Here is a 1,060,530-nt window from a genome sequence, read left to right as displayed (position 1 = left end):
AATTTTAAAGCATTTTTTACTTGTTTTAGTGCCCTAATTCTAAATAAATAATAAGGAAAAAACTGAATTACTGTAATTTATTATTTTTTATTTGAAATATCTTATTAAAATCGTAAAGCAATATAAGCTAAGTTGATCTTATCTTTTGGGCAATTTCCAAACCTAAAACCAAAGCCAGGATAGCCATTAGGTAAATTAGGACGGAACTTCCTAAAAAAAAGATCTCAACCTACCCAAAATTGGATGGAGGGCAATAATTATATTCATATAGGTCAAACAGCTTCTCTCTAGGTCTCTGTTATAATTGACTATCTGGGTTATCTCTACTGGTTTATGATAAACATCATCCTTCTTTTATCTGTTGATGAAAGTGAACCTCCTTACATAAAGCCTAGTAAGGATGAATACTTTCAAATTGGTGGATTCTACTGCTCTTAGTATGTATCTTAGTAATAGTAAAAACCACCATCCAATGTTAATAATGAGTCAAATGACTAGACCATAGATGGCATATCTCAAAAAAAATGTTACTTATTCTCTATAAAGTTCAATCAAATACTCATGATAGCATTAGTTTTTGTTTTTTCGCTCTACAAGTACCAACTTATTCTCATATGTTAAATTTCTGTCTAATAATTTAAAAGGTCGGCAATAAGGTGACGTTGCTTATCCAGATTTTTCAGAGCCTTTCGGGCCTTTGATAATGTTTTACACTACCTTTTAATTATTTAGTTATGGTTATTTAGATTTCATGGCACTTTGCTGTTCTGGCTTAATGGTTTAAGAGTTACATGAACAATAGAAGACAAATTGTAAAGATAAGCCGTAGTCTCTCGGTTTTTACAAGGAGCTAATTTGACTACTTTGTTGTTTGCTTTATTTACTGATTTAGAAAAAAAATATTGTAAATGTCTTTTTTGTGCAGATGACGTAAAGCTTTTTTAAATTATTGATCGCTTTGATCGTAACATGGTTTAAAGCTTATTGATGAGAATTGATGAAATTTAATATCTGGTTGTGGCTATTGATACCTAAATATTTTATTAGAACCAAATCTATAAAGTTATATTAATTAAATTAGCATTAGAATCACATTATATTATTCGCTTTTATTAGTAGTCTAGTTTGGTGAGAATGGTATCATTTATACATACATTGAAATGTTCAATAAAATTTAGTAGTATAGCACTCGGCATACGTTTAAAAAACATTGAATATAGATAGAAAATCTCTTAATGATCGCTAGTTATTCTGAATTGCTTGATATTGGCTTACTCAATTTACCTCAAAGGGTAACCCGTGATTTTAAAAAGAACGACAAAACAAATTATGCTAAGCATAGCCCAATAACCAGATTATATACATTATATCAGATAGTAAATTTTGTAAGGATCGCGACTTTTTTTAGTACATATTATTTCATAATTCACTGTGTATGACTTTATTATAATACTGCTATTTTAGCTTTTTTCTTTTCTCTGATTTTTGCGTATCTACTATAAGAAAGATGTAATCGTAAATAGGAATGCGTTAATACACTATTATTATTACTGTTAGCACCGCCTAAGACTGGACTGGAACTTAGTTGTTTCTTACAAAAGATACGTGTCAAGAAAAATGAAACATCTGATTTCATTACGATAGTATAGCAAAACAATATTAAAATTCCTTACAAGATGATCGATCATCGTATCAGATCCTTAAGCTGCAGAGGCCTTACAATCTTTATATAAGGTCTATCTAGCATATATAATGAAACAATGCAAACCGTATTAATTACAAAATCAAAATTCTCATATTTATCGTCAGTATAAAGAAAAACAAACAGACGAGAATCAGAAAGTGTTTTCATGTAACCATCACGATCTGCGGTCACGCGAGAAAAAAAATAAAACAAGAAGGATGGTCGGTGCAAAGTGCAATCGTGATATTGTGCGAAGGGTTCCTGGATTTACTGGACATTTGAGATAATGCAGGATATCGTGTATGTTTTAGTTGGGAAAAGAAAATTAATTGCGCAAAATACACAAATGTTAAAGTTCTTTGTTTTATTGAAATTGATTTTTAATAAATGCAGTAAGGTGTCATTTCAAATCACCATATTCAATCAGACTTATTATACAGGATATATTGAAAAACTTTATTTGTCATATATATTTTTTTTAATGTAAATATAGGATCTCCTTTACTTAATTTACGTCTGTGACCATACATAACACACATTTTTATACAGCACAAATGTAATAATATTAAACAACTAGTTACTACATATTTCTATGTATGGTGTCTTTTACTGTTTTTTATTATTTCATGTACAACTTACCATATCTTAAATTTTTTGACCCAAACCAATGCAGATTACATCAGCAATTTATTGATAAGCCATGTTCTCCAGGAATTATATATAATATATTTTTGTAAAGGACATTGAAAGGACAAGTATTGATAACACCAATTTGTTTTAATCCCGACATTTAATAGCTTTCTCAAGTTGGGCGGTTTTAGAATTCGAATTTCCCGCGCTTAATTGAATTTAAATTTGGGGCCGGACTTAACTACGCTTTCATTCAAATTTTGTTAGTTAAATGGATTGACAATAGAGTTGCGGCTTTTAAATGTCAAAATTACTTCGAAGTATTAAACCTTCAGTAGAGGAATTTCTTTTCGAGAAATTCTTCCCGTTAACAAGGCAACTCTCATTTCTCTATATTTTTGTGTTTTGTGGCCATAGCTCAGAAAAGTACCTTGAAAGCTTGAGCGTTAAGAAAAAATTGAAAAAGCTTCTACTCCTCGTCATATAGATGGCGATAAGAAGGAAAAACTATGTCTCGAGGCTGCACAGCATTTTGCATACGCTTTGTTTTTACTTCTTCGAGAAACTAACGTTCATTAATGTTCGCGAAAATCTTTCGAAAACAAATAAATTTTGTTCTCACATTTTGCCAGGTATTTAGTTCAGTGTTCTGTGGTTTCTTTTTTTATTTACGTATGCTGACGGACGGGCTAAAGGAAATTTTCCCGAAAAGCAGTGAATTATATAGAAAATACAATATTTACTTTACAGAAATGAGAACTCAGAAATAAATAGTAGAAACTTTGAATCGAACATAGACATTGCATTTGCATAAATAGGTATTGCAAAGTACTTTTTTTGTGAAGATGGCTAGTACTAATGTAAACGCTTGGGCTAAGCTAAATTATTTAATTATTAATTTTTAGTTTTATCAGAGTAAAAAATATTACACTTCTCGGGCTGACTTTTGATAATATGGAGCGGCAGCCCACATCAGAATGTACACCTTTGAGGCTGAAAACTGCACTCAGGCCTTGGCACTACATGGATAATGTGAAAAAATGGGATAAGATTTTATTTTTCAATTGATTTAAAAAATAATACTTCAAACTATGCTTTCTATTTCAAGACATAGGAAATCAAAGTAAATTATCAAAGTGAAAATTCTTATTTCTGGATAGACTTTTTGATATCTTACACTTTTTGTACTTACTCTAAAGCTGATGCCAAACCTGAGAGAACAGCAGTTTCAATGCATAAGTAATTTTGAAAAAAATTATCATAAATCTTGAAGTCTTTGAAATTTTCAAAAGCAAATGGAAAAATGGTAATACTTGTATATTTTACTTTTTTAATTAACATTTTCACTTATTACCTATTTCATTGCTAATTTATTAACAATTATTTCATTTTAATGAATGATTTAACAAGTGTGTTAACCTGTTAACTTTTATTTTATAACTTGTAGGTTTTTTGCTATAATCTTTTTTTATAATATAGCAACACATTTTGTGAATCTTTTTGTTAATTTCTGAAACTTAGGCCTATGTATCTAGTAGGAATTGTATGGGCCATTCAGAAATTAAAGTATGCAAATAGAAATTCAAATTTGGCGCCATAATCAAATTTTAAATTTCCCGCTATTGTGACGTCTCAAACCCATTTTCGATTCCGATTACTATTCCTCGACATTCAGAGGCCGCAACATTCAGTCAATGGTTTTGTATTCTATTGGCGCTTATGGAGGTTTCCTATCTAAGAAGTAATAATCTATCTTGTGAACCAACGTTGTCAACTCGGTATATTTTTTATTAAAAATAGTACATTTTAGTGTTTTAAATGGAGATTCTTCTCCTTTGCCTCTGATATTCTAGGCAATGTGTCAAAAGTATAATAAATAATAACTGGTTAACATAAGATTTTAATTCGCAGTTGTCTCAGAGTTAATTCAATAGTGCGGTATGCTGCCCATGGAATTCAGAGCACATTATTCACATCACCACATTAGAGCATCAATTCTTTGACGCTTTGTAGTTTTTACTGTCCACCTCTCTGACGCATAAGTCACTATGGGGAGTATATGAGAGAGTTTGTATAAACCCGAGTTTGGTGTTAATTGTGATGGAAGTATCCTTTCAGATACGAGTTAGAATTATTGATTTTCAGTTCATGCTCTTTACTGTGTTCACCTAGCTTCTCCATTATATTAATGAGTTCATGTTTTGCTATTTTTAACGCATACTGTAGGTTATCAATTTTCCTGCCGCCAATAGATAGAGCCCTTCCACTCTTTACTGTATATATTGAAGAGAAGGGGAGAGAAAATGCCATCGTGCCATCGCGCTGTCCAACCTATATAGTACTTCTAATGTTCAGAATGTTCCAGAGCTTCGATCATGTTACCTTGATAAAAGCCTTCCTTTAATCCACGAATGTGTTCTAAATAGAAAATCCAATTACTGTTACAGAATTCAAAAAGGTCTATAAGGTTTTAGAGGAAAGGGCAATTTTCTTTCCATTGAATATATGGAAAGAAAATCCACCCGCTGGATATTCAACAAAAAAAAAAGAAACAAGAAACCTTTCCCTATGTTAAACCCTTATAAGAATTAGTGGATTGTGGAGGTCTATTTGAATCGGTGTCGTCCTTGTCACTCTTATGCAATTATAAATCGACTAAAGAAATACAACTTCTGCAGGAATCGAATTTTAGTGTACATAAATAGAATCCCACTGCTGATTATTTTGAACAAAGGTGGTCCGAAGCGGGAAAGACTGTTTGCGTCATCCAGAGGAAGTTAATTATGAAGAAATTATTAAATTATAATGTGGTTGTTATCTCGTTAATTCCTTTACTTTGCATTTGCGTTTCCTTATTAGTCCTGTAGGTTCAAAAGAATTTAAATAAATTCACTGAATGACATTTTGCAGAGAATCAATGCAAGCTTTTAATTGGCTTATAAGCCGCCAAGAAACCTCCTTTCTACTAACCTAATCTTTGGTGAAGTTTGGAAAATGTTGAGGTTAACTTCTGAGAATTCTCAAATTTCATAGTTAGCAACACTACACAGAACCTTGTCTTGTCAAATAGATAAAGATAGTGCTTTTACAGCGTTATGTATTTGCCGAGCTTAATAATGAGATTGTTAAAACCATGGCTGTTCTCATGGAGGAGTACCTATATTGTCTACAATCTATGGTGTCTAGAAAGCGATGGTTTAATCAATAACTTTAATAACTATAACTGGAAAAAAAGTTGCCACAATGCAAGCTCAAATGATAAGAGGCTAACAATTAACGTCACAAAATCAGAGCCTCCTATTTTTCAGACATAAATAATTCTGGCACACCACCCATTCTGTCTCTGGGACCCGTGCAGCTGAAATAATCCAGGACAGTCGTTTTATAGAGATACTAAGAGATAAAGGATCTACTTATTTATTGTCAAACCTCTTCTCACATACGGGACTATATAGAGCAATCGCAAAAAGTCGAGATAATTAAGGCGGGAAACCTCAAAATAAAAACCATCTGTATCCATAAATATATTTTTTCATTGATTATATTTTTAAATACATATTGCCTGGACCATTTCATTTTTAAAACTTAAGATCATGGATCGCTAAGCTCTTGAAAACACCTCAAATCAATAGATTGTCGTATCTCGCGAGAGGGCGTGTCTGATTTTCGTGGCGCCAATCGAATCGTAGCCGGTAGGTGGCGATATTCGATTGTCTTTTGACATCGCGATCGTTTTATTGTGGCGTGCCAGCCCCGCTTTATTTATGGTGCTTTTACGAAGCTCAGGATCCGTGGCGCCGCCTGGCTGAAACGCGATTTCAGTATGCACTTAGCGAGGCCCGTTTTTTGTTCCTTTGATTTTTGTTAGTCGTTTTGGGCGTTCAGGGGTTATTGATTTTTTTAGACAGGTATCATAGGCGGTGATTAACATTTAACTTTTTTTTTGACTGTTACGATATAACGCCCATCTATGTCGATATTCCAATATTGCTACAGTTGAGGAGTAACTAAGTATTTAATTTCTTTGCAATTCAAAATCAACTAAATGCTATATAGACTGGTGAATTATTACAGTTTCGAATTGTTTGCGCCACAACGCACAAAATATCAAAATATAGAGAAATAGGAATTGCCTTACTAACGGGAAGAAATTCTCTGGCCCTCTACTGAAAGTGCAATAATTCGAACTATTTTTGACATTAATAGGCCTTAACTCTATTGGCAACCCTTTGAACCAATCAGGTTTGAAATAAGGCGAAATAAAATCCGGCGCCAAATTTGAATTTTAACCCTCCCCAATTGAGAAAACTACTAAATTACACAGCCTACGGATACTCCACTCGATTAAGACAGATTAATGAGAGATAAAAAGGATTTGTACAAAAAAAACATTTTTTTTTTACATAAATCTATATAAATTAAGCAGAACACCAGCATTGTGATAGATTGGTAGAATGATTGTGATAGATAGAATTGATAGATTGTGTAATTTTATAAAGTTTCCTAAATTAACATATGTGCTGTTCTACTTTTTGGTAACTATAAAGTGGTCCCCACCTATAAGTATAAATTTTTAAGTTTAATTTTTAAAGCCTATTATTAGAAACTATTTAATTAAGTATTGGTTTTTGCAATTAGTTCTAGTATAATTTTATTATCACTTTAAGGTTTTTATACGTATTTTTAATTGCAATAACGCAGTGGATTTGGATACTCAAGCTATAGGTCCCCAGAAGCATAAACTTATGATTCAAAGCAAAAAAACTATATGTATCTGGCCTAATTTAAGCAAAATGTTTATTAAGGTTATATTATTAGATAATCAATTCTGTAACAACAGGATTCCTTTTTAATTCTCTATTTTTTTTTTTTTTTAATTTTTCGCTTTGTCCCTAATGGTAAATTTCTGCGTTACTCTATATAAAAGTTACTCACAGAATCTAGTAAAATAAATATTTTGCGCTGATCAACCTTGCATGAGACTATCACACATGCATTTTATCCCCACTTCTTTTGTTCTTTCAAAAGACGAACGTTTTTAGTATTCTACAAGCTCAGATAAATATTTATCATATTTTTTAAAATTTTTATGTAATTATAAGTATTAAATAAAATAAAGGTGAAAACACTATATATAGTTACACTTTTTATGTCCTTTTTAAAATAACACCTAAATTCAATAAAAAATTACCACTGCGTTACTCCTACATTGCGTTACCGCCAAACGGAACGCAATAGTAGTATCCGTAACATAGAGATTTTCTGTATCATATCCAAATATAGATAAATTTTGTGTACCATGTCCTATTCCTAACCTCAATATTTATTCAGAAATTTCAGATTACATTTTTTATAAATTACCATGAACTTTCGGAACAGTTTATAAAAAAAAAACAAAACAAAAAAATTAAAATAAATGTTGAAATTAATGACCATTAACTTCCTGATCGATACTCAAATTCTTGTAATACTTTACTTTCATTGTTTGAGGCCGAATTTGTTGGATTTCGGTTTTAATTCTATTTTTTAATTCTTCTAAACTTCCAGGCTTATCAAAATAAACTTTAGATTTTAGATAACCCCATAGATAAAAATCCAGTGGGGTTAAATCTGGCGACCTTGCTGGCTATTCAATAAGATCGGTCCTTCCAATCTAACTATTTGGGAAAATGTTGGCTTTTCATACTCCTTTTAGAATTATTTAAGAAATAGTTTTTTATGACAAGATATTTTGAACTTTCAAGTTTTGCTTATTTTACGTTTTTTTTTTTTTTGTTGATCTCTTGTCATTTAAATATTATCTGTAATTATTATAAAGGACTTAGAAAAAGGGTTACATATTAAAGTATAAAATATTATATTAGTATAAAAACTGCTAGACCTTATATCTGACTTATACCTACAGATAAAGTTTTGTTACAGGAATTTGGTTTCATTTTATTATTTTTAAATACTATTTTAAAAATTACTATTATGTTTTATTTTGTCTTTTTTTTAACTGCGTTACCAGATTTTAATACTGCGTTACCCAATTAGCAATTTTTCGACGCGACAACGTTGCAAATTGCAACGCAATGTTGCATTGTTACGTTGTCTTAACCGTAGAGACAACCCCGTTTTACACCAATTTGAAAGAGATTTTTTGGGTTGTCTCAACGTTACGCAGTGACTACCCATTAACTTTCTAAACGCTTTTGCAACGTTTTTAGAGTTACTGATTTTTGGACGGATGGACGCCATAACGACAGAAAAATTAATTACTTTTTAACAATAACTAATAGATAACTGCAGTAGGCAGCTACTCCAAAAAAACAACCTTTTTAATCCATGTTTTGAACAGTCCTTATTAATATTTGTTTTGTCTGTAGTTTAATACAGATTATACAAATTATACGGGTAAAATACCCGTTTTGGAAGATTTACAAGCACTTAATTTATAAACGGAACATAGTTTACTGTAAAAAGATGTTATTTTAGCCCTAAATAATACGCGCGCCCTGAATTTATAGCGGATTTCGAAAAAAAATAAGTAATTTTTTTTATTGGCTACATAAGAAACCCTCTGTCGTTGTCCCTGGTAAGCCTGAAGCAAAAGGAAGAACGGATGGACCCAACCTAAAATTTTAATATTTCAATTATTGTTTGCAGTTTGTTGCGCGTGTGCAGCACGTTTTTTTACAAACTTTAATAAACAAAAAGTTTTACAAAAAAATTCATAAGCTCTTCAAAAAATATAAACTCGGAATAAAAATATAAACTGAAAACAAGAATGTAATGTTAACATTACATTCTGAGTTCTCATTGCTGCTGCTGCTGCTACATAAATCCTAAAAAATAAGACTTTATAAAATTTACCATTATTTCAAACTGGTGAGTCTCTTGTGTAAAGAAAGGCTATAAACTAGGATATAGGAACCATAAAGGAAATTATTTACAAAAAGCAAACTCAGTATTTTAAATTTTAAATATGTAAAATTTAATACAAACCTTGTCACTGCTATCTTTTGCTACTTCCATTGCTTCTACATAATCCATATCAACTTCAGATAAGCTAGTTGTAGGCATTTTTGCTTCCATTGCAAGTTTTTTTTGCATCTATAGTAAGTTGCAGAATATTTAAAGTCCTTATATCTCTTCATTTTTTAAAACAAAACGAAAATAATAAATCCCAATAATTCCAAGCAAAAAATTAATTATAAAAATAAAAATATAGATTAAGTAGGTTATGTTGAATTGAAGATTTTTTCTTCCTCTTATTCCCTCTACCTTTGTTTTTCATCTTCTTCTTAAAACTCTTAATATCTCAAAAAGCTCCCTCTACAGCGAAAAATGCTCAACACAGACGATCAGGCAATGTAATACCCAATCGCTAACGATAAGGAAACGTTGTTCTTACTGGGTTTTTGATTCGAAATATTGTACACGTTTGCACGTCGTTGTTTTAAGTGTAAAGTACTACTGCTACCATATATAGTAAAAAAATACGTTGCAAAAACAGCAGAGTTTTACAACAGTTGCGATACAGGTGCAGTACGTCGAAGTTTGGTCGAAAATAAACGTCGTTGCAAAACCAATTAAATTTTTCACTGAAAACAACGTTGCAACTAGTGAAAATAAGAGTAATCTCAACTTAGGTGACTGTAAATTGTTACTTAGGTACTTTGGTGTTCCCTACTTTTTTTATCTATTTAGGCTTATATGACTAAATAAAAATTTAAATATAATTGATTGCTAAGTTTAAAAAAAATAGATTTTTGTGTTTTCAGTTAATTTAACAAGTTTATTCCAAATGTTAAGTAGAGTAGTAAGAAGGAAGTGTCAAAAGTAGTATACTGGTAATATTTTTTCTAAAAATATTTATATAATTGGACTGTTTTTGATCCTTAATTTTTTTATAAATATTAAGTTAAATACACATAGTTATAAATATTAAGTTAAATACACAGGAGTTAAATGTGTAAAAATTTAAAAAAATAGTTTATTAGTAACGCAGATGTTTAAATTCTTAACATATCTGTCAAAAAAACCTAATATTTTTTAAAGTATCCAGAAAAATTCGCTGCTTATGTTACAAATTAATAATTTAAACATCAAAAAGTAACTATTATCGTTTTTAATTTGTTTCCGTTTCTTTAATTTTTTTTAAAGAAATAATACATTGAAAAGTAAAATAGGCCGTAACTTGAATGGATAAGTAAGTATAAAATATAAACTGTAATTTTAACTTTTGAAACCAAAAGAATTGAAAAATCTTTGTACCAAATAAACAGTTTTGCACTTTTTCTACTTCAAAAAATGTCTTCAGGTATTACGAACACGTATATCACATATGCAAAAAAGAATGTTTCTTCAGTAATAATGTTGCTTTAAATTACAGATATAAAAATAAAATACAACTGTATGATTTTATGTAAACAGAAAAATATTATATAATCATCTGGACAATAAAAATACAAGATTTCAAGTAATTAACACTGGTAATTTTTAATACAATATAAATTGTAATACCATAATTCTTATTAGTCTTGGATATGTTCTGTTTTGTTTGTATTCCAAAGACTGAAATAAATAGATTAATGCTTCGTATAACAATTATAACTGCAGAAGTTAGTTCACCATCGATATAAATATATAAAAAAAGTGGCATGGCTTATCCATATCCATAAGGGGCTAGTGTAGTCTAAAAGATGGAATAATAAATGAAACTATATATAAGAATTTGTAATGTTCAACAAATTGTTTTTGCTGTGATGAGGACATTTGCAAACTTTCTTTAAAATTGGTAGAAATTTTTGATGAAATTTATAAAGAACAAATTATAATTGAGATATGTCGAATAAAAAGATATTTATTAGCCTCTGAAATTTCTACAGAGGTTTCAGAGAAATGGTGTTCGTTGCAGTTTCTACAATTTATTGTACCATATTTTATGAATTTTGCGATTCGTTGTCAAATTTGTTTTTAGCATTTAGATTCTTTTTGAAAATTTGCGTATCAATTGCATCGTGCGAAAGAATTTTTTTAAACTGAAGCTTATAAAAAATTGTCTGCGCTCAACCATGAGTCAGACAAGACTTACAAGCCTAGCTATTCTTAGTACTGAAAATGAGTTTGCCAAATCTATTAATCTTAATACTGTTATTGAAGATTTTGCTAGCAAAAAAGTGCGCAAGTGTTCAGTTTAATTTTTTTGTTTGTAATACTGGCTCTTTTACTATAAATATATCCATTATCCTTGAAAAAATGATTGTATCCTTTGAAGGTTCTTGATGTATAACAAATGGATAACTTCATATTCTTTTCTTTTTGTTTTAGACACCTAAAAACATAAAAAATGGATTTTTGGCAAAAGAGTTATGAAGTGGGGTGACGTCATAAATTACCGCCCCGGGTGCTATTAAAGGTAGCGACGCCACTGATAATCATGTGACATTATGACTGTCAAACGTGGCGCGAAATTCAAACTAAAACACATTTTATTTGTAAATAGTTAATCGAGCAGTATTTGCCTTGACGATAGATTCAAGAATTAAGAGGGTAAAGCCTTTGTCTTTCACTGACCGTCTACGACGAAGATGGACGATTTGCATTTACCAATTGAGTGTTAATGAATTCTTTAGTAACCTCATTAAGACTCTCTTCTATAAACTGAAGCTTTTCATTATTAAAAATAGACTTAGCTTTTTTTTTAGATGTAACCTCAATCTAGGCAGCTTGCCTATGTCCAATTTATGGACATTATACGTAATTTTTTACTCAAAAATTAAGTTACTGGACCTTACCTGATGAGAAAGTTGAAGTGAACATACCACTAGTGTCTACAATTTCTAAGCTTGTATGAATTCCCCTTCCATGAGCAGACTTAAGGTGCTCTACGAGTAAAAAATCGTAAACTATTTATTAATCAAAGATTTGGCAAAATACATTCAGGTAGTTTTTATCTACGGTTCTAAAAAGTGTTTTGCATTAAGCATTTAACGAAACAAACCGGGAAAAAAAATAAGTCACACTTATGTCAGACCATTGATTCTGCAAGATTCAGGGATCACAAGAATAAGCCATGCACCTATTAGACAAGTACTTAAATTGAATAATGTTCATCTACACAAAATGCAAGTCCTTCAAAAGTGCGTAAAAATAAATGATCCAAGTTTACAGAATATTTTTTTCAGCGACGAATAATATTTTTTATTAGTTTCGTCAATAAACATATAACTGCAGACACTAGAATGATGAAAACCTACATTGTTAACGGAAAGAACGTACATAATATTCAGGAAAAATATATGTGTGGGCACGAATATGAGGTAACATCATTATGTACTAATACCAATCTCAATAACAATATTACCAATCCAACTACCACTTGTTCGCAGATTTAAGGGTGACGTGGAAGTCCTCAACTTTTGATAGTTCATAAGCCTCAGACTGCAAATTTTATGAATCATAAGGAAAACTTTGTAATTCATTGCTAAGATGGTATTTTACCAGTTCAATGTATGTATATCAGTCCTCTTATCAGCAACATAAATTTTTTTAGAATATAGAGCATCTAAAATCACGTACAGAAATATTTAGACTATGTCGATAATAGTAATTCATATAATTTAGAAATGACGTTACGAAAACCTAGAGCTATGTATTAGAATATTTTTATTTGATTGGACTGGTGGAGAATGTAAATAAAAATTGGATTTGATAAAAACTGAGTCATTTATTTTCATACTATCACCATTATAATTTATGGATTTTGGCATGTGTGGTATATCCAAGGGTGGAACTTAACCATTCTTATCAGCAAGTGAATCTCATTTTATTCACTATGAAACTTCTGCCTTACCATGCAGTGCTAGTTACAGATTAAGATTACATATTAGAAAGTATTTACAAAATATTGAAAATTTAGCTTTAACTAGAAAACCTAGAATTTTATCTTATAATATTGATTTAACCATCAACAATATATGAGTAGGTTGGTTGGTTTATAGCCAGACACGACCGATAAATACAACTAATTATCAGGCAGTTATTCTAAAAACAATCAAAATTATCACAACGACTACGGCCATTTCCGCCATGTATGTGATAAGTTATCATCTTATCCAGTTATAATATGGTTTTTCAGTTCTTCCCATGCGGTTACAATCACTTATAATAATGTGTGGCATATTAAACAAACAGGAAGCTTTATGGATCGATTTGAAGGTTCAGTTGATAACAGATAGGATTGCTGTTCAGTTATTTTCTAAAATAAATATTATTTTATTTCAAATATAGCTTTAATTAATCATACTTAAGAATTGCTCTATGCTAGTTGGCAATACTCGATTATTTCATTTGTATCAAGTATCAGTATAGTACGTCATCAAATAAATGTCAGGCTAATTCAACTTATCACGGAGTACTTTTGCAAAATAGTCAAATGGATCATTTCATTTACCATACTGACCAACTTCTACAGAATCACAACATGTGAACTCTCGAAGAAAAATAACGAACAAATATGAAAGTCATATTATACACTGGTCATAGCTTAAATAAATAGGCTTGGTGTAAGATTCAAATAAAATATTAATTGTATTGACAATTTTATTCAAATTCAAATTCAAAAGACTTTTATTACCACTTAAACATTGTACATAGAAAATTACATTTTTTTATTACAAGAATTTACACAATGCTAAGAGTAATGCGGACTGAACTGCGATTATAAAAACAACCAATAACACACACACAGCTAGCGCGCATGTGCTGCTCAGACTGTTAAAACATACTAACCTAATTACAACTAAGAGAAGAATAAAGACTTTCTCAATTATAATTATTTAGAAAATAAGTCATTAAACCCTAAAAACATATAAAAGCTAAAAACAAAAAAAATATATATAGTGTAATAATTTACTATATCAATTATATTAATATAGGTACCATTTGTGCAATAGACAGAGGGGAGGAAGGGCGGCACAAAACACGAGCCGAGGCTGGAAAACCAGGGCAACACGACGCAAAAATGAATAGATATTCCAAAATGAACCATTTAAAATTTTATTTTTATGCCTGCAAGATCAACAAGACCAGTGTTGATTTAAAAAGTAACAACTCAAAAATAATATGGTTGCAATTAAATAAAAATAATTAAATTATATTTTTAATAAAAATTTGGTGGTGTGAATTTGTTAAAATGCCTACGTAAGTTGAGAAGAATTCTGAAGAATTTCTTTAACATATCCAATAAATTTCTTTGGTGAACTATTTTTAATATAATCCGGTAACTTGTTCCACATATGAATGCCTACATACTGGAATGATTTTTTAAAACCTGATGTTCGATGAAATGGAATTCTAATCAAGTTTGGATTTCTTACATTATGTACATAATCATGGTAAAAAAAAATAAGTCTCTTAAATATGGCGGTTGAACTGATTTAATTATTTTGTAAATTAAATTATACATATGACACTTCCTTCTGTTTCTCATATTTAATATAAAATGTGAATTTAGATAAGGAGTAATGCGGTCCCTATACGATATATTAAAGGAAAAACTTATACAACTATTTTGCAGTTTTTGTACCGTCCTTGACAGAGATACGGTTAGTAAGTCGCCATACACAATGTCTGCATAATCCACCAAAGACAGTACAAGCGAATTGCAAAGCAAATATTTGGTGTTTTATGGTAACTGATTTTTGTATTGATATAAGTTTTTTAAACGAACATAAGCAATTTTAATTTTGTTCTTAATGTGGGAGGCAAAGCTGAGATTTAAATCGAATATAACCCCTAGATTACGTTTTTCCGCAACGGTTGGTATAAATGTTCCATTAATATTAATTTTAAAATTTTCCATGCCATCTAGAAGATGACTTTTATTTTGTGAAAAAAACATTGCACATGACTTATCTGACCAATCTGACCAATCTGATTTAACTCAGTGTTAATTGTATTCTGTGCCACCTGAACGTCTGATATTTTAACAGAATTATAAATTTGGAAGTCGTCAGCAAATTGGTGCAGCTTAGAATTTTCGATGCACTGATTCATGTCCGCAACATATAAAGAGAAAAGTAAGGGGCCAAATATGGAACCTTGAGGCACCACTTTTTTAAATGACAAAAACCTTGAAAATTTAAATTCACCATCATTCACCGTTCGGACACAATGTAACCGATCTTTAAGATAAGAGCCAAAAAAATTTATGGCATTTGCCGAAAAACCATAATTGTGCAGTTTTGCCAGAAGCATTTGGTGATCTATGGTATCAAATGCTTTACTTAGATCTAAAAGAGTTAGGCAAGTTATTTCCCTTGAATCCTCTTTAAACCTGATATCATTAACAATACTGATAAGACTTGTTTTAGTACTAAAATATTTACGAAATCCTGACTGGCAATCAGGAATAATTTTTAAATTATAAACATAGTCAGCTATTTCGTTATATACGTGAGGTTCTAAGATTTTTAAAATGACAGGCAAAATACTTATTGGCCTAATGTCTTTATAATCTATAGGACAAGGTATTTTTGGTAAGGGAGTGAGTATCGCTTTTTTCCAATCATCGGGGAATTGGTTTTCTAAGATGCAGGAATATAAAATATTATTCATTATTTAAAACAGCAATTACAAATACTAAACTTATTTAAGATATAGCTGCTATATTTAAGTCAATAAAAGAGAGAGATACAGAGATTCATTGTATATATGCATGTTTATGAACATTTTTATTAAAACTGGGAGAACATTTGCATACATTTAAGACGAACTTTAAGGTTTTTTTCTCACTCTTGCAAAATAATTTTAAATCATCAGCAAACAACAGGGCTTTAGAATGTGTGAAAATGTTTTACAAATATTGTTTCTTGCAGCAATAAAAAGTGACATTTGATCCTTAGGGTACACTCTGATTTATTAAGATACGTTCCTGATCGAAATCCACTTACTTCAACACTATTTTGTCTTTCCTGACCTAATAAGAAAAGGAGTTACATTTACATGTTAAAAAGCTTTAATTATGACACTGTGTCCGACCCTATCAAAAGCCTTCTCAAAATCTTTATATTCATAAATTCATTAACTTGAGCCTATGAGCTAATAACCTTGACTATCTTAATTAAGGTAAAAGTCATCAACAAAGTTTCATTAGCGGAGTACTATGTATTTTGACATAATTTTCTTATCATAAAAGGGAGTAACACGTAAATTAATATTGCAAGTAAAAATATTAGAGTTCATTATTACACAAGCTGTTTTTATTGTTCACTACTTAATATTAAGTTATATAAATTAAAGTAGAAATTCGTGGTATCCCTTTTTTCATCTTTTTTAAGTGGATACCTTCTTTTAACAGTCTCTACTAGATAGCTCCTTTTTTATAGACTTGTATTGTTCAGTTCTTGTATTTTTGTATCTTCCTATTTAAACGCATTTATACTTTTATTAGTAAATTAAGCTACTTTCAGAAGTTTTAATTTCTAAAAGTAGTAATTTTGACCGCATTATTACATTATATCAATACTGCCCAAATTTGTTCTTAAGCTACCGTAAAACGGGGCTACTTTGGCACACGGGGTAACTTTGGCAGAGCGTGCGCGCCTTTGTTTATATTAGGCTTGTTTGTCTAGTTTTAATATTCAGTGTCCGAGAGTTGTTTAGCCAGGTCGGTATGTTCCGCGGCGCGAAATATGGTGCGAAATTATAGTAGGTTGCCTGGATCGAGGCCCTATAAAAACTACACGGAACAAAATTTAGCGAATGCATTGCAAGCTGTTAGGGAAGGGAGGATGTCACAAGTACGAGCTTCCAAAATATGGAAAATACCTAGAGGCACTCTTCAGAATAAGCTGTTTACGAAACATAAGAGTCGTGTAGGTCACCCCACTATCCTGACCCAACAGGAGGAGAGGCTAATTTCAGAGACCATCAACCAGGTAGCAGATTAGGGTTTTCCCGTTACTGTTAGTGACGCCAGAGAAATCGTGCAAAAATATGTTACAAAACAAGGCAGAAATATTCCTGGATGGCCTAACAATAGACCAGGATCCGACTTTATTGAAAAATGTATTACCAGAAATAATATTAGCATTCGATTGGCATCTAATATTAAGTGTGCACGTGCTTCGGTTGGAGGCGCCGATATAATGGAGTTTTTCGATAACATTAAAACTGTTCTGGAGTCCGTTTCTGCGCAACAAGTGTTTAACTATGATGAGACTAATTTCACAGACGATCCCGGGGCCAAAAAAGTTTTAGTTCGTAGGGGTACTAAAAGGGTTGAAAGGGTTCAAGAACATTCGCGTTCAGCAATAAGTGTAATGGTCTGCGGAAGCGCAAATGGAATCCTACTACCACCAATGGTAGTCTATAAAGCCAACAACATTTACGAAAATTGGACTGTTGGTGGCCCTCTAGGGGCAGTTTATGATAACAGCAGCAGTGGATGGTTCGATATGAATCTCTTTGAGGTATGGTTTCTTAAACTGTTGCTGCCCCACGTCAAAGAAAATTGTAATGGTGAATCAGTTGTTCTTTTAGGTGATAACCTAGCCTTACATTTTTCTCAAACCGTGGTAAAGGCTGCTAAAGAAAATAATATTTATATGGCTCCCTTACCCCCCAATTCAACTCACTTTATGCAGCCTTTGGACGTGGCTTTCTTTGCTCCCATGAAAAAGAAATGGAGGGCTATTTTAGACGATTGGATAAAGACCAGTCGCGTAAAAGGCACTCTGCCTAAAGAACACTTTCCGAATCTTCTGAGTGGCTTGTGGAGATCTCTACAGAAAAGAGTAGAAGACAATTTAAAATCCGGATTTCGTGCCACCGGAATTTGTCCATATGATCCGCAGCAGCCTTTATCCAAATTGCCAAAAATTCCAATTGATGCATCTACGAGTGATATTTTGAATGATAGTTTATTAGAGTTTCTTCTAGAGACACATGGACAATCAAGCACTAACCCTAAACGAAAGCGTGGACGAAAAATTATTCCCGGTAAAGAAGTCGATTGTGAAGAAACTAAAGAGGAGCAAGACAAGGAAACACTAATTGAAAATGAAAATAATGACAAAAAGAAGATTGCGGAAAAAGGGAAAGGCAAAGGAAAAGCAAAAATTTTTTAAAAATCGACATAAAAAGATGTCAATCTACCATCATACTCAAGTACCCACAAAGAAGATGAATGCGGAATTTGTGCTGCTTATTGGTCTGGTTATACTGGACCAGACTGGAGTTGTTTTAAATAAATCTGTGGTATTTGTAACGAGGGATCCAAAGAAAAATATTATACCTGTGAGGCATGTGAAGATGATTAGTATTTATGTTATTTTGATTTAGTTCCTTTCTTTTACTGTGCCAAATAATAGAAAAATATTTTTTGTTAGTTTTTAAGTGTTTTGTTTAAGAATATAGAAATTTCATTAAAAATATTGAATGTTTTATTTAAGAACTAAAAAAAAGCCTAATTTGATACCAATGTAACCCCAAACACGGGGCTACTTTGGCACCCATCATCAGCAATTTTTAATTTTTTGATTTTTCGACTCTTGATTTTTTTCAAGTTGATTCGATTATAAATGCAGCGCCTAGAATCAAAAATGCCTCAAAACCTGCACAAAGTAGCCCCGTTTTAAAGTAAGTCATCTAACGGCTGACGTTACACTTATTACTCGAACGATCTTGTCAATTTTTTTTCAGAAGATATTGCAAAAACTATGTTTACAGCCGTGTTTTTAAATCAGTTGAGGAGAATAGATTTTGAAGCATTCGACAGTTAAATGGCGTTATCTGTATTAGGAGAATGTAAGCACATGACGTACCTACGTATATAAATAAAGTTTTTAAATCGTCAGTAACCTGATTTTAATTTAATATTTTGCAACAAGAGCAATAATACTCATACTCAGCGCCATCATTTTACCGCCTACTGCACCAAATCATTAGGAATTTATTAAAAATCGATTTGTGCCAATTTTGATATTGCAGACTCATATCGTGTCATATATCGCTATATTCGTAATAAAATATGCTATTTAATACAGGGTATACTTTTTTTGCGCCCCATATAAAAAAATAAAGTTGATGATGGTTTCTCATAAATGAAACGTCGTACAGAAAATCTCTTAACGCTGTTTTGTAGAGCTTAAAAAGTAGCCATGAGAAAGTGCTCTTTTCTTACTAACTTAACTAAAAAAACCATGGCTGTACCCTCAAGTTGTTCATAATACGAATTGTATTGAAAAATATTTAGCAACCTGAAAAGCTTTGTTAATTTAAATATTTCTCCTAAATAATCGGATCTATTACTTTCGAAAAGTTAAGTCAGAAAGGAATGCTATTGGAAACAATGAAGATACATTGAAAGAAACAAGAGTTTTAATTTTTGCCGAACATGCTACCTTCGATAGCGAAACACTTATTGAGAATAAAATAAAGAGTTTTGGTAAGTGGTAAAACTGTTTTGTGATTTGAATCAAAAACAAAATGGACTGCTATATGGGTACTTTTTAAGACGTTCAATCGACTTGGTCGTGCAGTTTTACTTAACAAACTAGATTAATATGGTTTTGATTGAGTTCTTATTTAGAATTTGATCTTTTGTGAACCCTTGCCAAGTAAGAATTTGCAGTCTCCCAAGTTGAGATTACTCTTATTTTCACTAGTCGCAACGTTTTTTTTGGTGCAAAATTTAGTTGATTTTGCAACGACGTTGCTCTGCTGTTTTTACAACATATTTTTTTACTATAGATGGTAGCAGTACTAATTTACAATTTTTCGAATCAAAAACCCAGTAAGAACAACGTTACCTCGTCGTTAGCAAATGGATATTACATTGCCTGATCGTCTATGTTAAGCAATTTTCGCTATAGAGGGACTTTTTTGACATGCTAAGAGTTTTAGGAAGAAGATGAAAAACAAAGGTAGAGAGAATAAGAGCAAGAAAAAATATTCAATTCAACATAACCTACTTAATCTATATTTTTATTTTTATAATTCATTTTTTGCTTGGAATTTTTGGGATTTATTAATTTCATTTTGCTTTAAAAAAAAAGAGATATAAAGACTTTAAATATTCGGCAGCTTACTACAGATGCAAAAAAATTTATTAAATAATATATTATATATTAATTAAATTAAATATATTAAACTTTATTAAACTGCATACAAAACAAATATTAATAAGGACTTTCAAAAGATGGATTAAAAGGGTTGTATTTTTGGAATAGCTGCCTACTGGAGTTATCTATTAATTTATTGTTAAAAAAGTAATTAATTTTTCTGTCGTTATGGCGTCCATCCGTCCAAAAATCAGTAACTCTAAAAACGTTAAAAAGAGCATTTAGAAAGTTACTGCGTAACGTTGAGACAACCAAAAAAATCTCTTTCAAATTGGTGTAAAACGGGGTTGTCTCCACGGTTAAGCCAACGTAACAATGCAACGTTGTCGCATCGAAATTGCTAATTGAGTTCATATAACAACTTATTTTATTTTACTCTAACTGAAATGTTCCCACTATAACTTTCAAATTTCTCTTAAACATCTCATCAAGGTATAGAAAAGCAATTGTAACCCGATAACAGTTAAGATGTTCTACTGGACTTTTATCATGTAGGATCGCTGGCGCCGACCACTAAAACGCAATCAGTGTAAATACTGCTTTAATCGGAACCTTTTTTCCGCTGTCCGCTTGAAACTGGACCCGGCTCAATTATTTCGAAGGGATTTTTGGCTCCTATCGCTCCTTCTTATTTAAATTGATCGGGTTTTTGATCGGCCGACTGTTGGCTTGTGCAAGGCAGTCAGACATTTGTGCATGTATACTATATTAATTAATGAGTTAATTATTTATTCATTAATAGGTTAAGTCTCAAACAAATGATAAAAGTAATTAAAATATACAAAGCTTTCGGATGAAAACTAACAAAAACCACAAAAAAATAAACCGCGAGAGTTGTCGGTCAACAGATTTGTAAAGTTAAGACAGTCTATAGTTGGCTAGACTAGTGTAAAGAAAGATTGTGATTCTTTCTACCTTTTTCTGGTTGTCTAAGTTTCGAGATTAGGTACTTGACAGAACAGAGAAAGATAGAATAACATTTTTCATTAATATAGAATAGTTTAATAAACCTGCATTATTTACATCCAGCTCTTTACAGCCTGTGGATATGAAAATTATAGCTTAAGCTAAAGCTTAATTATAATAGACAGATACTTTTTTAGAAGTTTTTAAACCAGTAATTTCAGACACGTAATTTCAAGTAGTATATGTACAGCGTGTCAAAATTTCGATACTTTTGTAGGTTATCTCGGATGCTATAGGAGATAAAACCATGCAGTTTTCACATTACAGTGCTACTTTTTGATCAAAAGAAATAATCCTGGTTAAAAATTTAACATCTGTTATAGTTCTTTAACTACCGAGTGAATTTAAAAATTTTAGATTTTGGACCTTGTATCTTTCTTAATATTTAAGATATCAAAAAAGTAAAAAATGCTTTTAATACAGATTTTTCCGTATATTATTTAGTCTGTTTTATTGTAATGACACAGATTTACAGAATACTATATTCTGTATAATATTCTGTAAATCTGTAGTAATGATTTAGAATTTTGAGATATAAAATAAACTTATCAATGGATAACTGAAAGTATTTCCGTCATCCTCCACAAAATTTAATAAAACCATTAATTCAGCATGTCTCGGACATATAATATGTACATCATCAGGAATAACAATTAAGGGGTTCTGTCAATTCGTCTTATAGTTCTAGTGCCTCAGACAAGGTTAAACGATTAAAATAAATAAAAATGAATAAAATACCATGTTAAAATTTATGTGAATATGACAAAACTTGGGTTTGGTTTGGTGAAAACCAATATCATCAAGGTCAACATTATTGGTAATCAAAAATTGGTTGCATTCTCTCATCATATCGTTTATTGGAGAGCAATTAATCTCACTGATGAAAAATAATCATCTATATTTTAACCTTTGTATTTGATGCTATTTGCAATAAAGTGTATGAACAAAACTGGTTGCATTTCTCGTCTTTGCTGCAGAGATTCAAATTGAATTGATTTATTCAATTCGTCACCAAGTATAGGTAAGCATTATGCTTTCTAACAAACAGCTACTGCAAAATCCTTTTCACTGAGATAACTTCTGCCTGTGGTGCCCATATCACAGAAGCATACCCGAGATCGGGTTTCACTATGGAGTTATATAATCTGAATTTACTATTTAACTTTTTAAAATTGCTTTTTGTTCTTAGTTATAAATCTCAAAATTGTATAAGACTAAAATCTTCCAGATATCCTCATTAAACTGCATCTTCAAGAATAAGCTTAACTTTTGAGCTTACAAAGTACCAAACCTAGATGGGTCAGTGTTAATATTATTTTCAACTATCTCATAGTATTTTAGATATTCACATTGTGTTTATACCTTCATACATTTCTTAAGAGAATTATAATCATTTATGTGTAAATATTTTATCTGTAAGATTACTTCACCTCGAACCGGTCTGTATAGCTTATTTTTTAATGCTGTTAATTAGATACTGTGAAATATACTTAGAAAAATTAGTCCTTACATACCCATCAGTGAATTTTCTTTGCTTAGGTACTGATTCCTCTACACATTGGAAGATGTCGTAAAATGCTTGTGTAGCATCATTTACATCAATAGCATGTTTTAAATTCTCCGCATTTACTGATTTGATTAAATTATATAGAAGCCCACATTTACTTTAAATTAATCTAGTTCGTAAGTTTATCTCTGTTATTAAGGCCTATAGGCTACATTAATGTATCTGTTAGAGCAAACAACATCAACATTCGCACCCAACAAGAACAAGTTCAACTTGCTACCCATAAGGGTAATGACTAAGTTTATTTGATGCAATTTGCGGATATTTAGGAACTGATTTAGCCTCAATTTGTTTTTCACAAATTCCGAAAGTAAAATTTGGTACAATAAAATCTTCTATAATAAATATATCAAAAACAATATCACAAATAATTCTTTCAACAAAGTCTAAAAATGACTAAAAAACTACACCGTTCGTAGACGGTGGCATATACTCGCTAAATGTAAAAAAGTGCGTTTATGATACCTCATTTTAAACAGCAAACAAATTTTATTGCCAGTGCTAAAATCTATCCGTTGTAAGACAATCTGCTTTTTGGCTACAACAATCAACCCACCTCGAGTTTTTTCATTGTCTCGGTCTCGTCTTATAACATTGTATCTAGCATTGAAAAGCTTAGCATCTTAGATGCTACTATTTAACCATGGCTTTACAATTAACGTCATAATTACTAGATAAATTACCAGTATAGAAATCATGAATCTTTACACGGTACGTGTGATTACTAGATGCTTGTAATTTCAGCTTATCTGTTATAGTGGTAACCTCTGGTTTTTCTGGAATCTCAGACACATGCCTCCCTTTTCCATGCATTTTGTTATACATTTAATTATAATAATTTCATAATATCAATTTATCTTATTACACACGTCAAATAGGAGATAATCAGAAGGGTATTCAAAATAATTTTGCTGTATAATATTACAGAATTATATAACTTATTGCAGTGCAATTTTATAAAAGACATTAACGACCGTATTTTGGATTAAGTCTTTATTAATTTTAAATTCTACACGGTAATAAAGGCGATTGAATTGATTACACTGAAGGATACTCACCATCTAACGTTGGCATACGTAAATAGTACGGGCTCAGATATTAAAAATATGGAGCAAAAAATATTCGCAAAGCTAATTTTTCTGTCCTATATGATTAGTTATTGCAGGAGAAGAGAATCTGCAGGATTGTGATTGTGTTAAAGACACATCTGTGATATTTTATAAAAAATTTGTTATTATATCTTGGTTGTAACAATCCCGCGATATCCTCCGGTACCAAACAGGAAATATCCTCCTTGGTTTTTAGCCAATAATATAAATGTAATTCGAAAAAAGGCTATGGTGTATAAACGCTATATTAACTTTTGCATAATTTAAATAAATTCAGGGTTCTAAGATTAAAAGTCAAGTGTCTGAAATTAGCGTAAGGTATCGAAATTATATCTTAAATATGAAGGAAAATATAAAAAGAGATGGAAAATGGGAAGAGATTACAAGTATATCTGGTTCTATAAGATTTCAGTATCAGGAACTAAACAAACCAATTGACATAGTTTATACATTTGCTGACTTTTTGAAGACTACTTATACTCATTGGCAACAATGTTCCAAACAACTCAATATTTTACATTTGAATCTCTACAAATAGACAGTATAACCGAAGAAGATATTCTGCAAGCAATTTGTAAATTTAAATCTAAACCAACAACAGGTCCTGATTTGATTCTAGCTTTTTTAATACGCGATTGTCATTTTGCACTAGTAAAATCTCTTAAAATAATCCATAAGATGTGTATTTAACACCAAAAAATACCTAACATTTCGAAAAAATCTAGTTTTTCCTATATTTAAGAAGGGGGACAAAATTACATTTAAAATATAGACCAGTCTTAATCATTTGTAACTTTTTTGTAAAATTTTTGAAATAATTCTTCATGACTTTCTTTTTTCCTAATTTACAAATAAACTAGTTATTAATCAGCATGGATTTTTTAGCAATCGATCTATTGTCAAATTTAACTATAAAGATTCAATTTTTTGCAGAAACCATTGACGAAGTTTCAGACCGATGTCTTTTATTTGGATTTTTCAAAAAGCCACTAACTAGGACAAACTAGGTCACACTTTTCTACTGATGAAAATATTTAATGTGGGCATCTCTTAGTCGCTTATTTACATTGAACGATAAATTAACATAAATACAATGAAAATCTTCATTAAGACAATGATTTTTATTATTGTTTTTCAGCCGATGAACAAGTTCATTAAGCCAATGATTAGTACATCATTAACCACATGAAAGGAATTTCATTATGTTAATGAACATTGTTCTTTAAAATAAAAACCGAAATTATTATTCCTACTAATGTTTCATAAAACTATTCTTTGCCGTAATGAATGTCTTCATTATGCCAATGAAATTATATCACTAATTTAAAAGGCTTTTCTTAGCAATAATGACTCATATTCTTTGCGTCAATGAACCATATTCATTAAATAAATGAATCAATTCATTGATTTAATGAAATTATTCATTAAGGAAATGAAATTGTTCTTTCTTTCAATGATTTTTTTTTCATTTATTTAAAAATATCAATTATTGATTTACTGAAATTATTCGTTCTTGCAATAAATCGTTTTTTATTTTATTATGATTTGATGACGTGCTTCGATTGATTGTGGAATAATCTGTATAAAACCGATTGGATGTCCTGTATAAAAAAACAAACACGTTGTCGGTTTTACAAAAATGTGTTAACGCTTCAAAGCTAAAAATATTTTAGTTGTATACTCCAATTCCTCTACAGCATTGTCAAATTTGAAAAATTTCCCAATGCATAGTTTCCACACAATTTTATGCAGTTCCCTGAGAACCACTGTAGATATGTATTAATTTGTTTTAGGTAATTTTTTATTTTGAAAAAAATAAATACACATCATAAAGTTATACTTTTATTTATTCTGCGGTATTCAGATACATATTTAGAAATTGCACATTCGTGTATTTGGATTTTACATTACTGAATTAAAAAAAAATTGTTTGTAAAAATGAAAAAAACATTTTACTTTCATGAGGAAATTCTAAATCGAAGATATAAATTAATTTAATCTAATGCCCTTATTATGTTGGTAAATTTAAATCTGATATCATCAAAATTGACAAATATTTCATCAATTTCAAAAATACTGTTGCCTGTAGCACAAATGGATAGCTGTAGGGATACTTTTGTTCTTTTAAGGTGGTCTATTCTCTCCTCGATTTCCATAAGACTGCTTGCAATATAGATAACTGACTCTTGAGCGTCTTTTATGGTACATTTAGTATTTTTTTGTTTTTTCCTGTACAATCTTTTTTAACAATTTTTGTTGTGGGTATCTTTTTAGGTGTTATCTTTCAAATCGATATCAATATAAATGGGTTTTAATCAAAAGAATACACGGCCACATTGGTGGCACCTCAAGGCTCGGTCTTGGGTCCTCTACATTTTTATATATTCATTAACGATATAGGAAAATCGTTAAATGTTAATTATCTGTTATACGCGGACAATATAATTTAGAGAGTTCTATACAAAAATTAAATTTAATGATTTTTTGACTAAACAATCAAACATAAACCTAATTAATGTGAATTATTTTTCGCGATATCGACTTATCTATAAGTTTGCTTAATTTTTCCTTTTGTTGGATATAGGTAAAAAAAACTACTTTAGACGGCCAATTATATATTTTGTCGACGTTTTAATCTCTATGTGATCATCCTCAAGACTCTAGAAGATACATAAAAAACAAGTAAGATAATTGATTAAAAAATGATTGAACTAAGCTTATACAATTAAAATCACATTAGATAAAATTAATTGATTTTAAAAATTGGTTATACAACTTGAATAAAATAAGAAAAATAACACTCAATAGAATTTGTATAATATTTGAAGTAGACGCTGAAATTAGAGTGTAATCTAATTACAATTTGTCCTCGAATAGAAAAACTTTGCAAAAGCTCTCAGGGTGAAATTTGACACTAATTTTTACTTTTTTATTTTTTGCTTTTTATATTAGTACGGACGGAATGTTCTTACAGCGAATTAAGAATACGGAATACATATATTTTTTTAAAGATATTATGCATGCATTTGTACATGCATCTGTACCTACAACTATTATAAAAATGTAGGTACTAAGGATGTGCAAAACTGCAAGGAGTATGTTAGTACGTCGCTGTGTAAAAAAGGTTTAGAACCGCTGGCTTAGACCATAACCGTCTTCTGAGGAAATTCTTTCTGTAAGAAATTGCGGACACGAAGGAAGACTTTTGTGTAACATTGAATTCTTAAGTGATCTTATATTAAATTATATTGCCATAATTTTACTGATTTTCATAATACTTGATATGAGTATATTGTTTTTTTCTTTCTTGTGTAGATTCGGTTCATTTAATTTATACAGTGTGTCTATTTAAGTTCGCATGGAAAACTTTTTTATTACTGATTCAAAACCTAAAATGCAACAATCACATATTAAGTTTGTCGTATACGAGGTATATCAGAAATTATGATTTTTTCTCAAGAATCAAGTATCTTCGAAAACTTTAATCAGTTATCTCTTTATTCGTTAAACATTTGATAACCTTTACGTCCCTTAACCTCTATGTTGCTTTATTTTGACAATACATTAAAATTATTGCTAAAAACCAAAATTATTATCAATTTACTATTGCTTCAACGTATCCGTCTTCTCTTACAATAGGGGTCTATGTTCTAAAAGAAAATTCCCTCAATACGTTTCTAATATTCAATGTTATATCTGAATTGTTTTCGTAATAATATTTTCTGCTACTACCATACCTATTGGCGTTCATGTCTTGGAAGGTCACGACAAAAATTATGCAACTGATTTTGAAAAAAAAATTAAAAATCGTTGAGAAGTCATAGATTTTTTTCGATAAAAAGAGCCAATTATTTTATCCTTGTAAATGTGCACCAAACTTTAGTTTTAAAATAATATTGATTACGAGTTTTAATCATAAAGTGAGGATTAGAGTCAGTCCACCATCGAAAATGTTGTGGAGACACTATTCCATTAGATGTAAAAGTAGCTTCGTCAAAAAAATTATTTTTCCAGCTAAAAAGGATAATCTTCTAGCTCTCCTTGGATAGGAAAACAAAATTCTAGTCCTCTGTATTAGTCTCCACGTTTTAAAGTACGGATATATTGTGGTTTATATGGATGAAACTTGTTCTTAAGAATTATTGATATTCTGGATTTACCAATTTTATCTGAATGAACGCAAAGATGCTCTTTTTTGTAGAGATACTTTAAGGTTTTCCACTTCAGATGACATTACGTTCAACTTCACTTGTAACGATTTTTTTCCGCTTGTTGCTAAATTATTTATTAATAACTGCACATAATTTGATTTTTTCCATAATTCTTATTTTTTTTTTTTTTTATGGTAAACACAAGCACACGAGGAAAGTCCTATGTCACTCTTGGAGTGGTGCTTGCCCGAAGATATTTGTGGGCATTTATCTTGAATCGCTGTAGGTTGTATGCGTCGGGAAATATGTGAGGTGGAAGTCCGTTCCACAAAGAAGATGTTCTCCAGATGAATAAGTCCCGATACAGCGACGTCCTTGGGGTAGGCATGTAGACTCGATGTTGATGAGCCGCAACTGCTAGACGCGTCCTTCTTGCCGGAACAGCCCTGGGTGGAATCAGGCCTGCCAGCTCAGAGGAGCACTTACCGTGATAATAACGGTAGAATAAACAAAGATCAGCCACCTTTCTCCTGTGCTCCAGACTAACCAGACTCTTTGTCAGTTCTGGTTTGTCGATAAGACGAATAGCTCTCTTCTGTATAGAATCCAGCAGGTTTAAACTATGCTTGGGTGCAGAGGTCCAGACTTATACATATTACTGATATACACTTTTCCGTGGATGTTTGTTGTTAAATATTTTACCTGCTTCACGACAAGTTTTATTATTATCACCAATTATTAACAGAATCTCTATCTTTTATTCCAGACTACATTTCAGCGGCATATTAATAAATTTTATTTGTCGTTTACTGTCAAACAATTCTTAATATCGGAAAATCATTTGTTTATCAGTACATCCTGTATTTCACGTAACTATAATAATTACATTTGCATTGTTATTGTAGTCAAAAAAAAAAAGATTTTTTTCATACTTTTTGATGTAATTGCATATTTGAACGTAGTTTGTAGCATATTTCTTATAGCTTAAGTTCTAAGAACGTAGTTCTTACTAACTTTTCTTCATAAGAATTTTCGACATTGTCAAAAATAAAGGTGTGTACTTTATTCTTGAGAAAAATTCATATTTTCTGATATACCTCGTAGACGACCGGAAAAAATTAACAGCATTTTAGGTTTTGCACCAAGCTGAACTTTTTATAAAGAATATATTTCTGTTAATTGATAATAAAAAATTTTCCATCAATTGTTTTTTACTTAAATACCTAATTTTTACTTAAATTTGAATATAAATTGGGTTTTATGCCTGTTGGTAAATAAATAAGTAATTTTTTTCACATATAGTTGCATTTAATTTCAAACAAGAACCGAAATATCTCTATCCAATAAATAAACGGGTATTTCAAAAATAAAGAGCACATTTCCATCAAAATAATGCCAAATCTATTAAAGGAGTCTTATAAACAACCCTGACCTCTCCTAACGCTTGTAATTAACATAAATCATAAACTACAAACGTTCGTAATTAAAACCATAACGAGCTTAACAGATACCAGCCCGCAAAAAGCTCGCCTAGCCATACCATCCAAGAAGACCAATAAAAACCTGACAAAATTGACAGCCTTAAAATGAAAGAAAAAAAAAATATCAAACTTATTATACATTCAGACCTGTATCTAAAATCTCGCCGAACTAATTTATGTTATTTCGATAAAAAAAAATTGTTGTTAAAAGGGCGCGACTTGCCCCCACCGCTACTCAAAAATGGGCGGTGTTTGGGTAGGCCGTCAAGTAAGCTCATTAAGTCGCGAGCTTTCCAACTTGGCCCTGACTGAGGCAGTCTTTTGTTTTAGGACTCGACGGGTTACCTTTGATTTCAGTGAAGAAGAGTTAAAACTTTTTTTTGGTCGGTTAGTTTAGTGAATGAGTTTTTGTGACTTTTTTTTTTTGCTAACGTGTATTTGGACTAAGGTGATAGGTGCTTTTGGTTAGATGCTGCAAGGGGTAAGTTAATAACAATTATAAATTAAATGTTAGCAGGATAAATATATAAAAGCTAGCGCCCAGGAAGAGCTCAGGCATTTATATTATGTTAAAGTATTGGCTTTCTTCAGAACCAAAGAACTTGCTAATAGATTTTTATTAAAAAAAATTGAAACGTTGCTTAAAACCCAGTATACTAAAGTGGAAAAGTATTTTTATGTTTATATTATAATAGAATACTGCTTCTACATAATAAATATCATACTTAATATTAAATTAGTTAATTAAAATTGAATTTAATCAAAGTTGTCTAGTTTAAAATCCTAAAAATAAATGTGAGCATCATAACCATTTAAGTTATGCATAATATGCATAATAAAAACCATATTTATATTATAATATGATAAAATTGTAAAAGTGTTATCTTAAGATAGTTTGTTATCCGTGTACTATAACGTCTAATACAAACATATATTGAAATGAAATCTATGAAGAATCTTTGATTTCTATTACAATAATTTTTGTAATTTGTGTAAGAAATCATATGTTTATTTTATTTTAAAGTATATATACATATGTATGTTATCTGAACATTGATTACCAAGATTTTAATAAAGCGGCTTAAAGGAGCATGTTGTTATGAAAATATACTATAAAGTATAAAATTATAAACAAAAAGTTAACTTAAAAAGGGTTAGGGTAACCTAGATATCACTTTTTGAACGAAGATTCTAGAGAACTCCTAGTTATCTACTAATAAACGATTTTTAAACGTATCTGCAAAATATACAGCCAATTTAAAGAGAAATAAGAAAGTTGAACATACTGCTTACTGTGTCAAATTTCTTGGCACTAAATTGTACTAAGCACTTTTGCGGATACAGATCTCTAAACTAGGTGTGTATTCTGCATTCCAATACGCCTATATAGATTGATTTAGTTACTATCTTTATTTAATATAGTACTTTATTAGAAAAACTGGTTTTGTGATAAAAAGTATCCATTGAAATAAATTTTTACTAAGTTTGCTTATTTGATATCACTGATTAGTGACTAATGCTATTATAATTGCTGAACTATTTTAATTAATTAGGGCTGCCTTCTTTCTTAATCTAGGACGTATGTATCCAGGGTGTCCCGAATTGTAGTATCCAAACTAAACAACGCATTCTGTGTACAGAATTTTACTCATAAACATATATCGAAAAACGCTTTTTCGTTTTCGAAATATAGAGGGTTAATATTTTATAAAAAATTAATTTTTTTAGTCATACTTTTTTATTACTTAAAATATTTAAGAAACAATAATAGAACACTGCTTTTTCTAAAAACATTTTTTTTGAAGCCGTCTAAAATCAGTGTGTGCAAATTTCATCCTTGACTCACTAGCATTTCCAAGTTCTTTAGCCTGTAATAACTCTTAATGAAGTTAAGAGAAGAAAGAATCCATTAGGATCCTTACTTAAAGTTTTGGTTCATATCAGTACTTCATTCAATTACTAATCAGTTGGTTTTTATAAGCGAACTCTGAGTTTCTTAGATTGCCTCTTAGAATGACATTCATGCCCACCAAAATGAGCTCCAGTTAAAATTTATTTCAAGAATTTTGAATAATTTGCAACTAAAGTCTTTATTTGAATAAGATAAACAAACACTTCTACACCTAGTTTACAGACGTGGAATCAAGGTGACCCACTGACATTTTCAAGTTCTTTGGCTTTTGATTACTCTTGGTTAATCTCCAGAAATCGGTCAAGATTCTTAAGTAGACTGAAGTTCTATGGTCCTGTCAGTAGTTTTAGTCACAAAGCACATTATACTTTATACACAAAGGAGTTTACATTTATTAAATGTTAAAATAATACTGACTGACGAAGGCATATACTATAGACATGAAATAATGTTCGTACTTTTTCCTAGAGATAAAAGACCCTCCAAGTTTGACCATGACAAACAGGTAACACTTAAATTAAAACATAAAACTTCATTATCATGATAGAAAACTAAATTTTTGGCCGTGACATTCTCCATAAATAAGTATTTATGATCTTCAGGATAAAGCCAAAAAAACAGATAATTTTCGGCTTTCAGTAATTTACTTCACAGATTCACCTAGGGTTGCTTTAGTCAACTTGCTTCCTGAAAAACTGTTAAACGGGTAGTCCATTGAAAATTTATTTTGCCTATCAGATAGTTATGTAGTCTTGTTATCTGCATGCACAAGCTCTTTGATCAGGGATATTATTGAAACAGAGTTTGATACAGGTGCAGGATTTATTGTCAGTAATGTTGGATTTATTTGTTCAGCCCTAAAATTGGAAATCTCTTCTTTAGGAATAGACATATCTTCAAAGTGTGGCTGGTTATTAGTTTCCAATATAAAATAGCAAAAATCATAGACCTATTTGTATCGGTTAAATCAGAGATCTTTCGCTGCAGATTGTTGATATTTTGTAATTGATTGACAAGTTTCTCATCAAGTATTGGTCTTTAACGCGCTTATCGATGGAATTTATTCATTAATTAATCATTTTTCGAGAGCAAAGCAGCTATAATTTTCTTAAAGAAGTTTGAATATTCTGTAAGAAAATTCTTCATTTAATTCAGAGAAGGGTAAAATAAGTTCAAGCTTTTTAGATGTAGTCCAAGACATAAAACCAAGATGACGTTCATGTCACTACCTCAAAATTTATTTGCGCTTTACAGTTCACTCAATTCCGTGAGGCTTCATTAGGTTTTCTTGATCTCTGGGAACTTTCAGTGAAATTCCGGTTATTCATCATGAGTCTTATGAAGTTTTTCTAGTTTTTCAATAGTCCTTAACCTTCAATTATTACTTATAAATGATTTAGAGCTTTGAATAGAACAGAAGATTCCAACTAGATCAAGATCTTCAGGATTATTTATAACTCAGTTGAGCTCCAATAATTATTCGGTAACATATAAATGTTTATACCATTTATAGGTTACTATTAATCACGAACTTAAAAAATATACCTGGACTGCTAATGCATATAGCCACGATACCCAAAAATGATCACTGCCTGGTGGCCGCCATTTTTATAGTGGTTGTATCCTTTGCATGTTGGTCACTCTGAACATTTTCAGTATTGCCAACAAAAAAGATATTTAATAACGGTAATGAAGTTTGACCACGCTGACGTTTGACGTGTGAGTATAGCGGATTGCCTAGTTTTTGGCGATTTGTAAACGACACTTGGGTATCTCGTCTGGAACAGGCGATATATCGTCCTCCTTATTTAATACGTGGATAATGTATCACCATCCTTATTTAAACGTTTTTGGTTCACTATTTCTCAAAATCGAATTATTGTCTATTGTTTGTCTGTGTTTATAATAGAATAATTTATAGAGTTGTTTATTTTTATTATATGTATAAACTCTTGCTAATTACAGACCCTCATAAAATCATCTATATTTTGATTTTTATAGTAACTTTTGTTGTAATTTTTGTTGTAACTATTAGTGTGGCAACACTATAGATAGAGGAAAGTAATTTTTAACTGAATGTGTTAAGTGAATACAAGCAAAAATTTAAATGAAGTTCATCATGTTTATGGTGTTAGAATTTATAAGATTCAAGTTTAAGTTTAGAATAGGTTTCAACATTATCAGAATAATAAAACAAATATTTTAAAGTGCATGCATCTTTCTCAAGTTAATTGAAACTTTGTCCCATTTTAGGTGAGGATTACTTTCTTTCATAAATTTTAACGAAACTCTTAAAGAAGTACAAGAAAAATCACAGATCTAACGCAACTATCTTAGATTCTTAACTGAATGTAACTTTCTATTTTATATTTTTGTAAACATAACCTCTCAAAAACTTTAATTGTTTTGTTTCCTTACAATTGGCAAAACTGAAATTTGTCAGATTGACCAACATCGAAAGAACACAATCACGCAAAATGGCGACCCTCTAGTAAAGGTTATTTAATTTTCATTGAAATTGTAGTCCAGGTATATTTATTAAGTTCGTGCTATCAATACATGTCAGTCAAATGAAAGAATGTAAATATGTATAATACTAATAAAAAATAAAATGTTTATCGATAATCATATCAGAACAACCTCTATGAACTCAGGATCTCTTTTTGTTTTGACCTCAAAGAGGTCAAAAGTTCGACAAAATATACATGTTTGTGTAAGTACGTTACATTTTTGGCCATTTATGCAAATAATGTAGTGAGATCAGCAGGATCTACTAGAGTAGCTCCAAGCAAATTTATTTGTTGTGTTTATATACGGACAAAAATCTCAAATTGGCGACCCGCAGCCCTATCGTCTCAATCTGGCTAGTATGGTCGAAAAGGTCACCTCCAAACTTGTACTAGACTGTATAAAGGTAGAGGAACTAGTAAAGAAGAACTACTGAATTTAGCTTGCTTAAGTGCCCGGCTATTTAGACAATGCTGGTAATCAAGTTTCGCGGCCATGTCGATGTGTCCGGTTTCCAAAGGGGAAATGGAGTACAAAAATAAATGCATGATGGCGCCCTCACAACCAAAACTTTCCGGAGGTAAACTCGCCTCCCATTTGGATCTCCGGGCGGAGGCTGGTCGGGGGGGTCCATCAGGCGGATCTAAAAGCCTAAAAATCAATTTCTGCATCATCAGAGGCCTAAACACCAATATTAATGCAGTACACCAACACCTGCAATCAAGTAAGCCTCACATTCTGGTATTGGCACAAAGGTGAAACCTTCAACAACAAATGTTCACCTCATTTATCCTGGATACGATCTACACACTCGATTTCGACTAAACTTTGGATTGGCAGTATTTGTCAAGAACGATTTGAGTTGCCAGCGGGAGGAAACGCTTGAACCTGCGGACTTCGACGTCATGTGGTTCAAAATAATAGCCAGTGGTGCCACGAAAATTATCTGCTGTATCTACAGACCACTAACCGACACCCAATATAGACGGCTCTTCTTGAACCTGGTTGATTGCATTAACCATCTGCAAATTGACTACCCAAGCGCAGAAATCATCGCCATGAGTGATTTTAACGTTCACAATATCAACTGGCTGCGCTTCTGCAACAAGAACGACGATGAAGGACGAGAAGCTGAGCTATTTGCCACCATATGCGGGCTTACGCAGCTTGTGGAGGAACCTACCAGAATCCATGATCGAGACGGCGAGTTCGCGAGTCTCCTAGATCTGGTCTTGGCTTCAGACCCTAACTCGTACACTGTATCAGTACATGCCTCCCTAGGAACATCGGACCACAAATTGATAACAGTCTCTTGCCAGTTGGAGGTTAAAACGCAGGATCCTCCGATGCCGCGGAAGGTATGGCACTATAAATCAGCAGAGTGGAACCATCTTCGGGAATTTCATCGCTCATTCCCTTCAAAAGAGGTCTGCTTTAGAACCAATAACATCTCAGAATGTGCAAACCAAATTACAGAGACGATCTTGGCAGGAATGGAAGCTTATATCCCTTTTTCTACTAAATGCGGATCAAACAACAAGCAATGGTTCAACCTGAATTGCAAAAAGGCAGTAAACACTAAGAAAAGCAGCATATCGCAAATGGAAATAGCTGCAAGCGAATTATTGATGAATGCAAAGAGAGTCACAACAGCAGGATCAAAAACAAACTACTAAACTGCCCAAATGGAACAAGAGCTTTCTGGTCGGTATCGAAAGCCGCTAGTCAAGGATTTGCTAAGTTGACCTTGCCACCCGTAACAGTAGGTGATGGCACAGCATAAAGAAACTTTATGCTGTGGTGATGGTTCTATCGCGATAACAGCAAGGGAAAAAGCCAACTTACTAGGTAAACTCTTCGCGTCCAATTCTACTCTGCACTCGCAAGGCAAAACACCGCCATATTTGCCAAGGGTAAATTCATCGATGGGAGAAATTTCGTTTCCCAAACGAATTATAAAAAAAAATCTTAAAACCGTAGACACCAACAAAGCTTCTAGACCCGATGGAATTCCAGCCCTAATACTAAAACGTTGTGCAGACGAATTGACTCCTCCCTTATGTAGACTGTTCACGCCATCGTATAAACAGGGCCAATTTCCAACAAGCTGGAAAACTGCTCGAGTGCAAGCTGTACCCAAAAAGGGTAAGAAGACGATGCCCTCCAATTACCGCCCGATTGCACTAGTTCCAGTAATATCGAAGATTATGGAGAAAGCAGTTAACCAACAACTGTTAAGATCTCTGGAATCATCTGGATTAATCAGCGATCATCAATACGGCTTCCGAAAGCTTAGATCCACCGGCGCTCTTCTGGCTTACGTCACAAACTTGTGGACGGAGGCCATGGAGAAGCACGGCGAGTCCCGCTCATTCGCTCTTGACATTTCCAAGATATTTGACAGAGTGTGGCATGAGGGCCTACTAACCAAGCTCTCCTCAATCGGCATACAAAACTCATTATTGAATTGGATCAAAAGTTTTCTTGAATAACGAACAATCCAAGTAGCCGTCGATGGATACCTCTCCGTCAAATTTAACATTAACGCTGGAGTCCCTCAAGGATGCATTCTATCCCCCACCCTTTTCTTGATATATATCAACGATTTGCTAGGAACCACTGTCAATCCAATCTACAGCTTTGCGGACGATAGCACACTTATTTCCACATTTAAGTCCGCCAAACCAACGACAGCCGCAAGTTCTCAGAATCTTAGGCAGCAACAAATAGCTTCAATCAACAACGATATTAGAGCAATCTTGGAGTGGGGCGGTAACAATCTGGTCAATTTTAACGCTAAAAAAACGCAGGCTGCAGTATTTACGATGAAGACTAACTTTGGTGGCAGGGAAAACATTGCCAATGAAATCATCTTTACATCTTCTAGGAGTCGAGGTCACCAAGTGTGTCCTGGCATGACCACGTTGCCGAGGTCGCCAGGGCGGCTTCCAAAAAACTCGGAGTGCTTTTCAAAACGAAAAAACTGTATACACCAGAACAGCTGCTGACTCTTTATAAAGCGCAAATACGCCCTTCCCTCGAGTATTGCTCGCATGTCTGGAGCTCTGCACCCAAGCATAGTTTAAACCTGCTGGATTCTATACAGAAGAGAGCTATTCGTCTGATCGACAAACCAGAACTGAGAATAGTCTGGAGCACAGGAGAAAGGTGGCTGATCTCTGTTTATTCTACCGTTATTATTACGGTAAGTGCTCCTCTGAGCTGGCAGGCCTGATTCCAACCAGGGCTGTTCCGGCAAGAAGGACGCGTCTCGCAGTTGCGGCTCATCAACATCGAGTCCACCTGCCTACCCCAAGGACGTCGCTGTATTCGCGGGACTCATTCATCTGGAGAACATATTTTTTGTGGAACGGGCTTCCACCTCACATATTTCCCGACGCATACAACCTACAGCGATTCAAGATAAACGCCCACAAATATCTTCGCGCAAGCACCACTCCAAGAGTAACATAGGACTTTCCTCTTGTGCTTGTGTTTACCATAAAAAAAAAAGTTGCTAGACCTAGATCCGTTAAACTGCCCAAATCCTGTAATCAATATAGCCAAAGAGCAAAAACATACTTCGAAGATAGACTGAAGTACATGGCATGAGATATGCTAAGGCATACATAGCTAGGGGCTCTGCCTTTCTCACAAGAGACACGAAACTTTGCTAGTGAGTGATCTTTTAACTCGGAACTTGAGACATCTTCTCACCTTAGGCATTGCGAATAACCCGAAGTGCAATTGGTCTTGGGAAAAGGAAGAAACTGCTGACTACGTTATTGGCAAATGCCCGGCACTCATCCACACTAGGTTTAAATTCTAGGCAATTATTAAAGTTTGTCAAACGACACAAAATCTCTTAGTACAGAGTCTGTTGTTGATTTTTTTGTTTTATAACCACAGTAGACCATGACGAATTAATCCAAAGATCATGCACAATAGCCCCCTTGATTGCTAGGCCCGGTCCCTCAAATTCAACGAAGAGAATTAAAGTTTTTCTAACAGTCAGGATCTGATATTTTTTTAAGTGGAGTAGAGTTTCCAATTGTTCCAATCTCTTAGTTTCTAAGTTTGTAAATATTTCTAAAACTGAAATATTTCGATAATATTACTATACTGCAAGATAATTTTACTTGGCAATTAAAAATATCTCAATATAAATTTAAAGTAACCAATTTAAATATTTTAGTGTGCTTGTACGAATCAAATATATTTTCCTTCTCTTTACAAAGTTAAAACATATGGCTTTTATGCTAATTTCAATTAAAAAAATATTATTAGAATGAAACATGACTATGCATTTACTGGTAAGTGTGATTTTAACACAATGAACACGAATCAAAACCATGCAAAGTATATGAAACTATAAAAATGCTAGATTTAACAATTTATTATTTCATGTTTTTTGCATGTACTACGGCAACGACTCATATCTCTGACTAATTCACAAAGTACGTCAAAGAGTCTACACTTATCGCAAGCCCATTAGTATTATCATTATACACTCGGCGGACAGCTACTTTTCACTAAGTATCTATTACTGATTGCTTATCAGCTACTGGTGTCTCATGCTTATGATAACAATAAGCAATAAGTGCCCCCTTTATATATAACTACCATTGTACTATGATAACAGCAAAGTTAATGACAAACAGTATACCCGGGTGATTATGATAAGCGATGAATTGGTAATTTTAGGTGAAAAGTAGAGCAAAGAAAGTTTGTTCTCTTCGTATTTATTTCGATAATTCTTTGATTTGTTGTTTGTACTGATTTTATTTCTTTATTTGGTACTGCAGTGGAATTAACATGCAGTATGCATAACTACTAATTTCTAAACCTTTTAATGGAAAAAACAAATATACTTAAGCCTGCAATGGGTATAAGTATGCAAAAAAAATGGCGCTGAGTGACGAAAGTGATCCATTCAGTAACGCTTTTCTGTCCCTAATGTTATCATCTAACTCTTGTTATCATTGTCTGTCAATAAACCAGTGTAGTAGTAGTAGGGGCCTATACTACTTATGAAATGCATATTTCCTTTTTATACCAGGGGTCTTTCTTTTGTTAGAAGGACGGGCAATTAGGATTGGTTAACAAGATTAGGAAAAAGGAATTTTTAGGCTTATTTGCTTAGGCTTACCACCAATAGCAGTTTAATAACTTGATAGTAATTCTTCTATTCTTGGAGGCTTTCAGATTTCACCTACATTTATTACTTATATGGAACAGATTGTATACTTTAAGAAATAAAGTCAAGTAATTTGACAGATTTCAGATAGTATAAGGTTAATTTATTATACAGGGTGTTCATTTGAAAACTTCCCCCCACGGATTTATCGAAACTGAAACTATATCTGTTGCAAATAAAAAACGTGATCATCGGCGAATTTTGGATGAAGCCGCTTAAGTTGAAGTTTTGGGTCATTTTGGAATAAATCCTAATACTTCATTACGCAAAATTATTGCTGCCACTGGTATTTTATTAGGCTCTGTTCACACAGTTACCAAACTTTATAAATTTCATCCATTCAAATGAAATGAAAATATTGCAAGAGTTAACCGAAGACGATTTCGATAGGCGAGTATAGAATGGCCTGCTAGATCTCCTAATATAACGCCGTTAGACTTTTTTCTATAGGGTCAAGTTTGGATGAACTTCGTCAACGCATCATCGACAGCTGCCATGATATCCCACAACATGTTTTTGAAAATGTCCGTCAATTTGAACATCGCCTATATCATTGTTTAGCCAAAAACGGGCAACATTTTGAACACTTATTGAAATAAAATCTGATGTTTTTGTTTCTTCATGTTTTTGTTTTCTATCTGAACAAATTAAGATAAACAAAGATTTTTCTAATTTTCTCGAAAACGAATAGACCGATTTAAAAAAATTAAGCGTCAAAATCAAAGACTTTGAAAGACCTTTTAAACAAGCTATTACTTAATTTAAAAGCAGTAATTTAAAATTTTTCCTAATTATCTAAAACTGGTTACCTAAAGGATGCATCTAATTTTAGGTCAATTTCACTATTATCCAGTCTCTAAAATTATTGAGAAATTAGTAAGAGAAACATGTGTTTTTTCTTGGTTCTTTCATAAACATAAGGTGTTATGTACCCAATAACAATGACATTTTTAGGATTCTATATATGTAATATATTGTTTATCAATATGGTATTTGCTTACTATCGTCTATTTAATTTAGCACTTTCTAGTAATGGCTCAATAGATACTTATACAGAGCCTTAATTTTTGGCCCATGGTATTTTAACTTTATATAGATTTTTTCTTAATATGTGTTTAAGTGTTTTTCAGTTTTTAAATAGTTATTTTTTAGGAAATTTTGAAGCATTTTAGTATTTTCTATGGAGATTAAAAACGTGCTGAGATATGAATGAAATGATGTAAAAACAGAGAACAAGATACGCAAAAAAATCGAGCAACAAAAAGTTATATTTTTAGTTGTTTGGATAAATACGAGAATTCAAAGAGATTCCTTATACATAGATATGGTTTTTTCTCGTAAAGAACTAATGCGCTTATGATTCAGACAGGAGTACCTCAAGAATCAGCTTTGAATGCAGTTATAGACGACAATATTCCAGATTTACTGTCTTAATATAGCACTATCCAGAGAAATAGTCTGAAATGGTGTCGAATTTGTTCTTTGAGTAACCCTGTTTAGAAACTGCTACGCTAAACAACAAGTTGCCGGAATGGCGTCATCATAGAGAACGATAATGAGGGTTGTACCAATCAGCCATGCCTCCTGTCTTATAATCTTTCAAATTAACAATATTTTCTAATTATACCACTACTCTCAGTATCGACCTTTTATATTGACTTTCATTTTACGCACATCATACCATTTTTAGAAGATTTTAGCCAAATATTGATGTTTCTAATTTCTCTTTGATCAGCTTAATAAAATATTCATTGATCACAGATTTTAGTTTTAGCAATATTTTCCTAAAATAAATTCCTTGACTCTTGAGTTTTAACTCTGATCCTGATATGCTTATTCAATAACTCAGGTTTAAGTTGCTGATGTCGATACAGGAGTATAGGATCAAACAGTCCTGGCTCTTTTTACTTTTTATATATCGCATTTCATGTTGATACCAGTAAGCAAAGTAAATGAAGAAAGCAAAGAATATAAAATATGTGATAATGAATGTGAAAAAAAACTAATTTCATGTTGACTGGCAAAAAAACAAACAATGCTGGACAAATCTACATGACCAACTAGTATAACAGATACAAGTACCTCGGTACCATGATCAACTGAGACAACGACTGCTCTCAGGGCCGTTAAGAAAGAAGTTATAAAACTAAAGGCTTTCTAACACTTCAGAGAACACTAAAAATTTGCTGAATAGAAAGAATAACAAATAGGTATGTAACAAGTAAATGCTTAAGACGGATGAACAAAGGAAAATAAATAATTCTGACAATTAAAAAACGAAAATTTCAGTATCTAAGATATTTCATGAGACAATCAAAATGTAGCTCGTTACAAGTGATAAAACAGGGAAAGGTTCAAGGAAGAAGAAAGAGTGTTAAAAGAAAACCCCATTCGTGGTTGAAGAATCTGCGTGACTGGTGCAGTTGCAGCACAAAATAGTTGTTAGGATCTGCTGTTTCAAGAATATAATGATAATTGCTTATTTAGAAAAAAAAGATCTTTAAACAAAAATAGTTATCAATATTACGTTTAGTGCGTGTAAAATTAATACAATGTCTTCGCGTATATAATTTATCTCAAATTGAAGGTTCTCCTACCTGATACCATACCTGGTGTCGGGTAGTAAGAATATTTACGTATTAATGAAGTAGCAGAAAATGCTGATACAATAGATATAAATAGTGATATTTTCCCTAATTTTTATTAGCCTGGTGCTAATGCTGAGAAAACAGATCATTTGTCACGAAAAAAAAATATTAATCAACCAATTTGTGTCAATTGGGAGAGATGACTGACTTATTTAATTTAATGATATTAACTTGAAACAATAAATCTAAGTAACAAATTGAAAAGACCGTACAAACAATACGTATGTAGAAAAAGTACGTATGTCAAAAAGAACTGCACTAACTCAAAATTGTATTTGAACGTAGAGAAGGCCAAGAAGTAAGAGACAACTGGCTTTAAATACTCTTGCAATATTTATTATGCCCTTAAATATATAAATATCAATTTGACTATCATTTTCGGAAAACATTTAAGTTGCTGATAAAAATATGGACATTTGTGGAGATCTGTAAGTAGCGATTAATTTATATTGCAAAGAATTTTTCCAAAATAGGAAAGTCATAAAAGTCACTTTACGTTTTTGGGTAACGTTATTAGTAAAGGGTGTTTTTTTTAGAGGCAGAGAACTTTAAATTGTAATTAAACACAAAATATTTCATTGATATGAACGAATTTGCTTTTATATGAAAGAATTTTCTTTGGCATTAATATTTAAAAATGATTTCGGGCATGTGACCCCCACGGCTGGCGCGTACGTGGCGTAATCTAGAGATCCAATTTTCACACACTCTTCCCAGTACTGCAGGCTGTATTTCGGCAATCACGCGTCGTATGTTGGCTTCCAAGTGCTCAAGTGTTTCGGGCTTATCAGCGTAGACATGCGACTTAACATAACCCCAAAGAAAATAATCTAATGGCGTCAAGTCGCACGAACGAGCTGGCCAGTTTACAGGTCCATTCCTTGAAATTATTCGTTGCTCGAATGTCTCTTGCAGTAAATTAATTGTTTGGCGCGCTGTATAGCACGTGGCACCGTCCTGCTGAAACATTTCCAATGCAACGGCTTCCAATTAAGGCACAAAAAAGTTGGTTATCATGTTTCTGTATCGCTGACCGTTTTTTCTGAAGACATAAGGACCAATGATTCCACCAAATAAAGCGCATCAAACGGTTAGTTTTTCTGGATGTAACGGTTTTTCGCCAATAGCTCGTGGATTCTCGTCCCTCCAAATTCGGCAATTCTGCTTGTTTACATAGCTATTTAACCAAAAGTGTGCTTCATCACTGAACAAAATGTTCATATAAAATCGTGGATCAACAGCAATCTTTCCTTCCGCCCATTCAGCTAATGTACGGCGCAAAAGATGATCCTGGGGTTTCAACTCCTGGACAAGTTGAATTTTATATGCTCGCAATCCGAGATCTTTGCGCAAAATTGTCCATAAAGTGGATGGACATAAGTTCACTTGTTGAGAACGACGACGAATTGAAACATTTGGATCATTATCAACACTATGCTGCACAGCAGCTATCGCTTGTTGCGTGCGCACTGTACGGCGTCTTACGGGATGCGTATTGTCGACTAGAGTAAAAGTATTGCGAAAACGATCAACAGTTTCTCGAATTAATCTCTCTGAAGGACGATTATGAGCACCATAAAACTCACGTAATGCCCGATGTGTTTCTCAAATAGAACCATGTCTTTCAAAATAAATTTGAACAATTTGGAAACGTTGCTCCGGCGTGAGTCTGTTCATGATGAATTGCCAAACCAAACTAATCTAAAAATAACCCAGAACTGTCAGGTCGGCTGTCATAGAAAACTGTGTTGCCAAATGAAAGTTCTCCGCCTCTAAAAAAAACACCCTTTATATATCTCCAAATCATTGTAAACATAAACTACAGTTCCGTTATTGCGGTTAAAATTTGCGATATTGTAATAGAAATTGTATGCTTTAATATAAATACTTTTTGTTTGTCGCTGGCGAGTTTTTGTAAAAATTAACGAATCATTACTACAGTGATACTCCTGTAAAAGTATTAGAGCCTCGTTAAGGTGCTTTGGCAGACTACTTTTATTTATATGAAGAACACATACCTATACATTTTTTTATGTCGTTTACTGAATTCTTTTAATTTATGTAAACACCATTTGTATATGTTTTGCATTTTATCTTCTGCGATATATTATTATAAAAAAATATAAAACCTATGCACCGTTACTTATTAAATTTTACCCGATTGTGAATATCCTCATCTTTTTTAATAATAAAACATTCTTAAATTCTTGTTTCTTGCAATTTACTCAGTTCTTTCTCTATCTGCTTTTAAGACACGAAGTTCCTTTATTATGTTAGCAATTCTATTTTCATAATCTCTTAATTGTTGTATTAGCTGATTTTGTACTTTGCCAGCTATTTCTATATTTCTATAATGAGTTTTCCTATCTAGTTCTGACCAAAGTTTCCTTTACAATTGTTTCAATTCTTTCCTCTTGCTGCCTTTTTAATCTTGTTGCCATGAATAATCAAGCCGCATATATTTATTGGTATTAAAATTGGTTTTAACAGTTTATAATAATAAAGAAAATAATTTATAAAAATTACTAGAAAAGCAAATTATTTTTTATTTTAAAATTATATGTTATAAAACGTCAGTTACAAAAATATAGGATATAATATAATAAGATATAGGTACAATAAGGTGTAGGGTAAATAGATAGTTAGTAATAGGGTTATTAAATATATGAAAAGTTACCTAATCAGATAAATGTGATTGATTACAGCTGACGTAAAAATTACCTTTTTTAAGAAGAATACTAACATCTTCACCTACTGTTAGAACTTTATTAACTATAGAATCTCTTTTTATAGATGTTCTAACTCCTATTGCACTCTGAGATGTTGTATATAGAAACCACTTAATTTTTATGAGCACTAAACAGGTCCACGAGCTTTTGTTTACTGAAAACTATGTATACAAAATTGTGAAAACACACTCCCCATAAAACCGGAATTAAATAAAAGGAGGTGCTAATGCGTTTAATCCTATATAAATATTGAAATTATAAAATCTCGTATCGTTATCGAGGTACTAAAGACATCGACAGGTACCTATAATACGAAAGTAACAACCCATTATCAATACATATAAGCAATATCCTTGAGGCTATTAAGAAAAATAAATAAGAAGATGCAGGTAAATAAAAATTAATTTTAAGTAAGAGACTTTACCTTTTGGTTTAAAAAGAGTCTAAATCATGAAAGTAATAAAATAATTACGGTTGTCGCCAAAGAAAAATAGGATATATTCTGTGGATTACAGCATTTATAAATGAAAAAAGCTTACTCTTGCAAAATGAAGATTTATGAAAAATCTTATATAAAAAAATTAAGAAAAGGTATCCGTAACTGTACTCATCAATAATTACATTGACCTTATCAATGACACAAGAGACTTGTGAAAGGAAAATAGAAGTCAGTAGCAAGTTGCATGAAAACTTGATGAAAACATAATTAGTAAGTAGATATTTCATAATTATTAATCGTACTTAATTAGTCAAATAAGCTCATAATTATTAATGATCGCAGCAAGGCTAAATTGCTGACAACCTAACTTAGTAACGGTAACTAATACCAAAGCCACTTAAGTAGCTTGACTTGAATATTCATAATTTGTTCTCAAGTACGTTAAATGTCGTATATTTCCACCAAGTACATGACTACCACTTATATGACTACTACAAAATATACAGGGGGGCGCAGAACATCCTACTTCGAATATTTCGAAACAAATTAAAAAGGGTCATAGGCGTCAATTCTTGATTTCAGGAGACAAAATAATCCTCTCGTTTCAATAATAAATAAGGACAGGTAGAGGGTAGTGGATAAGCCATTTAGATTTGTTTTTTAGCAAATCACTTTCGCGTTTATCTCATTTATGTCTAATCAATTAATTATTGAAAGTGCCCACCTTTTACTTCCATCCCAAGGTAAAGAAATTTCTGTTAGAAATGCTCGCGCACTCTATATAAATGTGTAACTCGCGACAATATCCGTTATGTTGATGACGCGATCTCGATCGCCGACTATATACACGACCTACAACAACTAGTCAATGTGTTACGAGAACAAAATAAATTAATTAACTATCAACATCAAAAAAAAGCAAAGTGCGTGATTATCTTCAGGAATGTATTTGAAAACTCTAGCATAACTTTTAAGTCAATGCCCAGAGAAAGAGTAGAGAAATTTAAGTACTTCGGCACTTAGAAGAGTGGACATAGGATAACGAAGTAAAAAGTTGCATTAAAGAAGCTCGGCAAGCACTTCTAAAGTCTGGAAAGTTGCTTATACCTGCTTCGAATTTGACCTTGATTTGCGGCTAAGATTCGAAAAGTGTTGTGTAAGTGCTTCCCTATATTATAGAAGGTTTGACATTGATTAAGAGTATATAAAAAGTAATTAAAAAATTAAAGGCACTTGAGAAATGAGTGTACTGCAGAATTCTTAAGATACCCTGGACAGCGAAACTAACAAATGAGGAAGTTCTACGTCAATAACGTAGGCGAATTCTTTAAATTCATTAAGAAGAAAAAAACGGCATACTCAGTGCACAATTCTTGCATTTAAAAGATTTTTGCAGTTGTGATTGAGGAAAGAAGAGGAATAGGAAGAAAGTAAATGTCATGGCTGCGGCAGAGGACATAATGTGCAGTCGCTGATATACACCGCAAGAAACAAAGTTATCGCAAACATTAGTGGATATGCATTGGATGAAGAAGAAGAGAACAAAGTAACTTGCTGGCCCTCGTGTTGCGACAACGCGTTGGCGCAATCTACTAAAGATTTACACCATAAATTTTGCATTCTTAATAGCCTCAAAAAAAAAACTGCCACAGAATTTTTGACAAGCTATTCAATATGCCCTTTTCTTCCTTCTGGATATGATTGCTCCAAAAATCGCCTTCCAAGAAACATCGTATAATTCATAGTGTTTATTATCCTTAATGTTATTAACTAAAGCTGTCTCACTAACAGTTGGAATCTGGCCAATATCTGAAAGTGTGTCTATTGGCCGTATCATTAAGGGAAAAGTAGCACTCGTCATAGAAAAACAAAAATTGTATATCACTTATTAAAATTATGTATCACCACCATGATTCGCTCGTTTATAGTTTGGCAAAATTGCAGAGGGCGATCAATATTATCTTCTAACTAGTTTGACTTTGTAAGAGATCATTTTTTTATTGTCACCTGATATTTCATGCACTTTTTTCATATTGAGTGTGTTATAATTTTTCATATGACCCGAAAATTCAACTTCATCTAGCAACAGCTGAATCTATAGCATTTCTGTACTTGTTTGCAACTGATTATTTCACAAAATTGGGCCTCTATAATTATAAGTCTACTAGCTGAATTCCCGCGGCGTTGCTCGCGTGAAATTAAAAGAAAAGTGGAAGAAGGCCTCCAATAATAGTAAATGCAACCCACAATACACAAAAATAAAATCCGAAGCCACGGCTCAACGATTGTACATGCAACCCACAATACACAAAAATAGAATCCGAAGCCTCGCCTCATTGATAGTACATGCAACCCACAATTGCCACACCGTTTTTGTTGAGGTCAAGGGGCGCGATTAATATAATATAATTATTATAAAACCAAGAAACAAATAATCTTAAAAATGATTCGTTAGATGCAGAGCGAACGGTAAGACTGAGTCGGGTATCAGTCTCGCATGGACTCGCCTTGTTATGTCTACCAAAATATAAATAATACAGAGGCACTTTTTCAATCGTATTTATTAATCAGTTTTATACCGCTATGCGATATTTATCATATCGCTAACACCCCTTATCGGTGGAATTTCAAAAAGTTCGTTCGTATCCGGGGCCTACATTATAAAAAAAACATTGTTGCAGTTAATTTTTTTTTCTTAAGTTGATGCCTGCGACTCGTTGGTGCGGGCAGTCTCCGTTCAAACTCCGAAGCCACGCCCCCTTAGTTATCGAGGACACGGGTAACAATTTTCCCATTTTTTACCCCTTACCGGTGGAATTTCGAAAAATCCGTTCTTATCCGGTGCCTACATTATAAAAGGGACCCGTTGGCAAAATTTCACGTTTCTAGATATTGTAGTTTAGGCTCTGCGATGATGAGTCAGTCAGTCAGGACAAACTCTTTTATAAATATAGATTATAAATCTTCTACGTACGTATGGACCTATAAAATAGGTTTTGGATGTTATTAATTATTAAATACAATAGCTCTACTGGCACAATCGTTAACAAATAACAATAACAATAAAAAAATTAAAAAGTACATATACGACCCCAGACTAGGTGTTATTGTTGGCTTGGTAATTACTGATCGTGATCGCCGATGGTACAATGTTTTTGTATAGATCATGTTTTTGTCTAGGCTGTCTTTATGTAAGTATTTAATCAGCAATTAATTTGTTCGGTAATTTTCCAAGTATTTAAACACCTGTTAGCTCCACTAATCAATGGTTCAGATTTTTTTTTCTAGTGCTAACTGATAACATTGTCAAATTTCTTAAATGGTACAGAAAACTCTAATTTTCTTGTAGATCTGGCAGTTCTAACAACAAAATGTATTGGGAAAAACTGGCAACTTTACGACATTTTGTCTGATACTAGAGCCTGACCTTTAACTTCAGGATAAAAAAAAATTTTTAATCAGGTTTCTTCCGTCGCAAGAAATTATTCCAACGTAGTATTTAACCGATTTTTTTGTTATAAATCAAAGTAGCACAGAATCATTGACGTTTACTAACCCTGCAACAAAACTTTCTTCTTTTCTTTCATAACCTATTTAGTCCTCTATATCAATTCGCTCATCCGACAAAAATAGGTCAGGCAAAGAACTATATCATTAGATGCAAATTGAGGTTTCTCTTTCTTTTATAAATTGATTATTTCTGTTGATTTTTTGCCTGATATTTTTTCTTTAATTTGTTTCTCTCGTAGCTTTTGGTGTTTTGTCCATATCAAGTATTCTTCTTGGTTGAGCGCCTGGAGATGAAATTATTACATATTTCTTTGGGAGTGTCATAGGAGCAAGAGAGTTTTGAGTACGTTCCCTAATATCAGCTATAGGTTTTTGAGTCATCAGGAAGTATGGAGTTGCATCGTCAGGAAGTACTGGAGTTGCATCGGGTGTCCTTGCGTGGTGATGCAAGTCAGGTTAATCGGTAATCACTGCTGTAAGAAAGTCATCGTCAGTAAACAAGTGTTACTAGAAGGGACCAATACCACCTGTAGAAGATCTTTTGGTAATATTCAGCGGAGCAAAAGCTTGCTGATATATGATACCAACAGGTTTTGCCATATCTGTTAAAGAAATCGTTTATCCGGGATTTTGAGCCAAATCATTACATGCTTAGTTAAAATATGTTTTGAAAGGTCGATATATGCCAACGTCTAACGATTGTAACCGATGTATGTGCTAATATTGTTAGCAAAACCATCTCATTTTGCTTGCAAATATCTGGACCTCTATGAGATAAATGGCTATTGTGGTTGTCTGATATTAATAGAACCTCTATTCTACATCTTACAAAGTTTATGAAATGAAAAGAATACGTTTTACAGCCACTTGGATGTGTCACAGATTCATTTACAGTTTGCAGTCCTGTTTCATCACAATTATGTAGAATCTATTGTGAACTTTTCTTGAGCCAATATCTCTTTCGACAAATTGTAAAACTTCCCAACGGTGTATTGATTAAAAAATGTGGTCCGAGGCCAAAAACTGATTGGTCCTAGGTTCGAAGCGATTACTCCAGGTTCTAGTCATATAGCACCGGAGCAATTCGTATAAAGCCTGTAATAAGTCTCCCCGAATTTGGTTGTATAATTCCTCCCTTGCATGACCTGTTTTACCAAACAAAGAACCACCAGAATCTAATCTCACATTCTGGCAATCAGTCCCATCAAGCCCCATCACTACATAATCTTGATTTTATAAAAATAATAATCTGAAATAGTTTTTAATAAAATACTTATACTTGCCTTGAATAAATGTTTTAAAGTAAGTTTAAGTTTAAAATTTTTAAGCGCGTCTTAAACGACAACAAACGAATATCAAGTGTCAGACAGGATTACACTGATGCCAAATTTATATTTTAGGCTGTAAGCATTTTGAAAGCGTATCAAACTTCCAGTTTCATCAACCCTCCCTAGTCTCCCCTATACATATATTAGAAACGAGCACACAGATAATGGTTTGAATAGCCGTAGCAGCTTAGACAAATTTTCCTGAGGAACCCTGGGAACACTAAAGACAGAGAGAGAAAAAGGTGCTCGAGGTGACACAGGCTGTTTAGGTGACAGGGCTTTAGGAAGATTTTCTGCCTTCCGTCAATATGTGGTTTTCAAATTTTTCCGTAAAAAAAAAATGTCTTTCCTTCAAATCTCTTTTCTAGGCCCTCTTTTATCCCTAGCTATTGGCAGCTGAGCGTATTCACACCGATAACCAGGTCGGATGATGTTGTGATACCATGTGGGCGAAACAGTCTACCATTGCACGAAATTGAGAAACCCTAACCTCACTACACAGTAGAGTCAGCAAGTCTTCCTGAGTACCTTAGCGAGTACGAGAGAAAAATACTTGAGGCCAGAGTGAAAAATGAACTTGAAGAGGATTTTGCTACTTGTCCTTTTTTTTAAATCCACGAACTTATAAATATACCTGGACTGCTAATGCAAATGGCCACCATGACCAAGAATGACCGCTGGTGACCGCCACTCTTATAGTGGTTGTGTCCTTTTGATGTTGGTCACTCTGAACATATTCAGTGTTACCAACAAAAGATGTATTAAATTAAATAAATGTAATGAAGTCAACGCTAACGGTTGACATGTGATCCGTCATGAACTTGTATAAAAAGTCGTGACTCGTACAGTGTCGTGAACTTTCTTCACTCATAAATAATGAAATTATATTATCTTAAAGTCGTGGTTTAAAAACTGACTGATTTAATTTTGAAGTGCTTTAAATTTACATCATTAAAATATGACTTTGCAGGAGGATATTACAAATTTTGAAACATACCATTTTTTTATACCTTTTTCCTGTTTATTCCAGTTAAGTTGTTTAAGACATTTACCTGCGAGCTTTCTCTCTCTCTTTAATTACCAATTTCATTTTATGTCGTTCGGTCTCCATTTGAACATTTTCATTGACGTTATTTTTAAACCATATTCTAAATTAAAACATATATGCCAGAGATTAGAATTGTTAAAATGGGTATAATAAAAACCGATTGATGGGTTTCAATAATCTTTGTTTTTAATTTCAAAAATTTAAATGAAGCACAGATTTTAAAGTGTAAGTTAATTGAAAGCCCATACATTTTAACGAAATTCTTAAGCAATTATCAGAAAAATATCAAAACTAATGCAACTATCTTAAATTCTATCTATTTGATTTTTGTACACATAACCTCACAAAAATTGAATTGTTTTGTTTTCCGATAATTGGCACCACTGAAATATATCAGAGTGACCAACAATCGAAATGACCTTATTACGCAAAATGGCGGCCACCAGTGGTCATTTAATTTTTATTGGATTGGCAGTCCTGCAGTGGGATTATGTGTCATATGGAATTCCACTGGTTGATTCGATTCCACACGTTCCGAAACTCTATGCTTGAAAAATGTTGATCGTCTTGAAGCGATACGTCGAGAAGTCTGGTTTTAGGTTAGGTATACATGTTGCTAAACTACACCGAAGACCAAACAAAAACAAATTAAAGTAAGATAAATCTAAATTTTGATATATTTATTATGGCTTCGGCCTAAAACCTTCTGGTAGGTTTGTGTGGCATAAAAACTGAGTGTTTCAAAAAATGTTATGTGTATGACTTGGAATTGCCACAGAATTATTTCCATGTTTGATGTGGAAAAATTGTGCAATTTTTTTATTAATTCTAAATAGCGAAAGATAAGAGAAAGAATCACATATTCTTCTCTTATCTGACGCCTCTCACAATCTGCTGCTCTTAAGTCCTCCAACCGCTCCTCACAAAACTGAAAGAAAAATACAATATAAAAGCACTGCAAATAATATACAAGCACGGTTCTCTCTATACATGCAAAAACAATTATCCAAATAATAAAGTATATATAAGGTATACCTACTTAAAGTATATGACCCGAAAGAGCATAAATTAAATAACACAGATAGTATGGCGAACAATAATAAAAAGTTTAATTAGTTTTTGAAGAAAATAGATTAATATAATATATTGATATGAACCTTGGAACTAAAAACATCTATGAATGTAACCACGAAGATAAATAAAAATAATTTTTAATTTTCTGGTGTTGGTATGATGTCTAGTGAAATAACCAAACTACAAGTGAAATTTCCCTAGAAAGCACCAAATTTCGGCTGTCAACTGTGACACAGAGTACAAACCCACGCGATTATCGCGAAGAAATATTGATAGCGACTATTGAAAGCAAAGGGTTAATATCAACTTAGCACGGAGTCCTGCTGCAGGTATAATTATAAGTTCTTGTTCTGTTCAATTGATGACTCTGCTGGGAGGCAATTTGCCAGCACGATTTGGAGATTCAGGAAAACCGTCGGGCTTTCACTATATTTAATTATCAATCACAATCGAAACTTTTCAATGCACGATGTCGCCTCCTCCACGATGCATCCGGCATCATCCGACCTGGTTATCGGCATGAATAGGGTCGGCTACCACCGGCAAGGGGTTGGGAAGTGTCTGGGAAAGGGTTTTACAGGATAGAAAGGACGAACAACCACGTGTTAATGGGATGAAGGATAACGCGGAAGTGGAATAGAAACTTTTAAAGAAAGGGTCAAGAAAAGGAATCCGTAGGATAAAAAACGACGAGAACAACCACGTGTTGACTGGGTAAAGGATGACGCAGAAGTGTAATTATAAGTTGGTGTTCAAATCTCTTTACTAGATGCTTTCCTACTCCTCGCTGGTAGCAGCTGAGTTTATCCGCACCGGTAACCAAGGCCGTATAATGCCGGATGCGTCGTAGAAGAAGTGACACCGGGCCTTGAAGATTTAAGCAGAATACAGAAAGCTAAAATGAAGATTATTCGAGAGAGAGAAAGAGCTTCAAGATGTAAATCCAGTGATTGCTGGTTGCAATCCTCCTAAAAACCAACTCTATCAACTAACCTTGGGTAATAGCTTTAAATTTTAACTTTGAACGTAGTTTATTGATAAGTAGTCGTTACGGGTATCCCCATACTTGAAAAAAAATCGAACAAATGATTAAGTACTAATTTAAAAACAAACATGACCTACACTATAATCCCGTCGCATCGGCGATCACGCTCGGTAATTATCCACGTGTAAAAGTCAACACGTTTCTTGTTGGCGATCGCGGATCTGGTCGATGGTCACTTTTTTTCCTCGGTCACAAACACAACAATTATAAAATGGGCTCGGTACGTCTCTCGCAAAACAAGACACTCTGTCTCAATTAATTTTTTGCCAGCGTGTTACGTGCCTTTTTTGGAATGTACCATCTGGCATTTTGCTTTAATGTTATTTTTTTAAAAAGGGACTTTATTAGAGGAAGCTTAATTGGTTTGTAATATTCTTTTGAAAAAAAATGATAATTGACCAGTTTAAGTTCAATGGTCCGTTTTTCGGTTGGTTTTTGAAGAACAGGTGAAATTAAACTCAATGAGAAAAAGAAGATCAGATTATAAGGCAGTACCTCAAAATTTAAATGATTGGCAAAACATCCCTAGCATCACAAGATAAGAGAAAGACTTCAATAAAAATTTTACCTATAATGCTCCATATATCCCTCTAAGGTTGCCATATCACGTTGCTAATAAGCAACGAAACTGCAGATTCTGCAGTATGATTGGTGCATAAGTGGTACCAAAAAATTAGCCAAGGAAATATATAAGAAACACTGAAATGTCCCTCGTTATTACTGACCAAAGAAACTTTAAAGAGGGTAGAGTGATCAGGCTTTCATGTAACTGTCGACCTGCACTATTTTGCCATAGACAAAATGAATCCAGGATGAAAAAAATTAACTAATAATAACTAATATTTTTCTGATTAGAACCAACGTATCAGAAGATTCAAAACCTTACTATGTTGCAGACATTAATAAATATATTGATTCGATCAATATTAGAACATCTAATCCGAACTACTTCTGCCTTTGGTGAATATATCAGATGCTCCATCCACTGTTTTAGTCCAAAAGCCAACACTAAAATTCTCCACCATATTTGACCTTTGGACCTTTTAGAAGACTGATTTTTTGAACCCTAACCTTAGTTTACAAGTCAACTTCAACCCTGCTTATTTTTAGAACCAAAACTTATACAAGTAATTAAGAATTACATAGTGGGTAATCCAATAACACCTACCAAAAGTTTTAAATTTTATTTATTTCATACTGTGAGTCAGTATATAGGATATCGGACGAAATTTCATTATTAACACGTGTTATGTTTGCTTCCAAACTATTAATCGATTGGGGTTTATCAACGAGTTTTCGTATGAGATACTTGCCTAATCAAAATTGTGTGGCAAGTTGCCCATCAGTGAATAATGAATTCGGTTTCAAGAAACGAATATCGAGCGGATTTAATTTTTAGACTAGCTGTATTTTGTAAGGCTTCAGTTCAAAATACTGCACAATATTCCATAGAAGAGACTTAAAGTTACAAAGCGATGACGAATCGATTGATAACTATCTTCACGAACACATTCAGCTACAGCAGTAATGTTCTCAGCCTCTGTAAAGCTGGATCGAGATTTTGAAAGGCTGCCATTTTGCTATAAGTAGAAGTAATGACTTTTCTAGTAATGACTAATTCTAGGTTATACTATAAAGCATTCAGTGAAAGCTTTCAAACGGATGTATTGCATGACTTCCCTTTCAAGTCAATTTTATTTTTTCAAAATGGCATCCCGCCGTCATTTGAAAGTTTTGCAAAATAAGCTAGGGACCAAAAAGTTGTATTTAAGTTGCTAATGATGTGTGCCAAATTTCAAAGTTTTATGTAAACGCATTCAAATGATATGAGGCGGGGGTCAATTAAGAGCCGCATAGTATATCATCGCAGTTTAACCATCCCATACTGCTCATCCTGTTAGATACATGATCATATTTTCCTAAATTAACCTGAATATGAACCTACAACATATATTTGTATTTATACTGTAGCATTTTCCCGTTCCTTAGATGTAAATTAAGTTAATCGAATATAGTCAACTTTATTTACACACTTCACTACGAAAACACGATCACTCACGACTACTAGAATTGTTACTGTATTTATTTACAACTATTTAACTTTTTCGGTAATATTCCGAAATTTATGTCAATGAACACTGACTACCCTCGACGATGCGGCTCCATATATACTCGGCAGAACGCTGTTCTGGAAGATTCCTGCTAACCTTTGAGACATCGTGCGGTGTACCTCTTCAGAATTAGCTGGTTGCTTGGTGTCTACAATATAATCGCACTTTAACCATCTCATACTCCTGATACTTTTAGATACATGATCATATGTTCCCATATTAAATATAAACATACAACCTGTAATAAACATCGAGATTTTTAACATAGTCAAAAAATTTCAAAATGTTATCTATAGCAAGTTCAAGTCTATTTATGAGTAAATGAGTTTCCGTTTTTTAGAATTCATTTTGTTGCTTAGAATGTTGCAAAAAGGCTTCTAGTCCGTTATTGAGCAAAGCTGCCACAAGCTCACATTTGGGGGTCGTCTGCATATGCCTGTAAAACAGAATTCTAAACTACTAAGAAATCAAAAGCCCAAAGCCCTGTCTAAACCAATAGATAGTGTCTGAACAAGGACAGTTTAGAGAAAAGAATATGGTGCGATCAATCATATCGACGTCAATAACACGTTTGTGCAATAAAATACAAATTTGTACGTGGACAAAATATAATTATAATATATAGACGTAGTACATATAAAACAGAAGTTGAAAAATTAAATATAAGTATATTTATAGGGTACAATATTATTAAAAGTGGTTCACGGCATATAATTCTCTCTCCAGTAATTCTGATTTCCAAGCCCTACAAAAAGCGGGAACAGATGATATAAATTTAATTACGAATAACCGTACTGCTGCAACTTATTAATTGAAATATTTTGATTTATACAGTCGAAAGCTTTAGAGAAATTGCAGAAAACTGTTGCTGTCGGGTGATCTTTGTTAAGATAGAGAGTATACTCTAACAAAATGAAAAAACATAGCATTGTTAGCGCTATTATTATTTAGAAATCTAATTAATTCTCCAATTATGAATTATTTAGAAATTAATGGGGAGTAAGTATTTAATTAATATTTAAACAGAATTAAAAAAAAACTTTTTTAATCAATATTTCAATGATCTTGGGATAACGTGGGAAAAAGTGCAAATGGACGAAAATTTAGAACTTGACCTCTATCACCCCCAATATCCAACGGAATAATAATCGCCGTCTTCAGACAGCTTGGAAAAGTTCCATTTTGAAATGACTTATTAATTTAATACTTACCATTCAGACAGATTTGAAGAACTTTTTAAAGTAAGGCCCTCTATCCTACATGATGTTGTTTTTAATTTCATTTATTACACTGTGAAGCTCTGCTAATATGGGCATATGAAGAAACTGTATAAATTCTCATTTGCCAAGTACAAAACTGGATCACGGGTAGGCGTTCACCATTCATTAGGTTTTTTTGCAAGATTTACGAAATAACTGTTAAGAGACTCAGATGAAGTAAGGATTGAGCCAAGCGCAGAAGCCTTATATCTTAATTTATTCACAATCGTCCGACACTATCTGGTTTGTTTAGCATCTTATTATAATAAGATTTGATAGCCCTTATAATTTTGTATTACATTTTTCTGTAAAGTCTCACATAATTATGGAAGAAGACGCTTTTAAGAATTTTTAAGCGTGATAAAGTGTGTGCATCACATGCAGATAAACGTAAGCTTCTAGTAGACCAAGGCTAATGAGGTTATGGTCCAAGAGTAAAAGCTTCGAAAGCAATGCTAGATAATAACTCTGTGGACCTAGAAAACTCATCATTAAAATAGAAACTCGAATCATTTGTTTGATATAATAACTGAGCTTCTTATAAAGGTTAACAAAGATTAACCAGCTTTCTAAAAGGATATCTAGATCCTTAATAGTAGTGACAAACTAAATGGCTGTACCATTAATTGAATGGAAAGGTGGACACTTGCGCATAAAATTAATTAATAAGCACTTCTTTATGTAAAGATTCAGCTGATTTTTGTACATCAAACACACAATATATCAAAATTTTGTTGCAGTATTTCCTGGTCTAATAGACTCATAATAGATTTAAATCACTAGCAAATTTTTTATTTTAAGACATTTACTATTCTTAAAGCAGTAAATAATATCATATACAAATAAATTAAAGAGTAGAGGTGAACAGTGTCCACCTCGAGGAACACCTGAATTGACATCAGACAAGAAATCACCAATTTTAACATGTTACACACCACCAAATAGTATGTTGGGAAACCATAACGCCAGCTGCTAATGAAAACCCAGTTTCACCAACTTCTCTAATAGGATGCGAAGGTTAACCCAACTAAATGGTTTGGAAAAATCAGTATAGATAGATATATGTTTATGTCGTCCGATTCTTTTCAGAATGTCTGATTGGTAGATAAACAAATTCGTAAAAGTAGATTTGTTTTGACAAAAGCCATGTTAATTTTTGGGCCAAGTTCAAGTAGATCAAGCAAAATAATTATTATAATAGAGTGTCTTTGGCAGAGTATGGCTTGATCTTATGGCATTGATAAATTTTTAAAAGGATTTGGGATTTTCCTGCAACATTGTGTCAAAATTATAGTTTGAAAAACAGACATCCGAAAACCTTTTACTTTCTGCTCGCAGATCTGAGTATGTTATTGCATTGTTGCAATTCTGAAGAGAATCATTTAGGAAATGAAAATGTTCTGTATCTCTGCAACTGAATAACATGACGTGTGTGGCAACACGTGGTAATTATTTCTTTAAATATATTGGTAGCTAGTTTTAGATCATTCACATTTAAAGACCATACAACCAGAAAGTTGTTAATTCTTCATCTAGTTGGCATTTCTAAAATCATAGTAATACTCATAGTATATTAAGTTATCGAACCTTGTTCCCTCATCTTAAGATACAATAGACTCATGGCCAAAATGGTAAACACTATTCTGAAATAGTGGATTACAAGCTACAGAAACGGGTTCATCACAGATATTAGAGACTGCTAAATTTAAGAATACATTTCTTCTATTGGATATTTTATTAAGTTGAAAAAGCTTAAGATAATTAAACGACTGAGCCTCATATGACATTGAACTGATAGACCAAATTCATCGTTTGACTACAGAGTATTGGACCAATTATAGACGCAAAACAAGCAAAAATTTACCGTGGAATGCTACTGATAGATCTGCTTAATAGATTCGCAGTGCCATTCATACACTTTCCTAGAAGACTGTGCTGGTAAATATACACCTAGAATAACAAGTTTAGTATTGTTTATTTGACAAAGAACAACAATTTTTTCTATTTGAGATTCTGAATGCTTTAAGAAACTATAGTACTCCTAACCAATATTATACAATCACCACCATTATGAATTTTTGACAGAATATCTATGCATCAGCATCAGATGTTTTGAATTCTGTAGGATTAATAAGAATTATATTGTTCTGCTTAAGATAATTGAATATGAACTAACCTTTATAATATATTAGTATAAAATAGATAATAAACTGAATGAACGTATATCACTCACTTTTAATATAAAGAGAGTTCATGCAGATGATTATAAATACTTTAAAAATCATGTCCATGAAACTGATCTTTTGCATGTGCAAGTGAGTACATAATAAATACATAATAAAATGTCTGTGTCTTTAGCCCCATTAATCTTATATATTAAAAAAAAACAAACAATTTGAAAAACAAAAATTTTGCTCAAAATACCCATTGTAGTTTTGTAAGTTTGATTTCATAATTGTCTAAATGACATTTTTTAAAGTATTTTTACATTTTTTGGTAGATTTAAGTATCCAAGCATAATTATATAAAATTGTTTATGTAAGTCGGTCAAGGTGTTTGCGATGGATTTTAGGCTTACGTTCATTATAAGTTCGCAAGGTCGTAATTGGCAAATAGTTAAAATTATGATTACGTTGCTCATCTTGATTTTTATAATTACCACGAATTGTTATCTTAAGATTGATATAAATAGTTGTTAATTTTTGTAAATAAAGCAGTATTGAGTTCTACACCCAGTAATCTCTCATTGCTCAACCTACTACGTCCTTGTCTTAATCCTGTAGTGAGGTTGCTATAGGGTAGTAGGAAAAAAAGGGTTCAGGGAAAAGCCCTAGATCTTTTCATGGTCCTTCGAGCTGGATTGAACCAGCGACCTATGGATTGACGCTATTTTAAATTATAAATGCCTTAAGAGACATGCATAAACCTTCTTAAATTAAAAATAAATCGGCAACAGGTGTTTTGAACACTTTGTAAACGATACTGTGCCTGTTGATTTAAACAGGGAAAATAAACTATTAAACAATATTCGATAATGGATGAAACAAAAGCTTTAGTAAGTTTTTTTCTAGTCTTATAATTTAAAATTAATCTGTTAATAACACCTTTTTAGCAGAATAATACTGATATGTTCTCTGAACCGCAAAGAGCTATTGAAAGCCAACCCTTCATATTATCAGAAAAAGGAATTAATGTGTTATTCAGTTGAATTTTCACAGATGAAACGATATTTTTACGAGCATTTTTATTTGAAAATAGTATCATTTTAGTTTTGGCTGGATTAATGACTAAGTTATGCTCCTTTGAGTAGATTGAAATTGAATTGAGTTCAGCATTTAAATTATATTCAACTAAATTATCGTTAGGATCGAAGTAGTGGAGAACCTGCCTATCTTCGAAATGCTGGTGAATTTCTGATAAATTTAAAACCTTTGGTAGGTGTGACGTGTAAACAAGAAATAAAAGAGGCCCAAGGATAGATCCTTAAGGAATGGATTGACCTTAAGACATTTGTTGCAAAAATCCTTTTAGAATTCCCTCTTTACCGCAACCACTCTTAAAATGCTATACCTATTCTAAAATTGTGTATTTAAAAACGCCTTTCTATTCAGAAGCCGCTATACCTCGACAGTTCTAAGAATTCTTAAATTTTTCCTAGCATAGAACAGAATAAAATTTCATTCATCTCTAAAAGAAAGGATACCCAAGCGGTACCACTAACCACTATGTCGATGCGACGGGTTCACATCTGAGTGCTAATAAGATCTTATCTCGGATCTGAGATCTGTAAACAGCGAGCTGTCAATGACTGGCGCCTGCAGTAACAAATACCCACCTTTACGAGGGGTACCCCCAGGTAATTTGCCAACCGGAAGTACCCTTCGGTTAAGTGACGTCACTGAAGAATCTTTATTGTTTTTTTTGAATGTTTGTTTGGTTTTACGTAACAAAAAAAAACACTTTAATTAAACCGGTATCCATCATCATGCCCAACCCAACTTTTTTCCTTTTAAACACGCACTTTCAAAATAATCGTTTGCACCCCTACTGTGTGCATTTTATATAAGCACGGGACGACTTATTGTTATGGCAGAATTCCGTGACTAGAATGGTTGGCTGGCCTACGTATGCGACGCCATATTGGTTCGAATGGAATAAAGTTGTAAATTCTGCCGCCCAAATATGGGGAAGTGAAATATATCGTTTGGTCTGCAGGGAGTGGGCCGTAGGGTTTGACAGGACTAGTGATAGCACATCGATTAGGAGAGTGTTGGGTTGGTAAAAAAAAATGTGATGGATTGAACTTGACTTGGGCAAGTCTAAACAGAATAAATTGTTTCCGATTAGGTGTTTTGCTTATTACCCATATAGGAATTATTCCTTGGACTATTCTAAGGATATTTTATCCTTTTATGATTTTTGATAGTACGCTTTGTTTCGAAGAAACGGGGCGAAAAGAATTTCAACCATTCAATTTTCATAGTTTTAAAAGTATTAACGTAGCCGAAAAGAATAGTGTACTACATTGGCCTTACCAAGTAATCAATAATGTAACAATTCTATCTTTCCGATTAACAGTTCATTCCGATTAACATAAACAAACTTGTGATAACAAAACTTGTGTGACGTGTATTTTCCGTGTTTATTACTTAAAGTCTTATTAGTAAAGTTGTCTATCATGAATGGCTATACAAACGGGGAGATGGCTGACATGCATTACATTTATGGACTTGCTGAAGGCAATTCATTAGAAGCTAGTGGGTTGTACAGTAAACGATTTCCTAATCGGAATGTGCGTAATAGTAAAAGCTTCCAAAGTATACATCAACGACTTCGAAAAAATCATAGAAGCGAAGTGGAGGACCAGGAAGGCCAATGACCGTAAGAACGGTAGAACTAGAATGTGCTGGCCCTGGTAGAAGAAGATCCAGGTACCTCTACGCAGAAAATTGCAAATCCTTTAAATGTAACTAACGGGACAATTTGGAAGATACTTAGAGAATACTTGTAGTAGCCATACCATATACAACGCGTTCAGTAACTTTTTCTGCAAATTTTTTTTCACGTATTGTTTTCTGTCAATGGATTTTGCGCACATTAATTTAAATCCCTTAACTAATGACTCTTATTCTTTTTTCCGCTGAAATGCAATTTTCAGAACCATATTTGGGCAGATGAAAATCCACATGAGGTGCTCGAAAATCGCCTTTAACATCAGTTCTCGTTAAACGTTTAGGTGGGAATTATAGGTGACTTTCTAATTGGATCGGTATTTCTGCCAGGAAGACTTACCGGCGAGGTATACCGCAACTGTTTGCAAGAAACGTTACAAGAAATGCAATCTGGTTTATGCACGATGGTGTAGCAGCGCATTTTATAATTTTGGCTCGACAGTTTTTAACAGTCACATACGGAGATTGCTGGGTTGGTCGAGGTGGACCTCACGTATGGCCTGCTTGATCCCCGGACCTAAACTCCCTGGATTATTTTCTATGGAGATACCTAAAGTCATTAGTTTATACTACTCTAGTGGAAAATGTAGAAAATGTAAGAAATCGGATAATTACGAATGTAACGCAATGGTTCGAGAGTCTATGAAGAGAAGATTGGATTCTTGCATCCGAGCAAGGGGTAGTCATTTTAAATAGTTCTTGTAGATTACGAAACATTACACGTAATTTTTGGTAATAAATGATTGTTATTGTCAAATTCTTTTTCGCTTCGTATCTTTGAAACAAAGCATTCGATCAAAAATAATAAAAGAACAAAATACCCTTGAATAATCCTTAAATAATTATTCAATTAAAACAAACAATTATAGAAAATACATTCTTTAATAGCAACTTATCGACGATGCAGACTTCATGAAAACTCCAATAGACATAATAACGTAGCAGCCATTTAAATTAGAAGATCTGATCAAATCATGGATTGCTTAAAAAATAACTTACTACAAATATGAACACCTCATGCAAAAAGGGAACTTAAAAATTTTTTGGAATCATGAAATAATTATGGATAAAGCAATAAAGCCCAATCGTCCATAAATTATATTTACTAAAGAAAATAGTATTGTGCCATTGGACGAAAATGTGTTAAAGGCAAAAGCAGAGAAAATTGACAAACACTGACCAGTGTCGAACTAACAAAAATATATTAGCTGAGAGAGGTAAATGTCACTTCCATTATAATAAGCACCAACGGAAAGTAGCAGATAATAAATGGAGAAAAAACTACCTTAATTTAGAAATTCAGCTCCAAATTTGAAGAGTCAAAACAATTCAAAAAGTAGTAATGCTAGCGGTGTACTTTATGTTTTGGCCGCATTCTAGCACATGAGGTAAATCGTTGTTGATAATGATAATGATATTATTATTATTATTATTATTATAAAAATATTAAAAAATACACAAAAAAATTTTATAAAAATATCAAATAAATCAATTCCAAACAACTCTAACACAGAAATTAAATATCTCGAAAAACTAAACAAATTTGAAAAGTTAAAAAGCGGCAAGTAAAACAGTTATGGAATCTTGAAGAAGTGAAGGGCATGTTCTCTCATGTATGGGACTAATTTCAAAGAAACTACAAAATTCACAAAAAGATTGAAATAATTTACCGACTAAAGCAAAACTCTCTAATACTTGGTGCGATATACATCGTCGTTAGATGATTTTTGGGTTAATTACACCAACGACAGTCTTGAAAAACCCGATTATAAATTCGGTGCTTTACAAAAAAAATATTATATTAATAAAAACTTTTTTTTTAAATTTTCATTTCTTCAGTATAATTAATTTGATAGTGCATCTAACAATAAATCCAATTTTTTATATGCCTTATTAACCAACTCAATAATGTTATCTCTATATGCCAGTTTACAGCCTATTGTATCACCCAAGTCTTTCTCATGCTGGCAATCCTGTAATTATGCACAATTAATACTATAAGTAGAATTGATTAATTTGTTTTGATATGAATATTTAAGTTGGAATATGCTTCAGTAGTGTGATCGAAACAGTTAACAACCTATAGATTCCTTAGAGAGGATGCAACAGCAATTTTTTAAATATTTTAAATTTACTGGTAATTCACATAATCTTCACAGTTTCTCCCAGATTTTTCTGCAAGAAACTTTTATTCTTAAATCTTTAGGAATACGCAGGTGGTGTCAGTCTCAAATATTCTTATACAAAATATTATTTAAGCAAGTTGACTGGTATGGATATTCTTAAAAAAAGTTTCAAATGTCAATACTAAATGAAATAAGTTTTTTCTTTTCTATTTCCTAGCAAATCGTATTACAATTCTACATATTTCTTTTTTTTTACTTAAATAATACTACAATTATTAAAAACCTGCTATACTAATTGAGATATTCTGTTACAAAGCCTCTTAAAGCATTAAAGGCCTTTATTATGGTAATTGTTTCATTTTATATACCATAGTCATTAGTTAAGTAAGCTCTTAAAATAAAATAGTCAATAGCTCTCATTTTTACAAAAGCAGCTTTAGTACACATCAATTTTTTGCTGCAAGTTATAACTAAGGAACGATGAAAAGAACTGTATTATTAAAAAAAACTAAGAAGAAAGAGACTAATAACGCGTTGATAATAATCACCTGCTCACTTGCACCTCTTGCAGCAAAAATAAAACTTGTCATCTCGCAAAGTACATTTTTAAGTTATAACTGCCAAGGCCTTATAATTAATTACAGGTGGACTCCTGCATCACGAGGAATTAAATCCAACATTAATAAATTACCATCCTCAGATCGGGGTCATTGGTTCTTGGCTTTTGTCTCACTCACTCTCATTCTTTCCCGTTGTCGGGTCCATAAATTTCCGTCTCTCTCGTGTCGGTTCTCATCGAAATAAATTCAAAGTGGTTCTTCAAGTCGAAGATAGCGGCCTAATGGGACCACATACACGTATACTTTTCGAATGACATCATTTTCTCATCAAAGGCCAATAAAAATGACATTGTTTGCCCGACTGTAGCGGGCGCCAGGTAAATTTTTGAATTTTGGACATTATCGACCGGATCTTTGTTTCGTTTTTTTTTTTAAATTTTAGAAATGTCCCATCAAATCGAGGTATAAGTCAATTTAATATTAAAACTACTTCTGCTACCAGAAAAAAAAACATAAGTTAATAGTTGGGCCTGAATGTGCTTTGGAACTAGTTTTTCATATTTTTATTCTAAACGGTGTTAAGTTATTGAGAATTACCTCTTGGTGATATTGATAAAACATCAAAGATGTGCTAAACGGCATTGAGCCAATAATATTTCTCTGTTTGTCCTTAATTTCTAATGCCTTAACGTTTTTATGGAAATTTCGATACAAAATTCAACCTAGAGAGTCAATTCACGCCTCTTGTATTTTATTTTCTAAGATCTTAATGGCTATAAGTTTTACGAGACCAAGTAAATCCATTCATATTACATTATTAAGAATGTAAGTAATATTTCATTATTTATTTCAAATCCTATTTTGTGCAACCAAAGTAATAAAAAAAACTATCTGGTCCTAAGAAGCAGGACTCTATTCTGTGGCATGAGCTTTTTGAGGTCAGCAACAGATTAATCAAATCAGGAGATTTACGATTCCAAAATAATTTAAAGGGAATTTGCCAGAAAAAAAATAATATAAGAGTTCTCAAACTCTTTTAATATAAATAATAATGAAGAAGATCCAGAAACCTGGATCAGTCTAGCATCTTGTCAAGAAATAATTTATTCCATTGACGCTATATCAGTTGTATGTATTACATACAACATTATAGATCAATCAGAACAATATAGAATCCAATATCGAGCTCTAGGGCACTTCTTTCGTCAAATTATATACCAAATTCATAACTTGAATCTTGTTGGCCAGGTAAGATTTTAAAAGTGAAACGATTGACTGAAATCGAGCACCTTAATAAAGATAACTCCGATACTTACATTTCATTGGTGAAAGCATACAAAATAGTGTTTCCAAAAGTTACCAAACATAACATTAAAAATGAAATACCTATTTTCTAATACATTATCATACTATGGTCAAGAACGAACACAAAATAAATAAGAAAGTAAGATATAGATGCCCAATCTTTTAAAATTCAGAACAGAATCAGAAACCTGCACAAGTCTGACATCTTGCCAAGAAATGATTTATTAGAACTAGTTTATTTAGGCGGATATACCTAAACCTTTTATACTGGTCTTTATACCTTTGACCCACAGTAGATTTGCATATTTAGAATTATTAAAGATCAGTTTTTTTTAACTAGTTAATCTGAATAATATATAAACCTTGGAAGAAAGGCTCTTTTCAGACTTTACGCAAAATAGTTTTCAAAAATTTCCAGCTGGGGTAAGAGATAGAAAAACCTCTTCGTCTTGATTTCTTGGCATTAGCCACTGATAATGATAATTTAGTTTTTCTCAGCTTTTCCAGTAGTGTGCAAAACAATTTTCTAAAATCCCTTTCCAAAGTTGCATATAGATATAGAAAACCTTTTTGTCCAGGAATCTTTGACTCAGCTACTGCATGTAATCAGTACTTCTCTTAGACTAGATAACCTGGAAAGATGATATTCATCGGACGACACACCGTGATACAAACTGTAATGAAACAGATATTGATTGAATGAAATCGAGTACCTGGATGAAGATGAGCTCTCATACTATCATTTCATTGGTGATAGCATGCAAAATAGTAAGTCCAAAAGGTGCCAAATATAACATTAAACATAAAATACCTATTGAATACTACATTATTATAGTCAAAAACTAAAACAAGTAATATACATATAGGTGCCCAATCTTTTAAAATTTAAACAGACCCAGAATTCTACGCAGTTCTAGTATTTTGTTAAGGAATGACCTATTGGCACTAATTTATTCATGCGGTATGTACAAATACCGCTATTACTGGTCTTTATACCTTTACACCCACATCAGATTTTCATATTAAAAAATATTCAAAAAAGGGTGTTTCTTTTCAACTAGTTAACCTGGAGGGAAGATTCTATTTACACTTTCTCAGTAGTGCACGAAACAGTTTTCTAAAATTCCTTTTCTAATTGGAATAAGACATAAAAAAATTATTTTTATTTTTGTCCACGAATGTTTGCCTCAGCCAGTGAGGGAAATCTTCATTTCTCTAAAACTAAATAACCTAGATAGATAAAACAACTTTTTTTTTTTTAATTGGGATTATGGAAAAACCTCTTGGTCTAGAAATTTTAGACTCACCCACTGTAGACAATTATTGTTTTTCACTCATTACTTTTCCTCAGATGTTGTTGCTCAGATAAGATTTTGAAAGTGCAAAAACGAGAAGCCCAATTAAGTTTGCGTAATAGAATATCGTGTAGGGTACAATCGAATGCCTTGCTTAAATCATAAGACACTTAATCATTAATTATCAATTGATTGAATGAAATCGGGAACTTTGATGACGATTTGCATATTTAACAATATATGCCTTGCACTTGTCCCTGTGACACAACCATTCTGACTTCTCTTCTTTACAAAGCAATTAACTTCTTTTTGGGGCATAAATAACATCTAAAATAGCATTAATGCAGTAACATCTAAATAGCCATTACCTACAGGCCACAGTATTAATGTATGAGTGTCATTGGGGAAGATATAACTTAACTGCCAAAAGTTAAACTGTAGATTCCATTAATAGATCAGTTCACCTTAAAGTGAATTTACATATATTTGATTGTTGTAGTCAATTCATGTTAAACCGTCTAATTCTTAGGAGTATGACCCATACATGCACCCGTTGTGTCAGCTGCAAAATTATGTATTCATAGAGTACATACAGCTCATTTCACGTATCTTTTAAAATTCAGAAAAGTTAATAGACCCAGAAACCTGGACATGACTTGCATTAGCGAATGATTGAATCTTGATGGTGCCGGCACAAAGAAGAGAAACCATTCTTCTGTAAGTTTGTCTAGTAGAATATTGTGTAGTACACAACCGAATGCTATACTTAAGGCGCAAAATCAAACACTAAATGTTAGATTAGCAAATGAGTAAAAAAGTTACCAAATCTAGAATTGTCAAGCTGTGTTTATTTTTTTTTTTACAAAAACCAAACTGACAGGAAGTAAATTAATTTGCAGATTTTTCTAATATTTTTAAAATAATTCTTATTAATGAAACTAAATATATTACTACTACTGAAAATGATGAACTTAATATATAATATATATGAACTTAATATTAATATATAATATATATATATATATATATATATATATATATATATATATGAAACAAATCTAATGAAATATGTACTGGTTAACAAATATGCAATTTCAACATAACCCTTAGCTCCAATAATTGGATATGTATGATAAATTGCAAATAAAAAGTAATGAATTGCAGAGACAAGTGAAAAAAAATCCGATTGAACCAATTATCATACATGTTTTCCACGTTTTATATGATTTTGCTTTACGCCTAAACACTAATGAACCATATCTAAGTAAGTCATCTGTTTTACTGAGTTAATGCAATAACTCTTCAATGCATCTCGTTTAAGATTTAAATCTGAAGTAATTTTTTATTAAGCATTAAAAACCCAAATTAAATAAAGAAAATCCTACATTAAACCCGGCCTAATTGCACGCAGAAAAAAAATTAGTGCCATAAAACAAAATCACTTATCGTAAATCAGCATCTTGAGATGCGTTTTTAGGGTTAATTACCACATTATACTTTTTTGATATAGAGATGAATTGGTATGAAGTGCCGCGGCATGCTAAAAGTACTTGAGTGGTCTGGCAGTTTTAAGGTATTTTTATTAGTTTGAAGACTAGTGGTATTAAAAAAATTAAGACAGAAATAAGGCAGTCTCTATTTTTTTGTAATATTAAATTACATACATTTAATCTATATAGACTATTTTGTACCTGCTCTATCGAATGACGTACTAAAAACCAAACAAGATCCATCAAATCCTAGTACTTTCTAAGTAAAGAGCAATCAACTCAAAATCAAAGAGAGATGAGTCAAAGTTCTTAAGAAAACAAAGTTGGATTTATTTGTTCCGAAGAATTTTCATCAATGAGTTTAACATTGGATTTTATAGTACAGCCTCTGATGTTTGTGATCAATGTATCTGACTAACATCAATGATCAAAGTAAAGAAGAAAGGGGACCACTTTTACTTTTTGTTTCCTGATCATATTTTAGTTTTAAGATTTTTTACTTTTAGGTTTTTAGGACAAGACACTTCAAGCTGATACATCTACTTAAGCAATCCAACGTTATTAAGTCATTTTTACAGTCTATAAATTTTACTGTCTTAAGGATTTTGTTAAAATGTCCGCTAACTGAAACTCTGTAGGGCAGTAGTTTATTTTTAAATGTTCACTTGTGAGTTCTTCTATAAAAGTGTTTATAAACAAAAGTTTTCTCACACATTCAGCAGCAGCAATGTATATAGATTCAGTACTCAATAAGAAGACAATTGGTTGTTTTCTAGATACCCACACAATTGGTCCTCTACAGACAAAAAACTATATATCCTGTTGTACTTTTTCGGGACTCTAAATCCCCCGAATGTTTTGTATCATAATAGGCAAAAGGGTGTCAGTAATATAATAATTTCCAATTCCACCATTGATTATAGAAACCAAATGTCTAAAAATTCTTTTTATAATTATTATGTCTTGGCTACTTTTAAATGTTCACTTATAAGATCTTCTATAAAAGTGTTTATAAACAAAAGTTCTCTCACACATGCAGTAGCAGCAATGTATATAGATTCAGTACTCAATAAGAAGACAATTGGTTGTTTTCTAGATACCCACACAATTGGTCCTCTACAGACAAAAAACTATATGTCCTGTTGTACTTTTTCTGGACTCTAAATGCCTCGAATATTTTGTATCATAATAGGTAAAAAGGGTGTCAGTAATATAATAATTTCCAATTCCACCATTGATTATAGAAACCAAATGTCTAAAAATTCTTTTTATAATTATTATGTCTTGGCTACCTGGATTATCGATTTTCCTCCTGCAAAAGTTTACTAAGGGCCAAATTACGGACCAGCTGGTAAAGTTCCTGTGTGTTATCAGGCAGATAAACTCTATCCTCTCGGTAAACCTACCGGTAGCTGTAGGAGAAATTATGAACCAAATTTTAACCTGTTGTTAAGTAACAGAAGGTTTACAGTTTGGCAACAACGTAATTGTTGTGGCCAGTACAGTAATCTTAAGAAGAAAAGAAAAATTAGGGTTATGAATCTGCGGTCCTGAGAAAACAAATAAAAATAACGGGCGTGTTTGATTTTTAATACCACAAATTATTATTATCACAAATTAATGATTTTTAATTTGTGATAATAGTTATAGGTACTTGTATACTTATTTTGTGCCAAATCCGATATTCTTTCTGATAGTACTAGTATTAATAGGTATTTGCATTTTAGTTTATTACGTTGTTTACTTGTAAAAATGTTTATTAAAATTGACTGCTTTTTGTGGAATATGTATATATGTTTTATTATTGTGCAATAGAAAAATAAACAAAATTTATAATAAATTAATATCCTGAATTGTTAAAGTTAATGCAATCTATTAAAATAATTATTAATAAAATATCTTCGGTGTTGATCATTTTGTTTTTCGTGAGGCTGATTAACATCATCAGGCATTTGTAAATCATTAATAAGAGCCTCTATCTCTCATCATTTTCTGTTGGCCACTCCTTATTTTCTAATATTGCCAGGTGTGTGTGTAAAATAGTTGTTGTAACAATAACATCTTGTGTTAGGTCAATTTTAGTTCGAAGTCCTATAGCTAAACAAGGGAAACACCTTTTCCATACTCCTATAACTATAGGAGTAAATAATATTTCAAGTTTTTATTATCGACTCTTGAAATAACCTTTCAGCTTTATTGGTTAGATTTTTTAAGGGAGTAATTAAATATTTTTTAATTGCATAACCACTATCTTCTATTAATAAAACATTTAGTTCATTATTTTCAAAGTGGGCCTTTAAAGCTGAATTATTAAAAATTGTTACTGGAACAGAACTGGGCCATCTGGAAACAACATTTCTTATTTTCATATTGTGATCACAAGCAACCATGGCATTTATTGAGAAGAACCCTTTTCGATTTCTGAACCTTTAACAGCGCATATTGCCCTAATTACTTTTTTTATAATTTTACATGTTGTCGACTGATGAACACCTGAATGGTCACCAACATTAATTTAGAAACTTCCTGTAGTATAAAACCACAAGCATATTAATAATTGTTGCAGTGGAAATAAAGCATCATTCCTAAAATAAAATAATAATTCTTAAGTAATAGCAGAGATAAATATTAGATATATTATATAACACAGAACTTACTTAAAATTTGGGTGGGAATCATTTCAAAAACTTGATAAAATAATAAATAAAATTAAAATCTTGTAATAAAAATTGAACTTATTGAACCACGTTGCAAGCATATAGTTTAATAAGAGCAATATTTTCAAAATAATTACTCATGGTGTCCATTTGAAACCTATAAGGTTGTAAGAAGATTTTGGGAGTAAACTCAGGACTCAGCTTAAAGTTGTTAATAGGCAAATTATCATTATATAGTATCAATACTTACATTTCAGTTTGATTTTTAATAAGTTCGTCAACTTCATGCGACAAGCATTAAACCATTTTTTTTGGATAATCTAAATCGGTTTCGGAAATCTACATCATCCCAGTAATTAAGATGGTCTATTTTCTCCTGTATAAAACGCGATCGTCGATAAATAATGTATATAAAATCTTCTAATTCTTCCTCATCCGACTCATCTGACAGCACAACCAAATGAAAAAATTGGTTATTGACAAGATTGTTATTCATTTTCACAAAATACTTATACACAAACTTCTTGCAAATAAATTCAAGCTCCAACTCTTTGAAAAATTTGAGGTTATAAAATTCCTGGTAAACCTTTTATACGCTGCTTTGTCCTGTTGTTAATTTATTCTACTGGTAAGCAAGAATTATCCCGCTGGTAAGACAAACAAGAAGTTCATAATTCAATTTTTAATGTTACCAGCAGAATAACTTTTCCAAACACTTTACCAGCCGGTCCATAATTTGGCCCTAGGTGGGATATGTCTGAACTCACTTTGTTTGTCAGGTATAATAAGCTGCCAACTGCTTTTCAGTAAGGATAGTTCTGGTATTGGTCGGTAATCCTCTGGGCTGTATCAATACCAGAAACCATAGGTGTGCTTGTGGGCCTACAATTATGCATACTAAATCTTTCTAAAGTTTTTTCTATATCAGATTTTATTCAAGTAAACACCATTAGCATTTTTAGAAATTTCAATGCCTAAAAACTTTTAAGGATTTTTACATTTAGTGATTTTAAACTCCTCTTGTAATCTCTGCAGAAGATTTATTATTTCAGTGTGGTTCTTGCTTCTTATTATTCCAGTATCAACATGAATTGCCAAAAATAATGTTTAATCCTAGTTCTTAAATATACATTGTTCACTTTTTAAAGGAGCAAGTCCATGGGATCTAAATAATGTTGTAAATCTTTCATTTCATTTTAGTGGCGACTATTTTAGTCTAGACAAAAATTTTTACCTGCTTGCATATTGCATTTTGAACATTTAATAAAATAAATTTGTTAAACTATTTAAATTTGTTTTTCTACCCTACCGATTTACACTTTAATTGCTTCTTGGTCAATAAATTTTATTTTTTTTTACAACCATTGATAGCATAATGAATGCCCTTTAAAATAATGTATCACCCAATGGGGGTTCCCATTTGACATATTAAGTTAGCTGGAGGTGAGGAGATGATTGACAGAACTTTAATAAAGGCATAATTAAACGTCCCCCTGTATATCTAATTTGACGTGTTTTTTTTTTTTTTTTTTTTTTTTTTTTTTTAAAGAAAGTTATTAAGGGTGGATCGTTTTGAAATAAAAGCACTGTACAATATTCGGATTAATTATTAATTACGTTATAATAGTTAAATTAATTACGTTATATAGCCGTAACATATACGTAAAAACGTCTTCAGTGATATATCATATAAAAATGCCGTATTTATGTCAAATGTTACAAGATTCATAGAATATTTAACAGACAATTCAAATAATACTCTTACTGAACCAAAATTAACAACTGCGCTAAAAGTTTCCTTATAATCTATGCCACAATGCTATTGACAACCTCTAATAACTGTACTTCCCTTTGTCTTTTATACGGAAGACCCATCTGCTTGTCCAAGCCTTGCTTTTCTCTTTATTAATGGCCTTTATCCATTTTTCTATATCTTCTCTATTTGTTGCTTCTTAATATGCAAGATTTTCAGTCTCCAAATCATAGTCTTTTAGTTTTTCAGGTGGTTTTACTACTATTTCACTTCTTGTGTGTATTTGATTTGGACAATATTCCTTCTTAGGCTCTGCAAAAACAATATCTCTATAAATAGTTATATTCCTGCTTTTATTATACCATAAACGATAACCATTAAGAGCCAATCCCATGAATATATATAATTTTTACTTCGACTGCCAAATTTATGTGAATATCTTAAAAGTTTAGAATATGTAGTTGATGCAAAAATTTAAAGTCTTGATAAATCTGGTTGCTTTCCAGTCTAGCACTCGATTAGTATTTTACTATTGACTTCAGTTAGGCCTCTATTGAGTAAAAAAGGCAGCTACATATATAGCTTCGCCCCAAAACTCCGAAGGTTTTTTTACTTTTAGGTTTTTACTTAAATAATAGACACATTTTGTACAACTTTTGCAACAAGTCACTCTCTTAAACTCTTGACACGGCAGACTTAAGCAATTCAACATTGCCAAGAGTACGTAAAACTTGTACTTTAAACTGTTAATCAACTTCTCAATCAACCTTAATTTTATTATCCGTAACAAATCTAGTAATTTTTCCCAGGACTAATAATGATGCATAATAAATTGCATAATGATGCATTCCATGCTTAGCAGATTAGTTCTTACTATTTCTGCTATGTTGATGTAGATTCCAAGAATCCTATATTTTATACTTATAGCAAAAACCAAGCAGGGGATCTATATTGTATCAGGACTAATAAGCCTTTTAGACGCGACTATTATGCCGCAAAAAACGGAAATACTCACGTGCTGTATTTCTGCATGAGATTCAAAGCTGCAAGTAACTGACCGGCAAGATACATATATAGAACTTTTAGGAGAGTAGAAAAGTTGCTCAGACAGAATCCCACCTTGACTTCTACTAATAAATGTAAATCTATTTATGAGAAATTTGAAAAAGTTATTGGCACCAACTGGCGATTATTTGAGATAAAATATTTGCTAGAAATTCAAAATAAAACTGAAATGAATGTTCAGCGAAAAAATTATTAAACAGAATATTTGGAAATGGAAGGAATATAAAGATGTGTTGCGAACTACAGATGTGTTATCGGTCAGGAAAAATTCGGAACCCTTTTTAAACCTGAAAGAATAGACCAAGGACTTTAAATCTTGGAATACCACCAAAAAGAAACGGTCATTGAGACAGGTTATGGTCCAGTTATTCGGCAGTAAATGGGAGGTTATCCAGAGGTTGTACTGGTATAAAATTCTGGAATAATGAGGAGGAAATAATGTTCGATTGCTTTAAGGAGGAGCAGTCCGTTTTTATTAAAGCAAAAAACGGTTTTCTAGAAATCATAAAAAGTTGATTTGTCGGTTGTTACATGTGAGTTTCTCAAACATGAAAAATAGTAAAAAGTTAAAATATGTGACTCATACCCAATTTGGTTATGCAAAATATGTGGTTACTAAATAAAATTAGAATGATTTTTTTTATGTTTTAACTACATCTTAATAAATAAATGTGTGGTTTGAATATATGACAAACTTTTTATTGCAGCCGCAGATTAGAAAGTCCATACATAAAACCTAAGCAATAAAGTAGCCACAAAAGTAAACGGTATCTAAGGCGCCCCATACGTAAAAAACTGTCCCCAAAACTTCTCAATAAAACTGGTATAAAACCACTAAACCTTATAATTTACGGCCCGAATTAGTTAAGTCAATTAAGTCCTAAGTGTATTTCTTCGTACTTCGAGATGATAAAGCCGGGCGCCGAGCTGACCGGACATGGGCACTATTACCTGAATTTTTGGCAAATTAGACCGTAAAAATACGAAGGGCGCGTGGCACAGTGCTCCTGATAAAGATCTTGGGATCAGGGTGGTATCGGGTAGCAACCCTTAAATGATATTGTTTAGAAAATTGACAGCCTATTATCTGGGTAATGATCGAGGATACGTTATAGCATTTGTTCTTTATACCTCTAAGCCAGCTATTAAAATATTAAAATTTGGTTTAAAAATCTGGATTCTATCACCGTTAAAATAGATCGTTTTGATTGGTAAGCATTTCGGATCTGACTGATTCCACATTAAACCTTAAGTTCAAGAGATAAATCCGACCAACGACTTATGACTTCCAATGAGTTTATTTTTATTTACAATCATACTGAGTATTTATATGGAATGGCTTTAGGAATATGCAATAATACTGCTCGGTATAAACCCAAGTTATGGCTTCGGAACATGGACGAAACCTTCATCATATGGCATAAAATAGAAAATGATATAAGGCACTTCTTGCACCACCTTAACAACATTAGACTGACAATTAAATTCACGATATAGACCAAGATTAATTTAAGCCTTCCAATTCTTAGATGTTCTTGTGCAGAATGTTAGAGAAAACATTGGGATATTAGTCTACGGTAAGATTACTCTTACTTCACTAGGATTCTACTAGAGTATCCTACGTCTACGAATCATTAGATGCCCTATCGGAGACTTTATTCATGAGAAATGAGAACGAGATACAAACACCAGCAGGATCTAGAACATTTCTCACAATCTTATATAACAAAGGAATATAACATAAGGACTACCTTTAACTAAACAATCTAAGATCCTGATAGATTAAAGAAACTGTCAAATTCCCTTTGAGAGTGGCGACACTTTTATAGGCGAGATATAACAATTCTCGGGCGTGAAGACAAAGGACCGTTGGACATGGATATAAATAAGAGATCTATGGAGATTGAGTAGTCTAAAGCCAAGATGCTCCTCAAAGAGCAGCATTGGAAAAAGAGGAGCATATTCAGGAATCTCGAAGTTTCCAGCCAAGTCCAGCATTCCCTATCACTTTCTGTAAAATGTGATGAGGCATATTACATATCATTGCCTACGCCTAGAGTATATAAGTCTATCGAATAAATTGTGCCTGTGCCTTTATAAGTGATAAATATTACAATAGGTTACCAAAAGTTGTGAAAAAAAAATCACAATTAGCAATATAGGATTTAAGGTTTAGTGAGTAACTTTCCGAAATCTTCGAATCCTACTTGCAAGAAGTAAAAAAAATTGGATTGTACCTCGTTACTACTTAAACTTACTAAAAGTATGATGGTTAATTGTAATTAAAAAAATCATGGAAGGAAACAAATGGTCCTAATATTTAAAATCATACTACCATTTTCAAAAATTCTTAATCAGTATTTTAGCTTGTCTTATCGTATATGCAGATATTCGTTGTAGCAGTGATTTTATTATGAAATAAATACGTATATCTTGTTTCTTTAATCATTGTTTATACTTCACCCGTTACGCAACATTAGGACTAGCATATTTCTAGCAGATCTAACTAGAGCAAAAATAAATCATCGCCCTAAACGTGTCACCATACAGACATCTGGGCGGTGGAGAATTGATGAGGGCAATTTTTCACGACCTCGTTGACACTGGGGCTTGTTCTCGGGCAAGAACACCACATGCTTTAAGAAAATGTTTTTAAAACAATTTATGGAAACATCCATGAAATTTTGAAATAAAAGTATAAATTTTTATATATTCTAACTAAAATTAATCATTGTTATGCAAGAATAAGGCTTGTAAATTTGGTTTGTAGAAAACGTTTATTGTGTTAACTCATTCCGGGATATGTAGCATGTTATAAAAGTAGAAAAAGATAAAGATTTAACTTGTTAATCCATTACATAAGGGCTCACAAATAAGAGCAAACAACCTCCAAAGACCTGCAATTTTGGAGGAAAAACATATTTTTCTTAAAGATATTTAGATAACAAGAGAATAAGTCTTTAGAGATATTCCGTAAGTAAAAAAAATAAGCATGGTTTTTGGCCAATCGCGTACTAAACATACAAATCGTTCGGTCTAATTGTTGATCTCTTATAGAACTACGTAACAAAAAGTAACCATTTGATTATAAACTAAATCCAAACAAAAGTTTATTGATTATCTGACACCAGTTTTTAATATAATACAATGCCCTCCGTTACGGTAAGTCAGTTTTCTAGACTTTATTAGGGACATTAATTATTTATCACATAAAACTTAACCAACACTGTTCGCCAAAACAATTAACCTGTGAAAACAATTAGGTAAGGAAAAGAACTAATTTATATATAAAATCGTTACATTTTACATTTAATTAAAGCATTTAGACGAATAAAATAGCAAAATATACTAATATCCATTTAAGTTATGCTTACATTAAAGTCAAATTCACGAAAAATAATTTCGCTTGATGCAAAAATATTAATTAAATTTAATTGAGACTATAATGGACCTTAGTCTTTGTCTACTGTACTACCTTTTAATACTTTGTTAAGTTTATATTAAGCCACGCCATATTTATATAAAGTTTTCTTTCCATTATATATAATTTACTCACTCGTTCTTACCTTAATATGTGGGTGATATATTCTGTATAAATGGAACAAACATAGAACAACAACTCTTAAAATATTCTAATGAAGAAAGAAATATTGATTGAGAAAGAAATAGTCATCATTTAATTCATCCTATACTAAATTCATTACACTATAATTAAAGTTCAATAAATACTTCAATCCAAATAAATCTGAAAAACTTAAGTTATCATTTAGCAGTAAAACTCAAAAGAGATCAAAGAATCGTGAAAAGTAAAAATTAGATGAAAAAAAGTAAGAACACAGAACAACAACCCTATGGGTAAGAAATATAAAATCATTCTTAATATAGAAATAAAATTATTCTTCTAATTCTAATTCTAAAAAACTTAAATAAAAAGTGAAAGAAAAAAATATATGAATAAAATCAAGTATTTATTCTATTGTAAAAAAAAAATAAAAAAAAATATATATATAAAAAGATTTTACAGGAACGCATAAAGTAATAGAGAAAAATCCGAACAGAATCAGAGTTACGAATCTATACTTATACTTATCTAAACCAATCAAAGATAGAGCGTTTATAATTAAAATAAATTACAATTTGAATGCAATAAACTATGACGAAATGATGAATTTGATAAACCAATATAAAAATACGACTTTTTATTAATTTAGTTTTAGTTAACTTTATTACTAGATTTCTTTTTTTGTTCTTCAACTTATTTGGCTTTTTTTAATTTTTATTTCTTTTCCTTTAATACCTATTTTTTACTTTTACTTTTTAAAAGGCTGAATAAAAAGGAATTTTAAACGATTGCTATTAAAATATGAGAAAGGTATACAGCAGCTTCAAACCTGCTCTTCCATCCAAGGTTTTCATGTTTAGATATTTACAGGTATATATTATTCTATTCTTATAAACAAAACTATATTAAAAATATAAAAAAAAAACTAATAAAGAAATTTAGTTTCTTCCAATCATCAGACTAGAAAGTTACTAATTGTTTTCACACATTTGCAAAAAATAAACAATAACCATATATATAATAAACAATAAAGACTAATAAGGCTACCAAAACGTGATTGATTTATTTCTTGCTATTTTAAAAATTATTACAATCTATAATTTCACTTTGTTCAAATGATAAACTTTCATTTTTTTCTCTACCAATATTGGAATTTATCTAGTGTGTGTAAAAGGTTTAAACTATTAACATATTTGGAATTTTATCATTGAATATTTTTCGATTCTTAATCGAAATTCATTTGATTTTCAAAACCGGTTAACCCTCAGCTACTATCGAGCAATTGTAATTACACTGGTACTATCGACGGGTCCCCAGGACCCACTACATGAAAAAAATAAAAAAATGCAAAAAATCTTAATTTTTATTACCGAAAATAGTAAAACAAACCTACTAGCATAAAAAAATAACAAATCTACTTATCTAAACATTTAGGACAAATTTTTTTGCAACACTGATTACAAATTGGTGTTTTACAAACATCACAATTAATTGCTGTTTTTCTGTCCTTTTTGGCGGGACAAATGCTACATCTTTTCCGTTTGCTCTTAATTGTAGCACAGTCTAACAGTTCAAATCTATATACTTTGATTGTAGGTTCTGTGACTACCTCTTTAACTGGAATTTCGATGTGCAAAATATCAGCTATAAGATTGCGGATTTTCAAGGGCACCTTAGGGTTGTCCATTCTAGAATGCAAGTGTTCGTCAATTAACAGCATTCCAAGTTGTTTGATGAAGTTATATCGTGGAATTTCTTCACCACCTTTTGAAAATTGGTATATTACCTGAGAATTGATACTGGCAATATTTAAAATGGCATGAAAAATAGCTACTAGCCACCGATTTGTTCTTCACGATGTTAAGTATAATGCACATTTTGCATCTAAAGCATCTACTGATTTTGTTTCGCTATAGAAATGAATGATTTCTGGCTTTAGTGTATTCTGGTTTATTGAAGAGCTGTGGTGCATGCTGGAAAGTAAAATGACACTTTTTCCTTTTTTGGTACGTAAGACTATGAGTATTAGATGAAGAAAATCCAAAAATTGAAGAATGAACAGGTCTGTTCTTATGAGGCAAAAATTTAGGAGGTATGGCTCTTTTATTTTTATTTAATGTCCCAACATATGTCAATTTTTTATGTTTAAGTGCTTCAAGAAATTCAACTGAGCTATACCAGTTGTCCCCAGTTATATTTCTTTTAGTGCCTTCAATACACTGCGCTAGTCGTAAAACAACTCTTGTTGGGTTGGATAGCTTAGATTTCGGTTCAACAGTTTTTATTTCAGCACCGGAATATATTTCTGCATTCACCATATTTGTCTTTGCGTCTGCCAAAATTTGAACTTTAATGCCATATTTGGCCGGTTTTTTGGGAATAAACATTCGAAATGAACATCTACCCCGAAACGGTATTAGCATCTCATCAACTGTTAGATAATATACGGGGCTAAAGGATAACTTAGAATTTCTTACAAATTCATCAAAAAGCTCTGATATTGCAGCCAATTTATTTGTTTTAATCCTTTCGTAAAAAGGTAACGTCATTAAACCTGACACAACTTAATAGAAATGAAAACCGAGCAAGGCTCATTGTGGCTCGAAAAATAGGCCTCCCAGTTCCATCTGTCGCCCACATTGATCTAATGTCCTCATAACCGGACTTAAAAATTCCTTGTAAATATAAGAGGCCCAAAAATGCTCTTATTTCGGATAAGGTGGTATCATTCGTAAATGCAGGTCTACATTTTTTTTTTTGAACATTGGTATCTTCGAAACTTTCGATATTTTTCTCGACACATACCTATTTTTATATTAGTATAAGTAACTACTTTTCTCAGCATATCATCAGTTAGCAGTACACGCCAAGCCTCGTGGGGTGTTGACGGAGGATCATTTCGAGCAGTCCCTCTAAGTCCTGGTAAAACAGTAATTAAATTATGAGCTGCCATGCGCCCCCTTATAATTGGCGTTTTTGACCATTTGGTGAAATCTTTCCCATACCAAGCATTTCTAATTGGAAGCTCTTCTTCGTCCTCTGTCCGAGTCTGCAATCTCTTGCTCACTGGCAGTGTTGTGGTCGCTGAAAATTTCCTCGTTCAAAATCGTATTATTCGATTCATCCTCTGGGTCGGAATTTTCATTCACAGCATGTTCTTCCCAAAACTGCTCGTCGTTTAAAATTTCTTCCAACTGTTTCTTTGACAAACCTTGTGAACTGCACGCCATTATACTGAAAATAAAAAAAATTTACGTGATACTAATTTATTCTGAATGAAGAATCTATGAAAGGAAGACATATGGTGCAAAAAAAGCACATGCTTACGAATTCATATTATTATACCATATGCTTTTACTATTTACGCTCCCTGTATATAAATCCTATAATATTACATGGCCCATCCATATAAATATTATCAAATCCATCATTCATTGCTTTATATAAAAAAAAAACCTAAACAACCTAGAGAGTCCAGAACACCCTGTATATGAAAAACTTGAAATATGAATACGAATGAACTATGTAGGTTAGTGTAATAGTTTTGAGCCAATTTTTTAACCCTTACCCGTATAATGTAGAACAAAAAAATCACCTACCTGTACAATATTCAAACACTGAAAAAATAACACCTTGTTCTGACACAAACTAGGAGATAAATTATTAAAACTATGTTCACAAAATCACTACAGTCGACCTACTGCTCAGCACCGCTAAATCTGACTGACGCGTGTTTACTTGCATTGCGAAACAATTCAACATATAGTAGGAGAGTACAGGGACAGACAACCCGCAAAAATAAAATTCCTAAGAAATATGACAAAATAAAAAACTCGTTGTTGGGTTCTCAGGACCCATCGATAGTAGCTGAGGGTTAAAAACCGAATTTTGATTAATATAATTATACGTAAGTAATGGCGGAGGAGACATTATTAAGGAAATGAAACAAATAATAAAAATATTAATTTTAAATAAATATCAAAACTAATGATTAAGCAAATACGACTACAACACTTGGAAAAAATCATCTTAATACTAATCAAGAAAACCTAACATGTACCAAATCTTGAAACACAAATCCCCAATTAAGTGGAAATAATAAACTGGGATAAAATTTTATAATTTACTTATTTAAGTATAGTTGTAATAGAGAAATATTGCCCAATTGCAGCCACAAATAGACAAATAGGACGAAGATTTTAATTTTGATTGCTTACAAATAGTCCTACGATTGGAACCTTTACAGTGACACTCAAATCACAAAATAGTTTTACTACTAATCAAAATAAAGAAAATAAAATAATTAGTTATCCATAAAACGGTTTTGCGATTTAACACACTGTTGGGCGCCAAAAACATTGAAGTCAGTAATTTCTGCATTTTTTTAATTAAATTAACGTTTTATCGCTTATTTTGATCAGTAAAAATCAAATTATTACTTAATTAATTATAAGTATCATATCCATTATTACTTATTGTTGATATAAGTTAAGTATTTACCTTCCCTTCTTATTTATTTTGAAATTTAACCATATATTGAGTCTATTGATGAGCTAGACAAGAAGACACAACTAAACCAAAAACACGCAAATACTTCATCAAAACCACCCAATATACGTCTTTATACAAAAGGAGAAATACTGGCAAGGGTCAAAAGTGATGACTAGACTGACCTACTTCCAATCTAAAAGAAAATAAACAAAAAAATATTATACTTAAAGATTTATAAAAATTGTCAAAGTCTTATTATTAGTTATTCAAGGGAACTAAAACTGCAGTAACAAGAGCAATGAGAGTCGGGCAGCAAAAAAGAGCTAAAAAGGACGGGGAAGCGTTTTTGTCGAAACAACACAGCTGATTCAAATTTGTTCAAATTAAAAACTGATTCACAAAAACAAATTCAAATATGCTTAATTTTTTAATCAATAAATAAACGACGGCATAGTAATATCTTATAATCCAACCTGGCGCCAGCCAAACACTTTGTATCATCGAAACGCGGAACGTAAAAGAAATAAAACAAAAACGAGCCCTATTAACTATCGAAGGACCAATTCACTCCCACAGTCACACGACACCAAATCTGTTCATTACAAGGCCCCCTGCCCTTTGACTTTAAGCCGACGAGTGCTTTTAACATCAAGAGGAATTAGAAGTGGGTCGTAGTATTATATGTTAATTCAACAAAAGTCTTTTTCGTATAATTTTAACAGGCTTTTTTTGTAATATAAAGTAAATGTGGTACAAATTCACCAGCATGATTTAATTGTGTTTATACCGAAACGAAACTGTAGAAAACCATAAGGGTTTTATCACTAGTTGCAATATACCATTAAGTATACTGATAGGGTATCACCACTATTATGCGTGTTGTCCTTTATCAATAGTTGCTTTCTAGTATATTTTTAGCCATTATCACATCAGTGTAATTTAAAGTCTGTTTTGATGTAGATAAATGTTGGTAGGTATAGGTAATGGTTTTTATTTTTTTTGTATTGGATAACTATAGATAAGTTAATAATGTCCTTTAAAAGGTTTTAATTTTTTTTTAATATCAATAGAAAGAACTGCCTTATTTAATACTTAACCAAAAATTTAATCATTATCTCACACCAGTTTTAAATACAATGCCCCCAGTTACAGTCAGTTAGTTTTCTAAAGACTTCATTAAGGTTTATAATTATTTATCATTTAAGAGTTAAGCAAACTCAGCACTGTTCGCCAAACAATTAACCTGTAAAACTAATTAATTAGGTGAGGAACGAATGAATTTATAATTAAAGTTGTAAAATTTTACATTTAAGGTCGCTATTTTAAGGCGTTTAGGCGATTTAAATAGCAAAATTGAAAGAATAAAGCAAATTGTACTAGTATCCATTTAAGTTATGCTTATATTATAAAAATAAATTGTCAGTTAATTAAATTGAGCTGATAGGTAGGGTGTGAGTTTATGATTTATTATTACCATACTTTAAGTTCTTGTTTTCAATTATATATAATTCAGTCACTCCTTATATTCTACCAATTTTTCAACTTAATTCCTCTCTCTCATGCTCTTCAAATTTGTCATGTCTTCTTTAGAATATAAGCTATGCAATTTTTTTCCGATTAATAATATGATTATTCAGTATTTATTTGACATATTTGAAAATACGCTCCTATTGCGGGCTTACCAAAATTGGTCAAATTGGAATATACATATACAAACTTAGAGTGCCAACATGTAAAACAGGAATCTTAATTATCAAATTATTATTATTTTGTCCTACACAGAATCGATCGAATCCTATTAACCTACGCACTTCGAATCCGGTAATCTTGCAGTACCAGCAATAAGCATACGGATAAAATTACAGAAAATACGATTTACATATGACGAGAACCGCGTATTTGCCATCTCAGACTAGCTGTCGTTTGGTGTGTCTGGTTTTATAATATTAATTGCCAAACCAGTTTCGCCTATATATATATTTAAATTCCGATACCTGTCGATATAATTGATTAAGCATCTGTGCCGGTAAATTGGTTTTATTTATAGCTTTAAATGACCACGGAATTTTGTTTCTTTGTACCTGTGCGAATAAGCATTAATATTAATGAATAGTTTTAATTTTTGGTCAAAAGATGCTAGATTTAACTTTTGAGATTTATTAAAGATCTACAAGATCCAGGTAATTTGCAGATATTTGTAATTTATTGAAGGAAATCTTGTTTGTGCTTCGAAGTGCTTGAAAATAAGAAGAAATGTTTGCAATAACTTTGAAGATATTTTTTATTTTTGAATGCGGTCTCCCTAAAAGTACATATTTGTACTTTAACTGCCTAAAAATTTTTAAAAATTCCAGGCACTTACAGTCATTCCTAATTTCATTAAAATATATTTTTCCTACTTCAAATGCCTGGAAAATAACAAAATATGCTTCCAGGCAAATTCCGGTCAGTCATTTTCCGGTTTTTTCAATGCAATTTTTATTATTTCAAGTGGTGCTTTGACTGCCTGGAAAATAAATCAAAAATTTAAGACAGATGAATAAATTTCAGTTCTTGGAAACATTTTTTTTTTTATGCTTCAAATTTCTAGAAAATTTTTAAGAAAATGCTTCCAGTTATAAATTTGCCTTTTACTTAAGCCCAAATTAACTCTATAGGATTTAATTCACAATGGTAAGGTGGCAAACGAAGTACAGTTATATTGTGTTGTTTTGCCATTTCGTCAACAATGTGTCTTTTATATTTTGATTTATTTTCTGTAACTATTGTCAGAAGCTCTGCTTTTACCGCGTCATCTCCAAAAGGTATTTATTTCTCGGTAAGCCAGTTTTTTATGTCCCCTTTTCGCCAGCAGGATGATGGTAATTTTTCTATTAATCTTGAATGGTAGCTGGCATTGTCCATAACAATAATTGAATTTTCGGGAATTGACTTGATCATTTCGGAAAAATAATCTTCAAAAACATCAGCGTTCATTTCTTCGTGGTAATCCTTAGTTGACTTCCATTCGAATTCAAACAGACCGCCATTTAAAAATCCTTTATAGCTCCCAATATCTGTAATTATTAATCTGTGGCCCTTACCAGAAGGAGACCTCAAGCCAGTCGATAAACCTTCTAAAAAAGCCTGACGGGAGCTTCCAACATTTTTATCCTGCCAGCACTTGCTCACGGTGTGTCCTTCGTTAAGCCAGGTTTCATCCAAATAATAAATGTTTCTTCCTTCCTTTCGATACTCCTTAATTTGCCTTAAATACTTTCTTCTCCAACAGACTTTACCAGAGAGATTTTTTCTTTATCTATTAAAATAGATTTTCTATTTTGCTTTTGCCAAGAAAAATGTAATTCGTGTAAAATTTTCCATAATTTTTTTCTTCCTATTTCTGGTACATTTTCGTCTTCCTTTATAAGTGTCAAAAATTTGTCGATAGTTGGGATTTCATTCTTAAAATAAAATGAATGTACTGTCCTCCTAATGATATGCTTTGCTGTTTCATCAACTGCTATCGGCTTCCTACCGGCAGTTTTCTTTACACTCTTTTTAGGCAAGTTCTCACGGTTTTCACTTTTTCTGTCACTAAGAAGTCTGTAAATTGTTGCTTTACTTATGCCTGTCATATTGGCACATGTAGAAACTAGATTTCTAACAGTACTTAGAGGCATTTGATGCACAAGTGCATACTTTAGTACTATTAGTCCTTGCTTTAAAATCTAAAACACCTTTACACACTACGGGGCTAAACTTTGACATTCTTACAACAAATGCGCAACAATACTGAAAAATAAATTAAGTTTTTAGGATATATCTACATTATATACCATAAAATATGCATTTAAGATTGCACAATTTAGGTACCTATAATACTTATACCTCCATATTTACCTACCTAGAAAATATCTACTTATAAGGGTTAAAAAGAACTTGTTCATTAAGTACTTAAGTAATTCAAAGAATTTATGGCTAAAATTGGCCTATTTCTTGCCCTATTAAATAAACCCAACAAATGAAAACATTCAGGTCTTAATGTACTTGAAAAGTGGGACGCCAATGGTTTACGACCGTTTTATGGCTATCGACCCTTTCGTGTGCTCCTACGGATTAAGAAATGGACTATAATTAAAGTAATTTTTTTTTGCCGGGTACTTTGGCTATTTAGAAAATAATTTCTTTTATACTTGAAGTGCCTGAAAAATAAGAAAAAATACTTCTAAGCATTTGAAGTCGTTTCAATTTTTTAAAAGCAGTCAAAAATCTGCGTTTTTCTTCGAACAATTAAAGTCAATATTTACTTCCTGGAAGCTGTCTTTTTTAGGCTTGAACTGCCTGGACACTTAAAAAACAATTATTATTAAAATAAAAAATATTTCCTGGCAATTAAAATAATTTTTTTGGTATTTTTGTAAAATGTCTATTCCCTTTCCAGGAACTTTTTTTCCAGGCTATCCAAACTACATGAAAAATCCTAAAAATAGCTTAAAATGCTCAATTTGTCTTCAGATAGTTAAATTTAGTTTGCTTTATGAGTTGTATACAAATTGCCTATATCTCAAAAACCACTTAAAATAAAAATTTTAAAATTTGCAGACGCATTCCTTATACAATTTAACTAGAAACATATTTTACCATCTTACAAAAAATTTGTACAGTGTTTGAAAAAAAAAAATCCTTTTAAATTTGCACAAATTGTGATTTTCAATAAATATACAGGGTATTACGGCAGAAGTTAAGTTTTGAAGAAAAAAATATTTTTTTTCAAAATGTTCACTAATTGTCTATAGCTCATAAAACTCATAAAATACAAATTTCTGTACGCATTCCTTACATAATGCGACTAAAAACGTGTTTCAACGTTTCTCACAAAACTGTGTTTTTTTACAAAAAAATAATTTTTTTAAGGAAAAATTATTTTCAACTTTCTTACAAATTACAACATAAATATACACGTCTGGCAAACTGAGGTCTTGCGTGCGGAATTCATATATTAACTTGCAATAATGAAGAATACAATAAGTCCACTTAAGAGAACGGTAAGATTTTTCCTGTACCAAAAAAAAATCGACCCAATTAGACGAAACAGGCCATCTTAAAAAAATTAATAAAAGATATTCTGAGTTTTTCGCATTTTTCCCTCCGGTTCTATTCACACTCAGTGCCGATATGAATATTGATTTTCTTGATTTTTAAGTCATTAACCGCCGATTATATCAGCCGATTATAGCTGGTAATTATATTATGTGTAAAAGAACTACGGAAAGAGTCACGCTTCCCTAAATAGTATATAAATATTGTTATGTATGTTGTAGAAAATGTACTTTCTATATTTCGATTTTAGTCTATTGATTTCTTCATCGTGGAAAGCATGCCTCAATCAGGTTTAGTTCAGTAGTAATCCTCATTCCTTTGATTACATTGACTTAAATGTTTAGGTTCAGCTTTAACCCTTTTAATCGCTTATTCCAGTCATTTTTAAATTATTAATAAATTTGAACGAAGTAAATCATTCTACGATCAATCCCATCTCACCCGCACAAATTGCTGTCATTATAAATCAAAACATAAACCTTAACGGGCTCGTATCCGCATTTCGAAGACCTAATGCCGAGAATTTTTAAAATTTTTCTTCGAAATCGTCTGTCATCGGACGCGTGTCGACCCCGAAGTCAGAAAAGACATTCCTGACATCGTATTGGGTCATGATTCTCGCTGTTGACACTAGAAGGCCTTATTGGAATTCTTTTTTTGCTCCTAATGAGTTGCTATTTTTAGGTTAACCCTCAAAAAATTAATTTTTGGAACTAATTGGTCATTAGTGAGCTGCGAAAAGGGTTTGTTGGTTTTGTCATTGTTTGTGGATACACTGCTTGAGTCTAATAATTTTCGATAAATTATCGGCTCATGATTATCATTACAAAAGATATTCTGAAAATTAAAAAGATATTAAAAACGTATATGTATAAACTGAAAACTTAAAAAAAGGTTGAAAAAAAATTAGTTAAGCATCATTTGACAATAATTTTCTTAAGAGGATTCTGATTATTTCATGAGATATTTTCAAGAATAGTGAAAATTAGTCAAAACTATCTAATTCTTTAATCCAAAACCACGTTTTTAACCTCAGGCATTCTCAGGAATTACACTACATTACTGTGAAAATATTATAAGCAATTTCAAAGTTATGCCCAAAAATGAATGCCCCTTGAATGTTGCAATCTGGTTTTTAAAAGTGCAAAATTAGTGGGCTTAAGACTTTGAAAAAATTGCTTCTAACTTAAGTGTCTGAGGTACAAGAAACATTTTAGTATGAAATTAGTCAGTAAGAAATTGACAATAACTCACTTGAGAAGATTCTCATTATTACCAAGGGTAAAATACACAGAAAGATTGACAACTAATAAAATATAGCGTCAATTACATGGAATTCATTGACAATCTGTATCCATATATAGATTTAAAGTTAGAGCCTGTAGCTATCATTTTTTTCTAAGTATTAAATATAAACATTAGCTTTTTTCGATTGAACCGAAGAAGATAATTAGCAATATTATATAGAATTTGCAAGCAATCTGCATGGACCTTAGCAGGGTATGTATTCTCGTCAGTTTAGAATTGAAAGAGGTAAAAGAAGCAGGAGAAGTGAGCAGAGCTTTGGAAGAATTGTACGAATCTGTATTGCTAACTAAATGTGATCGAAATTTAGACCCAGAGAATTAGAATATAAACGATCTATAGGTAACTTCATAGAAAAGTCTTGTTCTTTCATTTCTCAACATTTTCCTGTACATTTTTTCTTATAATAACTTAAAATCATAGAAAGTGTTGTAGTACGGGTTTCTTTGAAATCACAATCATAAAAAATCAGCCAGAGAGCTAACAGAGACAAAATTTGTGCATGTGACGTCTATTTCTTGGATGCTTAAATAAGAAAGAAAATTTGGAACCCTCGAAAGCAGTCCATCCTTTTTTCTGTTGATGTTGAAAGGAAATATTCATGTTCTTGCATGATAGAAAATGTGAAAAATAGCGCATTTTAGACAAAGAAAACTACTTACCTAAAAATGTTGCTTTTTATTATTTAAGATATTTCAATGGTGGAAATACAGATACATCAATAGGTCATATTCCTGTAATTTACAATTTATTTGTTAATAAATATTGACATGATATAAGTCGATTTAATCCACGGGATCCATTGAGACTTGTTTCATCTGATTTGCAAAGCATTTGTTTGAATAGCCAATACCTTTTAGGCATTAAATACCTTAATTCATGTTTTGGAGTATGACTGTTGGATGACGCCACGATGCCACAATCCTTTTTTGTGACAGGCTAAATCGTAAAGTGAAACAACTGTGCAAATGGGGATTTGGGGAAGAGCAATCAGTACAATAGTAAAGCATTAAGTTAGTATACATTGACGGTATTTTTCCCACTCTTGTTTAAGTCATTAGTTTTAATTTTCTATAATAGTGAAAATGGGAAAGATGCAAGAATTTAACGAAAGTAGATGTAAGGATGTACTCGATGTAATCTTGAAACAATAAAGACTTTATTGGGTGTCATGTGTAGGCTATGTAAACTGTGTGTTACTCAGATATTTGAACCTAGCACACATGAGTTCTGGTCCCTCCTCAATAACGTGGTCTACAGTTTTATTTTTTTCACAACACCACCGGCACTCCGAGTTGTCTGCAATATCTACGGTATGGAGATGGTATCTTAAATGCCAGTCTTCGATTAAAGGACCTGTTACTAGCCGAGTTTCGAGTCTCTTTAAGCGCAGTAGTTGTCGGATGGGCAGAGGGACCTGTCTCATGCCAGGTACTGCTCCTATCCATCTCCAAAGGTTTAATTGTTTGACAGACCCTTCATTTATGCAACAGCTTCATAATTGGCTAGACCGATTATAGGTTCGGAGCCTACCGAGTGTAGATCCCAGTCTAGCAAGGAAATGCATTTCCTCGTTTTCAGCATAGCCTGAGTGTCCAAGCATTCAGATAAGCTGAACTCTACGCTCATCATTAGCAATTCTTCTACGTAGTTGTACGAGCTTAGAGCTCACCTTTTAGACCGTCATAGTCTAAATCGCAGCCCTGCTGTATAAGCAGATAAATGCGACTATATTTCGGTGTGCGGAATTTAGGATTTTTTGTCTTCATTTAAATACAGGGAAAACTTTAGCCAGGAAGACAGTAAAAGAGTGGGACCCTTCTGATATGTGGAACCCCACCACAAAACTTTGTGTAAAGTTAGGGATTTCCTGAATCCCCAACATCTAAGGAGAGTGCAACACTTAATGTTACACTACGTAGAACCGCGTAACTGATTCTACTATTGACTACGAAGGACCACAACCATAGGTTGAATTTTATCCGAGAAAAGTCAAAAGTTAATCTAAAACACACATAAGAGCTACTTCTTTACATCCCTTTAATATTGTAAAAAAGAATCCGTTTTTTACACATCACCACTTCAAATAATACTTCATACTTATTTACCCAACACTTAGATTTAAGGCTACAGCAATCTTCTAATACTAAAATTACTTCCACTTTTAACCACACTTGGAGTACAGAGAAAAACTGCTAGTAAAAAATCCAATATGTTTACTATTTTTGGAAATTCCGGGAAATATTATTTATACAGAGATCGAGCGCATTGACAGTGTGAGAGATGAACAGCTACTAAAGACTTCCTTCGTGCCTGGAGCTGCTTACGTAATCGTTAAGTACGATTCGTACTTATTAGTGAATAGCGTATTTGGTGCAAATATTTCATTGCGATTTTGACAGTGTTGTGGTTTTCACAACAACCCTTATGTGTTTTTTAATCTAACTTTTGCGTTTCCTCTGATTAAATTCAACCTAAGCTTGTGGTCCTTCGAAGTCAATAGTAGAATCAGTTACGCGGTTCTACGTGCTGTAACATTAAGTGTTGCACTCCCCTTAGATGTTGGGGATTCAGGAGAAACCCTAACCCTACACAAAGTTTTGCACAAGGTCTATTGTTCATTTTGGAGTCATATGTACACCAGATGGTGCAGAATGAACACTTGTATTTTTATTTCTATTCTCATTAAAAAATGGTTCTGGTGGAAGATAAGATGCTTAAGAATTTGTAAAAATTAGGTATTCTGAAGTAAAGTAAATAAAATTTTCATAGCAAGTCATTTTGGGTGTTTGAAGAATAAAAACCGCTTTGGTGCTAATGAACTACCTGGTCAAATCTTGGAAGTTTGGACTTATGCTATCAGAGTCTGGTACTTTTGGGTCTGATCCTTCTTTACATTCTTAAATTAAAAAAAGAGATACATCGGAGCCCTCAAATTCTAAATACACAATTATGTCTGTTATCTAGTCTTTCTAAAATTATGAAAAGTAGAATGATATCATTGATACGCAAGAATAAGTTTAGTGTTTAACCCTTACCAGTTTTACTATGGTATTATTGTGTACTAGCTTTACTGTAGTGTTACTGTGGTGTTTTTCTTGAAAACCACAGTAGCAATAATTCATTTTTTACTTTCTGCAACTTTACACTAGTACAAATGGTAGTGATCAATGCAATCAAATGCCCTCCATTTGATTGCATTGATCACGAAAGTATTCTGCAGAGCCTTCGCCACTATTGATTTTGAGTTTGGCACTATCATGGTTAAAGTCCTATTTGTCGCCACAGAGTCTTTATAAGATCAGCGCAGTCTGGAGAATGGCTCTGGGGTTCTCCAGGGATCAGTTCTGGATCCTGTTTTGTTCCTTATTTTTATTAATGATGTTACGTCACTAATGATTACTGGCATATTTATGTTATTTGCCGACAATGGCATCGTAATGACATTCTGACTCTGAAAGGAACTATTCTGGCTGTTCTTCAAATGCCTCGGTGTGATTCTAATCTTTTGTTATACTTCTGTTTTCTATACTGTCTAAGGCAACTATTTTATTCTTTAGGGCTAACATTGAGGCTTCCTGACGTCTCCATTGATTGTTGGCCTGAAACCAAGTTTCTTGGAGTAATCTAAAATTTCATCTGGTTACTTCGAAATTCAAATAGTGGTCATTGAATTTGGATTATTTTGCTGTTATCGGTTCACGATTAAAGTATGGGATTTGTTTTTGAGGAATGTCAATCATACCTGTAAGGTATATTTGTGCCGCAAATAATGGAGAGCCCTGCAGACCACTTGTTCAAAAGGAAAAAAAAACTATTTATAGTTTCTTTATCCTGGAAGGTATTCCTCTGATACATGAAAATCACCAAAAAATTGATCTCTTAATACTAAGTACAATACTCGAAATATTTTGGAATTATTGCTACTAATTCCTCAGCATTGGTTAATAAGTCTATAATTTACCAGAGAACTATTAAATTTGAGAAGATTTGCCTCCCTAAAACTCTTTAGGAAAAATATAAAGCGTTTTTAACGAGATCTATTTGTTAAAACTTTTTGTTTGAGTTTTACTTTTTTATGCTTTATGTTGATCCATTGACGCTATTTCTATCTCAATATTTGTTCTTCTTATCTTTGTAATTCTTAGCCTAGGTGTATAAGTAGCATATAAAATATTGTCTAATATATTATGCTTTATTAACAAGGTGTAATATTTTTGACAATAAAATTAATTTTGACTTTGATTCGGATATGAAAGAAGTGAACTATCTCTATATAGATACATTCTGCGTTGGGTTCCAGATTCATCTTTCTTCTATCAGATCAGATTGAAGCCTTTAGGCTCATTGCCAAAACGTCAGCAATTGCTTTATATATTGTATTTACTCCAAAAAGGTGAATCTAGATAAAATATTTAAATTAAAATAGTGGTACTAGTATCTACGCCTGAAGTCATCAAAACTGGGTATAATGTAAAATTATTTTGGTACAATGCTACCTTCATAATTATTGATCTACAGAATTTTTAATGGATCAATTCATGACTAAAACGGACTCACTTAGTACTAAACAAACAATATAATAAAATAACAATATTAATAAAATTCACGTATATGTCAAATTAGTTCGTAATCTAGACAAATTAATAGCTGAAAATTTATCGGTCGGTACTTTTAATTAAAAGAATATATAAATGTATACGGGGCTATCGACGGTCGATTATGGGATGTCGGGTCGCGTAAGGCCTAATTGATACAATTTCTCTGCCGAAAACCTATAAAAAAACGAAGAACAAAAATCGATGACAGAGACAGCAGTACAGAGACTGGTACCGCGTCAGAACGGAGCCGCGACGAAAAAGGGTTTCTATGTACTGTCGCGCCGCTCTGTTCGGTTTTGATGTCTACCGGGATAAAAAAAAGAGAATATATAAAATTTTGTGGTTACAATTTAACGGAGGTGATTCATGTATTTAACTTATTTTCATTATTAATTATTTTCGATTGAATTTTACCAACATCTCCTTTCAAGTCTTACCACACAAGAGCTGTGATCCTTAACTTAGACCTTGACCACCTATGTATTCAGAGCTATTCTATTCTGCAATTCTTTATCTCAGATGGTCATAATATGCCAGGGAATTTCAATTATTATATCACAAATCAAAATAGTCGACTTTCAAAAATTTAATAAATTGGCATATACCTTGCTATGTAAACTCATATTACCTAAGGTTTTTTTCAGCGGATTTAAAGTAGCCAACATTATGTATCTAGATACCTATTAAACCCGTAAATACAAAATAAGTATTTCCAGTAGTCGTATTGCTTCTTCATTTAGAGATATTAATATGAAATAATCTCCACGGATAGTACCTTGCTTCAATTAGGTACTGTCGACTATAAATACTTTTTCTGAGAGAAAACCGTTAATTGCATCCGGTTCTATTCGTATGTTTCACCTATTTAAATTAAATAAGTATTACACAGATCAGTCTGGTCTGTCTTATCTCTGGAACTGATATTTTTATTTTAAAATGTATTGTGGATTCTTGTTTCGGATCTGATGACTCCTAATACAAAATATTTTATCTTAATAAATTTTCTTATAAAAAAGATTTCTCAGATTTTTATTTTAGCATTTTCCCTCCTGTTCTATTCACACTCGGTGCCGATATGAATATTGCTTTTCTTGATTGTTAAGTCATTAACCGCCTAATAGCTCTTAATTATGTTATGGGTAAAATAACTACGTAAAAAGTCACGCTTCTCTAAACAGTATATAATATTGGTGATCCTCATTGCGTTGACTGCATGACTTGGCTAAGTATTTTTTAGTTTAATGTTTTTGGACCTGTGAACAAAGTTTTACTATTTTGTCGATATTACTGTAAGGCTTTCTACACTTCTGTCAAAATGGCTCTCTGATCGACCATTTGAATATGTGGTTTATGGAAGGTTTTCTCATAACACATTATACCAATATCTCCGTCAATATAATTTCTTTAAGATGCTCCAGTACTAACTGCACTAATACTGTTCATATTTAAATGGTGAAGTAATGTCATGTTAATAAAAAGAAACTTAAATGGAATATGTGTTCTTGCGTAGCGATAGTTACTGCATCATAGTTCAAAACCTAGTCAGAATTTTTGAAAATATTTTATTAAGTTTCTTGTAGGGAACATGCATCTAAATGCAATGCGTTTCCTTAATACAGAATGTTCAAGTTTTATTTTTACCTTTTCTATGTAATTTTTGAAATTATACTGATATTAAAACTGGTATCTGAGGATTTTTTGGACATGCAAAATTTAAATCTAATATTAGTAGAGCTTTACTATTGGGTGAGAGCTACCTGTACGGATTTTTACGTATTTGCTGCCTCATAACTTTTTTATGGTAGCTTGAATAAAATCTTTAAGCAAAAAAATTATTTATTATCCTCGTCTATTTTCGAGATATTTGAATCTAAAATAATCAGTGCGTTAGACCTTAACGTTTTCTTAATTTAAATATGGAGCTGCATTTTTTATATCTCTTTAAAATAACTAAAAAATTAAGGTCTGAAATTGAATAATAAAATTTAAAATGTGCAAACGGTTCATCATTTGTACAATTTCTTTACTGTAAATACTTCGGTTATAGAATAAGATTATAAGGCTTTATTTGTTCATGATTTTGCAAACAATAATTATCAGAGATACTTATTTGGAACCACGAAAAAAATTTACTGCTTTATGTGTTTTTTAATTACCTTTTTATGGACCTCACACGTACATTTATCATTTCTTAAATCTCGCGTTTACTGGGGCTAAAGCTGACTAAATTGCTAATTAATTTGCTAATTTATTTTTTAATAAATATGTGTAAGCAAGTTGCTGTACGTTTATAATTATTATTATAGGTGAAAAACTATATTCAACTTTAATACATATCCACTTAATAATCTTTAAATTCTATCTAAAAACTCAAATCAAAATTCACCTAGTTTAAATTTAATAAAATATTAAAGTGATAATGACCAGTTTTGGTGTTTAGTTAAATAAGAATTAAAAAACTTGACCAATCAAGAGTTGGATAATAAGATTAAAAATAGTATGGACTAAATCAGGACTATTTTGATTGGGTGTTAATAATTAACTGACTTTTAGTTTTGCTGAATTATTTTATTTTATTTTGGGTAATAAGCAAATCATGTAATATGTTTTAGTGACTTAAAATTATGTTATGTATTCGACTCACCTTTTGCAAAGGCATTTGGTTGGTCGTCAACGTCCACAACTATAATAACCCCTGAAAATCATATGAAGAAATAAATATTTAAATTCCAAATTTACCTCCCTTATAAGAGGTCCTTCTTTTGGTGTTTTTTTTTCCTTTGGAACCATGCTGCTGTCGCCACATTCACTCTGCTTCTTGAATGAAGTATGTTTTAAAAATATTTGGAAGCTTAGAAGTATAATAAGCTAATAAACTCTAGTTTCTAATGATTCTAAATAAATAATTGAAAATTATGAGTCAATTAAGCCACTTTTAAAATCAGTTGTTGTCAAAAGTACTGTTTTTCGATATCAGTTCTCCATCTACACCAATACCGAATATATAAGAACCAAGTCGATAATTCCAGTAGACGAAGTTCCCCCTCTAAATTCACCACCCAAAAAAGAGAAAAAAAGAGGCAAATGAAAAAAGGAAAATAGGAGAAAAAAAAAGTGCCAAAAGTAGGGGGTGTACAAAATGACATAGGGTTTTCAAAAATCAAAATTGTCTATATACAAAAAATATTTTAATTCTACAAAAGTAACAAAAAAATACAGGCATGTCTACTCTATTTTCCAAAATAAAAATCACTAAAAAAACTCAAAAAGAAATTCTCATTTTAAAGTATTTAATTTAAAAAGGCAAAAGTTCGTTTTACCCTCCTAAGTAGGTAAAATGACATACCTATTAAATATTGCCCAAACTTTTTGTAGAAAATTAATTATCGCAACACAGTTCACAAATAAATATCTTAGTTTTTTTGTCGACTCCAGCACACTCAGCGTGTGCCCATTTCGAGCAAGAAGAACATTGCAGCCAAATTTCCTTTGCCTTTGACCTTTTAAATTCTTCCACACAGTAAATGCAAGGACAATCTTCGTCGTCTTCTATTAAGAATGGGTTGTTTTCCGATTCAGAATCAGTGTCAACAAATACCTTTTTAGTTGCAGCTCTTTTTTTCGACTGTGGGTGTAGTTCTTGATTTTACTTCCTCCAAATTTGGAGTAGAATTTAGCACGGTAGTTCCCTGACGCTTTCTCGGCTTCCTCTTTCCCTGGCCTGAGATAAATGGTCCTACTGGAATGGGACTCAGATTGGAGACAGTAACGGCAAGTAAACTTTTATTTTGTTGATCTGATGCACTGGGGATTACTTTTTGAAGATTGGTTACGTCCTTTAAATTGCCCATCTCGCTTGAAGTTTGTAGAGATAGTGCTGCGGAAGGTTCTTCAGCTAGAGTGTTTTTATATATATATTACCTTCAGATCTGGAATATTTGTTGTCTCTGCTGCTTGAACCATGTATTCTGGAAATACATCAGGATTTAGTGGGCATATTCCGGTTTTAGAAAAGCCGTTGGTTGCAATTTAAATAGTGGCAGCTTTTCCATATACTTCAGTAAGGCACCTATTTGAAATTGCGTTACAACTCTGCCTGGGTGTGCCTTAAGCCACTTGGTTATAGCTTGATCGAAATAGGTTTTTAAGGGACCGAAGAATGAAACATCAGGGTGCAGTGAGGAGGCAAGCAGAGCAGAACAATACCATGTTCTTTGGAGAAAATTAGACCATCAAGGTACTTATGGCTGGAATGGCCATCAACAATTAAAAGCACCTTTTCGTCTGATGAGGCCTTCGTAAACTTTTGAAAATGTTTTAACCATTGCAAAAATACTGGTCCAGTCATCCAACCAGACTCCTAGGAGAGCATTATCAGTAAGTTCGTTCTTCATGTTTTTTCTGAAAAATATTAAGGCTGGTGGGATAAAATTACCATTGGAACTCATGCAGCAAACAACGGTTATATGGGATCCCCTTTAGGCACTGGTTATGGCTCCTACTTGCTTACGACCTGTTGTTGCAAATATTTTTTGAGGCTTTTGCACAGTAGAGAGTGCTGATTCATCGACGTTATATATGTTCAGTGGATTGATATTTTCTTTTTTAATCACCTTTTCTAGAATCTCAAAAAAATGAGCAACTTGTGGTTTGTTGAAAGCCTTGGCTCTAGCAGCAGATGTCGCCTCTGGCTTATTAGTAATGCTATATAGATCCGAATTTCTTCTTCGGAATTCTCGCAGCCAATCTTTTCCTGCTGTTTTCTTCTCACGGTTAAAGTTATGTTGAAAGCCATTTTTAAAAGCTAACTGGTAGGCCAAGCTTAACACATTCTTCCTTGTGAGTCCAAAAAATCTTGACTCTAGAAGTTTTAGATGTTCAACTAACTGCCGTTCTACTTCTGGTGGAAAAGTAGGCTTAAATCTACCGAGGCGTTTTTCCCCCGTCTTTATTGTTTTATTTGTTTTTAAAGCATGTCTTCGTAGGGTTGCTTGTGGTATCCTGTAAGTCTTAGATGCCTTTAACCAGCCCATTTCACCATTATTGACCGCTTCTATGGCTTTTAACATCGAATCTGTACTCCATGACTGCCTATTTGTGTTTCTTTCATACAATCGGGGCCTGAAAATCTGCAATAACAAATAAAAAAATTATTTCTATAAGTCGGGCAAAATGACATACTATTATATATATATATACACGTCATTGTATATTGTATATATACGTCATTTTAGCCGACAATGTCATTTTACACGACTAGAGAAAACAAAAAAATATTTTTTCTAATATTTTCCCTATTCCTCTTGTAAATTTCTTATTACTAAATGTTAAAAAAAATAGTTTAAATAATCAGTTAAAATAAAACAACTAGCAACCTAGCGAAATGTTGTCTAGTATTATAACAAAATTAAACAAAGCGCGAAAAATATTTTTGCACCACAAATTTAGAAATATCGAGCGTACACCTCCGTTAGTGAGCAGAGACAAACTGAAGTGGTTGGAACCTGTTGGGTAAATAATTTATCGTCTAATTTAGCGCATGCGTATATTCTTACGACCTTAGCAAGTTACATATAATAAGTATGTCATTTTACACCACTATGTCGTTTTGTACACCGTTCCCCTAAAGTAACAATGTAGTATTCAATTTTTTTTTAAATATTTTAAAACGTTCGTTAATAATTTTTTTCAGTTTATTTTGTTTTGATTAAACTTTCTTTTCAACTTTTAAGTAAAAACTAATTTATCGATAGTATTTGGGTTAAAAAAAATATTCGAAAATAAAATATCATATAGGTTGTGACTTAAGACTAAGTAGTATTACATTATTTATAGCTCTCTTCGCAAATGGCTCAAATTTGAGTTTACTCACCAAATATTCTCAAAATAAGGTAGAAATCATGATTATAGTCGCAATTTTAAATAAAATCATCAGTCTTTTAACCCTCAAGGTGATACAAAAATAGACACGATAATGGTGTCTAAAAAAAAAGGCCGAAAAGAAAAAATAAGTGATGAGTCTAGCACTATCTTATCTTTAGTTTCGGCCCAGTCGTTACCTTATCTGAAGGGAGACATGTGCGGGTTTCAGCCCTATTTGCGGGGTGCAGCTTGCTCCAAAAATTGCCCTTCAGTTTTTTGATTATTTAGGATATATATTTATGGTTTCGATAGTGAAAAAAATAGTCAATATTAAATAATCGAAGCAATATTATAGTTCGTCCTGGGCTTACTACAATATAATGAGGATGTGAGGTACTTTACTAAATTCATATTCCGTTGCACCATTTAACTTTTTCTTAAGTAGTATTCACGGCGGCAACCTAGCTTTTGATGTAAACCCCTTCAATTTTGAGACGAGAAGTTAGTGTTAATTTAAATTTAATTTTAATGTTCTCTCCTAAATTTTGCAATTATATATGATCACATATATTGCTCTTCCTTAATTTAAGATACGCTACAATCTCTATGTTTGTTTCTCGGTCTAAACTCGGTCCCAATCATTGCTTTACTTATTTAATTACATGCAATTTTATTCACAAATATTGATTTTGGTAAATAATCTAAATATATGTATTTACAAATACAGACATGGTATCCTTTTAAGTTATGCCTTAATTTAATTATTTAGTTAAGATATATTTTTGACAAATAATCAATTTTTATCTTTGTTTAAACCTAGCTTCGCTTTACTATAACCGCATTAATAATGTGTAGGTCGAAAGGTCAATAGAATTATTATGTTATTAAATTTTAAGGAATCTCAATATTAAGTTAAAAAAATAATCATGAAAATGGATCGATTGAATTTTTATATTATATAACAATTTTAAAGTGAAATGTAGAATTTAAAAAAAGTGTCTAATTTCTAATCCATCATTAAGAATGTTGGTTTCAACTAACCAAAAAACACGAGGAGTTATTTAATTTATAAGATGGGCTATACCAATTCTTAAATATCGTTCTTCCAAAACCAAGAGTTCTCTGTTAGGCTTTTAAAACTTTATTAGAAGTGTGAGCTTCGTTATTCTAAGTAATCTCCCATTAACACTAACTGAATTCTGTCATAAGATATTCAAAACAGCGGTTTAGTCATTTGGTCAAAAACAGAGTACCCTAACAAATATTTATTAAGACCGTAAAGAAAAAGTTTACTTACTACTACCGATTTTGTTGAATTTTTTAATGCTGCCCAAAATTCAAGTCACAAAACTTCAATATTTGTGTTCAATTTATTGTAAAAAGGTGTAATTTTAACAGATGTAATTTTTTAAATATTTGTAGTTTTGCTCTAGCACCATTTCTTTTTAATTATTTATCAACAATTTTCTTTTTCTAAAAATACCTGTGTAGCATTTTGTTTTTTTCATAATATAACCATACAGTGCTTTCATTTCAAAATGATCCACCCTTAATAAGTTTCTTAAAAAAAAAAAAAAAAAAAAACACGTCAAATTAAATATACAGGGGGACGTTTAATTATGCATTTACTGAAGTTCTGTCAATCACCTCCTCACCTCCAGCTAACCTCACTTTAATATGTCAAACGGGAACCCCCATCGTGTGATACATCATAGTAAGCAGCGTAAAATTCTGTATTCAACGGTACCAAAAAAAATGAAATCGGTAAATGTGTAAGCAAATAGTTAGCGAAAATGTCTAGAAATAATGAATATTTTATTTACGCCAAACTTTGGTATTTTAAATGAATACTTTTAGTGTAGTACCTACATCATTTTAAAATTCTTACATTTTTTATAATAGATCATCAAAAAAAAATACAAGCAATTTAGAAGTTAAAATGTGTGGTAACAAACAGTACATTTAGTCAAGCAAATTATTAATTTTTTTAAGTAAAGAATGTGTACCGTTATTTGCGAGAAAAAAGAGTGTCTTCAAATTTTTTGCAAAAATCTTTGCAGCCTTATAACTTTGTATGTGTATTTATTTCACTTATATTTTTTGCGAAACCTACCTAATAGGTACAAAAAAACACTGCAATACCTTACATTTTTAAGGCGTTTAAAAAGCAGGCGATTTATTATTGTTAAAACTGTCAGTTTGACGCGTGCAATTTTTCAATTTTAGTTTGATAATAGATAATTAAATCCGGCAACTAAACTAACTAAGTAACTCTTATAACTAAATATTATAAGAGTTGTATGGCCTTATTAGATTTCAGTAAGGCCTGTGATTGTTACATCATTACATCACATAATCAAGTTCCAATCAGCAGAACTACAATACTATGGTTTTCGGGCTATGCTTTGAGTCTTACAATAAAATTTGGATACACTTAATTAAAATACAATAAAGTTTATATTGGGGATTATATCAATAGAATAAATGAGCAGTCAACATATAATATTTTTTTTCAACAGTTCTTTTTATATGCAGTACATTTTTAGTAATAAATATGGACATTCTTTGAGCACAGCCCAGGAACCTCCCAACTTTTCATTTTTGAGGCACCATTGCAGTCTTTCGGGTACCGCATGGGAAACCTGTCAAAATCTTCATATTTGTCTTCTTTCAATAAAGTAATAATTTTTTTACTATTAAATCATTCCTCAGTCCTCTAAAAGACCAGTCGTAGTGACTATTGCACAGATCCCCCAAGAACCATGATCGTTTTAAGCAAACAATGTGAATTTGTTTTCCTGATTCATCAGGGGCCGATCATTAGAAAATATATATTGTATGAGCAATTAGCCTTATAGCACCCCAATATTTAACACGAGTTCTGTCTTTTAAATATGATTCTACTGTACTATACTCAAGGTTGTCAAAGCTGTCCAGGTTGCAGAGAGCAAACCCAATATGTAAGTAATAGGAGTATTACAGTATTAATTCTGAATCCAAATTGGATTTTTGAGAAATAATTTTTGTTTCCTTAATAAGCAACAACTTGCCTTGCTAAAAACTTTTGAAAGAATGTATTATTTTTAAATTAAATCGATGACTACAAATGTAAATAACCATTTTCAGGAGTAATGTTGCAAAGTTGGTTATTATCCATACTTTGACACCTATGTTAATTAATAACTTTGTCGTTGCAAGTCCTTGTAACTACCTAATTAGAATTCAAAAATATAATATTATGTAGTGGTTCTTTGTGAGTGGCTACTTGTTTAAAATATGGAACCCTACTGAAAGATCCACAAAATGTTCAAATACTATTCATACTGTTCAAGTAATAGATATGGGTATTCCAGCAGCTATTCTACATGCACACATTAGTTTAATTTATTTGCATAAGAGTTATATATAGAAAATAATTAATGTACATAATTTATCTAAGAACTACTTACAAGTGTATGTAAATTTGTTTCTATTTAAATACGACTTAAACGTGTTTATTTTTCCATATACCGGGGGATGTCAAAAATTCAAATTTTACGTTCGTTGTATAATAAAATTTACGTAGTTTAATATTAATTTTAAATTGATTGCAACAATGGTTTACAAAAATGCTTTTTTTGTAAGTTTAATAAATGATGCTATTGAACTGGCGAGTTAGAGAAAAACAAATACATCTACAAAACGTTGTAGCAACAACCAAAAAGGACACCAAACCACCACCATAACCCACAGAACACAAATATAGAGATATGCGTGTTGCCTAATGATCAGACAGAAATTCCATTGACAGCTCTTTGACTCTATTGGCGAGGGCGACCAACTTGAGTGGCGGGAAATTTAACCCTGATATATTGCGCGATATTTACATTTGAAGTCATTTCCAGAATTACAGAAGTTGGTTCATTCTCAAGAGTACTGAGAGATTTATTTAAATAGAATTTTATTTTATTTTAAGATTAACAATATGCTTGAAAACATCTTGTCGGACTTGCATTGTCTTATTTATTTAATGTAACACGACGTTTCGGTTGGTAAGTATCTCCAACCGTTATCAAGTGTAAACTCAAGTACCTTAAATAAATAAGACAATGCAAGTTCAACAAGATGTTTTCACTGTACCATTGTCTACCACCTTCAAAAACAACAATATGCTTGTTATTTTTTTAAAAGAATTTGAAAGTTGCGAAAGGAAAATAAATGTTAATATTGCAAATCTCAGACATCCCTTATCACTTTCTTTAAGAATTAACACATTAAGTAAAAATATTATTTGATTAGTTCTCAAGAAACTACTTCTTTAGAACATTCAAGTCTGGACTTTAAAAATATTTAGATATAGATATTTAATAATAATACTACTAATAAACAAAATTTATTATTTTTCATGACAGATTTACAATAATATATACGGAAAATAGTAATAGAACATGAGAAATAAAAGGCCATGTCAATGCAGCCTTCGGGCAATGCCAGAAACTGTTTAGGCCAAAGTAAATACTTATTAACAAATATAACAAAATATAAGAATGACGCTTTAAAGTGAAAAAAAAAACGTATATAAAAATGTTAGATAATATAAGTTAAAAATGCAAGCAGCATGAAGCAAGCACATATACACATATTTAATGCATTAGGGGATAAGGAACGGGAAAGGGAAGGAAAAGGATTAATATCGGGGTAAATACATATATACTACGAATGAAAAAAAAATTATATATATATTTATTTTGATTTTTTTTTCTTTTTTTTACTGGCGAGATTAATAATTGTTTAATTTGTTTATTAAAGGTAGCATAGGATAAGACAAATGTTGAAATGTTTAATGAGTAAACATTTACCATCAATAATTATAAATTAAAATATAAAAGCAAGTTTTAAATAGAGAAACCAGATTAATTTGCATTTGACATATTTAATTTTAAGATGAGTTGAGACAAATTTACCAAAGGGCTTTAAATCACATATAAATAGAATTGTTAAAACACATTCTAAATTAAATACTGTAAACTGTAAGCATGGTATTAATAAGACCTTTTATGTATGAATATAGAATTGTGGCAGGTATAAAGCATATTTTTCTTTTATTAATTTTTATAATTTTAATTTCAATAATTTCTGAACTTTTTGAACCTGCTTTTTTTTATTTCAATAAGTGTTAAAAACTAAAAATTAAACATATATATTTTTTAATCATATGTACAATCATAACAAAATAATATATATCCACACATTGTGGAAAACTAAATATAAATTATTATAACATTCTCTAAAATTCTCTCTAATTCTCTTACTGTTTAATATGTATCAAATTTGCCGTTTTTTATAGAGGAAGAAAACTTTTTTTGTGTTACATTATAATTGGGAATATTTCTTTACATATAACATTGTTGTTATAATGTTGGTTTATATACTTCGAATACACCCTGATCTGGTTCAGTGGAGTAGTATATAAAGCTAGACTGCGCCAGGTTCATGTACTTTGTTTATTTTTTTGTATGAAGTTTGTAATGAATTTGAATAATAAAAGACATTTATTATTATTATTATATTATATTAAATGCAACTCTACAAATTTGCATTATTTCCAAATTCTTACAGAATGGCCTTAAATGGTTACAATAGGGTAAAGATACAAAGCAGTGGGGTTGTCTCCAGTAGGTATGGATGAAAAAAGTAACAGTACATAATAAATCAGATTAAGCCCCTTTAGTTAGAGTTAGAGGATATTGGAGTAGTACCCAGATCACAGTGTCAAAGTATGTCTTGTCTGTTATGATCTGTTTGGGGAATTAGAACTGGTAAGATTTTCAACCATGATTTTTGAAGATTTTTGTTCTTGAAATAAACTGAAAAACGATGTCCTTTTTCAAATTGAGCAACAGCAATGAATACATCTTGAGACACTTTTTGAGACTGGATTGCCTGGACTTTGTTTGTATTAGGGGCCTTTGGGTACATATTCCGGCACTTCATATTTCAATTTTAGGTGGTGATGTATGGTATGACTATCAAGGTTAATAAAACTGGAACCAGAAAAGTGTTAGGAAGGATGGATTTGATGGAAAGTAAAAAAATCCATGATTTCTATGTCTGTCTGGGCAATTACTAATGTGCATAAAGTATATTTTTGCATAAATATCTTAACCTAGATGAAGGAAAGGAAATGGAAGCGCCCGAAATTTTGATTGGTAGAAGATGGAGGTCTAAGAATTAGAATTGAATTGCAAAAAATTGTCTCAGAGATATTTATTAAATAGGATTGAATTGGTTAATCGCTTGGCTTATTTTGCACCTAAAGGGAATATAAAAAAGACAGTCGAGTCGTCAAATACGACAGTTTAAATACCCTTAATGTCATTATTGTCATATTTGATGTACATATGTCAAAAATTAGCCAATTAAAATTATTCGACCATCTTGGCTGAAAGACTATTCCGCTCCGCCATATTCAACCTTCATACCGATGACAGAACCCTTTTTACGAGCCTAACCTAACATAATATCTCTGACATTTCCCACTATCCATTAAACTAGAGTCTAATCGCTCTTTCCATTTGTGTCAATAGTGTGAATTGCTAGATCTGTAGATAACTGTTTAGTGTTATATTTTACAGCAATATGGACAATATGGTGTTCACTCAAAGCATTCATTGAATATCTACTACATGGTTTTTTTATCCAAATATTCGCTGGATTTCTCCACCACCACCTAAAATACTTTGCAGCTATTTACTTTTTATCAAAAAAGTGTGACCAACTTAAATCGAAATATCTTACAGTACGTCTCAGTTTTCCACAATTAATCGATGACAACTTATATAATATTACAATAGTCTACCAAAAAGAAAAATCCGTTAAAAAAACCTTTTAAGCCTTCGGCCATTCAGTAATTATAGCGTGTCCCCCTCTTATATGAGCGTAGCAATAATATACAGGGGATCGGCCGCAGGATAATCAATTTAATTGATATACCTTAATGGAGAGTGGTCGTTGCCCGTCTCTCGAATAAAAGTTAAAACGTGGCGGGCATTTTTCGTAGAATCTCGTATACGAGGCGGAGTCGCAAGAGATGCGCCTTGTCGACAATGGCCGATACAAGCCGGATAACAAGGGGGACAAGAAATAAGAAATCCGATTCTTGTTCTGTTCTTTGTAGGCTTTTTTTTTTGGTCTGAAGAAGATTGTGGGCATCTTTATACAAATGTAAAGAATTTCAATTTTGAAATTGTATTTTTTATTATTTTTTTACTATACCTGTTGATTTGGTTTTGTGTTGTATTCCATGGAAATTTGATATCTCATGTCGGCCACTCATAACAAAATATCCTGTTTTCTTAAATTGTTCTGATTAATATAGTGTCTTTGATATACTGATTTATTTAAGTGTAGTAGAAAATGCGATATTTCTTACACGTGTCATAATAATACAAGATCCAGATTGAACCACGTGTTCTACGTCAAAAATAAGCCCTAGTTCATTACTGTGAACGAAAATAACTGCATGCTTTACAATATTTTAATCAGACCCTTACTGGAGATACCTCTTTAGCATGCATGTGTATTCTATGTCAAAAATAAGCCCTAGTTCATTATTGTGAACGAAAATAACTGCATGCTTTACGGAACTTTAATCAGACCTTTACTGGAGATGCCTCTTTAGCATGCATGTTATATTCACAGGGTGAAACAGGTGCAACGGAAAGTCCTAAGATACCTAGTATTTAAAGCCTGTTCACAACTATCACTACGATTACAGAGTTCTGTATAAAAGGTTTTGTCTTCCTCCTCTTGTTGTTCGCCACGAGCAAAAAGATATTAAGAATTTGCATAATATTTTCTGCTTCTTAAGAGTTGCTATATTCAATAGGTCTGGCGATAGCTATAAACTAACAATAAATAATGAATATTCAGACTGATATGGGCTGGTGAATCCAATTTGGGATGTTTCATAAAGAATTTGTTGTATTCTTCAAGTTATTATTTTTTTTGCTTTTTCTTGTTTGCTATTATTTGTTTATTAATTCTGGATTATTTTGTGACTGTGATAGTGATAAGTTGTGAATATCATGAAAATTTGTATTAGGTATCATTAAGTATTAACTGTTTGAGGTTCCAAAATACTATTGTAATTTATGCTATTTGTAAAAATAGGTGAGGGCCGTAAATAAATAAATAAACTGATATCAATCATATTGTTTAAGCTAATTTGCTTCAGTTATGTTTGCAATAAATCAAAGATTTATTAGGTTCCTTTTTTAGATTTCAAATAAACTATCGGGACTAACTTAACAGCTTTCGTACAGTTGAAATCTGTTTTGCTCTTGTACCTCAAAACATTGTTAAATCAGTATTATAATAATGAAAAGAGAAGAACTTTGCTTAACCAGTTAAATTATAAAGTTGTCTATTTTAAATATTTGTAATTTTTTCTATTGCAGAAAAATAGATAAGACATGTATAATCAACTAACTCTAATTTTTTACATACTTTGACTATAAATGCAGATGAACAAATTTTAATTAGTATTGTGTTGTAGATAGTGAACTGTAAATTATGTGTGGGGCTAGTTCTATATAATCTCGGCTTTAAATATCTATTAGTGGGTTAGAAGTTAAAAAATAATAAGGTAAAATGGTCATCAATAAAATGCAAAAGCGAAGCAAGTAAAAGTATCGACTTACCCTTTCTGTACCAAGTAAGCAGGAAAAGGTGATACCTGGTATTTTCCACTTTTCCACATAACAACAAAAATATAATTAAGAAAAAGAAACAAGCTAAATTAGGCAGAAACAACTCAAATATTGAGTTAATTATTTTATTGGATATTACGTCACTTATAGCAAAAATCAATTTAGAAATTAGTATCTCACACGCTCAAAAAATTGAAAAGAAGAAGAAAATAGACTTATTCACCACATATTTAAAAGAAATATGAACGAAAATCTGCAATGGTAACATTCGATATACTTAATTTAATTTAAGTTCAATAAGTTTTAAATACAATAATTTACTTGAGGTATAATAGATTTTTTATATACCTAGGAGCTGAGGTTTAATCTATTAATCTCTGAGCTCGTTTCTTTTTTTCAATATCCTGCCTAACTTTGCTATGAATATTAAAATTAAAAAACGATAAAACCAACAAGAAGGACTACAATTTGAACCAAATATTATGCATAACCTAATTGGATATTATAACTATTGTTAATTTGCAATGAAATTATGTTTCTTTTTATGTATATAATTGATGGTAGTTTAAGTTATATCAGAAATAGACGTCAATTTTCCTATTTGAAATCTACGTACAGTATTTAAATGAATATACCTATATGTGTTGATATAAAATGTATGGATAGATGTATGGACATAATAGTATGAATATAAAAGGATTCATTTTGAATCTAAGCAATTTAGTTAAATTTTCGATTGTTGTTCTGTCTATACTTGATACGTATCAACACAGTTTTAATCGATCAACATTTATTAGCAATCCAGAGTATGCCATTCAGAATTTTCTGTAAATTGAAAGTGAAATTTCCTGTAAGTGAATTTAAATCTGAACTTTTGGGTAGCCACTTCAATACATTTATATTTCATCGTACAGAAACATAAAACTAACTGACATTGACTGAAATGTATAAAATGCCATTATGTCCCGCAGAATATGAAGCGATCTATTTTTCCTATCACTCGGTAAATAAGAATAGCACCCTCATACCATCACTTTCCCACTTCGTCGTTTAGTTATTGCTCGAATATATCAATAAAGAACAAATCGCATTTGGATTCGTTGCTAAAAACTTCTTTTTTCCAATATTTTATAGCGCAGTTAAGTTGATCTATCACAATTAACGCACTTTTCTTCGTACTATTTGCAAAATTCTAGATGAGCACCATTTCCTATGGACATTTAACATTCATTCTTCTATGTAGCCACTAATGGTTTTAGACTTTTTAGTCCTATTTTCTAAAATCGCAAGACCAAATAGTTTTTTTTTAATTATTTTTGACGTGGTATTATTAGAAACTTTAAATATACTGAATACTTAAATTGAACACTGGCTATTTATAAACTGCATAGAAATTCAATATTTATTATTATACACAAGAGGACAAATATTATAGTTTAGTATTTTATTCTTTTAGAGATGCAAATTATAAGCTATTTGGTAAAGTAATCTTTTTTCTTTTCTATTTTCAGATGTTGCAAGATAGCTAACATCCCTCCTTCACCTTTGCCTTCGTTCGCATCATGTTCCATTCTACCGTAAACTCTACAGGATACAGCGACGCAAATTCGGGATTTCACCAGCATCTACAACAATCTCCTGTTTACGTTCCTGGAAATAGGTCTGCCACGATGCCACAGTATCCATCTCCTGCCGGAGGTCATTTTGGTAAGAAGACACCAAGAAGATATTTTTTATACTTTTAATAATAATTTGATGCAAGGTAATAGGAGATGACTCAAATCTGTGTCCATTATTAAAAACTCGAGTATTCTTAGATAGTCCGGGTAAAAATTCATTGTTTGTCTTTGTTTTTTAAATTCAAGACATATTTTTCCTGAAAAATCTCTTGCATTTTTATCTTTTCTCAAAATTAGAGTATTATTAATAAACTCAGAGGTAACTCAATGGAAACTAAACAATATCCAATCTCTGGATCCCTACTTATTGCAAATAATAATAATTTTTAACCGAAACTTATAAATAAAATTTATTACAAACATTTAAATAAATCACTTACCAAAAATTTTAAAACCGTACACACTCTGAAATCCTTTATAGTGAACCCAAAGGACAAAATGACCAAAAAATCGGGTGTTTATCAACCAAGGCCTAAAAAACGCAATCCTTGCATCTGTAGCTATCTTATTAAAATCTATTTTTGCAAATTATTTTAAGTAAGGCGCACCCTACCTTTTGAATATTTATATGGTTTTTTTATTCTCAGTTTTTGTTTACAAAACATTTATCGTATTGTCGTAATAATTTAATTTTAAGGTTTTTGTAGATCCAGGTTTGGTCCCATTCTCATGTATTTTAATGTACATTTTATATCTTTATCGTCCAATTATTTGTTAATTAAAAAATAAATAAATTTAATTAAGCTTTTTATCATTATTGTAGATGCCATTTTTAGTCGTTTTAACATTTTAACCTTGTCTGAGGCACTTTATCTATACAATGTATTAACGGAACCCCTTAATTTGAGTAAGTAATTTTAATACCCTTTGTAATCTTCGGAAACAAAAATTAGTCGTACGGGGCCAAATCTGGCGAATACGGCGCGTGTCCGAGCACTGGAGTGCGCTTACCGGCCAAATACTGCTTCACAGATAGCGCGTTATGGGCAGGTGCGTTGTCCTGGTGAAAAATCCACGAGTTGTTTTTCCACAACTCGGGCCGTTTCTTACAAACTCGTTCTCGCAGTGTTGCCAAAACTGACAAATAGTAAGTCTGGTTGACAGTCTGACCCTCTGGAACCCATTCAGTCATCACGATACCGTTAATGTCGAAAAAAACGATCAACATTGCCTTGAATTTTGAATTGGACATCGTATTGAAAAATCCTCGTTTGGTCACAAGGAATAATGTTTTTCATCAGTCCGGGATCTTCTTCTAACCTTTCAAGGAAATCTGAGCAGATCTGTTAACGCAAGAGCTTTTGGTCAGGAGTCAGGTTTTTTGGCACTAACTTCGCACAGACTTTTGTCATGTGTAAAATTTTTCTAACCGTTTCTTTACCGGCGTTTACAGCCTCGGCAATCATCCGGGTGCTCATTCGACGATCTGCACGCACAATTTGGTTGATTTTGGTCACTGTTTCCGGAGTTGAAACAGTGACAGGGCGACCTGAGCGCTGGTCATCTTCAGTGCTCTCTCGGCCCTCACTAAAGCGCTTACACCACTCAAAAACACGCGCACGAGAGAATTTTCCCTATAGGCCTCTTGCAACAATTTATAGCACTCAGTCGGAGTTTTTTTCAATTTAACGAGAAATTTAAGATTGATGCGTTGCTCTTGTTTTTCGTCACACATGGTTCTCGACACGAGAAAAAAACACGTTCGTTTCAAACCGCTACTGCACGAATACTATAACAGTGACGAAAACGTATTTTGGTACGTGCATAGACAAGATATCTAGATACGCAACGCACTACTTGTTTTTTTCCCCACCCGTCTAGGGCGCCCTCTAGGCACGCAGTCTCGTTATTTAATAGCCAGATCTCATATGTCTGACACACGTCGGATTAATAATTTTTTAATAAATTTAGTGGAGGATGACCGAAGTATTTTTAGTTACCCATTGACCTATTAACTTTTATGCAAGAATGGACTACTTTAACTTCAGATTCCTACTAGTTATAGACCCATCTCACTTTTACCATGTCTATTTGAGATCATAGAAATTAAGGCAAAGAATGTTGAACATATAATCAGAATCTTTATGACTCCACAATATGGTGGTATCATCAGCAAACTGAACCACTTTGCCCTGCAGTCATTGAGCTTAAATCTTTTACACATAGCAAAATAATAATAGTGGTCCTCACATTCAACCTTGAGGTACTTCAGAGTTAAGGGATCTCCCAACAGACAATCACTTAGATACTGTAACTTCTCCGTTGATGAATCATTCTTATTAATGTAATGATTTGAATAAATCATGCTTGTCAATGGATGATATATTTACTCTAAGTATAGTTCCTCAGGGATCCGCCGAATTCGCCTTGACCGAATGTTATTCTTTCTCTATATTATTGACCTTGCATCTCTTGATATAAGAAGTCGTTTCACACTTTGTGCAGATGACAACCATTCTATGGACTCATAATGATCATGAGTCATTAATGGAAAATGTAGCAGAGGACTTAAGTAGGGTTAAGCGATAGTGAAATTCTAATTTCTTGTCTGTAAATATAAGTAAAACCAAATTATTAATTTTAAGTTTGTTTTCACTGATCAGATAAATATACAGGATATAAAACTGGAAATAAACAACTGTAACAAATTTATTAATTTTTTTTCATTAATATATATTGGTCTATAAACTTGTATCCGAAACTGCTAAATTAGTGTATGATTCTCTTATTGAAAGCCACCTGTGCTCTAGAATTTCTTTCTAAGGCTGTTGTAGCCAACATCTTTTCAATTCTATTTTTGTATTACAGAAAAGAGAATTTAAGTAGGATGTTTATCGCCTTTATTTAGGTATTTAAGGGTACTGACCTTGTGCTGTTTATTTATATGGGAAACAATGTAATTAATTAATAAAAAAATACAAATTTCGTCTTTTCAGCGATACATATTACATCTAGAAAGCCCTATAATACTCGAAAAAAACCTCAATATTCCAAAGATTGAATTGACTAGCAACCTTTATTTTTATTTAAGTATTTTTAACCATCTCCCAATTAATATAAAATCTGCATAAGATTTGATTTGCGTCAAAAGATCTGCTAAATCACTTCTAGTTTTACTGATAATTTAATCATGACTGGGAATAATGTGTCCTGTTATAATACTATTATATATGCGTAATATTTGCCCTTTTTAATCGCAAATTGCATTTTGCTAGCTTCAATATCTTCTTCATTTTGTATCCTATTCTTATATGCTACTTATCACCTTTCCAGATTAAGTGCTGCAATTAAGTTTTCAATGCTAATTTTAACCATCGAAAGATAGTATTTATTTTATTTTTATACTCATAATAAACTTGTTGTGCAGTAACAAAAATCACGTAAAAATGTATTTTCGGTACTCATTATCCTCAATTATTTTTAAATAATTTTTTTCCAGGTACCACCCCTCACCAAAACGCGTGGCACACTGGTACAGGCTACGCAGAAATGACCCCCACCGCTCACACCCTCGGTGCTACCGGTCACCACGCAGGCGCACTCGCGGCCGGTCAATTTTACGCTCAAAACATGATGATGAGGTCATGGAGCGCGTACGACGGAGGCTTCCAAAGAGGCTCTTACGGTAAGTCGTGAAAATTCCGCTTAAAAAACGTATACGAGAATATAAAACCAGACACAGGCACATCGAGACCGAACGTAATTTAAAACTGCATTAGGGATATGCGATAAGAAAGGCATCAGTGTAAATCAGAGGATCAAAGTGATCCGAACGCCAGACCCGCTAAAACACTTTAAACTTTATCAATGACCGTAAGGATTTACTTCCCTGGCAGAGTCTGGATCTTTTCATATGATTTAGGATGAACGTGTCAGGGGCAGGAAGTAATTTGTTGCATTAAGTACCTGGTACTAATGAGTAATTAGGCCGGCGTGGTTTTTAGGAAGCTTCAACGTTTTATGTAAATTAATTCGTTTTTTTTTTTATTTTCAGATCCTACAATGGAATTTCCTTTTGGAGAAGGAAGGGAGTGTGTGAATTGTGGAGCTATATCGACTCCTTTATGGAGGCGAGATGGTACAGGACATTATTTGTGCAATGCTTGTGGGCTTTACCATAAAATGAACGGCATGAACAGGCCTTTAATTAAACCTTCAAAAAGACTGGTAAGTTAAAAGAAAATATGTTTTATGTATTAAATAAATAAAAAGCTAAAACTGTCGCATAATGATAAATACCTCCTACCATAAAAAAACAATGCGGTATATAATGAGATGGATGTTGTATTGCTACAGACATGGATGAACTGAAAATACGAATTTAGAATTTTTGTCTACGGTTAACCTATTTTATTAGGAAATTTTAGTTCTCATTTCTCATACACTTGCTCACACTAAGTGGCTCAATATGGAGGGAAGAGAACACAAAGAAGAAACACTCTGAAAAACTGCAAAAACAACTCAACTGCAAGTGCAACGAATCAACTCTTTGTAAGCTGTAATAAATGAAACACCATTGTGGGTATTTCTAAAACTGCTTGTTGCTCGAATTTATAATATGGTGGACAGATTTGAAGACCATTTTTGAGAGCCAGTTGTTGGTAAATGGTTTAGCAATTTTGATTGTGGCGACTTAGATAGTTGCGCGACGAAGCGTTCTATCCATTCACTCACTATACTAAAATTTCTACACGTATCTACTACTTCAAGTTGAAGACAGTTTTTCTCCTAATTTTTTTTTCGTGCTTTTATTATAAAAATACGAAATTAGGAGCTATTAGCTAATTTTTTATAGCTATCTTGGATGGCCATAAAGAAAACTTCGGTCTCTGGTTAGAAGTAACTGGCTTTAAGAACGAAGACGTTTTTCAACATTATCCGGCTGTAGACTCTTCGGGGATTTACCATGTAGAGCTCGCTCCAGGTCATTCTTGTTAGGCTGAGTATGTGTACAATTCGAGATGTATTGCAGATTTAGAGGTTTATACCCTCGGTCTTGTTGGGCTGCCAATTTCTTTATATATAGTTAGATTCGAACAAGATCGTTGTCTCAGACTTTGCTTTTGGTTAGAGTAGATACTATTCAAGTAAGTGTTCAGGGCAATGATTTGAAAATGTTTTCTCTTAAATTGCGTGTGGTCGATGCGTTGATTTTGCAGTATTCCCAAATATGTATAAGTATCTTCCGGTTGCAGGTTTTCAATTTCCTTAAAGTTGTACAATAAGCCAGACCTGGCAAATATGCTAGAATATTCTTGAGCCAAAAATTATGTAGTCGATATGGACTTTGCTAAAAATTTCGCAAGAATTTCTTGAATTTGCTCTTAGTTGAACATTTGCGATCTATTAAGACTCCATCTTATAGTAACTTTGATTGTTGACCAGATTGTGCTATAGATGTGGTTTGTCTAACTATCTTTATTGACTGGATATTCTTTAGATCCTCATCTAATATAGGATCAGCTTTTGCGCAAAGTTTGTTTATATCCTGCTTAAGTGTCGTTTCCAAGTAGGACTATCTGGTTTCGTGGGGTGTTCTTTGCTCCTTAAGAAGAATGTTTTTTTGTCCATTAAGTTCAATGATGGTGACTTCAGAGTAATAACTTGATAGAGAGTTCGGGGCATATTTAGATGAGATCTCAAGACTTGGGTATGATCGACTAAAGGGTTTAATTTATGGTGATAGGAAAAAAGGCTTTAGAACTTATCGAATACAAGTTGACTGTGCGTCGTCAATATGCCGATCTTGCAGATGTCATTAAAGTCCAGGTTATTCTGTCAGTTGGTTCCCACCAAATAAAAGAAGTTTTAGTGTTTTAGAACATATTATGAATTATTTAAGATCCACTATGGGGGATGAAAAGCTTGACCAGCTACTCCGTTTTAAGGCTGAAAAGGATATTTCGAATAACATGAAACTCGGCTCTATTGTCGCAGCTCAAATACCGACGAATTAAGTTGGCCTCAAGAGCTTTTTAACTGGTATACACTATCTCTGAAAAAAATAGGTACTAACAATTTTAAGTTGGGAAAATCATGGTTTAAAGTTGGGACTTTTCAGTAATTTTTCCTCGGAAAAAAGTTTCTAGGGACGTCCCTGCAAATAAATGCATTTTATTAAAAAATTATGACAAAGGATCGTTTTTTTTTTCTTGTCCTTAATCACTAGGTTTGTTTGTCGAATGATGCCTGTGAATCTTTGTGTATGGTAACTTTGGCAGTGTCAACTATAAGATCCGGGTTGTGCTGGTATCATTTCTCACATACATCTTTGTTGTAGTGTTTGCAGATTTTTAAGAAAACAGCTCCTAAAATGGTACTAGTTTAAGCAGGACTCACAGGACAGGACTGTAATATAAAATGAGTGTTAAAAGATTTCCTATTTCTTTTAGACAGCTACAAGACGCTTAGGACTATGCTGCACCAATTGTGGCACCCGCACCACGACGCTATGGCGTCGTAACAACGACGGTGAACCAGTATGTAACGCATGCGGACTCTACTTTAAATTGCACGGTGTGAACCGACCGTTGGCCATGCGTAAAGACGGCATCCAGACGAGAAAACGAAAACCGAAAAAACCGGCCGGATCGGGGGGTAACGGAGGGTCGTCGACGACAAACGGTGGTGGAGAGAGGGAGGATAGCAACCACGCCCAAAGCGAAGGTAGGTTCAGGTGACCCACGCCTAGGGGCGTGGATGGTTTGATGGGTGAGATTGATGATGATGGGTTGTATTATAAGCGTGTAAAGGCGCAGGTTTAGGTGTATTGATTGGCCTGAGTTTCTTGTCGGTTTAAGTGGAGGATTAGTTAGGAAGTTTACTGCAAGAGGTTTGTGTGTAGGTGACAGGTAGAGTTTCAGGTTCTAAAATAATATTACTATTCAAATTAAAAAAAAAACATCTGTATATACAATGATAATGATATTTAAGTTATAACAGTAAACAAAACAAAAACATAAAATTCACAGTAGGTAAGTTCACATATAATACAATGAGATCTTAAAGAAGTCTAAAAGATATTTTATAAAGGACATGTAAGACGTCTCTAAGATGGGTACAGATGTTATAAAACCGTACATCTTTACGATGCCTTTTTAGAGTGCCCTTAAAATGTCTTTTCTGTAGCTTTATTAAGGCTATCCATATGTGTAAATTTAAAATTAATATTACAATAAAAATAGCAAAATATTCACACATTTTTTAATGTTTTTTAACATAAAAAAATCTTAAAATATATTTTTGTGATTTACAAAAAAAAAAACAGATATACAAAGATTATACAAGTATATTACGTATTAATATTTATCAGCAAATTACTTATTTTCTTCCTAACCAACTATATTATAGCTCTTGCTCATTTTAAATCATTAGTTTGGCGACTCTTGCTATGAAGTCATAGAGCTTTGAGCCTCCTTTAACAAGTTTAGTTACCTAAAAAATAAATCATTTATATAAAGTTTACTCGACAAAAATATGACAACTGACTACATCATTAAAATTTGTAGCATTTTCCAAATACTGTTAAGTTTAAGTGTTGTCAATGTTTCAACCTCAAGACTGCTGTATTAAACCAATATACTTTTGGAGTACACAATTCAAATATTTAAAATATTGAAAGGCTAGAATTAGTAAACAACAACTTTGTTTGAGTTCAACATGTGCAAGAGGGGTGTTTTGTTTACAAACATATTCATCGATTCTCTGTTGTCAAGTTACTACAAATTTTCAAAAGAATAAATTTTCAGCTATATATCGACATAACACTTTCTTTTTAAAACACTCTGTCCTGACGTTGCCATGCCTTTTTATCTTAGAGACTGTCTTATCCACAAAAAATATCGCCATCAGCTTGGCCTCCCTCCTCGGGTTACAATCTCCGAATAACCTTTTCTTTACCTCTGCCTATCCCAAAAAGTGAGCAGCTTAAGTCCTCTATTGTGTACGGGGGCAGAAGGCTTTTTAACCACCTACCCCTTTATATAAGGCTAATAAATTGTGAAAAACGTTTTAGGAAATATATAAAGAAAGTTTTACTTGCTAAAGCATTTTATGCTCTAGACGAGTTTTTAAATACAACTTTTTGACAGTGAAGAGTTTTGCGTGATGTGACTTCTTACTACCTTTTCTTTGGGTGTGTTCTATATTCTATGTATGTAAGAATTGTTAAAATTTTTATATTTTTGTAAAAGATTATGTTGTCAACTAGTTTTAAGGTTTTATATAATGCTTTGTTAACAACAGATTATGTTACATAACAATAAAGCTATTTTTTTACTTTTGACTTTGAACATCTATAATAATGTTAATTTAACTTATTGATGTTAGATTTTGAATTAAAAATACAAAGTAGAAATATATATATGTTATCCTAAACGCAAAAATAGCATCTTCAAAACAAAAAAATTATTAAAATACTTAATCCTAAAACCGCTTGTAAAAAATTTAAAATGACAAGACCGCAGGCAAAAACTGTCATCTTAACAAACGGCTTTGTGTTTACATTCAGCATTTGTGAAATTCTGTGTTTTTCCTTTAGTGCTGGTTAAAAAAGGAAAAAGTCATTTCAGTGTTTTGTGAACTGTTACCATAGTAAAAATTTGTGCCCTTTGTGTCGCACCATAGGAAAAATCGATTTAAGCTGATCTTTTCACAAGTAAATACCGATATTGTCATAAGATTATATTAAGGGACAACCGCCGTCATAAAAGTAGAATAATAAAAACTTATTAAGAAACCTATAATAATTATAAAAATATTTAATTTCCATAAAAATATTTTTTATTAGAGTATTGTTTTGCGCCTGTCAAAATAAGTGACAAATTTTTGTGATATTATAAAGTGTGTTTTTTTTTGCCAATTCTACATAAGCATTTGGCATCATTGCATCAAAGATGTTGCAAGCAAACTAACTGCCCATAGTTCCACGGCAATGCTAATTCTGGCCTTTCAATGTTCTAAGCAATTCACAAAAATCGTCGTCTAAACTGAATCAAGTTAAAGAACAAAAAACACTAATATCTATATACTTAAATATCATAATTAAATAATTTATCATCAAAATAATAAAAACCATACAAAAGATCACAATACAGAAAACAGAAATACATACTATAAATCTTATACAGTATATACAATAAAATATAAATTGTAAGTGGTCACAATGTTTATACTGTCTAGTAACTACTTTGAAGCCATTTAGTAAGAATCTATATTGTATAGAATAGGATGATGGTAATATATAAATAAAATTAATAACATAGTTTCTAGAAGTTTCTAACAATGTACGGGAATGCAATGCTTTACCTTTTGTAAATAATGCAGAGTCAATGGAATTTCATTCACTATATGAGCACACTTATCACTAAAAACATTATAATTCACTTTTAGGAATTAATCTAGGCATTAAGAAATAAATTATCCATAGATGAATAATACGTCCCGAAGTAATAGTCCGTAGAACAAAGCCGGAAAATGTTCTTAACAATCATGTCCAACCAGAGATCAATACTTTTTAGATAGGAAACTGCCATAAGAGCCAATAGAATACTGAACCCCAATTGACTGTTGCGACCTCTGAATGTCGAGGAGTAGTAACTAGAAGTGAAAATGCGTAATTTGATTATGGTGCCAAATTTGAATTTCGCTCTACTATACCGTGCGCTTAAAATTAGTGGAAAACGAGTAGTTCTTCGGAATTTATAGTAGGCAGATTGAAAAAGTGTTAAATTGGGACCTTTTTTGTCCCCAATAAAGTACTCAATTTGTCACGGTTTCTATTAGCGTACTATAATTTCTGAAAGATCCATACTATTCCTACTAGAAACATAGGTCTGGGTTTCAGAAACTAAAAAAAGGAATATTCACAAAATGTATTATTATATTATAAGAAGAGACTATAGCAAAACATGTAAGTTATACAATACAGTTGTACATGCTTGTTAAAGTATTAAATAAAATATAAAAATTCTTCCAAATTCCATAATGTATAAACTTTTAACTTAAATTAATTAGGAACTTTGTTGTATGAGGAACAAACTTTGTAAACTAGAATTTATTCAGGGTGTCACAAAAGATTATGGTAACGGTATAAAGGTCAATTAAAATTTAATAAAATCACCAAGAAATTACCACGTACTCAAATAACCAGTAATGTTCCTTGGTAAATATTATAAATTAAATAGCTATCAACAAATTAGTAATAAAAGAGGCAACAAGTAAAACATATAGCAGTAGAAACACAATATAAAAAATTCACAAATCCGTTTCATCAGTTAAATTCCACCTCTGTTGCCCACCTTTACAAATTCCTTTCACAACCTAGGAAAAGTCCCAAAATTAAAAGAACGTTGGAATATTTGACAAAAATGTCCATCTAGCGTATGTAAAATTTCTTCAAGAGAACAGCAGAAACTCCGTCTATGCTTGGGCCCTTATTACAGTACAACTGATTAAATTTTTAAATAATTTCTTGTACTGTGAAAACATCACAGTAACAAGATTGGAGATGTTTGTTAAGTCTAGTTTGTTTGTTAAGTCTCTCTGTGATCAGCCAAGAAATACCGGAAATCGACCTGGTGGAATGTAGAGTCAAATTTAATAATTTCATACTGTATATTTTTGTATTGTACGTTCCTCCCTCCATCGACTCCGTGCAATTAGAACGCTTTCTCGAAGCCTTTTCCATGGTTAATGTAATCTATTCTGAACATGTGATTATCCTGGGAGACTTTAATGTCCTTACTTATATTGAACACTCGGTATCTCCCAATAGTAAACGTCAACTTCTAAGTAATTTTTTTGAATTTTTTTGAACGTGGTAAATAACAATCTTCGCTGTTTGGATTTAATCTTTGCAAGTTTTAATATCTCTGTACTTAACAGCGGTGCATCTCTTGTCCCGGAGGATACCTACCATCCATCTCTGTCATTTGTATTCCATGCAGGCCTTATCTCTCTCAATAACCTACCCCTTTATTTAATTTTAGAAAGGCTAACTTTCCGCTTTTGTATCAGCTGCTGCTAGATACTACGGATTTTAAGATTTCCAAGTCTAATGATCATCTAGAGATATTTAGATCTCTGCGCAAGACAATTAAAGCTCGACCTGCACAAGCTTACAAAATGTACATCCATAGTATTGAGAACAAAATAACCTACGGTCCGAGTGAATTTTGGTATTTTATTCGAAGCAAACGTAATCAGTCTTAAATCCCCGGCTCAATGAAGCTTTCTAACCAATCCTACAATACGCCTGACAGCATTGTGTCCGCTTTTGGAGATTATTTCAGGAGTGTATACACGAACTCACTTCCCAGCGATTATCCTGTCGTCTCTGAACCTCCCTTAACTTGCATAGACGTCGTCGCGTTCGCGGCTACCGACATTATAATGGCGAGCAAGTGTCTCAAAAGCAAAATTACCTCAGGCCCAGATCTAATTCCTAGTTTTTTAGCTAAGGACTGCTCTGTTGCACTTAGGGTCTGCTCCGCATTTTTAATCTGATCCTTAACACAGGTATTTTTCCCAATATCTAGAAGCAAGCCAAAGTTTGCCCTATCTTTAAAAAGGGCGATGCTGGAAGAATAGAGAATTACCGCCCTATATCCATTCTGTGCAATTTTTCAAAGTTATTCGAGTTGGCTCTTTATAAATTAATTTTTCCCAAGGTTAAGTCCATGCTGGCCAACGATCAACATGGCTTTGTTTCTGGCCGCTCATGTACTACAAACCTAGCATTCTTCTCTCAGTTTGTGTGCGAAGCACTTAATGATATAGGTCAAATCGATGTTATCTACACAGACTTTCAAAAGGCTTTTGACCAGATTGGCCACTTCATCCTATCAAATAAGCTTGAACGCCAATTTGGATTCTCCAATCGCTTGATAAAGCTTTCATTCTTTCAGCTTTCTTTAACTCCTATTTAGTTGACCGCTCTCAGTTTGTAGTGGTCGAAGGCTTTAGATCTGCTTGTTTTTCACCCACCTCTGGAGTTCCTCAAGGCTCTAACTTGGGTCCCCTTCTCTTTAATGACTTGATCTCCACCCTTAATTGCTCTCGGTTAGCATATGCTGATGACCTAAAGCTTTTCTATAGGATTGACTCTATAGCAAATTGTGGTCAACTGCAAGAGAACATCAATACTGTACGCCATTGGTGTACTTTGAACCGGCTTAACCTTAATGTTTCCAAGTGTAATGTGGCCAGCTACTTTCGAATCAAAAGTCCAGTTGTCTTTAATTACTGGAGAGTCTCTGGCAAGGTCTACCTGTTTTAAGGATCTTGGAGTCACCTTTGACCAAAAATTTTCTTTTATCCCTCACATCGAAGATACTGTTTCTAGAGCTACTCGCATGCTGGGTTTTATTATTAGAAATTGCAAACTTTTTTTGAACACTGCAACTGCCAAAACTCTCTACTATGCATTTGTTAGATCCAGGCTGGACTACAGCTCCCTCATTTGGTCTCCCATTTACAACCAGCACATTCACCTATTAGAATCAGTCTAACGGCGATTCCTTAAATGTTTGACATTTAAGGATGATGGAGTCTATCCTCCAAGGGGTTTTGACCATAACCTGCTGCTCTCTAGATATACTGAACGGTCACTTGCGAAGAGGAGAGAAATGCATTCGGTGAAATTCTTGTTTAATTTACTTAACCATAAATTGACTGCCCATCCCTTTTGCAAAAGATTTGCTTTCATATACCACGCCCAGGATCTAGACAGTGTCCAGCTTTTAACTTGGACACAGCTAGGTCCAACATTCTGTACCAGAGTCCTATTCACTTTATGTGTCAAAACTTTAACACTATTGCTGATTCTTGTGACATTCACTATGACACTTTGGCACTTATTTTGAGTCACCTGCGTATGGTCGGTGGGGGAGGCTAGGTTATTTAGTTTTTAGTTTGAATACATTTATTTACTCATTTTTTTTCTGCTCTTTTGATTTAAATTAATTCTTGATTCTTATCCTAATTTAGTGTTGATTTTTTATTATTTATTTTCTCAAACTCACTACTTTTTTTTATGATATAGCAATTCTTTTATAGTTTAGTTGCATGAATCTAATACAGTTCATGCATTCGTACTTGTACATTTATATATTTAATTGATTCTCCTGTAACTGGGTATATGTAACCTGTTGGAAATAAAGCTTATTATTATTATTATTATTATTAAGGCCATCCACAATCCTTAGGAGTATTCAGTGTTACACCATTATATTTCATAGATGTGGAAATGCTGTTATCTTTACGTAAAGAATTAATATACGGCCAGAAATGCTTTATATTTTCAGGAATTCGGTCTAACATATTTGTCACATGTGTCAACTGGCTTCTATCCTAGGGAATTTGTATAGCTCATAATCCTTCAAAAGCTCTATAGTCTTGTATCTCATGTAGCGCTTATTTTTCTGTCTGAACAGTTTTTTCGATCTGGTGAAAACCACTTGGAAAATTGTCAATATTCCAAGCCTAGCCAATTTCCAAGCCAATATTCAATTGCCAAGATTCTTGGGTACAAACTTATTTATAGCACCACAAAAAAATGAGTAAAACTTATCAATTAAAGTGTTGGTACCTAAAAACTAACTCAAATGGAGGATGGTGGGAATCAACATTAGCAAAGGACACATCAGTGCATCGCATAACGTTTACAGAACTCCTTGAACAGTTGTAGTCGATTTGACCAACTCCAAAGTTCAATTTGGCACATTTTCTAGCAGAGTCACCACTGTTTCAAAAAATAGTGGCAAACTTAAAAACAAGTTTTATCTTTTTGAATCATTTCTGTACCAACATCTTTTAATTGTACATTATATTTTCAAAATCCGCTATGACCTTGTCTAATTTATCACGTTCTCTTATTTTCATAGACGTGAGTTTTTTTTTTTGAGGGAAAACTAATATGCAACTAGGTACATACTAGACACAGTATCCATTAATTTGATTTAATTAAAAATAGGTACCTATATTAAACCCCTTAAAATTAAAAATTGACTCAAGTCCATTTCCTCTTGCATAAGAAACTGTCGATATAGCCATAGAGCGGCAATAAACCATTGGCGTTGCATTTTTCGACCTGAATAGTTTTATTTGTCCAGTTTATTTAAAAGCAAAAACGTTAGGCAAGTGTCATAGTAAGTTCTCATTATATTATTAAGAGCCGATTTTATAGTCTAGGAACTTTTAAAGGTACTGGTGTAAGTAATAAAGAATATCAGTTTTGACAACTACGCGGTCACGGACTGCTCCAGTCTAGGTAGCTATAAATAGATACCTGAATTGTTCAATCCTTAATATAATTAGGTAGTTATCTTTTTGTATAGTATATTATGGTATATTCTAAAAATAAAATATATTTTTTAGTATTTGTTGCATTTTTTTAGTCAGAATGTAGTCCAAATTTAGCGTATAAAGCTATCTTAGAAAAAATGAAAAAGCAAGTACTGTATATGGGGTAATTGTCAGAATTGTAGAGCCATCAAGTTTTCCTTTAATGAATTTATTTTAATGCTAAAAAGGCGATTTTCACACATGATAGTAAACTAGTGCTTTTAATTCCAGAATCAAAATCGACAAACCTTCCTCATCAACAGTCTCCTACTCATCACGCCTCAAATCATCAGCAACAGCAGCTCCAACCTCAAAACTCGTGCCAGTCTCAAAATATCCCACACCAAACCACCCACCACGAAAAGTCACCTCTTAGTCAATATGGTAGTACTTCAGAACGACCGTACCTCGGTCAAACGTCACTGTTACCGGCTACTAGTACAAGCAGTATAAAAAGTGAACCTGGATACGAGTATAGGTATGTATTTTTATGTATTTTTTATGAAATTTTATATGATGTTATAAAAATAACGTAGATACTGTGCAAAAATACCCAAAAAGGGACACCCTGTACAGTACACCATTTTTTAAAAGAGCTTATGTTTTTATCGAAATTGAAGTTTTTTAAAACAGAGTCTTATGGAAACTCAATGAAATTAGTTTCAGATGATTTTACTTGGAGTAGGTGGGATTTTATTTATGGCGTTAATATAGCCTTAATAAGGACCAAATTAAATAAAAGTACAGTGGGTTCTAAAACTTTTGTAGAACGTTTACTTTCTAGAAAATAATTTTTATTTTTTAGCTTCTTTATAATAAACAGTTGAATCCAATCAAGTACCCAGTTTAAAATATCGGATTTTGTATTTAACTTAAATATGTACTTTCTTTTAGTTGCCTTCAAAGTCAACCAAGCTACCCCTACCAGCAGCTTTTTGGGTTCCCCAGTCCTTCAGGCAACAGCGAAATGGCCTACCACCACCAGCACCACGTAACTGCCGCGGCAAAACTAATGGCTTCGTCATAGCATTATTAGTACTTAAAAAAATTGCTGTAAATATACTTTGTATAGTATAATAGTGACAGTATGTTGTGCTACTGGAATTGAAAAAACTGTATTATTATTTTATTTCTAAAAAGACTGCTTTCAAGACATGAATGTGTTTTTTGTAAATAGATTAAGTACCCTGCTTTATACTTTTATTTATTTTTAAGTAGAGAGACGATAGTTCCTGGTATATTTTTCAAATGTAAGCCAATTGCAGGATTGAAATAGAATATAAATAAAGTGATAAAAAAGCGTAGAAATATTGCAACCTAAGATTAATTTGCATTATATAAAGATGATTTCATCAAGCACCTCATCAAAATGGCTTACATTACGTTTTGTCTTAAATCAAATTTAAAAACGGCTTTCAACATAAGGATTAATTGGTATTTTTGTAAATATTGTTTTCCTCGATGTTTATGTAGATAAATCAATGTCCGTGCGTTCAGTATTTGTTTTATCTCCTTATTTGTTGTTAGATGAACGTCTTCATTATTATAGGTTTGTAAATGATCCATGTATATACATGTTTGAAATGACTTAAAAAATAAACTTCATGATGAAGAAAATTAATTATTGTTTTATTCCCTAAAAGCTACAAAGCATATTCACCAAATAAAAAAGTCATCAACGAGGAACTAAAAAAAAATTATAATTTAGTAATGCTCTCTAAAGATATTCGAAGTGTCAGCTTACAAATCCGTCAAAGCAATTTTTAAATCATACCAAAAAAAAGATTTTAAGCCTTATACCCCATTACATGGAATGCGCTATTGATTCTATTTATTTTGATTGCTCCAAGGCATTCGACAAATTAAATCATAAAATATTGATGTTCAGGGTGATTGCGTAATAATATGACTTATGGTTGCTAGTAGATGACACCAATTCTCTGCTTTCTTATGACTTTATTCAGTTATCGTAATTAATGTTCTTCTTCTGATCCCATATGCATCCTGCACATTGGAGATCTTCCGCACATTCCTGAAATTGAGTGTAAGTATACTGTTTTCGTCCGGGTCCTTTTCGGCCTTCTATCTTGCCCTGACCCTACAGGGGATACTATCACTTCGGGATGGCGTAGCAAGGCCCTCTCAGAATATGCCCCAGGTGTATGGCACTTTCCGGTTTTTAAATATGTTAAGTAAGAAGATTTCTCTCTACATCCGCTTTCCTCAGTACTTCCTAGTTTGTAATGTGTTCGGTGTAGGAGATTCTAAGTAGTATGCGAAAGGTCCATATCTCGCGGTTTTATGATTTTTCGGCCCCGGGTAATAGGATAGGCCCACACGCCTACTAGAGCCTTAATTTCCTACTCACAGTCCCACTTGCTCTTAACAACAGATCCGAGACACCTAAATTTCGTTACTTGTCACTTTGAAGATGTTAAAAAGCAGGCCGTACCCTATACCGTATTTATCCTATTTACCAGATGCTGACGATCCTTTAAAGTGAAGATCAACAGCACTAACCTCGCCAAATCTGATATTATTGACGGGTCTTCCACTGATCTTTATTCCCCTGGGTTCAGGGTTCATTTTCGAAAACAATTTGAAATATTTTCTCGACATAGATTTTTAACAAAAAATTGGAGTTGGTGTCTTTGTATCCGTTGATACTGTGACATTTATCTTTATCCTATAATGAGTTACTTGAACAAGATGTTTGATGAACTGATGGGCCACCACCACATTATGCTGCTGTCGTTCGTCATTTTTTGAACGACGTTTTCCCGGACAATGGATTGGCCGGAGACGTACCATAGAATGGCCTGCTAAATCGCCTGATCTTACCCCATTGGATTTTTTTCTATGCGGGTTATCTAAAAACCAAAATCTTTGCTACAAAGACAGTAAAGATCATCGAAATAGAATTGTTTACGAATGTCAGTTAATAATGCCCGAAATGTTTGTTAATATGCGCATATATTTTAAACAACAATTGTATTTTTATATGGAGGTCAACGAAGATTACTAGATACTTTTTTTTCATTTAAAATAAGGTTTATTTTTTATCCATATTTCTTGAGAACAAATTATTTGAATAAAAAAATAAAAATAGGGCTATGTAGAGAATAAAATTTCCTTGAATTCAAGGTATTACTTGACCCCTATTCCCATTTAAAAGTGACATGGGGGCTTTGGGGAGTGAGATAATGAGCTCAGAGGAAACGAATTAATAAATAAATGTCCCTCTCAATATTAAATTTGACTTGATCGGTCGTTTTTGGCAAACCAATTTATTTTTCAAGATTTTCATGGTTCAGTTCTCGTTTGTCTCGGAAAGCCTGTTTATTTATATGATGTCCTGGACTTTTACCATTCTTAAACAGTCCTACAGCTTGATGTACTTCGAAACTAATAACTGTTGGATCGGTCATTTAATTATGCAAGAATTCCACGTTGTCTCTTCGGTTATCGTGAAAAAGGTGGCATATTTTAACCAAGCCTGCTTAATTTCTTCCTTATTTACAATCAGTCTTCCTTGGACATTTCATTTAGTTTTTTATGGAAATTAAAGCTATCATAGAGTAATGAACTACAAACCAATGTGAAGAATTTCAGCCTCTTCACATTGGTTTGTAGTTCAATTAATCTTAGCGTTTATCTCATTTATTTTGTATTTTATGATTCGGTTATACTCATTAAATCTCTAAGTTTAGTTTTTCACTAATCATCTCAATTCCATTAAGTCTAGTATATCTTAAGTCATCCAAGACTTTAGACTTGTTCTTAGTTCTCTTTAGAATTTTTCATAATTTTAAAAAATCACTTTTTGCAGATGATCGTATGGTTTATTTAAAAATATAAGTGCTTCCTCCGCAATGACTACTTCTTGGCAAGTGCCAACGTTAAAAGAACTAATCTAGTCCGGGATCTAGGAATACCGTGCGATGAAAGACTAAGTTTTACCCACCACATTCAATCAATTTGTAATGAAGCATTAAAATACTGAGATTTGTAAAGTGACGCTCTATTGCATATTGACGAGATAGCAGGACAATCACAAAGTATGTGCTCCATTGTCTTCATGGTTGCAGGTGCAATTCATAGTGAGACCGTAGTTTCAAATGGCTATTTATTTGATGGTGATTAGTGAGGATACTTGTTATAAATCATAGTTTCCTCCCAGTCAATGATAATTTATCGATTGCCTTTACAAGTTGATCAGATCTCTGATGTTCATAAAAGTCATATCTTTGCTGTAGTTATTTCACATCATCTAGTTTACTCCTACCTGTTCTTGTACGTCTTGTCCCTGATGACACAAGGTATGATCTAAACACTGCAAGATCTGCCTGTCTGCAATCCATGTGTCATAATTTTATCAGTAACTTTTCTTATTTGAATACTTGTTTCGCTACTCAGGATTTTGTTGGATGAAAAAATTGGTGAAAAAGAATCTACTTGGGCCTTCAGTAGAATATACGAGTTAGTTACTTCCTGCCAGAAGCCCATATACTCTGCACTCATATTTATTTCAACAGAGAAAAGGCGAATCATTGTGAATAAGACGACCTCCTTGACATATACATATACCCCGGGTTATTAGATAGCCAAAGCTTTAGAGGATAGGGTACTCATAGGTACCGTTATGCAGGAGCTATGGCATTTCTTGAACATGATCTACTTTCTGACTCTAGACAATTTTGCCAAACCCTAAACGAATAAATATACCGCAATATAATAATATCGTGTTTTAAAAAATATGTTATCTACATAAATAACAGGTATTTTAAAAAAACACCCTCAGATTTAGTCAAAATCAAAATGGACAAGCAACCCTTCAAGTTTCTCGACGTGATTCGGATAATGACGTGTTTTCTTTTCACCGCGATTTTATTTTCCCTTCAATTACTACCCTGAAGTCGAACACGAGTAAACATTTTACAGGCTAAAGGTTGAAGTGTCTATAAAGGACCTGATTTCAGTTAATATTTACCAGTGGCGTCGCAATGCAAGTCAAGTTTTAATCTTCTCCTGAAGATGCTAACATCGTTAACAAAACACGTGTAAAGAGTAAAATAAAGAGTTTTGTTTCGTGGTAAGACTGTCTCGTGATTTAAGTGTTCTAACTATAGGACTATAATGATTAAAGTGTCTAAAATACAGAAACTTATAACAAAATCTATATTAGGAAGATAACCTTGCATATACAGGGGACATCACAATAGTGGTAAAGACCAAAGTTACCTTTCTGTAAATAGAATGGTATATTTTTGTAAGCATTTTTCGATTTTATGCAAAATTTTAACACAATTTCATGTACCATATGCTATACCTAACTTCAACAAATTAAAAGATACAGTGGTTAAAAAAATTATTATGTAAAATTTATTATAGATAAACCATGCAAATACCTGCTAACCGATAAAAAAACAAACGATCCAAAAAAAGTATTTAAACAATAAACCTTTTTATTTAAGTGTCGAAAATGGCTGCCTTCAACGGTTTGACAATGTACCAAATTGTAGTAAAAAGCATTTACTACTTTTCCAACATATCAAGACTTATTAATCCACATTCTGTCCTGTAATATGTTAATATTTTCTGGCTTTGTTACATAAACTTTATTTTTAAATGCCCGAGAGAAAGTAGTCTAGAAGTGTAAAATCAGGGCTTCTTGCTGGCCATTCAATTTCACCTCTTCTACCAATGCAACGATTTGGAAAAGTCGTATCGAAAAATCTTCTTACATTAACTCCAAAATGTGGAAGGACGCCATCTTGTTGAAACTTTATTTCATGAAAATTAGCATTAGCATTAATTAAACTTCTTATAGACGCACCAGCCGAAAAATGTAAAAAGAAGTCAACTACCTGAAAATATAAAATAATTTATTCCAGGAAATTAAAAATTAAATAAAGATTCTGTATCGCCATTGAAATATAAGTAATTATATCTTCATACGTTGACAATAGATATCCTTAAAAGTTAAATGCATCGTGATTGAAGGCTTTTTTAACCTTCGAACATGGAAACTTCCATTTCATCAGCACTAAATCCAATTCCATAGATGGTGAAGGTTGATCATGCTTGACCAACTGCACCAATTCTAATATCCAATAAAATCAACGATAAATGGAACATTAACTATAGAATTTAAGTTTACTTTTAGAAGCCCAAGGAACTTTCGCAATGTAAAAGACCTTCATTAAAAAACGCCTTGGATGAAAATCTTTATTTTCATAATTTTGATAAGTGACAACTAATGTTGTGAAAATATGTCACCGATTTCAGATAACCCTGAGTTAATAATTAACAAGAAAATCTCTAATTATCTACTTCATTAGACTGACAACCTCCATTTCCGAGAATTATTTTAAAAACCAATGTAATTAAATCAATGCAAAAAGTAATGAAATTACCTCAATACGTAAAAACGTTTAAAAAGTAGGTAACTAATAACATTTTTTATGATAAAGTATTTGTTTAAACTATCCTATCTTTTAAGCTAGTGGAGTTAGATATAGCATATGTTACATAAAGTTTTATTAAAATTCTGCTACAATTTAAAAATTCATATAAAGATATATCATTCTATTTAAAAAAAGGTAACTTTGTTGTAACTGTTGTGATGCCTCCTGTATAATATGCAAAGTTATATATGTTCTTGGTCATGTGATTGTAGACCTCTATCTTCCATTGCACAGTTTACTTCTTCTCTCGAATATCATCTACCCCTTTTCTTGCAGTTGGTGAGGACTCACACATTCGCTTTTCCTTCTTCTCTCACCATTACATACTCTATTTTTGATGAATTAATTGATATACCCTACTCGGTGTATTCTCCGTCTATATTCCGTAGCATGTAGTGGATATCATTCTTATCTTGTTGTAGACCTTCTTCATCCGCAAAATGCAAGCTGTACAGTTTATGATCTCGAATTGGAATACCCTAATTTTTTTTCCAGGTTTCCAAAAATCCATTCAAATAAATCGTAAAGAGTGTAGATGCAATGCAGCAGGCTTGGAGAAGACCCCTAACCCCTGCCTCGCTCTTTGTCTAATCTTTATTGAACTAGCCATATCTCAGTGGTATTAGTACTACCTCAGGGCATTAATTTACATCGGTGGCTGATAGATTCTAGCACTTGCTACAATTTGGCTAATGCGATACTATCATGCGCTTTTTGAAGGTCAACAAATACCAAATGTATCTCCATATTGTGTTCTAAAGGCTTTTATATTATTTGTTTCTGTTGGCTAAACAAGAACGACCAGCACAAAATCTTTAACGTCTTTTCAACAATCTTTAATTCGGCTTTTAATTATCTTTCCGTACAACCTATAAATTGATTTTTACAGCTCCTATAATCAATCATATAATCAAAACGTGGTAGTTAAGTCCCGTTTGTAAATGTTCAAAAATATTATCCCAAATTGATATAGTAATTGATATAAATTATTGACAAATAAAAGAGTTCTGAATTGAAAATAGCAGTGTAAAATATTTATCAAAAGTCAAAATACGTATACTTTATTTGCTAAGTTTATAAACTTGTGCTAAAAGCTTACTAATCCTAGAATTTATAATATTAGTATTTATTTGGTTATACAGGATACAGGATAAAAACAGAATACAGAATCGATTTTGATTGTACATAGAAGCATATTTTATATAATCAAAGAAAAAAGCTAAAAAGAAGAAAAGAAAAGGCAAAAAACCAACATAAAACAAAACAATAAAAAAGACCTGATCAACAGATATATAATTAATTTTAAATATTAAAATGAACCGTTAAAATACTCTTCAATGCTGTAGTAAGCTTTTGGTAAGATTAATTTCTTTAGTTCTCCCCTAAACTTTTTAAGGTCTGTAACAGTCCTAATCGAAAAAGGAACATGAATACATGTCATTTACGACTAAAAAATATAAGAGAGTTTGTTGTAAGTGAGGAGGTGGGGATTGGAAGAGATAAGTTGTATACTTGACGAGTATTATGACTGGTGCAGGATGGTGGACTAACAGACCTAAGTATGAGTGTTGCAGTTTCCAATATAAAGAGTGAGAAAACTGTTAAAATTCTTTCAGCTACAAAAAGAGGTTTACAAGAGACTCTCAGACCAACACCACACAGATACCTTAATGCTTTTTTCTAAATAGTAAAAATGATGTTAAGGAGTCCCTTATACCAAACCCCAAAATGCCAACCCATAACGGATATAAGAGTCTATTAAGGCGAATTAAACTGAACGAGCAAACAACCCCCCAAACTCATGCTTGGCAACCCTTACTGCAAAACAACTAGCAGAAAGTTTAGCAGCGAGGCCCAAAACGTGTTTGTCATACCTTAAACTCTCATCAATGAACAGGCCGAGAAATCGACAATAATCCCCGCCATGTAGTGGGCTCTGCTCATCAAACAAAAAACCCTCTACATTACACTTAAAGCGCAGAACAAAAGTCTTATCAACATTGAATACAAGCTGATTGCAGATGCACAACTCTTTAATTTTGTGAAGGTCCTCTACTATGAGAGATCTGACTACTTTTTGATATTTGTTATGCCACAGAATTGTAGTATCATCGGTAAACTGAACCACTAGTGCATGCAGTGATAGAGAGCTCAAGTCATTAACGTATAATAAAAATAAAATAGGACCTTACACTGACCCTTGAGGTACACCACATTTAAGGTGTGCTATCCCTGACGAAAATCCAGATGCAACCACCCTCTGGGTGCGACCAGACATGTATGACTTCAACCACACCAAAGCTACTCCCCTAAATCCGTAAAAATCAAGCTTTATAATCCAAAACAATAACGATATAAAGTTACTTGACCAACCTGCTCGCACGCCAATGAAAGAAGTAAGTAAATCCATATTTCAAATAAAAAAAAACTTTAATGATAGGTGGGTAACGTGGTCTTGCGATCGCCACTTCAATCCGTTGACACCTTGATAACTCAATAATGGGGAAACCTGTCAATTATTACGAGCTTACAAACAAAAATAAATCGAGTATAAAATCTGGACATGGTTTAGGGCAACGGTCAGTCTTCGGTCTAGTCTTGTTAGGGTGATTTTTAATTGAAAGTGTAAATGGGTAAGTAAGTTTTGAAAAAATTTTATAATATTATAAAGCTACTTCTATAGGACGGAATTTGCCAACTCCGGTACCTTGCAGGGTATGTGGCGATAGATCTTTTGGAAAACATTATGGGGCTTATTGCTGTGACGGATGCTCTTGTTTCTTTAAGAGAAGTGTGAGAAGGCACGTGTTTTATACATGTATTTGTAAGTGTTCATCGAATTGAGTTTAAGATATTATACCGGGCATCAATGATATTACTTAGCAGGTGATTTTTTTCTGAACAAAACATCAATTTATGTATTATTAGGATGTATCTCTTTTTTTTTATTCTTATTAAAAAATTATCGAATAGAAAATTTAATTTAATATTTCCCATTTTTGACAGTCCTTTTTAAGTTCTTTCTATCACTTATTGGTTTTGGATACCCTCATAATAATAGATTCTTGGAATACCTCACCAAATTCTTGTGAACGTTTCCATGTTCCATACATTGCTATTAAACATGTCCGAGATGTAATTTATACTAAAAATACAAAAAGTTAAAATAAATTCAGTATTATAAGATAACAAACAAATACATTATTAGAAAAATCATGCGTATATACGTATCGAATATTGATTTAATTTTCCAAGACCTTTGGCAGAAGAATTGGTAATTTTGCAACGTTCAGAATGATATTGAGAAGTATGTTTTGAATTTCAACAAACACATCACACTGCCACCAGGCAGTGAGCACTATTACAAATTCATGTCATTTGTTGTATCTAAGATTAAAAATCTGACAGTCAGGTGATTATAATGCATAAAGGAATTGACAAGAAGACTAACCATATTCTCTACATCCTTAGAAATGCATCATCCAGATATACGTTACTTGGCAGATAATTAGTTACGATATATACTTCCAAAAGGATTTAAAATTATTTAATAGTGACAACTGCATTCTCCGAAGAAAGATATATTTTTCTCAAAAGGAATTATATATTATTAATGTATAGGCCTAATATAGGCCGAACGTTGGCAATTAAGACCCCTTATCCAACTAAGCTTTAATTTTACTTATCCTTTTATTGTTTCTATAGTTCTTGTAGAAAAGAAATGAAACCCAGAAATCCTGCTTTTGGTTTATTATTTCATGTGTTAAAATAAATGAACATATTGCCTGACGTCACGTTTTAAGTTTTCACATCTTTTTATTTTAAAAAGATACGCCTGACAAATAATATCATTGATCACTCTAAGTGGAACTCAGAAAACTCTTAATATGCTATTGTAAATAATTTGTAGTCTTTGGTTTTTAAATTAAAAATGGGTATTTTAGCCGGTGATGGTAAATGTATTGTCGATAAAGCACGAAGAAACTGGTGCCCATATTGCCGTTTACAGCGTTGCTTTGCTGTAAATATGAATGTAGCAGGTAAGTTTTATCCTAGTTATGATATTAATTTGGTTTAAGGTTTCAATGTCATAATTTTTGACTTTGCAGATTAATCTAACGTAAAGGACGTGCATTTTTTTTACTATTCATTTGGGTGTAAGTTTCCAGTGTCTCAATACACAAAAATAGTCCACTGATTTATTACACATGTACGCACTAAACACAATGACTTAAGACTACTACAATTATTACTTGTAGTAACACTGTATTTATTTCCTACGATTTATTTCGATTTAAAAGTCGCGCCAATATTCAGACTTGGTCTAAAGGCCTCCTAGCGGCAAAGGCTTCTTATATACAGTTAGTGAAAAATCCACTTTATTTTACCGGTGTGTTTTTTATTAGACCTGCATTAAAAGAGAACAAATATTTCTTGTACAGATGAATACTATTCAATGAGACTTTTATTTTAAGGTATGCCAACGGGACTAAGTGGCAAAATGCAGAAGTTATCATGTTATAGAGTCAAAGTCAAAGTCAAAATATAGTTTATTTGCTAAGTTTACAAACTTGTGCTAAAAGCTTCCTAATCCTAGAATTTATAATACAAGTATTTATTTGGTTATACAGGATACACGACAAAAACAGAATACAGAATCGATTTTGATTGTACATAGAAGCATATTTTATATAATCAAAGAAAAAACCAAAAAAGAAGAAAAGAAAAGGCGAGAATCAACATAAAATAAGAATAATAAAAAAATAAAATAAAATAAATCTGATCAACAGATATATAATTAATTTTAAATATTAAAATGAGTCGTTAAAATACTCTTCAATGCTGTAGTAAGCTTTTGGTAAGATTAATTTCCTTAGTTCTCTCCTAAACTTTTTAAGGTCTGTAACAGTCCTAATCGAAAAAGGAAGATGATTAAATATTTTACGACTAATAAATATAAGAGAGTTTCTCGTAAGTGAGGAGGTGGGGATTGGAAGAAATAAGTTGCCCGCTTGACGAGTATTATGACTGGTGCAGGATGGTGGACTTACGGACTTGTATGAGTATTGCAGTTTCCAATAAAAAGAGTGAGAAAACTGTTAAAATTTTTTTAGCTACAAAAAGAGGTTTACAATAGACTCTCAGACCAACACCACACAGATATCTTAATGCTTTTTTCTGAATAGTAAAAATTATGTAAAGGAGTCCCTTGGAGCACAAACCCCAAAATGGCAACCCATAACGGATATGAGAGTCTATTAAGGCGAAATAAACTGAACGAGCAAACAACCTCTCCAACTCATGCCTGGCAACCCTGACTGCAAAACAACCAGAAGAAAGTTTAGCAGTAAGGCCCAAAACGTGGTTGTCAAACCTTAAACTCTCATCAATGAAGAGGCCGAGAAATCGACAATAATTCCTACCATGTAGTGGGCTCTGCTCATCAAACAAAAAACCCTCCACATTACACTTAAATCCCAGAACAAAAGTCTTATCAACATTTGAATACAAGCTGATTGCAGATGCATCACTCTTTAATTTTGTGAAGGTCCTCTACTATGAGAGATCTGACTACTTTTTGATCTTTGTTATGCCACAGAATTGTAGTATCATCGGCAAACTGAACCATTAGTCCATGCAGTGATAGAGAGGTTAAGTCGTTAACGTATAATAAAAATAAAATAGGACCCAACACTGACCCTTGAGGTACACCACATTTAAGATGTGCTATCCTTGACGAAAATCTAGATGCGGCCAGACAGGTATGACTTCAACCACCCCAAACCAACTCCCCTAAATCCGTAAAAATCACGCTTTGACAGCAGTATTCCATGATCCACACAATCGAAGGCCTTGGACAGATCACAGAACACCGCTGCTGCAGCCTCCTTGGAGTTCATAGATTTTACTCACACTCTCCAAGAATTTGAAAATGGCATCCTGCGTGCCCTTAGATGACTGAAATCCATACTGATTAGGGGACAGCACATTGTATTTGGTCAAAAAAGAGACAATTTTCTTTTTTGCAAGCCGCTCAAGAACCTTGGAGAGGATAGACAAAATTGATATGGGACGGAAGTTAGAGGGTCGGTCCAAGCTACCACCCTTATGAAGAGGGGTAATCATAGCTTCCTTTAAACAGGATGGACATTCGCCCTGAAGAAATGACTGATTGATTACCCAAACCAAAGCACCTAAAGCGCTCGCAGGCAGAAGTGACAGCAGGCGTGAAGAGATACCATCGGAGCCCGAAGACCTATGATTCTTCAAGCACTGAATTGTTTCAAAGACCTCGGTGGCATCTACAGGATGGAAAAAGAATGATTGGTTGATAGCATTCCGATTAAGATACTGCATGGATCGCCGTCACTGGGAACTGCTTCCAGTAACTTCTCAGCAATATTAGAAAAATAGTCATTGAAATCATTGGGCCCCAAGTCCGATTCAACCAACCGCTGACGAGAAGACTGCCTACATTCGTTAATGATTAACCAACTTTCATTCTGTCTGTTGCCGGACGAATCAAAGCGCTCATTGTAATACAGTTTCCTTTCTGACCTTTATCAGATGCCTATAAATTTTCCGATAATCCTGAAAATAAGACCTGATGAATTGATTGTCAATAGATTTGCGAAGTCTGGGGCAGATGTTTTTAGTCCCGCGGTGATCCATGGTTGTCGTCTCTTGGATTTAAGTCTAACCAAGGGAAAGCAGATATTTATTTTATCACGTAATGTATAATAAAAGAAAGAAAATGGTTGTGGAGCAGCCCGAATTGCATTCCAGTTAACAGACGAAATGGATTAAGAAATTAAATTCAAATTGTTCTCACTAAAAACTCTCCCAATGCGGCGGCCAGATTTGTTTTTAAAGTCACCAGGGAATTGGACATACTTACACCCCCTCGTGATCCGATATACCCACTGAGTGCACTGAACAGGTAACACCTGTCCAAATTACTGCAGAAATAATCAATAGTGGTCGATGAAGAGGACGAAATACGAGTGGGTGCATTAATATGCATAGTGAGTGCAAATGATTTGAAGATTCCATCAAGAGAGGAGGTGGAAATAACATAGATAATTATCTACCTAGCAACTTATTATCATGCTTATATGAACTGCATACAAAAATATTAACCTACCGGGTGATGAATAAGTTGGACCCATACCAACTTGTCGAACAAGCGGTATTCCGTAAGGTATTTAGCACTAACGACCACGTACAGACACTTCGTACTCCTATTGAAAAAGTCAGAGAGTATATATAATATAGCACTTCATTTGGCCTTTGGGGACTACCAGAAGGTTTTCGAATTTGTCGTAACTTAGACAATTCGGGAATTCCTAGACTACGTAGGATCGACTCTAGATACTCAATGTCATCAAATATATCTATAATAACGCTTCCTTTTATGTACAAATAAATGATGACTTAAAAAAAAAACAAGATTCCAATCAAAAGAGGAGTAAGGCAGGGAGACACCATCTAACGAAAACTTTTTACTCCTTCCTTGGAGGATGTCTCCAAAAAAGTTGACTGGCAAAAACACGGGATTAATATTGATGGAGTGCGTTTGAACCATTTACGATTTGCCGGCGATAGTGTCGTCATTGCCAACATAGGCGAAGACCTTAAACACAGAGTATAGAAAAAATCTAGGTAACTATTAACGACCAACCCCTAGATGTTGTCTCTCAATATATTTATTTAGACCATAAAATGGAGAATGGCAAAGAAAATCAATCTTCTGAAATCGCCAGAAAAATAGGGCTTCTCTCCTTGGCAAACTAGGATTTATCCTTAAATTTCATATATTTCCTATAAATTTAAAAATCAAATTAAAAAAGTATAAAGTTCGCACCGAGGAAATTTATAGGAGAACTAAAGTGACTAATGTACGAAGACTTGTGGTACAACTTAAATAGAGATGGGCTAGATTACCAAAGATGGGCACATAAGTTACACCAAGAGAGACCCAATGGTAGGCCCCAGAGATACTTGCAAGACGATATACAAAATGTTGCAGAAAGAAATTGGATCCTGACTGCTAGGGATAAAAGAGCATGGAAAGATTTAGAAGAGGCCTTCATCCAGGAGTAGATAAACACGGGTTGAGAAGAAGTAGAAGCAGCAGATGACAAAGGGAATGATTTATAATTGTCTTTTATCACAGTTATTCCAAAGCGCCTGTTTCCAACTTTTCTATTTTCCTACATATTCCGATTGAACCTTTTCAAAGTGACATACTATCTATTTATTCATACAGTAGGTGATCTTGTCTTGATTGTTTAGAATACACTCTACTTCTTCAAAGCCCATAATAAAAATATTGTGTCATGGTGTTGCCATCTCTTATAAACGCAAGCAACTCAAACAAATTTTCAAAATAGAGAGCTTTTTACAACGCTGCGATAAAAAGTATATTAACGTTCTTCAACAAAGAAAGAATTGTCGATTTACGACTTTGGCTTAATTGCACGAACTAAATTTAAAAAATTAAATTTGTTAAAAATTGGTGTGACGCAAACAAGCTTTCTTTTAATATTTCCAAAACGAATATGGTGACATTTAAGGGTATCACTACAAATTTTTCTTTGTTCTGTGAAAGGTTTATTAAATAAAAAAGCATATTACTGCCTAGAAGAGTTATAAAGATATTTTGTAAGTCTCAAATATTTAATGTAGATATTGTTTTTACCTGAACCGAAAATTTGGTAATTTTGCAATTACATTTAATTGAATAATTCAAGATTCGCTTATTAAAATTTATTGAAAATTTGCATGAGGGTTTACCAGATTGGTCTCTTCAAAAAGTTATCTTAAATTTTTTCTATAAAATGTACAGGGAAGCCAATAATTGACCCCCTTAAAATTTACGTGGGATTTCCTATGTTCCGCTCGGCGACGCACCACCCGGTATATTCTAATAATTTGATATTTTTTAAGTCATTAACATGAGAAGATTACGGTATGGAAATTTCACCTTTACAGAAAAAAAGTTTCGGGCTATATTGGAAACACGATATACACTCTCAGGAAGTTAAGATGTTTGTAGTGTATTATAGGATCTGCATGACGCAGTCCAAGACCTGAGAAGTCCAACTATGGAATTTATGGAAGGAAACGTAGGACCGACCGACCATCCATTCATCAACCTGGCATTTTAAGACGATGGTTATATTGCCACGAAATACACTCCAAAAGAGTTTCACGCAAGTTTCATTATAACAAAACTGGACAAACATCAGGATGGTGAAAAGTTTCAAAGCAATTAGTTTTATATCGTTCATGTGAAAGCATTGTAAAGAGTGAAAGTTAGTTTATCAGGCACAAAATACTGATACGAGGCCCACTTTATCGTGGTCGAATGGGAAATCCATGTATTTAGTGGTTGTGAGTAAAAATGTGATAAAAGAAAAAATGTATACAGTGTAGAGCAGCAAAGGCTTAAGCTACAAAATGATATATGTTCTGATGAACTTATACCAAAGTCAAAGCTCATGGATTTGTATGATGCCTTGGTATAATGAAAAATAACTGAACATCATCAAATAAAGTTTTTGGAGATAGACTGTGGACTCAGAAAAAGCAGCACACCACAGCTACAGTTAAGATGATGATGATTTTTTTAGTAGTGGTTTAGCATCTCTTAAAATGGGATGTTTTCGGTTTTCGTCATTTTGTTAAGTGTGAATAGCTGCAAGTGCTGCAACCAAAATTTGACTTTAGGGCTTGAGCTTAACTAATCTGGATATAAAGGGGCATTAAAGATTTATTTTTACTTTCTAAAGGCAGCAATGTTTGTTTCAGTTACTTTCCTATTTAAATCCTAGTTGCTTGTATGATTAATTTATCGTGGGTTTTTGAAGATTAAATTAAAATTTTTTTTCTATTAATTTTATAAATTTATTTTTAAAATTTTAATTTTTTTTGGAATATCAGTTCATCATTTTCCTTTCATTTGTATTAAGGATAAGAATTTAGTTGATAAGTCTCCTAAATCTAACATATACATAAATGTACATTTGCCTAAATATATACTGATTAAGTCTACGAATGTTACCACTTTTTTAATCCTTATTAATTATAAAATAGATAAAATAACTCTTTGCTTTCCTATTTATATATTCTTATTTTATTTTTAGCAGTACAAGATGAACGCGGACCACGGAAACCTAGGATCTATCCTAAAAGTAACCATGGATCCCCAAATGCTACCGCTATAATACAGACGTCTAAAACTCCTACAGAAACTTTCGAACTTATCGCCCACATTTTCCTGTTCACCATCAGACAAGTACGATACAACTCAGGCTTTGGTTTATTAAGTCGTCCCGCTCAAAACAAGTTACTAGGAAGTCTCTGGAGTTGTATTCTCGTCCTGAAGATCATACATTGGCCGGGAATGGTAGAAAACCACTTGCTAAGAAGCTTAAGAACCAACATGGGACATTTTAAGCTGCTTAATCTAGATCTTTACGAGCAAGAACTTTTGCAAAATATTATTTTATGTAGGAGTGACTTGCTATATGATGTTGATCAACAACAAGCGGTTTTGGCAGGGAATTTGCAGGAAAAAGCTGTAGATGCTTTATTTTTAAAAAACTTGGAAAATAAGAAACGGTTTTTAAGAATACTTTTGTCAATTGCTTTATTATTTAGTTGTAATTCGGAATCTTTGTTTGAAAGCTTGTTTAGGCCAATAATAGGAAATGTCAGTGTAGAATCTGTAATAGCTACGATCTAATCCTAAAACAAGTATCTACAGATACCTACTATTTATTATTCATTATATTATTTTGTACATACATGCCCTTATTTTATTCACTGCCTTAATAACACGCCAATCATTATCATTTTAGTGCACATATTCATTTGATAGCAAACAGATAATTTTTAATTATTTCTATTTAATTTATTTTGATTTTACTACCGAATATTAGTATGAAGAATAGAATAATAAATTAAGTGATCCATAAATGGAGGTATCTTTTTTAAAATTAATTAATTTCCTTTTATACATGTTTTTTTACGTCATCAAACATTCTACCCTTAAACAAATTATCGGCCTTCGTGGTCGAAAACTAAAAATACAAATGGTTTGTATACTATTTGGCGTACGACAGAAAAATTATAAAATACTTACTATTTCTTAGACAGCAATTTTACAATACAAACGCAGGTGCTTAGATTGATGACAGAACATTAAAACCGAGAGAGAAGTATACAAATAGAAGATTACTTTGAGCAAAATTCTGTAGCGTTTTTGCCGTTCGTTAGGTGTGAATTAAAATAATCGATAGACCAAAATAGTCAATTGATTAATTTACACACTTAGACTACTAATCACTATCATTTACGACTACTAGAAATATTTATTTTTACGGTATTTATCTGCTACTATTTAGGTCCGATTTAGCTATCGCGCCAATATTTCGAACTTCAGCAAACTGTCAACTGTCTTCCAGCGGCGACGCGGCTCCTTACATACTCGGCTGACCATGACTCCGGAAGATTTGCTGACCTTCCAGGCGGGAGTTCAGAGACGTCGTGCAGTATGCCACTTATGTCATAGAATGACAAAGAATTTGCTGGTATTCTCGGCGTTCCCAATATCGTTACAGTACATTATTTTATATGTTAAGCAACACGGCTTTGGAGAATAATACTCAAAAGTTACAGCAGTCGGGGACTTATGTGACAAAATTCTGGAAGGTTTTGAGGACAGTTTCCGCTCTTAAGTAACATTTAAGGATTTGTCAAGAGTTGTTGATTGTGTTGAGCATACTTCTTCAAAAGCTGGTACATTATAGATTTGACAATTCAAGCACCTACTTATCAAACAGGGGTCAATATGTTTTTTTTGAGGTTGATGACACATGGCAAGCAGTAGGACTCTGTTTCTGGGTCTATTCTTTTTCTGGTTTGTGCCAATGATCTTCACAGCTGTCATCCTGGACCTATCTATGTTTATGCTGATGAGACAACTTTAATTCAGCTGATCACTCACACAGTAACCTGAGATCCTTGGTGGTACCAAATCGATTTAGATTAATTAATGAGAACAAAACCAAAAATATAACTTGTTCCCTTACAGATTGTCATGGCCAACAGATTATAATTGATTATAATGGAATCATTAGTCGGTGCCACTACTGTTTTAGAACCAAAAATACGATTGTTTATAATAAATATTTTTTGTGGTTCACTACATTTTAATATTTGTGGATGTAATGTTTAGGGGCAATAGGTTTTCACTTATTATCGCCAAGAGGATGGTCTAATATTGGCAGAGTATATTAGACCACCTATAAGTTAATTGGACATAGGGTGAAATGAAACTCAGGTGCTCAATTAACTTATATTTTCGGGTCACAAAAAACAACAATATACAAATATTTTTTTAAGGCTTTCTAGACTATCCATTTTTTTTAAAGCCTGTAGAGCGTTATCTAATGTACGTTTGGATTGCATCTATTTCCAGATGCTTGTAGAGATATAAGCATCCTGAACCACCTGGGTGCGCCGCAGATACTCCTAAGAATTTTAGTTTGGAATAATTAAAAGGCGTTTTTGTAACAGTTTGTTCAGTTACAGAAGTTTGGTACGAATGATTTGTTTGTATAGAAGAATTTTGGGGTTTTTAGGGATATCGGATGGATAAATATTGACAAGGTAATATTTTTATGATGAAGTGGTATTCTTTATAATGAATTATGTAGATAAACTAAATACTCTGTCGACCATCCATCGTGGTTACACTGGAATGTTCAATAAACCAGTGTCCTAGCGTATTTGCTTGTTGGTCTAATTGTTAATCATACACGTCGTGTGAACGCTTTTACTTGGAGGACAAAATATATTGGTTGACTTACCAAGTACGCCAGTATTGGTATACTTGTCAAATACACTACTCGTGAGAATCCGGCTTAACAATAATAGGTAAATAAATCAATATATTTAGAGAAACTTTTTTTGCTTAATTTCAATCAAAGAACACGTTCTTGAATTTTGTCGCAATATTTAAAAAACACACCACTCTATCGTCAGTGTCCAGGCAAAGTATCGTAATCGATATTTTTTGCAAAATTGCGATATTGGTGTTTCTGGAATTGTCTAGGTGAGCTGCATCGACTTAGAAAAACATCGTTAGCGCCAAAGGTCACAGAACGTCATAATTTAATTTTTTAAATTTACGATCGTATGCGCCTTCAATATGTAAAATATCGCAAGCTAGATTATTATCAATCAGAGTAAACTTATTATCCACCAAATAATTTAAAATATCGTAAGCTTGTGTCGCTTACATTTTATTCGTTGTAACCGCCCGTCCCTTACGATATTTTGTTTTTTTAATCGTTATGTTTCGCGCCAAAATTAGGGTATGAAATATCACAACCGCCCAAAATATTCATATTTTATAAATAAACGTATCCGCCTATCGCTTACGATATTTTTGTTTTGTTTGTCATTATGTTTCGCGCCAACATTAGGGTATGAAATATCGCAACCGCCCAAATATTTGTAGAAATAAACGTATCCTTCTGTCGCTTACGATATATTGGAAATCGTGGTATATCAGACACGTTGGTTGTTAAATAATCGTAACGACCAAACTAAATGAGTTTTTTAACCCTCCTCGTGGAAAGCGGACGTGTTTTTAGTGTGTTTTGTTGTTATACTGTTATTTATTCATCCTAAAAATGTCTAGGGGCTTACGGTGTCTGAATTTGCGTATTAAAAGTAAAGAAGCTGTTGAAACCCTGAAATTGCGACTGACAAACGAAGAGTTTTCCGAAGGAACAACAATGTTTCAAAAGGTACGTTATTTTTAAACTAAATTCGCGTAATAATGATAAATTAGAAAAATTAATTAACTAAATTAATGTTGTTCAATTAACAAACGGTGCCATTTTATTATTGTAAATAATTATAAATTTTTAGACGTTGGCGGTACTCCCACAAACAAAGGCAGACGAATCTAAAGATGCTCCAGACCCCATGACTATTCTTGACAATGTTAATGACAATGCTTTTTTTGAGGTAAGCAACCGAAAACTCCAACCATAATACGTCGTATGCACAATCTTATAAAGTAGAAAAAACGGAAAACAAAATTTGATTTTTTTAGCAAAATCCAGAATTATCCTTTCAACCCAAGCCTGATCGAGAAATTATTGTTAATAAATTAGCGGGACCTGAAGCTATGGTACATTCACAAACAAACGGAGACGAACCTAAAAATGATCCAGAAACAATTATGACCTACACTATTCTCGAAAATGTTATTGACAGTGTTATTTCTAAGGTAACTGTGAGAACTCCACTCTAACAGGACGTATGCAAAATCTAACAAACATTGACTATTTTTTAGCAAAATCCAGAGTTATCTCTGCAACCCAAAGGTGATCAAGAAGTTATTATCAATGAACCATTAGCAGGAGGAGCCGCTGAAACTACCGACCTTGATAAAGACAACATCCCTATTATTATACAACCAAATGGAACAGTTGTTTCTAATGAGGAAAATATATAGTTCAAGTATAGAAAGTTATGATCCCCAGTCTAAGGTAACTTCTTCTGGTACACACATTCTTTGCTAAGATTAACACTAATAAATTATTTCCTAATCAATTCTAAACTACAGTCAGGACATTCCTCTTTTAGCAAACAGTGACAACTCTTCAGAGGAATGAATCCACAGATGATAAACAAGCAATGGCTATGAATATTGACAGAGAAGATAACGATAATAATGAAGAAGACATTAGTTCAGAAGATCAAAGCAGTGATCGGGCTAGCACTGGTTTGTCCAAACATAAAATCAAAAAAACCAAATAAAAGGCTAGAAAAAAAGAAACTAAAGAGTTCTGGTGTAAATAAAGCAGTAAAGCCGAATCCATGTGCTGGGAAAAAATGTGAGAATAATTGTAAATCAGTAAGTGAACTTGAGACCTATGAAGAAAAGAAAAGTTTGCTAATTCAATGTATGAAGCAAAAAAGAAATAGGAAGAAAACGTACCAAGAATAATAATTCCAAGCGACAAAAAACTATAGCATATAACTTAACAGTACAAGGAGAACAAAACAGAGTTTGTCAGCAGTTCATACTAAAAACCCTGGATATCAGTCAAATGTCTTTGCGACAAACCATAAACAACGTTTCTAAGACAGGAATGATTAAAAAAGACTCGCGAGGTCGCTGTGCACCAAAAAATAAGACATAATAATAATAATAATAATAATAATAATAATAATAAATCATTTTATTGTTCCAATTAATTATAACAATTTTGCAAATACAAAACAAATATATAAATGACACAAATGGCCTTGATAGTCAGCTGTTAAAGCCGTAGACAAATTCTAAGCCGTACTTACATTTAGTTACCTAACCTAAGCCTAATAAAACCCAATACATTAATGAAGTTAGATGACTCGGTCCATTATGTTAAGCGGTACAGAGATAGTACATGGGAAAACTATTAAGCTCTGGTCAGAAAAAAATAAAAGAAAATTGTATGTATATAATATCTTATTTTCTCTGAAATGCATATAAACGCCCATAAAAACTCATTCACTGACAAGCCGCTGTCTGATCCTTCTTTTGAAACAGGATAAAGATGTGTTAAAATGAGTAACTTGAAATTTATTTACGGTTGACGCTATGTTATAAGAGAATCCTCTTTTAAAAAGGTCCTTATTGTGCTTGAGGATCGTAAGGATGTGCTTTCTACGTATATTTATATTATGAACATCAGTTCTGTAAACAATTTTCCTACTGAGATAGATAGGACACTTTAATGATGTTATAAAATAGACAAGCCGAGTGCAGTACACGCCTATTGAACATTGTCAATCAGCTAAGTTCTTTAAGCTTATGTGATACATGTTGTCCACGTCTTATGCCACATATAAAACGTATGCATGAGTTTTGAACCTTTTGCACTCTCCGGGCCTGTGTTGTATCCAGAAAAGGACCATAAACACTATCCGCGAAGTTAAAGTGTAATAGTACGAGTGCGTCACATAGTTCAATTTTGGTTTTCTTTTCTTAGTAATGCCTATGAGGAAAAAGAGATTTAAGGGCGCAGTAGGATTTTTTAATACAAGCTGTTATGTGTTCGGTAAATTTAGTTTAGTGTCACAAATTAAACCCAGGTTTTTAGTGGAATTTTTAAATGAAATATTAGCGTTTCCGATACTTAGATCCAACTGACTCAAGATATTTTCACGTAGTTTATCATTACAAAATAATAAAGCCACCGATTTCAAGGGGTTCAACCTCAGCATGTGACCCTCGGACACCTCACAAAGCGCCTGAAGATCCGTATTTATTCTAAGGTTAGCCTCTGTCGCATTTTCTGGCTTAAAAGAGTATAAAATTTGAGTGTCGTCGGCATATAAATGATAATCACAATGGCGAATAGAATTAATAAAATTAGACGTGTAAATTGTAAAAAGAAGGGGGCCCAAGACACTTCTTTGTGGGACACCTGAGTGTAAAGTCATTACCTCAGAGTACTTCCCATCAACTAATACCCTCTGCGTCCTGTTACTTAGAAAAGATTGAATCATAGATTGAGCATTAAACCGAAAACCAATATAAACCAAAATACTCAACAAAACATCATGATTTAATAAGTCAATAGCTCGTGAATAGTCTAGAAGTACCAGAACGCTAGCTTTGCTGTTATCCAATTCCCCATTAATACGGTCTGTAATCTCAGCCAACGCAGTTGTACAACTATGTCCACGTCGAAATCCTGACTGCTTTTCTGGCAAAATATTATTACTTGAAATAAAGACAGAAATTTGCATTGCCATAACTTTGTCTAAAATTTTGGACATAGCTGGTAGGATAGAAATAGATCTTAGCTGTCCATAGTCATTAGGCTGATTTACTTTTGGATAAGGAATAGCAATGGCCGACTTCCAAGCACTCAGAAATGTTGATAATCGTAAACAATAGTTAATTAAATGTTTAATATAAGGAATGATAAAGGGGCAGCACAATACTAAAATAGTACTGTTAATATCATCGCTTCCAGAAGCCTTCGATTTCATCCCAAGCACAATATTGGAAATTGTATCCTCTGTTACCTCAGTGAAACAGAATTCCTGATTGACTTTTTTATTATTCTTGTAAAATTCTAAAAGGTCTTTGTTAGGAGCAGAGTTTGAATTTGTTGTGCTAACAAAATGTGAATTGATCTCGTTAGGTTTTTTAAATGAGTCGAAAGTGAATTTATTTTTCTATTCATAACATAATTTTTTTTTAATTCAGCCCACTTTTGTCTAGAGTAACAACTTTCGAATTTTATATTTAGGTATGCTTTTTTTTCTGCGCGATATGCTGTTGTAAAAGTATTACGAAGCTGTTTGTAATATTCCCAATGTTGAGGCAAACGTGTAAGGCGAAATCGATTTAGTGCATCATTTCTTAGTCTTTTTAGTAATTTTAGATTACCAGTAAACCACGGACAGTATGGTTTAGAACCAACTTGTTTTATTATTTTAAGAGGTGCATGTTTATTAATTAAGGTAGTTAATTTAGTGGAAATAAAATTAACTTTTTCATCCACTGTATCCAAAATATAAACAGCATTCCATTCAATTGCTTGAGTGAATTGAGTGGAATGCTGGAACATCTGAGCAATCTATTAAACATGTCAATGATTTTATTAATAAAATACCAGTGGTGCCATCCCATTATTGCCGCTCCCAAACAAAGAAACTTTACATGCTTTCTGAAATTTGAAATTTTTCAAATCTATACACATTGTATAAGGAAGATTGTAAAATGCAAAAAATGGATCCATTGTGCAGAGCAACGTTTTTAAGGTTACAATCCAGGCGTTTATGTAAAAAAAAGATAAATGCAGTCTTTGTAAAAGGGTCCTAAGTACAGGCGAAAAAAATTTAGAAGCAGCAGATTTAGAAAACTATCTGCGTCATAGAGAAGAGATCAAAAACAGTCGTGATAAATTAAAAAAAGATCAAGAAAATTGCGACCCAAATTTCATGTGTGCATCTTTTGATCTACAGAAGGTGTTAACTACGCCACACGGAAACAGTATACTTTTATATTATGCTCGTAAATTAGCTGTTTACAATTTCACGGTATATGAAAGTATAACAAAAAACGGTTTTTGTTTCCTGTGGAACGAGACTTTGGGAAAAAAAAGGTTCAAACGAAGTTTGCACTGTTTTTGAAGGTGGTAGACAATGGTACAGTAAAAACATCTTGTCGAACTTGCATTATCTTATTTATTTAATGTAACACGACGTTTCGGTTGGTAAGTATCTCCAACCGTTATCAAGTGTAAACTGACAGCAAACTACTATTCTTTAGGCTTATATACTAGATGTGTGCAGCGATGTGGAAAGGAAAGTCATCCGTGAAAAGAGTTGGGGGGAGGACACGCCTCTCTCTAGATCCTACACTGTCCTGAGAGTAGAGGCTTCCAGATGTTGGGTACATCGACGCTTGGCTGGCTGAAGATCCCCTGATTCTGTGAAATGAAAACTGCCTCTACGAACTTCCTCTTCCGCCAGTGCTATTCCTTGTGCAGAATCTTGACTTCTGACCAATGGATATTGTGTCTATTATGCCACGCGTGCTCTGCTATTCCGGATTTGGAAACCTCTCCTCTTTGGGTCCAGCTGCGATGTTCCTTCGCTCTGACTTCTAGGGGGCGCTTCGTTTTACCTATGTATGAGTCACCGCACTCACATGGGATCTGGTAGACGCAATTTTTAGTATCCAACAGGCCATCTGGTGTGGTCTTTGATACCACGCTTCTGATAGTGGTGCTAGATCTAAAGGCAGTTCTAATATTGTACTTGCTGGCAATGCGTCGGATTTGCTCCGATGTACCCCTAATGTAAGGTATGGGTAGAAGTCTGGTTGTCGTGGTGGCCTCGTCTCTGATTTGATTTGGACGCGTCCTTTGGATGGTCCTACTTATTAGCTTCTTTGGATATCTATTCTGTTGTAGGTCTTTGTAGATGGTATCCACTTCAGTCTTGAGATCCTCGTCGCTTCTACAGATGGTTTGAGCTCTATTGTAGAGGGATCTTATGATGCCTACTTTGGTGGTTGCTGGATGGTTGGACTCATAGTGAAGATACTGGCTCGTGTGTGTTGGTTTTCTATAAACTAAAGTTCGTAGATTTCCACCGACCTTTTTAACGAGGACATCTAGGAAAGGTAGAGCTGAGTTCTTCTCTGTCTCCATCGTGAACTTGATTGTTGGTCTGAAGTTGTTGAGGTGAAGCAGAAACTCCTGAAGTGCTTTTTCCTCTTTGTCCCAGATGATGAAGGTCCACATATTGAAGCCAGAGCTTGGGTTTGCAATGGGAGGCATCTATTGCATTTTCCTCGAACCATTCCATGAAGATGTTTGCTATTACTGGGGAAAGGGATGAGCCCATCGGTCCTTCGTCTTGGGCGTAGAATCTATCTTTGACCTGAAAGTAAGAATTACTTATCAACGGATTTCTCCTGAAATATCCGAACTTTCCCTGTACTGCGATAATTGCAGTGGACAAAATAAAAACAAACAAGTTTTGGCAATGATTAACACATTTCTTAAAACATCTATTTACATTAAAAAAATCACATTAAACTATCTAATTGCCGGCCATACATACATGCCTGTTGATTCTATGCATTCCACTATAGAATCATTTATATCAAAAAGAACCATTTACGCACCTGCAATGTGGAAATCTGCTATAAGTCTTGCAAGGCACACACCCGGACCATATTATATATTTTTTCTTTTTCATTTAAATAACGTTCGATATTGCGAAGGCTCTCTAATAAACGCGTTCAGTTCCCTGGCGCTTTTACAGGTTTCTTCTTCCGGCACTGTCAAACTTGTCAAATCACTTTAAATAAACGTCATCCGTCACACGTCATACCGAACAATCGTCAACAACAAAAAAAATGTGTCGTCATAACATTCAATGTCAACAATCGTCATAAATTTTGAGTATTTAACTGATTATAGCACCCGAAATCGTTGTTTTCCGCGTGCGATCTAGTGTAAATATTATGTGAGAGCGTCCCCGGTGTCAATCGAGTGTTCCTAATTTCTGGTACATTTTCTTTGGAGGCCGCCAAGGATCCAGCTCCATGTCTACGGTAGGTGAGACATTGAGTAAGGGCTGTAAAGGGTCCTCTAAGGGGCGCGTTGATCGACCCTCGAGAAAGGGGCTTACCAGAAAAGCAGGTAGGCGCAGTTAAGGTTGCTGTATGCATGAGATGCTGCTGGTCTAATCCTGCTAAGCTGGCCAAGCCCCCCTTAACTTTTATATTTTATATTCTACCTTACCTATTCATTTTGATAGTCCTAAGCTTTTTTTTTTAGAGTTAGTAGGTTTAACTTTGCATAAAAACAGGTTTATGGTGTGCTATTATAAGCTCAACTGGTTTTACAGTGCTATATTAAACTATACATTTAGCTTTTAGTAGTGTCTTATAGTTCTTACAAACTTATTTGCACATACTATAATAATATATTTTCGGGTTAAAAGACAACTTTTTCATATTGAAGACTTGCACTTTAAATAGGTACCTTATACTTGAATTAGTACCAGGGGTGGTAGCTAAATATTTCGTTTTAAAACACCTGGCTATGGGTTTTTTCAAAATTTTCTTTAGATGTGCAATAAACCACAATTCTAAATTCCAAAAAAAAAATAATATTAATTTGGTAAAATTTATGGTAGTGTATTTCTTAATTTTACTGTTATTAGTTACTTATTACTTATTACAAGATTGGTCAAAAGTCTAGATCAAGAACATGTTTTTCTAAAGGCATAATCAGATATAAATAACAATAATAAAATACTACATCCAATTTCAATTAACATATATAATAAAAAAAGTAACTGATCAACAACTTCTAAAAAACACATTTTTAAAAAACAGCAACTTTAAGATATGCTCAGTATAAATTGATTACAAATATCTTCTTTTCTAAACCCTTCAATTTGAAAACCCCTTAAAAACCTTAATTTACAGAATCATTCCATTTTAATTTCCCTTGAAGAACTGTTTTTTTTCATCATAAGATGCTATGCTTGAGTTCCACTCCCAGAAGTTGTAACAGATAACCTAATGGCTCTTCTTTCTTTAGTGTTAGACCAGAATTTACTGAAATTCAATAATTCAATTTACAGACAAAACAACTGCGTTGGCATGGGTTCATGTTTGTCACCATTTCTTATTGAAGTCTTTAGAAGCAATTTAGAACAACAAAAAAATGTCTTTAGCCACTGACAATAGTATACAGTCTTCTTATATAATATTGTATAAATGTATAATAAATTTGCCAACAAGTACAAATTTAACAACATATAAGCTTGGTTAGATAAGTTTAGAGACTCAAAAGTTACTGAGACTCAGTATGCCTTTGCTAACCATCTCAATGACTACTTTTAATTAACTCTTATTACATGAGCTTTGACACTCACAATGAGTGATTTAGAAACAAATTTCATTACCTATACCCTAACCTCATAAGATATATAAACACAACTTATTTAAAAAATATATATTTTATTGCAAAGTACAGATTTATTATTAACAGAAACAATGTCACTTCATATCTTAATTTCTCGGTAAACTCTAATCTGGTGGCTAAGTTTCAGACTGGATTTAAACTTCATTTTGTACAGTGGCCTGGTCATGGTTTATGTTTTCAGTGAAACCTTCTTCATCCATTTCATTCCAGAAGATTCTTGCATCACAATCGGTGAATGGTCTGGAAATATTTATATTCAATTTCTTTTCTTTCTTTTAATTCAATGTCATCTCAAGGAACATACAGAGTAGAAATAAAATTGTTCCCAAAACCGAATCTATTGGAATTATATTGAGCAGATATGACTGGAACTAGCTTAGGTGTTCATCCTGAAATCCAGATAATGTACCTATAATATGTGGTTGATTCAATATGCAATCATCTCTTAGATAGTCAAAGTCAAAATAAGCTTTATTCTTCTTACAATAGAGCATTCAAACTACAAAGCAACCAGATGAAATTTTATTTAAAAGAGCCAAAATGTGGGTTATGGTCAGTTCAGAGTCAATTGATTAAGATGTTTGGTCTCACGTTGACACCCAATGGAATTGTAAGACTCAAGCCATTAAAGGCTTAAATAGTTGTCTTAAACTGGTTTAATCAAAGGAGATTAGAATTACACAAGACTTAAGAATTTAAAGATCAGCCTGAATAACTTTTTTCAGAGCCATAGCAAAGAATAGTGTTATCCTCAGCAAATAACATAAATTTGACTAATTTCCGAAGTCACTTATCTCAATGATATTAGTGAGCTGAAACAAGAATGTATTAAGTGCACAAAAGCCATTTACCAAAAATGCTCCAAAGCTTTGTTATAATTTATCTGACCAACTAAAACAGCTTTTTAATCTTCCCCTGCATATTATTTTTCATAATTTAATTTGACACTTATGGCACATATTTTATAACTTGATTTTCATTACTGTCATTAGAGATGTCTAGTTTTCCAGTCAAGGACATTAGTGTTTTTCTCACAAAATCCTTTGTTGCACAAAATTTCTATTACAGTTTGGTGTTATTGTGTTTACAGAAAATTAGATATCCTTTGGTTGATAGTGGTCTTAAACGGGTCTTACTTCAGTGAATATTTTTTGTGAGATATATAAAAATATAAGATTTTTAAGGAATTATGATAAATAAATGCTTGAAAAAAGTTCTTGTTTGATGTGCATTGAGGATAAGAATACATTCAGTAATTTTTATATTTATATATGATTTCTTCTATGAATTTGTAGGAAAATAATTACTTGCTTTTTGAATATTTGTTTGTCTGATTCTAAAATGTCAGTAACATTTTATGTTAGTAAAAAGTTATATTAAAATTGATCAGAGCATGGAATAGGATTATAGGCCTAGGATATCAGTTCTGTTTTTTAAGTATCTGCAACAACAGCTAAATTTAATGAGAATTTGAAAATTAAATACATAAAAAAAATTGTATGTCCTCTCTATATTTCAATCCCTACATTAGTCATTTCTCATTATATATTCCTATAATGAGATAATAAGATATCCTAATCAATTCAAATCTGTCCTTCAAGATGTAGGTCAAATACAATATAAGGCTTCAGTCACCCTTGAGAGAATGATACTGTAAACATGTATAATTAATTGCTTCTGTCTGCTTATTATTAGGTATGTTTTCCAAGAGATAGGAGTCTGTCTTTGTGGAAAAGATCTGAGTTTATTTTCTTTTATATTATATGAGCTTAAAAACAGGTTTTTATGTGTTTATAACCCATTGATTTGAAAATATTGTATATCTTTAACCTGACTGTTTATATTTTTGATAAGTACAGGAACATGTAATAGCCTTGTTTCAAGTGGACTTAAAATTAGTTTTGAATTTTTACTTTAGGGGTTGAATAAAATATATATTTTGGATAATCTTACCATCTGTTCTGCAAGTTTAATAAATAAATGAAAAAATTAATAGGCATTTGTTTTGTTTGTATTGCCATCCAGTGGGGTTTTAATTTCTTAATTGGAAGCTATTGACCTTGTTTTCCCTTATCTCTAAATATAATAATAAATGGGTTCATTTTTTAATTACACTGCAAGTAATGGTAAACCACACAAAGTGTCTGTGCTTCTTGAAGTGAAATTATTGCATGACAGCATTTAAAAAAAATCATGCAAAATGTAAGTTAAAAATTATTTATTCTGAGTGGTCCATATGTTTGCACAAAAGAGCCAATAAATAATTGCTCATGGGTTTATATAGAGATATAAAATTAGTATAAATTGTTTCACAACAAAATAAGTAAGAAAACATTTAAAATATCTACATGACTCACAACTGAAATTGGAATTGAACTTAAATCTGCTAAAAACTTACTATGGACCTGGGTCTATAAGCAATTAATAAGAGAGATACACAGAGTTCAGATGAAACATTTGACGATGGGTTTTTGGTAAACATTTAGATATAAAAAGAATAATTTTGCAAAATAAAACTTTTTTCTTGCTTGTTATACCAGGAATATTTGAACCATAAATACCAGTTTAGCCTCCCTAATTAAATTAAAATGAATTTCAAACTTTATGCTTCCCTTCTAACTATTTCAAAATTGTTATTTTACTATATACAGAAATTGGTCCAAGTGTAGAAAAAAGTCACATATCTGGACTTAAGTGAATAGTTAAAAGCATTTCCAAGTGTGACCATGCCTCTAATTCCTTTTTCAGAGATGAAATCTATTTATTTGTTCATTCATATTTCAGACTCATATTATTTAATCTTTATTTAAGACTTATGCTTTGGTCCATATTCCTGGTCTCACTCATAAAACATCTGTCATGTCATCTAAAATTGAGGTTTTTATAACCCTATCAACTGTTTAAAAAATTGTGAAGGGCCAAAATTCTAAAGCTGTGGTTTACATTCTAAATTTTAGAATAAATAATTGTAAAAAAATCTAAGTAATGTTATTTTAGGCCATATATTGTAGTGAATAAAATGATGAAAAATTGTTTCTTGGAGTCATATGCATGCCATCACATTATATTTCTCAAAACTAAAGTGGATATGACTAGAGTTACATTTAAATGGTCTTTATATTATGCTTCACTTGAAGATCCTCAAATTATCAGAGACTGAATACAACCAAAATCTTATATACAAATGCAGTGTATACAATGTATTACTCTTTTTATAATATTTCAAGCTCTGCTTTAATTTGCATTCACCAGTTTAATATGATTGTCCCAGTTCGAACAAAATTTACACCAAAGACCTCATGGAGTGTTACGTCAAACTTACTTGGAAGTCATTGAGTCAATTGTAGCAACATATGTATCGTTTAGTTTTTCCTGGGCGAGGATTAAATTTGTTACTTTAAATAAGTTACTATATTTTTTATACCAATAGAGTAAAATTACAATAAAAATCTTTTTAAATAACTTACAAAAGTGACAAGATCGACTGGCAGTATTAATTATTATAGGGAAGCTTTTATTTATTTATTTGACCACTTTGATTTTTTTTGACAACTTTTTGATAGGCCCTTCTTAGGTTTATATTTCTTCCTTTTTACTTTTACCAGCAAAACTTAAAATATATAAATATTCTTTAGAATTGATTTTCCAATTTTTGGAAGCTTTAGAACTCATTTTTAACAGCTGGAATATGGTAGGAAAGTAGTAATAGTAAATGTGGTAGGTTTTATTCATTTTTATTGATTTTTTTTGTTAGTTTCTCTATTAAAAATATTCTACATAGCTTTGACATGAATTTGAATCTTCTAATATATATGTTGAATCTGGAGTGCCATAGGGCGCTCATTTGTCACCTTTTCTTTTTAATTGTTTTTTAAATAACATAGAGAATTGTATCCAGTTACTTTAATCTGTTGATAACTTGAAACTACAGAGGACTCTGTGGCTTTGCAGAAGGTTCTGGATAGTTTTGCTGGGTGGTGTCATCTGAATTGTATGCAACTTAATCTTGATAAATGTTCTATAATAAGCTTTTCAAGAAATGTATGATTACACATTAAATGATACAACACTTAACCATATAAAAAACCGAGGTGTTATTTTTGACCGAAGTCTTCGCTTTGACTTGCACATTGATCACATATCGGGCCGTGCTATAAAGCTTCTTGGTTGTGTTAAACGCATACTTGCAGATTTTAATACTGTACAATGCTTTAAATCTGTATACTGTTCCATTGTATGATGACTGTTGGACTATGGGTCTTCGGCTTGGTCTCCAACCTATTAGGTCTATAAAAGCAAAATTGAAAGGGTTCAATCATATTTTTTACATTTTCTTGCTTTAAAGTTTATTTTCATTCTCAGTCTCTCATTGAAATGAGCACATAATGTTATTAATATTAACAGCTACGCGTATTTATTTAAGTCGTTCTGTTCTATAAAATTGTAAATTCCTTGACTGACACGCCAGAGCTTTTAGGTGTTGTTGGATTGTTTGTACCTCAAAGGGTGCTTCACGTTCACTGTATTTTTAATGAGTCACATTTCAAAACAAACTATTATCGAGAATGTGTACGGAAGTTAATTTACTGCCGGAAAGCATTGACGTTTTTAAATTTTCCTTATCAACTTCTTAATGAGCAGGTTAGGATTGACTCTGTCAAACGCATTGGAGAAGTCGGTATACACAGCATCCACCTTACTTGCATCCCTTAACCAAGGCATCCACCACTCTACTGTGGTAAATTAGATTGGTCAAAGTGGACCGACTTCTCCTAAATCCATGCTGCTCATTAATGAGGATTTCTTTAAACAGCCAATTTAAATGATTATACATCAAGGTATTAAAAATCTTTGGTATAGAAGTCTGTATAGAGACACTACGGTACTGTTAGAGACATTCCACTGTCGCGGGGTGACCCAATCCAAAGTCTCTCTGTTTTGGGTATGCCGGATAATGTGTTCTCTTTCTCTCCTGTATCAACATAGAAGTAAGAGAGATTATTGATGGCTTAAAAAATAAGACTAGTCAAGACATCTATGGGCTAAATGTCAAATTAATTTAGTCTGTTAAAAACATTATCATAGCTCCAGTAACAAAACTAATAAACAGATGCTTCAGGGAGAACACTTTTCCAGGTGTGCTCAGATCAGCCAGGGTAATACCTATTTTTAAAAAGGGTGATCCTGATAGGCCCGAGTAAGGGTAACAATCTTTTCACATCCAGCCAGTTTGGTTTCAGGAAGGATAAAAGTACCACTATGGCCATTTTAGACTTAGTTGATTACTTGTTAAATGCTTTTAATAACTTGCAATATGGCAGTGTCTTGTTCTGCGATCTGAGCAAGGCATTCGACTGTGTTCCCCATAACATATTGCTGCAAAAACTTTCTAGATATGGACTCAGTCCCAACAGTGTTAAACTCCTCGCTTCCTATCTGGCTAATAGAGATCAGATGGTAAGTGTTGGTGGGGTGTCATCAGCAAAAAAGTGGGATAACCATAGGTGTTCCCCAAGGATCTGTTTTGGGGCCTATCCCCTTTTTGATCTATATAAATGATCTACCATTAACTGAACCATCTGGTAAATTCACCATTTTTGCTGATGACACAACAGTGGCATGTGCCAAAGATACTCTTGAGACCGTAGAGAGGAAATTGAGAGTATTGCAGGGGGGAATTCAGGAATGGTTTAACATGAACCGATTGCATCTCAACGCAGACAAGACCAACAAAGTTATTTTTAGTCTGAGACCAGCTGACATATCAAAGGATTTTTCTATAAAGTTTCTGGGAGTTTTATTGGATCCTCTACTTCACTGGCATTCCCACATTAATATTGTTGCCGGAAGGCTAAAAACATCTATATATGCCCGTCGTCACCTAGCTGGATGTTTATCTGAATCTGGCTTAAGAACAGCCTACTTTGGCTCCTTCCATCCCATAACCACATATGCTATTCTAGCGTGGGGTCATGCCCCACAAACAAAAAGGTTGTTTTCACTACAAAGAAGGGCAATCAGAATTTTGGGTAGGCTGGGTTGCAGGGAGGATTGTAGATCTGTTTTCTCTATGAAGGGAATACTTTCCCTACCTTTCGTATATATATTGGAAAATCTTTTATGGGTACACAGGAATAGGGATCGGTATAAAGTATATGGTGATATACACAACTATGGTACTATGGTACTAGAAACATAAATAGGCTAGTTCCAATTTACCAACGCTTAACAAGGTGTCAGATTGGTCCCGGATTTCTAGCTATTAAGTTATCTAATAAACTTCCTACCGACTATGTGGACTTAGATTTGGAACGTTTTAAGAATAAAATAAAACAAATTCTAGTCTCTAATGCCTTCTATTCAACTGAAGAGTTTTTAAACTTTGCATTCTATCTGTGATATTGAGTACCTACCTATATATTGCATTTTATTTAAGACATATTGTGATTGTGTATTATTTACAGTATGATGTATATCAATCATTGTGTTTTGGTTTTAATGAGTTTTATGTAGTGTTTTAGGAAAAAATGTATTATCAATTTTTATAAACAGTCACCCTATTTTTTAACTTTGTAATTCCTGACTTGTGTGAATACTATTTTGTATATTGGCATTAATAAATTGATTGATTGATTGATTTATACGGTAGTTTTTAATATCGACCCTTCTTCCTGTTTTATAAATGGGTGAGATTTAACGTTCTTTCCATAATTCTGGAAAAATTGATAAATTTAAGGATAATTTGAATAGAGAATATCGGCACTGTTTTAAAACTATATTTACTACCCTATTCAGACCTATCATCAATTTATTTGGTAAAGATTCTAATTTATCAAATACTTTAAAAACACTTATGATAGGGCAACTACATATAGTTGACAGAGATATCTAGTGGTGTTGGCTTTCTACTAGTACCTATATACAATAAGTCCACAATTTCTTGGCCATTTGAAGCTACATACATATTTAAAACCATACTATTTGAAATATTATTTGATGTACGTTTTCTGTTAACATATTTCCAGAAATTTCTCGGATTATTGGTGAGATCTGCATTAAAATTACCATTAATAGGATTTAATTAAGGTGGTAGTCGTATGACTGGTACCTGAGGCACAATTGTGCACCCAGTTTACTAGTGTTTCAGTTAGAAATTTCCACCACACCCTCACTACTAGCAATTTTTGAGAAGTTTAACGCATTTGCTATCATAATGTATGTATTTATTCAATAATTAACAAATATACACTTCCGTTAAAACGAACGTTTGAATAATGAATTCATTTGTTGGCTTCAAGTGTGGATGAACAAAACTCACTAATTTAATATAATTTTTGCGAAGATGCGGAATTCTTTGCAAAATACTTTAAAAAATGGGCTTTTATAAACACTTAGTAGAATTTCCTACTTATTACATAGTCTGTAATTTGTGGAATTCAATCTACCTACATTGCTTCAAGTGGTGTCTCCCCAGGGAAGCAATATTGCTTTATTTTTGTTTTTCATTTTTTTTAATGAAATTTCTATGTATTTTGGCAGTAAGTTTCTACTGTTTGCTGACAAGGTTTTTCATCATGTTAAGGCGGGAACAGACTAAGCAAACATTGTTGAGCAACAGTTGATCAACTCGTGAGTTGGCTCAATTTATACGTGTTGCTCAACAGTTGCGCAACTGTTGACAAACTGTTGCATGATGTTCGCTCCCGAGGCGGTACATCAAAGGAAATGTTGACCAACAGTGCGTCAACAGTTTCGCCGGTGTATACGTGCGCAAACTTGTCAATATGCGTTAGTTTAATTCAGGCATTCGAGAGCGGTACATCGGCAGAGTAACGTTCAATTCATTTGAAAATGTCGCACGATTGGTCAGAAGACCAAGTTCTAAATTTGATAGAGCTTATAAGGGAACATTCAAATATATGGAATCCCGAAAAGGAAGCTTATAAAAACAAAAATAAACGAACTGACGCATTGAATATTATAGCGACCGTTCTAGAACTATCCCGAGAAGAAATTGAGAGGAAATGAAAAGTTCTGCAAACCCAGTTTAGACGGGAATGTGCAAAAAGCGTCACAAAATCTGGCCAAGGAACAAATGAGTTATACGTGTCCCGTTGGTTTGGATATAAACATTTAATGTTTTTAAAAGACAAGAATACACCAAAACATACAAGAGATACTCAAGAACAAGTAAGTAAAGTTTTTTATTTCTTTATAATGAAACATATTGTTTTATTCCAAGTTTGTGCCAAGGCACTCTTCCATGGCCTGAAAAATAATGTGCAAAATGTTCTTGAACTTCCTGTGCTACTCTGGTTGATTTTCTACCAATTCTATTTAACTTCATAAATGTAGATGAAGTTTCTGGTTCGTTTCGCGAAGATCCATGAACCAAAATGCCCGTTGAAACATCTTCATTGTCAAAGCTTCCAGGGGGAGCATAACAGCCCATGATTGTTTTAGTATTTTGTAAAAAATTATGTAAGTAGCAACATGTAAGAACAATTATTTCAGCAGTAGTAGGTTGCAAAAGCAAGGGCTTTCGCAAAACTCGAAATACAGACGACATAACGCCAAAAGCATTTTCCACCACTCGTCTTGCTCGCGATAATCTGTAATTAAATGAGCGTTGGAACGTCCCCTTCAAATGTTCGCCGGGAAATGGTTTCATCAGGTTCTCCTGTAGAGGAAACGCATCGTCGCAAACAAATACAAAAGGTGTTGTTCCGTCCTGTTGTCCTGGCAGGAGTTTTTCAGCTGGTAAATTTAAAGTCCCATCATTTAGTTTTCTCGCGAAAAGTGTATTTTTAAAAACACCACCATCTGAAATTCGTCCTTGACATCCCACGTTTACGTATAAAAATCGATACTTTGCATCTACTACTGCCATAAGGACAATACTGAAAGTGCCCTTGTAATTATAATATTCGCTTCCACTTCTAAAGGGGCATTGTAGTACGACGTGTTTACCGTCAATGGCTCCTAAGCATTGAGGAAAATTCCATAAGTTTTCATAGTCATCGGAAATTTTAAGCCACTCTTCAGATGAATCTGGTAACTGAAAAAAAAACATTTAAAAAAAGGATATCCAACTAAGGCCGCAATTGTTCATTAAGTGCCCTTTGACCTCCCAACTACTAAATATGTACTCTGCATATTATTATTATACCCATACTATAGGCATGTATACTTTGTTTCAGGTCTTGAAAAACACGCAATACGAGGATTCATCAGAAACCATCCTTACTGAAGGTTCCTCAGGCATTCTTCAATTACAGCAAGCAGAAACACCTCATGACACAATGAAGCAGTTGGCAACAATAAGAAAGAACAGTTCTGGAAAGCAGTTAAACCTTTCGGATCCTCATAATATTGGAATAGAATCAGAACGGTCACAACGAGACACCGTAAGGCAGTTGGTTCCAGTAGGAAAAAAAACCTCGGGAAAGCGCCCAAATTTGTCTGATCCTCAAATGGATGAAGCTTTTAAATCAATAAAAACACTTACAGAAAATCGAAGAGTAAGGGATAGCTTTGAAGTATATGGGGAATACGTGGCAAATAAATTAAGAACGTATGATGCATTTGTTCGAGTTGATGTAGAACATAAAATTAATTGCGTTCTCCATGATGCTGATATGCGAATACTTTATCATTCACACGGGCAGTTTACTCCAAGAACAACGAATTTGCCACTACCAACTGTATCACCTGTCTCAAGTTCGCTCTCTTACGCACCAGCTCCATCTCCTTATTATACATCAACAAGCATTCAACATCCTTCTGATCAAGATAGTCCAAATGAACATAGCTTTATTGACGCCCTAATTGGATCCCAAGCGGATAACTCTACGGACATTTCATAAAAACTATATTACGTTCTTATATGTTTTTATTTGATTAAATAAGGAAAAAAGAATTTGATTTCTTACCTGAATATGATCTGCCAATGCTTCTATAAGGGCTTCGCAAGTTTCAGGAACTATAGTACCAATTAGCTGTTTAGAAATTTGATTGGATACATTAGACTGACATATGAATCTCCAGTGGCTAAAAACCTTAAAGTTATCATTAATCTTGCTTTCACGCATATGGCTTCCCGAAAGTTTGTATTTTTTTTGCAATTTTAGGTCCAATCATAACGATGAGAGTTTCAAATGCGGTTGCATTAACTCGAGTAAAGTTTTTGAACAGCATTTGGTCTTCCATTCTTAGTTCTGGTAAAAACTTCCGTTTTCTGTTTGCGAATATACTTCTTTGCCACCACCGTTGCTTTCTGCAGTTACGCGATTTTTTAATTTTCATTAATAGAAACGTGCACCATGCGAGTAAAGCATCGTCTTCGTCGCACATTTTTGCTCGACTGAACGAACTTTTCAGCAACAAGGTTCGCCGATGTTTTCCAACAATCATCGACGTTTGTTTGCCAACAGTTGATCAACTCTTGCTCAACAGTTGTTCAGCTGCTCAACAATGTTTGCGTTCCCACCTTTAAGACTGCATGTAGATGAAAGCAGGTAGCGTTTATGAATGGTGTGAAGTTAACAGACTCCCACTTCAGAAATATAAGAAAATGTCAATTTCATAGCTCAAAAATTAGATTGACTTTGTTTACTTAATAAATGATGAACTTTTAAATTTTGACTCTGTTCGTGAGCTGGAGATCTGTGTTGATGAAAAGCTTACCTTTAATGTTCATATAAATACCATCATAGGACCTTCTTTACAGACCCTAGGCTTTATTATAAGATCAACAGAATTATGTGAATATAAAAGGCTCAAATCAGTTCGATGAAAATTCTAAAAATGTTAGTTTTAGGAGGGATGGTGTATATTAATATGATAGTGGATTCAGTCAGGAGTTATTGTTGTCAAGATTCTTCATCAATCTGTATGCAACAACCATCTCTTATCAACTTTAAATGTTGCTGTTCCGTACACCCATATAAGAAGATATGTATACAATATATTTTATCTTAATACTTATGTTACCTATTTGGCCCAGAAAGAACCCATATATCGATCATGCAACTGGTTCAATGATGTGCAATTACGGTTTATTGTTGATCTGTTTGCCATGACTTGTATATAAGTACTACCTACTATTAGTTTTATATTGTACCAGTTAGTGAGTCTGATGTTGTTATTTGAAACATTACTGAATTTATTTTATTATCTATCAATATTTTAATAATTGTCTGATTGTTGGGATTTGTTTCCTGTCTTGGACAACAGAACTTTGAATTTAAATTATACAGGTAATTTTTTACTCTCTGGTTAACGAATATCGAATTAAATATTCAGAAAAACACAAATAAATCTAACTATGTAAGAGATCTGAGATGGCAACTTCTTCTAATTATTACCTATAATTAGAAATCGAACATTTTGGTTTGAAACTGCAATTTCTCATTTTATTTCTCTGTACTTAATCATAAGTTTACTGCAGAATTAAATATCCTTCCAAATATCGTCATGCTCTGTGCTATTTAGTTTATTACACACAGGACCATTGAAAACTTATGGCAACATCTATTTATAGCATTTAATAACTGCTTTACGTCTAGATACTTATGTTCCGGTTATTATCTGAAAATCCCCCTATTTATCCCACATATATATTATCGGCGAGTTCAATAAGCATTTTGCGGTAACTGGAAAACAATGATCAATTGTTTACTTAGAACTCTAGAATACACAATGGAACATTCCTTATATTGATTTTTATTGGTGCGCTAAATATTACGCCTAGGCGCAAAAATAGGAGCAAATTCATTAAATTTTATATTTAAAAAAAAGGTCGTTGTTTACGCTATTTGGCATGGTACGTCATTGGGTACGATTCGAAAGTAGCGAACTTTGGGTTTTAAATATTTTACTTACAGTAGTTATCACTAAAAAAAGTCTAATATCTCATTTTATTTAGAACCTATGCAAAAGTATGAGTACAAATTAAATCTGAATTTAAACATATTTTAAGGAAAAATAAAGTTAACTATATATTTTAAAGAAAATTCAATGTAAACCTAAATCATCATTCTAATGCTTAGACACCTAATATTATAACTAATATACTAAAATTTAATCTTACATTAATACTAAAATTATTGATCCTGACTAATTTTCTGATTAAAACATAAGTTAAGAATTTTGATGCTATGTAAAGACACTTTGTTGCATAATTTGAAAAGGAAGAGTAAACCTACATAGACAATCTCATTGCGAAGTGACAGACATTGGAAATGGTTCAAAAATATTTGATGGTCGAAATCCGCAGATACCATCATTGTGAAAATATCAATTTGATCAGATTATAGGTTGGTAATCAAATCAAATTAAATATTTATTAATACGTTACACAGTATGTGTTTGTACAAGTCAAATCTAATGGCAAGAAATATTTATAAAAAAGAAAATTCATTATTACATATTAAAATCTACAATTTAAAAAAATATATATAACAAATACGCAAAGAAAACAAACTTTCATACAAAATCAGCAGATAAATAGGGTAAAGCTAGGAGAGACGGCACACGTTTTACAAAACATCAAATAACTTCTTTATTTAAAAAAAAACATATAAAAAATACAGAAAATAAACATAAACTTTGACTTTCTTTATTCAGTTAAAAAACATAAACACTCATCCTAGTGGTATAAAAAAATTAAAAACTGAAACTAGAAATCAGTCCGTCTATCCTACTCAGGCTAGGAGAGTTGGACATTACTTGCTAGGATAGATGGACCTTGAATTTTATTCCTTTTTTTTTTTGTAGCACTGACGCCACAATTTTGACAAACGTTCGAAAAATCATCTAAACTCATGTCATCGGACTCTGAAGAAGAGACTACTGTGTTTTTTTCACGAATTTTCAACCGTTTAGGCTTCATTGGTATCTTTGACTTTCTGGTTGACTCTGGCACTTTACGCTTCCGCCTCTTTTCTATTTCTGATGTACGCCGGTGAAGATAAAACTCTTCTCAGATTGGTTGGGACCTTTCTCATAGATGGTCTTCTATGATATTTTGTGTGAGTCTACTTAGTAGGAGGGTGAGTACTTAGAAGGACAATATAGAGTATTTATAATCAGCTACTTAGTTAAACAGGAATATAGACAGCAATTAAAACACCTGTAAGTTTAGAGGTAATTTATTAGATATCTACCAATTAGAACTTGAGCAACAATCTCTTTAAGCAACTTCGTGTCATCTGCAAACTGGAGACTGTCGTTGATAAAAGTTGAGAGGTAAATATAAACCATATTTGCTGATTAAAACAGAAGAAATCATGTTTTTATCTTGATTTCTGGAAGCGTTTATCAGTGGATCCAAATCATTTACCGTTAAAGGAAGCTCAGGAAAGACAAAAATATTTTCTTACACAATTTAAAAAGGAAGAGCAAACCTACACAAAAAATGGTTCAAAAGGGTTTGATGGTCGAAATCCGTAAATGCAAAAAAATATATTTGAACAGATTAAAGTTTGGCGAGATGTACATTATAGTATGAGAACCACAATAGAGAGAATTCATAATGAACCACTTGGTTTAATCAGAATATAAACTTGGCACCAATTAAAAATTGTATTTAGGTCATCTTAGAGAAGCAGACAGTCTTTTTGATCAAGTATAGCCCGCATTTAGCACTTTTGTGTTATCTGCAAACTGGAGATGTTCATTGATAAAAATTGAAAGGTGTAAGATTGCTACCTTGTGAAGTCCTCACTAAGTTCAATGTAATGCTTTGATTTGTTATTGTTTGAGTTGATGGCACTTCTTAAAAAAAAAAACCTGTGGTAGAGTCTCATAATATCAGAGTTTTTTATCTTATATTTCTTTTATATAATTCATTTCTTTAACAGATATTTTGGTTTTTAATTTTTATACAGTCGATACGTATGTAATTTAATAAGATTAACCTTAAAAGGAATTACACGTTTAGCTACTGCAATCGATAGATATATTAAATAGACACATGATGACAAATTTTTATAATTGCTCACAAATCGACAACACGTATTTTTTTCACGTTGAAGTCTTTGCTGGGATATTTTATCAAGACAAGGATATTGAAAAATTAAACAGTAACTAAGCTGAAGCAACTAAGAGTTTTTTTTAAATTTACAATATTTTTGTTAGCATAGAGCAAACGTATACATAAATAACACCTCTGCAAGGTAAAACTAATATGTCCTTGGAATCTTAAAGAATCAATAGTTGAACCTAGAATCTTGACCCTCTCAGCAAAAACAAGCCGGTTATTGTCAAAATGAGTGTAGATATTATTGGCACAATGATTTTTATTATCAAAGAGTAATACCTTAGTTTTATTGGTATTAGTATTACGATTGTGATGCTATGCTTGTGTGTAATATATATTTGGTTTAAAATGTATTATTTTAATAAATACAGAATTTATACATAATTTATGAGTACAGGTTTTATTTTAAAAAGAATATATATGTTTGGTATAGAAATATCTTATTGTTTGATGCTATTGAAGGTACTCTTTTTGTATTGAAATAATGAGAAAATACATTGATTTAATTAATATAATTGTAAAGGGCAGACTAAAGATGGATCGACAAAAAATACAGGAGGCTTTATGATTTTATCGTATACACCATACAAAGGAAGTTCTAATCTGAAAGGTTTTATATTTAAAATTCAATAAAAGAAGAGAGTTGGTTCATTAACCTGTATCTCTAGAAGCGTGTACCGTAAAACGGGGTTACTTTGCACTGAGCAGGGAAACTTTGCACCGAACATGTAAAATTATATTTTCTGTAATCCTCCTCATAATTTTGTTCAGATATTTCTACTACCTCTAGAACACATAGGCAACATCGCAATACGTCACCAACACGCGCGCGAATATCCTCCTGGTCGCCAGTTGTTTATCAGCAACCGTCTGAATATTAACCTAGAAATTCTATGATTTTCTGGCTTTGCAAAATCATACTGTGCAGAAAGTCCCAGAGTACAAAAATTGGTAAGTACACGTCTAAAGGCTTATACTATAACCGATTGCGATTTGTAGTTGTTAAAATAACGGGTTTAAACAAGGCTAGCAATAAAAAAAACATTGTTTACATGTGCACTTATCACGTGGAATTGGGTATACGTTGCACCGCTCAAGTGGTGCAAAGTATCCCCTACTTGTCACGTCCAAACTATTTTCATTCGCGAGAGTAAGAGTTAAATAGGTGAATGGTTTTCAGAAAATGCCCAGACGTTATAAAAGGAAACTGGGATCTGGCAAATATGCAGACTACTCAGAAGAAGATTTGAAGGCATGTTTGTCAGCAATACAAGATGGCATGAGCACAAGAGTTGCCGCTGAATACTTTAACCTTCCAAGAAGAACTATTTTTTACAAATTAAAAGGAACACACGCTACAAAACCTGGATACCCATCAATATTCTCTTATGAAGGGGAAAGATGTTTCGTACAATGCATTCATAGCCTTAGTGATTCTGGTTTTCCTGTTACTGGAATGGAATTGCGACAAATAATCAAGAGCTATTTAAATCACAAAGGAAAAGTTTAGTCGTTTTAGGGATAATACTCCAGGTATCGACTGGGTCAAATCATTTTTAACTCGTCATAAGGACCTTACTGCAAGGATAGCCTCGAACATAAAAAGAAGTAGAGCAGCACTCAATGCAAACCAAATGACTGAATACATAGAAAATCTAAAACAAACATTAACTGGTGTAGAGCCGCATGATTATGACGAGACAAACTTAACCGATGACCCCGGTCAAAAAAAGATAATAACTAAACGTGGTGTTAAGTATCCCGAACGAATTTGTAATTCCTCCAAGAGTAGCATTTCTCTTATGATTTGTGGAAATGCAGCTGGTGAGCTTCTACCTCCTTATGTGGTGTACAAATCCAAGCATTTGTGGGACACCTGGACTGAGAATGGTCCCCCTGGTACGCGTTATGCAAATACTGCATCTGGTTGGTTCGAATCATAGATATTTGCAAATTGGTTCAGCACTCTCCTATTGCCCAGGCTTAAAAAAATTCAGGGAAAGAAGGTCGTTTTAGGAGACAATTTGTCTACTCATATTAATGATGAAGTCCTCGATTTATGTCGAAGACACGACATTGATTTTGTATGTTTGCCTCCGAACAGCACCCACGTTACACAACCGCTAGATGTCGCAATTATTTGCCTCCATGAAAAGAGCCTGGAGAGACATTTTATCTCAATATATGGAAACTCATGTAGGGAGTAGATCCAATGTACTTGAGAAACAGCATTTTCCAATGCTTTTACAATCATTAATGGAAAAAATTGAAAAGAATAGTGCTGAGATATTAAAGTCGGGATTTAGGAAATGCGGAATCGTCCCTTGCGATGTAACACCGCTCTTGGAGCGGTTAACAACAACTAAGCAATCTAATATGACAACTGCTAGCGACACAAATAAGTAAATCAAGTTCGTCGGATATCGAAAACACTTTTATTAAGTATTTAGAAGATAAAAGACAGGAAGCCACACAGTTTAAGCCACGTAGGAAGAAGAAAATAACTGGTTTCAGCAGGATACAGTATTGCCCATTCTGAAATTAGTTTAACAGATCTAACCTGTTGAACCAGAAATCGTAGATGATTCAGAGGAGGACATTGTTTTGTAGGACCACTTTCCACTAGGCAGGGATTCATCAGATGATGAAATAAATGAGATGTAAGAAGAAAAAGAATTTAATGAAAAACTCGTCTCAGGTTCTCTCGGAACAAATATTGTCGAAAAAGTCAAAAACTCTGGATTAAATGATGTTAAAAAAGTTGTTAGTGAGTACGTTTTATTTTCCTATGAAGATCATGTTTATCCTGGAGTGATAACAGCAAAAGAAAACGATGGAGCGATGATCAATGCTATGGCCAGATCGATAAAGTTTTGGAAATGGCCAGAAAGACGTGACGAAATATGGTATTCGTGGGACAACGTAATTGGCGCCATTGTCCCAGAATGCGACAAATTGTGGTGGGATTAGTTTCAAACGTATTTTTACTATTATAATGTTATAATAAAGTTTGTTCATTTAAATTGTAGCAATTTTCTTTACTTTTATGCTTGTTTCATAAATATATGTAGGTAGGTAGATTTAAATTCACAAAACTTGGCCCACGAACATTTTTTCGCATTTAATTGTTGCAAAGTTTGAAATAATAAGGGTTTTCTATGCACCAGCAAGCATTTAGTAGCCAAATATTAATAAACTATTGAGTGGTGCAAAGTATGACTTTTTTAGGGTATACTTTGCACCACTAATAAAACTAGGTTGTTCTCTTGATTAGGCAATATACGTAACAAATAGCTAAAATCACAGTTATATTACAACCTGCTCAATTGATATTTATAATAAAAAGTTCAGATCCTCTTTCGAGTGACGTTACATCCTAACTAATAAAATAAAACTAAAAACAACGGTGCAAAGTAACCCCGTTTTACGGTATACATAAACTTTTGAAATATATTCAAAAGGGAAATCTTCAGACCTGATCGACCATTCCACTGCAACACCTAAAATTAATATCAAATGATTTATTTATTTCAACATCAATTAGGCCAGTTAGAAATACCAAATTTAAAATATAAGGGTACAATAAAAACGATATAAAAATATAGACTTATTAGTAATAGTCACTATTATAAAAAGATAATACGACTATTATCAAATCATAGCTGGAAGATAATTTGTAATTTAAATTTTGAATGGTTTAGAGAAGTTTGGTAAATATCAATATCTAAGGCATATTCATTAGATAAGGAAAACATTTTGTATATAAGTAAAGCATTAAAATTATTAAGGCGAAGGAAATCCAGGTAGAAACTGTTACTTGATTTAGTACTTATGGTATTAAATGAGAAGTTAACTTCAGATACAATCTATCACAGTTCTAATAATTTTAGAAAGAAAAATAAAATATGTTTTTATCCTTCTATTTTCCATAGGTAAAGACCCAAACATAGGAGTCCAATTATCAAAGCCTCTTCGTGGGTAGTAACCAAACTTTTCAAAGTATAAGTATAATAATAGAGCCATATTCTAGTTTTGGCAAAAAAAGTTTAGTTTATTGATTTATTTATTAATATCTACGTTAAGCGTAATCATAATCATATAAAAAATTCAATGGGTAACTAAGTATAACCAAAGTATCTTTATTTACCCATTGATCTGCAAGAATGGACTAGTTCAAATATAAAAAATTGTAAAAAAGATATAAAAATGATCCTTTAGCAATGAATCCGAATATATGATACTAATTGAATCTCTCTGACTCTGACGTCATGTCAATTACGTTCGTTCGCAAATGATAGTATTTACGTAAATTGGTGCCTTAAAGATACACGCTGATGAGACTGGGAATATCTCGCATGTACAGGAACGGACTTAATTTATGAATAAACTTTTTTTTAAGTATAGTGGTGAGTTTTATCAAAATGTGGGTTACTAAATAGACCCTTAGACCTCAGATTGAGATAGCGATATAAGTTTCAGGTTTTTTGGAGGTAACCCCATTTTATTTCTACGTGTAAAATCTTCTGGAAATTGTGTTTGTCATCTACTTACATCAAAATTATCTGATATCTGATATATTATAGATATTTTGTAGCATGGCCTTGTGAGACTCATTTTTTTTTAATTTTTAGTATTCATTTCAGATGTTATGAAAATTTTTCTATAGTTACTGAAAATGTCCTGATAGTAAGTGAATATTTTTAAATTTAAACTAGCAATTTTCAGGTAGTGGATAATAGGTGGACAATTCTAGATCCAATAGATATAGGAAATTCATTAGTATGTAAACATATCCCGAACTAACTTTATTTTTTAAACATCAAGGGCAAATTTGCTGATACTCTATGAATTTTTTCAAATAATAAACGGAAACCTTTACTATTTTATTTGCATTATACTAAGTAATTTTATCACACCAAACCTTTGTATCAGTATAATGCTGATAATTAGGCAAGTTTCCGGTACCCCCGTTATCATTTGACAATAATATCTCGAAATAATCTTGACAGTTATTTTATTCGTAGAAGCGGAATCCGAGCTCAGCATTGGCCCAACATCTCAGCATTTTTCTCAAGTTTCCGTATTCGAAAGTTTGGTTTTGCTACTATAATTTATTTTATTTTTGTTTCATATTACACCACTTAATAGATTTCTCCAGTTACAAGTGGGAAAAAAGTATACTGCTTTCCCAAAATTAACATGTCAGAGAAAAAAGAAAATTATTTATGCAATGTTAGAGTTAAACAAGCCACACCGATCTTATACTGAATTACTGACTGGTTGTAAGGCAGGGAATTTTGAAATATTGGTCCTTGCCCTTGACAAATAAAGGTGTGCGCAGTTCTTGCCGAAATACGAGGAAAGTTCATAAGTTTAAAAGCCCAACTAGGTCTGATAAATCGATTAAGTTATTTAGCAGTTGAAACTAAAACTGTAGGTCAGCTTAGTTACGTCTATCATCAAGATAAAGAAGTGAAAATCTGACCAATAGTTCTTCTTGTGGCAATCCGATCTCTGGATACACTCCGTCTGCTGTTTATTGTTCCCAAATATTATTGAAATTGAAAGCTGACCAAACTAGAGATCCATACTAAACTAGTGAGAAGTACAATATTTTTAATGTAGAAATATTGTTAAAATTCTTAGTGTTACTAACCTAATATTTGATAACTACGGGCAACTACGTTGGTTATATGTGGAATGAGAGCAAATAACCGCCAAATCCTTAATTCTATAGGCGCTGTTGTGTCGTTTAAAAGATAGTGAGAAGCTAACGTCTTTAGTAAAAGGCGAAAGATTTATCCGCTTTGAAAACAGTCCAAGGTGAATAAATCAATAGTTTAACTCCAAATATATGGATGGTCGTTACGACGTCATCTAGTTTTTAATTTTTTTCACTTCACCGATTCCCCTGTGGACTTCGCTATGAACCAGGTGGAGTAAGGATTAGCTAATATCAAGTTTGCGAATAAAACCACGCCTATGATCTTCCGAGGGTAAAAACAATTATTATTATTTCTGCACTAGGAATTTTTTTCTCTAAATCTGCGTCAAGTACAATATGAATTTGGACGTCAAGAGACGATATTAATGTTGACATACATTTTATTATCTTCAGCAAATAATAAATGTTTACAGTAAAAAACTCAGAACCTCTGTCTATAAATATATTAAAAAAGAGGGAATGCCAAAATAGATTACTATAGCACTCTACAAATTGTGAACGATTAGTTAAATACGACTTAAAAATTTATTAATATTATTGAAAATCCGACATACTGGTCAAAATTACCCATAAGAATGCCATGGTTATCTACGGTGAATGACATCTACCTGAAAATTTGAATTCAATGAATCAGAGATAAATTCAGTAATCCTAACTAGATGTAGAGTAGTTGATCTCTCCTTCATAAATCTCTGTTGTGGCCAAAAGCAATTAAATTTGTAGTTCGAGGATATAATGTAGAAAATAAAAAGGTGTAAAGGTAACTCGAAGATAAATCCTTTGATTATTCTTGTTTCGTTTAAACAATAATGACCTGACAACCATCGGGGTTCATTCCTTCGTTTCTTAACTTAATCTGAACCAAACGTTCCTAAAATCAGTGATATCTAAGCCTTTTACTTCTTTGTCTTCTATATGTCTTCTTTAATTCCTCATAGGGGCGCACCACTCTACAGACGAAGAACCCTTATTCGTCACTACCAAGGAGTCCTTACTGTAGTCCAAGAGAATATTGAAGTCCAGGATCTATTTGTAGGTCAAGAAAAGAAACATTTTCTGAAAACTGAATTGTTTTTATATTGAAAAGATAAGACATTCTCAACTTTCTTTCCAAAAATAAGACACTGTGTTTTTTTCATGTTGATTTGTAGGTCCTCCACTGAAAAGCATTTGTCTAAAGCCTCATGGACTTTGTTACATTGTTAAGCAAAGCTAAAGTCATCTGTATATAGTACAGTAATTTTACCTATTACATTACTAAGTTCATTGGTATACATAATGGACAGCAGAGGCCCGGGTATTGATCCCTATGCTTTTATTTTCTGTGACTGTATACACCTAATATTCATATCATATTCGACAACGTGTTGTGCTCGATTTTCAAGGTAAGATGCTAAAAATGAATCAAATAATACCCCTCAATAAATTCAATACAATACCACTATTTCAATCAATATAGTGGACCTTTCAGTTAATTAGTAACTTGATGTATATAGACTTAGCAAAACACTAGCCTCAGCTATAGCTATGATAAATGAATGGTCTGGTGTGAAATCATATACAGGACCGCCTAAATTTCCGCATAAATTCAATAAAAATTAGAGACATGATTTTTTGAGAAAACGCTCGGACCCGTCGATTTTTATTTTAAGTTGCGCATTATTTTACATACATTTTAGTATACAGGGTATACATCGGTCATTTTTTTAAATGGAATGCTATATTTTTTATTGCATTTATGAAATATAGGCGAAATTCCAAGCAAGTTTCCTATAACACACCTTATCTCAAAAGTCAACTGTTTCAGAAATATTTACATTTAACCAACAAGAAGGCAAGTAAGTACATCTATTTACAAATTAAGATAAAATGGAGGATCAAATGTTATAAACTGTGAAAACTCTTATTGTATCGAGTGTTCAAACTGATCCCCATATACTTCTTGGCAGAAAGCAAGACGGTTTACAAACTTATGTAAAACACTATCAATTATTTTGGGTGATATACGTCTAATTTCATATCTAATTCTATTTTTCAAATATTCTACGGTGTTTGGCTTCCCAATATAAACTTTACTCTTCAGGCACCCCCAAAATAGTGGCAGGGATTTAGGTCTGGTGACCTGGCCGGCCACTCTATTGGCCCTCTTCGTCCTATCTATCTTCCTGGGAACTTTGTATCCAAGTAATTACGGACATCTCGAAAGAAATGTTGCGGTGCGCCGTCTTGCTGAAACCACAAATTATCTGTCGGGACAGCAGGGTCTTGTTCGTCTGCGTATAGGGCAGCCAAAGCAGGGTTAAGATCTTGAAGAAAATTCAAATAGCGTTGTCCTGTTAAGTTTTCTTCGAAAAAGTGTGGCCCTATTACTTTATTTTCCACGATACCAGCCCAAACATTAATAGATTTACAGTACTGTGTATGAGCCTCAGTTGCCCAGTGTGGATTTGACACTGACCAGTACCGACAATTTTGCCGATTTACGACACCGTTTAAACAAAAAGTTGCTTCATCCGAAAACAAAACTCGTAACACAAACTGACGGTTATTATTGCAAATGTTCATCATTTGCTCGCAAAATTGGTTTCTTCGATCAGGATCGTCCTCATTTAATTCGTGTATTAGTCTAATTTTATAAGGGTGGTATTCATTTGCTTTTAAGATGCGTCTTACTAACGTTCCGGCTATATTATTATCAACTGAAATTTGTGAAGTTGCAATGTTTGGATTTTCTTCGACGGAGAGCAGAACGTTTAATTTTATTTCTTCAGACATTTTTGGACAACTTGATCTTGGCAAATCCCTAACATGACCTGAAGTTACGAATTTGTGATCTATTCTACTAACTGTTGACTAAGAAATAGCATGGTTTGGGTATTTGGCATTAAACAGTTCACTTACTTCTTTTTGCGTGCGCACTCGATCCTCGTACCCTAGCATCGTCAAAATTTCAATTCGTTGGGTTTTCGTTAAATTAGCCATAATCTATTCTGATAAAACTTATTTCGCAATAAGGCTCAAGAGCAACTTGAAAATAATCTTTTATGGGTATTATCTGACCTTTTTTTTCTAAACTCATAACTGACAATACATCTCACAATACTAATAAAACTATTGGCTTCTCTTTATATGATTGATCCAAGAAGATTTGAACGAATTCGACCAGATGCTTGGTCTTTAAAAAGTTGTCATTTAACATGATAAAAATCCAGGAGATCAAGGTATCACATTCCTTGGTAGTATGCGAAGAGTATCCTTGATTATAGGAAGATTACATTCAAAGAGCTTAATTTAAGTAAAATTAATAGAGGTTACTTAAGCTCTCTCTTTTACTAAAGAGTTTTGAGCTCAATAGTTCCTCTCGAAAATATGTAGAATTTGTATATTATCTAAATGTGTATTTCTAGTAAACTAGTTGAAAGTTTTACTTATGGTATGTGTTAAAAACCTTATTTTTCGAGTACTTAATATTAGAATTTTAAAGTAATGAACCTATTTTATTCTCAGCTCGAAGAATTCTACGCAAAAAATTACTTTGGAAATGATTCACTGTTCAAGAACAAATGTTGCAGACCTGTATATCACTAAAACCCAACCTATGTTAAATATTAACAGTTGAAGTGTTTTGCCGTTTGCTATGTGTAAAAATATCCTCACTACGTCCCTGTCGCATAAAAATACAAATATTTAACATTAAGCGTTCGTGTCCGCAGTGCAAGCCTTATCTTATCTTGAGTGCCCGCTGTTTCTTCTGTGTTTCCTTTATCTCAGTACTTACGTTTCTAGGCTAAAAAACATGTACCTAGTTAAAAAAGATGTGCACAAAAATCTGAAATCAGTCCCTAAAATTACGTGTAACGCTTCGGTGAGACCAATTTACATGAAATGGAAAAAACGACGAAAATATTGTAAGTAACAGAAATGCAACACTTCGCTCATATGAAAAAGGCTTAAAATATTTTATCATCATAAATATTTCTAAAATATCTTATTTCTTTCAACAGTACTAAAGATGTTAGCAGTCATGGAGGCCGGATCTCAGGGACCAGGTCCCTCGAGCGCCGGTGGTACGACACCCAATGAACCGCCCGTCCAAGAGTTCCTAAGTTCTGGAAGAACCGGCAGAAGAAACGCTTTACCAGATATATTAGGTGAGATTTTTTATTTATATTTAGAGGATTTAGATAGAATTAATTGAAAGTAGTCGTCCATTTTTTCTTTAAAAGACTTACCTTTTCGAAAAAAAGTTAAAAAGCATAAACGATGTTTCTACAAAGATCAAAGCACATATAACCTTGGTGTAGAATTTTAGAGACTTGGAAGTTACTAAAACTAAGCCTGCCTTTGCTAACCATCTCCTAGCTGCGGGTCACTGTTTTTCTGTCAATGAAACTACGTTGTTGTAATATTTTAAAAAAGGTATATTTATTTAAGGGTATATTTTAATTTCCACATGTCCCATTTAGTCAAGTTAAAGAAAGCACTTGATTCATAATCCAGTTAAGGAAAACGAAGTAATCAAATAAATAAATAGTCTTAAGAATGATAGTTCTCCTGGAATTGATAATTTTACATCTATCTTTAACTCGTCCCCTGGTTCACATTATTAACCTAACTTTTGCCGCGGGTAAGATCAGTTGTTTCGCCTATTTTTAAATCCGGAGCGTAATAAATAATTTTTCAAAAATCTTTGAAAAGTCCCTTAAAGACAGATTATTAACATATTTGAAGAAAAAAAATTAATATCCAAACACCAATATGGTTTTCTTAGTGGATCTAGTACCACAGACGCCCTCTGTCAGCTTACTAAACAAATTACAAATTCACTCGACGATAACAAAAAGTGTATTGGGGTATTCTTAGATCTGGCAATGGCCTTTGATACCGTGCCCCATGCCCGGCTTCTTGATATGTTGTCCAGGTCCGGCATGAGGGGCACGGTCTTAAATTTATTGAGAAACTATTTAACAAGTAGACAACAATTTTTAAAAATAGAACATATTTTGAGTGATCCTCTGAAAGTGGAGATTGGGATTCCTCGAGGAACCGTACTGGGCTCGTTACTCTTCACTTTGTACATTAATTCACTAACAGATTTAAAAATTGTGAACGGATTTGTAATATCTTATGCCGACGACATAGCAGGCATTTTTTCAGATAACACTTGGGATAAAGTAAGGAAAAGCACAATTATAGGCATTCGTAAAATAAAAATATGGTTAGGCACATTTAAGCTCTCACTCAACATATCTAAAACACATTATATTGCATTTTCTTTAACTGAAGCAAACCTGGCAACATTCCATAATTTAGATGTAGGTTACGATACTCAACATGAAGATATTAAAGAGGTCTCTTTTACTACATATTTGGGTGTTACAATGGATAAGCATTTAAAATGCACCGAACATATTTTGAATCTAACTAAGAATATTCGAAAGTTATTACGAACATTTTATATCTTAAGGCAAATTTTATGCAAAAAACTATTAATATCCGCATATAAATCCTTGGTGGAGTCACTTATCAGATATGGTATTGTTGTATGGGGAGGTCTGTATTAAAACTCTTTAAATTCCTTAAACGTAGTGCAGAACTATATATTAAAAGTTGCGCTCTACTCAGCAAATCTGTTATACTCCAGTGATATTTTTGATGTTCGATTAATCTATGTATTAAGGGTATGCTGCTTTATTAAAAAAAAAAATTACGAAAAAAACAACTATGTAATGCATTTTTATAATGCCAGAAATTGTGTAAACAAACAGTTACTCAAAAAATGTAAAAAATTATGTAAACATTTTATTTTCGAAAATACAACAAAACGTAAAGAATTCTTCATCTAGGTTAGATTTTTGTGAAAGTGAATTAGGGTTGGGGGTAGGATGATGTGTATTCATTTGTATGTTTTTCTTATTCTGGCTTTTTTTTGTAATGATTAGGGTATACTTTATTAATTTATTTTGTCGTAAAAACAGATGCAGATATTCGGTTATCTAGGTGCATAATTCGTAAATTTTGTATGTCTTATGTTAGGCATTATATTTATGTATTTGGATATGTATATGAAGTAATATAAGACTTGCCAACGCATTCACCAACTTGTACTTTTTTGTAGATAGATTAAAATTTCCCAAATTTAGGTAAAAGAACCTGACACAATTATAGACCAAAATGTGTAATTATTAAAGACAGTTTTACAAATATAAACTTCTAAAAAAAACTACAAAGTGTGTACCTAAGAAAAGGTGGTGCAAATATGGAATACCTTAAATACCTATCAAAAAAGTCAGTAACTTATGGTTTCAAAAAATTGAAATGTAACTATATTGTCTAGTATGTCATAAAATGTAAAATTAAACGTCCAAAGAATCCAGTTTCCTCTGATGAATCTGAGGATTCAAACCAAGATGTAAAACTGAAGAATTCTGACAATCGTTTGAAACATATACAGAAACAGTTAAAACCGAGTAAGAACGATGCGCAATGTGTTTTCATCCGATCGCAGGGAAGAATCATGGCCCAGGCAAACAAATTAAAATTCTCTAGTAACACAATAAATAAAAATATTATGCAAATATGGAATACTAGTATTACATATTACCAACAAGCCATGGCATCAATATTTGAGAGCAACAATAACTTGGACTTTAGGTTATAAACGGGGATCGCGAAATCTATGAAAGATGGTTAAATGGGGAAAAGTTAAGAATTTATGAGATTAACAATTCCGAATGGTTCGGAACATATTTGAAAAAATACGAAATTTTGAAGCTGAAAATTGAGCTTATTAGGTGCTTTTAGATTTTTTATACGACGTTTCGTATTTTGCCAACCATCATCATTTTTTTTCCCTTTTTTTCTAATATATCGCAAGTAATATTCTGTTTTAATTTTTGTTCATAATATTACACTTTATATATACAAGATACACTGAAATACTAGCAATGCAATAACGTAGAAGTGCTCACACATTACTTCAGGATTACCCCCTTATTATTTTCGAAACACCTTTAAATATTTCAAAAGAGACTAAATTAATTTATTCGGTCAAAAAAAAACTAGTGAAACTTTATTAACAATATAATTGCATATTGGATTTAACACGCATTGGTAAATAAATATACAATAAATTTAACAACAAAAAACATTTACTTTAAAATAAAATTATATTAAGTGCTTAGATTCTTGTCCGTGTGTATCAAGACACAATTGCACTCTCTTACGAATATTGAGAACCGCGGAATTTATTTCTCGTCTACTTAATCTGTTAAAATCCCTAATAATAGTTAACCACATCTCATATCTTGGTGACTTCGTTTGTTGAACCAGGATGATTGGAGTTGTAATGTAGCCATTGTCCTGTATGTTTTCTTGCGTTAGACTAATATCCTTAGACGTCCATTGTTATTCTTTACAAGAACATCTAAGAAGCACAGTGCTACCTCAGTTTCCAACTCCATTGTGAACTTAATATTTGACCTAATATTATTAATGTGCTCCAGAAAGTTTGCTAGCTCTGGATTACTTTTGTTCCAAATAACAAATATGTCATCAACATATCGAAGCCATCTGTAGAACCGTAGCATTGTCTCTATATTGATCAATATTATTTAATAGCGATCAGTTTGATTTTAGAACTAGTTTGTCCATTATTGGTGCTTTAGCCTCATTAAGAGATGCTCAGTTGTTTAGCAAACTCAGGTATAATAATAACATTCAAAAATACAGTCTGACACAGACAGATATTATTATGTTTCATTAAAAAATCGCAGCAATCATCAGCTAATATGAGTATAAAAGCTATATTCCTAGAGAAATTTCCCTCGCCTAATTTCTCTTCTACTAAATTAAATATAAGTTTGAACTAAAAAAAATAAATAACCATAATTTTATTTAGGTCAACATGCAGTGGTGACATCATCAGACCTACCGTCAAGACTACAAGCGCTAAGCACCAAGGATCTAGGCGGATCACCAAGTAGTCCAAATGAACCACAGCCTGGTCCTAGCTCGGCTAAAAGCTGAATTTTCTCAAAAAAATATTAATTTTTTTGTTGACAAGATAGGATCTGGTCGCAGATTTTGGATACGTACACCCAGGGTTCTATTGTTTCTGGTTGTCACACAAATTGATAGATACGTAATTAATGATTATTTTGCACACTGATAATTGATAGACAGTTTCAATACTCAATAGTTTAACAGCTAGAATCTCTGTGACAGTATTGACTATGGAACACCCTGTATTATGTTGAATATGTATATTTTTGGTACGAAGTACTTAATTAGATTTAGGCAGCTATTTTATACGTAAATGGTCTGGACTTTACGTTAAGTAGGCATTATAAGCTTTAATATTTTTGCGATAACATCGTTTAACGTTAGTAATAGTTCGCATAATTTGACGCACAGTATTTCGGCCTAGATTTAGGTATTTCATCGACACGTTTTGTGATATTAGTTTATGAGTTTATTGTATTTTTTAAAGAGCAGAAATTCAAAAAAAAGCACATTTATGTTGTGATATGTTTTGTTGAAATAGGATTAACTTGGAGGTTGTATGATTTTAAATTTTTTTTTTTTTCATTTAATTGCACTTTTTGTTTTTTTTTTTTTCATTTCTTGTATTATGTGTTTTGATCCTAATAAATAGCATAAGGAAACATGTTAGCTTCCTCTCTGTTTGTTCTGATGCGTTTAATTTTAAAAATTTACTACCTTCACACAGAAAGAGGCAAAAAATTATGGCAGAAGACTTATTTTATTCCGTTAGTTTTAACCGAAATTATGCGTTAGTTACTCTTGATTGAAATCAGTCTAAGTTACTAAGATTATTCAAACCAATTTATGTACTAAATTTGCAAGCCATTTTGTTTTCCTAATATAATCTTGCAACCCACTAGTGAAGTGAGGGTTCCTGTATTTCAAGTAAAGTTGTCTACTTTTACTTTTAATCAAATAGGTAATCATTCCGGATGATTACCTTGCGAATTGGTATATAATGTTATTGCTTTGGTACGTGAAAGCCTGGTATATATTTACTTAACGAAATGTTATGATAATTTTATGAAAACGTCATTCTTGGTATCTCTCCTCAATTTCGTTGAAATGACTTCTCTAAGTAAGTGACACTTGGTTGACAACAGTCAGCAACAGACACATACTAGGTGGTACAAAAGTAATATCATAATTGGAACTGGCTGCCATTTTGTTACGAATTTAAAAGAAAAGGAGCTCCATTGTCGAAAAGAGTTTATTTGAAAGTGTAAGATTGATGACATTAATTGGAAAAAATTATATTGCTTAATTAAAAGGAAGAGGTCTGATGTTAGATCTGCAAATCTAAAAGGTCAGTTGAAATCTATGAGCGGTTGGAATCAACAATGATCGAGACCCAGTGTTGTGCCAAAAAAAACTGGTTTAGCATCTGCCTGTTACGGTTACGGTGGTGCTATGGGCGTCTTCAGAAAAATAAGGACCAGTAACTTTTTCACTGCAAATGCCTTCCAAACAGTCAGTTTCAGGGGGTGCAATGGCTGCTTCATGCATTTGACGTAGATTCTATGTGCCTCAGAAACGCAAATTTTGTTTGTTAACAAGTGGAAATGAGCTTCGTTGAATATTATGATTTTTTATATAATATCATTTTCTTGCAGTAAGTTTAACAGAGCTGAGCAATAAGTTAACGTTGTCAGCAGGCAGCAATTTGTTCGAGCACATGAAGCAAAACGACATCGAAATTCACACTGCGTTTTAACAAGAGACTGAACCTTTGTCAAATAAGCAGTAACAATAATTCCACGGTCTTGAGGTGTGTATCGCTCCATGGCTTGTTGACTAATTCTCTATATTTTACATCATAAATGTCAAGGCACAGTGGCATTTGACGCCATCTGCGAAAATGGTAGCCAATAAAAATAATTGTGATATTAGTTGTGCGCCACTCGTTAGATGTAAGCTTCTTTATTTAATCTAACCTAACTACTGACTTGTTATCTTTCCTAAACTTTAACCTAAACCGTAATTTATTCTAGTGGTCGACGGTGTGATTGGTAACAAAGACTACTGTCTTTTAAATACTTTTTTCTTTGGTTACGTGATCTCACATCAGTTCTAAAAAAGAATGTGCACTGTAGGTAATTTAACAATAGCTCAAATTATTAAATAATTATGGCCTGTCCTAGAAAGAGTTCTTTTATTAAGTTGTAATTCTTCTTCGTAAGTTTCAGGTATAAGTTTCAATACATAATAGGTTTCAACGCATTAGGCTTATCCTCCAGGCATTCTGCATTTAGTTTATTTGGTTTATTTGTTGTTTTAAAACTGTCAAACTCTATTGTCGTTTGTGTCATATTTTTATATTCTCCTATGAAGTAAAAATTGCTGGTTCTTGTACTTCTCTTGCATATAAGTGTATGCTCTTCTTTCGAATTATTGTAGAATATGAAATAGAAATTTTTCGGTTGTAAAAGGTATAAACATAAATTATTTTTGTACTTCATTTTGAAGAAAAATCTGTAACAAAATGCCAACAAAATTTTTACCCAGAAACGAAGCCGATACACTTGCGAATTTTTTTGGTGCTCTCAATCTGAATCTGACAGAATCGTTCACAAATTAGAATTTTGGATTATCCCGAAAAACATTTTTCCTGACCGACTATTTTCCAGAATAACACATCGATTAATCGTTTCACAAGGCCTTTTTTATAAAACACTGTTTTTTTTTAAATTCGACTATTCGTCAACGTAGTTTCCTTCAAAAGTGACACAATCATTATATTCCGTAAATCTATACCAGCAGTATAGAACGATTTATGTTTTTCCTCAAAATACGCTTTAGTTTCGGCAATCATTTCTTCATTGGAGCCAAATCTCTTCCCTTGGTGCATTCTTTTGAGGTATGTGAATCGCGAGTAGTCGCTGAGGACCGGTGAATACGAGGGGTGCGGAAGCGATTCGACGCATAATTCATATAATTTGACCGTGCTACCTATTGATTTGTGATTTCAATTTTTTTCTTCTTTATGTGGGGTCTTCTTTCCGCTATTACATTGATTTAATATTTTTCATCCAAAGAGTGTTCAGAGCCAGGCACAACCCGAGCTCCACCTAATGAGCTGGCAAATTGCCCTTAGAGAGTAGAAGACAAGACACTTTTCAATCATTGACTGTGATGGGGCAGAGTCCGAATAACATTTCTGAGGCTATTGCAGTGATTGGAACGGGGTTTTTTCCCTTTAAGTAACAATGATAATTACCACATGAAACATCTTCAAATCCATCTGTTTACTTGTGATGAAACTAGCGTCACATAGATAATTCCCAGTCGAGCACCAGAGGATAAATTGTCGTCAAATTGTGACAGAATTTAAAGTTTAACACCACAAACTTAATAGTTGACCACTACTAGGTGGCCGCCGTTTTCCGTGATTGTGTCCTTTCGATGTTGGTCACCCTGACAAATTTCAGTTGTGCCAATTGTAGGCAAACAAAAGAATAAAAAGTTACCGTTAGTTAAGAATTTAAAATAGTTGTGTTAAATCTGAGTTTTTTCTTGTACTTGTTTAAGAATTTCGTTTAAATTTATGAAAGAAAGTAATCCTCATCTAAAATGAAACAAAGTTTCAATTAACTTGGAATTTGGAATAGATGCATGCACTTTCAAATATGTTTTATTATTCTCATAAACTTGAATTTTATAATTCCTAATACCATAATAATGCCATGATCTTTATTTTTATTTTACATTTTTGCAAAAAAATTGAAAGGGAAAAAATTAATTTAGTTCGTGACAGATCACACGCCAAACGTCATCGCCGTCAACTTCATTACCTATATTTTTTGTTGGCAACACTGAAAATATTTAGAGTGACCAACACTAAAAGAACACAACCACTATAAAAATGGCGACTACCACCAGGCAGCGGTCATTTTGGTTATATGCATTAGCAGTCCAGGTATATTTAGTAAGTTCGTGGGTAACACTTAATGCCTAAATAATATGCTTTTTGTTATAGTGGCGGCATGTATGGCTTACCTTGCGGACACGAGTCTTTAAATTACTCGGTGGGTCAATAAAAATAGTTGTTTTTCTATAAGTAAAGATTTTATTACTGTAAAAAATGCTATTAATCAAGAAGAATAGTTGTTTAAGAGAAATAACATTCGGAAAAGTGGTTTCGAGAAAAAAATATTCAGGAAAATGATTGTTCGGGAATAAAACCTTTCAAAATTTAATGCCTTCATCTTCCAAGAAAATTTAATTCGCTACGGAAATATATACAAGGTTACGAATATGTTTAACAAAAATATCTTAATGACGTAAAAATTATTAAAAATCTAATACAGATTTTACATAGTGTGGACTGCAATTGTGCAAATTTGTACTATGCACTTTGTCCTTTTATTTGCCCAATATTAAATATCGCTAACCTCCCTCTATTAATTTGCTAGTCCAAATATTTCAAAACTACCTGTTTTCTGGTCATAATTAACGTGATAATTTTGTAATAGTGAATCTATGAACAGGATCTATGCATTTTCTATATTTCTGCATGGCTAAATTTTTTCAACCATTTTCCCATATATAATGTAAATTAAATTAAAATCTTTATTGAGAAATCTTACTTGTCCTGGATTTGTGTTTTTTTAGATAAGTCTTCGTCACTTTTTTGTTAAATTGAAATTTTGCATTAAAGCAGATTTGCCAATTTATGCTACTCAATTAATTGCGAAAGTAGTAATTGTTTATAGTTAAAATTCCTTATTTGTTAACAGAGAGGTTACAGATAATATTTATAAGCTCAGATATTTGTAGATACATGTCATTTAACAAAAAAAAGCTAGTCATAATATACGTATTGGTAGTTTGTATCAGATGTTTGTGTGTAATACGTCAATATATTTGTAACAGTTTCACAATAAATAATGTTTTATTTAAAATAAAACAACAATTAAAAATATATATTAAAGCTTATATATTACATGGCTTATCCTAGATAAATAATTTACGTATAATCTTTGCCTCCTGTTTAAATATTATATATAAAAAAACACATCAGCCTTAACAAATAATTAATTAAGTTATAATATAAAAATAAATCATCAATTATGTACAAATTAAAAAAAAAAATCTCTATTTACAAATTGTCAATTGGTGCCTATAAATTTCTTTTATGACACAAAATTAATGTGATTGTAATCTATCATAACAGGGCGTCTATTGCGTGAATGACCCCATTAGTTGCAGGAATATTGGGTGTTACCAGATGTTGATTGTTTACTTTAATTTTGCCTGAAAAAAATATTTAGTTAGAGTTAATTATGCTTTATTGCAATTTTAAACTTATTTAGATGCAATGGTATATTGCATCCAGCAATTTAAATATAAGTATTTTTGCATATCGTTCATTGGATCCTGTAGTATTACTTTACTATTTAAATAATTAACATTTTATCCCGAATTGCAGTGTCCAAACCTTAACTGGGTTCACAATAAGCCTTAATTTTATTTATAAACATATTTCGGGGAACGCTAGAGACTAAAAACATTTTTTTTTCTTTAAATTGTAACACCCTGCATTTCGTCGTGTATCAGCGAATATATAAAAAATTATTTAATTTCTTTTTGTATGTCATTGAATTTTCAAAAAGAAGTATATTCATTCCAAAAAGTTAGGACACTGCAATTTGGGACAATGTATGGACAGTTATACATGAAACTTATATATAGTGCAGCTATTAATCGTCCCCCTCTTATCTTTTGAATGCGTTTAGCCAATTCACTCATAGCAAAATGGCAGCCTTTCAAATTCTTATTTTTCGCATTTTTATTTCCATTTAAACTAATTAAAATTGGGTAACACAGAAATGTAGCTATTTCACTACAAAAGATGTTGAAAATGTGCACCCTTAACTTCAAGACAGTAAAATAATCTATTGGAGAACTCTTCACGAACAGTGAAGTGGAAACATCAATATTGCGACATGCATTAATTATTCTTCGAATAATCGATCGAAGATAGATTCTGGCTGGTTGACCTAGACTTTTTGTTTCAAGTAACCCCATAAAAAAAAGTCCAGACGTGCAAGATCGGGCGACCTGGCTGGCCACTCGGTAGGCCCTCGACGTCCAATCCACCGATTACGCTAAGTATCACTCAAATATTATCTGCTAAAGTGAGGAGAGACCCTATTTTGTTGAAAAACCGTCCGCAACTAAAATTCATGAGAATTGTCTTCAAGGATTAGTAGTGTTTAGGTTGCTAATGGCGTGTGCCAAATTTCAAAATTTTATTTCAAAAGATAAGAGGGGGAGGGCAATTAAGAGCCGCACTGTATGGAGTTATTATGAAAACTACTGAAATGGTAATAATAAATATGGAACATTAAACAATAATTATTAATCATATCAAACAACCAAGTGTTCAAGAGGTCAATCTGTCGTTATAACGTCTTTTCATCATATCATTATATTCATAGTTGGTATGGTGCATAGAAACCCCAAACACGATCAAGTAACAGGTATGCCGATCAGGTGAAGAAAAATTGATGTGAAGAAAAAGATTTAATGGAAAAAATCCTAAAAAATCTTGGAACGAGAAAGGCCAATAATCTTGCAACAAGATGGTTGTCCAACGCATCGAACCTTCGAACCTAGATGTCAGGAATTATTTGGACGACACTTTTCCTGTTGAGTTGATACTAGGTGCTGAGTAGTTGCTAATGCCAACTTCACTAAGTTTGGTAATCTCCAATCTGGATAACGCTACTGGTACAAGCGCCAAGCCAAAGCTCTATTCCATTATCTGCATTAGCTAAATTATGTAAAAAAACATTTGACTACAAAATCTTCTAGATTCTGCGCATTAAATACACCCTTAAGACTTTTTTATTTATATTTGTACGACATTGTGCTTATAAGTTTTAGTTCCTAGAAAAGGGTATGTAACAATTCACATTAAAAATATTTTCCAACTCCATTCTGACAAACGATCCAAATCTGACTGAACAGCCTAAGGGTCTACAATAGACAAAATGAATTAGAAATTATCGGAAAAAATAAGATATTAAGAGAGAAAAACCGAAGTGACTTCATGACTAAATAGTAAAAACAATAAGATGTCACAGTGGAAATACTGTGGTACTTCTAAATACTCTTGTAATATGTTCAATATTATCCCTTGCTGCGACTTATGAGTCGTGTATAGTTTTTTTGCCATCTAGCCTTAATTTTTAATAAAGGATGAGAGAGAGACCAGTTTCCAAATATAAATGACGCTGGAGTATCTGGACCAGTTGATACTGATTTAACGAATATGGCGCAACTCGATACCCAGTAAACCCTTATCGTCCTGGGGACGTACTATGTTGGTCGCAAATGTCCTGCGTGGGATGGTCTAAACAAAAATACTATGAGACGTACTGTTAGAATTAGGATATTCATGGAATGTCTCTCGGATATTTATATCCCTATATATTAAATAAGTGTATATCATTATAAAATTAAAAAAATATATTTTTTTTTAGTTAAACAGTAATCATAAAAGTAGATAATATAGCTTTTCTAACGTTTTGGATCTTTTTTTATGTTTTAATTAAAAAAATTTAATTGAAAGAGTGATATTTATAAGAAGCAACATACATAAAATAATGTCCCCAAGAACAGTATATTCCCAATTAATTTTAAATAGACCATACTATAGAAGAAAATTTAAATTTCGCGCCTTATAACCGCTTCCATTTATTTCTACTGCATGGCATGGAGAGGTCGCTGTTGTCGACGATTCTCTCTGTTATTGCAATGCAGAGAACATCGATCGAATCTATTATTGCAATTGGGGCTGGGACGATCAGTTGCTTTTGTGACTGATAGGTTCTGCATCCTCCATTTTCTTTCTAAATTTGGAGAGGTTGATCCCTAGCGACAACTAATGTTTTGTAATATATAACTGCCTTTTTTTTTTGAGGGTTTTCATTTCGACTCCCTCAATTTTAGACTCATTTTAAGGTGCCGCAGTCTTAGTGCTGCAGGAAGGTTAGTTGCCTGAATTAGATTTAATGCCTAAAGATGCAAAATCTTTCCGTAAAAGCATCTTATTCAAATGTAAAAACTGACGCCCATGTAATTAATAATTTTTTTCTTTTAGAAGGAGTAACGCTGAATTCAAAAATTACACAAATTACACGAAAAGATATTGATATTATGTCGTGGTTACGCCACGCCCCTAAAAGGCTAAAAAGTAAAAAATAAAAATTGTCACTGTGTAATATTAAAAATAACGTGATTATGTACCCTTTATATAATTTTTCTACCATCCCTTTGATATCCTTAATAAATCCGAAAAACGTAAATATTATTGTCCCATATATGTCCACTGGACAGCCAATAAGCAATAAATGTTAAATTTATGGACAAAATTTTTAAAAAAATGGTACATTAAGTTTATCTGTATGTTGTCTTTAATTTTTGGACTGGGAAAATTTATCTTAACCTCATTTTTTTAAGGAGTTGTTTACCATTATTAATTTATGGATACCCTATATATCGAAGTACTGGTGTGCAAGTAGTTGCACTTATGCAATTGCCAGTTGCCACAGATATGACGAGACAATGCACACTTTTCAGAATTCACTATTAATTCACCAGTTGAATTAACCCGTTAATCAAAAAAAAATTCGGTAGAGTCAGGTTGCTGTTCGGTTATTAACATTCGGAAGCGCTTCGGTTGATTTTTCTAGAATTCTTCTGACAGTTTACAGCTTTAATATTATCGATTTCTGTTTATGTTTATATTTTTCAAAGTAAACCAAACAAACTATGGTAGTTTCATTAAAACATTGAAAGGTTGCCACTTTTGTGACATTTAAGAAACAAAAAACCAAACAAAAATGACCCAATTCTATTGTAAGAGTCTCAGCTTTTGTTGCTATCAGTTTTTGGCTTTTATAGTCGGCACCAAATAAACAAACAAAATTAAAAAAAAAGTGTTCTAAAGTTTTATGTTCTTATTCTTCTACTATTCTCATTTGACCATCAAAATAAATTTAAAATATCCACAAATAATCAAAATAAAAATTGAGCAACAACAAATTTAAGAAAATTAAGCCGTAACAATGCAAAACTGGGTTAGGAATCCTAGGAAGAATCTATTTGACCGAGATTCCACCTTAAAATTCCGGTTAATCCGATACCTCGTCGGTCGCAACCAGCTGATTTCACCGGTTAATTTTGAAACGTGGCATTTTTTGTACCGACTTAATTCTGAAACGCCTCGGTTATTGCCAGTGCAACCCGGTGTATCCACCGGTGAATTCTGAAAAGCGCCCAATTTCGTTCAATTCATTTGCAACATGTTTAATCGAGTTCAATTACACATTTCATAGTCTGTCAAGTTTATCAATAAACTTACGATTACGTAAACTTGTTGTTTTAATGGAACTTACCGGATTGTTTACTAATAGTAATTTGAGCATCATTCTGCATACTGTCTTTGACTTGATAGTACCTCATTCCATTGGTATAGAGGGCGCCATGGATCAAGTGTCTCAAAACGAGCTCTTTAGCCAGAGCGGGGTCTGTCACTGTTTTCGACAGATCTTCCGGACTGAGTCCTGCGAACGCTTTATCGGTTGGGGCAAATAAAGTGAGAGATTTTGGACCTTTAAGAAAAAGAAACCGATTAATCCTGATCAAAAGACAATAAAATTTAGAATATACCTTGAAGTAGTTCAGCCAATCCAGACGCGAATACCGCCCTCAAAAATGAGGTAAATCTCCTCTCCCTATCAGCCTGCATGGTCTGCACCAAATCTCCTACTGGTAGTGGAAACATTACTCTATCAACTGAATGAGTGATACCTTGCGGAATAGGAATATCTTGCTGTTCCTCTATGACTCTTGCCCCATTAATAGTTGTCACCTGGGATCGAACAGAAATTAATAACGAATACAGTAACAACTAAATTATTCTTACTTTAACGTCGTTCCATTCATTATCATGCATGTTATACTGATTTACGCGTAACTGGGTACCAGCCAAAGATACGCCAGTCATTTCATCTTGAAGATCGGAAATTGTAAAAGCACCTGGGATTACGTGGTGTAAGAGCAGCTGTCCAAAAAATGTGGATTTAAGGTTCAGTTTCTTTTAAAATGGAAATTACTTACTCCACTAAGTAGTCTTGGGTTTTCCTTAAATTTCTCTTCAGCCCTTTCTGGTCCTCCGAGTTGTACTAACAATGTTCTGAAAGCTTTATCAGTTGGTGCGAATACTGTGTAGGGTCCTGTATCATTTAAAACGGTATCGAGGCCGGATTGTTTCAAAAATCTTGCCATTGCATATAAACCTTGAAACGCGAAAATCATTATTGTCCTAAACGTTATTATAATAATAATATTGTTACTTACCATTAGATTTTAATACGGTGGTAAGCTCTGGTAACTCGTTGGATTCGGCAGAAAATTTCTCGTGACGAGACTTTACAACGTACTCCTTAGGTTTTTCCGAAGAAAAAGGAGGCGATAGGGTCGAACTCGGTTCCGAAATTAAGTTTTGGTTATTTGTTGTGATCTGGGACGCTTGTTTTGTTTGGTCTTGAGGCGAGAAGCTAATTCTCGTTGACTAAAAATTATAGTTGTAAGACAAACTTTAATTCTTGTCTCCGAACCCACCTTAAGGCTGCTATCTTCAAAAATAGAATTTGGGGTCGTACTTCTGCTGCCAGAAACATAGGCATCGCTTGCGGTAGAAGAGTAAGCTGCACTAGATGGCAGAGGACTGCTTAAAAACTGACTTCCGATGTTGGTAGATAAATGGGGAAGAGATGCACTGCTAAGGGCTTTCGCAGTGGGGGTTAACTGAATGTCGTCATTTGTTGCAAAAGAGTTTGGAGTTACTGGAAGCAAAATCTTTTATAATAATAATTTGCAAATAGAGGAAAGGTTCTTCCAATGCCATATTATACTTAAAACAGAACTGTCTCTGTAAGATGTTTATTCCTTTCCTTAATATTTTAGCTGAATATTATCGTTTTCCAGTAGAAGACAACGTAGTTAAAACTTACCAGTAACTGAGATTGGCTTAGAACTAGAAACGCTACTACCTCGGCCTTCAGTAGTAGCAAAACTGACAGTAGTAGCCCTTGTGGTGACTTTAGTAGGACTTGGTGTTGTTGTAGTGGTGGTCGTAGAAGGCAATTTAATCTCTCCAGCTTTGATTTTCTTTAGAATTGAGTCCACGTCAACGTCAGGCTTATCTTTGCCATTTCCTTTAATGCCTTGGACTTTGAGGGTACCATCGCTCTGCTCCTCCAGCAAGACAAAGGTAACCTTTTTCTGATTGGAGAGGGTGTTTGGTGTTTTAATATTTTCCAGGCTGCCTCCAGCACCTAAAAGTGGTACATTAAACATAATTTTATAAAGTTATTTAAGACCCCTTACCAGTTTTTAGTAGTTCATAATCAGAACCAACATTTTTTGTAAGTTCTTCTAAAATGGCTTTGGGAGGTTTTACTGTCGTGGTTTTCGCCAAGACCAGTTTTTCTACAAAAAAACAGATTTAAGCAAAACTAGTTTATATTAAAAATATTACTTACCCAAATCACTCCCTGGTTCGAGTGGAACCCCCCCAGGAACCAACTTGGGGTCTGTTGTTCTTATAACCTCGACTTTTTGTCCATTAGGCAAAGTAATTTCTTGAGTTTTAAACGATGGTACTGCTGAGGACGAACTAGTTTTGAAAATTTCTGCCTTCTGACCATCTGGCAGAGTTATTTCTTCTCCGGAACCCAAACCGTTCAGTTCTTTTCCCTCTTTTGTAGTTTTAATTACTTGAACTTTTTGTCCGTTGGGAAGGGTAATTTCGTCTCCTTTTCCAGCAGGCTTTGATGGCCTAAAAGTCGCAAAATTTATTAATTCCACCACACTTTAAGTTATGATAATTCTTACCTAGAGAGCAAGTTGGGATCAGCCCTAACAGCGATAACTTTATCACCGTTTGGAAGAGTGATTTCTTCCTCTTTTCCCTGGGGTATTAGCTTCGGATCGACATCTTCAATGAGTTGCACCTTTTTACCATTAGCTAATGAAATTTCTCTCGAGGAGAGGTTCTTAGGAATATCGTCTTGTGAGGTAGAACCGATAGCTGCTTTAAGCTGGGCAAGCAGGTCATCCTTGTTGATTTGCTGACTTTTATATTGGCGTTTTAGACTATTAAGGTCATCCAGAGACTGAATTGACTTCACCTAAGAGATAAAATTTAATTTTGAGTTTTGTTGTTTTGTTTAAACTTTACCTTGGATGATGGTACAGTACTGGGTAAAATGGTAGGCAAGAAAGAGCTTTTTTGACTACCCTTCTTTATGGATTTCCTCTGCGTAGTTGGCTTAGGGGTAGTTGTGGTTGTCGTGGTCGTGGTTGTGGTCGTAGTGGTAGTGGTCGGGTGTTCTCTATAGTATTGATTTAACGCTTTCTTAAATAGTGGCTGCTCCTCAGGATATATATATCTAAAATATTTCATTTAAAATAAATTTTTATTTTTAAAATTGTAATGCTACCTTGGCGCAGACTGAGAAAATCTAAATTCTCCTGATTCTTGGCTAGATTGTTTCAATAGGCTTTCGTACAGCTTCTTCCGTTGCTCCTTCTGATTGGCTACAAACTCCTGGTGTTCTTCTTGAGCTTTCTTTAGTGCCTTTTGATACTGTTTCTCCACAAACTGGTTATGTTTTTCTATGATCGTTTTCTTGTCTTGAAGCTCCTTTAAAAAATGTTTAATATCTGCCTAATTACAAACACTGTTACTTACTTTGATTCTTTGTTTATTCTTTTCTGGATCTAATTGCCTTATTTGTTCATTGATAGCTTCAATCGGATCAACGGTAGGCCTGGTGTTAAAAATCTGATTATTTCTCTGAGTGGCCTGATTGGCAAAATTTGGTATAAAACTGGTTTGCGTATGATGCTGAACCAATGGCTAAAAAAGTACAGAATAAAGGCTTATTTTTTCTTTATTTTAACTCTTATATACTTACATTTCCAACGGTGGGTGCTGCTGAAGGGAACACTATTGAATTTTTTTGGGTTTCTGGCAATTGCGGTAAGAAATTAGCGTTCGGATTGGTGGGCTGTGAAAAACTGGCTAGCTGAGCCTGTGCGGTTGGTAATAACTGACTAGGGCTTTGTTGAGTTGGATTGATAGGTTGTTGGAATATTGGTGGATTACTCGGTTGGGTAAAGAAAGCCTGACAAATAAAATAATGATTATAAAAAAATCTGTAAATATATAATACCTTTTACCTGATTTGCTTGATTTACAAACTGCTGTTGCAATTGCTGACCGAACAGGCCACTCTGGGCTAGCAACTGCTGATTTCTGTTAAAGAGTTGAGGTTGTTGCACACCTGCGTTTCCACGTTGGTGTAAACCGAATCGGTGTTGATGTTGCTGGACGTCGCTGAGAATTTGGCCTTGTTGCTGAGGTGAGAGCTGGTTTAGGCTACGGTCTAGTGGAGGAAATTGCTGAAAAAATATAAAATATTTTCAGTACTGCGAGTATCTTATTAATGCATTCTTAATTTCGTTATCATGACCATCAACTCAAGCTGTTGAGATTGATTGTCTTTTTTTAATAAAATCTATTATAATGGAAAATTAACAGAAGTGGTGCACCAAAAAATAGCGATTTATGTATAAAAATGAAGAAACTACATGCTTATAAGCATTAAATAGCAATAAGCATTAAATGATAGAAATAAAAAAAGAGTAAAGTTGAAAACGAATAAAACAAGAGAGAGAAGAAGTGGAATTCGTTGCACTCCACTTCAAAGATGTTTTTACCTTAAAACATTATGAAATGTTATAAGGTTTTCACCTTTCCCTGCAAATATTGATATGGTATCACAAACTTTTTATTTAATGAAACCCTTGTGAAATATGCAAACTGTAAGTGAACTCATGACACTTTTAGAGTGACATTCAGTTATTCATGTTATATATTTTTAGTAACAGTCTTAAAGATGCAACAGTTCCAAAATTGGAGTATAACACTGATGGCAATTTTAAAGACGAAGAAGGCGTTTTTATGTAATATACTTAAATAATTTTACAAGAACTATAATTAGCATTTGCTAAAATATCTGATGCTTTATATGGTGAACAACTCGTCTTGTAACAACTTTATATATACGGAGGGTCATTAAAAACGTACCATAAAGGTACGTTTCATTGAGCATTAGAAAGAATTCCCCGTTTTTGCTTATTTACGTTTAGCCGGCTAGATAATTGCCGAAATAAAAAAATGTATTTTTTGCATGTGGGCACTTTCTTAAATGGTTTATTCCGGGATGCATCCCTAGAAGATGAAACTTCTCCGCTTATTAAACTCACATATCTTACAGTTTTCATAGATGAAGCTCATTAATCTTGACCTGAAGTGCCTTCCCAGTAAACACTTATTGTGCTGGGGACGTACTATATTGCTCGCAAATGTCCTGCATGGGATGGTCCAAATAAAAATACCGTGGGACGTCTCTTGGACGTCCTAAAGGAGATTATCAAATTTAGGATATTCATGCGATGTCTCTTGGATATTTATACTTATTTATACTTTATACGTTATATAATCTACCAAATTTTATATTTTTATATAAAATTTGTAGATATAGCTTTATACCGTTTTGTGTTTTTTCTTTAATTATTTTAATAAAAAAATCGAAATTGAAAGACTGATGTTTACATCACACCGAATATACATATATAAAATAAGAATAGTACATTCCCAACTAATTTTAAGCAGATGCTACTATAAAATAGAATTCAAATTTCGCGCCTTATTAAGCCGTCTCCGTTTAGTTGTACTCCATGACATGGAGAGGTCGGTGTTGTGGTCGATTCTCTCTGTTATTGCAATGCACATTGGGTATGGGACGTTCAACAAGTAGTATTAATCTATGGACATTTAATTCATTGCGCTGTTGTGACTGATATGTTCTGCATCGTTTTAGTTTAGATTTGAAAAGATTGATCCTGACTGATCTTTGTTTTGTCAGTTTTCATGTCGTCGCTATATTGGGGTTTTATGGCCGCGACTATAAGCAAAATTAATTTTAAATTGACGGATTGAAGGTTTTAGACTCCTTCAACTTAAGCTTCATTCTAAGGTGACACAGTATAGTGCTGCAAGAAGGTAAGTACCTGAATAATATTTAAGATGCAACATCTTTCCCTAAAAGAACTTCATTCAAAAATAAAAACTGACGTAATACTGCAAGTAATAATTTTTTGTTTTAGAAGGATTAAGGCTTAACCCAAAAATTAAACAAGTTACACGAAAAGATATTGAAATTATGTCGTGGTTACGCTACGCCCCTTAAAGGCTAGAACGTGAAAAATAAATATCGTCACTGTATAATATTAAAATAAAACTGATTTTTTCGAAATTTTCTTTTTATAGTTTTTTTACAATCTCTTTTATATCCTTCGTACACTATCCAAAGGACGCCTATGAGATCAACTTGGGATGATCCCAGTTGTGACCCATACTATTTCCAAAGCACGTCCCTAAGACCGACTTATGCAGACTGGGTTAGAAGATGTGAGAGAACAAATATCACTAACGTATAAAGCGATAATGTAATATAATGTTCAAAAGAACATCGCCCCAAGTGTTCCATAACATACGAGAATGGTTTGAAGAATATACTTTAATCTTAATAATCTAAACTGTCCGATTTTTGATAAAATTGCTTAAGTGAGAACCAAAGTTAGTTCTGGTTCTCATGCAATTGTTTTTTGTTAAAATGTGCCTGTACGGTATTCTCTTTTCATTATATGCAAGTTCTTTAGACTCAACAGTCCAGCTTACACAACAGAAACAAAGTCTAATGATATCAATGCCTTAATTTAGTCATAATAAAAACACTACCCAATATTTATCACTACTATATTCACTACCCAATATTTATTATAAAGAACTGTGTTTTTTTTGGAATAAACTGGCACAAAAGGGTAAATTCGATGATACTTGAGTGTCACGAGTACTGCCAGTGCTACGAATGTGTCTGTGGATATTTTTCTTCAAGTTCTGCAAGTTGCAATGTTCCTGAAAGACGTGCTTTGGGAGTTTGGGGATTCCACAGACTTGCACTTCTCCATAAAAAGTTGTCCCGATATAGTGACGCTCTAGGCATCTGTAAACGCACTCGATATTTATGAGTCGCATCTGCCTGTCGAGTAAATCTTGGTGGAATAATATGGGCTAGTTCTCAAGAGCATTTACTACTATAATATCAATAAAACAAACTCTGTCCAAGTTTCAAATTAGCTCTGGATCTCCTGTACCACCTATCGCCCTTTTTGGGATGGAATCAAGCAGCATCAAAGTAGGCTTTGGTGCAGAGCTCCATATGTGAGAGCAATATTCAAGAGATGGACAAATCTGAACCTTGTAAAGCATTAAAAGATGTTGCAGTATATACAGCCATTTCATTTTAAGGAAAGCTCCAAGTTTTTGAGATGCCGCTTTTAGCATGATTATTATGATCAGGCCAAGATGTATTACTTCCAATCTTCACATCTAACAAGCGAACTGACGAAGACAGCGGTAAAATAAGCCCAGATATAATAAGAATTGGGCGGCAGACTGCTAAGGAAGATGAATTAGGACTCTTGTCAAAAAAATTATTGATGTCTAATACGAAGAGAGTAGGAGACAAGAGATATTTCCGAGGATCACCAGCGTTAACTTTAAAGCTCTGCAAGGTGTGTCTATCAACGACTACTTGAAAGGATCGGTTCTTGAGGAAGCTTCTAAGCCAAGCAACGAGAGTTGGTGGCAAACCATTAGAATACAGGTTGTTTAAGAGGTTTTTGAATGCCTTTCAAATATCTAGAGCTATTTCACGTGATTCGCCATATTTTTCGATAGTTTCTGTCCAAACATGCGTGACATAAACAGATTGCCACTAGATCTATGTTTTCGAAAACCATATTGACAGTCGCAAATGATGTCAATGAGATGAGAAGATATTTCAGAATTTGCTGGTTGACAAGTTTTTCCATTATCTTGGCGATTGCTGGGAGTAAATCAATCAGACGGTAATTAATGGGCACCGTCTTTTTTCTTTTTTTTGGGTATCGGTTGAATCTACGCAAGTTTCCGATCTCCAGGAAAGAGATCTCTATTGTATGAAACAAAAAATAAATTGCACTAAGGTGGTGTTACTTTAACTCTACGTGACAGTTGCTTCTATTTCAGTAAAATGTATTCAATGTAAAATGTATTTCATACATATCAGATGGATATGATCTGTACAAATCTTTCCAAGGCTTTTTATAGAGCTGATCGCGGTATGTTGTTGAAGATGCTTGCTTTTCATTTAATAAATTGGCTCCCTGTCAAACTTAATTCAACGGGTCCCATTATTTCATATTAATAATAATAATAATAATAATAAAAATGTACAAATACTTGGGGATGAAACAATCACAAACGATTGAACAACAAACAATGAAATGCGAACTGACTAACGAGTTTGTGAAAACGGTAAGACAAGTTTTGAGAACCAATCTCAACAGCAAAAATATGTTTAAGGCACTTAACTCCTACGCATGTTCAGCTCTTAGTTATTCTTTTGGGGTAATTAATTGGAGTAGGACAGACATAGAAAAACTACAAAGAAAAGTGAGGACCCTACTTACTAAAACGCACAACCACCACCCTCGAAGTGCCACTGAAAGAACAATGCTTCCCCGCCACCTTGGAGGAAGAGGATTAATCTGGGTAAACAACTTGAAAAACAAATCACTAACTTAAGATCCTATTTTTACAGGCAAGAAGAAGAAAGTTCCACGCTGCATCGCGCAATAAATCAAATAGACGATTCCACTCCTCTACAACTTAAGAGCGAGGAACCGCGCAGCTACCATCATACGAACCAAGAGAAACTCCGCATCTGGATGGAGAAGCCCCTTCATGGGCGGCATCCTAATAAGATCAGCCAAAATTATGTCGACACTGCTTCGTCGAACTATTGATTGGTATCAGGCAAGATGTTTCCAGAAACCGAGGGCTTTCTACTCGCCATCCAAGATCAGGTTATACCAACAAAAAATTATCTCAAGCACATCGTCAGAGATATGTCCGTACAAAACGACAAATGCCGGTATGGATGCCAAACATCAGAGACAATCCAGCACATAACAGGAGGATGTCAGGCCTTTGCAGCGACAGAATACAAAGAACGGCACGGCTCAGTTGGGAAAATTTTACATCAAGAGCTGGCAATGAAGTTGGAACTTATTACAACAGAGAAGGTTCCGTATCATAAATATACTCCAGAACCCGTAGTGGAAAATGACTGATATAAGTTATATTGGGACCGCAGTGTACTTATCGATCAACATGTAAGGCATAATAGACCAGATCTTATTTTAATAGATAAAATTTCCAGGAAAACAACTCTAATTGACGTAGCCATACCGAACAACAATAATCTGCAAGAGAAACACACTGAGAAAATCGCCAAATACAGAGATCTAGAAATTCAAATCGGAAGGCAATGGAGCTGATAATGTTCAGACCATCCCAATTGTTATATCGACAACGGGTGTAATACCAAAGAGTCTACTGGAATACCTTAAACAACTAGGAACTGGCGAACATCTGTATAAGCACATGCAAAAAACACAATCTACTCAGTTTACAGAAAATTGTCCTGGAACAACTTCGGCTTGAATTATCACTGAAAACATTTCGATAAAAAGTAGTATCTATCAAGAAGACTCCTTTTCTCCACTGTTATGTTGTGTAGCATACTGTTCTCACTCAGCTCCGTTCTGAACAGAACAAACTTAGTATACCAATGCTAAGAAGAGAGAGGAAAAATAAAGCAAATAAACCTACTAAACCTACGTAGACGGTCTGAAATTGGCAGCACAGTCAGATGAAGAACTGACCGAAAAATTTAGTGATTTATTAAAGGAAAAGTACAAGCCAAGAAGAACATTGTGATCGACAATGCATCGACGGTCAATCCTTAGACCGAAGGGACGTTTATAAATACCTTGGGATACAATACAAATGGATGAAGACTAAAGGTTCCAATGATAAAAGAGATCTTTAAGACAGAGCTGAATGCCAAGAACAAGATAGCTGCGATAATATTATTAGCAGTCCCAGTAATCCAGTACAGTGTTGAGGTCACTAGATAGATCCAAGCATAAGTAATAAGACCAGAGGCGCAAACTGGAGTGCAAGAAGGAGGTGGAAGATTGAGCAGTATAGAATCCACGTACAAAATTGCAAAACAGGCTTAAGAAATATCTAAAGTTGAAATTACGAGACATATACTTATAGTATGGTATACAAACATCTGCAAAACATCGACCGAAGTTAGGCCCACTTCTAGGTGCTGTCATATGCAAATTTAAAGATAGAAACAGAGGCATTGATAACAACGTGCCAAGCAAGATTAAGCTATCGCAACAAATTATATGAAGGCAAAACTAATGAAAACCAGGCATAAACCAAAATGCAGACACAGGCGTGCCTTGAGTGAAACCATCAACAATGCCTTGAGTGAAACCATCATCAATACTGAACCAGCACAACACAGTAGTATAACATCTTCACTGAAACATCTGTTCAAAGTTCACACCCAGATTCACATAGTGAAGTGTTAAACTACTTCCTGAACGATCTAGCAGTTCCATGCAACTAAGATATAATACAGAAAAAAAACTTAAGTCCAAGGACCTACAAACCAAAGCTCAGAGACTGTAGAACATTGGTACCAGTTATCTCTTTATCATCGATGCAACTGGCATTATCTTTAAAATCATATCAGAACTAGTAAAAGAATTCTCAGGAAAATATAACCCTTTTACAAATGCAACATATAGCTCATGTAATGCGAATAAAAGTAATACCACAATAAAAGTAATACCTTAGGTGAATGGTGTGCACTCGGTATATTAGTAATAAACAGTAATAATAATGTCGATCTAAATAACTTCGTATTCTTAATGTATTCTCATTTTTTTATTCTCCAATAAACAAACAAAAAAGTGTAGCAATTTTAATGTAACGCTCGACCGAATCATGATCTCATTAGGTACCTAATGATCTCGTTTCCGACAATAAAATTGCAGTTTTTCTCATGTTTCTAAATAATTCCGAATCATTATTATTTCAACTTATATGTAATAGGCGAACAATTGATGCAATTGTATTTTCAAGAAAAGGTGGGTATTTTCAATTATGTCTGAATTTTTATATGAAAGGCTTAATAGTGATTGTTATTTAGTTGTCTTTAACTAGATTACCGGAAATAGATATTAGTGTAAGGAATGATAACGTTTGGCGCAATTAATTTGGCATAATATTGCAATTTTTCAAACAATAGTCTTATATTGACACATTTTTGATAGAGTTTCTGAAATGTCTTCAAGACGTTTTCCTATCCTAAATTTACCAACATATTTGAATATAGAATACAAATATTGTACGGTACTAACTTTGTATGGACTGACCAAACTACTATTTTGTCATTGAGAAACACATATTCTGGAATATCTTTATTTTTGAATCAGGTTTGAAAGCACGGAAGATTGGTTTTGTTTGCATTTGGAACTATAATTTTTTTTTGTAGACCAGTCTTGAGCTTCTTGATCTGTGGACATCTCAAGACTTTTTGACCAACTCAGGCCCAACAGGTTTGTATTATCTGCAGAATTTGAAAGGTGAGAACTGTTGTCTAATATCTAGTGGCTATTTATGTAGAATATAAAACGTACAAGGTCCATAATTTTGCCTTATTTGACTCCCAAACAAGGATATCCCTTATTCCAATTTCCAATAATATTTGGTTCCTTCAGTTTCAAGTACTTTGTTATCTATGTAACAGTTATGACTTTTCAAGCAAAATCCCGTATTCAATGCTGTCAAAAGCCTTGGACAGGTCGAAAATTTTGCAGAATCTACGTATCTACCCTTGAGATAGCCATACTGTAAATTACTTAGTAATTTTTGTGTACATTGAGATTTCAAAAATCTTGCAAAGCCTCTACATAAGCTCACGGACGACAAAATAGTATTTAGTTGGTCAACAGACTGTGAAGAAGCATTTCAACGGTTAAAAAGAGCACTATGCACATCTCCAATTTTAACATATCCGATTCCTGGACAAACTTTTATTTTGGATACCGATGCAAGTAATGTTGGAATTGGGGCCGGTCTATCACAAGAATATGAAGATGGTGAGCTTATTTCAGTAAAACGTTATCAAAACCAGAAAGAAACTATTGTGTCACCAGACGAGAGCTATTGGCAGCAGTAAAAGCTATTGAACATTTCCATAAATATTTGTATGGTCAACGATTTATCCTCAGAACCGACCATGCTTCGTTGAAATGGCTGTTTCAGTTTAAAAACCCCGAAGGACAAATAGCAAGGTGGCTTCAACGATTACAAGAGTATGACTTTACAATAGAACATAGGAAAGGCGCATATCACCAAAATGACGATGCTTTATCGAGAAGACCCTGTATTGAAACATGTCAACATTGTTTTAAAAAGGAATCAAAACAGCATCTAGAGATATTTACTTGTAATCGTACTGGCCTTCACAGTTCTAAAGAGTGGGACGTAGCTAATTTAATCCAAGATCAGTGTGATGACCCAGTATTTGGTCTTATTTACGAACTGAAATCTCGAAAAATTTTAAAACCAGAATGGAAAGACATTTCTGACAAATCTCCAGAACTAAAAGCTTATTGGTCTCAATGGAATTCATTGGTTATAAAAGATGGATTGTTAAAAAGAGTCTGAAAGAGCGTAGATGGAAAAGAAAAGACATATCTGACAGTCCTTCCTCGAAAACGGATTCCGGAAGTTCTGGAAGCTGTTCATGGCGGTATCGGCGGAGAACATTTTGGAGTTAGTAAGACCTTGGCAAAAGTGAGAGAACGGTTTTACTGGCTGAACAGTCATCAAGATGTTGAACGCTGGTGCCGACAGTGTGAGCAGTGTTCGTCAAGCAAGGGCCCAAGAACCCGGACAAGAGGAAAGATGATGCAGATACAGATCTTGTTGGTGCACCCTTTGAACGAATTGCCATAGACGTAGCAGGACCCTTTCCTACTAGTAGCTCCGGAAACCGATATGCTTTTGTTGCTATGGATTACTTTAGTAAGTGGCCCGAGGTTTATCCGATTCCAAACCAAGAAGCAACGACAGTAGCTGAAGTGCTGTTCCAGAACTGCATTTGTCGATTTGGTGTACGCAGAGAGATACATTCAGACCAAGGAACTTTGAGTCACAAATATTTCAACCAGTATGCCTGTTGCTGGGAATCAATAAGACCCGTACAACCCCACTACACCCTCAGTCTGATGGAATGGTTGAAAGATTTAACCGCACATTTGAAACCTATTTGAGGATGGTGGTAAACTCTAAGCAAACCGACTGGGATACCTGTATACAACCATTTCTATCGGCATATCGTTCTTCTATCCACAAGTCAACTGGAAAAAGCCCGGCAAAAGTTGTCTACGGTGATGAACTTCGTTTACCTTTGGACATTATTACTGGAAGACCCCATAAGTCTGAAACCCTTGAGGAGTACGTCGACCATTTACAAGAGCATTTACAAATTTAGTGTTTAGTTTTTAAGTAGTTCATCTTGTTCGAGAGCCCCATTTTGGCCCCAATTTAGGTTATTTACGTTATATTATTGTAAATCCCTGTAGTTCTAATTTTCTAGAATTTGTATACTTGCTTGCTTTGACTGTCAGTATTCTCCTAAAATTATTGGTCTCTTTGGGCAAAAACAATGAAGATATTTCTAAATATTTCGAAACTGTTCCATCGGGTTTTAAAAAGGACGCGCTTCGTGACATTTTGGAGTTAGTAAGACCTTAGCAAAAGTGAGAGAACGGTTTTACTGGCTGAACAGTCATCAAGATGTTGAACGCTGGTGCCGACAGTGTGAGCAGTGTTCGTCAAGCAAGGGCCCAAGAACCCGGACAAGAGGAAAGATGATGCAGATACAGATCTTGTTGGTGCACCCTTTGAACGAATTGCCATAGACGTAGCAGGACCCTTTCCTACTAGTAGCTCCGGAAACCGATATGCTCTTGTTGCTATGGATTACTTTAATAAGTGGTCCGAGGTTTATCCGATTCCAAACCAAGAAGCAACGAAAGTAGCTGAAGTGCTGTTCCAGAACTAGATTTGTCGATTTGGTTGTGACTTTGAGTCACAAATATTCCAACAAGTATGCCAGTTGCTGGGAATCAATAAGACCCGTACAACCCCACTACACCCTCAGTCTGATGGAATGGTTGAAAGATTTAACCGCACATTTGAAAGTTATTTGAGGATGGTGGTAAACTCTAAGTAAACCGACTGGTATACCTGTATACAACCATTCCTATTGGCATATCGTTCTTCTATCCACAAGTCAACTGGAAAAAGCCCGGCAAAAGTTGTCTACAGTGATGAACTTCGTTTACCTTTGGACATTATTACTGGAAGACCCCATAAGTCTGAAACCCTTGAGGAGTACGTCGACCATTTACAAGAGCGTTTACAAATTGTTCACGAACAAGCACGGGATAAACTTCATCTAGAAAGTAACAGAATGAAATCACGTTATGACATAAAGGCAAATTCTACCGGTTTTAATCCTGGGGATAAAGTCTGGTTATACAATCCACGGAGGATGAAGGGCAAGTCACCAAAGCTCCTGAAGGATTGGGAAGGTCCATTCAATGTGGTCACCAGAATCAACGATGTGGTGTACCGTATCCAGCGACATCCGACAGCGAAGATGAAAATTGTAAACATCGTCCGGCTAGCGCCCTATCATGACTTAGGTGGTCCCATGTTTGATCGGGACGATCAAACATGGGACATGGGATATTAGATCTTTTTTTTTCGCAACAGAACAACATATGTATATTTTGTAATACATTCTTTTAAATGTAATTAAACAAATTATTCTTTTCGTATAAATCTGACCCCCTATAACAAATTATTGGCTACATGAGGCGGAATTGTTTAAATAAATGGGTTTACTAATTCTTATTACTTTATTATGGTTATTTTAATATAGTTACATAAAAAATGGTCTAGATCTGGTAAATTAATAAGACTGTCGAAGTTATCTAATAATACATAAAAAAATATACATAATAGTTTAAAAGGCGAATTAAAAAAAATTGGCATAATAGGAGGTCTGATTTAAGCAAGCGTTTTTACGAGCCTGTTAAATGGTGTATTAGACCATATCAAACCAGATCAGTTCAAAATCACGTAAAAAAAAAACAATACACTTAATAGGTTTCCTGATAGATATAGGCGATATCTGCGCTATGTAGTATTAATTATAATAATAAACTTTTAATTTTTATTACATAAAAAGGAATGATTATTAGCCATAAATTATAAGCGTGTTGCCCAAGAAAACCAAAACATTTTTGTATGTCTTTAACCTTTATACCCAATTAACTAAACCAACCATTTAATAGAAATAAAAACAGATATTTTTAAACCTGAATGTCCATCTTAGCGTTAAATGTTTAACTGAGCGAAGTGAGTGGCATCGTAGTGAAAGTCCAAGAATAATAATTATTACTCAGATCCCAGATGGGACGGTACGATGGACCATTTGGATGTTATGCAGTGACGAAACACCTGATTATTTATGTCTGTTAATTTGCTATTTATTGCTAGAAGTAGCGCAATATTAAATGCAATCATTTGGAAACATTAAATATTTTTCTTTTCGGATTAATGGATGGGATAGTGTCGATTAGGTTAATGTTAATGTACGTTTTAATTTTCATTAGGAAATTGCAGTAAGACTCATATCAGGATAAGCTTATCACGAAAACACAGCCGATGTTTCAGTGCTTAAGAAGATTGACTTGGATCTCACTAAAATGTTTATTTCCGAGTAAAACTGCTTTTTTCAACGCATCTTAGTTTTAAAAATAAAGTAGGAAAAATTATTGCTTAATCAGTAAAACAACCTTTGCTGGCTCATGTCCATTCTGTTGTTCTTCTTTTTCTTCTACTTACTTCGATGGACTCACATCTTGATTCACGTCTTCTGATGACTGCCAATGCCTCAATGAGAGATGTGTGGAGTGACTTTCCATGTTTCTCATGGTCACTTTAAAGAGTGAGAAGGGTTTGTTTAGGAAAATATATAAGACACTTTCCATCTCTGGCTATCAGAGTATTAGGTCAACTAGGACATGGCTGAGATTTTTTTATACAAGGCTTATCATTCAGAAAGAGTGTCAAGGCATGATAAGTATTAGTCTTCAATGTTCTACAACTGATATTTTAAGAAATTTCAACGTGGTACGACTGTATTCACTGGAACGGTTACTGCTAATACTCGAACTGGTACTTGCTAATATGGTAGCACGCGATAAGAGCGGCAATCTTATGAGAACTTTGCATCAACATAAATAATTGAATATGCTAATTTATACAACATCTTTTGCGGTAAATGATTTGAGTCAAGGCAAATGTCAACATTGCAGAATATTCATTTCTTAAGTAAGAGTTATGATATAATTTAATGAAATTTTATATCACCCAGGGAACAGGAAATAATAGTGTATATAATAATAGTAATAAATAATAGTAATAAAGTGTGTTTTTTTTTATGGTAAACACAAGCACAAGAGGAACGTCCTATGTCACTCTTGGAGTGGTGCTTGCGCGAAGATATTTGTGGGCATTTATCTTGAATCGCTGTAGGTTGTATGCGTCGGGAAATATGTGAGGTGGAAGCCCGTTCCACAAAGAAGATGTTCTCCAGATGAATGAGTCCCGATACAGCGACGTTCTTGGGGTAGGCAGGTGGACTCGATGTTGATGAGCCGCAACTGCTAGACGCGTACTTCTTGCCGGAGCAGCCCTGGGTGGAATCAGGCCTGCCAGCTCAGAGGAGCACTTACCGTGATAATAATGGTAGAATAAACAGAGATCAGCCACGTTTCTCCTGTGCTCCAGACTATCCAGACTCTTTGTCAGTTCTGGTTTGTCGATAAGACGAATAGCTCTCTTCTGTATAGAATCCAGCAGGTTTAAACTATGCTTGGGTGCAGAGCTCCAGACATGCGAGCAATACTCGAGGGAAGGGCGTATTTGAGCCTTATAAAGAGTCAGCAGCTGTTCTGGTGTATACAGTTTTTTCGTTTTGAAAAGCACTCCGAGTTTTTTGGAAGCCGCCCTGGCGACCTCGGCAACGTGGTCATGCCAGGACACACTGTTGGTGACCTCGACTCCTAGAAGATGTAAAGATGATTTCATTGGCAATGTTTTCCCTGCCATAACCAGCTCCGGGCCACCAAGGTTAGTCTTCATCGTAAATACTGCAGCCTGCGTTTTTTTAGCGTTAAAATTGACCAGATTATTACTGCCCCACTCCAAGATTGCTCTAATATGGTTGTTGGTTGAAGCTACTTGTTGCTACCTAAGATTCTGAGAACTTGCGGCTGTCGTTGGTTTGGCGGACTTAAATGTGGAAATAAGTGTCCTATCGTCCGCAAAGCTGTAGATTGGATTGACAGTGGTTGCTTGCAAGTCGTTGATATATATCAAGAAAAGGGTGGGGGATAGAATGCATCCTTGTTACTTGTCATACTAAAAAAAAAAAAATTAATACTGCGATGTAGTGACGTCCAAATCACAGGCACAAAATTCCGTAGTCTACAGGGATTCGACGTTAAAGTATCGCCCAATATAAAGAAGTACGTAAAGTTTAAACTAAATGACGAATAACGATGTCATGAAGACGTTCTTACCATTCATCAAAAAGGCATTAGAGACCTAAGCGTTACTTTACGTATCAGATGGCTTATACACAATTTGAATTCGGTGAAGGATTTAGAACGCGAGGAGTGCTTCTGCTTTTTGGGATTCATGTCCTTTTCCAACGCTCTATCGATTTAAACCAAGAGGTGAATGCATGTCTCATCGATTGCGAGAAAGCCTTGTACAAAGTGAAACATGATAAGGTACATCAGCTGCTCGGCAGCAAAAACATTGACTCGGACGACATCAGAAGAATTACTATTCTAAATTAGAGCCAAAAAGCTAAAACAATGGTGACAGACCACACGCAGTTCAAAAATCGGTGCCAGAATTCAGAGGACTCCTTGCAGGAATTTAAAGCTGATGTTGTGCGTTTGGTTCGTTTGGCATATCCAGATCTCCAAGAAAAGATTTCTGGATAGACTCCGCGATGGTGACGTGAGGCAGGCATTACTACTAGCACATCCTCCTAAGCTAGTAGATGCATTAACACGGGCCTTTTAATTCGAAGGTGCCAAGAACATGAGAAAGGCCAGGCTAGTGTCCGGCAATTGATTCCAAAAAAGAACGACTTTAAGGAATTAGTCAAACATATCATAGTGAAGAATCTAGCCGCCAGGATCGGACCAAGGGCTTCGAGTTTAGCTTTAACCAAAGAGTCCTAAATGTAGACGAGGAGAAGTGTTTTACATCATGCATCATGAGAGAAATAACAATGGTCGAGTACCATTTCCGAAAGAAAAAACCAGAACAAAATAAGATCGTTTTGGATGGTTGGTTTGATGGCAAGACCACAGGTAGTGAAATAATGCACAATGGAAAGGGCATGGAGTAAGGACATTGCTTTACAGATTTAGCAATACTTCGACAAGTTGCTGCTGTGAAAACTAACCAGGCAGTAAATTCGAAATAATTGGACGAGGAGAGAGAAAGAAGTAGGTTGACGGATTTGCTTTATAGATATCGAGATGTTTTTGATACAGTAAATAAAGGATGACTAACTTGTCACCTCCGGCGGAGAGCTGGCCACTGGCCAAGAGAAATTGCTGAGAATCTGGCCAAAGAGAATATAGTAAGTTCATGGTTTTAACCGGTGGTACTGGTAAAAAAGAAAAACAACTCGACCAGATTTTGCGAAGATTACCAGTCAATAGAGAAACCAATAGAAGAAATGGAGATTCGTCGTTGTGTAAGACAAGGTTGCATCCTACCATCTTTGCTAGTTAACCTCTGTAACAAAACTATTTTTAGGACCTAAGCCTAGAGGATAAGTTAGTAGAAATGATATGGAGAAGTAATTAATAATATGAGGCATCTCAAATATAAACTGTTTAAATGATTAATGTAATGAAAATTAATTTTAAGTAAATGAAGTTAAAGTTAGTGGCAAACACCATCAGGCATAGCATGAAAATAGAACTATATAGTAGAAAAAGTATTTTCTCCACAAATAAATATCTAGGAACTTAAATAATGGGTCTACCAATAGAAGTGATAGAAGTTTAGTGGACCATGTACGCAAAATGGTCATGATCATGATCAAGCGTCAGTTGTGTTAAGTATACTTTGACATTTTATCATGAATCGTTTAAGTCAAGAGCAACGTATAGCTATCGTGAAAAGGTATTACGAAAATGCGCAATCGGTTAGAGCCTGTTATCGTGCTCTTAGAGAAGATTTTGGCCATCGTGGACGGCCTTCTGAACTTGCAATAAGGCGCACAATTAATAAGTTTGAACGGGAGTACACTCTTCTGGATAATAAGCCACCAACGCGACAAAAAAGTTCAAGGACCGCTGAAAATATCGCCGCTGCAAGAGAAAGTGTTGACGCGAATAACAATGTGTCTGTTTTGTGCCGTTCTCAGCCATTAGGCATTTGACCAATGTCTCTGTGGCGCATTTTGAAGAAAGACTTAGGCCTACATCCATATAAGATAGTTCTAACTCAAGAATTGAAGTTTGCTGACCATGGTTTGCGAAGAACGTTTACCGACTGGGCCCTGTTGCAGTTGCAACAAAATGCCGATTTTGGGAAACAAATCATCTTTTCAGATGAAGCCCATTTTTGTCTTAGTGGCGTTGTCAATACGCAAAATTGCCGCTTCTGGTGTCAGAACAATCCCCAGAAATAAGTACAGGTGCCATTACACCCGTTAAAAGTGACTGTGTGGTGTGGTTTGCATGTTGGTGGAATTATCGGTCCATACTTTTTTGAGGATGCAGGGGGGCGTACTGTGACAGTCAACGGAGAGCGCTACCGCGACATGATAACAAACTTTCTTTGGCCTGCAATTGATGGTGGAGACTTCGAACAGAATTGGTTTCAACAGGACGGAGCAACATCACACACTGCCCGTGCCACAATTTATTTATTAAGAGAGCGTTTTGAAGATCGAATAATTTCGCGACATGGCAATATCAACTGGCCACCAAGGTCCTGTGATCTTACTCCCCTGGACTTTTTTCTTTGGGGATATGTGAAGTCGAAGGTGTATTCTATATCAACTGGCCACCAAGGTCCTGTGATCTTACTCCCCTGGACTTTTTTCTTTGGGGATATGTGAAGTCGAAGGTGTATTCTAACAATCCTCAAACCATCAATGAGTTGAAAGTTAACATAACTAGGGTTATTCGCGAAATTCAGCCCAACTTGTTAGAAAAAGTGATTGAAAATTGGGTTCATCGTCTAAACGTCTGCCGCCGTAGCCGAGGTGGACATCTTAATGATATTTTGTTTAAAACATAATGTTACATAATAAACTGCAACATGAAACATCAATCATAGAAATTTATCAATTCGTTTTTATTTTTTAGCAATTTAAACTTATATCATTCTTATTGGTAGACCCTATAGATTAAACGAATGATCCAGATCAAAATTTACAAAAATGAAAAATTTACATGTCGAGATATTTACATGGAAATTAGGATAAGGATTTTAGGGTGTTACGTTTTTCTTACACTTTTGTATGAAGTTGAAGACAAACTTTAACCCTTTGAGTTATAATGCTACCATAGAATGTGGCATATTCCCTGGAATCATAACATAACTAATGCCGAAGCACTGAACCGAATGCAAAAGAAGTTGGAAATCATCAAAACGATTAAAAAAGGTAGCTCCAGTATCTGGGTCATATAATGAGATGACAGACATACACATTGGTTTAACTGATAATCAGGGAAAGATTAATAGACTCACCTATATAATAATACAATACCTTCAACGTAAGTAAATATATTATATGATTATACTATGGATGTCAAATTTTGTTGTCATATTAATTTTTTTTAGACCCTATTGGTAAAAAACAAGTAAAGGTAAATTAGATAGAACTCATAACTTCTTTTCAATTTACCAATATTTATATATATAGTAATCAAAAACCAAATGGTGACATTGAAACACCCTGTTTCGCCTATAAGAATCGATTTTAAAAACGTTTTTTAATTATTTTTTTAATTGCTTCCTAACTTAAACATGTTTACTTAATTTATCTAAGATCAAGTATAAATCTGCTTTCTTCTCCTTGTGACATTTGACATTCAACTATTTCCTCACATGCGAAACGACGAACTTTCTCTGCGTAAATGATAAGTCCATAAATCATTATTATATCGTTTATGTTTAAACAAATAATTGATTAAACATTAAGTTCTCATACATTCAAGGAATTTTAAAATTAATAATATATTTTAATGTTATGAAACCTTCAACTGTAAAACAGTTTCTAAAATAAACACAATGGCACAATAGTTGTTAGGTCTGTAATTAATATATTAAGACAATGGTTTCACCAGTGCATCGTACCAGAGAATTATCTATTATAAAATATAAATTTATTATTTTCATATAATTAGGTATTATTACACGGTTTGTTTTGTTTAAATGTCATTGCTTGAGGTTGTATCACGTAATATATAGATGTTCAGTGGGTTCACAGTGGGTGTAATTTAATGTGTAGAATTATATTGTCTGAAATAATAGAAGATGTTTCTCGTGAAGTCTGAATTATTGTAGACATGAAGACGTGATCATTTTTTCATATTGAAGGCATAATAAATGTTCTTTTCAGTTCTTATGGACTAAAGTTTAAAATATGTCTAAGTAGCTATTAAAATCTACATTATTTAAGTTGTGAGATGAGATTATTATTAGCTAAAAAGCCAGTCATAAAAATTATATTTTTTGCATGGAATTATAAATCTGAAATACCTTGAAGGGTTTTCTGATTGTTTGTGGACTCACGTAGGTTGAGTCTTCCCTGTCCACTTTTCTGAGATATGGTTAAATTCAGCATTGGTATGGATATTGAAGGAGATGAATATCCTTGTAGAGTACATTTCTAAAGTTTACTCCATCTAAACATATGCTTCAAATCCACACCTTATTGAAATCAACATTGCTATGGATATTAATTATTCTTGGATTATGATTTGAATGAGGCTAAGGTTACAAGATGGATTACGATTATTCTGACTTTCTTAAACTGTGGATTTATAATACTAAGGTCTACTTTCCTGATTTTAAAATCACCACAATCTAGTGACCAATTAGTATAACTAGTATATTATTAAAGATGAGAACTTTTTTGCAATAATTTTAAAGCTTCGTTTAGAGAGTGGCTGATTGGTCAGCAGTATGGTTTTCATAGTGGAAACTCAACTCAGGGCAACTAACTGGTTTTTATTAATTTCCAGAGTAGATCCTCTAAACAAGTCAACGAAATAACAGTTGTGCCTATTTCTTAGGTTATTTAACCAGGAAATGCGTCTTTATCCTCTACTTCTTTTTCCCTGTATCTTTCCTTCTATAATATTCTATAACAATACATATTTCTCTCCCCTCATCACGTGATCCAGATATTGCAACTTTCTTATCTTAATTGTGTTCAATATTTTCTTTTCCTTTTTCATTCCACCCTGTACCTCCTCATTTGTTACCATGTCCACCCAACTTATCCTTAAGATCACATCTCAAATGCTTCCAGTGAATCACTTATATTCCTCTTTAACGTTCAAGATTCCAGCCGATATAACAATACTGAAAAAACGTAGCATCTCAGTATCGTGACTCTATGTTGTAAGTTAAGATCTCTACTGACTAACACATTTCTCATTATGGTAAATATTGTTCTGGCTTATCCAATTCTTGCCTCATTATCATTACCTTCATTGACCGTTGTTCCTAACATGAGGGTTATTTACATTGATTTCTTTAAGGCTTTTAACTTGAGAAGCTGAAGACAATGGTCGTTGAGGGCTTATTTTTAGGTGATCTAAACCAAACTAAAATGGATTCAAACGGCACAATTAAGAATTTGTCTCTTATGAACTTCAAGATATATCCGGTGTATGTACCCCTACTGCTTGGCATGTCTAATAACCACAAAATCTATGCGAATGACCAGAATTTTGGGTTTCTTCGTTTCCGCTTCTAGACCTTCTGGTGCTTTTTAAGGTAATAAAGACCAGACGCCATGTGTACAGACTACCACATATCCCCCATGATGAACTACAAGGCAATGAAACCATGAAATGAAAATTTGAATACTGACCGTACAGGATGGGAAGTGTATAATATAATGTGACACTAGATTACACTATATAATATATGACACTAGACTGTAATGAATAGGTGAGGTCTGCATTAGTAAACAGGGGGATCTGGTAACATAATAAACAATAGAGCTTGTTGTCCTTTAAAATAAAGTCTTTACTGTATTAAAATTCGGACAAAAAATTTAAATTGAGGGTACGGCGACACAGTAGTATCAATCTGCTCAGATAACCCTAGTCACCATTAAGGTACTAAGGACGAGAAGGCGAGCCTCAAGCTTGTACTGAAGTGTATAGAGGATCCGGTGAAAAAAGGTTGCTTAAGTGGATGTCTGGCCACTCAGATAATGTTGGCTATATATATCTGTTGAATTAATAACGAGTCTGCTCCACAGAAAGACCACAAATAAACGAAAGCACCTACTATGAGACAGAATAAGGCGGACATACATAACCCCTGAAGTCATCGAGCTGGGCCACTTGAAGGAAGACACCAATGTGCTATCATCAGAAAGCGATTAAGTAGATTAGAAATATTATCGAGAAGGTCTTTGATATATAACAGGAAGAGAGTAGATGACAAGATGCATACCTAAGGAAAAGCAGCGTTAATTTGAAACCTTTGCAGGGTGTGTCTCTCAAAGACAACTTGGATGGATCAGTTCTCAAAGAAGCTCTTAAGCCAAGCAACGAGAGAAAATGTCTTCTCCGATTCGATTCCGATTCTTGCTTAGTGTTATAGATTTGTTTACTCTAGGCCCTCCTATTCCTGCACCAACTCCTTGGACCGTTTTTGATCTTGTAAAGAAAAGGACCCTGTATTTACTATCGAAACAGTTTACCACATGGTCGCCTGCCTGGGACATGATCAAATATATCCCAGATTCCCCTCAGGATTGACAGATGACCTCTTAAGGTTTTGTTTCCTGGAGATTGCCCTTAGGGCTGCCTCCTCTTGTACAGCCATATAAAAGAGTGTTGGTTTTTAAAGATCCTCCATGCCCAGCGTTTGGGTTGATTTCATGGCCCTTGTGACGCGTCGACATGCGAGTCTTTGTAGCCTGCACAGTCTCAATATGGCTATCTTCTGCTCGGTTTTCCCCCACTTTGCCAGAGCCGCATACAGTATGGTGGGTCTTACTAGATATATATCCAAAAAACTGGCTCAAACCCAGATAGGATCTATATAAGTAGTTGTCATCATACAATCAGGTATTGTAAAAACCCATAGTATATCAGACCATAAATTGGAGTTTTGTACCATTTTCAAAATTATACATTGTCGATGTTTTAAAATCTTAATTATAGTTTATTGATGACCTCTACAAGCTACCATGGCATAATATTATCTATGAGCTGGATATTGACAGAAAAATAGGTATGTTTAATCTTTTGTTATAGGAAATTTGTTTCTTTTTGAGTAAATTATTTATGTAACATAAAAAATATAACAAAAAAATGTGAAAGAAAAAGTATTGATTACAATCTGTTTTATTCGAGTGGAGTACCCACAGGTTGTGACATTTAATAGTTTTCTAAAATTGGGCCCGTTTGAGAATTCGAATTTCCCGCGATATATTTAAGTCCAATGTGGTGCCGGGTTTGACCACGCCTTCTTTAAAATCTGATTGGTTACACGGGTTGCCAATAGTTATGGCTAACAAATGTCAAAATTAGTTCAAATTATCGCACCTTTAGTAGAGGGCCGAAATTTCTTCGCGTTAACAAGGCAACCCGCACTTCTCTATATTTGTGTTCTGTGGATTGCTTCATGCTTGTACTTTACTACTTGCTTATTGACTGTATGGATATTGTTTATGTATTATTGGTTTGTTGTATGGTTGAGTAGAGTCTAAACTAAACTTTGCCATATAGCATACCGTGCTTAACTCTTTTGCTTATAAATTATGTATAGGGTAAAGTCGGGTGAGATGGCCAACGGTTAATACTTGAAGAACGCGCCATGCGATGGCGCTGCCAGCCCTCTCCGCCAATAATCATTTATGCATCAGCACAGCCAGTGTGTATATGTTCACCTAGAGGTCGAATTTGACCGCCGTAATAATAAAAACAATATCACGTCCCGGTGAAATTTTATGATATATCTGTGTTACCTTCTACTGTGAATGTATGGGCGAAAAATTACTGCCGAATTCAACATATTAGGTGAGTAGAATGTTCATTAGATAATCCTAACCACAAAAAAAATGTATTAATGTGTAGGGGTTTTTGATTATCACCTTGGCCATCTCTCCCTAGCATTCGGGAGTGATGGCCACCTAACAGTAGGGATAGATGACCATATGTCTTAACGTGTGTTTTTTTTGCAGTTTGACCTCGTTTCCAGTGTTTGCTGCGGAAAAATGCCTACGAACTATAAAAGGAAAAACTCAAATCGTGGAAATTATACTGAAGAAAATCTCAGACGGGCAATTAAGGATGTCAGAAATGGTTGTTCTGTCAATGGCGCTTCAAAAAATTATGGAATTCCTAGAAAAACCCTTGAAAGGAAAATAAAAAATAATGTGTCCACAACTGGTAAAATGGGACCGGATAGCATGTTGGTTGAGGCAAATGAAAACAAATTGGTTCAACATATTAAAAAAGCGCAAAAAAATTGTTTTCCAATGACGGTACCCGATGTACGAAATACGATTGCACTACTTGCGTACGATTTCGCGGAGAGTCTACAGATCAATCATAAGTTCAATAAAGAAAAGGGAGCGGCCGGTTCTGATTGGTTTAGGTCTTTTTTAAGAAGACACCCCGATTTGTCCATTCGCAAGGCAGAAGGTGTATCCCTAGGGCGAGGTGAGGGCATGAACCGTTTAGATGTAGGAAATTATTTCAAACTTCTGCAAGAAATACTGGAAGAAAATAATCTTTTCGAGAAACCTCGGTGCATCTATAGCGTTGATGAAACAGGCCTGCAACTTAATAATCGACCTGGCCATGCAGGCCATGCCATGTTTTAGCCGAAAAAGGAGCAAAGTATGTTGTTAAGTAACATCGGGGGAAAAGGGTGAGACAATCTCGTGCATCGCATGCTGTAATGCAGAGGGTGTTTTTCTGCCACCAGTCTGCATATTTAAAGGCAAGAATTTGAAGAGTGAGTGGACCGATTCAATGCCGCCTGGCTCACATATTGTCATGTCTCAAAAATCAGCCTATGTTACTGCTAACATTTTTTTTGGATTGGTTCAAAAACCACTTCTTGCCTCGTAAAGGTGAAGAGGAGAAGACATTACTAATTCTTGATGGGCATGCATCTCATTGTTCCTATGTTGAACTTCTAGAAACAGCTGAGGCAAATAATGTCGTTTTGTTGTGCCTACCACCGCATACCACTCATTATTTGCAACCTCTCGATAGAGCTTTTTTTAAGTCTTTGAAGTGATTCTACTATCAAGCTTGTAGAGAATGGATGCACAGTCACCCGGGAAGGAAATTAGGGCGTCTTTAATTTGGTGAAGTTCTAATGAAAAGCTGGGGAAAGTCAGCGACCGCTGGAAATGCAATGTCCGGCTTCAGAACCACTGGTATATTTCCATTTAACCCCGATTCGCCAGGAAACACTCACACAAGTAACAAACAGTCAACATTCCATGTCTCAAGAAAATAAGGCGGAAGAAACATAAGAAGTTAGACGCCCAATCAATATGATGGATGATGCAGTGCCATCCTGTAGCCGTCCTGACACATTAGAACCTCCTCGATGTACAACTCCAGTGGAAGGAACAACTCTTCCAAATTTGATACCTGGGAAACTTCTTGATCAGATTAATCCCACACCCAAACTAGTTGTTTCTGCAAAAAAACGAGCAAAGAAGGTTGCTACCCTTTTAACCTCTCCTGAACATATTGCAACTGTGAGAGAGCGGTCCGCAAAAAAAAATAAAAAACTCAACAACCCCACAAAAAAGAAAATTCGAGGAAAGACGAATGTTCAAAAGAGAAAACGCTCACTTTCACCTAGCTCTGATGATGAGGAGGACATAGAAATTCAGTATGAAGAGGAAAGCGATACCCTTTCCGAAGTTGATGATACGGAATGTGCGGGATGCGGAGAAAGCTACAACAACACCCGAAAAAAGGAAAATTGGTTGCAGTGCATAATATGCCAAAAGTGGTTTCATGAAAATTGCTCTCATTATATAAATACTTGCCAAAATTGTGGTCAATCTGCGTTTCAAAAGAAGCAAAATACTTGCTAATGACTATCTTTTTTATTAATCCTATGAATAATGTGTTAATTTCAGATGTTTTCCATTTTATTTTCTTTTTTAGACGGTGGTGTGCTCTCCCTCACTGCATTGGCCAACTGTCCCCATCAAACAGGGAGAGATGGCCACATGTAGCTTTTTTCTATACTAATAATAATAAAAAAATAAAAGTATTTTGATCGTATTTATTTATCTACCTGTTAGAATGATAAATAGGCTATGATAAAAAAAAATAATCGTAAGACATATCCCTCACCAAAAATTCACAGGCGCCTACCATTGAGAACGGTGGCCATCTCACCTGACTTTACCCTAATACATATTTAATAAAGACTTTATTTATTTATTTTTTGCGATTTATTTTTTCTACGTTGTTTTTCTTTTAGAACTGTATTTGGCTGTTTGTTTGAAATTCCGAAGCGTCTTCATTCCATATTCTTCATAAACAAATTTATTCCATGAAAAGTACATCCAAATATACTGAACACTGGGCGCCTTATCTTCAATTCAGCCCTAATGGTTATCTATCGCAATGGCGGTAGCAACAATATATATTTTAGAATTGACGATCGTTCATGATCAAAAGTATAGTTTCAGTGTTTACTTGTGATTTTACTGTTTTTCTCATAAGGTGCAACCAGATGTGTGGTCGATATCTATTTTCTACGCAGGACATTAAATGTTGGACCGATTTTGAGGTGACCGATATTCCGACCGATTCAAAATTTCGGTCAATTGACCAGGCACAACACTAGTGAAATGTAAATCTTGCAAATATTATAAATTTCATGTTAAATTAATTTTTTTTCTTTAGGGACCTAGTCATAAATATAGGTCATAAATAAAATAGTTCGTTGTGCTCTATGATGTAAAATGTAGATTTAGTACCAATATAAATCTTTAAGTTAGTACCATTCATATGATTCGAATATCAATAAAGATTCGAATCAACCCAACTGTCCAACAAGACAAACAAGACCAACTGTCAATAATTAGCCGGACCAAATTAGTGTCTAGTATTAAATTGGTATGAATCGTGAAAAAGTCATATATAATATGCATGTCTTTTCAAATCAATTAAGTAGATCAATAAACAATTCAGATAAATATTATTAAAGAGAAAATACCATTTCTAGTGAAATTACGCATAAAATCTTAAAAAAAAACGCACATTTCAGCATCAACCCATTACTAAACATACTGTAACAAATTTTGATTACTATCGACGTGATTGCAGGAACGGATGTTTTTTTGAAATCTGATTTGTTATATGCATCTATTCTTCTTGTTTACAACCAGGAACAATTATATAATTGCTACCGTATTGCAATTAAATTGTCATTTATTTGGTGTGGCAACATATGATGCTAGTAGTAGAGACATCAATATAAGAGACACGCCTGATTAATACATAATATCCTTCTAATATCGTAAAAAAAATAAAAGTCGTATTACATCAGTGAAGAGACTCATCTAAATATTACCACATCCAAGCACACATTATTAAATTTCATTATCCCTATGACCAAAAAAAAAATTAAACAATATTTCGGCATTCACTTTCACCCAAACCCATCTTTCCTGCATCCGGCATCTTTGCTGCTGGTAACCGGTTATGTGAAAAGCAGAGGATTTTTTTTATGGCTCATCGCAGGCTTACATAACGCAGATTTTACTTTCTTTTTCGTTATTACTTGTTGTTTGCCATTAGTATTATTATTATTTGTCTAAAAATGAGCATATTATTTAGATATTTAAGTATTAGTTTAAATAATAGTTAATTTATAATGAAAGAAATAACATTTGCCATCGATACTGAAGACTTATTCGCAAATGTTGTATAAGGATCGAAATCGTGGTATTATTTAGAATTGGATCAAGTAAAACGTTTCATTATTTTTATAATTTTTCTTGTCCATTTTTTTACTCTTTGTACTTTTTTACACCAATTATCACAGCTTTACTCAAACAAAATAAAAATATTAAATTAATAGAAAATTGCATATTTCTAGAATACCTACTTTCATATCCGAAAAAAATTTAAGTGACTACTGAATGAATGAGTGCAAATGACCCTAATTCAGAGTGTTTCCTAATAATTTGTCAATTTAATTACCTGCTATTTTATGTGTTAAAAATATGAAATAAGTGAAAAAATATAGATATATTATCTTTGGTATAATTTAATACACTTTATAGTTGATATTATATTAGAAGGATTATAAAAAGATGGTAGGATGGTAAAAAAATTATTCGTTTTAACCCATTTGTCAGAAAATCCTAAATATAAAATAAAAATAAAACAGATTCTAAATCTGGACCTGTAAAGCCGAACAGCTGCAAACTAACAATGTATAACAAAAAAATTATGAAACGTTTGGACTATTTAGCTGAGGTCAAAGAAAATAAATTAACTTTATTGCCAACTACCCTAACGTAATGCTAGATTTTTTAATGTTACTTGTTTTCTGGATATACAGCAAGTAAGGGAAGCACAAATAGATAAAAATGGTTTTGGAGACACGTATTTCTGCTTATTGACTTGTTTGGACAACCAAAAAAACTAAGAAGAAAAAGAAAATATAAAATATATTAGATGTGATTCCTTATACTTTAGCATCTTCGGGAGAAGATTAAAATATCGTTAGCGAAACACGTGTCGAGATTAAAAATAAACAGTTTTGGTTAGTGGTAAAACTGTCTCGTAACTTAATTAAAGAATAGCAGTCCAAATTCTTGAAGAGTAGATTGTAGAATCTGTTTTTCCAGGTTAAATATCTTCCCTATTTATTTTTGAATGTTTGTTACATGTAAGAACATATTGTGGTAATTACGAAATAATTCAAAATTTTCATAAAATAAATAAAATATGAATCATCCTTTTATGGGCCTGTATTTAAACAGTATCTTATTTCTGTTTTTACAGTATATTCTTCTTTTTTACTTCTATCCATTAATAGACGTTTGTGATAACTTCTGACCATTTTTCCCTATCTGTGATAATTTTAATTAATTCTCCTGTGGTTTCTTTTCCTGTTCAATGTTTCGAACCCAGGACATCCTCTTTCTACCTAAACCTCTTCTTACCTTTATTTTTTTTAATAGTTGGAGCAAATGGTACCTTAGGTTTTGTAAGATATGTCTTAGGTACGCTGTTTTCTTGCGTTTTATTGTATCCAGCAATTTGCTGCTCCCATCATCCTCAAAATTTATTCATTGGTTTTACTTGCTGTCCGTGGGAGCCTCAAGATTATTCAATAGATCCGCATTTCATCATCTACTGATATTTTGGGCGCGTAATGTACTCCTCATATAAGTATTTTGAGATAACAATTTTTTGAGTTTTTTTCAGATGTTGTTTTATCACAGCCAAACTTACTTACTTTGGGTGAATTTAACGGTCCCATTTTTTTCAAAAATGATATAACTAATAATCAATCGCGAATAATCAGTAGCTTTCTATAATTTGTTTGCACTGAACAAGTCTTTAAATACCAAGTTTTTTAATCAAAGACTGTGCTTACTGCTTGGTAACACCCTTGAATAAAATTTTGAACTCAATTCTTTAAAAGCAAAAATTTCCTGATATTTGAAAAACAGCCAAAATTTGTCCTGTATTGATAGTAATACTCACATAAAGTCACTAATATTCAATGCTCAGCATGGTTTTATGCCTTGCAGATCAACTTTAACTAATTTAGTCGAATTGTACAAGGACATCAATCAAGTCATCAATTTAAGATATAAAAAGAGCCAGTGTGTGTGTGATACCCAAAAAGTTATCCTAGAAAAAAATCCACTGCGTACAAGGCTTTTTCCAGAAAGTTTCAAAGCATTATGAAATCGAGGAAAAGAAGTAATTAATTTAATTTCCAAGGGCAAATGATTATGCATCTTTTTGGCTCTGTATAGAATAGAGCTTTTTACTAGCTCAGACCGAGGGGTTTGCAGATAAAGATCATGCACTGCGTTGCGAAGTGAATAATTGTGAGACGGCCTACTTGGCATTTCTGACTTATGTTTGCGTACTAAGCAAATAGATTCCAATATGAATAAAGAGGGAAGAGTAAGTATCTTATATTTTTTAAAGATTTCTTGACAGTGAGCCCTGCTATTAAGTCCAAGCAGATACCGAACTGCTCTCTTTTGGAGTTTAAAGATGCGCTCAAATTTAGTCACACCGCATGTGCCCCAGAATGGAAGGGCGTAACGTAGATGTAACTCAAAAAGGGCATAATAAAGTGTTCTTGATGTTTGAAAGCTTAATTCCCTGGAAACTAATCTTAAGGCAAAACATGCTGAACTTAATTTTTTATATAAGGCATCAATATGCAAGTCCTATTTTAGGGAGTAGTCAACATTAAGTCCCAAGAACTTCACAGATTCAACGACGTCCAAACTGGTGTTGTTAAGTACAAAGGGTTAAATAATAGTTTTATATGATGAGACATTTAGGCACAGAAGATTAGAATCGCACCACGATTTAATGGTAATTAAGTCATTAGAAATAGTAGCATGTAGTGCCCTAGCATCCGGATTGCTCCATGTAAAGCTAGTATCGTCAGCAAAAAGACAGATTTTGCCACTGATGTTAAGATTGGCCATGTCATTTATAAAGATCAGAAACAAAATAGGGCCCAGGACTGAACCTTGAGGTACCCCACATTCTATTGGTTTGCAAGAAGACTTCGTCGTATCAACCTTTACAAGCTGATTTCTGTAACTGAGATACGATTTAAACCACTCAAGGGGCGTTCCTCTGAACCCATAGTGATTCAATTTGTCAATTAAGAGGTTATGGTTTACACTATCAAAAGCCTTGGAGAAATCACAAAAAATTGTTGCTGTTGAATGATTATTATTTATACTGGTGTAAACACTATTTGAGAGAGAAAACATCATTTGTGCACTTGTTACTCAAGAATCCAAATTGGTGAAGAGTGAAAATTTTATATTTAAACAGAAACGATAAGAGCCTTTTTTTAACCAATCGTTCAATGATCTTTGATAAAGTGGGAAGGAGTGCGATTGGGCGATAGTTTGAAGCTTGTTGTTTATCTCCTCCCTTATGCAAAGACATGACAAAAACTGTAGATAGGCGGTCAGGTAGATATGGTGTAGGCAGATTTTTCGAAAGGTTTCGATAAAATAGGTCACCCTATTTTATTAAAGAAATTAAAAGTCACTGGCATTGAATCTTTTTAGTTCCTATTTAAAAGACAAACTTCAAACGGTTTTTTATAATGGCTACCACTCTAGCTATTACAAATCAAGGGTCTAATCTAGGCCGTCTATTATTTTTAGTTTTTATTAACGATATCCATAATAATATTAATTGCAAAACTCTTTTATTTGCAGATGATTTAAAAATTATGCCAATATCTTAGGATATGATGATATAGTTAATTTACAAAATCAACTAAATGAATTAAGCCAATTGTGTCAAAATAATAATTTATTTAATTAAAGTGTAAATAACATGGACCGGCAGAGATGTGTGATGATTAAGGATTTGGGGGTAACATTTAATGTAAAGCTGGTTTTTGTTGTGCACATATATAATACTATAAAAGCGGCATCAAAAAATATGGGTTTTATTATAATAATAATAAGCCTTTATTTCCAACAGGCAACTTGCCCAATAACACGAAACCGTTGCAAAACAATGAAAAATATAGTTAAAAAAAACACACACACAAACAAACCTAAAAGAATGAAAAGAAAAGAAAAAAAGTAAAGTAAAGTAAAGTCACAATCTCAAAAGTTATCCAAAAAATTAGAACAAATAACTATTAATATGATATAAAAACCCAATTATAAAACAAAATTAAATTAAATTAACTGCAATATACCTACTAACTATAAATTAAACACATGGGTCTTAATCCCAAGAGTAATGATCCACCAAGATATCGACAATCACATGAACCGGAGAGAAATTTATATCGCACATGTGACAGATGCGATTAAATATAGCGCATATTGTATATAGTGGCGATTTCAACAGGATGTTAGTATGAGGCCTTGGCAGAAAGAATGTTAGGGGATGTCTAGCATTAAGCCTAGGCACCATGAAACGTACACCAGAAAGAAGTACGGGACTATCAATGAATCAATTTATTAATCCATGCAGGAATTTTACATAGAAGATCATTACTCTAAAATGTAATGGATGTAGATTGAAGCGTTCTAATAGTTGCCGATGATCAAACCCTCTAACCGGAAATGTGCCATCCTGCCTGAAGGTCAAAAACTTAGCAAATCTACGCTGAACAGATTCAAGGAGACCAACATGATTCTGATAGAGCGGGTTCCATATAATACAGCCAAACTCCAGTTTTGATCTCACAAAGCAACAGAAAATCAGTCTTAATGTAGATTCCAAAGTAAAACTCTTAGAACTTCTAATTATGAACTGAAGCCTTCTCGGGGCTGACTTGACTATGTTGTTGAAGTGTGGAACGAATGTAAATTCAGAGTCAAAGGTATTATTAATAAGTAATTAAAATTTAAGGATGTTTTTGATCCAGAGTAACTGACCACACTACATTTAGCCGCATCCAAGCCTAACCTGTTAACAGCGCACCATACCTCCAATGTATTTAGACAGTTCTGAGAAAAAACACAATCCTCCAAACCATATACATTTAAATATAGCTTCAAATCATCGGCAAAAGCCAGCCAATGACAAGTGAGTCACTCAATCAAGTCATTTATAAAAAAACTAAACAGGAGCGGACCCAGGTTCGAGCCCTGTGGCACACCCGACGTTACGTTAAAAAACGTTTAAAAAGTTTCGATTTAAAGCCCTCATATTCAACATATTGAGATCTACCAATCACGTAGGAATGAAATAAATTAAATAATCTCCCTGAAAAACCATACTGAGTTAACTTATGCAGCAAAATATAGTGATCTATCCGATCAAAGGATTTTTGGAAGTCGGTATAAATAACATCAGTATTAACATCAAGTGATTCACAGATGTGGCTGGACAAACAGGATAAGTTAGTAACACAAGATCGCCCGCTAAAAAATCCATGCTGGTCTACAGAGATGAGTTCTTTTGCGTGACTAAATAGCGACCGATTGAGGATAATTTCGAAAATTTTTAAGAAGTTACAGAGTAATGAGATTGGCCTGTAGTTCACGATTTGATCAGAGTCTTTTAAAATAGGTATTATTTTAGCAGTCTTCCAAATTTCAGGAATCTGTTCTGTTGACAGTATTAAGTTGAAAATATAGGCCAGCGGATCAGCCAGGACACCAATGCAATCGTTAACCAAGAAGCTAGGCACACCGTCTACACCAGATGTTAACTTATGTTTGAGTTTTTTACTAGCCAAAATAATCTGGGAAGCATCAACGTTGTAAATGTCAAAGTGGGGCACATTATCAGACGTCGACGAATGGTTAATGAAATTTGATTGTATAAATGCCTCACCAAAGAACAGTGCAAAAGCATCAACTATGTCTTGTGGGTCTTTAATTACCACGTCATCGGGTAGCCTCATCATACCAGGAATCCTGGTGCCAGCCTTCTTAGAACCAATAAAATTCCAAAAGCTAGATGGGTCCAAAGAAATATTCCTTTCGGTGTTTGATATATACAACTTATATTCATTGCGTATTTGTAGTTTGATAAGGCGTCTAAGAGAATGGAATTTATTTTGAAAGATTGGAGTTTTGTACATCTTAAAGTCCTTGAAAGCCTTTTCTTTCCTATAAATGTTCTTAATCAATTCTCGAGAATAATAATTTGGAAATCTTCTTTTACGTTGCTGCTTAAGAGGAATGTGTGCGGCAAATATGCCATTCAATATATCATATAGGGCTCCACATGCATTATTAACGTTAGAGGATAAATACACAGTAGACCAGTCAGCTTCAAGAATCGAGTCATAAAGGAGATGGAAGTTGGCCTTAGACAGTAAAATCAATTTCCAGTGCAGGGTGATGCAAATCCTCCAAGACAAAAGGCACGTCACTACGCGAAACAGTACAGGTGAAGTTAGATAAAACAAGATCCAATAGTCTGTTATTATAGTTTAGGATGTGATTACACTGAACAAGATTAAGAGTGTTAGCAAAATTATTCACAGCAATAGACTTTTGACTAACATGATTACCTGTAGGTGAGTTAATAGAGAAATCAGACACGTTAAAATCGCCCACTATTATTACATTATGGTTTAGCTTTGATATTAAAAGTGTAAACTGATCCAGAAATTGCTCGAAAATTACAGATGTGATAGATGGTGGGATGTACAAAACAATCATGTAAAATATCTGTAACGTAATAGTAAATTTACAGTCAACAACATCGATAGAGGGCGCAATACTGTTGCAAAAATCAGACAAACAAATTTTTTCAGACACAATGTTTTTAGAAACTCCACAGAGAACTCCGCCACCACGTGTGGCACTAACGGATTCATATTTTCGGTTCGACCCGTAAACATCATAAGTCTTTGGAAATATTTCACCACTAGATATCTCTGGCCTTAACCATGTCTCGGTGATGCATATGGTGTGAAAATCCTGAGCAATGGCGGCAAGAAAAAAAGCCTCGGTTTTAGTGTTGAGACCACGAACATTTTGATAAAAACAAGTTAAGTGGGCATCACTAGCATGTGAAAATAAAGGCGAATCTAGTTTTTTGCTATACAATTCTGGGGGAACCATTGATGTATCTTATATAACGATTATTTTCTCCTTCCTCTTTGCGTCGCTTTAACTCCGATTTGGCTGCCTTAAGCTCATTGCGCTGCCGAGGCGTCATGTCCATCTCAATGAAGAATTTAACGACAGTCTTCAATTTGTTTTTCAAAACAAGCCTAATACTACCAAGGATCACCCTAACAGCCTGACGCCCGTTACGATTCGGCTTCCCAAATTTACTAACAGCCAGCATATTGACGGTAGTTTCGCACAAGTCAGTCAGCAGCTTCCTGGTCTGGACAACATCAGCTCTGCCTTCTTTCGAATCAAAGTTAAAAAGTATAATGTTATACGTAATTGTCAGTCCTTTTCAAGCAAAAATGCCTTGAAAATACTTTATTGCTCACTGATTAAATCCAAATTAGAATTCTGTTCTTTGTGTGTGTCAGTTGCATACCGTATATTGTTGATATATATGCCATATGATATCTAATTGTTGCCCTTCGAGAATTTCTTGGAAGATGAAAACACAATCACACATCTATGAATGTATGAAACACATCAATATATCTTTTCTCTAATCGTTACAGTTCTGAACCAACACTTAGGTTGCCACTAGTATCTCTCTTACAGTGAGACCTCTTCTAAATCCGAATTGCGAGGATCCAACAGCGCCTTCGCATTTTGTGGAAATTCTGTAGTAAATAACCTTCAGAAATACGTTGATCCGGCTTATCAATCTTCATATTTTGTTGCGTTGTTCTTTTTTTGGGAGTAAGGTAACAAGAGATGAAAGCCATTTTAAAGATTTCAACTACTTACGAATTGTCCATTTATATATATATAAATAGTGGCTAACGCTTTAATCTCTAATCAGCTAGTCTCTTCAAAAAAGTGATACCTAATTTCTAATTATATAAGTCAGAATATGAGTATTTTATAATTTGGAAAGCATTTTAATATAGCATCACAACCATCTTAGTAGTGTACAATTATATCTGATTTATTGTAAACTTCCTGTTCAAGAACGATTGAAATAGGCCTATTAATAAAAGATGTAATAGAGATAGTATAAACAGACATTTTCAATTTCTAATAATCCCATGTTACGTTACTTGAGATATGCATAATACATAAATGAAAGAAGTATTAATACTTTTCTGGCGCCGCTCTAAATTGAAAAATTGCAATATTGTAGCAAGACTTACATTTACTATGCTCTTATAAATAGCTATTACAATCATAATTTATGGATGTTTCGTAACCGACACTATTAAATCATAAGTAAGAGGAGGATCTATTATACGACCGTTTTTTCGACATCGGAAATTGATCTAATCGATCGTGCTTCCATTCTATGACCATTTCACCAGAAAAAACTTTTGTTTTATGCAAAACGACAGGATTAATAAAATTACTGTAAGTCATTCTTAAAAGCACGATTTTCGCATTAATGACCGCTAAGTTATTTTTATGACGAATCCATGCAACCGCAATTTTTTACGATATAGTTCTGCTGAAGAAAAAAAATCTTCAAACTACTTTGTACCAATGATAAAACTACAAAACCACACTCTACAAAAAAGTTTGATTAGCAATATCATAAATGTATACCGCTTACTGCAATGTGAATAATAATAATTTTAATCTGAGAACCACACAACAATAATTACAAAAAAAAAACTCGGTTACGTGTTCTTCAGTTATTTTTTTCCTGTTGCCGCTTTCTCGAAACACGGTAATTCTTCTTGGGATTATTGGGTGAAAATGGTAATGTTGCGATGGGTTCTCACGCCTCATTTGCCTATAGATTTCCCTGATGATTTGATGAGTGTAAAGTGAAGGTTTGTTAGTTTAAAAATATATGAGAATGCCACTTATTGGGCTCTTAATGCATGAATATTTAATAATTTTAATGGTTAAAAGTTACCACGTGCACTATTAATAAAAAAAGTCCGATTTTGAAAAAACTAAAAATTTTAACAGGTAAGTTTCCGATACTTTATAAGCACGTGTTTAATGTCAAATTTTATCGACAAAAAACCATGTAAATTGGGGTCACACTCTTCACCCCTCTGAAAAATATGGTAAAATTTTGTGCATATTTTTATTAATTATATTTTAACTTAAAAACCAGGCCCTTAACATATCTCTTTTTTTTATTCTTCTTCTGTCTATCTTCAAATGGATGGAGCACCAGATCATTTCTCCTGACTGGTAAGCGCAAACCCTGACACTATGTGCCATGGATTGGACGTAGTGGCACAGATTTACAGAATACTGAATTAACATACTGATTTCCAGAATATTCTGTAAATCTGTGGTAGTGGTATATCGTATATCGCCTGGCCACCTTGTTCTCCCGATTTAACTCCTCTGGATTTCTTTTTTTTTTGGAACTATGAAATAGAAAGGTTACCAGGAAGTGCCAGAAACCAGAGAAGAGCTCCTTCAAATCATTATAGTTACAGCTGAATAGATTAAGAACGATCGAAAAATGATTATGAGAGATACTCAGCAGGTTGGATTGGATTTTAACAAAAGGCTTTTTTGAATTAATTGTTGTTTTTTACATAATACGTACCTACTCGTCTACCCTTACTACCTAATGAAATATTACCTACATAGGTATAAGGATTTCATTTTTGTAAATTTTTACCTGCTTTTGCCAGGACATTTACGTAAACTATTAGCGTAAATAATTTGAGTTATTAGCAAAGCTTATTGCGTACAAACTAGAAAAAAATAGTTATGTTAAAAGCCTGGTATTCAAATTAAAGCTTAATAACTGAAAAAATGAACAAAATTTTACCACATTTAGCATCAAAAAGATTGTTGTTTATTCAAATTCAAATTCAAATTCAAATATATTACTTAAAATTGTACAGTATTGTTACAAAGTTAGTGTTTGTGCCCTAAGTCACAAGTGACTTGTCGGGACACAGTATTTCAGAATACAATAATAATTTAATAATAAATTTGAGAGCTTGTTATAAAAACCAAATTAAATTAACTTAGATTAAATTTGTAAAAGTAATATTTAAATTAATTCATTCTTTTATTCTATCATTAAATAATATTTGCAAATATACCTGTAATTATAACATTTTTTTACATTAGAAAAGGTAGCTTTAATAAAATATTTTCATAGTTTATTGATATGAATAATTTCTTAGTAAAATTAGTTTTAAAAGCTGGTAAGTTTAATCACCTTTAAAATAAGGCCGCTTTTATGCATGTGGAGAGCATAAAAGTGGTACAAAGTTCAGTTCCAGTGAACTCAAAAAATTCTCTATAAAAATTCGAAAAATAAAATTTTAATATGGTTCCTTTTCCAAGGGGTGAATACCTCCATGCTTATGGGTTTTTGTTGATAACATTGGACGTAAAAAAACGTAGGTAAAGTATCGGAAATCGAACCTCTAACACACTATATATGTGAAACTTCTTCTTGATCTTCTAAATTGCCGAATCTATGGGTCCAATACCCCGAGTTATCTACCAAAGAAATTCATCCTAATGTAAATTATCAGCTTAATCTGAATTTTTCAGTTTACCAGAACCAGGTAATTTAATTAACGAAGATGCTATTCTATATTTTAATAAGTTAATTTAACCAAGTTTCTTACGACCATCTCTTAGAATGACTAGTTTGGTTTTCTTTGGGTACTTTTTTATATTCATTAAAAGATGTCTCACCTCTGGTCAGCTAATGTTTAGAAAAAAATAGTATGGAAAATAGTAGTAAGTATATCATGCTTTAGAAACTCACTTGACGTAGCGGCAAAGGGAGCTGTTTATGTCTCAGTACTTACAGTTACTTACAGTTATCGCAGATATTTAAATCTAGCACGTGTGAGTCCTGAGCACTACACTCCCTAATGATGATGATGATAATTGAAACACCCTTCACTAGTCGAATTATGGATCTCTCTAAGAGCAATAATTCTCTGGTAAGACATGCAGAGTGTGACTTAGCTTTCCTCATGTTATGGTACTTTCGTCGATCTCCGTAGTGTTTTTCTATTAAGCAGACTATTTAGTGATGTGATTCCTACCATTTAGATATACCGATTATAGGTCTGAGATAAATTTACATTTTTCTGTCCTTTGGTCATTTTTCCTTGTTATTTTCCAGGACCAATTATTACGTTTCTGGAAATTTAGAGACACGGCTCGAAGCCTACGAAGGAGCTGATGGAACCTTGTCTTGGTAGTTGGTGACACCCTTGTATCCTGGGACCGACCTTTAACTCACTTCTTTGTGTACTGCCATTTTTTCCAATGCGCCTTAGCACTCCTCGACTAACGCTGATCTGAACCTTGGTTTTTGAATTGATTTTTGGATGGCCTTGAGGATACCGTAAAAGCCTTTATGGTCGTTCTGCTGTCCAAGCAGATCGAGACGACTGCATTACAGTGTCGACATATTAAAATTTCTTGTCCGTATTTTAACACAGCAAATACTTTATCTTGGAGGACAGTAGCGTATTGCTTCATCAAGAAAAAGCCTTTACCAGTTCTGTCATCCATTTTGGAGCTGCCTATATACCAGATGATCGTATATTAGCAAATATACAGGTGCCAAATAACTTACTTCCCAATACAAGGATAGGATACCTTTGCCGCTAGAACTTCGTTGTTAGCGTCAATGTTGCCAGATTCAATATTAAACAGTTGTAAAGGTATGCATCAAAATTTGCAGTCGATTTAAAGTTCTTAATTGAAAATGATTTAATAGGATATTTAAAAATAAGCCAAATCAGCATAAGTTCTAATTTTATTTATTTAAATAATATCGTGATAATAACACGCGTAAGGAAAAAGGAAACGTAACTTTTTTAATTGGCGGTGTAATCTTTAAGATACATTTGATGGCAGCATTGCTATAATTCCCAGTGCCACAGGTGTTCAACTGTTCATTCTTGAGTCCTTCAATCAATCGGCCGGCATTAATTTGTTTTAAGGTTTTTTCGTTTCGTTAAGTGTTAAAGTTGCATAAGAGAAAAATGGATATATTCGTTGAAGATAAACTTAAGGAGTGGGGTTTATTGGACCAACTCCAGGAGCAGTTTGTAGGTAGGTAATTAGGTAAGCACCATATTTTTTTTTGCATTTATTGTATACTTTGGAATTTACTGGATATTTTGATGTTCATACAGGTAGCTGGTACCTATTTAGCTTTTCAGTGATAACTGATAACTTTACTCATAGAATAGATAAGTAGGTATACTTACTTTTTTTACATCTTTTTTATCTTTGTACCTATCCAATTTTAATGTAGAGGTCGGTTAAATTTGTAAGCTTTATTGCATTTGTATTTCAATTTGTATTACAAAATGGTATCTACTTAATCATAGCACTGTCTGACAGTCCTGTACCGTCCTTTTCAAGTCCTTTAGTAGTATTATAAGGAAATTTGAACTCCTATACCTACATATACCTACTCACTGTGGGCAGCCACTAGCTCTCACACTCTCGTCCTTTGGTTAACTTGGTTTAGAAAAACCAAATATTGTCATTGCATTGAAATGCTTTATGTAAGTCTTTATAAATGCGGTTTGTTTAAACTTAAATCAAACTTTTCATAAAAGCGAACCGCAGTCCACAGATACTAAATCTAGCAAGTATAACTTTCACAACTATAGGTAGGTAGATAAGGCTAATAGTATAGATAAGGTAAAGCTTTAACTTATAATTTAAATGATCTGCCCATGATCTCATTGATAGGTTCATCCCAGGTAAGATTTTCTTTGCATAACATTACCAATCAAACATAATGGGGAAAGCTGAACAAAGATATCAAAACAACTAAGCACAAAAATCCAATAGGGTCGAAGACTTGGTAAGTTAATGAGAAGATCATCTTTTTTTGTAATTACTTTTTTTTTAAGATTTCTACAGCATAAAAGATGTACATTCATGACAATAACAATTTCCTGTGGCATCCAGTTAAGACCAGGGAGAAGACAGTCTGCCACTTTTCAAAAATCTTCAGAAAAAATTTAACCTTTAAATAGGAAACTAAAGTTCCTACTAAATTATTAAAACCTTAGAGAGGGAGAAAAATACGATATACACAGGGTGAGCTTTTTTCGATGTTTAGTACGGGGATCTCGGAATCTGATTCTAATGATGTATCACATGATAGGGTTGTTTTTAAAAAATAAGCTTTTATAACCATTGTTCATTTTTTTTGCTGTTTATTTTGGTTTACTCTAGTTGCTATCGAAACAAGAAAATAAATAATGTTTGGATATGTTACTATGGTAACTAAACTATTATCAACAAACTAAAAACCTTTTAAAAATAAATTTTAAAAATTTCTTAAAAATTACCTAGGCTATTACTATTAAAACAAATAATTAAGATTTTTTTTTATTGGATAGGAAGGAAGGCTCCTGTAGATATATCGTGTCCACCAAGATCCCCTAAACTTACATGGAGCTATAAAGGAGACAGTGTAAAATATCTATGGAAAAAACTTAGGTTTGAAACGATTGAAGAAAAGATTTAATACATTGCTTTAATGTATTAATGGTGGAATTTTCGAAAATATTTCATACAATTAAATAAATTGTTAAAATAAAAAAACAGCTTTATTTTATCCTGTTTTTACCAGACTCACTAGAATTTATTATTACACAGATTTATGACGAAATTCTCTAAAATGTATTTTAAATTTTTAAACAATTTGTTTATTTTTTTTATACAAATATATTGATTATTTTAAAATTTTTATGAATATAAAGACAAAACATTGTAATAAAAAACTCCAGTTCTTATGTTAATTTGATATACGAACCTAAAATAAGTAACCTACACTATATTTAAATTTATAAAACAATATATAGTATTATTATATACAATTTGTAATAAAATTTAATAGTTGAAATGAAAGAAAATAAAATATATTGTTAAAACAACCTACAACTACAAATAACGTGTGTATTTAAAATGCACAAATTGTGTTTTTTTCCTGTACATACCATGTTAAAAAAACACTAAGAGTTTGCTTTTTTACTGAACAATTATATTAAATAAATATAAAATATTGTCGAATTTAAGTCCACAAATAGTGTACTATATATACAATAAAATAAATCACCTTGATACACAATTTGTTGATTATAGAACCACAGTTGTTTAAACACAATACCATAGAGAAATTCTACACAAATTGATTCTGTACCATTTCCAGAATCAAATTGTTTGTAAAATCTATACAATTGTTGAATTTTTATTCACCTATTTTTAAGAGTGTATTCGAAAAAAATACGGAGATATTTCAATGGGTGATTTCTTGTAAAAAAATATGAGAAAAAGTTTCTATAAACATGGGTCCGGAAATGCACAGTTTTCAAGATACAGGGTGATAATTTTTGTATTAATATTAAAAAAATATTTACCCGATTCATTTGAAATTTGGCAGTATTACTTGTTGTATTAAGAGGATAATTTAGCCTTAATTAGATTAAAATTGTAAGATCCAGTAACGTTCCGGCGGACATCTTAGCAAATATTATTGGCAAAAAATGTATGCCACTACTTTCTTTTCAACTTTAGTGTTTGTTGTTTGATTAAGCATTTAAAAATACACATTTTTTGCCTCTTGAATTTTTTTCCTATATCACTTCGTTTTTGACAAAAAAATAAATACCGTTTTATTGCATGCCACTAGACAAAATTGGTTTATTAATTTTTGGTAAAAAAATCACAGGTGTCACAACTTTTTCTCATATTTTTTTTAACAAGGAATCACCCATTGAAATATCTCTGTCTATTTTTCGAACACCCTGTATTAATACTCCTTTATTCATCTTTGATATGTTAATTTTTTTAATCAAAGAAAACCTGTAAATTTAATACGTAGATATTTAGATTAGATTAGATTATGTTACCTCATTTCACTCTTCCGTCATTTCTTGGATCATCCTAAAATGTGACTTTTAGGTATTTTAGCCAATTATAGACGACGAGCAGACTTCATTGCGATTATTGTATATAAGAGGGGCAAATACGTGAATAAATGAGTAAAAATTCACCTTTTTTCAGTTTCTAAAGCATTCCACTCTTCAGGCACTCATTGGATCATCTTAAAATGTAATTCTTCTTACGTAGTTAAGCCTAGCACAGACGTGAAGTATAATTCCATTACGATTGGAAACAATTGTTGGGCCTGAGAGGAGAAACACTTAATAAAATGGGTAAAAAGTAACTTTTTCCAATTTATATACCTCAGTCACTCTTTCATTATTCAGTCACTCCTTGCATGATCTTAAAATGTGACTCATTCGAGATATTTAAGGCATAATTTGGTTGCGATCCTCCACGAGCTGTGCGTATAAGAGTGGCAAATACGTGGTAAAATTAGTAAAAAGTAACTTTTTTCAGTCTTCTAAAATCTTGTTTGCAGTATTTTAGTAATAGTTAATCTCCGTTTTTAGTCCTCCTATTTTTTAAGAGCTTTCTCTTTATTCTCTTGACTAGCATTTAGCCTTTTGGATGTTTGATTTCGGTTTTTATTTTTCTAGTTCAGAGCATTTCATGAAGTTGTTTATTTTGTATCTCTTTTTTTGTTGTTTATCAATGACCTGGCACTGACTATTTTATGTCTTAAACTGCTTTTTGCAGACGATTTAAACATTTATAGAAAAATAGAAACCATACCTGATTAACAACTGCTTCAATCTGAACGACATAATATATAGGACTGGTGTCGTAATAATAGACTTTTTCTTAATGTGTCAAAGTGTTTTCAGGTAACTCTTCATAGAAACAAAAATTTTATTCAGCACAATTATGAAATACAAAATTTTCCTTTGACTAGGAGTCTTGAAATTAAGGATGTAAGTGTTACTTTTGACCAAAATTTCAACTTTAAAAATCATATCCATAATACAGTTGTAGCAGCATCCATATCTCTGGGTTTTATAATTAGAAATTGTCGCAATTTTGATGAAGTTTGGGTAGTGCAGTTCCTATATTGCTCATTTGTTTGCTCCAAGCTTGAGTACGCTTCAATTATATGGCACCCAGTATATCAGGTGGAGATTGAGTAAATTCAGCGTAGATTTTTAAAATATTTAATGTACAAGACCGATAGTGTTTATCCAGCAAGAGGAACATGTCAAGATATAATGTTTGCACGTTTTAACATGAAAGCCTTAGCCGACCGCCGTGTGGTAGCGGCCGTGGTCTTTTTATATAAGTTAGTTAATTATAAAATCGACTGTAGCTCATTGTTAAATCAAATTTACTTTGTCGTTCTCAGATTAAACTCTAGAAACCCTCGGACATTTCAGTGTAATAGAGCAATAAATAACATTTTTAGAAGGTCGCCGAATTATTATATGTGTAACTTATTTAAAACTCTTTGTAATCACAACTTGGACCTCTTTGTTGCTTCAATGTCTTTCTTAGTACGATTTTTTAATCAATAATCTTAAATCTTGAATTTATCTTAGAGATTTTGTAGGTAGGTAATGCTTTGAGTAAATGTATGTTTTCTAAAATTTTTATTAGCCTATAAGCCTCTTCCATAACTTTTCCTTTAGCTTAATATTATATTGTATTATTTAATTTTAAACCTTAAACCTGTTGTACACAATTCTTTCTGTATTTCCTGTAAGTGGGTGACTGTTGGAAATAAAAGCCTTATTAAAAGCCTTATTATCTCGATCTTGTAAATTTATTTTAATTTGTGACTTGGTCTTTACTTGTTTTTTAACTTAATAATAATAATTGAATTTATTCTCCCCATTTTTCGAGCTCATGTACGGTTGAAGACATTTAGTAAGAAGGTAAAAAGGCCAGATATCTGTATAAAACGCATCATGATACTGGTTATATTAACTACGATTATTAACTACGTTTACAACGCGTCTACGCCGTCTACCAATGTATCAAATATTTAATACTTGGATCAAATGACGTCACGAGGACTATTTTTTCGGTGTAAACGCCTAGGATCTATTTTGAACTACCAAAATGACAAGTTTGACATCTTATTGGATTTTAGCTTACGAGGTTTCTATTTTTTTACACAAAAATAAAGAAGAGGAAGAAAAGGACAAGCTTAAGCCTTAAAACAAAAATTATTAGTTTATTTTTATTATTTTTAAACAACAATAATAATTTTAAAGATTTTAAGTTCATATGTCCTTTGTCTAAACTGACAAACTCCCTTCAACTGACATTTTAATCCTAGACATAATCCTGCACTAATTTAATTCTCAAAATTGTCCCTTGCAAACAGGGCTGTAGTAAAAATAAAAATACTCTATTAATTGACCCATGGACCTAATAGATCCGCGCGTTATAAACGTAGCTATTGCTACAAAAATTTTCAAGGGATCCCTGATCAGACCAACGAGCAATATCGAAAAAATGTAGTTCAATATTTAATTTGAAAAATTATCCTAAAATCTTTTCAAACGTTCACGGTGCAAATCGTAAAAATATTTAAAACTTCTATATTTCTTCTTTAAACGTTTCGAAAATATTCATCAAAAACCGTGTCAATTAAAAAAGCAAAACAAATAAATTTCTTACCTGTTGTAGTTGTTCAGCAGTTGAACCCCCAAAAAACTGCCCTCCAACCACCCCGATACTGGATATCCAATAAACGGTAAGTAGCGCGAAAGATGGAACCCGCACGCGCGGCATCTTCTCGATTATTTTAAGGTTAGCCCGGCTGTACTAAAAAAGCCGCCCGCTTTTCTTGGGTATTTAAAATACCCCAACTTGGAGCCACGAGGCCCCCTTTCTCTTCTCTTAACGATTGAAGAGAGAGATGGTAATCCGCTGGCGAAAGAGCGGCAGATGAATACAATGTTGCCAAAGGTGGTAAGTGGGTACTATGAAAGGTTTTTATACCTATATAAGAAAATAATTAGGAGAAGGTAATATTTATGCAAGTCAGCAAATACCGTGGATATTTTTATATAACTCCAGCATAGAAATAATGGGATTGTTAGGTCTAAAGAGGGTCTGATGAACAAACTGCTTCTTCTGCAAAAGAAACAGATGTCAAACCTAAGCAAGCTAAAAAATGTAGCTTATAAGATTAAAAGAAATCTATCGAAAACCTAGAAAAGAAAATCATTAGTTGATTTATAAAGCTTCAGAATGATTTCATATCTGAACAGCTATAAACCCATATATTCTGCATGTTATGAAATCATCTTGCACAATCATATACTTTTGATTAAGTAACAGACTACCAAATCTAAGGGAGCTGAGGAACGAATACTAGAAGAAGTGATTCTAACTAAAATTCAATAATGATTATTTCACACCTGACCAGTTGTTAAACACAATACAAACTACAAAGAAGAAAAAACTACAGAGGTATATTTGAAACTAGTATCACGAGTCGTCTATATGGAAAGAATTATCCGAGAGTTCATTCAACAGGAATAGATGAACAAAGAAGAAGAAGAAAGAGAAAAATAGTCAGGATTTTGATCTGGAAGTTCATAGATCTCCAGAAAGCCTATGTTACAGCCCATATCAAGAAGTTGGGGAAAGTTTTACAGGAAACCCATCTTAGTCACTCTATTATAAAAGGTCTCAAAAACCTGTACGATAACCGATAACTTAGTAAGGAAAAGTTCATAGTAGATACAGGTTTACGTCAAGGCTACTGTGAATACAATGAAAGAAAAAGTGTCACTGAATGGGTATCGACATCAGAGATACTTACCTTTATACTCTACAATTTGCTGACAAACAAGTTATCATAGCGAACAATAAGGATGACTTACAATATATGGCGCAAAAATCGCAGAAAGAGTATAATAACAACTGAAGACTGCAAATCAATACACAGAAAACGAAGTATCTCCCCATACACGTATCTTGGCGTGTGGTTTGACTCATCTGGAAAAGACCATAAATAAATAAAGAAAAGAATAACACAAGCCAGAAGAATTATAGAATGTCTAAATTGAGAAACAACTCCCTCATTAAAAATCAGTTTAACTTATGGAGCAGAGACATACTCAGTAATGAAACAGAATCGAAGAAAACTTGCGACTGAAACGGATATTTTTAGGAGATCACTGGGTATATCAAGAAGAGATAGAATCCGAAATGACGACGTATGACAACGAATGGGAACGTATGACAACGTTTTGAAACCGAACTTATATCGTTACAGTGGTGAATCGTCTTCAAACTAAAAAGAAATCTTACCTATGACTGTCATTGTTTCGCAACAGTGACAGAGAACAAACAGCTATGAAAGAGTTTTATTGGAAAAGGTTATTTGCAATATGTCCTGTAAATTACTATAGTATTGAAGTACTGAGCAGCTCCTTTCTGAAGGATGAAAACAATCACTTATATGGAATATGCCTCCCTAGTATGTCATTTGATATTAAAAAGTAAACGACACATTCCAAGATGACCCAATTCTATTGAAATCACCAACGTGGATGATACCCTGAGACTGGTTTCTTCAATTACATTCATCCTTAATTATTTGCTTCTGTATCCGTAACATGCAAAGGGTGGTGAGAACACCATTGAACTGAGCTAAGATATGAGATATTAGTTTGGGGCAGTACCTCTGTTAAACTTCTTTAAGTAATACAAACAAATAACAACGGTATTCTTTAACTGATCACTTCATCACTGTCTAGTCCGGAACTAATGGGATCGTTAGAACTATAGAAGTTTTGTTAAACAAACTGTTTGAAAAGCTCTAGTTCCTGTGGTACTCATGATTCCTGATTTTTGCTTAAATAGCTTCCTGAATCTGTACTCCTCATAGGAAATGCACATGTTCTTAGAGATATTTCTTTTATGACCTTTACATCTCTATTTTATAGGGAAAGATCTATTGACAAATGAAACAGTTCTAGAGAGATTTTTCTAGGATCAAGGCACTATATTCTAGGACTTTTATGTTATAAATGTAGGAGATGAAAAAGAGTGACAGTAGAATTGACTGCCGAGAGTTACCCCATATCGATCTCTCCCAAGAATTCCCACCCTTTCCGTTGGTCTGCTGCTTTAAGTTATCCAGTGAACATCCTTAAAAAAGACAGTAGAGACGCCTATTATTCACACATATTTAAATTCCTTTTAAAATCAAGTTCTACCTTTGTGGATGGTGAAACCACAGCTCTTTCACGCAAATATTCTTCTCGAATTTAACTACATAAAACAAAGGGTAGTTACCCTCTTAATTGATGAGACGACTCCGGTAAGTCTGGTAGAACGTGGTAGCTTTATTGTGAATACGCTTACGCGCTTTAGCTGATTACCGTAATGTTAAGCAACTAGTAAAAAGCCTGAGTATACAAAAATGCATGATGCGTCAGTAAGCCAGGAGGACCTCTAGACCAATAAGCTCCTTTACACCAGGGAGCCAAAAACAATAAAATATACAGACAAAGATGCTAGACGCTACCTGATCATCAAGGAAACCAAAAAAAATGAAAATTTAGCCAATCTACATCCAACAGGTCTAGGAAGAACAATCACTAGTTAAGTAATTCAGCGTCCCAGGGATCCAGAGGACCCTAAGAAAAGGCAGAAAGAGTATCTGAGCTAAAAACATATAAAGAAATTAATTACAATAGAAAATGCCTCATACTATGAAGCCCAACAAAACATAACCTAATAAATGAAGCAACACAATTCTTCGGTGACTATAAGGATTTCTCAGCCATCCTCCCAACAAAAAGCACAAGAAGACTTCATAACCCTGAATTAAAGAAGCATGCACCTAAACGAGAGGTAAAACCGATGTCCATTATACTCTGAAATGATGTCTGTGAACACAAAAAAGAGAAGAAAGTCCACAATTTCAGGTTACAGCAAACAAGAACACGGAGGCCTGCTATTACCATACTCATTGAGAACCTGAATGATCCCCTAGACATATCATATCAAGGATCTCAACCTCAAATAAAGAACCAATCCGGATTTTGAAACTACTGAATTAGGTGTTTGCGAGAACCACTCTTACAGAAGAAGTAAATTAGCTAGTATTGCACACAGTAAAGGAAGCAGAAGATGTAGAAATGAAAACGGAACAAGACCAAATACTATTCCCTGATAAAGGAAGGGAAAACCAGCTGTCTGGTGAAGCAGATGGCTTCTGAAGTGCAGATTTCCAAGGACACCTAAAAAATGCCGACCAGTGAAAGACCTAGTGATAATCCAATGGAATTATTAAGTAATCAAAAAGTACTTAGAAACTGTCCATTTGCTACATACAGTTGAACCTGATTTTCTAATCTTAAATGAAACCAGGATATGTCCAACACCAGATATCAACTTTCTACGCAAATGACATAAGTTTGTGAAGAAGAGTGATGAAATACGAAGCCTTGTGACATATTTGAACACAGTCTATTCACTTCTCTATCAGAATATCATGCGATATACAGTCGAAGGCCTTGGCTCTAAATAATTTCTTTCAATTTATTCTTAAAGCTGCTTTATAAAAAAATGCAAAAGGCCCTGGATAGGTAAGTTATTGATATTATCCAAGACTTATTATAATAAAATACCAATTCCTGTTTTAAAAAGTTCAGTTCAGTTTGTATTTTGTTGAATGTGGAACATTGAATCTAAGTGCTATATAACATATGGCAAAAATTGACTGTTTGCATGGATACTTTTAATGATATTAGTTGATATTAATCATTTGCATGAATTTTAATACCCTACGCGATAATTAGATATAATGGAATCTTTTGTCCACGTCTTAGAATGTCTTGATGAAAATCAAAAAATAAATAACTATACCGAGAATATCCGAAGAAGAATCCCCCTGATAACTGCCATTACCACCCTGCAATTAGATAGAGCTCACCCATAAAAACTGTAGTAAGAAATAACAGTGATGTTATTAATCTTGCTGCCGCAGTCTTCAAGCAATATTATAATAACTTAAGTTCACAATATAGAACGGAACTGTTTATAATATTGTGTTGTCAAATCATTTTTGACAAATACAATGTGAGTTTTGTCAATTTCTTGTCCAGATTTTAAAAAAAAAACCTCTTAAGTGGTCCTCAGTCCCTGTTTTTTGTTGTTATTAAAATAATTTAGAATCATGTCGCAGGCAGAAATGAGCCCTTCTCAACCAAATACCGGTACAAAAATAAAACTGACCCAATCAGCCATTTTATACACCCTAAACATGATACGTGAGCCAGTGGTGGAATATCAAGAAACGAGAGGAGTATCAAGAAATGAAGAGATCACCTTCGTAACCCTCGTGACCTCGCTATGTACTCAAGCCTATACCGCCGCAATCACTATCCTGGTGATGCTCTGGAACCTGATGCCTCTTGCAGATGGACTCGTTTATTTCGTGAGATTTTTTTTGGATAAATTGATCGATATTGTGCAAACTGATGATAACAAAGATCGAGCTATAAAATCGGTGATATTCTTTGGGGAGGTGACCGTCACAATGATTATTATATTTTTTATAATTGGTCTAATTTTTAGCCCGGTGTATTACCTTGTAACGCGTTTGTTCAGTAAAATTTTTTCGATGATAGCGTGGTAATCAAAAGGGGTTGTGGACATCTTTAGGGGAGATTGTTTGTCGTAAATATACCAATCTAACATTTTCCATTAAATGTATTTTATTTCCATCTATACAGCCAAGTAGCGCCTCATTGATTTAAAGTATCTTCTGATATTTATATAATATCGGCATCACCGAAACGAAACCGAAAGGAAATTACATATTATTTTCTTATTGTATGAAGCTTATTACACTCGGAGTCTGCAGCATGTCGGGTTTCGCTTTCTTTTTCATTACTCTTGCTTAAACGGTAAAAGTCAAGAGGTACACGGTTGTTTGTCTAATGTTTTAGCATGGATTAGAAATGCAAACAGAACAATGGTTTTAGCAAAACACCGTCACACACGATACATTAAAAAAACTAGAAGTCATTATTAGGACTTAGAAGCAGCACCACAAGCTTGAACGAAACATTTTTTCAACTTGAATGAGCTTATAAATTGACATAATCGCACTAAAGGTAGTTCTAGAACATCAACGTCTATTTATACTTAGACCCATCTTAAACAGCCTTAATAAATTGAGAAAAGAAGCGCAATAAAATTCAACGACAATGCGTAATCTTCAATTCTCTAACCTGTATAATACTTAGCTGATTTGTACCCGGGACTATAACAAATATGCCAGTTAAGCAAATTCGTCAAATAAGGCTTTAAGACTAAAGTTGTTTTAATGGTATTTCTTTAAATAATTTAATACGAGTATGACCGCAACCGTGTATCACTTTTTCGTCCACAACTATAATTGTAGTAAATTTTACGTAGGTGATCATTTTTACAAACTATATATTTAGTATCCTTTTAAAAGTAATTCTGATAATAATTTAAATAGTTTCGGAATAAGATCTTAATGTAGTGCTCTACATAATGGCCCTAGTGCTTATCCATAAATAAAATTCTATAACAGATGGTGAAGAGAATACGAACGTTGCTAATAAGTAGTTCTAGTAAAGTTAATAAATTCGAATAGTGGGAAAAATCGTTTTTTTTTCAAAAGTGATTAACTTCATCGGTACAAAGATGTAAATTTCTTTTAAAGAAAACTGCCAAAATATTTAACAAGTGTTTACATCTAAAAAATGACATAAAAATGTAGTTGTTAATCCATAGCTGACTCTCCAGCTGTAAAAATATACTTTTTATATAATCTTTAATATTTGCCTAACGTTACTACAAAAGAAAATGATATAGAATAACAAATATCTTTAAAAAAATATTAGCTAACCAATTCTAAAAGAGAAATCAAAATTTTTCCAAAATAAAGGCCTAAAAAATGACGAAATTATCATGTTTGTTGACACAGTATAATACTCAATCCCCACATTCACTGTTTATGCATGTTTATTTCATAATGACTAAATAATTTCAATCTTTACACTTCCCACACAAAAATTGGTTCCTATATTATTACGAGCTGACCATTACGCTATGCTCCTATGTAATCTAAAAGCCATCAGCCTTACTCAAGAGTACCAGTTCAATAGGTAACAGTAAATAATAGTTTATTGGGCGATGGGATCCATTTAACGACCAGTTAAGAATCAGGCCAAACTGAACGTAAAAAACTAGATGCTACATAATAGCAATTGCCATTTATTTTATTTCAACACTGCTAAATGGGGTATAGATAAATTATACATGTTTTATAGTCTTTAAACGTATTGAAAATTATTTTTTATTGTTGCAAACAAAATAAATATTATAATGTCAAGGTGCGGGGGCTTAAAAAATAAAACAAACAGTTAAAAAACAATAAACCTCTTTATGTAGTAATACTTAATTCTAAAGATTCCAAATGTTTTTAAAATCTTTTATAACCTCCTCAGGCTTAGAATGCTTATGAAACATAAAGAATCCTTGTATCTGAGCGGGACTGACATTTTTCTTTTCTTCGGTGACACAGTCGGCGAATACCTTGGCCTGAGCATGCGCATTCTCTCCAGGGTAAAACCGTAAAAACATTTGTTCAATTTGATAACGGGAACACCACCCTATGTACTCCTTCAAGTCCACCCTACCCGGTCGTATAAGTGCGGGATCTAACCTAAACAAAAACTTATCAATAAATAGAACGCAAATGCCAAAACAAGTCTTTAGACCTTTCAATATAATTTGTAGTCATAAATACTATTCTGGCCTCAGTACTTGCCACACCATCCAAACAGTTAAGAAGCCCGCTAAAGGTTACACGATTTAACCCTTGGAAAGCGGATTTTTGTTCTTCGGTTTCCTCCCGTGAAACAAACGCAGCGTCGATATCTTCCAGAAGGACCATGCTCTGCTGAGGAGCCACACTGAGAAGGTGGTTCAACCTGTCATCTGAAAGTCCTCGCTCAGAAAGATTTAAGACGCAAATAGAAAAACCTAATTCCCCTGCCAGCGCTGTTATATATGACGATTTTCCACAACCCGGAGGACCATAAAGAAGGTAACCTACAAGAAAATATTTTAAGCAAGTCTTGCCTAATGAGAGTATAAAAAAAATAACCTCTTCTATAAGGAATCCCTCTATCAGAATACCAAGAAGGATTAGTAATAAACTCCTGGCAATCCTTTAAAATTCTCTCACTAATTCCCGTATCCAAAATAACCGATGATATCGGTCGCTTTTTTCTGGGATGCCCAAATTGTCTCCATTCACTGCCCATGGCTGAATACATGATTGTTTTTCCCTCATGTTGTTTTAGCGCCATCTGCCTGGCTGACAGAAGGAATGATAAATGGAAATATAAACCAACAAGTGATGTAGACCACCTCACCTTCTTCCAAAATGCTGAAATAAATTCCCTTGTCCCTGCCCAAGGCAGTGAGTTGGACAGTTTCCCATGGGACGCCCATGTGGAGATCCAAGGTGTGCTGTTCTCTGGTTCGTTCGACTCTTATCCAAGTTCTTCCATATCTAGAGTAGTTTAAACTAATTAGAAGGATTTCTATGTAGATGCGTTATGAAGTTAAATGAAGGAAGGACAATAAGTTTTTAGACAATCTAAGAGATGACGCTCGTAGCATCGCAAATGGTCTGTTCAGTAGGCATCCTTCTTCATGATCACCAGGAAATGCGATGCGCTGTAGACGTAGACCCCAGAAATGATCGATATGGGGTTAAGTAAGCGAAGAATAACATTGCGCGCAATAGTCGAGGCCTCGTTCAAAAGTATGGTCATTTTAATGTTACATAGTAAATTGGAAATGGGAAATATATAAAAATATACGCAACCGCATGGTCTTATCTGAGGATCTTTTAAAGCGTATGCGTCGTAACATAGATGAGTTTCGGCGCAGATTAGTAACTGTAGATGAAACAAGGATAAGGAGATAAAATAACAATAAAGACAGTAGATTGTTAAGAGCAAAAGAACTTTTTTAAAGAAGTTGAATCAGCTGAAATGGTTATGGTTACTGTCTTTTAATAAGAACATTCTATTGGTCATTTTGGAAGGAAACAGATGATTACTGAGACCATTATTATGTCCATTATTAGGTAAATGAAAACACTAAAGCAAATCAAATGCAAGCAATAAAATGTCTTCGTGCGCAGTTTCAATGAATGAAATTGAACATGAGGTGACAAGCCAACCTTATAAATGAAGGTGAAGATGAACGTACTGAGTTTTTTTTTTCAATTCCTTTCCGTTTTCCACCTTAATTAGCCTGCTTTTATGGAGAGAAGGCTGCAAAAACATGAACTGATTTGAATTGGACCCTGATGCTCCGCTGTACGAAAACACACACATTCACCAAAAAGCCCACTGGCTGTAATTCAGGGCACTTACATTTGGTAAATAGGGATAGAAATACACAGTGCACGTTCCGCCTCGCTATACGCTCGGCAAAAGCGGGCATTGAGGCCACTGAGGACATTGAGGCCAACACTAATACAACAAAATGTTCTTGTGCAAAAAATCCCCTCGACGGTCCTTGATGCCATTCTTTGACATCATCTGCGTTAAATTTTTTAATGTAATTAGGAAGGACAAATAATTTACTTGTTTATTACTAGTAAATTACTACTCTGAGTACTCTCTCAGCTGCAGTGATTGAAGTTATTGAGATTTTTATATCACATTAACCAATAAGAAGTGATGCATGTTTATGCGTTTTTGTTTTAAATAGAAAGTAGAGAGGAATCTACCACAGTATACTATTTTTCTGATCTCCTGGGAAAAAGTATCATACTTATTTTACTCTGCAGAATGTGGCACTTTGGACCATTAAACCTTTTAGTATTTAATACTTAAAAAATATATATTGTCCTCACAATATATTTTTTAACTATTAGTTTTAGAACCAAATCTACTAGACAATTTACACTAAAGTACAATGTAAAAATTCAAATCCATTCTGCATATATTTGAATTTTTATTTCTTTTAGTCACAATTCTTATTTCTCACAACTGTTAAACTCTCTCCAATGGAACAAGTTATATAATGTACGACTGCAATATAAAAGCATAATCAAATTTATCCTAAGACCAATGAAACACCAAAATTGTAGCAATATACATGGCCACCAAAAATTAATATTAAAGTTGAAAATGTTTAATATATTTTTTTATTTACAGTCATCTGTGTCCCTTTTACCTGTCTGTTTTTTTTCAAGTTTCAATGATTCAACAATAAAGGCTGTCTGGAAACTAACCAGCTTACCTTAAGTTACTTGTTATATATTTATTTATTTGTTACACATATCAATAGCTATGCTTGACAAATAATAATGAATAACAAATAATCCTTATTACAGAATCTCTGGGGATATCTATTAAATTTCCTGAAATACATCCACTTTAAAAACCTTTGAATCCTTTCAAGCATTGCTACCCAGACACTGTGCTGCGCGAAACCAATTAATGATGCATACTCCAAGATTGGCAAAACTATCAGAAAGTAGTAGAATGACTCACTGAACACTTTAGTCCTTGGTGGTTCTAGTAATAAATTCAGAGATTTTTTGGGCATCTTCTACTTTCAGTAAAATGTGTCTTTTTACCTTTACTTAATTTTCATAATTTTGATTAATGTTATAGTTTTGTGTGTCTTGAACTGTAAAATTCTACTATCTGCAGATGGTTTAAAAATATTTCAAGTTCACAGGGAAACTGACATAGTAAAGGTGCGGGATGAGATTTGAAGGCTGCTGTGAGAGTAACTGTCTGAAGTTACATATTACAAAAAATTCAATTTCATCCAATTCTGTAAGAAAAAAACCCTATTGTTATTACATCTTAATTATTCAATTATAGAGTCAATGGATAGTATGCATGATCTTGGTGTTGTATTTGACTCCAAAATATTATTTGTGGATCATATTACTCACTATTGCATTAATAAGGCATTAAAAATGTTTGAGTTCATAAAAATACTAAGGACATTAATAATCTATTGGTGCTGAAGACTCTGTATGTTTCCTTAGTAAGATCACATGTAGAGTTTAGGAGTCTTGTCACCATTTTATGCAGGACATATTAACTCCTTAGAATCAGTTCAACATAAGTTATGCTAAGATATTAAAACATTAAGATATGTAGGTTAAAACCTAGATATTTCCATGGATGTACTTGTATATGATGGCATCTTAATTATTCTGAATCTCCAAAGGTTAAGGATCAAAAACAGGTCTTTGTTTCAAAAACTTATTTACTAGAATTTTTGGGTTCAGTCAGAGCACTTGGAACAGTGAACACATTTAACCTAGAACCCCATTGTACACTTTATGGTCAGCATAATGTAATAAATAGTACGATAGTGGCAGCTAATCAAATGAGGGTAGATATTTTTAATAATAGTGTCAACGAAATAAAATGAAATCTGTGATTTATAATCTTACTTAGCCTATGTATTTTTTTTTCTATTTTATTTTTTATCATGTCAACTTGTTAAGTTTTTTAATATTTATGTGCTTTTTATTGTTTACCTAATATGCTTCCTTATTCTATGTCAATTTGACTCTTACTAGTTTTAGCTTTTATAAGTTTATTTTTTTTACCTTTTCTCATTGTAACTACTGTATAAGGAAACTTTTAAATGGGCACTGTGACCAGAAATAAATAAATGATTAATAGATTAATGTGTGTTACATGTATTAGAATAATTTGTGCTATTTTTTTACATTCATCTGGGGTTTCTTTTAGGGTTGCAGAATACCAAAACTCATCTACTCTGAATGATACAGAAATTGAACTAATAATAGGGTTTCTTCAGTTTCTGATCATTAGCAATAATGCAACGCTAGAGACTGACTTAAAACCAACTGGGGTCCCTGTTACATCTATTTAGAATATATTGAACTCTCAGCTTCAATAGACATTATGAGATAAATAGGATTAATAGACTGCTCCAAAACTTTACTTAAAACATTAAGTAGAAAAAGAACTTACTTAAAAAAATGAGTGCCAATACTAGGAATAAAATCATATTTCGTCTTCACATGCCCGCTATCCTTTTGTTCGAAACTAGTCTCGACACTCAAATGTTGTGTCTGTTTGGCCCCCTTATATGTCATCCATTGCAAAAGCCAATGATACGATTTATCCCTGCAAGGTACCTCTAAAGTAATCATATAATGCCTCCTGAACAGTATTAAAGAGGTCTGGTAGCCTTTTCTTAATATAGCAGCCCCAGCACCGACACCAAATAACCCAAAACCGGCTCCAAAATAAGGGTTTTCCGTAAGGGAGGATATAAAGTCCATAAGGGGCATATTGGCACTTAGGTATTAACGTTTTGTTGAGGTAAATTAAGTTAAATTTAATGGAAAATTGTAAAAAAAACTTATAATGTTTACATAATGTTGCAAAATATAACATATAACATAACCTCAAATTTGAGCTAGAATGCCAGACGACAGATGTACATAATTGGCTGTCATTATATTTAAGAGCACGTTTATATTGGACTTAGAAAAAGCGTAAAAACGTAACGATAAGAATAGAGCGTTAATTTTTTTTTGGTGTATATGATAGCGCTTCACTAATAATAGTAAATTTCTGGGCACTTCTTAAATCAATATTAGAATTTGTGTTGTGAAAGAGACGTGACTCTGAAGAAGAATAGATTCGCTCACTTGAATTCTCTCTTTCTTTTTGTAATGGTTTTTATTTATATATTCTTTGTGTTTATAGGCCACCTACAGGAGATATTGCTATGTTTCTGGACAAACTTGATTCTCTTTTATCCCAGTTGTCCCTACACTCTAAGGTTTTGTTGGCTGGTGACTTTAATATCAACTACACTGATAAAGCCTTGCCACGTACTTCTCTTTTAAGTATTTTAAGTTCTTGCAACTTGAAAATGCACGTTCCTTCTCCCACACGAATAACTTCTTTATCTGCAACTACAATTGACTATTTCTGTACAAATTTTGATGACGTTTTATGCACAGTACTCCCATCTGGTATTTCCGACCATAAAGCTATTCTTACTAAAATGCCATAAGAATTTTCAGCAGGAGAAATTTCAATGCTTTTTCTGCTGCTACAGCTTCTTGAAACGGCTTCTGACCCACTTACTTTATTTTTTCGAGTTCTGTGTGACAAGATCAATCAGTGCTTCCCTAAAATGAGGCTTAAAACTAAGAAACGAAAACCATGGGTTACAAGAGGCCTTAGAATTTCAGCTAAAAACCTCCGTTTTTTGACTAAATTGTGCAGATATACCACAAATGAAAATATCCTTGTATATCATCAGAAATACCGTAGTCTGTACAGAAAGACAATTAAAGCAGCAAAATCTAATTATTATAGGGATCGCTTAAATATGTCATCAAATAGGCAAAGAGAGTGTTGGTCGATTATTAATGATTTTAGACATTGCCATAGAAACATATCTGAACCGGAGTTAAGACCTGACATTTTAAACGACTATTATTGTGATATACTTAATATCTTGCTCAAGGGCATTCGTAGTAACATTGATCCCTTACACTATCTTCAACAAGTGTCGGTTGAGCATTCATTTTTCTTTCATCCTGTCGATCTTACCGAAATAAAAAATTAAATCAAACGCCTAAAAAACCATAAATCATCTAGAGCTGATGGGATATCTTCGAGGTTGTTACTCTTTTTGCCTGATTCAGCCTTAAATGCTTTAGTTTCTGCCATAAACAATTCTTTACATATTGGCATTTTTCCTTCATGTTTAAACGAGGCAGTGGTTATCCCTCTTCATAAGGGTGGAGATTTGGATCAGCCTTGTAATTTCCGTCCCATTTCTATTTTGTCTACCCTCTCTAAGATAGTTGAAAAACTTGCAAGAAGCAGAATTTTGTCCTTTTTACATCATAATGGCATTTTGTCTGCAAATCAGTTTGAATTTCAAGCCGGTAAAGGGACTCATGATGCTGTTTTTAGCTTTTTGGAGAGCGTCTATGTATCCTTGAATTCTGGAGAGTCATCGGCGGCAGTGTTTTGTGATCTATCCAAAGCATTTGACTGTGTGGATCATCGAATACTGTTATCTAAGCTCGATAAATATGGTTTTAGGGGCGTAGCGTTACGATGGCTTGAGTCCTATCTATCAAATCGTACTCAGAAGGTTATAGTGTCTGGGCGTTTGTCTGCTTCTAGATCCCTAAAATGCGGCGTTCCCCAGGGTTCAGTGTTGGGACCACTGTTATTTTAACTGTATGTGGATGACTTGAGTTCATTAAAACTGCAGGGCAAGGTGGTTCAGTTTGCTGATGATACCACCATACTATTCAGCCATAAAAATTCTGATTATATTAAGACTTGTATCCTTGAAGACCTTCAGATTTTATCAGGGTGGTGTGCTTCCAACAGGCTCGTGTTTAATGTAAGAAAGACGTCTATTATGGGGTTTAAGTGCGATATTCAGGGTCTGATGTTTGACGAAAATTCCCTCTTGCAGAATAAAGAGTGCTGCAAGTTCCTAGGAATTAGCATTGATGGTCGCCTTCGGTTTGAAAATCATATTTTACATTTAGCTGGGAAATTATCTTCTGGATGTTTTGCAGTAAGAATAGCAAAACAAGAGCTGGGAGGGGTGGTTGCACGTTCAGTGTACTTTTCACTTATTGAATCTCATATTCGGTATGGCTTGCCTTTTTGGGGTTTAACCAATAAGGGGCTACTTAACATTGTCTTTGTTACTCAAAAAAAAGCAGTTAGATACCTGTGTTCTGCTAAGTTAAGAGATTCTTGCAAACCCCTCTTCATTTCTGAAAAAATCCTAACTCTTTGTTCACTCTTTATCTTAGAAACAGCTGCTCTTATTCACAAAATTCACAAACTACCCTCTGACACTGGTCATTTGACTCGTCGTGTAAATGATGTTCCCCTACCTATTCCTACGTCTTCCCTTACCAAAAACTCATTAATTTACATAAGTAAAAAAATTTACAATCATGTTCCTCTATGTGTTGGACATATATCGGATGTTAAGAAATTTAAAAGAGAATTAAAGACGCTTTTATTGGCTAAGGCATATTATAACCTGGATGACTTTTTTAATGATAGGTTTTAACCTTGGACATGTTGGAAAGTTTTTTTTTTCCTTTTTTCTTCTCTGGTTTTGTCAACAAGCTTACCTTTATTTAGTAATTGATTGTTTTATTTAGTTATCTTTAATTCAAGTATGTTCAGAAAGTTTTATCTCTTGTGTTTAATTTTGTTCATTGTTTTGTCCATTTTTGAAATTGATTTTTGTTTTGTTTTTTTTTAGCTTGTAGGATGCTTGTACACAAAATTATTCTTACGTAATATAGCACATTTTCTTTCTTTCTTTCAAGTACTAAAAAATATTTATGAAGTCTAGCACAAAAACGCAAGATTTCTGCCTATTACCAAGAAGAACTTTTTTAGCCAATTACTTCGTTAAGATTTCAGGCAACATCCAATCAATCAGAACAACATGGTTTTTGATATTACTTGATGGTAACGCGAACGCTTTACTTGCAATAGTTTTTTTTTTGCAAATTTTTTTTAAACAAGATTGACAACAAATCTATTACATTTCTTATGTCTAATCGTGCAATGTGGATCTGACAAAAAAATTAAAAAATTTAAATTTAAGCCTTTACTTCTGAGAAAACGACGTTTAAAGATTTGGCATAGGGCCGTAATAGAGCCAACTCCAAAATTTTTAAACTTAAAACTAATAAAAAAAAAATTTATAAGCAGCGCAAGTTTACTGAAAGTAATTTTTATTTATACATATTTAATATAAATATTGTGATGAATGAAATAAATTGTAGTACTTAAACAATTTTGCACTGATCATTTAATTATCTGCAACTCCCTCGAATAAATTTTGGGCACCACTTTTTGAAAGAACCTGGGTTAGGTTCTTTCAAAAAATTATTTTTTCATTAGTAGAAATTCCATGATTTTGTGTGTGATTTTCAGGATTTTTTTAATTGTTTTTTTTTGGGAGTATATTTAATCCTTAATTTTTAATATCTTCATATCTTATTTTTGAAATCTTTTCTTGCTTCCAAAATAAAGATACATATCTTTTAAGCAATCGATTTTTATCCAGCTTTCATAGATAGCCGTGTATTGTAAAATTGGGCCACTATTTAATTCAAATTCAAATACATGTATATTTATTGTTTAACAGGTATCTAACCGTAATCACTAAGACAATATGTGAAAATATAAGTAATAACAATGCATATGTAATGAAAAATAATAATAATAATTATATATAAAAACATAACTAATAGATAATTATAAAATATGTGCAAAAAAGTACAAAAAATACTACCTAATATTATTTGACATCAATTTTTTTAAATGACGAGGAGGCATGTTAAAGAGATCGACATCCAGATTCAAATGGACAAAGTTAAATCAAGAGCATGCTCTGTATAAAGGCTCTTTCTTTGCTAAATTTTTTCTATATATATTTGTAATGTAAGGCACAACAAAGTGTAGAGCTGCTAGCAATTCCAGGCAGTTAATATGACCATTACATTTTGAAAAGAAAGAGCAAACCAGCACAACTGGTGTCCTGATGAAGGGAAAGCACATTGAATCTGCTGAGTAATAAGTGCTGATCGTGTCCTTGATCGTGGTAAACTTCATCAGTTCTATAACCGGCATATTTTAGAAATTTTTGTTGAACAGATTCAAGTCTAAGAATGTGAACAATATTATAAGAAAATTCTACTTGATATATTAATGGAGTCTGATGTAGTTCTTATTATAAAACCAAGATATTTTAAGATGATATCTACAATGATTGTAAAAATTAAGCCTCTTGTCAATAGTGACACCCAAATCACGAATATAATCACAGCTACAAAGAATTGTACCGTTTAATGTATAGTCGAAGCTAATTTCGTTTCTCAGCAAAGAAATTGATCTTTTTCAACTTTTCAATATTGAAATGAAGACTATTAATCTTGCACCAGTTGTAGATTAAATAAAATTCAGTTCTGAGAAACAAATAGTCTTTCCAATTAGTTACAATGCGAAATAGCTTTAGGTCTTAGAATGAACATATCGTGTGGCATTCGAAAAATATAAATACTGAATTGTTCCGGTTTAATATATCCAACCTCTCCACAACTAGAATTGGATCTATTATTTTTTTTATGGTGAGTCTGTGCAGGTGTAAAGAGGTCAAACAATATCCTATTCTTAACGCGGTTATTATTGCGTCGTTTCTCCCTTGATATGTGGAGGAGGACTCTTTCTTATTTCTGCTGATATTTTTATATGTTTGCCCAATATTTCTAGAGTTCCCTATCAGGTTTATTTCTATTTTTGTTAGTGGTTGGTCTTTATCATTTGCATTTTTAGTATATTTTTCTTAATGTCAGTTTAAGAGGCTGCGGAAAAATTGTCCAATTTTCTAGCTGATCATTATCTTTTTTCTTGAAAACCATGTTAAATAAGGAGAAGTTATTTGCAATATGCTATTGATTTAAGATAACGGTATATCTTTATTTTTCAAATAAAGATATACCGTTGTGTGTCGCTATTATTCTTATTGATGTATCTGTAGCGTTGGATATTTGTAATGATCCAAATCCGGCTTCAAACATACTACCCGTACGTGTCGGTATATATGTAGTCATTAGCTGAGTTTGTATATCGGGTGTTCTTTAATTCTGCAGTTTGTACAATGTCTCCATCTGACTATTTTAATCCAAGGATAATCTGGGGGAGTTAAGTCAATGGGAATGCGCTTTGTTGCCTTTCCCATTCTCGTGAAATTCAATTTTTCTGACCTAGTTATTGGGTTTTTAACTTGCTTTGTGGTATAGAAACAAAAAACGTTTGAGTATCAACAATAAAACATTTTTTATGCAAAATCATGCCCGTGACGAAAATAAGTAAAAAGTCGAAACTCGTTGGGTTGTTCTAAGGGTTTCCTCACCAAAATTTTAGTATGTATCGATTTAATAATGCTGCTATGGCTTTATAAAAGTGTTAAATCAATACCTAATTATCAGTTTGATGCCTCACATTTTTTAACAATGTCTTTAAGTGAAAAAAACTGCAATAAACTACCCCAAAAAATAATTTTAAGTGTTTTAAGCGAACTCCTTGACCAACTAGCCATTTTACGTCACATAAATGGTTGGGATCTAAATGACCAAACTATCGTAGAATACAAAACAATAGAAGAACAATGCAACACTATAAAAAATGATGATATTTTACAGCAGTCCAAAGATGTTGTGGATCTTGTAGATTTCCGTAGAGACTGTGCGTTTATCGAGTCTACCGTTCAAAAGGCTTTTAATGAAATTAGTGACAAAGGCACCTTTGAAGAGCTGGCAAAACTGGCAGAAATTGTTGAGAAGCTGCAAAAGGAGGAGGAGGAGATTTTGGAGGATACAAGAAGAAAAGAGGAGGAGTTTGCTAATATGCAAAATATGTATTATAGGGAGAAGTTAGAATTTAGAAAAAAGATTGATAAGATTATGGTGCAAATTGGAAATTTGAAGGATGAGATTGAGGTAACTTTAAAACTAATATTTTTTATTATATTGTATAACAAGCTTAATTCATTAAGGACTTTGAACAAGAATCCGACATAAAACAAAGATACCTTACAAACTGGCACCATTCAAAAATTGAAATGGACAACTACATTTTGACTAAAAGAGAGAAACAGCTTCAGGACGCGATAGAAGAAAAGCATCATGATTTTACCAAAGAAGATCGAGTTCATTTAGAGATAAATAATATTTTTAGTGAAATTGATGTGGTAAATAATAATGTATATGTATATTGTAGTGCTTAGCCAATGTAAACTAATTTTAGGACTACCAAAAGCAGCTAAAGAAGTGGAAGCAAAGATACGAACACGACCATGAAGCTATAAGTAACAAAATTAAAAATTTACAAGTTCAGAGGGATGAACAGCAGGAAAAAACTGCTCAGATGGTTAAAAAGGTAAGCGTATAAAAATATTGTTTTAAAAAATGTGATGCATATTTATTTTAGTACATCGAGCGTCAAGAACAAATCGACTCCTATAAAGAATATAAAAAAGAGCAAGAAAAACTACGGAAAGAGAAAGAGAAGAAGGATAAAGCTGCCACCAAAATTCAGGCGTGGTGGAGAGGCGAGATGGTGAGAAAAGGACTAGGAAAATATAAGAAGAGGAAAGATAAAAAAGGAAAAAAGAAAACTGAAGAAAAGAAAAAATAATGCAATTATGACTATAATTTTTTGTCGCGTGTCGTTTTAATTATATTACATATAAAATATATTAAATTAATGATTAGCATATACATTGTCGGAAGACCAATTAAAATAGCAAGGCTGCTTTTTGTTATGATACTAGAAATTATTGAATTACTGAAGAAGAACTGCTAGCTAAAATCAATGGTATTGAAATTTGAGGATTTATAGATAGAATGCATTAATTATGTCCTTTATTCCTTATCCGTCATCAGCATATAGCAACTCGTCTCGTCCACGGATGGACATAAGCCTTTCTTATTCTAAACAGTTTTGCTCGGTCTTGGGCATCATCTTAGTTTCAATTTGAAGATATCCTTTTCAAATCGTCCATCCATCGAGTCGATTTAAAGAGGATATCTTCGTCTCTACGACGCTATTCTACTATTCTCGTTGTCCAGCTGTTATCTAACATTCTTACAACCCAAGTATGTGATTCTTTCAATTCTATTTGTAGCTTTTGTTCTTTTAGGTACTTCTACATTTCAGATTTTATCTCGCAGTGTCACTCCTAATATAGAGCTCTCTCCCTTAGAGTTTAATATTGAATTTATCGAATATTTGCTGTAGTGCCGAATTCAATGGCCACTATCACCCTTAAATTAATAATGGTTTTTAACTTTCGAAATTAAAATTGACCATTTTTCGCGTGTTTCTGATACCAATTTTCAAATCGATTACCAAGAATAATTTTTTCAAACAGTGCAGACGTTGAGGGTTGTTGAAGGTTGAAGTTTTAAACATTGACATTATTTTACATGAAAAACAATAGTTGGTAGTAGATATTATTGACATCCAATCTGTATAATGCTACAAACAGTTCTGTATTTAAGTCTTTTCTAATATCTAAGACTCTAAGCTCAAGAAACTGTGGTACAAAGCCTTTTTAATTAAAAATGATTTTACTGTCTTTTTTGATTGATAAGGGGGAAGTTTCTTACCCAGTGACGGTATTTTGTTGAAGTTTAATTGTTAAAGAGTCTGATACTCAGCAAATTAGGCCTATTCTGGCACCTGTTACTAGACGCCATTTTGGTTACCAAATTTTAGCTGCCAAGTTTACTAGGTCGGGTTTTACAATTGTCTTTGTCACACCTGTATCCAGCAACTCAGTGTGGAGGGTTCCATCAACACACGCGTCGACGAAAATACTGTTGCTATCGTGTTGCAGCAAAAAAATCTGAGGTGTATTTAATTTAACTGGAGCTTGCTGAATATAGGTCGACGATCGCCTCTTCGCATCGACTTACTTTAGTTTTCCGCATTGGCGAGAGTAGAACTAGCGCCTTCTGAACAGCGTATTTTGATGTGACCTTTTTTTCCACATTTGCAGCACTCCAATTTCCAGTTCTGCCAGCTACCGTCTTCATTAACCTCCCTAATGATCCGCTTAATCGATTCCTCGCAATCGTCCTCTCCTGGAACAATTTGCTGGGTACGAGTCTGATCCCTGCTCGTATTCTTGGCAGCTTCGCATTCAAGGGACTAGCTTAGATGAATGTGCTCCGAGTAAGGCCTGCCTCATTTCGCAGAGACCAATCAGGAATGCTTGGACTGCCAATTGTTCCTTGATCCTTTTCTGAACATCTGGGTATGTCAGTTGAACCAAACGTGCAATATCGGCTTCAAATTCTTGCAAGCACTTTCCTTTCTTTTAGTACCGATTTTTCAACTTTAATTTCAATCATAACGCATTTATAAATATCTCACTAGGGGGTCGTAGACATGTTGTTTTTCAAGGACGTTCTTTGCAGAATAGCAGTAGCATCTCCTTTCAAGGCCAATGTTAGGATTTGTTTCCTTCTTATGTTGACATCCAATGTTGCAATTTTTTTTTAACTTCCTGGATTCTGTACTCCAACAATGAGAGAATCCGCTTTTACAGTGAATAGGATTTTTCCTGAATTTCATCCTTTTTTGTTCTCAAAAATTATTTCTTCCAACCTGGCATAATTCTCTCTTAGCGTGGCACAGTTTTTTTCCAGTTTTGCAGAACCTTCCAGCAATTGAGCCTCCAGGTCGACGAAATTTATTGCAATTTCATCTTTAGGTTGACGGAATTCTAGTAATTAGCTACCAGACTTTCCAACATTTCACCGCAAGTGCTTCTTGCACTAGACAGGGTCGTTCGGGCCATCGCCTTCCTCAAGTATTGCGTTACGAAATTAAAATGCTCGATGCACAAAGATACTCAACTGATATTTTACACATTCACATTACTAAAAAATATCGCTTACGGCTACTAGACATATTGATTTACACCGTATTTATTTTCCACTATTTAAATATTACGAGCTGAACTAAACTAAATTGTTAACTGATGGCCCAGCAGTAATGCGGCTGTTTATATACTCGGCAGAACACAGTCCGGAAAATTCGCTAACCTTCCATGTGTCTTCAGAGATGTGATGCTCTGTGTATCATTACGAAATAACTGAGACCACATGGTAGTATTGCCAATATCGTTACATAGTTATTTTATTCCGGTTCTTTAAAAAGTATGTGGCGGTAAGATTCGTATGCAAGTGTTAGTTGTTTCAGGCTTAAATCTAATTTTATTAACACATTTAAATAAAAGTTATATAGACGCAATTGCGCATGCATCAAACGAGTCTTGCCAAAGAGACGGACTTAAAAACGGAGATTCGAAAATATTTTTATTAATTTCAACACATTTTTTTAAAAGAAATAAACAATTGCGTTTATTGAAAGAAATGTAAATAAATTTTGTTTAGCCCAATAAACTAGGATGTAACATTTGATTGATTAAATCAACCACTGTGTCGATAGGGCTGGCGATCATATTTTTAATTATATCCAGTATGAGGTTATGTAGTATTCCAGTAAGGACAGTTGACATGGCGTTTGTTATCCAGTCGATTAAGGCGTTTCCAGATACTTTAAGAGAAATGCTCCTAAAAATTTATAAATTAGCTAGGAATGACAAAAAATACGATCTTAGGATATGTCGTAATAAAGTTACCATATCTCAAATATACAAATAGCACAAAATCGCTCGAGATTCCAAACCTATTACAGTAAATGATAAACTAACTACTTGGAGCTTTTGAAACTTCTAATAAAACAGGTAAAATTCAGAGAGATGGCAACCCATAGAGTGTTTCTTCTCTTACCCAGTATGTTTAAAATCAATAGAATCGACAAACATCAAAGCTGATTTGAAATCAAATCCCATCTTCACGTGGATGTGAATGTGCTCGACGTCTCCATGAAGATGTCCTGTCATGCTTATTAGGCCAACTTTGGTGTGATATTTAAAAATAAACTAATAATAAATTTATTGTAATAATTTAATAAAACTTTCTCTGCAATACAATAATATTACCTTTAAGTCTTCAAATCTTAATACCATATCAGCAACCAGTTGTTTAGTGTCGGTGTCATAAGACAAAGAAGCATTTTCATACCTCATGATGGTATGAGTGTCGTTTAACTGGCCTTCCGACAACGTAGTCTTGCCTATACCAATCTAAGAAACGGTTGGATTATAAAAAGTAAAAGAGTCAGCCACAAAAAGTGCTTACGTCAATAGTCATCTCATCAGTAATATAAATTGGATCAAGATTGTTTTTCAAGATGAGCGTTTGTACGTTGGCAAGAAGTTCGTCCATGAAATCATTAATTAGGCACGTATAACTGACTGAATTTAACTTCCTGGATATAAATAAACTTTTTTACTACTTAACTAGTTAATTTTTATCTATCTTACTCTTCCCGAAGCTGCAATTCTTTAGCTACCAACTCTTTGAGTTCCTGCATCTCATCTATGGTAAGTTCCCTATCCATATTGAAAAGTGGAAGTCCATCTTCATCTCTGTTTACTAAAGCAGCAGCTGTTGAAGCCCATAACAGGACAGAAAATATTGCAAGACCCTTCATGGTGACTGTATGGTAAGACAAATATTTTTTTTAATGATTTTATTGTTGTTTTAAGATTGGAATTTTTATCAGGACACATTTTCAAGAGCTCTTGCTTCATTATCTTGAACACGTTATTATCGCTATAAATTTTATTTCAAATATAGAATTTTTAAAGATATTTTTTTGTGGATACATTTTTGTTTAATATATGACCTTTCTATATTATTTAAAAAAATCTTATAATAAAAAAATACAATACTATTCTGTTTATCAATAATATCTTTAATGAGAACAAGTGATATGTATAGATAGCTATATACATTAGTAAGCAATGATTTTGTAATCTTTTAAAATATAATGTATGTATTGCAGGTGTTTTTCAAGTACTTCAACACAATCCTCTTACTTTATCTAAGACTAATTAAAAAATAAAATAAATAAAGACATTTGCTACATACTTGAATTTTGCCATATTTGGATAATTTATATTTTTATCACTTTCACATGGTATTATATTTTTTTTAAAGGATTTCAATTTTATATGCAGAATAACCCAGAAATTATATTTTGTAAGACTACAATGTTCTATATTATCATTTCTTAAATCACTATAATTAGGGAACATAAACACGAAATCTAACTGCTAAATAATTTAAGATTCTATGACAGGACAGGAGACACAGATATGGAGGCCTACCAATTTCAATTAAAAGCAACATTCTCTTCACAACTTCTACAATCAGCCATATAGACCAAGTCAACAACTTCCAAGCTCAAGAGTAGAAGTTTATAGCCTGGTAGTCAAGCTGCAATCAAGGCAATCCAAAAAGCTAGAGTTACTTCAGCGCTAGTCTAGGAGACCAAGGTGGATCCCAGGACAACAGGATGTCGAAGACAATTAACGTGTCGATGAATTAGTAAGACAAGGTTTTGTTAGCCTCTTCGTAGGAGTCGAGCCGTGCCTCGACCTCAATAAAAAACAAATTTTCCAGGAACTTAATAATTAGGCCTGGAAAAAAATAGGGACAGAAGGTCTTAGATGGACCAAGGAGATACCAGATCACGTCGACTCTAAAGTAAAGCTACTGCTAACAAGTTAACAGGGGATCAAAAACTTGGTGGGAATTGTAACTAATTATAACAGCCTATTGATATAAGAGAAAGTACGCTCTGTCCGAATTTCGTTACAGGGTTCTCCTTATACCGCACTTCACACCAAATATTAGGAATTTGCGGCCTGAGAAGACCGAGAGCGACTGTGAGGCGGAGAGCGACTTTTAGGCCTACTTACTACTACTACTACTACTACTTGATAGCACAATATTCGTCAAATAATTCCTAATAAACTGTCTATGGTCTTAAAAAAAATAGTGTCAATTACGAATAATCTTATTAAGCTAAGGTAGTAGGTAACTTACTTGTTTGTGTCATAATACTGCATTGCCTTATATCTTGCAACTGCGTCCTTATACGTTAACATTGCGTAACCTGTCTGATATATTAACCCAAATAGTACGGCCTAGGGTGTATAAGCCAAAAATACACCAAACTCCTAGCACCTAATCGAAGTAAATTTCAGTGTTCAGTAATGGTTCGAGCCAGACAAACCCGAGCACTACCTAACGAGCAAAATTGCACCAAGGGTGCAAAGGCCAAAACACATCAGGTCAAGTCAAGGTTGAATAAATGATACTTAAGCTCAGACTTGACAGATTAATAGTTGTACTTCTTCTGGTGCTTACTCTTTTTGGATGCTAGCTATCACCTTGGTCCAGATGATCTTGTTAATGGCTTATCTAAATAATATAATGGAACACATTTCAGTTAACGTATGAGGTTTTTCAACCAGGATATTCCTCGTTGATGCAGACTTCTTCGGCCTCCAATTTGACCCTGTCATAAATTGCGCATTATGTGTCCAAAGTACGCTGCTATTCTAGTTTTTACTGATGTTAAGATTTCTGGTTGTTTTCCAAGATATTTAAAGCATGCACCAATAACACCACATTCTAAATTCATTAGGTTTTACAAAAGAAATCAGATCATTACATCTAGAGATCTGGCATGTGAGTTTGTTAACAGTTAAGTTTCATACCATTGTGTTCACTATCCATGATTACTACACGATCTAATATTATCTGTAGGCCTTCGGCACTATCAGCCAACGTCAGTGTCGTTTGCGTATCTGAGATTATTAATTATTTTGCCGTTGATAGATAGCTCTGTGATCTTACAGATTACTTTTTAGGTGAATGACTTTGTCATTTACTTCAGTTTCTGTCGGCGTCTTGAAACATTTTTGATGCTGTACCTACTCTAGCATGCCTTTTTAAAGTCAATAAAGTACGCATTTGGGTTTGAGTTGATTCAAATTTCATTAATAGCAAATAAGAACTTGTATAACCTATCGTCTGGGAGATTGACTTAAATAATTGATAACTCCTGAGTAACAAAAAGTATTTATTACACCTTTTAAACTTGTAAATAATGATAATACAGCTAAATTAATGAGGTAGAATTATTGTGGAAAACATTATCAATAGCAGTGTTAATCACATCAACAATACTATTAACCGGTACATAAATAACTGCATTAATTACTCCCAAAATGATCGAATGGAACAAGGTTGTCAATACCCCTGTTAATAAGTTAATTATCCAGTCGAGAAGTCCTAGCCCAGTAAATTTGAATGTGATGGTTCTAAAAGGGAAAACAATTATTTTTTGGATTATACATTAATACTTTCTTACCCTGAATCGGTAATGTCAACATCATCAACAAAAGCATGATAAGACGTCAAATTAAAACCCAAACGCAGGTTACACTTGACCTGCTTAATTTTTGCGTCAATTGTTCCTTTAATGCTTAATAGGACGATTTTCACATGGTAGTCATACGTGATCTAAAACAATTCCACTTTAAAAATAATATTTTATGAATTACTTTGGATTTTAACCAGAAGAGATTTAAATGCCAAAGGCAGTGTAAGATCCAAAATATCGGTCTCCTGAGTATATCGTACAAGCACTGAATCAGAAATGTTTATAGTAGAGAGATCACTAAGCCAACCATCATATATGTCCAACTTGCCTGTAGGAATTAACTAAAAGAGCTTATTAGTAAAATTATAAGTTTTTTTTTCATTAATTATGTACCTTTATGGTTTGGTTGGACAGCCCCATAGGATCTAGCCCCAGCTGAACAATTACATTTTGCAAATTTTTCATAATTTTGATGACATAATCAGTTACATCAGCCTCTATATGTCCAGCTCTACAAACATCACCTATGGAGTACATCAAATTTTTACTAACAACTCCTCACTTACGTAACTTCTCCGCCATGTTCCAGAGCAATTTTTTTAAGTTCTATCCAATTAAGTAAATGTGCCTCTTTAAATTCAACTGGTGGAAAGACTTTAGGAGTTATTCCATCGATTAGTTTCACTTGAGCACCAGCCACACATGCTGCCAAACCGATAATTATTACTAGAGACCTCATCCTTTCTCAATTTTATTTTAAACTATTACGAATGTTTGCAATTTTGTGCTTTTATTTAATATACTCGTCCTACCATTGAGTAATCAATAGATTTATCATTATCAATATTTACTATTAATTTTTTTTATAATATAGGTATCTACTATTGTTTGCGTCTTGAACTTTTAAGTGTAGGTAGATGCCACTTAATATTGCGTATTTTCAAGAAGTGCTTAATAGCAATAAATTTCATTTAGTGCACATGAAAGACTAATTGTTATAAACGAGATGGAAAAACCACTATAAACAAAACTGGCGGAAAATATTTATTATAAATAGATAAGTCATTAGTCATAATCAACCAAATATAAATGAAGACTAAAGTATTTCAGATAACATAAAACTGATTCATTTTCACAAGAGTCAAAAAGTTGTGAGTCGATACAAAGCAGCTGGACACATTTCGATCAACTTTACAAATAATTCTATCTTTTTGTCAGATCATTTTGGAATTTCTTTTCAGCTCGGAGTGAGTCAACACATAATGTTACTCGTATATGTTATTCAGATTGGGGCTAATTTTTACCGTATGGATGAGAGTTTTACCAGGAACAATGTAGTCATTGATGACAATGTAGATTTGTCTGTTATTTGCTTTGTCGACTCCATTATTATTGCATACATTAACTATTTCCCATTGAAATCTAAATCAGCTGCCAAACCCTCAGTGGCATCAAAATGGCTTAAGGATTCTCTCAGAGATATGAGAGATATGCTTTGTTGGAGAATGGTTAACAGGAATTGCTCAAACTTAGTTACTTCTAAAACTCGTTGCACTTACCGAAGAAAAATTCGAGTTAAAAGATTGATTCAAATAATAATTTTATCAATCTCATGATTAGGTCCATCAAGTGATTTATGGTTTGAAAAATAGTAAAAGTACTCATCCTTTTAATCCAAACACCAGACTTATAAAACCGACAAAAAACTTGAATAGAGTACTGTTTTAGTGGGTTTAGTACTTTTTTTGGACTGTTTCTTGGTCTCTTCAATAAAACACTGTTTTTTAATGCCGTTACATATTTTAATGAAGATAAATATGAAATTATTTTATATTGTCCTGGTGGGTTCATGCACAAAAATAAAATAACTTTTATTCTCTTTTTACGGGTTCATACGGCAAAATAAAATAATTAGTGTGGTCAACCAATAAAACGATTGGTTGTAAACATGCGCATTTAGTTAGATTATGTCATTACTGTCAATTGTCAGTTTTTCCTTTCTTTTTCATGAAAAAAAATTACTTGAGTCTGTTTTAAGCAAAAAATAGTTTAACTAAATTTCAGTTGAGTTTCAGACATATCTGTTGTCATTCGAGTATATTTAAAAAAATGGCTCTCTGTCGTGCCCTAAAGAAAACTTTATTATACGTTGGTATGCACTGCGCCTATCACGGTATCTATTCATAGACCTCACAGCATACCTTTGTTGGGTTCTCCTTCTAAAAAAAGCCGTCAATCACCAATAGAGGTGATGATGACATTAATAATGCAGAAAGCGTCATAACCTCCTCTGACAACATTTTTTTGTTGAGAAAACAACACGCAAGTCAGTAGGTATTTGTATTTTTAAGAAAAAAATAAAAAATGTTTCCTAGGTTAGAAATTTAGTCATGCGCAAATCGATTTTCACATAAAATAAGCCCAAAAAGTTAAAAATTTAGCAATTCTTAATTTATTTTATTTTATTTCTTATTTTTATTTGGTGCGTAAACTATACTGTAACAAAACACCTACTGAACTTCCTTAGCTTAATTCTTATTTTATGGTATTATATTTTATTTGGTGCATAAACTCACCATAAAGAAAGCCGCGTATCCACTGGCATTAACATTTGTAGCAGTATTTGTAAACGTTTGCGAATATTGATAAACGCTTGCAAAAGTACCCACCGATCAGCACATGTTGTTTGAAATTGTTCACAAAGCAGTTTTGAGAGCATTTGTCGCGTATCCAGGTCTTTTTTTATTTTGAGGAAAACCGAGAATAGCAAAATTGTAAAAATGGCCCCGTTAAGTAGAAAGAAACTTGCTGCCTGTGCTGCATTAGTATTTTATGCACTAATAGAAAAAGAAAAGAAGAAAAAAAGCAGGAAACATAGATTTTGGGTGTCTCATTTTTTAAAAACTAGAGTTTCTATGCAGCTGAGTTCTAATATCAAAACTGACAGGAGTAGATTATCCGAAAATTTTACTCGAGTTCCGCCAAGAGATTTTGATTTTCTGCTCTCAAGAATTTCTCCAGAAATATCTAAAATTGATACGAACTATCGAGAGTGCGTCTCTGCCGAAATTAGACTGGCCATCACACTTCGCTTTCTAGCGACAGGAGATTCCTATGCCAGTCTTATGTACCTCTTCAGAGTTTCGAAGCAGCTCATTTCTAGAATAATTCCTGAAGTATGTGCCGCCATCATGAAAGCATTAGCGAGCTATGTAAATATCTATTTATCTACAAACGTAGAATATCGCGTATCCACTGAAATCAGGCAGAAATCCACAAACAAGTCAAATCCTTTGAAGTTACCGACTTTTCGCGGAACAGTGACAAACGCCTGCAAACGTTTGCATATGTAAGTGACCGACGTATCCACCGGATAAACATCGTGTTTGTAACCGATTGCAAATGTTTCTAAACGTTCCGTTTGTCAGGTGGATACGTGGCTTAAGATTCTAGCCGAATCTACAAAGAGCAAACGTGCAACGTGCACACACGACTTAAGTAAAAACTAAAGTGACTTCCGACAAGAATGACAGACAAACCCAGTGGCGGCGTTATAAAAATTATAATGTACGTATATGCATTGGCGTACTAATTTGCTCTTCGCAGAGAATCTTATTTATTTGTTTATTTAGCAGTTTATTTTTAACAGGCAAAGCCCAGTTACAGGAAAATCTACAATTAATGTTTTGAAAGTGTAAACAAGTATTAAATTACTATAGTAACATCAAGTATATATCAAAATTAAAGGAGATGTAAATTAACATTAGAATGAACAAAGAAAGGGATTCATGGGACAAAGAAAAAAAGGAAGAAAAAAGGAATTATGGTAACTGTTGGTTTGTCAGAGACAAAACTAGATCCTTTATGGAGCATACAAATATGTTACAGGTTGATGATACTGAATAAAAATTCTGCACATTTAATATACGGGATCGGTATGACGAAAGCGACAAAATTAGCCTTTCTGAGAAGTTGAATTGCTTGTTCAATTTTTCCAGCAGAATGCTATGATTTATCTGATCGAAAGCCTTACTGAAATCAGTATACACCACATCAACCTGACTTTTTCTATCGAGGGCTGAAGAAATAAAATGAGTCACATTACAGAGGTTAGTGATGCACGACCTTTTAGGAATAAAACCGTGAGAGTAGTGATTGAACTTGGGGAACAATTCTGTTATAAACAATAGTTTTAAAAGTTTTGGAAAAATTGCAAAGTATGGCGATAGGTCGGTAGTTGTCGATTCTATTTATATCGTCTTTTTTGTGAATTGGTATTACTTTAGCACATTTCCAGATCCCTGGAAATTTGCCAGTTTTCAAGATAAGGTTAAAAATATGATATAAAGGCTGACAAAGGACAAACATGCAGTCTTTAGCCACAAAACTTGGAACACTATATGGACCGGCTGTCAACTTGTTTTTTAGCCTCCGACTAGCAGCAATAATTTCCTCAGTGGTAATTGATGGAAGAATCTCAATGAGGTCTGAGGAAGTAGAAGAATGATAGGTTTCTGCGAGGTTGATTGGATCTTTATAGGCATTCTGAAAAAGTTTGGCAAAAGCTGGCACAATATTTTCTGTTCCTTGAAAAGAATTACATGATAGACGGAAGTGAAGAGTGACCTTTCTTAGCTCTAAAAAAAGACCAAAACGATGAGGGATCAGTGACAATGTTCTCCTCGACTTGGGTAACAAATGAGTTATAGGCCTCACGGGCTTAAGATTTTACTGTCTGACGAAGCCTGTTGTATCTGGAAAGATTAAATTCAGTTGGAGAGGATCTATAATCACGATATGCTTTTTCCTTCTTAAAGATATTAGAAATAATTTGTTTTGAAAACCATACTGGAAATCGCCGTCGTCTTCGTTATTTTAAACGTGCTGAAGCAGCACAAGCTGAATCAAGCCTTTTGTAAAGTTCCTTGCAAGCGCTGTCAACGTCAGAAGACTGTAAGACGGACAACCAGTCTGCATCAAGCAACAAATTATACATGAGTGGAAAGTCTGCTTTTCTGAAGTTAAACTGCTGTAGATTATTTGAACTTATAGAAGGATTATATTTATGAGGGGAAGCCGATTTAAAAGAAATTGTCAAAGCAGGATGATACAAACCTTCGTCAATAAGCGATGATATACTTTTGATGACACTGACGTCGAAATTTGAAAAAACCAAGTCAAGAAGCCTATTATTAATATTTGGAATATTGTTAAACTGCTTAAGACCAAGGATCTCGCATAGGTTGGTCAAAAGCTTGCATTTGACACTGCTAGCTTCGGTTGTCTGATAAGACGGGACATTAAAATCTCCAACAATCATAACGCGTTTTGTGTGGACATAATTGTTTCACTCAAGGTCTCAAAGTCTCTCTCGGTTGTGCAAGGAGGGACATAGATTACAAATAAATAAAATACAAAATAACCATAAGTGAGCTTACAACCTAAAATATCTATAAGTGGTGTGGAGTTAAGGATGTCTTCCAAGTTAACCCTCTCTAGGTGGATGTTGTGAGAAGCTGCGACCAAGCAGCCACCACCACGAGTAGGGGCCACTCTATCCAGCTGTCTGTCAGATCTGAGCACTCTAAATGTTTCTGGACACAATTCAGAGTCGAGAATATCTATCTTATGATAATGAAAATATGATGATTTTAAATTAAAAGTAAAAGAAGAAAAAAGAAAAGAAGGGTTTTAAGTCGATAGTTAAAAATTGTCGCCCTATTTTAATATTTGCTATATTTGGAAAGATCTATACATTTTTATTTAAGGCACAGATTTAAGGATATTTTAAGCTTACTTCACTGCTGTTCTATGAAAAACGGCATGGCTCTAGGAAATTGCATTCAACCAGCTTGGTATTTATGGATTTATACAAAAAGATACTTGAGGGCTTTACTCTCATGGCACATGTTCAGATTTATCGAGAACCTTTGATTCTCTTGAACATGATGTTCTTCTACAAATATTAAATTACGACAAGTTTGACGACAGTAGTTTTCATTAACTTCAATCCAATCCAACTAAAAGATGTCAGTATCTGTTGTTTAAGGGGTGTAAGTTACGGAGTTTAGCATTAAAACATAAGGATCCGTTCTAGAGCCTATTCTATTCTTGCTATACGTCACTAATCTACCTATTTATTATAATATCTCATACGCGGATGGCACAACTCCTGTAATTACTGAGGCTGGTAAAACCAGCATTACTCTCAGATGCTAACTTAAAAGACTGTTTTAAACAGATTATCTTTGAATGAAACCAAAACTCAGCAGATTGTATATTTTTTTCCAGATCTTGGATCGTTTTAGTTTCTCTCGAATGTGAGTACTCATTTCCTTGGAATCATTTTTGATAGAGGCTTAACTTGACTGAGTCTTATAGTTAAAGAATTATCATGCAAGTTGTTAAGATGCATATTCCTTATTCGTAATTTGTCGGGCTCTGTCTTAATGGGAACACTCAGGGTTGCTTATTTCAGCTATTTTCATTCTATAACGACGTATTGTTTTATCAGCTGGACATTCGGTGCATATGTCTAAGAATTTTGCATTGCAAAGAAGATCTCAGTCATGTAAGGAATCATCCATAAACCAGGTAACTTTTCGTAAATTTTTGACGAAAAATATCGGCGTCAAGGTGGAAACTCAAGCTTCACAGTCAGTGTTATCTTTTATCCCTAAGATACTCACTTTATTAAGATTTTATGCACATGTGTGTAAAAATGTGATACTTGCACGGTTTCGGTTAAAATGTATTGTTCTCTTTAAGAGCAAAGTTCTTAACTTTCGACAACTCATATAAAATTATCAGAAGAAATTTTGTGGTAATTGAGTCCTTATCACCCTTGGATCATCTAGTAATGTATAGTTCTGTTTCGTATTAAAAAAAAATTAATAGAAAAACAGGCGGCGCTTGAATAGAAACTCGGACGGAAAGTTTCGCTAAAATTTCTCCTCAAAAATAATTTTGCAACTCAGTTTCCAACTTGGCGGGCGGCGGATTTTTCTCGGCTTCTTTAGCTTTTCTCATGTTTAGAGGCGTAGAGTTAACATTAAACGCCCCCATTGCTCTATATTTTTATTTTTTTCTTTCGTTTTAAGGAATCCTCTTAAAATGCCTTGTAATGCCAGAAATTTCTTCAAAAGTTTTTTCTTTTAAAGACAGGAAGAGTAATTTTTATATTTTTCCAGGCAATTAAAGTTTCCAGTAAAAACCGTCGAAATCCCTCCTAACCTGTGATTTTAACTGAATTTCCGCAGAATAATGTAACAAATGCAAAGAAGAATAAATAATTGGAAGCCTGCGACCCTCTCAAGTAGTCGGATATCTTCTGCTCGACGGTGGGACTGACTACATGACAGGAATAAACAATTAAAACCAAAAATGGAAATTGAAATAAAAAACAAACAAATGCTTCATCAGAATTTTACACGACAGATAGTGTTTTAATTTAAGCTAATTAAATAAACCCTATTGAGCATACCAATTTCACTGATTAATAATATTTAATTTTGCACGTTTACATATTTATTAAACATAATTTTTTTTTTAATTATTAATGTAATCAGCGTTTTGGTTCTTGAAAACGTCAAAAATCAATAATATCACCAAATCCTCACTTAATCCTTGCACTATCATGTACAATGCACCTCAAATCAAGCGTTTTGCTATAAAAAGGCCAACAAATTAATATTTGTCCAGTTTGATCAACAATGAAGCAGGCGATACTTTTTGTCATTGTAGCTCTATGCTTTTGTATTCAAGACGTGGCCCTCGCACCACGTCAGATAAGTGTTAGTGCACAAGATTTGGCTTCAGATGACACGCTCGCAAAATTTGTGGAGGCTTTAAAAAAACTTATTAATGATGGAGAGTAAGTGTTTTGTTAAATAACGAACCTTGAATAAGATTCTAATTTGATATTTAGCGCCAGTGGTATCTTTAATATTGAACTAAATCCATTGCTAGACGAACTGTTAGTGAACGTTAAAGATGCCCTAATCAGAAATGGAATGGATCCTATGGATTTGGATGATGAAACGTTGCAAGTAAGTTGGTATTGCAATAGAAATTTTCAAGCGAAATAATTAAATTTTTAGCTTCTAGGAATTGTGGGAAGTATTAAATTGACTAATGGTATGCTCCAAGACACATCAACCGTTGCTAGAGAAGGAGATGTTGTTGTATCTTATAACTCCAATACCAAAAGGTTGACGTTTAATTTACCATTGACATTTAAAGTCCTTTTGGTACATGATCATCAAATTAACATGCATTATTTATAATATTATTATTTTTATAGTTTACTTATAAGTATACCACCAGAGTTACACTATTAACAATCAGCGGAGATGTCCAAGGAAAAATCGATGATGTATCGATGAACTTGGTTGTCGCGTTTGACGCTAATACAAAAACTTTCGTATTAGATGATTTAAGTTTAAAAAATTCTGGGTAATATGATTATATTTGCGCGATATATTGATAATATGAGCTTCAAAATTTTTTTTTCAGTAAAATTACTGTTAAATTCACCGGTAATGGATTAGTGGATTGGTTGACGAATGCCATGACGGCTGTCATTACTACTGTACTCCATCCTCTTATAGTGGCAATACTGGAGTCGAATTTTATGGTTTTTGGAGAAGAAGTTGTTCGTGCCTTTAATGAATATTTGCATGCTAATTTGTAACTTTGAATAAAAATAGTTTTGTACATATTTCTTTAAATAACAATGATCCTTTATGAATTCCCAGAATAAATGTCTTCTCCATAATTCGTTTTTAAGATATTTGAAAAAACCATTACTTCAAAGTTATGATGGATTTGACAATCCCAAGAGGGCTTCAATGAGCTTCCATATATCTTTAAAGTGCTTAAAATTAGTGGTCAAGAAAATCTGCAAAAAAAAGGTACAAACCTCTAGAAGCGAAGGCTAGCAGCTAGAGTTACCTATTCTAACTTACGGTGCTATTGTTTGGGGACCTAAAGTCACATTTTGTGGAAAACTTGTTCATGTTTAAAACTCTACTGGAGGGCAATGTTTTTAAGTTAAATTAAGTTTTAAAAAACTTCTTTCACCAGATGTTACTAAAACACGTATAGTCAAAAAATACTGCAAATTGAGACAAAGATTTGGAAAAGACTCATTAAAATCCTAAGTGATGCTCAACTGAAGAATGGTTTTTGTTGTCTGTGTAGAAGCTTTTTCGAATGTTTTCTCAGTAGCTCTAATGTATCCCCCTAACCTTTTAACTTCTTGGAAAACTTCTTTTATGTCAAAATCATTCAAACTATATTAAGTTTTTACACTTCGTTAAGGTGTGAATTAAAATACTCTATGCACAAAAAGAGTCAACTGCATTTACACAAACAATTTGAAATCAATAATGCGGTTACAAATTGAGTTTTTCGTCGATTTTCACGTAAAAGAAAAAGTTGAGCAACTCTTAATTTATTTTATTTTATTTCTTATTTTTATTTGGTGCGTAAACTATACCGTAAAAAGACCTACTTTACTTCCTTAGCTTAATTTTTGTTTTATGGTATGCTTATTTATTTGGTCCATAAACTCATCATAAGATTCTAGATAAATCTATAAAGAGCAAAGGTGTAACGTGCACAAACGCCTTAAGTAAAAACTAAAGTGACTTCCGACAAGAATGATAGATAAACCCAGTGGTATTAAAATTATAATGTACGTAAATGCACTATCGTACTAATTTGCTCTTCGCAGAGAATCTTATGATAATTAAATGATGATTTTAAATTAAAAGTAAAAGAATATCTCGCCAATATCTCGAACTGAACTCCAACTGGCGGCGATGCTCCTCCTTATATACTCGGCAGACCACTATTCCGGAAGATTCGCTAACCTTCCGAGTATCTCCAGAGATGTCATGCTGTTTGAACCTTTGCGTCATTCCGGAATGACGAAGAACAGCTGTTACTCGCAACGTTGCCAATATGGTTACAATAAGCTGCCAATCGATTGGTATGCTCTGTAAGTTTTCGTATAACAGGTACAATTTCTTGCTCTGGGGCATTCAATAGAAACTTTGATTAAATGACTTGAGTGGCCTAGGCAATTTTTCTTATTGCACTAGATCTCCTCGCAGTTTTCAACGAAATGAAATGCCTGCTCACTCAAATTGGAATCCGTTGCTGACTCACCACGTAACTGTTTTATTTTCTTAAGCCTTCGTTGATTTCCGATTTGAATGCCAAGTTTTTCACACAAATCAATTCTAAATACCAGAGCTTTATTGACGAAGTCATCCCGTTCTTCAATCGCAAAAGTAGCAAAAGGTCGATTTTCTTCAAACTCATATTCAGTATGAGTCCTTTGATTTGTAGGTAAATCTGAACAGTTTGTGGCTGAATCCAAAATTCCCAAAAATACATGAAGCAAAGTACATACCCACAGTGTAAAAACTTTTGTTAAGATATTCATCGGAAAAATCTCGCAAGTTTTGTTCTCATAGCAGTTGCTTTATGTTAACCATAGACATCTTAACTAAACAGATATATACGAAAGAGTCAATAATACAAGTTGATTGGAAAATGTTTAGTGATTTTTTTGTTGAGGATGAGTCTATTCATGAATGGATGAATGAATAGCATTATCCAAAAAATATTAGAAAGAGGAAAATAAAATAAAAGAAAAAGATGCATGGGAGCAAACCACACCACTAAACACGATCAGTTAAGACTACTGGAATATTTATTTAACCGAACTGAATTGTCATCTGGCCACACCAGCGGCGACGCGGATCCTTAAATACTCGGCTGACCATGGTTCCGGAAGATTCGCAAGTCTTCCACGCGTCTTCAGAGATGGCGTGCGGTGTGCCCGCTTGTGTCATTCTAAAATGACAGAGAAAAGCAAAGAACAGAAGGTTCCTCTATTGGAAGTGGACCTTTTATAGAAATAATAATTAACGCTTACGCTTCAACGTTGAAGAGTATAACAGCACACCAGAATTTGGACGCATGTAAACCTGAGTACCACCTTCAACATACTACGAATCATGCAATTCAAGTACGTCCATCGAATCCGCATACAAGTTTGGGAATTGCTAGTTTTGCACCAGTAAGTAACTTCTCCTTTAGATAACACAAAGCTTGGTTGGCTTCTGATGTAATACCTTCTTGGTAACCAGTTAAAAGATTTTTCTACCAGTTTCTTCATCGGTTATATCGGTGCTTGCCGGACTCTGAGGTTATATATCGTCGGCCTAATGTGAAAATTGCACAAGTCCAAGAACCTAAATTTTACAGGAGAGCAAAAAAACTATTTAAATTCTTAAAAAATAATTTAATTTGGGTGAAAATGGAATTTGGATGAAAAATACATTAGGGAACTGCTATCAAGTATTGATTCTTTTTATAATAGTTACCTATTGAAAAATAAAGGAGTTATGCAAAATTCATTCTTATATCCAATACGAACAGGGACTTATGCAAATTTCACCTAATAAAACAACGTTATTATTTACCTACCTAAGGCATTATTTTTATTAAATCGAAAATAAGTACTAATAAAACGACATAAAGAACTTGGAAAAAGAGTAAGAGTACATACACTACATACATTATATATTAGTATTAAAAAAGAATCAAATGGATAAGTCTTATGGTTAAGTTATTCATGTCTTAGATTATCATAAAAATTATGATAATCTCTAGCAAGACATTTTTTCAAAAACATAAGATGTTCGAACTTTTCTTTTTTAATTTTCAATTGTTCTTTGTACAATAAGGGAAGAGAGTCAATCGATACATAATTTAAATCTGGTTTTATTCTGATAGGCATATCTTGAAATTCCCCGGAATGTTGAATCTTAAACTCGATTTTACCATCTGGATTATACTTCAGAGCTCTAAGATTGTTGACAGTTGGATCACCAACTTTAAATCCAGGTCTAATTTTTGGAAGTCTTTGAAAAAAATGTAATCTAAATAGCTCACCTCATACGGTCTAGGATTTTTTCGAGCCAATTTACATAGGGAGACATAATCAGCTGGCACATTAATGGTTCTACCTTTTAATTTCCTCTCTATGGTAGAATGCATAGAGTCACACTTCATTTGGGTGTGGCCCTTTTCTAAATATTTCTGGATGATACAAACATGTTTTTCGAGTGCAAGATTTACCAAGGCGTTGCTTAAAGTGCAATTACGATTTTGAGCGCTACAACCGTCACTATATATTATTTGTTGCATTGGCTCAAGCTGAGGAATTAAATTATTAATCAAGAAGTTACACATTATTGATGAAAAACAATTGGCACTGAGATCCCCTTGACCTTCGTGCCAGATAAAACAATAGCCATCTTTGGAATGCAAATCAAACACTGTAAAATTGTGTACAATAAGCTTCGTCCGATAGTACAGAGCTGATACGTTCGATTTCGGGCACAACAGTACTGACTGAAGGTCCATCGTAAAAACCCTATTTTTTGAATTTTTGTCTTCTGCTTTTGCTTCCCGTGCTGCTTCTTTCTTGATAATGTGTTCTCTGTAAACAGATTCCTCTAAAATTTTTGTCTTGTAGCCTACGCAGACATCGCATTCGTCTTTTTTTGGCAAACAACGCTAAATTCAGATCTTCAAACATGTTTGAGAATGTGGCAATGGATAATGGAGTTATGTTATGTTCTACACACCAATTATCTTTATAGAGAATATAAAGCTCCGATTTGGTTTTGAACGTTGGCTCTACATATAATTTCGTTGACGATTTCCGGCAATAGTGTGATTCAAGTTTAGGCAGGTCTTCAAAGAATTTTTTCAAATTTATCTTTCCTTCATCAAATCGTGAAGGTTTATTTTGTATATTTTTATCACTATTCTGTTCATTTTCTCTTTTGGCTGGGCTAGACATTTCATCTTTTATCCACTCTGATATGGTTCTCATAGAAATTCCTAATGTATTACAAAACATAAGCTTACAAACCCGAATTTCTTCGCTTTTCTTTTTAAGAAAATACTTACTTCCGGATCCTTTCTATGCCTTGATCGTTTCGTTTTATTCTTTAAGACTTTTGCAGAAATGTAGTTCTGCTTCTCAGGCCACAAAAGGGACCAAAACTTTGCGAAAATGAATTTTCGCTCATCATCCGTCAACTTGTAACACTGAATTACTATTTCTTTACCGGTTTTCAAAGGTTTGTTTGAACACAGACATCTCGCTTTCATTACTCTCTTAGTTTTCTTTCTGTCGAATTTGTTATTTTTTCTACCCATATACTCCACCCGTTTCTCTCTATTTCTTTTATTAGCATTATATTTTCATTCTGCAGGATTAGAAAATCTTCTCTTCTTCCTTTTTCGTGGCACTTCTTCACTAGAATCTTTATTTTCTTTATCAGAATATTGTTCCCTATCATTGCCGATTTGATATGTAGGGTCATTATTTTCATTATCTTCTTCTTCTGGATGATTGTTTGCATCTTCTTCATCATTATCTTCATTGCTAATATTTCCTTCTTGTAGGTTTTTTTTCGAAATCTAAAGGAGTTTCTGTTGGCGCGTCTATATCGTTTGTTGTATTTGCATTGAGCATCTCATCGGAAAAAATAAAACTATCAAAGTTTGTATCCGTTTGCTCTATGCCGGATATTATTGCATTGTTGAGAAAGCTGGATGATAAAACATTTTTCCCCCTATGTCTAAAATTTTTTCTGTCATATGAATTTCTTCTTGTAATTCTGCTAGAGCTAACTGTAGTTTTTTCTCGTCTTCTTCTTCAAAACACTTTTCATTTTCCGCGCTCTTTGTATCAGTATGATTGTCTTGATCTTTGTCTTTGAACAGTTTTATTATCGTGTTTAATACTATAGAATCACCAGTTAATGTTGCAGAACTATTGTTAGTTATTATGTCCTTCAAAGCGTTGGTCGGATGTTTTGTTAAACTCAATAGTTTAAAACCTCTGCTCCTACGATCCTATAGCCACAAACTAAAGCCACTGGTAAAAACGTCCCGGTAAAGAAATCCTATGCAAAAAAAGCTAAGCAACTTTTAAATTCACCAGCCGTTGCCCTTTTCACACACTTTATGTAGAAGTCCAGTTGACATCCAATTCACACACCACACCTAACACAATTGTACCGTTTTTACTGTTCGATAAAGTGTAAAGTAAAACTCTCGATGCACAAAAATAGCCAACTGATTTATTTTTACACTTACACTAAATACGATCACTTACGACTACCAGTAACATGCATTTAATTTGGAACACCTTGTATAATATGTCCTAAAATGTTAACTGATTATTTCCCAATAACGCCACTCATATTTCTAATTCTTAAGAACTTGCAAAAAAGGTGTATTTTAATAAAACAATTAAAAAAAAACGATATAGATAAGCTTAAGTATATATGTAACTACTTAAAAACAAAAAATAAGCTGGATCAAAACAGTTCTAAAATTACATTACAAAAACGAAGATGTTTTTGGTTGTAATAGCCACGTTGGCCTCGGTGGGTTTTGCCGCAGATGTTCAGCTCATCGATGGTATCACCCCTAAAGTCCTCCCACCGGTTAATTACCAAGAAAGTTTAATTTTAAGCGAAATTCAGGAGCAGCTCAGTAGGAAAATCGTATCAGAAATTTCTTGGGAGAAAGTAAGGGATTTGACTTTGGAAAATGGATTCGAGGCGTAAGTAAAATTATTATCAAAATTAGCTAACATTGATATTTATTGCCATTTTTAGAAATGGAAATATTCAAGCCGACGTAACTGATTATGCTTTAAAAGTCGTAAAAAATATCGAGAATCTTATCATTGAAGGAGGTTTGGATCCATTGGCGTTATCCAACCAGAGCATAAATGTTAGTTAATGAAAATCAATTTTTTCTGTTTAAAAATCAGTATTTTTTAGATGATAGTGGGCTCGATCACACTTACGGATGGTTGGCTGCAGGAACTATCCACCCTCAACATTTCCGACGCCGTAATCGCAAAATACACCCAAACCACCGGTGTTTTAGAACTTACTTTACCGTTGGCATTTGACTCTATTTTGGTAGGCTCAAATAAGTCTTATTGAACAGTATTAAGGTTCTTTTATTTGTAGATTAGTTATGACTATCATACAAAGGTTCTTCTTTTATCAATCAAAGGTGCCATTGATGCCAAAGTAAAACATGTCAGTATGAATCTTCATATGGGCTTCAATTTTACTAACTATCACGCTTTTGTTGATGATGTGGATATTACAGATACTGGGTAAGGGAGGTAGTTATTAGATATTGATTGCATTTACTAATTTCATGTTTATTTTAGTTCCATCACTATCAAATTGACTGGATTAGGCCTTTTAGACTGGATCATAGAAATGATCACCAATACTCTGACAGCGCTGTTTCATTCCATTATTATCTGGGTTGTAAATTTGGTGATTTATACTCCAGTAAATATGGTGGTTAATGCTATTAACGATGCAATTGATAGCGTCTTGAATGGGAGTAACAGTACTTTGTTAAATTATTATAATTGAAATTTATAAATACATTGTTTTATCTGTTGTTTTCTTCATTTGTATTGATAAAATTATCGATTGTGGAAATCTAAGTATTGTTTTAGTTCAAGTATCTTGCGACTTTTCTGGCCTATATATTATTATAGATATCTATAGGTATCAATATCATTAAGACGACATCGGTTAAGCACCCACTTGAAATTTAATGGAGCTGAATAACAGCAAGCATTTTATTTAATTATAGAAGCAGAATTAATTATTTTAGATTAAACGTCGTGAATAGACAATTTTTGTTTTTGATGGTTTTCTGTTGAAATGCGCATGCAATAGAAAATTGTAAGTCTGCATAGACGAAATTCGAAATCGGTCGACTATTGATTATTTAGATTTGTTATTGCAAGTTAATACGTTATTCGTCGCACTCAAGACCTCCAGAAGTCCAGACCTGTATATTTTAGCTTTGCACATCGTAACGAAAATTTGAACTTGGCTACATTTACAAGAGTATTTCAAGAATAATGCAATTGTAAACGCAAATGAGGTGTTGCGCAAAGGTTAAAAAGTAAGTCCAAGGTCCAAATGTCCAAGGCAACTGCACACAACTTTGTTCTCAAATGGAGAACATCTTAAAATCAACAAGAAAGCGAGCGGCGTACAACAGAAACCACTTTTGAACATCTTGTGATTGTGATTAAGTTAATTAGATTGATGATTGAGCTAATGATCAAAATGGACATAATGACGTTTGGGTTGGGTTTCTAATGCAGTTTCTTCAAATTAGATGATGATTGTATAGCATATTATTAGAAGAAGAGCCACGTTCCAGTTCTATTGTCTGAACAAACCTTATATAGGTGGCTAGATAACAGAAAGAAAGCGAGGTTAGACAAGAAATAGCAGTTAAAAAAGATCTTCTGTCTACTGGTTCAATAATTCCTATCAACAATTAATATTCACCATCCTGATAAAGAACGAAAGAAGAAGACGGAATTAGTATTTTATTCTTCAGTTTCTGCAATAATCCGCATTGGTCTAGCCATGGAGGCTGTGCAGAGACGATTCGATCCGAAAGAATTCAAGGAGCTGTACAATCGTCATTATGTAGAAGCTAACACTGCTGCATAAACAAATAGTTCAATTTGTTTTTATAGGTTGTATTATCTTTGGTATAAAATATAATATATAATTATAGTTATAATTATTATAAAAAATTAATAATAAAAAAATATAATATATAATTATAGTTCACTTTTTTCTGTTCGTGTAAATAGAATAAAATCAGTTTTAATTCAAAGATTTAGGAAGGCGTATTTGAACTAGAATTTGTATAAGTTTCACTACAACTTGGTGTGCCTCAGGTATCGGTTCATGGGCCACTGCTATTCCTGATATAAATAATCTAGAGATTATTAATATTATTATAAGAATTATTACAGGATACATTTAGAGGATAACTATATAAATGATATAGAGTGCAATGATGCTAGTGCCGACTTTATTATCTTTACTGATGATACAACTGTTTTTAAGAGGGATTTAAACATTTATCACTTGCAGGTGAGGGTGATGGAGGCCCAATCGATTGTTTATTGTTGAAGTATGAATGCATAAGAGAATCAAAAACTTTTAATTTTAACAAATATAGATTTGAATTTTTCTAATGAACCAGTATAAATGAAACTGGATTCAAATTTATTAGGGAATGCACATATTGTAGACTACATATACACAAGAATTTCTTCTGGAGTTTTTGAGCTCCTCAGTTTAACTCTAGAGGTTTCTCCAGTTACTGGATTTTCGTCAGGGATAGTACATCTTAAATGTGGTGTACCTCAAGGGTCAGTGTTAGGTCCTATTTTATTTTTATTATGCGTTAATGACTTAAGCTCTCTATCACTGCAGGCATGAGTTAGAAGGGTTGTTTGCTCGTTCAGTTTATTTCGCCTTAATAGACTCTCACATCCGTTATGGGTTGCCATTTTGGGGTTTGTGCTCCAAGGGACTCCTTTACATAATTTTTACTATTCAGAAAAAAGCATTAAGGTATATGTGTGGTGTTGGTCTGAGAGTCTCTTGTAAATCTCTTTTTGTAGCTGAAAGACGTTTAACAGTTTTCTCACTCTTTATATTGGAAACTGCAACACTCATACATAAGTCCGTAAGTCCACCATCCTGCACCAGTCATAATACTCGTCAAGTGGGCAACTTATCTCTTCCAATCCCCACCTCCTCACTTACGAGAAACTCTCTTATATTTATTAGTCTTAAAATATTTAATCATGTTCCTTTTTCGATTAGGACTATTACAGACCTTAAAAAGTTTAGGAGAGAACTAAAGAAATTAATCTTACCAAAAGCTTACTACAGCATTAAAGAGTATTTTAACAACTCATTTTATTATTTAAAATTAATTATATATCTGTTGATCAGATTTATTTTATTTTTTTTTATTATTCTTGTTTTGTGTTGGTTCTCGCCTTTTCTTTTCTTCTTTTTTGGTTTTTTCTTTGATTATATAAAATATGCTTCTATGTACAATCAAAATCGATTCTGTATTCTGTTTTTGTCCTGTATCCTGTATATCCAAATAAATACTATAGTATTAGGAAGCTTTTAGCACAAGTTTGTAAACTTAGCAAATAAAGTATATTTTGACTTTGACTATTAAATCTGGATATTTCGCGTGTATCCACTCAAAGATTTCTTATGGAATTCTGGTATGGGACCACGCTGCTGATGTGGACTGTGTTTTTTCCCTACGAATTCCATATGAATCCTTATGGATGTGCATTATAGAGCGGACTATAGAGGGTATTTTTTCCAACTGAATATATTGACAGCTGCCTATATGTATATATTTTCCTGTTTATTACATGTAAAATCAAATATAGAAAATTATCAATTTTTGGAAAATTTTCTTTTCCATTTCACTAAGATTAGTAATAATATCTACATTGAAATCCATGGCATTAATTGAATGAAAACAGGATCATCTTTCTATGGACCCATATTGTATGATAAACGCCACGCCACTTGAGGAGTTACACACTGTCTTTTCAAAAGATCGAAAAAAAATTGTGTATTGTAAAAAATCATTTGGTGTCGTAAAATAATATACTAAAAGATGACAGGCAAGAAGAATGTCTAAATGTCTGAATTTGAAGGTCTGCCGCAAGTCCTCTGAGGTATTCTCCGAGTGCCTTTCGTATTTTCACAACTTTAAACGCGGTTATCTCGAAATGACTTTTGGTTGAGTTGGCCGGCAACATGGCTCAAATAAATCTTTGCCGATCGATTTAAAAATTTTACAGTACATTTCAAATCGTTATTCTCAATTGTGCATATTTGTTTATTTGTAAATAATTTTGTGTTTTTTTTCATATCAAAAATTGCGGGAACTAGGTTTCTGGCTATATATAGACCAAAGCGAAAGAAACGCGTTAGTGCCAAATGATACAAAGCCGCCGTTTAGATTTTCGAATTTCTTAACTTGATTGTTTTTTGGTACTTCAAGATTCACATTAATAATACTTTCTACAGAATTTCAATTACTCTTTGTGAATGGGTAAAAGAAAACCTGAAATATGCGTTTTTTTTCGTGCTTTACAGTAATTTAACCCCTTAAAGCCGGCCGCACACCTAAGTTACAAATGTGGCGCCACATTTGTCTTTCGACATAATTTCGTTAAACATTTTGTACATTTGCCACAAATGCGGTACAAGCACGCACATCAGGGCTTAGTTCTGTTCCGCATTTGTAGCCATGTCGTCGTCTTCTGATGATGTGGCAATTATTAAGTCAAAACCTAAGAAAACGTCATTACTGGCTTCATCCCTATAATAATGGTTGTTCCAAAAAGGGAAATTTTGAAGTATCAAAGCAATTATTAAATCATGATGATGAATTTCAAGCTTACTATAGAATGTTACCTGCAAAGTGTGTTCATATAATATTTCTCTACTTCCTGAATAAATAAAATGGCCTATGTAATATCGTCCTTCATTTTTATTTTAAAACGTGACACGACACGCCGCAACAAATATCGGACAGGCTGATTATCCGGGGAGTAAACACAAATGCGGTGTGGCTTCAAATGCCGTTTGGTAGCAAATGCGTCTTAGGTGTGTGGATCCAAATTAAATAACACGCGCGCGTTAAATACTGTCCGATACATTTGTGGAAAAGCATTTGTGGCGCAACATTTGTATCGTAGGTGTGCGGCCTGCTTAAGATAACAAATGAAGCACTTTAAAGTTAAGTTTAAAGAATATATTAGTTTTAAAAGTTTCTATAGTATAAATGAAGATTTACCTGATTTGCAACATTTTGTAAAATCTATTGTTACGATATTGTAAAGGCCGAGAAACTAGTTAATTCCGCGTTATTCCGGAATGACACAAGTGGCACACCGCACGACGTCTCGAAGGTTGGCGAAAATCTTCCAGAACACCGTTCTGCCGAGTATATAAGGGGCCGCATCGTCGATAGCTGCCAGTTTGTCAATTCAGTGAAGTAAAGTTCACAATATTGGTGCGAGATTTAAATAGTTATAGATAAATACAGTAAAAATAAATTTCTCTGGTCATGGTGAGTGTTTTCGCAGTAAAGTGTGTAAATAAATTAGTTGAATATCTTTGATTGTTTTAATTCACACCTAACGAACGGGAAAATACTACAATATATACATAATTTACATATAAATCCATACATATTTCTTCTTCTAATCTATGTAAGACTTTTATTATGCTACAAATAAATTTGTTTGTTTGTATGCTTGGAAAGGATTTTGCGGCAGCAGTGACGATTTTTGCATGTAAATGGTTTTAAAGGATAAAGCAATAAAAACTAAGTTATGTTATAACAATTTTAATAGTTTTTTATTTAAAATGGATTCGGCCTTTCAACCTCCGAAAATGTAAATATAACACAATACTTTACTGTATTTCATCAATTATTGAAATATTTTTCAAATTTCGCTACCAATTACAAATGAAGAATTTAATGTCGAAAAGCATTGCGTATATGATTCATTTCACATTACCTTCCATAAAAAATCAATCAATAAATTACTTATATATCTATATATGAACAAAATAAAAATGTCAAAAACATTGTAAACATAAGAATTACTATTGCTAACCATAAAGGAATAGTTTCTGAAAAAAAAATTAATTTATGTTAGGCATCATGAAGTTATATTAAAATATTTAGATATCACTTACTTCTATAAGGTAATGTGTGAATGCAAACTTGATTGTCGACCGATATAGACAAAACAGCAGCCTCTGCCACGCTACAAACAGTGTGATTTTCTTGGTTGGCCACTGGTAAAAATTCTAATCCGGTTACAAACATGGAATGTGCCCCAGGGATGTTTAATATACGCTTAAAATACATATTATTATTTTTTTTTCTAAATAATATAAATTACAAGTTACCTGTAAGCTAAATGAAGCATAAATTGCTACAGACCCGCTGAACATTGTGCCTACAGCCACAAATCTCCCATCATCTCTCACAGCCAAGGCAGATACAGACTCGTCAAACTCTGCCGACCTTTTAATTACACCTGAATTAAAATATGTAATCAGATTAAGCTTATACAGGGTGTCCCGGTTCATGTGGGAAATCTCTCGGAACCAGGTAGAACATCGAAAAATAATACTGAACGTTCCTATAAAAAAAATCCTACAGGCCTTCTTTACAGCCTCCTAAAGGACGCTGCTGGAAATTGGTTTTTCATAAATTACTTTTAAACTACCCGGTAGAATTTAATAAAAAATTTAGGTGAACACTATTAGGGACCTCTTAAAATGACATCCTTAAAATACATTTACCTTGTTTACTTTACCAGGGGCGCACTAGGTTGTACACTTTAATGCGTATATTTTTAACACCCTGTATGTTAAAGTCTAAAAAAAATAAATTTGGATACCTTGAACCCTAGGCTAAAAAAAAGTACTCTTGTACATTATCGATAAAATGAACCGTTTTGGAGAAAAAAAATTATAAACGAGCCAATGTTTTATTTTTTATTTTTTTTTTAAATGAGATAAGTACGCCAGTTATTCAAAGACCAGAAAATTTCGATGTAAGTCATTTAATTTAAAAAAAATACATGTTCCTAAAAATACAGTGGTGTCCTAAAAAATACTTTTACAAAATATTTCTTATTTATTATACGTTTATTTATTTATTTCTTTTTTGTTATTCTTAAGATAAAAACTAAACATAAAAAAAACTCAAAAAATAATGTAAACCAATTGTATTGTACCTGACTTATTTATCGGAATTTTTGCATTTTTGAACGCAATATTGTTACAAACGTTGCTATACTCCAAATTTAGCAAATACCTATCATTTAAACCTAATCTTTGTCAACATATTCATCCTTTATTTGATAATATTTTTTTAATTTTTGTATTTTTTGGTAACTTTAATTTAAATTACGTCAAAATATAGAGTTTACTTTTATTGAGTATGCAGATATGCATCTTATGTATGGTCTGGCGTCTTGCAATGCATTGGAAGCAAAAAGATTGTACGAAGAAAGATTTCCCAATCGCATTATTCCGGATCAGAAAACATTTCAACGTGTTGATCAACGTCTAAGGAAAACTGGTAGGTTTCTGTTTTCCACTTAATGAGGTAATACTATTAAATTTCTTTAATGCAATTTTAGGATGTTTTGAAAAAAAAGAATAATGGTGGTCGGAAGAGAACAGCACGAACAGTGCAATTGCAAGAAAATATTTTAGACGCTGTAGCTGACACTCCTACAACGAGTACTCGAAAATTAGCCTTAGGTACTTCAAGAACAACTGTTGTACCCATATCACTTACAAAAAGTGCATGAACTACTGCCCAGAGATTTTGCTCCTAGAATACACTTCGCAAACTGGCTGTTAGATCAGCAGCGAAATAACCCTAACTTTATCAGCACGATTCTTTTTACGGATGAAGCAGGGTTTTCAATTCCAAAAATGGAATTGAAAACTTACATAACTCGCATGTATGGGCTGATGAAAATCCCCGTGATACTATTATTTCTTATCATCAACATCAATTCCAATCAATAAATATCTGGGCAGGAATTATTGGCAATTTTTTGATTGGGCCATTTGAACTGCCACCACGTTTAAACGGAGAACTTTATTTGGAGTTCCTTCAGAACAATCTTCCAGATTTATTAGCAGATTTGCCCCTTGCAACCCGCCGAGATATGTATTTTATGCATGATGGAGCCCCACTCCATTTTAGCCTTGCTGTAAGACACCACTTAAATAATACTTTTGAAAACCGTTGGATAGGTAGAGGAGGACCTGTTGCTTGGCCTCCTCGGCCTCCCGATCTAACACCATTAGATTTTTATCTATGGGGTCACCTCAAAACCTTGGTGTATTCCACCTCAGTCGATACTCGGAAAGAACTGCTCCAAAGAATTACATTTCATTGTGATAATATAAAAAACAATCTTGAGTTATTGTGGCGAGTGCAGCAGTCCTCGATTCGTCGTGCCCGCGAATGTGTTAGAGTTCACGGAGCCCACGTCGAACCTACTTATGAAGTTTTTAATAATTAATTGTTTATTGCTCGTATTGAAGAATTTAACTTTTGTTTACATATTTGGTTTTTGGCATTTTTTTGTAAGTTGTTTTTTCTAATTTAAAAACATACACTCATCATAGGTTTTTTTTTTTATTTTGTAAAAGTATTTTTTAGGACACCACTGTATAGCGCACTGTATAGCGTACTTATCTCATTTAAAAAAAAAATAATAAAAAAAAAACATTGGCTCGTTTATTATTATTTTTCTCCAAAACGGTTCATTTTATCGATAATGAACAAGAGTACCTTTTTTCTAGCCTAGAGTTCAAGGTATCCAAATTTATTTTTTTTAGACTTTAACATACAGGGTGTTAAAAATATACGCATTAAACTGTACAACCTAGTTCGCCCCTGGTAAAGTAAACAAGGTAAATGTATTTTAAGGATGTCATTTTAAGAGGTCCCTGATAGTGTTCATCACCTAAAATTTTTATTAAATTCTACCGGGTAGTTTAAAAGTAATTTATGAAAATCCAAATTTCCAGCAGCGTCCTTTAGGAGGCTGTATCTTCGTAAAAAAGGCCTGTAGGAATTTTTTTATAGGAACGTTCGGTATTATTTTTCGATGTTCTACCTGGATTCGAGAGATTTTCCACATGAACCGGGACACCCTGTATTCTTATAATAATAAATCGGATCATCATTAAATGTTTACTAATGATATTCATAAATACGAGACATTACAGGAAACAATTAAGCTGATCTTGAAAGGTCAGTAGGAGATAATATTATTCCCTTAAATACTTTTAATTAACCAAATCGGAATAGTTTGGATCATAGACTTGTTTGAATAATTTATAATAATAATGCCTATTGAAAAAAATTAAATCATGCTTTACAAAAAGGCGAAGTTGAAGCGGCATTTCCTTGCTTAACCTACGTATATCTAATAGACTTACAAATAATTCGTTGGTATTCATATTATAAAAATCAAAAACACTATGGGTAGATAAATTTTTACAGAGTCGTGTGACGAATATATTATGTATAATAAGAAAAACCTATAAATAGTTTAACGAGACCGAAAGCATATAAATATCATACAATTCCCGATCAAATATTTAAAAGGTCCTAACTAACTTCTACAAAGCTACGTTCATAGAAACTAAAATTATTTTAGATTACTTTGGGTAAGTGCTGAAAGATGTAATACTCAAAAAAAAATCTAGTCCTCTTCACATTAAAGAAAAAATAAATATTTTTTTTACAAAATTGGTTGGAAATCTAATTTAAAATGCAGGTATACATACAACTGTCACTACTTGAAACTATTTCCTCTAAATCAAAAAATGTTTGAGGGTCTAAATCTCTATCGCTCTCAACTGTAATTTTTTTCTTCACCGATTGTCGCTTTTAGAAGATGCTTAGATCAATTATAATATTACTTCGCCTTTTTAAGTAGCCCCGTTTTACGGAACTCAAATTTATTATAATGTAATGTAGAGGTAGAACACCCTGTATATTTAATATAATTATTGTTTTTCGTGCACGAGTATACCGATTAAATAAACTATATATTACATTATTATAACCAGTGATGAAATTGCATAGCTAAGCATTGACCAATATATACTGACACCAATTTTGTAACAAAGGTAACACAGATTAAAATCAGACTATGTAGAAACGAGATGTTTCTTTTGATTACCCTTTACCACCAAGTTATCAAATCCTTACAATAAGGAACGTGCTTAAGCTTTCCTGGAATTTTGTTATAACGCAGAGAAACCTAATAACTAATGACTGTTTAAATAAAGTAGTTTTGTGAAAAGGTGAAGCTATTGCTAATTTTTTTTAACAAATATTTGAGACATTTTTTAAGAATAATTAACTGTGAAGCGTTCTCTTTTTCTTCATGTTTAACCACCTTCACAAAGAGTTTTTTTATTTTCTTAAAGTAATTTCATGTTCTCCTCGAATAAGCATGGACCATAAACAACCTCCCAAAAGTTAAACTGCAATAGTACCAAGCTATAACAAACAATTTTCTCAATGGAGTATTCACTAGTTGCCTTTGATTGAAAATTAATTTAAGAATAACAAACACTTTCTTAATACAGTTATTGACATGATCTGAAAATCTCAGATCTACATGAAGCATCAACCCCAGATCTTTTGCAGTTGCGGAGCATCTAAATGCTTCTTTAGATTTTTTTGTTTGTTTTATGTTAGTTCTTACCTTTTCTTTTCTAGTTTTTTGTTTGATGATTATAAAATATATACCTATGCATAATCAAAATGGATTCTGTATTAAGTGTAACTAAACAACTACTACTATTGTAAATTCTAGGATTAGGAAGCTTCTATCACAAGTTTGTAAGCTTAGTAAATAAAGTATATTTTGACTTTTGACTATTTTTTAGGATTCCGTTTCAGGCCATGAATAATAGAAACATTCCTATGCACATTAGAGTCTTTTGTAAGCTGGGCATTGGTTTCCAAAGTACGTTTATTTAAGACGAAAAGTTATGCAGATCTGGGTGTCATTAGTTAAATAATAAGCGGAGACGTGTTCATGCTTAGTAGCCATTTAGGATGAATACAAGGTAAAAAGTTAATTTGTTTTGCAGATAGAAATCTACTGTATCTGGATCCGCAGCCAATGACCCTCCGGGACCAACAAAGTATTGATTTATATCATCCGCAGTAGCCAAGCTGAACTTTTTGAACAGAATTTCCAATTATTCTTCGAATTATTAATGCGCCGACGGTTATTAAGATACCTTGTTTTCCATTCCATAGATAGAAATGATTATATACGAAAAATTATCTCTTCCTTCTCTACCCAACATCGAAGATGTACAATTGAATTTGTGAAATCCGATTCTACGTTTGAATCCGAAGGTCCCGCGACTCGACTCTCCCATATTTATATCTTATGTTTTAGTTCTTTTCTATTTTTCTCAGTATTGTCCAACATTGCTTTATTGCTTCTTTTGTTTTGATAACGTAACCATATAATTGTTTTCTTGTATATAATATTTCGGTTTAAGTTTTAATGAGGTTTGATTATTCTGTATTTTAGGATATAATTTTTGGTAAGTGAATTTTGTATTTTCAATCATGCTAATTGGACCATTTCGCAAGTGCTAACGATAAGATCTCCAACATTTTTTATGCCCGCAGCCTCTTTACAGAGAAGGGGATTGAACAACACATAGCAAATTTGAATATAAGTAAGAGTGAATATAAGTGAGAGTAAGATCCAACGAAATTCCACCTATATTTTCACAAGGGTGGTATACCAGATACAGGGAATAGTTACCGACAGTTTATTTCCGTCTTGTTCGGAAAAAACCAAACTCTTCCCCGGTTTTAAATCGGGCAACGGGTCTGATGTACCGAACTACAAAGGAGCCTTTCTTCTTTCCATGGATCAATGCGCATAGTTTTAACAGAGGACATTCAACTACTTTTGCTATACAACTACTTCTAACTAATGCATGAGAACTCGTCAATAATCTGATATCTTGCTACTACTTGATAGTAACCTCCGATTTAGAATCCCGTCAAGGAGAACTACGCTATTGCAACTATTTCAACCAGAGAGTCGTCGGATAAAACGTATTTATGCAAATAATTATGACAATATATATTATGGTGCACTTCCTTGACGTTTTCTGCATTGGACTGAACAATCTTAAAAGAGAATTGCTTTTTATCAATGTTTTTTTTTTTATTCATTAAACGGGAAACCCCCATTACAAAAAAAAATAAATTATAAAATACAGTTATGTCAATAATTAATAATCCTTACTTAAACTATTAAGAGTTAAAGTACTTAACTAAAAAAAAAGACTCTAAAGTAAATAAATAAAAAAAAAAATATCTTTGTGTTAACTAATAGATTAGGAACATACATTCTCACTTGGTTTACCCATCAAACAACATATTAATTGAAAAGATTAATTGAACAATACTAAGTATTCAAAATTTTCATTAAACTACCCTTAAAAGACCCATATGAATTGCTAAAAACATCTAGCCTCTCCTCCCGATCCAAAAAATCTAGAGATCTCTCCAAAAAAGAGTTTTTACCATAATTGGTTCTATGGAACCCAATATGAAATAAATTATTTTGTCTAAGTGTTCTATGAGGAATAGAAAATTTAACTTGGGAAAGTAAATCCGGACAGGATGTAATACCATTCAACAACTTATAGATAAAACAGATGTCATACATTGTTCTTCTTTTATCCAAAGACAAAACTTTAACATAATTCAATATTTGGGAATAATCATGATTAGCAATAAGATCTAAATTAAACATGTAGTTATAATATCTTAAAAATTTGTGTTGCACACTCCCCAGTAATGACTTATAGACATTATACTGGGGAGTCCAGATAATTGAGCCATACTCAAGCTGTGATCGTACCAATCCCACATATACAGATTTGACAGCTTGCAATGATAACCCCTTATAATTTCTAAGCGTATAACCCAACATTCTATTAGCTTTTACTACTATTTGGTCTATATGATTGCAGAAGTTTAATTTCGTGTCAAACAGTATTCCTAAATCCTTAGCAACATCCTTTAATTGAAGTTTCTGGCCGTTAATTGTGTAAAATGATGGTATCCTACTTTTTTTCCTATGAAATGAAATTTGGAAGCATTTATTAATATTCAAATCTAACAAATTATTTTGGCACCACAGAGAAAGGCTATCAAGATTTATCGAAAAGATATCAAGTTCATTCATAATAACCAAGAAAAGTTGAGGTCATCAGCAAACATTAAAAATTCACAATACTCCAAGACATCCCTAAGGTCATTAACAAACAAACTAAATAGTAAAGGAGAGCAGTGTCCGCCTTGTGGCACTCCAGAACAAACTTCAATCACCTTAGATATAAAATTACCAAGTTTAATCACTTGCTTTCTATCACTAAGAAAGCTAAGCAACCATTTTAGCAATCTATCAGAAAAACCTATATTTCTCAATTTTTCAATTAATAACAAATGATTTACCTTGTCAAACGCCTTGGAGAAGTCTGTATATACAGCATCAATTTGATACCCCCTCTCCAAGCCATTTGACAACTTGTTGTGGTATATGAGTAAATTTGGACCGACCACCTCTAAAACCATGCTGTTCCTCAACAATAATTTCTCTACATTGCCAATTTAAATGGGCAAACGTAAGGCTGTCAAAAATTTTGGGGATGGATGACACTATGGACACACTACGATAATTTTTGACATCATCCCTCGACCCTGATTTAAAAATACGAGAAATATAACCTTCTTTCCATATGTCTGGAAATGTTCCAGAAATAAGAGATAAGTCAAAAAGTTCACACAGCGGCTGTGATAGTGCATATCGACAGTTTTTTAAAAGAATATTGGGGATTCCATCTGGACCAATCGTTAACTTATTAGGCAAAGCCCCCAGCTTATCAAACACCTCAGCCAGACTTATGACAGGACAGTCAATATTAATTTGGCTAAAAGACTTTTCAGGTGGGGTTGTGTTTGCATTTGAATAGACTGCAAAAAAGTGAGTAGCGAATAAATCAACAATCTGCTGACCATCAGTTGCAACACTATTATCTAAAAAAATTTCCCTTGGTACAATGTTAGATGCTCTTTTCTTATTAACGAACTTCCCAAAATTTTTCGGATTACTAGTCAAGTTCTCATTCAAAGTAGCAAGATAATTTCTGTAGCACTCTTGACTTAACCTTTTACACTGAGCTCTCAGAACGGTTAATTCATGATAATCTCTTTCATCATGGGATAGTTGGTATTTTTTATGCTTACTTTTTTTGAGAAATACCAATCTTCTTAATTCGGTAGAAAAATATGGAGGAAAGCTAGATGTCTTATATTTTTTTTGAGGCACAAAACATTGTATACCAAAATTTAAAATGTTATAGAACTATGACACCATAATGTTAATATCGCTATCATTAAAAATAGTATCCCAATTTATAGAAAAAAAAATCATTTAAACCCTGATAGTTCCCATTTTTAAAATCAAAATAAAATTCCTCAACTTTAAGTGAATCCAACATTACATTGTTGTCTACTCTAAAATTACAGGTATAAGAAATATGATGAATTGAGTCACAAAAAAGTGGATCTGGACACTTAAAACATTTCATGGCGCTATCGTTGGTAAACAGAAGATCCAGGAACACATCCCTGCTATTTGGCATATCAATCATTTGGTACATACTAAAAAAACCATATATTTGTGCTAGAAACAAGGCTGGTGAATTTGTTGGACAGTCTACTTGGACCCCATTATGAGCATTTGACCAATGTACCCCTGGCAAATTGAAGTCACCTATCATGTAAAACTTAGTGCTAGGATACACAGAACAGATTTCTTCAATTGTGATGCAGTGATCACTATAGATATCATCAGAGGACCCTGGGGGAATATGTATATATTCCCCCGGGGCGGTATACATATGAATATGTATACCGCCAACTACAAAACTTGATCCTGAACATTTACATAACAAAAACAGCTGTTCAAAGTGAGAGTCTGTCTTTTTAATGATTGAAGCTTGTATGTGATTTTTTACCTCTATTAGCACTCCACCACCTCTACTTTTTGATGTAATCTGCACATTTCTATCAGCACGAAATATACTGTAATTACAGCAACTAAGTTCTTCCGAAAAAATGTCCTCATTTAACCAACTCTCCGTAATAACAATAATATCATAACTTGAATAATCCAACATTAAGTTCAACTCAGCAATTTTGGTACGAAGCCCTCCCACATTCTGGTAATACATTTGTAATGGGGTATTGGCTAGTTTTTTCTCGTGTTACGTGTGTTATCTCTCAGGCTGTCTTTCCTTACAACCTTGGGACATCCATTAATGTACCTAATGATGTAACTATCATTTTCTTCGGCATTCCTCTCTTGCAGCTCAGTTTTTACCTTCCTAAACTGGTCTCTTTGCATCATCGTGTGATATAGATTAATGCTGTACTTAGTCCCCGACAATTTTTTCTTAACTTTTAATACTTCTTTAACAAAAGCCTGTTCAGTACAGACCACTTTTAATGGCCAGCATGAGCCTGTCTTTTTAGTGCCAATTCTAAGGACTTTTTCAACTTTATCGAGTCCTTGATCTACCTTCATCAGCTTAAAGACATCTTGTAACGCTTTCTTGTCATCTTCGATTCAGTTAAATCGGTTCGATTAGACTCATTTGCACCATAAATTAATAAATTTCTAGATCTAGTTGTTCTTTCCTGCATCTCGTTGAATAACTGCTCAGTAACCAACTCAGCAGATTCATGCTTACACTTCTGATTTTTTACTGATTCCAGCTCCCTTTTTATAACCTTAATTTCTTTCTTTAGCTCTCCCACTTGTCTTAAAAGGGCTGGGGCGCTTTTAAATGCTTCTCTGTATGGTTTACAGAAATACATCATAGTTCGTTTCTGAATGACAACAGCCCTTAGCTCTGATGCATTTAACCCAGTGCACCCTTCCGTGTTGTGCATAACTATGTGGCAGCTGTCACAAACCACTATTTTAGATCCGTCTGGTATGGATTCATTGCAAGTGTTGCATAAATTGACCATGTTTTCGCCTTCCTAACCACACTTTCACAAAACTCCAAAAATACTTATAGATCCTGTACACTACTACTTGTGCTGAAGCAGGATACAAAATACTACTGATTGCATACTTTTTTAGTTAAAGTTTGATTATAAAACTCCCAAAAATAATGGGGCAAAATTTTTGTAAACACAAGGTTCAGACATAACCTCCAACCCCAAGTTTGAAATGTTAGTCATTATGTACAACCACTGTGCTTTGAGTTCATACAGACTGATTGTTGTAACCGTTTATTGATTTTTTTTTGCAAATTGTTTTCTTTCTTTCTGTATAATTTGGTTTAACTGTAGTATACTTTCCAAACTTAATAAACAAAACTAAACAATCCTAATTATTGAAATGTAGATCTCTTCGCGAATAATGTACCTTTTGGTGCACAAAAAAAAAATAATAATTTTTGATTGAACATTGTTTGGTGAAAGAAAGGCGGTAATTAGATAAAGATTTTCATTTAAACATACCATGCTCAGGAAACCATTGCTGCAAATATGACTTTTGTTTTTTGGCTACCCCAGTTGGGTTGGTTAACATGTAAAGTGCTGATTTATGTTCTTTTTCTATAGGAGCAAACCTGAAAAACAAAACATTTTACATATTCTATTCAAAACAACTAACTTGTACTTGCCTACATCTTTTATACAAATATTTTGACCCCTTAGGCTGCTGCCATGTGAGCCTCTTAATTTCCGTACCCTTCACACAGTCCCAGAGTATTGCTAAACCATCTTTTGCCACAGTTATTAAATAATTGCCAAAGGTACTAAAATCAATATCATCAATTTCTTTGCTATGTCCTTTGAGTTTTGCTAAGGGTTGCAAATTGGGAAATTTCCAAATTCTTACATCACCATCTGTACCACCTGTAGCCATTATTTTACCATTAGGGTGAATTCTAAGTACCCTACATAAGGGCTCGGTACCATTAAAATCTGTCTGAACACTTTCTGATGGACTTAACACAAACTTTAGTCTTTTTTTAACAGTTTTCTTGGCGTCATTTTTTTGTTTCGCCTTTGGCTTTCTTTCTCGAAGTTCAGATTTATCATCTGAATGATTATGGCCTATAGTTTCTATGTTACCATTTTCTAAGGTTACTAAAAAATATGTTATTATTAATAAATTAATTTAATGAAAATTAACTTAGAAAGTCAGTGGTTGACACCAAACTAAACAAACTACATACCAAGTTCAGTATTGACCTTGTAGAGTTGGCAATGACTTTCTTGACCAGCTACAAGGTAAGTGTGTTTTCCGTCGACCGTTTTTGATACTGCACAGTTCATTACTACGTTAGGGCCCGTTTCATGTCTTGTGACTTCTTCAACATGGAATTTCTTGCCATCATGTGATAGTTCAAAGATTTCCTGGAAAGAAAAATTCGGATATTTAAAATTCTTGAAGACTTTTCAATATTAAAAGTTTATAAAAATCATGTGCATTTTTGACAAATGATAAGGAGGCAAGAAATATTGTAGAAATAATGGTCTTTACCATGATAATGACGACCAAAATACAAAGCCATATTTATGTGCTCAACCCTATGTTGCAATTATCGAGAGAATTATAATGACTATTACAATTACAATAATATATTATAAAAAAATTAATTTTGCTAAAATAGTAGTTAAGCTTCACAAAGAATAAGCAGAAAAATTACCTCGAGAATCGATAAACAATTAACTCACATCCAAGACACTTATAAATAGTATTTAAATGTTCTATTTTGTCCACATTCAATCAATTATCACATATAGTAACATTTTCTGAGGCTCATCTGGAAAAGCTATTAATATTTTTAAATACCAAAAAAGAATCATTAGATGTATGCTGCATTTGGGATCTAGGTAATCTTGTAGGAGTCCTTTTTGGTCACTTAGAATGCTGGCAGCTCCTTCACTTTTCTATTTATTCTTGGTGTGTTTTGTAAAAAAGTACCTTCTTCTGAATAAATTCTGAGCATTATTCTGGTGGCATGGCCATAGTAACTAGGACCACAGACCAACTCAAAATTCCACTACATCATTCTGCCTTGAGAATGGTGCACATTTCAGAATGGTGAGGGCTTATCTAATGCTACCACAAAATAAGCAATGTATTCAAAATTTAAATCCTTTTAAGAGAGCAGAAGCAGAGAGAAAAAGTGATTGGTTTGTTATTAAACAGGCATTACTACTCCATTACTTTTAGTTAATAACGCAATAGGTCCTTTTTAATTGTTAATTTTTCTTCACATTGTTTTAAATTGGTATTTTGTAATTTGAATGTTTATATGTTTTATTTAAGAATGCTTGTTGCAATATCAGTTAAAATTTATTATAGTTCAAATATATTTTCTTTTCTTATGTCTTTGTGACATGGATTTGTCGTTACATGGTTGTTGGCATTAACAGAATATTATTATTAGTATTTTTATTATTATACCTCTATTCTGGATGTGTATTATGCATATGAAAGCAGAATATCTTAAAAATATAATATTGTACTAGTGTTTACTTTTAATTCTATAAATATGGCCATTATAATACAGTGCATGATATAAAACGAAATATCTTTAGAGATTCATTATTAAAAAAAGCATGGATTAAGGTCATAGAGTAATTGAAATCTTATTTTACTCATTATATGACTTAATCTTATTTTGCTTCCAATTTAATTACATTTAATACATCAGATGGGGTTAAAAAATAGGAACAAAATTATACATTGCTACTTAAAATTATTATAACCATAAAGGATTATAACCGGAAAAAAAGGGTCTATTCAATAATAAAAGAATTAATAAAACAGGAAAGAACTTGGCAGTAACATAAACTGTACAACATTTAGTTTTTATTTTTGTTTAAATATACAAATTTTATTTAATAATTAAAGAATATACCTAAAACAAGTTAGCATACTTCTTGGGTTTTTTACGTATTTATTTCCAAATTTAGTGATTAAGCAACATGATCTGTAGATTTACATAAGGTTGAAAATAAGATTTAAAAAAAATATATAATAATTTAGTATGAATGGTAATTTAAAGTACATTTCTGCAAATTCATATTTCTAGTAATAAATGCAGCTTTTGTAAACATCATGTATTGTTTGAGCAGACCTAGACCTTCTGTAAAGAAAAGCTATTTAATATATCCCTTCATGCTGACTAAAGAAACAACAACACTGTTATTTATCATTTGTGATTTCTATTATTTTATTTCTTGTTACTTTTACTTTTACAATATATTAACAAAATTGACATTCTTATCTTTTTATTGCACTTTATTATGATACATTTACGGAATGACAACTTGGGGTATTTAGATATAATTTTTTATGTTAAATTTAGAAATATAGGAACAAAGTTGAACTAGAATAATTAGATCAATACTATATAAACAATGTTGTATAGGAACAACATTGTTTATATAGTCAGATTTAGTCATATAGTTCAGACTTATATTGACCTATAATTCTAACGGTATAAATTATACTAATACTCTTATAGGATAAATACTAACAAAGTATCTATGCTTTCAAATACAAGTATCTAAGAATTTCTATTTAGGTCTTGTAAATAATAAGTTACTTTCTGCTGACTAAAGCATTATATTAATGTTAAAATTCCATAGCATTTCTTATTAAGAATTCTATCATTCTATACCCTTTATTTTCGATTTGGTATTATGCAAGTGAAAGCTGTATGATATGATTACATTTTTTAACAATTCATATTAGGCTTTTGAGTTCAAAGCTCATAGGAATAATGTTGTTAATCTTTTGAGATTGAAGAAAGGACATTACTATTTTGAGAAGATAGACATGTTTAAGGGTAATCCCAAAGAAACGTGGAGGACATTGAAGAGTGTAATTAATGGAGGGGTTTCTAAAGTTCCAAATTCAACTTTCTTTAATGGTGAGGGTGAACAGAGAGTCTTTACAGATAGCTCGGAAATTGCAAAAATATTTAATTTTTATTTTGTTGCTAGTATTGAACAAATTAATGAAAGTATACCAAGCCAACAGAAATTGAATAATATTGATGCCAATTTAAATTTCGAAATGTCTAAATTTAAGTTATTGACTTTATCTGATGCTCAAAAAATAATTAATAAACTTGACAATAAATATTCAATACATGAAATACTAAATGCAAAAATTTTAAAATCTTTATTTGAAACTATTGGTCATGTTATATTGAATTTATTGAATACATCTCTTAGCTCTGGTGAAATCCCTGAAAAACTAAAATCTAGCACAATTATTCCAATTCCAAAGGTCAATAATACAATAAATGCCAGTGAATTTAGACCAATAAATACTTTACCTCCTATTGAAAAAGTTATAGAAATGGCAGTATATGATCAAATCTTGGAACATATTACAAGTAATGAAATTTTGATGACTAATCAATCAGGTTTTCGTCATGGGCATTCATGCGAATCAGCCCTTCAATTGACCTTATCTAAAATAAAAACTGATCTTGATAATAATAAATATGTGGTTGGGGTGTTCTTGGACTTAAGGAAAGCTTTTGAAACTATTGATAGGGACATATTATTACAAAAATTAAAGAACTATGGCTTTGCTGGTATTAGAGAAAAAAATGGAAACTCCAAGTCTCAGTCTCAAAATGAGAGCGCACCCCTGTGGATCTGCCACTGTCTACATCATATAGGCATTTTATGTTATGATTATATAAAAAATTCAAAAAAAGCCTAAGATCTATGAATAAGAAAAAACTTTTTTCTTAAAGCCTTAATTCGTAATTTACTAAATAAATCTATTGTGACCTTTATGGTTACAGAAAGGATCACTTATTTTTTCCATATACTTTCCATCAACCTAAAATGGTTACCTGTTACTTATAATTATTATATGCAAAGGAAAAAATAAGAATAGAAAAGAAAAAAATCCAGTTAAGTAGAATTCTGATGCTGATGCAGTTTTAAGTTGCTCTTGAACTATGAACCTTGATACGCAAAAAAATCAAAGATTGTAGTAAGAGATATTAAGGATATAAGCCATAGGTTAAGGGCTTTTATTATTAATATAAAAATGATCATGACAACATAGTAATCTTAAATTTAATTTTAGAACTTATCCATCAGCAACTCTCGACTCAGGACTAATTCAAGTTATTTTGAATAGCCTCTGTATTCTCAATATTACAGAGAGATTTAAATAATCTAAAATCATCAGGGAACATCAGCATCCCTGAGCAGCTGTCTAGACTCCATTATTCATTGATAAATATAATATTACAAATATAATATAATAGGATAAAAATATGGCAATATTGAAATCTGCTTGCATTCACACATACACCAAATACATGAAGAAAATTATAGATTAGGATAATTAATGTTTAAATGATAATCAATACCTCCAAATGAGGTCAAGTTTGTGGCAAAGTTTCTAATTAATAACTCCTTAACAAATATACCAAATAACGTAAATAAATGTGAAATTTAGCCAAAATTTAACAAAAGCATTTTAAATAGTGTTCTTTTAATAAATAAAGAAGGAATCATGACTTACAAATCCATTAGCAACACCAGTTTTGGATGATCCACCACCGCCGCCAACTAATACGTGCCTATTTGTGAGCATTTGAAGGGTAAACAAAGGAAAATTGATTCTGGCTAGTACATCGTCAACGTTTCTTCGGTGTGGACCCATTTTTTACAATATTCTTATTATTTCTTCGAGAGAAAACCCAACTTTTCTTCACGAATCTGACAACTTCCACGTAGATAACCTGAAAATATAACAACAATAAACTGCTGATTTTGACGTTTGTTAGGACCTTGCCAATGATTGGTGAAAGTAAAATATAGTCTAGCCAATGGTATAACATGTTGTCAAGTCCTACGACCAATTAGAGTGCAGTAGTTCAAATACACTGACAACTTTGACGTTCCTGATTTTAACTGTTTTGAGTCATGTTTTTCTTGAAATCAAGGATTTATCTTCTATAAATAAAAGTTACATTATTATTAAAGAATAGCCGTAATTTTCCAATTTTCTGTTATATAGTGTAGTTATAAAGTCTTTCCTAAATTGTCGTTAAAATGTTTAGTCGTAAAAAGCCAGAGAAGCCCAAGAGAGACCATTCTGGAAATCTTGCACAGGTAGGATGGAACTATGTAGAACTTTGTTTAAACAATGAAAAATTGATAAAAATCAATGTTTTATTAGTATCGCTTTGTAAAATGATTGCATTAACTAGGTAGCTAAAGTGAAAACATTATCAGAACATAGTAGATTAAACTGATGTAAATTTTAACATTTAACCCCCCTTATCACAATATATTTTTTTTAGAAAAAAAAAATTTTTTTCAGCAATCAAGTTACAATAAATTATATTCAATATACAATTTGATACTTAATATTTATGTTGTTAACTCTTCTTCTACCTAGTACACCATCTCATCGCCCACACAACTTAAACTAAGTAAATAAAACCTAAAAAATACTTTATGAGCTTTGGTACCAGAGTTTGTGGCTACTTAACACTTATAATATTATTTTTTTCAGAAAGTTGCTATATTAGACTTTTTGTTTTTCCTTTGCTAGATTGTTAAATATTTCTGAAGCTTCCCTAATAGGGTTTTTAAGTCTATAATATTAGTTTTAATAATATTCAATATGCCTGAGATCATATGTGTTCATATCATTTTAATAAACTATGGCATTATTAGATGTGTTTCCTACAGACAATTTTAAAAAGTACTGTTTCCTGCTTTGGAAAAATACATTTCATCGATTGTATTTTTAATATTTTATATAAAACTTCTGTTGCAAAATTGAAAAAAAAATTCAGTACTGTATGACTTGCAATTTCTATTTATTGTAGGATTTGCAGGGCATAAAACATACTACTTAAATTTTCAAACACAAATAATTATGTGGATAACACAAATTCAAACCCTAATCTTACTTATATATTGTTTATTTAATCAAAAAAGAAAAACTAATATAAGTTATACAATGAGGTTACTTAATAATTACCATATTACATTTAAAAAAAAATTTAATAAATAATTTTAATATAAAATAGTATATATATACTATTTGTCACCTATAAACTATACAATTAACACAAACATATGTATATTATACAGACAAAAACAAGACACAAATTAGACAAACCAACATTTTTTCAGAAATAAATTAAGGTTATTACACTAAAGTTACAATTGAATGATTTTTACATGTGATTTCTATTGGCAACATATTGTCAGTGTAATTCGCAAAGTGCGTAACTCCATTTCGCAAAATTTTACAGGAGAGCTAAAAAACTAATTAATGTGGGTACTACTAACATAGGTTAAAAGGAAATTTGTTTAAATGAGTGTTAGTTAAGTTAGGTGAAGTAAAAGAATAATATTTTTGGTATTGAGGCTTAAATACTACATTTTTTATAAACTAATTTTTTGATAAAAAATAGGAGATACAGTTTTTTTTTCTAGAAATAAATAGTCTTTATTTTCTTCCTCTACATAAAATAAAAATTCATACAGGTGTCTTTCTTGTTCACAACACAACAAATAACTCTAAACTTACTGGTCAAGTTGCAAGTTATTAGGTTACAAAAATTAAGATACCAGTGACTGACCTAAAAATAATTAACCGTAAATAACTAAAAAAATAAGATCAAATTACAGGATTCTACTTATTATAATGTAATTGATCGTAAAATGCATGGTACTCATGAGGTAAACTTTTTTTCAGCTGCTGTAAGTGTTCATATTTTTCCTTCTTTATGGGGAGTCTGGTTCTGTACAATGGTGGCAAGGTATCGAAGTCTACACATTTGAGGTTTGCAGGCAATCTGACTGGAAAAGTTTTCCATTGCAATTCTGAATGTCTTAATTTAAAAAACATGTTTTCTCTAGTGTACTTAATTGCTTTTAAGTCAATTACTTGAGGATCTCCTACTCTTTTTCCAGGTCGTATGGATGCAATAAAACTTATCTTCCCTTCTACGTTCTTAAAGTAATCATGTGACAAATACTCTATAAGCACTTTTCAAACATGCTTTTTGGCAAATCGCAACGTAATCAGCTGGTACGTTAATTCTGGACTTTCTAATCATCCTCTCTATAGTTGAATGCATGCTGTCCGCCTCCACCTGACTGTGACCCTTCTGTAGGTATTTTTGTATTATGGTTACTTCTTTTTCAATTGCCAAGTTAAAAAGCGCATTTGCTAACACAGAATTTCTGTTTTGTGCTGCGCAGCCATCGCTATAAAAAATATAGTCTGGTTTTTTGTCATTAGAACAGGCTTCAATTTTTCTTTTTAGAAATTTTACTATTATTGTAGCAAACTCATTGGCTGTTCCCTTACCTTCTGTTTCATTCCACAAGAAGCACTCACCTTGTTGACGCTTTAAATCGTAAATCGTAAAATTATGTATGATTAGCTTAGTTTTATAATAAAGGGAGCTCACGTTTGACTTTGGGCAAAGTAACACAGACTGCAAGTCCATAGCAAAAACTTCATTGTCTGATTCTTTGTCATTAGTCTTTTCTTTTCGTGCTTCGTTTTTCAAAATAAGGTGAAAATCGTACTCTTCTTGCGAAATATTTTTCGTTTCAAAAGCCACACAAATATCACATCTATCCTTTTTAGGCTGGTACAAAGATAAATTTTGCTGATCAAAAATTGTAGAAAAGGTTGCTCGGGACATTGGTTGTACATTATTTTCTTCACAAAAATCCTTAGAGTAAGCTCTGTAGAGTTGCGATTTGGAGTACCATACTGTTTCTGAATATAGCTTTGTGGTGTTTGCTCTGCAATAGTGGGACTCAGTTGCAGTTTTGGCAAGCTATCAAAAAATTCAATAATTTTTTTAATTCCCAGTCCACTTTCAGGTTGATTCTGAACCGCCTCATTTCTTATTGCAGTTTCTTTAGCCCACTTCTTTATTACGATTTCTCCAACACAGAGTGTATTCAAAAACATCCTTTTACATACTCTTGTTCGATTGTAACCATCTTTTAAATAAAACTCAGTGGATGTTTGTCTTCTAGATATTTCCTGTTCTCCTCTTCGTCTTGATATTGGTTTTACTACTAAAAGTGTGTTCACATAGGTTCTTTTTTCACCCCAGCTCTTTCTCCAAAAATTTTCAAATATTTCTTGCCTAGAGTTTTCAGTAATCGAAAAACATTTTCATTTCGTGTTGCCGTTTCTACTCAACTTACAGCTACACCGAGGTTTTAGTTTTTTGGCACATCTTTCAATATTGTAGTTCCATCCATCATTTTCTTTTCTTTTTCCTTTGTACTTAAGCCTCTTTTCCCTATTTTCGTAGCTAATTTGTTTCTTCCATTTGCTTTCATCGGTTTTGCTTCTTTTAGATCTGGAACGCTTCGTTGGTACTTCTGGGGTGATTTCACTTTCTTCCAAATCACCCTCTTCGTCTATACTATCAGATTCTGCATCAACACCTGAACCTCCTTCCATCTCTTCTTGACTAACGGTGTAATCGGAGTCCTCGTCCATCTCATTGTCTTGACCGACTGTATTTTGCAAGCATGCGTTATTTTCTTCCATGGAACTTCGTTTTGCTATTTTACTGCAATAAGTGGCTTCTGTTATATCAAGATCTTCACAGCCAATGATGTACGACTCTCCATAGGAAAATTGATTATTGAGCATCTTTTCAGTTTCTGCAGCATAATTCACGAGGTCATCAGGGCCAATGTTCGCTTGTTCGCTGTCAATAGCTTGGTTATTAAGCATCACTTCAGTTTCTGCAGCATAATTCATAATTTATTCATAATTTAGATGAATAAGGAGGTATAATAACTGATGTATCTTCATAAGAGGGTGCCAGCTGAGTTATCAATTTCTTCTCGCATTCAAAAATAGAAACGTTTTTATTCATATCGTTTTTTTGAATTATAGATATAGAAGGAGCATCAGGTTTAATAATATTTGTATCCCCAGAAGAAGTGAACAAATTTAAATCTTGCTTCTCACTTTTGGGAATTGAAATTGTCTTAGTTACCAACTTTGTCGATCCTTGTAAAAGGTTTATAATTTTGTCTATCCTTTTAGCCATTTCTGTAAAAGAAATAAAACGTGTATTATTTTAATTTCAACTACTCTAATAGAAAAATACCAATAATCAGTTATTTATACACGCTTAGACGTTGTCATTAAAATGTATGGCTTATAACTTAATGCCATTGATTTGAATCAAGATAGTAACAGTTTTTTTATTTAATTTTTAATTCCAATAAAAAGCATTTATTTCATTGCAAGCAAAAAAATTTATACATTATTTTTAATGAGAATTAATTATCAATACAAATTTTACTGGTTACTGACTCAAAAAACCTAAAATAGTTAACTATTTACATTGTAAAGTAATAATTTTTACTGTAGAAACATTCGTAACTCCTCTTGGAATTATTTATCCTTTTTGATGCAAAATGCGTATTTCCTCAGAAAAACAAATAACTGTTTAAAGCAGGTATTTCTAAAATATTGCAAAAAAGGCATACAAAATAATTAATTATAGACTTATCCTTCTCAATATTGTCTAAGAAACACACAAACTTTAAGCAAAAATGCAAAGATTACAGGAGTAAACCAACGAACACTCATTTATCCACATGTCAAACAATGGCACTGGCTGGAGATACGTATTTTGCCCGTCAACAATTTCAAGCGCGGAGATAGGCAACTTTCTGTACCAGCTTCTGTTCCGGACATAGGCATTTTTCAGACAATAGATATGATATTCTAGCATTAGATGGCGCAATAATCCATATTTTAATAAAAATGGAGTTACGCACTTTGCGAATTACACTGACGATATTGTATTTGTTTAGACCATCAAAAACTAATTAACTTTAATCATGTTCTTCGGAAATTCTTGGTATCTAAACATCATTTCTCGATCATGTGTTATGATCATGTATTTAGGCAGTGACTTTATTCAACAGATACTGTGAAGCATGACCAATATGCTAAAAAATAAACACTGTTTGAATACAGGAAAAAGTACAGAGAGTAAAATTTAATTTAAAAAAAAATTAAGCTATTAGCCACTACTGTTAACAATTCATGTTGATCATAACAATAAAAATCACAATTTTTACAAGAAAAACTTTATACAATCAAAGTTAAAAACGCCTTTATGTAAGAAACCCTTTTTTTACAACGTATAAGAGGTGGTTCTATTTTTATCACTGACCAAAACTCTCTATTTGATTCTCGACAAATGTTTTGCTCTCAGGTTTAGTCTTAAAAATTATTCAATTTTCTCCTGGAGATTAAAACTATAAGAGGTTGGAGCTTTATTCCTATTAAAAATTATTTTTTTATTTTTGAATATTGCTAAACTTTCAGGTGCATCTAATTTTCAATTGTTATTAACTGGTTTTAGTAATTTTTAAGTTATATATCTCTACAAAGTGGCCAGTATTTAAAATGTGTACAGCCAAACTTGCCTTTCCATTTTAACATCAGGTACATCAGTAATTGATCTTGTTTGCCCTACTTATTTCTTATCACACATGTTACAATTAATCTCTTAGATTCTGGCTTTTTCATTGATCACCCATATGATCTTTTGGATTTTCTAAAACATTTCTTAATATGAGCAAAGTATGTAAGAGGTGTAATAAGGCAACTATCTGAAAGAGAAAATATTATAAAAGCTACAGTAAGAAGAATACAACCGTGTAGTAACAATGACCATCAACTTTTGAATATTTTCACTAAAGAACTAGATGCATTCATATTTTGATGTAGTTCTCTAATTCAATAGTTTTTCTTAATATATTTTTTTAATTAGTATATATATGGTTTTGTATGAAATGTGTTATAGTTAATTTTGTTGGAAATTTTATTTATTTCAAATTCACATATTCTCTTTTTCTGTTCTTGACTCAGGAAATCAAACCAGAGGATTTCTATCTTTTTTCTACAATAATATTAAATAACTCAATATTTTTAAAATGTAATATAAATAAATGTATTGTATCTATATTAAATAAAATTTTAGTTTTTCTGTTAGTCTTGAAATATATTTTGATCTAAAGGTGCACCAATGTTCGTAAAAGATTCAATACCCAGCCTTATCTATAATAGCTCAAACTAAGCCATCATACATTAAAAAAAAACAGAAATTTAAAAAGACTTCACAACTAAAACCTTCCAGTTCATAAACAACTAATAAAAAATAAATAAACCATTATAATTATTTCAGTAGTTTTAAATTAGTAATTATTTCTTTAAATAGACTCAGAATTTACTGACCATACATCCTGAAATTCAATAAAACTGTAGTAATTGAGGAATGTTTTAATCAGTTGTAAAATTTAACAAGTAACATTTCTAAACTTCACCTCTTATGCTTTGTTATAAACAGTTTGGACTCATGGACATCCCATCTAATTTTGACCCCACAAATCCAATGGGAGGAACCATGGACTCTGATGGCGGAGACAGTGATCTAGAGGCAGAATTAGCTGCTCTAGCAGGCACCGGTGGAGGAAGAGCAAAACCAAAAAAGGTATTATAAAAACAATCTAGAATTCTATTGGTACATTAATTTTTCTTATCGCAGGCAATTAAAAAACCTTTAGCTCCACATGAATTAGATGCTTTAGTTTCCGGCACCTTAAAAGATATACAAGATGTAGGAGAAGATGAAGAAGATATTGATGAAAATGATCCAGATTTACTTAGCGAATTACAAGACATTGCTGGGGACGACGATTCACCTTCAACCGAATCTCCACCAGTTAAATCCCTTTCAAAAGATGAACCACCATCATCAGATGTGATAAACACCTTAATGAATAGAATTAAAAACTATCAAATGGCTGAATCTGAAGCAAACAGTGCTGGGGAGACCAGCAAAGCCAAACGATACGGACGAGCTATTAAAACATTAAATGATTTGATTAAAAAGGCTAAGAATGGCGGGTAAATTAATTAAATAACGCAAAAAATTAGTTTTTAATGATTATTTTTTCAGTATTATTGACCTAAATGATGACACAATACCTCCGGAAATAAAGCTAAAAGCTAAACCACCAGTATCTGATGAGGCTCCATTAGTGCCTTCTAGGCCAGCCCCTGCATTGCCACCTGAACCAAAACTCCCTGATGTGGTTCAGGGTAATGTTGCTGAGGTGAAAAAACAGGTGGATGAAGAATTGTTAGGGGTCTTGTTGGGTAAGTTGCTTAATAAATTCGTGGCTTCTATAAGTATAGTCTTGAAAAAAAATCTTATGTACATTTTTTTAATAAGGAAGGCAAAAAGAATACAAAATGGCTGCCCTACAGTCAAAAAAGGCCGGAGACAACGAAACTGCCTTGGGATATTTAAAAATAGCAAAAGTTTTTGATCAGGTTATTGAAGCTGTTAAGAGTGGACAATCTGTTGACTTGTCTGATATGCCTGGGCCACCTTCAGAGGTAAGTCTGGTAAAATATTTACTTAGGGACTATTTGCGAAATAGGTTTTGTTTAATAATTGTAATAGCTACTAATTAAATTTTGTTAATTGAAACAAATAGTATTAAAGTATTTGCTTGATACTGGAATCATAGATGATATCTTGCTGATTTAGTTTAAACGATGCATTAGTAGTAATTCTCGTTAAGATTTAACCAATAAATTTACAAAACAGAATTTTTATATTAAACTATGCAGAATAATTTCATATCATAAAACGTTTATTTTACATGGTAATTTTTTCCTCTTTTGATATATTTGCACTAAAAAGGGAATAATGAAGCTGAGTTGCTCATTGAAAATAAAAGTCAGGTTTTAAGAAACTATTTTTTTCAGATAGGCAAAGCGCTTTTGGCTCTTACCGTCTAAGGGCACAAAACTTCAGCACCACATAATTTTCATGCCACTATTGTCGGTAACTTCAGCACCAACAAAAGTGTTATCAAATACTCATTTGTTAATGTTCGACTTATTACAGTCTTTTTAATGGCAAGACGTGTTTTGTTTTACTACTTAGTTTACTTTAAAGTTTTAAGTGTTGTTTTGAGGACAGTATAGTTGTGTAATGGCTTAAAATCTGCGTAATGATACCGGCTATCTCTTGAACAAAACCGCATTACGATATTTTGAACAGATTTCAAGTAATCATTAATCATAGTATTAACAATAGCCTCAACAATAACAATATATTATTTGTATACCGCCCGAAAAAAAAAAACACTATTGGAATTTGGAATGTTATCATCTTTAGTGAGTTGGATGCTACTAATTTTAGAACTGGGAAAGTTTTATCATTGCCAAACGTTATCGCTATTTTCCGATATTGAAAGTTGTAGTTACCCATATTAAATTTATTGTACTATTTTTTATTTTTTTTGTCATCTACTTTTTTGGCAATATGCAACGTGGCTTTAAGTGTTGTATGAAAAAAGAATTTTCAAATCTCTGTTGTAAACAATAGCATGATATTTTTCCACCCTAGTTGTAAAGAACGAATGAACAACGCCAGACCACTGGGCGGATACTTAATATATTGCTCTGACATCTGTCACCAAAGAGCAGAAGAAAAGGAAGATTTAGAAAGGGACCTAAGGACAACTATTAACTCTTTAACGGATGAACTTAAGGGAAAGGACGTATATATTCAGCGGCTTAGACGTGACAGCCAGACCTTTGAAAGCGTGGCATCGGAGGCAAAAGACAAACTAACAGCTGAACTGGAAAAGCAAAATAAATACATACACGATCTCAAATGTCAACTTAAAGTGCTTAAAAAAAATAATGAAGATCTACTACAACAACTAAAGGAACAAAATTTCGCACAAAATAAACTGAAACCAGATTATGACCAGACTTAGCAAAAACATGGTTGTAACGATAGATACGTTAGAAAGGACGAACGACATGTATCTCAATGAAATTAACATAATAAAACAAACTATTGACAAATTGGAACTAGAGCTAGCCGTTAAAAACAAGGAGAAATGTAAATGTACTAATGACGGAAATCGTTCAAAAAACGATTCTGAAAATCTTCAATTAAAACAAAATCTGAACGTCAAACCTCAACTATTGGTTTTGGTAATAATATTATAAGGGGTACGAATTTTACTTTTAAAAGTTTCACGAATAAAAAAGTACGACGTTAACTGCCAATGGCGTAATAGGCTACCATTCAAGGACATGGTTTCTGAATTTATGGAATATAGCAGCAAACTCTCTAAAAAGGACTGTGTGGTTCTATTTGCGGGACAAGAAAATGCCTTAGGAGGAACTCCAATTGATATTCCCTTCATCACAAAACTCATTGGGGCATCCCAGCATACTAATTTGCTTCTAATTGGTGCTCCACAATCTCCAAATCGACCGGTGTTGAATGATTTTATTACGGAGCAAGATAGAATTCTTGAACACCACTTCCGCAATTCCAATGCTACTTTTTTGCCTTTAAATTTCACTACGACGGAGATACATTACCCAATTTTTAAACATGATTTCATCGCCAGGCTATGTCACAACTATATAAATAAGATATCGGAAGATCGAAATGGGAGCCGGAACCATATTACTGTTGTGAATAATGATATGGCATTGCAGTCTCAGAGGACGCCTGAGCTCAGTTCTGTAGAGGATTCATCTCATCATCTGAATTTTTTAGGTGAAACCAAATAAGAAGCTCCTCCACATCGATAGTGGCAAACGGAGCATGTGATCTTTTCTCAGTTATGCTTCTCAACATTCAGTCATTAAGAAATAAAACTAACGAACTTTTTCTTTTTTTGGAAAGCCATAACTTTCCTGAAATTGTTTTATTAACAGAGCATTGGTTGAAGCAGGATGAGCTGATTCAAGTGTCCCATTACGTGGTTGTATCTAAATTTTGTAGATCTCAATCTGTACACGGGGGTTGTATGATATTGATGGATGACGTCTTCTTAAAACAGAGCTCTTTTCAACAAATAACGAAATTTAATTACTTATTACTAGAACGGGTCTTTGAATTCACCATTATTTTTTTTTAGATCTCGAAATTTATATATAGTATGCATCTATCGGTCGCATTCCTCTGACATTGAGGTATTCCTAAGAAATCTGGATGAGATTCTGTCTGGTATTTCGGGCTCTGCAAACATGATTGTAGCGGGGGATCTTAATGTAAATTTTGATGATAGGAGCTCTGCATGCACAACTCGCTTGAGTAATCTCCTTGAGTGTTATGGCTTGCAAATGTATGTTAAATCATCGACACGTATTGCTCGATTTTCTTCGAGTACAATTGACTATATGTGCTCTAACTATTGTTCTGAGATCACTATATGTACCGTTGAAAAGGCTGCACTGTCCGACCATAAAGCAATTTTTTTTAACGTTTTAGAACCTAAACAGCAAGCAAAATTTCTACCACATTTTGGCCGAGTTTTTAGCACTACAAATTACAAACAATTTAACAATTTATGCGCCTCTTCTAACTGGGACACAATTCTTGAATCAGATGACCCTATATCTGCTTTACACAATAGGATTATTGACTTGTTTAATGCAGCTTTTCCTATCAAAAAGATAAAACGCAAAAAAACTGTCTAAAAAAGAGTGGTAACTAAGGGTCTAACTATTTCTTCAAAAAATCTCCGTTCGCTCCATACCATCAGGAAATACACGTCATCTCTTTATTTCAATGAGTAGTTTGCTAAATATCGCTCCATATTTCATCGCTTAATAAGACTCTCCAAGGAACAATATTATTCCAACAGGCTGATCAAGTCCCAAAATTCGCAGAAGGAATGTTGGAATATTATAAACGACATACGCAATAAAAACTCTCATTGCCCTGCTTCCGTTCCCAATGTTTGCCCAAACGCGCTTAACACCTTTTATTGCAGTATAGCAGATAATCTCCAACCAAGGAACGCTTGACTCCATCAGTAGATCCAATGACTTACTTGTCAGCTGTCAACGTTTCAGACTCCTTTCTGTTTTTTCCAACTGATCTGACAGAATTAAAAGGCATCTTAAAATCGATAAAAAACAAAAACAGTTCAGGTGAGGATGGCATATCTGCAAACATTCTTCTCAATATTCCTGATTCAGCCTTAACGGTTCTGGTAAAAGCAATTAACCAGTCATGGGAAACAGGAACATTTCCCTCTTGTCTAAAAACAGCCAAAGTCATTCCAGTCCACAAAGAAGGAGACATGGAGAATCCTTCTAATTTCCGGCCAATATCACTTCTATCCTCTATGTCAAAAATCATAGAAAAACTGGTGAAAACTCGTATGTTGTCTTTTATTAATGCAAATAACATGCTTAGTAAGTGTCAATTCGGTTTTCGCGAGAATACGAATACAAATGATGCTGTATACCATCTTCTTCAGGACTTGTACTCTCATATCAATGGCGGGAGAGTTTCGGCGGCTGTTTTTTGTTTTTTGTGATCTGTCAAAAGCTTTTGACTGTGTTAGTCATGACATTCTGCTGCTAAAGCTCCACCGCTATGGTTTTAGAGACTTTCCTCTATCATGGTTTTCTTCATTCCTGCGAGGTCGACGGCAACGGGTTTTGGTTGGGTCAAAATACTCAGAATATAGCTTTATTAGATGGGGAGTGCCTCAGGGCTCAGTTTTAGGCCCAGTTCTATTTTTGCTTTACATAAATCTGGCTGGTCTCTCTATTCGCGGTGTCTTCACTATATTTGCAGATAATTCCACAATATTGTGGCAGGCTCTGGACTCAGATTCTCTCCAAAGGATCATCCTGGAGGATCTTAAGATGGTAAAAAGGTGGTGTGACTCTAATTTACTTACATTAAATCCAACAAAAACTAATTTGCTATGTTTTAAATGTAATGTTAAAGATGTTTCGATAGATGGTGATCCAATTCAGATTAACCCTGACAGCAAATTTCTTGAATTTTCATAGACAAAGATCTCAAATTTGACACACATATAAATCTTCTTGCCAAAAAGCTAACATCTGGTGTTATGATGTCAGGATCAGTGTACAGGAACTTGGTCCAAAAATTGGCAAGTCCGTTTATTGTTCCCTCTTTGAATCCCACTTTCGCTACGTTATCGCTTTCTGGGGCAGTGCAAGCAGTTACATTATTCAAATGTTGTTTGTTATTCAAAAACGGGCCATTCGATATATATGTGGGGCTAACCCGCGGAATTCATGTCGTCCTCTATTTCACCAAAATAAAATACTAACTCTCCCATGTCTGTATATTCTTGAGACTGCTTGCATAATCTATAAGTACAGAGAAAGGTTCATGGTCAGGAGTGCTCGGTACCCAAGCAGGAATCACATGATTTTGCACCTTCCTTGACCTACTTCAGCTTTAACAAAAAAATTAATTTTTTACGACAGTATTTCTATCTTTAATCATCTGCCTATCATTATTAAAAACTTAACTTCGCCTAGGATTTTCAAAAAACATTTAAAGAGATTACTTGTTGCTAAGACCTATTACTGTGTTGAAGAATTTAATATACTTTAAGTGACTGATTATATATATAAGATCAATGATTATGTTTTTGTATGTATGTTCATATTTTATATTTTATAAATATTTCTTTTTTAATTTTAAATTTTATACTTGTAAAATGATAATTTTTGGAGCCATACAATATTGATACTGGATTCTTGTCACTGTTTTTAAATCGTTTGCTTCACAATCTAATACAATTTTTAACAGTGATGGCTCTTAGTGTTTTCCATTAGAGTATTTCTAATTTTAGCCATTTTAGTAATCCCGTCGTACATGAAAAGGCAATTCATGTATCTTAATAGAGCACTTTGCTTGAATGATAAAGCCCATTTCAGTTTTTGAACAAGCATCATATATATATAAGTATAAATATATATATCTATCTAGCTTATATATCATAAATATATAAGCAGGCAACAGAATTGAACTGGACTAATGAATTTAAAAATAAATCACTAAATAACTGTGTATCTGTATATTTCACTTTAAGCTAAAAATTATTGTTCAGAAACATGTTCTGAAATAAAAAAAAGCTTATTCCAGTATTCTACAAGTTCAATACAAAAAAAATGCTAACAAATATAAAAGACGATAAGATTTAAAAGGAAAGGAAAAATAATTAATAAAAAAACAAATTAACTAATTAGCCTAACAAGCAGTGGTAATTAAACGTCACATCAAAACTCAACACAAGAGATACGCTGATTTTCTTACTTAAATACAACAAGTGGATTACGACAGTTAAAAGACGCCCTCTTTCTTAAACACTGATAAAAGAAAATACTTATATCTACATGATGGCCTCATAGAAGAGAGTCAAAAAACACAGATTCTGTAGGCCTATAAAGCATTTATTTTCGTCGTATTTAATTACTAGGTTCATTATTTAAGACTTACTAAATAATTATGATTAAAAATTAAATTGATATAAAATTTATATGGAATTAAACCGGCGAAAAATCGAATTGAACTAATAGTGTTTCATTCTTACTTCCACGTTATGACATGCCATGAAACGTATAATTTAACCGACATACTTATCTAGGTACATGAAACGACATTATTTTATTTAAAAATGTGACCTAAGAGCCACAAGCGGCTAGGTTGTTTGAATAAAATAGTTACTTTCCAAAAATATGTACACTATTCTAAAGGATTTAAATATTCAAATTAATTTGTTTTTCATCAGTAAGAAACTCATTGTATATATCAGTAATTGTTAAGTATAATTTTATTTTTGTAAGCCATTGTTATAAAAAAATCCACTTTAATCATATAATTTTATAGGCAGGTGCCTTATTGTCGAAACTACAACAAAATGAACGACAAGGATCTACAAACGTTGAACCACCTGCTCCGGCAACGGTTGCACCTGAGCCGGAGCCTCAACTTCTTACAGCTGGATCTGTAAATGAGGCGCTACAGCAAAGGTGCCAAAATGCCTTTTTTTCTATGAATTGTAACCGTTTATTCTTGCAATATTTTAGATTAGAATTTTATAAAACTCACGAACAAAAGGCCAAAGAGGAAGATAACAGTAGCAAAGCGAGGCGATTCGGGAGAATAGTCAAACAATACGAGCAGGCAATAAAATCTCACAAAGCAGGTCGCGCGGTCGCTTTCGATGAGTTGCCGACTCCTCCAGGTTTTGGGCCAATTCCAGGGGCTCAACCCGCTCCAGCTCCCGCACCTCCCAAACCCTCGCCCCCTTCGCAGGATACTCCTAAAGCACCACCGTCAAGAATGTCCGGGAATAAAGTTTCTACTTCGCATCAAGAAAAGCAGGTTTTAATATTGCAAGCGAAACAAAAACAATTTAAGGCAGCAGCCCTCAATGCGAAAAAACAGGGCGAGTTGGTGCAGGCTAAAGAGTTTTTGAAACAGGCCAAAGGGTTTGATAAGTTGATCGAGGCTGCAGAGGCAGGGTTGCCGGTCGATTGGTCTTCTATACCGGTTTCACCCGATGCGAAGAGTCAGCTGGATTATGAGTAAGTATAATTTTTGTTATTACTTAATAGCAGTGGCGGCTATTCAGGTGTGGTAGGTGAAGTGCCACTTCACCAAAAAAAAACTAAAATAAAAAATATAATATTTTTCATCATATTATAATTGTTTAAAATTTTTTTAAATTTATTATCCTACTAATAAACCGCTGGCGCCAGTAGTCTTCTCCCATTAACAGAAAAGTAAAATGAAAAATTATTGATAAAAAGTAAACCAGTGGCGCAAAGCTTTACCCATATAATGGCCAAGTGTAATGCAGGCTAAAGTGGGGGGCGAAACACCACCCGAGTCTTGATGGCTTTGCTCGAGGCGGCCTTTTTATCGGGTGAAGTGCATCGCATTTGCCCGTGGATTTTCTAAACTTGTGTTTTATGTTCGGAATTTTCTTAATTTGGCGCATTATTTGGTGGTTTTTGTAGTTCATTAGTTCGGACAAGTGTGTTGACTTTTTTAGTGCTTAATTACCCGGTATAAGCATTAATTCTATCTAGTAGATTGATAAACATCCATGATGAGTTACTTATTATATTGGGTATTACGTCACTTATAGCAAAAATCAATTTAGAAATTTTTATCTCACACGCTCAACAATTGAAAATAAGAAGAAAATAGACTTATTCACGTATTTAAAAGAAATATGAACTTAAATCTGTAACGATACCGTTCGATATACTTATTTTAATTTAAGTTCAATAAGTTTTAAATACAATAATTTACTTGAGGTATAATAGATTTTTTATATACCTAGGAGCTGAGGTTCAATCTATTAATCTCTGAGCTCGTTTCTTCTTTTCAATATCCTACCTAACTTTGTTATGAATATTATAATTAAAAAACGATAAAAAACAACAAGAAGACCTACTTTTTTTTAAAAATACCTAATTTGAACCAACGTTTCGGTAGTTATATCTACTACCGTTATCAAGGTAATTAAAGTAAAATTAAATTAAATTAAAAATAAAATATACTTATCTTTCAAATTTTCAGTAATCCAGTCTCATCAAAATTTCTTCCTAATTCGAAAATACTTTATATACTTTTTTATATGATTTGACGGTTTATTAATAGTTTGACAAACTATTTTGAAGGATAACAAAAATTTCAAAGGTTACTTTTTTAAAAATTAAAGGGGTGTGATCTTAATGTAAATTAATCATAGAAAATACATGAATATCAAATATTTTAAATCATTAATTAATTTTGAGAATACCCTGATCTACTTCTTTTTTTTAGATTAACATCCACACACAAACATCTTTTTTGTGTGTGGATTTTTGACTTTTTATTTTATTTTAATTATTTTAAAATGAATCCAGTCAATGATATCGTTTGTAATTTGCTGGAAACGTCATTCAGCAGATGGGCAGGTGAAGATAAAAGAGACCTTTTAATTACTGGTCGGCCGATGTTTGATCTGGCAATTTTTTCCAAAAAAGAGCTTAAAGATGGCAGATCGTGGAATCTAAATTTCAAACATGATTGGTTTATAAATTATAAATGGCTATGTAGTAGCGTAAGTTTAGAGAAATTATTTTGTTGGCCATGCCTATTATTCTCAAGTAAAGATTCGGTATGGAATAAAAAAGGGTACGCAAGTATAGTTAATGTCACAAGATCATTACACAAGCATGAGGATTCTGCAGAGCATATTAAAAGTGCATTATCCTTAAAAAACTTTGAAAGAAATCAAAATAACATTGCCGATGCTCTTCAGGCAAATGCTAGACTTTACAAGGTGCAGTTTAATGAAAAAGTGAGATTAAACAGACTTATACTTTGTAACGTGATTGACGCAGTTTTGTATCTTGCTCAGCAAGAATTAGCATTTCGCGGCCACGACGAAAGTAGTGACTCGGTAAATCGCGGTAATTTTAAAGAACTCCTAGAACCTCTTTTTAATAAAAGTTCTGAAGAAGTGAAAAATCAGTACCAAAAAATAAAAAATGTTTTTACCGGCGACTCAAAGACAATCCAAAACGAAATGATTGAATGTGTTTCGGACTATATAAATGACCACGTTAAAAATGAAATAAATGATTCATTTTGTTTTTCTGTTCAGGTTGATGACACAACAGATATAACTCAGTGCTCTCAGTGCTCAATTATTATACGGTTTGTCAATTTAGAAGGCTTATTAGTAGAAAGGTTTCTGGGATTTAATGACGTTAGCTCTTATAGAACTGCAGAAAACTTATTTTCTGTATTCAACAACATTTTGGATAAATTTGACTATACGAATAAATTAGTAGGACAATGTTATGACGGAGCCAGCGTGATGGCAGGACATCTCAATGGACTTCAACAGAAGGTTAAAGAAAAGGCGCCCAAAGCTATATTTGTTCATTGTCTTGCTCACCGGCTTAATCTAGTGTTGCAACAAAGCTTTAAAAAAATCTCTAAATGTCGTATTTTCTTTGCAAACCTTAGTGGAATTCCGTCCTTTTTTCATCATTCAACAAAAAGATCACATATTCTTACCTCAATTTGTACAAGACGTATACCGACCATCACAGAAACTCGATGGTCTTCAAACTCAAAATTAATTAATAGCGTAGTAAAGGAATGGCCAAAATTGAAAGAAGTTTTTGAAGCAATTATTAATTCTAACGAATCCGACGACAAATCAGTTCGGCTCGCCTCGGGATTTTTAAAAGATATGAACGACTTTGACTTTATTTTCTATCACAGATATATTATTCGACATTCTTCAAAGAAAATCATTGGACATGAATTTTTGTATATCTCACATAAACATTGTTTATGGGAAACTTAAGAGTAAGCGAAATGAGGATGATTTTAGCGCTATTTTTGACAGAGCTAATGTCATTACTGAAATAGAATATACCATACGCCGATTTGCTAATTTTTCAAAGGACGAAATTAAAGGACAGTACAGAGCTCTCTTTTACGAGATTTTGGATCATATTTTGAAAGATTTTGGATCATTTTTGATGGAAATGAAAGTAAGGTTTGCAGATTGTGAAAAGTTAAAATTTCTTGGTCTAGCTGACACTAAAAAATTTACAGCCTATAATCAATCATTTCCTACTGATTCATTTAAAAATTTGTTGGAGTTATATGATGGGACATTCTCGAAAAGTCAACGGCTTAAATCTGAACTTAGCCTCATATTTGCAAATGAAAGTTATAGCAATATTTCGCTACAAATTGGCGAAAACAAAGACATTTTTACTGAGGCCTATAAACTTTTTTCGCTAATTTTAACGATACCGTCAACAAGTGTTTCAGTGAAACGCAGTTTTTCTAGCCTTAAGCGCCTAAAGACTTTCTTAAGAAATACCATATCTCAGGAAAGGCTTTCTTCATTGGCCAATATTTCTATGCAAAAGGAGTTTGTCCAGAAACTGATGAAAACTCAGACGTTTTATGAGGACATACAACCGATAAATTTGCTAAACTAAAGGACAGAAGAATTGATTTAGTGTATAAAATATAGGTAAACTTATAATATAAACGTTTTTTATTTGCCTTGCGTGAATTTACTAAATGTACTTCATATAGGAAGCAAAATATGGCGAATGCGCTTATTTTGCTTCCTGCACTTCACCTGTTTTTTAACCCGCGAGCCGCCACAGCTTAATAGATAGCAAATTCAATTCAAAGAAGTAAAGTGGTAGTTTAATGACGTTAGCAAAATAACCATGAATTGGAGTTTTTCCGTTCAGGGTGGTCCAAGATTTAGGAGATAGTCCATAACTTTTTTTTTTTAAAAATGATTGATTATGGTATATTCAGGGTGTCCTAAATTCGATGGCGACAATTGGGATTTCGGGAATCGCAAACAATACTAAATACTGATAAATTTGAACAGTTAGCCTTATGGCAGGTTTAAGTTTAAAAAAGTTGAATAAATTACATTTTTTTTTAATTAATTTTATAATAAATTTTTTTGGAAATATCCCAAGAAAACGAAAATTTAAAAAATCCCTATTTTTTTTTTAATTATAGCTGTCCTTAATTTTTTCAAACGTTATTTAAAGCAGTGGAGCAAAATAGATAATAAATTGAACACAAAATCTCGGTCCCAAAAATTTTTATGTTATTAGTCAAAGTGGTGACACGTGTTTCGCTCCTAAGAGCATCATCAGACCTAAAAAATAATATAAACAAGACAAACAAAATTATAAAAAGGCCTTAAAGTAAAGCGTAAAATATACCTTGAAAAGGTTAAAACACGATCGACTGGGTGAATTATACACACACACTGAACGGTTAACTGTAAGTTTAAAAAACTGATGCCACACATATAAATTTAAAAAAAAATAACATAGAAATTGAATACAAGAAAAACCATAAAAAAGTAAAAAGGAACCATCGAGATTTGAACCTACAGCCTCACAGCAAAACGGGTAGGGTTAACTGCGTTACGGTTCCTGCGGTATCTTGAAAAGACAGGAGTGGACTAGACAATATTATCAAAAATGAGTCCCGGCTCAAAATTGAACACGTCGTTAACACCAGTCAAAACTGGGCTCTTCTTCGCTCTTGTAATCTCGAGCTTCTCTAGAAGATCCAGCTTTTTGCCATTGTGGCAGTCATGAACCACTGCCACGTTATTCGGATAGAAAAAATTATGATATGTTGACAATAAATGATTGGCAAACGCCGATTTGGTCTCGACAGTGTCGGTGATGTCAAACTTGTTCACCAGACCTAGATGTTCTTGTACTATTGTTGAAATTTTCCTCCCAGGCTGTCCCACATAAATGGCAGGTCAATCGGCAGAATGCAAACTATAAACTCCCGATTTTGAAAGCGATCCTGATTAAAAGCGATTGGGATGTTAAAAGGTTTAATGAATTTCGCCATCTGTTGGGAAATACCTTCAAAGTAAGTTAAATATCTGAAATGTTTATTATGACGTTCCCTTTCCTCCTGATGCACAATCTGGTACGAAAGTTTGTACTTAAAAATATAATTTTCTGAAGCTTCCCTCTATCAGGAAGTTATTGTTAATTGCAATGGATTGTATTATATCGTACTCTTTTTTAGAGAAAAGATAAAAATTAAATTACTGTGAAGGCTAAAAATCCCGCAAAATCATCGTCGTTTCCTCTGCAGACTAAAAAAATGTGATTAATATACCTTTTGTATGTAATTATAAATTTAAAAAACTTACTAACTATAATTTGATTTTCTAAATGGCTCATAAATACTTCGCTTAAGGCAAGAACCAACCCATAACGATTCCTGCTGATTTCTTTAAAAAAATTTCAATAAATTTAAAAAAGTTTTGTTCCAAAACTAGCGATAAGAGACATACAAGATTGTCTATAACTAACTTAGGGAGATTGGTGGAGATGGAAGCAATTCTTCAACTAACGTTTTACATTTTGAGGCGGTTATGCTGCGAAATAGATTTTTACATCCAAGGCAATTAAAAGAAGAGAGTATTGAGAATATGGACGACCTCTTTAAATTTAAAATAGATAATACTTTTTGATGGCCTCCTTTTCCGCCCTGAATAAAGGTTGATGATACAGTGGCGTTTTTACCGTTCGTTAGGTCTGAACTAAAACACTCGATGCACAAAAATAGCAAACTAATTTATTTTACGCGTACACACTAAACACGATCACGTATTTATTTACTTAGTCGCGCATATTCTGACCTGAATTGTCAACGATTGGCAGCTAAATTACGTGTAGTTAAAATGCTGTAAGTAAAACTTGATCTGAAAATTTTATTACTCGCAGAACAGTCCTAAAGAAAACTACAGTGCTTTTAAACCAGAAATGGCACAAAAACAATGCTGTTAAAGTTTACCATGGTTATCTTGGTTCTATATGGACATCCCTAAAGAGCATCTGAGGTTTTCTCTCTGCAATGCAGATGTACAAGGGTGATGCTTGAATTACTATAATTACTAAATGGAGATATTTATACGTATTGCTTCAATGAGCCTAATATATTCAATCTTTTCTGCCAGTGGCCTATTTAACTACGATAAATGTGCCTATTTTCGCAATCCATAGTGAGAGAACTGGTATCACTGGAAATAGCAGTAACATGATGTGAACTTTTTGGAAAGTCAACAAATCTAGAAGGGACACACACGACTTCGGAATAAAAATATTCAACAAATTATTGGAAAATGTAAGAGATATGAGAGAAAAAAAAATCTGATTAAGAAATGAAAGATCTGATTAGGAAGATAAAGTACTTCAGCTTTAATTATAATTATTTATACTGCAGTCTTTGAAAATGTATATTAAATGTGTATGTTTCTTTATCTTTGCAACTTTGCATTTTTTCATCACATGTTGAAGGTGAATTTTGATTTTATCAATAAACCATTTGATTAATTTATTGTTTTTAGTATTTTTCTAGGCATTTATGTTTTGAGAAATAACCCAACAACACCTTTTTCTATCATCAAGATTTAATTATTCTTTTTTGGTTTATATTTAAGGACATCATCGATCCCTGTAAGGGTTCCACAGGACATAAAACACTTGCGGCTATTCATACACCGTCACAATTAGTCCCGACATTTGAAATGTCACTGTCTACTGGTAACTTTTGTTTTTCTTTGTACATTTGCGTGAAAAGAGTTTATAGAAATGAGGAAATCCGCCAATTCTAGATCATTTCCATTCCATACCACAAAAATATCATCCACGTATCTCCTATATACAGTGAGAAAAGCACCAAACTTCCCATTGACAATCCTTTTCTCCAAATGGCGCATAAAAATCTCACTGAGAAAAGGAGAGATGCAAGACCCCATTGCTAGTCCAGTAACTTGTCTAAAAAACCTGTTGTTGAAAACGAAAAAATTCTGATCAAGTACTAGCTTGAGGAAAGTTAAAAGATCATCAACAATAAATCTGTCAAGCGGTGACTTAAGCAAAAGGGGCCTGAGTAGATCAAGGCAATCACCAGGTGGAATGCTTGGAAATAAGTTCTTAACGACCAGAGAAATTAGTTTTGAACCCTCTGGTATGCAGATATTTTTTAAAAAATTTGTCAACTCTACTGATTTTTTTGTGGAATAAGTACTTCTGAAACCAGTTACATCTCTGAATGTGGTATTTAACCAGGCTGACAAGTTGTAACAAGATGAGTTTACAAACGATACTACTGGCCTAATAGGGAGATTGGGTTTATGGATTTTAGGAAGGCCGTAGAAGAGAGTTCTATCCAATAAGTTGATATGATTATTTTTTAAATCGGTTGCTAAATTAGCCTATGTACAAACTTTAAAAGCGTTAGATTTATTTTAAATGATACTTTTAGCTTGTTAAATCCGCAAACTTCAGTCAGATCAGTCCTTTCTTCTCGCCATCTTTAGTTATATATTTCTATCCCAACAATTAACTACAGTAAATTATTGTTTTTTTTTTTTTAAGATATGATATTGTAATGGCGGACGAGTGTACAGACCAAGACGATAGCGACAGTGATATGCTCTCGCGGCTTGAAACTCAACTAACGAAACAACTAAAAATGTGCCTTAGTACTCGCGATCACCACAAGGCGCTGGGCGACGTAGCTGGTACGAATAGGTACCTCAATCATTTATTTAAAAAAAAAACTAATTTTTGAGAAACTTTTATGCTTTAGATTTGAACGGTTAGCCCTAAATGTCACAAAAGACTTAGATGTTGTGCGAGTTGCTAAACGAATGGGTAGCAAAGTGCCCAAGTTCCATTATGAAACCAAAGAGTTTGCCATTGTGAAAAGTTTCACCGAATTGACTGATAACGATTTGGAACTGTTGATTGTTAGGGGTATTAATTATCGTTCCGATAACCCGAAGGATATCGATACTTATGTGAAGTTTGAGTTTCCTTTTCCAACGGTAATTTTTTGTGATTCAAAACTTGATAGAATAAAAGTTTTGTTGGATTTATAGGAAACTCCTTATTCAGATCGGACTTCGACAGTAAGGGACACAAATAATCCGGACTATAATCAAACATTTAACATTCCGATACAACGAAACTCTAGACAGTGTCAAAGGGTCTTTAAAAGACACGGAATAAAGTTTGAGGTGTATTCCAAAGGGTGGGTATACTTTTGTTGTTATTGCGTAGCTTGGCTTAAGGTATTTTATTTGCATTTACTAGTTCATTTGGGCGTTTTTTAGTTTGGGGTTTACTTGTAACTAGCCTTTGTAACGTAGTGTTTGTGAAAATTGATATTTTATTAGACCTTTCGTGGCACTTAATTCGGGTGGAGGAGAGCTATATACCGCATGTAATTATTTTTAGTTTGCATTTGGTATTTTAAACAAGTGTTATAAGTTATACAGTAGGCAGCCAAATCAACGCACCACTACTATATTTAATATACAGGGTGACAATTTCAAGAGTAGCCATGGCTTATAATTTTTAAACGGTAAAAGATATAAAAAAATGCTTAAAACCGTTTCTATAGTAACAAGGGGGAACCAAAATGATGAATTTTTTAGGGATATACTATCATCCCCCTAACCCCCAGAGCCACCCCCTTAAAAATTTTAAATTAGAAGGGTAGTCGAGTGATACCTTGTTTGAAAGGTCTATTAATTCCCTATATTTTGCCGTCTTACTAATTAAAATCAATGCAACCATTTCCGAGATATGTATGTCCTTTTAAATGTTAGTCAATTCATTTTACTATCAGAATAAAAATATTTATTCTGATACTAAAATGAATTGTTAAAAGCCAAAACAAAACTACAATAAATAGTACACTTATACTGAAACTATTGAATTGTCGGAATGGTATTTGGCGATGTAAAAAAAAGGAAAATTTTCGATGCCTGCCATTCTCGAAATATTTGTTGTTTTTTGTTTATTTAAATTTTGCCTTAAAATGTTCAATTTTTGGTTTGGTTAGTAATATCGTGGTTCTTTTTGTGATTTAAAGTTCTCTCACTGCTCTAGTTTTATTTTTGCAATGGTTTATACGATCGCCGAAAGAGTTGAAATGATATTTATTTATGGTTCTCAAAATCGCTGTTTTCGTAGAAGTGCCACAATATTTAATGAGAGGCACCCAGATAAGCAGGTTGGGCATTATTACATCCAGAAGTTGGTAAGAAAATTTGAAGAAACTGGGTTTGTAGGTGATATAAAGAAAAATCAGCCAAGAATACTGGATGAAGCAACTCAGATTGAGGTTCTTGTGCATTTTGCTATGGATCCTGGTATGTCGACTCGTCAAGCAGCAGCTGCCACAGGAGTGTCTCGTGAATCAGTACGAAAGATATTAAAAATTAATAAATTCCATCCTTACAAGCTACAGATTGTTCAAGAACTTGGTGATGACGATCCAGACAGGCGGATCGAATTTTGTGAATTAATGACCCAAAAAATAATAAATGAGCCACGTTTTATAAAAAACATTTGTTTCAGTGACGAGTGCACTTTTTATTTAAACGGTAACGTTAATAAGCAAAACTGCCGTTACTGGAGTGATGAGAATCCCCATATTTTTAGGGAAGAGCACACCCAATATCCCCAAAAAATAAATGTGTGGGCCGGAATTCTAGGGAATAATATAACTGGGCCATTGTTTATTGATGATAATCTAAATAGAGAAATTTATGCTGAAATGTTAGAAACAACTGTTGAGCCTTTAGTAATAACGGAATTGGAAAACCAAAGGGATGAAAATGGAGATCTTGTTCTTGATGAAAATTTATTGCATTTTCAACAAGATGGGGCCCCACCACATTATGTATTGCCTGTTAGAGAGTGGCTAGATAATCATTATCCAGACCAATGGATTGGTAGAAGAGGACCTATTGAGTGGCCGCCAAGATCGCCAGATCTCACCCCTCTCGATTTTTTTCTTTGGGGTCACCTAAAATCGGTTGTTTTCAAAACGCAGCCTGCCACCATTGAGGAGCTAAAACAAAGAATTACACAAGAGTGCCAATTATTAACAACTGAAGTTTTTAGAAATGTTCGTCAAGAGTTTGAAAACAGATTGTACTTTTGCTTGCAAAATAATGGAAGCCACGTTCAATGCAGATTTTTATTGTTTTAAAAATAGAATAAACGCAATATTGCAGAGTGTTTTCCTAGTTCTTAACCATTTGTACTAATGTTCAAATGTTAAATATTTTATGACATTTTCAAAATATGTTAATTTTATAAGAAATTAAAAAACACCTAAATAACCTTTAATAAAATATTAAAATTGGCATAACTCTAAAATAAATGCATTGATTATTATAAGTAGATATAATATAGGGAATTAATAGACCTTTCAAACAAGGTATCACTCGACTACCCTTCCAATTTAAAATTTTTAAGGGGGTGGCTCTGGGGGTTAGGGGGATGATAGTATATCCCTAAAAAATTCATCATTTTGGTTCCCCCTTGTTACTATAGAAACGGTTTTAAGCATTTTTTTATATCTTTTACGGTTTAAAAATTATAAGCCATGGCTACTCTTGAAATTGTCACCCTGTATAGTAACTGCCAACGTGTGTTTTATTTATAATCATTAAAAAATTAAATAGATAAGCTTTTGATAATAAGTGTTACTGTTTTTAGTTGTTTACTGTTCATTTTTTTCTATTTACTGTAGAGGAGGTAAACTGAGAAGATACTAAATATAATTCGAAACGTTGGCTAGAAACAAATAGCTTTCTTTAGCAATTGGCCAATTTATCTACGAAATACCACTTTTAATTTAAAATCTTTGGTCACCAATTCACCAAGAATAATTATTTCATTCAATTATAAGGATAATAGTAAGAAAGCAAAAGAAGTTTGGCTAATTCTTTACTTTTTGCCACATTGTCTATTAGATCCAGTATTCTTTATTCAATGTTGCTTTAACACATTATTACATTTAACGTGGTCAGAATTGTCTTTTACAGTATTATTTATATGCATTTCAGAATTTTAAACAGAAATTTACTTTCTAACGCGTTCGCCTTAATGGTCATATCAAGGACGTTCAATTTTCTTTGAATAATTTTGAATAAACTGCACTAGAATTGTTTTCGGAGAAAAGCATGTTATTTACTAGTAAGTACAGTCAATCTGGCATTTGCAATTTATGAAGAGTTTGTTTTTTTGTCAGTCGTTTGATGGTCCATGAGGAAAGCTTAGAAAATATCCACTTCTTCAATCATTGTTTGGCGAATTTCTTTATGGTCATACATATTTTCGCTTTGAAGCTTTCACCATACACCTCTACGTAAATAATTCTATGTCAATCTGTAAAAGACAATTCTATCCCACATTTGCCGCTTAACCCCGCCCTCCCTATTCCCCCCACTGCTTGATCAACTTAAAACTCGTGCCATGATTGGTCAATTTTCGCTCTAGCTGCGACTGCGGTTGCGCTAGCGACATCTTTTCCTGTTTTAGCGGCTTTTTTCGAAGCGACTCCCTGATTGGAACCGTTAATTTGAAATTACAACGGTTGGAAACGCATTGCGAGATACACGATAGCTTTGATGTAAGTCTAAATCTTTGACAGTTTAGGAAAATATGTTAATAAATATTTTATATAGCTCATGGATGGTAGAAGGAAAACCGGAGGAAAACTAGAGTTGCGACTAAGGCTGAGGAGTCCGATAGTGACGCAACAGGTCGAACAAGTTCAGGAAAAGTGGCTGATTATAGATCAGTAGGAAATAATGTATGATTCTAAATGGGTTGATTTTTTGAGAAAAATTTGTGTGAGATGGTTCCGCATTTCGATACCAATATTCTAATAGGATGTATCCCACAAAACCCAAATTTTTCAGGAGGAAGAAAAAACCGTATATTTTTTTAAGTATTTAAGAAAAAAATGTTTTTTTTTAATACTTTTTTTTTCTATTATTTGTTTTAGATTATGAGGTTTTTTTTCACTTATTTTTTAAATTGGCGGCAATAAGTGAGTTACGTCTTATCATAATATTATGACTTTATTGAATACAACATATTTCTTTGTAGTTGTCATGTTAGCACGATAACTAAATTCTAAATATTGTGGCTTAAGACAAATTTAACAACGATTATATTTAAAACGAATTTACTTTATTCCTTATCAAAACTTTTTTAAAGAAAAAAATTAGGAAACAGAAGTTTAATTTAAAACAAATATTGAAAAACTAGTCCAAATCTTTACAAAATCGAACTCTAATATGACTATTTTGTTCCCTTACTTTTTTTTACAGCCTTACCAGTCTTTCTTGTGGAACTTTTATTTTTTTGTACTTCTGTATTGTTTACCTTCTTGTTTGATACTTCTGTTTTTTCGTAACATTTTATTAGGTCGTAAAAGTAGTGCGTGTCTTTTGGAATCACTTTTTTTAACTGTTAAATCCATCCATTTTTTCTTTTGAAATTTCTAACCTTTTACTGTATAAGGGCCTGGGTACGTATTTATCCAAGGTAATTGCTTTTTGTCTTTGTGGTAAAATTGCATACGGGTCGTCGTGTTTAGTTATATACAAGATTTCCCGTGAAGGTAAATATTTTAGACATCTTAAGTCTGCCACCTTTAACGGACTGTTTAATTTTCCTGGGCGACTTGAGTTATATCTCATCAAGTTCGGGTTGTCAAAATTAAGAAAGTACGAGTGGTCTAAATATTCAACTTCTAAAGGCATTGGGTTTTTTCTGGCATCTTTTATAATATTAATATAGTCTGTAGGTAGAAAAATATCTTTTCCCTTCAATCGTCTCTCAATAAGGCTGTGAGAAGAGTCACACTCCATTTGAGTGTGACCCTTCTCAAGAAATTTTTGTTCAATCTCAATATTAAATTTAGTTGCAAGAAAGGACAATGCATTGGACAGAACGACATTTTTATTTTGATAACCGCAACTGTCCGAGTATAAAATACTAGGTTTTTTGTCTGCCTCCAAAGCTGATGTCAGATGTTTGATGATGCAGGTTACAAAAACTGAACAACATAGTTCCCCTTCTGTTTCATTCCACAGGAAATTTTTGCATGCATAGCTTGACAAGTTGTAGATGGTATTTTTTTTATTAGTCTTATTTTTGTTTATGTTCTCCTGATTATTTTGTGTTCCAAACACTGATCCCTCATTAACCCAGTGCCTAACCATTCGTTCTTTTATACCTAGCGTACCAAGAAATGCTTGCTTGCACACTTGGTGTTTTCCGTCCTCAATTTTTAAATAGTACTGAAAGGAACCTTGTCTTCTGGATGGATTTTTTGTGTAACTTCTTTTTCTTTCAACGTAACTAGCCATGTGCAAAACGTAAAGACTTTTTTGCTCCCAGGACATATTCCAAAATGTTTTAAAAATTGATTGTCTGATTTCTTCTGACATTAGGTGGCAGAAACGATTTGCTGCTTTTTTACAAAAACTCGACATACATTTAGGTCCAAGTATTCTTTTTGTATCGTGTTTAACTGTCCCGTCTTTAGATCTTGTGTATCCAGTGTACTCTTCTCCCATCAATCTTTTTCTTTTGTTGACATTTTTATCCCATCATTCTTTATTAGCTTTTTTCTTCCTTCTTTTTTCAGCTATTTTTGTATCTATAAAAAAAAAGAAATTGATTCTCAAATAGGTTTTGCAACCCAAAATTGAATAAGATGGGAGAAGATTTTTGAATAGGGGTCCAATAAAAGTAAAGCTTCTTTATTTAAATCTCGACGTTCGACTTTTATAAAGTTATCTGTAGGACACTACAATGGTAAACGAATTTAAAATGTTTATTTTTTTAAATTTCGGAAAAAACTACTATGTTCTTTAAAGTATAAAACTTATAATATCTGGTTTCCATCGAGGGGTCCTGAGGATGACTTTACTAAAGTCGAAACCTCGACATTTAAGTCAAGAAATTTTAGATTTATTGGGCCTCTACCCAACAATTTTCTCCCATCTTTAGTATTTTACTGATGTTAAATTTTACCTTCAGACTGTACTAAACCTGGGCTATCTTCATCTGGGTTATCTTCGTCTGAGTTATGTTCATGCGAGTTTTCTTTATCAGGGTTATCTTCATCTGGGTTATTTTGATTTTGTTCTTCATTTAAGTCGTCTTCTTGTGATAATCATATAAATTTGGAATCAAAATTATCTTTGGGCTCTTGTACATTTTTAGCTTGGCAAATCTTGCTTTTAAGTTCCAATAGAGATAGGTCATCTTCATCTATTTCATCCATTTGGGGTGCTTCAATAGTATTATTTAAGTTGATTATTGGCAGACTGTCATAAATTACAACTGCGGAATGCAAAAAATCAACGTTCACGCTGTGATTATCAAAGGGGTGTTGAAAAAAGTTATTGTCATCTTCGTTAATTACTTCTAAATCGTAAGGCACATTGTATTCGTTAATATTTACTTCGTCATTGATGAATTTGGGTTCATTAGTAATAGGTTCGTTTAAGTAAAAGGCTTACAATATCTACCCATAACAAACTTTAAAGGTAAATTAAAAAAATAAATAGCTATAACCAGTTTTACTCTAAATAAAAAAGTTCTTTTTCGTTCAATTTCTATAGGTGTCACAGTATTTTTTTTTATTTATAATTTGGCTTAAAATGCCTAAATTATAAATTATTCTTATAGATTTTGCACAGATAAACCCATACAAATACATTTATTTATAGCTCTAATACGACCTTAGCCACAAAATACATGGTATCGTTACGTTGCATTAAGCAGTAAGTTTTATAAATATGTCGTATCCAACATGGTTATTTAGAATTACAATACGACGTATATGAGCTAATTATTTAAAAAGCAAATATTGTTACTATAATTTTATAGTATAAATAAATTTAAATGCGTTAAGAAAATAATAGATATTACAATGTAACTTACCTTCGACATTTTGAAAATATAGACACTTAAGATACCCTTTTTAATTGTAATAATGCAACAAAGTATATACTATCAGCACTCACTTAGTAAAACCATGGAGCGACTGTGGTATACGACCTATTAGAAAGAAAAAAATCAGCTGTTTTATTTACATATTAGAAAAGGCGCCTAACAAATATTTCTAGTTAAATGATTTTTACGATATATTAGGATTCGAAGGAACACAGTGAATTGAAACCATTTTTGTAAAAAACGTAAAATCGGAAATTTGTGGGATACGTCTTATTAGAATATTGGTATCGATTTTTAAATTAAATATGCAAAAAAACTTTCAACACTTTTTTGCCAATATTCTCATTTATTCCTACCCTAAAAGGTGAAACAATTAAAACGTAGTGGTATAGCTTCGAAAATATCCTGTTTTGTATATTAGCACTTTGTGCCTTCGTTTTTATTCCACAGTGATTGGTTTGTATAATATTATGTTGTATTTTTTGTTTGCTTAGAATTAAGTAGGTGTATAATAATGTATTTTATCTACATAAGTTATTAATATATATATATATATATATATATATTTAAGTTTTAGAAAATGTGTTTCAGTAAGGCCTTTAAAGCTAAAAATTTTATATTAATTTGTCTTTACCGTTTGTTGAACTTGTTTATTTGACGGCTGTCCAGCTCGTTATGGGCTGTCACTTCGACTGGTAGATAAAATCCAATACTTTGGCCAGCACGAAGCCCTGACTTAACCCTTGTTGATTATGGTAAAATGGATAGTGTTAACGAACAAGGAACCAAGCGCCATTTGGCAGAAATCGAGTTTTCTGAACAATTGGGTAAATAAATACTATCTCTACAGGTTTAATTACTAAACACTCTCGAAAATATAACTGCGGTCATCTAGTGACAAAAGTTCCGTTTACAATGACAGCCATCATTAAAATTCCATTTTAAAAGAAAGAAGCAAGTATTGTTTACTGCAGTGCCGGTTGATGATATTTTTTAGTTATTTTTTTAAGGAAATATCAAAAAACTCTTGGGGTAAATAGATGTTGCAGATGCTGGAAATGCAAGAAGCTCAAGAAAATTTGGAGTAAGTAAAGGAATTAACATTATTCTATCTTTATAACCTAAAGCTGTGTATATCTGTGATTCCTTCTTTTAAACCGAGAATTTGATATATATGGCTGTTGGTTCCTTTTAGGTGTCGTTTGGTTCTTTTTAAAAAAATGTTGTTTTTTTAAGTATAATTATTTCTATTCCTAAGTATTCCCATAAGTAAGTCCCATTATAGGCGTAAACAAACTGACCGAGAATATCTTCCTATTGATATGACTATAGAAACGATGTGTAACTTATACAAAGTAGAGATTAATAATCCGGTAAGCCTATCCACCTATAAAAAAATATTTTACACACAGTTTAAAAATTTGTAAAATGTAAAGTTACTTTTTTACGATTCATAATAAATCAAAACGTTGTCGAGCAGTTTTGGAAGCATTTGTAGGTTGTCAGCTAGCTTAGATAATAAGGAAATTTTGAGAAATTTAGCCCAAATATTTTTCCAAATTTACCTATGGTTATAACTTGTATGTTGTATAATGTATTTCTGCATTTTTCTCGTTGCAAACGTAACACACATCTCGTGAGAGTGTATTTTGCTTGAAACTTTCTAAGATTTTCTGCAAACTGACTTTTAAACCATTAAGATCTACCTTTTGGAGAAAAACGGAAAAATTTGAATATCTCAATCGTATCGAACATCTAGGTTATCTGTATCGAATAACCCTGTATTGTAGGAGAAGGAAATATCCTTTGTGCTGGAGAGAAGGTGAGGGTGTCCGAAAACTTGTAAGAAAATCATCAATGAATTCCTTTTGAATGTTGAAATCGTGAGGCTTTGAATCCTAAATTCAAGATTTCGAATCTAAGTAAGCAGCTAGACTATTTCTACAATATATTAAATGTTAAAATTTTATAATTAAATCAGGTTGTCATACACTTTTTCTAAAATTAAAGCTTCTGCTCACTTTTCTGGCCTTAAATTCAAAGCCAAGGTGGGAGCATTTTCAGCATTACGTAAAAAATATACTGTAATTTGCAGACAGCCAATAGTAAGGGTTCCCTTACCTAAGTGAACCTTAAAAAAGCAAAAGTTAGAGTGAGCGTTTAACCGTGGAGTAGAAAATTGCAATGGGTGTGAAAGAAAAGCAGCCCAAGCAGCAATTTGTGCACAAGATGGACATAGTCTCCTTAGACCCATTTCACACTTTTTTCAAATAATCTGCCTCTATTTGGTAATCCCTTATTCTTTAGCAATATAATGATTTGTTTTTTGGACTTAAAGATATGTAAATAATGTACTTAAAAGGCTTATACCTATATACTTTGTTTAATCTATACTTTAATTTTATTTAATGGATTGGTGGAAAATTCACATATTTAACAGGCCTTCCTTAGATTGCCGAATTCCATAATTTAGCTCTAAACATTGGAGAATGTACACTTTTCTTTCCACAACTTAATTTTAAACCTAAACGCAACCACCAACTCTATTATTTTTTAATTTAGATGAAGGAATTGAAGATGAAAGCTTCTACATTATCAATCATTTTTATAAACTCTCGGCCCTGACTGGTTTTTTTAGGAGAATATTTTCTAAACTAAACCTGGTAAATATTTTTTATATTTACATTTTTCTTAAGTTAACGTATAATTAGTATTAAATTTTTGAGAAATTTCTTTAAAAAAAAAGATTTTGTATTTATATGTCAGAATTAATCATAAATGTTAATTGTACTACGGAAGGCACTCAAATATTAGTATTTGAATGCGTTTATATGTTGATATTTATTTGTGTGGTACTAGAGAAATTCTGCGTTCATATAAAATACCAAATCCGAAATCATATTTATTAATTTTGTTTCTTTTCCAAATTAATGCGAGTGATTTAATAAACTTTTCATCATTTATTTATATGCCCCTCATAAATTTTTTTTTTCGTTTTTAAGAATTCTTGTATGTCGAATGGAATAAAAAAAGAAAATATAGATGCAGCAGGCAAACTATGAAACAGGTACTGCGACATTAGAAATGCACTTAAGGCCGCGAATTCATCACAGTCTACAAACAATAAAATTTATACGTTTTATTGTATTTATAGCAGATTGGTCTTCCCATAATGAAATTATAGAAGACTTATTAGAAAAAATTTGATAAAATCACAAGGTAATCACCCAGAAAGGTAAACCTTTTAGTTTCTTAGTTAAGACCTAACGAAACTTATAGGTTCTCGTTTGTTCCGGTATGTTTGCTTGAAACTCAAATCAAATAAACTTATATACTTGTTACGTGTTATTGTCTTTTTTATACATTCATAATAGTCATATATAGTTAATAACATTTAAAATAAAATTTTTAATATATAGGGTGATAACCTTAAGAATGAACGTAAATTTGTCGCTTTTCATGACATTTTTTGAAAAAAATATCAAAATAGAAACAATCCCTAATAATAAAGTGTATATTGTGTGTAGGTTAAATTTTTATATTTTTTATTTATAAATTATTTAGTTGTGGTGGCACATTTATTCGATTACCACAATTGATGAGTCTTGTAATAATCTAAGTTTTTCTTTTGTGGCAAATGAACTGTTCTATTTCCATAATAAAAGATTTTATTAACGGTTATTAATCCGATTTATATTTAAAATAGATATGTTCGATTATAGTAAGTAATCCATTTACATATTTTGTGATAAAAAAAAAAATGTTAGCTCCAATTAAGCCACTTTCACTGCAACAATCAGATTATGTAATTGGCGCCTATTTACCCTAAGTTTTGGGCTGGGACATCATTCTTTAACCGTTAACGAAGGTTTCTCGGTGCAAATTTTCCCAGTGATGTTTCTGTATGATGGATGCTTCTCTCTTATAGTCCTTTCTTACTTCATTCTTACCTCTCTTATAGTCCGTTTACACGCTCATGCAATTTGCGCCAATTGACTTGTACAAACAAATTTGCGCAAGTAAATCGTTGCATGTTATGGCCCGTTTTCACGCTCATGCAATTTGCGCCAATTGACTTGTGCATGCCCAATTTGCGCAAGTAAACTGTTGCATGAAAACCAAAATCGTTCACTTGCACAAGCCAAAAAGCTTGACTTCAGTGAATCTAGCGCGATCAGATATTTTGCATGTGGTTGGCGCAAATGCATGAGCGTATAAACGACACTCCAACTTTTTAAACACAGTTTTCGATCGCGCGCATGCACTTGGACGCCGTTTTCTTGTTTTGACAGGTTTCCGCCGGGTTTAAATTTTCGGTATTGTTTTATTGTTTTCGCTGGGGTTTTCGTTTTTTTTGGGTAAATTTATGATGTCAACTAAAGAGGGAGAGTTTATGGGGGAGTTTATTGAGCTCTATAAATAGTTTCCATGTTTTTGGAAAGTAAAATCAAAAAAATACGGTGATAGAAATGCAAAATCACAGGCATATGAAATTCTTGTTGAAAAAATGCAAACGAAATGGATTGATAGAAAGGCAACCAGGGATACGGTAGTTAAGAAAATGAATTCAATGAGAACCACATATAGAAAAGAACTATAAAGGTTCTTGAATCTGAGAAGTCCGGTGCCGGAACAAAAGAAATATATGTTCCACATTTATGGTACTACGAGTTATTGAGCTTCCTACAGGACCAGGAAACTCCAAGAGGCACTTTATCAAATATGGACGAAGAAAATGAAACTCAGGTAAAAACACATTCGTTTATTAACTTTTTTAACCGTTTTTTTTTAAATACATTACAATTTATTGTTAGTTATAGTATACTCGTATAAGTATATAGGGCTGCCGTATTTACCTATATAATATGTACTTATACCTATACCTAGTTAATTTGCGTTATTATTTTGATTATATATCATTTTATGTTGCCACGATACACTACCATAACTACTATTAAAATAGTTTTTAAAACTTGTCCTCACATCTTTTGCTTCGGCACTGTGATGGCGACTGTGACTGCCCGCGAGATTTAATAAATTCTCAGGTTGTGTCCGCAGTCCAGGGGTAGTGGTACCAGTTGAAATATTTTCAAAGTCAAATACGTCATTAAATGTATATGAGTTAGCCGAATTTCTCCTTAAAAAATTATGAAGAGCACAACACGCCAGAACAACTTTGTCGATATTATCCAGTTTCAAATTAATGGATGTATGGAATATTCTAACAGTTAGCCAAAATTCCAAAGGTGTTTTCTATAATGCGTCTAGCTCTAGATAAACGGTAGTTGAATATTCTTTTTTCATTGTTAAGCTCTCTTTGATTATATGGCTTCAAAAAGTCGGGTCTCATTGCAAAAGCTTCGTCTCCCACAAAAACATAATTTAAAGGAGGTTGACCTGGTACAACTACTTCTAAAGCCGGTAAATTTAGTTTATTTCCGATTAAACCTTTAATAAATTTAGTATTTTCAATGACTCCTCCGTCAGATACTCTGCCGTTTGTTCCTATATCGCTGTATATGAATTCACAGTTAGCATTTGCAATGCCCATCAAAACAATACTAAAATTTTTTTTATAATTAAAGTAATATGAGCCACTTCCAGGGGTCGCTGTAATTTGTACGTGCTTTCCGTCTACAGCACCTAAACAATGAGGAAAATTCCATTTCTCTTGAAAGTCCAACGCAATATTCTTCCATTCGGCTGTAGTTTTAGGAAACTACAAAAAAGAGCATAATATTATTAATAATGTTGCGTGCTTCTAACTATAGCGTAATAAAACAAGTTACAAGCTAGTATAATAATTATTATAATATACATATAGGTAATCTGAACTTTTTTTGGTTTTAGGTTTTTAAAATACATGAAACTAATGAAACTCAACAGGACTTTATTGATGATCATCTATCTGAACCACACACGCCCATGCCAGTATCTGAATATTCTGAACCAAGTACACCTGGTCCAGCATCACAAGCGTCATCATCAAGAGCAGCAAAAAGGCACAACCAAAAATATGATGACGTTTTGGATACCATTCAGAAACGTTTTGCAGTGCCTTCAAATATTGATGATAAGTTCAATCATATTGGATTGGCATGGGCATCAAAATTAAAAGAACTTTCTCATGAGCAACGCATTCACGCTGAGAAATTAGTTAATGATGTTTTTTATGAGGCTCAGTTAGGAACTCTAAATCGCCATTGTGCCATAAATACACAACTGCAACAAGAATCACAAATTTGCATGTGCAAATCTAGTTTGCGCAAGTGGCATGAACGTGAAAACGGACCATAAACCGCCTCCCAATTCAGTCAAATTTGTACAAATTTGCATTCATAAACTGACTTGTGCAAAATTGCATGCACAAATTGACTTGTGCAAAATTGCATGAGCGTGTAAACGGACCATTAGCGTTGAAGTCCCCACATATTATGGTAAAATGTGTTATTGTCATTTAGGACCAATATCATCGGAAAATTCTTTTACTTCATAATCCGTGGGATTGTCGGAGCATGTATGTACTTGCACAATTTTAAAAACAAAGCCTTTCCCTGAACTTCCCTTATATCAAGGTAGTATAACTGCATTTTTAATCATCTCTAGAAAAACCTCTTTTATTTTTATTACACCTAGACGTTCAAAAGTATTTAAGATTATCCCAAGCCGAGAACGGGGTCTTCTACATCAAAAATGTTAAATTCAATTTCTGTATAGCAGTGCCCTAAGTGAAGAAAATATCGAGTTTTCACACGATAATGCCCTCTAATTCAGTTATTTTTGTTTAAATAAGTACTCTAATATATCCATATAATCTAAAATCGATCCTCTATTTCAACCGTCGCGTTAGGTAGGTATATGTCAACAAAGCCAGACACTTAAAGTAGATTAAACATAATGTATACATTTGTTGTTAAGCGTATTCCACTCAAATAGTCTGGCTTTTTCCGACCAACTAAAGGTGGTATACGTGATAAAAATCACTATATTTACCGCTGAAAACAAATCAGAACCTGGGATTTCTGATAAGACAAGGCACAGTCGTTTTGTATTAATAAATATCACTGACGCACTTTCGCACGCCTATTTTTCGTGATCGGAGTAATTCGTATTAAGTTGCATCACTTGAATTATCGTTTAATATGTCCAAACTGAGATAATTTTTGAAACAGTTGTATGAAATATAAGATACAGTTAATTAATTTTATTAATCAGGGCGTATTACAAATTTAGTGAGGGGGCCAACTTATTTAGTATTATCTTGTTTCATTCATTTGAAAACATATGAATAATAAATTAAACCATATTTAAATAAGAGAAAAATTAATTGTTACTGCTTTCCAATACCACACTACAGTTTAAATTCCTAATAAAAAATAGTTTAAAGCTTTAAAAAATCCTTTGTGTATGGAAAACATCAAACCTCTTTATGTCAACTAAGTAGATGGGGCCAGAATCTAGGATTTCCAGAAGGTCGTTTAGAAAATTGTCTTCTGATTTCTTTGATATTGAATATTGATAAACAGAACCATTGCTTTTGCATCCAATGATCAAAATTTTCCATTTAATTGAAACTTCTCTATACACCATTGGGGCACATCACAATAATCTCCCACCAAATCATCAAACCACATTATTTAAACGTGTAAAAAAGCACCAAAAATCTTCGTGTATCAAACTTTATTACAAAATTAAATGGCTTTTTACCAGATAAATAATAATATCAAATAGTTGTTAAGGAAAAGTTGCAAATTATGTTGGACACCAAAATACTATCATTACAATAGATGGTAATCTCAATCTTAGTAGGTCGTGTTCTTTTTAATTATTATTATGATTATCAGCTATTTTAATCTGAAATCATTTTTTTAAAAAGCAAATTTGAAAATAATTATAAGCCAATATCATATTTTCAATAAAAAAAAGCTGCAACAAATCTAAATTCCAAGTTATTTGGAACGTAAAATGCAAATGCCACGCCTGTTTTAGCAAGTCTTCGGCAACATTTAGTTAGATTTCGTCACCCTGTATATTTTTTCCTTCGCAACGTTGTTTTGTTTTTAAATTTCTTCATAATTATTATTGTTTTGAATCTAGTAACTTTTGAAAAATATGCTGCGTAATCTATAACGTGCTAAGCAAAATGCACGAGACCAAACCGTGATCGTTTTTGTTACAATCCGGTTGTAAAATAGAGACCCTTTTGAACTTTAATTATTGACTGTTAAGTTTAGGAGACGTTTTTGGCTTACAGTTTTATTTGCTTTAAAATTGAAATCATAACCACATGAAAACTTTTTATCATAGTGTTAGTACGTTTATGGCTAATGCAAAATTTATAATTTTTTTAATCCTACTTTAAGTCGATATTCTCATTTTGCAATATTAATATACAATATTTATTTGGGTCAGAAAACAACAGCAATAATATGGTTTTAACTGCGATTTTGTTTTGTTTATAATAACTAGGGAACATTGTCTGATAAAATTCTATTTTTGGATTTACCTTGATATTAGTAAAATCGTAATATGTTAGGAAGCTTTATCTAATTTAAGCTAATTAAAGTAAACAAGATCCGGGGAAACATCATAAATAAAGTGTTTACTTATTTTTAGATATTTTAATGCAGATTTTTGCAACCCTATATTTATGCCATTATAATATAATATCCTATAAAATCAGTAAGCCATATCTTAAGCCCCGTTTCCACCGGAGGAACAATTAGCAACATTTTTGTTGCCTTGTGTTTCTTCTTGTTTGTGAATTTAGAAACTTATTAGCAACAAATGTAAACTTTTTGGTTCTGGCGGTTTCTGGTAACTGAAAGAGAGCAACTTAGTGTTGCCACCGCGGTTGATAAACATGGATCAAGATGATTAAATAGCTGCAGCAGCGGCGGCCTATATAGAGTTGTCGGCAAAAAAGAAAAAAAGAAAGCACAAATATTGGGTGAAACCAAGTCTCTGTGATAGAAGTGAATATGGTGGCATGCACCTACTCAATGCATAAAAAAAAGACGATCTACACATAGGAAATAATATAAATAATGGTAGTGTCAAATTTTTTTTACGAATGTCCAGCACCGATTTTGAATGGTTATTATGTCAAGTTGCCCCAAAAATACAGAAAGAAGATACCAATTATAGACAAGCCATTTCACCAATGGATCGATTGCTGCTCACACTGCGATTCCTTGCTACAGGCGATTCTTACCATTCCTTGATGTACTTGTTAAAAATTTCAGTACCATCAATTAGTAGAATTATACCAGAAGTATGTCGAGTAATCGCTGAAGTTCTGAAGGATAAACTTAAGGTAAGTAGATACCTCGGTAAATACACAGCTTTTCAATCAAATGACATAATGTAATGAGTAGGCATTTTACTAAAATTTTAATACAAACTTTTTGAATTGTGAGAAAAAAATTAACGAGATATTCTACTTAAATTTTAAATAAAAAATAAAAAAATTCTAATTAGAAAATTAAAGAGATATTCTATTTTACAAATAATGTTGCATCAGTAATGTACATCAAGTCCGTAATAATAATCCGATAACGTATCGCATCAGGAATGGATGATTCTTGAAGATTACTACAAGGCTGCTTTTTTTTTGAGAGTGTCGTGTTGTTTGTCTCTGTTTCGGGAAGATAGTTAGTTTCATATGAGCTATTTGGTGATCGCATAGGTGTGTGTATTATTGAGGCTGGTGTAACAGAAGCATTGGAACTGGATGAGTAATAGTTCTTGTTATCTGAATAATATCTTGCTGTGTTGTTATTGGCCGAAGATGTATGCCAACCTTGAAACTATGGAAATGGCCGATCATATTTACCCATAGACGCTTCATACAAAATATTAGAGATTAAATGCTCTACCGCGTTTTTAGCGTTTTCATTGTGAAGATTTTCGATTTTACAGGCAACTAAGTCGCCGAAAATTTGAAAACGATTACGTGGCTTTTTAGTTTGTAGCTGCTTCAGCACTAGATATGCCTCTTCCTGTCGTTCGTCAGTTTCCACCTCAGCTTGTCTTTTCTTACATTTCAGTGTTTTTGGACTTTTAAAGAGCTTAGTACTTTTTTAGTGCTGCATGTGGAAGGCGTTGGAGATCTGGTTCTGCTGTCATCAGGCTTTGTAGATGTTTCAGTAATAACAGCAACGGTTTTGTTCTGATTGTCTACGTCATTGTTCGACTCTCCAACAATCAAAAAAGAATCGTTTAATTCATCTGCCTCGGAATTTTGCGAATTAACTTCCCCGCTGTCCGTTGCACTGCTGCCTGACCCATCATCTTCACTCTGAAAATTAAAAGTTACCCCCTTAAACATAAAAATATTAAATGGAAATGTCTAATCTGTAGTACCTTGTTTAAACTAACCAAAGCTAAATGAATATGAAATACAAATTATATTTATAGCGAGAGAAGTTTTGGGTAAACAAATTTACCGATTTTTTTATTTTTCAGATGCCTCAGAGTAGAGAGGAGTGGCTTATTACGGGACATCAATTCACTAATCTTTGGAATTTTCCTACATGTACCGGTGTTATGGATGGCAAACACATTATGATACAAGCACCAAAACATAGTGGCAGTGAATTTTATAATTACAAGTCCTTCTTCAGTGTAGTGGTATTTATTGTGGCCAACACAAATTATGAGGTGATGTATTTTAATGTGGGCAGCCAAGGTCGTATAACCGTCGGTGGAGTGTTTGACAATACTCGTTTCAAAAAAATGTTATATGAAAACACGCTCAATTTGCCTGAATTAGAACCATTGCCAGGAAGAACCAAAGCTGTTCCGTTTGTTTTTCTAGGAGATGACGCTTTTCTCCTATCACCAAACTTATTGAAACCTTACCCTGGCACTCAAAAGAAAGGTTCCTCAAAACGAATTTTGAATTACCGCTTATCACGCGCTAGGCGTATTTCTGAGAACGTTTTTGGAATTATGTCTGCCAGGTTCAGGGTATTAGGAAAACCCATGCTACTTGAACCCGACAGAGTTGAATTAGTTGCTGCATGTGTATATCTCCATAATTTTCTGAGCAGCAGTTTATATTCCCGAAAATCATACTCACCTCCTGGCACCTTTGATTCTGAAGACAAAGATACGGGCAAAATTATCCCAGGTTCTTGGAGAAAAGAATATGTTTGCATCACTGCAAAAACAAGCACGTAATTCAACGTTGGAAGCTAAACAAGTTCGAGATGAATGGTACGTACCTGACTTGTAGTTATTCCTTTTTCAGTACATTTTCTAACTTTGTTCCTGACCGCAAGAAACAACAAGACTTCATAAGCAAACCACTTTGAAATAAAAATGGCGCCGGCTCCCGACTTTTTTAAAGTACGATATTTTTTTCTTTCTCTATAGAATTGTGCAATAATATTTTTCATTTTTCTTTTCACTTCTTCTATATTTGAGCCTGTTTTTTCTGCCAATGTTGTCTAAGCATCGTGTTTCGTATTTCTACATTTATACTGGGCGTGCTTTGTATTCCATAAACACTCACAAAGCTTATAGTTTTCGATTAATTCAAGCATTAACTCATTTGTCCACATGAACGGCATTTTTCTATTTGTTTCACACGTCCGACCGACTATAAATTATTCGACATTCGCCGTCGAGCCGCACTAGATAAAAACAAGTTACTACAAGTTGCAGTATCTGTTTCCACTCAGACAACAATATGCTTCTGTTCCCTGTTGTTACCGAATTTCTTTTGAAGTTTACCGCTAAAACTGGAAACCACCAACAATCGCAAACATGCAACATTTGTTGTCGAAATAAGAAGAAACACTTAGGAACTTTGGGAAACATTTTTAAGCAACGAGCAACAGAAACACAATAGTTTCTTCATGTTTCTCCGGTGGAAACGTAGCTTTAGATTCGTTGTCGAAAGTTCTTTGGCACGGAAAAGTTTTATTTTTTTATTAAAGCTATTAATGGGATATAATTTTTTTTTAAATTGTTGCCCCTATCAATAGGGTTATTATTTTTTATGCCTTATTATATTTTCCACCCTTAAGGGCTTTTGGGAGGCTTTGAAGAATGTTTTATATGAAACGCCTGGATACTCCCAAACAGTACAGATATACGTATTAAAGATATATTTTGTACGTACTTTTAGGATATTTTACGTCATAATATCACGTATCTATAATTATAATAAATTAATTAATTAATTATAAGATGTTTATACGAACCCTTTTCTTGTGTTATAAAAACTGAAAATATATTGATTATAAAAAAAAATAAAAAAAATTAAAACAAAACATGTTTATGTCTAAAAAAACAAAACAGAAAATTAACGTTTAAGAAAATACGGAAATAAACATTTATGTACGGACGTTTCGTCTTAATTTATTTTTTCTTTAATTTTATTTGCAGTGCAGCACTACAATCTCCGCTTGTAGTGCTGCACCTTAAAATTACATTTTAAAAATAATAATTAAATTAAAATATTATCTTAAGCAGATTATCAATTAAATAGGATTAGTTGCCTCTGTTTTACTTGCCTCTCGAAGATGCCTATGTAAAAAATTACTTTCAAACATTTTTGAACTTTTTTTCACAAATTTGTGGTGTTTATAAAAAGGTTAAAAAGAAAATGTTATTATAAGATAATTCCAAAATTTACAGAAGTGTAAACTTTTATTACAAAGGCCTTTCAATATTCTAAGGTCACTCGTCTTAAATACTGGCAAATTTGCTTCCCTTATGTTGCCAGTACTTATTTGACAGTCAGTGGGTGCAACAAAAGCACTGGGTTGCTTTTGCGACCGATCTTGATAATTTTTATATATTTTTTAACAAATTATCTATACTTAACTACTTTTCTACCAGATCAATATATGTATACATGGATATTTACAATTCTTTATTGTATTAATTTTACGCGTCGGTCCAAAATTAATGTAGGTGTTTATTAATTAAACGTTGTGATTAATATAACTTACCTTTTTCAAAATGATCATCAAATGAATTTTAAACGAACTATACAATATAAAGGTTATTCTTTTTAACAATTCTAATTTATTTTACCATTCTTTACCCTACATATATCGGCACTTACCTTACTCAACTAGGTGGGTATGTTACATCATTTACAACTCGATTTAAAAACTATTAGCAGTGTTCTCAAAATATTCCTGAAGGTTGTTTATAATTACAGTAATTTGTTTCATGTGATATATCATAATTTTTAGTTCCTTTATTTGTGAATCTGATTAAAGAATTTCGAAGAATTAGCCATTGCCAATAAATTGTATCTCCAAGGGTGATATTTCATTAATTGATCTAATACTGTTTCTTTTTTACATAAGTTAATTCATTAAATTCTAGAAGCATATACAGGGTGTTTGATTAAGGATGGCGAGATACCAAGCCTTAACAATCCTGGGGCTTAAAAAATCGGATAATAAAACTGACTCAAAGAAATTGCCGTGCAAAGACATGCGACATGCTCTTTTAAAAAACAAAATATTACGCGTTACATGCAGTTTGATCTAAATTTGTTTGTCATGTTGCAAGTATTGTACAGGCAAACGATGAATTGATTGAACTGAACATTTTGATACTTAATTATCACATATCCTATAAGTAACAACAGATACTATCTGAGTGACTATGTATTTGTTTATATTTCACTTCTTCAGAATGAAGCAAAATATTCTTTCTCATTTTTTCTTGGATTCCTAGATTTCTTGCTTCCATGTTTAGTGAAATTTTTAAAATACCTCGATTTTTTCAATTCAAGGTCAATCCTTATGAAAAAGACATTTTTTGACCATCTTTTGTGATGAAGAAAGTCTGCGTTACACAGATCTCATCTTAGATGTTAATTCTTCAATTTTTTATTGATTTTTTAAAATTAGGTCTTGTTTTTATTCACTTACTTGAGAGGTGTTTAGTAATAAGAGGCTTTTTCGGCAAATCAAGCCGAGGGAGCCTTTTAGGAGTCAAGCACGTGTACTACAAATAATTCATATTTATTTAAATCTTGAGCATAACGATCATATAGCTCCCTCTCTCTCTCTCTCTCGCATAAGAAAATCTCTTATCTATGCGGCCGTGCTGAAAAAATTGAGGTAGCATATTTGTTTGGTTTTGTAAATAATTTTGACTTATGAGGTTGATAATAAAAATCTGGGATAAAGAAAAAGGTCTTTTTGTTATTCACTTGTAAATTCCTCTCTACCAGAACAATATTAGGCAAACAGGTTAAAATATGTTTACACGAATTGAAAACGATGACTTTATATCAGAATATAAAATGTTATTTCCTTATAGACACTTAAACTCAATAAAAAAATCTACCTTCTGTTTGTTATGTCTTTGTTTTAATGCCTGAAAATAGCTTATCAAGAATAATTAAATTCTCCCCTTCTCTCTCTTTGTTATGGGATTTGTTGCTTGGCAATTTACCCAGTATCTCATATTGACTTAGGGGTCTACTTACTAAAGTACAAACCCCTCAATCAAATTAATAATTATTTGACTGTGTATTATCAGACAGAGACAGGCATATTATCGACATGAACCATATTATAGACATTGTTACGTAGTAAGCAAGTCTTCAATGGATAAAATGTATCTGTGCTTTTGATTGCAGATCTTGCCTTCTTTAATAATTTTCTATCTTGTGCCAGATGTATTTCCACGTGCATTTAGTGTCCAGGCATTTCTATTTATCGAACAGTTCGCTGCAGACCTAGTTCTCTAGGTTTCCATCTACTTTGAAGTTTTCCATCTCACCTGTTCTTCTAAGTATGTTAAAAGAGTAAACTAAATTTAATTAGTTTGGTAGACGCTTTTTGATTTTTAATTCTTGTAGAACACAGGCATTTGTTTTGTGTTACACCCATGATAGTCTTAGGATTCGACTGTGCAGAAGTTGAAGCTTTTAATTGTTTTTTGATCTATTTTCTTTAGTTTCCGTGTTTCAGTGGAGTAAACAGCAATTGGGAAAAACAAAGAATTCATCAGTATTAGGTACTGTTTTTGTAATAATTTGATCTCACCATATTTTATGAGTTATGACCATTGCCGATCTTTATTTCCTCTGAACAGCGACCATCCTTGATTCTCAACGATCTTAAGTATACAAACTTGTCCACCATATCATATCTCGTTACCTTTTCAATGTTGGATGTGTTATTGGACCGATCAGTGATCATTACTTTGGTTTTTGTTTTGTTTTTTTTTCTACTTTGATTTTTAAACCGTATTTTCTACTATAGTTCTCTAGTTCAGTTGTTCTTCGCCTGCTGTAATAATCAAGCTATCATCCTAATACCTCATGTTTTAATCTAATTTTTCTTCCTCCAATTGATATTCGACCTTCCTAATCGTCAAAGACTTTTCTCATATCAAGGGGTTAAAGTATGCATCTATCTCTGATACCAGCCTCTATCTCTATTCTGGACATTATAGAGTCTCTAAGGTAAAAATATTAGATGCCTGGGAAACCATATTTTACTCATCACTTTCCATAGAAGTGACCACGAAGCACAAATAATTTTATGCTTTTTTAATGATCTGTCGGGCATTATGTCTCGTGTACCTTTACCTGGGGTGAATCCATATTTGTGGAAGTAAAAAGGTTTTCACACTGTCATTAATGATGTAGAATATTGCTTTTCTTGTATGTGGAATAAGAGTTACTGTTCTGTAGTTAGTACATTCCGTCGGTGATCTCTTTTTATGGATGGAGATGAATATAGAGGCATAACGTATACATTACATCTGCTCCATAGTATCACATGGCTTTAAGTATTTTAGCTATGATGATGTCTGCTTCAGTTGCCTTTTTGTTTTTGAGTATTGTAACAGAATTAAAAAACTTCTGATTTTAAAATCCCAGGTGTTATTTCATTAACGTAACTTTCGATCTCTTGTTTTCCATGCAGCACTTGTAGAGAAATATGATAAAACCTCGTAACGAAATCCAACCCGATTTCTCCAAAGTTGTCGCGATCATCAACCCTTGTCAATTCGAAAATCACGTCGTCATGTAGGAAATAGAATACAACATCGGCAACACTCTGTTCTATACCGTAAATTGGGACTACTTGAAAGAAGTCGTCCATTTTCTCAAAGAGACCTAGATTCAATGATCTAAAGGGAACTACACAAAGTCTCGCTCTTAAAAGTATTTATTAATTCTAACAGTAGGTACACGTGTTTCGCTCATATTTAGAGCATCATCAGACCTTAAAAATCGACTACAAACAGTACATGCTTTACGGTCACATTATACACACTGTGTGTATAATGTCGATATTAGTTGATTTCTAAGGTCTGATGATCCTCTTAATATGAGCGAAACACGTGTAACCTACTGTTAGAATTAGTAAATACTTCTGAGACCGCGACTTTGTGCAGTTCCCTTTAGATTATTGGGACTACTTGGCACAACTTGCTGAGCACGTGCATTTTTATTTATTTTTTATTTCAGGTTAGGTTTTTAATGTTTTATAGCCAGCTTTCTGTTGTTACAAGTGAATAATGATTAAAAATGGTTAGCGCTTACTCCAGAACTTGTGCCAGCGGTAGAGGCAGTAAATTCAGGTATAAAGGTCAGTATGCCGAAAAAATTAGCAGCTGAAATTTTCAAAGTAGAACGGGCTACGTTAAATCGAAGATTTCTTGGTGCACATTGGAAATTAGTTGGTCGTCTAAAGGTCTTGAGTGATCAAGAAGAGGCTCTCATTTCAAAGACATTGTATAGTACTATTATAGTAAACTAATTATATAAAATTCTAATTATTATAAAAAATTCGTGGAGTAACAAGGAAAAAATATTCAACAATCACTTCCAGGACCCAATGTCTGACAATCATTCATAAAAAGGAACTGTTTAGGTAACAGAATGGCTTCAACCATAAAGAGATCTAGAGCATCAGTGGATCGTGATGAAATTTTAAATTTCTTTACTGATATTGACTTAGCAATTAGAGAAGTGAAAACCTCAATTTTATATAACAATGATAAAACGAACGTGACTGATAATCCTGGTTCCCGGAAGGTGATGGTGCCAAGGAAAACGAAGATAGCAGAAAGAGTTTCAGAGCATTTCCATGATTGTGCAATGATTTGTGGAAATACCAATGGAAAACCTTAACCACAAACCGTTGAATATAAACCTTTGAATGTTTATGACAACTGGACCCAAGGTGGATCACGAGGAGCAAAATATAGGAGCAGTACGAGCAGATTTTTGACATGAACTCATTGGTGACAACCTGGCAAGACACTTTTCATCAAGGGTTATAGAGGCATGTGGTATAAATAATATCATCCAACTCCTTTCCCAGCCAAGAAATTCTCGATCAGTGGAGAAAGGAGTCTCGGTTCCAATGCTCTAAAGAAATAATCCCGAAAGAACTATTTCTGAACCTACTGGCAGATTGTGGACAGGGCTAAGTCAAAATATGGATAAGACATGGAATAAGACAATCTCGAATCAGAATTTAGAGCAACTGGTTTGTATCCTACAAATCCTGACGAAGTTTTGCAGCACAATCCTAATGGACTAGAAGATGCAGATATCAAAAGAGTTGTTAGCTTGGTTGATTTGTTGAAAGGGCGCAGGGGTTGAGAGGAAAATTAAAAGGGAAAAATAGCCGAACCTGGTAGTGTTACGTCTTGCACTGTTACAGACTATGGGTTTTTCAAAGAATGTGCCTAATTTTACAAGAAATTTAGTGGCAGAAAGTTTGTTTATTTTTAATTAATTTGTCATTTATATTTCTTGTTATATATGTTTTTAAATTTTATGTATTTTGGTAAAAAATATATATTTTTTTAAATGTCGGTTTTTAATTGCTTTGATTGAACGATGGCCCTTGTTATAAAATAGGTTCCCTTTTTTCGTTCTTTGTATGAGTAACAGGTAACATGCTCAGAATAGGCTTTAGAGTGCAATTTATGAACATTTTCTCTGAATGTGCAAGCTGTCCCAATCATGGGGTAACTTTTTTTAAATTTTTCTTTTAATTCTTCCAATTTTCTACCAGCTATGGGTAGCTCTTGAATAGGTACAATAACATTTTAAAGTTATAATGTATGGTGCTACATTGGGAAATGTACTGGAAAGGTGTGCAAGTAGTCTCAGTTTACGGTATATAGTTTGGTCAGCTTACAGCACAAGTCTATCCAATGAACATCTAAAGATTTCCTCGGTTTTGAAATATGAATATCCCGTGGACATCCATTTCATTTATGAAAAAAACCAATGGACAAACTCAACTAATTATAAAGATGGTTATTTCGTCCTTTCACTTTTTTACAATCTATGGTTTTGAAATTTACCTAAATCCATAATCCATAGTATGTCCTATACATTCTTAAAGAAAAGATGAAAGCCTGATATAAGAATATTTTGCCACTGGCTTTAAGGTTCAATGGAGAAAAATTCAAACTTTTTAAATAAAAACTTTCTTTTATAAATTAGGTGTTATTTGTAGAGATGAGTCCTCTTTTTACAAAGCGTGGGGTAATAAATTTCCATAATATCCATATTTGGGCATATCAAAATTCTAGAGGAATTCGGCCAAGATCATTTCAAAATGAATTTTCAGTAAACGTGTGGTTGGGCGTTATTAAAAGTAATGCTTCTTCATTTCCTGTCACCAAGATTAACCTCGGAACAGTTTGTGAAGTTTCTTAATAACGATCGGCAGGACTACTTAGTTGATTTATTTATTAATGTGTGGCACTGTCATGCCACACATTAATAAATAATAAGTAAGGATTTAATTAGATGAATCTCTTCCGCATTCTGGATTAGATGCGGAGAAGCATAATTTGTATTTAATTATCAACAGTGATGATAATTAAATAAATGATGGATTGGCCGGCAGGGGAGAAATGACTTAATAAACTTGTTAATGGTATTGGACCAGTGGCGTGGCCACCCAAATCACCGGATCTTAATCTGCTAGACTATTACGTTAAGTTTATTTATAAGGATTCAGCAAGCCTAAGCCGAAACAGTTTTTGAATTCGGGGAGGTGGGTTTCATTGATGAGACATCATAACGAACCTAAAAAACTCAAAAAAGACTGACTTGATATCTTCGGTCTCTTCGTTAAACTTCTTAAGGTGATTAAAGACATTATTGTTTTGCTCTTAAAAAACTTATAAATATTTCCTTTAAAGAATACATTTTTCCATCTTGTCTAAAGCAGGCAATCATAATTTCTATAAAGATAGAAATAGTATTCTATTGGTAGTATTGTATCTCCAATACAATACAATACTACCAATCTCCTTGCTCCCAGTCTTTACAAAAATATAAGAAAAATGCATGACTTCTGGAATGGCGTTGTATCTTGAGGCAAATGATCATATTGGGACCATTTTCGGTGACCTTAGTAAGGCGTTCGACTGTGTATCCCACGATCTGCTTATCAGAAAACTTTATATTTATAACATCACTCAAAATAGTACTAACTTGATGAGCTCATACCTAGAGGGTCGTACCCAAAGGGTCGTGATTGGTAGTGTGTCATCAGACATAAGAACTATAGACATTGAATACCACAAGGATCTGTCACAGGTCCCTTAGCATACTTGATTTATATCAATAATCTTCCTTACATCAAGGTAAAAGAACAATTTAAGGATAGTAACTCTAACTGATTTTTTTGACTTGTTTAAAACTTTTTGGTATTTAACATGAATACCTCTAAAAATCATGTACCTCAAATCTTTTGGATACAGAATATTTAAAATCCACTAATGACTTGAACAAAATTATTATCCAGGGGATGTTCATAATTAATCCATGGACATTTCGACCTAGCGTGGACCAACCCAGGATATCCATTAGAGGTGTGCTGTTTGGCAAGGGACATAAGAAAAAGACAATCAAGACAAAACATGAGAATATGAATACTTATACTTTTCTATTCTTCTATTTTTCAGCAATTTTCTCACCCTTTGTACTCTTCAGTTCGCAAGTACTGAAGATGACCGTATAGTACTAAATATCTACATAACGCGTACCGTGAAATGGGGTGAATCGAAACTGCTGGGTGAAGAGCAACAAAAACGCGAAACTTCTTTAAAAAAAATCTACATCGGAATTAAACCTCCCAACGCTTCAAATTTGTTTTCAAACGGCCAACAGATGTCGCCATAACTACTTTAACAGGCTAAAGATGTTTTATGTTGGCAGCCCTGATTGCAGTACCAACCACCCGTCGCGTCGGAGTGAACACATGTGCTTTTTTCATCACTAGCAAAACTTTATTCACAGTGGTTAGCTAAAAACAGGTAAGAGATTGAGTTTTTGGTTAAAGTAGCTGTAAGGTGTCTGGTTTACATTGCCTAAGAAGAATTGCTTATCTTGCTTATTTTTTTTGCTATGATGTAATATAATACATAACGTCACTTTTAAGTAATTTTGGGGTAAATAGAAACACGGTGTTTTTATCCACCCCATAATTGTTTTTTCTTTTGCAGGAAAATGCCTTGCGTTTATATACCAGACCCTCGAGGTAAAACATATAAGAAAATTGATGAAAAAACTCTAAAAATAGCCCTTGTTTCAATTGACAACGGGATGAGTTATAGAGTGGCTCACGAAACATACAACATTCATTATTCTGTGCTTTATCGGCACCACAAAAACCGAAATCTTAAGCGTCATGGAGGACAAACAGCCCTAACCAAACAAGAAGAAGATGTTTTAGTCCATCAACTAATAGCTTGTTTCGATTGGGGGTATCCACTTGACCATTTGGACGTCAGGATGATGATAAAAAATTACCTAGACAGTAGAGGTAAAACAATAACGAGATTTAAAGATAATATCCCTGGCAGAGACTTGGTCTAGTCTTTTTTAAAACGTCACAAAAATGAATTAAGATCTAGAATCTGCCATCAAGCGCTCAAGAGCTGCTGTTTCTCCCAATACTATTAATGTTTATTATGACAATTTAGCCACGGAGTTGAAAAATGTACCGCCATCAAACATAATAAATTACGACGAAACAAATTTAACTGACGATCCGGGTAGAAAGAAAGTAATATCGAAAAGGGGCTGTCGCTGTCCAGAACGTATTTGCAATACGTCAGGTCAGCCGTTTCTATTATGTACGCTGCTTCAGCTGATGGAAAATTGTTCCCACCATACGTGGTTTACAAAGCTAAAAATTTGTGTACATCTTATAGAGTTGGAGGACCAAACAACGTCAGATTTAATAGAAGTCCATCAAGTTGGTTTGATGCGATTTACTTCTCAGATTGGGAAGAGAGAACTGTCATACCTGCAGTAAAAGATCTACCGGGAAAGAAGTACTTAATTGGCGACAATCTGAGTTCACATTTTTCTGCAAGTACGGTATCTCTTTGCGAAGAAAATAATATTTCATTTATTTTCCTCTCGGCTAACTCTACTTATCTGACCCAGCCTCTGGACGTGGCATTTTTCCGGCCTCTTAAAACAGCTTGGCGACAGATCCTTGAAAAATGGAAAATGGGGGCTGGTTCAAAGCATTGCACGGTTCCAAAGGACAGATTCATTTTCTTGCTAAATGACTTGTCAATTAGCATAAAAAAAGTCTTTTTGTAATGCTGGAAAAAACATACAATCTGGCTTTAGAATTTTGAAGAAAGAAGTGTAGAATTTTTCCACTAGATAGGGATCAAGTCTTGGGACGCCTTCCGCAGCAAAATCTTGACGAGAGAAATGATGAGAATCAGAAAATTGAAGGACTTAATAACTCTTTGGTAAACCTTCTAAGAACAATGAGATATGGCGATGGTCAAAATGTGAAGAGTCGACGTCGTAAAATTCAAGTTCCTGCTGGCAAAAGCGTTACAAGTACAGATTTTGGAAGCACGTTGGATAAAGACGATCAAGAGGATAATTATTTGGAAAGACGTATGGAAACCTTAGATGAAGATTCAGACCCGAAAATGAATTTGCCTCTTAGTAAAAGCTCAAGATCATTCTTCAAGTGAAGACTCTGAAATGGAAAAAGATCAAGATCATTCTTCAGATGCAGACTCAGAAATGGACACTTCACTACCGAGTTTCACCGATAAGTCCGAGAATAAGTTGGATACAAAAATTCATCAGCATCAGTCTGCTGAGAATAAATTGTTCCGATGTGTTTCTCCTATTTCGCTTGATTTAATAGATAAAGGAACTTGGCTTCTGGTGTGTTTTCCAACAAAATATCAAAATAGACAAAGAAATATATATTTTATCGGACAAGTCATTAATATTACAGAAAATGACATTGAAGCCACTTTCTTAAGAAGTTTTTTTTGTGTATTTATATTTTTTATCAATTTAAATTTTTTTTCAGGTGTTCCTATTCGCCCTCGTGTGGGTAGAATAGCAAATTTGACCAATTTAAATGGGTGTTTCTATTCACCCCGCACATTAAGGGTTTTTTTATTTTTTTTGTGGAAAAACCTCTATTTAAAAATATTTATTATGCGCTTTTTGATCTACAAGTCGAGACCTGTAGATTCCTTATTTTATGTTGTCAAAAAGGTGACTACCATGTTAGCAACAGAGTAGGAAAGCTTCGAAACTGTTTCTATTCACCCTCTTTTTGGGTTATAGACTTATTTAATTCTCCCCTTATCGGGCTATGAGAACCACAGCAACCTTTCTAACCCTCTTGTGCTTCTTCAAGTGGCACCTGTAGCCACACAGATGTTTTTCCGTTTATAGAAACTAAGAACTAGGGATTAAAAATACTTCCCTCCCAGTTTTTATATCTCAGTAAACTCTCTATGTCTCCCAACAGGTTTCAGTTGAATCCACATTGTCATGCATTGTTATCCATAGTATACATAAATAAACGTAAATAGTCCAAATGTAAAATGCGACGTCGGATTCGCCGGGTCCAAGTTCAACCTTTGCCAGGCCTTCGCCACGCAGTCGGTGCATGATCGACCTCCCGGTGCATGACACACCGCCGTGCCCCACTGACGTCACAGCGATATTTATATATCTCGAGAGGCGGTTCGCGTTCGTTGGATAAATAATAATTACTTTGTGTAAACATAAAATGTTTATCATTAAGTAGCGGTTATTGCTTTATCCGGCTTTTTTGTTTCACCAGCTGCAGCGAGCAACTATAGCGAAGTGTAATAATTGCAATAAAATGTAGATAAGAACTGCAACATTTGTAGCGGATTGTTGTTAATGAAAAAGTCTTTGTAAATGAATAATCGAAACTAGATCCTTCTAATATGAAGATCCGTTTTTTTTTCTCAAACTTGATGGGAAATGGTGTTCCACATGTAAGATTTTTCAGAGTCAGCCATACCAGCAGCTTTAATATCAACTCTGTCTAAACTTCTGCAAGTTGTCTGCCTTGGGTGTTGAAGGAAATTCCACAGACTTTTAGTTTTTCTTAAAAAGGAGTCCCGACATACCGACGTTCTAATGAACTACGCTTCATCCTCTTCATCCAGAGATTTGCCTTGCGCACAGCAATTCCAGGAAGAGCAAGAGGGAAAGAAAGAGCAATTTTGGTATCTGCAAGAATAATTGGAAAGACTACAGAGGCACACTTGATTGGATTTTCAAATTGATAATGATTACCCGGTGTTTTTTTTTGTTATATTTATGAGTTTTTCAAAGAATGTGCCTAATTTTACAAATGTTTTAGTAGGAAAAAGTTTGATTATTTTTTAATAATTTGTTATTTATATTTCTTGTTATTCATGTTTTTAAATTTTATGTGTTATGGTAAAAAATATATATATTTTTAATGTCGGTTTTTAATTGATTTGATTAAACAATGGCCCTTGTTATAAAATAGGTTCTCTTTTTTCATTCTTCATATGACTAACAGGTAACATGCTCAGAATAGGCTTTAGAATGCAATTTATGAACATTTTCCCTGGATGTGCAAGCTACCCCAATCATGGGGTAACTTTTTTCCATTTTTTTTTTAAATTCTTCCAATTTTCTACCAGCCATGGGTAGCTCTTAACATTATCATCCAGGGGATGTCCATAATTAATCCATGGATATTTCGACCTAGTTTGGAGCAACCCAGGACATCCATTAGAGGTGTGCTGTTTGGCAAGCAGGCTGCTGAGCCGAAGAAGCATGAGAATATAAATACTCATACTTTTCTATTCTTCCATTTTTCAGCAACTTTCTTACCCTTTGTACTCACAATCAGTTCGCAAGCACTGAAGATGACCGTAGTAATAAATATTCACATTACGCGTAATACACTGATAAGATAGATAAGAACTGCAACAATTGTAGCGGATTGTTGTTAATGAACAAGTCTTTGTATATAAAAAATCGAAACTAGATCCTTCTAATATGAATAGGATCCGTTTTTTTTCTCAAACTTGATGGGAAACGCGTGTTCCACATATAAGATTTTTCAGAGTCAGCCATACCAGCAGCTTTAATATCAACTCTGTCTAAACTCCTGCAAGTTGTCTGCCTTGGGTGTTGACTTTTAGTTTTTCTAGACCCGACATACCGACGTTCTAAGTGTCTGCAGATACACTCGATATTGCAACTCTAGTTGGAATGATATGGGGCAGCTCGGAAGAGCATTTACCGTGATGGTCTCAATAAAACAGAGTCAGGTCCGCCAACTTCCTTCTAGGTGCGAAACAGTCCATCTCATTTAAAATTATCTCAATAAAGGTCAACGAATATCTAATTACCAGCAAAAATTATGCAATTATCGTAACAACACAAGTTAAAGTGGCTTATAGATACATCTTAATAAACGCAAAAATATAGATCACCTATATTTAACTTTTGACCATCTTAGAAGATCTAAATATCACAACAAATTAAACTTAATAAGTCACTATTTCATAAATTAATTTAAGGCCAGCAGTAGATATCTTAATTGTGGTCAATATATGATCTTATTAAATCTCGTCTCAATAATCAGTAATAAATATCCATTGACCACCTTTAGATATCTTAAGGCCTGGTTTCTCTGACCAGATCGGTCCGAAATATTTCGGCGATGTGGAACGAAAAGTTCGTCAGCGGTTCCGGTGAAACCCAGGAGTACATAGTAGTGGTTTTTATAAAAGATTTTATAAAAAGATTTTTTTTAAAGAAATTATTGAAAAATGCACAACAATTTTAACAACTCTAATTTGAATTTTACAACATTTGTTGCCCAACATTTTTTAGGATATGACACGATGGCAATATAACAATTTTGTTCCAAGACATTTGTAGCTTTGTTTAGCTTGTAAAAGTCTCTGGTAAGTACTTATGTATGGTCGGTTTAGAAAAGAAGGTTCAGAGAAAGATTCAATAATATTGGAAAGGTTATACAGGCATTCGAGGTCGTTTTCTATTAATAAAAAAGCAGTTAAGGCAAAATTTCGAACGAATTTTCGGGGAGGTGTGCGGACAGCAGTTCGTCGAAATCAAACAGTTTTTGATTTGAACGATTTTAAACGGCTCAGTTCGTCGATTCGTTTGTTATTGTATAGACGACTGCGTGTTAATACAATAATATATTTCTATAAAAAATTACTTTTTAATACTGATATATTAATAGGAAAATGTCTGTGCTTAAAAAGTACCATAAATTAGTCTTTTCTGCGTTAGAGGATGAAATATGAATCCAAAAAGTAAAAGAAAATCCTCCCGTTATATGCAAGAAAAATAAAAAGTTACAAGCCTCTTGATTAGGAGATAGCACCAGATTGTACATTAAACAGCTACTTAGCACTTAAAACCCATGGAATAATACACAATAATACGTAAAATAATATACATGTCTTATAATTAAGGTATATTTTTATCATTTTTTAAAACTTTTTATAAAAAATAAATAAATAACAAAAATATTATTTCCTAGATCTTCCTCAATTTGACATGTTGACACTACATGCAGAGATATAACTTTTTCGCTGGAAAAATGAGTCGGATTTTTATTTGTAGGTTGCGTACTAATTTCGTCCTTTATATGAGGTACTACAGTGTAAAACAGTTGCGGCGTTAAACAGAAAAATTCTTTAAACTTTGTGCAGTTATCCGAAAGATGCTTTAACACTAACAATTTATACACTCCCTCTTTACTCCCATTCTCGAGCATTTTTAAAACTATTCTTTTATTTTCATTGTCTACTGCAAACAACGCAGATACATCATCATCATCATCCTGTTCTTTTTCTAAAATCATACCAATAAAAAATTCTTTTTTAGTTTTTAAATGCAATATGTACTGCACGTAAAATTTTAAAATGATGACTGAGTTATATCGCAACTAATTAATTCTGAAGCTAGCTTTAGAAAAACCACGAAAAGACGAAACTTCTGAACGAACTGAGTTCGAAAATCTGGAGCGTTTTGTATTACTGATCTTAACAAAGTCTATTTAACTTTCGGGAGGGGATGACAAATACGCAGTTATCTGTTCTTTTTTGGTCATAAATGCCGTCATTAGTAAACAGATCATCGGGGCTCGCGCATCAATGCCTGCCTGTATTGTTTCACTGTGTGGCACTCTAGTCAGATTGGTCTTAAAATTGCTGCAGACTAGAAAGGTGCATTGAGTTTATTTGGCGGTTACCACATCTCCTCGTCCTCTTCGAAATACCATGACGAGACTATGACTAATCTCTGTTTTGTGCAGAAGAGAAGAGTGAGGTTTGGATTCTGTCTTACAAGCCGACGTAGAACAGTCTCTTTTGGTGCCAGCAAGCATTTCTCCTTCCCAGACATCTAGGCATCCCAAAGACTTTCCTAAGCTTTTTCACACTAATAACCTCCGAATTTATATAGGCAGGTTCACTACTCTGAGCCAATTTACTTTTATCCACCCCAGGTACTGCAGATAATCCAGATGACCTCGTCGCCTTTGTTAATTAGTTGGACTGCATGACGTGCTGAACTCATCTTCTGTTTCAATAGAGTCGCACACTACATAAATACAGTGTGAATAAATATTTCTAGTAGTTTTAACTCATTGTTTAGCGTGTACGTGGATAATAATTATTGTATTATAAGTGTTTAATAAATCAGATTGTTTTTGTGTATCGAGTGTTTTTATTCGGACCTAGACGAACAGTAAAAACGTTGCAATATAAATGTAGAGTTTACAAAGGAAAAAATAATTTAATAGATATTAAATAATTACAATCTATCCATCGGCTTTAATAATTTTATTAATTAGAAATTGAGGGCTGTTAAATATTTATAGGGAGAAAAATAATTGTTTTCCCAAATAGAACGGAAAAAAAGAAAATTAAATTGAAGCCTTTTGGCACTGATTGGGGGTTTTTTATGTAAAATAAATTAATTTTTTCTTTTCTTTATGATAATTTTTGTAATTTATAATTTTTTCGGCCAGTGTTATCTTAAGTCAAATCGTAATTTTTTTTCCAACAATCATATTTAAAAGCAATAAAAAGTGTAATTTAGCACTGACGGGTTAAAAACGTGTATAGCACCAAAAAACATGCATCCGGGTACAGACGTAATTTATTGGACGTAAAAAATAAATAATGAATATTATTACAATAAAAAATTAAATAGTGGAAGTAACCGCTGAAAACAATAAAAAAGCAATAAAAATAAAAACGCTAATATTCGTAAGCAAAATGCTTATCCTTAAAATATGAATATTATTGCATATTTTTATTTATTGTCGTCAACGTTAAATTGTTTGCTAACCGATGGTAGCAATGTCATTATGAGTCGAATGCAAATCTTTTAATTTCCTTACCTAAGGAATTGAATCAAATGCCAATTTTCAAAATAGTGACTGGAATAGATAAAATATCTTGTTATCATTCAAAAGTGAAAATATAAAGATACATAGTTCTTTAGACTTTAGTCTAGAACCTTATAGGTAAATCATCAGAATAGAAAGTATAAAACAACGATATATTGTTTCTGAGATGACCAGACAGCTTAACTAAAAAAGACTTGTCTCCAGTAAGTCAAAAAAAAAAGTGAACAATATTAAAGAACAATAACTTGCGAGAATGGGATTTAACTAAATTATATTACATCTTTTACAATTTTAAAAATACCATACTATTCACAGCTCTTTTTGTGAGGTGTATGATTAATATGCCTATCAAACTATGCCTATGACCTGTTTTCAACTTTCAAGCACTAAAATCATACCAAACCAGGTGATCTACTAGTATGTATTTTATATTGTAACTAAAGCAGCGCCTAATAAAATTGGTAATGTTTTCAATCCAAATGGATCAATTTGAGTCATATGTTATAAATTTCTCTTAAACAAATAAATAGTAGGTAACAATTGCAGCATTCCTTACTTAAAATAACGTAACAATAAATATTAATGTTAACTTAATATATGACAATTTTATTTAATATATGTAAAGATTAGGTAGATATACTTAACACCCAAATACCTAAATACACAAGTAATTATAAAATGTATGTACGTACGTCCCCTTGCAGCGGATATAATTTATATGCTCCTTCGAATCAGTTCCACGTATTATGTTGCTGAATTTTTCTCTAAGATACTCCGGTATATTGTTAAGCAAAACTTTTTTGATCAGAATCATATTAAGCTGGTGTAAACCTCTGATTCCTCCTTCGACCTCTAAAAATGAATCTTACACATGAATTTTGGATTTTTTGAATAGAGTTACTGGTTCTTACATTAAGATAAGGTCCAATTACTAAATCACCAAAGGTTGGCGAGACTCAAAACCAGTGAATAACATAATTTTTTCTTCATGTTTTATGTTAAAATAAGATTTCTAAGGGAGCAATAGGATTTTACATGTGACCTAAAGCAAAAATCACGATCTAATAGAAGGTCAAGGGCTTTTACCCAGGGTTAACCATTGTTCCATTAAATATTACAGGCATATTATCCATTTGGGACCTTTATCTGCTAATATGAATTACTGATGGCTTAGAAGCATTTAACTTAAGAATATGTTTAGTTAAGCAGTAGTCATATACATCTTGAGAGCTTTATTTAAATTTTTTAATTGATTGTCTTGGATTTTGCTTACTTTAATTACTCTGTATTGAGTAGTTACAGATTTTTCTAAATCCATTGTGTAAAATGTAAAAGGTAAAGAGACACGCTCTTTCCGAGCGTTTTTTATTGTCATTAACAATCTAATCCTTAAAGCAGTAATAATGCAATTTAGCAGCAAGAAGTTGTGACAAACTAATATGGAGAAATCACTAATTATAAGCAGCAACCAAAATATCATCGACTAGATTTAATAGAGCAGTTGTTTAACTGTGAGCGACTCTAAAACCAGACTGAAACTATAACACAGCTTATTGTCCTTTAAAAATTTAATAAATTGAGAGTACAAAAGTTTTTCAAAAACGTTACCCAATAAAGTCAAAAGTCTAATAGGGTATAATTCAATAAGGACTGCGCATAGACTACCTAATGAGCTGGTGAGACTGGTCATGTAAAAGTCTAGACATAGGCCATACAGGAATGTATCTCTCCTTTTGATAAGCACTGATATATGGCCTGAGATAGTGTATTGTAAGGGTTTTGTGACTCATTTTGCAGCCAGGAGGAGTGACAGGACTTCAATGGACCTACATTACTAAACAGGGAGACCATCTGGTTTACAGATAGCTCCATAATGAACAACAGGTCGTGACAATAATGAACAACAGGGTATAAAGGTCGTGAAGAAACTGGTGAAGGTGACCTGACAGAAATGGGATCAAATATTTGGGTAACACCTAATGTTTACTCAGTGACATATCAAAATCTTTCAAACCAGAGTACCTCATTGATTTCTCCAACCCTTGGTGAGGCACAACGGTTCCATGAGAATTGTGCAAACCAGCCTCCTTGGCTACCCACTGTCTTACAATTCGTTTATTCATTCTACTGCTATATATTGAGTAGAGCTTACTAGGTGAATTGCACTGCGAACACTCACGTAAATTTACTTTTAATAACCCCTATCTTACATCTTATTTCAAATATGAAAATGCCACTTCTGATTGTCTTTGAAATTTCGAAATAATAATAATGATAATAATAATCTTTATTCAAGTATAAGTATACCCATATACAATGAAAAGATAAGAGTGGAGCTGAACATAATTTGTTTAGCAGATTTATACAGTTATCCTTAAGAAGAAGTAGATATGCCCTGCTTTAATAAAATAAAAAAAGATCCTAAAACTAATAAACTTAAATAAAAAATTAAACTTATTTTCTATAATCTATTATAAAACTGGATGATGTGTGGGCACACTTGATTATAAACGGCAAGGATGAGACCTAGTTTTTAATATGTTTAGAGAAAGCTGAGATAGAGCAGACTTGAAAGAACTTAAAAGACTCGAATTTTGCGGCTTGATGTCTAGGTATAATCAAAGTATATAGATTTCATGTTAGACTGTGGTATAATTAACATCTGCCCTGGGTGGATTTTTTGAAACAAATATTGAGGAGCCTTTAACTTTATTATTTTATTATACAATATACATCTATGAATTAAACGTCTCTGTCTCATATTTACCCACTCGGTGGCCTCCAGTATATGGCTTGCTGGTTGTTCATGGCGAATACCATGAATAAATCTTAGACAATATTTTTGAACTCATTCTATTTTCTCACAATACTCTGCAGTTAAACAAAGAGACCTTAAACAACTTCGCAATGTTTAAAAACAGAGAAAACCATTAAATCGCATACATTTTTTTTGGTTTTTTGATTAAGAAAATGATTAGAGTTATATAGGTAAGTAAGTACGTAAATTCTCTATACATTTTTGAATGCACATAGAAATGTGTTAATTGAATTAGAAATGTATAGAACATCACAAAGGATTTACTTGCGTTTACGTGGTAAATTTTGTATAGATCTTCAAATACAGAGGCTGAAAATATTAATAAAGTCCAGTTCAGAGATCTATTAGAATCTTTGATGTGTCGCAGATGCCGCACTAACTAGTTCGTGCGCCTATGTCGTATTTATTGTCGCATGATATACATGTAAAATTTTATATTGTTTATCTATGAAATAATTTTAAATATACGTAAAAGGTAAGAAAAGATGTGTATTCTAAATACAATAACAATGAGGTTCTGACCATAGAGATGTTTAAGGACACTCAACCTTGCGGATACCTGATAAAACTTGGATTTAAGCTTAAGATGGTTAACAAAAGAGTGCTGTAATGGAATTGTCAGGTGGTGTATAGAATATTTGAAGAAAATAAAAAAATGTTGGGAGTAAGAAAAATCCATATATTATTTAGCCGAAACATGGTATGATACATTTATGAATGATGTATAAATTCCATTCTCTGAGAAAAAGTCCCTTTTTTGCCATAGTAATAAAACCCTATTTTTATTAATTAAACAAGTTTAAAGTTTTGTTTTTTTCAGTCTGTTTGTCCTTCAGCGACACAATAAACTTTATATAATGTAATGCTTTAGTATCCATATGCTGATGTGCGAGATGAAGTTGGAATCCATAGCGGCAACAGAGAAACTGTTTCCTTCCTTAATGGAAGAAACTGCTAAAGAACAAATGCAAAAAAACAGAATTTAGAAAATTGTATTAACTCTTTGGGCCAGATTCAAAAGGAGTGTAGTTTTAGGATCCAGTATGCTTAAAATGTAGTGTTTTGTATAAGATTTTTAGTTTTTAGTATAAGCATTTATTTTTGTTAATTTTCATCTAATCTCTCCTAATATGCACAATAACTAAATATGAGGCAAACAAATTAATAAATATTACATTCAGGATGTAAAGTGTGTTTTTTTATAAATAAAACTTGTGTATTTTACACGCATAAGATATAGATAGCTACATGATTTTTAATGTAAAAGTTTATTTTAAAAAATATACTTCCACTTTTCTGACTAACTAATTACTTTTTATCAAAAGAAGTTGGTACTAAATATAGAGATGGGCCGGGTTTTCATGAGTATATTATTATAATAATATATCATAATATGTATTAATTAAAAAAAACAATAATAAAGGACATTATGGCAGCCAAAATCCCTATTAATAATCACCACCAAGTAAAAATAAATCTCAATACCCAAAAAAAGGAAATATATAAAATTTAAAGACAAACCAAAACATTTTACCCTTTTGTGTCAAAAAGTAAATATTTAATGCCTTAATTCACAGAATAATATATGGGCCTAATTAATTCGTACCACCTATTCTCTCATTATTTGTTATAAACACCCCACTGATGGCGCTAAAAACTAACCTTATTAAATGAACATTTTTGGTTAAACTCATTTTACGTACTTAAATCTTATATTTAAGTTAAAACTAAACCCAAAAATCGCGAATAATAAAGTTTTAAATACAAATAAATTTTAAGGCCGGACCTGTGCAACTTTTCACTTGAGTGGCTGTGACAGGTCAGACGTCTAACAAAATAGTACGTGGGCGTATGTAGTCAAATTTTACGAATCAAATGTATAAATTCTTAAAAAAATGCTTAAAACATTTATTTATTTTATGGAATGATTAAATATCGCTTAGAATATTACTTTATGACTCTTTCCACATAAAATTTTGCGATTTAAATATGCAGGTCTTGTGACAATACAAGCAACATCGACACACGTACTATTCGCGGCACATCAAAGATTCTAATAGATCTCTGAACTGAACTATGCATTTGAGTGTCATTTGCATACTTCTGTATTTTGCAGTGTTTTAAAAATTTAGGAATTTGGGAAGTATATAAAATAAAAATATTTGTTCCTAAAATTGACCCCTGAGGGACACCTGAATTAAGGCTAAGATATATTATCTTAATGCAATTCAAAACCACCTATTGCTGGCTATTCATAAGATAATTCTGATTGAACTCTGTTGAAAACCAAGATATTCCAGGACTAGTTATATTTAATAACCTATCATGATCAATGGTATCAAATGCCTTGAATAATCGAGTAGAACCAGAATAAATACCCTTATCAATAGATCTAGTCATTCGTTACATTAAGAAGAGCCGTTGCACAACCTTTCAGACTCCACGTAGTCTGCAATTTGATTCTTTAGGGTTTCGTTCGATAACCTTAGACAATTGGAAGAATGGCAATGGGCCTTAAGTCATTGAAACTTTTTACAATATTCGTTTTCAGGATAGGCAAAATAATCAGCTTATTTCTATTCAGAAGGAAATACAGAATTTGCTCTACAATCATTTATTAGATAACAAATATATTTTAAAATAAAAGGACAGCAAAATAATCAACCGCCCTTGTTTTAATTTGGGTTAAATATTTAGATACTTCAGTTTCTGAGTACGAGACAATGAGAAACTTAAACCTTTCAGACTTTGCATCAATAGCTGGTTTTTTATGTGTTTTTGATGGTATGTTATTTACGAAAAAATGATTAATCTTATTAGGATTAAATATCGTACCAGATAAACTACTTTTTTTTCTTTTGAAAAAATATTAAAATTATTTAATGTTTTCAGAATATTTTACTATTTCTAATATTAAGATATTGCTTTAAAACGATTGTTTATATTTGCGTATAAGCTTAGTAATATAATTTCTAAGTTCTTTATATTCAATGTAAAATTCTACAGTCGTATTCTTTTTCAATTTAAATCATGCCTCATGGGCGCATTATATTTAAAATACGATAAGCAAATTAATATTATCATTAAAAGATTTTCACTTTGTCACCAATATTATCTAAATCAAACCCGTTTACACAAAAAGCAATTATTGCTAACAAAAAGACCGGTATTCAAGTGCCGATTAATTAGATATAAGCTTAATGGAAAATTTCTATTTACGTTATAATATAAAAATAAATTACTCATATAGATTTATTTCTCGATCAAGAATAAATACTACGAGAAAAAAATATGGGTGTGTAAAGTAAATCCACTATGTTTTAAATTTAGTCAAGGCACCGTTTTTAAAGTCCGCGTGTATACCCGGCCAATTAAATTTAAAACGGAGGAAAGTCCCTGACATATTTCTTTACGAGGATATACAAGTGTATTTTTATTTTATTTCTTTTGCGAACCTGTGGCCGTTTATTTTAACTTATTTTCGATGCAACAAAGGTTTTACAGTTTTAAGTAAAACTATTAAAAACTGTTTTATCAACTGATTAAACCGCATATTAGTCATACTGACTAAATTATCTCGACTTAAAGTTGCTTACTGTTTTGACCGAACAAAGAACTATAGCACATTAATATGCAAAATATAGACGTACTTTAACCAATATGCGTCATTTTCAGTTAAAAATTTTGGTATAATCACGTAAACGTTTAATTTACGGAACTGCTTAATGAGCTTTGATTGGTCTTTAACAATGGAAGATAACAGTCAAAAATATTAATGATTTGTTTGTTTTTAAAAATGTAATGGGGGTCTGAAATTGATCCAATTAAACATATCAAAACTGTGGACAAGAATCAATATTTTTGCTTCAGGTTTCATCGACTCTTAGTGGTTTATCTAACAACTTCATCTTCTAAATTAATGAAATTTATTTCTATGAATAAATGGGGTTCTATTTTGAGGAGAAGAGGTCATAACTAAAACATAATTAAAATAACAGTTGACTAGGGAACATGAACCCAAAGATCTGATGATTCCAATGATAGTGAAAGCAAATTTATTTCCTACTGATTTAACAAATTATACCACGGCAATTAATTAAATTCATTTTAAAATAAAAAAAATAAAATTTTTTAGAATGATTTTTTAATTAAAACTTTCACAAGCTCTGTCCTCTTTATTTAAAAGAAGAGTGATTTGTAAAGCGAAAATTATATTTGTATGTTAATATTTATTTTTTATTCACCTCGTTTAATTTTTGTTATTGCTTGATTTTTGAACTCCTAGTTAATTTTCTAATAATTTCTAATAATTTCTAGGTATCCTTTAACGCGAGCAGGATGTGAAAACCATAAAATGTTTCTATCATCTTTGATGCTCATAAATAATCCATCTTACTATATTTGTTAAATATCTGCTATACAAGTTGTATAGCAGATATTTAACAAATATATCATATAACATATATAACATATATAACATAATCACAATCTTGACAATCTTCTAGAGCAGCGTTCTGCCGAGTATATAAAAAGCCGCATCGCCGATAGAACTCAGTTGTCAATTCAGTGAAGTAAAGTTCGGAATATTAGCGCGAGATTTAAATAGTTGTAACTAAATACAGTAAAAATAGATATTTCTAGTAGTCGTGAGTGATCGTGTTTAGTAGTATAAGTGTGCAAATAAATTAGTTGACTTATTTCGATTGTTTTAATTCACACCTAATGAACGGGAAAAAACGCTACGCAATATTAACGATAAATTTAAATTTCAAAGCTCAATGAAGAGTATAAATTGTGTCTAATTGCAGTTACGCTGTATTGGAGAATTTGGACATGCTATTTGGTATTCATCACGAGCAGTGACCTAAACCTATTTAAGTGGACAAAAAATACAGGTTCTCTCTACAAACTCTCTAGGTGCACTATTTTAGACTTTCTTTAAGTTTATCTACTTGTCGAGCGATAGGGGCGTTATGGCCCCATGTTCATATTACCATGTAGCATGTAGGATGTCGAAAGTACACCAATCCACTCTTAAAGCATCTTTCAAAAATCTGAATAATGATTTTTTCGAGGTCAATAACGCAACCCTTCGTCTCTTCCACTCAATCCGCAATCCTGAAAAACAAACCGTTGTGAACTTTCTTCTAGCACAAGGTAGCTGGTTTGTAGTTAACTTGTTAAGTGATGATTGACATTCATTACATCATCATCGTGCAGCCTCTTTCACGTCCATTGTTGTGGATATAGGTCTCCTTCAAACATCTCCAGTCCTCTGTTCCTGGCTGTTGTAAAACTTGCTATTCAATTTGTCGCTATCTTCTTCACGTCTTTCGTCCATTGAGTAGATCTGCATCATCCTCGTTTGTTAGCCAGTGTTTAAATCTCCATTTCAACAGTTTTTCAACAGATCTCCCATTCTCCATTCTAGCAATCAGCCCAGCTTATTTCCATTTAGTGACTCGTATAATATTATCTACTCCAAAACGTCGGCGTATCTCTTAATTTCTCACTTGATGCCTCAAAGTCAGACCAAGCATCGATCTCTCCATTCGCCTTTGTGTTACTCTTAGTTTTTCTGCGGTAAAATTAGAGGATTTCTGGGCCATATCAGTGCTTGTCGTTTCAAGCGAGTTGAGATATTTCCTTAAAGGATGTCCTTCATTTCTCCGTACGATGCTCATCCCAAGGGAATTCGCCTAGTTTTCTCATGACCTAAATAAACGTATAGTTTTTAACCAATTCTACTTTGTTGTTATTAATTTAATCACTGGTTGTGAGTGCCTCACGTGTTCCAAGGCCATTACAAAAACCGAATTGAGTAATGTTCGACTTACATTTGTTCTAAGTACGTGCACGAATAGTTCTAAAATCTTCACATGTTTTAGCCCCAATTTAGGTTATTTAGTTATATTATACTTGCTTGCATTGACTGCCAGTACTCTCTTTCAGAAAACACAATAAAGAAAATTGTATATATTTCGAAATTGTTCCATCGGGCTTTAAAAGAGATGCACTTCGTGACATATTATTCAGTTTTTACCTTGGAAGCAATTAAATGACAGTCAACGCGAGTTAGGCTAGGGTTTTTGACGTTGACAAATTTAAGTGTGTTCCTGAATTTCGTTACAATATGTATAGGGGGTGATTCAAAGTTGAGTGCAAAGATTTCAAGGGCGTATTTACCAGCCAAAAATAAGAACTTTTTCTCATATAAACGTATGTCCTAACTCGCTTCGTTTTCTAGATACAGAGTGTAAAAGTTTTTTAATAAAATCGTTTTTTTATCAATTATTCAAAATCCTTTCAGCCGAATTAAATAAAATTTGGTAATAATCTGTGCCTGGCCCTATTAAAACAAGTATGTAAGTAGGAGGCTGAGACCTTTGTTAGCAGTAATTTGTTTTTCTCCATAACCATGACATATTTGTCATTATTGACATTTTGGTGTTTACAGTCGGTTTAGTTTTTTTTGTGTGGTTGTTCTTCATTTATATTTTCTTTTAATAAAATGAACCATTTTTATTTGAGCACCTTGCAGATATTCATTTTGTTTATGGTCTGGCTGATGGAAACGCGCTTGAAGCTCGTAGGATGTACTTGTTAAGATTTCCTCTAGAGAACTTTCAGTAGCTCTCATCAGCATCTCCGGGAATTTGGAAGATTCCAAACTATCAGAATGAATGTTGGTAGGCCGCGTTAAGTCCGCAAGGCAATGACGGAAGAGGAAATTCTGTAACTTATTGAGGAGAATCCTGCGTTAAGCACGAGGAAAATTGCACGGGATTTAAACCTTCGTCAATCGACAGTTTGGAGGGTTTTACATGAAAACAGTTTTTATACATACCATACCCAGTGCGTGCATGGTTTTCCCCAGCGGGTACAATTTGCAAGATGGATACTAAATAATTGTGCCAGGGATCCGCACTTTTTATCTCGCATCCTATTTACGGACGGAGCCCAGTTTACCCGCGATGGGGTCGTTAATTATCATAACGTCCATGTTTGGGAAATTGACAATCCCCACGAAATTCGACAGTCGAACCACCAAAAGCAGTTCAGTTTGAATGTTTGGGCAAGGATTGTTGCAGACTTTTTAATTGGTACATTTATTTTTCCCCGAACTTTATATGGTGATACATACCTGGACTTTTTACAGAATCATTTACCCGGTTTATTGGAGGATCATGCACGATGGAGCCCCTCCCAATTTTCGAATAACTGTCCGCGAATATTTAGACCTTGAATTCTCCAGAGCCAATCCAATAGCTTGGCCACCGCGTTTCCCAGACTGTACCCCGCTAGATTTCTTTCTATGGGGCCATGTTAAAAGCCTCGTGTATGATGCTGTTCCTTCCATTGAAATCCTACAACAACGGATATTTCATGCCTTCGAGGTAGTCAGAAACACTTCCGAAATTTTTGAACGCGTTCGGCAGTCCATGAGGCGAAGAATGGAGGGTTGTATCGCCGCAGGAGGCAGTCATTTCCAGTATTTGTTATGAAAATCTGCCTTTGTATGTATCTATTACTTAGGCTAAGTTAAATTTTGGAAAGAAATTAAATGAATCTCAATAATCGATGCGAATTTATTATTTCTTAATAGGGCCAGGCACAGATTTTGATTTTTTCCTGAAAACAAAGCTAGATACGAGTAAGGCTCAAGAGGCAAGAAAGTAACATTATTCACCGCCACTGGAGTTAATAAATTTATTTTATTCCCACCAAAGAAAGGCCTTTATGACGACAAATAAGGCTACTACATTTTATTTAAATCGGCTAAAAGAATTTTGAATAATTGATAAAAAAACCGATTTTATTAAAAAACTTTTACACTCTGTATCTAGAAAACGAAACATGTTAGGACATAGGTTTATATGAAAAAAAGTTCTTATTTTTACCTGGTTAATACGCCCTTGAAAACTTTGCACCCAATTTTGAATCACCCTGTATAGATTATTAGTTGGATGATTCTTAAAAGTAACTACAAAAATTTGTCATAATGTTCCTTTTTAGACCGTTCCGACAAAAAACATTCGACCCATATACACCAATATTCTCAAATTCTTTTTTTGTTAAGTTTATTTCCTATTTCTACACATTGGGCGCCAAATTGTTACATTCTTACATAGTTTTGGAACATCTTAAATATATAAGGTAAGAGATTTTATTTCCAAAGCAAATGAATATAACGTCCCATTAATTAACAGACTATTTCATCTGAGAAAGTATGAGTTTCAATGTTGAATTCTGATCAGTTTAGAGTATTTTCGGATTTGAGACGTGGATATGGGTGGAGTAAAGGATAATTCTGAATATCCTGCCTGTACGGCGATGCCTGAATGAACATTTTCCTCAAGGCGGGCATTTCGAGCATTTACTTTGAAGTTTTCTTTTAATATTGTTACTGATTGTTATTTGTCTTTACTGTTGTTACCCAGCATAGTAGTAATTTAAAAAAATAAATTCCTATTAAGTCAATGTAATAACGGTGGCTTAGGATTTTCTACGCTTAATGTTTAAAATGCAAATAACTTAAAAACTGATTGAGTTACATTAAATAAATAAGAGTACGTTTTTTATTCAGTTGCTTTTAGATTTTCTAGTCGTTTTAGCCATAATTAATTAGGCAAAAAAGATATGTTGTAATTTACCTGAGTAACAGGATGTAACTAACGCCCTGTATAATTAATGCTAAATTCACCCCATAATTCGTAATTTTCATGTCACACATAAAGCCGACAATTTTCAAGACGATGCTGCTTAAAATCACAAAATTATTAAGAAATTTCAATTTCGTGTGTCATAAACAAATCATAAAAAAGACTGCCATAACTAAAAACTTAGTAATAGTAGCTCGAAAGTGTGGATAGCATAGAGGACAGGTCAACAAATTAGTTATAAGAGCAGGCATAAAATAGTAGGGTGAATGCGCCAGTTAGCCGACCAGTGCCTATTCTCTACCATTTATGTATAAAACAATAAAAAACAAGAACCGAACTCGTTATCTATTTTTATAATCCTTATTCCCGTTTTCGACCATCCGTAATAGAGATTTTTAAATTTCCCGCGCAATCTATGCTTAAAACAGTCAGCCATTACAGACGTTGTAAATTTGCCAGTTGCACGTGTACCTATGATTTTAGTGATTTTCTAGTGGTATACTCATTAATAAATAGTAAGTAGATCATCATGCTTTATCTTTAAATAATATGTTTTTCGATGTAAGGTAAAAGAAGACCCTTCTTACTTAGTTTTTATAAAAAAAGCATTTTTATTTTTGCATTTCTTGTGAAAATCAAGGTGGTCGTCCATCTGGAACATCAGATTAACGAATTTCCAATTCTCGACCGGGGTGGTCGAGAAATGGATTAATTCGTTTAAAATATAGCGTCTTTTTTTAACTTAATAAAAAAAATAATCATGAATGAACAAAATGAATTTTTTGATTTTGAGTCGAATTTGAGCAAATATGTCAATATTATAGGTAACATAATATAATAATATGCTATACCTATTGTTGCAGATGCCGGCGCCTAAAAAATCTAACACAGGGCAACTTTCCGCTGCTAAGCTTCAAAAAACAAAAATAAAAAGAAGACTGTTTCAGTACTCTGCAGAGCAATTAGAGATTGCATTAAACGCAATTAAAACAAAGCATCTGAAAATTAGAGAGGCCAGTAGACAATATAATGTTCCAAAAACAACGCTGATAGATAGATTGCACGGAAGAGTATTAGGAGCTCGAAGAAAAACTGGACCAGATCCCATTTTGACTGTAGAAGTAGAGAAAAGGATTACAGACTGGGTTATTAAAATAGCTAAATGTGGATTTCCATTAAAAAAAGCAGATCTCCTTGATACCGTAGAAAAAATTGCCAAAGACAAACACAAAGCAAAATTTGTTAACAACAGTTTTGAAAAAGACATCCAGAGCTATCCTTAAGAGAAGCTGAAGGAATTAACAAGGCCAGAGCTATTGTTACCGAAGAATACGTTAGGGCCTGGTTTAACGATCTGCAAACATATTTGAAGGATAATAATTTCACAGATGTTTTGCATGATCCTAGCCGTATATTTAATGGAGACGAGAGTGGATTTGCTATTTGTCCAAAAAGTGGAAAAGTTTTAGCTCCAAAAGGTTGGAGAAACTTATATCAAGTGAAAACGGGAAATGATAAAGAAAATTTGACAGTTTTAATTGTTTTCTCGGCTGATGAAGCAATATGCCCACCATTAGTTGTGTTTCCATATATTCGTCCTCCAAAGGCCGTTATTCAAAGCATGCCAACCGATTGGATGTTGGGGCGCTCTGATAGTAGTTGGATGAAGAGTGATGTTTTCTACGAATATATAGCAAATGGTTTTTCGAAGTGGCTCGACAAGAAAGAGATACAACGTCCAGTCATATTGTTTATTGATGGTCACAAGTCGCATATGACTTTGGCTTTATCTGAATATTGCGACCAAAATCAAATCGTGCTGTATGCCTTCCCACCCAATACAACACACATGTTACAGCCTGCCAATGTAAGTGTCTTTAAGCCGTTGAAGACCGAATGGAAAAAGACTGTTCGCAACTGGCAAGCTCGTCCGGAAGACACAAATATGTGTGTTACAAAATTAAACTTCTGTCAATTATTCCAAGAAACTCTCAATAATAGCGACATGAAAGGGCAGATAATTAACGGATTTCGGAAATGCGGGTTGTATCCTTTAAATCAAGATAATGTTGATTATACCAAATATGTAAAAAATATACAGGAACAAACCGTGCATTTAGATATAGTAAATATCGAAGAAGATGTTACACCTGCAGAATTGATGGCAGCAAGAAAGGTAATTTTAAAATTAGCTCCTTCCTTGACAGAGTATGGCATCAATGTTGAAGTGATATTGAACGAAATTAAATCTGCTGATGGAGACGTAAATAGGTTACAAACATAACAAAATCAAATTCAGGTAGGAGACATTGTTAGTTTGCAAGACCTTACAATAGTTCCATTCGATATGCTGTAACACTGGAAAACAATTTAGAAGCCATTGCTATAACTGAACCTGAAGCTCAAGATATAGGCGAGAACTCGAAAAATAATGATCGTAGAATTTGTGTCTGAAGAAAATGAATCACCGATTGAGAATGACTATCCGGCGAGAAGTTCCTCTGCCTTAACACATTAAACAAACACAGAAAATACAGCGGGTAATAATAATGTTATTGAAGTTAACGGCAATAATGAGCAATTATTATCTAATAAATGCGTAATTAATGATGTAAGCGCGTCAGTAACAGTATCTGACATTCAGCATCCTCCCAAAGCAATGCGATTAAAATCCATCTTGGATAATCATTTGTCATACCCCAAGCCAGTAGAATATAGAGGTAAGAATAGGAATGTTATTCCTATTCTTACTTATCCCAGTGCAATAAATTGCACTGGGATAAGTTTCCCAGTGCAATTTATTCTCAAGCTTGGAGGCTAAAGTTAACAAAACAAGAAGATGAGAAGCGACAAAAAGAGGAAGATATAAAAAGGAAGCGAGAGGACAGGCAAATGAAAAATAAAAACAAAATTGTGAAAAAGAAGGCAGGAAAGAAAGATGAAAACTTTCTTCAACAACCAGAAGAGTTTGAAAAAGAAAATGATAATAACTGAATAATTGAACGAGGGCATCTGCAATGTTCATCTTGCAATGAAGATTTAATAAGTGATACTGAAGAGGAAGATGAAAAAAATGTCGGATGTGAAAATTGTTCTAGGTGGTACCACATGAAATGTACAGACTTCATGGGACTATCTTATGGTGACAATTCTGATAGAGAATATACTTGTTTGTTTTATACATAATAACGCTTAAATTTTAGTTGTTGCGCTAATTACAATTTTACTGTTCTTACTCTTTTCTTAAGTATATTTTACTCATTTTTATTCATATATGCATATGCATTTACTTTGTTTTTTAATAGCCAAAGAAGCACGAATTTTTTTTGTAAATTTATGTATTATTTTTACATTATATTATAAATACTTATAATAAATTTAGAAACAAACCTGATTGATTTATTTATCTAAAATGGTTTTTATATTATGGTCAATAAATAGACCAACTGGGCTAAATGTAGTCGACAATATGTCACCTTTGATCGAAAATTGGAAAGAGGTAGTTTTTTTACATTTTGCCTTGTCAATAATATTTATTGAAACGATAAATATAATTAATATTTTGTAGCTAGTTTTAATAAATACAAATCAAATATTTTTAGAAACTAAATGTCAGCATTTTTAAATTAACTTTTTCTATCATTTATGAAAGGTGAGATTTACGTTAACTGGTCGAGAATAGGCGCATTCACCCTACCAAAAACAGGACGTTTTTATTGTTAAGGCAACTAAAACTCTGGTAGCTTTCATTCTTCTTTAGATCGTTCTTTTTTAGACCGTTTCAACTAAAAACATTCAACCCATATACACCCACATCTGAGCATCAATTCGACCCCCAGCCTCCACACCCAAACCAAAAGAGAAACCGAGCACCGTGGGCTCGACGTAAGTGACGTCACGACGCTGACACGCCGTCGTGACGTCACTATCACGGTCCGAGGCCCCCATGATCAGCCGGTGTTCACGTGCACATCATGCAAGAGAACACGCGGTGAACGCGTGCTCGGCGAGCATCCATTGGCTAAGGAAAACGAGCCTCCGTATTTGAACCCTCTGATTGGCAGACGCGGGAAATCGGCAGGAACCGAGTATTACAACAAGCGCTCAAAATCAAAATAAAGAAGTCATTTGTGAAGCGAAGGTTTTTGGAGACGGTTTGGAGCACGAAAATTTGTTGTTGTGAGACCGAGTGTTTGTGTTGTGAAGAGACTAGAAAACAGTTAAAATGGAAGTTGATATGAGAGAAGCGCAAAGCTTTGTTTTGTCGCCACCATCCACACCACCCCTAAAAAATGTAAGCACAAAGCAAGGTCTTGTTATATATTAGAATTTAAGTTGTATAGAGTTCAAAAGTTCGACTACCTTAATCCTCACATTTTTTTAATTAAACCTCCTTACATAATTTAAGCACATTGGTATCAAAATATAAACAAAAACATGCGAAATCTCTAATATTTATTCAAGATTAGGCATAATTTTAATGTACATGATTGATAATACTTTAATAGCAAATTCTATTCCCTTCAGAACAAAATTTCATTTAACATTTTTTTAATTAATAAAAAGGAATTGACCAGCAAAAGATATTTTAATATTTAATAAAGCAGCATACTTAATAAACAATAAGGCTCCAGAAATTATTAAATTAAAGGGGTGTAGGTATCTAAAAATTATTTTTGTATCATAAATTTTTCACTGAAATAACAAGAAAGATTCCATCCAAAAATATAAAGGCCAAGCCTACAAACCCACGTAATAATATGCAAATGCGATCAACATTTCTGAAAAAGCACGCACCGCTCGAGTGATCATCTGGGAACTCCCTAGAATCAACAACGCGTTTCATGCCTGCTTTCAAGATATAACAGTATTTAACAGAGGTTTCAACACCAGAGCCTATATCTGGTTTGTACCGAGGACCTTTAGAAAAAAAATATATTGCTGCCTCGTAATATAAGATATTTACGGCCGCCCTTGGTTTTTATAAGGATTATTATTTGTATTTATATCGTTGAGAGAAGGCGTATTTTATATGCTTGTTTACTTTGGAATTTCGCACGGAATAAGTGGAAATGTACAAATGAGAATTTCCTTGGCAAATTAACTGAGGCGCGCACGTGCACGGTGCGTGAAGCAGATTGGACTTTTGTCGATATATAAATAATACCTTAATAACTGGGAATTAAAATGTTTGTTTTGCAATGCAAAAATAGAATGTTTGTTTTTTTTATTAAAATTTAAAAAATGCACCAAGATAACTCTATTTTCAAGGTTTAGTCGTATTTTTTAACACTTTGTAGAACTCATCAAAGGAAGTGAATATATTAAAAATCACCAATATAAAAATGCATAATAAGAGATAATAATGCTTCTCATTATTAAAAATTATTTTTAGAAAATTTAATTAAATGGTTACCGTTTGTTTTAAAAATTATTCAAAATCGTCCCTATTTGTTGGATTAACGCACGACTCTTTACAATCCACGACTTTTTACAAATATCGAAAATAAAATCGAAACAAAATTTTCAATGCACTTTTAAAGTTCCTCCGGAGCACTTGCTGCTTCATCATGATACAACTCTTCTTAAAATAGCCCCACAGAAAAAATCGCAAAACGTTAAATCTGGGGTGAGAGGAGGCCAAGAAATGGGTCAATCACCCTACCCATCTATTTGGAAACTCATTTAAATAGATGTTCATGAACTTCTTGTATGGTGAAGCCCCAACATGTAGGATATTCTGGCACATTTAGGATATTCATGCCACATATTCTGTCTTACATTTAGAGTAACATCTTTTAATAATTGTCGCAGATTGAATTTCCAAATAAATTTCACCAGTGAGTCGAGGTGGAAAAAAATAAGGTCCAATAAGCGTATCATTTACTATGCCAGTCCAAATATTTCATGAAAATCTAAGTTGAAAATGGGATCTTTTTACAGGATGCCCAAACATGATTGTCGTGTAAATCTGGTTTAATGTTCTTTCGATGACTTTGTATGACGTTTTCCTAACATGCTTAAAGCGACGTCTTGAAGAGGATAGTCTACGTCCCAATGACGTTGACGACCAACGAAGACCTAATTGCGACATCTCCAAGACCGCACCCTTCTACCTGGTATATTCCTAAGTGGGTAGCAATTTAGGCCTTATATCCTTCGATTTATTTATAAATCACTTGCTAATATTTGCTGATGACTTTAAGATTGTTACTTATTGCAGCTGGATCTAAAGGTAGTGTTGAATTGGTTTCAGGAAAATAAAATGTTGCTCAAATTTGATTAGTGTCCTGTTATGATATTTACATGAAATAAAAAATTTAACTAGGGATTATATTATGGCAAACATTATGAATTGCCCAGAAAGTATGAGTGTAAAGATTTTGGTGTGCACTTTCAGGCAAACTGTAATAAAACTAAAGTTTAGTAATTATTAAGCATTTTAAACAGTTAAATATTATAAGTCCTTGGTGAGACCCCATCTGGACTATGCTTCTGTAAAATGAGCATTGCAGGCAGAAGGACGTACAGGTCTTGCTTGTTCAAAATCATAATGCTTTACTTAATTACTTGGAGTTTTACAGAAGCATGCTAGAGAGTTTTGAATTTGAACCTCTGTAGCAAAGACAAAAAATGCAATCAGTTTTCTTTATCTTATACTTCATTTCAAATACAAAGGTATTTCATTGATTAATTATCTTAAATTCCTTGTACCTATAGGATAGGATCAGTTTAAGGTTAAATTACATAGGGTATTATATGTCAGTGAGGTTGATTGCTCTCCAATTAACAATATGATGAGAGATTGTAATCTAATTAACAATAATATTGACGTTGTTGGTATTAGGTTGTTGGTATTGGTATTAGGTGTAGAATGTGTTTGTTAGTAATAAATATTTTTTTTGGTGTTTTCAAGCTTTTGGACTAATATTCTGTCTTCTTAATTTTTTCGCCTATTTCATGCTTTCGAATTGGTTCTTTATGCCTTTCAGACATTTAATGTAATTTATATTTTATTCCAGGCAATCAAAATTTATTCTAACAAAAAGTCATATTGCTTTTTAATTCCAGGCTTTTGGGTGTAATTTTGTATGCCTTTGACGCCATTTTCATGTATTTTGTAATGAATTAAAAAAAAGTTGAAAAAAAAAATAAATATTTATTGATAAAAGTAATTTATTTTTATTTTGAAGATGTTTCATCATTTTAATTTAGTTATTTCCTTGTTTCAGGTATCAGTAGACGACGAATCCACCAATCAAACAATTTTCCAGCTACGACAATTTCTGGGTCAAAAGCGTCCGGCTTGCACGGCATTTCCTCCCACCCCCCAACCCTCCGATTCTGAAAGTGAAGAACACGACTTCCCTCTTAAAAAGCGCCATATACGTTACGAAACTGAGTATGCTCGGTTTCTCAGTCCACCCTCACCGATCACGACCCCTCCACCGGAGATACCCCAGATAGTAGTCAGCGCCCCCGAAGAGGAGTCTGTCAGAACTGTCTCAGTTATCATGAGAGCTAACAGTGATGGATCCTGTGTACCTGTACCGCTACCAAAATGTCCTGTAGAAGAAAACATCGTAAAAAGTATCAAGTTTAAGCTGGGAAATAAAAAGGAGAAAGTTACAAGCAAAGTAGAAACCACTCCGAAGGTTCAATCATTGCCAGTATTGGCCCCTAAGGTCCTCCCCGTTCCAGCTCAACCCCAAACGTTTATTTTATCTCATGGTGCCATGGTACCCACCCAAATAGTCCTTCTTGCCCCACCCCAACAGGTGCCGCAAAGAAGAAGGATCTATGAATGTCAGTACAAGGGTTGCGGCAAAAACTATTTTAAATCCTCACATTTGAAAGCTCACAATAGAACCCACACCGGAGAAAAACCGTTTGTATGCCAATGGAGCGATTGCGGCAGAAGATTCTCTCGATCTGATGAACTTTCTAGGCATAAAAGGACCCACACTGGGGAGAAAAAGTTCCAGTGTGAGGTTTGTAAAAGGAGGTTCATGCGGTCCGACCATTTGGCCAAGCATGTCAAGAGACACGCGAAAGAAAGAATAGGTTCAAGTAAAGTCAGTGTCAGCGCTCCGATTTTGAGGAAGCTTCAACCTGCTCCGGGTGTTTGAAGAATAAACCATGAAGCCCTATAGATGGGGTTGTTGAACGAAATTTGGAACTGATTTGAAATGGCAAGTTTGGGTTGGTCTCTTGAGGAGTATGCTGAGGGAAACTGAGTTTATATTATGCTATAGATTTAGATAATACACCATAGTGCAAGAACTGTTATTTTTTAATGTTTATGTATATCAGTCAAATTTCGCGCTCAATTTTGCAAGGTACCACTTATATTGCACCATGGTGTATCACCCCTTGACTGATTTATTTTAGCATTTTTATTTTTGTATTTAATGTTTATACGTTTTTTTGGGCACACATTCCGTTTGTGCGTAAGAAGTTGTATATATATTTTTATATTTTGTTTTGTTTTCTTTTTTAAGTTTGTATTGGATAATGTTATTGATCTGTGATTTCTCATATTATTTATTGTACTTTGTACTACTTTTTGTATATAAAAAATAACGAAAAAGTAGATAAAATTATATTAATTTTATATTATTAAAACGGAGTTTTTTTTTCATATTTAGTTATTGGGCATTATGCCTGACCCCAAAAGAAAATTGATTTAAATTATGGTTTCCAATATAGAGGAGTGCAGTAAAAATTATGTCAATCATTTTTCTGGCTGTATAGTTATTCAGGAGCTCTAGTTGTCCAAGGAAGTTGCGCATTTCAGGATTATAGAGAAAGGGTTTAGGTAATAATATGGCATAATGCAAGAACCCTTATATCAACAATTATTGAAATATGTACTCTAATTGCTCACTAAAACCTCATTTTTCAAAAACCCTTAGTTCTCAGGCTGTTAAGAACTTAAAGGGATTTACGAAGACAAGTACCAAAAAGATTTTCCAACAACTAAACCCTGTTAATCTAGTACCACAATTAAATATCAGTGAGCTATCCAGGAACATTTAAGCAATAATCTGTTTCATTTGAATATGCTTAATGGAAATCGGTCAAATTCTGTCATTAGCTACGTTTACAACGGGGCTACCAAATATTTAATACTTGGATCAAATGACGCCACGAGGATATTTTTTTTTTGTGTAAACGGCAGCGCACTAAAATTTGATACTTCTCAAACAGGGCAGATTTAGTTTTTTTTGGTGTAAACACCTAGGATCTATTTTGAAGCACCAAAATGACAAGTTTGACATAAAATTTAGAAGTTATGTCCTATAATTCTTCGTCTAAACTCACATCAACTGACATTTTGATCCTAGAGATAATCCTGGACTAATTTAACCCTCGAAATCAATCATTGTAAATGGGGCTGTACTAAATAAAAATAGTCTATCATTTGATCCATGGACCTAATAGATCCGCGAGTCATAAACGTAGCTATTGTTTCCTGTACGATACGACACTATACTTTAAACCTATTAAAGTATAGTGTCCACAGACGTAGTAAATCGTTAAAACTTCAGGTTAGGTGACTGGTGGTCATTAAATTGTCCGTAGTTGCAAAAAAGATTTTTATATGAAATTCTTCGGTACGAAATGCTATTTCTTTGAATAAAACCGTTCTAAGAAGATTTTATCAGGTAATCTCAATTACAAACATTATTAAAGAGACAGGAACATTGTCTCAAGGTTCTTAACGTTCAAATATTGATAGAACTTTTGTGGTAAGTTTTCTGCTAAGGTCCTGTTGTCCTAAAGGTTACTATCGTATATGTCAGGAATATCCGATATTAAACTTTATCCATATATATAATATAAAAAGTTTTGCACGCATTCATATATGACCTAAAATTTTCAAGGCAAAATATCGACCACCTTGTTTCACTGGCGTCTAGCCCCGGGTATGCAACTAATGATCCTTCTTTTTTGACATGCGCTTGGTGAAGTTAGTCATAAGTTAGTTAGGTTAGAATACTGTTCGGCAAGTTGTGTGTTGTTTTAAAGTGTCGTTTTTTCGTTAGTATTGTAAAACTTTATTAATTTTGGGTGAAATTATACAACTACATTAAATAAGACTAAAAGTTAAATGTAGTGGATAATATAAAATAAGAAATACCGGAAATACCTTTCAAGTTGGTGAAATTTTAACTTTTATGTTTATTTTTACTTTTATTTGTATGTATAAATCCACCTTTTGTTAATTTATTTGCGATTATATGGAAGTGCATTTAAGACAATAAAAAAAAATGGAGGGGCAACATACGTGTGTGCAGTGCAGCAAAAAATACAGTAACATTAGCAATCTAAGAAAGCACGTCATCAAGTTTCATCCTAATAATGATGATTATCTAGCTTCCCTGCAAATACGACAAAATAAACATTATAATTTTGCTTGTGACCAGTGTAAAAAACATTTTACGCATTTAAGAAATTTAAAATTCCACATCAGAACACATAGAAGCTCAAATAACACTTCAGCTCCATATATTACACCTCCCAATACCTCGACCACTACCAATGCAAATCAGTGTGCTTTGTGCAGTGACTTTTGTGCTGATAGGAAGACCGTTATAGAACATTATAGAGACTTTCATAACATTCCTATTGAACATAAAAAATTGACGTTTCAAAGTGAGGAAGAATTTATTACTTGGAAGCTTACCTTTGAAAATGACACAAACTGTAAATATGTGGTTAACTATCAGAAATGTTTTAAATCACATGTAGCTACAAGTTTTATTTGCCATCGTTCAGGAAGATATGTTCCAGAAGGCAAAAATATTCGGCACTTAAAGATACTAGGAAGTAAGAAAATAAATGCACTCTGCCCAGCAAGCATAAAAATAAAAAAGCTTAATAATGGCACTTGTGAAGTGACCATTATGGACAAACATGTGGGACATCAGAATGACATCGGCCACTTGAATTTGTCTAAAACAGAAAGAGAGAATTTAGCAGTAAAAATTTCTTCTAAAGTCCCATTTGAAGATATTTTAGACGAAATTAGAGATTCAATCACTGACTCAGAACTAAAACGTCTGCATCTGCTCACAAAGAAAGATCTATATAACATAGAAGCCTGTTTCAATTTGTGCTCCTCATCAGTTAGACATAAAAACGACATCATAAGTGTAGAGTCCTGGATCAATGATATGCAAGGTAATGGAGATGCAGTTCTGTTTTATAAGCCCCAAGGTTCTGAAAGTGAAGAATGGCCAATGTTAAAAAATGAGGATTTTGTTTTGATTATCATGACTGCTGCACAATGTGAAATGCTTAAAATTTATGGGACCGATTGCATCTGTATAGATGGAACTCATGGGATGAATAACTATGACTTCGAACTTATAACTCTCCTTGTTGTTGATGATATTCGTCAGGGATTTCCTTGCAGTTTTCTTGTGTCAAATAGGTCTGATAAACAAGTTTTAAAATATTTTTTCACTTTGTAAAATCTCGCCTTGGTAATGCACTTTGCCCAAATGTCTTCATGTCAGATATGGCAGAAGCTTTCTTCAATGCATGGATTGAAATAATGTCTCCACCAAAATTCAGGTAAGCCAAAAAGTTATTATAATTGTGTCACGAGTTGTGTCACTATTTAATAGTACCATTAATTTTAGATTATACTGTTCATGGCACGTTGACCAGGCGTGGCGTAAGAATTTATCAAAAATCAACACCAAAGAAAAGCAAGTATGTTTTGCCAAACTTGAAAAATCAAACATTATTAACATTGTTTTAATTTTTAGGCTTTTATTTATAAGAATTTAAGAGCTGTCTTAGAAGAAAGGGATGTCACAACTTTTAATATTTTAATTAACAAGTTATATACTATGTTACTTGAAGATCCTGATACAATGGAATTTGCCAACTATTTTAATAAGTATTACATGTGCTGTGTAGAATGTTGGGCATACTGCCACCGACTTGGTGCGGGTTTAAATACAAACATGCATTTAGAACGTATGCACAAAACACTAAAATATACTTATTTAAAAGGAAAGAAAGTCAAGCGATTGGACAAGGCAATCAACGCAATAATGCGATTTGTAAGAGACAAATGCATTGACAGGTTAATAGTTCTTAACAAGGGGAAGATGAGCAGTAAGCTGCAAATAATTCGGTCCAGGCACAAACAAAGTTTAAAATTGAGGGAAGATTTAGTAGTCGAGTGTGAAAATAGATGGAACATTGCCTCAGAAACAACAGCAGAATTATATGTTATTCAGAAGGTTCAACGAGATTGTAAATGCCAACTACTGTGCAATGAGTGTAAAACTTGCATCCATCAGTTTTGCTGTTCTTGTCTTGACTCGTCAGTTAAATACAACATGTGCAAACATATTCATCTTTTGATCAGATATATTTCTCAATGTGTAACTGACTCACTGGAGCATCCTCAAGAACTTGGTAAGTAATTTTGATAATTATTTTCCATGAATTTATTAATAATATTTTATACGATATAAACATGATTTTTTTTTGTATAGCATTATGCTTCATATCCTTAAATGACGACAATTAGGAAAAAAATAGATATACATTTTCAATAAAAAAACATAGGTAATGGTCTTTAAATGTGTGTGGCTTACAATTAATAATGAAAGTAATATTTGTATTATTTTAATTTGGTTTCTATTGGATTAGGCAGTTGGGATATACCTATTATTATTTTGACTAGGGGTTCAGTTTTTTAGCTATAAATGCAAGAATAAATTTAGTTTGACCTTGTTTTAATGTATCAGTAGATAAAGATGTCGGCGAGAGTAATCTAATCATAGTGGAAGAGACAATGAAAGAGGAACTGCATACATTAGAAGCAAAAGCGCATTTAACGGAACTGTCAACAAGTACAAAATTAAAAACTACATCCTTTGAATCTAAAAAACGACGGGTAGCAAGTTTATTGGAAGAACTGCAACATATTGTTTCTTTTACTACATCAGATGAAAATGAAGAGCTTGATGCTATAGAAAAAGCACTAGTTCCAATCAAGCACACGTTAAGAGCCCTGAAAAACAGCAAATGCATTCCAGGAGCTAAAAACAAAAAACCACAGGAACCACACAACAAAAATATCAGGAAGCAACGATTTTTCTCAACACGAAAAAAGCCTAAGCCCAAAAATAGAAAAGTGAGACTTGAGACAGCTTCAAATGAAACAGCGCTACACTTAATTCCTTTTTAATAAAGCAGGTAAGATTTTTTTAAATAAAAATCTGTAATATTTTTTGTTATACGGGTGTTTTCCAATATTAGAGATATTAAAAAAAATTCCTTTACAAAAGTATTCTATAAACTCGAGTGTAAACACTCTCTAAAATTGGCGAAAAACGCTATAACAAACAAAAATTACCAAAAATTGTTTTTTGCTTAACGCATTGAAATTTAATTTATTTGCAGATTTTCTTGTCAAGGACATGAAGAGTGCAAATCTTGATGCCCAATTTTTTTTTTATTGTTTTTTTTATCAATAAATGAGATATTTTCAACTTTGTTCTATTTATTTTTATTTTTAATTCAATTTTTTTTATTATTTTTAAAAATAAACATAACTAAGAAAAACAAATAATTTTAACTATTTTCTACGTAAAAACATAAAAAAATGACTGTCCACCGTCCGTCAACAATAAAATTAGCGTCAGGATCAATAGTTGCATACCCGGGGCTAGACGCCAGTCCTTGTTTCCCGGTAAATTTGGGCGCAAGGCAGTTGATTGATGACGTGACTAATAAAGTCAAGGAAACCTTTTTCCATTGAGGTTTGTTTCGGTGGACTCGCTTTTGCCCTGAATACTATTTTAGCTGAAATAAAATTCCGTCATTGTTTCCCAAATATAACATCAAAACATAGTCGTAAAAATAATTATTAATTAGTATAAAATGTGTAGAATCATATACTTATAAAATCCTTATATATACTTATAAATATAATGCGTTTATAAGTATATGTGTAAAAGTATAGCTCATTGTGCCATCTATCTCTCATTACTAAAACATGCAACTGTAATAAAAAAGACAATTATTGTGTGAGTTTAATAACATTTTTTGATGGATTCATAGGTGGCGGTACTCAAAATATTGCAGTTACGTTGATTGGAATGTAGAATTAAAGGTTTTATTAAAAATACGTTTTCACGTTGTAATTTTATTTATGTAGGGGAAACTGGCCTAAAATGACATACTAGGGTAAAATGGCATATCGGCCACTTCTCTAATTTGAGAACGCTATCGTAAATGACAAAATGTAATTGGTTTGCAGCTGTGACCTCAGTCGAGTCTACTCTGCGGGGCAGAATACACGTGTTTTTAAGAAATACCGAAAAAACCTTTTTCCGAACCTGAAAACATTGTTCTGTGGTTCATCACTTGATGAGGTACAATAAGCCTAAGTACGGTTAGTCCAGGTAAAAAAATAGACTTTTTTCTTTATTTTGATGTGATTTAACCCCGGTTTTTTTATGTTTTTAATAAGTATTTGGGTCATTTCTAACACACTTATTCTTTGGGTAAAATGACATACACAGTGTTGGTGTAAAACGACATAGGCATTAGGCTGAAACCTATACCTATGTTTTTATGATTTCAGATAATATGGTTGGAAAGTATACGCGTAAATCGACGCGTCAAAATTGGGGTGAGGCAAGCATGAGCGAAGCTATTAAAGCAGTCCAAAACGGTGATCTGGGCTGGTTGGCGGCGTCTAAAAGATATGATGTACGGCAAGCAACCCTTAGACGAAGGGCACAGGATAAAAATAAAAGATTCTCAAAAAGGCTTGGGTCGTTATGGACCTAAATTTTCTGTAGAACTTCAACGCGAGATAGTGCAACATATTAAGAAATTGGAAACATGCATGTTTGGCCTGAACACAACAGAGGTCAGGCAATTGGCATTTGAATTAGCTGAAAGGAAGAAGTTACTCCACAGATTTAACAGGATTAAGAAAAAGGCTGCCTGGGATTGGCTTGTGGGCTTTAGGGGGCGCAATCCTGACATTTCACTTAGAAAACAGGAAGCCACTTCAGCGGCTCGTGCGCAGGGTTTCAATAAGCCGCAAATTGAAAAATTTTTCAATTTATTGGAACATACAGTAGCGGAACATAACATAACCTTTGACCGTATCTACAATGTTGACGAGTCTGCGCTTTCTACGGTTCAACGTCCGCAAAAAATTATGGCCACCAAGGGAAGAAAGCAGGTTGGTGCCATTACAAGTGCAGAACGGGGGACACACACTTCTGTAGTTTGTGCTATGAATCCAATTTTGTGCCACCGGCTCTGATTTTTTTTCGAAAAAAATGGAAGCCAGAGTTAATTGATGACGCACCAGCTGGGACATTGGGCTTGTGTCAAGAATCGGGCTGGATGACAGGTGACCTGTTTTGTAAGTGGCTGAAACATTTTATAAAGTTTACACATTCATCTCAAAATAACAAAACCCTCTTACTGCTTGATGGTCACGTTAGCCACAAACAATTGGAAGTTATTACGTTGGCTAAAGAAAATGGTGTCCTAATGATTTGCTTTCCTCCGCACTGCACACACCGATTACAACCCCTGGATGTGTCATTTTTTGGTCCTCTATCTGCCTATTATAATCAAGCGATTACAAAGTCGCTCAAGAATAATCCAGGTCGCACTGTATCTCCTTTTCAAGTAGGAAAGCTATTTTCTGAAGCCTATGAACGCAGTGCAACTATGGAAAATGCCATTAGTGGGTTCAAAAAAACAGGAATCCATCCGTTTAACGCCAATGTTTTTCCCGACTGGATGTTCGCTGCGTCATTAACAACCACCATCCCTGAACAAAATGATCCCGAATTGCAAACACGAGACCACCAAGGACCTCATCCAAACACATCCCCTCCACCATCACAAGCCGACAGGGACCATCCCATATAACTCCAAATGAAGAAGAAGATAATATACTAGACAGTAGCCGGGTTTCCGTGGAAAGCATCATTCCAATACCCAAGGTATCAGCATCTTTTAAACGAACAAATCGGAAAAGACAGGAAACGGTTGTGCTAACATCTACATCTATAACATGGAAGAACTCAAGGCGAAAGAAGAAGAGAAACGTTTAGTCTTGGAGCGACGTGCAAAACGTAACCAGGTTAAAGTCAAATTGTGGACCGATGATGAAGAAAAAATCAAGATCTATTTGCTGAGGTTGAAAACGATGATGAAGATGCTGCGTGTATCTATTTCAACAGCCTTTATTCCCAGTCGAAATCAGGCGAGCTTTGGCTGCGGTGTCAAAAATGTAAAAACTGGAGTCACGCAGAATGCGCAGGAGTCTCCCGTCGCACTAAGTTTTTTACTTGCGAACTTTGTAACTGAATAGGCATTTGTTTTTTCGTAAGTGAGTAAATCATTATATTTTTGTATTTCATAATAAAGGTTTTTTCAATATTTCTACCTTTTTTATTTGCAACATTTTCTATAAAAAGGTGTATGCCATTTTGCCCAAGGATAAGGCTAAAATGACATACTGCAAATTTTTTTAAAAATTTGGCATCAATATTTTAAAGTGAAAAAAGTTAAAGCTGTGTGCCTTCCATGGAAACTGGCATAAACTAACGAACTCACTGAACTTGAAATGAATGGTCACCAATAAATATTCCTAAGTTTTGTGGAAGCTTTTGTTTAGGGTATGTCATTTTAGGCCAGTTTCCCCTACATATTATACTCATTTACAAATTATCGATTCATAAGGTATTTTTCCCTAGAGTCTGACTACGTCTGAAACTGGCGCCGTTTGGAAATGCACTACAACTGCGACTAGTCTCTAAATCAGAGCAGTAGTGAAAGGGCAAGAAGTTACCAAAATTTAGAAGTAACGAATCAAGTGTAGGCATTTTAAACATAAGACATTTATTTGTCGCAAGTTAAAACCATTTTAAGAAGACTAAAGTTAAGAAGTACAGTAAAAGCTCTTTATTCGCGGGATATACGTTCCGTAAATATGCCGCGAATAAAGAAACCGTGAATATAGAATGGTAATTTATATAGGATTGTAGGGGATACGTTCCTAGGTTACAAAATAACAAACAAGTACATACATAGGTACATATATAAAAAATAAATTTAATTGAAGTTTCTGACCATATTGAGTAATTATTACCTTCAGGCTTCGGCAATGGCTTAAAGAAATTTGTAATTTCTTGCTTGGCATTTTTTAAAAGCTCCTTCAATTCATACTGATATTCAGCAGTGGCATTAGCAATTTGCCTCTTAAAAATAAGACTTCGTTCCATAGATGGATCAATTTTCATAAAAAAATCACAAAGTTCATATGCCATTCTTAAACCTTCGCTAAGATTTTTTGAATTAAATGTCACGTTTCCAGTGCTTGTTGAAGCCTCTTCTTCAATAGGCTGCGAATTTAACATTTCCTCCAAGTCCGTTTCAGTCAAATCTTCATCTGGCGATTTAAGCAACATCTGAATGTCATTTGATTCTATCTGTTCGAACCCATTTCGTCCCATATCATTCGCAATTTCGGCTACGTTTGCATTCAAAGTTTGAATTTGCACAGATTCTTCGTCATTTCCTGTAGTCAGAGCGGCCTGTGTCAAAGGAACCAATACGGCGGCGATATTATTTAACAATATACTCGGGGTATAGTTGTAATAAGGTCAATTTTACTTTTTTATTACACCATTTCACGTTGCGTTTACAAAGGATATTCCGTTGAATCCTTTTATCAATATATATGCACCGACGTACTGATTCGATCCGCGAATAAAGAAATTTTTAGCCGCGAATATAGGAATTGGGTCGCATTTTTTTAATCCGCGAATAGTGAAAACGCGAATGAAGGAATCGCGAATAAAGAGCTTTTACTGTATTAACACAATATACTTTTTGTGCTTTCGGTTTTGATGGCCTCTTCTTCTTGGGTCAACTGGCTAAAATATTATATGCTTGTTCGATTTACGATTTCCGACCCCTAAAGGGTGATGCTGGGATAATTTATTACAAAAAACATTAATAATCAATTAATAAAAATAATCAATAAACATTAAAGACAATCAGTATGTATGAACTCAAAGCACAGCGGTTGTACATCTGTAAAAAGTGCTTAAAAAAAAAGAGGTATACAGGAGACATTTAATTTTATATTATTAACAAAGTTCTGTCAATCACCTCCTCACGTACATACAGCTAACCACCTTCCTTTGCTCCAGAACTCTTAAATTGTACTCGTGTCAGTTCGGGCTTTTCAGATCATGAAGCTATATTAACCAGCTTCTCTTTGGATTCAATTAACAATAGCACTTTGCGTAAATTAGGACGTGTTTATAACAAAAATAATTTTCTAAATTTTAAGAATCATTGTCTAACGGAAAACTGGAACTTTCTTTCAAATGATGTCGATAATGAGTTCTCCAGATTCTTAAATTCGCTATCAGATATTGCAAATATATCTTTTCCTCTAAGGCCAATTAAAACTAAAAAACAAAAGCCCTGGTCCTCCAAAGATCTTCGTGTATCGGCAAAAAACATGCGCTCGCTTTCTTACCTAAAAAAGTTCTCAGAATCTATTGCTTTTCATAATTACGTCAAGCAGTATAGGAAAACTTATCTTAAAACAATTAAGGCTGCAAAAAAAATCTATTACAGCGGGAGGCTGGCAAGATCTGGCAATGTAGCTAAAGAAACATGGTCTATTGTTAACGAACTAAGAAATAAGTCTACCTCAACTAGCACTATCTCTACATCACCCGAGGACCTAAACAATTACTTTGTAAACGTGGCAAAAAATCTAATGGCCACCATAACATCTTCTGATGATCCTCTGTCATATCTCTCTAATGAAAAATTGCACAATTTCTTTTTTACGCCAGTATCATTTACAGAACTTCAAAGTACAATTAACGAAATAAAAAACAAATCATCAGCTGGTACAGATGGGCTTACTCTTAAAATGTTTTCAAATATGCCTGATTGTACTCTAATCCATTTAGTAGACCTAATCAACATGTCATTTCAAAATGGGTCTTTCCAAACTGCCTTAAAACTGCAATAATCATTCCATTACATAAAGGAGGAGATAAAGATCAAGCTTCAAACTATCGTCCAATTGCACTTCTTCCAACCCTCTCAAAGATCATAGAACGCCTGGCTAAAAAAAGGTTTTTGTCATTTTTGTTTAAATATAATATCTTAACCGCTTATCAGTTTGGATTTCTGAGCAAAAAATGCACCAATGATGCTATGTTCTCCCTATTTAACAGCGTTTATTCAAATATCAACCAAAATGACTTAACAGCAACAATTTTCTGTGACTTTTCAAAGGCTTTCGATTGCGTAAACCACATTATTTTAATTAACCAATTGCAGCACTATGGATTCAGAGGTATATCCCTTTAATGGTTTAAGTCATATTTGTGCAACAGAAGTCAACCTGTAAAGGTCGATACGTCAAGATCTTCTTGTAAACCAATTGAATGTGGGGTACCTCAAGGTTCCGTTTTGGGTCCTATGCTCTTTCTGCTGTTTATAAATGACCTGGCCAGCCTGAACATAAGCGGAAAAATCTGTCTTTTTGCTGATGATACTAGCTTCACTTGGAGCAATCCGAATGCAATGGCACCACATACAACAATTTCCAACGACTTGGTCTTCATTAAATCGTGGTGCGATTCCAATCTTTTATGCCTAAATCTCTCAAAAACTAAAGTCTTATCATATAAAACGACCATTCCTCCATTTATTCTAAACAATACCAGTTTGGAGGTTGTTGAGTCTGTCAAGTTCTTGGGTCTTGTTGTGGACGGCTCTTTGAAATGGAATTTGCACATAGATACGTTATCTAAAAAACTAAGCTCGGCATGTTTTGCCATCAATCTCAAGAGAATTAGGCTTTTTCACGGCCAAAAGAGTTTATTATGCTCTTTTTGAGTCACATCTTCGTTACGCCCTTCCATTCTGGGGTACATGCTGCAAGACCCAATTTGAGCGTATATTTAAACTTCAAAAGAGAGCGCTTCGCTACTGCCTTATCCGCAACCATGTGTCGCAGATTCCAGAAAGACTATCCCACAGCTATTCACTAAGGAACGTTGATCATAATCTTCATCTGCCAATTCCACGGTCGGAATTAGTAAAGAACTCTTTACTTTATGCAGCAATAAAAATGCACAACAAATCTGCCTTCCGTAATAAAATCGATGACTACTTTTAGTTGTTTTCGCAATGCCCTAAAATCTTTACTACTGCAAAAAGCCCTATATACAGTAGAAGACTTTTTTAATATTTCCTTTTAAAGCACACACACTGGCGTTATTAGTTACCTATTATTTGCAAAATGTTTGCCTGCTTTTTATTGTATGTTTTTTTTTTGAGACTAAGGTTTTTGACAATTTTATACATATAATTGTGTGTATATTTGTATATAAAAATTATTTTATTTATGTATTTCGACCAAATTATACAATTTGATAATTTGTACAGTATTTTTGTTTTGTTATGTATTTACTTTGTGTGTATTTTATCTGAGTATTTTTTTATGTTTATTTATTTATATTTGTATTTTTTTTCCTTTAGCTTTGTCGACAAAATGTAAATTTTCTGACAATAAAGCATTTTTGATTGATTTTTTTGATTGACTAACCTCACCTCACTTTGATATGTCGGGGACATAACGGGAACTCTCATCATGTGACACATTATTGTCAGCAACATTAAAATGTCTATTCAACAGTGCCAAAAAAAATGAAATCGATTGACGTACCGGCGAATAATGACCAAATATATGTCTTTGAATAATGGATATTCTATCGACCTTAAACTTTTGTATTTCAAATGGCTTCCCTAAGTGTGATACATCATTTTAAAGGGTATACCATCTCCGATCTAACCAAACGAATAAAACAAAATCGGTTGACGCACAGGCGAATAGTAAGCAAAAATATGGTATGATGTGCTAATAAAAGACGTTTTTCAACTGAAACTTTGGTAGGTCAAATGGTTGCCTCCTAGTGTCACACATAATTTTAAATGGTAAACAATTTTAGGCGGATAACCAAAGCATTTTGGTTTTTACCAATTTCCGATTGGTATTTACCAAAACGTTTAGGTGCTGTTGGTTTTTAAAAAGTGACGTCATCAATCCACTCTCAAAGTTTTCACCAACATTAGCGGTAAATACCCAACTGCCCAGTAGTTTTTCAGTTTTGGTTAAATGGTTATTTGAAATGCCAAAACATCCCCAAAAAAATAGAGTCTGAATTTATATACGTTCTACTCCATTAGCAGGAGTTCTGTTGAAGGCACTTTTTTAGAAGGGATATATGTGTCCTTCAAAGCAAGCATTATTTCTTGCGTTTCGGAATAAAGTGACTCCTGTAAATAATTTTAAACCAACACGAAATGTTCATTAAAAAAAAACTCGACAGCCACTAAGCACATAAGTCTTATTTTTGATGCTAATCCAAGCATTACAATTAGAGTTGGTCATCATAGATAATCAAATTAATGTAACAAAAAATATTTCCAAAACAACAAAATGTAGATCCTAAATAATGTCCAAATAAACGAAATTAGAAATTATAGGAACTACAAGCACAAGAAATTAGGAAAAAATGATTATTTATAAAGGAATATTATGTAAGAAATGAGAATACAGTACACAAAATAAAGTTGTTTTTGTTTATTATTTACTGTTTATAATCAATAAACACTGGTTAAACCAAAATGTTTACACGAAGACATTTGGGTTGAAGTTGTGACGTCAATGTTGTTTGGCGTGTAAAAACCAAGGAAAACCACGGTAATTACCAATAAATTGTCGTTATCCGCCTAAAATTGGTTAATTTAGTCGATTTTCAGCCTTTCAATCGGTAAGAACCGTGGTAACTCTTTTGGTTGACCACTTTGACAGGTAAGTGTGACGTACTGCTCCCCCACCACTTGAATGAATTGGTTATTAGGAATTAAAGAGTTTATGTTTTTGTTTTTTCTCTTCTGTTTGATTAAAAAATTTAAGTCGAATTTTTTGATTTCCAGAGCCTTAGCCACTCTTTCCTCTCGAACAAAAATGCTTTTATTGGATCTAAAATAAATTATGTACAAGTAGCCTAATACTACTTGTTCTCCTTGATAATTTAAAACTAATTGGTATTTATTTTTCTTAATTTTAAAGGCCGCAAATCATTATCGCAATTCTCAATCAATCTTTTACAATCACACATAGAACACAAATATATGGTGTATAACCGAAAGTTTTACCCAAGTCCAAAACCGGGTAATAATTGGTAAATACCAAACGCCTAACAACTGATCCCTGTTTTGGTTAAAGCCAGAGCCAGTTGGTAAATACCAACTAAGAACCATTCCACGCTGGACATCTGCTATAGCAAAACAAAAAGTAAAAATGAATGTATGAAAAAATTGATGTATGGGCAGGAATTTATGGTAACGAAATGGTCGAGCCATTTTCTTTCGAAGAAAAGTTAACTGGACAAATTTATTAAAATCTCGAAAATAAAATAAATAACGAAAATAATTTATATTTCCAATAAGATGGAGCTCCCCGCACTACAAGGTTCCTCTAAATATCTACATTGACGTATTTTTTTAAAATTTTTATAAGGTATAGAACGTATGTTTTTATACGTATGTTCAGGGAGGCTCGTTTTAAAATGAAAGCACGGTAAAAATGACAAACAGCTCAAGCTTGGCCATATATAAAAAGCAATTGTTGTTAAGATTGTTTAGTCCAATGCGGAAAATTACTCTCTGGTTCTCTGTAGTTCCTTATTTCCCTATTTCTCCTCGGAATCCTAAATCCAATATTACTAACGAACTAGTCGCAAGATATTAGAGTATTGACGAGTTTATAAAGAAAAATACCATAGGTATTCAAACGACGCTGTTCCAAAGGCTGCATTCCACCTAATAACATTATATTGTCCCATATGCAATATCTTGGACTGGGAGAGAATATTTGACAGCCAGATAACTTTCAAATTTTGTCTGCCCCTCTTAATAATTTTTTTTATATTATAGGCATAACTCTCGTATCATAGTTATTATAAATTCCATCATTCCACTTCAATAATCTCTTGTGCTTACACCTGGAATTATTTAATGTGAGTTCTTGTCACACTAAGTGATAAAACGGTCCAAGTCTCCCTACAAACTCGTGTTTGTTGTAAATATGCTGAAGAATTTCGGATCATGCATACAGCAAGCAAAAACTGTCTTTTCCCTCAAAATAGCCAACAGCAACCATATGGCCGTAATGACTAACCTATAGTATTATATTATGATAGGCTAGAAAGCTTATTTGCTCTGCAATGGGTAATGCCTGCATGAAACTGGATCACAATTCGTAAATTGTCTAAATTTTCATTCTGGATTCTCAGAACGAAGTCTAGGGCGACTGTTTTTGATACTGCCACCTCTTGGAATAGTAGCGTTTCTATGTTGATATCTTCTGCAGGCTTTTCTTAAGGATGTTGCTCTGGTCGATGGAGACTGAGTCTATAAGTACATGTATATTTTCGATCTCTCCACAGGAACCGGTAAAGAAGCATAGTAGATTACTTATTGATAGCCAAAACTCCTTAGAAAGTCAATAAATACCTACACATACTTCGGCCCGAACATAAATGATAAGTGGGACTCCTCTGTGGAAATCAGAACGCGTAATAAAAAACTCAGAGCATTGTCAGGATGAAAAGTCTTTACTAGCCACGACTTAATCTGTCAACGAAAATTCGCCTATTGCGATGCTACGTGTTTTCGGTCCTTTTTTATGGGGTCAATTCTTGGACGCGTACGGAGCACTCCTCCAAAAAACTTGAGGCTTTTAAAATGTGGCTTTATCAAAGAATCCAACGAATACCTTAGACAGAGAGAATAATGGAAGTGCTGGGAAAGAAAAAAAAGGAGTCCTAAATGTAGTTAAAACTCGAGAGCTAAAATATCTTGACATATAATGCGTAAAGAGAGATTTTGCAGAAAATCCTCCAAGGCAAGGTATATATGCAGTATATAGAATGAGCAGAAATCGTGGTTAAAAAATTTAAGAAGGTGGTTCAACCAATCGACCACTCCGCACTGACGTTAACAAAGTTTGAATAGCCAAAATCTGGAACGGATATGCACTCTAAGAAGAAGTAGGAGATTATGGTCTAATCTCAGTTTCACGAAATTAACAATTTTTCTTCTGGTTACAAAACGTATATCCTTGAACCATAACTTTTTCAAGGGAGTACCAGTACATGTGACCAGAATATAAGTAATTACTGGCGAATGTTTCCTCCTGGTATTTATTGAATCATTTCCGCCATATTATTACCTTTAAGCTCGGAATGAACTCTATATAGGATCCAAATATTGGTCCTCCAACTCCAGACATCTACCAATTTTTGCTAATAGGTCGGCTCCGTCGTACTCCTATTGTTTCCCAAAATAACTGATTTTAAGTATCGGACTTGGAATTCATGCGAAATTCACTTAATTGTGGTTCTTTGTTAGCTCCCAGTAAATTTTCTTAGTTTGGAGAGCAATATTATCCTTTTTTTGTGATATACCTGTATTGAAAAATGACTGAAGTCTTATGTTCTTTAATTTTTCTCAGAGAAAAGAACAAATATTAGTCTCCTTAGGAAGTCTCTGTGATTGACTAGGGCGCAAAGATACCTGCACCTACCCTTTTGTAATTTTACCCCTGTTAATAAACTGTCGTCGTTTAAAGAGACATCTTTGAAGGGTTTTGCGCTTGTGTCATACACAGTTCCAATTTTTTTTTTGGTGAAACTACACAACTTTTTGTCGAAATAGTCTAACATAATGTCTGTATACTTTTGAACTAAGTCTGGTTTGGAAATTTGTTTTTCTAAGAGAAATCGTCTTAAAGCGTTAAAATACGAAGCGCTCACGTCAAAACCGGTATCTAATTGATATTTGAAACGAAGGTTTAAAACCTAATAACCAGATTCATTTCTGATAAGTGTTTGATGAAAAATTCCATTACACAATTTTTCTTCTGGAACTGAAATTTCAATTTTTGGTATGTCAAAATGTTTGAATGCAGTTTTTTTTTAAAAAAAAAAACTCAGCTATCAGAGCATTTTGGCTTTGCTTGAAATCCACCTTAAGGCTTGACTCTTCATAAACGCGCTTTTTAATGGATTATTATTGTAAATAGGAAATAAACAATTAATGTACAATTTTAGCTGTTTTTTTACCGAAACAAACACAAAAATAATTTTGAATCTTTCCACATCTTTTTTAAATAAAATATTTATTTGAAAATTAAAAAATAACTTTATATATACCTCAAATATCAACATATAAAATTTTCTAAAAACTAAAACCACAATAATTCTTGGAATCATCTAATCAATTATAGGTATTATAAATATACTGCTTGTGGTCTATTTTACGACTATTACATAATATAAAATTTAAGGCAAGTGCTTAGGCCAAAAACTCTATTGCTACAGTACAATTTAGGTTGTCAACAATAAATAGAATAAATAAATTTGCAATAATGTCATGTCATAATTGATCTAGGAATTATAAAGTTAGCTAAACTTTTTATTAGTAACTTTCTTATTCTTTCTTTCCCACCATGTTAAGTTAATTTTCTCTCCCAAAATATAACAAAAAACAATAACTACAAAGTTAAGTATAAAAAAACATATCCTAGCAGGAAGAGGTAGTACATTTAAAATAGGATATACCCATTTATTTGTTCTTGAATTAATGTAATGAATCCATCCCAAATAAACCAACATAAATGAAACGGTTATAGTTAAACCAATCTTTCTTGAGGGATATTTTCTATAGGAAACCAACATTTCAAGAAGGGAAAATATCATTATGTTTGTATGCATCAGATGGTTGAGCCAGGATGGGAAATACTTGTCTAAAATTGTTGGAAAAATCAGTTCTCTATCTATAAGATAAAGCCCCCAAAATGACAATCCAACAAACATTGATAAGGGGAAGGCTAAAGATGAAAAAACCTGAAAAAAAGTAATTTATTGTACTGATAGTTTATTTCAATGAAAATGAAATACATATACTTACAATGTCTTTAACTTTTCTGATTAAGGGTGCCTTTTTAGGGGTACTCTCATTACTTCCAATGATATCATTAAGGAAGCATATTGTGAAAAATATAGACTGAAGAATCTGCAAAATATAATGCTATGAAAGCAAGTAAATATTTAAGTAGTGAGGGTAACAAATATTAAAAGCAGTCATAAGAGCAATTATTAAACCAGTTATGTGATTTTCTCTGTTTGATTCTTAGAAATATTAAATATAACAACTTTGCAGAGCAATCAAATTCTAAATGTATGTAGTGAAATGTCCTTATAGCAAGCTTTCTGTTATTAAATCCAATTTTTATATTAGTAAATGCTCTTACAACTTAAACCAATTAATTTTTTATTTTAATAACACAGATAAACACAGGAATGAACCAAATCTGTTGAAGTATCATATCAACAAATTAATTTTTAAATAACCTTAAAGGAGCAGATAAATTAAATGGTATTATTTTTAAAGAAAGCTTTTTATAGTTTTGTCCAATTATAGCCAATAATAATTTATGTATGTATAATAGTGGTTCAATATGGTATGAATATACATATGTTGCAGAGTGAGCATCATATCATTAATTAGTTTGAGACTGTCTCCATATAAATATATGCAAAGGAATTCAACACTCTAAATGGGTCAATTTCAAAAAAAGACGAAAACCTACAATTTTAGGCCTGTAATTAGTTTTTTTAAATGTTTATACTTATATTTATTTTTAAACTATGTAATTATCTATAATCTAAATGTACAAACTACAATTTGCAAAATAAATATAACCAACCACAAAATTTTTTGGAAAAATGAGGAGAAAAAAAAACATTACCATGTCCCGGTCGTGTGATACATTTTTAGTAAACAGCTGATACATTATGATTCAAAGTTTTATTTTAATAAACAATTAGTATAGTTCAATATTAATATATATAGCACAACCTTTTTTGGCATTTAACATCATTCAGACTTTTGGTCTTCTCACTTCATATTTAGTTTTCAATTGTAACCAAGATATATGCTCATTACCGTGTCACCAACATTTTATTATAATCTGGCAATATCTAAAAGTATTTTGTTAATCTTCATCGGATGGAACTCTTCCCCCACCAACACTTATGAACCCAGAAAAAGAAAATTCTCCATCAATTGCTGATTAGATTTACTGCAAGGTAGGATTAACTAGACTTTTATATTATTGTACATTACTTATACAATATTTGGTATTTTGCTCATTACCATGTCAGAAATGCTTGACATTACCGTGTCTTTTAAATGACATGGTAATGTTGTGATGACACCGTAATGTTTAAGGTAGTCATTATAACGGCTAAAAAGACAATTTATTTATTTCAGATGGCCAAACAAACCACCAAACAATCTAGAGAAGATATGATGAGTAAAAAAAAGAAAGAGAATGAGCAAGACGACAGAAGATTAAGAACAATCCGGAAGAATACGAAAAGCAAAAACAGAAAGAAAAGGAGCGTTACCAGAAAAGGAAAAGCGAAGGCAAAATTAAAGTTATTGGCGATTTAAGTGACAGAGATAAAAGAAAAAGACGAAAAACATGGATACATCATAATAGAACATATAGGGAAAAAAGAAGAAAGTTCATTTTGGCGCATCAAGGCAGCAAATATCATTACATACAGGTGTTGCTTACAGCAAGGATCGGGTAAGCTCATTTTGCACTATATCTCCGAGTCTTAGACATGATGCCAAAGCAATTGCAGCTCACTTGATTCCAATTTTAGAACGTTTTTCCACGCCATTGATAAATACCATCTATTTTCTTTCGGATAGCCCTAGTACACAATACCGCAACAAGACGATGTTTAATATCATTGGGTATTATTTGCCAACTAAATTTATAAATATCAACAAGATTTCTTGGTCATACAGTGAGGCACATGGCAAAGGTGCCCCGGACGGAGTTGGGGCAACCTTAAAACTTACAGCGGACCGATTGGTAGCGGAAAATACAGACATACCCTGTTACGAAAAATTTGTGGATGTAGTTAATAAAAATGTATCTAACATACATATTAATACAGTGAGCGATTTGAATATACAAACCGTAGATAACGAAATTACCGAAACGATATCCGATATAAACGATATCCGACGATAAACTTTTAAGCGTCACTCATAAACCTGATTTTGATATTCCTGAAGAGGACAAAGATAATCAATCACACATTAAACCTAATACTCATTAGGTTTAATGAGTATTAGGTTTAAGGGTGGCTGTTCTGTTTAATGATTTCTGGTATCCGGGAGTAGTTTTATCTCTTAAGCGTAAGTGTTTGGAAATTTAATTTATGGCCAAAAAAGCGTGACATCCAATTTATTCCATGTAGTGAAATTTTGTATAAACTGTCCGCGCCACCTGTGCCAAGCTCTGCCCGATTCTTCATTGTTCCGGGGTCTAAAGTTATAGACGAATTGGTTTAATTTTCTTCTACATATTTAGTGTCGTTTATATGTGCAATTTTTATTTCTAAGTATTTAAATGAATTATAATTTTTAGTTGTATGTATATAAATAAACAGCACACTTGTTTTGATATGTTTGTAGTTTTTGTTACTTAGTGGAAAAAATACTTACTGCTAATAATTAAATCTAAAAAAATCAGTTTTTAAAGAGAAAAAACGGCACATTTCCAAATTTTATTATCTTTGCATGTCATCTGTACATTACCGTGTTTGACAAATCTCATTACCATGTCATTTTTTAATTTTTTTTTGAAAAATATGAGGGGTACATAATTTTTATAAAATAATTTGAATATAATTTGTATATTTGCACCAAAATAAATTAAAAGTAATTAATTTGTAAACTTCCCAATGTAATACTCCAATAATATGTAATACTCCGATAATGATCCAAATATAAAATATTATGCTCTAAAAAATATGACAATAAAACCAGGATAATACCATAATGAATTAGGTGACAGTAAAATTATGGAGGTAATGTTTAGACTGAAATTGAATGTTAAGTAAATCTATTTTATTTTATGATGTAAATGTAATGTTTCATGTTTACAAATATTAAAATTCTAAGCTTACAATTAATTTTATATTTATGGTTTAATTTTGGTAGCTGACACTAAAATAATGTTCAACATATCTTAACATTGTATTCTACATTGTTACATCATAAAAGTTACAATTTCAGCTGAAAATCATCTATATTACTGTGAAAATTAGACTTTTTTCATTGATAACCTGATCTATTCACCTGAAATTTGTAAACATTCTCATTTAGCATAATAGTTAGTTTTACACAAATCTTTTATATCAGTCTAAATGTTCTAGACTGGCTGTATTTTTTTCTTGCAGGATACTATAAAAATTACAGACCTTGCAGGTGCTAGTAAACTAAGAAAAATTATATACTTCTCAATAAGTTTGTGAAAATTTGTGATATGAATTCTTTCTAATATTGATGCTTATTAGTGCAAGTATTGTTTTGCTAACTGTATTTAAGTGAGGCTCCCTGTGACAATGTTTTTTCAATATACAGACACAAGTACTGTGGAACAAGTTCTAACCCTGATTGGTTGTGGATTTATTTCAGGTCCATTATAGTGATCACTATATGACTGCTTGTTATGTTTAAGCTCAATTTATGTAATTTAAGCCATTCTTGTATTATAGGCAGATTTTATATCATTGCTTCTTATTGCAGGATATTCCAGAGTACTTCAGAATAGTATGATTAGCAAATAGTTTAATGTGACTCAAGTAATCAAGTGCTTCAGGTACTGGATCCACACTACCCAAAACCAGCTACTAGATTTATCGGCTAAATTTTAGCAAGGCAAAATAAATTTATCGGGATAAAGCATTTTCTTAGCTGCTTTTCTGTCATTCCAATTCACTAGTCATTACTGTAAAAGTTGAGCTTACAATTTTTTGGAAGAGGGAAGTGGCTGTGTTGCTCGAAGGACAATACAAATCAATCAAACCAGATGTATTCAGAGCAATTTTTATTTTAAAAGCTTAGCAGAGCGCTTTCGGCGTATGAGCCATCATCAGTGCTAACTGAAATGAGTCGGGTGTTAAATGCGTAAAAGACACTATAGTCAAAGGTGAACGAATGGAATGTACTCACTTGTCAGTTAAGCCCAGACACACTTAAAACTATACAGAACACTAAACAGGACGAACAGTATTTAAAAACGTGAGAACGTTGGTCTCCTTTGTGTTTTGTTTACATTTATTGTGGTTTCTTAGATGGCGGAAAAAAATGTGTGTCAAATTAGGTTAGCCTACAGTTAACTTTACTTTAAAATTAATATTTATATTATGCGAACCTATCAGAGTGGTAGTAGCGACAGATTGGTCTAGATGTCATTATCGTAAATGATGTGCGGTAGTGCGAGTTGGTTATAAATTGGTGGCACAAATTAGACTACAACAGTGAATTTTTGTTTGGATAAGGAAGTTGTTATCCTTTAAGGATGTAAAGCGAACTTTTCAATTAGAAAGTTGCCAATGCTTATAAAAAATTTTAATTGTGGAGTCTTCTATGTAATGGAACGTAAGGTCTGTTAGGGTTCACTTGTATATTTAAACAAGAGGGATTTTTTCGTTGGTGATATAAATGTCTTCAAGAAAATCTAGTCGGTTATAGTTCTTAGAGGTAACCTGTTGGAGAATTTTAGAATTAGACTTTGGACTGAAATTATGGTTGTTAGATTTTATATGTTCACCTTTGACTATAGATTTTATATGTTCACCTTTGACTATAGTGTCTTTTATGCATTTAACACCCAACTCATTTCAGTTAGCACTGATGATGGCTCATACATGGCTCATACATTGGATTGTTCTATTGAAACGAGTAAGTAAATTAAATGATTTAATTGTGAAAAATTAATTTACATTGTTATTATTAATATTTATAATATTGTTTCTTTTTTCAGATGGTGTCTTCAATTTCTCTAATTTTCTATTAAAAACAAATTTAATTCATCAATTCATTCACATGACAATAATAATATGTAAATAGCTAGAAATTCTGGAAATCAGTATGTTTCATCTTCAAGGTCCAAAAAAATTGTAGCCGCCCGAGAAATGAAACCTCCGTGTGGAAATACCTGCAAATTGAAATGCAATACAAGGATCGCTCCTGAAGTTTGAAAACAAATTTTTCAAAATTATTGGGCCCTCGGAAATTCACAAAGACAACGAGACTATTTATCATCATGTATGACCTCTATCAAACCAAAGTATCAATACCATAGGCATGAATCCAAACGTCGTGATAATACTGCGTTTCATTTTAAGATCGACGGGAATCATACTCGCGTGTGCAAAACTTTTTTTATATCCACCTTGGACATAACGGACCGACCCATAAGAACAGTAATAAGTAAGCGAGATGAAGTTGGTGGAATGATTTCAACTGATCTCCGAGGAAAACACGGCAAACATCAGTTCGAAGGCATATTAACTCCGTTCCAAGAGAAAGCCATTATACAAGAGCACGTTCTTCCCGTGAATATATTGAAGGTGGAAAGTCCTTACGAGATCTACACAGGGACTATGTAAAAGACTGCACAGAAAAAAATGTACCCTATGCAAGGTATTTAATATACCACCAAGTGTTCACTCGTGAATTTAATATCTCATTCTTCACACCTAAAAAAGATCAGTGTGGGGTTTGTGCTACTTATAACAATTCAAGAGAAGAAAAACAAAATCTTAAAGATGAGTATGAAATGCATATTTCTGAAAAAGAGCTCTCTCATTTGGAAAAACAGTCTGATAACAAAAAATTAATAAAACTCATGTGGTAGTGTGTTTTGATTTACAGGCAGTAATGCCATGCCCCAAGGGAGATACATCCTCTTTTTATTATCTATCAAAGCTTAACGTCCTTAATTTTACGGTGTACGAAATAAATCAAAATCAACAAGGTGACCAGTGCTACTGCTATGTATGGGACAAAACCCAGGGACAAAGAGGAGCCAATGAAATTGGTTCTTGTCTTCTGAATTACATTGAAGAAAGGGCAAAATTAAATCTTGAAGAAAAAATTGATTGGTATTGTATTCTGACAACTGCGTGGGACAACAAAAAAATCGTTATAATTTAAGCATGTACATTTATGTTTTGTTAAAATACCCAAATGTAAATTCAATAACGCATAAGTTTCTGATTGTAGGACACACGCAGAACGAGGGCGATAATGCACATTCCCTCATTGAACGCCAAATTAAACGGTCTTTAAAATCAGGCACTATTTTCCTACCAGCTGAATATGTTGGTGTCATCAAGAGCGCAAAAAAAAACTGGAAACCCTTTTCTGATAAGAGAAATGTCCTATACGAATTTTTTTAACTTAAAGCAACTAAATGAAAAAGTTGGAAATATAGAAAGTTCCAGAAAAAGCAATGATAAGCTGGGCTGTATGAAAGTAATTAAAATTAAGAGGGAAGCTCCATTTACAATCCTTTATAAGACTTCCTATGCAGAAGATAACTTCAGTGAGCTACAAATAAAAAGACCTAGACTATCCATAAACTACTGCAACCTTGGTTTAGAGAAATTGTACAAGAATAGAATCAAAATTACCGATAAAAAGAAAAAGGGTTTATTAGCACTTAGCGAAAAAAACACATTCCTATTTGCCACACTGAATTTTATAAGAATTTATAAGCATAAAAGTTATTAAAATAATATAGGTTAAGTAGCTGTTTAAATTGATAAACTGACTTTGTTAATGTAGTTTTCATTTGTTTTTATTTTAACATGCAGTTTTATAATAGTACATAAATTAAAACCGATATTAAAAAGTAAAGTAATACTTAGTTTTTATGAAAAAGTGTCACAACTCGAATAAGGGCTAGAATTTTCCTTTTATTTAAGGTGCAGTTTTAAATATTTCAATTAAATGTTAAACCGTTTAAAAGAATACATTATAACTCTAAATTATAAAACGTTAATAAAAATATTTTTCATACTTAACTTGATGCTGTGTTTAGTCTTGAGTTTTTAAACCCTCCGACTGAAAAATGAATAATTTTTACTATGACTGTATGGAGGACTATACTTTGTGTAGTTTATATTTTTTAGTATTTATTAGTGCACAAAAGTTAAAATTTGACAACCTTATAAGTTATCCATAATGAGTTATGTAAGTGATAAATGGATGTATTTAGTAGCAGTGATTAAGTTTTATGAGTTAACTATGAGACAAGAATTATGACTATGCATTAAGAAAAGTTGTATCAATGCAGCAGGAACAAACTGCAATGAGAATACTGCCTGTAGTACTCAACATTGCCTACATTTTTATACCAAAGTTGCGAATTTGAGAAATTTTCAGACTAATAAACTCAATAAACTATTGGATAACATAAATTTTTTCTTCTCTAGATGACCTTATAAAAGGTTCAATTTAGGTACTTACAGCATCCCAATAAGTCAAGAACTTTAATTTCTTGGTATTAAATGAAGAATCTCCAGAATCATGAATTTCCTTTGGAATATTAACATAAAACCAGTCATAATAACATCCATACCAAAAATGAGCAGCAATGACTAAGTGCCCTATAGTTTGTAGGCTCATTTTGTTCAACACTGGTCTAAAACACTCACTTTACTGTAGTAGTTTATATTTTATAATAAATTAATAATTGCACTTTGAACGCCTCTTAATATGTAATGGTTTAATGTTTATTAAATTCTAAATTGGCATGATTTAATTATCGCATGCCGCCAATCACTTATTTATTATCTCTCAAGGTTCTTTCTTTTTTAATTCTAATTATTCTCCTTGATGTAAAACCGTTTATTCGTTATTGTTCAGAAATAAAAAAAGTTTATTCATAAACAGAAAATTGTTGCAAACCATCGACAAAATGTCATGACATAACCTGTACTTTGTACTTTCTTTTTAAGCTGATATCACACGGATCTGTTTAACGGTAACGACATATGATAGCGTCTAATAATAAATAAAAAATAAACGTTTATTATGCAACAATAAAATATTACATAAAATGTAAGATTTACATAATGTGTTCTTCCATCCTACCTAAAAAATACATTATAAGTGGGCAGTTTCAATACAATACTACTACTTTATACTAAACTCGTTTCTCAAAATTACGAGTTTAACAAAAATACACCCTGGTAGGCAAATGAGTTTTTAAAACCTTCAGTTCTATGCACTGGTATTTGAAATCTTATAATGTTTCTTAGGCTGCTCCTACAACGGAGGCAGATGGGATCTGGTCAGCCAAACCGGCCAAATCAAGTTTCAGGATGCAGTACAGTGTGAGCTCTCGACGAGAAAGGAAGTTTTTGCCCCAGTTGTGATTATCTGAATTTAAAAATGGATGAGGAACTTTTTGATTTTATATTAATGGACCAAAATTTACTACTCAATAAACCCACCAGAAAGTGGGTTCATGAGTTTAATGAAGACCACAGGCAAAGCGAATACTACTTAAGCTAAAAAATATTACAGAATGACGTTGAAACGTTTGACTACATCTTGTCACACATAAAAGGAGACATACAGAAGTGGAGTAACTTCAGGAATTGTCTTCAACGTTAACAATAAGAGATAAACCTTAGAAACAGCGAGGCAGACAGAATACTGCACTATAGAATTAAACATTATAAGATGAAAATGTTTGTTTTTTTTTTACCTACATAAAATTTTGGTCCTTAATAATTACGGGGCACCCTGTATATACATATTTATTTATAAATAAGTTAATAATTATATCAACTATAAGTAATAATAAACTTATTACCTTCAATTCCAAGCTCTTTACCAACTTCATCCCACAGCTTTCCCCTTAAATCGCGGTTGTGGTAATTTTTGTCCCTCTGGTCCCACAAAGCCACTCTCTCACGCACTTACTCAATCAAGTTTCCTTTGTCTACCATTATAACAACAATTATTATGATTTATAAACACGAGCCAAATAGGAACACCAAATACGAACCAACTGGGAGAAAAACAAACTATTTTGGTTGTTGTCAGACCAGTTCAGACCCGTCGCTCCTTCCCGGCACGACAACTGGCTCTAGTGTAGGAGGGAATACGGCGCCTTTGTATTTGTTTTCGTCAGACTCGGTCAGACCCATTCAAACCCGCTCAGACCGTCAAGTCTGAAGAAATTCCGCTTCCAATGTAGGAGCAGCCTTAGGTGGTGATAATCACATTTTTTCAATTGTGATCAAATTTTTGTATGTTGAAAACAACTCTCATAGAGGCATTTTGAGCTAACTGAATTTTGTTCTTCATTTCAAGAGTGAGGTAATTGTAAAAAACAACATTGCAGTTATCTAGCTGTGGCGAAACAAGAGCCTCCACAAGCATTAATTTGATATTTCTGGGCAAATAATATTTAAATTAATACAAACGTTTAAGTAAAGCGTACATACACCATAATTTTTTATCGACACGTACCTGAAAGCTTAGGACCTCATCAAAAATGACACCCAGATTTTTTGCTGATTCTGATCAAGGAAGGACATTGTTATTTATATGCAAAGTAGTGAAGTTAGATTGAAGAAATTGTTTTTTTAATGTATTAGAACCTATGAGTAAGTATGTGCTCTTGGTAGCATTCAGAATCATCCCATGCTGTCTTGACCATTTAAATATTGAGTTTAAGTCCTCCGCATAAAGATTTACAGAACAAAACCAAATTTGCTCTGGAAGGTCGCTAGTGTAGATGCTAAATAATAAACGCCCAATGATACTACCCTGGGGCACTCCATAACCAGTGACAACAGGTTTAGATCTTGTTCCATCCAGCTCCATAATCTGTGTCCTCAGTTGAAGGTCAAAGGCCTTACTGAAATCTAACAGTACCAGGCAAGAAACCCAAGAAGAATTGATATTGGTTGATATCTCTTAAGCTACTTTTGTCAGGGCTGTAGGTGTTCTATGATTTTTCCGAAAACCAGACTGTACTGGGGGTATAATTTCATGCCTATTTACAAATTCAAGCAACATATTTGCTTTGGTAGGGGCTTGATAATAGAAGTTTTCCATATTTGTGGAAATTTCCCTTTGTGTAGAGATAAATTAAACACCTTTGTCAGAAATTGAGCAATAAGCTCAATACTAAAATTTTTTTTGTATCCCTTTTATGGTTGTGAGTTCAAATGACATATATGCCTTTTTTCACTATGAATAGCAAAAGACAAATAATAATAATAATAATAATAAACAGTTTTTATTTCCCAGCATACAATAAAAAACATATATATTACAATAATCCTAAAATAATATCTGGTAAATAAAGGAGTATTGGTAGGCAACTAAGTGCCAATTCCTATTAAATCCCCAATATCCTATTAAACTAGAAAAAAAATCGAGACAAAATAGAATAACTATTATAAGTAGCACGTTAAAATAATACATATATATATAGGTTTAAAACGTTGTTACTTAAAGACAAAAACAAAATAAATTTATATAGCTCGAGAACAGAACAAAACAAAGATAAAAATAGAAATAATTAAAATAGTTTCATTCGCGACCATTTCTCAAAATGAAATAAAATAAAACATATTAAATATTAACAAAAAAAATAATAATAATAAAAATTGTACTTCATAAACTTAAAATTTTAATACCATGTAGATCATACTCGCTGAGTCTGACTTGAAAACAATATATTCCACGTGCTGTCGACAACATTATCCATAGCCACAGCCACATTGTAAGTAAAAGACCTTTTAAATAATTCTTTTCTATGTCTTGGTATAGTTATAGTGGTTCTATGTCCTAAATTTAAATTGTGAATCTCGAAAATAGTTCTTGATGTCTAGGTAGAAGTCTTAAGTTTAGTTTGACCAGTTTTTTTAAACTTATTAAAAGCAGCTTTCTTTAATTTAATGATTTGCTTTATTGTATCAGTAATATAAGGCTTATACTTTTTCTTAATTACTGAATGTTTTAGGGGTGCATGCTTATTGAAGATTTGGTTAAGATTATTAGTGAAAAGAGTCACTTTATCATTTAAAAATACTTGCTGCAAAATAGATTCATAATCTATATGCTGTACATCTAGCTCAAACTGCCTCTTATCGAAGTTTTTTAAATCCCTATAGATTATAGCCTATTACTTATTTTAGGAACATTAATATCAATTATTGAGTACACGAGTCTATGATCCGTCAACATAGATCAGTATAACAAATTGGACCAGTAGTATGCGGTCCATAGTTTATTTTACATTTATGTTACCTGTATTTAAATTTTGCTGTATAATAAATATATAAAAATTTAGAATGAGAAACATCATCAAATATTTTCATAAGTTCAGTTAGGTCTCGTGGTGAAAGAATCACATTTATAGAATAAAAACATCAAACATAAAACACAGAACAGGATTTCCTGTTCGTTTTTTCTATAATATCATGGCTTGATAAAACTCTATATTGATCCTTGTATTATGTATTATTATGTCTGAAAGCCTTTAAAATTAGCGAGTTGTCGACACATGACATATTGGGTACGTGGCAAGATTTGAGAGCAGGTTTTGTTCAACAGTGGACATGGGCAACAAGCTCGAGATGATAATTTTTCCTCGTGACCTCGCTCCTGACTATTCTAAGACAAAGTTTGTTATTGTCATAGTGAAAAATCATGAAATAAATAAAAATGACCTTACAACTCGTACTTATAAAGATTGATATGATTGTATATATATGATTCATTCACCACGAGACCTAACTGAACTTCAGAAAGTATTTGATGATCTTTCTCGTTCTAAATTTTTATGTAAAGTGAAGTTTTCCTCTCTGTTCTTGATTATTTGTTGCATATTTTATTAATTCATACATTTTTTGATACAGAAATACGTATCGGTAAGTACCATCTTGCTTTCTTCTCTTTTTCTGCCTTAAGGTTATATGGTACCACCAGGACAAAAAATAAAACAGGTTCATGACTAATTATTTAATATTAATTAACATAATAAATTTACTTACTAATAAAAACGAATATTGCTTTATCTCTGGTAGATCTGCCGTAAATCGTAAGTAATTTAACAGTAGAACTGCCTTCCTTCAGTATTGTGACTATCATTTATATCCTGACGAAAAAAAAATTATACTCCTTTAAAGCAGATGATATTGCAGAAACCAGTAAAAAAACTGAAATAACTTAAACTTAGCATTGGCAATTCTAAAATTTTCTTTAAACACTGTTCAAAGAATCTCGGCTTGATTATAGACACAAAACTTAAATATACTAAAAACATTAAATCTCTTTTTCCGTCTAGGCCCTTCTTGGAAGGAAGAGCTAAAATTGATTTTACCGAGGCTCTTATGTGGCATTTTATTTTGCTGATATGGCCCGTACTCACAAAGGAGAAGTATAAGAACGTTTTACTTTCAAACCTCTCCTCAGGAACTCATATCTATTAACATTAGAATATTTGGGATAATAATTGGCTTTTAAGTTATTACTAATGTTTGCTAGTGAATAAAAATGGAAATGTTGTAATGCGTTTCAAAAATGTAAATTTAAAGTTTTATTAACATAGATGTCTCTAGCTCAGAAAGTTTTTGAGGAAAGAGATATACTGTGCTCTTTATTTTTTGAACGTATCAATTCAAAATATTGAAATTTGAGATAATGTAATTGATGAATGAATACTGTTCTAAAGCAAAATTGACAGATGAAAATTTCAAGATAACTGCTGGGCGTCATCTTGGAAAAAAAATTAAATAGAGAGGGCGGTCTTGTGACACATCATTTCAAGCTCCTAACGAGTACTTTATAACCCTAGAATATAAATTCAATATCTTTACCTATTACATATTGTGGGGCCTTTATTCATCGAAGAAAATTTAACAGGTGAACTACATTTAGATATCGGAAAATACTATTAATCCTCTAATCACCGAGACTGTCGAAACGAATTCTAATGAATTCGATATGGATATTGTATTCCAGCAAGATGGAGCTCCACCACCCTCCTTCCGACAAGTTCGGAACTATTTAGATAAAAATTTCCCCGGTCGTTGGATTGACCGTCGAGGACCTGTGGAATGGCCAGCTCACTCGCCAGATTTGACATCTCTAGACTTTTTTTATGGGGCTATTTGAAGCAAAAAGTGTACGAAACTGAACCTGCTCCAGTATTGGATTTACGACGGAAAATAACGACGGAATATTTGTAAATATCTCAATGTTAGTGTATTTGAAAATGTTCGGCGTAAAATTTTGCACTGACTGTTCTTGTGTCAAGAAATTTAAGACAACCATTTCCAGCATCTTCTCAATTGTACTCAATGTATTTATTCGATATATCAAGTTAAATGTTTACGTATTCAGGTAATAATTATTAAATGCACCACCAATAATATATGTAAAGAAGTAATGAACGTATAGCAAACGAATTATGATGTTTCAAAGAAAATTTAATGTTGTCTGGACGGTTTTTCAGCTTTCACCTTATTTTGCTCGACTAATATTGAATTCGTTAACCGCCGTATGACGTACGGATGCGTCACGGAGAGTTCAACGGGCCGCGTGACCCATATACGTGTTACACCTCAAAATACCGATTTAAACTGTGTACCGTTCCTGCGTCATGGCAACTACATATAATTTTACGTGGGAGTGAAAGACACGGCCAGTGAGCATGTTGATTATATTTTATATAAGTATTTTACAGACCTAGAATTGTTTAGTCTATTTGTGGGTATTGTAAATAACAACATTTTATAAAACAATTTTTTTATTTTAAAATAGGCAAAATATACTTAAGAAAATATGAACTAAAAATACGTCGTTAATTCTAATATTTCATTTTAATCTTAAAATGACGTTGTACATTCATGAAAATTGGTAAAACATAAAACACAGTAATGTTTTTCGCATTGACGACATCTGTACCTTGATCGTGGAGCTTTTGATGAGGCCAATTTTCGTCCCATTTCTATCACAAGTTGGCCCTAACATAATACACATCTGCCCCTATTATTAGTACCTACATCTTCAAGGAAGTGCCTTTCTGGCTTCTTTGTTTGATGTTTATTTTCATCCTCTTTCTCGTTTAATTTCAAGAGACTCTCTACTAATTCTTCTCGAAAGCAAGTAATTGATATTTTTTTGCTCGTTACTGATTTATATAGTAAATACGCGTTCACTACAGCTGATCCTAAAAGCAGTTCCACTGCTAATTTTCGGTACCATTTGATACCCCGACGTAGAGATGTTGAATAAGCTTTGACTTCATCACACAAATCAATAAATGATTTGCATTTATTATAATCGACAATAACGTCTGGTTTTTCAGCTTCGGGATTACGGCCAGAACTAACTTTTATTAAATTTCCAAGGTGTTTTGTTGATAGAGTCAAGATTTCTTGTTTTTCTTGCCACTTGCTCACAATCACTCCTGTGTTGCTTTCTCGGCTGAAAATCTCTCCCCGTTCTAATTTTTTGTTGATGACTTCCTTTGGATTGTTTCTTCTGTTCTTTTTCAATATACCTACCAGATGTGTATTTCGTTGAAGAAGCTTGTGAGCCAATTCAACACTCGTGAAGTAATCATCTACATAAATCGTCCTTCCACTATCAAGAAGTGGGCTGCATAGACTCATTACGATCTGCGTTGCAACACTTTCGTTTGAGTTTCTTTCTGAGCCGCAATAGATCTTAAAATCATAGGTATAGCCTTCCGCACATAGTTTGTAAAGTTTTACTCCAAATTTATGTTTTTTATTTTTGACGTACTCTCGTCCACAAAACGACACCAATGTCTCATTTATACAAGTATTTTCTTTCGGATTATAATACTGTCTAAAGTTCTCACTAAGACGATCAGTAAGTGAGTTTATTTTAAAAAGGTGATTCGCTTGGTCACTCGTACTATTATCACAGAAATGCCAGTTAGCCAAAAGAACTTCAAATCGATTTCGAGACATTATATCCACCACATGATTAGAATATATTTTTTTTCTAGACCAATAATCGGACAGATGTGGTAGATGACAGAGTCCCATCCAGAGCTGAAGGCCGATAAATATTTTCATTTCTTCGGCGTCAGTTTCCTTCCATTTGTTGAGCCTGGATTTAGGTAACCTGGTACCCGACTCTTTTTTCTGACTGGCATATCTGTTCGTTTCCTCTACCATCGTATCTATTATATTTTCGGTTAAAAAAAGTAAATAAAAATCAACAGGTTTCTTTTCAGTCATGTTGTCAAAAAGGTGAGTTGGTATTCCAGCGTTGTTAACGTGATATTTTATATCTTTTAAGTTTTCACCAGACACAGGTCTCCAGATCAGAGGTAAATGATCATCATTGTCTTCGGATGAGCTACTGTCCAACCAAAAATTTTTAATCACATTTTCGATTTTCATTTCTTGTATGAAAGATTCATTTGTTGTATCAAATAAAAGTTCTTGTCGATTGTGTACTTCTTCAATTTGATTTTTATGACATTTCAAATTAGTTGTTTTTAACAAGTCTTTTGCGTCTGACGAATTATAAGTAAAATGGCCGGTGGAAGTAGATGGACTATTTTCAGATTTGATTGCACTACCAACTGGTGAACAAGTTTTTTTTCTTCTTTTAATAATAGGAGATTCTTTACTATAAGATGATAAACTGGTATCTTCACTAGATTCGTTATCATCGGAAGAACCTTCATATGGCTCACTTTCTTCCTCCGAAAGAATTTGATCCATTAGTATTTTTAGACGTTGCTTATTTTCAAAACTGGCCATCTTACCTATAAGACCCACTAATTAGTTGAATATTTATGCTAATACTTAGCAGAAACTTACGTTTTTAGTCAATATTACACCAACACAAAACTTTTATAAGCTACTTCGATCGTAAGAAATGTAACGCGAACACGTTTTTCGTTCTAACCTCAAAAATTACCATTGTTGCATATTATTCTTTACGACAATCGTCTCATACACATCCATCTACGTGTACGCAACCAACTTGACATTTTAAATTGTTTTAATGTATTTAGGCCTATTACACTTACTATACCTAGTCTTATTAGTACATTAAGTCTATATGTATATGTAATTAAATTATGCAATTGCTTACCAATCAATGAAAATAATAAACCTGTAAACTGGTGCATTCGCCAAAAACAAATAGTTACAGTATCAGCCCAGAGAGGATCCTGAATAATATAGAGCAGTATTTAATAATACGTAAATTGGTGAGTCCCTACAGGCGTATTTTCCGTCAACAAAATCAATATGTTGAAATATATAAGCTCTGACGTAATACACGCCAGTTTGAGGCATCAGGCCATGAACATCCACCAAACGAACTGCGTTTACATAGGTACTCGTCTACGACATAAACAAATAGATACCCTGACCTCAAATTTTCAAATAAATCCTACAACACCTTATCCAGAGCTTTAAATACAACTTTCGCAAGCTACAGGTGTTCATGGCAAAACTATGAGAGGAAGACTTTGCGGTCGGCAATTATTTAGCAGAAAGCAGGTAAGAGTTCCAGGACTTGAGGCAAATTGAAACTGACTGTTTAAATTGGTGTTTGAAGCATGAAAATTGGTTTTAAGGAATAAGCAAATTCCCCAAGAAGAAATTAACATCTTGATAGATAGCTGCCTCTTCGAATTCATGCCAATATATCGATGTTAGAGATGACAATACTGATTATTAAAATTATTTAAATGACAGTATTTCTTGTTAGATTGATATTTTTATAAGACTTATTTTTAAACGAATACACTTTTTGTTATTTGTTCTATTTATAAGAAAATATATGTATGTAATATTTTTTATTGATATTTGTAAATAATTTGGTTTGAAAAAACTGTTCTTTACTCCTCAAAGACTTCTGTTTAAATTTCATTCTATTTTTCGAAATCACTAAATAATTCCGGGATTATTGGATGTATCTTTCGTTAAGTTGTATGTTTTACATGTTAAAAATAGTAAATAGTCAGTATACAACAAAGTCAAAAACACGCAATAAAAACGCGTCAAAACTTCTGAACAATTAAGCAAAGTTCAACTTTGGCGTAATTACAATGTCTTGGTGACTATAAAGTGGAGTATTCTGCAAGATTTTCAAACTCGTTTGTTGTTGTACTGGGTCTCTCTCTTACTATATAATGATGAGGTCATCAGCAAACATTGTAACTCTATCCAAGGCTTGAGGCACTGGCAGGTAGCATTCACCTGTAATAGAAAGAGTTGAGAGGTTTAAGATAAGGTAGGCCGTATGAAGCCGGAACCTTTCATTAATTAAAAGCCAGTCTGATTCTGTAATATCGAACACCATAGCAAATTTTTTGTATCGAGAGTCAAGTTTCTGCTCTATTCGAATTAAAGTTGGCTCTAAAATTTTCTTTAAATTCGATAACTACGATTCAATATGTGGATGATAGCACACTTTATGTGTCCCATGTGAACTCTTGCAAAAATTCCTTTTGCAAAAATTTGATTACAGAGTTACAAAATAAACATGGTAAATCAAACAAAAATAATTTTTGTCAATTTAAAAATGCTCTTCTACTCCTTTATATTTTGCTTAAACGGGTTAAATTTTCTGGCAAAAGCACAAAGTCATAAAACTTCAAACAGCTCATCTGTTTAATTATAGGTAGTAATAATTATTCATATATTTTAAAGGTATATGAATGTCGTAGCCTCTTTTTTTCTATAGTAGAGATAAAGTTATCTAAAGTTGCTAACATCAATGCTATTTGCCAATGAGGTTTAAGCAAGTCGACAATATTATTGCTCTAATTAATTGGAGATTGAAGCAGCAATTCACACAAACCTAGCTTAGTTTTCGTATTATACGTACATTTAGGCAAAAAAGCTACCGCAAAGTCTCTTTTGACTGATGATACATGCAGTGAGAATCTTAAATCAAAATCAAATCACAGGCTTAAATTCTTACAAGTCTCTTTCGAAGTTAACATTGCATTGTTTAAAATTATAATAAAGTTTGATGCATATATTACAAATTATCTTGATTTCCGAACACAATAATCTAAGTCTTATTTAGCACAAGTTTATGTACTAAATTTCGAAACATCATTACTATTCTAAAGATCAACATAAATAACTTGAGATGCCGGAACCACTTTAATTGGGCAAAGGAGTAATACACTTATGTGTCATGGAGAAATTGGTGATATTTCAAGTAAATTAAAGAAATTAAAGAAACACCGCCTTACTCGAAATCGCAAAATATCGTCCGTATTTTGCAATATAGCTGTAGTATTACTAGGACAACTACGAAAACCAAATTATTGCACAGGACGGATACTATTACTGTACGTGTTTGAGGTTACCTGTTCATCCTTTTCCAGAATCTCGGAAATCAAGTTTAAAATACGACCAGTTGTGAGGAGTATTGGATATCTTAGAAATAGGAATCACTGAAGCCACATTCCAATCGTCTAGAAAAATGTCAGTGTAAAAACAGTAGTTAATTAGACGCGTTGTGTGAAGAGTGGCGTTTCGTCGCCATATTTAAGTTTTGCAAAATGAGCTGTTAGGGACCTAAAAATAGTATTTAGGTTCCTATAGGTTGTGTGCCAAATTTCAAATAACCTAGATAATAACCCGGAAAAATCCAGAATTCATTTTGCTCCATTTCATGGACTTTAAATTGTCTTTTTCTTCCAGTTGCTCTCACCAACTGGTACCAATCGTGTGGATGGTATACTGAAACTTCCATTTTCTTTTTTCGCTTTTCTATCATGGAATGATCAACATCACATTCCATATGTGTATGCCCAGATATTAAGAACTTGTGGTTTATCGTTAAATTGGGATTTTCACGTTGAGCCTTTATAAACATAGCAGCGACATGACTGTTTCGATTTTGTCCACCACATGTGTCGGAGTAAAAAGTCATATTATTTACATCATTGGGCAAATTTTTAATGTGAGTGTACAAGCAGGAAGCAATTTCATTACCTCCCCGAGCAGCCAATGTTTAATTCATGCCACATGTAATGCGTCGATTCTCCATTGTTATCATGAACTGTTAAATTATACGTCCAGAGCTGACGTTTATAGAATGCTACTGAGGAAGTTATAAAGGGTGTTGGAAGGCACTGCTGGAGATCAATACTAAAGCATTTTTTATGAGGATTTATTTTAGCTTCCGTCTTATCTTTAGTTTTTGCTTCGAAGGCAGCATTAGCTTGTTTGTGACGCAATTCCAGTTCCTTTTGTAAACGAATTCCATCTTCTTTATTTCCTGATTGAATAAATTTGAATCCTCCAAATAGGACTCCTTAGTACCCAAGTGTACTTTGGCCTCCTTGTAGGCCTAGTAGTGGACTGTATTTTCTTTAACCGTTACCAAACACCGTGAAATAAAACACTTCCGGTGAATTGTTTAACACAGTTTATTAACCCTTAAAACTCGTATTAAACAATCCCAACTGCGAACAGAAACTTATGAAACTAGATATTTTACAAAAAACATTTATTTGCAATACACATGCAATTTTTATTATAGCCCGAGCGCTATTACGCGTACTTAATATCGGCGAGTCAACAGACAGACTGACTATTTTTTAATAATACATCTTTTATTTTGGCGGTCTGCGGGCGGGGTGGCGCACGGATGAAGATGAGGTACGGATCGGCAAGCTTCAAACGACGCGGCTTTTTTAATACGAACTACGCAGTGAGTAAACATGCCAACTTTGTTGATTCCAAGAACACTCAATTCAAAAAATTAAATAGGTAAAATTAATTGGCGCTCTAACATTCTCCCCCCCGTTGAAGCCCCTGGTTCAACCATATTTATTATTCCTTATCAAATGGCAAAGGACATAACTTTGTTATGGGACGTATAAACTCTCCCTCTTTAGTTCTTATTTTTACCATTCGAACCTTACTATCGGAACCTGGAACCGCTTCAATCACCCGTGCCAATACCCATTGCAAAGGAGGTAAGTTTTCATCTTTTACGAGAACAACCATATCCCTTTCTAAATTTTTTCTTGACACATACCATTTCGGTCGATTCTGAAGTCTAGTCAAGTATTCAACTGACCATCGAGTCCAGAAATTTTGACGAATTTTTGAACATAACTTCCAAAAACTTAACCTGTTTTCGGGTACATTGGATACATCTCTTTCAGGAACGGACGTTAAAGGTTCACCTATTAAAAAATGTGACGGTGTTAAGCAATTCAAATCTCTTGAATCTGATGACAATGCACAAAGTGGCCTTGAATTAAGAATTGCTTCAATTTCTGTTAATACCGTAGTCATTTCCTCGAAAGACAATGTCAAATTACCTATAATCCTTCTTAGATGAAACTTGGTTGATTTTATCCCCGCTTCCCACAATCCCCCCCAGTGTGGGCTTAATGGCGGAATAAATTTCCATTTAATTTCTTTACTTGCTAAAAAAGTATTAATATTATTCCGATTTGTTTCATTTTTAAAAAAGAGATACACTTCTTTCAGCAAGTTATTTGCCCCTTGAAAATTAGTTGCATTATCGCTATAAATTTTACAAGGACAACCACGTCTAGCTATAAATCTTTTCAACGTATATATAAAACATTCAGTGCTCAAATTACTGACTAATTCAATATGAATCGCCTTCGTTTGCATACACACAAATAACGCAATATATGCCTTTGTAGTCGTAGAACTTCTAAGTCTTGACTGTTTGACATATATCGGCCCTCCAAAGTCAACTCCGGTATTTAAAAATGGACGTCCAATTGAAATTCTATCCAAAGGAAGAGAACCCATAAGCTGTGCAGAAGTTTGCGCTTTAAGCCTATAACATTTGACACATTTCCCAATTACAGACTTTACTTCGCTAAGACCATGGATTGGCCAATACCTTAACCTTAAGTTTGCCAATACCGCCTGTGGTCCAGCGTGAAATAATTTCAAATATTCTGCCCAAATAATTAACTTTACCACGTGATGCCTCGATGGCAATACGATTGGAAATTTTTGATTGTAGTCAATATCCGCCTTGGATAATCGACCATTAACCCTCATTATACCATTAGTGTCTAAAAATGGATTTAAACACTTTAAAGAACTAGTCTTAAATATTTCAGAATTATTGTCACCATCATGACAATTTAAATACTTAATTTCTTTTGAAAATGTCTCAGCCTGTACAAGTTTTAAAATTGTATTTAATGAACGTTTAAGTTCGTCAACTGTCAGTGGCCCAGATTCCCTTTTATCAAAAAATCGAAAACAATACGCAACAGCCCTTTGCAACCTATTAAAATTCGAGAACCTTATCCAATCAATGACCCTTTGATTTAACTCTACCTGAGTTAAAGCTATTTTTCGTTGCTCTGGTAGACCTTCAGTAATTGAACATTCCTCAGGTAAAAAATCAATTTGTGAATCATAAAGAAATTCAGGGCCCTTCCACCAAATTTTGTGTTTTAAAAGTTGCCCCGACATTAAACCCCTTGACAGGCAGTCTGCCGGGTTGTCCTGAGACGAAATATGTTTCCACTGACAATTCAAAGTCAATTCCTGCACTTCAGAAACCCTATTGGCCACAAAGGTGGTCCATCTACTTGGTGACCCATTTAACCAAGCTAGTACAACTTTGGAATCCGTCCATAAAACAACCTTAGATATTTTAAGATTTAAAATTCCCAAAATTTTAGAAGTAAGGCGAGATACTAGAAGTGCTCCACAAAGTTCAAGTCGTGGCAATGACACTGTTTTTAAGGGAGCTATTCGTGATTTCGAGCAAAGTAAATTACAGGAAACATTTTTGGTTTTATAAATAGCCCTTACATATAAACAGGCCCCGTATGCTTTCATGGAAGCATCCGCAAATCCATGTATCTGAATTTCAGCAATATCCAAATTATTAAACAGACAACGAGAAATTTGTAATTCAACTAAACATTTAATATCTGCCGAAAACGATTTCCACTTATCTAAACTTGTTGATAGGAGTTCCTCATCCCAATCAACTTTACTTGCCCAGATTTCTTGCATTAAAATCTTCGCAACAACAATCACAGGCCCCAACAAACCCAACGGATCGTACATCTGTGCGATTTTTGATAACACCAATCTTTTTGTTATCTTGATTTCAGTTTTATCTATTTCATCTGGAACAGATATTTTAAAATAATCCTGAGTTGGAAACCATAACACTCCTAACACCTTATTTGAAAACTCATTATCCAAAGAAATGCATTCATCATCCTTGTCACTACCAACATTCTTTAACAAAGACAAATCATTAGCACACCATTTGTGCAATTTAAAACCTCCAGAGTTTAACAAACCAATCAATTGCTCCTGTAGTTCTAAAATTTCCTTTTTAGAATTTGCGCCGCAAAGAACATCATCAACATAACATTGCTGTAAAATTGCCCTTGAAGCCGCCGGAAAACTACACATCTCATCTGTTGCCAATTTATTTAAGCAACGAGTTGCCAAAAAGGGAGCCGAGTTGGTACCGTATGTCACGGTTTGCAACTCTATGATTTTAACTGGTTCATCTGGCTTTTCCCTCCATAGAATATTCTGGAATTTTCTATGATCCGGGTTTACCTTAATCATACGATACATTTTTTGGATATCAGTCACTAAAACATATAAAAACGTTCTGAACCTACAAAGAATATCAAAAAGTTCCGGCTGAACGGAAAACCCTTTTAACATAACGTCATTTAGTGAATATCCTGTTGTCGTCTTACTTGACGCATCAAAGACAACTCTGAGTTTAGTTGACACAGCATCCTCTCTTACGACACAGTGATGCGCCAAGAATACCCTTTCCTGTTCTCCGAATGAATCAGAATTTACTGAGTCCTCTTTTATGTATTTTCCATGACCTAAAGTTACATATTCATTTATGAACTCCTTATACTCAGAAAATAACTTTAAGTGCGTATGTAACCTTTTTTCCAAATTTTGAAACCTTTTCAATGCTAAATCATACGAATTACCTAACTTTAAGTATCCATTTTGTTCTCTAAATGGTAAATCCACCTGAAAAGATCCATCATCCAATCTCTTACAGGATTTAATAAATTTTTCCTCACACAATTTATCTTCTGAGGATAAAAACCGTTGACCTGATATCTCTTCCATTTGCCAAAATTTTGGAATTAACTCATTAATGTCCTGGCCCTTAGAATGACTAAACAAATTTACACTTAAATTATTGTTTGTGCTATTTTTAATACTATTTTTCTGAACTGACTTTACCGGCGCATTTCCACAAATTAACCATCCCAATTGAGAGTTTTGTAGAACTGGCAGACCTGACCCTAACCTAATTAAATCAGGCAGCACTAAATCAAAGTAAAACTCTGCTGAAATTAAAATATCGATATCCGATGGCTTGAAGTAATAAGGATCAGCCAATAAAATACCTGGTGGAATTTTCACCATATTTGTTTCTATAGCAACATGAGGCAACTTACAGGTAATCTGATTTAAAACTGCAAATGACACATCTACCTTATAGTTAGTAACCTGAGACTCGAGAACTAAATTAACAACCTCATTAATTTCTGTGACCTTATTTCCTATACCACCTATTTTAAATTCAGTTAACTTACAATTAACATTTGTTAATTTATTAAACAATTTCCTTGTTATGAAACAGCTCTGGGACCCAGAGTCCAACAGTGCCCTAGCCTCCAATTTATTGCCATCCGGACAAATCAAATTTACAATTGCTGTGGCCAGTATAACTTGTACATTAGAATGAGCCACAGCAGCCTGTTGTATTACAGGCTCCTCTAGAATACCCATATCAACCCCATGACTCACTCCAACAAACTCTTTCCCAAAGTAATCCTCATCTGAACCCAACTCCAACTCCGATTCTTGAATTTTATTCAAATTCCCAGAAACACCTAACAAGGCATTAGAACTAATTTTATTTTTAACATCAGGTTCATCTCTTTTTACTTCTTCACCTTGACCTTGACCTCCATTTTGTTTACTATTAAAACCTTCCCTATTACCATCCCAAGAATAATCATGCAATAGTAAATTGTGTCTTTTTTTACACACTTGACAAGGTTGTTTGGTACAGCGTGAAACTGAATGTGAATTATCTAAACAAACGTAACATAAATTATTATTTTGAACTATCAACCTTTTTTCCTTTAATGACAAGTCAGCAAATTTAAAACATTTAATAAGTATATGCCCAACACGATTACAAAATATACACTTATTTTGAACATCATCCCTATGACTTTGCCCTTGAGATAACAGTGTATGTCTTGTCGGTTGCTTAGCGTATTTATCCCCCTTTGAATGCCCCATACTATTCCCTTTATAAATTTCCCGAGAACTTTCCCCTTCAATAGTTTCTAAGGCAACACAACGCCTTTCCAGAAAATTAATAAATTCTTCACATGTTGGCAACACTGAATTTGAAAAAGAGGCATTTCTTTCTAACTCATATGCCTTATGAGTTTGATAGTCTAATTTTTGAGTAAAAAGAAAAACAAGCAGTACATCCCACTCCTTAACAGGCAAACCCAAAGCTGTCAAAGAATTCATATGTTGTCGAACATGAGTTAAAAAGTTTCTTATTTGTTTACCCGAACCCTTTGCAAGGTTAGGTGTATCCAACATACCCCTTAGGTGAGCATTAATAACCACCAGTTTATTTTCATACCTACTCTTAAGCAAATTTAAAGCATGTTTATAATTGTCATTTGTTAAAGTGAGGTCATTTATTAATTTTAATGCTTCTCCAGATAAAGCACCCTTTAAATATAAAAATTTTTGAACCTCATCTACATCAGCTGTATCAATAATTGCATTAAAAAGATCAATAAATGATTGCCACTCTTCAATCTTTCCCGAAAAAGTTGGTGTGTTTAAATGTGGCAACCTCGCGTTCCTAAAACTATTGTTACCGGAGATTGAAACGGTTCCTTCAGGGACAGGGGCGGAAGATTGTTGCAAGTTTGCCGTCCTTAAATCCTCTAACCTTTTAATACTAGCCTTTATTTTTGACCAAATCGTCAAATATTTAGTTTCCATCAACTCCCTATCCCTAACCTCATCCTCATCCAGTTCCTCTATCTGAGATTGAACCTCACAATATTGTTCAAAACTATTTTGTAAAAAAGTTTCCCTAGTAGAAAATTCACTAACTTCTACATTGTCCGAATTTACATTTATGTTAACATAATTTTCTATCCTAGTTATTGATCCTTTAAATACACCTCTTTTCTTTTTTAAGGCTTCCATTTTTATTTATTTTTTTTAATTAATTTATTTTTATTTTATAATTAATTTATTTTTTCAACCTTTTACCCAAACACTAACCTAGTATTATTCTAAGTCACTTTTCACTGAATACATTTTTAATCACTGCTTAAGCACCTTTTTTAAACCTTCATAAACACTGGTTTAACCTTTACTAACAACACCTTGTAAACCCTTTAAATTAACCAATTAATTGTAATTCTTCTTACAAATGACAAACTAAGATGTCTAAAACTAATTAAAAAATCCGTTAGGTGTATGTATACCTTAAAAACAAATTATAAGTTTCTTACTAACTTAATAAACATACAACCTTTTCCATAAACCTAAACACCCAATTTTGTTATAACACACCTTGTGTATAACTTATTTTAAATAGAGTAAATATGCTTTTAAATCTTTAACACCCAGTATTTTAATTATACAAGTAAGTACACCCAGTGTGAATTTAACCAAACTTATAACTTTAGCATCTACTAAATAAGATAAATACCTAAATATCTTATAAACCTAAAACCGCCTAAAACACCCAGTGTGTTTTTAATTATATTATTTAATTAACACAATACCTAAAATGCCTTAATTTTTAAATTACTTAACACCCAAATGTGTAATTTTTAACAAATCCCTAATATAAGACCCTGTGCCTTATTTTTAAATTAATGTCTTGTCTTTTAATTATATTCCTTTATGATATGCCGTAAATAATCCCAAATTCCAATTCCTTAAATCCTGGTGAATCAAACTTGCAGCAATCAACCCCAGTGGTTTTCCACAAGAGACCCAAATAATAATGAAAGATCTGACCTTATGTTAAACTCCAGTCTCCAACGGTTCCAGTTCTCCAGTTCCAAACCAAACTGACCAAATCCGGCTCGAAGGACCATGAATAAATTTGAATCCTCCAAATAGGACTCCTTAGTACCCAAGTGTACTTTGGCCTCCTTGTAGGCCTAGTAGTGGACTGTATTTTCTTTAACCGTTACCAAACACCGTGAAATAAAACACTTCCGGTGAATTGTTTAACACAGTTTATTAACCCTTAAAACTCGTATTAAACAATCCCAACTGCGAACAGAAACTTATGAAACTAGATATTTTACAAAAAACATTTATTTGCAATACACATGCAATTTTTATTATAGCCCGAGCGCTATTACGCGTACTTAATATCGGCGAGTCAACAGACAGACTGACTATTTTTTAATAATACATCTTTTATTTTGGCGGTCTGCGGGCGGGGTGGCGCACGGATGAAGATGAGGTACGGATCGGCAAGCTTCAAACGACGCGGCTTTTTTAATACGAACTACGCAGTGAGTAAACATGCCAACTTTGTTGATTCCAAGAACACTCAATTCAAAAAATTAAATAGGTAAAATTAATTGGCGCTCTAACACTGATTTAGAAGCAACCTGTATTTGCATAGTAAGAGTGTCGCATTTATAGCAGGTATCAACATATGGCTTTTTAAACGATAGTTTTAATTTGTGAAATTCTTTTTCATATATCGTTCTTCCCACGGGATTTTGCCTTCCTTCTTTGTACAGATCGTCTTTTGTCATTTGTACGTCTTGTATAATGACTCTCGTGAGAAGGGAACGATTTGATATGTGTACGCACTTGATTTAATTCCAGTTCAGATGTTTTATTTACGGAAGGTGTTATACCTCTTTGATCTTCAACAGTAATGCCAGAAGTGCTTTGCATTTTGTTTTTTAAAACCACTTTTATAAACTTTTCCTTTTCATCCAAAGTCTTACAAAAACAATCTTTGCATATGGACATTCTTTTTCCATTTATTTCAAAAAAATATTCGTAAGCTACTTCTCTGTTTTTTGAAGAGTCGCGTTTTCTTTTACGACTTACTTGGGTATCTTTGGAATTAATTAGATTCTCAATAAATCCTTTTGCTATGGGATCCTAAGGACCAATATTCATCAAAATTTTTTTTTCGAACGTCTTCATTTAGTGTTTGTGAGCATTTTTTTCTACAATCTTTTAAAGGCTTCATATGTCTTGCATTTACCATTTTACCGCTTATATTCACGTAATTTTGTCCAGAATGAATTTTTTCAGTTCTCTCTTTTCTTACAACTCGGGACCACTTTTTTAATGGTTTATCTATATGAACTTTTACCTTTTCTGCTCCAATTATTGTTGAGGAAGCACTAGGTCCAGCTTGATCAGATATGTTCAATTTTTTTTGTGATTCTAAAATTTAAAAAATATAACGATCTAAAAACTTAACATACTACTTTGAATATTAGTAGAGGAAATATTAGCCTTTGAACGACTTATTTTTCTCTGAATGGACAATAAATCAATGTTGTCGTCACTGCTTTCACTTTCAGATTGTCCAGGTAAATAGTCCTTATCTGCATAACTGTCATCTGAATTTAAGATAGCTGTCAAATCTGCCGTCAGTGAAGGGGCTGGCGATGACTTACAGACCTTATATCTGGGGTTACAGACCCTATATCTGGGATCTGATCTTCTGTTAGCGACACAGCTAAACTTTTTTTTATTGTATCGCCGATAACTAGAAATGTAAAATTAGTCAGTAACATACACGATAAAATTACAAGCAAAAATAGTTCTTTTACTATACCGTTTTAAAAGCATTCACCTTTATTACTTGCTGTATCCAACTGTATATAATTTTCACCCAAAAAATTCTCATCAAAGTCCAAAATATTTGAAAAATCCGAATTAACAGTTGGAGAAGGCATTAAAATTTTGTAACTTGGGTGATCAGTATTAGGCATTTCTTCGTGATCATTATCCGGTGTATGGAAGTGCGAAATAACTGGAATTAATAATTTATATTTTTGTAAATTTATAATGAGGTTATGTCGTATTAAAATACTTTACTAATAATAAACATAAGACAATTTTAAAAATTATAACAATGATATTTACCTGTTTCTTCACATTTTCTTGCCAATTGCAAAATAAGTTTACTTCTTGCACTCATGTTAACTCAACGATTTTCTACGATAAACAAACAACGACTATACATAAATTTCTAACCACGTGTAAATTCCACATACATAATAATGATAAATTGATTTTACTTAAGTCTTTTGTACCAATTTATGGAGCCTAAATAAAAACGGTACGACTTAAGTCTTTAATATCACCAGAACGAGCAAAAAATTTTGACTTAAGACAAACATTTTTCGGGATTTCGTCAAAAAGTGACTTAAGACCTTTGTACCTAACATCAAAGAAATTTTCTCTAAAAACATATTGCTTGTTTGATATTAAATAATATTTTGCTATATATTTTATCAGTAATACATCACTTAATTTTTTGTTTTTAATTTATTTTATTTCTCTCTTAACTGTACTCACGATATTATCGTTAAAAATAAGTGCTATGCTAAAAGGCACTTGCTATAATTCGAAAATGGTCAGCTATATCTAAACCTTACGTCTTAAATATAATCAGTATTAAATAATTAAATGTTGCTGATTGTGAATTAATAATACGTATCCATTATTGCTATATTATTACTAACAATTATTTAAATAATCGTCTGATGATTTTTCTAATATCAATATTTAAAACACCTAGGATGATATGCTTAGAATCTTTGTGAGTTTTTTTTCTATAAAATGTAAAAGTTCTCTATTAAAATCGCACAAATTAATGCCATCGAACCTATAAATAATATAAGACTAATTTGAGTTTTTATTTTATATAAATGTATGTTCAAGATGTACCTAATGTCGCCTAAATTATCTATTTTATAATTCAACTTGTTTTCATAAACCTCTCTTAAATATAATATTAAACTACCATTTTGATTGTAACTTCCTTCAGTATTATACAATACAATATTGTATATGTGTAATCTTTCTTTTTTTTATTTATTTATTAAACAGAAAATACTACTTCAAACATTTTTGAAAAACTACCAAAAATTGAAGGGTGTTAGACAACACATATTGTTTCGATTTCTGCTTAAATTTACCTATGCTCTCGATATGTTCCTAATATTCTGAGGTAAAAAATTATAAAGTTTATATTTGTCAACACAAATAATTTTATATGTCTGTCTTTATTCTAAGTGATGGCGTTGTATCGGGGTTAATCTACTTCATATTGTATTTAATATAGCTGATATTATCGCTTACCGCGGAGTGGAAAAATGTAAACGAAGCAAATTTTACTGTAAAACATAGGACGAAAATAAAGAACGCCTCATTAAAATAATGACTTTTAACAAAAAAATATACCTAAGTCTAAATATTTAAATTTAATTTTTTAAAGAAGGTAGATAATTTTTTTCACTCCTCTTTACTCCTATGAATATAAGAAGTCTATAATTTAATAAAAATTGCATAAAATGTAAAAGTATTCCGATTTTAGCAAATTCATAAAATCGTGCAATACCTTTTCACAAAATGGAGTCAAATAATTTAGAAAAATATAGCGAATTGTTGTTAGAGTTACCAAGAAGTTTCTTTTGTTACTTCAAAGTAAAAATGACTTAGGAATAAGTAAATTATTTCAAAAAAATGCTACTATAAAGTATATTTTACTGCATACTTAGTAGAAATAAATACTTAAAGGTAATTTGCTTTAATAGCCAAGGTGGTAATTATTACTTTAAAGAAGAAATAAGGGTAACTATTTCGGTCTTGTTACTGATAATATTACTTCAAAGTGTATTACTGCGTGGTAATATTTTGATGTTCCTATGTAGTCGCAAGAACTTGAAATTTAACTTTGTAATCGCGCTTACTTAAAAGTTCCCATTTAATCTTCCCACCGACCAATATTTTCTACTTTATAGTAACGACGTTGTAAAGGTAATTAGGTCAGGTCGCTAAGCGGTATCAGCTACCATCAGAGTTACCGCGAAGTAATAATTACTATATAGTCAAGTATTAAGTTAATATTACGTAATTCTTATCGTATTTTTTTACTTGGCAGTTATTTAAACTTATAAGACATTTTTTTGGTACCAGTTACCGATTTATTACTTGAATAAAGTAATATAGTCAAACAATGTTGTAGCCGTAACTAAAATTGCTAGTTGGGAAGAGACCTGTGGTTGTGGAAGTTTGTGGTAGTAATAAAACTAATAATCTTCAGATAGTGAAACGGTTTATTAACTAAATGATAAAATAATCGTTAGAACAAAGAAAATCTCCACATAGAGAGGAAGTAATAAAAACGTGCAAAAAGTAACCTCACAAGTAGAAAAAAGGGCGTGCCTAAAGTAAAGGAATTACACATTACACTTTCTGTCAACAGTCAAAAATAAGAGTAGATGTTCTACAAGTAGTAATGTTCTAAGGCTAAGTTCACACTAATTTTGATTGCAACATCACACCCCCACTCAATCAAAATTTTCTAGCCCCATAAAAAAAAAAAAAAAACATTTAACAAAGCATACACTTTCTTAACTTTTCAAAAACTGCTTTGTTCAAAGGCTTTGTTAAGATATCTGCTATTTGATCACTGCTAGGAATATACCTTATTTCTAAGAAACCCTCTTTGATTTTGTCTTTAACAAAATGGTATTTAATATCCAAGTGCTTAATTCTTTTAAGCTGCTCATGAGAATTACAGGATCGTATAGCAGACTGATTATCCTCATAGACAATTACTTTTAATTCTTTAACAAATCTTAACTCAATAAGTAAGTATCTAAGCCAACAAACTTCACTGGTACATGCACTTAGAGCTATAATCTCTGCTTCAGCAGTTGAGATGGCCACAGTACTCTGCTTTCTTGAATTCCAAGAGACAACATTCCCATAAACATAAATGAGAAAACCACTAGTTGACTTTCTATCTGTAGTGTCGCCACCCCAATCTGCATCTGCATAAGCTGTAATAATATCTTGACAAGTATTTTTAAACACAAGCTTCAAATGTAAAGTCCCTTTTATATATCTTAGAACCCTCTTAAGTGAAGTTAACAAGTTACCAGTAGCACAATTTTGATACCTGGATAGTAAGCTAATACTAGAACACAAGTCTGGCCTAGTACCCAACATTGCATACATTATACATCCTATAATTTGTCTGCACTTATTTTCTATTTCATAACTTTCTGACCTATCACATTTTAAACTCTCATAATTAAAGTTATTGTCCATAGGGGTACTAACAGGCTTAGACTCTAACATACCAAATTTGGCTAAAACATTTTCCAAATATTGTCGTTGGCTAAGTACAATCGTTTTATTCTTTAAATCCTGTTCAACAGAAATACCAAGAAAATAACTAAGCCAACCCAGGTCTTTCATCTTAAAATTTAAGTCTAAATTCATCTTTAAATTTTTAATTTCCTTTTCAGATGATCCAGATATCAAAATATCATCGACAAAAATTATGACATAAATTGTAACATTATTACAAATTTTCACATACAAACAGTTGTCATATTTGTTTTTATAAAACCCTTCATTTTTCATGAAATTATCAAACTTCTGATACCAACATAATGGCGCCTTTTTTAACCCATATATTGCCTTATTTAATTTGCAAACCATATTTTCCATGTTACAACCCTTAGGCAAAAACATATACAAATCTTCTTTTAGGTCGCCATGCAAAAAAGCGTTACAAACATCCATTTGATATACAACCCAATTTTTCTGCACACACAAAGACAATATTATCCTAACAGTGGTTAACCTAACTACTGGACTATAAACATCCTCGAGAATATTTTGTTTAAACCCCCTGGCAACTAAACGACACTTAAACTTATTAATATTGCCATCCTTGTCTTTTTTTATTTTGAAAACCCATTTGCTATCAATGATTTCACCTTTTTTAGGCTTCTCGACCAACTGCCAAGTGTTGTTTTCTTTCAAGGCACTCAATTCCTCATCAATAGCTGCTTTCCACATGCTAGCATATTTACTATTCATTGCCTCTTCATAGCTAGTTGGTTCCTCGTCCAAACTGAAAAAACTTAAGTCATAGTCATGGTGTAGGTTTTTGGGTACCTTTAAGACTCTAGAAGGTCTTAATCTTTGGTCTCTATCTCTCACTGGGTTCATCTCTATATCTTGGTCTGGATTGTCTTCATCTTCTGAACTAAATGTTGGCTCCTCAGGATCCTCTGGTGGTTGTATATCTGGTGGCTCCTCTACCAAAATGTCAGTTTTTTGTTCAACAGTGCTTTCTGCAAGTTCTGGGTAATTCTCTAGACTAAGGGAGACAACATTTTCTACTAGATTTTCTGATACATCAAAAGTAATTTCCCTCTCAATAGCCACTGTATTGCTTTCCCTATAATAAACCCTGTACCCTTTAACATTGTTTGAGTAGCCAACAAACATTCCACATTTACTTTTCATGTCTAACTTTCTTCTCTTTTCCTGAGGTATGTAAGCCCACACTTTACTACCAAAAATACCCTTTATCATACTTAAATCAAAAGATCTTTTAAAAAGTAACTCATAGGGTGTTTTTCCGTCAACCGAACTCATACCAGTCCTATTTAATAAAAACACAGCAGTATTTGCTGCCTCAGCCCAAAAAGATTTAGATAGCTTACATTCTGCTAACATGGCCCTAACAGACTCTATTATGGTCCTAAATTCCCTTTCTGCCCTACTGTTCTGTTGAGGGGTATAAGGAACAGTCAACTCATGTTTTATGCCTTTCTTTTTAAACAACCCATTCAAAACAGAATTCAAAAATTCCCTACCATTATCACTCCGGACAATCTTAACCTTTTTGTTACTCTGATTCTCAAAATATACAAGAAAATCCTTGAAGATTTCATACACATCAGATTTATTTTTCAAAAAATAAACAAATCTATAACCACTATAGTCATCTTTCAATAAAAACAGATAGAGAGAATTGTTTAATGAGGGCTCCTCCATTGGCCCACACAGATCTATGTGTATTAAATCTCCTGGCTCGGTAGCTCTATTATTATTTACCCTAAAAGGTTCTCTACAATATTTTGCTTGCACACAAGAACTACAAAAATTCTCAGATGGTTTTACCTCAATACCATTAGAATTTAAAACATTACTTACATAGCGAAAGTTTTGATGCCCCAATGCTTTATGCCACCATTTAATGTCCCTCTGGTTGTTAACAAAATAACAATTTTCATTATTAATACCTAACTTCGGACATTGCTCTGTGTGTTCAGAAAAACTGGGCAGCTTAAATACCATTTTAAAAAGTTTACCTGACCTAATGGCTACCCCTACAGTAATACTGTTTTCAGTAACAAATTTTGCCTCTTTGGCAACAGAAATTAAAGATAAACCTCTATCTAGAGCTTTCCCTTGTGAAAACAAATTAACTTTAAGTTTGGGTACATAAAGAACATCACACAATGTCACAGAGTGAAAATTGTTACCATTATAAGCATTGATACAAATTTTACCTTGTCCTTCCGCTAGTAGAGTTGTCCCATCACCAATTTTTATATACCTGGCAGCCTCAAGTTTTGCATAACTACAAAACAACTCCATGTCCTTGCACATATGCTGTGATGCGCCACTGTCCATGAACCATTCGACATCTACTTGGGATTGTACCATACTGGACACTGTAATGAGGGCGTAGTTCCCATTTCCTCTTGATGACCCCTCGGATGACCCATTTCTGTCTCTGTTATCCTTATTTTTCTTGGCAAAACAGTCCTTGATTAAGTGTCCCCTTCTTTTGCAGTAGCTGCACTCTACATTCCTGCATTCCCGCTTGAAATGACCAGGCTTTCCACAAGAAAAACATTTTTTCATGTTTTTGTTTACATTTTTGTCACCATTTGACACTTGACGCTGATGTGGGTTTGACCTCTGTGCAAGAGATTGACATGAAAGAAGTGCAACAGACTCCTCTTCATGTTTTTCGAGCCTCTCTTCTTCAATTAACAAACGAGCAGTCAAATTGTTCAAGGTTTGATTCTCCAGGGCAACACTTTCCCAGGCAGACCTAAAATGGCGAAACTTCTCGGGCAGAGACATAATAATTTTGGTCATTACCATTTTCTCTGGTATGTCCTCCCCCATCTGTATCAGCTTAGCCCTGATATTGCTAATTTTACTCACAAAGCCATTCACATTCTCATTTTGAAACCTTGCATTATAGAATTGCTCATTTAAAAGGTGTGCACTAACCTCAGATTTTCTCTCGAAAATGCTCTCCAATTTATCCCACATATTCTTGGCTGTTTCACACTGCATGACATGAGAAATTATATTATCCTCCATCCTAGTGACAAGCGATTCTTGGGAGCGTGCATCTTTGACTTTCCACTTCGCAATTTTCTCATTATCCTCGGTAGGCCTCTGTTCAATTCCAACAGTAATGTCATACAGACCTTTTGCCATCAGTACTACCTTGATCTGGAACCGCCAAACATTCCAGTTTGTGCCATTTAATTTCATAACAGTGGTGGCCTCCATTTTCTTTGTCTTCAGTTTTCACTATGGTTTGGAACACACACAAAATCCTTCAGATTACTACCACAATATAATGCCTGGGCCCATAACCTGTGGTTGTGGAAGTTTGTGGTAGTAATAAAACTAATAATCTTCAGATAGTGAAACGGTTTATTAACTAAATGATAAAATAATCGTTAGAACAAAGAAAATCTCCACATAGAGAGGAAGTAATAAAAACGTGCAAAAAGTAACCTCACAAGTAGAAAAAAGGGCGTGCCTAAAGTAAAGGAATTACACATTACACTTTCTGTCAACAGTCAAAAATAAGAGTAGATGTTCTACAAGTAGTAATGTTCTAAGGCTAAGTTCACACTAATTTTGATTGCAACATCACAAGACCTATATACTAGAATCTAGTTTTTTTTTCTTTAAAGATTTAAAACTTATAGTGTATAGGTAATTATTTTTTAATATAAGTTTAGGTTTAGTTTACTTGGTAGTTCCGTAGAGTAGCTCTAAAGCTAGACTGCGCCTTATTTTTTAGAATCTAACAAATTAAAATTATTGTACATTATCTTTATAAATTCACGTAATAAAAGAAATTTATTATTAATATTATTATATTCTCGTTACAGATACAAAAATAGCGCGCAACTTCACGATATTTGGTCATATCCAAGCAACATTTGTAGCGCTACAAATGTCTCTACGTCTCTAGTGACCCATAAATTTAGACAGACATCGATGTTTAACGACTTTTGGCGGGCTTTTATTGTTTACAACCTGGTATACATAACCTAAGCTAGGCATTAACTAAACAAACGTTGTTTTTCATTAATTTAGTCGCTTTAGTTCAAAAGGTATTTCAAGAAAAATCTAAGGTAATAATGGTTCAAAAAGAAAAAGAACGAACCAACCTCCCATGGTGAGTTTCTTATTACTGTTATGTTCAACTCTTGATAATATGGCTCTTATAGGGTTGAAAAATACCGTCCTAGCACCCTCGATGAACTAGTCTCGCACGAAGATATTATAAAAACAGGTATTTCCTTCTATAACTGATATAAACAAATTGCTTTGAACCTTTCTTCTGTCTTTAGTAAGCAAGTTTATTCGGGAGGACCAAGTGCCACATCTCCTCTTTTATGGTCCTCCAGGAACCGGAAAAACTAGTACCATCTTAGCTTGTGCCAAGCAACTTTATACACCAACCCAGTTTCAGTCTATGGTGAGTTTTAGAACAAAAAAAAATTAGTTAAAATGATGTTAATTTAATTTGAAGGTTCTAGAACTGAATGCCTCAGATGACAGAGGAATAGGGATAGTCAGAGGACAAATTTTAACTTTTGCTAGTACAAGAACAATCTTTAAAAAAGGCTTTAAACTTATAATACTCGATGAAGCAGATGCCATGACTATGGATGCTCAAAATGCTTTGAGAAGAAGTAAGTGTTGTCGATTTTAATTCATTGTGATTTTTTATTTAATTTTGTTATTAGTTATAGAAAAATATACAGAGAACATACGGTTTTGTATTATTTGTAATTATTTGAGTAAGATCATTCCTGCTCTACAGTCAAGATGTACTAGATTCAGATTTGGGCCACTATCCCCCAACCAAATTATACCAAGACTAAACTATGTAGTTGATGAGGAAAAGTGAGTAATTTAAAATTAATCAATGTAGAAAACACAATTAGGTTTTTTTAGAGTTAAAATTTCTGAAGATGGAAAAAAAGCTCTACTGACCTTAGCAAATGGAGATATGAGGAAAGTGTTGAATGTTCTTCAAAGCACATGGCTAGCATATAAGAATGTTACCGAAGACACTGTATATACTTGTGTAGGGCACCCTTTAAGCAGTGATATTGAAAATATTGTCAAATGGCTGTTAAATGATACTGTACAGGCTACCTATAATAGTAAGTCACACTTATTTTACAGGTTTTTTCTAATTTCATGTCACTTGTCAAGGAGTTATTCACATGATATTCCTAGGCTTATTAGATAACTATTAATTCATATTTCTCTGATGTGCTTATTTTAGATTATGTAATTATATTTTATCCTAATAAAAGTAACTGTAATTATTATTATCTAAAAGAAGTTAAAACTAGATACTTTTAGTTTCATCATCATTTATGTTTACCTACAAATTACAGTAAAATAAAGCATAAGAGAATGAAATACTCTTAAAAAAATTACTATATAGTAATATCACATAATAGTTAACTTTTGTAGCCTGAAATGCTAAGAGCTGAAAAGTAATGCTTTAATTTCTTTTTGATGCTTGACACACACTTTTGGTCTTTGGTCTTATAGTCTTATTATCTTTTTAGAAGAAAATTTAGGTGATCTGTAAATAATTTTTTAGGTACAGAGAAGTTGGATGAAGGTTAGTAGAAAATGTATTACCAAAGACACCTGAGTGTAAAAAATGGATAAAATGTATTGATGGATTTTCTGGATTCAGTGTCAACAAAAAGAGACTTATGTGCTTTATTTTCTACTGACCTTAGATATATAATTATTTCTTCTATGCAACTTCCCAATTTTCTGTTTGAACTAGTTTTTTTTGAATAATAAATAAATAAACAAATATGACTTAAGCATAGCTGCATTTCACCAAGTATGTACAAAATGAAACTCTATATGCAAACCAGATGCAACAGAAAAATTATTTCTAAAATTAAATATAAATTCAATTTTATTGTGTATTTTAAACTAATTGACAAGATGATTAATATAAAAATTAAAAAAAGAAAAAAACGGCACAACACTGCAAACAATACATACAATTTTCACCTCACTAACAAATTGAAAAAAAAATTTAACATTTTTAATTAATTTGAAACAGAAATAATCTATATTTTTTCTCAAAAGTTTTCTTTGATAGAGCTATTAAATTATTAGGCATATCATTAAAAAGTTTGCTACCTCATAGCTGAAATGATATTCAAAAAGACTGCCTTGATGTTTCGGTATTTGCAGTTGATTCTTGTGCCTTGTATTGAGATAATGTACGGTATTATATTTAATTATGTTTATTTTATTATTGACTTTTTTACCTTTTTTCTATCGCATTTCATTCTCAAACTATAATCTGAAATCGCATTAAAATATAATTTTGTTAGGTTCATTAAATTTTCGGTGTTTCTCGCTTTGTGTTCTCTCAGAAAAACAGTTGTTTTAAGCAACTAAGATTGTTCACAGAAACTAGCTATGTTCTCGTCTCTAGTACTGGGTATGGATATACAGTATATTGGCCATAATGGTTGAAACTTTTGTGTGCATAGAAATCGGCCCACTGTAAACTTTTGACTTTAAATATATTTTTTAAAAAAATTATACATCAGATCAAAAAAAGAAATATGCTGTTTGAAAGACAATTTAATATCCTTTAATATGAGTATAAATTTATGAAAACTTATTTGAAGATCCTATCTTTAACATAGTAAAATTAATGCATTAAGAAAATTAGGCTTTTTTATTATTAACATAAATAGGGTTATTGATAATTTAAAACTTAACACTTAATTTTTTAATAATGGGTATGACCTCCTCTTGCCCTAATAACATCTCTCATACGATTAGGCATAGATCTAATCAAGTTTGCTATTGTTTCTTGTGGGATGTTTAGCCACTCTTCTTCTACTGCAAAAATAAGCTCTGGGATTGAGTTTGGGGTACGAAGTCTAGCTCGAATTCTTCGTTTTAGCTCATCCCATAAATGTTCGATCGGATTTAGGTCAGGACTGTATGCTGGCTACTCCATAACCCAAAAACCGACTTCTGTAATGTAATCTTGCACGATTCTTGCGGTGTGCGGCCTTGCGTTGTCATGCGTAAAGGTAAATTCATCTCCAATGTAGTCGACGTAAGGTACCACATGAATTGCTAAAATCTCCTCGATATACCTAGCAGCCGTAAAACCTCTTCTTCTAAACACGGTCGTCCCTACGAATGAACTGAAGGTCGGTTCGTGCTTCTATAGAAATTGCACCCCAGATCATGCAGGAACCACCTCCATAAGCACTTCGCTCTTCAAAGCAGCAATCTGCAAATCGCTCTCTTGGTCTTCGGTACACTTTCCTTTTTCGGTCGCTACCATGGAGGCATATTCTGGACTCATCTGAGAACAGATCCCCATTGTTCCAACGTCCAATTCAGATGATCCCTTGCAAAAAGCAGGCATGCTTGCCGATGAGCTGGAGTAAGTTTTGGACCAATCGCAGGTGTTTTAGGGGTCAGGTTATTTTCCTGCAGTCTTCGTCTCACTGTTCACTGACTAATAGGCACTCCTCGCACCTCACGGAGCTGTCGTTGCACTTGAACTGCATTAATGTAACGACTTCTTAATATTGTTGACACAATAAAGCGGTCATCACGAGCGGTTGTAAATCGCTTCCTACCTGTTCCAGGTCGCCTATGAAAGGATCTAGTCTCCTCATAACGTTGGCACATTCTTCGAACCGCTGCGCGAGTCATATCCAATTGTCTAGCAACAGCTCGCTGACTAAGTCCATTTTCGATTAAAGCAATAACTTGGGCGGCTTTTTGTGGTGTAGTATGCATTAAATTAACACACTTGAACACTATTGAAGTTATGAAAAACGAATAATATGCAAACGAATGAATAAACGAATAGTTGCAAACGCAATAATTTTATTATTTGACAAATTTGTTATATTCGTTACAATCACCACATAAACACGGTTCATTTGTTTACCGGTTGCTACGCATATAAACGATAAGCCTTCTTGATAAATTTCTACTCACATTAAAGGATATTAAATTGTCTTGCAAACAGCATATTTCTTTTTTTGATCTGATGGATAATTTTTTTAAAAAATATATTTAAAGTCAAAAATTTACAGTGGGCCGATTTCTATGCATGCAAGTTTATTTTGTGTGCCTTTCAATTAGCATTTTATTTTCTTTTATAAAGTTGTTGTACACGAAAAACTAGTGTTAATTAATTTAAATGTTGACAGAAATTCAGCACCAGTAGCAGTTTGGAATAAAAATTTAAAAAAAGCTGGACAAAATACTTGGAACTAAATGATTTTTATTCAAAAACGACATAAAACATAACTTATTGAAACCATAATAATATAATTAATATTTGCTTTGGTAACCCTTAGCATTAATTACTGCCTGCATTCTTCTGGGCATTGATTCAATCAAATTTTCAATTATTTGTCTATCAATGTGAGTCCAGGCTTCAACAAGCTTATGAAATAGTTCATTAGCATTTTTGACTGTTCCAGATGCCCGAATTTTGCGATCCAGATGTTTATCCCATAAATTTTCAATCGGGTTTAAGTCTGGACTCTGGGCCGGCCACTTTAAAACTGTGATCTTTTCTTGGTCCAATCATTCTTTTACCAATTTTGACGAATGTTTTGGATCGTTATCATGCTGGAATACAAAATTTACTGGCATAGACTCAAATGTGTAAGGCTCCATTATATTTCGCAAAATATCCCGATACATAAATCGATCTATTTTCCCCACAATTTTATGTATTGGCCCAGTACCATACCAAGAAAAGCATCCCCATACTATCACATTACCACCTCCATGTTTAACCGTAGGTCAGATAAACTTTTTCTTGAGTCTTTCACCTTTCGGTCGTCTTACATGAAGTATTCCATCGCTGAAAAACAGATTGAACTTAGATTCGTCACTGAATAGCACTTTTTTCCAATCTTGTACAGTCCAGTTAAGATGATGATGGCGTAACTTGACATTTTTCTTCCGCAGCAAAGGTTTTTTAGCTGTTAAGCCCACACTTCTGTAGCTGTTAAGCCCACCAGAATACAATTGCCTTCTTATCGTTCTTGCAGAGATATTGGAAGGCTCACCTTCATTTAATTTTTGTAAAATTTTGGAGGATGACAAAAATGGGTCATTCTGGGAAATACTTAAAATTTGCCTATCTACACGGGCAGTCGTGGCTTTAGGTCTTCCAGTGCTTTTACCTGGTACCACATTTCCAAATATACGATATTTCTTAATTATCTTGTGCTCTTAGGAACGTTTAGTCTTTAAGCAATATTACGCTGCCTAACACCCTGATTGTAAAAATCTAAAATTCTTTGGCGAATGTCGCTGGAATAGGCCTTGCCTTTTTCCATAGTAACACAAAATGAAATAAATAAAAAGAACCCACTTGCACACTGGTGTGTCAAAGACTGCCTGAAAAATACATCTTTTATAAAAAGTTATTTTGTCCAGCACAAAAATTTAAAGTATTTCTTATTGTCTGAAACAAGATTAGGTTGAAATTCTGGTATGCTTTTTTGTTTACTTATAAATATGTTTATTGATTGGATGTACAACAATAAAATATAAATTTAAAACATTGGAAAAATTTTACATTTTTAAAAGTGCCAACTTTTATGGCCAATACTGTATGTAAAGGACAAAGCACGATCACGTGTTGATTTAGTCAAGCATAGTTTTAATGTGGTTTTCTTTTAATGCTGCAACATTTTCAATCTTTTCAACTACCTACATATTGATTTTTTATTAAATTTAGTTTTTCTTACGTTATTTAGCCCACTACAGAAGCATCATAGAAATTTTCCGTAAATCTTAAACAAATTATGTTTTTCTTCCTTTCTTTTGGATTTTTATTGTATATATTATAGTTTTTTTTTAATTAGCTTAGCCATTATCATATATAATTTTTGAATGTGTGAATAGATAGTGTGAATTGAATGTGTGAGTAGTATGTAGCTTTAGAATCTTAAGCTTAGAATTCATAAAATGTTCGCTTTTGAACAAACTCCGCAATGACAAGTATGTGAAAAACTTACTCAGAAACATCAGACCCAGATTTTTAAATCCTGGCACTTTTTACCACTAGCACTTTTTCATTTGACATTTTAATGTTTATATTACATATTAGATAATTCTTGCTGCTACCAAAAAAAGAGTACCTACTACAGATTTGTTTGGATTTAGTTTAAATCAATTTTTGTTTAAGTAAGTATAAATAGCATCTAGGCATTGATTATTACGCTTTCAGCTTCAAAACAATTTATTATTTTAAAAGAATATAATAATTGACGTATAATAATTGTATGACAAACAGGAAGGATCCCAAAATTGATCCTTGATAAGCTTCCCTTAAATCGACATGAACATGCTGAAATCTTTGTGTTAGAACTGTTAAATAATCATTCAGCAGTTCAATTGTGTTATCTTTAAACCCATAATAGTGTAATTTAGTACACATAAGGTATCAAACGCCTTACTATAGTAAAGCAACACCAAAGCAAACTATTTTCCGTTATCCACACAATCTACAATTTCATCCAAAATTCCCAGCAATGCTGTACTTGTACTAAATCCTTTCTGAAACTAGATTGACATAGGAAAAGTTTCCTTTTTTGCACAACTTTTCCAACAACTTTTTCTCAAATTTTCATTAATTAATCATTGTTTTAAATATATGAGTTATAATAGGAATGATAATTGGACAACAAATCTTAAGCATTTTTACTATAGTTTGTGATTGATGTGACCCCAATGCATTTGACTTGACTAAAGAAATGGCACGTTCGACGTCGGAATCATGAATTAAACCCAACTTAAAATTGCACTTTGAAAAACTGAATTGTTTCGATAAAATGTAACTGTATTTGGATCAACCCTGTGACATATTTGCTGAATGGACTCGATAAAGAAATCATTTATTTTGTCTGGATTCTGAACCTCCTCTGGGGAATACTGTAATTATTTATAATATGTTCATTCTGAGTTTCTCAAAGATGTTTACCATTATTACTTCTGATCAAAACATCAAGATTTGCTTTTTTTCATACGAATTGCTTCTGTCAACATTTTTTTACCCCCTTGTAAAAATGGTGGCATCTTTTGTCTTGCACATTATAAAGTAGTGTTGATTTTAGGGATAACATGTTAAATCAACTGTTTAAAGGGCAACACTTATTGCTTTTGCTTTTAGTGGGAAAGCATTACCTGACTTTTAAAAATCCACCAAAAAGATTGTGAAAAGAATATATATTATTCAGCTATTGTTACAGAGACGCAACCCATTAAATGTAGTAACTATACAGTATAAAATTGTTTTAAGTTTTTTTTTATTTCTAAAGAACATTTTGGTTCTTTCTCATAATTTATTAAATTTTCTAGGCTAATAGACTTTCGGTCAAACTAGAACTTCAGTTTTAAAACTTTGAAAAAATTTTCACGTTTTAGTGCTCCAAGTTTTAAAATATTCTAAAAATCCAGAAGTTCTTTAATGAGGCACTGTATCAAACGGCTATCAATCATAATTGTTTTGTCACATCATTGCCGTTTGTTTGAACCTTAGAAGTCAATAATATTATATGGCATCTAAAGTGCTATTCTTACTAAGGGCATATTGATTTTCGGATATGTTCTTGTCATACAAGGTTTATTAAGAATAGGTAAAATGTTTTCTTTTTATTAGTTTATTTTGGTAAAAAACGTTGGTGTTGCTTGAGACTTAAAAGAAATATGTTCATTATAAGCATATATACTAGATCCTTTCCCTGTTTTTCAACTGAAATGAGTTATTTGGTACGTCAAATAATTTTTGAAGGTCTTACCACATTCATTATAATTACTGCAGAATGAAATTCCTTTATTATAATTTTAATTAAGATAATTTTATGTTACTTGTTTCTTTTTTAATTGGTAATTTTTTCTTATTTTTTAAAATTTGTAATAATATGAGTAATATTAAAATCACCTACAAATTGTAAAATGCTTGTGAAACTGTTTTAGTTGAAATGGTAGGAGTTGTGCTTTGTTCTCACTTATCTCCAATAATAGATTAAAATGAGATCCCCATATAAAAAAACCTGAGTATACTCTATAATATTACAAAAGTAATATTATAGAGTATATATATACATATAAATATATATATATACTTATAATATTATAATTTACAATGGTTTGTATAAAATATGATGAGATCATTTCACTATAGCTATGACATATTTTGGAACTTGATGTTTTGTTTCTAGATATCCAAGAATTAAAAACCTTGAAAGGTCTGGCTCTCAGTGATATAATAACGGAGGTACACAAGTTAGTCCATAGAGGTAAACCATAGAAGCAAATTAATATTTTTGTTTTTAATTTCTAACTTTTCAGTGGAATTCCCATTTGAGACCTCTACACGACTGTTAGATAAAATGGCCGAAATCGAGTACAGATTGGCGCAGGGCGCTAATGAAAACATACAGTTAACTGGGTTAATATCCGCGTTTCATTTTGTTAAAGAGATTCAGCCTCCTGCTGATTTGTAAAGCCGAAAAATGTGAATGAGCTTAAAAAGGTTTAATTTTATAATTTTTTACTTATCTCCTTATGTTATTTCTGAATAAAAATTGTCAATTTATTCTATGTAGTTTTAACACAGCTTAAATAATTACACAGCTGGAGCACTCCCTCATTTTTACGTATTTGGGCAGTTTGGCGCGCAAGACAGTTCTCGGTTTAAAACCTCTCAAAACCCGACACCCGTCAGTGCAGTGCAGCAGGCGAACTTGGTTAGCGTGTATGCGGCAAAGCGATATTTATGTGTTCTTACATTCAATTGCCAGTGACGGAGTATAATTTAGTTTTTTTTTTTGGGATTACATTATTTGTATTAATAACTATTATATACTTTTGTGTTTTGTGTAATGGACATTATGGAATCAAACCGAAAGCCCGTTACGTTTATAATTTATAATACCCACAATTAAGGTTGGGTTTACTAGGGTTGTGGTTTAAGTTGGTTATGATTTAGATAATTAATAGGTATAGGTAGGTAATTTCGCGTTAAAATTAATCACTGTCTATAACCAGTATACGAAGTATTATTAAGAATGTATTTATACTCTATTTCAGAAATGTATAGAGTAATAAACTGGGGAATTCCGCTCTGTTTGGCTAAATTAATAAGGTTTTATTGCTCTATATACATTTCTGAAATAGAGTATATTATAGGAAAGTGGCACTGTTTTCCGCTCACGATCCTCTTATAATATTATTTAACAATATTAATAATATTGAGTAGGTATATATTATAGGCATACAAATTATTAGATGTATATCATTTCATGGTTTTTTTTCTATTTAAGGTCTAGATTATGGGTTATGGCCAGCGGAAGAGGCGATCTGATGTCCAAGTTAGATAGCCTGAATAAAAGCTACCGACTTTGCAGTGAACATTTTGAAACTAAAATGTTTACGAACAAAGTTGAAAGCAGTTTAATTCCTGAGGCTGTTCCAACTATTTTCTCTTTCTCAACTATCTTCTTAGCAATGGAAGGTTCTTCAAGATTTTCAGCATCGGATCATAGCTATAGCCGCCTACCTCTCCAAAACTTAATGTTGAACATCGGCGTTAAAAGACCATTAGAATCAGTAGAAGCAAATAGGTGCCCCCCTCCAACTAAAAAAATACGAATTTTCCAGGATATTACGATTCGTCCAGCAAGTATGTGATTATGGGATTAACATTAAAATATACATTAATCACTTTAAATATTTTTTAGATGATTTTCCAAAGGAAAATACACAGGAATTACAGGCTGACTTGTGGCAGCCACCACCGGCGTCGCTGCCACTACCTTCGCCGACAATTTCAACCCAGACCTCTTCAACGTTATCCTATGCGAGTCCCAGAAAAAAAAAACTGCGGGAAAGCGTAAGACACCTAATTAATCAAAATTCCAGAATGAAGAAAGAAATTGAAAATTTAAATACAAAACTAAATAATGTGCTGCAAAATGTCACATTAGATGAATATTTAGTAATGACGTATAAATTTTGTGAATCAGATATGGCTATATTTATCAACTGTCAAGTTAAACTAGCACAAAAAAATAAAAGAGGACGGCGGTATTCAGATGAATTTAAGCAGAAGTACCTGAATATGTACTACTCTGGGCCCAAAGTATACAAATCTATTTTAATGAAAAAATGTTGCTTTCCCCATCCCTAAACCCTTTTTAAAATGATTCGTGGCATATCCATACGTCCTGGCCTACAAAATGATCGTTTATTTACAATGTTGCAGCAAAAAATCAATGGGTTTCGTGAGCAGGACAAATATTGTATGTTATGCTTAGATGAAATGAGTATTAAGGGTAATTTATTCTATGACAGATCATCAGATTCCGCTATAGGCTTAGCCGCAAATGAACAGGGTGTTCAAGAATTTAAACCTGCTTTGCATGCTACTGTTTTGATGATAAGAGGTTTATGCACTAAGTGGAAGCAGCCAATCGCTTACTATTTTAGTCACTCTTCTTATCCATCTCAATCACAAAAAAAAATTGTTACTGAAGCGATTAGAAAGTTATCCGATATTGGACTAAAAATACCTGTTTTTACTACTGATATGGGGCCAAATAATTTGCAATTAGCAAGCAAATTAGGCATTAAACGCAATAATTGTGACTTTTTTATTGCTGAAAATCAAATATCGTATTTTTTTGACATACCTCATATATTTAAGGCTATTCGAAATATGTTAATAAAATACAATTTTTTTATTGATGGAAATATTATATCATGGAAATATATTAAAACGTTTTATGAAGTTGATAAAAATATTCTGTTTGTGCAGCACCCAAATTAAGTAACTCCCATATAAACCCTACAAATTTTGAGAAAATGAAGGTGAAGTATGCCACACAAGTATTTAGCGCCACAGTGAGTGCAGGAATAAATTTATATATTAGATTTGGTTACCTTCCCGCAGAAGCAGCTGCTACTTCTGCCTTTATTGAACGAATGGATCAATTATTTGATTTGTTTAACTCATCAAATATAACATCTTCCAAACATTTTAATATGGCTTTTAAGGGTACGCCAATGCAGGTTGACTTTTTAAATGATTGTTTATATTTTTTAAATAAACTAAAAGTGGTAGATAAAGACAATGTTGTTATAACTAATAGAATTAAATCAATTAAATATTTAAAAATAACAATAAAAATTAGACAGCAGAATGGCAATTGTATTAATCCAACGACAATTCAATTCATGCGAAGTTTTAAGAAATTAATTGCTTTAAACCTTTTTCATTCCGGAACCGAAAATTGTGAAGCAGATATTGAACTGATTCTTTTAAGGCTTAGTAAAACACCTTTGGAAATACAGTCTGGCAATGTGCTACAAGTCACAAAATATACTTCACAATTTAAAATAGACACTGACTACCAAAGGGATGATATATTGCAAACTAATTTTGTAAGATATGTATGTGGGTATTTATTAAGAAAAGCTCTTGAAATTCATTGCTGCGACATTTGTAACGTCTATTCAAATGCACACAAAAAACTGGATGATTCTAGTTTATTTATTTTCTTTAAGGCCTATAAAAACGACCCCTTATTCGGAAGTCTTAAAAATCCGCATGATTTTGTGGATTTAATGAGCGTCATTGAAAGAATCTTTCAAAGTAATTTTGAAAATTTTATAATCAGGCCAAAAAATTTGTGAAAGATATTTGAGCATTTGCAAAGAAATTTGGTACCGACACCCCTGTCCATATTTTCCACTACAATTTGTGATTCATTTATATTTGAGAGTGCGTTTATATTATACTTTTAAACGTATAAATAAAAATTTTAGGCAAATAAATAAGAACAAATTAATAATATGGCGCCATGATTAATACAATAATTTAAACAATGATTTTTAATTTGTAGTAATAATTTAAATATATGTATAATAATAGATAATAAATATGTATGCATTATATATAAATTATACTGATGTATTTTTAGAATTAAGGTTACTATTGTATTTAGTTAATTAAATCCTACTTATATACAACAACACTTGAATATTAATTTTAACCATACCTATACCCATACCTACTTCAATAAAAATTTGAAACTAAAAGAAAACATTATACATATTTATCTATCTATAATGCTTTCATAATTTAAATAATAAATATATATTTACAATTTTGTGTTTTAAAAATTCATTCTACTATACGTCCCTGATCCAAACTAAATCCAAAAAAAAATTCCAACTAAATCACGAATTTGCACAATTTCTAATTTTTCATTATAATTATTAATATTATCAATTATTATTAGATTGTTTCATTAATAGTTAGATTATTTCTAATTATTTCATCATGATATACCATCATCAAACTAAAATTTATATTTTATACTTTACGCATTCGTCCTATTACGTTCCTGACCCAACTAAAAAAATACGTAAATATTCCTAGTCCGACCCCGAGTTTTAAACCGAGCGAGGTCAAATTTCTTTTGTTAAGAATCTGGCCAAGTGCGCCTGCTGGTCTTCCTTATGCTGTGGTTTTAAATTATTAATCTATAATTGTGTTTTAGAATGCACATGTCTAAAAACTAAAATAATTATTAGATTATAATTTTTGTTAAAAAAAAAATTACCTTTATCTTTAAAAATATCGTATAGGTCAAATCAGTTCTACAAATTTTAAAATAAATAATTTTTTTAAATACTTTTTTGGTTACAGATTTTGGAAGGAACATTGACAAATTTTAATAATAATACACATTTAAGGCCTTTATTGATAAAGATCTTTTTAGTATTATTAGATGAATTGATTAAAATGACAAGATGATATAATTTTTGTATAGAAAACCATTGTCAGATTTAAAGAACGTGCAATATGGAAGACTTGAAAAGCAAGTTTGGCTGAACACGTTTTAAATACTGCTCATCTTGTAGAAATAGATAATTTAAGATTAGTAAAACCACTTAATAACACTCGAAAATGATCGATACGTTCGAAAGTTTAGCAATACTAAAAAATCAAAAAACCATTCTTAATAGGGATAAAGGTTTGATCTCTTATAATTTAGTTAATGTTTAAACTTTGTTTAGCCATGAATAAAGTTTATGCTGATTTTTTGCTCTATTACTTACATCTAGTATATAAAGCAACGTGAAAGTAGTTTTAAATTAGTTTTAATCTTTTCGCGAAGATGCTAACTTCATTATCAAATCGCGAGTTTTGGTTGTAAAAAAACTTGTGATTTGAGTGTAACACCAAATCGCCGCGTGGACGCCAGACAGACGTAAGCGCCATTTACAAAAGTTTACAGGAGACCTTAAAAACGTTTTTAAATTCAATAATCTCTCATTATAGTCTTACACACACTTGTTTTAAGTTTCTATTTATGTCTGTATTTGCTGGATAAATTTTAGTATAATGTTCAATTAATATTATTTTATTACAGAAAATATAAAAAATGGGTGCTTGTGTCAAAACATGTGCGATATTACTTGGCGTTTACGTCATTTATTCACTGGCGTTTACCACAAATGTAGTTTGTGGATTTTGTTTAAAAAGGCGTTTATGGGAGGATATGTCAAAACGTCAACGTTTATTAATTTTCATACTATTGGAGGATACGCAAAAAATACTAATAATGGTAAAGTTAAAAAAATATTATATTTAATTCTTTAATAATAAATAAAAAAATATTCTAGTGCTTAAAAGTCTTTGGGAAACAAACTAAACCATTTAAAATAGCGCATAGTTAGACTTAACTACAGTTTATGCTTAAAAAAAATGTAAATGCCCGGATAATATCAAAAAATTAACTTTTTATGACTCTATATCTCGGCCCAGTTTAACATATTTAGTGTTAAACACAAAATAAAAACAAATGTTATTATTAATAAAAATAACAGTCAAAATAAGTGTAACAAAAATTAAAAAAAACTTATAAATCCTTACAAACTTATACCTATATAGTTAATACAAAAAACACAGTCATTTCATAACACAGCCTTTTTCAAACATCATTATCTTCAATATCTGTTTCGTCTAAAACATCTGGTACTAATCCGCTTATTATCAAACTTAAATATTCCCTACGATACTCTGGCTTAATTGTAAGATTATTGCACAGTGTTTTCAAATTATCAAATTTTTTTTATTAATAGGTTTAGGTCTTTATAACATTGTTGTGGAAAAGAATTTTTTTAAATTTTAAGCTCAAAAGTAAAGGTTGGTTCCTCTAAAAATATTTTCTTATACTGAACTATATCGGAGTTTTTTAAGGTTTTAACTGTTTTCATTTCAGATGTTTTTTTATTCTTTAAACTTTTTTCCAGCATCACAGACTTAAAGTTGAGAAAATCACGGAAAGTCATTTCCCTTATTTGAAATGGTTCAGGTGAGTTTCTGGCGTTTCTTAAAATTGTTGGCCATTCGGATGGACTTTGTACAATTTTTCCCTTCACAAATTTTTCTATAATAGCGTGCATCGAGTCCGCGGGTAGGTAAGTATGTCCAGTTATTAGAAAGTAAAGATCAATTTGTTCAATATAGATTGATTGGTTGAGAAATAATCTTATCATTATTACCATAAACTGATTTTTGTTTTGGCCGCTACAATTATCACAATAAAGTGCTACACTTCTAAAGCGTTTTTCGGCGTCGATCTCTTTTAAATATGAATACAAATTAGTGGCGATTTCGTTGGAGCCTCTTTTTCCATTATTTTCTGCCCACAAATAGCATACACCTCTACGTGTTCCTGATTTATAGGCAGTAACATTATAAACTGCAAGTTTTCTGGAAAATCCAATCAGCATAGAGTCACTATGGGGAGTAGATAAGACTTTCTGTAAATCAAAACTTACAACTAATGTTTCATTTTGACAAGTTTTTTGTTGATCTAAAAATATGCCCTTTATAGCATCTTTCTCAAGAATGTGTTGGTTGTATTCTTCTACATCTTTTTCTGTTTTTTGTTGACCTAAATTATTAAATTTTTCACACTTGGCACATTTGTCCTTTTTAGGTAGATGAATTACAAGGTTACTGTTTTTAGGAAACAGCTTCTTTTAAGGGGTAAAACAGTATGATCCTTAGGGTAAGTTGTAACATAGTTCTTATACAAATTATTAAAACTACCAACCTCCGCAGGTAAGTACTTTTTTTTTATGAACTTCTGCAGTAGTGGCTTGGAACAGCTATGGGAGAGATTCGACAAAGTTTTTTAGATAGGTAAGTTGTTCTTCACTGGTCTTATTATGAGGTTTAAATTTCCCCCTTCGATCGGGACTTGCGAACTTAGCTAAGTTACTTTTACTTTCGACTACAGATCTTATAATTCTTTGAGTTATGTTCAAAGTATTTAACAAAAATTGTTGACAAACTTGCACCTTTTGACCATTTTTTATTATACTATACGTACTTGATAGTTTTCTATCTACCAGTTGTTTCGATTTGCGTTTTACTTGACTTACGGACACACACTCGCTCAGAAATCGCTTGTGTTCTTCATTTTTCCCAAAGCCCAGAAATATGAAAAAAGCTCCTGACGTTCTTCTTCCGTAAAGCTGTTGCACATGTTTTGGCAGGTTTTTTTTTCTTTGCAGGGGTTAGCTTTCATTTCTTTTTTAGGGACTATTTGACCTTTTGTATTTATATAATCTAAACCCAAATTTCTTTGCATTTTTCTTTGGCTTTTTTTGGTTTTTGTTGAATTCCTCTACCAACTTCTACTAACGCTTCACTTTCAGTATCTTCGCTAGAACTTTCTGATGTCCCTGGTATAAAATCAGAGTCACTTTCAGTCGCCTCAGGTGACGGTTCTTTAGTTACATCATGTTCGCCATTTTCTAATAAAGAAACATATTATTTAGTGCTATTATTTCATTTCAATATAATTGTATTTTAATTACGATATTATAATCAACATAGATTTAAATAAAACTTAATAAGTTTGTCATTAAAAAAGCATGGAGTCTTGGCGTTTATAATAAATAAGGCCGACCTAAACTGTTTTAGCATAAGCGCCAAATTTATAAAATTGGGATTTTTTTGCCCAAAAACGATTAGTTATTATTATATTTTACGAAAACATTAAAGAATGATCAATAATCTAAGAAATACAATTAAATTTATATACAAACACTTACCTTAAATAATAAATTTTTGCCAAAAAAAAACGACCACACTGCCCTTCAATATCTTATGGAAAAACTGGCGCACAATACGGATCGCTTAAACACGTTGAAGGTCACTCGTTCAAGGTATGGCCGTTAATACGCCAGTGCCGTAACAAAATTATGTTAAATTGTTTTAGTTATTTTACTATCTTACACATATATCTATTATTCCTAATATAGGTATAATAGGAATAATAGGTATATGATTTTACATCAATTGATAGAGAATTAAAAGGCGCTTACGTCTGTCTGGCGCCCACGCGTCGATATATTCAAATCATAGGACTTTACAGTCAGATTATAGTTTTGTGAATACGTACATAAATGTGCGCAGAGGTTATTCACAGCCTTAAATACACTTTCCATATATTTTTCAACGTTTTCTTGTCCCAGTATTTTACATGAACCTCCTTTTGAGCGTTGTCAGTTGTGGACATATGTCGCGAATTTACTTTTTTCACGACGTATTTTTCGAGTTGCGTATGCATCACAAATCACACTTAAAATAACAAAATGTTTTAAGGATCATTGTGTGATGTATAAGTTTGAATGATGTGTCTTTATACAGCTACAACTAAAATCCACAAAACCTTTGCTCTTATAAATATATATTTAATAACTATTTATAATATGTACAGTTTTGAAAACACCATCCACAAAATATGTATAATTAGCTATACAAACTAAGAAGCACCTATATACAGAGAATTTTATAAATTAGTTTTATCTCCTCCAGAAGACAGTTTAAATTCACTGGCAATTTGCTTTATAAGATCCTTTTTTTCTTTTAATTTCTCCTTGGCATTCTCAGCCTCACTTCCGTTACTTAACATAAGAGTGATAAAGTCATGATAGGCCATAAGTTCTGAGTACTGCTCAGCAGTCAGAGACGGTTTTAGATAGTTCAGTATGGCAGAAACGTGACGTCCTGAAGCATGTAACATACACTGAGTAGCCGAAATAAAAATGATTAATGTTGCCAAGTGTAATACAAGAGCGACATCTTCGCAAACGTTCAGCTCCTCCAATAATTTGTGCTTATGGTTCAAGACTATCGTCCTGTCCTTTTTTTTATCGATTTTCTTAATGATCATGCTGCAAGCTGCCAAAGCCGGATCCACGCTTGCCATAAAATCTTCCAATGCCTGAGCAGTCAAACTTTTAACGAGCGGTAGTACGTGAGGCTTAAAAGTGTCAGGAAGTTCGTTGACGAACTTTAACCGTTGGTCCTGATTAAATTTGTCAGTTTGTGTGTTTGTCATGGACTCTTGAGCGGCATAGTTTAACACTTCCGTTACTATGTCAGTGGCGATTGTTTTTAGCAAATATTTATTGAGTTGGTTTTGTAAGTCTGTGGGAAGTAACTTTATGCCTTTAGAAAACAATCGAATCTCGCTGATAAGGTCGTTTAATTTTTCCTGCAGCTCGTTATGAGTCTTTCGACGATTGGCGTTTTGGTCCGCTACAGTTGTTTTAAAGATATCTGCAGCAATTTGTAGACCTGGAAAAGAGACATTACAAATTAGAAGAATTCAGAGAAAAAATTAATTAAAAAAATGTTGAAGTTAAGTTAATTGGTACAAAACTCAAAGGATCATTTCCTCGATTTATTTTACATTTATTTATTTATTTACATCAATTACCAGAGAAACTCCAATAATGATGAAAGGAAAAAATACGTATAAAAATGCTTATACCATAGATCGAATTACAATTTATATTCACTAACAAATTATTAAATACGTAAAAGGTTTGAGGCCTGGGGCTTCAAAGCTGACATATTTTAAGCAAACGTGAAAAGCCGACTTCCGGGTATATTCCTTTGCATTTAAACCAAAGAAATGTACGCTCTATATTTTCAAGCTCTTAAATATGGTTCTTATAGTATGGCAACTCGGCAAGAAAATTGTAAACTTGAACAAATATGTGAAAAGTATAAGAGTTTAATGCTAGAAATATTTTCAAAGATATCTACCATATACAAATAAAAGTAAGTGAGCTGTCGAAAATAGCTCCCAGGTCCTTAAAGTAAGTTGATCTAGGTAAAGTAGTACTATTTTGTAAAATATAGGTGTGTAGTTTCCTATATTTAGAGGCATTTAAAACTAAATTATTTTCCTTGCAACAGTTGTTAACTGAATTAAGAACGAAGAAAAAACGTTTATTTGCCAAAAAAAAATGTTACAAATTACAATATTCGACATTAATTTAATTTAATAAAATAGGAGTGTATTGAGATTATAAAAAAAAACTGTTCTACAGTCATGCCCTGGTAAGGGTTACCTGTGATGCATCCTTGGAATGACTAATTCGGAAATATATAATATAGCAATACAATAATTCAAGACAAAAAAGATAAATATATTATATAAGAAAGAAAGGAGAGAAGTATTAATCAGATTGACAGATTCTGATAAACCATTTCATTTTTGTGCAGCAACAAAGCAAAACGAACGTTGAAAAACTGCTGTACTGTTTTCAAGAGTTCTAAAATTAAGAGAATTCCTGGTGTTATGATTATGTTGAAAAATATTAAAGACCTTTTTTAAACAGCCAGTCTTACTTATATAAAAAATAAAGCAAAACATGTGTGGTATATTATTCTATTTGACATAGACAAAAATTAGAATTCATTTAAGAATGGAGTGATATGATTTCTATAAAGAATACTAAATGAAAAACGCATACAGGCATTTTGGAGCTTTTGAACTGATTTTGATATGGCAAAAGTAATTGCATTTTTATAAATTATATCTCCATAATCAAGTACAAAAAAGATTAACGAATTGCATAAGTAATATTTAATTTTTTCTGAAAGATGAATCTTAAATTTCTATAATTCCTTTGGTCGCAAATAGGCAATACTTATTTTTTTATTTATATGAGAAGTGAAGGTTAATTTAATGCAAAGTATACGACCCCAATTTTTTGCTTCTCAGACAAATAGAATTCTTAACACATGACTTAAAGGCATTTAACTTAAGATTAGGGTTTTTGGCAATTTTGTCAAATATCATGTAAATCCTGATTGAATTGATTCTGGGAAAGAAGAAAAGTCGGCCAAAAAGTGGTATACACCTGGGAATCGTCGGAGTACTGTTGAAGTATATAATAACAGATTACAATTTTCATGCCTGCGACATACAGAGAAAATAACAAATGCCCGAGAATAGATCCTTGTGGAACTTCAGTTTTAATTAAAACATAGTTAGATTTTAAAATGTAAGGATGTTGTCCGGTTATCATACAGTGATATCTATTACTAAGAAATGATTTTAAAAATGAAATAGAACTATTTGAAAAACTACACTAATGAAGTTTAGCAAGCAACATAATGTGACTACTAGTATCAAAAGCTTTACCTAAATTCAAGAAGGCACAAATGAGTTATTTTCTTTTGGTCCTCATTGAGTCTTATAACATTAAATAAGTTAATTAGACAAGATTTAGTACTATATTGCTCTCTAAATCTGGATTGACAGTTAGGAATTATATTATTAATTATATATACACAGACAAATTATGATTGAGTTAAAGTCCCATTATAACGCCATGTACACTAACGAAGCTATTATTTCACGTGAACTGTGTCCAAAGCATTCAACATATTGAGAGCGAATTGTAAGATAGAAAGAGATAAGGGCAGTTAAACAAGATAAAACCTCAAAATGATCAGAAGGATTTGCTGTAAGAATATAATCGTCAAAACGGTCGAAAGCTTTCGAGAAGTCTGTATAAACTACATCAACTTGAGAGTTATTATTTATAGATTCTGGAATAAATTCTGTGATTGTAATAAGATTAGAAGTAATGCATCTACCCTTTATGGGGAGCCATGCTATCGACTATGAGATTTTTCTAGGGATAGGAATAACTTTAGACTTCTTCCAGAGTAGTTTCATCTTGAGGGCAAGATTAAACCTTATCGTCAGGGGTTTATAAAAAGTATACACACAATCCAATATAAGAAATGCAGGTATCTTATCCGGTCCAGCTATAGCTTGATGAAATGAAAACTGCACTTCACAATTCAAAGATTACTTTTAATTTTTTTTTCTAGAAGATTTTTCAAAGATGAATACATTTAGGAGGGTGCCTACAAGTATTTTTGTAGACATGAAAGGAAATAAATAATATTAGGAATATTATTTATTTTGATTATGAATTCTAAAACATATACGTAAATGTAGCAATTCTAGTATACACGAAGCGTCTCGGAAAAACTAATCATTTTATTATTTTTTTTTATAATTCTCTTTACAAACACTGAGCAGACACTAATTACATGTAAAGGCAGCAACAAAAATTAAATTAAAACCTTAAAATACTACGAAATAACGAAAAACAAAATTAAAATAAATAAAAATATAACATGGTTTGTAATAAAAAATATATAGCATACCACTGTATCTATAAATCTATATTATACCTATATCTATTTTTAAGGGTGAGCCTTAGATCTGCAGAAGACATATTAAATAAATCCACTTGAACTTGATTAAAGAACTGGTTCGTAATTGCCATCACATTATTCATTGGAGACACACTATCAGAAAAAACACAAAATAAATTGTGTGGATTCCAAATCCTTAATATAATAAAGAACAAATATATCACCGCTTGTTGTTTTCTCCTATCCAAAAGAGATTCAATCATAAAAGTCTTAAGCATACTCGTATCTGAAATCATATAAGGATATTTATTGTGCTTTCTAACATAGAGATACCTGGCAAATCTTTATTGAACTTTTTCAATTTGATCAATACGTGTTATTGTCATAGGCATCCAAATATGTGACGCATATTCCAGGTGCGGTCTCACCAAGGCATTATATAATCTTATTATAGTTGGTATTTCAAAATTCTTGCTGTTTCTAATTATCAAACCCAAAGATTTAAGAGCCTTTTGTATAATGTACATGAAATGATTATTAAACTTGAAATTCAAATTCGGTTTCAATGGAACGGTTTAATTTAATGCCGCTAATATGATAGTTATACTCTACTGGATTGATTTTTCTTGTATATGATACTACAGAACATTTATTAACATTCAATGACATTCCATAATTATGTTTTGAACCAGTTACTAATGCTCTCAATATCCAACTGGAGGCTGTCGCAGTCTTCATGTGATGTAACAGTCTTAAAGAATTTGAAATCATCCGCGAACAATAAGCCAGCCGAGCAGGAGAGGCAGTCGGGTAATGAGTTAATAAAGCTTATAAAAAATAAAGGCCCTAGATTGCTAGCCTGGGGCTCTCCCGAGGTAGGGACAAAGCTCTCAGACACACATCCTCCCACTCCCACCAGCTGTACACTGTCCGACAGGTAAGATCGCAAAAAACAATAGGCATCCTCAGATATGCCTAATTTAACCAATTCATTCAGCAGCAGATCATGTTTAACCTTATCGAATGCCTTCTCACAGTCTGTATAAATAACATCTAATTGGTTCTAATTTAATATGGCTTCAGCTATATGTTCTGAAAGTACTGTAACATTTGTTACTGTGGACTTATCTGTTGTAAAAAGGCATCTTAAGAACCTCAAGAATAACTGCAATATTCTACGAGAATTTATTGAAAAACTTTTTTTTATTATTTCCTGTAATTCAAAAATTAAAATCTTAATTTCATGCAAACGCGCGATTATTGATGCGAACCTATTGATTATTCAAAATTAATGCGAAAATAAATCAAACATACCTTGTTCATTTAATTTTGATCCCAAATATTCTGCTATCGGATCTACCAAAGTATCCAACCCCTCATTTTCCAATTCCTTCTCAATAACTTCCTTGATCTCCACACAAGTTACCACCTGAAGCACCTTCTTCTGGTCAGTATGTGCAGATTCGTCAAAATCTTCTGAAGCATTCTTTTGTCCGCCTCTAAAGTGCTTCTTAGTACTTTTCGTTTTTGTTTCCCTGCCTTGAGTACCACCTCCTTTATTCCCACCCGCGGCCTTCTTTCGCCTCTCTTCCCTCTTGTCTATTTTGTCTTCAAAGTCATCACTCTTATGGCTCCTAGACTCTCCTTTATTTGTTCCTTGCAAGTCCACTAGGTACTGTTGATATTTGCCTACTTCAACTAGTTTTTTGGCATTAGAGGCTACTAAATCTTGGCAGGATGAGGCCATATTATCCATAAATGCCTTGCTAAGAATATAGTCTTCTAAAATTAAGGTCTGCACTTGTTTTTGAGGTGTCAGCAGCTTATCTACAATGAGGCTGACATCTTTGGAAGTAAAGACTGATGGTAAAACATTTTGCAAATCTACATAACTTTTACTGGAAATGCATTCATCTATGTGAGCTTCGAGACGCTCCAAAATTCGTTTAGATGCAACAGACGTTTCCAGAAATAAAAAGTCCTCATTAGAAAACTGTTTTTTCAAGTAGTTTTTATAATCCTGGATGCCCAAACGAGTCAAAGCGTCAAACTCAAGATAACCGTTCTGTTTATAGAAATTCGTAGTCCACTCATTCTGGCTTCTAGTGTAACAATTGGGTATATACTGGGCCCCGGCAATTCTACTAGTCAAAGCTCCAAACATCGATGTTTGATCAAATAAGGAAAAGAACAACTTTTCACTCATGCCTGTTTGGCTTAAGATGCTCACCACAGGAGTTGGCTTAGTGATACCTGCCAAGGCTCCCTTGAGTTTCGCTTTACTTCTGGCAATAAAAGATTCAGTGAAGAATACTTTGGGATCATTGGAGTCCTGTTTGCCGAATATTAGGGTCCCTAAATGTTTTTCCAAGACTTGCTGTTGCAAAAACTCAGCTGGCAGGTCATAGGTGATCGTAAGTTCACCAACATTGAGCGAACCTTGTTGCTGCAATTTTTCATTAATTTCTCCAGCTATCTTGGTAATATAGGTTGAGTCTATAAGTTGACCTGTAAAAGAGAAACCTGCATAGTAAATAAGGTCTAGAAACCTGATGATTTATGTAGTATTACACAGTTACATTCTGAAAATCTTTGTTTATGGCCAAATAACACAGAATAAACTTGTCCTTATCTTATGGGTATTATACATACCTATGGTTGGTTCTTAAGGCCTTTAATTAATAGCTATAAAACTAGGCACTAGTGCGAGCAGTTTTAAATAAAATAAAATACAGGTGGAAAAAACCAGTAGGCATGTCTTAATAACACCCAAAAATGCTATAATATTTAAAACTGACACTAGTAGTCAAAATATGGCCCTCTCTTATATAATGATTATTAAACTTTATGCTTAAAAAAGTGTGACTTACTTTCTTAAAACTTACAGGTATAGTATTGTAAATAATTGCCCCTGTATCTTTATTAACAACATTAGACAAAATATAGCAAACAACTGTGTGTGAAAACAAATAAAATCTTACTTTGAAGAAAATCACTTAATTCTCAAGGGACAATCTGGCTTTAGGAATTAACATTCATGTCGTCGCCTTGCACACATAGGGGCGTATCTGAAATATTTGTATTTTACAGGAAAAGCATTTTAAGATGTTGGCTCAAGAGAAACTCTCACTGTGAGAAAATGGTTTGGAATTTGCGGCTTAAATTTTGTGCTCATGTGGGCATCTATGATTAGAACAATTTGCTATTATGAAATTTTAGATTTTAGAAGTTTTCCAGTTTTTCCAAAAATCAAAAAAAGATTGAGATACGCCTTTTTGTGTGCTGTAATCGAATTGTTTAAAAAAAGTTACGCCCTTTGCAAAATAACAACAACCCATGGTAATCAAACTTTTATTCGAAAAATTAAACATTTATTAAGTTTCAAATTAACCTAGTACTTCAAAGAAATGAAAAGTGGAAATCCTGGCCTGGCCTTAAAAAAAATTCTTATCGCAAAAAAATAAACGTAAGTTCCTTAACGCCCTTAACACTATCAGCTTTATAAGAATAAGTAAACATTTTTGTTAATTTTTTAACTTAAAAAATATATCATAATAAACCAAAAGTAAAAAAACTAAACTGTTTATAACATAAAACGATAAAAATAGAGACTTATTCATGTGGAAGAGATCTGTAAAATGATACATGCTCTCCACTGCACAAAGAAATTAGGTCCTGATATTTTAGACATGTTATCTTTGGTCATTCATCGTTAAGTTCTCCGAGGGAAAAATGATCTATGTTTGTTCTCTTCAATGTGAGGCTTCTATAATGTTCATCACAGTGAGAAAAAAAATATTATCTGGACTTTGCTTTTCAACTTTAATTTCAAAGATTTCTGTCCAGTTGATTTGGTTTGTCATCATCTTGGCGTATGCTTAAAACTCTTAAATCTTTCGACAAGCCTTTAAAATCTATGAAATCAGAATAATTCATTGGAATTACATAGCTAGTCTAAAAATCGGAATCAACTAAGATGGAACAAATATGTTTCCTGAACGCGAAATGGCAGTACTTATGGCACTATGAACTGAGTCCCCTTCATTTTGACCATGAAAGAGCTCAAAAAATCGAAGACGAATTTGCCTAATGTTCTTGCTGCTTCTTACAAAATATTGTAACATTATAGCATATCTAAGATACACCTTTTTGTCTGCTGTTTTAAAATGACTTGATCAGATACGCCTAAACAGTTTGCGTGCATAACCCAGGCAATAAATTATATTGAGTTACGCCCTTTTGAGAACAGCTAGAAAACACCAAATTTGTCAACCTCCGAAATCCGCGAAATCGAAAAAAAATCAAATTATGAGTATTAAAATAATTATGTAATATTCCCTTTGTATGCAAGGCGACGATGTGAGTCTGATATTCTGTATGTAACTGCAGCCTGGACAGAAGATATTAACAAAAGATAAATTGTATTTAGTGTATTCCTGGATTTAAAATGCACTTTTAAAACTATTAATAGATATTTTAATAAATAAATAAGAAAAAGAGTTATGGGGTAAGGGTTATTTAAAATGGATTGTTAGTTTTCTTAAAGACATTAGAGCGTCTTGGAGACATAAGAATTAATAGTTAATCAAAACAAACTATTGAATATATGCAAGAAATAAAAAAGTCTAAAGAGGTCCACAATTAGCTTTTCGAAATTGTTGGCATATTTCTAGAGAATTAGGATTTTTTTTTTTTGTAAAGAATATCAATCCATATTTTTTCTTGGACTAGAATGGTTATTTTCGACACAATTATTTTTCCACATTTTAATTACTGTTTTTAAAATTTTTTTAATGAAAAATGTAAGACAGGCTACAATAGGTAAAGAAGTACAAGCACACCAATAATACCGCAACTAGCTGTTGGTACTTAATTTGAATTTGGCTTTCAAATTCTGCATATAATTTCTTGTGATGCCATAACAACAGTTTTGGAATGTCCAACAGTTTTAATACTGTGCACATTGTTTTACATTCTCACAAAATTTGTTGATTAGACAAAGTTCAATATAAGCAAATTGTGATTAAATCTTATTAGGAGCTACTCGTATGATTCTGATATTAATGTGTTACAATAATGTTATCCCATAACAATGATTCATTTCATACATGCATATCTAAACCAAAATTTAATAAAATCAAGCATTTTTACACTTTTACACTTTACTCCTGTGGCACCTTTGACAAATAAACTGCAAAATAGAATATTAATGGAGAGAACTATGCCATAATACACAGTCATAGTAGTGCTAATAAAAATCTGGTACAAAGAACTGCAAAGATTTCCTTGGTAAAACCAATGTATAAACTAAGTAATGTAACTTTCCTTATATCAATTAGATCACTTGGAACTTCTAAATAAATCTCACCCAAAATATGCTGAATATCCTTTCTAGTCCTTAAAACTTCATTTAGATGTCCTGTAATATGCCCATAATCAACTCCAATAGCTTTGGCGAGCTCTCCAATATTAATTCGTCCCCCAGCAACATAAAGTTCATTTTGTATGTCAGTAACGAGCTGTTGAGGGGTAAGATACTCTTTTCCATCGCTAGTGAAGATTAAGTCGATAATTTTCTTCTCCAAGAGCCAAGACACTATTTCAATACAATTTCTTTCAGAGAGTTTTTGTGTAGTGGAACTTAGCTGGACTTTTTGAAAGTCCGCTGCAAGACGTTTTACTTCTTCCCAGTCGGCCATTTTCGAATAATAAATGAAGTTTAAAGTTTTTTCTTACTTAATCTAAGGAAACTAAAGGCTGTTAGTTTAGTTATAGTAATAAATAAACTAAAATATAACTAAACTACATGACACCACCACAATAAAAATTAATAACATATGGTGGATGATGACGTTTTGCTTATTTTGAAAAGTTTGACAGTTGACCCACTGCTGACAACCATAGGATTTGGAATAAAATAGGATTTTTTTGTAATTTGTTCTAAAATGTATAAACGTTCCAACCGCTTTAAAAGCTTGTTTAATATAATAATAATCATTTTAATATGTAGTAACTGGTAACGAAGGTTAGCTCTTTTTATTAGTGAATAAACAAGTGGATCTGATGATGCTTAGTATGGGCGAAACACGTGTAATCCTTTGACTTTAATTTAATAAATTTGAGACCTGTGACTTAGCGTTTATTTCATTACTATTTAATGTAAGCCGGTCTCTTTGAGAAAAGATGGACTATTTCTTGGAACTCCGTTGTAAAGTTGTTAACAGAAAAAGTTGTATAGATATTTGCTCTGTACACTGCTAAGATACCTCGAATAAGGTATTGGATGTAAACCGACTCGGCAATAACGTTGAAGTTTCGCACTAGGTAATAAACATTTCTGGCATCTGTTGTGTAGGAACTGAACATTTCGTTGTCTATTTGTTCTATATATTGTTATAATATAGATTTGTATATTCTATTTGTTGTTACTATTAAAAAGTATTAAAAACAACATTTCTATTTCTCTATCAACTTCTTAAGTTGGTGGCATTGTTTAAATTCTCTCTAACTTTGACAGCTGTCCTTATGTTCTGTCAAACAAAATGTAAGAAAAATATTTTTATTTATCCAAAATATAAGCAAAAATCTAAAATGGAGAGGAAAACTAAACCCAAAAACCCGTCGAAAAAAATCGACATACGAAAATTAAGCCCGGCGTCAGTGCTGTGCCCCATTTGCCGAACAATTTTGGTGGAACCCGTGTCCCTGCCCTGTGAACATGCATTTTGCAAGGTTTGTTTTGAGGGGTCAATGCAAAATACTAACTTGGTCTGTCCTCTATGCAGACTTAGAGTGGCCTCATGGCTTAGAAAGTCAGGTAAAGACGGCAATTTAGTTAACAAAGCTTTTTGGCAAGCTATTCAAGATCAGTTTCCTACAGAAGTGCAAAACAAACTAGCCGGGATTGATAATGAGATTGAAGAAGGTAATATTCATATTTACATTTAATTGTAAATGCATTTATTTATCTAAGTTTGGATCAGGTGTTAATAGTGTTCTTGCAATATGGTTTTATAATAGATTTATTAGACTGCCAATATCAATTTACCTTTGGAAACAACCACTCAGCAACTGTTGCATCTAATTGTTAATAGAGTCTCACATAATAATAATAAAAATAATAAAGACTATTATTATATTTTAATTTTGTATATCATATACTCATATACATTTTTATTATTGTATATCATAAACATAAACATACTATATTGGGAAAAAAAGCAAAGTACAGATGTTGATTAGAAATAGGTTTACCTAGACCTATCTATACTCTGCTCTATTTAATCTTAGATATCTATAGTGGACTTTACTAAAGACTTTCGATATGACTTTAATTTAATTTTATACAAATTATTTGTCAAAAAAAATAAATAATTATATATTATCAATAAGGCATATATAGTTCTACAATTTAATGAAAAAGCATAAAGAATATACTAATTTTCAAATCGAAGGGGGCATATTTAAATTAAAATTCTTGATAGGCAGATTTTATATTTATAGATGCATGGCTCTAAAATTTTGAAAAAATCAGGAATAGAGTTGGAAAGCATTGAAATATTTTAAGAGACACTCTATTCATAGATAGATTTTCTATGTAGAGGAGATTCAAGTCTAATATTTATATTATGTACATGTGATCTATAAATAATTTTATTGTAAAGATAAATAGGTACATGATAAAATAATAACATATTATAAAAAGATGCACAGTACACCATAAACCTACTTTCCTATATTTTCTATTTTTTGCAGAAATTTTGTTATATTTACAAATTTCCGAGCAAATTTCCTAACTATTCAAAGTGGAGATTGCACTCTTTGTATATGATTTTTTGAAATTTCTGTCAAGGAGTTTTCATAAATAACATCTTATCAAATTCAGAATGGAAGAGAGAGTTACATAACATTTTGTTTAATGTCGGTGATAGAACATATCTGTTGTATAATAATTTAATTCAAGCTAAGCTTCCTGAATACTTAATACTAGATAAAAATATAGAGAGGTGTTTGGGTCAAAGTTCTGGTATGAGGTAGAAAACAACTACCAGAACTTTCATCAACTTTATTTTTTCTTAGTTTACTAAGAAAAAAAAATTAATAAAACCTGCCATGATAAGATATGAGCTTGCCAATTGTTGATTGCACACAACACAAATACTTCAACCTGAAAACAAAAACCAACTTCACCAACATTTTTTAAAATATACTGTACTATAACTACTATAACATAATAAAACAAGGACTTTCTATAAATGTGGAGGTTAGCAATGTCCATGTACACTATGGTTATTGGTTCAGAGATTACTAGTAAATTTCACAGGACGACAAAGTCAACACATATGCCAATAAATTATTATTTAACTTAATCTTAAATAATATTAAGAAGAACTTCCCTACTGCATAAATAGTCCAAACTAAATTGAAACTCAGAATTGAATATGCCTCAAAAGATTACATGTGACTCAATATGACATATTTTAAGGTATATGAATATACATATATAGTATATACTACATTGAAACTGAAAGTTTTAATCTTAATACATGTTCAATTATTATTGATCATATTAACCCCCAAGCTTTACATAATTAAATAAACTTAATGGAAATTACACTTTATTCAACTCTATATTTAACAGACTACATTTCTTCTTAAAAACTTGCAGTGTTGGATTTCTATTCAAAAAGATTAATGATCTTATTAATGGCAGGTTAGAGCCATCTTTTATATGATGATATTCAACTTAAATATGTCAGGTTTTCTGACCTGAGGGTATGAGAGGGAATATTAAGATTAACACATTCAGCTCCGCGTGGCATGTGGGCATTTCGAGTTTGCTTTCTGAGACCACATGCCCACCGGTGGGCACATCGCATCGCTTATTTAGGGACCGCGTGCTCACCCGTGAGGATGGATTACATTGATTCTGCCTATACCAAACGACGGTCTGGTTGGTCCCAGGATGAGCCAAAAAATATATTGGGTTGGGCAGTCTGGATAGTTTAGGTATTTAGTTTATAAGAGTAGAAAAAAACAACATTTGAGTTAATATACCATGTTATATTACCTTAAAACAGAAAAAATACTCTTAAAACTTAAAAATAAATTGTCATAAAAAAACAGTCGTTTTCTTATTCAACCAAAACTTAAAATATCATAAAAATGACTAACCTAAATATAATAAAACTTACTAAAACGACCTAACGTTTGACGAAATACACACTGCCACAAAGAAACTGCTGACACTAAAAATTAAGCCAAATGTTTTTGGAAGCAAGTAATACAAAGGGGAATATTACACGGTACACAAATTGTATTGACCTTTTTTGCATTTTTTCGGGCGTACGCAGCATTGTGAGCCATTGACATGGTGCTGTAGCATTTAGTGCATCTCTTTCGAGTAACTCGTTTTTGGCCTTCCACTTCCTTCAACGTGCAGCGTTGCGTTCTTGACGTGGAAGGACGAGAAACAGTATTAAGTTTTTCGTCGTTTTCAATGAGACCTGAAACTACCTCTTCTTTGAAAGTGGTGATGCTGATTTTTTTCTTGTTTATTTTATTGTAAAGATGTAACGCGTTTACTATTGTTGTAGCAGTAATGAGATGAAACACTAGGCGTTTGTACCATTTTGAAGTTCGCCTTAGAAAAGGCGCGTATGCTGACATTTGATCCGACAAGTCGATAAAGGCCTTGCCCTGATTATAGTCAACAATTACTTTCGGTTTAATAACTTCCTTTCCTTTCTTTGCTAAAGTAACGGTAGAATCATCGCGTTTGGTGCTTAGCATGATGACGTCTCTCTTATCCTTCCACTTCAGGACTACAGTTTTGTCATTATCTTGCCGAGCTACAATTCCATCTCGATTCAACTTTTCCTTTATTACTTCCTGAGGATTACCTTTGCGGTTTGCTCTAATTGTACCAACTAAATGCGTTTTTCGGTCAATCAGTCTTTTGGCTAATGATACGCTCGTGTACCAGTTGTCAGTGTAAAGTGTGCGGCCACTGTCCAAAAGACCTTCCATCAATTCCATGACTACCTTTTCAGAAATTGCAAATTCACTTGATTTTTCTCTGCCGGTATATACTTTGAAATCCCAGGTGTATCCTCCAGATACACACAACTTGAAAAGCTTTGTACCGTAGCGGTGTCGCTTATTGGGTATATATGTATTGTCTGAAATAAATGCGTCCTCGAAATGGGACGTTACTTTCGTCGATACAAATGTCTTTTTCGGGCATGTAGCAGGACTTAAATTTCTTTTGCAGCATGTCCAATGATATTTTGTAAAGTCGGTCATCAGAGGGTCTGTCCTTCTCATTATCACTTACATGGAACATGCCCAAAATACCTTCAAATCTGTTTCTACTCATAATTGTGGGTATGCGATTTTGGTACAACGATTTGGTTGACCAATAATCCCATAACTGAGGCATTGGAAGAAGGCGCATCCATAATATAATGCCAAAAATGTTTCGCATTCCCACGGGATTGGTATCCACCCATTTCGGCACCTTGGCCTTCCGGTTTGGATCTGCTATTGCTGCAGCAATTCGCTGTGAAGCAAACCTATTGGTTTCAGTCACAAATAGATTAATCATCTCATCGTCGTTAAAATAGTTAAAGAATTCAGTTGCTTCTTTCCCTGCAAAGTCTGCACTAACAGCTGGACCAACACCAACATTCTGAGGGCTTTCTCTAAAAGACAGTCTCCTTGAACATGATCCCATTTTTGCTTAGTAGTTAAAATCGCTAGAGGTACGTTATCGTCTATATCTTCGTCTTCGGATAATAATATGGCAGAATTATCTGAATTATTACCGGATGAATAGTTATCGGATGATAGATCACTTTCAACAGGAATAAAATCTTTATCTACGAGCGAATCATCTGAAAATCCGGTAATTTCGTCTTTTATTATATCTCTTGACTCGTCATCGGACAGATTCTCCAGCTCCTTTGCCAACTCCTGATCCGATAGATATTTCTTAGCCATATTTTGCTTAACTCTGAAACAAAAAAACACATTAAAGCTAGTGTCCACGGGTGAGCATTCGGTCCTAAAATGTAAAATAGCATTCTGGGACCACGTGCCCAATAGTACATCAGTAGTTAATTTTATGTCTCTCTTAAATTCCTAAAAGCTAAATCTAAAAATACATTATGCGAATTAGGAGAAGAAATAACTTACAGACATATCTAAAAACTTATATTCTGTCAATTACTTTGTGTAATAATTATGTGGATATTCCAGGAGTAGGATAGAATAGCTTTCAACAGATTGAATCCATTTGGCCAATGGTATATTATAGTCACCAAATATTAACTTTTTTGGCTGATGATTAATTAGACCAGAGTATAACAATTGTATTACAATGAGCTTCATATGATATACTAAAGAACCACACGAAATATACAATAGCCCATCTATGACCAATTTTGCAAAGCCATTTTTATAAAAATAAATAGTTGGTCAACAGAGGTTTGTTTTATTTTTATAATTTTAAATGATAATGTTTTTCTTGACTAGAATTATTAAGTGTCATCCCCTTTTTTTAATACTAATTGAGATAGATCTTTACCATAATAGGACACCAGCCAGTAATATATCTCAGAGCTCAAAACCTTATTATTCAACCTTCTTCCACATAAACTAATTTTGTCACAATCACAACAAGGAACAATTTTTTTTTTTAAATTGAAAAGATTACTGCTGAAACCACCTATATTCTGCTAGTAAATCTTCAATAGTGGTACTTTCAGTTTTTTTGAGTAGGGACACCGTTTTTATAAATAATAATTAACTTCTTTCCTTTTTGGTTCCTACCATGCATTTGATCATATAACCTGCCCAACTCTTGGCATTGAAGTTTAGTTAGGTCAGCCTTTAAATTAATAATCATTTTTCTAAAATTACAATAGGTGTAAATAACTGCATCCAGAAATAACATTTAGCAAATCTAAGACTAATAATTGACCACTCATTGAAAAACACAAATGAATATAAATAGGGAAAGATCTTAGGTGATTTATATAAATATTATGTATAAAACAGACAATAACAAAAAAAAAATTGTTTTGACATGTTCTCTGAAGACTTTTTTTTATGTGTTTGAATCTTTTATAATCTACCTCTTTTGATTGTATATTTTAAAGTGACAGTTCAAATTACTTTATGCTTCTGTATTATATAAGATTACCTGTTTTAATTTTATACTTTATTGTATTAGTTACCATAAATAAATTAAAATAAAAACCAGTTGTGCCTCATGCACAATACAAAATTAAAACAAAATATAATTAAACAGTCCTTTTTTTATGCTGAACCCACTGCATAGTATTTCAAGTTTTAGTGTATTTTCATTATTTTTTAGATATGTAGTTATTTAAAAACCAACTTTGTCACATTTCTGTACAGGTTTTCTTACTGTAAAAGAATATATTTTATTTATGTTCCCTTTTTAACACATACAAACCAAAACTTTATATTAAGCTAAGATTTTAAAACTTCTACGGTTGGATCATGAAAATTCCCTATAGTATAATATTTAACATTTTTAGCAGACAAACCAAGAATAATTGTAGCAAGCCCAGGCGAAATACGCAAAGAGTATGAAAAAGAAAGGCAAATATTATTGGAAGAACAACGTAAAATAAGGGAAGATGAAGAAAAGGCTAGTGCCACCCTTATTCAAAAGTTACAAGAGGAAGAAGAATTTAAAGTACAAGTGGAAGAAGAAAAAATAAAGTAAGTTCTGTTTAGTCTTTAGATGGCTATAAAATTTATCAATTCTGCTTTAAATTTTATTTTTTATTTACAAAAAAAATATTTCAATAATGCCTTAATCAGAATTTATTTTTACTTTTGTGGTTCACAAGCTACTTTATCAAATTGTAATTGTTTAGTTAATGACAATCCTGGTAAGTTTTATTTGTTCCTTTTCTTTAAGGTCGGACATGCTTCTCGCCCGTAAATTATCCGTCGAATTAAATTCCCCCTCTACATCAAAAATCACTCCGCGTAAGCGCAAAGGACCCGATCTAGGCCCGATGGACCGCTACCTACTTGCCAATCAAATACCGAGCCCAAAACATAAACCGGTCATAAAAAAACCCATTGAATCAAACAAAATTATTATTTTAAACCCAAAAAAGAGAACCCAAACTTCTACCGTCACATCTGACAGAACCTGTAAGAGACAAAAACGTGATACAATAAGTCCGGTACTCAGTAAGAACTATTTTGGAAAACAGTACACTTGTCAAGTGTTTTCTGTCGAACAAAACCCTGTTAGAACCAGCTTATCGACGAATATCTTTGCCGATTTGGATGTTAAAGGAATCTTGGGAAATTTGGGTCAGAAACCGACAAAACTAATTGAACAAGAACGGAGGAAGGACGTCTGTCTGAGCGGCTACAGGAGTACAGAGAGTAACAGCGACGTTATAGATCAAGAGTGCAAGTTCTATTTTAAACCAATAGAGGTGCACAGAAAGCACCACGTGGGGGGAAGGATTCCCGTTAAAGTGCCTGGCGTTAAGGGACAGTCTAATAGGAATCCTACTGTTTTAAGGTTAGTTCAGTTTTCATTTTTATAAATTTCACTTAATTCGTAGCACTATTTTCAAATTAAAAATAAACATTTTTCTCTCATTCTATATCAAATATGTAAAATCATATGGGGTATTACATTTAAAACTAGAGAATTAAGGCAATAGTCCGTTAAACCGGCAGTGACAGAAAACGATTCAATGGAAAAGTTGTTCAAGTCATATGTTGTATATTCACAACCAAGGGGCCAGAATCTTACTTTGTTAAATTTGAAGCATATTTTGTATTGCAAACTCTTGAAAGGGGTCATTCATGAAAAAAATGTGGAAATATTATGGTCTGGTATCTAATAAACCAAAACTTTCATCCATTGAGACAAGTGATTTGATGTTCTTAAAAATAATTGCTTCACAAGTGAGGTTGAGTGTTTAAAAGAATGGCTCCTCTGACCGTATTTCTATTCGAAATTATATGAGCTTCTTGTACAAAAATGTCTTCTAATTGATCTTGGTTATATCCACCCAACGATTTGTTGAATGCTCTCGCAGTTTGTCTCCTTGTAGTTTGCTCTTTAAAATGAGTCATTCTAATTTCATTTGTGTCCAAAAAAAGATAATAATACGCGAGTAGACAAAGCAAGACAAGCGATTTGTTGGGCGCATTCAATGTAGATATCTCAATTCATCTAATACAATATGAACTGTAATTGGACGCAGTTATGCATAACGTGACCAAGCGCCAAAATCACAATTTTGGGAAAACACAATTAAGTTTCAAGTGGCCTTAAAAATAGATAAATTAGAATGAAGAAGTAGTTTTTGCAAGATATATACAAGGCACTATTTCAAATCATTCTACAAGAGCTTTTAGCAAAAAATTAAACATTTTAGAAGTTATGATAAAAATTGTCGCTTAGTCTTGTAATGCTTTTTACATATTATTGGGTATTTGTATTTTACAAAACTGAACCGCACGCCAAATTTGTCGCATAGCTCGTTAATGCATGCAAAGCTATTTTATTCTAAAACTTTATATTTTGACTAAGAGCCCTACTTTTTATTTAAAATAAAAAGGGACTATTTAAAATGTTACAGTTCTAAAAAAAGCCACGTATACAGGAACTTTTTATTTTGAGTCAGCCTTCCTTAGAATATTTTCGGCTGATCGAAAACCTAATCAGCAGAAGGGCTGTTAGTCGAAACATATAGTTTAAAAATAAAAGGCTAGTTAAATAAAAGGAACAATAAGATTAAAGTAAAATTGAATTACCTTTTAAAAACTTTATTTACTAATAATATATGATATAAGCAAATAAAAACGTCAAAAAAACTGCATATTTCTTTGGAACATTACCAGCTACCCAAGAATTCTATTCTGCTTCATCCTCAATGTCAAAATCCGGTTGCCCATCATACCCTTCCAAGTCTTCCTCAATAGTTGGATCACCTACGAGGTTTTTATAAAATATTTTTGCATCTTTTAGTATCAGAGGAAGCAAAAACTTTGTCTTCCAGTTTTTTCTCTGGAATAGGCTTTCCATCTGGCCATAAATTTTCAAGTAGATTTTAAAGTTTCCTTCTTTTGTGGTCTTCCACGCTTTTTTTCTATATTAATTTCCTGGTGAGTTTCATCCTTAAGAGAAGTTTTAACAAATATTCTGAAGGGTCTTTTCGAATTTCGATTTCTTTAAATTGAAGCCAATTTATTTTATTGTTTGTCACATCTACTTTTTGATTAACAATATTTTTTTCGATTTTAGTAGTAGAAAAAAAAAGTTCTTTTTCCATTTTATGGACAAGTGGATTTTTCTTGCGGCATGATTTCATGATATTTATATAGTCATCAGCTGTATACAATCTTTGTTGTAGTTTTAATGCACATTCGATATCTCCAAAAATCTCTGTCATTAGGTAGATAACTGACCAGATGTTAAAAAATGCAACGTTATCTTTTCTATTGAAAGATTAACTTCAAACATTGTCATAAGGAATAAAACCATTTTTATATTGCAATTTTGGCCACCGCAGATGTCTGACCATAAAATTAGATGTTTACAAGCAGCCATATCAGCATTTTCTCTTACATGCCTAAGTAAACAGAAACCCACTTCCTGAGCCCCTCTACCTGCCATACCTTCCAGCCATAAATACCAATGCCCTTTATTATTTTTTCCTGTGTGGATACCCAAATTATATAACCAGAGCTGTCTTTTATAAAAGACAACACTTGTCGGTATACGACGAAGAGGCAATGTTTTTTCCATATCAAAGGTGAATACTTCAAGGTGTTCGTCTTCCTCGGCCCTTTTTCTGTCTGCGTTTATTGCATTTCTCGTCTCACTAGCTAAAGTTAAATGATTTTGTTGTTCCATCTTATACCTATTTTGCTCTTCAAGATTTGTCGTATTTTTCAAAACTTCCAATTTGTCGCAAGTATTGAAAGTGTCTTTTTTTTAGTGGCTATCTCTTAAGATTAAAATTACTCAAAAAAATCTCTTTGTATTTTGAAAATGAGATTGCGCTCTCTGATGTTTCCTTGTACAGGTTGTACATAACGTTTAATGTAGTATCCGATCGTAGATACATGCAGCTTGTTTGTTCCCTAGAATAAATATGACTTGTATTTTGGAAATTGATCAATGTGTCGGATTACTTCTTGGACTCTATCTTCTGATACTTTGTTTTTCCCGCCGCTAACAACTCCTCTCATATCTTTTACTCCTTCAACTCTGTTTTTTAATTTTAGTTTTTTTAAACAAGTATTAACCTTAGCACTAGAAATTCTCAAAGTTTGAAGGAAAAAGATTTTGCAAACTTCCACACCATGAATACTATACTGCCTTGAAAAGTTTCTCTTATTTGAGTTTTTAACCCTTTTTCTTTTTATTCGATTTTCAGAGACCATAGCAGAAATTAGAGCCCTCTGTGCATCATGGGAGGTTACTGCATAAAATTTGTCTTATTCCTGTTTTGCTTCATCTGCCCCTATTTTTGACAGGACATTCGCATTTGCATAGAAAATGTCGAAATTTGTTCTTTTTAGACTTTTGTTCTTTTTAGCTTTCCGTTTTGGGTAAAATGTGTTTTATTCTGGATATTTTTCATTTTTCGAATATTTCTGTTTTGATCAGAAAACTGTCTTTTCCTGCTCTTCTTTGGTCGACCATTATTTTTATTTTTATTCTGGTTTTCTTCTAGGAGTAGTTGTTCATCTTGAAGTTATTCTTGAATTTCTTTTCTTTCTTCCAATATTTCATCTTCCATTTCAATGTGTTCTTCTAGTGAAACTCCTTGTTCTGCATCTAAAGTTTTTAAAATGAATCTCTCATCTTGTTTAACACTCATTTCCACAGCATTATTACTATCATCATTTTCTGGGAATTTCGCAGGCAGGAGTTCGGTAAAATTTTTTGGTGAATTGATACTTTAGAGGTCTTCCTTATAGCACCAAGTATCTTGGCGTTTGGTTCGGTAATGCAAAATTTCGTGGCATTTAGTCGCTTTATGCAAAATGCATCTAGTGTTATAAACCGTTTGGCGCTTAGGTTAATTTAAAATTATGTCCTTACTATAAGTTTGTACCGTTCAAGAATTTTTTTGTAGATAAATATAGTCTTTGGCCGTTGGATGGCGCAATAATACCCAAAATTCAAATTTGGCGCTTAGTCGCGTTATGCATAACTATGTCCAATTAATTATCTATACCTACGTCTCAGAGGCATATAGGAAGATTCGGAATTCATCATATACGCGATGTTTTATATTAAGGGTTCTAGAGAAACAAAACTGCTACTAATACTGGATAATGACAATTATCGTGAAGTTCGGGATAGTTGTGATTTCTAATAAAAATTATGATTTGTCTTATTATAATTTTCAACAAGAAACACTAATCCAAAAGTCACTCCTAAATACCCATTTTTTCTTTTAATTACAAACTGAATCATATGTCCATTAATATTAATACTTAAAGATGTGTTCTGGATTTAATTGGTTATTATTAAAATAATTTTTGACTTTTTTTCTAACAATAAAGCAAATTATTATTATTGAATAATAATTCACACTTTTCAGAATTTTGTGAACCATAAATAACAAATTAATTGGTTAAAAATTACTCGAGCTGTTGGTGTTGATCTCATGTCAGGTTCAGTATTGTTTGCTTGTACAAAATATTTACACGAGTCAATTATGTGGGTGTAAATACAGGGAGTCCTGTGAGGTAAGGGTCAAAATTTCACTACATGTTTTTTAAGTAAAGTCGAGTTCAAAATGTCTTATGAACATCAGTCCGCAAATGCTTCCTTACCAATATATAAGTTGATCCCATTTTTTTAAAGGAAGGCCTATCTCTTCAAGAGAAATGTATATCTAGCAGGAGAATTCACTAATTTAAAAGTAAAAACTTATTTAATAACTGTCAATTTGGGTTTAGGAGTGGCACAAACACTACAATGACAATTCTGGACCTTGAATCTCACATTTCAGAGTCTTTTAACAATATGGAGTATGCAGGTGCAATTTTTTTGCGACTTGAGCAAGGCATTTGATTGTGTCATTCAATGCATACTACTTATAAAGGACTATTTGTGAATGTTGTGAGCTCACCATCGGTGTTCCTCAAGGACCAGTTTTGGGACCTATCCTCTTCTTAATCTATATGAATAATTTACCCCTTATCAAGCTTAGTGCGGCGTTCACTTTATTCGCAGATGACACCACTGTTTCCGTGTCGACAGATTCCCTAAAAAATACTTTGTCTGAAGTGACCAGAGTACAGAATAATGTCGAGAAGTAATTTTGTGCAAACAAACTCCTTCCTAATGCGGGCAATACTAATAGAATGATATTTTCGCTAAGAAACACGGACGATACTGTTAACCAGAACCAAAGCGTTAAATTCTTAGGCGATTATTAGGATGAGGTTCTGTGGTGGGACATACATGTCCAGGATATGGCTGCGAGGCTGACATCTGCTTTATATGCTCTACGTTCCTTACCGAGCTGTGCTTCCAAGCCCACTATAAGAACAGCATACTTTTGAATTTTTCATCCTATCTTGGATTATGCCATATTATCCTGGAGACACGCACCCCAAGTGTTGGAAAATACATTCCAAACAAGTTAAACCCCAAATAAAATTGTGCCGCCACTGTGTTTTAGACAAAGAAATCTTTTACGTATGTTCGCCCTTCTTTAACACAATCAGACCGCCAAATTCCTGAAATCGGGGCGAATTAGATGCGGCGCGGACAAGTACGTAACGATACTTACCTGTTCTGGGTTCCGATGGTGAGAAAACTATACAAGGTAACCTTTTAGGTTTATTGTACTTAGTGTTGTAAAATGCCCGAGAATTTATTTTTCGAGAACGTTCCTCGAGCATGAACGAGCACGAACGAGAATTTTCAGCACATACGAGCATAAATGAAAAAAATGCAAAGGAAACATATTAGGAAAATATCTGAAACTAAAAATGTTTGTGTTTATTTATGTTCTATTCATTAAGTTAAACTTTCAAACAACCTATTTAGGAACTCTCCTCCGAACTATCCTCTGCCTCCTCGCGCTTGCTTGATTTTAAATCACTCAGAATTTCCGCGTTACATCAAATTCAGACTCGTCAGACTCAGAAGAATCATCTTCAATGGTATTAATTTCAGCCCCAGATTTGGTAGTGAGTTTTATTTTTTTTGATTTCTCATTCGTGCTCTTGAGAATAAACGTCACGAAAAAAGTCGTTCTTCGAGAATAAACGGGAACGTTCCATTGCTCACAACACTAATTGTACTATATGGCTGACCAATCTACTCAGATTTCATAATGTTGTGTAATTAATGTAAAGTACCTACAAAACAAAATTATTCAGTGTAGTGTTTTCGTGATTTAAACCTAGAGTTTACTGGTGAATTAGTGTCTCGATGAGTGTCATAGAAATAAAGAGACAGTTTTCCTTCGCTCTCCTTATATTTAAATTAAATTGAAATATAACTTGATACCAAATTCATGTAACAAAAAGGTATCAAATTTTGCTCGTATTTTTGATAATTTGTTTTGTTGTATATTAATAATTGTACTGTTGTTATTTTAGTTAAGAAAAGTATGAGTGGATGAGCACATGACTTAAATTTAAGATTATTTGTTTTCATTGAAATACACCCCAGTTTTCTTATTTTACCACTAGTTGGGTGACTACTGAGATATTTATTTTACAACAAATAAATATTCTCACAAATGTAATTATTTGGTGTTTTATTTACTAGTTGCAGTCTAGCCTAAATAAAGGTAAAATAGCTCAGGGTTTTGGTTAAACTATACCCGAGATAAAATTAGACTTGATCCGGTTGCTTCTGGTAAAAAGTTCTTCTATTTGTTCATTCAAAATAGAACCCCTACGGTAGCAGTGGCGGGGCAAATACGAAAATTTGATTTTGTCCACTGTACGAAGCATTTCGAATATTTAAAATACAGAAAAAAGCTATCAGGATCTTGGCAGGTCTAAACCATAGAGACTGTCGTGGAGAATCTTTCAGAACTCTTGGTATACTAACTATCCCTTCTCTCTATATACTTGAAAACTTACTATTTGCCTATAAAAATAGACAGGGTTCTGCAACTCATGCAGAGGTTCATGATTATAATACCAGGTCCAAACATAAATTAGTTCCTACTTACCAATGTTTGGTGAGGTGTCAAAGTGGTCCACAGGATATTGGGGTATTAAGTTTTTCATTTAAGTGACGCAGGAACTGCATCATTTTGGGTTTAAAAATAAAATTAAAGAAGTTCTAGTTCAGGAATCCTTTTATTCATTTGAAGAATTTTAGCATTACAATTTTTAACTTTTATATACCTTTACTTTAAACAACACAATTTTAGATAAAATAGACAGATTATGTATTGTACTTTTTACCTTTTGTATGGTGACTTGTGTAAGTACTACTTTGTCCATTTACAATAAAGAATTTGAACTTTGAACTAGCTTTGTTAGATGGTGCATTTTTGTGGTAAAAATCCACGATTTCTCTCTCCACAAATCCGGCTTCTTTTAACGAATACTTTCTCGAAAATGCTTCATAACGCTTAAGCAGTATTCCGTATTCACTATTTTACCTTGCGAGAACAATTCAAAGTGCACCTATTGAATTTGTAGGCTATTCGGATGATTTTTGACTTGTTTACACGTCATACTCGTAGATCCATACCTTGACAAAAAATGCAAACTGTTCGCTCATCTAATCTTAGATCTGACGAAACGCGATCACATTTCCGATAAAATTATCGAATTAAAATTGCTTAAAATAAAAAATATTGGTAAACATCACTCTTGCATAAAATTTTTATAACACGACCTTCTGCACGTCTCTCAAATATAAGAAATAAGAGAAAATTTGCCAATTTCAAACTGCTTTTTATACGATATTCTTCTCTTACAAGGCAATAAGTTTGTTCCCGATGAATAATTCTTCAAGTTCAATAAATTAAATAAGTTTAAATTTAAAAAATATTAACTAGAAAAATAATTGATTCTCATTCTTTTGATTTAGTATAGATGTATGTATGGTTGAGTAGAATAGAATTTGTTTGCTAAACTTCGCCATCCGTGCACTATTAGATTTAAGTATTAGTTATTTAATTGGCAAATAGAGCCACTCAACTTGCTAACCTCGTTATGTCAAACAGTGGAGCTTACTTAGTATCACAAAGAAATTTCATAATAAGCTTACACGGGAATTTGAAATGAAACATTTTTGGTAGGCACCTCATAGAGTGTTGATTCATTTAAACATTAATAAAAATTCTTCCTATTTCTCTTTTTATTCAAGAATTTTCCTAATAAAACTTCATACTCTGGTTGTAACTTTATTTTTGAATAGTTTAGAGGCTCTTTTCAACTCGACCAAAAAAAAATTCCATAACATTTCCTTTTCATGCAACACTCGCTTCGCGATTTTAGCGAACATAATTACAATCAAATAAAAAGATAATTATTATTAAGAAAAATTTAAAAACATTTTATAAATAATTGATTCACTTTCATTTCTTTTTTAGGCCTCGAACAAAAAAAATGGCCTCCTTGGGCAGTACCGCATCGGCATTCGTGAAATTTTCGCGCATGTCCCTTCCCCACAGTTATGCAGGTTCCAACACTCTTATAGAAGCTGAAGATGATGTAACAATCAACGTGCCATATATAAATAAAGATACTACACCCAAAAAGGCATTACCATATGGAGAATTGAATAAGACCAGTTCAAGATTAGTAGTGAAATCTCCGTTTTACGGTTTTGATACGTTACAGATTGCAGAGTCGATTAAGACGCGTGAAGTTATGGATAAAATTATTAAAAACTTGCGCTCGGTTCCATTTACTACCACCGTTTCGAGCTTGAAAGTTGGACAAATAATCGAGAAACAAATTGTCGAATTGCAAAGGAGCATTGAAAGACGTGAGGTCCGAAAGAAACGGGAAAACAGAGATATTAATAGAAATTTATCTGAAGTTGATTGTGGCACCTTTGGAAACAAACAGAATGCGGATGAGAAAATCCCGGTAAGTTATAACAGAAATTCAATAGACGTTAATTCAGGTAATCTAAAGGACCCAACACGCCAATCTCTTAAATTAAATGGCCTAAACAAAAACGTAGCTAGTCCTGACCTGCTCGGTGATCATTTAATAACCTTAAACCAAGTGGGTGTTGGACAAAATGGTACAAAAATAGATCAACTATTAAATAGCAATTCAGTCGAAATCCTTGTTAATAAGAGCAAGCCTACAATGTTACAGAATTGTTACCAAGTGCAGTCAAATATAACAACTGAGAATCTAAATAACAAAATAATAAAGGGAAATCAAGATTTAGTAGAGCAAAAATCAAACCGTGACATGCTGAGCAAGGATCCTTTAGATGTGGATTTCGATACTATTCTATCTGGCAATAGTCTACTGTTGGAAACTTCTGAAGATCTTACGAGTACAAAAGGCCCGAAGAGCGAACTAAAAATAGGCACAGACGTTTTTGACAGCAGCTCGGAAGACGAAGACTTTTCAAAACTCATCGACAGCATCTGCAACTCCAGTGAAGATTCGCAAAATTCTGGCTTCACATCCCTTACGGACAATGGAGGTCAAGTGGTCAAAAATGGTAGCAAACTGCGCGATAATCGTAAAATCACCGATAATATTTCCAAAGTTAAACTTTCGCCTCTCAAAGGCAAGAAGGTCTTTAACAGTCCAAGAAAGAAAAAGGTCAACAGTACTACAGCCGAGTGCTACGATGAATCTCAAAAGAAGACGCAAGAGGAGCTCGATTTTGCCCTGGCGCAAAAGTTGCAGGCAGAATTCGATTTGCTTCAGGTGGCTTCGAGAACCCGTCGCGGAACCAAGCGTCAAATCACTTTAGATGAGCTGTTGACGGCTTAGTATAGTTTTGTTTTTAACAGTGTACGACGCTGGTTTTCAATTGACTTTTTCAGTATTTAGTTGCGTTCCTTTTATTTATATAAAATAACAGCAGGTAATGAAACTTTTTAAAAATAATATAGTTGCCGCTCTATTTAGACCGAGAGATGTCTATTATGATAAATCTTTGAAAGTACTCCGCGCCGAAAGAATTTAGTTTGTAGTGTCACTTAATGTTTTATAGAGCATTCGCTAAAAGCAAAAGCTACAAAAATAGGGAGATGGCTAAAAATTTAATTGTTTAAACGCAAATAACTCGAAAAGTATTGCCCCTTTATTAGAATATTTTTTTTTATTTTTTGAAAGTAAAAAAAACCTTTAGAACTTAACCTTAAGAAAGTAATTTTATACATCCCTATGGGTAAGGTGATCCCTATGATCATGATATTCGAGTAAACAAATTAGCCCTATTTCTAGTAAACAAATATTTTTATGAAGGAAAAGGTTATAAAAAAAAACCTAATAGTAAAACATAATCTTTATGTTAATAGTCATAGATCTTAGGGAAGAGGGGGGTAAAATGATCCCCATAAGAAAAAAATACTTCAAAATGGGAAAACATTTTCTTTAAACTTCAGTTTGATAGAATAGGCCTATAAAAGAGTAATTTCTCTTAATAAAACCACACTTTTAACAAAAAAAAAATTATTTACTTTTTAAAAATTTAACAAAATCATAAAAGTCGCAAAGGGATCATTTTACCCGCGTATTGGGGGTAAAACGATCCCTTCTACAAAAAAACTTTTAAAAAAATACTCTGACAGTATAATACCCAGATAAACTGTATTTAAAACCTAAGCTTTCTCTGAACTTTTGCTAGTGCTAAAGGAACATCGGAGCAATGTTCGCAAATAAATTCATCCTCATCTTCTTCAACACCCGCACACAATTCGTGAGCCCATTCTAAACACTTTTTGCATTGAATCCAACCATCAACTGATGTAAAATATTCTTCACAGCAGTAAAGACAAGTTGGATTGTTCCGAATCCGAAGAGTTGGAAAGGCTTTCTTTTATTTTATTTCCATTTTTCGGCGTCTTCTGCTTTAGTGTCTTCTTGTCATTTCTCTTTTTTGTTTTAATTGTGTTTTCTTTTACTTCCTTTTTCTTGATACTTTCTTCAAGCGCAGTTTTGTATGGCGTGCTGGTCAAGACTGCACTTCCACAAGACTTTCTCTTTCTTGTGTTTCTCTTGCCTTGAATTTTTGGAAATGGTTGACATTCTTGTGGTGTCACTGAAAAAGATGAATTTATTTGTTCATCTCGTTTTGAGCTGGGCCCAGGCTCAGAATTCAAGTACGGATCGTTTGAATCACTAGCATCATTATCAGAAGCTATATTGGATATATCTGTCAATGGGTTACATGGATTGGAACCTGGTGCCACATCTTCTACAGTTTCATCAGTCTCACTAGGTATTTGATCGGTTACTTCAGCGGCCAAAAAGTCAACGTCTGAAAAAACCTCTGAGTCAAATGGAAATATGCCAGTTTTACGAAACCCGTTTATCCCATTTGATGGTATGCAAGCCTTTAAGTAGCCTTCGCAAAATATTTGACTTATTTGAAACACCGTCACGGTTCTACCAGGATGATGGTTTAACCATTTTTCCAATGCTTGGTCTAAATAAACACTAAGAGGACCCATAACAGCAACGTCCAACGGCTGCGGCTTGTGAGTACAGTGTGGAGGTAAACACAAGATGGTTACAAAGTTTTCTCTGGCACATAAAATAACATCGAGATTTCTTGTGTGCGATAAATGTCCATCTAATATAAGTAACACTGGCGCATCCTTACTCGGCTTGACGAAAGATACGAAGTGAATAAACCACTGCTTAAAAACTTCGGTACGCATCCAACCACTTTCATTACACGCAAAAATGGTACCCGGAGGAGCTCCATCTGTTAGTTCGGCCTTCATTCGCTTTCTACTAAAAATAAGCATCGGTGGGACAAAACTTCCAGCAGCTGATACACAAACCACCGCTGTTGTCGAAACCCCACGCTCCGCTGATGTTACCCTTGCCACTTGTTTGGAACCTTTTCGTGCCAATATTCTTCGCCCAGGAACAGTAGAAATCGAAGTCTCGTCTACGTTAAAAATTCGGTGAGGCGCATAATTATTTTTAGAGTAAATCTCTTTCAACAAATTGAAGAACTTTGTCACAACTGGTTTATTAAAGGCTCTTGCCCTAGCAGCTGACGTCGCTTCAGGACACCTCAAGGAAATCTCTGGATGTCTTCTTCTAAAACCGCTTAACCAATCTTTACCAGCAGCTTTTTCTACATGAGAAAACTTGTGGGGAATTTCGTTCTTTTCAGCAAGTTGATAAGCTAGTTGTCGCAAATCACGAGTTGTGAGTCCATACATCCTGCTTTCCAAATCTAGGATATGAGTTCCTAACTCTTGCTCTTGTTTCGGCGAAAATACAGGGTGGCAGCTCCCAAGTGACTTTATCTAGCTTTGCTACCTTATTTTTGTCCATTACACGCCGTTTAAGCGACATTCTTGGTACGTTAAAGATTCGGGCAGCGGTTTTCATAGGCATTCCTTGCTTAACTTCTGCTATGGCATTTTTCATGTGCTCAGCATCCCAATTTTGCCTATTGGTTATTCGCTTATATATTCGTGGCATCCTGTAACAATACGACGTAAAATGAGTTTGTAAATAAAAAGTAGGATTTACAACAATTTGGTAAGAACTAGGGGGTAAAATGATCCCCTTTTTAAAACGGGATCGTTTTACCCCAAAGTGACATGCAGTACCATTTGTTAAATGAAAATTAATTGACATATATTAATTGAAAACAAAAACCACAAATCAACTCAGCATCCCATCCTTAACAAAACAACGTAAGAAGAAGATGGATCAGTCACATTGTTAAAAGAATAAATAAAACAAAACAAATACCTTACCTTATATTATAAACGTAAAAAACACAAGTTCACGTAGCAATTGTTGGATTCAAATCGGAAATCGCAATTCCGATTGTGGTCTATTTATAACCTCTTCGCCTAGAACATTGTTGCCAATATTACGCTTACTTTGCATAAAATGGGAACTTTTAAATTGCGGGATCATTTCAACCCGCAGGTATCATTTTACCCCTTTCTCCCCTACTAATTAATTAAGGAAGGTAATAAAAAATAATGAAGTCAACAGCGAACATTTTAAAAATCACAAAACTTAAATAATATCCAGTCTTCTAACTTGTCATATGAAGTTCTCTTTTTTTATTTGACTTTCTTTGATTTGACCTACTCCTTTGCCTTTCTGTCTTTTTTTGGTTCCGGTCTTTTTCTTATTTTCCGTTTTCTAATTTTTTATTCTCTTTTTCTGTTGTTTTCTTCCTCTAAATAATTTTTGTACGGTGTGCTATTTAAAACAGTCGTATGGGTAGTTTTCCTTTTCAATGTGCTTCCTTTGCCCATAATTTGTGGCAATGGTTTTAATATAGTAGGTGTAATGGCAAAGTTTGCGATATTATTATGGTCAAGTCTCACTGTGGTTGGCTGGACGGCTCGTAGATGCGTTTGGCGACAGTGAGCTATAGCGATTTGGCACTGATTCATTTATTGATGACGAAGGGGTTTTATGCGTTCCTAAGTGATTCCAAATGTAATTCAGCAGCCTTGGTGCCGAACAGCCGCTGCGTATCAGGACTGGAAGATCTCTCTAACTGAGATTCTTCTTCACTTATTAATTCAGTATCTGCTGAATGATTCAGAACATCAGCTTAAAGTGAGATGTGGTAGAATCTGAAAAAGTAGACTTACTTCCTTTTTTTGACATGAATCTTCATCCCAGGTACAGGAAATCATTGACGATCGCTTTAGAAACATGCTTGTCATGCTTGAAGTGAGAAGAGTCACTTTTTAAAATGATTTAGGACACCAGTGAGAAGTGAAATGCGGTTGAAAGTCAAAAAGTGAAGTTTTACACGTTTTTTTTTTACATGAATCTTTATCTCAGGCTCAGGAATCATTGACGACACCTTGGCTCTTCTTCCTCCAATTCATTTTCTGTAGTTGCAGCCGCAATAAAATTAACCTCACTGAATACTTCTGAATTCAACGGGAATATTCCTGTTTTAGCAAACCCATTGATTGCAGTTGTTGAGATTGCACCTTTTAGGTAAACCTCGCCTTCCTGGGTTATTGTTTCTTCTTCAGTTGATCTTCTTCGGAAAATAAACATCGGTGTAATGAAAGTTCCGGAAGCAGACATGCAAATAACAGCCGTTGTAGCGACGCTTACTTCTTTTCGTCCAGTTTTTGCAAACACCTTAGTGTTTTTAGTTGGAACTGTACAAACACTCGTCTTATCGACGTTTTAAATATAATGTGCCGCAATCTTCCTTGCGTCCTGGACGCTTTTTAACGAAGAAAAAACTTCTCTACGATAGGTTTGGTAAATTCAGTGCATGAAGACAATATCTGGATGTCTCAGTTTTACCTCCTTTTTCTCCTCGAAATGAATGGGACATCTTATTTTTTTGCAGCTAGTTGAAATAGTAAAGATAACAGTTCCTTTTTTGTTAACCCATACTTTCTTGTCTTCATGTCTTTAATATAATAGTCCATGAGCTTGTTTTCTGGTTCTTTGGTAAAAGTATGTTATTTTCCTTCTAAATATTTTACTGCACCAACAGCTATTTTATTACTACTTTGACCCTTCCTTTCAGTTACATTAGGGGCACTGAAAACTCTTTACTTTCTTTTTCAATGTCAGTTTTCACAGTATCAAGAGCTGTCATTGATTCCTGTGACCACTCACCTCGAGTGATTTTCCTTTTGTAATTAGCGGCAATACGTTTGTCAAAAAAAGTTGTATAAACTCAATGTAATTATTGACATAAATAATAGACTACAACAACACAGACAAAAAACATATATCTTTTTTTTTTGACAAATTTTACGAGCAAGTTTTTTTAATAACAAATTTCTTCGAATCGACCAATACTTTTCGAGTTATTCACATGTAAACAATTAAATTGTTTGTAACTTTTTGTGTCTTATTCTGATTAAAAAATAATTATCAAAACCTATTCATCATTACAAAAAATATAAAATAAGTTGCTTTTTAGTCATCGTGCTAAATTTTGTACCTTTTTCTATTAGCGACTATTCAACCTTGTACGTTTTAAAGGTTATTTTACAAAGGTTGTTTAAAAATACAGCTTCATTTAATTAGGGTTAGTTTTTTCTCAATTCGGGTGTATACATTAAGATTGGTTTTTTTTGCGACTATTTTTGTTTCTTCTCTCACGTCTTCATATTTTGCAAGAATTCCAAGAACAAGGTTGTCATTTAATTTTTTCTGTAAGTCTTGTTATTAATGATATAATGGGCAAAAACCGCGAATTCTGTGAGAAAAATATGTAACACTGTAATCGCCACTGAACTATATAAATATTTGAAAAAGTTTGGGTATATTTTTTGTTAAACTTCAAGGGCTAATATTCGTAGATAATTTTTGTGTGAATTTTTCACACAAAGTTTTAATACAGGGTCAAGAAAAAATTAGTCGCAAAAAAAAGCTTCCTAATCTAATTCATGTAATTGTTATTGCTTGATCTATCAAAGGTTTTTACATACCTATAGATTTGTCCATTTATGTACATTTGAACATAGTGAGAATATAAAAGTTATTTTCATAAAATAGTTAAATATACAGTGAGTGATGCTATGAATTCAATATTGTTTTTGAAATATTCTTAAATATGAAGTGATTTTATTCTATATTGTTGTATGGTTGTTGCTAAACATACTTTTCTTAAATCTTATTGTTAGTTATTGTTTTAGTAAAAATACGACATATGGAAAGTTTATTTCTGCTTTTCCTTGAGACCAGCACCTTTTTCGTGGCAAAGCAGAAAAATACTAACAAATGCCTGGGTTCTAGATGATATGGAACTTTAAGCATTTTTCCCTTCCTTCTTAAATTACGTACTATTTCATACCACTGAAAAACAGGTTTGGTAAAACAATAATGACCTCATATATTAATTTGGAAATTGTGTTTAAAATATTTATATGTAGATATATAAAATATTACGCAACAAAATTATATAGGTAATTGTTCTATGTAAAGGTAAACTTCAAGTTACTATAATAAATCATTTAAATTTAATTATTACCCATTGTGTAAATTGTTTGTACATTATTCATAATTTAGTGTAAAAATGTTCATATTATTTTTTGTACACAAATTATTTTCTTAATTATTAATAAACTGTCATATGTTATCACATGGTGTTTATTCAGTTCTTTCGAAAACTTAAGTGTTCCTAGTAATATAAAAAATTCCATTTAATAGACATGAAAGAGTCCAAAAAAAACATAAAGAAACGAATATTTACAATTTACTCCTGCCTAAATAATGTAAAAAATGTTTCAAATATTTGTTTTATTAATGCAACCATTTCTACGTTATTTACTAATTAGAAAATGTTTGTTAAATATCCTAAAAATAGATTAACTAAAACCATTTGAAAATAAACATCCCCCATGGGTATCCCATTTAAGCTTTGACCATTAAATGACAGTATAATGCAGGTCTATATATAAGTAAGTCTAGTTCGGGCCATGATCTTATTCCCTATTTTCTACTAAAAGATTGTAGTGCTATTTTCGCTGAGCCTCTTAAATATCTTTTTAATTTGGCCTTAAAGACATGCACATTTCCGTCATGCTGGAAACTGGCTAGGGTATGTCCGTTATTGAAAAAGGGGGATGCTTCTGATATTGCCAATTACAGACCAATTGCGATTCTCAGTAGTTTTGGAAAGGTCTTTGAGAAAGTCATATACAACCGTATGTTTCCAGCGGTTCATAGACTCATCGCCACTCAGCAACATGGATTTATGCCCCAACGTTCTACAATGTCTAATCTGCTTCAATTTACTCAATTTTTAAGTGATGCTATTGATGACGTCGGCCAGACTGATGTAGTTTACACAGACTTCTCAAAGGCCTTTGACTGCATTGATCATTTTACTGTACTTGAAAAACTATTCTCGTTTGGATTTAGTCCATCACTTGTCTCTTTTTTTAGATCATATCTTACTTCAAGGCAACAATTTGTTTCTTATAACGGCTTCAAGTCTGAGTTGTATTTGGCTTCATCTGGGGTGCCTCAAGGATCGAATTTGGGGCCTTTACTGTTCTTACTTTTCATCAATGACCTTTCCCGCGCCTTAACTTGTGAAAACTTACTGTTTGCCGACGATTTAAAAATATATACCAGAATCAATAGTATTGACGACTGTGTATTTCTCCAACATCAACTTAATATTTTACACACCTGGTGTATAAAGAATTAACTTAAAGTAAATATTTCTAAATGTAAAGTAGTGACATTCACTCGGAAACGTAAACCATTAAATTACGTATACAGTATCAGTTCTGAAGAATTAGAGCATTGTGAAAATATACATGATTTGGGGGTTACATTTGATACCCAACTGACATTTATTCCCCACACTCAGTCAGTCCTTTCATCCGCAAATAGAGTTTTAGGTTTCATAATGAGAAACTGTAAGCAATTCACTAATATTACATCTCTTAAAACACTGTTTTACTCACTAGTTCGATCAAGACTTGAATATTGCTGCTTAGTGTGGTATCCAATCAGATTCATGTTATGGCTCTAGAGAATGTTCAAAGAAAATTCCTCAAATTTTTGCATTTAGAAACTGGTGTCTATCCTCAAAGAGGATTTGATAATGCTCTTTTACTGTCTCAGTTTAATATCGATTCTCTTAATTTTAGAAGGATGCTCGTTTCTAATAACTTTGTATATAAGCTTACTCACAATCTTATTGATTCGCCCCATCTTTTATCAATGTTAAACTTTAGAGTACCAAGATGTAACTCACGGCTTACCGAAACATTTTATTGTCCTCATTCGAGAACTAACATTGGTAAGAAGTCACCAATTTTTGTTATGACCACAAATTTTAACAGCATCTCTGCTTTGTGCGATATAGATTTAACTGTTCTCTTAGACAAGTAGGTATTTTCCCTAGGGAAATTTTCTCCCCCCTTATTTAAGTTAGATGTGTAGGTCTCATAGCTTAAGCACATATTGTATTTTTCAGTTTTTTTCTCATATTTTATATCTGTTACTTGGTGTGCTAGCTTTGTTCTGTAAATGGTTTTGTACTGTTGAACAATAAATAAATAAATTAATAGATAAGTAAAAACAATAATTTAAATTTTTAGACTGGGTAATATAATATGGTAACAAAAAGAACAATTTCGATATTAAATATAACAGTCATAAAGCAAAAGAAGCTGTGTAAAAAATGACAAAAAACTAAAATTAAAGGAAAACTCTGGTAGGGTAAAAGTGTTTAAAAAAAGAAACTTAAATGGTACTCTTTGCTTTTGAATTAGCAAAATCATTAATTAGGTCATTAAAAATTTATACATAAGGAATAATTTCTTTCTGGACCTGTGAATGTCCCCATTAGTAAAGCCCAGACAATGATATCAAACAATAATTTAACAATTTTAATTCACTATCACATAAAGCTGTAGTGATTGGCAAGGTTTAAAAAAAACAGATCATATCAAAAAATGTATTTAAACATTTACAAATATTTAGTTTGACGCACAATGGTTCTTAAAGACATGTTTGGGTCACGGGCGCTAATAACTAAGAATTTAGATACAAATGTTCTTGAGGAACATGTTAGGAATAAGATTGTACAATTTTACAGTGATTGCCAAGTATTCAATTTCTTTTTGAATGATAATTATAAGATCTAAATTGAAGAAGACTTTTATTGTATATCTTTGATGCAGTACAATAAGGAGTTGTTTCACTTTAAACAAAGTACTTTCAGGAATTTTACAGATAACACTAACGTTATTCACTTTATTTTTACCCCTTAATAGTACATTAATAACGGATCTATCATATAATTTTCCTAAGGTTGGAATTTTTTCCGAAATTTCTCCTTTATATGAGTAGATTAATTCACTAAGTGTATTGGCTTAGGTGCGAGAGTTTAAAATTCTAAGTAGTTATTTCCACCTGTAGAGAACTTGTAGGATAGGCTGAGATAGAATAGCTGATTTAAAAAATGATTTATCGAACCACCATTGTGATATTAACAGTTTGCTTCCTGAAAGTTTTTTTCTTGGATAATTATGTTTATTCAATGCAAAACCCAAAAAAATCTGGATTTTTGAACAATGTCATTGATAACACCAGATCGTTTCTATTAAGCTTTCTGTAGATTGCCATTAATTATTTTTCATATATTTAAACATTTCTAGACATAGCATCAAAATTCTAAACCTTCAATGAAAGATACTTGAAACCTTAAACCATCAATTTCAAGTCAAGCCTCTACATGTTGGATAATATATTTTATAACCAAATCAATAGGAGGATGCTATTTTATTTCTTCCAATTAACTAGTTAAAAAATAGAAATTGTCATTTTTAAGAGAGAATTACAATTCACAAGCACAAGACTTTATATCTGTGTTATATCTTGCTTGGTATTCTCTAGGCTTCTATCTTGATTTGAAATCTTATTACAAAATTGTATCTATACAATTTTGAAATTTTTACAAGACATTTTCAAGTAAATTTTTTCCTAAGAGATTTATTATTACTTCAAAAAAGTATTTATATCCAAAATCAACTTTAGACATGAACTTAACAGCAACCTGTGTTTTATTACATCATTAATTTATAAATTAATTACTTCTTTTTTAAGTGTAAGTTCATTTACTTTGCCATTAGCCACTCTAGTTATGGTTCTGGGACAGGTCCTTATCACATTGAAAAAAGAAGAAATTCTTTGAGATGAGGACTTTGGACTTTCCAAACCAAACATATAAGTTGAATGAATTTTAAATAATCAACAATAACTTCTGAGTAAATGTTCCTTTTATGTTAAATTCATATGACATAATAAAGATTAAAAAAAAAACATTTTACTAAACAATATTCTTTAATTTGTACAATATCAAATTGTGAATGAAAGTAAAAAACAATTAAATACCTAAACAAAAATTTGATCTTAAATTACATGATGACATGAAATGATGATTTTAAACCAATTACATTCGGCAAAAGAAAATTAACAAACAAGTCAAGAACACTGCTGCAGTTGATAAAATTCAACCATATTCTAACATCACACAACCAATCCATTAAAATAAATAAAAAATCTTAACAAGTCTTTTTAATGCTTCTTTACTGGTTTCGCCAACTTCTCATAACTCATCTTGCTATTATACCATAAAACAAATGGAATCACCAAAGATGGGGTGGTCATAAGGGCGAAAGCCAACCAGTCCCAATGATGGGCAGAGAACTTCTTATCGTAGTCTCTGAATGCTACAATTCCACCCTCTCCAGGTTCTGAGCTGTAAGACACTTGAACCTTAGCATCAGGAGCATCTGACACCTTGTAGGTCACTTCGGCACTGGTGAAGTTAAAATATCCATACTTGTTTGGTCTGACAACAACCATATGGGTGAAATTGCTTTCTGGCGGAATTCTGGAAAACTTGGCGGTGAGGTGGCCTCCAACAATCTGGAATGCTTCAGGGTGGAAACCATTGTCCACAAGTTGTACATCTACTGCTGGAGCTTTACCAATGTTGTTTAAATTGTACCTCACTTCGATATCTTTACCTTCTACAAGATATTTGTTGAGGATCTGCTTGGCTACAAGAAGTCTGGCACCTTGGGACTCCTGGTTCTTTTCTTGTGTGCAGTAAGCTACACAAATAAAAGCCAATAGCACTGTTATTTTGTGGTAAAACATTGTGATTATTGTCTTATATTGTACTTTTAAGTTATTTTAGAAAGATGGAAAACACTTCATGTATCACACCATTCACCCTGTTCGAATATAACAGAGAGAGAAAGTACGGGATTAATCTTCTATGCCGAAAAATAAATGTGCCAAGTTGTCAAAAATTCTGGCCAACACAACACACCGCATGTCATACTGTCAATGCGTCATCAGCCACGTGATGCGACGTTGCCAATACGATATGGGAGTTAGGGTTCATTTGTAATCAATTCCACTTTGATTTTGACAATTCCGTAAATATAATGCTGCGTTTACATTCAATTTCTTTTACAATAAATGTCAGAAAAGCGGGAAACAGTCCAGAGATGTGTCGATAAATTTTGGATGTTGATTGGTCGCCTGTTTTACTGTTGCACCTTTTATACTTAAACCATTTACATTTGTTATTAATAAGATTCTAGAACATGGAGAAGTCTCTTCTAAATTTAAGATATCTGCCTTAAAGCCAAAGAGAAGAATAAAATGTAAAATTATAGACCTACACACATTAAAATGGTCTAGGGAACACATACAAATATGTTAATATTTTTGAGAAGATTGGAAAAAAGTTAATTATTGCAATTTTTTTACATTATTCGTATAAAATAACAATATAATTATTAACTTTTTTTTGTAGATTATAATTTACTCTTAATTTAGGGCCCAAATAAAAATAAAGAACAAAATCCCATTTATTACCGTTTATTAAAAAAAATTATAAAAATAAAAATTTACCAAATACAAATTAAACTAGTAGCCAGATGGTCCACCTCTATTATTAATAACACCTTGGCATCGCCTAGGCATACTTAAAATTAAATTATTAATTAATTCTTGGGGCAACTCCTCCCAAACATGTGTCACAGCAAGACGAAGCTCCAGAGCGCTTTGAAAAAAGTAAAATCGTTGAAGAAGTTGCCTTTTTAACCAATCCCAAACATGCTCAATTGGATTAAGGTCCGGTGAGGTAGAGGGCCAGGGTAGAAGATTGATTTGATTTTCCTCAATAGCGATTTGTACAAGTCGTGCTCGATGTGGTGGGGCATTATCTTGTTGCAACAACGAATTTGGGCCCATTTCGCGTAAATATGGAACAATTACAGGCAGTAGTATATTATCCCTATAACTTATTCCAGTCATTGTATTTTCCACAAAAATGAGGTTCGTTTTTCCGTCAAGTCTAATGCCACCCCAAAATATTAGTGATCCACCACGTTGCCTTACTACTTCCCGGGCATGACGCAAACGACTTTTATTTCCTTCCTCTCTCCAGACACGAATTCTACCAGAATCAGGATAAAATGAAAATCGAGACTCATCCGTAAAAAAAAACTGTGGCCCATCTTTCTTGATTCCAATTAACATGTTCTTGGCACCACGTTAATCTTGCACCTCGATTTCCTAAAGTTAACCGAGGAACCCTTAGGGGTCTTCTGGCATGAAGTCCTCTCTCATTCAAACGGCACTCGTGAGAGCTGCTGAACCAAAACAGAGGCTGTTACCGTGGGATTTCTTTGAGCTCGCAAAGTTATAAAACGGTCTTGGGCAGGTGTGGTAACTCGCGACGGACCTTGATGCTGTTCTCTAACATCATTTGTCTCTCTATATCTTGTCCACAAACAGTTAATTACACTGGGAGATGTATCCAAAGCTCTTGCAACGTCTCTTTGACTTGTTCCTGCCTCAAGCATTCCGGCTGCTCTTAGCATTCCCTCTCGAGTTAAATGTCGTCTTTCCATTTTTATTGAATAAAAACTAAATCACAATTGTTCGGTTGGAACCACAGAAAATGCGAATTAAAGAATAGAATAAGTAGAATTTAAGAATTATAATCTGCGTTATTTCGACGAAATGCGCAAGTAGCAAAAAACGCTGTTCTGCCATGATTTTTTGTATCCAAATATTTATTTTACTTCGTTGGTATCTTAATATTAAAGGTAGAATCTATTCTGTATGAAAATATAAATATATAAAAATTTATAAGGCGAAAAAAACTATTTTTCTAAGTGTTCCTTAGACCATTTTGATGTGTATATTAGTTTAAAATCAAATTTGCGAAAGTGTTCAAAAAATATTTAAAAATCGAATTATATCCTTTCTGGAAAAGTATAATGTGTTATCTGATAAACAGTGTGGCTTTATGAAAAATTTAAGTATCGATAATGCGATAGCGATACTAAGAAAGAAAGAAAGAAAGAAAATGTGGTATATTACGTAAAAATTATCTTGTGTACAAGCATCCTACAAGCTAAAAAAACAAAACAAAAATACAATTTTAAAAATTGACAAAACAATGAACAAAATTAAACACAAGAAGACAAAACTTTTTGAACATACTTGAATTAAAGATAACTGAATAAAACAATTAATTACTAAATAAAGGTAAACTTGTTCACAAAACTAGAGAAGAAAAAAGGTAAAAAAAACTTTCCAACATGTCCAAGGTTAAAACCTATCATTAAAAAAGTCATTTAGGTTATAATATGCCTTAGCCAATAAAAGCGTCTTTAATTCTCTTTTAAATTTCTTAACATCCGATATATGTCTAACACATAGAGGAACATCATTGTAAATTTTTTTACTTATGTAAATTAATGAGCTTTTGGTAAGGGAAGACGTAGGAATAGGTAGGGGAACATCATTTACACGACGAGTCAAATGGCCAGTGTCAGAGGGTAGTTTGGGAATTTTGTGAATAAGAGCAGCTGTTTCTAAGATAAAGAGTGAAAAAAGAGTTAGGATTTTTTCAGAAATGAAGAGGGGTTTGCAAGAATCTCTTAACTTAGCAGAACACAGGTATCTAACTGCCTTTTTTTGAATAACAAAGACAATGTTAAGTAGCCCCTTATTGGTTAAACCCCAAAAAGGCAAGCCATACCGAATATGAGATTCAATAAATGAAAACTACACTGAACGTTCAACCACCCCTCCGAGCTCTTGTTTTGCCATTATTACTGCAAAACATCCAGAAGATAATTTCCCAGCTAAATGTAAAATATGATCTTCAAACCGAAGGTGACCATCAATGGTAATTCCTAGGAACTTGCAGCACTCTTTATTCTGCAAGACGGAATTTCCGTCAAACATCAGACCCTGAACATCGCACTTAAACCCCATAATAGACGTCTTTCTTACATTAAACACGAGCCTGCTGGAAGCACACCACCCTGATAAAATCTGAAGGTCTTTAAGGATACAAGTCTTAATATAATCAGAATTTTTATGGCTCCATAGTATGCTGGTATCATCAGCAAACTGAACCACCTTGCCCTGCAGTTTCAATGAACTCAATTCATCCACATACAGTAAAGATAACAATGGCCCCAACACTGAACCCTGGGAAACGCCGCATTTTAGGGATCTAGAAGCAGACAAACTCTTAGACACTGTAACCTTCTGAGTACGATTTGATAGATAGGACTCAAGCCATCGCAACGCTACGCCTCTAAAACCATATTTATCGAGCTTAGATAACAGTGTTCCATGATCCACACAGTCAAATGCTTTGGATAGATCACAAAACACTGCCGCCGATGACTCTCCAGAATTCAAGGACACATAGACGCTCTCCAAAAAGCTAAAAACAGCATCATGAGTCCCTTTACCGGCTTGAAATCCAAACTGATTTGCAGACAAAATGCCATTATGATGTAAAAAGGACAAAATTCTGCTTTTTGCTTGTTACTTTTGAAAGTTTTTCAACTATCTTAAAGAGGGTAGACAAAATAGAAATGGGACGAAAATTACAAGGCTGATCCAAATCTCTACCCTTATGAAGAGGGATAACCACTGCCTCTTTTAAACATGAAGGAAAAATGTCAATATGTAAAGAATTGTTTATGGCAGAAACTAAAGCATTTAAGGCTGAATCAGGCAAAAAAGTAACAACCTCGAAGATATGCCATCAGCTCCAGATGATTTATGGTTTTTAAGGCGTTTGATTTCATTTTTTACTTCGGTAAGATCGACAGGATGAAAGAAAAATGAATGCTCAACCGACACTTGTTGAATATAGTGTAAGGGATTAATGTTACTACGAATGCCCTTGAGCAAGATATTAGGTATATCACAATAATAGTCGTTTAAAATGTCAGGTCTTAACTCCGGTTCGCTACCGCATTGCTGAGATAGCTCCTGGGATCTATTTTTTGTGAGAGATTGGCTGCAAGGTTACTAGCAATATCACAGTAGAAGGAATTGAGGACATTGGAATCTAAGGTACTTGGAATAACCAAGACATTATTTTTGCCCCTTAGCTCATTTAAAATCTTCCAAGACTCTTTTGGAGGAATTATTTATCCTTCTTTAAAAGTAGGTAAGATAAGAACAGTTCTATCCTTATCATTACCAGCGGGCACGTGTGTTACAACCTGAAGATCATCCTAAAAGACTTGTATTTTGCCAGTGGCTTTTAGAACAGTTCGGCAGAAATAAAGATTTTACAAAATTAATTTTGTCTACAGGCGAGGTTACATTTACACGAGATGGAGAGTAAAATTTCCACAACAATCATGTTTGAGCAGTAGAAAATCCGCATGCTATAAGAAGAGCTAATCTTCAAAAAAGATTTCCATTAAATATTTGGACTGGCATGGTAAAAATCATACTTATTTGAGCCTAAGCTGTCTAATTGTGAGATAATATGTAGCTCCAACACATTTTAGACGAAAAGTTCATGAACATCTAAATAATGAGTTTCTAAATAGATGGATGATCCAATTTTTTGACCTCCGCGCCCCTCAGATTTAACGCTCGGTGATTTTTTTTATGTGGGGCTACTTGAAAGAGTTAGTGTATCAGAATCGAGCAGTCGGTACTTTGGTAGAATTTTAAGAGCGCATTGTTTATTTAAATCTTAATCATTTAAAGGAAATGCATGCGTTTTTTAAGCACCTCTCTATGTGCTATGATCGATTCCCCAGCCTGCATAGTTAGCTCTAAATAATAAATCTAAACGAATTAAACAACAATGTTCTCAGTTCTCAGGAACAAAAAATGGTGCTTAAAAACTGGCTAAATCTAAAAAAACTAGAGATTGACAAATGTATCATCGTTGTTCTTAGGGACCGAATTTCAATTGCTAAAATCATTTTTATTTAAACCTTTCGGAAGTTTAGGAAGTTAAAGCCTCTTTATTTTTGTTTAACTTTAACACATTTAATAAACTTTTATATAAAAAAACAATAGTTTTTACAGGTGTGCAATAGAGTTTTTTTATGGTCAGTAAATAATGGTTTAGAGCTTAATATTAAAAAAAGGGCCACAATAGACATTCTTTCAGATTAGCTATAAATCATTAGACACTAAATGACTTGGTTCTCAAATCTCTTACTACCATAGATAACTTACCGCCCGATTGCACTAGTTCCAGTAATATCGAAGATTATGGAGAAAGCAGTCAACCAATAACTAAGATAATGGGACAACTTAAGATAAACTTAAGATAACAACTTAAGATATATGGAATCATCTGGACTAATCAGCGATTATCAATACGGCTTCCGAAAGCTTAGATCCACCGGCGATCTTCTGGCTTACGTCACACACTTGTGGACGGAGGCCATGGAGAAGCACGGCGAGTCCCGCTCAGTCGCTCTTGACATTTCCAAGGCATTTGACAGAATGTGGCATGAGGGACTACTAACCAAGCTCTCCTTAATTGGCATACAAAACTCATTATTAAATTGGATCATAAGTTTTCTTGAACAACGAACAATCCAAGTAGCCGTCGATGGACACCTCTCCGACAAATTTAACATTAACGCTGGAGTCCCTCAAGGATGCATTCTATCCCCCACCCTTTTCTTGATATATATCAACGATTTGCTAGGAACCACTGTTAATCCAATCTACAGCTTTGCGGGCGACAGCACACTTATTTCCACATTTAAGTCCGCCAAACCAACGACAGCCGCAACTTTTCAGAATCTTAGGCAGCAACAAGTAGCTTCAACCAACAACGATATTAGAGCAATCTTGGAGTGGGGCGGTAACAATTTGGTCAATTTTAACGCTAAAAAAACGCAGGCTGCAGTATTTACGATGAAGACTAACGTTGATGGCCCGGAGCTGCTTATGACAGGGAAAACATTGCCAATGAAATCATCTTTACATCTTCTAGGAGTCGAAGTCACCAACAGTATATCCTGGCATGACCACGTTGCCGAGGTCGCCAGGGTAGCTTCCAAAAAACTCGGAGTGCTTTTCAAAACGAAAAAACTGCATACACCAGAACAGCTGCTGACTCTTTATAAGGCTCAAATACGCCCTTCCCTCGAGTATTGCTCGCATGTCTGGAGCTCTGCACCCAAGCATAGTTTAAAGCTGCTAGATTCTATACAGAAGAGAGCTATTCGTCTTATCGACAAACCAGAATTGACAAAGAGTCTGGAGCACAGGAGAAAGGTGGCTGATCTCTGTTTATTTTACCGTTATTATCACGGTAAGTGCTCCTCTGAGCTGGCAGGCCTGATTCCACCCAGGGCTGTTCCGGCAAGAAGGACGCGTCTAGCAGTTGCGGCTCATCAACATCGAGTCCACCTGCCTACCCCAAGGACGTCGCTGTATCGGGACTCATTCATCTGGAGAACATCTTCTTTGTGGAATGGGCTTCCACCTCACATATTTCCCGACGCATACAACCTGCAGCGATTCAAGATAAATGCCCACAAATATCTTCGCGCAAGCACCACTCCAAGAGTGACATAGGACTTTCCTCTTGTGCTTGTGTTTACCATAAAAAAAATTAAAAAAAAACAAAACTGTATTTGAAATTGTCTATAAGGTTACGTTTTAGATTTTTCTTATTAGTTGCTTGTTTATTTTTTAGTATAGTTTTGTTTAATTCCATATAATTGGTTATTTGTTATATACAGTTACCACTTAATACTAATATTATTACTATTACCATTACTTTCCTGTTCTTACTTTATCAAGTATTATTTGATATTTCTTTTGTGATATAGCAGGCTGTACCAAGTCCTTTCAGAATATATTTCTAGAATCGAAGAATTAACGTATTTTAGGGATAAATGACTTTCGTAGGTTTATATGGAAGTTGAGACCGAGTTGTTGACGATGGGTATTGAAGATGTGTGCCAATTGTTGAAATAATGAGTGGTATAATAATTATTTTTTGCTGTTTTCAAAGTCTCTGAACTTTTGTGGCTAATTCCTGCTATTATTCAGTATATTTAGCTTGAATGTTGGGGTAGTTAGGTATTGATATATCTGTAATATAGCTGATTTTCTCCTTTTTGGGAAACGATGTCTGACCTATTGAATGATGCTGTTTTATGCTGTGCGAATTTCTACGTCCCAGGATAGTTTGCATTTGTTGATATCTATACTCGTGGTTGGGTTGGGTTATGTCTTTGCGAGTGCCTGATGAATTTTTCTACCATGTTGTGTCTTTCAGTGTATTCTGTGCTTGCTCGGATTTTGCATCCACCGGTAATATGGTCTATTGAGTCATTTATACGAGAGTTTTTTAGAGATATATGACTTTGCTGTATGTTGCCTTTATTTTTTCCATATACTCACTTTGTTGTCCATGCTCTATATTTTGATTGCGGTATATACATCCGATGGATGACTGGCTGAGGATAGATCTGAGGTGTGTAATTTTTTTCAGCTCTGGAGACTGCAAACAGAGGAAGAACTTCCGAAGTTGCTGGTTCTATTTTAAATGTAGTGCTTTATCTATCATGCTTCTTCCTTATTGATTTCTATTTATTGTAACTCTTTTACCTTACAAGAATTGGGATGGTGGTTTCTATATTTCGTGAGTATATGGATATTTTTCTGGTTTATTGATTATACTAAACGAGCCTATTTTATTCTTGTTAATTGGCTCTATGGTTGAAATTCAATCGGTAAAATTACTTTTAGGACAGACGAGCATTTGTCACAATAATCAAAAGCGGGAGCGGACTAATAAATAAGCTGCTGACAAGTGACAACCGGCATATGCTGCGTTCTTGACATTCGAACCTTAACCTCCTTTTATGTTTACATTTTTATAATTGTTATTTTTATGAGTCATTTCCCTGCATAAATTGTTGCAATAGAATTCCTCATTTTATAGACGGTGACGTCCCTGTGTGACCACAATTACAAGATAACTGGTAATTTACGTAGTTGCGTTTTGAATAAATCCATTGTTAAACATCTGGTAATCTTACTGTTTGGATTTTCACAAACTGGTGGGTTTTTTGGTGTTTTAATTTGTGTAAGTAGTACTTGTTTACCTGCCATAAAGGAATTTTAATATAAAATATAAGTAATTGAAGAAAACCTATCTATATGTATGTTATAGGGTAGGATACAATTAGTAGCCCCTTTCAAAAGCCCAGTCCCACAAGCTCCTCAAATATTAGTTCACACTTTGTTACCTGCTTTTTAAACTAAATACTAGTAATGTATAAACTGGAAAGTTTTAATAATGTTTTTCCTATTTTTGGATATATGCACCACAAAGTACCTGTCTTATATATATCATTAATAAACATAACATATTCCTAAGGTTATCAATAAAATGGTCTATTGCTGGGTGCCATACATAGTGAAGTTTGCTTTAAATGCTGCTAATTAAAAACATACTTATAATTTATACATTATGAGTAATTTGAGGTGTTTTCTCATTTAATTCGCAGTCATGTCATATGCAATTCTTTAACAGTTGTTAATAGTGCAATTTATAGCTTCAAAACCAGGGCAATTAGTAACATGCATTTGTCATCTATGTGCATTTAATAATGTTTTGAGTTTAGATTATATCTACCTTAACAAAAAAATTTTAAATAATTAGATTGCAATATTGTTATACATATTGTTATATATACATACCTCTTATTGTAATGATGCCCAAATGTACTGAGATATTTGTATGCACTATCAAAATCATGTAATTTTTTAATTATATTCCCTATTCTACATTTAAAAAGAACCAAGTTTGTACCCAACTAGTCTAGCCTACTTCATCCAGAGACATACAGCAAACCAAATCAAATTAAGTGTAAAATCTATCAGTGTTTTGTTCATTACCTCATATAAGTCATGCAAATCTATCAAAATTAATTGTAATAAAGGTTCTGCTCTTTTTATTTTTTTTTCTTTTAAACATTTTTATCCTGTTTATAGATCTAATGTTATTGGGTATTTCATTATAAAATTTAGGAGCTAAATAATCTACAAATTTGAAATACATAGTTTTCTTGGTGTTCAGTATTACTAAATGTTTGTTTACACTTATTCGGGTGAAATAATGATGAATATGAATTTTTAGAAATTTGTAAAAAAAGTATAAACAGACAATGTGTACATAGAGACATTCAATGTTAGAAATTTTTGTGTGATATAATAGTTTTGTTAGGCATAGACTGTTTCTGTTTCGAGTTCTGTATGGTTGCTAACACTTTCAGGTTTGTTTTGTAAGAGCATCCTCAAATAGGGAATACATACCACAGTAAATTATATTAATCAAATCATTTATTTCCACATGACAGAATAAAAAAAATATATTTTGGAATTGTCGGAAAAAAGTTAAACTAATACAAGATATAACTAACATAACACACAAAATAATTATCCTAAATAGAAACAATCACAATACATAGGTTGATTTGATTGAAACTATGCTTCCAATGTATAATGTGGGTTTTCTGCCATTAAATGTTTTACATCTATGTTTAAGGATATTAGATCTTTAAGGATTTTATTTCTGGGGTCTTTTGCATCTGCATTATTCTAGCATTGTGAATGTAACAATCATTGTGGTATATCTGTTGTTATTGCCACATGTTGCATACTGACTCAGGGTTTTTCTGTATGTAGGAAGCACACTGGAAAACATATAATCCAACAGTTGTGAGGATTCTTTTATCTTTAAAAGATTTGCAACAAGAAATTTTGACTGGACAGCAAAACATTGTTCTAATAATTTATTTTTGCCCAATAAGTATTTTCCCAGTATGGTTCGAATTACCCTATGGATGGAGTCTATAGATTAAGGTAGAAGAAATTGTTGATAATTGTTAGTAAATAAATTGACTCTTCAGGGTAGTCTGATCTACATAATCCCTGAGTTGTAAAATTGCATAATTCTTGCTTGCAAGATTGTTACTCAATTTGTCAATATGGGCATTCCAGGCTATAATCACACCAAGAAAGTTAATTAATTTCTGCTGAAACAGTGCACAATCATTCCCTATACCTATCAAGAAGTCTAATGGCACATGATGTCCTCTAAGTGGAGTGAAGACCACAAAGCAGAGGCAGTTAAGATGAAGTCCTTTTTGGCATCATTCAAACATCTCCTGCACATATTGGTTTGCCTTGCTTGCCAACACTTAATAGTCTTCAGCATGAAGAATGGCCGAGGTATCATCTGCCAATAGGGTTATGCATGCTTTATTTACAAATCATTGATAAAAATCAAAAGTATAGGTCCCAGGACACTACCCTGAGGGGCCCCAGTTTTCACTTACCAACTCAACATAGACATTCCCTTCTCAACCTGGTTTCTTCCAGCCAAATACATTTTGATCCACTGAAAAGCTGGTTCTCTGGTTCCATATGTGTACAATTTGCTAAGCAGGATTTTATGGTTAATGGTGTCAAAAGTTTCAGTGAGATCAAGAATATTACCAGAAACTTAAACTTCCTGTTAAAATTATCAAGGACTTCCAGATAAAAGGACACAATTGCATATGTTGTTGATTGCCCAGAAACAAACCCATATAGTTTGGAGTCAAAATTTTAAAGGTCTTAATAAACTGACAGAAGAGCAATTGGCCTGTAGTTGTTTCTCCCTTTTTAGAATTTCATTCAAGCATGAAGAGTACAGATTACATTATCCACTCCACAAGACTTTTTACGCGGAATCAGCTGTATTATTCTGCCAGTCTCGACTTTACTCAATGGCATCAGATGTTGATGGTTTGTGGCAATGTAAAGGTCATCTTAGGAGTAGAGTTTTGAGCTATATTATCCCAATCCATTTTGTTTATTTGTAGAATTAATAAGTGTTTCTGAGTTACGGTTTCTTTTAGCAGAAGCTATATTAGATTGATTAAAATTTAATTGTTGCTTGTAATGAAGAATAAGTTGGTCATTAGGATCAAGACTTTTGCATAGTTTATGGAGACCATGAAGAGCGGATTCCTTCATTGATAAGATCAGGAGTTATCTAACACCAGTTGCCTCTACCAGAGGTCCTTTTAGGATGAGTTCCATTTGCAACAGCCATGTTAAAGAGATTGTAAAAAGTGGAGAAAAAATATTGAAATCCCTCCTCTATGCCTAAGTCCTGTCCTGTAAGTGAAGAACCCATTGTTCTTGGGTTAGAAAGATAAAGTAATTTTTGTTTTCTCAGAGAAAGATCTAGAAATAGGGGGATTGCATGGACAACTACTCTGTGATCCAAGAAGGTAACATCAATGGTTCAAGTGGCAACATTTGAAGAATTCATAAATATGTTGCCTATTAGGGTGTTTGACTTGCCTTGCACTCTTGAAGGGTCAAAAATATAAATACAATAAAAATATAATACTTGGATTTACACCATAAGAACTGAAAATATCATGAATCACCTTGGTTTCCTTTGACTCTATAAACATTTTGTAATTTAAGTCGCCACAAACAAATAAAGACTTCACCATGGATTTATAAGTACCTATTGTTAGCAGTTTGGTACAGAGAAATTCCCTCAGCAAATACAATTTTGATATTAAACAACATATTTTGTTTGTTAGATATGACATATCATTTGTCTATTTGACATGTTGACCTATAATCGCTCCCAAATATTTAGTTTTGGACACTCCTACAATTGAATCATCACCCTCTTTATCTAGTATAACTCTATCAAAGTCAGGTATGTTTGCAAGTGTTAATAAAAAGGCAATAAAACTGGTTTTTCACAGATTCAAAAACAGTCCCCTGTTGACAATATTAAATTTCTTGACTGATTTTTCTTTTGTATTAGTCCTTGCAATTCCAGAAAAAGGACTATACAATCCAGAAGACATAATTTTACCACATATTCAAATACTAACAGCATTTGCTGATTCAGAATACAATAGCTTGCAATATTTGTTATGCATTTTTATAATATGTGGCAATAATTTTACGTTATTATTTTTGTACATAGTTATTTTATCTGTTTACTACTCTGCTTTTTGATAATTGTTCGTATTATCTTAGGATCCAATTTCTCCACCCCAATTATTTAGAAATGTATATAATATAATCTTTGCTATTAATGTTCAAATTTATTTATCTTATATTACATTTTGGCTAGTAATCAAATAACACATATCAATGGGGGTTTCCAGCATTCAGAGTTATCATACTAATGAATAATTTTTCTCTGCATAGCGATAACAATGGTAAAAACAATTAGCATTAAATCAGTTCTTGGAATTGAAATACTGATAATTAATTTAATAATTGAATGTAGTTTGTTCTTTAGTTAGTTGGTTATAGTGACTCCAAACAACATATATATTTTACTGTTGTAACAAATTGGTAATTATAATTTCATGCAATCATATCAGATAAAGAATTCATATATTTACCAATCCAATTTCATTGCATAGAATAGTTTTACAATGGGAAATTAATTGGCAGCTATCTAAAAAAACAGCTCTGAAAATACATCTTCCAAAATATATTTTTAATACCAAATTATTTTACTGGTTTAAATTCCTAAAATGTGTTATTTGGATCAATTATTAAGTCCCAATTTATTTCAGTCCCTTTTAAAGATAAACTTTAGTACATGCAATTGTTGATACAAGCATTTGAAGAGTGTAGTGATTCCATGCATAATTCATAATCTTTGAAAACACCCCAACCCTATAAATTCTATAATAATCAGTTTGCATAGCCTTGAGAGCCAAGGCTCAATTGAACCTCATTATGGAATTCAGAAAAAAGTGTTTATTTCCTATTACACTAATGATGTCTTATTTTTTTTTGTTATTTAGATAGATAAATATAGATACTTTAGGTGTAAATAAAAGCGGTACAAAAACAGCTTGAAACTGCTCTTTTCTATTTTAAGACATTTACGGTAAATAAATACAAATTTTTCCTTATGCTAAGCTAAACTTTGTCTGAATTTAAGGAGGAAGATCGCTTAAGTGACTGCATTTATGTCCCGATGATTTCATAATACAATTATTATGGTGTTATTTTCCTTTTAATGGAGTCTGAAGATCCCTTAATAATTCGAATTATTTAAACGATTTCACTAGATTTTGGGTGTTTTTATCCCCATTTTACAGTTTAGAATCAAAAACCTGGTCTGGAACACTCTTCCTTTGCTACCTTGATTGTAGGAGTTGATCAGCTTTCAATACCTTTTAAATGAAGAAAAAGGTGGATTCGTCCTAAAATATATCTTTTTTAGCTACTCACTTTTAATAACACATTTTCATACTGTTTGATGTTAACTGTATGTTTTGCACACACACATATACAAATTATTCAACTGAATCATTTCTGCAATTAATACCATGGTATTTAAAAAAAAAACCAGTTTATAAATAAAATTCCATGTATTGTATTCCCTTTAAATTAGCATAAGAAAATAGACATGAGCTGAATAATTAATTCTCATTTAACTATTAAGTGGTTTTTTATGTATAACTTTATATTTAAGTGGTGTAGAGATTTTATAAAAACCTTCGCACGAGATTAAAATAGCCACTTATAAGAGTCATTTTTATCTAATCAAAACGTAGTGCTATCACATAATTTTGAAATTTAAAAAAAATTGTAGAAATGATCTGCAAACTACTTATTTTTACTGTTGCCCTGACAACATTAGCCATGGCTGCCCCTGTGCCCGAAGAAAATCTAATGGTTGAAGTAGGAGATTTAAGTGAGAAGTGGACTCAATGGAAGGTAATAGACATATTCATAATGTGTATTTATTTTCTGTAATACTCTAATTAAAAGTATAATATAATTGAATAATCATGACAATTGGGCCGGGAGGGAGGGCATACTGCAAAGTGTTTGGTACTTCTAGTTATATCGGAAGTAGATTTTAACACACCGTATAGATTTTATAGAATCAAAACACATAATATTAATTCAAACAATGGTCTCTGGCTTTCAAATGGCACATATGGAGGTCTTTATTATTTGAGTTCCTCGTAATAGAGGGTCGATTTTAGTAGATTTTTTTAAATGCAAAAACCGCATTTATTAATTGTTTTAAACGTTGTTTAAACTTTTTAGACAAAGCATAACAAAACCTACGACACACCTGAAGAGGAAGCTAAAAGGTTGGCAATTTTCAAAGATAACATACAAAAAATAGTCGACCATAATAAAAAATACGCGACCGGTGAAGTCACCTACACCCAGGGTCTAAATCAATTTGCTGATCTTAGTCAGCAAGAGTTCGCCGACACCTACTTGGGAGTAAGGAACGTAAAATATACCGGGGGAGCCCCTTGAGCATGAGGATTTTGTTACATATGAGGATTTTCTTACATATGATATATTCGCAAAATAATATTCAATTAGTAATATAGACACTACAATATATAGTTGTATAGTTTTAAAGAGTCTTATAATCGTTTCAAGTCATATTTATGTCAACTTTATACCTATATATCTGTATATGTTGTTCTTTTATTAAAAGTGTTTATTTATAGACTACACACCTATTTTTTTTCGACCATTTGAAAATAATTGTAAGAAATATACAGTCTTTATTAAAATACTGTATAGTATTAAAGGATGCTCTTTTTTGACGATCCGACAAGGGATTATTTAATACAACTTATTGAAATATCTTAAATAAACTAAGTAAAATTTTTATACAAGACGACAACTTTATCATATTTTATAATATATTTTTTAATAAGTTAGAAATGTATAATTATAATATTATTATTTAAAAATATTTTACAGGAGCTTTTAACTAAAGTATCACCACCTCTTGATTTCTTTTTGTGGGGTCATAAAAAATCTGTGGATTTTCAAACGCAACCCTAAGTCACTAGAGCAACTGCAGCAGTTAATAGTCGAGGAATGCCGTATTATATCCAGAGAAACATTGTAAATGTACGAAAAGAATTTGACAGTAGGCTTTATTATTGCCTTCAAAACAACAGAAATCATTATCAACATTTAATTAAATAATAATAAAAAATTTCAAAATCTTTCATTTTCCTTATTAAACAGAGAAGAATTTTCTGAAATGGCGATAACTGGAAAGCATTTTTCAAGTGCTTCAAGATGATGTATCGTATTGACTCCCCTTTCTATTTAAGATTTTGGGGATTGCAGATAAGGGTGGCTTTTAGAGACAAGAATAAAAAATTGGTAACATATTTAACTAGTTTATTATTTTTAGTTAATACTCTCAATGTTTGTTCCCCAAAATTTAAGTTACTTAGATATATTTTCTTACCTCAGAGCAAAAGTGTATTAAGTCACAAATCAAGAATTTTACAGGAGAGCGATAACAAAACAAAAATTGGGTTAATAATTTAATTTTTCTAATAGTTTAAGCAGTTTTTTTAATATTATTGAAGAATTTAAATACTTAGTAAGGTCACAAACCAAAATATTTTTTTTGTTTTTTATTTAAGTATTACTTTTTGCAAAAAATTGGACTTAACGTTTAAAAAAAACAAAATAATAGTTTACAACAAAAAAATGTATTGGCATTTTCTAGGGAAACCTCTAAGAAATAGGTTAACATGAAAACATCATAACTATTAGGAAAAAATAAAACAAAAAAAACTTTAAAAAATTACCTTTTTTTTATTCTCGAAAACTACAGTCACTTTTACTACTCTGGATTATTCTCTTGAATGGTTTCCTAATGTTTGAGATTCTGGAAAAAATTATGAAACCTTACTGGCACCCACTTTAGAAGTTTTTGCAGATCATTAAATTTTTTTGTGCTTATTGGATTTAAAGCATCCCATAATAAGACTACTGAATCCTTAATAATTTTATGACTTTTTCTAGCTGCTCTTCTGTTGAAGTCCACGCTTTGAAATTCTTGATCAAAATTTGTTTTAAAAAACAAAATACCAGGCTGATCTTTCCTAACCTGCATGAATACTGTTTGAGAGATTAAAAATTTATCGCCATTTTGAGTTTTTTTGATATTTTGTAATGGCGAATCGGGTGAGTTGTACATTTTATTAAAATCCTTAAATTCAGTTGTTGCCATTTCAAATATTTTAAAATCTTTGTTTTTACCCGAAATCCTAGCAAGCTGGAGCCAATCCCATGGAGTTATTATTTGAAAGTTTGGACATTTTTTAGCTTCCCTTTCTATTACTGAATGCACATTATCCACCTCCATGTGTGTGTGGCCACGAAGAAGATATTTGTGACTTATTTCTTTGATATGGGGATTTAATGCAAGCAGATAAAAATAACACATTATCATCTGTAAATTGCGGTTTTGTGATGGGCAATTATCAGTCCAAATAATTATTGACGATATAGTTTTTGGTAAAGATATTTGTATTGGACTAAACATGAAGCCATTACGTTCCCACCGCGCCCAGCAATTGACTCATTCCACATTAGGCAATTGACCTGTTGTTCGGTTGAATCATAAACGGTATAATTAAAACACCATAGCTTAAGACTATAAAAGCTCTGAGAATTAGTAAGCTTAGGACAGGGAAGGCATTTTTGTAAGTCTATCATTAATACTTTTTGTTCTTTATTATTCTTTGACATATCTTTGCCTGCCTTCTTAAGCTCGTATCTTTTATCTGCTTCCAATAAGTGAGATTCATACTCGGCTTGTAAAGTTTGCCTCTCATCTGCATTATCTGACTGTCTTAGATTAATTAAAAACTCATCACACACATCGCAGGTATCTTTTGATGCAGGGGCAAATGACAAATTAAACTCAGTGTTAAAAATTTGACTGTAGAGCCATTCTTTGCCAACTTCTTCAGGTAAAAGATTTTTTAAATCACAATCTTCTTTGTACATCCTATACATTGTTGTAGTGTTAAGATGATTTCCCAAATATTTTTTTACGGTTCTTCTGCGACTGTAGTGGGATTCTTCACAAGGAAATGATGCGATATGCATCACTAATTTTATTAATTGATGGCTGTTTTCCTCTTTTGTCACATTTAACAATTCCACTGGATTGGCATTTTTGAAGTGCACACCTGATAAATGTTTGGGATATATCTATTGGAGGTACGCAAGAAAAATGTTTTGCAAATGTTTTGTTTAAAAAAATATTTCAAGTTGTACTGCCGTTTTCCCGAACGACTTCCTGTGCGTTCTCTCTTTCGTTCTATAGAAGTCAGTTCAATGCAAGAACATAAAAATTGTCGTTTTTGATCTATAGTTGTTTCTTGGTTCCAAAATTCTTGATTTATCTGAATTCTTTCAGGACCCGCAATTTTTTCATTGCATTTTAAACGGCAATTCCTACAAGATTCTTTAACTTTCTTTTCTTTTATGATTTTCTTACTCTTTGAAGATTTATACTTTTCGCCAGCCATTCTCTTCTTTTTTCGCACATTTCTTTGCTAAGACGATTCATTCCTTACACGCTTCTTTCCTTTTTTTAAATTCTTTGGCTCATTATCTTCTTCCATAATTTCTTCTTGTTGATTTTCGTCTGTGGCCACCGATTCGCTATCACTGTTTGAAACACTACTGGGAACAAAGGAACTACCTGATTCGGCAAATGGATCTTCTTCGTCTTCGCCTAATACACGTGAGGACTGCGAAACGTGACAATTGCAAAATTTCTTCAAGTCCTTGATTCGCGGTACTGCAACCTGCTATATGGCTATCGGCAGGATTACTATTTGCAAATGTTGGAGATATAATAACATTGTCTTCTTTTGTGTTATCTGCCATGATTTGTACAAAGTTGTAAGATATATCTAAAAATTGCTGTGTTTCATTGTTTTCTCTCTATTTTTTCTCTCATTGTTTTCTTTCATTTTTTTCTTTCTGTTTTCATTGTTTTCACAGCTTAAATAATTACAGTAGTCTTCCTTATGCTGTGGCTGTGTTTCATTCTCGTTCATTGTTTCATGTGGATTTGGATTATCATCTCGGACATCTAAAAGAAAAAAAAAACAACAATATTATTGGCAATAAATATTAAGGAAGAAAGATTAATTAAAGAGAAGGAACTTACGTTGGGAGCATTCATATACTTCTACAGTGTCACCACCGTAATGCTCAGGGCTGCTAGGATTGTTTAATGCCATCCAAAGTAGCTTTCGAGATCTTTCCCCCATTTTTAAAATATCAAGTAGGTAGTCCTGCACTTAACACTAACACAAAATCGCACACTTATTTAATACCAATAGATCTATGCTTATGACCAATAAAATCAATAATTTTAGGTTACCGCAAAACTAACAAAACACGTGTTGACCTGTTGACTCTAAACGCAGAATGATAAAACGCAACAAATCAAATAGAAACAAACGTTTGGACTTAATACTGTTTTTCTCTTAATGTTTGGATGATATCATCTTGGACTTAATATTAGAAAATAAAGATAATACTGTTTTGCTCTAGAACTTGGGTGAACTTAATACGGTTTACAATATGCTAATTTCGCTGTTCTATGTCCAAGTCACCATTGGATTGAATGGGCAAAAAGAGCGGGAAATTTAAATAATATTTCTATAAAAACCAGAAAAAATTTTTTTTTTGGACTTAATACACTTTTGCTCTGAGGTACGGATTTGTTTAGTAAGAACATGTGACACAGACACATTTCTTTTAAAAAAATTGTGTCTGATGTATTTTTATAAAATAGGAGAGGTTCAGGTTCAAAAATATCTTAAGGCTTTTTTATTTCAAAGAAAACGGCATATATCCTATATTGTTAATACTGATCTGTTATGATAATATGCTGGTCAGATTTAGCATTCAAAATCTGCCTAGTAGGAGACTAACTCAGTGTATAGTATTCATTTGTGATGTCATAATGGCATCAAATATCATAATTGTAACTATTGATTTGATCTTGTTTCATATTCCAAAATTATATCCTTGATTAAGGAAGTATGTTTATTTTACTATAAATAAGGTTAGTTGTGCACCTTTTATTTGTATCTTACATGATTGTAATAACGTTTGGATAATATGGCATTTATTAGTTAGTAAACGTTAACACTATTTTTATAATATATCTCAAATTAAATAATTTTTATATACATATTTGCATATGAGTATGAAGGCGATAATTAGTTCTATGAACCACACTTAATCAAATGATGATTTCTTTAAGCCATGTCCGTATATAGGAGCATTAATTAATTTGTACAAAAACAAGAAATCCTGCTGTTTTGTTCTTGAAGATGAAGAGATTTCCAATAAAATACATCTCTGGTCATAGGTCAACTCAAAAATATCCAAATGGTACTTACAAGAGTAATATTTCAAAAACTTATTTTGCACCTTCTCTATCTTTTGAGAGTATCATAATTGGAACACCACATTATACTGCAATAGTCTAAACTAGGGCGAACATATATCTAATATAAAAGTTTCACAATTTCAGGAGACTTTAATTTAAGTTTGACCATTTTTCATAATCTGATCCAGGTCTTGAGTGCGACCTTTGGAGCACCACAGAGGGCTCTCTAAATTCTTTGGACAAAAAGTCATCAATTTTGACACACTGAAATCTACCAATTAAAAAACTTTCAATCCAATGCAGAGCAGGTACTTTAATCCCCAAATGATTTAGTTTCCTTAGAAATAGAGAATGATCACTTTATCGGAAGTATTCGAATCGTCAGTAAATATTGTCTACTTGAAAGCCGGATTCTACAAACGAGTAGTTTGAGTATTCCTATAGGTTAGTGGTAGTAGAGCGGCGAGGGCAAAAACCATGCTGCTCTGTGATTATTATTCTTACACATGCACTGCAGACACCACTTCATCAAGGATTTTTGCAAGTGTTGACTGTTTTTTTATATCTCTATAGTTTTGTACATTATCTCTATTGCGCCTGATCTGAAAATATCGTAAATGTAGGTATTTTATTTAAAAACGAGGGGAAACCTCCTGTTTTCAAAGATAAATTACGTAGAATGAACAGAAGTTTAGATAAAGTACAATAACACTACTTCAATAAGTATGACGCTATTTGATCAGCCCCAAATGAAATTTTTGATCGGCAACAAAAAGTGCAGAAAAGATATCAATTAATCCCACTGAAAAACTGGTTAAAAATCCAAGATAGCAGAAATATCAGCATTGTTCATAGTTGCGAAATCTTCATGAGAGTAAACAGATTTTAAGAACATGTCAAACAGGTCAGCAACTTGCCCATTTGAGGTAGTATCTTCATTCAGCTGCATAGTTCCAGGTACCTACAAGTTGATCTCTTCATATTCGCCATGTGCCTCCAAAAGAGAAGTCCTAATTCCTTTTTTTTTTAATATAGTTCTTATAACAATTATGATAATGAACCTGGCACTTTGTTTTAAAGGAATAAAACTCGAAATAAGGACTACCTGTTACCTTATACAGCACGCATCTTTTTTTGCAGATTCTAGAGAGAATCAGCTTGTAAAATTACTACATTATATGTTTTTTTTTAGTAGAAATGTTAAGTTTAAATCCATAATAAATATAGTCATAAAAACATTCGACACGCTGAATCAACTTGCTTTCCACCTAATGTAGTCCCAATCCAGAGATTAGCAATTCTAAAATCATAATATTGCACATTGTATTGAAGTTTCTTCTTACTATTTTCAGGTATAGATACATTATAAGAAAGATGAATGTGCATTCGAGATTGAAGGTCTTGTGCTTCAATGTTAGTAAATAAAAGTCTAGAAATACACCATGGACATTTCTTAGTACGTTAACCTGACTTAAGTCCAAAAATCCAAAACTATTGACAACTCAATTGCAAGGGAGGTCGAAGGGCTTCAGGTAAATTGTAATCACCTATAAAAAAGTAAAATATCTCTCCTGATAGAAGTCAACAGTCTCTCAACCTCCTCGCAATAAGCCTTTCTATATCTGGAGATACCAGTTTTGGGAGGAATATAACAGGCACCTATAATCAGTCTCTGAGTATTTATTTTAAACTTTTAAACTTAACAAATAACTCTTTAACAGTTTCAGCTTATCAATTGTATTGGTCTATGTTGAGGTTAAGAATAGAATTCTAAAGGATTCAGTTAGAAATAACACACACACACACACACATCTCCTGATGATATGTTTAATGAAACAACGTTATACAACCTGTTAATATCTTTCTTAACTTCCTTTCTGTTTTGTTAAGTTGTAACTAAGAACAAAGAATTAAGAGCCAAGAGGTACCTCTTATTTATTTTAAAATTAAATAACTAACAAAGTCCTTCCAACAACCCTTCTTTCTTGGAGTGATCATTAGAAAAAGAACAAATTAAATTAAGTCACGTCAATTATAAACGAGATGCAACGAGGTAAGTATAAACAGTACAGGCTAGAAATGGCGTTTTTGGTTTGTAAGTTTAGTGCAAAGTATTTATTATTATAAACTTTAACAGTCTAGCTTTATATTTTTTCTTTCCCTATAAGGACACCTCCAGCACGCGACTTACTGCGTTAGAATTACGGTCTAATCTAAAAATATCAAAATGCATAGAAAATTCAGAATCATAAATGTTATGAACTAGGTATAAACATATTATTCTTTTATTAAAGATTTGGTTTTATTTTGGTAATGGCCCAAATTCTATTCTTTTTATCAAAATTATTTACAATTTTTTTTTGTAATTTGTAGGTTTTTTACTAGCAGATTTTTATTTGCTTGCTCTGTAATTAGTTCAAAAACCTCTAAAGATAATTCAGGAACAATGTTATCAATCAAATTTGCCCAAGACGCCCACTATTCTCCCCTTTGCGAATCCTGAACAAAAAACTCAAAACTTCACGTTATAAATAAGTCATTTTATTGATAAGATTTCATAACAGACAGAATTTTCCAATTACTTAAATAAAATAATATACATCATATTTTAAACTCGAGATATCGTAAAAATCTTCAAACACACTAGCATCAATTTCACTTTTTAAGACTCTGAAAAGAAATATGTCGTGAGTATACGGTTTTAGTATTAAAAAAATAACATGGCCAACATAGGGAGGTTAATTGGAATTCAAATTTGTAAAACAAGAGTTTAAGGATTACCAGGACCGTCTCGGGAATTTTCAAGGTGCACGTGAACGGATTCAGGACCGGATACATTCAAAGGACCGTCGACAGTGTACGCCATATTTTTCGGCTTACTTACTTTTTCGACATTTTTGATTTCTTCCACTTTGCTCCCGTCATCTGAAATAAGCGATGTTGCAGTCGTTTTTAGTTTATCCCACGCTTCGGAGAAGCTCGTCGGAACGGAGGGAAGACTGGGCAGTTCCAATGGCGGCTCGTCTTTTTTTACTTTGGTATTAATTTTAACGGAAATTAATGATATTAGTTGTGTGATATTATTCAAAAAAAATATGTTTCTTTAATTTTTATTGTACAGGGTGGACATCTAAGAATGCGAGGTACTGTATCTTGGAACGTACTCGAGAAAACATCTTGTCGAACTTGCATTGTCTTATTTATTTAATGTAACACGACGTTTCGGTTGGTAAGTATCTCCAACCGTTATCAAGTGTAAACTGACCACCAACTGGCAAACCAGTTTACACTTGATAACGGTTGGAGATACTTACCAACCGAAACGTCGTGTTACATTAAATAAATAAGACAATGCAAGTTCGACAAGATGTTTTCACTGTACCATTGTCTACCACCTTCAAAAACAGATTGGAACGTACTCATCGCAGAAGCTTGCGGTAAAAAATATTATTATTAAAACGGTTAAGAGAAAAACCTGGAAAATACTTTTAAGTTTCTAAAATGACTGCTAGAGGAGTAACGGCTATGTTAAATCTAAAAAAGTAGTTTTTGTGAATTTCGATATATTAACCTATAGTGCAGTAAAAACGCGGTCGAAAGACGCGCTTATTTATCGATTTTTTTTTGAAGGTATAACCAGATCAAATCTATACTATCTTATTAGGCATGTTTATTGGCATCTGAAATCGAGTTTTACGACATCGCTAGGGTGACCCAATTTTTTTTCATATTCAAAAAACCTCAAAAATCGCGGTAATTTTGAAACTCGACTTTTTGACACTAACTCGCTCTATCTCAAAAACCGCTCTACCTACTAAAATGATTTTTTTTAAAATTTTGAAACGCATCTCTTTGCGCACATATTGCAATAGAAAAAAATGAAGTAAACTGCAACCATTTATCTCTAATAGATCTTGAGTTATCGATTTTTCAATTCGGAGTTTCAATCGCAGGAACACTTTCAAGGTTGTCCCGCGGCTACTAACCGCGCGCACTGCAAGTACGCTTTACTAGGTATTTATTATATTGAAATTTTTAAGTTGAAATACCTATTTATTTGAACAGTTGATACCCCAAAAATTTGAAAACTTGGCATGCACAATATTTTTAAATGCGTCTAGTATTCAAATAAACCGGCGCGGCATCCCGGCAATCTTGCGCACTCCGTTTCGTTGAGATTAGTGGCGAGTCGAAAAAATATAAATGTGCTTTTTTAGTTTTTCAAAGACGCCAGCCCTTTCATGTTAGTTGTTTTTATGATTTCTTGCGTTGTTTTACGAAAATAATATTAAAAATAAGAATCAAAGACGATTAATGTGCGCATATAGTGTATAGTGAGTAGTTGTGTTTTAGTTAGTATAATATAGTGAATGAGTGGTTCTAAACATTGAAGAGATGGATGTGAAATGTATTTTTTGTGGCAAATCTGTAGACCAAGGCGATAGTTTGGTAGTTCAAAATCCTACCAAAACCGGCCTGGAGACAATACTTCAGGCAGCAGAAAAAAGAAAGGACACTTGCAGGAAAAAATTATTGGAAATGAAAAAGGAGATTTTGGATGGTAGGATTTAGGATTAAACTTAAATTTCATGTTGCCTGTAGAAAAACCTATACAAGTACCCCAAATATTGGACTCCTATATTAACCACGAAAGAACCTGTACCGGAAAATCTTCGAAGTGCTCTATCAATTTGCTGTTCCAACAGAGGCTGCACCACCCGATGTGTTTGTGTAACACATGGCTTGAAATGTTGCTGCGAATGCAAATGCAAATCGTGCAGCAATAAAATGAAATTTGAAAATGAAATATCTGATTCGGAATCGGAAATGTACTAAATTTTGGAAAGTAAAAAACTAATGTAATGAGTGCCTTTTATTTATGGAGAAAAGTTTTACATGCAGCAAGTGCATGGGAGCAAACCGTTCATAAGAACTACCCTCATTTCGATTTATCCTCAGAACGCCACTCCGACTATTTTTTTTTCATTTTCTTAGAATTTGTTTCCCTTGTCAACCCTATTTTCTGCCTTTTATTTAATCCAAATCCTAACTAAAATCGTATTACATCGAAATCACTAACCGGCACGTCAGACAGAAACGTACTACAGTAAACTGAACAGACTGTTATAGTAGTAAAAAGTGCAGTTAAATAAGTGCAGTACAATAAAGTACAGTAGTAAAAAGAAGATATTGTCTGTGACTACAACCCGCGGTGAGTGGAATAAATCCCTTTTCAGTTGGCGCGCGATCACTTGCGATTTGAGCTCCGAATTCAAAAATCGATAACTCAAAATCTATTAGAGATAAATGGTTGCAGTTTCTTTTAAAAACTTTTTAATGTGTCTGCTACATTTTCTTCGCAGACTATATGACAAAATTCCTTTAAATAAAAAAGTTTTTCGATTACTGAAAAAAGTATCTCCATAAACGGTGACCAGCACATTTTTAAAATTTTTTGAATAACAAAAAAAACAATACCTCAATTTTTTCTATTGCAATATGTGCGCAAAGAAATGCGTTTAAACTCGGTTTCAGATGCCCAGTAATATTCCCAATAATTTAGTATAGGACTTATCTGGTTATACCTAAAAAAAAACATACTTGATCCTTAAAATTGAAAAGAGCACAATCTAAAACTTTTTTGTTCGACAGTTTTTGCCATATCTCTGAAAATAAAGTGGTGGTGGGGTATTTCACCACTGGGGTGGTGGGGTATATTTTATAAAGGTTTCGGTCAAAAACACCCTGTATCTTAGAAATGGCTTGGTCGACTTTAACACAATTATGTTCTTTAAAAAGAAACTTTCTTGGTCTTTAACCGTTTTAGTATTCGCCGCCAGAGGGCTTTATTGAAGATTCTGACAGAAATGGTTAATTTTCTCAAAATAATTAAACGCACTGGTATGATTTTTTTCTCATGAAAAAGTAGCTTGAATGTCTTCAGAATGAGTAGTAGCAAAAAGAGAGATGTGAGAGTTTTTCCATGATTAGTGGCTAACTTACCAGCTCATTTATACCATTTATAACAAGACAGTTAATCAAGTTACTCAAATACATTACGCCAATAATATATAACCGCTAATATTTAGCAGAAAACGATTAAGAGAATCATGATTTGCCACCAAATTTAAGGCGTTTTTTCATAAAAATTTTGGTTATTGTCTGATTTCTTATGGTTTCAAGATAAATATATAAATTGTGCGTATCATCAGTAAATGTTACTTATATTCCAAATTCTTATGACACATTTAAAAATTATTTATTAATTTCATTGGTCATAAGTTGTTTGTTGTTACTTTTCAATAACTCTTCCAATGGTTTAGTTCTGTTGAGTCAAAACTAAATTTATATTTCGCCAATTGTTTTTACTAATTGTCACTAAATTTCGTTAATAAAGTCGAATAGGTATATGGTGCTATGTAATAGACTTCCAAAATAATGGTGTATCAACGTTTTAAATTACTTTTATTTTAATTTCTAATGTAAATTTGCTTAATTGTTAGTTTTTAAAATGATAATTCTCATTAAAAAAATGTAGGTAGATTTATCCCATCATAGATAGAAGATATTGTCGAATGTCATTTTTTAAATAAAAATTGTAGCATATCAAGACTGTCAGCAAACAGGCAATTTTTGACAAGGAAAAAATCAAATACTACATATAACCGAATATCCAAGCTACACCCCGAGTTTTGTAAACATTATGACGTTAAGGGTTTATTATTTATCAGCTTACCACCATATACAAAGTTATAACCAATTGTTAGAAGCCTTTTTCCTTCTACTGCAGCTACTTGAGAATATTCTGAGGCTTCCTTTGGGTAGCATACTGCCGCCATACCTACAAAAATTAATTTTTCATAACAGAAAAGACACATTATGAAGTTTTAGTTCTTGCCTAAGCCTCCAGTAGCTGCATAGATGGTCCTCTTAAAAAACCCTCCTCTAAGGCCGAAGATGAGGCCTGTGAGAGCTCCGATGCCGATAGCCCCCGCCTTTGGAAGTGTATTATCTTCTTGCCTTAAATAATCCACCAGCCCTACAAAACATAGCTTTTACCGGAAAGTTTAACGAACTCTTAAAAACTATCAATAATATTATATTACCATTTCATAATAAAAATAAAAACAGTAACAAATTAAGAAGTTGCAAGAGACCGTCTTGAATCACTTAAATTTTATATTGCTTCCTGATGCTAATGATATAAGCTTAGCTAATGAATATGATATTATAACAAACCCATGATACCCTAAATGGTTAGTTCATACAAATTTTCGTCCAAGTCCAAGTTAATAGAGCTGTAAGAGCAACAGTTGCTCTTAATAATTAAAAAAATGCAGTGAATCTAGGATAGTGGCATAAAAAGTGGAAGTTTCCATCTTTTTTTCTATACTGATCTTTGAATATATCCACTCTACAATTGCCTGCAAACTACTATTTATCCAGGTAGTTTATTTATCAAATTGATATACTGTATTTGAGTATAATATTTCAATCTTGAGGCTTGTGAAAATTATCATGAAGAGAACTCTGACTGTGTCCTGCACTATTATAACTTTTCTCATAGTACCATAGCTTTAATTAAATCATATATTACAAAAATATAACAAGTAGTGTCTCATATTAACTTGAAATCTAAGTCAGTATTTACGTCCCACAGGATTTGGTTGTTGCACCAATTTTATTCTTAATTTATATAAAAAATTTACCAAAAATTGCTAAATTAGGAGAATATACCAAGTACAATATAGCTTTTATTCGATAAGGCACAAATGGGAGCTAAGCAATAGCTTTATCAAATAAACTCTATGCTAATAAATCGAAAACAAGCTTATTTTTCCTTACTTCACTCCTATTTTAGTTATCCTCTACTGGTTTGGGGACATGTAAGGGGTGATCAGCGGGTGATTTCAATGTAAAGGTAATTGAAATAGTAGCAGGGCAAAACTATCAAGGTGATTCTAAGTTCTTCTTATCTAACATTAATGCAATCAAAAATCAAGCTATATCAATAATGAGAAGACACCCAAATTATTAAGAATTAACTACCCAAGACGTAAAAGGTAAAAGTGTTCCAATTAATAGTCCCTTCAACTGCCTTTAGGTGTATTATAACTTCAATCTCAGTTCAAATGTTAACAAAATAATATGTACATACATTACCAAGTAAGTAGTGATATGTTTTCATGTAGCCACTTATTGTAGCTTTGTACTATTATTATAAAGATCTATTTCAGATTTCATGCAATCTTAGCTAATAGGTACTTATAAATTTTATAATGTTCTAATAAACAACACTCAAGTCTCAAGTTTACATATTTACCTCGAATAAAGAATTTGAATTAGAACTTATTTATTTATTTATTTACATAAAAACATTTCACAGCTTACAAGAGTTTAACAAATGCTAGCAATTTCAGCTAGTCACAAAAAATATGTTTCATAACTAGAAGAAAATTATTTTCTTGTCTGCTGGTTTAAATTTATTTATTGTAAGTTAAAATAGTCAAGTTCAAAGATTTATTATGCAAGCTGAGATTCTATTTACTAAATAATAAAGCAGAGATAATGTCCTAAAATACAGAAGGTACTGATTATATGGGAGTTGTAAGATGGAAAATGGATGTTAAAAGACACTCAAAACTCTATAATATAATTTAAAATCATATATGCAAAACAAACACTAAAATTCCCTACTGCCGGCCAATCAATTTAGACCAAGGTTGATTCATTTGTCAGATCTACTTCAGTCTTCCAAAGAATAAAAGTGCAAATTTTAATAATTTTTTCGGAATGTTATACAGGGTGTCCAAGATAAGAATCCTAAGCATGGGGATCTCGGTACCTGTTGGAGATACAGCTTCGGTTAAATTAGGAAAAAGTTGTGCACTTTGAAGCGTATTTACATGCCGTTGAGAAACTTCAAAAATTTCCATGGCCTGCTGAGATATTTGGAAAAAACGGAAATTTGCCAATATCGATTTTATTTTTTCCTGGCTTTATTTTAAAAGATATCAAAAAAACTATTGACACTTTCTCATTGACACTTTTGAAGTAGTATGTGATGGCGCTTTAAAATAAATTTTATATCCGACGTTTCGTTTCCGAGAAACCACCATCAACTTTATTTTTTATATGGCGCGAAAAGAAAGTACACCCTGTATCTGATTCCATTTTTTATTAAAAATTCAACGATGTATCACATGTCACATTTTTTTTGTTAGTTAAAAGGAAAAATACAATTTTTCTTTTTTTTTAAACATATTATTAGGTAGGCTTTGGAAACAAATGCTTTGACACTTTGACGTAAATACCTTTTACCCTGTCACATATTTTTTATTAAATATTAATTGCCGTTGTTGTTACCGTGATTGTCGAGGTGTTGTTTGTTGAGTAATTATTGTTATTATTATTTACTGTTGTCGTTATTATTGCTAAAATTGTGTTATTATCTTCAAATATGCCTGGTGGTCATTATAGTCATGAAGAGAAGTTTGACATGCTGTCGTGCTACATTTTGTGCTACAAAAATACTGTAAATACAGCAGCAATGTATCTTAATAAATTTCCAGATAGAAAGCAACCATGTAAATCCATTTTCTTAGAGTTGGCTCGAAATTTAAAAGAATATGGTTCGTTTAAAAAGCCTGTTTTATCTCGAAAAAAGGAATCTCTTGAAAAAACTCAAAATAATGTTTTACAAGCAGTTATTGAAAACCTCGAGATATCAACCAGGCAAATTGAAAAAAATGTAGGAGTGGCCAAATCTACAGCTCAGTTTATTTTACGTAAAAACAGATATCACCCCTATACATTTAGAATTTGCCAAGGACTTAAACCTGGGGATTTCGAACGACGTCGGCATTTTGGTGAGTGGTATACACGTGCCTGTGAAGAGGATTTTAATTTTCCATCAAAAATAATATGGTCCGACGAAAGTATGGTCACTAATAATGGTATCTTTAACCGCCGCAATAGTCATTACTGGGTCCAACAAAATCCGCGTGTTAAGAAAATATCTAGACATCAACAACGTTTTGGGTTTAATATGTGGTGTGGAATTTTAGGAACCAAAATACTAGGTTTATTTATTTACCATTATTCATTAACAGCAGAACGATATCTTAATTTATTGCAAAATGATTTAGAAGACTGCTTAGATGATTTACCTCTGGCACAAGTCAATAGCTGTTGGTTTCAACAAGACGGGGCTCCTGCACATAATTCTGGGCAAGTTCGACAGTACCTTTCGCAGCGTTTTCCTGAAAAGTGGATTGGAACCTCCAGTGAAGTGTCTTGGCCAGCGCGATCCCCGGACTTAACCCCTTTGGACTTCTTCCTTTGGGGATTTATTAAAAACCGAGTCTATCAACATTCTTTTGGAACTGAGCAGGAGTTACGAGAATGTGTGACGGCCGCTTTTCAAAGTATTACGCCATAGATATTGCGTGATGTTTTAACTGCTACTGTAAGAAGATCATACTTATGTCTAGAAAATAACGGAAACCTGTTTGAACACCTGTTTTAAATTAAATTTATAAAATGCATTAATTTATTTGCTTTTTTCGTTATTTTTAAAACGTATTCATTATTTGTTGCATATCGTTAGAAAAATCATAAAACACTTGTCTATTACTGGTTACATTTTTTTATTTATAAGTAGTACAATGTACAATGCAAATCAATGCTTCATTTAGCTTCATCACTCTCTAAATAGATATTAAGAAAAATGTGACAGACTCGGTAACAGGTATTTACATACGTCAAAGCATTTGTTTCCAAAGCTTAGTTAAAAAATATGCTAAAAAAATAGAAAATTTGCATTTTTCCTTTCAACTAACAAAAAAAATGTGACATGTGATACATCATTGAATTTGTAATAAAAAATGGAATCAGATACAGGGTGTACTTTCTTTTCGCGCCATATAAAAAAATAAAGTTGATGATGGTTTCTCGAAAACGAAACGTCGGACATAAAATTTAAAAGCGCCATCACGTACTACATCAAAAGTGTCAATGAGAAAGTGTCAATAGTTTTTTGATATCTTTTAAAATAAAGCCAGGAAAAAATAAAATTGATATTGGCAAATTTTCGTTTTTTCCAAATATCTCAGCAGGCCATGGAAATTTTTGAAGTTTCTCAACGGCATGTAAATACGCTTCAAAGTGCACAACTTTTTCCTAATTTAACCGAAGCTGTATGTCCAACAGGTACCGAGATCCCCATGCTTAGGATCCTTATCTTGGACACCCTATATAAGAGCCCTTAAAATATATCAAAATAAAATAGTTAAGATTATGTGTAAAAAACAGTCTAAATAGTTTATAATAATAAAACAGTTTTGTTTACATGTCAGACCTGCCAAAGGTTTTAAATTTATCAGAAATTCACCAGTAAACCGACGATACACAGGTTCTCAACTACTTCGATCCCAACAATAATTTAGTAGAACATAATTTAAATGCGGAACTTAATTCAATTTCAATCTACTCAAAGGAGCATAACTTAGTCATTAATTATTTTCAAATAAAAATGCTCATAAAAATATTGTTTCATCCGTTAAAATTCAATTGAATAACACATCAATTCCTTTTTCTGATAATATGAAGGTACTTGGATTAACTTTGGATGGCTCTTTGCAGTTCAGAGAACATATCAGTATTCTGCTAAAAAGGTGTTATTTGAGATTGCATATGCTTTATGCAAAGAAATTAATTTTAAATTATAATACTAGAAAAAAACTTACTGAAGCTTTTGTTTAATCCATTATCCAATATTGTTTCATAGTTTATTTTCCCTGTTTAGATCAACCGACACAGTACCAATTATAACATGTTCAAAACACCTGTCGGCAATTTATTTTTAATTTAAGAAGGTTTGATCATGTCTCTCAAGGCATTTTTAATTTAAAATGGCTCAAAATATTGTATTTATTTAAGTTTGTATTGTCCACATTTCTATACCGTTTATATAATACCCAAAGCCCCAAATATCTGTTTGAAAAACTTTTAACTAGAAATCGAGTACATGGTTAGACATAATACTCTCACTATGCCGCACCATTCAAGCAGTTGAATACCCCTTCTGTTACAAACAATATTGTTCTTTTATAATGACAGTATGTATACATTTAAAATAAATTTATTTCAGGAAGAATGAATGGGATGAGGTATCTTTTTTATTGGGGGACTGCTAGTTTATGGAAGTTGGTTGTTGTACTTATGTTGAACTATAATGTAAAAGTATAGTTGCAATTACTATTTATTTAATTAATTAATTATTATTTTTTTTTAATGAAGGTTGAGAGTTTAAGAGTAGCTTGTGCCTAATCTTTGCCTTTGTAAGCCAATAGTCATTATTGTAACATTTTCTGAACATAAAATTATTATTGAATATAACATAACATTTTATTATTATTATTATTATAACGTGAAGAAAGTGTCAGTTAAAAATAACAGCAAGATCCCTTACCCCTTTAGCAAGATATAAAAATACTCACATTCAACATTCTGTTTGCTCTCAGTCAGACTTTGTTTGGCAACTCTTTCATAAGCATAAAACTCATCAGTGTATTTTGACACAGTTTCACGGATCTGCCGGACCGAATTCTCAATGAAATTTGGTACTGGTTCTGCTTTTCGTACACCCTCCCCATTTTGCGTAGCTACTTGGGGGTCAGGTGTATATAGAGGCAACTCACTTGGCCTTAAAAATTAAAGTTAAGCCATTAAGGTGATTATGTTAAATACATACAGGTATTAAATGAAGTTCTACCTGCATTTAGTTGTATTTTCATTCTCGTTTTGTTGGGAATATTTGGCTTCAACTACTACAGCAGCTGCTGTAATGAAACCCCTTCGGATAACCTAAAAGGCATGATGATATATTATAGATAAATATTTAGCTTGCATATAATATTAAAGAATATTTGAAGCTTTCAACCCGCTTCAATGGCTTACCGGGCTAAAAAACATTATTTTCACAAAAAGGGGGCCTTAGAAAGAAAAATACTGGTTACATAAACAATTGTTTTGACAAGTGTCTAACGTTCAGGACAAGAGTGATTTTAATCTTTTTACAACGAGCACGTACGGTGCAGAAATCTGAACAATGTTACACAACTTGAAAATACTGAAATTTTAAGTAAAACCGATTTTGTTACGTGACAAAAATGTTGTTGAGGTACTAAATGATAACAAGTAGCCGTCATTTTAAAATGACACTGTCATAAAAGCAAAGCATCCTTGGAATGTTATATTGCTATGGCGTCACTTATCTTCAATTATTTATTCCATCGGACTTAATTTATATCTAAATTTGAGGAATTATCCCAGGAAGAAGTTTTTCAAAAACTGATCAGCTAAGTACTGGTGCAATTATTATTAAATATTGATAGACATGGAAAAGAATTTCTTGGGTATAGGGGAGAGTGTTCCACAATCAGAGTATTGACCTTGTTTATTGAACCAACCAAAATATGATTATCACTAAAATAAATTAAGGCTAAACATAAGTTTTAACATCATAAACCAAAAACTAATTAAAAAAAAGTTTGTTTAACAAAGGAACGACAGTTGTCTGTTAGTGGAACACACATGTTCCACATCCAGACACTGCATGTTCCACAATAAGACAAAAGGTAATAATCGTGGGCGTACAAGCAAAACCGTATAAGTCCATAAAAGTGGATTGTGAGAAAAATGGAAAAAAAGATTTTAATTTGCCTGTAAAAGTTGTTTTTGAATATGTAATATTTTAAAGCTGTAGACATGATTTGTTAGCTTTTTTTTAATGATAATTTATCAGTAAAACACCTATATCATCTAAGCTTTTTTTTTATTTTACGTTTTTTACATACAGGTTGGACTTAAATTTTTTTTCTGATAAATTTATTTATTTTGTTGGACATAAGTGATTAATGGTAAATCATCGTCATCATCACTACTGTCTGATTCGACCAAGTGTTCTGGTGTTTGTTCAACATTTGTGGATGTTGGCAAAGAATTGTACCATCCATGGAATTCGGCCGGAATTATATTGTTATGGCACAGTTTTAGAAGATCCTCTTTCTTCTTTTCAGTGATTGGCAGTTGCTTGCTGTATAATGGTTTTAAGACCTTCGGAAAAGTTGGGGTTTTCCCCCTTCCAAAAACATTAATATACTTATAAGGGTCAGAATGCATGCATTTAAATTCAATTATGCCTGGCTTGTCTTTTGAGTAACGTAATGATTTGATTAGTAACCAATTGACTGTGTTTCCTTCTGTACTCTTATTTCGAAGTATTTTTACAGACAAAGCCTTTAGATCATAGAAGTCATTAAATTTTAATTCTTGGACATTGTATGGTTGACTTTTTTTGTTTTTATTTCTGTTTGATCTGGCGAGTCTAAAAATATTAAGCCAATCTTGAATTGTGTAAACTCGTACAGTCAACAAAATTGAAAATGTCCCTCGCTCTGTGGCTCTTTACCCATTTACACGTAATTTAAGCACAATTTGGCTACACTGTATGAATGAAGAAAGTATAGCGGCATTTTTCGAAAATAAGTAACGGGGGCTGATGCGAGGGCAGCTTATGCGATCGATCCCATTATAACATTGTGTATGAGGTACCATTGTAAATTTTAAGATCTATTTTTAAGGAGGGTTTTTCCATATTAATTGACGGCACGGGGATGCAGGTAAAATGTATAAGGTGGTAATTATAAATAAATTTGATGGTAAGTAGAATTGTACTGTCTTTTGTGTTTATAAGTGGCTCGAGTCTATTTACGTGTTTAATTTTTTTTATTTTTTAAAGTGTTTTATGTAATATTTTTTCATAATGCCAAGATTGCCTGGACAGAGGGAGAGTATCATGGAAATTCGTACTAGAATTATTGTTATGCATGAGATGGGTGCCACCTTACGAGAAATAGCAATGGCTACGGATCTTTCAGTAAGTTTTTTTTGCATGCATTTCGTTTAAATTTTTTATTAGGTAAAATCTATTTAAACTAAACTATGAAATTTGTCAAAAATCTTCAAAAATAATCTTTAACTTTCATTTAGAAAAAAAAGGTTTGTTTTTTATACGGAACCAACTTTTTTTGATATCCCGAAATAAGCTAATAAATTTAATAGATTAAAAACGAAAATTATTATCTCATCGTCCTGGGAATCTATTCAAATAGGAGTGATTTCGAGGGTAATTTATAATTTTTTCATTAAATTTTTTATTTAGAAAAATAGCTGAAAATTACATATCTTAAATTTAATTTATCGATAGATATGTAAAAAAGTTATAAAACTTACCTATATTTTTTAACAAAGAAAAATATACATGTAATTGGATCTATCAAAATAAAAAATGTTTTTGTTTTATTTTTAAAGTAAAATCATTTTAGATATGATTGATTGTTTTTTTTGAGGTTTTTTTTTTAAATCCAAGCAACCCTTATACAGGGTGAGTTTTTTAAAGTGTTGCAACGCAATATCTTAAAAACATTCAAGTTTTTTCTAAATATTTAAAAAACGAAGGTATAGTTTTTTTTTTAGATAATAAATAAATTTAATGCAGTACCATACACTAAAAAAAGTATTAATGGGTTTAAAGGTTTCTCAAAAACGGTAGTCGAATGTAGTATAGATTGGTGATATTTTGAATTTTAAATTTAATATCTGACTCACTACTGCACCAGTTGAGGGTTAAGGGGAGTGGCCCTATTAAAAAATGTTTATTAAAATAATATTTAGTCCAAAACGCACCGTAAGCCAATCCACTACCTATTTACCGCATTATTTGTATCCATCTAGTAATTCTAGTATATTTTTATATCTGTATTATTATTGTATTTATTATTATACCTGTGAATGGGTTTTTTTATGCCAAATTTAAGCTTTACCTCGTTAATTATATTTATTCGATGTAGTAATATGATACATATGTATATGCATTTTACGATATTAGACTGAGCATTGACATAAGTGAGCTTTGACATAGGTAATTTACGAAAAAGAAGAGAAGAATTCTATCGCCTGCTTTTATTATAATTTAAAATAATTTTGTCTCTTCGCGCCGGTTGTTATTTTTAAATATGAAGGTTTTATAAAAGTCATAGCAAACATTTTAATCTGAAATATTTTCACTTTGAAAACTTTGTCAATATTTTCGCTTTATTTGCTTTTCACCATATATTAAAAAAAGTTGTCATAGAAATATATTTTGACGTAACGCTCTGAATGTTTTAAAAAAACACCAATAAATAATATAAAATTATATTATTGTTAAGAGACGCTGTTATTGCTTTTTTAGTACCTACTTTATTAACTTATTCTTAATAATAAAATATTTACTGCTATTTTTTATCTATACCTATACCTATAGGTCACCCCTTTGCTAAACTGTTGTCACTAACCTAATAGTATAATAGATATCTATTTAATTAATTAATACTAATTACTGCATTTGCTTTTAAACAGGTCAAACAAGTTAGACGCTGTATCCAACGTCAAGAGGCAGAAGAGCATGTAGAAACCAGACAACATCCTGGAAGGCAACCTGTATTGACGGAAAATATGAGAGAAGCTATTGTTACCCAAGTAAGAAATAACCCTTTCACAAATAGCCGGGTGGTCAAAGAAACCATGAACTTGGATGTTAGTATGCAAACAATTAGGAATACTCTTCGTTCAGCTGGGATAAATTGTAGACGACCAGCCAAAAAGGCCAAATTAACGGTCGACAACGCAGAGCGAAGGCTTAGGTTTGCTCAAGAAAATATTGACCGAGACTGGTCAAATGTGGTATTTACCGAAAAAACGTTTTTTTCGGACATAAGGTCCCATCAATTAGTGTGGAGACCTACAAGTATCAGATATGATTCCCATTATGTCCAAGAAACTGAAAAAAGCGGGAGAATAACATTGTCATTATCGAGTTGGATGACCCAAAATGGACCCGGAATGCTAGTAACCACGCCACCCCAAATGAATTCCGCGGACTACGTGGACATTTTGGAAAATTCTTCTGCCTTCATACAGAATATTATATACGGCTGGACCAATATCATTTATGCACGATAATTGTCCAATTCATACCTCCCGTATGGCGAGAACATGGTTTGAGCAACATCCGGAATTTAATTTAATTCCATGGCCATCCAGAAGCCCCGACTTAAACCCCATCGAAAATTTGTGGGCTGAAATAGTGAATTTTTGGGATACTTTTAATCAAGGCCAAATTAGATCGAAGGAAACGTTACTAGCCCACGCTCAAAGAGTTTGGGAATCTTTCAGAGGCAGACCCGATTTTAGTAATTACGCGGGATTAATGCGGAAAAGGCTGCAACAATGCATTGACGCAAATGGTTTTTATACCAAATATTAATTAAGAAGCCATACCAATACAAAATGTACTCTGTGATATTAAATAATTATTATTTAAAAAAAATGTATAAGTTTCGAAAAAAACACAATACATAGGCTATTTAAAAGTTTAAATAAAAAAGTATTTTTATTGTAGATTTAAATTGTAATTATACTTACTAAAGCTTGTTAGAAGTAGTGTTGAATGTTATTATTTGTTATTAAGATGTTATACTTAAAGAACTGTAATTTGTTATTAAATAGGAAATAAAATTTTCGCTTTGAAACTGACCTTTGATCAATTACTTATACGTTTTATAAGGTTTAAAAAAAAAGTAAATAAAAAAAGATACGGGACTACTATAATTAAAGTTTAGTAATTAAAGTTAACTTCGCTTCAATAAAAAAAAAATAAAAAAATAGTTTTTTATCCAAGAAGAAATCACGAGAGTGCCTTATTTACAAACGGAAATATTACTTTATTCATCACTTCAGTAAAAAAGTGTGCTTTACTTATGAGAACCACATAGATTTTTTTCTACCTCTTACCAAAACATAGACATAAACAATTTAAAATATGGATTTGCCGAACAACATTTTGGGTTAATCGAACAAGTGGGGACAATTTTGAACAGTTTTTTGTAAAAACAATGTCCACTTAATTTGATAATGAGTAAAAAAATTTCAATAACGCAAACTAACTTTCTTAATATGCAACTTTTACTATATGAGTATAGGCAATTTTTGGTATATCAACCAACTTCTTTTGACGAGTTCTACACCCTGTATTTTTATATAGGTATACTTATAAATAAAATGTGAGGAAAAAGAAACAAAAATCTTAATTTTTTCCCATATTATGGTAGTACTTAGTACAAGTACTTAGCTAAATAAGTAGTTTTGGTAGTATCTCAGCTCGTATTACGTTATTAATGCTAGGAGGCGGTGCTAACCATAGCGCGCTATTTTTTATGAAACCTTTAATGCCTTAAACAGGTTTGAGTTTGCGTTTTTCATTTCCTAGACACACGATGAAAGAGAAAAATCTCAACATATACCTATCGTTTCTGCTGTAGCACTTAAAGTATCTATTATTATAATGTTTCCTTTTTTATGATTACCTATATTTTGGTTTACACATACTGGTTGCTGCCAGAATTAAAAAAAACTATTATTTTATCATAGAATTACATCTGTTTGTTTACTTATTTTTAAATACCCACCATATATTTAAAAATAATAAAAACAAATAGGTATTTTTTTAAATTATATTATTTTATACAATAACGCACACTTTAAAAGTAAAAAACAATTTAAAATTTGAATTGGTATTTTTATTTAAGTTGCATTTTATTTTTTAAATGGTGGGTGAGTAATATAAAGTAATACTTTGATAAAAAAAAATTCAAAGAAAACATCGATTAGGATTTTTATGTAATGCATAAAAAAGTAAAAACGATTTTTTTTTCTATTTATTTTGACAACAAGCAGCATTTGACAACAAAAATATAGGTTGTGAAAGGTCAAGCAAAAAAATAATAATTTGGAGTTAAGAAATATAGTGTCCCAATAAAAAAATAACTGAAGGTAATTTCTCAAAAGTGATGAACCAAACAGAATTTTGAAAAGCGCATTTAGCCAACGTATAAAACACTATAGCGCATTGTCCTAAAAACTTTACATAAGGAAGAAAAACAAACTGATTGATTTTTTTAATATCAGCTTGCACAGCCACAAAAATATTCGAAACGTCCCATTGCAAAAACCCCATCTACTGAAAAATGAGTTCCGTCACCCTTGCCTATTTATACACGACTAAACTCGATCGATACTCTACACCCTACCGCCCGCCGTACGCTACCCCTTTCAGTCAAAAGCCATGTTGCCAAATTGTAAGGCAACGAAGTCCGAGAGCAGATGCGAGGGACATTTTCAAATTTGCCGACTGTACATATTTCTTTGCATGTTCAATTGAGCTATGCATGGTCCACCTCCATGTAGGAATGCCCACTTTCCATAAAATTATGTTGAATAACTTGAAGGTGCGTAACCTGCACTAAATAAAGCAGTAAAGCTGCAACATGTTGGTTGCGGTTCTGTCCTCCACATGTATCGGACCAGAGTGACACCCGATTTACATGCAGAGGCAGGTGTGTTAAGTATTCAAACAAACAAGTGCCTATTTCTGAACTTCCTCGTTTTCCGTTAATCTCAGTCCAGCAATAACAGTTGGCATCATTTGGAGGGGCCGAGTTATAAATAGTAAGGTTGAAAACACATAGTTTTCTTGAGTAGTACATGGGGCTTACGTCGGAGCAGGGTATTTGAAGGACTGACTGCAAATCAAAGGTTGCTGAAATAAATGTCGGGTCGTTAAGAGCGCATATTTTGTCCTTTTCTTTGGCAGAGTAGCAATCCCTTTTACGACTTTCATATCTTCAATATCGGTCTGACTCTCATCACCTGTCTTATGTTTTTCACAAGTTTGACAAAGGTCTTTTTTAGGGTGAGAAAAGGATAAATTAAATTTGGAACCAAAATACCTTTTATACGTTATGAACGATAGAGCTTCTTTTTTTCTGTTTTACATTTTTCCTCATGAAGGTTGTACATCTTAGCTATTGATAATTTGCTGTCCAAGTATCCCTTTTTAGTTGACTTTCGGGAATAATGGGATGGTACGGTCGGAAAACTTTGAATGTGCCTTTCTATATCGGCAAGAAGTTCTGGCCTGGTTTTGTTCTTGGGTACCGATTTGCCACGTCTGTCTTCACCGACATAGACGCCAGAAGAGCCTTTATAACAAAATGCATTTTTTACAACATCAGCACTTATATTAAGAGTTAAAAAAAAATGCCTGACAAACTCTTAGTTTGTTTTTATCTTTTGTAAAATAGTACTGTTTAGAATTACTTCTAACTTCTAGGAGCCGTATTTCCATTTCTCTGTCTTCTTCTCTCTGGAGAAGAGCTTGTGACATTTGCAAGAATAAAATCTTTTTGCCGTGTAAAATTATTCATTCTCCAATACGTTAAACACAAATTTCGCCTTTCCTCTTCTAAAAATTTTGTCTGACATTTAAAACGACACTTTTCACAGTTAATGGCTTGAGGTTTCTTGGCTGGCCGCTGTTTGTTGTTAGTCACATAATCAAGTCCCTCGCTTCTTCTTTCTTTCGCCACAGCTCTTTTCCACTTTTTAGGTTGACTTTCTTTCCATCTTTTAAGCTGTGTGTCATTTCCAACCTCTACAAAAAAATAGAAGTAAGGCAATTAAGGCATTTTCTAATTTTTCTGTGACAACTAAAAATCTTACCGTCATTTGAATCATCTGTTTCATTAAAGTCTGGATCTAGGATCGAGTCATCACTATCTTCAATTAAGGCTAAATCGTCTTCATTGAAGGAATGCTGAGACACGTGATCAACAAACGGTTCTGAGACATTTAAATTTCCCACCTCAGACCCTCTTTCAATTTCTATATTTTTATCTAAAATTTAGAACAAAACTTAAGTCCGTTAAGCTACTAGTACCACAAACAGGAAGAAAAACTTAAGTCCATTTACCTACGAATACCACAAACAGAAAAAAAACTGAAGTCCCTACACAGTTTAAAACTAGCGAATAAAAATCTAATAAAAATGAAACAGATAATAATTTGCTGTAACTGTAAAATGCATTTTAACTCTAAATATCCAAAATTTAAGAAGTTCTATCTACTTACCTTTCGGTGTAGCATCGCGCTGTTCCCCAACCCTTTCATAAAACCTGGACACGTTAGAGCCTATTATTCTATTATAACTAATAGAGTTTTCATCACTATTACTTCTCTGGTTTAGTGTATTATTACACGCCACAAACACAAGTTTTTTCCCTCTGGAAGACATACTGACCAGCCGCCACAAACAACAAAATAATGTAAACTGCCGGCAAATAAAATAACACAAGTACGCGTAAATATTTACTTAAATGGACTTACAGGTTTTTTCCTGTTTAAACTTGTCTCATGCTCCTAATAAAAATCGCTTAGGTGCACATAACTGATTTTTTTTGTTCAAAATTAAAATATTTTGGACATAGGCAAATACATGTGGCCTATATCTTTTAAAGTATGGGGAAAATGGACTTAAATGATTGTTGACTTGATGAGAAATCATCGCGCGGACTTGTGGTACGAAAAACTCAAGTTCGTCAAAAAGTGGACTTAAAGGGATTTGCTTGTACGACCACGTAATGTTTTAACGAACTTCTAAAGCTGAAAAATTTACTTCAAACTTCAAATAAGATTGTTGCCGCTTTGTTGTTCCCACATGTGCTGGTTTTGGTAACACCATATCTTAATGTTTTCCAAACATACCAATGAGACGTCTTCCATTTCGGGGTAAATGAAGCTGTTATTATACTTAACGGACTTCACTCACAAATTTAACCTCGCATTCCTTATCCTTTTTACAGAACACATCAGCTATGTAAAACATTTTTTTCTTTTTGTCCATAAATTCTCTCAAAATAAAATCGCCAACTTCTGGCTCTTTACTAAGCTTATCTAGAAGTGGTGGTGGATCGATTTCTCCTACAAAATCAATATCATCATCGGAACTTTCAGTTACAAGCATCGCCGCGTCTTCATTTTCTTCGTCTGTTGAGTCTTCATCGATTACTTTTCTTTTCACGACCTTATTCTTCGTAACACTTTTTTTTCTTTCTCGCTCCATTTGTTTAGCTTCTAGGGCGATCCGTCGCGATAATACTTTTAGCATTTTCTCTCTTCTTTCTCTGATTTTTTCGTTCTTCAGCTTTTGGGTATCCTTTAAATTGTTGTGGACTTACGAAAGTTTCTTTGTGGTTTTGTGTAGGTGTTGTGTTTAAACTAACTGATACTGAAACTAAGAAGTCTGACATTATATTTTTTTCAATGCATTTTGATGTAGATGGTTGATTTGGATCCATAAGTCGTTGAGCTTTTTCATTGTTTTGATCTACATTCCTATCAGTTACGCTGCTAATTGCAAAGTCGTCATCTGTATAAATATGAATTTATCGAAGGGATAAATGCCAGTTTTTCGAAATCCGGATTTGGTATTAGCGGGAGTCATCGATTTTTCAAATGCATAAGCAACACAGCCAGCGATATCAAAAATAGAAACAGGTATCCCAGGGTGCTCTAAAAGCCATATTTGTAAGGCAGTATTGTAGAATGATTTAAACGAAAAAAACACCGAGACATCTAATGGTTGCAGCTTGTTGGAAGTATGTGGCGGTAAGGTCAAAATGATCACTCCATTTTTCTTGGCTATAGATTTATTCCTTCTATCGTTAGATGACTCTCGTGATTGTCAAAAATTAGGAGAGAAGGGTTTTCTTTTATGCTGGGAGTATGTTTAATGAAGTGCCTTACAACGCTTGGAAACAATTCACCAGTCATCCATCCAGAATCGGAAACCAATCCCAAAGTACCATGCGGTGCTCCATAAGTCATTCGAGGATTAAACTTTTTTCGTGAAAAAATCATGACTCCCGGATGCTGATATAATACAAGTGGTGACCAGTAAACCTTGTTCGGCGCTCGTGCAGGAAGAGACCTGCTTGATCCCTCTCTGAACAACAATCTTTTTCGGTTTTTGGACGGTTGTGGTGGCAGTTTCATCTAAATTATAAATTCTTGTACCGCTGTAAAAATTTCCATGGTTCTGAAACACTTTTTCCAAATTTTTGAAAAAAAGTCCAACATTGTGTTTGTTGAATGATATCACTCTGGAGAGGCTACATCCTTCCGGATGGCGAAGACTTAAATTCTGCATGTCTGGACATAAATCCAAGGAACCATTCGCGTCCAGCTTCCTTGTTTGTTTGCTAATTAATGACCGGGCTTTTTCTTCAGAAAAAACTTTTCTATAAGCATAATTTGGAGCCATTTTAATCTCTTTGGTGGGATTCTGTTTTTGCCTTTTTACATATTCATAAACTGTTTAAAATTTTAAATTGTATCTTTCAGCTGCTTGTCTTAAAGATATCTTCTCTTCGGTGACTGCTCTAACAGCAGCTCTCATGGATTGTTCATCAAATTGCCCTTTATCGCTTTTTCGCTGACATCCTCGAGCCATTTTTTCCTGAAATATAAATTAAATTTTTACAAAAACAATTACAACACTCCAAACAAGCGTTGTGTTCAACAAACATGCTGTCTGAAGGTGGAACACAACCTACAATACAAAATTAAATTTAAGTGTGACCTTCATGCATAACCTACAAAAGTAAACTTGCTTATAAAATGTCGATAAAATAGCCCAAAATCTGATGTAAAGGTTGTTTTTGTAATACTAGTTTCAGATGAAAAATTAGAGCATATAATATCATATCAACGATAGAAAAAACTTACATTAATATTGTGTATTAAAAGAAATTTGAAATGAACTAGATAAAAGATATTGTGCCAAGTATATTTTGCGTTACTAGGATCCAATTACATTATAAAATGTCTCTGAGGCCCTTCTGTCAAACATAACTAATGCATAAAGTAGCATGCATAAGCATAAATCCGGCACCACATTGAATATAGCGCGGGAAATTCGAATTTTAAGACGGACCCAACTTAAGAAAATTACTAAATGTCACAACCTGCGGGTAATCCATTCGGTTAAAACATATTGTCATCAATACTTATTTTTTTACATTTCCTTTTTATATTTCTTATGTTACAAAAAATTTGCAATAAAAGAAACAAATTTCCCATATACAAATCTATTTTACCCAAGAGAACATCAGCTGACTGTGCAATTTAATGCGGTTTTCTAAATTGGGAAAATATATGTACATATAGAAGATAACCTGCAAATTTAGCTTTTGAAACCAACAGAATCAAAAAACCGTCGTAGTATTTAACAACTTTTTCTACTTCAAAAAATGGCCTCAGGCCATATTGATACACATAGTCATACAAAAAATAATATTTCTTCAGTAATAGTGTCTATTTAAATTACAGGTATTAAAATAAAATACAACTATATGATTTTATGTACACAAAAATATATTATTTAATCATCTGGAAAATAAAAATACAAGATTTCAAGTATTTAACGTTGTTAATTTATAATTGCTTATTAGTTAATTGTTAATTTACAAATTGTAATATAATAATAATAATAGTCTGGGACATGTTCGGTTTGTATACCAAAAACTGTAATAAAAAAATAATTGATTCAATAATAAAAAAAAGTTTGAAAATAGTAAAACTTCTAAATGGAACAAAGAATTAGAAAATCCCAAAATTCTATTTAAATTATAATATCCTATATATCAATATGATAAAAACTGCAATTGGAAAGCTAATTGTATCGCATTTAAAGTTTTTTCTTTATTTAAACATAGAAAAAGTATAAAGTGAAATGTAGTTTAAAAATATATAAAAAAAAATTCTCTAAAAAATAAACATATAAAATAAGCAAGTAGCAAAAAATATCATTGTTATACTAATGCAGAAAACCAAAGTATATTTCAATATATCTCAACAACCACTATAAAAATAAATCTATATAAAAACTATAGTATTTATGTAACTAACACAAAGTCCACATAAAATAATGACAGTGCCGTCTATAAGGTATGAGGCGCCCCGGGGTCCACACCGCCCCTGACAAGGGTGGATTTGTGTTGGAGCCTCCTTATTGCAACTAAATATATTTTCTGACTTTCGCTTCGGAAAAAGTCTTAATTAACGACTGAATATCCACACTCTCAAGAATTTCGTATTCAATCGAAATTGTTGATAAATTATTTAGTCTCTCATTTGACATCGTGGATCTCAGATGGTTCTTTATCAACTTAAGTTTGCTGAAGGATCTCTCTCCTTCTGCCACTGACACTGGTAACGTTAAATATATTCTGAGAGCTATGGTCAGGTTTGGAAAATTTGAAGCCAAGCCGTCAACTACCAAACATTTAAGTAATTTTTCCGCGCAAGCCTCCGATTTTATGAAAGTGCGTATCACTTTGATTTCACTGAATAAGTCGTCACCATTTATGTCTTTTTCATCTCTTGCCTCATCCATGAGAAGTAGGTGTAGATGTTGGCAGCATTTCATCAACAATTGATCCGGATAAAGCTCTAAGTCAAATAGAGAGTTTAAAAATGAAAATGGCTTATTAACTTTGTTCATCAAATGGAATCTGTCTTTGATTGAATTGATGGAAACGTCTAGCATATAAAAATATAAATTAATTTTAAAATTGTTTGTTGGATCGACGACATTTTCGTCTGTAACTTCGTAACTAAATGGTTGACGTTTCTTCGAAATCGGGTTACAGGAAATTCTGTTTCCGCTTCAACATCTTGGGCAATTTTCTTTGCTTCATCTAATAGATCGTTGAACTTTTCATCGCATCTGTTACTTTGTAAAAATTCCAAAAGATTTGTCAAATATTCTTTAACTCTGGGCAAATTTTGTTCTGGATCTTGCAAAATCTTACTGACAACGTTGACCCTTTCAAGTATTTTATACCATATTACCAGCGAGCATACAAATTTGTTACTTATTATTTTTTCTAAAATATTTTTTGCTTGATTCCTCGCAGACATATCCTTACTTGCATCATCTCTCAGATCTTCCAAAACGTTACACACATCTCCAAAACAGTACCTGAGTGGTTTTAAGGCATCTATTCTACTTGACCACCTAGTATCTGATAAAGCTTTTAGTGTCAGTCCTTTACAATGTTTTTTAAAAATATCCCAACGGTTGGTGGAAGAAGAGAAAAATACATATAGTTCTTGGACTAAATCAAAAAAGTTTGTTGTTTCAAAAGTCGATTGAGCAGCATCGTTTACCAAAAGGTTTAAAGAATGTGCAGTGCAGGGCACGTAAAAAGCTCGAGGATTTATTTAAAATTTGGCGCTGCACTCCTTTATTTTTGCCTTTCATATTGGCTGCATTGTCATAGCTTTGTCCTCGCAATTTATAAATATCCAAATTTAATTCCTTTAATTTTTCGGTCACAAAATTTGATATCCCTTCGCCTGTTACGTCAGTAATCTGGCAGAATCCTAAAAAATGTTCTCTTATTCTTATTTTCTTTAAGTCATTCATAACATCCACAAATCTAATTATGATTGATAATTGTTCTTTATGCGCAACATCAGGGGTACCATCGTATGTCAGATAAAATAATGTTATTGATTTCTGCCGAAATTAGCGAGATTATCTCATTTTGAATAATTGGGCCCAAATAGTGGAGAAACCGTTTCAAGTTTTTATTGCTCTGGATGCGTCTAAGGTGCTCTGCTATAACGTTGTCAAATTTGGAAATCATCTCAATACACTGAAGAAAAGTGCCATTTAATATTCATTTCTCTATGGCCGGCCGGGATGCGAAGCGCACGGTCATGGAGCGGCAATATCAGGAGGCATTACTATGTGGCAATTCGGCCGCAAAGAAAAAATATCAAATTATAATTACTACAGAAATAATAGGGAAAAAGGAATTTTGATTGATTGAGAACGATTTTTTTTCATTTATTATTCAGCAACTGCAAACATCTCGAAATTTTTGTCAAGCATTTTTCCGCCCCTAAGAAACGCCAGCTTCCCCGACGCTAGAGACGGCCCTGAGTAATGATAATAATATTGTTTATTTCCTTAGTACAAAACATATACATATACATAGATAAAATGCTCCAATTGACGAAATGTCAAATTCACAATGCAAAAAAGAAAAAATACATTACATATTTAAACATCTTACCTTAAGATTTATCTTATATACATATAAATTATTTAAAGTTCCAATTTACAAATACAACTAATTATCTAGTTCCAGAAAGTTGTCTACCAATACAAACATTTGCTGCTGGAAATTTTAGTAAAAAATTCATCGAGAGAGTAGCAACTTTGCTCGACCAGAAAAATTCTAAGCTTTTTTTTTAAATAAATATATTTGGGGCATTTCTTATATTATGGTGCAAGTGATAATAAATCTTACAAGCAATATATACTCTAAAAAATCAACAATAATTAATATAAAAATCCTATAGATGGGCATTTTCAACAATTGTATTTGTTCTGTAAAAGACGGCCGCATAGATATATGAATACGGCTAAAACCAGACGTTGGTTGGGAAGTCGGCCTCTGTTTCTTAACAGAATATTAAGTTTGCTTCAGATATATACACATCAAAATGGTCTAAGGAACACTAAACTTAGAAAAATAGTTTTTTTCGCCTTATAAATTTTTATATATTTATATTTTCATACGGAATAGATACCAGCTTTAATATTAAGATACCAACGAAGTAAAATAAATATTTGAGTACAAAAAATCATGCCAGAACAGCATTTTTTGCTAGTTGCACATTTTGTCGAAATAACGCAGATTATAATTTTTAAATTCTAACGCAATATCGCATTTTCTGTGGTTCCAACCGAACAATTGTGATTTAGTTTTTATTCAATAAAAATGGAAAGACGACATTTAACTCGAGAGGAAATGCTAAGAGCAGTCGGAATGCTTGAGGCAGGAACAAGTCAAAGAGACGTTGCAAGAGCTTTGGATACATCTCCCAGTGTAATTAACCGTTTGTGGACAAGATATAGAGAGACAAATGATGTTAGAGAACGGCATCAAGGCCCGTCGCGTTTTATAACTTTGCAAGCTCAAAGAAATCCCACGGTAACAGCCTCTGTTTTGGTTCAGCAGCTCTCACGAGTGCATAACGTCGAGGTTTCAGGTCAAACTATTAGAAACCGTTTGCATGAGAGAGGACTTCATGCCAGAAGACCCCTAAGGGTTCCTCGGTTAACTTTAGGAAATCGAGGTGCAAGATTAACGTGGTGCCAAGAACATGTTAATTGGAATCAAGAAAGATGGGCCACAGTTCTTTTTACAGATGAGTCTCGATTTTAATTTTATCCTGATTCTGGTAGAATTCGTGTCTGGAGAGAGGAAGGAAATGAAAGTCGTTTGCGTCATGCCCGGGAACTAGTAAGGCAACGTGGTGGATCACTAATGTTTTGGGGTGGCATTAGACTTGACGGAAAAACGAACCTAATTTTTGTGGAAAATACAATAACTAGAATAAGTTATAGGGATAATATACTACTGCCTGTAATTGTTCCATATTTACGCGAAATGGGCCCAAATTCGTTGTTGCAACAAGATAATACCCCACCACATCGAGCAAGGCTTGTACGAATCGCTATTGAGGAAAATCAAATCAATCTTCTACCCTGGCCCTCTACCTCACCGGATCTTAATCCAATTAAGCATGTTTGGGATTGGTTAAAAAGGCAACTTCTTCAACGATTTGACTTTTTTCAAAGCGCTCTGGAGCTTCGTCTTGCTGTGACAGATGTTTGGGAGCAGTTGCCCCAAGAATTAATTAATAATTTAATTTTAAGTATGCCTAGGCGATGCCAAAGTGTTATTAATAATAGAGGTGGACCATCCAGCTACTAGTTTAATTTGTATTTGGTAAATTTTTATTTTTATAATTTTTTTTAATAAACGGTAATAAATGGGATTTTGTTCTTCATTTTTATTTGGGCCCTAAATTATGAGTAAATCATAATCTACAAAAAAAAGTTAATAATTATATTGTTATTTTATTCGAATAATGTAAAAAATTGCAATAATTAACTTTTTTCCAATCTTCTCAAAAATATTAACAAATTTGTATGTGTTCCCTAGACCATTTTGATGTGTGTATATTTGGGAAACTGTAACAGTGATTCACGAGAAATTAAGAAAACGTCTAGTCCGAAATTAAATACCCGTAATACAAGTCAATTCAAACCTATAATCTGCATATGCCTATGGCAACTTCTGCCCAAAATCAGTGTCATTTCTAATGGATGTTACCTGTTCAATCATCTGTCCATAGAAATAAAAATATTAAATAATGTTTTGGGATTAGTGGTTACTGTTAATACATTTTTTTTATTTTCTGCTTAAAACAAGGTATTATTCATTTTTCTTTCGCAACAACAATTAGCTGGTCAAAAACGTTTTAACCTATTTATTTAAAATACGGCCTTAATATCACAACTAATATTTAAATGTTTATTTATTATGTACCTTATTTTATATATTTTTTTGTTCTTCAAAACCATAAGGGCAATCAATTTTTAAATTTTACTTTACTATAGTTGCATCATATATGTTTGGAGTCTTAATAAATATTTAGTTATTACAAATTGATTTTATATATTTTTTAAAGAAGTTTTTTAGAGAACATTGCAATCCGTTTGTTTTTTCCTTTATAAGAGAAATATTTATTATGCATAGTGATGGTGCAACAGAATTTCATACCTGCTGGGATTCTAGACTAAGGTCGAGTTTCATATCAATGTAACGTTTAAGAGTATTTTATTGGTTTGTCTAAATTTTGCTTTCCTAAATAAATCTATTAAAATAAAAATTAAGGGTATTAATATTAAAAAATCGCTGATTTCTTATGAAAAAATATAAAATTCATGGAAGAGGAGATTTGTGTAAAATCATTATTTATAACTTATGAAAACCAGTCAAAATGGAGGCGTTTTAAAAGTCTCCTTAAATATATAATTAAAACGATGTTCTTTTAAATTCGTGTTGTACTAACAATTCCTATAAAACTAGCTGTCGCATTTCGACAAATACATTTAGATAGAAAAAACTCATTTTCCATTTAACTCATTTAACTGTTTTCTTTTTATTTATGAGACAAATTTAAAATTATTATTTAGTAGTTTACTAATCCAGAATTTTTCGTCTTTCGTGCCAATAATAACAATTAAAAATTAAACTATTATTTAGTTAAATAAATAAAGCAGATAATTAACAATATTCCAACAGCAATCAATCATAAAATCGTTAAACAACATTTAACACTAGGGGAGACCGGGGTACGTTGCAACACGGGGTAAGTTGAAACAGTAGCCGAATTTTAAGACGGCGCTACTCGGCAAATCTCGTATTGCGTATACAAGCAGGCCTTGGGGCCTCTCAGTCAAATACCAACTTTCGAAGAGTGCATATGTTCCGTTTGAAATTTAAGTGCAGTTTAGGAAAATTGTGACGTCAAAGTAAAATTTGAAGGTAGGAATATAATTTGAATATCTTTTTGCATGTATTTCCATTTGTTCAACTTAAGTTGGGGTGCTGTTTGTTAGGGTATATAGTTGCACTTTTACAGTGTTGCCGATTATTACAGCTTTTAGTTTTTTGAAATAAAATAAAATAGTGGACACATGTTTGCTGGGGTAAGTTGAAACACTTAGCTCGGGGCAAATTGTAATGTGTTACAACTTACCCCAAAAATTGCAACGGTTAAGATAATAGTTTTTTATTGTTTAATTTTAGCATGAGAAACTATAAGAAGAAAACAAGTAGGGGCGAGACATCCAAAGAAGATATGGAGGAAGCTATAACCAGATTTTTAAATAATGAATCCATTCGATCAGTAGCAAAAGATCTTACAATTTGTCATGTAACACTTAGCAGATATGTTAAGAAAATGAAAGAGAAAAACGATAATAATAATATAACACATGTCTCATTAGAAAAGTTTGGGTAGTAAAGATAGTAAACACAAACAAATATTTTCAGATGCCCAAATGAATGAACTTGAGCTTTATATTAAGCGGTGCGCAAAAATTTATTTTGGTCTCTCTCCAAAAGAGGTAAGAAAATTAGCTTATGATTGTGCTATGGCATTTAAAGTTAAAGTGAGTAACCTGAGTCATGGTCCAAAAATAAGACAGCGGGCAAAGATTGGCTAACGAATTTTCTTAAAAAACATCCTAATTAATCCATTCGAGATCCCGAGGCAACCAGTATTGGACGTGTGACAAACTGTAATAAGACAAATGTTGATTTGTTTTATGACAAACTTGCTAATGTCCGGGACAGATTTCAATTGACTCCATCTGACATATGGAATCTGGATGAAACTGGGCTGACTACAGTTCAAAGGCTAGGAAAAGTTATAGCCGAAAAAGGCACAAAACAAGTTGGGGGTATAACATCCAGTGAAAGAGAAGTTCTAGTAACTCTATGCATTGCAGTAAGCGCTATTGGTAACCACGTCCCGCCGATGTTTCTATTTCCTCGAAAGCGCTTTCAGGATCACCTTATTCGAGATGGTCCGCCAGGACATCATCGCCAGACGATCAGGTTGAATGACTGTTAATGACTTTTTTATATTTGTTCAACACTTTATTTCACATGTTCGGCCTACCGAAAAACCCATCCTACTACTACTGGATAACCATGAATCTCACGTGGCATATAAAACTGTTAAATTTTCCACAGAAAATGGAGTTGTGTTATTATCATTTCCACCTCATTATTCCCATCGCCTCCAGCCTCTTGACCGGTCAGTTTATGGTCCCTTAAAAAAATATATGACGTCCCAACAAGACTCCTAAATGCGTAATCATCCTGGAAAATCTATGACAATATATGATATTCCAGCACTTGCTCGTGAGACACTTCCTTTAGCACTTTCACAAAATAACGTTACCAAAGGCTTTCAATGTACTGGGATTGAACCATTTAACAGGAACATTTTTGGGGAAGATGATTTTTTGCCATCCAGTGTAATTGATCGACCGTACGTACAAGAAGACCGTCCTGCGATGTCCTGCCCGTACCTGATGATGGTTGTGCCTTAGGAAATCAAAGTTTATTACCCACTAAACCTCTGAATAAACACACTGTTTAACACCTACAATTGAAGACTTGCCTTCTACCTCTCATGCTGTACCATCTAATCACGTTTCCTGTGAAACTACTTCGATGCTGAGTTTTTCTTCAGCAGCAGTGAGACCATTTCCAAAGTCTGCGCTAAAAAACAAACAACTAGAGGCCGGAAAAAACGAAAGTCTGCTGTTTTAACTGATACGCCCGAACTGAAGGCTTTAAAGTCGGAAACTTGCAACAAAGCTTGTAAAAAAAGGGAAAGCATTGGCGCCAAAGGTTAAAGCAGCCAAAAGAAAGGTTCTTCAGTCAGACGATGAATCTGATGAAGATGATACAATTTGTATTGTTTGCTGCGAGAAATGTTCTAATAGCAAACCAGGAGAAGGATGGATTCAATGCAAAACATGTAAGCTGTGAGCACACGATGAATGCACTCCCGGTGATCTCTGATTCTATATGCCATCACTGTGACTCAGACGACGAATAAAATGTTTGTTGGTTCTACAAATGCATATTTTGAACTTTATCTTTATTTGAGTTATGTTTTTTCTTATTACGTTAAAAAGCTATTGATATAAGAAGATTATATTATTGAAATTTTGTTAGAATTTTATTTTTGTTTTCTTTTGTTAGACTATTACATGTTTTTTTAATAAAAATAAATGTTTATTTTGTAGTTATTTTCATTTTATTTTTTTCCTGTTAAGCAAAATGTTCATACTCATTGCTTAAACTATAATTTAAGCTAGTTTTCTAAAGTAGAAAACGATGTTACATCTTACCCCCAAAATGGTACAACTTATCCCAAGGGCGGGGTAAATTGTACCAAAATCCAGTAAATAAAAAATTAAGTCGCTTATAACATTTATAAAGGTTTGTAGAATATGGTGGGAAAATACGAAATTTGTAAGACAAAAAGTTTTTGCTACAATAAAAATAAACCATAAATTGTTACAACCTGCCCCGGTCTCCCCTAGTGCAGAATAGAAGTCGGAAGAAATCGATACAACTACTGATTTTACACATACTATAAATTATTACTATAGACACCTGAAAATATGCACACAAATGGCTATTTTCAATGATCTAAAAAAGGCCGTTGATATTATTGGACAAATTTCATTGACCAAAATTGAGATGATGAAAATAAGAGGCAAAGCATTATGTATGCATAAAGAACTCATACAGTTAAGTCTAGATAAATATTTGATTTGGGGTCACTTTATTTATTATATTCTATTAAATATTAGATATTTGACAATAATATGAGGACATGCAACCATCTTTTAGAAAATAGAAACTCGGTAAGATATAGCTAAAAAAATACTACATAAATTTAATCATAGAACTGATAATTTATATTGCGTAATACCTATTGCGTAAATTTTTAGCAATTCTATAAAATATGATTAGGACTATTAAAGTCTAATATAGAATTAATCGTTACTGATGAAACATACGATCACAATAAGCAATTTTAACATACGAACACATATCACAAAAGTACGATTAAGCGTAGAATTATGAACCCCGCATTAAAATCTATTTGGAATTTTAAGAAAATTTATTATTTTTTATATAATCATTCAAAAAAAACCATCATATTAAGTTACAATAAAGGTAACTTCAAATTAAGAATAATGAACTTTTCCTGACTTTTCCTGGATTTCCTGGTTATTTTCTAAATTTTAGGTTATGGCATTAATCATAAAAGAACTATATAAAAGCTAATATTTTTTAAATTAATAAAAAAAAATTATTTACTTTTAAATATTTTTCAATTTCTTCATAACAATTTTTTAAATGGTTAGAACTTGCAACATTAGCAGCACTTAAGTATAATGTCACCTATTACATTCAGAATTTTTTAAATCGACTTTAAACCTTAAACCTTCACATTAACTGCAATTGACTTCTTGGAAATCAATAGGTTGGTATCGAAAACAATATTGTTCCAATTCAAATTCCTTAAAGGTGCGTAAATGTTGGTTAACACTAACACGACAGGTGTTTCTCCAATTAAGGATTACGCATTACGATTCTACGGATTCAGGTATGAGATAATAATCGATAGGCGGTAGCTGAAACAAAGGAAACGCGATCTTTGTTACAATATGGGTTGATTGAAGTCGACCTTGGTGGATGGTATGAGATGAGATAGAAGATACGTGGTTTTGATGCGATAATTTGCTATTTTTGAGTGTTACAGTGGTTTTATAGTTCAGACAGACAGTGTAACTGTATTTGACGTAGAAATTCATTTTTTTAAGATATGTAATTATTAATAAAAAAAAACTTGGTGAGAATTATTTAATTTCAACAACTTTTATAATTATTGTATTTTTTCAAACATCTATAGCGTACCGTGATCGAGAAAAAGCCGCTCATCATCGCTCTGTATCTATTTAAAGACGAAACATGCCTATAGATACAGAAGTTTACACATAAAAAATTCACAAATATTTGTAATAAAGTTTTAAATGGGCTTATAAAGAAGAAAAAAACATGTTATTAGTAAACAAGTAAAAGAGCTTTAAAATATATTACCTACAGCATTTTTGTACATATCTAAAAAAACTGAAAACAAGCAAAATACAAGGAACAAAACTAAATTTACGTTTGCCCGACTGTTGACCCAAACCTTGCATGTAAATCACTTGAAAAGGTACATTCGCTTCATGCAAATTGAGTTGTTAAAGATATAATTTCATAATGTTAATTTTACACTGTATATTGAAAGGAAACTATTAAAATCCTAAGTGACCCAAAAAATATATATATATATATATATATATATATATATATATATATATATGTATATTGTTTACTTGAAGCAAAGAATTTTAAACTCTTGAAAATATTTGGGAAGTATATGTAAATATAAATATATACTGAAAATAAATGTGTGACCAAAACCTAGTCCTGTTAGGATAATTTTTAACAGCCCTGAAACAGTTAAAAAGGTACAAATATACTATTAAACTCGTGATTCTACGTATTTATATATAATATTGGAATTGCTTGGTTGCAGGTAGTACACAGAAAACAGCAAAAATCGCCCAAAACCGATTAACAGTAGTATATTTTCAAAATGTGAACGAACGACCGATTTAATTAGTCTTCTTTATAAAGGAAATCGCTGGTTGATCTTATGAAATCATTATTGCAGTGGAAAGTGATGAATGTGGAATGATCGATCACTACTTGGACAGCAAATTAAACTGTAATGGTTTTAATTCCTTCGTCAATAAGGAGTTGAGTAACGGGGTGCTTTAATCTTTGTTCAAATGACATATAATAATAGAAATTTTTTGGTAGTCTTCTTGAATATAATCGGCGGTATTTTTTAAGAGCATGTGCTACAGGTAGATTATTTTGTCCTATTAAAAAAATATATATAAAACACCTTTGCTTTCAAAATTTTTCACAGCTGATTTAAGAGGGGTGACTCTACAGAGTTAACTTCTAGTTAAAGACAACGAAAATTCGAAAATCAGACTTTACTACTTTACCAATTTCTATTTCTTCCAAAAAAACTCCAGTCAAAACATAAATATCAACAAATTTTACACGCTTAACGTTATCATTAGTGTTGTTATTTAAAATAGAAGATTTATTTTATTAAGATTTCTTTTCCTTGTGTGAAATCTGATCGCCCTGTCTTAGCAAAATTAGAAAATAAATAGTTTTTTGAAAATCAATTATTATATTTTAAAAGCTCTTCTGATCACGTAGAAGCAGTGATATCAGAACAAAGAAATAGAAAGAAAAAAAAAAGAAGAAACAAGAACAAAAAATACACTATATTCACTATTTCAAATAGGTCGTAATAATTACAAAAAGTGAACTTTTAAGCCACAACAGACCTGCTTGGTATAATCGACACAGTCGAAAGCCCTGCTGAGGTCACATAATACTACAACCAGGCTCGCGCGACCTCCCGCGACGACGATTTATTTCAAAGTTTATTAATAGAATAATGATAGTGTGTTATGATAATAATGATAGATAAATCTAGTAGAAACTAAAAAAATATAAACATAACATTTTCATTACTAGACATCTGTATTATTATACACCAATAATAAACTTAACCCCTAAAAGGTCAAATTAACAATAAAATACAACCCTTTCTAGAGGCGTCATTATCTTGTCAGAGTATTCGAGCCACATGTGGGATCTCTATTTCTAGATGGTATACTCCGATAAATTCGATGATAATCATCACGCACCAAAATGTCATCTGTGTTAAAATCATATAGGCCATTCGAAAAATGTTTGACGAATAAATATGTTCTAGAGTTTTTTTTTCATATCAAAAATTCTTTGCTAATTATTATCCTTCATTAAAAAAGTAATTTTTATCAAAATTTTATTTTTGTGTGAATTTATTTCTTAGCGAGAACGTAATAAGGGTCCAAGCCAACTTTAACACTAAAAATTTTTAATTTTATCATACCTACATAGAGAAAAATTTATGATAAGCATCAAAAATAATAAACGAAAGTGTCATCTGGGTCTGAGGGCGGCATGTGCCACAATTTAGCCCATATGGTACTAGCAGTCAACCATCCATTGCTTTTTGTGTTTTGCCATGTCACGCTCTCGTAATTAAATGAGTTTTATATAGTAATTTTTAATTTCTGCGATGATTAAGCCGAGGGTGATGTTTCGAAAGGGGCTAAGATACTTGATTACGAATGTCACAACGTTGAAATACTTTGTTACGTGGTATGCCCCATCTGATTTCAGCGCTCATAAATTAAGGCACCTGTTAGTTAGCGAAGTACCATCATCACCGAGACACAAAGAAGCTGAGATGTGCCAACATCATGGGGAATTCTCGGTACGACACATTCTTTTTACATTGTTATCCGTGTAGGATCGCCACCCATGTTTTTATGGGTGAACCCATAAAAGTAAGGTATGAACCAAAAGGTTTTGAGATACGTAAAAAAATCAAAAAAATATATTGAGAAAGAAAGTTTTAGGCATTTTGCCACAATGCTATTAAGTATAGGAAGATTTAGCCTACTTTTTTACACTTTCTCAAGTTATAAAAAATATAAAATGCCAAGAAACACGTACTTCAGTGACTCAAAAGTACTATTGTCCACCGTGGGAAAAGTGGTACTAATAGAAGCACATACGAGCGTATGTCTTCATTACCAACCTAGTTTATTCCCTGTCCATCTTAAAATAAATATGGCAAAAGGCATCTCAAGGATTTTAAGCGAACTGCTTTGTCAAGTGCGCGAGCTACCATTTGTATGAATGAAACTTGAATGAGTGCTTTTCGAAGTATGTTCCTTTCATTGATGATGTTTACTGCATGGTGGTTCTTGTCTATTAAGTATAGAGTGACTAAGAGATTTATATTTTTTGTTAATTAAAAAGTAAATAGACGTAATACACGATAAGTTGCTTATTTCAGTTTTGACTCTTTGGAGACCAGATTTGTATCTTGCAATACAAATCTCTGTTTTTTCTCGACATTTTTGTAGAATTTTTAGTAACAAAAGTTCATTAGATGTTATGTACTGACTTGAAGCAAAATATTTGATCAAACTGACTAATACATCCTCCTAAGTAAACTGCTTAATCCAAATAATAAACTCTATATCTTAATAAACTCTAACTTCAGAGGATCTAATCTTTTTATTTTATTTGTTCATGAGTTCTTAGTTTTCTTTGTGATAATAAGTTGCCTTGTACTAATAATTTCTTTGAGAATTATCACTTGACTTTGTTGACGATTGGTCTCATTTAAACAACTGTAGTTTAAATATTTTAAGATGCTTTGTAAAAAAAAACAATTATTTTTTGCAAAATTATTAATAATTTACTTCTTCTTGTAGTTCATTTTCTATTAAAGGTCCATTGCTATCATTACAGCAGTCTAGACTTTGTTGACTGCAGCTGTGAATAATTGAATATTACTACAATTCAACCATTCTCTAGGGTTCTTTAGCAAGGATACCCAGCGTCTGCCAAAACTCCACTTTCCACAATCAGTTGGACTAATTTTATTTTTGTTTCCTAATTATATCACCCAGGTATTCACGTTTCCTTTTATGGTGTTAATGGTTTCGCACTCCTTCTACATCCGGTTCAGTACCTCAGTATGTCATTTGCTCGGTCCAGAGAATATGACACATTCAAAGGTAGCACCACATTTAAATGTCCATGTGGTTTTTCTTATAAAACACTCTGTGTTAGCTGCTAGATATATTAATGAAATATGTTTTATAGTTGATAAAATTGATTGATATTTCCTCCTTAGTAAACTGCTTAATTTTTTACACATGCTTATACATTTGCATCAGTTATTGATCAGAACCAATGTATGATTCATCGATTTAGATCCCACTCCAACTTCAGGAGATCTAATCTTCTTTTTATTTTATTTGTTCATGAGTTCTTAGTTTTCTTTGTGATGATAAGTTGGCTTGTACTAATAATTTCTTTGAGAATTATCACTTGACCTTGTTGACGATTGGTCTCATTTAAACAACTGTAGTCTAAATATTTTAAGATGCTTTGCAAAAAAACAATTACTATTTGCAAAATTATTAATAATTTACTTCTTCTTCTTTTTCTTCTTGTAGTCCATTTTCTATTAAAGGTCCATTTCTATCATCACAGCAGTCTAGACTTTGTTGACTGCGGCTCTGAACAATTGAATATTACTGCAATTAAACCATTTCTAGGGTTTTTTAGCAAGGATACCCAGCGTCTGCTAAAACTTCACTTTCCACAATCAGTTGGACTAATTTAATTTTTGTCTCCTAATTATATGACCCAAGTATTGACGTGTCCTTTCATGGTGTTAATGGTTTCGTACTCCTTCTACATCCGGTTCAGTACCTCTGTTAATACTGGTGTCTTGCACCTTGATTGATTTGTTGCTAGTACGTCACTGGCAGCATGGTGACGAGTACTGCGGGTTGTCTTATTGTTGATGGCGTGGTTTTGCAGGATGTTAAATGAGACACAAAGTGATCGTTAATGCTAATTTTATTAATTTCACTTAGCGTATTTATAGTAAATGCAATAGTCGATTCATCACTTTTAAGTTACAATGGGTGACTTGGTTTTAGTAATAAATGTAGGTCAGGCGCAATAATGCAATAATGCTGACTGGAAGGTTCATTGATATTAATTTAGGTATTTTATATACTATGCGAAACAATATGTAGAATATAAGATTTTAATAAAATTAAAACTAATGGCAGTTAGACATTCTGCCCTCTCTCAATGGTAGATCTTAGAAAGCTCAGTTCCACTGCTTTGCCTTCGTCCTCAGATTATTCCTCGCTGGTTTTATTCTGTGGTCGTTTCTTGGACATGTAAGCTCGACCATGTGGCCTTATACATTTAAATAGGCACCAGCCACTGATTGCTAGTCCGATTGTTAAGATAGTGGTAGCAGCGCTGATGGTTCCAGAATGCTGCCTCATAGTTTGCCATGTTGTTTCTTGTAGTTCCCGTTGAATGTCAGACTCATCTGTCGCCAGCTTTTCTAGTCCGGGTGATAAACCTATGACTGATTCTAAAGATAGGTTAGGAACGCCATTATCGCTACCAATAGTGTGGTTAATTGGTATTGATACTGCCTTGGAGTAGCTGGCTAGCACCGAGATGTTAGATCGTCTTGTTTGAGTTAAAGTGACCTGCTTTGTTTTAATCATGCAGTCGTCTGATAATTTGATGATGCCTGCTGACTGGATCACGATGTCCTCACGCATGCCATCACAGATAATTGCTACATTTGCGGAGTTGTTTGTTATGAACAACCAAGTATTTGGATTGTTCAACTGCTTCCATATAGTGGTTTTGGCGACATGCTTTATGGATTTGCACTGTATCCCCTGTGGTCGTTAAAATATCTCATCTATAACACAATTGGGGTTTGTTTCAAGATTCCGAACTGCAGTTGCGGAACAGATAAAATGGTGTCGCTGTGACCTAATGCATCTTTCCAGCTCCTCTCTTGTAACATAGAAGAACTCCTGCGTGTTATAATCAACAGCTGTATCTGCGTCGGTCGTGTCGATGCTTCAGTATGTACCATTTCCTACTACTAAAGGTATGGCTGTTGAGTGTATAAGGTGGAAGTTAGAGACATCGTTTATTGAAAAATACCCAGCAATGCAAATATGAGTAACGTTTTGTGTCATAGTGGTCTGCAGTAGTGGCGACAAGGATGTTTCCAAGTTGTTTGGTAACTTATTGTTGGTGTCTGTTATTATCTTCTTTATATATGTTGAAGACAGTATGTGAAACAATGTGCCTTTGTTAAACTGAATATCCAACATCTTTGTATAATGGTCATTAATTTCTGTAACGTAGTTTGTGGCTATTCGATAAGTACTGAGGATGTGTATGCTTAGGGAGTTCGTGTTGGTTTTTGCAACCCATCCGTTCATCGATTCGATGGCTTGCAGTCCTTTAGAAAGTTTAGTCTGAAATCGCTGTAACTGGTTTGCTATACGTTCCTCTGTAGCGTTAAATGTAGATAATGCGTTGACCATAAATTTTGTTTGATACTTTGTGGCCTTCATAATCATTTCTTGATTTTTATTTGGAGACTCAATGTCGTGATAGACTTCATCGTTTAGCCTAAACACTGATGTTAAGAAATTGCCCAACAGTTCTCGCTTTGCCTTGGTTAAAGTATCTTGAAGCGTGTTAGTTATCCAATTTAGGTGATTTTGCTGTTCTGCTAAGTGATGACCAAAAATTTCATGGGTGTCTTCCGTCAATTTTCTAGTTTCGTTGCACAGCCTCTCAAAATCATCAACTACTTCATTAGATTTATTCATATCACGACGTATTATTTCTTTGCTGTACCAAGATTCGACTCTTAATCGACCTCTGTCAATTTGGACTGATCCGAGGTGTTCTACATAAATCCCTTCCTTTGGTTTGTGGATAGTGTAGTTTGCTTGACATGGTATGATTGTCTAACATAAACATAGCATCGTAATTAGGAGAAGCGATGTCAACGACAATGCTTGATATCTAGCCGGTTACCTTTTCAATGTTTCGTGCTGTGGTGAATCATCTTCCAGAGGTAGAGGAATTAATCCATGAATCGAACGCTTTGTTGTAGACATGTCGGCTTTGCGAATTGATACTACCCGTACCGCGCTATCTTTTCCTGGATGAACCTCACTGATGCGAGCTAAAGGCCATCGGCTTGGGTTAATATTATTGTCCTTTATTAACACTAAGGTGCCTGGTTTAAGGTTGACCTGTGGTGAAGCCCATTTGTACCGTTGCTGGAGTCGACTTAAATATTCCATGGACCAGTTGTTCCAGAAGTCTTTGTTAATTTATTGAATCAGTCTCCATCTTTGTGATAAGTTGGAGTTGATGTTGGTAGTAATCGGATCTGGAGGGAAAACTAGTTCTTTCCCGACCAGAAAATGGCCTGGAGTTAGAACAAATTGGTCCTCAATATTTTCTGTTAAAGGCCATAGTGGTCTAGAGTTTAGGCATGACTCGATCTGACATGTTAATGTTGTAAGTTCTTCGAAAGTGAGCATGTCATTTTCGAGTATGTCATTTTCTCGGTCCAGAAAATATGCCACTTTCAACGGTAGCACCACATTTAAATGTCCATGTGGTTCTTCTTATAAAACACCCTGTGTTAGCTGCTAGATATATTAATGAAATAGGTTTGTTAAGTGCCATAAGTTAACCTTTAAATATTTTACCCTTCTGACACAATAAAACACCAGACGCTGGCACGAGGCACCGTCCATTTAATTAAGCACCCTCATAACAGACTATAACCAATTAAAAAAGAACATAACGCACCCCAAAAACAAAAGCCGGGGCGAGATCACGTGCCCTATCGTTGGTCAAAAATGCCAAAAATCGCGTCATCTGTTTTCAGTTTCTTGACCATATGCCGTCGCGGTGCTCTATGTCTTTCCTTTAATCTTTTGTTTTAATGCTACTACCGTGGCTACCTGCATCTCGTGAGGTGTCTTCCTAATTGAATGTCCACCTGTCAGATGTCATTTATCGTTTTTTCAGGAAGTGATTAGGATTATAGAGGTTTTGGTGGAAATTGGGTCTTTTTATATACGATTTTCGGTTCAGTGGTTTCGGAGCGTGCCAAATGTTAGATACGGGTAATTTTTTAAAATTGAGCTCTCTTTTGGGGTGTCGACATATTTTTTTTTTCTTTGATAGCCCAACAACGGTGGTCTATCATTAATGTAATGTATACAGGATCCCCGGCTTACAACCTTAACCATGGGTATCTCTATTATAATTAGAGATACAATTTCGAATAAATTAGAGCAAATTTAGGTTTTTTGAATAATGAAATATGTTGTATTTTTTAATTTGCTCTTTAAAAAATTAAAGGTTAAAAATTTGCAAATGTCCTCCTCTACACTTCTTCACATACTTAAAAATCATATAAAATGAAAAACATATCTTATTAAGCTTTTCTTAAGAATAATTAAGGTAAGGTAAAATTAATCTAAGGTGCTTTAACCAATCTAGAAACTCATCAGTAAAGATGTCTTAGTCTTTCTTGAAATAATAGATCTCAATAACTCTGTGGGTTATAAAGCTTAAACTAACAAAATGTTGACATCTGCCTATGCTACATAAATCTTATTTATTATAAACACACTATATTAACCATAAGTCTACTTTACTACCTAAATAACATCACGGCTCAAGATATACTATACAACTAGTAAAGAATACAGTACGGTACAGAGAAAGGTTCCAATTTTTTTACAAATTAATGAGTAAGCATAATAAATAGAATCATTCCAGGAGGTCTTCAATCTTAAATATAAAACAGATAAATCAATTTCCCTCTTTAGTAAAATAAAGATGTGATTCTTCCAGAATTCCCTATTTATATTTAATATAAAAATCAAATAGTAGTGACTACCCGATGTCTGTGTGTTATGGAATATTAAGACTCTAAATACTGCAATAACATGAATGTTGATAATCTCTGTAGTCTGCCCCAGTAATGATTCTCACTATTCTTCTCTGCATAACACATTTAGTAAGTGTGCAAGACCCCACAGAAGAAAGATACAAGTGTGTCCAACGAGGGTACATGAAAATGGCCTTTTGCTAAAAGCTCCTAAAAGAAATACAGTGGATTTAAGTTAATTTTTAACCCAAGTCATTTATTAGTCAGGATTGTTCATGTCTTCCTGGACAGATTTAAATAAAGAGATCCTTAACATTATTAGTGTTCACCAAAAACTGCATTCTTATTTCCTTCAATTGGATACTAGAAAAGATATTTCCAAGATGACTATGGTTATATGGCAAATAAATGTCAACTTCGTTATATCTTATTTTGATTACTCATTAACAACAAGATTTTCAATATATAGTAGATGATGGACCACTACCTTTACAGAGTTTATAATCTGCAAAAATTGCTAAAATTATACTTTTTTGTTGATTAAAGAGCGATAGATAAAAATTGTTATGTTTATTTGATTGTAAATGTTTATTCAATACTGACATTGTCAATAAGATGCATTGTTTGTGGAGCAAGAATGACTGCCCTTGAAGTGGATTCAGCAAGATCAAGTAAAAGTGTTATTAGCAGTATTTGAAAAAACATGTTGCGAACTGGCGAAGAATGGAATTTTGTGAAAACATGATGTCCATTGTCCAGGAAGAATAGACATAGGTATAGATTGGCCTTAACCCATTAACGCCTAGCGTTACCACATGGCTACGGCAAACACGTGACTACTCAAAGTGCGATGGCATTTTCCATGCGCTAGTAAATTTGTTGCGAGCGTGTCATATCACCAATCACAGTGTGCAAAAACCACGCGTTCGCCATAAAATATAAACCTAATATGGATATACAATTTGAGTAAGTATAATTTATTTTTTATGTGTAATAGTGGGGGATATTTTGTTACGCTGTGATGCTCAGAATACTATGGTTTATAGTTGGCCAAATTTGGAATAAAATCCATTGATAAGTTAGTGAGTTACAAGGGCGTAAACTTGTATGTTACCATATGGCAACACTAGGCGTTTGCACTAAGTGATTTCAAATAATTACAGATATGGCTTTTCAACAGAACCCAATGTAGACACAGATGACGAGGACGATGGGTAATAAGCCAACTTTTTATCGTAATTTGTTATTTTTTGATCATTTTTTTTTCGTAGGCTAGTTGATAATTTGACAGCTCGACAGGTGCGAGCTCCGGCCGAAATAAGATTATACAATAACCAGAGATTGGGTACCCAATATGAAGTTGAATGTGATGCAAATATAGCAGATCAGGAAACAAATACTGTGCCTACTCCAGTTCTTGTGCAGGAATACACAACTTGGCTAAAAGATAGGCAAAACCAGTCTAAATCATTTATACCTCAGTGGGAAAAAGGAGCAGACTATGCAGTTGTACCGCCAAAATATTTTCCGCCACCAGATTATTCCAGATTTGAGCAAATGTCCGTAATTCAAATTTTCGAAGAGTTTATAGATGATGAATTTATAAAACATTTGGTGGTGGAAACTCGCAGGTATGCATTATTTTTGAACTGTCCAGACCCTAATATTACACCAGATGAAATTCGTTGTTTCATAGCAATATTATTTGTAAGCGGCTATAATAATTTGCCATCTAAAAGGCAATATTGGAGCAGTGGCGAAGATCTTAAAAATTTAGCTATGTCTCAAGCAATGCGCCATGATCGATTTTTACAGATTACTCGGTTTCTTCATTGCTCTGATAATACAAAACTAGACAAAAATGATAAGTTCTATAAGATTCTGCCTGTCATAGAAATGTTAAAAAAAACTGTTTGGAAAATTTCATTCCGGAACAAAATTTGGCTTATGATGAGAGTATGGTTCGATATTTCGGGCGACATAGCTGCAAGCAATTTATTCGTAAACCCATTAGATTTGGGTATAAAATTTGGAGCCTAAATACTACAGACGGCTATTTGGTAAATTTTGATGTTTATCAAGGTAAAAGTCCCAAATCTAATGCGGACTATGATTTATTGTTTAGCAAAGCTGCAAGCCCTTTGGTAGTAATGTTAGATGAATTGCCGCCAGAAAAAAGGATTTGCGATATGAACTTTATATGTATAATTTGTTTTCAAAGCCAGCGCTTTACTCATATTTGCAATTTCGTGGTTATTCTGCAACTGGAACAATTCGTGAAAACCGACTGCCCAAACAATGCCCCCTCACGAATAAAAAAATGTTTGTCAAAAAAGACCGTGGATATTTCGAAACAGCCATGGAGAAATCCGATGGCCATTTGTATGTGAGATGGATGGATAATTCAGTGGTAACTATGATGTCTACTTCGCATGGAGCTCAAGAAATTGGACATGTTAAAAGGTACTCACAACAACAAAAGAAAAATGTAATGGTTACACGACCAAAAGTTATTGCGAAATATAATGCCCACATGGGAGGAACTGATCAGATGGACCAGAACCTTGGCTGCTATCGCATCGGTATTCGAGGTAAGAAATGGTATTGGCCTTTGCTAACCTGGATTTTCGATGTTGCTCTTCAAAACTCCTGGATACTATACAATCGATCTCGAAAACAAAAGGTTTCACAGTTAGAGTGTAAAAGAGAGGTGGCGACCGTATACTTGAAAAAATTTCAAGTTTTGCCGAAAGGATCTGAGCGACGAGCTTCTGCATTGGAATCTTCAGATTCGCGAGTTTCGGATAATATCCGGTTCGATCGTTTTGACCATTTAGTTCAACAAACAACACAAAACAAACGAAGACGATGTGCACTCAAAACATGCAACTCCACAGTAAGAACCATGTGTTCAAAATGTGATGTAGCTCTATGTATTTCTTGCTTTGCACCTTATCATTCTCGTTAACTTAAACCTGTTTACTTATTTTATATTACTTATTATAACGTTCTATAATAAAGTTTTAATATTTTCTAATTAAAAAGATTGTTTCAATTTTAGGTAGTGTAAAGTCCTAGCGTTGCCATATGGTAACGGCTAATATCTCAAAATGTAAGTAGCTAAAATTAAAAAACTAAATTTTTATAGCTTCCTGAACGTATTTTTAGTAATCTTAAAAGAGCATAACAAAGTAGCATAAAAAAAATAACTCTGGCGCTAATGGGTTAAATATGTCTTGTAAATTCTGACCTTTTCTTCATTGATAGTTTATTTAAACCACCTGTATTAAAAACTTCTATATTCAAATTTACGGTATATTCCAAATATCGGAAAACTAAAAACCAGAAATCCTGAAATGATGATTTAATAATTCATTTAAAAAATATATGAAATTCGTAGTAGAAGTCATCATTAAAGTACTCAAAGACGTGAGTGACATTTTAAGTATGAACCAGTCCCAATACGATGTTTGTGTGCTAAAAAACGATACCCAAAGGAGCAAGTTAAGCTTTTATGCGGGAGTTCAGTACCCGTAGTAGGGAGTTTAATAATATTAAGATTAGGTTATATAAAGACTTTTTTTTTTTCGACCTTCTGATTCGTTTTATTAGATATTACTTATTGTAAATAATGTATTTTATTAGATAAATGGCTAATAGGAATGGCAAGATAAAGCAACGGGTGATCAGTTTTATTGATGCTACTCAATCAATTCCGTACCCAGTATCCTTAAAAATTGAATGTTTGGGCTAGTATTTTGAGCCGCCATATTATAAGGCCATTATTTTGATAGTGTTTTAAATGCCCGAAAATACCGTAAATTACTAGAAAATTAAGTTCTTCTTGTCATTAAAATCCTTCCTGATTTAGACCTGGGATCAGCCTATTTCCAATAAGATGGCTGTCCTGCTCATAATACGGTTATAACAAAAAAACTTCTAACAAATATTTTTCATAACCGTTTTATTAGTCGGACTGATGATATTCAATGGCCTTTTAGATCGTAAGATCTGTCCTTAAATGACTTTTATTTCTGGGGTTATCTTAAGAAGATCATTGACTAGCACGAATTTTATAGGCTAACAAAGTTAGAGGAGTTGCGAGAGAACATTGTTAAATGTGTATTCCATTTTTCTAGAAATTCTTTTAGAAGTACAAAATGGTTTTTATGATAGGTTAAGTCATTGCTTACCCAAAGAAGGAGTTTACTGCAATTAATACAGTCACCTCCCTTAAAATCAGCCGCTTTCTAATGTCGTTCAAATTGAAAAACAACGTAGCAGATCCACCTCTCTATTCGTAATAATGTATTCCCCAACCTGTATATATTAGTAATATTTTATTATTATAAATATTATCTTAAAACAGAAGATGGTAGTACTTCTTTCTTTTACATTGGAATTCACTTTTAAATAAGTAGATATAAAAATATACTCTACTGGGAAAAACGTGAATTGAAAATTTGCTGACTTGAACATTACTAACTAATTTTCATATGTAGTGTTTTCATTTTAAAACGAACCGCTCATATTAACTCTGTTGAAAAATTAGTATTAGTATCTGTATTAAATTAGATACACAGAGAGAAATTTAATTTTTTATTCAAAATCACTTCCTTGATTCCTTGATGTGTTATGATTTTAAGCAAAAAATATTTGGTAGAATAAGGATGTCTTATTAACCTTAAATTTTGGTATACCAAATGGCTACCCTATGGTGTAAAACGTCATTTTAAACGACATAAAAATATGTATATAAATATCTCTACTACAATCAAATTTAACTTTACTACTCAACATAGCGATTGAGGAACCATTAAGGTATCACTGATCACAAAATCATGCTATTTAGATCTTTAATTATGTGAGAACTATTTAAAATTAAGCAGAAGTTCATAGTATAGCCTTTAAGCCTGAAGTTTAAATTGTCCACATTAGTACCGTATTTTATTATATTATAGGGAGGACATTTTCTGAGTATAACCTTGTAAAATAGTACCAAAGAATGAAGCTTGCGCCTCTGAATCATATTAGCATAGTGGCATTTTCCTAATTTATAAGCAACTGGCTCCAACTTTCTCATGCCGTAGATGTACCTCAGGCAACGCTGTGATTTTTGTGTCAAAAATATCCAAACAAGTTTAAAAAATTAAAATGGCTTAAAAGTAAAGAATCAGTTTTATTTTTAATTCTTATATCAAAACATGACTATGCGAACAAAATAATTTAATGGTGGTAAAGGCTCTTTATCAACCATAGTTAATATAGATCTTAAATCGTAAGTCTACATCTAAAAAAAATAATTCCGCTTTTTGAAAACTTTCTCACAAGAAAGTATTTCAGCCCCTGGGCTAATATTAATCACTGATCAATGTACTACTAGTTATTCTTGTCAAAATACTTAAGATTTAATTGAGATGGATTAATGTGCAATTTCTGATGTTTTGAGAAGTGAAGTAAACATCTTATATATTCTTTAGTAGTGACTTTTGTCAATGTCTAATCAGACAGATAGAAGAAATAATACAGCTGAGTATCATCTGCATATTAATGCGACTTGATGTGGAGTTTTTAAATAAGATAAGAAGGCCTAGTATAGACTAATCAAAGCGTCAATATTTGTTTGACCCCTAAAAGTTTCAAAAAATTAGGATCTATTGAAAAAATAACTTTTTATAATGAAAACTGTTACAAGTTTGTGGTTTATCATGTCAATGTGTTACCGTTGATTGAATATTTGATCAACGGTAGTAATCTAATAAGATTAGCGATGTACATTTTCTGTCATTAGTAGCATATATCATCAGTTATGTTTAACATAGCTGCAGCACGATCAAAACCAAGTTGAAAGCCAGCTTGATAATCAGGCCTAATATTGTGCGTTGCAAATAATCAAATATTTGTAAATTTATTATTTTTTTCATAAAAATATTAACACTCTTGCTTCATTTATGTCATGAAGTTAACTGAAGTCCAGGAGGGGACTGACAAAACTATTTACTACTTCTCAAACTTTCTTTGCCTAGCATCAAAACTTTAGATCAACCAATCCATTTGTTCCTTAATTTTGTCTTGGTATTCATGTAAGGGTTTACGGCAATAAAATATAAAAATACATTTATAAGAGAAACCTAATTATATTATATGTGTGGATCATATATTTTAAATCTGTAGGGTATCTGTTGTTAAAAACGACATTTGAGATGATTATTAATTTGATATTTTTATTGACATTTACAAACTCTGTTCATATACCTAAGGAGAGGCTTCAGAAGATCTTTCGTTAATACAAGAAAATAACAGAGAATTTTATTATTGAGCTTGTAGTAGATGAGTGTTTGAATCTATGTAACACTATTCAAACATTTTCTTTTACTTTAAATTTTTGTTTATTTATCGATATTACCCGAATTGTCTGAGTTCCTTAGGGTGTTTTGAAATAAATTATTTATTTATCATTTTTGGGGTGGTGTTGTTGTCTTTTTATTCTGTTAAATTTTAATAGGATTATAATTTAATGGAAATTTATAAATATATTTGTTTTTTTGTATTTTAAGCAATCTAATAATTTTGGGAGTTCTCAAACTCAAACTCAAAAATGCTTTATTGTTAATATAAACATAGAAGTTGTAGACAAAGCCAATAGACTGTACATTAGAGGAATAAAAACGAGAAACTAATTTAAAATAAAGTAAAATTATATAAAGCTTTGAAAAATACTTAAATGCTAATCATTAAAAAATTCACCACCACTGCAAGAAATATTTTCGTCCTTGTACGTAGGCTTTTTTTAGTCTTAAGTTGTCTTATTTCTAGTGGAAGTTTATTAAACAGCTTTCTACCTCCATATATGATAGAGCTACGGACAAATTCAAAATGAGGAATGGGTAGCCTCAACAAATAATTTTGTCGCATATTATAGTGGCTTCCTAAGTGGAGTTCCTGTTTATATTTTCTAAAAACTAAGCAAACTGTTTCCAAAATAAAAATACAACACAGAGTTAAAATATTATGACTTACAAAAAGCGGGCGACTAGAGTCACGAGACTTGGCTCCACATAGTTATCTAATGGCTCTTTTCTGGAGTACAAACACTGAACTAAAAAGTGAATTTGAACATGAACCCCAAAAACTAATTCCATATCGAAGGTGCGACTCGATAATCGCGAAGTATGCAGATCTGGCGATGGAGAAATTAAGACTGGTGGCAATAACCCTTGAGGCGTAGCAGCCTGATGAGACTTTTCTACATACATTCATAATATGGTCTTCAAATTTAAGGAACTTGTCTCTTGTATCTTGTATCATTTGTATTACATTTAAAATTAAGGATATTTGTTTTGGAAACATTAAATGTCAAAAAATTTGCATCACACGAGTCTTTTATTTTTAACAAATCTGCACCTATATTGGCCTCCATTTGAGAAACATCAGAGTCGTGCCAGAGGATGGTGGAATCATCGGCAAACAATGTAAATTTGCCAGTTACCTGCAGTTGTGGCAGATCCTTCACATAAATGAGAAAAAGTAAAGGACCAAGTACTGATCCTTGCGGAACACCCACATTTATATTAAGTTTCTTAGAGATATCACCATTAAATTTGACAGCCTGGACACGATTTGATAAGTAGGAACGAAACCACTCAAGGGCAGTTCCTCTGAAACCATAGAGCTCCAGTTTCATCAGCAGCACTCTGTGACTCACGCAGTCAAATGCCTTGGATAAGTCACAGAATACCGCTACTGCAACTTCACCAATATTTAGTCGGTTGTACAGGTGCTCTAGAAAGCTAAAGATAGCATCATTTATGCTTACAGACTCACGAAAGCCAAACTGCTGAAGACTCAATAGGCCAAACCTATTTAAAAATGAAACCATCCTGACCTTAACGAGCCGTTCTACTATCTTGGCTAAAGTAGGCAATAACGCTATAGGTCTAAAGTTAGGACAGTCGCGATCGCCACCCTTGTAAAGAGGAACAATCATTGCTCTTTTTAAGCACTCTGGGAAAACTCCAGACATAAATGAAAAGTTAATTGACTCGGCCAAGACTTGCAAAGCAACAAGAGGTAAAGCAGAAAATATTTTAAGAGAAAGCCCATCCCAACCTGATGAACTCTTATTCTTAATATTAACCATTAACTGTTTAAGCTCTTCTACACTTGTGGGGACAAAAAAGAAAGATTCGGCTACTACCACATTGCTGAGATAGCTCCTGGGATCTATTTTTTGTGAGAGATTGGCTGCAAGGTTACTAGCAATATCACAGTAGAAGGAATTGAGGACATTGGAATCTAAGGTACTTTAAATAACCAAGATATTATTTTTGCCCCTTAGCTCATTTAAAATCTTCCAAGACTCTTTTGCTCTGTTGGAGGAATTATTTATCCTCCTTTGAAAGTAGGTCCACTTAGCCATTTTGATTGAGTTTCTGTAAATCTTGCGGTATCTGTTATAATAATTTAAAAATGTTGCATTGTTCATAGCGTATTTCCTAATGTAAAAAAGGGAGCGCATATTTTTCCCAGATACTCGTAAACCCTTAGTATATCAAGGTTTTCTATTTTGTTTCTTAATATTGACAACAAGAAAAGCAGTGTTAAAATTGCTTAATACTTTTGATGAAAGCTATGCAGTGGGTTAACAGTAGTCAATACATTATTCCAACTTGACATATTGCAAAGCAAAGAGAATTTGCGGAAATTACCTCTAGTATAAAGTCTATCGCGTCCAAACTTATTCTCATTAGCTGCACTATTAAGCTTTACTAATCCCACTATTGCCTCATGGCCAGACAAACCGGCATTGATTGCTGTACACTGATTTTCGTGTTGGTTAAAATTAGTACAGAAGTTATCTATCAGTGAGGAAGAAAATGCTGAAATCTGGGTTGGCTGAGTTTAACAAATTAAAAAGCATTCGACTTGATCCATTAGATTTGTCTAAAAAATTTACATTAAGATCGCCAGTCAGAATGAACATCGCATTAACCGAAATTTCACTTAAGAGGATCTCCAACTTTTCTAAAAACAAATCTAAATTACCAGATGGAGATCGATACAATCCTAAAATATACAAATTTAACTTACTGCTAAATACAATAGAAAACTCGCACACCTTTTCAATCAATAGATGATCAAATCTGTCAATAGTAATAAACACAAATTTAGTTAAAAAAGATTTCTCTAACATAATAAGAGTACCACCATGTGTATATTGCTTGCGTGAAAATTTGGAAATTAGTACATAACCAGGGATATCAATAGGCTCGTCAGACCTCAACCAGTGTTCAACAAGAATTAACACATTATGAAAGTTAACCGATTCTAAAAATAGTTCCAATTTGCTAACTTTTGAACGCACAGATTGAACATTAAGAAATGCTAGGGCAACTTGATTATGGTGGGAGTTTCTATTAAAAAAGAAGATCCAATAGCAAGGGTGTCTATAGATTGGTCTAGTTGAGGCGTAACCGAAGACATACCTTCGATCAAGGGTGTATCGCTGACTATCCCACTATTGCTAATACCTAAAGATGCTTATACTAATTTGGATGACAGAAAAGTATTTTTAACATATAAAGATAAAAGTTTGCACATAGATTTGGCAGAGTGACGGTACCTACAATTTTGTCTGACATCAGTAATTATTCTCACAGAAAAGTTACGGTTACAGATGAAAGAATTCATAAAATGAATTGTATTGTAATATCTGCTTTTTGAGCACTTTAAAATCGCATTTAATACAAACAATTACATTAGTTATCCTGCTCATTGATAGCAAGGATTTTATTTGGGAAAAAGATGTACAAGAAAAATCAAGACAAACAACAACAACATCATTCTTCGTATAGTTAACAATTAGAGGAAACGCACAATTACATAAGGTCTGGGCTGTAATACTACTAAACACATAACCACAGGTGTTGTATGACGAGCTCAGAATACCTGAGAGAAAAGAAAAGAAACCTCTAGTACTAGAATCACCATAAATTGGTACATTTGATTTTGCTCGTGGGTTGAAATGCGCTTTTGCTAACCAGTTTGTAGATTTTTGATTGAAGATTTGTAGTCGTCAAATCTGTTAAGTTACTGCTAGCGTTTCTATTTAGAGACAGGATATCCTTCTCCGCTTCAAGAGTTTTAATTGATGTTAACATGTGCGTATTAATACAATTTAAGCTTTCAATCTCTGTCTGCATACTCTTAATCTTGTTTTTGTGATATTCAGTTTCCTTTTCAAGCATTGTAATGGTATTAATCAAATTTTGATTAAGATCACTTAGCTCTTTTATCTTCTCTGAAAGTTCCTCATTTACCCTAGTATATGAATCCACTTGTAGCTGTACTTCTTTCTCTTTAGTTTTTAGATTCTGAATTTCATTCCTTTACCCATTATTTTGTTAATTTAAAGTTGCAATATGCAAAGAAAAATTAGCTTCTGCCTGTGAAACCTCGTCCTCAAATACTTGACTATTTCTACGCAATCTCTCTAAATACCTGTCCTTTCCTTCCAGCTCCTTTAGCAAATGTTTAATTTTTTCGTCATATATCCTATTTTCACTCTCTCTTTCATTGTGACTATTTTGACTTTGCTCTGAATATAAAATTTTGTAAACTCCTATTTTTACCACTTCTGTCATTCTTTCCAAACAACTTGGATGAAAAACAGAGTTGCAGACTATACAAATATAATTTAAAAAGAGGTTATTTTTACAATACTTAAAACTGCAAGACATCCTGTACTATTAAAATATTAAATTGACTTAAAACTTAAAATATCTATAAAGATCTATAAATAATTTTTCTGCCAATGTAAATTTCTATAGGTTTTCTACCTTTTCCTCTTTTCTTTTTTAATTTAGGAAAAAGAAGAAAAAATAATTTTATTCTTGAGTTTATTGTAACCCCATGTAACACACTTCACATAAACCATTCTTGCACTTAAATGCCCTGATGATGTCATAAATCAAAACATCAAGCTACTTTTACACGCGCTTTAATAAACCTTTCTCTAAATAAATAAAAATAACTTCTAATATTTTTCATTTGCACATTGTAACTCAGGAAAATTAAACTTAATATTCACCAGATTAATCTGCCTTCTTGCGTAAACCACATTAAATTGCAATTATCAAAGAATGTTCGTAAATGGACATAATCCCATTAATAGAAAAAAGAAAAAGGTTTCACGGTATATTAAGTACTATTAATATCTGTTGACTTAACTCGACTAGTGTGTGGTCCAGTGTTAATTCACTCTCCTCGGTAAAATCAGATTTAATACGCTACTGAACATATTAATCTCATAATTGTTCCCGGTTATTATTTGTAAATAACAAAAAGACAAAAACCACTTCACCTGTAACATACTCAGGTACTAACACACGTATTTCATGACCGTTTTATAAATGTTCTCAAGATGAGGGTATCACCTGGACCCGCATCTTTAAAATCAACCTGCAATTTAAAAAAATAAAAACCATTGTGGCGCGTGCAAGGTGGAAGATTCGGAAGCCTAAGCAATTTATTGTTTAAAGGGGCTTTTTAACGTATTTTATTATCAGATGAATGTATCTGGTGTAGGCTACCCTTGTAGGACATTTTCTTTTAACCTAGAGTCACACTCATGTTTTTTAAAAATGAAATCAAAAAAGGAGAAGAAGACTCAAAAAATAAATTAACCGATGCGAAGAAAAAAGGATGCACGACCAAATATTTAAGAAACAAGGGAAAAGGACTAAATGTTAAGACAAAATGATTCTGAAAACTAGAAGAGACTAAAAATATAGACTGTGTTAGATAGAAAGCGAAAGTAGATATTATCGCTGATTGTTCGATCCTTGCTAACTAATGAATATATAAAGAATAAAATAATAAAGTAAATAAATGCAAATTACCAGACTCTTACCACTTTCAACTTGCAACTTGCTCTGTTCTTCCTACATTGGAAAAAAAAATCCTATATTTAGTATGAAAGAAAAATTTAAAAATACGTGCATAAATTTATCGATTTTACTTTATACCATTGAGCATGCTCCATAAATACGTATTAAACACCAATCAGAACTTGATAGTTCTCAGACACGTTGTCATAATTAAATTGAAACAGGACGTCTTGATCTCAAAAAAAGAAATTAACATTTAAAACAGGCAGGTTACATATAAGAACACTGAGACTACGTGTTTTTCATTTGTATTTTAATCAGCTTTTATTCTGTTTAGCCTTAACCTTCAAAAGACAAGATATTTCATAAAAATATCCCCTTAAGAAAAAGATCATATATCTAATCCAAATCTTTAATTAAACAACACAAAAAAACCATCCGAGGCAACAACAATACCCACTCGAAAATTAAATTTAGGCTGAAAAAAAGTCACAACAAAAAGAGATGTTAATCTCGTCTTACCTGTACCACAACTCCCACTTGTCAAAAGAAGATATTTTTTTCGAAATTCCCGGTAAAAATTCACCGAGCACAATACCGGGTATTTAACAAGTGAATGGCAGTAATTGTGGACAAAGGAACCTTAGGCCAGAGGTTCACATATTTTAAATATAAAGAGCACCAACAATTACGCGTAACCTAAAACCTTTGAGATGAAAAGAATGAGCAGCGCTCTTAAAGAATATTTTCTTCGGGTAGAAATGTGTTAAGGTAGCGTTTAACCATTAAGAAGATACGATAGGATTTTATTGGATGGTATAAGTACGAATTTAGAATTTCAAATGGAAGTATTTATATTATCTTTTGAATAAGTATACAAATAAGCTTTCAATCAATTATTTTCAGGCGACAAAGGCATCATCACTTAAAATTTATAATATTTGTAGTATTAGTAGTTTTATTGTAAGGTTACAAATGAGGCTAGTTGGGTCTAACTTCAACTAGATCTGGATAGATTTACAGCTTGCTCTATTAACAATAACATGGACTTAAATATGATGGAACTAAACTACTCCATGATTCTCACTCGTACTGCAAATTGTAAAAATTATGTCTATTCTATTAATGACAGTCCTCTGGTTGGTCCTCTGGTCCTTAGGTTATGCCCAATGGAAGGGACTCCAAACCCAATTTCTTCTCATATTATGGCTACAGTTTCAAAGGCCCTACAAATGCTGAGTTTTATAATAATTTTATAAGAAGATACACAAAGTCGTAAGCGTTCATTTATATTGAGTGAGATGCCGCTGATAGAGTAGCGAACCTGCAAAGCACTGGCCGTGAATTTTTTACTAAATTTATCAGTTTCTAGTAATAAATATAAGGGTTCTATATGTTCTGTGAATGACTAAAGCATCTATTACATAGGGCGAGATTACTAGCCAGTCGCCGCCGAATTTACTTGCTGCTATAAAAGTCGCCAAATGTAATCGCGGCTGCTAGTAAACTCGCGGCTCGCTTTTTCCCAGCGAGTAAAGTTGAACACTGGCCTACTTTTCTCGCTACTCGCTTGCGATTTCTCTCTCTGGCGAGTGAAAACGATATGTGTAATTTAAAATAGGACTAGTACTAGTTGGATAAAGTGGCGGATATAGTGCGTGCAGGAATTGTTGTTGTAAGCCTTTTAATTCGGAAAAAACTTCAAGAAAAGTTAAACCAGAAAAAAAGAAAGCAAGACGGGTGTGGGTCAGGAATTGGATTTCAAAACGAGACACATATGGGGCTTCTAATATTTTATTGAAACAATTAAAGGATGCAGATCCTGTGGCGTACAGAAATGTTTTGATAATGAGCAATAAACAGTTAAATAGTTTTTTACAAATGGTTGACGATGGCGATACCAACTGCTACAAAACTAGAAATAACCCTGCGCTTTTTCTCAACTGGTGATTCGTTTGAATCACTAGAATATTTATTCCGAGTGCCTGAATGTACAATGTCACTGTTTGTACCCGAAGTACTTGCAGCAATTTATCAGATTCTAAAGCCATATATATAGGTAGGCATAACTTATAATCAATTTATATTTCACACACTGTTTATGAAATAAGTTACTTATTTATAAAAAATATTATTTATTCATTAATTAATTCTTAATTGTGCTGAAAATGTATTTATAAGTGCTTGATGAAGAACATCGTGACCAAATCCGTTATCTTCGTTATTTTGGGTTTGGGTATGTGTTTCATATGTGGTTGAGGCAGTGCTGGGATCACTTGGGGAGGATAACGATGTAGAAATTTGCAGTTGAAGGGGTTCTCCGTAGTAAGTATTTATTTGGTTATTTATTGTGTTTTCTAAACAGATTAGCTTTATACGTGTAATAGAATTCTGGATTTCCTGCTGCAATAAAATAGCTTGACGTTGCGGCAATTGACGTAGCTCTGCAGCTACATACTTCCCAAATTCGTCATACACTTTTACCTGTGATATATTTTCAGCAATTCTATTTAACAGACCGATTGCATCAGTAATTTCTGGATCTTCTTGTTTTTTCACCCTTTTTTAGGTTTAGGAGTTCCCATCGCCTGTGAGAGCTTTACATTTTGTTCCTTGGGCGGTGTATTAGGTTCTTCATCATCAGGCTGTTCAATTTGATAGTTTGAGACTTCCTCAGTAATATTCTGTGTGCTGGGTAGAGTCTGAAAAAAATTAGAACAAATCTATAAAAAATGTGTTTACCTTTTGCTTGATTTAAGAAATAAACTAATTTTCTAAAATATATAATATTTTTCTTCCAGATGCCTACAACAAGCAATGAATGGAAAAAAATACAAAGTAATTTTCTTCTTCGTTGGAATTTCCCGAGATGTTGTGGAGCGATTGATGGCAAGCACGCTCTGATTAAAAAACTTCCCAGGTCTAGGTCAGTGTACTTTAATTACAAAAAAACCTATAGTGTAATGTTATTTGCAATGGTGGACAGTAAGTCGCAGCTTAATAATACTGAAAGGATATTCAACTACCGACTCTCTTGAGCAAGACGAGTATATCAGAAAATGCATTTGGTATTCTTGGCTACCACTTCAGAATATTTTCAAGACCAATTCAATTAAAAGAAGCAACAATTGATGATGTTATTTTGGCAGCATGTAGTCTCCACAACTTGCTGAGAAAAAGCAGCCCCGATACTTATTTTCCTTAAAATGCTGTGTATAGAGAGGATCTGAATACGGGCAATATTACTTTTGGACAATGGAGAAACTACGTGGATAATCTGTCATCGGTTAGCAGAGGAAGTAAGACGCACGTACGCCAAGTATTTTATGGAAGAAAAAAGATTGGAATTAACTTGAATAATATTTTTTTATATTTTTAAGTAAATACCATTTATTATTTTCCAATGTAATTTTGCCCAAAACGTATAAGAAAATTAAACTTTATTTGTTATGCACAATTTACTTATGTATAAATAAAAAATATCTAGCCCTAAAATCTACTCACCAAGTTTGAATTACTATGCCTTGTTGAAAAAACTTCTGCGAAAAAATGGGCAGCCCTTAAACCATGTTAACTTTGGGGTGTAAATGTCTTCTGTTCCACAGCCACTTTTTTGCTTCATTCTATTTTGGTCAGTTCTTGACGAAACACATCTTTAAAATTTTTAATTTTGTTTTTCAATTGTTTTTCATTCATTCCTTTTAAAAGCCGTTTATCATCTAATTGTTCACACATGTTCTTAAATAATACGTTTTTCAGTTTAATATTTAGATAATCTTTGTGTTTAATATTCCATAATACTGGAAATTGTTCATAAATTTTTAAAAACTCTATAATTTGATTACTATTCCATTTAATAGACATTTTGAATTTTCGAACGAAAAATACAAAACAAACAACTTCCAAAAATTCAATACCCTGCGAGTAAAGCGATTTAACTAGCCCTGTGTAGTTTGCGCTCGCTGAGCGTGTTCTAACTCGCTCACTCGCTTTAAATTTTACTCGCCGGCGACTGGCTAGTAATCTCGCCCTGTGTAATAGATGCTTAATGTTGAGCAGCAGTGAGTGCTATTACAGTTTGCCCCAATAGTGCAATAATAACATAGAAAAAGCAATTTAAACAAAAACTAATAAACGTCCTAAACTGACATCTGTCAAGATGGTGTTCAAGAAGGCGGAACTGGATCAACTAAGGTGTTTAATTACAGAAATATTAAACGAGAAGCTTAGCGACGATTTTCGAACGGTCGTTGAAACTGTTCGAGATATGTTTAATGACAAATTTAAAAAAATTAAGGAAAATATTTCTGCCCTTAATGACGAAGTCTCCAAAATAAAAAAAGAAAACAATCGCCTGCGCAAGGCACTCAATGACCAGGAACAGTTTTCTCGCAATAAAAACATCCGAATATTTGGACTTCAGTACACAGAAGGCGAAAATATTAACACGCAAGTTTCTAATTTCTTTACCGAAAAAATGAATATAAACATTGCTCCGTCCGACACAAAAAATTCCTACTGAGTTTTTGCCAAAAATCGATCGCGAGAGGATCAACCGCCGGCAGTACTAGTCTCATTCCGCGATATTAATAAACGGCTGCAAATCGTTTAAAAAACTCGGGAGTTGTAGTGAAAGAAGATTTAACTAAGGCAAGACTGACACTTCTAAGTTTGGGGACAAAAGTGCATGGTGTCATTTTGGAGTTGTGTATGTAAATGCTGGTGGTGAAGTACATAGGGCTGATGACGAAGGAGACCTAATAACAATAAGTGAACGTAGTAGAATGCAAGTAGGTGGCTCTTATGTTTTATTCATATATTATATGTTTTTTTTATTTTTATGTTTTTTTTTTCTATTGGGTTCATTCGCAGAAGTAGTTAATACCTGAGTTTTGTAAATTTTTATTTTTATCGATAATGGTAGCATTGCGTATTATGCTTAGCTGATAACAGTTAAGTAAGTTGATATAAATTAACCATAAAGAGGGTTTTATTAAGTAAATAAGTTTTATTATTCTACCTTCGTTTGTTATTTAAAAAATTCACCTATTGATTTATCTGTTATTTATTGATCTATTAGGGTCAATTGGGGTAAATGTAAACTGGGGTAATTGTAGACACATCTAAAATAAGAAACACAACAACATTTAGATTTCAAATTTGGTGCGAAGCTCACTATTCGAGTCGTGCCGACGTCAGGCGTACTCGGTTTCCCTCGAAATTTTAGTCCTGTTTGTGCTCTTCTTGCATTAGTTGGCTGATGCAATTTGATGTGTTTGGTGGTTTTATGTTGAATTTCGGCACTGAAGTTTTCGAATGCAAATCATCGAGGTAAGTTAGATATTTCATTTGGATATTGTTTGTTATACTATTGTGTCTATTTTACGCCTAAATGTCTGTCGACAAATTTTATAATCACTAAAATAATTCAGTGTTTACATTTCCCCCTAATAAATTTGTTCTTGGGGGAAATGTATACACACTTTTGGGGTAATTGTAAACATGATAAAATTAGTGTCTCGCCGATAATTTATGTAAAATGAGTAATTTCTTTGTCTTGTTGTAGTGTAAAGATGTTGCGAATGCCGTTGCAGATATCCAAAATAAAAATAAAACGTATCGTCAAGCAGAAACGTTTTATAGTGTTCCCAGATTAGTTATTTACCAAAGGATAGGAGGAAGAAAGACTCCATTAAGTGTGACAAAGGGTGGACGTTCCCAAGTTTTATCCTCAGATATCGAAAATGAAATAGTGACATGTTTATTGGCACGTACTGCGATGGGTCTACCATGTGACAAAGCAGAACTTAGACAACTAGTTGGAGAGTATGTTAATGCAAAAGGTTTAAGAACACCATTTAAAAATGGAGTACCGGGAGAAGACTGGTACTACTCATTCATGTGAAGACATCCTGAACTCTCACTTAAGAAACCGGAACATTTGCAAAAACTGCGGAAGGAAGCTAGAAAACCTGAGATCGTCTACCATTTTTTTGATGACCTGAAAAGAACCATTGATGAAAATAATTTAGATGATAAAGGAAGCTTTATTTTTAATGCTGACGAGTTAGGTTTTAATAATGATCCCCATCATATTAGGGCAAAGGAAAGGCCCTGTGCTGGATATCTGGAGGCTCTGGAAGAGAGTCGACGACCGTCTTAGGATGTGTTTCTGCCGATGGAAAAGCACTTCCACCGCTCATCGTATTCAAGGGAGCTGGAGTTCAGGCTCGTTGGACTTCCAATAGCGCCTATCCAGGAACTCTATATGCGGCGTCCACTAATGGATGGATGGAGAAGCCGCAATTTTTCCAGTGGTTTACGACAAGGTTTATATGTCACATTAAAGATTTAAGAACTTCCCAAAACCTTCTAGATCAAGCAGCTCTACTGTTGTATGATGGTCACAGCAGTCATATGAGCGGCAGAATTATTGAAGAGGCAATGCACAACAATATTATTTTGATAAAGTTTCCAAGCCATCTTACGGATAAGCTTCAGCCTTTGGACAAGTGTGTCTTCGGACCCTTAAAGGTGAACTGGAATAAACAATTGGTGAAGTTTGGTAAGGAACAAATGGGACGAGGGTGTGGACGGCTAACTAGGGAAAAATTTACTGAATTACTTTGTATTACTTGGCAAGAGTCTATGGTTTCTAGCAATATTATATCTGGATTTAAAAATACTGGCGTATACCTAGTTGATCGAAACAAATTCCCACAAAATGAATTTACACCAGAAGACTTGGCCAAATACGAAGCTGCCCTCAAAGCTCCGAAATCTGTAACCAACCAGTATCCTCTAAATCAACTGTTGTTGCAATTTCTGAACCAAACCCACTTCTACCCACGGTCGACGATCAAATGCCTTCAACTTCATCATGTTGTAGTCAACATCATTCAGTGTCATCAGCTGAAAGCCGACATCAGCCTTCTACATCGCCAACTGACTACCAAAAATTATTAGTGGCATCTACCCATAGTCCACAACCATCGACGTCATCGTCTATCAGTAAATCGACAGAAATTATCAACACTTTCTTGCCACTCGGCCGCCGCGCCGTGAAGATATTGTTGAAGATAAAAAACAAGTCATACCGAGATTAAAGCAACAAAGATATGGAGAGGTATTAACAACCAACCAAGTCTTGGAAAGACTAAGAGAAGCAGAAGAGAAGAAGAAAAATAAAGGAAAAAAAAAGGCTAATCCGAAAACGGACAACAAAAAGTTAGAGCCGAAAATGAAAAAAATGAGAAGTGAACCAGTTGCAGAGTTGGAAAGTTCTGATGGAGAAATAAGTCTAGGTGATACTGATGATGAAATAGATTGGGCAAAACCGGAAAAACAAGATATAGAGCTTAAAACAGTCGAGAGTTCAGACTTGTCCACAGGGAAATTTATTCTTGTGCAGTTCAAAGGTGGAAAGAGAAAGACTACTCTTTTTAAATATGTGTGTTTAATTGAAGCTGTGGATGAAAAATTAACGGAAATCAAAGTGACTGGTGTTAAATCCTGGGATGCATCAAAAATGCTTTTCAACATTGTTGAAACTGATGTCAGTTATATAACCTTGAATCAAATCATTGGTGTGCTTCCCAATCCTGGCATTCAAATGAAGAGAGAGAGAATACTATACAACTTTCCAGCAATAGTTTCCTGTTTATGAGCAAATCTAATTTTTTTATACCTATAATATTATTATAATTACATACTTAGAATAAGTTTCTTTTATTAGCGTTCTCAAAAATAGTTTAGTTTTAGATAAAATAAACAGAACTGTTGAAAAATATTTACTTTTATCTCGATTTTTCATTTATATTGCAAGCAAAACCTTTAAGGTCACATTATTTTGGGGTAAATGTAAACACGACTTATATCAAAAAAATATTTTGCTACACAGCGACTTTATATAGTTCGTTTACATTTGCCCCAGGTTTTTTTCTGGTAGAGTAGATGTGTCAAGAGATGCTTGTTTACAATTACCCCTAAAGAGTAGGGGCAAATGAAAACGGACAAGCATGTTAAATATATTTTTTTATCTTAAGATGACTTGTAATTACAGAAAACCACTAGTAATTATCAAAGAAGATACTATGAGCTATGTGACTGCTAATTTACATATACAGTGCGAACGTAAAGGTTGGAATAAATTCATTTAAAATTCAGGGGTATGTTCAAAAAAAAAACGCTCGGACACGTCGATTTTTATTTTTAACTGCGGGTTTTCTTATTATAATTTTATGTATACAGGGTGGCCCAAAAATAAGTTACGGTCATCAACGTAATTTTTTTAAATGTAAACACCTATTTTTTATTTTAGATTTAGGTTCTACATCAAATTCTAAGTACATTTCATGTACCATGTCCTATACCTAAACTCGACCGTTGACGATTGAACACAATAAAAGGCTATTTTTGGAAGAGTTATTTATATCAAGCAAGAATACATAAAAATATTTTAATTAATTTATTAAGTGTTGAAAATGGCTGCCACGAACCTCTTGGCAATATCCCAGTCGATGCTGAAATTCTTGTAAAACGTTATCGATAACAGAAGGTTCTATCAATCTTATTTCTTCCGTTATTCTAATTTTTAAGTCTTCAATGTTGTTTGGCCGATTAACATAAACTTTGGACTTAAGATACCCCCACAAAAAAAAATCTAAAGGAGTCAGATCCGGCGATCTGGCCGGCCATTCAATTGCACCCCTCCGACCAATCCAACGTCCAGGGAAAACGGTATCCAGGTACTGGCGCACGGGACGAGTGTAATGGGCTGGAGCTCCATCTTGCTGATACCATAAGGAATTATCTAATATATCCGGGTCTTCTGGATCGGGGTATAAAGTGGCAAGGCATGGAACCAAGTCATTTTCTAAAAACTCTAAATACCTCTCACCATTCAAGTATCCTTCAAAGAAAAAGGTCCCTATAACCCTGTTTTCAATCACCCCCGCCCAAACATTTACTTTTTGAGGGACTTGGCTGTGGCACTCCATCATCCAATGCGGATTTACAGTAGCCCAATATCGGCAGTTTTGTCGGTTTACACTACCATGAAGACAAAACGTTGCCTCATCAGAAAATACAATTTTTTTTGAAAATTGTGGATTAGCATGGCACAAGTCCATAAGTCTCTCACAAAATTCTAAACGCCTATCTGGGTCATCTTCATTTAGTTCATGAACCAATTGAACTTTGTAAGGGTGCCATTTATTTATACCTAAATACTTAACGACGGATGTCTGGGATATCTGATTTTCTAACGCAATATTGCGAGTCGTTTTATGGCAATCTTCTTCAACTGCCAGCAAAACATTTAGTTGCTTCTCTTCTGATATACTTGACCGACCTTTCGTATAATTATCCCTGACATGACCCAAATCCCGATATTTCTGTTCTATTTTACTGACAGTACTTTGAGATATACGTGGCCTATCAGGATACTTGGCATGATAAATTTCACAGACTTCCATCTGAGTGCGCATCCTGTTTCCATAACTAATCATCATCAAAATCTCTATTCGCTCTCGCTCACTAAGACGTACCATTTTTTGAAATTTTAATTTTATCTTTTGATAAACTTAACACAAGCAAAACTTTGCTTAGGCATCTAAATCAAACTAAATTCACTCAAAATTATTTGATGTCAACAAATTGTGACAAGTTAACAATCAAAAACACCAACCACAAATGTAAATAACCAAACAATAACTGATAGGTTGCTTGATATAAATAACTCTTCCAAAAATAGCCTTTTATTGTGTTCAATCGTCAACGGTCGAGTTTAGGTATAGGACATGGTACATGAAATGTACTTAGAATTTGATGTAGAACCTAAATCTAAAATAAAAAATAGGTGTTTACATTTTAAAAAATTACGTTGATGACCGTAACTTATTTTTGGGCCACCCTGTATACATAAAATTATAGTAAGAAAACCCGCAGTTAAAAATATAAATCGACATGTCCGAGCGTTTTTTTTTTGAACATACCCCTGAATTTTAAATGAATTTATTCCAACCTTTACGTTCGCACTGTATAACATAATGCGTGATGTCCACAAAAATCGTTTAGCAAGTCAAAACATTAAATATCGTCCACAATTACCCCAATTGATCCTACTAAACCCTTAGGATTCTTTTCTCATTTTGTAATGTTAGCAAATAACAAAATTTTTCTTCTTTTTTTCTGTTACTACAAACTTATTTTTGTATTTAATTAAATAAACATAAATTTAATGTTTTATATAAAAGCCTTAATTAAATAACCTACAATTATTGTGAAAAATATAAATTCGGCTAGAGATTATTTCGATATAGTTTAGTTTAATGTGATTGGTCAGTGTTTGGTTTTGATGCATTTAAGTAGGATTTACGTTTACTACACCACAGTGGTTTTAGATATTTTTTTTTTCTTCTAGGATGCTTTACTTTGTTTTAATATTATATATCCCATCCGATCCTTTTCTTACCACCCCCTTATAACTTATATTATAATTTGTTGATTTTATGTTGTGTGCTCATGTTAATTTCAGATCACTTCTTAATAACTTTGATATTCTTAAGAATCATGTGGCGGGCCAGGACTACGGTGTAATTGGCATAACGGAGAGCTGGTTGTTTCAGGGCATTGACGATCAGGCTACTTTTATTGAAAACGACAACTTTGAAAGGCAAGATCGACACACTAGAGGTGATGGGGTTGGTTTATATATCCACAACACATTAAATTACTCAATTATATACCGCGAGTGTGCTGATGCAATCGAGCATTTATGGGTTAAAGATTGGGAATGAAATAATTATAGTTGGAGTTATTTATAGGCCGCCAAAGGGAACTTATAGTGAATTTTTGTCAATGTTTGAAGACACTTAAATAAATCTTAACACATTATGTGATAAAATTTTATGTCGAGTTTTTGTCATTTTTGAGTCGAGTAGGGTTGATGACTTAAATGGGATTCTTGATGCTTTTGATTTAAAACAGTATATTTCTGAACCAACGAGAGCCTCTAATAGTTCGTTAACTCTCCTCGATCTAATATGCTTTAATTCGGATAATTTAGTTGACTCTGGAATTATAAATATACATATAGGGGAAATATGCTAGTGATCGACCGATATGACTTTTTTAGCCGATACCAGTAATCGGCCGATACCGATAAAGTCTCGGCCGATAACGATATATATCGGCATATCGGCCTTTTTTTAATTGATAACATTATTAATGTCTAAAATCAGAATATTCTGTAATATAATTTATAGTTCTTTAACGTTCAATTTAAAATCATAAAAATAAAAACAAAAAATGCACTTTGGCAACACAGCAACAGGCGGTAATTTTTGCGGCTCAGCTCAAAGTATTTGGTAAATTCCCTTAATTTTTCGTTGAATCCCGTGTCCCGTGCGTTTAGTGCCGACGCCGTGCATTCAGTATTTACATTCTTAAAGCAGATCGTTTATTTCTTGGCGTAATTTAGTTTTTCTTTAACAAAGACATATTATTAATTGGAGTTTGGTGAAGTGCGAAATGGATGGAAAAAGTATTTATTGGAAATATTTCATCAAGAATAAATTATCCCCAGCAGATAAGAAATCCACCGCAAAATGTAAATTGTGTGACATAACCATTTCATTGGGGGGAGTGGGAAAATCGGCGAATACCTCAAACATGAAATACCATTTAGAGAAAAAACACCCTTAAGAATATTATACATTGAAAGGGACTGATTCAAGCTCAGGTTAGTACTAAATTTTTATTTTCCAGTTCAAGTTATAAAAATATTTACAAACACCTGCTTATTCAGAAATATATTAGAATTGAAATGAGGGGCAAACCACCCAGGAAACTTTTGCTAAAAATCTAGGGATTTATTAGGAATTTAAGGAATTTTAAGGGAATTTGCATAAAAAAATTACCCCCAGGGGCAAACCACCTAAAGATTTTTTGCTAAAAATGTGAAGAATTTAGTATATTGTTGGGAATTTGGGGAAATTAAAGAAATTTGTGTAGGAGGGGGAAATTTTTTCTTTTTCATCACTTTAAATCGTTTTATTAACAACTACGATCTGATTTTATTTAAAAGCAAATAATATTCCCGTTTATTTCAACGTTTTGATTTTTTGATCACCCTGAGACTATTGTTTTTTTTTAGAAACGGCTGGACCTTCTAGAAGTACTTCTACTTCTAACTCCAAGCTATTGCAAGTCTCACTGGCTGACTCTTTCAAGCAAATGCAAAAGTGGATCAATTTTATTCATCCAAAGCGAAAGAGTTTCACTACCTTATAGGTGAAATGATATGTTTAGATAATCAGCCATTCAGCATTGAAGACAGCAATTCCAAAGTATCAAATTCCTTCTGACAGATACTTCAGAGAAAAAGTTGTACCAGATATTTACTCAAGATGTAAAACATAAGTGACTCAAAAAATTTTAAATATGTTGGGAAAAGCATCTTTTACTACAGATATTTGGACGTGCAAATATACAAACAGTTCTTTTTTGACTCTCACAATCCATTTTTTTGAAAAAACATGTTTAAGTTTAAACCAGAGATTCCATTTTTCACTTGCCTGCAAGAAGTTTTCAGGATCTCATACAGGAGACGCCATAGCTGAAGCATTTCATTCTTTGTTACAAGAATGGAATATAAAAAGGGAACATATTCACTTAATATTAGCAGACAATGCTGCCAATATGAGGAATGGTTTTGTTAAGGCAAAAGTAAATTATGACGCATGCTTCATTCATTCTTTACAACTTGTAATACAGGATGCTATAGGAAGTCAACGTGCAGTCAGTGATTTAATAGCAAAATCAAGAAAAATCGTTTCGCATTTTGATCACTCTCAAACAGCTTGCGATAAACTAAGTAAACTTCAAGAACAACTAAACCTTCCCAAACTCAAACTTTTCCAGGATGTACAAATACGTTGAAATTCCTCATTTTATCTACTCTCTCGCCTACTTCAACAAAAACAAGCGGTAAATTTATATATTTTGGATTATGGGACTCTTACAGACTTGACATTTTCTGAATGGGAATTAGTTGGAAGCGTTTTAAATTTATTAAACCCATTTGAAGACATTACAAAAATTACAAGTTCCTCAGAGTGCTGCATATCTGAAGCCATTCCATTTGTTTCGACTATCACTGCCTATCTTAACAAAGAAAACGCTAATTTTGCAGGAGTAGGTACAATAAAAGAAGAATTGAAAAGCAGCTTGAATAAACGCTTTCAGAATATATTTCTGAAAAAAATATTATACCATCGCGACTTTCGTGGATCCTCGCTTCAAAGACAATTTTTTAAAAACATAAGACCGTGATTTTATATGCGAATACATAACTACAAATCTAAAGTCGTTAATAAAAGAAACCAATACATCTGTAGAACATTCTAGTTCCCCTGTCATTTCAGATACAAGAAATGAAACTATAGAAATTGATAGTGATGACGACAAACCACTTGCTAAGTATGCTCGAACTTCTGAACCTGAGTCTAGATCTGGCCAAAATCTGTTTTGAAAAGTGTACGAAGAATTTGCCGGAGAAGGGATGAGCTCCACAACAACAAAAACCATTCCAACAACATCTTGTGACACAAAATCATCTTCTAGAGCATCCATTTGTGAAGAAGTGAATGCTGAAATTGCAGAATATAAAAAACATCCTCTTCTTGAAAGAAAAGCGAATCCTATTTCTTGGTGGCAAGAAAAACGAGAAGTTCTACCATTATTATATAATCAAGCTCTTATATATTTATCTGCACCAGTTGGCAGTGTTGCAAGTGAGCAAATGTTTTCAGAAGCTGGAACCGTAAATTCGGCGATAAGGAATCGGCTGAATCCAGGAACAACCGATACACTAATATTTTTACATGATGATTTGCCTAAACTACATTATTCATATTAAATGCCTCTATTTCATATTATATCTACCATAATTTCTTAAGATTAAGTTGTTTGAATTATATTTTAAATTTAAAAATAAAAAAATAAAATGTTTTAAACTGCTATGGTTGTTTTTTTACATATCGGCCGATATAGCTGATATGTACTGCGCTAACTCTGCAAGAATTCAAAAATTACAGAACTCGTGCATAAGGTTTATTTGTAGAATTAGATGTAGGTAAAGGGTATCACATAAATTAGTTGATCTTAAATGGCTTAATATGTTAAATCGCCAAGAGTTGCACTCCATATGTTTTTTTTTAAATAATGAAATTTAAAGCACCACCATATCTCTATAATAAGCTCAGATATCGTACTGACGTTTACAACATAAATATTCGTAGATATGACCTTTTGTCTATACCTTTACATAAGAAAGTCATTTTAAAAAGTCATTTTCTTACAATATTGTGTCCAAAATTAATAAATACAAAATTTGGGATTTTTCTAAATCTACATCGGCTTTTAAAAAATCAATAAAAATGGTTCTTTCATCTAAACAAAATAATATTTAATGAATTGAAATAATTTATGTTATTTCTTGTTAATACATCTCTGGTAAATCAGCTGGTAAATCCAGCCCTGGTTCTGCTCTCTTTTGTGTCGGGATTCCGTGTTTGGATCTGGCGCGCGTTTGGAAATATAAATTTTTATATGTATATTTTTTTCCTACTATAAGAGTCTACAACAGAAATATAGTCAATATACCTGTCCCCCTCGTTCCTCCTTTCCTGCCTCCTATTAGTAAATAATAAGTAAGCTAGGATAATTTAGATTTCTTTTCTTTTCGGTTAGTTATGTATCACAGTATAAAGAACAAGAAATTTTTTTTTTTAATTTTTTTTTTCTAGTTTATGTTCGGTGTTATGGATGTAGGGTATGCATGCTATTCGTACAGTTTATAATGCGGTTCGCGACTTTTTTAAAAAAATTATAAGTGTAATATTCAAGGTCCTAACAGCTCCTTCTTCTGAAGGTAGCTGAAACATGACCTTTATTTCCTCTTTACAGTTACATGCTGAATTAATACACACTGATAGATTTTTTTTCTTTGTATTTATATTGTAAACTTATTTATATCTATGAGTGAGCATATGTAATATCTTATGAGGAAATATAAACTGTCTATTTATCTGCACCTTAAGTTGTTTTTACATCAATAACAACTATATTTAACTAATTGAGCGGGTTCAATATAAGTTCCTAAAGGATATTAAGAGAAAGTTTCCACTTCCTATAATTTAACATGAATCAATAAACTTGCAAACCAGTACTCAGCTCAATTGAACTACTTTATCGATCAAAATGAAAAATAAGTTAATAACCCCTTTTTCAATAAAATCCAAACCATTCAATAATATAAAAACTATTGCTGTAATTGATAATATTTTTAAAACGTAATAAAATCAGAAGCTAGTTATAAGCGTCGGCGTCGTCATGTTAAAAATTTATCATTATTTATACGAAATTATACGTACTTAAATACTGACATGTAGTAAAATTTAAAATATCACAAGTTTTGTAATAACTTTAGCGATAATTAAAAAATCAATTTACATATATTAAATCACCGTAATAACTCCTTTATTACAAGTAGTAACCGAGTTTCATGATAACTACATAATGTCATCAGATAAAGCACATCTGTATTTTTTGTGCCAGTTTATGTAATTATAATTCATATGTTTTCCGAGAAGTTAAATTTGACACCTGTATTATTGCGCTAATTAAAAACAAGGTACACCAGAAATAAATTATAATTAGCGAGATATATTATACTATATTGTGCAATTGGCTAGCTGAAAGATCAAGCTGTACGCGGTGATTATTTCCTAACCGGAGACCATATAATCTCGGAATCGCAATATTTCCTCTATACTGATTCGTCATTTTCCCAAGATAAATATAGAAATTGACTCTAAAAGCACTTGCTGTGTCAGAAGAAATATACACATAATAAAAAATTAATGCCGTTTGAGAAATCTCTGTAGTCGATGCCGAAAACGGAGCGTATTACTGTTTTAATATACATGAACTTAGGTTGATAAAATACCAGTGGCGTGCCAATCATCGAAGATATAAGTTTTAATTAAGATGTGGCTTCTTAGAAAGATAATAGAAATAACATTTGTACAAAATTATTAACACGATGTTAAAAATATATGTGCTATGTTGTTACACTTATAATGCATTACGTAGATCTAACTTCCAAATTATGGTTTTGTGCAATGAACTATAAACATTAAACAATTAGATGATTATAAGATAAAACTATATAATTATTCTAATGAAATTTGAGGAACACGTTCCTATACTAAAAGTCAGTTATGTCAAGAATAAACTGTGCTAAATACTTTTTTTTAATTCCTGTCATCAGATCACAATGTCACCCAATTTGGTGTATTTTGAAACCCTCGCGGGATAATTTCATCAATATTTTACCAACAATTTCTTGAGAACTAACAGTCAGATTTAAAAAATTCAAACTACGATGCTTCATAATAAAATAAATCAAACTGGATCAGCATAAACAGGACGAACTAATACAAAAATTAAGTGGAACCCTTGCAGTGCATTTATTTCAACCTACTAGGGATGCAGATATGAGTAAAATTATTTTTTTTCAGAAATATATTTCAAAACTTAATACTTAATACTAAAATAAAAATTTAATTTTCCAGTTCCTAGCTACAATATCATAAAAGCATTATCACAGATGAATATATCGATTTTCGGAGCTGCTGGTAGGAAAAGGTTTAAAGGGTTCACCAATTAGACCATCCTTCAATGAGGATTATTCCTTGCAATGTCTTCAATTCAAGAATGTTTAACCAGGCAAACGTTTGTTTTACTTTTGCCAAGGTCTTATTCCCTGCTCACTCCGAGATGTAATAGTAATAGTATAAATAATTGCCGGATAGATGCCAGAAATATAGCAACGTTGGAGAGACAATAGAGCGTGGATTAGATGGATATTTATCTAGTACTGCAATGCATACCTGGGAAGATATAAACAGTTGGTCAAAATAATGAACCAATTTGAACCATATTATAAATATGAGCCAAAATAGTATTCTGGTAAATATTCCGACATAAATGTGAGAACTAAAGTTTGGCATTTATAACGAGAAGGGTACTTAACTCGATAATTATAGTGACAAAAATCGTTGCAGATGTAGCGATACAATAGGGCCAAAAAGAGAAAGATATGCCAAGATGGCAGACGAGACCAAGAAATTGTAGAGCCTGGACAAAGTCATCACCGTATCAATTAAAAATGCTTTTTATTAGATAAGTACCTCTACTTTAATGAAGTACGTTAAAAAAATGTATAAAGAGTTCATAAACGGTAATAATGGGTGGAATGCATAAAAAGTAGTATATGCTAATGCTTCAATTATGTACTATAAACATTTCTAAAGTTTATACTATACTAATGAAGCATTTACTACTCTCTGTAGCATACACTACTATGTACGCGATACATAGAAGAAGGTGCTATGCTTTGGAAGTATCTACTAGTTATTGTAGTATTTACTACAGTTTAAATGAAGTTGGTGTTTGAAAAAACTTCGGCCCCAGCAATCAAAGTGTTTTAGTAAAAAATGGCAGTTTTTATGGATGCGCATCGTCAAAAAGTATACAAACAAAGAAGAGAATATAATAATGACGATTTATATCGAAAGTTATTTAGGTAATTACCATAAATTTAATAGATTTTTCTATCCCAATCATCTAATCACGCTTTGGTATTTTAGATTTAACATAGAAAATGTAGAGTGGCTTGGACATTATTTTCTCCAAGATGATAATGAACCGGTGGATAGTCGAATTTGGCGAAACTCCATAGTGCATGGAATTATGTATAGTAATGTGCACGAAGCAGCTTTATTAGGTGATGAGAAGGATATGGTGTTCCCCCATGGTTATTGACACCATATAAAAATCCAACTACACCAATGCAAGAAAATTATAATTTAATCCATGCAAAGGAACGATGTGTCATAGAGCGCTGCTTTGGTCAGTTAAAACGGCGTTTTCCAATTCTCCAGTATACTCTTCGCCTAAAAACTGAAAACATTCCGGAACATATTGTGAGTGCATTTGTACTTCACAATATAGCTAAATATCTACAAGATCCATACCATGATTTTGATCGAATTGAGATGGAAGTTCAGCATCCCAATGAACTAATGCCAGAGGGTAATCAAGCACAAATTCGAAATCAAGGTACACAGCGTAGAAATGAAGTTGCTGAGTTTTTATTTCGTAATGATAACTAACATACCTAATAATTTAAGTTATTATTATTATTATTATTATTATTATTATTATATACTAAATAGGTAACTTATGAAATGTTCATGTCCCGCCTAATTAAATGGTCAACTAACTGCCCACCAGCTTTGGCCAAATTTACCAATGCAATCGCGGCCTATTCCTGAGCTTCGGCTGAAGACTGCTGAGCTCGAGAAGCAGAAATTTGGGCTTCGGCTGCTTCAATTTGTTTTTGTAGACAGGTCTTTTGTAGTTGAATAAGTGTCTTCTCCTTATCAGCTGCTTTAGAACTTTAACTTGTTTGGAGCCAGATTTAGAACTGAGGAAGTCATCTTCACTGTTTTGGAAGGAAACATCAATCTCATTTCTTACACCGGCCTAACATGCACCTGGTACTCTGTGTAGAACTGGGTTTTCTCCTACATTCCATAAGTCGTAGAATTTTTTTTGCCATTCTGTCAGTACAATTCTTTTATTTCCAGTTTTTTTCAAGTCAACTATTCTCTTAACTTTTGTTCTTATGTTATTAAACTTTTTCAAAATTTGTTTTGTGTCTAGGTTTTTTCCCATTATTTTATTAAAACCAGTTGTTAATTTTTTTAGTGCATTCTTTTTCGTTTTTAATTTTTGGTGTCATCTTTTTATCAAATAAAATTTGATTAAAAACTTTCAAGTAGAGTAACAAATAATACTTGTTCGTTTTTATCTTATCCTAGCCCTCTTGTTGCATCGGAATCTGAAGAATCACTCATAGTTAAACCAGTATTATAATCACTGAACTTTTAAAAAGTTTGAATCCGAACCGAATTACACGAACACACTTAATACTAATAGACGCACTGATAGAAAAACGAGTTTTGATAAGTGTCTTGTCAATTTTAAGAACTTTGACACGCGCTTACTGCGACACTAGTAGATACTTTTCTCTTAAGTAGTAGGTACCACAGATGTAAATAGCGTAGTAGGTACTTCTGTTGCGCCGTACAGTGTAGTATTTACTTCATAGGCGAAGTAGATACTTTTATGTAAAAGCAAATGCTACAAAGTAAATACTTTTTAGCGAAGCATTAGCATCTACTACTTTTTATGCATTCCACCCAATGTCTATAATTTAAAGCATAATCTATTAATATTTTAATAATAATAATTAATTAATTAATTTTATTAATAATATATTAATTAATAATTAATGCTGTAAATATTTTTTAACGACGTTACTGGTAAAGATTTCTTGGGTCGGTCGAATCAACAAAGCGATCGAGCGGCGTTGCGACGTTGTTGCCTTTTTGTCTAATATACGTTACCTGCATTCATTTAACTTTGAATGTTGACTTCTTTATAAAATATCTTATCATATTTTATTAAAGAGGAATAGCATTGTTTGGCGCCTGTCAAAATAAGTGACAAATTTTTATAATATTATCAAGTATGTTTTTTTATCATTTCTTTGGCATCAGAGATATTGCAAGCTGTAATTCTTATATTGCTGTTTTCGTAAATCTAAAGTAGGTAAACATTATTTTTCGGTAAGTTCGCCGCCAATGACTGAGTCGCAAAACCTACAACATATACGTATACAACTTTTAATTATTACCAATCGACGAGCACACCTGTTAGATCCTTTTTAGTCCATTTCTAGTTTCTTGATTTACTCGCCGCGTTTTCAGTGACACTGCGTGAGAACTTTTTTCTTGTCGGTTTTACCTCGTGTTCTATATGGAATTACTCATATACGTTTATAGTTTATAACCAACCGCGATGTATTTATTATCAAGGTGACACTTACCTGAAACTTAGCACCTGCCTTTAATTTAATATAAACCTTATTATAAGGAAGCACCTACCATCCAGAAATACCCTTTTTGTTGTGATCACCGACCTAAGCCCATCTGCCTCTTCAACTTACTTACCAGACCACAAAATTCCGTTGGAATCGGTCAGATATATACCATCGAAAACAATATATGCACCTTAGTACCGTGACATTGCACGCCCAGTGACCATATAGTACCATCCACTAAGACCTTATGGTGCCCATAGGACAGGTTTTGAGTTAGCTAAGCATGACACACACGTGACCATATGACGCTAGCACACGTGCGCCGTCTAGCGGAACACAAGTGTGTTGCTTTTTGTAATCAGCTGCAAGGGTACGAAACCGTAAAATTAAATGCAGATTTTCGTACGAAGAGGTGAAAGAATCATTTTTAATCCTCAGAGACCTCTCGATGAATAAAATATTCTTCGGCTAATTGCAAAGGCATTAACATTCTTAGTGCTTGTTTGGTATTCTGCTACCGAATAACAGCTCGGACAAGTGTAATCGGTGTTAAATTTCATACCAATGGCTTCTTCCTCGGTGGCCTCGCCTTTTTTGGCTTGGGTAGCTAATTCAGTCGCTCGAATTAACCAATAAAATTTCATTATTTATGACTGGCGGTTTTATGAGACTTTTTTTACTAAGTTTCTTTTTCAAATGAGAGAAACGTACTGGGCGTGTTAAAAAAACATGTTTGTAAGACATGGGGCTTCTTAAAGATTTAAATTCTTTTAAACAGAAAATTTTTTAGTAATGTTTTAGTGGCACATAATTTGTATGGTTTAATTAAAAAATTAAAACATTTGTCATGTACAAATCTAGAGTATCTGAACTAATTTCTTAATATACACTTAAAGATATTAGACATGAAACTAACAAATAGAATACAAAAATCAAAACATATAAATTTCTAAAAGCATATACAGGATAAATACCATTTATATTAAAATCACGACTAAACTTCGGTATTAAAAAGAGTCAGCATAATGCTGTGCTAATGACTAATAAGATTTGGTAGTCAGGAATTTCTTAAAGTGTATGTCTGAATATTAAGAAAGGTGTCATTTATGTATATTGGAAAAAAGGACGTAACCCGATATAATGCCACACCTCTAAAGTTATAGTTATGAAGTTTCGAAGCAAAATCCCGTGATTGACACAATCGAAAGTCATCAAGCCTTCGACAAGTCACAGAACACTGCGGTGGAAGTCTCGCTATTTAGCGGGCGATATACCTCATATTGAAAGTTGTATCTAGTTTTATTAGTACTCATGTTTTCCTGAATCCCAAGCTGAAACGTATTGAGAACATTGTAAAATATTAAATAAATATAAACCCAGTTTTATCATTTCAGCACAGCATTATCGCTTCATTATCAGCTTCTCGATAATTTGCTATAGTTTTTTTCCAATCCAAAGAGTTTTTGGAGCATGACTTGATAAATAATTTCTTAAAAATGTTGCAGATGACTTATCTGCAGCGACTTCGGAGGATTTAAGTAATTAATTTAAAAAGACTTCAATAAGAAACTATGGATATCAACATAAAACCAATAGTTACATATTCAGTAATAAATCAAAGAAACTAATTGGGAGTATTTATCAATATATATAACATCTTCTTACATGCTCACTCTGTATTAAAGCAACCTCTTCTCGAGCAACTAAAGTAAGCAGAGAATAAGACATAAAAGTTAACTGTACTCCATTTTGTTATAGTATATTTTAAAAGCATATGCCAATTTAAATTTATGAAGACCTGTGTTATAATAATGTCGTAAATTTGAAAGTGATGCTTTCTTTGACTCGCGTTCGCTCGTAAACTTTTAAAACTAATTTTAAATATTGCCATGTATGAGGAAATAATGGGATCAAACCGTATAGGTGTCATGAGATGAGCCATTTCATTTTAAAATTATATTATTGAACTAAATGATAACATAACGAAAAGGAAAATAGAAAACGCTTGGAAAAACAGAAATGCTAAACGTAAATTCAGTAAAATCAAAAGCTGATGACCTGTTGTGATGATAATGGGTAAATTTCTTTGTAATCTGGATGGTTGAATTGAAAAGTCAAAGAACTCTGAAGATCCTCTATAAAGATCGCAAACCTTAGATTAGCTTTAAAGTAATATGTTTAAAACGAAAAAACCCAAATTTTGAAGGCTGATATCTCGGTTTCTATGGGAGCTATTGAAAAAAATTCCAACGGTTTTGTCTTAGTTTCGTCATTTTGAATTCAACGAGATTATCCGCAAGGTCGTAGCTTGTATAATAGCCGAGATCTGGCAATTTTGAAGCCCATTTTTGGCCTCAAAAACGAGGTCGAAAAAATAGTCGATTTCTTAGTTCTGCTCGGATTCCCTTATAACCCGGCATTTTCGTGATCATGCCTCGTTTTTGAGGCACATTTTTGGCCTCAAAAACGAGGTCAAAAAGTGACAATTTCCGAATTTTTTGAAAGTGCTCTCATTCTCTTATTTCTGATCGAATCCTGTTATAACCCGGTATTTTCGTGATCTACTTGAAGAGAACAATACGCTGGTATAGTTAGTTCGCCATTTTTGGCCTCAAAAACGAAGTCACAAAGTGACAATTTCCGAATTTTCAAAGTGCTCTCATTCCCTTATTTCTGATCGAATACTGTTAAAACCCGGCATTTTCGTGATCTACTTGATGAGAATAATCCGCTGGTATAGTTAGTTCAAATTCTAAAAAAAAAAATTTCTGAAAAAACTCCAAACGGGGAGGTATACCCGAAAAATGAAGAAACCCAAACTTTGACGGCCGATATCTCGACTTCTATGGGAGCTATCGGAAAAATTCCAATGGTTTTGTCTTAGTTTCGTCCATCTGAATCCAACGAGACGATCCGCAAGGTCGTAGCTTTTACGATAGCCGAGATATGTCATTTTTGATGCCCATTTTTGGCCTCAAAAACGAGGTCAAAAAGTGACAATTTCCGAATTTTCAAAGTGCTCTCATTTCCTTATTTCTGATCGAATCCTGTTATAACCCGGTATTTTCGTGACCTACTTGATGAGAATAATCCGCTGATATAGTTAGTTCGAATTTGAAAAAAAAAATTCTGAAAAAAATCCAAACGGGGGGGTATACCCGAAAAATGAAAAAACCCAAACTTTGACGGACGATATCTCGACTTCTATGGGAGCTATCAAGAAAATTTCAACGGTTTTGTCTTAGTTTCGCCCTTCTAAATCCAACGAGACCATCCGAAGGGTCGTAGCTTTTACGATAGCCGAGATATGGCATTTTTGATGCCCATTTTTGGCCTCAAAAACGAGGTCAAAAAGTGACAATTTCCGAATTTTCAAAGTGCTTTCATTCAATTATTTCTGATCGAATCCTGTTAAAACCCGGTATTTTCGTGATCTACTTGATGAGAATAATCCGCTGGTATAGTTAGTTCGAATTCGAAAAAAAAAAAATTCTGAAAAAAATCCAAACGGGGGGGTATACCCGAAAAATGAAAAAACCCAAACTTTGACAGCCGATATCTCGACTTCTATGGGAGCTATCGGGAAAATTTCAACGGTTTTGTCTTAGTTTCGCCCTTTTAAATCCAACGAGACTATCCGAAAGATTGTAGCTTTTACGATAGCCGAGATATGGCATTTTTGATGCCCATTTTTGGCCTCAAAAACGAGGTCAAAAAGTGACAATTTCCGAATTTTCAAAGTGCTCTCATTCCCTTATGTCTGATTGAATCCTGTTAAAATCCGGTATTTTCGTGATCTACTTGATGAGAATAATCCGCTGGTATAGTTAGTTCGAATTCGAAAAAAAAAAAATTCTGAAAAAAATCCAAACGGTGGGGTATACCCGAAAAATAAAAAACCCAAATTTTGACGGCCGATATCTCGACTTCTATGGGAGCTATCAAGAAAATTTCAACGGTTTTGTCTTAGTTTCGCCCTTCTAAATCCAACGAGACCATCCGAAAGGTCGTAGCTTTTACGATAGCCGAGATATGGCATTTTTGATGCCCATTTTTGGCCTCAAAAACGAGGTCAAAAAGTGACAATTTCCGAATTTTCAAAGTGCTCTCATTCCCTTATTTCTGATCGAATCCTGTTATAACCCGGTATTTTCGTGATCTACTTGATGAGAACAATCTGCTGGTATAGTTAGTTCGAATTTGAAAAAAAAAATTCTGAAAAAAATCAAACGGGGGGGTATACCCGAAAAATAAAAAACCCAAACTTTGAAGGCGGATATCTCGGCTTCTATAGGAGCTATCGGGAAAATTTCAACGGTTTTGTCTTAGTTTCACCCTTCTAAATCCAACGAGACCATCCGAAAGGTCGTAGCTTTTACGATAGCCGAGATATGGCATTTTTGATGCCCATTTTTGGCCTCAAAAACGAGGTCAAAAAGTGACAATTTCCGAATTTTCAAAGTGCTCTCATTCCCTTATTTCTGATCGAATCCTGTTAAAACCCGGTATTTTCGTGATCTACTTGATGAGAATAATCCGCTGGTATAGTTAGTTCGAATTCGAAAAAAAAAAATTCTGAAAAAAATCCAAACGGTGGGGTATACCCGAAAAATAAAAAACCCAAACTTTGACGGCCGATATCTCGACTTCTATGGGAGCTATCAAGAAAATTTCAACGGTTTTGTCTTAGTTTCGCCCTTCTAAATCCAACGAGACCATCCGAAAGGTCGTAGCTTTTACGATAGCCGAGATATGGCATTTTTGATGCCCATTTTTGGCCTCAAAAACGAGGTCAAAAAGTGACAATTTCCGAATTTTCAAAGTGCTCTCATTCCCTTATTTCTGATCGAATCCTGTTAAAACCCGGTATTTTCGTGATCTACTTGAGGAGAACAATCCGCTGGTAAAGTTAGTTCGCCATTTTTGGCCTCAAAAACGAAGTCAAAAAGTGACCATTTCCGAATTTTCAAAGTGCTCTCATTCCCTTATTTCTGATCGAATCCTGTTAAAACCCGGTATTTTCGTGATCTACTTGAGGAGAACAATCCGCTGGTAAAGTTAGTTCGCCATTTTTGGCCTCAAAAACGAAGTCAAAAAGTGACCATTTCCGAATTTTCAAAGTGCTCTCATTCCCTTATTTCTGATCGAATCCTGTTAAAACCCGGTATTTTCGTGATCTACTTGAGGAGAACAATCCGCTGGTAAAGTTAGTTCGCCATTTTTGGCCTCAAAAACGAAGTCAAAAAGTGACCATTTCCGAATTTTCAAAGTGCTCTCATTCCCTTATTTCTGATCGAATCCTGTTAAAACCCGGTATTTTCGTGATCTACTTGATGAGAATAATCCGCTGGTATAGTTAGTTCAAATTCGAAAAAAAAAAATTCTGAAAAAAATCCAAACGGTGGGGTATACCCGAAAAATAAAAAACCCAAACTTTGACGGCCGATATCTCGACTTCTATGGGAGCTATCAAGAAAATTTCAACGGTTTTGTCTTAGTTTCGCCCTTCTAAATCCAACGAGACCATCCGAAAGGTCGTAGCTTTTACGATAGCCGAGATATGGCATTTTTGATGCCCATTTTTGGCCTCAAAAACGAGGTCAAAAAGTGACAATTTCCGAATTTTCAAAGTGCTCTCATTCCCTTATTTCTGATCGAATCCTGTTAAAACCCGGTATTTTCGTGATCTACTTGAGGAGAACAATCCGCTGGTAAAGTTAGTTCGCCATTTTTGGCCTCAAAAACGAAGTCAAAAAGTGACCATTTCCGAATTTTCAAAGTGCTCTCATTCCCTTATTTCTGATCGAATCCTGTTAAAACACGGTATTTTCGTGATCTACTTGATGAGAATAATCCGCTGGTATAGTTAGTTCGAATTCGAAAAAAAAATTTCTGAAAAAAATCCAAACGGGGGGGTATACCCGAAAAATGAGAAAACCCAAACTTTGACAACCGATATCTCGGCTTCTATGGGAGCTATCGGGAAAATTCCAACTGTTTTGTCTTAGCTTTGTCCTTCTGAATCCAACGAGACCATCCGCAAGGTCGTAGCTTTTACGATAGCCGAGATATGGCATTTTTGATGCCCATTTTTGGTCTCAAAAACGAGGTCAAAAAGTGACAATTTCCGAATTTTCAAAGAGCTCTCATTCCCTTATTTCTGATTGAATCCTGTTATAACCCGGTATTTTCGTGATCTACTTGATGAGAACAATCCGCTGGTATAGTTAGTTCGCCATTTTTGGCCTCAAAAACGAAGTCAAAAAGTGACAATTTCCGAATTTTCAAAGTGCTCTCATTCCCTTATTTCTGATCGAATCCTGTTAAAACCCGGTATTTTCGTGATCTACTTGATGAGAATAATCCGCTGGTATAGTTAGTTCGAATTCGAAAAAAAAAAAAATTCTGAAAAAAATCCAAACGGGGGGGTATGCCCGAAAAATAAAAAAACCCAAACTTTGACGGCCGATATCTCGGCTTCTATGGGAGCTATCGGGAAAATTTTAACGGTTTTGTCTTAGTTTCGCCCTTCTAAATCCAACGAGACCATCCGAAAGGTCGTAGCTTTTACGATAGCCGAGATATGGCATTTTTGATGCCCATTTTTGGCCTCAAAAACGGTAAAACCCGGTATTTTCGTGATCTACTTGATGAGAATAATCCGCTGGTATAGTTAGTTCGAATTCGAAAAAAAAAAAAATTCTGAAAAAAATCCAAACGGTGGGGTATACCCGAAAAATAAAAAACCCAAACTTTGACGGCCGATATCTCGACTTCTATGGGAGCTATCAAGAAAATTTCAACGGTTTTGTCTTAGTTTCGCCCTTCTAAATCCAACGAGACCATCCGAAAGGTCGTAGCTTTTACGATAGCCGAGATATGGCATTTTTAATGCCCATTTTTGGCCTCATAAACGAGGTCAAAAAGTGACAATTTCCGAATTTTTAAAGTGCTCTCATTCCCTTATTTCTGATCGAATCCTGTTAAAACCCGGTATTTTCGATCTACTTGAGGAGAACAATCCGCTGGTAAAGTTAGTTCGCCATTTTTGGCCTCAAAAACGAAGTCAAAAAGTGACCATTTCCGAATTTTCAAAGTGCTCTCATTCCCTTATTTCTGATCGAATCCTGTTAAAACCCGGTATTTTCGTGATCTACTTGATGAGAATAATCCGCTGGTATAGTTAGTTCGAATTCGAAAAAAAAAATTCTGAAAAAAATCCAAACGGTGGGGTATACCCGAAAAATAAAAAACCCAAACTTTGACGGCCGATATCTCGACTTCTATGGGAGCTATCAAGAAAATTTCAACGGTTTTGTCTTAGTTTCGCCCTTCTAAATCCAACGAGACCATCCGCAAGGTCGTAGCTTTTACGATAGCCGAGATATGGCATTTTTGATGCCCATTTTTGGCCTCAAAAACGAGGTCAAAAAGTGACAATTTCCGAATTTTCAAAGTGCTCTCATTCCCTTATTTCTGATTGAATCCTGTTATAACCCGGTATTTTCGTGATCTACTTGATGAGAACAATCCGCTGGTATAGTTAGTTCGCCATTTTTGGCCTCAAAAACGAAGTCAAAAAGTGACAATTTCCGAATTTTCAAAGTGCTCTCATTCCCTTATTTCTGATCGAATCCTGTTAAAACCCGGTATTTTCGTGATCTACTTGATGAGAATAATCCGCTGGTATAGTTAGTTCGAATTCGAAAAGAAAAAAATTCTGACAAAAATCCAAACGCTGGTATAGTTAGTTCGCCATTTTTGGCCTCAAAAACGAAGTCAAAAAGTGACAATTTCCGAATTTTCAAAGTGCTCTCATTCCCTTATTTCTGATCGAATCCTGTTAAAACCCGGTATTTTCGTGATCTACTTGATGAGAATAATCCGCTGGTATAGTTAGTTCGAATTCGAAAAAAAAAAAAATTCTGAAAAAAATCCAAACGGGGGGGTATACCCGAAAAATGAAAAAACCCAAACTTTGACGGCCGATATCTCGGCTTCTATGGGAGCTATCGGGAAAATTTCAACGGTTTTGTCTTAGTTTCGCCCTTCTGAATCCAACGAGACCATTCGAAAGGTCGTAGATTTTACGATGGCCGAGATATGTCATTTTTGATGCCCATTTTTTGCCTCAAAAACGAAGTCAAAAAGTGACAATTTCCGAATTTTCAAAGTGCTCTCATTTCCTTATTTTTGATCGAATCCTGTTAAAACCCGGTATTTTCGTGATCTACTTGATGAGAATAATCCGCTGGTATAGTTAGTTCGAATCCGAAAAAAAAAAATTTCTGAAAAAAATCCAAACGGGGGGGTATACCCGAAAAATGAAAAAACCCAAACTTTGACGGCCGATATCTCGGCTTCTATGGGAGCTATCGGGAAAATTTCAACGGTTTTGTCTTAGTTTCGCCCTTCTAAATCCAACGAGACCATCCGCAAGGTCGTAGCTTTTACGATAGCCGAGATATGGCATTTTTGATGCCCATTTTTGGCCTCAAAAACGAGGTCAAAAAGTGACAATTTCCGAATTTTCAAAGTGCTCTCATTCCCTTATTTCTGATTGAATCCTGTTATAACCCGGTATTTTCGTGATCTACTTGATGAGAATAATCCGCTGGTATAGTTAGTTCGAATTCGAAAAAAAAAATTCTGAAAAAAATCCAAACGGTGGGGTATACCCGAAAAATAAAAAACCCAAACTTTGACGGCCGATATCTCGACTTCTATGGGAGCTATCAAGAAAATTTCAACGGTTTTGTCTTAGTTTCGCCCTTCTAAATCCAACGAGACCATCCGCAAGGTCGTAGCTTTTACGATAGCCGAGATATGGCATTTTTGATGCCCATTTTTGGCCTCAAAAACGAGGTCAAAAAGTGACAATTTCCGAATTTTCAAAGTGCTCTCATTCCCTTATTTCTGATTGAATCCTGTTATAACCCGGTATTTTCGTGATCTACTTGATGAGAACAATCCGCTGGTATAGTTAGTTCGCCATTTTTGGCCTCAAAAACGAAGTCAAAAAGTGACAATTTCCGAATTTTCAAAGTGCTCTCATTCCCTTATTTCTGATCGAATCCTGTTAAAACCCGGTATTTTCGTGATCTACTTGATGAGAATAATCCGCTGGTATAGTTAGTTCGAATTCGAAAAGAAAAAAATTCTGACAAAAATCCAAACGCTGGTATAGTTAGTTCGCCATTTTTGGCCTCAAAAACGAAGTCAAAAAGTGACAATTTCCGAATTTTCAAAGTGCTCTCATTCCCTTATTTCTGATCGAATCCTGTTAAAAACCGGTATTTTCGTGATCTACTTGATGAGAATAATCCGCTGGTATAGTTAGTTCGAATTCGAAAAAAAAAAAAATTCTGAAAAAAATCCAAACGGGGGGGTATACCCGAAAAATGAAAAAACCCAAACTTTGACGGCCGATATCTCGGCTTCTATGGGAGCTATCGGGAAAATTTCAACGGTTTTGTCTTAGTTTCGCCCTTCTGAATCCAACGAGACCATTCGAAAGGTCGTAGATTTTACGATGGCCGAGATATGTCATTTTTGATGCCCATTTTTTGCCTCAAAAACGAAGTCAAAAAGTGACAATTTCCGAATTTTCAAAGTGCTCTCATTCCCTTATTTTTGATCGAATCCTGTTAAAACCCGGTATTTTCGTGATCTACTTGATGAGAATAATCCGCTGGTATAGTTAGTTCGAATTCGAAAAAAAAAAATTCTGAAAAAAATCCAAACGGTGGGGTATACCCGAAAAATAAAAAACCCAAACTTTGACGGCCGATATCTCGACTTCTATGGGAGCTATCAAGAAAATTTCAACGGTTTTGTCTTAGTTTCGCCCTTCTAAATCCAACGAGACCATCCGCAAGGTCGTAGCTTTTATGATAGCCGAGATATGGCATTTTTGATGCCCATTTTTGGCCTCAAAAACGAGGTCAAAAAGTGTCAATTTCCGAATTTTCAAAGTGCTCTCATTCCCTTATTTCTGATTGAATCCTGTTATAACCCGGTATTTTCGTGATCTACTTGATGAGAACAATCCGCTGGTATAGTTAGTTCGCCATTTCTGGCCTCAAAAACGAAGTCAAAAAGTGACAATTTCCGAATTTTCAAAGTGCTCTCATTCCCTTATTTCTGATCGAATCCTGTTAAAACCCGGTATTTTCGTGATCTACTTGATGAGAATAATCCGCTGGTATAGTTAGTTCGAATTCGAAAAGAAAAAAATTCTGAAAAAAATCCAAACGCTGGTATAGTTAGTTCGCCATTTTTGGCCTCAAAAACGAAGTCAAAAAGTGACAATTTCCGAATTTTCAAAGTGCTCTCATTCCCTTATTTCTGATCGAATCCTGTTAAAACCCGGTATTTTCGTGATCTACTTGATGAGAATAATCCGCTGGTATAGTTAGTTCGAATTCGAAAAAAAAAAAAATTCTGAAAAAAATCCAAACGGGGGGGTATACCCGAAAAATGAAAAAACCCAAACTTTGACGGCCGATATCTCGGCTTCTATGGGAGCTATCGGGAAAATTTCAACGGTTTTGTCTTAGTTTCGCCCTTCTGAATCCAACGAGACCGTTCGAAAGGTCGTAGATTTTACGATGGCCGAGATATGTCATTTTTGATGCCCATTTTTTGCCTCAAAAACGAAGTCAAAAAGTGACAATTTCCGAATTTTCAAAGTGCTCTCATTCCCTTATTTTTGATCGAATCCTGTTAAAACCCGGTATTTTCGTGATCTACTTGATGAGAATAATCCGCTGGTATAGTTAGTTCGAATCCGAAAGAAAAAAATTTCTGAAAAAAATCCAAACGGGGGGGTATACCCGAAAAATGAAAAAACCCAAACTTTGACGGCCGATATCTCGACTTCTATGGGAGCTATCGGGAAAATTTCAACGGTTTTGTCTTAGTTTTGTCCTTCTGAATCCAACGAGACCATATGCAATATCGTAGCTTTTACGATAGCCGAGATATGGCATTTTTGATGCCCATTTTTGGCCTCAAAAACGAGGTCAAAAAGTGACAATTTCCGAATTTTCAAAGTGCTCTCATTCCCTTATTTCTGATTGAATCCTGTTATAACCCGGTATTTTCGTGATCTACTTGATGAGAACAATCCGCTGGTATAGTTAGTTCGCCATTTTTGGCCTCAAAAACGAAGTCAAAAAGTGACAATTTCCGAATTTTCAAAGTGCTCTCATTCCCTTATTTCTGATCGAATCCTGTTAAAACCCGGTATTTTCGTGATCTACTTGATGAGAATAATCCGCTGGTATAGTTAGTTCGAATTCGAAAAAAAAAAAATTCTGAAAAAAATCCAAACGGTGGGGTATACCCGAAAAATAAAAAACCCAAACTTTGACGGCCGATATCTCGACTTCTATGGGAGCTATCAAGAAAATTTCAACGGTTTTGTCTTAGTTTCGCCCTTCTAAATCCAACGAGACCATCCGAAAGGTCGTAGCTTTTACGATAGCCGAGATATGGCATTTTTGATGCCCATTTTTGGCCTCAAAAACGAGGTCAAAAAGTGACAATTTCCGAATTTTCAAAGTGCTCTCATTCCCTTATTTCTGATCGAATCCTGTTAAAACCCGGTATTTTCGTGATCTACTTGAGGAGAACAATCCGCTGGTAAAGTTAGTTCGCCATTTTTGGCCTCAAAAACGAAGTCAAAAAGTGACCATTTCCGAATTTTCAAAGTGCTCTCATTCCCTTATTTCTGATCGAATCCTGTTAAAACCCGGTATTTTCGTGATCTACTTGAGGAGAACAATCCGCTGGTAAAGTTAGTTCGCCATTTTTGGCCTCAAAAACGAAGTCAAAAAGTGACAATTTCCGAATTTTCAAAGTGCTCTCATTCCCTTATTTCTTATCGAATCCTGTTAAAACCCGGTATTTTCGTGATCTACTTGATGAGAATAATCCGCTGGTATAGTTAGTTCGAATTCGAAAAGAAAAAAATTCTGAAAAAAATCCAAACGCTGGTATAGTTAGTTCGCCATTTTTGGCCTCAAAAACGAAGTCAAAAAGTGACAATTTCCGAATTTTCTAAGTGCTCTCATTCCCTTATTTCTGATCGAATCCTGTTAAAACCCGGTATTTTCGTGATCTACTTGATGAGAATAATCCGCTGGTATAGTTAGTTCGAATTCGAAAAAAAAAAAATTCTGAAAAAAATCCAAACGGGGGGGTATACCCGAAAAATGAAAAAACCCAAACTTTGACGGCCGATATCTCGGCTTCTATGGGAGCTATCGGGAAAATTCCAACGGTTTTGTCTTAGTTTTGTCCTTCTGAATCCAACGAGACCATATGCAATATCGTAGCTTTTACGATAGCCGAGATATGGCATTTTTGATGCCCATTTTTGGCCTCAAAAACGAGGTCAAAAAGTGACAATTTCCGAATTTTCAAAGTGCTCTCATTCCCTTATTTCTGATTGAATCCTGTTATAACCCGGTATTTTCGTGATCTACTTGATGAGAACAATCCGCTGGTATAGTTAGTTCGCCATTTTTGGCCTCAAAAACGAAGTCAAAAAGTGACAATTTCCGAATTTTCAAAGTGCTCTCATTCCCTTATTTCTGATCGAATCCTGTTATAACCCGGTATTTTCGTGATCTACTTGATGAGAACAATCCGCTGGTATAGTTAGTTCGCCATTTTTGGCCTCAAAAACGAAGTCAAAAAGTGACAATTTCCGAATTTTCAAAGTGCTCTCATTCCCTTATTTCTGATCGAATCCTGTTAAAACCCGGTATTTTCGTGATCTACTTGATGAGAATAATCCGCTGGTATAGTTAGTTCGAATTCGAAAAAAAAAAAAAATTCTGAAAAAAATCCAAACGGGGGGGTATGCCCGAAAAATAAAAAAACCCAAACTTTGACGGCCGATATCTCGGCTTCTATGGGAGCTATCGGGAAAATTTTAACGGTTTTGTCTTAGTTTCGCCCTTCTAAATCCAACGAGACCATCCGAAAGGTCGTAGCTTTTACGATAGCCGAGATATGGCATTTTTGATGCCCATTTTTGGCCTCAAAAACGGTAAAACCCGGTATTTTCGTGATCTACTTGATGAGAATAATCCGCTGGTATAGTTAGTTCGAATTCGAAAAAAAAAAAAAATTCTGAAAAAAATCCAAACGGTGGGGTATACCCGAAAAATAAAAAACCCAAACTTTGACGGCCGATATCTCGACTTCTATGGGAGCTATCAAGAAAATTTCAACGGTTTTGTCTTAGTTTCGCCCTTCTAAATCCAACGAGACCATCCGAAAGGTCGTAGCTTTTACGATAGCCGAGATATGGCATTTTTAATGCCCATTTTTGGCCTCATAAACGAGGTCAAAAAGTGACAATTTCCGAATTTTTAAAGTGCTCTCATTCCCTTATTTCTGATCGAATCCTGTTAAAACCCGGTATTTTCGATCTACTTGAGGAGAACAATCCGCTGGTAAAGTTAGTTCGCCATTTTTGGCCTCAAAAACGAAGTCAAAAAGTGACCATTTCCGAATTTTCAAAGTGCTCTCATTCCCTTATTTCTGATCGAATCCTGTTAAAACCCGGTATTTTCGTGATCTACTTGATGAGAATAATCCGCTGGTATAGTTAGTTCGAATTCGAAAAAAAAAATTCTGAAAAAAATCCAAACGGTGGGGTATACCCGAAAAATAAAAAACCCAAACTTTGACGGCCGATATCTCGACTTCTATGGGAGCTATCAAGAAAATTTCAACGGTTTTGTCTTAGTTTCGCCCTTCTAAATCCAACGAGACCATCCGCAAGGTCGTAGCTTTTACGATAGCCGAGATATGGCATTTTTGATGCCCATTTTTGGCCTCAAAAACGAGGTCAAAAAGTGACAATTTCCGAATTTTCAAAGTGCTCTCATTCCCTTATTTCTGATTGAATCCTGTTATAACCCGGTATTTTCGTGATCTACTTGATGAGAACAATCCGCTGGTATAGTTAGTTCGCCATTTTTGGCCTCAAAAACGAAGTCAAAAAGTGACAATTTCCGAATTTTCAAAGTGCTCTCATTCCCTTATTTCTGATCGAATCCTGTTAAAACCCGGTATTTTCGTGATCTACTTGATGAGAATAATCCGCTGGTATAGTTAGTTCGAATTCGAAAAGAAAAAAATTCTGACAAAAATCCAAACGCTGGTATAGTTAGTTCGCCATTTTTGGCCTCAAAAACGAAGTCAAAAAGTGACAATTTCCGAATTTTCAAAGTGCTCTCATTCCCTTATTTCTGATCGAATCCTGTTAAAACCCGGTATTTTCGTGATCTACTTGATGAGAATAATCCGCTGGTATAGTTAGTTCGAATTCGAAAAAAAAAAAAATTCTGAAAAAAATCCAAACGGGGGGGTATACCCGAAAAATGAAAAAACCCAAACTTTGACGGCCGATATCTCGGCTTCTATGGGAGCTATCGGGAAAATTTCAACGGTTTTGTCTTAGTTTCGCCCTTCTGAATCCAACGAGACCATTCGAAAGGTCGTAGATTTTACGATGGCCGAGATATGTCATTTTTGATGCCCATTTTTTGCCTCAAAAACGAAGTCAAAAAGTGACAATTTCCGAATTTTCAAAGTGCTCTCATTTCCTTATTTTTGATCGAATCCTGTTAAAACCCGGTATTTTCGTGATCTACTTGATGAGAATAATCCGCTGGTATAGTTAGTTCGAATCCGAAAAAAAAAAATTTCTGAAAAAAATCCAAACGGGGGGGTATACCCGAAAAATGAAAAAACCCAAACTTTGACGGCCGATATCTCGGCTTCTATGGGAGCTATCGGGAAAATTTCAACGGTTTTGTCTTAGTTTCGCCCTTCTAAATCCAACGAGACCATCCGCAAGGTCGTAGCTTTTACGATAGCCGAGATATGGCATTTTTGATGCCCATTTTTGGCCTCAAAAACGAGGTCAAAAAGTGACAATTTCCGAATTTTCAAAGTGCTCTCATTCCCTTATTTCTGATTGAATCCTGTTATAACCCGGTATTTTCGTGATCTACTTGATGAGAATAATCCGCTGGTATAGTTAGTTCGAATTCGAAAAAAAAAATTCTGAAAAAAATCCAAACGGTGGGGTATACCCGAAAAATAAAAAACCCAAACTTTGACGGCCGATATCTCGACTTCTATGGGAGCTATCAAGAAAATTTCAACGGTTTTGTCTTAGTTTCGCCCTTCTAAATCCAACGAGACCATCCGCAAGGTCGTAGCTTTTACGATAGCCGAGATATGGCATTTTTGATGCCCATTTTTGGCCTCAAAAACGAGGTCAAAAAGTGACAATTTCCGAATTTTCAAAGTGCTCTCATTCCCTTATTTCTGATTGAATCCTGTTATAACCCGGTATTTTCGTGATCTACTTGATGAGAACAATCCGCTGGTATAGTTAGTTCGCCATTTTTGGCCTCAAAAACGAAGTCAAAAAGTGACAATTTCCGAATTTTCAAAGTGCTCTCATTCCCTTATTTCTGATCGAATCCTGTTAAAACCCGGTATTTTCGTGATCTACTTGATGAGAATAATCCGCTGGTATAGTTAGTTCGAATTCGAAAAGAAAAAAATTCTGACAAAAATCCAAACGCTGGTATAGTTAGTTCGCCATTTTTGGCCTCAAAAACGAAGTCAAAAAGTGACAATTTCCGAATTTTCAAAGTGCTCTCATTCCCTTATTTCTGATCGAATCCTGTTAAAAACCGGTATTTTCGTGATCTACTTGATGAGAATAATCCGCTGGTATAGTTAGTTCGAATTCGAAAAAAAAAAAAATTCTGAAAAAAATCCAAACGGGGGGGTATACCCGAAAAATGAAAAAACCCAAACTTTGACGGCCGATATCTCGGCTTCTATGGGAGCTATCGGGAAAATTTCAACGGTTTTGTCTTAGTTTCGCCCTTCTGAATCCAACGAGACCATTCGAAAGGTCGTAGATTTTACGATGGCCGAGATATGTCATTTTTGATGCCCATTTTTTGCCTCAAAAACGAAGTCAAAAAGTGACAATTTCCGAATTTTCAAAGTGCTCTCATTCCCTTATTTTTGATCGAATCCTGTTAAAACCCGGTATTTTCGTGATCTACTTGATGAGAATAATCCGCTGGTATAGTTAGTTCGAATTCGAAAAAAAAAAATTCTGAAAAAAATCCAAACGGTGGGGTATACCCGAAAAATAAAAAACCCAAACTTTGACGGCCGATATCTCGACTTCTATGGGAGCTATCAAGAAAATTTCAACGGTTTTGTCTTAGTTTCGCCCTTCTAAATCCAACGAGACCATCCGCAAGGTCGTAGCTTTTATGATAGCCGAGATATGGCATTTTTGATGCCCATTTTTGGCCTCAAAAACGAGGTCAAAAAGTGTCAATTTCCGAATTTTCAAAGTGCTCTCATTCCCTTATTTCTGATTGAATCCAGGTATAACCCGGTATTTTCGTGATCTACTTGATGAGAACAATCCGCTGGTATAGTTAGTTCGCCATTTCTGGCCTCAAAAACGAAGTCAAAAAGTGACAATTTCCGAATTTTCAAAGTGCTCTCATTCCCTTATTTCTGATCGAATCCTGTTAAAACCCGGTATTTTCGTGATCTACTTGATGAGAATAATCCGCTGGTATAGTTAGTTCGAATTCGAAAAGAAAAAAATTCTGAAAAAAATCCAAACGCTGGTATAGTTAGTTCGCCATTTTTGGCCTCAAAAACGAAGTCAAAAAGTGACAATTTCCGAATTTTCAAAGTGCTCTCATTCCCTTATTTCTGATCGAATCCTGTTAAAACCCGGTATTTTCGTGATCTACTTGATGAGAATAATCCGCTGGTATAGTTAGTTCGAATTCGAAAAAAAAAAAAATTCTGAAAAAAATCCAAACGGGGGGGTATACCCGAAAAATGAAAAAACCCAAACTTTGACGGCCGATATCTCGGCTTCTATGGGAGCTATCGGGAAAATTTCAACGGTTTTGTCTTAGTTTCGCCCTTCTGAATCCAACGAGACCATTCGAAAGGTCGTAGATTTTACGATGGCCGAGATATGTCATTTTTGATGCCCATTTTTTGCCTCAAAAACGAAGTCAAAAAGTGACAATTTCCGAATTTTCAAAGTGCTCTCATTCCCTTATTTTTGATCGAATCCTGTTAAAACCCGGTATTTTCGTGATCTACTTGATGAGAATAATCCGCTGGTATAGTTAGTTCGAATCCGAAAGAAAAAAATTTCTGAAAAAAATCCAAACGGGGGGGTATACCCGAAAAATGAAAAAACCCAAACTTTGACGGCCGATATCTCGACTTCTATGGGAGCTATCGGGAAAATTTCAACGGTTTTGTCTTAGTTTTGTCCTTCTGAATCCAACGAGACCATATGCAATATCGTAGCTTTTACGATAGCCGAGATATGGCATTTTTGATGCCCATTTTTGGCCTCAAAAACGAGGTCAAAAAGTGACAATTTCCGAATTTTCAAAGTGCTCTCATTCCCTTATTTCTGATTGAATCCTGTTATAACCCGGTATTTTCGTGATCTACTTGATGAGAACAATCCGCTGGTATAGTTAGTTCGCCATTTTTGGCCTCAAAAACGAAGTCAAAAAGTGACAATTTCCGAATTTTCAAAGTGCTCTCATTCCCTTATTTCTGATCGAATCCTGTTAAAACCCGGTATTTTCGTGATCTACTTGATGAGAATAATCCGCTGGTATAGTTAGTTCGAATTCGAAAAAAAAAAATTCTGAAAAAAATCCAAACGGTGGGGTATACCCGAAAAATAAAAAACCCAAACTTTGACGGCCGATATCTCGACTTCTATGGGAGCTATCAAGAAAATTTCAACGGTTTTGTCTTAGTTTCGCCCTTCTAAATCCAACGAGACCATCCGAAAGGTCGTAGCTTTTACGATAGCCGAGATATGGCATTTTTGATGCCCATTTTTGGCCTCAAAAACGAGGTCAAAAAGTGACAATTTCCGAATTTTCAAAGTGCTCTCATTCCCTTATTTCTGATCGAATCCTGTTAAAACCCGGTATTTTCGTGATCTACTTGAGGAGAACAATCCGCTGGTAAAGTTAGTTCGCCATTTTTGGCCTCAAAAACGAAGTCAAAAAGTGACCATTTCCGAATTTTCAAAGTGCTCTCATTCCCTTATTTCTGATCGAATCCTGTTAAAACCCGGTATTTTCGTGATCTACTTGAGGAGAACAATCCGCTGGTAAAGTTAGTTCGCCATTTTTGGCCTCAAAAACGAAGTCAAAAAGTGACAATTTCCGAATTTTCAAAGTGCTCTCATTCCCTTATTTCTTATCGAATCCTGTTAAAACCCGGTATTTTCGTGATCTACTTGATGAGAATAATCCGCTGGTATAGTTAGTTCGAATTCGAAAAGAAAAAAATTCTGAAAAAAATCCAAACGCTGGTATAGTTAGTTCGCCATTTTTGGCCTCAAAAACGAAGTCAAAAAGTGACAATTTCCGAATTTTCTAAGTGCTCTCATTCCCTTATTTCTGATCGAATCCTGTTAAAACCCGGTATTTTCGTGATCTACTTGATGAGAATAATCCGCTGGTATAGTTAGTTCGAATTCGAAAAAAAAAAAATTCTGAAAAAAATCCAAACGGGGGGGTATACCCGAAAAATGAAAAAACCCAAACTTTGACGGCCGATATCTCGGCTTCTATGGGAGCTATCGGGAAAATTCCAACGGTTTTGTCTTAGTTTTGTCCTTCTGAATCCAACGAGACCATATGCAATATCGTAGCTTTTACGATAGCCGAGATATGGCATTTTTGATGCCCATTTTTGGCCTCAAAAACGAGGTCAAAAAGTGACAATTTCCGAATTTTCAAAGTGCTCTCATTCCCTTATTTCTGATTGAATCCTGTTATAACCCGGTATTTTCGTGATCTACTTGATGAGAACAATCCGCTGGTATAGTTAGTTCGCCATTTTTGGCCTCAAAAACGAAGTCAAAATGTGACAATTTCCGAATTTTCAAAGTGCTCTCATTCCCTTATTTCTGATCGAATACTGTTAAAACCCGGCATTTTCGTGATCTACTTGATGAGAATAATCCACTGGTATAGTTAGTTAGAATTTGAAAAAAAAAAAAATTCTGGAAAAAATCCAAACGGGAAGGTATACCCGAAAAATAAAAAACCCAAACTTTGGAGGCCGATATCTCGGCTTCTATGAGAGCTATCGGGAAAATTTCAACGGTTTTGTCTTAGTTTCGCCCTTCTGAATCCAACGAGACCATTCGAAAGGTCGTAGATTTTACGATGGCCGAGATATGTCATTTTTGATGCCCATTTTTTGCCTCAAAAACGAAGTCAAAAAGTGACAATTTCCGAATTTTCAAAGTGCTCTCATTCCCTTATTTTTGATCGAATCCTGTTAAAACCCGGTATTTTCGTGATCTACTTGATGAGAATAATCCGCTGGTATAGTTAGTTCGAATTCGAAAAAAAAAATTCTGAAAAAAATCCAAACGGTGGGGTATACCCGAAAAATAAAAAACCCAAACTTTGACGGCCGATATCTCGACTTCTATGGGAGCTATCAAGAAAATTTCAACGGTTTTGTCTTAGTTTCGCCCTTCTAAATCCAACGAGACCATCCGCAAGGTCGTAGCTTTTATGATAGCCGAGATATGGCATTTTTGATGCCCATTTTTGGCCTCAAAAACGAGGTCAAAAAGTGTCAATTTCCGAATTTTCAAAGTGCTCTCATTCCCTTATTTCTGATTGAATCCTGTTATAACCCGGTATTTTCGTGATCTACTTGATGAGAACAATCCGCTGGTATAGTTATTTCGCCATTTCTGGCCTCAAAAACGAAGTCAAAAAGTGACAATTTCCGAATTTTCAAAGTGCTCTCATTCCCTTATTTCTGATCGAATCCTGTTAAAACCCGGTATTTTCGTGATCTACTTGATGAGAATAATCCGCTGGTATAGTTAGTTCGAATTCGAAAAGAAAAAAATTCTGAAAAAAATCCAAACGCTGGTATAGTTAGTTCGCCATTTTTGGCCTCAAAAACGAAGTCAAAAAGTGACAATTTCCGAATTTTCAAAGTGCTCTCATTCCCTTATTTCTGATCGAATCCTGTTAAAACCCGGTATTTTCGTGATCTACTTGATGAGAATAATCCGCTGGTATAGTTAGTTCGAATTCGAAAAAAAAAAAAATTCTGAAAAAAATCCAAACGGGGGGGTATACCCGAAAAATGAAAAAACCCAAACTTTGACGGCCGATATCTCGGCTTCTATGGGAGCTATCGGGAAAATTTCAACGGTTTTGTCTTAGTTTCGCCCTTCTGAATCCAACGAGACCATTCGAAAGGTCGTAGATTTTACGATGGCCGAGATATGTCATTTTTGATGCCCATTTTTTGCCTCAAAAACGAAGTCAAAAAGTGACAATTTCCGAATTTTCAAAGTGCTCTCATTCCCTTATTTTTGATCGAATCCTGTTAAAACCCGGTATTTTCGTGATCTACTTGATGAGAATAATCCGCTGGTATAGTTAGTTCGAATCCGAAAGAAAAAAATTTCTGAAAAAAATCCAAACGGGGGGGTATACCCGAAAAATGAAAAAACCCAAACTTTGACGGCCGATATCTCGACTTCTATGGGAGCTATCGGGAAAATTTCAACGGTTTTGTCTTAGTTTTGTCCTTCTGAATCCAACGAGACCATATGCAATATCGTAGCTTTTACGATAGCCGAGATATGGCATTTTTGATGCCCATTTTTGGCCTCAAAAACGAGGTCAAAAAGTGACAATTTCCGAATTTTCAAAGTGCTCTCATTCCCTTATTTCTGATTGAATCCTGTTATAACCCGGTATTTTCGTGATCTACTTGATGAGAACAATCCGCTGGTATAGTTAGTTCGCCATTTTTGGCCTCAAAAACGAAGTCAAAAAGTGACAATTTCCGAATTTTCAAAGTGCTCTCATTCCCTTATTTCTGATCGAATCCTGTTAAAACCCGGTATTTTCGTGATCTACTTGATGAGAATAATCCGCTGGTATAGTTAGTTCGAATTCGAAAAAAAAAAATTCTGAAAAAAATCCAAACGGTGGGGTATACCCGAAAAATAAAAAACCCAAACTTTGACGGCCGATATCTCGACTTCTATGGGAGCTATCAAGAAAATTTCAACGGTTTTGTCTTAGTTTCGCCCTTCTAAATCCAACGAGACCATCCGAAAGGTCGTAGCTTTTACGATAGCCGAGATATGGCATTTTTGATGCCCATTTTTGGCCTCAAAAACGAGGTCAAAAAGTGACAATTTCCGAATTTTCAAAGTGCTCTCATTCCCTTATTTCTGATCGAATCCTGTTAAAACCCGGTATTTTCGTGATCTACTTGAGGAGAACAATCCGCTGGTAAAGTTAGTTCGCCATTTTTGGCCTCAAAAACGAAGTCAAAAAGTGACCATTTCCGAATTTTCAAAGTGCTCTCATTCCCTTATTTCTGATCGAATCCTGTTAAAACCCGGTATTTTCGTGATCTACTTGAGGAGAACAATCCGCTGGTAAAGTTAGTTCGCCATTTTTGGCCTCAAAAACGAAGTCAAAAAGTGACAATTTCCGAATTTTCAAAGTGCTCTCATTCCCTTATTTCTTATCGAATCCTGTTAAAACCCGGTATTTTCGTGATCTACTTGATGAGAATAATCCGCTGGTATAGTTAGTTCGAATTCGAAAAGAAAAAAATTCTGAAAAAAATCCAAACGCTGGTATAGTTAGTTCGCCATTTTTGGCCTCAAAAACGAAGTCAAAAAGTGACAATTTCCGAATTTTCTAAGTGCTCTCATTCCCTTATTTCTGATCGAATCCTGTTAAAACCCGGTATTTTCGTGATCTACTTGATGAGAATAATCCGCTGGTATAGTTAGTTCGAATTCGAAAAAAAAAAAATTCTGAAAAAAATCCAAACGGGGGGGTATACCCGAAAAATGAAAAAACCCAAACTTTGACGGCCGATATCTCGGCTTCTATGGGAGCTATCGGGAAAATTCCAACGGTTTTGTCTTACTTTTGTCCTTCTGAATCCAACGAGACCATATGCAATATCGTAGCTTTTACGATAGCCGAGATATGGCATTTTTGATGCCCATTTTTGGCCTCAAAAACGAGGTCAAAAAGTGACAATTTCCGAATTTTCAAAGTGCTCTCATTCCCTTATTTCTGATTGAATCCTGTTATAACCCGGTATTTTCGTGATCTACTTGATGAGAACAATCCGCTGGTATAGTTAGTTCGCCATTTTTGGCCTCAAAAACGAAGTCAAAATGTGACAATTTCCGAATTTTCAAAGTGCTCTCATTCCCTTATTTCTGATCGAATACTGTTAAAACCCGGCATTTTCGTGATCTACTTGATGAGAATAATCCACTGGTATAGTTAGTTAGAATTTGAAAAAAAAAAAAATTCTGGAAAAAATCCAAACGGGAAGGTATACCCGAAAAATAAAAAACCCAAACTTTGGAGGCCGATATCTCGGCTTCTATGAGAGCTATCGGGAAAATTTCAACGGTTTTGTCTTAGTTTCGCCCTTCTGAATCCAACGAGACCATTCGAAAGGTCGTAGATTTTACGATAGCCGAGATATGGCATTTTTGATGCCCATTTTTTGCCTCAAAAACGAGGTCAAAAAGTGACAATTTCCGAATTTTCAAAGTGCTCTCATTCCCTGATCGAATCCTGTTATAACTCGGTATTTTCGTGATCTACTTGATGAGAATAATCCGCTGGTATAGTTAGTTCGAATTCGAAAAAAAAAATTCTGAAAAAAATCCAAACGGGGGGGTATACCCGAAAAATGAAAAAATCCAAACTTTGACGGCCGATATCTCGACTTCTATGGGAGCTATCGGGAAAGTTCCAATGGTTTTGTCTTAGTTTCGTCCATCTGAATCCAACGAGACCATCCGCAAGGTCGTAGCTTTTACGATAGCCGTGATACGGCATTTTTGATGCCCATTTTTGGCCTCAAAAACGAGGTCAAAAAGTAACAATTTTCGAATTTTCAAAGTGCTCTCATTTCCTTATTTCTGATCGAATCCTGTTATAACCCGGTATTTTTGTGATCTACTTGATGAGAACAATCCGCTGGTATAGTTAGTTTGAATTCGAAAAAAAAAAATTCTGAAAAAAATCCAAACGGGTGGGTATACCCGAAAATTGAAAAAACCCAAACTTTGAAAGCCGATATCTCGGCTTCTATGGGAGCTATCGGAAAAACTCCAACGGTTTTGTCTTAGTTTTGCCCTTCTGAATCCAACGAGACCATCCGCAAGGTCGTAGCTTTTACGATAGTCGAGATATGGCATTTTTGATGCCCATTTTTGGCCTTAAAAACGAGGTCGAAAAAATACTCGATTTCTTAGTTCTGCTCGGATTGATTGATAGTTTTAACATATTTTGGAAGCAGTCTATTATATTATCTAGCTCTTTTTGTTAGGCCTAGCAAGTATTCCCAGAAACGTTAGATTAATGCTCATGAACATCATACTATTTCTATACATACGAAAGACGCTACTTATAAAGGCATTCCTGTAGTTATTCCTTTATTATCCTCCATCCAGATATTATCCTAATAGCTCTTTTCTGCAAGCCAAATACTATGTCGGCATATCATATTATGTCGGCTAAGACTTAGATTTCTCAAAACAAACCTTATTAATCTTCATAACCACAGAATCCTCATGAATACCCCAATAGAACTTGGGATCCAAGGTCACTTCCAAAAATTTTGCTAGTGATCATTCACACGACATGGAAGACTTTTTCAGTGTAAACACTATTTGGCTGGTTTTGGCTGCATCTACCAAGAATCGATTAAAAACAAAACCAAGTTCAAGTTCTGTCATCTTTTTTTTATTTTTCATTGAGCCATCAATTAGTATCAGAAACTATGATATCAGCAGATTCACTGATTTACCAATACTTTCACTGCACATTAAAACCAGAGCCCATAATAGATGATTACGGCACAATAGTGTTATTATCTTAAGAAATATAGCAGTTATTAGGATAATAGTATGATCAACACAATCAAAAGCCTTGCGGAGATCACAAAATAAAACTTCACCCTATTGATTTCTATGAGCCCCAATCACATTAGACGCAAGGTTCGTTATGCCAATGATTATATCTTTTCAATCAAACTGACACAAAGGAAAGGCCATCGATATCAAAAAAAAACTACTCGAGAGATAAAGGTCTATGGTTCTCTGGCTTATCTAATATAGGATAACTAATTCTATAAGCATTATTATTTCATTCATATTATTATTTGAATGAAACATTTATTACAATATATTAAATACTGTTTTCACTATAACGTATCTAATATGCTAGTAGTATCGTTACACTAATGTTATTGCAACGTAAATAGTCGATATCTCTTAAAGAGATAACCTATCGATTGAAATCCAATATTAGTATTTAAATTAACTGGCATTAAAGTAATTTTAGCATAGGATATAGCAAGCAATTAAAATTAAATAAGTCTTTGAATTAAATGGCAATACAATAATAAACCAGTATTATTTAAACGAGTATTGCTAACGCATGAATTTAAAAAGTATTGAAGTTTATTTGAAGTAAAGATGCTTACTAACACCAGTAAATATTTAATACCGTTTTGCTCTTCTACTTAATATTGTTGGGTATCTACCAAAAATCTTCAATAATAGAAGATTTCTAATAAGCTAACCGACACACGTACCTTTTGTAATATTTGAAGTAAAAACTATATTTTTAATATAATTATTTTTTAATTTATTTAGATTTTTGCTTTTAGCAGTTTGTGTCATTTATTTTATTTCAGTTTTGCATCGAATAGAATTTTACAAATGCGTTTGTGTATGTATTTTCTCTTTTTACAGCTTTGTCAACAAATTTACTTTTATTACAGTGAAACATATATTGATTGATTAATTGAATTTGACATTATTTTCTTTTATTGTGAATTTTAGATTGTATTTGTTCTTCGGCTTTCGATATTTTGATACTACAGGTATAGATTTTAATCTTTCTTTTATTTATTTTGATTAAGATATTTACTGGGTTGTTGAGTGTTGAAATTTAGCACTATTTTTGCATGATGAAGATATGTAAATTGCATATAAGATTTCCATTCGTCATTTTTAACGAATAGCAAAAACTTTGACCGTTCAAGTAATAAGATAAAGATCCGCCGATCTTTCTTCCCATGTCATTAAAGAAAAATCGTGAAGTCTCCCAGAGGCTAAAAGCCAAAAAATGCTTTCACGTCAAAGGAGCACCATTTTAGTACCAATAATTAGAAGTCGCTTAAAAGCAACGGTACCGGCAAAGACAATTACTCAAATGTCACGATTTGGGCTACTTGATTGTTCGGCTTATTAAATAATAAGGAGAAGGTAGCTCTCCGTGTATAATAAGATGTGCACGTTTTCAGTTCTTATAGCGAAATGTGCATCTAACTTCCTTTAAGATGTCGTCTTTAATAAGACCTTAACATCTTCGCTTATTATAAAAATATAAAAAAAACGTTTTTTTTAATCTCTATATTTTTTTTATAAAAGTCATATAACAACTTACATTTACTTTATTTACATTTTTATAATAATAATCATAATAAATTATTATAAAAATGTAAATACGTTAATTATTCTCCTAATTTTTGTACTATTTTATTAGTATTCTATAGTGAAAATTTATTCGTAAGTATTCTAAAGTGTTTAGTTTTCAAGTAGTTCGTCTTGTTTGAGAGCCCCATTTTGGCCCCAGTTTAGATTATATTATTGTAAATCTCTGTAATTTTAATTTTCTAGAATTTGTATACTTGCTTACTTTGACCAGTGCCGACCTTTGTCAGTATTCTCCTAAAATTATTGGTCTCTTTCGGCAAAACAATGAAGATAATTCTAAATATTTCGAAACTGTTCCATCGGGCTTTAAAAAGGATACGCTTTCTGATTTTTCATCCTGTTTTAATTGTTTAGTCAGTTTTTACCTTGGAAACAATTAAAAGATGGTCAAGGCTAGTTAGGTTTGTGTTTTTGACGTTGACAATAACAGTGTGTTTCTAAATTACGTTACAATTGGTGTCAGAAGTAAAGAATAGCGAGCAAAAAATAGAAAAGAAGAACGAGACCGTAAACAGCCGGAAGAACAAAAAGAGCGAGACAAGAAACAGGAAGATTAAAGCTGACATGAAGAAGGAAAATGAAGACCTGATTCGAACTATGAAAGATGACTTACTGAATTTATAAGATAATCCTAAAAAAGAGTAGGACGAACGAGACAGAAAACAAGAGGAACGAGTTTCACAACTTAGAAAAGATCTGAAGATGAATCAGAAACATTTAATGACTAACTTTGAAGCACCAGTGGAATAAGAATTGGGGCAAGTACGAAAAAAGATCCAAGAACTAGAGATGAAAGTAAAACGGACTCCTCTTCATCCCGATCCTGGAATGCAAACAATGATGAAAGTAAAGCCACTAAAATTCGACGGCAAAGAAGTATGGAGTACCTACTTGAATCAATTTGAGGCCGCTGCTAGAGGAAATCGCTGGGATAACGAAGAAAAGGCAATCAATCTTAAGCTAAGCCTTCGAGGAGAAGCTACAGAAATATTAAGAATGGTGCCATCTGAGGATCAGCTCAATTTCGACATACTGATGCGTACCTTAGAGATGAGCTACGGTGAAGCCCATCTACAACAAGTCTATCAGGTTCAATTGAAATCTAGAAGACAACAACCCGAAGAAGGACTCCAACAGTTTGAGGCCGATGTTGCTCGATTAGTAAATCTGGCTTACCCTTCAGCACCAATAGAGTTCCGAGAACAAATTTCTATAAATTGTTTTATTGACGGAGTTCGAGATCCAGATACTAACCACGCTCTAAAGATGGCTCATCATAAAAGTTTTCGGAACCGTTGGCTCATGGACTAGAGTATGAGGCAAGCAACTAGAAGGCAAATACGAATAAGACAAATCAGAAGTTTGGAAAATGATTTCGAAGACCGCCTAAAGAAGATTGAGTCGTTATTAGCAAGGCAACCTAAAAGACCATTCCAATGCTGGAATTTCAATGAGGAGGGGCACCTTAAACGTCAATGCCCCAAGCCTTTGAGAGACCCGAGGAACCCGGAAAACTTTAACTTTAAGCTGGCTGGGTGCTACCAAGGCCCACGTATAAGACTAAACCGGCTGCCACATCCTGGAGAGAGCTTGGTAGTATCGGGAAAAATATACGGCCGTGAATGTGAGATGGTGGTGGATACAGGATCAGGTTATACTATCGTGAAGCCGAAAATCGCTGCTCACGGCTCACTGTAGGCTTTCAGCACCTCCCAATTTAATTCTGAGGTCTGCGGATGGAAAAGGATCCTGATTCTACAGTCACCAGTGGCTTAACAAAATTCCAACAGCCAGTACTAGTGGCAGAAATCATGGATTTTGTCATATTAGGATTAAATGTTATGAATGCTCAGCAGTTTAAAATGGATGTATATAACCAGACATTGACGACGAGAAATGAAGAGATTTTTATGCACCACCTATATGAAGATAAAGTAAATACCAGGGTCGTTAAGTTATTTAAGGATATTACCATACCGGAGAAAAAGAGGGAGAAACTATTTTGATTAAGCCCATTGAAAACTGCAAACATATATGGTCAAGGAATTTTTCCAGCCAAGGCGTCATTTACGCAGAAGAAATCTAGTGTTAAGAAAAAAAAATAAGGAGAGAACATTGGTGTATGCTCTGAAGTAGTGGCAGTCATAAAAAATGATGATAGAAGTCGTTATTCTAACAGACCTGTATGTTGACAAAACCTATTTGAAGAATCTTTTGCCAATTTAAACATGGACCAGTGTAGTAAATTGCCACGTCTTCTTGAAGAAAATCAAGATGGGTTTTCCTTGCACGATAATCACCTGGCGCAGTATCGAATTAACACTGGAGACAATGCTCCGATTAAACAAGCACCTCGAAGGATTCCGATAGTTAAACAAGGAGAAGTTTCCTCAATGCTTCAAGAAATGAGGACACAAGGAGTGTTAGAACCTTCTCAGAATCCTTGGACATTTCCAGTTGTGCTAGTGAAGAAAAAGGATATGATCCAACAGATTTTGTGTAGACTATAAGAAAGACTTATCCCCTACCAAGAATTGATGACACCCTGGACACGCTACAGGTTTACGAACAGAAAGTAGCAAATAGAGTACTATTGTTTTCAAAATATTATTTTCTATCGAAATACGTAATAATATACCAAGTGTCTTATTTAAAAAAGGAAAGTTAGTGTCATTTCCTGTTAAACCAGAATTGATGGTAAACAATAGAATATGTTAAAAGATGTTCTTATAACTATTCTATTGATATACCAAATTTCATTTGTTTATCTTAAAAAGTAAAAAAAAGTTATTAAGTGTTAATGTGATATAAAAAAAAACGCACGTTATTATAAAGGCATCGCCTAGAGAAGGCATAATAAAAACTGCCCTTGTAGTGAAAACGAAAGAAAACACTTCAAAACAAAACACGCAACAGACTAATTTTTTGTTTGTTTGGTGGAAAGCGAGTTTGCTTTTCAAACTACAACGAGTTTTTAGTTACTGTTTTTAAAACTGAAACTAGTCGCAAGCGAGTATGTTTAGTTATCCGAGTGGCGAATCCGACTTCAGAGATTTTGTTTTTTCGCATATTACTTGAAAAATTTGTAGAACTTCGACCCAGAGAAAGTACTTATAGGCCACATGAACATCCTTGTTCATTAAATTTTAACAAGTATTTTAATTTTTAATGGGTCTGGTCTGATTTGGTTTAGGTTCATAGGTAGTGATGTACTAACCCTTGTACAATACGCTTTAAAGTTGAAAGTACATTTTTTGTTACTAATTTGGACAACCCTCCTTAATATAGAAGCAACACTGTTTTAAATGAAGCTATAAAATAAAACCCCATTAACTTGAAAGTAGGACCGAAATTTGGAAAGGATTATAGCTCGTCCAATATCACAGTGCCATTTCAAGTATCTGAATTAACATATATATGAATTTAAAGAAATAAAATAGGTGCTTGATAATATTAGGATTTTGGGATAAGAGTATATATGAATTATAGTTTATAATCTTACAATATGAAGAAACAAGAAAATTAACCAAAGTAATCTCTTGCTAAGATGGTCAGCCTATAAATTTCTCCGAAAACTCATATAACTTTTTGGCAAGTCCGGTGCAGTCATAAAGTTTTTTAAGCATCGAAGAACCGTATTGTATTTAGCTTATGCGTTTAAAAAATTACACAAAAGACATTACCAGTTAAACGGTATTATGACTGGTCACGCCAAAGCCTAAATATCCGAAGTTATAGCCTTAGCCGAAAACCGTATGTCATAAAAGGAGATTTTCTGGGACGCGAAATTGGATTTATTTCGGTTTTATAGGTTAGCGCGGATTTATTTCGTGGACAAAGTAAGAGCCCAAATTTTGGGCCGGATGTCTTCACTGTGACTCAATATCGGATCTATCGAGAAGGCAAATTTTATTTTTTTTTATCAAGGAGTAGATGAGATGTTTAAATTAAGTCAGGAGTCATTGTAAATTATAGCTCAAGTAAATAGAACTACTGTTTTTTACATTTTAGTTCTGAGTCATTCCAGGAGGTGTACGAGTTGTTTGTCTAGTGGGTTATAGTTATAGCAACGAAGTAGTATAATTGTTGTAACCCATACTTCTCTTAGTTAGTATATACCTTTGAGCTTTTATGAAACTTTTAGCAGCAGAATTATGGCCAAATTAGAATAAAACGGTCTGCAATTAAATTTTAAGTAAAAGGTTATAGATGATAATAGAAACAGTTCTGCAGAACTATTAAAAAATCTTAAATCTTTATTAATATGGATAAAATCTTTATTTTACCTAAAGAGATAATATTGACTATTGTAATGACTGTTGCAAAAAACTTTAATAAATATTTTTTTAACAGTATTGATAATATTGTTAATATTTTACCTCGACTTTCAGAAGTTGATGACATACTTAAAAATATACCATTTTTTAATATACTTGATGAATTTGAGCAGATAACTTTAAAGGTAATAAGATGCACAATAAAAATAATAAAAAATACTAAAGGTGGTGAAAATAGTCATTCGAAAAAAGTACTTTAGGATGCTGTTGGCATAGTAGGCAACCGATTGGAAATAGGGACTTCTCTGAAAGTTGGAAATTCTCCACCATTTTACCAGCTCTTAAAATTTTAAATACTAAACTCAGTCTTGGCTCTCAGGTCATATTCCTTGAGATATATAAATTTGATTATAAATGTTATAAATTAATGAATTTAATTTATCAGTTAGTCTTTCATAGGTGAGTTTGACAAGATAAGCCCCCCTCCTTTAGGAGAGAAGCTGAATTGAAAGCCTTTTCCTTCGATATTTAATATGTATATTTATTTAGCATTGATATTAATATGGCAATATGTTGAAGCAACAAAATGATTTAATATTATTCTTATTATGTATATATACACTATCTCAGCCAATTGGCTGGATAAAATTCACCCACCCCCGGATGCAAGTATGTACTGTAGATGGTAATATTACTGGGACGATTTCGACGAGATGTTATATGCTGGACTAGCTGAATGCCCGCGTCGTTGCTCGCGTGAAAATAAAAGAAAAGTCGAAGAAGGTCTCCAATAATAGTAAATGCAACCCACAATACACAAAAATAAAATCCGAAGCCACGGCTCAATGATTGTACATGCAACCCACAATACAAAAAAATAAAATCCGAAGCCTCGCCTCATTAATAGCACATGCAACCCACAATTGCCACGCCGTTTTTCTTGAGGTCAAGGGGCGCGATTAATATAATATAATTATTATAAAACCAAGACACGAATAATCTTAAAAATGATTAGTTAAATGCAGAGCGAGCGGTAAGACTGAGTCGAATCACCTTTCGGGTATCAGTCTCGCATGGACCCGCCTTGTTGTTATGTCTACCAAAATATAAATAATACAGAGGCACTTTTTCAATCGTATTTATTAATCAGTTTTATGCCGCTATGCGATATTTATCATATCGCTAACACCCCTTATTGGTGGAATTTCAAAAAGTTCGTTCTTATCCGAGATGGTTTCCGATACGTAGTGACATTTGTTATAGTTGTTAGTCTTGATTGATGACTTGATCTTGAGTTACCATCATAAACCCTTCTGTCTCAGGAAAGAGTTCGCCTCAAGAGAGCCACCTGTTGGATGCCTCCTTATCGATATATATCTAAGTTAGTTAAGGTCGTGATAATGTCAACCATGTAACTCTTTTTGAGCCCATTTCTCCATCTTTGTAGTGTCCGATTTTACTAGAATTTTTGCGTAATGTCCCGCTGCTGTCGCATTTGTTGTTGCTTTGCTGCGTAAAGCTTTATATCAGACTTAATGAGTCGCCCTGGTAAATTCCCCTATGAATAGACATTTCGTCCATTGTTAAATACTTACCATTTAAGTTGAGGTGTAGGTTTGTCCGCCAGGTTTTCATTATGATGGAAAGAAATGTAATTATGGCGGATAGATCTCTAAAACTTCAATAAGCCAAGAATGCGGCACGCTGTCGAAGGCCTTCTTGTAATCTACGAAGGCAGTGCATATATTTCTTTGATTGTTCTGATCCTGCTTGAGAATTACAGAATCTACAATAAGTTGTTCTTTACGCCCGTGGTGCTCTCGTTTACATCCCTTCTTCTATTCGGCTAAAATGTTGTTAAGTTTGGCATTCTTGTAAATGCGGTTAGTTAAACATGATGTTAGTATTTTATATAATGTTGGTAGGCATGTAATCGGTCTATGTTGAGTAGGATCTTCAGTTTGTTCACTCTTAGGCAGCATATATGTCATACCCAGTGTAAGGAACCTTGGTGAGTCTTCCGAATGGTAAAGAATGGGTGTGAACTGGAGTGCCAGAAAATTTTTGTACGAGAAGTTCTGGATATTATCAACTCCTGGTGCTTTCCAATTGTTGCTAAGTTTAATTACCTCCGAAATTTATTCGGTTGTTAGTTCCTCAAAGAGCATCGGTGGGGTATTTACCTTGTCCATTTCTGACACAATCCATGGAGCATTCTTATGTTCTTTTAAGTTTGGCCACAATGATGATCAATGATTTATAAGGTTTTCTCTACTTGACATGGCTTAATTGTTGTTGTCAGTCTGAGATACAAAGTTCCTGTAGAACAATTTTTGATTGTTGTTAAATAGGGCGTTTTGTTATTTGATGCATTTTACGTATCTGTTACATATCGTTATTATTAATATTATTATTTGGAACCGAAGGTTAAGAGTTGGCTTTTAGACCTTACAAACTGGCATGATATTGATTATATAAAGGTTTGTTTTTTTATTCCTCTATAACCTTATTATCAGTTTTGTTGTTATAGATTGTCAGTGTATTGCCAAATTCAATGGCGACAGATTTTTGTCGACGCAATTTATTGCTGGATTGAGAAGATACTCTCTGTTGTCAAAGAATTATTGAAATATCTAAATTCGGTCTTCTTACGATGATACGAGACTGATAACTATCATCATCATTACAGTTACGTATTCTTCAATAATAATAGAAACAGCTATTTACTTTTTCTCTCCTAGGCCTAACATTTTCTATCTATGCGGTAGATCTACCTCTTTCTAAACTCTCCTTGCCCTAACTCAAAAATAGAGAAATGTAGAGCCAATCTCTTAAAGTGATTTCTCATATCCACTGATATATTAGGAATGATATAATGTTGGCCTTTTAAAGTTTACAAGTTCATTTTAAATCAAAAGCTAAGTTTTTGTTGTGAGATAAAGGTATTGTGATGCCAATGACAGTTTTAAATCAACAATATATTATTTTAATTTCATCCAAAATATATCAGGTTAAAATCACCAGATATTGGTCTATCCCAGTACAGTATCATATTGGCGGATTCCAGCAGTCCATGCTTTATTGCTAGTTGCCGATGAATAATCTTGGAAAGTTGTTTAAGCCTTATGCGTTGTCTGGCAATACAGGGCAGTCGCTGCTAATCTGGTTTATTGTTACTATTATTAATAATAATATTCTTATATTTGTGATTTTTTTAATATCCTGCTAAAAAAACTATGACTATGTGACAGGTTTGGAGTTTTACTAACTTCTGCATATGGTGGTCGGTCATAATCCTATATCCTCAATGTTTTTAGAGAGCTTTGTCAATATTAAATATAGTCAGAATTGCAGATATTGTTTAACTGCCAGATTTGCTTCAGTTCTTTAGTAAAGGACTGTTGTGGGTGTCAGAACTAAAGGTATTCATTTTAAGGTTCCTTTATTTAAATTGCTAACGTTGTGTATTTTCGTATTTCTGTATTTTTTCTTCTTCCTTTTGTGGTATGCTTGCATCTGTTGTTATTGTGATGTCGATCAGGTAAGGTAAGTTGGGGTATGATCGGACAAGGGGCAAGTCCGAACGCAGCCTCCAAAAGTCATGTTGTTTTGGCAACAGCGCGGGAATCATTCTCCGCGTGAAACAAACAATAGCACGCAGTGCTCGACAAGACAACGTTTTGTTTTAAGGTGTTTCGTGTCAACTACATACAGTTTTGTGTTTTTTTGGTTTATTTTGTGTATTTGAACTTCCTTCGCCAAACTTTGCTTCAAAAGGTAAGTTATTAACATTATATAGGTAATCTCTGTTGTGAATGGTCTATCTTTATAAACTGTTTGGATTAGTAAATCATAACCTCAATTAGGAGTGTTATTATGAGTTGGTTCGATCTTTCCCCGTATGTAGAAGTAAGGGGCAAGTTCGAATAACTTTTTCCGATCTTGCCCCAATACATCTACAGCATTGATTTTTTGTTACAGGTGTGACGATGGTTCGAAAATATGTAAGAAAATCTGACAGGGGGAAAAAGTACACCAAGGAGGACCGACCTTGCGAGAGCCATTAATGAATTAGAACGGGGATTAATAACCCTCCATGGTGCATCAAAAAAATATCACATCCCAAAATCAACACTGCATAATCATTCTAAAGCAACTTGGCAATTTCCTTAGAACATGAAAGGATTTTGGCAAATGGTCTTAGAATACTTGAGAAATGGGGGTTTGGTCTTTCAAGAAAGGAAGTTTTGTTTATTGTAGCTGAGTACGTAACAAAAAATAGCATTAAGACTCCTTTTAAAAATAATATGCCAGGTGCCGACTGGTTTATTAATTTTAAACAACGACATAAACTTTCGATTAAAAAGCCCCAGGCGGTGGAATATTCGAGAAAGAAAATGACCGATCCTTTTATAATCAACGAGTATTTTAGCCTATTAGAGACAGTTTTAAATGACTTAAAATTAAATGATCTTCCACAGCAAATTTGGAATTTAGATGAGACGAGCTTGTCTATAGATCCATCTAAAACAAAGGTAGTTGGTGCAAGAGGTGTAGCTTGTTCCCGTGTTACCAGTAGTCCCGGAAGAGAGAACATTACAATTTTGTCTGCTGTGAATGCTGTTGGTGACAAAGCGCCCCCTTTAATTGTCTTTAAGGGCAAGAATGTATGGGACCAGTGGATGGCAGATCGAGACGGCGAAAGAGATGTAGCATACGCTGCTAGCAGTAATGGTTAGATGGAGACTGACATTTTTGTCAACTTCATTAAGAAAACGTTAATTCCTGCACTGGGTGGGCTACGACCGATTTTACTTATATATGATGGACACAGTACGCACGTAGACAATAGGGTAGTAACTCTTGTACAGGAAAATGGTATAACTATTTTAAAGCTTCCGCCGCATACCTCCCACCTTTTGCAGCCCCTTGACCTTGCTGTATTTAGGTCATTTAAAACATCTTGGGACCAAGAATTAGTTACTTGGCAAAGACAGAATCAAGGCGTTAAATTGCCAAAGAAAATATTTTCCGAAAAAGTGCTGAAAATATGGAATGACATAAGCCCAATTGTTATTCAAAATGAATTTAAGAAAAGTGAAATATATCCTTTTAATCCGACAGTTATTCCAAAAGAAAAATACCATCCTGAAGCATTAAAAAAGTTTGAAAATATAAAGAATGCCAGTGTAGGTGTAACTGACAAAGCGAATGGTAATAATGACATTCTGGGCAGGGATATATTAGATGCAGGGCCAAGCAGTGCTTCACCTAAAATCACGACTGACGGGGAAATATCTGAGGGACAGTTTGGACCAACAAATGTTTCTTTTGAAGACCTCCTACTTGCAACCGTGAAACAGAATCCCATAAATGCTAAAGTCAGAAAAAAAAAGACGTGTTGCAACTGGTGCTGAAGTTATCACGCATAGAGATGTAGATCAGATGTTAGAATGTAGCACGAAGTGCCCAACACAAAGAACTAAGAAGCCTAGAAACCAAAAGTGTGGAAGCTCAGAAAGCACTAGCAGCGAAAGTAGTATAGAACCATTGTACGAAGAGTCTGATAACGATTTAGATTTCCTTGACGAAGAACAGAAAGATGAATTGGAAAACTTTAAATTAAATACTTGGAAATTAGTCAAATACTGTAGCAAGAAGACTAAATGTAAAATATTATGTAAAATATTATGCGGGAAAAATCGTAGAAATAAACAAAGTTCAGCGCGAATGTGTTGTGACGTTTTTAAGATTTAAAGAAGAACTCAAAAAATTTGTTTGGCCTAGAACTGGCGAGATTGACACTATAATCTAAGAAAATATAGAAATGTTCTTACCGGACCCTCTACAGAATGAGGAAAATCATTTCGAATTTAACGTAGATTTTAGCGGATTAAATATTGCTTAACATTTTAACTTTGTATTTTTTCTAAAAATTAAGATTGCTACTGTATTCTAGTTTTATAGGGCTGTTTTTATTTAAATACGGGGTAAGATCGAACACATACAAAAATTATACGACTATAAATGTACGGTTTAAATAGGAAGAAATTTGCCAGGGGCTTGTTCGGAATTCGATGTTACCCCGAGGGTGTTCTTTACAGACTTATATTATACCTTAACAAGTTGTCCGATCTTTCCCCTTCCCCCCGAGGCAAGTTCAAACTACTGTATTTTTTTTATTTCATTTTTTTATAATTTCTCCTATTAACAAGTATTAAGTTCCACCCAGCGAACTCTTTGCTTACATATTAAAGTTGAAACCTGTAGATTGTGACTTATTTTTAAAATCATTTTACGATACTATGATTAGGTAAATTTTAACTAATCTATATTCCGTGCGATCTTGCCCCAACTTACCTTAAGTAGTTCTGCTCTTCTTTAAGGTAAATATTATGTGCGTAAATGACTAATCTGTCTAACTTGGATAAACTGTATTTTCTGTTTCTGCAAATTTTGGAGGACATTATATAATAGACTGACAAATAATATACCTGCAGAGACAATAGATCAAACATCGGCTTATGATTTGATTGATTGTCTTTGGGTGTTGTTGTCATTAGTTTATAGTTTTCCCATAATTTATCAATGCAGTTCCCGAAGAACCATCGAGAACCACCAAACATCAAATTTTAAATACTTTAATAATCGAAAAACTTATACCATTAGTAGATAAAAATTTCCTACTCAGGAAATATCCTACACAATAATCCACTAAGGCACGCGTCAAAATCATTAGCATAGTTCAAGTAACTGGCTTGAAGAAGTGGGTAATTACAAAAACCAAACAAGCACGACCAAATGCAAGGTGGAGCACTTTCGGTGCATACACTAACATAGGTAAATATGCGGTTTACTTCCCCTTTGGTGGCACCTTGCCTTTTTAAGCGGTCAAGCGTACCTATGAACTTCCTTTATTTTTTTACTATACTGACACGCGCTTGATACAAACATTTGTTGAAGATTTGCAGGAAAAGGTCTATTATAATCTTCGGATGCGTCCTATGGTTGAAATTAATATCGTTTGTATCGCTAGCTAAACTATACTAGGGCTGTAAAAATGATATTCTGGGATGTTGCATTAAATAAGAGTCCTTTCTAGATTACTATAATTTTTTGAGAAACTTATTAAAAATCATTTATCATTTTTCAAAAATTAATTATCACATTGGATTCTGACATTCAGGACCAGTTTGGATTTAAAAGGTTTCTATTAAGAGAACTCAAGGTTATATATGTAAACGCCTTACACACGAACGAGAAATTTCATCTGATCTAGAGTCGTTTGACAGAGTGAATCAAGAGATTTTACTCAATAAACTTCTTGGTCTTGGATTAAGAAATAACTGGTATAAGTCAAAGTGACTGTTAATCAACAAATTTTCATCTAAACCTATAGTAATCTCCTTGGAGATATATGGGTCTATACTATTCAATGGTTTCCTCAGGTAATTTTCTTTTTGCTGATGCCTTAAGTGTTCAGTGGAGTACTTTTGCACTTTACGAAGATTTGAAATACTTTAGCTTATTGGTACCAGATTAATGGCTCAGTGAGTTTGAATATGTTCAATTGCAAGGTCTTTAAATTTTCTACAACAAAATATTTGACCGATATTGTTTATAATGGTCCACAGTAGTTGCTTAGAGTGTGTAGCGTAGATATTTGCACCCCGAAAATCTTGAAAAAATAAATTGTTTAGCCCAAAAAAAACATAGATAGTGGTAAAACAGACATAGTTGCGTTTCTTTGATATTCTCTCACCTTCCAGAGCCTTTGTATGCATTTTTTAAAATGGGGTTAGGGGTCAAATGATAAATTGAATTAAAGGTAGTTTGATACTCCAATTTTTTTTCCTATTTTTGTTTTTTTTCTTTTATCAATTATTTTCTTAAATGTTAAAAATGTTTGTTGACTTCCATACAAAAATACAATAGTTATTAAAAACGTCTGTGCACATTAGCGAACATTCTGGGCGTTATTAACTGTCATTCGCTAACAATTCTATTTCAAAGATCTTCATGCCTTGTGACAAGGCTTTGGTTTTTAAATAATCCCATCAAAAAAATCCAAAGGAGTAAGATCGGGAGATCTAGCAGGTCATTCTACGATACTTGTTATGCTGGGATTGATGGCACCCTGCAGAAGTTTCAAGTAATTTTCAGCATTAAGATTTGTATTAATAAGAAAAGGTGCAACAATATGATCTTCCAGGATACCAGATATCATTATTTAAATAAATGGAGGAATATTCCAAAAAACAGACATTCTACAGTAGATTTCCCTCATGATTAAACTCTAAAATACTCACAAAATTTTACACGACTATCAAAATCATTTTTATTTAGCTCATGAACTATTTTGATTCTATAGGCATGATATTTGTGTAATTTTAAAATTTTGTTAAAGGTTCTCGTAGACACGCCAGATGCGGTAGCAATTTTTTTTCGAACCGATCTATTAGGTTCCATAACCAACACTGTAATTTTTACCATTTCATTTCTCACTAGACTCTAAACTTCATTTTTTTCTGTTTTGTACTGAGCCTGTTTCTTAAAATTTCTTTATCAAATCCATTACATAATAATGATTTACCCTTTTATCCGGATGAATACCATTAAAAACACGTATTACTTATATTATAAATAAATCTTGGAAAATGCTTCATTAAACGTAGCACAGAATCCTAAATAACATCAACTAATTAATTCAAAATTCTGTAAATTATTTAAGACCTGCTCTACCCAGGATTACGTATATGCAATGGCACGAGGTCAGAGTTGTATTTATTTCGAAACCTGGAAGAAATGACAACACTGATTCCAAATAAATAAGCTTGAAAGACCTGACTGCATGTGTTATAATATGCCTAGCAGATTGGCAATTGAATAAACCACCTCCTGAGAAAGGCGAAGGGTGTTCTGGGAAATAGAAAAGCTCGTCTTAATGCATTTCTAGATATCGTTTAAACAATTTTATGTAGGAGCACTTGATAGCACTCCTTTCGCAGTTATTTGCTAAATACTCGAAAGTTGGGGCTCAGAACACTGTCTAGTCTGGATAGGTATTATGCTTTTAGAGTAAAATGTATATATCTGCCAAGATTAACAGTCACTGCTCTCATGGAGTAGTATAGTATTATCTCCTCAGTGCGGGTTGCTGGTCTACGCTAATATCTTAGTTGTCCTTTAGCCTAAAGAAGCCGTCACAATGCAAGACCGAATAATGATGGACTATATGTATAGTGGTGGTGCCTCTGGCAGAGGCTAAGGATTAACCTTAAAAAAACAGAGCTCCTACTTTTCAAAAGGAGACGTAATTTGGTAGCTCTTAATGATGTGCAGCTTAACAACTCTAGGAGGGTTCAACTGTATTCTACTGTCAGTAAGCTGTTAATTATGTATTCTTAATTTTTGTTCTTTTTTTTCAAGTGTCTATTTATTCCGAAGATTGGCCATCATCTAGGATATGATGATTCTGTTTACCGCTGCTTTAAATAGTTGGATAGTAGTTTTTTAGTATCAGGTTTTTAAGTTTTTAAGAAACTTGTGAATGGTGAATGGTTGGAATGAACTTGTGAATAGCTGGATGGAATATCGAAATGACTGTAAAAAAAATGGATATAGCTCAAAGCAAGTCTTAGATTTTTTGCAGTTTCGACTAGCATTAGGAGAATTTATGGTTTGTGGAACAAAAAAACGAAATCTAAACTATGAACACGCTCAAACGGATGAAAATGAAGAACCTTCTGCGAAGAAGGTAAGATATACACCTCTACCTTGTAAAGATAAAAGATTCGATGGGTTTGATCATTGGCCAGTACATGAGGATCAAAAAAATCTTAACACTTATCGCCTGGAATCCTGTCAAAGTAGATCAAGATTCAAATGTATTAAGTGTAATGTTTACTTATGTTTACAAAAAAACCAAAATTGCTTCAAAACATTTCATGTTAAGTAGTGTATTTTTGTAGAAATAAACATTTTCAATATATTTTTCGTTTTTTTCACATTTGTGACAGTATCATTTTGACTCCTATCTAACACAATCGTGAGAAAACATCTTGTCGGACTTGCATTGTCTTATTTATTTAATGTAACGCGACGTTTCGGTTGGTAAGTATCTCCAACCGTTATCAAGTGTAAACTGACAGCAAACTACTATCAATCAATATTCATTTTTGCATCGTGCACCTTCTTTCTACCTGCTACACAAATGGTTTATTAATGTAATTGATATAGTCAATTAATACCTTTTATTTTTTTTGTTTTTAGCTTTTATAGGATTTAATAATTTATTTTTTAAATAATTATAATTAGGAAACTCTTTAGTCTTGTTTTAGTTGTAATAAAGTTAGTATGCTACACATGCGCGCTAGCTCGTGTATGTGTTATCGATTGCTTTTATAATCGCTGTTCAGTCCGCATTACTCTTAGTATTGTCTAAATTCTTGAAATAAAAAAATATTTTTTTTTGTGTACAATATTTAACTAGTAATTAAAGTCTTTTGAATTTGAATTTAAAAACATACATCATAGTTGTATTTATAATTTGTACTTGTATTTGTATTAAATTAAATTTTTTTATATTTTGATTCTGAAGGCTTAATGAGATACTTCATTATCAAAGAAAAAAAATTCAACTACAAGTTTCACTACTAAGTTTATTGTAATTAAAATAATCCATTGTTGTCTATAATAAGAATCATGGAAAAATATTTAAATTATTTATCTTTTAATGCCAAGTGTATCTAATGTAAAATGATAATTGATGTATCGACCATACAAGACGCTTCCAAACAATATATCTTGTCCTAGTGATATTTTAACAAAAACAGCGAATAATTCCGAAACTCCACATTTCGCTTGTCATATAGTAAAATCTCAACCATTGTTTCCGTTTAAGAAATCACCATTGGCAAACAGTTCATTTACCACAACAATCAACGCAAAAGTTTAACACTTTGAAAGATTAAAAAGCCATTTATAAACAATTTAGATTTATGTTCTCGATGAATTGTTGCATTTCGTTATGCAATTCGGAATGCGACCATTCAATTTTGGTCGTTTTTGAATTCTTCAAAATTGAGCCATCGCTTACTCATTGTTTATAATTTTAATAGCTCTATTATTCAAATTAATTGCTTTAGATATAATTTCTATACATCGGAATTATGTATTGTCATTACTGGTACAAACAGTAACCGCATAATATCGTTATTTCGAATCACGCTATGTTAATATTGTGAATATCGGTCAATATCAACAAACTTAAGGCTTCTTTACAAACATCCAAAAAGGGGATACACTAACATTACTTCCACCTGTTTCCGTATTAAACAACACTGTCCACAATTTTTTTTTTGTAAATAATTAGAAAGTCCTTTGCACACCCGCCACATGCTATAGTTACGCTTTGCTGACTTTTATTATTAAAATTAAACATTCAAATACTCTCAAGTGTGTTTAATGGTCGGTGTTTTATTTTTGGTGGTCAATGGGTGTAAAATTCGTTTGGCGTACGTCTGATATTGAATAGGCAACTTTAAAGAAATACCATATAATTTACTTAAAATGTTTCTATGCATCTCATTATTTTCATAAATGGCTTGTATGAGAATAATATAGAGAGAGAAGGAATAATAGCGACCAAGCTTTATTAAATAAAATTAATATTTCTTCAAAATTCTTTGATCCTCATCGACAAATAATAAAACATCAAAATTACATCTTGCTCCATGCCGAATCATAGTACAGATTACAGGTAGTATAGATCGAAAGTTTGAATATACCGCACATTATGAAAATATTTCTAAATACGTGAATGAGACTGTAGGATTTTCACTGTATCTTAATCTATAAGTCCACTGCAAGTATGGACCATTTCTTCACTATTTCTAAAATGTTTGGCATTGGGATCATTTGCACAGACTAGAAACATATTATTCTATTTTTCTCTAAGAGTAAAATCAAACTCTTTTAATTTAAATCAGATAAGGTACAATTAGATAGAAAGATTAAGGTACTCATACACTAAATAAAAATCTCAAGATATATTATATTAAATATAAATAACAGCGGCATCTCATAGGGCAATTAAAAATCCGTAAATATTGTAATGAAATTTTTCATTCATCATTTCATCAATCATTTCTTTGGATTATTCAAAAATAGTTCACGGAATGTCATTGTTTATAATATTAGATCATTAAGTAAAACTATTTTTTTTTCTAAAACGCAGTATCTCATTAAAGCTCTAGAGCTATATGTTTTTAAGTAACAAAAATTAAGAATAAATAGTTACAAGATAAATAGAATAAACAGCTTACTGACAGTAGCATAGTCCATATTTTATAGTACTGTAAGGAGAGAGTGTTTTACTTATTAAGTTACTAACTAACAAAAAAATGAATCAAAACAATGTAAGAAATCCTTCTACTCTATAAATAGTTTGAAAAAATTTAAAATATGCAAAGAAATTAAGACTTGACTCAGTACTCATTTCAAATAACCAAAGAATTATTGACTTTTTAGTCTAGTTTTTCATATTATTTTAAGGTCGTACGTTTTAGCTTTCTTCTGTTTTATAAAACTTGTCACTAGATAATCTCCAATTATCTCCAGTGATAACTGCAGAATTTATCTCGAACTCTTTTCAATTTGTAAATATGGAAAACTTGGGTTCTATAAACTCAATGGGTTTTTTTTATAGGTAGAATAACGTTCTCATTAGGAGAAAATAAATTAAAATCTTATTGGAACTAAGCAGAACTACTGTGAATATCATAATTTGAATAGTTTTAGGAAATTTAATGGTTTAAAAGCATTACAATGAAAGGTAGTGAAATATACCATGCTATTAGCTAGGTACCAAAAGGCTAAAGCAATAGGGATCAAAAAATTCTAAAGCAGTTACCTGAGAACATTGTATTTTTAACCTGCTTAAGACATTAACAAAAAGAGAATTACTGTTTTAAAACGGTGTTATGTCATTACTCTTTACAGAAGATTGAAAATTATTTAAAAAAACATTTTGGGCTACCATAAGAGTATCTTTAATATAAATATTAATTGTGATTCCAAGCACAAAAGAATCAGTTTAAGTCAGTTTTCAGTCAATAAAAAATATGCATAACCTAAATGGATACTATTCGTATACTTCCTTGGAAATTTTATTAAATTTTTTGGGAATGTTTTAATTGAAATTTTTAAGAGTAAAATTAAAGCTAACAATTGTAATGATCTCATGTTATTTGTGTAAAACTTAATTTGCTACGTGAGGCCGATATTTCATTGAAATTAACAGTTTTAAATTTTAATTTTTTTGTTTAATATGGCGGTAAATATGTAACAATGTGATACATTTTGTAGTTATTAAAAAAGGAGGAATATACTTAGTAAATATTAGTTTTGGTATTGAAAAAATACTGTCCAGACTATTCAACAGTTAGTTAATTTAGGTTTATTAATAAAATGTTACCAATACTTTAAAGAAAACAATTCAAAATCCTATGTTTTAATAATACTAAATAAAGCTATTTCTAAAGGCCCATAAAATATTAATTATGCATTGCTTACATGGAAACGATATGCATAATTAGCAATATGATTTACGACTACTAAATGATAAACTATTCTTGTACGGTAAAGACTATAAGAAGAGATATAAGCTTTTTCTGAAAATTAAAAACCGAGATTTTTGAATGTTAAAGTAAAATTTTTTATATACTTTTAAAAAACTTTATTCTCTATTAAAATTTTAGCAATTAATTATTTGTAAATAATAATAAATAGTTTCTAGTGATTTGTTTATTAACCTGAGATTATTCTAAACTTGATTAGTTTTGTGATGTTCATAAGATATTCTTGGGTTATCTTCTTTTCTTTCTATGTACCTTTGATTTCCATTTTTCTATAAACAATTATTTAATATATGACAACGCTCAAATTTACTATTCTTTAAAGAATATTCTATAAGGCTGCTCTTGAAATAAATTAAGACCTTTATGAAACTACCTCGTAAGAAGAAATTGGCAGATTTTTGGTTTGTTTATAATTTTTCTAATTTCACCTCTTTATTTACTTTTATACCTAAAAATTAAACATGCTTTTCTTACTATTAACTTATCTTCCCTAATTATCCACAAGCTAAAGCTCGGTATGACCAGAAAATTTAAAATATGCAAAGAAATTAAGACTTTGGCTCATTACTCATTTTTAATAACCAAAGTATTATTGACTTTTTGGTCTAGTTTGTCATATTTTAAATCGCTTCAGCTTTCCTCTGTTTTTTATATTTATTTATATTTATATAATTTACGCTGAACTCTTTCGAATGTTTCAATATGAAAAAAGTAGTTTGGGTTCTAGACAGAAGAATGTTCTTAATATGACAAAATAAACAATTTAATTAGAGTTGATGGCAATTAATATTATGTGCTAGGTTTAGTAAATATTAGCAACTTTTGAGAATTACTGATACTATTCCTAGGTGTAAAGAAATTTTTATTGGAACCAAGAAGTAGTCAGTCTCTTATTAAGGATAGAGAACTACTATAATATTATAAATAATATCGGATAAATGATCCGTTTAATGGTCTTACAATGTACGATATTAAAATGCACCATGTCATTAGACTCTGCCAAGTATTAGAGATCCTCCTAAACTGCAATTGCAATGATTAAGGCATCACAAAAAGGAAAATAACTGTTTTTAAAATAGTACTTAATGGAATTACTAGTGATAAATGTTTGAAAACTATAAAAAAGATTATTTAGTGCTGCCATAAGAGTGTCTTTAATATAAATACTAATTGTGGTTCTAAGCATAAAAAATGTATGGTAAGTTTTTATAATTTAGGCTTGTAATTTATAACTCCTAACATTAAAATAATTCATAAAAATCACCTAGAAAATATGCATAACTTAAATGGATACTATTGGTATAGTTACTTGGAAAATTTAATAAGTTGGTAATAAGTTGTACAAGAAATTGGTGTTTTTGCAAATTACCTATGATGACTGTCATAACTACAACTCACATCAATCTCGTTTTATTTGCCTAAAACTTGATTGCTACATGAAGTAAATATTTTATTGGAATAAAAGGTTTTCGACCTTTACTTAATTTTTTTGCATAATGTGCGGATATTTTGTAAATATTTAAAAAAGTATGAAAATACTCATTATATGTAAATACTATGTAAAATTTGGTAGTAACAACTTTGGGAAAATAGTCTCCAAAATTAAAAAAGTAGATTAAAGAATATAAGAAAGTAAAAATTGGATTTTTCTAAAATTAGTTTCATCAATAGTCTAAGGTTATAAATAAATATTTACAATACTCTTTTAAAAACCTATCCCCCAACTGACCCTTCTAGCTATGAGTATTTTATCAAGAGCTTTAAAATACGACAATACGACTACAGTACTCGCTAAGGTTACTAGTCAAATCTTTAAGGTAAGCAATAAATATATTTTTAATATTACTCGATTTTACTATAACCTTTGATATCCTTCAGCATATTATTAAGTCATGCATCTGTTAATTACAGTAGTGAAGATCAAATCCTAGTACAGCCATTGTCTTCACTACGATATTTTAAAAACGTGTTGAAAGAGAAATTAGAATACAATTTGAGGCCAAGATCAATAAATTTTTAGTCTTATATTGTATATAGCATTTTTGCATGCCATCAGCAAAGGTGCATTAGGAAGAATAATAAACGGTTCAAGATTAATAAGTTTTTAATGTATTTACCAAAAGACCACTGGTGTTGTTTATATCTTAGTGCAGCCATTGTCTTCACTATGATATTTTGAAAGTCAAAATGCAGCTTGAGGTCAGGATCAATAAATTCTTAAGTCTGCATATGGCATCCTTGAATGAGAATAATTTGCAGAGGTGCATTAAAAAGAGTATTGAATGGTCTGTGATAAATAATATCTTAACGTATCTGCCGAAAGTAGAAGATCATAATATAATGGTTCAACACAGTTCTTCTATAAATTTTTGTTCAATATGACGGTACTCAAATTTACTATTCCGTAAAGATTATTCTATAATATTGCTCTTAAAATAAATCGAGACGTTTCTTTGAGTGGTATCGAACATATAAAACCATGTTATGTTGTGTATTTTAGTCAATAAACGTATATTCATTTATATGTCCCAGTTTATTAGAATCATAATATGGGCTTTGCGTAGATTTGGGCGCTTCTGATGTAATTCGAATAATATTTGAATCCTCAACTTTAGGCGATATTTCAGTGTTCACTTGAATTATGTTCACACTAAAATGAGTAAATTTGACGCAAAATAAAATTAGCCTGATATTAATGATGCTGCGGCCAACAGTTTTTTTTAATCACTTGCTTAATAATATGTCATAAATATTAAGCCATTTTACAGTTGGGTTATGCTATTTATTGTTTTATTATCAGAATTATTTCTTAAAATTGATGCAACAACAACTTAAATATTTCTTTAATTACTTATGGTGCAACATCCGTTTTTAAATATTTTTCTCGATAAATAATAGCTTAAAGTCGTTGCATGACCACTTTCTCCTGAGCTGATCTATATTGTCCATTTCACCGATGACCACTTAGATTAGAAAAAAAAAGGTTCAAATAACTAACCATCTAGCGTTATTCTTCTTTTGTTTCAAGCCATCAGGATTAATGATAAATCAAGTGAGCTTAGATACACTTAGTAAAAAAAAATGGGAACATCGGCATGGGATTTTACTACGTTAAAGGATTATACACGCCAAAAGGTACCGTATTGTTTCATTCCGAATTTGAGATCTAGAAGCTAGATTAGCATTTTTAAGTTTCGGTATTTGACGGCTTAAAATTGACCGTTAGCAGTTATAGAGTGTATATGGCTTTTTGATGTTTGCGAAGGCGTTTTTAATGTAGAGCTCCAGTACAAACTGCTGCTGCCATGCTTAATATGATAGAAAATTATTCTGATTTGATTTTGATTAAAACAACGCATTTTTTTTAAGTGCTGTGGAAGTTAGGAGTCGATAATTAAAAATAACTTAAGTAGAATGGCCTCTAGAAATATTCAGTACTCAGCTCAGTACAGAAGAGCGTACTTATAGATGCAAATTATTTATAATGTTATTCTTATGTGCAAAGAAATACTAGTCCTTTATTTACGCTACACACTCCTAGAAAATATGCATAACTTAAATGTATACTATTGGTCAAATTACTTGGAAATTAAAGTTACACTCTAGAGAAGTATTGTAATATTATAAACAATGTCGGTTAAATGTCTTGTTGTGTCTTCTTTATTGGCTTTGGTAACTGAGCACCTTACATTTCTGAACTTCTTAAGGCATAAGCAAAATGAAAATTACTGTTTTAAAATAGTGCTTAATGTGATTATTGGTGATAAATACTTGACAACTATAAAAAACATTAATTAATACTACTATAAGAGTATCTTGACAAATAAATCATGAGTTATTTTAACTTAGGCTTCTAACTCAAAACTTTTAACATTAAAATAGACCACAAAAATCACTTTAGAAGAGAATCGGTCTAGTTACCTAGACTTTTTGAGAATGTAATGAGCTTGCGACAAGAGGACAATTGTTGATATATGGAAGCACGCAATCTTTTTAATCTCTTGAAAGTGGCCACTTTACTGGAGTCAATATTATTTTGATTGCTTGGTCTTAGATCTTTAACTTAATTTTCAAAAGTTATTATAAAATGCTGCTTCTAGAATCTAAAAGAAATGACGCTACATCACCAATCCCATGAATATGGCTTCCACTGCCTGCAAAAAATTAAACAACATCTAATACCTAAAATAAAATTAAAGTATGATTGTAGTATCAAATATCTAATCAAATATTATTTGTATTACTTAAAGTCATTTAATGTACACTTAAATAGTCAAAATAAAACAACGGACAGTTAAAATACTCAGCTAATTATAATAAAGATTTCCAGAAAAAGAAAGCACCAAAGCTTAATTTTATAGAACCAAAGGTAATGGAACACGTAACCCAATATCTGAAAAAATGTTTCAAAAATTGCAGGATCTAAATGTTGGGGAAACTATATTATATAGAAAACAATTATTTATAGGAGAATGGAAATGAAACACTACCTTGTAGAACACTTTATTTGATCATCAAAGGCTTCACTAAAGTCAAGTTAGGTCCAACGTGACTGTATACATGGTAAAACATTATATTTATTTAGTTGCAATTTTCAAAACTTTTTAAACCGTTGGTAAGATACTTAATGCCAGATAGCCAAATCCATCCAGAAATAACAGAAATGAATTTATAAAAATAATTAGTCAATTTTAGAATAATCTCACACACAAAAACTTAAATTTTAAAATTATAAAAAAGCTTACATCCAATCATATACTCTTTAACTAACAAGAATTCTTTAACAACTAAAAAGTAATTGAAAATTATTCAAAATAAATATTAAAATTAATTTGGTTAATAATTTTCATCCATAATACATAAAATGTATTTACTGGCATATTGCGCAAAAAACTTAAAATCGTACTTTATATTCCAATGTAACCTTACATAGCAAATTTATAAGTTTTACGCAATTAAAACCGATACAAGGAATAGTTATTACAGTTGTCATAGGTAATTCGTAGAAACCCCAATTTCACACTGAAAAACCTTAATTATTACATTCTTAATAAATTTATTAAGTTTTCAGGTAACTATACCAATAGTATCCATTTAAGTTATGCATATTTTAATAATAATAATAATAAATTCTCATTCTGTATTCATAATTCGTAATTTACAGGTGTAGTTAACAATAATAACTTTCTATAATTAAGTACCCGAGAAGCAGGGCGCAGTCTAGCTAAGACAGCTACTCTACTGAACCCTACTCAACGGTCATAAACTTAAGCTACAATATAAAGATTAACTCTATTAAATTCATTAAATACCCAAATAAAGAACAATATATATTTATAATTTATTATTAAATATTATTTATTATTAAATAGCTAAATATAAAAAATTGCCAAAAATAAAATAAATAATTGAAGGCCTAAATTACTGGTTGAAGGTTAAATGTAAAAGATATTTCTTAAACTTTGATTTAAATGACTTCTGATCTAAAGTTGACAATACAGTCGGTAGGTTATTGTAGAGTTTAATGGCATTGTACGTAAAAGAACGTTGAAACATTGCAGTCGAATGACGAGGAAGTGTCATTCTCTTCGGAAATCGGATCACTCTTGTGTGGACATTTAAACGAGGAACAAATTTATTCCGTAAAGTGGAGGGAAGGGAGGGGTTTAATAAAACTTTAAATAAAAAATTACCTAAGTGTAACTCTCTGCGCCTGTCCATCCTCAACCCGTTAAGCTCCTTAAATGTGTGTGAAATGTGATCGTATTTTCGTAATCCAAATATTAGCCGTGAGCAAGCATTTTGAACTTTCTGGATACGATTTTTATCTGCAATGTCTAAGCAAGGATCATAAATAAATTAGAGTAGTTGAAGTTGGACAGGACCAGAGACTCACAAAGCATTTTCCTTAAATGAAAACTAAGAACCTGACGACTATTATATAAAATTTTCAACAATAAAAATGACTTCTGAATTAACAATTTAACATATTCCGGAACCTCAACTCAGTATCTAAGACAATGCCTAAATTTTTTGCACGATCCATCTTGGAAGGAAACATCATTTAATAAGATATTTAAATTATTTTTAAGAAAATCTTTCTTAGGTCCAAAAATCACTACATTTGATTTAAGAGGCTTCAGTTTTAGATTATGGCAAGAAGAAAGCTGGTTATGTAAATTCAGGTCATAGTTTATTAAAGAAGATGCATGCAAATAATCCTGATGATTGAAGTGGAGATAAACTGGGTATCATCGGCAAAAGCTCTCAGTTTACAGCACTTTAATAATTTAAGTATATCTGAGGTCTAGATTATGAATAATAATGGTCCCAGGATTGACCCTTGAGGTACGCCTGATAAAATTCTAGCTTCTTTAAAAAAATAATTATTTGAAAATAGTTTTTTGAAATCTGTTATGAAGATATGATTTAATCAACATTACCGAACCATCCAGAAATCCATAAAATTTCAGTTTCGCCGATAAAAGTTCGTGGTTGATTGTGTCAAACGCTTTCGAAAAGTCTAACAGAATCAAAGCAGTAGACAAGTTTTTATCGATTGACGTTATTATGTCATCAGTAACTCCAATTAGGGCAACATCAATACTCAAATCCTTTCTAAAGCTACGCTGAGTCTCCGGGATAGTTTTATTCACACCACAGTACTCAATCAACTGATTATACAGAACCCTTTCAAAAACCTATGACAAAACCGGTAAAATACTAATTATTCTCAGATCACCATAGTTAGTTGGATTTTTTTAGTATTGGAAGTGGCTTACCTATTGATAATTTCCACTGATCAGAAAAACAATTTTGTTCTATACAACAATTGACTATGTGTATAATAAAAACATCCAAGAAGGGACTGCAATATTTAAATAATTTGACACTAATTCCATGTACCCCCGAAGCATTTGTTTTTATACCATTTAGTATTTTCTTAATTTAAGCAATACTAGCTAAATTAAAATTAAACTGAATATTGTGGTTGAAAATATATTGTAAAAATTAATTTTAGAAGAACAGTCCGACGTATTCTGCAATAATTCACTGATGAGTTTATATCTTTAGGATTAAGTAAATTAACCGGAATATTCAAATCATTATTTAAACAAACATTAAAAGACTTAAGAGTTTTTATGTTAAGTGATTTTTATTGCTATAAGTTAGAAGTCTAAATTATCGTAACAAATAATTTTTTTTTAAATTTTAATTGGTTGAAAGGAGAATAATAAAATAAAAAAATATTTCAACTGTGCTTTAATTTCTGCCTGAACTATTGTATTGGATCTAAAAGAAATGACACATAAATACATCACCAATAACAAGAAGAATTTACGCCAATCTACAAAAAATAAAGTTGTAAAAAGTACTACTACTGCAGAAAAAAATTGTAATAATATATTACGGAAGGTTCTTATTCCTTTTTAAATTATCTTTTTTAGAGTTCAAGGAGAATTAAAAATGATGATTGAATAAACGTAAATATCAAAAAAGGAAAGAAATAAATTTGCGTCACATCTTGAACCCTTAACGAGGTATTTAATTGTGTATCTTATAATTTTTTTTAAGAAAACTTAAAGAATATCTTAAACCTGACTTTCAATAGCGCAATGTATATTCTTTATCATAGACTGTAGTCATTGCTGTACTACAAGGTTCTATGATCCACATCAATGATTATTCAACTAGTTTCTCTGAGGCATTGTTTGCAGATGATACTCTTTCAGTGTCAGGAAATCAAAAAACCTTGACGAACTCACTGTAAAAACTAATAAGTGACATCTAATACCTGAAATAAAATACGAAAAGCTTTTGTTGTTTGAAATTAAAAAAAAATAGTACATACCCAATGTACAATATACAAATCTGAAAAACTAATACAATAAAATATTATAATAAAATGTCGTGGTAGATAGAAAAAAACGTATATTTTTTGTACTCTTTATTACAATAAAAATTTCAAACATAATATAAATTGACTTAAGCATATAGTACAAGGAAATTAAAAACTATAAATAAATAAATAAAACGGTATAAAAGAATAATTTACATTACAAGAAAAAGAAAATGTTATTAATCCAATTTTCATTAAGTTATTTTATAATTCCTTCTTTTTTAAATATTTAATTTGGGACAATTTTTTATAGGAATTTGAAGTAGTAAAACAAGCAAAGGAATAACCTCTTTCAATATTAATCTAACATTTAGGATCATACTGTATAATAAATCCAAAGTTTAATAAATTTACTTCTACGAATGTATATAATAATATATTGCAACAAATTATACATAATTGAGGCAAACGAGAATGAGATCATAATAAAATATTAAGTTACTGAAATGATTAATAACAAAATAATTAGCATAAAATATCTAATTTTTTGAGCACGTCTTTTATAATAAATTAAATTGTCCTTTATATACAACAAATCCTTCGACTCACAATGAATGCATCTTCACACAGGTACAAGTACCTGCCGCAAACCCTTAATTACAGTAGTACTCTTTCATGTGGGAAAAACTCGGTAACGATTGATGTTTGTATCAACCAAAAATCGTGAGAGGGTAAATACTTGGGTGCTTTACTTTTTTTTTGTTCCACACAGCCAAAGGATGCACCTGCTTTTTGGTTGGGAATTTGATATTTCTGTGTCAATATTCCCACAGATTTTGTAGTTTACCTCTTTTTTTCCGACTATGGGTGGGCGGACTTAGGAATCTTATATCCTTTCAAAGATTGCGAATTGCATAAATTAATTGATCATTAAGGTCTAATAAAATGCCTTAATAATAATGATGAACGATGTTGAAATAATTCCATTCCAAGTTCTCTTGGGATTTTTGTAATAGACTCAAAAGAAGTATTTATTGTCAAGGTGAATTTTGCACCTAAGATGTGTTAAAAATTACTTTCTTTACCTTTAGAGTTTTAGTAATAATTGTGTGTTTAAACTGTTGTGGTCTACATGCATATGTGTTGTAAGACCCAAATTTTTGATCTTAATATTTCTAACAGGCAATTAAAAATTTACTTAAGCTTAATATGAAAAAGACTAGCAGAAGGTTAGTTCTTTTAGATGGAATTAATGGAGAATAACGATTCAATAGTTTTGAGCATTAGTACCACCGCGTTGACTTAGATAAAATCTTGTGATACATATCAGAAAAGTGTTTTTTTTAAATAAGTTATTTATGCTGCTCTGTTCTTGCTGTCAGAGATATTAAATTGAAGCCCCGTATTTTTCAAGCTATTAGAATTTAACATTGTAATAGCATAAATTACATAACATTTTTTAATATTCTTTATATTGTACTAGAATGTATAAAAAAAATTATAGTATATATTTTATAATTGTTCAAATAGTTTCTTTAAAGCAATCTCAAATATTGATTAGGATGAGAATAACACGGAGTAAGCCATTAAACATTGGAGTTTATCTCTATTTCAAAACATTAACAAAAACTATTTTAAAATTTTGTTTTTGTTAAAATACGTATGTAATAATTTTGGATCAAACTGTATTTAATAAAGATCAAATTGAACTTAAGGTTCGACCTAGAATAAGAGATATTCTATATTTATTAGCGACAAAACGCTATATTCTAAGATCTAAAAACAGCTTTCGAACCTTGTGTAAACTATTGCATTTTTTCTAAATATACTGCAGTCTGGGCAATGCACTGATTTATATTGTATTTGTCAATTATAATATATAATAAGCGCTTTTTAAGCATACACCAAGAATTTAAGATGGCACTTCTTGGATCAAAGACTTCATAATATGTTTGTATGAAGTACGTTAGAATTCCGCCCTGACAACTTTATTTTTAATTTATATCCGTGATTTTAAAAGAAAAAAAATTTTTGCAGATGAATTTTCTGGAAGTATTAACATATAACGGACAATTTTTACAATAGTTTTATCTGACTTGCCTTGAATGATTAACTACCTTTGAATTGAAAGAACTCATCCATTATCTCAAAGAGACCTACGTAACTAGAAAAAAAATAAAAAACTCCAAGTCTCAGTCTCAAAACATCTTTTATGTGTCAATCAGGTTACATGTTTCGCTAATAAAGCATTATCAGATCTTATAGCTAGATGACCTGCTGAGTACTCAAGTTCAGAAGTAATGTTTCTGGAGCCTTGGTGACTTGCCCTTGGTTTTGTAAATGTAAATTTTGTCTCACGACTATAAGTAAATAATTTACAAACGCTTGACTAAATAATTAAGAGTTTCAGGCTTATCAGATCTGTCTGTAATATTGTCTAAAAGGTAAACGAAATTAATCTCCAAAGCAAACTTTAGGAGGGATTTTTGCAGTAGATACGTGAAAAGAGGAACAATATGCTAATAAAAATCCAGACTTGGCCTTAAAAGCGAAATCAAGTGACGACAGCCCATAACTTGTAGTTCATAAAGTCAACAAGAAATCAAAAATGCTCAAGCTGCCCTGATTAATCTGAAAATGGCCGGTACATTCCCAAAGGACTCTAGCCTTTAATATGGATGGTACCGTATAACAGTCCCAATAGGAATTATCCTAATTCTGATAGCAATTATTTGGAAACTTAGAAGCTACTTGTCCAAAGCTTCCAAAGTTGACTCCACGAGCACTCACAAATTCGTGAGCCAGCATTTTCTGAACTGAGGGAGGAGGAGTTATATGACTCATAGCCACTTATCTAAATTGTAACCCTTAACCCTTAAGATTATAATAATGACTGTTTATTTGTAGTTGTAAGCCCTTTTCACAGGCACTTGCTAATAGATTTTCGTATAGTTCGTAGTCTCTTTAGTATTAGTCATTCTTGTACTCGTATAAGTTTAATAAATTGTTAAATTAACAAGCTTTTGCTTTCGAGTTATTTAATTCTAGCATTAATTTATTGCTGGTGTTTGTGTAGCCTTCAAAACATGTACTAGAAGGTTGGTCATGGTCATGGAGATTTCAGATCTTCGGGACAGCTTCACTGTTGGATGCGTCATCGGGTCCATAAATTGTCCATTATCGTCCTTCGCATGTTTTTGCGCAAATTTTACATTTTCGCACGCATGGGCCTTACTTGCAGCTATAGCCTTTTTATCAAAACCTATCTGCACAAATTTGGCATCACCAGCGTTTGTCACTAAAAATTCCTTAAGTGGCCAGATGCTACGTATTATCGAAATTTTGTTGCGTAGCCCCTGTTTAGGTACATGTCGTTTTTATTACCATATTTTTGAAATTAAATCTCGGTTTATGATGATGTTAGAAAGTTGAAGCCTTCACGTCCTATAAATATTCAAAAGTTAATTCATAAAAAATTGAAGTCAAACCGAAATAAATTAAAACGTTTAACGTTTTCAGTCGACGACCCTGTGACCCACACGATTCATACTCCGGTGTCAAAACATAAAGCACAAAACGCCTTTTTATCTTAAAATAATTAATTGTTTTGATGCTGGCCGTAAAAAATCCATTAACCTTTAGCCATCCGGGCCGTTTTTCAATTAATGCAAGTCTTGAACCACTTCACCGTAAAAATCACGTCTCGTATATACACAACGTGTAATTTTCTTGTCGAATAATGGATTTTCGTGTTCCTCCGGGCCAAAAGAATTTCTAGTAAGAACATTTTGTAATATTAGCATTGTTACATGATCAAGAATCAACTGAACCCAAGGATCATCAAAGGTATTTGAACCCCTAAAAAAAACAATTGTTACACATGTTACTTGCCTCGCAGGTTGCTTTGACGCGAAATGGCAAGTCACGTTTACGTGTTCGAGTTCAGATGTTTTAATTACCTTGGTAAATTGATTTGCCACGGGTTGAAGATGGTTACGCGTGCTGCGATGCTCTATATTTTGCAGATGACATATCCTGTCTTGTGATCGTTTTGGTTTTGGTAAATTGGGTAATCGTGATGTGGCAGTTTGCAGTATGTTATATTTTTTATGTTAATGGTATGGCTTAATATTATCCAGTCATTATTAATCCTTTGTTATCAAAACAATATGATAAATAATAAAAGGAATTTAATGTAGATTTTTTAATTATTTTTCCCTTAGAGCTTTTAGATACTATTATTTTAATTAAGTCATGAAATTAAAATACTTGATGTACAACATTGGTCAACTGATTTATTATATAAGTATACACTGAACACAATGACTTAAGACTTCTAGAAATACTTATTTACACTCTATGTATTTCCTACTATTTATTGCGATTTAAAAGTCGCGCCATAATTTAGTCTTGACGCAGCCTCCTAACGGTGAGATCTCCTTATACGAGATGTGTTCAGAAAATGAGAGTAATCTTCGTTGTTTGAAGAAATGTTTATTCATCCATCTACACTAATGTTGTTGCCTTCAAAATAGTTTCCATTAGATATAATCCACTTGTGCCAGCGCTTGTTCCAATCCTCGAAAAACTTCTCAAACTCGATCTTTGGGATAGCTCTCTTAGCAAAACGCTTTTAATCTTACCTGCGCTTTTAAAATGAGTCCTTTAAGGTTCTCTTTATTTTTGAAAATAGAAAACAGCCACACGGGGCCATGACTGGCAAATGTGGCAATAAGTGCAAAAGCCATGAATTGTTTTGCCACAAATCCGGGCTTTTTTCCGATTTTTCTACAAAATTGCGTTAAACTTGTAGGTAGTACTTTCTATTACCTCGTGGTAAGAATTCATGATGCACTATGCTCTTAAAATTAAAGAACACCATAAATTATATCCATAAACCCATGTTTTGTTACCTGTTATAAAACGTATCAGTAATTCTGCATCGGCAGTAACTTCATTAAGTAACTCCTGAGCAACTGCGACGCGTTTCATACCCAAAACATTCTAAAAAATTTCATGATATAAGCAAATCGATATTCCGACAATATCAGTGACTTCTCTGATTGCAATTCGTCTAACCTTAGCGGCAAAAAATGAATTTTAAGCTGAAAATTTTATCGTACATTAGGAACCTAATATTGACAACTGTCCAAACTCACGAAGTATAAATAAAAATTCCTGTCATTTTTTAAATACACCTCGTATATTAGGCATAGCATTGTTCCAGAAGTTTCTCGAAGCTTCCACGTGTGTCCCAACATGTCGCGACGTTTAGCCGTTGCTCTTTTTATCCTTGTTGCACTTCTAGGAAAACGAGATAATTTCCAAATGTTGAACTGATTTTTTTGATTAAATTTTTGATTTTATCTGGGAAGTTATAAGGGAGATCAAGAGATTAAATAACTTAAGTTACAACCAGCCACATATCTCGAGCAACTCTGATAAAATCTACAACAAATTTAATGACTGTAGTCAATGCTGCTTTAAATTTAGCTAAAAATAGGAATCGTCAAAGCGAGTTGCAAAAAAGGTGATAATTCACAACTAGAAAAAAAATGGACCCATAAGCCTGCTATTAAGTTTTTCGAAGATTTTTGGTAATGCAATGAGTAAATTTTTGAAAATGCAGTGAGCTCCTGAACTTCTTCTGTACAAAAAAATCTTTAAAGGATGACTATTTTAAATCACTGTTAAATAATTTCGAGAACGAATAGTTAACTTTTCTTGACCTGTTAAAGGCTTTTGATACAAAATACGTGGCCGAAATTGATAGTGACTGGCTTCCTAACTGTCACATAGCAAACATCTAATAGTAATTAAAAAGGAAAGAACCAAATATTATTTCAATGAGGCCTTACCTGAGTGTACCACAAGGCAACAGTCCAACAAAAAATCTTACCTTTTTTACCTTACAGATAACACAAACCTGTCGGTGATTGAGGCAATGGTATCAGAAATTCTTGAGATGTACATAAAATGACTAATAGCAAAGATATTTCAGAATGTATTTCTAAATGGCAAAAACGACTTCTGTCAGTGCATATAAAGTCTTTAGGAACTTATAGTCGGATTACCGAACATATGGAGTAAATGATGTGCGCGAAATATAGGCCCGCCCATCGATGGAACCTTGGCAGATTTAGACGAGGAGAATTATGCCTACTTATTTTAAATTATTTTACCGTACAGCTTTGCTTTGTAATCAGCTTTTTTTGAAATATAATACGGTCGCCTGTAAAATGGGTCCAAACCGATTTTGAGGTTGTGCCAGGTAATGATATAATAATCCCTTTTAAGTATTTTGTTATGCAAAGTTATGTTAATATATTGGGGTTTACCGAAAAGGGATAGATAATCCTTTTAAGTAATGTGTGCCAGGTCAAACATTTAGGGTGTAATTGGCCAGGTTCATTAGAACCGAGCGCTACCTGAGCGCTGGATTTTAACCACAACATTTTTTGTCATTTTCACGTATAAATTCGCTCATCCTGGGACACACTGTATATTAAAATATTTATTACCTGCTGCTTCTGCTGTAAACTGGACTTTTTGCACTTTTTTGTATGCTGGATGCTCGTTATCACATGTTTTATATATGTTTATAATCACTTTCTTTTCAGCAATGGTCAAATGTTTTCGTATTTTTTTGTTGGGGGGGTGACAATGGGGGTGTATGTGGCGCGTCAGCCATTATTTGTTAACAAACAAATTAACAAAAAAATAAACACAATCTCAACTTTCCAATATTGCGAAGATTCAAATATTCGAATAGCAGAAAATTCAACCAAAACGATCTAAAGCCGCTCGACTAATAAAATTAAATAAAACCCCAAGTCATGAAGCCACACCTTCAGCGCAGAACGATCACGTGACCACTCCATCTGTTCGGTAACTCAAGTATAGTTCATAGTTTGCTAATACGGCACTATACCGGTTTTACTACTTTGACAAATTATTATTTAATAATTTCCTATTAAGTAAATATTGGAAATAGATTGCAAAAAATATGGATTTTTTAAATTACAATCCTTAATTTGTCAAATGTTCATCTATTAGCAGAAAGGCGTACGTTTATACCACTAACTAAATCCAATATTAAGTCTTTATTTATAGGGAAGGTATTATTTCTTGATCTTCAATTAATAAAACATGTTTCACAATAATAAAATTAATTGTTGTTATTTATATGGTTGCGCATATTATTATTTTATAATATTCCAATATTTCTCATCGTTTGAAAGAATTTATAATTCTATGGTTTCAATTTTAATATGAAATGAGAAACTAGGGAAAACTAGAATCTCATGTTTGTATTTTTTTTTTTAAATGTTTTGTCTTGGAAGTCATAACTTGGCAGGAATTTTTGCTAGTAGGTTAATTATTAATTAATTAACTCAACTGCTTAAGAAAATAGTAGCTAGATACTTAAAACCCATCTTCTATTTCTTTCAAGAAGTTTAAAAAACTCCATGCCCCCTAGTACCTTGAAAAAATTACAAAGTTTTTAATTATAAAATAATAGCCTCTACCCTACGCTTTAAGTTCCTTGAAACTGGCTGAAGTTTTTAGGCTCTACTAATTTATTGAATACTAGAGAGCCAGTTACTTAAAGCTCTCTTCTTTCTTTCATGTCGTATAAGAACCTCTGTTCTTCACTGCCTGGAAGCAATACAAAATTACTTTAACTGTATTTTGTTATATAAAAAACCTCAGTGATACTCAGTGATACTTAAGGATGAACGACACAATGGCATAAGTAACACAGATTGTATAATGCATTGATCACAATGAAAGAGGTAGGAGTTGCTATAAGAGGAAACAAAGGTGGAAACATAACAGGACCTACATATAACCTTAACTGAGAACTTAATGGATCACAATGGAATAAAATGGCTCACAAAAATATTTAATATGATCTATTCTAGAAAAATCCTCCAGAGCTCGTTAAGATCGACACAATTGGATTGCGCAATGCTCTGGATACACGAGAGGCACTTTTTTCTATACGTGTCTTGTTCCTGAGATATAGAGACGTTAGCTACGACATATATGTATGCTTCAAGAAATTGGCATAGATGAGAAAGATCTGAGACTCATTAAAAACATCTATTGTATCCAAAATGCTAACATAAGTGTAGACAACCAAATGAAAGAAGCAATTTCAATAGAACATAGTGTGAGGCAAAGAGATGTATTCCCATGTGGTTATAATATCAAACAAGCCTTGGAGAAATAAAGTAACGGCCAATGTTTAAATAATATCAGATATGCAGATGACGCTTTAAAAAGCTTACGAACACTAATAACACGTGTAACTTAAATTGGCTAACAGTACGGATAAGACCTAAAAACAAATAAGTCAAATAAGCTGACTATCTAATTGAAAAACCAACAACTAAATAAGAAACTTAAAATCTGCACATATCTTCGCAAAAAGTAGACAGTCAATGGGATCACTCCTTGGAAATAAAATACCGTATAGCAAAAGCCAGAGCAGCATTTATACAAATGAGCGCGATCTTCAAATGTCGTGACCTGCCACTGAAAACCAAGACCTTTGTACTAGAGTGCTATAATAGTAACCACATTCGGAACGAAATTCGAACATATTCTATTTATGTGACTCAAAAACACTGTTCACACCTGTTTAGTTGAACCGAACCAAACTAAACTCAAATCAATATAATCTGATACAATTCAATCCAACTTACATAAAGTTACTGGAGTTTAACAGCTTTTTTTCATGTTTCTGTTAGTCTCTTTAATTGTAAAACAGATGGAGTCAGTTTATCGCATTACTAATTTTGATATTTTCTATCAAATAATAAAATATGGTAACGATATTAAAAACGCCGAGAATACCAGCTGTTCTCCGACATTCCGGAATGACACAAGTGACATACCGCACGACGTCTCTGGAGACGTGTGGAAGCTGTACTTGCTAAAAAGAAGCAGAGTCCGTGCGCCACATGCTAAGAAGGGGGAACGTCACAAATGCACGTTATTCAGGAACTGTCAGAAGGCTCTTTTGACTGCAGTTACTTTTATTTTCTGATTGTGTTTACCGGTTCTGGTGTTTATTAATTGTTCGTCAAGCTTGTGGAAATATAAGTGACAAGTCGTATTTTAATATTGTAGTGCTAATAAACAGTATAAAATGAATCCAAGTGTCAGTGACAGTGAAGACTTTGTTGTTATGCCAGTTTAGGGAAAAAAGAGAAAAAGTTACGGAAGACTAACCGATGTTTCTAAAAAACTTAACCTACAAAGCCACGTGACAGGAAGCGACTGCCAATGTAAACGTCTCAAGTGGTTTGATAAAGTTCCACTTAGTGCAAGACAAAAGATAATAAGTGAGTGTAATTTATTAAAATCCGTGGATGAGCAAATCGTCTATTTGTGTGGACTTATTAGTGTCTGTCCTGTACAAAAGCGACGTCCACGTAACTCAGAAGAGGTCGCAAGATTACATGAGAGTTCATTTGCTTATCGTGTCAGAATCTCTTTAGATGGTGAGACAACAGAAGTACCAGTTTGTTTTAAGGATTTCTTTCCTTACATGGTATAACCAAAAGAAAGCTTAAAATTCTCCAGAAATCTTTAAAAATGATTGGTAGCGCCCCAATTGATAACCGAGGAAAACACTTAAATAGGCCTCCCAAGCTGAAACAGGAAGCTAAAGATCTAGTAGTCAATCATATTAGTTATTTCAAAGGACGATAAAGCCATTACAGCCTAAAGGATTTTTCAAAAACCTATCTGCCCGAAGATTTAAATATCAGAAAAATATACAATATGTACAAAAATACCGTTACAGATCAAAAATATTGTGTGTCATATGAAACATATAGATCTATTTTCTCACGAGAATTCAACATTTCATTTGGTTACCCAAGGTCAGATACGTGCAGTATCTGTGACGAATACTTGGCAAATATTAGGTCCCTAGAAGCCAAAATGAAGAATGTGTCAGAAAATGCCATAGAAAAAAAACAACTAGATGACGAAATCACTACCCTCCAACAGGAAAATTTACTTCACAAGCATAAAGCTGAAGTGTTTAATTTAAGAAAAAAGGCTGCAAAATTATCTAGTCGGGTAAATGAGAACAAAGAAGCAATATACATGGATTTTGCTTAAAATCTGCCAGTGCCCAACATCAGCACAAGTGATGTTTATTATAAGACACATTATCCGTATTCCCTTTTAATATTCATGTTTTGTCGACTAGTCAAAGTATTTTCTATACTTATCTTGAAACAAACGGTTGAAAAGGATGTATGTTCGATGTTGCATCATTTTGTTTACAACTTTCTACCTAGTAGTGTTCGAGTCCTCGATATATTTTGCGACTCATGTAGGGGACATAATAATAATTACACAGTTATCCGTTACCTCCATCACTTAGTGCATGTGCAAATAAAGGTTTGATGAAATCAAGATCAGTTTTCCCATTAGAGGACATTCATTTATGGAATGCGACAAGGATTTTGGACTAGTTCAGCAAAAGTCGCGTGTGGAACTTCCAAATGAATGGGCTGAAGTTTTCAGAGCTGCACGAGTTAAACCAAATCTATTTGATGTTAGGGAAATCACTTTCGATTTTTTTAAATGCTGGACTACACATTTTTCTACACTTTACAAAAATAAGTGTCCAATGAAGATCCAGCCCATACGTGAACTAAAAGTCGTTAAAGATCATCTCAGGCTTGTCTACCATCGATCAACATGGAATAGTATGTGGGAATCGGCTGTTTTGATTTAACCGAAGAAAAAATTTAATAATAATTTACCAAACAATTTGTTCGAATTACCAGGCCAATTATACAAAGGTACCTAACTATACACATAATATTATTTTCCAATGTTAAGATGTTTTATCTATTTGCAGGACTACTGCCTATAACACTAGCCAAGTACAGTGACCTGCAGTTCTTAATGAAAGAAATTCTGTCGCAATCCAGCCGCTAGAAAATATTTCTCTACATTAAAACATACCAGAAATGTCAAAGACAAGGCTTCCTTTCCAAAAGCTTCGTATGTAAGAAGCGCAAAAAAAAGTGTTTGAATTTTTTCTGTATCTCTCCCAATTAAATGAGAAATTCGAATTAACCTTTGCTGTTTTGCGTTAGAATTGCTTGTGTATAAAAAACTGATAATACTACAAAACTACAGTGAAAATATGTGACATTCCCCCTTCTTGTTCGTTACAATCTGTACTTTCTTCTTCTTTTTTGCTCTAAAAATGTTTTTAAATGGAATTTCATTAATATTTTCTCAATTCCAATCCCAAATAGACATAACAAACTAAATCTATTAATACATTCAATACAAAGTAATAAAATAATAAGTTATTGGGTTTTAAAATTAAAAATTGATTTCCTAAAAATCAACGATTTTTGACATTCCCCCTTTTTAACCTGTACCCTTCAAATATTTCTAATAGTTGTAAGTAATCCTGTTTAGTAGTGTAGGTATGTAAATAAATTAGTTGACTACTTTTCGTGCATCGAATATTTCAATTCCCACCTTAGCAAACGGTAAAAACGCTACAATATGAAATATCTTTTTATCGAAATAATATTACTCTTTAATATATATCAAAGAGGTGTAATAAAGTTCCAGCTTGTTCATGTTTTGTCTCAAAAAACTTCTTTTCATTTTGGAAATCTGAAAATAAAGTAACAAAAACCAGTATTCTGATAATAATTATACTAGTTTTTCACAAATTTCACCAATACCGTATTAATTTACAGTAGAAACTTCATGGTGATTATTTTGAAAAACAGGTAATATTTTACAAAAAATTGAACACAAAAAATTAAATTACAAAGCAAGTGGAAAATGAATTTGACACAATTATAAAATGGAAAATGAATAGCTGTCCTGCTAATTATGCAAAAAATTGCAATGCAAAAAAAGTATTAGATCGGTGGAGCGTCCTCCCGATTTAACGCCTCTCTATTTCTTTCTATTAATTTCTATTTACCTGTAATATCAGATTACCAGAAATATTTTTTCCAAAGAAGCATAATTTTCCAGATATCTTAAGTAGAATAGACTTCCTCGTGTATTTTTTTGAAAATTTTATAGTTCTAACTAACATAATTAGCTACTTTGTTTACAAATTGGCTGCAGATAATAGTAAAAAAGGATCAGTAATGGTTATATTATTATTCTTACTAAGAAAAATATTCAGAGAGTCTTTACTAAATATTAACAAACCAATAACGATAACCATTAGAACGGGACGTCAATAGCAAAATGCACATTTACTTACAATGTTTTCTCGTTTCATTTGTTGGTGCCTTATACAAGTACCTTTTAGTTTTAATTGTCATCATATACATGTATATCTTGTCAGTGTGGTTTTCCAGCATTCTTTGTTATATCTAGATAGATATTATTCAAATCGTACAAAAAATTGATAATGATAACTCATTCACTATAATTTTTAAGATGAATTTTGTTAAAACGTTTCAGTATAGGACCATATGGAAGCACAGTAATACAAATAAACTTTATTCTATCATCTACAATGAAATTTTTTTGTCATAAGAGGTCAACGGAAAAGAAGTGTGCCGTATACTCCCTATCATTTATCACGATACAACGAGGAACCTGATGTCTCAAAAAATAATGTTGGTCCACCAAGAGATCATTAATAACCTTTCTTATCGATCGAAAGCCATATAAGTATAATTATATCTTTTAAAATTAATGTTTATTAAACGCTTGCCAATATTGATATAAGTAAATAATACGCATGAACTTGAAAAGATTGATTATGCAATATATCGTTAATTTATTAAAATGTCTATAAAAAAAAGAATTGACCGACGAGGAAAATCTTACGTACATCAAAGCAAAACCAAATAGTCCGTATCAGGTCATCTTAAACGCAAAATCCGTAAACGGACCCATACGGTACTGACCTTTTAGATTACTTATTCGTGTTGGTCTTTTTTTTGATTGACCCAAATGACCTCAATTTATTTCACCATACGGATCTGTAAAGTCTATGTTTATTTAGACACCTCTGGGTTAAATCGCAGACCACCTATTAGATGAACGCGGTAACCTACCGTTTCGGTCTTTATTGCTAGTTTAGCGTTGCGTGTCTTATTTCAGCAAGTGAGGAATAGTGGTTTTCATCGATGCAATGCTACCTGCTATTGCTATCACTTGGAATTTTATTTAGATTGATAATTATAGTAATTCTTATTAACCTAAAATCAGTTTTATTTTATTTATGGATTTACATCCTTCAATGGAGCAAAAAATCTTTAGAAGAGGAATTGGTTAAGGTACAGTTTCTTTGGTTAAGTAATGTTATAAGCATATACTATTGATGTGTATATAATATTACTTTGCATATAAGTAATGTAAGTTAAAATAGTATATTTAGATAAGAAGATGGAGGAACAACTGCATTGCGACCGGTAAGGATTATTACACTCCTTTGCATATATTGAATTATTGTTCGACTTAAATCGAAGCAAGTAGATGTTTTGGAGTTTTTTCCTCCTGCGGTGATAATAGTCTGTCAGAAAGCCTGTAAGAATTCGTCATTGATTAGTTTTAATTATATTAACTAACCCTTAAAACTTTCGATGTCGATAGTTCTGTGAAGTATTTTGGATGTGTCTATCACAGGGAGTCCTATTATCAATATAGTTTCTTTTCTATCTGATTGGGTTTCCATAAGTATTTCCATTAATCTTGACCATCTTTAACTTCATGACATATGTTTCAGCTAAGATAGTTTTTCTCCAGGAGCAGTTACTTGTATTTCCGCTGGAAAGATACTGGTGTGCTTGCAGATTATGCAGTGACTCCGAGTATTTACTGTGTGGCCCAAATACTCCAACTTGATTTTATTCGTTTCAAACCATCTGGGTACAATAATAACGGTAAGAAAGTTTTTCTAAGAGTAATATTCCTTTGTTCTCTTTTGGAAGATTAAATAAGGGAATGCATCGTATCTAAGATGTCCTTACTTGCTGATTAAAGATCCTTGTTCTTAAAGGTTATAGTGATGCATTTAATTCTATGATATTTCTTCTATCTGGAAAGATCTTAATGCAAATTTTTTCTAGAGAAGAACTTCATTTTTTACTATGAGAAAGAAGTGGATTAATGTCTTAAGCAATTGGCAGTTTAAGCCCGTTTTAAAAATAGCAAAATTATAAAAAGTATTCTGAAAAAATCATAGACTGCATTTTCTTAACTCCTGATACCTAATCACATTCAGTCTTGCTAATCAATTTATTTTCCCTTTAAGACAAGAATAGACATCGAAAGAATTTTGTTCAAATCTTACATAAGATATAATTTTTTCTTTCTTTATTTAAGACCATTTTTAAACATGCTATATTTATTTTAATTATTAAGGTCTACATTATATGTAACCGGCATATCATTTTCATTTAAATTATGTCGGTATAAATTCAAATTCTTTTAATCTTGCCGCTTTATTATTATTCATTAACTGGCAAACCAATAAACTGGTTATTTATTTACCATAAAAATTAATTTAACTCCCGGATCAAATATCTGTGACGTCGTAAATTTGTTACATTTTTATTTAACATTTTTGAAAAGCTTCATATCTTTTAGCAAGTAAATAAAATTGTAGATTTTATTGAAATATAATGTCATAGTCTCAGTCAGGCTTTAGGCAAAATTGCAACACCAAAACAATTCTTGTATGTACGGTCAATGATATAGGGAGCAATAAGGAAGACAAATTTACTATCCGGTCCTGGATTTTAGTAAGGCTTTTGATACCATTCACATGCTTTTGGCCTAATTAAATTGTACTGTTTTTTAGCTCTAAGTACATTTATTTGTGCAGCAGTGTGACTTTCTGACTTTAAAGTGGATGTTCCACAAGGCTTTATAATGCGATTCTTTATTATTTTAATTATATTATGCGTCAGAAAGTTTTTAATTCATTTGTGGGTGACTCTTTAAATATACCAGTAAGACTTACCGTAACTTCTTGGACTAACCGCTAATTCCCTTTCCGGAGAAGGCACAATTGGCTACAAGAAATCCAAAATGCTTTATATACGATAGTACAGCAGCGCATAAGGAGATCGCTAGTTTGGTAGAGGAGGACAACACCTATGACCGTCTCGACCTCCGGATTTAAACCCAATGGATTATTTTCTATGCGATTATTTAAAGGCAAAATGTAGAAGATTTAAAAATATCAGATGGTCGATAATCGTGTATACACTGAGCTCATAACTAAAAAACAAATCCTGCAAAATTTTACAGAATTATAAATAATTTTAAATAAAAATATGCTAAGAAGAATTCAGCTTTTGAAACTGAGTTTATAGTAGGACTTTTTTTCATTTTATTAAAATATTTACTCTCATGTCTTTCATGTAATCAACAAGTTTAAGCCAATTTACATTTACAGTTAATGCCCACTTTTCTTTGTTTCTTTGTGTTTGATAAATTCATTAATAATGTAATTAAATCATCAAATCAATGATCAATACAAGTCACGGGTCCAAAATTTTTTAAGTGGTTAGCATGCAATTTAAATTCTGCAAATTTAATTAGATTGGCACTATCTATTGTCAAGATCTTTACTTACATCAGATTTTTAAAGATATATAGCACTTTAGAAGTATGACAAAACTATTGAAGGCAACTCTGCAGTTCTCTATAAATCTGAGAGCACTCAACCCTATTATTGCCTCAAAAGCATTATTGCCTTCTTCCGTATGCCAAAGATACAGTGAGTGTTAGCAGTATAACCTCAAACAATTTGCACGAAAAATCGCAAAATAGACAGGTGTTAAAACCTGTTGGTGTCTCACCAACTGATTTGCCAGCTTTCTGAGGAAAAGTAGATTATTTGCTAAACATGGCACTTAATAGAATAATCCATGCATTATAGTATCAATAGAAACTCCAAGGAATCTGACGTTCTTAATATTAGCATTTACATTATGTAACTCCCTCATTCTAAATATCTTCTCGGAATACACAAGCAGTCTGTTTAAATTAAATCAGCCTTTGGTCCGTTATAGAACTCTTCTGTGAACGCGCATTCAGATACGGTAAGACACTCTTGACTTACCAAATAAGTCAAAAATTGGTGAGTTATTTTTGAAGGGTGTTTCAATAAGAGCGCAATATTTCAGCCTTTAATGCTTTCCTTTAGCAAAGTATTGAAATATTTATTGATTTAGAAAATACACATTTGGAAATTAGGTATAAATATAAAATCAAATGGCCGTCACGGTTTTGCTGTAGATACGCACCTTTTGACGTAATTTTTACTACCGATATTGTATACATGTGTTGGTATTTCATTAATACAGCGTCTAATTTCGGCTTTCAATGCTTGGATGATTGCAGATTTTATTGATTTAAACCTGTGCCTTCAGATAAAACCACAGCCAGAAGTCTGAAGGAATTAAATGAAAAGAGCATGAATCGGTAAATGACACCACTAGGTGCAAACTCGTGCAACATCACCAACGTTTCATGGGCGATATGATATGTGGCAGCATCTCGCTGAAACTACATGTCGCCAGAATCAATAGCTTCCTAAAGCCGCATTTACACGGGCAATTTTTTGGGCAATTATTGCTCGGCCACTCAATTGATCAATCTGGAGCAATTAATGGAGCAACATCTAGCAAGTTTATTAAAATACGGCAATTATTTCGGCAATATTGCTCCATATATTCTGTATTGCTTAATGTCGCCGAGACGAATTGCCGAATATCCGCTGGACATGGAAATTTAAGTCAATTTTATTTTGTATCTCGGTTTCACATATTTATTTTTTGGCTTAACGTCTCGCTTCCACTGCGAGAGCGAGGTGCCAGGCGTACATGCGGGTTTTTTTTTTGAACAATCATTTATTTTTAACAGGAATTTTTATTATTTGTGTATATGTGATTGCACGTGGTTCATAGTAAAATGGCTTGGAGTAATGAAAAGATTATTAACTTTATTGATGCAGTTCATTTGCGTAATTGCTTGTGGGACAACAAAAGTTCTGACTTCAAAAATCGCTTGCTTAAAAAAGATGTCTATTGGCCTGCAGTTTGAAATTTCCCACGACGAGGCAGCAAAAAAAAATTAAAAACTTGCGCACATACTTTAATAATGAGTTAAAAAAATTAGAGAAGAAGCAAAAAAGCGGCAGTGCAAGCCGCCGCTGCTGGAGAATCAACGTCCATTGCGAGCGATAGTTTTCAACTAAACTGGTCGTGTATGAATTTATTGCTAGTTTCTTGGAGTTGCGCCATATCGCTCAATATTGTTGCTGCAGAGCATTTTTAAAAATTGAAACTTGTTGCCATTGCCGAAATTGCTTTCTATTTCCGAAAGTAAAATTGACCAATATTGCCTAAAATTGAGCAATTTTAATTGCCCGTGTAAGGGCACCTTTACGAGGCAGAATAAATTGTGTTATCATAGCGCGATAATATTCGGCATTCACCGTTCGTATCGTATTCGTCCGCTTGTATCGAAAATTTCTTATCAGTAGCCTAACCAGTACTTTCGAATTTTTGTTTATTCAATTATTTACCTAACATTGGACGCAATTTACTAATAGTGATAATTAAATTTTCAGCATTTTGATAATAATATTTGACAATCAGGACACCCTGTTTTACAGTGTAATGCTCGATGTTTACCAACTTACTGCCATCTGTGAACTTTCAATTTGCCACGTCATCATCATGTGACATTATGGCTGTCAAATATGACGCGCAATTAAAATCTTGCGTTTGTATTGAAACAGGTTTTATGTATAAGAAAAGTGTAACCTAAAAGTGACCCTTGTGGTACTCCACTGACTTCACGCTAGCGAACTATATATAGCCAAATACTGTTGTGGGAAAATCTGTAATATTTAAACTTTTCTTATAGAATAGCCTACATAGTCAAAGGCATTACTTAAATCATAAAACAACATTATGTCATACTGCTGGCCGTGAAGGTTGTCTAACATGCTGGAAACCAGATGAAGAATATGTAGGGTGGTATTCCTATTCTTACATGAACACTAATCTATATCTATTAGATGAATAAGACCGTAAAAAAAAACATAAAGTTGCCATATAAACCGACATTTTGTAATTTAATTATTGGAGTTGGAAATACAGCATCTACTTGTCACCCCACAACTTACTGTTTATTAGCATCAAGTTTGTTCATATTATGTTTAGCTTCTTCCATGGATATCCTACCTAAAGTGATGTGCATTAAATTGATTGCAACCATTTTAGTTATTGAATCATCAGGACTACAAATCAAAATTAGAGATACTTAGGAGAGTTAATAACTAGAAGAAAAAAACACAAACGCTGCTTTTCTAATATATATAAGAATATATAACGATATTGATTTTTCATAAGCATAAAACAAATGATTACCTCACCCGCAAGGCGCACTTTCTATGCTTAGCGTCAATTTTGTCGGCCCGTTCGCTACTAATTACTGAAAAAATTAGAATGCGCTTAAAATTGCACTTTGTAATTACTAACTATGAGATCACATCCTTGAGCCGCGGCAACTTTTAATTAGCCAGCGCCGCGCAATTTTGAAAAATTGCTCTATTTAAATTTTAATCGGTTGAAAATTGAAGGCGAATGACAGGTATCGATAATTACCATGATTTGAGGTGTACCTTAGTATTTATAACGGCGTAATAAATTTATAGTTTTATTTCCAACAATACTTCCAGCCTACAATTTGTATGTACAAGAAGCTATAATAATGTCAACGTCAATTGTTGCTGTTTAAGATAATAAGTATTATATGTTTATTTTGGATTCTGTAAATAATGGGTAAGCACCTACATTTTTGGTATAGTTGTGGTTAAAGACTATTTACACCAGAGTTACTCATAGAATCCAATCTTGAGCCCAAAGGAAATCTGATGATGGTAATTCCCAAGATTGTGGCGGCCAATTGTTGTTGCCATCATGTGACATAAAGCGACCTAAAAACTGGCTGCGCAGTAATTGTCTCGTTTGTCTATTCTGCACAGAATCACAATTTAAGGTGGCATTTTCAAAGAAAAATTCATCTACTTGCTCTTATTGAATATTGAAACACACTCGTGGGTAAACACACTCGTGTGTTCGTGTTTAATTGACCATGATCAATGTTTTTTTTAAGCGTATGTTTATCTGATTTTTGCCAAAATAAGACCCATGAAAGAGACTCTTAGAATCGATAACTTTAGCTGTTGGTGTATCTTTTGATCGAGCAAGCACCTGCCTTGTTTTTGGTGGAAGCTTCTACAAGGTTACAGTGGCATTATTGCACTAGTTCTAACTAGAGAGCTGTTTGTTTACAGTTAGTGTGAATATACATTTTTTTGTCAGTTATTGCTGATTAGTTGTTCTGCCGCAAGGGTTATGTTATATATTTATGGATGCTTTCTTGTGCATGCTTGTAGTATGTTTAATTAAAGGTCTCTGAGGGGTACACGAGGATATATCCTAAAGCTGTCTTGGTTTGAAGCCATCTGAGTTGATATATTAGTGATATCTCCATTTGGTTAGTACCAATGCCCTTTAGGTTGATAGTGTGGATCTTTTTTGTTGGAAAGATCGACGATGGCCAACGTCATTTAGCCTATAAGAGAGAAAGCAAAAAATTAGGTTCTTCAGAAACGAAATCTTAGCGCATTCATATTGACTCCAATAGCATAGAGGCAAGTTAATATAAAGTAGACGACCAGGAGGTCGTCTTACAACATAAGTGTTCAAGAACATCAAACGCGTTACCTCCAAAGCTCTAATTGGTGTGGTTCTCATGGCTCTCTTTTTTTGGATATGGTCTAGTTTCCAACAGATTGTGACCTGATCTATGCATGGGTCTTATAGTCTTATGAGCTGTGTAGATCCTAATAACTACCTTGGGGAGAAGCTATATCTAATAATTATGAATCTACACTGGATGTATGATTTCTGTATTCTTTTTGTGATATGAGAGTTTTACTGTAATGATCTAAGATTGTTGGAATGTTTTGTAATTATTCAAATTTTTTTAATTATTTTCCCTTTTAACCTAACGAATTCTTAAATGGTTTGAGGTCATTATTTACCCAGTTTTTTATTTATACCACTCCTCTGACTTTCTCTATTCCTGTGTCCTTGACTGGATTTTTGAGGTCATATTACGGGTTACTTCATTGGATATCCCTAGGAACAGGGCACTAAGCGTTTTTTTAACGGTTTTAGTTGTATATTTAAAAAAAATACTGGGAGAACCACCTTCTCCTCACTTATTTGTGTTAAAAATGGCTCTACGATAATCAAAACAGCTTGACTATTAGATTCTTGTAATCTTTTTAACATGTCACTAACTTTAAATTATTTAATGGAGGACAGTGAATAACAGTCCTTTCTTCAATGACTTTTCCTCAATTAGTTAGAGATCCTCTGTGAGGGAATGATCCAAGTTGACTTGACATCAGTGCATGATGTATTTCGTTAGCTTTGCTACATACAAAACTGCTATTATGTAGCTTCTTACCATTGGGATCTCGTAAATCAGAAGAGATACAAGGTCGGTTATATTAAGGCAAAGTTGTGCAATATGGCGCTTTTTAAGACTCTATTTGAATATATATAACAAAATAAATTACTCATACAAATAAACAATGATTGTCAACGTGGACGTCGCACCGCCATTTTGATAAATAATTGCTAAAATTCCTACATATTTATCTCAGGACCTAAGATTTTAATAATGCTACTTTAATTATTGTATTATTTATTAACCTTTTTTTAGTTATTGTAAAGAAAACGTTTTTAACCGCGATACATCTTTCTTCTAGGAGGAACATAAGAGGCTCGTTAAATCCGTTATAAAAAATCCAGGGCCGTATTTAAAAAAGCTAATTTTATGAGGACAGCTTAAATACGAAACGTCGGTTTGAAAATCTGACGATACCATTTTGTAGAATAGAGAAAATAGCAATTAGAATGAGTAATTTATTTTGTTATATCTATTCAAATAGAGTCGTAAAAAAATAAAAATAAAATCGCGAATATTCAGTTTTTTCCAAATATCTTCGGAATTTTTGAAATTTCAAAAGGGCGTTTGAACAAGCACCAAATTGCCCAACTGTGCCTCAGTCTAACCAATCTCGTAACTCTTCTAGTTTACGAGATCCCAATGGTAAGGCTGGAATTTGGGACACCCTGTACAGACACTTCAATTTTTTTCAACAATTAACCAGATCTTAAGTCTGGATTCCCGAGCTTTGCAAATTATTGATATTCGGAAAACCAACTTTTCCCACAAATTCAGCCTTGAAATAGTTATTGGCGGTGCGTTCTGATCACTATAGTCAAAATCCTCCTCAGTTAATAGATAGGGTTCACAATTTATCATGATTTTGTCTACATATCTACGACCAGCTCAATTTATTTGTGTGTTGGTCAAGTCCGAATTGGATGTTCAACAATACTGAAACAATACTGAAACAAGTCAAATCGGTAAAGTGAAAAACATTTAATACTAGATGGCGTCGTTACCAACATGTACTGGAATGCAAACTGTCGATTTGTTTACCTTGGACTCTCTTTAAAGCGAATACATTTTTCTTCTTTTACTATAAAGATCTTAACAAGCATCTCAACATTTTCTATCATGCGAATGGAGCCGCCGGTTTAGGCTAGTTAATAAGTAATAAATTGTTAAAATAGGTGAAATAAATTTAGCACAGACTGCTGTTATATTTATTCAGCGACATATGACGTACACACACACTGACATTGACAGTATTGACACATCTTGAGGTATGACACATGGCATTATAACTAATGAGCATGAAGGTGGTATACAGAGTTGCGATATTTCAATACTCATAACATTTTATTACAACATAAATTAATAGAAAATTGATTCGTATCTTCTGATGTGATATTCATATATCAAAAATAAAATTTCTTATATGGTATGGCAATTATTAGTACAATATGTATAAAAAAAAATCATTAATTTTAATAAAAAAATGGTTGATGGTGTAATAAGTTAAAATAGTAAAATAAGTTAAAGTGAGCTGAGTAAAATAAAACTGGCCTCCAAAAAAAAAATCGATTCGCATTAGTCCACCCATAACATTAAAAGAAAGACGAGGACAAGTGAATATACATTTATATACATAGCGGAATGTAGTTCGACCGGGCCCCGCATTGGCGTCGGGCGTCGTACAACGCCCCCGCGTCGACGCTACTGGTACGACCACTTTCAAGTCGCTTCTTAGCCCGATCTTGATCTCTGGACAACGACATCGCACGGTGTAATGAACCATTGTTTAGAGATATATTTAAATATCTACCAAGTCAGAAAGGTGATAAGACAGAAGGTTTTCTCGGGTTCTGCTAAAATGTGGGTGAAGTCTCTATGTTATTTCGTTTATCAATTAATGAATTACTATAGTCCGTCTAAAGTACCACAGTATGAAAAATTACAGTATAAAGTTACTGTCTATTATTTTTCTTCCACTCTAGATTTTTATATGAATTTAATGAAATTCTAGAATTTACATTCTGTATAGCCCCATAAACCAAAGTAGGCTGAGTAGGCATTACCACAAAGCACAAATATATAGAGAAGTGGTGGTTACATACCTCTCGCTTGGCAACGGAAACTGTTGTAACTAATTTGACAGTTTGACGTGCCTAATTGGACCAATCAAAATGGTGAAAGGCGTGGCTAAATTAAGGCGGGAAATCAAATTTTATTTAATCTGACAATCTTATCATTTAATCGTTATATCTAAAGCAAACGCCTACTCAAAAAGGTTACTCATAGAGAAAAGGGCCTTTTTGATTAGGTGTTAGTATCAGATATTGATCTGAACAAAAATAAAAATTTTTAGCTTTATTTTACATATCTAAATGAGTTAAAATAAAACAATGTTTTTCTTTAGTACATTTATTATTTAATTTTCCTGAAAAAAAATACTCATCAAAATGATATACTTAATATGCAATAATTTATTATAACGGACATTATATAAGTTAGAATTAATCTAAAAATGGTAGTGTAAAGCCAGCAGTTTCAGCATTATTAAAATTTGTAGAGAGAACTGATCAGAAGAAATTCCATAGCTCAAAGTCTTAATAAAATTTACATTGCATATTGCTTTCCATGTTTTTCTTGTAATGAGAACTGAAGGAAATTTTAAGAATCTTTTATTACTATGTTTCTTAGAACCATTTTAAATATACGTACTCTAACATCAAGGAAATTGTCAGGAAAATTTTAAATCAACTTTTAGCTCTTGAATAGAAAATAAGAGGCCATACATTTTGTAATATGTATTTATAATAATCAAGTTAAAAATTAAATACTTGAAAAGTGAAACTTCTTCATTGAAATCAACTGAATTTGATTTTTTTAAAGACTAAAGATTGACAATACAAAAAGATAATAGTGATAAATAAAATCAGATTTTCTTACCAGAAACCTGGAATTGCTTGCTGCAAATCAATTAAAACATTACTCCCAATAATGAAAGAGAACTTTTTAGAAAAAAAGTCATGAATTTAAAATAACATCCTTAAAACAAATTGCAAACTCAACCCACGCTTGCATTTTTTCAAAATGTAAAACAAACTGAAATGGTAGGACAATGACAAATGATGTTCTATCAGTCAATGTTAACAACTGTTTGTCAGCTCCCTGTCAATTTTGCCAAGCAAGATGGCCGACATACGATTCCGATTTTCACCATACAAGCTTCATACATGTGGGCATTTCAATAATTTTCTTAATCCTGAAATGTCAGTTTCCAAATTTAAACACTCAATATGTCCAATTTTTTCAGATTAGGTTTAAAAAAGCTTACAGAAGAAGCAGTTATAACATCTACGGGTAACGAATTTCAAACGTCGAAGGCTCTATTTGCAAAAACATTTAACGTGTTTTTGTTTTCTAAGCTGTTGCTTTAATTTTAAAGTGTTACCGCGAATATCCGGATTTTTTTCAAATAATTTATCTAAATCACAGCCTAACTATCTTTATTGGGAAGATTTAAGTTTTTAGCTGGAATATTAAGCATTTCGCATTTAAAAATAATTTATTATGCCTTGGTAGAATCTCGTCTTCAATACGGAATTTTAGGATGGGGAGGGGCTAGAGACGGATTTTTAAAATGCCTAGAAATCGTTCAGAAGAGTATCATTAAAATTATTTATGAAAAACCTAGACTATATTCCTCAGATCTATTGTACAGTGAAACAAAAATTTTCGATATTCGTCAAATATTTTTTTATAATAATTTAACATATTTATACAAATATAAGTTAAACATTTCATTAATTACCCATCAGTATAATACAAAAAATCGTCAACAGAATTCATCACAAACCACTAGATCTAGGAAGACAATAGGGCAACATTGTTTTACTTATCTTCTTGCCAGATGTTATAATTTTTTACCAGTAGAAATGAGAGGTGTTATTCTAGGTAGCAACTCATTGGGATTGGTTAAAAGTATGCAAGCATGTCCACTTATATTATGGTCCTTTAATTTTAATCTTGATCTGTGTCTTGCTTTGGTGCAGTACGGTAATAACAGTTTTTCAAACGACTACAAAATACAGTAGGTCTTTAGTTTGGTAATCCCGTTATAAAAATATTTTGTTGAATTGTTTGATTTTTTTTTTGTTTTGATTAGTTTTATGAGTTTTAATTAGATTTTATGCGTTGCAAATAGCATTGCAATTGCAATAAATTCATAGTTTAGATTGTTTGTTTTGTTTTGCAATTTAGGTTTATATTAAGGCGAAACAAAAATACCAGCAAGTCCTCGCACAGCGTACTAGCTCCTGAGGGCTGGGGGCATTATGTATTTATTGCCGATGTTTATTAAATTTACTTGTATTTCTTTTGTTATATTGCATTTGAAAATAAACATTATTATTATTATTATTATTATTACATATAAATGGGCAGAGAGATAGACAAAAACACCGACAGACTGACTTTTGCATTAAAAACTGTTTAAAAAAAGTAGTTGTTAAAGCAATGTTAAACTTCAAACTTCATGGAATTTTATCTAGAACCCAATATTGGATTAATACACTAGGTGTTTGACAATAATAAATTTGGATTTGGTAAAACCCCTACACAACTCATGACAGAAAAAGTTTTTGTTGCAAATCCTGCGAAACTGAAAATACCATTTGACGTGAACCCACCTACTTTTTATGAAATTTATTCGAGATAAAGTCCCCACCCTATATACAATAAAAACTCAGACAAGGCATTAAATTTACATATCTTATTGCTAAGCTTAGATCATATAAATAAATATTTATGACTATAGTTGCTGTTCTTGATCAAAATATTAATTTTCAAAATAGACTTTCAAAAAAATTATGAATTACCTAATATCTTAATACTCATAGAATATTCTGTTTAGAACTAATAGTGGTACATCAAAAAGTCACTAGTTTAAGCTAAAATTACAATTGTGGGTATTGACCACAATCCTAAAGAAACGACACCTGTTAACATTCACTTACCTATTTATTTCAGAATTATAGGGATTTTTTTTACATAACCCCTATAAGTACCAAACACACTATGGCATTAAAAAGTATATAGTTAAAAAGAAAAAGTTTCCCCTTGAAATATAAAGTTATTACCGGCTATAAAGGCTGATATAGGTCTCTTATTATATAAAATAATAATTTAATACTACCTTTTTGGTCTTATCAACTTTCAGATATTTTTTCTTAGTTAAAAAATATAGTCATATTTATATTATACACAATAAATACAAAAGTGACCTTATGAAAAAAATGAATTAAACAAAATAAATATTTATGTTCTACGATATTTGTTTTGATAAACCCAAGATTTTTCACGATTCCAAAGAAAAAACTAGTTAACGCGGTCACGAACTTTGCCCCCGGGTCAGCAGAAGTAATTATACTAAAAATACCAATAACACATACATGATTTGCAATATATATATATTTCCACATGACTTGCTGTTAATAACTTGAGATTGTAATTTTCCCAAAGGATAATTTAATTTATCAAACAAAGCGACTTTCGACAGATTTCCATAAACAGTTCGAATAATAATATTACATAAATTAAGACGCTTCTATATAAGTACCAGCTTCATTACTCCTTAACACAATAAAACACAACATTCGGTATTTGCTAATACAGTAAGGATCAGTAATCAATATAATTGAAACGGTAAGTCGATTATAAGTCAGTGATCTTTAAAGCATTTCAGCTCGGATATGTTTCTACCGATGATTTTAATTTTTCTATCGAAAATAGGACATTAGTTACTTAGTTAATTAATTATTTAATGGTAAAATATGATTATTATTTTGTCTTAATTTTATAGTTTTTGATCTTTTTTTTCTTCTAGCTCTACAACCTATGATAGCTTATTGCTGATTTTATAATCTGCAAAGGGATAATGCATCTCCTTGTTGAGACACTTTTCCATTCACTGCACTTTTAAGTCTCTTTACATTAGCTTTTATAAGATTAACTAACTTTTTTGGTATATCTAGATCTCCCATGGCATTATACAACTCCACTCTTATAATGCTTGCTTAAAATCTATAAATAGCTATACTCCATATTTGATTGTATTCCTGACACTTCTCCATCAGCTGCCTAATAGTGAATATCTAATCCACTGTCGATCGGTTAGACTGTAGAGAAATGTTATATAATTAAATTAGGCTGTGTAAGTTTTCATAAGACATAAAAGTATTATTTATCATTGACAAGTAGACTATAAAGCATGTAGGTGCATTTAATGATTCACTAAAGCCTGCGGAGTAGTGTCGGATTGTTGCAAGATAGATTAGGACACTAATCTTGCAGAATCCTTGCTACGATCTGGCTCAAAAAATTTGACTGACGAGTTTTTTTACAGTGTAAAATGGTTACTCAAAAAAAAAGGATGATAAAGAAACCCAAGTCACGTAACTTTCAAACAGATAATTTAAACGAGGATTTAAATTTTATTATTAAAAGACACAGCACCAAGTGTGCCCAGCTGGGAAGCTATAAAAAATCATGATACTAATACCCTGGATATTTAGATAACTTTAAAAGTAAAGACTGAGGCAGGCTAATCCAAAGATTGGGTTGTAGTTGCGATCCCTTATTTTTTTTTAACGTGCAGGATTCCACTCTAAGGTGTAAGTTAAGATCTCTACTGAATAACACATTTCTCATTCTGTTAATTATGATTCTGACATTAATCAACATCTGATTTAATGTTTTAAACAAGCTGTTAGTTCTAAATTTTTTGCTATAATTCCTTCTTTATTTTTTCTGAATATTTCTTGTTTAATTCCTGAAACCCAGGCCTAGATCTATATATCTAGTAGGAAATATGTGGGGTTTTCAAAAATTATAGTAAGCAAATAGAAAAAACGATAAATCAAGGACTTTATTTAATATAGGGACAAGAAACTTTTTTTAATCTGCCCTCTGTAATTTCCTAAAGAACCACACATTTCCCACTAATTTTAAGCGCACGGTATATTAGAGCAAAATTCAAATTTGGCGCCATAGTTAAATTTGAAATGCGCGCTATTATGACGTCATAAACCCATTTTCAGTTTTGGTTAGTACTACTCCTCGACATTCGGAGGGCGCAACAGTCAACGTATTGACTTTTATGGGAGTTTTCTATCTAAGAAATATTAATCTATGATCAATATTGTTTTTGTTTATAAGTTTATTTTTATATGAAACTAAAATTAAACATTAAACGATAATACCATAAATCCGGCCATTAACAGAAGCTCTGGTAAGATATTATTAACTTCATTATTAATATTATAATTTTAAACTAATTGAGATTGTAATATAAAAAAATCGTCAAAGCCTTAATCTAACCTCAAAAACCTCTTCTATTATTTTGGCTTTATAACCATGAAATTCTGATTTAACGGAGATGTAGATTGCCCTGACTGGATCCTAGCGGGAATCTACATACTATCAAGGCTCTCTTCTGTTAAACTGAATTCGCCGGCACAATTGGTCATCCAGGGAATCCTTACTCCCCCAATACAAATAGAAAAACTCTTTACTGAATCCAAACTAGATGTGGACATAGACCTAAAATCATCAATAGCATGCCTAAATTACATTTTATCTGCCTCAGTGCGGTACGGTTGTAACAGTCTGAGCTTCAGCAGCTTGTCCTGAAGGGAGCATAGTAATTCTATAAGGAGAGTTTACGATGAGCATAGTGCTTCATTGGCAGATAACTTTAAAATGTAGTCATTAAAAGTGAATAATTTAGAGAGTATTTCAGTGCAAACTGATCCAGAAGTTGGTTGTGTGCTGACTTTAGGAATAAATGGTGAGAAAGTAATAGCAACTTTGCCAGAAAGTGCTCTGGAGGGTCTTTTAGCTGATTTGAAACGGCAGAGTTAAAGGAATCTGGATAGGAGAGTCTTGGTATAAGTTATATTCTTGAATGAATTTAATCATGATGTCCAATTCTAAATTTATTTGCCTCAGTGTACTCATAAGAACTGGTATTTACTGAATTCGTCTACTAGTTCTTCGTTGATTAATAGGTGTTGCTGAACTGATTTTGTCATGATCATGAATTTGGTCTTTTTGATATTCAAGGTAAGTCCGCTCTCCTCATTTCAACTTAATCAACCAAGCTAGGTAAATCTTATATTGTTTCGGCAATAAGTATGGTGTCGTCTACATACCAGATATTGTTAATGAGTATTTCATGAATCTTTACTTCAATTGTCTGTTTTTTCTTTCGTTTGCTGAATAATTGCGGCTATAATACACATCTTTGATTTACATAAAGTTATATTTTTACTCCTTCTGAGAATGTATTATCCACTTTGATATTAACCCTTGATTCTAATATACATTATTTGTTGTAATATCTTTCATGTATATATTTTTACTTTTGAGCATGTAAATAAGGTGGTTATGGCAAACTTAATTAAATGCTTTCTTGTAATCAAGAAAACAGACAAACTTTTTTGATTGATGTCCATTCATCTTTGAGTCAACTGTTGAACCCTTAAAGCTAAGATTATGTAAAAGTGCTCCAAATTGATCATTGGGCTCTGATCCGCTGACTTGAAAGATGACTCTGAGTCACTTTCTTAAAAACTGTATCAAATATCTGGTACGAGACCATCTTTGAACGAGCTTATCATAGAACTTATAGAGAGAAAACTGGAAAGTTGCTTAAAAGGTAGTGATTTGAACAATTCAAATCGGCGATAGGTACATTCAAGAACAACAAATCTGCCTAAAGGAATTATTTTAGCAATAAAGCAATAAGGACAAAAATGAGACAAGACTGAGACAATGAGATTATACCTCTTATATATTGATTATAATGAGACTATGCCGTTTATACTCAAGCCTAGAAAAACAGCTCGTTTTCGTCATTTGCTCTGAAAATTCAAGAAACTGATAAACAGAGACATTAGGGTGTATCCTTACTAGCTCGTCCTCTCCTTCAAGAACAATGTGCTTACATTACAGGAAGGTGAACAGAGACAGCACTATATAGACTTGTGTGCAAGGTAATAAAGACTCCTAAGAATAAAGGTGCAACAAAAAATCTGTATCATTTGAATCTGTAATGAGATCTGTAAAGGGACTTTAAGAGTTGCAATTGCATTCAGGTGGATTGGTGTAATTCTCAAAAGCATATTAGTAGGCTTTGCTCTAAAAACTCGAGAAACTGCGAAACAGAAACATTAGGAATAGAGCCTTAAAATGTTCTCTTTTTCTTAAAGAGCAATGTGCTTACACTTACAATAAGTTCAACAGAGACAGCGCTGCATAGACTTATGTCCAACGCAATCAATACTAGAAAATAAAGGGAATGTTTGACAATACATTATTTAAATCTGTAATAAGATTCGCAAAGGGACTTTAAGTTTATGCTTTAAGATCTACTGTAGGTTCAAAAGTAAATCAGTAAGCAATGAACGGCTTAATGAAAGTATCGAGTCTCGGGTAACACGTAGATGCTCCGAGGTCTTCTATGGAGTATGGTAATGAATAGGCTAAATAGGCTATTTTTAGAATTAAAGGAAGCCCTGGTTGGCTGATGATATAATTAAAATAGTCCAATGTGAGTTTCACACAATGATAAGAGTTCAACTTCAATCGGCCTTATATCCTGTAGGAAAATGGATAGGGAAGACAGGTGTAAATAACAATCCGAGAAAATCCTGTATTCAGTGAAGCTAAAAACTTAAGGATTACACTGGACTCTTAAGTTGTTATTATAGTTAGATGAATGGATGAACAGATATAAAGCTTTCAACCCAATATGGTAAACTGGATTTACACGAGCGTAATGCTACTAGATATAAAGCTCTAGCGCTACCGTGGTCATTAAAGATAATTTAAATTAAGTGATACACAGATGGGTTAAAGACCGGCGAATGTGCAAAAACTTGACCTTCTCTTAAAACTAAACAGATATCTTTGCAAAATGAGAGAAAATAATAACATGCATTCTGTGATAAATGGCTTTAATTCTATGAACCGATTACTACTGCTATGGAACCAAGGAAGCCAGGAAACAGTAATAATGTAAAACTTGTGACTGTCCAGGAGATAGTGGTATATCAGGAGGTGAGAAAGTTAATGAACGAGAAACTGTTTGTCCTCTCATCTGCGTTTGTGAGCTATTATGTCGCAGGAGTCAACCAATAGTTGAAAACACTAGACACTATTGACTTAATATTTGGAAAAGAAGAACTAGGTACATTAGCAACAAAGGGAACTAGAAAATCCAAAAGCTGAACGTCCATCTAATTTTTAACATAAATTATCTGCTAACGTTTGGGCTGTCTTAATCGATGACTTATTGATTGGTCCTGTTGTGTTTTCTGCAAGGTTGAATGAGAACAATTATCTTCAATTTCTTATTGATGAACTGCTATAAAACTACTTTAAAAAAGGACTTTTGAAGGATGTTTACTAAATATTTGTCCATACATGTGATTCTATATAGATGGGGCTTCACCGCATTTCGAAATTGCTGTCCGAAATTGGGTTGCAGTTAATTATTGAAGATGGATTGGTCGAGGTGGTCCTGTTGCCTGGCCACCAAGATCACCCGATCACAATTCCCTTGGTTTTCATTTATAGGGTAGATAAACGATTTAATCTATGCACAAGTTTCAGATACAAGGGAAGATTTATTCGAGCTTAGTCAGCAGGCTGCTGAATAAATAGGACAATACAGGCGCCTTATACGGATAACTATGTCATATTTTAATTTTTTTTTACATTTTACACGTTTTTAAGTATTATTTTTAAATAATATATGTGTACCTGTCAATTATATAAAAATATTAAAGGATAGACATGACTTCTTTTGTAATAAGATTTTGCAAAGTCTTCATTAAAAGTGCACAGGTTAGAATATTTCTTAGATAAAAACATGTCGAGTATATGATAAATAATCCATTCAAGATTTTTTGGTTACTTATGAATTGGTTGCTATAGAACAGTATAATCGATTAAAGAGAATAGCATTTTCGGATAACAGAAGAGATTACATAATTTAAAGATTTATATGGAATGCCTCTTGTATAACACAGGTTATAAAAAGCTATTTAAGTATTTTTATAGTGTATAATCCATAGCCAGTTATAATAAAAAAAATTAAATAAGCACCTAAATTAAAATGACTTTAGGCCAAGCTATTTCACAATTTTTTCAGACCTCAATTATTAAACCTAACATCCAATCCCCTCGGGTTTCAATTTAAACAAAATTACAACAATTTAGTGCGAGAGCAAAAAATAAACAACTTCATTATCTTAACCCGATATACACGCACAAAAACGCTTAGAAGCCTAATTTCAATATCACTTTAGGCGGAATTTCGGATTTGGTTGAAAAAAAAAGGCAGCCTACATAAATTTTGCCTTATAAATTAACTTGCTGTGGTAATCAAGTGCATTTTGAATTATTGCCGGTAATTAAATAGATTTTAAAAAATGTCTTTTTTTTATATATGGTGGGTATCTGGGACATCAGATCTAAATATAGACGGTGTTAAAATAGTCCAGGATCACAGGCAAATGAATATAAGTATTCCAAATAAAGTTTATAAATTTTTCTTATCATGAATAGTCTCTCTATGCCTTAACAAACTGTCTAACCAGTCATTTATTTGATTTAATGTTAACGGATTCTTTGATGATGATTATAAACTATTTAGCATGCTATAAATGCTATCATAGCTGATAAAGTGACCTCCAAGCTAGTACTAAAGTATAAAATAGGTCTTTAACTATTAAACTAACATTCTCGTTAGGTGTGTAGTAGTGAAGCATGTTTTGAGTGGCAGCTTATGTACTATTTTTTAGTCACCAAAACCCTGTTTTTAAATAAAAATATACCAATATTAGGCGACTCCTAGTACTAATCATTTCTATTCCCTAAATTTCAAGGATAAGGTTCCCCGGTAATCATCAAAAAGTTACACAAAACCCACTTTAATTCCAAAAATATTGAACTGCAGACCGAAAGTGGAGCACCATCTAAAAGCTACTCTTCTCGTGGAAGGAACATTTTTTAAAATGACGTCAGCTCTTTGGGCAACGAATAATATTCGGTGTGCGGACGTCACTTTTGAAGACTGGAATAACTATAGCAGTTTTCCATTCTACAGGAATTTTTAAAGTACTAAAAGTTAAATTAATTACATGTACTAAACGCTCTAAAATACAAGTACGAATTGATTTTATTAATTTGGCGCTTATAGCGTCTTTAACCAGAGAAGAGTCTATTTTTAAAGAGTTTATATGTGATACAAGTTCTTTTTCGTTGACTGTAATAGTTCGTGTTCCTGTGTTAAGAGTCTACTTTCTGCAATTAAGGAAAAGATTAAGGAGTGCTTAATTAAAAATAGCATTTACTCATTGTAGGAATACCTCTACTCCAACTTTGCTAACTTCATGTAACCTGATTTTAGTTTTTTAAGTACTGAAATTTCAAATAAGAAAAAAAAGTCTCTGAGATAATTAAAGTTGAAATGTACGATAAGTTGATGTTGAAATGTTGAAATGTACGATAAGTCGAAATAAGAAATATATGATCAAGTGCCCTGGGCTTTAGATTATGTATGTAATTCCAATGAAGAAAAAAATAATTCACTAATCATATTTATATAAATATGTTATTGAGATATCTGAAGTATAGAAAGACATTTTATGCTTATTTAACTCTTGCAGACAAAAGTATATAAAAATATGAAATTAAAAAAATAATAAAATGTATGAGTGTCATACCCATTTAAATTATGCTTAAAAATTATATTCTTTAATCAACAAAGCTTTTTATTTCAAACGTTTAGTATATTATACACAAATGTATTAAGACATTTAGATAGACCTTGCAAGTGTAATAACATGGTGTTCGATTAAAATTAATGAAGTTGACATTTATGCATTATAGCACTTGGTGTGTCAAAACTATTCAAATATTTTAGTAATCCTTTAAACTTCTTACCAGATTTTCAAATTTTCTTAATTTATAATTAAAAGTAAATAAATATGTTTTAAAAAAATAAGTCTAAATGATAATAAACTAATAAAAAGGAGCTAGAAAAAATAGATCTCAAGTTAGCCACTCATAAAACTAGTATTATTAAAAAATTCAGAATGGTTAAGTTTGGTTTCGTATATTAGTAATATTTAGTAAGCAATTTACTATGTGTCTTTTTTAATACTGTGCTTTACCTACATAGATTTTCGTTCTTTTAAGTAGTCATAACTTTTTTGTTGGCATTCTAATTTAATAATTTTAAAACGTGATTATTCAATATTATCCTCCTGGGACCCAAACATGTTTTTGTTAAGTTAGGGTTGTGAGGCTTTTAAATATAACAAAAAATACATAAATAAACATTGTTTACTAATAACTTTTTTTATTTTTTTTATTACTTTGACAGATACATGACGTCCATTAAAATGGACATTGGGTCTTAACCTAAACAAAAATTCCTAATATATAATTTTTTTTCAATAACATTTCAGTCTAAACCTATGAAAACGCAGAAAATAAATGTAAACTTAAATTTTATTTCATTTCAGAGTCATTTTTACATCTAACCGAATTTTTTAAGTCTGCGGCAATTTCTGGCAAGTGTTTTTCCGTTTTCTTTCGGTGCCTAATGATGATGACGGTGAATCGACAAAGATATTTCCCTCAGGATTTCTTCTAGTACCTACACCTCGGATGTTTTCTTGGGATTCACTTTGTGGATTGGGTGTATTGTTGTATTTTGCGTGGAGGGATTTTAAATCGAAGAGATAAAAAATCCATGAGTTAGCCATTGCTAGATCAAAGAAATGGAAAATGACCCTTACAGTCCATTTTTTTGATCTGGCTCGAATTCTATAATAGCTAATCATTCGGTCTATTAAGTCTATTCCTCCCATACAATCGTTGTATTTAGCAACAACGTAAGGTCTTTTAACCTGAGTGTATTTAGAGTCTTTCTTAGACCACCTTTTACACTCATCGCTAGGTTGAATTCCTAGAGCAGTAGATGCCAAAAGTACAGATTTCAGATCATACCATTGTACAACTACTATTTCGCCATCTTGTCTTATAATTTGTGCCGAGCTGCCTCTACCTATCTTGGCCATCATTTTTTTTTGAAGTTAAATTTGCTGCCGCTGGTACACGAGATTTCATAATGGTTCCAGTGCAATATTTCTCTTGTTGACGAAGATATTCGAGAAGTGGTATTGTCGTGAAATATCTATCGCAGTACACATGACTTCCAGGAAATAATGTCCTTCCAAGGCCAATAACTTACTGCTTTTATAATAGGACGTACTTTCCAAAATTTGTCAGACCTGCGTACCTCTTCAGCGATGCTGCCATCAATGACGATTTTAAGGTTACATCTTATAACAAAAAATCTATCTCGAGTCATTGTATCTGCAATAGCTGAAATTTTAGTGGTTTTTGCCTAGTACATTCTGATTTTGGGATACTTTAGACAGGACATCAAACAAGCTATTCCAAAAAAATTTTTAATTTCATTAAGAGTCAATTTAAGAGATACTCCTTTAAGTTCAACGTACCTATTTGGAATAACTCATCTTCAAAGTACATGGCTAAATACGATTTTGCAGTCCAATCATACTGGAGCTCTGCGCTGTATTCACTAGAGGGGCCTTCAAAATTTGGAGGTGCAAAAGTATTATCTCTTCTCCAAGACTTTCGCTTTAAAGAATGCACAGATTGCTTGGCCATTTTTGAGTTTTCTCTCAGGACACTAAAAGGAATTCTATCTTCTTCTTCTTCCTCCTCACTGCTGCTTACTAGTTAGTTCTTCATTAATTGTTTCTTTCTCCCTCCCCATTAAATTATCCATAGTTTGAATTTCTTCATCATCATCAGACATTTCAAGGTCAGAGTCATCATTTCCAATGATTTTTAGTACTTGCTCCAATTTTTCGTCAACTTTCCCTGGCCGAAGCACTCTTTGATTGCCAAAAATTCCTAAAATAAATTTTATGAGTTAATTTAAAATGTGCATGAGATAGGCCCAATGTCCATTTAAATGGACGCGAATAACTTAACAAATACAAAACTTATTTAATTTTTTTATTATTATAATGTTATTTAAATTTGTCTATTAAACATTTGCAAATAAAAACTTTCACAAAAATCATTACAAAACGTTAAAAATAGGCTACATACCATCATAACGAGAACTACGTGTAGCCGCCATCAGAACAGAAAACAGAAAAAGACTTTATTTATAAAGAAAGAGACTTTATTTATAAAATTTTTCTCAAAAATATTTATTAACAAAAATACAGGGTGTTAAAGTTCAGAATAAATATTTGTTTATTTATCATAACTTTTAAACTAACAGCTCAATTTTAATTAAATTTCACGTCCAGGTTATTGTTATGAATAATTGTCAATTACTACTGAATCCAATTTTTAAAAAAATTGCCAGTGGCGTAACACACGGACGGACTTTGTTCTTTTTTGCCTCAAATCTGGGAGGTGATAAAGTATTTTTTCATAAGAAGTCAACTATTAGATTCTCTATTTAATTTGGAAAAAAAGTTATTATTGCAAAATTATGATTTATGGCACTATTTTTAAAATATCTTAGTTTAATTGTACAGAAACCGCCAGTTAAAATGCTGCAAAAACTAAAAAAAAAAGAAAATTAGGCTTGAATTTTAAATTAAACTTGTCAAATGAAATAATGACTTAAGTTAAGTTTTGATCTTCTTTTATATTCCACTTTTTTACAAATCCAAGCTCGATTTCTTTTTTTTTATAAATTTTTGCTATTTTAAGAAGTTAGTGTAAAAAAAAGGAATTTTCATATTTCAATAAGCTCTTAAGTACCAAACTTAAGATCTCATATCTCTTGATTATTTTGTTTTTTTATTAAGGAATTTAACAATAAAACCTAAAATATTAATTTTCTTTTACTAAGAATCGTATTATATCTATAAATATTGTTTGGTTTCAACTAAAAGGGGAATTGCTCAAGTTAATGAGAAGTCCAAATTTAGCAATAGCGCGATTTTTATCTAACAACGGCAACGTAGCGGCATGACCGAACTGCCATGTTTTCTTCCCGATGGGAGTCTGCGGCTTCGAGTCGAGTCGTGTCAGTCGGTTTAATGTTTTAATTGAGGGTGGTAGCTTAGCTCGTAAATTTGTCGTAATCTAGCACGTGTAAATTTTAAGGTTGTATTTTTATTTGTTTTGGAGCTAATGCTGGCTGTTCAGGGTATTTTATTCTCTCAGTAAAGTTTTTTACCAGAACAAAACAGTCTTTATTTCAACAAAACGGAACCAGCTATCGAGACAACATCGAAATTGGTGAACTAACATCGGCATCAATCAAATATAATTGTGTAATAAATTAAAAACAAAAAATGTAAATAACAAAACTTGTCGCACGAAATTTTACAGTCCAAACTTAAATCGATTTTACAAGCTTTTATTCTCATTACTTTCTTGTAGCAATTCGTTTAAGGACTTAAAGGGGACATTTTTTGTTTATTTTTATATTTCGGTTAAGCTGCATTTCAGTAGAAAATGTTAGTTCTCTGATCACCATATTATAAAAAAAGAAACAATATTCACCTGAAAAATATTATTTACCTGTAATGGATTCTAATGTTGTTAATAATGATGTTTAAAAATTAAAGAAAAATTGAAACAAAACTATTTTGCAATTTTGCAGAATAAGCATACACTTTACCATAGAGGTATTTGTAGGCTATAAAAAAACGTTAAATATTTAGTTTAAGCCATAATTTAATTATTAGTTTGATTTTTGAATATTGATACAATCAAATACATTTGGCTATTTAAAGACAAAATAAAGAATTTCTTAATAAGTAGTTACTCTTTGAAATTGATAAAAGAAAATAAAATGAAATAAATCGAAGAAGACACAATACAAGAATAGTGATTCTGTGAGTATGTACCTAAGCCCTCATTAGTGCATTTTTTGTTATATTTGTTTTGTTTGCTATAGGGTAATTCCGGGAGAGATAGCCCGCCGGGTGAGATGGCTCTTTCTAATATTTCCTAAATATATTTGATTTATGGCACTGTAGCTTTAGACACATCCTATTCAACGTGCTGTATATATCGTGATCCAGGTTTGCGGTTTTTTTCTATACTTTAAGGTAAGTTTTGCAGTTTTGGTAAAAAAAATATTTTACAAGCATTAAAAATATTTAACCTTAAAAGTAATGTATAGTTTTTTTTTTGAAAAATTTGTTTTTTTTTTCAAGTTTTTGTTACTCCTTTTGGGTTTGTGCAAGTCTAAAATTGGCATGTAAGTATATAATTTAGACATCCAAAGTATATAAATGTATTTTTTAGAGTCATGCCGACTGACTACATTAGAAAAGGTTCAGTACAAAGAGGAAACTGAACTGAAGAAGATTTAGTCAATGCTGCAGAAGCTGTCAGAAATGGTGTTATGGGTATCAGAGAGACATGCCGTAACTTTAATAACATTCCACCACCAACATTTCACAAGCGCTTCGAAAACAATGATTTCCAGAAACGAGCTCTTGGTCCACCTTGTGTTCTTGGTATCGAAAATGAGAAAAAAATTAAGCTACATATCCAGAAATTACTGAAACATGGATTTGCACCAACTCGTGAATGCGTCAGAGCAATGGCATTTAACTTGGCAGAGCAGTTGAAAATTAAACACACATTTAATAGAGAGAAAAAACTGGCTGGGTATGATTGGTTAACTATGTTTTTAAAACGAAACCCCGACCTAAGTGTTCAGCAGAAAAGCTGAAGGGGTGTCACCAGCCCGTTGTAAAGAAATGAATAAGATAGATGTTTATGTGTATTTTAATTTACCTGAAACCACATTAATCGAAGGAGAAATAATGAGCAAAGCTGGTCACATATTTAAAATGGACGAAACGGGCTTACAATTAAATAATAAACCTGGTTATGTTATTGCTACAAAAGGCTAAAAAAATGTTGCTGCAATTACTGCTTCAGAGAAGGGAGAAACCATAACAGTAATATCATGTTATAATGCAGAGGGTTATTACATACCATCTACTTGTATATTCAAGGGGAAAAATAAAAAAGCTTAGTTTGAAGATGGAATGCCCCCTGGCTCCACTGTTTATATGAATGAAAAATCAGCTTACATTAACACTGATATATTTGCTTGGCTAAAAAATCAATTTATACCACGTAAACCGCAACGAAAAGTTCTACTTTTACTGGATGGGCATGCTAGCCATTGCAGCTCATCAGAGATGCTTGAACACACTGATGAACATGGTGTTATTCCTCTTTGCCTGCCTAGTCATACCACACAGTTTCTCCAACCTTTAGAGAGATGTTTTTTATGTTTTACCTATCTATTATTGATTTATAATACCTTAGAAACGGAATATGTTATGGTAGCAATAATACCTGCTATCACACCTAGGGCATTATAAGCGGGCATTATAATAATGCCCGGAAATTTTATTGCTTATCCAAATTTATTTCTCTCATAATAAAGAATAAACATCCATTTTATACAAAAAATAATGTTTCTTTAAATACTAAAAATTAAACTTTATGTCCAAAATAAAAATTACAATTTTGAAATGTCCCGGAAAATGTAGCTGATCCCACTATAGAATGGTCGGTGTTTTTTGTGATGGTAGAGGTGGCAGCACTAACGCTATTTTGTATAGTTTGTAAATTGTCCATTAAAGAATTTTCTATAGTCGATACGGAATTAACCTCGGAATTAACTGAATTGGCAATCATTTTGGCTACTTTATTTTTGGATGAAATACTTTCTTTTATATATCCTTCCGCTACTAAAGAGTTTTTCCATTTCCCATGTTGTTTTAGCATTTTAAACGAAGCACTTGCCTTAACAAGTAAAGTTGACGATGTGCGACGCAAACAGTGGCCGGTATAAGCTTCTGCATTATCCAGTTTTAAAAATTTTGCGATCAATGTTGGGACGTTTCCTATGGTATTTTTCCAACAGGTTGTACTGTACAGCGACTCTTTCTATAGGTAAGAAAGAATCTTCGCTCCTTTATTCCCGCTGGTCTTAATGCTGCGTACTTTTTTATTAAATTTAAAGCGCCTAAATCTTCTTCAATGATAGTGAAACTTTTTGAAGTTTTAGTTTCTGGTACCTTTATAACCAAGACCGTTTCTCTATCTTCAATATCATCAATGGTCATTTTGACCAACTCATCTCGTCTTAAACCTCCAAAAATACCAATTACCAATATGACTTTGTGTACCAAGTATAGATATCATCAGGAGCCTTCTTATTAAATTTTATTATTTGTTCTCCTTCCAAAACTTTAGAATTCTTCGGGACATATCCTTTCGACACTTTAAAAAGGATATGAGACGATGGTATTGCGAGATGTCTATATTTTTATAAACCATTAACGTAGACCTTAGGGTAAAATACTTGGTCCAGAGAGAGTTCGGACTGTATTTTTCCGACTAAAAATATTAAAATTTGTTAGACATATGTACCTACCTATTAAAATAAAATCAATAACTTACTAGTTCCTGAATCCATTAGAACGGTTTCGGTTATTTGAACAATTGCGTAGGCATCTTTCGAAATACCAAATATGCCATACTCCCGATCATACTGTTGCCTTGATTTAACTGGCAAAAGATTTTCGGTCGCTTTTATGGCCTTTTCTCTTATATTTTGTGGAATTTTTTCCATTTTAAGAAAATATTTAAACAAAAAATGCCAACTCTGACCGAAACATCAAAATCAAACTTAAATAATCACTGCAAGTCACTTGATAAATTTCCTGTACAGATAGACCCTATTTTGTAATTAATATTAAAATTATTTTTGTTCATAAAAATCAATTTTTAGGTAAAACATAAAGCATTGTATGCACCACGGGCATTGTTAGACTCTAATGCCCATCAGGCGGAAACCTACTATTTCCACCTTCCGGGCATTATTGTCCTTACAATGTCCTTGATACATAAATAGCTATAGGAGCCTTAAAGCTTTTTTTAATAATGCTTGCAACACATTTATTAGAACAAATCCAACTAGGAAAACTAACCGGTTACAATTTAACCAGCTGCTATCTAAGGCGTGGGTAAAAGCTGCGACAGTTGAGAATGCTGTATCTGCTTTTAGGTCAACAGGTGTTTCTCAACATGGTGTTTGGGTAAGTCCCTCTACCAAACGTATTAATATTTATTTAAAAAAAAGCATTTTTAGATAATACGGCAGTTAATAATGATGCAAATAGAGCTAATAATGATGAAAATCAAATACCAAAACAAGAACAAGCAATACCATCCACGTCAACGTCAGGCTTGAATAACATAATATCGGAACGTGATGAAGATCAAAATCAGGACGCACCCGGAACACTGTTAAACAAATTTTCGCCTGTTCCAAGCACATCAGCTAATATTGAAAATGCACGAAAAAGAGCAAACCTGGTAGCTTGCGTCCTAACATCTCCGGAAAATATTCAAAAACAAAAATTGGCTAACGTGCGTAAGAAGGACGAAGAAAAGAAAAAAGAAATTAAAAAGATACGACGATTATAAACAAGCAAAAACAAAAAAATAATGATGATGGGTCAAATGATTCATGTGTAAAGGAACAAACTAAAAACATAAAAGGGAAAAATAAATTAAACCTAACCACCCAAAAACCAAGAGCGAAAAAACTTAAATTAAATAAAGACGAGTCATTCACAGATACTGACACATCAGACGACTATGTTTTCGAATCTGAGGATTGCTCACAAGAAGACGATTCTACAGAATGCCTTGGATATGGCGAGATATACGAACTCACAACTAAAACTCATGACTGGATTCAATGTATTCACTGCACAAGGTGGTTCCATGAAAGCTGCTCTAAATATTCGAATCTCTGTGACCTATGTAGAAAAATTTTATCAAAAAAGCGATGTTAAATTAAGTTTTTTTAATGGGCCGTCTCACCCAGTATGGGTGAGCCAACTAACCCATAGCACCTGGGAGAGTTGGCCTATTCAGCTTATTTTTTTTAAACTGTTTGTAGAGTTAGATTTTTTAGTTTTTCTTTAAATATTACTTTTGACGTTAACTGGAATAAATGCTTATGTTAAATCTCTTTTCTTTGGTTTGATTAACTTTTGGGTTTTCATTTTATGTCATCTTTTAAAAAAGTGAGCCAACTATCCTGGACTTACTCTACATTCTTTAACTGGGACACACAATAAATAATTTTTCATACAATAAATAAAATAAATGATGCTTATATTAATAACAGTCTTTCCCAGAAATTAAACTAACCAGCCTACACTGTCTTGTGTATTTTTTCAGACTCATTCGGATTGGTATTAACAACATATTATATTCGAGAAATAAATAATTCATGGGCCTTTTGAGCTCTGCAGGAAGTAATTTGCATCTATTCTACATTTAAATGCGACTATGGTTACCTGACACTCTTTCATTTAATACCTTTAATTGAATATTATACTACGTGCGGACCAATCAGGTCGTGCTTTTTATATGTTTATTTTTAGCCATGTTTGGAAAAGTCTATCTGCCACAAAAACTTATATACAGTTAGTATCTGCCAATTTATATCTCTGATAAGTAATCGTTTAGAAATAATTGGCCAATACATAAGCGTAAATAAACACCTGGTATTGAACCAAAACTAATTTTTCTCTAATGAAAACAGGACATTTCTTTGGCACCTAATTTACATTATAAATATCTCCTATTAGGAAAATACGATAATGGTTAATGCGAGTATATTGTCAGGTAATTATGCAATTGTTTTAACTTTAAATGGCATTTTGTCCAGGTGCTTAGTAGATTTAGTTTACAAAGACCCGATATGGTACTAAAGTAAAAAAAAAACGAGTGCACTCAATATTAATCCAACAAGTAAAGTATATTTCACTTTAGCATTAAATTCAGACTCTAGCAGACGTGACTCTGTTATAAGCCTTTAAGAAATAATTGCACAATAATTTTTAAGGATGGCTCTTAAATAGCGCTAGAGAACTTTTAAATTAAGTCATCAATGTCTTCCCGGTACACGATCCCGGAGTTATTGCGCAATTATTTCAAATGCATGCGCATATTTTTTTCGCTGATGATAACTGAAGAGTTATTAATGGCTAAGTAATTGACAATGAACTAATTAGAGAGGTTATTGTATTTTATTTCTGCAGTTATGAATCGACTACTTAATATAGTTTTCCACATCTGTTACTTAATTATTCAGGAAGAATTTAAGAAGTAAATAAAATGCAAAAGAGATTTGAAGTGAACTTTGTTTTTTTAAATGTATATGGTTTGCAAATTACCTTTTCTTTTAGATTTTGACACAAATAAAAATAAAGTGTCAGATCATGCGATCTTACAGAACTTTTCGAACGATTTCTTTTAACTTCGATTATTGGCTTAACTGCATATAAAATTGTATTGGCTTGCAAAGTTTCACAGACTTGCTCTATCCTTAGAATCGGTTTTTGTCTTGTATAAATTGCTCTAAAAAAAACTGGATTTTTCTTTAGATAATAAAATATGTTATTTTTCGGGAATTGTCCATCTAGGCGGGATGATAAAATATATAGATCAGAAGGAAGTCCTAACTTAAATCCCATCAAACACATTCAGAAAAAAACTTAACTAAACGGAAGCTCTAAACAAGAAATTACAACAACTATTTAACATGTTATAGAAAATGTAAATTATTTTTCTCATTCAAACGATACGATACATAAGATTTTCGACTTTTATCATTATTTATTCTTTTTCTTCTTTGATCCGGATTTAATTATATTTATGCAATTAAAATGCCCCTAAATTTTTTTCAGAAAAAAGTTATCAAGCAAATGGTGGGCGGTATAAAGGGACCGTGGGTGTAATTCGACAAAGCCATATAACGCGTAATCTATTACAGCGACAGTTTGGCGTAAAGTTGTTAAAGACCTAATATACCTTTTGCATGTTAAGTTCTTAAGTATCTTGTATTAAGATTTCTCTGTTGTGTGCTTTACGGACCGTTTCGACTCTTATCAAGATGGCGGCTTTAATTACCTATATATGTTGTCTTTCGTGTTTTAAGTTTTTTTTCACACCTGGCTGAAGGATAAAATTAATATCTTAATTTATATTTTAACTAGCTAGAAAGAAATAAAATAAGTATTTCAATAAACTAATAGTTGTTAAGCATGTATCCAGGTTCTTCTTAGTAATTGTCTAATATATGCTCTAAATTAAAAAAAAAAATTTCCATAAAACTTATAAAGCTACTTTAGAGCTGCATAAATAGTTTAGATACACGAATGTTGGAATTTTATAAAAGACGTTGAAACCAAAAAGAAGCCAAATTGGATAAATATAAAAATGTGCTAATTACAACAAGAAAATGAGTGTCCTGAAGAATAGAAGTAAATGTACAAGAATTTACGTAATAGAATAATTAACAAAGACACGCCTGTTCCTATATAAGACAGCCCAGGAGAATATCCCAAATTAAGTTTTAACAACAAACACCATTAAGCACGTTATTGATAGAAAAATTAAATTATTTAAAATGTCGTGGAGGATGACTACCATATAGGCATATACATATCCATACGCACACGTGCTAAAACATAAATACGAACCGAAAAGATTACACCTCGAACGGAAACGGGTCGGGAACACGTGTTCGATAAAAGGTGCATCTCAGGATGTACTACTTCCTTTATCTCCCGGGATTTGGGAACCCTATATTATCTAGTCTGGAGTACCCTTTAAAAACTTTTTTATCGACGCGTTTTTTATATGCAAAAGATTTATTTTTGTGCAGGTACTTTAAGGTTTACATTATTACCCAATTTCTACTTTCTTATAAATGTTATACAAGGAAATATCTTTAATATTCTAATTTAACTTAGGGCTTAGTTCTATAGTCCCAAAATTGACACTTTTCGGTATAGGGCAATGGGGGAATAAGGAACAGGGGCAATAAGATATATATAATTTTTTTTTATTTTTGTTAATGTGAAAAATCTGAAAAAATTATACAAGACACTTAAATCCTTTAACTTTGTATATTTTATCAATTTTTTTGACAGGCTTGCTAACTCTGCCTAAAACTTTATCACCTCAAAGTGGTGCGTTTCAAATATATTTTTTTAAATTTGCCCTAAGAATTTTTTTAACATTAGTTTCGATACCGTAGCTTGTAGACGAGTGAAAGGTTTTATTTTCTTTCTTCTCAGATCTCCCTGCAACAAACGCGTACACCATAATGGAATTGTTTCTTATTACCCCAATTGTTTTATTTAATGGGGCAATAAGAAACCCTATTGTGGGGTATAAAGAAACTATTATTATTAGTCGTTCTTGTTGTTGCAGGTAAATCCAGTTAAGTAAATATGCCCAGAAATTACAAAAAGAAGGGAATAAGGGACTAACCTATGACCCTGATCGTATGACAGAAGCTATATCAGCAGTCCGCAGAGGTTTAACACTACGTGCGGCGGCAGAACAATACGAAGTGCCATTTGGGACGCTTTCCAAACAATACAAAAATGTGGGTGATGTGAAAGTGGGTGGTGGGCGAAAGCCTGAACTTAGGTATAAAGATGAACAGCACCTTGCTCAGTACCAGAGACAACCAAAGAGACGTGCAACTAGATATAAATTTTTATCCTATTGCTGTTGCTCTCTTTAATCTGTATATACTGTATTTCGTTGTCTCTCTCTTCCCTTATGGAAGGCGAGCTAAGGTGGCGTCACAATACTAATCTTTCGCAATGCTATATGTATTTAATTATCAGAGCACTCAAGGGAAAACATTCTTCCATCTCCGTCTAAATGAATGCAAAAATACGGGATAGCTTGTGTCTAATTCTCTAGCATTTCTAAAATTATAATTAAGTACGGCAACAGTGCAATCCTTGCTCAACATGAACACGTGAATTTCAATATGGCTGACTAGTTTTTGTTGCTGATTAATTTTGTTTTGATGATGTAAAACATTAGTTGAGATTTTGGATGAGTGCTTAAATTTTACGTATTTTATTACCCACCGGATTTAGATGAACTTGATAACAGCAGTTAGTAGTTGTAGTTTTTTGTAGGATATAGATTTTAGTGTTTTGACTTGTGTTAGGGACAGAAATATGTCTATTAAGGTAATTGTTAAGGCTGTAGTTAAAATAGGTATTCCATGGTAGTTCAAAAGAAAAAATTAAGAGATTTGCAAAAAAAAACATTAAAAAAAAATAAAAAACTAACATAAATAGTCAAACGAATTTAATTTTAATAATATAACTTTATATAATTACAAGAATAACATTTGTTCGGACTATCTGTGCTGACTATTTGCTCCTATTTTTAATTTAGCTGTAATCTTTCTGTTCTGTTAGTCTTTTAATTAATTTTTATTGATTAAAAAAATACTGCATCATAAATAATAAAACATGTGTATATATATTTCATACACATACAAATTTAACAGTATATTCATTATAATAGAATAGAAAAGACTTATCTATTCGTACGAATTTGGAAAAACGCTGGAATAGGTGTCGAACGAAATTGTCCACAGATTATGTGTACAAATTTTCAAAATGACATCTGGTCAATTTTTTGAGTTATGAACTTTGTGTCGAATAAATAGAAAGAAAAAACTCAATATTTTCGAAAAATATTTTTTCTGGACAATTTTTTGTGTTATGAACTTTGTGTCGAATAAATAGAAAGAGAAAACTCAATATTTTCGAAAAATATTGTTTTTCTCAAATTTTCGTACGAATTTGGAAAAACGCTGAAATAAGTATCCAACAAAATTGTCCTTGAAATATGTGTACTAATTTTCAAAATAATATCTGGTCAATTTTTTGAGTTATAAACTTTGTGTCGAACAAATAGAAAAAAAACTCAATATTTTCGAAAAAATGATTTTTTCTCAAATTTTCGTACGAATTTGGAAAAACGCTAAAGTAGGTGTCCAACAAAATTGTCCATGGAATATGTGTACAAATTTTCAAAATGATATCTAGTCAATTTTTTGAGTTATGAACTTTGTGTCGAATAAATAGAAAAAAAAAATCAATATTTTCGGGAAATTTTTTTTTTCTCAAATTTTCGTACGAATTTGGAAAAACGCTGAAATAGGTGTCCAACAAAATTGTCCATAGATTATGTGTTCAAATTTTCAAAATGATATCTAGTCAATTTTTTGAGTTATGATTTTTGTGTCGAATAAATAGAAAAAAAAAATCAATATTTTCGAAAAATATTTTTTTTTCTCAAATTTTCGTACGAATTTGGAAAAACGCTGAAATAAGTGTCCAACAAAATTGTCCATGGATTATATGTACAAATTTTCAAAACGATATCTGTTAGTTGATTAAGTTATTATAGGACCGTGATAATTCAAATATTTCTGAATTTATGTATATGCATGTTTATTTAGTTTATTTAGTTCCCCAATTTAAATATTATTAAATTGCATTGTTTTAATTAAAGTCTGCCATTGTTCTGAGCAATTAAAAACATATCAATAACTTTTTGTTTGTTTTAATTAAATGCTTAATAGCTGAGGTTTGAATTATGGCGGCAAACGCTGTCTGCGCCATCTACGTTCACCTTTCACGAAGAGAGACAAAGATGGAAAATAATCGGATATGTTAGTAGCGCACAGTTGCGCGTCTCTTTGGTTGTCTCTGTCAGTACCTAAGAGTGTGCGCGCTACATGGTGAAGGACTAACGAAAAAAGAGATATTAACACTTGTATCACAGTTTATAAGAAAAGAGAAAATAGAAACCAGATGGAAAGATGGAAAACGTCCTGGTGAGGATTGATTTCATGGATTCGTGGCGCGCCATCCTCAGCTTGCCATAAGAAAAGGTGAAGCTCTCAGCTCACAAAGGGTCAGAGGAACGGATCCCTTTGTCATCAGACGTTTTTACGATGACATTTCAAAAATGTTCAATGAACTAGGCATTGGCTCTGAAGATGGTGGCCTCTTGTTCTTGAGTCAAAAGAATCTCGAGAAATATTGCGGGAACTGGGAAAACAAATACAACAGTTTTAGCCTGCGGAGCAGCTGATGGGGTAAAACTTGCGCCTTTCATAATTTTCACTGGGAAGCAGATGTGGTCCACATGGATTCCAGAATATGAATACCTCGGTACGCGATATGCTGTTCAAGAACATGGTTGGATGGATAAGAATTTATTTAACAAATGGTTTAAAGAATTATTTTTACCATCCATTCTTTCCAAAGAGCAAAGACGCAAGAAGGTTGTCTTGTTTTTTGATGGAGTGATCTTTCATATTAGCTACAGTTTAGTGAAACTTGCATAAGAAAATAATGTCGTACTGGTCAAATTTCCACCATTTCATTCAGCCACTTGACAAAACGGTGTTCAAGACTATGAAAACAGATTGGAATCAACTTCTTATTGAACATAACAGAAAGTACCCTGAAAAATTGTTGACAAAAACACAAATTTGCTGAGCTTATTGGTACTTTGTGAGAAGAGTCCTTCAAATCCCGGTTCGGTTTTCAATCAACGGGACTTTTTCCTGTAAATTTTGACAAGTTTTCAGAGACTGCCTATAATCCTATAAAATTTGAAGGAAGCTGGAAATATTGCTGAATATAACAATCCAACCGAGGATCAGCCTCAACTCGCTCCAAGTCCTGTTGCGTCAGTTTCGCCATCTCTATATAATCCAGAAGATATCCCTGGCCCTAGTCATAGACTTACTGCCTTTGAAGCCCAGGAAGCTGAGCGACTGAAGGAGAGGTCTTCTCAAGCTAAAGAAACAAAATTAACAAGCAACTCCAGTTTTGAGTTATTCGTTAGAAAAAAGCTTTCCGAAACTTTGTCTGAAGTTGCGAAAAACACAACTCCACCAGGAAAGAGAAAGAAAGTATCGCAAGATGTTGGAGAAATTCTGACTTCAGATGTGGTAGCTCAACGCCTAAAAAACCTTTTTGAATAAAAAAAAACAAAAAAAGATGAAAAGACACGGGGAAAGTATACAAAAGAAAATTTAAAAAAGACCATATCCAAAAAAAGAAAAACCATCGAGGACTCCTCAACTTCCGAAGATGAGCAAGATCTCGACCCAAAACTATTGGAATCGGATGATGCTTCGGATGACTGGAGCGATATGGATGACCAGCCCCTAGAAACCCTACGTGTTAAGCTGAAACATGGTGACGCAGCACAAGTGAATCTGGACGAAGAAAAATACTTTGCTCTCTATTATGACGTCAACTGGTATTTATGTCGGATTATTTCCATCACAGATGACACTTGTATGGTCAAATTTTTAAAAGAAAATCTTGAGCAGTTTGATTGGCCAGCACACGAAGACAAACAAGTTGTAAAAAAACAATATATCTTTTATGGTCCTATCAATTTATTGGGCATTGGACCCTTTACTATTAAAAGGGCAGATTATGTTCAAATTAAAAAATGCTATTCTGCAATGAAAAAAGAAAATATGTTCGTTTAAGTATGATTTTGTATCATTTATTACGTTATTTCGCGTTTAGATATGTTTGTTTTTCGTTTAAATATATCATTAGCCTAGTCTAAATGATATTTAGTAAAAATCTTTATTTTTTATAAAGTTAAATAAATTTGCTTTGGAACGTTAAGCATCACTTTTGTTTTCTTTAATTTTGTTGGGGGCGGACAAAAAAAGTAAAACAAAAAAAAACAAAAATTAAAAAATTTGGGTAAAAAGATACACTTTAATAGTGTATCTTAATACCCCGATTTAACTTAAACTGTTGATATATAGGATGTAACCTAACCGTTATTCTTATTACCCCAAATGGGGAATAAGAAAACATTACATTGGGTAATAAGAAACAAATACGAATTTTGTATGTACAACTGAGAAGAGTGAATTGGTGCCCTTCCAAATATACCCCAAAGTAAGATACATACCAAAAAAAAATTACAGAAACATATGTTTAAAACCGCGACCAGGACGGCTATTTCATGTTTCTTATTCCCCCATTTGTATCTTATTCCCCCATCCTCCCTATTTTCTAAAAAACCTATAAATAGAATTTAGTGTAATGGTATGTTAACTATTTGAATTATACTTATACCATTCTTTACTTCTTCTTGTTTGGTTATATCAGGAAACTTTTGTGGCGATTTAGATAGTATTTTTATTTTGCTGATAATAAATGATAATCCGTATTCTTCCTTACATTTACTTCATCTTTTATATCAAACTGTAATTTATTTATTTTTTAATTTGTTAGCCATTTCATCTTGAGATAACTAGTAGTTGCTATCAAAAGCTCGAATCTCATAAAAACTCGATGAAGATCCAGACAATACTATAGAAATTAAACGATATTAAAAAAAAGCTGAAAAAGTTCAAGATTCAAATCAAATTAAAATTATTTATTACCAACAATCAAAATACAAAAAACTTGTAAATTTAATCAATAATATAAATGTTTTTTTATGCACAATATATTGTGACATAAGGTTTTACTTTACGACTAAACGTAATATTATGTATAAAGCTTAGGCATAAGCACCTACGTGGAATATCACTTAACAAACAAAATTCAAAACAAAATCTATGAAAATACTCATGGCAAGGTAAACCGCAACAAAATATTTTTAAATTCTTAGTAATGTCACTTTAAATTATCTGGTCAAGATGAACACATCACAAATTAATTTATAACAATAAAAAATAGAGACAATGTGAAAAGATCATTTATAATATCAACTTTAAATTTATAAGTTTACAAAATTTAGCAACTTATTTCGCATATGTCCACCGAATAAGATAGGTGCATGTAATTTGATCAATAAGGTACTAAAAAGTACCTTTGAATATTTGTCGCATTATTATGCTAGTGACTAGATCTAGAGAATAAGATTTTAAAAATTATAAGGTAATATGCGATATTAAAGGTATAGAGGATGTCCCAAAAGTCGACGATCAAACTGAAAGAGGAGAAGGGGGAGGTACATTAGTACAGTACTATTCATTTTGAATTAAAATAACTATATATGTTGTTATCCAATTGTTGACATTTAAAAAGTTATTTAATATTTTGTACTTTTTATTAAAATTGAATGCTGACAACAATAAAAAAGTTATGCAAAATAAACGGATTATTCTACTGATTTGTTTTTAGTCATGTTTAATTCTTAGAAGTGTTATTTTAAAATAGTTTCAAAAACTCTGTTCTCTTCTAGTCAAGAAAAATATGATCTTAAAAACAAGTTTTGTTTTCAAAAAATATGAAAATTTTTTTTAATGGATGCAGATATAATGAAATTAACCTTTAAAAAACTGACCCGTCCTTAGAAAATTTTGAGAAAAAATAATGTACAACTCGCCCATATCGAAATGGCAGTGTGCGATGAAGACAGAAAATGATAAACCAACGGCCTAAAATGGGCTTTCGAGGATTTTGCCACTGCTCAACCAAATTTCACTGGCCATTTCGATATTTCCGAGCTGTAGTTTCATAACATAATTAAAGACTTAAATACAGATTTGTCTTACCCAATTTCTAATGGAAAATACTTTATTTGTACCATTGCCACATTTTTTCAAAAATACAAGAAATTGTAATAATATTTTTTTTATTCAATTATCAATAAGGTATTAACTACATTAAATGTTAAAAATGTCTGCCGCCTAGCAGACCGTTGGAATCCTTTTCCAACCGTTGGAATCCCCACTGGTTATTATTGATCACTCTGATTGGTTCTTCTATTTTTTGATGCAATTCCTGTTCAGTGCGACTTTCTGTAGCGTAAACTAATTTTTTAAAATAACTCCACAAAAAGAAGTCCAATGGGTTAAGGTCGGGGGACCGCGGTGGCCAGCGGATAGTCCCACCCCTTCCAATCCAACGATTTGGAAACTGTTGGTTGATATAAACTCTCACTACTCGAGCATAGTGTGGAGGAGCTCCATCATGCTGCAGCCACATGTTTCGACGTATTTCTAAGGTTGCGTCTTCTAGTAAGCCATTTAAATGATTTTATAAAAAATTGAGGTAGCTTTCGCCATTGAGTCGTCTTGGTAATTTAAAAGGGCCAATTAACTTACCCTCAATTATTCCAGCCCACATGTTTATTCTAAATTGATGTTGGAAACGGAAAGCGCGCACAATTCTAGGGTTAACATATTCCTAATGATGTAAATTATGAATATTAAATATTCCTATCCTTTGGAATAATGATTCGTCGCTCCTTAAAATTCTTTGGAAAAACTGAGGGTCGGTTCTGTTGCGATGTAACATATCCCTGCAAAATCGTACGCACAAGAGCGTAGTCTCCGGGTAACAATGCTTGCACCTGTTGCACATGATACGGATGTAACAGAGATCTTTTTAAAATACGATGCACCGATGAAGATGATAATCCCAAACGCCTTGCCTTGTTATTTTTATCTCAATAAGAAAGGACAATGCAAAATATTTAAAATATTATTAAACTAAACTTTAACGTTCACCTTAAATTTAAGAATAGGTAAATAATAAATACCTACCTTAATAATATTGATAATAAATAAAAACCTTTAAAAGATTTTGTGATTTTTAAAAGAATTGGCAATGGTACAAGACAGGTATTTTCCATTAGAAATTGGGTTAAACAAATCTGTTTTTATTATTTATTATTATGTTAAGAATCTACAATAATTTCTCAAGATTTTCTAAATCTTAAGAAAGATTGGACTAGAAGACATTAGAGTTTTTGAAACTATTTTAAAATTAAAAGGACATCCCTAAGAATTAAACATAATCAAAAATTAAAGAGTAGTTTACCGCGTTTATTTTGCATGCAACTCTTTTATTGTTCGCAGTATTCAATTTTAATAAAAAATACAAAAAGGTGAATAACTTTTTACCCATCAATATTTTGATAACCACCTATAGAGATATTTAGATTCTAAGTGACCTCCTTCCCCTCCTTAAGTTTGATCGTCGATTCCCACTTAAATAATTTACTTTCTCTAAATGTTTACTAAGGCGGTTGGTAAAAATATACCACATATATTTGCAGACTTTTTTTTAAGAATTTATCAGATTAACCCACAGGTACCTTCTTCGAAAAGCAATCCCCATTATACGCAGCGTAGGCGTAGAGAAAGAACAGGTTGAACCCCGACCATATGTGCATTCGTCTGCAGAATACAATTTGTCACACACCACCGGACTTACTGGCATTAATAACTGGTTGACAGCAAAGCGTTTTTGATGACAAAAATGTAATTTTTAATAAGTTTGGATTCTTATGTAAGTTAATCCGAAATGGAATTGGAAACATTATATAACATTATATGTGATATGAGGATTTGAGCAATAAAAACATTATTGATGATGTAAGATTGTATTAATATTTAGCAAGTAACTTTAGCTATTAATTTTAAATATGTTTTAGATTCTGAGCTCTAAGATTTTGTATTAAGTCTGATAGTGTAGTGCTACTTAAAACCAAGCCTAAAAAAAGTGTAGTTACAGGGTATGTTTTATTCATAAAATGAGTCATTTAGACAACCTACATCAGAGCAGACATCTTCTGAAGATATTTGATAGAGTAATGAAGACATTTTTAAAAGAAATCTGCAAAATTATTAAATATATTGCTTGTTTTTTTAAGGTTGTATGAGCCTTTTTATCTTTCTGTGAGATTTTATACGAAATATATTTGAAAATATGCTGGAGTATTTTTTGTTACTTCAAGCCCTAGATTTTAAGTTTTTTTTTAAGTTTTAATAATAATGAATGACGGCATTAATCATTACTAATAATTGTTTGAGTAGTAGTTAACAAAAATCTAAGCAAGTTACCTACCTAGATATCCATACACCATATACAAACCCTAAATAAAAAGCTACGTTCACTCTTTTATCTTTTTAGTATATTGTCGAAGATTGCAGATATACCTACTCTAAGATCCGTGTACTTTGCATGAATACAGTCACATCTTTTATATGGAATAACTGCATGAGGAGGAGCTTATCAGAACTCAATAAAATCACTAATTTGCCCATAAAAGAATAATCAAACTAATGTATCATCTTGATATTAGTTTTTTTACTAACACGTTATGAACACTCAAATCTCCTCAGCATAAGAGACATGTTCTATAAAAAGTGGTGTTAAATCTACCTAATAGTATAACAAATACCAGAGCAAATCAAAACAACCAAATTAGAATTCTCCGAACATACAAGGTGTTTCAGAACTATGGGATCAAACTTCTGGGGGTTGTTCAGTGCAACAGAAGAATCCATTTGAATATAGGAAGCCATGTCCGGAAATGCGTCACTACGCCACTACGGCCCTAAGACGCGTTAAAATTTATAAAAAACATTAATTACCTAAATAGGATCTGCTGCATTTATTTTTAACTTTTGTACATGACACCATAACAACAATTGTTTAAAATCAACGCTTATCAATGTCAATTCTCAATGCCATGTTTAAAAATTTTATAGCTTATAATTTTTAAACATTTATTGCTAATGGAAAACTTTACCAATCAAGAATTGGCGGATATGCATTTGGCATACGGAGCAACAAACTGCAATGCACGAGCAGCATCGCGGTTGTATCATGAACGTTATCCCGAACGACAGCATCCTGGATACAAAAAGTTTATTGCGGTTCATCGGCGGCTCGCTGAGATAGGCATGTTTAAGACCAAGATGCATGATACTGGTGTTGCTCGAACCGTAAGAACGGTCTAATTTGAAGAAGAGGTGCTTCAGCGAGTTGCCCATGAATCATCAAACAGCACACGTGACGTCGCTAAGAATATAAATACGAATAACGCTTCTGTCTGGCGGGTTCTACACGAGCAACAACTCCATCCTTACCACTTCTAGAAAGTTCAAGGTATGACTGCAGCCGATTATCATTCTAGAGTTCAATTTTGTCGATGCCTTCTGGATCACATGATTGCACAACCAAATTTTTTACAATATGTTTTGTGGACCGATGAAGCCTCTTTCACAAAAGAAGGTTTTTTTAATAGTAGGAATAGCCATGTTTGGGACGAAGAAAATCCTTATGCAATTTTTCCAAGAAAACATCAGAATCGTTGGTCTGTGAACGTATGGGCAGGCATTGTTGATGATTATTTAATTGGGTTATACCTTCTACCGGAACGGTTAACAGGACCTATTTATCTGCGTTTCTTGGAGGAAGTTCTCCCAGAACTCCTTGAAAATGTTCCACTAAACGTTAGACACCAAATGTGGTTTCAGCATGATGGAGCGCCGGCTCACTTTGCTGTACAAGTACGCGAGTATTTGGCTCAGCGGTTTGGGCACCGTTGGATTGCCAGAGGTGGAGCAGTTTCTTGGCCTCCTAGGTCACCCGATTTAACGTCGCTCGATGTAAAGTCTTTAGTCTACGAAACTTCAGTAGAATCAGAGCTAGACTTAATTGGACGAATAACAGCAGCATTTGAAATCATTCAAAACGAGGATTAAATTTTTAGTGTAGTCCGCCGAAATCATGTGCGGCGCTTAAATCGCTCTATTGAGGTTAGAGGAAGACATTTTGAACAATTGTTGTGATGGTATCATATACAAAAGGTAAAAATAAATGCATCAGATCCTATTTAGGTAATTAATATTTTTTCTAAATTTAAACGCATCTTAGGGCCGTAGTGGCGTAGTGACACATTTCCGGACATGGGTTCCTATACTCAATAGGATTTTACTGTTGCACTGAACAACCCCTAGAAGTTTGATCCCATAGTTCTAAAACACCCTGTACAGAAGAATAGGTCGGAAATATTATGACTATATCGCTAGAAAAACTTATAATAGACTCCAACGTGACCTAAAAATTTAAATAAACCAATAAATTAAATATACTTGCTTAGGGTTGTCTTTTGGGATTCTTGGCTGATTTTAATACCCTAAACGTCGGAGCTGATTTTACTTCTTATCTATTCTTTATAGGGTTCTTTGAAGTATTTGAATGTACAAGTAGATTTTTTTAAAGTGTATTTTTCAGGTCTATTTTGTTTTTTTTTTGTTGCGATTTTTTTTCAATAAGGTTTTAAATTTACATTGTTATAAAAGTGTTATAAATAATATAACTTAATTATATGTATCCTAAATATTCAGATAGATGACTTCCACTGACTTGTTTATTTGATTTCTACTGATAGAAACAAGTATTTCCGGTTTCATGTTTAAAATTGAGTGAGAAGAAATTCGTTATGCTATACAGGGTGTCTCCTTTTTCATAGGGACAGTATTGCTATCTCCTATACTATAAAAGATACGAGGGCGGTTAAATTAGAAAAAAGTTGCGGCATTTTATTCTGATTAAAAAAGTGTATTTAGATTTTTCATGCGACGTTTCGTTTTTTAGATATCATCATCAACTTTTTTTTTTAAATACGGACCTGGATTTTTTATTTTATATTTAAAAAGAATTTTTATTTTCCTTTTCAACAATGTATAACTTAAATGTCTGTCTCGACGTTTCGGTATAAAAACAGCAGTTTTCAAGCTTTTTTCTTTAATACGGACCTGATTAGTATTTACAAAATTAAAATACGGCAGATTTGGGTTGAGTTGGGTTAGCTGCTAATATTATTCACTAACATCCATTGCGGCTATTTTTTTTGTTATGTGGTTAGGAAAAAAATTACGCTATGTGATTTGTTCGATATTAATATTCGATAACGAAAATCTATTTTCAAAGCTGCATGAGCCACCTTTAATGAAAATGGAACCGTGCTTGCCGAATGGTTCAAACTTTATAACAATCTCAGATTTATTACGGCTGGGACTCATTTAGGTAGGCCATGAAAACAAAAATATGTCGTAGCTACGACAACAATTATTATTATTAATTACAACAAAATTATTAAAATATTACTTTGATATTTTAACGTTTTGCCGTAAGTTAGTTTCTTAGATTAGTTTAAAAGCTTTGGTTGTTTCCTTAGCAATTTCCTAGTTCAATATTAACAAAATAAATACAAGTTGTAAAATGGTACGGTATAGTCATAGTGAAAAAAGGACATGTACGATGTTTTTATAAGATGTTATCAAAAGGTTGATAATGCAGTAAGGGAGTATGCTAGATTATATCCAAACAGAACTGCTCCAGCGCGAAAAACTTTTTATTTGGTTTCAAGGAACCTCACCGAATTTGGATGTGTATCAAAAAAACGCGGAAAATACCGTGCCAAGAATACACACAACGATGTTAATGTTTGAGCTCAAATTCTTAATTCGGATTCGATTAATCTTTATTCGGAGTCTTCATTAAGAATTATAGGTTCTGAATGTGGGATACATCCTTCAGTGGTCGGAAAAATTTTAAAGAAACATAGGTTTCATGACTACAAGTTCCAATCGGTTCAGAAACTGCATCCAGGTGATTCAGAACGCAGACTTGTTTTCTGCCGTTGGTATCAAGAGATGTTAAATGCAGTCCCGATGTTCTCTACGACCATTTTATGGACCGGCGAAACTACATTCACTAAAAGTATGTTTAATCGAAAAAATCAGCATTTGTATGGGCAAAACAACCCACATTTAGAAGAAGAAACTAAGCCTCAAAATCGATTTAGTCTTAATATGTGGTGCGGAATCATCGGTAATAGGCTAATAGGTCCCAAAACTATTGATGGAAATTTAAATGGTGAAAGGTACGTTAACCTATTGACGGAAGTTATGGATGAAATTCCATTGGAAATATTAAGAAGTATTCGGTGGTTTATGCAGAATGGCTGTGCCGCTCACAATTCCGCTGTTGCCCGAGATTTTATCGACACAAATTTTCCTAATTGCTAGGTAGGAACAAACGGTCCTGTAAGGTGGCCTCCTCGTTTCCCATGCCTTAATCCTCTGGATTACTTCTTATGGGGATTTTTAAAAAATAAAGTCAATAACAGTGAAATAAATAAAATAGAAGTGTTAACACATCGGGTCACTGCTGCATTTAGAGATTTAAAGGCCGAATACTTAACCCGCTCAATAGAGAATTTAGAATTAAGGACCGTAAAATGCATTTAACCTAATGGGGGTCACTTCGAAAATTTTTTGTAAATAGTGTAAATGTTATAAGTAAAAAACTGCTTAATTTCTTCTCAGAACTAAAAAACTGCTTTATAAGCAAGAAAAACAACAACTTTTCTTGCCTAATGTATGTAAAGAGAATGTTGTTTCTTTAGTTAAATCGTATTGTCTTGTTATTTTTTTGGTTAATACACGTTTGTCATTTGTTTCTAAAGTAAATAAAATATTTCTTATTAAAAGTGTAAAATTCTATTTTATTTACACATTTATTGTTCCCCTTCTAAATCTAAAGCCAGTACTCGTAAATTAAAAGAACCATACCAAATTTTCGAATTTCTTTTTCTTACCCACAAAAAAAAGGGCATTGTAGTTTTAAAATCTTATGTTTGATATTGAAGATAAATAGGTAAATATGCATTCAAAAGGTATTTTAATTTTGTAAATACTAATCAGGTCCGTATTAAAGAAAAAAGCTTGAAAACTGCTATTTTTATACCGAAACGTCGAGACAGACATTTAAGTTATACATTGTTGAAAAGGAAAATAAAAATTCTTTTTAAATATAAAATTAACAATCCAGGTCCGTATTTAAAAAAAAGTTAATGATGATATCTAAAAAACGAAACGTCGCATAAAAAATCTAAATACACTTTTTTAATCAGAATAAAATGCCGCAACTTTTTTCTAATTTAACCGCCCTCGTATCTTTTATAGTATAGGAGATAGCAATACTGTCCCTATGAAAAAGAAGACACCCTATATAATGGAACTACTTATTCAAGCACCTTATCTTCTTATAAAACTTCATTCCCATGCTAATTTATAGTACTTTACAATACAAATTTTTAGGAAAAAATTAATAATGTTCATTTATAAACTAAATAATTTCAACTTTAAATAAAATAAGGGCTAATTAATTTGTCTGCAATAATTCCGTACAATCAAGTTATGGACATTTAACTATCAAGCATTATCTGCACTTTTGTACTAGTAGTGAATATTAAGAAGACGAGCCTATTTATGCTTATGTAAACAAGTTTAGTCAGTAAAAACAAAATATTTAGTGTAAATATTAGTTATATCTTTTATCTATATTAAAATTATCAGCATAAAATTCTTGATGATAAAAATCTTGATAATAACTTAAAAAATCTAATTTTTAAAAATTTGGTATCACGAAAAATTTTTGAAAAAAATAGGTGGATTTACAGCTGATTTTAATACAATAACATTATATTCGTATACAAGCGGACTTAAATATACAAATTTTAGAATTAAAACTATACTTTTATGATTTATGTAAAATAGTAAGATATTCGTAAAAACCTAAAGTTTTTTTAAGATTCATTCAGTCTTCTATCCTTTTGTCATTTTTCTGTATTTTGAGCCAGATATTTGAAGGTTTTCATATTATGTAGATAATAATATCGGGCGTTTTAATAGGGCTGGAACAGTTTGTATTAATTATTCAAGAAAAACATATTTTCAGTCTTTTTTTTTAAACATTTAATTAACTCTTGTAGTTTTATGATAAACTTCATAAAAGTACATGTAAAAATTCTTGAATCATTTTAAAAATTATAGTTGTTCAAATCGATATGAATTTTGTATTTTGGAAAGGAACTCTTAAATATTATTAGAATTTGTTATAAACTAATAATATGCACTTTTAGTCATCATCCAAAAAATATTATTAGATATTAAAAATAATATTTATTAAATATGAGCCAAGAATGTGCATCTTTATGATGATACAGGTGCGGTTCATATTAATTAAAATAAAAATTCTATTAATTCCCTAGATAAAGATTTAATATAACTTAATGCAAAGTTAAGATAACTTTCTTAGGAAAGAAATAACCCTCTATCCCAAATAAAGTCACTATTTTAAATTTTGCTGTTAAAAACAATTTTGGACCTGATTAAATTATTAAAACTTTTTTGAAGAATTGTATATGCACTATAAATAAGCCTTTGCAGTCGATTTTAAATCAATGCCTCGAGACACGTATTTTTGCCAACCCATGGAAAGGCAGCTTAATCGTATACAGTTCCAGACATGTTCACACCCAGTCATCAATTCTAAAGGTTTTTTGACAGTCATACCAATTAATGTATATATATACCTATATATATATATATATATAATTAGTACCATTTCGGATTTTATAACGACAAAAAAGCTACTAGTTCTACAAGTAGTTTCTAGATCCATTAATTTCTTCTTTAGTAATATTTATTAGAACCTGAAATATATGATTGGATTAATATTAGTCACAAAACTTTTGATTGCTTAATTCCATTGATCATAAGTTTCATATGAGCCTTAATCGTTGGTACTTTTCAAGCTTGCGTTAATTGCATTTCTTTGATTGATCGATTTTTAATGAACTCAATTATTGACTGTTACTTTGTAACTTATTATCATTCGGGTTGTTGATTGATTGCAAGTAAAATGACTTTAATGCGTTTAAGAAGAATGTAAGATATATCGTATTTACTTCAAAATCAGATAAGGAGTAATGACAATTTCCTTACTGACACATAAAAAATGAGGCGACTTCTCCTTCGGCCGTCATATCGATTCGTCAATTTTTTTTTATATTAGGCAACACGCCACTTTTGTTTTATGTTTTATTTCTTTTACACGTTTTGTTTAAATGGGGCTCATGCGGCTTCGAACAATCGGCCTATCCGTGTAAATTGCTCTTTTGTTTTTGTTTTCGTAACGCTTTTATTATATGTAGATTTTTTATATTGTTTGTCGTGAAATGATATCGGATGATATGATATATGATGGATCTTTACTGACCCAAAAAAGAAAAACGGTAAGTTATACGATTGCAATAAGAGATGCGGATTTTAGCGAATGCTTTCTGGCCGTGTTCACCTTGCTCGAGTACTTAGTGGTCATTACGCTGTAATAAAGTAGAGACTGAATAAATTTAATCGAGATTACGCCCCTTTAAGGTCCCCATAAATACAGTTATTACCCAGAGTGCTTCTTTATTGTTTAAATCTTCTTTATGACTGATTTTTCTACTTTAGAGTCTGCAATCTTATTGAAGTGTATGGAGAATTTAATCACTTTAGAGTCGTAAAGCTATTAGACAATAATGCTGGGAAAATGAAAAGCGAAACTATAAAAACAATAAAGCGTAAGAATGATTGTGTAAGAATGAGCTTATATGATAAAACTTATAAGCAATAAAACTCACTTTTTTAATAATTGTTCTATTAGAGTTAAAACGCTACTGTTGAGAAATGACAATCCGCTGAGACTTCTGTCTATTTTATATAGGTTTTAAATATTTGTGAATAAAAAATTCAGTCAACGCGTCATCGAAATACTAACTAATTAAATATATTATCTTCTAATTGATATTTATTACATTCAGATTATCATCAGATTAGCTGACCAGTCTTCATGGTCAGCTAATCTTTTACTATTCTTGTTGATAACTTTCATCACTTGTTTCAGGAAAGAAAATTTGAAATATGACACTTTTTCCATGTCATTTTTATTTTAATGCTTTCTGTTAAATATAAATGATAGACCGTAATGATAGAAAGTCTGTAGAGAAGCAGAACAATTTCTTGTTCTTGGATGGAGAAAACGTTCCAAAATGTGGATGAACCAAATAAGGTCAACGGCATGGAGATGTATGGACTGCATTAAAGGTCGATACAGATATCTTTAAGAAATCTGTTCAAAAATCTTATTATGCTGGAAGAACATAAATGAATGGCATCTAGTCCCGGGTAGATCTTAAATGATCAAGAGGAAAGAAGAATCCCCAGGTTTCGGCTAAAGCTATGTTTACATGTTTACAAAAATATCCACCTGACATGTTAGAACTTATGACAAGAAATGAACAGACCGAAAATCAATATTTGAGGAGTAACTGAAGTTCGATGGCCAGGTAACGGAGAGAAGATATTAAATGACCGACATGGAGTCGGAATACTTCTTGATAAACAACTTATGAACTCAGTAAAAGCTTTTTTTTGAAAAACGAATCAATAACCCGAGAAATATTAGAGGAACGAAGAGAACGATGGAAGAACGAATACTATGCAAAATTCGGAATGACAATAACGAGTACAAACACCTACCAAGAAGAATTAGAAATGGGATTAGAAGATCAAAGGAATAATGGCTTATTAAACGATGTGAAGAAGCTGAATATCAGAGTCATCCTAATAATACTTTTAACCCAAATAGAAAAATGAAAGAAATAGATGGGATATATAAAAAGACGCAGCACAGATTATTAGAGATGAAAGTAACGAAATGGTAGTGGATACAGAGAGAATATGGGAAATCCAGAAGGAATATGCAATTAAGCTTTTAAATAACAAAGAGCTGACAAAACTAAGTATACACACATATAACAGACCAGTTTCTGAAAATATGTCTTCTGACACGTTCTAATTTAATGATCAAAGCATAAAACTCTTTAACAATATAGTCACAGGACATATTCCAGACGACTGGCTTCGATGAATTTTTAAAACTTAATCAAAATCAAGTAATTCAAAAACATGCAAAGATTACCGGTTTATAAGTCTAATGAACCATTTTTTAAAGCTTTTTCTGCGAATTTTGCATACGAGGCTTGACGAATGCAAAAAAGCTAGCGGCAGCAGTAAGTTTCAGCTTAAAAATGGTTTGGAAACAAGAGAAGCAATATTTAGTATACAAATCTTGGCACCAAATTATCAGCACCAAAGAAAGGATGTTTTCATCTGTTTCATCGACTATCAGAAGGCCTTCGATAATGTAAAACATGACCTTTTAATATCCCAACATAAAGGCCTGGGGATAAATGGTAGACATTCGATTAACTAGCAATCCGTACTGGAACCAGAAAGCAGATATTCCATTGAGCAACTTGTTTGCAACTGCGCAGTTCGATATAAAAAACGAGTGTAAGACAAAGCTGAGTTTTATCACCAACGTTGTTTAATCTCCATTCGGAAAAGGTGTTTTTGAATTGGTTTTAGATAATCCTATATGCATTAAAGTGAACGGGATACATATCAATAATATTAGATATTCAGATGATATTGTAGTAATCAGAGATGATGCAAATAATCTTCAACAACTATTGAATCACGTAAATGAAACAAGCACAAGAATGGGCCTGAAAATTAATATAAAAAACGTAGTTTATGGTCGTAAGACTGATATTCCTTAAATCAGAATTTAGATAAATGAGGAGAATATTAAGCAAGTGAAGCAACTTAAGTATCTGGGTTATATTTTGAACCAATATTGTAACCAAGAACAAGAGCTTAGATGTAGAGTAGAACAATCAAATGCAGCCTTCTTTAAATAAAAAAATCCTCACAAATAAAAATCTAAGCTTCAAACTAAGATTCAGTACTCTAAACGTTTAGTCAGTTCTTTTGTATGGCGTAGAGACCTGGATATTAAAACCAAGTTCCAAAAATAAATTGGAAAAATGCGAGATGTGGTGCTTGAGAAGGATGCTGAGAATATCATAAGTAGACCTTATAAAAAATAAAAAAGTTCTTCAAAGAGCACAAATAGCAAATGGAGAGTGTTTTATGGTAATAGAACTTACAAAAATATCATACTTAGTCCATATTATGAAAGGAGAATGCTATGATTATTCCTACATGAATGGGAAGAAGGAAGCTCTTGTGGTTGCGGAATATTAGACAATGAATCACGATAAGTAGTTTTCAAGAACTCCAAAATGCCGCAATTGACAAAAGCATGAGACGGACGTCTACTTGAGAATTTGCATGGCACTCGAAGAAAAATAGACCGAGCAGCCAAAGAACCTCATTTCAATGATTCCTTGCGCAGCGATCAAAAAGAGGTGAGGATTTAATTGAAACTACATATTTGCATCAATAGCTTACCAATACCATGCCCACTATGATAATCAATACTGATAACTTATTTTGTAAAAGAAATCAAGTGAGATGTTTCAAACACGTGAATTTTGTGTTTCTTCCTTCGGATTGAGCTTAAGCTTATCTTTGTTCTTAAGCAAGAATCTTCTGGATTCTGACACACTCTAATATGCTTTCTAGTAGCAGTAATTCCTCCATGAAGCTCTTTTTGCTTTTTTATTCTTAATATTATATTCTGTCAGGGGAGTACTATGCTTTCCACTTACGAGAATTATTTGCCTTATTGAATTTTCAACATCTCTGTTCCACTAGGTTATTTGCCACGATAAGTCCTTAGTGACTTCTAGAAAAGTATTTTCGTAATACTTTATGAATATGTTTTTCAGCTCCTCCACATGGTCATTTAGTTTAATATTTTTTCTTTACCAACTCACACTAGTTGCCAGACAGTAGCTCTTTTATATTAAGGGCGAGAAGCTCAATCCTATTTGAGGGGATTAGGCTTCTTTGTTTTTCAGTCTTGTAAATAATAAATAATTACCATACTGACACCCTTACATTATAGCTGCCAGTTTAAGTGTTAGACCTCCTGGGATAATTAGGGTATAGGAGATGTCTACATGGCTAAAGCATTGACAGATCTCAGTGACGCTCTTCATCTTTTCCTGGAAATATATGTGTAACTATTAACGCCATAGTTGCCATTATCTTGTATTTATTAAGAAAATACTATAGTTTCATAGACTTCGATTTTCCAAATTCATTTTGCTATAAACATAATTAGAAAATATAGAAATAGCATTATAATTTTTTGCCAAGTTCAAGCATGCAATATTTCATTGATAAACTCTTAACCTGATACGGCAACTTGGCAAATAAAACTTTATTAGCATCAACTTATGCAATGTTATCTTTAAAAATAGAGGTGAGCTTTTTTTAATTTACATACTTTTTTAAGCATAAGAGACCTTTAGTAAGATCCATTATAACTTAAAAATCGCCTTTTCAAAAATGCACGAATTGAATTATTCATTAAAGACGCTTGCTATTAAACTCTATGATAAACCTTTTAAAATGGTTCTAACATTTCGGAATTTTCTTGTGTTACTATGACTTGCTAAAAATCACTTTTATAATGATCGGAATGATGTGTAAATTACTATCAATAAAGTCTAGATCTAGCTTAAATAAATGGGACATTATAATCGGACCTAATGAGTGATAGTTGTTTTAGATGATGATTCGGATATTTAAAGTATTATGGAACGTGACCATTCATGCATACCACACACTTTAAATTTAGTTGTAAGAGGTGTTGTCAGGAAATGTTAAAAGAATGTCCTGGGTAAATTATTATGATTCACTTCAAGTAAATAAATGATAGAATATTGGTTATCACTCCCTAATGGTGACTAAATCGGAAAAGGTAAGCCATTAAAAAAAAAATTGTCCCAATTTAATTCTTATACCATGTCGCCATCTAACAGGCAGCCTTTAAAACATGAATTAAGGTATCTGGAGTCATAAAGGTAAACTATTTAAGCAAATATAAAATAAGAAAGAAATAATAACACAAAATTAAATTGACAGTTGTACGAAAACATTTGACTTGCCTGATGATTGGAGAACTCTTCGACGAGAAAATTGTTACCATAAAAGAATAGGTTAGTAAAGATATTTTCTTAATTAGAAAAGAGAGAATGGTATTTGCCAATACGTGTTTCTTCTTATTTGCGTCTTCATGATAACCAGAAAATGAAAAGAAAAGAAAAAATAGTAGAAAGTACATAAGGGATCATCGATAAAAATGAACAACTAATTTGTGTAATAAGCTCTAGTGCCTCTAGTTTTGCAGCATATAGCATCTTAGCTTTTTATGTGGTCTGTGTGAGAACCTTAATCTGATTCAATAGAGTTTAGAAAAAAGGAGGTTATCACGAAAAGTTAATTTACAAAAGCATGGGTTAGTCATGGCTGCTGTATATTTATTGTAAATGATCTTATTTTTCTCTTTCTGATTCTAGTTGATTTTATTTATTTAAAAGTCCTATCGGAAGGTAATCATTTCAAGGATTTATAATTAGGAGTTTAAGTAAAATCTGTATTGCTGTGACGACTTTATAATGAGTTACTTATTTTATTGGGTATTACGCCACCTATAACAGAAATTAATACACGCTAAAAAATTAAAAAGTTTATATGATCGTTCAAACATTATTTGTAATATTCAATATTTAACAACTGAAAAAGATTTTATTAAAAATACCTTAATACAAAATAATAACCCAAAGAATTTTTGCGAAAATTTAATCAACCAATTTTTATGACAAATCTTATCTTACCATTCATTCCAAATTTTCTGATAAGATGAAAAAAATTGCTACAAAATTTAATATAAGAACTATTTTTAAATCACAACATGCATTCGACAATATTCATAGAATAAAGTGGAGTGCTTCCTTAATTTTAGCAAAGGAACCAATTTCAAAATTACGTAAACTAAAGGAAAGTGCATTTATAATGTTAAATGAAGATAAATGCAGACAAGTAGCTAATACTTGTTCGGTTGATTTTAATAATACAAGGATTCCTTTGCTAAAAAGAAAGTAGAACAGGGCATTCTTAAAATTAATTAATAATTAAAAATATTTGCTATTCACATATTTTCTATCATTAAATTACATTAAGATCACACCCCTTTAACTTTAAAAAAGTAATCTTTGAATTTTTTGCTATCTTTCAAAACAGTTTGTCAAACTATTAATAAAACGTAAAATTATATAAAAAAAGTATTTAAAGTATTGTCGAATTAGGAAGGAGTTTTGAAGAAAGCATTTTATAGCAGGAAATTTTATTTATATTTTTAATTTAATTTAATTTTACTTTAAGGAGATATAACTACCGAAACGTTGGTTCAAATTAGGTATTTTTTTAAGAAGTAGGTCTTCTAGTTTTTTTTATCGTTTTCAATTTTATTATTCATAACAAAGTTAGGAAGGATATTGTAAAGAAGAAACGAGCCCTAGGTATATAAAAAAAATCTATTATACCTCAAGTAAATTATTGTATTTAAAACTTATTGAGCTTATTTTAAATTAAGTATATCGAACGGTATCATTATAGATTTGAGTTCATATTTCTTTTAAATACGTGAATAAGTCTATTTTCTTCTTCTTTTCGATTTTAATTGAGCATGTGAGATAGTAATTTCTAAATTGATTTATGCTTTAACTGACGTAATACTTAATAAAATAAGTAACTCATCAGGAGTTTACACTTAACCAAGTTTAGGTTTATCAAATATTTTTAGCGTAATCAGTGCAGCCAGTAGTTACCAAATATTAAAAAAAATTGTGTCAATATATAAGGTACTTTTAATTAATATTGGGGACATGCACTTCTGTATATTTGCTTACTTAGTTATTCGCATTAACAATTCTTTAATTTGGCTTCTAAAATCCTTGACTTTTAATATAATTGATTGATTTTTGATATTGACTGTATTTTACTTCTATAATTAGAGGTATTAGATTTGATTACAAATATTGATTGCTTGTTCTTGCATGTTCGTTATTCTTTAGATCGCCTTGCCAATAAGCCAAAACAGGTGTGAACAAATACCCTCTTTTCACCTGATTCCTGTTTCTTGTAGTATTTTGACAAATCTATTTTTTATTATATTTTTTTGAAACTTCATTTTTTTTATATTCTTAAAAGAAAAGGAGTAAGGTAAAACGGTATAAATAAAATATTAATAGACTTGACAGTATGAGCGGCATTAGTTGAATACTATCACCCATTTGTCTTGTTCAGCTTTATACAAAGCTTACTTTTTAACTAACAAGCTCTTTTATAGCTGTAGAGCAACTTCAACATTGCTTCGTAATCCTTATGGCATGTTTTTAAGAAGCGATGAGAACAAACATTATCCACAACTTCTAGTTTTAGTCGATAGTTGAGTTGAGCATTTCGTCAAACAATAATAAATTTAAATACATAATTTTCCTTCATACATGACACATAACACATAAGAATCCATCAGGTTGACTGCAAGAACCTAAAAACAGCGTCCGTAGTGTAGGCGTAAAAAAATTTATTGGTCGCTGATTGCGGCACTTGCGAACGTTAAAATTAATCTCCCAGTATAAAGACGACACCAAGATGAATAGTTATTGAAGGATATAAGTGAAAATTATCGTAAATTTGGAGAGGTGTCGCGAAAGAATAAAGAGGTCTTTAAATCGAACGGTATATTTACCCGGATCGAGGATCGGTAATACTTTTGTATATTATACGCATCCATTCAGTTGTTAATATAAAAGAGCATATTCACTCATCTAAAACAATTTACGATACATCATAGTGTTACAACATGATAGCGATGTAAGAAGAAATCCTCACTCTTTGTGGGGCCTTTCAATACACCACCTAATTACTGCCAAATCGACCAAAATGAACAGTTAGGTGCATTCAGCGAAGATGAATTACCAGCATTAAGGTAATAGCTATGTCGATACGCCCACCTTATTCTAATGACTTACCATTTTAGTGCAGAATACTCGGTGTGAGATTTGCAGCTGGGTGCCGAGCCAGGGGTCAAAGCAAAACGATATTAGATAGCTTTAGCACGCATTATCTGGGAACCCGACAAATATTTACTTTTGCAATTTATTTGAAATTTATGAACCATGATTTACCAGCAAGTTCGAAAGAAGTGATAAAGCAAAGAGATATTTTTATCAAAAATAGTATTTAATTATACCAACTAAAAAAATTATTATTATAGATAGCGTTTTTCAAACAGAATTATACAGTGCATCCCAAAAGTTATGTCTAAGTTCATTTAAAATTCAGGCGTGTGTTCGAAAAAAAAACGCTCGAACCCGTCGATTTTTATTTCAAGTTGCGCATTTTTGTACGTGAAGTTTGTATATACAGGGTTGAAAAATAAATTACGACCATTAACTTCATTTTTTCAAATGAAAGTACCTTTTTTATTTCATCTTTGAATTTCGCGTGGAATTCTACGTATGTTTCATGCATCATGTTCTATACCTAAAGTCAACAGTTAGCGAAAAAAACTAAACTCATATCAACGTAACTCATTATGGAAGGCATGCAAACCCAAAGACCAGATAATGGAGCACATACTCTGTGCTTACCGTAATCTCTCAATCAACACGTCAACTCCTACGTGTTCCAATATGTCCATGGGCATATTTTGTCCTATTCTAGCTCTGCCTGGTTTTGAGACATACATATATTTTCTATTATTTCCATTAAATTTCCGTTTCTTTTTCAATTAAAAAAAAGATAGCTCTACTTTTATTATGCTTATGCTCACCGCGTCTGTATGGTCGGCATATGGTAGCAGCAGACTTGATCCACTGGTTCCGAATAGACACCATAATATATATAATGATAAAATACATGGTTTTACGGACTAAAATTAGCTTGCTTGGATAGGTTTGGCAAGACTTAAAGATGTTTTAAAGAGTGACATTCCCGTTAATCTAAAAAATAAGTTTCGATTATTGCGTACAAGTAATGGTATATAGTTCAGAAACCCTGACACTAACAATAGCAACAGCTAAGAGTTATACAGAGGAAGATGAAGAGATGAAAAAAAAACTTCTCGAGTGGAGAACTAGAATAGACAAATGAAGTAGAGGAAGACCGCCTACTCGTTGGTCTGCCGATATTAAGAGGATCCGCAGTAACTAGATAGAAACAGCATAAAATCAATTGAAATAGAAAATGACTTGGAAGACCTATGTTCAATAATGGATACAGAGGGATGAATCACCATGATGATGACATGTGTTTTTTTAATTATAGTTTTGATACTATATATTATGCACTTAAGTGTTAAGTCAAACGTTCGTGACATATGTAATGAACCAAAGATCTTAAGGTTTCTCTGCTCAATCTCCCTAATATCAAAGTTTCCACCTGCAATCTTAGGTCAAAGGATCGACATACAATTAGTGCGATTCACCAATGATGAATATACAAGGTGCGCCGTCCTACGATCTGGACCCACACAAAAATATATATTTAGCATTAACGTTGCGCCGTATAAAGTGCCGCGCGTAGATATTTCATCATTGACGACAATTATCTTTCAGACTTACGATATGAGTAATAAGTTGGAGGCTTTCAGCAGGTAAAGGTGGTGGTGGGTGGTAATTGTGATTTCTTGGCTGGCTTTTCGTTTTTTATTTCTAATCGGTTTTTGTCAATAAAGTTTACTAAAATGCACATAATAATGAAGCTGTTTAATTTAACAAGTTGCACCAGTCTTGTTTACATTGCAGATTGTGCTTACATAACATTTATGGGGGAGGAATAAAGTTATTTTAAAGAAAATTTATTGTCAAAGCACCTGGTTGCAAATATTATAAGATTATAATGAACAGACGCTTTATTACTTAAATGAAATTTTAATATATATTTTTTGGGTTCACATTATTTTTATATTTTATTTTCTATATCCAGGATATAAGTAATCTTTTGGATTCAATCAGGTATTTTTGTTATTCTCATCACTTTTAATTCTATTCTTCTAGTCTTATTTTTTATTCTATATTTTGCGATATTTTTGTTTTTGTCTATCTTAGTAATTATTTGTAAAATTTTCTAAGTATTCTATTTAAGAAATAGGATAATGCTGATTTTTATGAATTAGATGGATTGTAACTAAGATAATATTATAAAATCTGTAGATATAACTGCCTACATCAATAGTATACATCTAAAATTCAAAGTCTATATTATTAATTTTTACAGACTAAAGAATACTTACAACAAATGTAATGATATAAAAGAAAAATTTTAAAGTAAATTATTAGTTAAAATTAAGGCAAAATAATATTTATTTTAATTAAGAAACTGGCTCCATAGATACTTTTAATACTTGTGCTTCTAGGTTATTTAAACTTCTTCCAAAGGCTTTATAAGCATTTCGAAACTAACAACGATACTCAATTGGGGATTTTTAGGGAAGAAAGATGGACCATGACCTCTTTAAACCGTTTCACTGCGATGTCACTGTAAATAAGCTGAAGTTTTATGAATTACGTCCAAATGATATAGAGCTGCCGTTGAAAAAAGTACATTTTTTATATTTTAAGTTTTAACATAGTCCCGTAATGTAGTTTTTATTTTGCTTATTATAATAATTTAAAAATTAAATTCCTCTATAGCAGTTACGCACCCCTAAAAATCGAAATTTTAGTAATAATTTTCTTTTTAAACTTTGACATTTCATAGTAAGTTTAGTTAACATAATTGTAAATATACAGGGTCCTTTTTTAATTTCCGAAAAAAAAACAAAAAAATCTCAGATAGGCTACTATAATTAAGTATTCAAAATCTAAATAAACCAGTGGATTGTTCAATTAAACTTAAATTGACTAATTATCCAAATTGCCAAATCACCCTATATTTTGGTTATAAAAGCAACAGATTTATTAATTTTTTTTAGTTTAATTTTTTGGAATTATTTTTTGTATTTATAGAATACTACCTTCCCAATGAAACACCCTATACAGGGTGTCCTAAAGTCGAGGGTGATCATTGGTATCTCGAAAACCGTAAGAGCTACGGGGTCGGTTAAATGGAAGCGCATGAAGTTGCCCAATTTGGAGCTTAATAAAATGACGTCTAACATTTTTTAAGATTCCAGATACTTCCGGAGATATCCAAAAAAAAAACTAAATTTGTCAAAATCGTATTTATCTTCTACCGACTTCATTTAAAGAGATATTAAAAAACTAATAACAGTTTTTCATTACCACTTTTTATATTCTACAACGAGACGGAAAAAAAATTAATCCGACGTAGTAAGGATACATTTTCATTGAACTAGTTTAAAAAAAAACTATATAAAATACACAGTATTTTAGAGATTCAGTTTATATAAAATCAATTTATTTGGAAATCCCATTGATATATGTTTCTTTCTTGCACTCATGGAGTTCTTATAGGAAGAACTAGAAGGAGTAATTGGACATGAAAATGCTATACCTCATTTTAAAGGCAAATTAAAAAAACTACTTTTTTAAAATGAGAAAATCCAATATGGCGCCAATAAAAAAAAATATAGTTGATGATGATCGAAAAAAAAACGAAAAGTCGGATTAATTTTTTTTTACGTCACGTTGTAGGACTTAAAAAGTGGCAATGAAAAACTTTTTTTAGTTCTCCGATGTCTCTTGAAATAAAGTCGGTAGAAGGTAAAAACGATTTTGACAATTTTTGGGATAACTCCGGAAGAATCCGGAATTTTAAAATTTTTTAAACGTCATTTTTTTAAGCTCCAAATTGCGCAACTTTCCTCCATTTTATCAACCCTGTAACTCTTACGGTTTCTGAAATTCCAATGGTCACCCTCGAATTTGGGACACCCTGTACATACAAAATATTCCCTATTACTTATTGTCATATGATTTCTTACTTTTATAATTCTATTTGAATTAAGATACCAGCGTTTCATATTATAATGCCTCTAGACACAATACCTCCTTTCACAAACGTTTTTTCTTAAACAAAACTAAACAGATTTTTGTATTTCTACTATACATCGCCCGATCTATCAGATCCTCACTCGCAGGTCTATTTAGCCATGAACTTATATGTAAATCAGTGATCTATTCAAAAGGCAGGAGCATTCTAATTTAAATTTAAAAAGCCCCAGTTAAACACAAAAGAATTAATGTACGCTTTAACCTGAGAACTTTATGTTAACACGTTTTTCGAAATCATGAATACGTTTAAAGGTTTAGTAGTTGATTTTTTAAGGAAGCGTTGAACTTGGTTTTTTATTTTAATCGTGTCTCCCATCCGGACATAAATTATTTGAAATGATGCATATTAAAATTAAATTTTGATGATTTCTATACCAGCTGTTCAAGAAGTCAATAGTAATATACCGCCTATTACTACGGTCGAAACAACAAAATGATCGATTATACCTCTATAAATTTATTCATAACCTTACGACCTTTCGATTATCGAGGTTTGTTGATGGATTTCAGGCTTGTCAACATATAAAAAGTTTAGACAATAGATACACTTGTGGATTGTTTATTGTTTTTGCGCTCTTCGACAATCAAACCACATGAGAGGCGAGATATGGACACAACGTGAAGTTTAGTTCATTTCAATACCATGAGAGGTTTCATCTTTGAAATACAAGTGGATAGCTATAAAAAATTGAATAAAATTGTTTAGATTTATATGGTTTTTTCTAATGCTTTCACCTATTTACGTCATTTTGATTCGTAATTCTCTTTGAGGTGGTCTCTATTTGTTTCTTTGTTTAGTTTGTTATTTTGGCTTTAGCCAGATGATCACTTCTACATTCTTTCATAGAAAATAAGTATATAAATAGAAGCTCTATTATTTTGACTTTCCTACTTTGAAATTGCCTGTACCGAAGCAATAAATTGCTTTTTATCTTTTACTAGACTATTATTATTTACAGTTATATCATTTTCTTTTATTTCATTTACTTGTATGTAAGTATTTTTTTCATGCAATCATAAATTTAATTCTATAATGCATTAGTTTTTAGAGCAGAATGCGACTAGAGTAATATTAGTAGGTACTTCCCTATTCTGTAGCATACCTTACCCTGGAATGCTACTTGGGGTACATTTATTTGTATCCCATCATTAATCATATCTTAAGTTAAATGGGCGGGGGAACGAACGCCGACGTCTTATTAGTTTCAAGACGCAGCAAGTCAGTTCGCGTGCGACAATTGACATTGGCACACGGTTTTTTCTTTTCGAGATTTGTGATATTTGGGGTTAGCGCGTACCCCAGTGTAGCAGTTTAGGTTAAATATACTCTGTGATTATTTCGCTTCTCAGTAGATTTTGGTGATTATTATTATATGAGTAAGTATGTTTTTTTTGAAAAATATTTCTAAAATATGTCTATAATACTTTGAAAATATTTTTTTTTTAAGTTATTATATTTTTCTTTGATTTTTAAGTTATTATTGATTTTCTTTGTTAGGCTGCACAAATAATAGCTGGGCTTCTTAAAAGTTCTTCGACCTAACAAAGCCTAAAGATGTCGGAGAAATTCATCGCATTCTCTATGAAGCTGATTCAGACAGTTTTTCGGATGACAGCGAGGAGGAAGATGCCGTTATACCTGATTTTAGAGAGGAGCCAGAAGAGGATGAAATACGCGGCAATCAAATCAATCTTAGTTCTTTTATTGCACCAGAACAGAGTCAGGATACCTTTCCATCTGATACAGATTCGGAAGATGACAATATACCATTGGCAGAAATACAGGCGATCAACAGTGATATGGTGGAAATTTTACCAGGGCCTACCAAATTAAGGGGTAAAAATGGGTTTATGTGGTCAGGTATGAAAGGCGCAATTCATCCTATACCAAAACGAAATCTGGTTTTGCATTTACCTGGAAACAAAAACGAAGCAAAACATATAACATCGGGAACTGAAGCTTGGAAATTATGTTTCACTTAAGAAAATCTCGATAAAATTACCCAATATACTAATAACGAGATCCAAGTTCAACGATTGAAATATTCAAATAAGAAAGACGACCAAGATACTGATGCACCTGTTATTACGCCAGTAGGTAAGAGACCCTCTTGGAATAAGGATACAAACAGCATTGAACTCCAAGCACTTTTCGGGCTATTTTATTATGCCGGTGTTATGAAAATGGCCGGAGTTTTCACCAAGGAACTATTTGATAAAGACACAGCAATTCCAATATTCCGTGCTACCATGCCCGAGGCACGTTTCAGGTTTTTGATAAACTGTCTTCGCTTTGTTGATAAGCAGTCCAGAGCTGAAAGAAAAGAAACTGATAAGCTTGCAGCTTTTCAAGAGGTATTTGAGAGGTCAATCGTTAAAATAAAAAACCTATATACTCCTTCAGAATATATTACAATTGATGAATAATTGGTTGGTTTTAGAGGGCGATGTCCTTTTAAAATGTACATCCCTTTAAAGCCCAATAAATACGAAATCAAAATTGTGTTGTCCTGTGATGCCAAAACAGCTTTTGCACTTAATGCTGAAATTTATATAGGAAAAGGTTCCACACCAACTGATTTTCCTGTAGCTCAGTATTACTATAATAAGCTAACCAGTTCTATCCAAGGAACAAATAGGAACTTGACCATGGATAACTGGTTTACTTCTATTGAGACCGCGAAACATCTTTTGGAAAGGAAAATTACCATTGTTGGTACTGTGAGAAGAAATAAAAAAGAAATTCCTGAGTCGTTTTTGGAACTCAAAGAAAGGAATCAAAATTCTGCCATGTTTTGCTACAGTGGACATTTGACACTGTTATCGTACTGTCCACCCAAGAGTGCTAAAAAAGCAGTAATTATGCTTTCGACAATGCACAAAAAAGGTGATGAGCCATTTACGACCAAGTTACCAGAAATTATTCAATTTTATAATTCTACAAAAGGAGGAGTGGATACTTTAGACCAGTTGTACCACCCTTATTCTACTGGTAGAAAAATACGTCGCTGGCCACTATGTCTGTTTTATAATTTGTTGGATATTCTGGGATATAATTCAATGATTCTTTTGCGTGGCTCTGGTGAAGTGAATTAAGGAATTGTAAAGCACAGGAGAGAATACCTCAAGAAGCTTGCCCTTGACCTGGTCAGACCGCACATGATGAGTCGTTTGGAAGCTCCAACTTTGAGGCGCGAACTCCGTGAAACTATATGTAGGGTCCTCAAGATAACCACTTCAGAAGAAGTACCTACTAGGCTTACAACAACAATGGGTAGGTGTGTGCTTTGTCCCAGAAGAGAGGATCGAAAATCGAGAGTAAGCTGTGCTGTATGCAAGAAGTTCGTGTGTTTGCAACATCAAAAAAAATATGCTCAGTGTGTGCTGCATGAACATTTTATTATGAATGTGCGTTAAAAGTGTTCTTAGAGACTCGGTTTAAGTTATTATTTTTCTATAAGTGAATAAATTTTTCGTTTTTCTAAAATACGATGTGTTTTATTTGGGTACGGTTGTACCCTTGTGTAGCAGATGCAGAGTCGGAAATAAGTGTAGCATTCCAGGGCTAAATAATATTTTCTAATATTTACCCGTTTCACGTTTGTTTTAAATAAACAATTAAAAGTTCTGCCATTAGACCGTGTATATTGACTGCCTTAATTTTTTTGATAATGTCTGACTTGACATCTTTTTTGCATCTCGCTCTAAGATCCAGCGAGTCAAGTTTTGGATGCCGTTGTTACTAAGATAAACTAAAAATATTTTGACTTCACATGGATTATGTTTGTGTACTTGTTTATTTGTGAAACTTTACACTTATTAAAGTGCATCATCTTTTATCTCTTGCTACGCTATACTTTTATTTATTATTTAGTTTCTCGTATAGATAAAATAGACCTGTCAAAACTACTATTCTTAAAATCATTTTCGATATTATTCTAAAGTGCCAATTCTAAAAAAAAATTAACTGCATTCCTAGTCGATTTTAGCACCTCACATTTAAACCTGCATGTAAGCTCCATTTACCATTTTGCCATCCATTTCAGCACTTTTGTATGAGTTGTTATAAGTTGCATTTGCCTAGGTGCTGAATTCAATACTAGAATGTCAATAAGCAGTCAGACTCACTATTTAACACTCACTGAGTCGGTTTAGTTTTTCTTTAAAAACAGGTATTGAAATTGCAATATTTAGTTATCAAAATGTATCCATAGCTTTTAATGTTTAAATATTTAATTAAAAAGTCTTTGGATTTTAAAACTTACTGCAAAATTATATTTATTTAATCTGTTTTAGCTGAATTTGAATCATCACAAAAACTGAAGAATATCCTAGGATCCTAAAATCCCCAGTGAATAAAATATGTAAATTATTGTAGCCATTATATTCAACTCAGGTGCTGATTTTAATACAAGAATATTTAAGTAAAAGCGGATCGTAAGTAAATGATCGCCTTAAATTGTTGCACCTATTGCATTTATTTATGTGTTGAGCTCTATAACAGAATACTCCAAATTATACCAAATTGTATTTCTTATTGCAATAGTCGATTTAATTCTTACAACAATAAAGCCAGTAGTCTGATCAGTTAAAAGCATTGGCAATAAAAAAAATTTTAAAAAACTAATTCGCCTTATTTCTACAAATAGTGCCTATTTCTAAGAATGAGTTCAATCTATTGTATAAACTTAGGTGCTGAATTCAATATTAGAAGTAACTTTTTAAAATTATATCTGAACAATTATATCTGAACCCATGCCATTCTAGCCTACATAATATGAGCCCCATTTAGCCTGGTACTATCTATTTTAGTCCTATTTATAAGGATTACTGAACCTATTTTCGTTTTGTCGAATTGACACCATTCATTTTACATTCCATCCTAAGATCCAGTGAATCAAGTTTTCGATGCTGTTACTAAGATAATTACATATTTTGATCCTAAAGATATTATGTCTGTCTATTAATTTATTTGTGGAAATTTAATATCTTGTATAGATAAAACAAGTGTTGCAAACTACGCTGAATCGCTAGTATTAAAATCATTTGAGTTCAATGTAATTCTTAATTGCCAATTAAAATTATGTGTACAAAAAGGGTTACTGCGCTTCAAAATAATCTCTATTCAACATTTTAAAATTAAACAGCACATTGACTCTATTTTAGCTAGTTAAGCTCCATTTACCATTCCAGAACATTTCTTATAAGTTGTTGGATTTGCCTAGGTGCTGAATTCAATACCAGAATGTGTAAAATTAAGCAGACTCGCCATTTAATATTAGTGAGCCTGTTTTAAGTTTTTCTTTTAAAACACATTATTTAGTTATTTACAGTTGTCTATTGCTTCTAATTTTAAAACATTTATTTAAAAAAGTTACCGATTTTCAAAACTTACTACTAAACTATATTTATTATAATTAGGTCTGTTTTAGTCTAAACTGAATAGTTACAATGAACGATTTGAGTTATAATACCCGTATATTGATTCGAGAAAATCCAAGCCCAAATATCCTGGTGTTTCAATCAATCGATCAATCAATATATGCTTTGTTGTCGTTATGTAAATTTGTTGACAAAGCTCTAAAAAAGAAAAACATGTAAAAATGTTATTTAGCATGCTATGGTCCATTATCCTAAAGGCACTCTGCTTCCATGAATATGGTTTACCTATACCGGTAAAACCAACAACGTCCCCATTCTTCAGAAATACTCCTACAAGACTCCGAATCAAAACATACAAAGCTAATGTAATGTCAAGTATCACAGAAATAAATTAGGCGAAATGATATGGCGTAAAAAATATGAAGAATATACCTAAGTCTTGCAAGAAAAAGGAAAAAATGACTAAAATCTATCCGACAAAAACTCAGTTATTTCATAATAGCCCTTTGCAACTAAGAGCTTTTCCAGCTAACTATACCTTTCAAATCTGCAGGAAGATGATTAAAGAGTTTTTACCATCAAATATAAAAGTTCTTTTGATCAGTGAACTTATAGGCATAGGCAAGAGCACATCATTAGCTCGTCGACTGCTATATTCATGCCTATTAGTTGTGTTCACATTTCTAAATTTCTTATGAACGAGGCAAACAGATTCCAATATAAATAAGGCAGGAAGGGTTAGGATTTTATGAGTGATAAATAGCTGTTTGCAAGACTCTCTCATACTCACATTTACATATTAATTACACAGACGTCGGTCTCTCTCTTTTGCAAAACAAAAACACTATTAAATAAGTAATGTGTGAATGCACCCCAGAAACACAAACCATACCTTAAATGGGACTCAATTAAAGAAAAATAAACATTTCTCGCCATGTCAAAATCAACCTTTCCTGCGACCACCTTAAGAGCATAACAATTTTCTGATATTTTTCTACACAATTGCGTGATATGACCCTCAAATTTTAGTTTATTATCAATAAATAAACCTAAAAATTTATTTTCGTCTCAGTTGTTTAGAATGTGATTTTCCAAAAACACATTATTTAAATTGCATTTAAAATTCATTTTTGAAATATTTAAACACAGCTTGTTGGAATCACACCATTTCTTGATTTCAACAATATCTCTGTTAACTGTGGTATTTAGATTCATCGCAGGAATAGAAGTGGCCCAAGAACTGAACCCTGAGGAACACCATGAGTCACACACTGCTCCCTTGATAGGGCATCATCCACAGAAACACTCTGCATTCTAGTATGCAAATAAGACCCAAACCACTGAAGAGCCAGACCTCTGAATCCATACCGCTCAAGCTTCCAAAGCAGTATTTCGTGACTAACACAGTCAAATGTTTTGGTCAAGTCACAAAACACTGCTGCAGCAATATCACTACTGTTCAAGCTTAAAAATAAGGACTCAAAGAATGAAAAGATTACACCTGATGTTTCCTTGGCACTTTGAAACCCAAATTGCTCCGATCTTATAATTTGCTTTTTAGCCAAATATGACATAAGTCGCTTTTTAACCAATTTCTCGATGATTTTTGAGAGGGTGGAAAGCAATGCTATTGGTCTGTAAGAAGAGGGTTGATCCTAATCCTAATCTTTTATTTGATCCTAAAATTAGCAATGAAAAAATATATTTGTCTAATATCTACTTTCTACCCTAGATTCACAATTTTGCCATATATTTTAGTAATATTTTTATGAATTGGATATATTGTTTATGCCTAGAAACTGAATTCAATATTAGAATGTTTAAATAAAAGCAGTGTTTAAATGATCGCCTAAAATGCTGATATTTATTAACATCAATTACAAAATATATACTTTTTTAAATCAAACCGCATATTAAATAATCAAATCTGAATTAATGCTATTTTAACCTACATATTAACATGTAGCATTTAGCGTTGTGCCATCCATTTCAGTATTTTTTATAAGACTTATTGGACCTAATGCATTTGCTTATTTTATTAATTACCTAATTAATTTTAAACAGGCTAAATGGGCTAAATGTTCTATTTTTTAAACCTATATATTTTTTTCAATTCTGGTCATTATGGCATCAAAACTCCAAAGCCTTCTACCGAATTGTATTTTTTACGTCCGTTTGAGCCTAATTAAAAAAATGCAGTAATCGGTTCAAATTATTAAATAGTATTGGAGCCAGTAGTCTGAAAGCAGTAAAAAAAAGGCATGTCCATATTCACGTAAGATATTCGCACTAAATATTCTAACCTGCGTCAACCATTTCGGCATACAGGCTTTAACTGGAATAAATTCAGTTAAAACTAATCAAAATTTATCTCGCAAAATTCCTGAGACCCGTCGATTTTTGTTTATTTTTTTTCAGATTTCAAGATAGTTTTTGTATTTTTTCACCTACAGGGGGGGTCTAAATTAACCCCAACTTTTTTCTCAAATGGAAAGCCTTTTTTTTAAACTCCCATTGAAAAAAGCCCTTTTTCTTGATTAAATTGCCCTATTTACTTTTGTGATTATCTAAAGGAGAAATACGAAAAAAAAATAAAAACCATTAAATTATTACGTTTAATGTAGAAGATGCTCAAACTGAGCACCATTTACTTGTTGGCAAAGCCCAAGACGATAATAAAATTCATTTCTGATATTTTCTAACACTTCTGGAGATATTTGTCGGATTTCTTGCCTAATACGTTCTTTGAGTTCGCCTAGGTTTCCTGGTTTGCTCATATAAATTTGACTTTTCACATGTCCCCACAGAAAAAAATCAAGTGGGGTGAGATCGGGAGAACGTGCCGGCCACTCGATTGCATCCCTTCTACCAATCCATCTGGTTGGAAAATTGTCATCTAAATACTGGCGTACATTAGGGGCATAATGTGGGGGAGCATTATCTTGTTACATCCAGATTCTTTCATCATACAAATCTAGATGGAACTGACTCGGATATAAGGCACGTAAGACTGGAACTAGTTCTTGTTCAAGAAATTCTAGATATCTTTCCCCAGTTAAAGTATCATTGAAGAATATGGGCCCCATAACTTGCCAGCCAATTATGCCAGCCCAAACATTAGTTTTCTGGGGATATTGTGTATTAGTTTCCCTTACCCAGTGTGGGTTCTCGTCAGACCAGTAGCGACAGTTCTACTTATTAACATGGTCATTCAGGGTGAATGTAGCTTCATCAGAAAAAAAGGATTCACTCCGAAGATATGCGATTTTCGTCAATGGCGTTCATCATTAATTCACAGAACTGAACTCTGCGATCTGGATCCTCTTCTAATAACTCTTGAACGGGTTGCATTTTATAAGGTCGTTTGTTTGCACTTTTAACATTTTTAGCACAGATTTATGATGAATAGGGTTTTCGCGAGCTACTCTTCTGGCTGCAGCTACCGGATTTTCTTCCATCGCTAACAATACATTTAATTGGGTGTTTTCATCAATTTTAGAAGACCTTTGTCTTGAAACATCCCTCACGTGCCCAACTTCTCGAAATCTGCTTTCGATTTTACTAACCGTACCTTGGTTAATAGGTGGCAAGTCTAGATATTTCTGCCTGAATAAGTGGACAACCTTTAGCTGAGTACGACTTCTGTCCCCATAACCAATCATCATTAAGATTTCAATATTGTGGGATTCGGATAAATAAGGCATTTTTTCAATATAAGTTAAGTTATTTAACAACTGGTTGAAATTCACTTTAACAGTGACACTACAACAATGTCAGGAAATGTCTCGATACCAATAAAATAAATAAACACGCCAAAAATTTACCAACACAAATAATTTCGAGACTTTTAATAATTGAATGGGTTTTTTTTCGTATTTCTCCTTTAGATAATCACAAAAGTAAATAGAGCAATTTAATCAGGAAAAAGGGTTCTTTTCAATGAGAGTTAAAAAAAAGTGGCTTTCCATTTAAAAAAAAAAGTTTGGGTTAATTTGGACCCCCAAAGTAATTTTTTCAAAATTAAAAAAAAATCATTTTTTAAAATTTTAAAATAGGGTGCCATGAATGCGTTGAAAGTTTTAATTTTTAATCAAGTAATCACGGGAAAATAGTTTTCTTTGCATTATATGACTTAAATCTTTTACACGCCGATTTGAAATGTCCAAACCATTAATTTTAGCATTTACTTAATTTTTTTAAATAGCACATTATTGAGAACAACCACTTTTCAAATGCGGTTTTACGTTTTTTTCCCAATAATTTGATATGAATATTTTTTTAATCGGTTGATAAATAAGCCCATAAGAAGAAAAAAACTAATTTACAAAAACGAACGTACAGGAAGCACTGTAATGACACGCCTGCCTATTTTTTTCAACTGACATAATACATCATATTTTGTCAAACGTCATATTACTATTTGAGAGCATAGAGTAATTAAAAGTATGTATTTTAATATTCATTTCTCTATGTTTGAGAGTAAAAGAACAAATTTTTCAATGCAATATTTTTTGCAGTATGTTAATACGACATATTTTATTTAACATTTTTACCTGACATAGGTACACACAAAAAATGTAAAAAAAAAACAATTTTCCGTGATATACTTGATTAAAAATTAAAACTTTCAATGTATTTATGGCACCCTATTTTAAAATTTAAAAAAGTAATTTTTTCTATGAGTATAAAACAAAAAGTGGAAATTACAGTATTCGTGTTTTTAGAATATAATTTTTTATAGAAATATATAATAACATACCAAGTGTCCCATTTAAAATTAAAAAGTTAGTGTCACTCCCTGTTAAACCGGAAGTGATGGAAAATAATAGAATATGTCAAAAGATGCTTTTATAATAACTTAACAGTAATCAACCTGTTTCACTTAGTTTCACTTCTTAAAAACAACTTTATTGGAATTAAATTAATTATTTAAAACTTTTCCATTATTTTTAGTTCCGATAAAAAGACATCATAATTGAAAACTTTACTCCCAATTTAAGCCTAATTTGAATAGTTGTAATAACCGATTCGAATTATTACAGCAATGGCGCCAGTAGTCTGGTCAGCTTACATAACAGTATTAAGAAAAAAAAGACAATAATAATAATTTCACCCATTCTTCTAAATTTTTCGGCGAAAGTCCAACATTCCAACGCGAGGAGAGATCGCTTCTTCGCCACCCACGCGTCGTGTATTTTTACCGTCGAAAAATCGAACAATCGAAAATTTAAATAACAGTTTTTACATCGGAAAGGAATCAGATACGGACGAAAATTTGTATTTGGTAAACAATGTCGCGCAGATAAGATCGATATGGTTTAGATCGGGCCTATGCGGTGGTCTAGCACCTGTCAAAGTAGATAATGTAGACTTTCTAAAATTTCAGTTATTATAAATGATGTAAGTTGACCGGTTGAGTTGTAGATGACCTATGACGATTTATTTAAAAAAAAAATCGTCAGCGAGTGTAGATGTCAAAAATATTTTACAGTTGGCGTAACTGTACTGCCACTTATAATCTTGTTCTTTGGCACGTGATAAGCAGCGATTTTTTTAACACCAGAGACCTGTTTTCATCTCTTAAAATTCCTCAGACAGGAATATCACATGATTATCATAATAAATGTCTTCTCGGCTACCTGGCTTACGCCGATTTTTCTTACCAAGAGGTTTAAAGTATGCTTGAGACAAATTTATGAAATATTTAGGCACAAAGCTGTTTATTTAGTAAGGGTCATAAATATTTGTATATTTATGATCAGCAAGTAGGTTACTGGAAGAAACTTTAAACGTACTAGCATATTCATTGATTTTATCTGATTCTAAAACTACTTACTTAAGATTACATCTATAAGAGTTCCTAGATATCGTTTTTTGATACCGAGAGTAAATGGTTTTAATATTTCCGTATAATTATTATTAACTGTCCATTTATTATTATTTTATTGCAACTACATGTACTGTTAATTGTATAATTTGCCGCGAAATTACCAACTACTATTTCTTTAAGGCAAATGGTGGATAAGTTATAATCGAATAAAGTTAAAAAGTATTTTATTTAAAACATTTTATGATTTTATTAATAAATATTCAAATAATAAATCAGAACATACACTGTAAATTAGCTATATACAGAATGGCATTTTTTCCAAGATATTTCTAAAAAAAGAGATGAGTTTTCCTTGTCATACTATCTAGAATACACCCAAATGCATTTATACCTAAAACTGATGGCCAAATTTTTTCAGAAAAAAGTACAGAAATACTGTTAATAAAGCTGCAGAAGTTTTAGTTTTGGATTGCATTGCAGTTACTCCCATAGGAAAAGGAAGGGAGCAATCAAGCAGGGGGAGTCATTTAATCATCTGATTTATTTTTTAAGTGGTTTAAATTTTCCGCGAAAATTAGGTGATTTTATATATGTTGTTAGATGAGAAACATCTAAGCATTTATATTCATATGTATCCTAATTTTCTCATTTTTTATAGAGAAAAGTTGAAAAACGCATCTTTTGCTTAAAAAATCTGATTTCTGAATTTCAATAGTTTGTGCCAGGAATCAACAAATGTTAAGTGAACAAGATACTTTTGATCCTGAGGCATTAAATAAGTAATAATATCTGGCGTTTCTCTGGCTTTTAATTTATGAATAAATTTCCTTAAATATCTTAGAGTAATGCCTAATTCTTAATCATTATCATTATGTAATCTATTTGAATCACATAGGATTTCTTACTGCATGGTATATGTTTCCATAAATTAATTCCTAATACAAGTAATATTTTACAAAAAGAAAAATAATCTAGATAATTTTGGGAAATTTAGATTGAAGAATATCTTAAGTACTACCTATTAAAGGTGATCTAAAATTAGAACTCTTTGAAGTGAAAATGTCCTACTTTCACAAGTTTTAAAGGAGAAAAAGGCACCATTAGAACTATATGACAATAGTGAACAAAAAGCTTGATGATAAAACTTAAGAATTCTGAAAGCATTATTATTTAAGCAATAATATCCAGCGTTTCTATGGCTTTCAATCCTGAATACGTTTCTTTAAACATCTTAGAGTGATACCTAATTCTTAATCATTATCATTATGATTCTGCATTATTTAATTGGAAAAAATGGGTTTTTATTAAATTCTGAATGTTTTGGTGTAGTAGGCGGTAAAAGTTAGCGTTGAGAAGATATCAAGATAATCTTATTGACATAGTGTTTTTGAGCTTTGTTCTTACGTCTTGTTACTGCAGTTTTTTTTCTGTTACAAAATCGAACGTGCCTTTTTACTTTTAAGAAAAATTCGATATGTTAAAATGTTACATCCTATACTATAGCAACGCCGTTGAAGCTGGTCGTATGAATTTAAATAACTATCCAGAGAGAAAATAATCCAGTACAAAATTTTTTGAATGATTGGCTTCAAATCTTAAGCAGTATGGAGCACTCGAATAACCAGTATTGTCAAGAAATAAGCACTGTTATGAGGAAAAATAGAATAGTGTACTTATTAGCTGTAACTGAAAATCCGGAAATATATATAAGAAAAATTTAAAATACCACTGGAATACCGAAATCTACTGCCCATTTAATTTTGAGAAAACAGAAATTTCACCCGTTCAGATTTAGAATCTGAGGAAAGGCGAAGAATATTTTGTGAATAGTATACCAGGAAGTGTCAGGAAGGTGAAACATTTCCTCATAGGATTATCTGGTCGGACAATACAATTCAATATATTACGGAAATTTTCACAAATACACAAACCAATTTATAGACACAACTTAAAAGTTATAATATAATTCATAGTACTAAATATAAATATTTTAACAAAATTGAATGTGGTTATATTATCTCAATTAAACAATGAATCCATTAGAATGAAACAAAAAATTTAACTAGACCACAAATTAATACAAAGATAGAAAAAAAGTTTTTGTTTCCTTTGTAAGTAAATAAGTATGCTATTCTACTATAAGGAGCAGAGGAGCGGAGGAGGCACAAGCAGTAACTAGTAGCAAATTAAAAATTTAAACAAAATTGCAAAACAAGTAAATAGACTTTTAGGGCATTATATTTTATGGCAACTACAAAAACTGATAATCAAAAATAATTAACAAATGCTTTTTAAATTACTTTATCAATAACTTTTTAAAACTATTATAATTTCGTGTAATAAACTGTGTTAGTTCAATATTTAAATTTTTTTGGTTATGACTTCCCTCCATTTTTGTTTTTAAATTTTGCGGTAAAATCTTAAAAAACTTCAGAAGCAAAAATAATATATTTCCTTGCAAATGAGATTTGTTAAAAAATATGATTGTATTTCATTATTTCTTTTAGAATGGGTGCTATAATGATGATCAAGCTCAGTGAAGATATGTTTTATTTTTTTTATGAAATAAAGACTTGTACTTACAAATAATCCTCTTAGGTTTAAAACAATTAATTCAGAATAAAGATTAATTGTAGGGTACTCGCTATTTTTATACAGAATTATTTTTATGATTTCGTTTTGGCACACCTTTAAAATCTGCAATGCAGTTTCGCGAAGACCACCCCAAATTGGTAAACAATATCTTAAAATAGACTCTACAAGGTAATTATAAACTATTTTTATTGTTTCTCCATTTATAATGTTTCGAACCTGGTAAAATTTGTAATATAGTTTTCGAAGTTTTTTTGCGGCTTTTGGATATCGTGCTCATTCCAGCGAAGTTGTTGATCAATATATAAGCCTAAACATTTAATTTTATTTGTTTTCTGTATATAAGTAGTATTTAATAAATTACAGGTTGTGGCATTCATTTTAATACCTGATTGTTTGGGTTGATCGGCAGCCGTTAATGAAACTGCTATAAAATTAATTTTTACAACATTTAGGCCTATTTTATAGCTACTTATCCATTTTTGTAAAACGCTAAGACTTTGTTCAGCTTTCAAAAATATATTTTTCCAATTGCTGTCTGTAAATATCCCTGCAGTGTCTTCGGCAAAGCAAATAATCGAATCATTCTTTAGCAATTGTTCCAATTCATTAATATAAACTAAAAATAAAACTGGTCCCCGGACTGTGACTTGAGGTACCAATGACCGTCCCGCTACTTAATGAATCATTACATCGCACATTTTGGATACGATGTTCCAAATATGATGACGAGAGTATAGTTAGAAATAATGGAATTTTTAACCGAATAAATACCCGTTATTGGTCAAAGGACAATCCCCGAGGACACCGAATGACTAAAAATCAGCACCGTTTTGATTTTAACATGTGGGTTGGGGTTTTCGGCACATATTTAATAGGCCCCTTTTTTTACAATATTTTCCTTACCTCGGAGCATTATCGCAACTTATTAGAACGCGATTTCGAAGAGTCCTTAAAGCAAGAAACTGTAGATTTCAGCAGGATGGTGCGCACAATATCATAATCGAGCGTGAGTATCTATCAAATAGATTTCCGGGAAAATAAACAGGTATATATTCAACAGCTGGGTAGTCCCCTCGTTCGCCGGACAAAACTCTGTTTGATTTTGATTTTTTTTTCGAAGAAAAACTGCAAAAGGTATATACAGCCATGTTTTTGAATCTGAGGATCAGCTGAGAAGAATAGTTGTTAAAAAAGCATTACACCTGATATATTAAGAAGTGATTTTTTTATTGTTGTTGATTTTTTTTCACCTACCAGCAAATTACACCTGAACAGGTCTAGTAACGAAAATAAAAATGCGAAAATGAAAGGTCGTCATTTTGCTTTGGGTAGAAGTAATGACTTTTTAGGACCATTAAGCATTCAGTGGAAGCTTTCACACGATGCATTTTGAAGTTTTGCAAAATGAGCTAGGGACCAAAAAGTAGTATTTAGGTTGCTAATGATGTGATAAATTTCAAATTTTTATATAAACGCATTCAAAAGATTAGAGGGTAAGGTACAAATAAGAGACCTACTCACAGCTGACATTTCTGCACCTCTGGAACAAGACCTATATAGCAAAAAGTGCCTTTCGTGTACCCAGAAGGTCACGAAACCCAAATTGTGTACGAGTTATTTGTTAAAGAACTAACCAATAAATACTAAATATATGGATCAAATACTCAAATAAAAACATTAGACTTTAAAAGTACTCAAAAAACGCTAACCTCGTTATCTTCGAAATATACAAATTTATGTTAAGTAGGCATTTAACTCATTAACTTTCTGCAAACACCACTAATGTCACTCGCGGCACCAAACTGCCAACATAAAACAAAGCAACACCTTAATCACAAGTAATAATGACCCGTGAAGCACCTTTTAACCCCAATTACCTAGTTAAAAGCTAACAATATCATCTAAATAGAAGCGAAAACCAGAAAAAAGTATCCGTACCAGCCAACGTAGGACTAAATGGTTCTGAGAAGTGCCGCTCCTGAAGTACTATATAGTGGCGCTGACCTGCTTTATTATTATCAAAATAAAAAAATAGACGACCCACGATGGCATTACACTCGGTATAGTGTATTGTTGTCTTTAAAAGATATATATGTACCGCATTATTTTCTCTTTGTGATCTTCGAGTCGCTTTAATATTCCCACATATGCGGCAATACGGATGTACGACTTACAAATTGATATAGATTTATTACCGGCTGTCTTTTTAATGGATTAGAATTGCCATGTCAAAATGAAGGCAGATACCTACTTGGAATCTACCGATATAAAGGTTTCGGTATTGTTAGGTTTGATATTTCAATCAATAAAACTGTTTGAATGATGTAGAGTTAACGGTATAATATTAAACTAGCCAATTTTTTAGGTAGGTATTAAAAATATAAAACGAGCTAGAGTAACAGCTGCTAGATAAATGGGAATTAGAATAGAATAATTTTTCTAGAAATTTCTCGTAAAAATTAGTAACCGTTGGCAAAAATGATCTAAGACTGAACCACCTGATAATCGATAGTAAGTGTAGTTTTAAAGATAAAGACGGTATTTTAATGCACTCATTAATATTTTTTTCTTAATAAAAGTTACTAGGCGTACGACCATCTTTCCAGCAATATTCTAAATAGTATATCTATACAGGGTGTTTCAGAACTATGGGATCAAACTTCTAGGGGTTGTTCAGTGCAATAGTAGAATCCATTTGAGTATAGGAACCCATGTCCCGAAATATGTCACTACGCCACTACGGCCCTAAGACGCGTTTAAATTTAGAAAAAATATTAATTACCTAAATAGGATCTGAGGCATTTATTTTTACCTTTTGTATATGATACCATCACAACAATTTTTCAAAATGTCTTCCTTCAACCTCAATACACCAATTTAAACGCCGCACATGATTTCGGCGGACTACACTAAAAATTTGATCCTCGTTTTGAATGATTTCAAATGCTGCTGTTATTCGTCCAATTAAGTCTAGCTCTGATTCTACTGGAGTTTCGTAGACTAAAGACTTTACATGTCCCCACAAGAAAAAATCGAGCGACGTTAAATCGGGTGACCTAGGAGGCCAAGAAACTGCTCCATCTCTGGCAATCCAACGATGCCCAAACCGCTAAGCCAAATACTCGCGTACTTGTACAGCAAAGTGAGCCGGCGCTCCATCATGCTGAAACCACATTTGCTGTCTAACGTTTAGTGGAACATTTTCAAGGAGTTCTGGGAGAACTTTCTCCAAGAAATGCAGATAAATAGGTCCTGTTAACCGTTCCGGTAGAAGGTATGGCCCAATTAAATAATCATCAACAATGCCTGCCCATACGTTAACAGACCAACGATTCTGATGTTTTCTTGGAAAAATTGCATAAGGATTTTCTTCGTCCCAAACATGGCTATTCCTACTATTAAAAATACCGTCTCTTGTGAAAGAGGATTCATCGGTCCACAAAACATATCGTAAAAAATTTGGTTGTGCAATGATGTGATCCAGAAGCCATCGACAAAATTGAACTCTAGGATGATAATCGGCTGCAACAACTTATATTTTTAAACAACTACATAAAATAAACCGAATATAGCAATAAAATCGCATGCAAACTATGGATACTCGGACGACAATTATTCAGGCAACACTATAGCATTACAACCTGTTTAAGTATCACAAATAAATCGAGTCGAAAAGAATTTTATCGCCAAATAGAAGTTTACTATTCGAATAAAGAAAATCGGCGACTTGACTCGAGCTGCGCGTGTTGTAAATTTGACACCTCGTAAAGAGACACCCACGCAATGCTCTCGAGAATTACGTTTTTCTTATAACGCTCGTAGTAAATAGTATTTTAAATTTTCGTCACTTTATGCCTCGTTACTGATAACATCATGAATATTCAGATTTTGTACCTATTATATTGAACGCAGTGTATGCATAAATTAATTGAATTATGAATTAAGTTAAATGGTAAACAACTAAGCAAAAAAGCTCTTGTCAAATGGCAAGAGAATTATAATAATAATAGAGCAAATGAATATCGCAATTTATTAGGAAAACTGACAGAGTAATGATCAAAAAAATATTATTTCTGTTGGAATGTTCAAAAAAAACCCTTTGGCGGCGACATCCCAAGCAGCAGACAAAGTCTACTACGGAACAAAATTATTTTATATTAGTTATATTAAGAGCGTATTGAGCAATAAAATATTACTTAACGGCTTTATTTAAAATAATTCTGTCTTATAAACAATCTTATATAACTATATTGTGTTAAGCAGGATTTGTTATTTAGTTGCTTCATAATTGTTTTAAAACATATCTGTAAAACAGATATAAAATCATTTTATAAAGGTTTTGTGGTAAGTTATATATAGTAAACGAAGACCTTATTATAAAACAAATTACTTTAAGTGACTTTATGGTTGTGATATAAAATAAATATGTGCTTTTGTCCACAAAATTGTAGTTTAGGAAGATTATAAAAACTTAAAAAATCCGGAAATTGTTAAAGGAAAGTAAGGCATTATCAACCTGAAACATTGAAAATTGGTCAAAATGCTGACATATCATATATTGATGATGAAGAAGTTGAAGCTATAAATAGTACTAATAAACTTATAGCAAACAATAACAAACAGTAGTAAAACAATAATATAACAATAATAAAATAATTTTGTACATACTTTATTACGGACTGGAATCGATTTTATAATCCTATATAAAACTATTAAATGAGTTAAATGAAATAAAAGTATTTTATTAGCGTGGCCCCTTTTTGAGTTTATCCACGATTTATAAATGCTTATAAGAGGAAATTTAATGACAATAAAGTTTTTAATAATGTTATATAGCGTGCTATATGATAATTTCAAGCACATTGGTGCTGCTTGGGATGTTGGCACTAACAAAACTTCGAATACTAAAACAATTCAAGAATTGCCTTTTTTAACTCTTACAGTACCGAGATAAAAAAAATTGAGTTTGGGGTTTATATTTATTTTACGCCGATAAAGTTGAGTCAAAAGGTATGGAAAATTATTTTAAAAAATATTCGAATGGGTTAAGGGAGGGATTTAGGGAGTACACAATTGTGTGTCTAGGGAGCTAACATTAGAAAAGCACAATTGTGAAACAAAATTTATTACTTTTTATGGAATGAAATAAAACAGTTTTTATCTTTGGTTAAAGAATGAAAAACATTACATTTTAGGCAACGCATTCTGGACCGACTTTTGCACCCTTCTAACCTGCATTTAACTGGGTTCATCATTTCTTCATTCTTTGGCCAGTGTTCAAAACCATCAAAGCGTTTGTCTGCACAGGGCAAACTGGAAGGCATTCTTCTCTTTTTTATTTCATTTTCTTCAACGCTAGTCTCTTCCTCTATATTTTCTTGGCATTCTGTTTCCTCCAATACACGCTTCTAAGTACCGGTAATCAGATATTCCCCAAGATTAAGTCTAACTTCCAAAAGATCCATAATATCTTTGCTTCGAAGGTTTTGACTATAACAATCCCTTCGATTCTCCATCCAGCTGTTTACTATTGCTAAGTCGAACAAATGTAGAATGGATTTAAGAGTCCATTTCCGGGTTCGAAAGAAAGATCGATAGTATTCCATCATTTGGTCGCAAACATCTACACCACCCATGTTTTCGTTGTATGATTTAACAACAGCTGGGCATGCTATGCCTGAACATTTTTTTTTCTGTTTTATTCCATCTTTGTACCTCAGTTTCCGGCTTGGTCTTCCAAAAACTGTGTATATCATTAAAACAGATTTATTATCTTTCCACTTTGTAATGCAAAGTTTATTATCGGTTCTAACAACTTCTTCTGACTCTCCCCTATTCATTAAACTGTCTTTTTTTAAAATCAAACCCTTTCACTCTGTTGGACATAATTATAGCAGTTGGATCTATATTCAAACTCGTCAATTTGTTCATCAAAGCAATAGTTGAAAAGTATCTGTAAAAATACAGGTAACTATTTTGAGGTAATGTTTCTGCTAGACGCAATATTATTGAGGGTCCCATGCCTAAATTCATATCTTTTAGTGGGGTAGTATTACCCAGGTAGATGTCAAAACCCAATACCAGTCCGTCGGATGTCGTAAGAACGAAATTCTTCAGTTCCACTGGTCTTGGTTTATTTTTAACAAATTGTCGAACTGGACATCTTCCCAACAAAGGAATCATTTGTTTGTCAATAGAAAAAGCTGTCTTTTCTTTTCTTTCAATGGCTTTACATCTATTGCGAACCAAATCAATTACCGGCTGTATTCTCCACAATCTATTCTTTTTTTGTTCCTCTTCTGATACGCTAAGATTGTCAGCGACATGTAAATTTACACATATCATGTAAAACCTTTGACCCCATCATGATTCAAAAAAATCATCATCCAAATATTTAGCAAAATATTCATTTGGAGTTTTTACGATGGATGGAACATAGTCCTCTTTTACAGGAAAATCCTTGCTTTTAAAGTTTCCATGCTTCCACTGGAGAGTCTGGAAATGTATGAGGGGTAAATAATCTTCTGAATCTGAAGAGCTATCGGCTTCAATTGGTGCTACAATTGGGATCTTTTCGTGAATTTCAAACTCATCTTCTTCATCCTCGGACTCCAAATCCGACCCAACTTCGTCTAGAAGTTGGAACAATGCCTACTAGTCATCCCTTAGATGGTCCAAATCAATAATTTCCTTACCTCTTCCTGTAACAAAGAATTAATTGTATCTAACTCATTTAAAACCAAACCATGTTAACTCCCGTGGCTCACAATTGTGATATACATAACAAAACCATTCTTGGAATCAACAATTTTAAAGATATTTTCAATCTCTAAAAACAATACACTTAATTGAAGTTTATTATACCTGTTTAATATTAAGCACTTCTTTTTTCCCCTAAATTCTATAAATAAATAATAACTTACCTGCACGAGCCATTGTTGAAAATAATCTGAAACTTTTCAGGTTATGACAAGAATGCACTCCCGGCAAAATAAACGATTTGCGCATGCACACCTATAAAATGCACTATTCACAATCATGTCGCACGGTTCTCTACCCAGATTACATCTCAGGAGATTACAGGTTCATCAGATCACAGGTTCTCTACCCAGATAACATTTTTTGATCCTTAAAACACTAGTAAATAAGGAAGTCACAATTGTGACATCGGGTAGCGTAAGGGTTAAAGGACACAACTGCGTTGTAGTCAACTAAGTCATTTCTAAGGTACAGGATATTTATTACGGAAACCTTTGAATACCCCCCTCCCCTCCACTTAATACTTTATTTTTAGAGATTCAGCAAAAAGGTCCTAGAATCTCTCGGAAGTATGGTCAGCCGAGAATATAGAAGCCTCTGTGAGTCAGTGAAGTTTGAAATATCGGCGCGATATTTAAATCACACTAAAATAGTAAAAAATTAATCGGGTGAAAATAAACGTTTCCAGAAATCTTGATTGTGAGTGGTGTATACGTAGGTAATAAATCAGTTGAATATTTTAATGTGTCGAGTGTTTTAATTTACTAACTAAACGACCACTAAAAACACTACACTATGTTTGGCGTAATTTTTTATTTCAAATTTACGTGAAATATCTTTATTATTCACTACGATTAACTTACTAACATTACTCCATACTTATACTCGGTCTTATTCCAGCGCTTATTTGTATTATTGTATTATCTGAGCCACTTTGAATGCCTAGAATATTCTTCTAAGTGTTCTAAGAGGTCTTACAGAAAACTGAGAATGTTCTAAATCAATCTCTCTTTTAGATTTTAGCAAATCTAGAAACACTCTTGGTCTTATTTCAGTGATTTAAGGCACTTAACATGCTTGATAAAATCTTCCAAGTACTCTAAGAGCCCTCCTAGGCAATTGACGATAATCTGAGAGTCTTACTTAAGAGATCCAAGCTACTTATAATGTTTGTATTAATCTTTTACATACTCTGAGAACTCTTTAAGATAATTGAGAATAATATAAGTCAATCTACAACTCTTTCTTTGGAAACTCTCTCTTTGGGGCTTATGGTTTTCCCCAATAGCGGATCCCATAGCGAATCCAAGATTCTATTAGGGCAAAATAAACTATTTCGGTGAAGAAATAATACATATTCGTAGCCATGAACGCCTGGAACAATTTTTTTCTTAATTTTCGTTTATTTTATATAAAATGTTCGCCAGAACTAAACACAAAACTAATAAAAAATATAAAAAAATTACGGAAGTGGTAGAGGGAAGGGAGTTAAGGGAGTAAGTGGCTGGTGGTATGGAATCGCTATGTGCAACGCCTTATGCAAAGAAACGTCGAGTAGGGACGTAAAAATTGGTCAGTACCATTTTTTGTCTTATCTTAATGTGATAACTAAAAAGCAATAAATATAATAAGTAACTTATCTCACGTAAAAGGTTCTTTTCACCTACTTTGATATCCTTAAGTCTATTCCTCCTATACTCTTATTATACTGTAAAACTGAAAAACTATTGTGGAAAACTGTCTGCGGCCTTGATACGGTTTTTGAAGGTTCAATTCCAAACGCTATGCTGTATTGCATATCTGTACTTTATACAATATACACTTGAGCATTTTTTAGACATACGAAAGCGAAGAAAAAAAATACTTCTGAGGTAATAAATAAGATTATTCCTCATCGTAGGCCTAAATTTACCTTTAAAGTATGTAGACCTTGAAATGTTCCTTCTCGGGTGACATCTCGCCATCATTGGTATATAATTATAATATTGGTTAATATTCTAAGGATTATCAGGTTTGTTTCATTAAAATGAAATCATTTAATAAGACCCCTTATTATTGAGAAGGTTCTTAGTGAACCTAGTAAAGGCCATGGACTTTGGTCAACTAGATAAAATGGATAATTTTTATGTGTTATTAGTTTACTTCTCTTCAGTAAAGGGTTGATAGAATAGAAAATACATAAGATTGAATAATTGATACTGCTGATTCTAAGATTAAAAGAAGAATTTATGTTAAAATTAAAGCAATAGATAAAGAAGTTGTAAGAGAAGTCCCTGAGTTTCTTATTAGTGTAACTAATAAATTTAATGTCCTGCAATTATATTTGCTGTTAATCGAATAGCTAATGTTCCTGGACGAATTACTCTTCTAATAGTTTCAATAATTACAAGAAATGGTGATAGTATTATAGGGGCATTTTGTGATGTTAAATGAGCGAATATATGAGTTGTATTTTTGAATCCTCCAAAAATTATAAATCTTAGTCATAAGGGTAACCTTAGGGTGAGTCTGAATCTTAGGTGTCTTGATGAAGTGAAAATATAAGGAAATAGCCCTAAGAAATTATTTAATAGAATAAATGAGAGTAATCTTATGAAAAAAATTGTTCTTCCTTAAAAGGAGGGTGAATTAATTAAAATTTTAAATTCTTTGTAATTCTATTTATGGAAATTCATAATATAGAGATTCGTGAGGGGATTATTCAGTATATTGATGGAATAATCAATAAAAATATTAATGATCTAATTCAGTTTAGTGAGAGAATTATAGTTGAGGGTTCAAAAGTTGAGAATATATTTTTATCATTTTCAATTAATAGTGATTTTGTTTCTTTTTATGTGCATAGATTGTCTATAAATATATTGAACCGAAATGAAATATTTTTGTTTCTCAGGTCATCCAATATTTGTACTCTGGCACTTTAAGCTTAATAGACCTCAAAACTTACCAAAGAGTCACGACATGTTGAGACACCACATCTTTGATCTAAACCTTATGAGCTTACCATGGATTAATTTCTTACATTTGTGGCGCCAATAGTATTTATTCATTGCTTCGTCATACGATATACAGGTACAAAGTGAAAAACGAACTCTTTGTGTACTATAACATTTTAAATATCTCTAATCTTTCAATAATTATGCTTTGATGGAAGTACATTGTATCCAGCTATAATTCGTAGTTCGTCTACCGTAATTTAAAAATCTGAACAGTTATGTACTTCGCATATTTAGATATTTTTGTAAAAAAGATACATTTATATTAGTAATTAGTAAATGTTAGCTTGACTTAACACAGTCATTATTTTGTGTATTTTTTGTCAGATAATAGAAAAATAAGGCTTACACTGAACGTATGTCCTCCACTTTGAAGTTGCAGCATTCAAAAAAAAAACCATAATGAAACACTAGGTTGGTAGGTTGTTTATGAAACATAATTATAACTTATATTTCTCCAAATGTTTTTGACACAGCCGTAACAATCATCAGGAAATATAAAGTTTAAAATTGATACAAGTTGCAGCTATCAGAGTTTGAGTTTAAACTAAATCCCTAGTGGCTATAGGATTTCCATTTTACCATAAACTGTTTTGCTCTCATTACTCACCCTGAAAGCAAAATCCTTCCAAAATCCAGGACAGCTTTTGAAAAAGTGCTATTGTAATCAACCTGGGAATTTTGCTTTATTAGCTGACTTCATTGGCTGACACCAGCCAAAACATTGTCGAAAACACAGTTACAACTTATAAATTTAGTCCTCTGAGTATTAGATAAGTTTGATGCAAATTATTGATTTATGATCTGAATAACCGCCATCATTGTGGGTTCCAAAGATTAATTGCAGGCAAATAATGTGAATTTTCCCTTTATATCGAGAAAAGATTATTCATGTACAGGAGAAACAGGGCTAGATCTAAAATAGAGCCCTCTGGTACTCTCCGAGTGAGAGAGCGATATTAGGAGTACTCAACACCCATACATACACGTTGGCGATGATCTCTTTTATAAGAAGAAAATCATTCTACACGCACCCCTACAAAACCATAATAGTGTAGCTTTCGCAAGAGAATCCTGAGACTGACACAGTCAAATGCTTTTGGTAAGTCACAAAATACTGCGGCAGAAGCTCCAACATCATTAATTTTACTTCCTTTATTTCCTTATTAGATGTGTTTCCCTAATAACAAGAGTAATATAAACTTCCAAACTGCATCTTTTTTAATATTTTTTCGATATCAAGTATTTTAAAAATTTATATTAAATTAAGAAAATAATGACTTTAATAAGCAACATGCATTAGATTTCTGATGAACAATCCAGAAATAAAATAGAAGGTGTTTTGTAAGTAAGTCTTTTTTATGATTTTCTTTCCTAATTTTTAACACTGTATTAATTTATATAATAATTCACAAAAACATCTTTAATTCACATATCCGTAATTTATTCTTGCAAAAACTCTTTAAAAATCGTTTAAAACACCTGACAAAAAAAGCTATTGTATTCTGCTTAAGGAAATCCCTCTTATTTTGTTTTATCTGATTTACATGCATGTGTATTGTGTGTCATTTATACGTGATATGACACATAGTACATTGTGAATCTGTCAGCTTTTTACGCAATGTCTTTAAGGTTGACTTTCCCAATTCCTTTTTGCAGTTTTATTCGCCAAATTGGTTTTTTTTTGACAATATAAATGTTTCATCAGGAGATGAAACATTTATACTATGCTATACATGAAAACAAGTTAATTTAATAATGTAGGTCTCGTAAAAAAAACGTTAGCTTGAAGGCCCGCCTACGGATAACAACTGCTCTTTTTTATAACTTAAGGAGTGCTTATATCACGCCATCAATTTAAATATATTGAAAGGCCTAAACAATTATGACAAAATTACGGAAAATAATCGGTAATTTTAAGATTAAGGGGAAAGCCATGGGTAGCTAATAGTCTTAAATTAGAAGCTGATTGAACATTTAGTGACAAAAAGGCCACGGATTTGAATATATATTGGTTATTAATGGAGTATACGCCATCGGGGTATAAAATATCTTATAATCTAATCGATAGTAATAAAATTATGTTTTAGTAGAAGTAAATGCTACACACCTACCTATTTAATTTGGTGCGGATAATTTGGATAAAGCTTATCATGCGCATTGCAAAATGACAGTTTTTTAACCTAGTGGCCTTAAAAAACGTGTAATTGCAGGCCATTCGTACATCATAATAAGCACCTTGCCGGTTTCGATTTGGGGAAAAAAGAGAAAAACTTACAAGTTCTTCATCATTTTTTCACACGAATGCCCATCTCTTAATGATCTGGCGGCAAAGATCTTTTTAAAACATAATGCTAATTACATAAAGGCGCTCGTATATGATCAGATTTTCTTAATTGGGATCGAACTAAAAGTTTGATTTTAAGTGACTTCAACAGTCAAGTAAGTCCAAAACCTTTTGAACAAAATAAACTGTGAAAAAAGCAACATGAAAAATATGTTGATTAAAAAATTTCTCAAATGAGAGTAAAATAAAGGCTTATGAAGAATTAGTAATTTAAAAAAAAACCCAAACCTAAGTACTACGTTTACCCGTTTGTTTATTCTTTGAATTTATTCAAAAAATGTCTCTAACTTCTAATATATCTCTAATTCTAATATTGTAACACTCCTTTGAGCAGGTCGGCAACAGTAGCAGATTGGTGTATTTAAAAGGTTAATCTATTGTTAAGACTGTGGTAAATATTGGAACTTCCACTATTTTAATTTTTAATTTAGCACGACGGTTCGGTTGGGAACTATCTTTAACCACTATCAAGTGTAAGAGTAATTACTAAACTACAGGCCTGTTTATTAGAGGTATGTGTAAAGGTTTTCACATAACCAGACTTCATTGGTAAAGCAAATTCGCTTTTGCAGTATCTTAACAGTGGAGGTCTCGAGATATTTATTCGTAAGTATCAAGTTCACGAGGGACTTGGACATAGTCAAGTCAGCACCATCTTTCAGATGTTCTTGTAAAGAACAACAATGAACGTCTATCGTATACTAACACACATAACACAATATCTACACTAAAACTCTTATCATCTTGTTATTAAAACTCTGTATAGAAAGGAAGCCACAATATGCAACAAAAATCAGCAGGGAAATGGAAAATATTACCAACGGCTTACAGCAGAATGGGTATCTAAGTAAACCAATACAGAAAACTATTAAAAATGCAGCGGAGATAACAAAAGAGAGCCACAATAACTGGAGGATCCTACAGGATTTCTAACAATTCGGTAGGTCAAGGAAACTTTGGAGAAAATCAAGAGAATTTCCAGAAAATTCTACGTCAAGACTGCCTTCACTTCGAAGATAACCATACGAGGTATACAAAAGAATATTCATAGTGGACCTAACTAGGAGAGGTTTCCAGATCAGGAAAAACAGACACACTTGGTCTGCTTGGATGGAAGCAAAGATTTTGTGCAAGAAACAACATTGAAAGAAAAAAATATTTCTGAAAGCAACTTACATCACGCAAAACCAAGACATTTTTTGCCACGCTAGTGTTAATATCTATCCTAATATCTGGAGACCCTTACTGTCAGGATATTACAAGCTATAATGCCCTGCACGCATGACCAGACATGCTACACCTCTACACATATCTCTTATATATAGGCCTCTAAAATAATTATTGTTTTTATAGTTATTGAACTTCCTTTCTGACCCAAGCAATATTGTAAAAAAAATTAAAATCTATTTTACATTGGGGGATTTGTCTTTTCCATGCAAATCGGATACCATAAGATGCCGCGTCAGGCAAACCGGCAATTGTATCATGTTGCTGTTTTTTTATATCGTATTTTTTCAAAACACAATAATTCAAGTAAAATATAATAGGCGTGGAATATAATCATGTTGAGTATCATTACCCATTTGAAAGTAATTTCTTAAAATGGTTATCTTATACACTGCATTTAAAAGTCATGTTTATAGGAGTAAGCTGGAGAGTGCGTAAACTGAGTTTTCTATTTATGGCAGTAAAAATTACAATTTTATGTAACTTATAAAAGTTCTATTACTATTATTTACGTAAGTTAAAAATAAATATTTCTAACATTTATAAAAAACTAATATATATACAGTGCGAACGTAAAGATTGGAATAAATTCATTTAAAATTCAGGGGTATGTTCAAAAAAAAAACGCTCGGACATGTCGATTTTTATTTTTAACTGCGGGTTTTCTTACTATAATTTTATGTATACAGGGTGGCCCAAAAATAAGTTACGGTCATCAACGTAATTTTTTTAAATGTAAACACCTATTTTTTATTTTAGATTTAGGTTCTACATCAAATTCTAAGTACATTTCATGTATCATGTCCTATACCTAAACTCGACCGTTGACGATTGAACACAATAAAAGGCTATTTTTGGAAGAGTTATTTATATCAAGCAAGAATACATAAAAATATTTTAATTAATTTATTAAGTGTTGAAAATGGCTGCCACGAACCTCTTGGCAATATCCCAGTCGATGCTGAAATTCTTCTAAAACGTTATCGATAACAGAAGGTTCTATCAATCTTATTTCTTCCGTTATTCTAATTTTTAAGTCTTCAATGTTGTTTGGCCGATTAACATAAACTTTGGACTTAAGATACCCCCACAAAAAAAAATCTAAAGGAGTCAGATCTGGCGATCTGGCCGGCCATTCAATTGCACCCCTCCGACCAATCCAACGTCCAGGGAAAACGGTATCCAGGTACTGGCGCACGGGACGAGTGTAATGGGCTGGAGCTCCATCTTGCTGATACCATAAGGAATTATCTAATATATCCGGGTCTTCTGGATCGGGGTATAAAGTGGCAAGGCATGGAACCAAGTCATTTTCTAAAAACTCTAAATACCTCTCACCATTCAAGTATCCTTCAAAGAAAAAGGGCCCTATAACCCTGTTTTCAATCACCCCCGCCCAAACATTTACTTTTTGAGGGACTTGGCTGTGGCACTCCATCATCCAGTGCGGATTGTCAGTAGCCCAATATCGGCAGTTTTGCCGGTTTACACTACCATGAAGACAAAACGTTGCCTCATCAGAAAATACAATTTTTTTTGAAAATTGTGGATTAGCATGGCACAAGTCCATAAGTCTCTCACAAAATTCTAAACGCCTATCTGGGTCATCTTCATTTAGTTCATGAACCAATTGAACTTTGTAAGGGTGCCATTTATTTATACCTAAATACTTAACGACGGATGTCTGGGATATCTGATTTTCTAACGCAATATTGCGAGTCGTTTTATGGCAATCTTCTTCAACTGCCAGCAAAACATTTAGTTGCTTCTCTTCTGATATACTTGACCGACCTTTCGTATAATTATCCCTGACATGACCCAAATCCCGATATTTCTGTTCTATTTTACTGACAGTACTTTGAGATATACGTGACCTATCAGGATACTTGGCATGATAAATTTCACAGACTTCCATCTGAGTGCGCATCCTGTTTCCATAACCAATCATCATCAAAATCTCTATTCGCTCTCGCTCACTAAGACGTACCATTTTTTGAAATTTTAATTTTATCTTTTGATAGACTTAACACAAGCAAAACTTTGCTTAGGCATCTAAATCAAACTAAATTCACTCAAAATTATTTGATGTCAATAAATTGTGACAAGTTAACAATCAAAAACACCAACCACAAATGTAAATAATCAAACAATAACTGATAGGTTGCTTGATATAAATAACTCTTCCAAAAATAGCCTTTTATTGTGTTCAATCGTCAACGGTCGAGTTTAGGTATAGGACATGGTACATGAAATGTAGTTAGAATTTGATGTAGAACCTAAATCTAAAATAAAAAATAGGTGTTTACATTTAAAAAAATTACGTTGATGACCGTAACTTATTTTTGGGCCACCCTGTATACATAAAATTATAGTAAGAAAACCCGCAGTTAAAAATAAAAATCGACATGTCCGAGCGTTTTTTGTTTTGAACATACTCCTGAATTTTAAATGAATTTATTCCAACCTTTACGTTCGCACTGTATATACTTCACTAAGGGTTATCAGTGGCCAATAGACTCGAAAAGCAGATAAGGTGCTCTAGTCTAAGTAATTTTATTTTGGCGCAAGATTTAAGTATTATTATTTAAACACTCTAGGTTATCCACAATACCCAGGGTGTGATGTTAGCTTCTTAAGTATCAAGTGCTCCATTTTCCTTGATTTAATTTCTTTTCCCTTTCGAAAAGACTCATTATTCTCGACTTTAAAATGTAAATTATTAGGCATAACTTAATTGGATATGACAAACATTTTATTAGTCACGTTCAAAAAAACCGTACATATAAAGTTTATGAATTTCCAATATTAATTAAGATATTATTAGCAATTGAAAAGATCAAAAACTTTCAGAACCTTAGGAATACTTCAGCTTGGAAGTAGCGAGAGTCCCCGGCGAGTTGGTTCAGCAGGTATATGGTGTCTATACCAAAAAAAAAAGTCAATTTGGGTAGCAGATCTCAAAGACTAATTTTTCTACATTTCGAATATTTTTTGTTCGTATTTTTTAATAGACGCTGCATTTGAGAAGATAAATTTTTCGAATTAGCCTCAAACAAATATGGTATATCATTAAAAACGCATTTTAAAAATGGTTGAAAATTATTACTTATGATATAATTATAACTGATAACAAGAATTGAGGAATTGGGTGAATAATTTGCATTTTGTATGAATTGAAATGACTTAATTTAAGTACTTGACTGCACTTCTTTATATTTAGTAGATGCCAAAAAGTACAATTTGTTAATCGTGAGTCAGAGTATAGGAGTATTATAGCTAGTGTATTCGGTTCTTGGATCACTTCTTTTCCTTATTTACGTAGATAACTTACCATTGGTAGTTAAGCGTGACTAGAGTACATCAGTTGCTGATAATACCACTCTTCTTTCACATAGCAAGGATGTGAATCTTTTCAGGCAATTGATATACCAGGATTTAGCTAATTTTATGAAATAATGTGAGAGTAACTGTTTGACTTTTAATATGCCAAAAACAAATATCTGAAATTTTAAATGTGGTCTGAATATGGACGTGAAAATATAAATTTATACATTTAAGTCAATAATCTATTTAAAAAAATAAGAGCTCTTTTGAAAAAATCTACATTATTCAATTTTAGTCAGTGTACTGAGACTATTATAATAATCAAAATTACTTATATTCTGCAATAAATAAGCTTTTTAGAGGATGAATATTTTCTCAAGAATTCTACTGAAGAAATAATATAGAAGACATACCATTTAAAAAATCTGATATTTTACGAATCTTGCTCAAAAGCCTTTAAAACAAGAGGTAATGATGTAAAAGGAGTACCTTTTACATAATTACCTTAAAAACCTATTTAGGCGTGAGCTTTCGGCCAAATGCATCGTTAATGCCATATCTCTTCCTTTTGAGTCGTTCGAACATCCCAGGAAAATACTTAAAAATTGCACTGTATTCCGAGATGATTGATGATGAGCTTCAAGAGCTACTTCTTGCATATAAACCTTTAAATTTTAGTTAAAACACCAATTTTATAACTCAATTTAGTTTTAATATTCAAATACACGCATAATTTTATTTCTTTTTAAATTACTATTAACCAATAACTTGATATAAAATCTAAATGTCAATATTAATTTTACACCGCTTTGGAAAACGATGTCGTAATTGGTAACGATCCTTTTAAATTAATTGAACTGGTTGGTTTAAAGCGAAGTGTTTCTTCGCTTGTAAAAGCCAAGATCTGTAACTAATTCATGATTATTACTAAAAATGAAATTCTTGGATATTAAGCGACTCTATGTCGGTTTATGTTACTTGTCTATGTCTTCGTTTTATTGCCTATTTTGTACTAAAACCACAAGTAATAGTTTAACATTTATTTTATACACATATATGTACCTGAACAAAGTAAGTGTTTATTGCATTATTAAATTATTTATAGTAGGAAAAAAACTACATATTTATTAAATTTCTTGATAGTTACTTGTATATACACAAGTCATAATTTCGATAAAGTCCTATCTCAAATATACTGTTAAGGATGAGAAAATCATAAATACAAGTTGTTGGCATGAAAACATAGAGCATCTTCTTAGTGGATGTAAGAAAATAGCACCATGCGAATACAGTACAAGGCACAATAGCATTTAATAATACATGTTGAAATCTGCCACTTAGCAGGTGTTATTAAAACAAACCTTACTACCAATACATGACGTAGACAATCCTAGAAAATGTAATCTATAGGGGCTACTGAGACAGACAAATAAAAACAGACAGAAATACAACATAATTACCCAGACATTTTGGTGCCCAACAAATACAAACAAAGTATCACTCTGGTAAACATTACGGTACCCTCTGCTATTAGTGTAGCAAAAAACAATAGGAAAAGATCGAAAAGTACTTTCGACCTGTATGTAAAGGACATGAAAAATACGTGCAACGCAAAGTCGATTAAAATTATTCCAATAATAATAGTGATTGCTACAAGAGAAATTCCGACAAAGTTCGCGCAGAATCTTGAAGTTACTGAACTGCACAACTCTTCATGGAACTTCAGTGAAACACCAAGACCAATATTTTTGAGTTTTATAGTAACACATTATAAAAAAAATAATAATTTAGATTCTTTTAAAATAGCAAAATTGATACCAATATACAAGAACAGAGATCGATTTTTACCTGAATAGTCTACACAAATGGTTAATTTTCATATGCTATCAGAATTTCCAGTTTTCTGATGATATTTCATTTTTGCTTCTCGGTTTTTCGCTGAAATGCTCGTGTTCGATAGAGATATTCGAAATTTATGTTAATTTAAAGTAAAGCCTACAATAATTTAGTGGAAATAAGTATGTAATATATTGCATTTTGATTATTTGTCTTATGCTTCAATTTATCTGTAAGAGCAAATCAAATTTAAAAATTAAAATTAGTCAATAATTTGACGTTTATTTTTACGTATTTTCAAGGCTAAAACAAAAGTACTTTTCTCAACTAGTTACTTCCAAGGAATTTTCTATAAGCGTTTATAAGATCATAAAAAACTCAAAATCTTTTATATAAAACAAAAAATATTTAACAAATCTATAACCCAATACACCTGCAAGAACAAAAAACTATACTGCTCAAAGGTAAATATATTTAAAAATCAGAAAAGAAAAGGTTAGGGGACGCATGGGAAGGAAGTATAAGTGCATATCTCATAGAAACCACGCAATTTTGGAAATTTCGAGTCTTTATGTTATAAAGGGAGAGCGCTATTATCTTCGTGTGAAAATAGGAGGGCCTATTTTAGACCAATCACCTTTAAACAATCGATATTCATAACATTATTTAAAATTCAACTTGTTGTGTTAAAAACAATAATCATAAATCTAAAAATATCGTAAGTAATAAATATCATACTCACATTCTTGACAGTAAAATGGAAATGGTATAATGCCACCTGTAAGAAAGTTTATAGGCATTCTTGAGCATTCTCGTCAAGAATTAAGTTGAAAATCAGTAGGCTTTAATTGGCCATTAAACACATTCGATTGTTGGCTTCTTAACGTTCTTATCTATTTAATTACCATTTATGGATTTCTATAGGTCCTGAAGAGCTTAGAAGGTAGATATTTTTAATATTTTTAATGCAGGCTAAAATATTATAAAACATTATGTTTTTATATGAAGATAGCTTAATAATAAAAGATATATTTTCGTCTATTTAAAATCAATTTACAGACAAATAGCTTATAATATAAATTTTTAAATTGTAATTGTGCATAACATAAATGGGCATGGTACATAATTAAGTAAATATATAAATTATAATAATTTAACTTGTTATATTTTGAGTTTTAAGCCCAATACTGGCTATATATACCTAATTGCTACAAATAAGTATTAGTGTTTTATATAATTTATTTTTAACATATTTTTATTGGTCAATAACACTAAATAAAAAATTCGTAACTCAACAAAAACATTTATAAATTTCATAAATTTAGCAATATCGTTAAATTAGTAGATGAACAAAAGAGTAAATAAGCTCCATAAGCTCAATATATCACTATATTAGAATATTTTCAACAAAAATAAAAAAATCAAATTTCTTTGTTTCTAGTATTACGTAATGAAAATAAAATATTTATAACAATCATGTTTTAACCAAAAAGATGGCAAGTTTGTTTTATTACCTATCAAGGGACTCCGACACCATAAATTTTGAATAAACTAGGGTAGTATGGTTTAAGAGGCCTCAGATTTCAACTACGTAAATAATATTTCCTTAACACATATGAGGGGACTATGTGTGGCAGATTGCTGATGATAGAGTCGTCGTAGCTCACTTTAGAGATAATCGGTCAGTTACCAATGTAAAATACTATATTTATTAATGCTATCTAATGGTGACATTGATTCGTAAAGCAAAACTCTCTTATAATGACAATAAAAAGGAATATTGCATAATGAATTTATGAATTAAGTGTTATTAAAATTACATAACGTTGTATTGATTTAACCTCAGCTATATAGCCAAATCTATTATTTTCGATTTGAACTCGAACGTCGTTTACGCAAAATAATCGGAAAGACATCGAAACTCAGTGTAACGTGCAACTAAATTATATTAAGACCTTTTTATATAGGTCATAGCTGAATTCACATTTTTCATTAAAGTTGTTCAGGGCTCAAAAGAGAATATTCAAGAATGTCTTGCAGAATTTTTTTTATGAAAATAAGTATTTTGACAGCTTTATATTTTTTATTTAAAATAAATGATCAATCTTTCCCATAAATAAAGAGTGTAAATATAACTACGAGATCAAGGTCAGTTCAAAGTTTCTCTGTTTTTTCACGAAAGGGGTTAACAGAAATGCAAGAAAAGCCTTTTAATGTCTACTTCAAGAAATAAGATCGATTAAGGAAATTAACAGGGTCAGAAAGGCGGCCTTAATTAATGTTGCTTTATTACTAAAGCAGTAATCTTATATTTGTATATTTTTAATATCTCTAATATTTTAGGTATATACGTAAATTACCACATGCAGTTTTTTATATTCTAATCTATTGAAACATGGTGATAGAAAATGCATAAAAAATCAGAGGACTAGGCAGTTCCATAATTAAGGTCTTTCAAATGACCATTGCTATCTCGGAAGCCGTAAAAGATACAAGGTTGGCTAGACTATGTCAAAGCTACGTATATTGCTGCTTATTTATAAATACAAAATTTCGCCCTCCAGTAACCTTTATAATTTTTTCTTATCTTATAGGCATCATATTGCACTTATTATTGATACTATTTAAATAGTCCCCTTAATTATTGTTTAAGCGATTTATTACATTTGATTGTTTATTTTTTTTTAGAAAGCCGTACTAAACTTGCAACTGCAAATATGCATATATTGTTATGTATCTAAATTAGAATAATAAAAAATTAAAATAAGTCATGGAAATAAAATCATGAAAGTTCAAAAAAATGAGTAGACAAAAATACATGGTAAAATGAAAAAATATAACCGCAGTTACTTATTAATAGAATTCAATTTATTTAAAGGTTATTTTTTTAAACTCATTAATACTAGTAGATTCTACAGTACATCTGTCTTATGTCTTCGAAGCACTTAAGATAAAATTTTGACAGAGTTTGTAATGATATGAAAAACGTTTACTGGATTATATCAGGATATTTTTTACTATTCTTTAATATTTTTAATGTTAAACCCAAAAAAAATCCTCCTACTAAAGGAGAGTCTATCAAAAATTGGCAGCAAATAACCATTATCCACCAACTCTTGGAGAGTATACACTAAATTTCTTGTGGCATATGTACTTCAAGACCTCTCGTTTAACGAATATTATCCGAATATTATATTGATAAGATCAAATGTAGAGCCATACTCCAAAATCTAGCAACAAACCTTGAAACTCTCTGGATGCTCAATCTTTGTTAGTATGTCTCCAGAAAAACGAAGAGTAGTTTAAAAATTACTATTGATCCTGTTTGTAACTGTTCAATAATAATTAAAGTATAAAGTATGTAGAGTAAATAGTATACAGGCATCTTTACCAACAATTTGCAACATCATAAAAGTCATTTTGTATAATTTGACAACCAATCATAAATTATGAGACAGTTTTACCACTAATCAAAATTCTTTATTTCTGCTCTCGATACGTATTTCGCTAAAGATGTTAGCATCTTGAGGAGAAGATTAAAAATTAAGTTTTAGAGTGTCCAACCATAGGACAACCTTTATTTTGTACAAAACATTAGAGCAATAAGCAAGTAAGGGATCTTGTACATTTTAAATGTTATAAATAATACTATTGATGAGGCGCCCGAAATAGGGGGCTATCGAAAGCCTTTTTTATATCGATATATATAATAACAATCTTGTATCGTTATTGATGGCTTCATTGATATTTTGGCAGAAAAAAATGACTTTCTTTAAAGCATTCTTTTATATACCTATATATTATGTGCTTATATTTTTTATAAATATTATGAGAATTTAGAATTTAATCAAATAAATTCTTAAAAATAATCAACTCTAAGACTTAAGAAATGAGGCTCACGATACTAATTGTACGATAATTTTTTATTTTATATCTAGAAGCAGATTTGCGTTAGGAATTAAAACCTTTAATTTGAAATTTTAATTAGTAACTAGGAACACGAATAAGGCATACCTAAAAGCTGAGGAGTATGAACCGTACCCACATAGTATCAATTAAAAAATAACAAGGCTCTATATCTAATATTATCAAAATATCTATATATTATCATAAGAGACTGATGAATATATGGAAAAGGAAATTCTTCTATAGACTGTGAGACGAGAGTATACCATCCCCGTTCATAAAAAAGGCTGGCTTATTAAAACTATAGGGAAATAACTTTGCTAAAAATACCACACAAGGTGCTATCAAATCTACTAGGAGATATGTTATTAACAATAGATCAAATATTTACCACATTACAGCTCCTAGAGAAAGGCTGGGAGTTACGCAGAGGTCCATCAACTATTTGTAGATTTCCACCAGGTATACGATGGCATCACCAGGGAAAGGATTTGGCATGCATTGGAAGGCATAGGGGTATCAAAAAATATGATAAAGTTATTCAATTTATGAGTAAAGAACTCTTAGGCCAAAGTAAGAATAGGAAAAAGCAACACTGAAACATTATCGATCACCAACGGCCTCCAACAGGTTGATGGCATGTCATTATTGCTACTTAACGTACTACTAGGCATATCTATCAAAGAAACCAATATTGATCTTAACATATGTATCAATTTTTTCGAATTTTGAACGCGTAATCTAATTTTACTACCTAAGACCAATTATAAAGTAGTAATCAAGCCAATTATTATGTACTGTTTGGGAAAATGGACAAGAACAACGCAGAACCAGAGATGAAAGAATATATCAATATCGAATAAGAGTGAATGAGGATCTTAAGAACATGTACAAAAGACTGAGTTTAGTTTTAAACAAAATAAAAGTACAAAGGCCCAGATAGGTCGGACACGTACAAAGATCGCCAAATAAACGTGTTATTAAAGCGATATATGAGAATAACCCAAAACGAAATAGACGTTTAGCAAGATTTAGATATAAAGCCAATATTGCAGAGGATTTTAAAATCTTAGGAGTATGGGACTGAAGAAGGTTGTGCTGGAAAGGGATAGATGGAGACAAGTTGTACTGATGTTAGGCTTTAATGATACGACAAAATGAAGGAGCTTTATTTGGGGCAATTGGATATTTTATCCATGATGTTAGCAAAATTCTGCCTCTTGCTTTTACCTATCTTATGATATTTTATTTTAATTGATTTTAAAAAAGATTTTTTCAATAACGATTGTTATAAATCTATCATTTGCTTCACAAATTTCTGAGCATTGACCATAAAATAATTCAGTGCCATTTAAGCTAGAGTTTGTTTGATTTAAACTCCTAGTACTAGAACTATCAATTTTAACTCCTTAAGAAGGGACAGCTTAAGAGTGAATTACATATATTAGCTGAAATTAAGAAGAAACCATTATGTACATCTAATAGGTGAAAATAAAATTTTCTTAATTAATTTGTTGGGATTATGTCTGAGTCAAATTGAAGATTTGTGTAATCAGAATACATATATGTATGATTATTATCATTGGTGGCCACTAATAGCTTTAACCCTTTGGGACCCAATTTTATTTTTAATGATTTTAAGGATGTTTTTGCGAGTTATGGTATTTTAAGAGATCATTTGACAATATATACTAGTTAAAATAAAAAAAATATATACAGGGAAAGCAAAAAAATGTGGGACAAATATACCCCAGCGGGATTTTTATGTGGGTTATAAATATCCCTAGGGGCCAAAAAAACACATTTTTGTATTTCAAAATTTTTATTTTTTTTTTCACAAAAAGACAACCCGCAAAAGTAAGTATTTTAGGACGAATGATTAGCGCAAATCAACCCTACATCGCACATTACACAAATAGTAGTGGTTCTATGTTCTTTTTTCTGAAGAGCGCAACGAGCATAATAGTGCCGTTTCGATGTTTCTATTGGAAGGTGATTTGACCCACATTTTTCATTACTTTTGATCTCTTTGATGGCCTTCCACAACTGTTTCTTCGAAGTTTCACTGAAGTTTGCTGTTGTCCTTCTTCGATTAGGTCCTCTGATAAGGTAAATAAAAATTCCAGTAAGGGTATCTTTTTCTGGGTACGACGTAAGTCATTATATATTACCCAGCTGTTAACAACAGCAATCATCAAAAGTCGATAAAATACTTTTTTCCACCATTTGCATGATTTTCTGCCAAAGTCATATACACCACTCATCTGATTAGCCAGATCCACACCACCTATGATTTCATCGATAAATTTTTTTGGCATGTCTTTTCTTGTAATACATATGTATACATTTGCATCGTATGTAGATCCTGTTTTGGCATCACATCTAAACCATAATTTTATGCCTCTTTTCACAGGTTTTTGTGGCATATATTGTTTCAGTGAAGATCTTCCTTTGAAGCCCACCATGCTCTCGTCAATACTTTGACTTATACTGTCGGATCGATATTTTTGAAACGTATATTTGAAGCAAGATAGAAGCCCTTGTACATAGTAAATCTTACTGGCCCCTTCTGGCTTGACTGGATTATTGAAATAAAGCTTGAATAGTAAAAAAAAACCCTGTTTTTGGATTTGGCCGATTTGATGGCCTGGTTTCCCAAAGATGGATGCGATGACCAGTAATGGCGAAGTTTTTGCGTCTTATTGAAACACATAACTAATGTGCAGCCAATAGTAATAATAATCTCCCCTGTATCAGTGAAAGTCGCCTGCTTTTTTTTATTTTCTTTATAAATTTTGATTCGCTGGTTTGTAGACTCAGCAATAAAATTAAATAAATTTTGAGGACAAATTTTAGTAAATATGTTCAGCGGGGAGGCATTTGCAGCAATTGAAGGATGTATGATACACTGAGTTTCATTTGGAATGCTAAGTCTTGGGACATAGGTATTTGTAGGTAATGACCAAATTATATTACCAGTTGTAACAGGAGTTTTAGCCTCTTGATCTGAATTTTCAGCAGAAATAACGCCGTCGTTGGGTTGGGTTAGGTTCTCGTTTGCATCACTTTCAATGTCTCCACTATCTTCGTCCGAAGTATCCGAGGGCTGATACAACTCCTCGGACTCTTCACTATTATGGAATGGGTCTTCTTCTGAGGAAGAGTCTTCATATGGGGATTGCACCTCTTCTCCGGATGATAACTCTTTTAAATTGTCAGCAATATCTTGAAGCTCTGCCCTAGTCAACTTCTTTCTTGACATACTGTAAAATACCATTGGGATATAAATCCCCCTATCAGAAAACCCACTGGGACACATGTATCCCATTGCCAAATATTACACCCAAAATTCAAAAACCAGAACAAAAAAACCATCAAAATACTTTGCTATTATATATGCTGAACTTACCCAAACAGATTGTTTCAAAAACCACACAAAAACTATCAAATTCGTAAAAAAACAGTGTCAAAAACCAACAAAGTGCTCGCTTTTCGGCGTTTACAATCAGAATGACCTCCAAAAAGCGTGTCCCTGCCTGTCGAAAAATTGTTAAAACCTTAAAATACCCGCTAATGACAATTTCCATTAAAACCGGGACAGATAGCGCCCAGCAGATGTAATGAAATGTATGTTGGGATTTATTTGTCCCATTGGGGCCGAAAGGGTTAATAGTGATTAAAGTGTTAGAAGTTTCGTCTAAAATGTAAAGAAGGTGAAGTGATGGAAAAGCAACAAAAATAGCAATTTGACTATCTAGTATTAGTTAATATATATATTTATTTATATATATTGATAATAGTTTATATCTTACTAGAATAGTAATAATAATAAGAATTAATAATGTCATGGAAGAGTTAGATTTTTAATTTTAGAGTTTATTTATTATTGGTGGTAATTCATCGCATCTTTGAACATATGGGGGACTAGTTTGTAATCATTAAATTGATGACGCTAAATTAAAATACGATAGATTTATTCGTTAAGAAGAAAAGATTATCTTCTAGAAGGTAAACATAAAGTATCAAATATTAATCAAAGAGATTAGTGTTCTAATTGAGGATATTATATTTTATATTTTTTTTTGGGTAATCTGAGTTTACCTGTTAAGCTTCAAAAATGTTAAGGGAAGAGTGTAAGATTTACTTCAATAAATATTTAAAAAAAATGATTGCTTGATGAAACTCCTGTAAATAGGCTGAATCATTAAGCAATTTAGCTGAAATATTGTTCCTATAAAATGAACATCATAAAAATGAGCTACTACGTAGTTAGCATCGTGCCGAACAATGTCAATAGAAGGAAGGTCTAGAAGATTAGAACTACTCCTGTTAGCCAACCTATTGTAAATAGAAAAATAAATCCTAAAGCACATAAAGCAGATAGATTAAAAGAAACGTGTGTTCCATAAAAAGTTGCTAGTCAACTAAATTTAAATTCCTGTGGGAATAGCAATTACCATAGCTGCTGATTGTAAAGTATGCTCGTGTATTTGACAAAAAAACGAAACATTCTTTTTTTTTATTTATTTTTTAAGCTTTATAATTCATCTGAAAAACCATACTGGGTATGTTTTAATTTTTTTTCAAGATAAATTATATTTTAAATACAATAATTATCTTACCTCGCTTTTTCTCACGGTCTTATAGAAAATATCCGATATAATTGTTAGATATTCCTGTAGTTACTAAATTAGACTTTTTTTACTAAAAAGATATCCAAAAACTATTTTGGGAACTTTCAGAAGATCTACATGTAAAACAGAGATCCCATGGATATAAAACTCTTATTACCTCATATACATCAATTAATATGCAAGTGTAATACATTGTTGAACAAATAAACAAAGATCTATTATACCAAAGATTGATGATGATCGCCAGAAATGAAAACGTCGTATAATCAATTTTAAGTCGCGTAATCATGTAAGTGGAATAAGTGTCATCTGATGTATTCGACTTTAAATAACGTAAAATCTTTTGTGAGCAGCACATTACGCAACTTCGCTATAATTAAACCGCCATTTATCGTTTACGATTTTCCAGATTCCAATAATTTATAATAAATTTGGGGCACCATGTACATAATTGCAGAGAAAACTAAATATAGAAGACCATTTATAATAAAAAGCACATGAAAGATACACCAACACGTGAGATAATAAAATGAAAATCAAAATAACACTTTATTAGAATAACCGATTCCTACACAGAACAGCAACTTACTTAACCTACTGACACTCATAAGTCGCCATCTGGAAAAAAAAAACTCCCTTACTGATTAAATCAACCAGAAAGCTAAGAACATTTGCTACTGTAAAATCTTTTAAATATGAAACTATTCATAAAAGAAAAATATATTGTTAATAAGAAGTCATTATCACTTCCATTAAGTACCATTGGATAATTGTTAAATTCATCCGGTTTTGGGTCAATGTTAAATATCTATAGATATTGGAGCATATCTCTTAATCGGAAAAAAAAAAGTATGTGGTCTCAGAGTAATTTTGTGTTCACTTTGCGTCCCTTCACTCCCTGAATATACTCCAAATGGTAATATAATGTAAATAAAAAAACTCATATTGAGGACATTTATTTTAATAATGATTAAACCCATACATGCTTGTCTATACCAACAATCGGCATGTCCTATTGAACCTGCACCCAAAGAAAAGCAAGTAAGTATTTTCTGAAAAGACGTACTGAAAGGTGCGATCATTTATTCATAAAAGGCAAATTTATAGTAAACAAGGACCGTAAAGATGAAGCACTACTTGATATTTCATATAGGCTTGCGTTCCAAAGTGTTTATTGCCGCCTGAAGGCCAACGCTATAGAAATTTACGTTTGGCGTAAACGAGTGAATTTATGGATGGGCTTAGGCGATGTTTGATGTGTTTTTAACAGTTTATATGTTTTCAAGAGGTGTTTGCTAGTTTTATGGCATGTAAATTTTATTTGAATTAAATTATAAAAGGTATGTACTATTGACTATAGACGTCTTAGTAATAATAACCATCAAAGAAGTAAATACCTAAATAATAAAACCAACGCTTAAATATTTAGATGGTGGCCTATTTTATTACAAACTCAAACCCCAAATGAAGCACACATGCACACAATAATAAACTTTAGTTAAACGCGTCTTTACAAGAAAAAAGAGTTCTTCCGGTAGGTACCCATCTCTTTTAGGTTCAACCTGTCTGTAGGATCAAGTTTAGCAATTGAAAAGATCAGACACGTTTTTTTTCCTTCATGCAAACTCATTTTAAAGAAGCGGAAATCTTGTGTCTCGTTTACCATTTTAAATGGGATGGGATCAACAGACAGGTCGAAATACTGAGACAGGTTATATGTGTTGGAGGGTTTGGGTGGGTTTGTTTTAAAGTATTTGAATCGAGTGTAATTATTTTCCTAATCGATTAGCTTCTGATTAATAAAGTGTGGTATATTATTATGCCAGAATAACTGCAATAAAAAACTTGAAGTGTATACAACTGTAAGTTGGAATTTAGTGGGTTTTTATAAATAAATATTATGTAAATAAAATAATGATATATTTAGTGGATTATTAAATGGATCTCATTAGGAGCGTTCGAGTGCATTTCTTGGTCTATTAAAATTTATGATTTAATATAACATTATATTTGTTGCTACTAAATATCAAATATATGTAGTAGACAAGAGATGTTACGCAATAAGGTTTAAAAAATAATAAAAAATATTAGTTTATTAAGACAAATAAATTGGGTAATCATTGACTTCAGTCACCACATAATACTAAATGTAACATTTTTAATGCAATTATAGGAAAGACCTGCAAATGAATCAAACGAGTCAAAAAAAATACAGGAAAACAGAAGTCGTGTTCTTTATTATATGAAATTCAAGACAAATATACATTCATATGTATATTTGTGCACAATTTCTGTACGTGATTTCTTCCTAGCTGATGGTCCAGAAGCACCACTTTTATGTTCAGAGTCTGTATCACATCCTCTCATAATCTCTTATTATTCACCTAAAAATTTACAAAACATGAATTTTTAATTTTATTCACTTTAAAGGTAGAATCATTAATACATTAAACAACAAAAATTTATTTAAAAAATTGTTCAAGAGCGAACTGAACTTACAAAACATTTACGAATTCAACGTTCGCGCAACGCTAGCACACTCGCAAACGAACTGTTGACTATGAAAGTAAGAGAGAAAGGAAAATGTTCACGCACACGTCTCTCTTTTGCTCCTACAGTAATATACAAACCGTAACTCTCTCTTTCTTTTTATCTCCACTAATTCATATCGCCTCAACTACCATTTGCCTCGCCCGATCACACTTTTTGTAACGCTTTCCTAATGCATTCGCCAACTTATGATTGCCCCAACTCAAGAATGCGTAAAAAAGTTTTACTTCAAAAAGTCTCGAGGTTTTCTCAGAAGCACTAGAACCAAAAAAGATGGAAAACATTTTACATTTCAAGCTTAATTAATTTTACCCTTAAGAATTCTGCAGACAGACTAAATAAAAAGTTGCACGCACAACATGCACAGGAATTTATAGGATAATGTAGACAAAAGTATACTAGTTTGCAATAGTATTAGACCTAAAAGTAAAATGAACCTAATATAATAATACTGATCTTGATTTATTTTTCGACACATCGAGCAAGTCAGTTTTAATATTTTGTAAAACATATAATTAATCTTTTGATTGATTCTTTAAAAATAATAAAATTTGAAGTATATATAGGCTTTGTTAAAATTTTATTGATAAGAGACGTGGGTCATCTAATTTGTTCTAATAATAAATAATTATTCAGGTTCTAGAACTGGAATAAGCGAGCAACATTGGAGCCAATCTATTAAAGGCCTTCATCAGATTCTTGTCTTCTCAATTTAAAATACGCCTAGTTACTACTTGGAACTCATCTCTACCTTATGCACTACTAGTACCATCTAATTAGGGTAATTCTCAGATGGCACCATTATAGTAATAGTGGTTTTGATTTGAACAAGTTGATCATAACTTTTTGTTGTTTCGGCAATAGGTCTTCTCTAAGTAAACCTCGTTCTTCCTGTATGCCTTCTTACTCTATTTGCTCCTTTTTAATAACAACTTTGTAATTCGTTAGTTATCTTTCATAGTATTTATTAGGTGTTGTTGTTTCCTGATCTGCTCTTCATTTTTTTTTATCAATCTTTAACTTAGTTTTCTATATAAGGTAGTCTTTGTTTGGTAAAATTCTATAAGTTATGACTCGTTTTTCTTGCATATGTTCTTGTTCTTCTAATATCCTTTTAATATCTTCTTTTTAATTCGTAAATCATCTTTTGTGGTACTTGTCAGGTCTTGTTAATTCCTTAACTGCTCTGAATTTTCTTGCCTAAAATTGATTGTCTTGTTCTGTTTCTTTTTTTCTTTTCTTGTCTCTTTCCTCTTGCTCATTTTTTGTTTTTTTTGTCTTGTTTCTTATCTTTGTTTTAAGGTTAGTCATAGATTGTCTGTCTTTCATTAAAATATTTTCTCTTGCTCTTTTTCTTTACGTTCTTGTGCTTCTGTAAAATTCGTTAGTCACCTTTCAAGGTATTCATCAAGTCTTGTTTCCTCTATTTCCTTCCCTTAATTTTTATTCTTCAGGTCATGTCTCATTATTATGTCTCAACGTTGTTGAATATTTTTTCTGTTTAATGCCTCCTTGTGCTTGTTCTTATCTTTTTTCTCTTGTCTGCTCTTCTGTTTCTTGTCTTATTCCTCTTATTTTTCTGAACGGTTTCTAGTTATTTTTGTTTTTTTTTTCTAGTTTTAATTATCGTTTGCCTTGCTCTTTAAACACCATCAACAACAGTTTCATTAATTTCTCGATCTCCATCTTACTTTTCCTTTTTAACTTTTGCTTTGAAGTTAGTCGTAGGTTGTCTTTGTTTCAAAAACATTTCTCTAAATTGTAAATCAGGTTCTTCTTGTTTACGTTCGTGCTTCTTCTTAATATCCTCATTTAAATGCGTTAGTTATCTTTCATGGTATATATCAGGTCGTGATGTTTTATGACCGGTTTTTTATTTTTCTTTTTTTCTTATCGTCTTGAATAGTTCTTGTCTTCCAATTATTGACTTATTCCACTTGATATTCTTTTTCGTTCCTTTGTTTTTTTTTCTAGTTTTTCTTGTTTTTCAACTTGCTATTCAAACTTCTTCAATAGCAGCTCTAGTAATTCCTCGATCTCTATCTTTGTTTTCCTTGGCCATATGTTGTCTCTATTTCATAAAAAAATGTCTCTAAGTTGTGAGTCTTTTTATTCTTGTTTACGTTCTCATTTTTCTTGCTCCTTTTTATTATCTTCTTTTAAATTCGTTAGTCATATCTTACATCGGATTTGTCATGTCTTGTTATTTTCCGACCTTCTCTTAATTTTTCTTTTAAAGCTCATCTCTTGTCGTGAATAGTTCTTTCGGTTGTTGCTAACTTTGCACTTGTTCTCCTCTTTGCTTCTTGTCTCTTATCATGCTGTTTAGACTCATAAGCTATCTTTGTTTCGTCAGAAGATTTTCTCTAAATTGTTAACCTTATTCTTCTCATATACGTTCTTCCTCTTCTTGCTTCTTTTTAATATCTTTTTTTAAATTCGTTAGTTATTTTTTCGTGGTATTTATCAAGTTGTTTTCTTCTTCAGGTCATCTCTCATTATCGTAAATAGTTCTTCCTCTGGTCTAAATTCGCTTGTTCTTCTATTTTTTGTTTCTCAGTTTCTTTTCTTAGAGTATACATAGGCTGTGCCAAAATATCATAGGAGTAGGTTTTATCATTTTTTTTATTAACTAATTATTTGTTCTTATAATAACTATTTATTTAGTGTTCAGAAGTGGGATAAGCCATATTTACTAAGCCATTAACATCGGCCTTAATCTATTGAAAGCCTTTATTAGTTTCTTGGCTTCTTGATTTAAATGCAGCTAATATACTTATTGTAGATGGAACTAACGATATTTCATCTTTAGCGTACCTACACACTAGTACATTGTAATTACGTTAAAAATCAGCTCATCTTGAACTTTGGGCTCCTTGAACAGCAATTTCATTAATTTCTAGCTAAATGTTCCTTTTTAACTGTTTTGCTTTGATGTTGGTCATAGGTTGTCATTGTTTCGTCAAAAGATTTTCTTTAACCTGTGAATCTTGTTTATGTTTTATTGTTACTTTTTTATCTTTAACGATATTTATTAGAACTTCTGGTTTCCTTGCTTTAAATTACTCTAAAGTCATCTCTCAAATAAATAGTTCTCCACGTTTTTTGTCTCGTTCCTCTTGCTTATTTTTCTTTCATGTTTTATTGATAATTTTTCTTACTCTTCATTAACTTCTTGATCTTCATCTTGATTTGATTTTCAGTTAAGGCAGGCGTCCACTAAACTGGTGTTTCTAGTGAGGTTAAGTATCCTTAAACTGGCCAGATTGCAAATTGCATTTACTTGTAATTCTTATACCTTATTATATAATCTTATTCCTGTAAGAAATAAACGTCATGTAAAGCGTTTTTTTTTAGTTGAAGGTTTGCGATTTATAAATATGGATCGTTTAACAGTCGAACAACGTACTAAAATTATTAAATTGTTCTATAAAAATGGTGATTCTCCTGTGTCAACGTTTAGTGCTTTACGAGCTGATTACAGTCGACGTAATCGTCCTACAGAGCAAACAATTTCGAATACAGTAAGGAAATTTAAGGAGACTGGATCGGTTACTGATATCGTAAGGCACGTGCATCACCGTAACGTTCGTTCAGCTGAAAATATCGTCGCTGTGGCTCAAAGTGTGGAGAAAGACCCAAATTTGTCAATTCCTCGGAGTGCTCAAAATTTGGGTTTGTCTTACGGCTCACTGTGGCGAGTTTTGCATTTGGATTTACACCTCCATCCGTACAAAGTCCAACTCACTCAAGAACTTAAGCCTACAGACTATGGACAACGCAGAACATTGGCAAATTGGGTGCTTGAACAACAAGCTGCTGATGCTCATTTTTCGAGCAGAATTTTCTTCAGTGATGAGGATCGCTGTGTAGCTACGTAAATAAACAGAATTGCCGCATATGGGGTTCTGAAAATCCTCAGGTGATCGTAGAAAGGCCTTTGCATCCCGAAAAAGTGACTGTATGGTGTGCATTATGGTCTGGTGGTGTCATTGGTCCCTATTTTTTTTAAAACAATTGTGGGAGAGCCTAAACAGTAAACTCTGAGCGGTATGGAAGCATGTTGACCAATTATTTTTGGAGAGAAATCGAAGAAGAAGATCTTGAAGACATGTGGTTCCAACAGGACGGGGCCACAAGTCACACAACACAAGCCAACCGAGCTCTTTTGCAAGAGAAGTTTCCAGGACGTTTAATTTCAAGATTAGGTGATATCTATTGGCCCCCAAGATCCTGGGATCTCACACCTTTGGAGTTTTTTTGTGGGGCTATGTGAAAGATCGTGTCTACGCCAATAACCCTCAAACTCTTCAACAACTTAAAGCCAACATTCGTGAAGTTCTAGCCGAGATATCACCTGAAATGTGCCGAAAAGTGATTAAAAATTTTCTTAAAAGGATTGAAGTTTGTCAGAGGTCCCGCGGTGGACATTTAAATGATATTGTGTTTTACATATAATGGAATGAATCCATCTTTAAAACAAAATAAAAATTTTGTCTCCATCTGAATATCTTATGTGTTTTATTTAACTTTACTTTCCCAAGCGTAAAATGGATAACCCTATATAAAATAGTAAGAGAACTATAAAATAATTTTAAAACATATTCTTATATAAATTATATAATTATTTAGTTGGTCAATGGAAAATAAACTAAGTAAATCTATCCCATCTAAATCTTACTTCCGGTGATCGCATCAGGTCTGTGTATTCAATCTTAGATCAGCTGTGTCGTACCGGATTCACTATGTCGTACCGCCTTTAGAGCTGTAGGCAGATGATGGGTGCCCGATTTGAAAAGAACCTCATTGCATTGAAGCCGGTACCGCTAATATACTGGGTGTAGCTTAGCGCCGTGCCCACGGGGCTATTGTTCCGTTGATGAGAGATGTAGTTGACCCTGTTTGGGAGGATTTTTTAAATTTCGTTTATATAAAATAAACGAGGCTTTTGTCAGAGCTTTCTTGGCAATTATGTTGTTTTTTTTTTTAAATAAATAATTGCATCAGCATTTAAAATTTAGAACATGAAAAGGTATAAAAACAAATCAGACCTGTGGTACTGTACGCAGGTCGAAACTAATAAAGCAATTCAGTAGTCGAGACAAGAAAAGTACTTGCCCTGGTGTACCTGGCGGTAATAAAACAGTCGTTTTTACGATGGCATCTCACGTATATTGGCAGCACTACTGTTACTGGACACTTGCAATAAAATACAACACCTGGCGGAAAGCTGAAGCTATCGTTTATGTATACTAATAAGTGATCACAAAGTACGATATTATAAACAGGTCATCCTAAAGGATTTTCAGTCATTATATTACCATAGTTTTTACTTAGCTTATAATATCGAGAGTTTTAAATAAAATTTACAAGAACTGGTAAGTCATACCCATTTAGATTATGCTACATTTAAAATATTGTAAATTGAGCATAAAGTATATATGTATTGCGATCTTCAATCTCTGTTAAGAGAATCGTGTATATTGTGGTTTTTAATATTTATTTAAATTTGAAATCGCTAGAAAAAAGCTACTGTGTCCTTTACTACATAGTAAACAGAATAATAAATACGAGCGTTTAAAACATTTTTTATTTAGCAATTTTCGTTTTTTAACAATGTCCCAGCAATATATGCATCACTAATCTTAGACACACAATATTGTTATGAAATGTTGTATTTGTCATAGTTTTGTGTTATAGGAAATAACGTATTCATAAAGTGGGCTTTTAAATATAATCTTCCTAAATTTAGAGGCGATGCCCTAAGAGGTGAATGATTAAAAAACCCGTCAGGGTCATAATAAGACAACTTTATTTGTAAAATTTAGCGTTTCAAAAATAACCAAAATGCTAATAGACGTAAACTGATCACTCAGGTATATACATTGAAGCGGCTGTCAAAACTTGTACTTTCTAAAACAAGGAATTACCATATTATTTTAGAGGTATGCCATGAATATCTTTCCTTTTCTCTAAAAGCAAGTTTGCGTAAGCCATATATTCGTAACTTAACATAGAATATCGCCAACTAATCAGAAAACACGAAATAAGGAATATTAAGGTATGGGAGCCTATGGGTATATACATCGACATCCTGGAAAGTATAGACTGCAAAAGTTAAAATAGCAACGATGGCCAATATAGGCTATGGCCTATAGTGGATCTCCACCAATGGAACTTATATTGAATAAAATTATTATGATTTTAGTAAAATTAATCATTAAATTATTGTCATAATATACTCTGATTAAAAAATTAAACTTTCCATAAAGGATTTAAGAGATGAGCTCAATACATCCCTTTGAGCAACATTCCACATAACATTTCTAGACTTAGAAATATGCTTGACTTGACCCACAACTTTAAGGATCACTTGAATCCGTCCAGTCATACAAGTCCTATTATTATTTAGGTTTAGATTTAAACCCTGTAGGTTTAACGGTTTTGATAATTTTTATGAATAAAAATCAAGAAAGAAAGAGTTCCTCAGCTACAGAGGCTATAGAAGCAAGAAGTGAATACCTTATTATATCCTCTAGCATGCCTTTGATTCACCTTAGTTTGTCATCTTTAAACCACTCAGAGGGGAATGGTGGCATTATATAGTAAGTACATCAATGCTGAATTGTATCTTGCAGACTCAAATAAGATTTTTCGTTTGGTCTATCTATTGCCACCGCAAACGTCCTCTTGGACTTCGCTTATTTACTTTTGCTTTTATGATCAGCTTCTCCATAGCCTTTGATCTCCTGACAATGTATCCAAAGTATTTTAAATACTGCTGGTTGGCATAAGTGGATAGTTTGGTTTCAATTCGTAGTTGTCTCAGAATTGATTCGTTGATGTCTATTGAATTCGAAGCGGTTTTTTAAGAGCGTCAATTCTGAGACAATGTACCATTTTTATTGTCCATGGTTTTGCTGCATTGAAGTTGCTATGCGGAAAATGAGAGTTCTTATAAGACTGTATTATTTCAATGGATATATCCTTCCAGATAGTAGAACTCATTCACTTTCACTGTTGAGTTTCGTGCCATGGCAAAACGCCTACGACTTATAGTTTCGCAATTCCCATATTGGTGATTGCAGATTCAAGATATTCAAAGAGATAACTGGTGATATTTGTAATATCAGGGCTATTATAACTAGCACGGTCAGCATCGATGCCACTCTGTCACTATTCAAGAATTTCCTAATAATGTATTCACTATATATATTAAAACGAAGGGGAGACAAATACAGTCGAGAAGGTGTGAGAGGGAGTATCATTTTTCGAGTACATAGTACTTCTAGAAAGTGTATCGGATGCTTTGGAGTTCCCATCTCGGCAACAATATTCCAGAGCTTCGATGATTTTACTTTGTCAAAAGCCTTTCTGTAGTCCGCAAGACACATAGGCATTTTACCATTAAAACTTCCTGGTTTTCGTCGATTATCTGTTAAATATTTAAGATCTGTTTGCCAGTTACTTACCTGGAACAAATACAGTCTGTTCGTCTGGTATGTGTCTAGGGAGTAATTCTTTAGCCTCTCGTTCAGTATCCCTAGCATGTGAAATTAGGGCAATCGTACGATAGTTTTTATAATCAAGAAAGGAACCTTTTTTATATAAAGGCAAGAAAATGGCATCATTATTCTTGCCAGCTCCCAGTCGTCCATATTTACTGACTTATACTGTATACAATGGATATCCCGAATTCGCCCATATTTTTTAGTACGTCACCAGTAATTCCACGGTGCTTTTATATTTTATAGCTTTGTCACTACTTGTTCCACTTCCTCTCTAAGTATTGTTAGTTCAAGTTATTCGCTTAGGTGTCCAAGGTCGTCACCATCTTAAAAGTTCTTAAATCTCAGTTATGACATATTGCTTTTACCATAGATGAAGCCTTCGTCAAGGCTAAAGTGGTTTGTTATTTTATTACGAAAGTACGTACACTTTTTTTTGATTGCCTAATTTTTGACCTCTAGCATACTAAATAAGTAAGAATAAGAGATAAAGTATCCATCCAATAAATGAAAAATAAATCACTGCATAAAATAATATATGGTCAGTTCTATTTTAATATTTATATTTTTTGTTTTATGTTTTCATCCTGAATGGTTTCATAACATTTTTATTAGTGGTGTCTGAAATATTTCTAATTTCAATATTCCTTGCCTTGTAGGTATGTCGTTAATTTATCCCGAAATTTTAATTTCATTATTTTTATTATTACCGACTGGTTTATTTTTCTGTATTTTTACTTTATACGGATTCAAACTTTTTGAAATTTTATATAATTATCTTTAAAAAAATTGATAGTTTTCGTTTTTTTTAGACCTCCAAATGAAATGTAAAACATGTTAAACTTTTTGTACGTAAAAGTCCATTCTCAAAGTGAAGTGGCTGTAATATAGCATAGATTTAAACATTACAGCTATAAAGTATAAAATTTTATAGACATTTTATAGCTCCATTTATTTTTCGTTTCTTATATATTTAATTTAAAACAAAATGCCATAAACTCACACCGAAGAAGGTCTTATATAAGCTAAAGCATTGGCTAATTTATAAACAATTTATTATAGGCATATTTACCAAATGGCGATCGTATCCATTTATGTTATGCATAATATGACCCTTGATTTTTGTACTAACAAGATATTTAATAGCTCAGAATAAGAGCAGATAACTTATTTGTGATTTATATTTTGGAAGACATTAAAAAATATAGCATAACGAAAATGTGCTCTTTAATATTGCAGAATTATTTGAAATTTGAATTATTGAAACATCTATGAGTCTAAACATGAAATTTTGTCGATATACAATTTTGCATTAAATATTTTTTATTAATTAAAATATTCTTTAATCTAAACTGGGTCCATTGCTATACTATAATTATTTATGCTTTATTGTAATATATTTATATCAAATCAAAAACAATGCTTTTCAGGAAATGTTTATTCTAATGTCACTAGCTAAAATAAAATGAAAACAATATGCAAGCAACTAGGATCACTATCTTTAAGTCCTTATAGGAAAGTATATTTTTTATGATGCCTGCCTGATACAAACCTCTCATAACAATAAACCAAGCAATTTTCCTAGTAGTTGTAGTGGTATCATCCTCAAATTCTTTAAGGATTAGATCATTAGGAGGATGTTGACTGGATTAACACCAGGCTTATCACGAGGTATAATCCCGTAAATACGTAAGATAGCTATTGTTAAATACTGTGGAATAAGGCAATCTTCTTTTAGAGAATCTCTTTTAGTATAATCGTCATGATTCTAGTTCATTGCCATTTGTTCTGCCACTAATGCAACCAATATTTGCATACTCTTCGCTAGTGAATTTACAAACTCGTCACTGTACAGCTTGAGGTAAAATACAAGTTGAGACCGTACAACACCATACTTAACTGAAAAGAGTTTAGGGTTAATAGTTATAAAAATTCATAAGTTTTTGAACCAAAATTAAAAAAAAATGATAAACCTCTTTGGAAAAGAATAACGCTTGAATGTTTAGAATTTATTTTAATAATGTAGACTAACTGATTTTATTACCAATAACTCTCGAATAACTCGATAATTGTAAGATTTTGTATGGACCTTTCGAATACCTTACATATACCCATAAGCTAATTAAATTGAAAAAAAAAGAAAGAAGCGAAATAATAAACTATAATAAAAAAGTAAATAAACAACAAAAATCAATTAAGAAATAAAAATTACATTTTTGCAAATAGTTTTATTTAGAATTGAATTTAACTTTTATAAAAAAAAATATTTAGAAAATATATAAAATGTTAACAGAAAAGAGGCTGGATATTCGGTTTGAACCAATGTCATGATTGAAATACACACACATACACAAACTACGGAATTTCTTACATAATGCAATATAGAGATTAAGAAAAACTTTCCCACAAAATAAATACCCTTAAAGATTCTTACCAGGTATTACAATTAGAAAAGTACCTGCTCAAAACTAAACAAAAGATCAAGAAACAATGGCTTATTCACTTGCTATTCCGAACTATAAACGTCCGAAAAGGTTGTTTATCTTCGCAAACTAATGACAGCTACTGTTTGCATTTTGTTTATACAACTTTGGGTCTATTTTATCTAGTTTTTAAATCAGTTTGTGCAAACAATGGCTTAAGAGTGAATAAAAGAGGCTTTTCAGATAAAAAAAAGTGTCTTTATTAAGGGATTTGGAACAAAATAAAAATGTCTTGGTTTTAACGATTTCTCGAAACTGACGTCCCCAATTTGTAAGTATAAGATTTATGATGACAATGAAATCAAGGTAAAAGAATATTACGTAAAATATTGGGCTGGTCCTCTTCTTGACCCCATACGTCAATTAGTACAAAATAGTAACAAATTAGTACAATACCGACTATTATATACTGGAAAAATGTTGCAACATTCTAATAATTAATTAGTAAAAAATGAAAAGTGCATGTCATAATATTTAAAAAGTTCAAAAAAAATTGGAGGCCCGCACCTACTTATACACATTATTGTTAGCGCGATTATAGAATAATCAGGTTGTTTTTTTAAGAATCAATTTTTAACCTTTTAAAGGTGAATTGTAATAGCGCACCATACAAATCCATCCTTGATATATTCAACAAATTGATTTGGTAAAACTTTTAAATCAAAATGTAATTTAGTGGGTATCGAAGTTGCTTAATTCATGCGGTAAACATGAATTAACCATTTTAAAAGCTGATTTTGCCGTAAATTATACAACAAATGCTCTGATATTGGATATTAAACGATTTTTTAGCGGTTCTCGCTATGTCAACATGCAAATTGTATGTTAACTTAAAATGATTTAATGAATTAATTTTTAAGGAAAACATACACACACTGATTTGATTATTATATTTCTTTGGGAAACGATAAATTAAAGCATTAAATTACAAACATGGGTACAGATGTAGGAGTGGTAAACATATTCATATGATGAAGGTATTTTTTGAAATGAAAATATTTAAAATACTTACATGCTCACACAAAAAGGAAGCTTAATAATGCTAAATAATTAAAATTAAGGTATAAATTTGGTATGAAATTGAGAGAAACTTTACTAGAAAAAATGACTATCAAGGTATTTGAGTAATTAAAAAAGCTAACCAGTCACTAAGAGAATACACCATTAAATAATATACAGATAATTCGAAAACTGATAAAATAAGTGGAGCAAGAGTGTTCCAAACATACCAAATGCTTGGAGTCAACAATAATTATTGTTGGTCAATTGCAAGATGTGCTTAGAGAGAAATTACCTCAGGCAGTTATCAATAACCATGCCACTTTATATATACTAGAAAGAAATACTATTAAAATTACTCATAATTTTTAACACCTTCGTTTTCGTTGTCTTCTTCAATGTTTTCATATGTGCGGTTTCAGATCTGGTTAAAGCTGCGTCAGTCAGTTTCTTCAGTTGTAAGTGAAAAACTATTTAAAGGTATTAAGGACAGTTTTCATTTACGAAAAGAGAAGATGAAGATGAATAAGATACGAAACGTCATTGTAAGACAATAGTTTAACACGATCTCTTCAATTACTTACCCTTTCTGTCCCAACGCCGCATATATATGTTTTTTAAAAAGTGGGTCTGTAGTCCCAGCCGCCGTATATATAGGTTCAAGGTGTTATGGTCTCAATTTACCTAAGCCGAAAATATGTCTTGCTTATAAAATTTTAGACCCATTGGTGTCCCAATGCCGTAGAAATATGTCCGAAAATGTTAGATTATTGTTCCCAAAGCCGCAAAATGTTGGCACCTAAGACAGGTCATGCGGACCCACTGCCGTATATATTTGTTCACTATATATTAGCACTGGTAGCAACGCTGTTACATGCATAGTTCGAAGGTGAAGCTGCAGGTCGGTTGAACGATTTCACGTGTTGAGAATTCAGTTTTAAAAATAATTTTGAGCACAACAATCGCAATCGCGCGCGTAATTTTTTTTATGGTAAACACAAGCACAAGAGTAAAGTCCTATGTCACTCTTGAAGTGGTGCTTGCGCGAAGATATTTGTGGGCATTTATCTTGAATCGCTGTAAGTTGTATGCGTCGGGAAATATGTGAGCTGGAAGCCCGTTTCATAAAGAAGATGAATGAGTCCCGATACAGCGACGTCCTTGGGGTAGGCAGGTGGACTCGATGTTGATGAGCCGCAACTACTAGACGCGTCCTTCTTGCCAGAACAGCCCTGGGTGGAATCAGGCCTGCCAGCTCAGAGGAGCACTTACCGTGATAATAACGGTAGAATAAACAGAGATCAGCCAACTTTCTCCTGTGCTCCAGACTATCCAGACTCTTTGCCAGTTCTGGTTTGTCGATAAGACAAATAGCTCTCTTCTGTATAGAATCCAGCAGGTTTAAACTATGCTTGGGTGCAGAGCTCCAGACATGCGAGCAATACTCGAGGGAAGGGCGTATTTGAGCCTTATAAAGAGTCAGCAGCTGTTCTGGTGTATATAGTTTTTTCGTTTTGAAAAGCACTCCGAGTTTTTTGGAAGCCGCCCTGGCGACCTCGGCAACGTGGTCATGCCAGGACACACTGTTGGTGACCTCGACTCCTAGAAGATGTAAAGATGATTTCATTGGCAATGTTTTCCCTGCCATAACCAGCTCTATATGCAGTAATATGAGTAAAGCACGTGGTTCTAAGCGTAAAAGGTATGATGAGTGTGGAGACTTTTGTGGGCTATCAAAACAGGAATATGACGATATGTTGGAGATGTTAGACTCCGATGAAGAGCCATATGTCTCTAGTGGCAGTGAGTATTATCCCGATTCGGATGAAGATGACGAGATAAATGAAGTTATATTTGATGAGATCGAAAATAGCAATAATGAGCTATCTGACGAAGAAAATCCCGTTGATGGTGAAAACAGAAACACAAATAATAAGTCACCTGAAGCGATTCAAGCTAATTTGGCCCTAAAACAAAATTTGGTTCTGAAATGGAATAAAACTCCGTTTATTCCCGTAGTGCATGATCTTATAGAGAGACCGGCGCACACTTAGACTCCATAGAAAATAAGTCAGATGCTTTAAGTTATTTTCTTTTATTTATGGACTCAGATATAGTTGAGATTATTGTACCAACAAATATGCTTCCGAGGTTTATGCAAATAAAAATAATAAATGGCGCGAAAATGATATCAACGAATTTTACGTGTTTTTGGGTGTTATGTTCCTAGCCTCACGACATGGAAAAAATAGAGTAAAGGAAAACTGGTCAACTGATAAGTTGCTTCATACACCAATATTTTCCGAAATAATGTTAAGGACTCGTTTCCAAGCAATCCTTGGCATGCTACACTTTTCAGATAATGCTAAGCAAAACGAAGGTGATTTTTTTGACAAACTGCGAACAGTGCTCAATAAAATTACAACACAGTTCCAAAAGTGCTTCACTCCATTTAAAAATCTTGCTATTGACAAGAGCTTAGGTCTTTTCAAGGAGCGTAAGACCAAACGCCATCGTTATGGAATAAAACTTTTCCAATATGTGACTGCGGGACAGGATATGTATTAGGTGTTATTGTCTATACTGGACAATCGACAGATACAACTCTGTTCCAATATCTTGGAATATCAGGCTCAGTAGTAGCAAATCTTATGGAACCATATTTGAATAAAAGCCATAACCTGTATACCTACAACTGGTACACTAGCCCTATTTTGTGTACATACCTGCATAAACATAAGACTAATTCCTGCGGGACAGTCCGTCCTAATCGTAAAGAGATGCCCAATTTAACTCAAAAATTATCTCGATGTGTGCCGAAAATCTGCTTTACGTGAAATGGAAGGATAGGCGTGATGTTATGATGCTGAGTACTTTTCATGAAGATCGCATGGTAACGTTAGACAAAGTAGATTTTAAAACCAAAAAGTCCATACAAAAACGAGCGGTTGTTATAAATTACAACGAAAATATGGGTTCAATAGATCGATCAGATATGATGTTGAGCTCCACGGAATGTGTAAGAAAGACCACAAAATGGTATAAAAAGCTATTTTTCCACATGGTTGATCTGTCTCTTCTTAACGCACATGCACTCTATTTAACCAAATCTTCAGAAAGGCTACCTCTTGCAGATTATCAACTTACCATTATAGGGGCACTTTTTGATAGGTAAGTTTGTAATTTTTTTTTATTGTGCACTTATTTCTTCATATTGTTTCAGACATAAACATGAAAAAAACAGAAGTATAAACCCTTTAACCAAGAATCAAAGGCTCAAAGGGTGACATTTTCCTAGTCCAGTTCCTGATAAGAAAGTGAAGCGATGTGTCGTTTGTAGCCACAGAAAAGACCAGAAAAAAAAAAGCGAATCGAGATACATGTGTGCAAGATGTGGAGTCGGCCTTTGTCTAGTGCCATGTTTTGAGGCGTACCACACAAAAGAAAACTTTTAATGTTAATTTACATAACATTTTTTTTAAGTTAGTTACATTTTTTTAAGTTGTTTCTGCTCTCTGAGTACTTTTGAAAAGAAACCGTTTAAGTTTGTTAAAAAAAGCTCATTAAAAAAAAGTTGTTTGGTCATTTATTAGTTTATTTATATGCGACGTATATATAAGGCAATGGGAATCTAATCTAATCTATCGTCATTATGAGATAACGGTTTATCAAATTGTTTTAAATTATTAAGAGCCAAGAGCCAATTTATTTCTCAGCTGGATGAGACTGATAATTTCAAATGTAAGTCAAAATCTATTACTACTTCTCTAAATATCCCAAAAATCTAAAAAAATCTTTACTCAAAGTCTAGAGCTAGGCCTGAGTTACGTTGTATAACACCAGGATTCATAATTAGACATTGTTTCAATAAATTAGCAAAAAAAATTAATTGAAACTAACTTTTCAAAAATTGCCTTGAACTAAGAATTTCAAAACACCACTAAATTATTAAGTTAAATTTTTTCTAGTATTACCTTTAAAATTTTAGTACCTAACGTCTTACAAATATTGAACCAAAGACTATTTAAGACGTTACGTTTTATAGGTGTATGTCAACTAAAACGCGGAACAGCTTAATTTAAATCGAAATTATAGCAAAAAAGAGCGTTGTTCAATCCAAACACACGGAGTTAATCGTGCGGAAAATGTAAATTGCCGCACACCGCTTCTCTCTTAACATTGATTATAGAAAAAAGTTGCGAAACGTTGTCAAGTTTTTTTTAATTTATTACTATATTCGTGCTAAATCCTTGGTGCAAATTGAACTAACGGCATTTTTAAAAAGCAGGTTTAAAAGTGTTCAAAAAATTAGGTAACTGCTTTTTATTTACGTTAAGTAGAAAACATAAAAAGCTACAAGGGTTTGGCACTTCCTAAGACCAACCTTACAAACAAATAATAATTTAATATTATAATGCACATTAAAGTTATGCATTTTAAATACTATTAAGAATGTTTTTTACAGAGTAGATTTCTTCTATCATGTGCCAGCAACAGAAATAAGTATGATAACCACCTGCGCCTATGGTTTATTATGTCTTTGAATTTTAGATAAACTTACCTTAAATCCATGAAAATCCATGAAAAAAACTTAAGTCCCATGAAAAGAATGATATCCACATTTATAGAAAAATCAGTCAGTTAAAAGTTGGATAAGCCTTTTGTATCATCATATGATGATATTGAAATATTGATGCAATACATTTGTTTGTCTCAACAATTAATTTACTTTTCTTTCTCACAGGTTCGTCATTATTTTAAAATCTTCTCTGTATGTAAGTAATTGATAAAAACACTTTCGACAAGTGATATGATTATCATCGTCATTTTTCGAATTTTGGATAAGCATTTTCTAATAGCATCATTCCTATTTAATTATAGTTACAATAAGGCAGATAAATTTCCCATAAACGTTACCACAGACCTAAATAAAAAATATACACATAAATACAGTAAGCTATAATATAGGTGGTAACGAGTCAGTAAAGAAACTATATATACTTGATTATTTTTTTTTAAATAAGCCTCTTAACCTGAAAAAAGTAAATCATGTGCGTTGGTTCTGTATTAATTAACACTTTATTTTCCAGCTTTCATAATCACACCTTTTCGTAGTCAATTAAAATGGAGAAAAGAAAAATAGTGTGACAAATGCCTGACTAAATATCTAATAATTACGAATAACATGGGTACTAAGAAATTTGAAAAATAAGCCTTGGTTATCATAAAATAGTACATCGAGAATATCCTTTGAAGAAAGTTCAATATTTTAGCAACCGTTTCTTGGTAGATAATATGGGAAAAGGGGTGCTATTGAATGGCCTGTGTGATCCCCCGATTTACCTCTTCTTGATTTGTGGGGACAACTGAAATAATAAACCGACCCGCATTCATCAAATTACCGTCGATATTGTTCATAATCTTGGCAAAATCACCCCTTTAACCCCAGATTACACGGATAACCTTTACCACATTATTATATAAGAATTGACCAGCTTCGAAACACGAACATTCGTGGGCCACTAAGTGGCAAGAATGTTAATATGCATTATAAAACTTCTTAGTCATAATCTTCCCGATGATGTTACAGGTATTCGAGAACAGCATTATAATTATAATGTCAAAACAACAAGTGATTAAAAATGTTAATCTTTTAATGGCCTTTTTAGGCACACCAGAGTGTACGGGTTACCGTATTTTTAAGACGGAATTATATATTCACCACTCTGTGTGGTTTTTATCGGACTGTTTTTTTTTGACTTATTATAATGTACCGTTTTATTTAAATTAATTTTTTATTAATTGAAATATTTAATAGTTAAAAAAATATAGGTGAACTATGTGCCCCAGAACTGTCACATATATAATGAGTGTGTAAATTAATTACAAAGCATTTCAAAGTTGCATATTAATTATAGAAGAGTTTAAAGTTAGACTTCAGTATTATCCCGTAGAAATTCCACTAGGAGATTAGGCAGAGTCGAAGAATGTCAGATTTGGCAAGATTTTAAATTTGCATGTACTCTTTTTACCAATAAATCAAGATTAAGTTAACAGCCTGATTTAAGAAGGCTGGGCTTAATCAGGGTGTGGCGAATACCTGGTAATGCTTTTTGCTTACAAACCATTTAAGAAGTTTGCTTTCCTAGATTTTTAGCATGGTCAACAAGTGCAAGTTTATTATTATTATTTAAATTTATTTGAATGCTATCCTTATGCAACTATCGTGATTGAGTTCTGCCAAAGAGTAACACCTGAGACTTGGAGGGGTTAAGAGTAACGCAGTGCTTATGAAAAATTAAGAGCAGTGACTCCAAATCTTTATTCATTTCATTTATGCACTCGAGAACACGACCCGGATTAAAAGATTTGTAGACCTGCGTATCATCTGCATAAAAATGTACATTACAAGATTCAATATATTTTGCCATTTCGGAAGTATATAAGGTAAAAAGAAGAGGCCCCAAAATTGAACCTTGTGGAGCCCCAAAACATAATGGCTCGGATTCAGATACTTCGCCATTGACTTCAACCCTCTGACTTCTACCCTTTAAATAACTGGTAACTAGATTGCAAACGGTAGTGTCGAATCCCAGATATTTTAAAATCACCAAAAGAAGATTATGATTTATTCTGTCAAACGCCTTTGAATAGTCTAAAAGGACTAAAATAGTTAATTCGTTATTCTCGATAGCTTGAAATATATCATCTGTTACTTTCAAAAGCGCTATTGAACAACTATATCCTGGTCGAAATCCAGACTAGATGGCTGGTAATAAATTGTACTGTTGAACATATTCTCGCATTTGATTCATAAGAATACGTTCTAAAGTTTTAGACAGAGTAGGGAGAATGCTTACAGGCCGTAAGTCCTTTAGTTCAGTTAAATTATTTACCTTAGGTACAGGAATTACAATGGAACACTTCCAATGATCGGGAAAGCATAATGTTTCTATGGAGAAGTTCACTAAGTGTGTAATTACAGGTAATATTAGCGGGCAGCAAAAGAGTAGCATCTCAATGCCAATGTCATCATTTCCAATGGCCTTGGATTTAACTAAAAATAAAGCATCTTTAACTTCCTCAATATTAGCCAATCTAAAACGAAAAATATCCCGATTTGACAATGTATTATTTAAGTAAAAATTTAGAATATCTTCATCTGCTGACGAGCGACAGCTAGGAATTACCCTACTACATTTCCCATAAACGTCCAGATCCCTCATAAGTTTCCAGTTTTCTTTTGATCCATTTATTCTTATTTGATGCTCCAGATAAGCTTTCTGTTCCCTCCTGGTTGTTGCAGTAACTTGATTTCTTAGCTCTCTATAAGATTCCCAGTCTTCAGAAGAATTGCTTTTTTGTATTTAGTCAATGCTCGATTTCTAAGTGACATTAGATATTTTAAATTAGGTGTTATCCAAGGAAGTCTTTTCTTGGTAATCCATGCCGATCTTTTAGGGGCATAATTATCAAAGGTATCAATTAAAAAGTTACCAAGAGCTTCCACCTTGGCATTTATATCTGGTAAATAATATATTAGATTAAAAGTAATAGTATTAAGATGTTCAAGAAACGCTTTATGTGTAAATGAAAGGTTCTGGTTTCGATACTTTTAAGGTTTAGCTCTCATTTAATAAAAAAATTATCTGAAAAATCAGAGTTTTGGTTAAGATTTAGAGTATATATTAAGTAGTATGTAAAAGAAAAATTAACGTATTCCTTCTTTAGATAATTCTTAGATTTTTCATTGAAGTATTTTATCAAACTAATTAGAGCACAAATATATTAACGCAAGATCCATATGGGAATCAGATAATATGAGTATTGTACTAGAAAATAACTTATTATACCGTAAGTATTAGACTAAAGCGAGAAAACCAGAAAAATTGTGTATAAAGGAATCATGTCCACTTAGGTTATGCTTATATTTAATAAATTTATTGTTACTAAAATGATTTATTATACTTTGTGCATTTGAAATCCATTATGAATATATTTGATTGTTAAATATTTAATATTGTGAGGTTGAATTTTATACCTTAAGGTTTTAAAATTTACAATAAACTGTGGTATTGGTGATATGAATGTTATCAGCCCTTAACAAGAATTTCCTTTCTTATTCTGAAAAAAAAATACGCAAATAATATTATAATGTTAGTTTTTTGCCTTTTTCTTTGATTGCACCTAATTTACGCACAATTTTGATACTTTAAGACAATATTATGATTCTCCTAAAAGAGAAGGGAAATTTTGTTTGTCATTATGTAAGAAAAATGTTACCTAGAAATTCTTATAGGCTGGTCTTTTTTTTTCTTGCATTTTTACAATAATTTATGTTAGAGTTTATTACGGAGCGTAGGCTAAAGGTTAAATATAAAAAATTAATAAATAAATTATTCCTAAAACCTATGTTAATGTTTTCCTAAGATTTAATATGAGATTCAAAAGAAAATAAATTTTCTTATTATTTTATTTAATTTCTAGTAACGGTACTAATACATTAACAAATAAAACAAATACTAAAATGCTATAATATGTAATTTTCATAAATATTTGAAACAAAAATACAATGATATAAGCTAAAAACTTTAACCTAAAACCCGTAGAATAAATAGGTCTCGTTTTAAAATGATCACCAACAAGATAAGATATTATCAATAGATAAAAAAAAGTTAAAATCGTAATTTGGATGTGCTAGTAAAGGCTCAAAGGAGATAATGGCTCTTTGTAATTCCGTAAAAATTCCGGCTTTATAGACCAAGAAATTGTTTAAATGCTTTGTTGCAATTTAAAAAAAAAGGCTGTTCAAAGAGACTGACCAACATGATATAAATATGGATATAATATGGAAAATTTGCTAATGTCCCCAGAGGTTCCCTTAATAAAAACCAGTAATTAATGTTCTTAGTACACTGTCAAATCTTAATGATGAGCTGCGGCAGTAATAGGCATTTTATTTACTCGATATTTAAATTAAATTGGATTTCATTCAAAAATATTTCATTGTTAAATATACGATCATCTTACTAGGCTCTGCATATCTTGAGGGCTCAAAAGTTAAGCAAGAAAAGAAATATGGTGAAACATAAGCAATCTTTACTAGTCTTTATAGACTTAAGGCAATATTTTAATAGTGTCAAAGAATAGTTGCCTCATCTTTTATAATTAATACAAATGTAAGAAAAAAACTACATAATTTCAGGATTTTTGTATCAGATGTAGCTAATACATCTAATACAGTAAATTATTTTTAGTCTATGTTACTAAACTTCATAAGCACTTTTGATTTCAAATATATAAATGTTATAAGCATCTGCCCTATATGGCGTGTCAATATTAAGATGAGCTGTTGTCATGATAAAAAATGTCATTATACTGTAAGTATTTATTTAAAGCGAGAAAATCGCGAGAAATATATTCATAAGGATATCGTGTCCATTTAGGTTATGCTTATATTTAACAAATTTTGCTGTTACGATTTATGATAGTATGAACATGTTGATGATCGAATATTTACTATTAATCTATTTGGGTCTTAAATATATTATTTTTATTAATATACTATCGTATTTTTTTATTTATATACGGATTTTCTACTATTTTTAAAAATAAATTCATAACGGTTAGTTTTTTTTATTAAAAAAAATAGTATATTAATCATATACATTTAATTTATATACATTTTTTATACTGTAAGACAATATTATGACTGTCTTAGAAAAAAACGAAAATTTTGAATGTCATTATTTAAAGACAAAATGCTTCCTAAAATTCCGACAGGTTAAGAGCTTTTAATTTTTCTCAATTTATGTAAGGGTCGGTTATGGACCGTAAGCTCAAAGTTAATGGCGCTAGATAAGAAAATTTTAAAATTTTCTTATCTAGAATAAGAAAATTTTTCTGTGCTAAGGGTCAAAAATTGATTCGTTAACTTATGGGTCTTAAAGAAGTAAACTTATTTTCATAGTTATACAAGTATTCAACTAGTCGCAGAATTCCTGCTTTATAGACCACGAATATATTTGCACTTACTTAAGTGCTCTGATTTGAATAGTATATAAGAGCGACCAAAAACACTGATGTCTTATATATTAAATATTACTCCTAGATATGTAATACCAGAAACTTTTATGTTCCTAGTACAGTACCAAAAAAATACCAATAAAAGCCAACGATTAATTAAATCGGAATTGTGAGGTACTGCAAAAATTGTAATTTACTTCGTTATTATTTTAACGACATTGGATTTAATTTAGAGATATTTGATTGTCAAATCTATGACTATTAAAGGCATAAAAGTCATTCCCTATGGTATCATCACCAAAGTACACTTACAGACTAAAGGAATAACCTTAAGCTTAAAAAGAGTAATTGCCTCATCTTAAATATAAGCATAAATTAAAACCTAACCTGCATATTTAAATACCACAAATGAAAGCTCTAATTTCCCACAACTTGCCAAATAAACATAACGTTCCCATAACGTTGCCTGGCATTTATAAGCTACACGGACTCTCACCGAACTCGTGAATCAGGTTGCTGAGAAAATAAATTCAAAAACTAGAGCAGGTAGCCAAAATTAGGGTGACACGGCGCTTTCGGGCCAAAGGGTCAGACGGAAAGATGCAAACACCCTTCGAAAATCGATTCTTTCACATGGGAAGAAGTGATCGGATGCTGTAACGGAAGAAGGACCACCGATCGACAGGTTTTAAACTTTTTTTTTGACAAAGTCGTATGAGAGAGTTTTTACAATAAGGTACTTTAGGTCATCGAATTGAATATAGTAGGATAAGCCTTTTATATTGTAGGTATATTGTGAGTATTTTATTATTAGATTAATTTTGTAATTAGATTCAGTTTTATTAAAGGCTTTAGCAAGATAAACAATGGCGAGATCCCATAAATATTTAAATCCGACCGTTCATCAATTATGCTAAAGGATTTTTTGACTAATTTTTAACTCTCTATCACCACACTTATAGCGTTAACTAATAAAAATATTTTCATTCTTATTCTATGTAAATGAAATGTATATAATTAATATAATAATTTTTTAAATTAAAAAAAAAAAACGAAAAAACTAACCGTTTTCATATTTATGTTTAGAAACACAATAGAAACGAAAAGACCCAAAAAGATTAATAATAAAGATTCGATCATCAACATGTTCATACTATCACAAATCGTAATAGCAAAATTTGTTAAATATAAGCATAACCTAAATGGACACGATTTTCCTATACATATTTTTCGCGGTTTTCTCGCTTTAAATAAATACTTACAGTATAATGACATTCTTTATCATAATAACAGCTCATCTCAGCAGACGGCTTCTAACTACACATTTATATATTTGAAATCATCAAAAGGGCTTATAAAGTTTAATAACATAGGCTAAAAAGTATTTAATGAGCTAGCTTAAACATATATACCATATAACCTTATGCATATAAACAATCCTAAAATTATGTAGTTTATTTCTTAAATTTGTACACTATAAAATATTGCCTTTAGTCTATAAGGACTAGTAAAGAATGCTTTTATTTCAGCATATTTATTTTCTTGCTTAACTTTTGTGCCCTCAAGATATGCAGAGCCTAATAAGATGGTCGTATATTTTACAATGAAGTGTTTCTGAATTAAATCCAATTTAATTTAAATATCGAGTAAATCCAAATTACGGTTTTAACATTTTTTTATCTATTGATAATATCTTATCTTGTTTGGCGATCATTTTAGAAAGAGACCTCTTTATTCTACGGAGTTTTAGGTTTTAGCTTATATTATTGTATTTTTGTTTCAAATATTTCTGAAAATTACATATTAAAGCACTTAAATTTTTGTGGTATTTATTAACTGTTACTAGAAATTGAATAAAATAATAACAAAATTAATTTTTTATATTAACCTTTAGCCTACGCTTCGTAACGGATTCCAAAATAAATTACTGTAAAAATGCAAAAAAAAGATACCAACCCATAAGAATTTCTAGGTAAATTTTTTTTTACATATGACAAACAAAATTTATATATATTTTATATACCCAAATATATGCCCAAAATTATATTATGTTAATTAATTAATTACAGTTCAATTCATAAATTACGTAGCTACAAGTGTTACTATCAGGAGACCAGACTCTGGAAGCATACATTCATTAAATGTTGTCGTACCAGAGCAGTAACATAATGTTATCGAGATTATTAAATAACAAATTATTGTGAAGTAGCAACTTTTGTACATATTTTAAGTTAACCAGTTTAAAAATAATTAACTTCAATTAAAACATTATTCTGCGAGCAAACATTGCCACACTTCATCATAATTTGCAGGCATTTTATTTCTTCTAACCAGAATGTAACTAGATTTAAGTAATTTTGTACATTAACTTTAAGGTAAAGGTTACTCTAATATACACTGCAATTATACACTGCAGGTCTTAAACGACTATTTCGGACAACTTGAGAGACACTCAAATCATATTTTTTTGTAAACGCTGCATTCCTTTTTCTTAACCCTGATGACTTGTCTTATTATCTACGAAATATTAGGAAGGAAGCTGTTGGAAACTTTGTGTTGGAAACATCAGAGGAAGTAAAGTCAGCTTTAGTTTTGATTAAATTAGAAGCCGTTGGTTTAGATGGCGAATCTATGCAGCTCTACTGCTGTCCCTATTTTTTCCTTTTTTTTAGTGAATCTCGTTAAATGTTGTATCGAATCGTCAACTTTCATAGATTCGTCGAACTCTTCATACCTTATTCCTATATCTTAAGTAGTTTTACCGATTGAACTATCTAACCAAACTCTACAAACAACAACACATCTACAAATAAATTACACCTGAACAAGTTTAATAAAGAAAATAAAAATAAATAAAAATATGAAAAATAAGAGTTTAAAATATTATCATTTTGCTATGGGTAGAACTAATGACTTACAATTTAGGACCAAAAAGCATTCAGTGGGAGCTTTCAAATGATGTATCGCATGATACCCTTATTATTTAATTTTATTTTTCAAAATGGCACGCATTGCCATTGTGAAGTTTTGGAAAATTAGCTAAAACCAACAAATAGTATTTAGGTTTCCAATAATGTGTGTCAAATTTCAATAAGAGGGGACAACTAAGAGCCGCACTGTATAGATAATACCAATTATTTTTTATATTTGAATGGTATTTGTTTGTTGTAATATTTATCTGGAAATCTTTTTCATTCATTTGATTCTTATTGAGGAAGATGCATCTAAGTTATGAATAATTAACCTCACTTTTATAAGTCTGTTTATGTTTGAAGCTATGATAAATCTAAAATATTAATTAATCAGTTAAAAATATATTATTGTAATTTAGTTAAAATGTCATTAAAGTTTTCTTATAAGCTATATCTACTTCCAATATTTTAATATTTTTTTATATTTTTTGTCCCTCCACCAATATACCTCTGATCTCACCCACTCGATAATGACAGTTAATAAAGACCTGTCACGTACAAGCATCCAACAAAGCAAAAAAAATTATATTCTAAACATTATTATTTAATTTAGAGTCTATTGAACGGTTCAGTCCATGGGAGTCTCTTTAGATCTTGTCACTCTATCTGTCAGATCTTAAGGAATAGAGCAAAAAGTTTATGAATCACTCAGTGGTTAAAAGAAAAAAGGGTATGTGTGTAACCATGGTCACGAACTGATTCCCATCGAAATTCGTCTAGTGAGCTTCGGCCACCGTCTTTTGTGCTTTTCGGGGTGACAGGTAAAGATCACAATACATGCGTTTAAATTGAATTGAGACATATTAAGAGTTACTTTGTAACTCGAGAGAATATTTTGTGGGATAAATTAGGTAAACTCGAGAATATCCTGATCTCTCTGAGACATTAGTATTAATGTAACTAGTACACTAGACTAATCACGTTTGACTAGAACATTATTATTCTAAAGGACTTTGTAAATAGCATATAATAATAATGAATCTGCCGCATGTATGACATTAAAATTGTTTATTAAAACTACGACAGCTTCATATAATATTGAATTCGCAACTAACCTTTAAGCTAAATTATATCCTGTATTCAAGTGTCCCAAAGCCATAATATTGTGCCTTGATATTAGCACTATTATGGAATACTTAATTTCTTAACTTTAAACAAAAATTAAACAAGCACAAGCTTTCTGCATGACTTGTATCATTCTTATGAAGCATATCGAGATAAGGATACTATGAAAAATTGCAGTAGATCAAGACTATAAAGACAAATGACTCTGTTAATAATTTTGTAGATTTAAAATAAAAAAATACCTTTGTGAAACGTATTTTCAACCTGAAAAATTCCATTTGCCTCTACTATTTTCTTGATTTTCTGACTAACCTTCTGACAACCTTCAATAAGTATATTAGGTTTCAAAAATTTGCTTAGTTAAGTGTCATTAGCATAAACCATGGACATGACATTTTTTTAAATATATTAGAATATCGAGAGTGTAAATTTTAAAAAGCAATGGCCCCAATATAGATCGTTGTAGTAAACTGAATAAAGTACCGACTTTTTTAGAAAAATATGCTGGTTTATTTGATAATCTGCTGGATCCAAATCTCAGCTGAGATGCAGAAGCTGCTTTATTAAGGACTAGCATTAGATATTTCGTTTCTTTTTACTAGTTTCTTTTATATCCAGGAGGAATATAACAAGGCTTCTATCTTTTGAGAGAAAATACTTGTTTATGTTAATGAAGTAGTGCGTTCTTAAAATGGAGTTAGAAGATGAGGTATATGAAATGCACAGTCTTTCTCCACTCACAAATATTTATTACAAATGTGTTATATGCCCTGGATGTTCCAAATATACACATGTTCATTCTCAGGGATTAATAATAATAATAATACTAATAATAATAATAATAATAAATATTTTTTATTGGCAAACTCATCATAACTACAAAAAAAAATACACGTTTATTATTTTATGCAAATAAAAGGCCAACAAAGATTCTAAAAGTAAGTTACAAAAACAAAATAGAAAGTTACATTTAGTTAAGAATTTAAGGTGGTTGAGTTAGATCTGAGATTTTTTTTGTACTTCTTTAAGAATTCCATTAAAATTTACCAATAGAAGTAATCCTTACTTATAATAAGAAAAAGTTTCAATTAACTTGGGATAGATGCACTTAAAAATATTTGTTTTATTGATTTGATAAGCTTGAATCTTATAAATCCTAATACCATGAAAATAATGATCTTCATTTAAATTTTTTCAATTTTAAATTCTTGCTTGTGTTTACTAAACAAATCTAATTCGAAACACTTTTATTTTCTCTCTATTTTAACTTTAAGTTTTACTTCTATGTACAGTATTTCCACATTAACAGATATTCTATGATAAACAAGAGAGACAGACAAATCACAATAATTCTAATTCTGATTGTTAAATATGGAGGAAACTATATCACCTAATGCAGACGATATACCCAAGCGTGTCGTTTACAAATCGCCAGAAACTAGGCAATCCACTATACTCACAATTGAAAATGTTATTTAGAATCAGTCATATCAAGTGATCGTGTCGAGTCGTGATTTTAAAATCCCAATGATGGTTAAAAACAACATCACTGAAAAAAATTTATTTAGTTCATAATAAGTCACACTTAAACTTCATTATCGTTATTTAATATGTTTTGTGTTGGCAACACTGAAAATGTTCAGAGTGACCAACATAAAAAGGACACAACCACTATAAAAATGGTGGCCATAGGCGTTAGCAGTCCAGGGCTGGGATTCTAAAATTACGACTCGATCTCGATACGATTACGACTTTGAATTCGATAGCCACTCAGTCGTGATTAGAAGAGTGATTCTAAATTTCAATCGTCGGCTAAACTCGTTTTATTCGATTTGATTTAGGTTTTTTGGTATATATTTGTTATTTTTCCTAATATATGACAGATGGAAACGTCAATTATCCTTTCTATTGATAAACACTAAGAATTTTCATTTTTGTTTTTTCGCCTCCCTGTTTTTTTTATTTAACTATATGCCTATATTATTTCTTTAAAATAAAAAAAAATCGTTTAAAACCACCACTACCCATCAAATAATAACTGAATTTATGGAAAATCACAAAAACTTGTTATGTTCTTACATTGTTAGTTTTAATATGGCAACATGGGTGCAATCAATAGGACCTATAACACCAGGGAAATTGGATCTGTCCATAAATGTTAATTTATTAATTTGTCTCTCATCTCTTCTTCCCTAGCCTATATCTATCCACTCCTGAATGTAGGCCTCTTCCAGTGCTTTCCATGTTTGTCTATCTAGGGCAGTTTGGAACCAGTTTCTCCCTGCTATTCGTTGGATGTCGTCCCGCCACCGCGTTGGTGGTCTTCCCGAATTTCTTTTTGTGGCTCTTGGGCGCCATTGCATGATTTTGTTAGTCCATCTAGATGGGTCTTGCCTTGCAACGTGACCTGCCCATCTCCATTTTAGTTCGGCTACTCTTCTCATAACATCCGTTACCTTTGTCCTTTTCGAATCTCATCGTTTCTCTGCGCTCCTCTTTGTCAGTGTCATTTTCTCAAGTCCATACGTTGTAATGGGTAATACTGCCCAGCTAAGTCTTGTTCTCCGGGATATTTCGGCTGTTTGGTTTTGTTTTCCCAGTCTGACAGCGTGGTCCAGGTATATGTATTCCTTGACGTTTTCGAGAGCGTGGCCTTCTCTAGTTATTACTGTTTGTTCGTTGGTCATTATTTTGGTTTTGTTTAGATTAATCTTGAGTCCGATTTGTTTTGATGTTTCTTGCAGTTCTTCCAACATATCTTTTAGCTCGTTGATGTCATCACTAATGACAACAATATTATCAGCAAATCGAAGGTGACTTAGTCGAGCTACATCTACGTTGATACCTTTATTTCCCCATGGCAGCTTTTTAAACAAGCTTTCCAGTGCCATCGTGAAGAGCTTAGGGGATATGGTATCTCCTTCGCGGACCCCCTTTTCTATTTTGATCTTATTTGTTGATGCTTCTTCGTTGATGGTCACTTGTAGTATTGCGTTGTCGTAGATGTGTTTTGTAAGTTTGGAATATCTTGTGTCAATTCTTGCCTCGTTCATTGCGTTCAGGACAGCCCAGGTCTCGACAGAATCGAACGCCTTCTCGTAATCGACGAACGCCATGTCCAGAGTTATGTTATACTCGGAGCATTTCTCTATCAGAGTACGGACGGTTTGTAGATAGTCATTTGTACTAAATTCCTTCCTGAATCCTGCTGGCTCGACTGGTTGATAGAAGTCAAGTTTATTTGTCAGCCGGTTGGTCAAAACTTTTGTGAGAAGCTTGTACAAGTGTGAAAGAAGACTGATCGGTCGTTAGTTTGCAATATTGGTGTTGTCTCCTTTATTGAAGATTAAAACAACCTCGGTATTTTGCCAAGATTCCGGTATTTTCTCTTCACTAATACATTTGTTATTGCGTTAAAAACTAGGCAATCCGCAAGACACTCTTTTTATTTAGAATCAGTCATATCGAGTAATCTTGTTAAATCGTGATTTTAGAATCCTAGCCCAGGTGTATTTATTAAGTTTGTGACTGTAACAATATTAGAAACATCTGATTCACCGACATTCCGGAATGAGACAAGTGGTACATCTCGAAGGTCAGCGAGTCTTCCGGAATTATGGTCAGCCGATTACATAAGGAGCCGCGTCAGTTGTCAAGTCAGTGCAGTGAAGTTTGGGATATTGGCGCGAGATTTAAATCAGGCCTAAATAGTTGTAAATAAATACGCTGAAAATTCAAATTTCCAGTAGTAGTAAGTGATCATGTTTAGTAGTGTAAGTGTGTAAACAAATAAAATGATTTTTTCTATTGTTTTAATTCCCACCTAACGGACGATAAAAACGCTGAATACTATAGAATAAAATGGTTTAATATATTATTTGGTAAAGTACGCGGTATACTATTCCTTACAAACGGCTACAATAACTGTTGATATTTGGCGCACTTTTTGATTTAAAATTTTTTACTACTTTTAATTGGTTTTCTAGTTCGTTATCTTCTTTTCTTATTAGGTTCAAGTCATCGATGTATCGTAGATGTCTGATTTTAGTATTTCCGTTCATGCAGTGGTGTCTAGAGTATGATCTATGTATGATTGAGACTGGTGCAAGTAGTCATAATCATTAATAATAAATCTTAAAAAAATCATTATATTTTATTTATTTGAATCTATTGAAAGCTAGAGAAACTTAAATTAACTAACAGTTTGAATATTTAGGTCCTGTTAGGCATGCTAAATTGTGTCAAGACCTTAAAATCATGTTTAATTTAACAGCAGGTCTTACTTAATTTCATCGATATTTCTAAAAATATTAAAACATTTTAAAGCTTAAAAACCATTAAGTCATTACAAACTACACTAAATATTCCCTATAAAACAAAACATTTAAGCACATATTACACGTGACACCCACGCGATCGGCCCATGAGCTTTCTACTTTCCAATCAGCAACTTTTTTTCCCGAAGCTTTATGATAAAATCTAAAATCGGTGCAACCCGAGTTTTGCTGCACCTGTTTTCAGCGGGTCATTTATTTGTAATACAACACTTCTCGTGTTTTTATGTTCCTGGTGTTTTATAATTTCATTTGGTTTGCGGTTGCCCGTCGTGGCTTTTGGTCGTTTTTCTTACCTACCGCAGAGTTTTTTGACGCCTATACGATTGCCTGAACAAAATTGGACGTCTTCTTTATGACGAGTCTAATATTTTAAAATTGACAAGGAATATATTACTATTTTACTCAACACTATTTATTTGTTTAGTTAAATTATTATTTAGTTAATTTAACATGCCCCACTAGAGATGCTCGGATGTTGGGCGCCAAAGTTCCACCCACTTTTGTCGAATTGAAATTTTTGCCAGGAGAGGAATATAAATATACCTATCATATATTTATTATTTTAGGATTTGGACTGAAAAAAGTAAACTCCAAAAATTTGTTTAAATTTTTAATAGGTTTTTTTAAAAGGGGGTCTATGGCCTATAGTTTCAATATTGAAAATTAAATAATATTTTCTCATACTACTTGAAATATTTATAAAATAAGGTTCATTCGAGTTGCTTATCTGTTAGGTGCCAAAGTACCACCTAATTTTATTAAATTACATTTTTTTCCAGAAAAGAAATATATTTATTAATCCAGGATTACCAGGAAAAATTATATCTCACTAAGGGATTTTAAGAATATTGCTGAAATAAAAATACAGATCACATGGAGTTTTTATCAAGAAATTGTGGGTGTCGGTGGGTGACCATTCTTCAACTGCCTGGGAGAAATTCATAAATTTACATCCAGGCACTTTTAGTAATTTAAGTTTTATCAGATTCTTGTGACTTTAAAAGCATTTTTATTCCTATCAATTTATAACATTTCAGTCTCAAAGTCGTCAACATGATTTAATTTAAATTATAGTATTATAGATAAAATAACAATATTGTACTGACTAACAAACATTTTATGAACTCGTACGGAACTCTGTGCAGTATATATGACAGTGTTAAACATAGAATTATGACCCATTATAAAATATCCATTATTACTCGCAACGTTCTGATGAACATATTCTGAAAATACTGACGCTAAACACCCAGTTCAGGTCGTAATTTATCAAGAGAAATGTTCGGTACTGTGCTAGTAACAAGCAACATTGATTTGTGACGTACCGAAATGCGGAAGTGCAGGTCACACCTACAACATAACATATTTGCGAGCAGTATTCCTTTTGTTTGAACAAAGACGTATTGGCGTTTGGTGGTTGAATGGGATGTTATTATAGATTTTCTAGGTACGGGTTTTTTTACAGGTGATACTCGGTTTCAATTGAATTCGTTAGGATAGTCATTTGTAATTATTTAATTTTGTTTAACATTCAGGCAAATAATTTTAATTTATTAGACATAGAAAGTAGTGTGAGAGAAATAATTATCTATTTAAAGAATAAACGATATTCGATAGTTCTGTGTGCAATTATCAAGGACAAAATGACGGCTGATAATATAAGCAAAAGCAATTTGGATTTTTTTAGAGTAAAGATTTCTTCTTGTAAGGTTCAGAGGATACTTAAATAACCCTGGCAAACCATTTTTTGTTTTTTTTTTAAGTCTGTGATTTAAATGAAAGTTTTGCTTCACAAAAGATAACCGCCACTGATACACTGAAGAGCTTCTTCATCATATTCACGTTATGTATATAGTACGATCAGTTCTAAACGAACCACCCTTAATAACACCTAAAAAAAATACACGACCAAACTTAGATATACAGGGGGACGTTTGTTCTTACACTGTTATTCAACAGACATTTTTATGCTGCTCACAGAACATATTTAAAACCTTATAATATAACCTGACTTATTAACTTTAACCAATATATTATAGCATTCTTGGTCGACCTTTGGAGATTATATTAAAGAAAAGAGACCCTTTCTTAAAATTTAACATAGATTTATCAGTAATTAAACTATCAGTGAGTTCCATTCCAATAAATTTTGCATCTCATAGCAAGTGTAATTTAGAGATCATATCTTGAAAAGCTTGTCAATATATGTATTAGCTCTAATTTATTATTTATCATTAGTAAGCAGATTGCCTTGAAAAGAACTGAACATATCCCACATGACGTTAATGATTTGAATAATGTAACTTCCAAAATACATTTCTAACCATAAACTGGAAAAGCACATTGGCCAAATCATTTTATTTGCACAAACATTTTAGACATCAATGTTGGTACTTTAAGGTAGCTTAAGGATCAGCTACTTTAAATGTATGTATGATAGTCCAAGATCATCATCTATTAAAGTATTAGAGAATTGTTTACTAGATCATTGAAGAGTTCGCTAAATTCAAGTAATTTTCTTATGTTTTCTTTTTCTTCATTTTTTTGTACGACGTAGCTTAACTATACATAAGAGGTCAAATTTTATATAGCTTACCATAGTCTTCTTCATAATTTTTGATTTTAATTTATTATGATTGTCGAGCATTTGCCTTGAATGAAACCTATTCGAACCATGTAATTTCCAAAATAAATTTCAATCATCAACTGAAAAAGCAAATTGTACAAACCATTTAATTAGCAGGAACACATTGGATAAAAATGTTGTTAGTTTGATAAAAACTCAAGAACCAGTTTCTTTAAATGTATGATCATCCAAGATCACCCCTATTGAAAGATTTTAGAGGAGTTGTCTAGAACATCTAAGAGCCCAGTAATTTCAAATTAATGTTTTATGTTTTACATGCCTTGACAATATTTATTCATATCTTTCAAGTATTTCCGATAATATACACTTTTGCTTAACCTCATCTCGTTCTTTTTTTTTAACCTTCTATAAGCAATGCCCTAAAATCTTTACTACTGCAAAAAGCCCTATATACAGTAGAAGACTTTTTTAATATTTCCTTTTAAAGCACACACACTGGCGTTATTAGCTACCTATTATTTGCAAAATGGTTGCTTGCTTTTTTTTTTTTTTTTTTTTTTTGAGGCTTTTGAAGGTTTTTGACAATTTTATATATATAATTGTGTGTATATTTGTATATAAAAATTATTTTATTTATGTATTTCGACCAAATTGTACAATTTGATAATTTGTACAGTATTTTTGTTTTGTTATGTACCTATTTACTTTGTGTGTATTTTGTCTGAGTATCTTTTTTTATGTTTATTTGTTTATATTTGCATTTTGCTTTTTTTCCTTTAGCTTTGTCGATAAAATGTAAATTTTCTAACAATAAAGCATTTTGATTGATAAGTGGATACAGTTAGAAAAGCTGTAATTATTATTCTGTCATAAATATTTAGTAAGTTTCATTTATCATAGCTAAAGTGTAAATTGAGGTCGTATTTTGTAAAGCTAAAACACCCTTCTTCGCAATTGTTATTCATGTGTAGTTTGCTTCGAACTAAACTGAACTTAATTTTTGTTAACCGAAAAACACTTAATTTTCTTATCAGTTGTTGGAATAAATTGACGTTTATTAAATATCTGTGTAGCATTGCAGAGGCTGATAAGTCTCTATGAGAAACTTGCGATATAATTTTTTTAGTTATAGTCAAAAATGGTGAAAAAAAACATATAAAGAGATTTCAATATCTTAAGGTATATTTGGCTTATTACTATTAGTAGCTTATTAGCCTATCTGACCTCTTTCATAAAGTTGGATCTTGGCAAAGGAATCTTAGCCTCGCTGTCATCATTATTAGTGAAGAATGTAGTTAGGCTAACTGGTTTGGATTCACAACATTTTTGTGATAAGCCAACTCATTTTCCATCTTTTAAAAATAATTATTCAGTAGTAATGTTGATATAATTTTTGATGCTCCTTTAGATGTTATAGGGCCAGTGTCAAAAGAAATATGACATACTAACAAATAGCAGACCTCATTTGGATGGCATATGTTTAATAATAATTAATAAAACGATTTACCTAACCTGGCAATGGTAAATGTTGGCATTTCTTTAAATACAACCTTGATTTTTAGATCATAAACATTTCTTATCACATCTTGAATGCAACGTATAATGTAATAATTTTTTAAGACTTGGTCGACGTGGTTATTAATTTGATCATGTATCTGAAAATAATATAACCAAACAGAAGAAAATTAGTGTGTCAGGCGTTCCAAATGTCAAGAACACGCTCTTTTTTTAAAAAAGTACAAAAAACTTTCACCTGAATTTTATTGACTACATTTAATTGCTTTCTAAATATTGAAATATTAAATGAGAGTTCATTATAACGTAATGTTTTTTTTCTAGGCAGTTGAGGTCTGGAAAAAATAAACAACACCTGAATTTAGGAGGCAATTGAAATTGCTCTCTTTTAGACAGCTAAGGTAATTGTATTATTTGATTATGTACAAATTTCTTTAAATTTTCATTGTATGATTGGTAAAGAACTTTAATTTGAATGCATAATTTAAATGGATCTGGTTCATCTTTATTGAATCACAATTAATTTATTATGATTAGCTTACTTGAAAAACAAAGGAAATTCAATATAGGCTAGAAGAAGGTCAATATAAGCTAAAATTTAAAACCTAATTTGTGCCAAATGGAATAATAATTTATTTATAAATAATTCAATTTATCTTTGTCTGTGAAACTATCTATACTTCTACTATCTTGCGACTAGATATTTAGGATATTTGTAAAAAAAATTATTAATTATTAAGCAAATTAGTAACTAAATGGATTCAGAATTTTTCCAAATTCCTACTGATATATTCTTTAGAATTACGGCAAAAGTTTATTTAATTATTTATTTTATTACACCAGATATAATATTATAGATCTTAAGATATTTTAGATGGGCTTTCTCTTAAAATATTTTCTGTTTTACCTCTTGTTGCTTTGCAAGTCTTGGCCGAATCAATTAACTTTTCATTTATGTCTGGAGTTTTCCCAGAGTGCTTAAAAAGAGCAATGATTGTTCCTCTTTACAAGGGTGGCGATCGCGACTGTCCTTCTAACTTTAGACCTATAGCGTTATTGCCTACTTTAGCCAAGATAGTGGAACGGTTCGTTAAGGTGAGGATGATTTCATTTTTAAATAGGTTTGGCCTATTGAGTCTTCAGCAGTTTGGCTTTCGTGAGTCTGTGAGTACAAATGATGCTATCTTTAGCTTTCTAGAGCACGTGTACAACCGACTGAATGTTGGTGAAGTTGCAGCAGCGGTATTCTGTGACTTGTCCAAGGCATTTGACTGCGTGAGTCACAGAGTGCTGCTGATGAAACTGGAGCTCTATGGTTTCAGAGGAACTGCCTTTGAGTGGTTTCGTTCCTACTTATCAAATCGTGTCCAGGCTGTCAAATTTAACGGTGGTATCTCTAAGGAACTTAATATAAATGTGGGTGTTCCGCAAGGATCAGTACTTGGTCCTTTACTTTTTCTCATTTATGTGAACGATCTGCCACAACTGCAGGTAACTGGCAAATTTACATTGTTTGCCGATGATACCACCATCCTCTGGCACGACTCTGATGTTTCCCAAATGGAGGCCAATATACGTGCAGATTTGTTAAAAATAAAAGACTGGATGCAAATTTGTTGACATTTAATGTTTCCAAAACAACTATCCTTAATTTTAAATGTAATACAAATGATATATGTTTAAATAGTGTACCCATCACCATGCCACCGTTCGGTAAGTTTTTGGGTCTTTCCATAGACAAGTTTCTTAAATTTGAAGACCATATTGTGAATGTATGTAGAAAAGTCTCATCAGGCTGCTACGCCCTAAGGGTTATTGCCACCAGTCTTAATTTCTCCATCGCCAGATCTGCATACTTCGCGATTATCGAGTCGCACCTTCGATATCGAATTTGCTTTTGGAGTTCATGTTCAAATTCACTTTTTAATTCAGTGTCTGTACAGTGTCCAGAAAAAGACCATTAGATATCTATGTGGAGCCAAGCCTCGTGACTCATGTCGCCCGCTTTTTGTAAGTCATAATATTTTAACCCTGTGTTGTATTTTTATTTTGGAAACAGTTTGCTTAGTTTTTAGAAAATATAAACAGGAACTCCACTTAGGAAGCCGCTATAATACGCGACAAAATTATTTGTTGAGGCTACTTATTCCTCATTTTGAACTTGTCCGTAGCTCTATCATATATGGAGGTAGAAAGCTGCTTAATAAACTTCTATTTTTCTTCTATATTTCTTGCTAGTAAAGCGTACTATAGTTTAGGTGAATTTTGTAATGATTAGCATTTAAGTATTTTTCAAAGTTTTATATAATTTTATTTTATTTTAAATTAGTTTCTCGTTTTTATTCCTTTAATGTACAGTCTATTGGCTTTGTCTACAACTTCTATGTTTATATTGTCAATAAAGCATTTTTGAGTTTGAGTTTGGATCAAGATAATCAAGTGATTTGAGATTTGAATTTGTCATACTATTTGGCATTCTTAACTTTCGATCTACATTAGTATCTTCTTAACAAAAATGTTTAATATATAAAGGAGCAGAAACTCAAACATTAAATGATAAAACAATATCTTACAGGTAGCAATTTTTCGTTTTAAAGTTGACATGTAGGTGTTCGTTTATCTTTTCAAAATATGTCTATACAAATAAACTTTTGTATTATTTTTAAAACTTTAAGTATATTCTTATACATGCTTCTACATATGTTTTTATATATAATAAAATGTTTACTTAAAAAATTTTATAGGGTCTTTATTTGAATTCAAATGGTGAGAATTGTAATTTAAATGCATAACTTTAATGGATACAGGGCACTTTTTTAACCAAGAATAATTTGGATAATATTGGCATTATAGGCAAAGAAATGATAATTTAATTGAAATTTAATTAAAAGTAATTCAATTAGTAATAAATTAATTTCCAAGTCTTAGGTCTCAAATATATTGCATATAAGATTAAAGGGTTATACGTGTTACGCTTGTACTATGCATAATTAGATTTTCTATAAGAAAGTAACAGAAATTATAAGCTTTACGAACACTTATTATTTAAACATAATTATAACTAGAATTACAAACTAAAAACCAACTTCATAGTAAGCAATTTAAATTTAATACATAATTTCATTGGACGTAGTTTACTTTTATTGAACTAAAATTAATGCACCCAAGTTTAAGGCACCCAAGAACGATTGACGGTCTTAATAAAATGATGGTTTCAGTAATATGTGATGAGGCAAACTAGGTAAGAAAACTACAATTTTCAGATGATATAGGTAATAATGGGAAACTGAGAAGAAAATAATGAAGTGTGAAAATTAAAAAAAAAATGAATTTCAAGATTTAATTTTTTTTTTAACCTAAAAATCAATGACACATATTTAGTGTATTTAATGTATTTGAAGCTTCTCACAGGGAAATATAAATGTAAAAATCCCCACCTCAATCCACTTATGACCAAAAATTCCTTTGTTATATGGACGCAACCTGTTATCGTAAATTTTATGTTTGCCATGACTATACAGACGCTGTTATGTATAACGGTGTCATAAGCTATCAGATAAGCTTATGACACCGTTATACGCCATATTCATGAATAAATGATGCACTTTTGAATTTCAACTGCTTTTTCAGTAGTTGTCGAATTTTAAATATTTTATCTACTATTGGCTTGTCTTTGGTTCAAAACCACACTAATAGTCTTTAGTTTATTCCTACGCATATGCTGATATAAATTTTGATAATTGTTGCAGAGAAAATTTAAAATAATAGAGTCTAGACTTCTAATATTATTATCGGCCAGCTTGTTATTACATTACTAGACTTATGGTAAGGCTAAATTCGGATGCACTTAATTAACGAGGGTAAATTTTAAATTTCGTGATAGAGTAGGTCAAAGAAGCCTCAAAAATCTCGTTAACTTATAATGTTGCATCGGGAATAAAAAAAATTGTCTGATTCCAATATCGGAATCAATCAGGTACTTATAAAAAAATGAAAAAACTAACGCCTTTAAAAATAATTTTAAACTCATGCTTCAATAAGAGATTATTTAAATTATATAACATCGATGTAGTAGATTTTTCTATTTAATGCAATAAACTAACAATTGTTTGTCATTTAAAATAAACTGGTCTAAAATCCAATATCCATTTAGAAACTAATATTATTCAAGCCGATATAGTTTTTCAACGAATCATGACATGACATTATGACCCTACGTATAAATTCTGGTTTCTTCAACTAGAGAAAGTGAACCCGGGACCAGAATCGTGCTGTCGCTCAAAGAAGAAAATAATTCAACAAAGTAGTGTATTGTTCTCCTATTAAAGCGTTTACACGCTTTAGTAAGCACTGCTTTGCCATTGGCGACAATTATTTTGTAGTTGTCTGGTGTTATATAAGTATTATGTGGCGAAGTGTTATGTTATGCACCAGTCCAACAATCCAACAATTTTCGGATTTTTTTTAGTATTAGAACTGTTAGTACTTAATATTTTAGATTTTCAATACTGGCCCTATAATAGCTAGTATATGTAATTATGGTTTTAAGTAAAAAAAAAAGTTATTTACTAGCTGGTGTATTCTTAGATTCAAGGGTACGGTCACTTTTTTAAGTTAGTTAAAATTAAGGACATTTGTTCCCTTTCCCAAAAATGTTGGCCCCAATATTTCCATATTTTTATTAAAAGGTTTTTTAATAAATGTTCTTGTAAAAATTTTTTTAGCTGTAAATATGATTTTCTCTAAGAGAAAAAAAATTTTTGGAAATTGTTTCAATTGTCCCCGGTCTCCCCTACTTAAATAACTTGCTTGTTAACACTTTATGATCAACCAGATCGAAGGCTTGGCTAAAATCAAAAAACAGATCAACTGTGAGGATCTTTTTGTTGGAAGTTGAGGTCTCGCAGAACTAAAGCCATTAAAATACTGTTAATTAGACTTATGACAATACTCTAATTCTACCATTACTGCATTTTTTTTATCATAAAATCCATCATGTGAAGTTCAGATGATAACGTTCTCAAAACACCCTTCAAAATTTCCAGGCTATACAATTCTTTTTAGGTCAGTCTAATGCAAATAAATTGTTATAATGATGAATATGTAGTTTGCAAACATGTGCTTTTTGGCTTATCAAAAATGTCAAAAAGTACCTAAAGCTTCATCTTAGGGGCATTATTTTCTTTTTAATTGTTTTAATAAGCGTTTGTTAAGTTTGTACATTGTTTTAATAAGCGTTTGTTAGTTTTCTTGTTTAGGTCTTCTACTGTATTTTTATTTTGTTTATTATTTTTGTTTTTTAAAATAAAGAAATTTCTTTATATTTTCTAAAGAATTAAGGTTAAGTTCACTATTTGGCATCCCTTCTACTTTCTATCATAGCTACTGTCGCCTACTTACTGAAGATAAAGAATTTTAAGAATAGGGCAATGCCATCATAGAAGAAGAGACTCTATAGCATCCAAGCCATATTGTTATATGATTCGCTATTAAGCTCATCTTATGAGGAGGAAGCAGTTAGTACCCAAACCGCTACTTATTATACCATTATATCTTATTTAATACTATTACTACTAGTACTTTAATGGAGAAAATCATCATAATTAAAAAAAGGATACCTTTCTAGTCCCAAAAATAAACAAAACCGACCCACGTGCACATCCGAGATAACGTGCAGCACGTCACAAGTCACAAAAAAGCACCTTACTCTAAGGGATGTATACTTTATAAATCTAGTTTAAGTGCCTTGTACAGTTTACCCTATAAAAAATATAATTAAAACCAGGCTTTATTTATTTAATTAAGTGACAAGGCGACGGAAACGGCTGCACCGGTAGTTTTTTTACACTTGTCTCGCCCCCAACTCGAAAGTGGACCAGATGAAATTAAAAAAGTCCCGCAGCCAACCGAAGTAGACGTAATTCAATTGGTCTACTGCCTGTTAAATACATAATGACAGATTTAAGATCAGGTATCCGGAAAAGGGTATCGGATTTCATCGTTCGAACTGGGGTAAACCCGAGACTAGAGTACAGATTTTCTATTTGATTTTGTTTGTGGTCGAGATACGTGAGTTTTTTCAGGAAAAAATTGAATATGCGGTGAAATGAGAAGAAACCTGAAAATTGAGGATGAAAACACGATAGATTGGTTAGTTAGGTCGGCTGACCGTTAATGAGAGAGATATTTGAACAAGTAGTAGTAAGGCAATAAATGGAAATAATTGATATCTTTATAGATGAATGAGTTTCATCTATAAATAATGGCTCACATGATATTGAAGAAAGATAAAACAGTGATCTTTCTTCAATATCAAAAGAGAATCGTAGTTTTATATTTATTTTTCATTTACTTCAGAATAGGTGAGATTACCAATTTTTTTTCTATCTGCAGGGTTTAGTCATTGAAGCGATTCTAGACATTTTCAATTTAAAATTATTTTGATGATTTTGGAAGTAGGACTTTTAGAGAATCTAAACGTTAAGGAAGTTTTGGAGGTTAACGATCATTACCACAAGTATTTAATCTGAAAATGATGCTTGTTATTATATCCTAAGACCAGGAGCTTTTCTTACTTCTAGCCAGACTGGATTTGTGGTATCCAATATCTTGATGTTATCAGTGATAAATTTGGGTTTCCGAAGGAAGGGTTTACATTTCGAGTTCTACAACTGGACAAGTAAAAATCAAACCTTGCGAAAAAATACCTTTATATATCTTTTTCCTTACCCTATCTACAAGCTTATTCCTTTAACCTTGTTGGCTCCCTTTCTGACAAATTTGGTTGAATATGCATTCAAATCTGTAAGTGCTAACTCAGGATAAAGATGAATTTCTTAAAAGTTTTTATTATATAATTTTATCTAAGATCAAATATATGGGAAACTAGGGATTAACTGTTTCAGTTTTTATTATTTCTAACATATTTTAGTAAGGCAACTTTAACATATGCTTAAGAGCTATTTAAATGCTAATTGGAAGAAACTTATTGATTGCGGTTTAAAGCACATCTATGAACTTTATATAACTTATATCGGAATTATATCTCAGCCATCTTGTTTGGCAACATTGACAGAAATGATGTTGTTGACAACATTTCAGTTTGTTTTATAATGTATGCCGTAAGCATGGGTTGGGTTTGTTTTAAGGATGCTATTTTAAATTAATTACTTTTTTTCCCAAAAGGTGTCTCTTTTAATTCCAGGTTTCCGGTAAGAAAATGTAATTTTATTTATTACCGTTTTCAATCGTTTTGTATTGCCACTTCTTAGTCTTTAATAAAATCAAATTCAGGTTTCAATCACGACGTTAGTTTAGTCGCGACATCTTTAGATTAATTCTAACTTATATAATGTTTGTTATAATAAATTATTGTATATAATTTTAAGTAAATATTTTTCAGGAAAATTAAATAATAAATGTCTTAAAGAAAAAAATTATTTTATTTTCATTTTGGATTGGTGATCTGTTATACGTACACTATTCAATAACTAAGTACACTATTCTTATCTGAAAAGTTTTATTTTATCTTGAGTAATATTTAATGCTAAAGACTAATTAAAAAGGCACTATGTTCTATCAGTAACCTTTTTGGTTAGATGTTTGCTTTAGATATTCCTATTTAATAACAAAATTATGAGATTTCTTATTAAATAAAATTTGGTTCTCGCGCCTTAATTTGACCACGCCTTTCTACCATTTTGATTGGTCCAATTAGAAACGTCAAACTGTAAGGTTAGTTACAACAGTTTCCGTTGCCAAGCGAGAGGGCGCTAGCGGATTTGTCAGAAGAATTTCTATAGTTCTATGTTTTGTAGTTTAAAGGATTAATATTCTTTCAATTACTTCCTAATAATACTGAAAAGGATAATTTTAAAGCTTTTTATTTTATTCGATTTATAGAAATTTTTAATAAATCAATAGTGAGATATAAATTAGTAAATATATTAAACAAGAAAAAGAAGTAAGAAATTAAAGAAAATATTAAAAGGAATCCTAACAGGATATCTGATCTCAATTTAAAAAGCTTCTGTATGTATTAAAAAGTTTGTTTCTTTTATGTCCCTTTTTTACTAATCATATCATGTTCTATTTTTGTTTTTTATATTTTAAATTAATTGATATTTTCTTTCATAAATTAAGTTTACTTTCCTTTAATTTGATTTCTTGTTTATACATTTACAATCAATCAATCAATCACATGCTTTATTGTCAAAAAATTACAAAATTTTGTAGACAAAGCTAATAAAAAAAAAAATAAGAATAAAATAAATACATGCAAAACTGTACAAAAACAATGTACCTGGTCAATATACATCATGATGTATAAAATGTCAATAAAAATAAACACAATAGTCTTATTATAATTAACTGTAAATTAATTAAATACAGAATGAAAGTGCGATTTATTAACTAAAAAAAAAAACTAATATATTCTCTATTTTAAGATATAAAAAGAGCCAGTGTATGTGTGATACCCAAAAAGTTATCCTAGAAAAAAATCCTCCACTACGTACAAGGCTTTGTCCAGAAATTACGCCTTCAAAGCATTATGAAATCGAGGAAAAGAATTAATTGATTTAATTTCCAAACGCAAATGATTATGCATCTTTTTGGCTCTGTATAGAATAGAGCTTTTCACTAACTCGGACCGAGGGGTTTGCAGATAAAGATCATGCACTGCGTTGCGAAGTGAATAATTGTGAGACGGCCTACTTGGCATTTCTGACTTATGTTTGCGTACTAAGCAAATAGATTCTAATATGAATAAAGAGGGAAGAGTAAGTATCCTATATTTTTTAATGACTTCTTCACAGTGAGCTCTGCTATTAAGTCCAAGCAGATACCGAACTGCTCTCTTTTGGAGTTTAAAGATGCGCTCAAATTGAGTCACACCGCATGTGCCCCAGAATGAAAGGGCGTAACGTAAATATGACTCAAAAAGGGCATAATAAACTGTTCTTGATGTTTGAAAACTTAATTCCCTGGAAACTGATCTTAAGGCAAAACATGCTGAACTTAATTTTTTATATAAGGATCAATATGCAAGTCCCATTTTAGGGAGTAGTGAACATTTAGTCCCAAGAACTTCACAGATTGAACGACGTCCAAACTGGTGTTGTTAAGTACAAAGGGTTGAATAGAAGTTTTATATGATAAGACTTTAGTTTTTGAGATATTTGGGCACAGAAGATTAGAATCGCCACGATTTAATGGTAATTAAGTCATTAGAAATAGTAGCATGTAGTGCCCTACCATCCGTATTGCTCCATGTAAACCTAGTATCGTAAGCAAAAAGACAGATTTTGCCACTGATGTTAAGATTGGCCATGTCATTTGTAAAGATCAGAAACAAAATAGGGCCCAGGACTGAACCTTTAGTACTTTAGTACCCCACATTCTATTGGTTTGCAAGAAGACTTCGTCGTATCAACCTTAACAAGCTGATTTCTGTAACTGAGATATGATTTAAACCACTCATGGGGCGTTCCCCTGAAGCCATAGTGATTCAATTTGTCAATTAAGATGTTATGGTTTACACAATCAAAAGCCTTGGAGAAATCACAAAAAATTGTTGTTGTTGAATGATTATTATTTATACTGGTGTAAACACTATTAAAGAGAGAAAACATAGCATCATTTGTGCACTTGTTACTTAAGAATCCAAATTGGTGAGGAGTAAGAATTTTATATTAAAACAGAAACGATAGGAGCCTTTTTTAACCAATCGTTCAATGATCTTTGATAAAGTGGAAAGAAGTGCGATTAGGCGATAGTTTGAAGCTTGTTGTTTATCTCCTCCCTTATGCAAAGGAATAATTATTGAAGTCTTAAGGCAGGTAGGAAAGACTCCATTTTGGAATGACTTGTTAATTAAGTTTGTTAGATGGATTAAGGTGCAATTTGGCAGATTGGAAAACATTTTGAGAGTGAGCCCATCTGTGCCAGATGATGATTTGTTTTTTATTTCATTTGTTGTAGTTTGAAGCTCTGTTGATACAATGGGGGTATAAAAGAAGCTGTGTAAATTTTCATTTGGGAGATATGAACAAAGATCATGAGAAGGTGTTATGGTAGCCATTAGATTTTTAGCTACATTCACAAAGTAGTGATTAAAGTCCTCAGTTAAAGTAGGGATAGTGCTAGATAAAGAAGTCTTATTTCTTAATTCATTTACAATAGACCATGTTTCTTTGGCAACATTACTTGATTCGATGATCCTTTTATTATAATAAATATCTTTTGCAGCTTTTATAGTCTTATGGTTCATTTTTCTATAAAGCTTGACATAGTTATGAAAAAATACGCTGTCTGTAAATTTTTTCAGTTGTGTGATAATGAGCGCATGTTTTTTGCAGAAACACGTAAGCCTTTAGTGGTCCATGGCTTATGATGTTTAATTTTGATAGGTCTAAGAGGAAACGATTTATCTGCAATACTTGATAAAGACTTTATAAAAATAGAAAATTCACTATCTATATCGTGAGAAAGAAAATCCCAATCAGCCGTTTGGCATAAGTTCTTGAATTGTAAGAAATTATATCTTTGCCAAAAACACGGCCTAATTTACGTAACGTGTTTTTGCCTTTAGAATTTATGGAAAATTTAGTTAATGCAGCTTCATAATCAGAAAATCCGGAATTAAAAACCGTACAATCTACGAATTCAGGAGCAAAAGATGACACGACATAGTCGATGGTACTAGAACTATTTCTAGTTATTCTGATAGGAAAGTTAATATGCATTACTATACCCATTGAGACGAAACTAGAGTGAAGAGATTCTTGAGCAGCACACACAGGAAAAATCAATATTAAGGTCGCCACACTTTTAATATACCTCATAATATAATACTTTTAATATACCGTTCCGGCCAACAAAGGCCTTAGGTGCGAGAATTAGTGATTATACGAGATATTAATTTGCAATGATACGTTTATCATATTGTTATAATTCTTTCTCTAAGTCCGGCTTAAACTAAACTTAAAACGTGTGAGTGGAGAATTAGGGAACCTAATGTCTCTATGAATTTTTGCTGCATATATATTTTGATACCCAAAAATTAAATTTGCCGGTATTTTATACCATATTTGTATTAGTATATGAGATACATGTTAAACTCATTTTAGGTTTTTGTTGATAGGTTAGGATTCGGAAATTTGTTAAAATAAAATATAAACTAGTTTCCTGGTCCTCATGATATCGCATAGAAACATTTTCATTTTTTATTCTGGATATTTTCAGCATTAGTTAATTACTTAAGAATACCGAACAGTATTTGTCTAATTCAACCACTTAAAGTAAGACTTCCTTGTAATGAATAATTGATTTTTCCTAAAAGTTTATTGCCATAGAAATATCACTTAATAATGTTTGTTGTTGAAATATTAGATGTTGATTAAAATAAATTTTTATTTGAAAATAGATGCTCTAGATAAAGCAATTTATTAAATCATTATGCATACATTTTTTTCTGTGGTTGGTTATTTCATATATAGATTCTATAGGCAAAATTAAGGGCTGGTTTTACCACTTTTAATATACTCGGTAAAATAAGAAGTATTATAATCAGAGAAATATTTTTTTAACTAAATTTTTTGGCAATGTTACATCAACAATAAAGTAATATTTGTAAGCATATACAAATAATAAATAAATTATTTTTAATTTCTTTTATTGCTTGTAATGAATACTTTGTATTTACATTCTTTTTTCGCCTTTCTAATCCTAATTTTTAATTTATGATCGACAATTCTTTTTAAAGAAAAATCTGTGATTAAGAGTTCTTTCATTACATGGATTTTCTTTAAAATATTCTTTAAAAAACTCTTTTCCAAAAGCCTTCTAGTTAAATATCATAATTACAAAAAATTCTCTTTAGATTTCCATTATAATAATTATTTTTTTATTATTTATATATTTATAATAAGGGTCCAATATGTTGCTAGGTCTTCAACTCGAAACGACATAAACTAGAATGGCTCTTATTGTTGAATGGAGAATAATATCCGAAGACAGTTATAGGAAGTTATTTGCAACAGGCGGAGGCGGCCGAATACGGGTCAACGGGCCATAAGTAACCGACAGTGAGGGAGAAGGGCTTAAATAATGACTAAAAAATAAATTCTTGTCAAATATTGAATCTGATAAAATTAGTAGAAATTAAGTTAAAATGAGGTTAGTTATCTAAAGACACATGTCTCTTTGAGAAGAATAGAACAGAAAAGACGGATGAGTTAAATACTGTTAAATGCTTTGGCAATTAAATATATCTTTTAGGCTTTGATTTATGACTAATTCGTTAATCAAGATAAAATGATAACATTAAACTAGCGGTATAGTTAGTTAAATAAGATGAATTTTAAAAAAGTAAACTTCAATATACTCTCGAAAAAATGGACTAGACAAAGTCTTTTTCCTTCTTCACAAATGTTTTCAGTGGTCTTTGTTTTTTTGCCAAAAGTATTTTTTTGAAGAGCAAAAAGGGAATTCATAAGGCAGTAGCTATAAACAAAACTTTACACCTTAGCTTCGACTCAATTGTGGTAAAATATACAGGTTTTTCCTATGATAATCAAATTTCAATTCCAGTTATTTTAATTGCAAAGTGGGCATAAGAAACTCTTTAGAAAGAGGCAAGATATGAGATTTAAAGCTTAACTTACTGTCAATTAGGACTTTCAAGAAAAATGCAAAAAATTATATCACGGAAATTATATTTCTAAAATTAAAAGAAAAATGTGGTTTTTATAATAAAAATAGTAGAAAGTTCTTTTAAGTTATGCATTTTTCTCTAAAATGTTCCAAGAAAATAAGGTTTTGTAATGTAAATAGGAAAAGCATTTGAGCAAACAAAGATCAGAAAAAATGTCGTGACTCGTTTGGACATTTTCTTGGGAGGGCTAATGGCGCCAATTATCTTACGTCAAGTTTGAGGTTAAGATGAAAATTGTGCTGCTACATTACGAAACAGCATAATTGTATTTAGCTAATTGGCGGATTTGCCTTATTCCCTTGTCAATCTGTAAGCATTAAAATACCGGTTAAAAATTGCATTATTGATGAGCAGCAACTGATTTGAACAAATTGAAAAATAATATTTTTTACGAATTGTGTAAATCCTATTCTAACATATTCGACATATTACCGATATCTTTAATAAGATATCCTAACGATACTTTTTACTGGTCTTAATATATTATTACGTTTTTTGGATATAAATGAGACATTTTAAAAATGTCCTGTGCTATATGGATTTAACTTTTTGATTAAACTATTGGTGGCACATTGAATGACTAAATTTGTTAAAAATTATGTGGTTTTTATACCAGTATAAACTTAGCATAATAAATAAGTAAATTTTTTAAACTAATTTAACGTAAAACATTTACTTTTAACACTTTTACACTCTAGGCTTTTCCATGTGAAAAAAACTTTTTAGAAATTCTTATTACGAATTGATACGCATAAATCTCTACGTTAACACAGCTTTCTGGTACTTTGCAAGCTCGCATTAACATAAAAAGAACCAGTAACGGTACCTAAAAAAGTTCGGGGGTCAAACATGGGCTTTTCCGCGCAATCGACATTTTTTTTGGTACTTTATTATAATCGTTCAACCGATCGGAACACCAAAATTCGATTTTCTTCGAAAGTTTCGTGGTTCCTCGTAATTTATTTAAACACTTCACATTTAAATTCAATGGGTCAAATGGCAAAAAATTTTAAATATCTGTTCTTTTAAAATGGTTTATTGAAGTAACGCCAATAAATCATTCAGTTGCAAAAGCAATTACAGTGCATCCACTCGCGAATCAATTTAAATTATTAAATCAAATTACTGTCAATTTGCCTTAGGTACGAGTCAAGAGAAATGATAGAAGAAAACATTTAATCGTATTAAAGAGAAAGCCTTGTACCCAGACCACAGATAAAAATTTAGTAATATGATGTGCCTTGTGCATTGTTATCAGATCATTGCATAGAGTGCAAAAAGTGCATAATGGGAAGGTGCAATCGAGACCATAGGCGTACTAGCATTCAGCTTTGGCAAAATAACTAACGTATATGTACATACTTATATATTATTATAGATATTTTAATTTACAAATTGAAAATAGGCACTTTCAATTACGTTTCGAAAATAAAGGTTATTTAACACGGACGGTATTATTCTACTAATTATACTTCTGGTCGCATTTTTACAAAAAGTAGAGGTGCTTTTATCACTCACGCCTATTTCTGCAGCTGTGTTATGAGCTGAAGACACATGCAACCTTATTTTCCTTGACGTATACTATCTTCTAGTAGAGGTTAGCTATTAACGTAGCTATGCGCACTTCGGATAGTTCATTAAACGTTATTGAGAAGCATTCTCTAAAGTTTCCCAGCCATAAAGTTCTCTTCTACCCTCTTCTAACGCCTTCTCTGAATTGCTCCCTTCATGATATTTTGTAATCAAATTTATTAATCGCAATACGTCACCAACACGCGCGCGAATATCCTCCTGGTCGCCAGTTGTTTATCAGCAACCGTCCGAATATTAACCTAGAAATTCTATGATTTTCTGGCTTTGCAAAATCATACTGTGCAGAAAGTCCCAGAGTACAAAAATTGGTTAGTACACGTCTAAAGGCTTATACTATATCCGATTGCGATTTATAGTTGTTAAAATAACGGGTTTAAACAAGGATAGCAATAAAAAAACATTGTTTACATGTGCACTTATCACGTGGAATTCGGTATACTTTGCACCACTCGAGTGGTGCAAAGTATCCCCTACTTGTCACGTCCAAACTATTTTCATTCGCAAGAGTAAAACTTAAATAGGTAAATGGTTTTCAGAAAATGCCCAGACGTTATAAAAGGAAACTGGGATCTCGCAGATATGCAGACTACTCAGAAGAAGATTTGAAGGCATGTTTGTCAGTGATGATGAAGTCCTCGATTTATGTCGAAGACACGACATTGTTTTTGTATGTTTGCCTCCGAACAGCACCCACGTTACACAACCGCTAGATGTCGGATTATTTGCCCCCATGAAAAGAGCCTGGAGAGACATTTTATCTCAATATAAGGAAACTCATGTAGAGAGTAGATCAAATGTACTTGAGAAACATTTCCCAATGCTTTTACGATCATTAATGGAAAAAATTCAAAAGAATAGCGCTGAGGTATTAAAGTCGGGATTTAGGAAATGCGGTATCGTCCCTTGCGATGTAACACCACTCTTGGAGCGGTTAACAACAACTAAGCAATCTAATATGACAACTGCGAGCGACACAAATAAATCAAGTTCGTCGGATATCGAAAACACTTTTATTAAGTATTTAGAAGATAAAAGACAGGAAGCCACACAGTTTAAGCCACGTAGAAAGAAGAAAATAACGGTCTCAGCAGGATACAGTATTGCCCATTCTGAAATTAGTTTAACAGATCTAACTGGAGCATCTACATCCACACCTCTTCAAGCTGTTGAACCAGATATCGTAGATAATTCAGAGGAGGACATTGTTTTGGACGACCTTTTTCCACTAGGCAGGGATTCATCAGATGATGAAATAAATGAGATGCAAGAGATAGAAAAAGAAAAAGAATTTAATGAAAAACTCGTTTCAGGTTCGCTTGGAACAAATATTGTCGAAAAAATCAAAAACTCTGGATTAGATGATGTTAAAAAAGTTGTTGGTGAGGACGTTTTATTTTTTTCTATGAAGATCTTGTTTATCCTGGAGTGGTAACAGCAATAGAAAACGATGGAGCGATGATCAGTGCTATGGCCAGATCGATAAAGTTTTGGAAATGGCCAGAAAGACGTGACGAAATATGGTATTCGTGGGACAACGTAATTGGCGCCATTAGCCCTCCCAAGAAAATGTCCAAACGAGGATTCTACATTGTCCCAGAATGCGACAAATTGTGGTCGGATTAGTTTCAAACGTTGTATTTTTACTATTATAATGTTATAATAAAGTTTGTTCATTTAAATTGTAGCATTTTTCTTTACTTTTATGCTTGTTTTATAAATATATGTAGGTAGGTAGATCTAAATTCACAAAACTTGGCCCACGAACATTTTTTCGCATTTAATTGGTGCAAAGTTTAAAATAATAAGGGGTTTCTATGCACCAGCAAGCATTTAGTAGCCAAATATTAATAAAATATTGAGTGGTGCAAAGTATGACTTTTTTGGGGTATACTTTGCACCACTAATAAAACTAGGTTATTCTCTTGATTAGGCAATATACGTAACAAATAGCTATAATCAGAGTTATATTACAACCTGCTCAATTGATATTTATAATAAAAAGTTCAGATCTTCTTTCGAGTGACGTTACATCCAAACTAATAAAATAAAACTAAAAAAAATGGTGCAAAGTAACACCGTTTTACGGTAGTCTAAACCCTAGAGTTCTACTGACTAAACTTGCCCATTTCTTTTAAATATTAGAGTTATTACTTTTTATAGGCTACAGAGACTGAACAACTATTTTATTTAACAGCTTTTCTCCGTTATTTAGATTTTTTTTTAGGTTTAATAATCTTTACCTTATTTACTAATAATATATGATTTTTTGTGAAGAATTATTCATTTTTAATATTAGAAATAGTGAAGTATATAAATTTGTTCATAATTCTAATGTTTTCAAATACAATTAAATATTATTTGCTAGATCTCATACTATTTTATTTGATACGGTGTTCTTTTCACTGTGTTAAAGAGAATTACAGAGATAAAAGGTCTTAGAAGATTTTTTAATATTCTTCTTTTTCTTCTTCCTTAAATACAATGGACTCGCGTCACTTCGACGGCCGCCCAATCTTGTTGCTTATTATGGCCCTACAGTTTAACATGGGTTCCGAACCACGAGAGTTTTTTGTATGACAAACACAAACAGCCATGCCCATGCCAGGATTCGAACCTGAGACCACACGATCGCATCGTGAACGCTTTGCCCACGGTGCTACCGGGGTCGGCTTTTTTAATATTAAAATTAATTTTCTATTTAAGAAAAATATGAATCGGCCCAACCAATAGAGGTCTTGTTAAGAAGAGAACGATCGCGTTTCTTCTAGTTTCCCTCTATTTTCTAGATATACAATTTTAATGCAGAAAAGGACGAGTGGCAAGTGAGAAATGGCAGAAATTGAGCATCAGATCAATCCCGATATAATTTTAATAAATTATATTTAAAAGCTGAAAGCCAAGAGGTAAGCATTGGTGGATTTTATTTTGGGTACCCTGGTCAATAACCAGCGTCATCCGCTAACCTTTAAACGTTTTTTACGTGACAATTTAGGTTCTAAAACTATCACCAGAGTCCGTAACACCGCAGACACCCATTTTGGTTCTCTTTTTTTGAATCAGTACTTTAGCATCCAATAAAGAAAATTGCCCAGTGTGTATAAAAATCTATTTGGCATTATATTTAGATATAGCAAAAACTTAAGCTGCTATTTGTCTAAATTATTGCATTATTTGCTAATGAGTTTTAGATTAGAGTATGGTAGCCCTGTGTAGTCATTCTTTAAAATGTATTATATTGATGTTGGAGGATCTGTGAATTAATAAAGCATGGTCGTTTTCTATTTAACCAAGGCTTTGCCTATAAGTTCTCGTTCAATGTTCATGCATGTGTACTTTAGCACCCAATAAAGAAATTTGCAGAAGGAGTATACAATTCTTTTTTCATTACCTCTAGGTATAGTAGACTTTTGATGCTTGGCTTGTAGTCGGCTTTAAGATAAATAGAAAATATAATAAGAATCCATCAGACTAATGCTTCTCGGCTTTTTTTTTTCACATTAAGCGAGTGGCTGAACTTTCCATAGGTTGTATTATCACCTAATGATATTCATCAATAAATATGATGAAAAGTGGTGGATCTTAAACCAAGACAATGCTATGACAATGTTTGTGACCGTTTTAAATAGAAACTGGTTTGAGTCACGACTCAAAGGGTGAAGCAGACATGAGCAGAGCTCTTAATGATCTTATAAAAAAACAGTTTTTCACTAGTTTATAGCCAGAACTATAAATACAAAGTTTATTGCTTTCTCTTTATTTGTTTTATTTGTAGTAGTAGTATATTCATATTAAACAATTTATAGTAAAAAGTCAACTTTGTGCTTCTTGTTAAATGTTATGTAACTGTTGCTTTGTTTGCGTATTTGTTTGTATCCCAGTAATCTGAAGAAGTCTCAAATTCAAGTAAGACTTGAAAAGTAAAGGGAAAGTGAGGCTGTATTTCTGGAAATCTTTTATTTATATTAACTATACCCTTGGCCTGTAACCTGCACTCCAATAGCTAGAACTGTTTAATGATTATATACATTCAGTGTGTCCAAGAAGTTCTTTTACTATCAATACAACAAAAATACCTTTAACTGATAAACGAATTACGTGATTAAAAAACACTCAGACATGTGAATTCTCTTTTATTTTTTTGCATGTTTTTAGATTTTTGATAAATATACCGGGTGCGTTAAGAAAACTGAGCAGCTGTAAACTGTATCATTTTTAATACAACACCCTATTTATTCATGCATTTTTGAATTCTATTATAAATTCGAAAAATATTTTTTTGTCTATAACACGCTATATCAATCTTGAACTGATTTCGAAATAACAACAACTGAAAATCAAAACTTTTAAAAACTTTACCAGGCTGTAAAATCTAACTTAAAAAACTTTGACTTTGATTAATAGATTTGCCACATTCGCGAAATTTAATATTGTCCGACATTGCTTAATTAAATGAAAAAACTTAATTAAATGACAGCTGCCTAGTCTTCTTGACGCATCTTGCATATTTCTCAGAAATCTGAAAACATGCAAAAAAATTAAAGGTAATTTGTTTCCAGACGTTTTGGACACACTGCATAATCAATAAGTTGATAAAGCTTTTAGGATAAAGGTTCTTTTTTAATAAATTTAATATGTAGAGAATTTTGATAAAATAAAGAGTCCATACTGTTTATATGTCGTTGTAAAATTCGTTAAGGTCAGGCTACAGAGCACAATCGGTTGGGCGTATATACTTACAGACGTCGAAGTCGGTTCGACCCGCAAAATAAATGTCGTCCACGAATTTTTATTTATGCAGATTTCGACTTGCTCGACACTGCGACTTGCAGACAATACCTTTGATTTTTAGGTCGATTTTTATGCTGTTGCATCGGTTGTGCACGTCGATTTGTATATTTGTACTTTTTTTTCTCTCTCTCTCGGTTTTCGTTCGATACATAACTTTCTGCCCACATTTGGAGCATACCAGAAAATCGTAAATGCTTACAATACGATATTAAATTTAAGTGAGATACATAAACAGTTAAACACCTTATAGGCTTAAGATATTCCTGCTATCGAACTAATAAAAATCTCAAATTAGGAAATAAAGCATTTATTTAGAAAAAATTATATATTTTTAAAATATTTTGATAAAGAAAATTTTCATATCAATTTAAAATGCACCTATTTTGCGATACCTACAAAGACTTCGAATCAAACTTTTAATCAATAAGATCAATATTTCGTACTAGATATATTTTCCATTTTTCTAATGCTGCTGTAATATAAACAAAATAACAATAACTTCATGGATAATATGAATATTAATTACTATAATACAAATAATAATATATACAAATTAGTTGATACAATGACAATGTTTCGGTACTAATTTGTGCCATCATCAAGGATAAAAAGTAAAAAAAGATATCTATCTGTTGCACATGCAATGAAAATTAATAAGACACCATAATTATGCGGTTGAACTTGTTATGCAAGATTAAAGTCTCCATCTTTGTCAACCCAATCTTCAAAATTATGTCTGGTGAATATGATGCCCAATATAATTATTTCTACCCAAAGAAAGTAAAAAAAAAGTTTTAAAGTTTAAAAGATAATATTATAAACGGTATAATTTGGGTTGAACTCTAGTTAGTAAAGAAGAATAGGAGAACTTATTATACATTAAGTTCTTGAGACTTAAATTAGCTTAATATACTGGATATTGGGAAATCTTTGTTTAGTCTTACCTTATTATTTTAGCATTTAACTGTTTTCATTTTTTTTTCTTTCTATTGTTTCTTTTCGGTTTAAATTATGAGTGTAATTCTCGAAGTATGTAAAATCTGTAAAATATAAGCATACATATATTATGATAATGGTATCAGTTCCAAATTTTATTTTGGGTGAATAAAGGACCTGCTCTAAAACCCACTTAATAATTTCTAAATTGGGATTTTAAATTAGTTATAATTATAATAAGATTTATAAATATATATAATTTGTATATATATCTACACACATCGGAAAAGTCTAGGGATATTTTTATAAATTGACTTAATTTTTTTTTTATTGTTCTGGTTAAATAATAGCCGAATTATAGTAATTAAGACTCTTTTGCTATACTAAAAAAATTACCAAAATTACAAAAATAAAGACTGCCTATAACTAAAATTTAAAAAAAAAAGTCTACAATTTCTTTAAAAATTTATTGTTTTATATAATGAAAAAAAAAATGTTTTTTAAATTAGATACAAAAAAAAATCTATATAAAAAACGCAAATTAGTACAAAGTATGACCTCCACGCTGGTTTATGACGGCTCGACATCTATTGTTCATAGACAAAATAATGTTGTCGATGTTTTGTTGGGGTAAGTTTGCCCATTCCGCTATCAGTCGGTCCCGGAAACGAAAGGCAGTGTAAATGTTACCCATCTGTGGAGTCATTCTTCGTTGCAGTATATCCCATACATGCTCAATTGGATTAAGGTCAGGAGATTGTGCTAGCCATGGCATTACTCAGTAAGTAAGTTATATATCAGTCGGTCCCGGAAACGAAAGGCAGTGTAAATGTTACCGATCTGTGGAGTCATTCTTCGTTGGAGCATATTCCATACATGCTCAATTGGATTAAGGTCAGGAGATTGTGCTGGCCATGGTAATACATCAATCCCCTGGTTCTCCAACCAGTATCTCACTACGCGTGCGACATGTGGACGCGCATCATGCATTAGGTGGAAGTTTCGGCCAACAGCGCCAGCAAACGGACAAACAACAGGTTGAAGAATGGTATCGATGTACTGCTGAGCTGTAAGAAAGCGATCTGAAAAAACGAGGTCGGTTCTACCGCCCATCATCATTCCAGCCCATACCATAATTGTACCCCCTCTGTATGTATACACTTCCTGGACATGTCTTAATCGTTCTGCATTTCCAGATCGTCTCCATACCCTCACTCGACGTGAATCTGAATGAAATCCAAATCTGGATTCGTCGGTGAATAAAGCTGTAACCCATAAAATATTGTGTGCTCTCTGCAAGTTGATAACCAATTCAGGAGCTGTAATGTTAGGTTGCCTTCTAGCAGTTAAAACTAAAAATCTATCTTGGAGCAGCTGTCGTAGCGCAGTCACGTCCTGGATGTTGTTCAGCTGAATTTCCAGTGTCACGAAAACGCCGCCACAATCAACTTATAACGCTCTGAGAGACTTCTAGACGCTCAGCTACATCAATTTGCCGCATGCCTCCTTGAAGAAGTCCTACAGCTCTATTCATCTCGTCCAAAGTTAAATGACGTCGTTCCATGATAAAACACAATTGTTTTATTCACTCTGCAAAGCAGTAACTCTGTAACTGTACCATGAACGAAATCGAGACTACCAGAATATTAATTGCAATATAAAAACCATGGTTTTTTCTGTTTTGTGAAAAAAATTCCTAAAATATTTTTTATCAGTGTTAAGATTCTGTTTGTCAGTTTGTTGTTCTGTTGTTGTGTTCAAATTTGATTTAAATTGATTACCAAAAAAAATTTTTTTATAATTTTATTATTTTATAAAAATATCCTTAGACTTTTCCGATGTGTGTATTTATTTATTATACTCACCACGTACATATAAACCTACGCAGATACAGAATCACCTGATAATTACGGCTATATCTAATAGCTTCCGATTTAGATAGCTTAACTCTTCAATATTAAGAGATTTTTATCGTAAATCGAGGTATTTAAGAGCCTTTTTAAGACTTAATGGCTTCGTAGATTAAAAAAGTGTATCTAGCTATTTTATTTAGTACTTGCGAGGCGGCGAAGTGCATTACTGGTGTTAGCGGTTTAATGTCTTTAATTATTGGGTTTTATCGACAAGTACATCGGGGATTTTAAGTAATAAGTGGTCGGTGCAAGGTGAGCTTTGTTGGAAACGAAGATTTGTTTTATTTTGTCTTCGCCAGGCTATAATTTGATGTAAAAGTATTAAGTAATTATAGGGTATTGCACCACAACTAAATGTATCAAGTAAGTTTAATGTTTTTTTTTTTCATTTATAGATGGAAATTTTACTTTGATTTTACTTTAGTTCATTACCTGGATATCAAATCCGAAAGGTTATAATGGTAGTAATAAACTTGCCAAGCAAGAAGCAGAATTTTAAACGAGACAATATGAACCAATGTAGATCTGAGAAAATTCACAGATGGTTCTCCAAATGTATACAGGGTGGTCCAGTTTAAACATCATTAATTTTAATAAATAATAAAGAATTTAAAAAGACTTTTATTATAAAAAAATTTTCCGAAATGTTTAATAACAAAGATAGAGGGTGTTAAAGTTAAGAATAATTATTTGTTTGTTTATCATAACTTTTAAACTACCAGCTTGATTTTAATTAAATTTCGCATGCAGGTTATTGTAGTAAATTGTCAATTACTAATTAAGTCAATTCTTACGTAACATATGGAGAGACTTTTGTTTGATAAAATATTTTCTCTTTATAAGAAGTCAACTGTTAGATTCTTTAGTCAATTTGGAAAAAGAAGCATCTCGTGTCAAATTATGATTATATTATTATGACTGTATTTAAAATATTTTAATTTAGTTGTTCAGAAATGTTAAAATGTTGCAAAAACTTTGAAAAAAAAACTACAATTAGGCTTGAACCTTAAATTAAACCTGTCAAATAAAATAAAGACTTAAGACATAAGTTCCATGTTCGTTGCATGTTGATGATGAGCGTACTGTCTTTAATACCTATATTGAACGAAAATAACCAGAAACTAGTGAACAGACAAGTGGGGATCTTTCGGAGAGACACAAAGACTTGGAGTTTTTTTATTTTTTTTTAGATCAGAAAATCTACAGGATCAGTTATTATAAACTACATTTTTAGAGTCAAAGGAAAGCAAGTTGAAATTTGCTTTTTATGTGTACTCTTCAGGTTGACAGAGGGATTTATACGAGGAGCTTTGAACAGACTTTTTTTAAGAGATAATAATAATAAAGAAGTTTATTTAGCATAATAGCTACATACATAAAAATAATTATAATTATAATATAAAGCAGTACTAAAATCTACAAACAAAATAAACTACAATAATAATAATAAACCAATAAAAGTTCATTACATACAGGGCTACATTAGGTATGATGGAGTGGTGATTAGCATAATAAAAGAAAACGTACACAACAATTATTGGTATAAATAAAACCTAACCTAGGACAACACAAATGGTAATAAAACTTATAACTAAAATATAATGTACAACACAAAAATTAAAAAAAAATAGTAATACTCTTAGCTATCCCTATTTAAAAGATGTTTTCTCAATAGCCTCCTAAGCTGGTTTACATAATCACAGGTCTTAATTATCACAGGCAATTTATTAAATTCTATTGAGCCTCTAAATAAAATTGAATTAAGTAACTGAACAGTGTTACACCTATCCACTATGGTGAAATCTTGACGATGTCTAGTATTGTATGTGTGTACATCCTTAAACGATTTTAACTTATCACAGATATAGCTGGGTAACAAACGATGTTTCAATTTAAATATAAACAAATAGACATTAAACTTTATATGTTCAGTCACAGACATCATATTTAGGACACTTAACATACATTTAATTGGTTTATATCGATCACATTTTAAAATCAGTCTCATAGCTCTATTCTGTATTACTTCCAACTAGTGTATTTTATATTGTGGCAGATTAAACAACAACGTGGAGCAATACTGCAAATGTGGAAGTGCAATGCTATTAAACAAAAGCAACTTTGTGCTCATGGAGAGGTTTCTTCCCACTCTAGTAATAAATCCAACTTTTTTGGAGAATTTTCGTATGACGTAGTCTGCATGTGCACAACAGTTTAAATTGGCCTCTAGATTAGTACCCAAATACTTCATTTCAGTCTCATAAAGAATACTATCCCTATTTACAGTTATGCTAGCACTATCCATGTCTATTTGATTAAGTCGTGACTTTTTGCCAAATATGCAAAACTTCGATTTAGCTGTATTTAAACACAATTTGTTAGCGCAAAGCCAGACAAATAAACTATTCAATTCATTTTTTAGGTCGATTTGCATTTGCTGTAAGTTTTTACCTATAATATAGAACATTGTATCATCTGCAAATAATACCACCCTACACTTTTCAAAAACTTTTACCATATCATTAATGTACAGTAGAAATAACAATGGTCCTAAAACAGTTCCTTGAGGCACACTATAATTAATAGAAACTTTTTTAAACATTACACGACTCTGTTGGACACATACGACCTAAACCAACTCAAAGCATTATCCCTAATTTCTAATTGCTGTAGTTTGGTAATTAAAATTTGTCTATCTATCGTTTCGAAGGCTCTCTTAAAATCTAAAAATACCGCTAAAACAAGATGATCACAGTCGATCGAAAATCATTACAAATATTAACGACAACGGATTCACAAGAATGATGCTCACGAAATCCCGACTGTCCAGGAATAATTATTTTGCCTTTATCACAAAACTCAACAAGTTGTTCCTTAACACAATTCTCAAGGAGCTTTTTATAGACATGTACCGTGTTAATGGGTCTAAATTCATTATGCAAATTTGTGTTTTGTACTTTGGGAACAGGAATAACAGTAGACAAAAAAAAATTGTTACAAAAGTTATTAACCAAAAATGCGGCGAGATCTAGCCTGGGGCTACTCTATCTAACCGCACTGCTAACTTAACATACGAAAGCATAACAATGTAAATAATAAATAAATTGAATAAGTTTTAAACATTATGAAGAACATACAGAAAAAAAAACAAGAAGAGAAGCCTAAGATTATAAGAAGCCTAAAATAGACTTTTGCTTACATCACATGACGTAATTAATTATTAAAATAATTATAATTATATCTAGTTAAATCTAGTTATAATAATTATTAATATCTAGTTATCTATTCTAAAGAAAAAAAAAAGAAAAAAGTAATAAGTAAGTAATTATTGATATAACTTAAAATTAAATGAAATATATTTTTTATATTTTAGTTATTAGTTCGCAGTGTTAGAAAAGTAAGATTTAACAGCTTTTCAAAATAAGGCAGCTAAGGTTTTAGCTTTAAGGTTATTTGGCAATGAATTATATACCTTAACCGCACTATAACTGAAAGACCCTTGGAACTTGGAAGTTCTGTGATTTGGTATCAAAAGGTTTGCAGAGTGGCGCATTTCACGGCCATGTATGCTGTTATAACTGAATAATTTGTCTGTCTAATTGATTTTATAATTTTTATCCAAATTCAACCAGCCAGAGGCAAGAAATAACGGGGTGACGTGATCAAATTTTCTTCTATCGTAGCAAAACTATAGGCAAGCATTTTGTAGCTTTTGTAGGCTTAACTTAAGTCCTTTTGAGCAAGAGCTGGCCAGAAAAGTACACAACCATAACTAATTAAAGAGAGAACCAACGAATCACTTAATTTGAGTTTAACATCAGAAGATAAAATATCTTTATGCATGTATAGAATTTTCAATTTATAATAGGCTTTTTGAAAAATACTGCAAATATGTTTTACAAAATTAGGCTGATTATCAAGAAGAATGCCTAGGTTTCTTTCGCAGTCAGATCGTTGTATAATATTTCCATCGATAATAACATTTAAATTCAAATGATAAGATTTAGGCATTCCAAAAAGTAATAGTTTAGATTTAGTACCGTTGAGAGCCAGCCCATGAAAATTAGACACCTGTACAATTTGATTTAAATCGGTATTAATGCGTGCTAAGTCAGTATTCAGTTCATTTATCGAAAAAGCTGAGTAGAGTTTGACGTCATCTGCATATTGGTAAGACTTTTAGTTATGCAGGAATTAAGAAAAATCACAAGTATAAATCGAAAATAGTAGTGGCCCCAAAATGCTGCCTTGAGGAACTCCCTGATTAATATTTAAATATTCTGAAAAGGTGGAATTTAAGCGCACTCTTTGCTTTCTATTACTTAAGTCATCACAAAGTAGACTCAGCGCCCACTCGTGTAATCCAATTTAGTTTGGTAAGAAGAAGAGAGTGACCCAGAGTATCAAACGCTTTGCTATAGTCCAGCAGCACTAATGCAGTAACCTCTCTATTATCCAAAGCACTAAAAATATCATCACTTACATGCAATAGTGCTGTCGTGGTACCATGCTGCGATCGAAACCCTGACTGAGTAATAGGAATTATGGAATTAAGTCTAAAAAAATCATTTAATTGCATATACATGGCCTTTTCCAATATTTTAGAAAGGGTTGACAATATACTTATAGGTCGATAATGAGAAAATTCCGTAGGGGTATTATTTTTTAGGATGGGCAGTAAATCAGCATTCTTCCATTCGGATGGAAATTTTAATAATACAAATGCTTTATTAATTATAAAAGTTATATAGGGTGTTAAATAAGGAACTAAACGCGAAATAATTTTAATGCCCATGCCATCAGAACCAGTTGCAGTAGATTTTATACTACAAAATTATTTTTTCAACTTGCTTTTCAGAAATTTTATTAAATTGAAATATTTTTTTAACATTAGAGTGTACTTTATTGGTATACTTAGTTTTAAGGCCATTATTAGTGCATACCGTATTTACCTTGGGAATGCTTTTAATAAAAAAAGAATTAAGTCCATCAGGTGCGTGAGAATCGCTAATAATTGTGGAAGGAGAAACTTTAGATGTTATGTTAAGAGAATTCAATGTTTTCCAAAAACAAGTAGGGTTTGATTTAAATTGTTCATTCAAGTAGGCTTTCTTTTCGCTACGTACTGCACCCGTTACAAAATTCCTAATTTGTTTGTATTCAATAAGCGCAGCATCAGTTTTTAGTTTTTTATACTTCGTGAGGGCTTTTTGTCTAAGTTTCATCATAAATCGTATATTGTCAGTAAGCCATGCAGCTTTACTTTTAGTGAACTTGGAGGTTTTAAAGGGCGCATGAATATCAAATACATCAATTACGTTTTTTTGGAAAAAAGTTACCATTTCATCAATATCAGTAAAGCTAAATATATTTTGCCAGTTAATTTTTAAAATGTCATTAAGAAAATATACGAAAACAAAATTTGAATAGTCCCTGTAAGTACGTAAAGACTTTGGTGTATAGGTTTTTTCAAGTTTTAATTTACTTAATACTAAACAATGATCGGATATGTCATCTATATTAATAACCTGCACATCCTCGATTAAGCCAGGAGCCGAAGTAACAAGAACATCAATTAACTTGGCTTCAATGCTTGAAATTCGAGTTGGAGACTGACTTTTATTTAAAAGATTGTTAACACAAATATACCCAGGGCTTCCAGTATTCATCATATCTACATTCAAATCTCCCCCAAAAACTACATTATCAGAATGAGTTAAAAAACTAACTATAGAATTTTCCAAATCATCCAAACAAGAACCAAGATTAATAGATGGTGGTCGGTAAAGTGAACCAAAGATTATAACTTTGCCATTAATTTTTGCGCGGAACCATATTTGCTTTAAAGCACTAATTTGTGATGGAGCGTCTTAAACTTCAAATTTTAAAGATTTACGTATATAAAAAGCGACACCACCGCCACGTCCATTTCTATCTTTACGAATAATATTGTAATTAGAAAGATTAATACCACTATTTTTATTCGAATCGTTTAACCAAGTATCGGATAGTCCAATTATTATATCATATTCCTCGGCCCCCACAAACTCGTAAAAGCTGTCAAACTGTGAACAAACTGAACGTACGTTAAAGTGAGAAAAATAATAATTATTTTTTTGTTGCATGCTTCAGACATATATACATTTAGAAGCATTAAAGTTTTCTCCGACAACTACGATACAGTAAAATAACCAATATGCTATATATGTAATAATATAGTATTCTTTAAAAAAACGAACAATCCATATAATATGTATATCTTGTAAATAAATACAAAAATCACCCAAAAAAAACAACTTCACAATCTATTACCAACCACAAGAGAGACATCACAGAGGATGCTGATTGCTGAAAAAAAACATGGAAAACCCTACATAAGAAACTATAAAAAAATTACAAAGAATTTAATTGTAAACAACGTCTCTATTCGGCCGTTCAAGATTATTTATTATAGATCATCTAGCAACAAACAGTACTTGGGTTCTACACCGAATGTTTCTATCATGCACGAGCTGTATCAAACAAAGTGTACAGAGCTGAATTTATCTTAATCTATTTTCTCTGAAAGGTTAAGATGAATATTTAAATATTAATTTAGGGTTTCAAAAATCCAAAAAAGAGCAGTGTTAAAATCATTCAAAAATGGATATATTTAAATTGCCAAATTCAAAAATTATGCAATAATTTAAGTATTCCGAAGATGTATCGTGATTTCTATCAATTTGTAAAGGTGAACAAAAAAAAAATATTATTCAAAAAGACAATTTAATTTGCCAGACTAAGATAAAAGTAGAGATTAAGCAGAAGACTAATAATTTTTTAATTCACCGTTAAAATAAAAATGTTTTACTAAAGTACTACTACTTCTATAATAGTCTTAAGTTAGGTCAGGTCTATAAATGATGAGCAACTTTTCACAACGCATTTTGTCCAAATTAGACAAAATTGTGTATATTGTCCAGTTACATTCTTTAAATAAAATATTTAGAAACTAGAAAGTGAAGGTGCTAAAGTGCGTTATAATGGAAAACCTCGATAACAGTGTTATTGTGGCTAACTATAATGAAGAGTCAAGGAAAAGGCAACGACAAATGACAAAAAGGGAAATGGTTTGTGAGAAGAGGTAAGTATTGCTCGTTTGTTACAATAAAAAATATTTACACCTATACTTATTTTTTATAGATATCGACTCTGACTCTTTGTTGCTTAATTTTCAACCACCCTGCCTCCACAGAGAAGGAAAATTTAACTGTCTCAGTATTTCAAGATGCATCCTAGCAAAAGCAAAGAGAAAAGTTATTTATAAACCAGACTGAAAGGAGCAAGATAAAAGACTCCTTTTTAATGGATGTTGCTCAACCAAAACGCAGCCAAGTTCGTGGTGAGGTGAGAAAAACAAGGCACATCGCGTTGCAGTTAAATATTTCTTGATATCTACAGAAAAACAAAGACTACCTGTATGCTCCAAGTTTTTTGCTAAGTTGTTTAGGGTCGGTCAGCGAAGACTAAACACAATTGCTGACGAAATTTTATCTGGAATCGGGATGTACGTTCTCTAACGAGGAGGGGATCATAAACTTCGGAAACTTTCTGCAAAAGCAAGTGTACGAGTTTATTTCAAATTTGAGAGGTTGCGAATATCATTATGCACGAAATAAAAGCCGTCGACTTTACTTGCATTCATCTTTGAACATAAATCGACTTTTTCACCTTTAAAATACTACCGTTAAAGACGAGTTGAAAGTAAAAAAAACATTTTTCGTAAAAATTTTTGAGACAAAGTTTAATCTAGGATTTGGCTCTCCCGCTTCCGATACCTGTAGCTATTGCGCTAGACTTAAAAGTGAAATTCAGTCTTGTGAAAATGGTGTTTTCAAAGAAGGTTTAATTTCAAACATCGTAATTCATAAAAAGAGAGCTAAAGCTTTTCATACTTTGATGAAGCAAATCCCAGAAGCGAGCATAACGTACGTGTTTGACTTGCAACAAGTGCAAGCAATTCCCAAAGTCAGTATTGGTGAGGCTTTCTATTCCAGACAAATTTCATTTTACTCTTTTTGTGTGACTGATGTTGCAACTAAAAACCCACATTTTTATGTCTGGAATGAGACACAAGCAGCAAGAGGTGCTCAAGAAATTTTTTCAGCTTTGATAGACTTTTTAGAAAAAGTACATATTGAAGATTCGGTAACGCAAATTAGGCTTTTTGCGGACGGCTGCGCAGGCCAAAACAAAAACCAACACGTCATCCATGCCTTAACATACTGGCTACATAAAAAGTTCCCAAGAAACATAAAACAGATAGTAATATATTTCCCAGTTCGCAGCTACTCCTATTTACCTGCTGACAGGGTATTCGGTCGAGTTGAGAAACATCTACGAAAAACTGAAGAGCTGTTGAGCTCCATAGCTTATATCAAAATTTACCAACAATATGGAATTGTCAGGGTTTTAGGCGAAGACTGGCTCTTTAAAAACTACAAAGATCTCAAAGAGAAATACTAAAAAAATTGATGGAATTAGTGACATAAAAAGAATATTTTTAAAAAAATTATAAAAAACAGCTACGTTGATATTAAGATAAAACTTGAGCCCACCTATATGTTTGACGACGCTTCGAAGTACCCAATAGCAATAGCAAAACGAGGCCAAACTTTGATAAGGGATATGCAGGATCGCTGTAACATACCACTGGTAAATAACATCAAAGAAGAAAAGAAAACTGATGTGCGAAAGCTGCTTTGTGCAAGATTTGGACAAGACTGGGAAATTAAAGTCCCGCTTTCTTCGCTCTTGTTTTTTGATCATGCCTTAAACACCACGACGGAACCAGAAGCTGAAATTCCAGATCCTGCAGATGATGCAGGTTAAGAAATCTCATGTGCGACTGCCTCGAAGAAGACCCTAACCAGGAACAAATTTGATTTTTTTTTCAAGTGGACTTTGTATGTTATTAACATTAGTATTATTTTGTAAGTTTGCATTTTTCGAAGAAATTAAACAAAAACAAAAAAAACATATTCCTGGTACTTCGTTGACATTTTATCCTTAAAGTCGAATAATATCGCTACCAGTTTTTTGTAAAACGAATAAATTGGAACAAACAGCATTATGTCCAATTTTGAACAAAACAAAACGAATTTTATACATTGTTACGAACATGCATTAAGTCCAAACATATTTTCGATTTTTCCAGATTTTCTAATAAATATTGATTTAACTGAGATAACTTAATGGGTTTTTATGTTAATTTCTATCAAAAGAACTCCATGTTGTAAAAATATGTAGCAGGGTTTAAAAGAAAATCGTTTTTCGTCAATACCCAAAAAAGTATTTTTTGGACAAAATGCGATTTAAAAAGTTGTTCCTCAAATATAAATCTATGATAAGATAAAACTAATAAAAGAAAACAATTAAATGAAAACCGGATTTTTCGCAGTCAAGTAAATCATTTAAGGTTGAATATTTTAAAACAGCTTAAGTACGAAGAGTTTAGTATTGTGCCAATGATTTTATGATAAAAATGTTAATTTCAATTTTTTTATCCATAAAGTCGTAGTAGTATTAAGTAGTAGTAAGTATTTCTTATTCCGTAACCTACTTTCTGAATTTGAGCAAAATACCTTAAAAATTACAGTACTTATCAAGAAAATTTAAAAAAAGTTGAATTTTCGACACTCTGTAGATCAGTGACGAAAGGTTTGTGAAGTTAAAATAGGACAAAGAGTCAGCTTTTTTTGACTTGCACTCATCAAAAATTCATTTATTTTGCTACATGGCTTAGCAAAATCTAGGGTAATTCGAGGATAGATGGCGCAGAAGGTGAGATGGCGCAATGGTTTTACAGCGCCGCCGCTAACGTTAAAGAAAAGCGGCTGTGCTCTGAGGCACTGCAGTTCATATCAGGCATGCCACCTATGTCTATTAATCACATGTCTACTTTAATATCAATTTATACGTGATCCGTATAGTGCAAAAATATTTGTCGGAATTCCTTCTTTGTGCTAGTGAGCTTTAAATTTAACAATAATTTGATTCACAATATCGTGTCAGGTAGGTAAAAACATTTAAGTTTTGTTATATAACCTCAAAATAGCGCATATTTTAAAACGTGTTTAGTTTTTAAGGTGCGCCATCTCTCCTCTCACAACGAGGATAGATGGTTCACTTATTGTTATTTTTCTTTTCAGTATGCCCACCAAATACAACCGTACTGGAAGTTGTTCCAGGGCTAGTTGGACCGAACAACAGTTAGCCGGCGCCATTCAAGCCGTTAATAAAAATAGAATGGGAGTTAATGAGGCTGCTCGTAATTTTGGGGTACCGGCAACCACTCTACGCAGAAGAAAATTGGCAGACAATATAAAGAAAGTCCTCTTGGACGCTCCTCCACGTTAGGCGAAGCTGATAAAAAAAAGTTGGCCACACATATCCTAAAACTTCAAAAAAATTGATTTTCTCCTACTCGAACTGATGTGCGAAGTATGGCTTTTAGATTGGCTGAACAGCTGGGTATTAAATATAATTTTAATAAGGAATTGAGATTAGCTGGTTATCCGTAGCTGCAGTTATTTCTGCAGAGAAACCCAAGGCTGTCAGTGAGAAAAGCAGAAGGGGTCTCCATTAATCGATCCTTGGGTATAAATAAAAAAGATGTTACGACTTACTTTCAGCTGCTAGAAAATACTATGACCGAGAATGATCTTATGAATAAACCTGGACACATCTACAATATGGATGAGACGGGTTTACAACTTAATAATAGGCCGGAGCATGTTATTGTTAAGAAAGGATCTAAAAAGATCGCAAGTATCAGCTCCGGTGAAAAGGGAGAAACCATTACGGTTATAGCCTGTTGTAATGCGGAAGGCGTTTTTCTTCCCCCAACCTGCGTCATGAAAGAAAAAAACAAAAAGCAAGTGTTCGAGGATGGGATGCCTCCGGGATCCTTGGTTTATATGTCAGAAAGATCGGCTTATGTCAACAGTGACATATTTTTTCAGTGGCTCAAAAATCAGTTCGTTCCGAGAAAGCCGACAGGGACAGTTTTGTTACTGCTTGATGGTCATGCTTCACACTGCAATAACGTTGAGATGCTAGAATACTGTATTGAACACAACATCATACTGCTTTGCTTGTCAAGTCATACGATGCAATTTTTACACCCACTAGATAGATGTTTTTTTAGATCGTTAAAATTAACCTACTACTCAGCTTGCAGTTTATATATTAAAAATAATCCAGGACGAAAGCTCAGTAGATTACAATTTGGAAAGTTACTTGCTGAACTTTGTAAATAATGGAACTTCGGTATTCAAGGCTACGGGAATTATGCCATTTAATCCTTCTGCTATCCCAGATGACGCCTATTTGACTGAAAATAGTATCGTACTTGAGGCTCCCGATGCAGGTGAAAATAAAATTCCAGATGGTAGTTCTTAAAGTTTTACCAAAGCTTTATCTGATGATAATCAATAACCTGCAGTTGGCAGACTGAAGATGATTCTGTACCAGAAAAACAAAATGAATCGGTTACAGAAACTAATGCAAATACTCCCGTCAAAAGTACCCCTGGAAAAATGCTAGATATAATCTCACCCGTTCCAGTTGTTTCCGCTAACATTAATTCGTTTCGCAAAAGGAGCAAGCAGCTGGCGGAAATTTTAACTACAGAGACAAGAATTGGCGAAAAAAAGAACAAAGCGTCTAAAAAAACACAGAAAGAAATAAAGACCAGTAAATTAAAACCAGTTTTGAAAAAGCCAAATGTAACCAAAAAGAAAATTGAAAAAGCTGCCAAAAGCGACTCATCCTCAGACGAAGATCTAGAGCCACCGATAATGGATGACTCTTCAGATGATATGGACGACGATGACCAAGCTTGCACCGGTTGTGGCGAAATATATTCCCAAACCACATAATCTGACGACTGGGTTAATTGCTTGCGTTGCTCCAAATGGTTTTATGATTCCTGTTCCAAGTTTGTGAACTTTTGCCATGACTGTGGTGTGGTTGTATGCAAAACAAAGTGACATTTTGGCCAAAACACCTTTTTTTTTTCGTTGCGCCATCTCACCTCAGCGCACCGTGGGGAGATGGTTTTTGTAAACTATTTTTTTTTTTTTGTGAATTATAAGTTTTATTTTTTAATGCATTTAATTGCTTAATACATGTTTCTAAACTCAATAAAGATTCTTTAAAAAAATGAACAGTAATTATAATTTAACGTATTACCATGACATTTTAAAACCTCGGCCATCTATCCTCGAATTACCCTATTTGTATCTATTTAACTTAAGTCGTCAAATAAAATGATTAAAACCCATCTAGTCATGTACACATTAGTTTTTTAAAATATAAAACATATTTCTTTCATAGTAACAGAACAATCGTGATAGTTCTGACATCAATACTGATCGTTTTGCCAAATACCAAACGGCTGAGAAAAAAATTAGTTAAGAGATTTCAGCAACGACTAAGTCCTTATTCGTGATTCTCATTTTTCATTTCCTGAAAGAAAGTGACAGTACTTATTCAAATATATTTTTTTTAATTATATTACGGCTAAGCTTAATACTTCGAACACGATTTAAGGAATTAAAATAATCAAACTAAAATCTATTTTGATGTTCTGATACTTCTTTAAGGCCTTATTAAGTCCTAAAAGTAGTAGTAAAAACGCCAAATTAAGAAAACGTCTAAAAAGCAAGTGGCGCCTACCATAAATTCAAGATAACAATCTTTGAATGACTTCTTACCAAATTACCTGCCACATGTTACTAAAACAAAAATGAATTAAATGTGTAGGTACAACATTATGCTTAAATATTGTCTTTTATGGTGAGCAAAGCAAGTTAAAATAAATCAAGTTGAACAATTAAGTTGACAAATTATACCTTACTGATTTTTTAATGTCGAGTAGTTGAATTCCTTATGGCCGAAGCGGAGGTGATGTGTTTTAAAAGCAATGTAGCCTGTCTGGTTATAAAAAATACAAGACGAAATTTTCTATTAGTATTTTAAATTGAAGAAAAGTACTGGAGTTGTTTAACGACCATATGAATGCTAAGATGTTCGCGAAGCGGGCCGGGGTCTTTTGTTTTAAAATGTTCGTATATGGTCGTTTTAATCCTCGTATATATATGGTTAATTAGAGTAGTCGTTTTAAGTAATACAGGAACTGCTTTAGAATAGAAATAGGCCGCTTTTTATAATCAGATTAATGACAGACTTATAGGTTACGTCTTGAGAAAATCAATGAGTATACTTGGGCGAAAGGGAATCTGTAACGCAAATGTAAAACTTTTTTTTTTATATAGCAAATCAGATATCAAACAGTAAAGAACCGCAAATATTTAAAATGAAGCTGCAAAGTAAATAATTAAATTAAATATTCAGAACTATGTATACATTAATTGACTTTACGAATGATTTGAAATAATAGTCTTTTAAATTTTATATTTTAAGTTAAAAGGTTAAAATCTGCTTCCTGTAGTTTAATTTACTAAAAAGACCATTAAAATTGTTATTAAATTAAAATTGAGGCTGGCATCTTGTTTTTCACCCAATTCAAATTGCACATATTTATCTTTTTTACCAATTTTGAAATAATAGTCTTTTAAATTTTATATTTTAAGTTAAAAGGTTAAAATCTGCTTCCTGTAGTTTAATTTACTAAAAAGACCATTAAAATTGTTATTAAATTAAAATTGAGGCTGGCATCTTGTTTTTCACCCAATTCAAATTGCACATATTTATCTTTTTTACCAGTAGACCCACAATACTTGCATGCGATTACTATTAAGTATTATTATCATACTTATAATACTGAACTACATGACGTATGTAACTACTACTTACATACGTCATATTGCCAAAATAAGACTTTTGGTTGAAATTAATATGGATGGATGTAGTGACTCATATGGTATTTCTTTTCCTCTAGTTCTTCAACACCGAATAACATGTCCATGGTAACATCTTAAGTGATACTACTGATGACGATTTAAGGAATATTAGTTCAGGTTCCTTGAATTATATTTAATGGCCTAAAAAAATTCCTCAGAGAACAGAGTCTATAATAATGAAAAAATATAGAGAAAAGGAAGAAGCAAAGACACAAGGAGCACTTATACCAAAATGAATAAAAATCACAGAAAGCAGCATATAAACCAAAAAAGATTAAAAGGGTCAGTTCAGATTAAGAAAGTGAAAATGTTCATCAGGTTCAAGTAACACCACCTTACCTTACAAAAATACAAATTAGGGATTTGGCGTCAAGTTTGTTTTATAAAATATTTGATTAATAATGACGAAGCAGAGGTAACAGGCTTTAAAAGGCTCAAAATAAGTAACAAATTATTTTGTTCCTTACAGGCATTCCTGGAATAAAAATTTAAATATCTTAACTTTTTTTAAACGGATTTTAGTCATTTAAAAAAAAAAATTTCAAACTCTTTAGAACAGTCCATAAAGCAATAGTTTCTAAATTTTGACTATTAAAGCCTAAGATATTTACTTACCAATAAGAGAAAAATTATTTTGTTCCTTACAGGCACTCCTGGAATAAGAATTCCATTATCGTGACTTTTTATGAATGGATTTTAAATATTTCTTAAATACTGAAAAACTCTTTAGCAAGATCCTCTAACCAATAGTTTTTAAATTGTAATTACTAAAGCTCAAAATATTCACTTGCTAATTTTAACAAATTAATTAATTAGTTAACAAACAAACAAATTAATTTGTTTCTTATGCTGAATGCTAATGATACACTTCATCCATACTAGTTTCCTGCAAATAACTGCAATCAATTATATTTAACTTATGTATGAAAGAGGATATTAAAAAGGTATACGAAACTAAGTTAATAAATTAAATATCCTCAAATCAAACATGCTTTATATCAACATCTCACCCATACAACCATAACAAGTAAAAGACTTTAAGGAAAAGATTATAGGACAATCCTTTTACACCGTCTGGCAAGTGGTTCTACATTTGAGCAGTAACAAACCTAAAAGCTAAAGGTAAAAAATTACCTTTGTATAACAAATCTGTTTTTATTTCTAGTCAAATGGTAATGTTGACTAGGAATAAAGAGGATTCCTAGGCAAGATAGCTTTCGAGTGTTTTATATTTTATAGATAGATGAAAATATATTATATTTATATCTATTAGACAGATAAAATTCCTATAAGAATAGAGAAATTTCTATAAAATAAATCATTAATAAAGAGAGAGACAAAAACCCTGCGGCAGGCATATTTATTATTCCTGTGTAACGCATAACTTAAATGGACGTTATACACCTTTTTGTATTGTACCCTTCAGTTTTTAGATTTTGGTCGCCGTTTTAAGATCATAGGTTTAACAATTTTGAAAAGATTAAATGGATAAAAAAATCAATATGGAAACGTTAAATAAATAAAAGAACGCCAAACAAACCTCTGCGAAGTTTAGCACGAATAAATTTAAATTGCGATTTAAGCGAATTAAAAAGAAAAAACAGGTTTATAGCAAAACCCTTGGCTACCGAACATCGCATACCAGCCTCTCAAAACCCAAAAAAGACAAGACAATGAAGCCGAGTCTCCTATAAATTTAAAAATTATTCCCCTGATGCCGCGGTCAAAACAAGAGTACAAAACGAATGAAGTACAAAAGAAGATAGTTCAGTCAATTCGCACTCACGACATTTAAATATGCTCAAATCAAACATGTTCTATATTAACATCTCACCCATTCAATCATAACAAGTTAATTGCTTTAGAGAAAAGATTATAGGACAACCCTTATACAACGTCTGGCAATGGGTTCCACATTTGAGCAGTAACAAACCTAAAAGCTTTTTGAAAAGATGCCGTTGTATAATAAATCTGTTTTTATTTCTAGTCAAATGGTAATGTTGACTAGGAATAAAGAGGGCTCCTAGGCAAGATAGCTTTCGAGTGTATATCTATTAGACAGATAAAATTCCTATAAGAATAGAGAAATTTCTATAAAATAAATAATTAATAAAGAGTTAGACAAGAATCCTGCGGCAGGCCTATTTATTAATCCTGTGTGACGCATAACTTAAATGGATGTGATACACCTTTTTGTGTTGTACCCTTCAGTTTTTAGATTTTGATCGCCGTTTTAAGAATATAGGTTTAGCAATTTTAAAAAGATTGAATGGATAAAAAAATCAATATCAAAACATTAAATAAATAGAAGAACGTCAAACAAACCCCTGCGAAGTTTAAATTTTTAGCACGAATAAATTTAATTTGTGGTTTAAACGAGTTAAAAAGAAACAAACAGGTTTATAGCAAAACCCTTGGCTACCGAACATCGCATACCAGCCTCTCAAAACCCAAAAAAGACAAGACAATGAAACCGAGTCTCCTATTAATTTAAAAATTATTCCCCTGATGCCGCGGTCAAAACAACAAGAGACGCGGTAAGATCGCTATCTCAGATAAGATATCCTCTCGATGGCCTCTCATGAATAAGGCGAAGGCAACAAAAAGGGTAGTACTTTTGTTTTGGTTGTGGTATAAATAATGCGTTAGCCACCTGTTGTCACGAGGCCGAAGAAACGGCCTTCAGACAGGTGGATGGACGTAATAAAGGTTTGCGAGGAATTTCGGCCTGCTACTCGATACGAGTGTTAGGATTTACGTGTTCGGATTTTGTGATCAAGGGTTAGACAATCGAATTTAATTTTTTTTTCAGTTTCTTCAGTTTTTCTTTTGTAGAGTAAAATAAAGTAGAGTTAAATATAATTACAATTGTAGAGAACACTGTGGCAAAAAATGAGACTGTAAATGGGAAAATAAAACCGTGTGTTCGGTTCAGGGCATTTCTCCACGATGTCTTTAACGGTTTGATTTTTTCCGCACTCGTAAAAGGGGCTTGAACTTTTGCTCCATTTGAGTAGAGTAAAGGCACCTCTACCATCTTGCGTTCTAATTACATTTAGTGTGCACCAGATTTTCCTTGGTGGAAGCCTTGTGGTGCCAGGCTTTACAACCTCAAAGCCTGGCATATCACTGTTTTGTTTCAACATCTATTTCTGATAACAAGCTCGATGATGCTCCATTCATCATCTATTGCCTTTAGGTGTATTATTATTGAGACGGTTGTGGCTATCGTCCTCTATGTCTGTAGGGATCGATATTTCTCTGTTGTCCAGTTTATTGACAAACGCTCAGTATAAGGTGTTCGGTATGCGGCGCAGACTTGGGACATGACTCAGTATTGGAAGCCATCCTGTAGGAATCGATTTATAACCTAAGAGCTGGCTACGTATATCAAAGAGTCACTCGGTAAATACTAAATTTTGTTATGTACAGACTCGGAAGATAAAAGGTCGTCAGAAGTTGCTTATTTTGCAAAAAATGTTCGCCACAATTTTGGTACTAGGTACTTATTCTGTAATTTAAATTGAAATTACTTGCAAATCGGCAGAAGGCTAGGTGGAACAATAACGGAGATACTATCAGTGGAACCAATGTCATACGCATGATCCTTATATCTCGTATTTTATATATTTTTTCATAATAAAGTTCACTTTTGACGATTTTGTGAACATAATTGTCGAAAATAAATTTTGAAAATTTTATAATTATTAATTATTTCATAATTCAATAAAATACGCAAGATTCGCGTCTAGCGATCTCTATGGCCGTATGTTGGGTATTTCTATAAAGGAGGCAGCCAATATTAAGAAAATCGTATCCGATGACAATTTGTAAATCTGAGAAGTCGGTATTATCGTCGTATATATCGTCGTCTTTTTACTTGAATATACAGATACTCATTATCGAAATCAGATTAATTATTCACCAATTCACCAATTCCTTCCAAAAATCATTTAAAAAATGTCAAAGAACCATACATAAAACACTACCCAAGATCACTGAAATAACATCCTACCAGATCCAGGTATAAGAACATATAGCAATTGATAAAATACTACTGAACTTATTTCTTAAAACCCTATCAGATATTACATGGCAAGCAGTTAGAAGATGTATTACACACGCTATCACTCAAACTAAAAGTGGACGAAACTCTATATAATAAAAATTATTGAAAGCTTCGAATCTATATGCAGAAGCCGAGATAACTATATATATTGAGTATACAACGTAAATTTAGTAAGGTTGTGCTAAAGGAATAAGAGTATTTGCATCCAATAGATATATAGAGATAATCTATATATCTATTGGATATAATAATGGCGTTTTAACTCTCATACTATCTGAAACTTATTTAAGAAATCAAACTTCTTACTCAAGAAATTGGACTAGAGTCAGTGAGGGAAACTTATCTCCTGGGGCCCAATTCTTGACGGCGATAGAATAGAACAACTAATAGAGCATCCCTGGCGATCGATCCCTAAATCATCTCTACTCCCTCGCGTCACTTCGTAAAGTGTGTATTCTCGACAGAAAAGGAGAGAGCAAGTTTCAAGGGAAAGCGTACCCGTGTTGCAAAATATTCCAACCAATTATAAGAAGGGTATTTTTGACATTTAAGGTTGTGGGGGAGCTTGTTATTTTTAGTAGTGGGGATAATTTTATGGGCTGCCAGTTTTTTTAGTTTGGTGTTTACGTTTACAGCTGTTTATTTAGTTTGGTATTTTTTTTTCTTTTTATTCAATTTAAATATGGATAAAAGTGGGCCAAAAAGCAACCCAATTATGAATAAACAAAAAAAAAATATAGTGGAGTTTATATCTAAACGCAAGGAAATGTTTACTGAGAAATTTACTCAAACCTATACTAAACAAAAGATACAGCAGCATTGAATAGACTTAACCAATATTCTCAATGCAATTCCAGATGGTCCATGTAAGGAGTGAAAGCAGTGGAGAAAGATAATAAATTAAGACAAAAATGTCATATCAAATATATCAAAATATCAAATAATCAACAATGCTAGATACTATAGTTAATATAAAAACTGAATTTGATTTGATTTTGGTAGATTAAGCCCAGTGCATCCAGGAGTAGATAATAATGTAGAACTATAAGGGTTAACTATCTTTAGACTTAACTGTAATGTTCGGTTCATACAACGTTTGATTAGTTGTAAGTTATAATCATAAGCTCACAACCATAAAAATGAAACATGCAGTGTGCCATATATGCCCATTTATACAACAAATCAGTCATAAGCATAACTATATACATAAGTTATTGTTATTTATTAGTGTTTATTACTGTGATTGTCTGATTGATAATAATGATTAAAAGGGGTCACTTTGTGGAAGATTATTTCTCGGAATTCTCCAATATCCATTAGCATCTTCTTGGTTTTGCTCAACAATATCCCACACCAAGATTACGTTTAAGTTCATCTTGATAGCAAATTAAAAAATTGCAGTGTAAAATTAGTGCGCTTGTGTTACATGCGATACCTAAATCGTTCCCCGCAAATAAACTAGTAGAGGAAATGTTGATCTCCAGGGAGCAACCTTTCTATCGATTTTCAGTAGAGCGAAGTTCAAGAATACGGATTTTGTATTTTTAATAGAGCCACGCCCCCTTTCTATTAGCCGTTCTACTCCCCGGTTTTCAAGAATTGGGGCCCTGATCTGTTTGCTGATAATGACTATCTTACTAATAGTAAAAATAATATCACTTAATTTGAACCAGATATTTTACTTTCGGAGGTTTAAGCTGCCATAAATAAGCCAAAATTTAATGATTAATTAAGTGTTCTAGAATTGATACTTGCCGAGGCGATAGGGTTTATAGAGCAGGAAGACTTCAAAAATAATAAGGTATCTTAGGGAATATGGAAGACTTAAGAACATCAGCCTTTGTTCCACTTTCTAAAAAATGGCACCATAACTGTGACAACTATAGATTACTTGCTTTGTCATCTCATACCAGTAGAGTTTGTCTGTATATTCTGTGATTTAAAAACTATCTTTTATAGTATATGAACTAACTGGATTTGCCAGGGAAAAGGACCTCCTTCCCGGTAGGTAGCAATTTCTGGATATTTGACAAATCATTGTCAAGAAAGTTTGATACTGTCACGTATTTATGTTTTCTCGATTATACCAAAGCTTTTGACAACTTTAAATAAGAAAATATCCGGTCTATTCTAATGTCAGTGGGTATCCCAGACCATCCAGTATATCTCATAAGCCCATTATTTGATTATAGATATGTATAGGTACATAAGTACGTACAACAATTATAGTATTGGTAAATGCTTGCCTGGTGAAGGTACCACATGCAAGAGAGTGAGACAGGGCTATGTTCTCTTGACGCTTCTTTTTAACTGGCATGGTGAAATAAATATTGCCACACTTAAGGCCGATGATACGACCTTCGAGCCTACTACCTCGCAAAGAGAAATTCTGAAACTATTGAGGAGACTTAACAATGTCAGTGTTTTTTACAACTTAAATATAAATAATAATAAAATTATGATCATTTATAGAGAATATAACAACTACCCTGACACTCGGACTATTGGAGATTGTGATGTTTTTAACAATTTCGCCCATCTTGAAGCCCTAATAAAAAATACCGGGGAATATAATGGTGAAATAAGAGGGAATATTTACAAAATAACCAAAACTCAATTTAGTGAGTACCTTGGTCTTTTCGGTCTTTCTATAAGACTATCAAAGATTATCGTCGGATTGATGCGTTTGAGATGTGATATAGTTTCCTATATATTTTGTTTTATGTAAAAACAAAAACCAACAAATTTCAAATAAACGTGTTTCTTCCTTGCCTATTGATGTCGGGTAATGCAAATAGTCGATTTTAGTATTTTTACAGCTTCGGCTGTTTTACCATTCCTATAAACTAGTATCTACGCGTATTTTGATTTATCTGCGGGCAAAAGTGAGACATGAATTATTAAAATAGTTGCTGAAATAAATTTAACAGCACTTAGTCGCCTATCGGACGTTGTCAATTTATTATTTATCGTAACGTTACATTGGGTTCAACTGGCGTTGCGTTGTGGGTGATGTTAAAAAAAACTATCTGGTCGCTTATCTGCGGCCGGACTAACACGTTTATTCTTTAGTATAGTACAGTCAAAATCGTTTTCAAATTAATATTTTACATAAAAATGTAGACTTACCATAATATAAATAAAGATACCTGATAGAAAATCGCAAAGTTTAGCCTAGACTACTCTTACACTTAATTATTTAATTCTTCTAGCTAGTATGTGAATAAAAACAAAACTTTTAGGACAAGAAAGAAAAAAAAAACAAAGATCAACAAAAAAAGCGAAAGAACACTTTTTGCACTAAGAATTATGAACCGCGAGTAAATGCTTCCTATATTAGTACCTAAGCAATGTAAAGCTATAATTTTTTAAATTTTACTGCAAGGAATTGTACAATATAACAAACTTATAAGTAAAACATATTTGAAATAATGCTGTATAATGTTGATCGAATGTTAAGATGCTCGCGACATATTATCACTTAGAAGCTAATATAATGCCACAATCGAAATTTAAATAAATTTGGTACTTGCTCCGCTATAATTTTTACCAGTAAAATGTATTTCAAGTGAAACATTCTAAAGGGGAACGTCTAATTTTTCTTCAACTTCACTGATCTAATAAATAAGAAAGACTAAGTTATCTGTACTAAAAATAAAACTTCAGCACACTTATGGCGACTATTTAACACGTACCAAATTGACCGGGCACTTACGGAAAGATAAAAGATACATGACGAATTGGCTCATATTGCGTGGCGACTATTGCGATATTTTCTGGGTGTTAATGTGCTCAGATACAGTGCCGACACTTTTTTAATTGTTTATTTATTAGTTCACGCTATAGGCGCCAATAGCCTTTCTTTTCGATAAGCAATATTTATATGGTTACGTAAATATTATAGGACCTATAAAAAATATGGAAAAGCTATTAATCTCTTAAAGATTGTTTAAAAAAAAGTTGTTTTATTTGAAAATATATAAAAACTTAAAAACCTGCGAGATTCGTGTAAGTGTGGCCACAGTCAATAAAAAAGTAATATTCGAGGTTTGTCAAAAAATGTAAATTTTGCTTAAGAATAAAGTACCTTTGTTTTTGACAATACCGAAAATTGTTATAAAGAGAAGTTAGGACTAAAAATTATATTAAATATGCAATTAATTTATAAAACTTGATTTTTTTATAAATTTTTCTCAAATTTCCTAGTGATACCGAACATTTATATTTTTTTGTTATTACAAACATGATAACCCTTTCGGTCAAAACTAATGATCAAATTTTCACAAAAAAACCTTTCAATTACTTAACGTCTATCTTGTTGCAATACTTTGAAGATGCATTTAAATGGATAATACCATAATAATTAATTGTTGTAATAAGTTTTTTAATACTTAGTTTTCTAATATTCTGAACCGATTCTGTAATTATTCTTGTATTTTTTTCTGCCAAGATCCACTTCTGTGCAACTAGTACGGACTAAAATCGCTGTTTGGTGGCAATTTAACGCTTTAGTAATTTTTGCGTTCCTTTGTGAATTAATAGCTACAAAATTAGCAAATTAAATGAATTATATCTCTGTAGGAGTTCTTTTGAAATTCATTTACTGACTTTGGTCAGGATAAATGGTTTTGGTCTTATAGTAGCATAGAAAATCTTTCGCTTAAATAAATCAATTTATATTGGAGGACTCGAAAGCTAGAACAATTTTATTAATTCTGTTGCTTTCCCACTGCTGAATTCTGAAGTGTAAAAAAAAAGTATATAAAAGCCACAAAATTCCACCATTGTGGTTAAAGGATAGGGCGAAAAGAAAGACCCAAAGTAGTTCTATTCTTCCACGTTGGTCTCCGGTTTCCAGATTGGATGAAAGTTAGCTTGGTATGATGAATTTCCAGATATGTCCAGTTGTTTGATGGTGTCCTTGATTCCTTGAGTCTGTTGTGGTGTCCCAGGCTCCCAGATAAGTCGTTTTTTTGTAAATTTGGTTCAGCCTAAATGCTGAAAACAAATTGATTAATATATATTTTTTTTTGTAATTTAAATTAAGGCTAAATTGAAAACTTACCTATTTTTACTTACCGTGTCCAAAGTGTAATTTTTGCAAGTATTTATTTTATTCAAAAGTAGTGCTTAAAATATTACTTATCGACACAAAAAGTGTGATAATACAGTTTTTTATTTTTTTATATCGGCAGAAGTGTGTAAACCAAATTGTGGTCACAATAAGGTGGGTTTATCTTCGTTGTATTTTTTTATAAGCTCTATTAAGTGATACCATGGTATAATAGCTTGTTTTTTAGTAGTGTTGGTATTTTCTTTATCTTCAGGTTCTTCCCCCAATTAAAGTTATATAATTAACAACCTAATTTTGAATTAAATTTACCTGTCATTTGAAAATAAAGTTTAAAGCTTTTATTTGACCCTAATTTCCAGAGGCAGAGCTTTTACAGGACTTATAATTCGTAGATACTTGGGTCTTTATTTTATGCAGTAGTTTTTATAGTAATTATTGTGTGGCCCTTTACTTAAATTCTATAGGGGTGTTTTAAAGGTAATTTGGTCACTGGCGCCCCTGAGCTTTATTTTATTTACTTCCTTTGTTTTAAAGAACTTGCACGATCACTCTCCGCTAGATAGGCTAGCCCAGCACTCTTTTCCTGTCCACTCTTTTATATTGCATTTTATGTTGCCCTATGGTTAAATATATGGGTGGCAAAATGGCCCTTGAAGATATATCTTTTGCTTTCCATAACTCCATAAGAGAAAATCAAGTGGCATCAAATCTGGAGAGCGAGGTGGCAAAAAAAAACCGATATATAACTCTTCCATTAAAACAATTTGCAAGCTATTGCTTTACACCTAACCTACTGTGGCATAGAGCACCATCTGGTTGGAACCATATTTATTGACGTTGAAGCAGGGAAACGTCAAAAAATTTATTTTCTAAAGAAAGTAAATAACGGTTCGCATTCAAAAATTTATGAAAAAAACGGTCCAATTATTTTATTTCGGTAAATTGCACACCATATATTTATTTTAAATGCATACTGATTGCAAGTTTTGATGTGGATAAGTATCACTTGACCAACAGCAATATAAAGAAGATATTATTCCATTCGATGTTGATGATTTGTTCCAATTCAAAATATTGCCTAATCCAAAAAAAAAGAATATCTCTTCTCATAAATAGGTTATAGTCTTGTAATATTCTTTGAATATCTCAGCATAACTTGAAGCATCACGATCTCCTGGTCTTAACGTATGAATAAATTGAGGCTTGCTCAAATCTGTTCTTTTTTTAAATTTTTAAAACCGTAGGGTCAAGTGGTGTAAAAATGAGTCACCGAAGATTTTGGGTAAATATAAGACTAATTTTTTGCCACTAAAAGTTATTTTAATAAGACGAAAAAAGAACGTAATAAAGTCTAAATATTCTAAAACCTAGAAACACAAACCTACAGACAACCTAAAGACACATTCAAACGATAATATTAATTTATACATGAATTATTTAATCTACCGTAATATAATGCAATTTTCATGACAAAAACTTTTAAAATCGGCGCGCAAACTTTTATTGCGCGTCCGTTGTAATCCATCGGGCGCGCTCGGTTAAGATCGCAATGTGAAGACTGATGTGTCGCGGCGCTGTGGGAACAAGCCGGGTAGTCTGTTACTAGAAGTAATGGAGTGTGTACGTATTTTTTTGCTGGGGTAATTTTGAGATGACTGTTTGGGTAAATATGAGACAAGTCATGGGGTAAAAATAAGACGTTAACCTGTATAACAATATTAGGTATACCTACATAAAGAGCAAGCGAGAATACCTAGGAATTACGTTCCATAGGCAAAACCCTATACAGACGACGATCTGAAACAGGCGCTTACCTTAGTAAAAGAAGGTAAGTTGTCTATTCGAACGGCAGCAAAAAAATTTCGCATTGATAAATCAAAATTATTTCGGCCTATTCACGAAAAAAATGTTTTAAAACGTGGCCGAAAATAAGCGCTATCCGATGAACAAGAAAGAGATTTGACAGAAAAAATTTAAATTATGGCTAAATGGGGATTCGCCTTATCCAAACAAGAAATTCAGTTAGTTGTGCAAACATATGTTAATGAAAATGCTATAAAAACCACATTTAAGGAAGGCAAACCTGATGACGATTGGTTTCGTTCGTTCTATAAAAGAAATCGACTGAGCCAGAAGAAAATGGAACAACTAGAAAAGTGTAGGAGAACAGCTACCAGCGACCCTTTTATAATATATTCCTTTTATGATCGCCTGGGTGAAACAATCCAACAACTTGGTTTGCAAGACAAGCCTGCACACATATTTAACTTGGATGAAACAGAGTTTAATATGGATCCAGGTAGAATAAAAGGAGTTGCAGCATTGGGCCAAAAAGTTCATAGAAGCATAGAAGGATCTGGTAAAGAAAACATTACAACCATGGCGTGTATTTCTGCTAGCGGCGTATTATTACCGCCATTAATTATATATCAAGGACAAAACCTGTGGAGCACATGGAAGGGATCAAACGATTTGGAAGGAACCTGCTATGCTGTCTCTGATAAAGGCTGGATGACAACTGCGGTCTTTAATAGTTGGTTTTCCAAATTTTGTTCAATAGTTTCCGAAAGGCCGCTGTTACTTATAATGGATGGTCACGTCTCACATCTGGATAGGGGAACCATTGAACTTGCCATACAAAATAATATCATATTGTTTAAATTACCACCTCATGCTACAAATATTTTGCAACCGTTGGATAAGTGTTGCTTTGCATCTCTGAAGCTAAAATGGAACCAAAAGCTTACAGAGTGGCAGAGATTAAATCATAGACGTCTCACCAAAAGCGAATTTGCTGATTTGATCTGCGAGTTATGGAATGAAGGTATTACAGAGGCTATAATAAAAAAGTCGTTTGAATCGACTGGCATATATCCTTGCTCTAGGGAAAAATATCCAGTCGACCGTCTTAATAAAATTAAATTGCAAAAATTAAATGAAAGTGTTCAAAACCCCAATCCATTAGATGTGTTTGAATTAAACCAAGAAAAGAAAAATGATGAGATTGGAGCAAACAATGTAAACAATAGCGAACAGAAAATAATTGAAAAAGAAACAACAAACGAGACTAATGACACTAAAACATTTCAAGATAATAATGTTAAGCCACAACCGTCTTTGTCCACTTCATTCGAGAATATTTTGCTAAATAAGATAAGCAAAACAAATCCTGAAATAAAGCGAAGGAGAAAAGTTAATTCCAGTTGTGCTGTTTTAACTAGCGCCGAATATTTAGATAGTATTAGGTAAAAACAAGTGTCACAAAAGAAGAAAAAAGAACCAAAGAAAAAAGTGACAAAAGTGGCCGAGTCCTCTTCAGATGATAAAAGTGTAACTTACCAAGAAGAAAGCGACATTGAAAATATGGCATTAGTCGAACTCATAGAAGAGGAAGAAAAAATTATGCAGCCCAGGAATTTAATACAAATACGACTATAATTTAATACGACTATGTTTTGATTAAGTTTTGTACCAAAAAAAAAATGCATTACGTTGCGCTAGTAGAATCTATTGGGGATGACGAATTTTCTGTGTCTTATTTGCGTCGAAGGGGGGAAAAATTCATATTTCCTCAAATACCTGAGAAATATAAAGTACCAAAGGATGACGTAGTAATGAAACTACCTCCTCCAATAACCCATGGAGGTACTGCCAAAGTTTCACAGAAATTTGTGTTTTTTATCGCTATAAATAAATATAATGTTAACTAAATCATTTAACTATAACTACATGCAAAGTATTTGGAGTTTTTTTTATTTATTTAGGTAATATTTTTGATGTACCTATCTAGAATTTATTTTCTGTTTTTTATTTTTATTTTATACTGCGACTTGAGTTTGATTGAACTGTTTTTACAATATTTATGTATTTCTTATTAAAGGTTTTTAGTATGGGGTAAAAATGACCCAAAAAAATGTTTTTTTTTTCAAAAAAATTATTTTCCAGTTTTTATTGCATTTTTTAAATAAATCTGAGAAAAATCGTACAAAATGTTGTTTCATTTTTCAACCAGGGTATCTCATAATTGCCCCATACCACGGACAACATCATAGATGCCTGAAATTGCCATGTATCATTTTTACCCACCCCCTGTCTCATTTTTGCCTAAAATGGCAGGTAAATATGAGACGGGAGTTTTATTTTTTTTCCTAACACCCATAACGATTTCCTTGAATTTGTCATTTCTATGTTATTTAGCATCGAAATCTACATAGTATGATCATTTTTTGAACATTTATTTCAAAAGGAAATAAAGTTGTTAATAGGATATAACATGGAAGCTTCCTTTATTTGCAAGGACTTTTTAGAATGTTTGATTGTTAAATTTATCACATATATCTTTCAAATTTTTGACAATTATTTGGTTATTATTTTCCTTACCGTGCTATAGTGAAGTAAGAACTAAATTTTTCTCTGTGTATCGGTTATTAAAAATGTCTGCAACTTTTGAATACTTTTTTTAATTGTCTCACACAATTAACACAATTTTATCTTTAGTGCTTAATATTGCAGCATTTCTACTAAATTTTATAAATACTTTCTGTCTAATACTAAATACAACTGATGATTTCAACATTACTGTCAAACATTTCTTGCGACAAACAAATCATTTGTTTGTCAGTAGATCCTTGATTTCACGTAAGTACACTTCTATTTGCATTGTTAATACAAATAAGGAAGAAAATTATTTTTAGTTAAAAAAAAAATTATTAATAAATTTGGAATATAATTGCGTATTTAAATATAGCTTTTTGTTCTAAACAACTTCTTGCGATAACAATTTTCGTTATTGTCAAAAATAAAGGAAGGTAAGACGTATGCTTCACCTCCAATACAAAATTTCTTTGCCAAGTCCAAAAATATCGATAAGCCCTTATCCTTTTGATTTAGGCATTTAAAGAAAAAAAAAACTCTATCTACGGAGTATTCAGTAACAAACTCTCTTTTAAACCAAAGGACAATGGTGGACCATCCAAAAAGAAACACCATGAATATTTAGTTTGATAACGTCTGTTGTTAAATTGCACCTTTTTTCACGTTTAATAAGTAACCAAAGATATCCAACACAATCTAGTTAACAGGAGCTAGTCATCTATGTATATAAAATTATGCTGACCATTTAATAATATGTGAAACTCTGATCTGAAAGTTTTATTTATTCTTATATCTCTTGTATGTATTAACTTTATCATCACAACTTTGCAGTTAGTAAAAATTAATAAAGGATTTATTCTTCTGCTAAATTGTATATACTAAGTAGGCAGTAGATGACTCATGATATTTAATGCCTTTAAGAAGTTATTAAAGTTATCCACTCCAGTTATCTCCAAGGCACAAGATATACTCAATAATATATCTATTATGCAACTAAAAAAACTGTAATAATAATGGTTCTCATACAATAAGGTTTCCTTTTCATTTTGTAAAAACAAAACCGTTTAATTCAGTGGCTTTAACTAAGATTTTTTTAAACTGTAACGTTAGGTCCCATAGGTACGGTGCATTACCTAGTTAATAAAGCCAACCTAATTTCCGATAGATCAGCTCACGATCGTGACATCACATCAGTAACGCTCCGGCCGTGATTTCTAGAAGGTCGTGACCATCAAGGTGAAGTTAGGAGTCGTACTACAGGTGCCCGTACTTTTTTTTTGCGCATTTAATCGGTTTTAACCGTTTAGCGTTTCATCACGCATTTACTATTCGATAGCTTATTTTTTTATTTTTTTTTTACTTTGCTGTTGTTGTTGCGAGATATTATTTTGATTCTTGTATATTATTATATCTTTTACTGATAGAAAATAAAACGAAAATTTTCGGGGTATTTCGAAGAGCCTTATGTCTCCTCAGAGTATATTTTCCATTATTCCTTTCAAATTAGGAGTAATAGAAGTGGTCACAAAAATTAGTTGTTGCTTGGTTGTGGTATTGTTTGTTTTTTATATATTATATCTGTAGCCCGGTTTGTCATTTATTTATCAATTTCACCACAAGCAAGCTTACTTATCTAACCATGAACCCTCCAAACCACTTTATTTCAAAAAATTACCCTTTGCGAACGACAACTAGGCTAACCCCTCGAAACATGTAAACAGAAAGTAAATAATTTATTTTTTTGTAAAATAACTGAATTCTTACTTGAAATTGAACTACAACCATGCAGCATTTAGATTTCATTATAACATAACATATCAAAAAAATCACAGGCGAACTTTTAACAAACTAAATCACAATTAAATTAATAAATAGGAATCGTATCCATTTAAGTTATGCTGATTTTTTACCTATTTTTTGCTTTTATCATACAATAAATGGATTTTAGCGATTTACGAGGTACTGGTATAAACTTAGTGAGTTCCAGCACTAAAACATAATTCATAACTAGAAATAAATATCAATCTTTGTGATTTTTGATGATACAGGAAATTGCAAATAAATATTTACTGTTATATATTCTTAATAAAAGTAAAAAACAATTACGAATGATAAATCTAAGTTATCTGTATCAAAAGTTTACTTAAAGTAATATATAAAATCAGCAAAGGCCAGATGCTTACTCTTTCAAGTTCACTTATAAAAATAATGAAAATTAATGATCTTACATGTGTCTGTAGATATTTAAGGTAACTGAATTGATACTCATGACTAACCCTGTCAAAAGCCTTCAAGTAGTCAGTGTACAAGCTATCAACCTGCTCCAACCTCCAGCAAATAGGGCTGGCATGTGAATCAATTAAGGCTGTTATGTAAATCTGCCTCTTGTAAATCTATGAGGTTCTCTAACACAAGAAAAATAATTACAGATTAGTTTGGGAATGTAGCTAAATTTACAGAATATCTTAACAAGCAGTTTGGGAATGCCTGACTGTATATTAACACGAATGAATGTCAAAAAACTATTATTCATGTTAATGTATCTTCCAATTTAACTTTCTGTCTAATCTATTCTTCATATTTTTAATCTCAGATCATCAAGATTCATTTTATTTACAACTTTAGCATTCATTCCTAGAAGGTCAAATATAATTTGAGATAACGTTCAGTACCTCATAAAGACTATTGAAAAATACGCAGCCTTTACAACGAAAATTAGTTTATAGTCATAATAAATAATACTATAAAACTCAAGATGGTAGCCTGATTCACATAAGGCATAATTACGATTATATTATTTCTCAAATTAATGTAGTGTTTTTAGAGATATTATACGAGCCTTTAATGTAGTAATGTTTGAAAATTATGATAGGCGAATAATGATGGTCGTAAAACTGAAATTTATCTTTCAGGCAAGTGTTAGATAAGAACTTTATTAGATGCGCTTTAGGTTTTAAGATTTTTTTTTAAATTCATTATTAGAACATTAAATTTTCTACATTCATGACATCATTAAAGCCTAACTTTATTATCCTTACAAGATGTCAAGGTGATAAGACTTCTTCCTGGTATAAAGGTAATCATTTCATCTTGAATATTATTAGGTCTTCAGTTTAATAACGAATTTTTTTCAAACATTTTAAGAAAAATATAAGTAAACATGCCAAGTACGACTACCGAAAAGTGAAATAGCAAACAAGCGAGTAGAACTACAAGCTCTATAGCTTATTTTTGCAAGACATAACTCTGATATGTTTTTATAGTTTCTTTTGCTTATTTAAAACTTTATAATATCATGTGCATTAATTTACATCAAAATCGCCTTTTTTATATTGGTTTTCTCGCGGCTAGTAACTGTGGATCGGTTCAAGCCAATATTAGGTTATGATTATGTTTTTAAATTTAGAGTATACCCTAATTGTTTGGTGATACTTAATGAATCTGACATTTATTTTATCATCAAACTCTTTGCTTAAAAAACTGATCGAGCATTAACTAGTGCTTTTAAATCCCTATTCAAAAAAAGAGGCCATAGCTATTGCACAGCTATAAATGATTAAATACACCAGATAAGATCTTTTTTAGCATCGTAGAAAACAAGTTAATATTTTATTAAGAAGAGGCTGGCTGGGCTAAATGGCATTTCAGATAATACAAAAGACGTTTATTTTTTGGGACAAAAGCGATACATAGCAAGCTTGCAGAAGCACAAAAATAATATTAGGTGAAGTATCAAGTTGACAATAGAGGTGGAAAACTAGAGTCAGCACTGCTCTTCTTAGATGTTCTTGTATAGAACAACTATATGAAGAACGAAACTATTACTCCATTTGGTTGGGAGAAGAGTACAATAAATCCAACTGCCTGACTGAAAATTGAAAAAGAAACAAATTACTCCAGTTACGTGGAAGAAGAAGGAAAGTGAAAAAAAGGAAAAATTATTTCAGTTGCCTAAGAGAACCAAAATATTACTCCAGTTATTAGTTCAATTGCCTAGAGCAAGAGGAAGTTGAGTTCAACGGCCAGAAAGAAATTCTCAAGTTACATGGGAGCACGAAAATATTACTCATAGACCTAGATATAAGTACACCTATACTATAACTACAATAACTCTAGTCATCCTGGTGCAACAAAAGTAGAAAAATCATAAAAGCCCTATTTAGGAGGTCAGACACAACATGCCAAAATAATGTTGCCTCAACAGCAAAATAGAAAACATCGCCAAAGATGTACAGCAGAACGGGTACCCAAAAGCAAAAATATTAAGAAAAGAGCCATAACCACTGAAGGATCCTTCGATAAAACGACCACCACAAGTGAAGCTAATGGAATACCAAAAGTAGCCTCAAATAGGAAAGGTTTCCCTGTACTGGTTATTCAGTTTATACCCTGTAGGGGTTATTCAGTGCAACAGTAGAATCCATTTGAGTATAGGAACTCATGTCCGAAAATGTGTCACTACGCCACTATGGCCCTAAGACGCGTTTAAATTTAAACAAAATATTAGTTACCTAAATAGGATCTGATGCATTTATTTTTACCTTTTGTATATGATACCATCACAACAATTGTTCAAAATGTCTTCCTCCAACCTGAATACACCGATTTAAACGCCGGCCATGATTTCGGCGGACTACACTAAAAATTTGATCCTCGTTTTAAATGATTTCAAATGCTGCTGTTATTCGTCCAATTAAGTCTAGCTCTGATTCTACTGGAGATTCGTAGACTAAAGACTTTTCATGTCCCCACAAGAAAAAATCGAACGACGTTAAATCGGGTGACCTAGGATGCCAAGAAACTGCTCCACCTGTGGCAATCCAACGGTGCCCAAACCGCTGAGCCCAATACTGGCGTACTTGTACAGTAAAGTGAGCCAGCGCTCCATCATGCTGAAACCACATTTGCTGTCTAACGTTTAGTGGAACATTTTCAAGGAGTTCTGGGAGAACCTTCTCCAAGAAACGCTGATAGTCCTGTTAACCGTTCCGGTAGAAGGTATGGCCCAATTAAATAATCATCAACAATGCCTGCCCATACGTTGACAGACCAACGATTGTGATGTTTTCTTAGAAAAATTGCATAAGGATTTTCTTCGTCTCAAACATGGCTATTCCTACTATTAAAAAATACCGTCTCTTGTGAAAGAGGCTTCATTGGTCCACAAAACATATCGTAAAAAATTTGGTTGTGCAATGATGTGATCCAGAAGCCATCGACAAAATTGAACTCTAGGATACCGCCGATTATCAAATCGGCTGCAGTCATACCTTAAACTTTCTGGAAGTGGTAAGGATGGAGTTGTTGCTCGTGTAGTACCCGCCAGACAGAAGCGTTACTCGTATTCATATTCTTAGCGACCGTTTTCATATTCGACCATTCTTACGGTTCGCGGAACACCAGTATCATGCATCTTGGTCTTAAACATGCCTGTTTCAGCGAGCCGCCGATGAACCGCAATAAACTTTTTGTATCCAGGATGCTGTCGTTCGGGATAACGTTCATGATACAACCGAGATGCTGCTCGTGCATTGCAGGTTGTTGCTCCGTTTGCCAAATGCATAATAAATGTTTAAAAATTGTAAGCCATAATATTTTTAAACATGACATTGAGAATTGACTTTAATAAGCGTTGATTTTAAACAATTGTTGTTATGGTATCAAGTACAAAATGTAAAAATAAATGCAGCAGATCCTATTTAGGTAATTAATGTTTTTTATAAATTTTAACGCGTCCTAGGGCCGTAGTGGCGTAATGACGCATTTCCGGACATGGACTTACGTTACGCAAAACCAAGGAATCAAGAAAGACTACCGAGTGTTAATATTTTTAACATCTGGAGATCTCTACAGTTAGGACATAGACCTTTATATACACCTCTAGTATGTCAGCTTGTGGAATAGTTCTTATTGCTGATTTACACTTGACAATAGTTAAAAATATTTTCCTACCGAAACGTCACGCAAAATTTAAAATAAAAACAACAGAAGTTTGAAAATTAAGAGGAAAGAGAAAAATGAAATGAATCTTCTGGGTACTAAATTAAAATATTTAATTAATAACCACAATCATATTAGTTCCGTGTTTTATTTCGTATTATAAGTTTAAAAAATTGAAACTTATAACTTATCTTCAGATTTCCTTTTCACTCTGAATTCAGTACTAATGAATCTGCTCAATGAACTTGTATAAATAGGATTGCTATTTAAACCCTCTATAAATATATAATTTTAGATCTTAGTAAGGAAGCGTTGGTGATGAACAGCTCTATTTTTGAAATATATTGGGTATCATTTGAATAGAGTATATGTGAAAGGAATTGCTAAAATTAGTAGAATAATAAATTGTTCTTTAGGCCTAGCTACTATGTTTTTTTTACTATTTTTCTATGAATTAAAGTTAAACTGGCATCTTAATTGAAAATAAATTTTCCATATTTATTGAGTTTATATTTGAGGAGTTTGGGAGCAAAACCACTTTTGACCGAAAATAATTTTTTGACGGATTTTTGATCTTTGTTATCATTTCTATAGGTTCATATATTTGTTTGGAAGCAAAACCGAATAAATCCCATTTAAAACGTTAAGTAAGTAAACTTCGACATTTGGAGCAAAACCGGATATATCCAAATTTTAATAACAAAAGCGGATATATTCAAATAAACAAGTTGTGCGTATTCTATTGCAGTCTTTATTATCTATTTTAGTTGTTTGGACGTTGACTTAATGCGCTTTTAACTCCTGTAAAACCAGTCAAATAAAAGTGTTCTTTTAGTGTTTTAAGTTCATGAGACATCCATTAAGACATCCAGTCATTACAACAAAATAAAAATATGTTGAAATATATTCGGAAGTAGGTTTGGTAAAAACACTGAGCATTGACTGGCAAATATATAATGTTATAGAACTGGAAAGGTATATAAAAAAATAAAGGGAATTTCAGAATGCAAAAGAATTCACTTAAAAAAAATTGAACAAAACCACTGTTAAAATTAATATGTCTCAATTTTATCGGTTTACATCATTGGGTGACATAGTTTGGGAATCATTTCTTAAGAAGGGAAAATCAGAAGACAACATACAGCTTAGCATGCGACTACTAGGTAATTCCATACCAGAAAAAAAGCTTAAATCATTTTATGGGATTTTTTGGGGATGATTACCGAAATAGGGAAGATTTTTTGTGGTACAAAAAAATGCAATACATATTTAATTTCCTTTTTATTACTCTTGTCAAATTAACTAACTTGATCCAGTTTGCTTAAAGAGAAATAAATATATATTCTTGCTTACTATGTCTCATTTGTGTGTAAAAACGGATATATGCAAACTTTTATTGTTAATGATGACGAATTGTTACTTTTTTCTGTTTCTTTTAAGTTAATAAATTGGTCAACCCCGCTTAATTAAAGCTATTTTATCAAAATATTACTATTTTTAAATATAAATACACAGGGTGTTTTTCATGTTTCCTGAAAATTTTATGAAATTTGATATATCCGGTTATGCACGCGAACTCCTCACTTATCATTAATTATTTCAATCAAGTGTTACAGAAATAATAATGGACGATTTGGTAAAGATGTACTCTAAAAAATGTAACCAATATGGTATCTTAAGAACTTATTTTAAAATCTGTTTCTATTAGACAGTAAAATTCGTACAGCAATATCACAGAAGTCATCGCAAATAGCAATTTACTACATAAATCCTTAATTTTTAAGGTCATGTAGGAGATCTTTAAGGAATTCAAAGGAAAAAGATTGTCCTGGTATATCATAACTATTTATAAATAACTTTTACTAGGAGATGCCATTAATATAAGAAAATATTACTAACATCATTAAAATGATATTTTAAAGATGTTTCAAAAAAAGGTATTTGGATTCTTCAATAAACGTCTCTATTATGCACAAATTTTACAAATCAAAGTGCTCAGAATTAAATGTCCATCCAGTTTCTTTCGAAGAATTTCGACGACTGAGAAGTTATAACTTGAGGCTTCATAAACCCAAAAAGGACCAGTGTAAAAAGTGCTTAAAGACACGAATATGACAGAGAAGGAAAAAAAGGTGAAAAGGTTCATCACGAACACATGCCAAAAAAAAATTAGCTCGTGAGGCCTTAGACGAAGACAAAGAAATTGCAAAAAATAATTCAGAGTTACTATCATTCAACTTTGAAAATTCAATTTCAAAATTGGCGGTTTACAACCTGACTGTCTACAATTTATGAAATCAGAACGGAATCTGCTACCTTTGGGATAAAACTTAAGGAAAAAGGGGTCAAATGATATATCCTTGTGTAACTACAATTACATTATCAATCAACCAAACATTACTGAAGTTTGAATAATGTCTGACGAGTGTGGCAGCCAACAAATAAATTCACATTTTGCTGCTATATGCTTGAAATTTCTTACGGATCACACCAATTTAAAAACTATTGATCACAAGTTTTTTGAAACAGGACATACCGAGATAGAGTGTGATTCACTCCACTGGAAAATCGAACAAAAATCAAAATATGCTCCTGTTTATTCACCCGAAGGTTGGGCTCAGATAATAAGAAGTGCTCGAACACACCCACAGCCTTTTAAAGTCAGATTCATGATGTTTGATAACGTTTTTGATTTCAAGTATTTTGGAATACAAAATTCTACGTTGAACCAAATGCCCTAGCAACAATTTTGTTGGTTACGAACCGATAACGTGATGACCTATAAAAAAATTTTGGAGATGAATTTCAACAAGTAGACAGCATGAAAAGCCGTAGACGACCCAAAAACGTTGAATTGAAGAAAGCTTATAATAAGCAGCTGCCAATTGCGATTGCCAAATATAAAGATATTCAGAAAATGTGCAATGACTTAACAATTCCAAAGAACAATCATAACTTTTATAATTCCATAAATGCTGATAAAAATATAAGATACAATTTACTAGAGTCAAACGAAAGCGAGGATTCAGATGAAAACTAAATTAGTCTAAAAAAGTGTTTTACTACATTATTATTTCTTTGTCCAGTTTCAGTATTTGAATATTCTTTTTGTTCCACTTTTACCATATTAATGTTTGATATCATTTCACGTATATGCATTTTATGAAAAAAACTACAATGCCACAATTACGAACTTTTATTCAAAAATTAATGATATTTTCATAAATTCCTGTTCATGTTTCTAAAACATAACTCTAACATTTCTTAATAAAAGTGTCGCATTATCCTGATTTTTAACAATGGAAAGCTTAAAAGTGAGATAATCTGCTAACGCTGATTTTGGACATTCGTGGGTGTGGCTTTGCACCGACGAAATATCCTTATTAGACAGTTTATAAAAATATACCTTTATCAAAAAATCATAAATTATGTACCTACACTTTAAAGATGCGACATTATTGCAGAAATGTTCTATTTGACAGTAATTCTCACCACATAGACATTCCTTGCAGCACAGTTTTAAAAGTGAAAATATTTGTACCATACGGTATAAGTATAATGAGATGTATATTAAAATGTCATAAAGATAAGTCCACTGGAATATCTGAGGTACAATAATTAGTTGACCTTTTATGTTTCTAAAGCACATTTTGTTTTGCTTTTTGCAAACCCCAAAATGGGATAGTGTCATATTAAAGATCAAACTCAATACTAGAAAATTACACTGAACTTTCCACCACTTTTTCATTCTTACTGCAAAATATTCAGAGGATAATGTTGATGCAAAATTTAGTATATCTTCGAATAAAAGGCGATTATTAATGGTTACCTTAAGGACCTTACAGTTTTTTTTTGATTTGCAAGGGAGTCTCTTTACTAAACATCATGCCCTGGACGTAACACTTTAATGCCATAATAGAGGCTTCAACCACATTAGTTTATTAAGATCTTCGAAAACCTGAGCTTTAATGTAATCAGATTTTTATGACTCCATAGCATGGTGGTAATACCTTGCAATCTCAATAAGCCTAAGTCACTTACATACGGCAGAAACAGTAGAGGTCCTAACCCTGAACTTTGAGGTACTGAGGTTTAAGGATAAACACGCAGGTTCTCTAACTCCCTGACCATCCTTAATTCTCTCTGCTGAAAATTCTTCCTACATAATGAGACAAAGACAATACAGTGCTGCATAGAATCTTGGCAAGAATAGCTTCATGGTCAGAAATACATGTATACATGTAATCAGCACATGGCACATCATTTAAATTTAAACTGAAAATACTAACATAACTATGGGGATAGTAAGGTTTCTACCGTGGAGACCTGAGTAAAGGTTTTCAATCAACACAACTTTTTCCAAATTTAGTGAAGTTACAGACTTTCGCTTTCTGATAAAGAAGCTACTGTTAAGAATTTTAGATTTGAGAATCTGAGTTGAAATATATTTTTACTTAGAGAACCGAGTTTTACTCATAATGTAAATGCATGTTTACTTATGCAGTTATTATTTAGGAATAGGGGACAGAGACTGAGTAATTAGAATTCCTACTTGTCTACCTACCTACCTACAGACTGTATAAGTTGCAACGTCTTAAAGACCAAATTGATGCTACTAAATAAGTTATCCTTACTTACTCGAATGACTTTTTATATTAGTTTTTAACTAAGCCGAAGTTTATGATACTTACATTTATAGTTCTAGACTTAAAACAAGCAGGGGACTAACCATCTACATTTATAATCGTTACGTTTATATCCAAAAACTACAAAAACATTTAAAAATTTAGCATAGTAATCTCTAAACTTAGCCATTTAAAAAACGATCAAATAATAGCGGAACTACTATCAACCGAACGCGATCGAACCCATTGAATCTAAGCGCATAGACTTTGAACGCTATAACGAGCGACTTCCTTAATTTCCTTTCAAGAGGAAAGTATTGTTCCTTAAAGAATCTTGACCTTAATATCACATGACATCGTTCGAGCATAAAACAATGGGCCCTAAAATATTAAAAAGTCATTTGTGTGACCGCACCCACGCGCTCTGTCGTCTCTTTTTCAAATTAAACGCCTGTATGAACTTGGGTTGGTCCACTTGCCACCTCGATGGTTGTAGGTGCATCATATGGCGTATGAGATGAGGAGTCTTATTATTTTTGACAAGGTTTATGCTTGTATGTCTAAATTCGAATAAATTTAGAGAAGTCATTTAGGAGCTTCTTATTAATATTATTGGTAGTTAATAAACTACTTGATACAACTTAAGACTTTGTAATAAGAGTAGTGGTTTGCCTTCCTAGTTTCCATTGCTATCAATTTTATTAATAATCTGAAAAGTCTTTTTTAGATACATGTTTTACGATGGTAATTTAATTTATTTTTTGCTTTCCTTCTTATTTACTAATATTACCAATCTGAGCTTTTACTCTAAGGCATTTCTCTAGTCAAACATTTTGCCGAGTTACATTCAATCCAAGTATATGGTCTTACGGCCTATTGATAGAATAGTAGTTGGTTTGATTTTAACCAATCTGATGATACTTACTTAAACCAACCACGCATAATTTATTCTATAACTTTCAATTATTTATTTGTGCGTCCCTTACTTTTAGTTTCCTTTACTGTAAATATTGGATTAAGTTACAGCTCCTATAATTATTAAAGCAATGTATAACCTACTTATCAAAAAGAACTAACCCTAGTATTTTTATTACTATCAAGTAAAATGCAGTTCGTGTTTTGGGTGAATTGTTGGTAAAATTTTGCTCTACAAACTGATCAAAATGGCTCATTGATTAACTCAATTTCGAACTCAACTCGAATTTCAACAGCTATTTATAAGTATATTAAGGGAGAGATACATTAAAGTATTTGGCCATACTGAAAGTATTCTGTAAATACGATTAATCGTCGAAATAGTGCTTTTCTATCTTTATCTGGAGTCCAGTTGCGTAGCGTTTTTTTAGCTCCTTCTGCATGACTATATTGCAGGCAAATTACAACACCGGTGATGATTCTTAGAGCTTTATTTGGTACTGCGTTGGTGCCTGCCAGTAGTAGAGGCAAATGTCTGCCCAAGTGAAGAAAGGACAGACAGGTGTCGAACAAACTGAATGTTATTGTGACAGAAAGCTTGCTACAGGGGTGGAGTAGAGCACAGATTTTTAAAAGCTATCCTTTGGTTTTTTCAGCTAGGATATTGGCGTTGTGGGCCTATAAAAGTTGGATGTCGAAGATTACTGCAACGTATTATGCATTAAATGACCAGGAGAGGTTAAAGCTTTTCCAGCTAAGAAGAGTCGGAGTTTAACCATGCAGCCAGTTGAATTCCTTTACACCTTTTAAAGAGTTGTAACATAAGTCTTTTTGATATATTTTAACCTACAACTACCATACAATTAATTATTAAAAATAACTTTTATCTATTTTAAATGTTTTAACATAAATAAGACAAGGGCAGACTCTTGACGCTACTGGGGTCCGTCAGGGCAACTTTTTAATAAAACACGACAAAGGAGTAGATCATGGTTAAATTTATAGGATTTTATGTTGTAAATTTATAGGATAAATGAGATAAAAAGGAATATTCTTATAGTGTAAAGTATAATTTATGCTAAAAATAAATACTAAGACATATACTTTTTAAATAAATAATTACACATCTAAGGATTTTTACATTATTTTAAGAGAAAGTAAATGCATATCATTAAAAGGACAATATATACTTTGCAATAATTTATAAGATTCAAAATTGAGCCTGGGCATATTAAGGTCTTTATGCTCATAACATAAAGTTATCTTGAGTACCAATTAACAATATTTTAAGGACGATTATTTACAAACACAATTCCAAATATCGTAAGATGTGGTAGGAGAATTTATATTTAATCATGTATACGAAAAAAAGTTTATTTATGGTAGAAAGTGGAAAACCGTTATTAACTGCAAGCTGCTTTATTATGTTAAATTCTTTATAAAAAAAATCCTTGGATAGAGGAAGGGTGAACATCCTATATAACAAAGAGTTAAATGATGCAAACTTGTGGGTATGTGGTGAGTTAGAAGTGAATTGTATGATGTTGTCAGTTGTGGATGGTTTCCTGTATGAACTAGATTTTATTATTATTCCTGATTAACAAAAGGTCTAAGAAAGGTAAACTTTTGTGGTACTCCTTTTCTAAGGTAAACGAAATTCTACTATGTAGACCGTTTGTAAAATTTAAGAAGGTGGACAATTGATCGTCATTGCCTCCCCAAACATTACAAATGTCATCCATTATACGCATATCATTATACGCTATTATACGATCGGCAAAAGAACTTTTCATAATAAGTTATGCATAAAAACTTCACTTAAGAAAGGAGAAAGGCATGAACCCATGGCTAAGCCAGCCTTCTGTTTTTGCTGATTTTGCCATTGAATTTAAAAAAGTTGATCTAAAACAGTTTTTAGTAGCCAAATTAAGTGTGAAGAAATCAGCCTGGGTAGATTAGAACTTGCCAATAAAGATTCCATTAGTTCAATGCAGTCAGCGGGTGATATACTGGGAAAAAGATTTTTCACATCTAAGGAAATTAACATTGCATTGTCTGGTATATATATGCCTTTTAAAAAATTAGCAAATTCGACGGAATTCTTAGTGGAAAAACAACATCGGAAGCCTGTTACCTCTCTCAAAACTCCATTCAACCACGAAGAAAGTTTATAGCAAGGACAGTCTACAAAAGATACCACTGGTCTAATTGGCTGTCCTTCTTTGTAAACTTTAGGTAGCCCGTAAAGAAGAGGTGTTCTAGGGTTCATAGAATAAAGAGCCTCCTTTCTAATATTAAAAAACTCCAAGGTTAATAAAGATCTATCGAGAACACCTTTCATTTTTGTAAAAAATGAAGTTGTGGGATCCCTAGTCAAAGGTTGAAACTCATCGGTATCAAGAAATTTCACAACCCTATTCACATAATCTGTGCGTTTCATAACGACTAAACAAGATCCTTTATCGGCCTTAGTGATAATCAAATCAAGTTGTTCAATTTTAGTTTTTTAGGATCTTAAGTGCTTACCATTAAAATTAAAAGTTTTGTCAATTTAGAATTTAAGAGAGAAATAATATTTGCTTTAGGGATATTTTTGTTGGTAATATCTGTAGTTTGTAGGATGTTTTTAGCCTCGACGGCTAGCGTTTCTCTAATTTTTAAATCAACTTTATGCGAAGAATTAAATTTTAAGTTATGACATGAGAATATTTTCTCATGTTGAAAATGAAACGTCAGATAAATTTAAAAACCTTTTGTGAAAATCAAAATATGAATTACCACCCAAGTTCGGTCTAAATTCAGGTAAATTACGTTGTTTTAATTGTGTCAAATTGGACAATTTAAGGTTGGAAATTTTCTTACCCAATCTCCCAAAAGTTTCAGAGCCAAATGACTCCACTTCGTCTCAAAATTTTAAATCCAAACTACAAAATTCTAAAAAAGATAACACTAGAGTTAAATAAAGAAATTTATGCTTAGAATTAACGGTATTTAGGTTTCTGTAATAATTTTTTATTTCTTCCTTAATCCAAATAATCTGAGCTTTCTTTACCGCTGCAGTAGAAGCCCTTGTGTGTGCCCTGCATCTGATGTTAATAAATTTTGGAACTAGTTAAAATAGTAAACATTGTTGAAGAAAATTTTCATCAGTACTTTTTCGTGCAATTAGGTTCTTCCTGTAGGTTCGGATAAGTGTAGCCTGACTGGCATTACGTAATTCAAAATAGTCATCCATTACTCTCAAAGAGACTTAAGTATATGGCCAAAGGAGGGAAAAAAAAATTTAAAAAATATATGCTTCGGACTTCGGATTCAATAGTCTCTGGTTCGATCCCTATTAAATCAAAACATTTTTTGAAAAAATCTTTTTTATATTCTTTTGCCCCTTTAGAATTGTATTTGTTTTCATTTCTTTTAGGATAATATGTATAATATGTACTGGTTGTGATATTTGGCGTTTAAATTCTATATTTTAGTCAATAATGATACACGATGGTGTAAACGTATTTTATTTTAATTTTTTATTGATGTTAGTGTGGTTTTTGTATTTCGATAGGTATGTCTTTTCTGTTAATTAGCGTTCTGTTCCGTATCATTTAATTTTGATAATTTTGTTTAGGTCTGATGATGCCCTAATGCGGCGAAACGCGTAACCTTTAATAGACGCTGATTTATGAGACTTTGAGTTTACTTTTTTCCCTCCTTTATTTGAAATATCATTACCGCCTACATAACCGGCATTTGTATGGTTCTGTGTTTTTTCTTGTTTCTTCATTAATACCGAACCGGAAAAAAGTCGATTCAAGACGATCTTTTCATAAGATAATACGAATACTGGGAAAACATCATCACAAACGTAGAATAAAAACTTGAGTATGAAATTTTTGTGAGTTACAAATTGTAAGTTACATTTCTTTAAATATATATTTATTTCTAGGCTTTATAAAATAAATATTTGAGCTTTTTCCATGGTTCTATTATCAGTTGACCAGACTTGTTGTCTTGGTAGATAAACGGCATATTAAAATGTTAAAAAATTGTATTCTTAAAACATGAACCATTTGGAAATCTATAATATTTAATTTCCATAAAAATACTTTTTTTTATATTTGCTTCTTTTTATTATATTAGTACTTTTGCTCTAATGAAGTACGAAAAAAAAACATAAAGTTCCTAAATGGTAATATTTTTTATATTTTAATCATAATCTATTACTTATAAATATTTACTATGTAAATATTTTCTTACGATGTCACTGGTAAAAATTCCTTATGTGGGTAACAAACAAATGGTTGCATGCAATATTGTTGCCCCTTTCTCTAATATACGTTATATGCATTCATTTAACTTTGAATGTTGACTTCTTTATAAATTATTTAAAAAAATTCTCCATATTTCATACAACGGGAACAGTAGTATTGTTTTCTGTCTATCAAAATAAATTTTTATAATATTATGAAGTTTTTTTTTTTATTATTTCTATATAAGCATTTGGTATCATTTAATCAGAGATATTGCAAGCGAACAAACTATCCATAGTCACAGCAATCAAAGGCATATCAAGGTCAGTGAATTATAAGGGAATAAGTGAATTCTTAATACCCAATGCTTCTGCTGACCACTTTGAGTCCTTCTCAACTTTCCTTGAGATTCTCTCGTACAGTTGAGTTTGACTTCTGTCCATAAGTATCTACCTTTTTTAATTAAAAAAAAATCTGTTTTACTAAAGAACTTTTATTTGCCAAAAACAATTACTTCTGCGGGATTCCAATGGATTAAATAAGGCTTAAGTTGATTTTTTACTTGTGGTGAGATTCTTTGTATAATTTGCAATCTGTTTCTTACTTTTTCATTAAACTTACTACTTTATAATATTAATAAAGATTAAATGTGTATTATGTTTGAATTTTTATTTACTGTTGATGAGAGTTAATTTGTGCATACTTGTAAATTTATCTAAGCGGAACTTGTTTTCCAGGTCAGCAAGAAAACAAGTTGATAATCGATCAGTATAAATTATTGTTTTTACCAAAATAATCCGTTGCTTAACACATTCCATTGTCCCGAAAAAACAATTTATCGTTCTCACGAGTACATGTTCTCTTGTCTCACGCACTTTTGTCTTGTCTCACCCGCGAAAAGACAACGAAATTGGCAAAACCGACTCCGATCAAGATTAAGTTTTTAAAGTACGACGCCGAATAAGGCATTTTGTCTTTTTACGACCAAAATTTGTTGAATGTCGACGCGAGTCTATAAATTTCACCCCGCGATCTGATAAAGTGCAAATTTTATTCGCGCAAATTCAGTGAAATGTGCAGATGAGGTGAAATTTGGGGTAATATAGGCTTTCTAGTCTTTATGGAAATCTTCGAAAAGGTCATGGGAACGTTTAAGGTATCATTAGCAAAACTTACAAGTAAAAAACAAACCTGTAAAAGGGTTACCAGCCCCCTACTCAAATAAATTGTTTTCGAGCCCACTGATGTGAAAATATCAAGTAACACTTAAAAATTTCACAAATGCTTTTATTCACATGTTGCCGGTTAAACACAATACTATCGGCGAAATAATCATCGACGTAAAAAGTCATTTAATACATGATTTAATTGACATTTACCCCTTTTATTATATAGAGGGAACATTTGGAGACAACCTGCTGAGTTTTTTTCGTTATTATAAAGTTGTTGAACAACTGTTTCTTTCACGGTTAGACGGGAAGTATAAAAAGTAAAGGAAGTGTAAAAGGTTAAGGGTTAGCAAGGTGAGGTATCGTTTCCTGATAAATTCTGTTACTTAAGGGGAAATATTATTGAAATATAGTTAACTTTAGGTAAAGTTTATTAAAATGGTATTTAGCGTTTTAAAACGAAATAAAAAATAATAATTTTTTTTAGTGCTTCTGTTGGGATTTTCCTATTTAAGGTTTCAGGTTAATAATTATATTTGTTGTGTCAAGATTTTTTTTATATTCGAAATTTTGAATTTCATATCTTCTAAAATTTTAAAATTGATTTAAGATGTATAACTTCTTAGCAAAGCAAATCCCATCACGTGAGGGGCAAAATTATGTCAAATCTGTCAAAAATTGGCAATGATTTCAAAATCAAAATAATATCGAAAGCAAGCAACTAATATGCAAATTAATACAATTAATAGAGACTCTTTATCGCTAGTAAGTTGTAATAAGATAAAAACGTGGAATTCCTATATCTTGTCAAAATAAGTACAAACTAAAAACAGAATTAAATTATTGCAGTTTTGAAATAAGTATTTAAGAATTCAGAGATTGGAGGGACACAAAGTCAATGGTCTCAGTTCCAGGTATTTAAAGCCTTAAATGCTAATAAAGCATCTGTGGGTTTAAGGAGATGACTCAAACTGTTGAAGCTTGTGGAGAAGGTCTATAGAGAACCTGTATTTCCATTGGGAAAAACGCAAACGATTTTCTCCTAAAGAAAGCTCAATGCCAGCAGTATTATATATCCAATAGACATTTTGAATAAATAAAGTAACTTATTCAACATTTAAAAAGTGCTTGCTTCTACTAGTTAAATAATTATAGAACTACTTGCTATCAATTTTTGTTATTGTCACTAAAATGGCATACAAGCAAACTGGTCAACTGGGTTTTTATAATAAATATTATATTGTGCAGATTTACATGCAAAAAAGCATTTAAGGTTTAAATGTGTTGTATTTATTTTATGCTATTGGTAATTTCTTAAAATAAATATTCCAGTTTTGATTTGAAATATCTCAACGACGTATCATGCTCAGATACTCAAGAAATATTTCGAATACTCCTATAATGAGATAAATAAATAAAATAAGAAATTCTAATACACAAGTGTAGCACGGTATTAAAAAGAATTAATTAATAAAATTATTAATAAGAATTTAATTAATAAAAAAAATTATTACAATGTAATATGGCGTCCAAAAAAAAATCAATCTACTAAAAAACGAAAAATTAACATTAATTTTGAATCGCCTTGATATAGGGTAAAAAAAATTATATTATTATTACACCTTATATAACGACAGAAAATGCTTATAATAATTTCTGGAAATATTTGCAACATTTTAAATCTTAGAACTTAATTTGAAAAATGCCATGTCACATTCAGCCTATTTAGATTTCGTAAAAATGAAGCCAATGCACTCCGTGCATCAGGAATATGTCTGTGAATATTTGAATCAGGAATATGTGAAACTCATACTTATAAGTAGTAAATTTACAGTATTATTAGTGAAATATTTTAGTTTTGTATGAAAAATTATATACCGATTTGTGAATTAAAATTTCCAAAAACCCATATTGAATTTTTTCCTCTAACAACAAATAGGTAACATCATTTTAGAAGTTGCAAATATTAAAATATTTAACATATTATTATTACTCTATCACTTTTTTATCAGAAATATGATTATAAAACCACATTTTAATCCTTGACAAAAATAAACTCTCTTGCTCTTTATTTTTCAGACTTTGTAAATTTTGTGTAGATTTTAAATTATTTTCAAATTATAATTTAAAAATCCAAAAATTATAATTTTAAGAAAAGTAATTAAAAATTTTGGCGCCCAACAAAAACCAAAAATTCTGAAGTTGCCGTATAGAAAAAACCGTTGTCCAAATTTTATTAAAAACGAAGAACAAATGCGAAATTTATGATCAAAATTAAAAAAAAATACATTAAGTTCATCACCCTGTCTCTTAGTTTATAGTCTTAGTGTCATTTTGTTCACAGGACATAATCATGCATTGTTCCTTAATAATATCCTTTATTATATAGTACTAAACTTAATTTTATTTTTTAAACTTGTGTAAGCAATATTTTGAATATTTGCGTTAAAAATAAATCCTAAATATAAAATTTATTAACACTAAAAAGAAAACAATTATTTACCTACTTCCTTTCCCGAAAGATGATGTGCTCTAGAGATAAACTTTTTCAACATGGTTCTCCTGCTTAGAACCACGATCCAATGGACAATTTTTAAGAAATTGCTTCGTCTGTGGTATTATTATACAGGGTGGCCATTTGAAAACGAAACAGAGCCTATTTTGGGTCCCTCAGAACATTTGCGAAAAAATCCTCGGACCCGTCAATTTTTGATTCAAGGGGGAACCATTTTTTTGCTAGTTTCACGCCCCTGAGGGCAAAGCCCTAGCGGGGGTGACAAGAGCCCCAAAATTTTAAATGGAACAGGGGGTCGAGTGATTCGACCTTATTTTGAAGGTATTTATATGTGGATTATAACCCTAATGTTTTAAATCGTTACTATTTGCCTAGTCGATACAGGGGCTAATAAAAGTTACAAAAACATGTCAACATTTTTTATGAAAAAAAAATGCTTGTAAATTTAGCAGTTAAATAAATACAAAAAAATTTGTTCTCCTACATTGTGAACCGTACTTTCTGTTGTTTTTTTTTAATACCCGTAGGTATCTATGCCAATTCTGCAAGGGAACTCTTTCTTATTGTTGAGACTGTATTGTTATTATAGCAACATTTGAAGTTTAGTAGTGGTTGTCAATTACTGCTGTCAGATCATAGTGTGTCAAACAAATAGCTCTATAAAGTTAGCTAGTTACAACATTAAGTGTGATAATGGTTTATTCACTTGCTGAAAGAGTTGAAATAATTTCTCTTTTCTTTGCGAACAATGAAAATGCTAATAGAACTGCCCAGCTCTTTAACACACTACAACACCCTAATCGACAGGAGCATCGCAAGTATATTTTGGAATTGGTTCAAAAATTTAGGGAAACTGGGTCTGTGGCGAATAAAACGCGCGAAATGGATAATCCAGTGGTGAATGAAGCTTTAGAAGTAGCTATTTTAGGCCATATTGTGCCAGATCCTACACTGAGCACAAGGAAGTTATCAACCGTGTCTGGTATTAAGAGAAGCAGCATTCAGAAGATATTAAAAAAAAAAGAAGTTTCATCCGTACAAAATGCATCTCGTACAAGAACTAAACGAAGGCGATTTTAATAGGCGAGTACAATTTTGTGAAACTAAATCTGAACAAGCCGCCAATGATTTACACTTTCTATTTAATGTATGTTTTTCTGACGAATGCTCCTTTTTCCTAAACGGTACTGTGAATCGTCACAACTATCGCTATTGGGCTGATTCAAATCCCAGAATATTTCGTGAAGTGCATACACAACATCCTGAAAAATTAAATGTTTGGGCTGGCATTTTTGGTAAACATATCGTAGGCCCCTTTTTTTACCTGGCAATTTAACAGGAGAGATATACCTGGATTTATTAGAAAATACAATTCATCCAGCATTAGTGGGTATACTAGAAAATAACAACGAGTAACTTGGAAAATCGTCTAGTATTTCAGCAAGATGGGGCGCCACTCCACTATGCTGCAAGGGTTCGTCAATATTTGGACCAAATGTTTCCAGGACAATGGATTAGAAGAAGAGGAGCTATTGAAAGGCCTCCTCATTCCCCGGACTTAAGCCCTTTAGATTTTTTTATGGAGCCATTTAAAAACTAAAATTTATGCTAGTCAGCCAACATCGCTAGACCATTTGCGACAAAGAATAATTGATGAATGTCGTCAAATCACCCCAGAAATTTTGCAAAACGTACGGGAAAGGTTTGAACAAAACCTGTATTATTGTATGGAAGTCGAAGGCCAACATTTTGAACATTTACTTGATTGATTTTATTTTTGAGCCTTTTATTTAAAATTATACTTTTTAAAATTTGTTTGTAACTTTTATTAGCCCCTGTATCGACTAGGCAAATAGTAACGATTTAAAACTTTCGGGTTATAATCCACATAAAAATACCTTCAAAATAAGGTATCATTCGACCCCCCGTTACATTTAAAATTTTGGGGGCCCTTGTCACCCCCGCTAGGCCCGCTAGGGCCGCTTTGCCCTCAATGGGGCCAAACTAGCAAAAAATGTTTCCCCCTTGAATCAAAAATTGACGGGTCTGAGGATTTTTTCGCAAATGTTCTGAGGGACCCAAAATAGGCTCTGTTTCGTTTTTAAATGGCCACCCTGTATATGCGCCTTTAAGTACATGTTTTTCGTTTTGTAAAACGTGACACATTGGCAACAATAGAAATTTTGGCGCCCAACAAAAAAATACAAACATTTTAAAGTTGTCGTTGGTTTTCCACTAATTGTATAAAATAAGATGGTCTTTTTACTTATAGATTGTACATCCTAAAGTTATCCTCTATGCTTTTTAGCTTCTTGGATTCTAGGTAACTTATAGAAATTGTTTTTGTTTATTTTTATTTTTCTACTCACACCTGCCTGGAACAATCAATAAACGAAAAACACTGCCTGGCCAAACTCAATACTTCACAAAAACTACTTAATACAAATACATGATATTCATGGGACATTCTCCTACATATTTTGTTAAGTATTTAAAATACCTAAAATAAAATTTAATCAGATAAGAAGAGTTATACCTAATATACTGCCTGCTCGAGTAAGTATGTCTAGTCTTAGACTTCATGTTTCGCTTTAAGTCAAGATTTCTAAAAAACTTTTAATGAAATATAAATGATAAATGAAAAATAAAGACAAATTTAGCCGAAGACTTTAAGTAAGAAAACACATACCAAATTGTGACTTAAAATCCTATATTGTATCTAAAAACTTATTTTTTCTAGACTTTTTGCTCTCACGACAATTGGGTAATACCATTTTAGTAAGCCGTTTATTTGATTCTATATTATAATTTTTATATACTTTTTTAAATAATAAACTTTCTTTTTTCTCATTTAAAAACCCCTAAAAAGAAAATAAATACTGTAAAGTACTCCTACAATAAAGGAATATCAAAGTATTTGACATAATATTAATTATGTAAATAAAAATTAAAACCAGGCTAAAAAAAATATAAACAATTTAATTTTATATTAATAATTGTCTTAGTTTGAGATTTGGTATATTTTGTGTCAGTTTTAAACTTATTACTTTTTAAAAAATAATTAAGAATAATAAGTTATAAATCTAAGAAAGGCTTAATCCTGTCATTTACTCGCCTTTAATATATATGTTTTTTGTTTTAAAATTAAAATCTTTTAATTGTAACATGTTGATAAAGGTTGAAATTTTGGCGCCCAACAAAAACTATAAAAGCAAAGATTATGAAGTTGTCGTTGGTTCTTTGGCTGATTATTTGAAATGACATGAGATGAAATAAAGTTAGCCCCTATGATTTTTGGCTTCCATTTTAGGAAATATATTAAAAATAAAGAAAAATAACATATTTTTGAGATAAATTACATCATTTAAGGTCTTCGACTTTTAACAAGATATGACATAAAAGAGTAGCCCTTATTAGTGTAGCTGCTCTTTTGTGTAATAAAAATGAATCCTTAATTTCGATTAAGTTCATGGTTTGTAGTGCAATCTTAAACATTACTTATAGGATAAGTTCTTGAACCTTATATACTACTAAAGAATATTTCTCACACTTAAAAGCTTACTAACTCTACTTTACCTTGATGGTTAAAGTGTCATTGCGAGTGGAAAATAATTATACGTAGTATTGAACTATTTTTCACTTATTTGTAATTTTTTCTACCAAACCTTCTTCTCTTAAATGAAGGAGAATAGAAACTTATTTCGCTCAATTTATTTTGGTCACTGTCTTAACCAATTTTTAAAGTTCCTAATATTAGATAAAATATACTGGATATAATATATCTTATTGACTTTAAAAGTTGTCAGTACTTTATTAAAAAATTTGAATGATTGATATACTGAAGTTGCATATATACAGTACTTCATATTCTATTATATCATTGTGGAAAAATAAAATCATTTTATTTGATATTTTAGCTCAAAAGTATAACAATATTTTCACATGTCTAAATGTTATTAACGACATTGTTATGTTAACCAAACTAAATTTTGTTTCTTGATCTATTATCACTTATTATACCATTCAATTCCATATAATACATTGTCGATTGTTAAATCATTTTATTCTTTGTCACGAACAATCTTTAAGATATTATGCCCTCTCACACTTTCATGTGTGTTCTATCTCCAATGGCATCTTCCACCCCCTTTAAACACACAAGTGAAAATCTGATCGAAGCTCAATAAATGTTTAAAAGCTCACCGAGACGTCCTTTGCATAGATGCCTATCGACACGTTTGTTGGAATTTAAATATTCTAATTTACTAGTCTTTTTGTGATGAACTTTGTTGCTCCTGAGTGATCTACGATAAAGGCTTATCCAACAAAATATCGAACAGACTATATACGCCTTATATGACTCACAAGCGACTCATTAATAGCAACATTATACCATCCTCCATAACAGAATTGTAAAATATAATGGCGTATTTTGATTTTCATGTAATATTGTCGTTTGGTTAATAGAATCATTCATTATTTCTTGAAAGGTTCCGTGTGAATTATGGAAGGTGTATTTATATGACTAGAAGGTAAGCAGTACGAGTATTATATAATATGAATAACATTGGGGCTACTATGAAGAATGATTAAAAGAACCTGCTTATATAAAAATCTTCTAAAAAATAACACGTTTATATTAAAATTCAGCTAACCTAGTTTTGTTTAATAATTTATGATATTTCTGATGATCAAAGGGGGTCAAAAGACCAATAAATCTTTTGGGTACCCGGCAAAAATAATTTGAGTACTTCTCCCACCTGACCCAACGACAAAAATTTAATGGAAATTTAAAACCTTTTGAGCACAATGGCCCATCTCGCGGTCATAAATAATCATTAACCTCACGCCTGACCCTAAAAAACCATTCGAATTCATTTGCTTTTTATTTATTTTTTTTTGCTTAATAAACTGTTTTATAAAAAGGCATCGTTTTGATATAACCGACATGATAATCATATTTCTTATTTTATTTAACCAGGTTTTTTTTTGTTCCTATTATTTTCAATTTTGGGTAAGTAACTGACCGATGAACTAATAAATATGTTCATCAGTCAACTACTAGTCTTGATATTGATATTGTTGTAGTTATTTGATAAAAAGATTGGCGGTTTAACTCTTAGCGGCGCCTAATTTAGTTGGTAAAAAAATACCTAGTGGAGCCAAAATATTTTTTTTTATGAATTTTTATATTTTTTTATAAAATTGTAGTAATTTAATACATTAGTAATAATAAAAAAATAAAAAAATGAAAATCTGCCAATCAGTTTTTTGTTAAATTTGAATAATTCGGTGGATCATATTGTGGACCACCGCGACACAAAATAAAAAAAACTAAGAATAAGATAACAAATTTATTTAAAAACTCATACAAACTTGGGTACTAAAAATTACGTTGCATGATAACTTTGGAAACACTCTTTACGTTTTCCCAGGCACAAAGGGACTTTACATATGGAACATACCCAATCCGTCGTTACTGGGTTAACCTTAGTGCTACAAAGCGTGCATCTTCTTCTGGTACTCCTTGTAGGTTGATGAGCAGATGACTGCTGTCTTATCTAAGGGTACGTAAGGTTTGTGTTTTTTTATTTCAACATCTGATGGTGCAACCAAATTTCTCTTTCGATTTACAAGCGTTTCTGGGATTAAACCGTTTATGACACTTCGTCTAAAATCTTTAGCAGACATTTTTGGTAACTCCAACCTATTATAAATAATATTGGAATCTATAATTGATGCATCTAATAAGTAAAAAAAATATTCGATGCCACCACTTTTTACTGCGATGGTCAATCTTGTAGTTAGAAAGTCTTTGGTCAAATATGTCGACTCCATTCATATTAGAATTGTAATCGATTATAGATTGAGGACATGGAGTTTCAGTAATTTGTCCACTTCTTTCTTTTCTTTTTACTGTTCCTACATCTTCTAGCTGATCTAAAATTTGATAACATGTGAACACATCGACGGTCTTTCCATTTTGCAGCTAACAATCCGGTACTGCTTGTAAACCATTGAACATCACCGCGTTTCAAATTCTTGTCTGGTTTAAATTTTGGCATATGACGACGATTAACATTTACGGTTCCAACAGCATGGATTTTTCTTTCTTTCAATTGTTGAAATAGATCGACGCTAGTAAAAAAAATATCAACATATAACACATGGTATTTATTTTCTAAGTGCTTTATAAAATTTGTAACGACTCTTGAACCAAGGCACTTTTCTATCTCACCAGTAGGTGATTTTCCAGTGTATAAATCAAATTTTAGGCAATAACCAGATTTATCAGCTAACATCCATATCTTATACTCCCTTTTGATTGTTTATTTTGGCATGTACTGCTTAAGGCTACTACGACTCTTAAATTTAATCATTGACTCATCAACTACAACTACTTGATTAGGAATTAGACATTTTTCAAGTTATAAGTCAACAATTCTAGCATAGGGCGAATTTTATAGAGCTTATCATAGTCTGGGGAAGATTTTGAAGGCATCAGAGAGTTATTATTCAGATGGAGATGACTCAAGAGCCATCCAAATCTTATTAATAGACCCAAGACTCATACAAGACCCAAAAATCATTACTGAGCTGATAAAAGCATCATGCAATTCGGGAGCAGTTGACCAATAATCCTTATAGCTCGGACTACGTTTGATACCCATTAACAAATTTATGCCCAGAAAAGCATTAATTTCACACTAATTCCCTACAATCAGTGTGAAATTAATGCTTAATTAATTAATGCTTAATTAATACATAGCTTTTCCCAGTTGAAAGTATTTCCTGCTCGGCATAAAGATTTGTTTGAAACACTAAAGTATCAATAAATTCCTTAGTAATAAACAGTTCAAAAATCATATACGGTGTTGGATCATTAATGTCTTTGATAAACTGAGGAATTCCAGAAGGTTCAGTAAATTGAGGAAAAGGGTCAGCTCTATGAACATTAGACCAAATAGGAATTTTATCTTTTAACCACTGTTTTTGTAGTTCGGAAAGGGGGATATTATCACTTGGATCTTCCTCCTCAGAAACCGGCAGATCTTCTTCCATATCTGTAATAACCGTAGGAACTAAAGTTTCGTCCTCTATATCGGAGGAGTCCATATCAATTTCTGACTCAGACCCCGAAGGCAGTGTATCGACATAAAATGTGTCGATTTGTGTGTTGACTTCATCGTAAGTCAAACCTCCTACCGGCTTAAATGGCAATGGCTCCATACCTGCAAGAAAATATTGTATAGGTATTTTAAAATTAGTGAAACTCAATATTCTAAGTGGAGCGGTGGTAGTAAAAAAGGACCACATAAAAACAATGTTCTTTTTTACAACATACTAATAAATATATGTAAATTAAATTTCTATACTTACTGGAATGATGTAAGCTATCACTTTTTGCAGGATCTAATAGTATTTATCAATTTAGACACAGATAACTAACTTTTGTTTATTATAACCTCAAATTTAATTCGTAACAGGGGTTTCATCAATACTGCTATTCACCGAATCAGAAATCTAACCGCCAAAGTAAAAAAAAAACGTTAAAATGTCCACGGAGCGAGCTCCAATAGGTGGTTTAAATTTTGTGCTTCGGCAGCGCATTGCAAATCAACATCAAAATATGGTCTATTTTTTGAACCACCGAGCCTTTAAACCATTAGTCAGGGTGGTTTAAATTTTCGACCATGAATACTTAAAGAGTTAAAGGGGAGGCATTTCGATTGTTTAACTCTATGGGACATACTTTAACTTCCTACCACCAACTTCGATCTCTTTAGAAGTTTAACAATAGAATTTATGTTTGACAACAGAATTGCTAGTAGTAAGAAAAAATGCTGGAGTGATACTAGGATCGCCATAAATAGCTTAATAGGGATATGAAGAAAAAAAATTCGATAGGATATTTCAGAGTAATACACCGGTCAGATTAAGAAACCAGCAGAAGTATGAAAGTAGTGAGCATACAATCCTCGAAAAGAAGATCAAAAATAAAGGGCAACAAATTCCAGCAAAAATTGAAAGTTTCTTCGAGCATCTATACCTTTTAAGAAGAACAAATTACAGACACGCTGCTTAATGCTTAATGTTGTGTAGAGCAACATGAAAGTAGTTTGACTATTTAAGAAGGCCCCAAAAATATCCGAAACTATCGGCTATTTTAGCCTTCTATTAAATTTGTATAAACTTCCATTAAAAATAATTACTAAGAGGTTAACACAAAAACTAAACGGGCACAAGTCAAACGAATAGACTGGATACAGAATATAGTATTATCAGAGTATAGTATTAAATAGAATATCAATGTTTGCTAGACTTCGCCACATTGATATTCAGTGTTACTTAATAAAGGTCAGATTTATTTATATCTTTAACGGAATGTTATGAAAATAATATAAATAATAGCAAGGAATTAATATCGACTAGAGTTACATCAATTACCTTCGTTTCGCTGATAATATTGTACTCATTGCCAGCAATATAGATCAGCTGCAAACTATGTTGCAACTAGAGATTATATCATATAAAATTGGGCTGGAAATAAACTACCAAACAGCAAAAGTAGTGATTATTGATGAAATTGAGAATAAAAAATAAAGAAGTACATATATCTGAGAAATAAATCAGAACAGGAAGGGAAAATTAGATAGCAGAAATTAAGAGAAGAATTGCACTACCTTGGGCTGTATTTGGAAAGATGTGATTTATATTGAAATAAAGATATAACAATAGACTTGAAGAGAAAGGTATATGATAGCTGTATCTTACCAGTGGCAACTTCACAGAAAGAACTATTGAAAAACTCATAGTTTGCCAGAGAGACATAATTTTTTTCTCATGTAATATTTATAACTATTTTTTTTTGTTAATAAACTTTTTTGACTTTGACTTAATCGTGAGATGGCCTTTTGATTTAAATATTAATAAAGAAAGAAGAATAAATATTTTATATTTTTTAAAGAATTCTTGACAAGGGATTTAAGTACTCACTTCTGATGTTTCTTAGCCTAATATTTTATATTGATCAAAATCAAAAAGCGATGAGAAATTACGTTTGCATCATTTTTATTACTTTATATTGACTTTTTGTTCTTCTTTTTCATTTTTCTCTTTAGTTGCTCTAATACTTTTTTGGAAAACTTTTGTACTTCAGTAATTATTTTTTTACAACTCCCTTTCATAAATTTCGTAATTGTATCGTCTCTTCTAGAATTGTTCCTTCTAGATGGATACCAGTTCTTTTTGGAATCAGGCTTTTTAGTTGACTAATTTCAGGGTTGGAATTTGTGGATGATCATTTGTCGCCGGAAAGCATAATCGTAGGGTTCTTATGCGGCCACACTTATTAAAGCATATGCAATTAATAATTAAAATTATTATTAAAACATTGTGAATATAGTAAAGTAGTGAACATGCTTAGGTATGAAAGGTTTGTCAATTAATTTTTCCAGTCAATTAATATTTTTACAATTTCTTCTCTAAGTATATGCTTAAAAGAATGAACAAGTGAACAACCCATGAATGCTTACACTATGTAGTCGTATAGTAATGACGATACTCTGATTAACAACGTATTTTTTTCGATATAGGAAGAGCGACAATAGAATAAACACTGCTAAGAAATATACATTTCCATAATTTATTCTGGAGTCAACTGCAATTTCATCAGGATCATTAGTTTATGACTTTTTTGAAGATTCTGCTTTTAAAGATGATGAAATCGTGTCTCTTTTTGCAATTCTTTCTAACATATGAACATAGGACTTAAACTAATATTATTCTTTAAAATTTACTTAATTTTGACAAAAATTATTGATGAGCAAAATATAAAACTCAGCTAGATGTATATCAGTATTAGTTATTATATCTTGGAAGTAAGGTAAGTAATAAATAAGTCAAAGAGGAATCACTGATGTTTTTACTGTAATTTTTTTTAGCATAAAAGAAATAAAAAATAAAATTAAAACCAGTTTTTTAGTCAATATCAACAGAAAGTTCAGTATAAAGATCAAATATTATTTACAAAACAAAAATACGTTTAAAGTATCGCAAATCTTTTAGCATGGTTACACAAATTTCACTTAATTAGAGTATCATCATCAGGTCTTAAAAAATATAGACACTTTTTATTCTTAATAGCACGCATTACAATTTTTTTAGTAAAATCATATAGTATATTGGATATGTAATGTGCTTTTTTCTATAAAGTACAACAGCTCTTAATAAATATTTGAATGCAACATTTTTTTATTGCTATATAATTTTTAAACGTGGCCGTTAAGGTATCGCAAAAGTGCATTTTTGCACGTTCAAATCGACCGAAAAACGACCGCTTTACAACACCCCGGGCTTTCTTCTCGCGTTACATAGGCGGATTTTTTAAGCCGAAAAAAAAAGCATAAGTGACGTATCCACCTGAACAAAAAGCTCGCTGATTAGGTGCCGCAGGTACTCAGGTAACAGGTGGTTCCCAAGGTCGCTGACCCAGGGAGCGTCGAATTTCGAAAGGTTCTCCTCTTGCGGTGGTGATTTTTTTTTGCTTATTGTAGGTACCTTTTCTGCAAGCATCATGCAGGCGACGACGCGACGATGTGTGGGTACAAAGGAATGAGTGTTGTGGTAAGTACTAAAATAAGAGTTTTCTTTAATAAAAATATTTAATAAAATGCTTTGAGCTTTTTATAGGAGTATTTTAATTTTATTGTTTTAATTAAAAATATTTATCAGGGGTCGTAGGATCTTAACGGAAACTGGTTTATAAAAAATAAAAATATATTTCGTTAATTCTACCAGTGGCATCTGTACTGCATCGAGACTAAATATTTCTAGGCTTAATATAATACGCCACTGGTTTTTCTAAAAATAAGCAGTACTCTTGAAATAACCAGTCACTCACGAGTTACAAGTATCATTACGAGACACCGGTACCGACTAAAAAAATACATTCTTATGCATGAAGAAATCAATCAAGAACCAGGAATATCCAAAAAAATACTTTAAAAAAATATCTAATCAAAGTACAGAAATTTAAAAAGACTTGAAAACTTTAAAAGAATTTATTACATTAAAAATTTCCGAAAAATGACATACTACGAACTTGTATTACATGCAGTAAAGAAGTATGGGCTCGGAGATTAGATTTGTCTACTTATCTTCCTCCAATTCTATTACCTGCAATAGTCACTAGTCACCTTCAGAACTAAATGGATCAATACATATACCAATACAAATACTGTTTAGTTTAAATTATTTGTTATGTGAATAAATTAATATTATTTTCTTTTAGACTACATTTTGTATTAACAACATATATAATTCTAATCTACTCTGTAAAATTTGATAGTAAGCGCAAAGAGTTTTTTCTCCGTAGACGTAAATTGATGAAAATTTGACTGTTTTTGAATTATTTCTTAATTTCCTGCTAATATCTATTTATAGGTTTCTTTATCCATTATCATATACAAGAGATGTTGCTGGTTGATTCAGTAGTTGCTATAAGAAGGTATAATATTCTCTAACTATAAAATTTAACGAAATATATATAAATATCTTAAAGAATTAATAATTATTTTATCATATTTAAATATTACCGTAAAAGGCTCAAAATAAATAATAATTCTTATGGGATTAAATCAGGTAAACCAGCTGGTCCTTTTTATTCTATCTGATTTGTTTTGTAACTATTGTTGGACTAGAAGAATATATTACAGAGTTCCTAATGCTAAAATTTTTCCTTACTATTAAATTAATTAATTCTGAACAGTCTGAAAATAGTCATATATACTTGATATGCTAAAATTGCTGCCCATAGATTGTTTTTGTTCCACTACATAACATATTCTTTTACAGATACAACCAATTGCATAGGTAATTACCCTAGGTTGGTTAATTGTATATAGAATAAGGATAAGAGAATTCAAGTGAATAAAGCATTAGGATTTGTGCCGAAGACTTCAACTTGAACGGATTTATTAATGAGATCCAGTCTGAGCAAAGGTCCATATTATAGCTATAAGATCTTAGCTTATCTGGAGGCTCATTTTAATTAATTTAGTAAATAAAATAACTTCTTATACTAGTGCAATTTTTTGTTACTTAAATAAGTACAAGAACTAAACTTTCTATTTCTATTAGGTATAGAAGCTTCCTGATGGCTACATACAAATGACATCCTTCCATGTTTTCGATTTCGAAAAGGATTGTGCACAGGCGAACGTTAGGCTAAATATTTGCTTTAACCTGAATGTATCTTTTGGGAGACCAAATATCGAGGTTACTTCTTGATTTTTGTTAACTTTTAAGCTGCTTTCTGAAGTAGATTAATTAGCAACAAGAACATATGCAAGAAAAAGTTTTTCTATCACGAGCATTTTTTCAATGGATACGTCCACAAAATACGAAGTCAATTTTCCGCTTACACTGTAGACACCAATGTTCAAGCAGTAAAAACTTCTGCTCATCTTCGTCCAATGTCAGATATGTGTTTTTGCTCATCGGCACCCAGTCTCTTTGCAGCAGTCTATCTGGTATCTCCAATGATTTCCATCAATGCTCGAAGAAACTGAGAAAAGACAATGCTAAGATTTCAGGTGGTGAAATATTGTAATAGTGTCCAACTCTTTAGGAGAAAGGTTAATATTAATACAATAATAAGCAAGTATCTCTTACTGTTGTTTATAGATATTGTAGCCATCTTGCTAAGTGCAGTAAGTGATTAGCAGTAAACCAATCGACGACACTTGATTGTATCTTCATCACTCTTACCTGTAAGGGATTAATTTTTAAATTCCTCCTTTGTTGTATCGTCAGCATCCATATTAAGTCCGAAAACAGCTAACGGACAACGAATTTAAACTGGATTCAATAATGCCATAGCCATGGAAATCGCCTTGGAGAAGTGTACCATCTCAGATGTGGTCAGATATAAGAAGTGTTATACATAAGCATCATCGACAATCACATATTTCCTCGTCCATCTAATAATGCACATATCTAACGAAAAGAAAATAAAAATGGGCTGCAACTTATCTTAAAATCCAACGTATTCAGTAGCACAGTAACAGCAATTAACACATGGGTGCTACTGATTGCGTCATACAGTTTTAGGATTGTGAAGTGAAATAAGATTTTGACAACCTTCATAGAGTTCACTTATGAAGAAATAATAGATTTGCATTGATCTAATTTATGTGTAAATTAATAATACTTACCAAGAAAGTGGGGATATTAAAGACCAAAAGTTGTACACCATAGTGAATAAGATAAACTGTTTAGTTTTTTAAATTTAAAAGCCCTCCAATTTGTAAAATGATACTACTACAACCTAAGGACGATAAAATTAGCCTATAATAGTAATGCTAGAAGAGAATTTCATAGGCGCTTCGTAGCAACATTTGCTAGCCAAGACGTAGACTTTTAATTTATTATTTTATCGGTAGTGCTGTCACGATGGAGTCGGAAGGATTTATTCATATAATTCAAGGATTTATTTATATTATTTTATTTATTATTATAAAATATATATCTATGACAATCAAGCATCAATATATTCCGCGATAGCTTTTCTTATCCAGCACCACGAGACCATATGATGTCAGTAAGATTCCTCGGAAAGCTATTTGTACCAGTAAGCTCTATGGACCAATGTATACCATGACAAAGCTATTATAACTGATAGAAAAGTATCATGTGAGAAACTAGATATAGTATTTGTACCCAATACCATATTAAAGATTATAGAAATAACAAAATACATTTACCTAAAAAATGAAAAAGTCAACATTTAAGGAAATTTGGTATATGCTTCTACCGCCCTAAAAGCTGCCATCTTTGGCATATATCCAGTCCAATGTTACCCATTCCAGGTGTTCATAAAAGGTTTAGGAATATTAATATAATAAAAAATATAATAATTATAATAATAATTAACGCCTTTATAAGGAATAATGTCCTTACGCCTTCTACCACATAATGTGCCTAGCAATAAATAATCAGTAATATAAAATATATTATTTGCAAAAAAGACACTAAAAGTTGAATGCTAATTCATTCAATGTCTTCCTCTTCTTTTTCTTCTTTCAGCAACACATCTAAATAAACTGTCGAACATAGGCTTTAATCGGCATTTAATCGGATTGGTTCAGTATCATCTGGTGCCATTTTCTCTTCGCCATATCACTTATATCGTCGATCCATTGTTTCTGTGGATGATCAGCACTTCTTTTATGTTGCGTTGGACGCCACTGTACCAAATGTCTTGTCTATCTGTCATTTTTTTGTAGTGTCTAATGCCCCACACAACACTATTTCTAATGCACGACGTGCTCTATAACATTGTCGACTTTTGTTCTTTTTCTAATTCCCTTGTTCTGTATAGTATTATCAAAATGTAGCCACCTTAATTATGCTCCTAGTTTTTGTACTATTTCATTCGTATTTTGTAGTTTAAGTTGATTAGTTAATGATGCGAGTCAGGTTTTTGACGTTCCCATTAAAAGTGTGTTTCTGAACTTCGTTACAATATAATCCCTTAGACTTAGCCCTAACATAGTTTTTTCGATTACCGGTTATGCAGCCCATATTAGTCGAAAAGGCCTTGAAATTTCGGTTCTTGGATTTCGTTTACTCTGTGTTATGGTGTGTCCTTAATATATGTTTTCGTAAACTTTCTGTATTTGTTGTTCTTCTAAATGACATCACCGAGATCTGGAGTCGACAGTTTGGTTTTCGATCGATGTTTTCCGACTCCCTCTTTAAGTCTGCAAACATTTGAGCCTTCGTACTGCTCACTAAATCATCCACTATTTGACAAAAATTGTTCAGATGTCTACCATCCATGCGCAGGCCTTTCTGGTCTCAATCTTGTGGTGTCTGAAACAGTCAAAGCCTTTTTCATAATCTTCAAATACTAGCACTAGAATGTCTTAACTTCTATGCAGTTATTTCTGGCAGCTCTGCTGATCCCGGATTAATTATTTGGAAATCTTTTTAAATACTTTAAACATTTTCACACAATATGAAATTCAGATTTTTTTTTGTTTGCTGTAATATATAGAGACCTACTCAACAGGTTGTTAAAAAGGCGGTTTCTATTATAAACGCGAAGAAACCGAATCACTTGCCTCGGGGGCCTTTGCAATTTTAAGAGCCGCTTAAAATATAAACGAGAAGGCTATAAATCGAGCTTTGGCCGCTTTTAAATTTTATTACGGTCGCGGGCACGTTAAATTTGTGGGTATGCCCCACGGTCGATATTTTACCGAATCATTTTTAGCTCTTTACTGAAATGCTTTTAAATAAAGACATTCAAAGGATAAATCAGGAGTAACCCCTTCCCGACCTACCTAGGCTACCTAAATTATTGCTTGAGTTAGGTTGAACTAAAAAAATTTAATTAAAAAAAAACTTGCGTAACCATTATTAACATTGAATCAAGTTAAAAATCTATTGTTTTCGGCTACTTTTTTATTCATTAATTATTAAAATTTATGCTAATGCCAATTAATGCACCGGACCCGAAGCTCCATTAGTTTTAATTCGAATTCAAGCACTAAAAGGTCAAATTTTTAATTAGAGTTAAAAAAAAGTAATCATATTGTATGGTAAATACTAACCTCTGTGGCAGTTTAGTTCTGTGAAAATAATGAAATTGGGCCACCCCATTTAATAATTAGTATTAACTTAATTTCAATTTTTTTAAGGTTATTACGTTATACATTATATTTAAAAATATACATGCAGTACTTTTATTTCAAAATGGAACCGTCCTTAATGACTTCTTAAAAAAACGCGTCAATTTAGATGTATAGGGGCACGTTTAATTTTATATTTGACAGCTCCTCCAGCTTAACTCACTTGAAATATCAAATGCGAACCTCTATCGTGTGATACATCATTGCAAGCAGGATTCTATCAATAGTGCTAAAAAAATTAAATTGATTGACGTACCAGCGAATAGTGACATACAAAATATCTAGGAATAATAGATATTTTATCGACCTCAAACTTCGTATCCCAAATAACTTCCCTAAGTGTGATACATCATTTTAAATGGCAAACAATTTTTCATTTTACTTCGCCAAAAAATTGATGCAACTTAAGGCGATTTACCAGTAAAAATGTATGGGAATAAAGAGTTGACTCCAAATAGTTTTGTATCATTGAAATTGGTGTTAGGATACTAAACGAAAATAGTTTGTATTTTCATCCAGATGGAACTTCCAAACAGTATGCTTTGACAGTTCGAAAATGGCTTAATGAGTAGTTCCTAGGGCTGTGGATATGAATTGAATGGCCCGCACGGTCACCAGATTTAACCTCACTAGATTTTTTTCCTTTGGGGGTATTTAAAAAGCAAAGTTTATAAGAGCCCAGGAAAATATTAATGCCTTATAATAATACTGATTTCGATATTTTCAACCAATTTTTGGGAAGATCCAACTTGAAGTAATTTTTTAACCAAAATATCAACAATAACGTTATCGAACTCACCCTTAATATCAATAAGCGTTTATCGTTAATGTGTTTTTCCATGTAAAATTTTGTTCGATTTCCAAGGATTTTGTAATAGGTTAAGTAGGCTTAAAGCTAGAGATATTGGTCGGTTGATTTGATAACTTACTAGCTGTACCATTATAAATATTATTTTAAAATTTTAATATAATACTATTTTTAACAATGTCATAGCAAAATGTAGTTTTTTTACCTATATCCAACAAAAAATATTAAGCAAGCTTACCAACGGTGCCTTGTGGTCGACAGCCTGATAAATCTTTTAAACAATGCTGGCCTATACACACAGGCCTACGCTGATGATCTAGTAATCCTATGCCCGGGGAAAGACGCCGTCTCAATGCGAGGCCCTATGAGGAGAGCCCTGTGTCTGGTGGACATATGGTGCCACTCGGGCGGGTCTCAGGATAAACCCCAAAAAAGCAGAGCTCCTACCATTCACGAGGAGACGTAACTTTGGCATATCTCTAGGTGGCGTGCAGCTGCATTACTCCAAGACAGTTCGATTTCTGGGAATCAAGTTAGATCCCAAACTCTCCTGGTACGATCATGCAGACACCAGAATGAAGAAGGCCACCTGCGCGCTATGGGCCTGCAGGCGGGCTTTCGGCAATACCTGGGATCTGTCTCCTAAGATCCTTCACTGGAACTACTCGCGCATTGTGAGACCTCTTCTCACACCAAACACAACCAAAATCCTTAAGAAATGGTCCTTCGAGACCATAAATAGGTGTAGCAGCAATATTCCTATCCCTTGTAGAAATAATCTAATCAGAAATCATTCCACTAAATATTCTCTTCACAAACTCACTTCAAAGGCTTTCGAAATTTCACAAATGCAAAAAGAATAAATAACGACTTGTACAGAGAGTTGTGACAACAAAACATTATACTTGAATAATTAGCAACAGTATAAATGTAGAAATTTAAAAAAAAAAAGAGTGAAAAGAGTTTCGAGCAAAAGAGTAACTTCCATAAAATTGACAAAGCTTAATATACCATAGCAAGAAAAGCTACAGCTTTTTACGAACTTAACTAAGGTCACATATATGAAACAAATACACCATCCTGGCAATAGTTGAGTCTATAGAGTTTGGTCTGGCACTCATCGTAACAGAACAATTATAAGAGAAAGGAAAATACAGTTTTTAAGGTATATATAACACCACAAAACATATTGTCTCGTCAATATACAGGAATGAGCATATTCCTTTAGTTAGTATTGACATTCATGCGTCAACATTTTTACCGATTCTTGTAGCTTCTAGCCAGATGTCTCCGGCCAAGTAGGCGAAAAGACCTTTATAGATGCGAAATTAATTCCGCACATGTCATGATCGTTTTGCAAATCTCATTGGCAATGAAATTCCTCGGTAGAAAATTTTGTTTTTATTTAACAATGGCGGGCCGAGCCGTTGCGTTCATTTAAATTAATTTACATGTATATAACATGATCGAACCACCTACGAAGTTATTTGATAGCGAATATATATTTTAAATAGTTAAACTTTATTGTTTGCTTGAGATTTAATTTTGTAGTTTATTTTAGAATTAAACCTAAATTTTGCAAAATTGTTTCAGCTTCTTACTTTGTTATCGCTATTTTTGTAAGTTAAATTGTATTCATACATTTTAATTTGAAGTTTTGGCTTTGATTGGCTATTATTACTTTAGTTTTTTAAATATGGAATTTTCCTTTCTTTAAATATTAAGGATCCTAAGAACTATCAAGAAAACTATCAATTATAAAAAGTAAATTAGTAAAAATAATGCATAACTTAAATGGGCACGATTTCCAGTATTTTATTAGTACTAGAAGGCAAAAGTATATTATAATATTTTTTGCCATTTATGATTCCAGTGGTAAATATAATTAAGAAATATTTCTTTAACACCTATTTTATGTTTAGTGGTTAGCTAATAAATTAGAATGAAATTAATACCAAATTATTAAAAAAATACTATATTTATATATTTTGGTTTAATATTTTATGAAATGTTGCTTTTCATTAACTTTTTCAAATTTAATGATTTGTACCGCTTTTAATAAAATATTATTCTTTATATTCTGAATAATCGAAATGCTTATAATGTTTACCTAAAGTTTTCTTTAGGCCTAATGCTGATATTTTGAATGTATTAATTTGAATGTTTAAATTTCAATTAAAGTGTTGAAATTATAAAAGTGCTAATTTAAATTTAACTATAAAACTTGCATTATGTATCCAGATATATTCATCAACAATGTTTGCTATCCACCTTTAAGCAATACTCGTTTCCTAAAATAAAGTAGCATTGCCTCTTCTTTCTGTAGGATAACATACTTTTTTTCCAAAAAAATTTACCTAGAAATTAAGAGAAAAAAAAACTAGAGGTACGTAAAAATAACTAGAGTCATATCATATATATCATATTATCGTAAATATCAGTCTACGCAATTAAATTTCGATATTAGGTACGTATTTCTTTAAATAGCCTAGGATTGAAATTCGACCAGTATCTGCATAGTACCATTAAGGAAAAAAAAGGAATAAATGATGAATCATTAATGATTTGTTTGTTCATATTTACTTAAAATTTCAGCTGATGTTTAATTATTTTAAGAGCAACATTAATTTAAGTAGTTACCTTAAGTTGAATGTCATATAAACTGAAACAGCAACTTCTACAGCCTAGTGTACCAGTGGATTTTTAAGAGTGGATTTTGCGGAGTCGGGACTATCCACCCGTGTATTTTTGCTTATTGGCTTCTTTAGGGTAGAGCAACCAGATCAAAGAAAAAAGACAAAAAAACATAAGGGATTACGAATAAATCCAATGTTCAATTTTTCTAATTACCTCGAATTTGTTAAATCTTTGCTCCAAAACTGGGGGTAAATGTAATATTTCATAATAATTTTCTAGCTTTAACTGTAAATATTCTTATATATAGATCTTTTTTATTGCTTTGCTTAAAACATTTAAAATGATAACAATAAATCATTCACTGACTTGACTAATCGAAGACACACCAAAATTCAAGAACAAGACCGCAAAGGTCCATGTTTTACTAAGTCGTAAAATATACTCATATGGGCATAAGGATGAACAAAAAGAAATCCTCGGGTGACTCGCTCTTATTTCCTAGGGATCCGAATGCAAATTCTCTCAACTAATAGAAGTGATGCGAGATATCTGATAGCCGACTCGCTCGTACCGGAGATGTAAGGTTATGTTAAAGCTCACGTAGTGGACAAATATAGTTTAAGGAAGTGAATATCTTATATGGGAACATCTTCTCTTCGATAGAATAGTTTTTCATTTTATTTTAAACTATTTAAGTGACTTCAGCGTGTCTCTCGGGTATATAATTTTAAAAGTGATCAGATATAAATCAACTGTTATGTATATAATAGGTTCTGACCTATCGAGCTATTAGCTCCAATTAAGGTCTTTATTTATTCAGCAAGATGAAATAAATTTGTCTACTATATCAGTACTATACCGTACGATTACAAAACTAGGACATATCATAAAGAAAACCGCGCCGCGGAGAACAAAAGATACTATACCGGTAAACGCGTTCGTATAAGTCAGATTTGTATATTCGGAATTGGTCACACTCTCCTTGTATAGTAAATCAACTTATATGTATCCTAATAAAATAGTATAAACAAGCTGATTAAAGAAGCTATGAGATGTTCAACAATTGACTAGGTAATAGTAGGTATTACAGTGTAACCGGTGGGTCTTAATTATATAGTTTGTTTATTTTTATTAATTTTATTGGGTTATTACCGATTGTGTTCTTTAACACATTATAATTTTTTGATGCCAAATATGTAAAACATTAATAAATATTGAAGTATAGGCTTTTAAGATCGACTGAGAGGACTATGTGTTCCTATTAATAATTTTATTTCCTTTGAAATTGGAATATTTAATGAGTCCTTCAAAATCTAACGGTATTTTTTCAATTCGTAAATCATATTAGCCATTTTTCATATAAATTTTATTGGTAAAAAATGGTCTAAAAGTGCAAACACTAGTAATAGCAGCATGCTAAGGCAGAAATAGAAAATTTATTATTTAAACTCATTGGGAATTATTGATAAATCAGCAACAGTTAATCCCATTAAGCAGAATGACCACTAAAGTCTGCCACAAAATTATTTTTCTTGTACGAGGGGATTATAAAAAACCCATATTGAATGGCCTGCCACACCTCCTGATCTATTGCTACATGACTTTTTGTTATTGAGGCATTTAAAAAATATTAATATATTAAATTGATACTTATAAAACGTTGAAAAAAGGCTTTTTAGTTCTTTCACACCTGCGAGCAAAGTTGCCACTCAAACTTTTCAATTATTACTCATATAAAATTTTGAACAGATTTATTTTAGAACAAAAGTTTTTTTTTATATTAGGCCATATTTTTGTTAGGTTTGACTTTTAAAACTGATGTCCTTAAACTAAATTATAGTTAATTATGAACTTAATTTTTAATGCAATTTTTATCTACATATTTTATCTTTTATTATATTTTTTATTTAATTGAGTCTTATTATAAATCCAAAATTTATAAAATATTAAAGAGGTAATATTTCCATTATTCACCATTTTTATGCACAACACCCAGAACTGCTAGTTCTTTTTGGGTTTAATTTTCATTTTTTTATTTTAATATGATTTTTCGTTTTTTTTTTTCTTTTTTCTTACTGGCTCAGTTCTACGTGCTTTAAGTAATTTGTTTCTAGATAAATTTTTCTTAATGTTGCTGCAGTTAATAATTCACCATCCAGAACCAGTCCAAGATGTTTTGCACCTTCAACCAAACTTAGCTAAGCATCTCCCACAAAAGTCCCTAAGCTATCCAATGCAATAATTTTTTTAAAGTAAAGCACATAACAGCATTCTCTGAAGGGTTAAATTTTAAATTATTTTAAGAGGAAAAAAAATCTGAAAATTATCGTTGTTTATTCTATAAGATGTCTCTAATATACATTCTGTTTTAAAAGAATGGTAAATTTGCATAGCATCTGCAAGACTCTAGATCTGATGGTATTTTACATTTAATTTTATAACATATACCAAGTTGAGAAATTTAGTAAATGTCGTGAAGTTAAAGTTGCTCTCAATATTGTCTAAGTTCTCTCTAGAAGTTTTTCACCTGTAAGGGAAATATCCAATTTCTAGGCAATAGTTTACAATCCGTGGCCATAGCTTTAAAATTTAGTATTACAACATTGATGCTGATATTGAATCACAATAGACGGCGCATTTGATTCTAGATTTAAAACTGTTTTAGACTTTTCTCAATTGTAGCTTAATGAAATAATAAATTAGGATCGTCTTTAAACTGCTTATTAAGGAAATCAGCAACTTTTTCTGAATAACTATCTAACGATAAGTAGGTACTCGCCAATCTGAATTTCTCTTTTGTAATGAGGGACATCTATGTTTAGCAGTAAACATAAGACAAATCAGAGATGTTAATAATGAATTTAATGGACAGACACTAGATATCACCAAATAAGTCAAAGTCAGCAAATAATCAACAGCTATCAAAATTCTTCTGTACATAGACTGCCATTCTTTAAGTATTACAATGCAAATCTTTTATAAATAATTTGTAGTTTGGTATCAAAAATTATCAGCCTCATATCACTTAGCTAGGTTTCAGAAATACACATAATATCAGTATTAGTCGACGTAAACAAATTCAGAAGCCTGTATGTACTATCAGGATATTTAATAAGTAATCAAAAAATTATAACAAAGTAAAAAAAAAAACATCAAAACAAATTTTCTAAATTAGGTCAAAGAAGCATAAATATAAAATCGAAGGGAAATACGAAAAAAAAAGTAGGGTCTGGTAAATGCCCCTGCACCTCGCATTCTAAATTTTATACATAATATTCTAAAAACAATGATACTGTATTTTCCACTTTTTGTTTTATAATTTGTAAACCTCATATTTTTTTGTTTGTCTATCGTTTGTGTGTACCTTTGTTATCTTAGGTAAATGTTAGATAAAATTGTCGTATTAAGATACTAAAAAAAAAATTGCATTGAAAAATTTGTTCTTTTATTCTTAAATAGTAATATGACGTTTGACAAAATATGATGTGTTATGACAGTTGAAAAAAATAGGCGGGCGTGTCATTACAATGCTTCCTGTTCGTTCATTTTTGTAAATTAGTTTTTTTCTTCTTATGGGTTTATTTATCAATCGATTTAAAATTATTGGGAAAAAGATACCGCATCTAAAAAGTCGTTGATCCCAATAATGTGTTATTAAAAAAAATTAAGTAAATGCCAAAATTAATGGTTTGTGCCTTTTAAATAGGCGTGTAAAAGATTTAAGTGATAAAATACAATGAAAACTATTTTTCCGTGATTACTTGATTAAGAATTAAAACTTTCAACGCATACATGGCACCCTAAGTTAAGTTTTAAAAAAATTATTTTTTCTATGATTATAAAACAAAACGTAGCAAATATAGTATCATTATTTTTAAAATATTATACTCTATCGAAATACTTAATAATATACCAAGTGTTTCATTAAGAATAAGAAAGTTATTAACAGGAGGTTGTCACTTCCCGTTAAACCGGAAGTGGTGGAAAACAATAGAATATATCAAAAAATGCTTTTATGATTATTCTATCGATATACCAGATTTCATTTATTGAACTTAAAAAGTAAAAAATTTATTAAGTGTTACCTTTTTTCTGTGTCATCCGGTATATATAAATATATTTAGAAATGTCTTAAATTTAATCCGAGAAAATTGTAAAGATTGCAAATTAATAATAATCGAATTAGAGTATCAAAAACAGAAACGAAAAAAATTAAACAAACAAACAAACAAAATATACTAAAAGGAAAAATGTACATAATTAATTAATTACTCTGGGTGTAGAAAATTTGTAGGATGCTATGAAAATTTTCCAGTACTTCATTAGTTCTTCAATTGATTTACTAAATATATAAAAATATATAATGTTAATATTTCTTTGTTAGAAACAGTAAAGCACTGAACAAACATGAACCAGGAAGACCCAAATTCAAGTCCTTAGCAAAAAATTAAAGTTTTAAGGATTTTAACAAATTATGTTAGGAAATTTATTCTAGGACCCAAAACTATTATCCAGAAAAAACTTACAGAACTGTTCACTAAATGATCCATCATTTAAAAATTTTCCAGATTTTTTCTCTTAGGAGCCACGGAGATGATGTTAGAGATGATTAAATCTCCCAACATTGTAAATCATTGTCAATAGATTTAGCCCTATAATGTGACAATAATACAGTGAGTTTAGTAACTTTAAGAATATATGATATATATTCTTAAAGAAATAACTACTCTATTCACTAATAAGATTAACTCCTTTTCACCACTAACAAACATTACGAACATTGATAGAGAATTGCCAGAAATACAACATACAACATCAGAAGTTTGTAGACTTCAACTCAGAAGACTGTCAGGATCAAAAAAGTTTTCGACTCCGCAGAATTCTGGTCAATACATGACGGCCTAAACACCGTAAAAATAGAATCCCTCTATACCACTCTATAAACAAATATCTTTAGAAATATAAATTAGGTATTAATATACACATATAAAAATAGACGAAACATCAATAAGAAAAATACCACTATAAAGAGCTGTGAGAATAAATATAGATGGCATATATCACAACCATATGCGCTTTATAGATGACAAAGGTAGCCAGGATGAGTAGAAGCGAAATTGATCTTGAACAAATGCTGCCCGATCTTGCTCAAGCCTCAAAGTCCAGGACTACAGATGCACTAAGGAAGAACATAAATTATATCAGGCAGCCAAATTACTAGACAATGTATAGGAAACGTACAAGAATACGTTTACCTCCGCCAACTGATCAAACTAGGAAAGCCCAATCAAACTACCTAGATGATAAGGTAACGTACCTAGCTTAGATGAAGGGATTATAGAATGTTAAATCATGTATTTAGAAGTCAAGAAATACTGATTAGTTTAAACAGAAGGGCTTGCATTCTGATACACATCAATAAACATTATGGGCAGAATTGCATAATAATAATTTGAGGTTAACTGGACACACTGCGAGGAAACCTCCAAAACAGTGGCTAATCAGACGAGCAAAAGAGATGGACAGATGACAAGATAAGGGAAACAACCGGTAGAAATTGGCTACAGGTTGGGCAGGATAAAAAGATTTAGCATAATCTAGAGAAGGCCCGTGTCCAGCAGTAAACATACTCAAGACAGCATATCAATGAGAGTTGTTTACCTAGACTAAGCCTTTTGCTGTAGGTATAGCTCGATCCTTGTGAAATTTATTCTTGTCATTTTCAAGTATGGGGTCTGGAATATACTTAATAATATCTTATCTGTTGGTAAAAAATAAGTTTTCCTGCTAGCTCTGGGTATTCTTATTGTTAGATGGTGACACTCTCTATATTTAATTGCTGTAAATATCCCCCTATAATATACTGGATAGACTACGAAATTCATTATCCATACCACCCTTTCACTGTATTACTTGGTCACCTGCAACAAATTTGCAAGAATTCTTTGTTGAAATGACTTGATTTTGTGTAGCCACTAAAAACTTCTTGTAATAAATAGTGTTCTCGCTTTTCTCTAGCAATTATTGACGTTGGTCATAGTCCATCCTTAAATACCAAAGAAGTAGATTCACGCAGTAATACCATCTCGTTGTTTGGATGAAGTTATTTATTAATTCATTCCGTATAATTTCCTTCTTCATCTCAAAATCAAGTTCCAGTTTAATGTTGAATGTTATGCTACTATCAAGTCAACTCAATATTTATATAATATATATTTAAAACAAATATCCAAATCATTTTATATCCTAAGTTATTTTAAGAAAATGCAAATAATTTTTGTTTTCAGGTACTTTCTGATGGGTTATGTAGTTTTTGTTCTTCTTTGATTTATACTAAACTTTAGTTATGATTGCAAGACAGGGATTAACTGTAATAATCGAGAACAAGAAGGAGGGATAAAAAACGTGCATCTTATTACGACGAAAACATTTTACATGAAATTTTTTTTTATTCATATAAAATATTCATCCGTTAGATAAAGACGAGTCCCTCCGGAAACGGCTCGGTAAACATTTTGTTTGCAAATTTCGAGAATTCAGGGACACATGACATGACTGATCCTTGAATACTTATTTATACAAATTGGGGTCGATGTCAGTGCGCGGCCAGACGCGGATTGGGTCAGGTTTAACTTGATCAAATAGGAAATGAGGTCGATACACTTTCAAAAGTGTTGTTAGAGGACAGGGTGGTTCACGTATCCGGCGTGAGGTGATGCTTTGATTAGGTATACTTATAGTATTTTAGGATTATAGATTTTTATATATTTTTTATTTTTTTATATTTTAAGATACACAGTATTTTATAAGAAAAAAAATTTTGATTTATGGAAAATAATAAAATTTATTTTATAGCAAACTTTAAAAAAGATATTAGGACTTAAATAATCTTATCCGAAAACTTTAGGTTTGTTAACTACATACTAATGATTAATACAACTAAACAATTATTTTGAAAATACTGCTTAACATTTATTTGTCAAAAATACAAAAAGCATAATATGTAAAACGAACCATTGCTGGATAACGGTACGAGGTAAAATATGTATTCCAAATTGCACTACTACAAGAAAAAAGAAAAACAGCAGCCAGTGTGAAATTAAAAATAGTTTCGTGAATTATCCAAACTACAAATTGAGTCTATCTCCTAGATGACAGTACCAAGTACTTATACCAAAAACGCGTAAATAAATACATGTATATTTGAAAGTATTTACAAAGCTGCATAGGAAGCATAAGGCATTAAAAAATAATAGCGAAATAGCGCTAAATTGTGGTTTTCCGATTAAGTCGAAAATCTAATAAATAAAAAAAAGGTGCATGTAAAGTTATCAAATAAAAAATCAATAGAAGACAAAAAGCACTAAAAAAGAAACGCGAAATAAAATATATAGAAGAAGACATACAGAAACATGGCAATTCATTCATTGAATTAAAGACTCTTTCCAAATTAGTGCCATAAGCAATAAGATAAAATACATTGTATCTTCTTGTATGGATATGGTAATTTGTAAAATATAAAACTGAATGTAAGTAGTATATTAAATGCTTCAGCAAATAACAATCGAGATTTGAAGAAAGAGATTTGAAGTTATTCAAAGTTATACGAAATAAATCAACATCAAACCGTAACTAAACATCATTGAATCAGTTGCATGCTCTATATATAAGCTCCTTCTTGACCAAATTGGTTGCATAAGTGTTCAGATAAAATTCATCGTATCTTCTTATATCGGGCAAAATTAAAAGCTGATAAAGTTCTGGGTTGTACTAAAAAAACTGCATTAAACCTTTAAAGCAATAACTGGTGACTAAGTTCCGTCTTAGAGTATACACCATCCATCTTACAACTAACATATTTGTAAAATTGTCAACGAACTGATTCGAGCAATTTAATAGGCACTACCTAATTAGGAAACCATATTAAAGTTAGTAGTATATAATAATAATAGTTCTCTTAATCTTATAAAAAAACCTGGGGTCTATTAATAAGATCTTATGGTGGTATCTATATGAGCACTAAATGTAAGTTAATCATCAACAGAGATCTGTCGTCAGCAACAGAATCACAATTTAGAGGTATAGTATCATTTATTATGTAACCAAAATAAATATCATCTTTAAACACAGAAATTGACATCTGACATTTCTAAAAGTTAAAAGGGAATCTGTTAACTTTACACCATTTATTACCGCTATTAAAGTCTGTTTGCAGCTGCAAGTAGTCAAAATGATTCTCAACAAATTGCAAAACAGTTATAATACTAACCAAAACTCTTTATTTAACCCTGAACTACTACCGACACATTTTTATTACATATGTACTACTGATGGGTCCTTAGGACCCATAATAATAAAATTTTCATAAAATCAATAAAAAAAATCTTTTATTCAAAAATTTAAAATTACTTGGGTATATTACACAAACCGAATATAGTAACAAACCGAGTATAGTACATAAACCAAAAAAACCTAAATTATTTTTCAGAACACTTAGGGTACAATTTCTTGCAGCATTGATTGCAAATGGCAACTTACATATGTCACACTGGATAGCAGTTTTCCTATCCTTGTTGGTGGGGCATATGGCACACCTTTTTCTTTTACTTTTTTCAGGAGGTACTTGAGGCTGCTCAGAAACTGGATTCACAACCCCCAAAATTTCAGCAATGAGGATTCGTATATTTGAGTGTACCTTCTTGTTGGCCATTCTGAGTCGTAAATGTTCATCTATTAATTGCTTCTCAAGAGTTTTGATAAATAATGACTATCGTTTTATTTCTTTACCTTTTAATGCAAATTGGTACAATACTCGAGAATTTACACCTGCAATGTTCAATATAGCAAAAAAAATTGCCATTGGCCAACGGTTAGTTCTTCTGGATACTAAATACAACGCACATTTCGCATCTAATGCGTCAACTCCAGATTTTGTTTCATTATAAAAATGAATTATCTCCGGCTTTTTGGTTGTTTCGTTGACAGAATTGTCATGATGCATGCTAGAAAGTAATACAGCGCTTTTACTTTTTTTTGGCACATAGCTCACTATTGTGGTTAAAGAAGTAAATCCAAATGTTGATGAATGAATTGCACGTTTTCGGTTCGGTAAAAATTCAGGTGGTACATATTTTTAATTTTTTCGTAAGATTCCCACGTACGTCAAACTGTTTTTCTTGAGTTCGTCGACGAGGTCCACTGAACTGTACCAGTTGTCCCCAGTGATGTTCCTGTTGGTGCCTTTAACGCACTCCACAAGCCTAAGAATCACTCTTGTTGGATTTGATAATGTAGACTTTTTTACACCATCAACTTTTATTTCGGAACCAGCATAAATCTCTGGCATCTACGAGATAATGCGTTTTAGCGTCAGCCCAAACCTGCACTTGTTCCATATTTGGCAGGTTTGTTCGGAATATATATCCGAAATCCACACCTTCCTCGAAACGATACAAGCTACAGTTAGGTAAATTCCCGGTGAATAACATGATTTTGATCTAGCTACAAACTCATCAAATAATTCTGATACAGCGGCTAACTTATCAGTTTTTACTCTTTCTTTTCGGGTTTCTACATTGTCAAATCTAAGACAGTTCAATAAAAATGAAAATCTGGCCAGGCTCATAGTAGCACGAAAAATATGTCTTCCTGTCCCGTCTGTTGCCCACATAGAACGGACGTCTTCATGATTAGATTTAAAGATGGACTGAAGATACAACAACCCAAAAAACGCCTTGATTTCACATATGTTAGTATTTTCAGTAAACGAAGGTCAAAATTTAGTTTGTGACTGAGCAAACCTTTTAGAATTTTTATAGTTTTCTCTGATAGAGGATATCTTCAAATTAGTAAAATCAACTAACTTTTGTATCATCTCATTAGAAATTAGTAGACTCCAAGCATTTACAGGCTCACGTGGAGGATTATTACGAGCAGGGCCAATAAGGCCAGGCAAGATAGTAACCAAATTATGAGCAGAAGTCCTACATCTAATACCTGCTGTTTTTGACCATTTGGTATTGTCTTTTCCATACCAACTGTTCCTGATGGGCAACTCCTCTTCTTCTTCCGAATCGGAGTTCTCTTGCTCTGTTTCGGAATTGTGATCGCTCAGTATTTCATTGTCCTCTTCATTCTCGTCACTCTCTTCATTGTCTCTCTCCCTTGTTTGGAACACCAACGGATACACTTTTCTTGCTCGAGCCCATTTGGTTTGAGTCTTCCATACTTTCCCAAAAATCTTCAGGCTCTAAAATATTTCTTGCGTTGCATTTACTGAAATATAGTAAAAAAACACATTTTATATCTATTAACTTATATCTTATGGCCACTAGTACCTATTCTTGTGAAATAGATAAATACCTTGCAAAAAATAGATACTTTCAAACCAATAAGCAGTTATTAACTGATGTAGTCAGTAGTAGCTACGGGTTAAATAGAGTTTTGGTTAATGGTAAAACCATTTTGTGACTTGAGTGTCATACCAAAGGTTGCAACTGTTTGGCCATTCCTAATAAAACAACAAACCATCTTGTCAATAGTAAAGAGTAGAAACTGACTGCCAATACTCGTAGAAATGTCATTGATAAAAATCAAAAATAAAAACGGTGCAAGATTACTCCCCTGGGAGGCACTTTCGTACGTTAATGATCTGAACCTATTGAACTCCATAATTGTGGACTATTTAATAAATGAGAAATGAAAAACTTTACCAGATCTTTATGAAAACCTTTTTAAAAAAGGTTTTTGGAAAGAGTTCTATGGTAGAGCTTCTCAAAGGTCTTCGGCAAGGCAAAATCTGTGTAGATTCCATTAAGCTGACATTTGCATATTTAGAATGCGTCATATGCGTTTCGCAGAAATGATATTAAATTAGTTACTATTGATTTACGCTGAAAAAACTGATTAGATGTTTAATCTATTAAAACAGGTTGCTATAAATGCAGGCCTCAAGGGCCTCAGAAAAGTTGGGCAAAATGAAGATTGGACGTTAATTCTTCATCATATTTCTTTTCCTGACTTAAAGACAGGGTAAATTTTTGTTAGTTTCCAGATCTTGGAAAAAGTACTTGTGTAAAGTGACAATTTAAAGAGTATATACAGATGCTCCATTAAGCGAAAGCACAATTACATTGAATAAAAAAGGAAACACTGTCAAACGATGAGAACTGATGATAATATAAATATTATGAGAAGCAGATTATACATGCCGAAATCGGCTGATAGAGTGGAGCTGTTAAGCACTCTGCCAACGAAATCTGCAAAATGATTTCCAATATGCAGGAGAGTAGACAAACAGTTTGTATTGTAGGTCAAAATATTGGGAATTATAGATGTGGTTTTTTCTTGTTGTTTAAGTTTCCAATACTTTATTGGATCATAATGTATAGAATTTTCAATATTTGGTTTATAAACCTTCTACACTGCAACCATTTAATAATTTAATTCTTTTCTACTTACTACTTAACCTGTACTTTTCCTTAAAAGCTACCACAATTTGGGCAGTTTACCAGCTGGGATGGTGATATTTATTTTTACCATATTCATAACAAGGAATTGACTGTCGAGGAACTGTCAAAGATATCGTCATATTTTTCATTAATAACTGGAAATTATCCCATCAAGAGATGATACCTTTGGTCAATATCGATAAGGTAATTGATTTTTATGAAAGCGCTATTTTAATTCATGTAGGTATTTATTTAAAAATATATTCATGTACAAAATATCTTAAAGTTACCAAAATTTCCGCCTATGCAATACTTAGCCTGCTAAGATGCCTACATCAATTACATCTTTACCATCTACAAAAATGCAGGCTCTTCATCTATTCTATCTACATCTATTCTTCGTCTATTTCTAAGACCTTAAATTCTTTATTACAGATACTCCAGTCCATCTTCTACAATTTTTTTAAGTTTATATTTTTAATGGTTTTTATTTTTATTATACATGGTATAAAAAAATTCTGACAAAGGAATGTGTTTAAGTAAATAACGTGACTAAGTTTAATTCCTTCTCTGGATAATAGTATCATTTAGATATGTATATATTAAGGAAGCAAATATCTGTATATGCTACGCTGTCTATTTTTAGATGCGTCGTTTAGGGGTGTTTATTTTAAAGGGGTCTGTAGTAAAAATATTTCCTGTTCCTTTCTTACAAGTTAATCAACTTCCTATGAGAGATCCAAACTAAACACCCTGTATAATTTATAATAAATTAAAATGTTATATTTTAAAAATATTATGCATGAAAATATTATCACGTCTATAGGAAGTTAATATGTGGACTGAAATATCTCCTTCCTAGAAACGTTCAAGGAATATTTTAAACTTAAAAAAAGATTATCCATGTTTAAAACATGATAATATGTTATAATTCTTTATAGATTAAAAACTAATATAAATACTTACATTTTAATTTATAAGCTGCAGGAATTTTTTATACGCTTTACAACTAATAAACTTTAAAATTTCTCAGAAGAAAGCTTTCACGACTTGATAATCATATTCTTTATATTCAATTAGGTCATTGTTTTGATCCCATTCTTAAAATGTCTTTACTGCTTGATTCAAATCAACATATATTTTATTAATTTAATCGTAAATACCATCGGTGTTAGCGAGTGCCATAAAAAATTGATACAAATCTAAAAAGTCTGTTCACATTTTTCGATGTTTATCATACCTCTTGTACCTGTAAATGATCTTGCTAGTTTTTTAACGGGATTTATTTGCGTATATGTTAATAATATTCCATTACGCGCTCTTTTTACTATAATTAAATCCACAAGCAAGAACAATAACGCAATAAACAATATTACATAAATTGCAATAAGTTAACAATCGTAAAAGCAAATTATATTATAGTTATTATTGTTCTAAAAGTCAACATATCATTCGTTACCATTTATAATAAAAATAATAATGTTACAAGTAATTGTATTTGTTGCATTGAGCAACTAAATAGTGCACTTACTTCAATTGTTATTTAAATTGGTTCCAGTATTTACTATTGTTCTGTTCAACTAATAAGATCACCTGCCTCATTGGAAAATAGATTTCGTTACAAAATATATGGGATGTTCTAAAAATAGTTAAATTAATCTATAATTTAACTCGTAACATCATAAATAATGTATATTCGTCGAAACAGAGTTTATACACTTTCCCAAGCCTATAGCTCGTCAAAAAGGTAAAGATAATTATGCGAACCCGAAGATATACAAAATGTGCCCTTTTAAGAGACCATATTTAAATTTAAAATTAATTTTCTCATTCCACGAGCCGACAGAAAAAAAGATTTTTGAATAAATCGAAGTGGTACCCACTGAATAAATTTCGATCTTTATCTTGATTGTTTATGTAATGCGTCGTAAGGAAGTCTATTGTTTTTAAAAAAATATGTCATTAATTTTATGTGTAGTCCGGAGGTATATCTTAAGAAATGATAAAAAATGTAAATAATCTGTTTTTAGGCACCAGTAACCTATAGTAACAGCAACTAAAATATAGTTTATAGTTACAGTATAAAAAATACTATATACTAAACATTTTCATAGCAGTATAGTACAATTATATTTACTATTTCCATATCGTTCAAAAAACAAACAAAAAATTTGCATAACTTAAATGGATACTGTCTCTTTATATTTCACATAAATATCTAGATGCGACACTCTTTGACTGAACATTAATCGCTTTGTACAAGTCGATTAGGAAAGGCTTTAGAAAATATTTATCAATGACTGAATTACTAGATAAGATCGTTATTATGTAAAAAGTTTTATTAAATTTTTCTAAATCATTAAGCAGGAATTTGGGAGATGTAATTTTTAGACTCCTTTTTCATACATCTTTAATTAATTCACTACACTAACTGTTACAAAATTAAGCAGTATTTTTAGTTTCTTCCTCTTGCAATTGTAATACCTACTATAAATTGTCGACCCTCAAGATGTTCTCCTTAAGAAGTATATGTATAATAGATATGACTACGGTTTTCTACTGCAACTGTGGTATATTACATTTATATATTAGACCTGGCTCTTGTTTCTATTTTAAAATATTTAGGCCACAAGTTTTTTTACAAAAACAAAAAAAATATGCATAACTTTAATGGACGCGACTTTCACTTTTCTTTTTCGCCTTACAGAAAACTACTAGATAGGCTTTTGATAATAGAATTACCTCTAACTGTAGTAAACAAGCCGGTGATTACTATGAATTAATTTACTTTAGTATGATATGAACTTAACTTTAAAATATAAACAATATTATATGAGATGCAATTCTTCTAAAAATATTGTATGTATTAGTAAAATGGTCCCCAATTTTTTAGACCTATTCTTTCATGGTTTTTTAACTGATTCGCAATATTTACTGTTCTTTAGTTCTAAAACTTAACACTATTTAAAACGTGTTTATCGTGCACTTATAATCCCAATAAGTGTCAGCCTTTAAAATAATAAAAATTTGCTATTTTAGACTTTTTAATTTCGTAGCATATAAGAGGTATGGTTTATTTGATAATCGTGAGCTTTGAAGATATTCTGAAGCATTGGAAGGTATCCTAACTTATCCTAATTTTGGAACCTATTTTTATAGTAGGAACACTCTCTTATTATTCTTAACGTTAGATCAAAATGCTTTTACCTGACCTATGTTGACTGTCGTATTACGAAAACTAATCAATTTTAAAGACTCTTGAGCAATTTAGAAAATCTTGGAAAATGTGATTTTAAGTCCCAAGGAGTTGTAATTCAAAACAGTGAAATTCAATCATATCCAATATGTCTGTTTACATCCTTTAAAAAACAAAAAAAAATGCATGTGCATTACTTTAGTGGACACGAGTTTCACTTTTATTTTTTGTTTCACAAGAAATTGCTGAATATAGGACTTTCGACCAAATATTAGTCGCCATGTGAAAGTTGATTACAAAGGGCTCTTAAAAATCTAATTACCAGTGATTTTCACTTTACATGACGGTAATTATTTTGAGTTAATAAATTTTAGTATGATATGAAATTAAGCTTAATATTCAGATAGTTAAAAAAAATTTTTCTCAATTTCAATTTTATTGCACAGATAATTTTCTGTTCAATATAAAATAATTTTTAATACTCTTTATTTAATTATCAAGCTATTCCCAGGCCGATTATTAAAGATGCATATTTTATGATTCTTATTTTATAAATTTTTTAGGTTTGATTTTTGTAAAGGGTTAAGTTTAATTGTTTGATCCCCTAATATTACAAAAGTGTTTGCTGAGTTAATTATAAATTTAATATTCAACTGTAAAGGCCAAATGGCCAAGCATTGTATATGGGCCAATTACTAATTGATAAATTTGTATTAAGATCAATTTCTTTTATTGACTTTATGTATCCTTGGAAGCATACATGTATTTCTTATATTATTTTCCTTTGACGCCCATACTATACTATACCAAATAAAAATAAATTATTTAACAAGTTTTTGTTATTCCACCAGGTATAGTGACACGCTGCGTGTAAGACAAATAGTATCTAATTAGCCACATTATTATTTATTATTTTAAAATGTCACCTACAAAAATTTAAATAGGCTTATGTAACCTGTCTATTTTTACGATTAAAATACCGCCTACTTCACTTTTGGCGAACATTATATTGAACCAATATAATGTATAGTGTGGGGACCTTTAAAACATTTATATACCGAGAGGCTAGAAGCTATCTAATATTTCTACTCAGATTTAGAAAAAAAACAGAAACAATTTTTTAGAGTTTGTGTTTTTAACATAAACTTTTGTTTCTCACACGACGTCTCGTAAATTAGGAGGATTCTTCCGGAACACCGTTCTGCCGAGTATGTAAGGAGTCGCATAGTCGATAGTAGTCAGTTGTCAGTTCAGTCAAGTAAAGTTTGAAATATTGGCGCCAGATTTAAATAGAGTAAATAAATATGATCAAAATAAATATCTTTAGTAGTCGTGAACGATCGTGTTTTCGTAGTGAAATATAAAATGAGGAGAAAATTGAAAATAATCAAGGAATAAATTAATCGCCTTCCCTCGCGTATTGCTCGCATGTCTGGAGCTCTGCACCCAAGCATAGTTTAAACCTGCTGGATTCTATACAGAAGATCGATTGTCGATAAGACGAATAGCTCCGTCTTATCGACAAACCAGAACTGACAGAGTCTGGATAGTCTAGAGCACAGGAGAAAGGTGGCTGATCTCTGTTTATTCTACCGTTATTATCACGGTAAGTGCTCCTCTCAGCTGGCAAGCCTGATTCCACCCAGGGCTGCTCCGGCAAGAAGGACGCGTCTAGCAGTTGCGGCTCATCAACATCGAGTCCACCTGCCTACCCCAAGGACGTCGCTGTATCGGGACTCATTCATCTGAAGAACATCTTCTTTGTGGAACGGGCTTCCACCTCACATATTTCCCGACGCATACAACCTACAGCGATTCAAGATAAATGCCCACAAATATCTTCGCGCAAGCACCACTCCTCTTGTGCTTGTGTTCACCATAAAAAGAAAAAATTAGCTAAGTTAGCTAACAAAATGCCTTTAAAAGATTGGAGTGTAAAATATTTAAAAAATGCTTATATTATCTAGAATATTTAAAAAATTACTTATAAAACCTTAGAAGATTGGCTTCAACTAGTGAACTAAAATATATAGAATGTCTGGAGGAAAGCGTGGAAAATTATATGAATTATAATTTAGTAGTAAATTTTAGAAATTAATAAGCGGTCATTTCAGCTGCCTTAAAGCTATATATTTCCAATAGAGAAATAAATTAAAAAAGCTGTAAATAAATAAATAAAATAAATTATCGAACGATTTCAAATCATTTAAACAAAATAATTGAAAAAATAACATTAGAAAATAAAAGAAATTACGGAAAAACTCTGAAAAATATAGGTAATTACTCCAACGACCTTTAAGAAATAGATTTAAATAACAGACAAATAAATTGAGATAAATTTAAAATCCCGGATAATATGACAAATTATATAAAAACTAAAAAAATTTTCATTGGCGACAAATTGAAAAATCACTCCAATGGTCAAACATAAAATTAATTAAAGCGCCTGGAAAAAATCAGCTATAATTTCTAAATAAAATTAATAAAACATCTGTAAATACGATATAAAATCCCAACAAAAAAAAATTGTTTAAATATTTGCTATAATTTTTTTACTTAAAATAGGACGTATACAGGGTCTGACTTGTAGCATATAATAATTTTAAGTAAAAAATGTAATGCTTATATTTAATATGGCTTTAAGTACCTGAAATAAAGTGTTTAAAAGCTCCAAATATCTGGAAAATAAAATACATTAATTTGAAATTATTACAGTAATTAATACAGTAATTAAGACCTGTAAAGCAAAGAACTTTGAAAATAAAAGAAATTTGTAAAATAAAGAATTATTTACTTTTGTTGCCAGAAATAAATAAAAAAAATTACTTCAGATGCCTAAAAGATATTTTAAAATGCTTTAATATACCTTAAAAAATTCCCTAAATTTTATATACCCTATAAAATTCAAAATATTTTTAAATATTTTTGATAAACATGATTTGAATATTTAAAAAATATTTATAATAGTTAGTTGAAGAAAATACAGAAAAAATTATATAAGGACATGAGAAATGACCTTAAAAACAATAAATAATTAAAATTAATTTTAGGAATAAAATACCCTTAAATAATTGGAATGAAATGAAAAAAGTACTTTAAAAATTATTTAAAGAAAATTTAGAATAAATGGCTTTAAATGATTAAACAATAAATTAAAATAACTAAAAACGTGTAAAAAAAAATACTATAATATATTTTTTTGAAACTGTACTATAGCTATTGCTTTTAACAGAAATACCTTTAAATAGCTTTAGTTCAAAAATATTAAAAATATTTATTTGAAAGTTTTTAAATGTATGCAATTAGTTGCAAAGTAAATTAAGATTCTAGAATTTAAAAGAAATAACATAAAAGCCTTTAAGGACTGGAAAATAAATTGGGACATCTTTTCATTCCCAGTATGATTGATATGGCAATATGAGTATCTATAGAAACTATCTATATACAATTTATATCTATCAATATATACAAACAATCTACAGTAATGGACAAAAGTAGATAGACAAATGGTTTTTTAAAAAAATCAAAGGAAATAAAAATTCTATAATAAAGATATTTAAGTATATTATGGGCAACATAAAGATGTATAAAAATAATAAAACATTCTTAGAAACAATCACCTAATTTAGTAAATAATAAGAAATAACTAAATATACGCTGGACAAAAGTAGATAGACAAATTTAAAAAATAACCAATACACTTTTTTTTTTCGAAGAATTTTTTTTAAATTACAAACTAAACCATCTACATCACTGTTCCACCTCCATGCTTAACTGTGGGTTTTGTGTACTTGCGATTCAAACGCTGGCCAGAAGGACGTCTAACATATTGAATTCCATCGGAATTAAACAAATTAAACTTCGATTCATCGCTCCAGCAAACACGTTTCCATTCATGCTTCGTCCAGTGTATATGCTGACAGGCAAATTCCAATCAGGCTAAGCGATTCTTTTTTGAAAGCAATGGTGTTTTTGCTGACCTACGTGCAAATACCAACCTTCGTCTTACAGTCCTTGAGAACACATTACAAATCCCTAGAGCCTATAATTCTATCTGAATTTGACGAGAAGTCATGAAAGGGTTATTCTGGCTAATCTGTTTTAATTTGCGTACAGCCCTAATGTCCATTTTTTTTGGTCGATCATAGTAGAACACAGTAGACAGTATAGTAGAACAATTATTTGCTAAAACAGCACTTACGTTTGTATATAAAATTCTTCTATTACGATAGCACATAGAGAATCTAACTTAAATCCTCATCTTTAGAACTAATAATAAATTAAGATCATATTGACTGAACGTTCATCAATTAAGTAAAATAAATTTTGAAATTATGATATAATATAGTCATGTAGGTATTTGTGTCTATGTCTAGTTTTCTACAGAATAAGTCTAAGTGTATATTGGTGATTTTTGCTTAATCTATAAAAAATTATTGCTTGAAATTTATTTTGATTTGATTTAATTTATGAGTTACAGTAATAAATAATTTTTATTTCCTATAAAGAAGTATCCTAATAGTTTATTATAAAAGATGTTCTAAACTTATTTTAATTTATTTAAAAAGAATCCATTACTCATAAATTTTCCTCTGCGAAATCGTATATTTATAAGGAAACAAAAATTACTACAGGTGGTTTTATAATAATTTTAAAGCTCACGCATGTGTGGGTAAACACAATGGCGTTTCGCGTTGCAGAATAAGGCATGAATTTTAATAAATTTCTTTTCTTGTATATTGTCATTATTTCTTTTTGGGTTTTGACTTCTTTACCTGCCTGGGTGGTCCACAATTCCCACTGATATGGTAGTTGCCGCGGATTAAAAACGCGACATTTTGAAAATATTTTTATTTTATGGAGACGATACGCCTTACTCCTCTCGCCTATACATAACAAGAACATTTTTTTTCACGGAAAAAAATATTCAACAAAGAAACGTGCAAACTCACGTTGCAATTTACCATTATGAATGCCTCTTTATGAAGATCAAAATATCAAGCATGCCGGGGTTTCTATAATCAATTATGAGGCGTATTCAGATTGGTATTGCATCTATCGGCAACATATTGTCAGTAAGTATTTTGTTCACTTTCGCTAATGTTGAAGGAAATAATTTAGATTTTCGAATTCGGTCTTGTCATCGTTTTAAATTAACGATTTTAAGCAACTTTTTGGTTTTTATTTAAATTAATTAAGACTTGGTTCATAGGTAGTATTCAGGTCAATGCACAATATTGGAAACATGAAGGAAAAATTTGATTTGACTCATATTAATAAGCTACGTCATGGAAGTTAGCAACAGAATCAGAAGCGAAAATCAATTTTTTACAGTCGCCCAGATAAGTTCTGCACGCCATATATTCTTTTCCATATTTAAGGAGTATTTAAGGAATATTTAAGGAGTAAATCTGATTTTAAATGTCTAAAATAAAGTTAATAGAATAACTATAATTACATACGTAAAAAAGGGGTGTAGATTTGATTTTTTTGCAAACATAAAAGATAAATGCTTGTAAAATAATAAATAGTTTAAAAAATCACAGTAATTGTTAAAAATGTTGTTAAACCTTTAAAGTTGGTGTATAAATAAAAGATAATAAAATACACCATATATCTCAGACATGCGTTTTTTCAGGGGATGAAAGGGTATAAGCCTCCCCCAAATACCTAAAAAAATCGTAGTAATCAGTAATAATTTTAAGCCACACCTAAATATTTTAAAAAATCATTGCGAGTCTCTGAGATATATGGTGTATTTTATAATATTTTATTTATACACCAAGTTTGAAGGTGTAGCAACATTTTAAACAATTACTCTGATTTTTTAAATCATTTATTATTTTACAAAAAGTAATTATTTATGCTGCAAAAAACACAAACCTACACCCCTTTTCTCTATATGTAATTATAGTTTTTCTCTTAACTTTATTTTAGAAGAAAAATTTGGTTTAATCCTTAAATAAGGAAAAGAATATATTGCATGCAGAACTTATCTGGGCGACTGTAAAAATTTGATTTTCATTTGTGATTCTGTTGCTAACTTCCATGACGTAGTTTATTAATATGGGTCAAATCAAGTTTTTCCTTCATGTTTCCAATATTGTGTATTGACCTGAATACTACCTATAAACTAAGTCTTAATTAATTTAAATAAAAACCAAAAAGGAGCAAAAAAATTGATTGCGTGCAGAACTCATCTGGGCGACTGTAAAAATTTGATTTTTGTTTCTGATTCTGTTGCTGTAGGCGGTAAATTTGGACAAGTAATTTTCGCTCAGAAAACAATTTTTTATTAAAGAAGCATCTGCGTTACCTGAATAAAATACAGAGTGTTTCATTTTATTATCATCATGAAAATAGATCAAAATATTTCGTGTTCAATGTGGGAAAAATAACAGTGACTGAATTGACATTAGGGTTAATTTTTAAGGTGATCCAAAGGTCTAGGTCATTCTCTTAAATGCAACCTCCTATTATTAATATCGGTATTTCAAAACCTTTTATGATGACTTTAACAAGGTTAAATCTAGGTTAAATGGGTTTTGAAAAATTTTTTTTAGTTCAAGCCCCTGAAATCAGATGGCGAAACAACCAACACGTTACCTTCGTGTCTTTGGCTTACTGATTGATTTCACTTGAAGTTGACTCGTTCGCTACCCTGGACTCTCTTCAAGCGAATAAATCTTTCGCCTTTTACTAAAGATTTCCGTGGAGAGGGTCAACATAAATGGGTATATTATTGAATTTTTCTTGTGCCCGACTGCCGTTGGGCCTCTTAAGGAATTAAAAATAAAACTTTGTGATTTGTCAAGAAGATTCGCCTTATTTGCGCTAAAATTATGTGATTCATACTTGAATGTGTGAGATCGCTATTTCCGAAACTAAAGGGGATACGATAAAAATAACCTTTAGAAAACCTTTAAGAAAATTATAAAATACACTATATATGTCAAAGATACGTTTTCTCAGGTGATGAAGAGGAGTAAGACAAACTTAAATATTTTAAAAAATCATTGAGTCTTTGAGATATATGGTGTATTTTATAATCTTTTATCTATACCCGAAGTTTAAAGATGTAACAACATTTTTAACAATTACTGTGATTTTGAAATTGTTTATTATTTCACAAACATTAATCATTTATGCTGCAAAAAATACAAACCTACACCCTTTTTTTCGTATGTATTTATAATTATTCTATTAACTTTATCTTAGAAACTTAAAATCAGATTTAATCCTTAAATATGGAAAAGGATATATTGCGTGCAGAACTTATCTGGGCGACTGTAAAAATTTGATTTTCATTTCTGATTCTATTGCTAACTTCCATGACGTAGTTTATTAATATGGGTCAAACCAAGTTTTTCCTTCATGTTTCCAATATTGTGCATTGCGTTACTGAATAAAATATATAAATACCTAAATACTAAATAAATAAAATATATAAATACATAACTGCGTTACCTGAATAAAATACAAGGTGTTTCATTTTAGTATCATCATAAAATAGATCAAAATGTTTCGTATCCAATGTGGGAAAAATAACAGTGACTGAATTGACATTAGGGTTAATTTTCAAGGTGATCCAAACATCTAGGTCATTCTCTTAAATGAAACCTCCTATCATTGATATCGGTATTTCAAAACCTTTTATGATGACCTTAACAAGGTAAAATCTAGGTTAAATGGGTTTTGAAAATTTTTTTTAGTTCAAGCCCCTGAAATCAGATGGCGAAACAACCAACACGTTACCTTCGTGCCTTTGGCTTACTGATTGATTTCACTTGAAGTTGAATCGTTCGCCACCCTGGACTCTCTTCAAGCGAATAAATCTTTCGCCTTTTACTAAAGATTTCCGTGGAGAGGGTCAACATAAATGGGTATATTATCGAATTTTTCTTGTGCCCGGCTGCGACTGCGGTTGGGCCTCTTAAGAAATTGAAAATAAAACTTCAGAGTTGTAGATTTGGGCGACTCGAATCATGCGTAACTACGAAGTTAGTGGTTAGTGATTCGTCGAGAAGATTCGAATTATTCGTACTAAAATTATGACTCGTACTTGAATGTGTGACTCGCATTTTTTTAAATGTTTTTTAGTTTGTTGGTTACAGGATTTCAGAAACTTACTTTTAATTAAAGTTTTATAGTTTGATGACTTGGTTTTTCAAATACCCTTTAAAGAGTGTACAATTTGTTTAGCTGTCATCAATTCATTTATTTAACAATCATCTTCCGAATAACATTATTGTTTCTAAATGTTAAACATCAATTACAACAACGATCTGACTAACTTTATAATAAATTTATTTTTAATAAACAATATAATATTGAATAAAAATAAATACAGAACTTATTTAAAATAAATAAAGGCTATTAAATAATATGTACCTAATTATGAAATAAATTGTTTTAGTCTAAATGTTACAATTTTTGGTTGAATGAATTGCAATTGTTAAATCTTTTATTTTTAAACTAAGATCCTCTAAATTTTGAGGCGTAGGTTGATAAACCTGGTTCTTAATAAAACCCTATATGGTGATCTTGTGGGCCAATTTATAGGATCGTTGTTACCAATCCAACAAATATTAACATGAATAAAAACTGGCGCGAAAGCTTGATGACTTCTGTCAAAAATATTATTTTTGTTTGGTAACCATGACAGCGAAGACTTCAATTACTATGACAGTCAATTAAATTGAACGGATAATATCAATAAGTATCATAATTTAGAACTAAATTTTTTAACACTTAGTTAAGGGTTCATCGAATTTAACACAAATAATCACTATATTCACTATATTAGTAATGTAAATATCTATAATAATATTATATAGTAAAACTATATAATAATCACTATAATAGTTAATAGTAGCACTATTATAGTTTAATAAGCTTAACTTAAAAATCGTGAGGAAAAGAATTGACATTTAAAAGTATTTAAGTGTTAAAGCACTAAGGAAAAATTCCTGATGATGGTTATTAATACTTTGAAACCTTGGGAAACATGAATGAGATACATCACTTTAAAGGATTAAAAAATGCTTTCAAAATAAGTTTTAAAAATTGCAGGTCCGTATTTAAAAAATGAAGTTGATAACCGTTGCCAAGATATTGTCATAAAAAAAATAAAGTTAATAAAACCAATAGTTTTGAATAATAATTAAAATAAAATAGATTGTAATTAAAATAAAATTGGATAGTAATTAAAATAAAATTTTGCGTTTTTTATAAATCATCCTGTAATTCACAAACTAATACACATTTTGGAACGATGTAAAAGAATTTAAAATAAGCATCAAAATTGACAATTTTTTCTAATCTAACTGCCCTCGTATCTCCTATAATTTCGGAAATAGCAATAGTCACACATAGCAAATAGGACACCCTGTATACATTTATACAATACGTATGTCACGGCGCACAGAGTCTTTTTCCACATATTGACCCACCCCTCTACGGAGGTGAGATCAAAATACTACTAAGTAAAAAAGTACTATAAGTATACTTTATACTACACTTTTGAGGTTTGACTGTATTTCAAATTTTTTTTCTTTTAGAAATGTCAAATTTTGACAGATAAGTTTTTTAATTTTCTATATATTAGCTCATAACTAAAAAGAGCCGAAGTTTTATAACATATTTGAAATCAGAATTATATCATATAAATTTTCAATAATTTTGGTAAAATTATTTATTTCCTGGTAAATGTCAAACAATAACAATGCACCGCCCACCAAGATCTTCGATATTTAATTTTATTAATGTTTAGAGCCCAATATTTTCAAAACCGTGTAATTAAAAGTAGTTAAACGATGTTAATTTGAATTCAGAAAATTCCTCTCTTTCTAACTTTGAAGTCACATGAGAAAAAACTGACTGATCTGTCAAAATTTGACATTTCTAAAAGAGAAAAATATTTCTGACATCGGAGTCAACATTTTAAGTAAAACCCCAAAAGTTTTGTATAAATTTTATTATTTATAATACTCCTAATTTGATATAATACTTCTTAAACTGAATGTGAACACCATTACGTCAAAATATCTATAAGTACAGTTTTAATTTTTTTTTACTTTTGTCCTAAACAGTGTTTTTCAATGCCTTTTCTCCCTCGAATAAATTTAATAAATTGAAATTTGAAATAAGTAGGGTGCATAAAGAAAAGCACTGTATAAACAAAAAAGCACAAATCTATTCGACAGATATCCAAAGATTTTTACTTTTTTGAAATATGAATGCCCAGTGGATATCCGTTTAATTTCTTAAAGAAATCAATTTATGTCTAGAGATTTATACAAATGTCACACGCCGGCCATAGAGCATTAAATAAAATTGTTCACTGATAAATAATTTATTGATGCTAAGAGATATAAAAAATAGAGTAGAGATAAGTCCAATGGATAGGGGCTTTTCCTCACCCATAATATATCCAGATAACTACGAATCAAAAACTGGACCAAGATTTAATTATTGTGACAGGACCATTAAAGGCTATTACCTTGGTTTTCATTTTAAATACATCCATTAGAATCATGCAATGTCATTTACAATAATTTAGTTAAACATAATTAACTTTTTGAGTTTAGCGGTGATAATATAATCTAGTTAAATTATAAATCTACAATGCTAAAAATTAAATTACCATGGTTACGGTATAGTTATAAAAGTATAATAATAAAGCTACTTTATATATGTATAGCTACAATAAAATTATAATATAAATTTGTATAGGCATATCATTCAATAAACATATGACATGCAATTTGACCAGAAAATTCGTTATATGGAATTTTTGGGTTTTAATGAAACTCTCTTTATATTCTGGGCGCTACTATAAAAGATCAAGGATATTTTCTATAAGACTAAAGAAATTATGTTAAATAAACCTACAACCATCAATTTAAATAAATAAAATATTTGATTCATAAACAAAATATGGTGCGTCGTTTTACATACAAATTTTACATTTCTATAAATAAAACATTTTTTTCTAATTGTCCATACTTGTTAATTAAAGTTTTGCGTCTTTTAATTCCAGTTTTACAGATATAAGCAAACATTGATAACATTTGGCTTAAACACTTTTAACAAATTAGTAACTAGTTAAAGCCAATAATTATTTTGAAATAACAAAGCAATTAAAAAACTGAAACTATTTATACTACCTCATACACTAGAATAGATACAAAAATGCTTGATAACTAGTAACCATATATAAACTTTAAAATAAAATACCTTAAAAACAGATAAGCCTACCATAGTTATATTTTTAAAATTAGAATAAAATATCACATTGAAGAATGGTCTTTTGATAAGACAACTTGTATACATGAAACTGAACTACTCATCAGATAATACAGCTGTGTTTATCAAACAAATGTTTTTACATAGCGATAAAAAAATATATATAAACTCACTAGGTTACATTGATAATGTAAAACAACTAAATTAATAAATTCAGGTTGTTGAAAATTAAATGTGGCTCAAAGTTAAAAACGTCATCGACACAAGATTAAATCGGGCTTTTCTTGGCTTTTGTAATTTCAGGCAGTTTGAGGCACTCATGTAACACTTTAACATTATTCGGTATATTAGTGGAATGTTATAGTTGATGTTGAATATCTGATTGCATACCAATCTCGTAATCTGTTCCTTAGAGTTTGTTGTGGGAGGATCAGGACTTATACAAGTCTTCTAATAAAAAAAACCTTCTTGGTATAAGATATCTTTACTCTAAGTGTTAACACTTACTAATAAACTAAAATCTAATCGGTACTGGAAATTTGTTAAAGACTGCCTGATTAAAAAAATACCGTTAGCGTTTAAATTTTTAAAACAACCTTGAATTGAAGAAAAAATATAAATATTTTTTGTCTCTAGTTGCTGAATAACAAATACCTTGTTATATTTATATTCACTATAGGCTCCCCACAAATATGTCTTGAATAATATTATTCTATAAACAAATCAAATTTATAGTTAGCTTGCGCCCGCGAACATACGCAGTTTCTGTCGGGTACCCTTTGATATTCCAGTGATATAAACGTTGTCAGTAACTCCGTTTGTAGTTTAAACATTATGGCTTAATACGACTCGTAATTTTCAAATAACGCACTTTGTATGGCATTAGAGGCCGTGCGTAAGGTGTCAAGCTCATTTGGTGTTGGTGTATTATATTGGTAATATTGTGGCTACAGCTTTAGATAATATATTATATATTAAAATACTATTAAAGGTGTTCAGTTTAAAATCATGTACACGGGGATATTGAAACATGTTAAAAATACAGGGTAGATCAGATGAGGAAATAACTTTTTGAATTATAGTCCTATGATCGGAATCTTTGGTGTGACACTTAAATAACGAGACTTACCACTAACCAAAACTCTTTATTTTTATTCTCGACATGTGTTTCGCTAACGATGTTAGTTAGCATCATCGGGAGAAGATCAAAAAGTATTTTTTTAAATTTAATTCTTAGTCTTCTCCCAAAGATGTTAACATCGTAAAATCTGTACATTCTAGTGCCATAATTGTGAAAATCTCAAAAAAACTCTCAATATAACATAGATATATTCAGGCAAAGGATGTTTTAATTTAAAAATAAACAAGATTAGTACACGCAGAACATTTAACATAGATTTATGCAGGAGTAAAATGATTACAATTAAAAGTCAGTCTTAGATTAATTTTTCATTGCAATAAATTAAACAGCAATGTGGAGCAAAATTACAAATGTAAGAGTGCAATGGCACTATACAACATTAATTTTATGTGCATTCATAAATTACTGGCGATTCTTGTTAAAAGTTCAACTTTTTTTGGAAATGTTCTTATTATGTAGTTACACCCAGATATTTATTTTCTTTTCATAAAGAATATTTGCTAGTAGTATAATCGTACATATACACATCAAAATGGTCTAAGGAACACTTAGAAAAATAGTTTTTTTCGTCTTATAAATTTTTATATATTGATATTTTCATACAGAATAGATACTACCTTTAATATTAAGATACCAACGAAGTAAAATAAATATTTGGGTACAAAAAATCATGCCAGAACAGCGTTTTTTGCTACTTGCACATTTTGTCGAAATAACGCAGATAATAATTTTTAAATTGTAACGCAATATCGCATTTTCTGTGGTTCCAACCGAACAATTGTGATTTAGGTTTTATTCAATAAAAATGGAAAGACGACATTTAACTCGAGAGGAAATGCTAAGAGCAGTCGGAATGCTTGAGGCAGGAACAAGTCAAAGAGACGTTGCAAGAGCTTTGGATACATCTTCCAGTGTAATTAACCGTTTGTGGACAAGATATAGAGAGACAAATGATGTTAGAGAACGGCATCAAGGCCCGTCGCAAGTTACCACACCTGCCCAAGACCGTTTTATAACTTTGCAAGCTCAAGGAAATCCCACGGTAACAGCCTCTGTTTTGGTTCAGCAGCTCTCACGAGTGAATAACGTCGAGGTTTCAGGTCAAACTATTAGAAACCATTTGCATGAGAGAGGACTTCATGCCAGAAGACCCCTAAGGGTTCCTCGGTTAACTTTAGGAAATCAAGGTGCAAGATTAACGTGGTGCCAAGAACATGTTAATTGGAATCAAGAAAGATGGGCCACAGTTCTTTTTACGGATGAGCCTCGATTTTCATTTTATCCTGATTCTGTAGAATTCGTGTCTGGAGAGAGGAAGGAAATGAAAGTAGTTTGCGTCATGCCCGGGAAGTAGTAAGGCAACGTGGTGGATCACTAATGTTTTGGGGTGGCATTGAACTTGACGGAAAAACGAACTTAATTTTTGTGGAAAATACAATGACTGGAATAAGTTATAGGGATAATATACTACTGCCTGTAATTGTTCCATATTTACGCGAAATGGGCCCAAATTCGTTGTTGCAACAAGATAATGCCCCACCACATCGAGCACGGCTTGTACGAATCGCTATTGAGGAAAATCAAATCAATCTTCTACCCTGGCCCTCTACCTCACCGGACCTTAATCCAATTGAGCATGTTTGGGATTGGTTAAAAAGGCAACTTCTTCAAGGATTTGAGTTTTTCAAAGCGCTCTGGAGCTTCGTCTTGCTGTGACACATGTTTGGGAGGAGTTGCCCCAAGAATTAATTAATAATTTAATTTTAAGCATGCCTAGGCGATGCCAAAGTTAATAATTAATAACAGAGGTGGAACATCTGGCTACTAGCTTAATTTGTATTTGGTAAATTTTTATTTTTATAATTTTTTTTAATAAGCGGTAATAAATGGGATTTTGTTCTTTATTTTTATTTGGGCCCTAAATTATAAGTAAATTATAATCTACAAAAAAAAGTTAATAATTATATTGTTATTTTATTCGAATAATGGAAAAAAATTACAATAATTAACTTTTTTCCAATCTTCTCAAAAATATTGACATATTTGTATGTGTTCCGTAGACCATTTTGATGTGTGTATTTTGAACACTTTAACTATATTATGTACATATAATAAAAATAATAATGGTCTTAAAACTTTTCTCTGCAGCACATGACAGATTACACTAATAATATCAGACATATAATTTATAAACATAACACAACGGACTATATTAGACAAGTAACACTACCCTAATTCGTAATTACTATAACTCCTAACTAAAATATTTCTATCAATAGCTTCATAATTAATGATTTTCCTATAATGAGCTCTTTCTTAAAATATAGAAATACCGTCAATATAAAATTATTACAGCCAAGGACTTTAAGAATTATAATATATTAACAAAAACAACAGATTCACGTGAATGATTCGCAAGAAAATCTGACTGTGCTAGTATGTCTACATCTAAATTATGCTTATTTCTATTGTGAAAATTTAGATTAAAATAAACAGAGGAGTATTCGTGGTAAATAATCAGAAAATCTCAAAAAAGTTTCATTTTTAGATGCTTTATTTAAAAGAAATATCATACTTACCAAAAATGTACCGGGCGATATTTTTTTTACAAAAAAATCATCCGACTTAGCCCGTGGGCACGCCCCTGACATTTCTAGGCCAGATGTGAGAATTCCAAAAGGTACCTCATAAAGTGACTAACAAAATGTAAAGATTTCAACAAATCCGGTAAATGCGTTTATGAGATATTAATAAAAAATCGATAAAAAAAAAAAAGTTTAACACCCTGTATCTCGAAAACGAAGCATTTCCGGACATATGTTTATATGAACTTTTTTACTTAAAATATGACAAGAAATCACCCCTTAAAATTAAAGTCATCACTTATGTTACACCCTGTATATATAAAGCCTTATCATCAACAAATTTATAGTGAGAATCATTAGTTTTTTACATTACAGATAATTAAAAATTTGCAGGACGTATTTAAATTTTACGAAGCAGCGCAAACCTATCGTTTCAAAATATTTTCTTACCTTGAAAAATCTTAATTCTTAGTTCGAATAAAGTTTTTTAATATAAATAGCTGCTTAAAAGATACTGAAGATTAATGGTAAATATTAAAAATGACCATAACTTACTTCTCAATAATAAATAAATTTTTTAGGTATTTACTATACATTATCGCCATAAAATATAAGAAAAAACAACAGCTCTATATACTAAAAAAATAATATTTCAGCCAAGTAAATGGTATTCCATTTAGAAGAAAAAGCAAATGTTTTTTGACGTTACCTACATTTAAAAAAAATAAATAAAAATCATTCGATGTCATTTATTTGTATATAAGTAGAAGTTTACAATCCTAATCAAAAAACAATTCCTTGAACAACAAAAGACTTGCACAATAAATCTTGTGAATGGTACACTCTATTAATTAATTAATTTTTAGTAAAGGTTAGCTTTGGTTTTGCGATTTTTAGGAATGTATTTAATGATGAAGTGCATCATATTAAATTAAGTTATGCCTTAGCATTTTGATTTAGGTCCATTGAAATAATTGTTGGTGAGGAAAGAAGGAAGGTCCTTAAAAATGAATTTAAATTAAAAATCTATGTAACGTCTATATTTACCTGTTTTTGATTTATTAATGCATAAAAAGTCCCCTTTAGGTTAAAGTTTTAATGATTTTGAAGTATGACCATCAACTGCATTACCTGTATTTTATATTCAATAATTTAATTAAATCTACGGCCGAGTATGATAAGTCAAAAACAGTTTAAGATAGAGGTATCCATCTGTAAGAAACTTCGAAGTTATACAATATTTAAAAATATTATAATAAATAGTGAATATTTAAAAAAACCTAACATTTATAAGGTAAATCTTTTATTTTTTATGCAATTGTTTTTTTTTCGTGCGATTTTTAAATTTTTTGAGCTATATTTCATTAGGCTTGTTTTTTTTAATAGCCAGTATTAAAAAAAGACTAAAAATTAATTTAAAGAAATAATTGTTTAATTATCTTTAATTAGTATTTTAAAGCCAAAAATCTTTCATAGTTTTCAAATTTTTATAAATATTTATATTATGAATATTTAAATGTAGTTTGAGGTCTTATTAAAATTTTTGAAACTGCTTAAAGTCATAGAAGCATCGTACAAAATGTTGCAATGAATTAATTGAAGTATTTATATGAAAATATTTGTTTTCGGTCTTATATATTTTCTGATTTAGGAAAGTAAATGATACACAGGTTTATAAAAAATGGATAACACTTTTTATTAAATAATTATATAAAATCTGTAAACGCTTAAAAACATCTAAGGATAAGGCACTATACAATGGCATAGAGAAATATAACATTAAAGAAATACGTTTTTCGCAGAAATACGCATTTCATATGACTAGAAAACAATTTGTGTCAATTTGTTTTTGGCACCACGTCATTTCAACATTTTTTTTTTAATTAACACATTTAGCTTTACAAATGGGTGGCCCAACTCAGCATCATTATAAACAAAATATTATACAAAAATATATTATTATTCTACTTATAAAACTTAAATTAATATTTACAAGATTTGTCATGATTTACTCAACTCTTAGTTGTACAAAGATGTATTGAATTAATATCGTCAGTCTTCTAACAAAGGCACGGAAATACTGTCATTTTTAGTAAGTACTGTGAAGGAACCAAATTATCAGGAATGTTTTTTTTTCTTTAAGTTAAATTAGTGTTGTGTTTAATACATCTTGTCCATGGATGTGCTATGCAAGAGACCAGGGTTTGATCCGGTGCAACCGCCTTCCGTATGTTTGGTCAACAAAGACATTCTGGAGAAGGTTTTACTGCATGTTGTACAAGAATATTTCTTGACATCAGAGTGGGTTTGTAGGTGAGCCCTCAGGTTTGATCTATCAGCAAACGCCCTATTACAATAGGTGCAAGAAAAAGGCTTTTCACCAGTATGTGTTCTGATATGACCCTGCAACAGCCATGGCCGGGAAAAAGCTTTACCACAGATGGTACACTTGCAGGGCAAAGTGTGGGTTCTGATATGCATTTTCAATGCTCCAAGACTGACATACACTTTTTCACAGTACTTACAACTAAAGGATTTTTTTGGTCCATCACCAGCAGCACAGTGGAACTGTCTGTGCTTCGATAAACCAGAGAAAGTACTGTAGCTTTTACCACAAGCTGGACATTGGTGTCTAATCTGTTGTTTTCTCTTGTCTTGGGTTAAATCTTCTGCTGATCCCAAAGCCATCGGTTGTGGTGGTGGTGAGTGGGTCGAGCTGCTGGGACTCAGAGAGCTCTGATCCATTGTAGAATATACTGTTGGTCTCAAGGCCAATGGTTGAAGAGGCTGATTTAAGTGATGGGGTGGCGATAAAGAACTTTCACTGTAAGGCGAATTGGGTGGCATGTACACTGGTTCGTGGTGGTAAGGATGATATGCCACTGGGTAATAAGCTGCTGGATGATAAATTGGAGCCACACTTCTATGCCAGGTTTGTGGGGCATATTCAGGACTGATTGGAGCTGAATATACAGCTAGAGGAGTCTCGACTTTCACTTGAGGCTCATGGTAAAAATGTGTCGGCGATGGAGGAGAATTTTGTGGCGAACTTGGCGGTGAATGAATCGAAATCGATGACACTGGTGATAATCTTGAGTCGGGTGATGATTGTGGCGATGAAACTGGAGATACCGAAGCCAGTCGGCCAGTTCTGCTCAGATCCTCAGGTTTAGTCGAAAGATTTTCAGGTTCATCACTGACATCTTCGAAAACGATTGGTCGCTTTTTTAGCGGACAATTAAGGTAGTTCTTAGCCATAATGGAAATAGGCATTTTAAAACACTTAAACACAAAAAAAGTCTGTTATAACAAAAAGATAATCCAAGGAGAGCACAAGCACTCGCGTATACGCAGACGACTATAATACTAAACTCGAGAACGTTGTACCTATCGGTTCGAAAGCTCGACAAACTATGATCCCAAGAACTTCTTCTGGGTAGGTTATAAGCGGGTCCCCACTTTTAATATCCACGTGCCGACGGGCCAATCACGAAAGGTCTGCGGTTTTTCGACCAATCACTGCGCTGGAAAGTGTGGTAGAGGGTATTCTTGAAGCAGGTGTGCTGAAACGGTATTGTGTTAAGGTAGTTAGGTGAGCTATGCGGCGGTACGGTGCTGTACGGTGTAGGTAGCTCGGTGAAGATTGGAGATGTTGTTTGTCTGTCTCGGTGCTTTAGGTTTTTTTTTTCTTGGCGAATGCGTGCGGAAATTGCGAGGATGGGTTGTGTAATTGGGCAGGGAATGCATTTAAATTTATATCGTATATTTGGGTATTTTGAGAAAGTGCGTTTAGTATAATCTCTTGGGTTATTTAGTCATGTTAGTTAGTATATCTCTGGGCGCAAGTATTTTAAATTCGTTTTTAAAATGTTCATAGAGCTTATTATATCCATTTAAATTATGCATGGAATAGTCCTATTTAAGTTATGCTATATAATGTAATAAATTTAGTTATCTTAAAATTAAAGCAAAAAAATATTATTTTACATTAAAATAGAGCCTTGAAATAAGGCCTCTTCAAATTTTACTTTCCCTTGTTTTAAGGATATTATTATAATTGCTAACTCACGAATAATAAAAATGAGGTGTCGTATTGACTTCAGATTTAAATAAATTAATAGGCAATAAAATTGGTATTTTTTAGCCTAATTTATAAAATATATATATTTTATGCTACTTCGTAATCTTAGTTATATTAATTTTATTTATATATATTTTGAATGCCATTTTACCGATAAAGCGAATTAAAGGGTGATATCTTTACTCCGCGAATAAATGGTAAAACTTAATAATTAACTTATTCCAGGAAGTTTTAATTAATTTTTAATTTCTTTTTTATAATAATTATAATTTGTCTTAATTGCCTTATTAAAAAACAGTGCTTTATGACAAAGAATTTATTTATTTACTAGCAAATATAATTATCAAAATATCAAATCATTCGGAAAAATTTTCGTATTTTGTTAATAATTAAAATACATAAGTATAAAATTATCATTATTTATATAAGGTAAAGTATGCAGAATTCTGCAATTGTATAGGGGTATTTTTTAGGTATACAATTTTTTTTGGTGAAAAAATCTTTTTTTAGTCTTAATATTAACTAGTAAAATCAAATTTTCATTATAATCCAACTAAGTCTAGTTGAATTTTGTAGCATATACGAGTCTTAAGGCTAAAATGTTTTTAGATACTCTTAGTATGATTGTAGTAATTTTTTTTGTTTGTAATAATATTCGATGCAAAAAACACAATAAATTTGGTATTAAATAGTTATTTCGTTTATATTTTCATCGATATTGACGTAAAAGTCAGGTCCTTTTAAGTTATGCTATTTTGCTATATTTATTTATGTCATATTTAAAACAAATATAAGTTATTTGAAATTAAATTGTAATTGATAAAAATTAAAATTGAATTAGAAATAAAGCCCACTTTCCCTTCCTTTAAGAATACTAAATAATTGCAAACTCACACAAATTAAAAATGAATGTCGTATCGACTTTTGATTTATATAATCTAATAAAAATTAAATTAAAAGAAAACAAAAGCTGTAACTTTTTATGATTTAATTATTGCAAAATTGTATTTTATGCTATCTATTTATATTAGTTGTATAAATTTTGTTCATATATAATTTGAATGCCAATATGAATTAGAAGGATTAAAGTGCTCTATTTTTACTTCATGAATAAATGGTAAAACTTAATAAAATACTTATTCTAAGAAGTTCTCATTTTTAGCTCATTAATCGCCTTATTAAATAACAATGCTCTTTGACACATAATTTATCTATTTATTAACCAATAAAAGCACACATATTTAAATATCAAACTAATAAAAAAATTGAATATTTTGTTTAATACCATAAAGCATATTATATTAAAATATGTGATATAAAAATATTCATAAGTATATTCAATGTTCATTTATGTTAAGTATGAAGAATTCTTTTATTATAAAAGGGTATTTTAATCATATCTGTAATAAAGTTGTTCTTGTTTTTAATTTAATTTTATCGAAAGACTATAACATTTTCAGCATAATTGCAATAAATTTTTTAACGTTCATATTTTTCATAATCTTATCTGTAATTAATGTCTGAATTCTTATTTTTCATATTTCATAAAAAATCAAAAACAAGATCGTGGTCGACACGTTTTTTTGTGTCAACTTTTAAAATCACAATATTAATATGTAAAATTCGTATTTGAAAACTAACCATTTATTTCTAAATTAAAATATTGAATATGGTTTTGGTTTGGCTAGAAAAGAGATTTCTATACATTTGCTATAATAAATTTAAATTTAAATTTAAAAGAAAATTAATAATTTTTTATATTAAATGTGAAAAATTAAAATTAAAATATCATTTGAAATAAAGCCTTAGAAAGACTTTGCGTTTTACGTTTCCTTGATTTAAAAATATTTATATATTTGAAAAATCGATAATAAAAATGAAGCAAATAAGATATAAGAAAAGATGTAAATTTGGGTATTTTGTTAGGATTTATAGTAAATATTCTTATTTTTAAGCCTTAGTACTATAATTAATAAGTACTATAATTTTTTTTTTTCAGTTTTTTGTTTTTATGATACTCAATACACCACATTATAATAGATTTGAGATCAAATATTAATTTCGTTTTTAAATTTTCATCGATGCTGGTATAACATTTTATTTTAAGAACTTATCATAAATATCATATTTATTTAAATTATGCATTTCTTAATTTTTTATAATATTCGATACAATCAGCACATAATAGATTTGGGATCAAATATTTATTTCATTAAGAAATTTCTATCCATACTGACGTAAAATTTTTTTAGGAACTTATCATAATTATCATTTCGATTTAAGTTATGCATGTAAATTTTACTGATCTAAGTTATACTAGCTCAAAGCTATTTCTTAAAAGATATGATGTACCTATGAACTCATTTTTAAATTTTTTAGGTGATTCTGCATCTAGGAGTTCTATGAGCATTGTTATTAAATGTTCCTTCCAACTAGTTAATAGCTATAATACTATTTTATTAACTTACTGTTAAATGTTTTTATTATTACTATTTTAGTTATTGTTTCATAAATAAAGGATATTTTGCATTAAAAAATTACATTTTACTTGTTTATAAATTTACCAAGTACTGTGTCCTGGCCAAGATTCTGCATTCTGAATACCTTTTGTTAATATTCATAACATTTAAGTTTTTTTTTTATTTCTTAATTTAATCTTCAAGAATTTCATTAGCTATAATCTTCACATTTTAGGATTAACTATTTACTCCATTTAAGAATTATTATCAATCTTCTGGTAACGGTTCCTAATAATTTATAGCGAATATCATACTCATTTAAATTATGCTATATTAAAATTTTCTAATTACGTACAATTTTTTAAAAACGAAATAATAATTTATATGGAAAACCACGAAGATATATTTTTGGAATTTAAGCCGTAATCACTTTAAGAATTCAGGATTCTTAATTTTTTTTAATTTTTCTAATTTTAAAATTCAGGATGAAATATTTAGTCGCTTGCGAAATAGACGTGTATGAAGGAGTAATAGGAGGTCCTGCTTAAAAATATTATGTGAATGAGATTATATAAATATATTATATTTCCGACTAAAAAACAAGCGAAACAAACTTGCTATATAACAATTAAACCAAATAAATGCTAAAACATTCGACCCACTCTGACCAATATGTTTTAGCAGTTAAACCAACCAACTGTAAACCGGCCACACGACCTGATGCGCCCTTATTTCAATTAATTAACAAACCGTTCGTCATTATGCAGATATACACGTATATTTTAAAATAATTTAAGCCCCGAATCGCCCTCCAAAAGTAGTATCGTTTGCATTAGATTATTAAAACTACTATTTCGGAAGCCTTTCTTTGGCAGATGAATTTTAAATGTAATATGATTGTGTGGGGAAAAGCATAGGCGTCACATATTTATTTCCCTATATATTCTTAATAAAAATTTAAATATGTTAAATAATATTCAAATATAACTGTATTTAATTAAAACCTTAGTATTATTTTTATAGGGGTTACCGGAATTGAAAATAAAAGTTTATTTTTGTACGTTAAACAACTAGCTTATTAAAATAGGAGATTGATGGAAAAAAATCCTTCGAGCTTATTATAAAAAATGTTGCTTAGATTGCGTATTTAAACGAGTACTTTCTTAAGACATGAACCTGATTCCAAAATTTTAATAAGAACTTAGGCTTTGTTGATTTTTGATAAATTTTTAATTTCAATTTTCTTTTAACACCTGTTTGATGAAATATCTGGCCGCATTACTGCAAGTCATAATTTTGTAAAATTTAATCAACTAATATAGACTTATAATAGATATAATATAAGATATAGACTTTTGATCTTCCTGGTTTTCCATATAAATTATTATTTAGATTTTAAAAAATGTTAAGTAATTAAAAAATATTATAGAATAAATTAAATGGGTGCACTGGCATGCATAATTTAAATGAGTATGATAATCGCTTTAAATTATTAGGAACCAGAAGATTGATAAAACTTCTTAAATGAAATAAATAGTTAATCCTAAAATGTGAAGATATCATAGGTAATGTAATTCTCGAAGATTAAATTAGGAAAAAAAAATAGGATGGAGGAATTCACAATTAACTTTAGTTATATATTATTTAATATAGGATATTTTTGCTATAACTGGTGTCAGCTAAAAACTTAATGATATGGTGACTTTTACAGTAAAATGGTTTAATGTGGCCTATTTTTTAAACAGAACTTCGTTCTAGTAGTCTTAGTTAGATACATTTTAAAGAAAATGATTACTATCTGTATTTTAGTAACTAGTGATATTTTATAATAGTAAACCTGGAAAAACTAGCATCAGAAACAAACATTTTCAAATACCAGTTTTATGAAATCTTAAGCACCTATACAGCTATCATAAGACATTTTATCCATACAGGTTTATGGGATTTTATTAGCAATACGGTAGAAATAGGATATTCTTCTGAATTTATTGAGAGATTACCATTTTTAAATAATGAGGAGAAGCTATATATTTTTTTCCTCCATGCACTGCATAGGTTATGAATGTTAACAAAAAGTATTTAGAATCTTGGCCAGAACACAGTATTTGGTGAATTTATAAACAAGTAAATTTGTAAAATGTAATTTTTTATTGCAAAATATACTTTATTTATATAACAATATCTAAATTAGTAATAATAAAAACATTTAACAGTTAATTAATAAAATAGTTTATTTAATTAATTAACTAAATAATATTTTCTAAAAAAAATTTTACATCAATATGGATAGAAATTCTTAATAAAATAAATATTTGATCCCAAATCTATTATGTACTTATTGTATCGAATATTATAAAAACCAGCACAAATATATATATAAATATATAAAAATATTTTTTGAGTCAGAAAAATACTGATGATAATTGATATGAGCTTACTCATAGATTATATACCTAAAATACTTCTGTATAAAATAGAGGAATTCTGCATATTTTACTTTGTGTAAATAAATTTTTTTTATACCTATGAGTATTTTAAAGTATATTATTTTTTCTAAATACATTGTTATATTTCATAATATACCTGAATCATAAAAAATAAACATTAAAACATATATCGCTATAACATTAAAAATATTATACCTTACAGATGCATTTAACAATACTAAACTAAACGACTAAAAAATTTCTTTGACTGAAAGTTTCAAAATTTAGTATAACTTAGAAAATATTATAGTATTATAGATTTACTTAAACTAAATTTGATCAATCAAGTTTAGTTTTAATAATTATTAATATTACTAAATAAATATTTTTTGACTTAAAATGATGCTAACGATATCAGTATAGATTTAGTTCACTTTATTTTAATATTATTTTAACGTATTTTTTAATGCACTGTAGTATTTTATAATACAATAATATAGACCCTAATAAAATCCCCAAATTTACATCTTTTCTTATATCTTATTTCCTATTAAATTATTTGCTTATGCATAATGGGAATTCAAAGGTAAGTTATTTGGTAAATGTTAATCAACTTTTACAAATCTTACCTCATTTTTACAGTATAAAGAAAGCATTAATTAGAGTGAAACATTAACAATTTTAAGATCCTTGCTAGACTTAGTTGTATCTTCAAAAGCTACTTGCCTACTTCAGTCAAATCTTAGTTATACGTCCCAGTATGTCAAAATTAAGAGTTTTAAGTCATGTGTTTTTAAAGGTAAGTACCTCTGATGTTCCACAGAGCTCCAATCTTAAACCACTCTACATGGTTTGGTTTACAATATTAAAAAAGCAAATAATTATTATTTACCGATGATTTTAAATAATTTTTTCAGATTTAATTAGAGAAGAATTGTCAGGCGTTGAAAGATAAATTTCATGATGTTGCGAACTAGTGCAAATTAAATAACTTCAGATTATTCAAATATCATCAGATTATATCAATATCAATAAGTATACTTATATATCATTCATTCTAAATGATGATTCCATAAATTTTATATATTCCTTAAATCGTAAACAATTTAAAATAGTGCTTTAGCAGAAGGATCTAGGAGTAATTTTTTATCCCACTGTTTAATTTTCTAACACATTTTATCTAAAGTAGAAAATGACCAAGAAATCTCAGGAGCTGAAGCAAATATCAAGTGCTGAAGTAAGCCTTTGTCTTTTTTACCAACCTTACAATATGAGTCTATTAGTTAGAAACTTCTAATAGTCTGTCTTTAAGTAGAAAATTTAAATATTTTTGTACGCTCTTTTTAGAATAGTGAAAAACAAAAGTCAGTTGCGTTTTATTTTAAGCAGCATGAACACTCACCATTCAAAAATAATTTATCTAAATTATCTACGAATTCATACATTGATTCAGGTAGTTTGAATCTTTTTAGGGCAATATTAATAAATAAAATGAAACAGAACTGAAGTGAATGGTAATATGCTCAGGTAATTATTATTGTATTTTATTGGTGTAGATAATTGCTGTGTTAATATGTGTATTGTGTCTTTATTTTCTTTTGAATTTCTTTTATTATTTGCCTCATCAGTAAATTTAATGGTATCTTATATTAGTACCTGTAATTGCCTTTATAGAAGTTAATACATATAACATATAAATAAACAATATGAAAAAAAAACGATATTTGTTACGCCACTGTAAGTAATAACTAGACCATACACCACACATCTCTGATGGCACGCGTAAAGCGAGACAGCTGCAAGCACCTTATTGGAAAAGAGACCGTTACGGGCACAGCACACCCTTAGCGAGGGGGTAGTCGAGCACCTCTCGCCCTGCTCACCCCACCCTGTCCCTTGCAACCAACCCCACTTGCACCTGGTGCCGACTGCAAGACTTGTCTGGCCAAGGTGACATGTGTAAAGGTATGCCTCGTATGTGTATGGTATACCTAGGGTAAGTGCTGATTTATTTTTTTCTCTTTGATTATGTGTATACCGGTTCAGCGTTTTGGTTTGGTGATAGTGTGAACAGATGTGTGGGACACCAATCTCTGGCATTTTTTGAGATTTTTACAAGTTGTGGTTGAATAATTTGATGATGTATGCAGCTGACAGGTCTTTTTACTTTATACGATTTTCCCTTACAATAAAAATAATCAAACCTGATGGTACTGGAGAAACCTCAGAAGAATCCGTAAAAAATTACAGATCAATCCTGACCATATCAGATATCCTATAGAAGAGTATTGGAACAAATTGTTACAGCGAGTCTTTTTGAGGAAGTTGAGCGAGTGGACTAAATGATAACCAATTGTGAACTTAAATTTAAAAATAGAGGTCAACACTAGAAGCGATATGAAAAATTGAGAATTCCATAGTTAAAATTATTGTATTATACCTTATGAATGGAACAGTAAGAGTAAATAGAGCAACATTGCTTGATGTAGAAGTGGCAGTTTTCTAAGGCTTAGTTCTAGGATAAGCACTGGAACATCCTATACAATATCCATGCAAAAACCATCCATTGAAAAAGTAAATATAAATCTATTTGCAATTAATTCCTAAATAATAAGCATTGATTAGAAATGGCTCCAGAAAAAATGCAGTCCGACTTTGGTTAAGCGTGATAGACGTTACTAGAAATGCAAATAAATTAACCTCTTATTTAGGGTAATACAGCAGTTCTCCTAGCACGTCTTATACTTATTGGAAAGTTTTGAAAACGAACGAACAAGGATATATACGGGAAAAAAAGCGAGGGGAATAAAACTAAGACAAGGAGTAGCAGGAATTAAAAAAGAAAGAAAAACAACAATACAATATTGCAAGAAAAATGGGAGACAACTTGAGAAACTGCATCATAGACAAAAATTCTGGATCTGATTATGATGAAGTAAGTGATTACGCAATTCTTGACAAGTCACAATGATTTTAAAAATTATTTATTTAAATTTAAGAAAAGAACACAACTATTATGCATACAGCAGACCAGCAACTCTTCTACTGTGAACGAATTTACCATTTGCGAATACTTGTTGAACTTGGAATTGAAGAAAGATGATCTACTCGAGATCATGGTAAAAAGCACACAAAACGGGGAAATAATTACCTGCATGATGAAGAGAATGATTGATATAAGGGAAAATGAGGAGAAAACTACGAAAACTGCATAAACGACACACTGTCAAACACGCCAGTACGAGTGTAAACATTTCTTACAGTGCATTTCTATCTATAAAAATGTCTTTCTTCTATTTGCTATTTTATAAAATACTGAGCATAGAGTATAATAATAAAATACTTAAAAATTAAAAAATCTATACATACGCCTAGCAGAATCTTCGCTTCAACTTGGTAACTTTTTCTTTAGCATTTCTTTTTAATTTGTGGATATGAAAAGTAAAAATATACAGTCCTGTTAATGATTTTTGCTTAAACCATAACTGCTCTTTAATGATTTTAGAACGCAAAAAGCAAAGAATAAAGTTTGTAACTAAATTTTTAAAAACTTTATGCAGAATTTATTTAAGACTCAAAATATCATTTTGAAGGTAACTTATTTAAGTATTCTTTTTGTTTAGATTTATAGATAATAGTATTCGAATTTACAATCAATTTTTAGTGTAAATTCTTTAATTTTTTTATTAAAGCAATAAAAATTTAATAAATTAAAATTAATTTTAAGATTATGTTCATACCCATTTAAATTATGCATGGAAATGACCCAGTTAAGTTATGCTATATTATTAACAAACTTAGAAAAAATGGTATACATTTCGAATATTTTTGGCCAAGTAAAGTAAATACGTAATAATAATTGAATTTACCTTAATTTAACTTTATAAAGTCGATAAAGAAATTTTTTAAATTATTGTTTTGTATTTACTTATTAAACAAAAATTGAATAAAAAAAATTGGTTCCGTTTTAGATTAAAATAAGGGTTCTGACAAAGTCTATTTGATTCACGCAAACTTATCAATAAATCCACTAAAATTCATTGAGTGGTTTAAGAATAACAGGTTTTTATTTAAGAAACTACAAGAAATTTAATTTAGCAATAATTTTGGTATACAAAAAAAATTAAAATTTTATCAAAAGTGGTATTACACTAAACAACTTTCTTATTAGACAACTATACTTTTGGTTATTGATAACTGTGCCAAAAATCCACCCCTATTATAAAAAATATGTATTTCTGCATAAAATTCTGTAATTTTTTATCTATTATCTGTCAATCAAATTGCTTTATTTTTTTAAATCTAGTGCTAGTTTAAAATTAATGCAAAATATTCAAACAATGTTAAAACTCTCGATTCAATAATAAAATAAATTGTATGACAAATAAATCACGTCAAGATAAAAAAATGTCGCAAATCGCCAACATTATCTCTTTTTCTTGGCGCTAATATGATGGCTATTAAAATGACTCATAAGCTTGTGCATTTATTGTTTAAACAAACGTATTAAAGGAGGCGGTTATTAGGTTCTCTGAATACTGTGTGTACATATTAGCATTTCTTTGTTTAAATTATTTACGTGTTGTCTAACAACGATTAGCCATTCAGTTATATATGAATTGCACCTTTCTCATTCACCCCAACGCATATTTTATTAAAGTAAAAACCCCCGAGTAAAATATCTAAAACCGTACCGGAATCCCCCAAAAGAAGAAAAAATCCCAAGCCAGATGTTGCGTGAACAAGAAATTTTAAACATCTGGTCTATCAGGCACAAGTCTGGCCCGTAGGTCGGCCTTATCGCGTTAAAGGAAAGGTGACGGTTTTCGTATTTGGGTGTTAATTATTAGGAAGCTTTTGTTTTGTGGCGCCTGGTTTTCAGCAAACATTACAATATTCGATTTAGAAAAGTACAAATTGTAATTAAAGCTTAACGCAAAGTAAAAAAAAGCAATCAAGGTTTTTTGAAAAAAATCTTTATTTAATGAGAGAAGATTAATCCTGGAATGCCTAAGATGAATCAATAAATAAGCTGTAGCCGCAATAAACCCTGATTGATTTTAACAAATTATTATAGACATAGATTTTAGGCAGTTATTAAGGAACGAAAGGTACATCCTCTTATAAGACAGTAGTTTGGCCATCATGAGGAAATTTTAATTTGTTTTATGCCAAAGTTATTGTGTAAATATCTTTTATTCTTGAATCAACTGCACTTTGTCAGATTTTCTTTTCTACTTATTAAGCATCCAATTTTTTACAAAAATATTTTGTGCAGATTTTACAATTTCTGTTTCTAGCAGCTACTTGGACGCATCCTTCTTTTTAATTAATTTTAAATATTCACTGTAAACTAAACCAAAAACAAAGCCCGTTAATAGACAAAGCCTCAAACCACCAAACATCCTTTTACTTAATACCCAAACACCAGAATTTTTTTCTACCAAACTACGCACAAAAAATGAACCACACAACACCGACATATTCGGTGGCTTGCTTACGCAGTATATAATTTAATTTGGAGCACCTGGTATCAGTTTAAAACCAGACCTACTTTCCAACAAAACACCTGGGCAAATCTAAAACCCTTTACCGCCTTGATTTAATAAGCAGTTTTTTGTAATTTGGCGGCTTGATCCATTTAAATATTGTTTGGTATATACAGATTAGATAGGCCAAAGATTGTTTGCAGTAAGATTACTTACGGGATCTGCGTCGCAAAAAAAAGACCATTTACTTTAAAAGAAACCGCAATAAATCCTGCTGCCAACCTTAAATCTTCATTGAAACGAGGGCCTCACCCATCCTCAAGACCTTCCCAATTATTGTTATTATAAGCTACCGACTTCCTTTAATTAACAACAATACCCTCGAGCTTTGGCAGGTCATATTCATAACGAAAATAATTTGAGGAGTCTCTTGTAGTATAACAATACATAAGCATTTTGGTCTGCCGGTCTTGATAATGGGCATATTAATAAGTATTTTGCTTTTTTTTTAATTTATCAGTTGAGCCGGAACAAGTGGCAGTTTAAAAGTGATCATTTATGTAAAGATATTTTTTGATTTGAAACTATTATTGCATTTAAAAAACAAGTCGCTTTTAGGAATTTACCATTTTTATATCAAATGCCAAAATATAAAACTTCTACCACCATCAAATCCAGGAGAAGAAACAGTAATGTACTTAATATTGTGTACTTTATACGTTTCTTATATTTCTGATGCTCTGGTCTAAACAGCGAGTACTGAAATCTTAGATACACGAGCAGCATCCCATCTAAATTTTTATATTTTCTTTGTTTGTTTGCTTAAAAATATAAAACGTGAACAGATTATGAGAAAAAAATGCAAGTTCAGATATGATTTGTTATGAATATTTAACGCCTACTATCTAGATGACCTCTGCTATTTATTTGATCATATTACTTAAGACTCTGATGCTATAACATTTAAAGTACATTACGTTCAATCAAATTGTTTTAACTAATTAAAAACCTTAAATTGATTTTTCAGTGCTACATTCTTACAATCTAACCACTTTTTCTTTAAAGTGATAACTGCAAGGCTGATTCCCTAATGGGTGAAATATTCTAATAGACTAATACTAGTAATGGATTAAATATATCTCAAGATATTAAAATCTCTTTAAATAAATTTTAACCACTTTGAATCTAACTCGTTAAAAGAAGTTATGTTTAGTTTCGTTTGGAGCAAACTGCAAACCAATGATAAATTAAAGCCAAGAATTGTGAAGAAGGGTATTAAAATACTTTAGCTATGACATTCAAAACTTACTGGAATGTTCGTTACTAATATTTAAATCACTGTCTTTTTTCTTCCATATACACAAAATACGTGTGAAAGCTGATCAGTCAGGTTATATTATAGAATTTTAAATATATACCGGCAAAGTTGCAATTATTAGCATGAAAATATCACTTGCTTTTTAATGGTAAGTGATTCTACATGAAAAGACCGAAAGTTGGACTGAAAATATCTAAAAGGAGACAGAGCAATGAACAAGAGGTGATATTTATTAGAGAATTAATAATGATTGTATGTTAAATATTTAAAATGAATGGATAAAAGAGCTGTTTAGTTTCTAAGCAATTTCCATCATCCAGATAAAGAAACAACCATTACTTACAATACCGGAAGACTGACTGAGTCATAATTAAGATTTAAGTCATAGACTTAATAGGAAATTTAGAAAAAAGTTCTTAGGATTATTTAAGTATTCTCTGCACTTTTCAAGAAATTAATAAATTTAATTGCTATGGAATTATATTATGTTACAAAAGATAATGCAAGTAAATCTGATATTACGGATGTAAAATGTTTAAAAATAGTAAAAATAATGCATAACTTAAATGGATAAGATTTGGTTACTTATTACTTTTTTTGAATTATAATAGTATTCGTATGGAACTAAATATACAGAGTGTCCCAGAAAAGAGTGTCAAGGAGTGGCGCAAAGGTACAGTATCTCTCGGGAATCCGAATCATCCTGTGTATATGATCCTTTTTTTAATGAAAAATGCCTTTAAATTTATTGGACTTTTTTCCCTCTTGTTTTTTAAAGCAATTTATTTTTATTTTTGAGCGCATGATTTTGATTGGTGGATTTAGTCGTTTCCATGTTAGTTAGGCCCAAATTTTAACTAAATATTTAAATAAAAAAATCAGGCATTATTTGCCATGATTATATAAAATTAGCTAAGAAGGTGAAAATACTGAAAAATCACAACAAAATCATAACTCCTAAACAAAACAAAAAAGATACGGTGTGATTCAGATTCCCCGAGGAGTGCTCTACCTCTGCGCCACCCCGTGACACTCTTTTCTGGGACACCCTGTATAGATAATTGAGACAGTAGGGTGATATTTGTTTACTTTTTATTACTTAAATATCATTTAAATATGAATTGAACTACCTGGAAAAAAATTGGGTATTACAACTACTATTGAAAGTCACTTTTACACACTTTTCATACAACAAACAGGGTCTTAAGCTTAAAGTAACATTTGAAAATTACGCTTTTCTTTTTTAGTGTATTGAAGCATATGAGAAAATCATCATTTCATATGTATTTTTTGTAATACCTTTAATTGAAATATCGCAAAAGTTTTATAGTTTTTTCCTATATGCCATTTATACAGTTGAATCGACTGAAAATTAAATTTTTCTCATGTAGGATACGACCACAAACGAGAATCTTTATTTTTAATTAAAAAATAAAATTTTCCATTTTTTTATTCTATATGTCATATTAAAGGCTCTATTACTATCTGTATCATCCAAAAATTATATTTTTCATATCTAGTTTACTTAGTACCAAACAGATAATTTTATTATGGTGTTCTTTCTGGTCGCTAGTCTGGAGCAATTTTAATAAGTGTATCAAATGTACGTTTTGTTAGTTAATAAATAAGACGCACTACTTGAATTCAGCGTATATAAAAAATTAAAAATTATTATAAGGGTAATTATTAAATTTTAGTATTAACAAAATACTCTAGTACTTAAGAAACCATAGGCAATATATTGTATACCGTTTTTTTTCGAATAGTGTCGTTGCTTTGATAAAGTTTTAAGACCTGATGGTAGCCTACGTTCGACAGCGCTAGGCAACAATTTTTAATTTATTATTTACGCCGTATACAAATAGTACGTTTTATTAATGGAGACATTTTATTTAGACATAAAAGTTGTTGAAAATTTGATAGTGTTTAATTATTAGGATAAATATGCCTTATTATTATTATTTAGGATCTAATTCATAGCAACTAGGACAAAATTTTAACAACATAGGTTCGATTCTTTTGGGATGCCATAGGCCTAAACAAAACAAAAATAAGTGAAGCCGAGTCCAGTCTTGCGAAAGGGCAGTGATATTTTTTTTTATTATCAAAACTAGATATTCGACTTCTGTGTTTTATTTTATATGTATTATTTTATTTTATGATTTACGTTGTTTTTGCAGTCTCGTAAATGATAATAAATAATTTAACAGCAGATTTTTTTAAGAAAAAAATTAGGTTAAGTTAAATGTTTCTAGCCCGAAAGTCAAAGATAATTCAGATATAGGGTGATAAACCTAATGTATCTTTTTTCGAATTTTAGTATTTATTTTTCGCTTTTAACAAAATCTGAAATATATTTCTTTTTGTTGTTGCTTTTTATAGAGAAAATCCTAAAATTAACCTTTTTTTTTTGAAAAAACTTATATGTCATATAATATATTATAAATGTTATAATTAATAAAAACCTTAAGCAAAAAAAAAATAATATTAGAACTTGACAAAACTATTTAGTAATTGAAAACAAAGAAATCATCTGGGTGACATAATATAGAAGGAAAAAATTTAACAAAAATGTCAAAAGAAGTTTCATGCGTCATTACCTCATTATTCAACAAATCATTTGATACGAGTTGTTTTCCAGATTGACTTAAAGATTATATTAATAAATGATTATTTAGGAGTGCTGACTAGTAAATATTGTCTAATTATGTTGTTTCTCTATATGTCTCGTTTTTAATTGTTTTTTAAAAATGTAGTACAATATATGAAGAACATTAATTAGTTTTAACGAAAAACAGAAAAACCTTCCTAATTCAAAATTTGGATTTAGAAAAGGAAGATCCAGAATGGATGAAATTACATTTTTAACACCTTATAATATATCTGATGGAAAACAGTGAAGCTTACCTATGCCTGTTTGTAATCCTTCAAAAGCGTTTGATACAGTTTACCATAACACACTATTTATAAATTTCCTCCAAAAGAATCATCTATCAAATACCTTTAAATTAAAATTGACAATTAAGCAGGATAAGACTTACACGTTAACAAATTAGTTTATAAAATTGGGAAACTTCTTCTTAAAGTCATTTATCCTAAATACATTTATTATATATTACATATTATATAGTATAGTAGGTTAGGAAGAAGTCTTTAAAAATAATTTAAAAAAGTGATGAATTGAATAAAAAAGTGAAATGAAAACGAATTCAACAAACGAACTTATATAAGTATGCTTTTGGATAGTGCTAATATGCAAATAAACATAGCTTGCATGTAACTTTTATTACTGATTGTGTGACTTCACACTAAGTTTGACAAAATCTTTACTGGCTTATAAGCACTTGTGGTTCAGTGATTTTTCCCCAAAGTTTAGTTATTAAGAAATAACCCGATTTAATTCTTGCAAGAAATTATCAGCAAAATTTATCTGGCATTATGAGAGAACACTATTTATCCAGTCCCATTACAAGTTATAAAGTATGATAAATTGTATTTTTTCAATCAAATTTTACTTCATTTCTGCCTTTGAATGATTTACATAATCATGTAATTAATAAATGACGTTAAAATATATCCCAGATCTTGGGATCAGATACTCTTCAGGTAATGACAGAGAGATGGTAAAGCAAGAAAGGTAAATTATGATATCTCTCTTAGTTTGCATCTCTACCTATTAGTAAATAAATAAGACATTTAAATAATTAATTTAAAAAAAAACATATTACGTGCAGCAAAAAATTATTGGAAATCGTAAATTATAGTAACTATATAATTGAATTGGGACTTTAAATATTAAATAAAAAATTAAAAGAAAGTTTTTCTTTCTTTAAATTTCTTTTTTTTAGAAATGGAAAAAAACTGCGCAGGCGTAAATAGAAGCAAGTAGAATAATTTTATTTATTTTATGTATATAGCGGATTAATTCATTTTACGCAATTCAATAATTTATTGATTTTAAATTAAGAAATCTAATTGTTATTAAACTAAATATATTCCATAGCACTTTATTAGGAAACAAAATAATAATTTATTATAAGTATGTTATTATGACCAATTTATTTTTTTTTTAATAATTTTGTCTAAATCTGGTCCTATTTAAATTTAGGATTGAATTCAGATGATTATATTATATAGATGTTATTGTATAGATAGTTAAATATATAATAGTTAAATCACCCTTTCCTGTACTTAATTTTTTTAAGATCTCTCGGAACGTCATTATATAACAAAATATTAATCAAAAATAAAGAGGTTTGGTCCATAATCAGCAAATAATTAATATTAATTTATAATACATTTTTTAATACGGAATATTTTTAATCCCAAGAACCAGTTTTTAGAATGATTTCAATCCTAATTTTTATATAAATGAATATAATATGAACTAAGAAAAATAATAAAAATAACTATAATCATTCTATTAAATTATATAATTGATAAAATCTATCTTTTACCTAGATAAATTCTATTTAGGAAATAAGTAGGTAGCCCAAGTAAAACATTAATTACTGGGTTGGCCTAAGAAAACTTTTATTTAATAGTACCTGCAGGTTTTAAATGCTTTTATTGGGCTTAAATCTCTTTTTCAATATGAGATAAGGATTATATTTATTCAAATGCAAATATTAAATATTTGTAATATTTTTTTAAATGTACGTATTTTCAATTCCAGGAACAGTTATTGCAGAAACATAACAACTGAAGAATTTCTGAGACATAGTTTTTGATAAGCGTGTCAACATATTTATTGTGTCATCTGTTTCAATATTGTTTGTCATTCGTTAATATATAAATCTAAATCTGTAATTATAGATATTTTAAAATGATTTCAATCTTAATTTGATTTTGTTCCCTTTTTTAATACACTTAAATATTTTTATGTTTTTATTAAATATTGTTACCTTCCAGCCCTGAGGATCATCCATTTTTAAATTATTCTATTGACTTTTTTACTTCTTTATTATTTACTACAATAATATGTTTCCCCCAATAACCATCAATTCTGATGGGAAGAGGAAGATCACTTCTGTGGTATTCGTACCTATGTTCTATTAGAGTTTTCGTAGTTTTTCAATTTTTATTGATTCGATATTTATTTCCTATTTTTTAGACAAATTAATAGAGCAAATACTAATAAAATTTTAAGCAAGTGAATAAGAAATAAGTAAAATGATGTATAATTAATATAAAAAAAGAATGGCATTTGATTAAAACTTATTAATAAAAATGTTTTTCAATTATTCTTTACCTGGACAAATAAAATTTAAGAAATAAGCAGATAGCCTCATTGTTTTACTATGGCTACCTAAGAAATTTTATCTATTAATACCTGCTGGTTCTAAATGGATTTATTGAGCTTAATTTTTTTTTCCTTAATAAGATAAAGATTAGAGTTTATACAAAATCAAATATTTGTAATATATTTTTCTTTGAATCTTAAACATTTTTAATACCAGGAATTAATTACCTATATTTAAAATAACAATTTTTTCCACCTCGCTGTATTTTCAAATAGATCAAATTGCACACCTTAAAATAGTTTTAAGAAAAAGGTTTAAAACTTACAATATTATTATTATGTAAATTATTTCGGCTTTATTCAAATACTATATCAATTTGGTCCAATTATCTTTTACCTAACCGATTAAAGTAGGTATAAATGAAATATGAATTTAAAACTTACTACCAGCATACTAATCAATAATATAATTTTCAGAATAATTGTAACGTAAATTAGATTTAAAGTTAAAAGTCAATAGTGGTTTTTTAACAATTATTTACAAAATATGCTTTCAAAGATCTTTTTCATATAAAGCTCTAAAGCTCATAAATAGCACATCCGAGAAGATTGAGTAAAGGTGAAGTTAAACGTTAAATAATCTCATAAAGAAATATTTATTGCTTAGCACATATATTTTAGTATTATTTTCTACTTTTGTTAGGAGTTTATTATTTTATTATTAAATCGTTATCGCTAAATGGTTATTGTAATTATTTATTTGTTTATTCTTGTTCCTCTATTAACAAAACAGCTGGAAATATGAAATGAAAATATAGCTGCCATATTTACTATATTTATATAATCTAATATTGGCAAGAATGTAAATACATAAAATTAAAAATAATAATTAATAAAAGGATTTTTGATATGGACTCAAAGCCTGGCATGCATAGATAACTAATACCAATTTTAAACTTTTGTAAGTGTGCCTTATAATAATTTTAAATTTTTTCTATGTTGTTTTTGTGTTTTTCGTTTCTTTGTTTAAAACTATTTCCTTTTAGTATCTCCTGACGATGGATACCGCTGTATCCAAATAAATAAGTGGAGGGAGACTGTAGGTTTTTTATTTTACCCTAATCTATGACTCTACTTTCTTCACTATTAAGAAATACAGCAAGTCTGTTCAAATATCTTCTAAATTCAATTTCAGTATTTACTGACAGACAATTTTTTTTGATAAAAAAATAAATATTAATAAGGCTTTTTAAAGACTAGTTAAGGTTTGATTATTGAACAAATCATACTGGACAGGATCAAAACTGAACGGGTAATATTATGTAATTTTAATTATGCGTTTCAACTATTTTTCTGTTTTTCAAATTTAGTTTAGCTTTTTTAATATTTACAAAAAATTGTATTATTCCTACTGTGTTTTTTTGACAGATATCCTTGAGGAGGATAAAATCCATGTAATTTAAAATAAAGTATAGGTCGATGAAAATACCACGGCTTTGTAATTTGGTTGGGCTATGCTGACTGTGAACATTTTCTTAAAGAATTGTATTTATAGTATTTAACTTTCCGGAGCTCGCGCGCGGACTCTCACTCCGCAACTATTTTATTTTGTCGTTAATTTCGACAATCGACAACCCGCAGCGCTGCAATATTAAGTATCTTTCTATCCCGGGTTCTCCTACAGTCCATAGAGAAAATAAGAGGGCCTTTTATTAATTTTCTCTATGCTACAGTCAGTGCTCATTTGTGCGTTGGTGTGTGCGTTTATTGCCAAATTATAGCCACTGCGGACTGTGAGTCCGCGCGCGAGCGTTCAATTTAAATATTTTTATGCGTTTTTTTTGTTAAACTTGTTGTGCAATGGTGAGTGTTAGCTTTTATTATTAAAATTTAAGATAGATTATTATTATTTGTACACTTTTATAGATGGCGTGCTCCTGTAGTCGAGAGGAGGCTCGTTTGCAAAAGCTCATGCAAGAATGTTTGGGAGAAGATGATGAGGAGCCAAAGAGTGATTTTGAGGACCAAAAAGATGATGGAGAAGAAGACAATTTAGAAAGGCAAGATTTGGATAGTGATACCGAACAAGAAACTTCGGAGACAGAAGCCACTGATGAAGTCGCTAGGGGAAATTACCCTGTGTTTATTGGCAAAGATGGAACTGAGTGGGCCAAACATATGACGAAAAGAAATGTGAAAACCAGGGCGGAGAACTTGATAAAGCATCTTCCAGGGGTAAAAAGACCTGCGAAAAACCTAAAAAGAGAAATTGACATTTGGAAGCTTTTTTTTACAGACGAAGTACTGAATTCGATAGTCGAAAATACAAACAGACATATTGCCATGAGTAGAGGTAATTACCAACGTAAAAGAGATGCAAAAGACACGGACATATTAGAAATACACGCACTGATTGGATTGCTTTATTTATCTGGGGTATTGAAATCTAATCGACTTAATATTGAGGAAATATGGACACAGAATGGTACTGGCTGAGCTTTTTCGACTAACGATGTTCCAATTTCGATTTCGATTTCTGCTAGATCATTTACGTTTTGATGATTTGGCAACTAGAGCCGAACGAAAACAGACTGAAAAGCTAGCCGCCATCCAGACAGTGTTTGATACAGTTGTTGGTAACTTTGATTCAGCCTATATACACTTTTTGAATGGCTAACAATAGACGAGATGCTAGAAGCATTTCGGGGGCGTTGCAACTTTAGGCAGTATATTCCTAGCAAACCCAATAAATATGGGCGAAAAATATTTGCTATGGTAAACGCCAAGACTTTCTACACCTGCAACTACCTGCTTTCTACACCTGATCCATTCCAAGCGAGTAAATCTCCCACTGCAGTAGTGCAGAGATTGTGCCAATCAATAAAAGGAACTTGTCGTAATATTACAGACAACTGATTTACCAGTATGGAGCTACTCAATTCCCTTCAGTCCATTTCAAGCTAACTTTATTAGGTACAGTTAGAAAAAACAAAAGGGAATTGCCACCTGAATTTTCGAATCCTTTGGGTCGTCCACTTTTATCGTCCATGTTCGCCTTTCGTCATAACTGTACTTTAGTATCATATACACCAAAAAAGAAAAAAAACGTGCTGCTTTTATCAAGTATGCATTTTGACGATAAAATAGATGCTTTTACTGGAAAACCAGATATGATATTGGACTACAACTCATCTAAAGGAGGTGTTGACTGTGTGGACAAGCTATTTGCGTCTTATAACTGTGCACGTAATACAAGAAGATGGCCCATGGTTGTGTTCTATTCGTTACTCAATGTATCGGGAATAAACTCTTTTGTTGTTCATTCAATGAATAATAATGAAAGTATACGACGAAGAAAGTTTTTGCGGTCTTTGTCATTTCAATTAGTGGAGGGGTACATTCGCCGTCGAATGACGCAAACTATTCCTAAGGCTACGCAGTTGAGAATAAAAGAACTTTTCGGACTGGAAACACCTACACCTGAGCCCCTACCAGCAGGACAACGTGAACGTGGCTCATACTGCGATAGAAAAAAATATAGACCTCGTTTTTTTTGTGTTGAATGCCACAAATATGTTTGTTTAGAGTATTCACTTGTTATTTGTCATGAATGCCGCTCAGAATGAAACACATTTTTATTTTTAATTTCTAGAAAGTTTTTATGTGTTGTTAAATGTTTATTTTAACTTTTTTGTAGCAATAAGTTTTGTTAAAATGCCAAAATCAATGTATTCGATGAATAAAATCTTAAAATAAATAAAAATTAACTTTTATTGCCAATAATTTTTAGAAATATGCACATTTGAAGGCTGCGGACTCTGAGTCCGCATGCGAGCGTCCTTTCCAAAATACTTAGCGCGAGCTCCGGAAGGTTAAAGCATTTACACCGTAAATTTCAGTCCATAGTATATCATTTCTAAAAGAATAAACATGCAAGAGCTATCGTATCATACAAAATTTAAGTAAGTAAAGTATTAAAGTTAAGTAATTTAATTTTGTAATACAAAATTACACCTTTCTAAAATCATTTATTAAGTATATTTTAGACGGGATGGTCGTTAGAAAAGCCAGAAGTAAACGCACTACGTGAACTACGTTCTATTCGGAGTAACGGCTTTTTCATCTTAGCTGTATCCGTTTAAGATTTTAAATATATATATTATATTAGCAGCTTCAGTTGTATTAAATTGATAGTTTACGCATAATAAATCCAAGAATTTTTCGACTAATTCTAGCTATAGTATTCTCATAATGTCTGGTCAAAACTTAATCAATTATCAAAAATTACATTTTAATTACATTAATCAATTACAAATTTAAGAAAGATCATTGGAATGTTAATTGCCTTAGTAAATGATGGCACCTGGTATGTCACAATATTTATAAATAGCTAATAGGTTGTGAATAAATGATGAAAATTATAGAGCAGGTGAGTAGATTTATCAGAAATATTATTTATAAAGTTATAAAATAAAAATTGCCCAAGCCCCGAAATACCTGATTTTCAATGATAATTAGCAAAGATAAGTTTCATGTATTTATTAGTATTTATAAATGCAGTTAGTCAAACATCTTTAATAGTACTATTTAGAAATAGTAAGGCATGAGCTTTGACAATGATTTAACTAGGCAGTGAAATAAAATTTAAGAAATAGGTAGGTAGTCTAAAATTAATAATATCTAAGTGTATGATACGCTTTAGTAAGTTACTTGTTTGCCAATGCAAGTGTAACGAAAAACAATGCTAATATCAATAATATAATGAAAATAATTGCGATCCGACGGCCATCTTAAAGGTGTGGTGAAATAAAATAAGGTGCGCTCGATGTAAGTGGAAGTTGGTAGGAAACCGGATGTCGCGGTTCCAGTGTATGATCGCCTTTTAAGGATAATTATTCATATAAATTAGATATTTATCATTTGAGATTAGCGTATCACTAACATAAAAAAAGAGCACGTACTTACTGCAGAAATGTCAAATGTTACTGTTACTAAGCTGTATAAAAAGATCCTGAATTGGACATTAAAAATATGCAATTTGTAATATGATAATATTAATATGCAAGAAAAATTTCTACAGCTTTAGGTATTAGAAAACGTTCAAATATTGTTTGAATGCTATTAAAATAGTAAGTAGATGCTACAAGTAAATACTTCAATTCTACGTTATCAGCTTTACAAAATGTAGATACCGTAGCCAGAAAAAAACTGTTGAAGACTTATGAGTGCAGATTTCTTTTAAATCATGTTTCTGTTCGTCGTAATAAATAAAAAAAATAGATGCTTTAGATAAACCAGTATAATAGTTCAATTAACTACTCTAATGGTTATTTAATATAAAAATAAAAGCCACAATCAGAGTCACGAGAAGGTGGATCTAAGATTAAAAATTGCAATATGAAATAAAAAAAATTAGACTACTCGCAGCATTAAAGGATCAGTTCGTAGAAGCAAGGAGTATAGAACCAGATTTCATTTAATTAGTGAGTGCCTTTTGGTCCAAACAGTTCAAATCTCCAAAAATAAGAAAGCTGGAACACAGATTCCTTCAATTATTGCATATATTTTACACTCCTTTTTAATTATAAGAGAAGCCTTGGCAGTAAACAAATAAAAAAAAATTAAATTCTAGGGACTAAGTGCTTACATATCTAAAAATAAAAGTTAGAGTTATAATAACTACCCACAAAAAACATAAAGATTGTATTTACCCTAAAAATTACAAATTTAGAGATTTCTGTGATTTGATGCACGTTAGTATTGGCAGGTCATCTGTCTTTTGATACTTTTAGAATTTTTTGTTTACCCCTATTAGGGTGAAATTTATATGGTAAATAAGTAAATATAAAAAAATGCCGAAATTTTGATAAAGACTTTGTACAGTACTTTTTGACGATATATTACTTGATTAAATTAAGTATTTCCTATTAAGTTTTAGCATACCATAGTTTATTGTGTCACATTGAATAAAACTTTCATTAAACGCTTACTAAGTGTATACTAAAGCATTACGTTTTTTGATAACCTTTAGGTATAAACTAACCTACAACCCACTTCCCTTAAATAATACTGCTGTAATTTTAGAAAGTTCACTAGACAAATAATAATCAAATAATCATATTGTTATGTATTACTCACTATGCTTGAACCTAGGCTCTTTAAATTTTATCAAAAATTAAGATAAGAATGTTTTGACCGTAGCATTAATTCAAAACAACTCAAACAAATACAAACAAGGATGGCTAGATTACTTTAATGACTGTGACTAAAAGTGTAAATACTGCATTAGGAGATAAAGATAAGGTCGCAAATTCCCCTTACCTGATGCATAAAAGTGCAACGAATTTAAATTATTCTAATCGCTGCTTGCTTGGGATAACAAATGTATTAGTCATATGCAATAAAAATTGTGCCCACAGCTTTTAAATTAGATTTGTCTTTAGATGATGTTTGTTTAATATGTTTGAAATAAAAAAGAGGACAAGTGGATGGCTTTTAGCCCAGTTTTGTTTTGGTTATTATTTTTACATGTTCAGATTTGATATTTTATGAAAAAAATTAGACGTGATATACTAAACAAGACTTGATAAAGACGTTTTGAGTATAGGCCTATAAAAACTTTGCTCAACGTACTTCGAATCTTACATAAACTAACTAAAACTTGAAACAACAACAGTTTAGAAGCATCCGTCGTCTAGACTCAAAGGTGCGACAAGGATGGAGCAAGCGGCAAGCACACCTCGCGACTTCTCGGGACATACGTGGAAAATTAGAGCACTCGCCGCTAGGAGGACATAAATAGTAGGAAATAAATACAACGTTAATAAATATTTCTAGTAACGTTAAGTCTTTGTATTAAATGTGATACGTGTATAATAAATCAGATAACTATTTTTGTGTATCAAGTGTTTTAAGTCACACCTTTCGTGACTAAAACATGTGTAAAGTTACCGCAGAAAAGAAAATTCACACCTAAAGGAACAGTAAAAACGCATGACTATTTTTACGTAAAATATGTAGTAACTGAACTAAAACCAATTTTTTCTGATAGATTTATTCAAATTTGACTTTACTCTAAGCTCCTTATAAATCATTTATGTTAATCCCTATACCTCAACTTTAACTTTGAACTCCTAATAATAAACATTTCTTTGTTGGAAATTTATTGGGAGTTCTATAAGTTTCTTATTTATTGTACACGTAATATTGGCATTTGCTTTCATATGTCGATCTTCTGCACATTTTCCTAATCTAGCTTTTGCCATTCTTTCTGGTGCCTCCCAAGTGTATCTTAAATAGTAGAATTTAAATCAGGATTCTTTGGTAGCCATTCTCTATAACTGAAATATTATAGGAAGTTTTAAGGACGTTCATCTACCTTTGCTATCATCACCAAAATCAGAAGCCTTAGAAATATTTAATCAAAAATCTATTTTTAATTTTTAGAGGCGTGAACACTTTGTCCCTAGAATTTAGTTTATTTTTCAAATTCCCAGACTTATCTTATAATGAAAAAAAAATCTAAAATAGGTATCTAATGAACTAGTTGAAGGGATCTGTGTTTCAGTTTTAATATCTCTAGCCTTATTATTTTTGGAGATATGAGCATTTGGTCCCTATAATTTCAACTCTCAAAGCTTATTTTTAATTTCTTTTAAAAAATGCTAAAATAGATAATTCAATAAATTTATTAAACGAATCTGTCTTACAATTTTCAAATCTTTAACTTTTTTATTTTTAGAGATTGACTACTCTGACTACTGTGACAACAATTTTAATTTACTTAAGATTTCACAACTTCTTCATGATTTTCCATTTTTAAAATAATGAAAAAAAACGCTGAAATATTGGCGCGACTTTTAAATTAATATAAATAGGAAATAAATACAATTTTAATAAATATTTCTAGTAACCGTATCGAGTCACACCTTTTGTGGCTAAAACATGTATAAAATTACCGCAGAAAAAAAAATTCACACTTAAAGGAACAGTAAAGACGCATGATTATTTTTACGTAAAATATGTAGTAACTGAACTAAAACCAATTTTTTCTGATAGATTTGTTCAAATTGACTTTACTCTAAGCTCGTTATAAATAATTTATGTTAGCCCCTATACCTCAACTTTAACTTTGAACTCCTAATAATAAACATTTCTTTGTTGGAAATATTCCTATTGGAAGTTCTATAAGTTTCTTATTTATCGTAAACCTAGTATTTGCTTTTATATGTCGATCTTCTGCACATTTTCCTAATCTAGCATTTGCCATTTTTTCTGGTGCCTCCTAAGTATATCTTAAATAGTAGGATTTAAATCAGGATTCTTTGGTAGCCAATCTCTATAACTGAAATATTATAGGAAGTTTTAATGACGTTAATGTACCTATCATTACTATCATTACCAAAATCGAAAGCCTTAGGGATATTTAATCAAAAATCTATCTTTGATTTTTAGAGATGTGAACACTTTATCCCTAGAATTTTGTCTATTTTTCAAATTCCAAGGCTTATCTTATAATTAAAAATATCTAAAATAAGTATCTAATGAATTAATTGAAGGGATCTGTGTTCCAGTTTTAATATCTCCAGCCTTATTATTTTTGGAGATATGAGCATTTTGTCCCTATAATTTTTCAATATTTAAAAAAATATTTTTAACTTTCAAGGCTTATTTTTATTTTTTTTTTTAAATTAAATTTTCTCTGTGGTCCAATTTAGAGATCTTTACCTTTATTATTTTTAGGGATATGACCATGTGGTCCTTAGAACCTTCAATTTTTTTAAAAACTTATTTAACTTCTAAGGCCTCTTTTGCTGATTTAGTACTACCCGACTGATGTCCAAAGTATAAAATATTTAACTAACATTGCAGCCGACATTAAGTTCTTAAACATGTTCATTATGATACCTATAACTATAAATACATTAATCTTTGAGCATTTACTATGATTTAGCTATATAATACTCGAGTAAAAGTATCATTCATCCACCCGATTTTGATAGAAACCAAATTCTGATTTCTACTTTGTATTAAGGAGTTACGGAGGAAAAAAGGGAAAAAGTTAAAAATTGTCAGATCAATTTTTTTCGTTTAGATGATAAAGTAGGATTCCTATGTTTTCCTGATAGACATTTAAAAAAAAGTCTCTTTTTATTTGCGACTTTGTAGATACTTTCAAAATTTTAACCTCATCTGAGCAAAGTACTATGCATAAAATTTCCAACTTTTCGTTAATAAAGATAGTTTCTTATCAGACCTACAGAATCTGCGTTGATATAATGAACTCATAGTTTCTTAAACAGGCTAATGCAAATGAGTGGCTAACTTTTTTCCTTTACTGCTAAATAGTTTATTTAATAAGTGGGTTTTATTGTTATATGTGTAGTACTTTAATACTTATTATATTTAGTGAATTATTGTCGTCCAAAAGGGTTCCAAAATTTGAAAGTCGACAGCGAGTATATTTTTGAAGCTACATTTGTTAAATTAGCTTTAATTTATTTTGCCGAATCATCATGGACGGATATAGCATTTAATAACAACTTCAGATGATTTTTTAAAAAGTTAAAATCGTCCTACTTAGAGCATTATTTGCAGTGTGGTATACAAATTTGAGTCTAATAAAAATGCATAGAATTTTGAGTGAGGTAAGTTTTCTAGGCATAGGATTCCTTGCTGAAAACAACATGTGCTAAATGAGTGGATAAAACATGAGCTGGTAAAAATATGTAGGTACTTAAAAATTATTATTTATTTTAAACTTTATTTTCAAAATATAATAATTTAATTTTGTTTCTTTTTATTACTTTCTTGTCTCTCGACTGCACTAAAAATGTATATATTACTATTGTATTTTATATTAATTCTATAAATTTACTGTGTTGTATTACTGATTCTTCGGATGATATGACCAATAATTAGTAAATTTGTTTGCAGTTTAATTAGCATGTATAGTAATTTTTCATTCGCCATTTCATCATTATGTTGTGTTAAATTCTTTTATATATTAAAATACTTTTTACTCTCTTGTAGTTTCTTTTGAAGAAGTCACTAAAATATAGGACGTATATAAAATATACTACTCTATATACATATATGTTATGTATTTTTTTCAAAATTTTACCATTTTTATAAAACTAATAAAAATTTCATGATTATCTAATTCTTTGTTATAATCTAGAACCAGGACTACTATCATGTATATAGCCTCAAAATATAATAACTCTTGCTCTTTCTCTCTTGCGACTTATGTTTAGGTTGCCAATTTGTTGACAATGAAATTCAAGTTGCAAGTTCAAAGACTGTAGACATAGTGGTATGTTCACTTCAACTGTCTATCAGGCGATGCCCAGTCAAATTTCCATTATTCTTCAATATTCTAACAAATTTTATTGATAATAATTTTTTCACAATAGTAGAAAGGAATTCTTGCTAAGTTTCTGGTCTCTCAAAAGATAGCTTAACTCATTAGTAGAAAATTATGTACAATGTCCATAAATTCATTAGCAAGTTATTTAACTTGAGATTACTTCTGAAAAATTAAAAAGCACATATTGCTTTTTTTAAAGTCTCTTTATTGATAGATAGTTTCAGTTTATAGAAGGGAACTGTAGTGAAAGGATTGATTAACTCTTAATTTCTAAATGCAGATCATTTACCTTCTGGTTGCAAGTGGTTAATGAAAGACAAAGCCAATGCCTTTTTATTTTTTCTAAATAACACGTCTTCAAGCTATACTCTCCAATAAACTTTAAAATTGTAAACAAATTAAACCAGTTGCAGGCAAAATTTATGAGCGAACTACATATTTGATGACTGATGTTTTGATTGATAGCGCCTTAGCAATAAATGTTTGATGAAATATTTGTAAGTTCTAAATTTATTTTTTTATAAAAAATCCCGTTAAAAAATTTCGAAACTTAGAAGGTTCTTTATGGGTAAACACTTCAACCAAATCATGTTCTTGTGTTCATGATTTGAGTTTTTACAAAACCCTATAAAATGCCAGTATCCTATTTTTTTATATAACATACAGTCAAGACAATGGTTTTAAAAACTTAATTATTACCTGCGTTAAAGACTTGTAGTCAATTGATAAGGGTCTGTGCAACGATTTGTGATCAAGGTGGTACTAATATAGTCACATTAAGAGACTTAACTCTTAAGTACACTGATAACAAGCCAACTCTATATCACTTTAATTTTAATAGACGATCTATTACTATAAAACACAATTTTGTTAATTTTTAAGAATTAAGTTGGATAAGGAGTGAATTAAAATCCAAGCTCTTCAAAACTTTTTTTCTTCTAATGCCAACGTTACGGCCTATATTAGACCTTCTTCAGAGCGAATAGAAAACTCAAAAAAGTTTACTATTTTTAAACTTTTCTTTTATTAAGCTGATTATTTATTGATTGCAATCTTTGAGATAAAAACATAACATGTCCAAGACTATTATTATAATAATACAAATTATATTCAATTATAAACTATCAGTATTAATGATATATTGTATTAGAATACTTGAAATATTGTTTATTTTTATTTTTCAGATTATTAAATTATTTATTTATGTTTACATAAAATGGTACAGTTGTGTTTTATTTGTACACCTAAAATTTAAGTACATTACATTACAGAAGAAATATTCTTTTTTGCACATGACATATGTGTATGTCAATATTACCCAAGGACATTTTTTCAGATAAATAAAGAAAAAAACAAACAACAGAATTTTAATTTTTTTTTTGGCACAAAAAGTTAAATTTACAGGTTACATTGTCTTGTCTTGTTAACTTGATAACTCTACTGCAAGGCAAATGTCAGTCTGATTTGTGTGTGATCCTACTTTAAAATTTAGAGGTTATATTATATACATATTTGCCCAATTAAGGAAATTTCATCATATACATACATTTAGCGGGTGTTCGTCTTGATCATAATAGAATTTGTAGTGTGAAGTTTGTGCATGGCTTTTAAAGGTCTGATGATGCCTTAGCTACTAGGGCAAAACACTTGTAGCCTGTGATTATATGTTGTGAGACCATGACTTTGTGTTTTCTTTATTTTCGTCAACATAGATTTACTTGAAAAATATAAAAAGGAAATATGTTAGAAAAAACAAATTTTAATCGAGTGGAGTGTCCATAGGTTATGACATTTAGTAGTATTTTTAAGTTGGGTCCGTCTTAGAATTCGAATTTTCCGAGCCTAATTGAACCCAAATTTGGCACAGGATTTGACTATGCTATCTTTAAAATTTGATTAGCTAAACAGCTTGGTAATAGATTATGGCTTACAAATGTGAAAATTAGATCGAATTATTGCACCTTCAGTAGAGGGCCAAAATTTCTTTCCGTTAATAAGGCAACCTGCATTTCTCTATATTCATAATTTGTTTCTTCATTAGACATTCTGCACTAGTGATTTGACAACACGTCGTTTCAAGTGGAAGTGGTGGCCACCGCGACGGTGTGATTTGAGTCTATTAGATTTTTTGTTGCGAATTTTTCTTAAATCATAGTGGATAAATTTGAGTCACTCACAAGAACTCATCCTCCCAGATCACATCCCGGCGAAGTGTACGTTAAACTAAAGTCTGTACTCGTCCAAATTCAACTGATTGAGTAAATTGCCATAGACAACAAAGTAGATACGCCTATTGAAGCAGCGGCGGTTGTTTACATGATGTAATATTTTGTATGTAATGAAATCGAAAACCCTCCTAAATGTCTTTAACTGGATTACATATTTCTCTCTGCTAACTTAAAATAGCGTAAAATAAATTAAAGTTAACTTTTTGATCTTTAATAATTACTGAGTTCTGATCTTTGGCCAATGTAGCCTAATCTTCTTTTGTTGCAAAAATTATATATTTATAACATTTACGTATCCACTTATAAGCATCATAATCACATATAAATTCATATGAGCTAATACTTTTATATTGGCTATCTCAATCTGAATTTCTCCTATAAATAATAATTGTTATGCAACCTTATGTATATTCATAATAGTTTTCGACGTCAAACCCAGATCGGAACGTACACCGTTATTCTGTGAAAGATAGATAATACAGTAATTAATAACTCAACAATTAAGCAAAGGCTGCTTTATTGCAAAGTTCTACCTTAGGCTAGAAGTAGATAATTGAAAATTACCAAAGAAATTATTAGAGGTGAGATCATAACTTAACGCAATATGACGTGCTTATTGTTATGAGTAACTTTGCTATTTAAACTTTAACCATGAGAGCTCGCAACACAGGTGTTTAAAAGTAAAAGGAAAATTACCGCTGGACACCCTTTTATCCCCTACCCTTGGAAATACAGGTTATTTATTTTAAATACAATTAAACTAATGTGCTATTGCTCATTATACTGGTTTCTGGCCCACCTTAACTGCCCTTCATGAATACGTAGGCAACGAAACTTTAAGGGTTAAAAAATCGTTTGGAGGGGCCATTGCCGAAACACTTGTGCGGTATGTTTGTTTGCAATATACAGGTTGCAAAATGGCCCTATAAGGGGCTGGTTTGATGGGAAAAAATACGACTGTTTGGGGTACTAAATATCTTGGACCCCAAACTGAAAAATGTCAGGTTTAATTGTTTGTTCGTTATTGATATTTAAATCAACCTGTACTTAAAAAACTGCTTTTAATTATTAAAATGTAGTTAGTTTTTTGGTTAGGTCAAAATAGTATACACTTTCTTTACTAGAGTTTAATTAAACATATATTGAAAGATACTTTGACTGAAAGTTTTTGATTGAAAAATATGGTTCTCTCTCAGGGTTTCACGGCTTTGACTTATTAAGGAACGTCAATACTACAAAGTCAATTGGTAGGTGCTATGGGAATAAAAGTAACTTGTTCAAACTGCGAATCTTGAAATAGATTTTATGTAAGTGGACTTACTAGATGTATGTCAAAGACACAAGGACTCTTCTAGGTCTTCTATTAATCAACAAGAGGACCTTTATAACTGATCTACTTTTAACGTGTGACACAATTACGTTTATAGAAACCTGTATGTTACAATTCTATACACCTCCTGTTCACCCTGTTTTCCATTACTTACTGCGATCTGCCTCTTTTTCCAAGATGCGAGTAACAGGACATAACTGCAGTCCAATCAATCCTATACTACTCTAGTTTTTTATACATAACACCATGAACCACGTATTAAACGCTTTAGGCAACCAGAAGCACTTAACTAAAGAAATGATTTCATTTATTATATTTGTTACCACAGCGGTATATGGTGAGTCCAGGTTTTCTTAAAAATAACATTGATAACTAAGGAAGACTTTTCATTGGGATAGCTTAATGACAATTTAGTCTTTATACGATCACAGTACAGAGATAATTCAACAAATGTCATTCACTGCTTCCATTGCCCTGGAAATGTGGGTATAGAATTTGTTCATGGACATTATAAGTAAGTGCACGTGGCAGTAGTGCAATTTACCTTATTCGTCGCAATATTAAAGTTATAGATAATTCAGCAAGATATCCGAATATCAAAATCATTTGACATGTAACATAGCTCTGTTTAACAAACTTTTACAGTTTTCTCAGACCAAAGAGAACGCCATCAATTTTTCCAACACTGTTGGCCTGTAGTGGAGCATGATCAGATGGTCCATCAAGAGCTCTATATGTGCTTAATAGCCCCTATAGCTCACCACAGTCTTTAAATTCAATATTAATAAAATAAATTAAACCATTTAGTAATCGACCAAAGGCCCTCGACATATTAAGGTATAAGTTTACGTGGAAAAGTACCGACTCGTTTAATGAGTTATTTTGAAAATATGCTTATAAGTTATGCATAAGTTTGGCTAGTTTAAAGAGTCCAGGCAAGTTATTAATGTTATTTTCGAAGCTTCTTTTTAATATGAGTGTTACTCGAGAGATTTTTTTAGAATATTTAAGCCTATCTATTAAAGCTTTATTTTATATACTTAAAACGTTTAAGATAAGACGCAGTTAAACTACAACCTAATTTTCTCAAGTGTTTTTTAAATTTAAATATTATGCTTTGGATTTTATAATTCACCCCTTTTCACACAATCTTTGACTTAAAAAAACAAGTTTTTTTGTTGTAAATGAAATCAAACGAATGTCCTATTACTCATATTACTGGTTTTCTTGCCCACCTTAAATGACACTTTATGAATAAACTTTCGAAGTTCGAGGGGTAAAGAACGTTACGGAGGGTCTGGACACTTGCTGGCCCTAACCCTATTATCCTACTACTAAATTTTGAACATAATAATTAGATTTCATGTAATTTTAAATTTTTTAAGACAATAAAAAATTACTCGAAGCTTTAACGGATTTAAATATTTTTTTTGAACATAATATCCTATACCGTTGCACAACCAGACTTATTGTGTATTTTTCACTCAACTTTGCTTTCACTTTGCAACAACTTTATTAAAGCTTTTGACACCATCATTTAAGTGTATTGTTCTAGCTGAATTACAAAGTTTTGATTTATCTGATCATGCTTTGGTTTTCTTTGTGTACTTTTTTTTCTTAAAAGCATGCTTGGACATTGATCCATGGTCCACCTAGAGATATAAACTAGGAAGAACAAAATTAATTTTTTTTGAAATTATTCAAATAAGAAGTTATTTCTGGTGAAGCAGATAAAGGGTATTTAAAACAATATTTTGTGCTTTACGAATTACATGGATTATACGCGAAGAGCGCAAAGGATTAAGAGGAAGTACTAAAATTTTATATAGTTTTTTTAAACAAGTTTTTATGCAAATAAAGTAGTTTAAATTTAAAGTGATCCAGTGTGATTTAAAATGTCCAATTCTTCTTAGAGAAACTCACTTACAACAAGGCAACTAAAAATTTATTTAAAGGGGTCACAGGAGTCAAATTTGGTTTTAGGACAGAAGATATATTATTAATTAAAGATAGTTTACTCGTATTTTGCTCCTAAAGGCACCGAATCTGTTGATCAGGTCTGATGATGCCTTTAGGCGCGAAACACGTGTAACCTGTTTTTAATTTAAGAACATCTGTTTAACAAAACTTTTAACCAAATTTGTACTTTTGTTGTATGTAGTTAAAGTTAATATACAGAGTGTGTCGATATGCGCATTCTATGTTTAGGATTCTCTTTATAGACATACATACATAATTATATCATTTTTGCAACACAGGCAGCTAAGGATTCAAATAAAAATATGTTTTTTAGTTATTACTTTTTTATTACTTGCAATATTTTTATTAAATTTGATACAGGGCTTTGGAGTAACAAAAGACATTTCTTGATCTAAAATTATGTTAATTGTTTTTAACAGTGGTGTCCATACGGCATTGTTATTATAAAAACAAAAATTACTTCTAAAAAATCTTATTCAAATCGTAGCATTTTATTCATCGCCTTTTTTTTGTACGATGCAATGTTTTTGAGTAAAAAATTGAAATTATGTATCTTCTGCAAAAAAAATCTTCATTTTATTAAGAGAAAAATAAGATAAGCTTACTCGATTAAAGTAGATCCGTTTAAGCTCATGGACAACAAATAGGTTCAGGATGCTACCTAACTCGATCATTTACTTTGACTGACAAAAGCCCTCGACACTTATCTGACCGCCTACAAAAACTATCTGACGACAAGGTAAGCGACTACCTAGTCTACTGTCGTGAAACCAACGTGACCCATTGACATTTGTAAGTTCGTTGGCTTTTGATTACTCTTGGCGAAGTAATCAACTCTTAAGAAATCCATCAAGATTCTTAAGTGAACCTCTGGCCCTGTTAGTAGCTTAAATTGATAGAATCCATTTATTAATCAGCGGGTTTTCCAAAGCGAATCCTAAGTGTCTTAGATTACCTTTCAGGATCTCATTAATGCTAACAAATATCAGCTTCTGTTAGAATTTCCTTCGAGAAATTTGGATATTCTGCAAGAAAATTCTTCATTTAATTTAGAGAAGAATGAGATGAGCTCAAGCTCTTTGTACCTAATCCAAGATGCCTCATTGGTATTTCTAAGTTCTTTGGCTTCTAATAAAGCTGACAAGATCACAGGATCCTTATGTAAACTTCTGATTCATGCCAGCACCTCAGATTCTACTTATACTTTAGAGCTTACTTAAGAACATGAAATCTACAGGGTGTTTCAGAACTATATGATCAAACATCAAACTAGGGGTTGTTCAGTGCAACAGTAGAATCCATTTGAGTGTAGGAACCCATGTCCGGAAATGGGTCACTACGGCCCTAACACGCGTTTAAATTTAGACAAAAATATTAATTACCTAAATAGGATCTGATGCATTAATTTTTACCTTTGGTATATGAAACCATCACAACAATTGTTCAAAATGTCTTCCTCCAACCTCAATACACCGATTTAAACGCCGCAGATGATTTCGGCGGACTACACTAAAAATTTGATCCTCGTTTTGAATGATTTCAAATGCTGCTGTTATTCGTTCAATTAAGTCTAGCTCTGATTCTACTTGTCCCCACAAGAAAAAATCGAGCGACGTTAAATCGGGTGACCTAGGAGGTCAAGAAACTGCTCCACCTCTGGCAATCCAACGATGTCCAAACTGCTGAGCCAAATACCCGCGTACTTGTACAGCAAAGTGAGCCGGCGCTCCATCATGCTGAAACTACATTTGCTGTCTAACGTTTAGTGGAACATTTTCAAAGAGTTATGGGAGAACTTTCTCCAAGAAACGCAGATAAATAGGTCCTGTTAACCGTTCCGGTAGAAGGTATAGCCCAATTAAATAATCATCAACAATGCCTGCCCATACGTTGACAGACCAACGATTCTGACGTTTTCTAGGATTTTCTTCGTCCCAAACATGGCTATTCCTACTATTAAAAATACCGTCTCTTGTGAAAGAGGCTTTATTGGTCCACAAAACATATCGTAAAAAATTTGGTTGTGGAATGATGTGATCCAGAAGCCATCGACAAAATTAAAGTCTAGCATGATAATCGGCTGCAGTCATACCTTGAACTTTCTGGAAGTAGTAAGGATGGAGTTGATGCTCGTGTACTACCCGCCAAACGGAAGCGTTACTCGTATTCATATTCTTAGCGACGTCACGTGTACTATTTGATGGTTCATCGGCAACTCGCTGAATCACCTCTTCTTCAAATTCGACCGTTCTTACGGTTCGAGCAACACCAGTATCATGCATCTTGGTCTTAAACATGCCTGTCTTAGCGAGCCGCCGATGAACCGCAATAAACTTTTTGTATCCAGGATGCTGTCGTTCGGGATAACGTTCATGATACAACCGCGATACTGCTCGTGCATTGCAGTTCGTTGCTCCGTATGCCAAATGCATATCCGTCAATTCTTGATTGGTAAAGTTTTCCATTAGCAATAAATGTGTAAAAATTGTAAGCTCTAAAATTTTAAACATGACATTGAGAATTGACATTGATAAGTATTGATTTTAAACAATTGTTGTTATGGTATCATGTACAAAAGGTAAAAATAAATACAGCAGATCCTATTTAGGTAATTAATGTTTTTTATAAATTTTAACGCGTCTTAGGGGCGTAGTGGCGTAGTGAGGCATTCCGGACATAGGTTCCTATACTCAAATTGATTCTTCTGTTGCACTGAATAACCCCCAGAAGTTTGATCCCATAATTCTGAAACACCTTGTATAAGACAAGGATACTCATTGGCTTTGTTTTTACTTCTTTGACCTCGGGGAACTTTCAGTGAAGTGCCAGTTATATGCAAGATGTTTGATATTTTGGTTCTAAGAATACTGAAACCTTAATTTTCATTTTTTTACGAATGACATAGGCCTTTAAATGGAGCTGAAGATGCCAACAGCAGGTTATGCTAACTTTACAGATATCCAAGAATTCTTCACAATTCAGCTGGCGTAGGTAGAATTATTTTTATAATCATTCCGATACTTAATCGTTTTTGCTTTGATGTACTCTTTTCACTGGATGGAATTTATTCATAAATCTATTATTTTTGACAGTGAATCATGTGTTTCCATCTCAGGCTCATGGAGGTGATGCATTTGATCTTTAGTTATATGTTTCTTTAGATAGTGTAGATCTTCTACATTAAAACTCTTCATTTCTATGTAACATAATGCAATTTGACATAATGGTTTTTATTTTATTACTCGAAAATATTGCATCGTCCAAAAAAGAGACAGGAAATTAAATTTGCTTCAAGCTTAATGGTAATTTGAGAAATAATTTTTGTTTTTAGGAAAAGCAATGGCGTACCATTTTTCTTTAAGATTATTCAATTAAAAATCACGTATGGATATCACTGATAAGATATATGTATATTACTCCAAAGGCATGTACGAAATTTTATAAAAAATATCTCAAGTAATAAAAAAGTTTAAAGGACGTTTTTATGTCTTTAGGTCATTTTGGAAATCTTATTTATATCTTAAGAAAAGTTAAAGTAATTTTTTATATGTTCCAGACCTTTAAACTAATTGTAATTTTCATTTCAGACAATTAATAATAATAATAATAATAATAATAATAGATAGTTTATATTTTCTCATAAGATATTACATATGCTCACTCATAGATATTAATAAGTTTTCAATATAAATACAAAGAAAAAAAATCATCAGTGTCTATTAATTCAGCATGTAACTGTAAAGAGGAAATAAAGGTCATGTTTCAGCTACTCCAGAAGAAAGAGCTGTTAGGACCTTGAATATTACACTTATAATTTAAAAAAAAAGTCGCGAACCACATTATAAACTGTACGAATAGCATGCATATCCTACATCCATAACTAACCGAAAAGACAAGAAATCTAAATTATCCTACTAGAGGCTTACTTATTATTTACTAATAGGAGGCAGGAAAGGAGGAACGAGGAGGACAGGTATATTGACTATATTTCTGTTGTAGACTCTTATAGTAGAGAAAAATACATACAAATATACATATAAAAATTGATATTTCCAAACGCGTGCCAGATCCAAACACGGAATCCCGGCACAAAAGAGAGCAGAACCAGGGCGACTGATTTACCAGAGATGTCAGTATTACCAAGAAATAACATAAATTATTTCAATGCATTAAATATTATTGTGTTTAGATGAAAGAAACATTTTTATTGATTTTTTAAAAGCCAATGTAGATTTAAAAAAATCCCAAATTTTGTATTTATTAATTTTGGAAACAATATTGTAAGAAAATGACTTTTTAAAAATTTCTTTCCTATGGAAAGGTATAGACAAAAGGTCATGTCTGCGAATATTTATATTGTAAACGTCAGTACGATATCTCAGCTTATTATAGAGATATAATGGTGCTTTAAATTTCATTATTTTATAAAAAAAACATATGGAGTGCAACTCTCGGCGATTTAACATACTAAGTCATCTAAGATCAACTAATTAATGTGATACCCTTTCCCTACGTCTAATTCCACAAATAAACCTTATGCACGAGTTCTGTAATTTTTGAATTCTTGCAGAGTTAGCGCAGTCTAAAAATGGTCCCTATACTGTATCTGCATAATTAAAATGGGTTAGGAAGAAATGGGATTAATAAGTCGCATATCATTTTTTTTTGTTTCTTTTGACAAATAAGATCTATGCTTGTAAAGTTTTTTTAGCGTTGAAAATCCTTTCTTAAGACAACTTGTAATGTGATCTGTGAACTTAAGCTTGACGTCTATCATTAGGCCTAGAGCTTTAGTTGAGACATGAAAAGGGATAAGTTCTCCATTAAGAATTAGTTGGACATGATCCAAAACCACCCTTGTGCTATTATCGCCACAAAATAACATTGCCACGCTCTTGGCTGGATTCAATTTAAGAGAATGATCTGTCGAGACTCTATTTACTAGAGCAAGGTCGGCATTTAAACAAAAATTACCTCTTTCAATATCGATCACATAAAAATATAAAATTAATTTAGTAGCTGTAGTATTAAAACCGAAATAATGTAAAATAATAATCAAAAGTTCGTGATTTAGCATATCAAATGCTTTAGAGTAATCAAGCAGTATTAAAATCATTGCATTCACCCTTGTCCAAACTGGCGACAACCTCATCAGTGACATCAGTACAGAGCGGTAACACAGCTAAATCCCTTTCAAAATCCCGACTGTTTTTGTAATATAATATTCTTATCAGTAACATAGGCGGTAATTTGTTTTCCCATTACTTTTTCCAAGATTTTTGAAAGGGCTGGTAAAATTGAAATTGATCTAAGTTCGCCATAATTTAAGGGATTATTATTTTTAGGAAGTGGCAAAATAAAAGCAGACTTCCAAGATTTTGGAAAGTACGAGTTTAACAAACAACTATTTATACAAAAGACAAAAAAGAATTATTAATGTTGTGTTAAAATTATCAGGCCCAAACGCCTTAGATTTAAGTTTAATAATTAAATTTCATACTAAATTTTCATCCACTGATGTAAAATAAAATAATGGTGGAAACTGCTGATTAGATTTATAGAAATTGAAGGTTTCGTTTGTCGGAGGAGTAATATTAGAAGTTAAATGATTGAATCAGTCGTTAAGTTCATCGACTTTTTTTAGATGTTCGGGCATTTGTCTAGATTTGTAATTTATTATATTCAACTTCTAAAGCTCCTTTCATTTGTCTCGAGTACTGCAGTTTTGAAATTTGTTATTTAAATAAGCCTATTTTTCATTACGTACGGCGGTGGTGGTAAAATTTCTTATCTGCTTATAATAGTTCCAATGTTCCAAATTTCTTGTTGTTCGAAAGCGCATTAAAGCCCGATTTCTGTGTTGCTTCATTATTTTTATATTATCAGTAATCCAAGAACAGTAAGGTCTATTTTTGCAAGTTTCACCAGTAAGAGGTGCGTGAATATCTAGTATATTAAGCATATGATTAGTAAGGACAGACACTTTTTCATCAATATCCTCAGTATCATAAATTTGATGCCAGGGTGCACCTTCTAGATCAATGTGAACATTATTAAAGTTAATTCGTGTCAAAGGTCTGTAAGAAAACGTATTGTTTTCGTTATTTAATTTATTTACTCGTATATTACAGTATGTTAAAAAAATTATCCGATATATGTATATTTATAATACCAGAGTCAACTAAATTTCAGTTATTTAAGTCATCAACCCTACTCGACTCCAACTTAACCATATCTACGTTAAAGTCCCCAAAACATAAAATTTTATCACATAATGTGTTAAGATTTATTAAAGTATCTTCAAAATGTCAATTTTTAAATGTCATTTTAAGTTTCTTATTAAAAAAAATAGAGGAAATAAAATAATTTTTTAACATTTTCCAAGCTTTTGCAGTAATTGTTTTATATCTTTTTAGAGAAATGTTTTCTTTTGTTAAAGTTACAGGTATCTGATACAATTTCTTCTCGACATATTTCGGCATTTTGCTGCAGGCATCCGATGTCATTTCTGTATCTCTTTTTTATCTTTATCTTTTTTAAAAGCTTCTCTTCTAAATTAAAATATTTAAAAAAAATTGAGGATATTACCGATGTTTGTTACATATCTTTAATTGATTTTTACCATACATTTTGAAAACAAAAATTTGCTATTTATGCATAACTTAAATGGATATGATAAAATTGCTTAAAATCTTTGGCTTTTTTTATATTTATAAGTAATATACGGATGAATTGTGTAAAACTTACTTTTAATGCAAAAAAAGATTAATTACTTACTTACGGTAATATTGATTTAAAAAAAATATATAATTTATATTACAAGCTTTAAATATGTATTTTTTGAAGAAGGTAAACTTCTTAAAGGCTAAAAAAATGTATCTTTTTTTTATCTTCATTCTTAACGTAACTTTTTTATTTTTAAGGAATTGAAAAGAATCTTTTGGCTAGGTTTTGAACTGTTTTTTTTACGATCTTCCAGAAATTTGATATAATTTTTGGTTTTTCTGGGATTTTAAATAATTTTTTACGTTTTATGGCTGTAATGTGCGTTTTGTAATTTAATCTTCTTCTTCTTTTGTCTTTTATGAATTTAATACTTTGTGATTTAAAAATGAAAATTATGAAAGCTTTACTGTAGTCCAAAAATGTCAAACTGGTTATTTTATCTAAGTTTAATTTTGCATGTAATAATATCAGCATAAAGTAAAAGAGCTAGTGTGCTATAGTAGTGTGCTATAGATTAGTGTTGGTGAAAATCTGAGCTGTTTTCAAAAATCTTGGATAGTGCGGGTAAACTACCCTTAAATTTAAGTTTAGAAGACAATTCAAATTTTGAAATCCTAAAGCTAAATATACGCTGCTTTGCATAAATTGATAATCTAAGTTACAAATCATTAAAAAAATATTATACAGCTCCCTTTACGGATATTCCAGCAATTATGTCCATCTGGTCAAGGTAATAATACTTGTCAAAAGCCTGTTTTTCCAAAAAAAAATCCAAACAAACAGTACACCGTTGTACCTGACATATCTGGCAACCAGACTCTCAAAACTTTACTACTAGCCAACTTAAATTTAAATCATCTGTTTATATTTATCAAAAATGAAAACCTCTTCGAAGGACCAAAACGGACACATGTCGACCAAATTTTCAGCATTCAAGTGCTATTAGTTGGTCACGTCTTGACCCCTCTAGTATCAATAAAACTTTCAAATTTTCCCACAGAAATTCAACTGTAAAATACTAGTAATTTTTGCCCATTATGGAGCTAAACAATTGAACAGATGTATCGCAATTGGCTCCATGGGAATTTAGCGGATATTTCAGGCATCTGTCTGAGATTTCGGTATACTAGCAATCTTATTTTCGGACCCCTTTTTTTGATACTTGATATGCTTTAGTTATATGGTTTTTTTAATAAGGTGTTTAATTAAACGTTAAGGCTATAGCAGTTATTTCGTGAACGTATCTACCAATTTTTGATAAAGCCAAAAGGAGCTTATAGAAAATAAATTATATGGTATGTTAGCTTAGTGCAATTCATAATTGAATTACCCTTTGAATTTATGTTTTTTTTTTAGATTCAGTTTTGATTACATACATTTATAAGAGCTATTGTGAAAGCAACGGAAATTATTAGTGAACTAGTTTTATCACAGTTCTATTACATAATATTTATTTAGCTTTCCATATTTAAATATATATAGGTTTATAACATTTTAATGCATTCAAGTGAAAACATGTTACTTTTTAAATAAATACTTGTATATGAAATTTATCAACCTTACTCAAAAAGTTTACCTTAATCTCCCTTATACCGTTGCAGTGCTATGTGCCAAGTGCCAAATCCCAGAAATACCAATAAGATAACAAAATAGAAAACTTCCCCCTTTTACAAACAAATTAACTATTTCCATGGCTTCATTGTCGTTGCTGATCTTGAAACCTACATTTTTTAGTCGCCTATCAAAATGTAAATAATACAAGTTACGAAAACCCGTCTTCCTGTAGGGACAGTGTAGGTATTCATCATAAATAAATAATAAAACCCTTTTTTTGTTAGGAAAATTCAAATAAAAAGGGGTGACGGGTGTCTTATCAAACGGAAACTACGCTTATAAAAATAGCAGTATATACGATTTGTTCATTATGAATTTATATTAAGGTGCCATAGAGAATTCATTGTTTTATTTTTTATGATATTATTATATGTCTATTTACTTATCAATAATTTTTTTAATTAAATTTGGCAGATCAGCCAGTTCTATCTTTAGATACTATATATGAATTACCTGTATAAATTATTATTGACATTTTTCTAACGTTTATAAATAAAGTAGTTAATGTGAATTTAAAAATGTTAGTCTTACATTTTTTTTTCTAATTTGAAAATTGTGCATTAAATAAAAAGGAGAAGCTGGGTGGTAATTTTACAGGATCTACCATTTCTAGATCGATTTTTCGATGTGTTAGCTTATTACATTATTTTAAAAAATTTGAAGATAATATTGGTTTTTTTAAATACTCTCAACGGTTTTAATAGGAATTTGAAAGAAAAAATTGTTGCTATTTATACAAGCAACCTAAATGGATATAGTAAAATGCCTTATTTTTACGGCTCATTTTTTATATTCATAAGTGATATAATGAGAAATCATTTTAAAACTTTTGATGTAAAATACTTATTACTTACTTAAACTAATATTGATATTTCTATCTAACATTTATGAATAAAGTAGTTAATATGAATTTATTAATATTAGTTTTATATTTTTATTTATAATTTGTAAATTATATATTATATCTAAAGGGCAAGATAGGTAGTAATTTTTGACGATATACGATTTTTACGTCGTCTAAGAAGTACGGTATTAAACACTTAAATTTCAATTGGTGTCTTATAAAAATATCAATGTATTTTTTCGTGTTTTAGCTTTTTAAATTATCTTGAACAATTTGACGATATTATCGGTTTTCTTTACTTACTTTTCAATGATTGTAACAGATATTTAAAACAATTGCCATTTAAGCATAACTGAAATGGATATGATAAGATTTCTTAACATCGTCACTTTCGTAAAGCAAGCCTTGACTCTTTTTATATATATTTAAGCGATATACTAATTAGTCATGTGAAAATTACTTTTGATGTAAAAAAAGTTTTTTTTTTCTTTTATTTTTTATCTCTCTTTTTTCCATTTAAAATATTCTCAACTAAACAAATATAATTTGGCAAAGCTAGGTAACCTTTGTGAAATCGAAAGGTCTACTGGAATCCAAAAAGATTAGACTAGATATTATTTCATGTTATTTTATTTTTGCGTGTTATATTAACAGCAATAAGCAAATGAGCAAGTATGCTATAATTAGGTCAAAATCTGTGTTGTTTTTAATTATTTCCTATATGGCAGGTATAATACTGGTATATTAAACATCTACAAACAACAGACATAAAAAATTGGTTTAAAATAATGCATAACTTAAATGAGTATGATAAAATTTGTGAATGTCATTAGTTTTGTAAAGCCAGCCTTTACTTTTTTATATCTATAAGTAAATAATGTTGTTCATAGGAAAATAATTCTAGATACAAAAAAAGAGCAACTAGGTTCTTAAATTATTATTGATATTAAAATAAGTTTTTGATGTGTATTTTTTTGGTTACGAAGTTCAAGCAAATGCTAATAATCTGATGATCCCAGTCAAGGGAGATAATGAAGATTTCTAATCTAATAATAAAATCTCTTCGGTAATTCAAGAAGTATTGGACATCGCAAAATAGTAATTGTGCTAATGACCAAAAGGAGAAAACTAGGCCAGCTTAGACCAAGCATCTTGGAATATCCCTGGATAAAAAGTCACGTCCTGAGAAAACAATCAAAAATGCAAAAATTGTATGTCCTCTGGAACTGTCGCAAAATAAAAAGTAAATTCTGGGAAATGAACACAAAACTCTATGGATCTCTCGTGTATTTCAACAAATTACCAGCACGAATTTGAACCCTTTTCAAATATTAGTCTACTTAGTAACTGCGGGAGCCTTAAGAAAGACAGCTCGGTTTAACTCACTTGTATCTCTACCTACAGTCCTAAAGCACCCCATAGAGCCTTAATCATGCATCAAATGGTACAGTCAATCAAAATGAAACTCGTATACCTAAGGTTTCTTTTACATTCTGTACAAATAACGTGCAAAATATTTCCAACTATATATATCTGCAATCAGCATAAAATGTTAACGTTGTTGAGCAAAAATATGTAAAGAATGCATGCTGAGCATAAAAAAGTATAAGAGATAAGAAAATGTTATGATCAAAATGAAACCCGTACATCATATTTACTTTACAATAACATTAATATTATTTATAGTTAGCACTTGGTATTAAGAGCATCTGTTATTTTTAACACTCCTGTGTAATTTTTAATTGAGTTAATTTTTTGTCCTTCTTTTACCATATGGGGCGTCAGCGTGGACAAACAAGCGTTGTAGAATGCAAATTAATTATACAACATTGGAAAGATGGAAAATCATTGCGACAAATTTTCAAAATCATTTGTAGGCCGCACTCTACCGTGCAAGGAGTTGTGGTTCGTTATAAAAGTGAAAATAGAATATCAAATAAAGTAAGGAAAAGCTCTCGAAAAATGTTTAATTCGTACGACGGACGTTGGATCCTCAGGAAAGTTGCGGAAAACCCGAAAATATCTGCACCGAAGTTGGCAAAAGAAATTGAGAAATATTTACGAAAAACAGTTAATCCTCAAACAGTCAGAAATTTTCTAAAAAAAAATAATATTCATAGTAGAGTGGCTCGAAGAAAACCTTGGATCAGTAAGGTAAATAAAATCAAAAGGTTAAGCTTTGCTGAAGAACACAGAGACAAAGATTTTTTTATTTTGGAAGGACGTAATTTTTACAGATGAGAGTAAATTTTGTATTTTCGGATCACATGGACAACAACGGGTGTGGAGAAAGCCCAATGAATCTCTCAAAGAACAAAATCTACGAGCCACAGTAAAGCACGGAGGTGGTTCAGTCATGGTCTGGGGGTGTATGTCAGCTGCAGGTCCTGGAAATCTACATTTTATAGAGGGTATAATAGATCAGAACATGTATTTGGACATACTCAAGGAGAATTTAAAGGCAAGCGCCCGAAAATTCCGAATTGAAAAAAAAATTAAATTCTACCAGGACAATGATCCAAAGCATAAGGCACAGAAAGTAAAGAATTGGTTGCTCCATAACTGTCCAAAAGTACTTGAAACTCCACCGCAAAGTCCAGATATTAATGTCATTGAAAACTTGAAAGAAGAAACCATGAAATTTCAAACAAATAGCAATTAAAAGTAGTGATTCAAGAAGAATGGTCTAAAATATCACCCGAATATTATGAAAAATTGATGCGATCAATGCCCAATTGTTTGGCAGATGTTATAAAAAATAAAGGACTACCAACAAAATATTAATCTCTTTTTTATGTTTTTTTCCTGTATATTTTTAATGGTGTACGAGTTTCATTTTGAGTTGTAAAATCGAATGTAAATTTAAATTTCTCATTTTTCTTAAAACTTCTTTTGGTGAAAAATATATTTTTACTTTTATTTTGTCTTTCAAAGGCCATCATATAAAATGTATATTTTATTTTTTTTTATGTAAGTAAAAAATATATTTTTGTAAACAAATAAATAAAATGTAAGGGATGTACGAGTTTCATTTTGACTGACTGTATTAACTATTGCTGCCGTTAGAATGGAGCTGCGGGGCAAAATCCAGTTATATTAGTTAAGTAATGCCCTCTAATATTATGCTAAATAAGACAACGCACATACAGCAATTCTCTTATACTTATCTTACCTTACCAGAAAACGTGGAAGCATCGCAGAATATTGCTGGAAGTCGATATTCATACGTGCACTGACGGCTCCAAGACTAGTTCAGGCATCAAAGTTAAAATATTGCATTGATATGTACTCAGGAAGTCAGGCAGTACTAAACTTTAAGAGACGAACATCATCTAGTGCAGCGTAGCACTGCAAAGAACCTTCGGTATTATAAGGAAAAATAATATAGCATAGATGACAGGGTTTGGGTTTGAAGGAAATGACAAGACAAATAGACTAGAAAACTCTGTAGTCTAAAAAAATATTTATAGATCTAGAACCACCTTTTGGCATTGCATAGAATGCAGCAATACTTACAGCCTGTATCAGATTGGATCAAAATAATACTAGGATGGATTACCAGATCTTTACTATACATACAAGACATTTCTGCCAAATCTGTTTACTCCAAACTAAGATGCATAAAAGTGATCTGGCAGAAAATACTGAGTATTGATTATGGATGAAATAATTTGGATGAAGTAATTGGAAAGTTGATGTGGCATATATGGATTTTCAAAAAACTTTTGATCAAATTAATCATGATTTTTTTTTATCCAAGGTTTAGAGTTTTCAAATATATTAGTAAGTCTGTCTCGCTTCGATTTAACGGACCGCCATCAGTTGTTAAAATTGGTAAGCTTCGCTCTTAAAATTATGATTTAACGTCAGGAGTCCTGCAGGAATCAACCTTAGGATCGTTATTCTTTTTAATTCTTATAGACGGCCTGATAAAACTTATTTTTGATTGCCCCAAACTCAATTTTGCAGATGATTTCATTCTTTTCGAAGTAATTACTACTGTAATTACTACTAAAACTGCTTCGATTTATAAGAACAAATAAATATACCAAATGAATGATGTTGAAGAAACATATTTTATTTGAAGAACTTTAAAGGCTTTATTGTTTCCTATTATTCATACTCTATAAATAACTACCCTTTAGCCTGATGTACTAAAGTTAAAGATCTTGGAATCACTTTTGCAGAGAATTTTGATCTTAAACTTCATTTAAATACTGTCTGCTCAGCCGTCTCTACATCCTAAGGATTCGTTATTTACATTTATAAAAATGATATTGGCAGACTTGAATTGGTTCAACCAAGGTTTTTGACTTTTTTGTACAAACTTTTAAACCTCTGTAACTGTTTTATTTTGAGGTTAGCGTTCTATGGATATGAAAGTGTAGTTCTTTTGAGACATATTTTTCATTACATTATTTATTGATTTAAACAGATGTTTTTATATATAATTATTTTTTTATTATTCTCTTTCTTTTATTATAACTTTAATTTTCATCCAAATTTCCTTTTTTTTGCATTTTCTATAATTAGATCCCTTATCTGGTGAAAGTTAAGCACTATTGATTTGATTATGTGACCAGAACAGAAGAGAACCAGACTGGTCTCACTAAATTTCTCAAGAGGGCAAATCTTATAAATGAAATTTAAATAAATGTAAACAACAATAAATTTATAACCTAAATGCTCTATAACCGAATTATCTAACCTTAAGTTGTTAGTTATATTAATTTATTCTGAAAAATAAATAATGTAGAAGAATACATTCCAAGAAATTACTATTGATGATACCAATCATCAGTTTCGTTAAAGATTTCTTAAAATTATTTTAAATAAAAATGCTAATTTATTATTACCTTTTTTTTAAATTATTTTTTAAAGATCATTTCTAATCGACGAAACGTCAACGTGGTTTTTATTATTAGTCTAATTTATTTAATCACCATTCCCCCACCGTATCCAGTAGTAAGATATTATCGGTTTTCCGATATATTTTCCACATATTTTAACACACACTTTGAAGAAAAAACGGTTGCTATTTATGCATAACTTAAATGGGTATGATTAAATTTCTTCATCATTTTTATAAAACAAGCTTTTTTGTATTTATAAGTTAGTAATATAAATGAGAACCGAAATACAACTAACTCTTTATAAAAAGGGTCAATTACCCTCTTAGGTTAATATTGATATTTCTATCTAGCATTTTTACATAAAAAAGCTAATATAAATTTGAAAATATTGATTTTATATTGTTATCTATTTTAAAAATTGTGTAATATATATAAAGGACGGGAATAGGTAGTAATTTCTAAAGATCAGGAAAAAACACTTAAAGACAAACACCTCAAGATTAAACACTTAACTTTCGATTGGCATTTTTTAAAAATATTATTTTATTTTTTCATGTTTTAGCTTTTTAAATTAGTTTTAAAATTTGAGGATGTCTGTTAAAATATAAATTAGTCTTCTGTAATATATTTTAACAGATATAAAAAAAAAATGCTATTTATGCATAACTAAAATGGGTATAATTAAATTCCTTAATATCGTCATGTTTTTAAAGAAAGCCTTTACTTTTTTCTGTTAAACTTTGAAATGGTTTTATTAATAATCTGGCTTGTCTAACCTCCATCTCCAAAGCTTATCCAATAATAAAGTATGTAAACCTTATGCTGAAAAAACTGAAGTTTATATGTATTTATAAAAGTGTATTTATTTAAATATAATCCCAAAAAAATCTTATCTGCTGCTGTTTCAACACAACTGTTATTATTTACTTTCATACTTTAAAACAAAGCGCTACTTAAGCCGATAATCATAAAAACGCTTATGATATCAAGCACGTTCAATTTATTTTACCAATAAAGTGGATATAAAGATAAGCATAGTTAATTATTTTGTAAACAGGTGCTTAAGTTAATCGCTATTATATAACTTACTAAATAAACTAAGATTAGGCTTGTATTTAAATAAATATTTCCATTTTAGTTGATTGTTAAAAGTATAAATGCCTGCATATCCCAAAATAAACTAAACTAACAATAAAATAAAAATGTTTGAATATAATATAAAAAATGCTCTTCCTGGTACGTTATCACATAAATATCTTGTAAGATTTACATTGAATAAGCAAGAAACTTAAAAAAATTGGCTTAATATGTTATCCATGGGAAACGATAATTTTCTCATTTCCACTGCTTAATACACCTGTAAAATAATTTTCAATTAATACAAAAATAGTAAAATACACATTCCCGATCTGGCTAATGCAATTATCTCAATTGCTTTACTATAATTTTATGTAAAATAAGTTAAGATTAATTAGAAATGATCGCTACCTCGATATTTTATTGCAGTAATTGCGTGAGAATTTTTCTTAGGGAGACAAAAAAATTACCGATGTGTGATTCATTTTTTGTAAAAAAAAGCAAACAAAATTTATTGTTTGTAGGTCACATTTACTATAATTATCCTATGAAACATTATTTTATGGAAAATTACCAATTAACCTTTTTTGATAAAAATATATAATAAATTATGAAGGAAGAACTATTTTTCACATTAATATCCTCAAAATTAATATTACAATAAAGTGAAAAAAATATATATAAACTTGTATATGATGTTCTTTATTTTAGTAAATAGAAAAAGTGGAAGAATGTGATATTTGCCTTCTTTTTTATGATTTCAGGTTCCTTTGCCTGAAGAAACCAAAAAGTAAAAACTTAAAAAACCGATTCTTTTGTGTACTTGCTATCCTATATAACTTTTGTGATGGTATAAACCTTAAAGTTTTATAAACTAGAGAGTTGTATAACAATTCTATCAAATTAATATATCAATATACAGGCTAATTTCTTAATTTTTAAAAATACAAATACAGTTAAAAAACAAAAATGTTGGCTGATCCCTTATGTATTTTTCCTCTCTCTTTGCTTAGGTTTTGTTATTGCCCTGAAGAAGCCGAAACGTAGAAACACGTGTCGGTAGGTATGTCTGTAGGTCTTTACTTCTTCTATTTCCCATCTTACAGAACATCCCAATAAACCTTTTACCATTTAATTCTTGTTTGCTTGATTTCTTTGATTGAGGTTGTATCACACAGATAGCTTATGCTTGCTTAGTATGGATGCTGTTTTTTTTCAGCCAAAAAATTGTGTCTCTGTTTATTGGCGGTATTGTTGCAGGTACCACTTTTACTTTTTTTAAATTTTACTCCATGTTTGTTTTAAATAATATATGTATATAAACTATTAGCATATGCATAACTTTAATGACTTCGATGCCACTATTTAATTACAAATATTTCATAATTTACAATTATGGATAAATAGGGTATTTGTAAGATAGGTGGAAACTTTCCATAAATCTCGAGTAAACATGATTAAAATGACAACGTTATGGTTTTAAACATGGTTTTATAACTATATTAGCGTGGTAACACATGTTTTCTTCTATTTCTTTTTTCCTATTTTACTTATAATTATGCTCTGCGTTTATTGGTATTTATCGGTTTTTAAAATAGCGTTTTTCATTTCTATACTATGACTTAATATGAGATTTGTGATATACATACAATAAAATAAACTACGATTGCAAATTCATTTTCGATACGAAAAATGGTCGTATTTTGTATTGGTTCTTTTTGCCATGGTTTAAAAAAAATCGCATTTTATTATCACATAATTTACTCTAAAAGTAAGTTGTAGTTGTATTATTATTGTAAGAACAGTTGACTTTTGCTGCAATTTAAATTAGAAGCAGCAAGTCTTATCGTTAACAATGGCTTACAGCTTAGCTGAACTTGTAGACATTATTTCTATTAATAGTAATTAGGATAATTGTTTCTTAAAAACAGCTTAACATTTTAACTAAAGACATTAAGCTCAAAATGTAAGCCTGAAGTATATTTGTCAACTAGGAGTCAAATTTGAAGAAACCGGTTCTATCACGAATAAAAAGAGAAATCAACCCAGATTAGTCGACGAAACAGCGCAAATTAAAACTCTGGGTTAGTTTGCACTAAATTCGACTTTATCAACTCGCCAAGCAGCTGTAGCACCTAAATTATCTTGTGAAAATAGGTCACTGCATATAATGCAAGAACTTTGTAACAACGACCTAGACAAAAGAATCCAGTTTTGTGAAATAATGATAAATAAAACTACGGCAGAACCTCTACTAGGTTATATTATGATCTTCAGTAATAAGTGTATCTTTTATTTAAATGAGCATATAATAAGCAAAACTGGCGTTACTGAATTGATGAGAACGAATACGTATTTTGAGAAGGGCATACCCAGTAACCCCAAAAATTAATGCTTGGGCTGGTATATTGGCAGAAGGTATTATTGGCCCAATACTTGTACTGGGAAATTTGAATGGCGACATATATGCTGTAATAGTATAGAGGTCTATCAAACCATATGCAAGAAGATTTAACTTTAGAAGAACGCTTACTACCATTCCAATAAGATGGAGCATCTCCTCATTATGTATTTCCCGTTGATAATGGTTGAATGATCATTATCCTAACCAGTGGATTGGAAAAAGAGGTCCCATTGAATGGTCACTTAGATCCCCGGAAATTATTTGCAACATTTCTTTAAGATAATGTACTACTCGACTCCCTGTATATTTAAGATTTTTAATGGTGTATCTGATCCTCTCGTTTTTCATTCCTAATATATAGTCATTTCAATTTTGTAAATTGTCACCAATGGCAAAGTTATTTCAGAGTTGCTTACAATTCTAACAGTAACCATTAATTTATTAATTATATTTACAACAGGAATCCATGCCTGAGAGTACTGCTAGTTGCCTGATATTATAGATGCTATTTAGACTTATTTAGTTTATTTATTACTTTAGACTCTATTTTCTTAAAATCATATGAGTATTTTTTCGCAAAATCTTCATAGTGATTCTTCTTAATTTATAGAAGGTTCCTTAAAAGCCTTGAAAGAAATTATTTATGGGAATGGTTCTAGGACTCATTTTAAGAAATAAACCCTAAATTTTAGTAGTAGTGTTATGGTTGAAACCTTTGGAGTGACATTCACAGTTTTAGTCATTTCCTGAATTTCCTGAAATTCGGTAGTGAAATACGTATCGAGAAGAAAATAAAGAGTTTTGGTAAGTGGTTAAAACTATTTTGTTATTTGCGTCTTAACTTTTGTGATACAGGTTGGTAATTTCTAATCATAACTGAGATAATATGCACGTGATTTAAAAAACAAAAACTTTCATAGTCACTACAGGTGGCGTATGTGGTATTGCATTAAATATTTTTGGAAAAAAGATTCATTAATTTTCCTCATTATAATTTTAGAGCACTTTGCACACACCTCATTATAGTTTTAGAGCACTTTGTTTTCACTTTGTATGATGAGTGTTTTTCGTTTAAAAAAATAAAAATTGTTTTACTTCAGGATCAATTCCAAAAAATCCGCCGCAGTATGGAATGTCTCTGATCGACAATTTGAAATAATTATATGTTATAATAATAATAATTTTTAAAAGCTGTATGTTTACCGTAGATGTTTTCGTAGTCATTTCGTATATTACTTGATTTCCAATTCTGTCAATATTCCCATTTGATTCCAAAAATTAGAGTAATCTTAGGCTTAAAAATGAGAAAAATTCCGATGTATTTAAGATATTACAAAAAAAAAAGAATTTCTCTGATAGTCACATGGATAAAGGGGAAATTATATAAGATACTCAGCAAGTAATTAAAGCCGAAGAAAGTCAGCAAACTATGCAAATACTTTAGTTCATGGGTATGCATTTCTATAAAATTTATAATTTGAACGTTCTATAAGTATCTTTTTTTCTGGATTATTTGTTGTTTTGTCCTGATGAAGTCAATACATTAAAACACTTATTGCTAAAGACGAGCCTCGCCTTTATTTGCGTCTTTTACATGATCTATATGCGGAAAATCCTCTTTTATAATTCAACTATTATTACAGGCAAAACAATTTTAATTTTGGGAAAAGAAGCCACAGCTGCTTCCTCTACTGCCAAAATGATTTGATCAGAAAGCAATAAAGTGCGTTGATGTATGCTTTTTGGTAGCAAGGTGTTAAATAACAACCACAATATTGCAACTTTCAATGCTTCCCGCTGTTTAGGTATTAGGGTTTTGCCCTTTTTTATCTATTCAAAAATCTATTTGTGAAATTTTACATGTTGCTCTCAAATAATTGCTTTTACACAAACTCGGATTTCTTTACATACAATTTTTAAATTTATGTTAATCATTAAAAATGCAGGTGCTAAGAATTCTAAAAAGTCATTACTTGATTAATTAAGCACGGATTCTAGTGATAGAAACAAAAACTCCTATAAAAGTAAAATCGTATTCAAACATATTTATTTTATGGGTCATAAACTTATAATTTAAACATTGACCGATCAAACCGGGGAATTTTAACTTGGAGCATATGGCGGTGAATTTCCAAAATATGCGGTTTTCCCAACACAGCTATTCCTACCCAGTCGCAACTTTAAAATATCACGTTCATGAGTACATTATCAACCAGAAATATTAATATACACGTTTAGTACTACCTGGTGCATTGTGTTTAATGAAAACACGACATGTTTTTATGATTTTGTAAAACGAATTTATTTATGGACCTTCGACTCTAATTATTAAGGTCATTATTCCATTAAACACAGTATTACGAGAATGACATTTTACAGGTAAATTATCAGGTGTATTTTATGCCCATCTACGAATAGATGGAACTTTTGGTAGTTATGTAATTAATGGATTATAATTTCGGAAAAACCATATGTATAAATGTTTTTGTAATGTTTAGTTTTTTTGTGAAATAGGTAAATTGTTCCATTTTCTTAAAAATAAAAAGAACACAATAATAAAATTAGACAATACAATAGTAAATTGTGACTTAAGTCCAGTCCATCAAATAAAGTTTCATTGACTTGTCTATCATGTAAATTTTATTTTTTTCAATTAATATATTTATATATGGTCTTTATCAGACAAATATTTACTTTAGAAAAATGAAATTACATTATGTGCACTTTTAAAATATAAAATAAAAAAGTGACGGTCTATAGGTAATTCCTGTTCTAAAAATTTTTTGCGTGAATTAAGTAGTTGTTATGGTGTCCAATTTACATGCAAAAGGTCTTGGGTTCAAATCAGCTTAAAATTATCCACATTTTATTTTTTTATGATTTTAGTTAAATTAAGAAGGAAAATTTGCTTTTATTTCATTAATATTTTTTCTTTAATCTGAATTATTTTATTTAATTTTTTAATTTTTTCTACTCAGTAGTGCGCAAAATAATTTATTATTTTAAATTATTTTATGTTTTCTTTGGTAGTACATATATATTTTTTATATTTAAAACTCATTTACGTAAAGACTCCTAGTCATAAAAAAGTCATCATTTTATACACTTGTTACATAAATAACTTATTTTGGTCATCTTTCTGGTAATTATAAAAACATAAATATTAATTTTGATCAAAATTATAAACCTATTAGAGGAAAACCCCATATCCTTTAGCTTTTTGAAATTAGTTCAAGAATTGTAATCACCCCATGGTAATACCCAGATGATTCCTTTTTAATTCACCTGTCAAAAAATCCTGACACCGCTTAATATTAAACCGGTTTCAACATATTTTGAATTGGATTTTTTCCAATTATTCGTCGATATTAAGCTAATAAGTTTGGTTATATTAAAATAGATTTTGAGGTTAAAAAGTGTTCAGACACCTCAAAATGTATCAAAAACGAGAACATGCTCAGAACGTTTATGTAATAAAAAAAAATTAGTAAATATTTTAAGATTATGTGGTTTTACCTAAAAATAACTTAACTAAGTTATTTTCATATAGTTTATATAGTTCAAGGTAACTCTAGTAACATGTAAGTAAGCAAACTCTTCTTCCATATTCCTATCTTTGTGGCTACTTAAAAAAGACTTGGTGGTCTATCGCTCTAGAGCTATTCTGACTTCCAAGGATTTTCGATATTTCCACGTTCAATATGTAATGCAGTTGTAGGGCTTTTCTTTCATTAAGCCTTGTTCTTTTACTCCACTTTAGTTTAGGGCAGACCTATCTTGTCTAGCGTAAAAAGAAGTTTAAGTTGGTTTCAGCTGATTTAAGAATATAGCTAAAAATAGATTGATTTATAGATTAATAGCTAAGTTAAGAATATAGATGGCCGATTGATTTTGATGGACTAATTTTTGACGTACAATAAATATGACAATAATGATATTTTAATTGTCGTAATTTCGATTGTCTTTTTAAATAAATAAATAAATAAATAGTATCTTCATTTAGCAAAAAACTACATTCAATAAAAACATTAATGAAAAATAAACTAAAAGTGTAAGTTGGCTATAACTGTATCAGGACACTCCGGTTTGTCCATGGATGGTCTCGGTAATCCAGAAACAGCATCCCGGTTCCAGAAATATCCTGTCAGAGATAGACCATAAATTAAAACTAGACTTACCTTAAACATTATTTCCTTGCCCCACTTATTAGAAGCACAGTTAATTGCTGTTTGCCAATAAAAATAATGTCGACTCAGGTTGATCAAGTCGGTTCGGTTGCAAGCATCCGATGACACACATTTGGAACTTTGTTGACCTTGCTAACCAGACACATTGGTCCCCCCGTGTAACACTTAGAAATGCTTCAGTAGTTTCAAGAAGCTGTAACCAGTATCCCGGTTAGCTCAAAAATACCCAGTCAACAGATAAACCCACAATCAAGATGATGATTGGAGCGGAAACAATGCATACTATTATAGTAAAACTTAAAAAACCACATAATAAAATAACAAACACAATATTACTTATTCATGATAAATTTTCTCAAGAGCCCTCTGAATTGATTCAAAGTAATACAATTTTTGATGTTAGCTGGCAAGTTGTTAAATAAAATTAGTACATAGTATTAAATTTATTAATAACTTAGAATTAGTACATTAATTTGTACTAATTCACTTCAATGTACTTATTCAATTATACTGTACAATTAATTTGTACAGTACAGCCCGGTACACATTTATACCAAATAAAACGCTTTATTTTACAAACAGGAATTTTTAAATTTGCCTGTTACATATGTGTACCGTTCGGGACGAAAGGGTTAAATATATCTCTTATCACTCGTCCGTTGCGGCCAAAACGAACACCTCCACATGCCTAAATGTATAAGCGTATTAACAATATTCTTATTAAGAAAGTTCATAAACAATGTCTAATTTAAAACATCAAAAAACACTACAAGTGAAAACAGCCTTACAAGTATTTACAAAGTACCAACAGTTATTTGGTCCAATAAGGTGACATTAAGTGATTTAAAGCGGCCGCAACAGCGTGCTGTCTTGTTGAAAATGTCCCCAAGCATATTTTTGCGGATGATGTACTGCTTTCGGCCTGCGAAACCTTGATTTATCGAATTCAAATACGATTTAATCGGGGCGGTACTTATTGATAGTTAAGTATGTTTTGTGAATTATTGGTCACGATAGATTCTTACATTATAAGTCTTATATTGTGTAAAAGCTCGATAAAAGGATGTACCTGATAGGGATAAGTAAACTTTAATCCACCCTAAAAACTTATCAGAAAACAATTTAGACCTATTTACCTACTTATCACAATCTGACACACATAAATCATTGACAGATCGTGTTCTAATAAACATTATCTTATTTAAACACCCTAAAATCGAAGAACTTGATGGCACTTATCAACTTGTCTGCGTGTCTCATCCTCTTTTGCCCATTTTATCTCGAGTTTCGCAACAGGCCAAAGTCAAACTTTGGTCCTAAGTACATAAAAGATCCGAAGCGTTTCCTTTTTGTCTTCGCAAACATGATGCGTTAAAATTGTTTCGAGCACGCGTTTTGAAGATAAGCGCCGAATTTTGTCTTTTGACTTGTTTGTTATTTTTGAAAATATTTTTTTAAATTGTGTGTATTTTTAAAGGGTAAAAGGTAAAATAGATTACTAGATAAAGACTGAATATGAGTGGGTATAACCTGATTTGCGGTTTGCAAGAAAAAATTAACTTAAAATTTTTTAACCGGTACAAACTTTTATTCAAATTTTGTATCCTACAAAGCATAACACTGTCCAACATTTTTGATATTCAAGCTACTGCGGTGGTATTTTTAAAAAACAAACTCTTTTGTTACCATAACTTTTAAGACAAATAACTCACTAAAAAAGAAATTAGCAAAGAATATAGATAAACCAAACCTTCTCTTTAAACCTTGATTGAATAATTATTCAATCAATCATGCGTATTTTATTAAAAAACAGGAATTGCAAAAAAAACAAAACATATTAAAATTGAAAAAAAAAAAATTAATAAATTATTACAAAAAAAAAAAACAAAAACACAAAAACAAAAATTGCAGAGGAATTTGTTACTGGTAAGTTGTTTGGGGTGGGTGGGGGGTGTAAGGGTAGTGTTAATGAAAAACGTATTTATTGCATAAAATAATTGCCTTAAAAGAAAAAAATAAGTCATAGTCATAAATCATAGTCAAGTAAAATATATATTTTTGCAGAAAATATATTATTCAATCAACACTCTAAGTCTAGTGTATATTGCGAGAAGAGAGTTAGGACGAAGACTATCTACTAAGGTATAACAATACTTTAGCTTTGTTAGGAAATCTAAAGACATAATTGTTACATAAATCAGGTCTACTTTTCCTACTTATTTTTTGATCACAGGGCCATAGTTTTACGGTTCTTGAAAATGTCGGGACTTCAAAGTCATAAGAGTAGAAAGTTGGGCCTTCTGGAAAAGACGGAAAACATTAAATCCAAAAAAAGCCTGACTAAAATTTGGGCTAATAATTGTTTCACCTTTTAGCCGGAATACATCTTAAACTCCAACATTACCTTGTTTTACACATGCTCCTGATATAAGATATCAGGCCTTAATAGTGTAACAGTATCAAACTCTTGACTTTAATAAGCAGAAGTGAAATCTATGGGTCCTACATGACTGATTTTCTTTTTCATCGTTTTCTTTTTCCTTTTCGTACCATCAGTTAGGTGGACTTTGCCCATGTTTTATTTGAAATCGTTTCCACATCCTGTATCTCGAGTTCTTCTCTGATATGCTGGCTTCTCATTCTATCCTTGAGGGTAACACCCTTCATGGTTCTTTGTATTTTCATTTCGGTCGTTTTTATTATTCTTTTGTTATTGATTTTTTTTATTGATTTCCGTAGCATATGTTGAAATATTGGAATTATTATACATACGTTTTTATTTTGCTATATGATATTTCTCAGGTATCCGCTGGCTCTTGTTGCTGTTATGGCTTGTGCTCGTGTTTCTTCAATAAAGTTTCTTACGCTTAATTATCGCCTTATTTGTTTGATTAATACCCACATCAATTTAAAAAATACTACATATTTTCAGTAGGACCAACTCGGCTCTGTTTCATGTTGTTTATAAAACTATCATTATGTCCTACATTAATAATCTTATTAAAGAAAAGTTAAAAAAAATGAGTTATTAGGGGTAGACAGTACTCGAATGAAAAAAAAAATTATACAGGGTTCATTTCTAGTTCACATTCTAAGTCTTGTCCAATCCTCAATCCCAAAAGTGCACCCACTACTTATAGTAATATTCCACTCCTTGATAGTTGAACCTTCTCAGCTGCTGGATTTGTCAAAGCTATTAAATTTAGCAAAATCTTGTCGTCTAAGAAATTTTAGAATAATGACTCAATGAACTGCTTGGAATTAGTAAAATGTGTCTATAACTTTGAAGCAGTTAAAATATCAGGGGATGTCTTGAGTCTAAGAGCACTGCACCAGCATAAGTTTTCTGTGACGTATCGGAAGAATAACTTTATCAACTATCTGGAATTGGTAAAATATTTCCATCTCTTCTAGGCACTTGAAATAGAAAGAAACCTAAATATAAGAAAGCTTGAAAAATAATGTACGGAGGTTCAAATAACTGTTTATTACTGACGTAGAATCAATGTTTCTATACTGGAAGAATTAGGATTTCAGGAAAGGCTGTCAAGTGTAGTCAAATTCTGAAATACTGTAACACATCACTAGGAGAAAGGATTACAATATAGAAAAACTGGTTGTGTAGGGGAAGCTGGAGGAAAAACGACCTCGCAGTTAATCTCAAAAATGATAAATCGGTCATGTTAAAGACTTCAACAGGTCAGTTTCAAGAAAAACATTTGGAATGTTTAAGGAATAAATGGAGAAAAACTGCCCATTGATTACATAGACGTTCTTTGGATAGTACTATGAATGTATAAGGACTTAATTAAAAAAAATAATTTTTTAACGGATTGTACCTGAATGTAATTTTAATTGTGTTGTGATTTTTGTTTTTTTTTGTTGTTTTAATTTTTGTACATACATTTATTTTAATAGTGTTTTTATGTACCTGAAATTAATTTGTTTCATCTCTGTTATTACTTAAGTCCATTTCAGTGTCCTGAGGATGACTTAATATAAGTCGAAACGACGACTGAGTCAAACTAAAGCCGAGGGAGTCCAGTCGAAAGCTTTTATTTTAAAATGCAAGTTAAAATCATCATTGCTTACCGTTGTAACAGAGCGATATAGCGACAAAAGTGAAACACTTAAAACAAAAGTTAGTTATTATGAAAAAGCATAGAAACCGCTAGGAATTAAATGTCAAAAATCTAAAAGGAAAATGGAGGATGGACAACGGAATTCGAACTGAACGCCTCGAATGTGCAATACCAAAGATAATTGTCGGCAACAGTAACCTCTTTATGTCGTGGAGTTGAACTAAAGCGAAACAGAGTTTGATGCTCCACAATAAGGAGCCACGAACCTAATAAATATACCTGAACTGCTAATGCATATGAACCCCATACCCGAAAATGACCACTGCCTGGTGGCCGCCATTTTTATAGTGGTTGTGTCCTTTTGATGTTGGTCACTCTGAACATTTTCAGTGTTGCCAATAAAAAATACATTAAATACCGATAATGAAGTTGACAACGCTGACGTTTGACGTGTGACCTGTCACAAACTAAATTTTTTTTTATTGTTGATATTGTTTCTAAACCGTAATTGGTATTCCAAAATGAGAAACTAAAATCTCGACACGATCGATCTTATTTAATACATGGATAATGAATCAGCATCCTTATTTAAACGTATTTGGATCACTGTTTCTTAAAATCGAATTATTGAGAATTGTCTGTCTGTGTTGTTTATCATAGAATAATATATAGAGTTTATTTTTACTATATAAATCTTCACTAATTTCAAATATAAAATCAAACAAACAAAAAATATAAAATCATCTATATTTTGATTTTAATAGGTGGTTGTACCTATTAATATAGAAACTTTGTTTATAGAACACAGAACACAAATATATAGACTAAATGTAACTTTTTATTTTGTTTTTTTTTCTAAACACAACATTCCAAAAACTTTAATTGTTTTATTTCCCTACAATTAGCACACCTGAATTTTGTCGAGTGACCAACATCGCAAGGACACAATCACGGAAAATGGCGGCCACCTAGTAGTGGTAATTTACTTTTCATTGAATTGGGAGTCCAGGTACCTATATTTATTAAGTTCGTGTAAGGAGCCAATTTTGACTTTTATGCAATAGTAGCCTGCACTTAAAATTAGTTCGGAATATATGATTCTTAGGGAAACTACAGAAGATTTACTAAAAAAGAGAATGTTACATGCAACCCTTTATGCATATTTGGTATACCATTACCATCAAAATCTCTTATAATATTGGTGATTTATGACTTTTAGTAAGATTTATGGCGTCTTGTGGTTGTTCGTACGGCTTCAAGAACTTCGTCTAAGTGACTGCTCATTGGTGCATATATCTAGATGATGTTGATATTATATGGCTTGGTATTGAACTGTGCAATAGCACTCTATTAAAAACCGGGACAAAAAGCACACGCCATTGTATCGATCTCGTCATAATAGTATAGTAGATCGTCGATTGGGCATTCTTTAGAATTTGGTTGTCTCATCTTGCTAATCCCAAAAATTTGGATATTCATTCTTTTCTCTCTTTAGTGGCCTTGTGGGTTATACCAGATTAAAGCATACTTTGTGCGTTCCAAGTGATTTTTCTCATGACAAGCTTGGAGCTTTCTAGAACCCTCTGATCACATAATCTGAGGACTGAAGTCCTATAATACATTTAAATAACTAGAAAATAAGTAGCACCACATGCACCTGGTGAGTTTACCTATATTTTCCTTTTTTAGTACAGTATACTGATGCCTAAATAAGGATCACTGGACAGCAACAATCTTCTGCGATTTCTCTAAAGTTTTCGACTATGTAAATCATAATATCTTAATAAATAAGTTCAGGGATCCCCCCTTGGATGCTACGTAGAAGTCTTTACCATACCCAAATGTTGAAAGCATTCAGCTTTAAATTTTTTGCGACCCGCAAGGTCCAAGCTTTCGTACCGTATATGGCAATAAGAAATACAAGTGTTTCCAAGTAATTTCCTTGTTTGCCTTTGCAATGAGGTTCTTCCAAATTGTGGTTAGTTTTGTCACAGCCGATTTGGAAACTGCTGTTATTCTTTTTACATCCGTTAGTGAGTTGCCTATATTGTACATATGAGCACCTATAGGGCACTATAGGGCTACCAAAAGGGCACCTAGATAGACTATTTCATCATAAATGTTAGATACGATCTATTGTTATATGTGAGTTTTGTTTCCTGTTCATTCATTTTTAAACCGAATCGTTTCGTCCAGGTAGCGGGGAAGGTAGTTACTTTTATAATGATAAATAAGACTAAAACATTAAAAGTACGACCCTGGCACCAAGAAAAACTAAATCAAAATGAAACATAACGCGGCTTGAAGCTGCAAGTGGCGCCACTCAAGGCTCGCCGAAGATAAAATAAATAACGGCTCTAAATCTAAGAACAAGTGGGCAGAAGCCAACAAGTAATCTGGTATATACAATATGAGAACTGAAGACCGGCAAATATGTTTTTTCCGTCTAATGTATGGCGGTCGCGCGTGGTTCTTCTGAGAAGTTCATTTTTTTATTACCAAGGCGGTGCATAGAGGCGTGTTCAAGTTTTGATTTGGAATAAGTCTGCATTATATAATTATTGCCTCGGCTAGAAGGTGATTTTTTAACGAGTTGTTAAAAAAAATATATGTTTTTATTTATGAAATATAAGTAAGAAGTCTAATTACTTGTCTCTGTAGCTCTTCTTCTATCACATCTTTGTCCTCTAGTTCTAAAGAGACAGACAAAGAGACAAAGTAGTACATTGTGCGTGTATTGGTCAATTATTGAAGAAAACTATTTGTTTCTAGTCAATGTTTCGAATAATATCTAATTCATCTTCGAGGCTCTAAAAAAGATAGATGAACGTATTACGTAGTCGAAAAACGTATTAAGGAACACAAAGGAAATGTCCTATAATTAAAAATGTTATTCACCCTACAGCACTAGTTGAACATGTTAGGGAACTGGATCATTCTTTCGATTTTAATAACATACATATTTTGAACCAACAACAATTCTTATTTAAAAGCAACATAAGTATAATGCTATAATACTGTCAACTATAGATGCGACACTCAGCGACACTTATAAATTACGTGCTCAAATCTTTCACTTTATAATTGTTATAAGTTGTTCCTATACCTATCTTTGGTGGCTTTGGAGAAATTAATTATTTTCTTTATTTTTTGATCAAAACATATAAATAAATTTTTACTACTACGACACTGGAACGCGCAGAAAATTAAAATTATAAACGTAATTTACGGAAGTATTGTAAATTAGTTTTCACTATAAAAATTTGTTTTACGTTATAAAGGGTTGCTTAAAATTAGTGATTTTACCGCTAGATATAAAAATTGTGAAAAATGCATTGTTTTAAATGGAACACTCTGTATATTTTAACATATTCTAACGAGGTATTATGTTCCTATAACTAAGTAGTTGAGTTTCTGAAATAAAAGCAATTTTCTGTAAATATCGGAATATTTTGACATACTTGCTTTAGGCGGCGATAAAAGGTCCTGACGCAACAATGCTATGCTATTGATGTTTGACAGTTACATTTATACAACCTATAAATTCATTAAAATGGAAAGACATAGTTATTCAAATGAAGTTTTAATGAATCTATTGAATTCTATGAATCCATGGGCAATGTGATAAATCTGTAGCAAGAAGATCCCGAAAGTTCAACGAAATGTACCCCAATTTACAAAAAATCAATAAAAGAAAATTTTTGCGAATACAAAATAACTTTATTCAATTTAAGGTAAAATGAAAATCCTGCAGTTTCCCTCCTCCTATTTAGTAAACATTTAGTTATTTAAAATTCCCTACATGTTTACGGGCACAGCGGGGTCCATCATCAAGGGGTAAAACGTTAAAAATTGCTATTAGATATACGCCTCAGGGTTTGATTCAATATCGAGAAAACCCTCTATTTATTATCATTTTTTCATTTTATTTTTTTTTTATTTTCTCTATTTACATTCTGTTGTGGACACAATGTAAAAATTTACCTTAACCTACGACTCCACTGCAAGTATGGACTATTTCTTCACTATATATACAATTTGGTTCATAACTTAAAAATGATACAAGTTTGCCCAAGTCTGTAACGTCTAAAGAGGACAACATCGTGAATGTTTTAGAGTACTTTCACGCATTTCCACAAGCTTCCATCCGGAGTGCAGCAGATGATAAATTAAAGGGTTCTTCTCAATCTTTTTCTTTAATAAGTGTTCAAAATGTAAGCCATTTACTATTTAGCAATGCCCCAAACGTACTACAAATTCATTTTGAACGTATCTTATGCATTCTGGAGAAATGTTTTAACACTCTTGCTATATTTTAGTTACTGAAGACTGGCTCACTTCCAATTCGCGCGCTACCTGCTTAGTGGGAATATTAGGATGTTCTTCAATAACTAATAACGCATTAATTTTGGTGTCTTCATTATGCGCAGATCTACGAGAATTAGTATTTGTTCTTATGGGACCATTTTCCCGAAACTGTTTTTCAATCTTGCTTATAGTACTGTGAGATATGGATGGTAAATCAGGATACTTCTGTCTGAATATATGCAAAACTTTATTTTGGGTTCTTGTTCTATCTCCGTACCCAATCATCATTAAGTTTTCAATTTTGTGCTTTTTACAGAAATAGCCCATTTCGTAAAAAAAAGTTGGATTTTTCACAAAATGTTTGAAATTTTGTGAAGAATCCAAAAATATAACAACATATAGGGTATCTTATTTAAAATAAGAATGTTGGTTTTAGCCTCGCCTACATATCACACCCTGTATTAAAAAAAATTGTTGTAAAAAATAAAAAATAAAAGCGCAACTTACAATCTCAATTGTTGTGTCCAAGCGTTTTTCCGAACACTTCCATTTACTTATTATCAAATTCCTTCCAAGTTACAGACTCGCACTGTATACAGTGCTTTCATTTCAAAACGATCCACCCTTAATAACTTTCTTAAAAAAAAAAAAAAAAAAAAAAAAAAAAAACGTCAAATTAGATATACAGGGGGATGTTTAATTATGCATTTACTGAAGTTCTGTCAATCACCTACTCAGCTCCAGCTAACCTCACTTTAATATTTCAAATGGGGAACCCCATCGTGTGATACATCATAGTAAGCAGCATAAAATTCTCTGTTCAATGATACCAAAAAAATGAAATCGGTAAATGTGTAAGCAAATAGTTAGCGAAAATGTCGAGAAATAATGAATATTTTATTTACGCCACATACATTTATTTAGCTTTGAATATTGACTTCTTTATATCTTATCATATTTTATTTTAAAAAATGTTTTATGTTTAATTATTAGGGGAACAATAGTATTGTTTTGTGCCTGTTAAAATAAGTGACAATTTTTTATGATATAAGGCCAAGATATTCTTTGATGCCCACAACATAAATCTTACAATTGTTAACAAGGGTAAGAGTTACAAGTGTTTTGATTTTCGTAACATAAGAGACTTTCATACACTTGTAGCTGCAAGTTAAAAATTCTACACTTGTATCAAAGTGTAAGTGAAATAATACACTGCTCAACAATCGAAGTGGATATTATAAAAATCTACAATTTTAGTTTGCCAATGATTTACAATAAATCAAAAATAATAAATAAGTCTCTATTGAGTTCACTCACAATAGCCCCCAAAAAAAATAATTAAACAGATATCTCCTAAAAAATTAAAATTTTTAAAACACAACAGGAAAAATTACAATAAAATTACACCCTGTAAAGCGTGCCCCAAAGTCCTGTCATGAAAATTAATACCTCGTAGGTCCACCCCTGGCTCATCTTAGTACTGTCACCCTGTTTGGCATAGTTCTTATTAAGTTGTTAATGTAGTGTTGAGGAATGTTTTGCCATATTTCCAGTAATTGATTGGCTAGTTATTCTAAGGTTAGAGGTGGCCGTTCAAGCTGGTTTACTCTTCGAGACAATTCGGCCCATACATGTTCAATGCAATTCATGTCGGGTGATCTTCGCCTATTGCACCAAAAAATGGTACAATTATGTTCTCTATAATAATGTCTCTATATCTTATAGCGTCCATTGTTTCATTTCTTAACACCACTAAATCGGCGCGGCCATCGAAACATATGCCTCCCCAAACGCAAACTGAACCGCCACCAAAAAGGGTAGTGGGCGCCATCAAATTTTCATGGTATCGCTGTCCCCTTTCGCTCCACACCAAAATCCGACCATCACACATATGTAGCCAAAATCTGGAATTATCCGTAAACATACATTCGAGTTTTGAAAATTCCAATTACTGAGTTCTATTGCCCACCGATTTCTGCATGCACGATGTTCCCCCGTCAACCGTGGATGTGTGGCACGTCGTCTGGCTCTTAAATTGGACGCATGTAATCTTCTTCTAACAGTCTGATTAGAAATTACCCTCCCAGTAGCATGCCTTAAGTAGCTGTTAATTCTCGAAGCCCTAAATGTTCGCTTTCTTTAGCGATCTTTAGCGGTCTTGAGCGTGAGTTGTAGCACGTTCTCGACCTCCACCATGCCTGTAGGCTGCAGACCCAGTCTCTACATATCGATTCCATGCACGACTCATGACACTTTGAAATATATTAAGCCGGTTAGCAACTTCTTCTTGTGTAAAAAAAGTTATTAGTAACAATGAGAATAATAAAGTCTCTACAGGCACTTTTATGTGACTAAATTGTTAAGATTTTGAAACCGAATTCTTTAAAAGAGATAAGAATATATGAAAAAAAGGAAAAAACGACAAAAAATATTTGCTATCAACAGGATTTACGCATAGCATAAAACGCAACTTGATAAATTTTATTTTTTTAGGCAAATTTCGGTAATTTATAAAATATCCAGTTCGATTTTTGAGGAGTTTATTTGTAGCTATGGCTAGCAGATAAGTAATCTTTGAGAGGGAAATAGAGTTTTTACAAGAAAGAAATTCTATTCGTTGTATTTTCCGGCAGTTGGAAAAAATAGACAAAGTTGAAAAATGGAGGAGTAAAAAATATGACATTTATAATCTAGTAGATTTTAAAAGAAAAATAGATAATTAATTGTAAAAGTCTAGGTTAATATTTTGTAGTATATAAATAGATCATAGATTCTCATTTTAATGAAGATTTTTCGATGTTTTTTCTGATCATCAATGGCAATATGGCAACTGTCAGAGGCGTTCTATAACATAATTAATAACTAACCTAAGGAGAAAAAGTAATAATTATTCAAGATACTCGTAATTTACCCCTAAAATAGTATTATAGCTAGCTACCTATTAAACATAATTTTTGTAAATAACCACTTTTTGACATTGTAGTTTACATACATATATTTTATATTATATTCCCTTCACAAAAACATACAGACTATGTGAAGCAATGCAAAGACAACCTAACCCATATAATTTAACGATAATATTTTTTTTGCAATAATATAAACAATCGAGGGCGGTAGCCACTATATGATCTCGTATTATTCATAGATTCCAGGAATATGTAACAATCATTTGTCGCAACAACTGGCGCCCAACAAGTTGCCTCTCGTAAACCAATATATTGCTCCGATCTTGAATATTGAAGGTGCAAAAAAATTATAATTATATCAACGTTCTATTTCTTTGAATAAATTATTTTTTTTTGTCTAATAGTCCTGTTTCATTTACATCTAATCCAGTAGCAAGTAATTAACCATTTTTTATGGAATATATGCTTATGTGACCCTATCAAACTTTTCCTAGAATAATTCAGTTTTTTTTTAATTTATTACAGAAGCTACATTACAACAACGGGTTTTAATAGAAAAACGGTCTTTTGTTATTTCTGTTTTAATTAAGACGACATTTTTTAAAAAGTGCTACACAGATAAAATATATCACTTTTTCTTAGTCCATAATATTAATCTTAATTAATCATTGTAGAAGTAGTAAGACTCTTAAATGTACCAAAAGATACGTTGCGTGATACAGATAATAATAATTATAAATATTCCATTATTTATGTAATTTTCATTATTTAAGTGTTTTATTTAATTAGCAAGGAGGAGCCTGGAATAAGGTAGTATGATTAAGTTAGGGTAGACATAGATATTACGTAATATAAATCCTTTTGATAACAAAAGACAAATCAAACTATCACATGTAAAGCTAGTACATAGTATTTGTAACAAAAATAAGACACTTGTTATTCTGTGCTCAAAAAGTTTGCCTTGCACACGAAGGAAAATTCGGGCTCTATGGGTAATAGCACAGATGTAAATAGCTCCGCCTGTACGGAGGATGCACAGGCGGAGCTGTTCTGTGGTAATAGCATGTGATGCACGTAAAAATACACGTATTTATTTACGCCTGTCCTCTTTCTTTCGGCTTCTGTTGCATATAGTATATCTTTTATACAAATACAAAACAACAACCTTTTCCAAGTAATTCCTCGTGCAGCCAATTTGTATTATTAACACCATAATGACCTAGTGCTACGTCGTGCTGAAAATGACCGAATAACATCTTTTTAGTATCCCTCCTCAAACATTAACAGAAAATCTATTTATAAAGTTTACACGTCGCAAAACCTAAAAATTTTCTTAAAAACACATTTTTGACAAAAACTCCTGAGATCTAAAGTATTTGACATGCTGATAATGATAGAAATGTATCCCTTGCACTATCATCATTCTAACAACCTAAAAACTAAATTGTTGTAGGACTAATAAATATAATAGCTAATTTTTTCCACACGTCGATTGTAAACGTTAAAATAACAAAATGAATTTATAATGAAATTTTTTAAAACCATTTTTTTGAAAAAGCTGAGTTCTAGCGAGGAAGGAAGAGTATCTTCTTTACTTAAAAAACTTAAAAAAACCTAAGCTACGAAAAATTAACAAACAACAAATTTTCCCACATTCCTCCCCTGTGTGCTCACCCCGGAAGACAATTCAATACTAAGTTTTCATTAAATAGAGCATAAAAAGTGTAGAGCTATACTTAATTTTATATTAAAATCTTCAGGGGTTTCAAAAATATTTACAAATAACCATCATCACCTCTTCATCTTTACCACTCTGTATCTTAAAAGAGATTTTAACCTTATTTTTGGGCCATAGAATACGTGGTTAAAATATTGTCTAATTTCGGGACACCCTGTACGTATAAAATTAATTTATGCAGACTCTACCTTATTTTAGCTTTAATCTATTTAAACTCGATTACACATAACAACCCAATTAAAAAAATCATATTTCTATATTACAACAAGCACCAATTTCGTGATGAAGTAGTTAGTTCATATATATGGTATGTGTAATTACAGAAATCACGATTTGCAAAATTTTTAAAACTCGGATAAGAATATACTGAATGATCAACTTTTGCAAGTCAGATTTCAATGTAATAAATGAGCGAAGGTATTTAACACTGGGCTTCTTGTTATAACACATAGTACTTTCGACATTGGCCTCATATTTGGTTTGTAAAAAATTTATGGGTTGAAAAGGTAAAATTATTAAAGGTCTTTAATATAAAATATTGTAGAGCTACTAATTCCCACCATTGACTTATTGACTTTTATAAGTAAAAAATTCCCTGAAATATAAAACTTATTTACTTGCTTGGTAGTGGTAATTATCTGTAAGAATTTATAAATAGAGTAGTGAGTAGTTTAGTAGAAGAAAATATATCTCACCCTATCCGTCAAAGAGATAGAGATACAGACCTAAAAGCTATAAGACACTAGTCAAGTTTCGACTTGTCAAAAAAAATAGCTCTGGGCGTGGAACCGTTTTAACTTTAAACGCTTTCAGTAATTAGAGATCACCATATTGGTGTTTATGGGTTCTCAAGTAATAACTTCATTTGTTACGTGCCATGGTTATTTGCATTCATATTAATATAATTTAAATAACAAACGTGAAATCGTGTGGCAGTTATCTTATAAACTATAGGTCATAGAGGGCGCAAAAATGTATACCTTTAAGGTTACCTTTTGCAATTGCAAGTTCTGTTTATAGTCAACCAAAGTTTTTTTTACATCTTCATGGCTTGTTTTAAACCCAAATGTATCTAAATTCAATATGCCAAGTGCGGCATAAAGAATTTAAAAATGATTTTTTTTAATGCATAACTTAAATGGGTATTGCTTGTATAACATTTAAATGATAATTTTATTAGACTGATGCCAAGAATAAAAATCAAGAAACAAATGCGGTATCAACTACCAATCAATTTTAGATGTCATAGCTAGATTTCAAATTGATATGCCACCTTACTTATTTTTCCTTGCCAATAATTTGAGGAAACTGTATGGAGAAGAATATAAAGGAATGAAGTTGCAAGAAAGCTGGGATCTTGTGTGCTTTAAATATTATAAAGCAGATCTGATATCAATAGTAAAAACTAAAAATAAAGTATTTTCCAGACATGCATTAGTCGAAAATATTGATTAGTGTTATTAAATAAGATTATATGATATAGCAAGCAAGTAAAATCTGCTACAGGAAGTTACTTAGCATACTGTTGATAATTGGGTAGTTACGGCTGAATGATGCTAATAAAAATAATATAAAAACAAACAAATTAATGTCTTTAATTTAAAATCATCAATTTTATATTAAAGATTTCTCTTTTTTAAAAGTACTTCGGTCCATTTACTACGGCTTTTGATAGAATCGTTCCCCTATATAGTTCCAATAACGGCCACCACATAAATACCCAATTATGTGGTTTGAATGGTATCGAGATTTTCCCATCACAATCTAAACGAGTACCATCAAAAACAGATAAATAAACCGGCACGGCTAATGGTCAGCTCTTTTGCTACCGCGGAAAACATTAACTCGAATCAAAAACCATCAATATCTACCATATTTACCGTTACAGAAAAATTCACACACACACTACACACCGAGAGACTTGCTGAAGCCACCGATCCGTGAAAAATATTTATCACTAATGAATCCACTATTTAATCGTGGTTACGTGTGAAGCCGCCTAGATTCGAGAAAATGGAGAATGATTTGTGATGCGTCCGAGTTGGGTGCGAATAAATGAAGCACCTTATCGGTTTTATGGAATATTTCAGGTTAATAAATTTTGAAAATAGCGGTTTGCAATAATAGAAGTGATACATTGTACTGTTTTCTGGTACATTAATAAAGTTCTCTAACACCATAAGATTCCTAAGCAATTGACTTCCTCATGAACATTTTATCATATTTATATGGTGGTCTAAGTGGAAGACTATTAGTAATCGATTCTGCGTATAAGGTCTTTCTGCTTATCTGATAATCATATTTTAAGGAGAAAAAACACATAAAATGTATATAAATGTGCAAGAAATGTTAATTGTGTCATCCAATAAAAGAATTTGCTTACATAAGCTAAATAGGCTTTAAGTAAGAAGGGCATTTTCTGCTTCTATGGCTTCTATGAAGGTGTTAGCAATAAGGCCTAAGTACTTCGTTAATATTGCTTTGTGAATAAAATAGGCTCTAGAAAAGAACTTGTATATAGTAGTATATTGTATATAACTTGTATATAACAGGTTACAATATATGTTTTATTTATATCTCTTTCAGCATTAACTATTAAGACTCCTTGATAAATCCGATTTTTAATAATTAGCACAGTGTTATTAATAAAGCAGATCATTTTGTTTTCTCTCATTAATATAGATTAAGAAGAAGGTCAGATAACTATTAATTTAACCTATGGTTGCTAATTAAGTCAAAATCTTTAAAATTGAACTTAGCTAACAGATCAGACCCTAATGCCTAAGTTTGTTCAATAAAAGACTGATCAATTGATTTCCCGTTTTACTGCAACTGATATAAACAGAAATAATAAAAATAAAAATATGTTTATTTATATAGAAAATGGATATATAGATTTCTAGAAATACAAAACAAAAATAATAAGAATAAACAGTTCACTTTTGGAGTGGTTTAACCATCTGTTGTGAATAAAATTAAATCTGTAGATACTCAATTTCTTTTAGTCTTTTCTCCTAGATGCGATTTGGGAAATTATAATAGTCACAATTAGTCACAATTATTTTCTTTTTGACACATTTTTACAAAAATCTAGAACTAAACATATAATTTTAAAAATTCGATCGCATTGTTAATTCCACCAACACAAGAAATCTTCACCAGTGACGTCGTGAAAAAATACATGTTAATTCTTTATTAAGCTTTTGCTTCAAATTATAAACTATATTACCGTTTATGAACTCTCAGCACCAGATGCATTAGACTTTATATTATGAATAACAATCCCAATCTCGTCACCAGTAACCTGCCTTAGCTCACATAAGTTATCCATTTTTTGTTTGTTTTCGTGATACCTCAAAGTACTATCATTAATCGGCGGGGCAACCTGATGAACACTGTCGATAAAATATGTATTAATTTGTTCTGCATCCTTCAATTGCAAAGGTAGACCCAAATCATTATCTTTTTTCTTATTATAAACATTCATTTCATCTAGTATTTTCCAAATAACTTTTTGATTTTGCGAACGTGACACAAATTCCAAATAAGCCTTCTTTTCGTTACGAATAGCCTGGGTAAAAATATTTCGCATTCTTTTGTAATCCTCCCAATCTCTTATAATCTTTGTGTGTTTATATTTAGAAAAAAAATCTGTTACGTTCTTTTTTCGTAATTTTTAGTGTTTCTGTAAACCAAGGGGCCTTGTGTTTATTGACACGAGCTGTCCAAAGTGGAGTGTGTGTATCAAAAAGCGCTAAGATATTAGATGTTAATAGCTCAACTTTTTCATCAACACCCACACAATTTAAAATGGCTGCCCGGTTAGTATTTAATAAATCATGGTTAAAGTTATCAGGGCATCAAATTGCTTAAAACCTCTATATCGAATAAATTTAGGTTCAATTTTTGGAATATTAACATGTGAACTGCAATAAACTAATTGATGGTCCGTGGATCCATGAAGATTTAAATGCTCAATATTACCTTTTAACAGTTTATCTCCCGACAGTAATATCGCATCAATCAAAGATGCTGATTGACGCTCATAACGAGTTGGGTCAACGACAATTTGTCTGAATTCGAAACTTTCCAACAGGCTGTCAAAATACTGAGTAAATAAATAATTGCAACTGCAGAGTTCAAGATATTTGAATTTAGCCAACTCTCTGAAATTGCTTAAATATCCAGTTTCAAACTGTCCAAAAGAATTTCCCTAACTATATCTATACTTGGTAATAAGGATCTAACATTAACATGACCAATTGTTAAACTGTTGTTAGATATTATTATGGTCATAAATTAAAATAAGCTAAATTGCGCATAATCTGACTAACCAAAGCAAAAATATAATAAAATAAATATAAAATAAACACCTTATAGAAGTTTCTCCAAATCGAAATCACTGCGAATTGCAATTGGGTGGTCTCCCTTACTGTATCAGATATACTTAAATCCAATTTTCCTCAATACCTCTTTACTTTTTTTAGGAGAATATATGCATTTTTTGCCAGATCTTCATCGATATGAATAGGCTGAGATGAGTTTCCAATACCCGTGTTACTTAAGGTAAGTTTTCCTTTCTTAAAGCGGGCTTGCATGATTGACTGTTTTATTTCCCAGGATTTTAGAGTGATTATGGCCTTGAAACCGCCTTTTGTGTGAAGTGAAATTTTCTTGATGCCTCAATATCAGATACTGAAACTTGAGTTCCCAAATTTTTACACAGTTTAACAATTATTTCATTAGTGTTGTCATTAGGTTCATTTTTATCAAAAATCCCAGTAATACATATAGTTTTTTGCAACTGTAATTCCGGTCCTCATTCACGAAACTCTTTAACCTGGAAACCTCCTTTTCTTTTCCTCGTCATATCTTGAATTAAAGAATTCCATTGTCCTTATTACTTCTTTTTATTCGGATTGAAGTTCCCTTATCATTAATTTAAGTTCCCCTTCTTCTTACTCCTGATGTCATCCAAGACTGCTAGAAGATGGCGATTGTGAAAATATGACAGACCGGCGTCTATCCTATTAATAAATATCTGTAAAAAATGTTTTATAATAGTCAATAATTCTCAAAATATTGCAAGAAAATCAGGTACGTAAGGTATTTAAAACTCTAAGGCATACACCTGCTTGTTGGTGCTTTTGTGCAAACCTAGACAAAAGATGAGATTTTTGGTCAAATAAATACAGGTGTTCTTGTGTACTTATTGGCCTCGGTACTTAACTCTTTAAAGTATTTTACTACCTGGTACATAAACTTTTAGAAAGTTTAGAGATCATTTAGAAAATTATTTTATTTCAATTTCAAGATTTAAATTTTTAAAAAATATTTAAACGAAACATAGGAAGTGATATTATAATTATAAAAATGCATAAAACATTATACACCTATTTAAGTTCAAATACACTTGCATTACAAGTTAATATCATGATGAGGTCAAGAAAATGATTAATGAATCTTTAATAAAAAAAATATTTGCTTATTATCACACACGCTACACGTACAATAGGTACGGTACTTAACGTTTTATTCACTTTCAATTATTGCAGTGGTATATCACTCTCAGCCACTTACAAATGACTTTGATTGGCCGTAATTGAGAAACGCCGCACTTTCACTTGTTTGATTTTGTAAGGATCGCCCTGTGTGCGATATGTATAAGTCATAACTCATTCCGACCATTGTTGCTTTTGATTACTTTATATAGAGAATGGTAAAAATATGGATTGAAAAAGCATTTCTCCTCTTTAGTTGTTGTCAAGAGCTAAACGCACTATAAAAATAACCTCATTCTGCACTGGGTAGGTCATAGATATTATAAGAAACCAGCCGGTTGTCCCCATTAAAGCGTCCTATCAATTCAAGGCACATCTTAAATTATTTAGCGACAAAACTTGTCCATTTCAGCAGCAGAGCAGTGAAACCAGTGAATCGTAACCGAATGTGTGGGCTCGCGATTTTTATAATTGCACCTGTGTGTCTGAGCCCGGTGATATAACAAATTCCTTTCGGACTGCGCCGGGAATTCTTTAGATGCCTGTTACCTTGTTGTCGCACTCATACCAAAAGTATGTTAAATTTGACCGTGAAAGATCTTAAAAAGGATACATTTAACTAGCCATTAGTGTTAAAAAACAAACTTTTAAGTTTTTTGTTTTTCTTTTCTTACTGCCTTACATAATAATTGTAAAATGCATTGAGGCTTTGCTTCCTAAAGCCACGGAAATTGCCTTTTACAAAACAAAACAAAACCAAAAAATAAGGATAATATTACAATAATAGTGCTGGTATATGGTACGAGTATTGTTTGACATAAAATAATTTAAACCTTTAAAATAAAACGTTTAATGATATAACACAGAATATAAAATTCATAACTATTAAGCCCCTATATAATATTGACTTGAGCAACTGAGTTGTATTACATCTGTCAAGTAGGAAATCTGTTGATAATTGTGAACTAAAAATTGTCAATTTATCACAGATATAGCCTGGTAGCAGACGATGTTTAAATTTTAAAATAAACAAATAAACATTTAACATAATTCTTTGGTTCACAGACAACATACCTAGGACGTTTAACATAGACACAACTGGGGTATAACGATTACGTTTAAGGATTAGTCTCATAGCTCTATTTTGTATTATTTCAAACTGGTTTATTATATATTAGGGTAAATTAAATAGTAATGTCGAACAGAATTGCAGATGGGAAAGGGCAATAGCATTATAAAGCATTAGTTTTGTGGGCATTAATAGATTTTTTGTCCTATGCGTGCTATAAATCCAACTTTCTTTGAAAACTTCCTCATGATGTAATTAGCATGCGCATGAAAAATAGTATTTTATTTCCTTTTCAAAAAGAATTTTTTCTCCATCTAACAATAAGTCCATAGCGTCAATGTCTACGGCTTAATCTTGATTTTCTGTTAAACACACAGGTTTTGATTTATTGGTATTTAAACCTAGTTTATTGTGGCAGAGCCAGCCAAAAAGTTAGTAAGATCAGTGTTTGTATTAGATACAAGTTCATTAAGATTTTTACCAACTGTGTAAATCATGGTATCATCTGCAAATAAAACGATTTTATATTTTTTCACTATTTTTATAATATCATTAATATATAGTGTAAACAATAATGGACCTAACACTGTGCCTTGCGGTACATCAAACATAACATCAATAACACCAGACAGACAACTAACATACTTAACACGTTAAACTCTGTCACATGGGGAAGATTTAAACCAGTGTAAGACTATACCCTTAGTTCTTAATATTTATAATTTTTGCATTAAAATATTCCTATCAATGGTTAAAATCTAAAAATACGGCTAAAACATATTTATCACTGTCAATGGCTCTGAGAAAATTATCAGAAATATCGACAACCATAGATTCACAGGAGTGATTCTGACAGAAACCTGATTGATTGGAAACAATTATTGAATTTTGGTTACAAAAATCAAGAAGTTGCTTTTTACACAAACCTCAAGAAGCTTTTTATAGGCAGGTACAGGGTTAATGGACAGGACAGTTTCCAGGATTCTGTAAATATACTGTTGCTTAAAAGAACTGTTTATAATATTTAACAGATGGTCACCTACGGCATAAGATACATCAGACAGGAGAGCCTTGGATATACCATTCTCACCTCCTCCTACGTTTTTCAGGTTTTTTAGAAATTCTTTAATATTTTTCATTGAACGTTTTTTAATGAACTGAAAACTTTGAAATAAAATTTGTTGACTTAATTTTTTTTAAATATTTCAGATGACGGATTAATACATGTTTAAAATTACATAAAAAGTGTGGTAAAAAGGTAAAGGTAAAAAGTGTAGTAAAAATTAGGAAATAGATAAATTTTTCAATTGACTATTGGCATACTTCAAGGCAATTTAAAACATAATAGTAAGTCTCACTATCATATTTTAAAGTAGTTTTAGGCATCCAGCAAACCCTATTCTAAAATTTAATTTTAATTTAATTTTTTCTTTAATTTGTTTTAAAAAAAATATCGATAATTTCTAAACCCTGCCAACTGCATTTTAAATGGCCGCGACGAGGCATCCTCTACGGATTACTTAATTTTATAATATGATGATGGCGAAGTAAAACAATTTTAATTTAAATATAAAATAATTTCTTAAAACAAATATAATTATTTCTATTATTATAGAGCATTTTACTAGTGTGTATTTAGGTTGTTTTTTTTAATTTAAAAAAACTTTCTTTTCCTTACTATTTACGTTGTAAATATTTATTATTACTAAAGTTTGTTTTAAATATAATTATTATTGCCATTTATGTACTATTTATATCTTTTTTTAAGCACTTCATTAGAGTTAAGGTATCTAATAAAAAGCATTTTTTTGTAAAAAAAATATTTATTAAAACTCTTAATAATTTATGTTTTAGGATACAAATTTTTAACATTTTACATTATTTTCTTGAATTAAACAAATATCAGTCTTACATCACTTATTTTATATTACATCAGATAGTATAGCCAATTTTCCGATATACAGCTATATCGGAAACTAATGTTTCTGCCACGACAACAACAAAACGTGAAATAAGTCCTATTTGTAAAGCAATGGACAAAACTCCAGTTTTTTCTTATAATCTATTAATAGTTAAGTTTAAAAAAAATATTTAGATTTATAAATATATCCTTATTTCACCGCATACACCCATTCACGTTCAACTTAACTTTTAAACGAAACTTTGAACAAAAAATGATAATAAAATATAAAATTAAAGGAATACCTAAGTGATGTCGACTTATAATAAATAGCTATAATACTCATTGAAGCCTATTATATAAGCTTATTTAGAAGGAGCAAAGCTAAAGACAGATAATATGATAAATACGATAATATATGAATAATAACGACTGAAGCTCCAAATTCATAAACATTAAAGATATCTCAGTTGTTAGGCAAAACATTAGCCACATACAGTCGATCTACAGTGTTAACCATTAAAGTCAAAGGTAAAGTACAAGTAATTATCTATACGAATTTTTTTAAATTTTTGTAACATTACCAATAATTGAGAAGTTGAATTTTACTTCACGTCAGTAGATCCTTACTGTGTCTATCTCGCATAGTTTTCCGTTGATAACTTTTAGGCCACTAAAGCTAGAATCAAAAAATATATGTCCTTTGATTAATAATGATCTACTTTAATATATAGATAATAGCCACTAAGGCTCTAAATCCAATACCATTTAAAATAATTTTGCTGTACAAAAAATAATATTTGTTAGTTGTTGATCTACATCGTCAACTATTAGAATTAAAGTGAAAATGCAAGTGATTATTTAAAGGGTGTCATTGAAATGGTGTAAAAAATTTCGGGGAGTGGCACTAATTCTAAAACTGATAAAAATTTCCTATACTCACTTCTGTACTACTATACATTTGAAAAGGATATGAAAATATAGACCTTCCCAATATATAACTGACTAGTATCCTGTATAGCATAACTGGTTGATAATATTTCTACATAAATAAAGCGGAAAATACGCATTAAATCTTACGACAATGCAAGTGCGATAATCAACTGATGATACAAGCAATTAAATAAAATAAACCCATCCAAACCACTTTTTTTCTATTCGCATCAACTTTGATAATTAGATTAAACGTATTTCCTTAAAGATAGTAGAAGTATAGTAGATTCTTTGTATATATCTGAAAAGTCCTTTTTTTATATTAGATATGAAGGTCAATACCTCGACGCCAAAAATAAGTAAAACACAAATATAATAAAATCTCTGCAAATATGACCGTGTAAAAAATGGCACACAGAAAGTAATCTTCAGCTGACTAAAATGTGTGTTTGCACCAATAGCTATTAAAAGATTTAAAATTGTTTAAGGAGCGTGTTGGAAATGCAAACAAATGTAAAATTTTATTTGAAAAAGTCTGGGTTAAATTAATCTGTGCTATTATGTGAAAAAAGAGGTCAGTTTGCAATATGGCTAGGATCCAAAGGCGCAGATTAAATACACCAGGATTTAATAAATCTTATTATACATTATCTATACATTAAACCAGCGTGTATCGATAATGTTATTCTGCGTTCTCTTTACCTGTATAGCATACTGAATCTACCCTCATTACTCTACTTCCTTTTATTAAATAATTCATGTATTTTTTTTTGTTAAATTAAAATAAAGGGTGATGTTCCCCAGCACGACGTCTTTTTGCACACTAAATTATTACATTCAAAAAAAAAATTCTAGCCCTTTTTAAACGATCTACAATTCTAATTTCAGTATTTATGAGAGGTAAATTCATTATACCGAGGACCCGCATAATTTAAGCCGATTTAGCATAACTTTAATAGAAATGAAATCCCTGCCTGTGAAATTAATAAATGTAAATATTTCTGGACCAATTACCACATGGGTTGGATTAGATACCTGAAGTCGTGAGAAGGAAAAATAATGCTATCAAAATTATAGCGAATTACTAATTATATGCAAATAAAGATGTTTAAATATTAAATAAAATAAAACCTAACGTAGCCATTTAAGTTATGCTTTTTATTTTCGTGACTTATGCTTAAATTATATAAATTTCAATATTTGTTTTTACGTCTTCAATTACTTTTGTTTTTTATACACATTCTAGTAGTAAGTAACAAGTTCATTTAAACAGATTATGCTGGTTCTAAAGTAAATAAATTTCACTAAAAAATACGGCAAAACGCAGATAGGCATATAAAAACCGTTATAATCTAAATTTAGATTTTCTCAGGCGAAACGTTTAAAAACGAAGTAAATATTGACCTTACTCAAGGTTATTAAAGGGCTGTGCACGCCTTAATACAAATAAAATTGCGATTTCTCGACTCGGTAAATATTATTGATGCGACTTCAAAATACGTTTATATTGCAACTTTGTAAATATTTTGAAAAACTACTCATAACGTAACCGTCTTTTACGACAAACTAATATTCCCATATACTTTTTTAAATAGTAAATCCACTTGCTATAACTTATTACCTGCGGGTCACACCTTGTCATATGTATGTATATAACATATCAGTTTATTATTAATAATAATTATGATGTTGTGAGCAAGTGCGTTACTGAAACAGGATTCCGGATTTGAATGAGTGTCAAGTTTTATAATACATCCTGTACAGGGGCGTAAACCGCCTTGTCACCTGTTCACGGTAATTGATAAATAGATGTGTTAATTTGCGTTTTTCTGTATTGTATTTTTACAGTTACTCGTGCGGCTACTGTGGGAAAATTTATAATTTAATACAAATGACTGTATTATTTTATGACAATTTGTTGGTAATTTGTTTAGCTTATAGAATAATTAGTGATCCAAGACGTCAAAAAATGCAAATCAATACGATCTTATTAAATAGGGTCAACTTATTTCTTTACTCAGTTCTCTAACCGCTTCCTAAAATAGGAAAATGAATTTAATTAGCAATTTTGTAATATAGTAGTATGCTTTAAATCATAATACGTCGGATAGAGATAAACTTATGGCGACAATTATCTGTCAGATAGTAAATGATCTAATTATAATTTTCATTTCCAATTTTCAATTACGCATTTTTTGCAAGATTTAGTTAATTATATGTCTTACAATTTTCAGGATTTCTATATTAAAAACTTGAATTTAGGATATGCCAGCTCCTCCATAAGTTTATCCTAAACAAATCTTACAGCCTATATGCAACCCATATAATTCTTCTCTTCTACTAATGCTCTTTAATAATCGTCTTCGTTCCAAATTTTATCTATCATCAAAGCTATGCCTACCTTTTATACTAATAAATAGTTGGCAGTTGTTAATTATACCCTTCTTTTAAGTTTTTTAACCTTAAATTTCTTTTGCCCATTATTTTTCATTATGTTTTAGCTAATCAATAATATCCTGGAAATACTGCTCTCTTTCTCTTCTGGAACCCCCTGATTCTGAAATCCTTGGATCTATTCAGACTATGTTACTTAAATGATGCTTATCATTTTCGATCAGGCAATCTTTGTCCTTATGAAGAAACGTTGCAAGATTTTTTATTTGTTCTGATCCTCTCCCTTGCTTTCATTGGTATCGCGCTTCCAAAAAACAATTTAATCTATTTTTTTCTTTTTCTAAGCACACTTGTTTACTTCTTTCATAATTCAAACATCCACTGGCTAGACGTGGAAAAGTGTCTGCGATTTAATGGAAATAAGAGGATAAAAAGCAACCCTTTATTATTTTGAAGAAGACTCGGAAATCTATGAACAAACTAAGAATCATATAACAGAAGTCTATGATACCACGTAAGAAACTTATTAAAGAACAAAGTTGAAAGGTTTGAAGACGTGGTTTACTCAAATATCGATAAGTCATAAGAATGACAGATTGATTGATTAATGAAAAAAAAAATAAACAAAAATCGACGGGTCCCAGGAATTTTGCGAGATAAATTTTGATTAGTTTTAACTGAATTTATTCCAGTTGAAGTCACCACACTGTATATTATAAACGTAGTGTATTCTTTGACTACTTAAATTATTTATTTAAAGAATTTTAAGAAGGAGCTGGAATAAAAACATTTATTGTATACATATTAATGGATTTTTTTAATAATACATTTATATACAGGGTATCAATTTGCAAACATCTCACTTTTATTATCTCGAAACGGGTTGGGTTTTTATACAATCGCTAGGAATTGCCAATTTTTTTCTCGAGGGGGAATTGTTTTTATGCACAAATCACTTTGCCTCTTTCAACCCCTTACACAACCCTTAACCTCCCTCGCAAAAATCTTAAATGGTAATAGGGGTTGAGTGATACCTCATTGTTGTCTTCAACCTTTGTTCTTTTTCTGAGCTTCTATGTTTCTTATATGATCTCATAGAATGTAGTTGTTCTTTATTCTCTCCTTTTCTTTGAATACCCGATCCTTTCCCACTCATTGCCTATTAACACTGGTACCCAGGTTTGATGATGATGGATTCATGATAAAAGGAGTAAGCAACTGTACTCAAGAAAAGAGGACATGGAGATAAGAACAAAGCGTGATACAGATGGAAGCAGGAGAAAAAGCCAAAAAATTAATAAAGCATTCTGCAACTCCTTTACTTAGGGAGAAATGTCACGTAAGCGAAAATGGTTCGACTGATTCAAGCAACAAAAACTGAAGATGATGGATCCAATGATGTATAATTTTGGGACTCCAAAAAAGATAGTGCAATTTTTTATTGTAATATTAACTAGCAAAAACATTATCCATTGACAGAAGTTATAGATATTGATGGTCTCAAAGGAGGAGACCAGAAAAGAAAACCTACATAGGGACAAAGGTTATAAGCAAACAAGGACTGGAGTAATAAGGGAATATCAGAATCCAGGTACTCTAGAAAAGAAAGAGAGAACTATTTGGCTCTATTTATTATTTTCATGCTATTATTGGTTAGTTTTATATTAAAACATAAATAAAACACATGAGCTTAGGAGAATTATAGTGTGAGATGGATGCCATCCATAGCTGAAAAGTATTTTTATAGCATGTCCTAAAATCTTTAATAAAGAGGTCCTGATTGCAAGAGATATAGGTAACAGTTGATTAGATCATGAAAAAGTTGCATAATTTGCTTAGTAAAATATCTTTTGAATTTTTTTAACTCTTTCAGAGGCACTTAAAAAATATAACAAATATTTTTTGTATTTTTCTGAACTACCTGAAAGGAATCAAAGAAAAGTATGAGATTCTTAAACTACCTAAAAGATATAATTTGATGAAGGGAGTTTGAGTCCTCCTTCTGCTATAATATAGTGGTTTCATCTGCCAATATGGTAAATTTACCTTAAATTTAAAAGTTGTCCAAACAAATTAGAATAATGACGATAAACTTTCCCCATCAGAGTCTTACACGACCAAAGCATTTAACCGCTTTGGTTAAAATCGCTCTGTCTGTGATGTAAATCATTATTATTCATCCTGTTTAGTCCACTGTTGTTTGTCCATATGCTTTTCACTGACATTCAGTTCGATCTTAACTAACTCTGTTTTTGCTCTACTATTTATTGAATATCGTCATATACAGTGTATATGAGACCCGTCGATTTTTGTTTATTTTTTTTTCACATATCAAGATAGTTTTTGTATTTTTTCACCTACAGGGGAGGTCCAAATTAACCCCAACTTTTTTTTTTCAAATGGAATGCCACTTTGATTGATTGCCATCCAGATTTGCCACCTACTAACCAAGGTACGGTTAGTAAAATCGAAAGCAGATTTCGAGAAGTTGGGCACGTGAGGGATGTTTCAAGACAAAGGTCTTCTAAAATCAATGAAAACACCCAATTAAATGTATTGTTAGCGATGGAAGAAAATCCGGTAACTGCAGCCAGAAGAGTAGCTCGCGAAAACTCTATTCATCATAAATCTGTGCTAAAAATTTAAAAAGGTGCAAACAAACGACCTTATAAAATGCAACCCGTTCAAGAGTTATTGGAAGACGACCCAGATCGCAGAGTTCAATTCTGTGAATTAATGATGCATGCCATTGACGAAAATCGCATATCTTCGGAGTGGATCCTTGTTACTGATGAGGCTACATTCACCCTAAATGGCCATGTTAATAAGCAGAACTGTCGCTACTGGTCTGACGAGAACCCAAACTGGGTAAGGGAAACTAATACACAATATCCCCAGAAAACTAATGTTTGGGCTGGCATAATTGGCAGGCAAGTTATATGGCCCATATTCTTCAATGATACTTTAACTGGAAAAAGATATTTAGAATTTTTTGAACATGAACTAGTTCCAGTCTTATGTGCCTTATATCCGAGTCAGTTCGATCCAGATTTGTATGATGAAAGAATCTGGATGCAACAAGATGGTGCTCCCCCACATTATGCCCGTAATGTACGCCAGTATTTAGATGACAATTTTCCAAATAGATAGATTGGTAGAACGGGTGCAATCGAGTGGCCGGCACGTTCTCCCGATCTCACCCCACTTGATTTTTTTCTGTGGGGACATCAGAAAATCAGGAAACCTAGACGAACTCAAAGAACATATTAGGCAAGAAATCCGACAAATATCTCCAGAAGTGTTAGAAAATGTCAGAAACAAATTTTATTATCGTCTTGGGCTTTGCCAACAAGGAAATGGTGCTCATTTTGAGCATCTTATACATTAAACGCAACTTTTAATAATTTAATGGTTTTTTTTTTGTATTTTTCCTCTAGATAATCACAAAAGTAAATAGGGCAATTTAATCAAGAAAAAGGGCCTCTTTTCAACGAGAGTTTAAAAAAAGTGGCATTCTATTTGAAAAAACAAAGTTGGGGTTAATTTGGACCCCTCCTGTAGGTGAAAAAATACAAAAACTATCTTGAAATGTGAAAAAAAAATAAACAAAAATCGACGGGTCTCAGGAATTTTGCGAGATAAATTTTGATTAGTTTTAACTGAATTTTTTCCAGTTTAAGTCACCACACTGTATGTATATCGATACTACTACTACTACTACTACTAATAATAATAATAATAATAATAATAATAATAATAATATTAATAATAATAATAATAATAATATTAATGATAAAATTACAAGATATAAAGAATTTAATATAAGGTAGAAAAGAGGAACAACTTAGAAATTAGTTGGTAATCTGCACTATACTCTAATATTTTGGAATAATAAAATTACCGCAATATTAGTTTAAAACTTTTAAAATTATCAAGAATTTAATTCTTGACTTTCCGATTGAACACTTTCTGATTTTTTATATTCTTAATACGAAAGGGAATTCAGTTATAAAATTTTGCTCTTAAATAATCGATAAAATTCATTTGCTTATGATTCTGTGACAAAGTAAGATTGTTATGTATTTTATTAATATTGCTCCTGGTACCTTGGAAATGCGTATTTTTTTTTTAATATCAGTAATATGTTCTAAAGAACATACTTTTGTATATACAGATAATTAATATCTCTAATATTAGAGTTGTATAGTAACTCAGTTGATGTACAAAATAATAAATTATTCAGTTTTAGATACCTTAAAGCATTTAAAAAGATATGAAAACGTCTTCAGAATGACGCTATCTATTAATAACATATTATACATATATCGTAAGAACTAAGATTTGATCACTTATAATAATAAAACTTAGGTATTTAATTTTATTTGAAAACTGAATTTGTAATTAAGAATGATCTTGAAACTATCCTATAAAGTAAAATAGACAGTACAAGTATAACTGAATGAAATCGCGGTTCGCAGTGAATGAAAAGGTTAATTAAATGCCAACGGATAATAAATATATTTTAAAATTTTATTAGAACCGGGTAACGAGAAACACAAAATAATGTAAAAACTAATTAATTTATTGACTATTTATGACTTTAACAATGATCTTATCAGTTTGTTAATGAAGCGGAATTAATGATTGGGATTGTATTTATATAACAACAATCTAGTTTATGCATTTTACTAAAAGGTATGTCAATTTGGCTATAAATGTCATTAGGTTTAAATTTATGTCTTGTATTGTCTTTTATATTTAAATAAAGTAAGACATAATACGATATAACGCTTTTCAAACAAGTTCGATGGGCGTTACAGAAATTGCCAATTATAGTCAATCAGCGAACAAATCTACCTTTGAATTGGGATAATATTACCATTTCAATGTAGATTCGATGCATCTTATATGTATATAATTTAATCTTAAATTTATTCGCATTTCGTCATATAGAGCGGTTTTTCTTTTAAGTTTCTGAATGACTGATCAGGCACCTTACCAATGGCGAAGGTGTGGTCGGACCTATTAAAGACAAAGCTACTTTTAAAACAGGTAAACAATGCAGACAATAACTTTACTACAACTATTTATCGACTGTCTAATAATTTAGAGTATTTTCACGCTTTGAACCAAGAACTAATACGGCTGCCATATTATTTATCATTTGTAAAGCGGTTTAAGAACAAATAGCGAAAACGTTGTCTTTTATAATTGCTCCGACTCCCGCACTACATTCGACTGTTATTGCTTCTATTTATCATTTATTATTTATATTATTTCAGGTTGCATAAATCGAGACATGTGTTTTCTTATGATAGTGTGGTAACACTACGATCCCGTAACCGAGAATGATTAGCAAAAAATGTACTTTCTCCCTTATCGAAAACACGATCGTAACCTGTTTTAGGTGAAAAGCAGATGCACATGACGATCAAGAGATAATGAGTTGATCAGCTATTATTGATCGGACATCGACACCCTATCGAGTTACCCCCTGCCGACGGACCATCTGCCATGGCGCTGGACGAAGGTACTTTTGACGACGCAACTTAGTGGGTGGAATTAATATATTTAATAGCTCGTTAAGATACTCTTTAAATTAATGTTCTTAAAAATAATATTGATTAGGCACTTTATTTAGGTTCTATAATCAATTGCTAATGTAGGTTTAAAGGTATTTAAAAATGAATGGGAAAAATGGTTGTTCATTAATATTGAAAAAAAAAATATAAATAACAATTAAGTTTAAAGAATTTGGTTAAAATTTTTATAACTGTATAAGGAGGCTTTTTTCGTCAAGCATAATAGGAAGTTCGTATAGAGAAATGTCAAATATGAAGTGAATTAAAATTTTTCAAATTTGATATACCCCGTCACAGCACTGCAATTTTTCAAAGATAATTTTCTTTCTGTGCATCAAAGCTAATAAATACATATAATATTAGCGATTATATTAACAAGTCTTTTCAGAGCTTCAAAAATAAATTAAAAATAGTATTGGTTGAAAGTCAATAATAAAATAGAGTACTTAATGGCTGTGTTCAACTTAGGAACAATTTTAATTTTATTTTATCAATTTATTTGTTTTTGGATAGTTCTTCTTCTTTCATTTTATTTATATTGCTATTATTGTGAAATATCATATTATTTTTTTTAAGTATTTGTATTGTTAAGTCAAGTGGGTCATGTGCTAGGTTTAGAGTTTTATTTGCTTTTTTAAAAATAGTTATATAAATATTGTAATTTTTTGTGTACTCGGTTAAGTTAACAGCATTCGCTGCCCTTCGCCGAATATAAAATAAAGGCCTAATTTATTTATTTATTTATTTATTAGCTTGGAAGAATCTAAGAAATTTGAAAATTCATCAAAAATATTCAGTAATATACTTAGAACATTGAAAGGCTAGAATTAGAAAACAACAACTTTGTTTGAGTTTAACTGACAGGGTGTCCCAACAGTCAACGATAAGCCGATAAAGGGCAATAGACCAGGTGCTCAGGGATAAAAAAAATACTAAAAAAAATCTATCTTGAGTACTTTTAAAATTATAGGCATTCATAGAAAAACCGAAAAAAATTGACACCCCCTGTTGACCTTTTTAGTACTGTGGCTACAAATTTTCGAATTTCTTAACAATTTTTTTTATGTAACCCTAAATAACCTTTCGATAAATTACAAAACTAAATTCAAACACAGCTCTTCACATTTTTAAGAAATTATCAGATTTTTGCGCAACTTGTGTTAAAAATTGTGTCTTTTAACCATCATTTCTCAAATTTAACTAACTGTCCCGAAAAAATAAAATTACTTGACTGCTTCGCAAGTAATTTCAAAAGTTGGCGTATCTAATCTAGATTTCAAAATGGTAAGATACTTGCTAGATTATTGCTTCAATAGGTGTGTATTTTTATTTTATTTAGTACATAGTCAAATGTACGCCGCTGATTGATATGATGATGATTGTAGTCTTAAAACTTTGCGGTTATTACATAAATTCATAATAATTTAGTTTTTAATTTTCTAAAATGTTAACACCATAAATATTTCAAAAACCAATGAAATTAAGATGATTAACTTAAATTTATTAATTTTTCGCAGTGATGTGTCTACATACAATAGAAAGACCATCCGAAACCATAATAAATCAAAACTGCCGGAATGCGGAATCGAAATCACAAAATCAACCTCTGTTTACCCCAACGATCTTTCGAATAAACGCCACCCTTTGTGCGATTCGATTCAGGGATCGAATAGCGACATTGCACAATAGCGTTGACGTTAGTTTTTCCTTTTGATGAATCAAAAATTACCTGCTAGCCAAGGCATGTGCCAACATGGCAGATGTTTTTTTGCTCCTGTCCCCGAGTTTTAGTTTATTGACAGGAATCTTTGAAATCCGGGATCGGTGTAGTGTGCGCCCGTGGGGGTTACCTACCTTTTACGTTTTATGTTGAAAGATCCGAAAGGCAGTGGCTCTCAAACATACATTTAATAATTTGGAATATGTGAAGAAGAATTAGATGAAAGAGAATTACAAGAGGGTCCAATACTGGTAATTATTTTTTTAGCTTTTGGTACCTATGCCTTACAAATGGTACTTTCAATTACTAATGATGCAGTTCATTTCCGTTGTCAAATTCATATTTTTTTAATGAATTCTTTTTAATAAAATAATAAAAAATTCATTGCTGTTTTTATTGACTTAGTAAAGGTCTCCGATACTTTACAACTTTATGGTATTAGAGGTACGGCCAAATATCTATTTGAACGTTACTTTGAAGAACAGTACGTAAAAATAAATGGTAAAAATATCTATATAAATAATTAGTTTTGCAGATAATATGACTCTATTATTCAGAGGTAATTCACGACAGGAAGTGAAAATTTTGTGAGGTTCTTGGACAAGTGAAGAATTGGTTATGCTCCCATAAACTTACAATTAACATGAAGAAAATTAACTATATATCTTTTCCACCGATCAATAAAAAGCCACAAAGCCACTTTTTAATAAAATGCCATTTAACATATGACACATAAAGAAGAAATTGCTGAAACAAATAAGAGTAAGTAAATTCGGACCATAATTAATCAAAACCTAAGATGGAGTAATAATATTAATTACCATTGCAATAAAATTCGTAGTTTAATTTAAAAATTCAATATGCTTTGAGAAATAATATGTAATAAATCATAGGTCTTTGATAGAGTCGTTGCTAATTAAAAAAATCAAATCTTGATTCTTTGAAAGTTATCCAAAATTTCATTCTTAAAGTAATTTTAAAAGAAGTACTTAACTGAATTGTTAAATAATTTTGTGATAAGTAATATAGATTGACTTTATATTCAAATTGTTTGGTCGTTTGTCCATAAAGCAGGTTTCTTATACTTAGAAAACAACCTGTCCAATCACAAATAGCTTTTAAGACTACTTAAGACCAAAATTTTAAAATTTAATTCATCCTGAAAATAGAAATATAAAGACTTAGAATATTAATTTTAAGCCATGTCATACTTCGAATTGACTAACCACAAATCTACACGAGTTCGCGATCATGGAACTTTATAGTAAGATGAAAACATTCAACCAATTAAAGCTACAACGGAATCGTAATTCCATGTGCGTCTAAACCCAACCTAAAAACGTTGACATCCTAATCTATCTTCAACTTTGTATTTGTGTAATATTCTTGTGCATTTTGACATCCAAACATTCCGAAGCTAAGAAAAATACTTCTATAAATATTGGCCAATACACTAAAAAGAAGTAAGTGTAAATTTAAATATTGTAACGAAATTCGGGAATACACTTTTATTGTCAACGTCAAAAAACACTAACCTAACTCGCCTTGACTGTCGGTTAATTGATTCCAAGGTAAAAACTGACTAAACAATTAAAACTGAATGAATTGTCACGAAGCGCGTCCTTTTTAAAACCCGATGAAACAGTTTCGAAATATTTAGAATTATCTTCATTGTTTTTGCCCAAAGAGACCAATAATTTTAGGAGAATACTGACAGTCAAAGCAAGCAAGTATACAAATTCTAGAAAATTAGAACTACAGGGATTTACAATAATATAACCTAAATAAACTAAATAAAATAATATTTTATTAGTTATTCCTATAGCTTTATTTCTTTTTAGTGACTGATACTGAAAGCAGTAGGATTAGCGAAGGCGACTACTGGCAATTTGTTGCCTGAAAAATGGAAAGAGTTATACCTTAAACTTTTATATGACACTTTTATGCAATAGCGAAAATTAAAAAGAGCTAATTCGTTCTCCGAAAATGTGATTCTCGCCTATTTTAGTCAGTTAGCTAAGTCTAATAAAGCTTCAACACTATGGAAAGTATATTCAATGATTAGAACAATAATTAACATTAAACATAATACAGATATATCAAAATATGCCAGGCTACGAGCATTTTTGAAAAAATAATCTGATGGTTATCGAGGAAAAAAATCAAAGATATTAACTGGAGAAGAAGTCAACCAGTTTATAAATAATGCTCCAGATCATATTTATCTTGCTACATACATGTATTTAGACATATTTTTACCCACATATCCTAGATCTTTAAAATACCATAAACACGTATATAATTTACCAATTTTTTAGGTTGCTGTGATATTAGGAATTATGGGAGCTTGTCGAAGACAGGAGCTCTACTTAATGAAAGTTCAGGATATTGAGAACTTGGGGTCCGTTATAATACTAAATGTTCTTAATACAAAGACTAAAGTGCCTAGACAATTTACGATCACTGGAAAGTTTTATACCTTATTTAAAAAATATGTATCTCTACGGCTACCAGATATTGCGACAAATAGTATCTTCATTAACTTTTAAAATGGACGCCGCACCAAGCAAGTGATTGGAATAAACAAACTAGGAAATATGCCTAAACAAGTGGCACAATTTTTGAACTTACCCAACCCTAAATTATACACGAGTCATTGTTTTCGAAGAACATCTGCAACAATGCTTGTGGATTCTGGGGCGAATATAGAAACATTAAAAAAACGCGGAGGGTGGAAATCTACAGAAATTGCTGAAAGATATATAGATAACTCATTACAAAACCGCCTAAATGTTTCAAGTCAAATAATGTCCCAAATTAATGAAAATGAGGAACCAGCACCCAAAAAACCCAAATTTTAGAAAAAAAAACTGCAGGAACTACAAGTAGAGATTCCTTGTGCAAGTGCTAACTCCCAACAGCAAAACATATTTGCCTCATTAACGCCTAAAAACATATTCCCCTAAAAATATTACAATTATTCAAAATTGTACGGGAATTACAATAAATATATATAACAAAAACCATGAAAAATAAAACATATTATTTGTAATCTTTGTTGTTTTTTGATAGTTTTTGTTTGTTCAAAAATGAGAAATAAACATTTGATATAAAAAAAATATTTTTTTTAACAACGAGTAATATAAATTTAATTTACATTTTTAATTTTTTTTTGGATTTTAAGTTTCTATTTGCTTTTACAAACTCTTTTTAATAATAATATATAATAATATACAATAGTGGTACTTTTTTTGAAAAGGTAAAAATAAAAGTATTTGGATCTGATGTAATTGACTATAGTGACCCTAAGAAAAAAATTTGATGATGAACTCTAAGACAAAACGTCGTATCATCAATTTTAATCTACTATCATGAAGGGCGAAAAAAGTGGCTATGAAAAAGTTTATTTTTACTTTGTTCTACGACTTTACATAACAAAAAATAATTTAAAAGATTTTTTGATTTATTCGGATATCTCCGAAAATACTCGTTAGTTTTAAATGTTTACAAAACATTTTAAAATTGCGCTATTTTACCCTAATTTTACTGACCTTTCATCTTTGAATTTTTTACACTTAAATTTCGGACACCCTGTTGTTTTATTTGATAGTCGTAGAAAAAGTATAGTCTATAACATGTACGAAGTAGGCAATTCTCCACTCGTAGAGCCGTTCCCCTTGCCTAAAGGCTCGGGCAACAAACCTCTCTACCCGTGTAGAATTTCGCACTTGGTATAGAATATACTATTCCTAATTAAAAAGTATTCGAAAACCAAACCATTTATTCTAGACATAAAAGTAAAATCAAGACTATTCCCAAAATCAAGTTCAAATAAAAGTTTTGAAACCCCTGGTTCTATCATCTACACCCGACTTTAAACACAGGTATATTATGGACAGATGTACTTTTTATCCTATTATTGCTTCACCGGTAGCGCACCTTTCAGATTAAAATAATGTTCATGAAATATGGGCCCTTTATATCCAAAGCATCACCATATTGTACATATTTATTTTTTTTTACTCATAGATCATTACAAGTTCTTGAAATATAGATAATCGGGGGCTAGAGCAGGTAATTCTAGTGGTCGAGTTGAATATCATGAATGCATAGTAGTTTTTTTGCATATGTTTACTATAGTACGCATTCGTTTGCATAAACTATTATTATACGGTTTAAAATGCAAATGTATTAAGAGTGAGCGATCTTTAAAACAAGAATTAAATCACCGATAGCACCTTAAGGCAGCTGGAAATTTGTCAACGAACAGAGCTTAAAAAAATATACATCTGCTCAAAAAAAACGCTCTCATTAGGCTTGGACAATGTTAAAAAATCCAGTAAAGTCCCACTTCCTGGCTAAAAAGCCACCCCTTTCAAGTCACACTTCGTGTCATTCAAAGATCCCTATGATGGTCGGCAATAAGCATATGTCCATTTCTCCAAGTTAAACAATCAAATATGGGATACACCTTCTTCCTCTCGGGCCACGTGTGCTTGTGCAAAGATATGCTCGTGTGTGCACGTGTCCGCGCTATTAGGAGCATCTGCTTTAGAAATCGACTGTTTAATTAGAAATTTTAAATTAGGAATTTTATTTTGTCTCCTACTTAGCATACAACCATATTATTTAGTATATAAATCTTATTTAACCCTTTATTAAAATTTTGTATACATATTTCAAAACGGTAACAAACTCCATTAAATATTAAATTGAAATTATTTTTAATTAAATGTATTTTTTATTTTTTTATTTTAAATGCTTTCTTAAGCAGTAAAATAAATAGGTGAAAAACATTCATTTAATTATAAATACGTACTTAATAGCACAATGTTATTACACAAAGAATAAAAAAATAAGTAGAACATCTTAGGTATATAACATTTTCACAAACATTTTTGTGCAGTAACAGTACATTCCAGAAGTATCGTGTGATGATGTTTGTAATAATAATAATAATAATAATGATAATAACGTTTATTAATCCACATATGCATATATTTACAAAGCTGTAAAAAAAACATCATTGTAACAAAAAGTGACAGACAAAATGAGAATTAAAAGGCATAATTTCAGCTTCTTAACGCAATAAGAAATAAATAAACAGTGCACGAAAATCGAGGAAACACATTTAAAACATTTTTACATAAATAAAATGAAAAAGCGAATATACAAAAATAAAAACCTATAACAAAGCCAAAATTCATATTTTTAAATGCATTGCTGTGTTTTTAAATAATATTATCTGGAGCTTGGATTTCATGCATTTTCGGAAGCCGTTTGTCGTTAGCAAAAGATCAGTAATATATTTATTTACTACAGATGCAATATTATAGGAAAATGATCGTTTAAAAATTTCTGTTCGATATCGTGGAATATTAAACGTCGTCTATTTCTAACATTAGCCTGATGATGAATATCAGCTCTAAATACCACCTATCCAATAGATATTGTGGGCACCTCATCTTAAGAATATTGTAGCAAAATACCACATAATGTAACTCTCTCCTCGATGACATATTAAGCCACAAGATCTTTTAACTTGTACGACACTCCATATGCATACATGCATTTTGCAACTTTTGTATACGCTTTTTATCATTTATTATACGATTTTGTAAGTCCAATAAAGACGAGGTTAGCAATAGGGCCGACTTTGAAAACCTTATATTTACATATGGGATATCAATAGGAGGAAAATGTAAAATACATATTTACTTGCTTTAACCTCAGTCATCATGACTAAAACGCATAAAACCAAAAGAATTTCGACCTGGATTCCCGCCACGTCGATGTCACGGCACAAAACTTCAGGTGCTCTTTAGAATCGCACAAAAGGCCATAACCTGCTCCCATTCAAGATTCGCTATATGTTACTTGCCGAAAAAACTTTTGTCACCGGGAGATCAGGGTGCCCCTTTGTACTCTAACTTTGAAAGACGTAAAAAGTATGTCTTGGGATCATTCAGCTGCTTCGAACCATTCATACTGGGCTTTCGCCGAATCTTGCTTCGAGAATCGTAAATTTCTTGAAGGGTGACACCTTGAAATTTTTCCTTGTTGATGTATTAAAAAGGTATTTTTGCTGTTGTTTTATTAATTAGCTTTAGAGAGGTTGGTCTCCTTAAGAAGCTAAAGGAAAACTGTTCAGATTAATAACTCCTTATAGTATTTCAAATACTTGCATCCAATTTATGGCTTAAATAGACGACGGGCAATCAGTCTTTGTTTGATTATCGTGCGCGTGACCTAGCATAGCTCGTTTGATTCAATTTCGGTAGCAGGAAAGGCTACATCATCGGCCTGAATGGGTTAAGACGGTCAAAGAGTACCTCGAAAAGATGCCGCGATAGGCAAGTGTTTTTCTCAGATCAAAGGGTTGGGTTTTGAAGAGCTTTTGTACGGTCTACGAAGTGTAAATATGATTGAGAGGTTTTTTTTTGACAAAGATGGAATGGTTCTTTATACGAGTATAAAGACCCTAAAGAATATTTTTTAACTACAAATAAGATCGGATGTTTTTTACTTTAAATTTCTTTCTATTTTTTCATGATAAAAAACTTTTTTAAGGCCAAATCGCATATATCTAGCATGTCGATGGCCTAACTGCAATATCCTGCATCTGAATTCCGTGAATTTTATAAGACAGACAAAATAGGATTTAAAACAAAAAAAAATGACTTTATTCGGGATTTTAGACATAAAAAATAATGTAATATTTTAGTATATAAAAAAGTGAGTTTTACAGTATTTTGCAATTGTTTGTGTATGAACGGTTGTGTCAAGAATTTTGTGTCATAAATCTTAGATACGAGTTTTTAGTATTAATTTAAATCAGGCAGTAAAAACGAAATGAAAAATGGTTTTAACTAAGTTTATTAGAAATTACAAACATATTTATGTTAAGTAAAATAGTGAATAAATTGTAACTAAAACTTCAAAGAAAAATATGGTTTAATAAACATAACTTTCTTCAAACAAAGTACCTTGGCTTAAAATCATCTCTAAAATTAGTTTCGAATAAAATGTATTTTTTTTCTGGATCGCAGATTATAATAATAATCATAATAAAGTTTATTTATCATCAGTTTCAATGAAAACTTCACAATTGTCATATAATTAGAGTAGAAGTTTACAATAAATTATATAATACTTATAAAACTACCCATCTACATAAGTTTATATCAAACAAATAAATACACAAGAAACACAATACATACAAAGTATCATAACAATAATTGACTCCAAACAGCTAATTTAAAACAGGCGTGAGTTTAGTGTCTGCGATACGTGGTTATAAAATTCATCAAGTGAATAAAAGCGATTTTCACACAATATTTGTTTTAGTCTAGATTTAACTTTATCACTTGATGAATTTTCAAAACTATCAGGTTATTATCCCTTACGCTCCCGAGTCTCCTTTTTTTAGAATTTTGAGACAAAACTTTACGCCAATGCTTATTATGACCTCATTAGAGATCCTAATTTTTTTCAAAAAAAAATCACATTTGATAAGATTTTAGGGACTCTCACTATTGTGTTGGATAGCAGTCAAAATGATACTGGCACAAATGTGAAAAAAACGAAAAATATATTAAAAATATTTATTTCTACGAAAATACACTATGAAACTTAACATGAAATGTTTTGAAGCAATTTTGTTTTTCTTTGTAAACATAAGTAAACATTACGCTTAATACATTTGATTCTCGATCTACTTTGACAGGATTCCAGGCGACAAGTGTTGAGATTTTTTTGATCCTCATGTACTGGCCAATGATTAAACCCATCGAATCTTTTATCTTCACAAGGTAGAGGTGTATATCTTACCTTCTTCGCAGAAGGTTCTTCATTTTCATCCGTTTGAGCGTGTTCATAGTTTAGATTTTTTTTTTTTGTTCCACAAACCATAAATTCTCCTAATGCTAGTCGAAACTGCAAAAAATCTAAGATTTTCTTTGAGCTATATCCAATTTTTTTACAGTTATTTCGATATTCCATCCAGCTATTCACAATAGCTATGTCAAATAAGTGTAGAATGGTTTTAAATGTCCATTTTCGGGTTTTAAAGTATGTTCGATAAGCCTCAGTCATTTGATCACAAATATCAACTTCGCCCATCTTTTCATTATAAACTTCAATTACATTCGGACAGGATACTTCTATATGTTTTTTTCTGCGTTTATCCCATCTCTGAACAGTTTTTACTGGTTCTATTCCAAAAGCCGTAGATGCCATGACGACTGACTTCTGCGTCACCTCTTTTCATAGTAGCATCTTTTTGAAATACACATCCTTTTACTCTGTTTGTCATTATGATTCCCGTTCCTTCCATTTTTAATTCTTTTAATTTTTTAAATAATGGTATTGTGGAAAAATATCGGTCAAAAAAAAAAATGCTTCCAGGTGGCAAGGTTTGTATTAAACGAAGAATATGGACTGATATACTGATACTGATGGCCCTTAACCAAGTTGTTTATCTGGCAATGGCGTCAAGGAACCCTGGTATATTTCGAAGTTTTATATTGTACCACAAGACGTTGTAATGACAAAATTCTTAAGTCCAACCGGCCTTGATTTATTTTTGACAAATTAACATATAGGACATCGTCCTAAAAAGGGTATAATTTGCTCATCAATTGAAAAACAACCATTCTGTGGCCTGTGAATTTCAAGACATCTTTGTCGAACTCGGTCTATCATTAGTTGAACTTTCCAGAGATGATTCTTCTTTTTGATATCATTTGATACTGATAGATTATCGACTACGTGAAAATTCGTTCGAAGTTTATAAAACCTGTCAGTCGCCATAACATTAGCTATGAGAGGTAATCGATATTTGATACTCCAGTAAAGGTAGATTCTAGGAAACTTAAAACATCCCATATTTGCATGCATACCAAAAAATTTGAAGTCATTTCCCTACCATGTTGTTGCAAGTAATACTGAGGAGTTAACGCTGCCCCCATTTCAAAAAACTCATAATTGAAATATCTTCTAAAATAACCCCATGGACTCAAAACTGGCTCAGGTTCATGGTTATCAAACATAGTAGGGATTTCTTTGCCTTCAAATGGCTGCTTTACCCATATTGGAGCAGAAGACTTTTTTTGGCTGGTACTAGGTCTAGGCGCGTCCTCGTCACTGCTGCTGTTGCTGCTGCTTTCGGACTCTTCATCTTCCGATAAAACGCGTTCGGGTGGAGCAAAAAATTCATCATCATTATCGCTTTTCACCTCGAAATCGGACTCAAGGTCATCAAGGAGTTCATACACGTCATCTGGATTGGCTGCGAGCCTCTCCAAGTTTAATAATCTCTTGGATCCTAGAAAAAACATAACTATTAAAAAACGGTACCGATTTTTTTTTGTATTGGTTGGCTCCTAGCCGTACAATTGTGATACAGCGACATAGTACGCACTTCTAAAAATGGCCGCAAAATATTTAGAAATATTTTTGAGCTTATTAGGGAAAACAATGCATTACTTACCATAAAGAGGTGTCTTGCACAATCGTGTCATATCATTTTGGACAGTTAAAATATCATTTTGATGTTTATATCCCATGTTAATAAGACTCACACAATTGTGACATGCTGGAGCGTAAGGGATATACACCCTAATGCAATTATAGTAGGGACATCTTTTAAAAATTGGCGTTCGGTGTGAGGGAATTCTAAAACTATTGCATTGCCTTGTCGTCATTACATTATAGACTTGTGAGTCTTATTGAAAGGACGTAAAATGCTATCATGGGAATATTCAAAATGTACAAGCATGGCACTGTCAATATTTTAAGTCTTTGAAAGTGTGATATACAAGATTCGGTATTTTTCAGTCCATGCATGCATCTTATTACATAACAAGCTCTGTGAATTTTCCCGGTTAACGCTTCAATTTTCCCTTTCCAGGAAAGTACCCGATCAATTAACACTCCCAGAAACTTACTCTCTGGAACCTGAGGGATACTCTTACCCTCTAATTTTTTTCTACGCAAGTTACTAAAAAACTCATGAGTAAGCAATCTGCAGTTTAAAAGGAGCTGGCTTTTATGCATGTGGAAGATAAAATTTACGATTTTTAAGTTTCACTGTCACGCTTCATTTGGGTTTGACCTTTCTCAAGATATTTCTGAATAATAACTTGACCACATCTTATAGGAAGATTTAGAAGCGCATTGGAAACTGTAGAGTTTCTATTTTGGTAACAGTACCCATCAGACCACAGAATAACAAGTAATTTTTGGTAAAATTTGGTGCATAATAAGAAATACATGCACACAGATCTCCTTTTATCTTATGCCACCAATAGTTAGATAGATAGATTTTTGAAGTTACACAGTAAAATAATGAACTATTAGTTCCTTTTAATAATATATGGCGGTTGCTTTTAAGACGAAGTAGTTTTTTACAGATTAAAGGTCCAGCAAAAGTGTAATATTTGTGGTTGAATTTATCTTCTTTATCTTTAGCTTTTTTTCTCTTGCTAGATTTTTCCCCTCTATGGTATGCGTAAGCTAACTAGTCGATATTCTTAATTTCAAACGCACTACAGGTATCAGACGAGACTTTTTATCAAAATATTAAATGGTTAAAAATAGCATACCATAATTTTTCCGGAATTATCACAGTGCTTTAAATACTCTTTATATAATTGAGCTTTGTTCAAAATAATTGTTTCTAATATTAGTTCTTCGATCCTTATTTCTTTGGAAGCCAACGTTCGTTTAGATTTTGTTGCCTGTCTATTCCAGTTTTCTTTCTGCGTCTTACTCTATTTTCTTCATTTACTTTATCTTCATCTGAGCTTCTCATACTGTTTGTTTTTTCTGCATTGTTAGCATTTTTATCTGAAAAATCAGGTTCTCAGAGATGATGCTTAAACTAGAGTTAAGGTGCAAATTGCTTGTTTCTAATAAACATATTTTCTCTAAACAGAAAGTATCTGAATTAGTATTTTTTGTTACTTCATTTGTCTTTACAAATTGCTCTTGTGTCCTATCTGTGGCACTTACTTCATAGAATACACTGAACTCAGTGAATAACGCAGTTTCAGAAACTTCGCAAAGTCAAAGTCAAAGCAAGAAAAGAGTAGATAAAACATAGGGGTACCAAATCGCTTAATTTAAAGATCAAGGCTCTAAAAATTATCTATTTTTACACAGTTTGTTAGGGTGAATCTGAATATTTATACTATACCTGAGGTCTTAGTTTTTAGCTTTTTCTCAGTGCAAACTAAAATGAAGATTAAAACTTATACATAATTAAAAACAGTCTCTTTAGATTACATTTTAGTTAAATTAGGTAAAGTGAAATATTATTTCTTCTATTTTGGCAGGACAAAAACTTTCGCTCTTTAATTTTTTAGTATGCGAATCTGTTTCTAATAAAAAGTCAATATTCTATATATAAATATGCCAGTAGAAATACATTTTTATTACCATGCTTTTATTAGCTCGGGTTATATCTACGTACTCGTATGTATGTAACGGAATCTTTGAGCTTAATTTTCACTGGTTTCTAAAAGTCTGATCCACTTGAAACTTTGCACACCTATTAAGGACCGATGATAATGCAGTAATTTAATAACAGTTTCCCATTATCTTTATTAGGACTGCCAGAGTTAATAAACGCTATTTTATTTACACTGACACACAAGTTTGGTTAACGTTCAAAAAAACAAACAATGTGATCAATGACATTTAAATGGATTTGTCTATAGTTGCAGCAACTTAAAGCAATAATAGCAACTCAACAAACCTAATGCAATTAAAATCTCAAAGATGTCAGATTGAAGTTATTGCTTATTATGTAATAATTAAAATTAAAATATAGCAAAATAGATCAGGTTTAAATTTCCCGCCATTTGATCGCCCCCATAGATAAATTAATACTTCTTAAATAGGGAACTCCCATAAAAGCCAATAGAACATTATAGTTCGATTGACTATTGCGTCCTCTGAATGTCAAGGAGTAGTACTAACCGGAAGTGCAAATAGGTTTGTGACGTCATAGAAGCGGGTAATTTAAAATTTGATTATGGTGCCAAATTTGAATTTCGATCACACGGTACACCGTGCGCTTAAAATTGGTGGGAAATGCGCGGTTCTTTAAATAAATAAATATGAAAATATATTAAGCAGATTGATTTGCAGTTATTTGCAGTTACTCATACGTCATAGTTACATTTTAATTAAATTTTTTTTTTACCCTAGCAGTCGAATGTCTGAATGCAAAATAGACTTGCTTAAGATCTACTAATACTAAATAAGTCAATTGCGCCATAAACTTTAATACACCTAAGAATACCATAAAAAGAAGATTTGCTATACTTTTTTTAATTAGAAAAATCCACCCACTAATTTTTATAAAAATATTTATTAACTAAAGAGGATTATTGTGTATTATTTTGACGCCACGTCTGCTTCCTTTGGTTCCATAATTTTATTGTTCAGATTAAAGAGGTTGGTGAAAACAGGTAGCCGCACGCCCACATACATTTTTAAATAATAATAGTATTATGGGATTAACCTTATTTATGGACATATACATGTTTATTAGTTAAAACTAATTGTACAGTAAAAAATATTGGTGATCTTAGTTGGTATACAGGTTGGAGAATAGATCATTATGCATAGAGACGTGTTTAAAAGCGAAATATGACAACGCGCGCGCGTGCATTTCGTGCATTCTGCCACGTCCTTGTTTTGAGTATAAAAGAGTGTGTGCGTTTTGTGGTAAAAAAAAAGTTTAATCAATAATCGGTGACAGTAGTTAAATATGCATAAAGTGACCGCCTGCATGGGGTACCTGAATGACTCTCCAGGTGCTTGGTCTAAACGAGGTTGATACCTACCCAGAGGAGTCTAGATCAGCCTTTTGGAAGGCCAATGCAACTCCATTGGATAAAGATAATTTAACAGTATTATCTAGAAGACGTTAATAATTAATACATACACATTTAGACTAGTTTGGGTTGTTTATTTATGAGCTGCGTTAGGCCGTGACTAATCATATAATCCCCTGTTTGGCACCCCTTATCATTAGCCCTGTAAGAATATGTCAACCAGTGAATATTGTAGTTATTTAAGTTTCTTGCAATAACAGTTCCTGCACATAGGTAGTTTGTTTGCCAATCGTCGATTTTATGAGCAACGTCGGTGAAAAGTCTGGTGTTCGTAAAGTGGTCTGTAGAGAAAGCTGAAATACTTTTTGTATATTGAACTACATAACATTGGACTCAGGGGGTTTCAGAGTTCCTTTGCGCTGACAAGATATGTTGCTTCTAATGAAAACGGTTATTGGAAAGTTGTACCTAAATCCTGCGTAGAGCTCGCATCCAGGATACAACATATAAGCCTGGGTTCATTTTCATCTCTGCTAAAGCTAAAATGTAAGGTCTGTATGTTTGCATATGTTGATCCACGGCGTTTATGTTCTTGTTTAGATCCATTCTTAAATGTTTAATGCCTGAGGGATTCGCTTGATTAGCCTCCACCTAGAGATCCAAACGCGAGGCTATTTTAATAGAGAATTATTTTGATCCAGGAGAAGCCAGCATGCTTTTTTCCCACCTTGGAAATCGGACACTTAAAATTTGAAATCGCAAACCAATAATTAAAAATAAAGATTTTATTGCTAAAATCAGGCATCAGATTACAGAAATAATTTATTAACCATATTCACAATAAAACCAAGATGTCAGTGCAAAAGCAAAAGATCGTTAAAATATTTATACACCTTCCTACATCCCAAACACGCCATAAATCACAAATCAGGACCATTGAAAAGCGGGTGCAAGCAGCGCAAACAAAAAAAAAATAAAAGCAAAGAATGAAAATCCGTGCCGCTCGCGCCAAATATCACCTGCCCGTGCCGAACAAAGAAGTCCCGTCATCCCCCTGGCAACCCTATGTACAAAAATGCGCACTCGAAAAACACCCTTATCGTTAGGGCGATTAAGGGTCGATATGTGGGAGCGTACGTCGGCACGCGTCCCAAAAATGACCGTTACAGAGAAAGAGGATGCATGCTCCATCCTAACAAACGCTGTAACCGAAAACAATTGCACATCTGCACGTGCCGTTGTTGTTCGATTGTTCTCGCTCGGTTTGGTGACCGGTGGCTGCAATTGAACCGTTCAAGTGGTCGATTTTAATTTTTTTTAAGTCTTTTTTGTCCGTTAGTTATTATCTCAGTAAAATAAGACAAAAAAGACACAAGTTTGAAGCCACATCTGATACATCAAGCTAACTTTACAAGCATCATCAAAAGTAAGAACGATTTCTGATGGTATTAGAAGAAAAAAGGAACAAAGATGGGAGAGCAACAATCTGTGGTGAACACGTTTTTTAAACTGCACCCTTGCTGCTTGAATATGGGAAAATCCCCTGCCTACAGTAAAGAACATCGAGTCAGAAATCAAAACAATTACATATGAATAAATACGAGATTTCAAAAGTATCTCAGATCAGCAAAATCATGTCCTAGAGTGCACACAAACAGCTACTACAATCAAGTTGTAATGAAAATCAAGATGCATCGATTTAAACATGTAAACTTTCCTAAATCACTAAAACATATAGACATAGCAAAACTCAAAAACCCGTTGATGAAGGTAATAGCCGCGCAAAGTCTTGAAGAAAAAATGCTCAACTGGGTCATCGTCTGAGTCGAGCACAATAATCAAAGGGAAATGGATGGTGATGGAAGTCGTACTTAGAGAAATACCAAAAGAAGATATTGGTTTTCAGATAGAAACGATAAAATAACCCTGGATGACTGATGAGATTTTAAAAATAATGGAAAAGCGGAGGGAACACAAAACAATAAATGAAGATAGATACGGAGAGTTAATCAAAAATTATTTATAAGAAATGCAGAAAAGCGCTTGCAAAAAGGCGCTGCAAATTTGAACTACAGGAAAAAAACAACCTTTATAACATACATAAAAAGATCAAAGAAATAACACGCAGTAATCACAAAAAGAACAGCGGAATACCAAAAGATGCTAACAACAGAGTAGTCGTAAGACCAGACGAAAAATTGAAGTACTAGAAAGAATACGTTACAAAACTGTTTAATGGTGAAGGATCAAAAGAGCCCATCCAATTGCCAGATTTTTTAATAATCGGTCCCGCCTTTTTTTTAATTAGTCTTCAATGCCTCTTTTCATCTAAATTGTCCTGTTCTTACCGTCTTTTTTTACACTCTCGCATAACACGATGGCAAAACTCCAGTTTTAATATTAGCCACACATTTTCGAACTTTTTTAGCATCATAAGTCAAATATTCGTTATCATCACAGGGATTCTAAAATCACGAGTCAATCTCGAAACGATCATAATGGTCAGCAGAATCATCCTCAAAAATATTCTTAGTCTGCGTTACGATGCCTAAATCTAGTACTATACGAAATTTGATAGAAGAGCATCAGGAGATGTTAAATTCAAGTTTGCAGCACCGTGCGAATTTTTTGCGAATGACTACACATGTCTGTTGTTCGCTGATGACTAGTATGTCCTCATTTATTCCTTTACTGGAAAGAATCTTATGGATATCTACACCAAGACTTCTCGAGAGCATGCGTCAAGAATAACAATATTGTGTTTTATAAGATATTGCAGCAACTCCTATTTTAATATAATCAAGTTCTTACATGCATTCCTGTTTAGATATGATTAGAATATGCTACTCTTATTTAATCATTCTATTAAAATTTGCTTAACCAGATTTTACAGCAAGAATAGCACAAGTGTGATATCCTCAACTATTGTTAAATCAGTAGTAAAATACCTAATGACTATTAAACTTTGAAAGAACTTCATTTAAGGTTTGACTGGTTTCTTGCATCTATCCCTTTATTAGATGCATAGCAAAAAATCGATTATATAGTTCCACTTACTGATTTTAAATATGCGATCGATTAAGTTTTCATAGAAAAAACTATATGAGTTGAGCTTTAAATTAAATCTATTAGCAGTGGTCTTTTCTCATTATATTTATCTGATATTAATAATTTTTTTAATATCCATATTGCTTTAAAATGTTTTTTTTATAATAATAAATATTACTATTCTTCTTTAGGCAGACGATCTAACGATCTATTATTGATGGCAAATACTAAAATCAAAAAGGGAGAAATGCTCTTGCTCTTGGAAGCCTATTCTGCACATAAACAATATAACCTTAATGCTAATTAAAGTAAACTAGAATAGGAAAAAAATAGTGAATGAATACCTTCGTTTCACGTGAGTTACTTCTCCACTGATCCTCTGAAACCGCTGTCTTTAGCCCCTTGGTTTGCAGTATGAAAAAAAAATTAAACTGTTTTACACATTATTGTTAAAATCGCCTTTTAATCAACATTTTGCAACCCTGATTCAGATTTATGATAACTGGTAGCCATATTAAAATCGTTCCGAAAAGACCACACCTCCTTTCTCTTCCATCACCGACACCGATTGATTTCCTTACTTACGAGCGGTGTCGTTCTGGTTACGAGGCGACCATTTACCCAAATACACAGAACTACTTACTTATACAATAGTTGTAAATTACTTTTTGTCTGCCTCGAGAGATCTTGTTTTGTCGAGCTTATAGATCGGGGTTCTAGACGAGAAAAGATAACTCCTACACTTGGCTCGAATGCTGCATGTGTAATATCGTGTCTGGCGTAGAGTTTTGATAATGACAATGGTATTGTTTTATTTTGCTCTTTGGACTCTGGGTTATAATGGAGAGATTCTTTTTAGGTATACGCATAAGTAAAGTACATAAATACATAGGCAATAGTTTTAGCTATTTGTTTCAAGATTTATGCCAGTAATTATAATGATACCAATAATGATAAATTGAAAAAAAACCTAATTGCAATATAAAAGTGTAAAAATAGTATATTTATAATAGTAAGTATATTTACGAAACATCCAGATAGGGATACTCTACTCTAATTAACGTTATGCAATATGTACTATAAAATGTACTATAAAATATATGCTTTAAAATTAAATCCTAGCAAAATAACAATTTATTCGCGACTATAAAATCAGTTATGTTGGAATTTAAATGTTATTGTTTACTCTAGTATACAGGTTGGGTATTTCATCATTACGCATAAAGAGGTGCTAAAAGGCGAAATATAGCAATGCGCACAGCATTTATTTAATATTTTTCTTAAGCAAGATTTACATACATCAGTTTACAGCACACATGACATTAATATCTTAAAATGTTTATTGTGGTGCGTAATGTAATAATAATGAAAATCAAAGCTTTATTTTATTAATAATTAATTTTTATTAATTGGTCGATTCTTTCGGTTTATGATTCCATGATTTATCATTTGACAATTAGTGCCTTATTTGTGGCATAATACTAAATCATAAAGTTTTTAACACCCTCATATTTCATATTCGTATATGTAAGCAAAATTTTGGCACTTGTTATCTTATTAATAGTCATAATATTAGTATACATATATAGGAGATATTACGAAAGGCAAGATTTGTTTATTTATCTTCCTAATGAATTCAGATACCATTGGCTAAAAATAAACGATTGCTCATATTTTATTTTTCTTCACCTTAAGCTTACATTACGATCTCATCTCCTTTCTCTACTAAACTCTTTTGTTTCGCCAGGACCCGCTGCCAATAAATTAATTCTAATCCCTTCTAAACGACGCGTCATTAAATTTTTTAACAAATCGTAAAATTTTACGACTATTTTTTGCATAAAAGGGTATTTAATTCCTAATATAAAGGCATCAGGCATATATTAAGAGACATGTTCTTTGTGTGAAAGTTTTTTTGAGGCCATATAGAACAATTTTATGACTTCAGATTTTAACGGGGTGCAAAGTAAAAGTCAATGTCTGTTATGACCGTTTGAGCATGGTTTTTTCTGATATATTATTTTTGTGTGGTTTTTAGTATATAAGTAAATAATTAAGTAATGAAAAATGTATTTAGACAACCGAGCATTAATTCAGCTCAGTTTTGCCTAATTATTTATGAACTCCTGGTTGTTTTTTTAAGCTGCAAAAAACTATAGTTTTTCACGCAGTTATCATTTTAAGGAATCGAATAAAGTTCTAAAAGTAGTTTAGTTTAGCCTACTTAAAATAAGGTATATTTTTAAGTTCGTGGCCGAGACCTACCTGCAGTGAGACACTTTCAAATGCAAACTGGATAACTTTTGAAAAACGAAAACTTCGTGGTAATTTTTACAATCCTTTATAATTATTTGGGCTGTGATCTAAATGAACTATATGAAAGAAAATAAGGATATTAGACTTCGCGGTAACACTTTAAAATTAAAAAAACAATTGTATAAAACAAAAACACCTTAAATGTTTTTGCCCAATAGAGTGTTTGATGTTTCGTTACCCGTAGATGACATAATTGCTCCTTCTGTATGTTAATATAAACAGATAGATTTGGCAAACCTGCCTTCTTATATTTTACTCGGTAAATGTATTAAGTTAACTCATGTGTCATGTATTTTTGTCTTTTTAATGTCATGTCAGCTGTTAGTGCTGCTTTGGTCATATTTTTAATTTTGTCTGTTAATTATTAAAGTTTTGCTCTCTCTATGTAAATTATAAAATTTAATAAAACTTCTTCTTTAGTCTTGTGTTTTCTTGTGTAACAATGGTTATGGCCCCAGGATACACTGGCTGAGCAGTCTAAAGGAGATGCCATGTAAAAGGATTCGAAAATCGTCAGGAAAAGTTTTGGGAAGTAAGCAGCGATGGAGAGCAACGGTGAGACAAGGGCACGGTATTGTACCTTTCAAGGGCAATGGATTTGATAATTGGAAGTTTTGATTGAACTTGGTGTTAAATGCAATGGATTTGAATGATGTACTCAGGGAGGTCCCTGAAGCGTCTCGGACAACTGAATGGAAGAAGAAAAACAGTAAAGCCTGCATGGTAATTATTCAAAGTGTTGCAGACTCCCATTTGGAGTACATAAAAGAAATTGAGGATGCCCATGAAATGATAACCAAGTTGGAAAGTATATTTAGTAAAAAAGGTACTTGTTCAAAGTTTTATTTACTAAAAGAGCTAATTAATATGAAATATGTTTGTGCTAATGACATTCAAGATCATTTTTCGGCATGTGATAGAGTTTTTCGAGAGCTTAAAAATGTGGGTAGCAATTTTGATGAGTCAGATATGTCATGTTTCCTTCTACTAACCATGCCCAGTGAATTTGAAAATGTGGTGACATTAGGACCCTTTCTGAGGCTGACCTTAAACTGGAGTTCGTAAAGAACAGATTATTGGAATTCTGCATAAACAGAGGCTCAAATAGAACCTGTACAATCATAACAAGGGCATCATCATTTGGAGCCACTCAAAAGCAACCCATAAAAGTGTTTGTGGTGTGAAATGTTTTACATGTCACAAGTATGGTCATAAATCTAATCAGTGTTCGCAGAAAAATAAAATGGAGACCCAGAGTGCTGATCGAAGGGCCAACTATGCTATTGGCAGTAGGGAGGTAGTCGAGGGGTTGGCTGAAGGGACTAGGAGCTGCGAGCAAGGGCAGAATGTGGCTTTTTATGCTGGCGGGGGTGGACAACAGATGAAAATGATTTGGTATGCTGATTCGGGTGCCACTCATCACTATACAAACGACGAGGCAGTGTTGGTGAGAAAGAAGATCTTTCCTGAACCAAAAGAAATTCAGCTGGCTGAAGAAGGCAAGGTGATGAAAGCTACATGTACAGGTGACATCGAAGTGATTAGTATAATAGGAAGTAGGCAGGTAAATGTAACTTTAAAAAATGTATTATGTGTGCCTGGTTTGAGGGTTAATTTATTTTCTGTTTCTACAATCGAAAAGGCTGGTTTTGATATATTGTTTTCAAACTGTAAAATGGTCATTAAACAGGGGATTAATGTATTTGCAGAGGGTATTAGAGTGGGTAGTTTATACAAAATATTTTTTGAATATTCTGAGGGCTTTGGAGCCAATTTGTCAATTAATAATGACATGGAACTTTGGCATAAAAGATATGGTCATTTAAATTATAGTTCCTTGTTAAGGTTAGATAGCATGAATCTAGTAAATGGTTTAAAAATATCAAATAGGGTTGGACAGAACAAAATATGTGAAGTATGTGTTAAAAGTAAACAGAAATGTTTTCCTTATCATTCAAAATCTACAAGGTCAACTAGGGTATTAGAAATTATACCTACGGATGTGTGTGGACCTTTAACACCTACTTCTTATAATGGCAATAAATATTTTGTCACATTCGTAGATGATTATTCTAAATTTTTGATGGTATATGTTATTGAGCATAAAAGTGAAGTAGTAGAATGTTTCAAAGATTATGTGGCAAAAGTAACATCGACTTTTTGTGATAAAAAGATTTCCAAGATAAAGTGTGATAATGGGGGAGAGTATTGCTCCAAAATCTTGTTAGATTTCTGTTCAAACAACGGAATTCAAATTGTTTATACCCCTCCTTATACTCCACAACTAAATGGTGACGTTAATGGACAAGGCTAGGTCAATGATCATGCATACATCAATGAGTAAAATTTTCTGGGAAGATGCTGTGTTGATGGCAGCATATATTATTAATAGAACTCAGTCATATCTGGAAAAGCAAAAAACTCCTTATAAATTGTGGTTAGGTAAGAAGCCAAATGTTTCAAACAGGAGGGTTTTTGTGTGTATTGCTTACTCGAGAGTGCCAGATAGTTTAAGAACTAAATTAGACGATAAAGTTCTAAAGTGTAGATTTATTGGGTATACTGAGACAGGGTATAAATTGTGGCAAGAAGATGAGAATAAAGTTGTATTTAGTAGAAATGTAATATTTGATGAGAATAATTTTAAATATAAAACTTCAAATGTGTTAGATGATCTTTTTGAACAGGAAAATGTTTTTGAACAAGAAAATATACAGGTAGGTGAAAAACAGATAATACAACAGACTGATAAAGGTAATACTGAAGTTAAAATAGACAACCATGAGCATGAAGTTAAAGACAAACTCGATGTCCAGTCTTTAGGCGATACTGAGGAGGAAAATACTGAGGTAAGTTTGAGGCCAACAAGAGAAAGACGTTTACCTAAGAGACTTGATGATTATGATGTAGAAATTAGTTGTTTGGTATTACTAAGTGAATATTCAGATACCCCACAATCTTATACTGAGGCAAAAGAAAGTGGAAATTGGGATATGTGGAAAAATGCTATAGATGAAGAATTGAAAGCTCTAAATGAAAATGAAACGTGGGGAATTATAAATAGGCCGGATGATCAGGAAGTTATCAGCAATAGGTGGGTATTTCAGGTCAAGGAAAATTCTGTGCGTAAACATATTTACAAAGCCAGATTGGTGGCAAGAGGGTTTGAACAAAGCTTTGGTGAGTATCCACAAATTTATGCCCCAGTTGCAAGACTGTCATCATTAAGAATTTTATTATCCATTTGCAATCACTATAACTTGTTTTTAGAGCAATATAATGTGAAAAATGCTTTCTTAAATAGTCATCTTAATGATAAAGTTTTTATGAAAATACCAGAGGGTTTAGAAAGTTTAAAAATAAAGTTTGTTTGTTAAAAAAGGCAATATATGGACTTAAACAAGCACCAAAAGCTTGAAATGATAGGTTTAATGAGTTTATGGTGGGTTTGAATTAAAAAAAAATTGTTTAAAAAATTGATATGTTTAGTATTTAAATTTGGTTGCTGACATTTGTAGATTTATTAAAATATATTGTAATGCCTATTTAGTTTGTAGAGCAATATAGAATGTAAATTCTTGGCTTTTAGCTAATAAAATAATAATGATAATAATATTTGTAGCGCGGCATTTTTTCCAATATTTGGAAAGTATCTCATATTGTGCCTGTATTCAAGTCTGGAGAAATAAAGTTTGTTAAAAATTACAGGTGGATTTTCTTACTTTGTCACTTTGGTAAGCTATTCCATTTATTCAGAGTTGAAACGAAAATATGGAAAAAGTCTGGAAATATGTACCGTGTACGCTGACTTTTCCGAAGCTTTTAGTAAAGTTTATCACACCACACTTTTCATAAAGTTATAGAATATCGGTGTGCACGGGCCCTTTTCAACATTAAAAATTACCTAACGAATCGCCCTCAGTATGTCGTCACAAATAGTATAAATGACATTAGTTAATGTTTTTTAATTTATAAATATCTTGTTTATGCAGATAATCTAAAAATCTTCATAACAATTAAACAGGTATCAGATTTTCTTACCTTGCGGTCTGAGCCATCTAATTTTGTATGGTATTAATCCAGAAAAATGTCACTCTATGATCTTTACTAAAAAACCACTTCAAACACAAAATAAATGTGAGGTCTATCTCGTAGGCACTAACTTGACATATGTGGAGTTTGATTGGGGTATTGAATTGGATTTCTTCATCAAGAAAACGTTGTTCGAATTACGAAGGCTTTCAGTAATCAAACATGATTAATACAGTTTTATTAATTGCAATTCTTAAACCAACCATAGAATATGTGACAGTAGTTTGAAATCTGATTTAACACAAATATATTGACCAAAGTAAAAAGGTACAACGCAAGTTTGTAAATAAACAAAATTTCCGATCTAAAAGATAAAAACAAGGGCGTATTAAGCGTCGTTATTGTAGCGAGGAAAAATGTTCAATACGTAGTTTTTAGCTGTAACTCTTAAGCGTTTCCAATTTTTATTAATTGATTGGTCTTATTAATCGTGTTCATTCGTATATTGAATTTATATACTTCTTACACGCAATTGCAATGTTAGTAAAGAGTAACTCTAGTGATATTCAGATGTGTTTTAAGCTATCAAATGGAGCTAAAATATGCAGATTTCGAAAGTGTTCAGGTACTGCATAACTTTGCACTTGGGAGAAGTAATATATCTTACTTCTCGCAATCGCCCTCTGGTCTTATTTATAGTAAAATAAATATAGTAATGCTCCCAGCTATCCACGAATTAATTCCAATCTAAGATATAGTTTCTTTGTCACACCCCTCATTTAAAAAAGCCACCGTATCTCTCGATACCTAATTAATAAAACCATAAACCACAATTAATACCAGACCAGAACAACCGGGCAAACGCAAGGAACCGCAAGAGTTGTACCCGCGTATATCGGAGAACGAAACCGCAACGAAAAAAGCCAATTTATAATGTTATAAATTGCCCATAGCCTGGGGCGACTCTGATTTAAAAACAATATCTTATTAGTCGCCTCTGGTAATAATTAATAACTGTTGTGGGTGTTTCGCAAACTTGGTATAGCAGGAATCTTTGAAAAATTATCCAGTTACTAGAGTATACTACTAGACTAGTGGGTATGAGCTGCTTATAGAATAATAATAAAGTAACCTTGTTCGAATTAAAATTTCGCCCGAAACTAGAAGTTTATTAGCAGCTGCGTTCGGTAAAACGCTTTTGCGTAAGGACGAGTTTATTTAATAATGCAAATTTATCATCAGTATCATATTTTACTTATAGAATACACGTTTTAAATAACATCATTTGTTTTGTGTCATTCTATTTTGGACTATTCCAGTTTAATCGAAATTCATTATTAAAATATCAGGCTTAGAGTTTCAGCTTTGGATTGGCGTTAGTTGATATGGGAAACAGTAAAGAAGATAAACTATTGTAAATTCCTATAATTGGCCTAGTATTCAATTGCTTATAAAATGTGATTTTGACAGCAAATAAAATTTTCTCAATGAAAGAATTCAATACCGAAGGGTTAATGGATTTGCTCTAAGCGCTGAATCTGATTTAAAAATGCATATTGGCATGGGCCTGTAATTCGCCATTAAGTGACGATAAAGTTTTAAGAAATGGGTATAGTTTTGCCAATTTTTGCTGTTGTTGCAAAAACACCTCTTGCAAAAACCATAGGTTTTTAAACTATAAAGCTATATTTCTATTATTTTTAACTTATTTGACAACCTGTAATATATATTTTATGCTGTTTTTGATTTATTTTTTAATTTTGAAATAACTTATCACTTCTTAATTTGTTATAATTTGAAATATAATTCTTAAAACGTTCTGACTTGTATTGTTAGTAGAGTGAATAATTTCTTTGTCTGTTTATCCAAATCGTCTATATATACAGGGTCCGGCAAAATGATATCCCACATTTTGCGCCGCCACTGAGCCCGAATCACTAAAGAGGGAGCCAACTTAGCGTAGTCGGTTTACTGCGCGCGCCTTGCCATTTCTGTTGTCGCCATGAAGCCATGAACTGGACGGGTGAGCATCGTGCCTTCGTTATCGAAACATTTTTCAAAAGTAACGAATCTGTGATTATGACACAAAAAAATTTTCGTACTCACTTCGCGCTTGGTAGACACGATCCGGTTCCAGATCGCAAAACAATACTGTTGTGGGTTTCAAATTTTAGAGCTACAGGTTCAGCCTTAACAAGAAAATCAACTGGTAGACCCAGAAGTGTTCGGACACCTGAAAACATTGCAGCTGTAAGAAAAGCAGTTGAACGATCTCCTAGACGTTCAGCTGTTAAACATAAAGCCTCTGCTTTGCGTTTGTCAGATCGTTCTGTGAGAAGAATTTTGCACACCGATCTGAAGTTCCACCCATACAAAATGATGATCGTGCAAGAACTTAGTGAACGGGACTGGGAAAATCGCCGAGAATGTTCCAATGATATTCTTCACAAAATGCGCTTTTAATAACGAGTGACGAGGCTCATTTCCATTTGTCTGGCTGTGTGAACAAGCAGAATTTTCGCTACTGGGCACCAGAAAATCCGCGGCAGCTCCATGAAAGGCCACTTCACAGCCAACGTGGTACCGTTTGGTGTGCTGTTGGTTCTTTTGGTGTTTGGGGTCCCTATTTTTTGGAAGAAGGAGGGGTTACGGTTACCATAACTGCTGATCTATATGTCGACATGCTACGTAATTTTTTGGAACCAAAACTTAGGGAACTTGAACATCCGGATGGGGCTACAGCTCATACGGCAAGAAGGACAATGGACCTGTTAAGGGAAATGTTTCCAGGACGCGTAATCTCGTTACGTGGAGACGATCTTGCCCCATACGACTTTTTTCTTTGGGGCTACCTGAAAGAGAAGGTTTTTCAACATCATCCCCGAACCATTGATGAATTGAAAGCAGCAATACGCCAAGAAATTACTGATCGCCTCCAAGTAATGAAAACTTGCAGAAATCAGCTTCGAATGTGTGTCGAAAGAAAGAGTCGTCACTTGGACTCTGCAATTTTCAAAACTTAATAAAAGAAAATGGCATACCATATATTTTTAGTTAATAAAAATAAAATATAAATAGCATTTACATTGGCGTTTTTATTAAAAATCAAAATGTGGGAGATCATTTTGCCGGACCCTATATAAAGAGTGATTTTGACTAAATTGTTTAGTTTTCCTTTTTTTTTTGTAGTTGAAAAGTTCGGTAAAACGTATAAAAAATTCTTCAGAAATCTTTCATATTTGACATTTACATCAGTAGATCCACCGATATCAACTGACGTTTTGGATTGCAGAAGACTGATAAAGTTGACCATGTTCTGATCTACTAAAATTATTCTTATCATTTAGCTGACAATTTGAGAAAATGTTGTCAATTTTAGATGCAGAAGTCAGTGTCATCCTAGTCGTACTCTGTACAGGGTGTCCTAAATTCGACCCTCACCATTGGGATCTCGTAAACTAGAAGAGATACGAGGTCGGTTAAATTGAAGCAGAGTTGCGCAATTGGTTTTCATTAAAATGCTCTTTTGAAATTTCAAAAATTCCGAATTACTTTGAAGATATTTGGAAAAAACCGAATATTGGCGATTTCATTTTTATTTTTTTACGACTCTATTTGAATAGATATAACAAAAAAATTATCTATTATATTTATTATTAATTGTTATTATTTAAAAAAGGCGTTTGTTTTTAATCCCTTTACATTTTTTGTCATTATTGTAAAATTTTTGAATAAGTGTTGGTTTAGGAACATAAGGGGCTCTTAAAATCCGCTATAAAAAATTCAGGGCTTTATTTAAAAAAACAAACTTGATGGTGACAGATCAAATATGAAACGTCGGTTTGAAAATCTAACGACACCATTTTGTAATATAGAGAAAGTAGCAATGAGAACCAGTAATTTATTTTGTTATATCTATTCAAATAGAGTCGTAAAAAAATAAAAATGAAATCGCCAATATTCGTTTTTTTTCCAAATATCTTCGGAACTATCCGGAATTTTAGAAATTTGAAAAGGGCGTTTTAATAAGCACCAAATTGTGTAACTTTGCTTCAATTTAATCGACCTCGTATCTTTTCCAGTTTACGAGATCCCAATGGTAAGGCTCGAATCTGAGACTCCCTGTATATGTGAAAAAATTATATCATTTGAATAAAGGCAAGAAAATAATTGATCTGTGGTTGTTTTTCCCTGCAAATTCAGTAATTTCACAAAATAATTTATGTCTCAAAATATTTATTATTCAAATTTTGAATATTTAATTAGACCTAGACGTGCAATTTTAATTTGTTACCATAAGAAACATACGGGTCTTCTATTTCGTATGTCCTATAAAAATTTTGCAAAATTGCCCAACTGTATCCGGATGGCCAATAACTGACATCATAAATTTGATCTTTCATATCAAAATTTACACCTACCATAAATCACCCATTCCCTGATTTTAAATACTTTATAATCATCATCAGGGGCTAGCCATATTTATTATTATTGGTAAATAGACGATCAAATTATAACAGTTGCTCAAACTATACATTAATAGCCAGTTTTTAATCTTTTCTTTTTAATTTTTTTCTTATGAGAGATTTAAAAATATTAATATGAAATTTCGTCATTGAAGTCTTCAGCCACGAATTACGTTTAGACAAGATCTTACACGGGGCGGGGGTCAGGGAGAAATAAATCTCACCCTTAGAATCTTCATTAGGGATGACAATCAAATGGCACATGGTTTTAAATGGCATTCAATTCTCTTTTCAGTGCTATTTTATTTTGTTGCTTTTTCTTTAGAGGTTTTCAAATAATGGCATTTTAAAGTTGCAGAAACAATTACAAAACATTATAAATATTAACATTCTCTTTGTTCAATTACAATAAGCGGCACTTTTCCAAGAAAGATACGATCCTTCCCTGCTTCCTTGCTACGTCCATGAGTGTTTCAACATTTTTTTCTTAAATTGAAAAGTCGGTTTTGGAAGTAAAGTGAATGATTACAAATAATAAAAAATTAGAGAAACATAAGTGTAGAGTTCGATAATGATAAGTAATCTTATCGAAAGCACTATTGATACAGGATTGACATTTTATTCATGGACAAAAGATTTCTTTCTAATAAAGTATTTTCCTTATTCATGTTTCAAACTTTATTTTGAGATTATTACAGTGAGAAGTGTTCATTAAAAGGTAATCTAATAAAATTTTGATGGTACTTCGCGTACTGTTCTTCCTCAATAAAACAACAAACATTTTTTTAAACAAACGTTGATATGATGTTTTTTAATAAAGTCGATATTTAACGTTAAATGAATGTAGATGATGTATTTTAAAGAAAGAACTAATGACATGACAACGCCGCTTGAACCTATTGTTGATGCCACTGACAAAAGGAATCACAATCAGTGATGTCGTCAAAAAAAATTTGTATTTGTTTTTTAACGCACTTCGCTGGATTAAAGGTATTTACCTAATAAAAAGCATTTTTCTGTAAATTAATTATTTAATAGATACTTTTCTTTCTTTAATACAACCAAATTATGCAAAATGTTAAAAATGTGTTTCTTAAATTCATGCTTAAGATACACATTTTTAACATTTCACTTAATTTAATTATATTAAACAAATATCAGTTTTACACCACTCATTTTATAGCACATTAAATAATATATACAGGGTGCTGAATTCTCTAAGAGACACCATTGCTATATCGGAAAGTAATCTACTTAATGAAAATCTCTAATACATATAGGTATTATCCCAAGTTTCTGCCAAGACAACAACAAAATATAAAATAAGCCTTGTTAGTCAAACCATGGACAAAACTCCAGTTTTCCTCTTTTTATAGTTAACTAACTATTATTAGTTAACAATTTTTAAACAAATACTTAGATTAGATTAAAAAATTAATTTTTAGTTCACATATACTCGTATTTCACACACATTCACATTCAAGTTTTTATTTAGGCTTATTTGTAAGATCCCCTGTTCAACGTTTATGGAGACGGTTTCCACATGATGTGATGCTATAAAAGTACCGATATTTCCTTGTCAAAAGAACAGCTTTAATTGTCTTTTTTCCTTGATGTTTTTATCATCGTAAAAGTTCAAAAAAACACCCAAATTTGAGACCTTTTTTATAACCAGAAACTAAATAAGAAACCTAGAAACTCACAAATGCCGAGTTTAAACAAAAATCCGTTTAACTTTGACAAGGTGATATTTTGCTTATGACCTTACGGTGTTGCTATGCCACATTTTTTAGAATAGGTTATAATTATCTATTTCTACGTTTTATTTTTAATCCAAAATCCAATAAAAATTATTTATTTTAATTGTTTATATATAGCTGAAGATTTTTCTATTTTGGAATTATGTGTAAACTTGACAACGGAGAATCTGTAAATATGTTTGTAAGCAAAACACCCCCTTGCCTCTAAGCACATGTTGAACTGAAAGAAAATTATTGTTTACTGGTTCTAGTCCTTCAATGTTCTAAGAGTACGAGCGTATAAAGTGTGAGAATCATTTATTCTTTTCAAGAAATAACTGAAATTTGAACTGATAGGCCACACTGGTTTTCAATGACACAAATCGAAGCCCTAAAGTAAGTCACCGATTTAGTCACTAGATTTGGTGGCAAAGTTCTCCGAAACTGCTTCGGTGAGCAATAGAAAAAGAGAACCCACAAGTCATGAAGGAAAGAGGACAAATTAAGGTTTTGGGATTATTTGCTGCAGAGTTCATCAGCTCATAACTAAACTAATAAACAGGAGTATCAAACGAGACAGTAAGAAAAGTACTTAACATTAGGAAGTAAACGCCAAGCCCAATATTCTATTAATATCTGTTTCAGTGAAATCATGACAGAAATCAAAATTCTATTCAAAAAGAACATACACAATATCCTCAATAAGTTATTGTTTAGGCTGGTAGTCTCGGAAATGCTATTATTGGTCCTTTAATATGCTTGAAGAGACTATCGATCCTCCAACGTCCCCATAACTCAAATTGGTTACAGGAGAATTTAGTAACATTTCAGCAGCACGGTGCTCCTTCCGGTCCGACAATAAGTATTGGCAGATAGGAACTAATTGAATGGCCTTAAAGATCACCGGATTTAATACCCTTCGACTTATTTATTTCGGAACATTTTAAATCCATCCAGGCACAACTTGTTGCTATTGCTGTTTTGATCGAATTGCAGCAGAATGCCGGTCAATTCCTGATGAAGTTTTCCGAAATAAAAAAGAGCAGTTCAAAAAAAGACTTTTTTTTTATTATTTACCGAAAAATCACCAAAATTTTCGGCAACTCATAAGATAGTGCGTCAGTAGATCCCATGTGTATTATTATAGAAATTTCTCGTTCCTAGATAAAAAGTTCTTTCTGTCAAAGTAATATGATCAATAAAAAGAATGTGAATTTTTAAATTTCCTTTTCTTCCTGTTATTCAGCGATTTTCAATGATGTAACCTACTCTTCTAATAATTTTTAACACGAGGAGACCCAATACTTTGTGTAAACACTAACACAAAAACCAAAATTTCAATGCAGGTAAGTGTAATTGTTGCAACTTGGAAACGCGATTATGCCAAAAGCTCTAGACAAAAAGCAGAATACCACTGAAAAGAGAATTGAACGCTCTTTAAAGTAATGTGCGACTCTAACCACATTCCCATTTAAAATTTTAAGGGTGCACTCCTTCCTAGAGAACTAAAACAATAAGGCTAAATTTATTGATTTAATGAGCCCCTTTGACAAGTTACCGATTTTTTATATTTTTAACTGCATAACTTAAAATATTAAAAATATGTAAGGGATAATATTTCCTGTATAAGTAAATATTATCCCTTACACCTTTTGAATGATTTTACTTTATACTAAAATATTTAAAAGCAAATTTATCAGACAACAAAAATTTTAAGATTCTGACATTTAAAAAAATGTACCCCATAGATAAATCGGCAGTCCGATAGAGGGTTTACAAAACGTTAGAGGGTGAGCGACACTTATTTTTAGATAACGTCCTCTTTAAACACTCGCAGATAAATATAGATTACTTGAGGGTGCGTCAAGTGTGTTCTAAAAATGATAAAGGTGGTCTGGTAAAGATAAATCGATGGCAAACGTCTGTTTTCTGATGAAGTGTCTCTTGAGACACGTGACTAACTGAACAGTTCTTCAACACATAAAATGTTTTTTTTTATAGGTTTCAATATCACATGACGTATCCTTACATTTACTATTACGCAAAAAAAACCCAAAGTCGTGCCAATCATTGAGTAAATTAACGACTCAGTACTTGAAATAACCCAATTAGCTTTTATTATATTATTATTAATATTATTACAATTATATTAAAACAAATCGAAAATCCTTGCCGCCTTGATTTCGTTACGACTTACTCCGACATGATTGCTTATTACGTCCACTTCATTTCGAATTATTTTATCTCTTAAGCCGTAAAACAATCACCTTTCTCTAACGCACGCACGTGCGGGTGTGTGCTCCTTTTATCTTAAACGATCTTGCCTCGTTGACCAGTACGTTCCGTTTGAGTACCGAATCCTATATATTTTCTTATGGCTAAAATAAAATTTATTTATTACATGGGCGTAACCGAAAATATTATTAAAAAAACTATTATTGCAAAATAGAATTTTATTTCTTTTTGTAATTTCAATTAATTGATATGTCTTTGGAATTTTTTAATCGTGCCTGGTTAATAAAATACTGAATGAAATATTGGCTTTTTTTGATAAAGCTTATAATTTTTGTTTTTGTCATAATAAATTATCATTTTAGGTTATTTTTTATAGTTCTAGGATATACGGTGTGATCCATTTCTATTAGAAACAACCTTGTGAAGGGACATCGCAGAAACCTTATGAGAACTGGAACTCAGTGGAATATCATTAAATTATGCAGAATGATAGCACCAATCACCCATTCGTGCTTTCTACTTATAACCGTTTGAAGTTACGTCATATGTTAACTTGGTCTTCCCTTTTATGTATATACTCTACCTACTGAGAGGGATCACTATAAAATGCAACAAATTTGACCAGAAAAGCATTCAAATAATGTTATAGCAACCATGAGTCTTGGTAATCAAAAAGTTAAAAATAAGTTGTACTGTCAAACTAGCGTCTCTGCTTTAAAAAAGTTTTCTTTTGCCTACAACTAAGTACTATGGCTGGAACACCTCCACAAATACATTGTTTTGTATCGGATATAGCATGCCCCCAAGGAATATGATGAAGATTTTTTTATTAGGCGTCTAGTCTATGTTGTGCACTAACTATAATCCATTACTAATAAAATTGCACTGACAGAAACAGATCCTTCATGTCTAAAATTAAATGTAATAACACAAACAGCGAACCGCTAATATGTCATTTCATTCATGACGAAAAGGATTTACAGAGGTTATCTGTGGACTACAGAGTAAATGTTTTCGCCAAACAGAGAATTTATATTTCTGAAGATTTAGAATGCTATAGACACGAATTAGATGAAAGTGGAATGATTCCAACTATTTTGTTGCGTGGTCTACGCTATATATAGATTGTCATTAAAAGTAATCAATTGCTACCATTTTTAAATAAGTTGGCGGATAATATTACCACGAAAGCACGATTTATAAATGAAAAGAGCCTAAACACTGAACAATTACAAAAGAACATTCTGATGATACGTTAACTTATTGTGATTCTGTGCTTAAAACTGGTAGAGTACGTTATGTATACAAAAATGACTTGCATCTGTTTTTAAGTAAATTTTGCCCAGGGTTAAGTGACGATTTTTTTAACATTATTTTTAATTATAGTAGCAAACAAACATCGAATTCTGTAATAGATTATGCAAAAATTTCATTGATCGGGAGATTCGTTACTCAAAATATTGAGCCGAGGTCAATAACTAGCCAGCATTATTTTGCCCAGCATACGTCAGAAATCCCCAACAACCAAATGATCCTAAGGCCATTGCTATAGTGGATTCGACATACTGTTCTTTTCACAAAAAATCAAATTTTCGTGTTTTGCGTTAATTATATTCAGTTCATAGGCACAGACACCTTCTTAAACTCAATTTTGTCGACGCTTCAGATTGCTTTATATTTGATAATTTTGTGATGCCGAAATACTACGTCATAGTTTCGAACAAGACGGACAATAACGATCGGCTAAAGATCGACAATAAAAAGGCCTTATTTCAAGATCTTAGGAGAGTCTAAGCATTATTTAGTGTACCCATGGTAGAGACAACGTCTAAAGCGGAAACTACATGTCATGTTACTTCAAAAGTCGCATTTCTGCTTTTTAAGAAGTTGTTTCCCTCGACAGAGTCATTTAGAAAAAGAGACAACACGGTCGATAATCGAACCTGCTAGGTTACAATTTCAGTAGATAATTCTTACCCACCAATAACAAAGATGCCTAACATAACCAAGATAACACAATACCAAAAGATTTAGATCCTAAGTAGAAAGTAGACATTAGGAAAAACAACGGTAACAAAGCTGGGTAACCCACTAAATGCAAAAAAGAAGATAGCATGATCGGTCACTGTCTGGGATTATTACTTGGTGTCAACTCGATCTAGATCTATCTCGTGACCTGGAGTGGTAACCTATTTCCAAAACCTAAAAATCACGGAAGAAAATCGCTTTAGATTTATTATACTGGATGCTGGCAACCAGTAAACCAGAACCAGTTTGTATTATTAGGCGACATTTTGTTTTGTTATTTATTTTATACTAAAAAATTAAATAACTATTAAGAATTTAAAGCTTTATTATTTTAACAAACAACCCACAAAAGTAAAAACGCTACAACTTTTTGAGAAGGGTCTCATGTATAGACCCAAAGAGTCATGAAGTTTCTTTATGACAATTGGTTTTATTCTTTTAATTTTCTGAAATAATCATCAAATATGAAATTTTTATTTATTTATTTATTTATTCTTTTCTGATGTTCGAGAGTACTTTAATATCTAAAGAATTTTTTGAATGTCATATTTTTATATTTCGGTATCATATTTGTTGCAAAAGTTCAGCCTATTAATTGCTGGTTATCCTTGGCATCTTGCATCTCAGTTAACCCTTTCGCTGCGGATGCCGCATATATGCGTCTTATTTATTTTGTTCGAAGGGTGCGGGTGTCCCCTTTATGCGCAAGCTGTTTTCGCCTCGCTGCGGTGATCGCTTATTAGCGTCTAGATATTATAATAACTGCCCCACCACTGTTCAGTGTGAGAAGCATGGCAAACGTCTCTGCTCTACGTTCTCAGTTAGATTTCTGCAACGTGTAGGTGAAGTAGTGTTTTTAGAATTTATCTATTTTTAGCTGTTAAATAGTAACGAAAATGTCTCTTCCCTTCCCAAGGAAAGGGTCTTATTATACAACTGCAGAACTGGAAGAAATCCTAACACAAAGCGATTCTGAAGACGAGTTTTTAGCCGAACATTTATCTGTAGACCTGAATGACGAAGTCAACGACGAAGTTGTGCCAGCAGTGCTTCATGAATTGACAACAAATGCTTCCGATATCGATAATGATGAAATGAGACAGAGGAGCCTCAAGGTAATCAAACTGTCGATTTACATGCTAAAATAACATGGAAAATGCGAACATTCAGCCCCATGTATTCCCTTTTGATACTAGAAATTCTGGTCATTTTTTGGAGAACTGCTTTTATAGTGAATGAGACTAATAAATTTTATGAATATGTTCTAGAAAATAAGGAAGGTATTCGACCACACTCCAGGCTGAATCAATGGAAAAACACTAGTTCTCAAGAAATGCACCGATTTTTCGCTCTGAATTTTCTTATGGCGCGGGTGAAGAAACTCCAAATACAAGAATATTTGTCAACAGATCCTTTGTTAGCTACACCTGTTTTCGGGAACACAATGCCTAGGGACCGTTTCTTGCTGATCATGAGTATGCTGCATTTTTCAAATAACAATTTATCGAAGAACGATGATTCCTTACGGAAAATTCGAAAAATAGTGGATCACATGAGACATGTATTGAAAGGTTCATTCATTCCATACAAGGAATTGTGTATAGATGAAAGTCTGATGCTTTATAAATGTAGGCTTTTTTTTAAGCAGTACATCCCCTCAAAACGACACCGCTTTGGCATCACGTTTTTTGTCCTGTGTGATGCGGTTAGTGGGTACATATTAGACTTTATTATATATACTGGGGCAACTACAGAAACGATGGAATCAGATTTCGGAAAATCTGGAGACGTATCGATCCTTATTTAGATAAAACTCATACACTTTTTATTGACAACTGGTACAGCAGTCCAGATCCTTTTTTATGGTTGTATGATCGCTGCACTAAGGCTTGTGGAACTGTGCGCAAAAATCGAAAACAAACGCCTTAATTTCACGAAAAACTGAAAAAAGGCGAATTCACCTTCCGCACTGCTAAAAGTCGCCTTATAGCTGTGAAATGGTGCGACAAACGCGAGGTATTCATGCTCAGTACAGTTCATGATAAGGATGTGAAAGAAACCGGAAAAACTGATAGAGCAACCGGTCGCCGAATTCTGAAACCATCATGTATTATTGACTTCAATAAGAGTATGATGGGGTATAAGTACCAAGTGGTACAAAAAAGTTTTTTTCCATATCATGGATATGGTCCTTCTTAATTCACATGTGCTTTTTCAAGAGGCCACCAAGAAAAAGATACCGCTGGCGAAATTCCAACTCAATTTGGAATCTCAAATGCTAGAGTCAAATCAAGGAGACATTGTATACTCAGCACGAAGGGAAACCAGGCCAGCTCCGTGTCGCCTGACTGCGAGGCATTTTCCAAGGAAAATTCCACCTTCCAATCCAAACAGCTTTACCGGTCGGAGAAGGTGCTATGTTTGTACTCAACACAAGTTACGAAGAGAGTCGACATACATGTGTGAAGAATGCGACGTAGGGTTGTGTGAAAAGGTACCATGTTCAACGAGACCCGTAGTTTTTTCTTTTAGTGTTGTTAATGTTCCGTTTGTTTTTTTATAATTTTTTTGTAATTGAGTACATTTTTTTGGTGGCCAGAAAGTGCAACATTAATATATTCAAGTCAAAGCGACAATAAAATTTTTTTATTTTTTTTTGCACTTTTTCCTGTTTTTTTTCTCGTATGTTTTTTTTATTTTTTTTTTTGCAACATCTTGTTTTTTACCAGATTGTTAAATCCAAATAAAACCCCAAACCAAACTCGCAAATCTAGCAAAAATAAAACTTTTTTGCTAGATGTTGGAATCTTATCGACTCAATGTGGACGACGCATATTAGCGCAGCAGAGTGATGTCGGCTGCCTACCAGTACGGCTAGCAGTGAAAGGGTTAATATCAGTATTGTCACTAAATAAAGTCTATCGTATAACTAAAAGAAGATTGCCCAATTAGCAATTTTTCGACGCGACAATGTTACAAATTGCAACGCAACGTTGCATTGTTACGTTGTCTTAACCGTAAAGACAATCCCGTTTTACACCAATTTGAAAAGAATTTATTGGTTGTCTCAACGTTACGCAGTGACTACCGGTTAACTTTTTGAACGTTTTTGCAACGTTTTTAGTGTTACCGATTTTTGGACGGATGGATGCCATAACGACAGAAAAATTGATTAATTTTTTTAACAATAAACTAATAGGTAGCTCCAGTAGGCAGCTACTGCAAAAATACAACCTTTTTAATCCATCTTTTGAACAGTCCTTATTAATATTTGATTTATATGTAGTTTAATATAGTGAATTATACGGGTAAAATACCCGTTTTGAAAAATGTACAAGCACTTAATTTATAAACGAAACATAGTTTACTGTTAAAAGATGTTATTTTAGCACTAAATAACACGCGCGCCATAAATTTATAGCGGACAAATAAAAATAACTAATTTTTTTTTTTGGTTACATAAGAAATCCGCTGTCGTTGTCGCTGGTTGGCCTAAAGCAAGAGGAAGAACGGGTGAACCTAATCTAAAAGTACATTAAAGTTTGGTCGAAAATAAACGTCGTTGCAAAACCAACTAAAAACAACATTACAACTAGTGAAAACAAGAGTAATCTCAACTTAGGTGACTGCAAATTGTTACTTGGGTGATTAAATGAAAAGCTCAATGATGTTACATTAAAACCCTGCAAAACTGTATGACTAATTTAAAAAATCTCAGAAATTAATTCGTCCAGGTGTGGGGAAAAGTATTTAAAAAGGGGAGCATCAAAGGGTCACTTCCTGAATTTAAACAGGAGACCGAACAACGTACTATATATTAAACGCCGTTTAATTTCGGCCAGCTGGCCGGAAGAACTTTTCTTTTTCATTTTAATTATGATTTCTTCGTGATCTCAAAGGTAAAGACCCCTGTTAAGAAAGTTCATTGATTAGGATTTGACTGCGCGAAAAAATTGTATATAAATATTCGTAAATAAAAGATAAAAAACCGTTAAAAGATGCTAAATCAAATCCCTAAACAACCATTTTGGTCCCAGGAAAGAACAGGCCAAACCGGAACAGTAAAAACGCATCTTATACATCTTCCGGATTGTCGAGATTCGGTGTGAAAATAGTTGCTTTTGTTATGAGAGTTTTCAGGTACCTGTTTCTTGCTCAACTTATTGGGTATTGTAGATTATCCCGAATATAGGGGTGAGAGAAGATTTTAAAGTCTCTTATGTAGGTAAAAATTTTTACGAAAGAAAGTTTTTTGGGAATGTTACACTTTTTTAACATAGTCACTTTTTTGGATATGATCTAAGGGCTATATAGATTAGTTTCTGTTTAAAAAAAAACTGTCTAAAATGTAGGACTGGACAAAGGTAATAATAAATTGACTGCTATTTACTCAAACAAATAAGCTTTTTAGCTACTACTTTGCTATTGAAAGTATGTCAAAGCCAAGTTTATAATTTACATGCAATGGACTCTTATGACTGTCTGATATCTGCATAATTGTACCAGAAAAGTTTGTAATCCATTATGATACTTAGAAACCATACTGTCCTGAAGTACTCCTAAGTCTACAGGCCTGTCCTGTTTAGACTGACTACTAGAATTTACATGGTTGATGATAGATACTTGCCTGTATACTTGTTAACCAGGACATTTTTTTGCCGACATACAAAATAAATAAAGTAATAAGAATGCATACCCTCAATCAATCAAATAAGTGTGCATTTAATAAGGAATTTTGGTAATTGGTTTTATTTCCTTTTTAAACCAATAAGAGTTTTATGAAATTTTTATTTGATAATTAATTACTAAATAACTACTTGGTTACTTTTGGAATAGAAAATTTACAATCGTTTTCTTCTACGTATTAGAGAAACATTAAATATTAAAAAAATTCAAGTTAAAATCACTTTTATTACCTAAGCCATATTAAAGCTGTGATGAATTTTTTAACGATACCTTTTGACCGCTGCTGCAACATCATTTTCATATTTAGTAACACCTTTTTATCTGTTCTATTATTGTTTAATTTACTTCCTTTAACTTCTGTTTTTGCCAGCAGATTTTATCTTTGTTTTTACCTTCTACCGACTTTATTTAAAGAGATATCATAATACTAAAAACCGTTTTTCATTGCCAGTTTTTATGCTCTACAACATGACACAAAAAAAAATCCGACGTTTCATTTTTTTTTGATGTTCAGCAACTTTATTTTTCTGTTTGATTACTCCTTCTGGTACGTCCCATAAAAACTCAATGGGATTTTTTAACAAGTTCATCTGGGAAATTATTATCAACTCTGTTTCATATATGAACCAAAGTCATGAAATCCCTGTTTTAAATTGATACATTCTCATTGAATAAATTAAAAAAAAAACTATATGAAATACATAGTATTTTATAGCTTCAGTTTGTATAAAATCAATTTATTTGGAGATCCCATTGATATATCTTTCTCTCGTGCACTCATGGAGTTCTTATGAGAAGTACTAGAAGGAGTAATCGGACATGCAAGTACGATACCTCATTTTAAAGGAAATTAAAAATACTTTTTAAAAAAGAGAAAATCCAGTATGGCGCCCATAAGAAAAAATAAAGTTGATGATGATCGAAAAAAAAAAAAATGTCGGATTAATTTTTTTTTTGCGTCATGTTGTAGGACGTAAAAAGTGGCAATAAAAAACTGTTTTTAGTTTTCCGATGTCTCTTTAAATAAAGTCGGTAGAAGGTAAAAACGATTTTAAAAATTTTCAATTTTTTTCGTATAACTCCGGAAATATTCGGAATTTTAAGATTTTTAAAAGTCGCTCTATTAAGCTTCAAATTGCGCAACTTCGCCTCTATCTAGCCGACCCTGTAACTCTTACGGTTTCTGAGATTCCAATGGTCACCGTCGAATTTGGGACACATATTACTACAAAACTTAGTATAATATTAAATATACTCTTTTGTATCATTGTTTAAGATGCTTATGTGCCAAATTATTTTTTTTAGTAATATATCCTTATAGACCCACCTCACTCATGGTCCTTGATAAGGTTAATTTTATTCTTCACATATTTGTTTATTGCGTTCTTTATTTGTATTTGTTGCGTTTTAAGGCACAAATTGCTTAATCAAATTTGAATTTTAAAACACAAGTAGTAATTGCCATTTGATGCCAATACTATTAAAATGTGAAATGCTCTTTTAATTCAAAAATATAAATTAATTTATGGTAAAAAAGTAACAACAAAAACTTCTTAAACAATAATTTTATTATATTTTTACTAACTTACTGCAAAGACGGCAAAATATTTAAATAAACAAACAATAATAATCTATATATTTACATATCGACTTGTCACTCTGTGTACCATGCCGCAGATGTACGTATTGATTCCTAAAAGATGGCAGATGTTCCATAAAACTCGAGTTAGGTGTCGAATAAGCTCGTGGACCCTCTTTCTTTGATTCCTTTCTAGAAATATCCTCTGTGTAATATTCTTTAATCACAGGTGTGCCCCAGAACAATTATTCAACTGTCTGTCTCATCGGTTTCAAGAAAACATGTGTTAAAGTTCTCGACTTATCGCTCGTCTCAAAAGTCAATATTTTTTATGAACATAAAATATCGTAACCATCATTGCAAAATATTATATAGGGGCGAACGTCTCTATTTACCATGGTAATATTGCTCACATTATTGTGGAAAAATAAAAAAGAACACGCACTCGTCGCTCGTCGACAACCATATTATATACCAAATAAAGACGGCTAATCTTTTTTACGAGCGCAACCTCAACTCGAAATGTCCATACCAGATATTATTTCACTTGTTTCTCGTTTTCTTTCATGTTTGCCGCCTACGCGGTATCTTAATTTTTATTTTTATTATTATTTTATTGTGTCCAGCACCGAAATTGCATACAATTGCCATTTATGGGTCGGCTATAACATTATTTCGGTTCTGCGTGTGGTTCTTTAGTAATTTGTCCTTAATTTTATTGTTTAATTTCTTATTTTATACATGTCCAACCGATGGATAAACGTTTTTGATTTATTTTAATAATCAGGGCTATTAATCCTATAATATTTAAGTAATCGCTTTAGAAGAATATCATGATCGTGAAGTATGTGAAGGATATGAGTATTGCAAGTCCTAAATGGTGAATTTTAAAATAGTTCGAATCAAAATTGCGGTTGGTTAATCTGCATGTTAGTGTTTTTACAGTAGACAAACCCATGGAATCAGAAAGAAGAAAGAAATTGTAAATGGGATAGGTAACAAGGAGCCTAAATCTGAAAAGTATATAATTGTGCTTGATAGCAAATTCTCCACGGATTGTTTTACCATAAGTTTGCTCAAGAAGCTGAAATTTATAATAATGGTTTCATAATATTTGTTTTACAGAAGCGCTAGATGATCCTACAAAGATTCTTAATTTTCTTTCTGAAAGGAACATCTATATGCAGTTCAATTACAGACCAATAATTTGCCTATTACTTGTGTACAAAGTAATTTACGTCACCTCTCAACATATAAGCACAATACATAAGCCCTGTAGTACCAACAACAGGTCAGCTATGTGCAAGCTCCAACTTTCTATTGTAGTGGTTATAAAACATACAAAAAAAAAAATCGAAGTATGCTACATTAATTATCGCAAAGCCTTTGAATCTGTCGCTTACAACTGGCTAATGAAACATGTGGAAATCTACAAGGGATATTCCAAAGTGCTGCAGTACCTTATGGGTACTTGAAGAACCAATATTTTTCGCAATAACAATAACGCAGACCAAGTGAAAATTTCCAGAGGAATTTTCCAAAGATTTGAGCATAGCATTGAACGCTTTATCTACACACCTTAATATAACAACTATTGAAAACAGGCGTAATACAAGTGACAATCACAAGTTATCCCACCTCTTATACGTTGATGATTTAAACTTTACGAAGAAATTCATAATATAGTCAATACTCGTTAATTCAATACACATACATATAATTTGACCAGTTTTAGGACATTGAAAATCTGTAACCAGAAAAGTTGTAAATAAATATAAATTCTGCAAAGCCAACGCAATGACCATATGCAACTTAAGAGAGAATTTTCCCAAAAATTTAAAAGAAAGTAGTTTTTTAAACCAAACTATTCATCATAAATTAAATGTGTGCCCTGAACACTTGGGTAGTTATGTACCTAACCTGAACTACATTTTTGAGATTTTAAGACAAAAAGTCAGGCTAAGTGCTGATCAATTTTCAAGGTCTACACTTGAATGCATCAACAAAAAGACTTTATTAATTGCGTAAAAAAAACATCGGGGAATAGTGAGCATCTACAAATTATGAGACTGGCAGTCCAGAAAAAGAGGGTATACACCTCTACAGCTGTAATATGGAGATTTGGAATTTAATATAAACTCAGCCCAACAAAAACGTGCTGTATGGATGAAGTAGTGTCTACATGGGGCACACTCTTTCCAGACTTATTTTCAACTCGGTCATGCATTTAAAGCGTAATCTGTCTGACTATTCTTTGTCTAGAGGTACCCACTATGAACTCAGGGTTAACTTAAATTCAGATTTACCCAAACATAAATTAACCAAAGTGGCAAACAGCCCAGTAGTTTTACCAATTAAATTATACAATAATCTTCCTATTGAAATAAAAAAAATTGAGAAGGTTAATAATTTTAAAGCTTCATTGAAAAAAATGTTCATTAAAAATTCCTTTTATACGGTAACAGATTATTTAGTTTGCAGCGTCTTATCCTTATTTTCATAATTCGTATTTGTTTGTTTGTTAAAAGCTAGTTTTCTTATATTCTTAGTCTTTAGTTAATTGTAGATTTTTTATTGTTTTTTTTTTAACCCATTTATGGCCAGTGACTGCACTAATGATTTATTTACAAAAAAATAGTGCTTTCTTCGCCTGAAATATGGGCTAGTACCATTGACGCAAGGTTGAACAAAAGTGACAGAATTAAATTTGAACCATTTTTTTCATTTGCTTTCTTGTACGAATTTTTTAAAAAGCCGGATTTTTTCTTATATATGGCCGCACATTTTTAAAAATCATATACTCCTATTTAATGTTTTTATTTTCAAAGTTTTGTAATTTTTTAACACTAATTACATTCCAAACTACACCATAAAATTGAAAACCGGGGTCTAGTTAAACCAGGGTTTTCCTAATTAGGCCATAAATTATGCTGTTACGTTCTCGCATCACCGGCCGAATAACTGAAATTGCCTGTCACAAGACAAGTTTTTAAGGGTAGTCGACTACTATGTTTTATTTATACAATATTTAGTCTGAGTCTGCATCTAATCGAGTGCGTGTTATTTGTAATAAGAGTTGTTTGTTGAAAAAAATGAGAACATTTCTTTCGCAAAAGGAGTTAGAGTTGGCCTTGGAGGAGGTTGTAAATGAGCTTGAAAATGAAGTTGGTAAGTATTTCTTGTACCTTTTTTTCGCTTTTTTTAATTATACATACAATATTATTCACACAACAATAATTTGTGATTTTTAGAACAAGTCGACGCTGTCTACATTCCACCCGAGGTAGATCAACTCACAGACGAGGAAGAATTTTCAGAGGACCCGGAAAATATCGAAAATAGCAAGAATGAAGATATAGCGGGAACTTTCGAGATCCACACCGTTCGAGACGAGATTTACGATGAATCTGAGGAAGAAGATTTGGCAACAAAACGCCGAAAACTCCTAGAAAAAATAGCGGTAAGTTACAACCCGACTTGGAGAAATGGATCATTCATATACAAGAATTTACCTTTATCCAAAGAAGAGGAACACATTCAAGAACTTAGGGGCAAATTGGAGGGTTTGTCACCATTGGACATTTTTTTCAAATTTGTCGATGAGAATCTTATGGATTTGATTATCCAGTTTTCAGAAAACTACGCACAGGACAATAACAGACACGAGTTTCATCTATCACGAGAAGAACTGCTGAATTTTCTTGTCTGGATATCACAGCTTACCCCCAGACAGATATTTATTGGTCTTTAGATGAGGACAAAACTGTGCATATTGTCAGAGATTGCATAAATAGGAATAAGTTCAGATCGATAAAGCGAAATCTACACTTGAGTGATAATAATAATCTGGATAAAGGAGACAAGTACACAAAACTCCGCCCTTTTTTTGACACAATGAATGAAAAATTCTTACGGTTTGGCATTTTTTCATTCAACTTATCTATTGATGAGCAAATGGTTTCTTATTTTGGACGCCATTCTTGTAAGATGTTTATAAAAGGCAAGCCTGTGCGTTTTGGTTTCAAACTTTGGTGCATTTGTTCTTCGAGTGGATACCTCTACAAGTTCATTCTTTATGCGGGAGCAGCAGAGAAGAACAGTGATATTGGACTTGGTGCGACTGTAGTTGTTGAGCTTTTGTCAATTGTGAAAAATCCGCAAAATGATAACGTCTTTTTCGATAACTTTTTTTCATCCTACAAGCTCTTATCTCTTTTGAAAACCAAAGGCTATTTTGCCACAGGAGCGATTCGCGAAAACAGAACCAGTCATTTTCCTTTGGTTAATAATAAAGTCATTTAAAAAAATTCCCAATTTGACGAATCCACGCAAATTTCATTGGTAAAATGGAACGATAATTCTATTGTCAAGGTAATTAATACCCATTATCATGTAGAATTTGTCAATTCTGCTAAAAGCTATAATAGAAAATCAAAAAAAGAAGTGTCAATCCCACAACCAGCTGTAATTTCAAGATATAATAAATACATTGGAGGAGTAGATTTGCATGATAATGGCGTGGCAAATTATAGAATCGGTGTGATGGGTAAGAAATGGTGGTGGCCACTATTTAAAAATACAAAAGACAGTACTCTTGTCAATTCCTGGAAACTCTACAACACAGTGAATCACAATAAAATGTCACAACTGAATTTTAAATCATTCATCGCCGTACGCTTATTAAAAACAAAGAACTTTGTCGCTAAACCACTGCTATTAGAACCACCCAGTGAAGTGAGGGTTGATCACTCTGGACATGTAATCAGTAGGACTGACTCCCGACGGAGATGTCGTGTATGTAGAAGTCGAACAATTTATATTTGTGAGCGTTGCACTATTTATTTACACGCTGACTGTTTTCGGCAAAATTACTTAACACTATAGGCCGTTGATGCGTTTACGCAACACCACTTATTTCAGAAACTAGCAGATTTATTTCTTTTTTGATTTCACATATGCGTTTCTGTAATGTGTTTTCATAATTAAAATATATAATTTAAAAATTTGAAGTTTTATTTTTATCCTTGGTCGTAAATAGATTAAGGCCTTTTAAAAGTTGTATGTTTAGGTCTTATAGTTTTATTTTTTGACATTATCCGATACTTATTTAAATGAGTCTATGAAAATAAATATTTGAGTATTGAGTACATGGCAAGTTTCCAAAGCATCTACATCTAAATAATGTTGACAAACCGTCTTCGTTAGTTTAACTTAGACCTGATTACTTCTACTAAGAGATCAAGGGTTTCCTTACGGTCTTCTAAGACAGAATAGTAAGAATACAAAATTATGAGAAACACTGTCGTCTAGTTGAAGTCCAAGATAGATGCAGAAAATGTACTACAGTGATGAGTCGAGAGAATATTTCATCATCGCAGGTTCATCAAAATGCTAAAATTATTTACCAATAACTGATTCTCAAAAATTATACAAGTATGCTTAACAGGTTTTCAAGTACACGGGCTACAAGCAGTTTTGGAAACACAATTATGCTATACTGAAATCGACCGATAAAAAACGAATAAAAACTGGTCTTATTTTCGATATCCTTGAAGCAGATCTAGCAATTGAACAAAGTCACAACAATTCCACCGGGATACCAAATAATTACCTGCAAAAGCTAAGAAAATGCAAAAACAAAAAATAATAATACTAATATATAAGCATTAACATATACAGAATAGAAACCACCTCCTGTAACTTATAACAAAATCAATGAAAAACGGGAAAAACCGATCTGAACCTCAAGACCAAAGACAAAAAATTGAGTAACATAGATATAAAAATAGGATGAGGTATCTATTAAGATAATCTATTATCCCTCTTGCTCTTCTGTAAAACCTTGATACACCTTCTACTTCATCTTCTGTACATTACCATCCCAAGCTTGTCTCAAAATCGGATGAGAAACAAATGGAACAAATCCTACAGATCAAACAGTTTAAGAATGATGGAGTTAACCGTTCTAAAAAGAAAAACTAGTACGGTTACAAGGAATACACCAAAAAAATCAGTGCTCAGCACTAAAGACAATATTACTCCTTAGCTGTACTCACCATCCAGTTTAGCTAGGGCATAATGATATGGACCAAGCAGAATTAAGAAAATTGGCTACGAAAACAAGAAAATTAATTTAATTAACATATACGGGATCCTGTATCCAAGATCAGACTGGAAGGACGATGGACGAGGAATGTTAAGTATTTAACAAGTATGTATTTACAATTGAAAAGAGACAAAACTTTAATCTCGTTTACACAGTTAAGTTGGAAATGGTTGACGTCCGCGCACGTAAAAAGCGCAATAAAGGCAACATTCTACTACTCCGATGATATTAGTAACATCGGAAACTATTGCCCTATTAGCTTGCTGCTACATCTATATAAAATATATACAAAAATTATTACAAATGGTGTTGCAAAAAAAACTAGACCTTTACCAACCCGCCAAACAAGCAGGATTTCGTAGCATTCGATGTTTATTAACCATTAATTAAATAAAGCTAGATAGAGGAGTTCGACAAGGCGGCAAGATATCACCAAAACCAGTCTTTCTTTCACTATCTATAATCTATATATCTTTCACTGTCTGACTGACAGTGAAAGATATATTTAACAAAATGGATTAAAAAAAGACAGGCATAAAAATCGATGGATCATAACTAAGTCACTTACGCTTCATGAACGATATTGTTCTCATCTCCAGAAGATCCAGATAAACTAAAGGAAATTATGCAAAAATTTAATAAAACATCAAGAAAAATAGAATGATAAGATCTATTTTTTACCCAATGTTACCCAATCACATTAAATTATCTAGTGAGGAGATTAAAAGCATTTAACGAATACCTGGGTGACATCATTAAACATAACGCAAAAAGTAAAATAATCCTAGGCCGTTTTTGAAAAAATAAAGTAAATTCCAGGCAATCCAGGTATTCCGAGATTCTTACATCCAGGAGGGAACCACATAAGGCTGATGAAGAAGTTTTATTTAATTATCCAGATCACTATCCTATATTTAGTTTACTTTAGTTAGTACAAAATTTTTTTATTTTTCTCGTTTTTGTAATATATCATTATAACATTTTTCCTGTTGTCGTTTTTTTACATATAAATATTTAATAAAGCTTTTACGAACTAGATTTAAAAAAAATATATTTACAAGTAAATTTTACATCCTTAGACCTAATTTATTATTTATTTTATTAATGTTTATCTTCAATATGTTTCGCTATATTGTGATAATTAATTGTTTCTTTTTTTGATACCTGTTGCACCATTTGTTTCTTGTTTGGCAAGTACCTTTTAACATTAGTGCGATATTTATAGTTTTCCGCATTTTGTTTTATGAAAATTTTTAAAAAACATCATCCTTTTAAATCTGGAATACTAAGAAAGAGATTTAAAAAAAATAACAAAAATATTTATTTTTGTAATTATTAAGTTAAAATAAAAAAAATTAAACATATTTTTTTTAAATTTTATTCAATTGGAAAATGGAATCTAGAAACCTATTCGGCAACTATTTTTCAAAACTTTTTGCTTAATAATTTATTACTATATCAAGTACAAAGTAAATGGATCATACGGCCTAATTCTGTCTTAGTTCAGAAATAGATCCTATTTAAAGTAAACAGGTAAATATAATATTACACTACTAAAATCTGGTTACTTCACGTTTTATCGATAGAAAACCGTTACTATACAAGTCCAAACTCATCAAGTTCACGACCTTTAACCGAGAAAAAAGACATCGGATCTCCACGAGCAGATGATAGCTGATTGAAAAGGCTCAAAAAGGTAAAAAAGGTGTCCCTCAAGGGGGCGAAAATCCGTTATGGGTGGCTGCTGGGTACACGGAGCACATGTCCCATAATAACGTGACCGCATGGGTACGATATGGTATCGTATAGTCCTTTCAATGCATCATACCAGAAATGCAGGTCCCTGTTCTCCCGGCCGACGACGACGGGACGCGATCACCTGTCCACATTTTCAGCTGTTCCGAGGGGATAACCATTTTTTGGTTTGAAAACATTTTAATTTGATTTATGCCGTGTAAGTAAAAATAATAGGTCAATGTACACCGCTTTAGTCATCAGGTCCCTATAACGTAAAAAATAAAGTGATTATTTTTTTTATTAAAAATATGCATATTATACATATAAGTATGTAGGTACGTATAAGTTGGCTTTAACAAATGAAATTTATTTAAAAGAACTATTTTTATAGAAAACTTTTTGATTCTCATCCTCCTTATTCTTCATAACTTGTGAAATTGTAATATCAAAATATGTTTCCTCTATGTTGCGCACAATGAAAACAAGCATTATTCTTTCAGGTACTGGATCTTTTGTACTTTTGACTGGTTTAAACCCTTGCTCTGCCTTTATCTAGCTTTAATCCAATGGATTATATGGATTATATTACATGTCTGTACTTGCAAATAAACTCGCCAGCTATGAAGGTTCGCTGTGTCAACAGTAGGTGGTGACAGGTTCGTCTTAATCTTTCCTCCACACTGTGTAAATTTCTCCAAGTCAGAAATATCATTTTTCCTACCCTTTCGATATCTTGTGTTCATAGATCTTAATCTCGCAAGTCAGTTATTGCAATTTTTCTAGATTTGTATACTGCAGAAGTTGTATTAATCCACTAAAAGCTTGAATAAGGATAAATGTGGTAAAGCATCAGTATACCTAAAATCAGTCAGGAAATAATACTACTATTCTTACTCCACGACTTGATTTCAAAAATCTAATTTAGGAATTTTCTTTAGCCGTTGCAGTAAATAATACCAGTGAATCGATGTCTTTGCTAATGAGAGTTGTGCGCCGATTTGTCGATAGAGCTTTTTATTATAAAAACAATCTGCATCCTCAAAAGCCTGTTTGAAAAATACCTTACATCTTTAAGTTTTTTTGAAAAAAATTGATTATTGGGTCTATTGATCTTAGACATAAAGTTCTTCGACACAATTCTTGTGCCTTCATTTACCTTGTTTACACACAACCGTTAGCGCGTTAGCAAAATGCGAATTAAGATAAAACGCATGTGTAGACACCGGTAAACCGTTTTAGCATTCCTAATTCGCATTATTTTAAACTGTTTAAAATATGAGGATGATCTCGCTTTAATGTGCATTAAGATTTCGTGTATACGGGAGAAGATCAAAGTCGGCATTAATTTTCAGTGCTTCCAACTAACAAAAATTTGAAAGCCGAGACGGAGAGAGAAAAATCACTTTGATTTTGTCGTCGTGTATGTTCTCTTATTAGATATATTTTTATTCAGCCTCTTCAACCTAAGTAATTTATCAATTAATGATTTAGGTTGGTAATACAGCAGCTGCATTTTGCGCAAGTGCATTTTTTGGCGATATCAACGATTTCGTGCCAACAATTTCTGCATCGTAGGGGTAATCCATCAAAAACAACCAACGTTCTTGAATATGGATATTATTTTTCAGAGATTTCACTTAATTTAGGTAACAAGGTATATGTATCACTTACATTCGAACTTAATTTTTGTGTATAACTTGCGTCATTGACACTTTAATCATATATAAAGCATTTACTCATTATGAAGTACAAAAAATTAACGTCCTCATGTTAAAACTCGCAACTATACTAATAAACTAATAAATAAAATAAACTAATCAACCGATGATAAAGCACATGACACGACATTAACACATCACCAAATGCGAACAATCTCATTTTGAGTAAACTGTCATTGCACGCCAAGGCATGGTTTGACTTTCAAACTAGACTTAAGTGTATATAAGTAACGGCTGTGTAATATATGTAGTGTAATATAACGAACGGCTAAGTTTATATACCTTATCAGTTTTCAGCAATGTCACACATTCATTATGTGAAATAAAATTAATTTATTTTTTCCTGGGAAATTCGAATTACATTGAGCGCATAATGAATATTTGTTTTAACGCTTAGATCATTGTAGTCTAGCAACAGCGCACTGATAAGACAATGGATCTCACAACGTTGCCAAGTGAGCAGACATTCCAGAACTACGATAGAAATGCGCATAACGTCGTCTTAAATTAACGGTCATTATACTCGCGAGGCTCGTGCGTACTTCCACTACGATGTTGCCAGTTTTGAACAACTTGACTCATTATGTTAAATAATTTTTGTTGTGTTAAACAATTATTTTCAATTAATTTCAAAATATTTAACTTTTAACAATTATTTAATCTACTTGTAATAAGATGAAAATGACCTCAATGTCTAGAAATAAAATTATATCTTATTGCAAATGCCTGTAATATTTTAAGGATGTTCAAAAATCTTGAAAATTTCAATTTTTTTTTTAAAGAAATACTTATCCTAAGATATTAAAATTAAAAGAAAAATTAGTTGAAATACTTGAAATACGTGGAATATTATTCTAAAGCCCAGGAATGAAACAAGATTTTATTCAAAATGCCTGGAATAACATAAGAATGCACGGAAAATCTAGAATATGTTAAAATTTAATTCAAAAATTTAAAAATTCTGACCTTAAAAACTAAGAAAAGCTTATTAACATTAGAATTAAAAGATCAATTTTTCGAATTAATAATAATTTCCAGAAATTGTCGAAGATTATTTTGGCTCCAAACGGGTTTATTATTTTTGTTAAAAATACTGAGTTTGTATAAATGTAATATCGGTCCATATAACATTAATAATAAATTTAAATTATATTTTACTTTTCTTTCTTCATTCGTTAAAACCATAATAGTTTATATTATTAGTAAAATAAATGTCAGTTTATACAAGAATACTAACAGAACATAAAAATATTTAAAGCACGTGATATTTATTACAGTTTATATATTGTCACACCAGATCACACTGATTTTAAAAATATAAAAATCCAATATAGTGTCCATAAGAACAGACAGAGTTGATGATAGTTGGCATAAGACAAAAGGTCATATTAGAAAAATTAACTAAAAATCTAAAATTAGAATACCATCATGTTGCACGAAAAAAATGGCAAAATCGCAAATTATTTTAACTTCGGATAAGACATAAGCTTAGAAAAAAATACAACCGATTTTTTTAAATTTCGGATTTTTTCGAATATGTACGGAAAAATTCTCGACCTTGCTGCAATTTAACCGTATCTTCGTATCTCTTATAAATTCTGAGATCTCGGAAATGGATGGGTCGGGTTTAAAAAACAGGTATAGATGTTTTATGATGTAATATTTTGATTTACTAGCATTTTAATTTACAGAAATTACTTTCAAATCAAAATTACCCACCTCTTAAATAATACATAACCAAAGTGGCTTTAAGCTTGTAAAGGATTTTTGATAAATGATGATTTGATATCATCCATTAAATCGAGGAAAAATTAATTATTAGATTTCTGCATTTAATAACTCTTTGGATAGTCCCGGTAAAATTCACTTTAAATATTATAAATAATTGTTAATTTAGACATGTGCTATTGTTAACGTTTTTTTGAAATAAATATCTTATTTGCGGTACACAAATACCATCGCTAAATACAACTCTGAAGCATAAAACCGATATATTCTGCTGGCAGAATAATAAATAATATTTTTTACAAGATATTTTAGCTTAATTATGTCTAAGATCCCTCAATCAAGGGTCACGTTTAAAGAAAATTTTAACATTGTTATAAAGTGTCCGTGTTCAGGAAGTGGACATTTAGTAAGAAGAAATGAGAGGCCTGTATTGGCTAATATACAAGGGGAAGCTATTAGAAATCAGCATTTGTCAGTACAGGTAAGTCCGTTTGTAACACACGTAACTTGTATCTGTTTAAAAAAAAACACTTATTGATGTATTGCAGTTGAAAAAAATTAATTAATTAAATTTTAGTATGAAGCCAATTGATACTTTTCTACTTTTATAAATAACGTTTTGTGTTGTTTTTTTTTAGAACCATGCCACCAGAAGAAAATCAGACTCATGCTACTCAAAAATAAGTCCCTCGGCGAATGTCTGCTTCTTACAAAGAGCTGAATCTACAATCTCCCTATCCTCTACTCGAAAAATTCCAACCATAAAAGAACCTACAAAAACAGCTATACCAGTAAGAGCTTTTTCTATTTTATGTTCTATTATCGTAACTTTTATATAAATCAGTTATCAACTACTGGAGGAATTAGTATTATTAGAGGCAGCTGCCCGTAAAGATTATTGCCTATTACATGTTGAATATCCTGTTGTATGAAATATCCATGAGATGTGGATTTATTACAATAAACAAAAACAAATGCCGTACTTTAAAGTTAAATTGGAGTATAGATAAAAAGAATATTGCAGTCCTAATATTAACAAAGGCTCATTTTCAAACATTTTTGGCAATAGAAAAACAGACCTATAATTATTCATAATTACTGAAAATATTATTATATTCAAAGTAATTTGTTATTCTAGTTTTTAAATGCAAAGATTCTATTTTTTTGCACTAAGACTAGAGCATTTACAACCAAATGATTTACACTTATGCAAAAAATTTCGAAATTCGGCATATAAAATAAACCTGGATTAAATATTCAATTCCACTTTTACCGAAACTGGTGATAACTTTCTTGATTTCAATGGAAGACCAGAATTAATACCTTAATTATTAATACTAATAATAATAAGCTTTTTTCTCTTTTTCCTTTGGTTTTTGGCTGTCCTATCCCGAAGATGCCAAGAAGTAGAAACTACGACCAAGTTTTAAGAGGCCCCTTTTATTAGAATTCAGTTTCAACCCATGAATAAAACCATATTTACCCGCCTCAATTTTATTGGATCTGGCAAAAGAAAGCTGTATCTGAATTGACAGTCATAGCTGAATTATAAGCATCTATCTATGTATGTTCTATTATGTATCTATCACTATTTATATTACGAAAGCAGTCAAAAAAATAAAGTACCCAAAGCTGGATTTAAGCCTATTAACTGTGACCGAGTACGATCTGTCATCCATATAACTGCGAACAAGTTACCTAATTTTCAATTTAAAACCATAGTAGAAAAATCTTGAGCATGGTTCACGGAATTGAAGGCGCTGCTAAAGTCCATCAACACCAACATGCAACTAATCCGCAGCGTAAAGAATGTCTCCTTAAACCGCACTATGGATGTCCTAAATTCGCGTCTCTCAATTCCTGCTTTGCAAAACTTTCATGTTTGCTGTATTTATTGTCGTCAACAAAAAAGAAAAGCTCCATCCCAGTCCTTAAGATCGTTCAAAAAAAAAACAGAAAAAAGTATGGGACCGAGGATTAAGCTTTGAGGCATTCTATGAAAAGTCTGGTTAAGTTAGACCCGAAAATACGTCTCAATAAAGTACGAAAAATCTAGTCCAAGCCATAATCTTGGAGTTTTTCGAGCAGTAGATTCTAGAATCCGTGGTCAAAAGCCTTAGTAAAATGGCAGAAGAGTACACTTAAGTACTTTTAGCTTTAAATCCAGAAACTATGGTTTCATGAAACCATAGTTTCTGGATTTTAGAAGTTCTAAGATTAAGAAGATTTTAGTTTCTGGTTTTTTTAGAAGTAAATATTTTGGCTCCAAAACCAAATTGTTTGTCATAAAAAATTTGCTTACTTTCAAAGTGATTTACTACTTGGTCTTGCAGCAAGCAAGGATTCATAGATAATTGGTAGGTAATAAAAAATACATAGAAAATGATCGATAGGAAATGCTGTTTATATCTTCCAATGAATGTTGCTTATTAATGGACGTGAAATCGGCCATTTTAAAAGCATGATCCTACACACCCTGCTTTAGGAACAGATTAATTTAATCGATGGAATTATTAGAGTGTTATTCAATCAACAATATTCTCGGTACTCTTCTGGAACGAAACCAGTTTTATTAAGAGTCCTAAATAATATATTTATTTATATATTTACTACCAAAAATATTAATAATAAAAAAAATTGGCAACAATCTATTACTTAACTGTCTAGAGACTTAACTAAGCGCATGCATAAAGCATGTACTTAAAAATGTTATATAATCTAATACAATTAATAATAAATTTCCAAAGTAAAAACCGTGTCTTATATACAGGGTGCTACAGAATAAGATGCTAATCTTTAAGGGTGTAAATCTTTACGTTATTTTAAGAAGAAAAGTTTAAATAAAGATATGTCCTAAGCCCCTTAACTTTTGACCTATAGGATGATAAAATCTTTAAAAAAAATCATTTTTCATCCTTTAATAACTTTCTATATATCTTTATGAATTTTAACACATACCCTCTGAGTATTTTACCCTCTAGTAACAGCAATTTTTTTGATATATGAGATTTTTTAAAGTTTAACCAGTGGCATCCCTACGGAACATCCCTAGGAACGTAGAAAAAAATTTTTTTTAATATTAAGTACGCCACTGCTTTTCCGTAAAATCAAAACTATTTCTATAATCCCTATATATGTATTTAATAAACGTTAAATTTTTTAATTTAATTTATTCAAGAAAAATATATATATGTACATAATATCAAAATATAATATAAATATTTTAACACTATCCCTACAATTTTAACTGTACACGCACCTAGGTACCACGCACCTATATTGTGCATGTTTGTGCAAATAAATCATTATCTACTCAAATAAATGTAAGGACCTTTATTTTAATTCCTTTTACTCTAACAAAAAAAAATGTGCTTTGTGTTTAATGCTAAAATATTTGTGTTAATTTAATTAATGTTACTTTAATGCACAAGCATTATGTTAGCATTAAATTAGAAGAACAATAGGTGAGCAAAAATGAAAATAGCTTAGATGAGCCATTGAAAGTAGCCAGCACCACACTTTAACACTCTGTAGTTTTTTAACTCTCTGTAGTTCAAAAGTCAGGAAATTTAGGACAAAACTTTATTTGAACTCTTCTTTTAGCATTAGCATTTTATTATCTAGCACCCTGTATATGGACTATAATTAAAATTTTTTTTAAAAATGTTGACAGATAAAATATCTAAGACAGATATATATAATTTTTGTCAGTATGAAATAGTTAGAAAGTTTAAGGCGTGTAAAGGCATTATAAATGTCATTTTTATATTCAAATTGTCAAGACTTTAAAGATATTTAAAGTTACTGAATATAATGGCAACTTCAGATAATTCATGACGTCATATGTAAACACCAATTTTTGATTCTTTAATTGATGATTTTGAGAGCAAATTTTCATTTCTTTAGTCCAGCTGTAATTCCTGTTTTTGATAATTTTAATTTTGTCCGAATTACAAACCTATCCACATAAATTTCACAAATACATGTCAGATCGTTGTTTGGTTTATTATTATTTAAATATAAAAGAGGTTGCTGTTAATTTAAAATTGTACGTTAGAGAATTTTTATTAATTTTAATTCAGTAGTGTAATGTTAATAAGAATATCCCCGAAAATCAATGTGGGTTTCGAAAGGATCTAAGCACAGGCCTTGTCTTGGTTACCACTGCTGATGACATAATAGCAGCAATTGATAACAAATTTTCAACAACATTTTTGAATTTCTTGAAAGTTTTTGATGCTATTAATCATGACCTTTTAAGAGCAAAATTTGCAGATGACACTCAAATTTATTTCCATCCTGATTATATCTTTATTAATTAATCAAGATATTAATTTTTGTAATCAATTAGCCTCAGCGTACAATCTTAAACTCAACCCTGTTAAATCAAATATTATGATTTTTAGCCCTAATAATGATGTTCTTAAAGTTAATTTAAATTTTGTACTGGATTACATTATTCTTTCTTAAGTGGATTGCGACAAGAATTTAGGTTTAATTTTGGACACTGAGCTGAGATTTCACGAATATGTTAAGGTGTTAATTCAAAAGTCGTTTTTACCCCTAAGAATTCTATATAATAGCCATATTTTAAATTTTTAGTAGGAAAGTTAAAATTTTTATATACCATCTTTGTAAATTTAAGGAATAAAGGATTTTTTTTTAAATTTGTAAGATTTTTCTTCTAGAAAACTGCCTAAAAGTTTAAATATTGAGTGTTTAAATATTCTAAACTATAACAATAAATAAATACATCACCTAAGTGGTCTTCCCTTTATAAACTGTAAATAACTAAAAATTTAAAAAAGCATAGCATTTAGTTAAAAAATACCTAATTTATTGTGAATAAATACTCTTTTCTAATAAATTATTATATATGTTGATTTTTTTTTGATAAAACAATGTTATCGTTTATGGTAGTCTTGTATACTAATGGGATATAAGAAAATAGAATTCGAAATTTTCAATTACGCGAGAAATACTGAGTAATCCAAGTAAAATAGATAAAAGAAGCAAAACAGGAACCTAAAACAAAATAAAATGTTACCATTTTACCAAAAAGCGTTATACTTCAATACCAGATTTATATTTTATTTATTAATTATTCAAAAGCATTAGATAATTCACCAAAAAAAAATACAAATCCAATAAAACTCAATATTTTAGCAATACTCTAGAACTCAAAGGCATTTGCCTACCAGATCCTCCTCCATAAGCTCCTATGATAGCGTCTATAATCAGCATCAGAATAGTCATGCTAAAATTGCAACTGTAAGTAAAATATAATTCTCAGAAATGTTTTTCCTGAAATTTATATACATATCTAATTATTATAAGGAAACATCAACTATAAAAAGAAAGCAAGTTGCGAATTGTTGTTCGACCACTAGTAACATACCAATAGCTGCGTCTACATTTTTACAATCAGCAAAACAATCTGCTAGTTCAGAAACATCTTTAGTACGAACAAACAACAGATGTCCCGCTGGAACGAATCACGAAGCAAGAAATTTAACTTCTCAGCCCAGTGGAGTTAGTTCAGGATCTGCATTACGAGCAGGATCCATAAATTCTACTGTAGAAAAGACATTAAAGCCCTGTTGTTCTTCAGAAGCATCTGCTGTTTCTCAAAGAGGCTGTAGCTCCACTAGTCAAAAAAGAAATGGAACGTTGCCACCTCAACATTTCGTTACTTTAACTCAAGATAGTTTAAATCCCACTGCGTACTCAGAAATAGATTCTTTAGTAGTAGGAAAAGTGACCATGGTCAGGAATAGTTCTTTTATACCTGTTGATATTACCCCAAATTTTGTTGATGGGAAGAAATATTTTAAGGGTGAGTTGAAAGCCTTGATTTTTGCAGCCATATGATTGATTTATTTATCCATAGCTATTGATCAAGGAAAATGTGCTTCAACAAAAACGGTATCTGTGGTACCCCCAATTGATGTAGTATTTCCAGTCAGAAGAAGTAACATTATATCTGACAGTTTTAGTGAAAACGATGGAACTAGGAGACCTGCCGTTAAAATGTCACTTAGAGCACAAAATAAGAGTAAGTGTGACTTAGTTGAGAACTTCAGAAGTAGTTATAATTTAGTTACTGATTTAAGTTGTGCAAGTTTTTTTACTGATGCACCTAATGAATGCTCACATATTTTATTGCTCGGATATTGAACAGATAAAAAGTACATTAAACATAAATATATTTACAAATATTTGGAAGCTGTTGAGTATAAAATATTCTTATATTAATACCCAGTAAACGCCATAAGAATAAAATCATCTAAAATCTTAGTATATTCTTTACAGGCACTATACCGGGTGTCTTAGGAAAGTGGTTCACCCCTATAACTTTTTTAATTTTCAAGTTAAAAAAATGAAATTTGATACATGGGTATAGCATCTAAATTGGGATTGGCTGGCTTATTCATTTGTTTTCTGTTACTTCCGGTTTAAACGGAAATGAGCCTAACTTTCTTATTTTAAATGGGACCCCCCAACTTCTTTAACATATTTTGATAGGAAAGTACAATCTAAGAAAAATGACACCCGATGTGTCAATTTTTGATATCTAATCTTTAAATTATTTAGTTTTTTTAAATTTGAATCTAGAGTATTATGAATAATTTAAAATCGTTCATTTTACGTCAAGTAGTCCCAGAAAAATATAATTAACTGTCTTTTGTTTTTTACAGCTTTCCTAGATGCGACTAAAGTTTAAAAAATCGTATTTTCGTATTTACTCAATTTTTTCAAATAGATCTAGGGTAGCTCGTTACCATAGTTAAAAAATGTATTTTTTTGTATGAGACAATCGATAGTGCGGGTCCAATTCATCGTTAATCTTGTATTTTTAATAAATGCTACGCAAATGCTACTAAGTGCTAAAAAGTCGCTACAAAATCTATTTAAAACGGAAAAAAATATTATATTAATTCACAGCAATCTTTGGGTTTCTTAATTGGGAAAAATTAGGTAGGTATGCAGCGCTAAACTGTTTCTTTGAAAATTCTTGTTAGAATAACGAATCGTCAACCAATTTGGGTGCTACACCCTTGTACCAAATTTTATTTTTTTAACTTAAAAATTAAAAAAGTTATAGGGGCGAACCACTTTCCTAAGACACCAGGTATAATTTAATATTTTTAAATTAATATTTAAATATATTTAAGGTTAAACCTTATCGGATATCTTTTTATTTATTCTTCTTTTATGATTTGTTTAATGTACTCCTATATACTTTTTGGTAAACAAAAATAGTAGTAGTAGTATTGTCAATATTTTTAGTTAATTTTTTTCCAGAAAACCAAGCAGTATTTCCGCTTCTATACTCTCCTCAATACATAGAGGTATTTATATGAAAATTAAATTATTTTAGGAATAACCTTGAAAATAATTTTTAGGACATAATTGCCTATAGTGACTCCAATAAGTTTAGGTTTCTAATACAAAAGAATATGATGGAAGCCTACATGCATAAGAGACAACGTAATGTGGTTGCTAACTGGTTGCTTCAACTGTGTGTAAATATCCTTCAAATGTAGTTTATATTTCAAAAATACACACGAGCTTTGATCTTTTAGGATTTCGCAGTGCCTCAATTTTCCCCAATTTACTACATGTCAGTCAGACTGTTCGATTACTCGATTATACGTTTAAAAATTAGAAGCAACTATTATCAACTGGTTGCTGCTGCGTCATTTTGGATTGCCGTAAAATATCTACATCAAGACAAAATACTAAAGGTAACAATTTTAGTAAGAAAAATAACAATATTTAATAATATATTTAAAGGTTTCAAAATTACAAGCATTTTGCAAAGGGCATTGCACTAAAGGTGAAATTTATTCTATGGAGAAGAAGATTTTAGGAGCAGCGTGTTTCTGTTTAAACATGGCCGACCCTTTGGACTTTTTGTATTATTTTTTGAAAATGGCAAACTTGGAGACTGTAGAGGTAAGAAATTTTTTCCTATATCTTTATTTTTTCTTCATTAATATAATTATTATTAAATAGAATACTATATATATAAGACTTTCAACTGAATTTTCTTTTAATGTAGACCTTCACCTTTTAACACTGATGGTTTGTATTACTATTCATATTCTCCTTTGCCATTCTATCATCTTTTTCTGGTCTATTCACCTTTTTACTCTTCTTAAGATGCCTTTTTGAGCACAACAGATCATCTGTGATCTGTTGTGATCTATGTCTTCTGTGACTAAGTTGCAGAACGCTAGAAATCATAAGAAAACCTTGTGGTGAACGGAAGAAAAATTCCCAAAGGCATTTAATCTGCTGTCTAATGGTGTTAATATTTGTTTTTAACATAGTAAATTTGTAAGAAATTATGATGTAAAATTGTGTGCTAAAATTAATTAGTTTATTCAGGTAAAATACTTTATTTTAATAAATGTTCAAAATGTACGCCACTTATTGGCATGAGGACCTTAAGTCCCATTTTTAAATGTCTCACGAATATCAGCAAGGATTTATCCGCTAGTACTACTATGTTTTTGAGCAATTTTTTAAATCACACAAATAATAAAAAGCTTAATGGATTTAAGTCTGGGACCCGTGCGGGCCATTTAATTGCACTTACTCCGTCAATCCACGTCTCTGGAAAGCATTTATTAGGCCTAGTATTTAAATATAAAGTAATATAACAACCAAGAAAGAACTCTCCTCTTAAAAATTACAAAAAAAAACTGATCCTAATATCTCATTTAATACAATTTTACCATTATTATATCTCAGTCTACTTAAAGTAAGTTTAAATTCGATTAAAACAAATAATAAGATCAAACTAAGTAAGAAACAGTTAAACCCACAAAAATAAAAAATAGGTTATAAACAAAAACACCAGTGTATCTTGCAGATAAAAGTTCGGCAATCAAATTCTTAGAACAAAACTCCGACAAAAATGGAAGGCCACATAAAGCTATATTAGAAAATTTATACAAACACAAGTTAACGGTATAAAATATGAAATGCCGCCTATAAATCGAATATCTTGATGATTACCTAAATTATGAATAATGGCTTCGATACATATAAATAAAAGAGCCTTAAATAAAGCATGAATGGATAATAAACTGTTTATTACCATAGATTTGTACCTATAAATCGCATCTATTTCTATTTTTGTAATAAGGAGGAAAATGAAAAAATTTAAAAAATATTAAGAAAAATTCCCTATCTGTATATATAAATTAATGTGCTTTTTTCTTTTTTTTTAATTAAAGTTATTAAGGGTGATTTGTTATAAATATAAGGCACTGTATACAGGGTGTTTTTTATATATTGCGACAAAATTCAGAAACGTGTTCTTTGGACAAAAATTCGCAAAAAAGTTCCTATAAATATAAGTCCTAAACCTTTTAGATTTTGAGCTACAGTTTATTCTATAAATAGTCTACAAATTATTTTTTTTTCGATAACACAAAATACCCCTGTAGATATTTGTCCGAGGATTGGTATGTAGAGTCTGTGTATCCAGAGCCATTTACCAACATACTTTTAACATTTTTATGTTCTCCACTGGCGTGTGTGCGGATTTTCCGCTAAATACTTTTATAAAGAAAAATGGTATGCCACTAGTTCTTGTATTAAAAAATATTTTTAAATTTCCCGTTTTATTTGCAACATTTTTGATTCCTTGGACTTTGTCCGTTTGATGCACGGTTTTCGCACAAAAAATTAAAAACTATGGACATATTGCTCAGATTTGATTAGACTTTCTTTATTCTAGTAGTTATTCGTTTTTTTAGTTTATTGCAATTTTAATAATAAATAATAAAATTTTAATTAATTAATTAAGTACAAAAGCCAATGCTTCTACAATCTTTAATTTAAAATACAAGTTTTTAAGTGATAAAAAAATATTTCATTTTTTATTATTTATTTAGGTAATATTATTATTTTTACAAAAGTTGTTCGAAGTGTGCTCCTCCAACATCAATACAAGCATCTAATCAACGTCGCATTGATTGGCAGACACGTTCAAAAATTCCTGGTGTCTGCCGAATTATGTCACAAGACGTTATAATGCGATTACGCAATTCCTCCACATTATCAATTGGATTTCTATAAACCAGTGATTTAAGGTGGCCCCACAAAAAAAAATCCAGCGGATTTATGTCGGGAGACCGTGGGGGCCAAGGGTAAATACTTCCCCGACCTATCCAACGATTTGGATACGTAATATCCAAATACTGCCGAGCCACTAAACTAAAATGGGCTGGAGCACCTTCATGTAAAAAAAACATTTGCTGTTTCAGCTAAATGCATCGTCTAGCATCGCTGGTAATTTATTTTCAAGAAATTCTTGATACACTTGTCCAGTCAACCTTGCTGGTAAAAAAAATGGGCCGATGAGAAATCATCGTCAATTTTCAATAACGCCGACCCATACATTAAGTGAAAACTGGTGCTGATGATAGTTTTCTACCACAGCATAATGCCATATGTGGTTATTGTGGAAGTTCATTATTGCATCCCTGGAGAAATTAGCCTCATCGGTGAAAAGTATTTTTTTTATAAACGGTGCATCTTGTCTTATACCTTCTTGCATCCAACGACACAAAGCCGTTCTTTTTGGAAAATTGCCTGGCAAAAGTGCCTGCACCCGCTGAATATGATACGGGTATAAAAGGTTTCTTTTAAGAATATTCCAAACTGTAAAGTTACTAATGTGTACCGTCTGAACAATTTTCCTAGTGCTTGTGGTGGCATCTTCCTCGAATTCATTGAGCACCTGTTCTTCAATTTGAGGAGTAACTGTTCGGGGATGTCCGTTTTCAGCGGTGAGTTTTTTAAAGCTGCCGGTTTCACTTAGACGTTGCTGTAAACGTGAAGTGATGAGGAATAACACGATTTATTTAACAATATATTTATTTATAGAGATAGAAAACACAAATTTCTGTGAAACTCTGGTACCTCCATGTTATTGGAGGAGGTAGTTTCATTACTAGTACGTCATCCTTTGGTACTTCATATTTTTTAGGTATTTGAGGAAATATGAATTTTTCCCCCTTTTGACGCAAATAAGACACAGAAAATTCGTCATCTCTAATAGATTCTACTAGCGCAACGTCATGCATTATTTTTTTTTTGTACAAAACTTAATCAAAACATAGTCGCCAATATTTATGTCACTATTTGTATTAAATTCGTCGGCTGCATAATTTTTTTCTTCCTCTTCTATGAGTTCGTCTAATGTCATATTTTCAATGTCGCTTTCTTCTTGGTAAGGACTCGGCCACTTTTGACACGTCTTTTTTTTTCTTTTGTGACATTTCTTTTTCCCTAATACTATCTAAATATTCGGCGCTAGTTAAAACAGCACAACTGGAATTAACTTTTCTCCTTCGCTTTATTACACTTTAGCAAAATATTCTCGAATTAAGTGGACGAAGACGGTTGTGGCTCAACATTATTATCTTGAAATGTTTTAGTGTCATTAGTGTCGTTTGTTGTTTCTTTTTCAATTATTTTCTGTTCGCTATTGTTTACATTGTTCGCTACAACCTCATCATTTTCCTTTTCTTGGTTTAATTCAAACACATTTAATGGATTGGGGTTTTGAACACTTTCATTGTATTTTTGCAATTTAATTTTATTAAGACGTCCGACTGGATATTTTTCCCTAGAGCAAGGATATATGCCAGTTGATTCAAACGACTTTTTTATTATAGCCTCTGTAATACCTTCATTCCATAACTCGTAGATCAAATCAGCAAATTCGCTTTTGGTGAGACATCTCTGATTTAATCTCTGTCACTCTGTAAGCTTTTGGTTCCATTTTAGCTTCAGAGGTCCAAAGCAACACGTATCCAACGGTTGCAAAATATCTGTAGCATGAAGTGGTAATTTAAACAATGTGATATTATTTTGTATGGCAAGTTCAATGGTTCCCCTATCCAGATGTGAGACGTGACCATCCATTATAAGTAACAGCGGCCTTTCGGAAACCATTGAACAAAATTTGGAAAACCAACTATTAAAGACCGCAGTTGTCATTCAGGCTTTATCAGAGACAGCATAGCAGGTTCCTTCCAAATCGTTTGATCCCTTCGATGTGCTCCACAGGTTTTGTCCTTGACATATAATTAATGGCGGTAATAATACGCCGCTAGCATAAATGTACGCCATGGTTGTAATATTTTCTTTACCAGATCCTTCTATGCTTCTATGAATTTTTTGGCCCAATGCTGCAACTCCTATTATTCTACCTGGATCCATATTAAACCCTGTTTCATCCAAGTTAAATATGTGTGCAGGCTTGTATTGCAAACCAAGTTGTTGGATTGTTTCACCCAGGCGATCATAGAAGAAATATATTATAAAAGGGTCGCTGGTAGCTGGTAGCTGTTCCATTTTCTTCTGGGTCAGTCGATTTCTTTTACAGAACGAACGAAACCAATCGTCACCAGGTTTGCCTTCCTTAAATGTGTTTTTTATAGCATTTTCATTAACATATGTTTGCACAACTAACTGAATTTCTTATTTGACAACAGAACAACAAAAGTTTGCGCGCCGATTTTAAAAGTTTTTGTCATGAAAATTGCATTATATTACGGTAGATTAAATAATTCATGTATAAATTAATATTATCATTTGAATGAATGTGTCTTTAGGTTTTAGAATATTTAGACTTTATTACGTCCTTTTTTCGTCTCAATAAGATAATTTTTAGTGGCAAAAAATTGACTGTCTTATTTTTACCCAAAATCTTCGGTGTCTCATTTTTACACCACTTGACCCTACTTTTTACAACGATCATAGAAAAAATAAATTTTAGTGATCAGTCAAAGTAGAAAAATGTTTTTTAATTTTTTGTGCGAAAACCGTGCATCTAGCGACAAAGTCCAAGGGATCAAAAATGTTGCAAATAAAACGGGGAAGTTAAAAATATTTTTTAATACAAGAAAAACCAGTGGTGCACCATTTTTCTTTATAAAAGTATTCAGCGGAAAACCCGCACACACGCCACCGGAGACTAAATGGCTCTGGATACACAGACCCTGCATACCAATCTTTGGACAAATATCTACAGGGGTATTTAAGTTATCGAAAAAAAATCATTTTTTTGTTAAAACTGGACCACCCTGCAGTTCAAAATCTAAAAGGTTTAGGACCTATGTTTATAGGAACTTTTTTGCGAATTCTTGTCCAAAGAACAGGTTCCTGAATTTTGTCGCAATATATAAAAAACACCCTGTATATTGAATAATCTCCTAAATTTTCTTTTTATGATTATCTTCTCAAGATTCATCATTAGTTCCTATTTTTTATTTTGTCTAATCACTGGCTCTCGAAGATAATTTTGTCATTTATTAATTTTTTTTAATCCTTTTCTGTTATACCAAATATGTGTATACAAGCATAACGGTATTTATGTTTTTTCTAGCCTAAGAGTTCTTGACTTTATTTAACAAAAGAACTTTTATTATTCGATAGATTTTATGCTTTGACATTTACTTTTTTTGCTTTGACTTTTTATGTTTTTTTCTATTTGTATTGCAGCTACGATCAGTATTTATCAGAAATATAAGCATAAGATCTGTTTTCATACTTTGCAGTATACCATACTTTTCATACTATTACATAAAAGATACAAATAATTTTAGAAAACTGTTTTAGTTATTTCAGATCCTTGCTTGAAGAAAATATCTTTACAAAAACAATTTTTTACTTATATATCTGATTTTTAAAGCGAATATTCTATTTCAGTTGCTGCTATACGGAAGTGAATATATTCTACAATGTGCTACTTTATTCGAAACTTACTGTACAACTGAGTGCCGTTTCATAGCAGCATGTTCGGTGTACTTTGCTCTAACTCATTGCTGTCCTGATGTAATGGAAAGTTTATATCAGCATTTATTAAATGTCTTACGCTACAGTGTATCGCACATGGAGCAATTCATTGAGGAGGTATTGAAAAGGAATTTAAGGATAGTCATTACAGATAAATTAGCCGTCTACGAGCATTTTATGAGAGCTGAAAGGTTGTATGTTGCCAAGTTTTTTAAGAATTTGTGAGTGAACTTTAATTGATTGTTTTTTATATAAGTTTGTTGTTTTTTTGTTTATATTCACTTGTTTATGAGACTATAATGTTTTAAATATTCTGTATTTTTAATTTAAGACCTAGAAGTTAAAAGTTGAAAATATTCTCACTGATTACACATTTTTTATACATTTCCTTTAGAATACATTAATTGACTATATATTATTTTTTTATTTAGACCATAACAAGAATATAATATTTAGTTATTCTCAGGTATATTAAATCATTAAAAAATCTCAATTTTTCAAGAAACCCAACTAAAAGATGTATGCTTTTATATTGTAAAAAGCTGAATATTTTTTATGTTCATATTTATTTAGAATTAACTAAACATAATTTACTGGCATAAAAAATAAGAAATCAAAATTAATTTAGGAAAATAAAAAAACAACTGTTTCTGTGGCTATCAGCGCATTTTACAGAAACAAGCCAGGACAAAGAATAGCATGCAACCAAGCTCAAGCATAGGCATCAGTAATTTACCATGTACCAGAATTCTAGTTTTCTCTCATTCTTAACTAAATATTCTATGACGTTTTAAGTCATTTGAGTCATAAATATCTCTGCATTTTGTTTATTCTTATGTCGGGTGTTGGACATTGGTTGGCCCTCATCCTCGTTAGCAGTGTTATGGCTAATCTGCTTTTCTACATTGTTTTACCTTGATTCTAGTCTTGCATAATTGTCTCGTTTTGCAAGAGGGCAGTTTATATATAGTTCTTTCCATTTTGTCCTAATAGATGTCATGCAATTTTTATTTATTTATTTATTTATTTAGCAGTTTATTTCCCACAGGCAAAGCCCAGTTACAGGAAAATCTACAATTAATGTTTTAAAAGTGTAAACAATTATTAAATTACTATAAATTAAATAACAAAAAGAAAGAAAAATAAGGAAAACTTAAATTATTATAGTAACATCATGTATATATCAAAATTAAAGGAGATGTAAAAATTTACATAAATTAACATTAGAATGAACAAAGAAAGGGATTCGTGGGACGAGGGAAAAAAGAAAGAGAAAAGGAATTATGGTAACTGTTGGTTTGTCAGAGACAAAACTAGATCCTTTATAGAGCATACAAATATGTCACAGGTTGATGATACTGAATTAAAAATTCTGCACATTTGATATACGGGATCCTGAAACCTAATGTTAGTTCTGGCGCGATCTAAAGCAAAAGTGATATTTGCTCTAGAAGCAAATCGTGGTACATGAAATAGAATATCGTATATGAGAGGAGGAGAATTTATTTGATTATTGACCAACTTCCATAAGAATGTTACAAAATGAATTGTTCTCCTCATGGCCAGAGATTGCAGATTAAATCTACCTAACATCAGATCATGATCATGTCCCCTAACAGGATATATTCCATCCTCACGAAACATAAGAAACTTTAAAACCCTTCTCTGAACACTCTCAATGTAGCCAACATGGCATTCACAGAAAGGACACCACACCAAGGATTCGTATTCCAGTCTTGATCTAACAAAGGAAAAGTACAACAGTTTTATTGAGTTTGAGTTGTTAAAGAGTCGGCTATTTCGAATGACAAAACCCAGAAGTTTCAACGAGGAGGTCACTGTCTGTTCAATATGTGGCACAAATGTGAGCCTATGGTCGAATACAACCCCTAGATCTTTAATAGAAGTACTTCTACAGAGGATTTGATTGTCTATATTGTCATTAAACAAAACATGATCCTTGGTTCGGTGAAAGGAGATCACACAGCATTTCGAGATATTAAGACATAACTGATTTCGACTGCATGAACCCCTAATTAGGTCCAAGTTACTCTGTAAGAACAAGCAGTCCAAGATACTATTGATACACCAGAATATTTTCAAATCATCAGCATAAGCTAGTCTAAGTCAGGAAATCACTTCTATAAGATCATTAATATAAAAGATAAAAAGAAGTGGATCCATGTGGGACTCCAGAAGTTGAAACAAAGGTATTAGATCTGCAACCTTCCATCTCAGCAAACTGTAGACGGTCAATAAGGTATGACGAAAGCAACGATATTAGCCGTTCTGAGAAGTTGAATTGCTTATTCAATTTTTCCAGCAGAATGCTATGATTTATCTGATCGAAAGCCTTACTGAAATCAGTATACATCACATAAACCTGACTTTTTCTATTGAGGGCTGAAGATATAAAATGAGTCACATTACATAGGTTAGTGATCCACGACCTTTTAGGAATAAAACCGTGCTGATCTATAGAGAGTAGTGATTGAACTTGGGGAAGAATTCTGTTATAAACAATAGTTTCAAAAGTTTTGGAAAAATTGCAAAGTATGGAGATAGGTCGGTAGTTGTCGATTCTGTTTATATCGTCTTTTTTGTGAATTGGTATTACTTTAGCACATTTCCAGACGCCTGGAAATTTGCCAGTTTTCAAATTAAGGTTAAAAATATGACATAAAGGCTGACAAAGGACAAACATGCAGTCTTTAGCCACAAAACTTTGAACACCATCTGGACCGGCTGTCAACTTGTTTTTTAGCCTCCGACTAGCAGCAATAATTTCCTTAGTGGTAATTGATGGATTAATGTCAATGAGCTTTGAGGAATTAGAAGGAGGATAGGTTTCTGCGAGGTTGATTGGATCTTTATAGGCATTCTGAAAAAGTTTGGCAAAAGCTGGCACAATATTTTCTGTTCCTTGAAAAGAATTACCATTGGCATCGCACATGATAGGCGGAAGTGAAGAGTGACCTTTCTTAGCTCTAACAAAAGACCAAAGCGATGAGGGATCAGTGAATGTTCTCCTCGGCTTGGGTCACAAATGAGTTAGGCCTCACGGGCTTGAGATTTTACTGTCTGACGAAGCCTGTTGTATCTGGAAAAATTAAATTTAGTTGAAGAGGATCTATAATCACGATATGCTTTTTCCTTCTTAAAGATATTAGAAATAATTTGTTTTGAAAACTATGCTGGAAATCGCCGTCGTCTTCGTTGTTTTAAAGGTGCTGAAGCAGCAAAAGCTGAATCAAGTCTTTTGTAAAGTTCCTTGCAAGCGCTGTCAACGTCAGAGGACTGCAAGACGGACAACCAGTCTGCATCAAGCAACAAATTATACATGAGTGGAAAGTCTGCTTTTCTGAAGTTAAACTGCTGTAAATTATTTGAACTTATAGAAGGATTATATTTATGAGGGGAAGCCGATTTAAAAGAAATTGTCAAAGCAGGATGATGCAAATCTTCGTCAATAAGCGGTAATATACTTTTGATGACACTGACATCGAAATTTGAAAAAACCAAGTCAAGATTATTAACATTTGGAATATTGTTAAACAGCTTAAGACCAAGGATCTCACATAGGTTGGTCAAAAGCTTACACTTGACACTGCTAGCTTCGGTTATCAGATAAGACGGAACATTAAAATCTCCAACAACTATAACGCGTTTTGTGTGGACCAGATCCAGTGACATAATTGTTTCACACAAGGTCTCAAAGTCTCCCTCGGTTGTGCAAGGAGGGACATAGATTGCAAATAAATAAAATACAAAATAACCATAAGTGAGCTTACAACCTAAAATATCTATAAGTGGTGTGGAGTTAAAGATGTCTTCCAAGTTAACCCTCTCTAGGTGGATGTTTTGAGAAGCTGCGACCAAGCAGCCACCACCACGAGTAGCGGCCACTCTATCCAGCTGTCTGTCAGATCTGAGCACTCTAAATGTTTCTGGACACAATTCAGAGTCGAATGAGAGTTTCAGAGATTTTATGAATTTCTTTGAGTCTATTAGATGAAGTTCTCTGATTTTATCCTTCATCCTCTGCTAGCTTGATGTTGGGTCTTGCTGGTCTTTTGTGTTCTCTTATATTAGCTGTATGGCTCGGTATCTAAATTATGTTTATATCTATCGGTTGTGGGTATTTTATATCTTATCTTGTGGATAGTTTGAAATAGTTCCAATCCTTGTCCAATCTAGTTTAACTTCAGGGCTTGTTAAGAACTACATTCCGCTTAGAAAGTTAACTAATAATTTATTTGCTTTTCATTTTTTTTCAATTTAAGAATGGTTGAGCTTCTACTTTCAACAATATATTTGGAAGGACTTTTTAATTTTAATACTCAAAGTTATGACCATTGTCTTAATAAGATAATGCTCAATTTTTGCTCAATCAATGCTTTATTGTTTGTGCCGTATTTAAACGCAGTAATTTTTGTGATTTTTTCGTCATTTTAATTTGTGAAAAGTGTTGCATCTGTTTGCTTAAATGACACAGAGGCCATGAAATTTGAAGTTTAGAAGAATAGGCAAGGATATTCAGCTTATCTGTGATCATATCATGTAAGAACAATTGCTATTTTAAGGAAGAGAAAAATGTCTTGTTTGGTTTCAAATGCCAAAGGTGAAAAGCTATTTGTAATATCTTACAGTGGTCTTTCTTCAAGTGAGGTTAGATGTGTCTTATTGCAAAAACCTGTATTACTTGCCTGGTGCAAATGCTGTATATCTACTTATGCAAAGATTAACACAACACCTACCAATATTGATGTGATATCAACTGATGACATTATGACGGGACTTAAAGAAATGATCCAATGTCTTTTTGATGTTATGAAGTACAAAATTAACACCAAGCTTGAATCAGTTACAAAAAATATTTATGATACAAACAAAGAGCTAGTCAATGTTATGTTGAACAAAATTAACAGCAATACTTTAAAGCTTGATAACTCTGCTCCTTCAACCAGCACCAGTGATTTGAACTCAAAGTTCTCAAACATCAACACGTCAAGATTTCAACCAAATGATTTAAAATCACCAGCCCCAGCTCACAATAATAAACTCCTATAATAGCAACTCTAGAACTCAGCATAAAAAGCCATTAGTGTCAAAAAAGGCTTTGGAGACAGCGGTCAGTCTCGCCATTACACAAACCAACTTGATCATCTTCTCTAACCAGTTCGGGGTCTCCAAGCCAGCTGTTTTAAGAGGCACAGGGAAAAACCTACATTTATCTGGAGTACCAGTGACTCATAAGAAATGGCTATATGTTGGAAGGGTTTCCGGTACAAATGTCACATCTGATGGCTTCCAAGAAGTCTGTGAGGGTACCATTATTGACTTTGTCAAAAATCAGGCGAAGATAGATGACAACAAAGACGTAGTTGTATATCAGCTATCTTCTCGTAATGGCATAAAATCATTTAAAGTTGGTGTAAGTGACAAATATTATGACATCATTTCAGTATATGGTGTGATGATGTTGAGTGAAACTTTATTGAACAGCAACTTCTTGGACAATGAACTGGGTCTGCATAGCTTTACTATTTATAGACGGGACAGATGTCTTGAACGGACTGGTAAAACCAGGAATAGTGGAGTACTTATTGTTGTTCGCTCGTCTCTAGAGTCTGAATTGCTGCTTGGGTTTTCGTTATTTTTGGTAAAGTGAGACGAATTTTTTATTGCTTTTACACACCTCCCAATTCTAAACCCGAAGACTACCAACGTTTTGGTGAGACAACCGAGAGGGTGGCCGAAGACTATGGTGACAGCTCAATTTTGGTTGCCGGTGATTTCAATCTACCAAAATTGACTTGGTGTTATGACTCTCTTGGAATGTTTAGTAGTGGTGTTGTGGAGCCTGCAGAATCTTTACTAGAAACAATGCCATACCTTAACATGTTTCAGATCAATAACATTCAATGATCTTTTAGTTAAATGTGATCGACATCATCCTGCATTGGTGATTTTTATAAAGTTAAACAATTTTGAATCTCTTGATTATTGTGAAGAAATATACGACTTCAAGAATGCAGATTATGCAGGTCTTAAGAGCTACCTTCTTGATGCGGATTGGGATAGTTTATTCTCATCTGATGTTAACGCTAATGTGGACTGTTTGTATAATGCATTGGGCAACGCTCTCACCTATTTTGTATAGCTTTTGTGGTGGCTGGTATACAGAATTTATTTTAAAATCTATCTAAAAATTTAACAGAGTACCTACTCTTTTAACCTCAAAATTATAAAAACAAACAAGGCAGAAAAACTTATTTAGCAATTGACATGACATTTGCCGTTGATTTCCCCGACGAAAAAGCGTTCTAGCAAAAAAAACGTTTGCTATCAGTTTGCGGATTGAACATGCGCACTAAAGCAGTACAATAATCTGGTGTCAAACCATCCAAAACTATACGCTAGAACCTATTATTAGTCCGCAAATAAACGAAACTTTTAAAGAGTACCTTTTTTACCTGTTAAAAAATACGACACATTAAAAAAATATGTAGTGAATTAAGAAAATTAAATATTAAATGGAAAAATTGGAAAGTCGACTTGACATCATTGTCCGAGAGATGGTGAACTCAAACAACCTCACCTATGGTTTGCAGCTAGGCTTATTCTAGGCATTCAATGTTCTAAGGTTTTATCCGATTTTCTTGGCGCGACTTGTGTCGCAAAATTGTTGAATGTGTCGTTATTTATTTAGCTTAGGGCAAATTACGGACCAGCTGGTAAAGTTCCTGTGTGTTATCAGACAGACAAATTCTATCATCTCAGTAAATCTTACCTGTAAGAGGAATTATGAACCAAATTTTAACCTATTGTTAACTAGCAAAAGGTTTACAGCTTAGCAACAACATAATTGTTGTGGCCTGTATAATAATCTTAAAAAAAAAGAAAGATTAGGGTTATGAATATCCGGTCCAGAGAAAATAAACATAAATATTGGAAGTGTTTGATTTTTAATTTGTGATAATAGTTATAGGTACTTGGATACTTGTATTTGATATTTTGCTAATTGTTTGTAAACATCCCACCAGACATTTGCCAGTGAATCACAGTACACAGCATTTTAGAAACTGTATACTCTGCAGTAAGTTTGGTAGAATTTTAATCAATTTTTTTACATTATTTTTTTAGAGGATGTCTCAATAACCTAATAAAAAAAGAGGTCGGTAAACTTTTTTTAAAAAAAAGTTAGTTTGCTTTGTAATTTACTAAGTCAATATGCGGGTACAATTAAATCAAAAAAGACCGATGCAACATCTTGGAAAGAAAAAGATCAGGCCTGGGAAAAAATTGACAGCAGTTTAATGTAAAAAAACCCTGTATCAGGGGTCGTTCGAACCCTGAATAATCTTCGAACAAAGTATGAGGGTATAAAAAAATCTAAGAAAAAAAGTAGCCAAGAACAAACAGGAAATATTTAAAACTGGTGGCTGGTATTTAAATATGGTGGCTCAAATTTGACGTTTCTATATGGGATTTCTTAGATGTATGTTTTCTTTTCATTTCTCAGTCACATAACAGTGGCATAGCCAGCAAAGAGGGGTCCTAAGACCTTAAGTCGGGCATTATCATATTAAATAGAGAGAAATAGATAACCAGATGAAAAATAACAAAATACTCACACAGATTAAGAACAAAATTTAGAATATGACACACAAACTTCTTGCAAAACTAGGCAAGCTCCAACTTTTGATACTTAAAAATTTGAGGTTATAAATTTCCTGGTAAACCTTTTATACGCTGCTTTTTCCTCTTGTTAACTTATTCTACTGGTAAGCAAGAATTATCCTGCTGGTAAGACAAACAAGAAGTTCATAATTCAATTTTTAATATTACCAGCAGGATAACTTTTCCAGACACTTTACCAGCCGGTCCATAATTTGGCCCTTAGATCTATAGCACTATGTCAAATTTGTAAATCGACGGAAATGTCAACGAGTCGGAAAATACTTAAGCCGATATTTTCCCGTGATGTATTGTACATTTTTTTAACACTTGAGCGGCCTAACTTTTTAAAATAATACATAAATTAGATAATATTGCTTCATATATTCGATATACTTTATGTGTTATTCCATCCCTGTATCCCTTTTAAAATCCCCTCGGATCTCCCAAAATAAAATCCTGTAAAGACCGGGACACCTGCTTTTAAAGTGGCGGGTGCCTTACCACATCATAATATCCTTCCCACCCCCTCGTCTTGCACATCCAGTCATCTGTTGCCACGCGTCTGGTAGCGTGCCTTAATACAGGATGTGCCAAAAGGTGATTTTGGGACTCCTTTATTATTTCTTAAGGTATTCCACCCTCGTATAGGTTTTCTTAAGGAGCCTGCAGACGTGTGTGCCCTTTGTGTCTGATAGACTAATGAACCTTTAAGGGATATTTTCGCTTTTGTGTTCTGCCCTTCGTTTGTTTAACTTTCAGTTTGGCTTTCTTACCTGATGCTGAGAATTAGTTCTTTTATAGCTTTATTATTTTTTAGCTTTTAATATTAGTTCATAAAATTTAAAGTTTAAATTCAATAAAACCACAGTCTAATATTATTCAAAATAAGAACAAATTTAAATAGATCTCGACCCCCATTAAACAAATTTAAATGAAAACCGATTCCCATACACCCAACGGGCCATATTTTCTAGTCCGGCAGGCATCACGGCCCGGCAAAAGAAAGACTGCGAATAATTATGTAAATGTTCATGTTTCTATCTTTTTCTATGCTTTATTCTGACAACGACCTGATGCTGCACTGCATATTATTTAAATTGGACCAACCTGAACACAACACATCATGGGAAAAAGCGGTTTATGGAATTCGCAATATTTCGTTATTTCCCATGGCTCCTGTTTTTAGGGGAGTCGTAGCTTTACGTGTGAAATTTTAAAGAGATAAACTTTGGGAATTATTATTTTTTGGTTATAAAGCAAGACTGCACTTAACGGCGTACATTACCGATTATAAAGGTTCTTAGTTTCTTTTGATTTTTTATATAAATTATTTCACACTTAAAACATCATTTATAGAGAGTGCAATTATGTATAACTTTTAATAAACGTAATTTTGGTTCCTTCTAACTTTTCATTTGTAATAATTAGTTTTTATAGTTTAAAATTATAATATATTATTTGTCACTGTAAAAGGGTAGTGCAAATAGTGCAAATAATTTTTTTTAAATTTCTCTACATAAATTGTTGGTCAAAATCAATTAGTTGACCGTTACAGCGATTTTAATAAACTTTTTTTTTTATATTTAAAAGTCTACCTATATCAATAGACAATAATATATACCAATAATTTAAGTAGAAGTCTGGAAAACTCCTTAAGAGAAAATCCAATAAACATGGTGCTGTCGTCCGCAAAAGATGGTTTAGAAATGTCTTCCAAGGGACGTAGAAGGAATTCCTTTAAAAATGTATAAATTTATGTATTATTATAGACGAATTTGGTCAAAAGTGGATCTTTATATAAATTTTATTAAAGAAAAACTGAAAATTATAAATCTTAGTGGGCAAACAGAGTTTTAATCTTTTGTGAGCTAAAAATTATAGATAAATATGAAAGATTTATAACCTTTTAATATTAGGTCACAATTCTTTATTTGTAAAAACGGAAGGGTATTTATTAAATCTGCATATAGCAACTCTATTATATAATTCAAGCCTTACCCAGTAGCAATTTTAAAACAAGATGCACTAAATAATAGTGTTTCTTGTTCGTTTAGGTGTAAATTAAGGCACTCTATACACAAAGATAATCAGCTGATATATTATATATGTACACAGTAAGCCCAATGTCTTAAAACTACTAGAAACATTTATTTATACAGTATTTATTTCCTACAACTTAACTCGATTTAAAGCCTGCGTCAATATTCAGACTTGATCAATATTCAGCTTGAACCTCTAGCGGCTAGGGCGCCTTATACAGCTTGGAGAAAACAGGAAACAGGAAAAACAGGAATTTTGAAGACCAACAAATTTAGAGGAGTTGCGAGAGAAAATTGTTGATTGTGCCGATTCCATTTCGTGAATTTCGAAATGGCGTTTATGAAAGCTTAACTTATTGTTTAGCTAAAGGAGATCTAGTTATTATATACTATTCTAAAGTTTATATTCTATTTTTATTAGAATAACGCCTTAATTTTCATTATACAAGACACAGCATAATAAACATTTAGAGTTTACGATTCTATGTGGGTCTAACTACCTCAGTAAAGCCTAGGGGAGAGGGTACAGTGAGACGATCGGAACATTGAGACAAACTCGGTAGAGCTTCGTACGTTCGGTATTTTCCGGTAAAACTAAAAGAACCCACCTATTGTCACCTTAAATCAAAGCAAACAAGAAACGGTTAAGATTTAAGAAGAACATTTTCAGCATAGAGAAATGAGAATTGAGAAATTAAAAGAGTGTTCGAAAGGTAACCTAACCTGATCATCAAGTTCTAAAACTTAACCTAAAAAATTTAGTTCGGTTAGACCGCATCGAGGGCCAACTTCTGTCATAATTGTTATTAGATTATCGATTTTCTTTTGTCCCTTGCCACCATCCACCTTCGCATCATCGATCGTCGCCATTGCTTATTCCTTTTTATTTTGGCGTCCATTGGGTGTGTCCTTTTGTTTTTTCCTCAACAAAAAATTGTTAAAAATGTAGCTTAAAGTGTAATTTCATCATATAGAAGCTTTTTTGTTGTTTTATTGTGTGGTTTCAGATCCCTAGGATGGGGTAAGTGCAATTTTTTTTATCAAATAGTTTTCACCATGTTGTAGGTCACCTAAAATTGTTGTTTACCATTTTAAAACTGCCCTAATAATGTTATCACCAGGAAAATTAATTTTTAAATGCAAGGCACCTACTTGTTCTAATACATACTATTGGCCTATTAAGAATTCATACAAAAATAAAATTTTCTTTAAATTTCCTGAAAGTGACATTATTAGGAGGTTCGAATGGTTTAAAATACTTGGTTTAAGCCCAACCTCAACAAGGTGTTATTTATGTCAAGACCATTTTGATGATATTTCATTTACTAGTACTATACATACTCGTTTTAGAAAGTGTGCTCTCCCAATTGCTGGCCCAAGTATTATTCAAAATGCTCCAGTACTGGTTGAGGCACAAGTACCTTGGGAAGATACATTGACTTTATTACCTGTTGTCATAATCCAGCAATCTCAATATAATGTTCAGAATGAACATAATTATGCTAGGCCACTTTTTACTAGGTCTGACGAAAGGTGTCATCAGTGCTTTGCTGCTAGGAAGTACCAGAAGCACAATAAGTGAAACAACTTCCATTCTACCAAGTCACTACTCAAGGAGGTACCTCATCTCGATAAGATGGGAGTAAGATCCAGGGATTCTCCTTGAATATTTAAGAAAAAGGACCGATGACATCTAGAATTTAGGGTATACATCAGTGTCAACTAATTTTTAATATCATACTCTCCATAAAGAATATTTGAATTACAGGGTTAGTTTTTATATATTACCACTCCCCTAACATTTTTGGGTACCCCCTGTACAAAAAATTAGGTAGTAAACGTAAAATTTTTAGGGCATATTTTTGAGAAATATAGTTCTTATGTCTATAAATAATTAATTTATAAATTTGATAAATTGTAATTTTCGTATTATATCCTCGAAATGTAAGAAAAGCAAAATACATACCATGGACAGTGTTGTTGTGTGACAAAAACAAATTGTATTAGGATCCCTTTTAAGACAATAAATTATAAACTTACTTTACAATTGACTTTAATTCTACCCCTACCCTTGTTAATTTGTTGATAACAGTGAAATTAACATTGTTAGTATCGAGCATTTAATTCTCAAAATAGGACTTAATATATTATACTTAAATCTCTAAAATATTGTCTTACATAATTGACCCATTAAATCTTTTTTTGATAGCGTATTGGGCTGTAAAATCTCTTTCACATTCTCTAAAAATCAATGAAAAAGTGCATTATTAACAATTTATTTTTTTGAAGGGCCTTAATGCATTAACTTAACAGCTTAAAAGCAAATTTGATGAATTTAATGTCAAAAAACTAACGAATTCAATTAGAAAATGTATTTAACTTAATATACATACATTATCACTCTTAGCCTCTTCAAAAAATAAATTAATACACTTGCACTATTTCATAATTTTTTAGAGTTTGTGATCTAGATTCACAGCCTTTACGCTGTTAAAAATTGATTTAATGGGTCAATAATTTTAAATTTCGCGCCATTCTAAAATTTTGA

The 1,060,530-nt window shown here is 32.3% G+C and overlaps 27 protein-coding genes, 7 long non-coding RNA genes and 2 other non-coding genes across 49 annotated transcripts; 23 read left to right on the top strand and 13 right to left on the bottom strand.

The window, feature by feature from the left end:
- Window positions 1–17,223: 17,223 nt before the first annotated feature.
- LOC126745170 (uncharacterized) lies at window positions 17,224–18,600 on the top strand. Its single transcript, XM_050452900.1, has 2 exons — window positions 17,224–17,572; window positions 17,672–18,600. Exons 1-2 carry the CDS (start codon window positions 17,452–17,454, stop codon window positions 18,430–18,432), a joined length of 882 nt encoding a protein of 293 aa, XP_050308857.1. The 5' UTR covers window positions 17,224–17,451; the 3' UTR covers window positions 18,433–18,600.
- An 11,403-nt stretch (window positions 18,601–30,003) lies between these two features.
- On the top strand, window positions 30,004–124,522 carry LOC126745172 (GATA-binding factor A-like). Its single transcript, XM_050452901.1, has 7 exons — window positions 30,004–30,182; window positions 108,817–109,012; window positions 112,424–112,609; window positions 112,979–113,151; window positions 115,377–115,650; window positions 123,559–123,805; window positions 124,222–124,522. Exons 2-7 carry the CDS (start codon window positions 108,868–108,870, stop codon window positions 124,352–124,354), a joined length of 1,158 nt encoding a protein of 385 aa, XP_050308858.1. The 5' UTR covers window positions 30,004–30,182; window positions 108,817–108,867; the 3' UTR covers window positions 124,355–124,522.
- On the bottom strand, window positions 116,255–118,422 carry LOC126745173 (uncharacterized). Its single transcript, XR_007663453.1, has 2 exons — window positions 118,291–118,422; window positions 116,255–116,418 (listed from the first exon to the last, which is right to left on the bottom strand). It is a non-coding gene; the product is annotated as an uncharacterized LOC126745173 (long non-coding RNA).
- Window positions 124,523–132,328: 7,806 nt separating the features above from the next.
- LOC126745211 (nuclear receptor subfamily 2 group E member 1) lies at window positions 132,329–140,605 on the top strand. 2 transcript variants are annotated; one of them, XM_050452955.1, is made up of 4 exons: window positions 132,329–132,427; window positions 132,478–132,618; window positions 133,739–133,834; window positions 139,946–140,605. In XM_050452955.1, exons 1-4 carry the CDS (start codon window positions 132,424–132,426, stop codon window positions 140,542–140,544), a joined length of 840 nt encoding a protein of 279 aa, XP_050308912.1. In that variant the 5' UTR covers window positions 132,329–132,423; the 3' UTR covers window positions 140,545–140,605. The 2 variants fall into 2 exon arrangements, with proteins under 2 accessions (XP_050308912.1, XP_050308911.1); XM_050452954.1 differs by having other exon boundaries at window positions 139,943–140,605.
- Window positions 140,606–143,427: 2,822 nt separating this feature from the next.
- On the top strand, window positions 143,428–144,333 carry LOC126744834 (uncharacterized). The gene is made up of 4 exons (XM_050452384.1): window positions 143,428–143,617; window positions 143,742–143,840; window positions 143,929–144,105; window positions 144,172–144,333. The coding sequence occupies exons 1-4, from the start codon at window positions 143,501–143,503 to the stop codon at window positions 144,331–144,333; spliced, it is 555 nt and encodes a 184-aa protein (XP_050308341.1). The 5' UTR covers window positions 143,428–143,500.
- Window positions 144,334–151,704: 7,371 nt separating this feature from the next.
- Window positions 151,705–165,762, top strand: LOC126745397 (uncharacterized). The gene is made up of 2 exons (XR_007663535.1): window positions 151,705–153,535; window positions 160,534–165,762. It is a non-coding gene; the product is annotated as an uncharacterized LOC126745397 (long non-coding RNA).
- An 18,295-nt stretch (window positions 165,763–184,057) lies between these two features.
- LOC126745375 (uncharacterized) lies at window positions 184,058–235,111 on the bottom strand. The gene is made up of 17 exons (XM_050453198.1): window positions 234,936–235,111; window positions 192,403–192,624; window positions 192,138–192,347; window positions 191,912–192,079; window positions 191,661–191,863; window positions 191,399–191,609; window positions 191,053–191,348; window positions 190,701–190,996; window positions 190,546–190,647; window positions 190,170–190,493; window positions 189,778–190,001; window positions 189,514–189,727; window positions 189,274–189,452; window positions 189,080–189,217; window positions 188,824–189,025; window positions 188,550–188,765; window positions 184,058–184,398 (listed from the first exon to the last, which is right to left on the bottom strand). The coding sequence occupies exons 1-17, from the start codon at window positions 235,047–235,049 to the stop codon at window positions 184,310–184,312; spliced, it is 3,408 nt and encodes a 1,135-aa protein (XP_050309155.1). The 5' UTR covers window positions 235,050–235,111; the 3' UTR covers window positions 184,058–184,309.
- A 6,570-nt stretch (window positions 235,112–241,681) lies between these two features.
- LOC126745381 (mitochondrial chaperone BCS1) lies at window positions 241,682–720,734 on the bottom strand. The gene is made up of 6 exons (XM_050453208.1): window positions 720,724–720,734; window positions 246,314–246,706; window positions 242,699–242,838; window positions 242,428–242,640; window positions 242,039–242,372; window positions 241,682–241,983 (listed from the first exon to the last, which is right to left on the bottom strand). The coding sequence occupies exons 2-6, from the start codon at window positions 246,634–246,636 to the stop codon at window positions 241,722–241,724; spliced, it is 1,272 nt and encodes a 423-aa protein (XP_050309165.1). The 5' UTR covers window positions 246,637–246,706; window positions 720,724–720,734; the 3' UTR covers window positions 241,682–241,721.
- LOC126745309 (dynein regulatory complex protein 9-like) lies at window positions 252,379–253,561 on the top strand. Its single transcript, XM_050453080.1, has 4 exons — window positions 252,379–252,864; window positions 252,921–253,115; window positions 253,172–253,303; window positions 253,355–253,561. The coding sequence occupies exons 1-4, from the start codon at window positions 252,379–252,381 to the stop codon at window positions 253,559–253,561; spliced, it is 1,020 nt and encodes a 339-aa protein (XP_050309037.1).
- LOC126745390 (uncharacterized) lies at window positions 256,239–257,536 on the bottom strand. Its single transcript, XM_050453222.1, has 5 exons — window positions 257,325–257,536; window positions 257,140–257,269; window positions 256,941–257,084; window positions 256,729–256,880; window positions 256,239–256,509 (listed from the first exon to the last, which is right to left on the bottom strand). Exons 1-5 carry the CDS (start codon window positions 257,492–257,494, stop codon window positions 256,326–256,328), a joined length of 780 nt encoding a protein of 259 aa, XP_050309179.1. The 5' UTR covers window positions 257,495–257,536; the 3' UTR covers window positions 256,239–256,325.
- LOC126745389 (uncharacterized) lies at window positions 259,924–261,010 on the bottom strand. The gene is made up of 5 exons (XM_050453221.1): window positions 260,806–261,010; window positions 260,633–260,750; window positions 260,434–260,580; window positions 260,228–260,379; window positions 259,924–260,177 (listed from the first exon to the last, which is right to left on the bottom strand). Exons 1-5 carry the CDS (start codon window positions 260,976–260,978, stop codon window positions 259,976–259,978), a joined length of 792 nt encoding a protein of 263 aa, XP_050309178.1. The 5' UTR covers window positions 260,979–261,010; the 3' UTR covers window positions 259,924–259,975.
- Window positions 267,932–268,954, top strand: LOC126745391 (uncharacterized). The gene is made up of 5 exons (XM_050453223.1): window positions 267,932–268,112; window positions 268,167–268,287; window positions 268,339–268,488; window positions 268,542–268,693; window positions 268,754–268,954. The coding sequence occupies exons 1-5, from the start codon at window positions 267,952–267,954 to the stop codon at window positions 268,929–268,931; spliced, it is 762 nt and encodes a 253-aa protein (XP_050309180.1). The 5' UTR covers window positions 267,932–267,951; the 3' UTR covers window positions 268,932–268,954.
- On the top strand, window positions 274,643–275,773 carry LOC126745387 (uncharacterized). Its single transcript, XM_050453215.1, has 5 exons — window positions 274,643–274,904; window positions 274,960–275,077; window positions 275,128–275,271; window positions 275,323–275,474; window positions 275,532–275,773. Exons 1-5 carry the CDS (start codon window positions 274,693–274,695, stop codon window positions 275,743–275,745), a joined length of 840 nt encoding a protein of 279 aa, XP_050309172.1. The 5' UTR covers window positions 274,643–274,692; the 3' UTR covers window positions 275,746–275,773.
- Window positions 280,579–296,863, bottom strand: LOC126745380 (prolactin regulatory element-binding protein). The gene is made up of 8 exons (XM_050453207.1): window positions 296,724–296,863; window positions 296,451–296,670; window positions 292,114–292,294; window positions 291,556–292,024; window positions 291,392–291,501; window positions 281,167–281,297; window positions 280,951–281,113; window positions 280,579–280,884 (listed from the first exon to the last, which is right to left on the bottom strand). Exons 2-8 carry the CDS (start codon window positions 296,589–296,591, stop codon window positions 280,799–280,801), a joined length of 1,281 nt encoding a protein of 426 aa, XP_050309164.1. The 5' UTR covers window positions 296,592–296,670; window positions 296,724–296,863; the 3' UTR covers window positions 280,579–280,798.
- Window positions 296,839–326,746, top strand: LOC126745377 (coiled-coil and C2 domain-containing protein 1-like). Of its 2 annotated transcripts, none has more exons than XM_050453203.1 (12): window positions 296,839–297,043; window positions 303,307–303,450; window positions 303,505–303,866; window positions 303,919–304,118; window positions 304,195–304,361; window positions 310,672–310,814; window positions 310,872–311,372; window positions 318,762–318,917; window positions 318,976–319,213; window positions 319,268–319,419; window positions 322,728–322,818; window positions 322,874–326,746. In XM_050453203.1, the coding sequence occupies exons 1-12, from the start codon at window positions 296,984–296,986 to the stop codon at window positions 322,991–322,993; spliced, it is 2,334 nt and encodes a 777-aa protein (XP_050309160.1). In that variant the 5' UTR covers window positions 296,839–296,983; the 3' UTR covers window positions 322,994–326,746. The 2 variants fall into 2 exon arrangements, with proteins under 2 accessions (XP_050309160.1, XP_050309159.1); XM_050453202.1 differs by having other exon boundaries at window positions 322,686–322,818.
- LOC126745385 (uncharacterized) lies at window positions 334,600–339,087 on the top strand. The gene is made up of 2 exons (XM_050453214.1): window positions 334,600–335,481; window positions 336,633–339,087. Exons 1-2 carry the CDS (start codon window positions 335,239–335,241, stop codon window positions 337,347–337,349), a joined length of 960 nt encoding a protein of 319 aa, XP_050309171.1. The 5' UTR covers window positions 334,600–335,238; the 3' UTR covers window positions 337,350–339,087.
- LOC126745395 (uncharacterized) lies at window positions 363,168–364,285 on the top strand. Its single transcript, XR_007663533.1, has 2 exons — window positions 363,168–363,808; window positions 363,865–364,285. It is a non-coding gene; the product is annotated as an uncharacterized LOC126745395 (long non-coding RNA).
- On the top strand, window positions 369,453–373,993 carry LOC126745384 (Krueppel-like factor 10). Its single transcript, XM_050453213.1, has 2 exons — window positions 369,453–369,662; window positions 372,601–373,993. Exons 1-2 carry the CDS (start codon window positions 369,594–369,596, stop codon window positions 373,495–373,497), a joined length of 966 nt encoding a protein of 321 aa, XP_050309170.1. The 5' UTR covers window positions 369,453–369,593; the 3' UTR covers window positions 373,498–373,993.
- On the top strand, window positions 375,279–386,080 carry LOC126745382 (uncharacterized). 4 transcript variants are annotated; one of them, XM_050453211.1, is made up of 5 exons: window positions 375,279–376,951; window positions 377,020–377,092; window positions 377,149–377,809; window positions 378,148–378,595; window positions 382,135–386,080. In XM_050453211.1, exons 1-4 carry the CDS (start codon window positions 376,887–376,889, stop codon window positions 378,585–378,587), a joined length of 1,239 nt encoding a protein of 412 aa, XP_050309168.1. In that variant the 5' UTR covers window positions 375,279–376,886; the 3' UTR covers window positions 378,588–378,595; window positions 382,135–386,080. The 4 variants fall into 4 exon arrangements, 3 of the variants coding, with proteins under 3 accessions (XP_050309168.1, XP_050309167.1, XP_050309166.1); XM_050453210.1 differs by having other exon boundaries at window positions 378,145–378,595; XM_050453209.1 differs by lacking the exon at window positions 382,135–386,080 and adding an exon at window positions 378,803–379,032 and having other exon boundaries at window positions 378,145–378,595.
- Window positions 390,647–399,337, bottom strand: LOC126745392 (androgen-dependent TFPI-regulating protein-like). Its single transcript, XM_050453224.1, has 3 exons — window positions 398,894–399,337; window positions 391,457–391,561; window positions 390,647–391,392 (listed from the first exon to the last, which is right to left on the bottom strand). Exons 1-3 carry the CDS (start codon window positions 399,050–399,052, stop codon window positions 390,949–390,951), a joined length of 708 nt encoding a protein of 235 aa, XP_050309181.1. The 5' UTR covers window positions 399,053–399,337; the 3' UTR covers window positions 390,647–390,948.
- On the top strand, window positions 392,442–394,036 carry LOC126745396 (uncharacterized). Its single transcript, XR_007663534.1, has 3 exons — window positions 392,442–392,637; window positions 392,822–393,766; window positions 393,829–394,036. It is a non-coding gene; the product is annotated as an uncharacterized LOC126745396 (long non-coding RNA).
- Window positions 403,447–407,585, bottom strand: LOC126745379 (piggyBac transposable element-derived protein 4-like). Of its 3 annotated transcripts, none has more exons than XR_007663530.1 (3): window positions 407,260–407,585; window positions 404,917–407,204; window positions 403,447–403,550 (listed from the first exon to the last, which is right to left on the bottom strand). XR_007663530.1 is itself a non-coding variant. In XM_050453205.1 (2 exons), exon 2 carries the CDS (start codon window positions 407,197–407,199, stop codon window positions 405,421–405,423), a length of 1,779 nt encoding a protein of 592 aa, XP_050309162.1. In that variant the 5' UTR covers window positions 407,200–407,204; window positions 407,260–407,585; the 3' UTR covers window positions 403,453–405,420. The 3 variants fall into 3 exon arrangements, 1 of the variants encoding a protein (XP_050309162.1); XR_007663529.1 differs by having other exon boundaries at window positions 403,458–403,550; window positions 404,272–407,204; XM_050453205.1 differs by having other exon boundaries at window positions 403,453–407,204.
- LOC126745383 (replication factor C subunit 5) lies at window positions 426,713–435,494 on the top strand. Its single transcript, XM_050453212.1, has 8 exons — window positions 426,713–427,012; window positions 427,065–427,129; window positions 427,188–427,315; window positions 427,370–427,532; window positions 427,587–427,746; window positions 427,798–428,009; window positions 435,117–435,194; window positions 435,247–435,494. The coding sequence occupies exons 1-8, from the start codon at window positions 426,975–426,977 to the stop codon at window positions 435,399–435,401; spliced, it is 999 nt and encodes a 332-aa protein (XP_050309169.1). The 5' UTR covers window positions 426,713–426,974; the 3' UTR covers window positions 435,402–435,494.
- LOC126745378 (E3 UFM1-protein ligase 1 homolog) lies at window positions 443,656–453,302 on the bottom strand. Its single transcript, XM_050453204.1, has 3 exons — window positions 452,826–453,302; window positions 448,772–449,965; window positions 443,656–444,565 (listed from the first exon to the last, which is right to left on the bottom strand). The coding sequence occupies exons 1-3, from the start codon at window positions 453,154–453,156 to the stop codon at window positions 443,775–443,777; spliced, it is 2,316 nt and encodes a 771-aa protein (XP_050309161.1). The 5' UTR covers window positions 453,157–453,302; the 3' UTR covers window positions 443,656–443,774.
- Window positions 453,972–476,732, top strand: LOC126745376 (uncharacterized). Of its 2 annotated transcripts, none has more exons than XM_050453201.1 (4): window positions 453,972–454,382; window positions 460,027–460,210; window positions 460,413–461,036; window positions 469,066–476,732. In XM_050453201.1, exons 1-4 carry the CDS (start codon window positions 453,983–453,985, stop codon window positions 470,438–470,440), a joined length of 2,583 nt encoding a protein of 860 aa, XP_050309158.1. In that variant the 5' UTR covers window positions 453,972–453,982; the 3' UTR covers window positions 470,441–476,732. The 2 variants fall into 2 exon arrangements, with proteins under 2 accessions (XP_050309158.1, XP_050309157.1); XM_050453200.1 differs by having other exon boundaries at window positions 460,024–460,210.
- On the bottom strand, window positions 479,053–481,440 carry LOC126745393 (translocon-associated protein subunit beta). Its single transcript, XM_050453225.1, has one exon. It carries the CDS (start codon window positions 481,274–481,276, stop codon window positions 480,689–480,691), a length of 588 nt encoding a protein of 195 aa, XP_050309182.1. The 5' UTR covers window positions 481,277–481,440; the 3' UTR covers window positions 479,053–480,688.
- LOC126745394 (uncharacterized) lies at window positions 489,341–495,647 on the top strand. The gene is made up of 3 exons (XR_007663532.1): window positions 489,341–489,536; window positions 495,093–495,217; window positions 495,557–495,647. It is a non-coding gene; the product is annotated as an uncharacterized LOC126745394 (long non-coding RNA).
- Window positions 503,228–513,930, bottom strand: LOC126745388 (MICOS complex subunit MIC27). 4 transcript variants are annotated; one of them, XM_050453216.1, is made up of 7 exons: window positions 513,669–513,930; window positions 513,484–513,575; window positions 513,209–513,414; window positions 507,607–507,747; window positions 507,445–507,549; window positions 503,490–503,741; window positions 503,228–503,378 (listed from the first exon to the last, which is right to left on the bottom strand). In XM_050453216.1, exons 1-7 carry the CDS (start codon window positions 513,681–513,683, stop codon window positions 503,371–503,373), a joined length of 819 nt encoding a protein of 272 aa, XP_050309173.1. In that variant the 5' UTR covers window positions 513,684–513,930; the 3' UTR covers window positions 503,228–503,370. The 4 variants fall into 4 exon arrangements, with proteins under 4 accessions (XP_050309173.1, XP_050309174.1, XP_050309176.1 ...); XM_050453217.1 differs by having other exon boundaries at window positions 503,593–503,741; XM_050453219.1 differs by having other exon boundaries at window positions 503,490–503,633; window positions 513,669–513,929.
- On the top strand, window positions 653,094–668,658 carry LOC126745398 (uncharacterized). 2 transcript variants are annotated; one of them, XR_007663536.1, is made up of 4 exons: window positions 653,094–653,207; window positions 664,540–664,693; window positions 664,893–667,714; window positions 667,759–668,658. It is a non-coding gene; the product is annotated as an uncharacterized LOC126745398 (long non-coding RNA). The 2 variants fall into 2 exon arrangements; XR_007663537.1 differs by lacking the exon at window positions 653,094–653,207 and having other exon boundaries at window positions 664,338–664,693; window positions 667,768–668,658.
- A 102,115-nt stretch (window positions 720,735–822,849) lies between the features above and the next one.
- LOC126745308 (uncharacterized) lies at window positions 822,850–824,118 on the top strand. Its single transcript, XM_050453079.1, has one exon. The coding sequence runs from the start codon at window positions 822,850–822,852 to the stop codon at window positions 824,116–824,118; it is 1,269 nt and encodes a 422-aa protein (XP_050309036.1).
- A 60,975-nt stretch (window positions 824,119–885,093) lies between these two features.
- On the top strand, window positions 885,094–885,213 carry LOC126745426 (U5 spliceosomal RNA). The gene has a single exon (XR_007663541.1). It is a non-coding gene; the product is annotated as a U5 spliceosomal RNA (small nuclear RNA).
- Window positions 885,214–886,242: 1,029 nt separating this feature from the next.
- LOC126745427 (U5 spliceosomal RNA) lies at window positions 886,243–886,365 on the top strand. Its single transcript, XR_007663542.1, has one exon. It is a non-coding gene; the product is annotated as a U5 spliceosomal RNA (small nuclear RNA).
- Window positions 886,366–895,081: 8,716 nt separating this feature from the next.
- Window positions 895,082–896,807, bottom strand: LOC126745046 (zinc finger protein SNAI2-like). The gene has a single exon (XM_050452728.1). It carries the CDS (start codon window positions 896,681–896,683, stop codon window positions 895,571–895,573), a length of 1,113 nt encoding a protein of 370 aa, XP_050308685.1. The 5' UTR covers window positions 896,684–896,807; the 3' UTR covers window positions 895,082–895,570.
- Window positions 896,808–916,180: 19,373 nt separating this feature from the next.
- On the top strand, window positions 916,181–917,717 carry LOC126745193 (uncharacterized). The gene is made up of 2 exons (XM_050452925.1): window positions 916,181–916,288; window positions 916,352–917,717. The coding sequence occupies exons 1-2, from the start codon at window positions 916,286–916,288 to the stop codon at window positions 916,919–916,921; spliced, it is 573 nt and encodes a 190-aa protein (XP_050308882.1). The 5' UTR covers window positions 916,181–916,285; the 3' UTR covers window positions 916,922–917,717.
- Window positions 917,718–930,724: 13,007 nt separating this feature from the next.
- Window positions 930,725–931,592, bottom strand: LOC126745269 (uncharacterized). Its single transcript, XR_007663492.1, has 3 exons — window positions 931,418–931,592; window positions 931,288–931,357; window positions 930,725–931,218 (listed from the first exon to the last, which is right to left on the bottom strand). It is a non-coding gene; the product is annotated as an uncharacterized LOC126745269 (long non-coding RNA).
- Window positions 931,593–1,034,661: 103,069 nt separating this feature from the next.
- On the top strand, window positions 1,034,662–1,048,673 carry LOC126745086 (uncharacterized). Of its 2 annotated transcripts, none has more exons than XM_050452780.1 (10): window positions 1,034,662–1,034,917; window positions 1,035,075–1,035,227; window positions 1,039,603–1,039,707; window positions 1,039,774–1,040,272; window positions 1,040,327–1,040,491; window positions 1,041,742–1,041,788; window positions 1,041,843–1,041,962; window positions 1,042,023–1,042,184; window positions 1,042,234–1,042,395; window positions 1,048,174–1,048,673. In XM_050452780.1, exons 1-10 carry the CDS (start codon window positions 1,034,756–1,034,758, stop codon window positions 1,048,483–1,048,485), a joined length of 1,887 nt encoding a protein of 628 aa, XP_050308737.1. In that variant the 5' UTR covers window positions 1,034,662–1,034,755; the 3' UTR covers window positions 1,048,486–1,048,673. The 2 variants fall into 2 exon arrangements, with proteins under 2 accessions (XP_050308737.1, XP_050308736.1); XM_050452779.1 differs by having other exon boundaries at window positions 1,041,727–1,041,788.
- Window positions 1,048,674–1,060,530: the final 11,857 nt, after the last annotated feature.

The sequence above is a fragment of the Anthonomus grandis genome, chromosome 15 (genome assembly GCF_022605725.1).
Source record: "Anthonomus grandis grandis chromosome 15, icAntGran1.3, whole genome shotgun sequence".
NCBI lineage: Eukaryota > Metazoa > Arthropoda > Insecta > Coleoptera > Curculionidae > Anthonomus > Anthonomus grandis.
The sequence above is the reverse complement of the archived record's forward strand: the minus strand, read 5'-3'. Positions and strand labels throughout refer to the sequence as shown.

Bases quoted from the DNA above. Each gene is read 5' to 3' on its own strand.
- LOC126745389 (XM_050453221.1), bottom strand. From the start codon at position 260,978: ATGAGGTCTCTAGTAATAATTATCGGTTTGGCAGCATGTGTGGCTGGT. The intron at 260,751-260,805 runs GTAAGTGAGGAG...TGATGTTTGTAG, and splicing joins GAACATGGCGGAGAAGTTAC to AGCTGGACATATAGAGGCTG. The intron at 260,581-260,632 runs GTACATAATTAA...AAGCTCTTTTAG, and splicing joins TGTCCAACCAAACCATAAAG to TTAATTCCTACAGGCAAGTT.
- LOC126745376 (XM_050453200.1), top strand. From the start codon at position 453,983: ATGTTCTGTCAAACAAAATGTAAGAAAAATATTTTTATTTATCCAAAA. The intron at 454,383-460,023 runs GTAATATTCATA...TAACATTTTTAG, and splicing joins TGATAATGAGATTGAAGAAG to CAGACAAACCAAGAATAATT. The intron at 460,211-460,412 runs GTAAGTTCTGTT...CTTTTCTTTAAG, and splicing joins GTGGAAGAAGAAAAAATAAA to GTCGGACATGCTTCTCGCCC.
- LOC126744834 (XM_050452384.1), top strand. From the start codon at position 143,501: ATGTCTAGGGGCTTACGGTGTCTGAATTTGCGTATTAAAAGTAAAGAA. The intron at 143,618-143,741 runs GTACGTTATTTT...ATAAATTTTTAG, and splicing joins GAACAACAATGTTTCAAAAG to ACGTTGGCGGTACTCCCACA. The intron at 143,841-143,928 runs GTAAGCAACCGA...TGATTTTTTTAG, and splicing joins ATGACAATGCTTTTTTTGAG to CAAAATCCAGAATTATCCTT.
- LOC126745172 (XM_050452901.1), top strand. From the start codon at position 108,868: ATGTTCCATTCTACCGTAAACTCTACAGGATACAGCGACGCAAATTCG. The intron at 109,013-112,423 runs GTAAGAAGACAC...ATTTTTTTCCAG, and splicing joins TCCTGCCGGAGGTCATTTTG to GTACCACCCCTCACCAAAAC. The intron at 112,610-112,978 runs GTAAGTCGTGAA...TTTTATTTTCAG, and splicing joins CTTCCAAAGAGGCTCTTACG to ATCCTACAATGGAATTTCCT.
- LOC126745375 (XM_050453198.1), bottom strand. From the start codon at position 235,049: ATGCCGCGCGTGCGGGTTCCATCTTTCGCGCTACTTACCGTTTATTGG. The intron at 192,625-234,935 runs GTAAGAAATTTA...ATATTTTTTCAG, and splicing joins CTGCTGAACAACTACAACAG to CAATTTCCTCCACTAGACCG. The intron at 189,218-189,273 runs GTAAGTAATTTC...TTTTTTGGACAG, and splicing joins ACCCAAGACTACTTAGTGGA to CTGCTCTTACACCACGTAAT.
- LOC126745378 (XM_050453204.1), bottom strand. From the start codon at position 453,156: ATGGCCGACTGGGAAGAAGTAAAACGTCTTGCAGCGGACTTTCAAAAA. The intron at 449,966-452,825 runs GTGAGATTTATT...TCTCTTTTACAG, and splicing joins GGATATTCAGCATATTTTGG to GTCAACTTATAGACTCAACC. The intron at 444,566-448,771 runs GTATGTTTGATT...TCTCTTTTCCAG, and splicing joins ATCAAAATTAAATGAACAAG to GTCTACAAATTGCTGCAGAT.
- LOC126745046 (XM_050452728.1), bottom strand. From the start codon at position 896,683: ATGCCTATTTCCATTATGGCTAAGAACTACCTTAATTGTCCGCTAAAA.
- LOC126745392 (XM_050453224.1), bottom strand. From the start codon at position 399,052: ATGAGCCTACAAACTATAGGGCACTTAGTCATTGCTGCTCATTTTTGG. The intron at 391,562-398,893 runs GTAAGTACCTAA...TATATTTTGCAG, and splicing joins TCTTGACTTATTGGGATGCT to ATTCTTCAGTCTATATTTTT. The intron at 391,393-391,456 runs GTAAGTATATGT...ACTTTTTTTCAG, and splicing joins TCAGAAAAGTTAAAGACATT to GTTTTTTCATCTTTAGCCTT.
- LOC126745381 (XM_050453208.1), bottom strand. From the start codon at position 246,636: ATGCCCCTTATGGACTTTATATCCTCCCTTACGGAAAACCCTTATTTT. The intron at 242,641-242,698 runs GTGAGGTGGTCT...TCCTTCTGTCAG, and splicing joins TTTCAGCATTTTGGAAGAAG to CCAGGCAGATGGCGCTAAAA. The intron at 242,373-242,427 runs GTTATTTTTTTT...ATTTTCTTGTAG, and splicing joins AGGGATTCCTTATAGAAGAG to GTTACCTTCTTTATGGTCCT.
- LOC126745377 (XM_050453202.1), top strand. From the start codon at position 296,984: ATGTTTAGTCGTAAAAAGCCAGAGAAGCCCAAGAGAGACCATTCTGGA. The intron at 304,119-304,194 runs GTAAGTTGCTTA...TTTTTTAATAAG, and splicing joins ATTGTTAGGGGTCTTGTTGG to GAAGGCAAAAAGAATACAAA. The intron at 311,373-318,761 runs GTAAGTATAATT...TTTTTTTTTAAG, and splicing joins AAGAGTCAGCTGGATTATGA to ATATGATATTGTAATGGCGG.
- LOC126745384 (XM_050453213.1), top strand. From the start codon at position 369,594: ATGGAAGTTGATATGAGAGAAGCGCAAAGCTTTGTTTTGTCGCCACCA. The intron at 369,663-372,600 runs GTAAGCACAAAG...TCCTTGTTTCAG, and splicing joins CCACACCACCCCTAAAAAAT to GTATCAGTAGACGACGAATC.
- LOC126745086 (XM_050452779.1), top strand. From the start codon at position 1,034,756: ATGTCTAAGATCCCTCAATCAAGGGTCACGTTTAAAGAAAATTTTAAC. The intron at 1,039,708-1,039,773 runs GTAAGTAAAATA...AATTATTATAAG, and splicing joins GTCATGCTAAAATTGCAACT to GAAACATCAACTATAAAAAG. The intron at 1,041,963-1,042,022 runs GTAAATATCCTT...TTGATCTTTTAG, and splicing joins ACTGGTTGCTTCAACTGTGT to GATTTCGCAGTGCCTCAATT.
- LOC126745387 (XM_050453215.1), top strand. From the start codon at position 274,693: ATGTTTTTGGTTGTAATAGCCACGTTGGCCTCGGTGGGTTTTGCCGCA. The intron at 275,272-275,322 runs GTAGGCTCAAAT...TTTTATTTGTAG, and splicing joins TGGCATTTGACTCTATTTTG to ATTAGTTATGACTATCATAC. The intron at 275,475-275,531 runs GTAAGGGAGGTA...TGTTTATTTTAG, and splicing joins GTGGATATTACAGATACTGG to TTCCATCACTATCAAATTGA.
- LOC126745385 (XM_050453214.1), top strand. From the start codon at position 335,239: ATGTCCAGCACCGATTTTGAATGGTTATTATGTCAAGTTGCCCCAAAA. The intron at 335,482-336,632 runs GTAAGTAGATAC...TTTATTTTTCAG, and splicing joins TTCTGAAGGATAAACTTAAG to ATGCCTCAGAGTAGAGAGGA.
- LOC126745170 (XM_050452900.1), top strand. From the start codon at position 17,452: ATGGAGTTTTTCGATAACATTAAAACTGTTCTGGAGTCCGTTTCTGCG. The intron at 17,573-17,671 runs GTACTAAAAGGG...CACCAATGGTAG, and splicing joins AAAAGTTTTAGTTCGTAGGG to TCTATAAAGCCAACAACATT.
- LOC126745379 (XM_050453205.1), bottom strand. From the start codon at position 407,199: ATGGCCAGTTTTGAAAATAAGCAACGTCTAAAAATACTAATGGATCAA.
- LOC126745309 (XM_050453080.1), top strand. From the start codon at position 252,379: ATGTCTTTAAGTGAAAAAAACTGCAATAAACTACCCCAAAAAATAATT. The intron at 252,865-252,920 runs GTAACTTTAAAA...TAATTCATTAAG, and splicing joins ATTTGAAGGATGAGATTGAG to GACTTTGAACAAGAATCCGA. The intron at 253,304-253,354 runs GTAAGCGTATAA...TATTTATTTTAG, and splicing joins CTGCTCAGATGGTTAAAAAG to TACATCGAGCGTCAAGAACA.
- LOC126745380 (XM_050453207.1), bottom strand. From the start codon at position 296,591: ATGGGTCCACACCGAAGAAACGTTGACGATGTACTAGCCAGAATCAAT. The intron at 292,295-296,450 runs GTAAGTCATGAT...TTTTCTTTCCAG, and splicing joins CTGGTGTTGCTAATGGATTT to GAAATCTTTGAACTATCACA. The intron at 281,298-291,391 runs GTATGTTTAAAT...ATTTTAATTCAG, and splicing joins GCAATGGTTTCCTGAGCATG to GTGTAATTAAAAGGTCGGCA.
- LOC126745382 (XM_050453210.1), top strand. From the start codon at position 376,887: ATGTCAGATATGGCAGAAGCTTTCTTCAATGCATGGATTGAAATAATG. The intron at 376,952-377,019 runs GTAAGCCAAAAA...CATTAATTTTAG, and splicing joins ATGTCTCCACCAAAATTCAG to ATTATACTGTTCATGGCACG. The intron at 377,810-378,144 runs GTAAGTAATTTT...TTAATGTATCAG, and splicing joins GGAGCATCCTCAAGAACTTG to TAGATAAAGATGTCGGCGAG.
- LOC126745308 (XM_050453079.1), top strand. From the start codon at position 822,850: ATGGCTAAATGGGGATTCGCCTTATCCAAACAAGAAATTCAGTTAGTT.
- LOC126745390 (XM_050453222.1), bottom strand. From the start codon at position 257,494: ATGAAGGGTCTTGCAATATTTTCTGTCCTGTTATGGGCTTCAACAGCT. The intron at 257,085-257,139 runs GTAAGCACTTTT...ACCGTTTCTTAG, and splicing joins CTGATGAGATGACTATTGAC to ATTGGTATAGGCAAGACTAC. The intron at 256,510-256,728 runs GTAAGAGAAGAA...ATAAATTTTTAG, and splicing joins ATTGATTTTAAACATACTGG to GAGCATTTCTCTTAAAGTAT.
- LOC126745388 (XM_050453216.1), bottom strand. The intron at 513,415-513,483 runs GTAGAACTTCAT...TTAATTTTTAAG, and splicing joins GAAAATACAACTAAATGCAG to GCCAAGTGAGTTGCCTCTAT. The intron at 507,748-513,208 runs GTGAGTATTTTT...TATGTTTTGTAG, and splicing joins GAGCAAACAGAATGTTGAAT to GGCTGGTGGATTATTTAAGG.
- LOC126745391 (XM_050453223.1), top strand. From the start codon at position 267,952: ATGAAGCAGGCGATACTTTTTGTCATTGTAGCTCTATGCTTTTGTATT. The intron at 268,288-268,338 runs GTAAGTTGGTAT...TTAAATTTTTAG, and splicing joins TGGATGATGAAACGTTGCAA to CTTCTAGGAATTGTGGGAAG. The intron at 268,489-268,541 runs GTACATGATCAT...TTATTTTTATAG, and splicing joins TGACATTTAAAGTCCTTTTG to TTTACTTATAAGTATACCAC.
- LOC126745393 (XM_050453225.1), bottom strand. From the start codon at position 481,276: ATGTTTTACCACAAAATAACAGTGCTATTGGCTTTTATTTGTGTAGCT.
- LOC126745211 (XM_050452954.1), top strand. The intron at 132,619-133,738 runs GTAAGTGTTCAT...TGGGTATTTTAG, and splicing joins CGTGTTTTATACATGTATTT to CCGGTGATGGTAAATGTATT. The intron at 133,835-139,942 runs GTAAGTTTTATC...TTTTATTTTTAG, and splicing joins TGTAAATATGAATGTAGCAG to CAGTACAAGATGAACGCGGA.
- LOC126745383 (XM_050453212.1), top strand. From the start codon at position 426,975: ATGGTTCAAAAAGAAAAAGAACGAACCAACCTCCCATG. The intron at 427,013-427,064 runs GTGAGTTTCTTA...TGGCTCTTATAG, and splicing joins GAACGAACCAACCTCCCATG to GGTTGAAAAATACCGTCCTA. The intron at 427,316-427,369 runs GTGAGTTTTAGA...TTTAATTTGAAG, and splicing joins CAACCCAGTTTCAGTCTATG to GTTCTAGAACTGAATGCCTC.